General features: G+C 39.7%; 11 protein-coding genes, 2 non-coding genes and 1 pseudogene across 41 annotated transcripts in view; 7 read left to right on the top strand and 7 right to left on the bottom strand.

Moving 5' to 3' along the window:
• MID2 (midline 2) overlaps window positions 1-53575 on the top strand; it is a 121818-nt gene extending 68243 nt beyond the window's left edge. For 6 of the 7 annotated variants that reach the window (XM_019949467.3, XM_019949464.2, XM_019949466.3 and 3 more), the window contains 7 exons: window positions 27203-27310; window positions 28691-28839; window positions 37830-37957; window positions 39059-39292; window positions 46012-46173; window positions 47828-48035; window positions 48633-53575. In XM_019949467.3, the coding sequence (XP_019805026.1) occupies window positions 27203-27310; window positions 28691-28839; window positions 37830-37957; window positions 39059-39292; window positions 46012-46173; window positions 47828-48035; window positions 48633-49035 (1392 nt within the window). In that variant the 3' untranslated portion in view covers window positions 49036-53575. The remainder of the gene's footprint in view (window positions 1-27202; window positions 27311-28690; window positions 28840-37829; window positions 37958-39058; window positions 39293-46011; window positions 46174-47827; window positions 48036-48632) is intronic. The other variant, XM_019949459.3, reaches the window with a different exon arrangement.
• Window positions 53576-58124: 4549 nt separating this feature from the next.
• Window positions 58125-106180, top strand: LOC109552476 (NACHT, LRR and PYD domains-containing protein 12). 13 transcript variants are annotated; one of them, XM_073799232.1, is made up of 15 exons: window positions 58229-58388; window positions 59782-59848; window positions 65367-65432; window positions 82189-82276; window positions 83327-83371; window positions 86060-87719; window positions 89691-89780; window positions 95201-95371; window positions 95485-95655; window positions 97276-97455; window positions 98148-98318; window positions 98427-98597; window positions 99497-99667; window positions 99786-99956; window positions 104088-106180. In XM_073799232.1, exons 4-15 carry the CDS (start codon window positions 82207-82209, stop codon window positions 104167-104169), a joined length of 3153 nt encoding a protein of 1050 aa, XP_073655333.1. In that variant the 5' UTR covers window positions 58229-58388; window positions 59782-59848; window positions 65367-65432; window positions 82189-82206; the 3' UTR covers window positions 104170-106180. The 13 variants fall into 13 exon arrangements, with proteins under 13 accessions (XP_033704911.1, XP_073655333.1, XP_073655334.1 ...); XM_033849017.2 differs by lacking the exons at window positions 58229-58388; window positions 65367-65432 and adding exons at window positions 59367-59473; window positions 75399-75450; XM_073799233.1 differs by lacking the exon at window positions 65367-65432 and having other exon boundaries at window positions 82206-82276.
• Window positions 91821-93037, bottom strand: TEX13B (testis expressed 13B). Its single transcript, XM_073799535.1, has 3 exons — window positions 92476-93037; window positions 92102-92310; window positions 91821-91902 (listed from the first exon to the last, which is right to left on the bottom strand). Exons 1-3 carry the CDS (start codon window positions 92932-92934, stop codon window positions 91821-91823), a joined length of 750 nt encoding a protein of 249 aa, XP_073655636.1. The 5' UTR covers window positions 92935-93037.
• Window positions 106181-158171: 51991 nt separating the features above from the next.
• Window positions 158172-158244, bottom strand: TRNAR-UCU (transfer RNA arginine (anticodon UCU)). The gene has a single exon. It is a non-coding gene; the product is annotated as a tRNA-Arg (tRNA).
• Window positions 158245-161526: 3282 nt separating this feature from the next.
• On the top strand, window positions 161527-185024 carry VSIG1 (V-set and immunoglobulin domain containing 1). Its single transcript, XM_033849274.2, has 7 exons — window positions 161527-161544; window positions 162586-162789; window positions 172932-173130; window positions 178908-179063; window positions 179456-179575; window positions 183109-183256; window positions 184062-185024. The coding sequence occupies exons 1-7, from the start codon at window positions 161527-161529 to the stop codon at window positions 184363-184365; spliced, it is 1149 nt and encodes a 382-aa protein (XP_033705165.1). The 3' UTR covers window positions 184366-185024.
• A 14854-nt stretch (window positions 185025-199878) lies between these two features.
• PSMD10 (proteasome 26S subunit, non-ATPase 10) lies at window positions 199879-207350 on the bottom strand. 2 transcript variants are annotated; one of them, XM_004325853.4, is made up of 5 exons: window positions 207197-207350; window positions 204710-204808; window positions 203528-203674; window positions 203267-203433; window positions 199879-201037 (listed from the first exon to the last, which is right to left on the bottom strand). In XM_004325853.4, exons 1-5 carry the CDS (start codon window positions 207308-207310, stop codon window positions 200884-200886), a joined length of 681 nt encoding a protein of 226 aa, XP_004325901.1. In that variant the 5' UTR covers window positions 207311-207350; the 3' UTR covers window positions 199879-200883. The 2 variants fall into 2 exon arrangements, with proteins under 2 accessions (XP_004325901.1, XP_004325902.1); XM_004325854.3 differs by having other exon boundaries at window positions 200895-201037; window positions 203346-203433.
• Window positions 204795-273324, top strand: ATG4A (autophagy related 4A cysteine peptidase). Of its 5 annotated transcripts, XM_019949507.3 has the most exons (15): window positions 204795-204953; window positions 207448-207621; window positions 208167-208250; window positions 242677-242787; window positions 248082-248153; window positions 250244-250342; window positions 252726-252827; window positions 253049-253121; window positions 255462-255541; window positions 256255-256442; window positions 256564-256642; window positions 261086-261231; window positions 262646-262702; window positions 264127-264235; window positions 272298-273324. In XM_019949507.3, exons 1-15 carry the CDS (start codon window positions 204932-204934, stop codon window positions 272366-272368), a joined length of 1467 nt encoding a protein of 488 aa, XP_019805066.1. In that variant the 5' UTR covers window positions 204795-204931; the 3' UTR covers window positions 272369-273324. The 5 variants fall into 5 exon arrangements, with proteins under 5 accessions (XP_019805066.1, XP_019805067.1, XP_019805068.1 ...); XM_019949508.3 differs by lacking the exon at window positions 208167-208250; XM_019949509.3 differs by lacking the exons at window positions 207448-207621; window positions 208167-208250.
• Window positions 273325-274437: 1113 nt separating this feature from the next.
• COL4A6 (collagen type IV alpha 6 chain) lies at window positions 274438-557363 on the bottom strand. 5 transcript variants are annotated; one of them, XM_073798855.1, is made up of 47 exons: window positions 557255-557363; window positions 556950-557109; window positions 556704-556755; window positions 432125-432208; window positions 341447-341581; window positions 340215-340259; window positions 333878-333994; window positions 331187-331255; window positions 329466-329501; window positions 326594-326656; window positions 325744-325779; window positions 325523-325564; window positions 324515-324607; window positions 323221-323274; window positions 316686-316745; window positions 315382-315426; window positions 314841-314894; window positions 313434-313503; window positions 312254-312361; window positions 311216-311356; window positions 310293-310397; window positions 308367-308527; window positions 307716-307895; window positions 307004-307187; window positions 304332-304385; window positions 301568-301639; window positions 301049-301156; window positions 299789-300010; window positions 299248-299409; window positions 297441-297611; window positions 296576-296719; window positions 296003-296128; window positions 295384-295565; window positions 293375-293438; window positions 292777-292851; window positions 292151-292258; window positions 291950-292057; window positions 291297-291368; window positions 290851-290976; window positions 281419-281535; window positions 280927-281088; window positions 280640-280738; window positions 279241-279387; window positions 278381-278497; window positions 277604-277795; window positions 276606-276892; window positions 274438-276053 (listed from the first exon to the last, which is right to left on the bottom strand). In XM_073798855.1, the coding sequence occupies exons 2-47, from the start codon at window positions 556958-556960 to the stop codon at window positions 275793-275795; spliced, it is 5121 nt and encodes a 1706-aa protein (XP_073654956.1). In that variant the 5' UTR covers window positions 556961-557109; window positions 557255-557363; the 3' UTR covers window positions 274438-275792. The 5 variants fall into 5 exon arrangements, with proteins under 5 accessions (XP_073654956.1, XP_033705023.1, XP_033705024.1 ...); XM_033849132.2 differs by lacking the exon at window positions 557255-557363 and having other exon boundaries at window positions 556950-557181; XM_033849133.2 differs by lacking the exons at window positions 304332-304385; window positions 557255-557363 and having other exon boundaries at window positions 556950-557181.
• A 1278-nt stretch (window positions 557364-558641) lies between these two features.
• On the top strand, window positions 558642-777115 carry COL4A5 (collagen type IV alpha 5 chain). 2 transcript variants are annotated; one of them, XM_019949549.3, is made up of 51 exons: window positions 558642-559010; window positions 654726-654785; window positions 660954-661043; window positions 667843-667887; window positions 670403-670447; window positions 670533-670595; window positions 672909-672962; window positions 673596-673622; window positions 676773-676853; window positions 678593-678655; window positions 680284-680319; window positions 680411-680452; window positions 680612-680704; window positions 682331-682384; window positions 682481-682537; window positions 682828-682872; window positions 684431-684484; window positions 686055-686096; window positions 688113-688245; window positions 695069-695242; window positions 695585-695668; window positions 698656-698748; window positions 700937-701007; window positions 701288-701479; window positions 702259-702427; window positions 704391-704483; window positions 704571-704675; window positions 709373-709470; window positions 710746-710896; window positions 716216-716329; window positions 721521-721688; window positions 722534-722623; window positions 723097-723246; window positions 724622-724720; window positions 726114-726203; window positions 726669-726808; window positions 746243-746369; window positions 749165-749245; window positions 749894-749992; window positions 750556-750606; window positions 751910-752095; window positions 760781-760914; window positions 763617-763689; window positions 763826-763897; window positions 764721-764849; window positions 765656-765754; window positions 767228-767440; window positions 772305-772482; window positions 774368-774482; window positions 774831-775003; window positions 775837-777115. In XM_019949549.3, exons 1-51 carry the CDS (start codon window positions 558930-558932, stop codon window positions 775916-775918), a joined length of 5058 nt encoding a protein of 1685 aa, XP_019805108.1. In that variant the 5' UTR covers window positions 558642-558929; the 3' UTR covers window positions 775919-777115. The 2 variants fall into 2 exon arrangements, with proteins under 2 accessions (XP_019805108.1, XP_033705268.1); XM_033849377.2 differs by lacking the exons at window positions 750556-750606; window positions 751910-752095.
• On the bottom strand, window positions 661598-661935 carry LOC109552481 (large ribosomal subunit protein eL39-like). Its single transcript, XM_033849378.2, has one exon. The coding sequence runs from the start codon at window positions 661891-661893 to the stop codon at window positions 661738-661740; it is 156 nt and encodes a 51-aa protein (XP_033705269.1). The 5' UTR covers window positions 661894-661935; the 3' UTR covers window positions 661598-661737.
• LOC117310448 (small nucleolar RNA U3) lies at window positions 742552-742762 on the top strand. Its single transcript, XR_004524599.1, has one exon. It is a non-coding gene; the product is annotated as a small nucleolar RNA U3 (small nucleolar RNA).
• A 25550-nt stretch (window positions 777116-802665) lies between the features above and the next one.
• IRS4 (insulin receptor substrate 4) lies at window positions 802666-806469 on the bottom strand. The gene has a single exon (XM_073798958.1). The coding sequence runs from the start codon at window positions 806467-806469 to the stop codon at window positions 802666-802668; it is 3804 nt and encodes a 1267-aa protein (XP_073655059.1).
• A 249743-nt stretch (window positions 806470-1056212) lies between these two features.
• On the top strand, window positions 1056213-1080098 carry LOC109552463 (glyceraldehyde-3-phosphate dehydrogenase pseudogene; annotated as a pseudogene).
• A 34322-nt stretch (window positions 1080099-1114420) lies between these two features.
• The window catches only part of GUCY2F (guanylate cyclase 2F, retinal), an 81564-nt gene continuing 42551 nt past the window's right edge, over window positions 1114421-1153433 (bottom strand). The window contains exons 9-19 of the mRNA XM_073798878.1: window positions 1145778-1145954; window positions 1143307-1143463; window positions 1137811-1137960; window positions 1133830-1133978; window positions 1131183-1131346; window positions 1130194-1130386; window positions 1126810-1126984; window positions 1123431-1123529; window positions 1120171-1120265; window positions 1114598-1114686; window positions 1114421-1114508 (exon numbers count right to left, since the gene is read on the bottom strand). Coding sequence (XP_073654979.1) covers window positions 1114421-1114508; window positions 1114598-1114686; window positions 1120171-1120265; window positions 1123431-1123529; window positions 1126810-1126984; window positions 1130194-1130386; window positions 1131183-1131346; window positions 1133830-1133978; window positions 1137811-1137960; window positions 1143307-1143463; window positions 1145778-1145954 — 1536 coding nt within the window. The remainder of the gene's footprint in view (window positions 1114509-1114597; window positions 1114687-1120170; window positions 1120266-1123430; window positions 1123530-1126809; window positions 1126985-1130193; window positions 1130387-1131182; window positions 1131347-1133829; window positions 1133979-1137810; window positions 1137961-1143306; window positions 1143464-1145777; window positions 1145955-1153433) is intronic.

Raw genomic sequence — 1153433 nt, 5'->3', positions numbered from 1 at the left:
GCTAGCCAGTTGCGCACGTTTCTGGGTTAAGTGAGTACACATTGGTAACTTAAAATCCACCATGGTGGGAGTTTTTACACCATGAAAATCAGCAAGCACTACAAATAGAGGGTTTTTTGAGAGCCGATTGTTAAATGTTTACCAGCATACTATTGTCTGTATCAATGAGTATATCTCCTTTTCCACTGTTTTCTTTTCTTTTTTTTTTTTTTGCGGTATGCGGGCCTCTCACTGTTGTGGCCTCTCCCATTGCGGAGCATCGGCTCCGGACGCACAGGCTCAGCGGCCATGGCGCACGGGCCCAGCCGCTCCGCGGCATGTGGGATCTTCCCGGACCGGGGCACGAACCCGTGTCCCCTGCATTGGCAGGCGGACTCTCAACCACTGCGCCACCAGGGAAGCCCTGTGTTTTCTTTTTTGTTTGGCTTTGCTTTCTCTCTTTTTCCTTAATCAGGATTTTCAAAGAACCCACTTTTTTTTTCTTTTAAGTTTTATTTTATTTATTTAAATTTTTTTTTTTTTTTTTTGCGGTACGTGGGCCTCTCACTGTTGTGGCCTCTTCCGTTGTGGAGCACAGGCTCTGGACGCGCAGGCTCAGCGGCCATGGCTCACGGACCCAGTCGCTCCGCGGCATGTGGGATCTTCCTGGACCGGGGCACGAACCCGTGTCCCCTGCATCGGCAGGCAGACTCTCAACCACTGCGCCACCAGGGAAGCCCTATTTTATTTATTTTTTTATACATCAAGTTCTTATTAGTTATCTATTTTATACATATTAGTGTATATATGTCAATCCCAAACTCCCGATTCATCCCACCACTGCCACCCCCTCCCCCTGCTTTCCCCCCTTGGTGACCATATGTTTGTTCTCTACATCTGAGTCTCTATTTCTGCTTTGCAAACAGGTTCATTGGTACCATTTTTCTAGATTCCACATATATGCATTAATATACGATATTTGTTTTTCTCTTTCTGACTTACTTCACTCTGTAAGACAGACTCTAGGTCCATCCATGTCTCTACAAATGACCCAATTTCATTCCTTTTTATGGCTGAGTAGTATTCCATTGTATATATATACCACATCTTCTTTATCCATTCGTCTGTCGATGGGCATTTAGGTTGCTTCCATGACCTGGCTATTGTAAATAGTGCTGCAGTGAACATTGGGGTGCATGTGTCTTTCTTTTTTTTTTGTAATTTATTTTTTTCTCAGTTTCCCCATTTTTTTCACACACACACACTGTACTTTATTTTTACAAGACATATATAAACTGACACCAAGCATTGTAAATGGATGACCAGAACAAAAGCAACAATGATTGCAATTACCAAACACGAAACACACTCATACTATGTCATAATATTGACATTCAGTCCAGTAATCCTCCACTGTAACAGCTCCTTTACTCTGCAGTGAAAATTGATTTGTGTATTTTTTGCCTCTGAGTCCTTGTGGGACTTTTTTTTATTCAAACAGAAAGTCACAAAAATTATAATCATCCTCATCAGTTCACTCAGTCCCATGTAATTATTTTTTTTTCATCTTGATCTTTGTTAGCACGTTTATGAATTCATCAGTTTTCCATTAGAGTTCTGAAAATGCTTATTCATTCAGTTCAGCAGTATAGTCAGTTACCAGAAACCTGTGCTTGTCAGAGTCTTTTCCATGAATTCCTTGAAGATGAAACCCTTTTATAGGAACATTTTTGCAAAAGCATCAGAGTACACCCAGAACTGTCTGTAAATGACAAAAGACTTAAAAATGACCATGGTTAACAATTTGATGAAAGTTCATAATAATGCAATTGACAAGGAAATTTAGTTATTTCTGAGATATACATTTTAAAGTAATAACTAGAATTATGACTTATAACATTATACCAGAACATATAAGATTTTTAGAAATTTCATGTAATGTCGGAAACATTTATATTAACATATTTCCATACAAATAACCCAAAGAAAGTTTAGTATTAGTTGGTTTTATGTTTGTTTTTTTATACTGCAGGCTCTTATTAGTCATCAATGTTATACACATTAGTATATACATGTCAATCCCAATCGCCCAATTCACCACACCACCATCCCCACCCCACTGCGATTTTCCCCCCGTGGTGTCCATACATTTGTTCTCTACATCTGTGTCTCAAGTTCTGCCCTGCAAACTGATTCATCTGTACAATTTTTATAGGTTCCACATACATGTGTTAATATATGATATTTGTTTTTCTCTTTCTGACTTACTTCACTCTGTATGACAGGCTCTAGATCCATCCACATCTCAACAAATGACTCAATTTCGTTCCTTTTTATGGCTGAGTAATATTCCATTGTATATAGGTGCCACATCTTCTTTATCCATGATAGTTTCATTCTGATTTCATTAATTTAACTTTTCAAAAATGAAATCCTTCCTTCTGTGTCCTTTTAGTTTATTTTATTGTCCTTGACCAGTTTGTTAACTTGAAAAATTAATTCATTTATTTTTCATCTTTATGCATTTTCCTGAGTAGAGCTTTAAGCGTACCCTGTAGATTTTGTGACTGTGTGCCTTTTCATTCTTTTCTATAAAATCAAGAATTTCAGTTTTAATTTCCTCTTTGATTCCAAAATTGTTTAGGTATATGTTTCTTAATTTCCAAGTATTTAAAGATTCAGGAATTCATATTCTTGTTATTTTCTTCTTATTTTACAGGATTATAATCAGAGAAAGTAGACTATAAAATCTTTTTAAAATGTATCTGTATTATGTTGTTCTTTGTGGTGAAGAACATGATGAATTGTAAATGTTCCATGAATAGAAGAGAAGAATGTATATTTTCTGTAGGGTGCAAAGAGCTACATGTAACTATTTTTTAAAATTAATTAATTAATTTTATTTATTTTTGGCTGTGTTGGGTCTTCGTTGCTGCACACAGACTTCCTCTAGTTGCAGCTAGCAGGGGCTACTCTTCATTGTGGAGCGCGGGCTTCTCATTGCTGTGGCTTCTCTTGTTGCGGAGCATGGGCCCTAGGCATGCGGACTTCAGCAGTTGCAGCATGTGGGCTCAGTAGTTGTGGCTCGTGGGCTCTAGAGTGCAAGCTCAGTAGCTGTGGAACACAGGCTTAGTTGCTCCGTGGCATGTGGGATCTTCCCGGACCACAGCTCAAATCCGTGTCCCCTGCATTGGTGGGCGGACTCTTAACCACTGTGTAAACAGGGTAGCCCACATTGTTTTACTGATATTTTTTTCCCATATTCTCTATGTCATTGATTATTTTTTAGTCTGAAACCTACTTATTTCATCTGTCTGCTTCACACTGTAACTGTATATTTTCCCCTTGTCATTTCTCCTATTTTTAAGAATATTTGTTTCCTAGAAGTGCAACTGACAGGGTTTTTTTTCTGACAGTTTAAAGGAAAGGTGCATCTTTAAAGTTATTAATACATATTGTCAACATTCTCTGTTCACCAAGGCAATTTACACTCCCACCAGAAATGTACAAGGAAGCATATGGGGCTTTCCCGTGTTTTCCTCTACCATACTGTTACAGAATGCTACTGAATTCAGTCAACTCCACCTAGCCTTTTCGGTCTTCTTTATAAGAGAAGAATCATTGGATGCCAAGCAGTAGTTAAGAGCAGGAGCTCCCACAGGATTAGGGTTAGGGCTGACAAAACTGACATGTCATCCAATAGGCCTACTAACTCCTGTTGCAAGGAAGACTGTTGAGTCTCTGGGGTTTGGGTTGTTTCCATACAGAACGAGGTCAGAGAAATCAAAAGCAGTTGTGAGTAAGCAATTAAATATCCCCATGTTGGTCCTTAAGTAGTTTTCTTCACAATTCCTGCCACCCCCGCATCCCCCAGCTTTCTCACTCTCTTTGTTCTGCCCAGTGATGACTTTTTCTTCTCTCCAATATCTTTCAAAACTTGTTTTCTGGGACACTGAAATTCACAATGCTTTCTTTTATTTATTTATTTATTTTTACATCTTTACTGGAGTATAATTGCTTTACAATGGTGTGTTAGTTTCTGCTTTATAACAAAGTGAATCAGCTATACATATACATATGTTCCGATATCTCTTCCCTCTTGCGTCTCCCTCCCCCCCCACCCTCCCTATCCCACCCCTCCAGGCGGTCACAAAGCACTGAGCCGATATCCCTGTGCTATGCAGCTGCTTCCCACTAGCTATCTACCTTACGTTTGGTAGTGTATATATGTCCATGCCTCTCTCTCGCTTTGTCACAGCTCACCCTTCCCCCTCCCCATATCTTCAAGTCCGTGCTCTAGTAGGTCTGTGTCTTTATTCCTGTCTTACCCCTAGGTTCTTCATGACATTTTTTTTCTTAGATTCCATATATATGTGTTAGCATATGGTATTTGTCTTTCTCTTTCTGACTTACTTCACCCTGTATGATAGACTCTAGGTTCATCCACCTCACTACAAATAACTCAATTTCGTTTCTTTTTATGGCTGAGTAATATTCCATTGTATATATGTGCCACATCTTCTTTATCCATTCATCTGATGATGGACACTTAGGTTGCTTCCATCTCCGGGCTATTGTAAATAGAGCTGCAATGAACATTTTGGTACATGATTGTTTTTGAATTATGGTTGTCTCAGGGTATATACCCAGTAGTGGGATTGTTGGGTTATATGGTAGTTCTATTTGTAGTTTTTTAAGGAAACTCCATACTGTTCTCCATAGTGGCTGTCCAATTCACATTCCCACCAGCAGTGCAAGAGTGTTCCCTTTTCTCCACATCCTCTCCAGCATTTATTGTTTCTAGATTTTTTGATGATGGCCATTCTGACCGGTGTGAGATGATTTGCATTTCTTTAATGATTAATGATGTTGAACATTCTTTCACGTGTTTGTTGGCAGTCTGTATATCTTCTTTGGAGAAATGTCTGTTTAGGTCTTCTGCCCATTTTTGGATTGGGTTGTGTGTTTTTTTGTTATTGAGCTGCATGAGCTGCTTGTAAATTTTGGAGATTAATCCTTTGTCAGTTGCTTCATTTGCAAATATTTTCTCCCATTCTGAGGGTTGTCTTTTGGTCTTGTTTATGGTTTCCTTTGCTGTGCAAAAGCTTTGAAGTTTCATTAGGTCCCATTTGTTTATTTTTGTTTTTATTTCCATTTCTCTAGGAGGTGGGTCAGAAAGGATCTTGCTGTGATTTATGTCATAGAGTGTTCTGCCTATGTTTTCCTCTAAGAGTTTGATAGTTTCTGGCCTTACATTTAGCTCTTTAATCCATTTTGAGCTTATTTTTGTGTATGGTGTTAGGGAGTGATCTAATCTCATGCTTTTACATGTACCTGTCCAGTTTTCCCAGCACGACTTATTGAAGAGGCTGTCCTTTCTCCACTGTACATTGCTGCCTCCTTTATCAAAGATAAGGTGACCATATATGCGTGGGTTTATCTCTGGGCTTTCTATCCTGTTCCGTTGATCTATCTTTCTGTTTTTGTGCCAGTACCATACTGTCTTGATTACTGTAGCTTTTGTAGTATAGTCTGAAGTCAGGGAGCCTGATTCCTCCAGCTCCGTTTTTCGTTCTCAAGATTGCTTTGGCCATTCGGGGTCTTTTGTGTTTCCATACAAATTGTGAAATTTTTTGTTCTAGTTCTGTGAAAAATGCCAGTGGTAGTTTGATAGGGATTGCATTGAATCTGTAGATTGCTTTGGGTAATAGAGTCATTTTCACCATGTTGATTCTTCCAATCTAAGAACATGGTATATCTCTCCATCTATTTGTATCATTTTTAATTTCTTTCATCAGTGTCTTATAATTTTCTGCATACAGGTCTTTTACCTCCTTAGGTAGGTTTATTCCTAGATATTTTATTCTTTGTGTTGCAATGGTTAATGGGAGTGTTTTCTTGATTTCACTTTCAGATTTTTCATCATTAGTGTATAGGAATGCCAGAGATTTCTGTGCATTAATTTTGTATCCTGCTACTTTACCGAATTCATTGATTAGCTCTAGTAGTTTTCTGGTAGCATCTTCAGAATTCTCTATGTATAGTATCATGTCATCTGCAAACAGTGACAGCTTTACTTCTTCTTTTCCGATTTGCCTTCCTTTTATTTCCTTTTCTTCTCTGATTGCTGTGGCTAAAACTTCCAAATCTATGTTGAATAAGAGTGGTGAGAGTGGGCAACCTTGTCTTGTTCCTGATCTTAGTGGAAATGCTCTCAGTTTTTCACCATTGAGGACGATGTTGGCTGTGGGTTTGTCATATATGGCCTTTATTATGTTGAGGAAAGTTCCCTCTATGCCTACTTTCTGCAGGTTTTTTTATCATAAATGGGTGTTGAATTTTGTCGAAAGCTTTCTCTGCATCTATTGAGATGACCATATGGTATTTCTCCTTCAATTTGTTAACATGGTGTATCACATCGATTGATTTGTGTATATTGAAGAATCCTTGCATTCCTGGAATAAACCCCACTTTATCCTGGTGTATGGTCCTCTTAATGTGCTGTTGGATTCTGTTTGCTACTATTTTGTTGAGGATTTTTGCATCTATGTTCATCACTGATATTGGCCTGTAGTTTTCTTTCTTTGTGACATCCTTGTCTGGTTTTGGTATCAGGGTGATGGTGGCCTCGTAGAATGAGTTTGGGAGTGTTCCTCCCTCTGCTATGTTTTGGAAGAGTTTGAGAAGGATAGGTGTTAGCTCTTCTCTAAATGTTTGATAGAATTCGCCTGTGAAGCCATCTGGTCCTGGGCTTTTGTTTGTTGGAAGATTTTTAATCACAGTTTCAATTTCAGTGCTTGTGATTGGTCTGTTCATATTTTCTATTCCTTCCTGATTCAGTCTTGGTAGGTTGTGCCTTTCTAAGAATTTGTCCATTTCTTCCAGGTTGTCCATTTTATTGGCATAGAGTTGCTTGTAGTAATCTCTCATGATCTTTTGTATTTCTGCAGGGTCAGTTGTTACTTCTTTTTCATTTCTAATTCTATTGATTTGAGTCTTCTCCCTTTTTTTCTTGATGAGTCTGGCTAATGGTTTGTCAATTTTGTTTATCTTCTCAAAAACCAGCTTTTACTTTTATTGATATTTGCTGTTGTTTCCTTCATTTCTTTTTCATTTATTTCTGATCTGGTCTTTATGCTTTCTTTCCTTCTGCTAACTTTGGGGTTTTTTTGTTCTTCTTTCTCTAATTGCTTTAGGTGCAAGGTTAGGTTGTTTATTCGAGATGTTTCCTGTTTCTTAAGGTAGGATTGTATTGCTCTAAACTTCCCTCTTAGAACTGCTTTTGCTGCATCCGATAGGTTTTGGGTCGTCGTGTCTCTATTGTCATTTGTTTCTAGGTATGTTTTGATTTCCTCTTTGATTTCTTCAGTGATCACTTCGTTATTGAATAATGTATTGTTTAGCCTCCATGTGTTTGTATTTTTTACAGATCTTTTACTGTAATTGATATCTCGTCTCATAGTGTTGTGGTCAGAAAAGTTACTTGATACAAGTTCAATTTTCTTATATTTACCCAGGCTTGATTTGTGACCCAAGATATGATCTATCCTGGAGAATGTTCCAAGAGCACTTGAGAAAAATGTGTATTCGTTGTTTTTGGATGCAATGTCCTATAAATATCAATTAAGTCCATCTTGTTTAATGTATCATTTAAAGCTTGTGTTTCCTTATTTATTTTCATTTTGGATGATCTGTCCATTGGTGAAAGTGGGGTGTTAAAGTCCCTTTCTATGAATGTGTTACTGTCGATTTCCCCTTTTATGGCTGTTAGTATTTGCCTTATGTATTGAGGTGCTCCTATGTTGGGTGCATAAATATTTACAATTGTTATATCTTCTTCTTGGATCGATCCCTTGATCATTATGTAGTGTCTTTCTTTGTCTCTTCTTATAGTCTTTATTTTAAAGTCTGTTTTGTCTGATATGAGAATTGCTACTCCAGCTTTCTTTTGGTTTCCATGTGCATGGAATATCTTTTTCCATTCCATCCCCTTACTTTCAGTCTGTATGTGTTTCTAGGTCTGAAGTGGGTCTCTTGTAGACAGCATATATATGGGTCTTGTTTTTGTATCCGTTCAGCCAGTCTGTGTCTTTTGGTGGGAGCATTTAGTCCATTTACATTTAAGGTAATTATCGATATGTATGTTCCTATTCCCATTTTCTTCATTGTTTTGGGTTTGTTATTATAGGTCTTTTCCTTCTCTTGTGTTTCTTGCCTAGATAAGATCCTTTAGCATTTGTTGTAAAGTTGGTTTGGTGGTGCTGAACTCTCTCCGCTTTTGCTTGTCTGTAAAGGTTTTAATTTCTCCATCAAATCTGAATGAGATCCTTGCTGGGTAGAGTCATCTTGGTTGTAGGGTTTTCTCCTTCATCACTTTAAATATGTCCTGCCAGTCCCTTCTGGCTTGCAGAGTTTCTGCTTAAAGATCAGCTGTTAACCTTATGGGGATTCCCTCGTGTGTTATTTGTTGTTTTTCCCTTGCTGCTTTTAATATGTTTTCTTTGTATTTAATTTTTGACAGTTTGATTAATATGTGTCTTGGCGTGTTTCTCCTTGGATTTATCCTGTATGGGACTCTCTGTGCTTCCTGCACTTGATTAACTATTTCCTTTCCCATATTAGGGAAGTTTTCAACTATAATCTCTTCAATTATTTTCTCAGTCCCTTTCTTTTTCTCTTCTTCTTCTGGGACCCCTATAATTCAAATGTTGGTGTGTTTAATGTTGTCCCAGAGGTCTCTGAGACTGTTCTCAGTTCTTTTCATTCTTTTTTCTTTATTCTGCTCTGCAGTAGTTATTTCCACTATTTTATGTTCCAGGTCACTTATCTGTTCTTCTGCCTCAGTTATTCTGCTATTGATCCCTTCTAGAGTATTTTTAATTTCATTTATTACGTTGTTCATCGTTGCTTGTTTCATCCTTAGGTCTTCTAGGTCCTTGTTAAATGTTTCTTGCATTTTGTCTATTCTATTTCCATGATTTTGGATCATCTTTACTATTACTATTCTGAATTCTTTTTCAGGTAGACTGCCTATTTCCTCTTCATTTGTTAGGTCTGATGGGTTTTTATCTTGCTCCTTCATCTGCTGTGTGTTTTTCTGTCTTCTCATTTTTCTTATCTTACTGCTTTTTGCAGGCTGCAGGTTCATAGTTCCCGTTGTTTTTGGTGTCTGTCCCCAGTGGCTGAAGTTGGTTCAGTGGGTTGTGTAGGCTTCCTGGTGGAGGCGACTAGTGCCTATGTTCTAGTGGATGAGGCTGGATCTTGTCTTTCTGGTGGGCAGGTCCACATCTGGTGGTGTGTTTTGGGGTGTTTGTCGACTTATTATGATTTTAGACAGCCTCTCTGCTAATGGGTGGGGTTGTGTTCCTGTCTTGCTAGTTGTTTGGCATAGGGTGTCCAGCACTGTAGCTCGCTGGTCGTTGAGTGAAGCTTGGTGTTGAGATGGATATCTCTGGGAGATTTTTGCCGTTTGATATTACGTGGAGCTGGAAGGTCTCTTGTGGACCAGTGTCCTGAAGTTGGCTCTCCCACCTCAGAGGCACAGCACTGACTCCTGGCTGCAGCACCAAGAGCCTTTCATACACACGGCTCAGAATAAAAGGGAGAAAAAGTAGAAAGAAAGAAAGGAAGGAAGGGAGGGAGGGAGGGAGGGAGGGAAAGAAAGGAGGAAAGAAAGAAAGAGGATAAAAGAAAATAAAATAAAGATAAAATAAAATTATTAAAATAAAAAATAATTATTAAGAAAAATTTTTTGAAAAAGTAAAAAAAAAAAAAAAAAAAGGATGGATAGAACCCTAGGACAAATGGTGAAAGCAAAGCTATACAGACAAAATCTCACACAGAAGCATACACATACACACTCAAAAAAACAGAAAAAGGGGAAAAAATAATAAATCTTGCTCTCAAAGTCCACCTCCTCAATTTGGGATGATTGGTTGTCTATTCATGTATTCCACAGATGCAGGGTACATCAAGTTGATTGTGGAGCTTTAATCCGCTGCTCCTGAGGCTGCTGGGAGAGATTTCCCTTTCTCTTCTTTGTTCGCACAGCTCCCGGGGTTCAGCTTTGGATTTGGCCCCGCCTCTGCATGTAGGTCGCCGGAGGGCGTCTGTTCTTTGCTCAGACAGGACGGGGTTAAAGGAGCCGCTGATTCGGGGGCTCTGGCTCACTCAGGCCGGGGGGAGGGAGGGGCACAGAATGCGGGGTGAGCCTGCGGTGGCAGATGCCAGCGGGACGTTGCACCAGCCTGAGGCACGCCGTGCGTTCTCCCTGGAAAGTTGTCCCTGGATCCGGGGACCCTGGCAGTGGTGGGCTGTACAGGCTCGCTGAGGGGAGGTGTGGACAGTGACCTGTGCTCGCACACAGGCTTCTTGGTGGTGGCAGCATCGGCCTTAGCATCTCATGCCCGTCTCTGGGGTCCGCGCTGTTAGCCGCGGCTCGCGCCCGTCTCTGGAGCTCCTTTAAGCAGCGCTCTTAATCCCCGCTCCTCGCGCACCAGGAAACAAAGAGGGAAGAAAAAGTCCCTTGCCTCTTCGGCAGGTCCAGACTTTTCCCCGTACTCCCTCCCGGCCAGCCGTGGCACACTAACTCCCTGCAGTCTGTGTTCAAGCCACGAACCCCAGTCCTCTCCCTGTGCTCCAACCGAAGCCCGAGCCTCAGCTCCCAGCCCCGCCCGCCCTGGCGGGCGAGCAGACAAGCCTCTCGGGCTGGTGAGGGCCGGTCAGCACCGATCCTCTGTGCGGGAATCTCTCCGCTTTGCCCTCTGCACCCCTGTTGCTGTGCTCTCCTCCGTGGCTCTGAAGCTTACCTCCTCCATCACCCGCAGTCTCCGCCCGCGAAGGGGCTTCTAGTGTGTAGAAACCTTTCCTCCTTCATGGCTCCCTCCCACTGGTGCAGGTCCCGTCCCTATTCTTTTGTCTCTGTTTATTCTTTTTTCTTTAACCCTACTCAGGTACATGGGGAGTTTCTTGCCTTTTGGGAGGTCAGAGGTCTTCTGCCAGCATTCAGTAGGTGTTTTGTAGGAGTTGTTCCACGTGTAGATGTATTTCTGATGTATCACTGTTGGGCCCCCAGGAATTACTTCTCATCTCTTGCCATGTCTGAGTTCTTCCACAATGCTTTCTTAATGCATGAAAACTGCTGTACAGAGATTTGCATTTTCAAAAAATACATACATTTCTGAAAACAGAATTTTAAGGGTCAATAATTTAAGTGGAAAGAGTGCATGGTACTGATGGGGTCTTCCATTTTTTTACACCATGAAACAGCAGTATTTAATTATTCATTAGAAATATACATGTCCTTTGAAAAATCGGTATTAAATTCCTCTTCGTAAAGTATCTGATTCAAAGAAATCAACTGTAAAAGCATGTTTTTTACATAATTGGGAAAATTTAAATATGGAACAAGCACTAGATGAATGATATTAAGGAATTATTTTAGTCATTGTGATTGTGCAATAAAATATCCTTTTATTTTTGAGATGCAAACTGAAGTATTTAAAGGGTAGAATAATATAATGTCGTAGATTTGCTTTAAAATACTCCAGCAAAAAAGGGAAATAAATCAAACAAGTATAACAAAATGTTGATGGCTTTTGCAGCTGGGGGGTGGGTACATGAGGTTTTTATCTAGAGGATGTCTAGCTTTAAATATGCTTAGAAAATTTCATAATAAAATGTTTACAATGGTAATAGTGATGTATGTTCACTGCAACCAGTAAAACAATGCTAAAATGAATAAGGAAAACATTTTAATTTTCCCTACCCTCTCTCCAGTCACAGTCACAGCCTAGCTTATTTTCTGTCTGCTGAATCCATTTCTATCAAAGTCCTATATCCCCCCTCTCGGGACTAGCCCAGTTTTCTCCCATGCCCACTTTATCTTCCTTTTTTTTGGTCACATTGTTTGAAGCTCCTCAGTGAGGTGAATGTGACAACAGGGAAAGATCCAGGTGCGAGAACTAAACCACATTACTATCTAAAGACAGACCACAAGAATTGGCTGCTTGTGGATGCATCCTTCCTGAGAAAATGCAGTTGGAATCTGGTGCTGGAGATGTGAGATTTGAACTCTAAGGGATCTTAGAAGTAACTGAATAAGTTAGTTCATTGTTCAAATAAGGCCAACCCAGCCCTTTAGGTTCTAGATGAGATTAAGAAGAATGAGAGAATGGAAATAACTTCCGAGTAATAATTGAAGCCTTTAAATGACTTGGGAACACATTCATATGTGCACCATACACACCTACATGTTTTAAATTCCAAAACTATCTCAAGTAACCAACAAAAGATTACAGAAATATCAGCTGTAAATGATAAGCCGTCAAGAGTTGAAATGCCAGTCATCCTATTTTTACAGTAATATAAATAAGTATAGACATAAACCTAAGACTGAATTTCAGCTTTCTGGGAAAGAAGTACTGCATATTTCCAGTCTAGAGTAGCAAGTAGGGGTGTGGGAGGAGTGGGAAAGGGAATCAATATTTATTTAACTCCTGCTATGTTCCAGGTTCTGTGCTAAGGCTGTTATCTCTATTTTCTCATTTGGTTTTTAGAACAATCTGTGGGATAGGTGACAGTGCTTCTGTTTTACTTGCTGGAAAGATGGGCTCAGAGATGTTAAGTAACTTGTCTGAGGTCACTCAGCTTATAAGTGTTAAAGCTAGAATTCAGACTCAAACCTGCTTGACTAAATCCAGAGCTTTTTCCAGTCTACTTTTTGCCTCCCGGGAGAAAAAGGTGCTGAGAAGAAATGGCACCTTAGCACATGAAAACCCTCAAAAAGAAAAAGAGGAAGGGTGCTTTTTCTCTCTAGTTATAGCTACAAAGAGAGTGATCAAAGAGCAGGATTTCTTTGATGGTTAGAATGAAACACGGGGAATCTGAAGGAGCCCTGGCTTTGAAATTAGAAAACCTAATTTGGGTTGTAATTCCATTGCTTCGTAGTTTATATGACTTTGATAACTCACTTTACCTCTCTGGATCTCAGTGTCCTCATCTATAAAATGCAGACAGTAATGCCTGCCCTAGCAATCTTGTAAGGTTGTTATGAAGATCAAATGTAGAGATCAAATATACCTGAAAGCAGTCTCTAGTCTAAACCAAAACAACTACACAGCTATATTAACTACACAACTGTAACTAATGATTTCCTTGGTTATAGTAACATTGTATTAAGATGATCAGCTCTTTGGAATTTCCCAGCAAGTCCTTCTTGCTTCTCCTTTTCTTTGTATTTTCTCTAGGAGCTACTGGATTTCCCAAAGTGAGAAACTGAGCCCTGAGCCCTAGGCGGAAAGTAAAGACCCAAAGTAAATCACATTCTGTGCCCCCTTATACCGTCACTATTTATGTATGGGTGAATCAGGTTAAGGGCAACATCAAGGGCAGACTTATAAGGGAAAAGAAGCTCCCAAAAGGTAGCCTTTTGTCTGAGCAAGTGTGAGGTTGGGGGACACAGACCTACCTGCTTTGTCCTAGTGAAGGTGGAGAGAGATCATGAATAACAGGAATTATACACACACAAACACATATGCAAACACTCACACATATGTGAGCCTCAGGGGCTTTTCACCATAAGGCAATGCCCAACAGGATAGAGTCCCTAGATGTAACCTAGGGCCATCGCTGATTCCAGTAATACTTGCATAATACCATACTTTCTGTTCATATTTTTGACAACTGCCTCTCATCTTTCCTCATCAATACCACAGGCAGGCTAACTGGTGAATCCCTGCTCTGTAGAGCAGGGACTGTGTGTGGGAAGGTGCATATTCATCAATGCATTAACAAGTATTTTAATGAGCCTCCAAGGTATAGTGCTCTACTATGCTTGGAGCTCAGAGTACAGGACAGATGGGGTCCTCTCCCTTAGGGAGCACCACAGAGGAAACTGAAACAGAATGTAATTACGGTATTATATTTTTGTAAGTGAGGGAATGTGTTAACTTTCTTGCTTACACCCCTATTTCTTCGAGACCCACCCTAATATCTCTTGGGCTCTGAGCCTGGGGAATTGTGTTAATTATGAGGGAGCCCAGAGCAGAAAAACAGAGAATAACAAGCTTGAGCCAGCCAAATTCCTTCCCAGCCAAAGATGTGAAATGTAATCAGTGTTTTGTCAGAAATCAGCACTTGATCTCCTTTCTGGCATCAGCCTTCTGCTCTGAATGGAGGGGGAAGGTGATGGTCTGGCTCCTGGTAGGAAGAGAGACCACTTTATCTTCAGATGCAGGGTGAACTCTGTCCACCAGTGTGGAGGTAACTACATTTGGGCATGAGATCTAGATGCTTAGGTGTGGGAAGAAGAATAAGAAAAGGGACATGGTAATCTCAGAGAAAAGCAAATCGTGACCCAGTATGTTCCAGAAAGCAAAAAATATGCAGAAACTGAATAAAAATAAACCAGATGATAAAACAGTGCTTGCTTGTTTGTTCGGCAGAAAACCCTAGAAGATATAGTGGTTTTAGCAATAGTAGTCACAGTCATCACCATCATCAGAGCAGTAGTAGTAAAACAACAACAACAACAACAACTATTTGACTACCTATTATATATCAGAAAATGTATTAGGTGCTTTATTTCTGTTGCTTAATCTAATAAGCATGTACAAAACCCTATGAGGCTAGATACTAGTATCATCCTAATTTACAGAATAGGAAACTTAGGCTGCTTGCCCAAGACCAGACAGAGCTAGGAGGCTAACCTGAGGCTAACTTCAGGTCTGACTTCAAAGCCCATTCTTTTAACAAATTTCAGTTTGGCTTTTGGTTCAGTAAAGATAAACCCCTACCCCAGGACACCCAGGGATCCTTCCCAGCGAGTGCCCGCATGTGTGTGTGTGTGTGTGTGTGTGTGTGTGTGCGCGCGCGCACGCTCTCTCTCAGTCTCTCTCCATCCCCAACCCCATCCCCACCAAGATAGCCTGACCAAGAGCTCTCCTCAGGACCCCTTTATCTCCTTGCGCTTTCCTACATAGAAACTCCTTAGCTCTGGTCTCTGTCCTGGCTCATGAGGCAGTCAGGACCCCTGGAAATACGTTCTCAAGGCATCTTTGTTACCTACTCACAGAACTGGACTTTTTTCTGGGGTCTCCTTTTTCACAGAAACCTCTCGTACAGAATTTTTCAGGTCCGTGTCCTGAGGCTCTTTCCTGGTGCTTCTCTGTCTTCTTTCCCTACCCCCCAACTCCTCCACCCTCCGCAGCTTAGAAAGCAATATAGGCTCTTCTTCAGCTCTTTTCACTCTTCCACTTGGGCCCTTGCTCTTTCTAGTGACCATCTTCCTTTTCTGAACATGGGTCCAGTGTTTTTTTTCCTTTTGTCATCTGAAGTCCCCTGTCTCATAAAGAATGACTTATTTCTCAGAATTATGGCTTCCCTGACCTTAGCTGTCAGAGTGTGAATTTCCTTGGCTCTCGCAGTAGATTCCTTGTTCTGTATGTATATAGGAAGTATCAGGATACCAAAGCCAACTCCCAGAAACAAAGGTCTTGGGGAGGGATGCTTATGTCAGACTTGAGTACAAAGTAGGGCTAAGTGCTCCCCACGGTCTAGTCTGAGGCTAAAGAAGGCATAATCTTTCATTGGCTCGCCCTGCTCTCTTTCTCTTACATAGTTCTGTGGTTGTGAAAGGTAGTTAAAAGGAGGACTTGGGGAAAAGCCCTAGACTCGGAATCAGGAAACCTGGTTTCTGATACTGGCTCCGCCGCCGCCCACTAGCTGCATGACCTTGGCCAGAGTGGCCAGTGCATCACGTTACACTGCCTGCTTCGCTGTATTAGAATTACCTGATTCTGTTTTGTGTCCTTCATTGGACTATAAGCTTCTTAAAGGCAGTGGCCATGACCACGCCATATTCATTTTGGAAACCGCAATTCCTAACTGGTCTCTCTGACTCATGCTGTCCCCCCTCTAATCCATCTTCCACATTGTTGTGGGAATGATCTTTTTAAAATGCAAAGCCCACATGTCACTCCCCTACCACAAACCCTTCAATGGTTCTCCATCACCATTAAGATAAAGATTTATAAGACCTATCATGATCTGGACCCTACCTACCTCTAGCATGTGCTTTTTACTACCTGCACTTTATAATTTGTTCATTCATTCCACAGATATTTAAGCATATTTCTGCCTTGGGCCGGGCATTGGGAGCACAGTGTGAACATGGCCCCTGCCCTCACAGAACTTCCACTCCTCGCCTTTTCTCCTGGCTGACTACTACTTGTCTTTTAAGACTCAGCTCAGGCATCACCTCCTCCAGGGAGCCATCACACATGCTCTGTACTTCTCTCTCTCTCCTTACCCCGTGTACCTGGAACACCCTATGCATGCTTCTGTCATAGCACTTCTAGGTACTGATCTGTCTCCCCACCAGACTGCAAACTCTGAGAGCGGGTACTGTGTCCTATCAACTTTTTTATACCCAGCACATGGCTTGGTACACAATAGGTATTGAGAAAGGATAACTGAATAAACAGTACCCTCTGGTGGCTGACTGTTGTAAGTATAATCTTTTATGCATCATAAGGTGAGTAAAGCACAGCCGATTTTCCAGAGGAGGTAACTTTTTCTTTCTTTTAACATTGGGTGAAGAACCATTTCAGAGTATGTGATCTCCTAGCACCCAGGTCGTTATTCCGATATCTTTCCAAATCTTCCATAATGCAGCAAACAATATGTAAATGATAGAACAAAATTACCATTTCGAGTAATTATGTAAAAAGAAAACGTTAAGGGAAACTTGTCTCATGTAATGAAGAAATGTAATCTAGTATACAGTTTTGCATTTGTCCTTTATTTCAGGGCCAAAATACTCACATTCATTCATTAATTCAACAGATATTTGTTGAGTACCCACAGTGTGCCAGGCATTATTCTAGGTGTAGTGAACAAAACAAAGTCCTTAACTTTAAGAAGCTTACATTCTAGTTGGCGGAGACACACAATAAACAAATATATTTTTATTAGAGGTTATAAGTGTTATGGATAAATATAAACCAGGGTGCGAAGTGGAGTATGAGATGAGATGCCATTTGAGCAAAGGCCTGAAGATGTATTAGTTATAACTTCAGAAAAATACATAAATGTTGGTTCACCAGACCTGCCTAAATCATTGTGGGACATCTAGAGTTTTCTTTCTTTCTTTTTCTTTTAAATTTTGAAATAAGTTTAAGCTCATATAGAAGTTGCTAAAATAAACCTAAGTGTCCATCGACAGATGAATGGATAAAGAAGATGTGGCACATATATACAATGGAATATTACTCAGCCATAAAAAGAAACGAAATTGAGTTATTTGTAGTGAGGTGGATGGACCTAGAGTCTGTCATACAGAGTGAAGTCAGAAAGAGAAAAACAAATACCGTATGCTAACACATATATATATGGAATCTAAAAAAAAAATGGTTCTGATGAACCTAGGGGCAGGACAGGAATAAAGACGCAGACATAGAGAATGGGCTTGAGAACACGGGGTGGGAGAGGGTAAGCTGGGACAAAGTGAGAGAGTAGCATTGACATATATACACTACCAGATGTAAAATAGATAGCTAGTGGGAAGCAGCCACATAACACAGGGAGATCACCTCAGTGCTTTGTGACCGCCTAGAGGGGTGGGATAGGGCGGGTGGGAGGGAGGGAGATGCAGGAAGGAAGAGATATGGGAACATATGTGTATGTATAACTGATTCACTTTGTTATACAGCAGAAAGTAACACACCATTGTAAAGCAATTGTACTCCGATAAGATATGTTAAAATAAGTAAGTTCCTGTATCAAAAAGGGAACTGTAAAAGATCATTAAAATCTAGCAATTTAAAAATAAAAAAAAATAATTTAAAAAATTAAAGAAAAGAATTTGTTAAAATAATAGAGTTCCAACATACCATTCATCTCCTCTTCCCCAGTGTTAACATCTTTCATAACCGTGTAACTATCGCAATTAGGAAATTGTCATTGGTACAATATTCTACTAAGCAAACTACAGACCTCATTCAAATTTCACCAGTTTTTACATGTACTCAAACTTTGGGGGACGGGGGAGTATGTGTATTTCCATGAATTTTATCCCATGTATAGATTCGTGTAATCACCACTATCATCAGAACAATACAGTTTCATCACCCCCAAAAACCTCTGGGGTGCAAACTCTTTGTCGTCACATCTGCCCCCTGGCAACCACTGATCTGTTCTTCATCACTATGTAACTTGTAGAATATTATATAAATGGAATCATACTTTATGTGACATATTATGATTTGCTTATGCCACTCATCATAATGCCTCTGAGATACATTTAAGTTGTGTGTATCAATAGTTTTAAAAAATTTTATTGTTGATGTTCCACAATTTGTTTATTCATGCCTCCACTGAAGAGCATTTCGGTTGTTTTTGGCTAATACAAATAAAGCTGTTATAAACATTCATGCAAGTTTTTTGTGTGTTTAGACATACATGTTCATATTTCTAGGGTAAATACACAAGGGTGAGATCTAGAGAGTTTTATATCTTCAGAGAGGGTTATAAGCAAGTGCTGTGCTTCACAAAACAAGCAGTAGAGTAGGAAGAACACTGGATGGGGAGTTAAAGGATCTTGCTCCAGCCTTGCCCTGTCATTGATCAGTAATATGATGTTTTTTTTTTTTTTTTTTTTTTTTGCGGTACACGGGCCTCTCACTGTTGTGGCCTCTCCTGTTGCGGAGCACAGGCTCCGGACGTGCAGGCTCAGCGGCCATGGCTCACGGACCCAGCCGCTCCACCGCATGTGGGATCCTCCCGGGCCGGGGTACGAACCCGCGTCCCCTGCATCGGCAGGCGGACTCTCAACCACTGCGCCACCAGGGAAGCCCTAGGCCTCATATTTCTATCTGTAAAGTGAGGAGCTAGGAATTGATGATTTCTTCAGTCTTTTTAAGATCTGACAGTTCGGTGGTTCTGAAGAGACAGAAAGGAGGTTTCTGCCTCACATAGGATTTATAGCTATATATATAGAATCCCAGGTGCAAACCTAGATTATGCCTCTCCTACTTCTTGCATGTTCTAAACAGCAACCTTGTGTGGAAAGAGAATATGGGGGAGAAAGTAACTAACCCTAAGGCTACCAAGGTTTGGGGGTCTGATCCCTGAGGAGAAGGGACTCCAAAGCCAACAAAGAATTGCCGCATGGCACAGGGCCATTCCTAAGGCATGTATGTGGAGCAAATTGTCCTCTCTGTTGCCAAAACTTTTGTTAGTTAAACTCAGGGTGAAATAAATATGGAATACGTGTATGTGTTGATACACATGTGTGTGCATTATATATTCTAAATGTTACATTATATGCATTTTTATACTATATATTATTTTCAAAATCAGGAGGGAATTACACAAAATGTTTGTAATAGTTAACTCAAAGGAATGTGATTATCTTGAGAGGCAACTCTGAGAGGAAAAGAAGTATGTTTATGAACACATTTTCTCTGCCTCTGTTTCTCTCTCTCTCTCTCTCTCACACGCGTGCGCGCGCACGCACACACACACACACGCACGCACGCACGTATGCACGCTGGTTAAATCACAGACAAGAGCCAGGCTGCCGGAGAGCAAATGCTGGCTCTGCCATTTACTAGTTATATGTATGCCTTTGGGCAAATTACATAACCTCTGCGTTTCTCAGTTTCTTTCGTAAAATGGCAATGATAACAACAGTGCCAACTTCATAGGGTCAGTGGGAGAAGTAAATGAGTTAAAATATATGAAGCAATTAGAACAGCACCTAGCACATCATAAGCACCCACAAGCTGACAGGAAACGTGTCTGTCAGTCGATGTCCATGTCTGTCTCGAGGCCTCCCACAGCATGGATCCCTGGGCCCAATACGCTAGGGTTCTTACACTTCAAGAGATGGCCTGGCTGCTACCTCCTCAGCCACACTACTTTTCTAGTGTGTGTGATCCACATCCTACATGGGAATGATCCACGCCCATCCCCCACCTACCTCTACCCTGCAACCCCTCATCTACTCCTCTGCCAAAAAATTAAACTTAAGCACTGAGGCAGTAGGTTGCTTAACTACGCCTCAGGAAGTTTTCATTTTTTTGTCTCCTAAGCTGCAGTTACTCCAGTACAGGGGACTCAAAATCCTATTAATAGTTTTACATGTCCCCCAGTCTGTTAAGTGACCCCCTCCCTCCCAATCCAATGAAACAGATAAAATTCATAAAAACAGCCCTACTTCATTTAGTTATTTTTATGTAAAGCTGGCAGAATCATCTTTGAAATGTTGCAGTGTTTTGCTCTGGAAGATGAAAAAGAAGGTAGTCTCGTCTTCCTCTTCCTGTTATACATTTGAACCTTCCTTATACGAAGGGCTGCGGAGGTGGTGGTGTGTGTGATGGTGTCCTTTAAAGTGTGATCTGGATCAACACCTTAGCTTAGATGCTGCCACAGTAAGTGCAACATCTGTATCATAAACATCATGGTTTCTTCCCCCCCCAGCTTTATTGACATATAACATTGTGTTTTAATTGACATATCTCACATATAATTGACATATAATATATAACATTGACATATAACTGACAGAAAACATTGTGTAAGTTTAAGGCGAACAATGCGATGATTTGATATGCTAATATATCACAAGATTACCACAATAAGGTTAATTAATACATTCCTCACCTTACATAGTTACCTGTGTGTGTGTGTGGTGAGAATATTTAAGATCCACTCTCATAGCAACTTTCAAGTATACAATATAGTCTTGTTAAGTATAATCAAGGAATCTAAAAAAAAACCTGAACTCATAGAAACAGAGAGAACATTGTGTTTTCTTGACTGCATCGTTACGAGAGTAATGAATTCTTTGCAGCTCAGCAAGGTGACAGAGTTGTTCGTAACAATTCCTTGATAATCCGTCAGATGTTCAATTTACCTCTCACTTTTCCTTCTCATCTCCTTTGCACAGAAAGTGGCTGCGTGTAGAATGAAGCCCTCAGCCTCTTTTCTCTGACATTTTGGAGTCTGAGAAGGTGGGGCAGTGGTCACCTGGGTGCTCCTGGGCAAGAATGGGAAGTGAGAAATGTGTTGTGCCCTTCCACTTCTTGGAATACTATGCCTGCTTTTTCTCTCCACCTTGTTCTCAGCTAAGATGGTTAAGGTGTTACTATGGCATTAAGATCCAGACATTTAATCCAGGTACGTTCAAAGACTCCAAATGACAGTGCAGCTTTCCATAATATATCTGCAGTCTCCGTTTCTAGCCTTATTTCCCTCCCTTGCATCTGTCAGGCTGATCTGCTTTACCCAAACACGTTCTTTGCTTTCCTGCCTGTGTTTTCGCTCATGCTATTTATAGTATTCTCTCTGCCTGGAATTCTCTCCCCATAAACCTCATCCTTCAAGACCAGCTCAGCTACATGAAACCTTCCCTAATCCCCTGATTGTCCTTTTCGACAGGCCAAATTATTTTCCCTTCTCTATGCTCTCCTAGAGCTGTGTTTGTATTCTATTGCTTGTTCTGCTATTCGTTAAATTGTAATTAGCTGAATTCACACTCATCTTTTGCACTAGACTATAAGTGCCTTGAAGGCAGAAACTGAGTCTTTTTCATCATTTTGGTCCCACTCAGGAACCCTTGTATGTGGTGTGGACACTCAGTAAGTGTTTGTTGAAATAAAAACATTTCCAAATGATCTTTAATGCTGCCATTTCAAAATCTCCTAGGGGGAAGGGGAAGATCTATTTGGGCAGAAGGTTTCAGGAAATAATCATTTATTTATTTATTTTACTTTTGGTTGCACTGGGTCTTCGTTGCTTCGTGCGGGCTTTCTCTAGTTGTGGCGAGCCGGGGCTACTCTTTTTTTTTTTTTTTTTTTTTTGCTGGGGGCTACTCTTCGTTGCGGTGCACGGGCTTCTCATTGCGGTGGCTTCTCTCGTTGTGGAGCACGGGCTCTAGGCGCGTGGGCTTCAGTAGCTGTGGCACATGGGCTTCAGTAGTTGTGGCTCATCAGCTCTAGAGCGCAGGCTCAGTAGTTGTGGCGCACCGGCTTAGTTGCTCCGCGGCATGTGGGATCTTCCCGGACCAGGCATTGAACCCGTGTCCCCTGCATAGGCAGGCAGATTCTTAACCACTGCGTCACCAGGGAAGTCCAGGAAATAAACTAAGCTGGCATTGATCTTTTAGAGTGGAGTACACTAAGATGGAGATGCCGAGGAGGAGTTCTATTACCATGTAAATAAATTGCACTTGAGTCTGGGTAGAGGGCTCATCCACTATTTCATACATATTGTTCCACCTGAACATGAAATCTCAGTTCCTCCTGAACTCCAGTGTGGTGCTCTGCAGGACTGATGGACGTGACTGAGCTGAGAGGAAGGTATGAGTGGTGAAGTTTCTCCTGGGGGTGGGCTGGAGGGAAGGCTGATGAACTTAAAAGCCAGAGATAAAAGACCTATAGAATGAGTGTGTGGGAGATCTCCCAAGAAACTATGAAATAAGCTCTCTAAAAGAAGGGAAGGGTAAAAGGTTAGTCCATTTACATTTCAATAGGGAACAGGAACAATGACCAACATAACTTTGCAGTCTCTTAAACCTTGGCAACTTGTGGCTTTTGTGAGCCCCTATGTATTGATTTCCTTGTAGTGACCAGCAAGAAAATCCTTCAAATAGGGAATGTGTGTCTTTGTGTCAGAGAAGGATGGAAATTGGGGAAGACTAGGTCTGACTGGGTTTAATCTTTGGGCTGGGAGGTAGGAAAGAACTACAGGAAATAGAGTAGGGTGGGCAGTTGGAAAGAAACAGGAGAGTCAAATTCTTGCTGCCTTTGGGAGGAAAGAAGAGAGCACAGAGCAGAAAAGATCTGGAGCTTAACAGGAAGGCCCATGTTCCCTAGTGCTTAGGCCTTGGAAGACTGGTGCTCAGACTCAGTCTTAAACATCAGAAACTGCCCTTCCTTTACACAAATAGGTTGCCAAGATTACTGTAATGGTATTTTCAGGGAGGATAGATGTTTCCACAGACATAAAGCCATTTAGGCAAACCCACTAATCTAAACCAAAGAACAAACTTCAAATAAAAAGCTTGAGTCTTCCACAAACCACCAACCAACTAACCAATGAACCAACCAACAGATCAACCGACCAAGAATGCCTATCAATATAACCCCAGTTGTTTTCAGCTGACGGTTAATAAGCAAGTGAAATACCTCACTGCATTTTCAAAGAAAACTGCAAACATGGAAAATACCAGGGCTTTCAAGTGCCTTCCAAGCAATTTGAGATGTTTTATTCACATCATGAAGACAGATTTTCCCTGGAGTATTTCCTGTTCAGAAAACACTTAAGGACCCTGCTCTTTTGGGCTGCTTCTTGACATGGAAAGATTTTAATGTCACTGCTTTAACTTTAGTTTGGGATTTTGCCTCTTCAGCCAACTTTCTGCTCTACTAGTTGCATCTGGCTGTTTTATCTTGCCTGATGCAACTGTCCAAACCCCACCCAAGCTCCCTCACTCAACCTACATTTTCTCTACAAAATGCATTTACTATAGTATATTTTCTAATGTTTGCCATTCCTATTTTGATTTTTCACTTTGCTAAATCCATCAGTAAATGTTTCTTATGTGTTTGTTATGTTTAAGGCATTGTGTCTCTTACAATGGGAGAAACAAAGTGTCATAAAACCTTTCCTCAAGGAGCTTGCTGTCTAATTGAAGATTTTCAAGCAAGGGGGTGCGTCTCGTATTTGACCGTTCCTTTCAGTTCCTGTTACCCTCCTTGGCTAGGCCCTGTTCACATCACAATAGCCTCCTAAATTGTCCCCATGCTTACTATTACCCCCAGTCACATTAAGCCCAGTTCATCTTCTTAAAAAATTTAATTATAGTCGTTCTCCCACCATCTTACCCTCTCCCCCCCTTCCCAAATTTTCAAAGATACCATATTGTCTAAAGAGTAGGGTTCAATCTCATTCGCTTGGCTCAAAATTTCCCTCCTTCTCACCTTTTAAATCTGAGTCCTATCCATCTCCAAGGCTCAATTCAAGTCCCACTTCATTCAAGCGTCTTTCCTCCACTTCCCCACTGAGAGTGATCTTTCCCTTCAATTTCTGTAGATTGTAGCCTTCACCACTCATTGATATTTCACTTATGCTAACTTGACTTGTTTGCTTTATATGTATGAGGCTTCCCCCCATAAAATTGGCCAAGGAACCAATAAGCTGAAGCCCTTATCACCCTTTGTACTGCACATTTATTGAGGGCAGGGCCTGAGCATAATGCATTGCACACAAGAGATGATTAATACATGGTTGATGATGAAGACGGTGATGATTTTCCCTGGTTTCAGGGTGTAGGGTGGATTATGGGGGGCGGTTACAAAGGAAAGATTCTAGAGGCAGGGGGATGAATTAATGAGGCTTTTACAATAATAGTCCAAAAAGATGATAAGGGCTTCAATTTATTGTTTCCTTGGCCCAGAGCCTCATTGTATTACGAGAAGAACTTTAGTGAGATTGAAAAGAAAAGGAGGGTAGGACTCTGTCAGGACTGCTGTGAATTTATGTGGGGGATGAGGGAGAAGTAGGTAACTGAACCTGAGCAAGTGCAATAATGATAGTAGAAATAACCAAAAAGAGGAAATCAGAGGTGGAAGCTGGATTTAGAGGGAAAGTGATGAGTTTGTTTTTAGAGATACTGAGTTTAGGGTAACTTGAGTAACCAAGTGGACATGTCTGGCAAGCAGTGAGATACTGCCCCCCGTTCAATTCAATGCAACAGATATTTACTGAACGCAGACCACATGTCAGTCACTGTGCTGGAGGTATCATCAAATACGACACAGCCCCTGGCCTCCGGAACTCACGTTTGATCAGGGAAGACAAACTAATAAATTCCTGTAACGTAGTAAATGGTATAATAGAATTATATATAAAGTACTATGGGAATATAAATAGGGAACGAACTGTCTCCAAGCAGATGAGAAAAAGTTTCAGAAGTGACGATCTTTGAGCTGGGCTTGGAAAGATAAGTAGAACTTTGTTCAACAAACAAATAATGAAGTGACTTTCCAAGTGAAAGGAGAGTCTTGAGCAAAGGCACAAGACATGGTTGTGCATGGCCTTCTAGGGGAACAACAGGTAGTCTGAGAAGACTAAACAGAATGGGATGACAAAATAAAGATGGATGGTGCAGAAGAAGTAATGATAGTCAGGAACTGAAGACAGGATTCTGTTACACTACACTGGAGAGGCAGTTTAGTGTGATGGTTAAAGGTGTGGACTCTTAAAGTCAGACTCCGTGGGTTCACATCCCATCTCTGCCACTTACTAGGCATGTGGCCTTGAGCAAGTCACTTAGTCTCTCTGTGCTCAGGTTTCCTCATCTGTAAAATGGGGCTAATGGTACGTCCTTCATACGGTTGTTTTGATGATTGAGAGAGCTAGTATATAAACTGATTAGGGCAATGCCTGGCATGTAGTGAGTGTTATGTCAAGGTTAGTCCAAGGGCTGAATTATAAGAAACAAGGCACCATACCACTGTGTACTATACCATCAGCAGCCTCAAGAGGAAACTATAAATGGGAACTAAGTCTCCAAATAGTCTAAGCACAGATCCAGGGAGCACTAGATGAATCTCTTATTCTCACATGAGTGGGAGTTCTTTGAGAGGGTGATATTATCTGCTTTGGAAAGGTAGATCCAATTTAGGGAGAGAGTGAGGAGTCTGAGAAGACAAACTAGAATGGCCTGAGTGGGACTGTTCACTCAGGACAAATGGAAGCTCTCATTGTGGCATTTGCCCCTTGGAAAGTGGAAATAAAACAACAAGGTTGAAATTCGGCAAGCATATTTTATTTCAGTTAGGTAAGAAACAGAAAATTGGCCAGCAGGGACCTTAGAGGGTGAGAGAGGAGGCAGCAGGGTCCAGCGACAGGTATTTTGCTGGGCTTGGGCGTATGTAAAGGAGCCCTTTGAAGAGGGCTAGCAATTGGAAATGCAGCCCTACCTTGCTAATGAAGCACATCTGGCCACTTGAGTTTTGGTGCTCTCAAGTAACCCATTGTCTATTCCTCGGCTTTTTAGAGCTCTACTCGAGTGATCCTTGAATAGACTCTTGGAATGATTGTGCTTCCCTGTGTGACTGCTGCTGAAATGGAACTGAACCTTGTCCGCCCACCTCGCCAGCCAAGGGGTTTCCCTTGACACGTCTTGGTTTGAATACTGGTCTCACCACGTCCCAGCTGTGCAATCTTGAGCAAGTTGCTGAAATTCTCTTAGCCTCAGTTTTCACATCTGTGAAATGGAAATAAGAATAGCTCCTATATTATAAAGTGGTTCTAATAATTATATGAAATAATTTATCTATCAATATAAAGTAATTGACACATTAAATGCTTAAAAGATGTAAGTTCCTTTCCCCCTTCCTTTCCTTTTACACTTAGGCAGCCCAAAGTTCCTCTGCCCTCATTTTAGCCCAGCTGGGGACTTCACATCATCTAATGTCAACAGTAATAGAGATGGGCAGAAGGACAAGTCAGTACATGGGAAGACAATGAAGAATGGTGGCTTTTTTTTCACCCCCTACCCTGACTTGGCAGTAAAGATATTTTGATATAGCCAGCATCCCCAAGTAGGAAAGGTATTCAGATACTGGACAGCCAAAGTGAGAAATATCTACTAAGACATGATGACTACTATGTGAAAATATATCTACACAATCATATATTTAATGTGAAGATATAGCTATGCATTCATATATTTTAAAATGGAAACATTTTCTATATTTTAGAAAGGAACAAGGAAAACTGAAAACACTTTTGTTAGGATGATACAAATATGTTGTTGTAATGTTATCTTAATATTCTTGTGCGTGTGGAGAGGGAGCCTCTTTCCCTGATGTACTTAAATCTCCTTACCCTCTTTCCAAAAGAACAGTAGGAGGACAGGGTGCTGGAGTAAAGGGAATTTCACAGTGGGAATAATATGCCCCCATCTCATCTGTCCTTCTGCCCAGCCTCCATTAACCATCATGATCTACCAGAGGCCGGAGAGCTTCCTATCTGTGGTGCTTCAATGCCCTTGCATCATTAATATCATCATCTCTACCCTTCTTCTAGGAGTGGATCTTATGAGGGAGGTATGGAAGAAGTTATACATGTTTAGCTATCAGTCCGAACCTTTGAGAGCCCGCAGTGGACAAAGGCAGAAATCACTGTGTAACACTCTGGACTTTCTTGGCAGGTGAATACTGCTATGCATGAGGCAAAACTTATGGAAGAATGTGACGAATTGGTAGAGATCATCCAGCAGAGGAAGCAAATGATTGCTGTCAAAATCAAAGAGACAAAGGTAAAGCACAGCAGTTCAGTGAGGCCAAGGCCGAGTTGACTTTACAAATGTCCAAGCTTCAAACCGATGGTTCCAGTTTGAACTTGGATCATGAAAGCAAGAAGAAATGAGGTTTTAGGGAGATGGGCAAAGAAGCAGCAATATTTTGGCCTAGTGCTATGAATTCAGTCAAAATGATGGCAGTTCTGGGGTGTTGGAAACGTTCTATATCATGACCTGGTTGGTAGTTACATGGGTGTGTGTATATGCAAAACATCATGGAGTTGTACACTTCAGATTTGGGTGCTTTACTGTGTGTATGGTATAAGTCAATACAAAAAGAAAACAAAGTAATGGTAGAAATGTGGACCAGAATTACAGAAGGATCATGACTGCCATTGTAAGGACTTTGGGCTTAATCTGAAAGGCATTAGGAAATCATCCTAGTTTCTTAGGAAGGGAGAAGACTGATAGATACGGCAGAAATGTGCAGTGTAGATCAGAATGGGATGATACTGAAGTCAGGCAAGCATGTTATGAGGCTTATGGAATGATTCTTGGCATGAGTTGATGAAGGCCTAACCAGGGAAGTGGTAGCACAAATGGAAGGGAAGAGCGTTGCAGGCATTGCTAGCAAGGAAATGATGGGAATCATCGACTGATTAGATATAAAAGATGAAGGAGAGAGAGAGAAGACTTCCAGGCTTTTAGCATGGGAACTGAAGAATCGTGGTCAAGAAGCTCAGGTGTGAGCCTCTATGCAGCTCTATGGTTTTACGCTTGCTGGTCTGCTGGTCAGTATAGTGATTGTGAGCTCATGCTGTGTGTACAGTGTGAGAAGTTATGAGAGCCTGGAGTGATAGCCATTACTTTGTGCCGTGCTGGGTGGTTCCAACTAACACAGGAACTGAAGTGTCCGAGAACACAGATCTGTGAACACATAGGTATGCTTAAAGATGCTTAGAGAAATATATACATAGAAATGTAGATACTCATAAAGAAAAAGGAGGTGCTTTTTATTAAACATGTATGTGGCAATAAAGTGTCAACAATGGTGATCTCCGGGTGGTAGGGTTTCTTTTTATTCTCTAAATTTTCTGTAATGACCACACATTGCTTTTATAATAAAAATAATTAATGTGATCAATAAAAAGAGGAGGTAGGTAACTTGGAGTATATGACTGTGTTGCAGGGTAAGTAAGCGGGCCGTAGGTGGTAGGAGGGGTTGACAAAACACACATGGTGGGTAGGGTGACAAGGTGAGTGCTTAGTACAGGGACCATGGGATGTTAATAGGTCTTATTTTTAGAATCACTGCAGCAGATCTCCTTCATGTTGTTTTATCATTTTTAATTAACCACTGGATGTGTTATCTTATTTTTCTTTTGCTAATTCTTTAAGGTTATGAAACTGAGAAAGTTGGCACAGCAGGTTGCTAATTGCCGCCAGTGTCTCGAACGCTCAACGGTCCTCATCAACCAAGCTGAGCATATCCTGAAAGAAAATGACCAGGCGCGGTTTCTCCAGTCTGCAAAAAATATTGCTGAGAGGTGAGTTCCTTATGTTCTTGCAGCAGTGCTTCCTCTTATGAAAAGGGGCCAGCTTAAAGTCACTTAATTCTGTTCAGGCGTGTATCAATACGTAGCCGCTACCACCTGAAGATTTTACCAGCTGGCTAGTTACTAAGCCTCAGTGTGGTACATTGCCCTGTGGATTTCTGGCACCCGTCTCTCTATCTCTGTAGCCTACTGGTTCTTCTAATGCACAGCCAACCATGTGCCCTAGTGATGCCATGGCTCTCTGCTGCCCACTCAGGGCTGGAGCTTTCTATGTTGGTGTTGGTGTAGGAGCAGAGAAACTTCTGGCCACATAGATAGGTGGATGCCCTTCTAGTCTAGACTATAGCACTAGACTCCCTAGATTTGAATCCTGCCTCTGACCCTAAACTAGTTGGTCGCTCTTAGGGAAGTCATATAACCTCTCTGAGCTTCATTCTCATTCTCTCATTTGCAAAATGGGAATGATAATAGTGTCTATCTCATAAAGTTTTTGTGAGGGTTAAATGAGTTAGTACTTATAAAGGCTCAGAATAATGCCCAACACAAAGTAAATGCTCAATACTATTATTATTGGAGAGCAGAAATTGGGGATGAGAGGAGATTGTTACTTCTTGCAGTATAACTATTAGCAACATTTGACTATTTAATTAGGTACAAGTATTATGTTAATATAAATAACTTTCAAATGTTTAAGAAGAGTAAATTAGAGGCGAAGAAATGAAAATTCTTTCAAGAAGTTTGCTATGAAAAGAAGGAGAGAGATGTGGCAGTAGCTAGAATGACTATGCGGTAGAGGAAAGTTGTGGGTATTATTTTTTTAGATAGGAGAGATGTGAGTGAGTTTAAAAGTGGATGTAGGTCAGACTTCCCTGATGGTGCAGTGATTAAGAATCTGCCTGCCAATGCAGGGGACAAGGGTTCGATCCCTAGTCCCGGGAAGATCCCACATGCTGCGGAGCAACTAAGCCCACGCGCCACAACTACTGAGCTTGTGCGCCACAGCTACTGAAGACCTCACGCCTAGAGCCAGTGCTCCACAACAAGAGAAGCCACTGCAATGAGAAGCCTGCGCACTGCAACGAAGAGTAGTCCCTGCACACCACAACTAGAGAAAGCCTGCGCAGCAACGGAGACCCAGCACAGACAAAAATAAATTAATTAAATTAATTTAAAAAAAGTGGATACAGGTCAGCTAGAGATGGGGCAAAACTGAAGCTATGGAGAAAAGAAGGTATGTGGCCAAAGCACAAATGAAGGGACATCTCTTCCATTTAACCAGAAGGAAGACGGAAGTAATGGATGTGGATGTCAGTATGCCCAGCAGTTCGGTATGAGAAATTGAGGAATTTATCGTTTCATACCTACCCCTCTCTTTGTAAAATAGGAGGCAAAGTCATTTGCTGAGCATGAGCAGGAAGGTAGCAGGGTTCTCTAGCTTTTTGAACATATGGAATACAGTTATAATAATTGCTTTAATGTCTAATTCTAATATCTGGGTCAGTTTCAACTCGTTGCTTTTTTCTCCTTATTATGGGCTTTATTTTCTTGCTTCTTTGCATGTCTGGTTATATTCTTATTGGATGTCAGACAATGTGAATTTTATCTTATTGGGCACTATATATTTTTGTATTCCTATAAATATTCCTAAACTTTGTTCTGGGACACGGTTAAGTTACTTGAAAATAGCTTGTTCCTTTCAGGTCTTGCTTTTAAGATTTGTTAGATGTGATCAAAGCAGTGTTTAGTCCAGGGGAAATTTTTCCCCACTACTGAGGCAAGACCCTTCTGAGTACGCTACCAGGTCCCCCATGAATCATGAGATTTTCTGGTCTGGCTGGTGGGAACATACACTATTCCTGGCCCTGTGTGAGCATTAGGGTTTGTTCCCTCTAATCTTTTTGGGTGACTCTTTCTCTAGCATTGGGCAGTTTCCTTATATGCGTGTGTTAATCAGTATTTTATTGCATACTAGAGGCAAACCCTCTGAAGGTCCCAGAATTCTCTCTGTGCAGCTTTCTCCTCTCTAGTACTCTGCCCTGTGAACTCCAACCAACTTAGTCTCCTTGGATTCATAGCTCTGTGTTCTTAATTAGGGACTCCATCGGGCTCCACCTGATTCCCCCTTCATGTACCATTTTATTCCCTTAATTTTTGCTGGAACAAATTTTCCCACAGCTTCCTAAGAAAGAGTACAAGGTAAATAAAATTTTGAGAATTTTTTGTTTAAATAATATTTTAAATTTATTTTCTAATTTGATAGGTTGGAAATAAATTTTCCTTATAATTTTGAAGGCATGGCTCTATTGTCTCCTAACTTCCACTGCTATTTTGATTCCTGATCTTTTGAATGTGACCTATATTTTAAAATCTGAAGCTTTGAAGGTCTTATCTTTAATCTACTTTTTTCTGAAATTTCACCAAGATATGCCTTGGTGTGGGTCTTTTATTATTCATTTTTGTTGGGCACTAAGTCAGTCTTTCCAATCTAAAGACTACTGACTTTTAGTTCTGGGAAACTGTCTTTTATTTGCTAAGGACTTCCTGCCCTTCTCTCTTCTCTCTTTCTGGGACTCTAATTAGCCAGATTTTGGACACCCTTGATTTTCCCTCTAATTTTAAAAAATCTTTTATCTCCCACTTTCCATGACTTTATCTTCTTGATCTAAGATGTTTCCTTAATTTTTCATCCAATCCTTCTATTAAAATTTTAATTTAAGTATTTATATTTTTATTTATAAGAGCTCTTTCTTGATCTTTGCTTCTTTTTTAGCACTCCGTCCTTGCTTTATGAATACAAACTATTTATCTTCCTGATGATATTAAGGATCACTAAAAAAGTTTTCTTCTAAACTGCATTGTGTTGGTTTCCTCCACGTTCCTTTTCTCTGTTAGTTTCTGTCTTTCCCTAAATGTTTGGGGAGCTTTTCACTGCCTGTTTGAATTTAAGACTAAAAGGTGACTGGAAGATCTGAGGGGGTGGGAACAGTTTGTTGCTTGGTGAACTTTGCTATAGGATTATAAGGCGGAATGCTAGATTTTTAAAAAATTTATTTATTTTTATTTTTGACTGCGTTGGGTCTTCGTTGCTGCGCGCGGACTTTCTCTAGTTGAGGCGAGCGGGGGGCTACTCTTCGTTGCGGTGCCCGTGTTTCTCATTGCGGTGGCTTCTCTTGTTGCAGAGCACGGGCTCTAGGCGCGCGGGCTTCAGTAACTGTGGCACGCAGGCTCAGTAGTTGTGGCTCACGGGCTCTGGAGCGCAGGCTCAGTAGTTGTGGCCACGGGCTTAGTTGCTCTGCGGCATGTGGGATCTTCCTGGACCAGAGATGGAACCCGTGTCCCCTGCATTGGCTGGAGGATTCTCAACCACTGCACCACCAGGGAAGTCCGGAATGCCAGATTTTTATTGAGTGGACCCATCTGTAGGTGTTTTCTCTTGGGTCAGTTACCCGTGGAAGGAATCCACCGATCTCCTGCTTCTGGAGGGGGATGGAGGGTACAAGTCTGGCTGCCATTATTCTAGGAGCCAAGCAGGGAAAGGGTTTTAAGACTGCTTTTAGTATGGCGTCAAGATGAGAGAGGGGTGGTCTGTGGTTGAGTGGATCTGGTGGTCTTGCTGTTCCTCATGCAAACTTTCAACTGTCTGTGGCAATAAATCAGCTTCATGTTTTTGGCTTCCCAATTCAGCTTTCTCTGCTCTGTTGTTGGTTACCACTCATCCATCCCTTTCTAATTTCCAGACATTTGTTGACAATATCTTACTTGCATCTCTTTTTCCATTCTCTTTGTCTTTGTGGGTTTATGATTTTTTTTTCTTTGTCATTTCAGTGGGATTTCATGAGAGCAGAGATAAAACATATATTTAAACCACTGTATGTAATCATGTCCACTCACTCTTCAACTCTCTGAAATGTCTTGTGCCACTACCACACTATTGAAAGTATTCTTTCCAAGATCACCAAATGAATACCTTGGTGCTAAATTGTAATCGACATTCCTTTGTTTTATCTTACTGTTTCATCTTACTTGGTCTCTCAGTAGCATTTGTCCCTACTGACCATTGTTACTTGAAATTTCTCTGCCCTTAACGTGAGAAAGCTCCTGGTTTTCTTCCTGCCTGTCTGGTTTCATTTGCCTTTGTGAGCAACTATTCCTTGACCTATTCCTTTATGCTGTTGTTCTTTGTGATTCTGTCTTAAGCTATTCTCTTTTCACAGTACACATTCTCCCTCTTGCAGACTTGTATCACCTAGGGCTTCGGTTACCATCTAGCTGTCGATGATTCCCAACTCTGTATATCTAAATCTTCTTTTCATGGGCTCATGTATAGCCTATGTGGTAGGAAGAATAGATGGCTAACTATGTGGTATGGCTTGAGAATCATCTATGCAACCTAAATATCTTTCTCCCTGGTCTCTCATAGGGTCTGAAATTCTTTCCCACAATTATTCATTGTAATGTATTAAGAACCAAGACTTCAGTTAAAATGAAATTTTAACTGGGAGAGTTATTCCTTCCCCCTTACAAATGGCACTTATTATATATTATCCCTAATAGAGATCAGAGCCTTGAGAGATAGCTAATGTTGTGTTTTGCTTAAATACAGAAACACAGACACACACACAGACACAAACACTTACGTATATGTCAATGTCATCTTTATCTCATCCTTAACCTTCCAGCCACTGTTAACATTTGGGAGTGTGTGTGTGTGTGTGTGTGTGTGTGTGTGTATATATACCTCACAAACATAAGGTCATGTCGTATATACTGCATTTTACCCTATGTTTGAAACGTAACATATCACGAACTTTCCCCTGGCATTGGATATTTTTTTATAACCTGATTTCCAGTGACCTTATAGTGTTTCATCTTTTGATGTATGACACATTACTTAGCTCAGTCCCCATTGTTAGACAACTAGGTTACATACAGTGTGTTGAGTGCTCTTATAGTTGTTATCTTTGCGTATGTCTTAGTTACTTCTTTAGTAAAAAATTTATGAAGTACTTAGTGAACGGGACGTCTTGTTTGCAAGTGGGAACCTCTGTGTAGCGTGTGATGAAAAAACATATTTTAAAATGGCTGATGTTGAGAAGGGCAAGAATATTTTTTAAAAGGTCAACCCAAGGGCTTCCCTGGTGGCGCAGTGGTTGAGAGTCCGCCTGCCGATGCAGGGGACACGGGTTCATGCCCCGGTCTGGGAAGATCCCACATGTCGCGGAGCGGCTAGGCCCGTGAGCCATGGCCGCTGAGCCTGCGTGTCCGGGGCCTGTGCTCTGCAACGGGAGAGGCCACACGGTGAGAGGCCTGAGTACCAAAAAAAAAAAAAAAAAGCTACTAGTGAGTAATATTTGGCCACTGCCTTATTTACTACAAAACAGAAATAGCTCATGACTTTTTTATGTGTACCATATTTAAATTGATCTCATACACCAGAATTCAGATCATGAATGGCTGATAGGATATTTCTGTTGGATAGTCATGACTTAAATAAGATTGGCTTGTGGATAAATGAGTATGACCAGCTTTATGAATTTTGATAGTAATTCCAGTTCAGCAAGTACCATCACTATTTTCCCCTTCTATAGATATGATTGGGGGACTTCCCTGGTGGCACAGTGGTTAAGAATCCACCTGCCAATGCAGGGGACAAGGGTTCGATCCCTGGTCCGGGAAGATCCCACATGCCGCGGAGCAACTAAGCCCATGCGCCACAACTACTGAGCCTGCACTGTAGAGCCCGTGAGCCACAACTACTGAAGCCCACATGCCTAGAGCCCGTGCTCCGCAACAAGGGAAGCCACCACAATGAGAAGCCTGCGCAGTGAAATGAAGAGTAGACCCCGCTCACCACAACTAGAGAGAAAGCCCTCGTACAGCAACGAAGACCCAACGCAAAAATAAATAAATTTATTTTAAAAAAGATATGATTGGACTTGATTAATAATGTTCAACTTTGCACAGAGGTGGTGAATGCCATCTCAAAACCTATAGGAGACTGTGTTTATATTTAGGTTTATATAACTGGTGGTATTAATATATTTAAATACTGAGAAGATCCCTTCACTGTCTCATTGAACAGAGTAAGGCTCACCTGTGCTTCAGGGTGTGTTCATTAGCCTGTTAAGGCCAGGACTAACAATAAGCTGGCAATGTCCACTTTCTCTTTTTGGTCTTAACTGTGCCAATTTAATCAAAATTCTCTGTATCTAAAATGTTGCCTTTTACTTAATGAAAGGCATTTTAGTCTGGTTTAGGTATAATGCCAAATAAAGAGTATTTAATACTTCTCACATTTTTTAAAAATAAATTTATTTATTTATTTTTGGCTGTGTTGTGTCTTCGTTTCTGTGCGAGGGCTTTCTCCAATTGCGGCGAGCGGGGGCCACTCTTCATGACGGTGCGCGGGCCTCTCACTGTCGCGGCCTCTCTTGTTGAAGAGCACAGGCTCCAGATGCGCAGGCTCAGTAGTTGTGGCTCACGGGCCTAGTTGCTCCGCGGCATGTGGGATCTTCCCAGACCAGGGCTCGAACCCGTGTCCCCTGCATCGGCAGGCAGATTCTCAACCACTGCACCACCAGGGAAGCCCACTTCTCACATTTTTATAGATAATCTATAAGGTCGGATGTTTTTAAAATTCAGCATGACAAGATACAGTAGCAAATTTTGCTGGGGAATTCTTCACTAAGTCAGACCAAGTTATAATTCAGGATTGTCTTTTAAACAGCTATCCAAAAACACATACAACTGTAGAACTACTGTATATGTGTGATTGGTAATGGTGCTTTTGCCAACTCATTAGAAGGATTAGAATAGAGGAGATATACCATCAGCACAAATTTTGTACATTATGTGATCATAAGCCTTAAGAATTAAAACCAAAATCACAGATCAAAAACATTTTATGAAGTAGAACTGTGATGTCAGAGAATATTTACATTTTGAGCTATTTTGATATGTAATGCTAAATTTGGCCTCCAAAATTTGAATCATTTTCAGTCCTAATAAAAACATGTAGGCATTATTTAATATAGACATAAAAAGCTCCTATGATGTCGTTATAATCATAAACGCTATCTCATTTTAATTTACATTTCTTTGATTTTTCCTGTAATTGGGCTTTTTAATATATTTGTTGGCTATTTTCATGGTTGTGAATTAACTTTCTGTTTTATTTGTCTGCACTTCTCCTGTCACCACTTTACTTTCTGCTCATTCCCAGACACCTTAAAATCTGATCCGCCTCTAGTTTTGACCCCTTCCAGTCCATCCACTGCAGCTGGAGTATTGTTCTTATTTTTTAAATTTATTTTTAAAAATATTTTTTATTTTTTGGCTGCCTTGGGTCTTCGTTGCTGTGCGCAGGCTTTCTCTAGTTGCGGCGAGCGGGGGCTACTCTTCGTTGTGGTGCACGGGCTTCTCATTGCGGTGGCTTCTTTTGTTGTGGAGCATGGGCTCTTGGCGCGTGGGCTTCCGTAGTCGTGGCACACGGGCCCAGTAGTTGTGGCGCACGGGCTTAGTTGCTCTGAGGCTTGTGGGATCTTCCTGGACCAGGGCTCGAACCTGTGTCCCCTGCGTTGGCAGGCGGATTCTTAACCACTGCGCTACCAGGGAAGCCCTGGAGTGTTGTCCTTGAAACATAAATTTGAGCACATCACTCCTTTGCCTCAAAAGCTTCAGTGGCTCTCATTGTATTAGTCTTTCATTTGTTTATCCTGACCTGAATTTTACTCCTGCAGAAACAGCCAAAAGCTATTGTAGGTAGATGTGTAACAGGGTATCCATGCATAAGGATATGTATTTGTTTAACTCCTCATCCCCTTACAACTAGTTCACCATACAAGTTTCCTCTCTGCTCTTCCTGCATTCAATGCCTCTTCTCTCCACTCTAACATGCATATTGTTGCCAAGTTAATGTTTCTTTCCATCCTGTTATTTGCATGCTCAAGGATCTTCATTGGCTCCAATTCAGGTCTGGCACAGGACCTAAACATGCATAGTTTGATCAAAGCTCAGAGATAAATCTGATGTGGAACAATGGTTTAGAATTGCTGAAGTATGTAAAAATATACCTTATTTTTTTAAAAAACAGGAACTGTCTACATGGTTAAGGGTATAAAGTTTAGAATCCAATGAACATGGGTTCAGTTATATATTTTTTTCTGATCCTTGTGTGACCTTGAGCAAGTTCCTTAACCTTTCTATGTCTCATTTACAAAATGGAAATAAACTTTGCTACGCAGGGCGATAGTAAGGAGTAACTTACTGTATGTAGAGTGCATGCATGGTGTCTTACATGTACTAAATGCTCAATAAGGTTAGCATTTGTGTTGTTGTTAGTCATTCAGTTATTCATTCAACAATTATTTATTCATTATGTGTCCAACACTGTGTTAGGGACCATGGAAGATTATAAGAGGTACGAAATATGGATCCTCCTCTTGAGACTCTTAGAATTAGTTGGGGAGATAAAACTAGCATAGCATTATACAATTAGAGAATAATAAAATTAAATGTAAATGTTGTCAAAGGTCAAACAAAGTACAGGATTTAAGGGAAGGTTTTAACCAAGCCCCAGCATGCTGTCTTGTTGATTAGCATTAAAAAAATAGAGGGGGAGAAAAAATTCTCTCAAACTGCTCTTACCAAGCCTTCAGAGGTCTAGTTTTGATGCTGCCTGCCAGATGGAAAATGATGCAGAGGGGAAAGAATCCTGTATTTACTTCTCCTAATTAAGACAGGATGGGGGAGTGTGTTTGAGGGGTGAACATATGTGAATAAATATGGTATAACCCTTAATTGGTTCCTGATGATTAAAATTTAAATGGTTTCCATTGGAAAAGCACAGATATGATATTTTTCACTAAATGAATCAAGCTCTAGCAGTCATTTATTTTCACCTTGTTTAACCAGAAATCAAACATTGGATAAAGGTTGCAAACCTATTTTGATGTATATTGATGTACTTTTCTCTCTTCCAGGGTCGCTATGGCAACTGCATCTTCTCAAGTTCTGATTCCAGACATCAATTTTAATGATGCCTTTGAAAACTTTGCTTTAGATTTTTCCAGAGAAAAGAAACTGCTGGAGGGGCTAGATTATTTAACAGGTGTGAAAATACTGTGCTTTCCTTTCCATTTTAGTCCTTTTCTTTTGGTGTGCTTTGACTTTAAAATAATCTGTAAAGGGCAATATTGATCATGAAAATGCTTTTATAATCTTTAAAATGATACATGTATCTTTTGACATAGAATATATTTTAGTTCATGTAACAGAAAAGAGAAATGAGTTGTCAGTGTCTCCGGGGACAGAATGGGTATACATACCATCCTTACTTAAAGGTAAAAAACAAGAAGTTGCTGATGGTTTTCTCCTTATGAGCCTGTCAGTAATATAATGTCACTTGTTATAAGGGGTAGAACTCGGGTGGTAATTAAAGAATATTAGAGAATGTCTCACATGGATATAGGTACCACCCAAATGATTTTAAGGAAATTTAGGGATTAGCAGATTAGGAAGAAAAATATCTGAGTTGCAGAGAATTTTAGAAGATGAGGGAGACAACCAGTCTGTTAAAAATACTGACTACCTTCAGGATTGTTGAATGATCATTCCATGAGAAAAATATACACACACAATAACTTTGTGTTTGTAGTTATCTTTGTTACTATGTTAAAATAGTTGTCATTTATTGAACATCTACTTTATACCAGACACTATATATTAATTTTATATCATGATCCTTACAACGAATCTGTGAGGTAATTATCATCCCCATTTTACAGATGAGGGAACTCATATTAATTTGCACGATTAACCCCTATTAATACTGCCAAAAATATATAATACAACTTACTTTGAAAAAAAAGAAATAGGTCAAAGGTCATGTAATAAGGAAACATGTGACCACTTTGCTCTAATATCTACATATGTGTTAGTGCAGGCAGAGTAGATGATGGGCAATCAATCATCTCAATAACTTAGGCTTAGATCTTTGCCTAAAATACCTTTACCATTGAAGCAAAAGTGGTTTGGGGGAACTTGAGTTTTCAGCACTTGGATTCAGGTTGTATGATACATGCAATCTAAAGCTTCTTATTAGAAAACCACCTTTCCATGAGATGTTGGGTTGGGCAGCAAGAATAACGATTGTAAAATTCCAGAACAGAGAGTATGCTTTCCTTACCTTCTTTTCCACCTTTCCTTACAGCCCCAAACCCACCATCTATCCGAGAGGAACTCTGTACTGCTTCCCATGACACCATTACAGTCCACTGGATCTCGGATGATGAGTTCAGCATCAGCTCCTATGAGCTTCAGTACACCATATTCACTGGCCAGGCTAACTTCATCAGTAAGTCATGGTGTAGTTGGGGCCTGTGGCCAGAGATAAGGAAATGTAAGGAAGCAGTAAGCTGCTCAAGATTGGCCGGGGCGCCACGAGGCAAGTGTTTGTAAGACATGTTAGGTTGTTTAGTATAGTGTTTTGTAGACAGTGCAAGCTCCCCCAGGGCATTGCAAAGACCTTACTGATGGGTGACAAGCAAGTTGTGTATTTCCTTGCTGGGCAGTCACTGGGGCCACTCCCATTTGTTTATGTAATCCTTAGCTTTTCCTCAGTTAATCCATGTCACTCCACTCTCCCAAATCAGAACACAGCTCAGAATTCATTCCTGAGTAGCTAAGCCACCATCATTGCTGATTCTATGTGTGTGAACATCTCTCTCCTTGACTCTTCTTCCACTTCATTATCATGGTAAAATACATTACATTCAAAGACTACCACTTCCTTTACCACACCTATTTGTATCAGTGAATAAGTGAAGTGACAAGCCTCCTGCCTCTGTCACTCTTCCCTCTACCCCTTCTCCCTTTCCTCCAAGAATTACACCAAATATAAAATGGCCCATCAGTGGGCCATCAAATGAAAGACGTTCGCAAAGCAGTCATTTAGCCTACATGTTATGGTTTCACCTTCTGATGAATTGGAGCAAGACAAGGCAGTAGGATCTTAACTAGAGCTGCAAGTTCCCCTCAATGTGCTGGGGAAAATGGAAATGAAAGCAGAATTAAAAGTGGACTCAAGATTGGAACTGATTTGCACCCTAAGGTTGCATCTGCATAGCTGCAGATTAGTATTTTCTTTTTACTTTGTGTTTGTGCTTCTGTGTCTGACTTCACAGACCCGCATGAGAGGAGTTTTTCCAACGAAACCGTCCCAATAGGCTTCCTTTTCCCATCTTGTGACAATTTAGGGCCACATGATGGGATGGGGAGGTGAGAGGACATTTGGGCTCAAACTCTAAAAAACACTTGCCTCGTGCAGCTCCATCCTAAGCCACTTGGCCCTGGTAGCTGCTTTCCTGGGTGTTTCTTCAGGTTGTGAAGTCGCAAAACGCTAAGGCCTCCCCAACATACTTGTTTGCAGTTGTCTTTCCTGCTTGGGAAAGTCTTAAAGCCAGTAACTGTGCTTCTCTTTCCTGATATGGGGAGAGCAGTGGTCTCCTGGGAGTTGAGAATAAGTCTAAGAAGTGACAAAGATCAAAAGGCTGTCACCTCTGTTTTCAAGGGTACATAGTCCTTTGTAAAGAAAAGCTTAGAGGATAATTCTTAATAGCGATAGGACCATAGCATCTTAGAATTGGAAGGGACCTCAGACGTCATCTTGTCAAATCTTCTTGCCTTCTGCCAGAAACCCTGTAGGTGATTGTCCTGTCTCTGCTCAAACATTTCCAGTGATGGGCAGCTGAATTCTAGCAAAACAGCCCATTCGATTGTTGTGCAGCTATAAATAATTGTTAGTGCTTCCTTATAAAAGGCCTAAGACTTCCTCCTAGTGAATAATAACAATTTGGATACGTATTATGCTTTTCCATTTACAAACACTCCCATATATGTTATGTCATTTGGTCCTCATAACTTCTCCCTTAGCCTTATGAAGTAGATGATAGTAATTCTATTTTATAGACGTAGAAACTGAGGCTCAAGTTAAATGAGTTGTCCAAGGTCACAGAGCTACAAACTGATGGAGTCATTATCTGAACCCAAGCCTGTCAGACTTCAAGGTTAATGCTCCTTGAATTAAACCAGCTACCAATTCTTCCTAGTCCACTGAGGATAGCTGTATTATTGCTCTTGTGTGTTAGCTGATGCCCCCTTGTCCTGTACCTTTTTTCCAGCAGCCATGTTGACTGTTGTGTTGACTGAGCATATAGTCAGCTGAAATCCCCCGGCATTCCAAATCCTATTCCTATACAATTGAATTTCTAAACTGAAATACAACATCTTGAATTTATTCCTATGACATTTTATCTGGTTAGTTCTGACTCCTTATTCCAGCCTACCAAAATTCCTTTGTATGTAGTTTCTGCCTTTCAATATATTTACTTTCCCTTCCAGCGTGCCTTCTATGTCTTCCTCCTTCGACCATTGATAGAAAAGTAGAATAGGACAGGAACAAAGGCAGAGCCCTGAAGCAAAATTTTGGATGGCAATGGGCAGATAAGTTGAAACTATTTTACTAGTAAAAAATATTCATGAAGATTCCAGTCCTACATGCTGGTCTGGCCTGCCACTGTTGACTGAACCCTGGTTGTGAGAGCTACTTTCCCTTGAGGTTTTCCTATATTTTCTCTTTTTTAAAACCACTTTATTGAGGTATAATTGACATACAAAAAGTTGTCCATCAACAGATGACATGGATAAAGAAATGGATAAAGAAAATGTGGTATATACATAAAATGGAATATTATTAAGCCTTTAAAAAGAAGGAAATCCTGCCACATGCAATAACATGGATGAACCTGGAGGGCATTATGCTAAGTGAAATAAACCAGACACAGAAGGACAAATACTACATGATACCACTTACATGAAGAATCTTAAAATAGTCAAACTCCACATTTTCTTTAACCAGAAATTTCTTCCTTGCTGGTTAGAATTTTGTCTGGAGAAGTACTTCTCCTTATTTTTTCAACTTTCCTCCTTTATTTTAAACTTTCTCCCCACTTTATGTAAGATTTGAAATTGTCACAAGCCAATAATGTTTCAGATGATGCTGTTAGCCGAATGAGAATTCCAACAGATGTTTAGATAATGGTCTTCCCCATTACTGTATATCTTTCCTCTGTTTCAGCTTTGCGTTTTGTATTATGAAAGCACTGGCTATAACCTCTCCCTGGCCAGGCAGTCTGTAACATACTGCCACAAAGATGTAACTTCTATTTCCCCTCATTTTCATTCTCATGCAAATGCTCTCCACACACATTTACACTCAGGTTCATGAATTTCCATATTGTGGTCTTTCCATTTTGAACACGGTTTATACTTCCATTACCATAATTCAATGATAAATCCCATCTCATTAAGTCTCAGTGATACCCAGAGGATCATATATTTACCTTTTTAAAATTTAGAAATGATTTCAAAATTACAGAAAACTTGCAAGACCAGCACAAAGAATGCCCATATACTCTTTACCCAGATTCACCTATTGTTAATGTTTTATCCCATTTCCTTTATCATTTGCTAACATTCTCTGTTTCTGTCCATTTTTTCTGAACCATTTGAGAGTAACTGGCATACATCATGGCCTTTCACCCCTAAATCCTTCAGTGTGTGTTTCCTAAGAATAAAGAAATTCTCTTATGTATCCACGGTACAGTTATCAACTTTAAGAGGTATGACGTTGATGCAGTACTTTTAACTAATCCACCATTCATATTCCAATCTTGACGGTTGACCCAATAATATACTTTATGACATATTAAGGACCCAATGTTGTCCTATATAGTCTAGGATCAGGCATTGGACTTAATTGTCATATTTCTAGCATCCTTTAATCTGGAACATTTTCTCAGCCTTTCTTTGTCTTTAATGACATTGATATATATATATATTGTGTGTGTGTGTGTGTGTGTGTGTGGTGTGCGGGCCTCTCACTGCCGCGGCCTCTCCTGTTGCGCAGTACAGGCTCCGGACGCGCAGGCTCAGCGACCATGGCTCACGGGCCCAGCCGCTCCGTGGCATGTGGGATCCTCCCGGACCGGGGCACGAACCCGTGTCCCCTGCATCGGCAGGCAGACTCTCAACTACTGCGCCACCAGGGAAGCCCATACATTGATATTTTTTAAACTGCCCTTTTAATTTGTTTATTATGCTGTTCCTTATTTTGAGTTTGTCTGATGTTTCCTCACGATTATATTCAGATTACACATTTATGGCTGGAAGGCTACATAAGAGACGTGTTCTCCTTGGGACATCACAACTGGAGACACACGATGTGTACTTGCCCTTTATTGGTGATGCTCATTTTGATCACTTGATCAAAGGTGTTGCCTGATTTCTTCTTTGCATAGTTACTGTTTTTCCTTTTGCAACTAATAAGCAATCTGTGCCATGATACTTTAAGACCATGAAAATATCCTGCTTCCTCATCAAACCCATCCCACCCCATCCCTGTTTTAGCATCAATCAATAATTCTCACCTGATCCAATCTTTACTCTGATGATGGCAAAATAATGATTTTCCAACTGAGCATCCACTTCCACATTTACAGGTTGCCACTCTGCATTCTACTGTAAGCAAGAGACTCATCCTTCATTTGTTTATTTATTTTTTTTACTTCTCAGTATGGACTTATGAATTCTCTTTTTTCGATGGTTTATAATTCTTTACTGCCCTTATTTATTTTGGTGCTCAGATTGCCCAAATTTAGCCAGTGGGAGCCTTTTAAGCTGACTCCTGGGTCCTTATAGTCTTCCATCATTTTCTCCAGTGCTTCCTTACTTTTCAGCATAACAAAAGGTTGTACGCTCATTTTGACCATATCCTGCCCCAGCCCTGAAGTCAGCCATTTTTCCAAGGAACGCTGGTCCCTTTTAGTAGGAGAATGTTATTATAGACCAAAACCTGGGTACTAGAAGTACGCACATACACCCATGTACATATACATATTCACACATAATATATGTACACACATACTTAACATATGGAATCTCCAATTCCAGTCCACCCCCACAGGTTCTTTCTTACCTTCCCCCATTTCATATTTGTGTGTTCCTACTTCCACAATGAGAAGCCTGGTCCCAGCAACATCGACACGGATACTCATTTGCTCAATAACACATCTGAAATAGTTTCAGAATGGCGTTGCCCATCCCGCTGCAAACACAAACAATAGTGAGGATTTGCTTACAGTTCTCCTCTTGCCCTTTGCTGTGATTGTTTACATTTGAAATGCAGGTGGCTTCATTTTTTTCAGTTTGCCTTCAGTTTTAGACCCCACTCTTCCCATTCATATTGACAGCATTTAAATTTTTTGAACTTGTAAAACAACCATGTTTCCAAAAGGGAAAACTATACAAAAAAGGTGTACTCAGAGAAGTGTCATTCTCTCCTGTATCCTTTTCATTTTCTTCCCCCACCTCCATCCCCTGTAGGCAACCAGCTTCATTATTTTCTGGTTTTTCCTTCTTGTTGCTATTATTGTTTTGTAAATCTAAGCAAATATATGTATGTTTTCTTATTTGCCTTTCTTTCTCGCAAAAAAAAAAGGTAGCATACTACATAAACTCTTTTGCAATTTTCTTTTTTAAATTAACAGTATATCTTGGAAATCACTCCGTTATCAGTTCATAGAGATCTTCCACCTTCTTTTTTATAGCTGCATAGTACTTCATTATGAAGTTAGTTTTGGTTTTGTATTGTTAGCAGTATATCTGGAAGATCATATATTTCCCTCTTAGTAGTAAAATTTAATGTGCAGTTTATGATTCATACTGTGCATTGATACATAGGCAGCCAAGCCCTCAAACATTTTTCCTTGCCCTTATCCTTGTGTCTTTTCATGCGAATCACTGAACATCGCCACCGATTATTCTTCTTTCTATAGCATATCTGTTTGCACCCCATTATGCTTCTTTTTTCTAGTTTTAATTTAGACTTCTTCTACTGCTCCCCAAATTAATTATAAAACCCTTCTGATCATATCTCTTTCAAATCACTTACTATTATTTCCAGTTTTTAACCTCACTAAGTCCTTTGCTAGAGCTGCATAGAAATGACTAAATTCACCACTCATTTTCCCTGCCCTTTCTTTTCTATCCTCTGGTAGAATTATGGTTAAAAAGTGGTAACCTGACTGAAAAGCAGATAACAGAAGAGATAAGCCTAAATTCACAGGCTAGAATGTTGATCCCTCTTTTACTAAAAGTTAGCCAAATACATGTTTTTAATTATGTACATTTTCTCTGTTTAAGTCAATGTTTATGGTCTAAAGAGTTTCAAAAGCAGAAACCTAGATCTCTGATCCCTTTCCCTACTTGGGAGGGAAGGAGATTCCAGACAACAATGTGTTCCTGGACCACCCAACCTCAAATGAGTATTGGAATCAGAACCAGGAAGGGGTAAAACTGGGTAGTGTCAAGTGAGGAGATGATATTCTGCTTTGACTGTTATGTCATCTCCTTGGCTTCCCTATGACACCTTGGAGTCCACCAAGATTGGAAGTAAGGGTGAGGATGGTGTGGGAGAGTTGAATCATAAGCCCTGAAAGCTTCGCTACCTTGCAGAGACTAAGGAACATTACTGTTTGCTCCATGAATTGCGATGTAGTGGAGAGAACCCTGGACTAGGATTAAAGAGACCAGAGTTCTACTCTCAGCACCATCCCCAGCTATCTGTGGCCTTGGGCAAGTCACTTTTCTTCTCTCTGTCTTAGTTTCCTATTTGTAAAATGAGGGAAATATAGTGCCTAGTTGTCATTTTGGCTCTGAGATTCCATGTTACTGTGCTCTGCTCCACCCATTCGAGGTCAGACTCAGATCTCAGAGGATTGGACCTTTGGGGCAAAGACCTAGAGACTCCATAAAAGAGATGATTCTGTGATTTTGTATAGACGTTTTCCTGTATTATTTGGCAGCAAATTGGAGTAACCTAACTTTCACTAGTGGTTACATTCAGTTACCAGAAGCAAGGAGCCTGGCGTAAGCTTAGCTCCGTGCGAGAAAAGAAGCAGAGGAGGTTCATCTCACTATGTCTTCCACGATTCAAAAGAAAACAAAATGAAATTCACTTTTGGGGGGGCTTATGATGAATTTTCAGTGTGCTTCTCATCATCCTACCTCTATGACCTTAACATCCTTCCTTTCCCCACGTTACAGGCCTGTATAATTCCGTGGATAGCTGGATGATTGTGCCCAACATCAAACAGAACCATTACACAGTTCACGGACTTCAGAGTGGGACACGCTACATCTTCATTGTTAAAGCCATAAACCAAGCAGGCAGCCGGAACAGTGAGCCTACCCGACTCAAAACAAACAGTACGTTGTGGTGATTCCAAAAGGAGAGAGCAGTTTTGCCCTCAGTGCCAGCAAGTACACTTAGCCTGACACTGGCACCCACAGCAGTGTAAGAGGGCAGTAGAGGAGCTGTACTTTTGGAGTCTGTGCTTTGGGCAGGGGGGTTGTTTGTGTCCTTGGGAGGTATGTGGACACAGAGATACACATAAAACAGCTGGTGGCTTGGGAGGATGTTAGTGAAGAGTTTTTCTCTGCACTCTGCCTCCATGCTTTGGGGACAATTGAGTAAAAGAGTACTGTTTGTGATAATCTGGTAAAATCCTCCTGCTGAGAAGCCATACCTGCTAGGAATGCTTTTGACTAAAAGTGACAGAAAAATCCAACTAATTTAGCTTAACAAATAGTATTTTTTAGCAGCTTAAACAAAGTGTTTTTCTCTCTCTTTCGCATAGCAAGAAGCTCGAAGTTTAGGCGGTTCAGGGATGGTGCAGCAGTTCTGTGATGTCGTAAGAGACCCAGGCACCTTCTCCTTTTGTGTGTTGGCTTCTTGCCACATGGTCACAACATGACCACTGCAACCTCTAGACGTCATATTTCCTTTCAAGATAGAAAGAAGGGGGAAAGTGTTGGTACACGTGATGGCTGTCCCTTTCATCAAGAAAGCAGACACTTTCCTAGAAGTTTCCTCCATCCTCTCTGACTTCTGCTTCCATCTTCTTAGTCAACCCTAGCAGCGAGGGAGGCTAGGAGCTTGAGTGTTTAGCTTTTCTGACCTCTATAGTAAAAGTGGGTAAGAGAGAAAAAGTAGGGGGTGGGTGTTACGTTCGCCAACAGTGTCTGCCAGACGCGTTGGTATTGCCATACCCAGCTGTTGGCTTCTAGTAACTAACTGGTTCTGTCTAGGACTGTAAGGAATAATTTGTTGTGAATGATCCTGCACAACAAATATTTTTTCTAATTATTGCTGATGCAAAAGTCACTCTAACAAAGTTACCTAATTATATGTTATTTACATCCCAGTAGTTAGAGGGCAAACAATTTGTCCCATAGTTGAGTTATTCTCAGGTTTATTTGTTCTGCCACCAAGCAGCAGTTATCTCGTCTATTCCCTCACTTTGTCTCACCTCAAATACTCCTTCCCCTAAAATCTGCTCAAAGCCCAAACCACCCACTGAAATAAAGCAAAGTGCAAAACTTATTTGAGGACATGAGACCCTGAGAGCACCCCCCCCTTTTTTTTTTTTTTTTTTTTGCGGTACGCGGGCCTCTCACTGTTGTGGCCTCTCCCGTTGCGGAGCACAGGCTCCGGACACGTAGGCTCAGCGGCCATGGCTCACGGGCCCAGCCGCTCCGCGGCATGTGGGATCTTCCCGGACCGGGGCACGAACCCGTGTCCCCTGCATCGGCAGGCAGACTCTCAACCACTGCGCCACCAGGGAAGCCCAAGAGCCCCCTTTTAACTTGATAGTCTGTGAAGGGGGCACAGCTTATTTTTATCTTATTGAAAACAGTGGCTTCTGGCCTGTTTCCTTAATATAATCCAAACACCAGTCAACTTTCACTGACTCAAGAATGATTATCTTGTCGAGGCTCCTCTGATAGTGATGGTCCTGGAGGACAAAGATAGAATTCTTAAATACTTCCTCATGCATTTTCTTTTTTCTACTTTTTTCAGGCCAACCCTTTAAACTGGATCCCAAAATGACTCACAAGAAGTTGAAGATCTCCAATGATGGACTGCAGATGGAGAAGGATGAAAGCTCTCTGAAGAAGAGCCATACCCCAGAGAGGTTTAGTGGCACAGGATGCTATGGGGCAGCGGGAAATATATTCATTGACAGTGGCTGCCACTACTGGGAGGTGGTCATGGGTTCCTCAACATGGTAAGTGGATCCCACTTTTCTTTTCTCCTCTCTCCCCTGTTGTTAGGTCGCTGGGAGATTCAGTTCTATAGCACAAACGTAATACCAGTAAGTCAAGGTTAAAAGGCATGTGATGGAAACCACTGCTAGAAAAATTTGCCAGTTTTTAAAAAATAAAATTAGGGAAAATATACTGAGCTAGGAGTTGAAAATTACAGCACTCTAATTGCTAACTATTTTTAAGGCTCTAGTGATGGGCTTCCCTGGTGGCGCAGTGGTTGAGAGTCTGCCTGCCGATGCAGGGGACACGGGTTCATGCCCCGGTCCGGGAAGATCCCACATGCTGCGGAGCGGCTGGGCCCGTGAGCCATGGCCGCTGAGCCTGCGCGTCCGGAGCCTGTGCTCCGCGACGGGAGAGGCCACAACAGTGAGAGGCCCGCGTACCGCAAAAAAACAAACAAACAAAAAAAACTCTAGTGCTGTCAGTATTATGGATCTAAATGTAAACTATTTAAAGAAGAAACATGTATTCTATTTCTTAGATATTCTGTACGGTGTCTAGCATAACTCAGATCATTAATAAATGTTTATTTCTCTCTCCTTTCTACTGTCTCACAGGTATGCAATTGGCATTGCCTACAAATCAGCTCCCAAGAATGAATGGATTGGCAAGAACGCCTCGTCATGGGTCTTCTCTCGATGCAATAGTAACTTTGTAGTCAGACATAACAACAAGGAAATGCTGGTGGATGTGCCACCACAGTTGAAGCGTCTGGGTGTCCTTCTGGATTATGACAACAACATGCTGTCTTTCTATGACCCAGCTAACTCTCTCCATCTTCATACTTTTGATGTGACCTTCATTCTTCCAGTTTGTCCAACATTCACAATCTGGAACAAATCCCTGATGATCCTGTCTGGCTTGCCTGCCCCAGATTTTATTGATTACCCCGAGCGGCAGGAATGCAACTGTAGGCCTCAAGAATCCCCTTATGTTTCTGGGATGAAAGCTTGCCATTAAGTTTCAAGAGAGCGTATAATTCACTGGCTCTCCAGTTCAGCAGTTCTTCCCCTCCTAAACCTCAGTTAGTGTCCAATATACAAGATACAAAAATAAAGTTCATTTGAAGCATCCAAAATAACTAGATATTATAGATTTAATTTTTGTGCATTAAAGCTTGTATTTGAATTAATGTATTGAGTTTCTCAGAACAAATTATCTGAGTAGTCTGGGTTCAAGCCATTGGAGAAGAAATTTGAAGAATGCTTCTCTTGTCATTGGAGAATTAAAAATTCCCAGTGATTTAGGAGTATAAATGATATTGGAAGGAATTAGGGTCATTCTAGGTAAATAATGTAGAAAGATGCTCTGCACAAGGGGCTAGCCAGCTGGAGAGCAGCGGTGTGTCAGCCTTGCTAGTACTGGCCAATTAGGCCAAGTAGAATTTTGAAGTGTCAAATGATCCCATATTATATGTAGCTTTTTATGAGAGAACCTACAATCAATGATTTATTATGAAGAAAACATGTCTGTGTATATATAATATATATATAAAATGAATAAATAATATATATTATATATTCATTTTATAATTATATATACATAATAAACTTTTTAATTCAGTCATTTGCGTGAGAAATATACTGGAAGGGAAAATAAATTATACCATCCATTTTTGTCCCCTAAAGGGAACATCAAAATCAGTCAACATTTCTCCCCCCCTTCATTCATCCCTCCCTTCCTCCCTCCTGTCACACACACACATGCACATGCAATAATGACATAGATGGTGGGAAGAGCTCTAGGTTGGATCAGGAGAGATAGGGAGACAAGACTGCACAAGAGATGCTATTGCTGGATAGGAAATTGATCCAGGTAGATCTGTTATATGTAGCACAGTTTCATCGATGCTACGTAATGGAGGAGGTTTGTCCGAATTCTTGAAAATTCTGTCACAGAATATTTCAAAGAAGTACAGTTTTCTTACTCTCAAGTACATACAGTTACTAGAATTAGGCTTAAAAAAAGACTTGCATAATGGAGGTTCTTTAGGAACCTTCTTTATTTACTTACTCAGTAAGAATGGAGTGTTGTAGATGCAACAACTATTTGCATATAAATGTACTTATATTTTCAGATAAAACACTTCTGAAGTGCTTAAGAATGCCTGAGAATAGTTTGTTTTCTTAAACAGGTTAAATAATCATTCTTCCCGCAATCTTATTTACACTATTCATTTGCTTAGCCAACCCTTCATGGCAAATGCAGATGTAAGCTTCAACCCAGTCCTTAATCACTATCGTGGAAGGGAATCAAGCTTTATGGTCTGTGCTTCTGTCAGTTCCGCTGCTGGGATTGGGAGTGTCAGCACCAGAGCTTTCTCCTTTCAGGAGCTGAGCCGGCTTTAAGGAGTCTACTAATTGGGAGTTGTGAAAATATTGTTGAACAACGTGTTAGTTGTAACAAGTCCCCAGATCGGAGCCTTGAAACAATGCCAAAACTTCTCCCCCTCTTCCTTTCCACAGCCTTTGGTGGACGTTCATTCATTAATTCATTCAACCAACTATTAGATGCCAGGTACCACGCTGAAGCTGACCTATTGGTAATCCACAGCCCCTGCTGTCAAATGGCTTATTATTCTGTAGGAGAGACAAAGTATCTATACAGATCCCCTAAGGAACAGTTTCGTATTGTTTGTACACCTAACATGGAAAGCAAGACTGATGCAGCTACAGATGGCAGGCTCAAACTTACCTATCTAGTGGCAAAGTAAGGTTTTTTGGTTTTAAAAACCCTACGTACTTACTGCTAATCAGGAAATGAGCAACCTCGGTAAGATTCAGCAGCGCTGGGAAATAGCTTGCAGTGATGGAAAGCTCATCATAGCCTTCAGACTAAAATAATCTATTTCCTCTGCCATTTACTAGCTGTGTGACCCAGGGCAAGTACTTCACTTCTCTGAGCCGCTGTTTCCTCTTCTGTACAATAATACCTACCTCACAAGGCTGTTGCAAAGATGAAAAAAAGATAGCACATTGAAACTGCTTAGCACACACCCGGCATTTAGTTAAGTATGGCATTAGTATGGCATACTTAACTATTAAGCATGGCATTTAGTTAAGTATGCAACAAATATTAATCTCCTCCGCTCAGCGCCAGGCCCAGTACAGTGTAGCAGTGCTTTAAAATGGATGTCTTTCATTTCTAAGTTACTCTAAGTCTCTCCTCTAGAGCCTATCTCCAAATTCTTAAACAAAACAGATGATTTTAACCCCTTCATAAAATCTTTCACTGGCTCCCATAGCATTCAGTAGAAAGTCCCAGTTACTCACCCACTTTGGCTTTTCAAGTCCCTATTTGCTTTCCCAGCTTCATCTTTTGCCACCTTCCCCCTCACACTGATTACTCTAGCCAAACTTAACGATTTTCACAAGTTGTTCTCTGGGCCTGGAATAGAGACATTAGTAACAATTTTGATGCCCTGAGTAAACAGTAGGAATTCTTCTTAAATTAAGGGAATAGTGTGAAAATGCTGTAAGTGCAGAACACTCCACCTTCACCCCAGTCCGATTTTCTTTACCTTGGCCTTGGGACTCCCATGCCATTCATTTTTGTGCCTTTTAGATTTTACTGACCTGAGACAAAGCTTCAGTTTCTCCACCCTACTTTTGACTCTAGCCTGGACTTGCTTTCCCCACCTCTACCCCACTAGACTAGATTAACTCCTGAACCCCTAGGCTGGATTATGTTCTCCAGCTCCCATGGCACCCTGAGCACTACCCCCTCTCAGCAATAATCACATTGTATAGCAGTGTTTTTCAAAGTGTGGTCCTCAGACCACCTGTTAGAATCATTTTTGGTGTTTGTTAAAACAATTGATTCCTAGACCTCACCCTCGATCTTAATTAAAACGTCTGGGCACATAAGTGGAATTTTACATTTTTAACAAGCTCCCCCAGGTAATTCTGATGCACACAAAGGTTTAACATATAAGAATCGTCTTCCCCACTAGACTGTGAATACCTTGAGGGCAAAGACTGTGTCTTTTGGTTTTGTTGTTGTATTTTCAACACCTGACACAGGGTGTGGAACAGAGAGTAGTTGCCTGGCTAATGTTAATTGCATGAATGTATGAGTGAACAAATGAATAATCAAAGTTTCCCTGTTGTACTCTGATATCCATATTGGTGTTTGTTGTTTTCTGGGCAGAAATGCTTGGCCTCTTCTCCATTTGGGCTGTATTGATATTATTTTGCAAATGTCCTAGGACTCATACATATAAATGAGTATTGTCTTCCTCAAAAGCTCTTTTGGAAGTTGACTTGGGGAATTGTCTGGAGCATGTGGCACCATTCTTTTCCATAACCTTTCAGTCTTTTCAAACTTTGAATGTGGATTTCAGTTTTGGTCATAGCCCAAAATCACTCAGAGCTAAGTCTACTGAATAAAGTAGGAAAATAAACTGGGTTTGGGGTAAGCAATGAAGTTTCTGAGCCGAATAATTAAAAGTGCTTTCCAAGAAAAAACATGGTGGCAAAGTATTCAGTGGGGGTGTGGTGAGTCCCAGATACTTCAGTAAACTTAAGACTTTCATAGAATACTGTCAATGCCAGGTACCTTAAGAGAAGTCATTGACTACCTCTAGCTAAACCCAGTTGGACAAAGGGAATAGGACCTGTATTTAACATCTTCAAGGAAGGAGACTCCATAAGTTTTCACTGTTGCTCTCCTCAGTCTGTTCTCGTACAATCCTTTCTGCCAGCACATTATTCTTTCTGTCTGCAATTTATGCTTATTTTCACTTTTTATATCGTCTTATTGAAGAAAGCACAAAAATAATCAACAATAAAGTTAAACATGTTTTGAGAATATGAAAGAAATTTTAATGCCACATTGGAGTTCTGGCTACTTGTAAGTAAGAGTGACTGCATCTGTATGTATTTTTATCATACAATTCCATTGTGTAAACTTTGGATGCAGTGAATTTCAAATTGCAGCAAAATCACTTCTATGTTCTTTTCGGCTAAAATACGCTAGGTGAATTTTCTAAGCTTCCATGGTTTACATATTTATATATGACTACCTGGTTGGAGCAATCCACAGATGGACTTTTTGATAAGTGCAAATATTTGATACCCTTTCTTCTACAGAATGGAGAATGTGAGGCTGACAGATGAGAACTACTTCCACACTTATTTTAATTCCTGAAGCCAACTGCAGCCTCAGAGCCATTGGGCTGTACTTTGTGTATTACAGGTTGGCCAGGTTGACCGCCATTAGGTCAGGTGAAACTGCCTTTTACAGTCTGGTCTGCCAGCTTCAGACATATGCTATGTTGTTGTTCTCAGCTAGAATATTTATTAGACTATTATTGGACTATTTTTTATCAAATATTTTATCCCAGGCTTGTTTGTACTGGGAGCTCTGGACCAATAGTGTCTCTCCTAGTGACAGAAATCTGAGCATCTGTGGATTACACAGCCTCATCCCTCTAAAAAAAATATCCCAGCCCATTCAAAATGCTATATTATGAATTAAATAAATATATATGTATTCATGAGTTCTTGATTGTCTCTCACTGGAGTTTGAATTGGGGGAAGATTAAAAGGAAAAAGGTCATGGGTTACTGGAATTGTCTAAATGACTTAGGGGAAATTAATTATGTAGTGGGTAGAGATTTGGGCAGGGAGGATCCGGAGCATCTGGAAATCGAGATCCAATCATGAAGACTTTGGTTTCAGGAGGAAGATACAGTCAGGAAGACTAAAGAATGAAAGTATAAGGCCCAAGGAAACACGGCACATTCAGTTTCAGTGATTGGGCCAGAAGGTGGGAATTAAGGAAGAACAAAGAAAATCCCAGTGCTGGAACCTAGTGGTTAAAGTCAGGATAGGGCCAGATGTAAGCTGACTTGCTGTTAAACATCTGGCCTGTAGGAGGAGCCTGGGAGGGTTAGGAGATCCACCCCCACCCCCCCCCCCACCCCCCGAGCTGGGCTTGGACATACTTTAATCAGAGTTACTAAAGGGGGCATGCAATGTGAAGCGAAGCAGGCCAGTCAAGGGTGGCAGCTAGCAAAGCGACTAGGAACTATAGCCCAAAGGCAAGAGGGTTAAAATATAAAAGACAAAAATTTGGAATTTCAGGGCTTAGTGGGCCATCTGGAGAACAGCAGCCCATGCAGAAGCTGAATATGGGGCTATTACCCACAGCTAAGAGTTTATACATTTTGGGGGATGTGATGTTTGGAAAGGCTGGCTCCATCTTAATGTGCCAGGCCAGAGCAGACATGGAGCTCTTTATATTCCCCTTCCTAGAAATAGCGTTGGTCCTAGAGTCTCAGTGAAGCTGAGCCTGTAGGTAGGGGTGAGGTGGTGTGTTACAAAGATGAGGAGTAATGGAGGCCAGATAGGTTGTTACATGGATACTGGAAATGTATATAGCATGATAGCTAATGAGAATGACTCTCCCTCACTGTGAATTTCTAGGGGTCAGGGTTAGGACCAAGGTGATCTTCCTATAACTGTCGGGCATAACATGCAAGTTACAGTTGTGATAGGTCTGGCCTGGTCATTCACGTGGCGTTTATTTATGTTCCAAGGACTCTACTCATATCTGCGGGGGCATATTAAAAAGTATTCCTGACTTTATAATCTGGTGGGGTATGCAACTCAATAATTCTACCCCAATAATTTTCAATCTCTGAATTAGAGTTACTAGTAGTAGCTGAAAAACAAAGCTGTTATTGGAGACGCAGGGGTGAGAGTGGAAGCTCTTACCAGCCTTGTACATAGGAGATATTTGGTAAGTGCTGGTTGAATAGAATAAGAACCTGATAAGCAGAATGACAAATGGGCCACCTCATATATTGTGAGGTTTGTCTTAGGTGAACTCCACACCACCACTCATATAATTCCTCTCAGGCATGTATCTCTGGTCCAGCATTCCCACAACTCCCTCTTGGTTAACAGGCTATTGTTCTTTATGGCCAGTCTCTTTCAAAGGGAACAATTAGAAGAATTAATATATTAGCCATCAGTAATGTGTAAATGGAAGGGCATGGGCAAAATTCACATCTCGGGCTTCCATGGTGGTGCAGTGGTTAAGAATCCACCTGCCAATGCAGGGGACACGGGTTCGATCACTGGTCTGGGAAGATCCCACGTGCCGTGGAGCAACTAAGCCCGTGTGCCACAACTACCAAGCCTGCCCTCTAGAGCCCGTGCTCCACAACAAGAGAAGCCACCGCAATGAGAAGCCCACGCGCAGCAACGAAGACCCAACACAGCCAAAAAAAAAAAAATTCACATCTCTATCAACTCCTCACTCTACCTCTTCCTTCCTTCTCAGAAAACAAGAAAATGTTAACAAGGACCTTCCAGAGGCAATGCTTTTGTTGTCTAACCTAGGGGTGACTGGGGTGGGGCAAGCTTCAGATTTTCAGGTTTGGAAAGGGTCAGCCAACAATGTTCTGGTAAGCCTGTTGGGAACATATTCTGGGCCAAGAGGGGTCTTTCAAATAACAGAATGTAAATGCCCACTCTACTTGTGCATAGATGGCAAAGAGGATCTGCTACTCCTCCCACCAGATTGGAAGTCCCAGAAACATGGAATTTGAGCTGATTCTCCCGATGTACAGTGGCAGGAAAAGGCCATTATGATGTACATATCTTTTTGTTCAGCTCAACTCCCTCAATGATAAGGGAGGGTGCTGTGATATACCAGAAATGTGAAATTCACAGCAAGCAGCAAGTACACAAGGCAAGGCAAGTCCAAGGCCTAACTCATTTAGCAGGTAAAGATACAATGAATGACGTTCAGAGTCAAACAGTTTTTTATTTTATTAGTGAAAGGAAAAGTAGTCAAAGTTTCCTGCTCCTAGTGGTTCGTATCCCAAGCACCAAAAAGAATTACACTGGGGCTTCCCTGGTGGCACAGTGGTTGAGAGTCTGCCTGCCGATGCAGGGGACACGGGTTCGTGCCCCGGTCCGGGAGGATCCCACAAGCTGCGGAGCAGCTGGGCCCGTGAGCCATGGCCGCTGGGCCCGTAAGCCATGGATGCTGGGCCTGCGCGTCCAGACCCGGTGCTCTGCGACAGAAGAGGCTGCAGCAGTGAGAGGCCTGCGTACCGGAAAAAAAAAAAAAGAATTACACTGAAACAAAAGGGGCCAGAGGACTGCAATGGTAGTTATGGGATATCCAGTTGCTCCGAAGCCAATTCTAGACTGCAACTAAATGACTTTATAGTCTGTAGCTCTCTTCTGAGTGGGATGAGTCAGGAAGACTCTTATCTCATCAGATCTCAGCAGGTGGGAGGCGATGCAAAACTGTCTCTTGACAGTTTCCCAGGGGAGAGGAGAGATACAGAGGTGAGTGGAAGATGGCCGTGAAGCAACTTCTTGCAAGCCTCCTATCTTCCTGTTCTCTGGGAGGGTCACAGGCATTTTGCCAAGACTCAGATTAGCTGTGGTTCAAGCCTTTGCCTGTGGGGTTTATGTGGATAACGCAACTTCCAGGGTACCGTGGTGGAGCTGTTGTTCTATAGCAGTTAGCTGAAGGCCCAGGTACCTTCCCTGGAGGGGGAAAAAAGGAAGTAAAGTAAGGGTCTGGTGAGGAACTTCCTTTCTCCCTCCTTTCTGCTGACCTTCTATTTATGTCCTTTTATTCAGTCTCTTTGGGGCTTGGGATAGGGTGGGGCAGGAATTAAAGGAATAATGGGACACACAACAAATTCAGGCCCTGAAAGATTCAGTACCAAGGCCAGAGAATCCCAAAGCCCAAGTCCTTTGCTATCCATTTCTGGCTCTTAGTTTTTCAACTCTGAATTGAAATGTATGAGTAATCTCTAAGGTCCCTTCTCGCTCTAACAGTATTAATTTCCATAAATGCAAGTTTAGTGAATGTAGTGATAGGAGCCTAATCTGCATACCTACCCCAAGAATGCTGGGACATGAGGGCAGATCATCAGGAACCCTATGACTAGAACAGAAAGGTGGATAACATTACTGTCACTTTAGGACCGCTATCAGATTTCCTTTTGGGGTCACTATACTCCTCCATACACATTTCGATTCATTCAGAGCTCCCCTCACCAATCTCCCCCACTTAACATTTGCCACCATTATTTTTGAGTTTTCCGCTTCAGCCCTCTCCCCCTTCCTTCTTTACTTACTAACTGTACAAGATGCAAATACTGATGTAGCTAGCCACAGCTCAGTTTCAAATTTCGGGTCAGCTGTCTGACAGTCGTCCATGTAGGAAACTGCCAGACATTCCATTTTCCAAGGGCAGAGCAGGTCACTTGATATAGCAATCCACAGGAGTCCTATGTGCCACCTTTCCCAATCATAGCCCTTCTTCCTCAAACTTTCACAAACGCACCCCTTACGTGGCAGAGAAGGTCTTGGCATAGCCACTAGTCCAAGTTATCATTCAATCACCCATTTATTCATTAACTCAACAAATAATTTATTGATAGCTGCTTTGTGTCAGGTGCTGTAGTTCGGTGATAAAGAAAATACGTAGTCTCTGCCCTCATGAGACTCACAATCTAGAGGTGACACAGACCACCAACAAATGAACACCTTCGTAATAATAGGAGCTATCACTGATTGACTGCTTACAGTGTCCCTGACACTATTCTAATTACTTGAGATGTAGTAACTAATTTAATTCTCCCAGCAACACTATGAGGTAAAGACTACTAGTATTGACTCCAAAGGACGCGAAGAGTTAATTCCTGTGCCCTTGCCCAGCCCAGAAGATTCCGTGCTGCCCGGTAGTTGCTAGCAAGGGTCTTGGCTCTGGCTGCCTTTGGCACGGGGTAAAGAAGTCAGGGTCCAAAACCTAGGAAAAGATCCAGCCTAGTGGCTCCTGGATTCGGGGTTGACCAGGCAGGATTCCCAGGACTGCGCTAGACACCCTCGAAACCTCTCCCACCGCGGTTTTCCCATCCTCTTTTTTCCTCCCCTTTCCCTCCCGCTCCCCAATGCCCCCCCCTTTCCAGGCCGGCCCCTCCCTCTGAGACGCCTCCTCTCTGAGTCATTTCCCCTTCTCCGCCCCAAGACCTTGGCTCTCCCTTCCCTCTGGCAGGAAGGAGAGGAAGGGCAAACTGGCTTTGGGAACCAGGTGAGCGCTTTTCTCAGCGAGAACGAGAAACGCCTCCCGCCGCACCACCCTGCCCCCCAGCGCCCACTCCGTTGGGAGGGACAGGAAGTCGAGGGAGTTCCCTCCGGCTGAGTGGCTGGCTTCCCAGTAGTCCGAAGGCCCCGGTGGCCGAGCGTGGGAGGTGCCACACCCCGCCCGGTGTCTCCTGGGATGCGAGGAGGGAAGCGGCGGCCCAGTTGGACTGGCCTGCCGCAGGCTCGTTCGGGGTGAGCTCAGCGCGCCGGGGAGGGACCTCGCTGCCCGCGAAGCTGGGGGGCGGGGAGGGCCGGGCCGCCAGCCCCTGAGGAAAGCCCGCCCTGGAAAGGGGAGATGGGAGAGGCTCTAGAGGATGCGCGTGTGGAGTGGGGGTCGAGGCGCGGGACTTGGGGAACACGCGTCTGCGCGGAGAGGCGCGGGAGAACGCGCCTGGTTGCAGCAATTTATGGGTGTGTGTATGGAGAACCTTGGCGCGTGCGTGCGGCGCGTCTGTTGGGAGGTGCGTGCGTGTGGGGGGCCGTGCGTGTGGGGTGCGTGCGTGTAGGCGTGCGTGGGGGTGGGGGAGGAGAGAACGGAAAGGAATGCTGAGGGACGCCGGGGGTGGGGACTGACACCGCGAGCTTGCGGGATTGAGGTAAAGATATCAGAGCGTCTCTGGCTGACAGCTCCGAGTCAGCATTCTTAACTTTTTAATTTTTTGAAGGGCGGGTGGAGGGTGGACGTGACCCGTTTGAAATTCTAAGGAAAAGTATCGGTCATCTCCTCAAAAAGAAAAAACAAAACCAAAAAACCAAACAAAAGCACATGGTGGTTCCTGGGCCCAAGGACGGCCATTCGTAGACCCCAGACTGTGGCTGAAGTCGGGCAGAAAACCCAAATAGGTGACTTAGGTATTCGCCACTGGGTCTTGTGATTCTGCGACGGGGGAACGGAACAGGTGACCGAGCTGTTGCCTCCTTTCTCTGCGGGCCCGTCCTGGGCTTGGTGGCTTCCAGGCCGTGTCACCGTGCCTTTGGGAGGTGGGGCCCTCAGAGTGGGTGTAAGAAACGGGGTCGCTCCCCAGGGTACGGCCGCTCCGGGGCCCATGGCCTTCCCCATCCAGCCGGGGCGCCAGGCCTCGCAACCGGGTCCCGTGAGCCGGCCGGCTGCTCAGCCCAGGTCTGGGCACCGGCCTCAGACGTGCTGGTCAGTTCCCTGCTCTTGCTCAGGTCCTCAGGTCGGAGCGCAGCGCGTCCTCGGATCCCCGCACCCGCAAGCGTCTCCATGGCCCGGGTGTAGTGTGGGGAGTGCGGCTTTAAGGTTGGCCGTTGGCTGGGTAAGTGACTAGGAAAGAAGCGGATTGGGGTTCTGATTCCGTCTTTATCATTAACTAACTGTGGGATGTGAAGCAATTTCCCTCATCTTTCTGCGCCTCACTTTCCTCATTTGTAAAATGGGAGAGTAGCTCACAGCGTGGTTGGAAGTGTAAATAAGACTATAATAAATTCCCAGCAAACGGAAGCATTTAATGAATGTCATCATACCTTAAGTATAAACATAAATAAGTAAGTAGATAAGTTAAAGTAGAAATTGTATCCTGAAAGAATGTATTAAACTGCTGGTTTTCTTTTTGGTCTCTTCTAGGCACACCTAGTTGTGCCATCCTCAGCCAAAGCCCACCAGATCCATCCTGTAAAGTCACACGCCTGAAGTAAGTGGGCTTTTAGTTTGGATCTTTTGAGATGTTCTGAGAGATAAGGCTTAGTCTACCATCAACTCTCCCCTGGATTGCTGCCTTGGTCGCCAAGCCTTCACACTTGGCCTGCTTCCCTCCCGTTCATTTTCCGTGTTGTAGTCAGAGTTATCATTCCCTCTGAGCTACAGAGTAACCTGCTGGTTCGGAGCACAGACCTTGGTGTCAGACAGATCTCTTTCAGATCCCAGCTGCACCCTGCTCCATCACTTTCTGTGTGACCTCGCACAAGTTACTTCACCTCTTTAAGAATCCTTTTCCTTATCTGTAAAAGGGGGTAATGGTGGTCTCTACCTCATATAGGTGTTGTGAGAAGTTCCAGAAGTAATGCATATAGAGTGGTCCATAGTAACTCATAGTAGCTCAGTAAATGGCAGATTAAAATGGATTAGAGCAGTGAGGCTGCTGGCAAGAGTGTCTGAAGTGATGTACCATGGCCACTAGACTGGATAGGGAGTTAAGCAATAAAGTGGTAATGAGCTGAAGAATGGGAGAAGTCGAAGGATGGGAGATCTTGATGAGAATGAGGAGTGGGTATTCTGAGAACCAAGAAGTAATAAGGGTAAGAGGTTGTAGCCAGAGATTGGGTTAGTGGAGTTCAGAAATTCTGAAGTGGAGCAGCTCCATGTTTATCGGGTGGTCTAGGGCACTAATAGCTAGAAATGGCACGTGAAGTGGCATGTAGTCAGAGGTTGCAGAAGTAGAGGAGGTCAAGGGACAATGAAGCTAGAGTGTTGGATGAGTCATCCATAGCCTTTGAGGTTACTTATCTGATGACGTGGGTTGGAATGGAGAGGAAAATGGAGCTAGGGCCGATAAGGTCCACCCTGCTTAACAGGGAGCAGTCATTTATTTCACAGATATTTACTGCGCTCTTACTAAATGTCAGGTTATAACAAGACAGACAAGAGTCCTGCTATCATGGAGCTTACAGTCTAGTAGGAGTGATAACAGACATTAATAATCCCACCTATAAGTAGAAAACTGCAAATTGAGATAAGAGCTATGAAGGAAAAATAAGCGTTCTATAAGTACTTATAACAGGAGGACCTGACTCTGTCTGCAATGTCAGGGAAGACTCTCCTAAAGAAGTGATGAGAACTGAAGGGTCAGCTGGGGTAGAAGGAGATAGAGGAGGGATGAATGGAGGAAGTGTTCCACATAGAGGAAACAAACATCATGTGCAGAGACCTGAAGCTAGAACACGTGCAAGGGACTTGAAGTACTGAAAGGTGTCTCCTGTGGCTAGAGCACATTAAGCAAGGGGGAGAGTATTGGGAGCTGAGACTGGATGGCAGGGCCCCTTAATTATTTTGGGCTTTATCCTAGGAGCATTGGGAATACTCCTACTAAAGGGTTTTGATTAGGTGAATGACATGATTTATCTGTATTGGTTTCTTTTTTTTTTAACATCTTTATTGAGGTATAATTGCTTTTCAATGGTGTGTTAGTTTCTGCTTTATAACAAAGTGAATCAGTTATACATATACATATGTTCCCATATGTCTTCCCTCTTGCGTTTCCCTCCCTCCCACCCTCCCTATCCCACCCCTCCAGGCGGTCACAAAGCACCGAGCCGATATCCCTGTGCCATGTGGCTGCTTCCCACTAGCTATCTACCTTACGTTTGTTAGTGTATATATTTCCATGACTCTCTCTCGCCCTGTCACAGCTCACCCTTCCCCCTCCCCATATCCTCAAGTCCGTTCTCCAGTAGGTCTGTGTCTTTATTCCTGTCTTACCCCTAGGTTCTTCATGACATTTTTTTCCTTAAATTCCATATATATGTGTTAGCATATGGTATTTGTCTTTCTCTTTCTGACTTACTTCACTCTGTATGACAGACTCTAGGTCTATCCACCTCATTACAAATAGCTCAATTTCGTTTCTTTTTATGGCTGAGTAATATTCCATTGTATATATGTGCCACATCTTCTTTATCCATTCATCCGATGATGGGCACGTAGGTTGTTTCCATCTCCGGGCTATTGTAAATAGAGCTGCAATGAACATTTTGGTACATGACTCCTGAATTTTGGTTTTCTCAGGGTATATGCCCAGTAGTGGGATTGCTGGGTCATATGGTAGTTCTATTTGTAGTTTTCTAAGGAAACTCCATACTGTTCTCCATAGTGGCTGTACCAATTCACATTCCCACCAGCAGTGCAAGAGTGTTCCCTTTTCTCCACACCCTCTCCAGCATTTATTGTTTCTAGATTTTTTGATGATGGCCATTCTGACTGGTGTGAGATGATATCTCATTGTAGTTTTGATTTGCATTTCTCTAATGATTAATGATGTTGAGCATTCTTTCATGTGTTTGTTGGCAGTCTGTATATCTTCTTTGGAGAAATGTCTATTTAGGTCTTCTGCCCATTTTTGGATTGGGTTGTTTGTTTTTTTGTTATTGAGCTGCATGAGCTGCTTGTAAATTTTGGAAATTAATCCTTTGTCAATTGCTTCATTTGCAAATATTTTCTCCCATTCTGAGGGTTGTCTTTTGGTCTTGTTTATGGTTTCCTTTGCTGTGCAAAAGCTTTGAAGTTTCATTAGGTCCCATTGGTTTATTTTTGTTTTTATTTCCATTTCTCTAGGAGGTGGGTCAAAAAGGATCTTGCTGTGATTTATGTCATAGTGTTCTGCCTATGTTTTCCTCTAAGAGTTTGATAGTTTCTGGCCTTACATTTAGGCCTTTAATCCATTTTGAGCTTATTTTTGTGTATGGTGTTAGGGAGTGATCTAATCTCATACTTTTACATGTACCTGTCCAGTTTTCCCAGCACCACTTATTGAAGAGGCTGTCCTTTCTCCACTGTACATTACTGCCACCTTTATCAAAGATAAGGTGTCCATATGTGCGTGGGTTTATCTCTGGGCTTTCTATCCTATTACATTGATCTATCTTTCTGTTTCTGTGCCAGTACCATACTGTCTTGATTACTGTAGCTTTTGTAGTATAGTCTGAAGTCAGGGAGCCTGATTCCTCCAGCTCCGTTTTTCGTTCTCAAGATTGCTTTGGCTATTCGGGGTCTTTTGTGTTTCCATACAAATTGTGAAATTTTTTGTTCTAGTTCTGTGAAAAATGCCAGTGGTAGTTTGATAGGGATTGCACTGAATCTGTAGATTGCTTTGGGTAATAGAGTCATTTTCACCATGTTGATTCTTCCAATCCAAGAACATGGTATATCTCTCCATCTATTTGTATCATCTTTAATTTCTTTCATCAGTGTCTTATAATTTTCTGCATACAGGTCTTTTGTCTCCTTAGATAGGTTTATTCCTAGATATTTTATTCTTTTTGTTGCAGTGGTAAATGGGAGTGTTTTCTTGATTTCACTTTCAGATTTTTCATCATTAGTATATAGGAATGCCAGAGATTTCTGTGCATTAACTTTGTATCCTGCTACTTTACCAAATTCATTGATTAGCTCTAGTAGTTTTCTGCTAGCATCTTTAGGATTCTCTATGTATAGTATTATGTCATCTGCAAACAGTGACAGCTTTACTTCTTCTTTTCCGACTTGGATTCCTTTTATTTCCTTTTCTTCTCTGATTGCTGTGGCTAAAACTTCCAAAACTATGTTGAATAAGAGTGGTGAGAGTGGGCAACCTTGTCTTGTTCCTGATCTTAGTGGAAATGCTTTCAGTTTTTCACCATTGAGGATGATGTTGGCTGTGGGCTTGTCATATATGGCCTTTATTATGTTGAGGAAAGTTCCCTCTATGCCTACTTTCTGCAGTTTTTTATCATAAATGGGTGTTGAATTTTGTCAAAAGTTTTCTCTGCATCTATTGAGATGATCATATGGTTTTTCTCCTTCAATTTGTCAATATGGTTTATCACATCGATAGATTTGCATATATTGAAGAATCCTTGCACTCCTGGAATAAACCCTGCTTGATCATGGTGTATGATCCTTTTAATATGCTGTTGGATTCGGTTTGCTAGTATTTTGGTGAGGATTTTTGCATCTATGTTCATCAGTGATATTGGCCTGTAGTTTTCTTTCTTTGTGACATCCTTGTCTGGTTTTGGTATCAAGGTGATGGTGGCCTCGTAGAAGGAGTTTGGGAGTGTTCCTCCCTCTGCTATATTTTGGAAGAGTTTGAGAAGGATAGGTGTTAGCTCTTCTCTAAATGTTTGATAGAATTCGCCTGTGAAGCCATCTGGTCCTGGGCTTTTGTTTGTTGGAAGATTTTTAATCACAGTTTCAATTTCAGTGCTTGTGATTGGTCTGTTCATATTTTCTATTTCTTCCTGATTCAGTCTTGGCAGGTTGTGCCTTTCTAAGAATTTGTCCATTTCTTCCAGGTTGTCCATTTTATTGGCATAGAGTTGCTTGTAGTAATCTCTCATGATCCTTTGTATTTCTGCAGGGTCACTTGTTACTTCTCCTTTTTCATTTCTAGTTCTATTGATTTGAGTCTTCTCCCTTTTTTTCTTGATGAGTCTGGCTAATGGTTTATCTATTTTGTTTATCTTCTCAGAGAACCAGCTTTTAGTTTTATTGATCTTTGCTATTGTTTCCTTCATTTCTTTTTCATTTATTTCTGATCTGATTTTTATGATTTCTTTCCTTCTGCTAACTTTGGGGTTTTTTTGTTCTTCTTTCTCTAATTGCTTGAGGTGCAAGGTATTTTGTTTCTTTTTTTAAAAATAAATTTATTTATTTATTTTTGACTGTGTTGGGTTTTATTTGCTGTACACAGGCTTTCTCTAGTTGCGGCGAGCGGGGGCTACTCTGTTGCAGTGCGCGGGCTTCTCATTGCGGTGGCTTCTCGTTGCAGAGCACGGGATCTAGGCATGTTGGCTTCAGTAGTTGTGGCACGCAGGCTCAGTAGTTGTGGTGAACAGGCTTAGTTGCTCCACGGCATGTGGGATCTTCCCGGACCAGGGCTTGAACCCATGTCCCATGCATTGGCAGGCAGATTCTTAACCACTGCACCAGCAGGGATGTCCTAGATTTATCTGTATTTCTATGTTTCTTCCTCCCACCTCAGATTTATTAAGATATAATTGATATATAACATTGTACAGTTTAAGATGTACATAACAACATAATGATTTGATATGTTTATATATTGCAAACATAATGGTTTGTTATGTTTATATATTGCAATATGATTATCATAGTATTTCTTAAGTAATGCACAACTATATGCTCATTAGAACAAAATAATCAACACAAGTATATAAATTGTGAAAGTCCAATTTGTATTTTTCTTTCTATGCATTAGAATACATATGTACCCACATATAATACAATAGATGTATACATTATTCTATATATAGAATTATATATAGAATATAGCAACTAGCTTTTTCCACTTAACAGTGTGCCTTTGACTTTTTCCATGTCTTTATTTTTTAATTACTCAATAATATATAAGTATATTTTCATGGTAAAAGATTGAAACAGTACACAGGTGTAGAGATAGTAAATCTTGAAACTTGCCTTTTCTGCTCCCTCTATAGTTGTTACTTCCACCCTCACCCCCCAAAAAAAGCAAAACAAAGAATAAACTAATTGTCAACAGTTTGGTGAGTATCCTTACAATCGCCTTTCCATGCATTTATATGAATAAATAAGTCCTTATACCATATATAATTTATTCATATCATTATGCAGCTTTTAAATTTCTTATTTATTGACTTAATTACACAATTGACACACGAATACATTTTTCTTTCAGAGGATTAGAATGTTACAGGGAAGGCTTAAGCCTTCTTTAGTCGTCATTGATTTCCTCCCTGATTCTCTCCCTCCCTACTCACTGTTGGACTTAGCTTCTTCCAGATCTTTTCTCTCTCTCTCTTTCCCTCTCTCGCTCTCTCTCACACACACACACACACACACACACACACACACACACACACACACACACAATTTATATATATAGTATTATTTAGTGTTATTTAAAATGTCAATTATTTATACTCCAGTAAAGATGTTAAATATATATATATATATTTTATCATGCTCATATGTATTGTTCTGCTACTTGGTACTTTTCACCCAGCATAATGTCTGAGAACTTTTCATGTTAGTACATGTAAATCTAACTTGTTCTTTTTCACTGTTTCGGAGTATTCTACAGAACAGATATGCTATAATTCATTTAGCCATTTCCCCATTGTCATGATTATTTCCAAGTTTTTTGCTAATATAAAATGTGCTGCAATGTACATCCTTCTACATGCCTCCTTCTTTCCTTTCTCTACTCACTTCTAAATGCTACCTTTAATCAATACTAGATTCTTATGCATATTTAGGTTTGTTTCAGAATTCTTTATTTGGTTCTACTGATCCATTTATTTATACTTGCATTCATACCACACTTTAAATTTCTATAGTTTTATAACGTTTGATATCTGACATGGAAAGTCATCTTTTTTCTTCAATTTTGTGTTATTCTTGCATATTTACTTTATAATATGGATTTTAGAATCAAATTATCATACCCAAATAGAATCTTATTGGCATTTTTGTTGGCCCCGCATTGAGTTTCCGGATTTAACTGGGGAGAATTGGCACCTTTACATTAATGACTCTTCCTTTATATGAATATATGTGGTATGACTCCCCATTTATTCAGATTTTTAAGTCCTTTAATAACATGTCATTTTCTCCATACATGTGTTGAACATATCTTGTTTGGGCTATTTCTAGATACTTTATAGCTTTTGTTGCTACTATTAATAGGATTTTTTCTTTCATTTTGTAATCAAGGGTATATAAGATAACTTGTTTTTTGTTTGAAATTGTGCCCAACAACTTTACTGAATTCTCCTTCTTTCTAATAGTTTGTTCATTGAGTCTGTTGGATTTTCTAGGTTGGCAAACAGATTATGTGCAAATATTGATAGTTTTCTCTCTGGCTTCAATCTGTATACCACGTGTATTTTTCTTATCTGAATGCATTGTCTAGGACTTCCAGTATAAGGCTGAATAGTAACAATGATATCAGACATCCTTAACTTATCCCTCCCTTTAATGGGAATGCTTCGAAAATTTCATCAAGTATGCTTCTTAGTGTGGGTTCTGGCAGTTGCCCTTTATTAAGTTAAGTAAGTTTTCTTTAATTCCTACTCTTTTGAGGCTTTTTAAAAGCAAGAATGGCTATGACATTTTATCAATTGCTTTTTCACCTATAAGTTGGACATATAGGTTTTTCCCCTTTAACTTGTTAATGCATTGAATTGCATTGATACCTTTTTTTTTTTTTTTTTTGCGGTATGCGGGCCACTCACTGTTGTGGCCTCTCCCGTTGCGGAGCACAAGCTCCGGACGTGCAGGCTCAGTGGCCATGGCTCATGGGCCTAGCCGCTCCGCGGCATGTGGGATCTTCCTGGACCGGGGCACGAACCTGTGTCCCCTGCATCGGCAGGCGGACTCTCAACCACTGCGCCACCAGGGAAGCCCATGCATTGATAGCTTTTTAAAAACTTTCTATTATGATAATTTCCAAACATAAATGACAGTAGAGAGTACAGTAAACCCCCATAACTGAGCTTTAATAGCCATCAACATTTTGCCATACTTGTTTCAGCTATTCCCCTCCCCTCTTTTGTGCTGGGATGTTTTAGGCTAATCATGAGCATCATATGATTTCACTCCTAAATATTTCAGTATGCCTCACCAAAAATTGTAGCAAAAATGACGTCTTCTCATATAATCATAATGCCATTATAATACTAATACCCGGCGTATCTTCCAATTTTTCCAATTGTCTAAAAAATGGTTTTATTTTTTAGACTTTAAAAAAAATAAATTTATTTATTTTATTGCTTGCTGTGTTGGGTGTTCGTTGCCGCATGGGCTTTCTGTAGTTGGGAAGAGCCGAGGCTACTCTTTGTTGCACTGTGGGGGCTTCTCTTGTTGCAATGGCTTTTCTTGTTGTGGAGCATGGGCTCTAGGCGCGTGGGCTTCAGTAATTGTGGCACGTGGGCTCAGTAGTTGTGGCGCACGGGCTTAGTTGCTCCGCAGCATGTGGGATCTTCCGGGACCAGGGCTCGAACCCGTGCCCCCTGCATTGGCAGGCAGATTCCTAACCACTGCACCACCAAGGAAGTCCTAAAAAATATTTTTACCATTGAGGTTTCTTTCAATCAGGGCCCAACCAACAACTCATTATATTAGGTTATATCTCTTAGATTTCTTTTAAGTTTTTAAAAAGCTAATACAGAACAACACCACCTCCCTTTTATTTTCATGGCATTGGTTTGTTGAAGAAACCTGCTATTTGTTCTGTAGACTCTCCCACTTTCTGGATTTGGCTGATTACTTCCTTGAGGTGCTGTTTTATCTGTTTCTGTATTGCTTGTATTTCCTGTAGACTGGAAGGTGGACCTAAGTGCTTGATTAGATTCAGGTTCTTATTATTTGTTAAGACTGTTTAGTGGTTGATACTATGTACTTTCTTTTACATAATGTTTGCTTGTCTCACTATTAATGATACTAAAACTGGATTGAAGTGGTGTTAGTCTGATCCTGTCATTGTAAAGTTCTCCATCATCCTTTCACCTAGTGGCTTTACCATCCATTTGATAACTATTATGTGAGTCAATTAGTTCATTAAGGATTTCAAAATAATAAGTTTCTAATTCTATTATTCTTTCTGAATTTATTAGCTAGCATACCTCTGTAAGAAGAACTATCTCTCCTCTACTAGGGCTACTTGGTAAGTCTAAAATACAGTTCCTATACGAAAGACAGGATAAACGCTTAACTCTTTCCCTGTAATTGCCAATTTTCCAAGTAAGGAGTTGGTGTCCTGTTCCACGCTGACAGATCTGTAAGTGTTAAACTTCCCTGCATTCCTAATATTAACCTATCAGGTCAGGGAATGATGTGTTTTTTTTTTCTTTTTTAATGTACTCTGGGATTTGAGGGACTAATCTTTTATTTAGCAGTTTTGTATCTCTGTGTTCATAAGTGAGATTGCCTATAGTACTGATCCTCAGCCTGGGGCTAACCATCCCTCTAGGGGACATTTGGAAATGCCTGGAGGTGCTTTTGGTTGTCACAGTTTATTGGTGTGTGTGTGGTGGGAAGTCCTGCTGGCATTTAGTAGATAGGGATCAGGGATACTAAATGAAGAATTGTTCCGCCAAAAATGCCATCAGCATCCCCTTGAAAAATAATGGCCTGTAGTTTTCCTGTGCTTGATTATGGTATTAAGGTTATGCATTTTTATATCTACGTTCATAAGTGAGATGGGCCTATAATTTCTTTCCCTTTACTTGTCAGTTTTGGTATCAAGATTATACTAGCCTATAGTTGTATGGTGTCATTTCCCTTCTTTTACTTTGCTTTGGAAATTTTTGTGTAAAGCTTGATTAATCTGTTCCTAGATGGTGTGGTCAAACTCTCCCACAAAACTTTCTGGGGCTGGTGACTTTTGAGGTAGAGTATTATCATTTCACATTCTTCTATGATTAATTGGTCTATTTAAGTTTTCTATTTCTTAGGCCAATTTTGGTTGTTTATTTTCTTGGGAATTATCCATTTCACTTAGGTTTTTTAAATTATTGCTATAAAAATTATACATAGTACTTTTTGGATAATTTTTTAATCTCTTGTTTCTGTAGTTTGGTTCCCTTTCATTTTTTATGTTAATTTATGATGGCTTTATTTTTGAAATCATACTTGCTAAAAATTTGTTCATTCTATTGTTCTTTTCAGATAACTATCATTTCCTTTTATTGATTTACTCTGTTGTTTAATTGTTTGCTTTCTATTTTGATAATTATTGATTTTTTTAATTGAGGTATAATTGACATACAATGTTATATTAGTTTCAGGTGTACAAATATTGGATATTTGTATATATTGTTAAATGATCACCACAATAAGTTTAGTTAACATCCATCACCATACAAAGTTACAGAATTCTTTTTCTTGTGATGAGAACTTTAAATATTTAGTCTCTTAGTAACTTTTAAATATGTGATACAGTATTGCTAACTATAGTCACCATGCTGTACATTACATTCTCGTGATTCCCATGACTTAACTATTTTATAACTAGAAGTTTGTACTTTTTGACTCCCCTCACCCACTTTGCCCACTCCCCACCCCCTCCCTCTCTGCCTCTGGCAACCACCAATCTGTTCTCTGTGTCTTTGAGGGTTTTTTTTTTAACATTCTGTATATAAACAAGATCACGTAGTATTTGTCTTTCTTTGTCTGACTTATTTCAATTAGCATAATGCCCTCAAGGTCCATGCATGTTGTCATAAATGGCAAGATTTCATGGTTTTTTATGGCTGAACATAGGGGGTATGTTTTGTTTTATGTGAAACTGCCATATCTTTGTACCATTTTGCTCTCCTACCAACATCCTTAGTAGCATTTGGTAGTGTCAGTTTTTTTAATATTAACCATTCTGGTGAGTGTGAACTGATACCTCATTGCAGTTTTTATTTACATTTCCCTAGTGACTAATGATGTTGAGCCATCTTTTCATGTGCTATTGGCCATTTGTATATCTTCCTTTGTGAAGGGTCTGTTCAAATATTTTGCCCATTTTCTTTTTTTATTGTAGTAAAATATATATAACATAAAATTTATCACTTTAGTCACTTTTTTTAATTTTTAAATTTTATTTTATTTATATTTTTATACAACAGGTTTTTATTAGTCATCAATTGTATACACATCGGTGTATACATGTCAGTCCCAATCACCCAATTCATCACACCACCACCACCACCACCCCGCCACTTTCCCACCTTGGTGTCCATACGTTTGTTCTCCACATCTGTGCCTCAATTTCTGCCCTGCAAACTGGTTCATCTGTACCATTTTTCTAGGTTCCACATATATGTGTTAATATATGATATTTGTTTTTCTTTTCCTGACTTACTTCACTCTGTATGACAGTCTCTAGATCCATCCACGTCTCAACAAATGACTCAGTTTCATTCCTTTTGATGGCTGAGTAATATTCCATTGTATATATGTACCACATCTTCTTTATCCGTCTGTCGATGGGCATTTAGGTTGCTTCCATGACCTGGCTATTGTAAACAGTGCTGCAATGAACATTGGGGTGCATGTGTCTTTTTGAATTATGGTTTTCTCTGGGTATATGCCCAGTAGTGGGATTGCTGGGACATATGGTAATTCTATTTTTAGTTTTTAAAGGAGCCTCCATACTGTTCTCCATAGTGTCTGTACCACTTTACATTCCCACCGACAGTGCGAGAGGGTTCCCTTTTCTCCACACCCTCTCCAGCATTTGTTGTTTTTAGATTTTCTGATGATGCCCATTCTAACGGGTGTGAGGTGGTACCTCATTATAGTTTTGCTTTGCATTTCTCTAATAATTAGTGATGTTGAGCAGCTTTTCATGTGCTTCTTGGCCATCTGTACATCTTCTTTGGAGAAATGTCTATTTAGGTCTTCTGCCCATTTTTGGATTGGGTTGTTTGTTTCTTTAATATTGAGCTGCATAAGCTCTTTATATATATATTTTATTTATTTATTTTACATCTTTATTGGAGTATAATTGCTTTACAATGGTGTGTTAGTTTCTGCTTTATAACAAAGTGAATCAGTTATACATATACATATGTTCCCATATCTCTTCCCTCTTGTGTCTCTCTCCCTCCCACCCTCCCTATCCCACCCCTCTAGGTGGTCACAAAGCACCGAGCTGATCTCCCTTTGCTATGCGGCTGCTTCCCACTAGTTATCTACCTTACGTTTGGTAGTGTATATATGTCCATGCCTCTCTCTCGCTTTGTCACAGCTTGCCCTTCCCCCTCCCGATATCCTCAAGTCCATTCTCTTGTAGGTCTGTGTCGTTATTCCTGTCTTAGCACTAGGTTCTTCATAACATTTTTTTCTTAAATTCCATATATATGTGTTAGCATACGGTATTTGTCTTTCTCTTTCTGACTTACTTCACTCTGTATGACAGACTCTAGGCCTATCCACCTCATTACAAATAGCTCAATTTCATTTCTTTTTATGGCTGAGTAATATTCCATTGTATATATGTGCCACATCTTCTTTATCCATTCATCCGATGATGGACACTTGGGTTGTTTCCATCTCCGGGCTATTGTAAATAGAGCTGCAATGAACATTTTGGTACATGACACTTTTTTTTTTTTTTTTTTTTTGCGGTACGCAGGCCTCTCACTGCTGTAGCCTCTCCCATGGTGGAGCACAGGCTCCAGAGGCGCGGGCCCAGCGGCCATGGCTCACGGGCCTAGCTGCTCCACGGCATGTGGGATCTTCCCGGACCGGGGCACGAACCCGTGTCCCCTGCATCGGCAGGCAGACTCTCAACCACTGCACCACCAGGGAAGCCCTGTGCATTAATTTTGTATCTTGCTACTTTACAAAATTCATTGATTAGCTCTAGTAGTTTTCTGCTAGCATCTTTAGGATTCTCTATGTATAGTATTATGTCATCTGCAAACAGTGACAGCTTTACTTCTTCTTTTCCGATTTGGATTCCTTTTATTTCCTTTTCTTCTCTTATTGCTGTGGCTAAAACTTCCAAAACTATGTTGAATAAGAGTGGTGAGAGTGGGCAACCTTGTCTTGTTCCTGATCTTAGTGGAAATGCTTTCAGTTTTTCACCATTGAGGACGATGTTGGCTGTGGGTTTGTCATATATGGCCTTTATTATGTTGAGGAAAGTTCCCTCTATGCCTACTTTCTGCAGTTTTTTATCATAAATGGGTGTTGAATTTTGTCGAAAGCTTTCTCTGCATCTATTGAGATGACCATATGGTACTTCTCCTTCAATTTGTTAATATGGTGTATCACGTTGATTGATTTGCGTATATTGAAGAATCCTTGCATTCCTGGAATAAACCCCACTTGATCATGGTGTATGATCCACTTAATGTGCTGTTGGATTCTGTTTGCTAGTATTTTGTTGAGAACTTTTGCATCTATGTTCATCAGTGATATTGGCCTGTAGTTTTCTTTCTTTGTGACATCCTTGTCTGGTTTTGGTATCAAGGTGATGGTGGCCTCGTAGAAGGAGTTTGGGAGTGTTCCTCCCTCTGCTATATTTTGGAAGAGTTTGAGAAGGATAGGTGTTAGCTCTTCTCTAAATGTTTGATAGAATTCGCCTGTGAAGCCATCTGGTTCTGGGCTTTTGTTTGTTGGAAGAGTTTTAATCACAATTTCAATTTCAGTGCTTGTGATTGGTCTGTTCATATTTTCTATTTCTTCCTGATTCAGTCTTGGCAGGTTGAGCATTTCTAAGAATTTGTCCATTTCTTCCAGGTTGTCCATTTTATTGGCTTAGAGTTGCTTGTAGTAATCTCTCATGATCTTTTGTATTTCTGCAGTGTCAGTTCTTACTTTTCCTTTTTCATTTCTAATTCTATTGATTTGAGTCTTCTCCCTTCTTTTCTTGATGAGTCTGGCTAATGGTTTATCTATTTTATCTTCTCAAAGAACCAGCTTTTAGTTTTATTGATCTTTGATATAGTTTCCTTCATTTCTTTTTCATTTATTTCTGATCTGATCTTTATGATTTCTTTCCTTCTGCTAACTTTGGGGTTTATTTGTTCTTCTTTCTCTAATTGCTTTAGGTGCAAGGTTAGGTGGTTTATTTGAGATGTTTCCTCTTTCTTAAGGTAGGATTGTATTGCTATAAACTTCCCTCTTAGAAATGCTTTTGCTGCATGCTATAGATTTTGGGTCATCGTGTCTCCATTGTCATTTGTTTCTAGGTATTCTTTGATTTCTTCAGTGATCACTTCGTTATTAAGTAGCGTATTGTTTAGCCTCCATGTGTTTGTAGTTTTTACAGATCTTTTCCTGTAATTGATATCTAGTCTCATAGTGTTGTGGTCGGAAAAGATACTTGATACAATTTCAATTTTCTTAAATTTACCAAGGCTTGATTTGTGACCCAAGATATGATCTATCCTGGAGAATGTTCCATGAGCACTTGAGAAAAATGTGTATTCTGTTGTTTTTGGATGGAATGTCCTATAAATATCAATTAAGTCCATCTTGTTTAATGTATCATTTAAAGCTTGTGTTTCCTTATTTATTTTCTTTCGGGATGATCTGTCCATTGGTGAAAGTGGGGTGTTAAAGTCCCCTACTATGAATGTGTTACTGTCGATTTCCCCTTTTATGGCTGTTAGTATTTGCCTTATGTATTGAGGTGCTCCTATGTTGGGTGCATAAATATTTACAATTGTTATATCTTCTTCTTGGATTGATCCCTTGATCATTATGTAGTGTCCTTCCTTGTCTCTTGTAACATTCTTTATTTTAAAGTCTATTTTATCTGATATGAGTATTGCTACTCCAGCTTTCTTTTGATTTCCATTTGCATGGAATATCTTTTTCCATCCCCTCACTTTCAGTCTGTATGTGTCCTTAGGTCTGAAGTGCGTCTCTTGTAGACAGCATATATATGGGTCTTGTTTTTGTATCCATTCAGCCAGTCTGTGTCTTTTGGTGCGAGCATTTAGTCCATTTACATTTAAGGTAATTATCGATATGTATGTTCCTATTCCCATTTTCTTAATTGTTTTGGGTTCGTTATTGTAGGTCTTTTCCTTCTCTTGTGTTTCTTTCCTAGAGAAGTTCCTTTAGCAGTTGTTGTAAAGCTGGTTTGGTGGTGCTGAACTCTCTCAGCTTTTGCTTGTCTGTAAAGGTTTTAATTTCGCCATCAAACCTGAATGAGATCCTTGCTGGGTAGAGTAATCTTGGTTGCAGGTTTTTCTCCTTCATCACTTTAAATATGTCCTGCCAGTCCCTTCTGGCTTGCAGAGTTTCTGCTGAAAGATCAGCATTTAACCTTATGGGGATTCCCTTGTGTGTTATTTGTTGTTTTTCCCTTGCTGCTTTTAATATGTTTTCTTTGTATTTAATTTTTGACAGTTTGATTAATATGTGTCTTGGCGTATTTCTCCTTGGATTTATCCTGTATGGGACTCTCTGTGCTTCCTGGACTTGATTAACTATTTCCTTTCCCATATTAGGGAAGTTTTCAACTATAGTCTCTTCAAATATTTTCTCAGTCCCTTTCTTTTTCTCTTCTTCTTCTGGAACCCCTATAATTCGAATGTTGGTGTGTTTAATGTCGTCCCGGAGGTCTCTGAGACTGTTCTCAGTTCTTTTCATTCTGTTTTCTTTATTCTGCTCTGCAGTAGTTATTTCCACTATTTTATCTTCCAGGTCACTTATCCGTTCTTCTGCCTCAGTTATTTTGCTATTGATTCCATCCAGGGTATTTTTAATTTCATTTATTGTGTTGTTCATCCTTGTTTGTTTCATCTTTAGTTCTTCTAGGTCCTTGTTAAATGTTTCTTGCATTTTGTCTATTCTATTTCCAAGATTTTGGATCATCTTTACTATCATTATTCTGAATTCTTTTTCAGGTAAACTGCCTATTTCCTCCTCATTTGTTAGGTCTGGTGCGTTTTTGTCTTGCTCCTTCATCTGCTGTGTTTTTTTTTTTTTTGTCTTCTTATTCTGCTTATCTAACTGTGTTTGGGGTCTCCTTTTTGCAGGCTGCAGCTTCGTAGTTCCCGTTGTTTTTGATGTCTGTCCCCGGTGGCTAAGGTTGGTTCAGTGGGTTGTGTAGGCTTCCTGGTGGAGGGGACTAGTGCCTGTGTTGTGTTGGATGAGGCTGGATCTTGTCTCTCTAAGGGCAAGATGGGAATAAAGACACAGACATACTAGAGAATGGACTTGAGGATATGGGGGGGGGGGAAGGGGGAGTTGTGACAAAGCGAGAGAGGCATGGACATATGGACATATATGCACTACGAAACGTAAAACAGGTAGCTAGTGGGAAGCAGCTGCATAGCACAGCGAGATCAGCTCAGTGCTTTGTGACCACCTAGGGGGGTGGGATAGGGAGGGTGGGAGGGAGGGAGACGCAAGAGTTATGGGGACATATGTATGTGTATAACTGATTCACTTTGTTATAAAGCAGAAACTAACACACCATTGTAAAGCAATAAGATGTTAAAAATAAATAAATAAAATAATCCATTCACGTTTTCTTAATTGTTTTGGGTTTGTTTTTGTAGATCCTTTTCTCTTGTGTGTCTCACTTAGAGAAGTTCCTTTAGCATTTGTTGTAGAGCTGGTTTGGTGGTGCTGAATTCTGTTAGCTTTTGCTTGTCTGTAAAGCTTTTGATTTCTCCATTGAATCTGAATGAGATCCTTGCTGGATAGAGTAATCTTGGTTGTGGGTTCTTCCCTTTCAGCATTTTAGGTATATCATGCTACTCCCTTCTGGCTTGTAGAGTTTCTGCTGAGAAATCAGCTGTTAACCTTCTGGGAGTTCCCTTGTATGTTATTTGTCATTATTCCCTTGCTGCTTACAATAATTTTTCTTTGTCTTTAATTTTTGCCAATTTGATTACTTTGTGTCTCAGCGTGTTTCTCCTGGGGTTTATTCTGTATGGGACTCTCTGCGCTTCCTGGGCTTAGGTGGCTATTTCCTTTCCCATGTTAGGGAAGTTTTCTACTCTAACCTCTTCAAATATTTTCTCAGGTTCTTTCTCTCTCTCTTCTCCTTCTGGGACCTCTATAATGCGAATGTTGTTGCGTTTAATGTTGTCCCAGAGGTCTCTTACGCTGTCTTCATTTCTTTTTATTGTTTTTTCTTTATTCTGTTCTGCAGCAGTGAATTCCTCCATTCTGTCTTCCAGGTTACTTATCCGTTCTTCTGCATCAGTTATTCTGCTATTGATTCCTTCTAGTGTAGTTTTCATTTCAATTATTGTATTGTTCATCTCTGTTTGTTCTTTAATTCTTCTAAGTCTTTGTTAAACATTTCTTGCATTTTCTCGATCTTTGCCTCCATTCTTTTTCCAAGGTCCTGGATCATCTTCACTATCGTTATTCTGAATTCTTTTTCTGGAGGTTGCCTATCTCCACTTCATTTAGTTGTTTTCCTGGGGTTTTATCTTGTTCCTTCATCTGGTACATAGCCCTCTGCCTTTTTATCTTGTCTATCTTTCTGTGAATGTGGTTTTTGTTCCACAGGCTGCAGGATTGTAGTTCTTCTTGCTTCTGCTGTCTGCCCTCTGGTGGATGTGGCTATTTAAGAGGCTTGTGCAAGTTTCCTGATGGGAGGGACAGGCTGTGGGTAGAGCTCACTTTAGTCACTTTTATGTGTACAATTCAGTGGCATTAAGTACTTTACATTGTTATCCAAGCATCACCACTAGCCACCTCCAACATTTTTTCATCTTCCCAAAGTGAAATTCTGTACCCATTAAACAATAACTCCCCATTACCCTCTGCCCCCAGACCCTGGTAACCACTGTTATAGTTTCTGACTCTATGAATTTGGCTATTCTATGTACTTCATATAATTAGAATCATATAATATTTTTTATTTTGTGCCTGGCTTATTTCACTTTGCGTAATGTTTTCAAATTTAATCCATGTAGCATGTTTCAGAATTTTCTTTCCTTTAAAGGCTGAATAATGTTTTGTATGTCTAGACCACATTTTGTTTATCCATTCATCCACTGATGGACATTTGGGTTGTTTCCACTTTCTCATTTTCTTCTATAATTGCATTTTTCATTGATTTTTTCCTACTTTTACAGTTGATTTTTTCTATTTTTTAATTGAGTTATAATTAACATATAACACTGTTTTGGTTTTAGGTGTACAACATAATGACTTGATACATGTATATATTGCAAAATGATTACCACAAGTTTAGTTTATAGCTTTTATTAAATTGATCTGATTGATTTTATTCACATACCATAATACCCATCCTTTTAAAGTATACAATTTAGTTATTTTCAGTATATTCACAATGCTGTGTAACCATCACCACTATTTAATTCCAGAATGTTTCTAACACCTCAAACAGAATCCCATAACCATTAGCAGTCACTACCACTTCCCCTTTTCCCCGAACCCCTGGCAACCACTAATCTACTTTCTTTCTCTATGGATTTGTCTGTTACGTACATTTCATATAAATGGAATTTCGTGTCTGGCTTCCTTCATGTAGCATAATGTTTTCAAGGCTCATCCATGTTATAGCATGCTTCAGTACCTTGTTCCTTTATGGCTGGATAGTACTCCACTGTAAGTATACCACATTTTGTTTATTCAGTTCATCAGTTGGTGGACATTGGGGTTGTTCCCACCTTTTTTTGCTATTTAGTATAGTGATGCTGTGACTATTTTTGTACAAATTTTTGTTTAAATACCTGTTTTCAATTGTTTTGGGTATATACCTAGGAGTAAAATTGCTGGGTCACATGGTAATCCTGTGTTTAACTTATTGAGGAGCTGCTGAACTTTTCCATAGTGACTGCACCATTTTATATTCCCACTGGCAATGTATGAGTGTTCTGATTTTTCCACATTCTTGCCATTTTTCATATTTTAAATTACAGCCATTCCAGTGGATGTGAAATAGATTCTTATTCAGTTATAAAAGGGAATGAAGAACTGATACATGCTACAACATGGATGAATCTTGAAAACATTATGGTAAGAAAAGAAGCCAGACACAAAAGGACATGTATTGTATGATTCCATTTATATGAAATGTCCAGAATAGGCAAATCCTTAGAGACATAAAGTAGAATTGTGGTTGCCAGGGGCTGGGGTGGGGGGAGAATGTGGAGTGTCTGCTTAATGAGTACAGCATTTCGTTTTGGGGTGATGAAAATGTTCTGGAATTGGATAGTGGTGATGGTTGCAAAACTTTGTGAGTATACTACAAAGCAATGAGTTGTACACTGTAAAAGGGTGAATTTTATGATATGTGAATCATATCTCAATAAAAAAATCCAGAGTCTCATTTTAGGCCTGGAGGTGAGATTTGTAGCATTTCTTTCTCCTGTTTTTGGCAGCATGCATACCATGTCGAGTCACCATGAAAAGTTGTACAGTTTGTTGACTGAAAAGGCACACAGACAAGGGTGTGAAGGGGGAGTGAAATTAGCCCATACCCTGCTCTCTAACCTGTGTTCCCTAGCTTGGTGCTCCCCTAGCCCAGAGGAAGAAGCACCATTTTACCATTTTGTAATTCAGCTGCTTGGAGGAGACTCAATTACTTACTTTGATTTCTCTTCTTGAAGAGGGCACCTTTTGGTACTTTGCTTAATGATTCCATATATTCTAGTGGAACTCCTAGTACAATGGATACTACTTTCCCATCGTGGAATTTGGGCCATCTCACAGCCTTTTACTCTAACTGGGTCTAATAACCAGTTATAAAATACCCCCATAGTTCCCTAAAGGTCTGTTGACTGTAACTAACTCTCTGGTATAATTTCTTTTTCTTTTCAATTTCTTTTTTTTTCTAGTTTTTTCGAGATATAATTGACATACAGCACTGTGTAAGTTTAAGATGTACAGCATAGTGATATGACTTACATACATCATGAAATCATTATGTCGTCTCATATAGGTACAACATTAAAGAAATAGAAAAAATATTTTTTCCTGGTGATGAGAACTCTTAGGATTTACTCTCTTAACAGCTTTTATACAGCAGTGTTAATTATCTTCATCATGCTGTATATTAAATCCATAGTACTTAATTTATCTTATAACTGGAAGTTTGTACCTTTTGACTACCTTCACCTAATTCCCCCCCCCCCCCCACCTCTGGTGGTCACAAATCTGATTTCTTTTTCTAGGAGTTTGTTTCTTTGTTTGTTTTGGAAGTATAATTAACCTACAACACTATGTTAGTTTCTGGTACACAACATAGTGATTCAATATTTCTATACATTTCAAAATGTCATCGTAAGTCTAGTTGTCATCTGTTACCATACAAAGATATTACATAATTATTGAGTATATTCCCCACACTGTGACTCATTTACTTTGTAACTGAAAGTTTGTACCTCTTGATCTCCCTCACTTATTTCTCTCCTCCCCCAGTCTCCTCCAATCTTGCTACCACCTGTTTCTTCTCTATATCTATGACTCTGTTTCTGTTTAATTATGCTTGTTAATTCATTTTGTTTTTTAGATTACACATATAAGTGAGATTATGTGGTATTTGTCTTTATCTGTCTGACTTATTTTGCTTAGTATAATACACTCTAGGTCCATCCATGTTGTTGCAAATGGCAAGATTTCATGGCTGAGTAATGTTCCGTTTTATATATATATATATATATATATATATATATATATATATATATATATATATCAATGGAAACTTAGGTTCCTTCCATATCTTGGCTATTAGAAATAATGCTGCAATGCAATATCAAAAAAACAACCCAGTCAAAAAATGGGTGGACGATCTACATAGACATTATTTATATTGCACTTGGTCCTCTGCTAAGAGTTTTATGTGTGTCATCTTATTTAATCCTCACAACAAAATAATGAAATAGTTATTATTATCACCATATTTTACAGATGGGTTACTGTAGTCTCAGGAGTTTAAGTAACTTTACTCGAAGTCATCTGGCTAGAAAGCAGTGGAAATGGAATTTAAGTAAGGTCTATCTGAGTTCAGACATTTTTACTCTCTATCAAATGATACAGCAATGCCAACATTAGCTATAGTTTAGGATTATTGAGCCCTTACTATGTACCATGTAGTGTACTGAATACTTCATATGCATACTTCATTTAATCCTCATAATAACCTTTTAAGAAAGGTTGTGATCAACTGTTGTTATAAACTGTTGTTATCCCTATTTAATAGTTGAGGAATCTGAGGTTTAGAGATGTTAATTCCGTGGTTGTCACATAGTTAGTAAGTGGTAGAGTCAGGGCCTGAACACATCTGTTTGATTCCAAAGCCTGTGTGTTTCACCAATACACTCTATCAAAAAAACTAATTCTTAGAACAGTGGCTCTTTTCCCTGGCTGTGTATTTGAATCACCTTGGGAACTTAAGAAAAAGTCGATGCCAAACCTCATCATCAAAGATTCTGATTTAATTAATCAGGAATGCAGACTAGGCACTGTATTATTTTTAAGATTTTATTCATTTATTCAGTTTATTCAATGAACATTTAATGAATGTCTTCTCTATGTCAAACACTTTCTAGGCATTTACTCTCTAGCAAGATGTATTAGTTAGCTATTGCCACAACAATACATAACAACAAGCACGAAATCTCAGTGGCATGAAAAGTTAAGAATTTATTAAGCACTTATTCTCACCGATCTGGAGGCCAGCTGGGACTCAGCTGATTAGGCAGGGTTCTGTTGGGCAACTCTGATTCGGGCTGGGGTGACTCTGTTTTTCTTGCTGAAGGACTGTGAGTAAACTGGGGTGGCTCTACTGCATGTATTTCTCATCCTTGGATGAGTGGACTACCTGGGGCTTGTTTCTCTCATGGCTCATCTCATGCCAGTGGCAGAATCACAAGAGGGAGCATGTACAACTGTGCAAGCACATATCAGGGCCCTACTTGAGTCACATCTGTGTACACTCCATTACCCAGAGCAAGTTTCAAAGCTGAGCTCAAAGATAAGAGGTGGGAAAAAAAAAGATAAGAGGTGGGAAAATAAGTTCTACTTCTTTGGTGTGGACCTGCCAAGTTCATGGCAAGGGCTGAGAATTGGGGCCAATAATTCAATTTAAGGGGAAATACTGAAAGTGAATAATAAACCTAACTCATAAGAAAATAATCAAGTGTGTTAGAAATTGATAAGTAATATTGCAACAAAGAAAACAAATTCTGGAAGGTGGTGTGAAGGTAATTCTAATGTGCAACTGGGACTTAGGACCACTGATCTTACAATGTTCAACCTGGAAAGAAACCTGGGCTAACATTCTCTCCACCATTTTGAAAATAATAAAACAGATTCAGAAAGTAGAAGAATCTTACTCAAGGTCCATAGGTAGATAGTTATAGAAATGGAACTAGGGCTTGGATCTCCTGACTCTCTAAACTGTTTCTCTTATACCACAGTATTCTAATCTGTGGTCTTAGAATTCTCCCTTTACCAGTGGTACCAAATTGACTGTGTTGTAGAAGGACACAGTCATTCTTTCTTATCTTGGCCACAAACATTAGAGGTATACTGCCTAAATCCTATCCTTCCCTTAATAACGCATTTTAGAGCTCAATTTGACATTTCCCGTATTTGTACTCTTCAAAAGTCTGTGGATATTCTATACTCTTTAGTTTTTTTTTCTCTTCAAGCTGAAGACTGTTGATTTTGGTCTATCTTCCTGTGATCTCCTAGTCCCACGCTAGCTCTCTACTTGGTTACTAGGCCTTCTCTCTTCCCCAGCTCTGTGATGCTTTGAGTAGTCTTTCTTGAGTTAATTTTTTACTCTGGGCTTCCACCAGGCATTAAAGTCATCATTTCTGTTTTGGGTTACAGTCTTCTTGATTTGCCAGGATGAACAGTCAAAAGAAACGAAAAGATATGGAACCTGCTTGCACCTGGAGCTTATTGTCTGAACAGAAAGGTGAGTAACTGAATGAGGTAAAAAAGGGTGTAATCTAGGTAATCTTGTTCATTCTCTTTCCCCTACTTCTCCTCATGGACTGTGGGATTTTTCTGAATCTTTAAAATTGTGTTGTATGTGTATAGGTATATGTATACTAAGGTATTACATGGATACAGAATTTACCCATTAATAATCTCTCCACAATTTTTGTGAAGAGGCATCTGGTGTTTATAATGTTTTCCATAGTCCCCAAAGCATCTATAATCCTAAAAGACTCTTAAGTCTCTTCCTTTACTGTAACCACAGATTTTCACAGGAAACAGCACAAAAGAGTAAAGAGTGAAGATTTCTGGAGTCCTTCCCCATGTGGCTGATTCCTGAACTCCAAGGAATGTTTAGTTATGGGGAATAGAAACTGGTTATCTTCAACAGACCACTCACTTGCTGCCCATTTCTGTGGCATTCTAATATCTGTCTCTCCATACTCTGCTTCCTCCCATCCACCTAGTCACAGCTCCCAACTATGTCTCACTCTTGCCTATAAAGGTGTGCAAGTACTAAAAACCTATAGGAATGTGAAGGGATGTGTGTGTGTGTGTGTGTGTGTGTGTGTGCATTTGAATGTAGGTCATTGTATATTTCTGTCGAACTAACATCAGCAATGTCTTATTCTTTCTCATTAACAAATTAGGCTCAACAGAAGCTCCAACAGAAGCAATAAGCTAACGTTCAAAGGAAAAAAAAATACCAGAAACAGTCACTTAAAATAATGAATTCCCCTTTAAATTCATGCCTAAAATTTTCCTTATTTATCATATAAATATAAATGTTTACACCCTAAATATATTTGTGCGGGAATTTCTTAGGTTTACTTTATGTTGGACATTAGCTATGAAATACCTTTTTGGTAAGTTAGAATAGATGTGAGGTGGCTTGCTTGCTTTGTTTTATTTCTGTTTGGGGAACAGCATGAATGGCTGTAATAGTGTGACTAAATTTCTGTGTATTTCATGTTTTGGTACAAAGGTGTATTTGCGATACTCTTAACCCCAGCTCTTCCTCCCACAGCTGCTTCAAGTTCTCTGGCTTCATTTTCATGGAAGGAGCTTACAGGTAGATGTCTTTTCTGATTTACTCTTTTTCTGTTTTGGGAATAGTGTCTCCCATGAACCCCACTCATCCCCACTCCTCTCCCATTTTTCCCCCCATATTCACTGAGCAACAATCAATGGTTTTTTTGGTAATATTCATGAAGTCCCAAACTGTCATAACAAATAGGACTTTTATATCATTTAGAATAGATATTCAAATACTAGGAGGACCTCTGATGATGGTAGTCAAGCACCAGATATACAGGACTTTATGGAGACAATAGACCAGTCTGCTTCTGGAATGATCTAGGTTGAGGTCAACAAATTACAGCTAGTGAGCCAAATCCAGCCAGCTGCCTGTTTTTGTAAATAAACTTTTACTGGAACCACCCATGCCCATTCATTTACATATTGTCTAGGGCTGCTTTCACGCTAATATGGCAGAGTTGAGTAAAGGTATACCTTGTTTTATTGCGCTTCATTTTATTGTACTTCACAGATATTATGGTTCTTTACAAATTGAAGATTTGTGGCAACCCTGTGTTGCCAGATGATGATTAGCATTTTTTTGCACTAAAGAACTTTTTAATTAAGGTGTGTACATTGTTTTTTAGATAAAATGCTATTGCACACCTAATAGACTACAGTACAGTTAGTGTAAGTGTAACTTTTATATGCACTAGGAAACCAAAAAGTTTGTGTGACTTGCTTTATTGCAATATTCGCTTTATTGCAGTGGTCTGGAACTAAACCCACAATATCTCCAAGGCATGCCTGTAATTGCAGCAGAGACCTAAAAGCCTAATCTATTTATGGAACTTTACAGAAAAAGTTTGCAAACACTTATCTAGATCAGCATTCCCCAACCTGAATTCTACAGAATACTATTCTCCAGGAATTAATAATTTTGCTTTTAATAAAGGGTTCTGTAGTCATTTAAGTCCAGAAAATACTGGATTAAACAAAGTTAAACAGTCTGTTTTTTTTTTAACTGTTGATTTGCTCAGAGCCTTTCATATGCTAATATGTATTGAGAAACTCTAAAATGGGATAGAAGGTGCATTCCCCTTACCTTATTTGACCACTGGACACCTTTTTCACAGCTCTCCTATTAATATCTTGCAAAAATGTTACACAAGAAACTTATTTGGAAAATACTAGCTTAGATATTCACTTAACAGAAGTTTGAATTTGATAACTGACTCCTTGGATTATTTTTTCTAGTTGCAGAAAGTGAAAAACTATGTAATATAGTATTTAAGCATATAGGCCATGGCTTCAGACAAACCTGAGTCTTCATTGAAGTCTCTGCCATTTACTAGCTGTTGAACCTTGGACAAGTTACCCAATGCTATAAGCAGGACTGGCTACATATTTATGGGGTATGGTGCAAAATGAAAAGACAGGATTCCTTGTTCAAAAATTATTAAGAATTTCAAGATAGGAACAGCAGAGCATTACACCAAGTATGGATGCTCTGAGCACGAGGCCTAAGCACAGATTGCACACCCATGAACGTATAACCCTGGTTATAAGTTTTCAGTTTCCTCAACTATAAAATCTGGATAATACCTACTTCATGGGATTATTATGATGATTAAATTTTTTAAAATGTATGTAAAGGGCCTAGTACAGTATCTGACACAGAATAGGCATAATAAATGGCTTTTTTTCATTCAAAAGCAAGCATTTATAGCCATTTTCAATAAATATTGAGTGTCTACCATGTTCCAGGCACCAGCTAGGTACTTAGAGTACTACGATGAAAAAGACGGACAAGGTCCCTGTTTTCATGTAGATTAGTGAGAAAGACAGATAATGAAAAAAATAAACAAGACAATTGTAAATTGTGCTAAGTGCTGTAAAGGGAAAACAGGGTCCTGGGAGAGGGTATAGTAGAGAGGATCTGCTTTAAACTGGATGGTCAGGGAAGTCTTCTTCTAGGAAGTAATGTTTAAGGTCTGAAGGATGAGAAGGGGATCTCCATGGGAAGAGCAGGAAGAAGTGTGTTCCAGGCAGAGATAATAGCTGGTGGAAAGGCCTGGAAGTGGGAAAGAACATGGCATTTGTGAGGAACTAAAGGTAAGCCAGTGTGGCTTTAGTATAGGGACTGAGAAGGAGAGTGATATAGAAGGCTGGGGAGTGAAGGTAGATAGGGCCCAGATCGTAGCAGACCTTGTAGGATGAGGTAAGGATTTTGGATTTGATATCAAGTGCAATGAAAAGCTCTTGAAAAGTTTTGGGCCATGGCAGTGACGTGATGTAATTGATATTTTTAGAAGATCACGTTGGCTGCCTGTGTGGAGAGGAGCCATAGATGGCAAGAGTATAAATGAGTAGGAGGCTGTTGCAGCAGTCCAGGAAAGAGTTGATAGTGCCTTGTATTGGGTGGTATTTGAGGTTGTAGTGGCAAATAAATGGATTGGAGGCTTATTTTGGAGATATAAATGATAGGCCTTGCTAAATGGATGTGGAGGATTCAAGGGGAAAAAAAGAAATAATGAATCCCAACATTTTTCTGAGCCCTGAGGAGGGGTTTTTTGGGGGGGTTGGGCAGTGGAATAGAAATCAAGAGCTCAGATGCATGAAGTTTGAGGAGGCTTTGAAACATCTGAGTAGAGATGGTGGTGATGGTAGTATTAGTTATAGTTGTTGTTTGTATTGTTGTCTAGTATTCTGTGATTACTGACTCTTGGTGTCACCCCATTAGATTACAGGAAAGTATTTAGAAAACATCTGAAAGAAAAATACCTAAAAAAAGGAGTTGACAAGTGTTATCACCATGGCAAGCATATAGAGTCACGACTGCTTGTTGTAAAAGAACACTGTATATCAGAAAAGCCACCATGCGGAATTCCTCAACAAAATAATTTTATTGAGATGGAACATATATTTGATCCTGATGAAGAGGGCTCCAGCTTATCCCAAACTGTGGTGCTTCAGGGATGTGCTGGGATTGGGAAAACAGCTGTGGTGCATAAGTTCATGTTTGACTGGGCAGCAGGAATGGTTACTCCAGGCAGATTTGACTATCTCATCTATGTAAACTGCAGAGAAATAAGCCGTTTTGCTAACCTTAGCGCTGCTGACCTGATCACTAACACTTTTCAAGATATTGACGGACCAATCCTGGATGTTATTCTTGTATATCCAGAGAAGCTTCTGTTCATTCTTGATGGATTTCCTGAGCTTCAGTACCCTGTAGGTGACCAGGAAGAGGATCTTAGTGCCAATCCCCTGGAGAGGAAGCCAGTAGAGACCCTCTTATGTAGTTTTGTGAGGAAAAAACTGTTTCCTGAATCCTCCCTCCTGATAACTGCCCGGCCTACAACCATGAAGAAGCTTCACTCTCTGTTAAAACAAGCTACCCAGGCAGAGATCCTGTGGTTTACAGATGCTGAAAAGAGAGCATATTTCTTGAGTCAGTTTTCAGGTGCTAACGCTGCAATGAGAGTTTTTTATGGTCTGCGAGAAAATGAAGGCCTTGACATTATGTCTTCTCTTCCCATCATCTCCTGGATGATCTGCAGTGTCCTGCAGTCACAGGGAGATGGTGACAGGACTCTTATGAGATCACTTCAAACCATGACTGATGTGTATCTGTTCTACTTTTCCAAGTGCCTCAAAACCCTTACAGGCATCTCGGTGTGGAAGGGACAGAGTTGCCTGTGGGGCCTTTGCTCTTTGGCTGCAGAGGGACTGCAGAACCAGCAGGTCCTGTTTGAAATCAGTGACCTCAGAAGACATGGGATAGGAGTGTATGATACCAACTGCACTTTTCTCAATCACTTTTTGAAAAAAGTTGAAGGAGGTGTCAGTGTCTATACTTTCCTTCACTTCAGTTTCCAAGAGTTCCTGACTGCTGTGTTCTATGCCCTGAAGAATGACAGCAGCTGGATGTTTTTTGATCAAGTGGGGAAAACGTGGCAAGAAATATTCCAGCAATATGGGAAAGGATTTTCATCATTAACAATACAGTTCTTATTTGGCCTCTTACATAAAGGAAAGGGAAAGTCTGTGGAAACTACTTTTGGGAGAAAAGTCTCTCCAGGACTTCGAGAGGAGTTATTGAAGTGGACTGAGAAAGAAATAAAGGATAAATCTTCTAGGTTACAGATTGAGCCAGTGGACTTGTTTCACTGTTTGTATGAGATTCAGGAAGAAGAATATGCAAAAAGGATAATTGATGATTTAGGGTCAATTATACTGCTTCAACCTACCTATACAAAAATGGACATTCTGGCTATGTCATTCTGTGTAAAAAGCAGTCATAGTCACCTGTCAGTGTCTCTGAAGTGTCAGCATCTACTTGGATTTGAGGAGGAAGATCAAGCTTCAGCATTCATGCCACCAACCTTGACACTTAATCAGTGAGTATACTAATGTCTTTTCACCAGTGTTTTGGCCTACAGAAATGATAGGCCTTCTTGTTTATTTCAAGTATTCAGGCACATAATCATTTCTAGCACTTTCAATAAATAAATTGAATTATCTCTGCTTTCCATATTGTATGTCAATCAACACAATGAGGATTTATTGAGTATCTATTACATATTAAGCACTGGCCAAGGTAGACACTGAGGGAAAGCTAACATTTGTGAGAACTTAACTATGTGCTAGGCACTGTGTTAGCCACTGTAAGTGTGTGTATGTGAATGTGTGTGTCCATTAGTCTTCACTGTCTCTCTGTGAAGGTGCTTTATAATTATAAAAAGTTATGAGCATATAAATCATTAAGATTATCATTGAAGACTCTGCTATTTTGGTGCTGATGACTATTCTGGAAAAAGTTGTAAATTTAATGTTCAATTTGTCCTCACTCTTCTCTACATATACTTCATCACTGAGGCCTCAAAGAGCTCCAGGTTGGTAAGGGACATAGCTGCACTCCTGTGTATATTGCTATAAAGCCTGGGTTCTTTCTTCTAGACTCACACCTACATGGAGAGTTGAGAGCTGGAGTTCAAAGAGGTTTAGGTAAACCACTTACACAGTATGTACTCTGTATACTACAAAATACAGCTCTACTGACTTACTAAAGCAGCCAAGGAGACTTATACCTGCATTGTCTGGAAAATGCCACTGGTCATAAGTCTGTTCTCTGTACTCAGGTTAATATCGACAGTGCCTCTCATTTAGTTGTGGGGCCAGGTGAGGGGTAGGGGACCTTGAGAAGGAGACAGGAGTGGGCAGAAGGCTCAACTTGGGAAGTGAGTTAACCCAAGTCTTTTCTCTGGTAATTGTTAGTTCCTCAGTGGGCAGTAGCATAGAGGTGGAATTGAACATGGCATAGGTATGTTTGTGGAAAGTGAGGAGGGGAAGGGAGGTGCAGCAAGACTTTGGGACCAGAGAGGAAGGGGTATGAGAAGTTACATGGACTTGGAATTACGAAGCACTTTGGCTACATGTCTTCATGAATTCATGACAGCTTCAATCCAACTGTATATTATAAAGTAAAATAATGGACAGTATACATTTGAGAGATTTTAAGCACTGATGGAAACACAAAGGGGCTTCTAGCTCATTTTGGGTTTCCAGAAAATCAGCCTTAGATGGAGTCCCCATCCTTCAACCCCATTGCTTTCATCAGAAGGCTTAAATTCTTTTCAAAGTTTAACCCCCACAAAAACACCCACTTTTCCCAAGTGTGTTGACTAAGTGAGAGTTTACTGCAGTTGATCCTTGAACAACAAAGATTTGAACTGCGCAAGTCCACTTACATGGGGATTTTTTTCAATAAACGTGTACTACAGTACTATAGGATTGAGGTTGGTTGAATCCTCAGATGCAGAACCTCCGATATGGAGGGATAGGGAGGGCTCACTGTGAAGTTTTATGTGGATTTTCAGCTGTGGGGGTGTTGGTACCCCTAACCCCCATATTGTTCAAAGGTCAACCGTTTTGAACTTTCCTAGTTCTCAATTATTGTAGTTAATTCTTCTATTAGTACTGACAACCAAGAATCAGTTACAGTGTACAGATAGCTTGGGCAAGTCACTTGACCTCTCTAAGCATCTGCAAAATGGTGATTACAATACCTGTCATTGGATTAAGCACCAGATAAGATAAATTCTGTGTGTAAAGTGTTTACCTTGGTGCCTGGCATACAGTACCATGGCTTTGGCTTTGGAGTCAGACAGACCTGAGTACTGACCTTCATTCTGTTCCTCTGTGACCTTGGGCAAATTACCTTTTTGTGCCTTAATTTCCTTATCTGAAAAATGGGGTAATACCTCCTAAGGTTTTTGTAAATTAGCACTAAGATGGCAACAGAAGCCAAAATAAGCCTTTTACTTAAAATTTTGTTAATCATTTTATTTTTGCTTTCTCATCTCTTTTAGGCCCTTCCAGCTGCGTAATTTGCCAGTCTCTCCACTACACTTGCTCTGCCAAGCACTGCGTAACCCATACTGTAAAGTCAAAGACCTGAAGTAAGTTGAACTTTGCTTTAAACTCTTAGGTATTTGCAGGTAAAGACTAGGTTGCTAGAAATTACACTCCCAGCTGATGAAAAGATATGCTACAAGCCTAGAAGGGGTAGGGAGTCAGGCAGCGATCCCTGCCAACCCCTCCTGCCTCTTCTCCTTTTGTATGTGCTGTTTTTGCTGTAGCAAGTGGGTGTCAGACTGTAAAATCCAAGAGTTTGTGTCTGATGCCCGTCCTGGCCCTACCCCACTCCCCTGCCTTTTCCTTCCAGACTCCCATTGTCTTTCCCCTTGGTTTCCTTTTCTCTCCCTCCATTCCCCACCCCTATCCTCCTCTGCAATTATTCCCCCAAGCGCCAATGCTCTGAAGCCCCCACCCCCCACCTGGACCTTAGGTCCTCGCTCACTCTCAGGTGACTTGTCTGCTTGTCTGTCCACATCATACACACACAGACAGGAGCCTGCTTGGTTTCCCTCCCACCTCCTCACCACACACAGCGGTGTCTGCTTTCCTTCCCTTCTGCCCCAGAGGAAGAGGTAGCCTTTCCAAACTCACCCGAATTCCAGACTCACCAAATTCACTTACTTTTATTTTTTGTATTTTTGTGAGCATTTATTTTACTTTACACAACACCAAAGTATATAAAGACATAAAAACCCTCCATCCCACTGCCTCGTACCCCTCCCCACCCCATACCCCCACCACTCCTGCTTCCCCACTGGAGACTGGGGAGGCTTCTCCTGTCATGGGGCTGAACGATAGTAGTCTTCGTCTGCAGCTGGTGCTGGCGTCCTCTGTGTGCAGCCCTGAAGGATTCCTTTAGAGGTGGCCCTGTTGTAAGCCCGGGGTTAACCCCAGGCCTGTTTCTCATGATATAACTCACTCAGAACATGAATGAGCTTCCTGTCCAGTTCATTCCTGGAGACTTGGGATGCAGAAATCCCCACTACCCATCACTCCCTGATGCACCTCCCCTGCCAGTTCCAACATTTTCTTTGACGGTTTGTGATTTGCAACTGCTCTTCTGGTGTAAATTTCTGGCTTGGCAATAATCTGGTTGCCCAGACCAAGAACCCTGTGAAGTTAGCTTAAAGAAAAAAGGATCTGTGTAAAGTGGATTTTCACTCAGCACAACTGCAGGAAGTGAAAAGTGGTCGGGCTGCCACTCTGCACATCTGGGGTCACGGGATCAACTCCTCTCTGCTTCTCTGCCTCTCTGCTCCCTGGGGCCTCAGACTGTGATTCTCTAAAGGGCACTGGGCCTTTGTAGAGCACACGGTTCTGTTCCCCCACAGCCAAGGCCAGGCCTCAGCTGTGGCCTCGGTGTCCATGACCCCGACCTTGCCCCCAACTCCCAGTGACCCACTGCTTCATTGCCCGACACCACCCTGGCTATGAAATCTGCCTCTCTGTTCAGATTCTCTAGTGTGAGGATCTGTTTGGCTCAGGATGGGTCAAATGTCCACTCGTGCTCCAGTCATCTACAGTCTAGTTTCAGGGGTGGGGGGGGGAAGCAGAGACAAGGGTGTTATATACTGTCTGCCCAGGTCCACCAGATGCTAGAGTTGGGGAGAGACACACACAGAAGCGGCAATAGTTCTGGGGTGTCGAGTACTAGTGCTCTGGAACACAAAGACGGTCATCAGAACACGTCTGTCTTTCTAGGTCTCTCTCTCCGTAAGCCCCCAATCTACAACTTCCTCGGCCACCACCCCATACCCTACCTTCCACCCCATTTCCCCATCTCTCTCGCAGCTCCCTTGCCCCATTCACCCACCCTTTCCTTCCACTCTTCCCAAGCCCTCCCCCACCCCTCCCCCTCTGAAAATTGATTTCCCATCAGGGTACGTTTCTATTCTGTTTCACATTTCTGAATTCAAGGGTTTTATAGCCAGATTCCCCTCCCACAGTGGAAGCAAGTTTTCTCCCCTGGCCTTTGAAGTACTGGAGGTCTCCCCTGCTGGTGGCGATCAGAGTCCCTCCCGTCTCTTTGTGGTTCTTGAGGGCCCATTCCCTGGCCCCCCACATCAGACTACAAGCTAGAATCAGAGGGCCCCCAGTAGGGAGACGTCTGAGATGGAGCTCCTGCTGTGAACGGTGCTGCTGGTGGGGAGGACGTGGGTGCGTCTGGGAAGGGGAATAAGGGGCATGAGTGTGAGGATGGGAATGAGGCAGGGAGCTGGACAGGAGACTGTCCTGTGAGACAGTCCTGTGAGACTGTGTGCCTGGTCTTCGCTATCCCAGGTAAATAAAGCGTGGCTGTGTCCATGGACCTGAGCTCTCCCTCCCTCTGCCCACCAGAGGTGTAAATTTTCTGGTTCCCAACTCCGAGAAGCTGCATAAGGTCTCCACGCAGCTCCTCTGCTCCCTCGGCAGCTTCTGACCCTTCCACGTCCTTCTGTTTTCCTCCTCCTCCTGTGGCTCCAGAAGTGGCTGCAGTAGGAGCAGTGGCCTCTGCCTCTTCTTCCTCCTCACGTGCTCTTTCTGCCCCGTCCCACTGGCAGTGGCCAGGCCTGGTCCCTTTGCAACCGACTCCTGGAGAGAAGTGAGCAGATCTGAGACCTGTTCTGGGGGCGGGGGTGGGGGTGGGGTGGCGGAGCAGCGAACGGGACTGGGGGGGTGGGGGGACGCGTGGGAGCGGCAAACGGGACTGGGGGCGGGTCCCAGGACGGGCCAGGGACCAAGTCAGAGTAATCTTACTGCCTGCAACAGCTTCCACCTCAGGAGGTCCCGCTCTTCCTGCACCTCCGCCAGCCTGGCATGGGCTTGCTGCAGCAGGGAGGCCGTCTCCTTGCGCTCCACGTCCTGCTGTGCCTTGAGCAACTTCATGTCTGAGACCAAGGCCCGCGCCACCGACTTGTGCAGTTTGGCGAGGTAGTACAGCCACTCCACCCTGTACCAGTGTAAGTGGCTCTGCCTGTGGAAGAAGCGCATGCCCAGGGCCAGGCTGCCCCAGACACAGGCCTCTTTGGCCTCGCTGGACACCTGATGATCTTCCAGTATGGCCTGGAGCTTGTCCTCCACCGCCGCCCAGGACAAGGATATATTCTCGAGATAGAACGCAGAGCCTTTTTCGTGCCTGGCCATGCTCTCATTGATGAAGGCCACCACCTTGCCATGCCGGAACCCGTTACCAGGGTCCTCGAGTTTCAAGGCCATGATAGCTGAGGGCCTTTGGGGCTTGGCTGGCCCTGCGGGGATGAATCAACCAGTTGTCCCCTCCCCTCCCCCTCGGTCTCCTCATCTCCGCTTGCCTCCCCTCCCCCCCCCCCCCCCCCCCCCCCCCCCCCGTAAAGAGCTCTGCCCCAGGACACCTCCTGCCAAGCCTCACCTCCTGGCTAGTGCAGGTGCACGCTGAACACACGGGCCTACCACGTTTAAAGAGAGGGCACTGCTCGCTCTCTTTTACTCCCCGAGGGCTCTGACTTAACAAAGAAAGCCTCTTGTTACCACTCCACACGTTCACCTTGGGACTGTTCCAACTTCCAGAAACAGTGGGGGTGGGTGGGGTGCGTGAGGAAGATTCCCGCCCCCCTCCACCGACGTAAGGGAACCCCCTACGCTGTTGAAAGTCTTTGCAGGCCGGAAGAAACAGGAGTGGTCAGAAAAGATTCAGAACCAAGAATGTGAAGCGCTTGTAATCAAGTACAAAAAGTCTCAAACACCCCCCCCCCACCACCATAATGGTTTGTCCCACTCGGTGGGCCTGCCCTTCCTACAGGTGGAATATTCTAGAACCAGAAACAGCCCCCATTCCTCAGTGGCCTCCACTACCCTGTGGAGGAAGAAGGTGGAGCCAGAGTACAGCCTCATCCCCATCACCCTAAGTGGTAATAAATCCTGGCCATATCCCTCCCAAAAACGTGTCTTGAATTTCTCTGCCTCCAGCCCTTCCCCCCACCCCGGGCAATTTATTCCCTGGACCACTGCAGCCCTCTGACCCCAGGTTTGTTTCCTGCCCTACCCTGGCATCAGAGGGATCTGACCATGTCTCTTTAAACTTCTAATGGTTTTTCCAGGCCTAGGGGATAAACCAGACAGCCCTCAGGTTGAGTACTACTTTGCCACTTACTGTATGACCTTGTGCTATAATTAAATTTCAGTTTTTACCTATGGGCCTAAGATGAGGACTGAATGGCAAAGCGCATGTAAAGTAGTAATGTTTTCTGTGGTCCTAGTTTTGTAAAATGTACAAATCCTGTGTGTGTGTTTGCATATGTTTCTATGATCTTGGAGAAAGGAGTGGGAGCATACACATCAGACTCTCAACGCTGGGGACCTCTGGGGCGTGGAGTTGGAGGGGAAGTTGGGAAAAAGTTTTCGTCTTTTAAAATCTTTCTGTGATTTCACTTGTTACAGAGAACATATGATGCTATATGTATGCATGCATTAAAAATCCTCAGTGGTTATCTTTGGGTGGTAGAAATACAGAACTTTCTCAAAAAAACTTTATTCTTTTTTTTTTTTTTTGCGGTATGCGGGCCTCTCACTGTTGTGGCCTCTCCCGTTGCGGAGCACAGGCTCCAGACGCGCAGGCTCAGCGGCCATGGCTCATGGGCCCAGCCACTCCGCGGCATGTGGGATCCTCCCGGACCGGGGCACAAACCCGTGTCCCCTGCATCGGCAGGCGGACTCCCAACCACTGCACCACCAGAGAAGCCCTAAAAAACTTTATTCTTTATATTTTTCTCTATTGTAAAAATTATTTATAGTAAACATGTATTATGTTTTTCAGATTTTTAAGATTTTTTTTTCCTGATAACTTCTGATCACTGTAAGCAATTTCTAAATATCTAGGAAGTAAATGTCTCCCTGTAATCCAACCCTTCCCTTCAACCTGGAAGATAACCATTGTTAGCAGTCTGATATATATCTTCCAGTGTTTTAAAGTAGGCCATAGCAAATAATTGGCAGTTTCTCAGATGAAGCATCCCATCTCTTGCCTCCTGGCTTTCACTCAGGCTGCTGCATGAGTGGATTGTCCCTCAGCGCCTCCTGCTCTCCCCACTCCCATTCTCCTCATCCATCTAAGTCCTGTTCAATTTTTATCACCCTTTCAGAACAACACTCAAGTAGTGGTTCTTCTTACAAATATTTCTTGATCCTCCAAACCCCACCTCAAGCCAGGCTGAATTGTGCCACCTTTCTGTGTCCCCATGATATCTTGTGCATACCACTTGCACTGCTTTTCACACTGTATTATAATCTATGATTTTCTAATTTTTTCCCCATTAACTGGGCATTCCTTGAGGGCAGGGTCTGGATCTTAATTATTTCTGTGGTTTCAGCATCTAGCACAGTGGTAAGCATCTGATAAATTAATTATTGAATGAATTTAAATAATTCATTACATCAGTAAGGGACAAATGGGTACCTTTAAAGAGAGTTCTATTTTCTTCTCTGAAATGCCTTTTTCTCCACACAGACTGATTTTCTGCCACCTCACAGCTTCTTATGGCAGAGACCTCGCCTTAGTATTTGAAACCAACCAATATCTGACAGATTTGGAATTTGTGAAGAATACCCTGGAAGATTCCGGAATGAAGCTTCTGTGTGAAGGATTAAAACAGCCAAACTGTATCTTACAGACATTGAGGTAACTGAGCAGGAGAATTTGTTGTCTGTGTTCATGTAATTTTTTTGTCAATTTCTTTTGTTTTGGGGGAGAGCATGAATAAGGTAATGAGGTCATTCTTCTGTTCTCTGAAGGTTGTACCGATGCCTTATCTCTCCTGCTTCTTGTGGTGCGCTAGCAGCTGTTCTCAGCACCAATCAGTGGCTCACTGAGCTGGAATTTAGTGAAACAAAACTGGAAGCTTCAGCTTTGAAATTGCTCTGTGAAGGCTTAAAAGATCCAAATTGCAAAGTACAGAAGCTCAAGTAAGTTGTCACTATTAGTTTCCATACTGCAAGAAAAAAGTTAAAAATAGTGCAGCTCAAGATGGATGTTGTATGATCAAAACACATTTCAAGGAGTCATGGAGAGGAAGAATAAAAGTGGCAATAACGTTAATGACAGTAATGAAAACCCACACTTACTGAGCAATTACTTTGTGCTAAGCATTCTGCTGAGTGCTTTGTATACATGATTTCCTCTAATGCGCACAACAGCTCTGAGAGATTCAGGTTACTATCCCCATTTTAGCAGATGAGGAAACAGAAACCCAAGTTCAGAAGGCTAAATAACATGGCAAAGGCACAAGTAGAAACCCAGATGTGTCTGACTTCAAAGTCCATGTAGTGACCATAATAAAAAATTTACCATATATGTATTAGTCAGGTTTCTCCAGAGAAACAGAACCAAAAAGATGTGTATAAATATATAGAGAGATTTATTTTAAGGAATTGGCTCACGTGGATTATGGCAGCTGTCAAGTACAGTATCTGCAGGGTAGGCCAGCAGACTGGAGACACAGGGAAGAGCCAGTGTTGCAGTTCAAGTCAAAAGGCAGTCCGCTGGCAGAACTCCATCTTCTTCCTGGGAGGTCGGTCTTTCTCTGATAAACTTTCAACTGATTGGATGAGGCTCACCCACATTATGGAGGGTAGTTTACTTTACTCAAAGTGTACTGATTTAAATGTTAATTTCATCTAAAAAGTACCTTCACAGAAACATCTAGAAAAATGTTTGACCAAATATCTGGTACCATGACCTAGCCAACTACTTGACACATAAAATTAACAATCACAACATATATGTGGGGTTTTCTAAAGTAAAATCTCTTTAGCATTAAAGCTTTCTAAATCCACTTTGAATCTCATTTTTTTGGCAAAATACCTCTATTTAAAATTTCCAAGTTGGGGAAATATAGATACATGATGTCCTTATGAGTCCCCTTCAAGACTGAGTTTGGAGCCTGATAACTCAAGAGAAAATTGAAGACTCAGAGGTTGTAATGTATATCGTAGAAATTCTTGAAAGTGATGGAAGAGAAAGTTGATGGGAAATAGTTCAGGGAATTGGACTACCTAATATGGAGAAACAAAGATTGAGAAGACGGGAAGGTCAGTAAAAACCACTCTTTGTGCCAAAGAAGAAATGTTATATGGATGATGGTGATGAGCTGGGTCTCTCTAAGGATGGCAAATTAATTAGTAATGAACTTATAGATAAATGGAAAGGAAAGGAAAGATCTTTTGACTGTAAACTGTATTAAGGATGATTATAGCATTTTCCCCTGTGATTCAAAAGAAGATATGAGATAGAGTGCTAAAATCCATGCAGGGAATTAAAATAAGATTAGGTCGTGTTGATATTTCCTCCCAATTCTTTTCTTTTGGGGAGCAGTCAACATGTTTTGAGTTCTCATTGGGGGACACAGTGTTGTGGGAGCAACGTACAAGTCCCTCTCATGGGTAAAAGGGGGTTGTGACATATTCAGGGTTGGGGGGGTCTCATATGGGTGAGCCTGTATTTTCTTTGCTCATGATATTTTGCAGGTAGGGAATAGGATGATAAAGTGGCCAATTCTGTGTCTGTTCATCTTTCTTTCTCTCCAGGTTGTGTGCTAGCTTTCTCCCTGGAAGCTCAGAGACTATTTGCAGATATCTTGCCTCTGTTCTCATTTGCAATCCAAACCTCACTGAGCTGGACCTGAGTGAAAATCCCCTGGGGGACACAGGAGTGAAGTATCTTTGTGAGGGTCTCAGACATTCCAACTGTAAAGTAGAGAAGCTAGAGTAAGTTTTTTACAACTATCTGGCATCATCTTATAACTGTTAAACTTGTTAAATGCGTGCTGTGTGCCAGCATCTATGCTTGGTGCTTGCCAGAAGTTATTTCACGTAATTCACTCCTTGAAATAACTATATAGGGTGGGTTTTCTTACCCCATTGTACAGATGAGGAAACTTTGTGGATTGGGGGGAAAAGTGACTTGTCCAAGGTCACACCATTAAAAAGTGGTATAGTCAGGATGTGACTCCAAAATCTATCTCCATACCCCATGCTCTTTCCAGTATACTACCATCCTGTGTGTTTACAGGAGTGATGCTAATTAAATATTAACTCTGTAAAGAATACTACTATGTACCCAACACTGGGCTAGATGTGGATGGAGTTATCAGAAGGACTACAAGTGACAGGGCTGCCCTTAAGGACACACAGATGTGAAACAGTTAGAGAGCAACACAGTTCAATGTGTAATCAAGTGCCGAACACTGTAAAATCATTTAGAAATGCCAGATGAGCCCAGGGAAAGGGAGGAGGTCACTGTGGGCTGGAGACCTCAGGAGGAGGCTCTGTGTAAGTGGTGGGCCAGGAGCTGGAACTTGAAGGATGGCTAGGACTTGGCTAAATGGGGAGACTGGGAGAACATTCCCGGGAAGCTAAATGACAGCAGTGGTTGATTTTTCTTCTTTGTCTCTGGGTAGCTTGAGCACATGTTACCTAACAGATGCTAGCTGTGTGGAGCTCTCTTCTTTCTTGCAAGTGAGTCAGACTTTAAAAGAGCTGTTTGTGTTTGCCAATGCCCTGGGGGACACAGGAGTACAGCATCTCTGTGAAGGTCTGCGGCATGCAAATGGTATAATCGAGAATCTTGTGTAAGTGTCTGCCTGTCCTTGTCCTTCTCGTGGGCACTGGCATTTGAGGTTTGGTGGGACTCCCCGCTGCCATGGTTAACCGCCACCTTGGTGTCCCCATCCCTCCAGGCTTTCCGAATGTTCCCTCTCTGCAGCTTGTTGTGAGTCCCTCGCCCAAGTCCTGAGCTCTACCCGGAGCCTGACAAGGCTGCTTCTCATTAATAACAAAATTGAAGATTTGGGACTGAAATTGCTGTGTAAAGGATTAAAACAGCCTGACTGTCAGTTAAAGGATCTGGCGTAAGTATAGTGGACAATAGCCACAGGCAGAGTTCCTTGATGTTTCAGCAACTCCCAAAATTAAGTGATTTTTTTCTGGCCTCGTGATATAATCTCTGCGGAAACAATAAACGAAGACCCAGATAATTTAGGGGGAATAAATCTTCCCCTCTCCATAATCTCTGTTTGGCCCTGGCCCAAGGGATATTTTTTACATGACACTCTGATTTTCTTTTTTCTTTTTTTTTTTTTTTTGTGGTACGTGGGCCTCTCACTGTTGTGGCCCCTCCCGTTGCGGAGCACAGGCTTAGACACGCAGGCTCGGCGGCCATGGCTCACGGGCCCAGCCACCCCGTGGCACGTGGGATCCTCCCAGACCGGGGCATGAACCCGTGTCCTCTGCATCGGCAGGCGGACTCTCAACCACTGCGCCACCAGGGAAGCCCTCTTTTCTTTTAAAAATAAATTTATTTACTTATTTATTTATTTATTTTTGGCTGCTTTGGGACTTCGTTGCTGCGCGGGCTTTCTCCAGTGGTGGCAAGTGGGGGCTACTCTTGGTTGTGGTGCACAGGCTTCTCATGGCAGTGGCTTCTCTTGTTGTGGAGCACGGGCTCTAGGCGTGCGGGCTTCAGTAGTTGTGGCATGCAGGCCCAGTAGTTGTAGCTCACGTTATCTAGATCACAGGCTCAGTAGTTGTGGCGCACGGGCCTAGTTGCTCTGCAGCATGTGGGATCCTCCTGGACCAGGGCTCGAACCCTTGTCCCCTGCATTGGCTGACGTATTCTTAACCACTGCACCACCAGGGAAGCCCGCCACTCTGATTTTCTAATGTGTTTTTCTAGTGGGTAATCCTAATACCTAAAGTGACCCAATGCAGATGAAATGATGCCAACCTTATCTACCTTACTTCCTGGCAGACTGTGGACCTGTCACCTGACTGGAGAGTGTTGTCAGGATTTGTGCAATGCACTGTACACCAATGAACACCTACGAGTTCTTGACCTCAGTGACAATGCCTTAGGGGACGAGGGCATGCAGGTGCTGTGTGAAGGGCTGAAACACCCCTCCTGCAAGCTACAGACCTTGTGGTAAGTGCACAGAGACTCTTTGTACCCTGGGCTCTTGTTCCAGGCTGTATATGAAATGGAGGGTCACTGTGGAACTTGGTAAAACCGGTTTCTTTCTTGAATCCCCAATCCCCCGTAGGCTAGCAGAATGTCATCTCACAGACGCGTGCTGTGGAGCCCTCGCCTCTGTCCTCAACAGAAATGAGAACCTAACGTTGCTAGACTTAAGTGGAAATGACCTTAAGGATTTCGGAGTTCAAGTGCTGTGTGATGCACTGATTCATCCAATATGTAAACTACAAACGTTCTAGTAAGTTACTGTGGTGGGGGAAGTGGGAGAGAGGGGGTCAGGACAGGCACGTTGGGTTTGATCATAGTCATTGCAGTGAGAAAAGAGAAGAAAAACTGAGGGATGTCCATGCCTAGGCAAAATATCAAAGTAAGTGAAATTACCAGTAGGCCTCTTCCTTGGACACAGGGACAAGGAGAGAGGTAGGGAACAGGTAGGTGCTGGATACTACTGCTAAGAAAAACAACAGGGTGTAGGAAAAAGAGCATCAGATCCACATTCTGCTAGGTCTGGCTTAAATACTAGGTCTAGCATCTACTAGCTATATGACCATGCTTACTTACTTAACCTCCCTGAACTTGAGTATCCTTGTCTATAAAATGGGGCTAACATGAGTAGCACCTGACTACCTGATGTTAGCATGGGGATTGCATGAAGTGAGACGTTAATTATGAATGTGCAGCCCCTGGCACGTAGGAGGTACTCCACAAATGTTAGACCCTTTCCCTTTCTTCTTCTAATACCTGCCAGAGGGCTTGATGTTTACATGTTGAGAGTCTTCAAGACTCAGGGGGATGAAGCTGTTGCAGAATTACAGTTACAGAAAGTGGAGGTCTTCACCCTTTCGGGTCAATGTTCACCTGCCAGCTCGGCAGGCTGGCATAACACACAAAGTAATTCTTAATTAGGATGTAGCTCTGCTCTGTTGGCGGCTAACCAGTGGCCAAATGGCCATTTATGTCTGGCATTCAGAACTGGAACACATAATGGAAAATAACGGCTGAGTGCAAAAATTCCACATTCCAAAGCCAATTTGATGGATTGAAGCGTAAATGAAAACAGCATAAAGGCCTGATTACAAGTCTGGCTGAAACAGAAGCTGGTTCTCTACTAGCAAAGTGAAGTCTGTTAGACTCGAGACTGTGGCAATTACTGCCCAGGAAGAGGGAATTATTCACAACATAATAAGCCTCCGGGGTTTAGGACCTCCCTGGTGTCTTTCTCAGAAAAGGGTGACTGGAGTCTGTATTTTCAGTAGGTTGAAATAAACTCAGCAATCAATCCTAATGTTTCTTTAAATATAGAGTAATTTAATGTGGTAGCACCCTATGGTGTGTAAGCTTCAGCAAAGGTCCTAAACGACATCACAGAGAAATTATTTTGTGATGCCATTATTTATTTTTTATTGTAAATTGTTGCACCGTTTCCTGTTTCTCTCACCCTTTGTCTTTTAACCAATGTGCTTCCATTGTGTTTTCAGGCCAACCTTCAAACCCTTGTAATTTGTCAATCTACAAGTTGATAGCAGTGTGCAATAGTGGCTCAAAATACAAAATAAAGGACACACGCACACACAGAGTAGATACCATTCACTGACCTCAAATAAATTTTGAACATTAGAGTGTATATAAGACAGATAACACTGAAATCAGTAGAAATATATACTTGCCCAAGTAAAGTGAGAGGAAACTGTTGATCATTTAATGTGGTGGTGGGCTAGAGAGGGGATAAATCCAGGAGAGCCTCCTAAAAGGGGAGTCTTGTCTGAGAATCGGAAAGGCTGAAGGAAGAAGGTTGTTTTCTAAGAGTTGCTTCAGTATGAGGTCTGAATCTTATTCCTCATTGTATTTTCCCCATAAACTTTCTAGTTCAGTGGTTTGCGTTTAGTAAATGCATATAGGAAACCAGTTATTAATTTAGAGCATCTGGGGGCAAGGCAAGGAGACAATTCAATAAAGACTAGGTATCTAGACCTTCAGAAGATTGAGGGGAAAAAAAGAGGTTGTGGCCTCAGAGTGACAAGTGCTCACCTTCACTCATTCTACAAGCACTTGCTGAATATCTGCTATGTGCTAAGCAAATGTGCCAGGTGCTGGGAGACAAGAATGAGTAAGATGAGAGACGTGACTCGTACTCTTTAGGGACCAGTGAACCTAGTGGTAGACACAGGCACATAAACTTATGAATGCAGTAGGGTAATCATGAAATCTTAAGGGAACCACGGCAGGAGACAACTCACCCAGCCCAGGAGGCTCGGGGAAAGATTCCTGGAGGAAGGGCCACCTGAGTTGAGTCTCGGGACTATAGCCAGGGAAATGGGGGTAAGGACGGAGAAGGGTAGTCCATGCTCAGGAGATAGCATGAGCAAAGGTAGACAGACAATAAGCAGCATGTTTTGTGGTACTTGAGGGGGATAGAGGTGGGAAACCTCTAGGAAGTTCGCTATTGTTAGAGCATAAAGTGCAAAGCAGAATGTGTCAAGAAATGAGACTGAGGGGGTAGGCAAGGCCTTGTATGCCGTGTGTGATTAGTAAGATCTGTTTGCAGAATTCCGGGTTCGAATTCAGTTGTCACTCTTTTCTTTCACATATCTGAGTAGTAGTACATTTGGGCGCCTTTCCTCACCTTTCCAAAACTGGTTCCAAAGATGGAGCCAGTTTTGCTTCCAAAGCTGGTTGGAGAATCAGTCCACTGCTACTGCTGTTTCTTACTGCCACGTGGGGCTCACCTTGAGAACCGATGATCCTACCCAGTCCCACGGAAGCTTGGTGACTGGATGGTGATACCCTGGCTGGCGTGGATCCCTCCCAGCCCTGCAGTGCCGTTATACTTGGACTCCGAGGTTACATATATTTTAGTCCACACCCAAATGTGCAGTCATTGTTCTCTAAAGTACCATATGTGTCAGAGTGTCTGGGTCTAGAAGAGCTCTTTGAATCAGCCACAGGTATGTATGCGTGAAGCCAGTCCTTGCCCACAAAGATGTACGCCCCTGAGTTGAGTCAGGAGCCCCACTTAAGCCTTCTTCTTTCTTCAAGATATTTTATTTTTGGTGCCTTGGTGCCTTTCCCAGGCACTGGGCCTTGGATAAAGCCCCCTAGATCACCCTGACACATGTTCCTAATTCTAAATTTGGAAAGAAGGGGTTGAGAGTAGGTGGTCTCTTAACTCCCGGAAGACCCCCAGGCTTCCTAAGCGTATTGACCTGCCTCTTCTCCAGCAGTGAGTTACACATGTCAGGAGGTAAGACAGCTTTTGCTAAGTCACTCAAAAAATTCTAAAGTTCTTGTTACACTTCCATGGCATTAAATGTCTACTTACCCTACAATTGCATAACTAGCAGGGCTACTCATTTCACTTTGCTAGATAAAGATTAGCTTCTACCTATTAAAAACTAAAAACTGTACCTCACTACACACTTGAAAGAGTTTATACCTTCTTTTGTAGTCAATACGTTTTAATCAGGGCTACACATGTGGAGTTTGAAGCGCCTGCAGGACATTGTGGGAAGTTTTCTAGTAGGTAACAGTTGGATATAGGAGTGTTCCCTGGAGGTGATAGCTGAAGCCATGGCAATGGATGAGATCCTCTAGGGAGAATGAGAAGAGAAGAACCTCTGAGGAACATCTCTTGGGAATTAGACCTGGGCAGTACCAACTTTTAAGAGGTGGGTATGGAAAGGAAAACCCATGGAGAAAACCAAGAGAGAAAGGTGTCCTGGAAGCTATGGAAGAAGTGAGTTTCAAGGAGGAATTGCTCAACAGTGTCAAATGCAGCAGAGATATCCAAAATGATGAGTACTGCAAAGTGTCCTTTGGATTTACCAATTAGGAGGCCATAGGTGACCTTGTCAGGGGCTGTTTAGTGGTGTGATGGGGCTGGAAACCAGATTGCAGTGACTTGAGAAGATGGAAGATAAAGAAGTGGAGAAGGAGTGGAGACTACTTTTTCAAGATTTTTGTGAAAATGAGAAGAAATGTGGGGTTGTAGGCTGGGGAGGGATTGTTCGTTTTCTTTTTTGTCTTGTTTTTTTAGGATAGGCAAATTTGTAAGCTGAGAGAAAGGAGCCCATAGAGAGGGAGAGGTTATAGATACAGGATCAGGGACAGATGGACTCATGGAGCAGGGCCTTGGACAATTGCAGGGAGGGATAGGAGTGAGAGTTCAAGAGGAAGTTAAGCATTTTCTCTTTTGAGATCCGAGGAAGGGAGTTAAGGCTGAGGGAGAAGGTAGATACTGGAGTGGATGAAGTAACTGAGTGGTGGTGTGGTGCAAGTGTGAACAGGAATCTTATCCTTAAGAACAGGAAAGAAAGGTACTGAAGGCGTCTGTTGGCTTGACTTGACACAAGATTCTTTTCATTTTTCATAGCATTGACACGGATCATTTACATGAAGAAACATTCAGAAAAATAGAAGCTTTAAAAATGAGCAAGCCTGGAATCACCTGGTAGTTTCCAAGGAGAGCCCCTGAATCAGCTGCATATAGACCTCCTCTGTCTGGCACCATCTCTAACAGTTGTGCAGTATTCTTGTTCTAAACCTGTTAACCTTTGCTGAGGATGCTAGTGTGAAACAAGCAGCAGTGATTGCTATTTCTTACATAGACCCACCCACTAAATAGGATGTAAAAGGTGGAAGCACCTTAGTTGAAATGTCTTCAGCAATAATACCTTACATTCTTATATTGTGTTACAATGTTTACTGTGTTTTTACAAAAACCTTCCAAGGTTGGAAGATGAGGCTCAGAGAAGTTGTGACGAGCTCCAAGTCACACAGCTCAGTGGGAGAGTTGGGACTAGCATCCAGCCAGGTTTCTCAATACTCAGACAGGGCAGGGAAACAATAGAAAAAAAGACATGTGAAGGAGTCCACTTAAAGAGACAAGATACCTGAAATAATTAAAGAACAAGAGGGTGGACAAACACATGTTATATATTATGGTGCTGATTTTAAGTAAAACTGTAATTCACAAAAGAAAGTGAGAGGAATGAGTTGGGTTAATAGGTAAAGGCTTCATCGAGGTGAGACTTAATGTGGGCATTGAGAATGAATAGGATTAAGATGCGGGGAGATACACTGGCCAGTGGCTATAAGACTGCAGGCAAAAGGGCTATGTTTGTGAGCAGCTCACCAGAAGCACCTAGGGAGAGAGAAATACTTGCATTAGAGTTTCTTGAGCTGCCACAATATTCATATCCTAGGCTCCTGAGGGTGCTCTCCAGTTCCCAGGCTCCACTCCCTTTCTGAACTTTTAATACCTCCCCCATGTGTTTGTTCTTGTTCATAGACTCTTATGACTGACTCACTACTCATCCCTCACAGCGTATTCCATAGCCTAGCATGGATCCTGCACAAGCCCATGTTTCTATCTCTGCCTGGCTTCCACAAAACACTAGATGAGACAAGTGGAGAAAGGGAGTGCCAGGCAAGGAAAATAGCACAGAGCCTGTGGGACCGACAGAAAAGCAGGCTGACCTGATTAAGGTGTAGAGCTGTCTCTGGAAGCTACTTACTAGCTGTGTGACCCTGAATAAGTCACTTGGATTCTTGGAGCCTCAGTTTTCTAACCTATAAAATGGGGGTAAATTGACATTAACCTTGCAGGGCTGCTGTTCCCAGCATGGTGCCTATCCCACAGTAGGTACTGATTAATGGTAGCTGTATGTATGAGTGTGTTTATAGTTGAGCTGTGTAGTCTTTGAGCCCCCAGACCGTGTAGTCAGTGTGAACTGTGCATTTGAACTAAATGTGTGTGCTGGAGGTGGTGAATCTAGTGGGGGAAGAGACACACGGTGGAAAGTTATTGCAGGCGAGAGGTCCAGCTCTCCATGTCCTCATCTATTATCAGGTATTGTTCCCTGCTGCCCTGGGAGGTGGTAACTCTCAGAGACCCGGTTTGGCCTGAGAAGAATGGTCAAGGTAGCAATTTGTTTCCAGTTTTCTCAAGTTCTTCTTTCCCTTTAGTTATTTAACACTTATTTATTGAGGATTTATTATGTGCCAGGTTTTGTGCTAAGTGTTGGCTTTACAGAGGTGAATATACCTTTTTCTGTGCACTTTCCTTACTGTGTTCTCTGACTGCCCTGGTCCCTCTGTCAGTCTGGTGAACATCTGATAAAATTCAGTCACATTAAGGACTCAAAGATATAACGTTAAATGAAAAATTGCAGAACCCTGTGTGTGTGTGTGTGTGTGTGTGTGTGTGTCCTGTTTGTGTACAAAAGGATAAATATGCATGTGTATGTATGTGTCCAGGGTATGTAAGGAAGGATATATACAAGAAATTGCTAACAGAAGTTACCTCTGGCAAGAGGAAGTTGGCAAGCAGGGGCACTGGGAGAACACGAAAGGAACTTTTCATTTTCATCTATAGCCTTCTGTTTTACTTGTTTTTTACCATGTGCATGTATTACGTTTATAATTAATAAACTTGATGTTAAAAATAAAACTTATTCATACTGAGGGGTTATTTTTCTTCTTTTAAGACATGACAATTTAGAAGAAAATACAGGGCAGTCATACATGACATAAAAACCCAAAGGAAGAGAAAGATCTGACAACATCAAAATTAAAAATTTCTTTATGAAAAAAAAATCACCATAAATAAAATTAAAAGAATATTGATAAACTGGAGGAACATATTTGTCACATGTATAAAGATAAGACTAATGTCCATATATATAAAATAACAAATGTCCAAATATAAATAACAAGTCAGTATGAAAAACAAAACATAGAGGACTTCTACTTCCAGCAATAATGAAGTAACAGTGAGTGGATTTACCCTCTCACATGAACGACTCAAAGAATGGTCAAAATATGGGAAACAGCAGTTTCCAGACGTTGGATAACAGGCAGAGTTGGGACAAAAAATAGCAAGATGGTAGTTTTGAACAGAACTGTATCAGTAGTCATATTAAAGTCAATGGTCTCACAGCAACCCAATTAAAAGGCTGAGATTGGTAGAATGGAAAAAAATATATTTTAAAGACTCAACCATATGCTGCTTATAGATAATCCATTTTAAATATAAAAACAAAAATAGGTGAAACATAAAAGATGGGGAAAGGTATACTATGTTAACATTATTTTTTAAAAAGCTAGAGTGACTATTATTATCAGAGAACGTACACTGCAAAGGAAAGAATATTAACAGAGGTAAAGAGGGCCATTTCATAACTGGCTAATTAATCATGAGGACATAACAATCCTAAAGATATGTGCATTTTAGTAACATTCAAAATACATGAAGAAAAAAATGACTTGAGAAATAGACAAATCCATAATTTTAGTCAGAGACTTAAATATCTTTCTCAATAATGAATAGACCAAAAAGACAGAAAATAAGAATATGGAAAATTTGAATAACACAAATAATATATTTGACCTAATTGACATCTATACAACACTCGATCCAATAACAACAGAAAACATTCTTTACAAGCGCACATTGAATATCATGATAGACCATATCTGGATCATGTAACAAATCTCAATATTAAGTTAAAGGATGCAAGTCATACAAAGTGTGTTCTCTGACCACAATGGAGTTAAATTAAAAATCAGTAAAAAAAAAAATACATGGAAAGTCCTCCAAATATTTGGAAAGAATTACACACTTCTAAATAATCCATGGCTTAAGAGTAAGTCTCAAGGGAAATTCGAAAGTATTTTCAACAGAATGAAAATGAAAACATGAGACATATTTTAGAAAAGAAAGGTCTTAAATCAATGACTTAAGGTTACATAATAAAAAACTAGAAAAAGGAGATCAAATTTAATCCAAAGTAAGCAGAAAAAAGGAAATAAAGATAAGAGCATAATATATATTGTATGATTACATTTTTATGAAATTCTAGAAAATTCAAAGTATTCTTTAGTGACAGCAGATTAGTGGTTGCCTAGTGACAGCTGAGGAAAGGAAGGGATACATTATAAAGGTGCACAAGAAAACATTTGGGTGTGATGGATATGCTCATTATCTTGTTTGTGGTGATTATTTCAGTCAAAGCTCATCAAATTGTACTCTGACAATATATCTAGCTTATTGTATGTGAATTGTACCTCAACAGAGCTGTAAACACATACACAAACACACACAAACATGTCTGAAAGAGTCATTTAAGAACACGTGTTGGCTAAGCCCCTTATTCTGCACATAAGGATCCTGGGATCCAAAGAAGTCAAGGTCACACAGCCAATTCATGATAAGACTGAGATTAGAACTTGTGTCCTTATTCCTGGTCTTGCTCATCTTAGCATACTAAAGGCAGAGCTCAGATCAAAGGAATAAATTGCAAATGGTTGGTCTTCAGTCTTTTGTGGCATACCAGTGGGAAGGAGACATGTGAGTGATGAAAAGGGGTGATTTCCCAGGGTTCTTACAGTGATGTGCCGGAACTGGCTCATATTGACTGGTGAAAGTTGATGGTTACATTTTCAGGAATTTTGCAATCAGTTGTTAAAGCCATCATTAAAAAATCACATGATATAAACTTGCAATTACATAAATTTTATTAAAGGTAATAAATACTCTAGACTCATGACTTCCTACTAATTTTTATCAGATTTTACTATCATCTGTGCTCTTGAGGTAACTCACATCTGTTGTATTTGTGTAGTAGAAATGTTAAATAATGGTGTTTTACTCTGCATCTCTTCGGTAGCTTGAAAATGGCCATAATGGGAGTGTTTACAACACAGAAATGGGCAAATGCTACAAATTAGGGATCCCCCTCCTCCCCCTCCCCAGGAGAGCTGGTTGTTAAAACTTTACCAGCACATTTTTGCCTTAGAGCATCACTTTCCCTGCCATTCATTTAAGGCTGGCCTGGAAGGCAACCCATCAGTACCTAAAGTCATGCTAGATAAACAGTGGGCAGTCCATAAATGTTTGAGGGTAACTAACCATCCCAGTTTATTCAGGACTCTTGATTCCTGAACATCCCAGGAAACTCCCCAGTCCTGGGAAAGCCAGAATAGTTGATCACCCTAGTGTTGGTACACTTTTTTTTTTTAAAAAAATGGAACCAGGTGGGTAAATCAATTGAAAGCTCTCTCCATTCTTGGGAAGGTAGCTTCAATATATCTCTTTCTGTGAGCTAACTAGTGGCACATTTGTGCATAAAGCTCCACACTTTACACAGTCTCAGTAGTAGCCAGGGGGAAAGATAGGACCTTACATGTGATAGGTGTTCAGAGATGTCCACTGGTGGTAGATGATTGCAGAGAGGCAGGCCTGTAATGGGAATGGAGGCCCAAGGATGGTAGAAAGCTGGAGTCGTCTGCCAGCTGCTGGCAATGCAGGTGGCAACAGACTCTGGATCTGAGGCAAGCAGGGGTTGGGGAAGCCTCAAAAGAAAAAGGATCACAAAAGGTAGTGTCAATGAGAGTGATAATGAGTGTGAATACAAAAGGGGGTGGCTGCAACTTTGAGGTGTTTATTGTGGTTGTTAGCACTTTGAGGGCATCAAAGGAGTTTATTGGGAAGCACCTGCCTATTCCACTTTGTTTTCCTTTTCTTCTGTTCAAGACTCACTCCGCCCAAGGGCTAAGTAGACAGTTGCCTGTGCAGCATGGAAAAGTTTTCTTTGTCCAAAGACTTTCCCCCTCTGCCCCTTCCCCAACACCCAGACCTGTATTTTTTTCTTTTTTTCGGTACGCGGGCCTCTCACTGTTGTGGCCTCTCCCGTTGCGGAGCACAGGCTCCGGACGCGCAGGCTCAGCGGCCATGACTCACGGGCCCAGCTGCTCCGCGGCATGTGGGATCTTCCCGGACCGGGGCACGAACCCGTGTCCCCTGCATCGGCAGGCGGACTCTCAACCACTGCGCCACCAGGGAAGCCCCAGACCTGTAATTTTTATAAGCCAGTCTCTCTCATGAGTTAAGGTGCTCAAAAGTGCTGTTAACATCTCACCTCAGGTTAGTAAGTTAGTTCCCGATTGGTTTCCAAGTCTAGAACATACAGAACATGTGAGCTAGGTGGTAAGAACAGGAGCAGGGAAGGTTCTACAGCACTGACAGACAACACGGAAGACTGGGCATATCAGTAAAAGCCTAAATTGGAAAGAGAGGTAATGACCTTGGTGTGGAAGGGAGTCACCACAGACAAATGTCACCCACTTCTCAGTTTTGTTTATGGTTGATTGCTTCTCTTATCTCTTTCTTGCTTTTCCAGTCCAGGAAATCTTCCTTGAAGAAGTTCCATTCTGTGACTTCCCTGGTGGTCCAGTGGTTAGGACTCAGTGCTTTCACTGCGGTGGCCCTGGGTTCAATCCCTGGCCAGGGAACTAAGATCCCGCAAGCCACATGGCACGGCCAAAAAAAGAAAGTTCCATTCCCTAGTGTGATTGTATCACACACTCTCTCTCACCAAGCCTCTCTCTCACTTAATCCCCATCAGAACGGCGGGAGCAGGGGAGGCATGCCCCCTTTTCTGAAAGAAACAGATAATAGGAGGAGGAGGAGGAGGAGGAGGAATTATTACTGTTCAGGCATTCAGCTGTGACAGGCATTGTGCTTTACTATATATTCTCATTTAATTCTATGAAGTAGATATTTATTTTCTTCATGTTCCATATGAGATGCAGAGTGGTTAAGTAATTTGCCAAAGGTCACACAGGTAAGTAGCAGAGCCAAAATTCAAACCTATCTCACCCCAAAACCTGTGCTCTTAACAACCACACCTCTTCATGTGGACTCTGGCTAGGGTTGGAGGAAGAAGGAGGTAGACATAAAGGGAGAATATTTTCATTCAACACATGTGTATACACTACTTACTATGTGCTGGGTTTATGGGGTATAAAAAGATGAGTAGGCACAGTCCTTTCCCTTAACAAGATCTCAGTTGAACAGAGGAGATATGTCCATTGTTCTAAGAGCTCTGCTAGAAGGCAGAGCTTGATCAGGACCATAATATAATAATGATAATAGGAACCAGTTATTGAGAGCATACCATGTGTCAGGCACTATGCTAATGTAGTCTGCATATATTTAATCCTTGTGACAACTCTGGGACGATTACTGCATTTTACAGGTCAGGAGACAAGGCTAGTAGAGGTTTCATTAACTTTTGTGGCTCAGAATAATGTGTTACTGGGCCCTTCAGAGGCAGGAGAGAACTGGGCTGAACATTCACTTATGCCTTCCTTTTGAGTGAACTAAATGTATATGCACCCACCTCAGAGCCTACAGACCAGAGCTACCAGCTGCTTCAAGATCATGTATACCTCATCCAGCACTTGGTCTGAAGTACCTTGTCACTATACTTCCGTTGCATTTGGAACCTTGAGAACAGTGAAGGCCACCAGAGTTCATCATTGGCCACCACCACAAATGCGCCTCACCAGCGTTTTTTTTGTTTAAAACCACTCATTCGTTATAATTGTACTTTGTGCCACTGGTCTGTACACTTTCAAATAGATAAAATGATACATTTTATGTTATGTGTAATTTACCACAATAAAAAACATTTATTACACAAAATGTTAACTTTTTTTTTTTTTTTTTTTTTTTTTTTGCGGTACGCGGGCCTCTCACTGTTGTGGCCTCTCCCGTTGCGGAGCACAGGCTCCGGACGCGCAGGCTCAGCGGCCATGTCTCACGGGCCCAGCCGCTCCACGGCATGTGGGATCCTCCCGGACCGGGGCACGAACCCGTGTCCCCTGCATCGGCAGGCGGACTCTCAACCACTGCGCCACCAGGGAAGCCCCCTCCTGCTTTTTTGAGGCAGCTTCCTGGCCATTGTTTCTCTGCCCTGCTGGAAACACAACACTAAGTCACATGCTAGTCTAATCATCTACCACAACCTCATTTTTGTTGTCTAGACACTGTTCATGCCCTCAAAGTAAATCAGGCCTTTTAGCTTTTAATACACAGCCTTCCTTGCCAATATCATGTCATTGTCCTGAGGGACTTCACTGTTCACCTGTTTTATTCATCCAAAATTTTGGCCTAGCAGTTCTTGACTTCTTAAAACCTAATGACTTTGACCTACCTCCATTTTATTTATTTTTTAATTTTTATTTTACATTAGAGTATAGTTGATTTAAAGTGTTGTGTTAGTTTCAGGTGTATGTTGATCTCTTTTATTATGGACTGAATGGAGTGACTTTGAGGAAGACAATTTTGTTTTTTTAATTTAATTTAATTTTATGTTGGAGTATAGTTGATTTACAATGTTGTGTTAGTTTCAGGTGTACAGCAAAGTGTTTCAGTTATACATATATCCATTCTTTTTCAGATTCTTTTCCCATGTAAGTTATTACAGAGTATTGAGTAGAGTTCCCTGTGCTATACGTAGGTTCTTATTGATTATCTATTTTATACATAGTAGTGTGTATATGTCAATCTCAAACTCCTGATTTACTCCTCTCCCCCCACCTTTCCCCTTTGGTAACCCTAAGTTTGTTTTCTAAATCTGTGAGTCTGTTTCTCTTTTGTAAAGAAGTTCATTTGTATCATTTTTCTAGGTTCCACATATAAGTGATATCATATGATATTTGTCTTTGTCTGACTTACTTCACTCAGTAAGATTATCTCTAGGTCCATCCACATTGCTGCAAATGGCATTATTTCATTCTTTTTTATGGCTGAGTAATATTCCATTGTATATATATGTACCACATCTTCTTTATCCATTTGTCTGTCGATGGACACTTAGTTTGCTTCCATGTCCTGGCTATTGTAAATAGAGCTGCAATGAACATTGTGGTCCATGACTCTTTTTGAATGATGGTTTTCTCAGGGTATATGCCCAGTAGTGGGATGGCTGGGTCGTATGGTAGTTCTATTTTTAGTTTTTTAAGGAACCTCCATACTGTTCTCCATAGTGACCTGCCTCCACTTTAGTCACGCTCTTTCATGGCTGCTCTCTTGACTTGTACAGCCCAATACATTGGCCACTAGCCACAGGTGGCTATTTATTTATTTATTTTAGACAGGTCTTTTAAAAATTTTATTTATTTAATTTATTTATTTTTGGTTGCATTGGGTCTTCGTTGCTGTGCACAGGCTTTCTCTAGTTGCAGCCAGTGGGGGCTACACTTCATTGCAGTGCACAGGCTTCCCATTACGGTGGCTTCTCTTGTTGCGGAGCACAGGCTCTAGGTGCATAGGCTTCAGTAGTTGTAGCATGCGGGCTTCAGTAGTTGTGGCTCGTGGGCTCTAGAGTGCAGGCTCAGTAGTTGTGGTGCACAGCTTAGTTGCTCCACAGCATGTGGGATCTTCCCAGACCAGGGCTCAAACCTGTGTCCCCTGAATTGGCAGGCAGATTCTTAACCACTGCGCCACCAGGGAAGTCCCACAGGTGGCTATTTAAATTAATTAAAATTAAATAAAAATTAAAAATGAACTCCTCAGTTGCACTAGCCACGTTTCACGTGCTCAATAGCCACATGTGCCGACCATATAGAGAAAATTTTCATCAGTGAAGAAAACTCCATTAGACAGCGTAGCTTGTGACATCATCCTCACCCAGAATTGCTCCACCTCAGAATGTGTATCTACAATTTTCTAGACACTGTTCAAGGAGCTGAGGATACAGTGGTGAACAAAATAGGTATCATTTATTAAGGCTTACTACATTTATTAAGCTTACTACTAATCAAGATAATATGGCATTGGAAGAGGGATAGACACATAGATCACTGAAACAGAATAGAGAACCTAAAAATAGACCCACACAAACATGCCAAGGTTTTTTTTTTTTTTCAAAGCAGTTCAATGGAGGAAGGATAGCCTTTTCAACAAATGGTGTTGGAAAAATTGGACATTCATAGTTAAAAAAAAGACAGAAAAAGGAAAAGAAAAAAAATGAACCTCAGCCTAAACTTCACACCTTATACAAAAATGAAAATGAATTGCAAACTTAGAAGCAAAATATAAAACTATAGAACTTTAGAAAAAGCATAGGAGAAAATCTTCAGAATCTTCAGGGCTAGATAAAATTTAAAACTTAATTAAAAACTTTTGCTCTGCAAAAGACTCTGTTAGGAGGATTAAAAGACAAGCTACAGGGCTTCCCTGGTGGTGCAGTGGTTAAGAATTAGCCTGCCAATGCAGGGGTCACGGGTTCGATCCCTGGTCCAGGAAGATCCCACATGCCACAGAGCAACTAAGCCCGTGTGCCGCAACTACTGAAGCCCGTGCGCCTAGAGCCCATGCTCTGCAACAGGAAAAGCCACCGCAATGAGAAGCCCGTGCACCGCAGCAAAGAGTAGCCCCTGTTCGCCGCAACTAGAGAAAGCCCGCGTGCAGCAACGAAGACCCAACACAGCCAAAAAGAAATTAATTAATTAATTAGTTTTAAAAAAAGACAAGCTACAAACCAGCAGGAGTATTACAAACCACATATCCAACAAAGAACTCAAATCTAAAATACATAAAGAAGTCTCAAAACAGTAAAAAACCAAACAGTCCAATTAGAAAATGGGAAAAAGACATGAACAAATATTTCACTGAAGAGGATATGCAGATGTCAAAGAAGCACATGAAATGATGTCAAACATCATCAGCCATTAAAGAAATGCAAATAGAACTACCAGAAACCCCACCCCGTGCAAAAAACACTACATTCCTACCAGAATGGCAAAAATAAAAAACAGTGATAATACCAAATGCTGATAACGATGGAGATAAAAAATCACTCATACATTGCTGGCAAAAAGTGGCACAACCATCCTGGAAAACATTTTGTCAGTTTCTTATAAAACTAAACATAAACCTACTATATGGCCCAGTAACTGTACCCCTGGGCATTTTTCCTAGAGAAATGGAAATTTATGTTCACACAAAAACCTATACATGAATGTTCATTGGAGTTTTATTCATAATAGCTCCAAACTGGAAACAACCCAAAATGTCTTTCAACAGGTGAATACAAAGCAACTTAAACCATGGTACATCCATACCCTGGAATACTACTCAATATTAAAAAGGAATGAACTGCGCAATACACGTGATGAGCTGGATGAATCTTCAGAGAATTATGCTGAGTGCCAAAAGCCAGTCTCAAAAGGTTACGTACTTTATGGCTCCATATATATAACATTCTTGAAATGACAAAATTTAGAAGTGAAGGACTGATTAGAGGTTAAGGGCAGGGATGGGGGAGAGCACGTATCTGGGAGAGAAGAGGGTGTGGTTATTAAAAGACACTGTGAGAGATCCTTGTGGTGATGGGACTGTTCTGTATTTTGACTGTATCAATGTCAATATTCTGGTTAGGATATTATATTATGGTTTTGCAGGATGTTACTGTTGGGAAAAACTAGGTGAAGGATATGAGATCTGTCTGTATTATTTCTTATAGCTGCATGTGAATCTACAATTATCTTAAAAGAGTAATTTCAACTTTTTAAAAAGTCAAGGAGGTGAACATTTTAAGAAGGAGGAAGTGATTAACGGGTCAAAGGCTGCAAAGAAGTCTAGCAAGGTGAGAAATGAAAAATGCCCATTACTTTTGACAGTATGGAGGTTATTGTGACAAGAGCTGTTTTTGCTGTAGTGAAGGGCTGGAAATTAGATGGAAGTGGACTGAGGTGTAGACAGGAAGCAAGGAAACAATGACAGTAAGAAAGACCACTCTCTCAAGAAGTTTGGCTGTGAAGGGGAAGGAGGTTGCTTGAGTGAAGTGTGGGGTTAAGCAAGTTTTTGTTTGTTTGTTTTCTTTTGTTTTGTTTTTAATAGAAACACTTCAACATGTTTAAACCTGTTGGGAAGGATCCAGTGGAGAGAAAAAATTTGAACAAATAGGAAAGATGAGGGATCGTCAATAGCGTAAGACTTCTGAAAGACAGACAATGGGCTCAAAAGTATACACAGAGCTATTGCCAGTGGAGAGAACAAGCAACACCTTTTTTCTAATGTAACAAAAAAGAAGATGAAGATGGAAGGAGATAAGTTTCTTTGTGATGCTGAGAACTGCTGAGAATAGGGGTGGATATGAAGGGAAGAGGGAGGTATATGAGGGAGAACTGGGATTTAAGGAGACTGAGAAGGTTTGAAATACCTGTGTGAATTTCTCTAGCAGTGCTCAGGTGCATGTACAGAGAAGACAGAGTTGGGCTTAGCAAGGTAGGTGGCTTACAAAACAAGTTCAAGGCAAGGGAACTTAGAACTGGCAAGAATGGTACTGAAATGATAAACCATGGCATCTAAGCTAAGTAATGAGAGAAATAAAAAAGAAGAGTCCTAATAGATTGGGAAGAAGTAGAGGGATCCGTGGACTTTAGGAGCTGAGACATTTTCATAGTGCTAGTTGAAAAACTCAAAATAGGAGGTTGTGGCTGGAGGAGTAATGACAACCAGGGTGAGGGCCTGGTGGGTTTCATCTCAGCAGATCTTGGAGGAGAGTGGAAACCAGGTCCGATGGCCAGAGTTCGTTCAGCCTAGCATGTATAGTCTCTGCCTATTTGGATTAACATGATGGCAAACCCAGAGGTTATAATTTCTATACTGCCATAGCCTGGAGTGGCATCGATCCCAGAAGAGGTAGCTTCAATCTCTCGGTCCTTGTGGCCTAGCATTGTGGCATCCCTGGTGGCTACAGTTCCACTTCTCTGACCAAAACCCTCTATTTCTCTAGTCTTTATTGTCACTACAGTTATTCTTCTAAGTCATTTAACCCTCTACTCCTTTGACCCCTCCATTATTTCCCAAGAAATCTATCAGCCCTCTCTTCTTCATTTCCACCCCAGACAACTTACCAATATTTTCAAACTGCTTGCTGTTTGCCCATCTTTTGTACTTGCATACTAGCAGAACCCCAAACATACATCAAACGAAAATGTCTATCTCTTATGCATGGGGATTGGCTTCAGTCTCAGCTGGGTTTTCCACACTGCCATGATGGATACTTTGTGTGTCCTTCATCCCTTCATCAGCATTCTCTCCCATTCACCCAAGAAGCCAGTTCAGCTCCTCACCAGTTTTCATAAGCCCCCTTCCCCCTGCCTCTCAGCAGTTAACCTGGACTCCTACGTTTCCATAATTACAGAGGCCAGAAATTACCTCAACTTCCTGCCACCCAACGTGATACACCCCTCACAGACTTAAAGACATCTATTTAATGTTAATTGTGGCATCTATGCCCTGTATCCTCCTTCCTTCTTCGGAACTTTGATCCATTGTTTGACAACCCTCCCTTCCTGCCTCCCAGCTGTATCTTCAATCTCTCTCTACTATTTTCTCCTTATCTCTCTCTCTCTCTCTCTCTCTCTCTCTCTCTCTCTCATACACACACACACACACACACACACACACACACACACACTGTTAGGTATAAATATGCTCAAGTATCATTCAGCTTAAAAAACCCAAATTCTCTTTTCAAACAAGTATTTCTCTGATATTTTATTCAGTTTCTTCATATTTTCTTCAAAATTAAGTCGATTTGAATTAATTACACTTCCAATCCATGATAGCTTGTGTTTGGGGGTGGGGGTGGGGAGTGGGATGGAAAATAATGGAAGAAGCTAGAAGGAAAGGAAAGGGAATGGAAGGGAAGGGAAGGATGCTGACAGTGAGAGAAATGATGTTTCAATATGGCCCATAGGAATAGCAAGAAAATATTAGAATGATGCTCACATAGCACATTTATTGCTATTATCATTGCAAAGTGTTTACTATGTATTTTAATTAAAAAACAAGTTACAAAACAATATGAATGGTTTGATAACATTTTTCTAAAAATGTGTGCGTGTATGTATAGGACAACAATGGACCAGAAAGATAAATGCCAAAATATTACCTGTGATTTTTTCTGGTTTGTGGGATAGCATTGATTGACCAATGTCTTCTAAATCTTCTACATTAAACATGTAAGTTTTGTTGTAAGAAAAAAAAAAACCCTCCCTAGACACTAGGTTATTCCCTTCCTGTAGCTACCACCTTATCTCTCTTCTTTCCTTCAAATCTGAACGCTTTGAAGCCTCCATTTGCTTTTCCACGTCTTTCCTCTCCAGTCTCTCCTCAACTGTCTGCGATCCAGCCTGACTTCCCACCACCTACTGAAACCATCCTCACCAAGGTCACGTATGGCATCCTTGCTGCTCATCTGCTACACTTTTCCTGTACTTTTCTGACCTGCCTATGTTGTTGGACTGGATTAGATGCTATAGATTGCTCTGTTCTTCTTTATATTCCTTAATTCCTTGGATCCCAGGACCACCCTCTTTCCTAGGTTTGCTGGTAGCAAATGTATGAACTGAAAAGGCAGACAAATCTGGGTTTGAATCCTGGCTCTGGCACTGACTAACAGCATACATTTTTGCAGGCTTCCTTAATGTCTCTGGGCTTGTTTCTTTCTCAGGAAAAATGGAGATGATAATGCCTACTTCACAAAGTTCTGTTCAGGATTAAATGAGATGAAGCTTGTGAAGAACTTGGCATAGTCATTGGCACATGGCAAGTGGTAGTAAATGATAGTAGTAGCTTTGGTAGAATTGTTATTCCTCCTTCTCGGAATTCTCATCTCAGGTTCCCCTTTAAATGTCAGTGCTTTCTAGGACTCTGTCCTGGGTCTTGTTCTCTTCTGATGCTATGCCCTGTCCCTGGGTGATCTCATCCATGCTCATGGCTTCAACTCCCACCACATGCTGATAAACTATCAAATATGTACCCTCATCTAGACTCATTTCTCCTGAGTTCCAGACCCTTCTAATCATCTGCCTGGGGTTCATCACTTGGATGTCCCCTACCAGAAATTCAGAGATGGGAGGATTGTGTAGCCCAGTGGTTATCAACTGGGGACCATTCTGTCCCTTCGGGGGACATTTTTCAATGTCTAGAGTCATTTTTGGTTGTCATGACCGGCGGTTGGGGGGTGGAGAGTGTGTCTTACTGGTATCTAGGGGATAGAGGCAAAAGATGCAGCTAAACCTCCTACAATGCACAGGACAGCCATCCACAAAAAAGAATTATCTGGCCCCAAATGTCAATAGTGTCAAGATTGAGATACCCTTGCATAAATAACCCCTAAAGGCCCAACTCTGACATTCTTGCAGGGGACATTCAAGTGATGTTGAACGTGGACTGTGAGGTCTAGGGAAGGAGGTGACAGAAGGAGGTTTCAGTGGCAGAGCGATCATTGATGCCATCCTCCTCACTCCTCGTTTGCCTCCCAGCCCTCTTGTGCTTCCCTCTGCTTCCTTTGTAAAATCTTCTTGTAACTATTCCTTAAACAGCTGTCCCTTCAGTCTTCTGTCCTCATCTGCGCCCCTCTGAATAACTGTCCCTGAGTGAGCGCATCTAGTTCCGTGGCTTCAACTTCAACCTTTATGCTGACGACTTCCAGATCTGTTTCCAAGCCAGATTTTGATCTCTCAAGTTCCAGACTCATGTAGCCCCCTACTTCCTATTATTCAGAGTATCTTCTGAACATAATTTCTATTCTCATATTTAAGGCTTGAGGATTTTGAAGGACTATATACATGCTACTTTCTGCCTGTACCCTCTGTTTTATTCACTTAACTGCCTAGTGTCTCATGACCAATTTCCCACTTTTTTTCCACCTATCAAAATTTACCCATTAAGCATCACACTCCCCGGAATCCTGGCAGGCGGCAAGTGCTAATCTTATAAATTCTACTCATACAAGTATTTGCCAGATGAGTTAGTATGTCTGAGATGCAGCGTCGTCTTTGGGGAATTCAATATAAGGTTACTGTAAGAGATATAATCGATTAACGTTTATCCTGGTTCTGTCACTAACTGGCTGTGTGACTTTGGGTAAATTAGTTTCACTTACTGGGTCTCAGTTTCCTAACCGGTAAATTGAGAGGGTTAGAGGAGAACAGTTTTGGGAATGTTCCTGATTATAACAATCAGTAGAACTACTTGCTAAAAGTAAAAGTCTCCAGGCACTTCTCTAGAGTAGGATTCAGGATGGGTTATTATGTCATGGATTTAACCAGCTAAAATCTCCTATGGCAGCCTTAATTCCAATAGACAAACTCAACAGCCAAAAATCTCTATCTGCAAAACTCAGGATTTTCCCCCCGTCAGCTGTCTCATCCCAAAGGACCCAACGCCCCCCTGCACTCCAGCGCTAATGCCTCTCCCTGTCTCCCCCTACTCACTCCATAGCCACGGGAGAGACTGCAACTGCTGGGTTGAGAGGGGACACAGAATTACCCAGGGCTACATGGAGGAGGCTGTGTTTGGGCTGGGCCTTGAGGGATAGGGCAGGATTTCCCCAGAGATGGAGGGAACAACTTCTTCAGAAAGAGACCGTGGTGTGAATTCATTTATTCAAATGGTGTTTACTGGTATCTACTACGTGCCACGGTCTAAGAGCAAGGTAAAGAAGGGCACGGACTTTGGAGTCAGTGGGACCTGGGCTCTGTCGACTGAAAGAAATGCACAACCTAAAAATTGAGAATTATGTTTTATTCAGGGGACTTTCTGAGGACTTAAGACTGGGAGGCAACCTCTCAGATAGCTCTGAGGGACTGCTCTGAAGTGGTAAGGGTAAGGCCAGGATATATAGGAGTTTTGCAACAAAGACCAGGTAGTCGGGGACATCAAAAGATTACTGTCAGTAAAGCAATTATACTCTAATAAAGATGTTTAAAAAAAAAAAGAAAACCTAGACATCTCAAGTTAATGAATTTAGCACTTTAAAAAATTTTTTTGTATTTTTTATTGGGGTATAGTTGCTTTACCCCAATGTGCTACCTCGTGCTGCACGTGGAAGTGAACCAGCCATTTGTATATGCATATCCGCTCCCTTTTGGATTTCCCTCCTATCCAGGTCACCACAGAGCACCGAGTAGAGTTTGCCATGATATACCGCAGGCCCTCACTAGTTATCTATTTCATACCCAGCGGCATATATATGTCGATCCCAATCTCCCAATTCATCCCCCCTCCCCGCTTTCCCCCCTGGTGTCCACACATTTGTTCTCTACACCTATGTCTCTTTTTCTGCTTTGCAGATATGTTCATCTTACCATTTTCATGTGTGGGAAGATGCAAGAGTCTGGGCTCATTGAAATCATTCCTCTAGTAGGCACCTTAGCTCTCTAGGGCCAGTATCCTGTTCTTTCCCATCCTGAGTCCACCCAGGGCTCACCGCTGGGGCGGGCTATAGTGGTTGAGGGCGTCCTTTATTTCCTAATATGGCAGGCACCATTTTTCATTTGCAGCTCCAAATACCTGTTTGTACCCTCAACCACAACACCCGCCTGACTGCCTACAGCAGCTTGCTGTTCTCCTTGGGCCCCGGAAGCAGCTCCCAGCCCACCCTCGCTGCTCAAATGCAACTGTCTGACCCACAGCCATTTTCCATCCAATTGCTGCTCCCCAAATACGCTTCCTAGGCAGCTGGAATTATGTCCCCATGCATCAGATGCCCATTTTGGTGACTTTGGAATTTGTCTGTAGCAACTCCAACTAAAGTACAGGCAAACTCAGGTGCAAAACTCTTGAATCCCTCACTCCCTGGTATCAGGTCAGGAAAAGCCCTGCAGGCCCTGTTTGCATACTTTGCTCCTGGTCCCTCCCCTGCCCCCCCTGCCCCCCCCCCCCCACCCGTGCCTCTGTGCGCATGTGCAGTTGGCTCTGGCAGCCATATTGTCTCCCTTTTGCTGGTGGTGTGTCGGCAGTTATGTTGTCCCCAGGGGCTGCATGGGTGTGTTTGTGAGGGTTTCTCCTCGAACCCATCAGTATTAGTGCAAGAAGGTTTGGTGACCTTATAGTTTATTGTCCCAGCCAGGTTATAAAAGCAGTGCTACTAGTCTTTACACTGTGACAAAACTTCCCCCGCGGGGAGGTAAGTCCCTGAACTGCCTGGGGTCAGCTGTGATCTATGGTCACACTATTTATACCCTTATAAATACGAGGGTACAAAATCGGGGGTAAAAATATCCATATGCAAGCAGGGGTTCTGGCCCAGAAAGACAGTTTGAACCTCTTGGTATTAAGTCTGAGTCGATTGCATTAGTCTTTTGCAGTACCGAGTCGTATCTGCTTGCAGCAAAGTGGAGTGGAAAATCAGGGTGTAATGCCCAGTCTCCACTAATCTGTCTGTGATATAGTCATAAAGGGACAATGTCTGCCAAAAGGAAAGGGCGCCTTAGGGCCAACGAGACTACCTTAGGCCAAGGTAGGTATAAGTATTCAGAAAGTTTAGGAAGTTTTAATTTTGAAACCCCATTAGCTCAAGTAGTCAGTTCCAGCAGAAAGCAAGGTGAGATTGGAGCTCCAGCCCTGGAGACCTCCTGGCCAGGGCTGGTCTGTGAGCTTGAAGGGGGCTGGTGGGCAGTGGCTTCGGTACTTCAGTGACCTGGAATCCTTGACACTGCAACCAGTCCGGTCCTGGCCCTGAGGCAGTGGTGACCCCACCCACTGTGACCTGAAGGTTGTATTGGCTTCCCTGGGTCCTGACCACACCTGCAGCTGATGGTCTCCCAGCCCACCCTGGCCAGGCCGCCAAGGATGTGGCACCTTTGGGCAGTGAGCTTGGTGGGGCAAGAAGAATGGTGGCAGCCCAGATGCTAGATGGGCTATGAGGAGCCCTGAGGACCGGAGAAGGGAGATCAGCATGGGTGTCAGCTAGGCCACTTCAACTTCAGACCATGGACCCACACGCTTCTGAGGATCTGGTGTGACCACTGTTTCCCAGTTGGAGGAGATGCTACTTGGCCCTGGCAACAATGAGCAAAGGCTTTGCCAGACCAGAAGCCTGCTGGAATCCTGAAAGAAGACAAGTGGAGGGGTCAGTAGCCAATAGGTGGTCTCCATTCTACCAGACCTTGATAATGGAAAAAAGAAGGGGTAAGACAACATACCACATTTGGTCAATAGGAACACTAAGGGAAGATTTTCTGTCTCTTGTTTGAAGTCCTGTGTATATAATTGAAAAGGTTTCTCTTAACTTCCCCCAAACCATTAAAAAGAAAATTTATTTTGCTATATCCACACAGACCGTCTAGCACTAAGGATTCTTGTAAATGTTCCTTTTTTCCCCCTCTTTTTAAAATTTAAGTTTTGGGGCTTCCCTGGTGGCGCAGTGGTTAAGAATCCACCTGCCAGTGCAGGGGACACGGGTTCGAGCCCTGGTCCGGGAAGATCCCACATGCTGTGGAGCAACTAAGCCCGTGTGCCACAACTACTGAGCCTGCACTCTAGAGCCCGTGTGCCACAACTACTGAGCCTGAGTGCCACAACTACTGAAGCCCGCATGCCTAGAGCCCGTGCTCAACAAGAGAAGCCACCACTCGCCGCAACTAGAGAAAAGCCCTCACGCTGCAACAAAGACCCAACGCAGCCAAAAGTAAAATAAATAAAATAAAATAAATAAATTTTAAAAATGTTAAGAAAAGTAAAAATTAAGTTTTTTGAGATAAATTTCGCTATTTTAACCACTTTTAAGTGTACAGTTTAGTGATTTTTTGTATATTCACAATGTTATGCAACTATCACCGCTATTTAGTTCTAGAGCATTTTTGTTACCCCAAAGATAAATCCTGTACCCTTTAAACAATTGTTCCCCATTCTCCCCCTGGCAGTCACTAATTCGTTTCCTGTCTCTATGGACTTGCCTACTCTGAACATTTCATATAAATGAAATCGGACAATATATGGCCTTTAGTGTCTGGCTTGTTTCACTTAGCATGATGTTTTCAGGGGTCATCTATGTTGTAGTATGTATCAGCACTTCATTCCTTTTACTTTTTCTTCAGCTAGGACAACAAAAGAGATGATTTATTGTACACCTGTTACATTCAGCCACAACTGAGAACAGAACTAGCCCATAACGTTACAGGTCCAGGGCAAAGGACCAAAAAGGACCATTTTGACATGAGCAAGGTGGGTCTCTCAAAGGTAGTTGAGGCAGTCAGAACGGCCATGGATGTTCTAGATCCATTGAGATAAGTTCTAGACAGTAGGCATGCAGTCCAACAATTTGTACCAGCGTCCCCGGCTATGGCTTCTCTTGTTTCTGCTCCTGTGGCTTCCATGGGTGTACAAGTTTACTTGGACCTCTGCCTCATCTTTCTTCTTTTGTGCTTTAGCCTGTGCATTCTCTTCTTCCTCCACTCCACTCTCATGGCACAGAGGTTTCTCAGAAGATGGTGCTAAGGCTGAGAAACTCCACTCCTTTTTGACGGCCGGATAATATTCCATTGTATGAATACACCATGTTTGTGTGTCCATTCATCAGTTGATGGACAATAGGATTGTATCCAGTTTTTGAATAATGCTGCTGTGAACGTTTGTGCACAGGTTTTTGTTTGAATGTAGGTTTTCACTTCTCTTAAGTATATACCTGAGTATGGAATTGCTGGGTCATATGGTAACTCTATGTCTAACTTTTTGAAGAACTGCCAAACTTTTTTCCACAGAGGCAGCACCATTTTATATTCACAGCAGCAATGTATGACGGTTCCAATTTCTCCATATCCTCCCTGACACATTGTTATTTTTCATTTCTTTAATTATAGCCACCCCAGTGAGTGTATGTCATTGTGGTTTTGATTTGCATTTTCCAAATAACTAATGATCTTTTCATATGTTTGTGCCATTTGTATATTTTCTTTGGAGAAATGTCTATTCAAATCCTTTGCCCATTTTTAAACTGGGTTCTTTGTCTTTTTATAGAGTTTATAAAGTTGTAAGCATTCTAATGTATTCTATATACTACACCATTATCAGCTATGTCATTTGCAAATATCTTCTCTAATTCCATGGGTTGTCTTTTCATTTTCTTGGTAGTCTCCTTTGACATACAAAAGTTTTAATTTTGATGAAATCCAATTTATTTTTTCATCGGTTGCTTGTCCTTTCAGTATTATATTTAAGAAACAACTGCTTAGGCTTCCCTGGTGGCGCAGTGGATAAGAATCTGCCTGCGAATGCAGGGAGCACAGGTTCGATCCCTGCTCCGGGAAGATCCCACATGCCGCGGAGCAACTAAGCCCGTGCGCCACAACTACTGAGCCTGCGCTCTAGAGCCCATGAGCCACAACTACTGAAGCCCACGTGCCTAGAGCCCGTGCTCCACAACAAAGAGTAGCCCCTGTTTGCCACAGCTAAAGAAAGCTCACGTGCAGCAACGAAGACCCAACACAGCCAAAAATAAATAAGTAAAATAAAAATTTTTAAAAAAAGGAAACAACTGCCTAGTCCAAGGTACAAATATTTATTACCTATCTTCTAAGAGTTTTATAGTATTAGTTATTACATTTGGTTCTTTGATTCACTTTGAGTAAATTTTTACATATTATGTGAGGTAGGGTTCTAAATTATTATTATTATTAATTTTGCATGTGGATATCCATTTGTTCTGGCACCATTTTTTGAAAAAACTATTCTTTCTCCATTGAATGGCCTTGGCACCCTTGCCAAAAAGTGATTGACTGTAAATTTATTTCTGGACTGTCAGTTCTATTCCATTGATCGACATGTCTGTTCTTATGATACCCCCACTATTTTGATTACTGTAAGTTTGTAGTACGTTTTGAAATTGGGAAGTGTTAGATCCCAGCTTTACTTTCCTTTTTGAAAATTGTTTTTGCTATTCTGGATCCCTTGCATTTCCGTATAAATTTTAAGACCAGCTTGTCAGTTTCTCCAAAGAAGGCAGTTGGAATGTTGATAGGGACTGCTTTGAGTCTGTGGATTAATTTTGACAAGTACTGCCATCTTAATAGTATTAAGTCTTCCAATTCATGAACACAAGATGCCTTTTCCATTTATTTAGGTCTTTTAAATTTTTTTCTACAAATTTTGTAATTTAGAGCGTACAGGTCTTACACTTCCTTGGTTAAGATTCTTCTTAAGTATTTCATTCTTTTTGATGCTATTATAAATTGAATTAACTTTTTTTGACTTTTCACTGCTAGTGTATAGAAATAACACTGATTTATTTGTATATTGATCTTGTATCCTGCAACTTTGCTGAACTCATTTGTTAGCTATAATAGTTTATTTGTGGGTACTTTAGGGTTTTCTATATATAAGATCAAGTCATCAGTAATCATTGGTACTTTTAATTCTTCCTTTACTATATGGATGCCATGTATTTCTTTTTCTTGCCTAATTTCCCTGACTAGACCCTCCCATACAATGTTAAGTAGAAGTGTCAAAGCAGACATCCTTGCCCTGTTCCTGATCTTAGGAGAAAACATTCCTTTTTTCACCATTATGTATGAGGTTACCTGTGTGTGTTTCATAGATACCCTTTAGCATCTTTAGGAAGTTCCTTTCTATTCCTAGTATTTTGAGTTCTTTTTAATAATGAAAGGGTGTTGGATTTTTGTTAAATGCTTTTTCTGTGTTTATTGAGATAATTGTGCTTCTCCCCCTTTAGTCTATTAATGTGGTATATTATATTAATTGACTTTCATATGTTGAACCAATCTTGCATTCTAGGGATAAACCCCACTTAGTCATGTCATATAATCCTTTAATATGCTGATGTATTTGTTTTTCTAGTATTTTGTATCTAGATTCATAAGGGATATTGGTCCATAGTTTTCTTTTCTTCTGATGTCTTTGACTGGCTTTGGCAATGTTGGCTTTATAGAATTAGTTGGGATGTGTTCCCTCCTTTTCTGCTTTTTGGAAGAATTTGAGAAGTACTGGTTTTAATTCTTTTATTGTTTCATAGAATTCACCAGTGAGATCATCTGGTCTTAGACTTTTTTGTATTGTAAGTTTTTTGTTTGTTTGTTTCTTTTATTTATTTATTTATTTTACTGCTAACTGTATCAATGATTATACCTGTGGTATTTTAATTTGTAGAGGTGACTGAATGTCAACATGGAGAAGTTAATGCTACTGAAAGAAGATTTTTATTACTTATATTTTCCAGGAGGAGGGAGTATGCCGTACCATGCAAGGCCACATGGGGAAGCACCAGTATCAGTCAGTAGGCAGAAAGGAGTGAGTGGAAAGCCTAGGCCAGAGCCTTTACTGGGGTTTCCAGGAAAGGCAAGGCAAGGCAGAGCAGGGTAAGTAGCTTAGGACTGCTAGTTTGAATAATTCTAGTGGGGCTTGGGGCATAGAGGGGCTGTCCCTAGTTGTCTGTTATCTGGCCTGGGTTGACTTAGTTCAGGGGAAATATTGGCTTGGTATGTGAGAGTTAGATAAGGAGGTGGCTCAAAGTATGGGCTCTGTTTATATCACAGAGGAGATATAAACAAATTTGGCCATTAGTTTGGCCCTGTAATTAGTGGATGCCAAAGAGACGATACAGCTTCTAAGAAAACTCAGTTCAAACACTGACTCACTTTACCTGTTATTCAGATTTTCTAGTTTCTTCTTGAGTCACTTTTGATAGTTTGTGTGTTTCTAGGAATTTGTCTGTTCCTAGAAACAGATTATCTGATTTGTTGGCATACATTTGTTTGTAGTATTCTTTATAATCCTTTTTCTCTAAGGTCAGTAGTAATGCCCTCAGTTTGATTCCTGATCTTAGTAATATGAGACTTCTTTTTTTCTTCGTCAGTCTAGATGAAGGTTTGTCAATTTTGCTGTTTTTTTCAAAGAATGATTAATTGATTTTCTGTATTATTTTCTGATTTGCAGTTCGTTTATTTATGCCCTAATCTTTGTTGTTCCTTTTCTTCTGCTTGTTTTGGGGTTAGTTTCCTCGTTTTTCTAGTTACTTAAGGTGGACATTAAGATATTGTTTGACATCTTTCTTCTTCTTCTTCTTTTTTTTTTTTTTTTTTGCGGTACACGGGCCTCTCACTGTTGTGGCCTCTCCCGTTGCGGAGCACAGGCTCTGGACGCGCAGGCCCAGTGGCCATGGCTCACGGGCCCAGCAGCTCCACTGCACGGCATGTGGGATTTTCCCGGACCGGGGCACGAACCCGTCCCCTGCGTCGGCAGGCGGACACTCAACCACTGCGCCACCAGGGAAGCCCTCTTCTTTTTTAATGTAGGTATTTTACTGCTATAGTCTTCCCTCTGAGCACTACTTTTGCTGCATCCCACATGTTTTGGTATGTTGTGTTTTCATTTTCATTCATCTCAATATATTTTCTAATTTACTATGTGATTTCTTCTTTGACTCATTGGCTAGTTAGGAATGTGCTGTTTAGTTTCCACTTATTTGTGAATTTACCAAATTTCATTCTACTGACTACTAATTTCATTCCATTGTGGCAAGACAGCATACTTTGTATGATTTCAGTCTTTTAAAATTTACTGAAACTTGTTTTGTGGCCTAATATATTGTCTCTTCTGTAGAATGTTCCATGTGCATTTGAGAAGAATGTTTATTCTGCTGTTGTTGGGTGGAGTATTCTCTAGATGTCTGTTAGGTCTAGTGGGTTTATAGTATTACTCAGGTCTTCTATTTCCTTGATAATCTTCTCTATTTATTCTATCCATTATTGATAGTGGAACATTGAAATCTCCTACTATTATTGTAGAACTGTATTTCTCACTTCAATTCTGTCAATTTTTGCTTCATATATTTTGGGGCTCAATTTTTGGGGGAACTTATATTTATAATTGTTACATATTCTTGAGTGTTTGACCCTTTTATAATTACGTATTGTCTTTCTTTGTCTCTTGTAACAATTTTTGCCTTAAAGTCTGTTTTGCTTGATATTAGTATAGCCACTCCAGCTCCCTTTTGGTTATTGTTTGCATGGAATACATTTTTCCATCCTTTTATTTTCAACCTATTTGTGGTTTGGGTTATAAACGGGTCTCTTATAGACAGCATATGCCTGAATCATGTTTGTTTTTTTCTTTCCATTCTGTCATTCTCTGACTTTTAATTGAGTTTAATCCATTTACATTAATGTAATTACTGATAAGGAAGAACTTCCTTCTGCCGTTTTGCTATTTGTTTTCTATATGCCTCATTTTTTTGTTCCTCAGTTCCTTCATTACTGAATTCTTTTGTGTTCAATTGATATTTTGTAGCATACCATTTTAATTCCCTAGTCATTTCTTTTAATATACATCTTCAAGTTATTTTCTTAGTGGTTGCCCTGGGGGTCACAATTAACATTCTAATCTGTAGTAATCAAAGACCAGGAAAAACTTTTGGCTATCCAGAGTGAAAGCAGACAATAGTAAATACATATTCAAATTCTTGTGATGTAGGAGGCTGTCCAAAGTTCATCTGTAAATGTTCAAAGCATCCTTAAGGCTATGGTTTCTCTCTATGTCCCACCTTAAGAGTTTTTCCAGGGACTTCCCTGACAGTCCAGTGGTTAAGACTCTGCACTTCCACTGATCACTGGTTGACCCCTGGTTGGTGAATTAAGGGATTTGATCCCTGGTTGGTGAACTAAGATCCCCTGTGCTGCGTGGCCAAAAAAAAAAAAGTTGTCCCAGAGCAGTTTTCAAGTTTGTTTACTATAATAGGTCATAGCCTGCAAATTTTTCATCAAGCTTCATTCCAGAGAGACTGGAGAGACCAAGGGACAGTCTTGGTGTCTCCATAGCCCATTTGATGAAGGGAACATCCAGATTTCTCCCAATATCCTTTTTTTTTTTTCAGAGTCTGATGCTTTAACTGAAGTTTGCTCAAGGTTTCATAGAAGTAATCTGGAGTAACCAGATCATCTTTGATTTGCTAAGCCAAGTGAACTTGGGTGAGAGCACTCTGTTTAGCATACTGATCGGCCAAGGCATTTTCTTTCGCCTCATGGGTTTGTTCCTTAGTTTGAGCGTGGGCTTTAATTACAGTCACTTTCTTGGAGAGGAGTACAGCATCTAGTAAAGTTTGAATGTGCTCACAGCTGCTTAAGTACCAGCAGCTATCAGGAAGCTCTGTTGTTTCATTAGTATGCCAAAATAATAAACCACACCAAAGGCATATCTTCTTTCTGTGTATATGCTAGCCCTTTCATTCCTTGCTGGTTGGTAGGCTAGAGTCAATCCTATAAGTCAACTAGTTACGTTAAGTGGACTTCAGGAAAATAATTGAATTCAGTAAGCTCTTGGAAAGTGGTGACAGTATACCTAACTTGAAAATATACTTGTTCAGTCTCAAAATATGAATTGTCTACAAAGAATTCTAAGTCTGGGTTTTGTGGAGATGTTTCATGGGGATAAGAAAGAGACAGATGGAGTTCCTAGGTTAAAGTTAAACAATCATGAGATTCTCACTTCTTTGGAAGAGGGAATAAGATAGCTGGATTAAGATTATGACAATAAGACATATGAATGGCTGGCTAATAAACACATGAAAAGATGCTCAACAGTACTAGTCATTAGGGAAATGCAAATCAAAACCACATTGAGATACTACTTCATACCCTCAAGGATGGCTCTAAGAAAAAAAGATGGACAATAAGTGTTGTAAGGATATAGAAAATGGAAACCCTATACATTGCTGGTGGGAATGTAAAATGGTGCAGTCGCTGTTGAATAGTTTGATAGTTCCTCAGAAGGTTAAACATAGTTACCATATGATCCAGCAATTCTACTCCTAGGTATATAGCCAGGAGAATTAAAAACATATGTCCACACAAAAACTTATGCATGAATGGTCATAGTAACATTATTCATAATAGTCAAAAAGTGGAAACAACCTGAATATCCATCAACTGATGAATGGGTAAACAAAATATGGTATATGCCTGCAATGGAATATTATTTAGCAAGAAAAAGTGATGAAGTACTGATGCCTGCTACAACATGGGTGACGCTTAACACATGCTAAGTGAAAGAAGCCAGCCACAAAAGGCCACATATTGTATGATTCTGCTGACATGAAAAGTCCAGAATATGCAAGTCCATACAGACACAAAGTAGATTAATGGTTGACTATGGCTGGTGTGGAAGGAGACGGGGAAGTGACCGCTAATGGATATGGCTTTGCTTTTGGGGATCATGAAAATCTTTGGGAATTATATAGTGGTGATGGTTGAACAACTTTGTGAATATACAAAAAATGGCTGAACTGTTCACTGTAAAACATAAATGTTATGGTATATGAATTATATCTCAATTTTGAAAAAGAGTATGACTCCTAGAGAAGGCAATATGAGCTGAAGACAGAAGCAGCAGTTCATGGGAAGTGAGTCTGAAAGCAGAAAAATGTTGAGTGTTTTTGGTGAGAAGAATTTGAACTGCGTGAGGCACCAGTAGGTGGAAAGGTGACCCCAAGATCAAATGCAGCTGCAGCTGTTGCTCTTAGACAAGTGGGATATGTTTAACTACCGAATAGGGAGAAAGATTGTAATACCAAATGAGTCTCTGATTTCCATTATGTTTCTGAGATAAAACACAAAGAACTTGACCATCCCTTTTATGTTTAAAGAGAAAAAAAGACTTTGTAAAATTTGGGGGTGACCCAGAATGGTAGGGTTGTGGATAGTAGCCTTGAGTTGGTCAAAAGCTAACTCTGTAGTACCCTCTGAAGGCAGAGGTTCAGGGATGTCATTTTTAGTCATGTCATAGATGGTGGCAGGTGATTCAGAAAAGTTGGGAATCCACTAACTGCAATATCCCTAAAGGCTCTAAATCTGCTAAGTTGCCTTTTAGTAATAAGGTGAGGGCGATTTTGAATGGCTGTACTTCTGTCTGCTCAGAGAGATTTGCCTCCCTAGGATATACCATGGCTTAGGTAGTGAATCTGAGTGTAACAAAATTGTAAGTTATCCTTACAAACTGTATGTCCTTTTATAGCCGAAGTTTCTAAGAGATAAAGAGGCCTCTTGCGAAGAGGTTATATCAGGTGAATATAAGAGCAGCTCACCTGTATATTGGATCAAGCTAGAGGAACAGAGAAATGGTAATTCTTGGAGATTATGATTGAGAACCCGAGGTAAGTATGAAGGGGCTTCAGTGAGGCCTTGTGGCATCACAGTCAAGGTGTAATAATTTTTGTATGTTCAAGTGAAAAGGTATTGGAAATCAGGATGTAAGGGAACACCAAAGAAGGCTGAAGAGACATCTAATGCTATGAAGTATGTTGAATTTGGTGGTATAGAAACCAGGACAGTGTTGGGCTGAGAACCATAGGGAAATGTGGGACACTGTACAGTTTGTAGCCTTACATCTTATACAAAGAGGTACCTATGTCCATTAGGATGTTTTTACTGGATGGATAGGAGTGTTGCAGACACTAGTACAAGGAATGATTAAGCCTTTAACTATGAAATCTGTCACAATGGGTCATACTCCTTCTAGTGCTTTGGGTTTTAGGAGATATTGGCCAATTTAGGCAGAGGGATTGTGAGATCAATATTGACTTGTAAGGGTTCTATATCCTTTATTTTTCCCATATCTGTAGATGAGGGGGCCCTGAGGATATTGGGTAATGAAGAAATTAAATCAGAAAACTGAGGTAATTTTAGGGGGAAAGTGAATGGAGGACTCAGGAGTAGTGCTCAGGTACTACTGAGGTAGTTGAGGACAGCCAACATAAGATGGCATGCTGGGTTATCAGAGTCTAAGAGATCAAGAAAAAGTCCTTTGGGTGTACACCTAATAGTAGTTCCCCATCGAACCAAAAAGTCCCATCTGAATTGGTTAGAGAGGGTGGAAGGACAGAAGAGAAAGGTACGTTGAGCAGTTAAGGGTCCCAAAGATATAGGCAAAGGGCTAAGCAAGAGGGAGAGAGTGTATTCAATTGGTAAATCCCATCACAGAGATTTTTTATTATCCCAAGGGAGGGTGGTGGGAAACTAGAAGGAATTAATGGTAGAGAGTGTGGCTCCAGTGCCTACTAAAAATGAGATTGAATGACCATTTGTGAATAAACAGTTATTTCTCCTTGTTGATCCAAAGGCAATTGGGGATACTCTAGGATGACTTTCTTGGAGGGGAGGAATCACTTTGTTTCTGACTGAGCAACCTGTATAGGGTTGCCAGGTAAAATACAGGAAGTCTAATTAAATGTGAATGTCAGATAAGAAACAAATCACTTTTTAGTGTACGTGTGTCCCAGATATTTCATGAGATATACTCACACTAAGATATTACTCGTTGTTTATCTGAAATTCAAAATTTCCTGTATTTTATTTTGCTAAATCTGGCAACCCTAGTTCAGTGTCTTGTTTCCTGGCCAAAGTGGGACATTCGCAGGCCCAGTGTCATTTTCTCTGCAATATCTACAGGTATGCATGTCTATCTGTGTTGTATTTGTGGAGGGCCGTTTATTTCCTTCAAGCTGTTTAAGTCATAATGACATAAATTTGCAGTGTGCGGTTTTCTCTGTGTTTATTATGCTCTCCTCAAAATGCTGAACAAAAAAGTGCTGGACACAAAGTGTAACTCATGAATGGGTGTAGTCTGCCAGGCTATTTTGTGCTTCTAAATATCTGATATTTCAGGCTTAAGGCCATTAACAAAGAATGTGAGAGAGTGGCATGGACATATATACACTACCAAATGTAAAATAGATAGCTAGTGGGAAGCAGCCCAATAGCACAGGGAGATCAGCTTGGTGCTTTGTGACCACCTAGAGGGGTGGGATAGGGAGGGTGGGAGGGAGACGCAAGAGGGAGGAGATATGGGGATATATGTATGTGTATAGCTGATTCACTTTGTTATAAAGCAGAAACTAACACACCATTGTAAAGCAGTTAGCATTAATGCCCAACCCTGAGTATTCTTTAAAAGTGGTTTCTAATTGGTCCCTAAAGTTAGAGACAAATTCATTGCGCCCTTGTTGACAGGTTTGAATTATTCCTCAGTCAGTGGAAGAGGGAAAACCTTCAGGGATTGCCTTGAAAAGAGTTTCTCCTATCTCTATGCCTTGCGCGTATCTGGAGAGTTCTGAAGGTAGGGGTCTAAAGGTGAGAGGAAGCTAAGAAAGGGAAAGAGGAGGAGAAAGAGGGCAGAGCAGAGGACAGAGAGCAAGAGGGGAGGAAGGCCAGGAGGGAATTGGTTTATAAGGGGCAGGCACAGAGTTAGAAAGGAGAAGGTCTTTGGGAGGAGAGAAGGCTGAGGTTAAGAGAGGACTCAGTAGATTGGAATCTTTCTATACTGTTTCTTTTCTCAGCTTCTCCTTACCAGTTAAAGAAAGCTGCCATCTTGTTTCCTTTTATTCTAAGGCTCAAGTCTTGACGGGTCCCAAGAGTCCCAAATGGACCACTGTGGTTCAAAATTGTCTTCCTCTACATACAGATGGCCGAAAAGCACGTGAAAAGATGTTCAACATCACTAATCATTAGAGAAATGCAAATCAAAACTACAATGAGGTATCACCTCACACTAGTCAGAATGGCCATCATCAAAAAATCTACAAACAACAAATGCTGGAGAGGGTGTGCAGAAAAGGGAACCCTCTTACACTGTTGGTGGGCATGTAAACTGGTACAGCCACTATGGAGAACAGTACGGAGGTTCCTTAAAAAACTAAAAACAGAGCTACAATATGATCCAGCAATCCCACTCCTGGGCATATATCCAGAGAAAACCATAAATTGAAAATATACATGCACCCCCAATGTTCATTACTGCACTGTTTACGATAGCTAGGACATGGAAGCAACCTAAATGTCCATCAACAGAGGAGTGGATAAAGAAGATGTGGTACATATAGACAATGGAATATTACTCAGCCATGAAAAAGGACAAAATAATGCCATTTGCAGCAACATGGATGGACCTAGAGATCGTCAGACTGAGTGAAGTAAGTCAGACAAAGACAAATGTCATATGATATTGCTTATATGTGGAATCTTAAAAAAGGATACAAAAGTACTTATCTACAAAACAGAAATAGGGTTACAGGTGTAGAAAATAAACTTATGGTTACCAGTGGGTAAAGGGGGGAGGGATAAATTGGAAGATTGGGATTGACACATACACACTACTATATATAAAATAGGTAACTAATAAGGACCTACTGTATAGCACAGGGAACTCTATTCAACGCTCTGTAATGGCCTACATGGGAAAAGAATCTAAAAAAGAGTGGGTATATGTATATGCATAACTGAACCACTGTGGTGTACACCTGAAACTAACACAACATTGTAAATCAACTATACCCCAATAATAAAAAAAAAAAACCTAAAAATAGAACTACCATGTGATCCAACAATCCCACTCTTGGGCATATACCCAGAGAAAACCATACTTTGAAAAGATACATGCAACCCGATGTTTATTGTAGCACTATTTACAATAGCCAAGACATGGAATCAACCTAAATGTCCATCGACAGAGGAATGGGTAAAGAAGATGTGGTACATATATGCAATGGAATATTACTCAGCCATAAAAAAGAATGAAATAATGTCATTTGCAGCAACATGGATGGACCTAGAGATTATCATACTAAGTGAAGTAAGTCAGACAGAGAAAGACAAATATCATATGATATCACTTATATGTGGAATCTAACAACTAATACAAATGAACTTATTTACAAAACAGAAACTCATAGACTTAGAAAACTTATGGTTACCAAAGGGGAAAGGTGGTGGGGGGAGGGATAAATTGGGAGATTGGGATTGACATATACACACTACTATATATAAAATAACTAACCAACAAGGACCTACTGTAGAGCACAGGGAATTCTACTCAATATTCTGTAATAACCTATATGGGAAAGGAATCTGAAAAAAATGGATATATGTATATGTATAACTGAACCACTTTGGTGTACACCTGAAACTAACACAACATTGTAAATCAACTATACTGCAATATAAAATAAAAATTAAAAACAAAACAAGATTGTCTTCCTCAAAGTCACTCCATTCATCCCATAATAAAAGAGATCAACAAAGAAGAAGAAAGAAAGGCCTTGCTCAACCTTAGGATCATCATCCCATTCTCTGCTCCCAGAGAACCTGAAAGGCCAGAAAACCTCAAAAGACGAAAAGGAAATAGAGGCAGTGACTTCAGTCATACAATGGGTTAACCCTTTCAGAGAATCAAAGCCTGCAACTTGCGTGCAACCAAAAAGAACATGAGTGGGAACAGGACTTACCATTCGACCCACCAGGGGCTTCCAAGAAGGGAGGAAGAGGTTCCCCAGCTTGCTCTGTCCGTAGCTGAATCTCAGTAGGCCCAAGGGTTATCCAGACCCAATCCGAGTCATAGCACCAGACTGTCAAAAATAGTTACAGTGACTCAAATAGAGGTTACAGACTTATTCAGTTGATATGCATCCAGGAGCACCTCAGCATCAGGTAACTCCCTGAGCCGAAGTAGGATTGGGGTTTTTACAGGACGAGCAGAAGAGAGGGTTATAGGACTGTGGTCTTGTTTCAGGTTGCAATTTTCTTTAACTGTTAGTGCTGCACAACTTGAAGTTGGAATGGTTGGAGATGTTCTGGTTTACGGCTGCTCTCTGGGCATTGTTGGTGCAATCTCATTTTGGCTGCTCTCAGAACAGTTCTTTGGAAAGCTGTCTTTTGTAAGCCTGTGGGTCCTCTGTTAACTCTCTAATGCCAGTTAAAGTACAGGGGACAGAGGGCTAGAAAAGAAAGAAAACAAGAAGAGAAATAAAAAGAGACAACATTCCAAGCAAGGAAAAAACTGGGATCTGTTTTACTTCTTTCACAGTTGTCTCTCAGCTTCCACCATTTATGCACTCTCCACTCAGGTACACAGATTCTTAAGTTCAAACCTCAGATTTTTCCTTCCCCCTACGGCACAGCTCGAACCATCCCAGTGCTCCCTACAATACGCCCTTGTACCCCAGGTTTGTTGCCTTCATATCCTCCACCCCATAGCCACCCCATAGCCACAGCCATAGTCACATCTCTTGGGTGAGGAACATGAAATCAGGGAAGGCTTCATGGAGGAGGCCGTATCTGAGCTGGGCTGAGAGATGGGGCAGGATTTGCCTAGGCAGAGACTGTGGGAAAGACTTTCTAGTAGGAGACAGTGGTATGAATTTGTTCATTCTTCAAATAAAGTATTATGGAGGGCCATTTTTATGCCAGGCATTAATCGGTTAACTGGGTTAGAGTGGGGACTCAAACCCCAAGCCTTGCCACTTTCTGGCCATACTAGGGGTTGGGGGATCAGCCATAACATAATCAGTGAAGCAGGCTGAGTGGAGACTGACAAATTGGAGAGCAAAAGCCCTGTTTAATGAGGACAACTGCTCAGATGCTGACAGTCATAGCCATGTGGGCTAGTTGGGTGTGATATTCTGATAGTTCAAGAAAAGCTGAAATTCTGGATTTTTATGTGAAATACTTTAATTTTTAAAATATTGGCCACTACATTTAAAATAATAAGTTTGTAGCTCAAACTATATACATCTGTAGGCTGGCTCTCTCCATAGTTGACAAGTTTTGTCCCCTCTGACTTAAAGGCTTAACTCTGTACTTAGTACAGCAGGCAAGACCCTATAGCTAGCACCTCTGCTTCATCCCCTGCCTTGATTCTCCCTACGTCTCTCCTTCCCTGCCACTCTGTGGCCCAACACAGTAAAGTTTTTCTCCACATGGTTCTCTATGTTCACGCACATGTTGAAATGCCCTTCTCCACATCCTCACCTCAATTTTCTTCTCTTAACATCTCCTACTCTTCAAGAGCCATCTCCCTTTAAGAAGTAAGCCTTCACCAGCTCCTTCTCTGTGCTTCCAAAAATACTGGGTAGTACTTACTGCACTGTATTGTCATTCCCTGTCTACACATCTTTCTTTTCCACTAGTCTGAATATACAGTGCCTGGGACATAAGGGCATGCAATGAATATTTGTTTGGTAAATGAATAAATGGAATGAATATGTGTTTACTATGTCACTCGCTATATGTAACCACACACCAAGAAAAATATGAAGTCCCCTTTCTAGCCACTCATCCATTTATCCAGCAGATACTTATTGAGCACCCGTTATGTGCCGGGGACTGTTCTCAGTGATGGAGATTCAGGAATGGCCATGCCAGACAAAGTCCCTATCTTCACATATCTGATATTTTAGTGTGGGACGACACTAAATAAGATGTGTAATATAATGTAAGATGGTGATAAATGCCACGAGGAGAAAATAAAAGCCGGTAAGGCCTTAGAGGGTGTCAGGTGCACTTTTAGAGTAGTTGGGGAAGGGATCTCTGGGAAGGTGACATTTGAGCAAAGATTTGTGGGAAGGGTGGGAGCAAACCATACAGATAGCTGGAGGAGAACAGTAAGTACAAAGGCCCTGGAGTGGGAGTATGGTTGGCATGTTCGAGGAATAGCAAGGAGGCCAGAGTGGCTACAGAGGAGTGAGCAAGGGGGAGAGTGGTGGGAGGTCAGAGAGGCAACGGAGGGCTAGACCATGTTATCATCACCCTCCTCGACCACCCATTGAGCACAAAGCCTTAGCTGAGAAATGGGGTAAGGAATTTCAGACTTGCTGGGTTGTGTGGTGGTAGCACCTGGGAGATATGCATGGGTCAAAACAGCTTTCCCCAGAGACACATGCTTCTCTTAGTGCCCTCTCTACCCAGAGTCTTTCCCGCAAGGCTCTCAGATGCTGGTCCCACCTGAGACCAGGCACTGTTTGCCTTGGGAGGGTCATGAAGTAGTGGAGATTGGCCAGAGTTATTTCCTGATGGTTTGGGGCTGGGACCAGGCTGCGTGCCTCCGCCCAGCTGGAAAGGGCTCCCGAGCTGTTATTCATCAGATACGTGGGTGTTTAGAACAAGTCTCGAGTTTCCCACTTCTACACCTTTTCCTCTCCCAGGAAGTCATACCAAAAGCCAGGAGACCTGTGTTCTACTACCTGCTCAGCCTCTACAAGGAGCTGGGAGACCCAGGGCGAGGTTGGTGCTCCATGAAATGAAGCATTTGGACTCGATGGTCCAGAGGTGTCACATCATGTCTTTGTATTAACTCTTCCTGCGTGATGGGCAACAGGACTTCTAACCCTGGAAGTGGGCCTCCTGTGGCCCTCTTCGCGAAGCCGCATGCAGGTGTAATAGCCGTGGCGCTTATTCAAAGGCAGTGGCAGCGGCGGGGTTTGACTGAAGCCCCAAGGTCTCTTTCCCCAATTATATCCTCCCACAGCTTTTCCTCTCCTGCATGCCCTGACATTCCCACCATTAATCATTCCTCACAAGCAAAGGTGGTGACACCTGGGAGCCTCCAGGCCTGCACACCCACCCCGCCCAAGCAGGACTCAATCACTCAATTGTGCTCCTGGAGGGCGGAAAGTACATCTCCTCTGAGCAAGAGACACACCGGCTTCGAGACTGTCGGAAAACCACTGCGGGTGGCTCAGGCCAAGGTCTCTACTGAGTGGTCCTGAGCAGCTCCAGCACACGAAGAGCCAGGGACCACTAGGAAGCCGACTGCCTGGGAATGCTACAATGGATGGTGGCTCTGAAGGAAAACTTGGTTGACCTCGCAGCGTGGTTTGGGGCTAGCTGCTGTGTAAATTCTTCCTGAGTCATGGACCTTTCGGACCTTGAGGCACAGTTTAATACTCTAAACGAGCATAGGAGGAGGACATAACTTGTCAAGGCCTGGTCCCTCAGGGGAAGCGTACCCATTCCTGCTTTGCTGGTCTCAGCTTTGTGCTTCCCACACAGTTGCTGCTGCAAAGGATTATGGGAGCCCTAAGTCCTTCTTCCCATGAGAAGCACTGAACTGGGCAGGAAGATCTGAGTCAGTGGAGGAGGCTTTGGGGATGCGGGTGCTGGTGCCTCCCAGTGGCCCAACACCTGAGGCAAAGGAGGGACCCCAGCTGGGGAGGAGGACAGATACTTCCCTTAGACTCTAAGGGTGAGAGCATCCTGTGAGCTCAGCCAGGCCTGGGATCCTGGCCCAAATTGCTTCCTTTATGAGCTCTCTTTGTAAATATAGGGGCTTATTAGGAATCAGGATGTCCCTTTCACTTTAAACCGGGAGTCACAAGAGCACGTGAGGTGGGCCAGGTGTAAGCAGTTGGGGGTGACGGGAACTGTGAGCCCCATGTGAAGGCATCAGCCACTCCTCAGCTGTCCTCAGTTGATGCCATGCTGCAATCTGCCTGGATGGCCTCATCTACCAGTTGTTTTAGGAGAAAGATCTTTACACAGTGATTTTAGAAATTTCCCACATATTTCAATGTTGATAAGAAATTACATTTGTATTTATACAAAAATCACATCTATAGTGCTTACTATATGTAGGCACTGTTCCAAGCACTTTGCAAATAATAACCTGTATGATTCTTATAGCAATACCAATCTCATGAGATAGGTCTTCTTTTATCTCATTTTATGGGTGAGGAAAATGAGGCACAAAGAATTGAAATAACTTACCCACAGTCCCTCAGCTGGTAAGTGGCAGAGCCCGGGCTTAAAGCCAAGCTGCCTGACTCTGGAGACTGTGCTCTTTGTTGCTTTGCTATGCTGCCTCATTAAAACTAGCAAACGAGCACACTATAAACAGCAAAAACAAAACACCGCGCAGGTCAAAAAACAAGCAGACAAGCAAACACAAAAAGAGGCCTTTCATTTGCTTCCCTACTTTAAACCAAATCTGACAGAATTTGACACCTTTGCCATTTTTCCTGCTTTTGCCATCTATCTTCTTTGTAAGCTCCTTCATGCCCGACCTCCACTTAACAACCTTTTTTAGATATTCCCAATGATCTTTTTTCCAGCCCTTCCATAAAGCAACCTGACCTCCTTGCCTTATTGTCTTTCTTGCCCTCTGAAACACTACCTCTCTCTTTTCATTGTTCATTATAGACCTTTACCTTCAAAAATCCTACTCAACTCCTCCCAGAATCCCTCTCTCCTGCCATGGAGCTCATTCTGCAAGGAAGATTTGTGGGCTTACCACCATCCCTTGCAGTGGCCCACATTCTGCTTTCTGAACTTGTATTTATTTGTTTTCTGTGTTGCATAATGTGGGCTTTCATAATCTCATACTTCTTAGCATCAATCCCTGTTTGGTGTGTATTTGTCTTGTCTTCCCAGCAAGAGTGTGAGCCATGCAAGCAGGAGCTGTGTTACCTATGTGTTTTACTGTCCCTTGTTCAGAGCTGGGAGGTCACATCACATAATTGGCAAGGGCATGGGCTATGGAGCTGTCACACTTGGGCTCAAGGCCTCACTCTGCCACTTACAAAGTGTGTGACCAATGAAAGCTCATTTTACCTCTCTGAACTTCCTTTCCCTCATTTGTAAAACGAGGAGCATAACTAATACTTCCTTCATAGGATTAGTGTGAGACACAATGCGTATTAAATGCTTAACGCAGGGCCTATCAGCTAGTAAGCCTTCAGCATTTGGCGACTCATTACTATGTCACAGTACCATTAATCGCCTCCCGCAGCTGTGAAACTCTTCAATCTCTTGGCTCCAAAAGGACCTCTGATTTTTAGGGTTCATTTCACTCAGGTATGGCAAATTTAGGAAGTGTTGAATAAGACTGGCTAAAAAAAAAAAAAACCAACCAACCAAACCAGGCCCTGCAATTGTACAGTTAGAATGTGATTTTTCTGGATTCAAGTCAAACTTGACCTCTCCCAACTGGAAGGAATGGGATGGTCTGAGGCCTCTTTGGGTTGGATAGGTGTGTGCCTGTGTGTGCGCTCATGTGTGTGCTCTTGCGCCTGCACATACATGCATTTTCTTTCCGAAGCAGAGCCTAGGACATGTGTTTATACAGTGCGTCAACACAAACTGCCTAGGAGTAGGCTTCCCCAAACACATTAATGTACACAGCAGGTTGAGTCACACTATCGGTTAACATAGGGTTCCTGGTACTAACTCTTTCCAGCCTCCCTACTATCGCTAGGTAAGCAATCCCAGGCTACTCAACGCAATCTGACTCATACTTCTTGTTAAAACATGACTTACCAAAGGAGAACTTTCTACATGATTCTTCCCTCCAGGACAGGAAACAAAGATTTCCCAAATTCGACATGACAGGAACCTCCATAGTCCTACTTAAATATATTCCTGACGTGCCCTTGCTTCACAGCTTTACTGAAAGCTGCTGCTGGCCATTCTCTGGAGGCCTCTGGGAGGATTCTCAGCAAGGTGCTCAGAGAGCATATTTAGGGGTTGCGAGTTCACACGGGGTTGAGTGCCGAGGGAGATTCCTGTCCTTAAACACAGGGATGGGAGGCAGAAGGAGGACTCTTTCACTGAATAACACCATCACGGAATTTCCTTGAGACTCTCCCTTTCTGGAATCCCTAGTCTGGGACTCCCAGCCTCCTGGTGTGGAGAATTGTAGAATTACGTGCCACTTCTTTTTATTGTTTTTAAGGCAATTCAGTGTTAACTTGGAATAAGGAAGTTTGCTGTTGTTGATGATGTTATTCTAGATTTGTTTATCAACAAGTATACGAGATCGTGTACATCCAAATGAATGCTACCTTTCAAATAGTCACTTTGATATACCATGAACTTGAAAAAGTGAATTCATCAAACATTGCTAGGCCAGTTCCTTTAACTCACAGTCTACCATGAGTTAAGAGCACGTGTCCCAGAGCCAGCTGACTCGGGCTGAAGTCCTGTCTCTGGCATTTATGTGATCTTTGGAAAAATTCTCTCTGAGCCTCATTTTCAGCCATAGGTGGTTACCAGGGACTGAGGTTTTGACCAACAACAGCTTTACTTGTGAGGAGGATGACTGGCAGCCGTTTCACAGCAGGGAACTAGTTAAGCAAGATAAACATGGCTGCTCAGTAGATGTGTGCAGTAAAGGACGGGGAGGGGGGACAGGAGCCAATAGGTACTGCCCACTGAAGAGGGCAGAAGACCATCTAACTGTGCATGTGAAATAGGATGCAGGCTATATAACAGGAAGATTTGAAGCCAGTTGAGAGGGACGAGAAAATGAGTCCTGAGTCTATTTGTTGCTATATGTGAGATTTGTGCGAATTGCTGGATTTCCCCATGCTTCTGTTTCTTCCGCTATAAAATGGGCATAATAATACTACCTATATATCATAAAGCTTTGAAGAAGATTGTGATATAATACATATAAAGAACTTATCATAATGCCTGGCCCATAACAATCTCAGTGTGTGTGTGTGTGTGTGTGTGTGTGAGAGAGAGAGAGAGAGAGAGAGAGAGAGAGAGAGAGAGAGAAATCACCTAAACACAGTCCTTATCCTCCTTCAGAGCTTGCATTCTTAGAAGCATGAAGAGGACCAGTACACGAGTAGCTGCATTAACCTCTAAGTGCTGGGAAAATGGTATTCACTAGTGCTGTAAAGACGAGATCACATCATATGGGAATCAGGAGACAATCTATGGAGGAGTTAGCATTTGTGATGAGGCTTATAGGATGAGTAGATATTTGACAATGAGACTTGGTGGGGTGAGTGATCTAGAAGGAGGGAATAGCTTTGTAAGGGCACAGGGGTGAAAAAGTGAGGCATATGTTCAGGGAACAGAGAGTATTTTGTTTTGTTTGGAGACTACTCGTAAGACTTCGGCCAGCTCTGACATTCTTTGGTGTTACAAATAGCAGAAAATAGACAGGAAAGGTAGGTTGGGTACCTACTGGATGCCAGATAAAAATGTTTATGTCTTGGCAAAAAGATGATGTGGAGTCATGAAAGATTTTTGATTATAAGAATAACATGATTACATTGGACTTTAGGAAAACTTATCTGGCAGGGTTTTAAAAAATGGATTTGAGAGGAAGATTTGAGGCCAGGAGATGGGCTAGGAGGCTACTGCAACCATCTAAATGAGAGATAACAGTGACTGAACTGGAGTAAGGCAAGAGATGGAAAGAAGAAGATAGACTATTAAAGACGTTCTCAATAGGATTTGGTACTGGTGGATTGGCAGGGTGAATAAAAGTAGAAGCCAACGAATACCCCAACGAAGATTTATAATGGGAGCACCAGCAACAGTGGCTGGGAAGTGGCACAGATTTGGAAACAGAGGATGATATGTGTGAGGTAAAGTTTGATGCGCAAGGTGGGGTATCTAAGCAGAGATGCCTGGCAGGCAGTTGGAAAAAGCAATGAAGCTTCAATGGTGCTGTGATTGCACAAGGAATTTTTGAAACAACTTCTTCAGAACCGTTCCAACAGGAATGAATTAAAATCTTAAGACTCAAAGCACTGACTATATGGTGCCCTTCTAAATATAATTCAAAATTTTAAAAATCATACAAAAGTGTAAAGAGTGTATAAGGAAGTCCAATAAATTCTGATTTTCCCATGTTGACTACTTCAACTATCAAAAAATATATATGTCCCAGGGAGGCAAGGATTCTTCAATACATGCAAATCAATCAATGTGATATACCATATTAACAAATTGAAGAATAAAAATCATATGATCATCTCAATAGATGCAGAAAAAGCTTTTGACAAAATTCAACACCCATTTATGATAAAAACTCTCCAGAAAGCGGGTATAGAGGGAACCTCCCTCAACATAATAAAGCCCATATACAACAAACCCAGAGCAAACATCATTCTCAATGGTGAAAAACTGAAACCATTTCCTCTAAAATCAGGAACAAGACAAGGATGTCCACTCTCACCACTATTATTCAACATAGTTTTGCAAGTCCTAGCCACGGCAATCAGAGAAGAAAAAGAAATAAAATGAATACAAATTGGAAAAGAAGTAAAACTGCCACTGTTTGCAGATGACATGATACTATACATAGATAATCCTAAAGATGCCACCAGTAAACTACTAGAGCTAATCAATGAATCTGGTAAAGTTGCAGGATACAAAATTAATGCACAGAAATCTGTTGCATTCCTATACACTAACAAGAAAGATCAGAAAGAGAAATTAAGGAAACAATCCCATTCATCATTGCCACAAAAAGAACAAAATACCTAGGAATAAACCTACCTAAGGAGGTAAAAGACCTGTATGCAGAAAACTATAAGACACTGATGAACGAAATCAAAGATGACACAAACAGATGGAGAGATATACCATGTTCTTCCATTGGAAGAATCAACATTGTGAAAATGACTATACTACCCAAAGCAATCTACAGATTCAATGCAATCCCTATCAAATTACCAGTGACATTTTTTACAGAACTAGAACAAAATATCTTAAAATTTGTATGGAGACACAAAAGACCCCTTATAGCCAAAGTAGTCTTGAGGGAAAAAAACGGAGTTGGAGGAATCAGGCTCCTTGACTTCAGACTACACTACAAAGCTACAGTAATCAACACAATATGGTACTGGCACAAAAACAGAAATATAGATCAATAGAACAGAATAGAGAGGAGGTGTGGAGAAAAGGGAACCTGCTTACACTGTTGGTAGGAATGTAAATTGATACAGTATCTATGGAGAACAGTATGGAGGTTCCTTTAAAAACTACAAATAGAATTACCATATGACCCAGCAATCCCACTACTGGGCATATACCCAGAGAAAACCATAATTCAAAAAGACACATGCACCCCAATGTTCATTGCAGCACTATTTACAATAACCAGGTCATGGAAGCAACCTAAATGCCCATCGACAGATGAATGGATATAGAAGGTGTAGTACATATATACAACAGAATATTACGCAGCCATGAAAAGGAACGAAATTGGGTCATTTGTAGAGACATAGATGGACCTAGGGACTGTCATACAGAGTGAAGTAAGTCAGAAAGAGAAAAACAAATATCGTATATTAACGCATGTATGTGGAACCTAGAAAAATGGTACAGATGAACCGGTTTGCAAGGCAGAAACAGAGACACAGATGTAGAGAACAGACATATGGGCACCAAGGGGGGAAAGCAGAGTGGGGGGATGGTGGTGGTGTGATGAATTGGGAGATTGGGATTGACATGTATACACTAATATGTATAAAATAGATAACTAATAAGAACCTGCTGTATAAAAAATAAAATTAAATTAAAAAATATATATATATGAAAAGCTTTACTCCCAGATCTCTCTGTCTCTGTCTGTTTGTCTCTCTCATAATGGTGCCATAAGAATGGCCTTGGTCTGTCTTTTGGAAACCTGAGATTGACTTCTGAACCAGCTCCCAAGCCACATGAAGACAGCAGGCTCATTACCTTATAATTATGCCTCATTTCTTGACCACAAAACAGCATTACTGACCTTGATCACCTACCTTCACTATTAGAATTAGCCTCAAATGAACTAGCTATTTTCAAAGAGAAAATTCCCTTAAAGGGTAAGGATTTGCTCTAATTTAGGACATTAGGGCGTTAAAAAAATATTTCGCCGTATGTCACACAATACACAAAAATAAATTCCAAATGGATTAAGTCCAAATTCACAAATTTGTTCATTTAACAAAAAATTATTGAGTACCTGGTACGTGTAAGGCACCATTCTAGGCCCTTGGTAAAACAGACAGAAATTCCTGCCCTCTTGAAACTTACTTTCTAGTTGGGTGAAAAAGTAAACAATAAGTAAGCTGTATAGTATGTTGGACGTTAATGAGTGCTATGAAAAAAGGAAAAGCTAGTGGGGACTGGGAGGGCTGGAGTGGGGACAGCTGCAGTTTTAAATTGTGTGAATAAGGGAGACGTTGAAAACTGACATTTGAGCAAAGACTTGAAGATGAGGGAGTTTGCCCTGTTGATATCTGGGGTTAGAGTGCCACAGACAGAGGCAACTGCCAGTGAAAATGCCCTAAAAAGTGGGAGCATGCCTGGCTGGTGTGGAAGGTCAACAAGAAGAGCAGGTGGATGGAGCAGAGTGAGAGAGGGAAGAATGGTAGGAGATAAGGTTGGAGAGGTGTGGAATGGGTGATGCAGATCACCTTAGGGTCTTCTAAGTCATTTTAAAGACTTTGGCTTTTACTGTGAGAGAAATTGGGAACTATTGGAGGATCTTGAGCAAAAGTGAGACGTAATCTGACTTACATAGAAAAGAATCACTCCAGTTGCTGTGAGAATAGACAAGGGGGACAAAGGCGAAGCAAGGAGACCAGTTAGGGGCCTATTGCAGTGAGCCAGGCAATTGATTGAGACTCAGATGGTAACAGTGAAAGGTGGGAAAAGTGGTCAGAGCCTGGGTATATTTTGAACACGAACCCAGAAGAATTTTCTGATGAATTAGTTGTGGTCCATGAGGGAAGCAGAGGAGTCAAGGATAACACAAAGGCTTTTGGCCTGAGAAAGTGGAAGGGGAGAATTGCCATAACTGAAAGATGGGACAAAATGATAGAAACACTAGAAGAAAGTATAATATTATATATTAATATTAACATTATATAATAATATTTCTATAGTCTTGGATTAGAGAAGGATTTCTTAAAGAAGACATGAAACTCAGAAGCTGCAAAGAAAAAAATTGCTAGATTTAACTACGACAAAATGCAAACTTCTTTATACTAAAAGACAAATTTTTTTAAAAAGTGATGGGCTGGAAGAAAATATTTGTAATGTATGTACCAAACTCAGATTAAGATTCATAACTGTAAAGAGTACTTCTACAATATGCAAAGATAACTCAGTGAGAAAATGGTATAAGGTCATAAAACAGGCAGTTTACAGGAAAAGGAACAGAAATTAGGCCAGTAAATCTATGAAAAGAGGCTTAACCTCATTAGAGAAATACAGATTAAAACAACAATGCAATACCAGTTTTCATCCATGATACTAATAAAATTAAAAGACTGATAAATTTCATTGTGGACAAGGCTGTGGAGAAACGGGCACTCTCATACGCTCTTAATGGAGGTGTAGACTTGTAAAGAATTTCTGGTGAGCGATGTTTCATAATCTGCCCCAAATTAAAATGTTCATACCCCTTGATCATCCAGCAATTCCATTTCTAGGTACCTAATCTACAGAAATAATCACATAAGTGGGCAGAAATATAAGCAAAAGGATGTTCATTTCACCATTGTTTATAATAGTGAAATACTGGAAATGACCTAAGAATTCACCAAGAGGAGAATGGTAAAGTAAGTTGTGGTATTGTACATTCATACTATGAAATACCATATAGCCTTAAAACGGATAAGGTAGATCTATAGATGTACTTGTACATGGTGACATAAAGAGATAACAAAAGCGCTTTCTGGGGGGAAAAAAACCCAACTTAATAGAACAATACATCTGTTATGATTACCTTAAAAAAAAAAGAATAAACCCACCTCATGTGCATGTGTGTAAATTCATAGAAAGGCTGAGAAAAATGAAAAACTCCCATTGCTTGTGAACATGGCATGAGATTACACATGTGGGTGAGAGAATGGAGAATTTTTTTTATCCTCTGTATGCTTCTTTGTTCTTTGAAATCCCTTTACAGTCAAAATGTATTACTTTTGTAATTTTTAAGTATAAAAAAAATGAGGGATAAGTCAGATAGTGCACGTTTCTGAAAGTTCCCAGAGAAGAACCCTGAAGGCAGTGGCATGTTTGTTACGATACAGTTACACTGTGCAGTGTGACAGGAAGGACAGCATCTAACCCGTGCTCTGTGGCCTTGGGAAAGACACAACGTTTCTGAGCCTCTGTTTTCTTATACAGAGAGTGTAGATAATACCTGCCCTACTTTATTATCAGTTGTGAAGATAAAATGGAAAAGCAGTTTGAAAATTGTAAAGCTCTGTAAAACTCTGCAAGATATTTGATAATATTTCACATGCCAGTTAATGACTCGCTTCTTCTGAGCAATAGTCAATGACATCAAAATTCAGTCCGAAGTGGAAACTTTAGATGATCTCTTATTTTAACAGAGCTCTACCTGTCCAAGTTAGTTCCCACATAGCAACAGTGTAAGCATTTTACTTAAATTTTCTAGAGTGTTTTATGTTTGTATGAGAGATTCTGGTGCAGATGGATTTTGGCAATAGCCTTGAGCTATACCCTCCACTCCCCATCTCAGGGCCAATCACCCTGGACATACTGAATTAATCAGCAGGCTCTTATTTAGCACCTGCTGTGTGCTTAGCACTCTCCTGGGGGCAGGAGGCCAGACGTTTAGGTTTGCCTGGGACTGTCACGGTTTACACTATCTGTCTCATGTAATTGTTAATAGCACCACTTTCACTCTCAAAACTGTCCTAGTTTTATGATTAATTATATGATCACCCTACTATATCACCTATGGCACACGGAAGGAAACACAGGAAGTCCTTAGCTGATAAACACCGGACTCAGAGATTTCTTTCCCCATTCCAGCTCCCCACCACTGGAAAAGCCAGTATTACTTCCAGAGGAGCCATTATGAAAACTATGGGTCTCTCGGAGGCTTGGTGGCTCAGAGGCAGAACCAAGGCTGAGAAGAGCTGGTGTGGACCTCCAGAAGGCTGCCCTACAAGTTGTCCTCCTCTGCAAAACCTCCCTCAGACCATTTGTCTTTATTCATTGCCTGATACTCCCGTTCAGAGATTTACCTGGGGGAAGACAAGCATTCTATTTTCAATAGTGTAAACAGGTTGGGGAATGTTCATGGCAATTGATTTTGTTCCCTCCTAGTATGGAGCTGATACCCGCTTATACAGAGGAGGGAGTGTGTTTCTTGGAGGAATAGGATTGGAAAGAAAACAGTAATTTTTCCGCACAGGATTTTGGGGGAGTAAGACCCTCCCTTAGGGAAGCCTAGGTACACGAGGGGCCAGTGGACCACGAGGGTGGGGGGCAGAAGGGAAGGTGGGTGACAAAGACATGTAATAGTTATTTGGGAAAAAACGTTGCCTTGTGCTCAACCTGTGTCTTGGGAAAGGAAAGGAATGTTCTTTCTCTGCCACCTGCTGCCCCTTCTTCTCCTCCCCTACCCTACATTGCCCAGCACCCAGAATTCAAGCCACTGCTACACTATGCTCTGCGTAGGTTTGGGAATGAGACTTCATTTATAGCATTGCTTTAGCAGGAATGTGTACTCTTGGGTTCAAACAATGGGCTTACCAATACATTTTGGGGCATACCCTTTCTTAAGTTGGGAACTCCTTGTATAAGACCTGGTCCCTGCCCTGGAGGGGCTCACAGCCAGTGGATTTAGGGGAGACCCCATTAATAAACAGGAGACTACTGAAGAGTAATCAGGAGCCAACTGTAGGGTATTGGATCTAAGTACAATACAGATTTATCCAAGAGGGAGCCCAGAGAGGGGCAGTTTGTGGGCTCTTCAAAATTTTCACATAGGACAGCATGACTGATCTGCGCTAAGAATATGCTTAGAGAGCAAAAGGAGGGAGGAGAAAGTTCTAAGTAGTGATGGAATTCACCTGAAGCCAAAGTTTGGCATCAGACATGAACATGGACAGAGAAGGCTTCGAGAAGGTATCATACCTGATGAGAGCAAAATGGCTTTCTGAGGAGCAGTGGGAAACTGGCTTGGCTGAGATGAGATGGTGTCAAATATTTCCTGTGAATTAAAATTCATAAAACATCTCACTGCAACTTGCACATATTTCATGGGACTGAACACTTTGAGGCAATAACCTTTGACAGCATTTTTCAGGTGGATGACTTAACATGACTTAAGTTCAGATGAGGTGAGGACCAGAGGCTGGAAGGCTGGGAATCCAGAATAAGGACTTTGGACTTGATGAAAGAGTCCATAATGGTGTCATTGAAGATGCGTGATCAAGATTGGAACATTGGCATGTGGCTGGTACACGGAGTGAAGGGGGAAGGAGTCAGGGAGACCATTTAGGAAGCTGCTACAGTAGGCTAGAGGCGAGGAGCTGCGTGCCTGGACCGGGATGGAAGCAGCAGACTGGAGAAGGGACAAATCTGAGAACTACTGTAGAGACAGAAACACCAGCATTTAGAGCTTGCAGGTGAAGAGCCAGGCGAGGCCCTTATGTATCTCAGGGTAACGTAAGCATGAGAGCAACTTTGTTAGAAGTTCATGTTCAATTGAAGGCCTCTCATCTCTGCAGCCTGCCATTCCTTTCTAGTGAACCCCCTTTCCAAGTTAACTCTGTGGTACCTATTCAGTATCCTAATTCTGCAAAAATTCAGGCTCATCCAGTGGAAGTCTTAAAGCATTTATTCATTCACCTGATTTTGCAAAATTAGGTGGATGAATAAATGCTATAGGGTTTCTAACTTGGAAGACAAAAGCATGCAATTCATCCTACTGCTAGGGCTTCACAAAAGTGTGACATGTCCAGAGTTTGTTCTCATAGAAATGAATGCTTTCTTACTTCATGTCCGCTGTGCCCTTCCTGTGAACCCTGTCCCCTGAGAAAATCTTAGAGCACCAATTTGCTAACTTAATTTGTAAAAGGTTAGTGAATCAATGCCCTGAGACTTTTATAGAAGTATTTGAAATTAATTAGCCTTGTCAACTTTTATTTATATAGGCTCTCTTCCAATTATATCTTTCCCCCCCAAGTATAACTTTTCAATAAGCTTGATTTTAAACAATAAAACTTAGAGAATCTGTGTAAGATTGAAGAATTTAAATATGTGGGTTTATTATTAACACAGTAGCAAATATGTCAAGGAAACACGCCCCATGAAAAGCGTTTCAAAGAAACACACATCTGCTCTGAGAAAGGTCTATACCCAATAAGTAAGCCCGAAGAGGCTTGTTTGCTTGGTGATGCCAGCAGATAAGACTGGCAAACCTCGGTGTGACTGAAGAAGCCAGTTTGAGACTCAGCCTAGCCCAGGAGAGCTACTGGACCCTGGCTGCGCTCAGCGAACCTTGGCACGATGGTGTTCACATTTTGGAAGGTCTTTCTGATCCTAAGCTGCCTTGCAGGTAAGGAAAGGATTTCCAACCGACCACAGATCATTGGGAATAGAGTTTCTTTTTAAACTGAAATCGCAAATTTTTACATAGACTATTCCCCTCCTGTGCTTAAAAGGAACTATGATTCGTATGCTGAGTAAAATAATTTTCGGAAATCTTGCTTAGCAAATATGTGTCATGCTGATATTTTGGGGGCCCAGCCTGTAAATAGAATTGTTTTATGTAGTTTCTGAATAAGGATTTCTTTCACAGGAAAATCACAGTATCTCCCTTTTTTTTCGTTTGAAAGTTGAACAGATGAATTTACTCAGAAGCTGAAGTTTGTGCCAAGGATACATTTTTCTCTGTTTTACTTCAGCATTTCCTTCAAACTAATTTTGATTGACTTGCTAAGCCTGGCCGGGAGTGCCTGCCGTGCTTTACTATCTAACATTTCTTAAGAGTTGTCCTTTTCCAAACATAAGACTGTGTTTAGGAAAATATGTGAGTGTTTTATCATTGTGCACACTATGGGTGTTCTTAGGGGTTTGAGTGGAACAAAATTATTTTTAGAGTCAAAATCCTAATGTTGGTAGGCCCAGGAGAGATCACTAATTCAGAAAAACCCCTTGGCCAGTTTTTTCAAATACCGGATACATTTTGAATCTGTTCTTATGATAAATTAGGTCCATGGTAGATACAAGAAGGTTGTTTACCCAAGAAATGATATTTTTAAGCCATCAGTAATATTAGGCAGTTATTAGAATGAGGTTTACTAAACATATTTAATGACATAAGAAAATGCTCAGGATAAAATATTGAGTGAAAAAGCAGGATATACCCACATTCCTAGAATAAATTACTAGAAGGTTATATACCAAACTGCTCATGGTGATTGCCTCCGGCTGCTGGGATTATAGATGTTTTTTTATCTTATTCTCTGCCTTTTTCATATTTTCCACGGTTTCTACAAAGAATATTACATAATTTTTATAATCAGAAAAAAGTGTTACTTTTCAAAACTATATGATATTTAGTAATAGTTCTCTAAATGTTCGTTACTGTTTAAACAAACATGTTCCGTGGAGTCACCAGAAGGCAATACTGCATTTATCCAGTGATCTAACCAGGACTTAGAGCTGGAAAAAGCCGCCTTTCTCAATTTCCATCCTGGTGGGAACATATGTTACTATTTTCCCTTTCCCCCAGGGATATTCATTTTAAAACCTTAACTTTAGACAGTGAAAGTCTTTGTTCCTTTTAAAGAGCTTCCAGTCATTAGCTAATTGGGTCGCCCCTGGGCCTTCTGCACTAGCCCTCTAAAAATCACACCTGTAGTCAACACCTACTTCCCTATGTGACGCCTTTCTCTGGCCTATACTAGATGCCAGTTTCAGAATAGTTGCAAGAGTGGTTGTTCACTCTAACAAACATATATATATATATATATATATATATAATTTTTACCGATTATAAGTGTAATGTATGGTCTTTGTAGAGAGGTTGGAAATACGGAAATGTATAAATAAGAAAATAAAAGTCACCAGAAATCTTACCAGAGATTTGGGTGAATTTCTTATTTTTTTCCTTTGCAAGTGTATGTATTACATTACAAAATTGGGTTTATACCTTGTATACATTTTTTTTTATTGTTTAAAACTTACTTAGATGGTGTCAGGATCTTACTTGATTATGACTTTTGGAACAAAGCCCAATCAGAGTGACCAATAAATACTTCAGAGACTTTGTTTTTAAATTACTGTATAACTGGTTTTGTTGGTGTATAGTGTACATATACAATTTAGCTGGCCCAAAGCAAAATGTGGTAGTGTCAGTCTAGTAGATAGAATGGAAATATGGTACAATATATGGTACAATATATTGTTGTTTGCTTACATAAGTATGGAAGTCAGAGAAAGAAAGACTTCAGTAATGTATGCCTGGCGTTAGTAGTGTCCATCAGTTGATCCAGAAATGGCTGTGAGGTAATGTTTCCATCCATGTGTAATTTGATGTCCTACCTGGACTTGTTTCCTGGTCAGGAAGAATGTCACATTTTTGGTGTCAAGCATGGTGCTTGGCACATGGTGGGCACATAGGAAAGGTTTACTGAAAGAATTAACTACCTTCCGAAATCTTGCCATTCGTGACATGGATGGACCTTAAGGGCATTATGCAAAGTGAAATAAGTCAGAGAAAGACAAACACTGTATGATCTCACTCATATGTAGAATTGTATCTAAAAACAAAAAACTGAATTCATAGAAACAGAGAGTATAGCAGTGGTTACCAGGGGTGGTGGGTGTGCGGTAATGTGGAGATGTTGTTCGAAGGGTATAAACTTCCGGTTAGAAGATGAATAAGTTCTGGGGATCTAATGTACAGCATGGTGACTATAGTTGACAATACTGTATTATATGGTTGAAAGTTTTTAAGAGGGTAGATCTTAAATATTGTCACCACAAAAAAGAAAACATAATTATGTGATGTGATGGAAGTGTTAGTTAATGCTATGGTGGTAATCATTTTGAAATATATATCAAATCAACACTTTGTACAGCTTAAATTTACACGATGTTATATGTAAATCATATTTGAATAAAGGTGGAAAAATAAAAGAGTGGATTACCTCCTCAAACCCCAAGCATCCAGAAATGATTTTCACTTACATATATAAAATGAATTTTTTGTACAGGTAAGCATGACTGATTTTATTTTAATGAAAACCTTTCTGCTGACTTCTAAGGAAGCTGGGTTAAATTCTACTTCAGGAAAATAATGTTAATCAACAATGTCTTCTGCAAAAAAAAAAATGTCTTTTGCAAAAGTTCAAGCATATCATTTTAGATGCTTGTAATATATATTAGTCACCTGTTGGAAAGATATGTTAATGTTGTTTCCATTCTCGGAAGGTACGTGCTATGCATTTTAATGTAGTAATATATTTGAACTTTGGTTTTGCAGTCAGATCCATAAAGTTAGTGATCATTTGGTTATATTATTCCCTAACTCAAAAATGAAGCAATTTTACATGAAGTTGCTGGAAATTAAATCACTTCAAATGCATCAGGTCAAATATGGCTATTTGGTATAATAGGAGAATAATAATCCCCCTACAAGCAAAGTGCCTTCCACACTGTAGGCATTAAATAGATGAATGAACAATCATTACCAAAACATGAGGCATTTAAAATCTTTCTAGAGTGTTGATTAACTCAAGTGTATACAACTTGGATTATTTTCCTTTAATAGTATTCACTGATTTTTAAAAGCAGTCACACATATTTCAACCATGTATGTGTTTTTTTTGGGAGGGTGTTGTTTTTAATTCAGCCAGGTCAGTGAGTGAAATTGCAATTCTGAGTTTTGTTTAAATCAGGTACTAATCTTTATTTTGCTGTTTATTCACAGTCTTGTCAATGTGGAGATTTTTTCTGACTTTTTCAATTTTTAAATAATTTCTCAATTTAGACTAAATGAATCCAAAGGAAGGGAACATTTTTTTTTCCTGACACACACAGAATCACTTTCAGTTTAAGACTAAATTTGTACTGTTCACTATCCACATGTGGCTATTTAAATATAAATGAATTCAAATTAAATAAAATAAGAAATTCTGTTCTTCAGTCACACTAGCCACATTTCAGGTGTTCCATAGCTACACGCGGGACAGCACAGCTGTAGAACATTTCCATCATCACAGAAAGTTCTATTGGACAGTGCTGGGATAGACAGTGGTCTCAGAGGTTTAAGTAGTGAGTGTGCACTAATTGAATAATGTGACATTTTTTTTAAAGTTCATCTGGAAATATATAACTCAGCTCTGAAATGTATTGTCATTATGTTAGAGATGGACAGTTTCTGAGAACTGTCTTTTCTTCAGAATTTAAGGATTGATTATGGTGCTGAGTATTGGGAATCAGGGCAATAAAAATGGCCTGGAAATATTGCCTTGCCAATTGTTACCTATTTACAGAACAATGTGTCGTATTCTTAAAAATACGTTGTCTCCCAGTAGATTTGGAGGTTACCATACTTATTCCGAGGTGATATTGTTGAGCTTTTACAGATCTCAATTTACATATTTATATGTCTTCTATTAAAAATACGTTGAAAATCCCAAATCCTTGATTTTCATTTGCCTCCATTCTGGTCTGTACTATAAATGGTTCTTCATGCGTTGACATGGCAGGCAGAGATTGTGTCTGTCTTGTTCATTAGTATTTCCCCAGTGTTAGCACTGTTTGTGGCAGAAAATAGGTGTTCAACAGATACTAACTGATAGGCATCAAGACTTCTTCCATGGCTTACCTTGTGTGAGAATTGTGTTTACTCTGCCTTCAGGCACTTTTGTCGAGGGTAGCCCTTAAAGGCTTTTTTGGTTTGTTTTTTGTTTTTGTTCTTTTTTTGCCTTACCTATCATAAATTATTACCTTTAGCCAATCCCATAATAGATACTGGGACATAAAATAGAGGACAAAAATGATGGCCAAATAATACCTTCAAAATCCCTTTTTTAGGGGAAAGTTTATGGGAACTTTAATGGCCACTGAATCCCCATTCTATCCCTTTAATTTTGGATGCTTTAAAGACATTTGGAAGTCACTATTTGGGCATAGCCAGAGATGGATGTGGCTAACTTCCAGGAGAAATGAGATGGGCTTCTGAGGGCAGGAGAGAGTCACTTAGCTTTCTCCAGTGAACTTTCCATCAGAAAATGTAGCTGATTTCTGCAGGCCAATTTTGTTTTGGGGATACGCATGATGGGAACCAGAAACACATAGGGAGGAGAACATTGGGAAAGGGAAAACTGCATGGAGTTAGAAGGTGCTGCCTTGGTGTCTACCCTAAAACACTTCTCTCAATTCATCAAGACATTGGTTGCCATGTAAACAGCCAACTCTAACAGAGAAGCAGCTGGACCAGATGGCCTGGCTGTGACAAAGGACATGGCTATTGAATCCAGGAAACCAAGGGTAATCAGTACCATGGTTTGCTTTTTCTTTAAAATTTTCAAAATGTTTAATTCTCTGAGTTCCTTTTGCCTGACCACTGTCATTAAGAAAAAATAAAATTAAAGTCGTCTTTGGGAAGGGGGCCTGGAATTTGTCTTTCTGTACTATTTCCTCTGATCTTCCCACCATCTTTGTATCCTCATCCTGTCCCAACCTGGAAGGCAGCTAGCGTTCTCACTCTAGCCCCCCTGCAGCATAGAGAGCACCTCTTAAACTTGACCTTTTCTAATACTTGCCTGACAGTCTTATGTTCCATCGGGAAAGCTTCTATACTCTGACTTCGCAATGGATAATAACCAGTTATTACGATGAGCCAATGCCTCTATAGTGTTACCCAAAATATTGTCCCCTATAACATCCCTTGGGAAAATGTTTACATAGTACTAAGGATTTCAAGTACAGTGGTAGGCTGGATTTTGGGGTAGGGAGCTCTTTGGTATTCCTCTAAATCGTATGGGAAGCAGATCCTTTTCTAAGGCCAATAGTTCTCTTAGGCCCCTTTTACAGTCTTAAATCTTGAGGGAGATTTCTGGTTTGGGCAAAATGACATAGATCTGTGTCTCCTTGCTTCTCCCTACTAAGCACAAGTATAAAGCCTCCCTGGAAATAATGCAAGAGACAACCAAGGGAAAACTCTGAAAGATAGTAAGAAGAAAGCAAACTGGCTTGGACCCTGGGAACTACAGAGAGGCAGGGTATCTTATGCCTCTTTATCCAAAGGAGGAAGGGGCCCCAGTCCTGGCATTTCTTGATCCTAACATAGCAGCCCACAGGGAGACTGATTCTTCCCCCAAACTGAGTGGGAGTCCCTCTAACATCAGATGAGCTCAACACCACTGGCAAGGGGCAATCATCAGGAGACCCACCAACGATAGTAGACAAAAGAAGCGATCTCCTTCCTCACTGGGCCTGAGACTCCCTACTTTCACCTAGCGATACTGAGGAGGGAGGGTGGAACAGATAAGAGGGATGAAACCACAGAAAGTATCTGGTTCTAGAAGGCTCTTTGTCTCTCCTCCCCCACAAAGAGACACCAGGGCAGCTGGGGGTTCCAATAGGAGTGTCCTGCCATACCTGTCTCCCACTGAGAGATACGCAGAAACCTGACCTAGGGAAATGCTTCCACGTGCTCAGGCGACGGGGTCAGGGATAAATAGAAGCCCTGGTGACCCCAGATAACCAAACAGACCAAAACAACACCACAAAAATTAAACTGGCATTAGAAATATGCAAAAGTAGGCCAAGACCTGTGTGCAAAACATAAAACAAAAGTGACTGTCTGCTAAAATAAAAGATTTAAGTAGGAGTTTTCTAACACAATGCCTGTAGGTTTTGACAAATGTATAATCACATGTATCTACCATTATATTATCGTACAGAGTATTTTCACTCCCCTAAAAATCCTCTGTGCTCCACTTATTGATGTCTTCCTCTACACCAACCCCTGTCAACGGCTCATCTTTTTACTGTCTGCATAGTTTTGCCTTTTCCACAATGTCATATAGTTGGAATCATACAGTGTGTAGCCTTTTCAGATTGGCTTCTTTCACTTAGGAATATGCATTTAAGGTTCCTCCATGTCTTTTCATGGCTTGATGGCTCATTTCTTTTTAGCACTGAATAATATTGTCAGTGTCTGGATGTACCACAGTTTATCAATCCATTCACTTACTGAAGGACATCTTGGTTGCTTCCAAGTTTTGGCAGTTATAAATAAAGCTGCTATAAACCTGTGTGCAGATTTTTGTGTAGACATAAGTCTTCAACTTCTTTGGTTAAATATCAAGGAACACAATTGCTGGATAGTATGGTAAGAGTATGTTTAGTTTTGTAAGAAACCACCAAACTATCTCAAAATGCCTGTACCATTTTACATTCCCACCAGCAACAAATGTTGCTGGTGCTCCACATCCTCATCAGCATTCAGTGTGTCACTGTTGTGAATTTTTTAAAAAAATTTTAAAAAAATTTTGGTTGCGCCGTGCGGCATGTGGAATCTTAGTTCCCCGACCAGGGATCGAACCTGTGCCCCCTCCATTAGAAGCGCAGAGTCTTAACCACTGGACCACCAGGGAAGTCCCCCAGTAGTGTTGTTTTAATTTGCATTTCCCTGATGACATAAAATGTGGAGCATCTTTTCATATGCTCATTTGCCATCCATATAGCACCTTTGGTGAGATGTCTCTTTAAGGTCTTTGCCATTTTATAATCTGGTTGTTTGCTTTCTTATTGAGTTTTAAAAGTTCTTTGTATATTTTGGATAATGGTCCTTTATCATCTTTGTCTTCTGTAAATAGTTTCTCCTAGTCTGTGGCTTGTCTTTTCATTCTCTTCACAGTGTCTTTCACAGAGCAGTTTTAATTTTAATGAAATTCAGCTTATCAATTTTTTCTTTCATGGATCATGCTTTTGGTGTCATCATCAAACCCAAGGTCATCTAGATTTTCTCTTATGTTATGTTGTAGGAGTTTTATACCTTTGCTTTTTACATTTAGATCTGTGATCCATTTTGAGATAATTTTTGTGAAATGTGTAAGTTCTATGTCTAGATTCTTTTTTTTTTGGCACATGGAAATCCAGTTGTTCAGCACCATTTGTTGGGAAGATTTTCTTTCCTCCATTGTATTGCCTTTGCTCCTTTGTCAAAGATCAGTTGACTATATTTATGTGGGTCTACTTCTGGCCTCTCTATTCTGTTCCATTGATCTATTTGTCTATTCTTTCATCAGTATTACACAGTCTTGATTACTATAGCTTTATAGGAAGTCTTTAAGTTGGTTAGTGTCAGTCCTCCAACTTTGTTTTTCTCCTTCAGTATTTGTCTTGGTTATTCTGGGTCTTTTGCCTCGCCATATAAACTTTGGAATAACTTTGTTGCTATCCACATAATAACTTGCTGGGATTTTGACTGGGATTACATTGAGTCCATAGATTAAGTTGGGAAGAACTGATATCTCGGAAATATTGAGTCTTCCTTAAACATGGAATATCTCTCCATTTATTAATTCTTGTCTGATTTCTTTCATCAGAATTTTTTAGTTTTCCTCATACAGATCTTGTACGTATTTTGTTAGACTTACACTGAAGTATTTCATTTCTGGGAGTGCTAATGTAAATTGTATTGTGTTTTTTTAATTTTAATTTTATTATAGTATAGTTGATTTACAAAGTTGTGTTAGTTTCAGGTGTACAGCAAAGTGATTCAGTTATACATATACATATATTCATTCTTTTTAAGATTCTTTCCCCATATAGGTTATCCCAGAATATTGAGTAGAGTCCCGTTTATAGATAGGAAAGCGATAAAGTTTTGTACATTAACCTTGTATCCCGAAAACTTGCAATAATCATTTATTAGTTCCAGGAGATTTTTGCTGATTCTTTTGGATTTTCTACATAGGCAGTCATGTCATCTCTTATTTCCTTCACAATCTGTATACCTTTTATTCCCTTTTTGTGTCTTATTGCATTAGCTAGGCTTCCAGTATGAGGTTGAAAAGGAGTGATGAAAGGGGATACCCTTGCCTTGTTCCTGACCTTAGTAGGAAAGCTTCTAGTTTTTCACCATTAAGTATGCTGTTAGCTGTATGGTTTTTGTAAATGTTCTTCATCAAGTTGAAGAAGTCCTCTGTTCCTAGTTTATTGAGAACTTTTATCATGAATGCATGTTGGATTTTGTCAAACGCTTTCTCTGAATAAATTGATATGATCATGTGATATTTTTCTTTAGCCTATTGCTGTGATGAGTTACATTAATCAATTTTCAAGTGTTGAACCGGCCTTGCGTACTTGGGGTAAACCATTCAGTGTAATCTCTCATATAAACAGGCTAACTTAAAAAAAAAGAGCATATCAATTGATACAGAAAAAGTACCTGACAAAATCCAACACCCATTCATGAAAGAGAGAAACCAAAAAACCAAAACAAAAAACCCAAAACCTCTTAGCATGTTAGGAATAGACGATGTGTTAGTTTCCAAAAGCTGCTGCAACAAATCGCCATAAACTGGGTGGCTTAAAACAGACAAATTTATTCTCTCACAGTTCTGGAGGCCAAAATTCCAAAGTCAAAGGCTGGCAGAATTGATTCTGGAGAATCCATGCCATGCCTTTCTCCTAGCTGGCTGCTAGCAATTCTTGGCGTTCCTGGCTTGTATATGCATCACTCCAATTTCTGACTCCATCTTCACGTGGCCTTTCCTTCTATGCATCTGTGTGACAAATCTCACTGTCCTTGTTCTTATAATGACAGCAGTCATTGGGTTTAGGCCCCACCTTAAATCCAGGGTGATCTATGTCATCATTAATTACATTGCAAAGACCCTGTTTCCAAATAAGATCACATTCACAGGCACCAGGGATTAGCACTTGTTCGTATCCTTTTGGGGGCCCCAATTCAACCCATGGGAGAATTCCCTTAACTTGATAAAGAACATCTACAAATATCCTATAGCTAACATTGTATTTAATGGTGAAATACTGAATGCTTTTCCCCTAAGACTGGGAACAAGGCAAGGATGTCTACTTTCTCAACTCTCTTATTCAATAAAATACTGGAAGTTATAGCTGCTGTAATAAGGCAATAAAAATTAATTAAAGACATACAGATAGGAAAGGAAGAAATAAAGTTCGCTCTACCCAACAAAAGACTAGCATCTAGGTTGTATAGAGAACTCTCAAAATTCAACAGTAAAAAATTAAGCAATCAGAAAATGGGCAAAAGACATTTTGCTAAGGAAGATATACAAATGGCAAATAATCACAGGAAAAGTTATTTAGCATCATTAATTTGCATTAGGGAAATGCAAATTAAAATCACAATAATATATTACTACGCACCTATTAGAATGGCTAAATTAGAAAATAGTGACAGCACCAAATGCTGATGAGGATGTGGAGAGGCTGAACCACTCATATACTTTGGAAAACAGTGTGGCTGTTTTTTGCTTTTACTTTTAGTAAAACTAAACATGTAACTACCATCTAACCCAGCAACTGCACTCTTGGGAATTTATCCCAGAGACATGGGAATTTATCCTCATACAAAAATCTGTACATGAATGTTTGTTGGAGTTTTATTCAACTGCTAAAAACTAGAAACAACCCAGATGTCCCTAAATGGGTAAATGGTTAAACAAATCATGGTACATACATAACATTGAATGTTACTAAGCAATAAAAGGCAATGAACTACTGATACACAGAACAATTTGGATGAATTCCTAGGTAATTATGCTGAGTGAAAAAAAGCTAATCAGCAAAAAGGTTACCATGCTTCCATTTACGTAACATTTATGAAATGACAACATTTTAGAAATGGAAGACGGATTAGTGGTTACCAATGCTTAGGATCAGGGATGGGGTACAGGAGGGAGGTGAGTGCGATTATCGAAGGGAAATATGAGGGATCTTTGTGGTGGTGGACTGTTCAGTATCTTGACTGTGGTTGTGGATACACAAACCTACACATGTGATAAAATTGTGTAGAATTAAATGCATACACACACAGGAGTACAAGTAAAACTGGAGAAACCTGAAATGAATAAAATCAGGGGACTGTATCAATGTCAGTGTCCTGGTTGTGATATTATACAGTAGTTTTACAAAATAAGTTACCATGGGGGTGCTGAGTAAAGTGTACATGGGATCTCCATCTTATTTCTTAGAATTGTGTGTGAATCTACTATTATCCCAATAAAATTTTCAATTAAATATTGTTGAGGGCCCAAAAGACTTTTTGCTATGTAGGTTATTTCTATCTATATTTATTGTATTAGAAAGTAAAACTAAAAGAAATTTAAACACAAAAATACACAAACATGCATTCCATTAGCCACTAGAGGAATATCATTACTTGTCATGTAACTGCTGGAACACTCCGTTGTGCACTCATGAGAAGATGAGAGTGAAAAAAATAACAACTTAGTATTATTATGAACATCATTTTGATCTTGTAGCCTCCCCAAAATGGTCTCAGGGCTAGGATGACCAACTCATCTAGTTTTACTGGGACTTTCCTGGTTTAAGCAGTGCAAGTCCTGGCAAAACCAGTATAGCTTGCCTGAGACTCACCTGGTTTTAAAACTGAAAGTGCCATATCTACAGAACCTCATCAGCCCTGGGCAAACTGAATTGGTTGTTCTCCATACTCATGGACTTTTTGGGTCCTTGGACAACGCTTTAAGAACCTCTTTGTCAGGCCATCCTTACACAGAAGAAATTCCCAGTTCAGTGTTATTACCTCACCATCACGTAGGAGTTGAACATCTTCACATTGTAATTTGTTAGAAACTCCCCTACCCCATGCCAGTTGCTTGCTCGACTTTCCTATATGGTTCATTCTACATTCTCCTTACCTTGGATTCCCCAAATAAGATGTCATTGAATGTGCTTTGTAATGAAAAAAATGTCATCAGAATGTGAGTGTGTACCATCGTTTTTTGATGATTATCTTTTCAGGTCCAGTTCGTGGAGTGCAAGTGACCATCCCAGACGATTTTGTGAATGTGACTGTTGGATCTAATGTCACTCTCATCTGCACCTACACCACCACTGTGGCCTCACTGGACAAGCTTTCCATCCAGTGGACATTCTTCCATAAGGAGTCACAGCCAGTTTCTGTAAGGACTTCTTCCCCCTAAACTCCTCTCCTTTGGTAGTTCTGACATAAACTGTTGGGGTCAGTGTGAGAAGAAGGAATGGTAAGCCAGTGGCAACAGGAGCAGAACCTCAGATGCAAGGTGTTTGAAGATAGCTGTTTAGGGAAGATCATCATCTAAGTGACTTGGCTTTTGTCCTCTCCTCATATTCAGTTACAGCCTGTTATCTCAATTCTGTGTAGGTCAACATCAAGTATATCATGCATTCTAGAGTAGACAGGAAGGGTCTTTCTCACAGGTGAAATGAGCAGTAGTTCTGAAAGGGCTTCTCCCATCCCTCAGATCTCTCCCTATTATTTCCAGAAAACCCCAGTTCAAATATATGTCCTAGTTGATCTGCAAATCTCTGTCAAACTTAATATCTGGGCTCTGCCTGTCAAGTGAGCTAGCTCATTGCGACAGACTGAGTCCTGATGGGATGAGACTCTCCAGGTGGGTGGATAAAGGCAAAGTAGTAATGAACCTTGGGAAATAAAAGGCATCTGGAGGCTAGAGGATAAGAGACAGGAGGGGAGGCTAGGGTCTGGGGAAGAGGTTGCTGGAGGAGGGTGGGTGAAAGTCAAAGGAGGAGGATGATTCTACTTGCAAGCTGCCTATTCCCAGATTTTTTTCATCTGGCCCTAAGGGTAATGCCTTCTTTAAATTAGTCCAGGGACTAACACGGTATACTCAAAAGTATGTGTGTGTGTGTGCATGTATATACACGTGTACGCATGTGCATGCACTCACGCATGTGAGTGTGCAAGCATGTATGCCAACACATATCCCTTGAGGGAAAAAGTCTGTAGCTTTCGTCAGGTTTTCAGAAGGATGTATGATCCAAACAAGGAGTTCAGAGAAGAGACAAATCAGTGTGGTTTGGATATAGTGGAGTTGGGCCTTAAAGGAAAGCAAGGGTTCTGATTATAGAAAGAGAGAGGGAGAGGCGAGTTGAGCGGGCTAGAGGAGGCCCAAGGGCAGACGTGGAGAAGAAGGAGGGCCAGTGTCTCTTCAGCCATCACTGGTCTTTTGGTCTTTTGTCTTTACCAAAGGTCCTGAATATTTGTTTAGCAGGAAACATCGTTCAAGGGGAGACTATCAATGCCACCCTCTAATCAAAGTTCAACAATTTTGCTCAGTACTGGTTACCTTAGACAAGTATCTGAATCACTCTGTGCCTCTCTTCAAAACATGGTAGAATAGTAATATTCTTCTACATGGGCAGTACACCATGTAGCATTCAGTTCTCAGATCCACCCACTTTTTTTTTTTTACATCTTAATTGGAGTATAATTGCTTTACAATGGTGTGCTAGTTTCTGCTTTATAACAAAGTGAATCAGTTATACACATACATATGTCCCCATATTTCTTCCCTCTTGCGTCTCCCTCCCTCCCACCCTCCCTATCCCACCCCTCTAGGTGGTCACAAAGCACTGAGCTGATCTCCCTGTGCTGTGCAGCTGCTTCCTACTAGCTATCTATTTTACATTTGGTAGTGTATATATGCCCATGCCACTCTCTCACTTCGTCCCAGCTTACGCTTCCCCCTCCCCACATCCTCAGGTCCATTCTCTAGTAGGTCTGTGTCTTTATTCCTGTCTTACCCCTAGGTTCTTCAAGACATATTTTTTCTTAAATTCCATATATATGTGTTAGCATACGGTATTTGACTTTCTCCTTCTGACTTACTTCACTCTGTATGACAGACTCTAGGTCCATCTACCTCATTACAAATAGCTCAATTTCATTTCTTTTTATGGCTGAGTAATATTCCATTGTATATATGTGCCACATCTTCGTTATCCATTCATCCGATGATGGACACTTAGGTTGTTTCCATCTCCGGGCTATCGTAAATAGAGCTGCAATGAACATTTTGGTACATGATTCTTTTTGAATTATGGTTTTCTCAGGGTATATGCCCAGTAGTGGGATTGCTGGGTTATATGGTAGTTCTATTTGTAGTTTTTTAAGGAACCTCCATACTGTTCTCCATAGTGGCTGTACCAATTCACATTCCCACCAGTAGTGCAAGAGTGTTCCCTTTTCTCCACACCCTCTCCAGCATTTATTGTTTGTAGATTTTTTGATGATGGCCATTCTGACTGGTGTGAGATGATATCTCATTGTACTTTTGATTTGCATTTCTCTAATGATTAATGATGTTGAGCATTCTTTCATGTGTTTGTTGGCAGTCTGTATATCTTCTTTGGGGAAATGTCTATTTAGGTCTTCTGCCCATTTTTGGATTGGGTTGTGTGTTTTTTTGTTATTGAGCTGCATGAGCTGCTTATAAATTTTGGAGATTAATCCTTTGTCAGTTGCTTCATTTGCAAATATTTTCTCCCATTCTGAGGGTTGTTTTTTGGTCTTGTTTATGGTTTCCTTTGCTGTGCAAAAGCTTTGAAGTTTTATTAGGTCCCATTGGTTTATTTTTGTTTTTATTTCCATTTCTCTAGGAGGTGGGTCAAAAAGGATCTTGCTGTGATTTATGCCATAGAGTGTTCTGCCTATGTTTTCCTCTAAGAGTTTGATAGTTGCTGGCCTTACATTTAGGTCTTTAATCCATTTTGAGCTTATTTTTGTGTATGGTGTTAGGGAGTGATCTAATCTCATACTTTTACATGTACCTGTCCAGTTTTCCCAGCACCACTTATTGAAGAGGCTGTCCTTTCTCCACTGTACATTTCTGCCTCCTTTATCAAAGATAAGGTGACCATATGTACGTGGGTTTATCTTTGGGCTTTCTATCCTGTCCCATTGATCTCCATTGATCTATCTTTCTGTTTTTGTGCCAGTACCATACTGTCTTGATTACTGTAGCTTTGTAGTATAGTCTGAAGTCAGGGAGCCTGATTCCTCCAGCTCCGTTTTTCTTTCTCAAGATTGCTTTGGCTATTCGGCATCTTTTGTGTTTCCATACAAATTGTGAAATTTTTTGTTCTAGTTCTGTGAAAAATGCCAGTGGCAGTTTGATAGGGATTGCATTGAATCTGTAGATTGCTTTGGGTAGTATAGTCATTTTCACAATGTTGATTCTTCCAATCCAAGAACATGGTATATCTCTCCATCTATTTGTATCATCTTTAATTTCTTTCATCAGTGTCTTATAATTTTCTGCATACAGGTCTTTTGTCTCCTTAGGTAGGTTTATCCCTAGATATTTTATTCTTTTTGTTGCAGTGGTAAATGGGAGTGTTTTCTTGATTTCACTTTCAGATTTTTCATCATTAGTGTATAGGAATGCCAGAGATTTCTGTGCATTAATTTTGTATCCTGAACTTTACCAAATTCATTGATTAGCTCTAGTAGTTTTCTGGTAGCATCTTTAGGATTCTCTATGAATAGTATCATGTCATCTGCAAACAGTGACAGCTTTACTTCTTCTTTTCCAATTTGGATTCCTTTTATTTCCTTTTCTTCTCTGATTGCTGTGGCTAAAACTTCCAAAACTATGTTGAATAAGAGTGGTGAGAGTGGGCAACCTTGTCTTGTTCCTGATCTTAGTGGAAATGCTTTCAGTTTTTCACCATTGAGGATGATGTTGGCTGTGGGTTTGTCATATGTGGCCTTTATTATGTTGAGGAAAGTTCCCTCTATGCCTACTTTCTGCAGGGTTTTTATCATGAATGGGTGTTGAATTTTGTCGAAAGCTTTCACCCACTTCTGATCAAACACAGCACAGCCCATGCTTCGATAGTGAGGGTATGAAGGAAAAGGCAGTCAGTCAGTGTCTAAAAATGGTGCATGCAAGAGAAGCTTGGGAAAGATGTAGTTGGACCTGTCAGGCAAGAACACCTGTACTGGACCCCTTCATTGTTTGGGGTCTCTAGGACAATGGCACCAGCTTTTAGGAGTAAGATGGGAGGGTCTGAGTTTGGTAACAATTCAGATCAGCACAAGCCCCTGGCAAAGCTGGGACAGTCTTGAGTTTGCCTTCTCATGCCCATGTCTGGAATTCCTTTCAGCTTCCTCCAAAAGGCTTTGGGACCTGTGGCTGCCTTGAGCAGGGCAGTGGTCAACCCTTGTCATAAGTTCATCTTCTTTTCCTCCCCCAAGATCATTGTGTTAAAGGAGCAGTTGACTCCAAGACCTAGTATTTCTCAGTACCCAGGAGAGAATATCATCTCTTACTGACTATCCCCCGCATGGGGTTCCTTTGTGAATGGGGGCTATGGAAGTATTCCATAAGTCTTCTGACCAGGAGCCAGGGTATTCATTAGCATGCTATTTCTCTTAGAGAAGCCCTCCTCTCGGAAGACATGGACAGATTCAGATAGTCAGTCCCTCAGCAGGGAGTCACAGATGAAGCCTCTAGGCCCCAGAACAGGCAGGCTAGCATAGAAGTTTTGGTTCCCCTCTGATCACATGAATGGCCTCCTCTACCACCCAGCTAGTCACTGGTAAAAGTACAGAGACTTCACCTGCCCATGAACAGAACAGGCATTGACCCTACTTAGCATGAGTCTCTCAAACAACACTTACTCTTCCAGAATAGCCACAGTGGAAGAAACCCTGTGCCATCTCCACCTTTCTAACACACATATAATGTGGACAACCTCTTTCTAGAACCTAGTATCTTTATATTCCATGGCCGCTCAGATTCTTCCAACTTGGCCTCTGCAGATAGCATTATATCAAATGCTTTTCAGATGTTGGTGGAGTGAGGGTGCTTCATCTCCTCAGGGGCATTTGAAAATGAGAGGAATATTGGTTTAAGTGTTATAAATGGGAGTCACTACCAGCATTTAGTGGGTGGTGGCCAGAGAGGCTTATTGTCTTGCAATATGTAGGAGAGACCCACACAAGAAAGAATTGTCTGCCCCAAATGCCAGTGTGGCTCCCACCGAGAAACACTCCAAGTTCTTCTCTTCCCACCACCCCTTCCCATCAAAGTTTATCTATTCTGTGTCCCATTCCCTCAGGTGTCTATCCTTGTTAAATCTGATAAATTAGTGTAATGCTAAGGTGTTAAGGACTGGTGATCGTTCACTTTGTTGTCTCCCGAAGAAAATAATTTAAGCCGAAACCCTCCATGCTTCAAAGAAGCAGTTCGGTTGGTGGGTGTCTCAGGCAAATGGCAGGCTGGGAAGGGAGTGGTTTGGAGGCAGGGAAGCCTTCCTTTTGGTGTTATATTCCTTCCACGTGCAATCCCAGCCCCCCTATGCAGTCTAGAGAAAATTCTGGGCTTGAGACCATTGCCACTGTATACTCCTCACCTCCCATGGCTAGCACCTTTATGAACAGTGCAGGAAAGCAAGAAGCTGGAAGGGAAAGAATGGGTGGTTTGCTGTGGACTTCCATGCCCTCCTCATTTCCAAAATGTACCCACAAAGCAGCTCTGGAGGCTAAAGGCATTTATTAACTCCAACTCAGACTCAAACAGAAAGCAGACTGAATTCTTTCAACCCTTCTTGTTTATACTCCAGCTTCTAGTTAGAGAGCAGTGTCACAAAGCTGAGGGGAAAGAAATCTTTTTGGACAAATCTGGCTCCCAGCTGCATGGCCTCCTGTGAATAGGAACTTGGCACAGTAGGGAGAGAAAGGCTGTCATTGCAGCTGGCAGCCGTCGAAGGCCTCATGTGGTGAACCCACTCGGCATGGGAAGCATCATGCCAATGAATAGCAGCAACTGGCAGGAGAAGGGTTGGGTTGGAGTAGCGGATGGGATGGCCCCAAGAGGGGAAGGTTGCCTGGGAATCATCTTCCTCGTCTAAGGCAGGGCTATGAGTGCCGTGTTAAGGTATTCAGCGGGAATTGGGAGGTCTGGATTCTAGGTCTGACTACAAATTGTGTGACCTTGGGAAGATCACTTCCTCTACTGGGGCCTCAGTGTCCTTTTCTGTAATAGAAGAGGATGAATCAGAGGTTGCAAACTGGCAGCCTCTGGGCCTGATTTGGCCAGTGGATGCATGTTGGTTGGCCAGCCCAGTATTTTGTTCATTTCCACAGTTTGAAAGCCTTGTTTGTCTTGGCTCTCCAGTTCACCACAGTTCCCACTATCCTCCATGATCTTACCACTATCCACCAGCCCCTCCCAGCCATTTCCCATATGTCCAATATCCAGCTGGTTCCTGAAGGCTCTTCAGCCTTAGCAACCATGAGCTAAGTTATCTCTAAGGGGCTCTTATAACTAATGTGCTATTATGTCTCCACATGTCAGCCTCTAATATCACCAAGGGGCAGGCAGAGAGGACCTTGAGGGGAAAGTGGGGCAGTCTGTCATGAACACAGCCACAAAGGGCAAGTGGGCAAAAGAATGAACAAGCACCACTTAAGGGAACACTTGGATGGGTTTTCTTAAAGCTGACTTGTCAGCCCCCAAATCACCACCCCCGAAGGATGTGGCCTGTTGAACAACCATGACTTTTCCTGGACCTCAATTGCTTTGATTTCTAAATTGACAATATACGTTCTTTGAAAAGTGTACAAGGCTCACAGGATCGTGGGCCGGGGTTTGGCCATCGTTCAGCTTTGATTTCTAAAAGGGTTATTCTTTTGTGGAAAATCGAACCAAGTTTCAGTCCTTCCTGTGTGATTAGATAAGTGGTTTCAGGAAAGCGTTTCATTTTGTTTCTCTTTACAAGGACAGTGTGACAGTGTGGACTTCCCCTAACAGAAAGTCCCTCCATCTGTGTGTCTGGCCACTGACCTGCCCTGGGGACTTTCCTTCTCACACAGCACCCTGAGGCCAAGGCCTTTCCCTTTTAGGTCTCCATGTTACACCTCCTTACCTCCATTTCTCTCCCAGACACCTCCAGTATTATTTGTGCGACGGCAGGATATATCAGGCTACAGTGCGAGGAGCAAGGATAGAAGGGCTGGTGAAGGTCCTTTTTGTCGGGAAGTTACAAGTCCAGGGCCTCCTGACTTATTTGCTCATTGATTCCTGGCCAACCGTGAGACTTTTACAATGTGACTTCTTTTCATGTCCTAGTGCTGACCTAAAACACATTCTCTTGGCCCCGTTTTCTGCAGTAATAAAGTCCTTTCAACTAGATCCTCTGGGACTTACTGTGGGCCGTAGGCAGGACTGATGTATCTCCCTGTGATGTCATCAGGCTTCAACATAAAACAGGCCGACCTACCCTCAGTCCTCCTAGGAGCAGGGGAAGCGGCCAGATGTCTAAGTTGTAAAGGGCTTCCTTGATAGACCACAGGCTGCGTACCAGGTAAGAGTCCACAGGACCGCAAATTGTTAATTAGAAAGTAAATAAGGCTAGCGCTGACTAGTGAAATGGAAAGCCGGATATCTTGGACGTCAACTCACATGAAGGTAATAGACCTTTGACAAGTTGAACTTCCTCCTGGCCTACCTGAATACCTTAGGTTACACTGGCTTTCCAGTTTGTAAGTCAAACAAGACCCCTCTGGGGCAAAAGTTTGTGATTTCAGTAGGTGTGAATTGAATTATAAATGGTTCATTTAGGGCAGAAAAGAAAGCTAGTTGATGTTAGAGAACTGGAGGAGAGAGACAAGTTGTTTTCTCCTTAAATATATTCTTTTCTTTGAATTTTCCATCAGAACCTCCGTTTCTGCTTTAGTTTAAAAGTATATTGGCTTTCTACCTGAAGGAGAATACACTTGAATTTATCTAGACAATATCTTTTGGTTTACTGATTGCCTTCCCTCTCGTTAGCCTGTTAATGTAAAAAGCACTGGACAAGGAATTAGAAGAACGACGTTCTTGACCCGGCCCCACTGTTAACTTTGTGTGTCTTTTTTTTAACCTCTTTGAGCTTCAGTCTCTTCTGTAAAGTGAGGAGAGTGAATTAAATGAAACATAAGTCTCTTCTAGTAGATTTTATGCAATATTAATTGCCATTGGACTAGGCAATCCCAGTTTATTGAATAATAAAAAACAATCACTGGAATTATACACATTTATATGAAACTAGCAAAGAGTGTAAATAGGCTTTGTGTATTATGAAGGGACCTCAGGGACCACCTAGTCCAGTGATTCCCAAAGTTTAGTCATTCATGTCTCATCTTCATGATTGTGTCATATTTGTGTATTACCAACACTAGTAATTATTTAATGCTGTTTTCTCTATTGACTTAGTTTTTGTTGTTGTTGTTGTTTTGTTTTTTTTTTTTTTTTTTTTTGGCCGCACCACGCAGCTCGTGGGATCTTAGTTCCCTGACCAGAGATTGAACCCGGGTCCGGTAGTGAAAGTGTTGAGTCCTAACCACTGGACCACCAGGGCACTCCCTGACTTGGTTTTTAAAAGTCTTAAAAATGTCTGCCTTAGTTTCACTGTAAGCAATAATACCCATGAAGTCACAGATCTGATGTGATAGCTATGTCTCTAATACACATTACATTTTTAAAGTTTTCAATTTCTTGCCACCTAAAATCAACTTGTCAGCTTATGCTTAGGGAGTACATACCATACTTTAGAGAACACTACTCTGGTTCCTCATTCAGATGTGGAAACTAGAGTTTGGAGAGATTAAATAACTTTGTTTCTTATTGCAAAGTAGGTTGCCATGTAGACATGAGGTGAGGCTACTTCCCCCATGTCACAGTCAGAGGTCCAGCATGGCTAAAACCCAGGTCTTATGGAAGCAACCTAAGTGTCCATCAACAGAAGAATGGATAAAGAAGATGTGGCACATATATACAATGGAATGTTACTCAGCCATAAGAAGAAACGAAATTGAGTTATTTGTAGTGAGGTGGATGGACCTAGAGTCTGTCATACAGAGTGAAGTAAGTCAGAAAGAGGAAAACAAATACCGTATGCTAACACATATATATGGAATCTAAAAAAGAAAAAATCATTCTAAAGGACCTAGGGGCAGCACAGGGGTAAAGACATAAAGACGCAGATGTAGAGAATGGACTTGAGGACACGGGGAGGGGGAAGGGTAAGCTGGGACGAAGTGAGAGAGTGGCATGGACATATATACTACCAAATGTAAAATAGATAGCTGGTGGGAAGCAGCCGCATGGCACAGGGAGATCAGCTCGGTGCTTTGTGTCCACCTAGAGGGGTGGGATAGGGAGGGTGGGAGGGAGATGCAAGAGGGAGGAGATATGGGGATGTATGTATACATATAGCTGATTCACTTTGTTATAAAGCAGAAACTAACACACCATTGTAAAGCAATTATACTCCAATAAAGATGTTTAAAATAACTAACTAAATAAATAAACCCCAGGTTTTCTTACTCCTAGACCAGGTCTCTTTCCATCACTCCATGCTGCTTCCACAGTTGCCATTATGATCTGAATATCCATATTCTTTAACAGAGATGGGACTATAATCAAGATCTTTCTTAAATCTAGTAAATTATAATAATAATAAATAAATCTTTATGGATTTGGGCGAGTCGTTTAATCTCTGTGTTTGAGTGTCCTTATTTGTCTAAAAGCAGTAATAATTCCAGTTCTGCCTCCTGCTATGTGGGGAGAAAGGTAGCAGCTACCATTGACCAAGCACTTCCTAGGCCCTTGGCTGAGTTACTTTGCTTCATTCTCGCACCACCACTATGAAGCGATGGGGCCAGATGGTTTCTCAGGAGCCTCTCTGTTCTGAAATGTTATTCTTCTAACAAACAGGATGAACTCAGTTTTGCTTACCCAAAGGAATATGCATGTAAGGAGCGTGAATATTCTTTTAGGGAAATCAGATATTCTAGATAATCCCACTGGGTAAAGTAAACCGAAATCAAAAATGTTTATCAAGTAGGAAAGACGATGCTTTTGGTTTTCCCATCAGATGTTTGTGTCCTATATAATGAGTTTCCTGATGAGTAGACTCATCAGGTGAGCATCTTGATCTGTTAGCCTAAGCTTAGGAGTTGAATTCTGTCAGCTCCAGCTGCCTACTGTCTATAAGATATGCATATCTCCCTGCCCTGATGACATCACAGAGCTGCTTTGAGCACAAATGAGGTCGTGGCTGTGCAATGCTGTGAGAAAGCTAAAGTGTCCCACTGACCTGAGAAACTTTTGCCACAGGGACCTGTTCCTTACCGGGGGTGGGGGGTGGGGGATACTGCTTCCTTTTTTCATTCAATGTCAAAGTAGGTAACGTTGGATAGGGGGAACTTCCACGTAGCTTACCCTAGCCCCGGACACTGTCCAGTTCTCATTTCTGTCATTTTCTGTCCTAGATTTACTACTCTGAAGGTGGACAAGCTACAGCCATCGGGCAATTTAAAGATCGCATTGTAGGGTCCAATGCTCCAGGTAACGCATCCATCACTATTGCACATATGCAACCAGCAGATAGTGGCATCTACGTCTGCGATGTTAACAACCCCCCTGACTTTTTCGGCAAAAATCAAGGCACCCTCAACGTCAGTGTGTTAGGTATGGACAATTTTTTCTGCTTTTTCTCTTCTTGCAGCAACTTAGGAATTGAATGAGCTAGGGCAGTGAGTTATTGGTACCAATTAAGCCCCAGGGTAAATATCCTCCCTGCTCCTTTTATTATCGGGAAAATAAAGACACACCACAAACCCAACCCACAGAGTAACACTGAGAAATCACTCATAAAACATGTTGAAACAATTGTCAAACCAAAAGGGCTGCCAACATGACAGATAGCAATAGATGACCACTTCCTGGATCCCTATCTCTGAAGGATGCGATGAGAACAGATGGGAAAATGCACAGTCCCACTATATGATCACTAGCAACTCTTCCCGAGGGAACCTCCAATTAGGGCCAGTCCTACCTGGGGGAAACAACTGTCAACTTGTTACCTCTCCAAAGCCAGCCACAATTCCCACCATTAAATCATTCTGTGGCATAAAGGCAGATGGATCCCTTTCTAAAATATTAATGCTATTTGGAAAAAAAGAAAGAGTTGAGAATTAATTTATTTATACACAAATATTCAGTATGTGACATGGGGCAAGTCATATCTGCTCTTAAATGAATTTGGAGTGGTTCATTTATGCAGCATTTATTGAGTGCCTGCTTTGTGCCAGGAGCCAGGATGGAGGCGTGGTTTCTGCTCCTGGGGAAGTTCACAATTTTGGTGATTCTTAGGGATCCTTCCAGTCTCTGTCTGAGAGGACAATGGGAGTTTTGCCCCTGTCTGTATGCCGAGCTGGTCCTGTCTGCAGGCCTTCAGATGTACTGAAGGGAGGGATGAAAGGGCTGTCAACCTTCGCCAACTAACCAGTGAGCTAAGGGCTCTCCCACTTCTAAGTAACCCAAATGGAGCTTATCTAGCCGTTGCTGCTCTTGAGCTGTGTATATCCATCGCGGGAAAGGAGGAACTAGATCAAACCAGTGACTTGATAATTGAGTAGCTTTGAAAAGCCGCAATTGGTAACAAGGTGCACACCCCAGGAGGACTGCCCAGAACTGTCTGAGCTTGCTGCCCAGGTGATGCCTAAAAAGAACCAGCTATTTACTGTGAGGTTTGCCACTGCATCTACCCACCTGGAAAAGAAGAAAAGGTAATCAAGAGCTGATTTCTAGCAACGGGATGACTCTATCATGTTTTTATTTTGCTGTACCCTGTGCTAGGCTTTGGGGTAAAGGGGATGACAAGAGAAGTATACACAAGCCCTTTCCTGGGAGAGTTGATGTTCCAGTGTGGAATAGATGCTGGCACATCAGGCTAGGAGTCAGAAGACCTAGGTTCTAGCTCTTACTCTGCTACTCAGTGGCCTCAGACAAGTCAGTCCACCTTTCTCTGGCCATTTTGAAATGGGGTTGAAATTCCTGCCCTGTCATATTATCGTTATGAGAATCAAATGATATGCTGGAGATTCAGTGTTCATAGAATTTGAGGGATTAGTCCTCTAATGTTTTTCTCTTACTCCCTGGCTCTGGGTTGTCCTGACCAGAAACAACCTAAAGAAGCCAAGCCTCTTTTTCTCTGAACTTGGAAATAGCCCTGAGGTAAAGTTAGGGTGGTTAATATTCTTCAAGTTCAGAGAGTCCCCAATCAACTTCCATAAGAAGTTGAGGGTCATTTCCTCTCTAAGTTGTTTTTTCCCATGCGTCTTTGGGTCAGTTGTTCTTGCAATGACTGTGCCATGACTTTTCCTTAAGCATCCAGTATCCAGGCAAGATAAGAGACAGAAGGCTCTGTGGATTTCTTTGTTTGGGAACCCTCAAAATCCTATTTTTATTAATTAGGCTAAGAACAAAGGCATTCCACAAATTTATGCTTTCTGGAAATTTTGAGACTGATATTTCCTCTAAAAATTGCAGAGGCTGCTTGCAGTTCTCAAGTTCTATTGCACATGAGTGCCTGTTCTGCTTGCCCTGACTGAGGGGTGGGGCATGGTAGCGGCAAGTGTGTAAGGGAGACCAACTGAGGAGAAAGGTATTGATATTTCCTTAAATATTGCTCTTCCTAGCAATGCATCTTTCGGAGACTTTTCATAACCCAGTGGTAGACATAGATCCCATGCATTCACTCATTCATGCATAAATTCATTCGGCAAACCCTGAACACATGTTCAGTTACCATGGTAGGCAATGGAGATGGAAAGATGTCAAAGTTCAGCTCCCAGCCCTCCTAAACTTCAAAGTCTAGTGGGGGAGGCAGATATATAACATAAGCTTACAGTGGAGGGAGGAGAGGAGAGCTGGGAGATCACAGGGGAAAGGGCATAAAGCCGTGCAGGGGGAACTGGAGAAGGCTTCCTGGAGAAAGTGACTTCTGCATTGAATGTTGAAGGATATGCAAGAGCGTGTCAGGCAGAAGAGGGGCTGAGGTGGCAGGGCACGATTTAGGTGAAGGAAAGAGCAATGCACAAAGGCCCAGGTGGTTTGGACGACCATTCAATTGAGAGACTTCCATTAGGTATGATAGCCTTAGAAAATGAATCTCTGAAAAATACCCAGCAGAAGTTTGAATAATTATTTTGTATGCACTTGGAAGGAGCATCATCTTCCTTCTGCAATTTGGCACATAAAAAGAAAATGATGAATTTAGAGAAGGTTTGAGAACACAGTGAAGCATTTTCATTAATTTTCTGAGGCGAGCCTCTTCTTCCCATCCCAATTCTGTAGAAAGCAATAAAGCTAAATGGTAGATCAGTGGCTTTGCCAGTAAAACATCCAAGTTCTGTCGGGGACTTTAACTGGATGAAATGTCAATTCAATACTGAATCAGTAGCCTTAGAAAATATATGGGTTTGGGATGTGGTTCAAAGTGATTTACTAAGTGTTTGGTTAATAAAAAATAAAGAAAAATGTGTTCAGCAAAATAAAAAAATGCCTATCTGGGTTTGATTCTGGGCTCAAGAAATGAATGCAAGTAATTCCAGGGCTGTGTCCATAATTAGTTCAAGTCCTGGGGTCTGGCTTCGTGATGAAGCACCCCCATTTAATTTTCGGTTCAGATTATTCTATTCCACTTATAGTGGAATAAAATCACCATGTTTTTTAAAAAGGCAATATCTAAATCTAGTGATAGGTGCACTGGATTTCTGGTTAAATAGCCTAGTTTATTTAGGGTAGGCAAATCCAAGGAGTTATCTCCATCTGAGGAAATCAACAGTAAGAAAGAATAAAGAGGGACTTCCCTGGTGGCACAGTGGTTAAGAATTTGCCTGCCAATGCAGGGGACATGGGTTCGATCCCTGGTCCAGGAAGATCCCACATGCTGCGGAGCAACTAAGCCCATGTGCCACAACTACTGGGCCTGCGCTCTAGAGCCCGTGAGCCACAACTACTGAAGCCCATGTGCCTAGAGCCCGTGCTCCGCAACAAGAGAAGCCACCACAGTGAAAAGCCCATGCATCGCGATGCAGAGTAGCCCCTGCTTGCTGCAACTAGAGAAAGCCTGCACGCAGCAATGAAAACCCCATGCAGCCAAAAATAAATAAATAAATTTATTTTAAAAAAGAAAGAATAAAGAGCTAAACAGAAAAATACTTCTTTTAATTAAAAGACACCTGTTTAAAAGAAGGGATGGCACAACAGACAATTGGCTTAAGAAGGTATGGTACATATACACAATGGAATATTACTAAGCCATAAAAAAGAATGGAATACTGCTGGTTGCAGCAGAATGGAAAGACCTAGAGAATATTATGCTTAGTGAAATAAGTCCAACAGAGAAAGACAAACACTGGATATCATTTATACGTGGAATCTAAAAAATAATACAAATGAATGTATATGCAGAACAGACTCACAGACATAGAAAACAAACTAGTGGCTATCAGAGGGAAGAGGGAAGGGGGAGGGACAGATTAGGGGTGTGGGATTAACAGATACAAACTATTATATATATAATAGATAAGCAACAAGGACATATTGTATAGCACAGGGAATTATACCCATTATCATAACCTATGATGGAGCATAATCTGCAAAAATACTGAATTGCTATGCTGTACATCTGAAACTATAACAGAATATCACAAATCAGTACACTTCTGTTAAAAGACAAGAAGGGATTGTGAAATTTTCAAAGAACTATAGCTATACCCATCTGTTTTCCTGCTCACATGTACAGTGGGTTAGAGTCTGAGATTGGAAGATTATCAGTGGCAAGGTCGGAAATGTGGCAGCAGGAGTTCATTCCTGCCTGTGGCCAACAGCAATTCCACGTGTATGATACTATATACATTATTTTATTTATATAAATACAATATATTTGGATTAGCTGGAGGCCAGGTAATCTCTTGTTCACATTTTACAGATGAATCAACTGAGGTTTGGCTATGTTAGGTTACTTGCCTAAATACGTCTAGGGTAAAGTTGTGGAGCAGTGTTCGGTGTGGATCCAGAGCTGTGCTCTTAACTGCTGCCTCCCAAGTAAGAGCCAGAGAGCTGGGCATCCTGGAGCATTTAGGGTCTAACTAGCCGAAGGCAGAGAATCTATGCCTTTGGAGTGTTTTATATCCAAATTAAGGAAGGTGAATTGGAAAGTATCGATTCAGATCCTTGTCTATAAGTCAGACTGAGGATAGAATAAGCTGTGAGCAGTAAGATAAGTGAGGAGAATCAGATTCTCAGCTTCCCACAGGAGTTCCCCATACGCAGATGAAACTCAGTATATCCCAAACTGACCTCATCATCGCCCCTTCCTCCTCCTCACTACTTCCCCGAAAACCTGCTACTCACCCTAACCCTCACCCTCACCCTCACCCTAACCCTAACCCTGTATTTATCTCAGGGGATGGCAAGATCATGTACCCAGCTGTCAAATCAGGAACCTGGGATTAATCACTGAGCCCACCCTCTTCCTCATGCCACAGATCCAGCTGGTCCTCAAGCCCTCTCGACTTCTTAATACGGCTTGAATCTGTCTCCTCCTGTCCCTTGGCTCAGGAAGCCCTGGAGTCAGAGCAATTCATCTAAAACGTTAGAATGATCATCATCCCTCCCCTGCTTAAATTCCTTCTGTGGTCCTGCTGCTCTCGGTATAAAATACATGAAACACGAAGCCCCCTAATCTATGGCCTCACTGCTCTCTAGCCTAATCTCTTACCACTCCCCCACCCTACTTCAGAACTGTGTCAAGAGTCACTTTTGAATCTCTGGTGCCTAGTCCAGTGCTGGGCACACAGAAGGCACTCAAGTAAGTGCTTGTGGCGTGAAGGATGAATCAAGATTTCAGTGCCCTGTAGCACACCCCTCCCCCGCAATGGGTCTCCCCTCCCGATGAGGGACACGGGCAAATACAAACCCTCTATTTTGTGTCACCCCCAGAAGAATAAATGCCAAAAAATGACTCACAAAGGAAAAATATGGCATCAATAAAACAATGTTTTAAAAAGAATAAGTAACCAGTTATCTCAAAGTATTTAAGGGTTCTGTTTTCCTTTAAGACTGTGCTTCCAAAGTATAAACTATGTTCCTAGTTGTTTTGTAATAAAGGCATATTTTAAGGCACAATGCAGAAATTCATGGTTATGAATCTGGGGAGCAGGCAGATAGAATGGATGCTATTAGAATATTAATGGCCCAGTGACAGAAGGTCTTTGTACCTGAAGTGCTCTACTCCCACCTGGTGGTACAGCTAGAAAACTGTCAAAATAAGTTTTTAAAGATTAAAAACAAATAAGTATACATACTCTACAAAAGGAAAGTGAGGAAGTGACTAAAATTGGTACAGACTGCCATTCGTCATGCAGGATTTTTTACTCTTTGTCATTGCCTTACAGTCAAACCTTCTAAGCCCTTTTGCAGCATCCAAGGAATACCAGAAACTGGCCATCCTGTATCTCTTACTTGCCTCTCTGTGCTTGGAACACCTTCCCCGGTGTACTACTGGTATAAACTTGAAGGAAGAGACATCGTCCCAGTGAAAGAAACCTTCAGTGAGTATAGCCCTCTGCTGCCCCTGGCAAGGCCTGGTGTGTGGGCTTGGTCGACAGCATGTGTGTGTGACTGGATGTTGTCCTTAGAGCACAATCTTCGAGTTTTCTGGGAGGAGAATGTACAAAGAATGTCAATCTCTCATCAAGATGGCTGTCCTCCGGTCTTCTCCCCAACTTCTAGAAACCAAGACCATTTCTGGCTCGCAGGTGGTGGGTATGGAGAAAATAGGCATCGTCCCAGATGGGAGTCTCCAGGGGTCTAGTTGGACCCTGGACATCTCAAGAAAGAGAGGCCAATGTGAGGAAGTGGGTGGGCATTGAATGATCTGCTACATTCATATGATCTCTACCCACATAAGAGATTTCAAAATGCTATTTCCTGGTTTTGACAGACCCAGCCACCGGGATTTTGTTTATTGGAAATCTGACCAATTTTGTACAAGGTTATTACCAGTGCACCGCTATCAACAACCTTGGCAATAGTTCCTGTGAAATTGACCTAACTTCTTCACGTGAGTTGATCATATATATAACTTTAACAGTTTCTCCTTAAGTCAAGTATGCTGGGCCTGCCAGTCAAGTAAATTAATTAGAATTCCTGGTTAGTCCTTCCTGACTGGAGACTTTGGTGCTTTATTTATAGGTTGACATGGTGGATGACCATCCTAATATCTAATGCTTACATAATACTTAATATAAGCCACATGCTGCTTCAAATTGTTTACAAAAATTAATTTGCTTAACCCTCACAAAATCTCCAGAAAGTAAAACAACAGCCTCATTCATAGTATGAGGCTGAATTTTCTTTGTGATGCTGTTGGTAGATCCAGGTGAAGCTACAGCAATCTGCGTCAAACATGGAGCTCACAAACTTTCCAGTTATTAACTAATTTGCTGAAATCTGCCTCTAATAATAATAGTAATAACGACACTTGCACCTACATTCAGAGTAGCTAATATTGCGGAGCACAAAATATGTGCCGGACGCTTGGCCGCGTGCTGTGAGCGTTATCCCGCTCAGTCCTACAATCACCCCGTCTAGGAGGCAGAATATACTGTTAAGCTTCACTTTACTGAAAAGGAAACTAAAGCTCAGGGAGGTAAGTGACTTGCTCAGGGTCATTCAGTTTGTAACTGGCAGAGTCACAATGCCTCTAAACCTCAACCTTGCAGTTCAAACGTGCCTAGTTACGAAGCATAGACTTGAGGGCCTGAGATTGTCAAATTGGGCCAGTTAGGGGGCAAGTTCTCACAAGGGATATCTTGCTACACCTCTCAAGGATCACTTCATTACATTTCAGATCCTGTCATTTATTCATTTTTTCAAACTTCCTTTGAATCTGTGATTTTAATATATTCCATAACCAGGGGGCCCAGTTCCATTGGATTATTATTCTCCTATGAAGCTGGGCTTTCTTCCTTTTATTTGTCTGGAATCAGACATTTTCCAACTCCAGTTTGCTCCTTCATTTTCGTATCACTTTCAGCCATTTTTTAAACATCTTTATTGGAGTATAACTGCTTTACAATGTTGTGTTAGTTTCTGCTGTATAACAAAGTGAATCAGCTATACATATACATATGCCCCCATATCTCTTGCGTCTCCCTCCCTCCCACCCTCCCTATCCCACCCTCCCTATCCCACCCCTCTAGGTGGTCACAAAGCACCGAGCTGATCTCCCTGTGCTATGCGGCTGCTTCCCACTAGCTATCTATTTTACGTTTGGTAGTGTATATATGTCCATGCCACTCTCTCAGTTTGTCCCAGCTTACCCTTCCCCCTCCCCATATCCTCAGGTCCATTCTCTACGTCTGCGTCTTTATTCCTGTCCTGCCCCTAGGTTCTTCAGAACCTGTTTTTTTTTTTTTTTTTTAGATTCCATATATACGTGTTAGCATACGGTATTTGTTGTTCTCTTTCTGACTTACTTCACTCTGTATGACAGACTCTAGGTCCATCCACCTCACTACAAATGATTCAATTTCGTTTCTTTTTATGGCTGGAAACGTCATCTTTTTGTGTGTCCTTTTTTGTGGTCCCATTCTGTCCCTGCTCCCTTGATCATTTCTGCTGTTTTTCTCCATATCTTCCCCAATCTCTTTTTGCCTTCCTAGAGGTACAGTCATATTGCAGATATAGAGACTCCTCAGATTTGTACTTGAGCCTTGCTTCCTTTTGAATCCTCTTTTCAATGATGTCTAGCATTTGGCTTCCTTCCTGCCTTCCTGCCTTCTTGACTTCCTGCCTCCCTCCTTCCCTCCATCCCTCCCTTCCTCAAACCTTCATTGACTATCTACTGTATGTCAGGGAATGTCCTAGGCGATGGAGATTCAGACATTAATAAGATATATGTCTTACACTCAAGGAGCTCACAGATTAGCTAGAGGCACAAACACTAAAATTTGTTAAATGTTATAACAGAGGTCTGCACAGGGTCTATAGGATGCCAAAGAAGAAACAACTAATTATGATTATAGAACCAGGGCCAGCTTTACCAATGAAGTGCTATTTGAGATGGAGCTTGCAAAGCCTGTTTCTTTAAAATTAGGATGAGGGTAAAAGGAGGTTGAAGGATGACAGCAGAGCAGCAGGCTTAGGAGGGCAACCAGTCGATGCTCAGGGAGGAAGGTGGAGGACTCCAGAAGGGATGTCTCCAAGGGAGGAAACAACAACAACATAAGAAACTGATAGATTAGCTGATGTGTTTGAACTACCGAAAAGACTTTTGCTAGAAATTTTGGGGATTAGTAATAATACATTAAAAAACCCATAAATCCCCAAATGAGGCAATTATTAACCTTGGGGAAATTTTTAAAATGTTGTACAAGAAAGAGTCATACTATGTTCTGCAGCTGTGAACAATATTTACATGGTCATAATACTGCAAACATTGATTTAACGATACCTTATGTTATATTAGGAGAATATGGCGGGATGTGAGGGGAGTGGTGTAAGAGTTAAATCTTCAACCTCCAGAGTAGGAAGCCAATAGAAAATGACAAAATTTGGAAAAGGCAGAACATATTAGAACAAGTGTAATAGAAACATGGGGGCAAATTCCTCTTGTGAATGGGACTTAGAGATGGGAAGGAGTGGAGAAAGGAACTGCTGATTTTTTTTGTTGTTGTTAGAAGCCTAGTAGAACTGCTTGACTTTCTAAATGACGCACATGTATTCCTTTAATCATAGAAAGTTAAAAGAATGATCAGGCAACTCAACTAGCCTTTCATCTCAGAGTATAAGATATTCATCCTTGCTTGAAGGGAGGCCGATGGGGATGGGCCCACCTGGAATCCAGACATGGTCTCTTGGGGACAATACCTCAGTGCTTGAAGGTCTGGCGCTCAGCTGGATCATTTCACACTCATTAAGTTTTTCCATAGACTGATCTAATAAACCAGATGCTTGTTTATGGAAATGGGCATATCCCTTCCCAGTGGCCAGAATGCATGAGGCTCTTTGGTGAGCATGGAATCTATGGAAGAGAAGGTTTTTAGGGAACTACTTCACGCATGCTTTGGGAAAGCCTGGTGAAATGTCCCTGCCTGTAACAGACGTCATTTCTCTGGTGACCGGATTGCAGCTCCATCGTGTCTCTCTCACTGCCCAAGCAAATGCACGGTGAAGACTTACTTCTCCAAACCGCATTTTTTAGTTCGGGGGGGCCGTGCCACAGGATCTTAGTTCCCCGACCAGGGATCGAACCCACACCCCCGGCGGTGGAAGCGCAGAGTCCTAACCACTGGACCGCCAGGGAAGTCTGAAACCGCATTTCTAAAGCGACCCCACCTCCCCCAAGTTGGCATATTCTTTTCTCTTTATGTGTGTAAATGTGAATGGGAAGGCTACATAGTCAAGCCAGTCACCTTTCTTCTCCCACTATGAGTCCAGCTGAAAGAGTTCTAAGGGTTTCCATGCTCTCAGCCTATACAAGGCACCTTCCCACTATATGAATGCCCTGGATATTCCCCACCGGTCACGAATGCACGTGGATGAGGCAGACACTATGCTCCACTTTACTAACCAGCTGCTTGTGTCCTCCAGATCCAGAAGTTGGAATCATTGTCGGGGCCGTGGTGGGTACCCTAATAGGTGCTGCCATTATCTTCTCTGTGGTGTGCTTCGCGAGGAACAAGGCAAAAGAGAAGGGGAAGAAAAGGAAGAGAAATTCTAAACCCACCACAGAACTCCAGTAAGACCTTACTTTGTTGCCTTTACTTGAATAGACATTTCTCAGGCCTGTCTCTTTCAGTCAGCTCTTCCTAAGCACTCCTTTTAGCATAAGATATAGAGGTATCTTTCTGCTCACCCTCACTGCTTTTATAAAAGAATGGTGATGGCTATCATGTACTGAGCGCTGCGTGCCAGACTCTGTGCTAAGCATTTTATGTGTATCAACTCATTTAACTGCCACGACAATCCTTTTAGGGTTAAGAAAATGTTTTAATATATTAATATACTTGTCCTTCTACCAAGAGTGATAAAATGTAACTTTTAATGTTTATTTTATGGAACAAGGGGCCCATGGAAGCAAAAGTGCTGAGGGCCCAGGCTCTTGACCACTTTGTTATTTCTTATCAAATGTTATTTCTTATCCATTTCTGTGCTTCCACAACCAAGTGCCAAGCATTGCGCTAGATGGAGTGGGTGCTAGATATGCACCAGATGGAGTGGGTGCTAGATATGCACTCCATGCGCTAGATGGAGTGGGTGCTAGATATGCACCAGACCTTATTAGAACTTTAGACCCTTTCAACCTCATAAGTTTTCTCACCTCTTAAACACTGGTTTGTCTTTCTTGAACTCTCATTATATTGTTGAGACCTAACCTTTCTGCACTCCAAATGGAGACCCGTGGTCTGACAGTGAGTCAGACTATCAGAAATCACAGAGGTCCTGAACAGATTGGGACCTATGGTCACGGAGGCTACAGAGCCTATGGCTCCATGTGAGATGTCAAACCCTAACTTGTTCTTCCCTGGGCCTTCTTCCTGCAGACCAATGACAAATGTAAACCAAAGTGCAGAGTGTGAGACAATACCAGATGAAGATATCATCCAAATAGAAGCAACTCTGCCATCTTCCATCCATGAGGCTGAGCCTAATACCACCCTGGGGCCAGATGACAAGCCTCTCCCCAAGCCTGAGCCTGCCTTGCAGCCTGCCCTGGAGCTGGTCTCAGGGCCTGAGCTTGCCCCAGCGCCTGAGCTTGAGATCAAGCTGGAGCCACAGCAGGAACCGGAGCCCTCGATTGTAGTTGAGCCCTTCTGTGATAAGGGAGAGGGGGTGATTAAGACATAGGCCCGTGGCCTGAGTAGTGTTCATCACTAAGGAACCCATTACTGGCGTTTGGAATTCAGTTGACCTAACTAACCCACAACCTCCCTCCATTCTGACCAACCCTCTTCTAACAAGGTGCTCCTACCATCAATCCAAAGCAGACAGGTCAAGATAACTACTAAATAAATGCAAGGGTTCCTGCATTACCAGTATAGAGTACTTACAATTTGACTAACATGTAAACGCAACTAATTAAATGACAAATGATTTTGAACTCAGTTGAAGGTGTTTTACAACATGTGTGTCTTATTTCAGACAATCTGACTTCTCTATTTTTAGCTACTCTTTGAGATTCCACATGCACACATGACAAGGTGGCATTAACTGGATTCAATATTATTTCTAGGATTTGTTGTTGACAGAGCTTCCCTATTCATTTTCACATTGACCACTAAGAAAAGAATTCACCAGCATTATCTCATAGATTGGAAAAAAATTCCTTAAAATTCCAGAGGGAAATAAAGGGTACATATTAATTGGTACATAGCATTTAACACTAGGTCTTAAAATTAATGCTTCATTTATCATATTAGATTTCCCAAAGAACCACCAGCTATCCAATATCTGAGCACAGCAAAATTTTAAAATAACCCAATTTTTAAATGCAAAATAACGTACAGGCAAACAATTCCAAATACACTTTTCCTTCAATGAATACAAAATATTGATACTACAGGTGATGTACAATTTAGCTTTGCATGAGCTATTATGTTGTCACACTGTCTGATGCTATCTACTTTGGAAGGGCCAGAGTAGGAAACTGTTCTAAATGAACACTTAAGATCTATTTTGGATAATCGGAACTAATTAATCTATTTTACTGTTGGGATATTTCACATTAATAAAGAGATATCAATCTTGTATACATGCTTAATATTAACTAAAATGCATTGACATCACCTCTTCACCTGTTAAAAAGCTTTTCTATTGATCATTTTTTACCCACATCTGACTTTGAAGAAATTTACCGGTAGACTTTTTCATCTGTGTAATCAATCAGATTTTAAATCTTATTTTAAGGTTCAATAAGTAATACTCAATAAAAATCTTATTTTAATGATCCTAAGGTAAATCTTTTATAAATAATTTTATTGATATATACATTATGTACAATAAACTGCACCTATTTCAAGTGTAAAATTTGATGAGTTTTGACAGATGTATACACCCATGAAACCACCGTGGTAATCTACATGGAGCATTTCCATCATCCCAAAGTGTTTCCTGTGTCCCTTTGTGCAATCCCACCATCACCCTGGACCCAGGCAACCACTGATTTGTTTTCCATCCTTAGAGATTAGCTTTGCATTTTCTTGACCTTCATATAAATAGGACCATACAGTATGCACTTTATTGTGTCTGACTTCCTTCTAAGTGAAGTCTTCTTTTAAAAAAATTTTTATTTATTTTATTTTATATTTCATTTTTGGCTGTGTTGGGTCTCTTGCTGTGCGCGGGCTTTCTCTAGTTGCGGTGAGCCGGGGCTACTCTTCGTTGCGGTGTGCGGGCTTCTCATTGTTGTGGCTTCTCTTGTTGTGGAGCACGGGCTCTAGGCGCACAGGTTTCAGTAGTTGTGGCACGTGGGCTCAGTAGTTGTGGCTTGCGGGCTCTAGAGCTCAGGCTCAGTAGTTGTGGCGCATGGGCTTAGTTGCTCCGCGGCATGTGAGACCTTCCCAGGCCAGGGCTCGAACCCGTGTCCCTTGCATTGGCAGGCGGATTCTTAACCACTGTGCCACCAGGGAAGCCCCTAAGTGAAGTCTTTTAAAATAATGAATCTCTAACTTATCACATTCAGATTTTCATGTAGAGGAAACTGTGAAACCATTTGTATATAGATCATACCTATACACTAATTGAGGTAGAGTCTTAGAAGGTTTTAGGGTAGATTGAAATTAAAATTAATATTACGCTTGTCCAGAGTCATGGAGAGAAGAGATAGCAAGTTTTTACTTATGCATTTTCCTTGATGTGTTAATTTTCAGCCAATCGCAGGGATTTTTGAAGCATCTGTAATTCCATTCAGACCAAATACAATATTATGACATACGGTATCTGATGGGTTCAGGAAGCAAAATGATGAAGGTCTTAAGAATGATCTAACATTTACAGCTTAAAAATTTCAATTACCAGAATGCCAAAGTAGCTGGAATTCACCTTCCCTTCTACTCTTATGACAGAGGTAAATCGCAAGAGACTAAAAATATATAATAGTCAACACCGCCCCCAAATTTCTGCTGAATTGGTGCTGAACAGGAAGGCAGGCACTCTTGGTGGTCTTATAGAGCTCTGCTCTTATTAGCACTGTTCTGATCAAAATGCCGATAAATAGTTGGATTAGTGGTTTTTAACCTTTTTTGAGGCCATGGATCACTTTGAGAATACACTGAAAACTCTGGACTCCTCTCCTTAGAAAAATGCTTATACACACAAAACGTCAAGTACAGTTTTAGATAAATTACAGACTCCCTGAATCCAAGAATAAGAACTAGTGAATTAGATAAAAACACAGAAGGTACACTTAATAAATCATGCATCCTGGGGTGCGTGGATACTCAAAATGATCTTGATAGTCTGGAAGGTGAGTTGAAATCAACATAATGAATTTGCCAGGAATGGAGGGTATGGTCCAGATTTAAGGATATAGAGTACATGTTGCCAATGCAGAAACCCTAGCTGGGCAAGGTTGGGAAGTAGGTGAGGTTAATCTGAAGTGGTATCTTTGGGTCTCTCTTTTCAGTTCCCTTCTTGGCCTTCTGGCATTATTTTCCAGACACCCAGGGTTGTCATGCACCTACTGGCTCAGTGACCCATTTGGATCTGAGTCCCTCAGGCAGGATTCATTGCTCAACCTATCTTTACCCTTGCCACCCTTTCAAAAGGTAGCTGTTCTGTGACCTGTTCTTGTCCAGTGAACATGATCTTTCATCATCCGGTGATGTCATTCAGGTTGATAATAAACTAGCTCTCTTAGGAAAATTTATCTTTTAAGAGGGGACTCTTTAAAAAATTTTTTTTTTATTTTTGGCTGCATTGGGTCTTCGTTGCTGTGCGCGGGCTTTCTCTAAGTTGCAGTGTGCAGGGGCTACTCTTCGTTATGGTGTGCGGGCTTCTCACAGCAGTGGCTTCTCTTGTTGCAGAGCACGGGCTCTAGGCACATGGGCTTCAGCAGTTGTGGCATGTGGGCTCAGTAGTTGTGGCTCGCGGGCTCTAGAGTGCAGGCTCAGTAGTTGTGGTGCACATGCTTAGTTGCTCCACGGCATGTGGGATCTTCCCGGACCAGGGATCGAACCCGTGTGCCCTGCATCGGCAGGCGGATTCTTAACCACTGCACCACCAGGGAAGTCCCTAAGAGGGGACTCTTGAAGACAGATAATTCTTTAATCCAACGATACTAAAAATGGTGGAATTTCAAGCACTGGAACAATCCAGAGGGGAGATATTCCTGAAGGAAGAAGCTTTCTCAGCCCCTCTCAAATCAAACCATGTGGGTTACCATCTAACTACTCCACCTACTTATAAGGCCACTCTGGGTCAGTGCAACTTTTATCCCAGTCTCCTTAATTTTCTATTAGTACATCCATAATATACCATATATTTATGTTTGTGATGAATCCTGAGACTGTATAAAATACAGAATCATAACAAAATTGTGTTCACTAAATTTTACTTGGGCAGGAAAATGGACTCCTATGTTCAAGAGATTTCCAATAAGGGAACAAAAGAAAGTTTTTTTTTCCTGCTTATTCATCAGTGGATCAGAAGATAAGTAATGGAATAGGTCATTACCCAAATATTCTGATAGCTTAAGCTTCAACCAAATTGTTTCAGCTTAATTCTCATTCAGATAAGGTACCACCTGATTTATTTTGCTACAGGTAGTTAAAAGTTAAGTGGGTAGTGTAAGGCCAACTGGCCCGAGGCAGGGGAACACAATCAGATTCACAGGTTGCATCAGAACGAAATTCTCCGGACCACCCAGTTCCAGAAACTGCCCTGGAGACATTCCGGACCACCCAGTTCCAGGAACTGACCTGGGGACTTTGAAACCAGCCCAGCCTTCCCACCTTTCGAGGGGCAGGACTAACGGTCCCCCAGGATACCCGAAAAGACCACCAAACAAGGAATACCCTGCGCCCTCCCAGATTCACCACACCCCTTTCCCTTCTTCCCCTATAAAATCTTGCCCAACCCTCACCCGGGCGCGACTTCTCCGGCCCCCTTTCTCTCGGACCAGTGAACCTCGCCCGGGAGTGCTCCCTAATAAAGCTCACTTGAAGCATTCCTCTGTTTCGTGGTGCCGTTTGTTTTTTTTCTTTCTTTTATTTTTTTTTCATTTTAACATCTTTATTGGAGTATAATTGCTTTACAATGGTATGTTAGTTTCAGCTTCACAACAAAATGAATCAGTTATATATATACATATGTTCCCATATCTCTTCCCGCTTGCATCTCCCTCCCTCCCACCCTCCCTATCCCACCCCTCCAGGCGGTCACAAAGCACCGAGCTGATCTCCCTGTGCTATGCGGTTGCTTCCCACTAGCTGTCTACCTTACATTTGGTAGTGTATATATGTCCATGCCTCTCTCTCGCTTTGTCACCGTTTACCCTTCGCCCTCCCCATAGCCTCAAGTCCATTCTCTAGTAAGTCTGTGTCTTTATTCCTGCTTCACCCCTAGGTTTTTCATGACATTTTTTTTTCTTAAATTCCATATATATGTGTTAGCATACGGTATTTGGCTCTCTCTTTCTGACTTACTTCACTCTGTACGATGGACTCTAGGTCTATCCAGCTCATTACAAATAGCTCAATTTCGTTTCTTTTTATGGCTGAGTAATATTCCAGATGTGCCACATCTTCTTTATCCATTCATCCGATGATGGACACTTAGGTTGTTTCCATCTCTGGGCTATTGTAAATAGAGCTGCAATGAACATTGTGGTACATGACTCTCTTTGAATTATGGTTTTCTCAGGGTATATGCCCAGTAGTGGGATTGCTGGGTCATATGGTAGTTCTATTTGTAGTTTTTTAAGGAACCTCCACAGTGGCTGTATCAATTTACATTCCCACCAACAGTGTAAGAGGGTTCCCTTTTCTCCACACCCTCTCCAGCATTTATTGTTTCTAGATTTTTTGATGAAGGCCCTTCTGACTGGTGTGAGATGATATCTCATTGTAGTTTTGATTTGCATTTCTCTAATGGTTAGTGATGTTGAGCATTCTTTCATGTGTTTGTTGGCACTCTGTATATCTTCTTTGGAGAAAGGTGCCGTTTGTTAAGATCCGACCTTACATTTGGTGCCGAAACCCGGGAGGGGTACCAAGCCCCGCGGGTTACCGCGCGGGCCGCTCCTCCCCTCCCCCAGGAGACAACCAGGGAACCTCTACTCATCCACACGATCCGGCAGAAAACGGGGTAAGCCCCCCTCCCTTGTTCCCTCCGACCCTCAGAGTCCCTGCCCACCGGACTCCCTGTCCTTAATCGCGGCCGCGTCAGGGATCCCTCCGTCCTCTCTCCGGGCCTCGGGCAACTGTGGAGACGTCCCAATCGCCTGACCGCTCTCCGACCCGCCGGGCCTCGGGTGATTGTGGAGACGTCCCAATCGCCTGACCGCCCTCCGACCTGCCGTGAATTGGAGACTGAGACCAGGGACGCCTCTCTCCCTCTCCATTCACTCAGGGACAGACTGGGGGTCATGGGAAGCTCACAATCGAAACCAGATCCTAAGACGCCCCTGGGGTGTCTCCTAGCCAATTTTACAGCCCTCGGTTTCTCCCAAGATCTCCGTCGCCGACGGCTTATTTTCTATTCCACTGTGGCCTGGCCACAATATCCTCTAGACAATCAATCCAAATGGCCTCCTGAAGGGACTTTCGATTTTAACATCCTCCGTGATCTAGATAATTACTGCCGCAGGACGGGCAAATGGTCCGAGGTCCCCTATGTTCAGGCCTTCTGGTATTTGCGCTCCCGCCCTTCCCTCTGCGTCGATTGTTCCACTTCCCAGATCCTTCTTGCCAAACAGACATCTCCTACATTCAAGCCCTTAATTTCCTTTGACGATGACCCCTCTCCACTAGCCGACCCATCCGAATCTCTCGCCTCTCCCCCCTCCAGAGCTCCTCTCCAACCTCCACCCTACCCTGAGGCGGTCCCTCCTCCTCCCGAACCCTCTCCGTCCCCTCCAACCGGTCCCCCGCCTCCCTCGACGGTTTCTCCTCCCACGCCCCTTGCTTCGCCAATTCGTGCACATACACGCTCTCACAACTCCCAAGATTCAAACCTCCTCTGCCCTCTGAGGGAGGTAGCAGGAGCGCAAGGATTAGTTAGAGTTCATGTTCCCTTTTCTCTCCAAGATCTCTCTCAAATAGAAAAGCGATTAGGCTCCTTTTCTGCCGACTCTTCCCTCTACATCAAAGAATTTCGCTCTCTCTCTCAAGCTTACGATCTAACCTGGCACGATATCTTTGTGATCCTATCTTCTACTCTGACCCCTGACGAGAGGGAAAGAATTCAAACTGCTGCCCGAAACCATGCAGATCAGGTTCACCTTACCGACAACTCCATGCCTGTCGGAGCGACTGCCGTGCCTGGCACCGATCCAGGCTGGACTTATCAGGATGGCCAAGATGGCCACCGTAACGCGACCTCATGATCCAATGCCTCCTGGCTGGCATGCAGGCCGCCGCTCATAAGGTAGTCAATTTTGAAAAACTAAAAGAGAGAACCCAAGAACCTAACGAAAATCCAGCTATCTTTCTCAATCGCCTTACGGAGGCCTTAACTCTCTACGCCCGGCTGGACCCCGACACCCCGGCAGGGGCAGCGGTCCTAGCCACCCATTTTATCACCCAATCAGCCCCGGACATCCGAAAGAAATTAAAACGGGCAGAAGACGGCCCTCAAACCCCTATTCGAGATCTGGTAAAGATGGCCTTTAAAGTCTACAATGGCCCTGAGGATTTGGCAGAATCCAGCCGACAGGCTCGGATGCACCAGAAGGTGGCCCTCCAAACCCAAGCTCTTGTAGCCGCCCTAAGGCCGGCCATCTCCCATGGATCACAGCATCCACGGGGTCCGCAAAAGGCAACCCCGCCGGGGGCCTGCTTCAAATGCGGAAAAGAAGGCCACTGGGCTCGCCACTGTCCCAATCCCCGACCTCCTCCTAAGCCCTGTCCCAGCTGCGGGCTCACGGGCCACTGGAAGAGTGACTGCCCTACGACTGGCCCTCCCTCAGCGGCTCCACGCGGGGGGCAGGCCGACCGTGCGGCATTGCCACTCGAAGTGCTGGGATCGGCTGACGACTGACGGCGCCCGGACTCGAAGACCCCCATCACCCTCGCCGAGCCCAGGGTAACGCTACAGGGAGCGGGTAAGTCCATCTCATTTCTGGTGGACACGGGGGCTACCTATTCGGTCCTGCCTACTTATTCCGGGCCAGTTTCTCCTTCCCAGATCTCGGTCATGGGTATTGATGGCAAACCATCCTTCCCACTCCAGACCGGTCCACTCCCATGTCATATCGAAGGACTCCCTTTTACTCATTCCTTCTTAGTCATACCATCCTGCCCAGTTCCCTTGCTAGGCCGAGATGTCCTTTTCCATTTAGGGGCCTCCCTTCAGCTGGTTTGACTTGACCCTAAGGTCCCCTCCTCCCAACTCCTGCTTCCTCTTCTCGGCCTGTCTCTAGAACCCTCCCCCTCTTATCCCCCTCTTCCAATCACACCGAACCCAATCAATCCCCAAATCTGGGATACTTCTAAGCCCATAATAGTAACACACCATTCCCCCGTTCTCATCCGCCTAAAGGACCCCTCCAAATTTCCATCAAGGCCCCAATTTCCCATCTCTGAGACTCACCTTAGGGGCCTACAACCTATTATCACCAGACTCCTAAACCAGGGACTCCTTATCCCCACTGACTCTCCCTGCAACACCCCCATCCTGCCTGTCCGCAAGGCCTCTGGGGATTATCGCCTGGTCCAGGACCTCCGAATAATCAATGAGGCCATAGTTCCTCTCCACCCAGTAGTACCAAACCCATACACCTTGCTCTCCCATATCCCCCCATCCACAACCCACTTTACGGTTCTGGATCTCAAAGATGCCTTTTTCACTATCCCCCTACATCCCGACTCCTATTTCCTCTTCGCCTTTACCTGGACGGAGCCGGATACTCATACTTCCAGTCAGCTCACCTGGACAGTTCTTCCCCAGGGCTTCCGCGACAGTCCTCACCTCTTCGGTCAGGCGCTGGCACGGGACCTCACTTCCTGCTCCCTTACCCCCAGCACACTCCTTCAATATGTAGATGACCTCCTCCTTTGTAGCCCGTCTCTCAGCCTCTCAAGACAACACACTGCAGATCTCCTCAATTACCTTGGCTCTCGCGGTTATCGGGTCTCCCCAGCCAAGGCTCAGTTATCTGTATCTTCCGTAACCTACCTGGGGCTCCACCTTACCCCTACCACAAAAGGTCTAACAGCCGACCACACCCGGATTATCCGTGAACTCCAGCCTCCGGAAACAGCGGAACAAATTCTCTCCTTTTTGGGCCTTATAGGATTTTTCCGACACTGGATCCCTAACTTTGCTCTCCTCGCTAAACCCTTATATCTAGCCGCTAAAGAACCCCCTCAAGGACCCCTCACCTCTCCTTCCGCCGCGGTTCGACAGGCCTTTCTCACCCTCCATAACGCTCTGATATCTTCTCCTCCCCATTCTCTGCCCAACCCAAACCGACCTTTTCACCTTTTTGTGGATGAACGGGCCGGAATAGCCACTGGACTCCTTGCCCATCCTGTAGGGCCTTCCTACCGCCCCGTGGCTTACCTCTCCGAACAGCTAGACCCAACCATTTGGGGATGGCAACCATGCCTTCGGGCCCTAGCAGCGGCAGCCGAACTGACCAAACAAACACTCACACTGACTCTGGCCCACCCACTAACCGTGTTTTCCTCCCACCGGCTGGTCGACCTCCTAGGCCACAAGTCTCTCTCCCTCCTGGGCCCCTCCCGCATCCAGGAGTTCCACCTACTATTCATTGAAAACCCAGCTGTTTCTCTTGATCTCTCCCCTCGCCTGAACCCGGCTTCCCTCCTGCCTATCTCTGGCACTGGGGGTTTTCCATCCCATTCCTGCCCTCATGTCATAGAAGCCTTCAAACCACCAAGAGAGGGACTCTTCGACACCCCTCTTTCAAATCCGGACCGCAATCTCTTTGTCGACGGTAGTTCGATACTCGGTCCTGACGGGCGCTGACGGGCAGCCTACGCAGTGGTAACTATCTCAACTATTATCGAGGCTAACAGCCTCCCAGAAGGAACGACCTCCCAAAAGGCTGAACTAATCGCACTTACACGAGCCCTTAATCTTTCCAAAGACCAAAGGGTTAACGTCTACACAGACTCTAAATATGCCTTTCTCATTGCACACAGCCACTCAGCACTATGGAGGGAACGTGGATTTCTGACCACTAAGGGATCCCCAGTGGTCAACGCTTCCCTCATTGCAAAACTCCTGGAGGCCCTCCAGCTTCCTAAAGAAGTAGCAATTATCCATTGCAGGGGTCATCAACTCCCATCCAACCCAATAGCACAAGGTAACTCGAAGGCCGATTCCGTGGCCCGAGAGCTTACAAAAGGGGATCCTCCAGCTCCACTCCTATTTTTCACCAGTCCTACCCAACCCACATATACCCCGCACGAGGAAGCTCCCTTACTATCAAAAGGGGGACACAAAGACAACAAAGGATGGATTTTTATAGACAACAAAATTGCCCTACCTCTGGCCCAAGCAGCCAGCCTCCTATCAGACATCCATAAATCCTTACACATTGGTCCAAAAGCAATGTTCCGTGTTTTGGACCCCCTCTTTCATCTGCCAGGACTTAGAGAGGCCATCTCAAAGACTCACATGGCCTGCCAAACCTGCGCATCCGTCTCCCCACAAGGAGGCCTACGGCCCCGAATTCCTGCACACCAGGTGCGTGGACATCAGCCTGGTGAAGACTGGCAGATCGACTTTACCCATATGCCCCACTGCAAACGCTTCCGATATCTGCTCACTCTCATTGACACCCTTTCAGGTTGGATCGAGGCCTATCCAACAATTCGAGAAACGGCAGACACAGTCGCCACCATCCTGCTTCAACACATCATCCCCCAATTTGGTCTGCCGGTCTCCATTCAGTCGGATAACGGACCCGCCTTTGTCTCTCAGGTGGTTCAACAGGTATCACAGGCTCTCCAGATCACCTGGAAACTCCACATCCCCTACCACCCCCAATCATCCGGTAAGGTTGAACGCGCCAAGGGGATCTTAAAAGACCACCTCAGCAAACTGTCCCTTGAGGTCCGTGTCTCATGGCCCGACCTGCTTCCTCTAGCCCTTACCCGAATCCGAGCCTCACCTCGGACTCCTACTGGCCTCAGTCCATTTGAACTACTTTACGGCCGCCCTTTCCTCCTTCACAACCTACCAACCCAGAGTCCACCCCTAGCCTCCTACCTTCCCTACCTCTCCCTGCTTCGCCATCTTCTCCGCGAACACGCTGACCGTCATCTACCGACAGTGACTGTCTCTGAAACTTCCTCTCTCCCTCTACGACCCGGCGATAGCGTCCTCCTCAAAGAATTACACCCTCAATCTCTCAAGCCACGGTGGACAGGCCCCCGTACGGTGATCCTCACCACTCCCACGGCAGCTAAACTCTTGGGACACCCTTCCTGGTACCATGTTTCCCGCCTTAAAATGGCCCCAACTCCAGAGACTTGGACGGCCCTACCGCTGGGTCCCACGAGACTACGGCTTGTCCGTCACCCTGTCTCTCCTCCTGCTGCTCCTCCTGCCACCCAGGACTCACCAGATGTCCCTATGGCGCTTCCATGTCCACGGGACATGGCAAGCTAAAGGTCGGACCCACACCCGAGTCCTGGGCACGGGAGACTGCCAACCAGATGGGTGCCAGGCCTTGGTAACAGTCCAGATCCCCATCTCTTAACATAGAAGGTGTTCCCTTGGGATGGTCCACCCCCGCTGTCTGCTTCACTTACGATCAGACCCGAGACTACTGTCAATGGTGGAATGAGACCTATGGGGGGTGCCCCTATCACTCATGTAACATCCATGTGGCAAAACTAGATACCAGGAGCTCGCTCCGACAATCCCACCTGCTCACCAAAAATGGCAAGGGTCAATTATTCATCAACATCAAAGATCCCTGGGACACAAGATGGGTAAAAGGGGTACAAGGAAAAACCTACCGATGGGCAACTGATGCCTACCCCGTGGGCTCTATCAGGGTCTTTCGCTCATATATCAGTTTGATTCCCAAAGTTATCCAACAGTTGAGCGAACAAGCCACTGCCATCCAGGGAACAGAACAAGCCCTAAGACACCAACTACCTCACCCCAAACACAAAGAGGATCCTTTTTCTTGGTTGACCCTCGTCCGTCAAGCAGTACAGATACTCAACCACACAGGAACAGGTAACATCTCTGACTGCTTTCTATGTGCCTCGCCTGGCCGGCCGCCCTCGGCTGCTGTCCCGCTCGACCAGCCCTTCAATTCTACTTCCCACACCTCCCTAACACATAGTGTTTCAACATCCCGCGACTTAGAACATAAACTCCAGCTAGCCATTGAAGCCTCCGCCGGCTCCATCTCCTCTCTCCAGCGCCAAATCACCTCCATAGCCCAAGTCGCTCTCCAGAATCGACGAGCCCTGGATCTCCTGACGGCCGACAAAGGAGGTACCTGCCTCTTCCTACAGGAGGAATGCTGCTATTACATCAATGAAACAGGACTCGTCGAAGACAACGTAAAAGCCCTCCATCGCTTAAGAGAAGAACTCCAACGCAAACACCAACAGTCCGCCTCGCCTCCCCAATTCCCGATTGGTGGCGATCCACCCTCTATACCTGGCTAACACCAATCTTAGGCCCCTTAATTCTCATCTGTATCTTGCTCATGTTTGCTCCCTGTTTTCTTAGGTTCCTTCGCAGGCGCATGGAGGAAGTCTCTCGGGTGGCCACAAACCAAATGCTCCTCGGTCCTTAACACCTTGCTTCCTACAGAACCCCCCCACTGGTCTCCCCTAAGCCTTGGACCTCTGGTCGCCCGACTCCCCTTTCGACGCCCCCATTCAGCATGAAGTAGCCAGAGATCAGAACGCCGCCCCATTACACCAAAGATGTCGGGATGTAAGGCCAACTGGCCCGAGGCAGGGGAACACAATCAGATTCACAGGTTGCATCAGAACGAAATTCTCCGGACCACCCAGTTCCAGGAACTGACCTGGGGACTTTGAAACCAGCCCAGCCTTCCCGCCTTTCGAGGGGCGGGACTAACGGTCCCCCAGGATACCCGAAAAGACCACCAAATAAGGAATACCCTGTGCCCTCCCAGATTCACCACACCCCTTTCCCTTCTTCCCCTATAAAATCTTGCCCAACCCTCGCCCGGGCGCGACTTCTCTGGCCCCCTTTCTCTCGGACCAGTGAACCTCGCCCGGGAGCGCTCCCTAATAAGAGCTCACTTGAAGCTTTCCTCTGTTTCGTGGTGCCGTTTGTTAAGATCTGACCTTACAGGTAGTCCCAACGAAATTCGAAACCAGCCTTGGCTTCTTAACCATTCACTTCTCACCACCCAAAAAGACTTCCAGGAACTTCTGTCACCTCTTTGTTTCAGCATTTAGCAACTAGGATATGCTAAAGTCAATGGAACAGCTTTTGGGCTGTCTGTCGGTCCTTATTCTCCCCAAATTCATCTGTGTATTCAGTCACCCACTGGACACTTACTGAATGGGTACTATGGACCAGATACTGTGGCTGATGATACAATGGTGAGCAGAATCAGGGCTAGCTCTTGTCTTCATGTAATATACAGCTTTTCTAACTATGACAAGTTCTTGCACGTCATTATCAACAGTAGTGTGCTGAGAGAAGGGAAGGCTGGAATTTGTACGGCACTGTGGAGGGCCTCCAAATAATAGTGATCTATGATAAAAAAAAAGGAGTAAAACATAGTAATTCTTGACCAACAACCAAGAAATTATGCATTTGAGATCTCCCATGTCCTTTAGAGTACCAAGTGAACTTTCCCCGCAATATTGTATGCTGAGAAGTTAATATTTGCAGCTTTTACACTGGCCTGTAACTCAGGTTTGATGAACTTTCAGTAAGAAGAACTAGAAAGGAGCTTTGAGATCAATAGTACTTGAACTTTTTCAATCTCAGTGCACCTGAGGGTAGTAACGCACACAATGGCCCACTCCTGACAATGATGGGGTGGAAGTGGGAGATGATGCAGAATTATATTCTTGGTGGGGGAGACAGGAAGGGGTAAGTGTAGTTTAAAAAGCTGGGTCATTCCTATAGAACCCCACCCAATCTCCAGAGGAGAATCCCTGAGTGAAGTGAGGTAAAATGATCTGCCTAAGATTTTACAAAGTCAATACTAGATCCCAAGTTCTCTGATTCCCAGTGTAATGCTCCTTCAACTGCACCGAACTACTAATTTCAATGAAACAAACCCAAGTTTTAGTAATAAAAGGTGGTTTTACAACCTTTAACCTGTAAAACAGGTTAGAGGGTCTCATAAAATGTTCAAACCAATCAATGAAGACTCAATCCCACTTGTCTTTGAAGCTTTGGTCTAAAAACAAAAAACTCGGAGATGATAATGAAGGTTCTGGGAAACCAGAAAACAAACAAACAAAAAAATCCCCCAAACCCACGAATTTAAAAAAAAGCACAGGGTTTGGTCGGTGGGGTGTTACAACTAATGGGTTATTATCAAAATACCACAGTACCTTCCATTTGGCCCACTGTTTTTGAGTAGAGGCAGAAAGAAAATGGATCAGGATCCAGGAAAGCTAGATTTTAGTGTTGGCTGTAGTGCTAGTTCTCAGTGTCTGCTCATCTGTAAAATGGAGATGATTTCTATCGTCTTAATGCCTGCAATGGAGAATGGATATAAACATTTATAAAGTGTGGTACTCTACTTTTGTAGAACCCAGGTCTACTGATAATTGATTCAGCATTCTTTTTTCTCTCAACCAGGGATCCTTAACCTTTTGGGAAGTCACAGATCCCTTTGAGAATCTGATGAAAGTTACTGAACCCTCTTCCCAGAAAAATGAACATAAAAATTTCTGCATTCAATTTTAGGCAGTCAATAGAACTGTGAAGCTAGAGTCATACACCCAAAGGAAAGCTCCCACACTATATCAAACTTGCTAACAGAAGGTTTTGGGGGTTTGATAGTGTAAAAGGATATGGCAACAGAAAGTAGAAGACGCTGCCATGTAATGAACTCAGTATAGTTGGTATAGTTAAATTGGGAAATCAAAACACTGGGGTCATACAGTTAAGCTGTTAAGTCAAAGATTACAAAGTAAAATGCAGAATTATCTTGAATCTCACTCATAGAACCTCACTGAAACTGTGGATTCCCTCCAATAGATAGTTGAGAATGTAATTTTTTCCACTCTTCTATTTACCTGTTTCTTCCATCTTATATTCTCAGTTAAGCTCTACAATTAAAATTGTCATCTTTCCTGAGTTCATCTTGAAAGTAACTGTAAAACCTGCTGAACTTGAATCAGCTTCATCTCTATTGGGTTTCCTACAGGGAACAGGTAACAATCTGATCAATATCCGAGGCCATCAATATCCTTAGTTTACACAAATCAATGATTGAAATGTTAAGCCACTTCATTTAAAATGCCAACAGCCTACAAATTACCTGAGGCCTGGTTCCATCTGTATTATAAAGAACTAAGATGAATTTTCTTTTGCATTCACAAAGCCTATTACCTCAGACAATAAAACTCAGTACTTATGAATACCTTCAGCCCTAACAGGCCCTATTAGATATAACTTTACTCTTTGATCATGCTAAAAAGCATTAGAAACAAATTATTTCCCGTCATTAGTTCTATCCCTGGCATTCAATAAACAAAGTTTAGTTCCATAAGAATATGCTTCCCTGATTAATAATTGTAAAGCTCAGCACTCAAAATACTTATGTAAAAGGGTCTGAATATCAACAACACGGTTTGCGTTTACAAAACTCATTTTAGATACTGGTCATTAAGTCTCCGACCCCAAATTAATTGAAGTTTGTGGACTCACTTGGATTACTTATTTCAAGCAATATTTGCAGCATAAAGTTCAAATTAAAAAATAATTTGAAGAGTCACCTGCAGTTCATTAGATTTTATGACTAGTAATCATTTAAAATGTTTCCCTAAATTGAGATCAAGTTTACACTTATTAATTTTCTTTTGCTCCACATTTAATTAGCAATTCAGAAGATTACTATTTTTAAAGATTTTAGCTGCAGGTCAAACTTCACTGATTTTATTGACTTCAGAGCTACCCAGAAATTGTCTTTATAAAGAAATTGTCTTTATAAAGGATTTAAAGGCTTAAGTGGGTGTCTGATTTGCAAAAAGAATTGGGAGATTCTCTCAACATTTTATTTTTTTAGTTTCTGAAATACAAATAAAAACACATTTTTGTTACACATCATAACAAGCTTGACATTCTTTTCAATACAGGATGACTTAATATAGGTACTTTAAAACTTCCTTTATAAAAACAATAAACTTGGGCTTCCCTGGTGGCGCAGTGGTTGAGTCTGCCTGCCGATGCAGGGGACACGGGTTCGTGCCCCAGTCCGGGAAGATTCCACATGCTGCGAAGCAGCTGGGCCCGTGTGCCACGGCCGCTGAGCCTGCGCGTCCGGAGCCTGTGCTCCGCAATGGGAGAGGCCACAACAGTGAGAGGCCTGTGTAAAACAATACACTTTATTTTGGAGGGAAATAGCTCATCATTAAAAACATACATTGGTACACAGGCTATTATTTTTCATTATTTTAGTGTTTATGAATGCCAAACTTGGATAGCGTGCCTGCCCTCTGAACTGAAAATTTCATCCTCACAATATGTAAGTATTCCTCCTATAACAAAAACAAATTAAACCATACTGTTGGAAAAAACAGAAATATCTGGCATAGGCCTCTGAGTGGGCTTGAAAAACGAGTTACGATGTGTTTCAACTGTATGGAAGAACATTCTAGAATCCACCTAGAAACATCTGGCAAAACAATTGGCCTGGTGCTATTGGGGTTGTTCTGCCTCAGAGGGGGATAAAGGGTGCATGGCAGGGTGCTGAAGACTCACAACAGCCACAGAATCACTGACTCAAAGTTAGCCAAGATTCAATACAGAATAATATACAACAATAGAACAATCTCAATTATTATTATTGTTATTCAATGCCTGGAAAGCAAGTTGTAAGCTAAGAAAAAAATACCTCAGCAGGAACAATAGTCAACATGTTTATAATACTTGGAAGATGAAACAACTTCATAATTCATAGATGACATCTTGTGCACAAGTACATTAGTTTCTAGGACAGTAGGGGACAACCACAAAACATACAAAGTAAGAGTAAATCCAAGCTGCTTAACTTTCCACCATTCTCTTGAGTATTAAACCCAGACCACCTTTGGCCACTTGCAGGGGTGTCTTTTCTTCTTTATTCTCAATGTAAATACTTGCTCCGTGGGACACCAGCAGTTTTGCTACTTCCACTCTCTCCTCATCACAGGCTAAGTGTCTGAAATCAAGGACCACAAAGATGGATTAATCATTTGCAATTCTATGTAAAGGTTAGGATTTCCTGACAGGTAGTCTAAACTGCATATTATTAGGTAGTGTAATATCGGAAAGTTACTTAATCTGGAAAGGAAAATCGATTTTCATGGGGAAGACTGTTTATAAGTTAAAATTCATTGGAATAGTCTTATAATACCAGATCACAAATCACAATTCTGGTCCTACTACAACAGAAGTGATGTAAATGCCGGCCTAAGGAATAACGTCCTTATTTTATGAAGATTAGTGGTTTACACCAAACACATGCAATAATTCCAGGCTAGAACTTAGAAAAACCTCCATACACAACCTGCTAACAGCAATTTGTGTGGTTTAAATTTTGGAAAAGCAGTTTAAAAAATTTTATATTATCTGATTGTTACAGACACCTTGTAAGTTAGCAAGGTACTATTATCACCATTTTACAGTTGAAATTGTGACAGAGGTTAGTCTTTGCCTATGATGACATGGCTGAGCAGTAAGTGAGGGGGAAACCTTGTCAGGCACTTAACGGTTTACCAGGTAGGGTATTAGACCCTAACATGTTATTTTATTTAACCTTCACAACAATCTAGTGAGGAAGGAATTATTATCCTCACATTACAGATAAGGAAATTAGACTCAGGAAAGTTAAGTAACTTCTCTGAGTTACTTAATACAAGTATTTAATATAGTTGTTTAAGTGGCTGAGTTTGGATTGGGTAAACAGCATGTAGCTATTCCTTAATCGTAGGCTCTGCTCAGGACCCGATACTGCCTGACTCCTAAATTTCCTCCAGGCCACCCTGCCTTTCTTATTTGGAGAAAAGGGATAGAATATGCATGTTTTTCTAGACAGAGTCGCTCAGAACTACAGAAAAAAAATTGTAAAACTAAGAGTTAAGAAAACAATACTTAAAAAAAATTGAATCCTACTTTGGACTAAAAAGAAGACTCACAGAATTTCTGGTTCAAAAAAGTCACCATTCGATAAGGAAGAATAGTGGCCAAGTACTGTAGAAAAAATATCAAGGTAGAGGACAGCTTCAGGTCAAGCATAAATCAATTCCAGATGGATTTGAGTTAAATGAAAAACAATAACCAAACCAAACCAATGCAATGTTTTAAAAAAATACATAATAAAATACAGGTGAATAGTTAACTAATTTCAGGGTGAGGAAGCACTTTCTAGTTATGAGGGAAGATTAATAGGTTTGACTGTATAGAGTTGAAATCTTCGGTTATTTCAAAAAATCATAAACAAAATGAAAAGACAAACTGGGAAAAATATTTTCAACATGGCAGAAGGTTAATATTTGTACTATGTCAAGTCAAGGGTACATAAAAAAGTCAGTAAAAATAAATTAATTCTCCAAAAGGAAACAGAGAAAGGGACACAAAATGTTATAATTTAGAGAAAGAATATAATTAGTCATAGCCATTAAAAAATGTTTAACTTCATTGATAATAAAAAATGTAAATTACAACTCTGAAATACCATTTTTCCTATAAGACAAGGATATTTTTGGTGTTGGTGAGGGGGTAATAGGCACTCTCACACTGCTATTGGGAGGGTACAATGATACAACTCCTCTGGAAGCAATCTCGGAATATACAGCAATTGTCTTAAACTATGTGTATCTGTTGACCCAGCAATTCTACTTCTAACTTCTATACTAAGATAATAATCAGCAGTATGGCCAATGATTTTTGTATAAAGTTGGTCAATGTAGCATTATTTATAATAATGGAAAACTCAAAAAAGCTTAAATATACAGTAATAGAGGAATCATTAAATTATGCCTTATCCATAAAATGGCGTTGTGGATAGCCATTCAAAAACGGTTTAGAAATATTTATTCACATTGGAAAATGCTCACAATATACTATGAGGTGAAAAGAACAAGATATAGAACTATATACACAGTATCGTCCCAATTTTACAATAAAAAAAGCATATGTAAAGTATGTACATTTGCATATAAAAGACAAGGAGGAAATACATTAAAATGTTATCAGTGGTTATTTCTGGGTGGCAAAATGATAGGCATTTTGAATTTTTATCTTTATACTTTTGTGTACTTTCAAATTTTTTTTTGCCATAAACATGTATTACATTTATAAGCAGACTAAAAAAAGAAATGATGTGTAAGAATTAGTGCAAGAGGGCTGATGTCAGGTAGAATACAAATGACTGCTGCTTGTCACTTACAGAGGAGTGTTACCCTCAGTGTCTTGGATGTTTGTGGAAGCTTTGTAGTACAGAAGAATATGAATCATCTTCAAGTTACCCTTGGCTGCTGCCCGGTGCATTGCTGTAGCCTCATAATGGTCCTTAGCATCTGGATTAGCCCCGCCTTCCAGTAACATGACAGCAATCTGGGAAGATGGAGAAGAAAACAATGCAGGGATCTATTTGTGTTTGCGTACAGGTTTAGAACTCAAAAGAAGTAGCCTAGGAATGGAACCCTACCTCATGCCTGTTTTTGGAAGCTGCATAATGTAGGGGAGTACAGCCATTTTGATTGACAGCATTCACTTGAGCACCTTTTCCCAGAAGAGCTTTTACAATCTCATCCCGGCCAGCGGAAGCAGCAATATGAAGAGGAGACCAACCTGCCTGTAAAAGAGGTGGGCAGAACAAAAACCAGGGAGAAAAGGCACAGGGATTAATGCTAACATTTAGGCAGGGTTTACAGAGCTGTGTGTAAATGGTTTAAAAACATAATATTCTTTCTCTTTCCCTCATTAAGCACTGCAGGATATTTAGAAACCAGATATATAGAAGAAAAGAAAAGCACCCATAATCCCACAACATGGAAATAATACATAAGTCTAATTCTAATGTGTTTTAAGATTGGGATCAAGGATACCCCAATAGGATATCAAGTTCTGTGAGGTGCATTTTCCACAATGTCCACTTATCATTACGTTGTGAAAATTTTTCTATGTCATTCTTTGGAATCATCACTTTATTGGTTGCATATTATTATCATTATCATTATTTTTTTTTTTTGGCCACGCCGGGCGGCTTGCGGGATCTTAGTTCCCTGACCAGGGATTGAACGTGTGCCCTCAGCAGCAAAAGCGCGGAGTCCCAACCAGTGGACCCCCAGGGAATCCCCTGGTTGCGTATTATTTTATTAGGTGTATATATATGCTGTATTCAACTGTTCCTCCATTAAACTGTTTTTACTTTTTTGCCATTATCAATATTATTTCATTGAGCATCCTCGAAAAGGAATCTGCCTACAAAAACATTTCCATCCTTATTCTTCACAAGTCTTATCCTAATATAACCAATACCATTACACCAAATCTTTATATAACAAAAAAAGATATCTAGGCCCTCATTATTCAGGCAATATTCACCAAAAACAATTTCCAACATAATAAAAAGGATTTGTAGTCTCTTAGGGATCATCATAATAAGACTTGATCTGCATGTTTACCTTAAATTACAGGCTATGGGTGGCAAAATGAACATTCTGAAATAATGCAACCACCAGTCCTGTATTTGGTCACTGGGGCCATGCTGTAACTTCCTAGTCATAAAGGTTAAAATTTGTTTGTGAGCTTAATACTCGGGCTTTAGTAAACACCAGTCTGGAGTCTAAAGATAACTGGGAATTTATCAACTCTGCCTAGTACTCACATCATCTTTATCATTCACTGGCACTCCAAGTTGCAGCAAGAATTCAACAATTTCTGTATGTCCGGCTGAGCATGCCCAATGCAAGGCAGTTCTGCTGTCCTACACGGGAAGCAGAGAAGCAATAAGACCAACATTCTTGAAGAAAAATAGAAGCACTAAGGCAAGAAAGCAGAAACAAAAATTAATATTGGAGCCAGCAAACCTACGGTTTGGGAACAAGAAATGGAGAGCACTGGATCCTCAGGTAGGTAACCTTAAACCATATTACTTACATAAGAGAGACCAAGGTTTTAGTAACATGAGGAGAATACATTGATGAAAGTAGGTAATTCTGGGCAGACTAGAGCCATGAAAGCAATAGAGCAAAAAACTGATTTCAGTGCTTTGGCAGAAATACAGCTTTGGCTATTTCCATTATGTACGTACTTTTATGTCAGGCGCTGTGCTAAGAGTTTTACGTGCATCATCTCCTGTAATCCCCATGATCCTATACAGTGGATATTATCCCCATTTTACAGACTCCTCAGGGTGAGCAACTTGTTAAGGTCGCACAGCTAGTAAATCGTGAAGTTGGGACACAAACCCGTCAGCTCTGAATTTTCTAGATGCTCTGGGAAGAACAAATGTATCTTGTGGGAAAGAAATATTCATGAAACTAGTTGAGATTATAACCATTTAAAAAACATACCAGGGCTTCCCTGGTGGTGCAGTAGTTGAGAGTCCGCCTGCTGATGCAGGGGACACGGGTTCGTGCCCCGGTCCGGGAAGATCCCACATGCCGCGGAGCGGCTGGGCCCGTGAGACATGGCCGCTGAGCCTGCACGTCCGGAGCCTGTGCTCCACAACGGGAGAGGCCACAACAGTGAGAGGCCCGTGTACCGCAAAAACAAACAAAAAAAAAACATACCACACACAGAATTAGAGAGCAACGTTACTTTAAGAAAATAATAAGCTAGGAGTTAGTCATGTTTCTCAAAGGGAATCTCTCTCTCTCTCTATTTTTTTTGCAGTGACTGCTATATTTCTTAGCCCTATGTAAAAGAAAATGGTATTTTAAACTTTATTACAAAAATTTCAAACTCATATAAAAATACAGGGAACGTAATATAATCCATATGCCTATCACCTACATCTTATAACTATTTTTCCATACTTGCCTCATCTGTTTTTCTCCTTGATGAGATTTTTAAAAACAAATCTTAAATATTATGACCTTTCATACCTAAATATCTGAGTATCTAAAAAATACTTTACTACATAGCTATTACACTGATTAAAATTAACACTAACTCCTTTATAACATCAAATACCCAGATTTCTCCAACTGTCCCCCAAATGCCTTTTTGCACTTGGCTTGTTTCAATCAGGATCCATACAAGCTCCATAAGTTGCAAATGTTTGTTATGTTTCTTAAGTCTTTTGATCTTGAATAGTTTCTCCCTTTTTCATGCCATTGACTTGATGAAGAATGGTTAGAAGTATTATTAAATCTTAATATTGTTAAATTAAATCTAAAGTATTAAATATCACCAGAGCAAAATGAAGGTAAACTAGACAAAGGCATTTTCAGGTTGAGCAATAAAGAAAAGTTCCAGAAAAAAAAGTCTCTGAACTTCTAATTCTCTTCCCAAACACACAAAATGGAGATTTGTAATTATGTGACACTGTCTTGCTAGTGCTGAGCACGGTGCCTGTCAAATAGGAGGCAATCTATAAATGTATGATGGCTTACTGAGGGCAACGTGAATCTTTCTAGAAACTCAGGGTGAAAGCATGAGGGTCTTTTGAGCAGGAGGGCAGAAAGAAACACTTCCCAAGGTCCACTCACTTTTGTTCTGCCTTTGCCTAGAATGCCCCTTCATCCCCCAGGGAAATCCCACTCATCCTTCAAGATACAGCCAATCTTCCCTCCTTTGCAAAGCCTCTTCAGTTACGACAACATTCGGCTTTTCTAAGCGAGATTAAATCAGGTTCTTCCATATGTTCTGAAAGCCCCACGTCAACTTCTCTCCCGAGTATTTACCACAATTTATAATCGGACATATGATTTGGGATTATTTTATTAACGTCTGATCCTTCTATTCGACAGTATCCTCAGCTCCCAGCTGAGGCGTTCAGTTACACGTGTTCCGTTGAATAGTCACTAATAAAAGCAAACAAACCCACTTCCAAAAACCAAAAACTTCCCTTCTCACGGATGTCTCAAAGATTGGGCATTTCTGAGAAACGCGCAAACGTTCTAGAAATATCCAAAATACAGCGACTAAGTACTGGGCCAAAAAACAACACTGGTGGTTTGTGGGGCTAGCTCCGGCCGCCCGGTCCCGAGTCCTGAGGTGACCCTGGGGTAAGGATGGGGCGGCGGGGGCGGGGATCTGGCCCTCTCGGAACCGGCCTCCCCATGGGTTGGGCTGGGCCGGGCAGCCACGTTGGCCTCCGCCGCTGCCGCCGCCGCCGCCAGCGGAGAGGCCCCAAGCGTTGCTTTACCTGGTCAGTCCTAGTGGCCAGGGATTTATCGGCCAGGATCCTCTCCTTCAACTCCTCCAGCTTCCCGCTGTAGGCCAGGTTGCAGACCATTAGGTTAGACACACACCCCTCCATTTCGCTTTCCCAGGATCTCGGTGAAGCCTGACCAAAGACCGCCTCACGTCGCCAGCTCCGACTGCCAATCAAAACAGGCATTAGAGCTCCCCCAGTGACCAATCGCGCTCGTTCCTTTGCTTCTTTTCCCATCGCAGGGCGCCTCTGGGAGTTGCAGTTTGAGCGCAGTTCCGGGCGGGGAGGAGCCTTTGCCGCTGTCTCCGTCTCTGCCATTAGCAGCGCGGAACTACGAGTCCCGGGGTCCCTTGCGGCCGCCGTAGTCAAGTGGCCGGTGGAATTGGCCCAGGATGACAGCTGGAGAATGGAGTCAGGTACGGGGAGCGGCTTCGTGTAGAACCGGGGTGGGTGGTCGCTGTTGGGGCATTGAGTCGGTGACGCGAAGTGGGTGCGGGGTCATGGCAAGAGAGTTATGGGAGCCAGAAAGTCCTGTCCCACGGGGGCCCTGACCTGCAGTGGTAAGCGGAAGGGAAAACGGTAGCAGCTGAGTACTATCTCCTGAGCTCGAACCAGTGCCTGTGGCCATCCTCCCCCGCCGCCAAAGGAATGGAAAGAACTAGGGGTTAATTATTCTTACATTCCGACGGAGTGGCATTAGGGCAGAATTCTGCCACAACAGTGATAGCATATGACACCGTAGTAAGGTGATGTGCCAGGGTGATGCCAAAGGCAGGGTGTGATGCCATAGGACCCACTTGATATCTAAGAGATCTCGGGGAGTCCATGGCGTGGTGACATCACAACTTGATGAGGGTCATCTTGACACTGTGGCATGGTGTTGGCTCTTTAATATCACGATAATAACGGTGACATCGAAGTTTTGCTACAACTATTAAGCTAATAGTGTTTCTATTTATAGGATTCCTAAATAGTGCCATAGCAGAAGAGATGCAAGGCTTATCCTTTATAGGGCATATCCAGGCTGGCATCATACCAAAACCAGGTAACGATAAGAATACACTCAAGAAAGAAACTGACTATGCTTATATTTACCCTGTTATGGTGTAGAACAGAGCTTGGCAACCTTTCCGTAAAGAGCCACATAGTAAATATTTTAGGCTTTGGGGGCCAAAAGGCAAAATCGAGGATAATTTGTAGGTACTTATATGACAAGGGAGAAAACAAATTTCAACAAATATTTATTGATGAAATTCAAGGTATAGTAATAATAATTGATCATTTTTTTGTAATATGAGACTACTAATGAGAATAATGGAATTCTTTTGGGGGGATAACATTTTGTTTATTTGGGGCTAATAGTGTTCCCTATCATCAAAATCATTTCAAATGTTCATCTGTTAATACTGATCTGTAATGAGATTTTACCCATTTCATCTTTGTAAATGTCTTTTCACACAGATAGGTATGAATCCACAAACATATTCTTGTTATTTTTTATTTAAATACATTTTAAATTTCAGAATAGCTTTAGATTTATGGAAAAGTTGCAAAGATAATGCAGAATTCCTGTGTACCCCTCACCCAGTTTCCCCTACTCTTCCTTTCCTATTTTTAACAGCTTTATTGGGATATAGTTTTCATATAATAAAATTCACCCATTTTAAGTATAGTTAAATATTTTTAGTAACTTTACTGAATGGTGCAACCATAATCATAATCAGTTTCAGAACACTTTCATTTCCCCCCAAAGATCCCTCATGCTCATTTATTTACAGTTAATCCTCGTTCCCACTCCCAGCCCCAGGTAACCACTGATCTACTTTGTCTCTATAAATTTGCCTATTCTGGGCATTTCATCTAAATTAAATCAAATAAGAAGTGGTCTTTTGTGCCTGGCTTCTTTCACTTAGCATAATATTTTTTGAGGTTCATCCATATTGTAGCATGTACCAGTACTTCATTAATATTTATTGCCAAATAGTATTCCATTATGTGGCTATAAAACATTTTGTCTGTCTACTCGCTACATGTGTAGGTTGTTTCCAGTTTTTGGCTATTATGAATAATGCTGCTAAGGACATTAGCGTGCGAGTCTTTGTGTGGACAGGTGTTTTGGTTTCTCTTTGGTAGGAACCTAAGGGTGGAATGACTGCATGATATGGCAAATTTATCTTTAACTTTATAAGAAACTATAAAACTATTTTCCAAAGCGGCAGCACTGTTTTGCATTGCCACTAGTAATGTATGAGGGTTTCTGTTTCTCCACGTCCTTGCCAACATTTGTTATTGTCTTTTTGATATAGCCATTCTGAATGGATGTGAAATTATATCTTATTGTAGTTATAATTTGTACGTCCTTAGTGACTAATGATGATGAGCGCCTTTTCATTTATTTACTAACCATTCATACATCTTTTCCATTTTTAAATTGAGTTATTATTTTTATTGTCTTTTTATTATTGAGTTGTAAGAATTATTTATATATTCTGGATACAAGTCCCTGTAGATATGATATGTGGATATTTTCTCCCACTCTGTTGCTCGTCTTTTCATTTTCTTAATGATGTCTTTTGAAGTGCAAAAGTTTTAAGTTTTGACAAGATCTAATTTATTGGGTTTTTTTTCTTTTATGGGTCATGCTTTTGGTGTTGTACACTTTTAAAAATTGTACAATTTAATGTTATTAGTATTTTAGAATTGTGTTACCATCACCACACTCTTATTTGAAACATTTCCATTACCCCAGAAAGAAACCTCATGCCTGTTTTCACTCTCTCCCCATTTCCACTCCCAGGCCTAGGCAACCACTAATTTATTTTTTGTCTCTATGGATTTTCATTTTGGGGGATTTTATATAAATAGAATCATACAGTATGTAATCTTTTGTGTCTGGCTTCTTTCACTTAGTATAAGGTTTTTGAAATTTATCCAAATTTTAGTTTATATCAATACTTCATTCATTTTAATGGCTGAGTAATATTCCATTGTTTGGCTATACCATATTTCACTTATCTGTTCATGAGTTCGTTGGTTTCTGCCTTTTGGTTATTATGAATAATGCCGTCATAAACATTCATGTACACGTTTCTGTGCAGACATGTGTTTTCATTTCTCTTAGCACATATCTAGGAGGGGAATTGCTGGGCCATATGGTAGCTCTATGTTTAACTTTGTGAGGAACTGCCAGACTTTACCAAAGTGGCTGCACCATTTCCCTTCCCACCAGCAATGTAGGAGGGTTAGAATTTCTCCACATCTTTACCAACACTTGTTAATGTCTTTTTTATTATAGCCATTCTAGTGAGTGCAAAGTGGTATCTCACTGTGATTTTGTTGTTTTGACCTGTGACAGCATGGGATGCATATAAAGCATGTTGACATTACTTATGATTCAAACAATGTTAGCTGTTGAAATGGCTTTCCTGCAGTGTAAATTTCACATATAAGTGCTGTTTTGCCTTGTAATTTTAAGTTGAATTAATTAAGAAACATTATCAAGTCTGGAGCAAAAGCTAATTTCCAGGGCCATTCGGTGTTTGGTAGTACTGGTTGAAGGCAGTTCTTCCAACAGTTAAAAAATGTAAAAATCATTCCTACCTTCCTTACCATAAGAAAAACACATAGTGGATCTAATTTGGCCTGCCAGATGTAGTTTGCTGATGGCTGGTGTGTAAAAGTGTCCTGTATTTAGCAGGTGTTCAATAAATATTTATCCAGTTGATTACAGAGGTACAGTAGGCCTGTTGTGTGGTATTCACACAGGATTGGGTATAGTAACATTTCACCATAATAATACATCAAGAAATTGGATTTGATTGTCAGAAACAGCTGGGAAAACAACTCCAAGTGCCTCTCCTACTGAGTGACTTGTTTGGGTAATCTTCCTTTATAGACTGTGTGTTGTGCTTTTATTTTATTTGATATGACAGGATGGTTAACTTTCAATTCTGAGTCCCTTAAGGCCAAGGGTAAGGTATTCTTTGACTCTTTGGAAGCTTTCAAAGGTGTCTTCCCTTTTGTCACTGTCCTCAAGTATGGAGGAACAATGTGGTTACTGTTTATCAAGAAGAGTCAAAGGGGGGCCCTGTTAGGGACTGACTCAGTTGCTGTGCATACAATTGCATATTCCCTTTACTACTGGTCTTATACAGTCTAGGTCCTAGAACAAGCCAAGTTCACCTTCTGGCCTTTAGAATAACTAACGTTTACTGATCACATGTGTCAGGTATTGGGCTTATCTCATTTAATCCTTCACAACAACCCTATGAGGGAGGTACCATTATCCTCCAGTCTCCACCTTTTAAAAAATGAGAATACAGGCACAGAGAAGCGAAGTAGCATGCCTGAGGTCACACAATTTGGCAAAAGTTGGAGCTAAAATTAAAATCCACTGCTATTCTACCCCAAAGCCCTAGCACTTAACCACTGCAACATACTGCTCAATATTGCTGAAGATGAAATTATGTGTAACTGCAAACCTCAGGGGCTTCCCTGGTGGCGCAGTGGTTGGGAGTCCGCCTGCCGATGCAGGGGACACGGGTTCGTGCCCCAGTCTGGGAGGATCCCACATCCCGCGGAGCGGCTGGGCCCATGAGCCATGGCCGCTGAGCCTTTGCGTCCGGAGCCTGTGCTCCACAATGGGAGAGGCCACAACAGTGAGAGGCCCGCGCACAGCAAAAAAAAAAAAAAAAAAAAAAATGCAAACCTCAGGTAACGGAATACTAATTCCTGTCAGAGCTCTTTGGGCTGTAACACTACCTATGATTCTTGGGAAATGTCATGATTTTCATGCTCTAGAGCAACACTGTCCAGTAGAACTTTTTGTGATGATGGGAAAGTTCTGTATCTATGCTGTTCCGGTAGGGTAGCCACTAGTCACACTGAGCACTTGAAATGTGTCCAGGGACTAAATTTTAAATTTAATTTTAATTATTTTTAATTTAAATAGCTTCATGTGGCAAGTGGTTATCATTGTGGACAGTGCAGAGAGAGGCAGTTTCCCCCTACTTGCTCCTTTCTAATTATCACTAAACATTTTATTTAATGTAAATATTCTTTCCATAGCACAGCTGGAAACCAATATATTCTATAGTGAAACAAACTTGAGGAAACCCTACAGAGGTATATGACAGTTAACTGTATGACAGTCACAGGAATAGGTTCTGTCTTATCCAGAATGAAACTTCTCCATTCCCACCACTTACCAGGTAAAGTTTGAACAACTGGCCTGAAGACCCTTTGCGACTGATTTTTTTCACTGTTTGCAGATGTAAGTTGTTTATGTGGTTAATTGCAAACAATTCACAATAGCCAGTTGCCTGGTTTAAGATGAGACATTTTAATCTGTGGCTCTAATATTTTTTTAAGCACATGTTTTAATCCTACAGATAAAAATGTCCTTGGTATTGTGTGTCACTGACCTATGCAAATCTTCCCCGTTTAAATCTCTCTCTTCGTAAAGCTGGCATATTGTTATAGGCTATTATAATAAAACATTTTATTTACTTGCTCCCTGGGTTTTAGCTTCCACACACTCTTGTTTTCTGAGTTATTTGCTTTATAAATGGTTTACTTTTAAACTTTTTACTATAAAGAATAAGGGACTCACAAGAAGTTGCAAAAACTGTACCATACACTCTTCCTCCAGTTTACCCCAATCATTACATTTTATGTAATTATAATACAAGGTAAGAAACAGGACATTGACATTGGTAGGATGTGTGTGTACAGTTCTATGTTATTTTCTCACTTGCGTAGATTTGTGCAACCATAACTGCAATCAAGATACAGAAATATTCCTTCACTAGAAAGCTACCCCTTCATAGTCACAGCTGTCCACAACCCCTGCCAAATACTAATTTGTTTTCCTACTCTATAATTTTGTCATTTTGAGAATCTTATATAAATGAAGTAATGGAGAATGTGATACTTTCCAATTTTTTCCACTTTGTTTAATGACCTTGAGACCCATCCAGGTTGATACATGTATCAGTAGTCTGTTCTTTTTTTATTGCTGAGGAGTGTTTCATGCTATGGGTATACCACAGTTTGTTTAACCATTTACCTAATGAGAGACATTTTGGTTATTTGCAGTTTGGGTCTGTTGCACATAAAACTGTTATAAACATTTGAGTATAGGATTTAGTGTAGACATAACTCTCATTTGTCTGAGATACATGCCCAGGAGAGTAATTGCTGGGTCATATGGTAAGTGTATGTTTAGTTTTTAAAGAAACTTCTCCAGTGTGGCTATATAGCATTTTACACTCCCACTGGCAATGTATGAGAGATCCAGTTTCTCTGCATCCTTACCAGCATTGTCGTTGTAATTGTTTCTTATTTTAGCCATTCTGATAGGTGCATAGTGATATCTTATTGTGGTTTTATTTGCATTTCTCTAGTGGCTAACGATGGTCAGTATTTTTTCATGTGTTTATTTTCCATCCCTATATCTTCAGTGAAATGTCTCTTCATGTCCTTTGCCTATTTTCTTTAAAATAAAAAAAATTATGAGGTAGCAGTGGTTAATAACCTATGTTTCATGTGTACAATATTTTATTTCTGTGTACACGACAGTGGGCTCACCACCAAAAATCTAGTTTCTATCTATCACCATGCATTTCACCCCCGTTGCCCATTTTGCCATCCCTCCGCCCCTTCCCTTCTTGTAACCACTACTCTGTTCTCTGTATCTATGTGTTTGTTTATATTTGGTTTCATTTGTTTATTTATTTTGTTTGTTTATACATTTCACATATAAGTGAAATCATACAGTATTTGTCTTTTTCCATCTGACTTATTTCACTTAGCATAATACCTCAAAATCCATCTACATTATTGCAAATCCTTTGCCCATTTTATAATTGCATTGTTTGGGTTTTTTTGTTTTTTACCTGTTGAATTTTGAGAGTTCTTTATATATTCTAGATATAAGTTCTTTGTCACATATGTAGTTTGCAAATATTTTTCTACCAGTCTATGGCTTGTCCTTTCATCTTATTAATAGGATGTTTTCATAGAGCAAAAGCTTTTAATTTTGATGATGTCCAGTTCATCAATTTTTTTCTTTTATGGATTGTGCTTTTGTTGCTATGTCTAAGGGCTCTTCACTAAGCCCTCGGTCTCAAAGATTTTCTCCTAGATTTTCTTCTAAAGTTTTTTTAGTTATATTTTACCTTCAAGTCCATGATTCATTTTGAGTTAATTTTTGTATTTAGTGTGAGGTTTAGGTTGAGGTTAATTTTTTTAAACTATGGATGTCCAGTTGCTTCAGCTCTATTGAATTGCTTTTGTACTATAGTAGAAAATGAGTATGCTGTACTTGTATAGGCCTATTTTGGGGTTCTCTTTTCTGATTCATTGATCTGTGTGTCTGTCCCTTTGCCATCTCACACAGTCTTGATTACTATAGCTTTATAATAAATTTTAAAATCGGGTAGAGTGATACTTCTTCCTTTATTATTTTTCAGTATTGTTTGTTTGTCTTTCCCTATACTTTTCAGAATAAGCTTGCCTATATCTAAAAAAAGTTTGCTAGGATGTTGATAGGAATTGTATAAGAACTGTATATCACTTTGGGGAGAACTGAAATCTTTACTATGGTGAGTCTTTCAATTCATGAACAGGGCATATCTCTCCATTTATTCACATCTTCTTTTATTTCTTTTGCTAGCATCGTGTCGTTTTCAGCATTGTGTAGTTTTCAGCATACAAGTCCTGTATATGTTTTGCTAGAATTATAATTATTTCATTTTTTGTGTGACTGTTAATGGTATTATATTTTAAATTTTGGTTTCCATGTGTTCATTGCTAGTACATAGTAATGCAATTGATTTTTATATAATTTGTACCCGGCAATGTTGCTGAATTTACTGATTAAGTTCTAGGAGGTTTTTTCTGTTGTTGGTTTCTTTGGATTTTCTTTGTAGACCATCTTGTCATCTGCAAATAGGGACAGTGGTATTTCTTTCTTTCCACTTTTTATGCCTCTTATTTCTCTGTCTTCCCTTATTGTTCTGGCTCAGAATTCCAGTACTATGTGTAATAGCTGTGGTGAGAGCTGAACCTTTGCTTTGTTTCCAATCCTAGGGGGAAAGCAGTCAATCTTTCAGCATTAAGTGTGATGTTAACTGTAGTTTATTTTGGGTAGATATTCTTTTTAAAATTGAGGCAATTCCCCCCTAATTCCTAGTTTTCTGAGGATTTTTATCATCAATAAATGTTGAATTTTGTCAAATAGCTTTTTCAGTATCCACTAATATGACCATGTGATTTTTTTTATTACACTGATTGATTTTCAAATATTGAACCCAGCTTGCATCCCTGAAATAAATCCACTTGGTCATAGTGTATAAATTTGTTTACATATTGCTGAATTCTATTTGCTAATATTTTGTTAAGGATTTTTGTGTCTCTATTCATGAATGATATTGGCGTGTTATTTAATTTTTCAGTACTATCTTTGTCTGATTTTCATATCAATGAGATATTAGCCTTATAATAAGAATTGGGAAGTATTTCCTCCTCTTGTATTTTCTGGAAGAGATTGTGTAATAGTATCTACACAAAATTAATTGTGTATTAATTTTCCTTTAAGTGGTTGGTAGAATTCTCTAGTATAACCAACTGGGCCTGGAGATTTTTTTGGAGTTTTTTTTTTTTTTTAAAGGGAATTTTACTTTTATTTATTTATTTATTTATTTTTGCCTGTGTTGGGTCTTCCTTGCTGTGCAGGCTTTCTTTAGTTGCGGTGAGCGGGAGCTACTCCTCCTTGAGGTGCACGGGCTTCTCATTGTGGTGGCCTCTCTCGTTGGGGAGCACGGGCTCCAGGCGCACCGGCTTCAGTAGTTGTGGCTCGCAGGCTCTAGAGCGCAGGCCCAGTAGTTGTGGTGCATGGGCCCAGTTGCTCCATGGCATGTGGGATTTTCCTGGACCAGGGCTCAAACCTGTGTCCCCTTCATTAGCAGGCAGATTCTTAACCACTGTGCCACCAGGGAAGCCCTGGAGTTTTAAAAGTACAGATTCAATTTCCTTAATAGCTATAGGATTACTAAAATTATCTATTTCATATTGGGTGTTTGTTTGTGTTTTTCATGGAATTGATCCAGTTTTCAAAATTGTAAAATTTGTTTGTAATATTTCCTTTATCCTTTTGGTGTTTGCAGAGTCTCTAGTGATATCCCCTGTCTTGTTCTGATATTAATAATTTGTGTTTTCTCTATTTTTTTATTTGTCATTCTCGCTAGAGATTTGTCTATTTTATTGCTCTTTTCAAAGAATCAGCTCTTTATGTCATTGATTTTTCTCTATTAATTTTCAGTTTTCAATCTCATTGATTTTTGCTCTTAAATTGATTATTTCCTTCCTTGTCCTTGCTTTGGGTTTATTTTACTCTTATTTTTCTAGTTTTTTTTTTTAAGGTGGGAAATTATATTTTTAAATTTGAGACTTTTCCTCTTTTCTGAGGTAAGCATTTAGTGCTATAAATTTCCCACTCAGCAGCGGTTTAGCTGCATATCACATATTTTTTTATTGTGGTAAAAAACACATAATATGAAATCTACCCTCTTAAAATTTTAAGTGTACATTACACAATATTGTTAACTATAGGCACAATTTTTTAAAAGTGTTATTTTATTTTAAAATTATTTTTAAAAATTTTATTTATATTTATTTATTTATTTTTGGCTGCGTTGGGTCTTCATTGCTGCATGTGGGCTTTCTCTAGTTGCGATGAGCAGGGGCTACTCTTCATTGTGGTGCGTGCGCTTCTCATTGCGGTGGCTTCTCTTTGTTGCAGAGCACAGGCTCTAGGCATGCGGCTTCTGTAGTTGTGGCACGTGGGCTCAGTAGTTGTGGCTTGCAGGCTCTAGAGCACAGGCTCAGCCGTTGTGGCGCATAGGCTTAGTTTCTCCATGGCATGTGGGATCTTCCCAGACCAGGGCTTGAACCCATGTCCCCTGCATTGGCAGGCAGATTCTTAACCACTGCGCCACCAGGGAGGTCCTCCCACAATGTTGTTTTCATCTTGCATGACTGAAACTCTATACCCATTGAATAGCAACTCCCCATTTCTCCCTCCCCCTAGTCCCTGGCAACCACCATTCTTTCAGTTTCTATGAGTTTGACTACTTTAGATACCTCATTTAAGTGGAACTATGCAGTATTTGATCTTCTGTGACTGGCTTATTTCACTTAGCACAATGTCCTCAAGTTCCATCTGTGTTGTAGCATATTGCAGGATTTCCTTTTTATATGGCAGACTAATATTCTATTGTATTTATATACCATATATATACCACATTTTCTTTATTCATTCATTGATGGACATTTAGGTTATTTCTTCCTCTTGGCCATTGTGAATAATGCTGCAATGAACATGGGAGTGCAAATATCTCTTCCAAAGCCTATTTTCAATTCTTTTGGTTAAATACCCAGAAATGGTATTGCTGGATTATATAGTAGTTCTATTTTTAATTTTTTAGGAGCATCTATACTATTTTTCCATAACAGTGGCATCATTTTACATTCCTACCAACAGTGTAGAAAGGTTCCATTTCTCTACATCTTTGCCAACACTTGTTATTTTTTTTTAAATAGCCATCCTAGCAGGAGTGAGATGATGTCTAATTGTAGTTTTAATTTGCATTTCCCCGATGATTAGTGATGGTGAGCACTTTTTTCATATATCTGTTGGCCATTTGGATGTCTTCTTTGGAGAGATGTCTATTCAAGTCCTTTGCCCATTTTAAAATAAAGTTGCTATTATTATTTGCTATTGAGTTGTAGGAGTTCCTTATATATTTTGGATATAAACCCCTTATCAGAGATATGGTTTACATATATATGTATATATATATATATATATAAAATCTCCTATACTGTAGGTTGCCTTTTCATTCTGTTGATTGTTTCCCTTGCTATGCAGAAGATTTTTAGTTTGATGTAGTACCATCTGTCTGTTTTTGTTTTGGTTGCCTGTGCTTTTAGTGTCATATCCAAGAAATCATTGCCAAGACCAATATCTTGAAGTTTTTTCCCTAGGTTTTCTTCTAAGTGTTTTATAGTTTTAGGTCTTCTGCTGAAGGCTTTAATTTTGAGTTGATTTTTGTGTGTGGTGTAAGATAAGGGTCTAGTTTCATTCTTTTACATGTGAATATTCAGTTTGCCCCACACCATTTGTTGAAGTGACTATCCTTTTCCCATTGTGTACTCTTGGCACCCTTGTTAAAGATCATTTGACCATATATGTGTGGGTTTATTTCTGGGTACTGTGCTGTGTTCCATTGGTCCATATGTCTGTCTTTATGCCAGCACCATTTTGTTTTGGTTACTGTAACTTTGTAATATGTTTTGAAATTAGGAAGTGTGAGGTACCTAGCTTTGTTCTTCTTTTTCAAGATTGTTTTGGCTATTTGGGGTTCTTTGTGGTTCTACATGAATTTTAGGATTTTTTTCTATTTCTATAAAAAATGCCATTGGGATTTTGATAGGGATCATATTGAACATGTAGATTGATTTGGATAGTGTGGACATTTGAACAATATTGTCTTACAGTCAATTAACATGAGATATCTTTCTGTGTATTTGTACCTTTAAATTCCTTCCAGCAATGTTTTGTAATTTTCAGTGTACAAGAGTTTCACCTCTTTGGTTAAATTTATTCCTAAGTATTTTATTCTTTTTGATGCTGTTTTAAATGAAATTGGTTTCTAAATTTCCATTTCAGATGGTTCATTGTTAGCATATAGAAATATAACTGATTTTTGTATATTGATTTTGTAGCCTGTAAAGACTTAATAGTTAGAGCATATGCTATTAATTTATTAGTTCTAACAATTTTTGTGGTGTCTTTAGAGTTTTCTACATATAAGGTCATGTCATATATAAACAGAACTAATTTTACTTCCTCCTTTCTAATTTGAGTGCCTTTTGTTTCTTTTTATTGTCTAATGGCTCTGGCTAGAACTTCCAGTACTATGTTGAATAGAAGTGGTGAGAGTGGGCATCTTTGTCTTGTTCCTGAATGAGGAAATCTTTCAGTTTTTCATGACGGAGTATGATGTTAACTGTGGACTTTTTATATATGGCTTTTATCATGTAGAGGTAATTTCCTTTTATTCCTAGTTTGTTGAGTTAAGAATACTCAACTTTTTAACCTGAAAAAGTGTTGAATTTTGTCAAATGCTTTTTCTGCATCTATTTAGATGATCATGTGATATTTTTCTCCCTTCATTATGTTAATGTGGTGTATCACATTGATTGATTTACATATGTTGAGTTATCCTTGCATCCTGGAGATAAATTCTACTTGGTTATGGTGTATAATTTTTTTAATGTGCTGTTGAATTTGGTTTGCTAGCATTTTGTTGAAAATTTTTGTGTCTATATTCATCAGGGATATTGGCCTATTGTTTTCTTTTCTTGTAGTGTCTTTCTTCTGGTTTCTGCATCAGGATAGTGCTGGCCTCACAAAGTGAACTGGGAAGGGCTCCCTCTTTTTCAGCTTTTTGGAAGAGTTTGAGAAAGATTGGCTTCTGAAACTCTTTTTAAAAAGGAATGAAGTTAATTCTTTAAATTAAGAATTAACTTAGACATGAATTGAAAGTTAATTCTTTAAAATAAGTTAATTTTTCTTTAAATGTTTTATAGAATTCACCAATGAATCCATCTGGTCCTGGGCTTTTTATTTGTTGGAATGTTTTTGATTACTGAGTCAATCTCCTTGCTACTTATAGTTCTGTTCAGATTTTCTGCTTCTTCATGATTGTCTTGATTAGTTATATATTTCTAGGAATTTATCCATTTCTTCTAGGTTATCCAATTTGTTGATGTATAATTGTTCATGGTAGTCAATATAATCCTTTTAATTTCTATGGCATTCATTATATCTCCTCTTTCATTTAAAATTTTTTTCCTCTTTCATTTTTGATTTTATTTATGAGTATTTTTTTAAACTACTGTAGTTAAAGGTCTGTAAATTTTGATGATCTTTAAAAAAACCCAGCACTTAGTATCATCGATTTCTTTCTATTCTCTATTTTGTTTATTTCTGCTCTTAATTACTTCCTTCCCCTAACTTTGGGCTTAATATGTTCTTTTTTTCTAGTTTATTGAGGTGTAATATTAGATTGTTCATTTGAAAAATTTCTTCTCTTTTAATGTAGGCAATTTTCACTATAAACTTCCCTCTTAGTACTGCTATTGCTGCATTCCATAAATTTTAGTATGATGTGCTTTCATTTTCATTTGTCTCAAGGTATTTTCCAATTTCCCTTTTGATTTCTTCTGTGATTCACTGGTTGTTCAAGAGTGTGTTTTTAAATTTCCACATATTTGTGAATTTTCCAGTTTTCCTCCTGCTATTATTTTCCAGTTCCATTCCATTGTGGTTGGAAAATATAGTTGGTATGATCCCAACCTTTTAAAATTTGTTAAGAATTATTTTGTTACCTAACATGTGATCTGTCTTAGGAAATGTTCTGTGTGCACTTGAGAAGAATGTGTATTTTGCTGCTATTGGGTGGAATGTTCTATATATGGCTGTCAGGCTCATGTAGTGTTGCTCAAGTCTTTTGTTTTCTTACTGATCTCATGTCTGAGTATTCTGTCCATTATTGAGAGTGACATGTTGAAATCCCCTACTAATATTTTGTTGCTGTCTATATCTCCCTTCAGTTTTGTCAGTGTTTGCTTCATATGTTTGTGTCCTCTGACGTTGCATGCTTTATATTTGTGTTGTTATAACTTACTGGTGAATTGACTTTTTATCATTATATAATGTCTTTCTTTGTATTTCTTGGCAATTTTTTTAAACTTAAAATCGATTTTGTGTGATATAAGTATACCACGCCTACGCTCTTTTGATTACATTTTGCATGGAATGTCTTTTTCCATCCTTTCAAATTCAGCTTATGTGTGTCCTTAAATCTAAAGTGAGTCTCCTGTGGTTTTCTGAGTACAGGTCTCTTGCCTCCTTAGGCAGGTTTATTCCTAGGTATTTTATTCTTTTTGTTGCAATGGTAAATGAGATTGTTTCCTTAATTTCTCTTTCTGATCTTTCATTGTTAGTGTATAGGAATGCAAGAGATTTCTGTGTATTAATTTTGTATTCTTCAACTTTACCAATTTCATTGATTAGCTCTAGTAGTTTTCTGGTGGCATCTTTAGGATTTTCTATGTATAGTATCATGTCATCTGCAAATAGTGACAGATTTGCTTCTTCTTTTCCAATTTGGATTCCTTTTATTTCTTTTTCTTCTCTGATTGCCATGGCTAGGACTTCCAAAACTATGTTGAATAATAGTGGTGAGAGTGGACATCCTTGTATTTTTCCAGATCCTCAAGGAAATGCTTTCAGTTTTTCACCATCGAGAATGATGTTTGCTGTGGGTTTGTTGTATATGGCCTTTATTATGTTGAGGTAGGTTCCCTCTATACCCACTTTCTGGAGAGTTTTTTTTATCATAAATGGGTGCTGAATTTTGTCAAAAGCTTTTTCTCCATCTATTGAGATAATCATATGTTTTTTATTCTTCAATTTGTTACTATGGTGTATCACATTGATTAGTTTTCATATATTGAAGAATCCTTGCATCCCTGAGTTAAACCCCACTTGATCATGGTGTATGATCCTTTTAATGTGTTGTTGGATTCTGTTTGCTAGTATTTTCTTGAGGATTTTTGTATGTATGTTCATCAGTGATACTGATGAAAGAAATCAAAGATGACACAGATGGAGAGATATACCATGTTCTTGGATTGGAAGAATCAATATTGTGAAAATGACTATACTACCCAAAGCAATCTACAGATTCAGTGCAATCCTTATCAAATTACCAATGGCACTTTTCACAGAATTAGAACAAAAATTTTACAATTTGCACAGAGACACAAAAGACCCTGAATAGCCAAAGCAACCTCGAGAAAGAAAAACAGAGCTGGAGGAATCACGTTCCCTGACTTCAGACTATGCTACAAAGCTACAGTAATCAAGACAGTATTGTACTGGCACAAAAACAGAAATATAGATCACTGGAACAGGATAGAAAGCCCAGAGATAAACCCACGCATCTATGATCACCTAATCTATGACAAAGGAGGCAAGAATATACAATAGAGAAAAGACAGTCTCTTCAGTAAGTGGTGCTGGGAAAACTGGACAGCTACATGCAAAAGAATGAAATTAGAACACTCCCTAACACCATACACAAAAATAAACTCAAAATGGATTAAAGACCTAAATGTAAGGCTGGACACTATAAAATTCTTAGAGGAAAACACGGCAAAACACTCTGTGACATAAATCACAGCAATATCTTTTTTGACCCACCTCCTAGAATAATGAAAATAAAAACAAAAATCAACAAATGGGGCCTAATTAAACTTAAAAGTTTTTGCATAGCAAAGGAAACCATAAGCAAGATGAAAAGACAGGCCTCAGAATGGGAGAAAATATTTGCAAACGAAGCAACTGACAAGGGATTAATCTCCAAAATATACAAGCAGCTCATGCAGCTCAATATGAAAAAAATAAAAAACCCAATCAAAAAGTGGGCAGAAGGCCTAAACAGACATTTCTCCAAAAAAGACGTACTAATGGTCAATAGCATGAAAAGATGCTCAACGTCACTAATTATTAGAGAAATGCAAATCAAAACTACAACGAGGTATCACCTCACACCAGTCAGAATGGCCATCATCAAACAAATCTACAAACAATAAATGCTGGAGAGGGTGTGGAGAAAAGGGAACCTTCTCACACTGTTGTTGGGAATGTAAATTGATACAGCCACTATGGAGAATAGTATAGCAATTCCTTAAAAAAACTAAAAGTAGAACCATTGTATGATCCAGTAGTCCCACTCTTGGGCATATACCTGAGCCATAATTCAAAAAGACACATGCACCCCAATGTTCATTGCAGCACTGTTTACAATATCCAGGACATGGAAGCAACCTAAATGTTCATCAACAGAGGAGTGCATAAAGGAGATGTGGTATATATATACAGTGCAATATTACTCAGCCATAAAAAGGAATGGAATTGTGCCATTTGCAGAGATGTGGATAGACCTATAGTCTGTCATACAGTGAAGTAAGCCAGAAAGAGAAAAAAAATATTGTATAATACCTCTTATATGTGGAATCTAGAAAAATGATACAGATGGACTTATTTGCAAAGCAGAAATAGAGACACAGACTTAGAGAACAAATGTATGGATACCAAGGGGGAAAGGCAGGGGTGGGATGAATTGGGAGATTGCGATTGACATATATACACTACTATGTATAAAATAGGTAGCTAATGAGCACCTACTGTATATAGCACAGGGAACTCTCCTCATTGCTCTGAGGTGACCTAAATGGGAAGGAAATCCAAAAAAGAAGGGATATATGTATACGTATAGCTGATTCACTTTGCTGTATAGCAGAAACTAACACAACATTGTAAAGCAGCTATACTCGAATAAAAATTAATTTTAAAAGTTTTTAAAAAAAGAATACCAGGGCTTCCTTGGTGGCGCAGTGGTTGAGAGTCCGCCTGCCGATGCAGGGGACACGGGTTCGTGTCCTGGCCCGGGAGGATCCCACATGCCGTGGAGAGGCTGGGTCCGTGAGCCATGGCCGCTGAGCCTGCACGTCCGGAGCCTGTGCTCCGCAACGGGAGAGGCCACAGCAGTGAGAGGCCCGCGTACCACAGAAAGAAAACAAAAACAAAAACAAACAAACAAAAAAAGTTCTAGAAGTGTGAACTGAATATAATGCATATTACATCACTAGAGCTGCATCTAGAAGTCATAATTAGGAAAAACAAGGAAGGCAGTTACTAACTTCCCTGAACATATCTATTTTTAGTATTTATTATAATGGAATTATTTCAACTTTTCAGGTATCTTAGAATTTGAGTGTATGTGCTAATCCTGACTCTGGTGAAGTGTAAGATATGTGAAACTGAAATACAAGCTTTGAAATTTAAGTACATTTTCTATTGGCCACACCCAGGCACAAATTCTAATTAAACACAGCTTTGAGGATATTAACACTTCTTTAAATTTTACAAAGCACTTTCACAACCATTTTCTTATTTGATCCTCACTATAGCTTTGTAGGGAGGAAAGTATTATCTCCATTTTATGGATAAGGAAAGGGAATCTTTGCTTGAAGACTGGCCCAAGGTAACTTGGCTAGTAAAAGAGCAGAAATAAAACCCAGCTCTTCTAATTCATAGGCCAGTGTTCTCTTTAGTATACTATGTTTTCTTTCATTAAGATTTGGGGAACAAATTCAATATATTTCTCTGATGAAGTGACTTTCAAATCAAAATGATCCTGTATAAATAGATAACATTTTAGAATGCTATAAATGGAAAAATACAATAAATTAGCCTTATATCTAAATAATATCTGAAGCCCCAAGCTACTTGCACTTATATTTGATGTGTGTGTGTGTGTGTGTACAGGGATAAATTCATAACTATATCTCTGCTCCTGATAACAAAATAATATTTTGTTGTTAGCATAATTTTTATTCGTATTGCCAATCTGTACCAGAAGTAAATCCACTATAGGGACTTATCTTTTTCTTTTTTCTTGAACTGAGGTATTTCTTACAGACAATAAAGTACACAAATCTTAAGTGTACAGCTCAATGAAATTGTATGTATGTGTATCCTCCACCCATATCAAGACAGAACATTTCTGATCCCCCAGAAGTTTCTCTCTTGCCTCCTCTTAGTCAGTACCTTCTCCCAAGGGTAACAACTGCTTTGACTGCTATCGTCATAGGTTAGCTTTTCCTGATTTCAAACTTTATATAAATAGAATTGTATTGTATGTAATGTTTTGTGTCTGGTTTCTTTTGTTTAACATAAGGTATGTGAGATCCATCCATGTTTTGCGTATAGTATTAGTTAGTTCTTTTTTGTAGCTGTGTACCATTCCCATGTGTTATTCACCGCAATTTATTTATCCATTCCCCTTGTCTTAGTCAATTCAGGCTGCTGTAACAAAATTCCATAGACCGGGGGATTAAACAGCAAACATTTATTTCTCACAGTTCTGGAGGCTGGGAAGCCCAAGAACATGGAACCAGCAGATTAGGTGTCTGGTGAGGTCCCTCTTTCTGGATTGCAGATGGCCACCTTCTTGCTGTGTCCTTACATGCTGGAGAGAGACATCTCTTTGGTATCTCTTTTTATAAGGCCACTAATCCCATTCATAACAGCTCCACCCACATGACCTAATTACCTCCTGAAGATCCCAAATACCATCACATGGGATTAGGGCTTCAACATATGAATTTTGGGAGGACACAAATATTTAGTCCATAACATCCGTGTTGATAGACATTTGTGTTTTTAGGTTTTGATTATTATGAATAAAACTGCTATGAACATTTTTTACCATATCTTTTGGTGGACATGAGTGCTCATTTTTCTTGGATATAAAACTAAGAGTGGAATTGCTAGGGTAGGTGCAGTAAAAAGACATTTTAACTGAATTAATTTAACTTAGAATAATTTAACTTAGTATTAATGAAAGAACTGATGGCAGAGAATAAGAAAACCCACTTTATGAAGAGTCACTTTTAGGGATTCAAAATGGATCTGTGTTTTGTTTAGCAGGTCAAAATTTTCTGCCTGTCAGATATTAGAGAGTATTTTTGTTGTGGTTGGAGGGTTGGGTCTTTCATGCTTGTGGGTAGATAGATATTTATTTTCCTCGTGTCTGATACATAGAGTGCACATCAGGGCTGAGGAACCATTTTAATACAAGCTGTATCTTTTCTGGATGGGGTCAAATTGTCTTTTCTTGGGTAATATGGCTCAAATGATCATAAAATAACATTGAAAAATCAAGTTCACTTTACAGAAATCTGCCTTAGGATTAACTTGGGAGTACATCTTTTGTTTTGGAAGTGAAGATACACATATAATTTTATGTAATCCAACAATTTAACTCTGGCAGTATAATTTTACATTACATTGGAGGTAAAGAATTTTTAAACATCATATGTCTGCTAGCAACATTTACTAATGAAGTGTGATGTTGAAAGAGTGTGTGGAAAATTCCTGTGGTCTGGGAAGTGGGTGAGGTGGTTGTAAACAGAGGAGAAAACTGGAAAAGTGCTCCAAATGAAGAGTACTGTTTCTGGAAAGGATTCAAGGTTTCTCCAGTTGTGCTGTACCACTGAGTGTCCTGTAAGACAGAGACTCACCTTAAACCCTTCCTTGACAAAGATGGTTGCTTCAGGTTTTTGAGGATTTCTGTTTTGTTTTGTTTTGTTTCTTAACAGAATTTAATTTGATAATGAATGTAAAAAAAAACCAACTACATTACAGGCAATTACTTGTTGCACAGCTTGGTTTCTGCAAATAGTGGAATACCTAGACTTCCTCTTGGATGTATTTGAAACCCTTCAGGGGCTCCATGAAGCCTGGGTTAAGTCCAGAATTTTTACCAAGGCTTCCAAGACCAGCATCTCTCAGCCCTGCCTGCCTCATCAACTTCAATCTTTGACAGTCTCCATGTGGCATCACTATTCCACAGTCTCTCAGCCCTCAGTGTTTTGGTACATGTTTCTCCTCGGCCTGGAACGTCCTTCCCTTGCCCAAATTGCCTAACATTTATCCGTTAAGGCTAAGTCCTGCCATCATCTTTCTTCCCAAAGCCTTCTCTGTACCCTAGGCTGGCTTAGACAACCCTCTGCTGTTCTGCCCTAGCCCCCTGTGCAGACACTGACCATACTATATCAAAATGAACTCTCCTTCTCATTATCTTCCCATTAGACTTGAAATTGCTTAAAATATATTGCTACCCCCAGGGCCTAGCACAGTGCGGGTCATATGCTAGGCACTCAGCAAAGGATTGTTAAATTAATGTGTGGATGGACATATAAACCAGCTTTTGGACTTTAGTCAGTGTGCCCATTCATTCAATAAACAGTTGTTGGCCCTTAGGGGACAACTTACTGCAGGGCACTATGATCAGAACTGTAGGAGATACAGAGATGAACACTACGTGGGCTGAGATGGGAATTCATTCCAATAGCAGAGAGATGACATGCCTGCAAATAACAATAATCTAAAGTAAAAAGTGCCCAGTGCCATAAAGGAGATATAAATAAAGGACTGTAGAGGCTTAGAAGAAGGAGCAAGTATTTCTTGGTGGGAAAATTGAAGAGGAAGGGTTCGTCGAGAAGGTAGTATTTGTGGTAGGACTTATGTGCAAGTAGGACATGAATGAGCAAAGAACCTCCAGTGTATCATGTGGTTTATATTGGCTGAAAAGAGTAGATCTCATGAAGGAGTAATGAGCAGTGGGGAACAATTAGAAATGTAGAATGTGGCCATATTGGAGAGGGCCTTAAATGCCAGGCTGATGAATTTGTATTTGATTCCTATCAGTTGGAGCGATCTGGGAAGCTGGTGGAAATTTCTTAGCAGCTTAGTGACATGGGCAGAGAAATCCTTTAAGATTAATCTGGCAATGGTGTATTTTAGTGTTTTCTTAGTAAATCATTATTAGGTAATTAATTGCTAAGCTAATAATTAGTTTTACTAAATAGGGTGGAAAAACTCCAAGGCCTGTAGCTCCTTGACCTTTTTGCACTAGTTCTTTCTCACTGGAAATGTAGATGAGGTAAGAAATCATATGACCAATTAGTTTTCAGAAATGAAAATTGAAATCGACAGAGGAAAGAAACACTATCAAGTCAGAAATGGCTCATTAAAATGCATAGACATATAAAGTGATATTTGCTTAGGAACCATGTCCAAAACATTGCCTACAGCTGTCTGGAAAAGTCCGGACACAGTATATGAATTATATTGTTAATATTTATTCCTTTGGGGGTAGTTTAGATCACTTCCAGTTAAAAATAACTCTAGTGTTCTAACCTCAGACTGTCTACTCTTACTCTCCCCTATAAACAGTGGGTACTGAATTGTCAGTCTGCTTTATGGGATATTATATAACCAGAGCATCTGGTTTCTTGCCACCTTAGGTCAGGCCTTCAACACTTCATGCCTGGATTATTACAACTTTCTCATTGGTCTCCCTCTCTCCAGTGCTTCAAATCTAGCTTTTATCCTAACAGCAAGGTATAGTGGGAAGAATACTGAATGGAGAGTAAGATTAACTCAGTTTGAATCCTGGTTATACTGTTCATTAACCATATAACCCTGGGCAAGTCATATCACCTGAGACTCAGTTCCTCAACTCTAAAATGAAAGTAATGATCCTTGCCCTGGCTATCCCAAGGGGCTGTCACAGGGTCATGTGAAAGTGCTCTGAAAACTGTTAATGGCTTTACCGAGACTTTGAACTACACTGCCTGGCTTTCCAGCCTCCACAATCCAGTCCTAAGCCACCTATCTAATCTCTTTGCTCAGTATTCTCTGGAACCTGTCCCTGTCTCTGACACACATGAGGTGTTCCTCTCATCTGGAATATTCTCCCCTCTTATCTCTGCTCATCCATATCCAAGCAATAATTTAGGGACCAGTCCAAATCCTATATCGTCCTTGAAATCTTCCCTGATGACTCCGATGCTGACTGACTTCCCCCTTTTCTGAATTTTGACAGCACTTAGTTATTATCAACACTTGCCTATATACATTACCTTGTATTTTTAGCTATTTCATTTACCTAAGGCTCATATGCTTAACTAGATTATGATTTTATGATGCCTTAGCTTGTTTATTTAACATTTAGTGAATGTTTATAAGGATGTTTCCTCTGTGTTCCTCACAGAACCACGTACGGAACTTAATAAATAATTGCCGCCTCAATTACTTAGAAATTCACATACAGGCTCTCTTAAGAAAGAGACAAGTGAACCCATCTTCTCTTCCAAGCACTTGGAGTACCCCTCCTAACAACCCACGCCACCTCCACCTCCTACAGAATCATAGAAATGCCATTAGAATAGGACTGTCCAATAGAACTGTGATGATGGAACTATTCTACAGCTGTGCTGTCCAATACGGTAGCCAGTAGCTGCACGTGGCTATTGAGTGCTTGAAATGTGGTTAAGGCAACTAACTGAATTTTTGGTTGTATTTAATTTGAATTAATTTAATTGTAGATAGCTGCACGTGGCTAGTGGCTACTGTACTGGATAGCATAGGTCTAGACCAGTGCTAAGAATTGTTATCCAGCTCTTTATTTTCAAAATTCTTGGTTGTCAGAAAAGCAGGGCACTGGAAGGAAGAGAAATGAAGATGGGGGCAGGGCCTATGCACAGATGAGCAGAGGCTGGAAAGACCAGGACACTAAGTGGACCCAGGAGGAAGGGGATGAAGGTACATTTTAGGCTGAGTTTTGTTTTTCTGGATTCCTCCTGTTTTCCTAGGCTCTGCTAATCAACCTGCCATCTACCATGCCCATCTACATGATCCCTATGCAGGTTGATTTTCCTCTTCGCTCTTTTTTTTTTAACCTCTCATTCCTTTGTCAACCAAATCCATGACTCCAACAGGTTCTGGCTGGATCAAGATTATTATCCCCCTATCCCCAACCATGTTTTTCTGCTACCATTTCATCACCCACACTTGAAAACTGCAACTTATTTTTGACTCTCTCTCTTTCTCACTCTTCCCAGACCCATCCCACATGCAGTTGCTTGCCAGATCCTTTTGGTGTTCCCCCATACAGGAGTTTCCTCCCTTCCCCCATCCCACTTATATCTTATTTCCATTAAGGTTCAGCTCTGATGCCACCTTTTCAAGGTTGTTGAAGATCCATTCATTCCCAGATTAATCATTTGTTGCCTTCCACATCACCTTCCTTTCTTTTTTTTTAATTGAAGTATAGTCGATTTACAATATTAGTTTCAGGTGTACAGCATTGTGATTCAGTACTTTTACATATTATACTCTGTTAAAAGTTATTACAAGACAATAGCTATAATTCCCTGTGTTATACAGTATATCCTTGTTGCTTATCTATCTTATACATAGTAGCTTTTATCTCTTAATCCCATACCCCTAATTTGCTCTTCCCCCCTTCCCTTTCCCCTTTGGTAACCATTAATCTGTTTTCTATATCTGTAAGTCTGTTTCTGTTTTACATATATATTTGCTTGTATTTTTTTTATATTCCACATATAAGTGATATCATACAGTATTTGTATTTGTCTAATTTATTTCACTAAGGGTAATATTCTCTAGGTCCATCCATGTTGCTGGAAATGGCAGTATTTCATTCTTTTTTATGACTGAGTAATATTCCATTGTATATATATACCACATCTTCTTTATCCATTCATCTGTTGATGGGCACTTGGGTTGCTTCCATATCTTGGCTATTGTAAACAGTGTTGCTATGAACATTGGGGTGTATGTATCTTTTTGAATTAGTGTTTTCGTTTTTTCCAGGTGTATACCCAGGAGTAGAATTGCTGGATCATATGGTAGTTTTATTTTTAATTTATTGAGGAACCTCCATACTGTTCTTCATAGAGGCTGCATCAATTTACATTCCCACCAACAGTATACAAGGGTTCCCTTTTCTTCACATCCTCTCCAACATTTATTATTTGTAGGCTTTTTGATGATAGCCATTCAGGTATGAGGTCATATCTCCTTGTTGCTTTGATTTGCATTTCTCTGATAACTAGTGATGTTGAGCATCTTTTCATGTGCCTGTTAGTCATCTGTATGTCTTCTTTGGAAAAATGTCTATTCAGGTCTTCTGCTCATTTTTTAGTTGGGTTGTTTGTTTTTTTGATATTGAGTTATATGAGCTCTTTGTATATTTTGGATATCAACCCCTTGTTGGTCATATCATTGGCAAATACTTTCTCCCATTCATAGTTTATCTTTTCATTTTGTGGATGATTTACTTTGCTGTACAAAAGCATTTAAGTTTAATTAGGTTCCATTTGTCTAGTTTTACTTTTATTTCTTTTGCCTTAGGAGACAGACCCATAAAAATATTGCTAAAATTTATGTCAAAGAGTGTTCTACCTATGAGCTCTTCTAGGAGTTTTATGGTTTCAGGTCTTACATTTAGATCTTTAATCCATTTTGAGTTTATTTTTGTATGTGATGTGAGGAAATGTTCTAATCTCATTGTTTTACATATAGCCATCCAATTTTCCCAGCACCACTTATTGAAGAGACTGTCTTTTCTCCATTGTATATTCTTGCCTTCTTTGTTGTAGATTAATTGACCATAGGTACGTGGGTTTATTTCTGAACTCTCTATTCTATTCTGTTTATCTATATGTTGGTTTTTGTGCCAGTACCATACTGTTTTGATTGCCATAGCTTTGTAGTATAATTATGAAGTCAGGGAGTATGATACCTCCAGATTTGTTCATTTTTCTCAAGATTGCTTTGGCAAGTCATGGTCTTTTGTGGTTCCATATGAATTTTATTTGTTCCAGTTCTGTGAAAAAAAATGTCATGGGTATTTTGATAGGAATTGCATTAAACCTATAGATTGCTTTGGGTAGGATGGCCATTTTAACAAATATTAATTCTTCCAATCCAAGAGCACAGTGTATCTTTCCATTTCTTTGTATCATCTTCAGTTTCATTCAGAATGCTTTATAGCTTTCAGAGTATAGGTCTTTCACCTCCTTGGTTAAGTTTATTTGTAGATAATTTATTCTTTTTAATGCAATTTTAAAGGGAGGTTTTTTTTTTCTTACTTTCTCTTTTTGATAGTTCATTATTAGTGTACAGAAAAGCAACAGATTTCTATGTATTAATCTTGTATCCTGCAACTTTGCCAAATTCATTTATTAGTTCTAATAGTTTTGGGGTGGAGACTTTAGGGTTTTCTGTATAAAGTAGCATGTCATCTGCAAATAGTGACAGTTTTACTTCTTTCCATCCAATTTGGATACTTTTATTTCTTTTCCTTGTCTGATTGCTGTGGCTAGGACTTCCAATACTATGTTAAATAGTGGAGAGAATGGGCATTCTTGTCTTGTTCCTGAATTTAGAGAAAAGGCTGTTAGCTTTTTACTGTTGAATATGATGTTAGCTGTGGGTTTGTCATAAATGGCCTTTATTGCATTGAGATATGTTCCTGCTATACCTAATTTGATGAGAGTTTTTATCATGAATGGATATTGAACTCTGTCAAATGCTTTTTCTGCATCTATTGAGATAATCGTGATTTTTGTCCTTCCTGTTGTTAATATGGTGTATCTCATTGATTGATTTGCAAATTTGAACCACCTTTGTGTCCCTGGAATAAATCCAACTTGAATAAATCCAACTTGATTATGGTATATGATCCTTTTTATATATTGTTGGATTCAGTTTGCTAATAGTTTGTTGAGGATTTTTGCATGTACATTCATCAAAGATATGGGCCTGTAATTTTCTTTTCTTGTAGCATCTTTTTGTGGTTTTGGTATTGGAGTAATCGTGGCATTGTAGAAAGAATTTGGGAGTGTTCCATCCTCTTAATTTTTCAGAATAGCTTGAGAAGGAGAGGTGTCAGTTCTTCTTTATATGCTTGGTTCCCCGTGAAGCCATCCAGTCTTGCAGTTTTGTTTGCTGGGAGTGTTTTTTTTTTTTTTTAATTACAAATTCAATTTCGCTACTAGTGATCAGTGGATTCAAATTGTCTGTTTCTTCTTGATTCAGTCTTAGCAGGTTGTATGTTTTTTGAAATTGGTCCATTTATTCTAGGTTGTCAATTTGTTGGCATATAACTATTCATAGTATTCTCTTATGATTTTTTGTATCTCTGTGGTATGGATGTCATTTCTCCTCTTTTCATTTCATATTTATTTGGGTCCTCTCTCTTCTTGGTGAGCCTGGCTAAAGGTTGATCAATTTTGTTTATATTTTCAAAAAAATAGTTCTTGGTTTCATAGATCTTTTCTATTGTTTTTTAATCTCTATTTTATTTATTTCCTCTCTGATCTTTATTATTTCCTTCATTCTGCTGACTTTGGGCTTTGTTCTTTTTTTAACATCTTTATTGGAGTATAATTGCTTTACAATGGTGTGTTAGTTTCTGCTGTACTGTTTGTTCTTTTTCTAATTCCTTAGGTGGCATGATCGGTTGTTTATTTGAGATTTTTCTTGTTTCTTGAGGAAGGCCTGTATTGCTATAAACTTCCTTCTTTGAACTGCTTCTGCTACATCCCATAGATTTTGGAATGTTGTTTTTCCATTTTCCTTTGCCTCAAGGTATTTTCTGATTTCCTCTTTGATTTCTTCATTGACCTGTTGGGTTTTTAGTAGCGTGTCATTTAGTTTCCATGTGTTTGTGATTTCCCCATTTTTCTTCCTGTCATTGATTTCTAGTTTCATACTGTTGTGGTCAGAAAAAATGCTTGATATAATTTCTATCCTCTTAAGTTTGTTGAGACTTGTTTTGAGGCCTAGCATGTGATCTATCCTGGAGAATATTCTGTGTGCACTTGAAAAGAATGTATATTGTTGTTTTTTCATTGTAATGTCCTGTAGATATATATTAAGTCCAACTGGACTATTTTGTCATTTAAGACCACTGTTGCCTTATTGATTTTCTGCCTGGATGATCTGTCCATTGATGTGAGGTGGTAAAGTCCCCTACTATTATTTATTATTGTCAATATCTCCTTTTATGTCTGTTAGTCTTTGCTTTATATATTTAGGTGCTCCTGTATTGGGTACATATATGTTAACAAATGTAATATCCTCTTCTTGTATTGATCCCTTTATTATTATTATATAATATGCTTCTTTGTCTTTTGTTATAGCTTTTGTTTTAAAGTCTATTTTGTCTGATATGAGTATTGCTACCCCCGCTTTCTTTGCATGTTTCTGTTTGCATGAAACATCTTTTTCCATCCCCTCACTTTTATTCTATGTGTCTTTATCCCTGAAGTGAGTCTTCTGTAGGCAGCATATTGAAGGGTCTTGCTTTTTATCTAATCAGCCACCCTATGTCTTTTGATCAGAGCATGTAGTCCATTGACATTTAAAGTAATTATTGATAAGTATGTACTTATTGCTATTTTATTACTTGTTTTCCACTTGTTTTTGTAGTTATTCTCTTTTCATTTCTTCTTCTTTTTGCTTCTTCCCTTGTGGTTTGAGGATTTTCTTTAGCAGTGTGCGTGTGTTCCTTTCTTTTTAGTTTTTGTGTATTTATTGTAGGTTTTTGATTTGTAGTTACCATGAGGTTCATATATGCTGACCTATAATTATATCTACTTGTTTTAAAGTAGTAGTCATTTAAGTTCAAACACATTCCAAAAGATCTACATTTTTTACTTCCCTGCCCTACATTTTTTTTTTTTTTTTTTTTTTTTTTTTTGCGGTACGCAGGCCTCTCACTGCTGTGGCCTCTCCCACTGCGGAGCACAGGCTCCGGACATGCAGGCCCAGCGGGCATGGCTCATGGGCCCAGCCGCTCCGCAGCATGTGGGATCCTCCCAGACCAGGGCACGAACCTGTGTCCCCTGCATCGGCAGGCGGACCCTCAACCACTGCGCCACCAGGGAAGCCCCATTTTGTGTTTTTTGATGTCATATTTTACATCTTCAATCTTATCCCTTTACTGTTTACTGAAGTTATAGTTGCTTTTACAATTTTTTGTTTTTTAATCTACATACTGGCTTATTTAAGTGTTTGATCCTCAATCCTTACTATATATTTGCCTTTCCTAGTGGGATTTTCCCTTTCCTATAGATTCTTACTTCTTTTTCATTTAGAGAAGACCCTTCAGATTTCTTTTATGGTAGGTTTAGTATTGATGAACTCTTTTAGTTTTTGCATATCTGAGAAGTTATTTATCTCTCCTTGTAAATGATAATCTTGATGGGTAGAGTATCCTAGGTTGCAGGTTTTTCCCTTTCAGCACTTTGAATATATTATGTCACTCCCTTCTGGCCTGCAAGGTTTCTGCAAAGAAATAGCTGATAGCCTTATGGGGGTTCCCTTGCATATGACTCTTTGTTTTCCTCTTGCTGCCTTTAGAATTCTCTTTTTATCTATAACTTTTGCCATTTTAATTATGATACGTCTTGGTGTGGGTCTGTTTGGGTTCATCTTGTTTGGGGCCCTCTGTGATTCCTGTACCTGGATATCTGTTTCCTTCTTCAGGTTTGGGGAGTTTGCAGGCATAATTTCTTCAAGTACATTTTTGGTCTGCTTTTCTCTCTCTTCTCCTTCTGGAACCCATATAATGCAAATGTTTGGATGCTTAGTGTCCCAGAGATCTCTTCAATTGCTTTAATTTTTAAAAATTTGTTTTTCTTTCTGCTGTTCTGATTGTGTGGTTTCCATTATTCTGTCTTCTAGATCACTTATGTGTTCCTCTGTATTACTTTGTCTGCTATTCATTCCTTCTAGTGTGTTTTTTATTTCAGCTGTTGAATTATTCATTTCTGATTGGGTTTTTTTTATATTTTCTAGTTCCTTGTTGAAATGGTCACTGTTTAGATCAATTCTTTTCCCTAATTCAGTTAACATTTTTATTACCAATGTTTTGAATTATGTGGTAAATCATTTATTTCCGTTTCATTATTTATTTTTCAGGGGCTTTCTCTTGCTCTTTCAATTAAGAGTAGTTATTCTGCCTTTTCATTTTGCTTAACTTTCTTGCCTCTGTGATTTAGGTGAAACAGTTATCTATTGCAGTCTTGAAGGTGTATTTTTCTGTGGGACCATCTCTATACAGACTGTGTATGCTGGATGCCTTTGGTGGGAGAGCTGGATTTGATGTGAATGCAAGTCACATCATTCCTCAGGGTGTGCTGGCAGCTATCACCTTTGTAGCTGGTGTGGCTGGAGCTATAAGGGCTAGAGCTGGAGGTGGGTGTGAGGTGGGACTTCCTCTCTGCTCAGTGGCTGTCACCACCCTCTTGGGGGTGGGGCCTGAGCCAACTCTGTTCCCTTTAAGTGTGTATTTTTCCCTCTCCCCACACCAGGACCTTTGCCCCAGAGGAGGAGAGTGCTGAAGCAAGCGGGGCCATGCGCTGACAAAGGTCTAATGCACTGCCTGTATAGGTGTCTGTGGCTCCACATAGCCTCAGGTGCAGATCCCCTTTGTTCCTCACAGCCTCTGCCACCCCTGCCCTGTTGTGGAAAGACGGTGCCTGTGTGAACTCTCCATGTATATTGGGAGGTTAGCTGTGGTGCAGCAGCCACTGTCAGAGATCTGGGGGGCTTCTGAGGCACTGCTTGAGTAAGAGCTAAGAGTAGCTCCACTCTGGGACTGGGTCACCTCTGTGTCCCATAGTTGAGTCTTTTCCTCGTCATGGGCACCCCAGATCCAGTCAGTGCTGTGGCATGGGTTGAGCAGGGCTAGAGTATTCACTGAGCTTGGGCTGGCGGGCACGGCAAGGCAGTCACGGGAAACCCAGCAGCTGCTAGGGCAGACCTCTCTCTGCCCTGCCTTAGGGGCAGTTCCCCATTGTCTCTCACAGCTGGTCACTGTCCCCAGCCTCAGCTGCTCCCACCCTGTTGTAGAACTGCTCCTCAGGGCAGGCAGGGCCCTTGTGGTCACTCTGTGTGTATTGGGGTGGGGGAGTGAGCTGTGGTGGGGTGGCTGCCATCAGAGATCTGGGTGGCTTCTGGGACGCTGCTTGAGGAAGTGTCAACAATGGCCACTGCCGCCCCACCCAGGCTCCACCCCACGACTCAGTCACCTCTGCATCCCATGGTCAAGTCTTTTCTCTGGTCGTGGCTACCCCAGATCCAGTTGGAGTGCTGTGGCATGGAATGAGTGGGACGGAAGCATTGCTCGGTTCTTCAGGCTGAGGTGCATGGCTAGCTGGTCGTGGGAAAACCAGCCGCCTCAGAGCAGATCGATCTCTGCCCTGCCTCGGGGACAGCCAACGTGCATGCACTCTTCACAAGTGGAGTCCAGTCTTGTTTGTCTAGCTGTCCTCCAACCAGCCGAGGGGCCTTGTCTCCTCCACAAAGAACCCCAGCTCTGGGACACCCAGTCTGTGGCTCAACCTGATCACTCCCCAGGGTGGGTGTCCACCCATGCGACCTCCCTTTTCCTCTGATTCCCCTCCCAGGGGCACGGGTCTCAACCTGATCACTTTTCTTCCCTTCCTACTGGATTATGTGTGGATCGTTCTTACAATCTTGGTTGTACAGGAGTGCTTCTGCCAGTTTCCAGGGTTTTTTTTTTAATTAATTAATTTATTTATTTATTTTTGGCTGCGTTGGGTCTTTGTTTCTGCGTGGGGGCTTTCTCTAGTTGCGGCGAGAGGGGGCTACTTTTCGTTGTGGTGCGTGGGCTTCTCGTTGTGGTGGCTTCTCTTGTGGAGCACGGGCTCTAGGGGCGTGGGCTTCAGTAGTTGTGGCTCTCGGGCTCTAGAGCGCAGGCTTATTAGTCGTGGCACAGGGGCTTAGTTGCTTCTCAGCATGTGGGATCTTCCCGGACCAGGGCTCGAACCCGTGTCCTCTGCATTGGCAGATAGATTCTTTTCTTTTTTATTTTAATTAATTAATTGATTTTTAATTTTTGTCTACGTTGGGTCTTCGTTGCTGCATGCGGGCTTTCTCTGGTTGCCGTGAGCGGGGGCTACTCTTCCTTGTGGTTCATGGGCTTCTCATTGCGTTGGCTTCTCTTGTTGCAGAGCATGGGCTCTTGGTGCACAGGCTTCAGTAGTTGTGGCACGTGGGCTTCAGTAGTTGTGGCTCACGGGCTCTAGAGTGCAGGCTCAGTAGTTGTGGCACATGGGCTTAGTTGCTCCATGGCATGTGGGATCTTCCCAGACCAGGGCTCGAACCCACGTCCCCTGCCTTGGCAAGTGGATTCTTAACCACTGCACCACCAGGGAAGTCCCTCCAGTTAGTTCTAGTGAGAATTATTCCACATGTAGATGTATTTTTGATGCTTTTGTGGGGGGAGGTGGGCTCCATGTCATCTTACTCCACCATCTTGATCTCTTCTCTCTCACTTTCCTTTCTTATAGGACTTATTGTTGTTAGTTGTTTCCAGACCTATCCTCTCTACTAGATTAAAAGCTTTTGGAGGATGGAGGCTACATCTCAGTGATGTCTTATTCTCTGTGCTTAGCACATAGTAGGTACTCTGTAAAAATTTATGGAATGAGTATATTAATGTATATTCAGCCCTTACCATACCTGTCTGATGTGAACATTTTCTTATGTTTTTGAAGCTGTGACCTGACAGTACGTTAAATGTGTATGTATTAACCTAGTGAATATAACAAAAAGGAGACGGACTGACAGATATAGAGAACAAGCTAGTGGTTACTAGTAGGGAAGGGCAAGATAAGGGTCGGGGATTAAGAGGCGCAAACTACTATGTATAAAATATAAGCTACAGGTACATATAATACAAAACAGGGAACATAGCCAACATTTTATAATAACTATAAATGGAATATAACCTTTAAAAATTGTGAATCACTGTGTTGTACACCTGAAACTTAAATAATATTGTACATCAACTATACCTCAGTTTTTAAAAAAATTCAAAAAATGTATCGCTGAGAAGGCAGTTTTGGAAGCAGCAGTATCCTGGAGTGCTTTTAGAATAGGGTGATCTGCAAGGAAGATATGCTGTGGTGCCTCAGGCTTTTTCTGGCCCTGAGATTCTGTGACCTTTTGATTTCATTTTAGAGTGATTGTGTTGTTTGTGGGGCACAAACCCCACAGAATCTGGGAGCCTTGATGTACAAGTTTTGTTAAGCCCTATCAGAAAATCTTGTTTAAAATGATTTTTTCTTCATTTACTTGCAGTTTTACAAAATAATCCTTAGAAATATAGTCAATCACTGGAAAGCAAATTACTTATTTATTTATTTGCGGTACGTGGGCCTCTCACTGTTGTGGCCTCTCCCATCGCGGAGCGCAGGCTCAGCGGCCATGGCTCACGGGCCTAGCCGCTCTGCGGCATGTGGTATCTTCCTGGACCGGGGCACGAACCCGTGTCCCCTGCATCGGCAGGTGGACTCTCAACCACTGCGCCACCAGGGAAGCTCCCTGGAAAGCAAATTATTAAAGTAAGTTATCAGCAAAAATGGCAGAATGAGGACTTCTGAAAATTCTACCCATAATAGAAATGACAAGAATTGGCAAAAATGATCAGAATCAACTTTTGCAGCACTCTGGAAATTAACCAAAGGCTTGCACCAATCTGGGGAGTATTTATTCATGAAAAACGGCTGCATTTTGGTAAGAATAGTAAGCTTTGTGGCGTTTTCACTTGCGCTATGCCCATCCTTTGCTCTCCAGCTCTGCAGTAGCCTTGAGAATCCACAGCCTGCAGCCATAGGGAAAGCCAGCAACCTGGTAGCCCCTGGAGGACGCAGAACACGGTTGGAGCTCCTGTCAAGCCTCATTTCTAGAGAATTGTCATTATTTGATCTGTCTGACAATTCCCGGAAGACCCCACTTACAAGACTTGTATTTATTTGTCCTGACTTGGAGGTACAGAAAGCCTTCCCTGCCGGGGCTTTTTTGGAAAATTATTAGAGGCAATTGATTAACTTCACAGCTGTTTGAGGAGTAGATAACCAAAAAGTTTAAAAGGTAAAGCTAAGGAATAATATATCCACTGGGGCTTTGAAAAGTTCAGGCATATTCCTGGGAATATGGGAGGACCACATGCATGTTCAGGGCTATGTTCATTCCCAAGGCTGTGCGCATGCTCAGGAAAGACCTGAGAAGGCCCTCAGCTCTCACTCTGGCTATCCTCGAGCTCTGTACAAGCAGAAAGGGAAAACTAAGGCAGAGTTAATCAACTGCCTGGCTGACTGTTGAAGGCATGCCCCAACATGTACACAGAGCCACTTGGCCAAGACTGGGAGACTTTTTGGTTCCAGGAGTTTATGGAAACCTTTTTATGAATTATTAGTTGACTACGAAGCTAACCCAGCAGAGACTTCGGTGCAATAATTATTAAAGTAGAATGGAACAGAGTGAAGCCTATTGTCTATCGGACCTTGTAGAAGCTAATTCTTGGTCCACCAAGCTGCAGTATTTGCAGCTCTGCCTGTACAGTTCTATGTCTTTATAAACAGGCTGAAAGGGCAAGGAACTCATATGGGGCTGATGTCTTGTTTGTTAATTTTAAGACAAGACAAAAGTAGTTTTCGAAAATTTTTTCCCAAAGGATTGCCGTTAGTGAGAAGTGATTTGTTTGGAAATGCCATTTCACTTCTGCGCCCCAGCCACATCCCAGCTGGCTTCTTCGTCTCTTGGAGGTCTTCTTGTGGAAGACCAATTCCTCTCTCCTCCCCGGACTCCCATTTATATACTCTCCCTGTGTTACTGCCCTTTGCTTCTGTTAATCTCATCTTCTGTTCTGGCTTTTCATTTGTTTCATCCATGTAGCTTTCAATTCAGGCTGGCTATGGCCTGACACACTGCATTCTGGGAGTCTGTTTTCTAAGAGGAGAATCAGGCAGAATAGAGACTGTAATGCCCTTTCTGCTGGCCTTGGGGGGTGGTGTGGAAGAGCAAGAGGAAAATTCTTTGGCTACCATTTTGGTCAGAGCCATCTCAGATGAAGCAGTGCAGTTCTCACAGCCTTTAAGGGGCTGTACTAATTTGACCAGATAGCTGGGCAATGACTCACTGAGACAGGGTTGGCGATAGAAAAATGTTTCTTTTTTCAGCCAGTACTAAAAAAAGACCCAAGGCTTATATGCATACATGCTGTACATTCATCCAGTGCCATCCTTCCTCATCCCTACCAGGGGAATGCCAGAGAGGTTGCCCCTTTCCCACACTCCTCGCAAGCTACTTATTTCCTGACTTCTTTTTTCTCTTTTCTATGCTACACTGGATGTTCATCTTAAGCTGATTTCTCTTGCCTGTGAGGGGTGTAGAGTAGGGTGGGGAGGTACACAGTGTGATTTATGCCACCTCAGTCCACCACCTCCTGGGGATGGCCTGACCTGGATGATCATTTTTAGCCTGCTGTTTCCTGGGCATGGGCCAGGGGCTGAGGCCAGTGGCAGAAAGGCTAAGACGGCACAAGCTCCCTGGCAGATTCGGCAGTGATGAGTTTTCACTGGGGAATGAAATGGCTGTCTCATTTCTAACTTCTTTAGGTTTGAAATACTGCCAAGGCTGTAACCCTAATGATTAAAACATCTTGAGGAGAAAGGCTACCTAAATCCCTGAAAGATTGGACTTCTGGAATGTGTTTCAAGAAAGGCAGTATCCCTGGGTAGCTGTGTTTCTAAAATTTTAACTTCAAACAAATTATAACTTCAATTTATACAAATTATACAAAGTATAACATCAGCCTCCAACCACGTAACCTGTTTTCATGATCAGATAAGACTCATTTATACTTAAGAACATTTATTTCTATGAAAACAGCATGCCTTAGAAAACAAAGCCAAAAGAAAAGCAATTTGTCCTTTCAAGTGAGCTTAAACACATCCCACGATGCCATTTTTTATAGGAAACTATTCCCCTGCTGCTCTTAGGGACTGGTCTGGGAGAGTCCCTGCAGCTACTTGTATCTGCACAAAATGACCCCTACTCTGTCTGAGCTCCCCTCCCCATAGGGGCTGGGAGCCTCCAAGAGCTGAGAAGAGAAGGTGTGTGTTGAGTTGTCTCAGCTTTGAACTGGAAATATGATTTGTCATTGAAATAACACCATAAACTACGATATATACTAGCAATTTGATTTTTCTGGTTACAGGTTAAGATAGATTTTTCTGGGCTGGCTTGGAAACTTATTTACCTACAATATTCTTTCTCTCAGAAAATTACTTAAAGGGAACTTTTGCAATAAGACCCCTTCATAAATCAGTCTCAACTCTTTTAGCAGACCCTTTCTCCGCAGGTGGTACAAAAGTGAATATTAACATATCTCGCATTACATGGCCATAAGTTCTGAGACTGTGGCCTGTGAACTTATGAGATTTAATTGTATTTTGTTCAGTTGCTTTCTCTTGAGAGAGAGTCACTTGTGAATCCCAAGAACAAGTTATATTTATCGGCAGCTTCAAGATTCTTCTTTGCAGAAGTTATAAGTGAATAAAATGGTAAATGAAAGTACTGTTAAAACATCTGGTCTTCCAGCTAAAATATTACGTTTTCACTGTTGTATAGTCTTTCAGGCTTATCATAACCCCCTTCTAAGCCACTGGCCGCTAGAAACCTCACAATATTCCCTGTGATGTGGACAGGGGTTAGGTATGCAGGTATTATTGTGCCACCTGCTACAGTCACACTAGGAGAAGCTGGAAAGTGACTATTTACAAAGAAAGCCCCATTGGAAAAAAAAAGTTTGACATAGCTGTGATCAAAAAATTATTCAGAGATGGTGCCACATGGGACCATGAGAAAGGGAAGGTCAAAATAGGTGGTCAAGAGGAAATCCCTCTACTAAAAAATTTTCAGGCCTTGTGAGTGTCTTTGTTCCTCAAGGAAAAGGATTTGCTTCCATTAAATTCTAGCCAGCCACCTTTTACCTTCAGGACAAAGGTAATAATCAGTAAACCAAAGAAGCAAGCCCTCTGTATTAAATTTTGCCTAAGTTTCTTTCTTTTTCTTTCAGTTTTATCCAAGTATGAAAACCAGATTACTATTTTCGCTGACTACCTAGAAGAATTTCCAGATACAGATGAGCTGGTATGGATCTTGGGGAAACAGCATCTTCTTAAAACCGGTAAGGTTTGGTAGCATTGGACTGTGAGAACCCAAATGAGGTGGGTGCCCAGGGTTAAGGTCCTATCCTGTTTTCCTCCTTGGGTTGATAAGGGTTAATGCTACTCCTAGGCGGATTTACCTGACAACCAGAGGAGTTTTAAGCCTCAGGCCCCTTGCTTGCATGCAAGGTCCCTTCTAAGGCCCTGAGAGGCCCTAGCAGCGTGTTCACATGGTCATTGGTATTTGTACGATTTGAAAAAGTCATGTATTTTTGTTCTTTTCCTTAAAGGAGAACCCCCAGATTCTATAAGCCTCGGGTTTCAAAAAACATGGACCTGCTCCTGGTATCACTAACCAGTATCTAGTCTTTGATGACTGGGCTACATACTTCTCATTCCTCTCACGTCCTTTTCTATCTAGATGAAAAACACTGCCACCCAAGGGACTTCTAAACAGCCCATGGCTGTTTAGAAGTCAGCAACAATATCAGACACTGAGAAGTCTTATAGTTTTAGAGCTTTTGCTGACTGCAGCACTGTCTCCGTTTATTCTGATATTGTATAGAACTTTTTACCCACTGCAACTAGAGGGAAAGGAGGCTTGGATTTTTCTTCTTTACCCTTACTCTCTTATAGATTGGGAAAGACCTTTTCACCTGAAACTGCTAACAACCCAGCACATAGATAAAGCCTGAACTTGGAGAGAGGCAGCTCTGATTTTTGTATCTGAGGAGAGATCCTCTTTGGAGGCCCTAGCATGGCGGGAGGGACAGAAGAAGCTGATCAAAAGGCAGGAGGGGGGACTTCCCTGGCAGCTCAGTGGTTAAGACTCTGCGCTTCCAATGCAGGGGGCGTGGGTTCAATCCCCGGCTGGGGGACTAGGATCCCACATGCCACACGGCATGGCCAAAAAATTTAAAAAAAAAAGGCAGGAGAGGAAGTTATCATCTCTTAACTCCATCTGAGTCTGGCTTCATCCTTTTGATTGGAGAATCCTGAATAGTAGAGAGCACCTAGTGCTAGCAATTAGGAGACCTTTTGTATTCAGGCTCTTCTACCTTGGATAATTCACTTTCTCTTTCCACATCTTAACTCCTTTCACCAGTAATTAACTGGAGGTGGGACTGGAGGTGATCTCTTCTAGTTCAGCATTCCATGACAACAGGGATCCCCAAGTTGCCATATATGCCCATTTTCTTTTTTTTAACATCTTTATTGGAGTATAATTGCTTTACGATGGTGTGTTAGTTTCTGCTTTATAACAAAGTGAATCAGCTATACATATACATACATCCCCATATCTCCTCCCTCTTGTGTCTCCCTCCCACCCTCCCTATCCCACCCCTCTAGGTGGACACAAAGCACCGAGCTGATCTCCCTGTGCTATGCGGCTGCTTCCCACTAGCTATCTATTTTACATTTGGTAGTGTATATATGTCCATGCCACTCTCTCACTTCGTCCCAGCTTACCCTTCCCCCTCCCCGTGCCCTCAAGTACATTCTCTATGTCTGTGCCTTTATTCCTGTCCTGCCCCTAGGTTCTTCAGAACCATTTTTTTTTTAGATTCCATAATTATGTGTTAGCATATGGTATTTGTTTTTCTCTTTCTGACTTACTTCACTCTGTATGACAGTCTCTAGGTCCATCCACCTTGCTACAAATAACTCAATTTCGTTTCTTTTTATGGCTGAGTAATATTCCATTGTATATATGTGCCACATCTTCTTTATCCATTTCATCCGTCGATGGACACTTAGGTTGCTTCCATGTCCTCAAATATGCCCATTTTCAAATGTTAGGCTGGAAAAGGCCTTTCAAGGTGAAATTATTATTAAAATGTCTATACAAATTTTCCCCAGACTTTCTAGCATATAGGCAAGCTGGAAGACATAGAGAATATCAGAGGAAGGAGTGAGTGGCATGAGCATTTGAGAGGAGGGAATATAATAACAGCTAACATTTACCTCAGGCTTACTGCATACTGTACCATGTAAGCTACTACTTTCCATGTAGTGTTATCTTGTTGAATACTCATAAGTCTATGAAGTAGGTACGATCATTCTCCCCATTTTACAGATGAGGAAACTGAAGCTTAGAGAGGTTAAGTGACAAGCCCACACAGTTGGTAAGTAGTAGAGTCAGGGTTCAAACCCAGGCAGAATATGGCTCCAGAAGTCTTGCTCTTAACCATTTTACGTCTGCTTCCCATAATGTGCTAGGCACCGGCAACATGAAGGGGAAGGAAAATCCAGACAGCTCAACTTTCTGATTTGTTCAAAGGAAAGGCAGGAGAAAAAATAGAGACTATTGGATAAAATTGAACTTCCTTTTCTTCTTTTAAAGTGCAATGGCTATAAGTTCTCTATAGAATACAAATATAGATGTGTTGTTGAGAAGGGGGAGAGAGAAGACTAAGAAAGACAGAACCACATCTAAGTACAGATGACATGTGGATGCCAGATTTGTGGCCATCGAAGTAAATTTATGCCATGAAATACAAGAAAGCATGCTTTGGAAAAAAATATACAAAAGCATTTGTGGTGTTATACATCCATTTAGATTAAAAACGCCAGTTGCAGTAGGTAGTATTGATAAATTTCTTATACACTTAATTTGCTTAGCAGGGACATCTCCTTCATAGTTAAACATTTGTGTGTACCCCCCCCCACATACACACACACACACACACACACACACACACACACACACACACACACGACCCATCCCTAGTTTTAGATAACAGACAGTGGATGCTGATAAGAGATCCAACCAACCGTCATCATTCAGGCAGGGGCTGATTGCCTTGTGAGCAGGTTATCCAGGATCCTTGCTTTTCCTAGTCCTTGTCTTTTGGTCATGTGACCCCAGTGTTAAGTACCTGTTGGGGCTTTGGCTCTCAGTGAGAAGGAGGCAGGAACCACTCAGCATCATTGTACTAGCCAGTAGCTCTGATCAAAACATAGGTGGTCACAAAGCACCGAGCTGATCTCCCTGTGCTATGCGGCTGCTTCCCACTAGCTATCTACCTTACGTTTGGTAGTGTATATATGTCTATGCCTCTTTATCGCTTTGTCACCGTTTACACTTCCCCCTCCCCATAGCCTCAAGTCCATTCTCTAGCAAGTCTGTGTCTTTATTCCTGTTTCACCCCTAGGTTTTTCATGACATTTTTTTTTTAAATTCCATATATATGTGTTAGCATACGGTATTTGTCTCTCTCTTTCTGACTTACTTCACTCTGTATGACAGACTCTAGGTCTATCCACCTCATTACAAATAGCTCAATTTCATCTCTTTTTATGGCTGAGTAATATTCCATTGTATATATGTGCCACATCTTCTTTATCCATTCATCCGATGATGGACACTTAGGTTGTTTCCATCTCCGGGCTATTATAAATAGAGCTGCAATGAACATTTTGGTACATGACTCTTTTTGAATTATGGTTTTCTCAGGGTATATGCCCAGTAGTGGGATTGCTGGGTCGTATGGTAGTTCTATTTGTAGCTTTTTAAGGAACCTCCATACTGTTCTCCACAGTGGCTGTATCAATTTACATTCCCACCAACAGTGTAAGAGGGTTCCCTTTTCTCCACACCCTCTCCAGCATTTATTGTTTCTAGATTTTTTGATGATAGCCATTCTGACTGGTGTGAGATGATATCTCATTGTAGTTTTGATTTGCATTTCTCTCATGATTAGTGATGTTGAGCATTCTTTCATGTGTTTGTTGGCACTCTGTATATCTTCTTTGGAGAAATAGTGGGAAGCAGCCGCATAGCACAGGGAGATCAGCTCGGTGCTTTGTGACCGCCTGGAGGGGTGGGATAGGAAGGGTGGGAGGGAGGGAGACGCAAGCGGGAAGAGATATAGGAATATATGTATATATATAACTGATTCATTTTGTTGTGAAGCTGAAACTAACATACCATTGTAAAGCAATTATACTCCAATAAAGATGTTAAAAAAAAAAAAAAAAAAAAAAGAAACAACAGACAAGGGAGAAGCTATGAAAACCAAGTAGAAATTACCCTTTTGTAAGAGATATTTACGTTTATAAGGGTGTCTCCTTCTCTGTACCTGGAAGAGAAGAATGAGTGTATCTCCAGAAACTCTTCTCTATGGAGAAGGCACAGACTTAGATCTGCACGACAGCCTAACCCTTGTCGATTGTGCTTTTCATGGTGACCTCCCATAACTGGCCTGTCTGTCCCCATCCATATATCTTTCTTTAGCCTTTAGTTGGAGAAGGTACTTAAGGTGATGGCTTGGGCCATTTCTGGGAGTTGCTCAGTTTTTCTGGGTCTCTCCCATGCAACCAGGAAGCATATATGGTATTAAACTTCTGTTGTTTTTCTCCTGTTAATCTGTCTTTTATTGGTGGTCGGGGGGTGGGGGGTGTCTCAGACAAAAGCCTAGAAGTGTAGAGGGAAAATGATTTTTCCTCCCCTATGTGATCAATTTCTTTAAGGTATCTTGATCTCATATTAAAATTAGAAATAAAAGGTCTGTGTGAGCCTGAATTTTGTATGGCTTTTCCTGCTCACTCAGAGGCTAGTCCAGGATCAGGTTACTCTGGCCAGTTGCCATTGATTAGCTTTCTACTCCTTTTTACAAAACAAGCGATACATCAACAACAGATTTTAGGCTGACAACAGAAGCCCACGTGGTAGGAGTCCTGGGTCCGATTCTGAGAAATCGTATAGATGTTTGTGTTATACATCGTAGACTGGACCCTTGAGAGTAAATGAATAACCCGAGGCCCAAAGCCACTTGGAGCCAGAGCAAGATTTGGGGTGTCTGCCAGCATAGCCGTAAGTTGAAGTGACTATCTATAAAATGTGGTAAATAAATGAATGTTACATGAAAAAAAAAAAAAAAAAAAAAAAAAAAACATAGGTGGGGGCTTCCCTGGTGGCACAGTGGTTGAGAGTCCGCCTGCCGATGCGGGGGACACGGGTTCGTGCCCCGGTCCGGGAGGATCCCATGTGCTGCGGAGCGGCTGGTCCCGTGAGCCGTGGCCGCTGAGCCTGTGCGTCCAGAGCCTGTGCTCCGCAACGGGAGAGGCCACAGCAGTGAGAGGCCCGCATACCGCAAACAAACAAACAAACAAACAAAAATACATAGGTGGGAGGAAATGCTGAAATTATTTGGCTAAAATGAGTTTGGGTTGCCTATGAATTTCCCTTAGCCTCATGACAATGGAATTGTCTGGTTATTTGAAATTGAGTTTGCTGCTGGCTCAGAAATCAAAGGCAGATATCTTCAGATGGGATACGGTGATTTAATTTTAATTTCACATTTAATTACAGAAAAATCTAAGCTGTTGTCTGATATAAGTGCTCGTCTGTGGTTTACATACAGAAGGAAATTTTCACCGATTGGTAGGTATATCATTTATTATACTGTGCTTTCTTCTTTGTAGATAGCTTTCCTGAGGTTATCAGTGACATCATGGAAACCTCAGAACTAACAGCTCACTATGGCGAAGAATTTAATGTGGCGGAGTAGTTAAGTCTTATGCTTCATCCAGAAATCTCATTGCCGACGTGCCTCATCGTGTATGGTTCCATGGTGTTAATGTGTAATGCCAGTATACTTTTGAGCCCAACCACCTCCAAGTGTTCAGGCACTTAGAAGTGTTACTTGTTTTAATTCTAAGAGCAAGGCAAAAGTCAAGCTTTTAATTTGGACAGTATCTATTAAATTATAATCCACTGCTTTGTGGAGATATTTGATTACTAAAGATGGCTGTACCTTGAAGGAAAGAAAATAATTCCTTTGCTTTTTTTTTCCCTGTGAGATGAAAACATCTTGCCACTGGGAGATGAATTATAATGGACTTGCTTGGAACTAATTCTAGTCAGTTAAGAGTACCAGCTGCTGTCTAGAAAAAAGGACAGTTCAATGAGCTAAGTGAATAGGATCCCTCCAGAGAAAATTTGTGAAATGTTTGCAAGTAGGGTGACCTCTTCCTAGTCTCGTGGTACTGTAGGAAAGGATCACCAAACTCAAATGGTGGAAGCTATTCTAAGAGGAAACCTGTCTGACTAATTTTGGTCCAGGACTGGACCTAGTAACTGGAGTGAAATAAACCTTTCTGATAAGTACAAACAGTGAAGTTCACACAGACATTTTTTTTTTTTTTTTGCTCTCCACAGGAAGTACCTGAGCAAAATACGCAAAAGAACAATCTTTAGTACCCAGTGATTCTAAACTGTTAAACTTTTTTCTGGGTGAAGAGATCTTTGCAAGATTTGAAAACATTTGCAGTTCAACTCTGACAATGTTTTGGAAGAGATGATCTTTTTTTTATGTGGGCTTCCTTGCATCTTTTCCATACTAATCTGGCCCATAATCCCACCATTAGCAAGAGCCAAAGGACTCCCCTTCCAGCTCACAAATTGGCTCAACCTTCCCCATCTTGCTGTAGCAACTCTCCTTCAGTCCCCACAACAAAAGGAAAGGAGCGGCCACCTTGGCCCACTTATCTTACGTGGTTGATGACCCCCTTTACAGTTAGTCTTGTGAGACCATGCTTACAGCATACTTTTCCACTTCCATGTTGGGAAATGAAGCAATGAAAGCAGAATGTCTCTTCCACCATCCAAGTTATCTCATTTCACTGGTACCTTGAAAAAGGATACTGAGCTCACCCTGGCCACGTTTATGGGATTTTTGTTACATCAAGTGTTCTTAAAATGGAACCCGTTGCCTTATTAACTGGCTTTGTGCCTTTTAAAAAGGTAGTACATTTCTAATTTATTAGTGGTATTTTTAATTATGACCATACTCATAACACCAGATATTTACATCATCCTGAGTGGGTTGTAGAACACTTTTATACTCTCTCTTTTAATTCTTACAATATCCACTAATAGTAGGCAAGGCATGTGCTATTATCCCCAGGCTACAGATGAGACTGGTCTTCTGATGCCTAATCTAGGACTCTTTCCTCTATTTCACATTCTCCCTCTTACTGTTCAGACCTTCATAATGTATATTTAGAACAGTCAAGAGCCTTCCAGATTTCCTTGACCATTTTGATAATCAAGTTTGGTAGCATTTATTCCTTAACTAAGGTAAGATTGCCCTCCCCGAGAAGTGAGTTGTGAAAAGTCAGGTTCGGTCAAGCAGATGATGACATGGCATGGACTAAGTGTTGGTAGTCATACATGTTAGTCATATACCAAAACTGTACACATACCTGGATGTCTCTAGGCAGAAAACATAAGGGGCAGGTTTTGTTCATTTGTTTGTTTTCCTTTGGCCATAGAACCTGTTTTGGTTAACTCAGCATTATCTTTGCAAGTCCCACCCTGTAACAAACCCTGTTTGATGTCTGACTTTATCTCTTGCCTCTCTATTCCGAGTATGTGTGCCTGTCTGTCTTGTATGATTCCCAAATATGCTGATGTTTCGGGAAAGGGCAGTTCAAGGAACTCATATTCATTCCCATCCATTTTGCCAACAGGGGGAACGGGCCCTTCGTCAGACGCCGGCTGGGGATGTATGCTACGCTGTGGACAGATGATGCTGGCTCAAGCCCTTATCTGCAGACACTTGGGCAGGGGTGAGTTCAATTTGTTCTGGAAACTGCCTCGGAGACCTCTGCAGTCGCACTTGCTGCTGGTAGTTTAGCACTGGTGCCGAGGGAACAGAGCTGCAGGTCCTGAAGTGCTCTCTGCAAGTCCAAGTAGTGGGGCTGACAAGTTGACAAAACCTCTCGTGAGAAGAAAACAGCCGGCATTTCCTTGTGACTCACCAAGCTGGAGACATATTTTCCTGGGGCAGATGAATGCTGAGGCAGGTGTATCATTTAGAGTTTCCATCTTCACTATTGTTCGCATGAGTCCTTAAACAGGTCAGATAACAAAGGGAGCAGGAAGAAGGGTGTGGTGGTAAGTCTGTTTTTTGACCTCATTTAAAATATCTGCCTAGTGAAGGATGTCAGTGACCTAAAGGAAGTGCCTAATGAGGGAGATATTTTGGTTTGGGTTCACTGATGATGTCCATTCGATGATGAAGAAATCCTTAAATCAGCTTCCTCAGGAGGCTGCTTCATTAAGAACCTTCCAGTAGTCACTGCTGGAACTCTCGAGTCTTGCTTTCTTAAGACATGCGTGTGCTTCCCTGTCGGCATCTGTAGGCTGACCTTGGGTAGATGCCAGTTCAGGCACTTGGGTGAAAGTCTGGTTTGCCTTGGGGATGAGGGAGTGAAAGAACACCTTGGATGAGATTGGGCTGCTGAACTCATTGGCTTTTGCTCCTTGAGATTCAGAGGTACAAAAACGTCGCTCCCTGTCCGGGACTACGCAACCTCACACATCTTCCTGCGGTTCCCAGAGAAGATTGGGGAAGAGGCTGGGGAGAGTTTAGGGCTTCGTGCCTTCTTTTCAGGGTCTAGGATGTCCTGTGCCTGTGTTTCCTGGGTAGTATCATAATTTCTGTTTTACAGATGAGGAAACTGAGGCTCAGGAAGTAAGGTGACTTGCCCTGGGTCAAACAGCAAGAAGGCATCGATTTGGGAATAGAATGCAGGTCTTCTGTCTCCTTGTCCAGTGATTTCTCTACTGTACACATACTTCTTGGAGCAGATTGTTCTTACTGTTTAACTTTCTCATTTATGAAACACTTCAAGATGATTCTTCTGGAAGTGAATTTTGTGGAAAGCAAACTGGGGGAAAAAACCCACAGTCAGCAATCTCAATTGTCTTAATATAAAAGCAAGTAGCAGGAAGAATGTGTAAATAGATCTTGTAGCTAAGATGAATGAGAAGATGTAATTTTATAAAGAAGTATTTTGGAGTGTTTCCTATTCGGTTATTTTACAGTTGAGGTGGGGTGTTCACTTATCACTGTCATCAGTAAATATTTAGTGGTACTTAGAAGCCAGCTAATCAGGGTTTCCCCCAGACTTGGACAGTTTGGTAGCTGATGAAAAACAGTTGGGTGTTCTGCACCCTTTGAAGACTGCTGGATGCGAAGTTTAAAACTTTGGTTTCAGAAATACTAGAAGCGAAGAGAACTAAAGACTGGAGATAGTGGCCTTTGGCTTCAAGTAGATTTCAGTTGTGAATTCAAATGCTCTCTAAAACCTCAGGAGAGAAACTTCTGTCTTGGAAGGAAACTAAGTCTCAGAAATCTGTCCCATTAGACAGAGTTCCTAGAGCTGAGGGAATGGGAATAGTGCGTCCTGTCCACAGCAGTGACGACGAGAGTTTTTGCAGTTGTCCTCAGTAAGCGATAAGCAGCCCCTATCGGATTTGGGGGGCTGTGCCTGAGGCACAGATGGGATCCCCACAGATGTACTTATTTTAGTTTTGGTCATAAGGAAACCTGGAACACCTGATAACAAAGGTATTTGTTTTTCCAAAACTCATCGTGGCCTTTTTAAAAGGTTGTGTAAAAATGGCAGCATGCATTTAAAAAAAAAAGCTTCCTTAGTTGCAAATTGTGTGTATTCCCCTGGGAATAGGTGTGTGTCAGAAGAGCACTTCCCCCCATGAGACTCTGTGGGCAATGCTGCCAAAATATACGAACCAAAGCCATTGCTGTCTGTGTGGACATGAGACATAACAGCGTCTGGGTGAGACACGGATATACTGCCAGGTTTTGTGGTGACCTCCTGTTCACTGAGTAGCTGACCAGAAAGGCCTTGTGACACTGTCTTCATGTAATATTTATCCAACTCAAGCTCGTGGGCTAAGTCAATTCCTTGGTCAACTTCTTGTTTTGCTTTTACTTTATACCCAGTGAGTCTTTGAAAGAAATCAGTTTCCAGATGTCTTGGTCATCAACATTAAAGATGCTTAGGAATGTTCTGACCTGATCGCTCCCACCTTCTACATGTAACTCCTTTGTTTTCCTTCTAACCTCGTAGTCCCAGTAAGAGTGCAGAGATAACAAGCAGTTATAAAAATGATTTTAACTCATTTTTTCTTTTTCCTAAAAAGACTGGAACTGGGAGAGACAGAAAGAACAACCCAAAGAATACCAACGAATCCTACAGTGCTTCCTAGATAGAAAAGACTGTTGCTACTCTATCCATCAAATGGGTAAGGTCACATGAGTAGTTTAAAGGCTGTCTCTCTGTTCTGTAGTTCAATTAAGAGGAAAGGAACACTGTATGTGAAATTCAGCTTACATTGCTGTACTTGCTTTTCTTGTTCCCTGCTTTATATGTGGCTCTACTAAGTCATCCCATCTACTTATTTATGCAAAAAATTAGGAGTTGGTGGTTTGCTAACCTGTTTATTATTTTTCCACATAAAAACAGCACAGATGGGTGTAGGAGAAGGGAAATCAATTGGCGAATGGTTTGGACCAAATACAGTTGCACAGGTGTTAAAGTAAGTAAAAGAGTCTGTCATGCGCCTTATGCTACCATCTCCTATGCCTCCCTCCACCAACTCAACATCCCATCAACCCAGCTGTTCCTGCCATCCCACTAAGCCACCAAGCATCTGTACCATTTTGCTCAGATAGTTCTTTGAAATGTATAATGTGTGTGGGCAACTGTCTTGGTAAATCACGGTTATAGTCATTGGTATCAGTCTATGGGGAGGCCCCTCAGGACTCATTCTGTATCCCACTTGTAGATTGGTGCTCACGTGCTCAGCCGTCAGCCTGAGGGTCACTTTGAAGCCAAAGGGTTTGCACTAAGTGGGGAAGCCTGAGCCAGCCTAGGCAAGACACAGACTCCCACCCTGTATGGTATATAAAAAAAAAATTCTTCACTGATTCATTCAACATTTACTGGGTGCCTCTGTTGCCCTAAGTACTGAGTGCACAGAAATAAACTAGGTGTAGTTCTTGCTTCAAGGACCTCACCACCTATTAGAGGAGACAAACCTCAAGGGAGTCTTAGAATCAGTTTGTCATCTCTTAGGAGACTCAAGGTACCCCAGCATGGTACTTTCGCAATTGTCCTGTTAAGTCTCAGAATTCACCTCCCACAGCAAGAGGCGACATGGAGAGGCCAGGACCAATGCTTTGGAAATGAATGGGGTGAGTGGCATCAGCACCTACACCTGCAGGCCACCTCACCTATTGTCACTCTCCTTTCTGACAACCTATCACCAAATGGGAACTCCATGAGGGCAGAGATTGTATTTGCCTCGTTCATTCCTGTAATATTAGCACAGGAAACTGCCTGGCACATGTAAGTGCTCAATAAATACTTGATGAATGAATGAATGAAAATGGCAGATAGAATCTGGGGCTGGATTTAGGCATCAGAAAATTGAAACCGTCTAGCCTCCTTTGGTAGCTACTTCAATTCCTGGCTCTCTGGCGTGTGATGATGGGACCTGCTCCATGCAAAATACAGATGGGGCACTGTTTCAATTATTAGCCAACCTTCAATGAACTGGAATGCTTTGTAAATGTGCTTTTGAGGGGAGTAGTCTGGATTTCCTGGGGACCCAAGTGAAACCTGTATCTTTGCATTACTCTGCTAACAGTGCAGCCTCTCTGAGACCACTTTCTTACCTTGGTCCGTAGTGGTTTTTGGGGTGTTGTTGATCTGCTGAGTGAGGATCTGGTGGTATTTCGGGAACCACTGTAGGAACCCAGGACAGAAAGTGTAGAAGATTAGAATGGCTGTGCCGAGCCCCAAACCTAGCTTGATATGGTTGGTTTATAAATGATATCCCTCAGAATTTGCTTCTTTCTTCTAAATTTTGAGCTTCCCACAACAAGCAAATGGAAACATACATTTTTAAAGAACTTAAGTGGGTTCTGAGTCATCGTGATTGTTATTAACAACAGTAGATGATGATGATGTCGTCATTATTATTTTGGGGGAAAGATACTACATTAAATGAAATTAAAATATAATGGTAATTAACCTCTTCTTGGGAGTTCCTTTGGTTTGGGAGAGAATGTGTCTTTTGTTTTGTTTTGTTTTGTCGGCCATTGAGACTGGGCTTTACTGCAGAATTCCAGAGTAGCCAGGGTAAACATGTCTTCTCCATACTGGCAAGAGGAGAAAGAAATAAGGGAGAGATAGACAAGGAACTTTACTCAGACATCAGATAATCTCTCTTTTAAAGGGGTTTTCTTTCTAGTCTCCTCTGAAGTCATGCACTTCAGCATGCTCTGTCTTCAGCTGTTGACCAGCAAGGCCCGGCACTGAAGCCATCTGCGGCCCAAGTCTCCTGGGACAGCATCCTTACCGCATGTGGGAAGGGACAGAAGAGATCACCTCTCTCTCTCTCTCTCCCCCCCTCCCTGGATTTCCCTAGAACTTATTGTTTGTATTATGTATGCTCCTAAACAAATATATATATATGTGTATATTAATAACAGTTTTCTTTTTTTGAAAGAAGGAGTAAGTCAGAATGTCTCTTATTTAAGAAAAGAAAACAAAATCTCTTGGGAGAAGATGCACTGGTAACCTCTCTCTCTCGCCCAGTAGGAGTAACATTATTTAGCAAGGCAGCCTTTTGCATTTTGTAAAGCAGGCCTTATGTTTGAGGTGCGGAAACAGTGCCTCTGGCATTCTCAAGGTCCCTGGACATAGAATGTTCCAGAGCTCAGTCAAGGGAGCCAGACCTGACCTGAATCCCAACTTCTCTGTGGCTCAGTGTTCAGTAACTTCAGGAACGCTGGGCATACATAGGTTGTACTGCTTCCTGCCGAGATGTCCATCTTCCCCAATTGTGACTTCATTGTATGTTGCTTTGCAGAAAACTTGCTTTATTTGATGAATGGAATTCCTTGGCTGTTTATGTTTCAATGGATAACACCGTGGTTATTGAAGATATCAGTGAGTCCCGGGCCAGTTTACATTCTCGGGTGGCTGGCTGATGCGGTTCTTCCTCACCATTCAGAATGTGTGTGGGGTGTGGTGGAGAGAAAGACAGAAAGCGAGGGAGAGGGAGAAAAAGAGAAAGAAGATACATACATACCCCCATTCCCCCGCCCCACGACTCTCTGGCCTGCCCATCTAGCAGGACAGGGGAGCACCGGGCTCCGGTTAATCATTCCCTGTGCCCCTTCTTCTCTTCCCTTTCAGCTTTCTGAAAGGGAGAAAACAATTAGAGGATCTCTGCTGCCCCTCAGTGAAGCACCAGACCCTTTCCCTGCAGGACTCCCCAAGTGCGGGTAATCAGTTAAACCACTGACAGGTCTTCTGTGGCAGCCCCCCTGTGCTCCCTGCCACGGGGTTAGAGGGACCAACAGATACAGTCCCTGTTTCCAAGGCCCTTGCAGTCTGGTTGAGAAATGAGATTCTCCCAGTGAGCCCATAATATCTGACAAGAGGTAAGTGAGTGTTCAGTTGCCAGAAGGAGGAGAAGTAAGGGCTGGAGGAGTGGCCTGGGCTTCCTGTAGGAGGTCGGGCAGCAGGGCCCCGGTGGCCGGGGGAAGGGCCTTCCAGGCAGCGGCTGTCATGTGAGGTCTCCTTTGGTTTTGCCCTTGGCACATCTCCTAGGGCTGGATGCCCCTTATTTACCCAGCTCTCTTGTCTTCTGTTTCTAGAAAAAATGTGCCACACCCTCCCCTTGAGTGCTGAAACAGCTGCCGAGAGCCCCCCTGAGTCTCTGAATGCTTCGACCCAGAGTAAGGGCCCCTCTGCCTGCTCTCCAGCCTGGAAACCCTTGCTGCTCATTGTGCCCCTCCGCCTGGGCATAAACCAAATCAATCCTGTCTATGTCGACGCCTTCAAAGTAAGTCGCACCTTTCCCCAAGCCGCTTGCTGCCCGCCCATCCCACCGCCATGTGAGCACGGAGACCCGTGAGCAGCAGTCCACACATGAGCTGAGAATCTTGCGTTCTCTTTCCCTCCAGGAGTGTTTTAAGATGCCACAGTCTTTAGGGGCATTAGGAGGAAAACCAAATAACGCCTATTATTTCATAGGATTCTTAGGTAAGAAAAGAGGAATCACAAGTAAGTCATCATGGGCTAGGGGAGGGTGGGCAGAAGGTCTGCACGGGAGACCAGGCAATTCCAGTTTTAGGGGGCCCTCACCTAGCCTGGAGATGCTGTGGCCTCTGGGCAGCTCATCTTGTCTCTGGCCTGGAGAGTAACGTTTACCTGTGCCTGACAGAGAGCAGATCCCCCTTCAGTGCCTCTGCTTCATTGCCTCTTGACAAGATGGTTCCATGGCTGCTTTCCCACTGGACGGCCTCAAGGTCATAGCATTGCTTCAGCACCTGTCTCTCTTTCCTGTGGCGCCCAGGGTGGCAGGGCTTCACTCCCCTGGCCTTGCCGATACCCCTCTTACTGGGGCTCGGGCGTTCAGGCTAGGAGCCGTCCTCTGGCTTCCTAGGCTCATGCAGCTTGGGTTGCTAGCTTATTGTTCAGAGCCCTGACTCTGGTGAGAATAAGAGGAGGTGAAGACAGAGGTATCCCTTTCCTGATACTGGAGGCTAAGCCTTAAAACGACTAACCTCCTAATGTAGATCCTGATGAGCAGCCCGGCATTACCTGCCTCAGTAGATGCCTCTGGAAACCCAGCCACTCACTAACTGTGACCAGAGACATTTAAGGCCCTTGGCACACGACGGGAGCTAGCCCGGTGCTTCTCAAACTTTAATGTGCACATGGATCACCTTGAGAGCCTATTATAATGTGGGTTCAGCAGTTCTGGGGTGGAGCCTGAGAGCCTGCATTTCTAACTAGGTAGTGCTGGTGCTGCTGGTGCCACACTTTGAGTACCAAGGGCCTAGACACCTGCTTAGTGCCGCAGAGTAAGGGAGTGATGCGGTGAGGGAAGTGGGATACGGGACACCTCTCGCAGGAGTGGGCTTCGAGGAAGCTATGAGCTTAGAGTGCAAGGGAGAGCCAGAGCAGGCGTGGGGAATGGCCTGAGGCACGTGCAGAGGACTGAGTGAGATGGGCTTGGTCACCTCCCCACTCATCTCCTCCTCGGGGTTTCATGGAGGTGGGGCGGGTGGAAACAGACGAGCCCTGTATGTGGTCAGTCTCCCACTGGCTAGCTAGCTGTGTGCCAGCAGGAAAAGAGCGTCAGCTCTTTCAGTCTCAAGCTCCCTTTATGGAAGATAGGGCTGACCCCCAGCTCACCATGTTGTCCCCTCACAGGAAAGCACTCAGCAAAAAGAGCCAGCCTGACCCCAGCGCCTCTTTCCTCTGCTCGCTCTTTCTCTCTTTAAGGTAGGGTTTCTCCACAGTTGCTGGGGCTCTCTCGAATGCTGCCATCTACTGGTCTATCCTAAGAACTACAGCTTGATGGAACATTTGGAAAGTGGAGGCTTTTCTTTTTCTAAGTACAAACCCCAGTATTTAGAGTGTTATAAATTTAGATGTTCTCTGTTTCTAAACTTTTGGGTTCCTGTCAAAGAAAATGTAGCAAAAATATATTTCCTATTGTCCGTGCTTGAGGAAAAGGTGGAAACACTGGAAAATAATTTTGGAGGGATCTCAGTGAATCCTGGGCACCCTGGCCTCCTTTATCCCAAGTTACCCAGAGAGAACTTGCCAAGCTGGCATAGCCCTCCTGTTTCCTGAGGCCACTGGGTCGGGGAGACATTGGTGGAGTTGGACTACTTTTGAAAGAGGTGTGGGCAATCCTCAGTTCCCAAGACAGAGGTTTACATAGTGCCCATTTGCCGCTAATGTCCATAAATCCTTTGTTTAACCTTCACTTGAGGCTCCAAACTCCCCTCAACTCCCATTTTCTGACTTACCCCCTTACTGTATTAGGCTCAGGTGGGGAGAGTCTGGATTGGCAGAATGTCTGAAGGGAGGGGACAGATGAGAACTGCCATTTTCTGAACAAGGGACTCTGCAGAGGGTTCTCTCTCAATCTCTCTCCCCCTCTTTCTCTCTCTCTCTCCATTATAAAAATATATATATTTATATTACTTGTCATTATAATATATTGTTTCCTATGTTATATATAAATATATAATTTATATTATATAATATACATTATATATTAAAATATATATACATGTATAGAGAGATATAGATTAATATCGAGAGTTATGTAGAGATGTATAGCTTTAGATGATTGATTGATAGAGTTAGCACAACACCCCTGTGAGGTAGAGATCATTATTTCCGTTTATGCCTAGCGGAAGACTTAGAGGGGTTGTTTACTCAAGGTTACTGAGCTCAAAAGTAGCAAAGCCAGGATTCGATCCCAATTTGGCCGTCCCTGCCCACCACACCACATTGCTTCCCGAGTGCCCTCTTGCCCGGTGGGAAGCTGGGAGAAGCTCCTGGTGCACAAGACTATGGCCAGGGTGAGAGACTGGCTGGGAGATTTTTCTCTGCTTAGAATGCTCGTCCCCTGTGCTTTGGTGGAGGATGCCACCTGGAGATCCGTCGCGTGAGCCCAGTGTCTGCAGATGGTGGACCTGCCTGCCACTTCTTCTTGGGCCTCATTAGAGACCTTGATTTAGTCCCCATATCATTTCTAGGACTTTTTTTTTTTTTTTTTTTTTGTGGTACGCGGGCCTCTCACTGCTGTGGCCTCTCCCGTTGCGGAGCACAGGCTCCGGACGCGCAGGCTCAGCGGCCATGGCTCATGGGCCCAGCTGCTCCGCGGCACGCGGGATCCTCCCGGACCGGGGCACGAACCCGTGTCCCCTGCATCGGCAGGCGGACTCTCAACCACTGCACCACCAGGCAAGCCCTCTCTAGGACTTTTTTGATCTACTGTATCTCTTTTAAGCACTCTCAGAAATAGGGCAGCCCACAGAGCTCCACTACACACACACACACACACACACACACACACACACACACACACACACACACACACACACACACACACACACACACACACACACACACACACACCCATGGGAAAGGGCCAGACTCAGAGAGGACACTGCTATTATTCCCAGTACCTTAACTCAAAACTGGCAGAACGCTCGGTCCTAATCCTGCTTTGGAGTCGCATTTTCTCGTGCACAGCTTCCTTCTCCCCTTCCCTTTCTATGGTCTTAGGTAAGCTTTCCTCTAAACATCCTGGATGTTGCTCTTCATTGAGCCTTGAGGCTTTTTTGATATAACTGGTCTCACCCACCTGTGGTCTGGGGGAATATGTACCTTGAGTTTCCTAAAGCAAGCCATATGGGGGCATTGATTTCCATATGCTCTTAAACATATATTTGTAGGAAAATCCTTTTGAGTCTCAGCAAGGTACATCTATGACTACCTTGCGTTTGTATTGTGTTTTAAGCAGTTCACAGAGGTGAGATCTTCTCATTCTGATAATACCCTGTGAGGTAACTGGAACAGACCCAGTGACCCCAGTTTAAAAGCAAGAAAATTAAGACAGAGTGAAGTGGTTTGTCCTAGGTCTGCGACAGAGATAAGTTAAACTTGGCATCAGACATCAGAAACACTCTTTGCCAACAGAAGCACTTAGATGTACGCAGAAGAATCCTGGGTGCCATTCCAGAGAGTGTCTTCGGGGTGTCCCTTCCCACCCCATCCTCCTGCCTCAGGCAGATCTCTCTCTTTGCTTGCTTAACCCAGTCTAGAACACAGAGGCCCAGATGGTTCTCAGGCCTGGACAGCGAGGTTGGGGTGACCCCTTAGGTACGTCAGCCTACTCGGTGTGCTGCTGATGAGCGTTAGAGGGACTCTCAACCCTTTGAACATTAGATAAAAGTAGAGATTTTATTATCCCATACTCCCCCCAGATCATTATTGGGCTAGACTTTTTCAATTTAATGAAGCAGCATTTTTCTCCAATTTGTAACGGTCGACCAATCTCAAAGTGAGTTTTCCCAGCAAGGCGTATGTGTACTGATATTACTGTGACCAAGGCAGTGCTTTCTGACAGGAATTACTGACTTGCTAACAATGACTAACTTGCTAGCGAATCACGACCAGAAGTCAGCTCCCTGGTGTCTCACCCATGGCAGAGTCAGCATTCCCATTTCCTTTGGAGGCCAAGGCCTTTTTCCTTCCCAGATGTGCTCTTTGACCATAGGTCTAAGAACCAATGGTCTAGAGCAAGAGGCTTTCCAGTGTTGAAAGGGTCAGGAAGCTCCCTGATGGCACCTGGACTCATGGCTACTGCTGCTCACCGAGCCCGCCATGTCATCTGTGGTCGCTCATTCCCCCCTTTCCCCAAACCTGTGCCTTTCCACTTTTGGACTTGGGCTTTGAGGAGATATAAATGCTAGGGCAAGTCTTCGCATTGAATGATTGGCTTTGGGCGTGGGTGGCTTCCTTCAAGCATGGTCACCCTCCTTCAGGCTTTCTGTCATCTCATTCTCATTGTCACCAAGGGAGGGGTTAGGACAACCAGAGCGCCTCATCCCAAGGACAGCAGTGTGGCCAGGGCCGGTGGTTCTTCGAAGGTTAAGCATGTCTCATTCAAAACAGGTGATGAGCTCATTTTCCTGGACCCTCACACAACCCAGACCTTTGTTGACACTGAGGAGAACGGGACGGTTGACGACCAGACTTTCCATTGTCTGCAACCTCCACAGCGAATGAACATCCTGAATTTGGATCCTTCCGTAGCATTGGTGGGTATCTGAAGGTTGGGTGGCCCAAGAGACACAACGCTGCCCTATCACAGTTTGGCTCCCTGGAAGTTATCCAGGTTGTTAGGTAGGGCGGCAAAAGAATGTTCGCTCCCCACCCCCACGAGAGGTAGTGTCGTGTGGTGTAGTGGCGAAGGAATGGGCCCTGAAGCCGAGTTAGGATCGAAGCCGCTTACCAGCCATGGACTTAGGGGGAGTCCCTTAACTTTTCTGAGCTTCGGCCTTCTCATCTCTCCAGTGGGCAAAACGGTAGTTCCTTCCTTGCATGGCTGTATGAGTACACTATGTGTAAGGCACATAGCACAGTGCCTGGCGTGTTGTAAGCATTCTAGAAATGTTAGTCACGACCAGTGTTACCATCTTTCCCCCTTTTCCTTCTTGCCCTCTAAATATTGCTATCCGGGCACCGGGAATAAGGTGAGACATAGGGAAGGAGGGATAAGGAGGCAAGACCTGGGTGGACAATGTCCATTCCTCTGGGCACACAATCCAGGAAGCTGCAGGCTTTCCCCTGCTGGAAATATGACTGCCGTCCACACATGGAAGGGACAGCTGCCTGGGAAGTAGCCAGTTGTTCTGAGGCCTGTCTGCATCCTCTCTACCAGTTTAACCCAATTGTCGGAGGGCCAGTGATGGAGAGCTGACAGAGTCCTCCTCTTGTTTTGGACCATTCTTTTAGTGCTGTAGGATGGTTCTGAGGATGGGGAAGGAGGCTGATGGTTCTCTTTATTCCTTTTTTTTTTTTTTTAACCACCAGGGACGTCCCTGACTTTTTTTTTTGAATTTTATTTGATTTGATTTTTTATACAGTGGGTTCTCATTAGTTATCCATTTTATACACATTAGTGTATATATATCAATGCCAATCTCCCAATTCATCACACCACCACCTCTTTATTCTAAAAGATAATTTCCTTAAGGTCAAAGCCACCTTGTTAAGTAATGCCTCTAGCTAAAAGTACTATTTGGCTTTTGTTTGCTGGTTTTAATGGATCGTTTTTTATACGTAGGTATATTTGTGCACTGAATGTAATGGAAGTAACCCTGTGCTTTGGAGATTGGTTTTCAAGTTACTGTATCTCACCGTGTGAAGGGAGAGGATCAGGGAGGGAAAGGGACAGGGTAAAAGGGAAAGGGACAGAATAAGAGAAAGAGGCAGACAGAGAGAGAAAATATGAAGATGAATGAGCAGATGTGTGTGTCCAAGTGAGGCACTGATCTAGGAGACAGATAAGCTCAGACACTCTTCCTCCTTGTTGCTGGGAGGACACATCCAAAGGAAGTGGCCCACATCCTACTTCACAACTCCGGGCCAACGGCTCCATCTTGCAATACAAAGGGCCTGCCTGGGTGCCCCTGACCAGTTCTAAGTTGTCTTCTTTTGCTTTCCCCCAAGGGATTTTTCTGCAAAGAAGAAAAAGACTTTGATAGCTGGTGTAGCCTTGTTCAGAAGGTAAAGATGTATGTTTTTCTTAGTCTTAAAAAACAAGTGTTATTCAATATAATTCCTTTTCAAGACGGTTTTTCATAGTAACATAAATCCAGCCTGATATGACTTTATTGCAAAAGAAAGAAACTAGGATGTGGGGAATTGTACATAACTTTGGGGAAACTAAAGGAAAACTTTGGTTTGCAATATGCTTAGTGTGTCAGGTGAGCGATATTTTTAACTACTGAATGTTCCATCTCATTGAGTCTGTGAGTCAATGAAATATTCAACTAATATTCTACCATTTTAACTTAAAAATGCCAATTTCATATAGTTCAGCCTAAATTCTTCCTTACTCTGTTTGTAACACTGAGATGGTTGAAGAAGCCAAACTACTTTTCTATTTGTTTCGTGTCCATTTACAGTTTAATGTGTTCCATTATGGTTTAAGGGGCTTGCCTTTCTATTAACTGTCTTATTTATATAAAATATAGGCACACTGCCACTTAAAGCAAACACAGTTTGCAGAAATCTGTGTAAATACGAAAGCAAGTTATTCTTTCTTTTTGGCATTTTATGTCAGAGGGTATTTATCATTTTGCTGGCTCACAACTTTTGTATCTGCCTCCCTCATCCTTTGCTTCTAACACATGCCAATTATGTGGAAGATATTGATCAACTCTTATTGAAAGAATGAGGGGAAATCATAGGGAGTAGTTTAAAGAGCCCTGGATGGGGTGGCAGGAGACATCATGTTCTCTTATCTGCAAAACAGAGGGGTTGGAGAGATGGGATCTCAGAGCCTCTTGTAAGTGTAAGGAGGGAAGATTTTTCTTTGCAGGTGAACAAATAATTAACACTAAAGTCCCCAGCTGAATCTGAAACCGCAGTTAATAATTGGCTGAGACATAATGGAGAATTATTTTCTAAAGGCATTACTTACATTTCAGAATGCCACAAAACTGTATATCACATTTAACGTTAGAAAGAAAATTTTCTGATAAGACTATGCTATTTAAATTAGGACATATATCATACATCTTGGATTGAAACTGAAACCATGCCAATATGTACCAATATTCTTTGGGGGCAGATTTAACTTGACTAACCAACATTTCTTTGGAGCCAACACTTCAGGAACATCTCACCCCTAAATTGAGTTGGTCCCATGCAACTGGCGTAAGACCTCATGATGGAGCATGGGCAGTGAGTACTGGCCTTCCATCAGATCCTCCCTCCAGCGTCCTTCCTTCCTGGCCAACAGTATCTAGAATTGAAGAGAGCTGGGTCTTCAGACGGGTCAAGTAGAGGATGGGTGTATTTGCTAAGCCTTTGCTTTCACCTTTCAACAGCCAGGCCACTCTCTTAGGGTTTGGAGTCATATACTGCCAACTGGGCAGATATGTAGTGACTCTGCAGTGTTTACAACTGTTTCTATGTCTCCTCAGGAAATTCTAAAGGAAAATTTAAGGATGTTTGAATTAGTTCAGAAACATCCATCACACTGGCCTCCCTTTGTTCCTCCAGCCAAGCCAGAAGTGACAACCACGGGGGCAGGTAAGCTGTTGTTCAGAAGCTCTCTGGCCAGCAGACCCATGGATAGCAGTTGCTTTTTGTTTTTTGTTTTTTTTTTGCTGTACTCGGGTCTCTCACTGTTGTGGCCTCTCCCGTTGCGGAGCACAGGCTCCGGACGCGCAGGCTCAGCGGCCACAGCTCATGGGCCTAGCCGCTCCACAGCATGTGGGATCTTCCCGGACCGGGGCACGAACCCGTGTCCCCTGCATCGGCAGGCGGACTCTCAACCACTGTGCCACCAGGGAAGGCCTAGCAGTTGTTTTATGAGACAGAACCAATTGTGCGTCATGTTTTCTGTGGAAATGAAAAATTTCTACTCAGCTGCACTGATCAAGGAATGGTGCTTCTTCTGATGAACTAATATTTACCAATTTCAAAGAATGATAGTAAAAAAAAATGAGCTCCGTGTAAAAGTTCCATACAAAATCAAAATGACTAGAATTTCTTTTTTTCATGGTCTGGTTCAGAAGACAAATCAGAGGCCATGGGTAATTCAAAAGGTACCTTGAAGGTCTCACAGAGCCTCAACTTCATCACTTTGATTAGGACTGTGTAACAAGTCCAGTTAGTTTGATTCTTTTTTTTTTAATTGAAGTATAGTTGATTTACAATGTTGTGTTAGTTTCAGGTGTACAGTAAGAGATTCAGTTATATATGTACTTTTTCAGTTTCTTTTCCATTATAGGTTATTATAAGATATTAAATATAGTTCCCTGTGCTATATAGTAGGTCCTTGTTTATCTATTTTATATATAGTAGTATGTATCTGTTAACCCCAAACTCCTAATTTATCCCTCCCCGCCCCTTTCCTTTTGGTAACCATAAATTTGTTTTCTATGTCTGTGAGTCTGTTTCTGTTTTGTAAATAAGTTCATTTGTATAATTTTTTTAGATTCCACATATAAGTGATATCATATGGCATTTACCTTTCTCTGACTTACCTCACTTAGTGTGATAATCTCTAGGTCCATCCATGTTGCTGCAAATGGCATTATTTCATTATTTTTTATGGCTGAGTAATATTCCATTGTGTGTGTGTGTGTGTGTGTGTGTGTGTGTGTGTATCTCACATCTTCTTTACCCATTCACCTGTAGATGGGCATTTAGGCTGCTTCCATGTCTTGGCTATTGTAAATAGTGCTGCCATGAACATTGGGGTACATGTATCTTTTCAAATTAGAGTTTTTGTCTTTTCGGGATATATGCCCAGGAGTGGAATTGCTGGGTCATGTGGTAGTTCTATTTTAGTTTTTTAAGGAGCCTCCATTACTGTTCTCCATAGTGGCCACACCAATTTCCATTCCCAGCAACAGTGTAAGAGGGTTCCCTTTTCTCCACACCCTCTCCAGCATTTATTATTCGTAGACTTTTTGATGATGCCCATTCTAACTGGTGTGAGGTGATACATCATTGTAGTTTTGATTTGCATTTCTCTAATAATTAGTGATGTTGAGCATCTTTTCATGGGCCTGTTGGCCATTTGTATGTCTTCTTTGGAGAAATGTCTATATAGGTCTTCTGCCTATTTTTTGATTGGGTTGTTTGTTTTTTTGTTATTGAGCTGTATGAGCTGTTTGTGTATTTGAAAATTAATCCCTTGTCCGTCACATCATTTGCAAATATTTTCTCCCAGTCCATAGGCTGTCTTTTCATTTTTTAAAATGATTTCCTTTGCTGTGCAAATGTTTTCAAGTTTAATTAGGGCCCATTTGTTTATTTTTGCTTTTGTTTCCATTACTCTAGGAGACGGATCCAAAAAAATATTGCTGCAATTTATGTCAAGGAGTGATCTGCCAATGTTTTCTGCTGGGAGTTTTATAGTATCTGGTCTTACATTTAGGTCTTTAATCCATTTTGAGTTTATTTTTGGATATGGTGTTAGAGAATATTCTGATTTCATTCTTTTACATGTAGCTGTCCAATTTTCCCAGCGCCATTTATTGAAGAGACTGTCTTTTCTCCACTGTATATTCTTGCCTGCTTTGTCGTAGATTAATTGATGATAATTGCATGGGTTTATTTCTGGGCTTTCTATCCTGTTCCATTGATCTATGCATCTGTTTTTGTGCCAGTACCATGCTGTTTTGATGACTGTAGCTTTGTAGTATAGTCTGAAGTCAGGAAGCTTGATTCCTCCAGATTTGTTTTTCTTTCTCAAGATGGCTTTGGCTATTTGTAGTCTTTTGTGTTTCCATACAAATTGTAAAAATGTTTGTTCTAGTTTTGTGAAAAATGCCATTGGTAATTTGATAGGGATTGCATTGAATCTGTAGATTGCCTTGGGTAGTATGGTCTCTTTAGCAATATTAATTCTTCCAATCCAAGAACATGGCATATCTTTCCATCTGTTTGTGTCATCTTCAGTTTCTTTCATCAGTGTCTTATAGTTTTTGGAGTACAGGTCTTTTGCCTCCTTAGGTAGGTTGATTCCTAGGTATTTTATTCTTTTTGATGTGATAGTAAGTGGGATTGTTTCCTTAATTTCTCTTTCTGATAGTTCATTGTTAGTGTATAGAAATGCAACAGATTTCTGTATATTAATCTTGTACCCTGCAACTATACCATATTCATTGATGAGCTTTGGTAGTTTTCTGGTGGCATCTTTAGGATTTTCTGTGTATAGTATCGTGTCATCTGCAAGCAGTGACCGTTTTACTTCTTTCTTTCCAATTTGGATTCCTTTTATTTCTTTTTCTTCTCTGATTGCTGTGGCTTGGATTGCCAAAACTATGTTGAGTAAAAGTGGTGAGAGTGGACATCCTTGTCTTGTTCCTGATATTAGAGGGAATGCTTTCAGCTTCTTACTGTTGAGTAAGATGTTTAGCTGTGAGTTTGTCATATATAGGCTTTATTATGTTAAGGTATGTTTCTTCTATGCCCACTTTCTGGAGAGTTTTTATCATAAATTGATGTTGACTTTAATCAAAAGCTTTTTCTGTATCTATTGAGATGATCGTATGGTTTTTATTCTTCAATTTGTTAATGTGGTGTATCACATTGATTTGAAGATATTGAAAAATCCTTGCATCCCTGGGATAAATCCCACTTGATCATGGTGTGTGATCCTTATGATATATTGTTGGAGTGAGTTTTTTGTTGGAGTCAGTTTTTAGTATTTTGTTGAGGATTTTTGCATCTATGTTCATCAGTGATATTGGCCTGTAATTTTCTTATTTTTTGAGATATCTTTGTTCTGTTTTGGTATCTGGGTGATAGTGGCCTCATGGAATGAGTTTGGAAGTGTTCCTTCCTCTGCACTTTTTTGGAATAGTTTGAGAAGGATAGCTGTTAACTCTTGTCTAAATGTTTGGTAGAATTCATCTGTGATGCCATCTGGTCCTGGTCTTTTGTTTGTGGGGAGTTTTTAAATTACTGATTCAATTTCAGTACTGGTAATTGGTCTGTTCATAGTTTCTATTTCTTCCTGGTTCAGTCTTGGGAGATAGTACCTTTCTAAGAATTTTTCCATTTCTTCTAGGCTGTTCATTTTATTGCCGTATAGTTGCTCATAGTAGTTTCTTATGATCCTTCGTATTTCTGTGGTGTTGGTTTTAGCTTCTCTTTTTTCACTTCTGATTTTATTGATTTGGGCCCTCTCCCTTTTTTTCTTGATGAGTTTGGCTAAAGGTTTATCAATTTTGTTTTTCAAAGAACCAGCTCGTCGTTTCATTTACTTCTATTGTTTCTTTAGTCTCTATTTTATTTCTGCTCTGACCTTAATGATTTCTTTCCTTCTACTAACTTGGGGTTTTGCTTGTTCTTCTTTCTCTAACCTGTTTTAGGTGTCAGGTTATGTTGTTTGAGATTTTTCTTGTTTCCTGAGGTAAGCTTCTATCGCTATAAACTTCCTTCTTAGAACTGCTTTTGCTGCATCCCATAGGTTTTGGATCATCATGTTTTCATTTTCATTTGTCTCTAGGTATATTTTAATTTCATCTTTGATTTCTTCAGTGATCCATTGGTTGTTTAGTAGCATATTGTTTAGCCTCCACATGTTTGTGTTTTTTGCAGTTTTTTTTTTTGTAGTTGATTCCTAATCTCATAGTGTTGTGGTTAGAAAAGATGCTTGATATGACTTCAGTTTTCTTAAATTTACCAAGGCTTGTTTTATGGCCTGGCATGTAATCTATCCTGGAGAATGTTCCATGTGCACTTGAAAATAATGTGTATTCTGCCGCTTTCGGATGGAATGCTCTACAAGTATCAAGTTCATTTAGTCTAATGTGTTATTTAAGACCTGTGTTTACTTATTGATATTCTGTCTGGATGATCCATCCATTGATGTGAGTGGGCTGTTAAAGTCCCCTACTATTATTGTGCTACTGTCAATTTCTCCTTTTATATCTGTTAATATTTACCTTGTATATTGAGGTGCTCCTATGTTGGGTGCATATATATTTACAATTGTTATATCCTCTTCTTGGATTGGTCCCTTGATCATTATGTGGTGTCCTTCTTTGTCTCCTGTAACAGTCTTTATTTTAAAGTCTATTTTGTCTGATATGAGTATTGCTACTTTGGCTTTCTTTTGATTTCCATTTGCGTGGAATACCTTTTTCTATCCCCTTACCTTCAGTCTGTATGTGTCTCTAGATCTGAAGTGAGTCTCTTGTAGGCAGCATATATACAGGTCTTGTTTTTGTATCCATTCAGCCAGTCTATGTCTTTTGGTTGGAGCATTTAATCCATTTACGTTTAAGGTAATTATAGATATGTATGTTCTTATTGCCATTTTGTTAATTGTTTTGGATTTGTTTTTATAGGTCTTTTATTCCCTTTTCTTCTTTTGTTCTCTTCTCTTGTGATTTGATAACTACCTTTAGTGTTATGTTTGGATTCCTTTTTCTTTTTTGTGTGTATATCTATTATAGGTTTTTGGTTTGCAGTTACTATGAGGTTTTTGTTTAACAGTCTCTATATAAATGTGATTGTTTAAGTTGCTGATCTCTTAATTTCAAGTGCATTTTAAATACCCTGTATTTGTACTCTCCTCCGCTCACGATTACAGTTTTTGATATCATATTTTACATCTGATTGTTTTCTGTATCCTTTAACTGCTTATTGTGGATACAGCTGACTTTACAAGTTTTGTCTTTTAACCTCCCTACTAGTTTTGTCTGTGTATTATATACTACCTTTATTTGTCTTTACTAGTGAGCTTTTTCATTTTATAATTTTCTTGTTTCTGGTTGTGGCCTTTTCTTTTTCACCCAGAGAAGTTCCTTTAATATTTATTGTAAAGCTGGTTTGGTGGTGCTGAATTCGTTGAGCTTTTGCTTGTCTGTAAAGCTTTTGGTTTCTCTTAAGGAGAGCCTTGCTGGGTAGAGTATTCTTGGTTGTAGGTTTTTCCTTTTCATCACTTTAAATATACTGTGTCACTCCCTTCTGGCCTGCAGAGTTTCTGCTGAAAAATCAGCTGATAGTCTTATGGGAGTTCCCTTGTATATTATTTGTTGCTTTTCTCTTGATGCTTTTAGTATTCTCTCTTTATCTTTAATTTTTGTAAGTTTGATTACGGTGTGTCTTGGTGTGTTTCTCTTTGCGTTCATCCTATATGGGACTCTGTGCTTCTTGGACTTGGGTGCCTGTTTCCTTTCCCAGGTTAGGGAAGTTTTTAGCTATTATCTCTTCAAATATTTTCTCAGGCCCTTTGTCTCTCTCTTCTTCTGGGACCCCTATAATGCAAATATTAGTGCACTTGGTGTTGTCCCAGAGATCTCTTAAACTGTCCTCATTTCTTTTCATTCTTTTTCTCTTTTTTCTGTTCAGCTGCAGTGGTTTCCATTACTGTCTTCCTGCACACTGGTGCATTCTTCTGTATCATTTGGTCTACTATTGATGCCTTCTAGTGTATTTTTCATTTCGGTTATTGTACTCTCCATCTCTGTTTGGTTGTTCTTTGTATTTTCTCTTTGTTAAAAACTAGCTTCTCATTCTGTGCATCCATTCTCCTCCCGAGTTCTTTGATCATCTTTACGACCATTACTCTGAACTCTTTCTTGGGTAGATTGCCTATCTCCACTTCACTTCGTTCTTTTTCTGGGGTTTTATCTTGTTCCTTTGTCTGGAACCTATTCCTCTGCCACCTCATTTTGTCTAAGTTGCTGTCTGTATTTTTATGTCTGTGGTAGGTTAGTTACGTTTCTCAACCTTGGAGAAGTGGCCCTCTGTAGGAGGCATCCTGTGTGTTCCAGCAGTGCACTCCTCTCTTGTCACCCAAGCTATATGCTCTAGGTGTTCCCCCTAAGAGGGCTGTTTGGTTCCTTCTGTTGTGGCGGGCTGACTATGTGGGTGGTCTGCTAGGCTTAGTTGGCTTCTAGTCTGGTTGGTTGCCAGGCCCTGCCTTGTGCAGATGCTGCTGGTTGCTATTTAGTGGGGCCTGGTCACGAGGTGGCTGGTTGTGGAATCCAAGGGGGCCCTGGAGCTAGTGCTGGCTCGCTGGTGGCCGGAGTCAGGGTCCTGAAGCCTCTGGGGCTGTTGCCCAACTACTGGCAGGGGTCAGTGCTGGATTACTGGCAGGCAGAGCTGCTTCCTGGAGTGTGGCTCCTGGGCCCAGGGATCCCAGAGCTCATTTCAGATCACTGGTAAGGGGGGGCTGGTTTCTGATACAGTTGGGCATGGGGTCTGGGGTGTCCCTGAGGTTGCAGTGGCCTGCTAGTTGGCAGGGTCAGGGGCCAGCTGGTCCCAGGATAGGGTCTCTGGCCTGTGTTGTGGGATTGTAGTTTTCTTGCTTCTGGTGTCTGCCCCCTGGTGGGTGAGCCTGCTTTAGAGTCTTGTTCAGGATTCCTTGTGGGAGGGGCCAGGGCCTGCCCACTGGTGCGTGGAGCTGGGTCTTGGCCCTCAGATGGGCAGGGCCATGTCTAGGGGCTTGTCTGGAGGCCGTGGGTCAGGACTTCTTTAGGCAGCCTGTCTGCTGATGGGTGGGGCTGTGTCTCTGCCCAATTGGTTGTTTGGCCTGAGGTGTCCCAGCACTGGAGCCTATAGGCTGTCGGGTGGGGCCAGGTCTTGGCACTAATGATCCAACATGTCAGCCACCAGGAGTGTTCATGTAGTTGAATGTTCCCCAGTATGTCTGCCACCAGGGTGTATGTGCCCCGGGTGAGCTTCAGCCACCCCCCCGCCTCTCCAGGAGAGTCTCCAGGCCCAGCAGATAGGTCTGGCCTAGGCTCCTATCAAATCACTGCTTTTGTCCTGGGTCCCAGTGCACATGAGATTTTTGTGTGTGCCCTTTAAGAGTGTAGTCTGTATTTCCCCCAGTCCTGTGGGGTTCCTGCAGTAAAGCCCCACTGGCCTTCAAAGCCAACTGCTCTGGGGGCTCCTCCCCCCAGTGCCAGACCCCCAGGCTGGGGAGCCTGATGTGGGGCTCAGAACTCTCACTCCTGTGGGAGAACTTCTGTGATATAATTATTCTCCAGGTTGTGGGTCGCCCACCCTGGGGGTATGGGATTTGATTATATCGCGAGTCTGCCCCTCCTACCCGTCATGTTGTGGATCCTTCTTTATGACTTTAGTTGTAGAAGATCATTTCTGGTAGGTTCCAGTCTTTTTCATCAATGGTTATTCTGCAGATAGTTGTTATTTTGGTGTGCTCATGAGAGCAGATGAGCTCAGGGTCTTTCTACTCCCACATCTTGGCCCTTAAACCTATTTTGATTCTTTATAGAGAATTGCTAATACTCAGCAGTGGTCCCACCTATAAGTCTCCTCTACACAAACTTTTCTGTAGCAAAGCAATTAAAAATGCATGGTCTTGGGGCTTCCCTGGTGGCGCAGTGGTTGAGAGTCCGCCTGCCGATGCAGGGGACACGGGTTCGTGTCCCGGTCTGGGAAGATCCCACATGCCGTGGAGCGGCTGGGCCCATGAGCCATGGCCGCTGAGCCTGCGCGTCGGAGCCTGTGCTCCGCAACGAGAGAGGCCACAACAGTGAGAGGCCCGCATAACGCAAAAGAAAAAAAAATGCATGGTCTTAACTACTGAGTAACTTATTGACCGCTTGAGACAAAGTGTCAAGCTTTTTTCTTCCTCTTTTCTGTATTGTGATAGAATTCATCGACTCTACTGAACAACTAGAGGAGTTTGACCTGGAGGAAGATTTCGAGATTCTGAGCATATAGAATAGTGGGAACTCACCTTGGAGATCTGTCTTCCATCTGGCACCAGAAGAACATGAATTCATCACAAAAAACTTTTCTAGTCAGCAAGTGCCTGATATGCCAACAGCATACAAACTTGATAGCAATCATGACTGAGCCAATCACCTTTTCTCAGAAAAAAACACACAAGTGAACAATATACCCCTTCCCCAGAAAGAACTAAAACAATCATGGAATCTAGGAGCAGAAAGATTAGGAGTCGTCTCTTGCACTTCCCAGCTTCTTACATGGCCACAGCGAATCTTCAGCTACTGAAATGAGGAGGTGGATGTCTGGAAGATAGACAGCAACTCCCACCTTGCTTCCAGCACCAGCAGATGAGAGATGGTTACCCTGTGCTTCTTCACCCTTTCAGGTTAGACCTCTCTGGGCTAAATACTAAGAAGCAACCTGTTCTCTTGCTCTAATAATAAAGTGATAATCGTATCAGGGAAAAAAAGTTCTTGTTAAATTATTTGAACATGTGTTTAAATAATTATAATTGATCTCAAAAAGCGTGTCAAAGACATTACATCAAATGTATACTTATTGATCTCCTTCCCATTTGCGAGAACCTTAACTATTTGATGCGTCACTGTCCCCATCTTTACTGATACTTTTGTCAGATGGTCACCCTGTCCTTAAATCATTATCATTTAAATCAGGGGTCTGCAGACTTTTTCTGTCAAGGGTCAGATAGGAAATGTTTTAGGCTCTGAAGACCACATAGTGTCTGTCACAGCTCCTCATCTCTGCTGGTGAAACCCCAAGACAGCCATAGACAATGTGCATGCACATGAGCCTGGCCGTAATCCAATAAAACTTTATTTACAAAAACAGGCAGAGGGCTGGATTTAGCCCACAGGCTGTAGTTTGCTAATCACTGACTTAAATTGTTGATTTTTGTTTGGGAAATTAAAAATTGTGTTTGAATTTGACTCCATTTCGCTTGACAGTCATAACTGGAAAGAATTATTCATGTGGTGACATTAATCTGTGCATCAAATACAATTCCAAACCATTTCAGGACTAGCAAGCAACATACTAAATTTGAAAGCTCATATTCGTCAAATTGGCTTTGCTACCCACTCTCTTGTGTGGCTGCACCTCGTGTCCCAGTGCTATCTTCCCCTTTTCCTCTCCTTGTCTTCTTAACCTATGCATTTCACCTCCATGCTCAACCAAGCCCCCAGGAAGGCCAGCAACTGCGGTTTGAAAGCTAGCACCAAACCAAGGTGGGTTTTTTTGTGTGGTATATTTAGGAATATTTGAACACTTGTTTCCTTAGATTCCATTTTTTTCTTTTCCAGTAGATAATATATTCCAGCGGTTCAGAATTCGAAAGGTGCAAAATGGTATTCAGTGAAATGTCTCTCCCTCCCACAGGTCAGTTCTCTTTCCTGAACGCTCCCAATGTTATTAATTTCTTCTTTATCCTTCCAGAGGATATATTTTATGCATATACAAATATATGCACATATATCTTAGATTTGATTTTAATGACTAAAATTTCTCTACATTTTTTTTTTTTTTTTTTTGGCGGTATGCGGACCTCTCACTGTTATGGCCTCTCCCGTTGCGGAGCACAGGCTCCGGACGCACAGGCTCAGCAGCCATGGCTCACGGGCCCAGCCGCTCCGCGGCACGTGGGATCTTCCCGGACCGGGGCACGAACCCGTGTCCCCTGCATCGGCAGGCGGACTCTCAACCACTGCGCCACCAGGGAGGCCCTAAAATTTCTCTACTTTTGATTTATCTATAAATGATCCTGAGGCCCCAGAAACATGGAAATTCCTTTCTTGAACTCTAGCGTGTGATGGGGCTAAAGACAGTTGTAGGCTTATCTTGAAGCATGGTGTGGATTTGTTGCCTGTTGGAAGACATTATCGACCCTTGACTTTAATTGTATTTTTCCGTGTCTCAGTGTTTTGTTATAAAGCTCGACTTGCAGTGACAGGAACCCCCTTGGCTCTGAGGGGGGCTTATGAATTTCAGTGAGATGGACTTTAGAAAAGTTTTCATCAAAGAAAGAACGTCAAAGGAGTCAAATGTTCATATTGGATTCCTTTTATTTGCAATGTACAAAGCTGACACCATGCTTATTACTGAGGAGGTGAAGTTAACAATAGTTCAGATTATACTGATTATGCTTTGTCTGTGTTGGCACAGTTTACATAATATTTAAGGAAACAGAATCACCTGGAAGGAATTGCCTCATGTCAACATAGCTAAGTGTTCTGGGAAACTGATAATTAAAGGAAATGCTTAAAACAAATCCCCCTAAACAGAATATACTTTACAGTCTACTCAGGCTTGCTTTGGGTCTGCTAACTGCTAAAGAGAGGACTGTGCTAGATTTTTATGAGGCTTTAAAAACATATCAGAATGGTTTAACAGGCTACCTGTGAAAGAACAACTGGATGGACATTTTAATGGGAAGTCTCTCACAGCCTCAAAATGCAAAGGAACCAACACTGCAGTGTCGAGTTGCCACACTGCACACATCTGAATGGCATTTGGAATAAACAGGGGCTTCTGAGAAATTGGGACAAGGGATTTTCCTTTTTGTTCCTGGAGTCAAAAGCAAAATTCACACCTCCTTACCCATCCTCCCCTCTCCCCCCCGCCCGGGAGGAAGGGCTGCGGTTCTCATTTCCCTTTATGGGTCTGACCACATCTGGTGCATCCTCTGCTCTACTCTGAACCAGGCCAAGTCTGCTGCCTGTGGCTGGGGAGGGAGCTGGCAAGGAGGAAGTGACTTGTCTACGACCATGTGAAGTTCCTGGGCACCTCTCGGCTGCTGGTCTTCCAGTGTCCCTAAGTAGTCTGGGGCCCAGTCGTGCTCACTCTCGAAGGGGTCAGAGCTCACCCCGGGACACTGGCTGGCATCTCATTCCAGCTCTGCTGCCTGCCTAGACACAGTGGGTCTCTGGGAAGAGGTGAGAGCTTGCCCTGTGCAGGCTTGAGCCATCCATAATGTTGAGCCAGAGAAATTTTTTTCACGTGGAGACACTGGGTTCTAGTTTAAGCCAAATGATGTGCGGTGACCTCTGGACATAATGAAATGACTCCTTTAGCTCTCACGAAGAGCTTTCTGATCAAGAGAGTGAGGAAAGCTAGCATTCTAAGAAAGGGGTGGCCCAGCAGGTCTTTCTGAGGTAGCCAAGAAGAGTCACACAAACTGTAGCACCGAAATGGGACAGCAGATCTCAGCAGGGTGGGCTCACCCATGGGGCCTGAGGGTGGAGGTGACCAGTGTCCAGTAGTCCAGCCCAAACGAGACTCCAATGTACAACTTGACAGATGGGCAAAAGGGCTTGGCCTTCCTTCTTCAGACCGTTCAGGTTTGTGAGGTGACCGTTGTGCGGGGCAGGGGAGGGCAAGGGGCAGAGTGGCAGGTGCCACCCTACACGCTTTTCATACACACCTGGCAGCGGCTGACCCGGGTGTGGAGCTGCCCGGCTTTCAGCGTCTCAGATACCGGCTCCTCCCCAAACTGCTCCCTCTCTTCCACCGTCGTCAGCCAGAAACTGTACTTGTTGGCAAAGTAGTGGCAGGTGCCGCGGGCACCACTGCACTCGATGAAAGGAGTGGCTCGGAAATCCTCTAGGCAGGAGCCAGGGGAGACCAGGGACTGGCCCCCGCCCTCAGCGCCGGCGGCCGTGTGCTGAAACAGATGGGCGGTGGCTGTGAACTGGTCACCTTGGGAGGTGATGGACTCCGCTGCTCCGTCTCTCAGCTCTGGTCTCTCGGCTCAGCCCCCCCCTGTCTGGCCAGCGGACCAATAGCTATGTTTTAGGACCGGGGGCGCTCGTCCTCCCTTGTCTCAGCCTCAGAGCCAGGAGCGCCCCCTCCAAGCTCTCTAGGGCCCTCCTAACCCACGGCTCCTGGGCTGCGGCTGCATCCCAGCCAGTATTTCCCAAACTGCTGCCGTCCCGCCGAGTCCAAGGTGTGTTAGGTGCCCCCCGAACATTTCCACTGACAAATCTGAGAAAGGCTGAATTAAGGAAACCGCCAACAGGGCTCAGCATGCAGTTCTTCTCAGAGCCCTCCGTCTGCCCCAAGCCCTTGGCGGTGTGCTCCAGAGAAGGGAGAGAGCACGGAATAGTCCACAGGCCGTTAGACCATGGCTCCCTCAGCACTCGATTTCAGAATTTCCCTCCCAGCGCTCCCCGCCCTCGGCCTTCCTCCTGGTGGAGAGGGCGGTGCGGGACCTTACCATGAGGAAGGAGTACCCAATCCAGAGGCTGCGCCAGCCCACGGGGCACTGCGGGATGGTGATGTCCTGGCTGTGCACAGCAATGGCTTGTGAGGGCGCCTCACACACAGAGCAGCGGCTGATGTACGGGGGAATCTGCGTCTGGCCGACGGGCATCATGGGGATGGGCGCGGTGGTGGAGAGCCAGTAGGATTTATCGTTGCGCCGGGCATAGTGGCACACTTCGTTGATGTTGCAGTAGATGAAGGGCATGGTGCTGAAGCGGGGCAGGCAGGAGCCAGCAAACCCTGCAAGGAGAGAAGGTGGGCAGGGGCAGGTAAGTTCTGGCTGAGGGGCAGGGCTGCGATCGTCCCTGGAGCCACTACAGCTGGACTAGATGGTGGTTTGGGTTCATATCCAACTGCTTGTAGCAGAGCAGGGACGCCTTTCCTTCCTATCCCGGACCACTGTACACACACTGAAGTCTATTTTCTATGCACCAGGGAAGTTTGATAATGAAAAGAATCTTTTTAGAAACTGAATGATGACTCCCTAATTAGTCTGCTTTGTCAAATCAGCATTTAATAGAGTGAGACTGTGGTTCGCTGAAACACACACCTGAAGACAATTCAATTAATTCTTGGGTAATCATTGTTGCCGGCAGGTCATATTATTATTACTACTACTGATCGCTAACATTTAATGGATGCTTAATACGTGTCAAACGTTGTTCTAAGCATTTTACATGGGTGATTCCCGTAATCCTTAGCCTACCCTATGGGACAAGTACTAGCATTAGGCTTGTTCCACTGAGAAGGAGGCGGAAGCTTAGGCTGAATAACGTGTCCAGAGTGAGCGGCAGAGCTGGGGTTTGAACCCAGATCTGCCTGACTCCAGAGCTGGTGCTTGTAACCCACTACCCAACATGGGCCCACCAAGGGTTGGGAGGAGCGAGGAGTGTGGCTCCTGGTCCTTGTGGGGACAGAGGGCCAGGGCTGGATGTGCGAGCCGGTACCTACCCAGGTCCTGGTTGTGGGCTTTCTCCTGCCCCTCCACGAACAGCAGGCTATAACCGACCCACAGCTGGCTCATCCCGACAGGGCACAGGGGCACCTGTTCTGACTGGCTGTGCTTCACCAAGGTGTAGCCCACTCTCACGCTCTGCCCAGGCATTCCAGCCCTCCCGAAGGGCCCCGGCTTCCCTGGAGCTCCTGAGATGGAGAGGGCAGAGATAACCAAGGACCCGCTGAATCAGAGGCAGTGAAAAAGCAGAGCCGGGGTTAGCGAGGCAAAAATCACTCCCTCCTCTCCTGCCCGACAGACGTGGCTAACAATCGCGGCACTTTCCCAGCAAGCTTCAGGACTGTTCTCTACTCAGGACAACTGATTTGCCGTCTCTGATATAAAATGGAAGGTAAGTAGCAGAGCCGCCATGTCTTATCTCAGATTCTCTTCTCCCTTGAACCACCCCCCTTCCATCCATGTCAGAATCCCTGGGTAGAAGACGAGGTGTGCAGGGCAGGGGGCCACGCTATAGTATAGAGTTATAGCTCTTAAGAGCTGGAAGAGAACCCAGAGAACTCTGTGGAACAGTCCTTTGCCTTCTGGAATGTAGGGCTCTAATCCTTCACAGGCTCAGAATGGAGTGAACAGATTCGAGCCCAGTTTTCCAGCCTGCTAGTAGTATCAAGCTTTACTGCCCAGTTTCCTAATTCCACGATTCGAGATTTTGACTCACCCTCAAGCCTCAAACCCTTACAGAAGCCCTCTGCCCCCTAGTGCCGACATTGCCAGACCTTCAAATCCTGGAGGGCCTTGCAGTCCAGGGAGACCAGGATCACCAAGAGCCCCAGGTGGGCCAGGGAGTCCATTGGGGCCGTCTTTGCCGGGGATGCCAGGTAAACCTTTGAAGCCTGCCAGGAGAGAAGGCCCACAGCGGGGTACTCAATGTGCAGTGTCTGGAGGAGCCTTCCTCGGAGAAAGGGGACTCGTGTGTCATGCCCAGGACTCACCAGGAGAGGGCGAACTGGCCATCACCCTGGAGTGCACGCTGAGCTCAGGACTGAGCCTCCTGGGCTAGTCCTTAGTTCACGTCCAGGCAGCTCAGCCCTGGGACCTCACTCTGAACTTAGCCCTTCTGAGCTCCTTCACACCCATGTCCCCCTCCCTTCCTCTCATCTTCCCAGCAATGCTAGGGAGGATGCAGGGCAACTGCTGGGGTCCCATGTCAGAAATGAGGACACCGAGGTCCAGAGAGACTGCTAGCTTACTCCAGCCGGGGCAAAACTGGGATTGGAAGCCGGGTTTTCCGTCCCCCAGCCCTGGGCTTTCTCCGTTGCTCTCTGTCCCCCCACCACGCTCCCTCCTTCCCGCAGCAGTGCGTTAGCGAGGGACGAGCTGTCTGGATTAGCTGCTGTGCTCTGCCCACACAGAGCACTTCGTTCCGTGTGCTTCATTCTCTGAAGCCAAGTACAACTGCTGGCCCTGCTGGTCCCCTCCTTCCTGGTGAGAAGCTTGGAAGCTTTGTGAAGGAGCCGAGGAAACGCTCCATGAAGGTGCCCCCTTGGAGCCGGGGTTCCCAGCCAGTTGCTTCAGCCTCCCAGCCAAAGCCATCTCAGCTCCCCGCGAAGTCCCCTTTCTCTGGCGCCCTCCTCACCTTGTAGGCCTCCAGGGCCTTGGGCCCCAGGGTCCCCCATGAGGCCAGGGATGCCATCGATGCCTGTTAGACCCATGGGTCCAGGAGGAGCCTCGATGGCTTCTGCAATTGGTGTTTGTCCAGGAGCGCCTCGGGGGCCGGATAAGCCTGTGGGCACGTGGGAGAAACAGAAATGTCAAGCGGAGGCAGAGGAAGTGGCCAGGGTGGGCTCCCGGAGGTTCAGCTGGCATCACAGCCGAGACCCCAGACCCAGCCAGCTGGCCTACTAATAGAAGCCAAACAAGCCAATTTGCTTATGAATTCATTGAAAAAGTATTTGAGGGCCTACTATGTGCCAGAGCCTGGTAGATCAGGGGATAGAGCAGTGAGTAAGACCTTTATGAGACGATGGTCTGGTGATAAAGATGAAAAATGCATAACCTGACAAAAACCATTAATCTTACTGCAAATTGTAAGAAGTGCTATAAAGGAAATGGACAGTGCACGGACAGTGGGAGGGAGCGGAGAGGGCTATGGGGTGGAGAACCTGCTTTAGAGAGAGTTATAAGTGGCCTCTCACAAGCAGTGACACTTAAGCTGAGACCATTAAAGCATTAGAACAAGCTGGGGGGTGGGGGAGAGTGTTCCAGAAGTAGGACTAGCATGTGCAAAGGCCCTGCGGCCAGCCAGGATAACTGGATAACTGAAAGAGGCTAGTGTGACAAAAGCACAGTGAACAGCAAAGGGGAAGGGCTGGTAATGAGGATGGAGAGGGAGGCATCACAGAGGGCTTCATGGCCATAGTTAATTCTTATGCCATGGGACGCCCATGAATGATTTCTGTTTTTATAAGACCTCTCTGACCACTGTATAGAGAAATGATTGTTGGGGGAGGTGAATAATGGAAGCAGGGAGACCAGTTAGCAGTCACCGCAGTGGTCCACGTGAGAAATGTTGGTGCCTTGGACCTCAGTGGTAGAGGTGGAGGTGATGAGAGGGGGGCAGATGCAAGGCACGTTTATAGGAGACACAGCCCTCAGGGCTTGCTAATGGATTGGATGTGTGTGTGAGGGGAGTGGTGATAAAGGACAGAAAGGATGGTTCTTCATTTCTAGATTCAGCAAATGGGTGAGTGGTGATCTGAGTGCAAACGCAGTGACCGCAAATGCAGAAACAATGCAGAGAGGGGAGGTCAGTGGCGAGATCCGTGGTGGCAAAGCGGCAATGGCCTTCAGTCCTGGGAGCTGATGGAGGCAGAGGTATCTCCGAGGTGGAGAAACTCCCTCCCTGGAGGAGCTTGATCCAGCTGCTTCAGCCATTCAGGCTTTCTTGGCATGCTTAGCAGTGACTCCTGAAGGAATGATACGCCCCAACCCCTCCCCTGAGCTCAGGATCAGCCTGGCACATGCTCTCAACTCACCTCTTGGCCCTGCCTTCCCCTTCATCCCCGGAAGTCCTGGGTCTCCAGGTGGCCCAACTTTGCCTGGAGTCCCCATGAAGCCAGGCTCACCTCTCATGCCTGGCAAAGTCCAAAGGAAAGCAAGTCAGGGCCTGGCACGGTGGTGCTGGTGGTGGTGGGGTTGAGACTAAGCAGAGGTGAGGGCAGGAAAAGCATCATCAGCTGGTCTCTCTTCACAGGGCTGCAGGAAGGGGCCATATCTGACAGTGGAGTGGGAAAGGACCCAGTAGGCAGCCGCGCAGTCATACCTTTCAGTCCTAGCTCTCCAGGGAGGCCAGAGAAACCTGGAATTCCTTGGTCTCCCTTGGGCCCTTGAGGGCCAGGAATTCCAGGGAAGCCAGGGTCTCCCGGGTCGCCTTGATCCGAAGATGGCCCAGGGGGTCCTGGGGGCCCCGGGGGGCCTGGTCGGCCTAGGGATAAGATCGGAAGAGGGATGAGGGCAGAGGGAAGAGGAAGCGGCCATTGCTGAAAGCCTTGGGACTGATAGGAAGCCAAAGGCTATTCCCAGGGCAGATAATGTTCCCTTGCCTTCTGTGGGGCCCCAGTGCCCAGACCTTCCCAAACCCTTTTAGCAAAATGCAGCCCATTCCAACCCCCTGTGCCCCTGCGGGAGGAGGGACGTGGGGCCTCACAGGCCCGTGCACGTCCAGCAGTGGGGATGGGGCTGGACTGTAGACAGGCCCTCCCCAAACTCCAGACAAAAGGTGATGGCCAGCCCTCTTTGGGCTTCCTGACTTTACCTTGTTCTCCATCTAGGCCTGGTCGCCCGGGGTCGCCAGGTTGTCCTGCTATGACTGAGGGCAAGGAGAGACCTGGGGCACCAGGGAGACCAGCAGGGCCCTGGAGACCTGGGAAACCTGCAAAGAATAAATAAAAGGGGCTGCAGGGGCTTTGTGTGGCTAAGAGAGGGCCAGGCTCTCTCAGAGAAAATGGAAGTTCACACAAGAAAATGGAAGCCCTTAGGGTAGGAGCCAGACCAGCTGAGGCCAGCAGAGGGCTCTTCTCCCTTTCTCCTCCGTTGGCAGCCATCGGCCCAGTGCAGCTGGCAGGGGCTCAGAGACTCCTGGCTCGCAGCAGGCGCTGCATTGAATTGGGACGGACAGAGCTTCGGAAAGTTCCAGCTCCCCAACCTCGCTGGTAATGGAAATACTTTAGACAGATTTTCCCTCAATCAGGAAGCAAAGAAGGTATGACTGCAACACCTGGAATCGAAGTTTCCTACAGCGTTTTTAAACCTACTGTCCCTGTTGCACAACATTTCATCAAGTTAGCCAGTCCTGTCTGCGGCTACTCCGAGGAGGTCACAGATCGAGGTGGGGCACAGGCCCCAGCCAGTCAGAACAGACACCCACTCGCCCGCTCAAGCAGAATGGAGGTGGCAAGGGCGCTATGACCCCCGATGTCTTCTACAGCTAACTACTGGGTCTTCCAGGCAACCTGGAAAACAGTTTTATAGGTAATTCATGATATTAGCTGAATGCTTGCTGAATTGCCTGAATCGCTTCTCCCTGTTTGGCCAAAGAGAATAGCCATTTACTGGAGTACATACATAATACTCGTTTGCTCAAAGTTTAATACTGCTTTACATGTTTTCTGTTTGTGGAATGATTTCTATTATAATATGTTCAAAACCAAAAATTTCAACCGATTATAGTAGATTTATACAATATGCATACATTGAAAACATAGATGGTAATCTTGCTGGGAAAACACATCAAAGCCACGTATACAAATGTAGAAATCTATTTTATTCTTGTAACATGGAAGAAATGTATTTATTACTTTGGTATATTCTAAAAGACAGTCAAATGAAGGGGAATAGATTTGAATTGGTTGACAAACTGTTTTGGTGGTTGAGATTCTTGTTTGTGACAAGAAAATCCCAAAATATGATGTTGAATTTTATTTTTCTGACAAGAGAAGCTGAAAATATTAATGTTGAATTTCTCATATTTCGCTAAGAAATAGTATATCCATGATAATTTGTAAAGAAAGATGGCAGATTGGTTAACTTGGGTGTCTTTAGCAGCTCATTGATTAATTGAATACTGAGGAAATATAAAGGAGGAAAAAATAAATTTAAAGAAAAGTTTCCACTTATTAGAAGTCTAGAAAAGAAACAAAGGAAAAACAAAAAGCAAAACTAGTTGCAAAACCACTTGGTGCTACTTTTAGCATTGTCAGTTAGGTCTTGATGAATCGTTGAAGTATTTTTCTTTTTCACAAAGGTAGAAATCTGAAATGAAAGACATTGTATTTTTGTCCTGAAAATATAACTTCATATATCTATACATATATATGTGCTGACATTATGCAAAACCAATAAACAAGACACCAAATATAGTAGAGTAGGTGTGGACAGCACATGGATTGTAAAAATGTCTGTTTCCATGGCAATATTTGGAGCCTCCTTCTCTTTTCACCTGTTTCTTGATTTTATAATTACACCAATATATCATTAAACCTACAATAAAGGTACTACTGACCTCAAGTAGTTAAAAAACAAAAAAGCTCAAGTATTTCTTTAAGAATGAGACACTTTTTTAAATTTTGGAATTTTATTTTTTTTTTATGCAGCAGATTCTTATTAGTCATCAAGTCTATACACATCAGTGTATACATGTCAATCCCAACCTCCCAATTCATCATACACCCCCCACCCCCCTGCCGCTTACCCCCTTGGTGTCCATACGTTTCTTCTCTGCATTTCTGTCTCAATTTCTGCCCTGCAAACCGGTTCATCTGTACCATTTATCTAGATTCCACATGTATGCATTAATATACGATATTTATTTTTCTCTTTCTGACTTACTTCACTCTGTATGACAGTCTCTAAATCCATCCACGTCTCAACAAATGACCCAATATCGTTTCTTTTTATGGCTGAGTAATATTCCATTGTATATATGTACCACATCTTCTTGATCCATTTGTCTGTCGATGGGCATTTAGGTTGCTTCCATGACCTGGCTAATGCAAACAGTGCTGCAATGAACATTGGGGTACATGTGTCTTTCTGAATTATGGTTTCCTCTGGGTATATGCCCAGTAGTGGGATTGCTGGATCATATGGTAATTCTATTTTTAGTTTTTAAAGGAACCTCCATACTGTTCTCCATAGTGGTTGTATCAATTTACATTCCCACAAACAGTGCAAGAGGTTTCCCTTTTCTCCACACCTTCTTCAGCATTTGTTAATGGTAGATTTTCTGATGATAACCATTCTAACTGGTGTGAGGTGGTACCTCATTGTAGTTTTGATTTGCATTTCTCTAATAATTAGTGATGTTGAGCAGCTTTTCGTGTGCTTCTTGGCCATCTGTATCTCTTCTTTGGAGAAATGTCTATTTAGGTCTTCTGCCCATTTTTGGATTGGGTTGCTTGCTTTTTTAATATTGAGCTGCATGAGCTGTTTATAATTTTGCTGCATGAGCTGTTATAATTTTGGAGATTAATCCTTTGTCCATTGATTCGTTTGCAAATATTTTCTCCCATTCTGAGGATTGTCTTTTCGTCTTGTTTATGGTTTCCTTCGCAGTGCAAAAGCTTTGAAGTTTCATTAGGTCCCATTTGTTTATTTTTGTTTTTATTTCCATTACTCTAGGAGTTGGATCAAAAAAGATCTTGCTGTGATTTATGTCAAAGAGTGTTCTTCCTATGTTTTCCTCTAAGAGTTTTATAGTGTCTGGTCTTACATTCAGGTCTCAAATCCATTTTGAGTTTATTTTTGTGTGTGGTGTTAGGGAGTGTTCCAATTTCAGTCTTTTATATGTAGCTGTCCAGTTTTCCCAGCACCACTTATTGAAGAGACTGTCTTTTCTCCATTGTATATCCTTGCCTCCTTTGTCATAGATTAGTTGACCATAGGTGCGTGGGTTTATCTCTGGGCTTTCTATCTTGTTCCACTGATCTATGTTTCTGTTTTTGTGCCAGTACCATATTGTCTTGATTACTGTAGCTTTGTAGTATAGACTGAAGTCAGGGAGTCTGATTCCTCCAGCTCTGTTTTTTTCCCTCAAGACTGCTTTGGCTATTCGGGGTCTTTTGTGTCTCCATACAAATTTTAAGTTTTGTTCTAGTTCCGTAAAAAATGCCATTGATAATTTGATAGGGATTGCATTGAATCTGTAGATTGCTTTGGGTAGTATAGTCATTTTCACAATCTTGATTCTTCCAATCCAAGAACATGGTATATCTCTCCATCTGTTGGTATCATCTTTAATTTCTTTCATCAGTGTCTTATAATTCTCTGAATACAGGTCTTTTGTCTCCCTAGGTAGGTTTATTCCTAGGTATTTTATTCTTTTTGTTGCAATGGTAAATGGGAGTGTTTCCTCAATTTCTCCTTCAGAATTTTCATCCTTAGTTTATAGGAATGCAAGAGATTTGTGTGCATTAATTTTGTATCCTGAAACTTTACCAAATTCATTGATTAGCTCTAGTAGTTTTCTGGTGGCATCTTTAGGATTCTCTATGTATAGTATCATGTCATCTGCAAACAGTGACAGTTTTACTTCTTCTTTTCCAATTTGTATTCCTTTTTCTTCTCTGATTGCAGTTGCTAGGACTTCCAAAACTATGTTGAATAATAGTGGTGAGAGTGGACATCCTTGTCTTGTTGCTGAACTTAAAGGAAATGCTTTCAGTTTTTCACCATTGAGAATGATGTTTGCTCTGGGTTTGTCATATATGGCCTTTATTATGCTGAGGTAGGTTCCCTCTATGCACACTTTCTGGAGAGTTTTTATCATAAGTGGGTGTTGAATTTTTTTCTTTTTCTGTACGTGGGCCTCTCACTGCTGTGGCCTCTCCCGTTGCGGAGCACAGGCTCCGGATGCGCAGGCTCAGTGGCCATGGCTCACAAGCCTAGCCACTCCATGGCATGTGGGATCTTCCCGGACCGGGGCATGAACCCATGTCCCCTGCATCAGCAAGCGGACTCCCAACCACTGCGCCACCAGGGAAGCCTGGGTGTTGAATTTTGTCAAAAGCTTTTTCTGCATCTATTGAGATGATCATACGGTTTTTATTCTTCAATTTGTTAATATGGTGTATCACATGGATTGATTTGCATATATTGAAGAATCCTTGCATCCCTGGGATAAATCCCACTTGATCATGGTGTATGATCCTTTTAATGTGTTGTTGGATTCTGTTTGCTTGTATTTTATTGAGGATTTTTGCATTTATATTCATCAATGATATTGGTCTGTAATTTTTTTTGTGTAGTATCTTTGTCTGATTTTGGTATCAGGGTGATGGTAGCCTCATAGAATGAGTTTGGGAGTGTTCCTTCCTCTGCAATTTTTTGAAAGAGTTTGAGAAGGATGGGTGTTAGCTCTTCTCTAAATGTTTGATAGAATTCACCTGTGAAGCCATCTGGTCCTGGACTTTGGTTTGTTGGAAGATTTTTAATCACAGTTTCAATTTCATTACTTGTGATTGGTCTGCTCATGGATTCTATTTGTTCCTGGTTCAGTCTCGGAAGGTTATACATTTCTAAGAATTTGTCCATTTCTTCCAGGTTGTCCATTTTATTGGCATACAGTTGCTGGTAGTAGTCTCTCAGGATGCTTTGCATTTCTGCGGTGTCTGTTGTAACTTCTCCTTTTTCCTTTCTAATTTTATTGATTTGAGTCCTCTCCCTCTTTTTCTTGATGAGTCTGGCTAATGGTTTATCAATTTTGTTTATCTTCTCAAAGAACCAGCTTTTAGTTTTATTGATCTTTGCTACTGTTTTCTTTGTTTCTATTTCATTTATTTCTGCTCTGATCTTTATGATTTCTTTCCTTCTGCTAACTTTGGGTTTTGTTTATTCTTCTTTCTCTAGCTCTTTCAGGTGTAAGGTTAGATTGTTTACTTGAGATTTTTCTTGTTTCTTGAGGTAGACTTGTATAGCTATAAACTTCCCTCTTAGAACTGCTTTTGCTGCATCCCATAGGTTTTGGATCATCATGTTTTCATTGTCATTTGTCTCTAGGTATTTTCTGATTTCCTCTTTGATTTCTTCAGTGATCTCTTGGTTATTTAGTAACGTATTGTTTAGCCTCCATGTGTTTGTGTCTTTTACGTTTTCTTCCCTGTAATTGATTTCTCATCTCATAGCATTGTGGTCAGAAAAGATGCTTGATATGATTTCAATTTTCTTAAATTTACTGAGGCTTGCTTTGTGACCCAAGATGTGATCTATCCTGGAGAATGTTCCATGCGCACTTGAGAAGAAAGTGTAATGTGCTGTTTTTGGATGGAATGTTCTATAAATATCAATTAAATCTATCTGGTCTATTGTGTCATTTAAAGCTTTTGTTTCCTTATTTATTTTCATTTTGGACGATCTGTCCATTGGTGTAAATGAGGTGTTAAAGTCCCCCACTATTATTGTGTTACAGTCGATTTCCTGTTTTATAGCTGTTAGCAGTTGCCTTATGTATTGAGGTGCTCCTATGTTGGGTGCATATATATTTATAATTGTTATATCTTCTTCTTGGATTGATCCCTTGATCATTATGTAGTGTCCTTCCTTGTCTCTTGTAACATTCTTTATTTTAAAGTCTATTTTATCTGATATGAGTGTTGTTACTCCAGCTTTCTTTTGATTTCCATTTGCATGGAATATCTTTTTCCATCCCCTCACTTTCAGTGTGTATGTGTCCCTAGGTCTGAAGTGGGTCTCTTGTAGACAGCATATATATGGGTCTTGTTTTTGTATCCATTCAGCAAGGCTGTGTCTTTTGGTTGGTGCATTTAATCCATTCACGTTTAAGGTTATTATCGATATGTAAGTTCCTATGACCATTTTCTTAATTGTTTTGGGTTTGTTTTTGTAGGTCCTTTTCTTCTCTTGTGTTTCCCACTTAGAGAAGTTCCTTTAGCATTTGTTGTAGAGCTGGTTTGGTGGTGCTGAATTCTCTTAGCTTTTGCTTGTCTGTAAAGCTTTTGATTTCTCCATCAAATCTGAATGAGATTCTTGCTGGGTAGAGTTATTTTAGTTGTAGTTTCTTCCCTTCCATCACTTTAAGTATATCATGCCACTCCCTTCTGGCTTGTAGAGTTTCTGCTGAGAAATCAGCTGTTAACCTCATGGGAGTTCCCTTGTATGTTATTTGTAGCTTTTCCCTTGCTGCTTTCAATAATTTTTCTTTGTCTTTAATTTTTCCCAATGTGATTACTATGTGTCTCGGCATGTTTCTCCTTGGGTTTATCCTGTGTGGGACTCTCTGCGCTTCCTGGACTTGGGTGGCTATTTCCTTTCCCATGTTAGGGAAGTTTTCGATTATAATCTCTTCAAGTATTTTCTCTGGTCCTTTCTCTCTCTCTTCTCCTTCGGGACCCCTATAATGTGAATGTTGTTGTGTTTAATGTTGTCCCAGAGATCTCTTAGGCTGTCTTCATTTCTTTTCATTCTTTTTTCTTTATTCTGTTCAGCAGCAGTGAATTCCACCATTCTGTCTTCCAGATCACTTATCCGTTCTTCTGCCTCAGTTAGTCTGCTCTTGATTCCTTCTAGTGTAGTTTTCATTTCAGTTATTGTATTGTTCATCTCTGTTTGTTTGTTCTTTAATTCTTCTAAGTCTTTGTTAAATATTTCTTGCATCTTCTCGTTCTTTGCCTCCATTCTTTTTCCGAGATCCTGGATCATCTTCACTATCATTATTCTGAATTCTTTTTCTGGAAGGTTGCCTATCTCCACTTCGTTTAGTTGTTTTTCTGGGATTTTATCTTGTTCCTTCAGCTGGTGCATAGCCCTCTGCATTTTCATCTTGTCTATCTTTCTGTGAATGTGGTTTTTGCTCCACAGGCTGCAGGATTGTAGTTCTTCTTGCTTCTGCTGTCTGCCCTCTGGTGGATGAGGCTATCTAAGAGGTTTGTGCAAGTTTCCTGATGGGAGGGACTGGTGGTGGGTAGAAGGAATGAGACATTGTAAATGATCACATGAAAATGCAAGATGGCATGTTTTCCCAACTCATTCTATTGTCAGAGACCTAAAGAAAAAAAATCTCCAATATATGAATGCAGCCTCTCAATATTTAGTGCAAATACGAAAATGTTTGGCCTAATTTAATGTTATTTAGATGAAGGTATTGTAGGGATGGGGATTGTTCCTAGGAAATTTTCTTGGGGATAAATCTTCATTGTACACTGATTTCTTTAATCAAATCAGAGATTCGGTTCCTGTTGGGGATTTCCTATATTCTTTTTTTTTTTTTTTTTTTTTTTTTGCGGTACGCGGGCCTCTCACTGTTGTGGCCTCTCCCATTGCGGAGCACAGGCTCCGGACGCGCAGGCCCAGCGGCCATGGCTCATGGGCCCAGCCGCTCTGCGGCATGTGGGATCTTCCCGGACCGGGCACGAACCTGCGTCCCCTGCATCGGCAGGCGGACTCTCAACCACTGTGCCACCAGGGAAGCCCCCTATATTCTTTTAAAACAAATTTTTTTAATTAGACATTGAGAAGAACAGAAGAATATTTATAAATCGTATGTTAAAAAATCATCCAGATACAATGAACATCTGTGTTCCAACCGCCCAATTTAAGGAAAAGAAGATAGCGATACCTTTGAATTTCTTTGCATGCCCTTCACAGATTCCACCACCTTCCCTCCCTCCCAGAGGCAACCACTCCTGAAGTTTGTGTTCATCATTCCCTTTTCATCACAGTTTGACCATGCATATTTGTATCCCTAAACAACATATTGGTTGGAGTCATACCAAATATATTCCTGTGCAACTTCCTTTTCTTCCCCCTCTCCATTATGTGCCTGAAATGTATCCACCTTGACATGTGCTGTTTACTGCATTTGTAATTGTGATTTTATTTCCTCAGATAGCCAAAGGCAATGAATAATTTAATGACCAGGAATTCATAGTCAAGGTTTAAAAACAGAACAGGCATCGTGCCTGTGCTTCTACCCAGGACCCTTCTTCTCTATCTCCTGCCAAAGAAGCCACACAACCTCCCTACAGGCTCAGACCCTGTTGGAGGCCTCACTCTGAAGAAGCTGCTGGCTTTCAGAAAAGTACAGGTTGGTCCAGATAAAGGAAAGAGTAAACACAGAGATAGCAGATGCCCCAATATAAAATGCAGCTGGAAATGAATTAATGCATGACTATAGTTCCTGGAAAACCTACACACACATGCACATAAACACATAAAATAATGTGGTGGGACATCAGGCCCCAGAACTATAAGGAACAGAACATTTTGAAAACATGATTTCCCCAGGTAACATGTGATGGTAGAATGGCCAGTGTTTCTTGACCAACTACTATGTGCCATGCACTGTGCTAAGTGATTCCATATACATTACCTCACCCCTCATTGATTCCTCACCAAACCTATGGGGTAGATTCTCTTATTCACCTTTTATGGAAAAGGAAACCCACGTTCCTTTGGGATGGAGGGGCACGTAACTTCCTTGTTCAAGGTCATGTAGCTAGGGAGAGGGAGAGCTGGAATTTGAATCCAGCAGTCTGACTTCAGAGCCCATACTCTTAGCTGTGATACTACACTAAATTCATTTCTTGTTCTACGTTGAGTGGGAGGTATATGCGTCTCCAGAACATTTCTAAGGAGAGTTAATGAATCAGAATTCATTCACACTATTTGAGAAGTGGGGAAATGGGGGCTCAGAAGGGGACTTCAGACTATGTGATGAGTCAGGGGCCGAGATTAAGACGAAACCAGATTTCTAGTAAACCTAGTAAATCCTAATCAAGTGCTTGCTGTGTGCCTGTCCTAGGGAGACATTTATCCTCTTAGATCTGGGCTCCTTCCAGCAGCCACGCTGTCGTTCCAGGGCCCTGGGACTACCAACCGCACTGGACACCAAGGAACTTCTGGTAAACCACTCGCTAAGTGGACAAGCACAGTCCCTCAGGACCATTAAACCCAGGCTGTGGCCAAGTGAGAAAGAGAGGCCCTGAGGTTAATAAGGGAGAGTGGGAGGGAACCTGGAGGCTGGGGGGGGTGGGACTCACTGAACTGCTCTCTGACACTCCTTCCCAGGAAAGCCCTAAGTGTAGCCTACCCTCTTTTTGTCGGTGGTCAGTTCCACTGGTTTCTGAGATTCCCAGAGATGCAAAGACATGCACTGCTCATCCCTGTAAGCCACATGGCCCTAAAGAAACCCCAACCCTGGCTGCCCAGCCAAGCCTGACTTGGGCTCACTTACCCCTGCTACCTTTTGGTCCTCTCACGCCTGGATTTCCTGGGGCTCCAATGCCAATTCCTGGAGAACCTTTTTCTCCTTTGGGACCAGGCAGGCCAGCTGGCCCAGGCACACCGGTTATACTAGGTCCTAGGAGGAGATGCAGAGAGATGTGGGGACAGAAGTCAGTGGGGTGAGACCTTTGTGCCTATAGCTCACTTGCAGGGGGCCTGCTTGACAGACACCAGAGGCTGAGGATTGAAATGACAGGAAGGAGAGCTCGTTCGGGTAGAAGGACGAACCCCATCCTCCTTCTTCCCCACATCAAGGCATCCCAAATTGGGGGCTGGCAAGGAGACCTAGGAGTCTGAGGATATGGGATACACCACAGTCAAGAACTCAAGGCCAGCCTCTGTCAGGCTTCCGGAAGAGCAAGTGCTCTCCTCTATGCCTTTGAGGGTCTTGCTTACCTGGAGTTCCATGGGTTCCCTTGGTTCCTGGCAGCCCATTCAGTCCATGTAAACCAGGAAGTCCAGGGAAACCTGAGGGGAGAGAATATCAGAAATGGCTCCAGCAGCTCTGAATCATGAAGGGTCAGCAAAAGGTCCTGCCCCCAGGGACACTGCAAAGTCCTCATTTCAAAGGTCATGGTCTCTCTTGAGGCATTATTTAATGCCCTAAGGGAGACTGGACCACACCTAGTCTCCACCCTCCACCCTAAGTCTTCCTGCCTTTTATTAGAGACCATATAGCTTAAGAGCAGGGTGCTAGATAATGAGGTATCTTCAAGAAGAAATCAGAGTGGCAATGCCAAGACCTTGAGTTGCCAGCTCCCGGAGACTTGCTGCCCAATCTCTAAGTCAGGAAAAGGCTACATATACCAGGGCAACAACCTTCCTTCCCAACTCTGCTCTCCATGGATCCCATGTTCTCCTCTTCCCATTCACGTTTGCACTCCTTTCTTCTTCTTCTTCCTCCTTTCCTGTTATCCCTCATGAAACCCAGTCAATGACTCCCCTGGATACGGCTTAATCCCAGCTAGGGTCTCCTAAGAAAAAGTAGTTGCCATCCTTTTTTTGAGGAAAGGACCCTTTTCCCCACTGCCTACTCCCAACTCTCATACCTTTGGTTCCTATTAGGCCAGGGGGGCCCAGGGGCCCAGCTGCCCCTGGGTGGCCTGAAGAACCTGGAAGTCCTGGATTTCCTCTCATGCCTGCAACCCCGGGGAGTCCTAAAAGTGAAAACAAGGCAGAAGTTCAGAAGGGGTTGTGACCTGAAGCTGACCTGAACTTTTTCAGAGTAAAGTTGTCATGTGGCATGGTACCTGGGGAGGCAGGAAGGCCAACATCTCCAGAAATACCAACTTTCCCATCTTCACCTTTGTTTCCTGGGAAACCCACATCACCAACTGGTCCATCTTTTCCTTTCACACCTACAAAATCAAGAAAAATGCTGAGGAGTGATCAGGCCACAGTTCAGGCAGTATGTTCCTCCACGGGAGAGGGGGAGCAGGAAGGTGAAGCCATTTTGAGTTGCCATGGGAGCTGGATCCAACAAAGATACTCTGAAAGGGATTGTGACAGCTGTCTTCATATTTGAAAGATGCTTCCCAATTGAAAAGTAAGTAAACTTGTTCTGAGTGTTCCCAGCAGTAGGAGCAATGGGTGGAAATGTTCACGAAGTATTTAGTTTAACTAAAAACTAAGGGGGTGGACACCATTATCTTAAAGGTCTTAGAGACTTATCCCGTAAGTCTGTGAGTCTTGAAGGAAAAGTAGGTTGGTTTGCTTGGGAAAACTGTTGACTGCCTCTAAGTGGATACATGTCAGGTAGGAATTTTTCTGCACTGCATAGAAGTTGCAGAAGTTGGTGTTGGCCTCCAAAATTCCTTCCGATCCTCAGTTTTGAGGAGTTTGTGAGACATGGGAGACAAAAGTGCAGCAGCCTTACCTTTGAAACCAGGCTCCCCAGGTTGTCCCTTGGGTCCTGGGCTACCAGAAATTCCAAGTGTCTGGCCTTGATCTCCTGGGGATATCAAGACATTGTTCAAGTGGTCAGGAGAAGCTACAGCTCAATTTGCAGCACATAGATCTTTTGAGGGAAAAAAAATCATAACCAGAGAGGCTCCTTGACACAGTTACCCACCGGGTAAAAGGTTATGCTTTTATGCCCCAATGAAGGGCTGGGATACTTCCAGACAATTGGCATGAAATGCTGCTACATGCAGCATATCTCCATTGGGAAACACATCACTAGGCTCAGTATGGGCAGAGAAGATGAGAGGAGGGGCCCTAAAACATCACCAGAAGAGGAGACTGTCTAGAGCTGAGGTTCTCCTCTGCTGCTGAGTCTGGAAGGCAGCTGGGTCAAACCACTGTTTGTCGCATATCTTTGAGGAACAAAGACTGCAAAGGGGGTTCAGCCGAAGGGGCAATGTAAATCGATTCCTTTTCCTCGAAACACAATGTCTCCCCCAGGGAGAGCCCTGGGCCTGTTAGAAATCCACCTTGCTCTGGAAAAATGCATTAAAGGGGAAAATGCTCCTTACCTTTTAAACCTGGGAGACCAGATGCTCCTGGGAGCCCAGGAGCTCCACTGAGACCCTGTGAACCCTTCAAAGCAAGACGGGAGTCAGTATTTCTGCCCAGCGCTCAGGGCCTCCCACCCTCTCTTCCCCCTCCCTTCCCTGAGCCACTGCTGGAGAGATGTCCATCGAGTGGTCTGTGGCAGGGGCAAACAGGTGGGGGGCATCCTGCAGAGGGGAAGGTGATGAACAAGGGGGCGGAAATGCGTATTTACGGGTTATAGGGGAAGGATTCGATCTGCAGAGTAATCCTGGTCTTGTCATTCATAACTTCCCAATGCCTATCAAAACTGGTACCTTGGGAAATCAAGGTGTGAATGTTCTAGCAAGTCTCTTAGAAAATACGAAACTTAACAGTCAGGCCAGGCATTTGATCTGCTCTACATACAGTTGGCTATCACTGCCCATGCCAAAGCTCTGGAGCCATTATGCACGAGAACAAGTGTGACCTCACTAACGTGGGGCTAGCTCTCTGCCGCAGGTTTCACAAGGAACAGAGTCTTTCTGCCACCAGGTAGTGGGCCGTATGCATACAGGTACTGGAGTCTGAATTTGGTCTAATATTTCCGTGATTTTCACAAGAAAAACTGCCTTCACTGGCTAATGTCCAACACACTATCTGAGTCTGGGAAATGGGCGTGTCAGCTGCCATTGGTACAATTCTTTCCCTGGCATCTGGTATGGTTTTGATTCATTTGAGATGTACCCAGTAAGGACATACGCTACCTACTGCCTTGGGTAGGAGTCCAACTTGGGTCACTCTGGTCACTGGACCACGACCCAGGACACCCCCTGCATTCACCTGGCCTCTTCTGTGTATTGCCATATCTACTCATTCTGAGCCTCTGCTCATGCTGGACCCCTCCCAGAACGCTGTCCCACTTTGATTCTATCCTTCCTAGTGTGTAAGTAGCAGGTTGAGAATTGTTTATTTTGCAATTGCTTCAGGGGTGTGTGTGTGTGTGTGTGTGTGTGTGTGTGTGTGTGTGTGTGTGTGTGTGTGTGTGTCTGTGGTGTTTTCTCTCCACAAGCTGGATTGACGCTTCTAAAGGACAGGGACTTTGTCTGCAGGGAACACAGGTGTCCTGTGATACAGTTTATTTAGTCCCTTCAATACTACTACTATTATTGCTACTATTTACTCAGAGCCTACCATGTGCCAAATACAACGTAACTGCTTTACACACATCAGCTCACTTAACCCTCACTATGGTCTGAAGAAGGTTTGGAAATTATTCCCATTTTTAACAGATGAGAAAAGCGAGGCTCCGGCAAGTTAAGCGATACGCACAAAATCACAGAGCTAATGAGTGATGGAGCTGAGATTCAAGCCTACGTCTTCTCATTGCTAAGCCTACTCTACCACCCAAACTTTTAAGAACACAGAGAAACTGGTTTTGAGTCTTTGTTGTCTCCACAAGAGGCAACAACTGGCAAAGACCTTTCCGAAACCAAAACATCAAATAGTCTGTACCGAATTCTTCTGCTGTCCCAAACTCAACGTGGGATGCTGGCGGTGGGATGCAGACCAAAAAGCATGCAAGGCGGTTCTTGTTCTCAAGTCCTAACAGTCTCATCGAGGAAATCAGACCCACACAGAACCAACTAGGATAAGTGTAAGCAGTGAGAAGTGTAGGGTGCCAGCAGGGTGGGAGCTCAGGGACTCCTGGAGGGGCGGGTGCCTGGGCTGGGGCCTGAAGGATAGGCGGGTAGTCAGCAATTTTGAGGAGGACGCTCTGCCACGTGGGGGAAGATAGGTGAACAAGGGCCCCGGAAGGAAGAGGGGATGTTTGGGGAAGGGTGAGAAGACCTGGCAGACTCAAGGAGGGGCCTTGTCTGGGGTGAGCTGGGGGAGGGAGCTGGGCAAGAGGGCTGGGAAGTGGGCTGGGATCAGAAAGGTGGGCAATAGGAACACATCCCCCTGCTATGGAGGCGATTCCCTGGTGGGGAGATAAAGAGGTGGGCAGACTCACACTTTCTCCTGGTATTCCTGGGAAACCTGTGATTCCAGGGGACCCCTTCAGGCCGGGTAAGCCCCGTAGTCCTGCGGAGCCAGGGGAGCCTGGTCTCCCACTAAGTCCCTTGATGAGGCTGGGGAAGCCAGGAGCTCCAGGCAAGCCTGGTGGCCCAGGGCTGCCAGCCTCTCCTTTGTCACCTGGGAAAGAGGCAAAAGTCTTGGGGAAAGACTCTAGGCAAGAGAAAGTCTTCTCCCCAAGGTGCACGTGCCCTGGGTCACAGGCGGCCAAAGCGCAAGCTTGGGGACAGTTAGCTTAGGGGGAGGAGTGGGGATAGAGGGAGGTGCCTCACTGGGAAAGCCACTCAGTGCCCATCCCCACTGTCTGCCAGGCCCTTCCAGGGATACAGCCGCCCGTGGTTCAAAAACGGAGTTCCACGGTGGCAATGAAAATTGGCAGGCTCACAGTACAGGCCCCCCTCAGGCCCAGGGAAGGCAGCCTCCGTGGATCCCCAGCTGCCACCCATACTGCTGCTCTGGGGGTTCTTGTTCTGTGGGGCCTTTTCTCAGGAAAGAAGTTGAATTTGGTCATAAAAACTGTCTCGGGCATTTCTCCTGTCCATTCCCTGCCCCAGCACCTCTGGGCCCAGGAAATCCGATGGATCCAGGTGAGCCCTGAGAGCCTTTGTCTCCTGTGAAGTGCAGGTTCAGCACTGGAAGTCTGGGGCTGGGTACTCCGACTGGCCCCGGGTCGCCTCTGTCTCCTGCAGGGATGGAGATCATGAGAGCCGTGTGAGCGGGAGCTTAGACACGAGGTCAGGCACGGGCTGACCGCTCATATCAGCTCTTCCCGCCCCACCCCAGGCCCCCTTTCTGGGCTCTTCCACCTTCTTCCCCGCCCCTGTTTCCCAAACTTTGCATTAATGTGCACGCCCTCTCCCTCCTTTGACAAGCTCAAGGCCCACCTGCAACTTTAGACCCTACTCAAAACCCTTCTCCGTTGAGCATCGGGAATGTGTGTCCAGGCTTCTAACGCGCAGTAGTAACTCAGAGTGATTAGGTCTTTTGGTTTAAAAGGACTTCATTCAGAAACCTCAAATATTATTATCTAACACAGGGTTGGTATAAGCCACAGGAATGACAAAGTTGATAAACAAGATGTGCCTTGGGAAGCATGGGTGGCAATTCCAGAATTCGATTCCCCAGCTCACCTTTTTCACCAGGGCTACCAGCCTGTCCAGATGGTCCAACTCTTCCCATCGACCCAGGAATTCCCTTTAATCCACTTGCACCAGGAATACCAGGGAGACCTGGAATCCCTGGAAAACCTATCAGTCCAACAGACCCCTTCTCACCTGTTGAGAAACAAGAACTTCTATTATTATCCCTGTTTGACATATAAGAAAATGGAAGCTCAGAGACGTTAATTAACTCACCCAAAGTCACACAGCTAGGAAGCTGCAGAGAAGGGATTCAAACCCAAGCTTCTCTAACCCCAAAGCTCAAGCTCTTAGTCAATACATGTTATGCTACTTCCCTGAAGAGGGACAATGTACTAAGCACCAGAAAGGAAAGAAGAGGTGGGAACCTCTCTTATGATTTGCCAAGTTAGAGCTCATGTTTGGCACAGGAGGAATAAAAAAAGCCTATGGCCAGGAGGCAGGGAGATGAGCTCTAGCCTGGTGCTGTTGCTAACCAGTTGTGTGACCTTGGACCAGTCACTTTCCCCCCCTGCCCAACCTCTGATGTCTAGCAGGACAGTCACAGGAATTGAGAGCTATCAGGCTCTATGGTAGAAGTTGTGCAAATGAGTAACCTTGGTGTGGCTGTTCTTGTCTTGGGCTCCCTGCCCATGCTATTCAGCCCAGTGATCCACCCAGCAGGCAGGGAAGGCGAATCACCTTGGGTGGGGTTCCTCCTTTAGCACTAGCCTTGTCCAACTATCTTGCCAAAAAAGCCCTGCCCACCTCCCTCCCCATTCCCCTCTCCCAGGCAGGGAGGAGGGAGGGTGCGAGCTGGGCAGCATGGCAGCTCCTTTTTGGCCCCCATTGGTGCCTTCCTGATACCTTCACTTACCCTTCGGACCTGGCAGGCCTGGCAGTCCAGTGGCCCCTGGCAAGCCGGAGTTCCCCAGGAAGCCAATTAGCCCTGGAGATCCCGGAAGGCCTTTCAGCCCAGGCAGGCCTCTCTTTCCAGCTGATGCAGGGGGACCTATATCGCCTCTTGGACCTTTCTTTCCAGGATGTCCTGAATCAGTACAGGAGAGAACACAGGACAGCTGTCAAGTGAGACTGTCCAGACCTGGGCCGCTGCCCATTCCCATGGCTTCTGGTTGGTTGGCTTGTTGGCGTTTATAAACTGCCCTTTAACAATGGCTTAGGCAGGCTGCTAACAGGCAGAGTTCTTAGCTGGCTGAAGCATTAGCGCCTACCACCCAGGGCGCCCTGCCAATGGCGACTTCTTTCAACATGGCACTGTAGACGGCGGCGGGGGGGGGGGGGAGCAAACCCCTTCTGATGATAACTCTCCCCCCTTCATGAATGTGGTTCACACTTTAGCCTCTGAATGGAGCTCTGGGAAGCCAGGGTGGCAACTGGACTCTAGTTTCCTGGTACTTCCAGTTTGAATCACTCCACAATGGCTGTTTCCTGAGCCAATTGGTGAAGTAGAGGTTAAAGCCAAGCCATTGTTTCAGCCTCCCAGGGAGCCATGGATACAGGGCTGCCCTTTTAATCCCTCATGCAAGCAGTTAAGTCAGCCAGTTCCTTGGCATTAGGGTTGAAAGACCCCCTAGTGCCAAGTACTGTAGAAATCCCCAAGGCCCATCTGGTATCCTAGGTATTCTGAAACTTCTTTCACCAGGCTTTAAGTTGCTCAATGGGATTAAGCTCCTGAGCTGCTGCCAAAGTGGAATGTTCAGGTACAAAGCAAGGAAATTAAAAAACCAAAGGATTAAATGAGTGACGACAGAGGTATTTGGGCCCCCAAGGACCTAAATGAATGGCTGACTTGGCCTTCCATGGATTGAAAAGCATCAAGTAGCTGCGAGCCCCAGGATTCTAATGGGAGGCTGTGAAGGGGATTCCACAACAAGGGAAGGAAATTCAATGGGGGCCAACCCCACAGCATGAGTTCAGGGACCCCTGGCCTTGCCAGGTTATAGTGTATAGTAAGATAATTCCCCAAGAGGCCAAGCTAGTGGGAGTGTTAGTCTGTGAGCTTGTGTGCTGTTTTCTCACCTGGACAGCCTATGTGAAGACCCCAGAAACACAGAAGGACAAAGGGGATAAAAAAGATATTAGTGGCTCTGTAAAAACTCAACTTCAGTCACGTGGCTGGGAGTCGGGGCGGACAGCAGGGTGAAGAGGGGGGTGTGAGAAAAAGGCAAGCTGCAGACGGTAGGCTGGAACCAGGGGGCGTCAGGCCCCGCTGTGGAGTGAAAGACACTCTGGCCCTGGGTCCTCAGAGGCCTGCTGGCCCGAGAGGCAGGCTGCCAGCACGGTGGTCACCCTCTCCGCCTGAGCTCCTCGCCCGGCCCCAGTGAGGGCGGTGGAGAGGGGCGAGGCCCACCTGCACAAGGAGGGCAGGAAGGCAGGAGGGAGGCTGAGGCCTGAAAAGGGGGACGGAGGCCATAGGGGAGGGGCGGGGAATGAGCATACTGTGGGGTCACATTTTGGAGGCTAAACTGCAGCGATCGGTTTGGCTTGGCACTGCGAGGGCGACTTGAGAGGTTAGGAAAGTCAGTCTCCTTGTCAACTCTGACCCTGTCACACTGCTGCTACTGCCCCTCAGGGCACCGGGTTGCGGTGGGGGTGGGGGTGGGGCGGAGGGGAGGGCTTAGCTTAAGTCTGTCAAGATGGGGCTCCTCCTCCGAAGGACCTACCTGAAGTGCCTGGAAAGCCTGGTGCTCCTGGGAGCCCGGGTTTGCCCTTGATGCCGAATAGACCATCAGATCCCCGGGGGCCTGGCTGTCCTGCGCGGCCTGGTATTCCAGGGCTGCCCCGATCACCTTTGGGGCCCAGCAAGCCCGACTTCCCAAGCAAACCTAAGGAAAGGAAGGGCCAGACAATTACAGCCTGGACTGACAGCAGGGACCGATTACCAAACCAACTTCCAGCGGAAGAGCCTGCCCAGGATGTACCCCACGGGCCACTGTCTTGTCAGCTCAAGCCTTGTGGCTCATCACAGGCTCTGCAAGAAATCTGACTATGGATTATAGATACTTCTGGAATTACTAAGACAGGAGAATGGACGCAGGTGATTTAAGAAAAAGTTCCACAAAGGGAAGGACAGAACAGAATGACTTTTCATTTCAAGCCCCTAATTAATCCATCACCCCAGAGTCACGCAGGTATTCATGCAAGTATAGCAGTTACTGAAAGGTTTTCTGTAGACTGTCAGATAAGTGGGGCAAAGAGAGTCACCCTTGGGTCCTGTAAGGCCAGAGTCTCCAGGAAATCCTCTGTCTCCTGGCAGTCCCTGTAGGCCTTGCTTCCCAGGAGCACCATTTTCAGCACCAATGATGTCACCAGGGGCTCCCTTGGGACCTGGGAAGCCGGGACTGCCAACTTTCCCAGGCAAGCCATCTTTTCCAGGGAGCCCAGGAAACCCAGGCAAGCCCTTCTCTCCACGAGGTCCAGGAAATCCTAAGTGTAAAGAGGCAAAAATAAAAGGCCATGGAGGTTTAGAAGTGATAGGTTTGGGGAGAGGACTCTGACACAGGTTTTTTCCCTACTACAAAAGCTAACATATTAGTAATGTGTGTCGCTTCCCTTAAAGGTCAGGAGTCTCTGGTCCTGGGAAGACTTGCCCAGTGGCAGGGACTGCCCCGTGTGCCCTGGAGGAGGTTCTAGCTCAGCGGGCAGAGCTCAGCAACCCGCTCCTGGGGAGCCTACAGTGGCCAAAGAGCACAGGTTACACCCGGGACCTCCTGTCAAAGGCCTGGTCTCTTCTGGAGTCGTCTAACTCCTGCCAAGTCACGCCTCCCTCTTTCTGGGTGGCAGACGGATCTGTAGCACTGATAAGCCCGAGGGAACGTGGCCTCAGATGAGCCCCAGGCTGCAGAGCAGGTGTGGTTCTCAAACTGAGCGTGCATCAGAGTCTCCTGGGGCAGGGGTGCTTGGGAAAAGCCAGATTGCGGGGCCCACCCGCAGAGCTTCTGATCAGTAACTCTGCCAAGGGGCCAAGGCACTGCGTTACTACCAAGTTTCCAGGTGATGCTGACGCTCCTGGCCGAGGGAACAGTTTGAGAACCACTGGTGCAGTGCAGAACAATGAAGCTCAGGTTGGAACGACGGGGTGTGAGCGAAGTCTTTGAAATACGACAGCTTCCCTCTCACTCATCTGAATCTCCTTCTCTGACCTTTAAGGAGTTGATCCAGGAAACTGCCATAGAACTTGCAGTCAGACCATGTGGCAGAGTCCTGGCTCTATCACTAGTGACCTTGTGATCTCAGGTGAGTCACCTTCCATAGGAGCCTCAGTTTCCTCCTCAAATGGCCGTTACTGCTCTGAGATGCTGGCATTCTATAGCTCTCAGCTCTCTTGCCTGAGTATGAAATCAAAACCGTCCCACTTACACCAGAGCACAAACCTAACTTCCTATAGTGGGTGGATGGCTACCACAATCCGAACACACAGTCACACAAAAGGAGAAGCAGGTGAGGAGAAGCTCCTTTTCTTACCTGGCATTTCAGGGAGGTGAACCAATCCTGGACTTCCGGGCTCCCCTTTATTTCCATGCAATCCAGGCTGGCCTGGAGTCCCAGGGAGGCCACGGGCCCCGTTAGGGCCTGAAAACCCAAATATGAGTGGTAAGGGGAAAGGAAAGTCGGTGTGGCTAGCTATGATTTGTGATGTCCAGTCAAGAACCCTCGTCTTGGGAATTCCCTGGTGGTCCAGTGGTTAGGACTCCGTGCTTTCACTGCCGAGGGCATGGGTTCGATCCCTGGTTGGGGAACTAAGATCCCACAAGCTGCACGGTGCAGCCGAAAAACAAAAAAAATTCTAAGCTCTTGGAGAACCTCTCTTATTCTCACCTCCCCACACGGCCCTCTCTAGCAGCCATTCTATTTCCTCAATCCTCAAGGCCGCCCTCTCAGAAGGAATGTGGATCCCCAAATGCTACCAGGCTATCCTCAGCTTCCTTTGGTGCATGGCCCTTACAAGTGTGCTCAGTGGCTTTTTCTGGCCTCATTCCATACCTGGGAATCCGGGAGCTCCTGGAAATCCTGATGGACCGTATGGCCCAGGAATAATACAAGGCAAGGTGATACCTGTAAATGGTAACATGTGAGCAGGTGGTGAACCCCCTGAGTTCCCCCTAGCATGCGCCTTTACTCCCATTCCATCGAATGGAACAGCTAAGTTATTCTTCCCACCCAGAAGCTGGGAGCCCATGCAGAAAAATCGTAGCATCAGAAGCTCTTGGGAGTTACTCCTAGTGCAATTTCTCACAGATAAGAATGCCCCTAGTGTCCAAGTCAGGACATCTCATTCTAACAAAGTTTCCTGTTGTGTAGGAAGAGCAGCAAACGGCAGTTGCCTATTCACCCTGCATTCAGATGGAGCCCCTCCCTGGGATGCGTGCTTGGTGTTAGTTATTATTATGTCCACATCACTAGACTGGAGTGTTTGAAGCCAACACCTCTCAAGTTCAGATGACTGCTCTTTTCTTGGAATGAGGCTTTTCCCAAACCACTGGGTTCTTTTGACACGTGTTATTTGAGATCTACTGAAACCTATTGATTGTCCTTGGTCAGATGGACCCATATGTCTGTACCAGGTAAACACTGAAGGCCACTCTCTCCGCCATGGCAGACAGTGACCCTTCCCTCAGCTCCTCATTTGAAACTGTCAACTCTGCTACTCAGGGAGAAGGGGTAGTCAATTTCACTATTCAAGACATTGAAATTGACCTGCGGAGCCCTTCCCCTGGCAAATTCTTCCTTGCTCGCTCAGAGTACAAATAAAGAGTCTGTAAGATCACAGGGGGGAGGTTTAATAAGATACCAGTGACCAAATTGTTAGTTGGCTCCTTCAAATGCCATTTATAAACAACTGCTAATTAAAATCAGTCTTGCCTATTCATTAAAACAACCCCCTGAGATCTGCTTTAAGCCAGAGTCCACAGTTCTAATAAACTGCTATAGCTTTTGCCTGTACGTAAAAGAAATCACAAATTGCATCTCTTAAAGATGTGTATACAACCTATGATTCAGACTGCTTACTGAACTGGCTAGCATTCCTCCTCCAGTCCCGCTTCCATTTTCCAACTTCAAGGCCTGATGGCATTTTAGCCCGCCTGTTCTAGTCCTAAATCAAAATTGGGAATTGAACAGTATAATGTATTGGTTAAGAGGTTGGGCTCTGAAGCCAGACAGAGCTGAGCTCGTATCGTAGTTCTGCTACTAACTAGTTGTATGAGCAAGATACTCAACCTCTCTGAGCCTCATGTGTAAAATTGGAGCTACTTACGTCATATGGTGCTTGTGAGGATTATATGGAATAGTGTTAACAGCACTTAGCACAGCGCCTGGCACCCTGGGATGTGCTCAGTGAATACTAGTGTTTTAGTATCTTACTTAAGGAGGAGTATTCAGAAGAGCTCCCGCAAGGCCAACCCCTGGATTCTACCCCAGTCAGGTTAGTGACACTACTTTGTAGCCTGGGCAGCAACTCTCTGCCTTCTAGACCTCAGGCTCCTATAGTTATATTTTCACAGGTGGAAAGATGGCCACAAGCCTGATCTTCCTCCATAGGTAGTCATACCCATCTCCATCCTGCCAGATGTTGAAATGACGGAGCTATTTTGGAGGGCTATTTCCCTACTGCGGAAACATGCTTTATGATGGATGAGATGCTAAATGGGGAGAGGGCTGCCAGTCCTGTGCTCGGCTTTGGACTAGGTTGAAGAACTGCCTCGCTAGATGGTATCATGAGAGGGACCCTGCAGAAAACCCTCCTGCCCCAACTATTTCAGTAGCTGATTGACTCTAATGTGTCAAACATTGTAGTTCCATTGCTTTATGTCTTAAAAAATAAACTGGATAAAATACAAATATCTCTGGGCCAGGTCCAAATATGAAGCCATCCATCTTCAATTTATCATGTGTTTCATAGATTCTTTTCACCTGTGATAGCCAGAGCAAAACAAAATCTTTAGAAGATGGGGCCAAGGACAGGCATCTGGAGATGTTCCAGGGCAGGAAAAATACTTAGAAAAGGGAAGATGAGTAGAACCCAGAGGAAATCAAGGACATACTTCCCTTTGCCTCGGACCAGTCCTGTACAACACACCGCATTTGTGTATTGCAAGCAGAGGGTCAAAATGGTGAGAAGGTAAGGACTTCAAGTCATACTGCTACCTGACTCTTTTACTTTACATTCCTGTCTTTTATTTTACATCCCTGAATTCCGAGCCTTCTCCCCAACAAAGCAGAAACCAGCTCCACCCTTGTTCTGTTTTATAAGCGCAACAAATGACCTAGTTATTCAGAATTTTCCCCATTAATGACAAAATTCATCTTCAGGATAAAAAAGCACCTCTGGTTATCAAGTTTCTAATATCTCAGTTGATTCTGGTTCCAATGAATAAATGTCAGACATGTGTGGCTCCTTCCAGGTACCTCCCAAGGCAAGTCATGGCCTCAGTTAAGTTCATAAGTGAAGATGCTCAAGGAAGAGATCAGCCAAGCCATCAACATGCACAGTGAAGGAGCCAGCCCCTCACAGAGACTGCATGCCCACTTCCTCTGTCCTCCCCCCCAGGAGAGGTGTGCTAGGGAGACTTTGCAGCGGTGTCAGCGTGAGTCTTTGCACCCCAGCCTTAGGATCACCCCTCCCCAGCCCGGGCCTCCAGCGTGGTACTCAGACCATTGTGAGTGTCTGAGATTAAGTGAACAAAAAGGAAGGGGTGGGGTTGCCATCATTGGTGTTTGAGAACCTCTAGACCTAACTACCTCTCACCTCCCTGTGTGTCTAAGTCTCCTTGCCCAACCTTCTCCCTGCAGCAGCAGTCACCTAGACCAAACAAGTAAAGAAGAAAATTAAACCGGGACAGAAGTTCCTTGAGGCCCAAGGGAAGTCTCGTCTGTAGCCCACCGATCAAATTCCCTGTCTGGACTGAGTCGAGAAAGCTGGCATCCACACAGGATCAAGGACACAGTAGCCGCTGCAGTGATAACCAGGGTGATTGATTACTATGAGCATCTGGATCAGAGCCTCTTTGGAAACAGCCAGTTGTCTCCTTGCCCAGGATTTGTAATAATTCACACTATTAGGTTGAAAGGCTTCTGATTACTTCATTCCCTTTCCTGGCAACGTAGCTGTCCTAGCCTGAGCCACGACCAGTTGGAGTGAGTACATTTAGGAACAACATCTTCATCTTTCATGGCAAAAGTAATGGCCATAATGCAAATGTTTAGGGCCCACAAGTTAAGTGTTTTTACAATTGTGTGGAAACAAAGCTAGGTTTGAGGAGTTATATTTGGTGGCTGTAGAGAGAAAAAGAAAGCTAACGCTCTTAATTGAAGTAAGTTTTTGGAAAGTCTTGGTATTGCAACAAGAACATTTTCTGCATAAGGCATCTCCCAGGCTATAGCTTTCTAGATCACTAGTTTCCTGAGAACTTTCTGGGTCCAGGGATAGTGAAGTTTGGGACAGAAATGTTCCTGTGGGCTTCCTTCTGTTTCCAAGCAGTTGGAATGTTGATAATATCCAGATTTGAGCATATCTAAGTTTATAGGCACCATGTTAATATAACTCAGTTTAAAACCTAGTTGCCTGCAAAATGGGTTGAACTAGAATGAAGACCCAATTGGCGGAGGGGCGGTGGAATGACCATGAATAATGTCTCTGGGAACAGAGCTGGAAGCAAAGCTATAGCTGACACCAGGACTTCCAAAAGGCCGAATGGTTTTGCTTGACACAATTCCTCACAGCCTTAATGGGGATACTGACTTGGACTGAAATACTGACTTGGGTTTAAGAATCCTGAATCACCCATTTTTAACTTGTACTGTAATCCTTATTAGACCAATTCACAAAAGTACATTTTAAAAGAAATAAATTTTTACAAGACCTGGTATCTGTTTTCTTTTTTTGTAATTCTTCAAGGTGACGAGGTGGAAAGAGGAGAAATAGGTCTAAGAAAAAGCTCCTTGGTTATGGAAAAGGCCCTTTCCTCTGTAAATGTATATTAGTCTCCTGTGGAACACTGCACTATACTAGGCAGGTTGAGAAACACTGAAAAGGATTACTCACCTTCCTTAGTATCCAGAGGCTTACAATGCATTTGGAAAAAGTAAAAGCATTAATGGAAGGAAATATGTAATCTAACTGGCAAAGACATACTATAGGGGTCATGAGAAACCTTAGTGGAAGAATTAGGGCCTATATCGAAGCCTGAAAGTTGGATGGGATGTGAGTACATAGAGAAAAGGAGGAGTATTCAAGAAAAAGGCAACATGGGCGAAATCTTGGAGTTAGAAATGAATATATTGTTTATGGGGACAGTGAAAGATACAGTTGTCTTAGTGTTTTGTTTTGTTTTAATCATGAAGAGTACGAGATAAAGTCAGGTTAGAAAGGTTGGTTGTGTCCATGTTTGGAGACTTCTGAATTCTAGGCTGAGGAGTTTGAACATTATCCTCTATTTAGTAGAGAACATTTGTGGCTTTGGACTAGGGGAGTAACATGATGGAATCAGCTCTTTACAGATTATTAAATTGGCAGCAGTGTTCATAGTGGAATTGAGTGGGGAAAGTCTAGAGGTAGGAAATGAAAAACTACTTAGGAAGTTGTCATTCTTCCATCCATCCATCTATCTATTCATCCATCCATCCATCTATTCCAACGAGCATATAGGTGTTAGCTAGGCATAAGATAATGAGCTTAATACCAAGAAGAAGAAGGGACAAAGATAAGAGGCATTGCAAATGAAGAATATGAGATGAATTTCAAGTTTTCAAACTTCAGACGACTACAGGAAGTGTGGTACCACTAATGGGAACATAGAAGTTGTGGAAACGTAGAAGTTAGGATGAAGAACTGTTCTAGCTGTATGCAAGAAGGCAAGTTAATAGCATAGTACCTTGATCTATAAGCAGGGCTGTCACTCATTGTAATTACTAAAATTCAAGTAGAAAGAGAAGTTATACAAATGGGAGGGATTTAAGGTATGAAATGGAGATCAGACTAGATAGAACTAGGGTCTCTTCTCAATCTGAGATCTCATGAATTAAGGAACGGTTCTTCCCTACTGATGATATTAGAATACAACTTAGAGGATACCTTTCTTGTCCAATTTCCACTCATTCCTTCCATGGCACTTGTAATAAATGGTCATCCAGCTTCTGCTTGAAATCTTCCAGGGATTATGAGCTCATAACCTCCCAAGGCCATTCTGTTATACTTTCAGACTGCTCTGTTGGGAAGTTTTTCACTTAGTAGGGAGGAAATCTATATTGTTCTGTGTAACTGTACCACAGTATGATCCTTTTTCCACATGAAAATCCTCAAGAGGATTGAAAGTAGTGATTCCAGTTGGCCTTCTTATGACACATTCCACGCATCTGGGTCATATCTACCCTCAAGGAGTCAGTTTTCCAAGCCCAAAGCCATCTGATTCCCTGACTCACCTGGAATCCCAGGGGGGCCTGGTTGCCCTGGGAATCCATCTACTCCTTTATCTCCAGGAAGCCCACGAGGTCCAGAAGATCCTGGTAGCCCAATTCCTGGGGGGCCAACTGGACCAGTGCGGCCTTTTTCACCAGGAAGTCCTGGTAACCCCTTTTCACCTGGGAAGCCCTGTCCACCATCACCCTAGACAACACATAGGAAAGGATGAATCATTACTTAAGAGACTTATCTGGAAAGCCCTCTGACCATAGGAAAGAAACACCTAACCAGTATGAGCAGGGCTTTATTTTTTGGTTAAAATTCTCTGTCACTCTAGTTTTTCAATCAATTCTTCTGAGTCGAGTTAATGGGAATGAAGCTTGTCAACCCTGAGTGATCTGATAATGCAAAAGGTTCTAGATTGGTGTGGGTGAGGGGAAAGGACAACTCTGGTGGGGGCAGGTCATAGAAAGCAGCTGGATTACTTGCAATGGAAAGCTCCTCAGAAGCTGAAACATTTTAAGTGATGTGGTCAGTTGTCACTAGCGTTTATCAAGTGAGCCAATGACCCATTCTGAGAAAAAGATTCCTATTTTACAGAAAGGAAAAGCACAGAGACAAAAGTGTCAGTGGCAGAGGCAGGAAGTAGCCATCAGATACTCCCCACCCACCCACCTGCCAAGTCAGGTGTGAGGATTTACAGCACTATTTACCCAGGAACAATCGACTTACCTGAAAGCCTGGCAGGCCTGGTAAACCTGGTACTCCGTCCTTGCCTGGGGCTCCTGTCTCACCAGGGAGCCCCTGGAGACCAGGATCACCCTGATCTCCTGGCATCCCTGATCCTGTACTGAGAGTCGCTTCCCCTTTCTTTCCTTTGGGACCTTCCAGACCTCGAGGCCCAAATACACCCTGACAAAAAGACAGAAGGGAATGATGAGGAGACGCAGACTTCATAGGATTCTGGCGCCTCGCATAGGTCTGACCTAAAACAGGTCCGTGGGTACATTATGGCACAGTTCTGGACACTGGATTATGTCGTCATCTTGGATTATAATTGCCCATTTATTTCCTTACCCTTTCTAAATTTTGAAATCTTTGAGGATGGGAACCTTGTGTTCAGGGCCTGGCACAGTTCTAGGCAAATGTAAATAATTTTGTGGAAGGAAGGGAGGGAGGAAGGGAGGGAACATAGGTAGGTTAAAGCAGAAAGGGACTTTCAAGATACCTAGATAGACTTCTTCATATTATGGATCAAAACCTTGAAGGTCTGCTTCATCCCCATCTTTCTTTTATGTGTTTTAGGAAAGTGATTGGTGAGGAGTGAGGGGCATTTAAAAGCTCCCATTTGCTCCCTCAGGGCCAAAGTTTGGTAAGACTTACTGGATCCCCTGATGGGCCCTGTGCACCCCCAAAGCCTGGATCTCCTCTTGCTCCTTTCAGGCCCGGAAGGCCCAGGAGACCTGGTGGTCCAGGTAGGCCTGGCCCCCCAGGTGGTCCAATGTTTGGGACACCACCATCACAAGCACAAAAACCAGAGTCCCCTGGAGGAAAAAAAAAGACAACATTAATCTAAGTGGGCCATCTTTCCAAGAAGAAGGAAGACCTGCCAGCGGTAATTCGTGACCTGAACAACTCCATGGAGGAAATCAGAAGGCCTGCAGAGAACAGACTCGAATGAACTAGGTTCACTTTCCATCAAAGTACATCTGTGCTAGTGATTTGGATTTCAGTCTTCTGGGGTGGAGCCCAGCCATCAGTGAGTCTAATGTGCAGCCAGAGTTGAGAACCACTGACCTACACTAACCAACTGAGAGTCCGGAATCCAAGCCACTTGAACATACTATTCACCAGAATGTCTTTCCCCCGTCTTTTGTACACAGAGACAAATGCCAAATAAATTGATGACAGAGATTTCAGCAAAGCATCTTTGAAGAGATAGCAAGGAGTCACTAGCACTATAGCCCAGCCACTTATACCTTCCATGCTTCTGGTCTAGGAAATGAGACTTTGGATCAACAGAGATGACTCTGAGTTTCCCTAAGATCCTGAAGGGCCTCTTCCTACCTTTAGAAAAGCGATAATCCCTGAAACTCTGAAAGAACAGCCTGTTCTCCAAATAATCATTTCTCGAGTGTGATCCATGACCTCCTGCCTGAGTCACCTGGGATGCTTGCTTATAAGGCAGCTTGCTGGGCCTCACCCCAGGTCCAATCAGTCAGACTCTCAGGCGGCCAGGTCCAAGAATCTAATTGGTAGTAATTTCCCCTAGGTGATTCTCATGTCCAGTGAATCACCTGAGAATCACTATCACTATTCCAGACTTAGAGAGAGAGAGAGAGAGAGAGAGAGAGAGAGAGAAAAAAACCTTCTGGTCCCATGGGAATATAGGAGGGGAGGCATCAGAGTTGGCCCTGTTTTTAAGTATGAGAATGGTATCAAGAAGCACACTAGCTCTGCAGTGAGTCAGGGAAGGGCCAAAGTTGACATCCTAGGTCGAGACTTGAAATTTAATATCCTTTGCCCTCAACCATCTTCCCTGGATCTAAAAATTAGAGATGGGGCTTTCAAAAATTTCTGAACTAGCTCCTATACTTACGTAGTGCCATTTTATGATAGGGCAATGAGAAAGGAGAGGAGTGAGTTAAAACCTTTCTGTTTGAGGTCGAGGAGAGCTGTAAATTCCTTGAGAGAACAGGAGAGATCTCAGGTACCTGAAACCCCCAGGTATACCCAAACCTCTCTTCGGCCAGTACTTTCACCTCTTCCTCCACCCTGCCCTGGGCTGGAACTATAATGAAGTGATTTATTTGCACTTTAGCATCTGCCCCTCAGAGTATGAAATGGAGGAATGACCCAACAGAAAGATGGAAAGTGCAAGGCAGACGAAGGCTGGGGCAATCAATCAATCCTTCAGTCAATCTGTGGGGATCGGAGTTGTTTTCCTGGAGCCAGTTGGCTTTTTCAGAGTTCCAGGTCTTGACCTCTCCTTCGGGCTGAAGGTAATCATAAGTGACTTCCTGCCTTGCCCTTGCAAACTGAGAGGGGCTGCAGAATGTGCAGAGTAGCTTCTGCAGGTGGAGGGGGCAGGTAGAGTAGCCTGGGGGCCACTTTGTCCTGTGTGACCTCAACCGCCAGCCTCAGTCTTAGAGCTCCAAATAGAGCACTTCCAACAGTCGTATAATCACATTCCCACGCAAGATCCAGGATTCGTCCTGTTCAGGTTCCCAAGGCTGTTAGTTTGCTTCTTCCCAGAGGGCCTTCTCCAGGGAGTTTGGGGAACAAAGAAACCTAAGGGGACAAAATCACCTTTGATTCCTTTGAGGCCTGGGTTTCCTTTTGGACCTCGTTCTCCTCGGAGACCAGGCAACCCTGGCTCTGTGCTCTGTAGAGTTCCCGTCTCAAATGCTGGACCTTTAGGGAAAAAAAACATAAAAGATTGGCAACTTACAGGAGCCTGGGCTCATGTGACTCAGCATAGCAGCTCAGTCACCAAGGGTCCTTGAGCCCCAACCACCAGAGCAGAGACACCCTTCCCCCCAAAAATCCAAGACAAGGACCCAAAGTCTGTAGCAAGTCCAAACTCTGTTGGCTCAATTCTCTCTACTACTACTACTTATAGGATGTCTACTATGTTCCAGGCACTGGACTAGACACTGGGGATATGGGAATAACCAAGGCAGCTTCAGCAACTCAGCAGTCCCCATGTCTATCCCAGGAAGTCCTCTTAGGACAAAAGAGGAGATGGGTACAAGCTGCAGTGGTCAGGGGTTGCAGGTTACAAAGAAACATGCGGGGCATATTTCTAGCCTTTTTCTTAGAATCTAGAATCTCATACTCAGGTAGATGACCTAAGGAGAATAAGCCCTGTGGAGGATTTTAGCAGCCACTTTGAGGATCCAGGCTTGGTTTCCTGGACTCTCAGCCCGTGCCGCTGGAGCCCTGAGGACCAGGGAAAGCTTGAAAGAGCCAATGCTGCTCCTTCAGGAGCTGCAAGACCACAGGCCTAGGGGCTGAGAACAGTGAAGGGGGAAAGGGAATGACTACGAAGTCAGAAGGCATTAGGTAGTGTCTGATCATCGAGATGGCCCTCACTTGCCTATTCCTTGGTGAACACTCTGATCGCTGTGGTCCCTAACCTGTGAGATGCTCCCTCCCTCAAAAATCAGGACTGTTCTGCAATCTGGATCACACCTGGATCTCAAGACCAAAGAGAGAAACAAACGACTTACCGGGTAGGCCTGGTAGGCCTGGTAGGCCTGGCAAACCATCTCTGCCAGGGAGGCCAGCTGCCCCAGTTGTGGTGTGGCCGGGGTTTCCTTGGTCCCCCTTCAGGCCTGGAACTCCCTGGAGCCCTAGAGTACCGGGGCCACCTGGAAGGATAAGCCCACACAAAAATGCTCATCACATCACCCGCCTCTTCAGGGGATTCCAATCAGTGCCGATGTTAGACACTAGCTCCGAGGGAGAATTTGGGAAAGCATTTGCCCTTCTCCTGCAGCTGAGTTAGAAGGGTCCCTAGGAATCAGCTAGCCTAACCTCTTGGGAAATGGAGGCCCAAAGACGTACAGAAACATGGTCAGGGGTGCAGAACTTCTAAGTGGCACCTGAGAGGGAAACCTGGGTCTCCAGCCTCCCATTTCTAGATTTTTTCCACCTTGGTGCTGAGATCAGCTGTACCTCCTCCAAGGGGCCGTTTTAAAAGCACAGGTATCCTTACAGAGGCCCATCTCCAGAGAATTTAGAAACTGCTGTCTTTAAAAGTAATGTCTGAGGCTTTCTATTTGGAACATCACTGCCTCCCAGACGCTGGCATGCCCTTTCTCTGTTTACTACTATAGAGTGACATATGGGCGTGTTCCTCCAATGACTGTGTCAAGGATGTCGTCCACAGGATCCTGGGTTAAGCACAGAGTGAAGGGCTGGGTACAAACTTTCGTCTGGGCTTTTGTTAGCTCCTTCTGGCAAGCATCAACTGGGATGGCACATAAACAGAAGGGTGACAGGGCTCTGGCAGGCCAACCCAGGTCCCCTCATTGATGGTCTGGGATTGCCTATGTAGCTATGGTACATTCCTGAGGTCAAAGGAAAGCTGCTTACCCAGGCCCTATTCTCATATACATTGGCCTTGGGCTTGCAGCAGGGAGCCTACTGACTATAGTCTACCTTTCTTTTGACTGTGGCTGGGTATGTACCCAGACCAGAGTATAGAAGGGGGTGCTGAGCACCAGAGTGGAGATCTGTGCATGGGGTGGGTTAGTTTGTTTTACCTGGTAAAGCTGGTAATCCAGGGGCACCAGGAGGGCCAGGCAGGCCCTGGATGCCTTCATCTCCTTTAAGGCCTGGGAGGCCTGGCGTACCAGGGTCTCCAGGATAACCTGGCGTTGCAACAACAACAAAAAAAAGCAGTAAGCAAACCGAAGGGAGGCCCACAAATGCCACAAAATGCCTCAAAAGAGTTGCAAGGAGATGTCCTCAGGTTAGAAGCGCCTTTCTTGCCCTTCACAGGTCTCCCAGATGCTAATGCTCTCATGTGATAATGGGCCTATTTGAGCTAACGCTCTCCTACTGTTCAGTACTGGTCTGGCCAGGGCTTACCTTCCATGGTAAGATCTGATAAGTACTAGGAAGGTTCTTCTACTACTAGTAATCTTTTGTCACGCCTCAAATCTCTGCCATTTGGGTTAAGGTGTCGAAGCCTACTCTTCATGTTATACACAGGTTTCTTGAGCGTGGAACACAGGAAGCCACTGTCAACCATTAACACCTCAGCTTTAATGAGTTTACCAGACAGGGCACAGGCCTGAGAGGATGTGAGGAGAAGGAAGTTAGGAGACCCAGATGGAAGAGGCACTATAGGAGAAGCCTTTGGTCAAGCGAGAAGTAGCTGGAGACACTGACATCTAGATCTCTAGAGAAGGCGAAGGGAAGAGTTGGGCACACACAGTAACTAGAACAAGGAGAGGTGAAGGCAAACTTCCAAAGTGTCACACTATTGAGGGCTGTCCTAACCGAAAGATACTTGCTCCCCTAACCAAAGATACTTTTCCACTTCCTGTGAAATTGTCAAGCTCGAGCATGCATGGGATCACGTACATGAGACCCTGTGTGTCCCAGAGTATCAGGCTGAAGTTAGCCTAGCTGGGAGGGTATGAATCCTTCCCTAAGCATCACTAGGAGAACCATTTTTAGCAAATCCAGACCCAGGCCAACGCAAATCCTAGTCTTGGTGGACCCAACACAAACATGGAGTATGGGGCTTGGCTTCTTTGCCTAAGACATTGGAGTTAGATTCATTTCCCAAGTTTAGGATCCACGAGTGGCCCTTGTGGGGATCGGGTTTAGCAGCAATCCAGTGGCTGACAAAGTATCCTCTTAACAATTACAGGGGATATAGAAGTCAACTTCCTATCTTTTTTTTTTTCCACTCCAATCAATGAAAAGTTGCACCTGAGATCACAGCACCATCTGTATCGATGAAAACATCTGGGCCTGGCAGGCCAATGTCACCCTTTTCACCCTGCAAAGATTAAATACATTAAACACAAATATTTCTGTGACCTCATCACATAAGATTTATGTTCCCTCAAAACCATTCCCTGGGACAATGGAAGGTTCCTCCTTCTGTAACCCCTGATTTCCAGGGCCAAACAATCCATAGGTTAATTTCAAAGTCCAATAAATTTAAGATGAAGGTGACACAAGGCAGCCCAGAGGCCTGACACTCAACTGAGAACCTGTCAAGGACAAGGGATCCCAATTTTATCTTGCAACCTGACTCCAAGACAATCTGCTTCTGGGCCTGGGAAACATATGGCAGGAATAGAAAATATGGCTACACCCAAGAGGTGCTAAGGAGGGAACAGAGTTTTAACTTTTTTCGTTGCGGAGCACAGGCTCCGGACGCGCAGGCTCAGCGGCCACGGCTCATGGGCCCAGCCACTCCGCGGCATGTGGGATCTTCCCAGACCGCGGCACGAACCCGTGTTCCCTGCATCGGCAGGCGGACTCTCAACCACTGCGCCACCAGGGAAGCCCGAGTTTTAACTTTTATTTCCCACTTTCAGCAGGCTTGGGACTCTGCTACTGTCACGGCCCTTGTTAGTGGGTGATGTCAGGCAGAGGAAGTCAAAAGAGTCCTAATTCTCTCAAAAGGGAGACTCAGGTACCAGAATCAGACAGACTGGCATATCCAGGCTTGGGAGGTAGGAGCTGTCTGCCCCAGGTGCAGGCAATAAGGGGATGCATTGCTTGAGAGAATTTAAAAACGATAACAAAACCCAAAAGTTGGCAATTCTAAACAATGTCAATAATAAAATATTTCTCCCTGTAGGGATGGATTTGCTTGTACGCATTTCGTGTGAAAAGGGTGACATCTAAAATGTCAAAATACTAAAAAATACTCCATTTCATCATATAGGCATTTGCTATGATCTGAATGTTTGTGTCTCCCAAAAATTCACGTTGAAAACCTAGTGCCCAAGGTGATGACGATATTAGGAGGTGAGGTCTTTGGGAGGTGATTAGGTCATGAGGGCAGAGCTCCCACCATTGTTAGTGCCCTTATAAAAGAGGCCCAAGAGAGCTAGCCTGCCCCTTCCACCATGTGAGGGCACAGCAAGAAGTAGGCAGTCTGCAAGCCGGAGGAGGATCTTCACCAGAACCTAACCATACTGGCCCCCTGATCTCAGACTTCCAGCCTCCAGAACTATAAGAAATAAATTTCTCTTTTTTTTTATAAGCCACCCAGTCTGTGATATTTTGTGATAGCAGCCCAAATGGACTAAATAGCATTTATACTAATTCTTCACCCTTCCATCTCCTCAATCCTGGATTTTCACTTCCTAAAAACATTACCTTAATTCCTGGGAATCCATTAAGCCCGGGGAAACCTGAAGACCCCTTCTTGCCCTGTGACAGAAACATAGTTACAACTGAATTGAATGTCTAAGAGCACAAGAGGGGCTGGTTTTTGGATTAGGCCAGGGCAAATGGCACAGGGATTTTGGCCGGCATTCCAGGATATATATGGATCATACCTGACTCTGGAAGCCGTAAAATGTTCCAGAAGGCAATATGGCGCTTAGGTAGCCAACTTGCATGTTAGGAGGTACAAGGGCCACGAGGCTAGAGACGAATACAAGCAGGCTGGCTTTGCTAGGCCCTGATAACATGTTAAAGGAGTACTACTTCATCATAGGACTGAACACTGGACACTCATCTTCTTGGGTAAAAACAAAAGAAGTGAGTGGCTGAGATTCTATCAAACAAAGAGAGGCGGACAATTTGAATTGTAAGCAGTGTTTCCCTTTGCATTGATGGTCATGTTAAGTAAAGCAAGAGGGCCTTCTGATTTGGATTTTATACACTGAGGCTTTAATGATATTAACCAAAATACCTGACTCCCTGGAGGGCCTTGGACTCCTTCTAAACCCGTGGGACCCTGTAAAGAGAATAGAGGTACCTTAGAAGGATTAATAGCCCATACTAGACAAAGCAACTAGACTTACATAACAAAGCTCTCCAACTGAGATCAGGATTTAGCAGCTCCTAAAACCAGGTAAGAGAATGTTCCTAGACGTGCCTTAATGACTTCTTTCTAAGCACTAATCCATCAGGCTGAATAGGCACACAGGGAAATTTTAAAGAGCTAAATAAATGGAAACATTTTAAGTACTATGTGGAATTGGGTAGAAGGGCTGGGTGGTATTATACTTAGTCTGCATTAGTTCCAAGTCATGAGATTTTTAAATAGATTGTGGGAGGGCCTCTTGTCTCTCTCCCCCAGTGCATTTTTTGTTGGTGATTTTGTGTTTTCAAGACAGGGGAGTAGAGGAAAGTGGAGAAGGAAATGGCAGGGTAATGGATGAACATTGCAGAATACTCAAAAGACTCTTGACAAACTTCATGACCAAGCTAAAAAGACAATTAATTCTCTGAAGTGTTGCTTCTTTAAGGCTAAGGTTGGCCAATTACTAACAACGTAAGACCTAAGTGCCTGAAGCTAGGAATCAGAGAGGCTAACAGTTATTTCTCCACTTGAAGTGAGATTATTATTGGAAACTGTTGACTCCAAACATTACTCACTATGTTCTAGAACTTCCCAGGTTTGTTTCTGTCCTATAAAAATTGCACTTGGTCCTCTTTCTTCCATTCCTGCAAACTGCCCCTACCCCACCTTCCCTCAGGATAGAATGGAATGAAAGTAAGACATGTCATTCTTTAGCCCAGAAGATAATTATAGTTGAGGACAAGGAGAGTAAACGGGCTGAGGAACCACCTGCTGTAGGGAGTACAGTAAGTCCCCTACATGCGAACGAGTTCCATTCCAAGAGGGCATTTGTAAGTCCGGTTTGTTCGTAAGTCCAACAAAGTTAGCCTAGATACCCAACTAACACAATTGGCTATATAGTACTGTACTGTAGTAGGTTTATAATACGTTTGCATCTTTGAAAGGTTCACAACTTGAAGGTTCGTATGTAGGGGACTTACTGTACCTCATTCCTTATTCAAAGGAGCCACTAAGTCAAGGGAATGTGGCAGAAGGGAGAGGAAGAGGTCTTAGGGACCTGCCCGAGGGTTGAGAAAGAGAAACAAGAGAAGCTTAGGAGGCCATCAAGTTACATAACAGAGATGCAAACGGAAAACAAAAGGGACCGGGTGACTTGACAGATCCAGGCAAGCAAAATTCCAGGTTCGTACCCTAGGTCCCGGCAAACCAGGGATTCCCTTTTCTCCTTTTTCTCCAGCAATTCCAAAACCCTAAAGGAAAAAGAGACCACAGATTATAACATTCATTTCGTCACAGGTCTCCTGGCTCCATCCAAAGCAAGGTGGTTATTTCCAATCAGCTCCACTGTCCCACTGGGGAAGCTCAACCATGCTGAGCATCTCGTCACCGCCTGAGAAACACATAGGCCTTGAAGATAATTTGAACCATTCATTATAGGCTTCTTTTTGGTTCTAGAACTAATGTCTTCTCCCCAAAAAACTATTACAAGTATTTATGGAAACACGAACTAACAGCATAGAAATAATGACAGATCTAACCTCATTGATTTTACAGATGCGGAAACTGACACTCAGAAGGGTCAAGCATCTTGCATGGGTTAGAGAGTCAATGAGACAGTCAGGGCATTAGCTTCCATTCCAGGGCCCTTTCCAAGAGAACAGGCTGCTTCCCACCATCTAGGAGCTTGGGTCAAAGATGACCCACAAATGGAGAATTGTGTTAATCCTTGGGGATCGATGCTAGAGAGAAGAGCTTTTGCCCTTTGGAGACATGATGACTGCAACATCCTCTTCAGTGGGAAGGAGTGTTTCTATCTAGGCGTGATCTAGAACTGTGCGGGCTTTAGGAACACTCTCAAAGGGACTGCAAGATGGTCACCAACCCCTCTTGTCCTGCTCACAGAAGGTGAGGGCTTGCAGCCATGGACATGACTTGGGGATTCTCTAGGAATAAGCAGAAATCCAAAAAGCAGAGTGAATGAGAGAGCTTCCTCCCCTCTGGGTCCAGGGCAAGCACATTCTGGGCCCCCGAGATACAGAAGAATTCATTACCAGAGTGGATAAAGTCTTTCATGGCAAATGTAATCGAGGTCACTTTGTCGTTACTGTTTAAAATGGGACTTCCTGGAGCACGGATGTTGGCAGATAGCATTTAGGCCTATTATGAGAGTAAAGGAGGCAGTGAAGTTCTCTCAAATGTGAGCTTGTGAAAGACACTAGATGTTATGGCACACCTCCTGTTGTCCTCTTGATGTGACCTGGCTCAGCTAATTGTCAAAGCACTGCTCCAATCCCATTTGTAGTTTTTTTTTCTTCCTCTTTCATACTCAGAGCATTCCCGTGGGTACAGTTGGCTGAATAGCCCTTAGTTTTCTAGGCCCAAGTTTTTACTTTCTTTTGTTTTTAAAACGTGAGTTGTTTTTACTGTTGTTGTTGTTGAGGAGGGCAGTGTACGTCTGTGAAGGGTCCAACTCAAAGTAGCCTTTGGCTCCTACTTGCCTTCCCTCTTTTCTACATCCACAGTTAGGAGTCAAATTGCTCAGACCTCATGCTGAATAGGGTTTCTATTTGAAAGGCCTGTGTGTCAAACTGAATGCAAACTTAGTTCTGCAGCTCAAATTGGAAACCAAGGCATGCTGCCCCCTGGTGGCATGTATCTATTGGCGGCTGAAGTCAAACACTTCACGGAGCCTTCCCTGGCCTGTGCACAGAAGCTACGGCAGCCCACGCTGCCCCAAACTCTTCAAGCCCTAAGCCAGGTTCCGGATGAAAGTCTGTGAGAGAAGGTCTGTATCACATTCACTTCTGTCTCCTCCAAGGCATGTTACTGTAGCCTGACACATACAAGGTGGTCCAATACATACTTGTTGAATTAAATGGAACAGTGACCAAGGGAAAAAACTGTTCAAAAGTGTGAGGAAAAGAATGTCCAGGTACCATCTCACAGCCTCCACCTATCTTTACCACAGTTGTAAAGACAAGGGGCCCTTGTCCTTCTTCTCCGGAAAGCAGAAAGAGCCTCTGGACGCTTGCTTTCTCAGAGAGAGGGTGTGAGAGACTGAGCTACAAGGTGAGCAAAAAAACATATACGAAGTTTAAAAAGGAAAAAAAATGTTAAAAAGCAATTTGTGTGTCGGGGTTAGAGCCAATAAAACATAAATGACTTGGCAAGATATTGGGCTGTAGGCTCAGCTTGTCTCCCAGCACAGGGAGGCCCTGTACGAGGCCCTGCTGAACAAGCTGTTCCAGCAAGATGTCTTGGGCCCCGGCCCCGGCCCAGTCAGTCGCCATCATGAGCTGACCAGCACCCACTGCTCCCTTACCCCTTGTCACCCACGGTCAGGAACGCCTCCTCAGAGCCTAGCTTAGCTGTTTACAGGCTGCTCTCTAGGGCCCTGGTCTCCTGGTATTTTGGGTTCATGGATGTTAGCGGCTCTGCAAAAACTCAACTTCAGTCACGTGGCTGGGAGTCGGGGCGGACAGCAGGGTGAAGAGGGGGGTGTGAGAAAAAGGCAAGCTGCAGACAGTAGGCTGGAACCAGGGGGCATCAGGCCCCGCTGTGGAGTGAAAGACACTCTGGCCCTGGGTCCTCAGAGGCCTGCTGGCCCGAGAGGCAGGCTGCCAGCACGGTGGTCACCCTCTCCGCCTGAGCTCCTCGCCCGGCCCCAGTGAGGGCGGTGGAGAGGGGCGAGGCCCACCTGCACAAGGAGGGCAGGAAGGCAGGAGGGAGGCTGAGGCCTGAAAAGGGGGACGGAGGCCATGGGGGAGGGGCGGGGAATGAGCATACTGTGGGGTCACATTTTGGAGGCTAAACTGCAGCGATCGGTTTGGCTTGGCACTGCGAGGGCGACTTGAGAGGTTAGGAAAGTCAGTCTCCTTGTCAACTCTGACCCTGTCACACTGCTGCTACTGCCCCTCAGGGCACCGGGTTGCGGTGGGGGTGGGGGTGGGGCGGAGGGGAGGGCTTAGCTTAAGTCTGTCAAGATGGGGCTCCTCCTCCGAAGGACCTACCTGAAGTGCCTGGAAAGCCTGGTGCTCAGCAGAAAGAGAACTCCCGCCTGTCCAGTAGTTGCCTCAGATCCACTCAATAGGTACCTCAGGATTCACCGCTTTCTTCCCTTCTCTCTCCCATCATCTGCCCTGTTGCCTTACCCTGCGTTTGCTGGTGCCTTGGAGGGCACAGAGGTATGTGACTCTCTCTGACAATCTCCACGGGAGCATCTGTGGCCTACACATGAGTGTGCTGCTGGGACAATGTCATGAAATGTGTGAAGCTGGGGCTGAGCCAGAAAAGCAAGGATGCTGGGTCACTGCAGAAGGGGCAAGGGAAAGAAAGTGAGGTCTAAATCTCTCAGGTTGGCCACTTGTCAGCAGCCCCTGCAAAGATCTGGGCTAGGATGGAAAGAAAACAAATGGTTGAAGGGAACATTTCAGATTCCCCAGAGATTTGCACCCTCAGCGCTGCCTTGTTTCTCAGTGAGTGTGGATAATTGAAAGCCAACGTGAGGGCTTTGGATTTGAGAAGTGTGTTTCCTCTGAAAAGCCCAGAGCATCTCAAACACGTCACCACCTTTCTTCTTACAACTATTCTGGCAGAAGTCACAGAAGTTACCTATAAATGTTCCCATTAAGCAGACAGAGATATTAGCAGCAAAGGAGTTATAGGATTTGGCCAGGGTTGCATGTGGAATCCACACCAAAGTGGCCTGAGAACTCTGGTTTCTTGATTCCCACTCTCTGAAAAGATGCTGTACCATATAAAGGAAGCTTTTTTTTCCACCTTGGATGTCTTTACAATCAACTGGGGTTTCTATTTGTCAGGGCACACTGTGAAACACTGGAAACGCTGAGCTTGAAACGGTATTGCAGTTTACCACTGTGCATTGCTGTCAGTCAGTGTGTCTTTCTTTCACAGGGCAGAAGGGAACGGGTGAAATTGCAGAAGGGGAAATCCTCTGACGTAGAACAGGGAAGGGAATGGTAAGGAGGGAGGGAGCGTGAGCCAGTGAACTGCAAAGCACCAGAGATCACGCAATCCACAACCACCATGACAAGAATGAAGTGAACAGTAGGGGGCAGTATGGTATGAGGAAAAAGCCTGGAGTTGGCTAGTATTCAAGAAAACTGAATTTCAGCCTCAGCTCTGCTAATAACTTGCTGAGTGGCTCTGGACAAGCCTCTTTACCCGTTCAGGCCATGGTTTCCTCATCAGTCAGGGATATAAACCCAGCCCACCTTGCTTACATCATAGGGATGATAAGAGGTGACTAGAATTTATGTGAAATGCTCACAAAGAAAGGTGCAGGCTTTCTTCCCCAGCCCACTTGCAAAGTACTCTATGTCTGTGCTGTCCAATCGAAAGATAATGTGAACTACTATGTTATTTTAAATTTTCTAGTAGCTTCATTAAAAAAGTAAAACAAATAGGTGAGGTTAATTTAACAACATTTTATTTAACCAAACACATCATAAATATTGTCATTTCAACACCGACGTAAAAATTGTTAATGAGATAATGTAGATTATTTTCCTCACACCTAGGTTTGGAAATCTGGTGTGTATTTTACACTTACAGCACATCTCATTTCAGACTAGCCACATTTCAAAGGATTGGTAGCTGTTATGTGGTTAGTGGTTATCATATTGGACAGCACAGATTTATACTTTGTAAAGAAACCTGATGAACATTGTGAGTTGGGCCTCAAAACAGTAGATATGACCATTGCCACATGACATATATACAGAGAGGTTCAGATACTTGAAGGCCCAGAGCTGGGGCTGAGGCTGAAATCCAGGTGTCCCGTCTCCAACACGAATATTCTTTCCCTTTATGATTCATTAGATACTGAGCTGATTAAAATCAAGGCCATTGAATAGATGGTTCTCTGTTGGCCCTGTGTCTCTATGGAGTGGTAGGGATCACTGTGGAAGTAATCTGTGCCAGTGGCTCTACTGGCTGTGTTTTCCGGCCACCTGGAGAGACCCAAAGTGTTTCAAAGAACTGCAGGGAAGCACCGGAGTCATCTCTTCCCACTTTGCCAGCAAGCCGGGGGCAGGCCTAGTCATCTTTGATTCATCCATTTCCCTCCTGACCCCTACACCCAATCCATGGAAATCTCATCAGCTCCTTCAAAACATATCTTGTAGTTTCAGAGATATATCAACCAAATGTAATCTGTGAGCGTCATTTGGATTCTGATTCAAAACCAGGTAATTATAAAAAAATATATTTATGAGACAATCATAAACCTGAATTCTGACTTAACAGATATTGTCATTTCTGATAATTAATTAGTGGTGATGAAATCATTATGTTTTTAAAAAGTCCTTATCTCTTAGAAATACTGAGGTATTTGTAATGAAATGCTACATCTGTTGTTGGCTTCAGATTGGCCGTGAGTTGCTAATTATTGACGCTAGGTGATGGGTACACAGGGGGACCATTATGCCACTCTCCCTACTTGGTATGTGTTTGAAATGTTCTGTAACAAAAATTTAAAACTTTTTACATTTTGAATCCATGTACTTCTCTCCATTTCCACTGCCATCATCCTAGTCCAAGCCACCACCATTCCTCACCAGGATTGTTGCAGTAGCCTCTGTTTGCTGCCTTCCCCTCCCCCCATCCTCCATAACCCAGCCCCCCAACTCCCACTACCACCAGAGAGATCTTAAAAATACAAGTCAGGGCCTTCCAATGGCTTCCCATTACATTTAACATAAAAGCCACATTTGACCTACAAAGGTCTCCATGATATGGCTCCTGCCTCTCTGCCTGGTTCTTGGCCTTGCTCACTCTCTTCTCCACCCGCTCACCTTCTTGCTGTTCCTCTAAAGCACTGAGCTTGTTCCAACCTCAGGGTGTTGACACTTATGGTTCCCTTGGCCAGAAACACTCTTCCCGACCTTCCACATGACTCGCTCCCTCATAATAAGCGATCCCTCAGAGAGGCCCTTCTTGACCACTCTGTCCAAAGGTGCCCATCCCATTACCCATCCACACTCCAACACTTTTACCCTTTTTTTGTCTTCTGTGTATCACTTACCAATATATGAACCTGTTCTCCTTCATTTGTTTACTTGTTGATTCTCTCCCCTCCCTCATCCCCCCCCAATTAGAATGCACTTTCCTCAAGGACAGGGACTTTTACTTATCTGACTGTTAGTTGCTGTTGCAGCCTTAGAGTCCAGCAGAAGGCCTGGCAAATAGGGGCCCTCAAAAAGTATTTGTTGGGTGAAAGAATCTAAGATACAAGGGCACACAGGAAAGTGAAAATAGGATCACTAACAGTAACTACCATTTACTCAACAATTGATACGTGCCAGGCATTTATTAAGCCCTTTTCATGCATATTATCTCATTTAATTCTCATAAGCACCCCATTATTATCCCTTTTTTGGTAGGTTAGGAAACTGAGGCTCAGAAAAGTTAAGAAACCTGTCCAAGGTTACATAGCTAGAAACTGCTGAAATCAGAAGTCAAGCCTAGGTCTGTTTTAACTCTAGAGCTTGAGATTATAACCTCTAAGCTGTATAGTCTCATAAAGAACCTAATGTCCCCATGGGTTTGAGAAACAAGACATTTCCTTAAATGCCTTCTAACAATGAAGATGGTGAAATTCTCTACAATAACCATAGGAAGGAGGTCCTCCTGTTAGCTTTCTATTGGTATAGCTTTTGTCCAATCAGATCCTTGAATACATGTTGACCAAATAGGGAGACTTACCGGGAGACCTGGAGGACCACTTATTCCTGGGAAGCCCTGAAGCCCTGGTTCACCCTGGAAAATCAACCAAAGCTTAGTGAGTAGCAGCAGGAAGTAGTGAACATAAAGGAGATAGTTCCCTTGAGTTACTTGGGCTGGGCAGTGGGAAACCATAGGGTATCCCAATTGGGACACCAGAGGCTGGTGCAGATTGCCTAGTCTCCACAACTAGTAACTACACCAGGATGTCTTAGTTTACGGAGCCCTTAGTAGTGTGGAAAGGACCAAAGTCCATGACAGGCAAAGAAAACTATCCAAAACAGAGTCTCAAATGCTCAGGCTAATTGGGAGATAGAAAAGATGATCATCTGCTTTCTTTCTAGCGGAAGAAGCTGTTCAGTGCGATTTCCTCTAGCAAATTACTGGCTGCAAAGACACCAATGGTTTTGGGAAAAGAGTAACAATTACAGTTTGCAAAGGGAAACATAATACTCTAATCTCTTTCCTTGATATGCTAATTTACCTATAAGTGCCATGAAAGGGCTCCCTAAGGTTTGGGAAAGATTAGGGAGGCAGGCAATTTTTCATATGCTCCCAAACTGTTCCCAACTCAATAATTACTTCCTGTAAACCTGGAGAAGGCCCGGAGCTGTTGCTTCCGCAAAGACAGAATTAAAGAAATGGGACTAAACACCTTCCCCTGCCTGGGTCCCTTGACCACAGGTGCAGGATCACAAAACTTAAGGAATCCCCAGGAAGGAAGGGAAGTCAGGTTATTGAAAGATATCTGCACACCTTAACAGCAAACAGTCATTCAAATACAACCACGTGTACATTCATATCAAAATACAGATTTTAAAATATCTCGGTTAAACAGGTCTACAGCTTCAGCCTTGGTAGTTCAGATCAGGCAAATTAGGGCATCTACTGCCACTTGGTGACAGCGTACACTATTTGCAGGGTCATCTTCTGAGGGCAAATAGTTTCTTTAAACAGATAACTTGAAAGCAACCATTATACCCTATTGCTCTGTCACAGTGCTTTGGGGACAACATAAGTATTGACAGGGTTGGTAGTTAGGAGGAAAAAAACCCAACTATTCAATGTTTGTTTTAAGTTATTCAGCATTTTGATAACTGAATCTGCAAAACAAACACAGAAAATAGCACTTGAACGAATATTCAGAAACCCAGTTAAGCTCATATCCGTATTACACAGAACCCTCTATCCTTCCAGTATACTCCGGTTATTAGAGTTGAACTCTGGTATTAATAGGAAAAGGCTTATTAACTTCTTGTTCTCAAATGTTCACTACCTTGGATCCTTTCTTCCCTTTGGGAAATCCCATGAATTCCAGTTCCCCAGTAGATGGTGGGGGTCCTGCAGGGCCAGGCAGGCCAACATCCCCCTGTAAGATCAATGGAAACATTAAGCAAAGCAGACACCACACAGATATTTCTCCGGAGGGTAGGTTTGTCCTCAGGATGTAATTCACAAATCAACTGTCCATGACTTTAGTCTCTTCACCCTCACCCTTGCATCAATGAGGAAACAAAGCTACCAGTCTCAAGGGGTGAAAAGAATTATAAGCCTGACCAGATGCATTTTGTACCAGCACTGCAGAGGGAGGAAACAAGATGGATGAAAGTAAATGGCAGGTTCACGGTTGCCATGGTCATGCATGAAAGGGTGTTTAGAAGAAAGCAAAAAAGGATTTGAGCAAGGTAAATGGCTACCTCTTGGCAATAGTGATCAGACTCTAATTGGTCCAATCATTGCCAAGAGCACAAGCAGAGGCAGTGAAGTCCGTGTTGGAACACTGAAGACTGGATTTGCTCCTTGAAGACAGTGCAATCTACAAGAGGCAGCCGCCAAGGATGGGGAGGGCAAGCTCCCAGTCTCCCTTGAGGCTCCTAAATCACTATACAGTTTGTATAGAGGGAAATAGGAGAATGAGGGAAGGGAAATAAAAGGGAATGATGAGAGAGGGTTAAGAAGGAGAGATAGAGGAGATAGAGGAGGAGGAGGAAGGATGGAGAGAAGCGAAGCAGAGAAAAGGAAAGAGAAGGTGACACAATATAATACAAATCAGCAGGGAAATACCCAGGTGGAAGGAAGAGAAAATATATCTCGAGAGCGTATGTTTGTAAGACATGTACATTTCACAAGCAGGAAGCAGGAAGACTACAATATTTTGAAGGAAAAAGACTACAGTAGCCTAGGCGTGCACATGCAGCCCTATCACAAGCAGGCATATGTGTGCAGCTAGACACATTTCTAGGAGCACATGGACTGCAGAGCGTATGTTCCAAAATTTATTTACCTTGACTCCTTTCTCTCCTTGGAAACCTAACCCCATATTCCCCTGAGGCACAGGGGTATAGGGAGGAAAAACAAAATCAATTACTAAACAACCTCCAGGAACTTAAATTGGAATGCAGTCTTTTTTACCAGAAAGTATGTTTAACCAGACCAGAATATCTCTGGGGAAACTAGAGTACTTAGCGGTAGGAGGTCAAATGCCCCAAGACAAAGTATACTTACATCAGGACCAGGGAAACCAGGGGGGCCTGGAGGACCCTAGATTTAAAATGAAAGGAAAGAGCGCTTTTTAGTTTCAGCCCCGAAGAATCTAGGCATGTTGAGAGTCACTGAAGATAAGTCCCCCACCCCCTTGGTGTGGTCTGGCTTTGGTGTAGCAGATTCTAGCTCCTTCTCCCTGGGTTCCTTTTATTAAAATCTCCTTTGAAATTTCCCCAGTTGACCTGATAACCACATTCATGCTAAGGTAGTGAAGACTTCATGTGTCATTTTCCCCATTAGGCCAGCACTTTTTAAATGATGACTTTTGGTGAAAGTAAAGCAAAGTAATCAGTGGTGGTGGGATTTCACACATTGGAGAGAGAACAATCTGGGGATGTGGATTTCCCAGAACCACACAGATGACTGGCTATGCTCTTCCTATAGCCAGTGATGGGAAATAGGTAGGTGGGAAGAGCTCTCCAAGGTGAAGTATTGAGAAAGATTTTGAAGCCGCCTCTGTGCTCAGGGTGGGTGATAATGGTGTGATTAATTAGCAATGTCTGTCGTGGGTAAGGAGAGTGGAAGGTCACAATAAACGTGCCGGGTATTAGCCATCCTTGGGCTATACTTTAGGTTGAGCTAGACTAGGAGGCTTTGGAGGCACAGAGTGGATGGTCAGAGAGACTCTGGTAAAAGAAGATAACAAATAGCTCCTTACAAGAGCATGCTTCACTTTAACCTCCTAGAATGGAAGTTGCCTTTCTCTGCTAGGAGGGCCTACATTTTATGGGCTTACATTTACTTCACGACCTGGTAGGGAAAGCATTCACGTGAATGCTGTGAACACGTGGTAGATTTAGCTGGTTCTTACTTGCAATCCTGGTGGTCCTATGGGTCCCACAGCTCCTGGAGATCCGGGTGCTCCTTGTGGGCCCTAGAGAGGCATGTTTTTATCAAGGTCAAAAAAGAATGGCAGTTTCTCAAAAAAAAAATATCCACAAGAATTGCACAAGAATGTTCATAGCAACTCTATTCATGAGAGTTAAAAACTGAGAAAACACGATGGCCCAAAACCTATGGGATGCAGCAAAAGCAGTTCTAAGAGGGAAGTTTATAGCAATACAATCCTACCTCAAGAAACAAGAAAAATCTCAAATAAACAATCTAACCTTACACCTAAAGGAACTAGAGAAAGAAGAACACACAAAACCCAAAGTTAGCAGAAGGAAAGAAATCATAAAGATCAGAGCAGAAATAACTGAAATAGAAACAAAGAAAACAATAGCAAAGATCAATAAAACTAAAAGCTGGTTCTTTGAGAAGATAAACAAAGTTGATAAACCATTAGCCAGACTCATCAAGTAAAAAAGGGAGAAGACTCAAATCAATAGAAATAGAAATGAAAAAGGAGAAGTAAAAACTGACACTGCAGAAATACAAAGGATCACGAGAGATTACTACAAGCAACTATACGCCAATAAAATGGACAACCTGGAAGAAATGCACAACCTGCCAAGACTGAATCAGGAAGGAATAGAAAATGTATATATCTATATCTATCTTAGATGTGTATGCACCTATTAGCAGAGCTTCAAAATACATGAAGCAAAGACTGATGGAACTGTAGGGAGAAATAGATTAAAAAATCAGTGAGGACAAAGAAGATCCATTAGGTCTGTTTATATTTTGTTTAGTTGTTCTATTAATTACTGAGGGAGGGATGAAATAGATAAATTCATGATTCTAGATGGAGATTTTTTTTTTTTTTTTTTTTGCTGCCTGCAGGGTCTGTACTGATATCTCCTGTTTTATTCTTTTTTTTTTTAATATCTTTATTGGGGTACAATTGCTTTACAATGGTGTGTTAGTTTCTGCTTTATAACAAAGTGAATCAGTTATACATATACATATGTTCCCATATCTCTTCCCTCTTGCGTCTCCCTCCCTCCCACCCTCCCTATCCCACCCCTCCAGGCTGTCACAAAGCACCGTGCCAATATCCCTGTGCCATGCGGCTGCTTCCCACTAGCTATCTACCTTACTACGTTTGTTAGTGTGTATATGTCCATGACTCTCTCTCACCCTGTCACAGTTCCTAGATGGAGATTTTAACATCAGTACTCGCCCCAACCAGCTGAATACATAGTCTCTTCAAGTACATATGGAACATTCACCAAGATAGTTCCATAGGTTGGGCCATAAAATAAAACTGAACAAATATAAAAGCATTGAAATCATCCAGAATATGCTCTCTAACTGCAATAAAATCAAACTAGAAATCAATAATATAAAGATATCTGGAAAGTCACAAATTTGGGGAAATTAAACGCCACAAGTCTCCATGGGTCAAAGAAAAAATCCGAAGGGAAACTAGAAAATATTTTGAAATGAATGATGACAATATTGAAAGCAAGAGAACGAAATCTGAAGAGAAAGATGGTATGGGAAAATGCATGGCCCTGTTAAAGCTGGGGAGCAGGAATAAGGTGATATGTGCTTAGGTAAGGGATGGAGAGGCTAAGTGAAGTTGAGACTTAGGAGGGAGAGAAAGTAGGGGTTCAAAGGTTCCCCAGGAATATATGAGAGTAGAACATTGCTCTGACAGTAACTAATAACCTGTGGTCTCCTTACTGATCACAAAACTCTTATCCGGCCAGGAACCCTCCCCCCTCCCCAAATCTAAGTGGTTTATTTATCATGTCTGTATATGCATACAAACGCTGTACTTCTGGGGGCAGGGAAAGGCATCTCTAAGAGAAGTTATGCAGCAAATACACTGGATGTTATTCTACAGAATTAGGTAACACACCATCTAAGCCAATGCTGTTTCACTCTAGGAGACCTCTATGCCCTTGGTCCTCACTCATCCCTGTTTACATGTGCGCTTGCTCACACTACTCTCTCTGTTTAGAAAGCTTCCTCCCATTGCCAGTCAGCCTAAATGTCACCCACACTTTTCAGAGGCTACCTTCTCTTAGATATAAAGTTTCTCATGATGTAGCCTTAGGTGGACAGTATCTCTTTCTTGATGATGTCAGTGGAATCCTTACGCCACATTCCTACTAGTTTTTCACATCCTGGGGTGGGAGGTGGCTGTGTGTGTGTGCAGAGACCGTGTCTGAATTGTCTCAGGGATCACTCCTAGCCCTTTGCTCAGTATCTGTTCTTCTCAGTATCTGTTCTGGAATGGAAGAAGAAAGGAAGGAACCACGATACAGGAAAAGAGGAGAGAAGGGGCCTTTATGAAGCCACTTCAAAGGAAAATGATGACAATGTGGAAAGTCAAGGAAAAACAAAGCTCTTATTAATACAACTCATGGCCTTTCATGGACTCACTCTTATTGAGTCCCTAAAAAGAATTTCTACGTGGAATACCTTTTAAAGAAGAGTGTTTTGCTTCTTTTATTTTACCCACAGTACTCTGAACACACAGAAGACACTTAATAAATGCTTGCCAAATGCCAGGCAAAATTCTTTCCTAATACATCCCAGGGAGGATGCAGGTCCCTGGCCGAGAGGTCTGAAAGCCAGCCTGCCATGTCACTGGAGGCAGACAGTCCATCCTCTCAGTACTTTCTCATTTGGCAAATGTCGATAGAGTGATCTATTCTACTTTACCTCTCTGGATTGTCCTTGAGAAGCTCTACAAAGACCTTCGAACACCGTAGAGAGGAATGAAAAGGGGTCGTTGGTACTGTTGACTAGAAAAACATTGGGAGCTCAACACATAGGTAACAACTTACAGTGATTCCATCCAGTCCGGGCAGCCCAGGCTCCCCCTGAGAAACAGACAAAGGCAGGACATTGAAGAGATGAATACATTAAGCTTGTGGTATTTCACAGATAACTGACCTAAGATGCAATAGGCATAAAAACGCATCACTGAAGCTTGGGCCTCCTCTGTCAAGGTCTTGTGTTTAAATAATGCATGAATTGGAGAGATTCAACCATCTACTTTTTTTTTTCCTAAGAAAAATCTAGACTCTAGAAGAAAAATATTATAGCCTTGGTTGAACAGGAATTCATATTTTACTTGGATTAATTAATTTTCACCTTTGCTAGGAACTTATCAATTAGAAACTGCTTCTGCGGGCTGGTGATTTTCCTGCTCTTTCTGGAGGAAAGCAAAGCTACCTTCCAGCGTACCTTCATCCCCAGAGAATCTGTGCCCATATGTATACAACGCAAATCAGACATTTCAAGGGAGAATCAATAGAGCATGTAGTCTCTGATTACGTTTTAATTACTTTGCAGCATCTTAAGTCACCGTAGGAATCTGTACTATAACCATCTTGTGGAAATTGCTGTGTTCCGCTGGGTCCAGAGTCTCTTTGGTTTTTGGCAAAACCATTTAATCAATGTTTGCTACAACAATGGTCACATTCTGACACCTGCTAGTCTTACCCCGCTTGGCTTATAGTGAAAAATCAGCTCTCTGCAACCTGGGAAGAGCACTGCCTGGGTTTTAGCTCTTCGGGAACCTGGCTTGTGCCTGTGAGCGAGTCACATAGCCTCAGGCTACCTCAGTTTTTCTATCTGTAACATGAGCAACATGAATCTGACAATCATGAGGTCCTTTCCAAGTCTAACATTCCATCTTCAGCTATGGCTTCTATAGCCAAGAACCCAAACCCTGTACCTTCTTCAGTTCTCAGCTACCCACACCCATCACTGCCTTCCAAAGTGATTTCCAATATTTCTGGCTCTGTGCATGGGTGGAAGACAGAAAGATGCCATCTTCAGCTGAGTGAGCTCGGGCGCATCTTCCCCTCAGATGTTGCACACATAGATTCCCGTCTGCTCCCAGGGAAATGATGGGCTCCCTTCCCACTCTGCAAGGGATTAGGGTCAGTCATTTGGCACCAGAGTTTACTGAAGGCCCACAGGATACCAGGCAGCATACGTCAAGAATACAGCCACAAGAATACAAAAGGTTCTTGTCAATTCCAGGAAGAGATGAACGTTTCCAGCCAGCTGTAGGGTTGATGGGCAACTTTCGTAGATAGCCAGGAGCCCAGCGAGGGTGATGGCTGGTATGCAGGTACAGAAAAGGGCGGAGCCATGATCCTGGGCTGGTGGCCATGTTAAGATGGGCAGAGACATACATGGCTTCAAACCAAGGTATGCAGACATCAAAGATTCTGTAGTAGACAGAAGGTATCTGCCTCCAGGAAATGTCTCGGCTTGTCAAGGAAAACGACACCCATGCAAACAGTTTGTTTGCTGATCTGTCCCCTATTTTTGGCCTAGATCTTACAAAGCAAATCTTTTTGACAGTATGGTTGCAAACATTTGTCAATGTTTCCACCACAAAAAGCTCTGGATTCTTTTAAAATCCAGCTTGGTCTGCTCCTTAAATAGAGACACAGATGCTAGTTCTGGAAATGTTTTCATTGGATGTGGGGCTCCATCCCGGGGAACTCAGCTTATAGCCTACTCAGCTGTCTGCCTTAGAGGCTCTTACCTTCATTCCTTTGAAACTATCTTGGGCAAGGATAGGTTCACCTTTAGAGCCTTTCTGACCAGGAAGCCCCTGAGCAAAATAAGAAAATTTTGTGAAAAAATGCACGCACGCACGTGCGCGCGCGCGCACACACACACACACACACACACACAGTATTGTTAATAGTGTGATCTGATCAGACAGAGGATGGAAAAGCAAGAGCCTGAAACCATGTGGCTTAGTCTATGGCAGAGTTGGCCATGCTAAAGGGGCAAAGTACATCCCCTGAACTGTGCTGTGTCTCAGAGCTGCATGCCTGCTCCCCCAGCCTCCAAGTCAGAAGTCTGTAAAGGGATTAGAAAGTAGACTTTGAATCTATTCAGAGTACCAATCTGAACATCCACATATAATACACATGCCGTTTATAAGCCTATAGCTCACCTGCTCCATATCTCACAGGTACAAGTCACTGACAGGGACTAGGTCTAGGACAGAGGTTAGTGGACTTTTTCTGTAGAGAGCCAGATAGTAAATAATATAGGCTGTGTGGGCCATATCTGTGCTCTGTTTCATGTTCTTCTGTTTTTCTTCACAGTCTTTTAAAAATGGAAAAACAAGCCATGGGACAAGGGTCCCATGGGCCAGTTTGCAGACGCCTGGTCTAAGATATAGCTACAAAACCATCTCCATCCTGTGCTTCTACCATACAACTTCAGTTTCTACACCTGTCTAAGAGGCTGGTGTGTCTCACTGTTAACATGGAAAACAGTTCAAAGTATGCCCAACCCATCCAGTCAGCCAGACTTTCAGTGGCAGATGCCACCTAATGTCTGCTAGATGTTGGCCTCCTGGGGAAAATCAATATCCCTATACCTAAGCGGAAGTTGGGATTAGTGTTGGGGGTAGGGCTAAGCTCTGGGGACTGAAGCGTTGATTGAACGATGGATTCCTGAGTTCAAGGTCCACAGGTATAATAAAAGTACAATGTGGTTCCAGAAGCGCAAACCAGCTTCTTGCCTAACACTTCCAATTTCCCCTTATTCTCACGGCCGCTACTTTCATCAAAGAAGATTCAAAGGGTATCCATTCAGTATTCGGCAGGGTTAGTAAGGTTCAGCTTAGTAAAATACACACCCAAGTTCCTATTCAGGCTTAAGGAGAGGTTTAGGGACAGGACTAGGTTTTACCCTGGTCCTTTGGCTGTCAGGGGCTGTTTATTACCTCAAAATTCCTTTTCTCCCTCTTGGGGGCAGTGATTCCTTACTTTGCTGGATTTCCATTGTCTTAACACAGATGTGATCTGTTTTCCTCCCCTGTTGCCATGGCAGTGTTTGGAGGCCTCTGTGACTCAACCAGCTCATACTATGTTGGTAATACATCTTTCTCCCCCACTCCCTGCTGCATATTGGTTTGGTCCTTAGTTGTGAAGGTCCTTATGCCAATCTGGCGCTTGTGCCTTTCTCCGTCTCACCTTCTCACGTATGCACTCACACCCACAACTTGGTCACTGAAGGCAATTCTCTTCCAGTAAAACGCCAATTAATTCACGTAGCTATGGAGTCCAACAGATCGTGTAATTTCTAGCTAAATGTATCACATCAGCACCCTTACTCTCTTAGATTATTTCAAATGAGGTTGAGAATGGGCTTGAAATGTGTTATTTTTCTCTTTCCAGCCACTCATAAAAGTAGCCTTGCAAGGGCATGGTATCTTTTAGAGATCTTTTTTTATTTTTATTTATTTATTTATTTATTTTTTGCCGTATGCGGGCCTCTCACTGTTGTGGCCTCTCCCGTTGCAGAGCACAGGCTCCGGATGCGCAGGCCCAGTGGCCATGGCTCACGGGCCCAGCCGTTCCGCGGCATGTGGGATCTTCCCGGACCGGGGCATGAACCCGCGTCCCCTGCATCGGCAGGTGGACTCTCAACCACTGCGCCACCCGGAAAGCCCTAGAGATCTTTTAGATCCCAATATTTGAGCTCTATCTGGATGAATGGAATGAAATAAAAGTGATGACACCAAGATCCAATAAACGTCTTAACAATCCCAGAACTGAGGGTTGTGATGTGGGGAGCGGGTGGGAAGAGGGAAAACTACGTCAGTGTAGAGCAGGATTTCTCAACCATTTCTCACTATTGATACTTTGGGACAGATGATTCCTTGATGTTGTGATGGGGGGCTATCCTGTGCCAGTCGCACACCCCCAGTTATGAAGACCAAAAGTGTCAATAATAACTGTCAAATGTCCCCGGGGGTGGGGCCAGGGCAAAATCGCCACTGGTTAAGAATCGCTGGTAGAGACCAAGCTTGCCAAGCCCTTTGGGTCACTGTTAGTGCTCCCATGATCCCATGTAAGCCTTCCAAGTACGGCACCTCCCCATATCGTCTAATGTGGGAAAATGTCAAATAGCCCAAGTGTGTACTTTGCTCTAAAATTTACTACAGTCTTTTCATAACCTTGCCAACTCTAAAAGCATCATTAAAAAAAACCAAACCCTAAGTAGTGCAGCATGTGTACACTTCCCTGAAACTGGTATTCTTCTTTAGACTTTTAATGTCGTGATGCTACCAGCACAGACTCCTGCATTGGACAAGGGTCTGCAGTGGTTGCCCCTCGGCTACTTAACGAGCTCTCCAGAGAAGCAGAAGATAGGGCACACTTGGAGGCAAGCAAAGACATTTGAAATAATGTACAAAGATCTGACAGCATACGGGTGGTCCGAGAAGCCCGGGATAGCCATCAGGGCCTGGAAATCCAACAGCTCCTTGAGTTCCATTACAGCCATCCAGGCCAGGTGGGCCTCTGGGTCCTGGCTGTCCAGGGTGGCCCTGTTCAAAGAGAAAGAAGGGATCAAGTCAGCCACAGGACTCTCAGCTACTCCAAGCTCCACAGCGAGAGAAGTCAAGGATGCTGTCAAACTCTGGCTCCTTGCCCACTCCCTTTGCCCCATCGCCTCTGCTGCCATCGCTGTTCATTATACTCAGGTGTAGGTGGCTGATGACAGCTCAGTGTTACCCCTCCCCAAAAGATCGATGTTTTTATAGGATCCAAGCTGAAACCAAAGGGATCAAACGTGAAGAGATGGGCTACACAGGGTGCTGCAACTTCACCTTCCTTCAGTACAAAGATGTACTAAGATGTACTAAGATGGGGCTTAGCTGCCAGGCAGCTGGACTGCTACCAACAGGGAATCATGCCAGGCCTTGGGAATTCCTCAGAACAGACTGGAACCTGGGCAGCCTGGCACGGCTTTCTGTATTGGAAGCTCTGCATGGGAAATGAGGCTGGATTTTGGTCAAGAGCAGAAGGAGTTTCCATAGCACCACCTCTCCTGAATGCTGCTTGGTCAAAAATAAACAAGTCAAGGAAGAACCACACTTTGAACCTTATTTTGTCATTATCTCACGTCATGCTATTGCTTCAGTCAAGGAACTGTATCTTCTCTTCTTCATACTCATTACTGAGGCAGTTGTTTTGCTGGGGAATCAGTAATCATTCACATACAGTTGGTGTCTGAATTCAATAATTCTGTGCTTTCTTGGTGCACAGAATCTACCTCTTTTTAGGAAATATATCTTTTTCAATCTATCAAAAGCAGGTTGTGTGTTGGGTATGGAACAAAGAGATGACCTGAAAGACCAAAAATCTAGATGGGTCAATAAAAGGTAGACTCCCACCCTCCCATACACACTTTTAAAAGCCATATATATATACACACACACACACACACACACACACACACGCACACACACATACATACACATATATATATACATGTATATACATATATATTTTTTGGCTTTAAAATATATATAAAATATATATTTGGCTTTAAAAAGTATATACATATATGTATACTATATATGTGTATATATTTAATGATTTGAGGGAAACATGCCATGTGTTCAAAAATCAACTTTTCAAATTATTAGAGGAAACAACCTTTTGTCAAATGCTTATTGTGAGAATGCGCCACAGAATTCTGTTTCATTGTCATTGCTATTATAGTTGTAGGAGATAGATGATATGTTAATGCAAGAGTATGAGTCTAGACTGCTGGACTTATGGAATGCAGAGTCCAGAGGAGTGGTCAATAAACATATCTTTGCAATAAATCTGTTATAAGCTGTGCCTCTCCGGACTCAGGTGAGGAGTTTTATTTGCACTGGGGAAACTGAGACAGCTTACTAGAGTCATCAACATCTTATTACCAAATGAGATGGCTATTCCTGTTTGCCCTGAAGATCTACACTCTACCTTCCCTAGATCTGTGCCTTGGGAGGCTGACCTTCACGGATGGTACTGTCTAGGCTCCCTTTCCCTCTGTCTTCCAATTATATTTGGTCACTGGGAGGCACAAGCAGGAGATGGGAGAGCACGAGAAGGACGAGCACAGATTGTTTATTTCTCCCATGCCCTCCCTCCTTGGCTATATTTCTGGCAGTGGCCACATTTCTCTATAATCTTAGCTCCCACTGGGCAACTGTTATTCCATGGCTCCAGGTCTTACAGGGTTCCAGTATTACCATTCCTCCTTTCCCCTTTGGGACTAGGGGTGGTAACAGCTTTGTGCTGGTTGCTTCACCCTGCACTGTTGTTTCCCTTAACCCCGCTTGCATCCTTTAAATAAGCCCTTCACTTAACTCTATTTAGTCGACCCCTTCAGGTGGAGTGTCTATTTCTTCCTGGGATCCTAATCACCATTTTTAAATGTCCCGGCCAAGTTTGCTAGGGGTTATCTCTCAACTGGGTAACAGAGATGAGTTAAGACAAGACAACAGGCTGGCTCAGTACTAGGGATCTTCCTTAGCCCTGGGACCTTGGTTTTGCCCTTTCTGGGTAGAGATAATGACTTTACATATGTGTGTGCCAGCTCTCCAAGGGAATGCAGCTCTTTGAGGGAGAAAACCACGGTTCTATATAATCACAGGGGATTGAACACACAGAATAGGTGGATCTGCTGTATTCCAGAAAAGCACTGTTCCTCAGAACCCAGAGTGCAAAGGAAAAGTTTCCATTTGGTGAGTGGTACGTGGTCACTTTGAAGATACAAACCTCGTGTGTTCATTTATGAGTCTCTAGGCGGGGAAATGTTTGAGATTGACTCCACGGGAAAAGCTAAACATAAATTGCAAAGGACAACTTGAAGACTTCTGCTTCCAACTTATTTGAACTGAAAACATTGGCTCAACCTACATTTCTCGTGGGTGCCAACAGCCCAACTCACAGCTGTGATATCATTAAAAGCCACAGCCCTACCGCCCCTCGTCCACGTTGTTTTAATGTTGAATATCTTTATGACTGCTTGCTTGTTCACTCTCAACTGGTGGCCGTGCCCCTTAGTGCACAGACTTGGATGCTCTTGCTCATTCATGTGGAAAGTGTCTACATGACAGCAAAGATGGAGTTCTGGGACCAAAACCAGTGACACAGATGTGAGCAGTCCGCCAATATCAAGAGGGGAAACCAGATTTGTGCAGTGATCCAGTTTAGTAAGATGTGTTTTGGGGAAGCTGTTGGTTTTAGCCAAATGGCTTAATAAAGTGCTGCTGAGAGTTGGGCAAAATCATAAGTCTGACTGGGCTGAGGGTATCTGTGTTTTCCTCTGTCTGAGGGAGTCTTGCCAGTCTGAGAACTGCTGCTTCTATAGGCATTAGAGGTTGGACTCAGTCCCCCCAATATTTCTGGAGTTCCTGCTCTATGCTGAATTTAGCCCTGGGGTCTCTGAGGCCTCTGAGAGGAGCAGAAGACAGACTCCGTGCTTTCAAGGAGCTAGATACGGCTATTGTACAAGACAGTCAATAAATACCACGCACCATATGTAATAAGGAGCTAGAGCGTGTGGGACAGACACCAAAGACTCCTGGAAGAATAGAGATGGAAAGGAGAGGTAAGCTGTCAACAGGAGGTGCTCATTAATACATCATGAATAGCTGGAAGAGAGGGAGGGAACAGGGGATGATAATTTCTTAGAGTAAGTGAGGCTTGGAGCCTGAAGCTAAAGCGATTGAAAGTCAAAAGAAAAAATGTGCAACCTTAGGCCAAGGGAAGGGCCAAGCTATGGGCCAAGGGAGTGGGGACTTCTACTGGGAGCAGCGCACTCATTTGGAGGAATCTGGACAGCTGCGACTCATTCTCCCAAGCAACGAAGCCCTCAAAGAGAAGTGGTCAATTTCTAGAAGCCCTCTGGCTCTGTTGGCCACAAGTTGGAGGCAGAAGTGTCCAGCTGGACTCTGGGGTGGGCTCCAGCTCAGAACTGGAATCAGCCTCTGCTTCACAGGATTCATTTCCTTCCAGCCCCCATTAAAAAGAGACTACGGGAGGAAGGGTATAGTACTGTTGCGAGCTTCAAATCCTCCACTCATCTCTGGTGAAGCCAGCTCTGCAGGATGAATGGAAGAGGTGGCCTCCAGTTTGCTAGTTTCCCTCACCCATTGGTTCCCACAAGATACACATTCTGAGTGGAGACTCTGGACGACGTGGTCATAGAACACAGACATGAGAAAATGCCAGGGGATGGCGTAAAAGGGTGGCCAACCCCATCCACTTATTTCCCCACTGGCCCCTTCCTGGGCATTTTTCAGACTCTGCAGTTGAATAACAGGCAGAAATATGATGGCCGATTTGTTGATACGTATAACAAATACAAGGCAAGTGAGCCTTCTATTCTCTAAATCCACAAATGTATATGAGATCTGGGGAAAAAGTGTATCAGATGATAATACCTTTGAGGGCAGAGCCATATGCCTTTTTTGTATTCCCATAGTAGAGTGCCAGCACATAGCGGGTACTCAAGAAATTCCTATAGATTGGCACAAAGAAATTCGAACCCCCTTAGCTGATACTAGATGATTATGTAGCGTAACACAAGAAGCTGTTAAGTCAAGAGTTTACCAAACTGCTTTGATATGGTTCAAAAGAACTCCTTAGAGGTTGTTTGAAAGATAAAGGCAGGAGGTAGGACTTCCCTCAAATGGAGGAGCTCCATTTTTTCCTGTTCTATGTATGCTGAGCTTCTACACAAGATTTGGTTCTTCTCTTAAGGTTGAAAACCACTGCTAGAGGCAAACACAGTCCAGGCTAAAGATTAAATATATAGAGAAGTGCTGAAGGATATAACTAAAAAGTGATAGCAGTAAGTTCCAAATACTGTATCTTAGAGGCTGGAGAAATGTTACCATGCAACCTCCAGTGGCAGGATAAGTAGGGATATTGGGTGAAAATGGAGAAACTAAGGGATTGAGCTGGATGGAATGGGAAAAGGAGATGTCTGCAAGCTCCGGACTCCCCACTTATCTCTAGCAAAGCCAGTTCCTCAGGATGAATGGAAGAGGCTGTCTCCAAGTGACCTTAGGAGTAGCCACTTTGTAAAAACCATCAACAAAGCAAACAAACAAGCTAACGAATGGGAGAAGATATTTGAAAATGATATGACTGATAAGGGGGTAATATCCAACATATATAAACAGCTCATACAACTCAATATCAAAAGAACAAACAACCCAATTAAAAAATGGGCAGAAGAACTGAATAGACATTTTTCCAAAGAAGAAATGCAGATGGCCAACAGGCACATGAAAAAATGCTCAACATCACTAATCATCAGGAAATGCAAATCAAAACCACAATGAGGTATGACCTCACATCTATCAGAATGGCTATCCTCAAAAAGAACACAAATAACAAATGTTGACAAGGATGTAGAGAAAAGGGAACCCTCCTACACTGTTGGTGGGAATGTAAACTCGTGCAGCCACTGTGGAAAACGGTACGGAGGTTTCTCAAAAAAATAAAAATAGAACTATCATATGACCCAGCAATTCCACTCCTGGGTATATATCCGAAAAAAACAAAAACACTAATTCAAAAAGATACATGCACCCCAATGTTCATAGCAGCATTATTTACAATTGCCAAGATATGGAAGCAACCTAAGTGTCCATCAACAGATGAATGGATAAAGAAGACGTGATATATATATATACCACAATGGAATACCACTCAGCCATAAAAAAGACCGAAACTTTGCCATTTAAAGCAACATGGATGGACTTGCAGGGTGTTATGCTAAGTGAAATAAGGCAGACAGAGAAAGACAAATACTTTACGATGTCAATTATATGTGGAATCTAAAAAATACAACAAACTAGTGAATATAACAAAAAGGAAGCAGACTCACAGATACAGAGAACAAACTAGTGGTTACTGGTGGGGGAAGGGAGGGGCACTATAGGGGATGGGGGAGCGGGAGGTACAAACTATTGGGTGTAAGACAGGCTCAAGGATGTATTGTACAACACAGGCAATATAGCCAATGTGCTATAATAACTGTAAATAAAAAGCAACCTTTAAAAATTGTATTTAAGAGTCAAAAAGAAAAAAAACAATTAAAGGGAAATTCACTCTGAAATAAGGCTGAAGAAAGAAATTATTAAAATTAAATGTATTAAGGTATCACTAAGTATTTTTCTATCTAATTTCATGAACCCCCTTAATTTTCTTATAATGAGGATGTATGTGCTCTAATGTGGCACTATCTTCACACCAGTCCCTCATCCCCAATGAAAGCGCCCCTCAAGCCATAAGACCTAAGTCACTTTGTCTAAGATACTGATGGTCTTTTATGCCTGCACATGTCTCTGCATCCCCCAACCATATGGTTTAGCTCTGCCCGTAACTGAATCCCAAGGAAACTGTGGATGAGCACTGCCCTTTAAGCCTTACCACGCACATCTCAACACTTGACCCTGAGCACGTGTGCCTGAGACAGGATGTTGTTAAGGCCAAAGTGCTTGAGCTATGAGGCAGAACCTAGAGGTTGTATTAAAAATGCCTCTGTGCAATGGATAAACAACAAGGTCCTACTGTATAGCACAGGGAACTATATTCAGTATCCTGTGATAAACCATCATGGAAAAGAATATGGAAAAAATGTATATATATGTATAACTGAATCATTTTGCTGTACACCAGAAGCTAACACAACATTGTAAATCAACTATACTTCAATAAAATAAATTTCAAAAATGCTTCTATGAACACACTCACCGGAATCCCATTGATGCCAAGAAAGCCAGGAACTCCCATGGGACCCTAAGAAAAGGAGGAGGGAGAGGAATGTAAGAGATGATATAACTGATCTCCATTAGATGAAGTGGGTTTGTTCATGTGATTCATGACCTAAGTCGTTAAGAAGTATTTTGTACCTCCCTCCCCACATTGCATCACCTTGCTCCCTATTCCACTTCCAAGCAATCACTAGCCTCTACCTAAGGTCTCGGACAGTTCTTGTCTTAGACAACGTGGTGTAAGACCTAAAAATAAGGCTCAATATTACATGCTGCCTTGACATCTGGGAAAACTGGGAGGGCCTCAAATGGCCTAAGCAAAAGTTCATTTCTCCACTCTGCTTCTGAAGATAAGGTCTCTTGGGCAAACGACCCTTCTTATTAAATAGACCAGGTGCAGTTCTCGCTTATTCCTGAGTAGTGGGTTTCCGTCCCCTGCTGGCCCACTGAATTTTGCAAACAAGCCAGTCATACTCTCCCTCGAGAATCAAGGGGCACTCACCCTGTTGACATGACAAAAGTCTGCTTCTCACAGCCCCTTGTGGCCCATTCTGTTCCAGAGCGCAAGCCCTGTGTGGCCCTGCATGGGGTGTGATGTCCTCCTCCCCTGTGCTGTGAGTGTATGTGACTAATAAACCTGTTGTTGATCTCTTCTGTCCAATGTCAGGTGTCATATCTTCGGCCATCCCCAGGACCCTAGAGCAGGAATCCCTCCCTCACCAATGGGGTGAATAGGAGGTGATTAAAATCGGCAGATAACATAAACTGAACTGCTAACCTCAGTCAGCCAGCCACCATGACATGACCAATCTTTCTTGCCTCTCTTTCCCTATATTTGTGGCCCAGCTGGCTTCCAAGCATCTGACCCCTTGCATCCCGTTCCCCTTGCTTGGATTCCTTTGCTGCCCTGTTGATTGGCCTCCTGACCCGTGCCCAGTTCAAACCCACATGACTTCCCACCACGGTCAGCCCACTTGTCTAGCAAATAGCTTATACATGCACTTTCTGACTTGCTGGCTATGGGAATCTCTCCAAAAATGGGCTGTAGCAGCACAACACCCAGCCTGTCTCTTATTAAAGTATGTAGCCTGGCACCAAGGTATCTGGGATTAGTATCCTTTCCATAAATAAACAGAACTGAGATTTAGAACCTTTTACCTTCACACTCACAGCCCATGAGTCAAAGGAAAAATCAAGCTTTGGTGTTCTTACCTTATCTCCTTTTGGTCCATACGGTCCCAGAGGTCCTGGGGAGCCCCTTTCTCCTTTCAACCCTGATAAACCACTAGGGCCAGGAAATCCTTGAGGACCCACTGGACCTTGAATTCCAATTGGTCCTGGTCGCCCCTAAGATGGACAGAAGGAGTACGATTAGTCAACAGAGGACTTACCATCCCCGCTTCCCATTTTCCCATGCACAAAGAACACTGTCATCACTTCACTAAATAATTTTGGCTTAGAGACCTATGAAGCATGTCAAAGTTCCAGACACGGATCAGAACAGGCTATTTTAGGGGCCGCTAAGCTTATTTGGATAGAACATATTTTATAAGCACATTTAATAAGATTCATGTGCGCCAAGATCCTTCAACTTTGTACTTCTTAGGAGATTAGTTATTCAGGCTGGATAATATTGTCCTCTTCCTAGTTAATGCTAGGCCATCAGAAGAGTGAAAGAACAGAACTCTGGAGAGCATCAGGACGTTTTCGAACCCATGTCCAAATGGCCAACCGCATGCTTGCAGTGAAGCCCGGAAATGGCTGTGCCTGGAGAACACTGCCTCGGTGGGCCAGAGGGAGGAGAACCCAGAAACCCACGGTTGACCAACCTGTCAGCTTATCTTTGACGGCAGTTCCCAGAACCCCAGCACTGCAACTAGAAACAGACACTCACAGCGAACACACACACATTGTTTATCTGCTCCCTCTCTATGCCCCTGCGCCCCCGCCACCTGTACAGTGTTGAATGTGTAAAATCCAAGAAGCCTGAGAATATCCATTAAGTATCAATGATGATAGCAAGAGGGAGAAGCCTGAGGATTTTGAATGCCCTGGTGATAAAGTGTCTGTAACAATTAAATCTGAGAGTTCAGGCTGACATTTTCTAGCTGACCGAGATAGAGAATTAACCCCAGTGGGTGCAACAGAGGCCGGCTAGTCTGTTTAGAACAAATCCCAGAAGGGACTGAATTTTCTTGGCAGAAAAATGAAAACCATTAGTAATGTGCATTAACTCTCAGAGAACACAACACCGTATCAGGTAGAAAGCCTGTTTTCATAAACACTTCCATCTCTGCCCCTTAGCCCCTTTTACCGACTGTCCGCAATTTCCTACAAACCTGTGCAAAATTCTGAGAAAAGTCCATTAAACATGCCCTTTAATATTCACCTTCAAGATTTACTTTTGAAAGGGCTGAGAAGAGGACAGATGCTTTATGCAGTGGTTAGACTCACGTACTGGAGACGCAAATGTCAATCAGGCCCACGAAGACCCGGGACTCTTGCAAAGAAGTAAAAGATGCTCTTCCCAAGGAGATGCAATTCTCTGCGGCTGCCACCCACCAATCAAACTTTCCCGACCCGTAACACGCAACCTACAGAGGGTGCTAGGCTGCAGAATGCTTAACAGGCTTATTTCTGAGAATGATGGGGTGGGAGGTTAACTTTTGCTTTTTATGCTCTTACCTCCTGTTGGTTGGACTTCTGTTTACAATGATTCTCTTATTTATTACTCTTATAAATTTTTGCTGTATATACACACACACACACACACACACAACTAAAAAGTAAAAGAACAACACTTAAAAAAATAGTGCTGGGTTGTGGTTGAGGATTAACAAAGAAGTCTAAAATGTGGGCCTAGCTTTCAAGACTAATGTACACAAAACCATTGCAAACAGTTCAAGTCCGGAATGGAGCAGAAGTGCTGCGGGAACACAAAGGCAGGGCTGGCCATGGAGGGTTTGTGGAATGCTTACATTCTGTCCACGGCTCAGGGGAGTCATGGGCCACACTGGAAAGGCTGAGTGGGCCCCAGCTGAAGTAGGCCTGGAAAGCAAGGCAGGGAAGTTGAAGACTTGATGTGGCAGGAAATAGGGAACCCTTAGAGGTTTGGGGACACAGGAGGGATGGGAGGAAGGCAGTGTTTCAGGGCTGAAACTCATCAACAAGTGTTCAGGAGAACCCACGCATGTGCGCGTGCGCGCTTGTGTGTGTGTGTGTGTGTGTGTGTGTGTGTGAGAGAGAGAGAGAGAGAGAGAGAGAGAGAGAGAGAGAGAGAGAGAGAGAGAGAGGATGAGGCCAGGGCAGCCTGCCTGAGGCTGGAACAAGGGAGACAGATAAGAACCAGCTGTTGGGGGAGGAAAGGACTGGTTGGTGGGAGGATGAGAGGCACGATAGGTTTGGCGAGACCATGTTATTACTAGCAAAGGAGATGCAGTCAGGGCACTGAATGCTTGACCCAAATCTGAGCCCTGCCCAAAGCTTTCGCGCATCAAGGGAGGGGAGGTGAGAGCATGATAAACCGTTGAACAGCTACTGAGAGGGCAGACTGTGGCGTGGCCCAATTCCCATCTCGCTCACATCACTAGAGCCCGAGCAGTGCCTGGTGTGGGCATAGGGGCTGGCACACTCCAGACCTGGTCTCTTGCCTTTGTGAGTGCACACTCAGCAAGAATAAGCAAAGAGACATAGGAGTGAGGCAATTCTCTGGCTGGATTTAACAGGAAATCTGATTCCATCCAGAAAAGGCAGGCTTCCATGGCCCGCTCCCTCTCTCTTGGCTGGGAGGGCAGGCTGAATTTACCATAGCCACACAGATGACTCCTCCGTTCCAGTCAGAGAGCTTAAAGTGAGTCTCTGAAAGAGCTCATGGATTCTTTGAATTCGAATTCTTTTTCCAAAGGGGCATTTGAAACGGTACCCCTTGGAGGAAGGTGTACTTCTGGGCTGGTCCCGGCTAGAAACCTCTCAGACAGAAGCAGGGCCTGCGGGATGTCTTAAGGCCTCTGAGGCGCTGTTGGCCCAGAACTTCCTCTTTAGTGTGGTACCAGGCCCTTCTGGAGCCTGCAGTCCTAGGATACGAGACAAGGAGGCTTCCTATCCACTGAGGTCCTTTCTTTCATACAGTGGCACAGAGCACCGTGAACAGACGAAGATGGCCAAAAAAAAAAAATTGAGAGAGACATTTCTTTCTTGGGCTGTTCTGTCAGCCATCTCTAGCTATGCTTACTCTGTGCCTATAGCTGTATGATCTTTTCCCTCGTCTCCAATGCACAGGCTTTCTGTCACCCTGCCCAGTGGACTGCTGACGCTTAATACTAAATCAGTGATGAAGTGCTTTTTTTGGTGTGTTCGCTTGTTTTCCTCCAAACAAGCTATCGGTGGCACTTTTCATAACGGCCAGCAGAGGGCAGTGTGAGAACACAGAGGCTACAGATAAGCAGGTGGGTGGGTGGGCCTCTCCCTCTCCCACTACAGAGAAAAAGAAATCAAACCGGTGTCAGAGAAGTCACGGAATGTTGGAGCAAGAAGGGTCCTTAGAGACCGTTCCATCCAGGCTCTATTTTATACACACGGGGAAAAAAGGAGGCCGAGAGAACGGGAAGGACTTGTTTAGGTCACGTAGCTAGTGAGGAACAGCATGGGACTCAAACTAGACCACCCGTTGCCAGCGTGTGGCTCTCTCCCTGTTTGCCAGTGGCAGATGTCCTGGGGGGGTCCTTGAGGCTGCCCACCCCTCACCCCAGGCCCGCCCCTGGGACTGTCCCCATCAGTAGGCTGCAGTAGCCAGATGCTCACACATCATTTCTCTCTTCCTAACTGATCATTTCACAGAACCAATCTGAAACATCATCACTGTTTGGACTGCTAGCAGAATTTCAATGGGCTTGGACCAATGCCCTGCCCTGATACATGTCATTTATTTTGGCAAATAGACCCAGACAGGGCAGAAGGGACTCCTCCAAGTCTTTCCAACAAGCTCTCCTGCCTCCATCTGCTCGGTATTTTAAATATGCACATCAGGGTCTAATTCTCAAGAGAGTGAGCTGGGACTTGAGCCTAAGGCCCAGGCTGGCTGCCTCCTGCTGACCACAGTGGGTTGGGATCAGCGTGTAGTGGTTCTTTTTTAGATAGTGCTTGGGACAACGCTGGCTTTTTAAAACTATATATAAATTTATTTATTTCGGCTGTGTTGGGTCTTCGTTGCTGCACGCGGGCTTTCTCTAGTTGCGGCAAGCGGGGGCTACTCTTCGTTGTGGTGCGTGGCCTTCTCATTGTGGTGGCTTCTCTTGTTGTGGAGCACGGGCTCTAGGTGCGCGGGTTTCAGTAGTTGCGGCTCGCGGGCTCAGTAGTTGCGGCTCGCGGGCTCTAGAGCACAGGCTCAGTAGTTGTGGTGCACGGGCTTAGTTGCTCTGCAGCATGCGGGATCTTCCTGGACCACGGCTCGAACCTGTGTCCCCTGCATTGGCAGGTGGCTTCTTAACCACTGCACCACCAGGGAAATCCCCAGTGTGTAGTTTAATTTCACCTTCGATCAGACCACACCCGAACCCCAGCCCCAGATTACTGGGTTAGCTGACCCAGAAATGGGCCTGCATATGAAGCAGTACACATATGCAGAAATAACATCTAAGAACCTTAACAGCACATGCCTCCAACCATGTAGAACTATGAAACTAAGAGGGGAACGACTTTTCATTACGAAGCCCATTTCTGCCTTTTTATCCCTCCCTCAAGGTTCCAGTGTCCTTCTCCCATAAAATTAAAATTTGTTCTTAAGGAAGAATCTGAAATTCATTCCCACTGAGGCATAAATGACTGACAACAACTTAGAGCTTTACTTCTCCCCAGGGGATTTGTATTTTAATGGAGAGCAAAGTGTTAAGCTAGGGGATGCAAATGATATTTATGAAGCACAGAAGGGAAAAGCGGTGTGCACAGGCTTTCTTAAGGACCTGGCTATACTGCAGGATGTGGTGGAGTGCTGTTACGTGGTATCATGGTGCAGGCTCTAGAGTAGGACAGACCTGGAGTCAGATCTTAGTGCCATTTAATAGCTATGTGACCTTGGGCAAGTGACTTAACCACTCTGAGTTTCTAAGGGCTCCAAGAAATAATAGCTCTAGTGTAGGGTTATTGGGAGCATTTGAGTCAGTGAATGTAACACACCTGGGAGATAGTATGAACGTATCTGTTTCCTCTCTTCTTTAAGGCATGTTTATGGTACAATGGAGACGTTATAATTGGGTACTTAATGCTCCTTAAGTATAAGTGGGCAATGCACAGACAACACTGTGAAACTCTCTTTGGGGCAGAGATGTGTGCCCAGGAATGAATGGGCACTCCACATCTGGGAGAGTATTTCCCCTCTTAGCACTGATGTCCTGGATCTCTTGGGCACTCAGCTCTTCAGGGTCTGCTCATTCTCCTCAAAGGGACCTCATCTACAAGCTAATGACTCCCCAGTCTGAACCTCCAGACCAGATTCCTCTTCTCAATGTGTCAGATCCTTATAGCCAATGGCTTACCAGACCTCTTCACCTGGATATTCCAACTCAAACTCAACAAGACTAAAGCTGAACCAATCATCTTTTCCCCAGCCTCATTCCCCAAACCAGATGCTTCCTCCTGAGTTAATGGAACTAACTCTGTAAATAGCAGTCCATCTACAAAGCTGATAAAGCCAAAAACCCAAGGGTCCTCCATGACCTCTCTCTTTCCCTCATCTTCTACATCCAATTCACCAGCAAGGACTGTCAATTCCACCTTGAAAATATAACTGAAACCTGTCCGTTTTTCTCTGCCTCCATGGTCTTAGTTTAGGACTTCCTTGTCTCTCCCCTAGAGTGTTGCCACAGCCTCCCACTTGGTCTGCCATTCTCCAGTCTAGCTTTAGTCTCTCCCAGCATCCTGCCTCAGGGCCTTTGTACATGCCTTTGTTCTCCTGGCTAGCTCCTATTTATCATTCAGGCTCCAACCAAGATATCAGCTCTTCCAGGGAAACTTTCATGATTACCCCCCTCCACAGAATGGGCTAGATTGCCTCTTTGTGTCCATACCCCCCACAAGAGATTGAACTCCTTTAAGACAGGGCCTGTGTCTTACTTCCCACTGAATCACTTGTGCTAACTACAGTGCCTCATACACAGTGGGTGCTCAGTAAATGTCTGCTGAATGGAGAAATGAATGAATGAATACACACACCAAGAAGCCAGAGGGCCAGGTGTATCAATATCTTCTTTGGAAGTCTGGATGGCTGCACTAGAGTACGAGCAAGAAACATCTGATCACGGAACAACAGAAAAGAGAGCTGCACCAGACTTAGGCAGTCATCCAGTTCAGGATGGAGAAGTTGAAGCCCAGAAAGGGAAAGGGACTAACTCAAGTTCATACAGTATCACCTCTGGACACATCACAAGTGGAAGGGAGTGGATGGGGCAGCAAGACCAGAGACAGGGAACCCAGTGAGGAGGTTGTGATCTCTGGGAGAGAAATAATGGTGACCTGAACTAGGTTCATGGCAGTGAAGACAGGGACAAGATGGATTTAAGAGATATTTCAGAGGCTAAAAATGATAGGACTTGATGCTAGATTGGAATTGGTGGGTAAGACAGGGAGGTGTGAAGGAGGACTCCCGAGTCTCTTGATTGGGCGACCGAGTGGATCTCTTCACTGACATGAGGAAGCTTAGGGGAGGAAGTTTTGGGTGGAAGATGAGAGTTCACCTCTGGAGAGGTGGGGATTAAGATACCTTCGGACCATCTTGGGAGATGTTCAGCACCTGTTTCTGTCACTAGACTGGAAAGTCTGAGAGGGTAGGGAGCTCAACTGACTTTGTTTGCCCTGGTATCTCTGAGAGATGCAGTGTCTGGTGTGCAGTAGACCCTCAAAACATAGTTGTGTGGAAAAAGCACAATTGTGGAATGAATGAAAATACAGAATTAAATATGCACATGGGAATCCTTGAGAAGGCCACTTCCAAGTCTCATTAGGGGCAAAATGGGATTAAAAGACTTTGCTGCCATCCCGAAACATCCCTTGTGGCCTTTGGGAAAAGGGGAGCAGAAATTCCTGACCTCCAGCCTAGGGACCAGGTGGCTTGAATTCTACAATTTGTCCCTACTTTTCAGCTGGAGTTCCCATCTCGGCTATGAGGCCAGGGCGGAGTGGGTGTAAGAACTTAACAGATTCTGGCCTAAGTAGCTGGGATCTCTCCCTAGCCATGAAATATGTGGTAAGCAGGAAACTAACGAAGATACCCCCCAAGGGCAGATTACTTAAGAAACTTCAGAACACTATTCCTTTCACCATTCTTTCGGAGCATCACGATACACCTGTGAAGTAGGTGGCGGGCACCAAGCTACAAAGCGGCTAGTCAATGAGGCTTGCTAATTTCACACAGCTGGTCAGTGGCAGCGTGAGTATCAGGGCCTCCCCATCAGTTCTGTGCTCCTTCTATTGCGACAAACGGAAACAGCCATCCGTACAGCCCTACAGTCCACTCTCCTAGTAACAGCACTAATGGTCTAGCGCTGTCTGCAGAAGTAAATAACAGAGAAAGGACACCGGCAGGTGGAGAGTAGGTCTAAAGTCGGCAGATAAAGACTCATATTATACAGATATACAGATCCATTTGGTGGCCCAGGAAGCCCTGGTTCAGCTTGATAATGTTAGCATCATCTACAATTCGCCAGCACAGCCAGTGACCCTTCCCATCTTCCAAAAAAAAAATAATAATAATAATAATAGGTGATTGGTGTCTACCAAAGAAAGAACCCCCAAAATTCTCAGTGTCTGCCATAGCTGAGAAGCAGTATCAGAGTCTCGCCCTCAACACCCAAATGAAAACACATTTATTTTCTAGTTCTTAAGCTATAATCAGTGTTTGAAGCAGCCAGCCCAGGCATGAAGACATGCATCTACATGTTTTGTTTGCAAAGACACACACACCCATCCCATTGGCTGTTGTCAGCATGTTTAAATTTTTGGAAAGACACCTCCCAGAGTGCTAACGTTTAACTCTTGCTAGGCAAGGCTCTGCAGCCCTCCATTCTACCTGTTTATTCACATTTCTCTTCTGAAACATAATAATAACCTTCTTTTCACCAAACACATACTAAGTGCCGTCTCATTTAACCTGTCTCCTTTAATCCTCTAAGCAGCCCTAACAGGTGGGTATTAGCTGCATCTTACAGATGAGGAAACTGAAATATAGACAGGGTAAGGAATTTGCTTGAATTCACACAGTAAGCAACTGGTGAAGCCAATTTTGGTGATACCAAATCCTCTGCTTCTTCTACCAAGCTTATATTGCCTCTCTGCATTGAATAATGCCCTGAAAGTATCAACAGAAGCACAAACCCACTTGAAGAGGGGCAGTGAGAGCTACTCTGGGCAGAAAATATTTTCATTTTCATTGATACTGGAACAATTCATCTCAATTTTCCCAATCTTTTCACTGGAACAGGTACTATTTAATAGAAACTCGCTTAACAGAATTAATAAATTAAGTCACAAAAGGCATTTCAAGGGGTAGCACATCCTAGACCTTAAAAAGATGGAAGATTCCTTCTTGTTCCACAATTAAAGTGGCCTTATTGATTGGTCTGTGGGCAATGGACAGTTTACTAGGTTCTCGTAGACAACTTCTAATGTGCTACGAGTCCCTAATGCTAGCATATTCAATTAGGGGTGGGAGGGGGAATACAGGCACAGTGTACTAATTTGATGATCATCGTGGTGAGAGAAATTGGTAATTTTGTCTTTAAACATGTCGTATTTTCCCTTGCCCTTGGGGAATGCTAATAAGTATTAAAATAGGATGAAGCAGAGACGTCTGCTAGATAGAGGCAAATAAGTTGATGAAGAATTTTCAGATCTCCCTTTTCTCTATAACATGTTCCTAAAACTACATCAGAAACCAGAAAAATCTTTTCTTTTGTGATAATAGTATTATAATTGGGATGGTCAAGAAGCCCACATCAAATGAAACTGGAAATATGACCAATAGTTGGCCACGAAAATAAAAACAGAACAACCAAACACCTCTGTAACCATTACAAATGGTTGAATGAGTCCCCATAACCCTTCAAATATACACGCAGACTATACAAAGAGCTCCACTGTACTATAAAGTGTGTGCTGAGTTTCCAGACTGCATGAGAAAATAAATACAGCTCTATCTACTTAGGATGAATTTAACCTAAAACTAATACACACGTTGGAAAAATTTGAAATACTTAACTTACCATAATTTTGTTTTCCTTAGAATTTGAAGGGCAACTTGTGTATGGTTTGATAGCACAAGTCTCTTAGAAAGCCTTCTAGTAAACAGAAAATTCGCCTGTTTAAAGCAGAATTATAGGATTAAGTTTCTATTTCCTGCCCTCACTTTCTAACTGTGTGATCTTGAGAAAGCCAATTCATCTCTCGGCCTTAGTTTTCTCATCAGCAAAATGGGGATATTACTTGCCCTACCTATTTCCTGAATTGCTTTGAGCATCAGTTGAGGCAATGTATGTGAAAAGGGGCTGAGGGTTCATTCCACGGACTAAGCTTTGCTTCGGGGGAAAAAAAAAAAAACCCTAGTAACCAAACTCCCAGTTTTCAAAAACCCCTGTTTGCTGGGCTCATAGGGCAGTAAGCTCTTAAATAAATACAGGTTCACGAGGAGGAGATTTCAGTAGATAAAAAATTGAATGAAACAAAGAGCAGAATGTAAAGCTGTGAAAGGTAGGAGCAAATTGACGGTCCAGCACAGGGTTGTCATTATAGTTTAGAAAGGATGTGGACCTACCCTCTTATCCTATTATTGTAGTTTAAAAATATGTGGTTTACAATGTTCATCGCAGCTCTATTTACAATAGCCAGGACATGGAAGCAACCTAAGTGTCCATCAACAGATGAACGGATAAAGAAGATGTGGCACATATATACAATGGAATATTACTCAGCCATAAAAAGAAATGAAATTGAGTTATTTGTAGTGAGGTGGATGGACCTAGAGTCTGTCATACAGAGTGAAGTAAGTCAGAAAGAGAAAAACAAATACCGTATGCTAACAAATATATGTGGAATCTAAAAAAAAAAATGGTCATGAAGAATCTAGGGGCAGGACGGGAATAAAGACTCTGACCTACTAGGGAATGGACTTGAGGATATGGGGAGGGGTAAGGGTAAGCTGGGACAAAGTGAGAGAGTGGCATGGACATATATACACTCCCAAATGTAAAACTGATAGCTAGTGGGAAGCAGCTGCGTAGCACGGGGAGATCAGCTTGGTGCTTTGTGACCACCTAGAGGGGTGGGATAGGGAGGGTGGGAGGGAGGGAGATGCAAGAGGGAAGAGATATGTGGATATATGTATAGCTGATTCACTTTGTTATAAAGCAGAAACTAACACACCATTGTAAAGCAATTATACTCCAACAAAAATAAATCAATAAAAAAAAAATATGTGGTTTATTTTAAAACACATGGTTTAATTACAACCTGGAGCCAATCTTTTTTTCTTTTCTTTTTTCTAGCAAAACATAGCCATGGTTTTATAAGTAAAAACTCAAAGTGAAACAGGTCTTGCCAGAAATTCACTTTACAGCAATTTTTGCTGTAGTGTACCTACTCCATTAGAAAAGGGATACTTGTGGCATTTTTCTCTGACATAATAAATTACCCATCATTGATATACCACACAACCTTTGGTCCAATACTGAGCTTGTGTGAGCTGATTGCTTCTGGATCAGTGTTGGCTTCCCCAAATCTCTGGTGAGAAGCCCTCAAGTTTTGGGGGTGGAAGGTAACAGGGAGTAACCAATTACTGCTCCTTAAACAGAAGGAGAAAAAGGAGGATAGGATCAAAGAAATCTGCTAGGACCCCATTGCCAAAGAACTCAGGGAGCTCTGAAAGGGGAGGGCAGGGCAGGGGAGGGAGAGGAACAACTTGGTCTCCCTGCTGTTCTCCTGCAGGCCCACACCCCTGCATTCATTTAGAACCAGAGGAGCATTCATTTCCACACCCATGCAGATAAAGAGATAGGCATTCCAACCCCAATACACATGCCCGCAGGCACAGGAGTCTGCTAAAATGGTAGGGCTTGCTGGTACTCTGGCTTAGCCTACCCTACACCTCCCAGCCAGCCATGGATTTGAATTCAAGAAGATGGGATGGCTTACAGCGCCCCCTGCTGGCTGTATGCAGTAGTCCCTATGGACAAGTCCAGTCATCCGCACAGACGTGCACAGGCCAAAAAGGAGAGGGGAAGGGCGTCTAGAGGGCGAGAAGCTCCACATTTCTGATATATTTTCCTTTTACGTGGTGGACAATGGGAAGCTGAGATGAAATCAAGCTCTGTGTGCAACAGGAAAGACGGGCTGTGCTGCCGGAGGCTGCTGCAGTATAGGTGACGAGCAGAAGCTCCAGAGCTATTAGTGGCATCAGAAACAAGCTGCAAGCTTGCTTTGGAGAGGCGCTTCAGATTTCAATTGTGTTTGTACATCCACGACTCCACTGAATGTTCAGAATAACCCCATCTCAAAGTACTAGAGAAGTAATTGAGCCCAGAAGTGAATTAACTTGTCCGTTGCCACACAGCTTCTGAGCAGCTGAGCCAGACCTTCTTAGTCCCAGTCTGGTGCTCTTTCTGCTACTCCCTTTATAAAGAGACAGGTCAATTCTGGGTCCAAAATTCCCACAAAAATGTCATGTAACTCCACCCAAAGCCCTGGATCTGGAGCTTATTGAATCCTTTTGACTCTTCCCTTCATCCGTCTTGCTGCCCAGTGGCACACTTATTAACCAATTAAGTAGATGCACAAAGGACAGAGAACTCAAGTCAATCTACATCGTCCCTTCATAACTCATCAATTGAGAAAACAGTTGTGGAGCGCCGACCGTGCGCCCGCCATGGTGCCACATGTTGGGAGCACATAGATGAAAGGAACAGTCCCTGCCCTTGAGGTGCACTCAGTCCAGGTCAGAGAGACTAGTTATGTACACACATGAATATACCATAAGGCAGAGGAAGGCAGAAGGGATAGGATTCTGAACCCGAGGGCTGTCGATAGGTCTGTCTTGAAGATAGAGGAGCACATTTTATCCCTCCAAACTAGAGAGTGGAGAAGGATGCATAAAGAAAAGGAGCCAGGATGAGTTTTGGTAAGAAAGAGGGAAGTGGAGAAAGTCCATTTCAACTCGACCTCAGTTTTCTCAATAAATGTAGGAAGCGAGGTTGCAGGTAGAGAGTGAGGGTATTTGAGGTTGAGGATGACTGGCAAAGGGCGGGAAGGAGATGCTGTGGAGGCCATGGCAGGAAGTCAATTGTTAGAAAAGCGTGAAGGGCTGTCAAGCAGCTCTGAGGGCTCTGCCGACACTAGAGAACGTACTTTTGTTGGGGAAGCTTCCTCAAACAGTACTTGGCAGCCCTGGCAAAGCAGGTAGTGGGGTTTTCCAGGGCTGGGTGCTGGCACATACATCAGAAGTACTGGGGGTGAGGGAGAAGGGTGCGTCCAACAGGAGGATATGAAAGCACTGTTGACACAACTGATCTTGGGGGCCAGGCTGGAGAGTGAGCCGGAGGGGAGCTAGCCATTTCTGATAAACAGATGACTTCCCAGATCATTTGGGCCTGGCTCAAAGGGAGAAGGCTGGACTAACTATAGCTAGGAACTATGCACAGCATTTAGTACTTGAGTCAAGGCTGTCAAGACAAATCTGGAGCCAGAGAGAGCAACCTGGTGATCCAAATGTGGAGAAATCCACCAGACCATTAGCGATGTCACGCCACATCTACACGACCTTGGTGTAGTATCCAATTCAAAGGGAGATGGTTTGGGCTGATGCAAAGATAATGGTGCCAACGCCCAGGACAGAGTCAGTGGCATGTGTGGGTAGGGAAGCAGGTAGCTCCCATGTTCAAAGTTCACTGAAGACATGTTTTGTCCGAGTTCTTGGTCCTCTGTACCTTCCCCACTGCCACAGTGTCATTTACAATTTTGTTATACTTCACTCTGCCCAACTATTCCCTTAGAGATAGGAGAAATGAAAGCACTTTAAACAGCTTAAAACAATAATCTGGTTCCCAGAGAAAGCAGAGTTAGGGATAAATCAGGAGAGGATTCTGAGAGGAATCCAGGTGGAAAATTGGGGAGGAAGGAAGCAGTAGCTGGAAAAGAAAGCAAAAGGAGCCAAACCCTAGGACCTGGGGGACAAAAGATATGAAAATGGAGCTGGCCTGTCCAGGGGCCTGGCCCGGGGAGGTTATCTGGGCGAGAGGCCCCATGGCCCTCCCCTTACCTCTCCATCCATCACCACTTTTTTCATTCTCTGGTTTTATGAGGATTTTAAAAGCTTTTAGATCTGATGCTGGCAATCTTTCAGAAAAAGTTAACAGAGAATTCTGCAGAGATAAAATCCCCAGTGAAGCCTGTAGCCAAGAGTAGCAACAATTGTCCCCTAAAGTTGAGTGGTAAACAGACCTTCAAGTGCTTTCCCCTTCAAGGCTTTGAGTGCTGCAGGTCCTTTGGCCTAAGAACCTAGCAGCTAACCACTTCTCTCAACTTGCTGACTGACAAAGAGAGGTTTCTTTGTTAGTCTAGTTTCAACCAGTCTCTGGAACCCAGCAGAAGGAAAAATAAGTGAGGAGGTGTAAAAGGGGGGCAGGGGAAAGCTCTAGTAAGTCATCTGGGAGAGGGATGCTCTCCCAAAGGCAAAACAAAGGAGCATGATTAGGGGAAAGGTGGAAATCAAGGTACAGCAAGGCTAGCTTTCAATGAGCATGGCCAGGTAGGCTGCTCCAGCGCTCAGAGGAACCCTCCTATCCCTTGAGATCCTACTCCTGTAACTACCCTCTCTTCCCCTTCTATCTTCTGGACTGGCTGTTTTCTGTTGGTCTTCAAGATGTACTCTCATCTGCTTGATGCTAAAAAAATAAAGAAAAATCTTTCCTCCGCTGCTCTGACCACTCCATCTCTCCATCACCCTTCCAGAACAAACCTCTTGATAGACATCACTCATTGCCGCCACTCTTCCTCTCCTACCACTCTCCCCACCCCCAGGCCATCTGGGCCGGCCAACTCCTCTGTCTTGAAAGTCCTCTCTGGAAAGTAACCAGTGATCCCTGCTAAATTCGAATCCCATAGGCCTTCTCTGCAGCTTTTGTCATTGCTAAGCACTCGTTTCCCTTCTGAAACCCTCTCCTTGGCTTTCATTGCTCTATACTCTGGACTCTCTAGTCTTTTATCACGTCGCCATCTTCTTTACTGGTCCCTTCCATTCTGCCCAGAGGCTCTTGCCTGTCTCTTGGTGATTTCATCCACCACCTACAGCTTCTACCACCTCCTCTATAAAGATGAGGCATCGCTCTAATTTATTTCTCAGGTCCTGTCAATTTCCCAAGTCCATGTCCACAGCACTATTATTGGTCCCCTTAGGGACCAATACCAAAGCTTATCTCAGTCCCTCATTAGCTCTCCCCTGGATAATGACAACAGCCTCTGGAGTCCTCTCTGTGTCCAAACATTGCCACAATCTAACACTCTGGACAGTAATCTTCCTAAGTCTGATCCTATTGTTTCTCCGCTCAAAACTGTAAATCACTCCCCATTACTTTCGCAACTAACCCCCCTGTACTCCTTAACTGGGCACTGATGGCCCTTCATTCAGTTCCCACCTGTTTTTGCAGGCTTATTTTTCCCCTAAACACCCTTACCTGCCCTAGACTCCAAGTATAACAGTCTCCTCGCTGATTCTTAAATCCACACTGTACTCTCTCACCCCTGGGCTTCCAACCAAGTGGTTTCCTTGCCAAAAATACCCTTCTCTTCCAGAACTCTCTACCAAGGTTCTAGCCATCCTTCAAAGCTCAACGCAAATCTGACCTCTTCCAAAAACACTTCTCTTATTTCCCTGCTTGGAGTTAACGTCTCCTTTTTCCTAACACTTGAAACAACTTTTTTTGGTTTGGAATTCAGCTACAGAGAGCTGGATTAGTCACACCCCTCAGTTCATGGCAAAACAGAATCATTAGTCCATATAAGGCCCACCATTTATTTTTAAATTTTCCTTCACCCAAATCTCCACTCTTATTCTTGTCCCCTCACAGGAAATTTCTCGAATGTATTTGATGTCAGTTCAAGATATCCATCTAGATCTAGATCTACACCTACACCTACACCTACGTGTACATCACCTACATCCACATCTTTATCTGTCTCCTACCTTTGGTGTGTATGTGTGTTGGGTTTTTTTTTGTTTTTTTTTTTTTTTTTTGCGGTATGCGGGCCTCTCACTGCTGTGGCCTCTCCCGTTGCGGGGCACAGGCTCCGGACGTGCAGGCTCAGCGGCCATGGCTCACGGGCCCAGCCGCTCTGCGGCATATGGGATCTTCCCAGACCGGGGCACGAACCGGTGTCCCCTGCATCGGCAGGCGGACTCTCAACCACTGTGCCACCAGGGAAGCCCTGTATGTGTGTATTTAAATTCAAGCAAATGTCACTGGGCTATATAGAGACCATTCTATTTCTCCTTTCATGAGAATGTTTTTAAGATCTATGTTGGTATTTGCTCCTAATCCTTGTTAGTATGCATAGTATGCATTCAGCTTGCTTTCTATGTATATTCCCTCACTGAGGGACAACCTAGTTTGCCGCCAATCCCTTAACACAAATGATTCTGTGATAAGCAAATGATTCTATGATAAATATCTTCATAAAGGTTCCATTTTAGAACTATGGAGAAGTTGGCCAGGATATATACTCAGGAGTGAGGTTGCTGGGTTGTAGGAATATATACATAGTTACCATCAAAAAGTGCCACCATATTGCTCTCCAAAAAGCTATTCCAGGGCTTCCCTGGTGGCGCAGTGGTTGAGAGTCCGCCTGCCGATGCAGGGGACGCGGGTTCGTGCCCCGGTCTGGGAGGACCCCACGTGCTGCGGAGCAGCTGGGCCCGGGAGCCATGGCTGCTGAGCCTGCGCGTCCGGAGCCTGTGCTCCGCAACGGGAGAGACCACAACAGTGAGAGGCCTGCGTACCGCAAAAAAAAAAAAAAAGCTATTCCAGTTTACACTCCCACCAGCAATACACGAGAATTCCTTTTCCCCCACACATGCTCACAAACGCTTGGTGTTATCTGACTTTTTAATTTTTGTCAATTGGATGAGTACAACTTGTTCTCTGTTATTTTAATTTGCATTTCTCTGAATACTAGAGAGATCGATCATCTCTTCATATGCCTGTTAGCCAATACAGTTTTCCCTTCTGTGAGCTGTCCATACTGTAAATATGCTTTGCCCATTTGTCTATTGTGTTTTCTGCCTTTTTCTTGATAAGTTACCAGAGTCCCCCGGACATTCTAGATATCAATGCCTTGTCAGTTTTAGACATTGCAAATACCTTCAAGTCTATCATCTGTCTGTTAACTTTGCCTATGGTGTCCTTTCATTGAATTGAAAGTCTTAGGTTTGTTGTAGTAAAATTCATGACTTTTTTGACCTTATGTTTTGGAGTTTGAGGTCTTACTTATGAAGTCCTACACCATTTCAAACTATAAAGAAATTGTACATTTATAGTTTTACCTTTCACATTTAGGCTTCTAATCCACTTGGAAGTCACCTTCGTAGGTGATGTGAAGTAGCGATGCAACTTCATTTTTCTCCATATAGCAGTGCTTCTCAATCTTTTCGATGTCATGGCATAGAGAGTATATGGTAGTATGCGCCAAGCATAATGTGGTAAACGAATGGGGCTGCTCATAGCCAGAGATGGAGGCCACCGGAGCTCTGGCCACTTTAGGTCCTGCCTGGCCATCCTAAGGGTCAAGGGGATCAATAGCTCTACACCTCTATAACCCATTTGTGGCTTTCAGTATGACACACTGATTGGGAAGTTTTGCCACATGGTGACCCACTCTTTCCAATACCAAACAATCCATCCTTCCCTTGCTGTGAAATTGCACTGTACTTATTATCATCTGTTTCTGTGCTCTATGTTCTATTCCTATGGTTTATTTGCCTTTTACTGTGACAGTCCTACAGTTTATGATGATGATGATGATGTCTCAAACTGTAGAAGAGCAAGTCTCTCATCTGTTCTTTTTCAAAATTGACTTAGATATTCATAGACATTTATTCTTCTATATACATTTTAGAATAAGTTTTTCAAGTTACTTAAAACATCCTGCTGGTATTTTTATGGGAATGACATTGAATTGATAGATTTGGGGAAAATTGACATCTTTACAATGATAAGTCGTCCCATCTGCCAACATGGTATATCCCACCATTTATTCAGGTCATTTATGTTTCATTAATGGAATTCAAAAATTTTATCTGGAAAATGTCTGATATACTCTTTGTTAGGTGAACTACTAACAAAAAAATATGTTACAGGTTCTCCTTTTTGTTGTTATTGTGAATACATTTGTTCTCTACATCTGTGTCTCTATTTCTGCTTTGCAAATAAGATCGTCTATACCATTTTTCTAGATTCCACACATATGCGTTAATATACGATATTTGTTTTTCTTAATGCGGAGTTCTGACTTTTGAACCATGTTATTGTTTTGCCTATCCCCAAATTATATTAAATTATGAACTATGGAGGGGGAAGGATCTCTGAAATTGAATAGAAACAAAAACAAATGAGTAATTATGGTGGGTAATAAATGGGAGGGGACATATGGGGACTTCTGGGGTGAGGATGGTGTTTTATATTTTGATCTGATTGTTAACATGGGTGTTAACTTTGTAAAAATTCTTTGTGCTGTACACTTATGATTTGACTACACTGTATATTAAATGTAATTTAAAACTTGTTGTAGTATATATAATATATAATTTAAAAGCTGTGAAAAATAAAAGTGAGACATGATAGGAGGTTCACATGTAATATAAATGCATATAAAACACAATATAGTATCTGCACATAAATAATAACACCCAGCATTCACTGTATGTCAGGCCCGTGCTAAGTACCTCATAAGGATGCTCTCATTTAATGCTCAGAAAGTCTTATGAAGGAGGTACCATTATCATCCACACTTTGTATATAAGGAAAATGAGACAAAGAGAGGTTAAATAACTAGCCACAGTCATACAGTTGGAAAGTGGGAGAAGCCCTATTCAAATTCAGGCTTCCACACTCTTAACTATTATGCTGAACTGACATTCAGCAAATAGTACTATGAAGAGCCTCTGTGAGATACACAGAAGTAATGAATTACCTTTTTACAGCTTGGAGCCCTGAAGGAAAAGTGCCCTCTGACCAAGTTATTTGTAGAGGACCATATCATGGTGAGGGGTGCTCTGTTGATCCTCTGCTGCCATCATTTCTAAGGGGCTTGACCTGAAAGCTCTGGAGAAGAAAAGGATTCTAGCTCTTGTTGTCTTCTGTCAGATTGCTCTACTGGTCTTTCCTACATCCTTTCCAAAATGATGCGTCAGACTAGAAACAATTTTTAATATTTTAGTAACCTGTTTTGGGGAATAATCTTAGATTTATAGAGAAGTTGCCAGGGTAGCAAAGAGTTCTCATATACTCCACACCTCCATCACCTGATTTCCCCTAATGTTCACATCTTACATAACTATTGTACATTTATCACAACCAAGAAATTAACATTGGTATGAGACTAACAACAAAACTCCATTCTTCATTCAGATTTCATCAGTTTTCATCCTAATGCCCTTTTTCTGTTCCAGGATCCAAACCAAGACACAACACTGCATTTAGTAAAATGCATTATTTTTAAAAATTGTGGTAAAATGCATGCCATAAAAGATTTACCATTTCAACCAATTTTGTGTACAGTTCTGCGGCATTAAGCACATTCACGCTGCTGTGCAAACATCACGACCATCCATCTCTAGAACTTCTTCATCTTCCCCAACTGAAACTAGTAAAATGCATTTTTACAACAACAAAGAAAACCTTATTGCCCAGAGTAGCTGGCACCAAAGAAAAACAATCACCACGCAATTAATGATTGGTTGTAACAAGACCAGACAAAGAGGGTGATTTATGTGGAAACCATGGAAACTGCTAAGTATGAGCAGTACATATAGGAAACATCGAGATTGGGTTAGTGGTATGCCCTCTTAATAATCAAAACCTTTGGTGATAATAAGCTGAGCAAGCCAACGGGGTGAAATTCATAGCCTGAAAAAGAGGCTGCAAATGGTTTTGAGAGAAGATAATTCTGTGAAAGCGATCCAATAGCAAAAACATCACCAGGAAGAAAGAGGGGACTGCACTCCCGTTTTCAGAAGAGAACCTCAAACTGGTCACTTCACTCACATTGTTGGCAGTTACCCAGCAACGCGCATGGCACCTGAGTGAGTGATCAGACCCCAGCAGACCACCTCGTACTCTGTACCATCCAGCAATTGTCTGAAGACTGCCCAGCCAAGCATCTGGTATCGGAGATAATCCTATAGTTTGTGAAGGGCTCACATAGCTATTGTTGCAAATATTTGACTGCATAAGGAAGGAGGAAGATGCTCTAGAGTACAAACGTGTTAGATGTTCTCAATCAGCGCTTCTCAAAATGTACCGTGCGTATGGATTACCTGGGCATCCTGTTAAAATTCAGGTTCTGGTTCCGGAGGTCAGGAGTAAGACCCAAGATGCTGCTTTTCTAACAAGCTCCCAGGTGATGTTGATGCTGCTGGTTGTGGGCTGCTATAAATTAGTAGTTCTCAGCTTGGCTGCATATTGGAATCACCTGGAGGGCTTTAAGAACTACTGATGTCTGGGTCTCATTCTCAGAGAGTCTGATCTAATTAATTGGTTTAGGGTATCCAGTGGGCTGAATTGCATTCTCCTAAAATTCATAATGAAGCCTACACACCCACCCCCCATAATTATACTGGAGAAACAGGCTTAAGGAGGTGATTAAAGTTAAACGAGGTCATAAGGGTGGAGCCCTGATAAGAAAGACCTGGCGCCCTTATAAGAAGAGGAGACACCAGAGTTCTCTCTCCACCATGTGAGGACACAGTGAGAAGGTGGCCATCTGCAAGCCAGGATGAGAGCTCTCACCACAACCCAACCATGCTGGCTCCCCGATCTTGGACTTCCAGCCTCCAGAACTGTAATCAAATTTCTGTTGTTGAAGCCACAGCAATGATATTTTGTTATGATAGCCCAAGCTAAGACAGGGTATGGCATGGCCACTGGGAGTTGAAAAAGCTCCCCACGTGATTCTAATGTGCAACCAAAGCTGGGAGCCTCTGCTTTACATAGTAGTTGAAGTGAATGCAGCGTCGAAGTTGCATCACCCTTGCACCTGCGTGAACACAAAAGCTACCGCATGTGTTTGGAGAAACATCACCCTATATCACCGCTTCATCGCAGGATAGACACGAGCCCCCTTCCTGCTCAAACAACTTAGTCCTATCCATCAAACACATGAATGTCCTCCCCCAAAGTTGGGGCAGCTTATGTGACATTTAATGAAATGACAGCTGTCATATTTTCTCTTTTAGTTCTCTTCAGAAGAACGGCAATGTTATGATCTGTTTTTTCTGTTTGTGGACTTAACTAAGACATATGATCCCCTTGTCTGAGTGGGCATACGGGAAGCCCTGTGAAAACTGGGCTCTTCAGACGTGTTCATCAACGTTTTTTGCTTCCTTCATGGGAGAATGAGAAGTGAGCTATCAAACGCTCTTCTCTGATTACACCAAACAGGGCTCCATTGCCACAATGTGTTACTCAGTGTTCACTTTTAAGCAACATTCTCAGAGTTATAGTGCTTAGAATCAACATTGAGTTTGATCATAGAAGATTTAATTTGAAAGAATTTTACAGCAAAATCGAAGGGTTGAGAGAATCTTAGTCTCTTGTTGGTCATCGTTGTATCGTTGGTCACCGATCATAAAAACATGCAACTGTGAGTTCAGTTTGCTTAGGCTCTGCTTCTCTTTGAGCTGCCCAGTGATGCCACAATTCCCCAAGTCCCAGGCCCAGGGCACCTGGAAACACACACCTGAGCACCTGACCTGCCGAATGGCATAGCTGTCGACCTACTGATCTACAGGGTAGCCCCTAATCATGGAACTTGCACCGGATTGTTGCGAGGGTTTAACGAGAATCTTCAATGGGAAAGTGCTTTGAAAAAGGATTCAGTACTAGGTGAATATGATCAGAGCTTGGTGATTAGACCTTGCGAACGAGTGTGCTGAAGGCTGGTTTGACAACTGTCCTGACCAACACTCCTTTTCCACATACAGATCATCAAGAAATAATAATGAAAGTTCCTAACGGCTTCCCTGGGTTCACTCTTTTGCTAGTTAGCTCCAGGCACTCATCCAAAAAAGAGCCAGCTCGGACAGCCATGGAGCTGGGTTTTGACCCACAGCAAAAAGACGTCTGTCTTTAGACACCATTTCGGGTGTCCCCTTGGCCCATTAGCAGACGGTTAAAAAAAAAAAGGCGTTCCTGGGGGCCCATCACGTGCTACAAAATACAGGACACTCACAAATTTTCTCCCAACCTACTTGGCAGAAGTAGGGTTTTCTTCTTTAAATTATCAGAGAGAGAAGTTTGCTGAGGGTCAAATCACTCCATCAGTACATGTGACAATAATGAAACTCACAAATTCTCCCAACGAGCTTAAAAGAAGATTCTTTTAACAGAAAGGTGTGTGTGTGTGTGTGTGTGTGTGTGTGTGTGTCCGTCAGTCCCCACGTGCATACACAAACAGGTCAGTCCGATAACACTCCAAAAGCCTTGGTCCAAGAAGCCTCCTTCACCAGTCTGCATTTTGCTCCTTGCTACCTTCGGACTCTTCCAACAGAAGGCTCGCTGCTGTGAGATGTTTACTTGTCATTAATTAGCTTAATGAAATGGTATACTGAGCAGAGGGAACACCGTGTTATTGTAAGGATTCACAAGAGTCCCATGGAAGGAACTCCAGGCCCAGTGGGTAAGACTGAAAAGCTGTATGTGCCTGAACCTTCTCCCACCCACCCCTGAAAAGCTGTGGCTTATTGGCCATTGTCGTCTGCATTGAGCAAAGCAAAAGCTCCAGACCGCTGAGCTCAGGGTGAAAGTGACCATCTGCCCTAGTCACACAGAGAGGACAGAGGGTTGCCTGTGAAATTAGCTTTTGTGGTCATCTCCACATGAGCCACTTCAAAAGACGGCACCGACTACATATTTCAATATGTAGGTGGTATTAACGAGCAAGCCTTGCACCCTATACAGTCAGGCCACTCAAGATGGCTGTTCTCTTGCTCTTTGTACATCCCCTGCTCGACCAGTTCCTGCCTCACCTACACCCTACTCACAGGAACCTGCTTGCCCCATGCCCTAGCTACTGATTGTTCGAATCCTTAGGCTCGAATGGCTCCACCTGCTATTTTATTAAAGAGAAACATCAGCCCTCGTGATGGTCATCAACCTGAGGCTGTGCCCAAGCTGCTGGTTTCCCTGGTAACTGATGAGCCAACCTGACATAGTTCCCCCTATTAATGGTAGCTGCCTTCTCCTCCAGGAGTGAGGATGACTGCCATGTCTTGCCTGCCGTCCACAGTGGGGGGTGTCACTCCAGGCCCTTTTATTGAGGACGTGTAATGTCCCCTACCCAATAAACCATTGACGTCCCTGTTGCTGTCTCTGGGCTCCTTCTTTGGCCTCGAGGCTGGGCAACTACAAGGCTTACAGGCCTGTGGGGTGCAGCCCAACACACTCTGTCCTCAAAAGGCACAGATTTTAGCAGAGGAAACAATATGGTACTTCAGCTCCTGTCACCTGGATCCAGCATAGGTCCAAGTGACCTGAAGAGAGAATTCAAACTCCACAGTCTAGTATACCTCTGGGCTGCAACTCAAATGTATTCTAGATGTCTCAGCAAGTAAAAGGCTGGCAGAGAACGTAAGAATTGAGAGGTCGGTGTAACCTTTTGACAGAGGCTCAAACCAACACTTTAATAGACTGCATAGAAGCAGCCAGAGGGAGATAAACATGTCAAACCCAAGCTGCTACTATCTCTGTTCCTTTCTCCTCTCTGTTTCCATGGTGCTGATCACTTTGGTGCTTCCACACAACATGGGGAAATAATTTTCCTTCATTTGCTATCTCAAAACAGGTCTGGGACTGCTAACTGCTCCATCTCCATTTTCTTCATTTCTTTCATGTATGACAGAGTCAGATAGAACTGGGCTGGAATTTCAGCTGTGTCACTTCCTTGCACTTATTATCTGTGTGATCCCGAGCAGATAAGCTCCTTGTGTCTTAGTTTTCTTCTCTTCAAATTGAGGTTAATGATAGCACCTACTTGTCTGGGTTGTTGTGAGGATTAGTTGAGATAATACATTTGTAGCAGTTAAAGTTCTTGGCTGTAAGCAACAGAAATCAAGTCTGCATATATTAAGCAAAAAAGGGATGTACTGGAAGGATGTAGAGCAGGAGAGGGCAAACTTTCTGCAAAGGGCCAGGTAGTAAATATTTTAGGCTTGTGGGCTGTATGTATGGTGTTGCAACTATTCAACTGTACGTATGTTGCAAATATTCAACTCTGCCACCGCAGGCCCCAAACAGCCAAAGACAATACGTATTGTATAAATGCATGGGCGTGGCTGTGTGCTAATAAAACTTTATTTGGAATAAAAGGTAATGGGCCAGATTTGTAGTTTGACAATCTGTGATATGGAGACTTCCAGAATAGATGGAAGGGTGGAGAAGACTTTGGAACCTCAGTAGCAGGAACAGTCTGGTTGAGGTACCATAACCACAGCCATGGACTACCATTGTAGTTGAATTCTGTCTTGTCATCTTAGCTTCAGTTGCTCCAGATTGAAAGTTGCAGGGAAAGTGCCCTATTGGCCTGGCATAGGTCCTGTGCCCACCCCCTAGCTACCCAGGAACGGGGAAAGAAAGCATCTGGTCTCCTTCAGCTTCCACAGTAAGGGGTGAAGCCCTGCCCTACAACAAGACTCATGCAATGGGGAATTCTTTCCAACTAGAAATGGCATTTGGGTGCTGACTGATTTTAAAATGACGTATATTCACTATGCCCCAGAGAGCGCTTGGTGGTTTTAACTACGCCCCTGCTACTGCCTTTATTATTATTAGAGCACTGGCACAATGCCTGATCCGGTGGGGTGCTCCACAGGTGCTAGTCCTTTCCTCTTCTCCTCTCCCCTGTGAACTTTCCCATCACTCACTCTCCACCCCTCACTCTTGAGACGCCACACGGAATAGAGCTCCGGGGTAGAGATTCTGGAGACCGCTTGGGTTGGAAACCTTACTGATACTTCCTAGCTCTGTGACTTTGAGGCAAGCTGCTTTATTTCAGTTTCCCACTTATAAAATGGAATGATGATTGTAATAGCACTTGCCTCACAGAGGCTGTCATAAGGATTAACTGAATCGATGTATGTAAAGTGCTTAGAACAGTGCCTGGTACATAAATGTTGACCATTGTTATTCTGTCTGTTCTCATAGCTGCTCTACTCCCATTCTTTCAACTCCCCAATCTGTGACTCCTGTCTGACTGTTTTCCCAAGCTTCATCCCCCATTTCTCACTGTCCTCAGATGATTTCTATTGGGATGCTGGGCTGTCATCTGAACCAGTTTACAGTTTCCAAGAATCATTGCCCTTCCTCCACTACCCCAAACTTGAGGCCTCAGAGTTGCCATTGATTCCCCTCCCTCCCCTTCATCTGCTACTGATCACTGAGACCCGCTCACGCTTCCTTTGAAATGTTATTTGCATCTGTTCTCTTTTCCATCGTCATTACATTTGTACTTCAGGCCTGAGGTTTTGAAATAGCCTATTAATTTGTCTCCCTGCTTCTACCACCTGCCCTTCCCCACACCACCCTGGCCACAGCCAATTCATCTTATGCACGATGACCAAATTCAATGAAAAGATTAAAGTCTATAGGCTGTTACACTACTCAGAAGTCTTCAGTGCCTTTCTCCACCCAGGGAAGGGGTTCTTAAACTGGGGTCTAAGAATGGGCTTCAGAGGGTTCATCCCCTGTTCCACCCTTTTTGAAATTGTACAAAAAACTTAAGCATCTGTGCATGGATTTCTGGGGAGAGAAGAGGACATGTAGCTTTCATCAGATTTTTAAAGGGCTCTGTGGTCCCAAAATGTTTAACTGATGCTCTAAGGCAGTGGTATCCAGAGCGGGGGCACAGGCACCCCAGGGGGAACACAAGATGATTTTGGGGGGTATGAGAAGGAAATACTAGAACTTTTAAAATTTTATTACATCATCCTTTATAATTTTTGCTTATGCTTTATAATGTACTAGTGCATTAGTATAAGTATACACTTTACAAATAAATATACGTACGTTGGGGGTATGCTAATGTATTTTTCTGACAGGAGTGTATGATCAAAAAGGTTTTGAAGATACTGCTGTAAAGGATCAAATCAAGATTCTTCTGCTCTTTACTCTGGTCTGAAGCTTTTTTTTCCTACCCTTATCTCTTTTACATAACCCCTCCACATACATTTATAGGCTCATTCCCACCTCTGGACCTTGGTTCGTGTAATTCTCTTTGCACAAGTGGCCCTCTTCCTTCTTCTCTTCATATTAAAATTATATGCATTTTTCAAGGCCGCAGGAAAAGTCTCATCTCCATCAAGAACCCTATCATGACTAATCCATCTGCTACATCACTGCAAAACTCTATCTGGAGCACTAATTATGTCACTTAGCACGTGGTCCTTAAAGGTATACATTGCAGATTTTGTCGACTTATCTCCAGTAACCAGAAAACAAGCTCATTAAAGGAAGACTATGGGAATATTTTCCATATCCTCTACAGGACCTAGCACAGTGCTAGAATTAGCGCTTAACAAAGATTTGCTGAAAAAAGCAACAAACTGCTTGGGATGCACTGGGATAATAGAGTCCTCTGATGGTTTTACCGGTGATAAGGCTGTTGGCTGGCAGATAAGTGAACTCATATGAAGCAGGGAATCTTTAGGGCTTGCTGATTATCTAGGAACTATCTGATTATCTATGCAACTATCTATGCACCTATTATTAGGTGTCAAAGGGTAAAAAGACTAAGCGAACAAAATCCTCTCCAGTCACCATAGAGAGCTTTATACTTTCAGCCCGTTTCCCCAGGGGTCCCAATTTTCTCTTGAGACTAATTTGATAAATGCATCTGAGGGGAAAAGTATTAATGACTGATAATGTATTTGATGCCTGATCGCATTCCAGATAATGATTGCACTCAGGGACCCTTCAATGGAGTGAGGAATGACTGTCAGTGTAGATACGAACAGGATTGGTTAGGGAGATCTGGGCCTGGCATTTCATCATGTCCTTCACATCATATCCCAAAAATGAATAGGGAGAAAAGTAAAAAATGACACATCCAGATATTTCACCATACAAAGAGGTGAAGTATACAAGGTCAGAGTAGGCACTAGAGCTCTGTGCTTTGCCTTCCTCTGCAGTGCTTTCTGCCTTCCATGACACTCCGCCTCCTCCCTTTCTAGAGCCTGCAGTGTATATATAACATACAATTCATGATTAAAATGCCCTCCATTGCACAGTTCAATGTAGGCTGCAGTGACATGAAAGATATGGAGCTGGAAACGCCTGAAAATCCAAATAACTCTAAATTTGAGGCTACATTTATTGCAGCGGGTCAACTTCCCTCAGGCTGTGGAACCATGCAAATGAAACTCCAGGAACACAGAATGGCATCCCCTTCCCATCTCTCTTCAGCAGGAAGTCCAGAGGATCAGAGAGAGAGCGCCAGCTGGCCAAGCCAGGAAACTGTAAATTTCCAAACAATTTCCAATTAGCTTTAAAGTATCTGCTCTCTATACAGCACTGCCTTCTAGTAAAGGAGCTCTGACAGCTGGAGGCGAAAATTAAGACCATTAAGACCCCCAACAACTCCCTGAGAAGGGGACAAGTGAAAAAAGTAGCCCTTGGTGTTTAAAACTTCTCTCCACTGCAAAGTGGCGGATGTGCAGTGGGCAAACATCCTGAGACGAACTCTTTACCTATCTCAATTCCTCTCGGCTAAAGTCTATGAAATAATTAATTCCAGCCCCCTTGTCATCACTTACATGATCTAGAGAAGTTCATGGGCATTGATGACAAGGCTGTCAACCTCTCCCTACAGCGCCATTTGTTTGTGCGCATAGGCTCCCCTTCCAGTCTGCTCAACCTCTGGAGGACAGAGGCCTTTGTCTCCGAAATCCCTCCCTCCACAATACAATCAGGGCTTAAGTGACTCCCTGGGCCTGTAGAACCAGTCACAATGCCCCACGCTTCCTGCCCTGAGAGCCCAGAATTCATGACCGTGCAGATAAATGAATTATACACTTGGCCAGAGATTAAGCCTGGTCCTTTGTACAGCAACCTCTGAGGTCTGGGGGAAGATCTGACCTGTCAGGATCTGTGTTCATTCTGCCTTGATGAGAGGCAGAGCAAAGCGGTCCTGGCTGTACAATCCCACACCCTGGGGTGTGATAATCAGCAAATTGCAGACAAGGAATTGGCTATTGCCCGATGCTCATTGTCCAGGGCCCAGGCTGAACTGTTCAGTGGTTGGCAGGCTGTTTTTCTGACTCCAGATGGCAGACCTGTCTCTTGCCAACGAAGAAGAGCATCCTGAGTGGTGGTACCAGCTCCAGAGAGGTCACAGAGGAGTTTCAAGAGACTGAATGCACGGAGCTAAGTCTATGCAGAATCCCACATGGGGACTGAAGCAGGAGGGAAACATGGGTCTGAACTCCGTTGCCTTGGCTTTAAACCCAATGATTTAGGTAGAACTGGGAGACTGAGATAATCAACAAGAACCCCCGCTTACAAATTGCCACTTCGAACCCATTTCTTAACATGTCAACTGAGTATCCTGCAAATGGGAGTCACTTAAAAACCAGACACCTGCAGATTTCCAGGAGTTTTTGTACGCCAAATGGGAGCTGTTTGTTGTCTAAAGGGTAACGCCCATGTCTCTGCTCAAATGTCTCTGGCTCAGAGAGACCCATCGAGATGCCCTGATCTACAGCAGATCCCCTTGTTATAATCTCTAATCACACATGTTAATATTCTTTCAAGGCACTTCTCATAATTTTTAATCATCTATATTTAATTATTCATCTGTTCAACAAATATTTATTACACATTCACTGGCTCAGTTCTAGGCGCTGCAGCTACAACAGTGAACGAAACAGGCAAAAATCCCTGCCCTCGTGTAGCGGATATTATAGAAGGGAGCTAGATATACAAAAGTTATGTTATATAGTAAATAAAGGCCCAAATGTGAATTCTCACGTGAAAATATTTTTGCAAGAAGTTATATGCTGGTCAACATATATCCCTATAACGTACAGTAATGAACTAATTATGTTTTTTCTTTTTTTTTCCTAGTTCAGATAAATCTGATCTTAACCCATAAAAACAAAGTGGTCACATCAGCAAAGGAAATAATCATCCTTATAGCTATTTCTACTATCTGTCAAATAACAAAAAATGCTCACTTTGCATTGTGTTTATACCTCGATAATAACATTTACCTCTGTAAATTGTGATTGTTAATCTCTTGGTCTCCTTCTGTCACCAGGTAGTGAGGTGCTTGAGGGTGGGGTCTCTGTCTTGTTCATCTTTCTCTAGAACCTAGCCACATGGCCATGAAATATTTGTTGAAATGAGAATCCTGGATCCTGTCATAGGTACTGAGACCACTGAATGATTTGCACATACAAGCCGAGAAACCAAGTAAAAATAGAGAATGCATATATTCCCGTGGAGCCCAGGCCAGGCTGGGGCAGAACTAGAACCCCCACTTCTTTCCCAAGCTGGAGAAGCTCCTGTCTGATTCACAAGCAACTTCCTCAGCCCTTGGGAATTATATCCTAGGATTGTGGGTTCCTGTGGGCCCTATCTTTTAGAAAACTCATTAATTTATTAAGGTATTTATTAGAGTTTACAGCAAATCTTTTATGTAATGGGGACTCTTGGAGTATGGAGTATGGACTGTGCAAATTTACAGAATTGTATGGTTCATTGAGGCCTAATGGGAAAACCCTTATTGATGCAAATCTCTCTAAATTGTCAGAGGCAAACTTCCTGTCTCATAAGGTAGAGATGATAGAAAATCTTTCTTTGCTATTTGAGAGCTCAGTGGCTTCTGAGTTATTCTCCAGTAGATCATTTCCCATTGTCTGAGTCTGTATTTGTTAGAGCTTCAGGACATGGACTAAATGGGAAGGGGTCCCAGGATGCTACATGAAGGCTCTTTTTTTTTTTTTTTTTTCTGGGCTATATCCCTGACCTCTCGGGTCATTTCCCTCTCATATGTGATTCTTCCTAAAAGAGGAGTACCACAGATATCCCAGATAGCAAAGGTTCTGGCCTATCAAGGTTTTACTGAACATTTCAGTGGGATATGTGTAATCCTATGGGTACACCTAATTCAAAGGGAATGATTTTTACTCTATAATATTCTTCCCTAAGATGCCTGGAATAGGGTTGCAACGAAAGTACTCCTAGACAGTTATAGTTGACATCAGGGGACTTCTGTAATTTGGTTTGAATTAACACACTCCGAGTCCCAAAGAACATGACATGTTGGTTTGCTAACATGCAAGGGGAATAATTAATTCCTGTCTGGGAAGAAAAAAAGGTGAAATCAATCAACTGTACATGTTAAACGCACAATGATTTGAGGCCAGAATGTCCATTTTATACAGCTCACACACTTCTCTAAATCTTGTATCAATAGATGTGGTAACACTCATGGGCACTCTGCATATAGCTACCTCTGTTAGTTTTGCTTATCTTGGGGAACTGTGCAGAATAGAAGAGGGGCCAGAGGTGTGTATAGGCCAGGATCAAGGAACTAGGATGGAAGGAGTACGTGGGGAGAGGGGAAGTTAAGCTTGGAGAAACCACCAGTGGGGTAAAACATTTTGTTTACTTTACCTTATCTGCGCAAATCCTGAACTTCTTTTTTTCCAGTGAGATAAGGTTTTTTTTTCCCATTTATATTGGAGTATAATTGTTATATATAGTTTCTGCTGTACAACAAAGTAAATCAGCTATATGTATACATATATCCCCATATCCCCTCCTTCTTGGTAGTGTATATATGTCAATGCTACTCTCTCACCTTGTCCCAGCCTCCCCTCCCCTCCCACCATGTCCTCAAGTCCGTTCTCTACGTCTGTGTCATTATTCCTGCCCTGCCACTAGGTTCATCTGTACCATTTTTTCAGATTCCATATATATGTTAGCATACAGTATTTGTTTTTCTCTTTCTGACTTACTTCACTCTGTATGACAGACGCTAGGTCCATTCACCTCACTACAAATAACTCAATTTCACTCCTTTTTATGGCTGAGTAATATTCCATTTTATACATGTGCCACATCTTCTTTATCCATTCATCTGTCGATGGACACTTAGGTTGCTTCCATGTCCTGGCTATTGTAAATAGAGCTGCAATGAACATTGGGGTACCTGTCTCTTTTTGAATTATGGTTTTCTCCGGGTATAGGCCCAGTAGTGGGATTGCTGGGTCATATGGTTGTTCTATTTTTAGTTTTTTAAGGAACCTCCATACTGTTCTCCATAGTGGCTGTATCATTTACATTATCACCAACAGTACAGGAGAGTTCCCTTTTCTCCACACCCTCTCCAGCACTCACTGTTTCTAGATTTTTTGATGATGGCCATTCTGACCAGTGTGAGGTGATACCTCATTGTAGTTTTGATTTGCATTTCTCTAATGATTAGTGATGTTGAGCATCCTTTCATGTGTTTGCTGGCAATCTGTATATCTTCTTTGGAGAAATGTCTGTTTAGGTCTTCTGCCCATTTTTGGACTGGGTTGTTTGTTTTTTTGATATTGAGCTGCATGAACTGCTTGTATATTTTGGAGATTAATCCTTTGTCAGTTGCTTCATTTGCAAATATTTTCTCCCATTCTGAGGGTTGTCTTTTCATCATGTTTATGGTTTCCTTTTTTTTTTTTTTGCGGTACGCGGGCCTCTCACTGTGGTGGCCTCTCTCGTTGAGGAGCACAGGCTCCGGACGCGCAGGCTCAGCGGCCATGGCTCATGGGCCCAGCCGCTCTGTGGCATGTGGGATCTTCCCGGACCGGGGCATGAACCCGTGTCCCCTGCATCGGCAGGCGGACTCTCAACCACTGCGCCACCAGGGAAGCCCTATGGTTTCCTTTGTTGTGCAAAAGCTTTGAAGTTTCATTAGGTCCCATTTGTTTATTTTTGTTTTTATTTCCATTACTCTAGGAGGTGGGTCAAAAAGGATCTTGCTATGATTTATGTCATAGAATGTTCTCCTCTAAGAGTTTTATAGTGTTTGGCCTTACATTTAGATCTTTAATCCATTTGGAGTTTATTTTTGTGTATGGTGTTAGGGAGTGTTCTAATTTCATTCTTTTACATGTAGCTCTCCAGTTTTCCCAGCACCACTTATTGAAGAGGCTGTCTTTTCTCCATTGTATATTCTTGCCTCCTTTATCAAAAATAAGGTGACCATATGTGCGTGGGCTTTCTATCCTGTTCCATTGATCTATATTTCTGTTTTTGTGCCAGTACCATACTTTCTTGATGACTGTAGCTTTGTAGTACAGTCTGAAGTCAGGGAGCCTGATTCCTCCAGCTCCAATTTTCTTTTTCAAGATTGCTTTGGCTATTCAGCATCTTTTGTATAATCCTGAACTTCTTAACTCCAGTTATAAAAAAAGCAACAATGGAAAATGGTGCCTCAGGGAAAAAGCAAACCCTGGCCACGTTTTGTATAAACCCTTCCCTAGATCTGCCAGGGAAGCTTTCCAAAAGTTGGATGGCTGAAGAAGGCTCTATCCCTCTTGAGAGCACACTTACAAAGAACCCCCATTGTTGGTTCTGCTAATTGCTCAGGCCACTCTGAGTCTCACAGGGAAGAAGAAAAATGGAAGGGCACCTCAGAATAGAGGGGACTTACTTCCTGAAGGGAGCTGTATGCAAAGCTCTGCTCTGATGGACTGCTATTTGAATTGGACTAAGGTGAGGGTCTATGCTATCTAGAAGAGTCTGTGTTAGTGCTCCACACTAAAATGTAAAGCAGCATTTCTCAAAGTGAGGGCCAGGATGCCCTTGGGTGTTGAAAGAACTTGAGAAAGGACTGATGGTTCTATAAAGAGACTCATCAGCTAAATAGACTTCTCCCATGCTTGCATATGGCCTACCAAACAACACAGCATTCGGAGCCTCTTTCCTCTTCCCTGCTCTTGTTTCCTCTTTCCTCTAACTTTGTTGAGATCCAAGTTGTGTATGTACCCTGAATCTGCTTTTCAGTTCACTCCTGTCACTGGTCTGCCAACCTCACCCTGTTAAAAACCTCTGACTGTTTTTCTTGCCCATGTTCATTTTTCACACTTCCTCCTAATTATCTGGCAGCCAGCATGTTCGGCTTCTCTTCCAACTCTAAGCTCTTAGGACTATAATCAACCATGGCCAAAACCCCTATGATATAAAAAACAGATGTTGTTACAGACCTATAAAATCAGGTTAAATGACAAAACCTTGCTAGAAATTAGGTGTCTTCAGTATTAGAGAGACAGCTGCTATAATGTCATCCTAAGGCAGGAGGAAGGGGTAGTGGGGCATTTCTTCCAAGAGGTAGTAAAGACAGTGTCCTTGTCAGGGATTTAGGAGACTTGGTCTCAGCTCTACCATTAACTTTCTGTGATCATAAGTGAGTACCTCCTTTCCTTTGGATTTCAGTTTCCTTATTTGAAAAGAAGGCTTATGAGTGACATCAATCCTCTTTCAAAGAGGGATACCCAAACAATAAGTGGTTTGAGGTGGTACACAGATAAATTTATTTTATTTTGATAGTTTTGTATATATTCTATCTTAAATTTGGAAAACACTGGTCTTCCATTTCTATTTTTATTTTAAAATAAATTTAGCCAGGTAAAACCATGAGCCAACCTAAAGAAAAGCATTCAGTAAAATAATGAGTACTACATACGGCAAGAATAAAGGTATTATGCAAATTTGGACTTGATTTGGTGAGGGATGGCCTAGATTATTCTTACTGGCTCTAGCATTTTGGGTCAATTGAACAATAATACCTAACAAGTTACAGCATTTATTATGTGCCAGGCATGTGCCAGTGTACTAAGAACTATATACATTAAATCATGTAATCTCCACAACAACTGTATGAGGTAGGCATTATTACCTCTATTTTACAAATGAGGAAACTGAGGGACTAAGAACTTGCCTAATGTTACACAACTTAAGAGTCAGAGCCAGGATTTGAACTCAGGCAGACTGGATCCAGAAGCCACACTCTTAACTGCTATACCAGTGCTTCTCAAAGTGTGGCTCCTGGACCAGCAGCATCCACATCACTTGGGAGCTCGTTAGAAGCACAAATGATCAGATCCTCACCCCAAACAGACTGAATCAGAACCTCTGGGAGGGGAGGTCCAATAATTTGTGTTTCAACAAGCCCTGCAGGTGACCTCTGACACACACTCACATTGGAACATGTATTACACTGTAACGCACTGTCCTGAACCAATGGCAGCAAGTGTGGAAAGATGGGAAAGTAATTTGGATTTCAAATTGAGGTAGAGTGAAGGTTTATGCAAGAGTGGAGAAACCAGGACATGTCTGATAGCAGAAGGGAAGGAGCCAGATTATGGAAAGATTATGGAAACAAAGGAGAAGTAGAAGAAAGCAGAGTAGCTTGGGGTCACAAAGGACAACGAGGATGGCTATCTCTTGAGCACTGGAAAAGACAGAGATGGACCCAGGGAAGAAGAAGCTGATGCTTTCGATTTTTGCTCATGTGACCAGAAAAATTGATTAATAGATTTTAGTGATGGTGCAGGGGATCTGACCAGATTTTTAGGAAAGAGATGGCTGATTCAAACAACCTGCTGTGAGCCACTGACACGGGTGAAATAATGTTTACTCACAGTGCTTAGGTCAGAGTAGCAGCTGGAGATGAAGATTTTCCAATGAACCAAGCCCAGTGATTCTTAGGTTTTGTGGAAGCCCTGAAAATGTGCCACACAGTTCTCTTGCTTTGGGGAGCATAACTGACAGATGGCCCTAGCTGCTGACCCTCTGAATCCATCGCTGCATTTGAGCCGAGGTCATGCTTCCAGCAGGCAGTTCCTAGCCAATGGCTGAGCATGGCAAGAATACTAATGTGGGCCCCTTCCGTGAGACAGGGGACTCCTCTCTCATGGGCGACTTTGGCTTGAGGACTCTTTATTGGCTTGGCTGAAACATTCTCAAAACTGTCCTGCAATCTGAGATTCTACTTGTCCAATCCTCTTTCCTTCCCTCTCTCTTTCACAGGGGTTGGCCCCGCACTATGATCTAACAGCCCCTACTTCCTTTGGCTCCCTTCCCATTTTTCCTCATGGGAACTCAGCTCAATAAACCTCATGCATATCTAATGCCATATTAGAGTCTGCTTCATAGAGGTCCCAAACTAATAAAGGATTCTTCCCCAACCATGATTTGCTATATGGGCAAAGATATGGACTCTGCAAGTATCCCAGGGTTGGATGGTTTGAGGATAATGGTAACGCACATTCTAAGGAGGTAAAGGGGAGTAGAAGTAGAGATTCCTTAACCCTAGACCTTTACAACAGAGGACCTGCAAATTCAAATTCATTCAAATTCCCTCACAGAGAAAAATGTCAGACATTTATAAATTAGCAATTGGAAAGCTCACCATTATACTGGTTTTGGTCTCTATGTGAATTCCACAGGAAAAGCTCTGATACAAGGCCTTGAGCTTAACAGTGTGGAAGGAGTCAATGATCTGAGTAGAATGGGTGGATCCTAGTGTAGGATGAGATACCTTCCTTCAGTATTGATAGGAAGGTATCTGATTTCATGTGAAAATGAGGCTGGTGGTGACAGCAATATGAGAAAGAAGAATGATCTGGCAGAAGTTGAAGGAGCTGATGTTGGCAGTCAGACTTTCCTTTATTAAGAGTGTACACGTAAACTACATATACTCTGTGGGAGGGGTCTCTTTGAGGCTAAATAGCGCCAGGAGAAGTAACATTTTCAAAGCCAACATTTCAGAGGGCATAGTCTGCGATACAGTTGGAATAGAGCTCATTAGAGATGAGTTATGGGGTCTCACTGAAAGAGGAGCTGAGATAATATGAAAAAAACACAAATTTTTACAACTTTCCCTTTTCTACTTTTACCTTGTAAGGGAAGACACTCACATCCTCTTCTCTGTCAAGAAACTTGAGTGTCCCATTTACCATTGCAACAAAAACCCACAGGCAACATCGTTTGCATGGTGAAAACTGAAACCATTTCCACTAAGATCAGGAACAAGAAAAGGTTGCCCACTCTCACCACTATTATTCAAGAGTTTTGGAAGTTTTAGACACAGCAGTCAGAGACAAAAAAGAAATAAAAGGAATCCAAATCGGAAAAAGTAAAACTGTCACTGTTTGCAGATGACATGATATTATACATAGAGAATCCTAAAGATGCTATCAGAAAACTACTAGAGCTAATCAATGAATTTGGTAAAGTACCAGGATAAAAATTAATGCACAGAAATCTCTTGCTTTCCTATACACAAATGATGAAAAATCTGAAAGAGAAATTAAGGAAACACTCCGATTTACCATTGCAACCAAAAGAATAAAACACCTAGGAATAAACCTACCTAAGGAGACAAAAGACCTGTATGCAGAAAACTATAAGACACTGATGAAAGAAATTAAAGATGATACAGACAGATGGAGAGATATACCATGTTCTTGGATTGGAAGAATCAACATTGTGAAAATGACTCTACTACCCAAAGCAATCTACAGATTCAATGCAATCCCTATCAAACTACCACTGGCATTTTTCACAGAAGTAGAACAAAAAATTTCACAATTTGCATGGAAACACAAAAGACTCCGAATGGCCAAAGCAATCTTGAGAAAGAAAAACAGAGCTGGAGGAATCAGGCTCCGTGACTTCAGACTATACTACAAAGCTACAGTAATCAAGACAGTATAGTACTGGCACAAAAACAGAAATATAGATCAATGGAACAGGATAGAAAGCCCAGGGATAAACCCACACACATATGGTCACCTTATTTTTGATAAAGGAGGTAAGAATATACAATGGAGAAAAGACAGCCTCTTCAATAAGTGGTGCTGGGAAAACTGGACAGCTACATGGAAAAGAATGAAATTAGAACACATTCCTAACACCATACACAAAAATAAACTCAAAATGGATTAAAGACCTAAATGTAAGGCCAGACACTATAAAACTCATAGAGGAAAACAAAGGCAGAACACTTTATGACATAAATCACAGCAAGATCCTTTTTGAACCACCTCCTAGAGAAATGGAAATAAAAATAAACAAATGGGACCTGACGAAACTTAAAAGCTTTTGCACAGCAAAGGAAACCATAAACAAGACCAAAAGACAACCCTCAGAATGGGAGAAAATATTTGCAAATGAAGCAAGTGACAAAAGATTAACCTCCAAAATTTACAAGCAGCTCATGCAACTCAATATCAAAAAACAAACAACCCAATCCAAAAATGGGCAGAAGACCTAAATAGACATTTCACCAAGGAAGACATAGAGATGGCCAAGAGGCACATGAAAGGATGCTCAACATCACTAATCATTAGAGAAATCCGAATCAAAACTACAATGAGGTATCACCTCACACGGGTCAGAATGGCCACCATCAAAAAATCTACAAACAATAAATGGTGGAAAGGGTGTGGTGAAAAGGGAACCCTCTTGCAGTCTTGGTGGGAATGTAAATTGATACAACCACTATGGAAAACAGTATGGAGGTTCCTTAAAAAACTAAAAATAGAACTACCATATGACCCAGCAATCCCACTACTGGGCATATACCCTGAGAAAACCATAATTCAAAAAGAGTCATGTACCACAATGTTCATTGCAGCTCTATTTACAATAACGAGGACATGGAAGCAACCTAAGTGTCCATTGACAGATGAATGGATAAAGAAGATGTGGCACATATACACAATGGAGTATTAGCCATAAAAAGAAATGAGATTGAGTTATCTGTAGTGAGGTGGATGGACCTAGAGTCTGTCATACAGAGTGAAGTAAGTCAGAAAGAGAAAAACAAATACCGTATGCTAACACATATATATGGCATGTAAAAAAATGGTTCTGAGGAACTTAGGGGCAGGGCAGGAATAAAGACGCAGATGTAGAGAATGGACTTGAGGACATGGGGAGGGGGAAGGGTAAGCTGGGATGAAGTGAGAGAGTGGCATGGACATATATACACTACCAAATGCAAACTAGATAGCTAGTGGGAAGCAGCCTTATGGCACAGGGAGATCAGCTCGGTGCTTTGTGCCCACCTAGAGGGGCGGGATAGGGAGGGTGGGAGGGAGATGCAAGAGGGAGGAGATATGGGGATATAGGTATATGTATAGTGGATTCACTTTGTTATAAAGCAGAAACTAACACACCATTGTAAAGCAATTATACTCCAATAAAGATGTTAAAAGCAAAAAAAAAAAGAAACCCTGAGTGTCTGGTCTGCTTCTTCGTAGACCCAAGGTATGGCAGGAACCAAGCCAATCTTGTAAAGGAAATTACAAGTCACTAGCTGAAGGGTGTGTCTTCCTATGGAAACTGGGGGATCAGGCCTCTCCTGCTCATGCCTTCGGAAGAGCTGAGAAGCTTCAGATACACTGAAATTTAGTTTACTGAAAGGATTATAAGGATCTAATTGGAAAAACAAGAAGGGGATCTTTGAGACACAACCAAAGTGTTAAAAGGAAAAAAAGGAAGGAGAGTAAACTACTCTAATAAAACTTGCTGCTTAATGGGAATGTTCAACAGCAGCGGAAACTAGGATATAAACATACCTCTAAACAGAGGCACTGAATGTTTGTTCAGAAACAGATGCACCTGGCAGTTAATGATAATGCCATTAACCACAATTATACCCTTCTCCTGATTGTTCATTTATAGTCATTATACTACTTAATAAATAATAAATGTGATTCTCACTTTGCAAATCATTTAACATTGCCAACCTAAAGAACCATTTAGATTGTAAACACAATCTAAAGAACGGGTAACTCCAAAGGCGGAAGGGAGGAGGCATAAGTTAGGAGTATGGGATTAACAGATACACAACACTATATATAAAATAGCTAAACAAGAAGGATTTACTGTATAGCACAGGGAACTATATTCAATATCTTGTAATAACCTGTAATGGAAAAGAATCTGGAAAAGAATATATATATATATGTATACACATATATGAGTATATATATGAATATATATATGTGAACCACTTTGCTGTACATCTGAAACTAACACAATATTGTATATCAACTATAAATCAAAAAAATAATAATAAAGATGGAATAACCCAGACTCCCAGGTTCCTGCTACTGCATGATTACAATAGCAGGTTTCACTCCTCTCTATTTAAAATGTGAGGGCTCAACCCTTAGAAACTGCCTGACAATGATATCAATGTTATTAAACTTAATAAACAGTTTATTAAGGCATAGGAGCAACCCCTCTTGAGGACACAGGCTGTATTAAGAGGAGCAAATTATTAGGTGAAGAGCAACACATTAACAAAGGCAAACATCCAGGAATTTGCTAATGATAAAAATAAAGATTGTATTTGTTAATCAGAACTAAACATTCCAGTGGGTCCTGCTAAGCTAGGGTTGGTCGTTTCAATTAATGGGCTGCTATTTCTTTCTTCCAATCAGTTGGCACTGGACACAGATGTCTGGAAAACATGTAAATCCGACTCATGGGAAAATATACCAGATAATCTGTTTGGATGTGGCCACACCACAAACCAATAGATGGGCCCAGTTTAATAGGCCTATCCAGCTCATTTGTCCAGGAAAGTAGACATCGTTTCCAGTAAACTCAAGAGCAATGATACTCCTGCACCAAACATGCAAAATACAATTACCACGTGGTAGGCTGGAGACGGTGTCTGTCTTGCTGAGTATGTCTGAGTCAGGAGGCTGGGATCTAGTCCTATTTTTGCCACCAACTGACTTTCTAACCTTATTTAACTCGCCTCACTTCTTTCAGCCTCAGTCTTCTCATGTATAAAATAAAGGGATTGGATTGCATGCTCTTTAGGGATCCTTTCAGCTCTAGAGCTGAAATATAATAGTATTTTACTGTGTTTTTGTTTCTTACAAATCGATCATGTCCACACGGCAAAAACCAGAGAGGGAAAATCAGCTTCATCTTAAATGTTGTCAGTTAATTGTCTCACTTGTTTGATACTGGCTGCCTAGAACACTGTGTTGAGAAGAATTCTGAGGCTAGGTCCAAGCTCAGTGGGAAAGAAAGCCAAAGACAAAGGAATGGGTGGGAAATGACAGCTTTCATGCCATGGATTTACCAACCCTGACATATACAATACCACTTGGGCAAGTGGATCATATTCTTTAGAACTCTCCATTCTCACCAGTTCATGGACTGGCGTTTAATATTTTTTCAAATATTCCCAAGATTTATCATGAATGCTATTTGTACTATAAGAGCTATGATAGAAAGTCTTGACTAATAAATGCTTATTATTACTTAGTTATTACTGGTACTAGTTTTAGTAGTAAAACTAGTAGTAATAGTTTAGTAATAACTAAATATCATTTAGTTATTTAGTAATAACTAATAATCATATATTATTTACTATATCAAGAAAAATATTGTAAATTTGGAAGTAAGAAAGGCAAGTCCAGGAACAGCCATAGCTGATTTTCAACTCAACGAGTTGTATAATGAAGAGCTGCCACTATTTTTAATTCAGACAGATGAATAACTCTCTGCAGTCAATGCTATGAAATATAGATCAGTCAACTATTAAATGGCAAAGAAACACTTTGCAAATTAAGTAAACAAGCTCTTTTTTTGGTATAAAAAATGTTTAATGTGAAATGATGAAGGTTGATTCTGTGCAATTTGTGTGATGTCTTAGAATGCCCTACACTGATACTGTTTTCCCAGCTTACCATATTGCAGCTAAAAGCATATTAACATTTCAGACAGAAAAAAAGAGGAAATCAGTTCAATGGCTTGACACTTTTTACTGGCATTAATAAGAACTCAGGAGTTGTACATTTTGAAAACCTCAACCCATCTGAGGATATCTGATTGTATCCCACCTTCTACATCAAAGAAAGAGCATTCCAACTGAGCAGTGTTTACCAACAACTTCTTTAATCTTCTCCAAATTAGAAACCATCGTTAGCGCAGATAATGGCCTTCTGTAAGGAGCGAGGCAATACCATTGTTAATCGTCTAGCATTATGCTGCCCTATATGGTAGCTCCTAATCACAGATGGCTATGACATTTAAATTAATAAAATAAGATTTAAAATTCAGTCCCTCAGCCACATTAGCTACATTTGAAATGCTCCGTAGCTAAATGTGGCTAGAGGCTACCTTATGGGACACCACATTTCCATCATTGCAGAAGGTTCGATTGGAGGGCACTGCTCCAGAGAGCCTGAGTATTACACCTGGAGTGGGTAGGGATTTCAAATGGCTTAGAGAACGTTTCCATGAGGATTCAGAGCTGGAAGAAATTTTAAAAATTCAAATTCATCTCTTTTATTTTATAGATGAGGAAACTGAGGCCCAGCGAAGGTCACACACCTAATTGGTAGCAGATTGCGGGCTAGAATCCAGGTTTCCTGATTCTGAGGCCCCTCCTCATTCCATGATCCTGGTAATATACCTAGAGTATTTTCCTGGTTACTCTACTAGCTCGGGGTCAGCTCCCACCAACATCAGAAGCTCTGTTCCAGTAGCCAGATGTGCCCATCATCTCCCTGCTACTCCTTATAGAGAGAAAACATCAGGAGAACACTGAATAGGGTTGGAGGTGGGGGAAGAGTATGCAATTATGCAAGTAAATACCTAGTTCCAGAATGAAGAGTAAACATTCCAAATGATCTATAAATATTTAACCAAAGTCATACATCTGGGCGCCAAAGAAAGGGTTTTTTTCTTGGCATTTGCGATTAAAATGGATTAATCCCCTGACACAATGTTAATACTAACCTTTCTTGAGTATAAACATGTCCTAGGATACTCCACACTGAGTGTAAATGTATAGGAACACATTATTCACTGGATAGCCAGCTCTTGGCGAAAACACAATGGTCTATTCTCTGAGCACATGGATGGGGATATTGCATCAGCAAGGGGTTTGTTGGGTCCTGTTTTCCATGGGCAGGGAGGAAAGGAAATGGTCTTGTTTACAAGGATGATTAGGCTGTCCTCCAGACGTTTGGCTACTGGGACTCATTTGGCTGGGTCCAAGGCTGGATCCAAAACCTCCCATGGCAGTTCTGCAATGATACATTTTCACTGGCTGCCATTCATTAACTATCCCGAACCAGGTGCAGGGGCTACAGAGATGGCAGCGCCCCAGCACACTATTTCTCAGAGGACTCATATTGGTTTATTTAGTTTAGGTTTTTTTTTTTAAAAAAAAATCTCTATTGGAGTATAATTACTTTACAGTGTTGTGTTAGCTTCCACTGTATAACAAAGTGAATCAACTATATGCATACGTATATCCCCATACCCCCTCCCTCTTGCGCCTCCCTCCCACCCTCCCTAGCCCACCCCTCTAGGTGGTCGCAAAGCACCAAGTTGATCTCCCCGTGCTATGCCGCTGCTTCCCACTAGCTATCTACTTTACATTTGGTAGTGTATATATGTCCATGCCACTCTCTCACTTAGTCCCAGTTTACCCTTCCCCCTCCCCATGTCCTCAAGTCCATTCTCTACGTCTGTGTCTTTATTCCTATCCTGCCCCTAGGTTCATCGGAAACATTTTTTAAATAGATTCCGTGTGTGTGTGTGTGTGTGTGTGTGTGTGTGTGTGTGTTAGCACACGGTATTTGTTTTTCTCTTTCTGACTTACTTCACTCTGTATGACAGACTCTAGGTCCACCCACCTCACTACAAATAACAACTCAATTTCCTTTCTTTTTTTTTTTAAGTATAACTGCTTTACAATGGTGTGTTGGTTTCTGCTTTATAACAAAGTGAATCGGCTATACATATACATATATCCCCATATCTCCTCCCTCGTGCATCTCCCTCCCACCCTCCCTATCCCATCCCTCTAGGTGGTCACAAAGCACCGAGCTGATCTCCCTGTGCTATGTGGCTGCTTCCCACTAGCTATCTATTTTACATTTGGTAGTATATATATGTCCATGCCACTCTCTCACTTCCTCTCAGTTTACCCTTCCCCCTCCCCGTGTCCTCAAGTCCATTCTCTACGTCTGCATCTTTATTCCTGTCCTGCACCTGGGTTCTTCAGAAGCTTTTTTTACTTTTAGATTCCATATATATGTGTTAGCATACGGTATTTGTTTTTCTCTTTCTGACTTACTTCACTCGGTATGACAGACTCTCATTCCATCCACCTCACTACAAATAATTCAAGTTCATTTTTTCTTATGGCTGAGTAATATTCCATTGTATATATGTGCCACATCTTCTTTATCCATTCATCCAATGATGGACACTTAGGTTGCTTCCATGTCCTGGCTATTGTACATAGAGCTGCCGTGAACATTGTGGTACATGACTCTTTTTGAATTATGGTTTTCTCAGGGTATATGCCCGGGTAGTGGGATTGCTGGGTCATCATATGGTAGTTCTATTTTTAGTGTTTTAAGGAACCTCCATATTGTTCTCCATAGTGGCTGTATCAATTTTCATTCCCACCAAGGGTGCAAGAGGGTTCCCTTTTCTCCACACCCTTTCCAGCATTTATTGTTTGTAGATTTTTTGATGGTGGCCATTCTGACCAGTGTGAGGTGATACCTCATTGTAGTTTTGATTTGGTTTATCTAATGATTAGTGATGTTGAGCATCTTTTCATGTGCCTCTTGACCATCTCTATGTCTTCCTTGGTGAAATGTCTATTTAGGTCTTCGGCCCTTTTTGGATTGGGTTGTTTGTTCTTTTGATAATTGAGCTGCATGAGCTGCTTGTATATTTTGGAGATTAATCCTTTGTCAGTTGCTTCATTTGCAAATATTTTCTCCCATTCTGAGGGTTGTCTTTTGGTCTTGTTTATGGTTTCCTTTGCTGTGCAAAAGCTTTGAAGTTTCATTAGGTCCCATTTGTTTATTTTGTTTTCATTTCCATTTCTCTAGGACGTGGGTCAAAAAGGATCTTGCTGTGATTTATGTTATAGAGTGTTCTGCCTATGTTTTCCTCTAAGAGTTTTATAGTGTCTTGCCTTACATTTAGGTCTTTAATCCATTTTGAGTTTCTTTTTGTGTATGGTGTGAGGAAGTGTTCTAATTTCATTCTTTTCCATGTAGCTGTCCAGTTTTCCCAGCACCACTTATTGAAGAGTCTGTTTTCTCCACTGTATACTCTTGCCTCCTTTATCGAAGATAAGATTACCATATGTGTGTGGGTTTATCTCTGGGCTTTCTCTCCTGTTCCATTGATTTATATTTCTGTTTTTGTGCCAGTACCATACTGTCCTGATGAGTGTAGCTTTCTAGTATAGTCTGAACTCAGGGAGCCTGATTCTTCCAGCTCCATTTTTCGTTCTCAGGACTGCTTTGGCTCTTCGGCATCTTTTGTGTTTCCATATAAATTGTGAAATTTTTTTGTTCTAGTTCTGTGAAAAAATGCCATTGATAGTTTGATAGGGATTGCATTGAATCTGTAGATTGCTTTGGGTAGTAGAGTCATTTTCACAATGTTGATTTTTCCAATCCAGGAACATGGTATATCTCTTCATCTGTTTGTATCATCTTTATTTCTTTCATCAGTGTCTTATAGTTTTCTTCATACAGGTCTTTTGTCTCCTTAGGTAGGTTTATTCCTAGGTATTTTATTCTTTTTGTTGCAATGGTAAGTGGGAGTGTTTCCTTAATTTCTCTTTCAGATGTTTCATCATTAGTGTATAGGAATGTAAGAGATTTCTGTGCATTAATTTTGTATCCTGCTCCTCTACCAAATTCATTGATTAGCTCTAGTACTTTCTTGGTAGCACCTTTAGGATTCTCTATGTATAATATCATGTCATCTGCAAACAGTGACGGTTTTACTTCTTCTTTTCCGATTTGGATTCCTTTATTTCTTTTTCTTCTCTGATTGTTGTGGGTAAAACTTCCAAAACAATGTTGAGTAGTAGTGGTGAGAGTATGCAACCTTGTCCTGTTACTGATCTTAGAGGAAATGGTTTCAGTTTTTCACCACTGAGAACAATGTTGTCTGTGGGTTTGTCATATATGGCCTTTATTATGTTGACGTAGGTTCCCTCTATGCCTACTATCTGGAGGGTTTTTATCCCAAATGGATGTTGAATTTTGTCAAAAGCTTTTTCTGCATCTCTGTAGATTATCATATGGTTTTTATCCTTCAATTTGTTAATATGGTATATCACATTGATTGATTTGCATTTATTGACAAATCCTTGCATTCCTAGGTTAAACCTCTCTTGATCAGGTGTATGATCCTTTTAATGTGCTGGTGGATTCTGTTTGCTAGTATTTTGTTGAGGAGTTTTGCATCTATGTTCATCAGAGATATTGGCCTGTAGTTTTCTTTTTGTGTGACATCTTTGTGTGGTTCTGGTATCAGGTTAATGGTGGCCTCGTAGAATGAGTTTGGGAGTGTTACTCCCTCTGCTATATTTTGGAAGAGTTCGAGAAAGAAAGTGTTAGCTCTTCTCTAAATGTTTGATAGAATTCGCCTGTGAAGCCATCTGGTCCTGGGCTTTTGCTTGTCAGAAGATTTTTAATCACAGTTTCAATTTCAGTGCTTGTGATTGGTCTGTTTATATTTTCTATTTCTTCCTGGTTCAGTCTCAGAAGGTTGTGCTTTTCTAAGAATGTGTCCATTTTCTCCAGGTTGTCCATTATATTGGCATATAGTTGCGTATAGTAATCTCTCATGATCCTTTGTGTTTCTGCAGTGTCTGTTGTTATTTGTCCTTTTCATTTCTAATTCTGTTGATTTGAGTCTTCTCCCTTTTGTACTTGATGAGTCTGGCTAATGGTTTATCAATTTTGTTTATCTTCTTAAAGAACCAGCTTTTATTTTATTGATCTTTGCTATCATTTCCTTCATCTCTTTTTCATTTATTTCTGATCTGATCTTTATGATTTCTTTCCTTCTGCTAACTTTGGGGTTCTTTGGTTCTTTGTTCTCTAATTGCTATACGTATAAAGTTAGGTTGCTTATTTGAGATATTTCTTGTTTCTTGAGGTAGGATTGTATTGCTATAAACTTCCCTCTCAGAACTGCTTTTGCTGCAACCCATAGGTTTTGGGTCGTCATGCTTTCATTGTCATTTGTTTCTAGGTATTTTTTGATTTCCTCTTTGATTTCTTCCGTGATCTCTTGGTTATTAAATAGTGTACTGTTTCGCCTTCATGAATTTGTATTTTTTACAGATTTTTCCCTGTAATTGATATTTAGTCTCATAGCATTGTGGTTGGAAAAGATACTTGATACGATTTCAATTTTCTTAAATTTACCAAGGTTTGATTTGTGACCCAAGATATGATCTATCCTGGAGAATGTTCCATGAGCACTTGAGAAAAATGTGTATTCTGTTGTTTTTGGATGGAATGTCCTATAAATATCAATTAAGTCCATCTTGTTTAATGTATCATTTAAAGCTTGTGTTTCCTTATTTATTTTCATCTTGGATGATCTCTCCATTGGTGAAAGTGGGGTTTCAAAGTCCCCTACTATTATTGTGTTACTGTCAATTTCCCCTTTTATGGCTGTTAGCGTTTGCCTTATGTATTGAGGTGCTCCTATGTTGGGTGCATAAATATTTACAATTATTATATCTTCTTCTTAGATTGATCCCTTGATCATTACGTAGTGTCCTTCCTTGTCTCTTGTAATAGTCTTTATTTTAAAGTCTATTTTGTCTGATATGAGAATTGCTACTCCAGCTTTCTTTTGGTTTCCATTTGCATGGAATATCTTTTTCCATTCCCTCACTTTCAGTCTGTATGTGTCCCTTGGTCTGAAGTGGATCTCCTGTAGACAGCATATATATGGGTCTTGTTTTTGTATCCATTCAGCCAGCCTATGTCTTTTGGTGGGAGCATTTAATCCATTTACACTTAAGGTAATTATCGATATGTATGTTCCGATTATCAGTTTCTTAATTGTTTTGGATTTGTTTTTGTAGGTCTTTTCCTTCTCTTGTGTTTCCTGCCTAGAGAAGTTCCTTTATCATTTGTTGTAAAGCTGGTTTGTTGGTGCTGAATTCTCTTAACTTTTGCTTAACTGTAAAGATTTTAATTTCTCCATCGAATCTGAATGAGATCCTTGCTGGGTAGAGTAATCTTGGTTGTTGGTTTTTCCCTTTCATCACTTTAAATATGTCCTGCCACTCTCCTGTGCCTTGCAGAGTTTCTGCTGAAAAATCTGCTGTTAACCTTATGGGGATTCCCTTGTATGTGATTTGTTGCTTTTCCCTTGCTGCTTTTAATATTTTTTCTTTGTACTTACTTTTCGATAGTTTGATTAATATGTGTCTCGGCACGTTTCTCTTTGGGTTTACCCTGTATGCTACTCTCTGTGTTTCCTGGACTTGATTGACTATTTCCTTTTCCATGTTAGGGTAGTTTTCAACTGTAATCTCTTCAAATATTTTCTCAGACCTTTTCTTTTTCTCTTCTTCTTCTGGGACCCCTATAATTTGAATGTTGGTGCATTTAATGTTGTCCCAGAGGTCTCTGAGACTGTCCTCAATTCTTTTCATTCTTTTTTCTTTATTCTGCTTCCTGGCAGTTATTTCCACTATTTTATCTTCCAGCTCACTTATCTGTTCTTCTGCCTCAGTTATTCTGTTATTGATTCCTTCTAGAGTATTTTTCATTTCAGTAATTGTGTTGTTCATCACTGTTTGCTCTTTAGTTCTTCTAGATCCTTGTTAAATGTTTCTTGTATTTTCTCCACTCAATTTCCTAGATTTTGGATCACGTTTACTATCATTATTCTGAATTCTTTTTTAGGTAGGTTGCCTATTTTGTCTTCATTTATTTGGTCTTGTAGGTTTTTACCTTGCTCCTTCGTCTGTAATGTATTTTCTTGTCATTTCATTTATTTTTTGATGGGTGGTGTTATATTCCTGTCTTACCGGTTGTTTGGCCTGAGACGTCCAGCACTGGAGTTTACAGGCAGTTAGATAGAGCTGGGTCTTGGTGCTGAGATGAGGACCTCCTGGAGGCCTCACTCCGATTGATATTCCCTGGAGTCTGAGGTTCTCTGTTAGTCCGGCGGTTTGGACTCAGAGCTCCCACCACAGGAGCTCAGGTCTGACCTCCAGCCTGGGAACCAAGATCCCACAAGCCAGTCTCTGGGGGTTCCTCCTGTCCCCTTAGGTGTCCATGGTCCCCCACCGGTGCCTGGTAGGTGCCCTAGTTGTGAGGAGATGCGAATTCCACGTCCTCCTAGTACTGCTTTGCATAGTTTTAAGGATAACTCTCAGAAGGTAAGGGTTGAGTATGGAGCTGAAAACAGGAATGGTAGCAAGTCTGTGTATCAGTCTCCCATGTGTCCTCCTTCGCCCTAAGCAGCCTGGAAACGATTGTTCCTTTATCTGCTGGTCTTGGAGAGTCTCCTGGAGAGGCAGAGGGTGGCTGCAGCACATACTGGGGAGCTCCTTCTACTGCATGAAGCCCATGCTGGCAGGTGCCATTGTGGAGGCTCCTCCCTCTTGCCTCAAATTGGTTTTTCAAACAGCTTACCTCTGCAAGTAAATCCTGAAATGGGAAGTGCAAGGAAAAACCAACTTGCAGTAAGAAGAGAAGTTAGTCTTCGAAGCCTTGGGCTCTCTTTGTGAGGTTCTTTTAACTTCTCTTCTATGGTGTCATTTCTCCACCAAGATTGTCATGGTTCTTCCTTCCTGAGAGTATTGGAGGTATTGGGGACTTAATGTGTTAGTTCTGTTTATATTTAAAAACACGGATCTGACGAGGGAATGTTTAAATGAAATACATTCATCATTAGTGATGGAAATTCAAGCCTAAATGAGGAAATAGAGGGAATTTTTTAAAAAATGCATTTTGAGGAATAAGGGGGTGTTCCTACTGTATTCGGCAAATCTCACCATGTTTGGTGTGGTCATCCCTGCAAGGCTGACTCTGTCTGTGGTTGTCTAGCTGTCTTACACAACTAATGTGAGGCAGACAAACATAAAGATAAAGCTTCAAAAAATGGAGTGATATTTCTTCCATTTGCTTCAAAAAGGACCAGCCAGGTGATGGGGTTCAGGGCATGCTACCCCCAAACATGGCACCTCGATATATTGAATATTTTAAGCTGAAGGAGTTTGAGAAAACTGCAGAAGTAGGAAGGTCACTCTGACCTTCCCCCCACCCTTCTCCCCTGAAACAGGTCATAAAACCCTTATGTGAGATGCCTTCCCCATACCCAGAGGAAAGGAGCATCCTTGTCTCCGAAGACAAAGAGACGCGAAGAAGAATCTGAACAAACAGGCCTTGCTAAGTGTTCCTCAGTTTACTACACTTACCTCATACTCCTTAACCTACCATATTTCTACACAACTGCCCACTCTTCATCAAACCTAGCATAAAAATATACAAGTATAACTCCTTCCGGTCTCCAGTTCCTTATGAAGGTTCTCGTATCATGTAAAACTTAAAAGTTAATTTGTATGCTTTTTCCCTGCTACTCTGTCTCTGTCAGTTTAATTTCTAGACCCAGCAAAGGACCCTAAGAGGGTCAAGGAAAAGTTTTTTCTCCCTTACAATAGCTAATCATGGATTGGCAGTTAAGCTGTCTTTTTGCTCCTACTAATTCACAGTGAGGGGCCTTGAAGGCCTCTCACTTTAAATACAACCTTGTCTTTACAAAGACTGCCTCTTAAAAGCATCAATTGCCCTTGTTTTCATTTGATTATCTAAATAAAATTTAAAAAAACATCTTCAAAAACCTTTCTTTATAGAGGTAAAAGATATTGGAATCTACATTTTATAAACACTCAGGTACACTCAGTAGCTCTTCGTTTAAAAAAATGAGTAAGCAACTGCAGCCAATGTTTACTTAGTCCAGGAAGACCCATAAGACAACCATAACCATAATAAATGATAGATTCTAGTGGGTAAACAAGGTTAGGGAAACAGAAGGGGTTCTACCACCTAACATCAAGCCAAAGCACTAGACTAAGTCAGGGACGGAATCCATAGCAAAAGAGAAATGACATCTACCTGACGAAGTTCTCAAATGAGGTTCCTGCATCCTACTTCTTAGAGCATTGATTCTTAGAGTTTTAGCTGCACATTAGAATCATCCAGGTTCTACCCTAGAGAGTGTGATTTAGTTGATCTGGAGTTAGACCCAGGCACTGGTGTTCTTAAGAAGTTTCCCAGGAAATGCTGATGTGCAGTCTGGGTTGAAAATCACTGTCCTAGAGTACAAGGTTCTGCTTAGAGTTGTCATTCATCTGAGGCATTATGAAGAGCTCAGGGCAGTGGTTTCCAAACCTGGGTGCACATCAGCTTCCTCCTGTGAGGTTTTTAAAAATACAAATTCTTGGGACCTATCCCCATACTTCCAAATTCAAAATTTTAGGAGTTGGTCCCAGGAATCCCCAATTTTACAAGCTACTTAGACAATTCTTATGCAGCCAGCCTGGCAGGTCCTTGTTGGAGGAAGTGCATTTGAGAAGTACTGAGTTAAGTCTTCTGTATATCTGTGATGGTACAGAGCAGTGGCTCTCAACCGTGGATGCTCGGATGCCTGAATCTCACCTCCAGAGAATCTAATTTAATTGGTCTGGGGTGGACTCCAGGTACCAGTATTTTTAAAAAAGCTTCCTGTGATTTGTGTGCAATCATGTTAAGGAACTACTAGCTCTGAGCAAGAGTGGAAAAAAAAAAGTAGATCATTTGTTGGCAAATTTTCATGTCCATGGCAGACATCACTAATCAATTCTGGCACTCTTTCCTGTAGAGCTCATATGTGGCCTCATAATTCTTCTCACTATATTGTTCTAGGCAGCCACTCATGCATGGAGTGGGCATGAAACTACTGTTTGCCATCTTTACCTTAAATCCTGCCTGGCAGAGATCTAATAACCTCTGGAGAAGCCTTCCTGGCTTTTGCTTCTAGTATCATACTTAAGTATCCAGATTGTTGTCCACCAGGACACTCTTTTGAAGCAGGAGAAGGTGGAAGCCAGAAGTGGATGCAATAGAGAGATCCCTCACCTAGCTACCTCTACTACCCAGTGAAGCACTTTCAACCCCAGCTTCTGCTACAAGTTGAAAGCCTTATGCAGAGGAATTTATCATATTGTGTTCATGGAGGGTCTCTGTATGACCTCCTAGTATCAAGTGTACAGGAAAGGCCAAGCATAAAGGGAGTTTCACTCAATATTTACCCTAAATTCAAACTAGAGTTCTTGTTTGTACGTCCCAATCTATTTTCCATAAACATTCCACCTATTGATGGTTGTCTTATCACAGGACTCATACCCAGCACTCTGAACATGTGTCCCAGGCTATGGTATGTGGGAGAGCACTTGAGCTTCAGAATGAAGCTCTTCTCTTGCTGTGCTGCTTCCTGGTTTGGAGGAGAAGAAAGGTCAAGTGGGCCAGAAGTTTCAGCAGTTTCTTCTGTAGCTGATAATTAATGTGGTATGTGAGGAGGGCAGAAAGAACATTTTTTTTCTTTTAAGAAAGGGCCTCTTCCCCTGGGGTCTGTTGTTTCTACAAATGCAGAACAAAGAACTGTAGGAAGACAGACCTTTTTCCCTCGGTAACATGCAATAAAGCACCTTTAAAGGCAACAGATCATAATTCTGATTAGGACTGTAGAGGTAAGTGCACATTGAGCTTGCCAAGGATCCAGAAGTCTGCAAATGAGGAGAGCTTTGTGGGAGGCAAGTAGCCTGGAATTAAAGGAAAAAGGCGGGCTTTGGAGTCAGAATATGTTGAGTGGCACTATGACTTATTATCTGCGTGACTCTGGGCAAATTACTTAACCTCTCTTAGCCTCAGCTCTCTCACTTACAGAATGAGGGATTAAATTAATACCTTCCTCATAGACTAGTGGAAAAGATTAAATTAGGTAATGATAGCTTTCTATAAGGCCTCCTGGAACAGACCAGTATCTGGCAAACAGTAACTATCAATGGATGGTATCTAATATTATTATCCGAAAAGGTCATTACACTGCCCAAACACTCAATTCAAAATCCATATTAGGCATTCTCAAGGTATGATTCCCGGACAATCAGCTTCAGAATGACCTGGGGGGAGCTTCAAAAACACAGATTCCTGGGCTACATGCTAGATCTAAAGAATCAGAATTGAGCTTGGCTTTAGGAATAAGCAATTTTAAGAAACACTCTGGGTGATTCTGCTTCAAATTTAAGTTTAAGAGTCACTGATCTATCTAATAGGGCCAATTATATCTGGCTTGTTCATCTTACAAAAAATATAATTAATTCATAGGGGGAAAATTATGTAGAAGTACTTGAGGAAAACAACATTGTAAACTTTCTAAGTAGTATTAACTAACATCATTTAGATGACAGGAAAGAAATGGAGTTAATTTCAGGATTCCAGGTTCAGGGGGAATCCCAAAACACTGGGAACTTTCTCATTGCTTTCTTCTTTATGTATAAGTGGCCTAAGATTTAAGAAAGGTATGTTTTGACTGGACTCCACAAAGATGCCAACATTGTTTTTAACTAATATTTTTTAAATATATACTATAAGCTGGGCACTGGTGGTGACACAGCAGCAGTCGATAAGATAGACGAGGTTCCTGCCTCACTAAGCTTACATTTTAATTGGAGGAGACAGATAGTAAACAGCTGTAAAAGTTGAGACTAAAAGATCATTCATTCATTAGTTCTTTCACCCACACTCTTTCTTTCAACAAACATGGAGCTTACATCTAGAGGAAGAAAAAAAATCCAAGTAATTACAAGTTAATAAGTGCTACAAAGAAATGCATGGTGCTAAAGGATTATGTGTCTAAGGGAGGATACTATCAAGGGAGGTCTAATACGGGGTGATTTTTAGTGAGGAGGGTGGGGGCAGGAGTGGGAAAAGAAATAGCTGATGATAAGCATTTCAGGAAGATGCAGCATGTTGAAGGCCCAGAGGTTGAAGAGAAGATGGAAAATATCACAAATGTTTGATATTTGAAAATATCAGAATGGCTGCTGAGGATAGTGCTATAGGCTGAATATTTGTGTCGCTGCCAAATTAATATGTTGAAACCTACTCCCTCAATGTGATGGTATTTGGAGGTAGGGCCTTTGGGAGGTGATTAGGTCATGAGGGTGGAGCCCTCATGAATGAGATTAGTGCCCTTATAAAAGACACCCCAGAGAGCAACCTCACCCCTTCCACCATGTGAGGACACAGTGAAAACATGGCCATCAATGGATTTCGAAGTGAGCTCTTGCCAGACACCAAATTTTCCAGTGCCTTGACCTTAGACTTCCCAGCTTCCAGAACTGTGAGTAAAACAATTTTGTTGCTTATAAGCCATCCAGCCTATGGTATTTTTGTTATAGCAGCTTGAAAAGACTAAGACAGATGAGGAAGGTGGAGAATGGCACTAGAATATGAAGAGGAAGACAGGGCTGCTAGATCGTGATGACTCAGTGCTATGATGAAGAGTTTGGACTTTATTCTGAAGGCAGTGGGAAACCATCGAAGGGGTTTCCAATCAGGAAAGTAATAAAACTCAGATGCCACATGTAATAGAGGACAAAATGACAAATAATAAAGGACACAAAGGCGTGACTCAGAACTGTGCATACTACAGAGGCAAAGGTGAGCTGCTATGGCTGGGGAGGGGATTGTTGAAGGCAGACATAAGCTGGACCTGATAAATGGGAGAGACTTGGAGTTCATGAGGTCCTTCATTTTGGATGGAGGAAAACACCTGAGTGGAGTGGAAAGCTTACAACAAACATGGCCATGTGGGAAGATGGAGCATGAGGGAACCATCCTTCTCTTTCCTTGGTGGAAATATCTGTTTTGTTGTTGGTATTTTTATGTTGGAAGACTGTAATGATAGAATTCTGCAAAGTCACTTTGTGGGATGGGTGAATGGGTGAAAGAGGAGGTACCGGAGTCACAAATCAAAAGCAATCTGAGGAAAAGGATTAGGGGAAGAATGGAGTTCGTAATGGCCTAAACTCTCTGTTTTACAAATGAGCAAAAAAACAAGGTATTCCTCAGTCAAGACACATCAAGATGTTGAGAACCATCTTCCTGTAAAATATAGGTCTTGAAATGGGAAGAGATAATGAAAATAGCCTGAGAGCTCCATGAAGACAGATCCTTTATCTATGCTGTTCATCAGTGAGGCCTTAGCATTTAGTGTACTGCCTGGCAAATGGTAGGAACTTAGTAAATATAGTGCTTCTAAGGCCAGACACAGATATTAAGTGTAAATTCTGTGTCTAGGGTACCTGAAAGTATGAAGGGCCTAGGCTTCCTATAAGCACAGTTGCGGGACCAGGAGGTGGTAGTGGTGGTGATGGTTAGGGGATAGAATTTGTTGTTTGTCATCAACTTGGCTCAATGTCTGCAAGAGTTTCTTATTACTGCTATAACAAATTACCATAATCCTGGTAGCTTAACAACACAAGTTTATTGTTTTACTCTTCTGTAGGTCACAAGTCTGAAATGCATTTCACTGGGTTAAAATCAGTGTTGGCAGAATGGCATTCCTATCTGGAGGCTCTAGGGGTTAATCAATTCCTTTGCCTTTCTAGCTTCTAAATGCTGCCCACATTCCTTTGTTCATGGCCCCTTCCTTCTATCTTTAAAGCCAGCAACATTGGTCAAGTCCTTCTTACCTCACATCACTCTGACACTCTCTCTTCAGCCTCCCTCTTTCCACGCATAAGGACCTTTTTGATTACATTGGGCCATGCCAGGTGATCCAGGATAATCTTCCTGTCTCAAGATCAACTGATTAGCAACATTACTACTATCTGCAACCTTCATTCCCCCCTGCCATATAACATAGCATGTTCACAGTGTTCCGGGGATTAGGATGTGGACATCTTTGGGAGGGGAGGCATTATTCTGCCTATTACAAGCTCTCACCCATAAAGCTGGTAAATGTACTCTACTGGGCCTTCTTTCAAGCCCAGAGCATATAAACTACTTAACACAATACACTGACCATATAGTAGAAGCTCTCTTGTATATATAATACTCTCTTGTATAATAAGTAATTGATTGGTTAAAGTGAAGAATCATATAAAATGATACATATGGTCCTTAAGCATTTTATTTCAACCTAAAACACACAAATGTATATTCATTCAGCAATCTGGTGATGTGATGTAAGACCAAGCCCCTCTTTCTGAGTGTGGGTCCTTTGGCTGACATTTCTGACTCTTCCGTAAGTTACATCCCAAATGCATCCCATTTGATATCCAGTTTCATGTTTCCCCCTGCCTCAACAATAGAGCAGTTTTTAAGACTTTTCTTTATCAAGTCTTTCCAAAGAATCGAACTTAGTTTACATGGAAACAGTAGCCTTCCTTTTACTCTCATATTTCATAAATTTACAATGTTACCTAATTACATTAGCAAGTACAACTGGCAAAAATGGGTTTGGTGATGAAACAACTAATTCTTTTTTTTTCAGATCAAGCTAAATATATTTATGACCTTATAGGAGAGAAATGACATTTAATTCAGTGGCTATAGGGCAGTATGCTCCATAAACGGTGCCAGCTGATAATGAAAACAACTAATTCTTGATAAGCATCAACTTGACACATGGGAGCGGAAGTATAAGGGTCAACTGAACGGTAACTTACTGCCCGTGACCTTTCTTTGTGCCCTGAGCATTAGTCAGTATATATTTCAGTAGGAAGGGAAAGCATCAACTCAATCCACCACATCTGTTAAGTAGATGTCAGCGATGGGAGCTTTTACTATATTTAAGAGTTTACTAAAAAAGGAATGCCCAATAGATACCACGTAGTCTCAATGTACTCTGGTACTGATTTCCTTCTTGAAAGTCCCCCCACCCAAAATGTGCATCAGCTAATGTTAACAATGGTTAATATTTATTTAGTGCTTCTTATGTGCCCATATTTGTGCTAAGAACTTTATATTTTATTTAATCCTCATGACAACCATATGAGGTAGGATGCATCATGCCCATTTTTATAGATGTGATAACTAAAACTTAGAGTTAAGAAACTTGCTAAATGTCACACATCAAAAGACATTCAAGCCCAAGCAGTCTAGCTCTAGAGCCCACACTGACTACTACTGTACCATGTTGTCAACTATTAGACACACAAGTCAGGAATCACAGCATGTGGTGCTACCCTGTCAGCTGCCTCCTTGCTTCCTCTTCATATCCTAATGGTGGACCATACCAAAGTGAGAGACAAAATATCTATGGCGATGCTCCTAACCAGACTTCTTTGCTTTCTTATCTCCCTAGCAATGAGCCAGCAAGATAATCAGGGACCACAACTGGACACTGTTTGAATTTACTGATAATCAGGGACCACAACTGGACACTTTGCATTTACTGAGGTTCTTTATCAGTAGCAGAAATTTGTTTCTTCCAGCAGCTGCACCTATTTTTTTTTTTTTTTTTACCAAGCTGGTCCTTATTCACTTTTCCTCTGGATTTAGCTATATTCTCCAAAGGCTCAAGGACAACCAGCATTCCCTCTTAGTTCTACCACTATAGAGGCTACTCATTTACCTTCTGCCTCCAGAAATCACTGCAAGTAATCTGTCTTCCAGGATTCCATGGAAGTATGGAGAAAGAGATCAGAACTCAGCCTCCTTGCTATGGCTAAGGCACATTAGCCCTTAGACTCAAAAGAGATTAGACGGAGCCTCACTGAATGATATAGCCAGACAGCCATAGCAACCAGCTGCTGGAAGTTAGACTACAGGAAAAAAAAAAAATAAGGAGAGAACCGTGCTAAGGAAAAGGGAGGGGCTTTCAGAGACTGGGGTCATGGAGACCTCTGTCTAGAAGGTTCATATAAGGCAAACACACTGTCAGTGCATGCTGGCCAGAAACCCTGAGGAGGAGAATTTAAGGGCAGATGGTATCTTCTACCTTTAGGATTCCAAAAGCCAGACTTAGCAGCACAAGTCTACCAAAAGCCAGAGACACAGGTTGCCATGGAGACTCACACCTGAAAAAATCTTGCAGGCTATATCAAAGATACCAGCTCAAATCTCTTCAGGCTAGGTTTGAGCAGCTTGGACTAAAATTCTACCCAGACCAGACTGGGCAGGATGGGGCAGAGGCATGACTTGAGGGCAACTAAAAACTCTACAAAGGCAGTCAGGTAAGGGCTAAGACAACACTAGCCTGGACCTATTAACATCTAAGTAAAGCTCAGAGTCAGCAATAAGCAAGTTGACAGATTTCAGATGATTATAATATTCCCATTCTTCAAAGAACCATAGTATATTGGGGTTTGAGGCCACTCTAGTTCAACTAATATGTGATGTTTAGATTTTCTTAAAGATCTATTTTTATTAAAAATGGAGAGATAGGTATGTCTATTTCAGGGATGGGTGAATTTGTGTCTGCATGTTTCAGTAGGAGGAACTTCCATCCTCCCCCCCCAAACAGGTCCAAATGGAAGAGTAGATTGTGACAACTGTGAAGGAGGCAAACCCTAGGGGCATAAGAGAGAACAGAAAAGGACCAGGCCATGAGGGTTCATCCCTGAAGAGAAAAGAGCCGTGGACCTTTACCTAGCTGTGTATGTTATGGGATCGTGGAATTTAGTGTGGCAAAAAGCAGAGAGGACTAGAAGTCATAAGAGTTGGGTTTGCATTCCAGACCTGCCCAGATTTTCCATGTGACCTTGAGCAAAGCATTTAAGTTCTCTGGGTCTCGGGTTTCTCATCTGTAAAACAGGAACAGTCATATCTGCCCTAGCTACCTGTGGAAAATTGCATTACTGACCCCAATTCTTTGCCCCTGCCATCTCCCATCCATTGACTCTGGGTTTGATCATGGAGCTTGCTTTGGCAAATTGGATGATGTGGAAATAACAGTGAGCCAATTATGAGCCCAGGCCTTAAGAGGCATTACTGGCTCTACTCACCCCTGCATCTCTCTCTGCCTTACCATGAAAATAACACGCTCAGGTTAGCCCATGGTTCTAGGAGGAGGATGAGGAGCACATGAAACACAGCCATTCCCAGCCTAGACCAGGTAACCCCTAGGCTTGCCACAGACTCATGACCAAGCCCAACTTAGACTGGCCTACGCCCAAGAAACCTATAGCCTGGTGAGACATAAGAAATCTTTTAAGCCACTGAGTTTCGGAATGGTTTGTTACATAGTGACAGTTATTTGATATAACTTGTAGAGGTGATATGAGTCTCAAATATGATAATATATGAGAGTACTTTTACAAAACATCCAAGGTTTATACAAATGCAATGGACTGTTTTAAGAGTGTAGCAGCTTGAAGGGCTAGAATGCTAGGGTAAAGTGGAATTTGGTCATGTTCTGTTACTGCAGGTTTTAATTGAAAGGGTCCCCTTTGCCACAAGTAAACTAGCGGGGGGGGGGGCTAAGTCTCAAGGTTCCACTCCAGTGACCTCATCCTGAAGTCATCGTTGCCCATGAGTCCCTGTTCAGGCACTTGAGGAAGAACAACAAAGTCTAGAGTAGAAGGAGATAGAAAAAGGATGGCTTAACGAGAAGCCTTGCAGACTTCTTCAGACAGCAGAACAGGATGCCAACAGCTCTTCACTGTGTCTCTTCAAATACTTGCTGTGTTCACTGAACCAGCCATAAAATTCATCGATGTTGGTGGAGTCATGTGGGCTGTGGCCGGCAGGCTTGCTGAGCAATAATTCTGTCAGCTCTCTACTCCAAGCAACTGTCTCTGAGAGTTCCAAAAGCTAAACACAGGAACACCACACCAGCCACAGGCCTCATTAACCAATAAACCCTTGATGGAAAGCAGGATCTCACACGGTTGTTTCTGGTACAAAACTTCCCTAAGGGAGGGGGACAGTTGTACTTAAAAATCCCACTGGGCTGACTAAAGATGCTCCCATCCTTCACAATTTACTTCACAGAGTTTGGGTCAGGCCAGTATTTCTACCCAGAAAATAAATATTAGAAGGGATATTTAGAAGACCTTGGCAAGAAAAGTATAAGTAAATATAAGAGCACAGGCAGGAGTATTTTGAGAAGTAATATTAACTGGACTCAGTGGACTAGAGAGTAAATTATTTACACTCCTAAGGAATCGGGCCAGACTCAGCCATTTAAGGGAAGGAGGAACGACCATCTGCTGCTTCAGCTACAAGTGACCAGCTTACAGGTCGCACGCCAAGGCTTGAACCACAGCCAAAAATATGAATCACAACCAGATACAGCCTCAGAAAATTCCACCTTGGGGGTCTATAAAGGAAAAAAAATTGTGTGCTCTCTTTACTGGCAGCTGGGATTGCTGTTTCTCACTGTATGCAGCTGTCCAAAGGGAGTTCTCTCCTTTATAGAGAATGCGAGAAAGCAAACTACTTTAAACCACTTTATTTCTACTACGTTTCCCTTGTGAAATCGATCAGTCACCCATTCACTGTGAGCAAGGGAAAGCCTACGGTGGACGAATTCCCTTAGTATCAGCTGCCTTCAGGGATACCCAAGAACATCTGAAATCTAATCAATCAGTTTACCCTTCCTTTAACCACAATGCCAAAATAGATACATTTTGATCAGATCCCTTATTACCATCTTACCATCATACCCAAAGCTTGGCAACCCACATCCAATAGGTCCTTCAAATTTGCCTTTTCTTCGGATGCATCTCTGGATTTGTCCTGCTCCTCTCCCCTCCCACTGCTCTGCCCTATAATAAGCTCCATTCCCCATGCTTTGCTTACTGTAACAGCCGGTGGGACTCCTGGCTTTTAGGTTTTCTCTACTTTCCTTCATGTTGCACTCAGGTCGTCTTTCTCAGCTACCGTTTTGAAAAATCTATTCATTCCCTTTCTTTTCAAGGAATGAGAACGACCCATTTTCTTATAGCACTGAAGCCTCTGTGTGACAGCTCTGTCCCTCTAACTTCACTCATTGTGTCAACCACTAACTTCAGGCTCATACCTGGAAAACGAATTCCCTCCTTCGAAACTGCTCATAACATTTCCTTTGGCTGGAATGCTCCTTGAGACCTCCTCAACATTCCTGCCACTCCATGTACGCATAAGCAGCCTCACGTTTCTATCTTCTCATGAAAATTCTAATAATAATACTAATGAGATGAGTGGAAATCTAATTGGAAACAAACTAAACAACAATAAAAGCAAGATGAGCTTTCTTCTTACCTCTCAGTCTTCTTACTATTGGGTTATTGGTGGTTTCCTCAGCAATGCCTTATTCACCCCATCCCTCCTTTTCTATTTCCACAGGACCATTTTATTTCAAGATTGCACACTTTACCCTCTACCTGCCAGTGGTTCTCAACCTTGACTGTATATTAGAATCACCTGGGGAGGTTTTAAAACACTGAATACCCAGGTTGTATCCTAGACCATTAAATCAAAATCTCTGGGGGTAGTGAGTCCCAGGTATCAGTACTTTAAAAATTGTTCTAGGAGATTCCGAGGTTGAGAACCACCAATCCAGATAACCAGTATAATCTCCTGCCAGGTTTCCTCCACTTCTGGGTTTTCTTAACTGTACCACGTTTTACTGCTGTTTAAATTCTCAGCTCTAAGTGGTTCATTCCCTTACTCAAGATCTTTTAATGGTGTGTCCATATCTATATATCTATTTCTATTTATCTCTATATACATGAACATAAATATGCTACATTAAATGAAAAAACATAGGTTAGAGAAGAATATAGTCTGTTTAAATATCAATTTTATGTGTATGTTAGTTTTCTATCATTGCATAACAGATTTCCACAAACTTAGCAGTTTAAAACAACACAAATTTATTAAGTCACAGTCTCCATGAGCCAGGAGTCTGAGCATAGTTTGACTGCTGCTAAGGGTCTCTCATTGTTTTAAAATATCGGTTTTATTATCAGTCAAGTATGGTGAGGCCAACAGATCAGGGGATGACTGCCGTTGAAAAGATAATTTGTTACTACAGGTTCCAAGAAGAGGGGCACAGCACACCACACAGAGCCACATGGGAAGTGCCAGGGTTGGCCAGGAGGCAGAAGGAGTGAGGGAAAAGCATGGGCAAGGGCCTTTATTGTAGTTTCTATGGGAAAGGCAAGGCAAGGCAGAGTAATCAGGCTCAAGACTGGTTAGTTTGAATAATTTCAGTGGGCTCTGGGCTATAGAAGCTGTCACTAGTTGTCTGGTACCTGGCCCTGGGATGATTAGGGCAGAGGAATATTGCCTTCTGGAGTGTAAGAGCCAAACAGAGGGGGTGGTTCAGATACTGGGTCTGGATTGGTTGGTTTGCATATGAAAGGCACCCCTCTGGGCCAGTCATTTGCTATCTTTAAGAACTGGCTACATAAAAGAAGATGTAGTCAATATTTAGTAGGTTGAAATTACAGCATCAGCCAGGGCTGTGACCCAAGCTCACTACTTATTGTCAGAATTCAGTGCCTTGTGGTTTTAAGACTAAGGTCCCCGATTTCCCCAGTCAGTTGCTGGCTGACTGCTGGGGGTCAGTCTCAGCCCCTAGAGGCTGCTCTCAGGTCCTAGCCACATGGCTCTCTCACAACGTGAAGATTAGTCTTCAAAGCCAGCTGGAAATTCTTATATAATGTAATGTAATTACAGGCGTGACTAGCTCACCACCTTTGGCATATAACATGACTTATCAAGGGAGCCATAGCACATCATATTCACAGGTGTGCCCACACTCAAGAGGAGGGGATTATATAGGGCATATAGCCAGGGAGCAGGCATCTTAGAATTTTTCCTTCTACAAATATGGAATATCCAATAATATGGAATTATTTATATGTATAAATTTGCATGGGATAAAGTCTGGAAATATATATCTCTATATATGGAGAGAGAGAGAGAGAAAGAGAGGGAGAGAGAGAAAGAGAGAGATGTTAACATGAATAATCTCTGTTGAGGGGCTTTCAGGTGGAATTCTTTTTTTTTTTTTTAGATATTAATTGTTAGCACATATATTACTTGGGAGGCAAGGAAAGAAGGAAGGAAAAGGGGAAGAAGGAAAGAACCTTCAGTTGCTTACTGAACTAAGCATAAATTCATCCTCTCAAAACAGGCTCCCCACAATATAATCCCAACTCTGTTTAAGGAATCATCTTCCAATACAGCCTTCAAATGACCCCATATTCTAGCCAAATGATCTACGCTGGCCCACATTTTACCCTGTGCTTTGCTACCTGTATGGCATACTCACATTATTTCAATGCTTTGTTCTGTCAAAATCTATCCCTCAAGGCCCATGGTTATTTTCTCTGCAAACTCACCCTTGACTCCACCAGCCTTGAGGTGCTTCCTCTTGATTTTTGAATCCCTGAGCAACAGAGCATAGGGGTTAAGCTCCTAAACTCTAAGGTCGTATTGCCTAGGTTCCACTCCTGGCTCTTGCTACTTTCTAGCCAAGAAATCTGGGGTAAATTGCTTAACCTTTAATAAATCAGGACCACAGCTCAGAAGAGATAAAGCAAGTAGGAGAAGAAGGGCTTTTATCCACAATCCAAGGAGAAACAGCAGAGTGGGAACACTGGAATTGAAATATCTAAGTCAGCAACCCAAAGGAAACCACATATGTCTTCAGAAAGAAATCAACTATGTGGGACTGATAGTAGAATGGTGGTTCAAATGAGTGGAGCTTTGATGTTCAAGACCAAAATGTAACCTTTGCCTTGGAAAATTCCCCAGCCAAAGTCACAGAAACTAAACAGAAAGCAAATGCTCCGTGAAACCAGGCAATGCCATCAATGACACTTCCCAGGCCATCTCTCCAAAACAGAGGGTTCTTCCTATTTAGGTCTCTATGCAGTGACGTATGAGTGTGTTCATTGCAAGTGAGGAAATTTCATTTGTTTTTTGAGAATTGAATTCATCCAAGAAAAACGAACATCCTTTTTGACAATTTTCTTCTCCATGTATGCCAGCTCAATTATGAGAGGCAAAGCATAGTATTTTCCAGACCTGTGCTTTAAAGAAACCTAGTACCACACCCTCTATTTAGCTCTCTGTCCTGGCACGGTTGGATACACTAGGATTGCCAAACCCTACCAGGCTCCCTGGGAAATGAAGGATGTGCCTTGACTCCACCAAATAACATATGAAATTGGCATCCATCTGGTAAACCAGTTTAGCTCACCCTGGACTTGGATTCTGATTCACGAATCCTCATTTTCTTTGCCTATATAATAATTGGGAGCCACATCACTGAAAGATACCACTTTATATTCCAAAGAAATAGCTATATGATTAAGATTTACCATTTATTTAGCACCTATTATATGCCAGACTCTTTGGATGCATGATCTCAATTAATCCTCACAATTCTACCAGCTAGGTAGTCTTATTGCTTTGTGAAGGATGAGGACCCACTTGGGGGAAGCAAAATGGGAGGCTGAACAATACCTCTCACTGATCTCTCCTTTCTCTGATACTGTGGAATAACTCAGGCTAAGCACTTGGCTCAAGATACCCCAAAGCAACTTCCTCCTGCTCCTGAGACAAGTGACTCTTCTTAAGATGGCAGGCCACGCTGATATTTTAGAAATGTCTGCTGCTAGGCTGCTAGGTGACATGGGGAAGTAGATCACAGGAATCAGAAAACTGAGGGTTGCAGCTTCTAACTGGCCACGGAGCCACAAGCAAATTCCCTTCACTTTCTGGGGCTCTGTTTCCTCACCTGTAACACGAGAGGGTTGGACTAGACTTATGGCTTGTAAATTTTCAAAATCTGTGGAGCTTTAGTTACACAAACAACACCTTATAGAAGTTCAAAGCAGTGTCACTGGTTGAAAGGGACAGAGGCAAGAAGGGCAGAGAGGAAGCATTTGAGGCACTTTGCTGAATCTTAAGGCTTGAGGATCCACAGTTTGAAAACATGGTTGTACTAGGTGATGACTAAAGGTTCTCTCCAGCCCTAACATTTGATGGTTCATAAGCTGGACACTCTATTCTTAGGTTTTATTATATATTTCCCTTCCCCAAGCTGAAAACAGAACATCATCCAAGATGGGGACCATGCTATGCCCATCTTATTTCTACTCTGGTACGTAGCTCAATGCTGTACACAGAATAGGTGTTCAGTAAACACTTGCTATGTACCTGTTGGTTCAAAGAGAATGTTTGCTTTGGGGTGTCTGTACCTTAAGGTGAACAACATCTTTTGTCCATAGAGTGGCTCTCTGAAGTTTCGAGGGGGAAGTGAGCCTCAAAGTCTCTCATTCTTATTCTCTTCAGTAGCTAAAACTGACAATTGTGGGATCTGACATCCTTGATTACAGGTAAGGGCAGGACACAGTGCTTTATAACAGGAACCCTTTAAAAAGCCTTTAAAATCTACATGACAAGGGCATAAAAAGTGACAAGAATGTATTAGACATGGGTTCCCAAGAAAAAAGAGGTCTTGGGAGGAAGGTAGAGCCTCTTTAATAGAGGGTGCTGGGGGAGGAAGATTGTTGGATGCTAATTTGCTGTTTGAAAATATGTTCTGGTTATGTAAGACGACATCTGAAGAAGGGCCACACTTGAGAAATGTAAGCAAGATGAGGAAGCCCAAAATACGGAGGCAGAGAGAATTGTAACACGTTCAATAGGTTTAGTGTTATATTTATTGATTTGTTAATACTACTTTATTGCCCTGCCTGACTGGTGGAGGACAGATAGCTCTCGTGCTTTAGGTTTAATCCACTGAAAAGAAAGACACAAAGACCTAAAGCTGAATTGTCCTTTTGCATATTATTGGGTGAAACTCTCAACACGTTTTTTTTCTCAAAGACAGCAAAAAAATCCTCTTTGATTTGCCTCGTTTGTGGCAATTCACTGGTTGGATCCAAAACACTTCACAGATCTGGAGCCAACCAGTTCAAAGAATGTTATGTTTTCCAAATCAATAAAAAAAGAGGGGTCAGAAAGACAGGCGCTCAGATGGCAAACGTTTGCAATTTTTAGTGTTAATAGTCATTGACAGTTCAAGCATTCACCCCAATCTTTTGATAGCATGGTCAGTGAGGGGTTTGTTAGAATAAATGGAACAAAGTTCCAGTTTTTGAGCTCATATAGCATCAAGCTTCAAATACACCTCCATGCCTAACAGAGGTTTCCTTCTCACCTTCACCTGGAAAACAACTTAAGTTGTTAATGTCCATTTCTTATTGGGTGAAAATAGACACCCGGTCTCATGAGTTATCTTCCCTTTACATTAACTCTCCATCCCTACCTTCATTTTATCCAAACTTCAAGGTCTTACTGAAAACAAAATTACACCTGACAAAACAGCATTTTGTTAAGTCAAAAAGCATCTCTTTCCATTTGGCCTAGATGGTATGCTCTGGGTCTACTGGATGTCCAATGGGAAACCACATTAAATAGGGCACAGCAGGTCAGCGAGTGTGTTTACTGAATCTACTCCATCATGACTTCTGTGGACAGGTTCACAGTGGGAGAGCCCAAGAGTAGCCAGAGTGGTGGTTGTCCCGTTCTCTCAAAGATTTGGGGAAGGTTGAAATAGGAGTAGGGATTGAAACCGAGTTTCCCTAAAGCCGAGTTCCTCTGCTGAGTTTATGATTAACCTCTCTGTCCAAAACTGTATTCTCTTTCTTGTTCTGAACTTGTTCCCTTCAAGATTGAGGAGTATCAAACAAAAAGAGGAATTGAAACCGCATACAAGCCCCTGTGTCCCTGTCCTTTGAAGTAAAAGGGCTTTGCTTTAGTCTCCCAGGCCTCCCCTGAGTCTCGAAAGGCTGGCTCAAGAGTTAATGATTAGGAAATGTGAAGATGTATAAACAAAGAATACTTGTTGGGCCAGGAAACTGGTAACAATTTAGACTATAAATCCACCACATTGCAGAATCACTGAACTCCTAGTTCCCTGAAAGATGGAGATACAGGCCTGACACACATTCCTACACTGTTTATACAGGAAGCAGACCCCCACCAGATGAAAACTGCTGACCACAAGCATGTATACTCCAGACTGGTTGAAACCAGAAGGTTGGTGATGCTCAAAACTTAACCTTGATGCCAACCAATCTGAGAATTATGCATGAGCTGATCATGCACCCTGCAGCTCCCTCCCTCACACTGCCTTTAAAAACCCCTCCCTGAAAGGCATCAGGGAATTCGGGTCTTTTGAGCATGAGCTGCCCATTCTTCTTGCTTGGCACCCTACAATAAACGCTGTACTTTCTGTCACCACAACGTGGTGTCAGTAGATTGGCTTTACTGCATGCAGGAGAGTGGACCCAAATTTGGTTCCATAACAAGGAAAGAGTCTTCCCCTGAGGTCACAGTCTGGAGTCCAAATCAGCACTGTAGGTTCTATCTCAACTCCTTCCACCAAAGCATTTCTTTAGGTTGTTAGTTTGCTATATGAAACTCCTATGTATGTTATACTTCAAAAATCACTATTATTTGGTGTAAAGAATAATGATGGTGGTGATGCTAATAATAGAGAAGCAGTGTGATTACAGGAGGAGAGAGCTTTTTGGGGAGAAAGTGGAAATATTCTACTGCAATGTCTGTGCAGAAGGTTATTAAAACATTACTAACTGGAGAGCACCCAGGCCTGACTTCTTGTAGATTTTTTGGTCTGAGTTGCTCAAGACAGCACACAGAGCTAGTGCAAAAGGCTCTATGGGAAGACTCAGTGAGCCAGTCATATACTTGGTTTGTACGGCACCTTGAAAGAACTGCCATTTTTCAGCAATAGTTTCTTGCCTAACAAAAACAGATCAATTGCATGTCCACCTACCATCTCTTGCAAATAACAGGTTGTATCTATCATGGTCTAAAATTTCCTCCATCAGGAAGAAGGCCCTGATGTTCCAGGGCATGCAATATGGATGCCCCTGTGAAAGTTAGTTTCAGCTGCAGGTGTTAGTGACTTTATTAGGAAAGAAAGAAAGTGAGCTGTTTCAGGACTAGGGCATAAACACATTGAATGACCCCACTGTCTTGGCCAGGATAAACATAGGCATAAGTCAAACAAAATGTTAAACTCCACCTTTAGCTTGGTGTCACTGATTGGGGAAATGGAGCAACTCTGGCAGTTTGATATAAACTCAAAATTATATGGAGGTATGGAGGTTGGAAGTCAAACAACCTCAAACCAAATTAGCCAGATTTTAATTTTTTTTTTTTTTTTTTTTTTTTTTTTTTTTTTTTTTTTTTGCGGTACGCGGGCCTCTCACTGTTGTGGCCTCTCCCGTTGCAGAGCACAGGCTGCAGATGCGCAGGCTCAGCGGCCATGGCTCATGGGCCCAGCTGCTCTGCGGCACGTGGGATCTTCCCGGACCGGGGCACGAACCCGTGTCCCCTGCATCGGCAGGCGGACTCTCAACCACTGCGCCACCAGGGAAGCCCTAGATTTTAAATTTTTGAGTATGAAAAACACTGAGGTGTGTCTTATTCAGATTGTTTTTAAGCCAGGAATCATAATATTATTCAAACTGGATCAGGACCTCTCCTGCACTGATAGGAGCCTGAACTTGAAAAGTGGTGGCTAGTTGCCCCCCTATTTTGGTTCTCCCATTCTTCACTAAGTAGTAAAACTCTGACATTTTAACTGGGCACATAGCCACCCAGAATAAAGACTACGATTCTTGATCTCACTTTCAGATGAGTATGACCCTGAAACTATATTCTGACCAACTGGATGCAAGGGAAAGTGATGTCATGTGATTTCTAAGTGTCTTTAAATGGAGGGGCATACTATTTTCCCTTAGTCTCCAAACCTGCTGGTTGGAATGCAGATATGATGGCTGGAGCTAGAGAAGCCATTTTGGATCATAAATTGGAAACCATACGTTGAGAATGGGAGAGCATCAAGACAGAAGGAGCCTGGGTCCCTAGGGATCATGGAGATGCCATACAAGCCCTCAACTACCTATATGGACTTTTACATCATCTCAGACATTGAATTTTTCATCTCTAGAAGTTCTATTTTGGTCTTTTTAATGTCTTCCATATCTTTATTTCACATGCTTAATCCTTCCTCTAGCTTCTAGAACATATGGAAAATAGTTATAATAACTGTTTAAAAGTCTTTGTATACCAGCCCCATTATCTGTGTTATTTCTGTGTCAGTTTTAATTTATTTCTCTCCTTATTATGGGTTATATTTTCCTTGTTTTGGATGCCTGGAAGTTTTTGATTGGATGTCAGATGTGAATTTTGCCTTGTTGGATAGTCTTAGGCTTTGTTCTGGAACACAGTTAAGTTACTTGGAAACAGTTTGAGCCTTTCAAGGCTCTTTTTTAAACTTCATTAGGCAGGTCTAGAGCAGCCTTCAGTCTAGGGCTAATTTGGCACCACTACTGAGGCAAGACCCTTTTGAGAACTCTGATACTGTGAATTATGAGATTTTCCACTCTGGCTGGAAGGAACAGGCACTATTTCTAGTCCTGTGTGATGATATCTGTTCCTCTTGGGTGGTCCTTTTCCTAGTCTCATGTACATGTGTTGATCAGTATTCAGTTGAAGAGTCAAGGGGGATTCTGCAAATCTCCAGAGTTCTTTTTCTGTACAGCTTTCTCTTCTCCGGTACCTTGTCCTGCAAATTCTAGCTGCCCTGGTTTTCCCAACTCCCGGTTCCATAGCCTCATCCACCTGGCCCTGCCTGGATTCCCTCTCCCTGTATCACTGACTGGAAACTCTTTCCAGGCAGTAAGCTGGGGCAATCATAGGGCTCACCTTGTTTGTGTCCTGTCTCTCAGAGATCACTGTTGTTTCTTGCCTGGTGTCCGATGTCTGAAGACTATTGTTTTCATTTTGTCTGGTTTTTCACTTGTTTCAGGCAGGAGGGTAAATCCAGTCCCTGTTACTCCATCTTGGCCAGAACTAGGGACTTTTACATCAGAGAGAAATAAATGACTGTATTGTTTAACCCACTGTTATTTTGGGTTTTCTGTGATTTGCGGCCAAGTCTAATCCTAACAAATACAGGGCTGATCCTTGATTTATTTAGAGCAGTTTCTGACTTTAATATAGAGAAGCTAAGATTTTTAGAATAACCAGAGACTTGAATAGCGCCTGAGTAAGGTCAAATACCTGGATGAAAACTGAAATTTCTGTCATTTCCCATGAGAAGAGTGGTGCTTAAGCAGCCAAATCAATTCCAGCTGGTGCCAGTTGACAAAATAAAGTACATATTTTTACTCAGTACGATTAATTTCTCATTCATGGAGACAGTACAATTAGAGAGACATTTATTCCATAAACTTTCCCTGAACATCTATGGTAGCCTAGGCACTAGGCTATATTCTAGGGATACATATATATGTATAGACTGGGACATACGCTTCCACCAGCAGGTCACAATTTAGATAAGGAACCCCTTATTTAGATAAGATCTCTTGTCATGTGAATAGCTCATGAATTTGTCTAAGAGGCTTACTGCCAGCTTTTTTTTTTTAATAAATCTCATCTTCTATTTTTTTTTTAATTAGGGAAAATGCCTTTTCAACCCATGGTTCTGCAGTGAACCATGTAATTTATATTTTCAGTAATAAGGTAATTTATACTTGTGGCATAAAGAAGCTTCTCCTGGAACAGGATATTCATGTAAACTCAAAACTTTACCAGTATCAGTGCAATGGAGAAATATGTTGGATACCACCCTAACCAAACGATCGAGTTTACCATTATCAATAATGGTAAAAATGACATGTTCTTCCTGTTGTGAGGCACTGAGAAGGATATAACATTATGGAAAACAAAAAAGTTTAAGCTCAATGTATTCATGAGAAATAATCAGAGGAATCAAATTGAGAGACATTCTGCAAAACATCTGGCCTGGACTCTTAAAAAAATGTTGATGACATAAAAGACAAAAGAAAAAAAAGTGGGGTGTGCAGTTCTAGATTAAAGGAGACCAAAGATACTGACAATTAAATGCAATTCATAATATTTTATTGCATCAAAAAAAAAAGCTGTAAGGACATTACTGAGACAATTGGGGAAGTGCAAATATAGACTTTATACCTGTCTGTGGTATCAGAGTTGTACTTCCTGAGTGTGATGACTATATTGTAGCTATATAGGATAGTGCCCTTGTTCTTAGGAGACTCTTACTCAAGTATTTAGGGGTGAAGAGTCAAGATATCTGCAAATACCTCTCAAATAGTTCATAAAAATAGAGTTATAAAGTAGATGTGGGAAAATATTAAGAATTGGTAAATCTAGGTGAAGGCTATATGGGCGCTCATTGTTCTACTCTTGTAACGTTTCTGAAGGTTTGAAAATGTTCAAAATAGAAAGTTGGTGGGAAAATGAAAAGCTTGACAAGCAGGGAAAAAAAAAGTTTCTCTCATTCCTATGACAGGTGTTAGCTTTGGCTTTACTGAGAGGTTTCATGAATGGCCAGACCTGGACTTGCAGGCAGTAACCAGAAGCTCCTCTGTTCCCCTGGGCCTTGCCTTAAATTATCTCACCGGCTGGATCCTAACCCATTAACTTATACTCCCTTCCCCCTCCCTTTTTGACATACTAAAACCAAGCTCCTTGAATAATGCCCATACTTGAATTCTCACTGAGTTTATATACGCTCAGGAAAGCAACTGATTCAAAGTTGGTATTCTGCTTTTAGTGGTGCATTGGAACTGGTCTGCCTTGGCTTGTACTGGCTAGCATTGGTTCACAGAAGCCAATCACAATGGTAGTTTGAAATCAGGCCTGGTGGAAATATTTACGACATGACGTCTGCACATGCTACAAATCAGGGTCCCTCTACTCCCTCTCCCAGAGCCAGTGGCTAAACATTCACCAGAACACTACTGACTTTCAGCCTTACTGTATGAGAAGTGTCTTGCAGACCTTGTAATTGGTTTACAGCCTTACTAAAGAATCTTGAAGTTCTCTGAGGCTTGCTAACAAATATCCCATAGATTGTTCCCTGGTGTCCTCTATTTGGCCTAAGAGTAGGCTTTGACTAAACTGAAGATGTACGTAAGAAGAAGGTTGTCTACAGTAAAAAGAAAAAAAACTGTTGCCAATGTTCTCAAAAAAAGCCAAAAGGCTTTTGACTGGGTGGCAATTTAATAAAGTGGAAAAAGAGTGCTGGACCAGGGGACAAATGGCGCTATCACTTACTGACTGTATACACTTAGGCAAGGCGGTTAACCTCTCTGAGCCACAATTTTCCCATCTGTAAAATGGGAGTATTAATTGAAGTACTATCTCATGGATAGTACTTTTAGGGGATTCCCGTATCTGTCTTTTCAAGTTGAGACATATAATCAGTCACATATAATCACCAGAGCTAATGTTTAATGAGTGTTTACTAGAAGACAAGCATTGTATTAATTTATTTAGAAATATAATCTCACTAAGACTTCAAAATTCTACAAATTTGGAATTATTAATACTCCCCTAATCTTAGAATTGTGCCCCAAAGCGATGTAGTGTGTGCCTAATACATGTTTATTATTACTGATAATCCCTTGTATTTGCGAATAATTGAATATAGTCTGCAGAACAAGCTGGTGAGCAAACAAGGTAAGTGTGTATAGCCATAACTAAGACTGAAATTAAGTATCTTGCTAAGAGGCAGCAAAATAGGGAGTAGGGCTTCCCTGGTGGTGCAGTGGTTGGGAGTCTGCCTGCCGATGCAGGGGACGCGGGTTTGTGCCCCGGTCCGGGAGGATCCCACATGCCGCGGAGCGGCTGGGCCCGTGAGCCATGGCCGCTGAGCCTGCGCGTCCGGAGCCTGTACTCCACAACGGGAGGCCACAACGGTGGGAGGCCCGCAAAAATAAATAAATAAATAAATAGGGAGTAGAATTAAGCCCTTTGAATTCCCAGCCCAGTGCTCTGCTTCCTGTGTGACTTTGGTCATGACACTACCCATCTACCGGCCTCAGTTTGCTGAGTCTGGGTGACTAATGCATCCCAGTGTGCACAGAAATTTCCCAGTTTTAACGCTTCAACTCCCACATCTTGGGAAACCCCTTAGTCCTGGATAAACCAGGATGATTGGTCACCCTACTTGAGTCCACCCTCTCGTTCACAGAATAGATCCAGGCCTCTTCCCAAGAAAACCCACCTAGCTCTGCTACCTAGCTATCTCCTCATTCCTTCAGATCTCATTAGCATCCTATTTAGGAATACTTTCTCAGTCTTTTTTGTGGGCTCTTCTTCCTCTGCCTGTCCAAAATTTCCCCCACAATTCTACCTCTTGGTGATAACCACTGCTAATTTTGTGGTGTATGTTCTTCCAGTATTTTTTTTTACAGTTAGATATATATTATAATTATCATCATTACAAACTTGAGATCATACTGTACAAATACTTGTTGCCCATAATTCCCACTTAACATTATATCATAAGCGTTTTTCCAAGTCATTAAAGATTCTTCAAAGAAATATCTTATCATCGACTACATTATTCCACTGCAAGGGATATACCATATTTCTTTACTTAACCATTCCCCTACTGTATGACATTTAGGCTTTTTCCACTTTTTAGCGTTATACATAGGGCTCTGACAAATATCTTCATTCATAAATCTTTCTGTACTGCTTTATTTCCTTCAATTACATTTGTAAGAGTGGAATTACTGTGTCAAAGGCTGTGAACATTTTTAAGGCTATTGATACACATTGCCAAAATGCAGAGAGGATTAATTGGGAAGGGAAATTGGCAGCATTAATTTGGAAGACACATTTGGAAATTGTTTGAACAGTATCTGGGTGATTGTGGAACTTCATTTTATAAATGGCTCTGTGGAAAGAACTTAGATTACTTTGGAAAGCACTTTAAAGTTAACATCTAAGAAGGTGAAAAAATTGTGAATAAAAAGTTTAGTCAATGTATATTGTATTGTTTATTTTAGGTGGCATTTTATAATTAGATGAAAAAAGAATGATACAGCAGGGATCCCTTTTATAATCATTATGTAGACTGTACCTGTGTCCATTATAAGGCACAAGCCTTAATTTTATTATTTGGAATTATTATAGTCCTACTGTAAGTATCTTTGCTAATATGAGAAATTGTTGGTCATATTTTAAATTCATTTGATATAGTATCCTTGGTTTGAAACATAGCTCCAATTATAACATTATTCTTTAAGGAAGTAATCTTCTTCGGATGTTATTTCCAGGATTGCATTTACAGTAAAAAGTGGGCACCGCTTATACCACCGTTCTTTCCTCCTTCCACTGACCACTAGAGGGAAGAAAGCATTCAGAGGTAGTTCACAGTATTATCTCCACCCTCCAAAAAGAGCAAGGTGGTTTCCAACAGAGGCCACCCATCTACCACAGTCTTCAGCGCTTTCCTTCTGAGCCTATTTCTGTAGCACCCAGACTCCATCCTTGCAAAATGGGGCCACCTTTTAGAAGAATTGTTGTCATTTAATTTACCAGAAGGCTACATAGCTCTTTAGGGGACAAAGAGCCACCTCCTCCTGCTTGTCATATTTTTTTTTATAGATCAAGGGAAGCAGATAAGAAATTTAAAGGTAGAGTGATAGGAGCTATTATTCTATTTGTGACCACTGAAAATTAGAATATATGAGGCAGTTAAGACAACGTCTCTGATACTGATACTCTCAGCCCCACCTCAGACCCTCAGCATATTCTTCCTACCACAAAGTAGAAAAAACAATGACCCCAAGTTCAATAATTCTCTGGCTAAGCAGCGAGTCAGCTTTATCGCTAGGATCATTTTATCCTTGTGCCTAAGTCTCCAAGTGTGTGGCCTCTGGTTACCAGCAGTACTATAGTGTTTGGGGAGGCATTCATATGATGCAGTGGTTGAGGGCATGTATGTTGGACAGATCTGGGATTTAATCCCAGCTTCACCACTTTCCAGCACTATGATCCTTTGTTTCCTTAACTTTTAAAATGGGGAAGATTATGCTACTTACCCTTATAAGATAGTGGTAAGAATTAAATGAGATAATGAATACACAGTAAAGCCCTTAGCAAAGTGTCTGTTTATATGGTAAATAAATAATGGCAACTATGCTCATGGGTCAAGTTTGGGTCTCTGGTGTTTGCTCCTGGATTGTGTTGGGGCACCCTGCTCTTTGGACCTTTGCTGACTGCTCCTGTTTGCATTGGATGTTGAAATTGACTTAAAGCCTAACCTGATAACCCTGCTTGAAATCTCTATTCCAGGTTCTCATCTTAACCTGCTAACTCTAAAATAGCCCATGGGTTATACTCTCAGCTATATTTGGGCCTTTGACCTCTATCCAACCACATGGGTCTGCCAGGACTACTTGATCTCCTCAGGCAGGTCAGACCCAACTGGACACTGTGCCACTCCTGGCTGTGCTCAATATCTTCCAAGTCAAGTTTTGCTTTTTGATGACAACAGGGAAATGCTGTGACTGCTGTGAGGAAGGCAACCAGAGATTTAATGCCAGAAGGGATCTTTATGCTTTTAGTTGATTAACCTGGCAAGAGTTTGCAGGAACTATTTAACTTGATTGGTATACTACCTGGCAAACTATCATTCATTTCCTTGCATAATAAATGCTTTTTTTAATCAACATTTGCCCTGTGGGCCTGCAGTCTAGAGAGATTCTAGGCCATATATCTTAATGTGTGCTCTATAATTCTGCATTCTACCCACCCACTGAAGCCACCGAAATAACTACTGCCATTTACTGAGCATGTACTCTGTTTCAAGGCATTGCATTATACATTTAGCGTGTATATGCCATTTAGCCCTCATAGCAGACCTGTGATGCGTGTGTACCATTATTATTTTTTGGCCACTCCACGTGGCGTGTGGGATCTTAGTTCCCCAACCAGGGATTGAACCCACGCCCGCTGCATTGGAAGTGTGGAGTCTTAATCACTTGACTGACAGGGAAGTCCCGCATGTATTATTATTATTATTATTTGCATTTTACAGCTGAGGAAACTGACACTCACAGGGGCGAATTGCCCAGAGTAACACATTTAGCATGGGGAAACCAGACTGGAACTTAAAATCTAAGCTTGACGTCAAAAGTTTTCTTCAGGGCTTCCCTGGTGGCGCAGTGGTTAAGAATCCACCTGCCAATGAGGGGAACACGGGTTTGAGCCCTGGTCCGGGAAGATGCCACATACCGCAGAGCAACTAAGCCTGTGTGCCACGACTACTGAGCCTGAACTCTAGAGGCCGTGGGCCACAATTACTGAGCCCCCATGCCACGACTACTGCAGCCCGCACGCCTAGAGTCCGTGCTCTGCAACGAGAAGCCACCGCAATGAGAAGCTCCCGCACAGTGGAGAGTAGTCCCCGCTCGCCACAACTAGAGAAAGCCTGCGCGCAGCAATGAAGACCCAATGCAGCCAGAAGATAAAAAATAAGTCTTGTTCTTATCACTATGCTAAATGATGGCTTACTGTTAAACAAAAGTAGGCCTAAGAGAGTATAACAAATTAAAGTTTTATAAGTCTTTTAGACCTTCAATGCAAAGTCAAGTCACTAGCTGAGAAGAGATTTTGACAGGGGAACTGTGTGCTGTATATTAGTATGTATATGAAGGCGGTGTGAGCAGGAGGAGGGTGGTTGCTAGGGATACCAAAGCCATTAATCCCACGAGGGATAAAGGAGAGGAGGGCAAGAAGTGGAAGAGAGAAATAAGAAAGTTACGACTTTTCCCTTTAGTGTCCCTGTTGGTGGAACCGATAATGGACCATGGTACAAATAAAGGACCATCAAGGGGATAGAAAGAGATATATGGGTTTGGGGCCCAGAGAGATCTGCCTTTGACTCTCAGTTCCACATGAAAGAACTCTCAGTTCTTACATGCTGTGGGAACTTGGTAAATCACTTAACCTCACTAAATCTTTGTTTTCTCATTTGTAACATGGTGTTTAAAATAAATACTTACTCCCCATGGCTACTGTGAAAATTAAATGAGACAGGGTGATGAAATGTAATGGAAGTAGATAGTTGTGATGGTTTTGGGCAGCCTTGTGAATGTACTAAAAACCACTGAATTGTACTCTTTCAAAGGGTTAGCTTTCTGGTATGATATTTATATCTCATTAAAGTATTGAGACAACATACGTAAAATACCTAGTACAATGCCTGGCACATCGTAAATACTTCATAAGTGGTGACAACTATTATTATCTCGTTGTTATGTGTTATCACTTTTATGACGGCGACCATGAAAAAGATGACAATCATTTCCTCGGACAGCTCTGAAAGCAATGTCTATATCTTAGTAGGAAAAATATGTCTCTGTGAGCACATTAGTCGACATGAGGAGATGAGTGGGTGGTTTCTGGACACATTTAGATCACAGATGGGACTACTAGGCTAGGAGCTCATTTGGCATCTATAGAGGGCTCAGGGGACTCGGGCAGCTGGGTCACCTTTCCAGAATGAATTACAACTTCCCCCCTTGGGCTCTATCAACACTTCTTTCAGGAGCCTTGGCTATCTGTGGGCCCAGATGGGTATTGGAGGGTCTTTGACAAATAATAGTAGAGCTGCCAGAAGTCACCAACAGCACAGCCAGTTGGAAAATCATGGTGGCCTTTATGTCACTTGTATGTCACTTGTGTATTTATTCAGCACCTACTGGAAGGCTTAAAAAAACAAGCCTGTTGAAAAGGTTTAGAAAATTTAGAAACTAAGTTAATTTTTAGAAGATCTCTGAGTTGATGGCAAGTTCACACCCAAAGAAAATTAATGCTGATTTGAAAATAAAGTTGTATTACCATAATTCCTTTTGAAGTCAATGGTTAGAGTTTTGTGGATTAAAAAAAAAAGTCTTCGGTTGTTAATGTAAACCAGGTTGCAATTTTTCTCTGCACTTGGCCAGGTCCCATCTGGCAAGTTACAGATAGGCTGAGCCATCTGTAAAGCAGGTTGGTTACTGCACATGGGCTATAATGCAATGCAAGTGAGCAGGGGTGTAGGTTTTAGATGGTCAGGGACTGAAAACATATGGGTTTTATTTAATAGAATTTCTTAGGGTCCAAGCTACGGACATTTCGTTTGGAGTAGGTGGTGAAGGAAAGAAAGGAAAGGCTAGTCATTACTTAATGCCACAGTTGGCAGTAGTTAATGGCATGAATATTATAAAAACCAGTCATTCCATTTTTAATGGAAAAGAGAATCTTGGTTCAAATAGCCTATTTGGTTATTACCTCATTTTCACTAAAATGCTGACAAATTATGTTATTACAATGATCAGCAACACTTAATAGATGTTTTGAGTGTTCACAAGTTTTCTAATAAAATTTGGGTTATGTACTTTTTCTAATGGCTATCCCTAAGGAGCCAAATCCTCAGGCTAACATAAACGCCACTTGCAAATTTGTACAGATGCTAATAGGAGCTGATTAGTGTACAAAGTTGCTCAAAGTTCAAGATGACTGAAAATGAAGTGCAACCAGTACTGTGAGTCAAGTGAATTTATGTTGCTTTTTACTCTGTCAAGTCCAACAGATAAGCTCTGTTCATGCTAACATTTGGTCACAGTCCCACTTCTCCCCCATACTTGGGAGAGGAGGAATTGAGATGATTAATGGGTGAGAACTGCTACTCCCTACCTTTTATGGTCTCATCATTTATGAAGAGGGGAGTGGAAATGGCTAAGATGTGACTCCCTTCTGGATGCCTGTTCCCATGAGACTCTAGCCACCCACCCCCACCCCCGATCAAGCTCTTCCAAACCTATTTCTCCTCTAAGGTCCTGCTCTAGGCTCGTGCCCTCGTCAAGTACTCTCATCCAGAGCAAACTGTTTTCTGGATATATACCCAGATTTGGATATATACCCTGCTATTGAATAAAGCTAAACGTTAATCCGTGCTCGAGGCTCATAGCCCAGTAGGGGAGAAGGATAATAATAGCAATAACATCAGTGGTAATAGTTGTAGTAGTACTGGTAACAGTGACCGGTTGTTAAGTGCTTGATGTGTGCTAATCACTTTACATACATGATCTCATTTAATCCTTAAAATAAATATTATTCATTACTTTATTCATTCAACAAAACAAAACAAACCAGACCAAGTCCTCCTCCTCTTGGAGCAAAGCTTTCTACATTGAGGTAGGAGGAGAATCAAAGGAGTGGTGTCCTGGAAGCCAAGCAAAGAAAGTTTTTCAAGAAAGAGGGAGTGAAAAGCCATTTCAAATGCTGATGGCAGGTCAAGTAAGATGAAGACTGAGACACGGTCGTTGCAATTAACAAAGTGGATGTCACGGGTGACATTTATAAGAAAGGAGTGGTGGCAAAGAAAGCCTGATTAGAGTAGGTTCGAGAGAGAATGTGAAAAGTGGAGATTTTGAGTATAAACAACTATTTCAATGAGTTATGCTGTAAGAGGAACAGAGATACAGGGCAGTAGCTATAAGAGAAGGTGGAGTTAATGGAGGATTTGGGGAACTAATAGCTAATAATTAGTAGAGCACTTACTTTGTGCCAGACACTATGCTAATGGCTTTATATGTTTTAGTCTATATATTATAACAACACTGTGAGATAGGTACTATTACTCCAGGTCACCGATGAAGAAACTAAAGCTTAGAATGGTTAAGTCATTTGCCTAACACAGGATTTCTCAACCTTGACACTCTTGACATGTTGGACCAGGTAATCCCATGTTGTGAGGGACTGTCCTGTGCATTGTAGGATGTTTACCAGCATCCCCGTCCTCTACTGATTAGATGCCAGTAGCACCCCACCAATAATGGCGACCAAAAATGTTTCCGTACCTGGCCAAATGTTCCCTGGGGGGCAAGACTGCCCCTGGTTGTGAACCACTGGGTAAAGACCACACATCTAGTAATTGATAAAGCCAGGTCTTAAAAGATGGGCTTATCTGCCTCCAAAACCTGTGCTCTCAACCACTGTACTTTCTTGTACTACCAAAATGGGAAATTTCCCCTACCCTGTTCTGCGTACCTGTGAATCCCTGGGAAGTGGGAAGAATATCTGGTCACTGGGTTAAGGGCATTCCTGCTCACAAGTTCCATGGTTCAGTACACACACCCCTGGCCTTCATAATCAAGGAAAACTCCTTGGAGCTTAAGTCTCTTCCACACTATGGACCCCATACATAAGATGAAACGGTTGGACGACATGATCCCCCGAGGTGCTCTGGCTCTGCCATCCTGCAGTCTAAGTGCCTAGGTTTTCTCATGAGGCAAATGCTTTTTTTGCGAGGGGGAGGCCAAGGTATATTTGAGGACTTTCAGTTTGGAAGCTGGTCCACAGTTCCCAGGTTGTGTTTGTTTCCGTGTTTGCTTCTTCCCCACTGGCTTCTCCCATGGCTAAGGGCCGGCGGGCCCTCGGTTTGGGCCGTGAACGCGGTGGGGCGCCGGGTCGGTGGTTCAGGGCCGCCCCGGGCCTCCCCCTCTGGCTGCGGAGGAAGTTGTGTGTCTCCTCCCGGCCGGTCCTCCTCCCCTGGGAGGCAGCCTTGCGAAGCGAGCTGAGCGGCCCCCTGGGAGACCCGGCCTCCGGGCGCGGGGGGCGGACTGGGTGTGGGAGTGGGTGCTGGCTCGGGGCCCTCGGGGAGTGGGGGCTTCTGGGGACCCCGCGAGGAGCCCGTGCCACTCCCGGGCAGGCGGGCGGGCGATGAGCTTCCCCTCAGGGATCTGGGACACTGGGGCCTGGGGGCAGCTTGTCATTAGGCTGTCGAGGAGCCTGGGGGAGACGAGGGGCCAGGGGCTCTGCTACAGCGCCTGCTCTGCTTCCTCCAAGGGACCTGGGAGGCCTTCAAGCCCGGCCCCTCATTTCACACGGGCGGGAGGAGACTGGCTTCCATCCTGCTCTTAGCTATAGCCAGGCTTGGGCCTGATTTGGAAGGTAAACTCAAAGAGAGATTCGTGTGTCTTACCCCGGTGCCAGTCATTGGAACCTTGGCCCCAGGTGCCGGGACTGGATTCATCAGGCATTAAGCTCTGTCACATGCCTCAAAAACCAGCCCTCTGTTAGGCATGGTGGGACTCCCGGTATTTCTGCGCTGCTGAGCCTCTCTGAGTCTGTTTCTGAGGGGTGGTACCCTTGGGGTTTCTGGGGATCAATACTAATATCTCTGTGGATGTACAGCTTGAGGTACGTTTTTAAATTCATGGAGTGTCTGCGCTGGTTTTAAGAATAACAAATGTTGCTCTATATGGACACGTGTGGCTTTTCTGTGTGTGCTCAGTTAATCATTCTTCAACTGAATTGCAAAGGCTGTGTTTAACCCCTGGCTCCCCTCCCTTCCTGAGCTTTGTGAAGTTTAAGGCTCTGTTCTTACAGCACAGGGGCCCTGTCTGGGGAGCCTGTTTAGACCTGTCTCTTCCTTTTGTTTGCTTTCTTTTTGTCTCTCTCTGGGGAAACCTGGCTCCTGAACCCTGGTTACCCCTCATTCCATTCAGGGCCTCACAGCCTGTTTCTCCACAGCTCCCTGCTTTGCTCAGAGCTTTACTGGCATTCCCGCAGCAACATGTGAAGGGGGCAGCAACCACTGACTGGTGTCAACCCCAAGAAGGAACCCAACCAAAGCAGTGGAATGCCAAGTTGCTCCAATTACTTGAACTAGAAAAGACATGTACAGGGCCAGAGACCATGGTTTCTTTGATATGGCTGATAACCAAACATATACATTAATCTTCCTGGGGTCTAAAGGAACGAACCTTGTTTCCTCTGGGTTTTCAAAAATTAAGGAGTAAAACTAACCTTGTAAAAACTGTAAAAGCTGTCATAGCAAAGCCGAGTGCTTAGTTAAGTCCACAGAGCCTGCTAAGGTCCTAGCTGGTAGGACCAGGATAAGGGAACCATTCTAAGGTATTCTGTAGATTTCTCCGCTGATCAAGCTTTAAGATCTGTCTTATGTGAACCAGTGCCTTCCTTCTTTCATGATTCCTCAAACCCCACCTTTCACTCATAACTCCCACAACAAAATGCATCAAGTAGGAAACAGATGCTCTTTCAGAACCCACTGAGGTGGCCTTTCTCCCTGGGCATTGTAGTAACTGTAGGAGCTTTTAGCATGTGATGGAGAGAAGCACCTTACTGTCCTCTCTGTAATCAAAATAAGGTCACTTCAGTGCTGCTGATTCCACTTGGTTTGGGGATGAGTTTTCCTCAGTTGGGATCAGTAGAGACTAACCAATGGGGATACTGGTTTCCAAGGAGTTAGAGGAATGTGGTGGAAAGGAACTAGTACCATCGTTCAGTTCATAAAAAACAAAAAGGTGATACCTTCAATGAAGACGAGCCTTCATCGTCAAATCACTGTTTGAATGTGTATGCATCTCTGCGTGTGTTCAAGGTTGGAGAGAATCATTTAAGAAAGATAGAATCTGAGCAGCAGAAAATGCAAAGTTTCCATTCTGCTGTGCTAGGGGATTTTGGACATGCCACTTAACCTCTAAAAATAGAGAGCATTCTATCCACCTATCATGTCTCTCACTCTAATCCACTCTGTACAGCCCCCATCAAATTAATCTTCCTAAAGAAACATTTTTGTCATAATATTTTAAAAAATAGTTTGTTTAATCACTCCAGTCTATACCAATACCTCCTTTTGAGGACTTGTGCTCTCTGGCACTCAGACTTCCAATCAGATGATGTAGCGCTGTGTACTTAAGGGCTGCTGCTGGCTGTGGTGTGTGTGTGTGTGTGTATGTGTGTATGTGTGTAGTCTCCCTAACTCTGGTGCTTGTGATATGTCTGCATTCTCCGGAGTGCCTGCACCCCCCCCCCCCCAGAGTGTTTCCTTAAATGTTTGTGTAGTGGGTTTGAACCTGATGCAACACAATGAGAAAAACAAAATGCAGAGCATAGTCTAGGACCTCTACCTCTATAAGCAAAGGTGGTCACTAAATAACTGGCCATTTGCCTTATGTGTTAAAATAAAAGCTCTTTTGAAAAGACGACAGTGAGGTAAATTTCTGCAAAGCAATGCACATTTTTTCCCATCGACTTCTATAGCTTAAGAGAGATGCCATGCAATTAATTTTGTTAAACATTCTTGGAAGACTTCCATTAATGCAAGTCTTCTCAGAACAGACACCATATTATTTCCTTGACATATACTTGGTAGTTCCATCTCTACACATTTCTAACTCCATTGCAGAGAACTTCCATACAGCGAGTGGCCTACATAAAGGGACAGACCTGTATCAGAGCTGTAAAAACTGATGTGACACCTCACAAAACTTTCATCTGTGTAATCACAGATGAAAACCAGGCTTTCCTTATGCACGGATTTCAGTTTCTGTGACTTTTAAAAGACAGGGATATTAGGAAAACATTTTAAAACCCAGACAAGGATATAAACAGATGCTATACACATGGTCAGGGCTTACTTCTCACTGGGGCAGGGAAAGGACGATTGATTTGCTGAGATCTGGTCTACATCTTCTTGGCATCTTTTTCTTCTCCACTACAAGTATTCCTCCATTCACGACAATCTAATCAAGATGAGCTCAGCTGATTATGGCCATGAAATTAAGAGGCCATTTGACATGGTGGAAAGAACGCTGAGCAGGGGGATAGAATACTTGGTTCAAATCTCAGCTATGCCACTCGCAAGGGACCTTGGGAAAGTCTCTTAACCTCTCTGAAATGGCTTCTTCTAAAAGTCTTCACGTTTAAAGAGAGGGAAAGAGCATTCACACGCATGGTTTAGAAACCACGATATGCCACTTGAGGCTTGGATCCAACCTCCCAGGCTTGAGATTTTATGATTTTTAAATTTCTTTGCTGTCTCACCTCTCCCAGCTCCTGAGATATCCATTGCTTTATTTTATATAAAGTTGTCAAGGTGAGGCTCTAAAGTTGGTGGCATGGCTGTTCGATAGGGAAAGAACAAGAGATTTGGGGACAGTTATTCTTTTTCTTATCTCATTTATTATCTCATCTCAAGTTCTTTTGCCTCTGCTCGTGGGTCCCATCTATTTTAAGTATGGTCTAGGCCGGTGGTTTCCAAGTCTTTCTGATTGCACACCCTTTTCAGTTAAAAGAAAATTAGAGCAGGGCTTCCCTGGTGGCGCAGTGGTTGAGAGTCCGCCTGCCGATGCAGGGGACACGGGTTCGTGCCCCGGTCCGGGAAGATCCCACATGCCGCGGAGTGGCTGGGCCCGTGAGCCATGGCCGCTGAGCCTGCGCGTCCGGAGCCTGTGCTCCGCAATGGGAGAGGCCACAACAGTGAGAGGCCCGCGTACCACACACACACACACACACAAATGAGAGCATACTTTATATATATACACACTATATTATTAATGATTATATAAATTATATACATGTCCTACTCTGCATATATATGTACCTACACATATATTATGAAATGCACACAAGAAATAGAAAATGTAAAAGGATGAGCTAAAGATGAAATAAATAGCATGTCAAATGTCTTGTTCATTGTATTATTAGCTAATATTTCAAGGCACCATACACACTTAGGGAAAGATCTTTCATTACTGAGAATGGGTATAAATCCATATTTCATTTAGTCTTCTTGATTATTCTTGCATCATTACTTTTTTGCTGACTTCTTGTCAGGTATGATTAGGTTGCTGTGCTTTTTACCTCACAATGAGGCTGATGGAAAAACTCATTCAAGTAGTAAGAGAAGTGTGAGCGCTGCCATTTTCATGTGCTTACATTATTGGTACTATCTTTTTTTTTTTTTTTTTTTTTTTTTTTTGCGGTACGCAGGCCTCTCACTGTTGTGGCCTCTCCCGTTGCGGAGCATAGGCTCCGGACACGCAGGCTCAGCGGCCATGGCTCACGGGCCCAGCCGCTCTGCAGCATGTGGGATCCTCCCAGACCGGGGCACGAACCCGTGTCCCCTGCATCGGCAGGCGGACTCTCAACCACTGCGCCACCAGGGAAGCGCAATTGGTATTATCTTCAATACATGGTTTATTTGCAGGAATCTTCTTAAGACACTTGTCCATTTTGTGAGGGTTAATGTAGTTAGATAATATAATCCGTAAATCCGCTTAACTGGGCCCAAGGAGGTAGCAATACCTCTGGTATACATAGAGGAAAAAAAAAAAAGTAAGGGCTCCAGGGTCAACCCTTCCACCTGTGGGCTCCCATTCTTCCCTCAGAATACCTTACAAAGCATATGCAACAGAGGGTGCCAGTGACAATACGTGTATTGCATATTTGAAAGGCTTAATAGTAGTGCTAATAATAGCTAATATTTAGATAGCACTTGGTGTACTATACACTGTTTTAAGCACTTTACATAAATGACATTGCTTTAATCCAAATCTTAATTTCTTTCTAGATGTTTTCAATTTAAATGGAAATAGAAGTCGTAATATTTCCTTTCACACTGATTTTTACAATGGACTGATTTGCATGTGCCAACCTCCCCCTCCACCCAAACCCACCAATTTTGGAGACCACTGATCCAGGCCTTGAGATTTAGAATCTCTGGAGAAGTGCAATGCTTCTGTAAGTACATCTCAGCCACTCTTTCCGATCTCCTGCTGCTATCATTTCACACCTGCTCATAGAGGACAGAAAACAGGGACTGGTGACACAGGAAGCACTCCGAGGCAACTGAAAGCAGAGAGCAGTAACTGGGTGAGGAAAATGAGAATGAGGGATGGAGAGCTAGAAACGCTAGAGCCGGAGGGAGGGAAGCCGGGAAGGAGAAAGAAGGAAGTTAGAGACCAGAGAAAAACAAGGAGAGGAGAGGAGAGGAGAGGAGGGTACATCTGTGGAGGGAAGATGAAGGCAGATTCTGGGAGAGGAGAGACTACGTCACACATTAGCAGGCAAGATCCTCACCCATGTCTTGATATCCAATGTCTCTGACATATGGATGAGCAGGGCAGGACAAGGAAACTGAGCAGTCTCTAAAGATTTGTACACACGACTTGTCCCCAGAGGAGAGGCCTATGCAATTTATTCAAGCAATGCAAAGATGGGGCCATGCTTAACCTGAAGAGTATGTCTCTAAAGCTAGAACTGCAGGCAGGCCAGGCAGGGAAGCTATTTGGGGGGTGTGTGTGGTGAGTCGACATCCCTGTGACTCTCTTCAGATCACACCAGCCAGATGGCCAAGGAGGAGAGCACGGCACATTCCTGCAGGGGTGCAACTTCAGCTGTTAGGCGCTTCTAGCATCGGCAGTAAAAAGCCATGGCGAGTGATTTACGTCTGATGCAGCTGCCAAGACACCACTCCAGAGGGTAGAACACTGTCAAAAATGGCCCCCCGTATCTCACTGCCACACTAGAAAGCACGATAAGACACTTGAGGGGCAAGGAACTGTCATGGTACAGTAGCACGGGGTCTGACTTCGATCATCAGAGCTGGTGGGTTCTTTGAGATCACCCTGCCCAAACCCCTCACTCTTTTGACTGGTAAACTGGGATGCTGAGAGGGGAAAGCAGCAGCCCAATGTCATCCAGTTGGCAAAGCTCAGGCATGGCACTGAGGTCTCTGGCTACCTAAAGCGGTGCTCTTGACTCCACAGCTGCATATTAATCTCCTCCTCCAGCTCCTTTGCTCCTCTTTAACAGAAGCCTCCCTCACTAGTACGGATAATATGTTCCATAAATCCCACACTGTCCCAATATAATCAAAGAGAGGATTAAGATAACCACAAACATCTGCTGGGCTACGAGTGCATCTTGACTCTGGGCAGAGACACTAACTTTTAACATTACCATCAATTATCCTTGACCCAAACAACTATATTTAAAATACACAGGGCTCTTTGATATTTTTTACTTCCCTCCCCTACTGTCACCCAGTGGCTACTTCCCTGTGCAAACACTTTTCCTCTCCCCCCACAAGGAAGAGGAACAAGGGAAACTCAAGACCATCAACTTTGCATAAGGTTAAGCAAAAGGTTTGGTGGAGAGGAGGGTGAAATCAATGTCAAAAAGAAAGGTTGTGATTATCTTTCACTCACGATTATTCATGAATGTCCTCACCTTGGAAAGAGAACGAATTGCTGGTAGTAAAACAGAGTAAGAAGCAATCAGGGTTTTCAAGGTCAAACAGAGGAGTTAGGTAGAGCAAAATCCCAAAGCAAGCTATGGGAACCAGAGTGTGGGCAAGAGCTGGGATCCTTACAGCTAACAAGACCTAAAAAAAAATATGGCAATGACTGCCCTGGCTCTTTGCCTTCTTTTAGCAGAATGGATTCCTCTCTAGACAAGAGACTCTCATCTGCTTCACAGCAACCTAAGAGCTAATCCAGGAGAGCAGGGCTGGAACCATACCCAACCAAACTGGTTGGTTGGTTGGTCAGTCCTTCATGAAACAATCTGTACTGCCTACTGCCCCTGCAGAGTCTAAGGAGACCAAATCTCTGCCCCTTAGGAATTCATAAGATAGTGGAGATCAGACAAGTCATTAGATTGCTGTAGTTCGGCATGAGAAGAAGGATGAGAAGAGTAGATAACCTTCGATCATGGAAAGCTTCTGAGGAGGTGAAGTCTGTGTTCAGTTTTAAAGGATGGGTAAAGAGAGGCAAGTCAGCAGAAAAAGGGTAGAGCCAGTGGAAGTACATATAAAGTGGAAGTACATGTAAAGGGAGTAGCAGGTATAAAACCTGGAATGTAGTAAATAACATAGCAGGTTCTGTGAACTATAAATAGTTCGGTTTATGTGTAGGGTTTTGTTTTGTTTCTTTTTCCGAAGAGGGAGGCTCCTAGCGATGAGAGGTAATGTTGGAGAGGTAGTCAAGGGCCCTGTCATGGAGGACTTTGTAAGCCTGCTAGAGTTAAGATTTTATTGTGAGATCTATGGGGAGCCATTGAGAGACTTTAAGCAAGAGTTTTGTGATCATATTTATGTTTTGGAAAGATGATGACAGCAGAGCGGCAAGTGGACAGTAAATAGTGGGACTGGGGGTTGAGAGACCAGTCTGGAGGCTATTACGGCAGTTCAGGTAAGAGATTATACAGGCCTGGATTGGAGAAAAATAGGTATGGAGAAAAGTGGATGGATTTGAGCTCAATTTAAGAAGATAAATAGATGGGATTTGATGACGAATTGGAGGTAGAGAAAAGCAAGAGAAGACAAGAATGACTCCTGGGTTTCTGGCTTGAGCAATGGAGTGCTTGGTGGGGCTGAGATGGGGAAGACATAGGTAGGATTTAGGAAGGAACATGTCTGGTGGGAGTTGCTGGTTGAATTCTGTGTGATACATATTTGTGGTGCCAGTGAAACTCCAAGCAGAGATATCCAGCAAGAAACTGATAATGCTGATCCGAAGCTACAGAGAAAGGTCTGAACTAGAGATAGACACTGAATATCTATCATCGCATGAGTGGTAGCTGAGATCTCTGGAATATATGAAACCACCCTGGGAGAGGCCTACAGTGAGAAGAGAAGTAGGATGAGGATAGAACGCTGGGGAGTCCCAATCAGAATAGGAAAGAACCAGGAGAGAAGAGCACGATGAAATCCAAGGGAACCGAGAGTTGCAGGAAACAAGGGGGCGTCTCGTGCAGCAAAGTCAAAGAAGATAAGAATGAAAAATGTCCATTGTTTTTGGCAACAGGAAGGTTAGTGGTGACCAGCATTAGCAGTGAGGCCAGCCTTCAGAGGGGCAAGACGCCTGATCCGCAGGCAGCTGGAGCAAGGCCCGGCCACCCAAGGAGGTCATGCGCATTATGAGCTTTCGCTTTGGAACTGGAGAGGCTAAGGACACTGGCTGGCCAGGGCACCCAGAGAGAACAGAAAGATATTTTACCGGAATTGCCTAATTCAGGAGAAAATGGAACCACCTCTGGGTACTCTCAGTAGCCATGGCGCCAGTCAGCTGACACAGGGAATGCCAGCTGTTTGCAGGAGGAGAGTAAATCGAAGGGCTGGTGGTGAATGCATCTGGGCTCTGGAATTCATGGGAAACACACTTTGTGACAGAGAAGCAGCAGGATGCAGGCAGGAGATAAGGAATTAAGAACCCTGGGCTGTTTCTCGTGAAACTCAGGCTAGTCTCATAAACTCTCTAGCTAGGACATAGCTTCCACAGCCATAAAACAGGGGCCAACAGCCCTTACCTAGGTGGGGAATCCAAACATTCCCTGTGGTTTGGGATTCTCTGTGATAATGCACCCTTAGATGGCATGGCTAATCAGGAGCTCTCCATGCTTTATGTAAACACCAGAACACTTAAAACAGGGAAAACTCTGAAACGCTATTAAGGAATAGTAGACTCAGAACAAAACAAACAGTCCCGCCTGCTCCCAACTCAGACAGACACCCGCCGGTAATGCAGAGACAGCTTTCAAATCCAGTAGGGAAAAGAGAGCAAGGGATGGAAATGTCAAGCTACAACGATTTGATCAATCCAATGGCAGAAGAAAAAAAAATAACCAGGGAAGAGAACAACTCAAAAGAATGGTTTTTCCAGATAACAACACTTACCCGCAAGAAAGAAAGCTTGAAGTCAAACATTAAATCCAAATTTAAATGTCCAGGGGCGGGGGAGAAACACCTTTATTTAACATTACTAGGCATGTCATTTTTTAAAGTTGCCATTCTCCTAAAGTAGGCTAAATAAGGTTTAGCCGCTGACAGGCTAGTGACCTTGGGCAAATCACTTATCAGTTTATTTGTTGCATACAGATAATGATACAGACCCTGGGAAAAGATGCTTTGGAAAGCACAGAGCAGTGCAGCAACGCTAGGCAAGGGCTTTTTACCAGGCATGGCATGCCTTCGAGAAATCAGTTTGAGATGGCTTAAAGCCCAAAAGGGTTGGATCACAGTTGCGCAGGAGTGCTAGGTGTTGTGTAAATGTCTTAATCAGTTCAAGAGGCCTTTGGCAAAGGAAAAATACACACTGCCCAGCAAGCTACGTGCTTGATGTCTCCCCAAGGCAGGAGGCAGGCCCTGCAAAGGGCTGCAGCATATCTCAGGGGTGAACCAACGTTCCGTTCCCCTCCCAGCTCGCAGAGCTGGAGAGAACAGCTTGAAATCCAAAAGGGGCCCTCTTCTCAGCTAAGGAAAACAGTCTCAAATCTTTCTGACATCTGCACAAAAGGGGTACTGAGGGGCTGCCCTGCAGGGTCAACAGTGCTGGGTCCAGTTTAAACAATCCTGCTTGGCCCTGGGAACGCGAGAGGGTAGGGAAGATGAGTAAAAAGGACCTGGCTGCGTGGGCAGCTTCAAGCATCCGTGTGCACAGGATCGGCCCCATGTGCACTGGCCTCCTGATCTACTTGGGAAATAGGACATTCCTGCTCTTGACTCATGAAATACAGCTTGGTCTGGTTCACTAACCTTGACAAGCGTTCCCAGAAACTTCAGGCTTCACAAATAAAGTTTTAGGAGCATATCTGACTGTGTGGACACCGAGTCTTTTAAATAATGACGAAAAAAATCTGTGCGGTGATATTCTATTTTTCTCCATCCCACGACCCTTCAACCACTCATGTTTTCAAAGGAGAAGCCAGATTAGGGCTCCAGATGTTTGGAATCCAAATGAGAGCTCCTCACAGAGGAAATCTACCGCCTTCTATCTTCAAAGATCAAAATCTCAGCCAGGGGTGAAACAATGAGGTCATCGTAGGCATGTTTGCCTGGTGTAGGACTGACCTCTGTTCAGAATATACAAGAATTTCTAGTTTTAAAGGCTCCCCAGCCCCACAAACAGTTCAGAGTTGTTTCTCAGTTCCCTGGCTGCTGGGTCTCTCATGCTCCATCAGGAAATGCCCTTTTGTGTCAAACTTCAAATCTCATCTGCTTCCACTTGGGCCATTTTTACTTGCTGTATCTTTGCAGGGGTAAAGTAAATCAATAAGAATCACCCTTTAGGAAAGTGGGGAGAGGATATGTCCAGGAAATTCACGGAGGAAATACAAACCTGCAATGAATATGTGAAAAGATGCTTAAACTTACATGTAGTCTGGGAATTGAGATGATTTTCACCCATATTAACAAAAATATCAAGTGATGGCAAGGGTATAGAAACATGGGCCCTCTTGTACAACAATGCTGATGTAAATAAATTTGAATAGATACTCTGTGGGGTAATTGGTCATTGGCTTTTAAAATTAAAAATGCCCATTACCCTTACATCTGGTAATTCGTATCCTTAGCGTCAACACTAGAAATGAGTACAAGGACGACTGTTCAAGGATTTCTACTGTAGCACTTCCATTTTTCAAAATAGCAAAAATTTGGAAACAAACTATGTGTTCATCAAAAGGCAAATGGCTAGATTAAACTTTGGGGTGGAGGAAAAGATCTTAAGGACATATTATGTGACCAAAGAAACCAACCCAAAACGGCATAGTATACTTATGACTATAGTTTGGGAAAAAAACCCCAGAAAATGAAACTATTGTCATACATATTCATACCTATCTTTGATCATGCACAGAAAAAGACCAGAAAGACAATAGTGGGACCGAGAGAACATCAAGGGAGACTTTTGCATTGTCTGTGTTGCTTGCTGTTGTTTAAGAACATATTCATATATTTGTTGTAGAATTATTTTTTTTCTAAAGTGTTGCCTAGATATAGATCAGAGGAAGAACGTGGGCCTCGCTGGCTGTAGTGAACACGACTTCCCTGGGAGACAGCAGTGGGTAAAGTAAATAGGCGAGAAATCAAAAGACCCAGGTAATAGCCTGAATCTGTCATCAATCTGCTGTGTGACCTGGGAAGTCATTTTCCTTCTCAGAGACTGTTTCCTCTACCATCTGTGGATAAGACGAGAAGCTCACAAAGATACCTTCGCTTTCTAATATTTTATGATTCCCTAAGTCTCTGCCTTTAATGTATAATATGTCTGGTCCCTTTTGATGAAGAGATGGCTTTTTATACTTTTCCTTCAAATTCTGGCATAGTTTGACATTTCACTGTACTGCAAATGGAAAATAATGAAAGAGGAGGTAGAGTGGTCACTCTGTTCCCTGTTCGGCTATGTTTTTAAGGGTTTGGTTGACCTATTTATGCTACCTTCCTTTGACAATGTAAGCTCTTAGGCTGGTTTGAATGTGATGAGAGTGTAAATACAATGCTGCAAGTCGGAAGATCTCAATTCTACAGGGTGGCCATAAATTTTGAAAACGCAGATAGGATTTTATTTTTTTTATGGATTGATCCCCCCCCTTGAATACTTTTGCTGAGTTATACTAAAGATGCAGGTTTCTTCAGTGCAAATCAAAAATACAAATCATCTGGGGCAACACATCACATATGCATATACGAGGATTGATAGAAATGCTGTATCAAGGCACTGTGTTCATTGCAATTTGCACAACAATTTGAACTGGTCATGGCTATTAAAGGACAATACATTGAATAAATCACTTAATGTTTTGAAACGTGTCCTATGCCTTAATATAATATCTATAAATCATTCTTTATGTATAGTCACCTATATTTCTGGACTTTATGGCTACCCTTGATTTTGGATGAAGCACATCCCTAGTCTGTAGATAACGATTGGACCGCTTGTCCCCCAGAGTGGTAGGGAAGAGCCTATCTGTAAATGAGCTATGAAAATTGATGTGCATCTACAAACATATCATAATCTGGTTCTGCACAACTTAATTGCCTTTTGGAAATACCCCAGATGAAACTTTGAGGAAACTTCGCTATTGAGTCAATGAAAGAAACCTCTTCCCGGTCCGTCAGAGACTTTGACTAATCTAGTTCTGCCTATCATTAGTCAGCAAAGCTCCTTCCAGCTGGTCTTCATCACTTTGCTTGTTCCATGAGGTCATAAGAGAAAATTCTAAGCAGTTTAATTCTAAAGAAAACACACACACTTCAGATATCAGCTCCTGTGACTATCTGTCTTTCAACAATGAAGGAAGCAACTTACTCGGGCTCCTTTCTCAGGAGAGCATTTACAGCCCCCAATGCAGTCTTGGCCTCCACATGGCTTTCCATAGGGCTTCTTCTCTCCCTATTAAAAACAAGAAAAAAAGAAAAAAGTGAACCATGTGAAGCAAGAAGCAATGCTGCCCAGGAAGCATACCCCTTAGCCACACTCGTCCTAACGAAATAAATCAGAGCAGCTTGGCGGTGTCATGAGTCCCATGAACTAAAAAGCCATCTTAAGCTAGCACCCTTTTAGGTCAGGTCTATACCTCACTATATAGCCAGCTTGGTAGCTGGTTGGGGAACTGCGACATCTCCCCACATAGGTAGAAATTCCAGCCACAAAATACAACAGCATTTCTTTACATGGGGCTGGAAATAGACTCTAGCTGTATCCCTAAGCCCCGCTGGACTTATATATTTGCACTCATTGAGAAAGCAGCAACTGTAGCAGAGAACCTGAGAGAAATTCAAGTGCCAGAAATGTAATGATAGATGAAAATAGCCACCCTGTACTCTGCCCTCAGAATTGTTCTCCTCAGGGTCCCACTTTCAGCACAGCATTCAAACCCCTGTGCCCAGTTAGTCAGATCCAAGTTTCTCAGGTGATACTGAACACTATTCCCTAAACTCTCCAATCCAACTTCCTTTTCCCTTCTCTGCTTTTTTTTGGGGGGGGGGGGGGACCGCGCTGCGTGGCCTGCAGGATCCTAGTTCCCCAGCCAGGGAACGAACCAGGACCCCGGCAATGAAAGCGCCGAATCTTAATCCCTGGACTGCCAGGGAACTCCCACCTTCTCTGTTTTATGATGATGATTATAACAAGGTGAACTTCTCCAAAGTCCCCCGCATGACCTGACATGTGCTGACCCTCTCCAACCTGTTCTCCTCACTCTCTCCCTGGCTCACTCTGCTTCAATCACACTGGTATTCATGCTATTCTTTAAACACTTAAGCCTGTTCCTGCCTCAGGGCCTTTGCCCCAGCTGTTACTTCTGCCTGGAATGCTCTTCCCCTAGATGTTTTTGATCACTGGCCTCTTTTTATCAACCTAGTCTCAGTTCAATTGTCTATTCTCAGAGAGGCCTTTCCTGACCACTCAACCTAAAGTAGCCCCCAGTTACTTCCAATCATAGCACTGTTACCTTTTCAACATTAAACATTCTGTCTCCCCCCCCCCCCCGTTAGAACGTAAGCTCCATGTAAGTAGGGACCTTATCTGTGCTGTCCAACACTGCATCCCCAATGTCTAAAACAGTGGATGGCATGTGAAAAATGCTTGATGACCTCACGGAGCTGGGATTTGAACACAGGTCTAACTCCCAAGCCTTGACCTTAACCCTTGTGCCTTAGTGTTTTCTAAGTCTTCTGTCTCAATGCAGACTCAAAAACGAGGAAACTGCCATTCTGACCCTACCCACCTTGGGAAAAAAGCAACACATAAATTCTAACTATTATCTGTAATAAGAACTTTATCTCTGGGATGGATTTAGTATCATCCAACTTTTTTGTTTAATGTTGGCTGTTTTGTTCAAAAGAGAAAGGCATATTTATGAGCCAGCCTCACACTTAATCATTCTTGCCTCTTTGTACTGTGAACCTTTTCCTAATTCCCAGGGAGCACTGTGAATTTCTCAGATGGTCTCTTATCTCTTTAGACATTCCCACAACCCTTTATCACCACAACACCTCGGTAATAAGGTAGTGATGGCAGAGCTATGACAAAATATTGCTATTTTAGATTCCAAACACCTTCTTGATATGAAAGATATTTTATCTCTCTTATATGCCTTTGACATGGTAAGTGCTTTTGTACAGTTTCCAGTTTGCCCTCCACTTTATGGTATACAGGACAGGCAAGTTTTCATAAGGGTGAGATCAAGAGGTGCTGTGGAAGGTGAAAGCTGGGGGCTGGAATGGAATAGAGAACAGGGAGGCAGAGCAGCTTTGAATTTAATCCTCACCAGTGCTGTGCCCCCTTTGTCTAATGTTGAGTGCTATATTTCTCAGCATAATGGATAATTTCTATTGCTTTTCCATATAGTTCTGTATTCTCCAAGCAGTCTTCAATGAACACGTATAATTAGTAAGGAGAAAAAACACCAGTCTGTTTCCGGATGATAAATTCATCACCTTCAAGGGAGAGGACTCAACAGGCATTGCCAAACTGGTATCTGTTTGGAGCTATGGCCTAATTCGAAACAATGCCCTTTAGGTGTCCCATAAAATTTGTCCATCATGGACCAAAAGTTTCCAGATCTCTAGCGTGGAGCAAGGAGGCTGGAGGCAGGGAGCTGGATAAGACAGGGGGAAAAAATCCCAATAACAGGAGCTGAACAAAAATATAAGGAGCACAAGCTGAGGTTTCTTGGGAACTTGGCATAACAAGGAGGCAAAGACACCCAGCTAACAGACAGGAAGCCATCACTGTCTTCTGTCACTGAGGAAAGTAACCAGAGAAGCCCCACTGGCCACAAGGCAATTTCCTGTAATGCTGGTCCTGGCAGTTCCCCCAGGAGTCTTCAATTACACTGGGCGGGGGAGGGGGCCGGGGGGAGGGCAGGGATAAAAGGAGTGGCTTCCAGGGAACATGGCAAGACCAAGAACAGAGGAAGTCTCTGACCTATCCTGGCTTGTCTGGGGACACGCTAACCGTTGCTAAACCAGGCCACATCACTGGTGTCATTCCCACCCTGGAATGCTTTCTCCCTTCCATGTGTATGTATGCAGTGCATCTCCAGTGGTTAGGACTCTGTGCTTCCACTGCAGGGGGCCTGGTTTCGATCCGGGGAACTACGATCCCGCAAGCCCCGTAGTGTGGCCAAAAAAAAAAAAAGCACTTATTACGCCATAATTGTATTGCAAAGAAAAAACAAAAGTAGTTCATAATGAAACAATATGTATTTTAATATGTAAATGCTCATACGTGGCTCTATTAGATGTAGGGACTTCGCTGGTGGCGCAGCGGTTAAGAATCCACCTGCCAATGCAGGGGACACGGGTTGGAGCCCTGGTCCGGGAAGATCCCATATGCCGTGGAGCATGCATGCATGGCACGTGCATGTGCCACGACTACTGAGCCTGGGCTCTAAAGTCCATGAGCCACAACTACTGAGCCCGCATGCAACAACTACTGAAGCCTGCGCACCTAGAGACCGTGCTCTGCAACAAGAGAAGCCACCGCAAAGAGAAGCCTGACTACCACAACGAAGAGTAGCCCCTGCTCACAACGACTAGAGAATGCCCGCGTGCAGCAACGAAGACCCAACACAGCCAAAAATAAATAAAATAAATAAGTTAATTAATCAAAAAAAAGAAGATGTAATGAAGTCATCAGAGGCTAGCAGCTTGATGCAGAATCACCAGGAATGCTACAGTCTGCTGAAGCAGAATGATTCTGGAATGTGGTATTGCTGACTCAAGTACCACAGATGGAGCTGCTATTAGTGCAGCGATTCTCTGAAATGGTGAATAACTCATGGTAAAGCTCTATTTTAACACTGTCAGATTTCTTCAAAACACCTTTCACACCAAATCTCATTTGATTCTCTACCACAAATCTGACATAGGTGTTTTAGAGGTACAGGTATATGCAGTGACATACACACATACACAATATTACAATGCTTTCTTTATATCTTCACCTATCCCCCTAGACAGTAAGTTCCTCTGAGGTGATGTTGGTTTGTTCACTATAAAGCAAATCAGTTTAAACCCTCTAAGCCTCAATTTCCTCAACTATAAAATAGGGATAATAATATTTTAGCTCATTGGGTTTTGGGAGGTTAAAGGTAATGCCCCTAGCAAAGTGCTTGCCACATATAGTATGCTCAATATATGTCAGCTGGAATTATCTAGTACTGTGCCTGCCTACTAGGTGATCCCTGGATGACTGATTTGCATTTTAAAGATGAGGAAATGAAGGCTCAGCTGTTAGTGACTTCCTCACCATAGGAAGTTAAGTATCAGAGTTGGGATAAGAAACCAGCTATCCTCACTCTCTGCCTTTTTTTTTTTCCCCACTAAACCCACTGCCACCAATTCCAGGAATCAGCTTGAAATTGGGAAGTCAGGAAAAGAAAGATGAGTGTTGGGAGGTGTCTTTTTATTTATTTATTTATTTATTTATTTTTGCAGTACGCGGGCCTCTCACTGCTGTGGCCTCTCCCGCTGCGGAGCACAGGCTCCGGAAGCTCAGGCCCAGCGGCCTTGGCTCACGGGCCCAGCTGCTCCGCGGCATGTGGGATCCTTCCAGACCGGGGCACGAACCCGCGTCCCCTGCATCGGCAGGCGGACTCTCAACCACTGCGCCACCAGGGAAGCCCTGGGAGGTGTCTTTTCATTTTTTTGCTTTTTTTATCAAGATGGGTTTACTGACTTTACCATAACTTGCATTGTTTGTACACTTTCTAAACAACCATCCTACAGATATAATTCTCACAACTACTTTTGAAACAAGGAAAATTTATATATAAATTTTCCAGATTAAAAAAAAAATTAAACCTGAGTCTCAGAGTTGGTATTACTTGGCAGTAGTGAAGACTCAAAGACAGGGCCTTTCTTTTCAGTGCACAGGTAAACTTCTAAAATGAAAAATAATACAAGATGCTGAGGTGCCCTTTTAAAATCTTCATTCCCTGCTGGTTGCCTCAGGGTCCAAAAACCGAGAGAGGCCTCTTTGGCTGTATCAGAACTAGTCCTGGGGCCACATTCATAATAATGGGTACCACTGGAGCATCTGCTATGTGCCTGGCTAAGTACTTCACTTTTGCTATATCACAGAACTGTCCCAACTGCACTGTGTGGTAGGCACTATTACCGCCATCATTTCACAGATGAGAAAACTGAAGCTTGAAGGGATTTACTAGTTTGCCTACTCAAGGTCATATAGGCTAGGGAGTGGCATAAATTCAGACCCAAGTTTGACTCAAAATCTTAGTGCCCTTCCATTAAGCCTGGCCCCCTGTAGCACCATCCTAGGTTTCTGTACTTTGTGATAATAATACAGAGAGTCTGGCTTTACTTTGAGCAATTCCAAAGCAAAACCTATTCATTGAAATTTAAACACACACACACACACACACACACACACACACACACACACACACACACGCTAAACCAACCTTAGTCTTCTCCCATGTTTAATGTGCATTTGCCTTTTAAGAACAGTTCCCTATGAGTTTATGAATGAAAGGCTCTGGGAAGAGAAGGAATGGATCTGTACGAGCTGGCTCCCTACAAGGTGAGACTTGTCACCCACACTTTATTTTAAGGATGAAGCTCACACCAGACATTGATGAGTAGTTCAGAAAGGCATTTCCCTCCGTCTGTCCAACTGTGTTCACACACGTACACAAACGCAACAGATGGGCTCAGGGGGTGGTCAGAGGAACAAGCATTTTGGATTTCACTTGGAAAAGCCCTAGCCAGCCAGAATGAACCAGGGCCTGAGGGGATGTACTGTCCAGCTAGACCTTAAAGTGAATTCACCAAGCAAATGCTTAAGACACACAAACAGAAAAACTAAATCTTGTCCATCATGTTCGTAGAACAGCATTTCTGAAGGATATATGAGAAAAATATGTGAGAAAGAGACTGGGAGAAAGTGAGGAATCTTTGAGCTTTAAAGCTGGAAGGGGCCTGAGGACCAGAGGTCACACAGTTCACATGTAGTTAGGGTAGCCAGTTTTAACAAATAAAAATCCAGGATGCTGAGTTAAATTTGAATTTCAGAAAAACAATAAGTATATCCCAATTAGCATATTGTCTTATAAGTATGTCCCAAATCAGCATAAATATGTTCCATGCAATATTTGGGACATACTTACACTAAAAATCTATTTGTTGTTTACCTGTAATTCAAATTTAACTGGGCATCTTATATTTTATCCGGAAATCCTACAAGTAGCATCATGACACACTTGTGTGACAAGTTCAGATGTGAGGAGTGTCAAAAGTAATTGTTAGTAATAACATTTTAAAGTACAAACTCTGCAACTTACTTTTAAACATATTAAGAGGGTATTCACATTTCTTTCTGTAATTGAGTCACTCTAACTTATTTGCCTCCTAATATGGTTTCTAAAGCAGGAAGGAAAGGTACAGTTATCACTAACATTGGAAGGATTAGATTCATTCATTTACTCAACACATGTGTATTGTGTGCCTGCTGTGTATGAGGCACTGTGCTAGGTGCTAGGGGTAGGATGATAAAAAAAAATTGAATATGACTTTTTCATGAAAGTTCATAGCAGTTTTATTCGTAATAATTCCAAAGTGAGAAGAGCCCAGACTTCCATCAATAGGTGAGTAGATAAACAAACTGTGGTATATTTGTACAATGGAATACTATTCATGAATTTAAAAAGTGAACAAAGTATTGATACATGTAACTGCATGGATGAATATCACAGATACTATGTTAAGTGAAAGAAGCCATGCACGTAAGTGCATATTCAGTATGAATCCACTTATACGAAGCTCTAGAATAGGCAAAGCGAATATATGATGACAGAAATCAGTGGCTACCTCTGCAGGGTTGTGAGAGTGAGGTTGACTGGGGGCATGAGTACTTCCTGGGATAATGGATATGTCCTATATTTTGTTTGGAGAGATGTTTATGAGTGTACACATTTGTCAAAACTCATGAAACTACACATGTATAATCAGCACATTTTATTGTCTGTAAAATATAATTTGATTGGGCTTCCCTGGTGGCGCAGTGGTTGAGAGTCCGCCTGCCGATGCAGGGGACACGGGTTCGTGCCCCAGTCAGGGAAGATCCCACATGCCGCGGAGCGGCTGGGCCCGTGAGCCATGGCCACTGAGCCTGCACGTCCGGAGCCTGTGCTCCGCAACGGGAGAGGCCACAACAGTGAGAGGCCCGCATACCACAAAAAAAAAAAAAATATATATATATATATATATATATATATATATAAATTGATTAAAAACTAAGCATAGTACTTGCCATCATGGAGCTGATATTCTCATATGGGATACAGATAAATACTTACACAAATATTTGAAGAATAATCATTGTGCAAAGTGTGATGGAGAAAAACAGGATACTCTGAAAGTTTACAATGTTCAAGTCATTAAGATATAAGCACTACTTCTTCATTCAACAAAGATTTACTGAGTGCCTACTCTGTGCCAGGCACTGGATTATGCCCTGGGAGTACCCTGTTAGACAAAATAGACTTGCTCCTTTGCTCTATGTTCTTGTAGAGGAGACAGATGTTGGAAGAGTAAATAATAATCTTTTAATTATAATTGTGCTATACGATACAAAGGAGACCAATGGAAGGATATGAGAATGTACAACAGGGACACTTGGCCTCCTTGATGGGATCAGAGAAGGTTTATTTAAGAAAGTGCAGTTAGGGGGACTTCCCTGGTGGTCCAGTGGTTAAGACTCCATGCTCTCAATGCAGGGGGTATGGGTTCAATCCCTGGTCGGGGAAGATTCTCCACGCCGAACGGCGTGGCCAAAAAAACCCCAAAAAGTGCAGTTAAACTGACGTCTGAAGAACAGGAAGCATCAGCTAGGTCAAGGGATGGGAGTGAGGCAGAGAATCTTCCAGACAGAGGGAAAAATCAATGCACATGCCCTATGGTGAGAAAGAACGTGGCAGCTAGAAGAAGCTAAAGAAAGCCAGAGTGACTTTAACAGGAAAGTAAAGGGGAGAGTGACAGAAGATTTTGCTGTCTAGGCAGGCAAAGACTTGCTCATGCAGAGTCTTGTGGGTCATGTTAAGGAGGTTTGGTTTAATTGTCAGAGCAACAGGAAGTCACTGAATTATTTTAAGCAGAGACTAACATGGTCAGATTGATATTTTAGAAAAATTTTTCTAGTGGCAGTATCGCTAGTGGACAGGAGCGGGTAATAGTGAGGTGGGAGACCAATTAAGAGACTGTTGGAGAGGGATTTCCCTGGTGGCACAGTGGTTGAGAATCCGCCTGCCAATGCAGGGGACACGGGTTTGAGACCCTTCCCACGGGTCTGGGAAGATCCCACATACCGCGGAGCAACTAAGTCCGTGCGCCACAACGACTGAGCCTGTGCTCTAGAGCCCGCGAGCCACAACTACTGAGCTCGTGTGCCACAACTACTGAAGCCCGCATGCCTAGAGCCTGAGCTCTGCCACAAGAGAAGCCACTGCAATGAGAACCCCGTGCACTGCAACGAAGAGTAGCCCCTGCTTGCCGCAACTAGAGAAAGAGCGCGTGCAGCAGTGAAGACCCAAGAACGAAGACCCAAAGCAGCCAAAAATAAATTTATATATATATATATACATATATACACACACATATATATATATATATATATAAAGAGAGACTATTGGAGAGAAGATGGTGGCCTGAACAAGGGTTATGGCAGTTGGATGAGGAGAAGTGAATGAACCTGAGACATATTTAAATAGAGGGGACACGACCAGAAAGGGACAAGTCTAGAACAAGGCTTTCTCACACCAAGTCTACTTCACTGATTTGAGGACAAACTTCAATGCACACCTGCTATGTATTATCACTGTCTTGGGCACAATGAAAGAAAGACAAATATTTAGGAAACTTTTATTACACTCAAGGAGCTTAAAGCCTAATGACAACTATGATCAAAAGAAGAAAGTGAGAAGTATTATTGGAAAAGGTAAAGAGATACTTTTCTAAAACTTAGATGTGATTATGTCCTGTCTTCTCTCAAAAACCTTTCATGACCCTCTCTTATCTGCAAACTTCTAAATCCAGGCATAACATTTAAGAGCCCCTTTAAATCAGGCTAAACCACCATTGTAGGCCAAACTATCACCTCCAATATTCTACTCATTGAGTTCTATTTATCAGCTGTTCCATTTTCATGGAATGCTTTTCATATCTTATCCATTTCTCTGGAAATCCTAGTCACATCTTTTCTTTCTCTTTTTTGTAACAATTTTATTGAGATATAATTCATATACAATACATTCATTCACACATCCTTTCTTAAATCTTACCCTCCCTCTTTTCCAATAGCACTATTTATGTTTCATTATGGTATTCATTGCTCACTCTAACAGCTTCTCCTTTTGACTGTTTCAGAGAAATTGTGGTGAGAGTTTCTAATAAAAATATACAAGATTATTTTGAGTGGCCAGGTGGATCCTCAGGTTCCTCAGCTGTGTAAAGCATGGTGGGGCTTCATGTCCTACTTTCTGTGAGCCTATTCTTGCTACTAGACTTTAGGCATACAGTGTCATGGGCTTTAGTGGCCTGTCCCAGAGCCTTATGGCTTATTTATAATATGATGTTTTTAGGGAAATCATTCCAAGTTGAAAAAAAATCCCTTAGGGTTTCTAGTTGGTAGCCTAAGTTAGGATGGAAGAGTCAATAAGTTCTCTAAGAGTTGAACCTACAGGAATAGGAAGGACTGGGATTCCAGGACAGAGTATTCAACTTGCTGGAAATACCCTGACGGACTGTCTCATCTATCATTGAGTCCAAAGGATCAAGGACACTGCCATTTCTGTCTTTTGTACTTGGAAGAGAGAATTTAACCAATGCTCAGTTGAGACAGACAGTGAGTCCATGTGGAATTCACCAGCAGTAGCAACTATCAGAAGGATATAGAATGGGAAACAAATGCAGGTTGTTTCTATAATTTTTTAGCTAGATATTTAGCTCATGATATAGATAGTCTCTAAGGCATACTGATATAGATGAGAGTATAGATGTTCTGCTTGCTCAGAAATGAGCAAAGAGGACATGGGGAGGAGGATCTAAACCAGGGAAATAGAACGGTTCATAGCAAGTCCATCCCTCATGACTAGAAGGAAAATGAGAGGGAACCCCTCCCCAATTACAAAACCCAGTACATAGAAGACTAGGATCTCTGTCTTCATTTGCCAAGAACTGCATGTTACTTTTACCTAATTTTATGGCTGTAATTTTAAGCTGTAAATCCTTTCAGAAGTTGTTTTTAATTTTGCTTGCATGGTAAGAAAGACAAACTAACTTGTCACATATGCCTGCATTTCTAAAATTAGGAGAAACAGCCCTAATCCCTTCTCATATGCAGAAAATAGAAACTAGTCGAGTAGTCTACTTGGTTGTGGGAACAGACTTTCAAAAAGAAACATGCCAAAAAATAAAAATAAAAATAAAAGCATGATATGTCATAAGCAAAGTTAAACTCCAATTCAAACTTTTTGGCCTTAGCCAAAGCCCACAAGCAAAGGAGTGGGCCAGTATTTCTGTCTCTGATTCTGTTTCATGGCTTTGAAACTCATCTGCTTTTTGTTTCCAGGCAAAGTGACATGCAAAACTCATTTCAGAAAGCCCCTCTATAGCAAGGCCTCAACTACACCTCTGGTAAGTCCTTTGCAATATACAACCTACCAAAGCTCACTGAGAAGAAATAGATAATCTGAATAGTCCTATATTGATGTTAAAAATTGAATTTGTAGTTAAACCCTCCCCACAAAGAAAATTCCTAGGCCAGATAGCCTCCCTTGTGATTTCTACCAAAGCTTTAAGGAATAAATACCATTCCTATGCAAACTCTGCCAGAAAATTGAAGATGAGGGACTACCTCCTAACTCATCCTATGAAGCAAGTATTACCATTACAGACTAATATCTTTTGGGAATATAGACACAAAAATTCTTAACAAAAATTTAGGACATTGAATCCAATAGTATGTAAAAATAATGGTACATTATGACCAAGTACAGTTTATCCTAGGAATGGTAGGTTGGTTTAACATTCAAAAGTCAATCAATATAATTCATCATATTAGTAGACCAAAAGGGGAAAATATGATTATCTCAATAGATGCAGAAATATAATTTGACAAAACTCAACATCTATTCCTGATAAAAACCCAAAGCAAATTAGAAATGGAAGGGAATTTCTTCAGTCTGCTAAAGAGCATCTATGAACAAGCCTATAGGTAACATTATACCTAATGGTGAAAGCCTGAATGCTTTCTCCACTAAGATTGGGAGCAATGCAAATATGTCCACATTTACACTTCTGTTCAATATTGTGCTGGAGGTTCTAGCCAGTTTGATAAAGCATGGGTGAAAAAGGCACCCAGATTTGAAAGGAAGAATTAAAACTGTCTGTATTCACAGATGACAATGTAAAAACACTACGACATCTACGAAAGAAGCAACTAGAACTAAGTGAGTTTAGTAATGTTTAATGACACAAGTTCAATATACAAAAATCAACTGTATATATGTTAACAGCAAACAACTGAAAATTGAAATTAAAATATAATTATAATAGCATCTAATATATGAGACATTTAGGAATAAACCTGACAAAATATTGGCTAAACCTGTACACTGAAAAGTTAATTGAAGAGAAAATTAAAGAAGATCTAAGTAAATGGAAAGCCATTGTTAAGAAATCGATTTCTACCCAATTGGTCATCATAGATTCAATGTCATTTTAAAATGCATACAGAAATACAGAGGACCTAGAATATCCAAAACAACTTTGAAACAGAAAAACAAAACTTTAAGACTTCCAGGACTTGACTTTTGAAAGTATTATTATGAAGCTACAGCAATCAATACAGTGTGTTATTGGGACCAATGAAACAAAATAGAGAGTCCAGAAATAGACCCACACGTATATGGCCGATTAATTTTCAACAAAATGGCAAAGGCAATTCAGTAAATAAAGGATAGATTTTAACAAATGGTACTGCACAACTGGATATCCTATGCAAAAGAAAAGAAAGAAAGGAAGAAAGAAAGAAAGAAAGAGAGAGAGAGAGAAAGAAAGGAAGGAAGGAAGGAAGGAAGGGAGAGAGAGAGAGAGAAAGAAAGAAAGGAAGGAAGGAAGGAAGGAAGGAAGGAAGGAAGAAGAAAGGAAAGGACCTTGATCCGTACCTCACACCATATACAAACATTAACTTAAAATGGATTGCAGATCTAAATTTAAGCCCAAACTTTAAAATTTTCAGTAGAAACATAGGAGAAAATCTTTATGACAAAGATTTTAGGTTAGGCAAAGATTTCTTAGATACAACACCAAAAGCTTGATGTAAAGAAGAAAAAATTGAGAAATTGGACTTCATACAAATTAAAAACTTCTACTGTTTGAAAGATATTCTTAAGAGAATGTAAAGACAAGCTCCAGACTGAGAGGAAATATTTGCAAATCACGTATCTCCTAAGGGACTATAATAGAGTCAATACCATAAATGAATATAAAAAATAAATATGCTAAGTAAAAGAAGCCAGTAAGAAAGCATTTATATTCTTTATTTCCATTTACATAGAATTCTGGAAAATGAAAATTAATTTATAGTGACAGAAAGCAGATTCGTTATTGTCCAGGGACAGGGGGTGATGCAAAAGTGTGAGGGGAGGGATTACAAAGGGGCATGAGGAAACGTTTGGGGCTGATGAATGTGTTCGTTATCTTGACTGTGGGGTATGTTTTTACGGTTGTATACATATGTCTAAACTTAAAATGTACACTTTAGATATATGCAGTTTACTGTATGTCAATTATACCTCAGTAAAGCTGTTACAAATACTATTAGGGTACTCAAAAGGACTCAAAAGCCAATCTGAATACACTTCCACTGGCCAAGTAAGTGATGATTTGTATATCAATAATGATAACTGCAGTGAATGAAATGCTTAAAATATTTAAAACTCCATGAGTTCATAATGGTACTCTCCTCCAGACCTCCAAACAAAAACCCCTCACTAGTCACCTTTGGAGGATGCTAGAGAATTAAGTATTTTTTAAATTGGTAGAAAAATAAATGGGGGGGAGTGGTGGTGGAACCAAGCATTTACCCTGCCTTTACTAAATGAACTATAACTCAGGGTAACCGTAAGAATTAGTGAAGGAATGTTTCCCCTAAAATAAAAGATGGAATTACAGAATCAACATTTGCAAGCCCCTATGAGGTAAAGGATTGAGGCAATGCATATCAACAACTGCTGACATCCCAGAGAAACAAGCATATATTGCAGACATTTTACACCTCCTGATGGGAAGGATAAAATACGACCTGATGAAATATGATGAAACAGTCTTGGAGAGAGAGGAAGGGAGGGGGAGAAAGAGACAAAGAGGGAAGACACAGATAGAGATAGAGGTAGAGATGAGAGAGGGAGGGAGGGAGAGAGAGAAAGAATCTGATCAAGTGTCTAGATCTAACTACCAATGCTTTACAATAATGCAAGAGCAAATGCAGGAAACGGCAACCAACAAATCAAAACCGTGGGCAACTGTTACAGGAAAAGGTGACTTAAGAGACTTACTACCTAATCATAATGTAGGGGCTTTATTTGGACACTCAAGTGTAAGGAAACAAAACAATGAGAAAATATGAACACTGACTGGCTATTTGATTCTATTATGGAATTATTGTTCATTTTGTTTTTGGCGTGATAATGAGATTTTGGATGTTTTCCTGACTTATTTTTAAGAAATACATAATGAAATACAGATGAAGTCAAATGATCTCTGGAATTTGTTTCAATATAATTGAGAGTGAGAAGTGGGGATAGATGAAACAAGAGTGTCTGAATTGGTCAGTTTGAAGCTGAGCACTTGGTACATGGGAGGAGTTTCACTGTACTATTCTATTTTGTATATGTTTGAAGTTTTCGATAAGAAAGGATTTTAGGAAAGGAATTTAGGTTTCCGAACTGGTGAATGGACGGATGAAGGTGAATGATGAGATGTGGGAGATGGAAGAGTCAAAGGTGACTCCTTCAGCTTGAGCAACAGGGAGGATGGTGGTGCTATTTGCTGAGATGGGGAAGCATGGAATAGGACCAATATGTGTGTGTGTGTAGAGAATGAGTTCTGTTTTGGACACACTGAATTTAAGGAAACTGTGAAAGCCAGGGTGACATATCTAAGTAGTCAGCTATATATGTACTTAGAGCTTGGAAAGATTTGGGCTGAAAGATATAATTGTGCAGGAATGACATTGTGCGTGGTGAGAAGAGGTCCTTGGGAAAAGGCCTGAGGGACACTCACATTAAAGATCTGAGCAGAGAAAGTCGGGTCTAAAATTGTATGGATACAAAGCGGAATGGGACAAAGCCTGCCTTTGGGGAGCTCACACTTTAGCCAGTGAGACACATTCACTTAAGTTCTATAAGACTGGTACTGGCTCAGATACTGGGGAGAAGACAAACTTTTGAAAATATTCACATGCTACCTTGCATGGTTCTCCAAGTATTTTATGGACATTCATTAGTCTTCTCTCCCCCAAGGCTGTAAATGACTCCAGTGCAGGGAGTGAGAGAAGAGCTTGCGTTTTGGGGCATAAGTGGAATTCAGCACATTTTAAGGACATAGGTCTTCCCTAAAATACCAGGCCAGCCTTTCTGATGGGTGTTACGTGCAAGTTAGGCACTGATAGAGCCTGAAAACTGAAGAGGCAGTCCTGAAAACCAGGAGGTGGGAGCCGGGGGACAGCTTACTGTCCCAGCCCATAGATGCACTGTCTAGTTTGGCTCAAATCAAGTTGTCAGAGAGACAAATGCGCTGACCAGGAGCATCCATGTGCCTGGTTTTCACGCACAGTGACATCAAGCAACTTCTCCATACCTAACCTGGGCTCCAGAGATTAGGACAATATTAGGGAAAAGCTCTGGCAACACTGAGGCTTCTTAGATCGTCACCACTTTGTCATTATACACCATGTAGAAAAGCCAAGATTCAATACATGTTTACTGAATTAATAAATTCAATCAATAGATTTAAACAATAGCCTGAAGAGAGAAGCAGAATCTATTTTTGCCTGGTGGCAAGCTTTCTCCTTCAGAATTAAGTATATTGTCCATTTACAGACAAAGTCTGAGTGCCATGAGCATTATTAGCAGGTGTAAAGGGCAGCAGGAAATACACCTGTGTACTCTTCTTGTGGCTTTATTTTCCTACCTTGTCCTACCTTTGTCAATGTGCTTTGCCATATTTTGCCACATTGTACAAATCTCTTTGTACAGAGATCTCTTCTCTATCTTCCCAGAGCCTAGTACTGGGCCTGGTATGTTAGTAGGTGGCTGTATTAGTTAAGGTTCTCCAGAGAAACAGAACTATGAGGATGTGTGTGTGTTTACTGTATGTATGCATGCATGTATGTACATCTCTACATATGTCTGTACTTTTTTTTTTTTTTTTGCGGTATGTGGGCCTCTCACTGCTGTGGCCTCTCCCGTTGCGGAGCACAGGCTCCGGACGCGCAGGCTCAGCGGCCATGGCTCACGGGCCCAGCTGCTCCGCGGCATGTGGGATCTTCCCAGACCGGGGCACGAACCCGTGTCCCCTGCATCGGCAGGCGGACTCTCAACCACTGTGCCACCAGGGAAGCCCTGTCTGTACATATTTAAAGGAACTGGCTCATACAATGGGGACTGGCAAGTCTGAAATATGCAGGGCAGGCTGTCAGGGTGAAAACTCAGGGAAGAGTTGATGTTACAGTCTCAAGTCCAAAGGCAGTCTGGAGGCAGAATTTCTTCTTCCTTAGGAGATCTCAGTCTTTTCCTCTTAAGCCCTTCAACTGATTGGATGAGGCCCACCCACATTATGGAGGGTAGTATGCTTTACTCAAAGTTTATTGATTTAAATGTAATCATGTCTAAAAAATACCTTCATAGCAATATCTAGACTGGTGTTTGAGCAAATATGTGGGCACCATAGCCTAGCCAAGTTGACACATAAAATTAACCACCACAGTGGTTAATACATGTTTATAAAATAGAACTGAAATCAGTGGACGGCCCACATTTGTATACTACTTTTGAATATCAAGTAGCAAATGCAGTGGGCACACAGGCATCTGGGAACACAGGTCACTGGTTTATTTCTAACTGGACAAAACAGTTTTTCAATAAAGCCTGTGAAACATGAAATGGGAGTAATTAAGGTACAGATGAAACTTATTTTCAGATTCCCTCCAATCTTGTAATCATTTTTTAACTGATGAGCCACTACATTATTCATTCATTTAGAGTCAAAAAAGTAACGTGAGCTGGCATTCTTGGAACTGGTTTCTAGTCCCTTCTTTACTATTAACTGGCTTAAGTGAATTTGGGTAACTCACTTTACCTCTCTTGGTTTCTGCTTCACCAACAGCAAAACAAGATCCCAGACATTCTTTAAAGCAAGTGTGGTATAGTAAATTGAAGCCTTCAGAGAGATCTGGGTTCAAATCTTGGTTTATAACACTTACTAGTTCTGGGCAAGTTGCTTCTGAGCTCGTTTCCGCAGCTGCAACGTGGGAATATGGACACTTACCTCACAACAGCGTTGTTACACAGATCGAATAAGACAAACTGAGTGCACAGTGTACAATGGATGTTAATTACTTTCACTGCCCCTTCCCCTTTCAGCACAAATACTATATGATTCTGTTTTGTGTAGGTGGAACATTAATCCCTCTTAGAAAAATACAGCTTCCAGCCAAGAGACTAATCATAAGCAGGAAATTCAAAAGATACATTTGAGATTATAGAGTCTTGAGCTGCTTTTGTTATGGTGTAATTTCATTTCATTTGGAAAGAATCTTTATGATCATTTGATATTCTTTCAAATCTGGCTAAAGTCCCTTGACTCTTTAACTCCCATGGGCCACATCGATGGCTTGGAGGGTGTGGGAAAGCAGGGAAGGGCAATGTCATGGGTATTTCTGCAGCAACAGACAGAGGGTTGAGAACTTGCTGTGTGGCAAGCACTATGCTTGCGTGATCTCATTTAACATTCATAACAAACCAATAAATGTAGGTACTATTAATATCCCCATGTTTACAGATGAGGAAACTGAGGCTCAGAGGGGTGAGGTAACTTGCCCAAGATTGCACAGCTAGGAAACACGGAATTGGAATTTAGTCCCACATCTGTTTGATTCAGAACACATGCTCTTAACTAGTACACTGTCTCTTCTTGGACAGTGTCTTATATAAAAAACACACAGGCTTTTGACATTTTAAAGAAACTTTTTGAGTAGAAAAATTAATATGTATATGTAAGTGTGTATGTATGTGTGTGTGCATATCTGTACATGTGTACACACAATTTACATAGTTAAAAATTGAGGTGTTAAGAAACCAGCATACCTCATTTCTCTGGAGATTAAGATCACTTCCAGAGTTCTACAAGGGGGTGCAGGGGTAAGTGGCAAAGTCAATAAAAGGGCTGTGCCTCTACTTATCTGTGCTATTGACTATACATCACATTTAGCGTGAGACTTATAGAGGGTATTCCTAGTAGCTGCCATGTATTTAGTGCTTACTATGTGCCAGGCACTGTGCTAAGTGCTTTGCACGTATATGCCACGTAACCCCCCAAGCAACCATATTCAGCAGATGCGAAGACTGAGGCTCAGAGGTTATATCACTCGCTCGAGACCATACAACTAGTAGATAGCACAGCTAGGATTCAACTCAAACTTCAAAACCTTTGTTTTAAACCACTATGCTAGATTTCCATGAAAAGCATGCCATTTCCTCAATAAATTAAACATAGGTTTATCGTATGACCCAGTAATTCCACTATTTGTTATATACACAAAAGAACTGAAAGCTAGCGCTCAAACAAAAATTTATATACCTGCCTTCATGAAAGCTATATTCATAACAGCAAAAAGGTGTAAACAATCCGAATGTCTATCTACAGATGAATGAATAAACGAAATGTGGTATACACACACATATACACAATGGAATATTATGCAGCCATAAAAAGGAGAAAACTTCTGATACATACTATAACATGGATGAACCTTAAAAGTATGCTAAGTGAAAGAAGCCAGACACAAAAGGCCACATATTGTGTGGTTCCCTTTATATGAAATATTCAGAGTAGGTCAATCCATAGATACAAAGGGAGATTAGTCATTGCCAGGGGCTGAGGAGAGGGGGGAATGAGGAGGGACTGCTTAATGGGTATGGGGTTCCCACTTGGAATGGTGAAAAAATTCTGGAATAAGATAGTAGTGATGGTTGCACAACATTGTGAATGTACTCATGTCACTGAATTGTAGACTTTAAAATGGTTAAAATGGTAAATTTTATGTGATGTGTATTTTACCACAATAAAAATCAATCCATCAGCCCATTGGTCCCTGATTTTCCCTGTGTCTAATCGTGGGTTGTGCCCCGTAAAGCATTTAAGTGTCTCTTCTCTGCTGGCCCATCAACAATCCGGGCTCATTTTCCTCTCTTTGCCATAACTCTTTCTGTCCCTTCCTGATTCTTCCTGGGACCTGGAGTCTCCTCCCTCCTCCCTACCAATTCGAATGCGACCCGCCCTTCCATGAAGACTTCCTGATTATTTCTTGTCTTCTGCTTCTAATCAAGAAACCCAGAATGACCCAGGTAAGCCCACTTTATTTTAAAATTAATATGAAAAGTTAACATTGCATGACTGTTCCTAAAACAACACCTTTTGGCTCTTAGGCCTGTGTCCTTTCTATTAACACCTCACTGTCTCCCATAGCACTTAGAGATGTCACCTGAACTGGCGTATTATTATTTTTTTAATTAATTAATTAATTTTAGGCTGCATTGGGTCTTCGCTGCTGCGCGCGGGCTTTCTCTAGTTGCGGCGAGCGGGGGCTACTCTTCACTGCGGTGCGCAGGCTTCTCATTGTGGTGGCTCCTCTTGTTGCGGAGCACAGGCTCTAGGCACACAGGCTTCAGTAGTTGCAGCATGTAGGCTCAGTAGTTGTGGCTTGTGGGCTCTAGAGTGCAGGCTCAGTAGTTGTGGCGCATGGGCTTAGTTGCTCCGCGGCATGTGGGATCTTCCCGGACCAGGGCTTGAACCCGTGTCCCCTGCACTGGCAGGCGGATTCTTAACCACTGCGCCACCAGGGAAGTCCTGGAGTATTATTTTTTATACATACATGTGTATATGTTCTCGGAGGGGTTCCTGTGGGTTAGCCTTATTTCTCTGGTAAGACACTTCTTGATGGTAATACCTGTTTCTTACACGTCTTTGAATCACCCAACATGTGCTGGCTCATGATAGATGCCCAATAAATACTTTTGATGTGTGACCTACAAATTTCCACAATCTGCCTCAAACCCATTAGTGACATGTAAAATAGGACAATAAAACCCATCACTTCATCAGAAAGGAAACATCTGTTTATTCTACTGCGTTTTAGTTTCTAACAAATTAAAATCAGATGAGCTCTCGCTAGCGAAGCAAGGAGCAGACAGACGCTTTTCAAGAAGAGAAAATGTAGTGTACTAGTTAAGAGCATATGTTCTGAATCAAAACAGACATGGGAGTAAATTCCAATTCTGTGTTTACTAGCTGTGTAATCTTGGGTAAGTTACCTTACCCACCCTGAGCCTCAGTTTGCTCATCTGTAAATGTGGGATATTAATAATAGTACCTCCGCTTGTTGTGTGTTGTGAATATATCACTTATATGTGAAATCTAAAAAAATGATAGAAATGAAGTTATTAGCAAACAGAAATAGACTCACAGACAAAGAAAACACACTTATGGTTACCGAAGGGGAAAGGGGAGGAGGAAGGATAAATTAGGAGTTTGGGATTAAAATATACACACTACTGTAGATAACAATCAACAAGGACCTACTGAAGAGCACAGGGAACTTTACTCAATATTCTGTAATAACCTATAATGGAAGAGAATGTAAAAAAAAAGAATATATATATATATATATATGTATATCAGTCACTTTGCTATACACCTGAAACAGCATTTTAAATAAACTATACTTCAATAAAATTTTTTAGAAAACAAAGTAAAAAAATATAAATGAGATAATGCAAGCATAGTGCCAGGCACATAGCAAGTACTCAATATACATTAGTATTTATGATTATCAATTGCTTTCCCAAAACTCCTTCCTAAGGACACAGTTTATTCATAGACTTAGGGCTCAGGGAAGCATTCAGCCTAGTTGTCTATATGCTAGTTTTCTATCAGTTCAACCATTGGATCCTAAATGGTGGCATCAGGACCCAAAGATATACATTAGGAAGCGCCAATAATCACATCCAGAAAAATGCAGGCTGATGCTCCGATACTGTAATTATGACCTAATAAGTCCAATTAACTGTGCCAGCCAGATTCCTTTTGGAATAACTGCAGCATTCCTAAGCCTGAGAACAAAAGTGGGACTTGAAAGAAGGGCTAGTTTGCATCCTGGCAGATGAACAAGGGATCTGCTTGTGGCTTACCAGCTGATAATAGAGAAATCAGTGCACGGGAATGAGATGGCATTCCCAGTGTTTAACCACAAGAATAAGCCTTTTAATTCCCTAAGCCCCATGGATCTCTTGGACACATGGGTATTCATCAATTTTCTTCAAACATCTGATTGCCCATGCATGCCAAGACAGTTGCCCATATTTCAGTAGACTGGCTCATGCCTGGGCACAGGGATTTGAGGCTGAAGAGTGAAGTTACATGAGGTGGAAAGAAATAGGGGAGTCAGAACAAGAAATAGCCTTGGGAATCAAAGAGCTGTAATCTTTGTAAAGAATTAGCAATGCACACACACAGCTCTTTCAGACTGGTCTTGTTCAGGAATCCAAACCTCTGACAATATTGCTAGAGGGTATAGAAAGCCATTGAGAAAGATTTCTGTGATTGCAAACCCACTGTTGGTAGACAGTTGGCTGCTCTCGTAATGCATAATCTCCACTTGAATGATTACTTTCCTAAGGTCAGATGAGTTTGTTTCCCCTTTGGGTGCACTGTGTCTAGCTCTTCTGTCATTGGCTTTGGTCCTCAAAAGCCATGGTTAGAAATGAGTTTGCAATATTGTAAGCAAGCTTATAAAAGAGCTTTGTTTCGTCTGGTCCTAGAATTGGTTATATCTTTATTTGTTTTGAAGGTAGGTACTACTCTGATTGAGTTTTGAAAATAACAACAGAAATCTGAACTGAGTTTGGACTATCTATAGCATGTGAAAGGATGAGGGGTGGGCAGGAGAGATAGGATTTTTATGGTCAAGCTAAGCTTCACAAGATTACAGACAGCGACATGGGATACCCTGCTTGACTCATGCACTTTCAAATGGCTGTCTCTGATTTTCCACTCAGAGCCAACTTCCCCTGTGGCCACACACCTGTCCCCTCCATGCCAAAAATGTTGGGGACCAGAATTTTTTCATCACTACCTCTGACTTGGGGAAGTTAGTGGATTCCGGGGAGAAGCTTTCCGGAAAACTAGGAGTGGACTTCAGAGCAACTCAGAGAGCCTGGGGCTAGAACTGTACTTTCTAACTGAATCAGACCCATGGCTTCTGAATCTCACACAGCATTCCTGTGTTTTGTTTTGTTTTGTTTTTAATTTCCAGAAAGAACCCTACAATTAATTGAAAGCCAATATTAAGACATGTAAAATGCCCCCACTCGTATTCTGCTTCATCTTACCCTTGCCCTTTCCATCCCCCTTTCCTTTTCGATCTGCTCTTCTTTTGCCACACCTGCTCCCTCACTGTCTCTTACTCTTTCCAGAGTAATTACTCTCTCAGAATGCTGTTCTCAGCAGCCTAGTCCAGGCCCCATCCTCCAACCTCCAAATGTTCACAGCTACTTGTAATGGGACCCAAATTCTAATCTTCTTCCACATTCTTCCAGATAACCCTCTCCTAACCATAGCTTCCACTAAAAGTGGAGAGGCCTCCCGTCTTGTGGGTGATGGCAATCTGCTCAGGAAACAACAAGATTTTCATCTCAAAGCCAGGAGTACACAGGCTTCAGAGATCTTCACATTTTTTTCACAGCCTCTGTCCTGAACTGCTCTCTCTGACCTGCCTTGCACTCTACCTCTTGGCCTCCTTTTAATCTTTTTGGCTTCTGACCTCATGACTCATTTTCCCCACTCACAGTCTTGCCTTGGATCTTATTCTTGCTACAGCTTCTCTGTTTTTGAGCTATCTGATTTCCTCCACAATAATGATTCCAACTCCTTTTCTTGCTATGTTGCACTTGACTGCCTTGGATAAACACCTTGCTCAATTCTCCTCCAAACTCATGCACAGGACCCTGAAACTCTGCTCAAATCCCACCCCTTCTAAACTTGTTTAGCTATTTTTCCTGGAACTCATTTAACACTTACCATATACAGCCTTGTAATGCAATATTTTCACATTCATTCATTCCGTAGATATCAGATGCTTTTTATGTTCATGGTATACTGGGCATGTGCAGATAAAGTCATTCTCCAAGGCAACACTGGGGAATTCAATAGAACTTTCTGCAATGATGGAAATGCTCTATATCTGCGCTGTTAAATTTAGTAGCCACTAGCCACATGTGGCTATTAAGCACCTGAAAGGTGGCTAGTTCAACTGAAGAACTGATACTTAAATTAATTAAAATTTAAATAGCCACATATGGTTTGTGGCCACCATATTGGATAGTGTAGATCTAGTGTATGTATCTAGGGATGGACTTGCTTGTGTTGAAGAGCATGTGCATTTTGTTGGTTTGTTTTCTTTTTCGTTTCTTGAGAGTCAATACATGGGATGATTTGGAAAAGTATACAAATTTTTTTAACTTTTTATTTTATATTGGAGTATAGCTGATTAACAATGTTGTGCTAGTTTCAGTGTACAGCAAAGTGATTCAATTATATACATACATGTATCTATTCTTTTTCAAATTATTTTCCCATTTAGATTGTTACATAATATTGATCAGAGTTCCCTGTGCTATACAGTGGGTCCTTTTTGGTTATACATTTTAAATATAGCAGTGTGTATACATCAATCCCAAACTCCCAATCTATCCATCCCCCCTACGCTTCCCCCCAGTAATCATAAATTCATTCTCTAAGTCTGTGAGTCTGTTTTGTAAATAAGTTCATTTGTATCATTTTTTTTAGATTCCGCCCATAAACGATATCATATGATTTGTCTTTCTCTGTCTGATTTATTTCACTCAGTATGACAACCTCTAGGTCCATCCATTTTACTTTTACTAAATATCACCAAATTTTCCTAAAATGGTTGTCTGTGTTATCCCAAAATAGAAAAATAACTTAAATACCCAACAAGAGGGAATTCCCTGGTGGTCCAGTGGTTAGGACTCCGTGCTTCCATTGCAGTGGGCAACAGGTCCGATTCCTGGTCAGGGAACTAAGATCCTGCATACCACACAGCATGGCCAAAAAAAAAAAAATAGCCAAAAAGAGACAAAAAGATACACAAATTATGATTATATGCATACAATGGAATACTAGATAATAGTTAAAATGAAAGAAATGGAATTATAACATATTTGAATCTTAAGACATAATGTTGGATGAAAACAGCTGTAAAATTATATATCAGTTACATAAAGTTTATAAATATGTAAAACAATATTCTGTGTTTTTGAGGAATGTAGTAAAAGTATAAAGACATGCATAGTGGACTTCCCTGATGGTCCAGTGGTAAAGAATCCATCCTGCAATGCAGGGGACGCAGGTTTGATCCCTGGTTGGGGAACTAAGATCCCACATGCTGCGGGGCAACTAAGCCCACATGCACCACAACTACTGAGCCTGCATGCCTCAACCAGAGAGTCTGTGTGCCACAACTACAGAGCCCACGCACCCTGAGCCCAAGCACCACAACTAGAGAAAGAGAGAACCCGCACGCCACAACTAGAGAAGAGAAAACCCACACACCACAACTAGAGAGAAGCCCGTGCACCACAATGAACAGCCCATGCACCACAACGAAAGATCCCGCATGCTGCAATGAAGATCCTGCGTGCCGCAACTAAGACCGGACACAGCCAAAAAAAAAAAAAAAAAAAAAAAAAGACACGCATAGGAATGATAAATATCTGAAATAGTTCATTAAAAAATAGAGTCCTTTCTTTTCCAGTAACTTAAAATCTACTAATAGAGGGGAGTAGACAGGAGGGCAGATCAAACTTGTATATTTACACAAATAGCTATGCTTTATGAAGGCCATGAGAGGAGAAAAATGGCCAGAAGCTTACAGGGGAACGATTCTCATATTTAGCTTTGTATAGTTAAACAATTTTTTTTTCTATTTTTTTGGCCACACTGCACAGCATGTGGGATTTTAGTTCCCCGACCAGGGATCAAACCCGTACCCCGTGCAGCGGAAGTCTTAACCACTGGACCTCCAGGGAAGTCCCTAGAACAGATTATTTTTTTATTGAAGAAGTATAGTTGATTTACAATGTTAGTTTCTGGCATACAGCAAAGTGTTTCATATGTATATATATATGAACACACACACACACAAGGAATCAAGGATGGTATGCAGGTTTCTCCTCTAGCAACTAGGTGGATGGTAGGACCATTCACTAACATAAAGAACAATGGAGCAGGACCGGGTTGGGGTTTTGTGGGGAGAGTAGAGGGGGATGTCTTTTGTTGAGTTTGAGGTTCCTTTGAGACATCCAAGAAGAGCTATCAAGTAGACAATTCAATTGCAATAATCTCCTAACTGGTCTTCCTCCATCTGTTCTTGCCTTCCTACAATAGCCAGTCATCCTTTGAAAACGTAAGTCTATAATGTCTGTGCCCTGCCCCCAATTCTCCAAAGGCTCCCCATTTTACCCAGAATAAAAGCTAAAATCCTTACAATGGCTTACAAGACTCTGTATGACCTACCTCCTCCCTTTTTAAACTCTCTAAGCTGACCTAAAACTCTACCTTCCATTTATTTCATTCTAGCCACACTGGCCTCCTTGCCACGCTCCTACTGCAGGGCCTTTGCACTGGCTGTTCCTTCTGCTTGGGACAGTTTTCCTCCAGATATCCACAAGGCTAATTTTCTCAGTTTTTCAAGTGTTGGCTCAAATCTCACCTTTTCAGTGAAGCCTCTCCTGTCCACCCTATTTAAATACTGCTTCTTCATTCCCAGAACTTTCAATCCTCCTTACCCTGCTCTACCTTTCCTTTTTACCATAGCACCTCTGACCTTCTGGCATACTATATAACTTAATTATTATATGTATTGTCTGTTTCCTCTCCTAATGTAAGTGAAGTAAAAGCTGTTGTCTGTTTTGTTTCATGGTGAAACCAAAGTGGCTAGAAGAGTGCCTGGCACACAGCAAGCACTTGATTAATACTTGTTGAATGAATGAATGCCAAAGTGGGTCCGGAGCTCAGAGCTAAGGTCTGGACTAGAGCTATCACTTGGGAAATCATCAGCATATATGAGATCACTAAAGCCATGAAAATGCTTAAGACTGATTAGGGTACAAAGAAATGAAAAGAGGGCCTAGGGCCAAGCCTTAGAGCACTACATAATTAGAGGTCAGAGGAAGCTGAGCCTCTGGAATAGGAAAGCACTTCCACACAGGAAGGAAGAGAATACACAACTTTGTTGAGAGCTGATGAGAGGTTCAATAATAAGAGGGATAGAAGTTACCACTGGACTTGGGAACAATTTATTCAGTGATAGCGCAGGCTCCTTATCTCTTGCCTAGATATTTGCAGCGGTTTTGCAATATCACCTTGCCCTCTGCCTCTCCCTTTTCTTTTATATCCAATATACCAAAACCAGATTAATATTCCTACAGACAGATCATTCAGTATTTACTGGGCAAGTATGTCCCTGAACATACATGCCATACATGCCAATGAACCTCATTGCTACCCAGCTTATCCATCTAGAAAATGGGGATCAGAATGACTGCTCTGCTTCATAGGATTAGCAGGAAGAACAAATGAAATGATGAATGTGTAACGTCTGGGTCTTGCATCCGTGCAATTTGACGTTACTTATGTGGAATACAGTCAGATTGGTCTAGGCCTGCCTTCCTTTCCTGGCATTCCTGGGGATGTCTGAAATAAAAACAGTTATTTATTCCACAAGGTTGCATTAAGAGGCATAAGTAACAAGATTACACAGTACACACACATGTTAGGTGAATCTGTGTCAGGACCATGAGAATTTCCATGCCGTATTATCCTTTCTATCACGCCCCTCCCACCATTCCCTTACCATCTACCAGCTTCCATGTTCCTCCCCAATGCTGGAGGTGGTAACTTCTCTGCTCCCAGCTTCTGAGCTTACTGAGTTGGAACTGACCTGAAGGAACTGACTTTGCCTCCCCTAAGGCCCCCAAATGGGGTTGAAGTTTGTTTCTTCCCCGGCTCCCCCTGAAGTACCCACCAAATCTTGGAAGCAGGCAGGAAATGTTGATCTCCTTTCACAGCCACAGGCCAAGTTGCTGGGGGATGAGAGTGAGGGTCTGGATGGGTGACATTAGGGGAACTCAGGCCGAGATGAGACCCACTCTGCTTCCAGAGACCACACAGTGATTTGCAGCGTCCCCCTAGCCTCCTAAGCAGGCCTTCTAGCTTGTTCTCAAGCTAAGACTTACAGGTTGCTAACCCTCACTGGTTTCTTCAGAGGGAGGGAAGCTCATTGTCTTTCCCTGGCAGTTTTCCCTTTTCTTCTTTCCCTCATTCAAAGTGTCACAGCCTCTTCTGGGGACCACCTCTCTCTACTCCCTGACACCTCCTATAAATCTTGGTCTTGTTTTTTCAATTTATATTAACACTAGAGTTAGCATACATGATAATAATTTGGTAAGATTCACTTATGCTCAAGAAGTGTATATCTCAAGGGAGCAAAATCATACATATCCACTCAACAATTATTTATTTAATACCAACTGTGTATCAGGCATTGTTCTGTTGGGCTGGCCAAAGAGTTCTTTTGGAAAAACCCGAAAGAACTTTTTGGCCAACCCAATAGATCTCGGTGATAGATCAGTGAACCAAAAAGACTGCAGGGGCCGCGGGTTCCATCCTGGTTGGGGAACTAAGATCCCGCATGCTGCGCAGCGCGGCCAAAAAATAAAAACAAAACAAAAAGACAGATCCCTGGCCTCATGGAGTTTACATTCAGTTGAAAAGACAATGGACTGTGATACATATATCAGAATACAGAGTAACACACGTTAATTGCCATAAGTAAGGTGCAAAGACAACTCTGTGTGTTCAGATTTAGCAGTAACCAGAGAAATAGCAGCACAGGGCAAGGGGACAAGCACAAGTTTCAGGGTTGACCTGGATCCAAGTTCCCTTTATGCTGCCTGATTACCTGTGTGCCTTGGGTAGGTAACTTAACTTTGCTGAGCCTAATCTTTAAATTGAGGATGAATGCTACATATGTTATAGGGTTTTGGGGAGATGTTTTAAATCATGCAGAGCAGACATAGAACATTTAGTTCCTTTCTCATTCTAGACAACTAACTACACCCATATCTCATGCCTTTAGGATTTTCAGATTTTTGAACTAAAGGTCTGAAAGATAGGCAAAATATTTAATATCTGTGAATTTCATTTTTTTATCTGTAAACTGGGGATTAGAATAATTACTTCCTAGGGTTATTTGAGAATTAAAAAGCCTCTAGTATAGTGCCTGGTTCATAGCAAGTAATCAATAAATGGTCATTGGCTTCCTTTATTATTCTTTCTGCCTTGTCCAGGTCACCTACATAGACTCATATCCAATGTTCGAAAGGGACTTAAAAAACTCAACTATCAGGTATTTGTTGATGAAATCTACTTTGGCAGGGTTATTGTCAAGATTAAAGGAGATAAGTCATGTGCCTGGCCTAGTATCCACACATAATAAATCTCATATTCCCCAACCCCGAGAAGTCTAACTGAAAAAATATCCAAGCCCAAGACACCACAATGGGTGATTCAGAAGGACTGGTCATACTCCATCAAAAACCACATGAGGCTCTCTTTTCTGAGTAAGCAAAAGAGCAGAGTAGAAGAAGCAAAATAAAGGTGGACTAGGAGAGCAGCAAGAAGTACTCAGTAGGTAGAAGTTGGGAACTTTGGGTGATAGTTAAGAACATCTAACTTTTAAAATGTATGGCTGGTAATTTTTGCAGTTGTGATAACAGTACTATAGTTGTGTTAAAAAAAAAAGCCTCCTTATCTTCTAGAGATACACACTGAAATATTTATGGATACATTTTTTAAAGGTATTGAAAATTTTGATTTAAATTGCGCTAAACTTTAAAATTTTAGGAATATGAATACTTTAGCAGTAATCTGGTTTTCTAAGCAAAGCACGTACGGGCCCAGTTGATACATCATAAACACGCACGCTTATTTACAAATTATATTCTAAGCAAGGACATTCTCCATTTCCTATCCTTTTTCAATTCAAAAACACACTATTAACATAATTACCCCCGATTTATTGAGCACCTACTATATATGTACAACGGTTGGGGGTTGGCAGTGTTCCCATAAACTACAAGGTACACTCAGTTCAGTTTAACAAACATCTGCTATGTGTAAGCCACTAAAATATGGCTCCTGCCTTCATACCATATAAACCAGCGGGACAGCAGTGTAGCATTATCTGGGAGGCATAGATAACAATCTAGGGCAGTGAAAAATTGAGGTTGAGGTTCTTAAGGTTCATTTTTGGTTGGACAGGATGTCTAACTACAGAATGAAAACTACTGCATATAGAACAGTCCCTCTCTTTCAAGAAGAAAAACCTAACAAAAACACTATCTAACAATAAATATTCCTAGCCATAGCAGTATAGCAGTATATAGGTTTGAGATAAACAGGATTTGGGGATTGGAAGGGAACCTGGCTTTGAGATTTGATTTCACTGATGAATTAACTCTTAGCTGAAATAGAAACCAGAGCATTACTAAAAGTTTAGAGTGACTGAATGCCAGAAGTGATTGAGGCACCAAAAAGATTGCAGTAAAACTTTGGTTTTATCCTTCCATTCCAAATTAGGATGAGAATGAACATAATTTACCAGTTATTTTTGGCTGCAGAGGCAAAAAGCCAAAAATGGCAGGGGGGGCGGGAGGGCAAGGACTGGGGAGAGTTAAGTTGCTGCCATTTAAACGTATCTAGCCGTTAACAAAAGGTGGTCCAATCAAACAATAGTGAAATTGATTAGAAACCTTAACTGTCTATTACCAAATGGTAGGGATAAAATACAATAGCTTGACTTACTGATTAGGGAGGGTGGGAGGGAGACGCAAGAGGGAGGAGATATGGGGATATATGTATATGTGTAGCTGATTCACTTTGTTATAAAGCAGAAACTAACACACCATTGTAAAGCAATTATACTCCAATAAAGATGTTTGAAAACATACAATAGCTTGATTTTTGTTGTTTTCTTTTTCATGAATGTTATATCTGTAAAGATCCACTTTGCCGACAGTAGCTGGTATGTACTGCATCCATTTAATCAAACTCCAAGGATAAAATCAACTCCATTCCAAAAAGTAATATTTCTGGAAGCCTCAGATCTGCATTAAAAGTTCCACGATAAAGCTCTGTGTCTAAAGTCAGCCCCTTGAAACACCCAAAACATTAGTTTCCATTTAGAGTGTACTTAGAGGCAAAAGTTGCCTCTGCTTTTCACTTCAAGGGAGCAGACTAAGGATTTCGAAACCCTTCATTTGGTAAAGTAGTGATCCCAGATAAAGAACAAAGCAGCCCAGGACCTCTCTCCTGGCCACCACAAATAAACAAGAAAGAGGGACAGCTTTACAAACAAAACAAACCGAACTATCCTCCCCTTCTGCTTTCTTCATCCTACTTGGCAGAATATCAGAGTTTTGGGGAAGATCTTGGAATATATAAGATTTGTGCTTAAGATAAAACTTAAATTTTGCTGAGGTTTAGCAGTAAGTCCCTTCCAGAAGGCATTATTTTTAACATTTCTGAAAGATACTTTAAACTTTTCTTCAGCAACTTAAGTCACACATTAAAAGCCATATTATCAATAATTCATTTCCAGTGAATGTTCTTTCTCCTAAGAATGCTTTAAATTAATAACATATTATATGATCAACCATCATTTGTTTCTGATTCGAGATCATCTGATTTCAAATTGGTAAATTTATATGCAACTGGGCTTTTTGGGGTTCAGAGAGTTGCTTCATAGATCATGTCCCTGTGTAAAAACCATATCCTTTTTCCTCCATCAAGAGCAATGAGACTTTTACAGGAAAGAATCCAGGCAGAAATGCCAGTATTTGAGTGATGATTTATATTTCCATTTTACATAGAAATTAACTGCACACTGAGCCTGTTACCCAGATGAACACTAACCATGGCGGGTAGGTGGCGGGATGATTGTGCCTATATTACTAATATGTCCCACCCTGGATTAAGTGTCTACACCAAGCTAGAATACATCAAAATCATAAAGGGTGGAGACACGTTCCTAACTGCTGCCCTCTCAAGGTAAGTTTTTGTTGCCTGGCTTTGAGCCCTCCAAGCAAACAACAGTTGTCCTACTTGTTTGTAATCCATACTTAACGAAAACCTCAAGTACTATGTTCCCTTCCTCATCTCTCCCATCCCATGAGACTTCATTAACCAAACAAATCTGTTTTCAGATGATTTTTAGTGTGTAATAATGAAGAGTGCATTTTACCACTTATCATCCACAAATGGGCCAAAATTACCAAAAGAGTTGAAAGTCGGCATAATTACATTTTATCTCAATAAAACACATGTAGTCATCTTCTGGAACTGACAGAAGGGCATGAGTTATAGCACCATCTGGAATTGTGGACAAGGCAGATACATGTTGAAGCCTAAATTAATAAAAGCTGAGCAACAGCTAACAGCCCAAGCATAGGAGATCAGCATTAATGAGATTAACTCTTAGGCTACTGTCATATGTTTACTCAACTTAATCACAAGGCCAGGTGTGAGCTTTTTTATCCTCCCTTATGCACACTGGACACATTAAACGGAGAGGGGTACAGTATGGCTAGGGGTGACATCTGGTAAATACAGGTGGGCCAATGCGGATTCCGTGGATTGGTGATTATTGCCCTGGGTCAAGAGATTTGGGAGGAATCTGTGATCGAGGCTGCAGTGGCAGCAGTGGCTGTAGTGGCATTCTGCTGCCTTCAGTGGTATGATGCTGATTTTCATCATCTTTACCACAGATGTGCAGCATCTGCCTAAAATCAAGTGGTTCTCGACTCTCGATGCACATTACAACCACTTGGGGAGCTCTGAAAAATCCCATTGCTCAGGCGCCACCACAGATGAATGAAATCAGAATTTCTGGGGGTGCGGCCCAGACATTTGTAGTTTTTAAAGCTCTGCAGGCAATTCCAATGTGCAGCCAAGGGTGAGAACGACAGGTTTAAATGTTGTGATTCACAAGGATTCGAAGCAACACAATAGAGGGAAACAGGAGCCACTCTCCCCCTTCCATGGCACCGACACTTCACTGGAGGGTCAGCTGACTCCCTGTCTTGGGATTGCTACCTTACAACTAGGGCTATGAGGACATTGGCTTCCCCTTGGAGAAAACAGTCAGCATTGGATGGGCATTTACTCTGTGGCAGGCACTGTGTGTAAAGCACTGCACGTGCACTGTCTCATTTAATCCTTGTGACATCCCTACGAGGCATATATTAGTTATTGCCTTTTACTGAGGAGGAAACTGTGGCACAGACAGGTGAAGTGATTTTCCTAAGGTCACACAGCTAGTACTCTGCACTCCTCCGAAACTAAAAAATACTTTGTCTTTCACAAACTGTCCAGAGGCCTGGGTTCTCTTTGGTCACATTGTTTTCCCAGCTAAAAAGGTTTCGTCTCCCTGGAAGGAGCCCGACGGTCTACCTCACCAATAATGATGCATTAGAACAAAAATGTCAGCAAAAATGCATCAAACATCACCCATTTCTATATAGGCAATTTACCACAACTTTAAGCAACTCCTAATTATGAGTTACGTTTCCCCAAACATTTTGTGGTTATCCATCTTTCAACTGTGGCCTTCAGGTAGGGAATCAAACTCAGAGAACATGGGAGAAGAGGATCTGTCAAGAAAATCCACAACTGAGATTAAGAGCCAAAAGCCAAGATTCCAGAAAGGTCAGCTACTTTACCTTACGTTTCGGCAACTCTGATTGGCTCCTATTCCCCAACTTAATAACGAGCATCTATTTCAGAAAGAAACATTAATTTCCCAGAGTCAATGATCTCGCATTGTTATTATGACTGGTAAATTTTTCTAGGGTATTGTTTCACTAAAATCAAGACTGAGTAGAGGGAATGAACAAATTCCATTTCTAACAGCACCCCACTGGGCTGGACATGTGTGAAGGATGGATGGCCCCAGGATACCAGATCAGACTGTTGTATGGTGAGCTGCAGTGAGGCAACCCCAAGCAGGGAGGGCAGAAGAAAACCCATTAAAGCGGCTCTGAAGCCCCACTTCAAACAATGGGGCCGAGCTGCAGGCAGCAGGAAACAAGCAGCAGGCAGGCCAGCCTGGCTACAGCAATAAGGGAGTGCAGGAGGGGGTTGTTTTCTGAGTTCCAGGATGACCTGAGGTCTCGGAGGCAGAGTCCCAATCAACCACCCCTATCAGCACAGCTGCAATTGTAACTCAAAAACAGTCTTTGTGTGTCCAGTGGTCTACAGACTGGAAAGGGCTGAGACTGTCACCCTGGTCTTTTGAGCCCCATCTGTACTCACAGATAACAATCCCCATTAGTAATATTATCTTCAAATGCGTGTAGAACATCAACATAAATATAGCTAACATACCATTTCCGTGAATACAAATAGAGTGGCAGGACCTGTACCGGGAGGATAATAATCTGTGGTATCTTTTCATTCTGTAAATGGATTTCTTTTACAGTAGAGCCATTTCTGAAAAAAAAAATCTATCTGCATATAAGAGAAAAAAATTAGAAATATGCACACTAAAACGTTAGCCATTGTTTAGCTCTGGCTCTTGGAATAACAGATGAGTCTCTAACCTATTTTCTTTTGTTTGTTTGTATTTTCTAAATCTCCGAAAATAAACATATATCCCTTAGGTTATTTTCTAAATTTTAAAAGGGTTTTTGGCTGTTGTAGATTTTTTATTTCAAAAATAAAAACAAACAAACAACGTATAAGTGCCTTAATTTGTCCTCAATCTCAAAGATATCATTTGAGAAAAGGGATTTGCATTTCTAAAGATAGAGCATGACACAATATATTCCTGTACCCTTTGGGGGGAAAAAAGATTCTATAAATAAGTCACAAGAGGCCCTTGACAGGGGTTCAATATCAGTAATAGAGCCAGGCCTAAACTCTCAAAGAAGAGTTGGCCAGAATACCAATGCTACTGAATTTTAGAATCCTGGCATATAAGAAACATTCATTTCTTTTGCTCTTGACTCTTGGAATCTTACCTTGAAACAATACCCAAGGTTTGGTTTGTCATTCTCTACAAGGATGGAGGTGGTGGTATGCTAGAGTCCGCTCACGTCAGCTCAAGACTCTGGATTGTACACATCTCTTCCCAACGATGCATTTAGTGACATCACTGCGATAGCTTGAAATCAGATTTGGTGGGAGTATTTATACCGTGGAAATTGGCAAATGCTACAAAACAGGGCTTTCCCCTCCTCCCATAGAGAACTGGTTGTTAAACATGGGAATATCTAACTTCCCCTCCTAATTCAGCAGAGCCATTGTTTGTCCAATGCTTTCGCTGGGGAGTGAAAACTTTTATTTGTAGGAAAGCAAAACTACACTGCCGTAAAAACTGCAGAGGTTGGGTTCAACCCACGTTTGAACTCTGCCATTAGTGAGCTGGAGTATCTTGATCCCCTTCCTGTGCCTCAGCTCTTTCCTCTCTACAGTGGGAGGACCAGACTATGATGTCTAAGGTCCCTTTTAGACAGGGACAGCTTATGATTCTAAGCTGAAGAGGTAGTGGTTAGAGGTTCAGCCTTTGGACAGATGACAGCCCTTAGTTTATTTTTCTCTATTTCTTTTTTATTGAATGACAGTCCTTGGTTTAAATCTTCGCTCTGCATTCACTAGTATCTGTGTGACGTCAGGCGAGTTACCTAACCTCTCTGAGCCTCCATTTCCTCATCTGAAAAATAATGATGATAATAATAATGCCTTCATTATAGGGCTGTTATTAGGATTAGATGAGATCATTCTCAGCAGTCATAGTAGAGGGCATCAATAGATTCTAACTATTATTATTAAACTTGTTCCCGCTTGTCCCTGACACAAAAATGCCTTAGAACTATAAGGAAAACTTGATTTGCTAAGATATCTATGAGATGTTGCCTAGGCTCCCTCAGATATTTATAATCTATAACAGAGTAATCAGCACTGGAAATAGTGGTAGAGCGTCACTTGCAGTATAAATGTAGATAATAAAAGAGGGATAGAGGCCTGATATTTATTCTCCCCTATGCTAGGCCTTTCATACACGCTTTATCTTGTCTAATGCTCACACTCCCTGGGCAAGCCAGGTGTTTTTCTGTTTGGGGTTTTTCCTTTCTACAGATGTGGATACTGCAGTTCAGAGATATTAGGGACCTTGCTCAAGGATCTACAGCTAATAATTGGCAGAGCCAGAAATCCTCTCTCCCAAAGAGACAGGCCCAGATATCATCTGAAGGTATTGGAAGACGACTGTATTTTTTCAGAAACACGAATATCAGAGCAATTCTGTTGATTAGAAGGCACAGGGGTAGATAAAAAGGAACTCTGGAACAAAAATGCTGTTAAGAGATCTGAAAAGTAAAATCTGCAATATGTATGGAGTGGTGGAGTGTGGTGGTAGCTAAGTCCAATAATTTTCTGGAAAAACTCACCTAAAGCAAGAAGAGTATTTTGGATAATTTACAGTTTCATCTTCTCCCTAAATATTTTGGGATAGGATCCTTCCTATACATTCTAGTAGGGCAGTGGTTCTCAAAATCTGGGCCTCAAAGCAGCAGCAACAGCACCACCCAGAAACTTGTGAAAATGCAAATTCTCAGGCCCCCATCCCAAACCTACTAAATCGCAAACTTGGGAGCAAACACCCTTTTCTTAAATCCTCCCGTGTCCCAGGTGTTTCTGAGGCACACTACAGTCTGAGAACCAGAGCTGTAGGTGTTAAGTGGAAAGAGTGAAAAACAGAATTCAAGTGTCTCAAGAAATCTGTATATATAAATATATTGCCCTAACGTGCTGATGGGTGGCGACAATGTAGTAAAAGTGCTACAGCTTCAAGAAAGATTTAAATGATTCATCGTTGTTTTATACATAACAACTAAATCCTGCCGAACACTGAGCTTCACGTCCTTTTGCCACACATCCTACTCTCCCAAAAAGCACCTATAATTGATTTTTTTTGAAAGAGTGGTTTCTGAAAAATAGATGATGTTCAAAGGACCTTGGTACTTAGTACTAACTTTGTTTCTAGTTTGGGGGCAGTGAGGGCCTGGAGAGCACGGAGAGTTGACTGTCAAAACTAACCCTTACGTTTTCGAAAGCTAGAACTCAAGGTTTTAGCCAGCAATGAGCAGGGAAAGTTTTGCTTACATTACAGAGCCTGGGCAGGGACAGTCAATCCCTTGAAACGGCTTCTGTTCTGGTACTTAATTCTACATTTCCTTCACAAGGAATTCTGCTGCAGCCACGGTTAGCCTCAGGGCGCCCAATAAGCTCTCAGGTGCACATCCTAGCACCCTGACTTTGCTTCATTTCAAGTCACATTACTGTTTTCCCCCAAAGAACTGTGCCCTATTGACAGTTTACTATTCATTACTAAGTTGAAATTAAATGAATCTGTGTTCTGGAAAGATACAATACCCACTGTTAGAAATGTTAACAGTGGCTATTTTGGGGGAGAGGTGGTGGGATGGTCTTTTCTTCTTTATATTTATCTGCATTTTTAAATTTAAAAATAAAGTAGGGCTTCCCTGGTGGCGCAGTGGTTGAGAGTCCACCTGCTGATGCAGGGGACACGGGTTCGTGCCCCGGTCTGGGAAGATCCCACATGCCGCGGAGAGGCTGGGCCCGTGAGCCACGGCCACTGAGCCTGCGCGTCCGGAGCCTGTGCTCCACAATGGGAGACGCCACAACAGTGAGAGGCCCGCATACTGCAAAAAAAATAAAAATAATAAATAAATAAATAAAAATAAAGTATTTTTTTTTAAATTATTAACTTTCTTTTTTTTAAAACATCTTTACTGGAGTATGATTGCTTTACAATGGTATGTTAGTTTCTGTTTTATAACAAAGTGAATCAGTTATACATATACATATGTTCCCATATCTCTTCCCTCTTGTGTTTCCCTTTAACCAGTATAATTTAATTTTTAAATTTAGGGTTTAAACATAAAAATAAGCAGTATCCGGGAATTCCCTGGTGGTCCAGTGGTTAAGACTCGGCGCTTTCACTGCCGAGGGACCGGGTTCTATCCCTGGTCCGGGAACTAAGATCCCGCAAGCCACGCGGTGTGGTGGGAAAAAAAAGACAAAAAATAAGCAGTATTTTTAAAAGGAGATGACTCTGTGTGTGTGTGTGTGTGTGTGTGTGTGTGTGTGTGTGTGTGTGTGTGTGTGTGTGTGTGTGTGTGTGTTGGAAGGGTAGCTGGGAAGAGTCTCACAGCCACACCCTGAGCAAATAAAAATAAAACCTGTCGTCTATTGCTGAAGTTCATGACTGCATTGCCCTGTGACAGATCCCAAATGGTGATACACTCACAGGACTGTACGCTGATCTTAAACTCAGATGCTTCAAGATGGAAAAGGAGATTTTGCTTGTAGAAGGGCAGGAAGAAGGGGAAAAATCAAGAACAAAATAAAGTTATTTCCAACTGGGATAAATAGTGATGCTATGTGCAAAGAAAAACCATTGAGGCTGTATTTCTTCAAGTAGCAAGAAATAGAAATTAAACACACATACACAGAAGCAAGAGAGTAAAACAAGCTACCCATATATTCACTGCCCCAGGCTTGTAATCAGAGATCATTTCTGCCAGAGAGCACTCCGTCCTTTGAAAATTGCCTGGATAATTGACATCATATTACAAAACCTCGTCTTCCTTGATCAACATGGCAAGGTTTTGGGTACACAGGAATCTTGATCAGAACCCTCTGGCCTGCAGTCCTTGCTTTGGACTTAGGTGAACGCAGGCATTAGGAGGAGTATTCATGAGCCTGTCATGAAGAGTGTGTGTGTGTGTGTGTGTGCGCGCACGCGCGCCCACGCGCGCGACACACGTGCCCTCATGCATGCATGTGTACTTCTAGATAGAAAGGGAGGGACACACTTGACCTATAGAAACAAATTCTAAAAATGTGTTAATGTGAATGCAACCCAACATTGTACCCTGGAAGGTGTGAATTGCAAAGTGCTTCCCTCAAAAGTGGACTTTTACTTTGCCAGGAAGCAAGGAGCCAATGTGCTTTGTACCCATGCTTCACAGAATCCTCGTGACAAACCTTTGAGGAAGATAGTAATTTCTTAATGGCCAAAAAACCGTATTCTGAGAGAAATTAACCACAAACACGTCCCATGTAGAGAGCATTTACTATCTATCTGGCGCTGGGCTACATGCTTTCTATGTATTATCTCACTAATCCTCACTAATCCAATCCAGGTTGAGAATATTCTGGAATGTTCAGTGGTGTGCCAGGTAGTCCCTGAAAGCCACAGCAGCATAAACCTGGTACACGTATTTGGAGCACCAACTTTAACTTCAAACATTATTTTATTTATTTATTCATTTTTTGGCCATGCCACAAGGCACGTGGGATCTTAGTGCCCTGACCAGGGATCAAACTCGCACCCCCTTCAGTGGAAACGTGGTCTTAACCACTGGACCGCCAGGAAATTCCCTCAAACATTAGTTTAAATATTCAAACACAGTTACATTATGGATGAGACTACAAAGCAGGTCTGGATTTTAAGACAAAGCATGAGCATCAAACTTATGGAAGGTGCTTTGGGCCACCATGCTAAGGTCCCTAAAGGGTATGTGCTTACTGCCCTCTGTCATTGGCATTACACTCTGTTATACTGCTTCTAAACAAGGTAGCAGGCAATTTTTTCTATCATTTCATGCGATTTGCTAGAACTTGGGTTCCTTATGAGAATGTCTTAATGAAAGGAATATATATGGTTTTCTTTTCCTCTTATCTATTCCCTCCCTGTGGAATCCCATTATATAGTTTCCTTGGCATCAGGGTGATAGGCCACTGGTTGAAGAGGTGATGAGTTCTCTGACAGGCAGGCTGAGCTACACAGGGTAGTGGTGGCAAGAAATAAGAAAGACCAGACAAGGCCACAGTCCTCAGTGTTTGGTCCCAGTGCCCTTCCCTCTAAGGCTTGTGCTGTACTGCTCAGGGCAGTGAAAAGCCAGGTCTTCTGAGAAATTCCTTCTCAGTGGTAGTCAAGTAAGCCTCCTTCTCTTTGCCTGACTATCACTTCCCAAACAATCCCCCAAGTCATCTTCTCTTTGTATCATGGAAGACAATGAGAAAACAGGCTTCAGTATACAGAATACCTCCTGGCCAGCCTTGCTAGATGGCGGTCAATTCTGCCTCTACGGCCCTGGGATATATGTGAATCAACCTACAGTTCATTTATGAGTCTACAAATATTTGAATACCTGTATGGAGGCTTTGTGTTGAGCCTTGGGAGGATGAAAAGAAGATTAGGAGAAAAGGCTAAAGGAATTCGCAACACCAAAAGATCACTTCCCACTGAGGTGGCATTTAAATGGGCTTTAAAGGATGGGAAGAATTTCATTAGCTAGAGATTATAGGGTGAGGGAGAGGCATTCCAGAGGGAAGGAACAGCATAAGCAAACATTCGGTAGGGGAAGGGGTGGTGGGAAAGATTGATCCAACAAAGCACGGGGAATAACCAGGAAATGCAAGATAAGTACTCCAGGATGTCTGAGATTAGGGTATATTTTGGAAGGGGTGGGAAAGCAAGCTAGAAAGATAGATCTTGAAAGGGTTTTAGTATCAGACTCAAGGGTTTGATTTTATTTAATTGGCAGGGAAGCACCATTAAATGTTTGGATAGAAAGCAAAGCTATCAGAGAAGTGATTCAGAAAGATTAATACAAGGGAGTGGGAAAACAAGAGAAACCTTGCAGATGAGACAGGGTAAGGTGCTATACAGGACGCAAAAGGAATGTTAAGATATGGTCTCTTCCCTCAAGAAGCATATACTCAGATAAACTGAAAGCAACAAACATCATGAAATAATTCCGGGCTGCTTAGTTCACTTCTACCGTATAAGTGCTTTATTGTAGGACACTGACTATAACAACTTCTGAACACACATTTCCCCCTACAAATGTTATTTTCTGTGACAACAACTATTACAGGCATATTGCAGCCCTGACCTTTGAACCTTGTGACCTGGAACCCTTCCCTCTTTCCTCATATTAACACATCCTCATTCATCAGAGGGGAAAGGAAAGGCTTTCCAACAATAGCCTTTTTTTAGGATGGTCTTTAGATTCTCTTTCCTCACTTCATTTAAAAAAACTAGACCTTTATAGGGTAGCAAGACCTCCAAGCTACCATAGCCACCCCCTCCCCACTCTTAAATCACCTGTGCTAATTTGCTGACCAGACTTCTGAGATTACAAGCAAATATCATTTAGGAAGAAAAACATGCCATCTCCATGGCAACCTGAAAGTTTGAGAGGGAGCCCACCTTGAAACCACCAAACAATGGTCTCTTTGAGAAGTCTCCAGGGCCTGGGTTAGACAGTCTCTGTTAAGAGCTTAGCTGTTGTTAGTGTATCCACTTCTCAAATCCCCAAGTATAAGCCCTAACTCTTGAAATTCCTATGCAAGTGGTCTCTTTTCTTTCCACACCTCATTGACATATAAAGTTGTGACGCTAAAAAAAAAACGCAAATTCATTCATACAGTGGATAATTATTGAGTACCCACTGTGTGCAAATCATGTGCTCAATGCTCTAGTGATGATATAATAAAAATGGCAAGGTCATACCCATTGAGGTATCAGGATCTATCCAGAGAGACCCATGGGAGGCTGTGACCAACATTATCAGGTACCCATTTTGCAATGACCTCCGTAGGAAATGCCAGCATTGCAGAGATCATATGCTTGGATTTTCCAATCCAGTGCTACTGACATTCTCTCTTCTATCCCACCTAAACCATTGAAAATGTACAAGAAATTTCAGTATTTTAGGATCCAAAGTATATCTTCCAATTGTTTCTTATACCTTGAAACATATAAAGGTTCTTTGACAGAAGAGGTTGCCTGGATTTTGGTTCAGAAAATAGAATAACTGTATTTGTTTCTTCGTTCAACACATATGAATTGAACTCTGCCACGTGTTATGCACTACTATACAGATGAAGTGGTGAACAGGGCAGACAAGGACACTGGCCTTGTGGAGCTTACGTTCTAGGGAGAGCACTCAGATAATATGTAAATACAGAAAGCAGATGGTTTCAGAGAGTGGATACAGACAATGAAGTAATCACAGTGCAATGTGATAGAGCACGGCAGGGAGGGACCTACTTTAGATTAGGTGGACAGGGGAGGCGTCTGTGAGGGAATGACATTTGAGTGGACATCTGCATGATGTAAAGAGTCAGTCATGAATATCGCTTAGGGAAGAAAGTTATGGAGAGAGGAAATAGTGAATACAGAGTTTCAGAGGCAAATAATATTAACTCTGTGACAGGCACTGTTCAAATGCTTTACCTGTTGAAGTCATTTACTAATAATTCTCACCAGAACCCCCTGAGGTGGATACTATTAATAACCCCAGTTTTCATAGGTGGAGACTGCATGATATACAGAGACAAAGAGAGGTTTCAAAACTAGCTTAAAGTCAATAGCTATTATGGGGGAGGAATGGAGCGGGGGTTTGGGGTTAGCAGATGCAAACTATTATATATAGGATGCATAGACAACAAGGTCCTACTGTATAGCACAGGGAACTATATTCAATATCCTGTGACAAACCATCATGGAAAAGGATATGAAAAAGAATGTATCTATATATACAACTGAGTCACTTTGCTGTTCAGCAGAAATTAACACAACACTGTAAATCAACTATACTTCCATAAAATAAATTTTTTAAAAAGTCAATACCTATTAAATGACATGACTAGGATTGAAATCTAGGCAATCTTGCTCCATAGTCTGTACCTAAACCATACAAGGGGGAGGTGTCCAAGCAATATAAGAATCTATCCTTAAGAGTTGAAATTTGCATAACACACACTGAAAAGTCTTACATAGCAACCTAGGAAGTTATGAGGCTAACCCAAGTAGCTGGGACCCTAGGAAGCAGGTGGGTTTGAATAGTGAAATAACTCACTTTATATTGAATCGGATTTAAAACATGGGATTTTGATCTATGGAGTTGTGCCTCAGCACCCAGACTTAAACTTTTCTATTGATAAAACATTCAGAAGAATCATAAAAAGGGCAGGAAATACCAGAGTGTAGGAATTTTAACCCTCTTCATAAACAACAACCATAAATCCAAGTCTCCATCACCTATCTAAAGACCTCTCCAAAAAAAGTCTGATTAAATAAGTGTGAAGAAGCTGGCAACATGTCATCAATGTAGACAAGTCAGTTCAGGGGTATAACTATCATTCTTCATTTCCCTGGATTTTTTTTTCTTTATTAGGTCCCATTTGTTTATTTTTGTTTTTATTTCCATTACTCTAGGAGTTGGATCAAAAAAGATCTTGCTGTGACTTATGTCAAAGAGTGTTCTGCCTATGTTCTCCTCTAAGAGTTTTATAGTGTCCGGTCTTATATTTAGGTCTCGAATCCATTTTGAGTTTATTTTTCTGTATGGTGTTAGGGAGTGTTCTAATTTCATTCTTTTACATGTAGCTGCCCAGTTTCCCCAGCACCACTTATTGAAGAGACTGTCTTTTCTCCATTGTATATCCTTGCTTCCTTTGTCATAGATTAGTTGACCATAGGTGCGTGGGTTTATCTCTGGGCTTTCGATCTTGTTACATTGATCTATGTTTCTGTTTTTGTGCCAGTACCATATTGGCTTGATTACTGTAGCTTTGCAGTATTGTCTGAAGTCAGGGAGTCTGATTCCTCAGGCTCCGTTTTTTTCCCTCAAGACTACTTTGGCTATACGGGGTCTTTTGTGTCTCCATACAAATATTATTTGTTCTAGTTCTGTAAAAGAAATGCCATTGGTAATTTGATAGGGATTGCATTGAATCTGTAGATTGCTTTGGGTAGTATAGTCATTTTCACAATCTTGATTCTTCCAATCCAAGAACATGGTATATCTCTCCATCTGTTGGTATCATCTTTAATTTCTTTCATCAGTGTCTTATAGTTTTCTGCATACAGGTCTTTTGTCTCCCTAGGTAGGTTTATTCCTAGGTATTTTATTCTTTTTGTTGCTACGGTAAATGGGAGTGTTTCCTTAATTTCGCTTTGAGATTTTTCTTCATTAGTGTATAGGAATGCAAGAGATTTCTGTGCATTAATTTTGTATCTCGCAACTTTACCAAATTCACTGATTAGCTCTAGTAGTTTTCTGGTGGCATCTTTAGGATTCTCTATGTATACTATCATGTCATCTGCAAACAGTGACAGTTTGACTTCTTCTTTTCCAATTTCGATCGCTTTTATTTCTTTTTCTTCTCTGATTGCCATGGCTAGGACTTCCAAAACTATGTTGAATAATAGTGGTGAGACTGGACATCCTTGTCTTGTTCCTGATCTTAGAGGAATGCTTTCAGTTTTTCACCATTGAGAATGATACTGGCTGTGGGTTTGCTGTATATGGCCTTTATTATGTTGAAGTAGGTTCCCTCTATGCCCACTTTCTGGAGAGTTTTTATCGTAAGTGGGTGTTGAATTTTGTCACAAGCTTTTTCTGCATCTATTGAGATGATCATATGGTTTTGATTCTTCAATTTGTTAATATGGTGTATCACATTGATTGATTTGCGTATATTGAAGAATCCTTGCATCCCTGGGATAAATCCCACTTGATCATGGTGTATGATCCTTTTAATGTGTTGTTGGATTCTGTTTGCTAGTATTTTGTTGAGGATTTTTACATCTATATTCATCAGTGATACTGGTCTGTAATTTTCTTTTTGTGTAGTATCCTTGTCTGGTTTTGGTATCAGGGTGATGGTGGCCTCATAGAATGAGTTTGGGAGTGTTCCTTCCTCCACAATTTTTTGGAAGAGTTTGAGATGGATGGGTGTTAGCTCTTCTCTAAATGTTTGATAGAATTCACCTGTGAAGCCGTCTGGTCCTGGACTTTTGTTTGTTGGAAGATTTTTAATCACAGTTTCAATTTCATTACTGTGATTAGTCTGTTCATATTTTCTCTTTCTTCCTGGTTCAGTCTTCGAAGGTTATACATTTCTAAGAATTTGTCCATTTCTTCCAGGTTGTCCATTTTATTGGCATACAGTTACTGGTAGAAGTCTCTCAGGATGCTTTGCATTTCTGTGGTGTCTGTTGTAACTTCTCCTTTTTCCTTTCTAATTTTATTGATTTGAGTCCTCTCCCTCTTTTTCTTGATGAATCTGTGTAATGGTTTATCAATTTTGTTTATCTTCTCAAAGAACCAGCTTTTAGTTCTATTGATCTTTGCTACTGTTTTCTTTGTTTCTATTTCATTTATTTCTGCTCTGATCTTTATGATTTCTTTCCTTCTGCTAACTTTGGGTTTTGTTTGTTCTTCTTTCTCTAGGTCTTTCAGGTGTAAGGTTAGATTGTTTATTTGAGATTTTTCTTGTTTCTTGAGGTAGGCTTGTATAGCTATAAACTTCCCTCTTAGAACTGCTTTTGCTGCATCCCATAGGTTTTGGATCGTCATGTTTTCATTGTCATTTGTCTCTAGGTATTTTCTGATTTCCTCTTTGATTTCTTCAGTGATCTCTTGGTTATTTAGTAACGTATTCTTTTGCCTCCATGTGTTTGTGTTTTTTAAATTTTCTTCCTATAACTCATTTCTCATCTCATAGCGTTGTGGTCAGAAAAGATGCTTGATATGATTTCAATTTTCTTAAATTTATTGAGGCTTGATTTGTGACCCAAGATGTTATCTATACTGGAGAATGTTCTGTGTGCACTTGAGAAGAAAGTGTAATCTGCTGTTTTTGGATGGAATGTCCTGTGAATATCAATTAAATCTATCTGGTCTATTGTGTCATTTAAAGCTTCTGTTTCCTTATTTATTTTCATTTTGGATGATATGTCCGTTGGTGTAAATGAGGTGTTAAAGTCCCCCACTATTATTGTGTTACTGTCGATATCCTCTTTTATAGCTGTTAGCAGTTGCCTTATGTATTGAGGTGCTCCTATGTTGGGTGCATATATATTTATAATTGTTATATCTTCTTCTTAGATTGGTCCCTTGATCATTATGTAGTGTCCTTCCTTGTCTCTTGTAACATTCTTTATTTTAAAATCTATTTTATCTGATATGAGTATTGCTACTCCAGCTTTCTTTTGATTTCCATTTGCATGGAATATCTTTTTCCATCCCCTCACTTTCAGTCTGTATGTGTCCCTAGGTCTGAAGTGGGTCTCTTGTAGACAGCATATATATGGGTCTTGTTTTTGTATTCATTCAGCAAGCCTGTGTCTTTTGGTTGGGGCATTTAATCCATTCAAGTTTAAGGTAATTATTGACATGTATGGTCCTATGACCATTTTCTTAATTGTTTTTGGTTTGTTTTTGTAGGTCTTTCTTCTCTTGTGTTTCCCACTTAGAGAAGTTCCTTTAGCATTTGTTGTAGAGGTGGTTTGGTGGTGCTGAATTCTCTTAGCTTTTGCTTGTCTGTAAAGCTTTTGATTTCTCCATCGAATCTGAATGAGATCCTTGCTGGGTAGAGTAATCTTGGTTGTAGGTTCTTCCCTTTCATCACTTTAAGTATATTATCCCACTCCCTTCTGGCTTGTAGAGTTTCTGCTGAGAAATCAGCTGTTAACCTCATGGGAGTTCCCTTGTATGTTATTTGTCGTTTTTCCCTTGCTGCTTTCAATAATTTTTCTCTGTCTTTAATTTTTGTCAGTTTGATTACTATGTGTCTTGGCGTGTTTCTCCTTGGGTTTATCCTGTATGGGACTTGCTGCGCTTCCTGGACTTGGGTGGCTATTACCTTTCCCATGTTAGGGAAGTTTTCGACTATAATCTCTTCAAATATTTTCTCGGGTCCTTTCTCTCTCTCTTCTCCTTCTGGGACCCCTATAATGTGAATGTTGTGCATTTAATGTTGTCCCAGAGGTCTCTTAGGCTGTCTTCATTTCTTTTTATTGTTTTTTCTTTATTCTGTTCTGCAGCTGTGAATTCCACCATTCTGTCTTCCAGGTTACTTATCTGTTCTTCTGCCTCAGTTATTCTGCTACTGATTCCTTCTAGTGTAGTTTTCATTTCAGTTATTGTATTGTTCATCTCTGTTTGTTTGTTCTTTAATTCTTCTAGGTCTTTGTTAAACATTTCTTGCATCTTCTCGATCTTTGCCTCCATTCTTTTTCTGAGGTCCTCGATCATCTTCACTATCATTAATCTGAATTCTTTTTCTGGAAGGTTGCCTATCTCCACTTCATTTAGTTGTTTTTCTGGGGTTTTATCTTGTTCCTTCGTCTGGTAGATAGCCCTCTGCCTTTTCATCTTGTCTATCTTTCTGTGAATGTGGTTTTTGTTCCACAGGCTGCAGGACTGTAGTTCTTCTTGCTTCTGCTGTGTGCCCTCTGGTGGATGAGGCTATCTCCCCCTGGAATTTTTCATCTGCAGTACTTATCTACTGAAATAATAAAAGCAGAAGTAGCACCTTTTGTCTGAAAAAACTAAAAATGCCTGCAAACATTAACTCATTGTCCTCATGATATTAAGAGCAAAGTGTAGAAACGTCTTTTCAATTCCTTTTAGGGAGGGAAAAAAAGAAGGGTTTTGAAGTTGAAATACTTTTATCCACACCACCTCATACTAGACTGTCCTTTGTTCCTTTTCAGTTGTATCATGCTTTTAATATTATATTCTGAACATACATACCTCTATACAAACAGAGAAGTCTAGACAATTCATTCAGTGAATGTTTACAATGATGGGAAGAGAGCTTGAAAATACACAGGACTGGGACAAGAGAAAAACGAATGTTAGAGCTGGAAGACATCTGGTAGAGTTTTATCATTACACACCCTGGGAACTAGACTATACAAGATCCAAAAACCTGCAACAGATAGGCTAGGCCTCCTCTACTGGCAATTTCACAGTCCCTAGCCCAGAGGTTGGTGAGTTCTCAATAAAGACATGATAAAATGATTTCACTCCATGCCGGTTTTGGCCCTAAAATGTCATTCCAACCTGGAATTTGGTAAAATTCCACTTGCACCCCTTGCCTCAGTTTCTCTCCCTGACAACCACTGAGATAGATCAATGACAACACATGGAGTGACCCTCACTCTTAAATACAGCTGCTTCTGTGGTTTCTCATTACCTTACAGGATGAAGTCCAACTCCCTTACTATGGCATACAAGGCCCTCTGTGTCTGCTTCTCCCACCTTCTCTTGTTACTTTCACCAACCTCCTTTTTCACTAAAAATTCCCCTCTTTCATCCCCTTCCTTTTCCATACACTGTTATTTCCTTCCTGCAATGCCACCCCTTCCTCTCTTTGCTTCTCCCTCTCCCCCTTCTTCTGGATAATTCCAACTCGCCAACTCATCTTGGGAACTTTTAGAAGAGTAACTCTGGCCATTAGTATATGATGGCCCAGAATAGGGTTAGCTAGGAACTGGGAGGGTCCCTAGTTAAGAAGGTATTTTATAGTCTTCTGTCATAACACATAGACCTGTTAAAAACAGTAGTAGGCTATATATAAACAATTTGTCACAAATAGTTGTTAAAGTACCAACGTTTGCAAATGACTGAAGCAGATTCAAGGATATTCTTATATAGTATCACTAGCACTCAGGTTCCCCAAGAAGTCTTGCCTGATACCTCCCACACTATTTCATGTGTCCCAGATTTCTACCATACCCCTATGCATAGCACTTAGAACTCTTCTTTGGAACTATCAGTTTTCTTGTCTGTCTTCCTTACTAGACTATGAGTTCCTCAAGAGCCAGGAGAATATATTTTCATTTCTGTATTTCCAGTGCTGGGCACAGCATGTGGTACAGCATAGGCATATGCTGAATGGGAGCATGAACATTGATAAGTAAAGGAGCTAAGAAAACACTAAGAATTCATTCTGCCTCACCTATAACATCTGAGCAGACCTAAGCTCAATGGATAATTACTTTTAAAAATTTGTCTCATCTTCTCATTCTATTGGTTATCAGGGAACTCAATCGATATTCCTTTTGACTTGGGAGGCTGCAGACATAACAGAGCAGAAGTCTTTCTACAGCAATCCTTTCCTTTTGAATTCTATGAGCTGACAATACAGCATAAATTGAAGTATGAGTAGAATAAAGTAGCTGAAATGGAAAGTTAGGAGTCCAGATCCTTTCCAGAGGGTGGCGTTTCTAGACCAGGCACGGGGAGAGGGTATCATTTGAAGAGAACTTCAGAATGCTAGGGCTTGGATCTATACTAAAGATATAGTTTGAACATGGTTCAAGACAGAACAGAATCCCAAACCATTCTGGAAGCAGCTGTATCCACTGCATTCTAGCCACAGTATTCAAAAGATACTATCTCTAAGTCCCTGCTAATCAGTGATTCCCTCCCTTTTTTGTATCAACCTGTTATTCTCTATTGGCTCCCTCCCTACCTCCCCGCAAATGCCCAAGTGTCCTGCATCATTTCATTTGATTCTCAAACCAACTGCATGCAGTATGCAATATCATTATCCTCATTTGAGAAATGAAAAAACTGAGGGCCAGAGAATGAATTACCCAGGGCTACACAGCTAGCAAGTGACCAGATCCAGAATTCTAATCCAGATCTGTCTGACACCAAAGTCCTTGTTTTAAACCACTCTGCTAATTTTGTCTTCTTATCTAACTCAAGCAAGTTGCAATTGCAGGTTTTTTCCTATTATCCTGTCTTCCCAGGTAATGGAGGACAACTGTCTACACTATCCATGTAATACTCTACCTTGTACCAGGAGATCCATGATCATGTCTCTCCTTAATCATTTCTTCTTAAAATTAAACACAGATGGTTTAGCCTATAGACTCTATTTAGCAGATCTCTAATTAAATCAGCCAAACCTGGAAATATTTATTAAGTGCCTACTAGGTACCTGTTCTGTGTTTCAGAACTCAATACAAGTTCTTGGCTTGAAGTGGGAGTGGTGTATCAATATGGAATGCAACATGGTGGGAAGTAGGTACGAGTGAGAAAATGTACATTATTTATTTCACATGTTCAGCAAAATTAAATGACAGAGGCTGTCATCATTTGCCTTTGGGATGTACAAGTTTCAGGGAAATACTACCTGCATAACATATTTGGAGTTAAGGAAATAAAAGAATCCCCATGTATATATCTTCCTTGTGTAGAGTCAACAGATGTGATCCAGAAGTGCTATATTCAGAGCAGCTGCTGGAAGACTGGACACAGCTGGACAAAAGTCATTAACTTCAAGAGCAAAGTATTTCTAAGCACCCCAACAGCTGTGCCAATGATATTTGGAGGCAACCAGATGTTTTGGTCTGTGTGGTGGCTACCATCAAATACCTTTACCTAACTGTTAAATAATCCCAAACTCCAGAGATCTATTCATTTTTCTTTTAGTTCAACTGCTTGGGTCCCCACATCCTTTCATTCATGCTAACTATTAGTCTCACTTTTCCATTCTGTTCAACTACAACTCTCCTCAACATGAAGTTCTCAACCGATTCATTTAGTGTCTCATCTGCACGTGGTGCTGTTAGGAACACAGTGATACGTCATTTAAGGCAGCAGTACTAGGCTCTGTCTCTCAGAAGCTTACAAACTGCTAATATTTGGGAGACAAGAATGACTCACATGAGAAGATTATTAGAATTTACTGCCTTAAAGTATGACGTGCCAAATGAGAATGCAGACAGGTGTATAGGATTTCAGAAGAGGGAACAGAAAGATCGATGTTTGAGGGTAAATACAGTCAGGGCAGTTTCAAAATGGAGTTGTCACCTAAACTCCTGAAGGAGCAGTGTGTTGTGATTTAGGAAGGAAGGGGACTTTATAAGCAAGGAGGGATGAGAATGATTCATGGGAGAGAGAAGAAATGGATGAGTCTGGAAAACTAGTCTGGGGTCAGATCAGGAAGGTCTTGTATTCCTGGTAAACGATCTGGCTGTCATCCTATAGGAACCTGGAAAGCCTGGGCTATCAGGATGATGGTCTACAGGATATTGCAAACATTGATTTACCATTTTTAATTTTGTGGAAACCAGTCCCCACGACCTCTCCATGTAATATTTAATTATTTTTCTGCTATCACTTTTAATCCTGTTTTTGAGGATCTTTCCCCCTCTGGTTGATTAAAATAATATATTTATGGTATGAACCCCCAGGTTCAATGCCTTTATCCCTTAGAAGTCACAACCTGGAAAGTTGATAACGTCTATCACACTGCGTTCAGTTAAATTAACTGCACAAATAGATTGATTCTCTAACACAAAAAATTAGCTGGAGAGAGAAATAAAAGGATAGGGAAGGAAGCTATGAGAAGCAGAAGCCAGAAGACAAATTTATCTCACTCAGGAAGCCATACTGGTTATCATAACAATAACAAATATTTATAGAGGGCTTTCATCCTGAAGAATCCCAGAGCCCCAGAGCAATGAACACTTGCAGTAAATAGAGTAAAGGAGCTACTCAGCCATCCAAGAGAGGAAGCCATCTCTCCCAGGCCCAGTGCACTAAGTCATCCCAGGGACAGCATTTGATTTTAGCCAAGGGATTTTTTTTTTTCTGCGGTACGCGGGCCTCTCACTGCTGTGGCCTCTCCCGTTGCGGAGCACAGGCTCCGGATGCGCAGGCTCAGGGGCCATGGCTCACGGGCCCAGCCGCTCCGCGGCATGTGGGATCCTCCCGGACCGGGGCACGAACCCGTGTCCCCTGCATCGGCAGGCGGACTCTCAACCACTGCGCCACCAGGGAAGCCCTTAACCAACGGATTTTAAAGGAAGGTGGATGGAACTTTCAAGTCACAAAACCTGGACAGCATGCATAAAGAACATCCCAGCATCTTTTCACAGGCGAGAGCCTGTGAGCAACAGGCATGCCCACAGTCATCTTAAGTTTCATGCATTAAGAGCACAGCAGCTTCAGGGGCCAGTGAAACTTCACTGATTTGAGATAAAAGAAGTCACAAATACCAAGAGATATTGTTTTATATCTTGAAACCATAGATTTGCCTTACTAACACACAATTATAAATAAATTAATATAATACATATTTGGTGGGAGGATATTAGAGAAGGGCTTACTATCTCTTTAGAAATTAAAACCACACCATTAATAATGAAGTGTATGTTGTTCTAGTCACATTTCTGGATCTAAAATAAGTAGCATATGATCTTAGACAAAGTCATTTGGCATCTCTGGATCTCAATTTCACCAAACTACTTGTGTGTGTGTGTGTGTGTGTGTGTGTGTGTGTCTGTCTGTCTGTCTGTCTGTAAGAAAAAGGGAGGGGGAAGGAAGGAGGGAGGGGGAGAGAGAGAGAGAAAGAGAGGGAGGGAGGGAGGGAGGGAGAGAGGGAGGGAGGGAGAGAGGGAGAGAGGGAGAGAGGGAGAGAGGGAGAGAGGGAGAGAGGGAGAGAGGGAGAGAGAGAGGGGGAGAGAGAGAGAGAGAGAGAGAGAGAGAGAGAGAGAGAGAGAGAGAATATGTATTACATAATTCTAATAACTTTTCTCTGCCTGCATGGAGTAGTCAAAGGTCATTTGGCTCAAGGACCCCTTTGGAGACCTGAGAAATACAGTCTACTAGAAAGCATAGAGCTCCCCACTTAGAAGTTTAAGAAAAAAATTAAAAAGAGAAGCAGATTACAAGACTGTAGAACTTGAACAAATGGGTAAAATCTATAGATATACTGATGTTTGAACATGGGAATAAACTAGACTGTAAAGGTCACTTAGGTCCAGTGGTTTTCCAATGATTCCTTGGAGTATCAGGCTTCCTTGAGAGCATCTCAGGGTCCACCAATGGGGCCAAAATGGCTGGCCTCCCAATCCAATGCTGAAATGTCCTCCACAACAGCGGTCCCCAACCTTTAGGGCACCAGGGACCAGTTTCGTGGAAGACAATTTTTCCACGGATGGGGTGGGGGGAGTGCTTCAGGCAGTAACGCGAGCGATGGGGAGCGACGGGGAGCAGCAGATGAAGCTTCGCTCGCTCACCCACCGCTCACCTCCTGCTGTGTGGCCCGGTTCCTAACAGGCCGTGGACCAGTAGTGGTCCACAGCCCAGGGGTTGGGGACCTCTGCTCTGCAACGTCCTTTCTGCTTTTGAAAAACATTCAGCCTATGTTGGAATAACTTCAGTTACTGGGAATTCCTTCCCTCTTAAGGTGGCCTACTGTACCTTTGGAGAGCTCAGACTACTAGACAGCTTTCCTTCACGTTGAGCTGAAATTTATTTCCTGTAGCTTCAACATACTGATCTCAGCTCTAGTCCTTGTGGCAATATGACCCACGGTTACTCTCTTTCCCCCATGACGGCATGACCCTTCAAATATTTAAAGACCACTAATCTGCCCCAGAAGTCCCCTCTACTCCAGTCTCAACAGCCCCAGTTCGTTCACCTTTGCCTTCACTTCTCAAGCCACTCTCTTCTGAACACAAGTCAATTGCCTTACGTATGTGTTAAACCTCATGGCCCAGAACTATCCTTAAATTTTGAGGTATGATCTAACTAGTACAGAAGAATACAGGGCAATCAAGTCTCTTGGTTTAGAGACTCTGCCATGTTTACTTCTATTTATGCGTGTCATATTACGGTAGCTCAAAACAAGGAGAAACCTCCTCAAACCCAGAGTGGCTGAAGATAATTATATTCAATACTAGCACAGGGGGGCATGAACTGTAGCTGGACGTGACACGGGCCTATTGGAGGAGCATAAACATAAAGTGGGATTATTATTTGGTAGGTATATTGTAGTGGGATTTTGGTGGGGTAAGCAATGTTTCCCCATTCCCTTTGAGCCCTTGAGTCTATGATTCCATGAATCAACTGACATCCTACAGTCTCTCATACATGTCTACATCTGGGATGATTGGAACCTCTTCAGAGGTTTCCCACAGTAGAGTCAATAAAGCAAGGAATCTAGTGGGCACTTACTTAGGAGTGTTAACACCCCAGCTGAGCTCGTGGTTTCATACAGGAAGATCTTTCCCAAGTACGGAAGCAGGTGATAAAAATAAAAAATAGCTGGGGCCTATTTTCAGCCTCCAAACATAGGCATAACTTTCCTCATACCCCATAACTAGTAAGTAGAAGAGCAAGGCTCAGATACTGGGTGTCCAGACCCCAAACTACAAGACTTCATCTTCACAGCTGTGAACTTATCCCAACTCCAAACTCATGTACTTCCACGTTCACTTTCGAGACACCTGCAAGTCTGTTACCTGTAAAGGGGGCCTGCAACAACCTAAGTGTCCATCAACGGATGAATGGATAAAGAAGATGTGGTATGTGTATATATATATATATATATATATATATATATAGAATAGTACTCAGCTGTAAAAACGAATGAAATATTGCCATTTGCAGCAACATGGATGGACTTAGAGATTATCATACTAAGTGAAGTAAATCAGAGGAAGAAAAATAGCATATGATATCACTTATACGTGGAATCGAAAAAAATGATACAAATAAACTTATTTACCAAACAGAAATAGACTCAGAGACATAGAAAACAAACTTATGGTTACCAAAAGGGAAAGGAAAGAGGGGAGGGATAAATTAGGAGTTTGGGATTAGCAGATACAAACTACTATATATAAAATAGATAACCAACAAGGACCTACTGTATAGCACAGGGAACTATATTCAATATCTTGTAATAACCTATAATGGAAAAGAATATGAAAAAAGGGGGCCTTCAAGGGCTCTTCACCTGCATCAGACATTCTGTATGGGTTTCAATGACATAATAACCCACATTTTATTCAGATCAATTTGTTCTGAGCCTTTAAGTTGTGCTTTGACTTGACAATTCGGATAGCGAGCTCTCTTCAGTCAGGCACATTTTCCTCCCCCATCATGGCAGGCCCCTGACAATCCTAATCAAGACTGCAGAATCCAGAGCAAATTAAAGGACAGTTTGTCTATCCCCTTGAAGAGACTCTTCTCTCTCCTTCCACAATCAATTCAAGGAAGTTTTATTGAGCACTTGTTATGAGATGATAATATCTGAAAATCACTAAGAACTACCCATTGTATAACGAAAGGAAAAAAACCCCATAAGTTTCTTAGTGTTATACATGTTGTATAGGATATTTTTTCTTTTTAACATCTTTTTTGGAGTATAATTGCTTTACAATGGTGTGTTAGTTTCTGCTGTATAACAAAGTGAATCAGCTATACATATACATATATCCCCATATCCCCTCCCTCTGCATCTCCCTCCCACCCTCCCTATCCCACCCCTCTAGGTGGTCACAAAGCACCAAGCTGATCTCCCTGTGCTATGCGGCTGCTTCCCACTAGCTATCTCTTTTACATTTGGTAGTGTATATTGTCCATGCCACTCTCTCACTCTGTCCCAGCTTACCCTTCCCCCTCCCCGTGTCCTCAAGTCCATTCTCTACGTCTGTGTCTTTATTCCTGTCCTGCCCCTAGGTTCTTCACAACCATTTTTTTTCTTAGATTCCATATATATGTTAGCATACAGTATTTGTTTTCCTCTTTCTGACTTATTTCACTCTGTATGACAGACTCTAGGTCCATGCACCTCACTACAAATAACTCAATTTCATTTCTTTTTATGGCTGAGTAATATTCCATTGTATATATGTGCCACATCTTCTTTATGCATTCATCTGTCAGTGGACACTTAGGTTGCTTCCATGTCCTGGCTATTGTGACTTCAAGCCTAACTTTGAGCCTTATCTGCAGCCATCCAGCCGCCTCTGCCTTCCTCCTCCCCAGCATGCACACATAGCCCACATGACGTACGCACACCTGACTACTTGCCATTCCCTAAACATACCATGTAGTGTGTGTGTGTGTATGTGTGTGTGTATGTGAGCGCTATTCACTCTGTGTGGGAAACCTCTTCTACCTGGGGGTTCAAAGTCAACTTCCAAATTTAACCCTAACTTCTTTCTGGAGCCCTTCCTACCTCCTCATTTCTGAAATCACTTAATCACTCGACTGCACTCACGAGGCAACACTGTTACAGCATTAAGAAACATTTATTAAAGATACTTGCTTCTGTAGAGAACAGACTTGTGGGTGCCAAAAGGGAGGGGGGTGAGGGAGCGATGGATAATTTGGGGTTAGCAGATGCCAACTATTATATATAGAATGGATAAACAACAAGGTCCTACTGTATAACACAGAGAACTATATTCAATATCCTATGATAAACTATAATGGAAAAGAATATATAAAAAAAGAATGCATATATATGTATAACGGAATCACTTTGCTGTACAGCAGTAATTAACACAATATTGGAAATCAACTATACTGCAATTAAAAAAACCCAGAAAACCAACCAACCAAATAAATAAATAAACAGCTACTTGTGGCTAGTCACCACTGTACTGGACAGTGCAGGTATAGGAAATACAGAATGGCAAGAATACAAAAGTAATCTTGAAAAAGTAAGACATAGGTTACCACTCTTCCAACTTATTATGAAATTCTAGGAATTAAGGCATGGGGTACTGGTCAAGGAGAGGCTAATAAACCAATGGAATATTACAGAGAATACAGAATCTATCTATCTATCATCTGTCTATCTATCTATCTATCTATCCACATACTGGTTCATCACACAGGGCATGGGAGGTTGGGGTTAGCAGATGCCAACTATTATATATAGAATGGATAAACAACAAGGTCCTACTGTATAACACAAAGAACTATATTCAATATCCTGTGATAAACCATCATGGAAAAAAGCATGAAAAAGAATGTATGTATATGTACAACTGAATCACTTTGCTGTACATCTGAAACTAACACAACATTGTAAATCAATGATATTTCAATAAAATATTTTTTTAAAAAAGATACTTGCTTATGGTCATATGTATTTCCACCAGACTCAAAAGCAGAGGCTTTGTCTTGCCTATCCTTATATTCCCACAACTAGTGTCGTGTATGTAACAGAGTAATGTTTGGAAAACGTTGAGGAATGGAAGGAAGGAAGGAAGGAAGGAAGGAAGGAAGGAAGGAAGGAAGGAAGGAAGGAATCCCTCCCTTTACTAGACCTCGAGCTCCTCAGGGTAGGTACTACATCTTACTCATTTCTGTACCCGCAATGGCTTATACAAAGGAAACCTCTGCGGAATTGAAAGCAGGTAAAAAAATGATTCCTAAATACAAAATCATTAAATAAATAGCTGCCTCCCAAGTGCTTACAGTCTAAAAGTTGAAAAGAATAGTTTAACTGGGAAGCAATTCAGTAACAAGACAGACAACCCCAAGTGCTCCAGAAGTTCAGAGAAGGGAGAAGTAAAGGAGGGCTGGAGCTGTGTAGGACAGCACTTCTCAAACTGTAATGCACAGTGGGGAGTTTGTTAAAATGCAGAAGCTGATTGTTGGACTGCACCCTGCAGGCCTACAAGGCCTGTACTTGCCCAGCTTCAAGACCGAAAAAAGAGCCTGGAGTCAGCGACAGAGACGTCAATGGTTTAATGGATGGGGGAGCTTACGTGTCTGAAGCAAGGTCCTGGAGCGACACCCCACTGTGTGCGGCCAACAGTGGGCAGGACATGGTGGCAGTCTTCACTACTCGGGGGCAGGGGGAAGGTTACTAGCTATAGGGGCAATTGACGTTAGGTTGGCTCATTGGTTACCAGGGAAACTAGCAGAGGGGCACTACCCCCTTTGATAAGGTATCATGGTGGAGATGCTCTGATCTAAAGATTAGAACAATCGTTAGCTGGAGCCAGGGGAAAGCACGTAGGCATTTACTGATTAGGCTCTATGATTAAGAGGGAAGGTCAGTCATGTGAGTAGGGCATAGGTAAAGCAGGGGATGTACAGAGAGCAAGGGAAGAGCCATCCTGGATGGCCTGATCATAAACTGGTTCAGTAGGTCTGGGAGGTGCCTGGAAATCTGCATTTCTAATGGGCTTCTAAGCGATGCTGATCCTGCTAGTGTGGGGACCATGCTTTGAATATCAGTGAGGATGTAGAAAGCGTTCTTGGAGGAAGCACTTCTTAAGCTAGGTGCATTTCCTGGCTGTTCTAGTCAGGTTAAATAAAAGGGGACGGGCAAAAGGCAGGAAGAACAATATAAGTCAAGTAACAGAGGCACGAAGATAACGTTTTATTCACAGGAGAGCAAATGGAACCATGTAAATAGAGCAGAGAAGTCTCATAAGGGCATGAATGGGAAGGGTAGAGAGAAGAGGTCGGGCCACATTATTAGCTGCATCAAAGCCTCTTCTGAGGATTCTGGACTTTCCATTGTAAATTCTTAAGAACCTGATGTATCATCTTCACACCTTATACTGTTATAGAAGTGTTCAGTTTATAAGACACATTTCTTACTCATTATTGTCACCTGATCCTCACAACGACACCGGGAGTTACGTCAGGTGTTTTGTTTTCATTGCTGTTTTACAGGATGAGGAAACTGAGGCTCAGAGAAGTGAACTTACTTTCCGAAGTTTATCCAAACTTGGATTAGAGACAATAGCCAGACCAAGTTTTTATGACACCCACTCCAAAGTAATTTTTCATCACATCACACTGCAGATTGCCACTTTAAAACAGAGGGTCCTGAAAAGGGGCACTTGTGAAATTATCTTCACATTATTCCAATCTTCTCTTTAACTGCAGCTCATTATCTGGCTAAGGAAAATCTGCCTTTAGAATTATAATTCTCTGACCTAAAAGGCTATTAATTTCCTTCTATTTAGTCATTGAAGGATTTCTCCCTGCCCCCTCCATTCTCACTGTATGTTAAAGAATGAAATTATTGGAGTAAGAATATGAGGAGGCACCTGCTAATCTATTTTGCTTGAGAAAATTAAATGGAACCAGTTGGAGTCTTTTAATGATAGCATCAGAGTCTCCTCCCAGAGGCCTTCTTTTGTAGTTTCATTTGCCATGCATCTTTTGTTTGTATCTCCCAGCCTGGAGAATTGATCACTCTGTTATTGCCTATTGTGACCTTACAGGAGTCTATTATTCACAAATATCCCTTCTTTACTGACTTTTTTTTGGAGATTTGCAGGGCTAGGGGACTGATGGTGTGGCATCAGTGTCATACTTTCTGATGCTTTCTTTTCAGTTGCAAAGAATGAGTTTTGCCATGTTGGAATTAAGTGGGTCCAAATTCCATCTAAGCAGCTCAGGAATTAAGAAACACTTTATCTAGAAAGGAGAAGAGACAGAGAGATGGACTCAATTGAAAGGTCTACAGAACTTGTATCATCAAACAGGTGATACCTTAGGAGGTTCTCAACCAGCATTTCAAATTTGACTAATTTCTAACTTATCGGTTGAATGTTCAGACAGTACCAAATTGAGTTTATTTGTGTTCATCTTGTTACTAACTACTTAGGCAAGAAAAATTTACTGGCTGTGTGACCATGGGCTAGTCTCTTAACCTCTCTGAGCCTCAAGCATCATTAACTGAAAAGGGGATAATGAATTGTGTCAATCCTGCAGGACAGCTGTGAGGATTAAATGGTATAATTTACACAAAGCACTGTCCGGCACCAAAGTAGGAACTCAGTAAATGATGGCTTATGCTCTCTCATTGTCATGCTTTGTCTGAAAGGAACGTGAAAGGAAACAGACCTGAAGAACACATCCCTCTGCCTTTAAAGGCAGGCACCTAAAGAACAGAGCTGTTATCTGATAAACTGTAACTTTATAGAGTCAAGGCAGATCCTTTGGATCAGTGGCTCCCACTTTCTAGACTGACTCACAGTAAGAAATGCATTTTACATAGCTTCACAAAACAATTATTTCCAGTAATGCAATACGAAAGTTTCATTCATTTCTACTCCTGTCTTGTCCATTCCACTCTATTGTATTAGGAAACAAATGCTGGTCAGGATCCATACAATTGATAAAAAAAAAAAAAAGAATGGGTTTCATTCAACCTGCAGTTTGAAAAATACTGATTTAGATGCCCCAAACTCCATTTCCATCAACCAAGAAAAGAAACAGATCTCACTAGTAGTATCTAGATTATCAATCCTACTCATCCTTCAAATTTTAGCCGAAACGCTTCCTCAGAAATCATTCTCTGACCTCTCCAGTCCACAGCATATTCCTTTGTTATATGCTGTCTTAGGACCACGTTCCTTTCCTTTAGAGCATTTACTACAGTTGAAAATTATATATTTATTTGATTTTTTGATTAACATATATCATCCCCAATAGAATGTAAGGTCAACTAGGACAGGAAATTTGTCCATGTTTTTCATTAGCGTATTTCAGTATCTAGCCCAGCCCAGCACCTGACACATAGTAAGAACCCTATAAATATGTGCTGAATGAATGAGTGAATGAACAAACTAATAAATGAATGAATGAAGATGTTCAGAAACCCATAGGTAAACCTGGTCAGTCATCAACCAGCTATGAAATAATTAGTTGGCTTTGCTTTCCAAAGTGAAAGATGTGCTGAGGTTCTGTTAAAAACTGTCTCTTCTAGTAGACTGTAAGCTCCACGAGTGCCAGGATCATGTCTGGTTTTGCTCCCCATTGCACCTCAGAACCAGTAGAGTCCGTAGTAAACAGCAAATGCTTCACAAAGAGTTGCTGCATTAGTCACAAATTTATAGATGGGGCCTCTGGAAAATTTCCAAGTTTTATGAAAGGTTTTTAAGATGAACCTAATGATTGCAAATAGTCTCGTGCATTAAGCCTTTAGCAGCATCACAAGAATGTCAGAGGTGGAAGAGACCTTACACGTCAATAAGCAGTCAGCTGACATTTTTCGTAAAGGGTCAAATAGTAAACGTGTTCAGCTTTGTATGCCATACAGTCTCTGTCACAGCTACTCAACTGTGCCATTGTAACTGCAAAACCGACCACAGATAATACCACATGAATAGGCATAGCTGTGTTCCAACAAAACTTTACTGGTGGTGGACTACATTTGGCTGCAGTTTGCTGACCCTAACTAACTCTAATCCAACCCATATTTTATAGGTGAGAGCAGAGAGGGACCATTTCTCCATAGGGAAGTGGCTTGTTCAAGGTCACACCACTAATAAACGACAAAGTGGGGACTTCCAACTTCTAGCTTCAATTCTCATGACATAGCAGCCATGTTTTAGGGTCTGCCTGCTTCAGTCCTGGTGTTGGTCCTACACTGCCTTGTTTATTGAAGCTAACAGACTTTGCCTTAAATTTGATTTGCATTGGTGGTTTTCCATTTTTACTTTTTATTCTATCATCCATGTAGTCTAAAATCCTTGGGAGAGATCAGCTTCACAGGGAAATTATACAACTCCTATTTTATTAGATGTAGGAGTTCTGTCTCCTCACATATCCAGAGAGGGTATGTACTAGGTTCTCTCAGGCAAAATATTCTGACCTGTATAGTATTAAGGGCTGGAGGAGACGAGGAGGTGAGGGCTCTGTCATATCATGTCCTACCATACACCTACCTGACTCTCTCATAAATCATTCAGTAGCAGGGATTCACTGAGTTCCTACTGCATATGCAGCACTACATTAGGTTTGGGAAGGAAGGAACGATAAGAATGAGAATATTAATAGCAGCTAACTTGTATAGGTTCTGATTATATGTCAAGCACATTATATACAGCTTCCCTAAAACCTCATCACAACTCTTTAAGGAAGGATCAGATAGACTAAATTGCTTGCATTGGAAGCCAGTTTGGTTCACGTTGAAACCCTGGGCTCTCTTTACCACCATCGATGTTCTCAAGGCCATACATTCCTGAATACCCTTCTAAGGATTGGAGGTGAAAAACACAAAGCACCTAGCCCCGTGTCCAGCACACAGTATGCACTCATCTGTTCTCATTACTCACCACACTCGCTCGCCCACAGACACAGTCTCCGACCACACGGAACCTCCCAACACTCCTAGAACTAGCACTGTGCCTTTACAGGTGCTGTCTATTCTTCTTGGAATGCTTCCCACCACATGTCCTCTGCTCTACCAAGCCTCAGCTCAAATGTCACCTCTTCTGTGACACTTTCCTGACACCTCTGGGGACACCAAATCAGTTTCCCCTCCATGCTTTCCCCGTCCAGCACTTTGTTCAAATCTCTATTATTGGACCTAGTAAAGCATTTGTTCTCTGGTTCATCACACTAAGAACTCTACTGAGACAGGGGCTGTCTTACTGATTTCCTTTTTTAAATAACATCTATTGTGTGTTTTTAATACAGAGAAGTATAAAAAAGGGAAAAAAGAACCATAATTCATCTCTCAGAAACCTTTTTTGGTTTTTAAGAAAACACAGCAATACAGGAACATATTAGGAAAATTCAAACTGTATAGTAAAGGTACAAAATGAAAAGTAAAACCCTTCCACTAGCCAACCCTCACCCCAAAAGAAATCTTTGATAACAGTTGTTTACACAGCCTACCAAAAATATATTTGTACATATGTCAGAATACATATATAGCATCTTATTAAAACAGGTTTCTTTTTCCACAAAGGTTTTTCTAAACATGATATTATGTACCTTAACTTTTCCCCTTAATTATATACCTCAGAAAATTTTTTTGAATCATCACATATAGATCAACCTAATTTTTAAAGTAACCGCATAGGATATTATTTGGGATGAATGTGAGTTAGTTAACCAGTATTCTGTCTATGGACATTTATGCTTTTCTTGATCTTACTGTTACAAGTGACACTGCAATAAAAATCTATATGGTAACGTCTTGTGAATGTGGGGAAGTACCGTATTTCATTGAATCAAAGGTGCATCCCAATTGCACAAATATTAAGATATGGATAAAATGCACATCTATAATATAAGTGTGCATCTTAGAATTAATGAAATATGGTATATTTGTGGGATATCTCCAATAAGTGGAAATGATGGGTCAAAGAGTACGTGAATTTAAATTTTTGACATATGTTGCCAAATTACCCAATAAAAGGCTACATCAATTTCCACTCCCACTAGCAAGGTCTGAGATCTACCATCTTCCCACATTCTTGCCAACCCTTGGCAACAGCCAGTGTTTTAATTGCCAAAGAAAGAGACTGTACCTAAGTTACATTCATGAAGCACAGTCTGAGAATCATTGCACTAAATGCCTCTCAAACTTTCAACCTTGAGATGCTCTGACTTCCTGTGAAATTTCAACAACTAATTGGCTCTAGCAAATTAGAAGTTTTCAAGTAAAGCCATTCAAAGGGCAAGTTTTCCATTTGGAGCAGCATCTCTGAGCCAAAGCACAGCAAGACAGACAATAAGGCCAGATGCAGGGCTGGAGATTTTATGCAAGAAAAACACTCCCTCCCTCGACAAGAGCAGCTGAAATCACTCAGATCTGAAACAAGAATTCAGTCCTCTCTGCCTTCTCTCCTAACCTTGTTTAGTTGATTGCCTTCTTAGATTTCTGCACCATTGTTTCAGCCAGCCTCCCAAACTGCCCCCAATCATGCATCTTCTGGGAAAAGATCTATCTTCTCTAGGTAAATGCTGTCTCATTTTATCCATTGCTCTGGACATCTAGATAACAAAAACCTGCACTTGAGAGCAAGGCACTTTTAGCTGACTTAAGAGCTTTGAGCTATCATTGTGGTTGTTGTCTCCTTGGTGTTGAGGTGGGTGATTTCTCAGCTTCCCATAGGTACGGTTCATACCAAGAGTGAGATGGCGAGTGCAGTTCCTCACTTGGGAGAAGTGAGCTCATTGGGATCTTCGGCAGAGTGTCCACATAATCCAACGACCCAGAGAAGAGCAGACAAAAGCTACTTATTTTATTCAACAAATATGCACTGAGCAACTACCAAGTGCCAGGCTAGTGGTGCAGCACTGAACCCCCAAGCTCCTGCCTCTGTGGAGCCTACATTGTGTATGTGGAGGGAGGGGGTATGGGGGGTGTAGAAAGGACACAACCAAGAAACTAACTAAAATATATAGTATGGCAGATGGTGACTAGTGTTATGATGAAAAGTAAAGCAGGGAAAGGGGAAAAGAAATACCAGGGGTTGGTTAAACTATCATTTATTTTGCCAGGCCCAGTGCCAAGTATGTTCCATACATGATGAGATGAAAGACAGGGAGAAGACGAACAGGATGGGGGAGGGAGGGAGCCACTCCACTTAGCTTAAGCTTGTCTTTAGAATCAGTTTGAGGGCTGACACTGTCCACCTTCACTACAGAGTAGTGGACACACAAAGCAGAGAGAAGGGAAAGTGAACCACTTCTCAGGCTTTCACACTTTTAGGCCTTCCTCATAGTACATCTTCCGAATTTATTTTGCCGGCTGTTGCAAGATCAGAAACAGTCCTCTTTCTTTTTTTAATTAAAAAAAATTTGGGGGGGCCATGCCGCACAACATGTGGGATCTTAGTTCCCCATCCGGGGGATCAAACCTGCACCCCCCGCATTGGAAGCGTGGGGTCTTAACCACTGGACCACCAGGGAAGTCCCAGAAACACTCCTATTCTGATATTAAGCACAGTACAGCTCCCAAAGGCAAACCTATACTCTTTAGGATTATATAATTTCTTTTCTTCCAGTCACACAAATAACTAAGCATATAGAGAAGAGCTTGAATGCAAGGCGTATGTATGGTGAGGGGTTGCATGTGTCAAAAATAAATAACTAAAATGGGTGAGTGCCATGGAGAGGTATGGGTTAGATCAATGTAGACCATGACAGAGGCGCTATTTGGAAAAAAGACCGGCATGGGAGGTGGGGAAGAAGAGCGTGTGACTAAGTGTAAAAGATGGAAAAAAGAGAAACAACAAAAGCCGGGGTAGGGGTGGCCGGAGAGTCAGTTGAGCTGCTGCTGAGATCATGGGAAACAAGTAAAAAATGAAATCTCTGCTTTGCTTCCTCTGCACAGACTTAAATCCCCCACCCTCAAACAAGCATTGTACAAGACAAGCTAAGGGGTTGGTTGGTTAAAGCGCTTTTCAAGTGCTTTGCAAAATCAAGGAAACTAAGTCATTTTCTCTCATTGAGCAAGGCTGGGCCTCTCAACATCAAAGAATGGCCTCTCTTTTCAATGAGGCAGCTTCCCACAGCAGTACCTGGCTCCCTTAATCTCAGTAACTACAATAAATGCACAAGCCCCCTTTTGTGTGCAACTCCTATCTAATCAAACTAATCGCCAAACAGATCTTTGCCTAACATCTGAGTAACAGAGCCAAAGTCTTTACCCCAGCAGAGGCCCCCAGTAAGCCCCTGTGAATGAGAGGAAGGGTGGTCGGGACTGCCTGGTACGGGAAGTGGCTTCCTCAGTATCCAGTGAAAACTCTTGATACTGACAGGAATTAAATCAGATCTACGCACAGGCATCTGAAGGACAAGGATATGGTCCAACTCTCTACATCTAGATTGACTGGGACCAGGCAAATCCAGATACTGGCAAATTGAGAATAGCAGAGATGCCTCAAAACCTGTTTCCTGGGAGGGGAGTGGAGGAAGTCTAAGCGTTGGGGGAAGGGGCTGTTGTGTAAGCTGACACGGAGGCCCTCAATTTAAAGATGATAAAAGCTCAGTCTCTAAGGAGGGGCTAAAGAGGCCCCTTTGTGTAATCTAACTTGTCTAGCAAAACAGTCAAGCCAAACCAGGGCTCCAGTAATTGGGAGCTATAAATGGCTACCATTTATTGAGTGTTTATGGCAAGCCAGGTGGGTAAAACATGCTTTGCTCAGATTAACTCATTTAGTTTTCAAAACAAGCCTATTAAGTATATAGTATTATTATTCCAATTTAAGAGTTAGAAAGTTTTGGCTCAGAGAGGTTATGGAACTTGCCTGAAATCATAACCAAGTGGATAAACGGATTCAAACCTTGGCCAGGTCTAGTCAAATCCAAAGCTTATGTTCTTTCTACTACATGATACCACCTCTCCCCAGATTTAACGGATTTGCATAATTTTTAAAAATTTATTTATTTTTTATTTATTTATTTTTGGCTGTATTGGGTCTTCATTGCTGCGTGCGGGCTTTCTCTAGCTGCGGCAAGCGGGGGCTACTCTTCGTTGCGGTGTGCGGGCTTCTTATTGCAGTGTCTTCTCTTGTTGTGGACCACAGGGTCTAGGCACGGGGGCTTCAGTAGTTGTGGCACGTGGGCTCAGTCGTTGTGGCTCATGGGTTCTAGAGCGCAGACTCAGCAGTTGTGGCGCATGGGCTTAGTTGCTCCGCGGCATGTGGGATCTTCCCGGACCAGGGCTCGAACCTGTGTCCCCTGCATTGGCAGGTGGCTTCTTAACCACTGCACCATCAGGGAAGTCCCTAAGAGGGGACTCTTGAAGACAGATAATTCTTAACCACTGTGCCACTAGGGAAGCCCCAATTTAATGGAGTTGATACAGAATTTTCTCTCATGTATATTTTTCTCCATGACTGGTGTTTCCTTATTCTGGTCCTGAGCTTTAATGGAGGGGCCTTCAGAAGGTTCATTCCTCACCCCTGTAATCTTTCACTCTTCAGCCTTGAGACCTATTGAGAACTTGAGAACCTGACTGGATTTAAAATTTAAAACTCACTTCTCTGAGAAAGCTCTCAAATTCTAGAATGCCCTGGTTGGAAGTCCCTTATGTGGTCCCAACCCCTGCAATGTGGAGGGGTGACCTAAAGTTTTGAGAGGGGAAGTGACCAACCCAAGGGCAAGAAGCTGCAGAACGAAGTTTGCATCAGGACTAAACCCAGCTCTTCTGAATCCCAGCCCAGCACTCTTTTCCCTATAGCCTCCTTCTCCCTGTTTCCCCACCCTCTTCCTTGATTAAGCTCTCCTTTCCTGATTAAGCCCTTTATATACCCCTCCGAAGTCCATCCTACACACATCATCTTGTTCATTACTATCCAAAGCAAGGCCTCTACATTAGTCCAGGCTGTTACCTTATGCCCACTTCACTGCTCATTTACTGGAGAGTTCCTTCAGACATATGCATAACGTTTGTGGTTTACCATTTTTTATAACTAGCTTAACCTTCTCAGATCCATCAGCTCCTTTTAAAATTTTTCTTTTGTCTTCTTCCGTATCCCGCATAGGCCTTAAAGGTGCTTAGTAAACATGGGTTAAATCAACAAATATTGACTCCTTGGAAAAAAACAAATGTTTGCTAAAATAATATATCCTCCCCTGAGAGAAAATAAAACCTGGTAAAAAGACTCCTTATCAGTTCTCGTTAGAATTTGACAAAGTATACACTAGTTAATTAGTCCTTCGAAAAGGCTTAGATAGGAGCTTGTGGATGCTAATTAACCCCAAGTCCCACACAGACCAAAGGCAGAGAAGTGGGAAAATATTTTAAGCAAATTTTGTTTCCAAGAGAGTACGGTTTTGTGAAAACCAAACATGGCATATTTACATTACATGTTTAACTGCTGTAGCAACCGAGCCAGACTGGAAGCAAAAAGATCCTGAAAACAAGGCAGTTCATCTTCGAAGCAGCTCACTAACTGCTGAATTCTCAAAACACCTTTTTGAGGTAGGAAAGTATCATTATCCCACTTGAACAACCGGGAAACTGAGACAACCAGGCTAAGCGACTTGTGGGGTGGTGGGGAGGGAGCTAAAGTTATCTGAGGTATGTATACCTGGAATGGATATTCCACACATTTGTTTACTGTTCATAAATCACTAATAGGATGGTCCCTAAAATACAGGTGTGCTTGACAGTTTAGTCTTCGAAGGTAATTGTCAAAAGGGTATAAATCAAACCCTATTTTCAACACAGAGAGAAGGCTCCTGGTGGTGAGTGAATTCTTTAGTAAACTGCCCCCTCATTTATCTATTTGGTAAATAACCTCCTGCCTTGTTCATCACAAAGTGCCTGGACGAGCAGTCTGACCAAAGAAAAAGAGCTAGAATCTACCACTATAATTCACGAAAGAGCAGCAATTTCAGGTGTTTTTTCGAAATGTTAATAACTACTTCATTCATTATACTGATTAGAACTTCACGCTTGCTCAAAGGGTGGAAGTAAGGGTTGGCCATCCACGACACAGAAGGATTGTTATTATCAGGCCTTGGCAGAATTTCATTCAGCTATTTGAAATCAGGAGAGAGCTCTCTGATCCACTGTTAAAAAGCTTGCAGCCTCTTTAATAAACTTTACAGAAGTATTTTCAAAGCGTTAAGTAAGTAAACTGTGCAGAAAGTGTAATGAAGTTGTCTTTTCTGAGTTGTCTGTCCCCTGGATACCATTACCACCTATCTAAGTTAGCTCAAGGACTTAGTATCATTTTAAGTAATCAAGGGGAAGGCTCCAGACTTTTTAATCTAATTGCCATCTCCAGGGAGGTGCCTTCTTCACTCAGCTAGGCTGAAGGGGAAGAGCATCTCTAGGTATTAAGACATGAATGATTTGGACGGTAGATTTTTCAATCATGTTGATGGTACTTGTCTCAGGAATTAGGGAGGTTCCCCGCCCCCCCAATTTGGTTTGTAGTGAAAACGCTGGTCTGGGTGGGCAGGTGTAACAATCTACCTCTTTGGGGAACACCACTAATCTGTGATGCCTGGTATGCTTCTTAACATTTCAAGGGCTACAAATTGCTGATCGCAAGAATCTGGACTACTTTGAATGGAAGATGTAAGAAAATAGTATTATCCTCAAAGATTTGTTTTTCTGAGCTGCCTGGGGAAGAGAATTTTTATCATCAGAATCAGTGGGAGTTTAGAAACTTAACATGGTATCTGAGATTCTTAGAAAATTCTTGCTTTTAACATTCTTATTTGTATTCTGGTATAGAGTAGGTACCCTTACCTATTCCAACACTATCTTTTCTTCAGGTATCTTAATATACCAGTCAGGCCTCTACCTGGTTTCCAGTTTTTGTGGCTTTCCCTTTGGGGGCCATTTGCTTACCACCTGCAGCTTCAGCCAGGCTCCAAACCCTAGGATTAAGATAAATAATAGCTGAGAAAAGAGGAGCATTTAAAGAACCCTAACTCAACTTTATAGTCATCACAACACCACTGTCATTGCCAGTCTGGCCCTAATTCTGTATCCTAGTCCTCATAATTTGATGGCTCTGCTATTCAGTTCACTTCAGCAAGCTTTAATGAGCATCTATTTTGTGCCAGGTACTCTAGTTAGGCCTTGGAAATAGCTCAGCTTAGTCAGGTCCAGACATGTAATCTTAAAATATCATAGCATTTTTTCAGAGCTAGAGTTATGCCTAGGGTGCTATGAGGGTCTAAAAGAAACCTGGTCACTACCGCATATGCTTGTTAATAATAGAAACTGGATTCTTCCCCCCCTTCCTGGATTGTTCATGTTGCCTGAGTTTTTTAGTTCCCTTAGCTTAGTTGTAGGGTTGGAGACATGCTCTGGGATGTACATATATATATATATATATACAGACTCCTACTTCTCCCACGGATACACTCCAGTCTCCTTCAGAACTAGCCACTGTTAAAAATTTTCTATGTGTCGTGTATGTGAATTTTCATCTCATGTCAAAGCTTACGAAGAAAAAAGGTTGAGAAGAACGCTCAAACCCTGGGTTTCTAAACCTAACGAAGCATCAGAGTGATGAGATTCTTTTCAAGTAGTAAATGTTTATTTTGTCTTACAGTTTCTGTGAGTCAGGAATGTGGGGGCAGCTTATCTTGGTGGTTCAGGCCCTGTGTCTCACATTAGATTGCCATCGAGGTGTCAGCTGGGGCTGCAGTCATTTGTAGGCTTACTTAGGGCTGGAGGCTTCCCTTTCAAGGTGGCTTACTTATAGGATTGACCAGATGATGCTGGTTGTTGACAGGAGATCTCAGTTCTTCCTCATGTGGGCCTTTCCACAGGGCTGCTTCAGTGTCCTCCTGACATGGCACCTAGCTTCCCACAGAGTGGGAAAAGAGGTCAGAGTGGAAGCTGCAATGTCTTTTAGACCTAGCCTTGAAAATCACACACGGTCACCTTTGCCATATTTTCTTGGTCATACAGATGGATTCTGAGTCAATGTGGGAGATGACCACACAAGGGTGTCAATGGCAGGAGCTGAGAATCACTTGGGGTCATCTTGGAGACTGGCTATCACAGGTATAGAGCAAAGCGAAAATGGGCAGAGAATGAATTGGTGGGAATGGGGAGGTGGTGGAAATCAGAGAAAAAACAGCACCCTTCACTGACCACCCTACTTAAAACGTTATGTGCATTCTTGACATTCTGTGCCCCACGACTCTGCTTTATATTTTTCCCCCCATAGGACTTAATGCTACCTGACATATTACATATTTGTTAACTATTTTATTTGCTGATTCCCCTACTAGAATACAAACTCCATGAAATAAAGAACTTAGTCTCTTTTGTTCCCTGTTGGTACCCAACAATCTTTAATTAAATGTTTATGTATTTGAATTAAATATTTATGTATTTATGCATTTGAAAAAACAATTGAGTTTTTCAAAGTTCCAGATTCCCCGATCCTATCCTTAGAAATTCTGATTCTGGAAACCTGGAAATCTATATTCTTCTAAACCCCTCCTGGGTGATTTTTATTATCATCTGGGTTTCTGAATCAGTGCTCTAAATAATAGGGAGGTTGTGTTTGATACCCTAAATGACCTGTCCTAACTGGAGGGTGCTTGGAACTGGAATAGACTATTGGATGGAGAGAGAGAGAGAGAGATACAGATAGAGATAGAGAGATAGATAGAATCGATAGCTGTGGATACTAAGAAGAAATCTAGTCTACCAGGCAGCACAAGATTTCATTTATGCAGCATTTATTGAGTGAGTATCCACTATGTGTCAAATGGTATTGTAGGCATTGGCAATACTACAGTGAGGGATGAAACAAATGTCTTTGGAATCAAAATTAAAGCTGAACGTGAAGGCGGCATGAGGGACAGCACGCCAGAGGCATGAGGCAGAGCACAGTAATAGGCATACAAACATAATATACAGAAATTGAAGTAAGCAAGTAATTGGTATAGGCGGTAGGGAAGGAATTTTATTTTCAACTATGTTCATGTATGGCTTTACAATTAATTTTTTAAAGTTTTCATGCATGAGGAATTCCCACGAGCACATCTGGGATTGCAAATAATACCCCCAGCATTACCTGTAACCCTGCTTCCTTCATCTCCCACTCAGAATGCAGGTTAGTATCAGTGACTTTATTATAAAGCAGCATTCACCAAAGTTTTTTTAAAAAAATGTATATACTGAAGGACTTTTCAGAGCCTTTGATATATTAATATCCATTATAAATCTCAACGCAGAGGGAGAATCTACTAAACATATTTCCCAATTCATATGGCCTCAGACCCAGTTTTCCTCTAAGAAAGTCTCCAGTGCATGTGTTACATATGTGGAACATCCTTTGGGAAACAACGGTTTACAGCAAAGTTGGAAGTAACAAGCAACACATGCAATCCTCCACATACTTTCTCTCCTCTTATTTGCCCTCAGATGCAGAGAATTCTAAGAAAGACTGTGATGATGCCTTAGGCCAGGGTTGGCAAACTATGGTCCGGGGGTCAAATCCAGCTGCCACCTATTTTTTTGTAAATATATATATTGGAATACAGCCACACTCGTTCATTTAAGTATTATCCATAGCTGCTCTTGCGCTACAACAGTTGTTGTAGTTGTGACAGAGACTGTATGGCCCACAAGCCTCAAAGTATTTACTACTTGGCCCTTTACAGAAAAGTTTGCTGACCTCTGCCTTAGGCCATCACACAAACTTGATGGAAGGAACGTGGGTCCCTGAATGACTGCATGGAACAGAGGCTCCTATTTCCTCCATGGACCCTCATTGGACCTTTATCATGTTAAGCCCTTGAAATTTGGGGTTTATTTATTACTGCAGTTGGGCTAACATATTGTTAAGGGATGTGCTCGATATTCTTCTTGCTCTTCCAGATTGACTGTCTACCTTTTTCTACTCTGTTTTGTGCCCAGGGAGGATGCCTACTCTTTTGTGAATGGTCACTTTATTAAATTCTCTTTTATTAGTATTTTGAGTGTGCCATATGCTTTTTGCTGAGATCCTGACTGATACAAGGAATAACCTTGAGTCTGCTTTATTTATATTAAGAAATCCACACATTTTATATGTTACTATTAATATATTACTTGTAGTGCACTTCATAGCCGATGGAGACACAGTAGTAGTATTATAGCACATACAGGTAAAAAAAATACTAGATTTGTCTCCATATCACATTTAAAGTAAGTTAATACTTTTAAAAAGCTCTCAAGGCTGGGTGGTACAGAAAGAATATCCCCCAAGGATTTGGCAATGAAGAGTCTTCTATTTGCTCTGCCCTGTGACTCCCTTGGTATCCTCTCACTTCATTATTTCCAATGAGCAGAGGTCTTCAGAGCTCTTTAGAAAGCTGAACCTGGTGGTCTGTCTTACACATCTCTCTGCCACCAGTATTTGATAATGACCCCAAGAATCCACCCACTAACTAACCCAACACACTAAGAATTCAGCATGGAATCTCCTGGGTTTATGCATTATTGAGATTTTCCAGCAGGGGAGTTTGTGCTCAACACTCAGTTAACGAGGTAAGGCTGTCAATCTACTATGTTAAGAACACAAGCTAACAGAGGCCTTCATATATTTAATTAACATAGATTAAATTTAAGGAGGCTAGTTTTTACTTCTGTGAATCAAGAATGTTGTTGATATTCTTTCCTATATAAATTGCTCTCTACAGCTTAAGGGGATTATCTCAGTAAACTAGTTCATAAATAGATGGCTTGCCATTTAAGAAAAAAAAAGTTTAACTGAATCACTTTTTAGAAACTGGATTTCTTCAGGGCTGGAGACATAGATCATGCACTGGCCAGAATGAAGAGTGAGGTCTCCATTGACCCACAGGTTATTTACTGAGCTTTATAATAGACAGGGGATTGGATACACTTTGGACTTAGGAGTTTTTCCACAGGCAATAACATCAATTTCAATCCAGAACAATCTGTAGTACTGATTAACTTTTGGGATCTCTTTTTACCACTACTGATCTGTCTCATCTTTTATTCAACAGCTCCCTGAAAGAAATTGAGAGGCAACTCTGGAACACCTGAGGCAAATCCTACTTGCAAATTCTCTGCAACGCTGTTAGCTCCTCAGTTTACAAACTGTCCTTAGAGAATGGGGAAACTGCCCAGATCTTCAGCTCTTTCTGAAACTGCTCTGTAAAGGACACTGAACCAGAAATCAGGAGCTCAGCGTTCTTGAGTCACTGAGTAGCTGTGTGTCCTTAAACAAATCACCAAACTGGTAGGGGCACCAGTTTCCTCATCTGTAAAGAGAGAATAATATTCATCTACTTCAAAGGGTTCTTGACAGGATTCAAAGAGATATACTCATGTAAAGCATTTATTACAATGCCTAGCACATATGAGCACTACTATTATTGGAGTATTATTTTTCATAAAGTAGATCAACTCTGCCTATGATTCTATTTTCACCCACTCTTCAATGTAAGCCATCTGTTGTAAAAATGACCAGTTCATAACTATAACTTTAAACTGCCTTCAATTGTAAGTGTATTATTAAATTATAAGTTGTATTATTTATTACTATTTTATCTATGTTTGTCTTTCTCTAAAATTCCCTGAGAACTGTAGGTATGTCCCATGTCTTAAGGATTGTGACTCATATCCCTACAAGGACGGTCAGATAACATAAATGAGTTAAGAAGGCTGGGTAGGCATTGAAGTCTATGAGAGCCTATGCTCTGTCTAAAGCAGAGACTCATTAAGTCCAGCTGAATATTGCCATGTGGGAAAACATGCCAAGTGTAGCTAGATTTTGGCATATATTTTAAAAGAAGCAGAAAAATCTGTATCTTTTAAGAAACGTAAATTGTCTTTCTTTTTGCATGTTGAAAACAAATTAATTTAAAAAACGCTGCACAGACCAAACAAAAGATAGCAACACCTTCAGACTATATTTGGCTGCATTACTGGCTACTTTGTGTGACTTTGCACCTTAACCTTGTACCCTAGCTTCCATAACTGCAAAATGCGAATAATAGTACCTAACTCGTAGGCTGTTATGGGGGTTAAATGAGGTAATGTATGTAAAGAAAATAATTACAACAGTTCTGAGCACTTAGGTAGCATTTAGTAAATGTTAACCCTTATCATATTCATTTAAAAAGTTATTGGTGAGGAGCTTCAAGATGGCAGAAGAGTAAGCCATGGAGATCACCCTCCTCCCCACAAATACATCAGAAATACATCTACATATGGAACAGCTCCTACAGAACACCTACTGAACGCTGGCAGAAGACCTCAGACCTCCCAAAAGGCAAGAAACTCCCCACGTACCTGGGTAGGGCGAAAGAAAAAAGAATAAACAGAGACAAAAGGATAGGGAAGGGACCTGCACCAGTGGGAGGGAGCTGTGAAGGAGGAAAAGTGTCCACACACTAGGAAGCCCCTTCGCGGGTGGAGACTGCGGGTGGCGGAGCGGGGAAGCTTCGGAGCCGCGGAGGAGAGTGCAGCAACAGGGGTGCAGAGGGCAAAGCGGAGAGATTTCCGCACAGAGGATCAGGGCCGAACAGTACTCACCAGCTGGAGAGGCTTGTCGGCTCACACGCCGGGGCGGGCGGCGCTGGGAGTTGAGGCTCGGGCTTTGGTCGGATCCCAGGGAGAGGGCTGGGGTTGGCAGCGTGAACGCAGCCTAAAGGGGGTTGGTGCACCACGGCTAGCCGGGAGGGAGACCGGGGAAAAGTCCAGAGCTGCCGAAGAGACAAGAGACTTTTTCTTGCCTCTTTGTTTCCTGGTGCGCGAAGGAGAGGGGATTAAGAGCGCCGCTTAAAGGAGCTCCAGAGACAGGCACGAGCCGCGGCTAACAGCGCGGACCCCAGAGACGGGCATGAGACGCTAAGGCTGCTGCTGCCGCCACCAAGAAGCCTCTCTGCGAGCACAGGTCACTATCCACACCACCCCTTCCGGGGAGCCTGTGCGGCCCGCCACCGCCAGGGTCCCGGCATCCAGGGACAACTCCTCCGGGAGAACACACGGCGCGCCTCACGCTGCTGCAACGTCACGCCGGCCTCTGCCGCCGCAGGCTCGCCCCGCCCTCTGTGCCCCTCCCTACCCCCCGGCCTGAGTGAGCCAGAGCCCTCGAATCAGCGGCTCCTTTAACCCCGTCCTGTCTGAGCGAAGAACAGACGCCCTCCGGCGACCTACATGCAGAGGCGGGGCCAAATCCAAAGCTGAGCCCCAGGAGCTGTGCGAACAAAGAAGAGAAAGGGAAACCTCTCCCAGCAGCCTTAGGAGCAGCGGATTAAAGCTCCACAATCAACTTGATGGACCCTGCACCTGTGGAATACCTGAATAAACAAGGAATCATCCCAAATTGAGGAGGTGGACTTTGGGAGCAACGATATACATTTTTTTCCCCTTTTTTTCTTTTTGTGAGTGAGTATGTGTATGCTTCTGTGTGCGATTTTGTCCGTATAGCTTTGCTTTTACCATTTGTCCTACGGTTCTGTCTGTCCATTTTTTTTTTTTAGTATAGTTTTTAGCACTTGTTATCATTGGTGGATTTGTTTTTTTTGGTTTGGTTGCTCTCTTCTTTCTTTCTTTCTTTTTTTTATTACTTAAAAATATTTTTTAATAATTATTTTTGATTTGAATAAAATTATTTTATTTTATATTCTTTTTTCTTTCTTTTCTCCCTTTTATTCTAAGCCATGTGGATGACAGCCTCTTGGTACTCCAGCCAGGTGTAAGGGCTGTGCCTCCGAGGTGGGAGAGCCAAGTTCAGGACATTGGTCGACAAGAGACCTCGCAGCTCCACATAACACCAAATGGCGAAAATCTCCCCGAGATCTCCATCTCAGCGCCAAGACCCAGCTCCACTCAATGACCAGCAAGCTCCGGTGCTGGATATCCCATGCCAAACAACTAGCAAGACAGGAACACAACCCCACCCATTAGCAGCAAGGCTGCCTAACATCATAATAAGGCCACAGACACCCCAAAACACACCACCAGACGTGGACCTGCCCACCAGAAACACAAGATCCAGGCTCATCCACCAGAACACAGGCACTAGTCCCCTCTACCAGGAAGCCTACAAAACTCATTGAACCAACCTTAGCCACTGGGGGCAGACACCAAAAACAATGGGAAGTATGAAGGTGCAGCCTGCGAAAAGGAGACCCCAAACAAAATAAGTTAAGCAAAATGAGAAGACAGAGAAACACACAGGAGATGAAGGAGCAAGGTAAAAACCCACCAGACCTAACAAATGAAGAGGAAATAGGCAGTCTACCTGAAAAAGAATTCAGAATAATGATAGTAAAGATGATCCAAAATCTTGGAAATAAAATGGAGAAAATACAAGAAAGGTTTAACAAGGACCTAGAAGAGCTAAAGAGCAAACAAACAGAGATGAACAACACAATAAATGAAATTAAGAATTCTCAGGAAGGGATCAATAGCAGAATAACTGAGACAGAGGAACAGATAAATGCCCTGGAAGATAAAATAGTGGAAATAACTACTGCAGAGCAGAATAAAGAAAAAAAAAATGAAAAGAATTGAGAACAGTCTCAGAGACCTCTGGGACAACATTAAACACACCAACATCCAAATTATAGGGGTCCCAGAAGAAGAAGAGAAAAATAAAGGGACTGAGAAAATATTTGAAGAGATTATAGTTGAAAACTTCCCTAATATGGGAAAGGAAATAGTTAATCAAGTCCAGGAAGCACAGAGAGTCCCATACAGGATAAATCCAAGGAGAAACACGCCAAAACACATACTAACCAAACTATCAAATAGTAAATACAAAGAAAAAATATTAAAAGCAGCAAGGGAAAAACAAGAAATAACACACAATGGAATCCCCATAAGGTTAACAGCTAATCTTTCAGCAGAAACTCTGCAAGCCAGAAGGGAGTGGCAGGACATATTTAAAGTGATGAAGGGGAAAAACCTATAACCAAGATTACTCTAACGAGCAAGGATCTCATTCAGATTTGATGGAGAAATTAAAACCTTTAAAAACAAGCAAAACCTAAGAGAATTCAGCACCACCAAACCAGCTTTACAACAAATGCTAAAGGAACTTCTCTAGGCAAGAAACACAAGAGAAGGAAAAGACCTACAATAACAAACCCAAAACAATTAAGAAAATGTTAATCAGAACATACGTATCGATAATTACCTTAAATGTAAATGGATTAAAAGCTCCAACCAAAAGACATAGACTGGCTGAATGGATACAAAAACATGACCTGTATATATACTGTTTACAAGAGACCCATTTCAGACCTAGGGACACATACAGACAGAAAGTGAGGGGATGGAAAAAGATATTCCATGCAAATGGAAATCAAAAGAAAGCTGGAGTAGCAATTCTCATATCAGACAAAATACAGTTTAAAACAAAGACTATTACAAGAGACAAAGAAGGACACTACATAATGATCAAGGGATCAATCCAAGAAGAAGATATAACAGTTGTAAATATTTATGCACCCAACATAGCACCTCAATACATAAGGCAAATACTAACAGCCATGAAAGGGGAAATCGACAGTAATCCAATCAAACTAGGGGACTTTAAGACCCCACTTTCACCAATGGACAGATCATCCAAAATGAAAATAAATAAGGAAACACAATCTTTAAATGATACATTAAACAAGATGGACTTAATTGATATTTATAGGACATTCCATCCAAAACCAACAGAATACAATTTCTTCTCAAGCGCTCATGGAACATTCTCCAGGATAAATCACCTCTTGGGTCACAAATCAACCCTTGGTAAATTTAAGAAAATTGAAATCATATCAAGTATCTTTTCTGGCCAAAACACTATGAGACTAGATGTCAATTACAGGAAAACATCTGTAAAAAATACAAACACATGGAGGCTAAACAGTACACACTTAATAACCAAGAGGTCACTGAAGAAATCAAAGAGGAAATCAAAAAATACCTAGACACAAATGACAATGAAAACACGACGACCCAAAACCTATGGGTTGCAGCAAAAGCAGTTCTAAGAGGGAAGTTTATACCACTACAATCCTACCTTAAGAAACAAGAAACATCTCAAAGAAACAACCTTACCTTACACCTAAAGCAATTAGAGAAAGAAGAACAAAAACCCCCAAAGTTAGCAGAAGGAAAGAAATCATAAAGATCAGATCAGAAATAAATGAAAAAGAAATGAAGGAAATGATAGCAAAGATCAATAAAACTAAAAGCTGGTTCTTTGAGAAGATAAACAAAATTGATAAACCATTAGCCAGACCCATCAAGTAAAAGAGAGAAGACTCAAATGAATAGAATTAGAAATACCAAAGGAGGAGTAACAACTGACACTACAGAAATAGAAAGGATCATGAGAGATTACTACAAGCAACTATATGCCAATAAAATGGACAACCTGGAAGAAATGGACAAATTCTTAGAAATGCAAAACCTTCCAAGACTGAACCGGGAAGAAATAGAAAATATGAACAGACCAAACACAGACACTGAAATGGATACTGTGATTAAAATTCTTCCAACAAACAAAAGCCCAGGACCTGATGGCTTCACTGGTGAACTCTATCAAACACTTCGAGAAGAGCTAACACCTATGCTTCTCAAACTCTTCCAAAATATAGCAGAGGGAGGAACACTCCCAAACTCATTCTACAAGGGCACCATCATCCTGATACCAAAAACAGGCAAAGATGTCACAAAGAAAGAATATGACAGGCCAATATCACTGATGAACATAGGTGCAAAAACCCTCAACAAAATACTAGCAAAAAGAATCCAACAGTACATTAAAAGGATCATCCACCATGATCAAGTGGGGTTTATTCCAGGAATGCAAGAATTCTTCAATATACACAAAACAATCAATGGGATACACCATATGAAAAAATTGAAGGAGAAAAACCATATGATCATCTCAATAGATGCAGAGAAAGCTTTCGACAAAATTCAACACCTATTTATAATAAAAACCCTCTAGAATGTAGGTATAGAGGGAACTTACCTCAACATAATAAAGGCTATATATGACAAACCCACAGCCAACATAATTCTCAATGGTGAAAAACTGAAACCATTTCCTCTAAGATCAGGAACAAGACAAGGTTGCCCACTCTCACCACTCTTATTCAACATAGTTTTGGAAGTTTTAGCCATAGCAATCAGAGAAGAAAAGGAAATAAATGGAATCCAAATCGGAAAAGAAGTAAAACTGTCACTGTTTGCAGATGACGTGATACTATACATAGAGAATCCTAAAGATGCCACCAGAAAACTACTAGAGCTAATCAATGAATTTGGTAAAGTAGCAGGATACAAAATGAATGCACAGAAATCTCTGGCATTCCTATATGCTAATGATGAAAAATCTGAAAGTGAAATTAAGAAAACACTCCCATTTACCATTGCAACAAAAAGAATAAAATATCTTGGAATAATCCTACTTAAGGAGACAAAAGGCCTGTATGCAGAAAATTATAAGACACTGATGAAAGAAATTAAAGATGATACAAATAGATGGAGAGATATACCATGTTCTTGGTTTGGAAGAATCAACATTGTGAAAATGAGTATACTACGCAAAGCAACCTACAGATTCAGTGCAATCCCTATCAGACTACCACTGGCATTTTTCACAGAACTAGAACAAAAATTTTCACAATATATATGGAAACAAAAAAGACCCCGAATAGCAAAAGCAATCTTGAGAAAGAAAGATGGAGCTGGAGGAATCAGGCTCCCTGTCTTCAGACTATACTACAGAGCTACAGTAATCAAGACAGTATGGTACTGGCACAAAAACAGAAAGATAGATCAATGGAACAGGATAGAAAGCCCAGAGATAAACCCACGCACATATGGTCACCTTATCTTTGATAAAGGAGGCATGAATATACAGTGGAGAAAAGACAGGCTCTTCAATAAGTGGTGCTGGGGAAACTGGACAGCTACATGTAAAAGAATGAAATTAGAACACTCCTTAACACCATACACAAAAATAAACTCAAAATGGATTAAAGACCTACATGTAAGGCCAGACACTATAGAACTCTTAGAGGAAAACATAGGCAGAACACTCCATGAGATAAATCACAGCAAGATCCGTTTTGACCCACCTCCTAGAGTAATGGAAATAAAAACAAAAATAAACAAATGGGACCTAATGAAACTTAAAAGCTTTTGCACAGCAAAGGAAACCATAAAGAAGATGAAAAGACAAACCTGAGAATGGGAGAAAATATTTGCAAATGAAGCAACTGACAAAGGATTAATCTCCAAAATTTACAAGCAGCTCATGCAGCTCAATATCAAAAAAACAAACAACCCAATCCAAAAATGGACAGAAGACGTAAATAGACGTTTCTCCAAAGAAGATGTACAGATTGCCAACAAATACATGAAAGAATGCTCAACATCATTAATCATTAGAGAAATGCAGATCAAAACTACAATGAGATATCATCTCACAACAGTCAGAATGGCCATCATCAAAACATCTACAAAGAATAAATGCTGGAGAGGGTGTGGAGAAAAGGGAACCCTCTTGTACTCTTGGTGGGAATGTAAATTGATACAGCCACTATAGAGAACAGTATGGAGGTTCCTTAAAAAAGTAAAAATAGAACTACCATACAACCCAGCAATCCCACTACTGGGCATATACCCTGAGAAAACCATAATTCAAAAATAGTCATGTACCAAATTGTTCATTGCAGCTCTATTTACAAGAGCCAGGACATGGAAGCAACCTAAGGGTCCATCGACAGATGAATGGATAAAGAAGATGTGGCACATATATACAATGGAGTATTACTCAGCCATAAAAAGAAACGAAATTGAGTTATTTGTAGTGAGGTGGATGGACCTAGAGTCTGTCATACAGAGTGAAGTAAGTCAGAAAGAGAAAAACAAATACCGTATGCTAACACATATATATGGAATTTAAAAAAAAAAAGGTCATGAAGAACCTAGTGTCAGGATGGGAATAAAGACACAGACCTAGTAGAGAATGGACTTGAGGATACAGGGAGTGGTAAGGGTAAGCTGTGACAAAGTGAGAGAGTGGCATGGACATATATACACTACCAAACGTAAAATAGATAGCTAGTGGGAAGCAGCCACATAGCACATGGAGATCAGCTCGGTGCTCTGTGACCACCTAGAGGGGTGGGATAGGGAGGGTTGGAGGGAGGGAGATGCAAGAGGGAAGAGAGATGGAGTTATATGTATATGTATAACTGATTCACTTTGTTATAAAGCAGAAACTAACACAACATTGTAATGCAATTATACTCCAGTAAAGATGTTAAAAAAAAAAAGTTATTGGTTACAGGGGTATTATTAACAACAGCAACAACAATAATGTTATTAATGACAACAGCGTAGTATACAGTCTAACATATACGTCATCATACACAATCGATGATATTGTTATTAATAATTGATATGATTACTTACTGTTTCTTCCTCAGCTTTACTCAGTAATAGGCATGCAGTAGGGTAGGGACTTTTCATTTTTGATTTTCCTCCTTTTTCTCTCTCTCCTTATGACTAATGCAATATCAGTTCATATTGATTCTAATGTATACATTTCTCTTTTTCTCTTGAATTTGAATTTCCCCTTCCACCTCCAGAATTACTAATTTTAGGACCTCATCATTTCTCACCTAGGCTGTAACAATAGTGTCTTCACTGGTTTCTCAGCCCTAGTTTTGGTACCCTCCAATCCATTTCCAATACAGCAGCCAGAGTTATTTTGCTAAAATACAAGTCTGCTCACATCTCACCTCTGCTCAGAAATCTTCAAATGTACTCCAGTAATTAGAATATATAATTTTCCTTTCATCTCCATTATGTCTGCCAGGGTTTGGTTTTTTTTTTTTTTTTTTTTTTGAATATTTTTGGATTTTATGTATTTATTTTTACAGCAGGTTCTTATTATTTATTTTATACATATTAGTATGTATGTCAATCCCAACACCACCATCACCCCCTACCCCCACTTTCCCCCCTTGGTGTCCATACGTTTGTTCTCTACATCTGTGTCTCTATTTCTGCCAGGGTTTTAATCCTGGATCTGTTCTGTACTTGCTATGTGACCTTCGGAAAGTTACTGAGTCTCAGTTTTCTCATATCTATTCCATTAGGTGGTTGTGAGGATTAAATGAGTTAGTTTAATGTGTATAAAGCAGTTACCACAGTGCCTGGCATATAGTAAATAATTGATAAATGGAAATATTATGATCACTCTAGTCAGATTAATTGGTTATGTTAACCCCTATGTTGATCTCTGAGATCCAGGTTCAAAGAACATCTTCGTTTCCAAACATTCCAGATTATTCTCCACCTACATACTCATGACCATGTATATTGTGGTTAACCATAAACCTTAGTGCAGCCACTACAAACAACCTCCCCCTTAAAAGAAAAACAATAACCAAGAGACATAACTAAAGAGCCAATATTGTTAGGAGATAAAATGGAATACGAAAGAAAACAAAATTTAAAAACGTTAATTCAAAATAAGGCAGGAAAGGAAGAACAAAGAACAGAAGGGGGCAAATAGAAAACAAATAGCAAGTAATTAGACTTAAGCCCAGCCATAACAATTACTACATTTAAAGTAAATGGGCTAAATGCTGCAATTTAAAGGTAAAGACTGTCAAAATGGACAAAAAACAAGACCCATCTGGTTCAACCATAGACTCATAATTTTAGCATAAATAGTCACATTTGAAATGAAGACAAAATCAGACAAAATGTACTTTAAAACAAAAAGTGTTACTAGAAACAAAGAGGGACATTTCATAACGATAAAAAGGTCAACCCAGCAAGAAGATATAACAATTATAAATGTATATGCACTTAACAACAGAGCACCAAAATACATGAAGCAAACCTGATGGAAATAGATAATTCAGCAATATAGTTGGAGACTTCAATTACTCACTTTCAATAATGAATATAAGTAGGCAGAAGAGCAATAAATGTTCGGCAATGCTATAAAATAAATAGATCTAACAGACATCTTTAGAACACTCCACCAAACAACAGTAAAATATACATTGCACATGAAACATTTTCCAGGACAGAACATAAAAGAAATTTGAATAAGTTAAAAATGATAGAAATAATACAAACTATTTCTTCAACCACAGTGGAATGAAATTAGACATCAATAGACAGGAAATATTTGGGGAAATCACAAGTATGTGGAAATTAAATCACACATTGCTAAATAATCAAAGGGTCAAAGATGAAATCAAAGGGAAATCAGAAAATACTATGAGATAAATAAAAATGAAGACAAAACATACCAGAACTTAGGAGATGCAGCTCAATCATTGCTTAAAGAGAAATTGATAGCTACAAATGCCAATATTAAGAAGGAAGAAATGTCTCATATGAATAATCTAAGTTTACATTTAAAAGAATTGGAAAAGAAAGAGCAAATTCAACAAAATAAATTAATGTACTACACTATATCACATGACCATCTCTATAGACATAGGAAAAACACTTGACAAAATCCATCACCCTTTTATGATAAAAAATTCAACAAACTAGTAATAAAAGGTAATTTCCTAAACCTGATAAAGGACATCTTCAAAAAATCCACAGCTAACATCATACTTAATGGTGAAAGATTGAAAATTTTCACCCTAAGAACAGGAATAAAAACGAAGTTGTCTGTTCTCACCACTTTTATTCAACATTGTACTGAAAATTCTAGCTAGAGCAATTAGGCAAGAAAAAGAAATAAAAGTCATCCAAATTGTAAAAGAAGAAACTAAAAACTATATTTGCAGCTAACATAATCTTGTATATAGAAAATCCTAAATAATACATTAGAATTAGCAGAAGAGAACTATTAGAACTAGTAAGAGTTCAGCAAAGTTGCAGGATACGAGATCTATATACAAAAATCAATTGTATTCCTATACGCTGGCAATGAACAATTTGAAAATAAAATTAAGAAAGCAATTTCATTAAAAAGAATAAAATATATAAGAATTAATTTAATAAAAGAAGTGCAAAATTTATGCTCTGAAATTTATAGAACATTTTTGAAAGAAATTAAAGAAAATCTAAATAAATGGGAAAACATCCATATTCATTCATCAGAAGATAATATTTTAAGTCGCAATACTCCCCAAATAGGTCAACAGATTCAATGCAATTCCCATCAGAATCCCAGCTGGCTTCTTTGTAAAAACTGACAAGCCAATTCTAAAATCTAAAGAAATAGCAAGAATCCCAGAATAGCCAAAACAATGTTGAAAAATAAGATCACAGTTGGAGGATTCACATTTCCTGATTTCAAAGCCTACTACAAAGCAACAGTAATTAAGACGGTGTAATACTGGTATAAGGATAGACACATAGATCAATAGAATAGAATCAAGACTTTATTGAGAAATAAGCCTACACATCTTGATCAACTGATTTTTGACAAGCGTGCCAAGGTCAGTCAAGGGGAAGGAAGTCTTTTCAACAAATGATGCTAGGACAACAGGATATCCACTTGCAAAAGAATGAAGTTGGATCCTTACCTCACTTCATATACAAAAATTAACTCAAAATGGATTAGGGTTCTAACTATAAGAGCTAAAAGTACAAAACTCTTAGAAGGAAAGGGGGATAAATCTTTAGATTGGGCAATGGATTCTTATAAATAACTCCAAAAGAATGGGCAACATAGGGAAAAGATAGAGTGGACTTTATCAAAATTAAAAACTTTTGTGCCTCAAAGGACATTATCAAGAAGTTGAAAAGATGATGACAGACATTCATACATCTGATAAAGAATTTGTATCCAGAATATTTAAAGAACTCTTACAATTCAATAATAAAAAGACAACCAATTAAAAATGGACAAATGATCTGAATGAATAGACACTTCTCCAACAAAAATATACAGATGGCCAATAAGCATATGAAAAGATACTCAACATTATTAGCTATTAAGGAAAAGGGAATCAAAACCACAATGAGATGCTATCTCACATCTGCTAGGATGCCTATAGTCAAAAAGACAATAACAAGTGCTGACAAGGATGTGAGACATTGGATCCTTCATAACACTGCTGGGTGGAATGTAAAATGGTGCAGCCACTTTGGAAAACAGTCTGTCAGTTCTTTAAAAAGTTTATATAGAGTTATAATTTGACCCATCAATTCCACACCTAGGTATATACTCAAGAGAAATAACAACATGTCTACACAAAAACTTGTACATGAATGTTCCTAGCAACGTTATCCCTAATAGTCAAAATGCGGAAAAAAATCCAAATGTCCTTAAACTGATTAATGGATAAAGAAAATGTGGTATATCCATACAATGGAATATTATTCAACCATAAAAAAGAATGAAGTACAGATATATGCTACAAATTAATGAACCCTGAAGATATTATGCTAAGTAAAAGAAGCCAGTTACAAAACACTGAATACTATATGACTGCATTTATATAAAATGTCCAAAAGTGGTTGCTTAGGATTTGGGCAGATGAAGTTATGGGGGTGGGGGGCAGGTGACTGCTTATGGGTACAAGGTTTCTTTTTGAGATGGTAAAAATATTCTAAAATTAATTGTGGTGATGATTGCACGTACCTGTGAATATACTAAATATTATTGAATTGTACACTTTAAATAAATGAATGTAATGTTACCAAATAACTATAAAGACATAGATAGGTTGAACGTAAAAGGATGAGAAAGGTAACCCTTACAAACATTAGTCACAAGAAAGTGGCTGTGGCTATATTATTATTTTTAACCTGTCCATCTTACCTTCTAAAGCTGTGAGTTCCTTGAAGGCATATAACTGGGCTCTGGATTCCTAGCGGCTAGCACAATGCCTGGTATATGAAAGGCATTTATTGTCCGCTTGTAAAATTACTGAATTGTTCACTAATAGTACATGCTGCTTGCAAAAACATGAATGAATCTCACAGACCTGATGAGACAAAAAAGCTAGACATAAAAGAATACACACTGTATGATTCCATTTTTATGAAGTTCAAGAACAGTCAAAACTAATCTATGGTGATAGAAGTTAGAAAGGAGTCTGGTGCAATTCTGGAAATGTTCTATATCTTCATCTAGGAGGTTGTTTTATATATTGAACTAAACAGTTAATGTTTGTATACTTTATCGAAAGTGTGTTATTACTCAATAAAGAGCTGGCACTAAAAATGATCCATATATGAATAGAGGTTCTGGAGTTCTATGTTGCCATTCACCACTTTCTTTAGTAAGGTATATTTATGTAGATTATCGCGTGAAGCTTGCTTTTATATTAATATTGTCACCATCCCATCCCAACCTCAGCCAATTTACCATTGCTTGCCTTTGTCTCTTGATGCATTACAGAAAAATAAAACAAAAAATAAGGACAAGAATACCCTTTCCTGCAAAGGTTATAAACAGCTCCTCATCAAAGGCTAAACGTGTGTTAATGCATGGCCTTCCACATGCTACCTCCGGAACATCAGATTATGATTCAATGTTTAAAATGGGAAGAACTTATCAGTTTGGGGGTTGAGGGAGGCTATCCTCCATGACAGCAGATCCTGTATGCACTATGAAATATGGCCCCTCAGTAAAAGGATCATTCTTTAGGTAAGGAGCAAAAGCCCCCTGGCGGTATTCATCAATCTCAAAGGATAAGTACGATCGAAAGAAAAAAATCACAGTGAGTGGACACTATAACTGTAGGTATCTCAGATTTTCCCTTAACCCAATATCTAGAGAGCATTAAATCTGATAAAACAGAAATGACTTGACTTTGGTTTATCCCGTCAGTCTGATTAAGCACGTTCCACATTTCCTTCACCGTTTTAGGTGCCCTGAATTATATTTGATATTTGCCCTTACAGTTTGCGTGGCAGTTTGAACAAATGCACTATGCTTATGCCAGTATGTATTTTATATTTTCTGAACTTAACTTCTGTCCCAAGAGTTTCTCACCAAGGCAGTCCAAAATACATTTAACTAGCTTTTCCAAAGGATTCCATAATAAGAGGGGCTGACCTCATTTTTTCTCCCAGTTAACCATCTTGCAGTTTTATGATGAATCAGAACAAACACAGTTTGTATTCCTTGTATTCCTCATTTAAACATGGCTGATCCAGGACAGCTTTAACCAGCATTAAACCATACACGCTGTCATTCTGGATATACTTATAAGTGTCTCAAAATGGTATTTGTCTCTCCTCCTTTCTCACGCTACCCCTCTCTCATTCCCCAAACTCTGGGGAAAAAAAGCAGAAAATATTAATATTAATGTTCATTCTCCAGAGCGAACTGTCAACTGTCTATGGAGCAATGGGAGTTGGATTACAAACTGCTTTCCCCAGGTATGTGAGAGCACTAGCCCGTACCTGTGCCTCACGCTCTTCACACATTCCTCTGTTGTGGAATTCAGGTCAGAAACTCCACTCCTCCTCCTCCTCTTTCCACTCTCCCTTCTCAAGGCCTCACAAGAATGAATGCACAGTCTTGGAATGAAGAAGGTGAACGGAGCTTTTTCTTTGCTCATCTGAATGTCTGTGCACTGGCTTGGGTTTTCCCAAATTGAGTGAATTCATCAAATGTGTTGGGGCAGAGGTGCTCTCTCTTGTTAAGCTCACTCCAGCACAAAGGCATTCTCTTCTCTAAAGTCTGTGGCCCAGTGCCTGAACTCCTGGCAGTGAGATACCTATAGAAGCTCCGGTAACTATTTCAGGACAGAAAGGTATGATACAGCACCACCTCGCAATGCTAAATGATCATTCAACAGGCTGGTTGGGGAAATAGGCTTACAATTTAGAAACAATTCAAGGCACTATTCACTTAAGACTTATAAAATAATATCATTCAGAAGGTAAGTCACAGGAAGCGAGTTCAATACTGACCAGGAAGTCAGGGAAGGCAAATCAATGTCATGGGCTCCTTCTTCTTCTGCCTATCCAATTTCCATGCCTCTTTTAAGGTCTAACTGAGGTTTCACCTGATCCAGGAAGCCTTCCCTGACCACCGAGGCAAATGTTGAGCACTCTCTCTTTTGATCACTTATTGCCTGAAACTGACACTTATTTTAAAATTATTTCTATTTGTAATTAAATTTGTATTTCTATTTCTATTATTTCTACACATGTAAATCATGCCTATCCATATAGGTTGCAACTTTCTTGAGAATAGGAACCTTGTCTTACACATCATGTCCTCCACAAAGGCAATTAAACACACAGTACATTCTGAATCCTCAACCAAGAAGACCCTCTCTTTTTCACTAAGCCAGACCCCATCTATTCTTTAAGACCTAACACAAATAAACATATAATCCACAGAAGAATAATGTGCTTGCTAATGTACATGTAGCTTCAAGGTAAGTCCTCCATCCTCCCTTCTAATCAGATTGCCATCCCCTAAGCCTCTCCTACACAGAAATTCTGAATCAACCATAATGGTGACAATCTGTTTTCTTTTTCTTTTTCTTTTTTGGGGCCGTGCCACGTGGCATGCAGGATCCTAGTTCCCTGACCAGGGATCGAACCCCCGCCCCCTGTAGCAGAAGCATGGAGTCCCAACAGCTGGACCCCAAGGGAAGTCCTGACAATCTGTTTTTGAGACCTTCTCCAACGTCCCAAAAGGGAGGTTGCGGTCAATAATTTTTATTGTCTTTACCATTTACTATTGTTGCTCAAATATAGTCAGTCTTGCATCTTTTTTAGCTCTCTTTCATTATTATATCTTGTTTCTCAAACTAGGTATTAAATTACAGAATGACTGGGATCAGTGTATTATATTTCTGTTTCATCTGCCACAGCCTTTGAATGCATTGCTGTGTGTATAGTAAGCTCTCAAAAATGGCATTAAATGAACAGAAGATATTCGGGACAATAAAGTGCTAGGCAAATAGAACATAACTAGGAGTAGATCAGCCTCTGCCTATACTTGGAGGGCTGTGTAGTGTTGTTCACCCTCAGTGTGAACATAGCTCCCTGTAACGGACACCAAGCAAACAAATTCCACTGAAGTTAGTTTAAAAACTGCCAAGCAGACAAGATGTACCTTTTTGAAAGAATTAATTCGCTGACATTTTGTGTCAAGATGGCCAACCAAAACACAAAATGAATAATCAGATATTTATTGAGCTTCTTGTACATGCAGGACCCTGTGCTAGATGATGTGAGAATTTAGTCCACAAAGCAGGTAACTATTCTTAAAATTATTTTGAGAAAGACAAAGCCATGAGCAATATATGATAAAATAGTTAAATAAAGCTCATTTTGCTCAGTCAAAAAGTACTCTCCCCACCCTGCCCTCGCAGCAAGAACTGACTAACGATGAATCAATCTCTGCAAACCTTCGGCACTGCCCATCTATTTTAGGCATTATCAGATTCTGAGTCACTTTACTCTTGCAATTAGTTCTGCACATTTTCCCTCATTTTATGTGAAGAATCAGACTCTTAGAAATCCTAGAGCTGGAAAGGCTGAAGGGGTTGTCCAGGGGTTCTGCACCATTGTGTGTTTGTGTATTTGGGCGGGGTGCCATGGACGTTTTGGCAGTCTGGTGAAGGCTTTGGAGACAGAATAATGGCTTTAAATGCATAAAGTAAAACACATAACAGTGATTCGTACTAGTTAAAGTTTTAGAACAGGTAAAACTAAACTAGAGTGCCAGAGTCATGACAGTGTTATCTTTGGGGGTTCTGATTGGAAGGGGGCCTGAGGGGCCCTTCTGGAGTGCATGTAATATGCTTATTTCCTATTCTGGGTGCTAATTATACAGTTATGTTCACCTTGTAAAAATTCATTGAGCTGTACACTATGATTTGTGTACTTTTCCGGATGCATGTTCTATTTCAATGAAAAATTTTAAAAATAAATAAGCTATATAGGATTACAAAGAAATCTATTACATTGAAATACAGTTCTACCCAGATTCTTAAGGGATCCATTCCTTAGGTTAATAATCTAGAAAAATAAAGAGGAAGGGTATACAAAGAGATACGAGACATTACAAGGACTTAAAAATCTACTTGAGGAAAACAGACTGACAAATCTGCAATCTGAAGAAACCAATAAGCATACTGGATAAGAGCCAAACTAGAGGAGAAGCCAAAAGAGAAACACGGGAATAAGTACTTTGGAGCTAGAGTGTCAGGGCAGAATAAGTAGAGGATGTGGAATCCATACTGTAAATGGAAGGGTGTGAAGTGTTTGGTTAAGTTGAAGTGAGAGCATTCCTCTTGTAGTGGGTAGTCAAGGGCTTAGGAGATCTTGTATCCATTTGGCCATGGTGAAGGAGGAATGACTGTACTTAGGATGAAATAAAGCTGGTGACTACTGCTGGGTGCAGAATGGGAAGAAGATTTTGAACTGGGATTTCTCACTAATAGAAAGCCATTGAATTTTTTTTTTTTTAGCTAATCAGTAAGACAGAACGTTGTTTTATGAAACGATTCAGTTCAATTTAACAAATGTTTACGAAATGCCTACTAGGTTCAACGTACTATGCTAGATTCTGCCCTGGTTGATGGTTTTAAGTATTCTCTAAGATTCTCTGTTTTGTATCTTTCATAAATACTAGACCTGTCTAATTTGTAAACTGCAACTCTTTAGATGTTACAAATCAAGCAAAACTGGGGCAAAAAGACAATAGGGTATCTTCCTATTTGGGTCAGGAACATGCCTCAAAGTTTTTAGCTGGATTCTTTCCAAGCGTACTGTTTGTCCAAGTGTTTCCCCTTCAGGCAATGTTCTTTTCAACACACGAAATGCTAGGGCTGGAAAGAAGATGAGACACCCAGGGAAGGCAGCAAATTTTAATAACCATTGAATAGCCCAATGAGTCACCCTAACATCTTTCATTATTAACCATTTTGAAAGTCTGATAATGAAAAAGAACCATGGAAAAGTCCATCCAAGTATATATACCCAGATAATGGAGAAACTTCCAAACTTCCCAGCCCATTCTGCTTTCCTAGTTGTCTAACATGGAGGTCACACTAAGTTGTAAGTTATAGAAAGTCAGTTTCACATTGAGGAAGGAAATGGAGATGGCTGATTTCAGGGAGTTTATTGTGTTCCTTTCAGTGCCTGAAAGCTATTCTATCTTTGTCATCATGACTACCAGTCAAGGCATGCTTTATGATTTCTATGACATTCTATCCAGACTACATGGCTGCCAATAAAATATTTCTTTTCTGAAGACCAACACTAAGCCTCCTTTATTGTGAGGTGAAGGTTAGTAAAGATTAGTATTTGCTAGCAAAATGTGTCTAAGACAATTCTACAAGAAATTAGTTCTCTACCACATTTACTGCTGGGTTAATATTTTGCCCTTATTACCTCTAGGAAACAGAAATCCCTAGGCTCGTAGTTTGATTCTGCTCTCTCTCCTCTCCTTCTTTCCTCTCTCCTCCAGAGGATCTTAAACTATAGGATTTCTGTACTACAATGTATAAAGACTTTAGTCATACAAATCACATACAGGTGGTAATGTCTCACTAATCATTTCACATCAGAAGAGGTTAATTTAACTATCAGCATTTTAATAGTCACTCCCAGATTTTCATAGCCCTCTTATTTTTTCCCTTAGCTAAGACTAGAGCTGCATCTCAAAGCGATGATGGAGGGAATATGACTTTTATCTGGGCTCCAAGTATAGCGAGGTGAAACTGCTGTGTCTCATGTCACCTGAACCTCAGACTAAAAAGCTTCTTATAATTTCCATATAGCCTCAGAAAATCTGTTTTCCAGCTCCCAAACTGAAGAAGGCTAAAAAAGAAAGCTTTGACTTCTCTTTCTTGAAAAAGACCCGAGTAATCATGTGTATGTGTTTATATTTTCATACACATATACATGCACACACAAACCATAGATAACCTTCAGTTCTTTAAATAGTAATGGATTAAACTTTTCTTATGCATGTGTTGTAAATGTTTTCCCAAACGTGGCAGTCTACCAATTCTTTCGCGACATATTTTTGACACAAAAAGTTTAGAATGTGCTCCAATGTATCAACATTTTTCCTTATGTTTTAAGATTTTTATAAGAGTAGTTATTCCCTACTTCACACTTATGAGAACACTTCTCTACATTTTCTTCTAGGATTTTTGCAGGTTTTATCTCGTACAGTTAACACTTTACTGGCATGTTAAAACTTTACCTGGCATATATTCTGGTACATTGTGTTCAACACAGATTTGACTTTTTCAAAATTATTAGCCAACTATCTCCAAAAACTGATTTGAGATGCTACCTTCACTATATCTTAAGTTAATACATGTACCTGGTTATGTGCCTGAAGCTGGTAATTTCTTGGGTCTTTAGAAAAGGTGTATACCCTTTAACTTAGCAGTTTCACATGTAGTTATGTACCTTAAGAAAAATCATAGATAAGTATAAAGCCTCAGCTATAAGAGTGTTAATCACAGCATTATTTATAAGAACTTATATTGAAAACAACCTAAACTGCCTAACAATAGGGGAGTAACTCAATAAATTACAGTATAGCCATTTGATATGATTCAGTACAGCCATTGCATGATAATGTATAAAGTTGTTAGGGATATGATATGAAAAATATTTATGATATTGATAAATGCAAAAAGGAGGTTACAACAGAGTAGTATGCACACACATAATCACATTCATGTAAGTTACACAAATGCACACACATACACAAAACTATTGGAAGGATATGCACAATAATGTTAGGTGTTGTGGAATTATGGGTAATCTTATTCTTCTTTTTAGTGCTTTTCTATATTTTTCTACTTTCTATAATGAAGATATATTATTTTGTAATCAGGAAATTATAAGTTTTACTGTATAAAATTCACAATATCTGCAGGTTAACAGGAAGTAACCAAACTGAAATACGAGACATAAAATGTATTGCTTATTGCTTTAAAGATGTTTCAACCTCTGTGGAGATCAAATTAATTGTCAGGGAGTTATCCATATACTATTGTGTGAAAATTTCTCTACTGAGAGGAGCATAAGTTTTTCTTCTTGAATCTATTAATATGGTAAATTACATTTATACAGGCATACCTTGGAGATATTGCCAGCTTGGTTCCAGAGCAATACAAGAAAGTGAATATCTCAACAAAGCGAGTCACACAAATTTTTTGGTTTCCCAGTGCATATAAAAGTTATGTTTGGGGACTTCCTTGGTGGTCCAGTGGTTGGGACTCTGCACTTTCACTGCAGGGGACATGGGGGTTCAATCCTGGTCAGGGAAGTAGGATACCACATGCCTCATGGCATGGCCAAAAAAAAAAAAAAAAGTTATGTTTGCACTTTACTGTAGTCTATTAAGTGTGCAATAGCATTATGTCTGAAAAAACAATGTGCATACCTTAATTTTTTTCCTTTATTTTATTTTTTATTGAGGTATAATTGATGTACAATATTATATAAGTTTCAGGTATACAACATAGTGATTCACCATTTTTAAAGGTTATATTCCATTTATTTTTAGTTATTATGAAATATTGACTATCTCCCCTGTGTTTGTACATACCTTAATTTAAAAATACTTTATTCCTAAAAAGACAATTACAATAGTAACATCAAAGACTGCTAATCACAAATTACCATAACAAATATGATAATAATGAAAAAGTTTGAAATACTGTGAGAATTACCACAATGTGACACAGTAGACATGAAGGGAGCAAATGTTGTTGGAAAAATGGTGCCAATAGACTTGCTTGCAGCAGGGTTGCCACAAACCTTCAATTTGTAAAAAAATGCAATAAAGTGAAGCATGATAAAACAAGGTATGCCTGTTGCATTCCTGGAATTAACCCAACATGTCATGATAGTTTTTCTGTTTTATATCCTGATGGATTTATTTCTCTAATATTTTGTTTAGGCTTTTAACATCTATATTCATGAAAGAAACTATCCAGTCATTTTCCTTTGTTGTCATTTTATCTTTTTTTTTTTCTAAAAGTTATCCTTATTTCAAAAACTGAGTTGTGTGTGTGGGCATACTCCCACTTTTTCTATTCTCTGGAAGAATTTGTTTAATATTGGGATAATCTGTTTTATGAAGTTTTGGTAAAACTTTAACTACAGAATTCATTTCTTTAATAATTATTCTTCTAGAAAATTGTCCACTGTCAAAATTTATTGCCATAAAGTTGTTCATAACATTCTCATTATATTATTTTTTGCTTTAAGCCATTTATTCACAAAATATTCATGCATCAATTTATAACAGACTTTGTGTTATATACTGGGAATACAATAAAGAATAAGACGATGAGGTCTCTGCCCTCAAGACAACTACCGTCTATGGTAGGGAGGCAAACATTAAACAAATAAGTATAGAAATAAATATTTAATTACAGTGCTACAAAGGAAAAAGTCAGGATGCCATCAGAGCTTAAATTGGGAACTCAATCCAGAAAGTTAAGGAATTCTTCAATGAAGAAGTAGTATTTAGGCAGTCATATTTAGGTCATATTTAAATCAGGAATAGTACTTAGCCAGTCGAAGGAGAATAGGACTATTTCAGGCTAAGGAAATAGCATATTCCAAGTCATTTCCTCGAGTGGGATGAATTCCAAGAAGTTAAGAGTGAGATCAGTGAATGTTGAAGTTGTAGAAGAAGGTAGATCATGAAACATTCTATAAACCATGTAAAGATTTTGGATTTTTTTCTTTTTCTTTTTTTAAACATCGTTATTGGAGTATAATTGCTTTACAATGGTGTGTTGGTTTCTGCTGTATAACAAAGTGAATCAGCTATACGTACACATATATCCCCATATCCCCTCCCTCTTGCGTCTCCCTCCCACCGTCCCTATCCCACCCCTCTAGGTGGTCACAAAGCATGGAGCTGGTCTCCCTGTGCTATGCAGCTGCTTCCCACTAGCTATCTAGTTTACATTTGGTAGTGTATATATGTCCATGCCACTCTCTCACTTCGTCCCAGCTTACCCTTCCCCCTCCGCATGTCCTCAAGTCCATTCTCTATGTCTGCGTCTTTATGCCTGTCCTGCCCCTAGGTTCTTCAGAACCATTTTTTTTTAGATTCCATATATATGTGTTAGCATACAGTATTTGTTTTTCTCTTTCTGACTTACCTCACTCTGTATGACAGACTCTAGGTCCATCCACCTCACTACAAATAACTCAATTTCTTTTTATGGCTGAGTAATATTCCATTGTATATATTTTTAATATCTATCACATCTGTACTTATATCCTTTTTTCTAAAATATCACTCATATCGATTATTTGATTACTGACCTTATTCTTCTTGCCAGAGGTTTTTCAGTTTTATTATTCTTTTCAAAGAACCAGCTTTTGATTTTAAGGACGCTTTCCACTGCATGTTTGTTTTCTATCTCATTAATTTCTGCTCATATTTTAATTGTCTTCAATCTTTTAGATTTATTCTATATCTTTCTAACATCTTTTAAGGTAAATGTTTATACAATTAATTTTCAGTCTTTCCTTTTTATTATAAGCATTGAACACTATATATTTTCTTCTCTATATACCTTTCACTATGTCTCACAGTTTTGATATGTAGAATTTTCATAATCATTCCGTTCCAATGTTTAGTTTACATTATGATTTCTTTTTTTAATGTGTGCTTTTAATGTCTAAATGCATGAGGATTCAAAATTTTTTCTTTTTGTTATTGACTAACTTAATTTCAATGTGGTTAGAAAACATGTTCTGTGGATATGGATTTCTTTGAATTCTGTTGTAATTTGCTTTAGGGCACAAGACATGGTCAATTTTCATGTATGTTCCATGTGTGCTTGAGAAGAATGTGTATACTCTAATTGCTGGGTACAGCGTTCTATACACATTCATTATATCAAGCTTGTCAATTAGGTTGTTCAAATATTCTACAGCTTTGTTAATTTTTATCTGCTTTAAGTATCAATAATTGAGGGAGGTGCTTTGAAATCTTCCTCTAAGATGGTAGATTTGTGAATTTCTTCTTGCATTACTGTTAAATTTTGCATTCCATTGTGAGTGGTAAGTGATCTGCTATCACTTTAACTGTAGTTCCTTCGTAAGTGATCTTTCTGCTTTTAAGATATTTTTGTTGATGGTGTACTGAAGTTTCACTACCTTTGCCTAGGCTAGAATTCTCTCTCTCTCCCTCCCCATCCCTATCTTTCTATTTCTATCCCTGTCTCTATTTCCCTCATCCTGTTTGGTATAAGTTGTGCTTCCTGAATCTGGGACTCATGTCTTTCATCAGTTCTGGAACATTCTCAGTGATCATGTCTACAAATAGTGCCTATCTTCAATTCCCTCTATTCTCTCCTTCTGGGGAGCTAATTAGATATAACTTAAGTGTTCACATTCTGTACTCCATCTCTCTCTATTTTTCAAAAATATATTTCAGCTCCTTGTGTTTCTGTCTCTATTGTAGATAATTCTTCTAGATTTTTCTTCTAGTTTACCAATTCTCTCTTCACTTGTGGCCTGAGCTATTGTTTTAAACAGTCACTGCATTTCTTATTTCAATAAATACATTGCTCATTTCTAATAATTAAGTTCCACTTAATTGACTAGAATACAGGTTTTCGACGAATGGAGGGGAACCTGGGTGCTTTCAGGATAATAATTCAATAAATAAGCACAATTATTTTATTTTTCAATAGATCAATTATACCTTATTTTAATAAAGAAAAATAAGGACTTGCAAAAACTACTTCATTTTTAACTTTTTAAATATGCAAACTTTACTAATCCATTTCTATCAGAGAAATATAACACTGATTATCTTTATATGCTTGACTTCCAGGGATTTATATCCTTTGCTGATAACTCATAAAACTGATACAAGTTTTGTTGCTTAATTACTGGAGTGGGATGGAGGAGAGACAGAAGCTATCACCCTCATAAGCAGATTATCCTTTTCCCAGGTTTTCAGAAGAAACAATGACCAACAACCTACCAGAAGTTTTCATTTGTAGAAATTTCATCACTGAGTAATCATAATTGTCAATTCACCTCATGTGTCATATATGATGAGTGAAAAGGTTGAATGGCAGAAGCCCACTGAAGAACAAACTCAAGAGCATACTATTTAAGAATCTACATTATTTGGCCTTGTCTCAGTACCCAATACCTCATCTGGCAGGCATCTCCTAACAAATATGTATTCCATTTTCCCATCTATTAGCTCATACTTAGCAATATATGATGATTTAGTGATGTTGAAGTGAATGAAATAGAACTGAATGCTGGCTATATATCATTACCAATTTTTCAACATTGATCTCATTCCTTCCTTTTCACCAAAAGTAGAGTCCGAGGCATTATATTCATCCCACATATTTTGGTTTTTGATTATATTTAAATCAGTCCTTCAGAGAAGTGGTTGCCAAATTCTCTTTTTTAACAGTAAGGTCCCCATTCACCCCCACCCAAATCATTTACCCACACACAGAGTAGAAATGAAGGTGCTCTAGTTAAGCGCTAGTGAAGCATGTTCTGGCATGAGTGAAGTGGCTGCCCAGCCTCTTCCTTGCCCCATGCAGCAGCCTCAGTGGTAGCTCCTCAGAACCCTGGCACTTTGAGGAACAGTTTGAAATTTAGTATTATCTTTTTTTAAAATAAAATTATTTATTTTTACTTATTTGGCTGTGCTGGGTCTTAGTTGCAGCATGCGAACTCTTAGTTGTGGCACGCAAACTCTTAGTTGTGGCATGTGGGATCTAGTTCCCTGAGAGGGATCGAACCCGAGCCCCCTGCATTGGGAGTGTGGAGTCTTAGCCACTGGACCACCAGGGAAGTCCCAGTATTATCTTTAAGTAGGTTGTAAAGTGCTTGAGATCAGGGCCCTCTTATATTTAGCATAGACACTCAGGAAGCATTTGTTAAATATTGATGTTGTACCAGGGTTCTATTCTCAGATCTCTGCTCTTTTTATTCTACATGTTTTCCTTGAGTTAAGCTCATCTATTCTCATAGTTTCAACTACCATCAATATATCCATCATTCATATATATCTATACATATCTGTATCTCTTATTTTATATATATATATATAGATATATATATATAGATATATATATATAGATATATATATATATATATATATATATATATATATATATCTCAAGCTCAAACCTCTACCGAGAAATAGTATTTCCAACTGTCTCATGGTTATCTCCACTTGTAAGGACCAAGGGACATTGGGCATCTCAAACTTAAAACATCCAAAACTGATGTCATGTCTAATTCCTCCTAAATCTCTCCCTCTTCACGTGTTGAATCAATCATTGCCATCACTAAGCTAGACACCTAAGGTGGGAGTTTTCCTGAGTAATTCATCTTTTTCTGACCCCATGTGCACCAAATCAAAAAGTCCTACCAATTTTATCTCCCAAATATCACTTGTGAATCTGCTTTTTCCACTCCACTTCTACAATCGTTGTCCTAGTTCCCACACTTATCACCTCTTAGTGACAACTTAGGAAAACTGTCACCCAATCATTCTACTAGACTTCTAGTATCCACCCTTATGTTAGAATCTTCTAGTAGATCACTATCATTTAGATGAAACATTTCAGGCTTCTTATGTTATTCAAGGTCCTTCTTGATCTGGCGCCTGCCTGTCCTGGCTTTGTTTTTCATTGATTTCTACCCGGCGCATGGTGCTTTTCTAACACTGAACTGCTTGGAGATTTCCAAACACACCATGCTAGTTCTATGCTCAGTGCAGCAACCTCTGCTTTAGTCTTTCTTTCCATCTTCACCTCTGTCCCTGGAAAACTCCTTTCTATCCTTTAGGATGTCCTACGGAGACTTCTTTAGGTGCTTCCCTCCTCTTTGCTTTCGTAATACTCTTTGCATATTTCAAGTAGAATGCTATGCAATAAATGCAATGGAAATCTGTTTGTGTGTCTGTCTCCCTTGCTAGACATTTAACTCTTTCAGGGCAAGGACTGATGGTGGTGGTGGTAACGATGGTTTATAGAATGTTTGTGGAAGGAAGGAAGGAAGGAAGGAAGGGGGGCAGTAGTCCTCTAACTCTTTAAGGAATGGCAATCTAAATTTGCCTGCTGGATTTTAAGTACAGATTGTGTTAATATACAACTATCAGGGTTTTATGGTATCTGTGATTTTACGACCAGAAACCTCAACTCTGGCAGTGAATTATATGTAATCAAATGGCTTGGACTATGCTATGACTGCTAATGACTTTTAGATGGCTGCTAAAAGTAAATTTTATAACCAGAAACTGTCGAGCCTAAAATCAAATGTTTCTTGCCTCTCCTATGAGAGATTAATGCTAAAATGCAAACTCTCGGGAGGGCCCCAAACTGTGGTTTGAGAAGGAGGGCCAGTGACCTCTTAGTGACTGTTGAACAGGAGTAACTTCCTTTCCTTCTTTAGTGGATATTAAGTCCTTCAAAATCTGAACGTTCTCGCTGAGAAGCTGAGGAGCTCCTTACCTACATAAAGGTTAGTACCCTCAATTCAGGAGACAAAAAAAAAAATGTATAGCAATGTTGGAGAAAATGGAGAGGAAGACCAAGAAGAAAATTTAGTTTTATGTGGCAAGGGGTTTAGGGGTGAAGGGAAGTTTCTTTCAAATCCAGCGAAGTGAACTTGAATACAATCCAAGAAATAGTTTTTGAACATCTGCTGTCCCAGGCACTATAAGGATTACATAAATAAATAAAATATAGGGCTTGCCTGGTGGCACAGTGGTTGAGGGTCCGCCTGCCGATGCAGGGGACACGGGTTCGTGCCCGGTCCAGGAAGATCCCACATGCCATGGAGCGGCTGGGCCCGTGAGCCATGGCCGCTGAGCCTGCGCGTCCGGAGCCTGTGCTCCGCAATGGGAGAGGCCACAGCAATGACAGGCCCACGTACCGCAAAAATAAATAAATAAATAAATAAAATATAGCCCCTGCTCTCAAACAGCTCATAATCTGCCAGGCAAGGACTTTGCAGAAACCTAATCAGATGTCTAGACCAGCGGTTTCCAAATTGTGTACTAGAGAACCTAGAGTTAGTATTTGACAGAGATGGACATTTAAAATGAAGCATTTAAAACGTTGTAAGATACATTTGAAAAAGTGTTCCCCACCAAACAGGTAAGATGCAAGGAGCTAAGGAATATATTGAACAATTCTATTGCTCTATGATTTAAGGAATTCAAGCAGATGCTGCTGGTGGTGGCGATCATGACCGTGCCAGTTAATATCTACTGATTGCTTACTACGTGCTAGGCACTCTGAAAAGTGTGCAAAATTCTTCAAAGACCTTTACATACAATATCTTATGTTCCCTCATAACCTTTTGAGCTAGGTACTATTGTACAAACAGGGAAACCAAGGCCCAGGGAAGTTAAGTAGCTTATACAAACCCATGCAATTTTTTTCTATTAATATTCTTTTAAGTTCTGGATTAGTTATTAAGACAAACTCTGCAACAATTTTTGATTACTACATCTATGTGAACTTTATTTTTTTTAACTGTGTGGAAAACAAAATGCAAAAACAAATGTGGATTACAATGACAAAAGACTACAACTGTCATCCTTAACACCTAGTTTCATTTTTTGCACTGAACATACATACAAGTATTATATACCTGCACCTATGAAAAATTTCAAACTAATAAAATACTACCTTTATATGTTTTCTATATTAGGGCTCTTTGTATGATTTCACGTGGGTGAAAAAGAGGTAAGCTGCCGTTCAAAAAGTTTTGAAAACCACTGTTCCAGACCATTTAAGGACTGTACTTTGGGAATTAAGAAGAGATGCAGCCTAACTGAAATGTTCAGGATCTTTGGTCTCCATAGCTGGGAACCCAGTGGTTGCAATGCCTAGCTTTTAAGCAGTCTATATTCACAGAAGGCATAATCACATTAGGTAGAAGGAACTTGGCCCGAGTTTGTAAGGAGAAGAATCTAGTAAACTCTTCTCCTTAAGCTGTGGCCCACAGAGCTTCCCAGAGACCTTCTATAATGGCAACGATGATAGGAAGTTATTATTTATTATATTAATAATTATAATGAAACTATGACATTGGGAGCAACTACCAGCAACAATCAAGTGATTACTATGCTAAGTGATTTAAATGTACCATCTCATTTATTCCTCAAAACAATCCTGATATATGGATACTATTATTATTCCTCTTTTACCAGTGCAAAAATTCAGGCTTGAGTAAACTCGAAGGAGTTAAATCACTTCAGCAAGGTCTCACTACTAGGAAGTGGAAGAGCTGGAATGGAACTGGGGTCTATCTAACACTACCTCCCGTGCTTTCACCACTATGTCAAACCCTGTTGCCCACAGTCAGCTCTGTAAAAACTCCATTATGTTGCTCTCTTTAATTGAAGCCCCTCAAAAGTAGTAGGAAAGGATGGCAAGGCATCAGGCAAAAAAAATGGGTTGGATACCAAATCTCGTGCTGAAAGCTATGACCCTTAAGGTCAATAGTGGCACTGTATGGTCAAGGGTAGAGGATGGTCTTCATTTTTCCATTGAATGGCTAATGAGATTGCTCCCAACAATGTTTTCCCTGAGCTGAGCATGACCAACCCTTCTGCATGCCTCAAGCATCTCATTCCAGGCTTGTCCCCTGAAGTCTTCTCCAGGATCCTCCTCCTATCATCCAGGAGAAAGATCCTTGGGGAAGGTGAGAAGTTGAGAATAAGGAAAGAGTTTCTCAGTGGCTGTCAAGCATCAGGTCCGAGGGTTTTTGGGAATTGATCAGTATGTTTTGTGAAGGTTCTGCATGCATACATAATTAATACGATTGATCAATAAATATCTCTTCAAAGACTGGTTATCACGATTTTAGGGTGAACAAGACTTGTTTTGCACTATCCCTAACAAAAGTCCAGCCATTCATGTTACTTTACTACCGCATATTTGTATTTTCTTGGTGAAATTTGCAGGAAGAACTCAATTTCCATCTTATATGAATGACAAACGAGTTGTGGTGTGTTTTTTAAGCTTAAACAGAGAATGTTTTCTCCTAAACAAACTCTATACTAGGGCCACCTAGGACAATAATTTCCCAAACTTTTAATAACCGTTATCTGCCTAGACATCAACTCATACTAAAAAAGAGAAAAAACTGTCAAAGGGTAAAACAATCAACATCTGCAAAACTGAAGAATTTGGGTACAGTAGACATAGATTAAAAAGTAAATAAATTGCATTTCAATATGGTGATTAATGCATAAGAAAGAGAAGCCCAGAGGTGGGCTAAGGCAGGCACTAGTAAATATCTTCTCTTAAAAATCTTGCCAGTAAATCATACCAAGATCATAAAGTCTTTTCGAGAAGGTACGTTTCACTTGGTAAGTGGACAGTGTCTTAAAAATATAACAAAACTACAGAAAAGATTAATGATTATAATAAGTTTACATTTTGATTTCTTCTAGTTGCAGTTGATAGGAAGTGGTAGGCAGTTTTGGCTCCTTTGTGATAGGGAAGGGAGGTGTCTGAAATAATATAACTTTCAAGTTCTGTGGGGTCTTGTGTACACTTTCACTATTATGTGGCAATTTGGCTACAACCTTGTGAGGTGTACAGGGCAGATACTGTTATCATCATTTTGCAAACGAAGCAACTCAGAAAGAATTGAAGTGAAATGCCTAAGACCACAGTGGTAGGGCCAGAAGTCCTCCAGTTGGTACCCAGTGAATTTCCACTACTCCCACCCCTTTGAAACAAACAGGTTAAATAAGAGTACTAGGTTATCTATGAATTTAATTTATCCAGGATATTCTAATCTACCAGCAGGACAGAGAGATGTACTTCAATTGTTTTAGAACTCTAGGTACCTGACATCTGTAAATCCAGGGCACCTGTGCATGCCAGAGTTGATCCTTCAGAACATTAAGCTTTATTTTAAAATCTGCAAGCCTTTCAAGTGCATCTCTTTAGTTTCAGTTTTTTCCCTCTACTGCTATTTGGAGGGAGGGGATGCTCAGTGTTGAGGGTAGGGGTGGGATCAGAGGGAAGATGAGAGATTTATGGAGACCATGCAAGGGAGGCCATTGGGGTGCCTGTTGTGCTGGGGGGGCTGCATTTCACATGCTAAAATAGGCATTTTCACAAAAGCACACCTAGATCTTAATGAAGAGGAGCATGAGATAAGCCTTATCAGGGAAAAAGAAAAGACTCACAGGAATAACATTAGTGTTTGCTTTAATAGAAAAGCAGGAAATGTGTTTTGGGACCCATCCAAAATGCCTGCGCAGGAAAAGGAGTGAGAGATGGTGTCAGTAGATTTGTAGGTTTATCTAGCTTTCCCCAAACAAGTATTATATGTAAATACTGGTTTATTACTACTCACTCTAATTATATTAGATGATCTGGCACAACTTAGGACAAACAAAGATTTATGTTCTCTCAGAAATATCAGACGCAGTACAGCACACCGGCTAGAGTTTCTATATCCCTCTCACAAGAAGTTTGGGAACAGAGGTAGTTTCTCGCTGCTTAACGTGTCTTAAGCTTATTACGTGAAGGAGCATTCTACTTAATCTAAGACTTCCATAAATTCAGAAAGGATGAGGAAGCAGAGGTGAGGGATAAGGGTGCATCATTATCATAATGTGCCATTTGAGGGGCCATTTTTGGTTTGTAGGAGATCTGTGGAGGGATCCCACAACACCACCCTGCCCCTGTGAATTAAAAATGCTGCCCGCCATATCAGCAAACAAAGGATGTTGCGGCCATCAAGCCATCAGTCACTACCCGCACCAACGTTGAGCCTGAGGGAACTCAGGATGGAAACAAATGGGCTGTCCACAGCCAAGCCCTCAGCCACTGCAGCAACGCCCCCAAAGGTGTACCCTGAGGGGACTCAGGATGGGAAAGAACAGGATACTGGCCCTAGAGAGCTAAGGTGCATATCAAAGGAGTGATTTCAAGGAACCCAGACTCTTGCATCTTCCCGTATGTAAAAAAGTGCTAAATTCATTAACCTGAGACATCTGGTTTTCTTTAACTAGCGGTAAATCTTCTGATGTCTTTGTTGCAAAAACCCCTATATATCCTGGCTCCTCCCTTACCTCTTTGGAGTAGTTCCTCACAGCTATCTGAGAGGCTACCTCCGCAGCTTGAGTCCTCAGAAAGTCCACCAAATAAACATAATTCTCAGCTTTTAGGTTGTGCAATTTTCTTTAGTCGACACCCTACTAATTTGATTAAAAAAAACACTAAAATGCCTTTGCCTCTCCTGTGACCCTCTGGCACCCAACCACTTTAGGCACCAACTCCACGGAATGAAAAGGGAGCCCAGTTGACATAGGAAAGTTTCCGGGATTCTGACAGCCAGTGTATAATGATTCCAGTGGGTACACACCCGTTAGCTGAACAAAGGCATTTCCCTGATCCAGGAAACAAAACATTGAATTTCATGTTCAGCTAATTCAACAAAATTCTGGCACAATCAAAAAGTTTGCACAGCTTGGAGTACCGTGAAATTGATTTGGTATATGCATGCCAAATATTCAAAGCTACGGAAGTGACTTTCTTTTGAAAGGTCTTGTTAGTCATTGCTGGGCAGTCTATATATCATTTGACCCACATGCTGTTGTTTGGGGAAACTGAAGGTTGGTAGTACCTTATTGTGGAATTTGGAAGAGTAGGTTATATAGCCTGAATGTTTAGTAGTCTTAATGGCACACAGGAGGATTGCTACATCAGTCAAAGTAATCAGAGGTAAAAAGACTTTATTTGGGGATCATGTTAGTGTGTAAAGATGTGAATCTCCAAATGAAAGTACGAATGTTAAAGTTCAGGTGTAAGAAGATGATAGATTTAATCTTCACACATTTTAAAAGAAAGGAAATAGTCTATATGATGGAATTGAGTCAATGGATTGCCTGGCTTACGAAGTTAATCACAACACTGGGGGCTGGGGTCAGTCTAGCCCATCTGAGCTGATTCATCACGCTCTGCAGGACCCCGAAGAGAAGAGATAATATAACCCTGCCATCCTTCTAGCAGCATTCAGGCAATTCCCACTGCTTTACTGCAAACAGGATGCACTGACTTTGCCTGGCTTCTAGACAGTCTATTCAGAACTAGTTTTCCCAGCCTAGGTCCACGGCACTCTGGAGGTTCACAAAGACTGAAGGCAATGTAGGAGTTAAACATCTATTACTACTGGTTTTCAGGGACCATGTAGATAATATCTAGTGATTCTCATCTATGCAAAGCTCTTCAGAACCATCATATCCTCAAGAGACACTAATTAAAGGTTTCACTCTCTCCCCATCTCATTTGCTACAAAATGCATGGGTTGAGGGTTAAGTCTATGGCCAGTGCACACAGCAAAGGGAAATTCATAGAGACATGGAAAATGCACTGTACGACGATTTTTAATGGAACTCTCTAATCAGACCTCTCAGAGTTATGCTCAGTAGTCAGTGACTAATAGGTTGAGGAGGAAAGATTATATTCAATCTGCCTGTTAAGTACAAGACTTTAATCAATTTCAGTGGACAATGGTCTGAGGCAGAAAGAAATATAATAGGGCGGTGATCTAATCTCTAAGAAAGCTTGGTGCCATTTTCTCTTTTCTCTCCAGTTGTGGAGATGCATTAGCTGAGACCTTTCCTAAGTGTATTCTACATCAGTGCTGAGGAAGAAGAGGGTCATCTTGCTCAATGAACCACACATATCCTTAGCTACGAACTGCTGAAACCTGGCTTTCCCGGTATGGTTGTATTTCATCGCACCAGAGCATCTGGAGGGCCTTGCTGGGGGATTGTGGCAAGCCTGTGGGCTCAAAGTCCTGCCCTCCTGTCCAGGAAAGCCAACGGGGTTCTACCTGTAGCATACAGCATGATGAGAACAAAGCACATCTTTGAGCCAGATTTGGACCATGGCTCACCAGTTTGCAACCTCCAGTCTAGACCGTAATTATTAGAGGATTTTAGAGAAAAGGGAGATTAATGGAGGCCAGAATGGTCACAACATGCTTTGCGGAAGTAGTGCAACTTGAATGGACCTTGGCAGGTGAGTAGGATTTCTCTTCGTCCAACGACTTTGTTTCACATAAACATACTTTTGAAAGGTCTAAGAACAACACCCTACCACCCCTACACGTGCTCACCAATCTCTATCAGCACCCCCATCAATTTAGATTCAGGGAAACATATCCTTTGCCCACCTATGGGATTTATCGAAGAAGGAGGGAAATTGATATATCATCCTGCAACTCAAACTTACAAGGAAACTTTCCTGATTATCCTCTTCCCAAATGGGCTCTCCCCTCAACCACCTCAACTGACTACTCTAGGACTTAATGTCTGTACCATTTATTTATTCACAGAAGAGGCTTGCAATAAAAGAGCAGATCTCTTTGTAAGATGGGATGTTATCAAGTCACAGGATGGACAGAAAAGCAAATAATGTGGGACTGTTGGAAGACCGCTGAATTCAGGTTGTGGCTCTGTAAATGACTTTTCTACTTATCAGCCAGGTGACCACTTAAAATCAGTTAGCTTCAGTCCCTTTCATTTATAAAATGGGTATAATAATTGCTACCTCTCTCATATTAACTGCTGAGTAGCTCAACTCAGATAACATATGAGAGGCCTAAACACAAGTGGAAAGATACCGTCATCATTATTATTCAACATTGCGGCCTGTGAGAATGGGTTGTTTAAAGTTCACTCCGGAAGAATGATCAAACTTTCTATTTACTAGTTGCAAAAAGCAACTCTCCTGACGTATTATTCATTATTCCTAGTAGCCTTGCATGACAAGAATTTATAAGGAACACATTTTGAGCTATACGTTGGAGATAAGATTTATATAAAGAACATCTGACTATATTGTTCAGGCTCCACTTGAGAAACAGCAACAATGAGGACCAAAGAGAATAAGTAAATAAGCACAAGTAAAGGCAAAGTAGCCAGTAATGCTGAATGAAAGGGAGGTGATTACCTAGGGGGAATCCAGGCCAAAATACCTGTCATAGGACTTGAGCCCACAGATTTGAAGTCTCCATTGTGACTTAAGTCAATGTTTGGCTCGGGCATCTTCCTAGCAACAATTCATACATTCCTTTTCATTCTCTTCCCCTTCTTTTCCTAACTCCCACTGATTAGGTAGTACAGGGTAATGGTTAAGAATGGGAGATTTGGGTTAAGTCAGACCTTGGTTTAAATCACTGTTTTGCTTTTCTGAGTCTCAGGTATCTCATTTGTAATAATGAGATAATAATAGTAATTAAGGCGCAGAGTCTGCCACATAGTTATTCTTTTTTTTCTTTTTTCTTTGGCTGCACAGCTTGCGGGACCTTAGTTCCCCGACCAGGAATCGAACCCAGGCCCCCAGCAGTGGAAGCATGGAGTCCTAACCACTGGACCACCAGGGAATTCCCTGGCACATAGGTATTCTTAACAAGTGTTAGTTATTGTTGTTACAGTAGATAATAAACAATTTGTTAATACACTCCTTCAAAATCTCCCTAGCAGTGATCCATGCTCCAAAATGATCTTTTACCTCTTTCAAAACTACCCTGGCCAAACACTCAGCAAAGATTAAAAAATATATATTGTACTAATCTATAAATGATCTGTACTTTCTAGAGATATATGTAATTAAGGATAATGTCTAGGAGTATCAGTGGCCAAGGGAATGGATCTATAATAGTCTAATTTTAGACAGTATGTGATAAATGGCAGGTAAAACATTTGGGGCCCTTCTGTAGCAGGGAGTTCCTGGGGAGGTTTAGAAGACTATATAGCTTAATGAATAGCCTCATACTAATGGCAAGCCTTATCTAAAATTTATTTTATTCTCATAGCTCTTCTTCTATTTAAGTATAAAATCTAACAATCCAAGTCAACAGGCATTTATCAAGTGCCTGTTGTATGCCTGACATCATGTTAGGTGAAAGATAAATGAGGATTAGTTTCTGTCTCCCTTTTAATCAAAAAAAAAAAGATGAATATACTTTCAACAGTTCAAGAGGAGTCAAGATTGAATATAACAGGAGCAGAAGGTGATGTGAAGAAGTCTTGTACCTCGAGCAAGTAAGAAGTATCTGAGCCTCCATTTTTTCATCCTAAATGAGTATATTACTGTAAAATATTTTCCTTTCCTATTTCATAGTGTTCCTGCTAGGATCACATGAGATAGTACACATAAAAGAGATTTTGTTAACTGCATGTAAATTTAGATGCGAATGAAGTATCATACCCTGCTATGAGAATGAGTGTTACAGCAGTAGCAACTGTGAATGAAAAACGTTGCCTGCCATATTAGCAAACAAAGGATGCCCTCAGTCACTGCAGCCACCTCCAAAGGTGCACCCTGAGGGGACTCAGGATAGGAAAGAACAGGATGGCCCTAGATAGGTAAGGTGCATATCAAAGGAATGATTTCAATGAGCCCAGACTCTTGCATCTTCCCATGCAGAGAAAAGCACTAAATTCATTAACTTGAGATATCTGGTTTTCTTTAATTAATAACAGTAATCTTTTGATGTTCCGACTACCTGGTCTTTGTTGCAAAACTCCTATATATCCTGGTTCCTCCCTTACCCTTTCGGAGCAGTTCCTCAGAGCTATTTGAGAGGCTGCTGCTTCCTGGGTTTGAGTCCTCAGAAATTTTGCCAAAAAACCCATAATTCTCAACTTCTGGGGTGTGCATTTTTTTCAGTCGACACAACCCACTGCAAGATGGAGAAACTGCCCATAGGAAATACAAACAGATGAGCTCTAGCGCCTTCCACCAATGTACACTACCTGATACCAACAGTACCTCAAGCAAACAAGGAAGATCCTCTCACCCTACTTACTACCCTTGGGTTGTTGTGAGGATGAAATAAAAAAGTAAATAAGATCCTTAGTATAACGACTGGCACAGGCATTATCATCTTCTTTTGCTATTGTTATTGTATTATTGGTAGTAGCAGGCATTAATTTACATACAATAGCTTAAGCTATGGTCTTGCCTTTCAGAGCTCTGGAGTGAAAAATGAAAGCATTAGTAAGTTTGCATCCCAAAGCCTGCTTAGAATTCTCCAAAGCCACTAAGTAACCTGTGTTTCAGCAGATAGGAGTCCTCCCCCAGCAGATCACTGTTACATGTAATATAGGTATAAAATTAAAATAATGTTCAGTTCTGCATGACAAAAAAGTACTAAAACCTTCATTGTTGTCAAGTTCAATGCTTACTAATGGAGATGAATATAGAGAGAATATTGTTTTATTTACAGAGTATTAAAACCCAGTATAGAATCCTACCTTGATATGGAGACAGGCTTCTCTACACTGTACCTGAGAGTAGAAAATGACTGCCAAAATATTCTCCTACTGAGCCACCCAAGTTTACAGAATCCACACTTAAAGAAGACAATATCCCCGACCTCACATAAAACAATATCATAATGACAGAAAATATAAAAGTGTAGACTCCTTAACCTTATAGTAAGGTATTATGTTTTAACTTAAATAATTCAGTTCCAATACACCTTTATAATGTTATTTTCCACTACTAACTGTTCAACCTTATATTCTTCAGAAAGCTTTTTTCTCCACCAGAATGTCCACATTCTGTTCACTGAGGGCACAACTAAACTTTGGGGCCTATCTATTTGTTTCAATGGTAACTTGTGTGATAAAACTCTCAATTTTTCCTGTATTCTTCCCTCAGAGTGGGATTTCTGCTCCTTCAGAACTCTAATGAACTATGGAATGGATTCATGGATCTATTTGAGAAACACTGACTAAGAAAGTGAAATCTTGGGGCTTCCCTGGTGGCGCAGTGGTTGAGAGTCCGCCTGCCGATGCAGGGGACGCGGGTTCATGTCCCGGTCCGGGAAGATCCCACATGCTGTGGAGTGGCTGGGCCCGTGAGGATGGCCGCTGAGCCTGCGCATCCGGAGCCTGTGCTCCGCAACAGGAGAGGCCACAGCAGTGAGAGGCCCGCATACCGCAAAAAAAAAAAAAAAAAAAAGAAAGAAAGTGAAATCTTATTTTATAAAAATGCCTTTTGATAATGCATTGCCATTTTAAAAGATAAGTACTGATAAAAGAGTTCGACATGAGTACAAGAGTGAACACTCAGAAGGATTATTACCAGTTTGATATTGGAAGAATGTTTCTTAATCTTAAGAACTTATAGATCCCCAAGAATACATTTGCTGATACCCGAAGGTTGATAGACCACAATATGAGAAGCAGTGGTCCTTTTCTAGCTTTTAAGTCCTTTGATACAATGGATAGATCCTGATAGGAGGATGTTGGCTCCCTCGACTCTAAGAATTTCTTAGGAAATTGGTTGATAACGTCTGCAGTTGAGCTATTCTAGTGATATGAATATTTTGAAAACTATTTTTCTGGTGGTGTGAATAAATCCTCTTTACGTAAAAGCCTAATATTTATACTTACAGTTGCCATAAAAAGTGAAAAGATATTTAAAAATAGTTCATAGCCATGAAATGCAAATGATTATGATAATCCTCATAAAGACCTCATAGCAGATTGGCCATGAATTGATAATTGTTGAAGCTGGGTGATAGGAACATGAGGTCATATGATACTGTTCTCTCTGCTTTGTTCATGTGTGAAATTTTCCATGAGGAAAAAAATTGACCTGGTAGCTAAATGACTATGGCAAAGGACTCCGTGAGAAAACATTATGGAAGATATTCTATCATCACCACAGATATAAGAGAAATTGGCTTTGCCTTTGCACTAATGGCCAGTGTTCTCAGATATCTAGCCTTGTGCTTCTATATATGGCAATAATGCTGGGTTTTAGTGTCCAAAGAGTAATCAAGACCACCTGATAGCAGAAGGCAAAGTATTGGAACAATTCAGAATATCGTCCTAATGGGTTGTGTGTGGCATTCTTTAAAAAGGTTCCTTGTTCCTAACCTACAGTTTATATTATTGAATGTATATAAAATGGTGTATTCTTCTGTTAAGCCTGCGCAGAGGTTCGTGTTATCTGCAGATACCCTGGACCACCCATGTCATATTTGTTCATATCTTAACAAGAATTCTATGCCTGTGTGTTAGGGCTTGTTTTTGTATTAGAGATGCCTCCTTTATTATCTATGATTTTTAGCATAGTCTCATTGGCTAGGGCCTTTTTTTTTTTTTTTTAATCTTTTGGCCGCGTGGTGCAGCATGTGGGATCTTAGTTCCCCAACCAGGGATCAAACCTGCGCCCCCTTCACTGGCAGTGTCTTAACCACTGGACTGCCAGGGAAGTCCCTGGGTAGGGCCTTTTCTTAAACAGTTATCAATAGTGAATTTGGTTAACACTAGAAATGCCACTGAAGAGCTTTATAGTAAACTATACCTGAGGAAAGCCCACAGCAGTTCACACAAAAACTAACTCCAAATTGAGACAGGCTGACACAGCTTGTGCAGTAATGCTTTCACTAAGCTATTGATACCATTTGTAATTTGAAGCCTTGAACATTGTCTCACATTCTAAATACTAGTGAGAAACAAACCTGCAAAAACACAATGCGTGCAATGCCTTATTCTAGATTGAGATAAAGTGAAAGTCCTTATTTGTTTGAGTCTTACAGATAGTCAGGATCATGTCATTGATTCATTCAGGGCCAGTTGTTTATTTGCTTCAAGAAAGAACACAAACTTATTGGCATCGGAATCCCAGGAATCTGATTTTATGACATGGAATTCATCAAAATACTCCAAAGGAGACATTTAAGTGGAAAATTCCTTCTGTTCAAGATTAAAGACTAGGTTCTGTTGTTACCAGTCATCTCTGGTAGTAAATTACAGAGCTGCCAGTTATACAACTTTCTTTATAATAGGGCCTGGTGTAATAAAAAGAAAACAGACTCTGAGTCAGAAAACCTGAGTTCTAGTTCAGGCTCCTCCGATACCAACTAACTACACACCCTTGGGCAAGTCATTTAATCCCATCTTTATGGTCAGAGGATCACAGAATTATAGCTATTCTGTTACTTACAACTGTAAACAGCAGGAGGTGAGGAAGAGTCCAAAAGACAGCATTTTATTTAAACAAAACTATTTCAAGCTAATACCTCTGTGTATCACAGCAGCATACAACTGCAGGAACACCAAAGAGGCTGAAGGAATTCAAATCGAGGGGAAAAAAAACCTTGCATTAAACAACACAGCCTACTACCGTATGCACAATAATTACCAAACTGATAAGAAGTAGCTTGGTTTTTACAGAAGCAGATAAACAAGAATGAGTGAAATTGAAGGGAAGTGACTTAGCAAGATGTCCCAGGGAAAGGGACAGGGCTAGAGACCAGGGATGTCTTTCTACAGAGAACATTAAGTAACAGTGTGACTGAATATTTCCAGCTCTCCACCTTCAGGGCACATGGTAGGATTGCCCTTCTTGGCCTCCAGTTGGTCTCTGATCAAGGCTGACCAATGGTATATGAAAAAAGTGACATATGTCACATACAGAAATAAGACTTAATTGGTAGTCCAGTGTGAGACCTGCAGAGCTCCCTTTCCCTCTGCTACAACAATCAGTAGTGTTCCGGATGGTGGCTGTTCCCTCTGGGTCCTAGATTGAGGACCACATAATGTCCCCCAGATGACCCATGATGGACATGCAGTGTGAACCAAAAATAGACCTTTGTTATTTTAAGCCACTGAGATGTTGGGAGTAGTTTGCTATAGCAACATAACCTATCCTATCCTGACCGAAGGGATGGCAGTTATGAGGTCAAGCACTCTACCTAACAGAGGGCAAAGATAACTTGGCTGACTTTCTCTTAGCTGATGGGCCTCAGTGAGGGCTTTGGTGCTTCTCAGAGGTTTGTGCCCTCAGATATTTTAAGGTTCTATTATGCATATGAACAAAAGTATGTCACTGTTACTGGCAGCTAATAGAGGACATGAAGGATAAAGAGGACAGCTCAGGACAGGGCAGACTCAGGGGACTGGTAACTTGATATAAATCCTTCCTCTCATTCTGTTCCAAGTAAATAGTGTCTGAAAGTCATATGGCTCTTCAATGGCCTGTCCAGGATAACTGGCCCTAGGCCAGCTTGAAGCCAGCAGGTGTCCTTCGTAATAGAGTTGGCACCTACATTTGTCAGTCTGTTTAGTAGCAGAGTGGGCAAAAAGCTGAACAAACAAGGAAAGGAGAACTAACTTCTTACCATCTGAGGTTTTTAAAGGTGACCAGGCTGAGAACAGCGTTACAAACTTTGGGGGATGAAATTTAAAACTATATCCTTATGTAATTCAAGGCTAACTAGACTTCACCTAAATTATTTTCTCTTAAAGACTCTTAGGATCACTGACCCTGCCCTAAGGAGAACTATGAATACGTATAGGGGTTACTATTAGGCTAATGAACAGCACTGCAGGAAGCTGAGGCACTAATTGCAGGCTGTCTTCCTGGCATGACCTCTGTCCATTCATAACACCTTAAATAGGGGGCTGGGGGATGATGAGTGGTATGAGAATTGACTGCGAATAATAGCTACAGTTTATTGAGCACATACAACAATCAGGCACTTTATGAACATTTTAACTAACCCTCACCACCATATGAGGTAGGTATTATACTTTTCAGATGAGGAGACTGAAGAATGTCAAGAGAGTGCAGAAACCAAGGCGAGGGAAAGAGTCTAGAAGAAGTGAGTGAAGAGTACGATGCTACTGGTAGTTCAGTGAGGATGGGGACTGAGAAGAAGCAATTGAATTTGGTGATTAAGAAGTGACCTAATCAATTCAATCTCAGTGAATTGGTTGGGGAGAAAGCCAGAATACAAAGAGCTAAGCAATAAATGAGTGGCGGAAAAGGATATGTGCTAACTGTAGACTATTTTTTTGTGAACTCTGCTATGTCACACACAGCTTACGTTTATGCATGTAAATGTCATCAAAGCTATGGACCTTTTCCCCAGAAAAATGTACATGCATATCTAATTTTACATACAGTTTCAGGGCACTTACAGACCTACCTGAAACCCACTTAGAAACTCCATCTTACGAATGAATGATATATACCAAATTCAAGAGGGGGGCGGGGGGGGTGGGGGGGGGGGGGGGGGGGGTGGGGGTGGGGCTGGGAGTGATACACAGGTGGTTTCCATTGCATTTTATTTCTTAAGCTGGGTGATGGTCATATATTCATCATATTTTGTTTAATTACATTATTATATATGTTCATTATATTATTTTACATAATATTATATAAATAACATTCCTGTTGCCTAAAATACTTCATAATAATTTTTAAGAGAAAAAATGACTACATAGCAGAATATCTTTGTTTGTAGGAAATATACACTAAAGTATTTGGGAGTGATGTTGGATCATATTGGCAACTTACTCTCAAATGGTTAAATAAAAAATTATTGTAGCATACTTGAAGCTTTTCTGTAATTTTGAGATTGTTTCAAAATTTTAAAAAGACAGTAAAAGACACAACACAAAAAAGAAAAAAAACCTGACAAACAAAATATGTTAAATAAATACATACTCTCACAGGTATACAGGAGGGTATAACCAAACTTACAGAGAAATGTACACATAGAAATGCATAGGGAGATCCTTCAAAATAGAGAAAGGAAGTGCTGTCAATTTGGCTCTAAAGTACAATGTTTTATGTCAGAACTCTCTTCTTCCCTGACTTATAGTCTGACAGGGAGAGTATAAACTGGGAGTCAGTGGACGAAGAAGCTGCCATCTCTCTCAGCACCTTTGGTTGTCACAGCCATTAGGGAAAGTGGGAGCCACAAGCCAGTCTCAGGGCTTCAAGACTGGAGATCGCAGGCTGAGGGCTCAAAACAGGTGCTGGACATTAAACCAAAGAAAGCTACGGATCTCTTCCAACTTGACCACTGTGCCTTAAATTCTTCAGGTGGTCCAGTAGGGAGAGATTTGGGGGTTGGGGGGAGAACTACAATGTTTTAATGGAGTAGGCATCTGGGTGATGTTACAACTTCTCGAGGAGGGGAAGAATAAAAGTGGTGATTTAGGATAATACATAGAAGGCAAGAAAGTAAAAGCAAAGACTGTGGTTAAAGCTAGAGAGTAGTCTTTACAATGAAAAGAAAAAGAAATCAATAAAAATTAAAACAGCACACTCTTGGTATGTATATGTGTATTTATGTTGGATATATAGGATACAGGGAGTTATATGTACAGGCACTTGTCTGACATATGAAGAGCGGGCAAAAGACCCACTGATCATGTCAGTATTTCCCTCAAATAGCAATCAGCACAGCGCTTTGTAGCCAACTTTTTCTCTCTGCCTGGGTTTTAAGACCTCCAGAACCTAACCCTGCCTCAGCTGTCCATAATCATTTCCTTCTACTCCGGTGCTTTACCCAGGTAGGTCTTCTCGCTGTCCTCCATTCAACCATATTCTTGCTAGGGCTGCAGTGTATGACTGCTCATGGGGTTCACTGCAAAAGGAACCTTGACTGAGGGGGCACATGGGGGCTGAAATCCACACTGCTTGCTGCTCAGCAAGGAGTGAGGCGTGGCAGGGAGCTCTGACTGCCTAGAGGAAAGTGTGCCTTTTTCTAATTTCCTCAAAGACACTGCACCCTCATACCTCCTCCATGTTTTTGCTCATGCTCTGATCAGCTTGTCTCTTTGATGTTTAATAGGACTACATTTAACTATCAAAGATAAATCATCTGTCCTGACAAATACAAGTATATTTATAGAGACCTAGAGAAGAAAAACTTGAAATCGGGGATGTCCTGGAAAAATCTAGACTATCCCATCTCCACATTTATCATTTATTTTCTAGGAGTCCTTTAAGGCCCAGCACGCATTTTACTTCTGTGAAGGTTTCTCTAACTACAATCCATACTGACCTCTTCCTTCTTTCACTTTCTAGAACACTTCATTCTGATCTATGAAGTTTGATGCTGGCTTATCATATAATCCAGTGTTTTTAAAGGGTGGCGGTATTTCAACAGTTCCACAACATCTGATTTTAATTTCAGTTAAAAATTCCATTTTAAACTATTTTAAGACTGTAATAAAACACAGCATGTACCATTCAAATGGGTTCCACACCGAACATTCACACATCAGAAACCATCACCGATTGCACTAATCTGTGCTGTCAAGTTGGCAATGTGTGTGTACGTGTGTTTATGTGTGTGTATGTGAGAAAGAGAGAGAATGAAAGTGAGAGGACAGAGAGAGTAGTGTATGTATACCTAGAAATATAGATTTTCTTCCTATGTCTGTTTAACTGAAGAATATCCAGAGATGACAAGACAAACTATTAAGCAAAAAGCCACTACTTATTTGGGTACATCAGAATTTTCTCCACACAGGAATAAACTGGAGACTAAGACTGCCATAGTTCTCAATTTCAGATTTTATGTTTTTTCCATTCTCTTCCTTCTTACTGACTTTACAAATAAATATTAAAAACTTTGACTTATTAGCAAAACACTTCGGTTTTTATGTTGGGGGCCATATAAGATTTTGTTCCGGGGAACAGGGTCTACTGCTGTAAATTTTGAAAAGTGCTCTCATCATTCTTCTTCATCCTTATCAGCATCAACACCAACTTTATTATCTATGAGCATGTTCTGGGTATCTAGATGCTGGCGAGTATTTTTGCGACTTAATCTTATCGCAAAGGCAAGGTCACATAAATCTTATAAATCTCAAGTTGATCTTCATTCTCAAGGGATCTGCTACACTCACAAACAGAATTTAGAGATTCTAGGCATTTCAGATTTTCTCTGCCAACTCTCTTTGCTCTGGATAAGGAAAAATTGTCGCTCAAAGATTTACAGAGCAAAGGAGAAATACCACTTAACTTTCCTTCTCTCCCCCAGAGAAAATGTGTCTCCCAAAGGACTAATTCTCTTGGCCAGAAGTCCCAGACATTTCTGGGAAAGCCTGGTCTCTCTGAGGTAAATACTGTTAGAACTTTAGGGCCAGGGAAATTTCCACTGAAGAACACCAACTCCCCCTCAGTAAAAGCAACCAGATTGAGAGATAATGGCAAACTACCTCTATTGTTGTTGGACTAAAGGGAACTGGGACTTCAAAGATGCCTGAAGAGGTGTCTTCAGACATCATCTTCAGTTGGTACCCTGGTCTCTACAGGAAGTCACAAAGGTAGGGCAGCAGAGGTAGAAGTGGCTTTGGAGAAACTGGAACAAATATAACAATTCTAACTCTTCTTCTCCCTTTAGGAAGCTTGAAATACAAATTCAACACATAATTAAGCAATTTACTCTAAAAATGCCCCCAAAATGGGTTCACCACTCATTTTTAGTGCAAAGGCAGTCACAGTGAGTGATGGGAGCAGAATAACAACAATAGTAATAATTTTTCAGCCAATAATACATTTAGTGATTTCTCCTAAGGCCATAATTAATGCTGAAGTCTGTATCTGAACTGAGAAACATTTAGCTCCAAATATGGAGCTCTTTACTTTTTTAACCACACTATAATCCATAAAGGGAAAAAAATCAGGAAATAGACCTCCAGACTTAAAACATGGAACCCTCCCAAAAAGCTGAAGAAAAGACACATACCTCATGACTTACCTAAATTTTATAAATCTGGAAGGGGTAGATATGTGCCACAGGAGTGAGCCCTCCAGGCATAAGGGTTTGCCAGTGCTAGACACAGAGATGGTGGCCAGCAATAACTATAACACCTATTACACTCCACCAGAGAAATACACCTTAGTGCAGGCATTAGGTAAATGCTCTAAGGAATCAGGAGCCAATAAGAGTGCAGGGTAGGGACTTCCCTGGTGGCGCAGTAGTTAAGACTCTGTGCTCCCAATGCAGGGGGCCTGGGTTTGATCCCTGCTCAGGGAACTAGATCCCACATGCATGCCACAACTAAGGAGCCCACTGGCCGCAACTAAGGAGCACACGTGCCGCAACTAAGACCCAGTGCAACCAAATAAATAAAATAAGTATAACAAAACAAAACAAAAAGAGTGCAGGATATATCTGGTCCTTTCCTGTTCCTCCAGCCTCATCTCACACAATCTTCCACCTCCCTCCCTCTACTTCCCCCTCCCTGTGTTCCAGCCACACTGGCTTGGTACTTGCCATGGTCCTTCAAACAACAGGGATGGCCACAGTGTTTGACACATAGAAGGCACTAAATAAATCTTTGTTGAAGGAAGCAAAGCAGGAAAAACAGAGGGGGAGACAGAAGGCTAGAAAGAAGGGGAGATTTCAGAAAAACATTCACTAAACTGGGCTTAAGGGAAAAATACTAAGTCCATCGGCAGAGACAGGAGGAAGAAAGAGGAGGAGAAAAGAAGGGTGTTTCAAGCAGAAGACAAAGCAGGAGGATGTTGGCATGCTGAGCCAACATCAAAAGCAAACTGTGGTCTAAACATCAGAATGAGAACAGTAACAGGAGATGGGGTTGGATGGGTGGGCAGGGCCAGATGATGATGGGTATGGGGAACTTGGAGTGGCATGATCATATTTGTATTTCAGAATAGGCCCCTTGCTCGCAGAGGATGGCTATCAGGAGAGGGGGTGGGGGGCAGGGGAAGACTGAAACCAGAGGAAGTCAGGTCTGTTTTGGAGTCCAGATAAGAGATGATAAGATGCCTGAATTAGAGAGACAGCAGAGTATAGTGGGTTTTAACCCAAATGCTGCCATTTGCTGGATTTGTGATCTTAGAGAAATCAGTTAATCCCTCTGGGCTGAGAATATTTGCCCTATATATTTCTCAGGGTAGTCTTGAGCTGCTAATAAGATATTGAGAAAGTGCTTTGTAAACTTAAAGCACTAGTAATTATATGTCATTATGAAAGTGGTAGAAGAGGGAAAAAGAGACAAGGGGGCAATTGAGAAACACGACCATTCTTCTAGACATACAATCTACAAAACGAGAGTCTTGTCCGGCATCTCTTCTTTTTTTTTTTTTTTCCGGTACGCGGGCCTCTCACAGTTGTGGCCTCTCCCATTGCAGAGCACAGGCTCCGGACGCGCAGGCTCAGCGGCCATGGCTCACGGGCCCAGCTGCTCTGTGGCATGTGGTATCTTCCCAGACCGGGGCACGAACCCGTGTCCCCTGCTTCGGCAGGCAGACTCTCAACCACTGCGCCACCAGGGAAGCCCCGGCATCTCTTTTTATCAGTTGTCAAAATTAGGAAATACTTTAAAAATTTCCCTCAGCATTAAAAGAAATAGAGAATACTTTTCCATAGGGGGATAGAGTGGGGATTTAGTAACTACCTTGTGAATGGTAACTACACATACGTTCTCCCTTCTAATCACCCGACACTCTCAGGAGGAAGGTGTTATTATCCCTTTTTTACTGATGAAAAAATTGAGTCTCAGAAAGGTAAAATGACTTGCCTTATGTCACACAGTGGGCAGAGGCAGCATTCAAACATAAGTCTGATTCCAGAGTCCTTTCTCTTAAACATTATACCATTGAACAAGGTGGTTATTTTTCCATCAAAGCAACTGTTATTAGAGTTAACATTTATAATTCTCAAGAGAGACAAGGAAAAGGCAGTTGTTACAGGCCATTAGGAGTAGATCTGTTTACTCACTTGAAAGTCATCTACTGATCACTTCCTATATGCTTGGCAGTATCCTGGACATTGTAAGTTTGAAGAGGGCAACGTTGCATACAAACATAGGAATTTCACAACTATGTGGTAGGTTCCACCAAAGGGGCCCAAAGAGTTTTGGAAGCACAGGGGAAGGAAGAATAAATTCTTTCTGAAGAGGACTGGGGCTGTTTCATAGAGGAAACAACATTTTATCTGGGTATTAAAGATTGAGGAGTTCACTAGGAAGAGAAGGTGTAAATGGTGGAGAAAGACATTCCAGATGGAGGGGATGGCATATAGAAGAGCAAAAAATGTGAAAGAACATAAAGTAGTTTGGGAATGGAGAGAAGTTCAGTCTGAATGAAGCGTAATGTACACTATGAGTTTGAGAAGGAGAGGTGGCAGGAAAAAACACTCAGACATGAGGCTGGAATGGTAGTTGGGGCCAGATAATGAAGGCCCTTAAATGTGTCAAGCCAAGGAGTATGTATTTTAATCTTGGAAGAAACAAGAAACCAACAAAACTTAAATCAGGAGATAACATAGCTGGATTTGTTGTTAATAAAATAACTCTGGTGGCAGTGTAGAGATTAGAATGGAGTCAGGGGGTAGAAAAACTAGTTAGGAGATTATTTATATATGATGATGAGACTTGGAACCATTAGAATATGAATAGAAAACTGGATTCTGCGGGGTTTTGGTAAAACTAACAGAACTTGGTGGAGATGGAGATAATGAGGTTTGGTGCCTGATTCTATAGTTTCTCGCTTGAAACTGGGTGGATGGTGATGACATTTAACAAAGATAAAAAAGATAGCAGGTTGGAGTATCATGGTAGAGTAGAAAATAATTTCATGTTCAGATACACTGTGTTTTGGGGCAATACAACGTAAGACCTGGCATTGGTTGAGGGCTTATACTAAGCTCTAGGCGCCATTTTAAGTGCTTTGTATGTAACAACTAATTGAGATATAGGTACTTAGTAGGTAATTGGAAATAAAGATTTGGAGCTAAAAAGAGACATCTGGGCTGGAAATAAAAATTTGATAGTCATTAATGTATAGGAGGCATAGTTAAAACTGTTGAGGCAAGAAGAAGGCAAAGGATAAAAATGCTGAGCAAAACCACCATTTTATGACCAGGGAGTGATGAAGATTGTAACCTCCATGATGGCAAAGGTCATGCCTGACTTGTTCACCACTGTGTCACCAGAGCCTGGCATACTATTTAGAATACAGTGGCTGCTCAATAAATAAATGTTGAATGAATGAAATAAAAATATCAGAGGGAATTCCCTGGTGGTCTAGTGGTTAGGACTCTGCACTTTCACTGCCGAGGGCTTGGGTTCAATCCCTCGTTGGGGAACTAAGATCCTGCAAGCCATATGGTGCACAGCCCCCCAGAAAGAAAAATCAGAGAAGTGTAATGAGAAACAATGAGGCATCGTGACTTGGAAGACCAAGGGGGAAAGGCGGTTTGAGAATGACTAGAGAATGCCAAGCACTACAGTAAAGAAGTCAGATAAAATGGGGACTGCAATGAAACCATTGGGCTTGGCAGTCAGGTATCCATTAGTAACTTGAAAGAGGGCAATTTTGGTAGAATAGCCTCCTTCTAGACTGTAATAGGCTTAAGGGTAGATGGTTGTTGAAGAAGAGTAGAAAATGACCAGAAATTTGGTGGTAATGTGATTGAGGGGGTTAGAGTAACAGAGGAAAATGAAGCCATGGTTTGTTAAAATTTTATTTGTTTTTATAATGGAGGAGACTTCAGTATTGTTTGTAGAAGAAAAAATATCCTAGGAGCGGGATAAATTACAGATGGTAAGAGTAGATAATTGTTCTTAGCTAATTTTCCTGTCAGTTTTCCCTTGGGCATGCTTATCAGGTGTTCTATTTATATTTAGACCTTAAAACAAGTTAGAGCTCTATGATCTGCCTCACTGGGACATTGGTCAGCTTAAAAGGACTTGGTAGTTTAATACAGCATGGTGCTTTCCTAATATCTTCTTTCTAGATGTATATGTCTTGTCATCTACGTAGGATAGGACAAGTCTATATACTCCAAGCATGGTGGTGAAATTATGGAATTAAGCACAAATTGAGGCAAGTGAACACCAATATGTATTGATAATTGAGGTCAATCTATTTGCTTCATTATTATATTAATGAAGTAATTAGGGGAATAGCCCACTTTGCTCCTGTGATTTGGCTTGACTATGATCTTATAGAATATAGAGGCATATTTACTGGAGGCGCCATAATATGCCTAGAATCTAAAAGGTTGTTGGCACTTGTCAATACAAATGCCCTCACACCTGAAGATGCCTTAGACACCAAATTGTAAAAACCAACTGCATAACTAGATGGGTTCTTTTTCAGTACCATGGATTACTCTGACAGTCTAGTGAAGCCTACAGACTCCCTTTCAGAAAAGTATTTTTAAATGTAGTCAATAAAATACATGGGGTTACAACAGAAACCAATCATCAAAATGTATAATAAAACAAATTTGTGATATGGTAATATATCTATCTGATTCTTTAGTAACACATTAAATAATGTCTATTTTCCCCTCCACTCCTATCTGAAAATGTTTCTTTTGACCTGTCAATAATATAACTACATTATCATCTATTGCTACCTATTTATGTAGTCATTTGATGGTTCACTTGATGATGCACTCATACATATGTATCAGCATTCCCAGTCACCCAAGATACATATTTGATGTCCGTGCAGACACACATATATATGTTATATATTCCAATCATTCATATCTAGCTGATATAGGATATTTGCTAGCAGGCAAAGCAGAAGACTACTTTAAGAATTCATATTAAGAAAATGAAAACATAAGCCACAGACCGGGAGAAAATATTTGCAAACTGTATACATGGTAAAAGACTCGTATCTAAAATATACAAAGAACTCTTACAACATAATAATAATAAGACAATCCAATTTTCAAATGGGCAAAATATTTGAATAAACATTTCTCCAAAGAAGATATCCAAATGGCTAATAAGTACTTGAAAAGATGCTTAATTGATTAGTCATTAGGGAAATGCAAATTAAAACCACAACGAGACACCACTTCACACCCACCAGGATGGCTATAATAAAAATGACAGACAATTACAAGTGTTGGCAAGGATGTAGCAAAACTGGAATTTTCATACAGTGCTGATGGAATGTGAGGTGGTACAGCCACTTTGGAAAACAGTTTTGCAGTTTCTTAAGAGGTTAAATATAAAGTTTTCATACAACCCAGCAATTCCATCTACTCAGGAGAAATAAAATATATGCCCACACAAAGATTTGTATGTTAATGTTCATAGCAGTATTGTTCATAAGAGCCAAAAGTGGAAAGAGCCCAAATGTCCATTCATTGGTGAATGCATAAAGAAAATGGGGTATATCCATAATGGAATACCAATACTAAATACCAATACCAATACTAAAAAAAAAAGGAGTAAAATACTGATATATGCTACAACATGAATGAATTTCAAAAATATTATGCTAAGTGAAAAATGCTAAACACAAAAGATTATATATTAATTGGTTCTATTTATATGAAATGTCCAGAAAAGACATATCTATAGAGGTAGAAAAGTAGATTCATGCTTGCCTAGGCTTGGGGAGTGGGAATAGGGATTAATTAAAGGGATATGAAGGATCTTACTGGGGTGATGAAAATGTTCTAGAACTGGATATAGTGATGGTTGTACAACTTAGTAAATTTACTAAAAACCATTGAATGATATACATAAATGTGTGAATTTATGGTATGTAAATTATATCTTAATAAACTTGTTTTAAAAGAGAAAAAAAGAAAAATCCTAGAGACAGCCCAAACAAGGCAAATATTCCTCTTGATCCTTATATTAGGAAGGGATTTTCTCCATCTCTGAAAAACCTTAACACTCCCTTCATACTTTGATGACTGTGATTATGACTGAAAATCACATTGGAAAGGACCAACCTGAGCAAGTTACAACTTTAAGAAGTTTGTATTTCAATCAGATCTTGATTTGAATGTGGCTAAAGGCACTTTACCTGTGCTCTAGGCAGAGTTGATAATAGACAGGTGTTTTCTCCCCTTTGCCTCTTCCCCACTCCATTAACTCTCCCACTGGGCTTTGACTTTTAAATATGTCTGGTTGTATTAGATCCTCTTGTGAAAGCAGATTTGGGGCAAAATGGGAAGAAAACATGAGGACCCTGACTAATTTGGGATATATTTTAACTTCTAAACATATTGGCCTTTGGTGAGATATAGGTCTTTCTAGTCTCTTCTCTAACATGATGCTGATGGTAATTTATCAATAAGTATCCTATATTTTAAAAAATATTTTTATTTATTTATTTGTCTGTGCCGGGTCTTAGTTGCGGCCTGTGGGATCTTCGTTGTGGCACGCAGGATACTTTAGTTGTGGCATGAGGGATCTAGTTCCCTGACCAGGGATCAAACCCCGGCCCCCTGCATTGGGAGCTTGAAGTCTTAACCACTGGACCACCAGGGAAGTCCCAAGTTTCCTATCCTTTAAGGAACAAAATGACAACCATTGTCTGAGAAAGTGAACTCCTACAGAGTTAGAGACTGTGTTTAAATAAATCTTTGTGTGTGGTGCCTTAGGCACTTAATAACCAAAAAACCAATATGGATGTTCTGAAATTCTAGGCTCTATCTCATTCAGATAAATTGTGAAAATATTTCAAATAAATGAAGATCAGCACTCTTTTAAAAGAAATTTAATGAAAATTCATTATTTAATCCTGGGTTTTAACATTTAGTTTTCCATCCCTTCAAAAGTACTGCTTTATAAACTCTGACAAAGAAAGAACTCAAAAGCACCTAAATGACCCTATCTTAAATGCTCACCAGTATTCCTTTATTGACAACGTTTAACTCTCACAGTGAAGAGACTTTGTCATAGTGAAGCACAACATAGTTCCTGCCAATCTATTTATAAGTTATTTTTCACTAATATAAGTCAAAAAGTTACAAAGAATTCAAATGTTTAAAATCATCTGAAAGGTGAAAAATATTACAAACCCAGATGATGAACTGGAATTGAGAGTAAAAGATGAGAACCGGCTAATATAAATGATAATCCAGTACAAAGAATACAAAGGAAAAAACTTCCCCTCAGCAAAGTCACCTTCTGAGAACTTATCCAGTTACTCTTCTCTTTCTCTTTGCCATTTTTCCAAAAATTAAAAATTAGCTTTACAATGTCAAACATATAATGCAGAAGTAAATAATAGGTGAATGAAGTAGTTATGAACTGAAGGCAAAAAATAAAGTACTGTCGGTGTATCTCAAGGTTTATTTTAGTCTTACCAAGGTCAGTCACACTGACATAGCAGGTGACATGGTAAAACAATGGGACAGAGTCTAAAATCCACACACCAAAGTAGTGGATGATTTTGGAGACATGCTTCAACACTTCTCAGAAATGAAGGCAACATCCTCTAGTAACTTTTAAAGTTATCAAGTGATAGGATGCAGTGTTTGGGAAATCTCCTAGAATGATTTGTTAATGCTTTTCCCAAAAGTACACTGAATACGATCAGCCAGAGTCTGAAATAAAGGTTTTACTGGAGGGTATTCTGCCCAAGCATGACATTTTTATAAGTAGTAAGATTCCCAGACAAATTGTTAACTAATCAAAACCTGGCATTTTCAATAAATGTAGTATTGAGCCTCAAGGTAACATATAACTAAACTTGTATACTGCAGGAATCAGAAAGGGAAGTGTGCAGAAAACTAGATCAATACCTCTGCTTACAAAATCTAGAACTTACTTACATAAAAGCTGATGTTCTGAGTTAAGGGGTCACAAAACATTAAAAGTCAAGTTTTCTGGCATCATCCTCTTTTCATAAGAGAAGTCATTTCACTTTATTCTGATATTTTCTTAAAGACATATACCAGGACAAAGTAATCCATTTTTTTTCCCATAAAAGTATTAGGTAATCTTATTGGGTTGAATTAAGTATGGCTCTATAAATAGTATTTTAAAATATCTGAAGTATTAAAAATAGAGCCAATCAGTGAAAATTGTCAAAACTCACAAAGTAAATATTTGGAATATATATTTAGCTGTCATATATATACATATATATATATACACACATATATAGAGTACATGCATGACTTTGGCAATTATTAAGAATTTTTAAAATAGAACAGTGAAACAGTACTCAATAGTTAACTTCATATTTGAACTCAATGATTAACTTTATTTCTGCAGGCGTAAGTTGCTAGTGAGTCTGGAAAACTGCAGCATCTCTGATTATTCAGGTCACGCCACTTTTGGTAGCTTATCCTAGTAATTCCATTGGAATTACTACTTTCTGGGATCTATTAAACTTTTCTTGACCAAACGTCTACAGAAAACCCTTTGCCTGCAGCCCCTAGCTGACTTGATGGATGATATCTAAACAGCCTATGAAATGTTAACTTTTAGAATTTTTTTTCCTATTCTAACCACTTTAACTTTCTGATGAGAGAGAAAACCAGTAAAAGGAAACATCAGGCAGAAACTGAACATCATCTAGTAGTATCAGTGCAGTTCAGGCAGTTAAAGAATCCAGATGTTGTCACCTGGTACTGTCAGAGGACTCACAAGAAAATACTTAAGTTTAACTTCTAACAACATTCTCGGTACTTCCAAGTCCCACTTCTTGGATACTCCTCCCACTTTCAGACTTGTGTGCCAATTCATGTTCTTGTAAGCCAGGGAAAATTACATTTCTTCTGCCTTGGAGATCGATACAGAGAAAGGCATCAGATGTCAGTCATCTTTAAGTCGTCCGGGAAGACGCTCAGAAATGCGTGCCTCTTGTGTCTTCTACTTTTATTTTCCCAACCCCTTACGAAGTTTTGGAACAGAAAGATGCCCGAGTCCCAAAGGCATTAGCCTGACACTGTGCTATTCCTTTCTAAGAATCCCATTAACTCCCAGTAGAAATGAGAATGATGTGAACTCCGTTTCACGGCGCAACCCTCTGCAACCCCCTTACACAAACACAAGAGGTGGGGTGGGGAGGAGGTCAAAGGAGGAGGAGGGAAAGGGGTCGGGAGATGAGACTCACCGCTCCTGCCAGTTCCTCGGTCAGGCACAACGTAACCAGGAGAAGCCACAACCTGAAACGGGAGGGAGGGTGAATAACATGGGTTCTCTAGGCTCCGGGGTCCTGCGTCTGCCCATAGACCCCCGACCCCTTTTTGCTGCCTGCCCCAACTTTCTCTGTAATGACAGAAGTACAAGTATAGTCCCGGTCCGGCAAAGTGGCCCAGAATAGGAAAGAGGAGAGGAGCTCGGGGCAGCAACAGCTCACCCAGGGTGCATGCTTGCGGCTCCTCCGGAGCTGGGTCCCGGGAGACTGCTAAGCGGCTCCGCGGCCGCGGCTCATCGGATGCTTGGCGGCTGTTTCCTTATTCAAGAGGATGGGGTAGGGGGGCGAAGCGGCTCACTCCTGAAGAAACTAAACTCAGCTTCTAGATAAAGAGGTTCCCCAAAGGGAAACACGGTCAGCGGTGCCCGCTACAACTTGCCGCACTCAAAAGATAGTTCCATGCACCAGGGGAGGAAGGAATGGAGGGGAAGGGGGCGGGGCTGTCTGCTGTCAATCATCCCCCCTACCTCGGGCAGCCGGTCGTCTTTCTCACTTTCAGGCACCTCTACACGTAACATTCCCACGCATCTCCACAGCTTCACGCACAGGCCCACAGACCTACACACTAAGATGTAAGCAACTGTGCATCAAACACTTTCTTAAAGCACTGTTAATTGTTACACATATACAGATTAAGGCATACTCCTCCCACATAGACACATGGGCCTTTGCACACTTTCCCAAATGCATATCACTCATTCTAATTTATTGCACACTAACCTCTTGGGGTGGTGGTAGTTTCTGGGGTTGTAAAACTACCTTTAGCTGAGCTGAACCTAAGGATAAGTGGGCCCCCGTGATATAGGTCCAAAGCCCTGAAAGACGCTGAAGTGGTAAATTCTAGGGTGTGAGATAACAACTGTTCTGAAGAATTCGTCAAGAAATCCCTAAAAGATCCCCCAAGGAGTCCACATAAAATATTTTCTGGGCCTGATGGTGCTTTAAAAAATCTGTATGTCAGAATTACCAAAGTAACGTTCAAGTCTACTTTATTTGGGAGACATCAATTCAACTGCCATTAACTCCATACAAATATTTCCAACTAAGTGTCCGTGTTAGTATTAAGGAAAATTGCACTAAAGTTATTTAATCCCCTACCCTAAATCTCTCCGAGAAACATCTGCAATGAGAGTCAGTGCCTTTTATGTTAGTCAGTATGAGGTAAATATTAATTATGGCATTCAATGTAGCTAAAGAAAAAGATATGACTGTATTACTATAACATCCAACCACATAATAATTACTCATATCTACTGAACGCTCCCAAATCTTATATGAATATAATATGCATAAAGTCTTCACACACGTGTACGTACGTTCATTTTCTTAATTCTTCAGCTGTAAGCATATATTTAATTATATAAATATATTTATATGTTTCTAATATTTTCACATTTTCTGTTGTATGTAGAAACTCCCTCCTGTGAGCAGGTGGAAGGCAAACAACCCCAGCAGCCCTGGGAGCAGGCACCAAAATTTGTTTCTAATCATTAACAATAAAAGAAACCGTTCTCTTAGATCCCTCCGCTACAAAAAATAGTCCCAGCTCAGGTCTATTTGTAATTGGCTTTGGTGCTCACACCAATGAGAGAGGGACTGGGCAGGGAAAAGGAGTATCAACGGAAGGTGCAAGTGAACGAATAGAAAAGCTTCCCGGGGGGAGTCAGGGTGCGCAGTCAACTGGGCTGGACGTTTCCCTCCTCCAAATAACTGAGCGTCACTCCCTCGCAGGTTGCTGGTGCGGTCTAAAACTGTGGCGGAGTGATCCTCAAATTCCCCAGGGCTGGTGGGGAGGGGGCGGTGCAGGGGAAGAGAGGGAGGAAAGTAGATCTGTGGGACTTGCGCGAGGAAAAAGTTTGCAAGTCTGGACAGAAGGGAAAAGTGCTCCCGAGAGACCGGCTTTGGGGAGGGGAGCGGGGAGGGAAGAATAGCTGCTGCTTTTTTTTTTTTTTTTTCTTTTCCCCTTCCACTCTTAAAAACCTACTTTCTCCTCACCCAAGACGACCGGCACAATTGGGACACCCTCGCTGTCTCTCTCCGGCTCTAGCTCTCTCCCTATAAACCCTCAAGATTATGTCAGTTGGTCAGAGCCAGCCAGGGATTTCGTGCGGGTGCTGAAGGAGCTGCGGGAGCCGGAGAAGAATGAAACTGCGTGGAGTCAGCCTGGCTGCCGGCTTGTTCTTACTGGCCCTGAGTCTTTGGGGGCAGCCCGCAGAGGCTGCGGTAAGTCCTTCCTTCTACCCCCGACCCCCATCCCATCACCTCGCTCTCACGCTGAAATCACTTTTTGTGCCTTTACCTTCCTTTCTCCTGGGCCTCGGCTAGGGAATTCAGGTGTGCCTTCACTTGTTTAGGAAGAAACATTATTTACAACGCTAGTAACTCAAGCCTTCTGAAGTCCAAGGGAGAGATTTAAGTGTTTAAAAATAGGGCTGCTTGCTTTCCCTGCAGCTAGCTGCTCTGGGGGCAAGAGCAGAGCCTGGGGAGGAGGATGCATGTTAATAGATAACTAAGCTCTGGTGGATATTTAAAACTTTTCCTCCGCACCCTCCCACCTCGAGTGTTTCCCTACATGCCCGCTAACCTTTTCACTAGTTGTGCCCAATCCACGCACTCTTTAAACTTTGTCGATAGTTTACTATTTTGGCCTTTCTAAAATCCACCTTCCACCAAAGTGTTAAGCGTGCCCGTGAAGTTCTTCCCTTTTGCCTTTTCCTTAAGGAACATGAACCTACCCTCACCTCTGGTCAGTAAAGCCTCTGTAGAGACTGCTTCCCTCTTGACATCCTTGTTGCAAATGCTCAGGTAACATACCAAGAAGAATGAGGTAAAGACGGATGGCTTCAGGCTTCGGTTTTTCTGCATCTTTTTTTTTTTTTTAAGTTCTCAGTTTTTGTTGTTTACTTTTTTTAGCTTACTAAGGCACCTGAAACAAATTGAGAATTTGCCCATCACCTATTTAAAGGAAAAGAACGGTCTCTTTTTCACAGGAGAATGAGTGTTCTGGTTTAAAGGAGAGTGGAGGAGGGAAGTACACGTGAAATGACAGAGCAAAAACTTCCACTCAGTTTTAGGAATGTAGAATTAAAATCCTAATATATCTCTTAGAAGGGTATCTAGGTCCCACCCACTATCCTTCTGGGGATGAGAGGCAGATCTAAAGGAATGAATGGCTTTGTCGGAGAAAATGTTCTCCAGACTGAAACCCATCATCCTTAATTTCACTTAACCTCCAAATAGAGAATTAAGTGTGTGACAAATTATTTAAAAGTTATATTTGAGTGAACATAATGGGTGGTTTTAAAAACACTTTAATATGAGATCATGGCTTAGGCCTTCACATGGTCGAGTGACTATCAATTCTTTATATGCAACTGCTGTGTTATATAGCTTACGTGGGTCCACTTGTAAGTTAGCTGTCTAGCTGTTCTATACACTCAGCATGCCTCAGGTTACATTGCCCTCCTCCCATCCTCCAGAAAGTGTGTACTCAAGATATGAGAAAAGTAACTTTCATATTGCTCTAAGCACAACATAATAATAATGGCAACTCTGCTGAAAAACCATGCATATCAAATATTTTTAATTACACTTGCCATAATTATTCCTCCATCAAAGTAGATAGATAATTTAAAATTGCTTTTATGATGCAGAGCTTCTTAATGGGCTAAGGTTTAGCCACTCAGTAGGGCTGCAGGCCCTTGGATAAAACTACAATTGTGTTGTTGAAAATAGTTCCTTTTAAAAACATCATCTTGGTGTTTACTGCTTGTGGCATTTGGCCCAGGGGCAAAGATTTTGTGGATGTTTGATTAAATATTTCTCGTTTTTTTACTTTTGACGTTGCTATTAATAAATGTACACCAGATACCAATCATACAGGTATGTATAGCTGTACTTTATGTCAGATTATATTAAATCATGTTATGTTAAAAATGAAATTTCTTTTTATGATTGACAAAATTTGGGAGCAAGCTTGTTTTCTTGGACTCTTTAACAATTGAGTGTTCATAAAGAAATTACAGAAGACACCAGGCAGTTTTTTTTCCTTTTTTCTCCTATGCAATTATTTATTTATTTTCCTCCTATATAATTTTTAAAGAACATTTTAGACCCCATTTCCCTACCATTAGTATAGTGTGCCTCTAATAAAACCAGGGTTTGTTTTTTCTGCTTCACACATTAATATCCTAGTTAGAGTGATGTTTTAATCATCTCAGAGATATGAATGGTATCTGCTCTCCATACTAGTGCTGGGGATATTGGTGACCTTCTCCAGAGTAAACTGGATGGTAGTGGGGCTGCTTGTTGACTGAAGTAGTCTAGTGTTGGGACTTTTATACCAGGAAGAGCATTGCTACTTAAATTGCTTTAATTTTTCATAGTTAAGTGATTTCTTTATCTCTGAAGTCATGCCAAATTGGGATATCACAAATATGTGGAAAATTTTTTAGGTGGAGAGTTTGTTAGGTGGAATAAAGTAACTCTTATTCCGAAAGGTTCGCAATAAAGGAAGAAGGCAAATTTAGTTGGAAAGGTCGGTTCTAGTGATGGAAATACGTACTTTTATGTAAAGGTACCTGTGCTGACTCTCTGTTAGTAGGATATACACTTAGATTTATGAATATGGTGTGTTAAATTCTAGTACTACTATACAATTTTTAGTAACTTCGTGTGTGTGTGTGTGTGTGTGTGTGTGTGTGTGTGTGCACGCGCGCAGTGGAGTGGATAAGTTTCTTTAAATGTACTATCTCCCTTGTGACTAAGAGCAACAACTTGTTAAGGGTAGCAGTGTGGTTTGTGGCCATGGAACAGTTTTTCATCTGAAGTATACTGCTCCACAGGGAGAATTTGTTGACATTGTTATCATAACTTAACATTTTTGCATGTTTACTGTGTGCCAGGCACTGTGCTAATATGGAAATGTACATTATCATGTTTAATCTTCACAACAGACCTATGAAGTATATACTATTGTTATTCCCACTTTACCGATCAAGGAGCTACAGATCACAGAGGTTAAGTAATGTGCCAAAAATAACATAGTTAGCAAGTTGTAGAGCTGGAAATTTGAATCCAGGCAATTTGACTCCAAATTCTTTACCCTTAATGACTGTCCTATACTGCCTCCTTTGTATGTGGTCTACAGAGATGTATTTGCTGTTCAGAGTATTTGGATCTCTGCTCCTTTTTTTTGAGTTAGGGGGAGACACAGGAGGTGAAATGGAAAATATAATGGGGATTACATCTCTTCCTGCTGATGTTAGGAGAAGCATCATGTTGTAATGGAAACAGCTCTGGGATTAGAATAAAAAGATCAGAGTTTGATCTCTATATGTATGTCTATTTATAGAGAGATAATTTAAAAGTAATCTAGAAGCAATTGCTTGTTGCAGATTGTATGATTTTATATCATTACATATATGAAAGGTTAGATTTATAGAACAAGTGTAATTTTGTGGTAGGTGATTATTTTGAAGAAAGATTTGTCTTATTATATTTGTAATTAGTGTCCATAATAATTTTAAATATACTGAACTTTTCAGGAGCGTGTCTATTGTGATAAGACAGAGTACGTGTATGTGGTAGAATACTTTGCTTAAGATGTTCAACTCACTTCTTTTGTTTTACCAATTTACCCACCCATCATATCCAATTCTATGCACTCAACTGTCTCTATAACTTAAGTCTCATGTGTGTATTTGTATATGTATGTGTCCTGTGACTGTAAAGAGTGTGTACCTTTTTTTCCTGTGTTTTTACTTGGCTTTTGATGTATGTATATTCAACATATGAGACTCTACCTTGAGTTAAAATTGATAAGTTGGTCAAGGTTGTGTCTGCCAGGTTTATCCACTGTAAAGTCACTGTTTCTCCCTTTGTAATTACAAAGCGACCAGATTTTCTAAGACTATATGGGGCAATATTGCAAGACAATGTACATTTCTTGTTTCTCATCGTAGTTTTGCCCACTGTTTTAGCATCTGTTGAGGATTCTGACCTGAATAATTACTGCTGTGATATTTTTCAAATGGTGATCTTCAGTTATCAACATTTTCTGCATTTATTTGTTGAATTCTAATGTAACAAAGAACTTTACCTTCTTTTCTGTTTGTTTCTATTTATTTATTCAGTGATTTATTTATGATAGTATGGACTTATGGATACTTGTTTTATTCTATGAACTATAATGAATTATGCTATTTTTCCTTTTTTTTGCTGAAATAACCCCAGATTTGGTCAATAGAAGCCCCTTCCAATTGGCTCCTGTGTCCTTTCAGTGTGTCCCATCATTTTTTGAGCATTCTCTTACATTCTGGTACCACAAGGTATTCCAGACTCATTTTCTACTTTCCCTGCCCCAACCCTGGAATGAGCCATTTTTCTAAGGAGCTCTGATTCTTTTTGTTGAGTAATGGTATTTAGAGATCAAGATCTGGGTGCTTGGCGTGCTCATTATTACTGGGGTGTCATTGCTTCTAGGCCTTCTCAGCAGATAAAACTAGGGAATATATGTATATATACATAGACACATACCCACTTCTGTATTTCTTACAAAACCATGAATTTGCACTGATATCTCTGATTCCAGTCCAAAATCACAGAATAAACATACCTCTTTGATACTATGGGATCTCGCTGCTTTCTGGTACCTCTCTTCAGGCATATTTTGTGGTCTTATACAGAGTCTTTAAGAAATTGGCCTCTGGAGTCAGATCTGGAGTCTGAGTGGAGGATGTGTGACCTTCGGACAGGTAGTAACCTCTGAGCTTTAATTTCCTCATTAGCAAAAGGGGGCCAGTGGTACCTATGTCACACATTGTTTTGAGGATAAAATGAGAGAAGTTATGTAAAGCGTTTAGAATAGTACTTGGTACATAGTAAGTGCTCAATAAGATTTCAATTAGATTCCATTATTGTCATTACAAACTAGTTATTGACTTGCCATTTCTTATTTCATTAACTCTCAAATTCTCTGCCTGATTTGCAAGGTCTAGCATGATCTTTCCCTTCATTCATCCTTATTTTTCATTACATCTTACAATACACTCCCTCCATTCTAGCCTAGGTGAACTTCCCTATAATCCCTTGAGCATTACATACATTTTTTAAAAATTTTATTTATTTTTTTATGCAGCAGGTTCTTATTAGCTATTTTATACATATTAGTGTATATATGTCAAACCCAATCTCCCAGTTCATCCCACATTACATACATGTTTTGCCTCTCCATCTTGTTTAGAATCCTGTGGATCCAAATCCTTCCTCAATTTCAGCATAACATTTACATTCATTCAGCAGATATTTATTCAGCAACTCATAAGTACTTAAGAATTATATTTATGTTGTTCTATTTCTCCCCTCATGGATATGTACTATCCACAAAATCATTTTGTGCTAGACACTATAGATAAAACTGAATAAGATAGACAGGGTCCCTGCCTTCATGGAGCTTCCATGCTAGTGAGCATAGATAAATAGTTCTGTGGAGCTTTCCCTTACCATTAAATCAGTTGCTGATTTTACCCTTCTTTGAACATTTGTCATATTTAGCCTCTTGTCTAGTATCTAAATGTATTTGGTCTTACAAGCATTTTGTTTCATGGGATTTTATGTCTTCTCCGTATTAGATTATAGACTTTTTGAGGGCAAGAACTGTATATTTGTTCATTCAACAAACTTACATGTTGATTTTGTCTGATGACAAAAATAATACATGCTTAATGTTGGAAACTTGAAAAATGAGAAAATTATAAAGAAGAAAATAAATATCTCTCCACAGTTCTACCAACAGCACAGAAATAACCTACATTATTGTTTTGATGATCTTCCTTCTTATGTATCTAATATTTTCTTTAAAAAGTAGATTGATTAAAATTTTTTATAAGTTGGGATTACGATATATACAATTTTATATGCTATTGTTTTTTCACTTATTATTTTCCCATGTTATTAAAATTCTTAGTTTAAAAGTATTATTTTTAAATGATTGCATACAATTTGTATTTATACACACCACAATTAATTTACGTGTTCACTTTTATAGACTATATTTTTAAATTTCAATTTTTTTTAGTCATTATAAGAAATACGGCCATAAACAATTCTTATTCCATATTTTGTATTATTTTGTTAGTACTGCCTCCTTCGTGGAGAATTATTGGGTTAAAGGTCATCAGTATTTTTAAAGTCTTTGGTACATGCAGTAGACCCTGACATTTACAAAGGCTGTATCAACAGATGATATGATAGCTAACTTTTTTTTTAGTGGTTACTATGTTATACCGTCTTAGGTAGATAATATTATTCCCATTTTATGTACAAGGAATCTGAGGCCAACAGGGTGGTTAAAAAAACTACCAGAGGTCACACAGTTAATAAGTGATTGAGCAGTTTAGCTCTAGAACATGCTCATGAAATTTTCCTCAGTTCCTATTTCATTCACGGTAGTACAGAAAAATAGAGTCATGTTGAAAAGTTGAATAATTCCCATTACCGTTTCCATGAATTGATTCTAAAGATAGGCTTACCCACCAGTTCATCCTTTAATAGCTCTTTGCTATAATTGCCTGGGCCATTCATCCTCAAGGACCTAAATTTTAATTTTGTAAACCATGCATCCCCCTACATTTCTCCCCTATACGGAAGGTGGAGCCTGTATTCCATGAATACCTCCCCCACTGACCTCTTCCTAGCTATAGCAAGGGTGTAACATACTCCAAACTCACTGACATTCTCCCTCCCCCAGGAGAGTTTTGGAATGCGTCTGAATATGGAGACCCCCTTTACCCTCTCTCCCCACCCCCTACCCCATAGCTGCCTATGAGCTTTACACTTAAATGCCGGTGTCTTTGCCTACTGTTGTCCCTTGCTTTCATCCTCCCTAAGTGATACTCCAGAAGTTTCCCCCCATTAATTTCTAATCTGTTTTTCCCACTTTGGGGTGATACTATTCCAGCCCCCATCTCCTGTTTTTAGCAACAAACTTGGAAGTACATATGGAGTGAGAGGTCCCCCATCCATTTTGCAACACTCCCGCCTTACCTTTTCCTTGTGTTTCCTCACTAGCTAAGTGACTTTACTGCCTTTATGATAGCCTTGTGGCTTGTGCATTTCAAATGTATTCCTCCACAAAATCACAAACTGTTACACATTATGGCTTTTCCAGGTGGCATTTGAATAGCTGAACTTTAAGCTTCTGAATGATAGGGATCTGCTCTTGCCAAATTACTTTCCAGAATGTTTTTACCAATTATATTCCTATCAGTAGTATAAAAGAGTACCTATGAGACAGTCTTAATAATTTTTTTTCTATCTAGTACAGTGACTATAGAATTGATGCTCAATTGATTGCCAGTTGGTTGGCAGATTTGGTTCTATCCTCTAATGATTTTCTTTTTAAAATGTAATCCTTCCATCATCTCATCCCCTTCTGACAATAGCAACCATAGAACAGAAGTGATTTTTGAAAATAAATTCTCTTCTAATTAACATTATAAATGAACCACCCAACCACTTAACTAAATCCTCATTACAAAGATTGTTTTTAATAGCGGTAATTCTTGAGGTGTTTTGGAGAGGCGTCTTTAGTGTGATCTCTGATACATTAGCTTCTTTCATTTTAACCAGATTCTCATTTTATGCATCAATGCTTGAGTTTATTTACCTTCATAATCTGTATAGGTCCAACTGCCCTTGGTTCCTTTAGAAGCTTCTGCTGGCCTTTTACCAAAAGTGTAGTCTGTAATGGTACCTGCTCCCCTGTTGAAAAGGGAACCTTAAATCCCTTGCTATTTGCTAACGAAAGACAACCAAAGGCAAATGTTACAAAAGAAACAGGTTTTTGCTAAATTTAATTTTTAACTTAAAAAAATTTACTAAATCATTTGCTTTACTTTTTAACTTGTAGAGAGACTTAAGCACCTTTTTTGAGCAAGTGCTAGTCAGGTTAATGGAATTGGTTTTATGACAGTGAGTACTAAAATAGAACTGGAAGAAATTCTGTTGGCATTTGTATCATCTTATAATTCAGTCAAATGACACTCTTCATATATGTTAACAGAACTGGCTGATTTGCTTCCAAAATTTCTTATAGTGTGTGTGACATTAATGGAATCCTGAAGGAGATATTGGAACTTTGGCGGGGGAAGATGGTATTAAGAGTGGGACACTAGTGAAAAATTGTTTCGTGTATTCTGTATTTTGAGCTCTCCAGGACTTGCTAAAGGAGGAGAAGTCCTTCTCTGTCCATAATCTCATAATCTAATTGATGTAGTAAAACACTTCTGTATGTGAAAGGCATAGTAGTGCCTGTTTATATCAGGTTGTTTTCTGTTGCAAGTGGTAGAAAACACTAATTCAACTGCCTTAACAGAGAAAAATTTTAACTCACATTACAAGAAGTTTGGAGGTAGAGTACCTCCAAAATTAATTAATTCAGCCTAATAGTGACCCAGGTTCTTTCCACTTTCTCCTCTGCCATACTCTGCCTATCAGCTTACTGTCTCAGATTCGTGCCCCTCATAATTGCAAGATTGCTGCTGCAGTTCCAGGGATCACATGCAGATGCCACAATGCCTAATAGAAGAAGAGTATGAACTGTTCATTTGTGTCCCTTTTTATCAGCAGTGAAAACTTTCTCAGGAGTCCCATACCTTCACCCTTACATCTGACTGGTTAGAATTGTATTACTTTACACCAGTACATTGGCAAGTGGAATAGGACCATAAATGTAGAGTTAGACAAGTGACTTACACTGCCACCTCCCCCTGCAACACACCAAAGCACATTGCTGCCTGGAAAAGTTAGAGGGTGGGAAAATTTGAATAAAATCAAGGTTCTTTTAGGAAGGAATACATAGTTCCTGCTTCACAACCTCATGAGTTTGTTGTCAGGATCAGTTGACTAAAAGATTTGTAAGAATTTGATGTATTTGTTAAATGTAAGATGTCTTTCTTAATAGGGAAACTAATGTCTTATAGAGTTGTACAAATGAAAGATGTTGGCTATTTACGTAACTATAGATATTTTAGCATTGGAGGGACATTAGGTCAGTGGTTCTCAAAGTGTGATCTGAAGACCCCTGAGATTCCTGACATCCTATCAGGAGGAACATGAGGACTATTTGAACAATAATTTGAAGACTATTTTGCCTTTTTCACTGTGTTGACATTTGCACTGATGATGGGTAAGACAGTGCAGTATACCAAATTGTCCTAGTAGCTGTATTCTTCATAGTCTTGGAGGACAAAAAGCCAATTTTACTTAACAATGTCCTCAATGTAGCATTGATTTTATTCAATCTTGACCCTTGAGTACAGATATTTTAAAATTTCTGAATGACAAAATGGGAATTATACAGAAAACGCTTCTGTATGCTGAAGTAACATCATTTCTAGGAAAAGCTCTTGTGCTTTGTGAGTTGTGTGAGTTGGGGGCTGAACTAGCTGATTTTTGCCTGGAACACATTTTTACTTGAAAGAACAACTGAGACAAACTGTGGTTATTCAGACTTGAGTATTTGGCAGGAATTTTCTTGAAAATGAGCAAAGTGAGTCTGTCATTTCAAGGAAGACAACTGGCAGTGTTTGTTGCCAATGAAAACATTTGAGCTTTTCAAGTATTAGAATTTTAGAAAACTTGAATCTTGAATATGGGCTTGATAGCTTTCCAAAACTTAGCCTTTTCTAATGAGATTGGTAACTATATTAATGTGTATGATTTTTTTATATTATGAGATAAAATGTGTTAACATTTGGAAGTTCTGCAAATCCCACTGAACTAATATTTTCCAAATGACTAATGCATGATGTTACAAAATCATGATGGCTAAAAGATCCATTGAAAGACAAGTTAGATCAATCAGTTTTAACGTAATTGAGTACAAAAATTAAATAGATAAGGTATCAGATTCTATGTTGCAACCTACCTTCTTTTAGGTAGACTCTTCTGTCTACCACTTGCAGAATTTTGGCATAGTATCAAAGAATATCTACAGTTATTTTAAAAAGGTATTAAAATACTCAGTTTTCCAAATATATAACTTCATGAAGCCAGATTTTCTTCATATATTTCAACCAAAACAACATATTGCAACAGAACGGATGCAGAAGCAGATATGAAGATCTAGCTGTCTTCTATCAAGGCAGACATTAAAGAGATTTGCAAAAAAGATGTAAAACAATCCCTCTTCTCCCTTTTTTTTTTTGTTTTGGAAAATATAATTATTTTCATGAAAATGCATAATATATGTTAACATGTAATGAGTTCATTATTTTTTAAACATTTGTTTGTTTATTTATTTATTTATTTTGGCTGCACCGGGTCTTAGTTGCGGCACGCGGGATCTCCACTGGGGCATGCGGACTCTTAGTTGCGGCATGCATACGGGATCTAGTTCCCCGACCAGAGAGCAAGGAACCTGGGCCCCCTGCATTGGGAGCTCAGAGTCTTACCCACTGGACCACCAGGGAAGGCCCATGAATTCATTATTGTTGCTTTTAAATGAATAAAGAAATAATTATTTTAATTATTACTCAGTTTTATTTTATATGGTACATACTGATAGATGTAACCCACATAAGCAAAAGCTTTGGGGTCCTCAGTGATTTTTAAGAGAGTAAAAGGGTCTTATAAAGTTTGAAAACCACTACAGAGACCAGCTCCCATCATTTTACAGGAAAGTGATTGATGAAAGATGCAGCTTGTTAGTTGCAGAGGCAGAGAAGTAATATTATTCCATTCCTCTCTCCAGTATACCACATTGGTTTAGGGATTGGTGATATGATTTTGTAATTTTATTCATCCTAGTAGATAGAGTTAAAATACCAAATAGAAAATGTACTAGATTGTACTTGTATCTTTCCTATAATCTTCAGTCTAATTGACAAGTCAGAAACATTCTCACTATACAAACCACAGCAGAGGAGACACTGATGAAGAAAGACTATGAGCTAAAGTTACAGTTATTTTTAGATACCAAATTGGAAAACCCATAAAATCAGAGTTCTTGGCTTACATATCTTTGTATTCGTCACAGTGTATGGACTGGTTCCTTGTATGTAGTTGATTCTCAATAGCTAATTGCGGAATGAATTTTGAATTTTGGGGAAGGGTAGATTTATTTGCCAAGAGACAAGACCTAGAATCAATTAGTTAAGTTATAGGAACTCTTGATATCAATTATTTTCTAACCATTAAGCTATTTAGTAACAGGAATGACCCATTACTAAAAGTGCTCAAAGAGAGGGTAGATGCTACGTTGTCAGCAATACCCACAAAGTCTCTTTCCACTCTAAAATTCTATTGTTCTGGTTGTTGGAAGGAACTTTCTTTTTTATTGAGCTCAAATCCTTGTCTCTGTAATTTTTAAGTAACTCGGAGGTATAATTGACATAAAATAAAGTGCACATATTTAAAGTGTACAATTTAAGGAGTTGTGACTTATGTGTACACTTGTGAAGCCACCAGTACATTAAAAATAATGAACATATAAATCACTCCTGAAGATTTTCATGCCTCTTGGTAGTCCCTCTCTCCCTTCCTACTCCTATCCCCCATCCCCAGGTAACCACTGATCTGCTTTCTGTACATTAATTTTGTTTTCTAGAGTCATATAAATGGAGTCATATGTACACTTTCTTTGTTTTGGATCTTTTTTTTTCCAGCATTTGAGATTCATCCACATTGTAATGTGTATCCGTAGTTCATTATTTTCTTGTTGAGTCATATTCCATTATATGGATATACCACACTGTGTTTTTCTGTTCGCGTGTTGATGAATATTTGGGTTATTTACGGCTTGTCTATTACATGTAAAGCTTCTGTGAACACTTTAATTTTTGCATTTTAACAGTTATTTTATTGAAGTGTAATTTACATAAAGTGATATGTACCGATCTTAGGTGAACAGCTCAAATATATATTTTTTTAATTGTATACACTTTGGTAACCACCATCCAGGTCAAGATATAGAACATTTCCATTACCCAAGCTCCGCCATGCCCCTTTCCTTTCAGTGCCTTTTGTGTCTTCTATAAAAATGTTTAAACTCCAAGGTTGCAAAGATATTATAATATGTTTTCTTCCAGGATATTTATAGTTTCAGTTGTCTTTAGGACCATTTTTTTCTATATAGATAACCAGTCGTTCCAGTACCATATATTGAAAAGAAATACCTCTTCTCATTGATTTGGTTTGATGGCTTTATTAAAAATCAGTTGAATGTATAGGTCTTGGTCAGAACTTACTAGTCTGGCCTGTTGATCTGCTTGTCTATCCTTATTCCAATATTATGCATTCTTCATTATTTTGGCATTGTAATAACGCTTTAAATTTTGTAGTGTAAGTCCTTCAAATTTGTTCTTTAAGATTGTCTTGACTATTGTCTTGAATGTTTATTCCATATAAATTTTAGATTCATCTTGTAAATTTTTACTAAAAAACTATTTGAGATTTTGGTAAGGATAGCAATAATTCTATGGATCAATTTAGGAATAAGTGAAATCTTAAAATTATTGATTTTCCCAATCTATGAACACATCTCTCCTTTAATTGAGATATTCTGTAATTACCTTCATCATAGAAGTCATGCTCAGCATTTGGTCAGTTTCTTCCTATGCATATGCTTGTATAGTAAATGGTATAATTTTCAAAATTGTATTTTTAGTTTGTTGCTAAGATATAGACATTCATTTATATATTGATCTTTTTACCCTAAGATATTACTGTTTTTTCTTTTTTAGGGTATGATTTATATATTGTAAAATTCACCCATTTTATGCACAGTTCTGTGAGTCTTGACAGATGCATACAATAGTAAGTGTAGTCAATCAAGATATAGAACAGCATTGCTAAGATTATTCATTAGGTTCTAGTAGTCTGTATTTTCCATGTACATAATCATATCATCTGAAAAATAGAGTTGTTTTTCCTTTTCAATCCATATGCCTTTTTCTGCTCTCCACCTTATTGTACTGGCTAAGACTTCCAGTACAAGTTTAATAGAAGTGGTAAGAGAAAATATCCTTTTTTTTTGCACTCTATCTTTTGGGGAATATATTTACTATTTCGCTCTTATGTTAGCTTTAAGTTTTACACAGTAACAGATTGAGGAGCTCCTATCCCATTCCTATTTGCTGACATTAAAAAAAAAAGTTAAATTTCATCAAGAAATAATTTGCACCTATTTAAATCATCATGTTGTTAGGAACTCAGCTGAACTGCTAGGTGTCTTAGTAGCCAGTTAAAACAAGCAAGCCAAAATGAAAATAACAACCCCTTAACTGCTTATTATGATTGATAAGCAAGAGACTATATCAGGGAAAGTGCCAACTCCCCTTCCCTCCCATTTACATTTTTCTCCATGCAGTGACTGCAGGTCTGGTGGATCAGCACAGACTTGGGGATCAGGTCATCTCACTGATGCAGGAGCCTCAAACAAAAAGCTCCTGCACTTTTAGGGAGCTGGAGACCTAGGAGAGGAAGAGGAGAAGTGCTATGAGTGAGAAAGGTACTGAGTACTGAGTCAGATGGAGAAAATTGTCTTCAGAGTTTCCCCCCACTTCCTCTGCTATGAGTGTTGTGAACAAGTCTTTGTGTGGACATACGCTTTCATTTTTCTTGGGTAAATAATCAAGGAATGGAATTGCTGGGTTGTATCATAAGTCTATTTTAAATTTTACAAGAAACTGCTAAATTGTTTTTTAAAGTGGTTGTACCATTGAACATTCCACCAATGTATAAAAGTCCTAGTTGCTCCTCATCCTAACCTACGTTTGCTACTGTTACTCTTTTTAGTTTTAGCCATTTTGATGTCTGAGTATTGCTACCTCCTTGTAGTTTTCTTATAGTTCTTTTTATTTATTTATATACAGTAAAATTTACTATCATTGATGTACTGCCTGTGAGTTTTGATAAAAGCATACAATCTTGTAACCACTGCCATAAACACGATTCGGAACAGTTCCATCACCTCACAATATTTCCTAATGCTGCCTCTTTGTAATTAGCTCCTCCACTTACCCACAGTTCCTGGTTATCAGTGATCTATTTTCTAATTCTATAATTTTACCTTTTTCATAATATCATATAGATTGAATCAGCCAGCATGTAACGTATTGAGTCTTTTTTCTTTTAATGTAATGCATTTTAGATTTATCCATATGGTGTCTATCAGTAGGTCATTTCTTTTTTCTTATATTTGAGTGGTAAGAGCTCTTACATATTTGGGATACAACATCTTTGTTTGATATATACAAGTTTTGTGGATGTGTTCTCCCATTTGGTGGCTTGCCTTTTTATTTTCTTAACTGGTCTTTGACTACTCCAAGGTCACCAAGATTTTCATCCGTGTTTGCTTCTAAAAGTTTTTTTAAAAAAGTAGTTTCAGCTTTTGACCCATTTAGTTGTTTGTGTATGGTGTTTGGTAAGGGTACTGGTTCAGTTTTTTCCCATGTGTTTAACTAGTTCCAGCACCATTTTTTGAAAAGATAATCCCTTCCCCATTTAATTACTTTGGTACCTTTGTTGAAAATAATTAACCATATATGTGTGGGTTTATTTTTGGACTCTAGTAAATTCCTCAATCTATATGTCTACGCTTAAGGTAATAAATAGCAGACTGCCTTCATTACTGTAGTTTTATAGTAAGGCTTGAAATCAGGCGGTGCAAATTCTCCAAATTTGTTCTTTTTCAAATTTTTCGTTCTCCTCCTCCTCTCCCTTCGCCTCTTCCTCCTTTCATCCTTCTTCTCCTCCTTTGCATTTCTATGTAAAATTTGCAGTCACCTTGTCAAGTCATACAGATAAACCTCCTGTAATTTTGAATGGGATTGTGTTTAATCTGCAGATCATTTGGGGGAAAATTGATCTCTTAACGGTATTCATTTATTCTGATAAATGAACATGGTATATCTTTCTGTTTACTAAGGTGTTCTTTAATTTCTCTCAGCAATATTTTGTAGTTTTCACTGTGTAGGTGTGTACATATCACTGTGTATGTGAGTGATATTTTTCTATTGACATATATACTATGATCTTGCTAAATTAATTTATTATTTCTGGTAGCTTTTCAATGAATTTCTTAGAATTATCTACATAATGTGATTATATCTTCTGTGAATTAAGATATAAGATAGATTTACTTCTTCCTTTGTAGTCTGCACACTCAATTTCCCCCCTTATTTTATTGTTAGGACCTTCAGGAGAATGTTTAAGTGTTGAAACCACCGTCTTTGCTAACTTTTCCCAATGTATGAAAACATTTGTTTCACATACTTTGCAGAGTTTTTTGGTTGTTTTTGGCAAGATGGCAAGTCCAGTAGCAACTGTTCCAACATAGCCTGCTGTCATTTCTGTTGATAACACTGCTGTGAACATAGCTGAACAAAATTATTTACTTTTCAGATTATTTCCTTTGAGTAGACTTCTAAAACTAGATATTGTCATCTGTATACCTATATCTGTACCTATCTGTCTACCTACTTATTATCCATCCATCTATCTATCTATCTAAATTTACAGTATAAGAGTTACCTTGGAGGGGACTCCCATGGTGGTCCAGTGGTAAAGAATCCGCCTTACAATGCAGAGGATGCAGGTTCAATCCCTGGTCAGGGAACTAAGATTCCACATGCCGCAGGGCAACTAAGCCCATGTGCCACAACTACTGAGCTCACGCAGCTCAACTAGAGAGCACATGTGCCGCAAACTACAGAGCCCATGTGCTCTGGAGCCCGTGTACCACAACTAGAGAGAGAAAACCCACACACCACAGCTAGAGAGAAGCCTGCGCACCGCAGCAAAGAGCCCGCATGCCACAGTGAAAGATCCCGCATGCCACAGTGAAAGATCCCACATGCCTCAATGAAGATCTCATGTGCTGCAACTAACACCCAGCACAGCCTAAATAAATAAATAATCATTTTTTAAACAAAGAGTTACCTTGGAATGGAATTGCTGGGTCATATAGTAGTTCTATTTTTATTTTTTTGAGAAACTTCCATACTGTTTTCCACAGTGGCTGCACCAATTTACACTCCCTCCTTTTTTCTACATCCTTGCCAACATTTGTTATTTGTGTTTTTTTTGTTTTTTGATGATAACCATTCTGACAGATGTGAGATGATATCTCATTGTGGTTTTGATTTACATTTCCCTGATGATTAGCAGTGTTGAGCATCTTTTCATGTGCCTGTTGGCTATCTGCATTTCCTCTTTGGAAAAATGTCTATTCAATTCTTCTCATTTTTTAATCGGGTTGTTTCTTTTTATTTTTAATGTTGAGTTGTATGAGCTGTTTATATATGTTGGATATTGATCCCTTATTGGTCATATCATTTGCAAATATTTTCTACCATTCCATAGGTTGTCTTTTTGCTTTGTCAATGGTTTTCTTTGCATTGTTGTGCAAAAGCTTTTAAGTTTAGTTAGGTCCCATTTGGTTAGTTTTGCTTTTATTTCCTTTATATGACTTGACAGTTCCACTCCTGAGTATATATATGGAAAAAACAATAACACTAATTCGAAAAGATACATGCACCCAATATTCATAGCAGCATTATTTACAATTGCCAAGGTATGGAAGCAACCTAAATGTCCATCCACAGATGAATGGATAAAGAAGATGTGGTGTGTGTGTGTGTGTGTGTGTGTGTGTGTGTGTGTGTGTGTGTGTATGTGTATACACACACACACAGACATATACACACACAATGGAATGTTACTCAGCCATAAAAAAGGACAAAATAATGCCATTTGCAGCAACATGGATGGACCTAGAGATTGTTATACTAAGTAAGTCAGACAGAGAAAGACAAATAACATATGATATCACTTATATGTGGAATCAAAAAAAGGCTACAAATAAACTTATCTACAAAACAGAAATAGAGTTACAAATGTAGAAAATAAACATGGTTACTGGGGGGTAAGAAGGGGGAGGGATAAATTGGAAGATTGGGATTGACACACATTACTGTATATATTCACTAAAATAGATAACTAATAAGGACCTACTGTATAGCACAGGGAACTCCACTCAATACTCTGTAATGGCCTATATGGGAAAAGAATCTAAAACTCAGTGGATATATGTATATGTATATGTATAACAGACTCACTTTGCTGTACACCTGAAACTAACACAACATTGTAAATCAACTGTACCCCAATAAAAATTAAAAAACAAAAAAGAGAGAACAGAAGACTAGGGTCATTCCTATAGTTTTTATTTCCTACTACCTTATTTTACTTCATTTAAGTGTCTTATTTCTCTTCGATAATGTATGAAACAAAGAATTAAACTATAGGACTAAGACTGGGTAACTGATAAAAATATTTTAGAAAAAAATACAGTTCAGTTTATTTTGGGATGAGGAAGACACTTTTTCTAACTTTCCTTTATTTTGACTTAACTTCGTAGGAGAAATGTTTGAACGACGACCCTGTAGGAAATGGCCCTATCCATTTTGAGTTACTATGATTTAATTTAGTTTCAGGAAGCCTTCTGAAATGTGAAGCATTTATTTAAGCTTTAGTATCCCTTCTGAGTAGTTTTCCTAGCTGACTATAAATGAGCCAATTTTCCCTAGCTTTAAGGTCATGTTAATTTTCATTGTTTTGTTTCAAAATGAAGGAGTCAATTCCTTTTATGTTGTGATTTTTGAAATAAGCTATACATTTTTTTCAGATGTGGGTATGTTGAAAGTTTCCACTATCTGGCAAGATTCATCTCTCTAGATTTCCCCCTTCCCATTTTCCTCACTCCTTAAAGGTACTAAATACATTTTGGAGGAAGAAAAATGATATCTTTTTTCTTCTAGTTCTTATGGTCAGTTGAGTTCCTGGGTTTCTAATTTAAAAAATTTTGGAGTGAATATACCTTGGAGTGAATGTACTCAATTTATAGTAATTTGGTTCATAGTGAATAAATGCATCCTTAGCTCTTCTCTCAATTCTACTTGCTGTTTATCTTTTACAGCTTATTTAGGCATTTCATTTTTCTCCACAGTTGCAGTAAAGACTTTTTTTTGTTATAGCACAAGCTTATTAGACCTTATCATAGCCTTCATGCCTTCATTTGTGTATACCGTATAATGGAAAAAAACACAGACTAATGTTGTAAAGTAACAAATGAGATTAAACTGAGAAAGGTCACCTTTTTTAGAGGCGGAAAAAGAGGTTCATCTTCAGGGGCTTAGGTTTGTTTTGCTAACTAATTTGAATGACACATTTGAATTTGCAGATTGACAACCATTATATTTAAAACATGAGCTTACAAACTTATATGTATCCTAGTAGATTTTCACACCCATATTCTCATTTTTTCTGCACTCCATTATACCCAGATAGGGAAAGAGAAATATCTTTTTTCTTCAAATGGTTAAATCGTTATAATTTGAAGTTGACAATATGCTAAAAAACACAGGTGAGTTCAAAATCAGGTCTTTCTGATTTCCATGAGACATTATAAACATTTTGTTACTCAGGCTTTGTTTTAAAATCAGGTCCTAATTTATTTTGAAAAACTGAAAATATTCATAGGCAAGAGCGATTAAATTATTTCAGGTTATAATATTTTTCTTACTTCTGCTTACATGTCTACTTTTTCATCTGTATTCTTCATGGTACTTAAAAATTCTGTAAAGATTTTTATTGGGTTTAAATGTTAATAAAATCATAAATTATTATAGGAGAAAAGTATATAGACATAGGTTTTCATAAATCACAGTTAATGGAAATGTATACTCATAGGAACATTAACTTGGTTCATTTTGGGTAGAATACTCTAGGGTGTAAAGTTTCATCTCCTTTCCATACCATTGTCTTTAAGAATGCAATATCAGTTTAAACATGAAATTTTTATATTAACAAAGAACTTCTCTATGATAAATGTTTATTCAAAATTAAATGGAGAAAAAAGATTCAGAGGATGATAGATTATGGGTCCTTATTTTTTTTTCCTTGTCTATTTTCTCAGTTATCTATAGTAAATGTTTATTATTTTTGCAATAAACATGTTTTTAAAATATTGCATACTAGTTGACGGCTGTATATTTCAACTTTTTTTGGATTTAAACAATTTAACAACACATTTTAGGGTTTAGCCATTTTTATGCCGCTATTCCTGTTAAAGGAAAAGAGGCTAGGTGAATTAATGAAAAACTAAAACAGGATTTTATTATTTTAATAAACATTTCGGGTCAGTTTTAGAGTTTTCCTTTACCTGTCTTTTTTTTAAAAGAACTTCGGTGATTTTTTTTTTTTTAAGTAAAAAATTCCAGAGGCTGCCAGAATAATCTAATGCCAGTAGTAATTCTGTCATTGAACACTATGGAGAGGAAATATCTTTAATTTGTATGTACTCTTTCATGTAAAGTGTAACATGTATTCTCATCTTTTCCCCTCACTATTTACACCTTCCCACTTTTTACTTTACCAACACTAAAAAGAGTGATATTGAATGCTGGATTCAACTTTTTCACTTATATTTGGAGCAAAATATGTAATGTATGTATGAAACCTGTGATTTTATTTTAAGGTCTTGTAAATGTATCCAAAATATTTAGATAAATTCACACAAAATTTGTGATAAAATAGAAATTCCCTCTTAAAAGGAAGACTTTTTTATTTTTTAAATAATTTTATTTTATTTATTTTTGACTGCATTGAGTCTTCGTTGCTGCACGCGGGCTTTTCTCTAGTTGTGGCGAGCGGGGGCTACTCTTTGTTGCAGTGCACGGGCTTCTCATTGAGGTGGCTTCTCTTGTTGCAGAGCAGAGGCTCTAGGTGTGCGGGCTTTAGTAGTTGTGGAACGCAGACTCAGTAGTTGTGGCTCACGGGCTCTAGAGCACAGGCTCAGTAGTTGTGGCACATGGGCTTAGTTGATCCACAGCATGTGGGATCTTACCGGGCCAGGGATCGAACCCGTGTCCCGTGCATTGGCAGGCAGATTCTTAACCACTGCGCCACCAGGGAAGCCCCAAAAGGAAGACTTTTAAACCTTACATTTTAGTTGAGTGTTTTCTGGTTGAATTAGGAATATTCAGGATTTGTAAAATATGTAGTAACTCTCTAATAAACACTTCAAGAAGGTATCTTAGTTTTTAATTACTTACAAGTTCTATAATTTATTCCAAAGCCTTAATAAATCATTTTAACTAATGATTTATTAAGGCTGTTTATGCTGTTTCCCAGTATTGGTTGAAAATAATTGGATAATATTACCTGTTGCTGTTCTAATCCCCACCCCATTTTATAATTTCCCTGAAGAAAAAATTGTGTCAGTCTCAGTGAGTGTCTGAGAGTTGACTTCATAGCCAAGATAGGGTGTTGTGGTAGTGAGATATACTTTTAGGGTTTATACTGATGAGAGGATGTACACTTTCTGAATCTGTCTAGAAGATGGTGTAAGTGAATGCAGCTGGGAAAAGTGAGAGTGGCATCCCATTAGGCATGTTGTACCCATCTTATTTTAGGATTCTGCACATTTCTTAGTCATTTCTTTAAGAGGTAGTCAGCATGTAGTGTGGGAGGTACATTCATCTTCTCCACACTGTTGCTTTACTGTTGCACTTTATCACAGCAAATTATTGGACAGAGCAGGATTTGGAAGTTAGGTTATTCAATAGAACTGGGGTAGAGAGCGACTGCTCAGAGAGTTTATCCTGAATAGCAAAGGGTCAGGAATTAGAATGGTGGATAGCTGTAGTACTTTGGTGTTTTGCAGTAGGTAGGACAGATTCCTCTCTTTTTTTGTGGCAGTGCAAAACCCCTGCAATGGCTAGTTCTAAAGTTACTGTGGTAGTATAATGTAATGGTTTAGTTTAAAGCATGGACATTGACATCACGCTTGGTTTAAGTCATGACTCTTCCACCTACTAACTTGGCTAATATTATTGACCTAAAGTGCCTTAATGCCTAGCATATAGTAAGTGTTCAACAAATGATAACAGTGATTCTCCTGCAGGATCTGTAGTCTGTCTCAATATAACTTACTGAAATCTAGTTGCCTTTCTTAGGCATAGTAATTTGTTTTCCTTCTTGATTAGCTTTCTTCATCTCTGGTCTTTACCATGAAGTGGAAAAATGACTTAGAAACACTATTTTAGTTTATTTCTAGAGGTGTTGGCTAGACATTATGTCAGTTAAGTATGCCTATACCAGTATTTGATATATTAAAAACAGATATAATTTCATAAGTAGTGTTGTCTGACTAGAGATGAAATGGTCCGAAAGAGACAGGAAAATGGGGAAGTGGGAGTAGTTGTAAAGACAAAATTAAAACTAGCGTGTAAATAAGAAAGCAGGTTTATCTGCATCCATAGAGAAAAACTATTAAAACTACTTAGCTCACTTTAATTTCCTAGGAAGCTTCCTAAGGTTCTTAATTATTAAATTATGTATTTGGTTGAAACTAAATATTTAGATAGTTGTAGTATAGATATGCATGTCTGTATGCATGTATGTTACATATATGTAAATTTGTTATTCCTAAACTAATTTCAGGGGGTTCCTTCTCACCTAAAGGAAATTTAAATAAATACTTTAAATATTTTAGGAAATACAACATACCATTTAGTAAATTTACGGGAACAAGTGAATAACTTAGCTATTCCAACAATGTTTTGCCTCCGCATTCCTTGGCGCAAACAGGGACCTCAGTGAAGCGTCCCTCATGGGAGTTGCCTGTGGAAATCTTACAAAGAGGTCCAAGTCCCAATTCAGGCTCCCTCCCTTCTATTTTTTAAAAGTCAACTTTATTGAAGTATAGTTTACATACAGTAAACTGCATTCATTTTAAGTGCACAGTTTAGTGAGTTTTGACAAATGTATACACCCTCAACAATCAAGATAGTGAATAGTTTAATCACTCCAAAAAGTTCACTTGTGTCCTTCCCAGTGAAATCTTGCCCTGTCCCTGTACCCTGGAAACCACTGATCTGCTATCTTTTGCTGTGAACACTGGTGTACAGTCATCTTGTACACAAAATTTTCATTTCTCTTAGGTAAATACAAAGGAATGGAGTATATAATGTATTTAACTTTACAAGAAACCACACAAATATTTGTCACGATGATTTTACTGTTTTACATTCCTACCAGCAATGTATAGGATCTTTTTAATTATTGCTGAGTGAACAATTCAGTGGTATTTAGTACATTCACCATGTTGTGCAGTCACCACCCCTATCTAGTTCCAAACATTTTTATTACTCCAAAATAAAACCTTGTACCCAATAAGCAGTTCCTTCCCATTTCCACCTCCCTCCAGCCCCTGGAAACCACCAATCTGTATTCTGTCTCTGGATTTACCTATTATGGATATTTCATACAAACGGAATCATACATTTTGTTTATCCACTCATCCATTGATGGACATTTGGGCAGTTTACGTTTTGGCATTTGTGAATAATGCTGCTATGAACATGTGTGTACATGTATTTGTTTGAGTACCTGTTTTCAATACTTTGGGGTATATACCTAAGAGTAGCATTACTGGCCATGTGGTAATTCTATCTTTAAGTTTTTGAGGAACTGTCAAATTGTTTTCCCACCAGCAGTGTACTGGCATTCCAATTTCTCCATACCCTTTCAACACTTGTTATTTTCTGTTTTATTATTATTATTATTACCATTCTAGTTTGTTAATGAAGTAATTCTTCATTGTGGTTTTGATTTGCATTTTCTTACTGACTAATGATGTTGAGCATCTTTTCATGTGCTTGTTTGCCATTTGTGTATCTTTGGAAAAATGTCTATTTAAGGCCTTTGCCTATTTTTTAATCGGGCTGTTTGTCTTTCTGTTGTTGGGTTGTAAGAGTTCTGTTCTGTATATATTCTGAATACTAGACAAATACATGACTTCAAATATTTTCTCCCATTCTGTGAATTGTCTTCTTACTTTCTTAATAATATTAGTTTATGCACCGTTTAAATTTTTTTTCATGAACTCCAATTTATCTTTATGTTTTGTTTTGTTACTCATAATTTTGATGTCATATGTGAGACTCCATTGCCAAATCCAAGGTCGTGAGGATTTACTCCTTTGTTTTCTTATAAGAGTTCTATGGTTTTAGATTTTATATTTAGGTCATTGATCCATTTTGAATTAGTTTTTGTAAATGACATGAGGTAGAGGGCCAACTTTATTCTTTTGTGTGTAGATATCCAGTTGTCCCAGCACTATTTGTTGAAGAGGCTATCCTTTCCCATTAAATGGTCTAGGCACCCTTCTCAAAAATCAATTCACCATATGGGTTCATTGCTGGACACTTAATTCTATTCCATGGACTATTTCTTTATCTTTATGCCAGTACCACAGTTTTGATGACTATAGTTTTGTAGTAAGTTTTGAAATCAGGCAGTGTATGTCCTCCAACTTTCTTTCTCTTTTTTTTTTTTTTCCGATTATGTAGGCTACTTTGGGCCCCTTGCAATTCCATATGAATTTGAGGATTGGCTTTTCCATTTCTGCTCAAAGGCCGTTGGAATTCTGATAGGGATTTCATTGAATCTATAGGTTGCTTTGGGTGGTATTACCATCTTAATATTGTTGTTTTCCAATCCAAGAGCAAAAGATGTCTTTCCATTTCTTTTTGTCTTCTTTAATTTCTTTCATCAATTTTTTCTGGTTTTCGATGTACATGTTTTTCACTTGGTTAAGTTTTTAAAAAGTTTTTTTTATTGGGGTATAGTTGTTTTACAGTGTTGTGTTAGTTTCTACTGTACAGCGAAGTGGAGTTCCCTGTGCTATATAGCAAGTTCTCATTAGTTATCTATTTTATACATATTAGTGTATATATGTCAATCCCAATCTCCCAGTTCTTCCCACCCCCCCCCCTTTCCCCTCATGGTGTCCATACGTTTGTTCTCTACATCTGTGTCTCTAGTTCTGCTTTGTAAATAAGTTCATCTGTACCATTTTTCTAGATTCCACATATATGCGTTAATATACGATATTTGTTTTTCTCTTTCTGACTTACTTCACTCTGTATGACAATCTCTAGGTCCATCCACGTCTCTACAAATGACCCAATTTTGTTCCTTTTAATGGCTGAGTAATATTCCATTGTATATATGTTCCACATCTTCTTTATCCACTCCTCTGTTGATGGACATTTAGGTTGCTTCCATGTCCTAGCTATTGTAAATAATGCTGCAATGAATATTGGGATGCATGTGTCTTTTTGAATTATGGTTTTCTCTGGGTATATGCCCAGTAGTGGGATTGGTTAAATTTATTTCTAGGTATTTTATTCTTTTGGATGATATTGTAAATGAAATTGTTTTCTTAATTTCCTTTTCAGATTGTTCATTGTGGTTGTATAGAAACAAAATTGATTTTCGTGTGTTGATCTTGTAACCTAACACTTTGCAGAATTTGTTTATTAGCTCTGGTATTTCATTTGTGGATACTGTAAATATTCATTTACTTGGCTGCGTCGTGTCTTAGTTGTGGCACATGGGATCTTTTACTTGCGGCACGTGGGATCTTTTACTTGCGGCATGTAGGATCTTTAGTTGTGGCATGCGAACTCTTAGTTGTGGCACATGGGATCTAATTCCCTGACCAGGGATGGAACCCAGGTACCCTGCATTGGGAGTGCGGAGTCTTAGCCACTGGATCACCAGGGAAATCCCCATTTGTGGATACTTTAAGACTTCTGTATGTATGTATGAAACAGACATAGTTTTACTTCTTCCTTTCCAATTTGGATGCCTTTTATTTTTTTTCCTTACCTAATTAACTTTGGCCAAGACTTCCAGACTATGTTGAATAGAAGTGGTGAAAGCAAGTATCCTTGTCTTGTTCCTGATCTTTGAGGAAAACCTTTCAGTCTTTCACCATTGAGTATTGAGTTAGCTGTGGGTTTTTCATAAATACTTTTTATCATATTGAGAAAGTTTCCTTCTGTTCCTAGTTTCTGAGTGCATTGATCATGAAAATGTGCTGAATTTTGTCAAATGCTTTTTCTGTATCAATTGAGGTGATCATGCGTTTTCTTCCCTTTGTTCTATTAATGTGGCATATTATATTGATTGATTTTCTTATATTTAACCATTCTTGAGTTTCTGGAATAAATTTTACCTGATCATGGTGCATAATCCTTTTTAGTCAGCTATTGGATTTGGTTTGCTAGCATTTTGTTGAGATATTTTGCAACTATTTTTATAGAGGATATTGGTCTATGATTTTCTTTAGTGTCTTTGTCTGGTTTTGGTATCAGGATAATACTGGCTTCATAGAATTAGTTAGGGTGTGTTACCTCCTCTTTTTATTTTTTGGAAGATTTTGAGAAGAATTAGTGTTAATTTTTCTTTAAATATTTGGTAAAATTCACCAATGAAGGTATCTGATTGTGGACTTTACTTTGTTGTGAGGTTTTTGATTATTGATTCGATGTCTTTACTTGTTATAAGCCTTCTCAGATTCTCTATTTCTTCTTGAGTTACTTTTGGTAATTTGTGTGTCTAATTTGTCCATTTCATCTAGGTTGTCTACTTTTTTGATATATAAGTATTCATAATCTCTTATAATCCTTTTTATTTCTGTAAGGTTGGTAGTAATGTCACAACTTTCATTATTTATTTCAGTTATTTACATCTCTATTTTTTCAGTCTAGATAAAGGTTGGTCGATTTTGTTGATCTTTTCAAAGAACCAATTTTTGGTTTCATTGATTTTTCTCTATTTTTCTATTCTCTATATCATTTATCTCCACTCTAATCATTATAATTTAATTCCTTCTGATAACTTTGCCTTTGGTTTGATTTTCTTTTTCTAGTTTTTCTAAGGTGCAAAGTTAAGTTATTGATTTGAGATCTTTCCTTCTTTTTAATGTAGGTATTTACTGCTATATATTTTCCTGTGACCACTCCCTTTACTGCATCTCATAAGTTTTGGTATGTTGCGTTTTCACTTTTATCCTTCTATGTTTTCTAATTTCCTTTGTGATTTCTTCTTTGATGTATTGGTTGTTTAGGAATGAATTGTTTAACATCCACATATTTGTGATTTTTCTAGTTTTTCTCCTTTTATTGATTTCTATCTTTATTCCATTGTGGTTGGAGAAGATCCCTTGTATGATTTCAGTCTTTTTTTATTTATTGAGATTGGTTTTTTGGTTTAACATATGTTCTCTCGTAGATAATGTTCCACATGCACTTGAGAAGAATGTGTTTTCTGCTCTTGAGTAGAGGGTTATATATTTATGTCTTTTAGATATAAGTTTATGGTGCTGTTCAAGACCCCTATTTTCTTATTAATGTTCTGTCTGGATATTCTGTCTACTACTGTAAGATGGTTATTGAAATCTCAAACTATTATTGTACAACTGTCTAATTCTCTCTTCAATTCTGTCAATATTTACTTCATATATTTGGGGCTCAGTTTGCTGAGTATGTTTATAATTGTTATAAATTATTGATGAATTTACCCTTGAAAAAAATATAGAGTCCTTGTTTGTCTCTTGTAACAGGTTTTCACTTAACGTCTAGTTTGTCTGATATTGTTATAGCCAGGCAGCTAGTTTTCTTTTGGTCATTATTTGCATGGAATATTTTTTTCCTTACTTGAACTTTCAAACTATTTGTTTCTTTGGATTTAAAGTGAGTCTCTTATAGAGATCATATAATTGGATCCATGTTTTCATATCCATCTGCCAGTCTTTGCCTTTTGATTGGAGAATTTAATCCTTTGCATTTAAAGTAAATGGATTAATACAAAGGATTTACCTCTGTCATTTTGCTGTTTGTTTTCACCCTTTTAGGGTGCTTACACCCTTTTTGCCCCTCATTTTCTACACTAATCTCTTCTTTTTTGTTCAACTTATTTTTTAATTCCTTATTTATTTATTTTTTATTTTTGTCTGCATCAGGTCTTAGTTGACACATGCAGGGTCTTCGCTGTGGCATGTGGGATCTTTTGCAGTGCCTGGGTTCTTCGTTGTGGCAAGCAGGCTGCTTTCTAGTTGTGGTGTGTGGATTTTCTCTCTCTAGTTGTGGGGCGAGGGCTCCAGAGCATGTGGGCTCTGTAGTTTGTGGCATGTGGGCTCTCTAGTTGCGGTGTGTGGGCTCGGCAGTTGTGGCACATGGGCTTATTTGACCTGCGGCAGGTGTAATCTTAGTTCCCTGACCAGGGATTGAACCCGTGTACCCTGCATTGGAAAGCAGATTATTTACCACTGGACCACCAGGGAAGTCCCTTATTTATTTATTTTATTGTACCAGTTTGATTCTTTTTTATTTCATTTTATGGTTTTTGTTATTTTGGGTTTTTTTGTTTTTGGCCACTCTGCATGGCTTGTGGGATTTTAGTTCCATGACCAGGGACTGAACTGGGATCCTTGAGAGTGAGAGAGTGGAGTCTTAACCACTGGACTGCCAGGGAATTCCCTTATGTATTTCTTTTACATATTTTCTTGGTGGTTACCATGGGGGTTAAAATTACTGTCCTAAATTTATAACAGTCTGATTTGAATTGATACCATAATTGTTGTTCTCACATGTTACATATTTATATATTGTGTGTACTTTAACATATATTTTTAGTTATCTTTTTATGCATTTGTCTGTTAAGTTATATAGGACATACTGGGTTTTATATTTACCCATGTAGTTACCTTTACTAGAGATCTTTATTTCTTCATAAGGCTCTGAGTTACTGTCCAGTGTCCTTTCCTTCCTGCCTAAATCCCTTTAGCATTTCTTATAATGCCATAGCAATGAAAACCCTCAGGTTTTGTTTATCTAAGCATGTCTTAATTGTTTTAAATTAATTTATTTTTATTTATTTTTGGCTGCGTTGGATCTTTGTTGCTGCACACGGGCTTTCTCTAGTTGCAGCGAGCGGGGGCTACTCTTCGTTGCAGTGCACAGGCTTCTCATTGTGGTGGCTTCTCTTGTTCTGGGGCACAGGCTCTAGGCACACGGGCTTCAGTAGTTGTGGCGCATGGGCTCAGTAGTTGTGGCTTGTGGGCTCTAGAGCACAGGCTCAGTAGTTGTGGTACATGGGATTAGTTGCTCTGCAGCAGGTGGGATCTTCCCGGACCAGGGATCGAACCTGTGTCCCATGCATTGACGGGTGGATTCTTAAACACTGTGCCACCAGAGAAGCCCCTAAGCATGTTTTAATTTTACCTCCATTTTTAAAAAATTTTTATTTAAAAAAATTTTTTTAACATCTTTATTGGAGTATAATTGCTTTACAATGCTGTATTAGTTTCTGCTTTATAACAAAGTGAATCAGTTATACATATACATATGTTCCCATATCTCTTCCCTTTTGCGTCTCCCTCCCTCCCACCCTCCCTATCCCACCCCTCTAGGTGGTCACAAACCAACTAGCTGATCTCCCTGTGCTATGAAGCTGCTTCCCACTAGCTATCTATTTTACGTTTGGTAGTGTATATACCTCCATTTTTGAACGTTTTTTGCTAGGTAACGAATTCTTGCTGCTTCTTTTTTTTTAATACAGCAGGTTCTTATTAGTTATCAGTTTTATACATAGTAGTGTATATATGTCAATCCCAATCTCCCAATTCATCACACCACCACCCCCTGCCCACCACTTTCCCCCACTGGTATCCATACATTTGTTCTCTGCATCTGTGTCTCAATTTCTGCCCTGCAAACCGTTCATCTTTACCATTTTTCTAGGTTCCATGTATATGCGTTAATATACGATATTTGTTTTTCTCTTTGACTTACTTCACTCTGTATGACAGTCTCTAGATCCATCCACATCTCAACAAATGGCCCAAATTCGTTCCTTTTTATGGTTGAGTAATATTCCATTGTATATATGTACCACATCTTCTTTATCCATTCATCTGTCAATGGGCTTTTAGGTTGCTTCCATGACCTGCCTGTTGTAAATAGTGCTGCAAAGAACATTGGGGTGCATGTGTCTTTCTGAATTATGGTTTTCTCTGGGTATATGCTCAGTAGTGGGATTGCTGGGTCATATGGTAATTCTATTTTTAGTTTTTTAAGGAACCTCCATAACGTTCTCCCTAGTGGCTGTATCAATTTACATTCCCACCAATAGGGCAAGAGGATACCCTTTTCTCCATGCCCCATCCAGCATTTGTTGTTTGTAGATTTTCTGATGATGCCCATTCTAACCGGTGTGAGGTGATATCTCATTGTAGTTTTGATTTCCATTTCTCTAATGATTAGTGATGTTGAGCATCCTTTCATGTATTGGTTTGCAATCTGTATATCTTCTTCAGAGAAATGTCTGTTTAGATCTTCTGCCCATTTTTTAATTGGGTTGTTTGTTTATGATATTGAGCTGCATGAGCTGCTTGTATATTTTGGAGATTAATCCTTTATCAGTTGTTTCATTTGCAAATGTTTTCTACCATTCTGAGAGTTGTCTTTTCATCTTGTTTATGGTTTCCTTTGCTGTGCAAAAGCTTTTAAGTTTTATTAGGTCCCATTTTTATTTTATTTTTGTTTTTATTTCCATTACCCTAGGAGGTGGATCAAAAAAGATCTTGCTGTGATTGATGTCAGAGAGTGTTCTTCCATGTTTTCCTCTAAGAGTTTTATAGTGCCCAGTCTTACATTTAGGTGTCTAATCCATTTTGAGTTTATTTTTGTGTATGCTTTTAGGGAGTGTTGTAATTTCATTATTTTACAGGTAGCTGTCCAGTTCTCCGAGCAGCACTTATTGAAGAGACTGTCTTTTCTCCATTGTATATCCTTGCCTCCTTTGTCATAGACTAGTTGATGATAGGTGCATGGGTTTATCTCTGGGCTTTCTATCCTGTTCCATTGATCTATATTTCTGTTTTTGTGCCAGTACCGTATTGTCTTGTTTACGGTAGCTTTGTAGTATAGTCTGAAGTCAGGGAGTCTGTTTCCTCCAGCTCCGTATTTTTCCCTCAAGACTGCTTTGGTTATATGGGGTCTTTTGTGTCTCCTACAAATATTAAGATTTTTTGTTCTAGTCTTGTAAAAAATGTCATTGGTAATTTGATAGGGATTGCACTGAATCTGTAGATTGCTTTGGGGAGTATAGTCATTTTCACAATGCTGATTCTTCCAATCCAAGAATATGGTATATCTCTTCATCTGTTTGTATCATCTTTAATTTTTTTCATCAGTGTTTATAGTTTTCTGCATACATGTCTTCTGTGTCCCTAGGTAGGTTTATTCCTAGGTATTTTATTCTTTTTGTTGCAATGGTAAATGGGAGTGTTTCCTTAATTTTTGTTTCAGATATTTCATCATTAGTGTATAGGAATGCAAGACATTTCTGTGCATTAATTTTATATCCTGCAGCTTTATCAAATTCATTGATTAGCTCTAGTAGTTTTCTGCTGGCATTTTTAGGATTCTCTCTATATAGTATCATGCTGTCTGCAAACAGTGACAGTTTTACTTCTTCTTTTCCAATTTGTATTCCTTTTATTTCTTTTTCTTCTCTGATTGCCATGGCTAGGACTTCCAAAACTATGTTGAATAATAGTGGTGAGAGTGGACATCCTTATCTGTTTCCTGATCTTAGAGGAAATGCTTTCAGTTTTTCACCATTGAGAATGATGTTTACTGTGGGTTTGTCTTATATGGCCTTTATTATATTGAGGTAGGTTCCGTCTGTGCCCACTTTCTGGAGAGTTTTTATCATAAATGGGTGTTGAATTTTGTCACAAGCTTTTTCTGCATCTATTGAGATGATCATATGGTTTTTATTCTTCAGTTTGTTAATATGGTGTATCACATTGATTGATTTGTGTATATTGAAGAATCCTTGCATCCCTGGGATAAATCCCACTTGATCATTGTGCATGATCCTTTTAATGTGTTGTTGGATTCTGTTTGCTAGTATTTTGTTGAGGATTTTTGCATCTATATTCATCAGTGGTATTGGTCTGTAATTTTCTATTTTTGTAGTAACTTTGCCTGGTTTTGGTATCAGGGTGATGGTGGCCTCATAGAATGAGTTTGACAGTGTTCCTTCCTCTGCAGTATTTTGGAAGAGTTTGAGAAGGATGGGTATTAGCTCTTCTCTGAATGTTTGATAGAATTCACCTGTGAAGCCATCTGGTCCTGGACTTTTGTTTGTTGGAAGATTTTTAATCACAGTTTCAATCTCATTACTTGTGATTGGTCTGTCCATGTTTTCTATTTCTTCCTTGCTCAGTGTTGTAAGGTTATACCTTTCTAAGAATTTGTCTGTTTCTTCCTGGTTGTCCATTTTACTGGCATACAGTTGCTTGTAGTAATCGCTTATGATCCTTTGTATTTCTGCAGTGTCACTTGTTACTGTTTCACTTTTAATTTTATTGATTTGAGTCCTCTCCCTCTTTTTCTTGATGAGTCTTGCTAATGGTTTCTCAATTTTGTTTATCTTCTCAAAGAACGAGCTTTTAGTTTTATTGATCGTTGCTGTTCTTTTCTTTGTTTCTATTTCATTTACTTCTGCTCTGATTTTTATGATTTCTTTCCCTCTACTAACTTTGGGTTTTGTTTGTTTTTCTTTCTCTGTTTCCATTAGGCGTAAGTTTAGATTGTTTATTTGAGATTTTTCTTGTTTCTTGAGGTAGCCTTGTAGAGTTATACACTTCCCTCTTAGAACTGCTTTTGCTGCATCCCACAGGTTTTGGATTGTCGTGTTTTCATTGTAATTTGTCTCTACGTATTTTTTGATTTCCTCATTGATTTCTTCAGTGATCTCATGGCTATTTAGTAACATATTGTTTAGCCTCCATGTGTTTGTGTTTTTCACGTTTTTTTCCCCGTAGTTGATTTCTAATGTCATAGTGTTGTGGTCAGAAAAGATGCTTGATATGATTTCAGTTTTCTTAATTTTACTGAGGCTTGATTTGTGACCCAAGATGTCATCTCTTTTGGAGAATGTTTCATGTGCACTTGAGAAGAAAGTGTAATCTGCTGTTTTTGGATGGAATGTCCTATAAATATCAATTAAATCTATCTGGGCTATTGTGTGATTTAAAGCTTGTCTTTTCTTATTAATTTTCTGTTTGTATGATCTGTCCATTGGTGTAAGTGAGGTGATACAGTCTCCCACTATTATTGTGTTACTGTCAATTTCCTGTTTTATTGCTGTTAGCAGTTGCCTTAGGTATTGAGGTGCTCCTATGTTGGGTGCATATATATTTATAATTGTTATATCTTCTTCTTGGATTGTTCCCTTGATCATTATGCAGTGCCCTTCCTTGTCTCTTGTAACATTCTTTATTTTAAAGTCTATTTTATTTGATATGAGTATTGCTACTCCAGCTTTCTGTGATTTCCATTTGCATGGAATATCTTTTTCCATCCCCTCACTTTCAGTCTGTATGTGTCCCTAGGTCTGAAGTGGGTCTCTTGTACACAGCATATATATGGGTCTTGTTTTTGTGTACATTCAGGAAGGCTGTGTCTTTTGGTTGGAGCATTTAATCCATTCATGTTTAAGGTAATTATTGATATGTATGTTCCTATGACCATTTTCTTAATTGTTATGGGTTTGTTTTTGTAGGTCCTTTTCTTCTCTTGTGTTTCTCTCTTAGAGAGGTTCCTTTAGCATTTGTTGTAGAGGTGGTTTTGTGGTGCTGAATTCTCTTAGCTTTTGCTTGTATATAAAGCTTTTGATTTCTCCATCGAATCTGAATGAGATCGTTGTCGGGTAGAGTAATCTTGGTTGTAGATTCTTCCCTTTCATCACTTTAAATATATCATACCACTCCCTTCTGGCTTGTAGAGTTTCTGCTGAGAAATCAGCTGTTAACCTTATGGGAGTTCCCTTGTATGTTATTTGTCATTTTTCCCTTGTTGCTTTAAATAATTTTTCTTTGTCTTTAATTTTTGTCAGTTTTATTACTGTGTGTCTTGGCGTGTTTCTCCTTGGGTTTATCCTGCCTGGGACTCTCTGCGCTTCCTGGACTTGGTAGGCTATTTTCTTTCCCATGTTATGGAAGTTTTTGACTATAATCTCTTCAAAATATTCTTGGGTCGTTTCTCTCTTCTCCTTCTGGGACCCCTACAATGCGAATGTTGTTGCATTTAATGTTGTCCCAGAGGTTTCTTAGGCTGTCTTCATTTCTTTTCATTCTTTTTTCTTTATTCTTTTCCGTGGCGGTGAATTCCACCATTCTGTCTTCCAGGTCACTTATCCATTCTTCTGCCTCAGTTATTCTGCTATTGATTCCTTGTAGTGTATTTTTCATTTCAAGTATTGTATTGTTCATCTCTGATCGTTTGTACTTTAATTCTTCTAGGTGTTTGTTCTTTAATTCTTCTAGGTGTTTGTTGAACATTTCTTGCATCTTTTTGATCGTTGCCTCCATTCTTTTCCTGAGGTCCTGGATCATCTTCACTATCATTATTCTGAATTCTTTCTCTGGAAGATTTCCTATCTACACTTCATTTAGTTGTTTTTCTGAGGTTTTATCTTGTTCCTTCATCAGGTACGTAGCCCTCTGCCTTTTCATCTTGTCTATCTTTCTGTGAATGTGTTTTTTGTTCCACAGGCTGCAGGATTGTAGATCTTCTTGCTTCTGCTGTCTGCCCTCTGGTGGATGAGGCTATCTAAGCAGCTTCTGCAAGTTTCCTCAAGTCTTTGGCTTTTCTCTAAAGGTAATGGTGAGCTCTTGTAGCGTTTTGAGCAGAAAAATGACATGACTTACATGCCAGTACCTCTCTGCCTGCTGGGTTGAGGCATGCATCTGATTGGAGCCAAAGCCTTCATTCAGATGTTCTTACGTTTCACACATCACTGTTTGCTTTGACGACCAGGTGAGATAACGCTTCAGAGAGGCAGCCAGAACCACAACCAAGAATTCTTGTTTTTCAGGGTTTTTTTTTCCTTTCAGTACTTTAAATATGTCATCCCACTCCCTTCTGGGCTGCATAGTTCCTGGTGAAAAATCAGCTGTTAATGTATTGAAAATCCGTTCTTTGTGATGAGTTGCTTCTCTCTTGCAGCTTTTCCAGATTCTCTCTTTGTCTTTGTCTTTTGACAGTTTGATTATAATATGTCTTGGATCTCTTTGAGTTTGTCCTACCTGGAGTTAATTGAAGTTCTTGAATATATTAATTCATGTATTTTGAAACTTGCGAAGTTTTCAGCTAATATTTCTTCAAATATTCTTTCTCAGCTTTTCTCTCTCTTCTGGTATTTCCAAAATGTTTATGTTGGTCTGCTTTATGGTATTCCACAGGTACCTTAGGCTCTGTTTTTTTTTCTCTATTCTTTTTCTTTCTGCCACTCAAACGGGATAATTTTAATTATCTTCAATTTCATTGATTCTTTCTTCTGCTTGCTGATATCTGATGTTGAACTCTTCTTGTGAAGTTTTCATTTCAAATATTATCCTTTTTGGCTTTAGATTTTCTGTTTGGTTCGTTTTCATTTTTTCTATATCTTTGTTGATAGTTTCCTTTTGTTCACATTTTTTTTCTGGTTTCCTTTATTTCCTCATCCATGGTTTTCTTTTGCTCATTGAGCATATTTAAGATAGTTGTTTTAAGTCTTTGTCTAATAAGGACAAAGTCGATACTTCCTTAATGATGATTTCTATCAATTTTATTTCTTGAATGGGCTATACTTTCCTGTTCTTTATATGCTTTATAATATTTGGTTGAAAGTGGAATTTGAATTTTTTCTTCCATTTTTATTGAGAAATAATTGGCATACTGTACTGTATAAGTTGAAGGTGTGTAGCATAATAAGTTGATTTACATACATCATGAAATGATTATCACAATAAACTTAGTGAACCTCCACCATCACATTTTGTATAGATACAAAATTAAAGAAATAGAAAAATATTTTTTTCCTTGTGATGAGAACGCTTAGGATTTACTCTTTTAACAACTTCCATATATGACATACAGCAGTGTTAATTATATTTATTATGTTGTACATTACATCCCTAGTACTTATTTGTCTTCTAATTGGAAGTTTGTACCTTTTGACTGCCTTCCTCCAATTTCCTCTCCTCTCACCCCTCCCACCCATGGTAAACACAAAGCTGATCTGTTTTTCTCTGAGTTTGTTTGTTTTTGAAGTATAATTGACCTACAACACTATGTTAGTTCTTTTCATTTTTTATTTTATGTTATTTAGTTTAGTTTTTTTTTTTTGGCTGCCCCATGTGGCATGCTGGATCTTAATTCCCTGACCAGGGATTGAACCTGCTCCCCCTGGAGTGGAAGAATTGAGTCTTAACCACTGGACCACCAGCAAAGTCCCAACACTGTGTTAGTTCTTTTGGTATTTCTATACATTTCAAAACGAAATGATCACCAGGATAAGTCTAGTTACAATATGTTACCATACAAAGATATTACATAGGTTTTGACTATATTCCCTACACTGTACATTTCATACCTTGACTCATTTATTTTGCCGGTGGAAGTTTGTACTTCTTAATCTCCCACACCTATTTCTTTCTTCCCCCCATCCCCTCCCCTCTGGCAACCACCTGTTTTTTCTCTCTGTTTATGACTGTTTCTTTTGTGATGTTTGCTCATTTGTTTTGTTTTTTAGATTCCACATATAAGTGAAATCATATAGTATTTGTCTTTCTTGGACTTATTTCTCCCTCTAGGTCCATCCATGTTGTTGCAAGTAGCAAGATTTCATTCTTTTTTATGGCTGAGTAATACTCTTCTTTATCTATTCATCTTCTTTTTCCATTCCTCTGTTAGTGGGCACCTAGGTTGCTTCCATATCTTGGCTATTGTAAATAATGCTGCAATAAAAATAGGGGACCATATTTTTTTTCCAAGTAATGTTCTTGTTTTCTTGGGGTAAGTACCCAGGAGTGGAATTGCTGGGTCATATGGTAGTTCTATTTTTATTTTTTTGAGGAATTTTCATACTGTTTTCCATAGTGGCTGCACCAATTTACATTCCCACCAACAGTGCACAAGGGTTCCGTTTCTCCACATCCTTGCCAACACTTGTCTTTTTGATAATAGCCATTCTGACAGTTGTGAGGTGACATCTCATTGTGGTTTTGATTTGCATTTCCCTGATGATTAGTGATGTTGAGCATCTTTTCATGTGCTTGTTGGCAATCTGTATGCCTTCTTTAGAAAAATGTCTATTCAGATCCTCTGCCCATTTTTTTTGTGGGGGGCGTTCATGGGCCTCTCACTGTTGTGGCCTCTCCCGTTGTGGAGCACAGGCTCCGGATGCGCAGGCTCAGCGGCCATGGCTCACGGGCCTAGCCGCTCCACGGCATGTGGAATCTTCCCGGACTGGGGCATGAACCCATGTCCCCTGCATCAGCAGGCAGATTCTTGACCACTGTGCCACCAGGGAAGCCCTGCCCATTTTAAAAAAATTTTTTAAAATGTAATTTAAAAAGTTATTGGAGTATAGGTGATTTACAATGTTATGTTCTCTGCCCATTTTTTAATTGGGTTGTTTATTTTTTTTTTGCTATTGAGTTGTATGAGTTCTTTATATATTTTGTATATTAACCCCTTATTGGATATATTTTTTGCAATTATCTTCTCCCATTCAGTAAGTGGCCTTTTTGGTTGGTTGATAGTTTCCTTTACTGTACAAAAGCTTTTTAGTTTGATGTTGTCCCATTTGTTTATTTTTGCTTTTGTTTTCCTTGCCTGAGGGGACATATGCAAAGAAATATTACTAAGACAAGGTGTTTGTATATTTTATTGTAGTAACTCTGGAAATCCGATTCTTGCCCTTTGCCAGAGTTTGAGGGCAGCAGTTATCTGTTTGGTGACTTTAAAACCTATTTTAGCAGAGACCATATCCCTTGTTATGTGTGGTACTGAAATTTGTGTTCCTTTATCTTGTGTTTAGATAGTGTTTTGATAGGTATTTCTTTGAATGCCAATAATCAATAAAGAAAGAGAGGGAAAAGGATTAAAGAAACAAGGGGAAGGAGAAGGAAAATCTCCTCTCTCTCTCTCTCTCACCCCCTTCCTCCCTTCCTACCTACCTCTCTCTGTGTGTGTGTGTGTGTGTGTGTGTGTGTGTGTGTGTGTGTGTTGCAGCACTCTTTCAACACTTAGCCAGGCCATGTGTAGCTCTGCTTTAGCCTTTACTTCCTGCTTACACTGTGCCTGGAGATCAGCTAGAGTGAAAATTCAAGGTTTACTCAGGTCTTTCTTGAGCATGGGTTCTCCTCTGGGCATAGGCCTGCTTTTTAAAATTTCCTAGTATATATGGGCACTTTCCAGTGCCCTAATTTTCCCAAGGAAAGTCTCTTCCCTGCTTTTCCTCCCAGGTGTTTGGCACTGTCTCCATATTCCTCACCTGTAATCTTTTGCCCCAGGAAGCTGTAGGTTGTTCATTCACTTTACAGTGTTTTCTCACAATGCATATGGTTCTTCTGTCCTGAGTCTTTTCTAAGTTAGGTGAAACAAAGATAAGTGCCCTGCATTAGCCTTTTAGGTAGCCCCCATAGAGATTAGACAGACAAACAATTCTTTGTGAAAAAAATCTGCTCTATTCCCTCTGGAACCAGGGACAAGTGTTCCACAATGTGAACGTGGCTGCCCTTTTGAAGATTGCCACTAAGCTGGGGAGGCAGTTGGGTCAGAGCAAGCAAAAACACCACAGACATTTTATACCATCTAAAGTTGTGTTTTTCTTGATTCAACGTTTGCTTGGTTGTTGTAAACCTTAGATTGTTTTCCAGAGTTCTAAAAAATTTGCTTCTGATAGTTCCTGCTTGATTTTTTGATGTTTCTATGGAGGGACAAGTGTTTAGAGCATCCTGCTTCACCATTTTCACTGGTGTCCAAACATAATTTTCAGTATGAATATCCAGTTGTTCTTTCACTGTTTTTTTTTTTCTTTTGGAAAGACAGTCCTTTCCCTGTTGAGTTATGTTTTCATTTTTTGTTGCAAGTCAATTGACCATATATGTGTGAATCTATTTCTGGACTTTATTTTGTAGATCTACTTGTCTATCCATATGCCAATACCATGCTGTCTTGATTACTGTAGCTTTATAGCAAGCCTTGAAATCAGACAGTGCAAGTTTGTTTTAAGTATTTTAACATTATTGTGTTTCCATATAAATTTTGGAACAGCTTGTCAATTTCTGAAAAGTCTCCTGGGATTTTGGTTGGGATTGCATTTAATCTGTAGTTCAGTTAACATTAATGATATTGAGTCCTCTTACACATGTCTATAATATATTTAGTTTTTAGGACTTCTTTAATTTGTCTTAGCAATGTCTTATACATTTCAGTGTACCAGTTTTATTCTAGTAGTAGCTTTTTACAGATTCTAAGAACGTTCTGTATGTACAATTATGATGTCTTTGAAAGGGGACAGTTTTACTTTTCCCTTTCCATTCTTTATGCCTATCTATTGTTTTCTTTGCCTTGCTCTCTTGGTACTGAACTCCAATGTACAATATTCAGTAGAAACAGTGAGAGAAAAGTGGTGAGATCAGTCATCCCTGCCTTGTTTCTGTTATTAGGGGGAAAGCATTCTGTCTGTTACCATTAAATGTGATGTTAGTTCAGTGATTCTCAATGGGTGGGGAAACTGCCACAGAGGACAGTTGGCAACATCTGGAGACGTTCTTGGTTGTCATGATTGGGGGCTGTTAATTGGCATCTAGTAGATAGAGGCCAGAGATGCTGCTAAACATCCTACAATACATAGGACCCCCACCTACCTACTCTGTGCAACAAGGAATCATTCAGGCCAAAATGTCAATAGTGCCACTGCTGTGAAACTCTTGTTAGCTCTAGGTTTTAAGGGATGTCCTTTATTGGATTAAGGAAGTTACCTTTATTTCTTAGTTTGGTGTGTTTTTATCACAATTGGCTACTGAATTTTTGTTAAATGTTTTCTTCTGTATCTACAGAGATGATTATACAGTATGTTTTCCCTTTTTCTATTAATATAGTGAATTACTGGCTTAGTCTGTTCAGGTTGCTCTAACAAAATACCATAGACTGGGTGAGAAATTTATTTTTCACTGTTCTGGAGGCTGGAAAGTTGAAGATCAAAGTGCTGGCAGAGTTGATGTCTGGTGAAAGCCCCTTCCTGGTTCATAGACAGCTGGGACAAAATCTGGATCTAGGAATACACTTGATTTATTTGGGATTTGTGAGACTAAACTGGCTAACAGAGCTTCACATTGGGAAGTGTGGAAAATAATTGTTACCCCTCTGTTGATTATCTCATTATAGTTGGGCTGAAATATATTAGGATGTTTTCAGAAATGAGCTAATACTATTAACATTATTTAACTATTTCGTTTTACTTGGCATTGAACATTTAATTTTCCATGTATATTTGGTTCCAAGCACTGCTCTAACAAAATACTGCAAACTGGGTGGCTTAAAATAACAGAAAATTATTGTCTCTCACAATTATGGAGATTAGAAGCCTGAAACCAAGGTGTCAGCAGGGCCATTCTTTTCTGAAGGCTCTAGAATAGGATCCATCCTTTCCTCTTCCTAGCTTTTGGTGATTACTTGCATTCCTTGGCTTATAGATGCATCATTCCAGTCTCTACCTCTGTCATCACATGGTGATATGATGTGTGTCTTTGTGTGTCTCTGTGTCCAAATTTGTCTCTTCTCATAAAGACATCAGTCATTGGATTAGGGCCTACCCTAATCCAGTATGACATAACTTTAGTTTGATTACATCTGCAAAGAACCTACTTCCAAATTAGGTTACATTCTAAGGTTCTTGATGAACATGAAGTTTGGGAGGACAATATTCAAACCAGTACACCATGTATAAGAACATTTCTTATTTGTGCTTTCAAAGGACACCTTGGAAAATATTTTCATTTCAATGTATTTTGGTCTATATGCCAAATCTAAATAGTGTTATGCGCAAATGTTCAGATAGACTAAGATTAAAATAGACTTTCCCGAAGTTTTCTAAACAATAAAAATGTGGAAGGACATGTTATCAATGTTACTTTCTTATGATTTAAATTTATCAGAATTTAGCAAATAATGATTACATGAGAGAGTGTTTGGGGGAGGAAGTTAGGCAGTTGTCAGACTTTTACATTGCAATGTGTATGCCAGGGTGAGTAGTACATAATCTCTTCACACCGCAAAGAGCTCACAGTTCTGTTGAGAAAGAAGTTACAATATAGCATGATGAGTGCAATACTAGAATTGTACATAAGGCACATAAAGAAAGAATTATCTATATTTAATTATAAAAAAAATCTCTGTGTGTGTGTATGTGACACAGAGGGAGGGAGAGAGAGAGAGAGAGAAAAGAGGGTTAACTGATCTGAAAGGTAATTAGGTAAACTGAACAACATTGTATATTTCACTTACACTAATTCAAAAGTAATGACCCTCACAGTGTTGTATTTATCAAAATGTTGACTTATTTATTCCAAAATGATGATTCTCTGATGATGTATTTTCTTTTGGATCTGGAGGATCTGCAAAGGTGAAGCTCTCATATAGCTTATCAGGAAACATCAGTGGGGAAAACTTACCAAAATACCATGAAACAAACATCAACCTGAATACTGATTTTGTAACTGAAATAAATTGGTACCTTTGGTTCTTACCCTGCCCCAAGGTGTTTTTTAGACAGGAGAAATTAGCTGTAATAATCGCTTCTTGAAGATGAGCTGTGCTACTCTGGATTGATTTTCTTTTTCTTTCTTACGTTTATTTTTGATTAGGTACTGCATTCAGGTGGTTCAAATTTTGGTAGTTATAAAAGAGTATACAAGGAAAGGGCACTCTTTGTGTCCAGCTACATAGTTCTCCTTCCCAGAGCAACCTGTGTTAACATTTCTTGTTTTTAGTTCTAGAGCTATTTGATGCATAAAAAGCATGGGCACTCACAAACATAAACATACTTTATTGTTTTTCCTTATTTTTACACATTTTTATGTACTTTGCTTTACATCATTCCATATTAGTACATAAAGAGCTATGGCTACACAGTAGTGTTTGATTGTATGAATATGCCATAATTTATTTAACCAGTCTCCTGCTGAGGAATATATAGATTGTTTCCTGACTTTTGGTATTGCACTTCTGCAATGAATAACTTTGTAATAGGTCATTTCAGATATGTACTATCTGTAGGATAAATTTCTAGAAATGGGACTGCTGGGTTGGATAGTATGTACTTTTGTCATTTTGTCATTTTGATGGATATAGCCAAATCGTCCTCCATAGACGTACCAGTTTACACTTATACCAGCAGTAGATATAAAAGTGCTTGCTTCCCCAACCCTCACCAACATATTGTGCTATCAAACATTATATCGTAATATGATACGTGAAAAATTATATCTCATTGTGGGTTTAATTTGCATTTTCTGGGTAAGGTTGAGTCATCTTTTCGTATATTTAAGACCATTTGATATTTATAAAAAATAATTTCCTTTTTATAATGGTTGGGATGCTACTGGATTCATGGGCACAATGTCTTTTCTCCTTAATATATACCTATGGGCATGTTCCTTTGCACAAGAGAACAAGGATGATTCCAAAGAGCATGTTTAGGTCAAATAAACTCTAAGCCAGGAACATTTTATGTGTTTAAAAAATTCACTAGCTTTTTATAATTCACTCATTATACAGCTAATATATCATGGTTGACAACAACTGAACTAACATCCCCTAGTAATTTGAAATGATTTAAATTACTCATAAGAAATTTAACTCAATATTTTGTTACTTCTTAACATAGATTGTACTTTTTAAAAATGTTTTTTATATTCCAAGAGAAATAAAATTATTCTTTAATTAGAAATTTAACAATGTGTTAGAATTTACACAGAATTATTTAAAATTATGATATGTTCTCATTTGAAGTATGTGTATGAAGCCACATTACAGGAAGGTTAAAATGTCAGTGTATATTTATTTATTTATTTTAAAAATTAATTAATTAATTTTTGGCTGCATTGGGTCTTCATTGCTGTGTGTGGGCTTTCTTTAGTTGCAGTGAGCAGGGGCTACTTTTCGTTGAGGTGCGTGGGCTTCCCATTGCGGTGGCTTCTCTTGTTGTGGAGCACGGGCTCTAGGTACGCAGGCTTCAGTAGTTGTGGCTCGCGGGCTCTAGAGCACAGGCTCAGTAGTTGTGGCGTACGGGCTTAGTTGCTCTTCAGCATGTGGGATCTTCCTGGACCAGGGCTCGAACCTGTGTCCCCTGCATTGACAGGTGGATTCTTATCCACTGCACCATCAGGGAAGCCCCAGAAGTTCAGTGTATATTTCAGTGTGTTTGATGATGCATAAATGGCTCTGGACTCTTTTGCATCATACAACAAAATTGTTCTCAGCTTTGTCTATGGCACACTAGATCACTTCTCTTATACGACTTATCAGTGTCTGCATGTATCATCATTAGTTACTTGTGTGTCTGCCTTTCTCACTAGATTGTGTACTTCTAGAGGATATAATTTGTATTCCACATTAGCACTAGCTTAAGAGTTTTGCATGTACCCCATACTCACAAACTGTTTCTTGAATTGAATTGGATCACATTTATATTTAGGTTTTGAGTTTCATTTTTAAAAACACTTTTCCACATATTGTTTGATTTTGTTTTTCTTGTAAAATCTTATTCTAATGCTGCCTGGATTTGCTTTCTGCTAATATTACTGACTTTGTGTCAAAAAGAATTACTCAGAATGCTCCTCTAATAATAGCATTGAAGAGGTAGATTTTTTGTACATATTTCTTTGCCATTCTTCATTTTTTCTGTCAAAGTCCTACTTTATTTCTAGCCACAGACAGTTCTATGTATTAATTGGGCAATAGTGGGTAGACTGAACATTTTGGTGAGATATATTAGTTGTTTCATTTCACTAAGATTCCCAATTTATGCAATTTGAAATGTGCAATTAAAGTTCTGATCACTGCTAATATTAAGTAATTTAGAAGGTTCTATAGCAGAGTGAACAGCTTTTCAAATTGCTGCGTTTTTTATATAAATTTTTATTGAAATAATTGTAGATTCACATTCAATTCTAAGAAGTAGTACTGAGAGATCTCTTGTACTCTTTGCCTATTTCCCCCAATGGTAACATCTGTGTTATGTAATATCACAACCAGATATTAATATTAATGCAATCCACCAGTCTATTCATATTTCACCACATTTACTTGTGTTCATTTGTGTTTTAATACTATACAGTTTCATCAGGTATATAAATTCATGTATCCCCCACCACAGTTAAAATACTGAATAGCTCCGGGACTTCCCTGGTGGTCTGGTGGGTAAAACTCTGCACTCTCAGTGCAGGGGGCCCAGGTTCAATGAACTAAGTACTGCGTGCTGCAACTAAAGATCCCACATGCCACAACGAAAGATCCTGCCTGTGGCAACTAAGACCCGGTGCAGCCAAATAAATATTAAAAAAAATACTGAGCAGCTCCAATATCGCAAAGATACCTGTATTGCCCTTTTATAATTACATACACTTTACACTCCCACCTTCACTATCATAACCCATGGCAACCAGTAATCTGTTTTTCCATTTCTAAAATTTTGTCCCTTAAAAAATGTTATACAAATGGAAGAGTATAGTATGTATCTTTTTGTGATTAGCTTTTCTGACCAGCATAATTTGCTGGAGCTACATCCAAGTTCTGATTATCAGTAGTTATTTCCTTTTTATTTCTGAGTAATATTCCATCTTACGTATGTACTGTGTAATGATTTTTTAAATCATTCATATACTGAAGGAAGCCTGGGCTAATTGCAGTTTTGGGCTATTATAAATAAAGCTACTTTGAATATCACTGTACAGGTTTTTGTGTAAATATAAATTTTCATTTCTTTGGGATAAATGACCAGGGGTATAATTGTTGGGGTGTATGGTAGTTGCATGTTTACTTTTATAAGATAGTGCCTAACTGTTTACAGGGTAGCATTCTCATCCCAAGTAAATGAGAGATCCAGTTTCTCCTCACCCTCACAAACATATATTGTTATCACTATTTTTAAATTTTTGCTACTCTTTACAGGTGTGTAGTGATATCTCAAGGTGGTTTCAATTGGTAGTTCCCTAATGGCTAATGATATTGATCATCTTTTGATGGGCTTGTTCGCCATTTTTGTATCCTCTTCAGTGAAATGGCTTTTGCTCTTTTTCTAATTGGACTTCGTTCTTTTTACTATTGAGTTTTGTGAATTCTTTATATATTCTAGTTCTAGTCCTTTGGTAGGGGTGTGGTTTGCAAACATTTTCTCCCAGTTTGTAGCTTGTCTTTTTGTCCTCTAAACAGGGTCTTTTTCAGAGCAGAAGATTGAAAATTTGATGAAGTCCAATTTATCAATATTTCCTTTTATGGATTGTGCTTTTGGTGTCAAGTCTAAGAACTCTTCACCTAGCCCTAGATACTAAAACTTTTCTTAAAAGTTTTATAGGAGAGGACCTTCAAGATGGCGGAGGAGTAAGATGTGGAGATCACCTTCCTCCCCAGAAATATATCAAAAATATATCTACATATGGAACAACTCCTGCAGAACACCTACTGAACTCTGGCAGAAGACCTTAGACTTCCCAAAAGGCAAGAAAGTCCTCACGTACCTGGATAGGGCAAAAGAAAAAAGAAAAAACAGACAAAAGAATAGGGACAGGACCTGCACCTCTGGGAGGGAGCTGTGAAGGAGGCAAACTTTCCACACACTAGGAAGCCCCTTCACTGGAGGAGACAGGGCGTGGGCAGGGGGTGGGGAAGCTTCGGAGCCACAGAGGAGAGCGCAGCAACAGGGGTGCAGAGGGCAAAGCAGAGAGATTCCCACACAGAGGATCTGTGTTGACCAGCACTCACCAGCCTGAGATGCTTGTCTGCTCACCCACCAGGGCGGGTGGGGGCTGGGAGCTGAGGCTTGGGCTTCGGAGGTCAGATCCCAGGGAGAGGACAGGGGTTGGCTGCGTGAACACAGACTGAAGGGGGCTAGTGCGCCACAGCTGACCGGGAGGGAGTCTGGGAAAAAGTTTGGAACTGTCTAAGAGTCAAGAGATCATTGTTTCAGGGTGTGTGAGGAGAGGAGATGCAGAACACCGCCTAAATGAGCTTCAGAGATGGGCGTGAGCCGTGGCTATCAGCGCGGGCACCAGAGATGGGCATGAAACGCTAAGGCTGCTGCTGCAGTCACCAAGAATCCTGTGTGCAAGCACAGGTCACTATCCACACCTTCCCTCCCGGGAGCCTGTGCAGCTGGCCAGTGCCACGGTCCCGTGATTCAGGGACAACTTCCCCTAGAGAACACAAGGCATGCCTCAGGCTGTTGCAACATTATGTTGGCCTCTGCTGCCGCAGGCTCGCCCTGCATTCCATACCCCTCCCTCACCCACCCTGAGTGAGCCAGAGCCCCCTAATCAGGCGCTCATTTAACCCCCTCCTGTCTGGGTGAAGAACAATTGCCGGAGGGCGACCTTCATGCAGAGGTAGGGCCAAAACCAAAGCTGAACCCCAGGAGCTGTTTGAACAAAAAAGATAAAGGGAAATTTCTCTGTGCAGCCTCAGGAGCAGCGGATTAAATCTCTGCAAATCAACTTGATGTACCCTACACCTGTGGAATACCTGAATAGATAATGCATCAACCCAAAATTGAGGCAGTGGACTTTGCGAGCAACTGTAGACTTGGGGTTTGCTGTCTGTGACTGACTAGTTTCTGATTTTTATGTTTATCTTAGTATCGTTTATAGCACTTGTTATCACTGGTGCATTTGTTTATTGGTTTGGTTGCTCTCTTCCTTTTTTTCTCACTTTTTAAATCATTTTTAATCATTTTTAAAAATTTATTATTTTAATAACTTTATTTTATTTTATTTTGTTTTGTCTTTCTCTCTTTTTCCTCCCTTTTCTTCTGAGCTATGTGGATGACAGGGTCTTGGTGCTCTGGCCGGGTGTCAGGCCAGAGCCTCCGAGGTGGAAGAGCCGAGTTCAGGACACTGGACCACCAGAGACCTCCAAGCCCCACATAATATCAATTGGTGAGAGCTCTCTCAGAGATCTCCATCTCAACACTAAGACCCAGCTCCACTGAATTACCAGCAAGCTCCCCGATGCCAAACAACTAGCAAGATAGGAATACAACTCCACCCATTAGCAGAGAGGCTGCCTAAAATCATAAAAAGTTCATAGACACCACAAAGCACACCACCAGATGCAGTCCTGCCCACCAGACAGGCAAGATCCAGCCTTATCCACCAGAACACAGGCACCAGTCCCCTCCACCAGGAAGCCTACACAGCCCACTGAACCAACCTCACCCACTGGGGGCAGACACCAAAAACAATGGGAAGTACAAACCTGCAGCCTGCAAAAAGAAGACCTCAAACACAGTAAGTTAAGCAAAATGAGAAGACAGAGAAATACTCAGCAGATGAAGGAACAAGGTAAAAACCCACCAGACCGAACAAATGAAGAGGAAATAGGCAGTCTACCTGAAAAAGAATTCAGAGTAATGATAGCAAAGATGATCCCAAATCTTGGAAATAGAATGGAGAAAATACAAGAAACGTTTAACAAGGACCTAGAAGAACTAAAGAGCAAACAAACAGTGATGAACAACAAAATAAATGAAATTAAAAATTCTCTAGAAGGGATCAATAGCAGAATAACTGAGCAAGAAGAACGGATAAGTGACCTGGAAGATAAAATAGTGGAAATAACTACCTCAGAGCAGAATGAAGAAAAAAGAATGAAAAGAATGGAGGACAGTTTCAGAGACCTCTGGGACAGCATTAAATGCACTAACATTTGAAATATAGGGGTCCCAGAAGAAGAAGAGAAAAATAAACGGTCTGAGAAAATATTGGAAGAGATTATAGTTGCAAACTTCCCTAATATGGGAAAGGAAATAGTTAATCAAGTCCAGGAAGCACAGACAGCCCCATGCAGGATAAATCCAAGGAGAAACATGCCAAGACACATATTAATCAAACTATCTAAAATTAAATACAAAGAACAAATATTAGAAGCAGCAAGGGAAAAGCAACAAATAATGTACAAGGGAATCCCTATAAGGTTAACAGCTGATCTTTCAGCAGAAACTCTGCAAGCCAGAAGGGAGTGGCAGGATATATTTAAAGTGATGAAAGGGATAGACCTATAACCAAGATTACTCTACCCAGGAAGGATCTCATTCACACTCAACGGAGAAATTAAAACCTTTACAGACAAGCAAAAGCTAAGAGAATTCTGCACCACCAAGCCAGCTTTACAACAAATGCTAAAGGAATTTCTCTAGGCAGGAAACACAAGAGAAAGAAAAAACCTTCAAAAACAAACCCAAGACAATTAAGAAAATGCTAATAGGAACATACATATTGATAATTACCTTAAATGTAAACGGATTAAATGCTCCAACCAAAGACATGGACTAGCTGAATGGATACAAAAATAAGACCCATATATATGCTGTCTGGAAGAGACCCACTTCAGACCTAGGGACACATACAGACTGAAAGTGAGGCATGGAAAAAGATATTCCATGCAAATGGAAATCAAAAGAAAGCTGGAGTAGCAATTCTCATATGAGACAGAATAGACTTTAAAATAAAAACTATTAGAAGAGACAAAGAAGGACACTACATAATGATCAAGGGATCAATCCAAGAAGAAGTTATAACAGATGTAAATATTTATGTATCCAACATAGGCACACCTCAATACATAAGGCAAATGCTAACAGCAATAAAAGGGGAAATCAACAGTAACACAATCATAGTAGGAGACTTTAACACCCCACTTTCACCAATGGACAGATCATCCAAAATGAAAATAAGTAAGGAAACACAAGCTTTTAAATGATACATTAAAGAAGATGGACTTAATGGATCTTTATAGGACATTCCATCCAAAAACAACAGAATACATTTTCTTTTCAAGTGCTTATGGAACATTCTTCAGGATAGATCATATCATGGGACACAAATCAAGCCTTGGTAGATTTAAGAACATTGAAATCATATCACGTATCTTTTCCAGCCACATTGCTATGAGACTAGATGTCAGTTACAGGAAAAAAAAACTGTAAAAAATACAAACACAGGAGACCAAACAATACACTACTAAATAACCAAGAGATCACTGAAGAAATCAAAGAGAAATCAAAAAATACCTAGAAACAAATGACAATGAAAACATGATGGCCCCAAATCTACAGGATGCAGCAAAAGCAGCTCTAAGAGGGAGGTTTATAGCAATACAATCCTACCTCAAGAAACATCTCAAATAAACAACCTAACCTCACACCTAAAGCAGTTAGAGAAAGAAGAACAAAAGAACCCCAAAGTTAGCAGAAGGAAAGAAATCATAAAGACCAGATCAGAAATAAGTGATAAAGAAATGAAGGGCACAGTAGCAAAGATCAGTAAAACTAAAAGCTGGTTCTCTGAGGAGATTAAAAAAAAAAAGATAAACCATTAGCCAGACTCATCAAGAAAAAGAGGGAGAAGACACAAATCAGTAAAATTAGAGCTGAAAAAGGAGAAGTTACAACAGACACTGCAGAGATACAAAGGATCATGAGAGATTACTATAAGCAACTATATGCCAATAAAATAGACATCCTGGAACATATGGACAAATTCTTAGAACTGCACAAACTTCCAAAACTGAACCAGGAAGGAATAGAAAATACAAGCAGACCAATCACAAGCACTGAAATCGAAACGTTGATTAAAAGTCTTCCAACAAACAAAAAGCCCAGGACCAGATGACTTCACAGGCAACTTCTATCAAACATTTAGAGAAGAGCTAACACCTATCCTTCTCAAACTCTTCCAAAATATAACAGACGGTGGAACACTCCCAAACTCATCCTACGAGGCCACCATCACCCTGATGCCAAAACCAGACAAAGATATCACAATAAAAGAAAACTACAGGCCAATATCACTGATGAACATAGATGAAAAAATACTCAACAAAATACTGGCAAACAGAATAGAGCAGCATATTAAAAGGATCATACAACATGACCAAGTGGGGTTTATCCCAGGAAAGGAAGGATTCTTCAATATACGCAAATCAATCATTGTGATACACCATATTAACAAATTGAGCAATAAAAACCATATGATAATCTCAATACATTCAGAAAAAGCTTTTGACAAAATTCAACACCATTTATGATAAAAACTCTCCAGAAAGTTGGCATCGAGGGGACTTACCTCAATGTAGTAAAGGCCATATATGACAAACTGACAGCCAACATCATTCGCAATGGTGAAAAACTGAAACCATTTCCACTAAGATCAGGAACAAGGCAAGGTTGCCCACTCTCACCACTCTTATTCAACATAGTTTTGGAAGTTTTAGCCACAGCAATCTGAGAAGAAGAAGAAATAAAAGGAATCCAAATTGGAAAAGAAGGAGTAAAACTGTCACTGTTTGCAGATGACATGATACTATACATAGAGAATCCCAAAGATGCTACCAGAAAACTACTAGAGCTAATCAATGAATTTGGTAAAGTAGCAGGATAGAAAATTAATGCACAGAAATCTCCTGCATTCCTGTACACGAATGATGAAAAGTCTGAAAGAGAAATTAAGGAAACACTCCGATTTACCATTGCAACTAAAAGAATAAAATACCTAGGAATAAACATATCTAAGGAGAGAAAAATACATGTATGGAGAAAACTGTAAGACACTGATGAAAGAAATTAAAGATGGTACAAACAGATGGAGAGATATATACCATGTTCTTGGATTGGAAGAATCAACATTGTGAAAATGACTCTACTACCCAAAGCAATCTACAGATTCAGTGCAATCCCTATCAAACTACTAATGGCATTTTTCACAGAATTAGAAAAAGAAATTTCACAATTTGTCTGGAAACACAAAAGACCCCGAATAGCCAAAGCAATCTTGAGAAAGAAAAATGGAACTCGAGGAATCATGTTCCCTGACTTCAGACTATACTACAAAGCTACAGTAATGAAGCCACTATGGTACTGGCACAAAAACAGAAATATTGATCAATGGAACAGGATAACAATCCCAGAGATAAACCCACACACATATGGTCACCTTATTTTTGATAAAGGAGGCAAGAATATACAATGGAGAAAAGACAGCCTCTTCAATAAGTGGTGCTGGGAGAACTGGACAGCTACATGTAAAAGAATAAAATTAGAACACTCCCTAACACCATACACAAAAATAAACTCAAAATGGATTAAAGACCTAAATGTAGGCCAGACAGTATAAAAGTCTTAGAGTAAAACATAGGCAGAACACTCTATGACATAAATCACAGCAAGATCATTTTTGACCCACCTCCTAGAGAAATGGAAATAAAAACATATATAAATAAATGGGACCTGATGAATCATAAAAGGTTTTCACAGCAAAGGAAACCATAAACAAGATGAAAAGACAACCCTCAGAATGGGAGAAAATATTTGCAAATGAAGCAACTGACAATGGATTAATCTCCAGAATTTACAAGCAGCTCATGCAGCTCAATATCAAAAAAACAAGCAACCCAATCCAAAAATGGGCAGAAGACCTAAATAGACATTTCTCCAAAGAAGATGCATAGATTGCCAACAAACACATGGAAGGATGCTCAAAATCACTAATCATTAGAGAAATGCAAATCAAAACCACAGTGACGTATCACCTCACACTGGTAAGAATGGCCATCATCCAAAAATCCAGAAACAGTAAATGCTGGAGATGGTGTGGAGAAAAGGGAACCCTCTTGTACTGTTGGTGGGAATGTAAATTGATACAGCCCCTATTGAGAACAGTGTGGAGGTTCTTTAAAATACTAAAAATAGAACTACCATACGACCCAGCAATCCCACTACTGGGCATATACCCTGAGAAAACCATAATTCAAAAAGAGTCATGTACCACAGTGTTCATTGCAGCTCTGTTTACAATAGTTAGGACATGGAAGCAACCTAAGTGTCCATTGACAGATGAATGGATAAAGAAGATGTGGCCCATATATACAATGGAATTTTACTCAGGCATAAAAAGAAAGAAAATTGAGTTATTTTTAGTCAATTGGATGGACATTGAGACTCTCATATAGGGTGAAGTAAGTCAGAAAGAGAGAAATTTATACCATATGCCAACACATATATATGGAATCTAAAAAAAAAAGAAAGTTTCTGAAGAACCTAGGGGAAGGACAGGAATAAAGATGCAGACGTAGAGAATGGACTTGAGGACATGGGGACGGGGAAGGGTACACTGGGATGAAGTGAGAGAGTGGCATGGACTTACATATACTACCAAATGTAAAATAGATAGCTAGTGGGAAGCAGCCGCATAGCACAGGGAGATCACCTCGGTGCTTTGTCACCACCTAGAGGAGTGGGTTAGGGAGGGTGGGAGGGAGACACAAGATTTTTGGGATATATGTATATGTATAGCTGATTCATTTTGTTATACAGCTGAATGTAACACAACATTGTTAAGCAATTATATGCCAATAAAGATGTTTAAAAAGTTTATAGTTGTACTTTTTAAATTTATGTCCGTGATCCATTTTTAATTAATCGCCCCAGCACCATTTGTTGGAAAGGCTATAGTTTTCCATTGAAGTGCTTTTTTACTTTTGTAAAAAATATCACTTGGGTTATTTGTGTGGTTGTACTTCTGCGTTCTTTATTCTGTTCTGTTTATCTGTGTGGCCTTCCACCAGTAACATACTATTTGGTTACCATAGCTATATAGTAAGCCTTACTGGGATGACTGATTCCTCTCACTTATTCTTTTTTCCCAAGATTGTTTTAGGTATTCTAGGGCCTGTGCCTTTTCATATGGATTTTTAAATTAGTTTGTCTGTGTCTATAAACCCTTGCTCAAATTTTGATAGCAACTGAATTAAACCTACAGAAAAATATGGGAGAATTGACATCTTTACTATGCTGAGTCTTCCAATTCATGAGCATGGTATGTCACTCCATTATTTAGATTTTTCTACCCAGAATAGTCTTTATGGTGTTTTCCTTGTTTTGTTGTCAGATGGGAGTGCATACATTAATCTGGATTTCAACTTCTGTAGGCTTGCTGAGAATGATGAAGCTCATTTATTAATATTCATTCACTATTTATTCATTCATTCATAGTGCAGGTATATTTGTCTTACTCCATTGCGATTGATAGATATTTTATGTTTGTAATATTAATTTTGATTTTAAAGATTACAACACTGTAAATAGGTGAGGAATTGTACTAAAGAAAGAACAATAGTGTTATAGACTAAGGAATCTTTGTAATAATATTTACTGTAATTATTTTTATCTCTATCATATTAAATAAATGTGATAGGCTGATGGAGGGATTACTGACTAAAGGAATAAGGATTTATTGGAGGGAGGGTATAATCTTTGACAAATGTCTTATTTGACAATTTTTGAGCCCAATATCAAAAAAATTGCAGGTATGGAGAGGGTCAACTCAGGAGGTGGAAGTAAGTGATTATTATTTAGATGACCCCAGATAAATAAGCTTGGCCTGTACTAGAGAGATCACATCATGGAGTAATAAGAACATTTTGCTTAAGGTTGTAACTCCTTCTTGAAATAGGAAAATCTAAGGAGTTGTATTTATGGAACCCCTATTATTTTCCCCACTTTTTGCTGGGAACTGTTAATATATAGCTGTTAAATATATCGCTGAATTCATGGGATTTACACGGTAATATGATTTATGACATACCAGTTAGAGCATGTATAGGTTTTTCAGCAGGTAAATGGCATGATAAACTCATTATTTGAGTAGGCCTATTTGCAGTTATTAGTGGCCAGTACAGTAAGGAATACCAACCTTGTACATCAATTTTTAAGTTAGGATGATTTTTTCTGGTTTTAATGGTTTTCAAGGTTTTGGAATCTATACATTTGAGATTATTGATCCTATTGTCAAGTTAATTATGACTTAAAATGTTTTTTGAGCCATTTGTGAACAGCATTTTATATATTTTTGGTGAATTGGTAATATATGTCAAAAGGGAAGGCGTATACAACCTTTGCTATAAGAAATCTAGCATAAATGGCTGATTATGTTAAAAATATGAGTCACATTGTACTTCTCTCTTCATTCATAAAAGATCAAGGAGTCTGTAGAAGCCTGTGTAAAGTTTATATTAAAATAGATACCCTGGAAAGCAGAAAAGTATACTTCCTGTCATGTTAAACAGTCGAAACCCACTTTAAAATGTGGTTTAGATTGAATGGCATGTTAATAGGGATATTGGGAATGATTATATCTTTCAAACCATTGATTCTTTTGTGTATTTCATTTGTTAGATCACAACCATCTATTTTACAGTTTTAAAAATTCCTTTTGAATATTTTGCATTTTTAAACCTCCCATTCTTATTGGATTTCTATTCTGTGGAGTTGTTTTTGAGACATTAGTGATTTTTCACTGTTCACTTTCTTTGCTATTCTCAGTAAGCACATTTCTGGAAAATTTCTCTTAAGTCCCTAGGGACATTTAAAGGAAAATCTAATTTATAGGGAATAATATTTCCACATTTTTCTCTGAAAATCTGAATTTTCATGAAATAGAATTGCATAAAACATGGTATCTTATGCAGCTGCCTTTTATAAAAACCCAAATGTGTTAAAATATTTATAATTTCTTTAAAATAAATGAATATTTTTTTAACATCTTTATTGGGGTATAATTGCTTTACAATGGTGTGTTAGTTTCTGCTTTATAACAAAGTGAATCAGTTATACATATACATATGTTCCCATATCTCTTCCCTCTTGCATCTCCCTCCCTCCCACCCTCCCTATCCCACCCCTCCAGGCTGTCACAAAGCACCGAGCCAATATCCCTGTGCCATGCGGCTGCTTCCCACTAGCTGTCTACCTTGCTACGTTTGTTAGTGTGTATATGTCCATGACTCTCTCTCGCCCTGTCACAGCTCACCCTTCCCCCTCCCCATAACCTCAAGTCCGTTCTCCAGTAGGTCTGCGTCTTTATTCCTGTCTTACTCCTAGGTTCTTCATGACATTTTTTTTCTTAAATTCCATATATATGTGTTAGCATACGAATAAATGCAATATGATTTGTTTGAATCTTTATTGGAGAAGCAGTCTGTCTATTTTAGTAAAGAGTAGGGATGGTTTGGGTTCTTAGAAATAGATATCCACTCTACCCCTTGATATGGGTGGGGTGGTTATTGTAGAATGGAACTGTAGTGTATTCCAGTGGTGAGGTAGTCAGAAGAGGATAGCTTGTTCATGAGCTCCAAGTTTCCATATTATCTATAACATATTTATTTTGTTCTCTTTTTTCTCTTCCTTATACTTTTTTGTTTCCTCTTTTTTAACTTTATTTTTGTTTTTAAAATTTTTATTGGATTATAGCTGATTTACAGTGTTGTGTTAGTTTCAGGTGTACAGCAAAGTGAATCAGTTATACATATACATATGTCCACTCTTTTTTAGATTCTTTTCCCATGTGAGTCATTACAGAATATTGAGTAGAGTTCCCTGTGCTATACAGTAGGTCCTTATTAGTTATCTTTTATATATAGTCGTGTGTATATGTCAATCCCAATCTCCCAATTTATCCCTCCCCCACCCCCACTACTTTCCCCCCTGGTAATCATACATTTTGTTTTCTACGTCTGTGACTCTACTTCTGTTTTGTAAATAAGTTCATTTGTACCTTTTTTTTTTTAGATTCCACATATAAGCCATATCATATGATATTTGTCTTTCTCTGTCTGACTTACTTCACTTAGTATGACAATCTCTAGGTGTATCCCTGTTGCTGCAAATAGCATTATTTCATTCTATTTTGTGGCTGAGTAATATTCCACTGCATATATGTACCACATCTTCTTTACCCATTCCTCTGTCAATGAACATTTAGGTTGCTTCCATGTCCTGGCTGTTGTAAATAGTGCTGCAGTGAACATTGGGGTGCATGCATATTGGCTTGCACATGGCCAACATACCTTTGTAGCCATTCTGTATCATGGCCTCTTGGCTTTGTTCTCATTGCTACCTAAGTTAATCTCTTGCTATTTCCTGGTTCAAATTCATGAGAGTAAATCTGCTCAGTCTGATTGGTATAATTTATCTTTTCCATGCTTGCCACATCATAGTCCACTGGCCAGCCTATGGGTTGATTGTCTTTGAGTTACCTTGCTTCCTCCTTGTCTATAATTACCTATAGTCATGTGCATGGGAAGCCTGGGTCATGTGGTCTAAAATATGATTGTCTGTGACTGGCCTTGTGGTAGGAACTGTTGGCAGGACCATTTCACTTAGAAAGGACTTTAGTTGTCACTGTGATCAATAATAGTAAAAAATAACTTCTGCAAATGTACTACCTTCAAGTAGGCTTATTTAGGTCTAGAAACTAGTTTTTAGGAAGGATCTCTCCACCGTGTTACAGTTAACTGGGATGTAATATTGATTCAGAGTTGTCTTCGTTCTTCGTTTTAGAAAGTTGCTGGTACCCTAAAGTTTGCATTGCACACATTACTTTTGGGAAAATGGACGAATTTCAGGTCTTCATCTAACAATATTTATGTATACTGTATAAATATAATGAAGTGTAACTTACTTGGGCAGTGTCTACCTATTGTTCTTTACCCAGTTTGAACCTCATCAATGTTATAGAGATAACTAAATTGGTTTGTTTTATCTATACAGACCTGTGTCAACATTTGTATAGACTGAGCCAAGAGTACAAATACAAATCTACATGCCATATGTATAAAATTTTAAAAATTTAAGCTGTTAAATAAAATGAAGTCCTATTCTCACATTTTGACAAATATGCCTTTATAATGAACTGGAAGGTCAGGTTCAAGTTTAGAATTCTCAAACTCCTCCGACTTCAACACTGGCACATGATTGCACTGGGAAAGTTGGCTCCTAGACCTTGGCTGGCCTCCTTCTCTTTAGATACCTGTCTCTGTCTTGCACCAGAAAGGGCCTCTCACTCTAATGTATGCTTCACTCCAGCCTATGTATACAAGCTCTGTCCATGGTCCCTGTCACTGGCCTACTTTGACCACCCCTTGGGCTTAATAGTGGGCACATAGATAGCAAGATCCACCCTCTAGAACAACACTTCAAAATGAGTTCCAGGAGAGAATTAAACCATTAAATTATTTAAATAATTAAACCATTAAATGCTTTAAATTAAACCCCAAGGCATCTATTAGATGAAAACATTAAAATGCTATCAGCCTTGTGCTGTATTTGGGAGAGTGGAGAAAATGGTTACATGAATAATTTTCTTTAGGGCTTGAGAAAGGTTAGTGGGCTGAGAAAGGCTGGTGAAGAGTAGACCTGAAGAAGAGGCCCATGTGGGCTCATGAAAGTGGCTTGGGGCTATTTGGGCAGGGAATTTGGGGATCTTGGGTACACAAATTATGATCTAGAAGGGGGAAGCACAGGCTTCTGATGTTTTTTTCCCTGTGGCCCCACAGATTCTTTCCTCTAGGAACTGGGAGCAGCTGAGGAATTGGTAGAGTGAGTTCTGCTAAGTTATGGGGCGTCTCTTACCCACATCAAAGTGTGGCACTTCATCCATTAATTGTTTTTCGTGTCTTAACTATTAAACGCTATGTTAAAGTTTTTGTCTTGAAAATGTGTTTAGATGTAATCAGGCTTAATTCCAATGAACACGGCAGAGCAGGGAATCCCCAAAATCCATATTTCCATAAAATCACAAATAAACTAGCAGATACTCTCAGAATCAACCTTATTGGTATTCTGGAAACCAATCAAAAGTTTATAGCAACCAGGTAAATGCTTAATCAAGGAAAAAAACAGTTGAATCTCAGTAAGAGAACTTTGTGGCATTTTAACTTACCTTGTCCCCATCCCCTTCACTCCAGATTGGAAGAAGCTTTGAAGACAACAGTCCATATTCGAAGTACAAGTTCTTAGTGCTGGAGGTAGTAGAAGTGACCTCATTCTTAAAGAATTGTGGTTGTTCATTTTGACCAGCCTAGTGGCTCCCTGAAGACTAGCTCTAAAAGGCCTGCCCTTATTTTGCCTAACTCAGAACTCTCTGAAGGTTGAGGCAGCTACTTTGGGGGGCATTTAATAGATTTAAGGGCAAATGTATTAGCCACTGCCTCTCAGAGCAAGGAATAGCAGTTGGACAAACAATAGACCAACCGAAAATAATAGTATTTGGGTGTAAAGTATCTCTTTGAGACCCTGCTTTTAATTCTTTTGAGTACTTGCAAGTGAAATTGCTGGATCACATGGTAATTCTATTTTTAATGTCTTGAGGAACTGCTACACTTTTCCATAGCAACTGTACCATTTTACATTGCCACCAACAGTGCATAAGGACTTCAATTTCTCCACATTCATAGTAGTCACCCTAGTTGGTGTGATGTGTATCTGTTTTTTTAAAAAAATATTTATTTATTATTTATTTGGCTGCACTGGGTCTTCATTGCCACCTGTGGGATCTTCGTTGCTTTGTGCGAGATCTTCGTTGCAGCATGCAGGCTCTTAGTTGTGACATGTGGGATCTACTTCTCTGACCAGGGATGGAACCCGGCCCCCTGCATTGGGAGCGCAGAGTCTTAACCACTGGACCACCAGGGAAGTCCCGCATTGTGGTTTTGATTTGCATTTGCGTGTTGATTAGTGATGTTGAGCGTATTTTCATGTGCTTCTTGGCCATTTCTGTCTTCCTTGGAGAAATGTCTCTTCAGGTCCTTTGTCCATTTTTAATCTGGTTGTTGTTTTTTTGTTGTTGAGTTGTAGAAGTTCTTTGTATATTCTGGATATCAACCCCTTATCAGATATGATTTGCACATATTTTCTCCCATCCCATAGGTTGCCGTTTCACTTTATTGATTGTATCCTTTGATGCACAGTTTTTACTTTTGATGCAGTCTAGTTTATCTATTTTTAGTTTTGTGACCTGTGCTTTTGGTGTCTTATACAAGAAATTGCTACTAAATTCATTGTAATTCATGAAGCTTTTCTCTTTATGTTTTCTTCTAAGAGTTTTATAATTTTAGCTACTATATTTAGGTCTTTGGTCCACTTTGAGGATGTTTTCACTTTTTAAAATATAATGTGACATTCATCATTAAAGGTGAAAAAGAAGGATGGAAGTTGTTGAGTGGGAGAGATTTAACTTGCTGTATTGCTCACTGAATAAGTGAAATGGATGAATAAAGTATTTAACACAACTGAGGGGACTCTCATTTACTAGTAAAATATGCTTTTATAGAAATAGGTAGCTATTAAAAATGTCTGGCCTTTTTATTGCATTATAACTTATAATTAAATTTTGGTTATTGTTCTGTCTTATTTTGATATGTAGAAGCTAACCCATTTCTCGTGAGCATATGGATTGATGAGTTTTGCTCAAATGTTAAAAAATCACTGAGTATTTTGCAGGATTTGGTTCTTTGACTCTAGATAAAATCGTATGTATAAACCCTTTCCCGAATAGTACCTGGTTTTGCTATATTTCTCTTTCTTCCAACTATATAGCCCAATTTTTACCGTCTCATTTGTACCTTCTACTGGGCATTTAAATTTGCTTAATATTTTCATTTTATAAAGAAAGCATTATATAACTATTTAAAAAATAGATTGTTTAGTGTAATACCATCTTAAACTATAGACCTCTAATACCTATCAAGACTTATCAAAAGGAAGAGGAATTTTTAAAAAGATACATTTATAAGCAAGGGTAGAGGGGGGGTTCAGTAAGTGAGTCTGGAATTGTGCATCCATTTCAGGGCTCTTATTAACAGAAAATAGAGAACATCAGGGAAAAGACTATCAGTTTTATCAGCTGAGTATACTTCATGTATATAAAGCAATTTGAGTAGAGTTCAAAGGGAAAATTAATGATTTCAAAAATAAAAGTATCAATTTTACTTCACAAGCTGCTAACTCAAGTAGTGAGCATCTAGGAAATGTACTGGGACAGCCTATAGGTGACTTAAATATTTTTCTTAATTAAGCCTTTGTTGGAAGAGTTGAATTTAGTGATTAAGATGCTTCTTTGTGGTGTTTTTCTGTGTTGGCTTTTATTTACATACTTTATGTTGGTGACATGTCATCAGTAGAAATCGTAAGGCAATAGATATGCTGTTGTTTAACTCCAATTCTGTTTTTCTTAAAAAAGAGCAAATGTGTGTACAGAACAGTTTGTCTATTATCCAGGGATTATAGGGACTTAAGCCTTGGGTCTACATAGCCATCAAATAAAGTATCATATTTCACTTGAGGGTGCTCCCCAATTGCATGGGGCATTAACCAGCATTTATAGGGCTTACCTTGTATCTCCAACATAGAACTGATGCAAAGAATAGTATCGTTTAAATGTTCTTTGACATTTTAGTTGATTCTCACCTTTGTTTTGTAAATTAGTATTTTGGCGGGAATAGGCTAAAGCTAGAGTGAAGCACATTAAAATACGTTAAAATGTGACTGCTTTGTTTACTTTGTGATTTATTTTGATATTGGCCGATGCTCAGAAAAGCATAAAAACTCTTCATAAGAAACCAAATTGCAACTATTTAAGTACATAGTACTTCTTTCTTGTTTTTATAAATTAAATTTCAAGCACAGGCTATATTGAGGCTACATTTAAGGCTGGTTTTGAACTAAACAATTATAATACTGAACTCTGTGTATAGTTTTGTAGAATTCCTCTGTAAGTCCAAACAGATCTAGCATTATGGAGACAGCAGAAAAGATGCTGCCTCAGGGTGTAACAGGACCCATAATTGAATTACTTGAAATTATTATTCTAGAAAAATATTTCACTCCAACATGTAGATTTTCTTATAGGTCAGCATTTTATATAAATGAGCCTTATGGCAAATGGGTGATAGGAAGGGCAAGAGAGGAGAAAAGATCCATAAGTAAAGATATAATCAGCTGTAGTTAGTGTAAGGGGCAGGAGGTAAGAGGACATCTGGTTCTTCTATCTTTTCATTTTGAGATGCTTAAATCTTTTATAGATAAGAAAATATTTCACGTTTTAATACATTTATGCTATTTTCTTAATTTGTATTTCAGCATTCTATAAGCATTTACTTCCAGAAGGACTTTTTCTGTTATAAATTAAAGCACTGATGTTTTTTCAGATGTGTTTATTCAGTGCATTCATAGGTTAGATAATGTAAAGAGAGGTTTATGTGGAAATGATTGTTTCTATAAATAAACAATCATCCAGTGAGTCACTCACATGGTCTCAAAATGCCTTAAATGTATTAATATATATGAGTGGCAGATTCTATACTGCGGAAATAATGCCAACTTTGTAACAATTAAAATAAAATTAAGCTTTTTCATCCTCTCATTCTCTCTACCCCCATGATTGAAATTAGTATCACTGGGGATGAGAACTTACTTAGATAGATGTACACTTGATGTGTTCGGGCTCTGGGTTAGAGTAAAATGCTTAAAACTCAGTTATGAATATTGAAAAAGAAGAGTAAAGGTGGGAGGAATCACTCTACTTGATATTAAGGCCTACTGTATAGCTAAGTTAGTCACCGTAGCTGTGATAATGTAAGAGGGATAGACACATAGATCAATGAAACAGAAGAGAGAATCAAGAAATAGACCTACATAAATATGCCCAGCTAATTTGTGAGAAAGCAGCAAAAGAAATTTGATGGAGGAAGGATAACTTTTTCAAAAAATGATGTTGGAGCAGTCGGACATTCATAGACAAAAAGGTGAACCTTGACCCAAACCTCACATCTTTAAAAATATTTACTCAAAATGGATTGTGGACTTAAATGTAAAAATGAAACTTTAGACTTTTAGGAAAAAAAATATGGGGAAATCCTCCATACCTAGGGCTGGGTGAAGAGTTCTTACATTTGATACCAAATGCCTAATTTAAGAGAGAAAATACTGAAGAATTGGACTTCACCCAAATTAAAAACTTTTGTTCTGTGAAAGTCTTTACTAAAAGGATAAAAAATACAAGCTATAGACTGGGCAAAAATATTTGTAAAACACATATCCAACAAAAGATTAGTACTTGAAATAAGAACTCTCAAAATTCATTATTAAAAAACAAAGAATCCTATTAGAAAATGGGTAAAGGACATGAACATACATCTTACAGGAAAGGATATACAGATGACAGTTAAGCACATGAAATTATGTTCAAAATTGTGAGCCATTAGGGACATGCAAATTAAAGCCACAATCAGATATCACTATACCTATTAGAATGGTTAAAATAAAAATAGTGACAACACCAAAAGCTGAACAAGGATGTAGAGAAACTGACTCATTTGTACATTAGTTCTCCTTTGTAGTGATATTTCATCATGGTTTTAGTTTTCATTTCCCTAATGGCTCATGATGTTGGACATCTCTTCATATGCTTATTTGTATAACTTCTTTTGTGAACTATCTGTTCAAGTCCTTTGTGCATGTTTAAATTTGGCTCTTATTTACTTACTGTTCAGTTTTTCAGATTTCTTTATATTCTTGGGATACAAGTCTTTTGATTACTACGTGATTTACAAAATTTCTTCCAGTCTGAGCTTTTCTTTTCATTCACTTAACAGTGTCTTTCACAGTTCAAAAATTTTTAATTTTGATGAAGTACAATTAATCCTTTTTCTCTTCTATGGAATGTGTTTTCTTCATCATATCTCTAAGAATTTGTGTGTGTGTGTGTGTGTGTGTGTGTGTGTGTGTGTGTTAGACAGATTTTATTGTTGAATAATTTTGCCTAAGGAAGATTTTGTCCTATATTTTCTTATAAAATATTTATAGTCTTAAAGCTTACATTTAGATATCTCCTCCATTTTGTGTTAATTTTTGTGTAAGATGTGAAATTTCATTTAAGGTTTATGCTTTTGTTTATGGATTACCAATTGTTTGAATACAATTTGTTTAAAAGACTACCCTTTTTCCATTGAATTGCTTTTGTTCCTTTGTTAAAAATCACTTGACCATATTTGTGTGGTTCTATTTCCTGACTATTCTTTTACACTATGTGTATATCCTTCCATCTATACCACTCTGTGTTGATTACTGTCTCTTTGTCATTAAAAGTCTTAAAATCTTCAGTGGGTTTCTTCCTAATTTATTGTACTTAAAAATGTTTTGGCTATTCAACTTACTTTGTTTTTCTATGTAAATTTTTAAATTAATTTTTATTGGAGTATAGTTGCTTTGCAATTCCATGTAAATTTTAATACTAGCTTTTCTGTATTTACAAAAATTTCTGCTATGATTTTTATTGGAATTACACCAAATGTATCTATCATTTTGGGTAGAATTGACATCTTTACTATGTTGCATCTTCAAATCAACAAAATAGTATGTGTCTCCGTTTAATTACATTTTCTTTAATTTCTCTTATGAGCATTTTGTGGTAAAAATGCTTAAAAATATATAAATCTGCTCATAATTTGTAGATTTATACCAAAGGATTTTATTTGTTGGAGTTGTTGTTAATGATATTTCTTTCTTAGTTTCAGTTTTCAATTGCACATTGCTAGTATATAAAATACAATTGATATTTTCTATCTCTTTTTCCATTTACTGATTTGCATTAGTTAATTAATTAATTTAAGCTGATCATTGCAGTGATCCTCTTTTTGTAATAAATTTATTTTATTTTGTTTCTGGCTGTGTTGGGTCTTCTTTGCTGCATGCGGGCTTTCTCTAGTCATGGCGAGCGGGGGCTACTCTTCATGGTGGTGCACGGGCTTCTCATTGTGGTGGCTTCTCTTGTTGTGGAGCATGGGCTCTAGGCACGCGGGCTTCAGTAGTTGTGGCACACAGTCTCAGTAGTTGTGGTGCATGGGCTTAGTTGCTCCACAGCATGTGGAATCTTCCCGGACCAGGGCTTGAACCCGTGTCCCCTGCATTGGCAGGCAGATTCTTAACCACTGCGCCACCAAGGAAGCCCCAGTTATCCTCTTAGAGTACAGCCTTGGTAGTCTCAATTATTAGTTATACATGATGTTTTGTTGATTCCCTGGGTTTTTTTACATAGAAATTTCTTTTATATTTCTAGCTTATTAGGTTTTTATTATGAATAAGTATTTTATTTTCTTAAATGCTTTTACTGAATGAAGTTTTTATTCTCTAGATTGCTAATATGTAGGATTACATTGATTTTCAAATATTGAAGTACTTCATGCATCCCGGAAACATATCCCATTTGGTCACAATATATTATTCTTTATGTATATTGCTGGCTTCAATCTGCTAATGTTTTATGAAGAATTTTTGCGTTTATGTTGATGAGGGATACTGGGTTGTAATGTTCTTCTTTTTGTATTGTCTAAATAGGGTTTTGGTGTTAGCATAATGCTGGCCTTATAAAATAAATTGAAAAGTGTTCCATCTTCTTCTACTTTCCAGTAGCGATTATATAGAATTGGTATTATTGCTTCTTCAAATGTTTGTAGAATTTGCCAATGAAATTATCTGGGCTGAAATATTTTTTTCAGAAGGTTTTTAACAGTGAATTCAATTTCTTAATAGTTATGGGACAATTCAAGTTATCTGTTTGATTTGAGGTGAGTTTTCTAATTTGTAGATCTTTAGGAATTGGTTCATTTCATCGAAGTTGTCAAATTTATGAGCATAGAGTTGTTTGTAGTATTCCTTTACTATCATTTTAAGGGCTCTTGGATTACTAATGATGTCTTCTCTTTCATTTCTGCTATTGATAATTTAGGTGTATTGTTTCTTTAGTCAGCCTGGCTAGAAGTTTATCAATTATATTGATGTTTTCAAAGAGCCAGCTTTTGTTTTCAGTGATTTTCTCTATTTTTCTGCTTTCAGTTTCATTGATTTCTGCTCTACTCTTTCTACTTCCTTTGGTTTTGTTTTGTATTTCCCTTTCTAATTTCTTAAGGTATAAACTTAGATTATTGATTTGAGACCTTTTTTCCTAATATGTGCATTTAATGCTATAAATTTCCCTCTAAGAACTGTTTTAGCTATATGCCACCCATTTTTTAAATTGAAGTACAGTTGATTTACAATATTATATTAGTTTCAGGTATACAGTGTAGTGATTTAGTATTTTTGCAGATTGTATTCCATTATAGGTTATTACAAGATAATGGCTATAATTCCAAGTGCTCTACAATATATCATTGTTGCTTATCTATTTTATACATAGTAGTTTGTATCTGTTAATTTCATGCCTCTTAATTATTTTCCCCCACTACCCTTTGGTAACCACAAGTTTGTTTTCTATATCTGTGAGTCTGTGTCTGTTTTACATATACATTATTTGTATTTTTTTTAGATTTCATATGTAAGTGATATCATACAGTATTTATCTTTCTCTGTCTGACTTATTTCACTATGCATATTATTCTCTAGGTCCATCCACATTGCTGCAAATTATATGCCACTCATTTTTTTTAATAAATTTATTTTATTTATTTAGTTTTGGCTGTGTTGCATCTTCGTTGCTGCGCGTGGGCTTTCTTTAGTTGCAATGAGCTAGGGCTACTCTTTGTTGCAGTGCACAGGCTTCTTTTGTTGTGGAGCACGGGCTCTAGGGGCACAGGCTTCAGTAGTTGTGGCTCATGGGCTCTAGAGCGCAGGCTCAGTAGTTGTGGTGCATGGGCTTAGTTGCTCCGCGGCATGTGGGATCTTCCTGGACCAGGGCTCGAACCCGTGTCCCCTGCATTGGCAGGCAGATTCTTAACTACTGCGCCACCAGGGAAGCCCTGCCACCCATTTTTGACATGTTGTTTTCATTTTCACTTATTCAAAATACATTTCTTTAAAGAATTCTGCTTTGACCCATAAGTTATTTAGACTTGTTTTGTTTCATTCCAAACATTAGGGGATTTTTCCTAGTATCTTTCTGCTTCTATTTAATTCTATTATGGTCAGATAATATACTTTGTATGATTGTATGATAATATACTCTGTATGATTGTTATTCTAAACTTATAATTTTTTATGGCCCAGAATATGTTTTATCTTGGTGAATGAACTATGTACACTTGAGAAGAACATGCATCCTGCTGTTGTTAGATGAAATGTTCTATAATTATCAAGTTGCTTAATAGTGTTCAGGTCATCATGAAGAAATCCTTACTGATTTCATCATGTTTGTTCTATCAGTTACTGAGAGGACTGATGAAGTCTCAAAATTCAATCAGGGGATGATTGGTTCAAGATGGCAGAGTAGAAGGACATGCTCTAACTCCCTCTTGCAAGAGCACTGGAATCACAACTAACTGCTGAACAGTAATCGACAAGAAGACACTGGAACTCACCAAAAAAGATAACCCACATCCAAAGACAAAGGAGAAGCCACAGTGAGATGGTAGGAGTGGCGCAATCATGATAAGATCAAATCCCATAACCGCTGCGTGGGTGACTCATAAACTGGAGAACATTTATAGCACAGAAGTCCACCCACTGGAGTGAAGGTTCTGAGCCCCACGTCAGGCTTCCCAACCTGGGGGTCCGGCAACAGGAGGAGGAATTCCTAGAGAATCAGATTTTGAAGGCTAGCGGGATTTGATTGCAGGACTTCGACAGGACTGGGGGAAACAGAGGCTCCACTCTTGGAGGGCACACAGAAAGTAGTCTGTGCATCGGGACCCAGGGGAAGGAGCAGTGACCACATAGGAGATTGAACGAGACCTACCTGCTAGTGTTGGAGGGTCTCCTGCAGAGGTGGGGGTTGGCTGTGTCTCACCTTGAGGACAAGGACACTGGCAGCAGAAGTTCTGGGAAGCACTCCTTGGCATGAGCCCTCCCAGAGTCCTCCATTAGCCCCACTAAAGAGCCTGGGTAGGCTCCAGTATTGGGTCGCCTCAGGCCAAACAACCAACAGAGAGGGAACACAGCCCCACACATCAGCAGACAGGTGAATTAAAGTTTTACTGAGCTCTGCCCACCAGAGCAACAGCCAGCTCTACCCACCACCAATCCCTCCCATCAGGAAACTTGCAGAAGCCTCTTAGATAGCCTCATCCACCAGAGGGCAGACAGCAAAAGCAAGAAGAACAACAATCCTGCAATCTGTGGAACAAAAACCACATTCACAGAAAGATAGACAAGATGAAAAGGCAGAGGACTATGTACCAGCTGAAGGAAAAAGATAAACCCCAGAAAAACAACTAAATGCAGTGTAGATAGGAAACCTTCCAGAAAAAGAATTCAGAATAATGATAGTGAAGATGATCCAGGACCTCAGAAAAAGAATGGAGGCAAAGATCGAGAAGATGCAAGAAATGTTTAACAAAGCCCTAGTGGAAGTAAAAAACAAACAGAGATGAACAATACAATACTTGAAATGAAAAATACACTACAAGGAATCAATAGCAGAATAACTGAGGCAGAAGAACGGATAAGTAACCTGGAAGACAGAATGGTGGAATTCACTGCCGTGGAACAGAATAAAGAAAAAAGAATGAACAGAAATGAAGACAGCCTAAGAGACCTCTGGGACAATATTAAATGCACCAACATTCGCATTATAGTGATCCCAGAAGGAGAAGAGAGAGAGAAAGGACCCGAGAAAATATTTGAAGAGATTATAGTCGAAAACTTCCCTAACATGGGAAAGGAAATAGCCATCCAGGTCCAGGAAGTGCAGAGAGTCCCATAAAGGGTAAACCCAAGGAGAAACACACTGAGACAAATAGTAATCAAATTGGCAAAAATTAAAGACAGAGAAAAATTATTGAAAGCAGCAAGGGAAAAACTACAAATAACATACAAGGGAACTCCCATAAGGTTAACAGCTGATTTCTCAGCAGAAACTCTACAAGCCATAAGGGAGTGGCATGACATATTTAAAGCCATGAAAGGGAAGAACCTACAACCAAGATTACTCTACCCAGCAAGGATCTCATTCAGGTTCGATGGAGAAAGCAAAAGCTTTAGATACAAGCAAAAGCTAAGAGAACTCAGCACCACCAAACCAGCTCTACAACAAATGCTAAAGTAACTTCTCTAAGTGGGAAACACAAGAGAAATAAAGGACCTACAAAAGCAAACCCAAAGCAATTAAGAAAATGGTAACAGGAACATACATATTGATAATTACCTTAAATGTGAATGGATTAAATGCTCCAACCAAAAGGCACAGGCTCACTGAATGGATACAAAAACAAGACCCATATATATGCTGTCTACAAGAGACCCACTTCAGACCTAGGGACACATACAGACTGAAAGTGAGGGGATGGAAAAAGATATTCCATGCAAATGGAAATCAAAAGAAAGCTGGAGTAGCAATACTCATATCAGATAAAATAGACTTTAAAATGAAGAATGTTAGAAGAGACAAGGAAGGACACTACATAATGATCAAGGGATCAATCCAGGAAGAAGATATAGCAATTATAAATATATATGCACCCAGCCTAGGAGCACCTCAGCACATAAGGCAACTTCTAACAGCTATAAAAGAGGAAATCGACAGTAACACAATAATAGTGGGGGACTTTAACACCACTTACACCAATGGACAGATCATCCAAACAAAATTAATAAGGAAACACAAGCTTTAAATGACACAATAGACCAGATAGATTTAACTGATATTTATAGGGCATTCCATCCAAAAACAGCAGATTACACTTTCTTCTCAAGTGTGCATGGAACATTCTCCAGGATAGATCACATCTTGGGTCACAAATCAAGCCGCAGTAAATTTAAGAAAATTGAAACCATATCAAGCATCTTTTCTGACCACAACACTATGAGATTAGAAATCAGTTACAGGGAAACAAGCATAAAAAACACAGACACATGGAAGCTAAGCAATACATTACTAAATAGCCAAGAGATCACTGAAGCAATCAAAGAGGAAATCAAAAAATATGTAGAGATAAATTACAATGAAAACACGACAATGCAAAACCTGTGGGATGCAGCATAAGCAGTTCTAAGAGGGAAGTTTATAGCAGTATAATCCTACCTTAAGAAACAACAAACATCTCAAACAAACAAACTAACCTTACACCTAAAAGAACTGGAAAAAGAAGAACAAACAAAACCCAAAGTTAGTAGAAGGAAAGAAATCATAAAGATCAGAGCAGTAATAAATGAAATAGAAACAAAGAAAACAGCAAAGATCAATAAAACTAAAAGCTGGTTCTTTGAGAAGATAATCAAAATTGTTAAACCATTACACAGACTCATCAAGAAAAAGAGGGAGAGGACTCAAATCAATAGAATTAGAAATGAATAAGGAGAAGATACAACAGACACCACAGAAATACAAAGCATCCTAAGAGACTACTGCAAGCAACTCTGTGCCAGTAAAGTGGACAACCTGGAAGAAATGGACAAATTCTTAGAAATGTATAACCTTCCAAGACTGAACCAGGAGGAAATACAAAATATGAACAGACCAATCAAAAGAAATGAAATTGAAACTGTGATTAAAAGTCTTCCAACAAAGGTCCAGGACCAGATGGCTTCACAGGTGAATTCTATCAAACATTTAGAGAAGAGCTAACACCCATCCTTCTCAAACTCTTCCAAAAAATTGCAGAGGAAGGAATATTCCCAAACTCATTCTATGAGGCCACCATCACCTTGATACCAAAACCAGACAAAGATTCTAAAAAAAAAAAAGAAAACTACAGACCGATGTCACTGGTGAATATAGATGTAAAAATCCTCCACAGAATACTAGCAAACAGAATCCAACAACACATTAAAAGGATCATATACCATGATTAAGTGGGATTTATCCCTGGGATGCAAGGATTCTTCAATATACGCAAATCAATCAGTGTGATACACCATATTAATAAATTGAAGAATAAAAACCATGTGGTCATCTCAATAGATGCAGAAAAAGCTTTTGATAAAATTCAACACCGGTTTATGATAAAAACTCTCCAGGAAGTGTGCATAGGGGGAACCTACCTCAACATAATAAAGGCCATATACAACAAACCCACAGCAAACATCATTCTCAATGGTGAAAAACTGAAAGCATTTCCTCTAAGGTCAGGAACAAGACAAGGATATCCACTCTCAGCATTATTATTCAACATAGTTTTGGAAGTCCTAGCCACGGCAATAGAGAAGGAAAAGAAATAAAAGGAATCCAAATTGGAAAAGAAGAAGTAAAACTGTCACTGTTTGCAGATGACATGATAGTATACATAGAGAATCCTAAAGATGCCACTGGGAAACTACTAGAGCTAATCAATGAATTTGGTAAAGTTGTGGGATACAAAATTAATGCACAGAAATGTCTTGCATTCCTATACACTAATGATGAAAAATCTGAAAGAGAAATTAAGGAAACACTCCCATTTACTATTGCAACAAAAAGAATAAAATACCTAGGAAAAACCTACCTAGGGAGACAAAAGGCCTGTATGCAGAAAAGTATAAGACACTGATGAAAGAAATTAAAGATGATACAAAGAGATGGAGAGATATACCATGTTCTTGGTTTGGAAGAATCAATGTTGTCAAAATGACTATACTACCCAAAGCAATCTACAGATTCAGTGCAATCCCTATCAAATTAGCAATGGCATTTTTTACAGGACTAGAATAAAAAATCTTAAAATTTGTATGGCGACACAAAAGACCCCAAATAGCCAAAGCAGTCTTGAGGGAAAAATACGGAGCTGGAGGAAACAGACTCCCTGGATTCAGACTATACTACAAAGCTACAGTAATCAAGATAATATGGTACTGGCACAAAAACACAAATATAGATCAATGGAACAGGATAGAAAGCCCAGAGATAAACCCATGCACCTATGATCAACTAATCTATTGCAAAGAAGGCAAGGATATACATTGGAGAAAAGACAGTCTCTTCAGTAAGTGGTGCTGGGAGACTGGACAGATACATGTAAAATAATGAAATTAGAACACTCCCTATCACCATACACAAAAATAAACTCAAAATGGATTAGAGACCTAAATGTAAGACTGGACACTATAAAACTCTTAGAGGAAAACATAGGCAGAACACTCTTTGACATAAATCACAGCAAGATCTTTTTTGATCCACCTCGTAAAGTAATGGAAATAAAAACAAAAATAGACAAATTGGGCCTAATGAAACTTAAAAGTTTTTGCACAGCATAGGAAACTACAAACAAGACGGAAAGACAGCCCTCAGAATGGGAGAAAATATTTGCAAATGAATCAACGGAAAAAGGATTAATCTCTAAAATATATAAATAGCTCATGCAGCTCAATATTAAAAAAACAAACAACCCAATCCAAAAGTGGGCAGAAGACCTAAATAGACATTTTCCAAAGAAGACATACAGATGGCCAAGAAGCACAGGAAAAGCTGCTCAACATCACTAATTATTAGAGAAAGGGAAATCAAAACTACAATGAGGTATCACCTCACACCATTTAGAATGGACATCATCAGAATATCTACAAGCAGTAAATGCCTGAGAGGGTGTGGAGAAAAGGGTACCCTGTTGCACTGTTGGTGGGAATGTAAATTGATACAGCCACTATGGAGAACAGTATGGAGGTTCCTTAAAAAACTAAAAATAGAATGACCATATGACCCAGCAATCCCACTACTGGGCATATACCCATAGAAAACCATAATTAAAAAAGACACATGCACCCCAATGTTCATTGCGGCACTATTTACAATAGCCAGGACATGGAAGCAACCTAAATGCCCATCGACAGATGAATGTATAAAGAAGACGCGGTACATATATACAATGGAATATTACTCAGCCATAAAAAGGAATGAAATTGGGTCATTTCTAGAGATGTGGATGGATCTAGAGACTGTCATACAGAGTGAAGTAAGTCAGAAAGAGAAAAACAAATATCGTATATTAACGCATCTATGTGGAACCTAGAAAAATGGTACAGATGAACAGGTTTGCAGGGCAGAAATTGAGACACAGATGCAGAGAACAAATGTATGGACACCAAGGGGGGGAAAGTGTCAGGGGGTGGTGGTGGTGGTGTGATGAATTGGGAGATTGGGATTGACATATATACACTACTATATATAAGATGGATAACTAATAAGAACCTGCTGTATAAAAAAAAAATAAAATTCAAAAAAATAATTCAATCATGGATTTGCTACTTCGTTTTTTTTTTTAGTTTTATCAAGTTTTGCCACATGTTTTTTGAAGCTCTGTTGTTCATTGCATACACACATAAATATTGTCATATTTTCTTGAATAATTTATCCCTTTATTATTATGTAATGTTCCTCTGTCTCTGTCAATATCACTTATTCTGGATAATATGATGTCAAAAATTAATATTGCTGCTACAGCTTTAATTTTTTAATACTGTTACTCTTTTTTTAAGGAAAAAGGTTTATTGAGCTGTAATCCACTCATTCAAGATGTACAAATCAATTTTTTTATTGTATTCATAAATTGTTGTACAGTTATATGCACAATCTAATTTTGAAACATTTTCACTGCTCCATAAAGGAACCTCATACTACTAGCAGTAAGTTCCTATTTTCCCCTAATCTCTCAGATCTAGGCAACCACTAATCTACTTCTGTCTCCACAGATTTGACTGTTCTGGATATTTCATATAAATGAAATCATACAACATGTGCTCTTTTGTGACTGTATTCTTTTACTTAGCTGAACTTTTACAAGGTTCAGCCATGTTGTAAGATAAATTAGTACTTCATTCCTGTTCATTACTGAATCAAATTCCATTATATGGATACACCACATATTGTTCATTAATTCATGAGTTGATGGACTTTTGGTTGTTTCCTCATTTTGGCTCTTATAAATAATGATATAAATATTTGTGCAAAAGGTTTTGTATAAATGTATGTTTTCATTTATCTTTGACATATACCGAGAAGTAGAATATTTGAGTGATCTGGTAACCCTATATGTTTACTTAGTTGGAAAACTAACATTCTGTTTTCTAAAGTGACTACTTCATTTTACTTTCCCACCAGAGAGCCTGGTGAGGTTCCTGGAAAGGGCTATTAGAGAATGTCTTCCGTGTAGCTCCCAGAAGTTTCACACTCATGTCTGTCCATGCTTGACCTTTGGCAATTAGTTAAAATTTCTAATTTCATCCTCCTGCCTGCTTCTATGCATTCAATATTATCATCCCCAGATAATCAAATGTTCTAAACTGGTTTCTCTCTGTAAGTTTGGGCACGTTGTTTGCCCTGTGATCTCTTTTATCTGTGATTGGTCCAAGGAATGTTGTTAATCTGCACGTTGCTTAGCTTTCTCTTGTTTCAAGTTTAGGAGTAACGTCTTTCTAGTTATCTACATCTCCAAGCTAAAAATGCCATTTAATGTTCAGTTTTAACTGTTCCTTATATATTATGCATACTAATCCTTTATTATATATGTTTTGCACAGGTCTTTTTCCAGTCTGTTCCTTGTTTATTCATTTTCTTGACAGCGTTTTTTGATAAGTAGAAGTTTTTAATTTTGATGAAATCTATTTTTTCTTTAGTATTTATTTCTTCTGTTTCTTGTCTAACAAATCTTTTCCTATACCAAGGTCAAAAAGGTATTTCCTTTTTTCCCCTAGAAGCTTTAAAATATTATCTATTATATTTAAGGTAATTATTGATCTCAAAGTAATTTTTTGAATGATGTAAGATAGAGATTGACATTTCTTTCTAAAAAATATGGATATCTTGTTGCTTCATCAAAATTTATTGGAGAGTTTTCTTTTCCTAGTGAAGTTTTCTGGTACCATTTTTGGAAATCACTTGACTTTATTTTTGTGTATCTAATTTTGGGATCTCCATTTTGTTTCACTGATCTATCCATTCACTAACATTATACCATTTTGGTTGTGTAGCATTCTAGTGAGTGAGTCTTAAAATCGTGTAGAGTATGTTTTACAACTTTCTTCCCCTTTTCAATATTATTTTGAACTGTTTACATTCTTTTCATTTCCATATAAATTTTATAATCAGTTTGTCCATTTCTTAATGTCTCCTAGGATTTTGATGGGGGCAAAATTGAATGTATGGATCAATTTTTGGGAAATTGATAATATTTAGACTCTAGTACATGAACTTTGCATATATTTCCATTTGTTTAAGAACCTTTTAATTTTCTCAGCAATATTTTATTATTTTCATTGCATAGGTCTTGCACATCTTTCCTTAACTTTATCTCTTAGTAATTGATGACTTTTAACAACAGTGTAAATCGTATTATTTAACAGTTTTTAATTTTATAATAATTTAATATTAGTTTCATTTTTGTATAATTACTTTTTATACTGTGATATCACAAAATTCGCTTACTTAGATTTTACAGTTGTTTACACATGACTTGGAATTTTCAACATTTAATAATTATGTCATCTTCAAGTGATGAGAGAGGATATTTATCTCTGTTCCCAATCATAGAGAGAAAAGTCTTCAATATTTTATTATTAAGTATAATGTTAGATGTATTTTTTTTACATGCACATCATCCGGTTGAGGAAGTTCCCTTCTATTTTTAGTTTGGAGGCAATTTTTATTATGAATGGTGTTGAATTTTATCCAATGACCATATAATTTTACTCCTTTAATCTGTTAATGAATAAGATTGTATTTATTGATCTTTAATTGTTAAGCCAATCTTGCATTTTGGGAGCTAAAACCTATTTGAGCAAGATATAATATTCTTTTTATGTATCACTCTATTCAGTTTGGTAATATTTTATTAAATTTTTTGCTCCTGTGTTCTTGAGGAATAGTTGTCTATAGTTATATTTTCTTGTAATTCCTTTGTCTAGTTTTTGTATCAAGGTAATCGACACCTTCTAAATAAGTGTTTTCTCTTCCTGTATTTTCTGAAAGTGTTTGTAGCATTGATATTAATTTTTTTCCTTTAATATTTGATCAGATTCACTAATGAAGCTATCTGGACCTAGATATTTCTTTGTGTTATAATACAATTTTTATTGTATTTATTTAATTAACATTATATCATGAGAATTTTCCTATTTCATTAACTATTTTTCAAAAACAAGATTTTTCAAAGTTGCATAATATTTGTTTGAATAAATATACCATAATGTATGTAAGTAGTCCCCTACAGTTGGCTATTTTGGTTGTTAAATATTTTCCTCTCATTGATTTCTTATTACTAAGCAAGACAATTGAACTGTGATGTTCTTTTTATAAAACATCCATCAGTGTGTATGAATATTTATGTATAATATATATTATATAAAGCTATATAACGCAATATATTATATACATTATGTACATAGATAATAAATGTATATGTTTATGTATAAAAAATACACACATATACACACATACACACTGAAAGAGATAGACAGATTGACAGACTATGGTATTAGATACATCAGTACATTAACATAGTCCAACTTTGGATGTTAGGAGTTTGGGAAACTTTTTCTTTCTTTTCATAGTTTTTGGTATTTCTATGTTTTTATTTCCAGACTGAAAATGTCACTTTATAGCTAGAAAGGAAAGAAAAAAAACTGAACTGTTTTTTTTCTTGGGAATTAAAAAATAAAGGATTTATTAAGCTATCACAGGCAGTTTGAGAAATTACTAAAATACTATATGGTAGTTAAAATTCTAGCAATGTTTTACATTTGAGAATTTTTTCCCCCAACAGCAGAACATTAAATGATGTCTGAGTAGGTGCAGTATTTCAGGCTCCCATGGGAATTGCCAAATGATCAAAGGGGCACTTACGCTCTTTGGGAATAGGTCCAGGTTTTATTTTTGTCCTCCTTTTTCAAAGTCTTAAAGAAATAAAAATCTTCACAGCCAAATACATTTTTTGGTTCCCTTTGGTTTAGAGCATGGAAGGCTACCCAATGTCAGGAGACACTGGGAGAATTTGGCTTGAATTTTTAAAGCTATTTGATCGGGGGAAGGGAGATGAAAAGAATTACTTTGAAGAATTACCCAGCTAAATCTGGTTAATGTAGCCAATGATAGGATAAAGTAAGTTTTAGCACATGTAATCCATTGTGATTGCTCCAATTTTCCAAGCCAAGTAAGAAATAAACTTTATTGCTCATAGTCTTTAGAAGTAATGGAAAAATACATGGATACTTCATCAGGTGCTTGTAAAATTAAGTGGGTGACAGTTTAGAACTGTTACTTAAACTCTTTAACTTCTTTGTCTTGTACAAATGTATGTGACAGCTTATAAGTTTTTAAAAGAAACATTGAAAGAACAAAAATAGAGGGCTTTTTAAAAGGTGCGTGTATATAGGTAGAGATCTAGTATTAACCCTCCCTTGCAATAAAATTGTGGAAAGAAAGATGTAATCATTAGAAGTCAGAGTTTACTTAGGCTGTTTTATATCAACCGTGAGGGATGAGTGTAGCAAGAGGAATAGGACCAGAGGACCAAGGAAGGATGAGAGGTTGTTGGGAGGTGGAGAGAAAAACTGGAAACAAAATAATTAGAGAAAAATCCAAAAGGTTATTGGGCATAGGGTGAGGAAGTTTTTTTTTTTTTCTAATTCCCTAAATTGGATGATTTCAGAATGCTCATATCTGTATCCGTAAGTATGTTATTCTTAGATCAGTCTAGGATTAAATGATGCTAAGTACAAATAATGAGGCCATAAGAAAATGAAAAGAAATAAAATCTTATTTGCCCGATTTCTCTAGGTCAGTATCTCATGTGTAGTCAGAAGACTACCCAGTTTTGTCACCTGGGATGCTTGCTAAATAGGATATAGAGTCCTGAACCCGCTTCAGACAATGAATTTCTGAGGGTTTGAACCTGGGATCAGCATTTTTAACAAGCTTCACAGATGATTCAGAACATAGGAAAGTTTAAGAACCATTGCTATCTAGTGTATGTCAGACTTACTCCCATTATTTCCTAATCCATAACTCCTCCTTTTCCACCCCATCGCCCCTGCCCCCTTAAACACAAGTGTGGATCATTTATTTGATCTGGAATAGATGTCACTTATTTCAAAATTGTTTTGCTCTATCATTCCTTTTTTCGGTACTGAACTAAAGGTACATTTCTTATAGTTGTTTGTAGTTTTACTGCAGTACCAAATTGAATAATGCATCCTTAGGCCAGAAAGCAGTACAGGGCCATCACTTAGTTTGTGAGTGAGCCTAGGCAGCTGTCTGCTGGACAGCTATATCTCCTTGTGGCCGTATTTCCTCTGCTCATTATTAGGTACACTCTAATTGTTGTGGAGTTATAAATAATATTTATTTATTTTTTTGTTTGTTTCTTTTTAGTCATAATGATCCTAACCAGAAAGCTATCTGCTGAAGATTGTGATGGAAGTGAAATAATGTGAGAAAATTAACCTTTAGTCATGACATAGCTGTGTCAGTGACCTTTCAGTTACCTATTACTACAGTTTGTTTGGGACATTATATATCCTAGTGCTTTTTGTAATTGTGGGTTTTGTAGTTTGAAAATTTATGGAGAGCATTCTACCGATACTCTCTTTTTTCCCCATTAGGCAATCATCAAAGTCTTGTTGGGTTATTTGTGTTTCTTTATTTCCCTTTGATTATTTGAGAGGTAGCAAACCAAAGAAGAAGGACCTGGGGCTCCTAAAATGGGGCAACTTGAAGTATCACCTTTGTTTTTTTGTAGCCAGATGTTTGGTGAACATGGATGAAACCCAGAGAGTATAGAACAAAACCAGGATATAGGGTAGGTTTCAACAGTAGGCATTTTGTAAGTCCAGATATCTGTGTAGTCAGTATGGTTGAGAGTGTGGTAGGTATTGTTCGCAAGTGAGTTGAGTACGAAACCCAGGGTAGCTAGCGGTAGGCAGTATGCTGAGATCCAAGTCAACATTATATCTCTGGTTGTGGGATTGGAGCAAAGTTGAAAGTTTTACAGTGATCACTCATGTAGCCACTGCCAGATTTATCATTTAATTTTGCTGTAGTTGTTTTATCGGTGTGTCAGTTTATCCATTCCATTATCTATTCATTAATTCATATTATTTTTTAGAAGTAAATTGTGGAAAGACATCCCATGATCATACATCAGAAGAATTAATATTGTTAGATGGCAGTACTCCCCAAATTGATCTAAGGATTCAATGCAATCTCCGTAAAAATTACTTCTGGCTTCTTTGCAGAAATTGAGAAGCTGACCTAAAATTCCTATGGAAATACAAGAGAGCCAGAATAGCCAAGACAGTCTTCAAAAAGAAGAACAAATTTGGAGGACTCACACTTCTAATTTCAAAACTTACTACTAAGTTACAGTAATCAAGACTGTGTGATACTAATATAAAGAGAGACATATAGATCAATGGAATAGAATTGAGAGTCCAGAAATACATCCTCATTTTTACGGGCAATTGATTTTTTACAAGGGTGCCAGGGCAATTAGATGGAGGGAAGAATAGGCTTTTCAACAGATGTTGTTGGGTCAGCATGCAAAAGAATAAAGTTGGTCTCCTACCTCCACCATATACAACATTTAATTCAAAAACGGATCCTTTGTATGAAATGTACAGAATAGGCAAATCTCTAGAGAGAGAAAACAGATTAGTGGTTAACTAGGGCTGGGAGAGGATTGGAAGGAAATATGGAGTGGCTAACAGGTATAGGCTTTCTTTTTGGGATGATGAAAATGTTCTAAAATTAATTGTGATGATGGTTGCAAAACTCTATGAATATAATAAAAACCATTGTACTGCACAGAAATCATGGCTTAATAAACTGTTAGATAAAAACAAGTAAATTGTAGAAATCAGTACATTTTCCCCAAGTACTTCAATATATATTATTAATATACAATATTTGTTTACAGATTTTCCTTTTGATGTTAAAATTATATATAATGAAATGCATAAATCTCAAGCATGCATTCACTGAGTTTTGACAAATGCATACACCTGTGTGACCCATTCCTCTATCGTGTTATAGAACATTAACGCCATCCCCAGAAAGTTATGACCCATTCCTCTATCGTGTTATAGAACATTAACGTCATCCCCAGAAAGTTATGTCACCTTCCCAGTCAATTTTTCCCTTACCCCCATTAAAGGCATCCTTTGTTCTTTGTTCTGATTTTTTCCACCACACAATCATTTTGCCTGTTTTAGTATTTTATATAAATGGCATCATATAACACGTACTGTTTTGTGTGAGACTTTCACTCGGTATACTGTTTCTGAAATTAATCCATGTTGCATTTCTTTAATGGCTGAGTCATATTTCATTGTATGAATTTATCAAAGATTGTTTATTCATTATCTTAATGACACACACTTAATCTCTTTCCAGTTTCTGGATATTATGAATAAAGCTGCAATGGACATTTTATTACAAGCCTTTTTGTGATTCTGTGTTTTCATTTCTCTTAAATAAACACCTAGGAATGGAATTGTTGGGTCATAGGGAAGGTATATGCTTCCCTATGACACATGAAAGCTGCCACAGTTTTCCAAAAATGGTTATGCCATTTTACATTACCATCAACTATGTATGAGAGTTCCAGTTATTCCACACCTCTTCAATATTTGATGCCGTGTCTTTTTTAATCTTTAGCCTTTCTGCTGATTGTATAGTGGTATTTCATTGTGTTTTTAATTTGCATTTCACTGATAATTAGTGATGTTGATCACTTTTTCATGTCCTTATCGGCAATTTGTGTATCTTCTTTTGTGAAGTGTCTGTCCAAATCTTGTGGCTGTACTTCCATTAGGTTGTTTGTATTTTTATTGTTGAGTTGTAGGAGTTCTTTTTATATCCTAGATATCATTTCTTTGTCAGATATATGTATTGTGAATATCTTCTTCCATTCTCTGCCTTTCTTATATTAATTATGATGTCTTTTGATGAATAGACATTTTGAATTTTGATGAAATCTTATTTATCAGTTTTTTTCTCTTACGGTTTTTCCTTTCTTTGTCTTGTCTAAAAAAATCTGTGCCTAAGCTCAAATCACAAAGGTATTCTCTTATATGCTCCTCTAGCAGGTTTGTGGTTTTTAGCTTTTATGGTTTTTTTCTATGATCCATTTCAAATAATTTTTGTGTTTGGTATGAGGTAGGAATTGAGGCTAATTTTTTCCCCATAGGGATATCCAGTTATCCCAGCACCATGTTTTGAATATATTTTCCCTATTGGATTGCTTTGGCACCTTTATTGAAAATCTAATATGTTATATTCTGTTTAATTGATTTATTTCCTAATCCTTAAGAAACCACACTGTCTTAATTACTGTACCTTTACAGTAAGTCTTGAAGTCAAGTTTGTGACCACCCCCCAAGATTAAGCAAAAGATCTAATAAAGAAAAACAAGCTTTTAACTAAGTTATAATAAATACCCTCATTTTCCTAATATGAATAATGATTCACTTTGAGTATTTTCAGCTGGATTAAATGAACCATTATAATTTTCGGAAGGCCATTTCAATTTATTAGGGAAACTACTCTAATAATATGTATAATTTGGGGCATAATCCTTAGGAATATGTGAACCTAGCATTAGGTAACCTTTCCTGAAACTTAGCAGGACTCACCATCCAAGACCACTGCACTAGTTTTGTACTGTTTAACTCCAGGGGGCGCCATTTACACAGGCATAGTTAGAAAAGTAAATAAAAGCACGAAAGAGATAAGAATAGAGAGGAAAGATGAGGAAAAGATAAGAGAAATATATGTTGTGTAAATGGTAGGTCATCACATGTCTGGTATCCTATAGATAGACTAGGAAATTTAGTTTCAAATATTTATTTTAAATGTATCAAAAAAGTAAAGCACATATAAAAGTGGAGCTTCTCTGTCTAAAGGATGTGTAATATCACCAGAGCTCCTTCCATTCACACCTTCACGTCTCCTATAGTCCCTAAAGTTGAAATCCAGTATATAAGGCTATTTATTATGTTGCATATTGCAGTTTGGACTTTTACACGTTATGGTGGTAAAAAAAAAAAAAAAGTATTGTGCTACGTGCCAAAGTGAAAGCTATATAATTCTTTGAATCTTTTTGCCATTAAAGCAGTTAACAATTATTTAATTAATTATGCAGTTGTCTCTGATTATTGCATCTCTGATTGATTTTGACCATTGGGGAAATTGTGTACAAGATAGATTTATTTAAAAACTATTTATTTGAGGTTGCTAACATCTATCTAGTTAAACTCAATGTAATGAATAAAGTACAATTCTGCACATACACTTACAAATATTTTCTTTATTCTCCATCTCTTTCACTTTCTTTCCATGTTCGATAACTAAGAGATGCTCAAAAAGTTGATATAAGCATGAACACCTCAATCAGAACTATGACTTTTTCCTAACAGGTTAGAAATTCAGAACTGTCGTTTGTTCTTATTATGTAAGTGGGAGAAGGTAGAGAAATCTGCTGATTTTTATTAGTTGCTACGCAATTTTCTATTCATGGGTGTTTTATTTTCTGATCTGTAGTTTATTTACCATTGTTACAGGATAGGAGTATTTTGGTTTAGTGATTTTTCATTCTGGTTCTGGAATCAAAGATATTGGTGGGATTCTTGGCTCTACCATTTACTGTGTGAATTTGGACAAGTTACAAACATTTTTGCTACCAGTTTCGTCATCTCTAAAATGAAAGTAACTATTACTGCCACCCACAATTGCTGTGAAGATTGAGATATAATGCATGTAAAGCACTTAACACAATAGTTCTGATGAAGTAAGTGCTCAATAAAAGGTAGCTTCTAATGTTCATACCATCTTCTTCTGAAAAGGGTTTGATGTACGTCAGAACTGAGTACTCTTCCCTGAAATGGGACTATAACCCACCCACTTTTGTGTGGGTGGGTTATCAGTTTCTTAAGTTGTCATTTCTGTTGCCTGGTCTCTGTTACAGTGATGGAATTCTTCATTGTATGACTTAATTTACCCCCGTTTGAAAGGGTAAGGAAGAAGGCTTACTTTTGATAAAAAATACATTCATGGCTGTTTTGACCAGTCAGCTGTACCCATGGAGATGATACTGTAAATGTTATATTTAGTGATAGCTTTGTAGATGATAACATCATGTTTGTTTTAGGTATAACAGTAATAGTTTGCTGCTTAAATTGAATTCCAATGAAAATGAAGACTTCACACTCTTTAATAGTAATTAGCTCAATGATATAAATAACAGATGTGGTATTGAAGTAGATATAAACAATTGAAAGGAACTAACCATCTCATTTAGTGTGTGTTCAAGAAACTAGACTGAATTAAATGGATCAATAGCACTTTACTATTTACTCACATGTACTTAAGCTTATTTACTTCCTCTTAATCATGAAAGTCTTTTTGACGTGGTGATTAACAATTTTTATGGATTTCATTACAGATTTTATCTGACAGTCTTTTATCAATTTTTTAATAGAATTGTCATCATTTTTTCTGAGCATGTTAGAGCCTTCGGTAGGCAACTCAGTTTTAATAACTTGGCTTGTTCAAAGAGGTATCATAAACTGCAGAGAAGCAGTAATAGGCAGGGTGTACCTTCAGATTGTATTGCAGGTCTGACAGCTGTGAAAGGACAAGTGGAAGGAAGTGTGCCAGACTGCAGTGCAGCTCTAACAAAGTTTTGACCAGGCCAATGGAGAGTCCTTGAGCCAAAGTCACCTGTTGGTGGAGTCCCTTGTCCTACAAGAATGGATCTGTAATAGCATTCCTGCTATGATCAGTCATTGTCTTGGAGCAGCCTGAATGAAGCATGGCCTTGTTTTGAGCATGATGGTGGTCTAGAGGGATGGCAACTTGGACTGTAAATCCGCCATGATCCCTGCAGTATATTTGAGTGGCACATTTCCATAACCCCCACATTCCCTGTGCTGCATACATCCACTTGCCCATGCAGATTTGGGGAGCAGTTTGTCCATGCATGGTGCCCATGATCCTGTCTTCTTGAGGGGAAACTTAGAAGAGAGAGGTTAGTTGGATGAACCATGGTCTCCCATTCTTGCAGTTAGTCTTGGGGCTTCCATCTTGCCAGAGATTATTGCTTCTAATAAGGAGGAGGTTGGGCTGCTTTTACACATGTGGGATCAGGGAAGAATACAGGTGAAACCCAGGGGATCTACTTGATGTCTTCTTGCCCCGTTTAAACTGTGAATGGACACCTGGAACAACTCTGACATGACAGATGGATCATTACCAATGGATTAATTCCTTCAGGAATGAATATTTAAGTCACACCAAGACCCATAGAGGGAAAGCTAATGATGAGAGGGATTTATAAGGGCTAGTAGAAGAGGGAGAAGATGAATAGCACTGTTTCAGATATTGGGATCTACTAGCGAACAGAATAAACTCATTGTCTTCATGGTTACATTCTAGTGTGGAGACAGAGTATACACACACACACACACACACACACACACACACACACACACACACCCAACCACATAATGAGTCATAAGTACTATGAAGAGAAATAAGAAATAGAGAATGATGGTTTTGCTTTTTTAGAATGAATGATCATGGCAGAACTCTTTGTAGGGATAATATTTGAGCTGAAACCTGAATGAAATGAATGAATGAGCCAGGTATGTGGATATCTGGGATTGGGTCATTCCAGTCAAAGGCAACAGCAAAAGCAAAAGCCCTAAAGCATGAACACTCTTCGACATGTTTGAGGCAGGGCAAAAAGGTTAGGCAATAGGATAGTGTGAGAAATAAGGTCTGAAAGATAGGAGAGGAGTCAGATATTGTGGGACCACCTTGTGGTCTATGGAAAGGACTTTAGGGAACTCATGTGACTGAATCATAATTTCATCCAGCCACATTTTGCCATTTTATCTATAAGTATATTGTATTAAATGCCTTGCTGAAATTAAAGTCACTATGGTATTCCATTTCCCTTATCTAAAAAACTATTCTCTTATTTCACCTGTTAACTAGTTCAACCTGTTAACTAATTTCACCTGTTAACTTTTCTGTAGTTCCTCTAATTCTTCTCTTTTTAACAATACTGAAAATTTTCCAATTTGAGTCATCCAAACATCTTTACTGCTTTCCATACATTTAAAGATTTTCCTAAAAGTGGTTATGAGAAAGCTTGCATTAGCTTAGTGCCTAATTTATTTGAACCTGGAAATGTGAATACATTTAACAGTTAATGACATTGCCTGCCCTTTAGTTAGGGTCTCAACTTCTCTTCTGTCCAGTTTGAAGACCACCTTTCTTGTTGGAGATGAAGGAAACCAAGTGTTCCCCAAATAGCACACTAACCACGTCCCTGTTTGCTACTTTTGTTTTTCTAAGCATTTTTTCCCCCATGAGCTTTGGTCCCTTTTATGTTTTTACCTTTCCTGTGATTGTTCTTACAGGTTTATATTACTCATTTGTGCCTTTCTTCATTTCTTTTTCTCCTTTTTCTATCTTTTCACATTTTAAAAATCTAATTTAGTCAGAGTGTTCCCTGTGTTGTACCTCGGGTTTATTCATATGGCTCTATTTTCTTTGTCATTGAATTCTCGTACTTGTATGATAGAATTTTACTTTTTAGGATTGCCCATAATCACTATGCTATTAGAGTCTTTGGTCATGAAATCACAGTTATAATTTTGAACTTTCAGAAATCTGCTTTTTAGCTTACAGGGTCTGCGGTTGACTGAGCTCAGCCTCTCTTCCCTTACTATTAACAACCCCAATCTGACATTACAGTTTTTCTTCCTTAGGTTCCTTTTACTGCCAAATGTCAATCACCTCAACTGTGCTCTTCAGCCTTAAAGAGCAGAATGCTTTGGTTGGAAATAATCTGATTTCAACCACCTTTTGAAGACTGAGTCTTCCCAATTTTTTAAACTTAGTGGTTCTCAGCCTTGGGTGCACATTAGATTTAATTGGTCTGGATTGGGGACAAGGCAATCAGATTTAGGACTACCATTGTAACAGAAAAGGAAGCTGCACAGAAATTTTTGTATTACCCAGGTGATGAGAAGGTGTTTTTGTTTATTCATTATCATGTTTTTAATATTTCCTCTTATTATAAGATAGTTTTTCCCACCCACTCTTCATTATTCTTTTTTCTTGGTTCTGTCTTATAGCCCAAATATATCTCGCCAGTAACGATCACAATTGTCATTTTTGTTTTCTAGATCAGCTTTATTGAATTGAAGTATAAGGCATGTGACCCATAATTTAAATTTTTCTACAAATGACCTTAAAAAAGCATAAAAAACTGGTGAAATGAACCTTCATAACATGTTTAACTCACTATATCTAAAAATGTTATCATTTCATCATGTAATATATAATTTATTAGTGAGATATTTATACTCTTTGAAAGCTGGTGTATATTTTACATTTATAGCACATTTCACTTTGGACTAGCCATATTTCAAGTGTTCATTAGGCATAGGTGGCTAGTGGCTACTGGTTTTTTTTTTTTTTTGCGGTACGCGGGCCTCTCACTGTTGTGGCTTCTCCCGTTGCGGAGCACAGGCTCTGGACGCGCAGGCTCAGCGGCCATGGCTCACGGGCCCAGCCGCTCCGCGGCATGTGGGATCCTCCCGGACCGGGGCACGAACCCGTGTCCCCTGCATCGGCAGGCGGACTCTCAACCACTGCGCCACCAGGGAAGCCCGTGGCTACTGTTTTGCACAGAGAAGTTCTGTGAATAGTTGTCCGCATTATTTTCCCTTAAAATCTGCTATAGAAAATGCCTGTTGATTTGTTCTTTTGTCATGACTTTTTCCTAATTAGAATTAATCCTTTATCTTTTCTCACATAGCACTTTGTTTTATACTTCCATCATTGTTTTTATTATATTATAATATTGTTTTTATTGTTTTTATTGTTTTTATTATATTATTTTTTTTGTATTTTATTGTTTTTATTATATTATAAAATTGTTTTTATTATATTATATTGTTATTATATTATAATAAATTGTTTTTGTTGTTTTATTTTATTGTTGTTTTATTATATTATAATAATTGATTGGCCTGTGTGTCTCTCCAACTAAATTGCCAGGTGTTCGAAGGCAGATTTTGTGTACTGTATTCACCTTTGTGCCATCTTTCCCCATCCTCAGCCGTTATCATTGCTTTCTGAGATAGTAACTCATGCAATAAATGTTTATAGAATTGAATACAACCCATCTCGTGGTGTGTCTACATATTACAGAGGGTTAGTAACTAACTAGGAATGTGGTCGGTATTCCCTCAAGAATAAGGAGAAATTCCGTTTTCAAACATCTAGCCACAAGTCAAGATAGTGTACGTTCTGTTCTGATTTTGTCTACTCACATATGTGTAGCTCTTCTTCTACCAGATGTACCATTTGAATTTCTTTTTATGATTTTCTGTTATGTAGTATTTATTCTTTTTGTTTCAAATTCAGCTTTGCCTTCAATTATACTTATAGATGACTAGCCAGGTAGACTTTGATTTCTAAAATTGTTTTGCTAGTTTATGTATGGTTCTTAAAGCTTTTCACCCAACAGTAGTATTTGTTCCTAAGAAATGGACTGATGATGGAAATCAGGTACGATATCATGTTAACAAACTTGATTAAATAGCAAATTGCAAGGTTGTTGCAATTTTTATTAAAATAAAAGCTCATAGATTGGCTCTGTGTATGTAGGGTATGTGTGGACTCTTTCTGCCTGTAAAGGATTTTCTGTCTTCATCTTCCAGATCTGTTTGTCCAATCATCTCTCTCACCTACACTTCCACCGATCTCTCTAAGACAGGGCTAAGTAAAGACAGATTTTTGTCATGACAAGAGCACAAAGTGACAATAGATTTTGAGTAGTATATAAATTGAAGCTACTTTGTAAATACTCTGAGTGACAAATATTGAAAAAGTACTGCCAGCTTTAATGTTAGAGGAAGTTGTAAGTTTTCTAAATATTGACTTGACAATTACCAGCCTATTAGATGGAGCTAGAGCTTTTGTGATTTGGGAGGGGTGGCAGCGGTGACGGTGGTATACTGCTTCTCACCTTTGATATGTGACTTTATGTAATCAGTGTCCCAAAATCAAGAACACTATTAAGAAGGCATTGCTTTTTTTCCTTGCTGATTATAAATGAAACAGCCAGAACTGAAGCATGCCTGCTTTTTGTGATTGTACTAAACTAGGGTTTTCTGATTTCTGTTTGTGTTGGAAAATACCATGGAGGTTTTCATGCAGAACACTTGCTTTACTGAAAGTGGTAGCAGGGTTTCCTGCTTTGCTGCCTGTGAAATAAAGATCATATTAGCTCCTCCTACCATGAATACCAGCTGCTGCGGTGATCAGCCAGTAATTCTGTTAGAAATGCACAGGAAATGTTGGTCTACTCAGTGTAAGGGCAAAAAACAATTTCTGCTTCTTACCTTCCTGCCAGCAGCCAACAGGGAGGCCTAGGGTATATTAGTGCATTTTTACACTGGCATAGGGCCCTAGAATTGGATGCACTGAGTCTTTTTTGGTTTTTAACATCTTTATTGGAGTATAATTACTTTACAATGGTGTGTTCGTTTCTGCTTCATAACAAAGTGAATCAGTTATACATATACATATGTTCGCATATCTCTTCCCTCTTGCGTCTCCCTCCCTCCCACCCTCCCTATCCCACCCCTCTAGGTGGACACAAAGCACCCAGCTGATCTCCCTGTGCTATGCGGCTGCTTCCCACTAGCTAGCTATTTTACGTTTGGTAGTGTATATGTGTCCATGCCACTCTCTCACTTTGTCCCAGCTTACCCTTCCCCCTCCCCATATCATCAAGTCCATTCTCTAGTAGGTCTGTGTCTTTATCTTAAATGCACTTAGAATACAGGTTTTGACTGCTTCATAGGAGACATTCCAGACATATTTATGCTCAGCAGAACTCTGAAGTTTTTATTCTTATTATCATGGTACTGTGGTCTTTCTGCTTGTTTCTTTTATCTGTAATGTTAGAACTCTTCCAAGGCCACAAATAACTCAGATAAGTTCAACTTGTGCTATAACCTCTTTACATTAATGGAACCGCTTTACTGAAATCCTAAGAAAGATGTTGAAACTCAGGATGTCTGTACAGGCCTGGTAGAATGGAAAGCCACAGTGCTTTCAATAGCCAGTCTATAAAAATCTTCTTGCTACAAAATCAAGGTTTATTTTACTTCTCAATTTTCTTTTCTCAGTGAACCCATAGTTGTGGTTAACTCATTTATCTGAAAGTAAGTCATTTTAAATGCTGTTGGAAGTTTTCATAATGTCCAGAAGTAAATTATAACATAAAATCCAATGATTTTATTATATTACTCATGTTTGTAATTCCATCATTCTGGACCACTGATTTTTAATTGGAAATTTTGGATACTTTCTTCCAGAGTTAGTAGTGGAAGGAACATAGCATTTGGAGGCAAAAGACAAAAACCTGAGTGTAAGTATTAGCTTACTGTGTGGTCCTATATCAAGTCATTTAAGCTCTCTAAATCCCCATTTCTACATGTGATACCATAGGTAAGTATAGCTGCATACATCCCAGCAATATTACTGAGACGACCAAATGTGATATATATCATATCATTTGTAAATTGTAAAGGGCTATTAAAATGTTGGTTATCATTTTTATTATTCTACAACCCTTTCACCCTAAAATCTTCAATACATTTATCTCAGGCTTATAATCCCTTAGTGGCAGGTTGGATATGATAGTATCACTTAAGAATGTACGTTTTGGGGCTTCCCTGGTGGCGCAGTGGTTGAGAGTCCGCCTGCCGATGCAGGGGACGCGGGTTCGTGCCCCGGGTCCGGGAGGATCCCACATGCCGCGGAGCGCCTGGGCCCGTGAGCCATGGCCGCTGAGCCTGCGCGTCCGGAGATGTAAAAAGAATGTATGTTTCGTTTTACTGCTGAAAATGTATATATCACCAGATTTTCATACGAAGTTTTCATATTAAAAATGAATAATAATTCCAGCAGGAACAATTTATGTGTAAGCACTGTCCATCTCCTTCTACCCACAAGGTAAAATAACCGCTTTTAGTTTGAGTAGGGAAATTAAATGTTTCTTCTTCTGCTTATATTACAGCTTTATTAAGTGATTCATTGGGTTGATCTCATTTTAAAGTGATTTTAATCTGTTACTTGCTTGAGTTCCCATTGTTGAATTTTCTTTGTAAGAGACTTAAGCAGATTAAATCTCTTACTGCACAAGTGTCTTAAACCTTAGTACTATGGGCTGCATTATGAGTTCATCACTAGAGGTGTTAACTAGGTGAGGCTGGATGGCTAGAAATGTTTTAGGTGGATATCATAGATCATACAAAGCTAAGAATTGGAAAGCTGCTAATTCTGTGATGTGATCCTTACTTGTGTTTATTTTCAAAGTTAGATCATGAATATGCTTATAGATACTTATTTCCTTCAAATATTGCTTGTACCACTTAAAAACTTTGGAAATTCTTGCTAGGGAAAAATCTACGTATGAATTTAACGTATGAAAAAAAATATTTTGTGTGTGTTACCAGTTTTCTAAGCATTTTTTTCTTTTTTCAGTGTTCATAATACTTTATGTTCATCTTGTGTCATTTATCTTACTCTGTCTAATAAATACTAATTTGCTTATTTCTCTAATTCCTCTTTTTAGGTTATAAAATTTTCTAGAGAGATAAGATATTTAATAATCTCCCTACACTCCATATTAATTTGTACAGAGCCAGACTCAATAAAAACTTCTCAAATTCAATTTATGGTTACTGGTACCTAAAACTGGGGAGAAAGTTGCTCTTGATTAAGGTAGCTTACACTTGGTTTTTCTTCCTATCTGCCAATCATAGAATCTTCTCTCAACAAATGCCATTCTGATTTAGGGTAATTTTCTAATGTAAAAATCCCATTTATACAAACACCATTAAAAGTATCTAGTAACCTAATTTTTTTAAAAGTTCCTCCATTTCACGTATTTCCAAATGGTATTCAATAATACTTGGAAATAATAAAATTTGCCCAAAATAGGTATAGCTTCTCCACCCTAAATGTAAAATCACTAAAGCTAATGTGAGTAACTTGTTTGTGGATTTTTAAGGTTAAAGTACTTCTGGTAATAAAGCATTTGGTAATTTGTCCAGACTAGATGCCAGAAGAGCTCCACTGTCTGATACTTGATATCTTTAAATATTTGGGTTCACTTTGACCAACCTTAGTTTATGAGCATAAACACATAAACTAAGGTTTAGGCCACCGCCTCCTTTCCCCAACATTCTTCCATCCCTGTTGGAAAAAGAAAATAGAATCTTGAAAACCAAATGAGTGTGTCTTTTTCTTTAGTTATCTTAAAAATTGTAATGTTTTTAATCAAGGAAACTCATTACCTATGTTAGTATTGGTGAATCACATGTTGTAGTCATCAAATTTTTAATGAGTCTCCATGTATTTTTTAGTTCTAGATTTGTAGGAAGTGGCAGGTGCTGCTTTGGTTAAAAGGCTTTCAAACTGATTAATAGGTTCATCTATAATTTGATTTTTAAAGAAATACATTTATGATAGTGAGAAAATGTTTCCTCTTCATAAAAAATCTGGCAAGACATACTGGCTTTTGCTCAGAATTTGAAAGTATATGGGAATCAGTTTGGAATATTGAAAAAGTCAAGAAACTAATTCTAGCTCTGGCGCTGTCTTTCGCCGTCCATTTCTTTATATTTAAAATGAGGGAGATATATTAGGTAATTTCTAAGACCTCCTTCAACTCTACTGACATTCTTTCATTGATAGCATTTATTCAGAAGAAATAGATCTGTTTATGGATTGTGTCAGGATATCAAATGAAGGGATGTAACAAAAGATACATAAATTTTTACCCTTGGACTGTTAAAGAATGGCGACTCTGTGCCCACTCCATCCCCCAAAATGGAGGTTTTGTGTTAAGAGTAGGCAAGTCAAAGATGACTTACGTATTGAAATCTTAAATTACTATCTTCTAAGAGTTTATGAGACTTGTGAGAGTAGCCCTTGTGTGATGATACGGCATAGTATTATATTGTATGCATATGGTATTTTTTTAACATCTTTATTGGAGTATAACTGCTTTACAATGTTGTGTTAGTTGCTATTGTATAACAAAGTGAATCAGCTACATGTATACATATATCCCTATATCTCCTCCCTCATGTGTCTCCCTCCCAACCTCCCTATCCCACCCCTTTAGGTGGACACAAAGCAACGAGATGGTCTCCCTGTGCTATGCGGCTGCTTCCTACTAGATATCTATTTTGGTAGTACATATATGTCCATGCCACTTCCTCACTTCGTCCCAGTTTACCCTTCCCCCTCCCTGTGTCCTCAAGCCCATTCTCTGTGTCTGTGTCTTTATTCCTGTCCTGCCCCTAGGTTCTTCAGAACCTTTTTTTTTTTTTTTAGATTCCATATATATGTGTTAGCATACGGTATTTGTTTTTCACTTTCTGACTTCATTCTGTATGACGGACTCTAGGTCCATCCACCTCACTACAAATAACTCAATTTCATTTCTTTTTATGGCTGAGTAATATTCCATTGTATATATGTGACACAACTTTATCCATTCATCTGTCGATGGACACTTAGGTTGCTTCCAAGTCCTGGCTATTGTAAATAGAGCTGCAATGAACATTGTGGTACATGACTCTTTTTGAATTATGGTTTTCTCAGGGTATATGCCCAGTTGTGGGATTGCTGGGTTGTATGGAAGTTCTATTTTTAGTTTTTTAGGAACCTCCGTACTGTTCTCCATAGTGGCTGTATCAATTTACATTCCCACCAACAGTGCAAGAGGGTTCCCTTTTCTCCACACCCTCTCCAACATTTATTTTTTGTAGATTTTTTGATGATGGCCATTCTGACTGGTGTGAGGTGATATCTCATTGTAGTTTTGATTTGCATTTCTCTACTGATTAGTGATGTTGAGCATCCTTTCATGTGTTTATTGGTAATCTATGTATCTTCTTTGAAGAAATGTGTATTTAGGTCTTCGGCCCATTTTTGGATTGGGTTTTTTGATTTTGAGCTGTATGAGCTGCTTGTAAATTTTGGAGATTAATCCTTTGCCAGTTGATTCATTGGCAAATATTTTCTCCCAAAATAAGGGTTGTCCTTTCGTCTTGTTTATGGTTTCCTTTACTGGGCAAAAGCTTTTAAGTTTCACTAGGTCCCATTTGTTTATTTATTTATTTTTCATCCATTTCCCTAAGAGGTGGATCAAAAAGGATCTTACTGTGATTTATGTCATAGAGTGTTCTGCCTTTGTTTTCCTCTAAGAGTTTGATAGTGTCTGGCCTTACATTTAGGTCTTTAATTCATTTTGAGTTTATTTTTGTGTATGGTGTTAGGGAGTGTTCTAATTTCATTCTTTTACATGTAGCTATCCAGTTTTCCCAGCACCATTTATTGAAGAGGCTGTCTTTCCTCCATTGTATATTCTTGCCTCCTTTATCAAAGATAAGGTGACCCTATGTGCGTAGGTTTATCTCTGGGTTTTTTATCCTGTTCCATTGATCTATATTTCTGTTTTTGTGCCAGTACCATGCTGTCTTGATTACTGTAGCTTTGTAGTATAGTCTGAAGTTGGCTATCAGAATCTGAAATTTTAATAAACATCTCTAGGTGATTCTGATTCATGTGTTCTAAGATATATACTACAAAATAACGGCATAGGGAAACGATACCCCAATAATGGAGTTAGGTATCCAGACTGATATGTCTACTTAAAAAAAAAGATAAACAAATGGATAAATCGTTAGCCAGGCTCATCAAGGAAAAAAGAGAGAAGACTCAAATCAATAGAATTAGAAATGAAAAAGGATAATTAACAACTGACACTGCAGAAATACAAAGGATCATGAGAGATTACTACAAGCAATATATGCCAATAAAATGGACATCCTGAAAGAAATGGACAAATTCTTAGAAAAGCACAACCTTCTGGGACCGAACCAGGAAGAAATAGAAAATATAAACTGACCAATCACAAGCACTGAAATTGAGACTGTGATTAAACATCTTCCAACTAACAAAATTCCAAGACCAGATGGCTTCAGAGGTGAATTCTGTCAAACATTTAGAGAAGAGCTAACACCTATCCTTCTCAAACTCTTTCAAAATATAGCAGAGGGAGGAACACTGCCAAACTCACTCTACGAGGCCACCATCACCCTGATACCAAAACCAGACAGAGTTGTCACAGAAAAAGAAAACTACAGGCCAATAACACTGATGAACATAGATGTAAAAATCCTCAACAAAATACTAGCAAACAGAATCCAGAAGCACATTAAAAGTGTCATCCATCACGATAAAGTGGGGTTTATCCCAGGAATGCAAGGATTCTTCAATATACAGCAATCAATCAATGTGATACATCATATTAACAAACTGAAGAAGGAAAACCATATGATCATCTCAATAGATGCAGAAAATCTTTTGACAAAATTAAATACCCATTTATGATAAAAACTCTCCGGAAAGTAGGCATAGAGAGAACTTACCTCAACGTAATAAAGGCCATATATGACAAACCCACAGCTAACATCATTCTCAATGGTGAAAAACTGAAACCATTTCCACTAAGATCAGGAACAAGACATGGTTGCCCACTCTCACCGCTATTATTCAACATAGTTTTGAAAGTTTTAACCACAGCAATCTGAGCAGAAAAAGAAATAAAAGGGATCCAAACAGGAAAGAAGAAGTAAAACTCTCACTGTTTGCAGATGACATGATACTATACATAGAGAATCCTGAAGATGCTACCAGAAAATTACTAGAGCTGATCAATGAATTTGGCAAAGTGGCAGAATACAAAATTAATGCACAGAAATCTCTTGCATTCCTGTACACTAATGATGAAAAATCTTAAAGAGAAACTAAGGAAACACTCCCATTTACCATTGCAAAAAAAGGAATAAAATACCTAGGAATAATCCTATCTAAATAGACAAAAGACTTTTATGCAGAAAACTATAAGACACTGATAAAAGAAATTAAAGGTGATACAAACAGATGGAGAGATATACCATGTTCTTGGATTGGAAGATTCAACATTGTGAAAATGACTCTACTACCCAAAGCAATCTACAGATTCAGTGCACTCCCTATCAAACTACCAATGGCATTTTTCATAGAACTCTAACAAAAAATTTCACAATTTATATGGAAATACAAAACACCCTGAATAGCCAAAGCAATCTTGAGAAAGAAAAACAGGACTGGAGGAATCAGACTCCCTGACTTCAGACTATATACTACAAAGCTACAGTAATCAAGACAGTATGGTACTGGCACAAAAACAGAAATATAGATCAATGGAACAGGATAGAAAGCCCAGAGATAAATCTACGCACATATGGTCACCTTAGTTTTGATAAAGGAGGCAAGATAATAAAACGGAGAAAAGATAGCCTCTTCAATAAGTGGTGCTAGGAAAACTGGACAGCTACATGTAAACGAATGAGATTAGAACACTCCCTAACACCATACACAAAAATAAACTCAAAATGGATTAAAGACCTAAATGTAAGGCCAGAAACTACCAATCTCTTAGAGGAAAACATAGGCAGAACACTCTATGACATAAATCACAGCAAGATCCTTTTTGACCCACCTCCTAGAGTAATGGAAATAAAAACAAAAATGAACAAATGGGACCTAATGAAACTTAAAAGCTTTTGCACAGCGAAGGAAACCATAAACAAGACGAAAAGACAACCCTCAGAATTGGAGAAAATGTTTGCAAACGAAACAACTGTCAAAGGATTAATCTCCAAATATACAAGCAGCTCATGGAGCTTATTATCAAAAAAACAACCCAATTAAAAATGAGCAGAAAACCTAAATAGACATTTTTGCAAAGAAGTTATATAGATTGCCAACAAACAAAGGAAAGGATGCCCAACATCACTAATCATTACAGAAATGCAAATCAAAACTACAATGAGGTATCACCTCACACTGGTCCTAATGGCCATCATCAAAAAATCTACAAACAATAAATGCTGGAGAGGGTGTGGAGAAAAGGGAATCCTCTTGCACTGTTGGTGGGAATGTAAATTGATACAGCCACTATGGAGAACAGTAAGGAGGTTCCTTAAAAATAGAACTTCCATACAACCCAGCAATCCCACTACTAGGCGTATACCCTGAGAAAACCATAATTCAAAAAGTGTCATGTACCACAATGTGCATTCCAGCTCTTTTTACAATAGCCAGGACATGGAAGAAACCTAAGTGCCCATCGACAGATGAATGGATAAAGAAGATGTGGCACATATATACCATGGAATATTTCTCAGCCATAAAAAGAAACAAAATTGAGTTATTTGTAGTGAGGTGGATGGACCTAGAGACTGTCATACAGAGTGAAGTAAGTCAGAAAGAGAAAAAAAAATACCGTATGCTAACACATATATATGGAATCTAAAAAAAAAAAAAAAGGTTCTGAAGAACCTAGGGGTAGGACAGGAATAAAGACGCAGACATAGAGAATGAACTTGAGGACACGGGGAGGGTGAAGTGTAAGCTAGGACAAAGTATGAGAGTGGCATGGACATATATACACTACCAAATGTAAAATAGCTGGTGGGAAACAGCCGCATGGCACAGGGAGATCAGCTCAGTGCTTTGTGTCCACCTAGAGGGGTGGGATAGGGAGGGTGGGAGGGAGATGCAAGAGGGAGGAGATATGGGGATACAGGTATATGTATAGCTAATTCACTTTGTTATAAAGCAGAAACTAACACACCTTTGTAAATCAATTATACTCCAATAAAGATGTTAAAAAAATGAAAATAAATCTATTTAACTCTTAATGTAGCTGGCATATAGTACTAAAAGCAGAGTATATAACCTAATCACCTATGTATAATAAATAGTGGCTATATAACTGTTTCAATTAGAAATGTCAAGTTCACATCTGTTATTGGAACAGTCTTTTGCAATGTGCATGAGAAATTTCCCCCAACATCAAGCCCCTGTAGTTTGCTGTTATAATCAGGAAAAGGAGTTTCAGTATGAGGGTGACTTCGAGTTGCAACTGAGTGGGTTAGGATTTCTAACCGGAAGGACAAGGTTAGTAGTTCGTTAAGGATTGGGGAAGGTACACTGGTAGTGATTGGAGTAAAGGAAAGCGCGGAATGATGGGACGGAGGCTATCGTACATTTTAATTCATAGTCTCCCATGGCTGAACATTGATAAACATTATTTGGTATTTACATCACATAAAAATTTCTCTTATTTGATGAGAAGCGTAACCCCTTATTGTACATAAATGCTGAGCTATCTACATATGTTAAACTAATTACTATTTGTTTTTCTAAGCAGTTCAGCTTCATGCCAGAGTAAAGGATAGTTCTGGATGGCAGACATCATCTATTGTCTTCTTGTCCTACAGGTTCTTATTTTGGAGGAGTATATTTTTCTGGCTCTAGTACCTCAATTCCTCATATGAGTGAATGAAGTTGTTACGAGTGGCTATTTAGGATACCTAGGCTGTGGGAACAACTTTTGTGGTAAAGCTTGGAGCTATTAGAGACTGAGCTACTAGTGATGAAATAGCGGAAGCAAAGAAAAGAAAGGTGGTAAAAGACAGTATGTAGTTCATGCTCATGAATGCAGAAGAGCAAGGGACTTTAAGTAGCAGGCATCTTTGGCTAGTTGCCGAGGTCTTTGCTAATATAGATTGAGAGGTAATCTCTTATAAGTGATGTTAGGAGAGAAAATGAGTTCCTTAGAGCTGAAAATCATATTACAGGGAAGTTGTATGGATTTCTTTTTCATTTATAAAAAGACATTTTTTGGGCTTCCCTGGTGGCGCAGTGGTTGAGAGTCCGCCTGCCGATGCAGGGGACACGGGTTTGTGCCCCGGTCCGGGAGGATCCCACATGCCGCGGAGCGGCTGGGCCTGTGAGCCATGGCCGCTGGGCCTGCGTGTTTGGAGCCTGTGCTCTGCAATGGGAGATTAAAATTATAAGTATTTGCTCATTTTGAAAAGTTCAAACAGAAATGTATACAATAAAAGATGAAAGATTCCCCAGAGGTAACCATTGTTTGCAATTTTGTATATATCCTTTCAGATGTTTTTCTGGTAGTTGTTTTACAAGTTTGGATTATTGAATTCATTTGAGCTATAAGTCAGAGTCTGGTTTTCAGGTTCATATTTAATGATTTTCCTCCCCTTTTCTCTTCCTTATAGGCTTGCTATGGGTGTTCTCCAGGATCAAAGTGTGACTGTAGTGGTATAAAAGGAGAAAAGGTAAGATATGAGATGAGCCTTAAAAAACTTGGAAAACCAATAAAATCGTGATTTTAATATTTTTTTAAAAAAAACAGGGCTTGTACCTCAGCATCTAATTAAATAAAATGAATTTTACTCTACTGCTTATTTTAGATTGCTTTAAGGATTAGACTATATCTCAGAGATCAGCAAACACTTTCTGTAAAAATACATATGGTAAATAATTTAGCCTTTGTGAGGCACATAAGGTCTCTGTCACATAATTTTCTCCCTTTTTAAAAGTAGCCCTTTAATAGTGTAAAAACATTATTGGCTCTTGTACTATACAAAACAGGGATCTGACTGAATTTGGCATGAGAGCTGTAGTCTGCCAACCTCTGATGAATCTTGTTGCAGTCAATGACTTAATAGGCAAAAGAATGCAAAATTCTTAAGGAACCAAACATTTATCAGGCTACTAATCTGTGCTAGTTACCATACAATTTCATGTGTTTCATGTATTTTTATCTAATCCATTTAAGTTAAGGATGGTCTATCTCTGTTTTCATCTCACTTTAACCACAACAGCATCCCTATTATATAGATATGATGATTACAAAGTAAGTATTGGTGATGATTAAATAACATAAACCTAGCCACTATGAATCAGTGACTGACATTGAAAACAGAAGATTAAAAAGGGATAGTGAATTGTGGCCAAAAAGGAATTGTACTAGGAGGAAGGTGATCATACCCTAGTCTTCACTCTTTGGGGCTCAGTGAATATTTTTGAATGAATTATTGAATATTACTAATGATATATGAAAAAGTTTGGGATAATATCTCAAGAGCATATTCCATTTAGGCATATAGAAAGGTACACTAGCATACTAAAGGTGTTTAAAAGTCCTGGAGTAAAGAAACCTATTTGTTTGTTTTGCAGTGCTGTATTTCCAAGCTCTATTTAACCATTTAACCCACTTTGCTTCCTTCTAACGGAACACCTATTAATGATAATTGAAGAGTGTTATACAGAACGCTTATTTGAATAACATTAGCTTGAGGGGAATAGTTTTATAGTAAAGCTACTTTCTGTAGCAGTAAAAACACCAAGAGGGATTCATTTCTGATATTAGCGGAATGACTTTTATCAGATTAACTCTCCTTAAGATAAGAAGTAAACACTCTGGACAAAATATAACAACTATTTAATAGTACAGGAGAGTGGCCAAAGTAGGAAAAAAGTAGAGAGGAGTCTTTTAAAGAAGGGAAGTACAGTGGGCAAGTTTGCACTTATGTGCCTTTTCTCCTGGGTGGGCGCTTCAGTCTGCAGGGCAAAGGATGGCAAGAACCCAGACAGAAAAACAAAGTCTCAGTGGCTTGAGAATTCCAGGACAGCATTGAGGATGCCAGAATGGCTGGAAAATGATGGGAGATATGCTGGAATGGAGGGAGTCACAGAATGGAGAGACCAAAAATCTGCTTGTAAATGCAGCCCAAATACTTGGTTGGACCCTGGACTTTATATGTATAGGGGAGGATTCATGCAACCCAGCAAGAAGGAACAGCTGGAAGCCTGCAATAAGTGAACACAGACTTAACTGCTGTCCATTGAAAGGAAAACAGAGTTTTAAGTGTTAGTTCAGCTGAGTTAGCTATTTCCTAAAACAAAAGTTCAATACTTTTTAGACAATATAAAACAATCCAGTATGTGTACATATTAATAACTACAATGTCCACTATGCAATTAAAACTTACTAGACGTGAAGTAACAAGTAAAAGCGACCCATGGTCAAGAAAAAGACCAATCAATGAAAACTAACTCTGAAATAACACAGATGTTAGAATTCTTAGACAAAGATTTAAAGCAGATAGGATAAATATATTTGTTTATTTAAACGGAACTCTGTGAATAATGAGTGAACAGATAGAGAATCGCAACAGAGCATTGGAAATTGTGAAATAAAAAGGAGGGAAATCTAGATTTGAAAAGCAAAATATAAGAAAGAACAGTTTACCAGGTGGGCTTTTAACAGCAGAATGAAGAACACTGAAGAAAGATGGACAAATAACTTGAGAAATACACGTTACCTAAAACTAAGTAACTAAATGAAGCAAAATATGACTAGCCCTATATCTACTAAGGAAATTGAATTATCATACTCTTCCCACACACACATAAAAATTCCAGTCCAGAAGTTTTCACTGATGAATTATGTGAAACATTTATGTAAGAGACAATATCAATCTTGCATAAACTTAGAAAATGGAAGTGTAAGGCCAACTGGCCCGAGGCAAGGGAACGCAATCAGACTCACAGGTTGCATCAGACCGAAACTTTCTGGACCACCCAGTTCCAGAAACTGACCTGGAGACTTTCCGGACCACCCAGTTCCAGGAACTGACCTGGGGACTTTCCACCCGGCCCAGCCTTCCCGCCTTTCGAGGGGCGGGACTAACGGTCCCAAGACTGATGCGACCGGCACCAGATATTGCCAGGATACCCGGAAAGACCACCAAATAAGGAATAACCTGCGCCCTCCCGGATTCACCACACCCCTTTCCCTTCTTCCTCTATAAATGCTGCCCAAACCCTCGCCCGGGCGCGACTTCTCTGGCCCCTTTCTCTCGGACCAGTGAACCTCGCCCGGGAGCGTTCCCAAATAAAGCTTGTTTAAGCTCTCCTCCGTTTCTTGGTGCCGTTCCTTACAGGAAGCATTCGGGCTGATGTCCAACTAATTTTATGAAACAAATATGCCCTAATACCCAAGCCGGACAAGGATAAAATTTTAAAAATCATTAAACTATAGCTCATTAACATAGATGCAGAAATGAAGAACAGAATTTTAGCAAATCAGATCCAATGGCATATAAAGTGGATAATGTGTTCTTACCAAGTGGGGTTTATGCAAGGAATGCATGGTTGGTTTAACATTTGAAAACCAAAATTATAATTCACCATATTAAAAGACTAAATACAATTTTTTTTTTTTTTTTTGCGGTACGCGGGCCTCTCACTGTCGTGGCCTCTCCCGTTGTGGAGCACAGGCTCCGGACGCGCAGGCTCAGCGGCCATGGCTCGCGGGCCTAGCCGCTCCGCGGCACGTGGGATCTTCCCGTACTGGGGCACGAACCCGCGTCCCCTGCATCGGCAGGCGGACTCTCAACCACTGCACCACCAGGGAAGCCCCCTAAATACAAATTTTAAACATAAATAAGCCTACCATGTAACTATCTCAGCAGATGCAAAGAAAGCATTTACGAAAATACATCATGGATTTTTTTTTTTCTTAAGGCAAGGCTTTACTGAGGCCCCTGCTGCAGCAGGAGTAGGGGTGCATCCAGGGATCGGGCCAGAGGGGTGGCTTAGGTGTTTTGCCCACCCCTCTGGTGGTGGTGTGTGCAGGGGGCATGCTCAGTACCCTGCTTTTGCTCCTGACACCCTGTTTTTGCTCCAGGCTCTTCAAAAGTGGCAGTTGGGTTTTTTGATCTTTTGTATCTTTTTGGGTCCAGAATTTGCCCCAACTGCACATGCGTGCAGTTATTTTTAGTCCCATATAGTTTCTTTGCGTGTTGTTCTTCCAGGAGAGCTGTGTCCAGGTGCAAGCATTGCAACACTGTAGCAAAGGGTCCCAGGTCCCAGCCTGTTTCTTTTTCTTTTTTAACATCTGTGTGATATTCAAGTGGAGATGTTTAAGATAGTTGGCCCTGTGAGCCCAGTTTTTAGGGAAAAATGTGTTGATGTTTGAGATTTCCCAGGGAAAGGGGGAGAAAGGGTCAAAAAGGGCCTCCAGAGAAATACCAATATTTAAAGGACAGGCAGGGGGAGAAGAATATTATTCCATAAAGAAAAATAAGACTGATTTTTTATTCAAATATGGGCAGGCAGCATAAACCAGGTTTTTTTAAAGTTTGACCTTCAGAAATAGATGTTCTACACCATTTTCTGTGTTAGTGAGTGTTAGAAAATTACAGTAAAATCTAGGTAGCTGTAAGGATTAAATAATTGCCTGACAACCAGTAGCAAAGGGTAGGCACATAACAAATGTCAGCCTTCCCTGCCATCTGTATTAGGAATTAGGTAGAGGACCCTCCTGGCACCCTCTCCTCATGGAAGCCTTCTATAGCTTCTACTGCAGGAAACTTTCTACCTTTCAAAGGCTGGGGATTGCTATTGCAATTCTTTTTGCTACTTTCCAGTAATTGCCCTTCTATCTTCTGTGGTATAATATTGCTCTGTCAGCTAGATAGGACTACAGCATCGTTTGACTGTAGTGTGAGATTTCGGGACAAGTATCTGGTATAGGTATATGGTTTTTAATAATCCCAGCACAGTTAAGCTTTTTAGCACTCTCTACTTTCAGTTTCTAGTGTATTCCTCTCATATCTATAGCCTGGGTAGCAGTTTTGCTTCTGAGAAAATATAGCTCTCTTCAAGCATTATTCTCGAGTTTTGGCAGAGATATGCTTTAAATACTAGCAGAGATCCCAAAACGTAGCTGTGTTTTCCACTTATGGAAATATACTCGAACTGGATTGTCTTTTTCCTTCTAGCTTACTTGTGGTCTGGCACTTGTGGTCAGATTTCTACTACCTGCTCTGCCAATATGGGCTATGTAATGATTTGAGCCAATCCAGCTCTAAAATTTTTGAATCTTTTATTTTTCTTCTCTTGTTCTATTTCCTTCAAAATAATGACATTGAGATTGATGGATACTAAATTATCATAATTCTATGAGCAATTAAAACAATAAAGAGATATATTTATAGAAAATAGAGAGAAAATGCTGTAATATGTCAATAATAATTATTGTCAAAGCTACAGGAATGTTTAGGTCTACCTTTAACTGGCTAACATTTGCTTCATTTGCTTTGAAGTAATAAGTGAAAACTGATCAGAAGTAGCCTTTTCAAAGGGCTTATATTTATTGTAGGATGCTTCAACAGAAGAAGTTATTCAATACAAGATCATCTAAGCTATCTAGGCTAAACTTAGTATTTACCCCCTGTTGCCACACACACACAGACACACACAGATACACACACATACTGGGGTTATGAATGAAAGTCTATTGTACCTTAACCTCCAAGGGTAAGTGCTTCTAATGGCCCATTAGTCAGTTGCCTTGTAGATATGGATGCTTTCTCTTTCTCAGGTGCTGCCTAGGCTGTCACTCTGGATAGGATCTGGGGAGAAGAGGGTTCCCAGAACAAGGTCCAGAGCCTCTGGCCGGAGACTCCACCTTCAAGCCTTAGGAAAGTAGAGGAACTGCTTGCAGCACTGCAGTTGGAAGCACATGCCACGGAGCTGTGAGCCCTTAGGGTTCTTAAACTTAACAGTGATGAATTTGCTTTCTGTGACTGGATCCCCTAGAGATGTTAGGGTTCACACTCTTAATATAAATTGACTGTATGCAAGTTAACTAACCCTAATGTGTCTATCTAATGGTATATTAGTATACATGGTCGCCCTGCAACACCCACCTATCTGGTTGTATAGATATGCACATCAGGCAGCCTTTCCTGATAGATGGTGATAAGATGTAGACCTAGTAGACCCTCACTAGTAGGTAGACAGCCCTCCTGTGCTGGTGTTGATAAGTGCTGTGGTCAGAACTGGGACTTGAGTCACAATTGCTGGTGGTTTTTTCTTTTCCTCTACAACAAACATTGATTCCTTTTTGTGTTGATTTTACAGTCAGAGAAAAATATAAAAATTTTGATGTTATAGAGCCTTTTTCTAGCTAACTCATCGCTAATCAGCAAATGAATTTCCATTCTGAATAATCCTGCAACTCTGTACTCCACAGCAAACCTGAAATCTTCTCTGATGTTTTCCTTTTGCACTTCTTCATCCCTGCACCATACTTATTTCATGTAACCCCTTCATTCCTGTTTTCCTGGATTTATTGCCATCTTCCCTGTTAAATTCTTGATGTCAGTATATATAAACTTCATTTCTGATAAGCTTTTTACTTTTACGAGAAAGCAAGAGATTACATTACCAAATACGATATAAATTCAGAGTGATTTGTATCTTTCCACTCCTATCTTACAGGTTTCTCCATGTTAGTGGACACTCTGAACTTAGCATAATTAAATTAATTTAGTCTTCTCTAGATAGTCATTTGATGTTTTTGAATCTCAACGATGTTTGTGCTTGAAAATTCACAAATGACTTTATCTTTCATTCTTGTTCAATTGCAGGGGGAGAGAGGATTTCCAGGTTTGGAAGGCCATCCAGGTTTGCCTGGATTTCCAGGTCCAGAAGGGCCGCCAGGGCCTCGGGGACAAAAGGTACGTGCCAAATTACCAACCAGTAATACTAAAGGAATTAAGCCATCTTAATGTGGGACAGGTGTCAAATCAATTAAAAAGTTACTGAATTATAGCCAGAAACTAATATTTAAATAAAACAATAGAATGGCCAAGAATCTATACTTCATTGTTGTTGTTTTTTTTTAAAAAGCGGAATATTACTGCTGTATTCAAATGCTTTTGGAAGCTGTTAATTGTGTGTGGTCATTGGGATCCTTAACAAAAATTAAGTCCTGTCAGGAGCTCAGCTGAGCTGGAGAGAGCTTAACTGCCAGGTGTCAGAGTACTGATTAAGACAACAAGCCAACATGAAAGTAACAGTCAAGGCTTTAGTCACTTAACCGTGACAGTGTGTATAAGCAAAACATAAACCAGAGAAAGCGTGGACTCCCCCACTCTTCCATTATTCCTCATGGAACAGTGCCAGTGAGGGTGAAATGGATAAGCACAGACACAGGGAATTGTTTCACTGCTCAGGGAGCTTGGAGCAAAAAACTGCTGTTTTGGTTTTTTTGTTGTTGTTGTTTCCAACAAAAGGTTCACATGTTTATTACAGAGCTACACAGTGAGCAGTGATGAGGAAAGCTCAAGAGGAGAGAGCATCAAACACAGGCAGCTGTTCCAGACACTAGTGATGTTCTGATAATGTGTGTGAATTCATATGTGAGGCTCATTATAGACCCAGCTTGGTTCTTCTCCAATGTCTTCTCTTAGAGTTGTACCTGATTTTATTACCAGTTTTCATTCGAATCCATTGGGGAATGGGATGATTCTGCTTTTGTTTCTTGGCCAGAAATCGCTTGATCCTGAAAGTCTTGTGAGAAGACATGGCGATGATCAAATCCAGCCGCAGATAGAATGGAGGACAAGAGAAAAGAGCAAAACTGCTGTTTTTTAGTATACCTGACAGCGGGATGAAAGAAGGGAGGGGGGAAGGGCTAGGAGTGGAGAACTACTGAGTCAGAGTACAGAAAAAATGTCCTCAAGGTTCCCCCTCTTTGACTGAAGACGTCTTCACCAAGGTTCCACGTAAAGAGGCCTTTCAGTGCAGATATGCATAAGAGCATGACCAGCCAGGGGGATTGACTCCTTTACTACAATTCCCTTCAGAGACTGACATGCATTGGCTGTGCACTAATTCTGGTGTGGGATGGGCAGCTTTTCTCTATGAGGCTTACCATATGGTTGGGCCTGAAAAATCACACATAGGTCTTTAGCCAGGAGCCAGATTCCTCGATTCCATTTCCTGATTTTTCAGGACCCAAATGAGAAACATAGGTTACTCCAACATGGACCTGAATGGGTCAGGCCTTGAGGAGTTATGTCAAAAAATAGGTAGTTAATCTGAGGCTCCAGTGGATCATGGTCATGATCAAAATTATTCCAAGCAGGACAATCAGGCCTGCCTGGAGGAGTGAGTGTAACCATAAGCTCCAAACATTACCAAGCCAGGAATAGATGGGGTTGGGTGGTGAGAGACATGTCTAGCAGTTTGTCAAATTTACAGTGGCGGCAGCTATCTGAGACAGGTGTATCAATGAATTTGGTGAGGTGGAAGTCACACAGGCTATTCTGTGGGAGAGAAAGAAGGAGACAATATATCCTTACACTCTCCCTCTCCTGTACCCAGGCTCATAGATCCAAAGGTGCTGTTATCCTGTCAGTTGGGAATACTTTTCCCCATTGACTGCTGTGTGGGCAGTTTCTCCTATACCACGAGCAAGGATAGCATCTTATATGCATGTTAAGATATAGGATGTGAAGAGATAATAGTGAATTTTAAGATTGGGAAAAGCTTCTGTTTTTTTTTTTTTTTTAATGGCTCTTTGACTGATGAACTGATATATGAAAGGGCCAGTTCTGTTCATTTTCCTGGAAAATAATAGTGGTTTAGAAACCCTTTTTTCCTAATTTTATTTCATGGAATAGTGGTACATCGTGTCATTAGAGCATTAAGGAAATCAAATGGATACTCATCAAGTAGTCCTCTGAGTAAAGGGGGAAAATTAATTTAAACGCACAAATACTTTTTAACACTTAACTATACCATAGCATAGATTGTGGGAGTAGGCTTGAGCATGATCTCTGAGGAGGTGGCAGTACACCAAGGAAGTTTTATTAGATTCAAGAGCAGAAGGGACATGTGCTAAATTTCCTGAGTAGAACTTTACACTGAGGAAAAGGCAAGACTCTAAATGACTGCATAAAATTTAAGTAGATGGGCCATACAACAGAATTTCCTATGTCCAATGAGGTGCAAAATAGCAGAATGTTTCTTGTGCACCCAGAAATAGCAGAAGGATCTGAAAGAGTCAAGTGGGTAGAATTGAACACTAACTCAGCAGCAGTCCATGTAGACTGCTGGCATGGGACATCTCAATGGATTCCAGCTTGGACTAGACTGTCCCACCCCTCAACGTCTCAGAACTGCTTAAGCCCTTCATAGCTTAGGCACAGGCTTGTGAAAATGAGGTGGGAAGTCCAATTAACTGAGGTTAAGTTTCAGCCATCTTAGTGAAATGGGTGCTTTGAAATAGAAATTAAGTTGAACCATAGAAAAATAAAGTTACATTTCTTGTATCTGAGTTTACCTGGGATTTGGGGCTGAGTTTCTTGCACACTATGCTCAGTGAGAGGTGGCAAGTCTAATAAAGATTTAGGTCAGATTAAAAAGAGCTTCCCTGGTGGCGCAGTGGTTGAGAGTCCGCCTGCCGATGCAGGGGACACGGGTTCGTGCCCCGATCCAGGAAGATCCCACATGCCGCGGAGCGGCTGGGCCCGTGAGCCATGGCCGCTGAGCCTGCGCGTCTGGAGCCTGTGCTCTTCAACGGGAGAGACCACAGCAGTGAGAGGCCCGTTTACCGCAAAAAAAAAAAAAAAATAAAAAAAATAAATAAATAAAAGCTAACTACATCAGATTTTTTGAAATAGTTTAGCATTAACTGGGACTATTGTACAATAGTATGATAATTTTTAAATGTGTGGTTGTATGCAGTTTAAATTTAGAAAGCAATCCAGTCTTTTGCTGTGATTCCATTTCTATATCCATAAAAGGAGGAGGTTTGACTGCTTTCTAAACTTTGGGGATTTTGAATTAGAAGCACTTTCTGCTTCTATCTTCAGTATGACTTCATGCTCCCCAACATAGCTGAATTTATACTTTTTATGTGATTGGGTATTCGGGCATATGTGTATGTGTTAACATACATACCAAGTCAAAAATTTTGTAGGATTATTCTTTAATCTGTATACTCATATATGAAAGTAAATATATATAAAACAAATATATATAGGAGTGTATATATAAAGATTGCCAAAGGATTTCTTTATTCTTAAAAATAAAATTTAATTGATTTTCAATAGATAATATATTCATTTTGTTCAAAATAAATTAACATAAAAAGGGTATACAATGAAAAAAATCTCCTTTCCACTGTGTCCATTAGCCACTGAGTTCTACATATTCCCAATGGGCATCCACTTACGTTATTTTCTTGTGAATATGCCCAAGAATTTTTTATGAATATGTGTGCAGATACAAATATATACATGCACATACATGCATATACACACATACACACTTTTACCTCCCTTTGTTTATAAAATGGTATCCAACACATTGTTTGACCTTTGTTTTTCACTTGACATACATTGTAGATATCCCATATCAGTATACACGGAACCTCCTCGTTTTTTATAACTGCATTGTATTATATTGTGTGTATAAACCATAACTCATTAAGCCAGTTCCCTATTGATGATCATTTAGGTGGTTTTCAATTTTTTGCTACCACAAACAGTGCTGCTATGATGTACAATTTAAATAGATTTTCTTTCCCCAATAAGGGATTATCTCTAAGATTACTAGAAGTGATTTTGCTGGATCAGAGCATACATGTATTTATATATTTTTGTGGATATCGCCAAATTGCCACCCAAGAAGTTGTATGATTTATCCTTGGTTCAGCAATGTACAAGAAGATCAATTTCCCTGTAGCTTCACCCAATCCTATTATGAAACTTGGATTCTTGCCAATCTGTTAGATGAAAAATGGCCTCTCAATGTACTTTTAGTTTGCACTTCTCTTATTAAAAATAAGATTGAGCATCTTTTCATTTCTGTGAACTGTCTATTTATACCATTTGCCCATTTTTCTACTGGATTGTTGGTGTTTTCATATTTCACCGAGCTATTTATATTTTAGGGAGATTGCCCTTTATCTGTGTCGTGAGTTACAATTATATCCCACCAGTTTGTCATTTGTCTTCGATGGGTGTGTGCATGTGTATGTGTATATTTATGTGTGTGTGTGTGTGTGTGTGTGTTTTGTTTATCAGAGGTCTTTTGTGGCATTTGGGTTTTGAATATTAAATGCCTTCCCCACTGTAAGAGTATAAAATAATTCTCCCATGTTTTCTTCCAGTATATTAATAGTTTCACTTTTTTCATGTGAATGTTTTATTGATTTCAATTCATCCTGGTATGGTTTGTGATGTAAGTTCCACTTTTTTTTCCAGATGTCCTCACAAGTGTGTCCCAATATAATTTTCCCCACTGATTTGCAATGCCACTTTCATTATATACCAAATTCACATGAATATATGGACCTGTTTCTCAACTTTTCATACTCTTCCAGTGGTCTGGTTATTTAAATATCAGAACCAAACTATTTTAATTATTGACATCTTATGCTATATTTTTATATCTGCCAGTACTAGTGTCCCCTCATTGATCTTTTTTTTCTTCAGAATTTTTCTCAATGTAACTAAATTGTTGATAATTGACTTTTTTAATGTTGAATCCTATTATCCAGGAACATGGAATGCCTTTCCATTTGTTCCAGTCTTCCTTTTTGAACTTCAGAAGTGTTTTAAAATTTTCTTCTTATGAATCTTAAACATTTCTTGCTCAGTTCATTGCTAAATATTTTATCTTTTTCTGCTATTGTAAATTGCACATTTTCTTCCATTATGTTTTCTAACTGGTAGTTGTTGGTATATAAGAAAGCTATTAATTCTTCATATTAATTTTATATACAGTTACCTTACTGAATTATCTTATTGATTATAGTTTTTCATTTAACTATCTTGGGTTTTCCATGCATACAATCGTATTATTTGCAAATAATATGTTTTACCTCATTCTTTCCAATTTTTATACCTCTAATTTCTCTCTCTTATTTAGCCACGTTGGTTAGTATGACCAGTATAGTTTTGAGGCATCCTTGTCTTATTTTCACCTTTAGTGGGAAGACACAAAAAGATTCATTGAACAAACAATTTTCTAGTTTTAAAATAGAATTAGATTTACTTTAATTTCCTTAGAGATGCATCTTTTGTGAAAAGAGTAGATTATTAACCTTGTTTTAAAGCAAGGTGTGGTAGGCAGAATAATGCCCACCCCCTAAAGATGTCCATAACCTAATCCCCAGAACCTGTGAATATGTTAGGTTACACAGGTAAGCAAAATTAAGATTGCAGGTGGAATTAAAGCTGCTAGCTAGTCAGCTGGTTTTAAACTAGGGTAATTATTCTGGATGATCTGGGTGGGCCCAGTATAATCATAAGGGTCCTTTCAATGTTGAAGAGGGAGGCAGAAGAGTCAGTGTCAGAGTGGTGCAATGTTAGAAAGATTCATTCAGCCATCACTGACTTTGAACATAGAAGAGGGCCATGAGCAGAGGGATGCTGGTAGCTCTGGAAGCTGGAAAAAGAAAGTAAATGAATTCTCTCCATAGAATCTCCAGAAAGTACATAGCTCTGCCACTGAGACCCTTCATACCTCTGACTTCCAGAACTGTAAGATTGTATTATTTTAGGCCACTAAGTTTGTGGTAATTTGTAAGAGGAGCATAAGGAACTAATACATCAGGTAACCTTTTCTCCAAATAAAACTTTTCATGGAAGCCCCAAATAAAACAGATAAAAACAGAGCTTCAGTGATTGAAGGAGGGTGGCATAGGCATAAAGGAACCTCCAGGGGAAATTCTAGGGTTGTAAGTAGAGTAGTTTGAAAGCCACTTGTATAAAGCAAGATGTCCCAGTTTAATAAAAACTATCTAAAGGCTCAGATGGTGGCCTACTAGCTGTATGTTCCACTGAAATTCCTGCCTATTGGAGCAGAATTAGGTTTTCTTTACTCCATTTTTAAAAGAAACTACATAGTAAAACTTAGTGAGGTAAGACTAAATTCTCAGCAATGCGGTTGTAACTAGAAATGGGTAAATAGATTAACGAACATGTGGGCAGCCTCTTTTGCATGGAGTCTATAGCAGAAGCTTGAAAGGAAAGTCTATGGTTTTCTTTTTCTTTCTTAGCTCTGCCAGTAGAAAGTGTCTTATAAAACATAGCAAAGGTTTAAAACAGCAAACTCAAGAACAGCTCATGTTTAGGCCCAGAGATGATGCAAGCAGATTGACACAATATAGAAACTGCCCAGATTTTCAGCTCTTATTTTGTTTATGCATAAATGATTTGGGGAATATCTATACTACTATTTCATCTTTCTTTTCTTGCATGCTTCATAATTAACTTTACAGGTATAAAGTTTCTTCTACATGTTAACAGTTTTCTTCTCAGTAAATAAAGGCGTTTCTTTTAGCATCTGACTTACCTCAGTGCTTTCAGTCTCAATAATACATGCTTCTTCCTTGGGCATGTAAGTGTCTCACTAACTTTCACAAAGGTTCACAAAAATGTGTCTCAGTTTACAGTCTAAAATTAGTTATTTGAGGGCTATTTTTGAAGGAAAAATAACTAAATATGTTGTATTTTTCAGGGTAGTGATGGAATTCCAGGGCCACCAGGACCAAAAGGGATCAGAGTAAGTGATATTTGCTGTATCAAATGCTTTGTTGGTCAAAATAGAGAAGAAGCAAATGAAGTGTTATGAGGCAACTAGAAAAGACTCATATTGAAATGCAGAAAGAAAACTGAAGTCTTTAAAAAGTTAAATTTAAGAGTTTGTATATGTCTACAATTAGCCTTTCTCTAGTATTTTGATAGTTACCTTTATATATCCAGATGTCTGTTTAAACTAATGAAAGAAGACTTTTGGTTAAGAAATAGAAAGTGTTGAATTACAACAAATTTTCAATTTATTAAAAATATATATCATACAGGTGATTTAAAGCAGAACTTCCCAACCAGTGCGATCATCTCAGTCCTCTGGGTTCAGAGGGCTGATCGATCACATCAGGCTGTGTACCCTCCCCGGTCCTACATACAAATATTATAATTTTATTTGTGTATCTTGAAGAGAACAAGTTTGTGAAGCACTAGTTTAAACCGTTAGGTTAAAGAATAACTATTTTTGGAAGAATACAATATTGCCTCAGTTCTAAGATGTATGATTTTTCAAGTTTTAATGTTCTGGAAATCAGGATGTGTCTCAAAATTGAAGTAGACATTTAGTGTAATTTTTCTGAAAAGCTTTTAGGTTGATATATACTTTTCAGTGTGTTTTCGATTTGGGAGGAAACTGTGACGTTTAAAAATAGTACTGACTTTTGGAAAATCATATTTAACTTTTTGAGCCTCAGTTTCTTCATTTGTTAAATTGAAGAGAGTCAAACAACACAATCTCCAAGGTCCCTTTTAGCTCTGAAATTCTGTTGTCATGGATTGGCAAGGTCCCTGAATTTGAATACAAAATATATGGGTGGTGGCTATGTGTTACAAAGACAAACATTCTGATCTTCTGGATCTCCAGAAATTTAGTAGATGTACACATTTTATATAAATATTTAAAACAGTCTGTTTGCTATCTACGTCTTAACAACATGTAGCTTGCCTTACGTGCTGCTTATGACTGGTGTGGGTAGGGCACTGGAAAAGCAAGGAGGAAACTCAAAACTCTTCGTTTATTTTAGCAGACATGTATCTATGTTTTTTTGTAGTAACTGAATATCAGTATACTATTAAAGCTCTTCATAATAATCATATCTCTTAATAGCTATAGCTACCATTAACTATGTTCTAAGCACTGTTGAAACTAAATAGCTTCAAAATAACAATATGCAAATAAAACAACCATTTCAATTTTAATACTAATAATAGAATTCTTAAATGCCACTAATTATTTCTTTGCTGTTCTTCTTTTCCCCTTTGAATTGACTAATTTCAGTCAAAATATCATGTTTTAAAGACACTTGAAGTAATTCTCTTCTCTGTATGGTTACTGTCCACAACTTGCTGTACATTAGGTTCATTGGTCCCAGTTTGCTTTCAAGTTTTAACGATTTCCTTTTTACCGCTTTCTAATTTTTCATTATTTAAAACATTTACATTGTTCTATAAGGCAAGGTATAGTCAGAGATGCTACCTATCCTTCCTTCCATCTCCCTATTCTCTTTCCGCCTTCCCCCAGAGGTAATCATTTTTATTATTTTCTGTTTATCTTTTCATTGTTTAGTATCACTACTAAAAGTTAGTATATACACTACTTACACTTTGTTTCTTTTGCTTACCATTATATCCTGGAGATCACTACATATTTCAATGTACAGAGATTTTGCTCATTCTTTTTAACAGCTGCATAGTTTTATATTATGCGGATGTACCATAATTTATTTAGTCATATCCCTATTTATTTAGTCATGTCCCTATTTAGGTTAGAAACCTAAAGGTTTCTAACCTTTAGCTATAAATATGGTTATACGGCCATTTCTAGACTTTAGCTATAATAATGCTTCAGTCAGTAACCTTGAATTTCATATTTTGTTTCATAATTTCTTGTGTGCCTTTGGGATAGATTCTTAGAAATGAATTTCTTCGAAGAGTACATAAATACATGTGTAATTTTGTTAGGTATTTCCAAATTTCTCTCCATGGTGTTTAAATCCCATTAGCAGTTGTATGAGAGTACCTTTTCCCCATAGCCTCACCTACAGAGAGTTTTGTCAAACTTGTATTTTTGCCAATCCTGACAGGGGAATTTGATTAAAGAATTTTGTGGGTGATCACATTGATGTTCTCAGGGGCAGATATATTTGCCACATACCCATACCCTGCTGAATTCAATATTCATCACAAACCTGGGAGAATCACTTTGTCTTTTAGAAAAGACCTTTCATCCACTAATTTGCCTGCTCCTGCTAAGTGCAATAAAGGCAGTGCTCCCTCAAATAGGAGTTTTTTTCTATAGTTTTCTATAAAAGAGATTTTTAAACACATATAGGAGTTTTTTCTATAGTGTTTAAAAGAACGAGTGGTAATAATCAATGAAACACATTTTGTCCATTGCTATTCTAAATGTAATTCTCATAATTCCCTTAGGTAGGATATTATTTTATTGTTACTGATTATTATTTGATTCAAGGAATTTATTTCTTTTATAGGGTCCTCCTGGACTTCCTGGATTTCCAGGGACACCGGGTCTTCCTGTAAGTAGGATTTGGCTTCTTATTTTAAAATTCCTTAAAAAGTAATCTAAGAAATATTATACATGTGTTATATCCCCTTTCAAAGGGAATGCCAGGCCATGATGGGGCCCCAGGACCTCAAGGTATCCCTGGATGCAATGGAACCAAGGTGAGATTTCTTTGACTTAATCTTAAGCAATATGCTTGATAATAATAGACTTAAAAATTTCAAGGAATCCATATGAAGAATGTCAAAGAAGAGATATAGTAGCTTCATGTCTAGGACAGACATAGGATATGTTCTCAGTTAACATTTTCAATATATTGAAACATCAGTAATTCTTGAAGCTTGTGTAATTAGCTGGGATATTGCATTGGGTTGAAGATTATTTACCAAATCCTTTTTTTTGACTTTAGTGTAAAGTAAGATGAGAGTTAAAAAGGAATTAGGATATATATGTTTCAAATATTGTATCGGTTGTTAAGAGTAATACTTGTGAATGTCATTCATTAGCTTTGTCTTTTTTAAACAACTAGGTACAGTTTAAGTTTTCAAATCTTTCATATTCTTAAAACTTCTTTACCTTGCCTAATAACTTCCTTAAGAAAAATCTTAAAAATCTATATGTAATATATCACATCAGTTTTTACCATAAACTATTAGTATGAAACCTGAAACTTCTCCATCAGTGAAAATAATGAATTTAACAAGTGAAAAAATAAAACTTCACATACTACAAACATCGTTTCCTGACCCACTTTTCTTATCTTTAGTCAATCCTAATTCCAACTATTTGGATTTAATATAAAATGAGAGAAAGAAAAAAAAAAGAGGAAAATCTGCTCTTTTTGAATGCTTACATATTATTGTTTCTGCTTCTTCTTCCCTCACTTTTCTCATTTTCCTATAGGTTAATGAAATTTATTATTATTTTCTGTATATCCTTTTGGCATTTCCATTTTGTACATAATATTCAGTGAAACTATTTATGAAATACCCTAGATTTTTCTAACTAATGACATGTGTCATATTTTATATTAGGGCATATATTTAAAATAACTTGAAAAAACTATTTTGCATTATGGGAGGCCACGTTTTGTGATAATCGTTGTAGTATATACTTGAAGGCAATAAAATATTTTTACCTCCAATATTTCTCCAAGTCGTTGTGACCCTTGTCAATAATAATAATAATAATGCCATTATTTATTATTATTATTATCATTTTGATTTTGATTGTGGGTTTGTTTTGTGAGGCTTAGTTCTTCATTTCTGCTTGGGGTGACCTTACAGTGATAGAACCAATGTGGAATTAGTTTGCGTGGCACATTGCATGTTAAAGTAGGCTACATTTGTATGCCTATTCTGGTAATTTGTTTGGTTTTTGCCAGCACGCCTTGAGCAACAGACCACTAGCCAGTTTTAATTTTGAAGACCAGATGTATCTACAATGAGTATAGCATGCTATGTGATTAAAGGGATCTTTTTCTTTCTTTTTGTTAAAGCAGCACCTTAGCAGATCTCATGATTAGCTTGTGTTTGAGGCAACAAAGTTTTTGAAAATGGATTTATTATGTATACTTTCAGATTAAATGGTTTCTTATATTTCTAGCTACGTAACTAATAGAACGAACCCTAGAGATGGAGCCAGAATACATGGGTTGTTTTGTTTTCTGTCTTCTAAACTCAGTGTACAGGCCACTCCCTTTCTCTCTGGGCCTACTTTGTCCATGTGTAAAAAGTGGTAGAGAGAGGGATATTGGACAGTAACTCAAAGGCACATAGCTGTAATCATTTTACTCTTTTAAGCCTCTGACGAGGATGTTTCTAAGATTACTATGGCATATAGATATTTGAAAGGAGGTTGCATTGGGGTTCTTCTACAGCAATTTTAGCTTTTGTTTTCTAAACCAAATGTCCATATTAGTACTTTACAAAAGGGAGTGAGAAAAATTGGGTGCCTAGAGAACATAATGACCTGCAATTGCTAGAACTATTGCTATTATTGTCCTTTTGGTGATATTAATGGCGTTCTTTCTTATCATCTTTTCCTCTTTACAAAAATAATTTGAAATAGTTTATGATGAAAGAAAAATGCAATAGGGCAGTTAAAATAAAAATCTATATAATACATGGGCAGGAAATTGGGGCAGATCATTAACTATTAAATGTGATGATGGCCAGGAATCTGTGGTATGATTGTCTCAAAATGGATTTGTCAGAAGAAAATGACTAAGGTAGAAGATTTTTTTCTTTATTTCTGATTGGGATTGATGAGTAGAGATAAAAGTATCTTAGAAGGCTGAATTGATATGGATAGTAGATATTGAAGTAATTGGAAAGTGAAGGCTAATGAATTTTTGGCAATCTGGTATGTTTCAAAATGGCTTTTACAGAAATCTTTTCAATAAGTCATTGTTTGTTGGTATAGCTACGCTTTGTTTTTTGTTCCTCACGCTCTTTATTTTTAACTCCTTCTAGGGAGAACGTGGATTTCCAGGCAGTCCCGGTTTTCCTGGTTTACAGGGTCCTCCAGTAAGTTATAAAATTTGGGATTATAATGAACACAGGAATTAACAGAAGAAGCAGAATTGTAGAAAGTGAGCTCAGTGCATTCATGTGGAACAAAGGAGTACATTTTGAAATACTAAACTAGAAGAGGATTTTTTAATATAAATTTATTTATTTATTTATTTGTTTATTTATTTATGGCTATGTTGGGTCTTCGTTGCTGCACACAGGCTTTCTCTAGTTGTGGCGAGTGGGGGCTACTCTTTGTTGCGGGGCGTGGGCTCAGTAGTTGCGGCTCGCGGGCTCTAGAGCGCAGGCTCAGTAGTTGTGGCGCACGGGCTTAGTTGCTCTGTGGCACGTGGAATCTTTTGGGACCAGGGCTCGAACCCATGTCCCCTGCATTGGCAGGTGGATTCTTAACCACTGTGACACCAGGGAAGCCCAAGAAGAGGATTTTTTATAAAAGAAGTTAGTAATACACAGAGCTCTCTGCTCTGTAAAACTAAAGATTCTGTGGTATTTAATATAAATGTCATCTCTAAGTATCTTAAGATACCTTGTACTCAGAATGATCTTACAGTAGTCTATTCAATTTGTGTTCTTTTGCTTGCTCCCCTCTCATGTATATAAAATAATCCCTTTTCTTTTTAATAATAGGGACCTCCTGGGATCCCAGGTATGAAGGTAAGCATCTCATGTTGGGAAGGTAAACATTTTGAATAAAATATTTAGAAAGCCTGCATCTTCAATCAGATAATGTCTCTGACTTCTGTCTTAAAATGGATGCTTCTAGAAGTTGTGCAGGTGCACATTTACGAGCTCTCCTTAAGTAGTCTCCTTTGTTCTCGTGGCTTTAAGTACCTTTTATGGGCTGATACACTTGCAAATGTGTATATCAGACTCACATTTCTTTTTTGATACCTTCCTCATTACATTTTTAAAATATTTATTTATTTATTTATTTGGCTGCACAGGGTCTTAGTTGTGGCACGCGGGATCTTTGATTTTTAGTTGTGGCATGCGAACTCTTAATTGCGGCATGTGGGATCAAGTTCCCTGACCAGGGATAGAACCCGGGCCCCCTGCATTGGGAGCGCAGAGTCTCAGCCACTGGACCACCACAGTTGACCACCTGCTCCCTCTAGAAATATTCTTTCTCTCTGGCTTCTGAGACGCTACCTTTTCCTGATTTTTCTTATGCATCTCTGGTCATTCTGCAGTCTTCTGTGCAAGCTCATGTTATTCTGTCCAGCAGGTATCAGGACACAGTCCTGACCCCGTCTTCTCTTCTATGCCTAGCAATATTATTAATGCTCATGTTATTGATTGCTGTCTAGTTATGGAACACCTACATTTCTTTGTCTAAAACAGAATTTTCTTCTGTGTTAGATGCATGTATTAAACAGCCTCCCTGACATCTCCACTCAGATATCTCCCAGACATTCAAATTAACATGCTCAAAGTTAACCCAGACCCCCAAATGAACCTGTTCCTCCTGTTTTCCCCATCTCTAAAATTTGTATCACTATCATGTACACTTTTGCATGTATCAAAACCTGAGAGTTAGTATTTGCATTTTCTACTTCTTCACACAGCTCCTCATTCCATGCTATCTCTAAATGCTGTTAATTTTGCTTGTAAAATATATCATAGATTCATCCACTTTTATTCATTTCCACTGCCACCACACTAATCATAATGCCTCATCTGGACTAGGTAGTAGCCTCTTAACTAGTTTCTTTTTTTACACACCCTCACCTCCCAGCCTGATTTATTCTGTACAGAGCAGCCAAGAATGATCTTTTAAAAATGTAAATCAATAATTTAATCTCCCTCCTTGTTATGAAGCACAGAACTTTTGGAGAAGCCTTGAATCCCAGAAGAGAGGTTTTTGCTGCCTCCATGGCTCCTAATGCCAGACCTCGCTCTGTTTCTGGTGTGGGACAGCAAGACAGAATATTTGATTTGAATGACGTGTTTGCCAGCAAATAGATTGCCTTTCTATTGCATAATGTCATTTCATACCAAAAGATACAACAGTCCAAAAGCCATAATCCTAAATAATGTTGAGTCAGTATCAGTCAGGATACACTAAGAATATAAGAAGTTTCCGCATAATAAAGGACTCTCACAAAATGAAAAATATTTAATCTCCCTCCTTATAAACCTTCAAGGGCTTTCCACTGCATCTAGGATACAGTTCACATTCTTTTCCATTGCCTGTAAGACCTGCATATTCTGGTCTTTGCCCCATATTCCAGCCGTATCTTAAACCACTTTTCCTTTGGCTCACTGATCACACCTGTCTGCATTAAGTTATTTGAATGTGCCCAAGCTCTCCTCTTTCTGGGTCCTTTGTTCATGCTGCTTACACTGCCTAATGCTCTTCCCCCATCTTCACCTGGCTGACTCCTTATTATGCTTTAGATCTCAGCATGAATGTTAACTTCATAGATTGCCCTTCTTTACTACCCAAACTAATTTCCTCCACTATTTCTTTTTTTAGTTGAAATATATTTGATATATAACATTGTGTAAATTTAAGGTGTACAACATGTTAATTTGATACATTTATATTTTGTAATGTGATCGCCATTGTAACGATAGTTAGCCCCTCCATCACGTCACATAATTATCATTTCTTTTTAGTCCTCCACTGTTTCTTTTTTTTTTAAATTTATTTATTTTTGGCTGTGTTGGGTCTTTGTTGCTGCACGTGGGCTTTCTCTAGTTGCGGTGAGCGGGGGCTACTCTTCACTGGGGTGCATGGGCTTCTTATTGCGGTGGCTTCTCTTGTTGCAGAGCACGGGCTCTAGGCGCACAGGCTTCAGTAGTTGTGGCTCACGGGCTCTAGAGCGCAGGCTCAGTCGTTGTGGTGCACGGACTTAGTTGCTCTGCGGCATGCAGGATCTTCCCGGACCAGAGCTTGAACCCGTGTCCCCTGCATTGGCAGGCAGATTCTTAACTGCTGCGTCACCAGGGAAGCCCTCCACTGTTTCTTTATCATGTACCATGTAGTTTTCCTTTATAGTCCTAAACAGAAAATTTTGTCATCTTATTTGTTTATGCATTATGGTCTGAATTTCCCCAGTATATTATTAGTACAATAAGAACAGAAGTCTTGTTTATCTTCTTCACTATAAAGCATCCAAAGCCTAACATAATTCTTGGCAAATATTTATATTTAATAAATGTTTTTAATGAATGAGTAACTAAAGGTATGACAGGTTCTTAATAAATCGACTGTACTTCAGCGTACTCTGGCCACTTCCTCATTTTCCTTTAAAAGGTAAATTTAAAAAATGTCATGAAGAACCTAGGGGTAAGGCAGGAATAAAGACGCAGACCTCCTAGAGAACGGACTTGAGGTTATGGGGAGGGGGAAGGGTGAGCTGTGACAGGGCGAGAGAGAGTCATGGGCATATACACACTAACAAACACAGTAAGGTAGATAGCTAGTGGGAAGCAGCCGCATGGCACAGGGATATTGGCTCGGTGCTTTGTGACAGCCTGGAGGGGTGGGATAGGGAGGGTGGGGGGAGGGAGACGCAAGAGGGAAGACATATGGGAACATATGTTTATGTATGACTGATTCACTTTGTTATAAAGCAGAAACTAACACACCATTGTAAAGCAATTATACCCCAATAAAGATGTTAAAAAAAAATAAGAAAAAAAAAATAAGGTAAATTTATTCACGTTAATTACTGAAATCGCCTAATCTTTGGGGACACTTCTGTGACAGATTGAATTCTCAGATCACTTTTTTGTGTTCTTGCCAGTTTTCATGTATCATAACTATTACTTACAATTTCCATTGATGATTTCTTTCAGGGAGAACCAGGTAGTATAATTATGTCATCACTGCCAGGGCCAAAGGGTAATCCAGGATTTCCCGGTCCTCCTGGAATACAAGTAAGCATCTGGTGATTTTCTTCTTTGCTATACTGATTAAATCAGACCACAGCATCACTTTTTTATTCTCAGCCTTTAATACTCTCTATTTTAGTTATAGAAATTATCACTTGAGGTTTGATAGATATTGCAGGTACCTTGTACGTGAAAATAAAAGTATTCTGGACCAGGGAGAATTTTAAGAAGCGCTGCTTTGTTCTTTTAACTCTCAGTCCAGTTTCCATGGAAATTTTTGTTTTGGGGTTTCGCAGCAGAAATAGGCTTCTATATTCTTATTCCTATGCTGTGGGGATCAGTAGGGTGGTAGGAGTAAATGGTCTGATTAAAAATAAAAATTGTGGGTTTCCCATTTAAGATATTAGAAGACATAATTTGTAACATTATCAGTTATAGATAACATGAACATATTTTGAAAGCTAAAAGGATAAAATTTATACATAGTGACCATCAAGTATAATTTTCAGAAAAATAGTCATGTCAGCCTACACATAACATACATGGAGACAACAATAACTTTTGCGAATTTATAGATTAGGAAATTAATTTCTTGAGGTTTATTTTTCATGAAGATTGATCCCTTTGCCAAAAATAAAAATCAGTACTTTCTAGTATTTGATCACTAAGATACAATTTCAGGAACTTTTTTCATTAGCCACCTTCTCATTCCATACTTGATATAACCCATCCATATGTTCTTAAGTACTCCCAATCTTTTATCTCTTATAAATTTGTATTATGTTATATTTGAAAATATCAGAATACATGCAAAATATATGTAGGTTATGAAGCATAACAACCAAATGAACACTTATGAACCCAACACAGTGTTTAAGAACTAGAACATTACAAATAATTTTGAATCAACCTGTGGTTTCCTTGGCAGCCACATCCTTCTGCATTCTCCCAAGATGTGACTACCATCCTGGGTGTTCCATTGCTTCTTAAAAATAGTTTTATTATATATACATATATCTTTAAACAAGAGTGTTTAGCTTTTGAAATAATACAAAATTTATGTGTAGTTTTCTCCAACTTTTTCTATTTGATATGTTAAGATTCATCCATATTATTGTATGTGGCTGTAGTTCATTCAGTTTCACTTCCGTATAACAGTCCTCGTTTGAATATACTAGAATTTGTTTCTCTGATCTCCTATTGTTGGATATTTGGGTTGTTTTGAGATTTTTTTAAATTACAGAATAATCCAGGATTTATACCTAGATATAAAATTACTAGATTTCAGGGCAGTCAAAATTTCAACTCCTTAAGATGCCAAATTGTGTTCCAAAACAGTTATATCATTCCCTTACCTTTTGTCCCAGTTATTCTCACTTCCTTCTTTGTCTTTAATCTCATTTATTTTTATTTTAAAATTAGAGAAGCCACCTTGAATCTAGTAGCCTTTCCCTTCCCATTTCTAGCATAAAAGCCCCACTAAATGCCCATCGTTGTTGCTTTATATTTTAAAACTTCCTTACTATGTGTTTGTCCCACATTTGTTATGTACCACTGTAAAACATAAGTTTTCTAATGCACCCATTTTGTTTAGTTGAATTTCTTTATAGTTATTTAATGCTTTTGTTCTTCTACATTTTAAAATTCTGCTTATAACACTTCAGAATTATAGAAATGTACAACAGAATTCTGGCAACTGAAGTTAGAATTTCATCCATTTAGTTCTTTATACAATACAGTGAGACTTTTTTTTCTCATCCTTTTCTTTACTTCCTTTGTAACAGGGCCCAGCTGGTCCCACTGGTATACCAGGGCCAATTGGTCCCCTAGGACCACCAGGTTTGATGGTAAGGTTGCTTCTGTAATTTCATTTCTCCTTTTCTTTTGATTTCTTTCACAAATATTAATATTATTTGTATTACTTGAAAGTATAATGTATTTATAGTGTTCATGATCTATAGTTTTCTTAAATTTTCTTATTTATGGGAGATTTTACAATGTTATGGTGAACAATATGTATGCTAAGTAATAGCTCCATTTTATAGATGGAAAAAATGAAGTACACAAAAGGAAAGATTTAAAATATTTTGTCAGTTCTGGCCATCTTATGAAGTCTTCTAAGGCAGTTCTTTAGTCACTTGATGAAATATGTTTCTTCAAGCTGTGGTTTGCTGTTAAAGAGGTATTCACAAAACAGGTATTCACAAAAAAAATTGGCTCTCATTTCTTAAGGACCTGTAACAAAACAGTAGGATTGGTGAGGGTAGTGAATCACTGTGCAATGGGATAAGGATTGGTATTCCCCAGGAAAGAAGCAAAAACTTATAAAGACCCTGAATGTGCAACCAGTTCTCTTACTTTACTACCTGTATGGTCACTTACATTTTCTACTCTAATAAATTGTAAGTACTTTTACCCCTGAAATACTTAGATTTCATTCAAGTCATGTTTTAGACTTAGAGCTCTGCTGTTGCCCTCTTAAAAGGGCAAGAAAATTGTACTTCAGTCAAAGTAATTTCTCATATGCCACTCTATCGCTCATCTACCATATATTTAAGTGACAGTTTTCATTATACCTTTATAGAGTGTACATTTTTGCTTGTGACAATTGGTCCTCTATTCATGAATGAAGGAAATAATGTTCGATAAATACTAGAAGATCTATCAGAAAAAGATTGTGATTTTGTCTTTTTTATAAATCTTTGGGAGAGGATTAGAAAACCTCTGAGTTTAGTTTGTTTTAGTTGTAGGTGTCTTGCAAAACATGAGATTCTGGACCATGGCACTTTTTCCTAACTCTGTTATTTACAACCTTGGCCTACCCTAGGTGTATTGTTACACCTTGAATTTCGTTAACTCTTGTGACCACATAACAGATTCACTCTGTGCTTCTTAATGTCCCTGCAATTAACCCTGATTCAACAGATGAAGCAAAGTCTTAGAAATGCCACCAAGGTACAATATGTAAATAAATAGGTCAGCTGACATCAAGAAGTGATATACTTGGGCAGACAAATGCCAATTTAACTTTTCAAACCTTGAAACATTCTCAAATATACAAAGATTATATAAAATAAAACTGGACTAAAAAGTAAACACATGCTTTTTAGAACTAGACAGTTAATTGTCTTATGGTACCTAAATTTAACCTATAATTCTGATACGATAAATTTGATGTTTGTTGAGATTAATTTTTGTATTGATTTTTGGCACGAGTGTTACTCCTCTGCCTCTACCCATCCTTGCGTTTCTTCCCCCGCCCATGTGTAGCCTGTCATGAGAAGTCTCCACAATTATCTAGTTTCTTTAGATCGATTTAAATGTGTGTCTCTGACTAGAAAGCAATGAGAAAAAACCCCAGGAAATATTATTTTGAAGGGCTTTTTCAGTCCTCACTTTTTATGAAACCAAATAATTTTTTAATATACTCATTAATATAACACTTTTTTCCCTTTTCTGTGTCTTTTATTCTTAGGGCCCTCCTGGCCCACCAGGACTTCCAGGACCAAAGGTAGTTTTCTTTTTTTTTTTACATCTTTTATTTGGTGTGGATTATTTTTGTTATTGTCAATGAGGTTTTAAATTGAAATCTTTCTCTTCAGGGGAATATGGGCTTAAATTTCCAGGGACCCAAGGGTGAGAAGGTGAGTAAAGAAGAAAGTTGCTTATTTAGCCCTCAGTTTTTTCCTGTCATAGTCATTTGAACTTGTGGTTTTGCTTCCTGCAACTGTCTTAGCTTACATGTTATATTATTGTCTGTTTAAACTATGAAATGTCACTTTCTTATTTTATCTTGAAAACAGGGTGAGCAAGGTCTTCAGGGCCCCCCTGGGCCACCTGGGCAGATCAGTGAACAGAAAAGACCAATTGATGTAGAGTTTCAGAAAGGAGATCAGGTGAGTATGGAGGGAGGAAATCAATGAATATCTTGCTATGAAAGTAGTATTGCATTAAAATGCATTACAAGCTGGAATAAGGTTATATGTGAAAGGCCTTTTAAAATAACAAGGATTTGAGATAATTAAAATTTTAAAGTAGCTTGATTGAGATATACTTTATATACCATACAATTCACCCATTTAAAGGGCACAATTACATATTTTTTTAGTATATTCACAGGGTGGTGAAACCACCACTACAATTTAAGTTTAGAACATTCTCATGAGCCCCCTCCAGCAAAACCCCATACCAGTTAGTTATGACTCCCCATTTCTCCCCAAACTCTCGAGCCCTGGGCAACCACCAATCTAATTTTTGGCTCTGTAGATTTGCTTATTGTGGACATTTTGTATAAATGGAATCATACAATATACGGTCTTCTCTGTCTGGTTTCTTTTACTTATTATAATGTTTTCAAGTTCATCCATGTTGTAGCATGTATTGGTACTTTGTTCATTTTTATGGCTGAATAATATTCCTATGTGTGTATATTCCACATTTTATTTATTAATTCAACGGTTGATGGGCACTTGGATTTTTCTCCATTTTTGGCTATTATGAATAATACCTTTATATACAAAATCAAGTCGTGGTAAGATAGATTGTCATTGTTTTAGATGACTCTACATTTCACTGATATGCGGGGAGAAAGATGGTATTACTCTATAAAATCTTGTCGTTTTTAGAAATAATTTTCTGATACATTGCTTCTACTAGAATAGATGAGGGGATCAAACACATCTTTTATAGAATAGTGGCTCACCCTTCAACAGAGTGTGTGCATTGTTGTTTCACTTAAATGCTAATAAGAAAGTTAAGAATAAAGGACAAATTATACTGAAACTCTACCATCAATATGTATTGGGCCATTTAAATCTCTGCCAAAATGGATGTGTGTTATATAGCTCCCAAATCTCCAAGTTTTAGGTACCCTTGCTTTTTATAAAATATTTTATAAGAATAAAAAATCATTAATACTTTTGGGACTTCCCTGGTGGTGCAGTGGTTAAGAATCCACCTGCCAATGCAGGGGACAGGGGTTCAAGCCCTGGTACGGGAAGGTCCCACATGCCATGGAGCGACTAAGCCCGGGTGGCACAACTACTGAGCCTGCGCTCTAGAGCCCGCGAGCCACAACTGAGTCTGCGTGCCACAATTACTGAAGCCTGCGCATCTAGAACCTGTGCTTCACAACAAGAGAAGCCACCGCAATGAGAAGCCCTAGCACCGCAACGAAGAGTAGCCCCCGCTCGCCGCAACTGGAGAAAGCCTGAGTGCAGCAACAAAGACCCAACACAACCCAAAATAAAATAAATAAATAAACTAAAAAAAATCATTAATACTTTAATTTGAAGTGTTTTCTTGCTATTTACCTCAAAACTTGGCTTGTCCTAAAAATTAGCTGAAATGAGCAAAGATGGCTCTAGATTTTTTGCCTAGTAGATTTCAACTTTGAATTTGAAACATCTTATTATCTTTGGTTATATTACATGAGTTTATAGTTCAGCTTGTTAAAAGTGTTCCTAGCTAGCTCTAGTGCTAACTGCATTTATATTGCTTTCCTTCTCCCTACTACTGCATAGGGACTTCCTGGTGACCAAGGGCCTCCTGGACCTCCAGGGATACGTGGTCCTCCAGTAAGTAACCTAAAATTCTTTAGCATCATTTAATGTAAATTGATATTGACACATAGTACTCCATGAACCAATGTAAAATTACTTTTGTGTGTACAGGGTCCTCCAGGTGGTGTGAAAGGTGAGAAGGGTGAGCAAGGAGAGCCTGGCAAAAGAGTAAGTGTTACGGCTACTAATACTCTTTGCAAAAAATTTTAAATGTGTCTATGTGTGTGTGCGCGCCTGCCGGTGCACATGCACATGTGTGTCATTTTCTTTTTTTCCTCTTAAATCCTGCTTTCATTGCCTCAAAATGTCATGACTGACATATTCATTTATTTATTATAACACTGAAGTCCGAAAAGTCTACTTAAGAGAGTCCCACGCAGGAAAAAGCTTGTTATATTCTTTAACCTTATATTTCCAAATAACAAATATATATTCTTACATTTCCTTGAATCCTATAGGGTAAACCGGGCAAAGATGGAGAGAATGGCCAACCAGGAATTCCAGTGAGTATTTAAAGTCTATCCCTTCCCTCAAAAAAAAAATGGCAACATTTGTACATGTTGGTAAAGAAGCAGGATAGCAAAGAAGCTTGGCTTTGGAAGTAGTATAAATGAATGGAAATTTTGCTTTCTTTCTTTTCTGAATGTGAATTTGAAATTTCTCTGTTTTTCAAGACAGATTTTTGTCAGGTTTACTGAGATATAATTTGTATACAGTAAAATGAACCATTTTTAGTGTACAGTTCTGTGTATTTTGCTAAACACGTACAGTTGTGTAACGATCTCCATAATAAAAAATAGTTCCGTCCCCTCAAAAGTTCCCTCACGATCCTTTGTAGCTATTCCCTACCCTTCCCCAAAGCCCCTGGAAACAACTGATCTGTTCTCCATCCCTATAATGCTGCGTATTCCAGAGTGGCATATAAATGGAGTCATATTGTGTATAGCTTTTTGAATCAGAATTCTTTCATATAGCATAACGCACTGTACTGTATATCAGTAATTCATTAACTTTTAATTGCTGACCATTATGTGGTTATATGGATGTACCAAGGTTTGTTTATGCATTTACCCATTGAAGGATATTTTGGTTGTTTCCGGTTTGGGCCATCAGGAATAAACTGCTAAAAACATTCCCATACTATTTTTTGTGTGAATGCAAGTTTTTTCAGTAAAAGTTTTGACATATAATTCTAATTGCTACCAAAAAAAGAGGAAAATAAAATATGCAAGTCCAGGAACACTATTTCAGGCAGCCTCAGTTTCAAGAGTATCCACCATAGATGTTAAAAGAGGTTTTCCAGGACAGATAGAAAATTTGATGAAATTTGGAGACTATTCTGAAGGAAAGGGAGCATTCTTAACAAGACTGGAAGTTATAAAGTCAGATAAATTGATTTCCAGATGATTTTCCTAAACAGGCAGTCCTCAGCTTATAAACTCTAGATTCACCAATGGCTTAAACATATAAAATGGCATAAGGTGGGGTTAAATTCAGGGCCCCAGTTACTGGCTTCCTTTGGAAAAGTGATTTAGGCAGCCATGATGTTCAGCAATTCCCTCTGATTGTTTTTGACTGATATCCCCAGGGAAAATGCTTTTCTCTGTTTGCACTGGGAGAACTAAAATTAGGTCAAATAAACATAGCCATGCAAGTGGGATCTTTTTGGGAACCACCAGACAGGTCAAAAATGACAATTCCCTGGGAATGGGGCTTTGAAGAAGCTTCAACCTGGTTCTTTCCCTTCCAGTTGCTGCTGTGCTGCTGGTTTTTACCTTGATTGTGAGCTGTTGGTTTTCAAGGCTACTGCGGAGCTGAGGAAGTGTGATGGGAATAGAGCCACAAACCTCTGTGTTCTCACCAAGATTCAATCTTTTATTTTTTTTCAAGAAACACTTCCTGGATTGCTGCAAGCCTTTGGTTAATTTCTAGAGTTCTAAAAAGGTTGACTCTGACCATTTTTGCAAGTGTCCTTGTTGCTTTCATGGAGGAGAGGATTTTTGGAGGTCCTAATTACTCCACCATTTTTGCTGATGTCACTCTGTCTTCCATGTTTTAAAGGGTTTGCCTGGTGATCCTGGTTACCCTGGTGAACCAGGAAGGGATGGAGAAAAGGTAAGAATTTTAACACTTTGAAGTGACTGGTTTTATTCCAGTTAGTACACTCCTTTTCTTGCCCAAGTTTGAGTTATAAATGAAAAAATTCTAAATAACTAGCTTTTGTATTCAAAACATACCTTCTTTATCCATCTTTTGGTGTTGCTCCCTTTTCTGTTATACCAGTTCCTCTAAATTTTCACTCACTATCCTAAATCACAGTCCATGTGATAGAAATACATGGAGAAATGTTTAACTTTAGCATTTCCATTGTTAAAAGTTGATGCCTTTGCTTTGAGCATGTATCGGCAAAACTTTTGTTCTCCAGAAAGAGGATTCAGCACTATTTTAGTCAGGTCCTCATACTAAAAAGGCTTATATAGTTGTGAATTTAGAATGTTGCCACTAAACATTTCCATTCTCTATGCAGTTATTGTCTGGAAGTCTGTGGCTAATTCTTTGTTGTTTTTTTCATTTGGCTATGCAGCCTGACTGAAGTCATTTATTTAGCAGCCTATTTTAAAAGTGACTTTGAAAGAATGTATGAAGCACACAGTTCTCCTATTTATAGCAAATCACAAAATATCCAGTTTTCCAATCTCTCTGGTCTTTAATTGCTTTCTATGAAAACCAAAACTGAAAAGCTTTGTTCTGCAGGCAAGGAGGGAAAGGTGTTACAAACTTGAACGTACCCAGAGGGCACACGTTTTAATGGTGGTTTATCTCTAAACTAGATCCAAGTTCTAGCTTGGCTTTAGAGGCACAGCTAGAATAAAGGAAGATAATAAATACTCAGAGAATAGAAGTTTGTTTTTCTAGTGTAAGTAAAGTTATAGGATAGAGTATCTTCTTAAACTAAAAGGAGTTTATAGATAGATGAAAGGTTCCTATGAGCAAGTCTAGAATGAGAACAGAGGTGTGAGAGAGATACCTATTCTTGGGTCTTGGCCAGTAGAGTAACAGTTGAATACTGTGTTCTTCAGCTGTTGTAGCTACTGGTTAAGGGTAAACAGTTTTGTCTGAATTTGTCTTTCATTAGATTCTAAGAGCAAAGTCACAAAAGTAATTATGATTTATTAACTGTTCCTGATGATAGTTAAGTCCATCATCTCTAAAATATCTGTCACTGATGGAAATGACACTAAATTTATGCCGTTGACAAGTTTTTTGAAAAGGAACATGGCTAAATGTAAAAAACAAAAATGTAATGATTATAGCTGATTCTAGTGCTACAAGTTTGTAAATCAGCATCTTCTTAATAGAGTATTTATAGTTTGCTGGAAAATAGGAACTTTAAAATCAAAGGATGTTACAGCTAGACATACCTTAGAAGTTTGGTCTATATATAAGGCAGAAAAGTTAATTGATTTAGTCAGCATCATAGAGCTTGTAAATCTGAGACAATCACATCACAGGTCTTCCTAGGCTTAGCTAAGTACTGTTTCATTACCTCATTTTGTATTTCTCTTTGAGATATTTTATTATGGATTTCTGGGTCTTTATGAAACATAGTTATCTGTTATATCTTTGAGAAAATTGATGTTTTCATGTGATTTTTACTAACCTGTTTTACAATTGTATTGAACAGGGCCAAAAAGGTGACATTGGCCCAACTGGGCCTCCTGGACTTGTAAGTTTTTTGTTTCAGTTTTTATTTATTAAATTTATTAGTGCATTTTAATTTTCATGTTTTAATTATATACTCCGTAACTTTTCCTCATAGAACACAAAATTCCAAGATCAACTTTTCCTGGCTTAAAAGTCTTTACATCCGAAACTTCAGTGATGTTGACCTCCAAGTCTTTGTATTGTTCTGCCTGTATATTACTTCTCCATAATAAAGGTCCAAAATTACGGCATTAGGTTGTTTTGCATCATGATTGCCAAATCATTTCTCAAGTAACCAGCAGGTGGTGCAAGTGTTGCTTACAAAGTTTCAAAAAAAGAAAGTGTTGAGGAACTAGGGGATTGGTCCTTTCCCCTGCAGAGCTCAGGGGAAAGATGGATTTGGTCTTAATAGGTTTTCTCAATTTGTAATTGTCTGATTCACACCTCTTTCTTCCCTGAGTGTGTGCTTTCTAGGAGCTCTTAAGCAGAAATGTAGGAAACTGCTCTGTAAAAGAATACTTGAGGGGTTTACAAATCTTCTGTCATGTTTGCATTCACCATGAAATTCTAGTCAAATATATTTTCATTCTTATTAAGAATAAAATGTCACTGTTGCAGTTGACATATTGGTTTTACTATCATTGAAATTTGCTAAGACTCTTGACTTTAGGCTGCACTGAAGCTGCAAAGGGTCAAGTGCCTATAAAACCTATATGTTCAGACATTTGAATAACATTAATTATTTTTGTCCATAGTGAGTATCAGATATTGATACTTGGTACTTTACCAAATCTAATGAGGAGGTACTTAAAGAAGATCTTAGACAATTTTTATTCACTTGCATTTTAAAATCAGAATTTTACTTCTCTAAGAAGCAATTTCTCTGAAAAATGAAATAAAATTTTGATGATCATCAGAAGAAATGGAAATTTTGAGAGTGCAATCCAATCCAACAGCTCACTTCCCCTTTTGAACTACTATCCCAATTCTAGGTCCCACAAATTTCAGTGTCCATTTGTCTGAATATTTCTTATATCTAAAAGAGCCAGGATAAATATCTCACTTTGCCAGTAGGTGATGATTTCTGTCTCAAACTGATAGTTTCTTAAATGTAAAGCTTACTTTACCTTTATAGCTCTATGAAGTTAATTTATTTATATTTAGATTATTTAATGTCAAATTATTTAGGCATAAGGGTCTAAGAAGATAGAAAGGGAATGATCAGCTAGTTGATTTTAATTAATAAAGCCTTCCTGGTAGAGATGTGTTTTCTTTTTTTTTCTTTTTAAGAAGAAGAAATAAATATGGGTTGACAAAGAGAAAGATTGGGGGAAGGCATTATAGATGTTTAGAATGGCATATTCAAAGGCAAAAGCAGGAATCTGCAAGATGCATGAAGTGATTATAATCAGATCTCACTCTCCTAAAAGGTCATTCAGGACGTGAAACAGGTGAGAGAGGTATTGGGAGTGAGAAGTAACTTGACAGAGTCCAGAGTTAAAAGTGACATCAGATATAGTAAGAAGTAGTGAACAATTTGAATCCTTTAACAGGATAAGTAACACAGAAAAATTGGTTCTTGAGGAAGTGTGTCCAAGTAGTAGATTTGGATTAAATGGGACAAGCTCAGAGTTGCTTCTGTTAGTCCAAGTGTAAGGTAAGGATAGAAGCTGTTGCAACAGGAAAGAAGGGGACACGTTGGAGAGACCTTTTTAGTAAAGAATTATCAGGCTTAGGTGATTGGAATGAATCGAATGTGAATTATAAGATAAGAGACATCAAACATAATTCTAGCTCTGTAAGTCTGGGGCTCAGGAGAGTGGTAATATTAGTACTGGCACTGAACATTTTCTAATCTGTTGAAGCATAGAAGTAATATAGAATATGACTCACAATCTTCGTAAGTAGTCTTGATGATTTTGCATCTGAACACCTTGTGACAATGATACACTGTAATCATATATAGCTGCTAGGTTATTTTCAGAAGAACAAGTCTCTTCCTCTTTGAATTCCTTTATTTTTTTCTTTCATAATAAAGGTGATTCCTAGGCCTGGAACTGGTGTAACTGTAGGAGAAAAAGGAAACATTGGGTTACCTGGCTTGCCTGGAGAAAAAGGAGAGCGAGGAATTCCTGGAATACAGGGTCCACCTGGCCTTCCTGGACCTCCAGGTAAAAGAGACTGTGCTGTACTTAATAGCCCTGAATTTATAGTATATTTACTAATCCAAGTATACAGTATTATCATACTAGTTCCAGGGTGAGCATGGCAAGGAAGACAGAGGTATTTTTTAATTGACAGAAACTTCTCAACTCTTACTATAGCTTTTCTTACCTGTTTTCTTACCAAGTTTCTTACCTGTACTTTAAAAAAAAAAAAGAAAAAAGCAAAGTTACTTGAATAGTGTCCTTTTACCCTAAAAAAATACCATTTCTGCCTTTTGTTATTAATAAATTACACCAAACAGTACTATGATCCAAAAATTAATCATTATACCTTTCATGCTGTTATGAAAGGGAACATTGTGCTAATAATGCCTAGTTATATAAGATTTACTGTATTTTTATATAGGAAATAGCACTATCCACTTAGAATTCCGGAAACATCTACCTAGAAATCCCCATGGTGATTTTGCTGTGCAGTCAAATCTTGGAGCTCAATACTGAGTTTTATATCATTCCTTTGTTGAAGATAACACAGTATAGTAGAGCATTTCTAATTTGGCCACAAACTGAGCAGTACCCTTGTTTAGCATGTTTATTTGGATGTTCTGTGAAATGAGGTGATAGTAAGGATTTATGTAATATTTGAAAAAAAAATCTACAGTATCTGTCACACATACATGTATAATACATTATGGTTACTTTTCCTTCAAAAATATTTGGCTAATGAAATATTAACATGATGAGATGAGTGACACTCAGTGTTCCTCCCAAGGAGAAAGAGAATAAATTGTGGCTCCCATTTCGCTCTAAGTATGCACTTTGGATTTCGAACTTCAAGGTAATGGACTAAACACATACTGTGTCTGGAAAATTGAGATAAGGAATTCTCCAAGGGTGTAGCAGAAAAGTTAAAGTGTTAGATAGTATGAAATAAAATTTAAGACGCACAAAGGATAAACCTAGAAGTCCCAAAATCCAGCATGAAGGAGTTCAAGGAGAGAATAGGACAAGAAGCAATATTTGAAAAATTAATGGCTGAGAACTTCTTTCTATTAAAAAATGATTCCCTGTGAAAAGGCTTATGAATTACGAAGCAAAAGTAAAATAATAGTACAAAAATACGTAACTAGACAAATTTTAGGGACATTTTAGAATTTAAGGGTAAAAAGAAATTCTTAAAAACTGAGAGCAAAGGCAGATCACCTACAAAACAGTGAGAATAAGAGGAGGATAATGGAGCACATTTTCAAAGTAATAAGGAAAAATAACTATGAATTTGAGATTCTATATTACATCAAACTATCATCCTAGTGTGAAGATGGGATGCTTAGAAAGTTTACTACCTCCAGATCTTCTCTGAAATAGTTACTGGAGGTTTTACTTCAAGAAGAAGATAATGAATTCAGGATGAAGTTGGCGGTGGGGGTGGGTAAGATATAAGAACCAGTGGTTAGGAAAGATATTGATAAAGTATTTTAAGTCTAAATAAGTATGGATCATAAAAAATAACAGAAGTATTTTAAGTAACAATATGGAAGTATAATTGTACACATGACTAACACAGGATATGGACGTACAGCGAGAATGGGGAAGTGAATGATAAGGTTTTTTGTCTTGTTAGAGGGAGAGAATATAAATATTATTAACTCTCTAAGTTTTTTGAAAAATATAAGTTTTAGTACATAGGTTAAACATTTTAATAGTAACCACTAGGAAAGAATAGAAATAATATACATTACTTACTTGTTGAGGAAAGAAGATGACCAAAAAGCTGGATCTATGTCACACAAATTAGGATTGGGACAAAACAGACACAGATAAACCTGAATAAATAGAAAAAAATAAATAAAATGACAAGAAGAAGTTAAAAATAAATCAGCAACTCCAATAAATGTGAAAGGACTAAACACTGATTAGTAGACAAAAACTAAAATAAAATTAGAATAAAAATATCTGTATGCTGTGCACAGTAGACATATCTAAAGTAAAACAACATAGAAATTTTGAAAATAAAGCAATGGGAAGATATTAAGCAAATGCTACCAAAGGAAAGCTGGTTTAGCAATTCTAATACGGTGTGAAATAGAATTCAATGAAAAAATGCATTAAAAAACAGATATTTCACGTGGATAAATAGACAACTTATACCACAGTGATATAAAGGTCACTAAACTTATGCATCTAAAAATATAGCTTTGAATATGTAAAATGAAAACTGATAAACTACAAGGGATAATTTGGCAACTCCCCAATATATCAAGTAAGTGAAAAATAAAAAGGATATAAATGATTTGAGCAACACAATTAAGCTGTATTTATGGGGGAGAGAGAAAAACTGTGTGCAGCAGAGAATGTACATTCTTTTCAAACACACATGAAGCATTTATAGAAATTGACTCTATTAGACCAGAAAAAATCTTGTAAAATTATATGCGGGCCATGCTCTGTGACCACAGTGAAATGAAGTCAGAAATTAACAACAAAAAGCACCAAATATTTGTATATTAAAGTGCATATTTCTAAATAACTCTAGAGGTAAAGAGAATACAGAAATGGAGATGATGAACTACTAAATGCTAAATAAACAACCCGTATCAAAACTCATGGTACCCTCAATTTATCACAAAATTAGAGATACTGAAAATAAATGACCTAAGTTGGAAAAATAATAAGAAATAAAACAAGCACATGCCATTTGCAGCAACATGCGTGGACCTAGAGATTGTCATACTGAGTGAAATAAGTCAGACAGAGGAAGACAAATATCATATGATAGCGCTTATATGTGGAATCTAAAAACAGGCTACCAATGAACTTATCTACAAAACAGAAACAGAGTTACAGATGTAGAAAACAAACTTATGGTTATCAGGGGGCAAAGGCGGGGAGGGATAAATTGGGAGATTGGGATTGACATATACAGACTACTATATACAAAATAGATGACTAACAAGTACCTACAGTATAGCACAGGGAACACTACTCAGTACTCTGTAATGGCCTATATGGGAAAAGAATCTAAAAAAGAGTGGATATATGTATATGTATAACTGATTCACTTTGCTGTACATCTGAAACTAGCACAACATTGTAACGTAACTATACTCCAATACAAATTTTAAAAAAAAGCACAAGCGAAATAGATGGAAAAACTTGAGAAAGGTAAAAATAAAATATGGTCAAGATAAAGGGAAGAGAAGGCACAAATAAAATCAGTAAAGAAAAAAGATTATTACCATAACTACAATTAAAATTTTTAGATTACAAGATAACTCTAAGACTATGTCAATATATTTTAAATTCTAGGTGAAATATACATTCCTCATGAAACAGAAAACATAAAGTAATAAAATTTTCCCGAGAAAGTAGGACACCTAAGTAGATCAATTACCATAGAAGATTTTGAAACGTTAATGGTCTCCATGAAAAAGCATTGGTTTTGTGGGTGGTTTTATAGAGTTTTATGGATGAAATCTACCAGGTTCTTGAGCAGGTGATTCTCATAGTTTATAAACTGTTTCAGAACATTTTTTTAAAAAGGAAATTCAGTTTAGCAGTATCAATACCAAACCACCAAGGAGATACACTGGAAATAACTATAGTTCAATATCACTTATGAATGTGTAAGTAACAATCTTAAATAAAATATTATCAAATCAATCCAGAAGTATATTAAACAATATGATATATGACCAAATAGATTTTACCCTAAGATTGCAAGGATGGTTCAACATCACTGTCATTGACCACACTGACGTATTAAAAGAGAATAGGCCAATAGATGCAAAGAAAACAGTAAAATTCAATACATATTCATTTTTAAAAGGAAAAAAAAATCCTTAAACTAAGATTAGGGACTTCCCTGGTGATGCAGTGGTTAAGAATCCGCCTGCCAATGCAGGGGACGTGGGTTGGAACCCTGGTCCAGGAAGATCCCACATGCCATGGAGCAGCTAAGCCCATGCGCCACAAGTCCCGAGCCCATGCACCTAGAGCCTGTGCTGCACAGCAAGAGAAGCCACTACAATGAGAAGCCCACGCACCACAATGAAGAGCAGCCCCTGCTCGCCGCAACTAGAGAAAGCCCACACTCAGCAACGAAGACCCAACATAGCCATACATAAACAAATAAATAAATATATTTAAAAAAACAACTAAGATTAAAAGGGAACTGTTTTGAAGACCTAAATAGACATTTCTCCAAAGAAGACATACAGATGGCCAAGAGGCACATGAAAAGCTGCTCAACATCGCTAATTATTAGAGAAACGCAAATCAAAACTACAATGAGGTATCACCTCACACCAGTTAGAATGGGCATCATCAGAAAATCTACAAACAACAAATGCTGGAGAGGGTGTGGAGAAATGGGAACCCTTTTGCACTGTTGGTGGGAATGTAAATTGATACAGCCACTATGGAGAACAGTATAGAGGTTCCTTAAAAAACTAAAAATAGAATTACCATATGACCCAGCAATCCCACTACTGGGCATATACCCAGAGAAAACCACAATTCAAAACGACACATGCACCCCAGTGTTCATTGCAGCACTATTTGCAATAGCCAGGTCATGGAAGCAACCTAAATGCCCATTGACAGATGAATGCATAAAGAAGATGTGGTACATATATACAATGGACTATTAGACATAAAAAGGAACAAAACTGGGTCATTTGTAGAGACGTGGATGGATCTAGAGACTGTCATACAGAGTGAAGTAAGAGAAAAACATATTGTATATTAACACATATATGTGGAATCTAGATATTGTATATTAACACATATATGTGGAATCTAGATGAACTGGTTTGCAAGGCTGAAATAGAGGCACAGATGTAGAGAACAAACGTATGGACACGAAGCGGGGAAAGTGGTGGGGGGTGGGGTGTTGTGATGAATTGGGAGATTGGGATTGACATATATACACTAATATGTATAAAATGGATAACTAATAAGAACCTGCTGTATAAAAATATAAAATAAAATTCAGAAAAATAAAAAAGGAACTGTCTTGGGCTTCCCTGGTGGCACAGTAGTTAAGAATCCCCCTGCCAATGCAGGGGACACGGGTTCGAGCCCTGGTCCGGGAAGATCCCACATGCCATGGAGCAACTAAGCCTGTGCACCACAACTACTGAGCCTGCGCTCTAGCACCCGTGAGCCACAACTACTGAAGCCCGTGCGCCTAGAGCCCGTGCTCCACAACAAGAGAAGCCACCGCAATGAGAAGCCCACGCACCTTCATGAAGAGTAGCCCCCGCTCGCCGCAACTAGAGAAAGCCACACACAACAACAAAGAACCAAAGTAGCCAAAAGTAAATAAATAAAATAAATAAATTTATATAAATAAAAGGGAACTGTCTTAACTTGATGACAGAATATAAGACTTGATGCCTTATATTCTCTTGAAGCTATCTACTTCATATGGGAAGTACAGGACTGTTCGGGAAATGTCATACTTTTTGGTGAAACATCAGGAGCATTCTCATTAAAGTCAAAAATCAGAAAAAGATATGGTCACCAGGGCTTCCCTGGTGGCGCAGTGGTTGAGAGTCCACCTGCCGATGCAGGGGACATGGGTTAGTGCCCCGGTCCGGGAAGATCCCACATGCCGCGGAGCGGCTGGGCCCGTGAGCCATGGCTGCTGAGGCTGTGCGTCCGGAGCCTGTTCTCCACAACGGAAGAGACCACAACAGTGAGAGGCCTGCGTACCATAAAAAAAAAAAAAAAAAAAAAGATATGGTCACCAATACTGTTTGATCTTATACTGAAGATCCCAGCCAGCATACTAAGTCTGGAAAAAAAAGAGGTGTATGGATAAAAAACAAAAAGCAAACCAAATTTTGGTTATTTACAGGCCATGTGATAATCTACCCATAGAGCCTAAAAGAATCAAATGACAAATTACCAGAACTTAGAATGTTTGCAAGGTAGCCAAATATGAGTTGCAAACTTAAATAACTTACCTTCCTCTAAACCAGCAATAAAATAATTGAACGTACAAGAGGACAAAATCCAGTTAACAAAAATAACAGTCATAAAACTGACATTAGCAATCAAATTTACCCATGAATAAACCAAACAAAAGATGTGTAAGATCTCTTTTATAACTTTGTAAAATACTATTAAATAATATAAAATTAATAAATGGAAAGATATAATAATTATTACTTGATGCGAGAACTCAATATTATATACAGGCGATTCTACCAAAATTTAATCTTTAAATTCAAATTAATCTCATTCAAAATTACAATGGCTTTTTAAAATGAAACTGACAAGCTGACTCTGAAATTCACTTGGAAGAGTAAATTTGTAAGTGTAGTGAAGATGGTTTTAAAAAGAACAAAGATGGGTATATTTTCCTTACCAGTTTTGAAAACATTATAAAGCTGTAGTAATGAAAAAGTGTGTTAATGGTGCAGGAACAGATAGTGGAACAGAAGAAAGTTCAGAAACAGAGCCACGTTTACATGAGAACTTTGAGATGCCTCTTTTTTTTCCTGTAAATGGCTTCCTGGTATTTCTGAGATTAAAAAATCATAGTCAAAGGAGAGTGAGTAGAGAGTTAGTTATTAGTACATTTCCAAAAGTAATAAAGCTACTTTAAATTAGTCTTTCTTATACTCAAAGTAGTACTTACATTATTGGAACTTTCCATCTTTTCTCTAGATGTTGATTCTCATAGAAAAAACTAAGATCATAACTGGTGTTATACATTAAAGGAAGATCTTATCATTACTTAATGTCTCATTGAGACCCAAAGTAATATGTCTAAAATAAGATCATTTTGATCACTTTTAATGGGTATTTGTTTTTATCTTAGGACTTGCAGTTACAGGTCCTCCTGGGCCCCCTGGCTTTCCTGGGGAAAGGGGCCAGAAAGGGGATGAAGGTCCACCTGGAATTTCCATTCCTGGATCTCCTGGACTTGATGGACAGCCTGGGGCTCCTGGCCTTCCAGGGCCTCCTGGCCCTCCTGGCCCTCACATCCCTCCTAGTAAGCTATAGTTTTTTCCTGTTAAGTTCTATTGTTGTTTTTGTTTTGTCTTTATTTATAAGTGAATCTAGCTGAATGTTGACATCATTCTTTGTATTTCTGATAGCTAAATATTCTTCCACTGCTTCTACTTTTGATTTTTGGTGATTCTTTGATATTTAGATTTGTTCTTCAAATTATCACTAATATTATATCTTCCTTTTGTTTATAGGTAGTTGTATTAATGCAGAGAAATAACTGAAAATAGATCTCTTTTTTTCCTAGCCTATCAGACTTTCTCTTTGTTGTCTTCTGGATATTTTACAAAAATTGGCTTGCTGTTCTTGTTTTATCTTATCTCAGGTGATGAGGTATGTGAAGCAGGCCCTCCTGGCCCTCCAGGATCTCCAGGTGATAGAGGACTCCAAGGAGAACAAGGAGTGAAAGGTTTGATTCCCATATTCCTTCATCCTTTGAAATCATCAGCAAAATCCCCTATATCCTCCATCCTACCTCAGCCACTCACTCCCATGGTCATACCCCAAGACCACACGTTACCAGTAGTGCACACTTCCGTATTTTGATTTCCCGAATCTCATTTTGTGACCACTACATCCTATCTTTCTAGCTTACTACCTCTAATAACCTGACTCCAACATTACTTCACACTCACTGAAACCTACCAACTTTGACTGTCCCTCAACCTTTTCATGTCCTTTCTGCTCTCTTAACCCAGCTTAAATTCCATAATCAATCTCATACATAAACTCTTGACACCTTTGCCCTCCTCTCCTGCCATTGTACTCACTTCAAACAAAAACACAGCCCTGGTAATTCCAAATTACCACCTCTTCTGAGCCTGTGCCTTCTCTCTTCAAACTTCTAACACCTCCTCTTCCATTCTTATTTTAGGATTGTGACTTTGCTTTCTCTTCCACTGACCAATTGAAGCAATAACAAGAGAACTTTCACAGATTGCCGCCACCACCATATTTACCCACCTATTTGCATCTTGCCCCTATATTCTGCCTTCCTGCCTATTATTGTTACTGCTCCTATCTAAAGCAGTTCTTCTGTTTGTACAATAGATTCAGTTTCCTCTTGTTCTCCCCCAAAAATTCATTCCAGAAATTCTTGTCACTCCCATATCATCAATTTTCCCCTTTTACTGGATCTTTCCCAGCAGTATACAAATATGCTTTTTTCACCCATCTAAAAATATTTTATCATAATCCCACTTCCCCTGCCTGATACTACGCCATTCCTCTGCTTCCATTTGGAGCAAAACTCTTCAAGAATTTTCTACTCACTGTCTCTAGGTAACTCTACTCTCATTTTCTCTTAAACATACTCCTCAGGACTTCACTCCCCTCCCCCAACCACTCCATAGATGCTGCTTTTGTCAGTCATCAGCAGCCTGTTCACTGCCAATTCAAATATCAAGTCTCAGTCCATTATTTCCTTGATTTTTCCATTCTTTAACACTTTCTTCACTTGGTTTTCAGTATATTACATGCTCTGTTTTTCTTCCTACCTTCCTGGCATATCGTATATATTAGATATAGATATAGGTATAGATATGTCTCTCTCTATATATAGATATGTCTCCTCCCATATATACTTTGTCTCTATATGTATATCTCTCCGTATGTATGTCTATCTATTACCTCCCATGTAACTACTGTCTAAATCAAAATATAGAACTTTTCCAAGACTCTAGAAGACTCTCTTGTGTATCCTATACAGCACTCCCAAAGGTAACCACTGTTGTATCCTCAATCAAACAGTTTGCCTAACTTTGAACTTTGTATAAATGGAATCATACAGTATGGGCTCTTTTATGTCTTAATATTTTATCTGGTTTCTTTTGCTTAATATTATATCTGTGAGGTATATCCATGTTTTTGTTTGTAGCAGTATTTTTTCACTGCTCTTTGGTATTTCATTGAATGAATATTCCTATCCATATTCATCCATTCTAATGTTAATGGACATTTGGTCTGGGGCTATTATGAATAAAGCTGCTATGAACATTCATATATATATATATATATATATATATATATATATATATATATATATACACAGTAGGACATAAGCATTCATTTCTGTTGTGTAAACCTGGTAATGGAATTGCTGGATCATAAGGTAGATGTATCTTTGATTCCATAGATACCACCAAACCATTTTACAAAGAGGATTTAGTTTCCATTTTCCTCACAACTTATTGATGCTGAGCCTCTTTTCTTATAGTCTGTACATTCTGTTTGTAAAATACCTATCTTCTTCTATTTTGATTGGGTTGTTGGATATATGTATCACAAATATATTCTCCCATTCTGTGACTTGCTTTTTTACTCGCGTCTTTTCTTGAACAGAAGTTGTTAATTAAAAGAAGTCAAATTATTAATGTCCTCTTTTATGGTTAGTGCTGTTTATGTCCTGTTTTAGAAATCTTTGCTTATCCCAAGGACCTGATGATATTCCTCTATGTTTTCTTCTAAAAGCTTTATCGTTTTTGCCTTTTACATTTCGACCTTTGATCTGTCATGGAGTCATCCTTGATTCCCTTCTTCTCTTGAATTCTGTATGATCCATGAGAAAACCCTATTGGCTCTACTTTCAGATATGTCCAGAATCTAACCAATTCTCATCATGTTCATTGCTGTCACTCTGGAATGAGCTACTATCTCTCCTAGATCACTTCAGCAGTAGCCACTTATGTGTTTACCCTGTTTCCATCCTTGTACTTAGATTATATTATTAACATAGCAACCAGAGTCATCCTTTTAAAACTTAAGTCATATCATGTTGCTTTTCTGTTTAATTTCTTCTCCTAAATTCTCATTTCACTCACAGTAAAAGCCACAGTCTTTGTGGTGGCCTATGTGATATTTTATGATATGCCACTTGTTATAACCTGTTAACTGTCTGACCTGGTTCCCCTTCCTCACTGTACTCCCACAATCTGTTCTCCTTGATGTTCCTTCTATATACCAAACATGGCTACTCTTTCTACCTGGACTGCACTATAGTCGTTATGCACGTGCCATGTCCTTTAAGTTTTTTTAATCACGTGTCATCTTCTCAATGAGGTCTTATCCTGACCACCCTATTTAAAATTGCAACCTGCCACCCACCCCTAAGCATATCCAATTTCACTTACCCAGCCACTGGTAGAATGTAAACACTGTGAAGGTATGGATTTTGTCTGTTTTGTTTATCAATGTATTACAAACTCCTCGAACAGTGCTTGACACATAGTAGGTGCTCAGTAAATATTTATCAAGTAAATTGATTCTAGATATAGGCTTCTCCAGCTACACTGTTAGGTAGGAATATTGTCCCTTAGTGCTAACTTCTTTAGAACCTATCTAAAGAAGGTATATGTACCCCTTCAAGTAAAATTTGTTTTTTATTATGGTTTTCTCTAGGTGACAAAGGTGACACCTGCTTCAACTGTATTGGAACTGGTGTTTCAGGGCCTCCAGGTGAACCTGGTTTGCCAGGTCTTCCAGGTCCCCCAGGTAACACATTCTTCCTCAGGGCAACCTTAAAAATATTTCTTGGCTAGATATTAGTGAGCTTATAGTTTTAAATGATGCCCGTGTCTCATTTTATGACTAGTCACTCACATCCATAAATAATTAAATATGAAATGTCATATCTGCTGTGAAATAAATTATGCTCTTGTTTCCAGTAGCTGAAGCTACCAACATTTTCTATTAAAGAATTTCGACAGTATTACTCCAGGAAAAGTATCTTCCTTATTTTCCATATGGTGAGGAAAATAACTTATACAGAGTCAGACTTCTTTATTCCAGAAAACTGGGGAAAATGTTCATAATACCTGACCCCTGAATATGGTTTTCAGTGGCCAAGATTCTAGTCATTGGGATGTATCACATGTTGTCATTACGAAACGGTCTTCTACCAGAGTTTGGCAATCAACTGCCAATATTCCTCTTTATTTTTTTTAATTTTTAAAAATTAAAAAATTTAAAATGTTCTTTCTTTTTTAAAAAAATTTTTATTGGAGTATAGTTGATTTAAATGTTGTGTTAGTTTCATGTGTACAGCAAAGTGAATCAGTTATACATATACATATATCCAGTCTTCTTTAGATTCTTTTCCCATTATAGGCCATTACAGAGTATTGAGTAGAGTTCCCTGTGCTATACAGTAGGTCCTTATTAGTTATCTCTTTTATGTATAGTAGTGTGTATATGTCAATTCCAGCCTCCTAATTTATCCCCCTCCTCCCTTACCCCCCTTGTAGCCATAAGTTTATTTTCTTCATCTGTAACTCTGTTTCTGTTTTGTAGATAAGTTCATTTGTACTCTGTTTGTAAATTCCACATATAAGTGATATCATATGATATTTGTCTTCCTCTTTCTATATATAACTCCCCCTTCCCCATTTCCAACTCTTTTACTCAACTGCCTCTTGGGGTTTCCCAGGATTATATTCTCTTGAAATCACACTTCATGTCTGAGTCAGTCAGGGCTGAGAGTAGATACCAGATCTCTTACCTTTCTGTCTAGTGTGTCTGCCAAACACACATTTGGTGTTTGGAAATAGATTTTCAGCCAGTCTTATAGCTGCCCCTAGAAGTTAAGCATCTAGCCTTGTACTTCCAGTCTAGTGGTTTTCAAACTTGGGAGTGCATCAGAATTACTTGGAAGGCTTGTTAAAACCCAGATTCCTGGGTCCCACCCCCCAAAATTTCTGATTCAGTAGACCTGGGGTGGAGGGCCCAAGAATTAGCATTTCTAACCAGTGCCCAGGTGATGCTGATGCAGCTGGTCCAGGGACCCATTTTGAGAGCACTGCTTTAGTAATATTTTCTCTAGTCTTTGAGCACCAATCCTTTCTCATAAACCAAATTTTAGGGAGTGACAAACCAAAGAAAGAACTGGTAGGAATCTAGGAAAATTGTTTAAGTAAGAACAAAGAAAGATACACAGACTTTGTCCTTATCTCCTTCTCACCTTGGCAATGGGGTGGTTATAAGAGCAGAGCATTTCTGTGCATAGTACTTGGTAGCTGCGAACTCTGAGAGGATTTGGAATTGGAAATACCTAAGGATACAATGCTGTATGTACCAGGAAATGTTAGCTTTACCTAAAAGAAAGGATGATCTCCTCGCCTTCAGAGCATAGAATAGAAAGATCAAAATGTGACTTGTTAAATGGGATTGAATGGCATTCTTATTTTTAATTAATTAATTAATTAATTAATTTATTGGCTGTGTTGGGTCTTCATTGCTGCAGTGGGCTTTCTCTAGTTGTGGCGAACGCGGGCTACTCTTCGTCGCGGTGCATGGGCTTCTCATTGCGGTGGCTTCTCTTGTTGCGGAACATGGTCTCTAGGCGTTCGGGCTTCAGTAGTTGTGGCACGCGGGCTCAGTAGTTGTGGCTCGCAGGCTCTAGAGCTCAGGCTCAGCAGTTGTGCCGCATGGGCTTAGTTGCTCCACGGCATGTGGGATCTTCCCAGACCAGGGATCAAACCCGTGTCCCCCACATTGGTGCATTGGCAGGCAGATTCTTAACCACTGCACCACTGGGGAAGTCTGGCATTCTTATTTTAAAACTTGACTTCCTGACTTGCTGATTTTTATATGAGCTTTGTCAGGATTTCAAGCTCAAAGCTCACATTATTCTGTGTGTGTGTGTGTGTGTGTGTGTGTGTGTGTGTGTGTGTGTGTGTATTAGGATCTCTTGGTTTCCCTGGACAGAAGGGTGAAAAAGGACACGCTGGTGCAACCGGTCCCAAAGGATTAACAGTAAGTTTTGAGTATATCATATAACAGAAGAAGTAGAAGAAACCTATTTACACTTTGATTTTCACTTGTGGATATATATAAAAGAAATTTAGTTTTCTTATTATGATATATTTGATTCTTTCGCTCGCGCTGACTCATATGTCTCACTTGACTCATAGCTTGGTACACTAAGTGTTATTGGGCAGGTTGATGGGATAAACTGGAGAAAGTATTAGAAAAAAAGAAACTGAGTTTCTTTTTCTCTCTCTTCTTTTTCCCCTCTTTATTGCCCCCCCCTCAGGGCATACCAGGAGCTCCAGGTGCTCCAGGCTTTCCCGGACCTAAAGGTGAACCTGGTGACGTCCTCACTTTTCCAGGAATGAAGGGTGACAAAGGAGATTTGGGTTCTCCTGGAGCTCCAGGGCTTCCTGGTTTACCTGGCACCCCTGGACAGGATGGATTGCCAGGGCTTCCTGGCCCCAAAGGAGAACCTGTGAGTTGGTTTGATATTCTTGGTTTTGTCATGTCAAATTGTTAGTGATGTTTCCTAGGATAGGCCTGGTGCTGAGATGAACATGTAATCAATGCTTAAAAGAATGTGATTATATATAGTAATGGTACATTGTTATTGACTACATAGGGTTTCTTTACAGTTCTTTTCTCAGTGGTTTTATTAATTATTTCTGCTTAACCCACTGCTATATTGAGTAATATTTGCTATGACTAGGTAGGCAGGAGGTTAAGATGCTTATGGGTCACTGTGAGGTTCCCCTTTTCTTATCCCACATAGCCTTGTCTGGTTTTTTTTAGACCGGACAACAAAAGACTAATTTGGTTTTTATATAAAGTAAGCTTAGAGATTAGTGTGAGTAGATGGCCGTGTGAAATGTGCCGTGGAGCCTACAGATTGAAGATAAATGAGTAGATTCTTATTTTGTGCACAACACACAGCCCAGGATATTTAGGTAGAAAGTGCTGTTTTATTAAATGTTAGCTAGGCTGTAAACTTCTTGACTTCATGAACACAGAGATTTTTGCCAATTTTTATTCTTTGCTTTATCACCAGCACCTGGCACATAGTAGGAACTCAAAAATATTTGTTAAAAGAATGAATAAGTAGAGTGAGCACACATACCACCCGATAATAACACACACTTATGTAGTTTTTAAGAACTATTTGTGGCTGTATCATTTCTCTAGTTGTACTTAGTAATACCAACCTACAGATAGCTGTTATATCTATGTTTCTGTATTAAATTTTTCCCTTTTCAGGGTGGAATTGCTTTTAAGGGTGAAAGAGGTCCCCCTGGGAACCCAGGTTTGCCAGGTCTCCCAGGAAATAGGGGGCCTATGGGCCCTCTTGGTTTTGGCCCTCCAGGCCCACCAGGTGAAAAAGGCATACAAGGTGTAGCAGGAAATCCAGGCCAGCCAGGAATACCAGGTGACTTTATTATGGTTGTTTTGTTTTTAGTTTGGTGCTTAAAAGCAGAAATGTATTTATTATCTTTTGGCCATTCTTGGCTTCTTTTTATGAGAGTTGTGTTTCCGTCGCCATTTATATTTGGGCCTTTTCGGAGTTTCTTAGCAGGGAAACATAAATGTGTGTGTGTGTGTGTGTGTGTGTGTGTGTGTGTGTGTGTGTTTTAAGAGGGGCTTCTCTTTAAATTTTTTGACTATATTTATTGTTACTGTTGTTGTTTTTAAGTGCATGATATATATAATGTACATGATATATAAAATGCAAAGTTTAACAAATATAATGGAAACACACACATAACGACCACACACGTCAAGAAACAACATTGCCAGCATCCTCGAAACCCCTATCCTCCTCTCTCTGTTCTTTCCTGATCATAATCCCCTTCCATTTCTCCAAAGGTAAACACTGTCCTGACTTTTGCATAATTTCCCTCCATATACAGTTTTATCACCTAGATATGTATTCCTATCAAAGTACTTTAATTATGCTTCTTTTTGAGTGTTATATTAATGGAAGCATAGGGTAAGTATTCTTTATGTTAACTTTGTGTATGGATATAGCATATTCATTTTCACTGCTGTACAGTATCCCACTGTGTGTGTGTGTGTATCACCGTTGCTTTATGCATTCTATTGTTAATGGACAGTTGGGTTATTTATAGTTCAGGCCTATTATGAATAATGCTTCTATGTGCATTCTTTTATATATATTTCTGGTGTACATGTGCATACACTGCTCTGTGACAGAGATCAGCAAACTACAACTCTGGCCCTCCACATGTTGTCATAAATGAAAAGTTTATTTGAACACATCCACAGCCATTCACTATTGTTTATGCTTGCTTTTGCACTACTACTGCAGAGTTGTTGTTGCTACAGAGACCAGATGGCCCACAAAGCCTAAAGTATATGCTGTCTGGTCCTTTACAGAAAAAATTTGCCAATCCCTAGATTAGCATTCTTGAGACATAGAATAAATGCATCTTCAGCTTTACTAGATAATTCCAAACTACGTCCAAAGCAATTGTACCAATTTATACTCCCACCAGCAGTACTAGAGGTTTCTTGTTGCTCTGTATCCTCATAAGTATTTTGTATTGTTAGACTTTTTCATTTTTGCCAGTCTGTTGAGTGTAACATATCTCATGGCAGTTTTATTTTATATTTCTCTGATTATATTAATGTTTACCACCTTTTCATATGTTTGTTGACCATTTGAATTTCTCTTTGTGAAATGTCTATTCAAGTGTTTTGACCATTTTTTCTTTTGGATTGTTTCTTTTTCTTATTGATTTGGAGGAATATATATGTGTGTGTGTGTGTGTGTGTGTATATATATATATATATATATAATTTGTATTAGTTCTTTATTAGCTATTTATTTTGTAAAATCTTAATTCACTATGGCTTGCCATTTTCACTCTCTGTATGGTGTCTTCAATGAACAGAAATCACTTTGAATGTAGTCAAATATATCAACCTTTTCTCTCTCATGGTTAGTGCTTTTTATGTCATGTTTAAGAAATCCATCTTTGTCCTGAGCCTATTTCAAATTCTTATTTCAATTAATGAGAAGTAGTTGTACTTGGACTTTGCACACATAAAACCTTAACCAAAACTAGTTAACCAAAAATAAGTATTTTTCTTTTGACCTACATTTAGAAAATATTTTTATAGATGCCTAATATTTTTATAGATGCCATCTTCATGGAAACCCTTAATACTGTCATCTACTTTTATCTTTGAAATTTCATCCTTCTGTTTAGTATCTTCCTTGAAAATATATACAGGATTGTTTTTCTCATGGATTTTTGTTAGTTTGAATTTTTAGAAGATTGTAAATACTTTCTTTTTTGTTTTAATTAGCGGAGATCTTTAGTCAAGTGAATACTTCCCATTCACTATTAATTCCCACTTGTTCTTAGGTCCTAAAGGTGATCCAGGTCAGACCATAACACAGCCAGGGAAGCCTGGCTTGCCTGGTAACCCAGGCAGAGATGGTGAAGTAGGTCTTCCAGGTATGTGAGGAATTTATTTGACCATGTCTTCAACACTTCTTGGTTTCTGTCTTTGGCTACTTCCAAAAAACTGCTGTTTCTCCGTAGGTGAACCTGGACTCCCAGGCCAGCCAGGCTTGCCAGGTATACCTGGTAGCAAAGGAGAACCAGGTATCCCTGGAATTGGGCTTCCTGGACCACCTGGTCCCAAAGGTATGTAGGACTGGGTAGCAGGCAAGGTAGGTTAGCTGGTTAGTATGATATTATTCTTTGATATAGCTCACAAAACAGATAAAGTATATTCGTGCAACTTTTTTCTATGTGCAATAAAGAATGTAAAGGAAAAGTCACAGCATGTATGTACTATAGTTTCATTGTCTTTATGTAAAACATTCCAGACAAGAAAATATCTAAATCCTAGATATGCAAAAATGATATACAAGCTTTAAATATCACAGTAATTATTGTCTTTTGTGTTCATCACTGTATTTTCAGGGCTCAGAAAAGTCCTGGCACGTATTAAGCGCTCAATAGATATTTGTTAAATGAATGAATTGTATTAAACAGAAAACAGATTTATTGCACACTTATATCCAAGTAATGTTTTATCCTAAATCATATTCTCTTGATTTACTGAAATTTTTATGGCTGTTGCTTCAGTTATGCTTTATTCTTCACAGAATTTCTTTTCTCATGAATGGCAAGAGTGTGCATTGGTCTGAGATCAGTGCTTAAACATGTCCTTACTCATTTATGCTACATGACTTCAAAAGAGTCAGATTTGATTTTATGTGTATATATGTGTATAATATCTGCGATTTTTTTTACATCTTTATTGGAGCATAATTGCTTTACAATGGTGTGTTAGTTTCTGCTTTATAAAAAAGTGAATCAGCTATACGTATACGTATATCCCCATATCTCCTCCCTCTTGCGTCTCCCTCCCACCCTCCCTATCCTACCCCTCAAGGTGGTCACAAAGCACTGAGCTGATCTCCCTGTGCTATGTGGCTGCTTCCCACTAGCTCTCTATTTTACATTTGGTAGTGTATGTATGTCCATGCCACTCTCTCACTCCGTCCCAGCTTACCCTTCCCCATCCCTGTGTCCTCAAGTCCAATCTCTATGTCTGCATCTTTATTCCTGTCCTGCCCCTAGAGTCTTCACATCCATTTTTTCTTTAGATTCCATATATATGTGTTAGCATACGGTATTTGTTTTTCTCTTTCTGACTTGCTTCACTCTGTATGACAGTCTCTAGGTCCATCCACCTCACTACAAATATCTCAATTTTCTTTCCTTTTATGGCTGAGTAATTTGCATTGTATATATGTGCCACATCTTCTTTATCCATTCATCTGTCGATGGACATTTAGGTTGCTTCCATGTCCTGGCTATTGTAAATAGTGCTGAAATGAACATTGTGGTACATGACTCTTTTTGAATTATGGTTTTATCAGGGTATATGCCCAGTAGTGGGATTGCTGGGTTGTATGGAAGTTCTATTTTTAGTTTTTTGAGGAACCTCCATACTGTTCTCCATAGTTGCTGTATCAATTTACATTCCCACCAACAGTGCAAGAAGGTTCCCCTTTCTCCACACCCTCTCCAGCATTTATTTTTTGAAGATGGCCATTCTGACTGGTGTGAGGTGATACCTCATTGTGGTTTTGATTTGCATTTCTCTAATGATTAGTGATATTGAGCATCCTTTCATGTGTTTGTTGGGGATCTGTATATCTTCTTTGGAGAAATGTCTATTTAGGTCTTCTGCCCATTTTTGGATTGGGTTGTTTGTTTTTTTGATATTGAGCTACATGAGCTGCTTATAAATTTTGGAGATTAATCCTTTGTCAGTTGCTTCATTTGCATATATTTTCTCCCATTCTGAGGGTTGTCTTTTCGTCTTCTTTATGTTTTCCTTTGCTGTGCAAAAGCTTTGCAGTTTCATTAGGTCCCATTTGTTTATTTTTGTTTTTATTTCCATTTCTCTAGGAGGTGGGTCAAAAAGGATCTTGCTGTGATTTATGTCATAGAGTGTTCTGCCTATGTTTTCCTCTAAGAGTTTGATAGTGTCTGGCCTTACATTTAGGTCTTGAATCCATTTTGAGTTTATTTTTGTGTATGGTGTTAGGGAGTGTTCTAATTTCATTCTTTTACATGTAGCTGTCCAGTTTTCCCAGCACCACTTATTGAAGAGGCTGTCTTTTCTCCATTGTATATTCTTGCCTCCTGTATCAAAAACAAAGTGACCATATGTGTGTGGGTTTATCTCTGGGCTTTCAGTCCTGTTCCATTGGTCTATATTTCTGTTTTTTGTGCCAGTACCATACTGTCTTGATTACTGTAGCTTTGTAGTATAGTCTGAAGTCCGGGAGGCTGATTCCTCCAGCTCCATTTTTCTTTCTCAAGATCGCTTTGGCCATTCTGGGTCTTTTGTGTTTCTATACAAATTGTGAAATTTTTTGTTTTAGTTCTGTGAAAAATGCCATTGGTAGTTTGATAGGGATTGCATTGAATCTGTAGATTGCTTTGGGTAGTATAGTCATTTTCACAGTGTTGATTCTTCCAGTCCAAGGGCATGGTATATCTCTCCATCTGTTTGTATCATCTTTAATTTCTTTCATCAGTGTCTTATAGTTTTCTGCATATAGGTCTTTTGTCTCCTTAGGTAGGTTTATTCGTAGGTATTTTATCCTTTTGGTTGCAATGGTAAATGGGAGTGTTTCCTTAATTTCTCTTTCAGATTTTTCATCATTAGTGTATAGGAATGCAAGAGATTTATGTGCATTAATTTTGTATCCTGCTACTTTGCTAAAATTCATTGATTAGCTCTAGTAGTTTTCTGGTAACATCTTTAGGATTCTCTATGTATAGTATCATGTCATCTGCAAACAGTGACAGTTTTCCTTCTTCTTTTCCAATTTGGATTCCTTTTATTTCTTTTTCTTCTCTGATTGCTGTGGCTAAAACTTCCAAAACTATGTTGAATAATAGTGGTGAGAGTGGACAATCTTTTTACTGATCTTAAAGGAAATGGTTTCAGTTTTTCACCATTGAGAACGATGTTGGCTGTGGGTTTGTCATATTTGGGCTTTATTATGTTGAAGTAAGTTCCCTCTGTGTCTACTTTCTGGAGGGTTTTTATCGTAAATGGGTGTTGAATTTTGTCAAAAGCTTTTTCTGCATCTATTGAGAGGATCATACGGTTTTTCTCCTTCAATTTGTTAATATGGTTTATCACATTGATTGATTTGCGTATATTGAATCCTTGCACTTCTGAGATAAACCCCACTTCATCATGTTGTATGATCCTTTTAATGTGCTGTTGGATTCTGTTTGCTAGTATTTTTTGAGAATTTTTGCATCTATGTTCATCAGTGATATTGGCCTGTATTTTTCTTTCTTTGTGACATCTTGGTCTGGTTTTGGTATCAGGGTGATGGTGGCCTCATAGAATGAGTTTGGGAGGGTTCCTCCCTTTGTTATATTTTGGAAGAGTTTGAGAAGGATAGGTATTAGCTCTTCTCTAAATGTTTGAAAGAATTTGCCTGTGAAGCCATCTGGTCCTGGGCTTCTGTTTGTGGGAAGATTTTTAATCACAGTCTCAATTTCAGTGCTTGTGATCGGTCTGTTTATATTTTCTATTTCTTCCTGGTTCAGTCTCAGAAGGTTGTGCCTTTCTACGAATTTGTCCATTTCTTCCAGTTTGTCCATTTCATTGGCATATAGTTGCTTGTAGTAATCTCTCATGATCCTTTGTATTTCTGCAGTGTCAGTTGTTACTTCTCCTTTTTCATTTCTAATTCTATTGATTTGAGTCTTTCCCTTTTTTTCTTGATGAGTCTGACTAATGGTTTATCAATTTTGTTTATCTTCTCAAAGAACCAGCTTTTAGTTTTATTGATCATTTCTATTGTGTCCTTCATTTCTTTTTCATTTATTTCTGATCTGATCTTTATGATTTCTTATCTTCTGCTAACTTTGGGTTTTTTGTTCTTCTTTCTCTAATTCCTTTAGATGTAATGTTAGGTTGTTTATTTGAGATTTTTCTTGTTTCTTGAGGTAGGATTGTATTGCTATATACTTCTCTCTTATAGGTACTTTTGCTGCATCCCATAGGTTTTGGGTCATCGTGTTTTCATTGTCATTTGTTTCTAGGTATTTTTTGATTTCCTCTTTGATTTCTTTAGTGATCTCTTGGTTACTTAGTAGTGTATTGTTTAGCCTCCATGTGTTTGTATTTTTTACAGATTTTTTCCTGTAATTGATATCTAGTCTCATAGTATTGTGGTTGGAAAAGATACTTGGTACGATTTCAGTTTTCTTAAATTTACCGATGCTTGACTAGTGACCCAAGATATGATCTATCCTGGAGAATGTTCCACGAGCACTTGAGAGGAAAGTGTATTCTGTTGTTTTTGGATGGAATGCCCTTAATTATCAATTAAGTCCATCTTGTTTAATATGTCATTTAAAGCTTGTGGTTCCTTATTTATTTTCTGCAATTGTTTTTAGATCACTTCCAGAATTATGTAGTAGGTCTTTTATCATACTGTATCCAGATGTAAGCAGAAGAAAAGTTTCTCTGCATTTTTGTGTTGGATTCATTCCTTATTTTTAGTTCTGTCTCGTTGGTAATAGCTTTGATTTTCCTTAGAAGAGCATATCTTCCACACACATTAGCCCTATATGACAATAATAGGGGACCATATGGTGATTGAGAGAGAATATCAGTTATCTGTAAGGCTTAGTCTGAAGTAGTCATCTAGAATGTCATTGTGGTTTTACCATCTTACTGTAGTCACTAAGCATGATTGAATAGGGTGAAAATGTGGGTTTGGGAGTTTGGGTATCTTTCTTACAGTGTCTTCTCTTTGGAGATTAAAAAATGGCTTCTAATTTTACAGGTTTCCCTGGAATTCCAGGACCTCCAGGAGCACCTGGGACACCTGGAAGAATTGGTCTAGAAGGTCCTTCTGGGCCACCAGGCTTTCCAGGACTAAAGGTCTGAGACATTTTAATTTATTTTTTATTCTTTTTCTATTCCCCCTACCTTCCTTAGCCTTCTCTATTTTGATTTAGACATCATCCCAAGGCTTCACTGTATAAATAAAACTTAACTTATTGTATTTTTATTTAAAAATATTTAATTCCAAATACTTTTTAACAGGCCAAGGGGTCAAATTTGAAGCAAAAAAAAGAAGTTTCTGAACCTGTTTAGAGTGACTGGTTATATGATGAGATGAGATGAGAGAATACAATCATCAGCTTCCCCTGTGCTTTTCTGTAATACCATCATTCCATTTAATCTCTGTCCATGTCTGTGTGATGTTTGGTTGAAATGGTGTTGAATATCATGCCAAGTACTTCTCATACGTTTCCCCTCTGTCCCAATTCCATCCCAGATACTTAATGCAAATCATTGCTATCGACTTAGTACTAATAATGGTACTGTGTTTGAGTTGGTTTCTGTCCCTCTTACTACATTTTAGCTAATGTAAAATTTTCCTTAGTCAGTCTTCAGCAAACTGCCATGGTACGTAATTATCCTAACTGTTCCTATATTTTCTCTGTGTTTAATTAATTTAAACTTCCTGTGTTTTTATGATTACTATCAATAACTTTTTTCCATGGGAAGAAAAATTGACCATGGCCACAGTTGTCATGAGAAATCACTTCTCTGTTGATTGTTTTTATTTTATTATTAACCTTTTCAAATGAACGCAAAAGTAAAAGGAATAATACAGTGAACTTTCATATATCCATCACTCAGATTCCAAATTATCAAGATTTTATCATATTTGCTTCATCTACGCTTTTTTTCTTTGCTTAAGTATTTTAACCCAAATCTCAATATTGTGTCATTTCACCTATAAATATCTATACTTCAGTATTCATCTCTAAGTAAACAGACATTATATAGAAAACCCACAATTCTTTTATCATACTTAGTCAAATTTAAAATAATCATCTAATACAGTACCCAGTCTGTAATCATATTTCATCACTTCGGTTCTTGAATCTCATGCTGTCTCAGTTATTTCTTTTTTGTCCTGAAACCAGACCAAATAATTCAATTTGTTTTACTAAGCCCAGTTTCCTATCCTTCCAGATGTTCTGTCCTGCTTGCCAATTACTTTTCATTTAATTATTCTACTCCCTTTACCATGGCAGGGGGGATATTACCTTGTATTTTCTGCTTTAAATTCTCTGTAGTAAACAGTAAACACCAAGAAAGTCATGGGAGTCTTTGTTGTGTTTTATCTTGTGTACGCTCAAGGGAGAACCAGGATTTGGGCTACCTGGGCCACCTGGGCCTCCAGGACTCCCAGGTTTCAAAGGAATACTTGGTCCAAAAGGGGATCGTGGTTTCCCAGGACCGCAAGGTCCTCCAGGACAAGCTGGCTTGGATGGGCTACCTGGACCAAAAGGTATGGAGGCTGTTGCTACTTCTCAATTTGCTTTTAAATTTATAGAAATTGAAACTGTTGTGACAGTTTATGGGTGATAATCCCAATTAACTAGAAAGCCTATGCTGCCACTCTATCATGGCTTTTTTTTTTAATCCTCCATTGGTATATGTTGTGTTTTATTTCATTGTATAGATGATACAATCATATATGTATTGAAGTAACACTTTTGTAAAGGTCTTCCCTTTACCCCATATCCATCCATTATGTTCCTCCCCATCCTATATGTAGCCATTTTTTAGTTACTTATTTGTCCTTCTGGTGTTCCTTCATACAAATACAAGCCAATAAGAATATGAATATATATATATATATATATATATATATATATATATATATACAGTTTAACATCTTTATTGGAGTATAACTGCTTTACAATGGTGTGTTAGTTTCTGCTTTATAACAAAGTGAATCAGCTATACATATACATACATCCCCATATCTCCTCCCTCTTGCGTCTCCCTCCCACCCTCCCTATCCCACCCCTCTAGGTAGTCGCAAAGCACTGAGCTGATCTCCCTGTGCTAAAGAAGAATAAAGAATATATGTATTTTTATTTACTACCTTTCTCAAAAGATAGAGTACTACCTTTTGAACTTTTTTCATTTAACTTTATATTCTAGAGAATCCTCCATGTTAGTACATAGAGATTGTGATTTTTTAAAAATAGTTGCCTAGTATTGGATTGCTTGGGTATGCCATGTTTTATTCTACCAGTTGCTAGTTGCTAGACTGTGTTTTTGGCAATATTTTCTTATTAGAAATAATGCCACACTGAATAATCTTGCATACATGTTATTTCATGTGTGTACAGGTGTAATGTTAGAATAGAGTAATAAAAATGGGTTTTCTGAATGGAAGGGCAAATGCATTTCTAGATATTGACAGATTCCTCTCCATTTGTACCTTTTTACACTCCTCCCCAAAATGTATGGGTGTGCTTGTTTCCCCACAGCCTTGCTAAATGAGTATGTTGATAAACTCTTGGATTTTTGCCAAATTGTTGGAAACAAGTAGGTATCTCAGTATAGTTTTTTAAACATTTTATTGTGAAAAATCTCAAACACACAGAAAAATTAACAAGAATTGTACAGTGAAAACCCATCTATCTACCACCTAGATTCTACAATTCACATTTTATCTCTCTGCCAACATTTAATTTTTTTTTCTTTGCGGTACGCGGGCCTCTCACCGCTGTGGCCTCTCCCGTTGTGGAGCACAGGCTCCGGGTGCGCAGGCCCAGCGGCCATGGCTCATGGGCCCAGCCGCTCTGCGGTATGTGGGATCCTCCCGCTCCGGGGCACGAACCCATGTCCCCCGCGTCAGCAGGCGGACTCCCAACCATTTAGCCACCAGGGAAGCCCCGGTGGGGCTTTTAAAAAATTTTTAAAAATTTTTTATATAAAGCAAAGTAGAAAGAATTTTACAGTGACTACTGTATACACACCATTGATGTTCTACTATCAACATTTTACTATGCATGATTTGTCACGTATTTGTTCATCCCTTTCTACTTTCATTGACTTATTTTTAATGTGTTTCAAAGTAAATTACAGTAGCAATGCACTTCTCCCTAAATACTGCAGCATGCATGTCTATGGTTGTTCTTTTTCTTTTGATACACTACCAAATGTAAAATAGATAGCTAGTGGGAAGCAGCCACATAGCACAGGGAGATCAGTTTGGTGCTTTGTGACCACCTGGAGGGGTGGGATAGGGAGGGTGGGAGGGAGGGAGGTGCAAGAGGGAAGAGATATGGGAACATATGTATATGTATAACTGATTCACTTTGTTATAAAGCAAAAACCAACACACCATTGTAAAGCAATTATACTCCAATAAAGATGTTAAAAAAAAAAGATGTGGCACATATATACAATGGAATATTACTCAGCCATAAAAAGGAATGAAATTGTGCCATTTGCAACAACATGAATGGACTTGGAGGGTATTATGCTTAGTGAAATAAGTCAGACAGAGAAAGACAAATAATGTATGATAGGACTTATATGTAGAATCTAAAAAATAAAACAAAATAGTGAATATAACAAAAAGGGAACAGTCTCACAGAAATAGAGAACAAACTAGTGGTTACTGGGGGGGAGAGGGAAGGGGGAGGAGTAAGATAGGGTAGGGGATTAAGAAGTACAAACTACTATGTACTATAAAATAAATACAAGGCTATTATTATTATACAAGGATATATTGTACAGCACAGGGAGAATATAGCCAATATTTTATAATAACTATAAATGGAGTATAACCTTTAAAATTGTGAATCACTGTGTTGTACACCTGAAACTTATATAATATTGTAAATCAACTATAACTCAATAATAGAAGAAGGAAATTACTAGACCTTTTCCCAAAATGGTTGTATCATTTTCTAACCAATACGGTATGAAAGTTTTAGTTGTTCCACATTCTCTCCAACATTTGGTTTTATTAGTCTTTTCATTTTTGAATTTTAGTAGGTATGTAGGTAACGTATTTTGGTTTTAGATTGCATTTCCCTGATGGCTAATGATGTTGAGCTCTTTTACATGTACTGGTGAATTATTTACATATTCAGGTATTTTTCCCACTTTAAAATATGGGTTGTTGGACTTCCCTGGTGACGCAGTGGTTGAGAGTCCGCCTGCCGATGCAGGGGACATGGGTTCTTGCTCCGGTCCGGGAAGATCCCACATGCCGCAGAGTGGCTGGGCCCGTGAGCCATGGCCGCTGAGCCTGCGCATCCGGAGCCTGTGCTCTGCAACGGGAGAGGCCACAACAGTGAGAGGCCCTCGTACCGCAAAAAAAAAAAAAAAAAAAAAAAAAATATATATATATATATATATATATGGGTTGTTTCTCTTTTTATTGTTAAGTTGGAAGTGACCTTTACGTATCCTGCATACTGGTTCTTTGTCAAATACATGTTTATGAGTATTTTATCCCTATCTGGCTTGCCTAGTGTATTTTGATGAGCAAAAGTTTTAATTTTATTGACTTTTCATTTATCAATTGTTTTCTTATTCGATGATTATTTTCTGTGTTTTATCTAAGAAAACTTTCCCTGTTCCAAAGTTGCAAATATATTCCTTTTTATTTTGTAAATTTTATAGTTTTAGCTTTTATGTTGGAGACTATCATCCATTTCAAGTAATTTTTGCTTAGTATCATTTATTTAAAATAGCTCCCTCCTCATTGGATTATTTTGGTGTCTGTGTCAAAAATCAAACGACTGTTTATGTGTGGGTGTATTTCTGTGCTGTCAGTTCTGCTTATCTATCTTACTATCCTTAAGTTCCTACCAACTGTTTATATTACAGTAGCTTTACAGTAAGACTTGATGTCAGGTAATATAAGTTCTCCAACTTTTTTCTTTTTTAAAAATTTATTTGGATATACTAGGTCCTTTTCCTTTACTCTCAGGGTAGTTTAAAATTTGTATTTCCATTATTATGAGGGAAATTGACCATCTTTTCATATATTTAAAGGACATACATATTTTTTCCTGTAAACTGCTCATGTCCTTTGCTCATTTCTTTATTGGTTTCTTCTATCCCCTTGATTTTGATTTCCCTAATTATGTATATGAATAGAATTAGTCTAACTGGTTTGGCAATTGTTTTTTTTTTCTTTCTGGTTTGCAAGGAAGTAGACTCTCCTGGTCAACGTTTTGGCCTCCAGAAAATAATCTGAAGAACCCCATGCTTCTGAAACATGTTGGATTGATTCCTATTAAAGCAATAAAACAGCATTGCCAAATTTAACCAGCCTATATTCTGCCAGCAAGAGCCCCAAACTAACCCAATACAAATTGTTCTCAGATAAGCGCTTTTAAAAATACCTTCCTGTCTTTGAGTACACAATTCTGGCCGGCTATAAACTGTAACACTCAAAAGTTACAGATAGTGTTTCCCATCAGTTACCTCCCCCAGCTTAAACCTGTGACCCCCCCAAACTTGCAGATAGAAACATTTCAAATGATAAGCTATGTGGCAAACAGTCTCCATATGGAAATTACTCACTCATTATACTTTGTTTATGAAAATATCCTTGAGACAGAGGTTGGGAAGAAAGGGGTTGAAGCCCATTTTAAACTTCAGCTCTTTATCAAGCATTTGCCTAACCTTTGAAAGGAAGTATAGGATCCCCATATCCTAATAGGAATCATTCCCAAATATTAAAACCTCAGTACAGTTCCTAAGATGCTAGGAAAAAAAGAATTTGGGGCTTCCTGCCACGTAATTCCTTTATTCCTCAAACATTCATTATGTTCTTATTCTGTGTCTATTACTACTTGAATCGTTAGAAACACAAAGGCATAGACTCTGCTCTTGAAGATCTCAGAGATTGTTCTCTACTATAAGAAAATCTAGGTGGTATCACCATGACAGTGTTTATCTCAACCGGAACTCTATGAATATGTAGCACTAATGTTTTGGACCAATAGACCATAGTCAAAACACAGCAAGCAGATCACAATAAAAGTTCACCCACCAGATATACTTACACCAGTGGCTGGGTATCAGAACTTAGTGACTAAACTATAGGAGAAATTGGTACAGCATCTTCAAGGCAACATAGTGACCAATAATAAATTAATAAGGCTAATATCCATCAGGAAAGAACTATAAGAGGAAGAAAATGTGCTTAATACTGAACATTGGAATCATTAAACAAAAAAGAAAAAAATGATGACTTTGGAAGCATTTAGTTTACCTCATATGTTACTTTTGTTCAGGGCCGCATCTAAGGTGCCTTGGGAAGCTTCATATACAAGGTGACATTTGAACTGAATCTTTAGGGAAGGATGTTCCAGGTAGCAGAATTACGTGCAAAATATCATTGTGACAAATAGAATAGTGTGTTTGTAAATATTGAAACAAATAAGAAATAAAATATAATTTGCAAAAAATCTATATCATATCTAGAAATTAATAAAACAAAATGTGCCTAATGTATTTGTGGGAAAAATTAAAACTATTATTAGCAGCTTGAAACTTGTGTTTTGAAAAAGGGTAGAATTAATTGGTTAATAAATCGTACGTGTAGATGGAAAGAGACAGTCAATTCTCCCCAGATTTGTCTGCAAATAAACTGCATTTTCAGTGAGAATTCAAGTAGAAATTTTCTGGATATGACATAACTGATTCTGAAACTTGATATTTAGCAAACATATGATAAAACATACTACAAACTCATTGTAATTATAACTTGTGAACCAATGCTAAAGACTAGTGACTCAGCTATTGTTGTTTTTAATATCTAAATTATATTTATTCCTTAAAGGTGACATTGGACCAAATGGACAACCTGGGACAATGGGACCTCCTGGGCTGCCAGGAACAGGTGTTCAGGGACCACCAGGGCCACCAGGAATTCCTGGACCAATAGGTCAACCTGGTAAGATTGGAGTAAATGTGCATTTTGTAGTACTAATTATGTAGAGGTTGATTAGCCCCTCAATAAAGTGTAACCTATGTAACAGTCTTCCAGAAAACAGTTTTGCGAGTTAACATGTCCACTTATATAATTATGTAAAAGTGAAAGAGCACAGATCACAAGAGCTACTTTAATCCCTGAAATTTCCCCTCCCTGTTAATTTAAAATTGATCTATTAACAACAGTGCAATTTAACCATTGCAGTGTGTTGCCATGGCTTATAATCATTGAGCTAGTCATAGCCTTGGAATCCCAGACCTTCTAGTGCTAATCATTTCAGACCTGAGTAGCTATATGGCATTAATAGACCTTTGTGGAACCTCGTAACATTTCTTAGCACATGAGAACTAGGGTTAAAAAAGTTCTTTGAAAAATATTTCTTAGGCATTCTCAATTTTTTTAATAAGATAAGTGAGTTTACTTGAATTTTCTCTTCTTTTGCCCGTAAATCAGCATTTACTTTGCAACTCATAAGCACGCTAAGGTTTTTCTTAATATGAATACTCAGAATAGTTTTGTCAGCTTGTAACCTAATAGAGAATCATATGATTCCTCTATGTTTGTGTGAGAGCTTACTCGAGTTTGTGGATTCTGAGACATCTGGTGATGTGAATTATTTTTATCTTAATCTAGGCAGGCATAGTAAGGGCCACACTTGGGCCAAGATTATGTTATTGCAAAGCACTATAATAATATATGAAATTAAAACAAATATGGAACATTTCATCATTCCTTACTTCACATGAATACATCGGATGACTTAAACGCACCGTTCAGATATACATACATTGACTTTGAAACAATGGAATATATTTTCTGACCTTAAATGCCAATAGGTATTTTGTTAGTTATTATGCTAAACATCTAGAAACACTGATTAACAATATAAAAGCCTGGAAAGTAAAGGTTATTTTTGCTTATGTCCTATTTTAAACACTTATTTTATGGCGCGTTATACCGTTTTTTTTAGTGGCCCCTAACATGTCACTACTGATTTAGAAATAAGAAAACTTACAGTGTTGCTTAACCAGCTTGTTAAAAAGTAAGTGCTTCAACATTCATGAGAAAATCATCTGTCCAACTAGCAGAGGGATCTTGAGAGAAAACAATTAATTTTTAGGTTTGGCCATTATAGTCTTGGCCCGCTGTTTCACAAAATGGCTAAAATGAATTTATCATTTCTGTTGTGTTTTGTCATTTATTTTATTTCCCAAAATTGCATGAGGTTTTGGAAGCATTTTGAATTATTAAATCACAGCTTAGCAAGAATAAAAAGAGACCACTGTTAATGCCAATATGAACAAAATAAAAATACATTCATTTGTGCTTTATGCCTTTTCAAATTTAGCTAATGCTCTACGATGTTTCATTCATCTAATGTTGTTTCTTTTTAACTGATGGATATATAGGTATATTTATAAAGTCCATATAGAATGGGCAGGGGGAAAAGTAAAGATGCTGAATTTAATCTCATCTCTTCCTTCTGTAAATATATATTTTGCTACAGAATTGAAGATCTTAACTAATATGGTTCAACAAACAAATGAAGTTAACAGCACCGCCATGAAAATGTATTGAATGCATTCTTATTAATATAGAAATGTTCTCAAATCACAATTTTTTTTACCAAAGGATGACCACATTTTGTATTTGATAATAGCAACATGTACTCACTTTTAAAGTAAATTTTATTTGTATCACCAAAGCAGAATATTATCTTAGTCCATTTCAAAACTACCATAATTTCTGTTTGTACCTCTCAATAACAGGATGATCAGCAAGGCTACTACTAACATCTTGATACACCTGACTTATACTGCATGGCTGAAATTCTAACTACCAATTTTTTTCTAATAAGAAGCTTATTAAATATACTTGCTGTGTTTCATTTTGTAGTAGAAAACTTAATGCAAAGTATTCTATGTTGTCATTTCTCCAGAAATATATGCTTTTCAGGCTTTTCTTTTGACTCCAGTTTTCTATTATTTAATTAAGCTTTACTATTTGTCATTCTCTTTTCCATAGCAGGCTGTACAGTTTAATGCATATTTATAAGTTAAAGACCTGTTGAATATCAATTCCTCATTTGGCAGTAGGGAAATAAGTTTTTTTAAAAATGCTAAGGGACAAGAAGCAAAATGCTTTTCACCCCATGCCCTAGTAACCCAGGCAGAAATGGAAGTTTTTGGTTCTTATTATTTGGTCTGGCCAATAACTAGAAGATAATTGCTTTAGTCAATCGTTTTAGAGGTCAGTTAAATATACTCAATTCCATGTCTACAGATAATACCCTAACCTGAGTTAAATGTGGTGTAACACTTGCCCAGCCTCAGGAACACGTGCATGGCTGAATCAGCTCAGGCTCATCACCACTAATGTGAATCAAAGGAACAAGGAATTAGTCGTGTCATTTTTATAGATGAAGGAGAGTACATTGTAGTTTTCTAACTTTTTTTGGCTATAAAACCCTTGGGCTGTGTGTGTGTGTGTTTGTGTGTGTGTGTGTATGTAAAGTTTTCACAGATAATGCATGCTTTTGGAATTTTCTCTTTTTTCCCATAAACTCATTCCATTTGGCTGCAAATAAATTTAGAGCATTATACACCTCTAACGTACTTAGCCTCTATAGATATATCCATATAATTCCTTTTATTGTATAAGGAGATTCAGCAGAGCCTTTGAATTTATATTGACTTTCTTCATTCTGGATCTTACCAGGATGCCAATTCCTGACATAGTCGTGGAAAAGATCTATGCTGTGAAAAACGCAGCATAATATCTGTTACTACTACTAATGACAATGCAGAGATCTTTGCCTAGCACCTGTAGTTTGCTTAATCATAGACTGCACTAATAATTATTGAGTTATCTGTACCTAACCTGTTACAGTATAAAATCAAGTTTATTTTTAAATTCTAACTAACCTTTACGAGCTTAAATTCCAAAGTGATCATTCACAGCAATATAAAGATCAGAGATAAACAAGAGTGTAAAGCTGATCTTCATCAAAAAGTATTACTTTTTGTGAATGTAAATATTTTATTGTGTCCCTGTTGGCAAACACATTTATAGTATATGTTATATGAGCATCTGAGCAAATGCCTAAAATACATTTCTTTACTGATTACTAATATATGTTAGTAATGAATCAATATCTAATAAATTCTATTCGTAGACTTTTTGTTCTAATCTTTACATGGTTAGTTTTGTTTCCTAACCTAATGAATCTTTTTGCAACTTGCTTCTGCTTGGGTGGTTCATCTTACTGCTGAACTGTAACTTCCTGCCTCTTGAACTTCAGGTCTACCAGGTACTGTAGTTCTCTCTCAAAAGCCTTATCTTTTTCTTTTTTAATATTGAGAATTTATTATACTAGTGCAAATGGAAAATATCATTCAAATATAATAGGATCATCGTAAAAGATGCAAGAGATATTACATGAAAATGGTTCTGAGAAACTGTAAATAGGATATTTCCTTTGATTTATTATCTTTTGAGCTCTATTGAGGTATAATAGACAAATAGAATTGTAATATATTTCAAATGTACAATGTGATTATTTGATATATGTATACGTGGTAAAAGAATTTTCACAATCAAGTTAACACATCCATCACCTCACATATTTTCTGCGTTTTGTGTGAGAACCCTTAAGTTCTACTCTATTAGCAAGTTGCAGTTATACAATACAGTATTATCAATGATAGTCACCATGTTATACATTAAATCCTCAGACCTTATTCATCTTTTTTTTTTTTCCCAAAAGCCATACCGTAAAGCTTTAAACTTGGAAAATAAACAAGATTTCTCCAGATTGAAGTCTTTGGTTTCTTTTAATTATTTTGTAGAACCACTCTCTTGGAGCATATTTCAAAGGACTAATTAGTTATCTTGAAAACTCAGCTATTAAAAACTACTTGGGCTGTAATATAACAATAGACAGTGATTCATATAGGGCTATAATTGTGCACATGATTAGGTATCTCATCATATTTAATAAATATAATAATATAAAATATCTCTCCCCTTTAATAATCTTTTTACTATGAAATGGCAGCATTGGAATCATCACTACTGTACCAACTAAATGGAATTCTCTAATCTTCAAAGTGAATTTAATCAGTTTAAAGGCATGCTGGTATATGACATCAAACAGGTCTTAAAATGCCAGTGTCTTGGTCTCTTATAAAAATAATTGTCTGTGAAACTTCAACAGTAATAAAATTAGGTCTTATTGTTGAAGGGATGCTTGGAATGGTCCCCTGTTTCATCCCGCAGCTTTCAGTCAGTTATGGCACATCGCCATTTAACAGATGAGGACCAACAACATTAAGTGACTTAATAAGTCACGTAGCTGATAGGTATTGGAGTGTGAACTTGCACCATGTTTGTAGTGTAATTCTTTTCACTAAACATATTCTTTTTTAACCACCTTGTTTCCTGGAGTATATTTTTGCAATGACATATTTTTTCTATAAAATCCTGGCTGGATTACTATGAAACAAAAGTTAACAACAAAGACTAATAATAATGTATTATTAAAACAACATGTAAAACAAAGCCAAAATAAAGTCAAAAGGGCCCATGTAACTTACTTATTCAGTAATTAATTTTTTATGGATTACAAAAATACATCTTTATAGTTCATAATACCTTAGAGCAATGCAAATCCAAGTGTGGTCAATGGACCAATGTCGAATTACCAACTGTTTGTTACCAGTCTGCACTGGAATTAGAAGAAATAGAGAGTAAGCATTTAGAAACTTTTATAGCAGTTTGACAATGTAATTATATTTATTGAATATAATAACCAAAAGGTAGGATTGTATTTTATATGTCTTTAATTTTTTATTTTAGTATTTTAGTAATTTTTATTGTATTTTATTAAAAAAATAGTCCATGATGGACCAGGAATTAAGAAAAGATTGATCGTTCATGAGAAATAATTTCAGAAGCACTTTCTTAGAGAAATATACTTGAGAATCCTAAACTTTTATTGTTGGTTATTTTCTGTGCATGATGCCAAAAGTGTCTCTAACTCACTGTTAGGTTTGTTATATACAGGATTCTATCACTTGTTTGCTAGAAAAATAACCAGATACATCTCTTAAAACTGCTTCAATACTTCTTAATATTGGTTTGTATTAAATAGGCTTGCATGGAATACCAGGAGAGAAGGGGGATCCAGGGCCTCCTGGATTTGATGTTCCAGGACCCCCTGGTGAGAGAGGCAGTCCAGGGATCCCTGGAGCACCAGGTCCTATGGGACCCCCAGGATCACCAGGGCTCCCAGGAAAAGCAGGTGCCTCTGGCTTTCCAGGTAATTTTTAAGTCTTCCCTGATTTTGGATTCAGGAAATTAAAACTAATATGACTCTGATATATTATCCTCTTGTACTTTTCTGGATTGACACTGTCCTTTAAGAAAAAGTGTTAAATGTCTTTGATTGTAGGAAACTCACTTTGCTATTTGCATTACACTTTTTCTGTCTGAGGGCTCCAGTTATATATTGCTGTATAACAAATGACCCCAAAATTTAATGATTTAAATCAACCTTTTAATTTTGCTCAAGGTTTGCGGGTCAGGAATTAAGGGATGGCTTGCCAGGGTTGTTTATCTCTGATCCACACGGCATCAGCTGGAGTGGTTGGTGTTGAAGGATCTACTTCTCTGACACCTGAGTGTTCATTGGCCTCTTCACATGGTATCTCATTATCCATAGAGGTACTTCGTGTTTTGGTAGTATCAGGGTAGCTGCTCTCCTTCCAGGGCAGCTGGCTTCCAAAAGAGAGAATCCCCAAAACTGAAAGTGAGTGTACTAAGAGCCACAGATGGAAACTGCAAGACTTCTTATGATCTAGTATTGGGAGTCATACAGTGTCACTTAGTCAAGGGTAAGGCACAGAGTCATCCTAAATTCAAGGGGAGAAGGCTACTCTAGGCTGTGTATACTGGGAAGTGTGGTTCATTTGGGGACCATCTTTAGAGACTAACTACCACAATGATATAGGCAGTAGTGGTCACTAAGGTCACAATAGTTGGAAAGGGGTGAAACAGTGCCTTCCCTCCAAGTTTCAATAGTTTTCCAGTTGACATCTTTAAACTTATCTTTTATCTTTCCAAGGTCAAGGAAAGGTAAAAGATACTTATCGATATTCTTAAAAGGTGCCAAAGGTGAAATGGGTATGATGGGACCTCCAGGCCCAACAGGACCTTTGGGAATTCCTGGCAGGAGTGGTGTTCCTGGTCTCAAAGGTAATATTCAGGGTTTGCTGGCAGATGCATGAAAGAAAGAAAATTAAATGTTTTACTTTATGTCAATATAGAATATTTTTATTTGACTGCTTTAAAATGAGCAATGCTTACTTGTATTTTGTTTCTTGTATTTTCATGGCATTTAAATAGGTACTGTTTTAAGTTTGGTGGTATGCTTAGCTTGAATACTATGAAACATGGTAAGTGCTTAGCTCAAAATAACAGAATATAGGGATTAAATTTTTACTTTTTACAGTCTTTGTAATTGTCCAAGAATCCCAGAAGAGAGATTATTTGAGTGTAAAAGTGTGTGTGAGCTCGAGTTATTTATAGACAGTAAATAAGGTGCCTAAGTGTTTTGGGTGGTCAGTGGCCTACCCAACTATGTAACATATGAATAATCTTTATATATGCATTAATCCTGGAGGGATAAATCTGATCTGCTGTGTCTTCCCCACACATGTTGTGTTTAGGTGATGATGGTTTGCAGGGTCAGCCAGGACTTCCTGGCCCTGCAGGAGAGAAAGGTAGTAAAGGAGAGCCTGGCCTTCCAGGCCTTCCTGGACCAATGGATCCAGATCTGCTGGGCTCAAAAGGAGAGAAAGGGGACCCTGGCCTACCAGGTGAGTGAATGCATTTATTTATTAATGTGTTTCCTGCTATATATGAATTTTAATTTTTAATAGCATGGAAAGTGACTTGTAATCCAGGGCTCACCAACAAAAGGCAGTTAGGTACATCAAATTTTGGTAATGAAAATTAATTTTCACTGATTTCACTGATCAACTTTTGTTTGAGTATTTTCTTTGTAGTTTATCTGTCACAAACTATGAGGTTTTAAAATAGACAGTCACTTTCAGGCCTTCCAGAAAATAGTATATAGGATATGGTCAAGAGAAAAAAGATCTATAGCCAGAATTACTTGGAAAACAGATTTCAGTGTTTGGAAAATTTGCTGGTCCTTTAAACTTTTTCACCTTGAAACCAGATGAGGATGAGTGGTACTTTGTTGCCCTGCAGTGTTTTGATATCCACATCATGCTTGACTTTTACGTACAGTTCATTGGTATTCTACCCTGGAAGAATAAACAAGTATTGGACTTTGAACAGCCAAGCTCAGCTCTGGGGGAGGTCGCTGAAAGTAGGTCTAGGGAATGACTGTGTTGTTACAGTTATTTTATTAGAAGCAAATAAGGTATGAAGTGTAACAGGTTTTTAACATTTAAAAGTCCTTTTTTCTTTTTATAAAAGTGTAATATATTCATAACAAAGCACCAGAAAATATGAATAAGCACAGATCAATAAATAATACACAATCCAATCTATATAGAATAGTCTTTCAAACAACATGGAACTTTAAAAACTATCTATGTTTATTTGCAGATCATAGTAAAGTTTGTGACTCTTTCTGTGTTGTAACCATTACTACTGTCAGTCCGCGTGTGAGTGTGTGCAGGTGTGTGTGTACACAGATGTTATAAGCTTCCCTATGAGCAGGACCTGGTGGGATTTCTCCTCAAAAAAGAGTGTTAAGACATTACTGTATACAGTCATGAAAGAAGCAAAGCCACCTAATTTTTATTCTTGTTAAAATGAGATACTTTCTTGACTGACTTCTTTCAAGGCTTCTCTTCTCTTTCCATTATGCCTTCTGCAAAACAGAGGCAGTAAACTGTATTTGCCTGTGATATAGGGTTATTAAAGATAGTTATAGAATCTAAGAGATAGCTTAGAGATAATCCTCCCCAATTCCTTCATTTTACAGTGTAAGAAACTGAGGACCAAAGAGGAAAGTGACTTAATTATTGAGTGCTCTGCAATTCTTAATGGTAGCTAAATAAAAAAGTGGGGGATTTTAGTGAGTCCAGTGCTGTTGGTTCATACTGTATCAGAATATCACTGTATTTCATTCATATTTCAGAGTTTGGTTAGCTTGCTTCACCAAATTTATTTAATGATATCAGCCTAACTTGTCTTTCTTATACTCATCCTTGGAAGGTATTCCTGGAGTTGCAGGGCCAAAAGGTTATCAGGGTTTGCCTGGAGACCCAGGGCAACCTGGACTGAGTGGACAGCCTGGATTACCAGGACCGTCGGGTAAGTATGATAAACCACCTGTAGCAATTGGGTGGTTGATCCTGAACCCTGGAACAAAGTAATTATGTATTTATCATGTGTGATGATATTTTGAATCTGGTCATGGCAATATGCTTGGGTAGCTGCTGAGATACGGACCTCTCCTTAACAAAGATGTTGCCATTTGGCCCAAGTGTCAACAGACAAGATTTGTAGAATATTTTGCTTTGCTCAGTTTCTTCTTTTTGTGGCATCAGTGTGTATGCAAAATCAGAAGTACATCCAAGTAAGGTGCTGTGTTTTATTTATATACATTGCAGCATATGTAAATAAGACAGGTTATCTGGTAGGAGCCTGAAGAATTCACCCTTTTCAGTTCTCTGTCTTCAGATAAGTCAATCATTAAACCATGTAAAACAGATGGCTGCCAATTCTATTTTTAAAAGTTTCTAGGGATAAAAATTTCACAATCTACCTTGGTAATGTGTTACAGCATTAATCATTCTTACAGTCAACATGGATTTGTTTTTCTTATTTCTAATAAAACTCTTTCTTGCTGCTTCTTAAGCCATTTTCTTTTAGTTGGGCCCCTAAGGAATAAAGAGTAGCTCATCTCCATCTTTGTAGGAGCCCTTTAGGTCAGTTATTCTGTTCTGGACTCTGTACTGCATTACCTTGATGTAGTAGGAAGGAGAAATTATCTCCTTTTCTATCCTTCACATATTTTGCATTTTCTTCCCCAAGCTGGAAGACAGTGTGAAAGAAAAAATAAAAGAAAATAATATTTAAGGCAACATTGTGGTCCTTGGAAAATACCTGGGTGACACCACAGAGCTCAAGTATCTAAGCTCTGGGAAGAATGTGTAAGCACAACAGCCATGACTGTTGCGGGGAGATAGTCCAGTACTTCTCCATCAACTCTTATCTATCCCTGGCCTAGTGTGCTGAGGGTGTATCATGATAGGTTACCACTTTCCTCTTCTGGTCTCACATGATCAGGCTCTACATGGGAATGCCACTTCTGAATCTTGTAAAAAGAGTCCCTTTATATTGGATTTGCCTGTGATAAATATAGTAAGGTACTTACTTATACACAAACAACAAATAAGATTTCAGGTGATTGGAATAGTTTTAGGGCAAGAAACAAGGTGTCTTGGTGAAAGTTTTGCATTTTTAAAATAAATTTGTATTAGGAAACCTCTGTTACCATGATTATATTGTAATGTGTTCCTAAAGAGATTTCTTAGGTAACTCTTAACTGTTTTATGCTGAGTTAGATCTGTGGAACTTAATCATATGTTAAGATTTAATCCATTCAATCTCACGCTTGCATTTTAATTACAACCCATACCAGGAAACCAGGAAACCTTAATATTGCTGAGTTGTCTTAATTTTACCAATTTGACTTTTGTAGGTCCCAAGGGTAACCCTGGTCTCCCTGGGAAGCCAGGACTTACAGGACCTCCTGGACTTAAAGGAAACATAGGCGATATGGGCTTTCCAGGTGAGTGATGAAAATTTCCCAAATATTTAGTTCCATTAATGGAAGATGGTTCACTATCTTTGTTATTAGAAATGAGACTGGTGTTGATAGAGTCAAACAGAGACAATATCTAAGGCAGTCAGTGGGTAGAGCTCTCTCATTACCCAAATATTTGAAGTGCGATTTAAGAGACAGAGCTTTAGAAAGAATTCACAAACTTACATTGTTTTCTCCAGCATACCCTTTCACTTAAACTTCCTTGAAAAATAAGCTTTTATATAATCCTGGTTGTAAAGCTCATTATTATATATATCAGAATTTGAAGAATTCTTTTTAAAAGTCTTTTTGCTTGGTCATGTGCATCATATATATCCCACAAACAATATTTTGTAAAAGATTGCATATTACAATATTTTGTAAAAGATTGCATATTACAAAAAGATTGCATAATACAATTACAATTGCATATTACAATATTTCTAACAGGCCCCCAGGGTGCAAAAGGGTCTCCTGGAGCTCCTGGAGTTCCTGGACAATCTGGATCCCCGGGATTACCTGGACAGAAAGGAGAAAAAGGTGATCCTGGTATTTCAGGCATTGGTCTTCCAGGTCTTCCTGGCCCAAAGGTAATCCTCCTCAGGTCTATGCCTGAGCAGATATGATTTTTCTTTAACATTGTACTCGTTCCTAATTCTTACTTAAACAAACTATAGAATGACGTGGTATAGTCTGGGCAAGAAGTTCATTCCTTCTCTTTTCTCCTATATTGTAAGGAGATATATTTTAGGTTTGCAGACAGTCCAAAATAAGGGGGGGAAATCTTTCTGATTTCTTTATTTTCCCTCTATCTTACTCTTTGAGCATGTTTCAGTAACCCAAAAGCATATTTCTGCCTAGCTTGGGGTTTTTTTTTTTTTTCCTTTTTAGTGATGGAGTTGTTGGTCTTTGTCCTAATATTATTATTAACTAATTTGAAGAGGCTTATAGGCAAAGTAACTTATAAAATTAATGAAGGTGCAGTAGTATTCTTAACTGCATATCTGAGGTGTTTCTCCGAAAACAGTTTTACATATCTCTCTCTGTCCCTAGTCAGTGTGAAAACTTTGGTGGTATTTCTCAAGCAATCAAATCTAGAACTTGTTTAAGAATCACTGGACTCACAAATGTTTGATAACTGCTTAATTCCATGTAAAAAGGTAGTAATTGCTATTGATTTGCAGAAGTATTTTATAACTAGCAGAGAGGTATCCATTGTCTAATATATACGTTGCAAGTATTTTCTCCCAGTGAATTGTTTGTCTTATAACGATGTTTAATCATTCGGTTACAACACAAAAGCTGAGAGTATTAGAAAAGGAATTGTGTTGCTCAACTTCCATGAAAGTAGTGAAACTTCCCACTGAGATAAGAAGTTATTGAATAACATTTTAAAGATAATTTCTTTTTAATAGTATACAAAAAGACTATATTTATTTTCTTTCTTTTTTTGGCTGCATCGGGTCTTAGTTGTGGCATGCGGGATCTTTTATTTGTTGCAGCGCGCGGGCTCTTCGTTGGGGTATGCAGGCTTCTCTCTAGTTGTGGTGCACGGGCTCCAGGGCACGTGGGCTCTGTAGTTTGTGGCACACAGCCTCTCTCATTGAGGCACGCAAGCTCTGTAGTTGTGGCACATGGGCTTAGTTGCCCTGCGGCATGTGGGACCTTAGTTCCCCAACCAGGGATCGAACCCGTGTCCCCTGCATTGTAAGGCGGATTCTTTACCACTGGACCACCAGGGAAGTCCCCAAAAAGAATATCTTTTGATTGCCCAGTCCGTCAACTTATTTTAAGAAGTAATCAAGAGAAATTTCTGCATATTAATTGTGGATTAACAGTATAAAGTTTATTGAAATGAATCTTAATTTTTTCTATTTAAATTTTATCAGTAATACATGAACACATATTTTACTAAAAATAATAATACAGACATATCAAGGGCAAAAGTGAAAATCTCCTTTATAACACATCTTCTTTATTCCATTCCCTTCCCCATAGAATCCACTGTTAATAGTTGGTGTGTAAATTTGAATCCCTTGCAACATATTCTCTTTCTCTTTCTCTCTCTCTTTCTCTCAGTACACACACACACACACACACGCACACACACGCACACACATATATACACACAGAATTTTGTTTTTTCTATAGTTTGTGTATATGTAGAATCATAGAATACACACTCTTCTGTATGCTACCTTATCACTTATGCCTTTTAATATTTCTTCTTTCAGTATATCTTAATCAGTTTTCTTCCTCAGTGTACATCATTGTTAATGGCTGCATGATATCCTACTTCTGTTGCAATTCATATCATAATGAACATTCTTACACATATCTGTGGACACATGTACAATTATTTATACTGTAGAGATTCATAAAAGTGAAATTGCTGGGTCAAAAGATATGTGCATTTCAATTTTTGTCTTTTTAAGTTTTTATATTAATAGTAACAAATTAGACTGATTTTAAAAATCAACCAGCACACCGTAGTGTATACAGAAGTAGAAATATAATGTTGTACACATGAAACTTTTATGTATAATGTTATAAATCAATAAAAATAAAATCAACCAGTATGAAGTGATGTAAAATGAGAACTCGTCTTTCCACACATTTACATACTCCAAATCCACAGTTCTTCCCCAAGGTAACCACGTTTAGTAGTTCCTCATGTATTTGTACAGAAAAGGCTTTTTACGCATATATATATTTGTATATATGATAGGTATTTCATCAATTTTAAGACTCAGTTTTGTACAATTCAAAATCTCTGATATTGAGGTGCATCTTACAATGGGAAACATCTTACGATGATAATTAGAAGCATTTTTCCCTCAGTTATTGATGCATGGAATGATGTGGCATCTTCGAATGGAAGTTATATTTTTATTTATATGCATGAAATCATATTCAGTACTATATATCTGCTCTGGACCTAGTGGTCATAGTTTGTAGATCTTAGCATACTTTCTTTATCAGCCTATAAATATACACCTCATTCTTTTTCATAATTATAAAGTATTTTCTGTTTAGGTTAACCATAAATAATTTAACCTATTATTAGTACTGAAGTTGTTTCTATATTTTCATGATTACAAACATATGTTGCACTGAAATTCTTATCCATATCTACATAAATATCTTAAGATTATTTGGTAAATATTGCCATAGAATAAATTCTGAATAGATTTGCTGGAATCCAGCATACATATGTCTTTTTGTTTTTTACATCTTTATTGGAGTATAATTGCTTTACAATGGTGTGTTAGTTTCTGTTTTATAACAAAGTGAATCAGTTATACATATACATATATCCCCATATCCCCTCCCTCTTGCATCTCCCTCCCACCCTCCCTATCCCACCCCTCTAGGTGGTCACAAAGCACCGAGCTGATCTCCCTGTGCTATGCGGCTGCTTCCCACTAGCTATCTATTTTATCTTCGGTAGTATATGTAAGTCCATGCCACTCTCTCACTTCGTCCCAGCTTACCCTTCCCCCTCCCCGTGTCCTCAAGTCCATTCTCTACATCTGCGTCTTTATTCCTGTCCTACCCCTAGGTTCTTCACATCCATTTTTTTTTTTTAGATTCCATATATATGTGTTAGCATACGGTATTTGTTTTCTCTTTCTGACTTACTTCACTCCGTATGACAGACTCTAGGTCCATCCACCTCACTACAAATAACTCAATTTCGTTTCTTTTTATGGCTGAGTAATATTGCACTGTATATATGTGCCACATCTTCTTTATCCATTCATCTGTTGATGGACACTTAGGTTGCTTCCATGTCCTGGCTACTGTAAATAGAGCTGCAATGAACATTGTGGTACATGACTCTTTTTGAATTATGGTTTTCTCAGGGTATATGCCCAGTAGTGGAATTGCTGGGTCGTATGGTAATTCTATTTTTAGATTTTTGAGGAACCTCCATACTTTTCTTCCTAGTGGCTGTATCAATTTACATTCCCACCAACAGTGCAAGAGGGTTCCCTTTTCTGCACACCCTCTCCAGCATTTATTGTTTGTAGATTTTTTGATGATGGCCATTCTAACTGGTGTGAGTTGATGCCTCATTGTCGTTTTGATTTGCATTTCTCTAATGATTAGTGATGTTGAGCATTCTTTCATGTGTTTGTTGGCAGTCTGTATATCTTCTTTGGAGAAATGTCTGTTTAGGTCTTCTGCCCATTCTTGGACTGGGTTGTTTGTTTTTTTGATATTGAGCTACATGAGCTGCTTATAAATTTTGGAGATTAATCCTTTGTCAGTTGCTTCATTTGCAAGTATTTTCACCCATTCTGAGGGTTGTCTTTTCGTCTTCTTTATGTTTTCCTTTGCTGTGCAAAAGCTTTGCAGTTTCATTAGGTCCCATTTGTTTATTTTTGTTTTTATTTCCATTACTCTAGGAGGTGGGTCAAAAAGGATATTGCTGTGATTTATATCATAGAGTATTCTGCCTATGTTTTCCTCTAAGAGTTTTATAGTGTCTGGCCTTACATATAGGTCTTTAATCCATTTTGAGTTTATTTTTGTGTATGGTGTTAGGGAGTGTTCTAATTTCATTCTTTTACATGTAGCTGTCCAGTTTTCCCAGCACCACTTATTGAAGAGACTGTATTTTCTCCATTGTATATTCTTGCCTTCCTGGTATAAACCCCACTTGATCATGGTGTATGATCCTTTTAATGTACTGTTGGATTCTCTTTGCTAGTATTTTGTTGATGATTTTTGCATCTATGTCGATCAGTGATATTGGCCTGTAGTTTTCTTTCTTTGTGACATCTTGGTCTGGTTTTGGTATCAGGGTGATGGTGGCCTCGTAGAATGAGTTTGGGAGTGTTCCTCCCTCTGCTATCTTTTGGAAGAGTGTGAGAAGGATAGGTGTTAGCTCTTCTCTAAATGTTTGATAGAATTCGCCTGTGAAGCCATCTGGTCCTGGGCTTTTTGTTGGTTGGGAGATTTTTAATCACAGTCTCAATTTCAGTGCCTGTGACTGGTCTGTTTATATTTTCTATTTCTTCCTGGTTCAGTCTCGGAAAGTTGTGCTTTTCTAAGAATTTGTCCATTTCTTCCAGGTTGTCCATCTTATTGGCATATAGTTGCTTGTAGTAATCTCTCATGATCCTTTATATTTCTGCAGTGTCAGTTGTGACTTCTCCTTTTTCATTTCTAATACTATTTTAAAGGATCTTTTTTTTTTTAGATGTTGGGGGTAGGAATTAATTAATTAATTTTTGCTGTGTTGGGTCTTCATTTCTGTGCAAGGGCTTTCTCTAGTTGTGGCAAGCAGGGGCCACTCTTTATCGCGGTGCGCGGGCCCCTCGCTATCACGGCCTCTCTTGTTGCGGAACACAGGCTCCAGACGCGCAGGCTCAGTAGTTGTGGCTTATGAGCCTAGTTGCTCTGCAGCATGTGGGATCTCCCCAGACCAGGGCTCGAACCCATGTCCCCTGCATTAGCAGGCAGATTCTCAACCACTGCGCCACCAGGGAAGCCCTCTAATACTATTAATTTGAGTCTTCTCCCTTTTTGTCTTCGTGAGACTGGCTAATGGTTTATCAATTTTGCTTATCTTCTCAAAGAGCCAGCATTTAGTTTTACTGATCTTTGCTATTGTTCCCTTCATTTCTTTTTCATTTATTTCTGATCTGATCTTTATGATTTCTTTCCTGCTGCTAACTTTGGGGGTTTTTTGTTCTTCTTTCTCTAATTGCTTTAGGTGTAAGATTAGGTTGTTTATTTGAGGTTTTTCTTGTTTCTTGAGGTGGGATTGTATTGCTATAAACTTCCCTCTTAGAACTGCTTTGGCTGTATCCCTTAGGTTTTGGGTCATCGTGTTTTCATTGTCATTTGTTTCTAGGTGTTTTTTTATTTCCTGTTTGATTTCTTCAGTGATCTCTTGGTTATTTAGTAGTGTAAGGTTTAGCCTCCATGTGTTTGTATTTTTAACAGATTTTCTTCTGTAATTGATATCTAGTCTGAACGCGTTGTGGTTGGAAAACATACTTGATATGATTTCAGTTTTCTTAAATTTACCAAGACTTGATTTGTGACCCAAGATATGACCTATTCTGGAGAATGTTCCATGGGCACTTGAGAAGAAAGTGAATTCTGTTGTTTTTGGATGGAATGTCCTATAAATATCAATGAAGTCCATCTTCTTTAATGTATCATTTAAAGCTTGTGTTTCCTTATTTATTTTCATGTTGGATGGTCTGTCCATTGGTGAAAGTGGGGTGTTAAAGTCCCCTACTATTATTGTGTTACTGTCGATTTCCCCTTTTATGGCTGTTAGCATTTGCCTTACATATTGAGGTGCTCCTATGTTGGGTGCATAAATATTTACAATTGTTATATCTTCTTCATGGATTGATCCCTTGATCATTATGTAGTGTCCTTCTTTGTCTCTTGTAATAGTCTTTATCTTCAAGTCTATTTTGTCTGATACGAGAATTGCTACTCCAGCTTTCTTTTGATTTCCATTTGCATGGAATATCTTTTTCCATCCCCTCACTCTCAGTCTGTATGTGTCCCTAGGTCTGAAGTGGGTCTCCTGTAGACAGCATATATACAGGTCTTGTTTTTGTATCCATTCAGCCAGTCTATGCATTTTGTTTGGAGCATTTAATCCATTTACATTTAAGGTAATTATCAATATGTATGTTCCTATTACTGTTTTCTTAGCTGTTTTGCTTTTGTTATTGTAGGTCTTTTCCTCCTTTTGTGTTTCCTGGCTAAAGAAGTTCCTTTAGCATTTGTTGTAAAGCTGGTTTGGTGGTGCTGAATTCTCTCAGCTTTTGCTTGTCTGTAAAGGTTTTAATTTCTCTGTCGAATCTGAATGAGATCCTGGCTGGGTAGAGTCATCTTGATTGTAGGTTTTTCCTTTTCGTCACTTTAAATATGTCCAGCCACTCCCTTCTGGCTTGCAGAGTTTCTGCTGAAAGATCAGCTGTTAACCTTATGGAGATTCCCTTGTGTGTTATTTGTTGTTTTTCCCTTGCTGCTTTTAATATGTTTTCTTTGTATTTAATTTTTGATAGTTCGATTAATATGTGTCTTGGCATGTTTTCCTTGGATTTATCCTGTATGGGACTCTCTGTGCTTCCTGGACTTGACTGATTATTTCCTTTCCCAAATTAGGGAAGTTTTCAACTATAATCTCTTCAAATATTTTCTCAGTCACCTTTTTTTTCTCTTCTTCTTCTGGGACCCCTATAATTCGAATATTGGTGCATTTAACGTTGTCCCAGAGTTCTCTGAGACCGTCCGTAATTCTTTTCATTCTTTTTTCTTTATTCTGTTCTGTGGTAGTTATTTCCACTATTTTATCTTCCAGGTCACTTATCCGTTCTTCTGCCTCAGTTATTCTGCTATTGATTCCTTGTAGAGAATTTTTAATTTCATTTATTGTGTTGTTCATCATTGTTTGTTTGCTCTTTAGTTCTTCTAGGTCCTTGTTAAACGTTTCTTGTATTTTCTCCATTTTATTTCCACGATTTTAGATCATGTTTACTATCATTACTCTGAATTCTTTTTCAGGTAGACTGCCTATTTCCTCTTCATTTGTTTGGTTTGGTGGGTTTTTACCTTACTTCTTCATCTGCTGTGTGTTTCTCTGTCTTCTCATTTTGCTTAACTTACTGTGTTTGGGGTCTCCTTTTTGCAGGCTGAAGGTTAGTAGTTCCCATTATTTTTGGTGTCTGCCCCCAGTGGCTAAGGTTGGTTCATTGGGTTGTGTAGGCTTCCTGGTGGAGGGGACTTGTGCCTGTGTTCTGGTGGGTGAACCTGGATCTTGTCTTTCTGATGGGCAGGACCGTGTCTGGTGGTGTGTTTTGCGGTGTCTGTGACCTTATTATGATTTTAGGCAGCCTCTCCGCTAATGGGCGGGGTTGTGTTCCTGTCTTGCTAGTTGTTTGGCACAGGGTGTCCAGCACTGTAGCTTGCTGGTCATTGAGTGTACCTGGGTCTTAGTGTTCAGATGGAGATCTCTGGGAGAGCTTTCACCGTTTGATATCACGTGGAGCTGGAGGCGTCTGGTGGACCAATGTCCTGAACTCGCCTCTCCCACCTCAGAGCCACAGGACTGACACCCAGCCGGAGCACCAAGACCCTGTCGGCCACACGGCTCAGAAGAAAAGGGAGAAAAAAAGAAAGAAAGAAAGAAAAAATAAAATAAAGTTATTAAAATAAGAAATAATTATTAAAAATAAAAACAATTAAAAAGTAATAAAACAAAACAAACAAAAAAAACCAGACAGACAGAACCCTAGGAAAAATGGTAAAAGCAAAACTCTACAGACAACATCACCCAAAGAAGCATGAACATACACACTCACAAAAAGAGAAAAAGGAAAATAATATATATATCATTGTTCCCAAAGTCCACCGCCTCAATTTTGGGATGATTTGTTGTCTATTCAGGTATTCCACAGATGCAGAGTGCATCATGTTGATTGTGGAGATTTGATCCGCTGCTCCTGAGGCTGCTGGGAGAAATTTCCCTGTCTCTTCTTTGTTCACACAGCTCCTGGGGTTCAGCTTTGAATTTGGCCCCACCTCTGCATGTAGGTCACCTGAGGGCATCTGTTCTTCGCTCAGACAGGATGGGGTTAAAGGAGCAGCTGATTAGGGGGCTCTGGCTCACTCAGCCCGAGGTGGGCATGGAGGGGTACGGAATGCAGGGCGAGCCTGCGGTGGCAGAGGCACACATGTCTTTGCACCAGCCTGAGGCGCGCCATTTGTTCTCCCTGGGAAGTTGTCCCTGGATCACGGGACCCTGGTAGTGGCGGGCTACACAGGCTCCAGGGAGGGGTGGTATGGATAGTGACCTGTGCTTGCACACAGGCTTCTTGGTGGCTGCAGCAGCAGCCTTAGCATTTCATACCCGTCTCTGGTGTCCGCGCTGATAGCCGCGTCTCGCGCCTGTCTCTGGAGCTTGTTTAGGCGGTGCTGTGAATCCCCTCTCCTCGCACACCCCGAAACAATGGTCTCTTCCCTCTTAGGCAGGTCCAGACTTTTTCCCTGACTCCCTCCCGGCCAGTTCTGGCTCACTAGCCCCCTTCAGGCTGTCTTCACGTGGCCAACCCCAGTCCTGTCCCTAGGATCTGACCTCCGAAGCCCGAGCCTCAGCTCCCAGCCCCCACCCGCCCTGGTGGGTGAGCAGACAAGCCTCCCGGGCTGGTGAGTGGTGGTCAGCACCGATCCTCTGTGCGGGAATCTCTCCACTTTGCCCTCTGTATCCCTGTTGCTACGCTCTCCTCCGTGGCTCCGAAGCTTCCCACTGCCATCCCCCATCTCCACCAGCGAAGGGGCTTCCTAGTGTGTGGAAACTTTTCCTCCTTCACAGCTTCCTCCCCAAGGGACAGGTCTCATCCCTATTCTTTTTTCTCTGTTTTTCCTTTTTTCTTTTGCCCTACCCAGGTACGTGGGGAGTTTCTTCTGCCAGCGTTCAGTAGGTGTTCTGTAGGAGCTGTTCCACATGTAGATGTATTTCTGATGTATTTGTAGGGAGGAAGGTGATCTCCACGTCTTTCTCTTCTGCCATCTTGAAGGTCTTCCTCTAATTGCTGCTTTTCCTCATTTTCTCGTGGAGTGTCTAACTTTTTTTCCCTTGTTGCTTAGTCTGGTTTCCCTTGCTCATAGGGGGCCGCATGCAGAGTTCTCGCACCTGGCCCTTCAGACCAGAGTTCCTCCTGGGAAATAACTGTGCCAACACCTCAGCTCTGGGATGGTGTGCAGAAGCCTGTATATTCCTTTTTAATATTGATAGTTACTGGCAAATTTTTCTAATTAAATAGCTCTACTGCTTGATACTCCCTTGATCAGTGTAAGAAATTTTCTATTTTCTCCTCATTTTACAAGTATTAGGTATTATCAGTCTTTCTAATTTTGCCAATCTAATGGGTAAAAAGTAGCATATCATTGTTTAAATTTGAATTTTCCTGATTCCAAGTGAGATTTCTTCTATGTATATCTGCTCAGCAAATTTTCTATTCATACTCTTTGCCTCATTTTTTAGAAGGGGATTTGCTTATGTATTTCCTATTGATTTGTAAAAGTACTTTATAAACACCAAAGATGCATCCATTGTCTATTATATATGTTGCAAATAGTTTCTCCCAGTCAGTTGCTTGTCTTACTACAGTGTTTACTGTATATTTCATCAAGTAGAAGTTTAACATTTTAACATAAACGAATGTTATACTCATTCATTCATTCAAAAAATACCTATTGAGTATGTATGATGTGCCAGGAACTATTTTAGGTGCTGGAGATAGAGTATGAGTGAAACAAATTCACTGCCTGCATGGAGTTTACATCTAGTCAGTGAACAAAATAAACAAAATAAATAAGTTTGTTAGAAGGTATTGCAAAATTAGAGTGAGGCTTGGGGATAAGAATTGCTGAGAAATGTTACATTTTTTAAAATAGGGTAGTAAGGAAAAGCTTCTCTGATAACAATTGTTTAAGTGGCTTCATGCAATGAGGGGGTTAGTCATTCAAAGACCCTGGCATTTCGAGAAATATAAATGAGGCTAGTGTGAATTAAGCCAAGTATTGAGGTGAAAGTCAGTAGGAGATGAGATCAGGTTGGTAATGGAGGGTAGATTATCTAGGGCTTTTTAGATCATAGTAAGGCTTATACTCCTAAGTGAAATAAGGGACAAGTGGAAGGAATAACATGATTGTACTTTAATTAAAAAAAAAAATCACAGCTCTCATTTTGGATATAAATCACAGAGGAGTAAGGATGAAAAGAGTGAGACCAATTATGACACTTTTTATTATTATTATTTTATTTTTATTTTTATTTATAATACAAACTAGAGATGTTGATAGCTTGGATCAGGGTGGTGGCAGTGGAAGTGATAAGAAACTGTCATAATCTTAAGATATTTTCCAAGTCAAGTCAGCAAGATTTGTGTATGGAATATGAGAGAAAGAGAGATGTCAAGAATGACTCTAAAGTTTTTATCTGAGCAACTGCAAGAATGGAGTTGCTACATACTTAGATAGGAAAGATTTGGGGAGAAACAGATTTGGCAGAAAAGATCAGGAGCATAGTTTTCTGAATGTTATGAAGACTTCTATATCTAAGATTATAAAAAGAATCCTATATATTTTATTCCAGTATTTGCATGATTTTGTTCTTTATGTTTACATCTTTAACCCATCTGACTTTTTCTGTGTGTTTTGCAAGGTGAGGAACTATATATTTTTTTCCAAATAAATTATCGAAATAACCCAAACCCATTTGTTATGAGCTCCATTCTTTACTCATTGATTTGAAATTACATTTTAAAATTTTTCTAAATTTGTTTATACATATTTTTTTCTAGACTGAGTGAACTTTAACATCCATATAGTGCAACCAAAATTACCATAATAATTCATCTCTGAAACTATAATGGATGGCCGCAGAAAACCATGTTTCAACTGGCCAGTGTCCACAGTATATTCAACTCTTCAAGCAAGAGGCTAACTCTTAGTTTTTCTATGCATCCTACAAGTATATTTCAATAAGGAAATCTACACTAAATTTGGACATTTGCAGAGCTGACAAAACCAGGAAATCATGTATTTGAAGTATCCTACTCTTTCTTTCAGGTGGTATTATTTTATCTTAAAATGATGACATATTTGAAAAATAAGATTTTACCTCTCAGTTCTAATAGGCACAGGCAGTCCTTGCTTTGTACAGTTCTGATATGCACAAATTTGTTACCACAGTTTAGTTAAATAGCATCAGTCCACAACAATATGGTTCAAATTTAATTTACCATGATATATTAGCTCTTCAATCCCTAAACCACTATGTAAATATCTACTGTGCATCATGATCAGTGAGCAGTCATTTCACTTCTTTCAAAATCTGTCAGTGATTCATCACTGTGAATCTATTGTTCCCATAATGCATTGACAGCAAAGTATGTAGGTGTGTTGCCTCTGTCTCTCATTGATAAACCAAACTGAAATTTAACAAAAATGGATAATCAAAAGAGAAAATTGACCAACAATGATGAAAGTGCAGTAAAAAAAAAAAGGAAAGGTGATAATACTGGAAATGAAATTTAAATCTAATGTAGATAGAGTTAGAGATGAAATAGCCAGCCAAAGGAATGTTGACACTGCCACCATTTGAGAGACTTTAGATGTGCAGCCAAGAAAGCTAGCGAAGTTGAAATGATCAACATATGAACTTGACTCTCTATACATGTATAACTGACAGGAAGAGGGATTTTAGTGTTTTGAGAGAAACTTTTACAGGTCATAGAATGATCATATTTTTCCCATTGATTTTTAAAATCTCTTTACATGGTTTCATCTTGCATTTTCATTTTTATAGTCCAATACTGTTATGCAAAATGAAGAGTACCTGCCTATATTGTAAAGGAAGAGTAGAATAAAAGTTTCAGAAGACATGATAGTATGATTGGGGGATGTCAAGCATAAGAAAAAATTCTATAATTAGTGAGCTGTTAAGAAGTAAGGATAGTGGTAGAAGGTCAGATGGTAGTTTGTTTTACAAATGACACAATTTATGAGAAAGTGTCCTTGTTAGTCAAAAAGCATAATTAATATAGTACACTGAAAACCCTGGACAGGGAATCAATAGGCAGAACTTTGAGTCCCGAGTCTGTCTACATGACCTTGTAAGTCACTTAATTCTTTTGTATTTTCACTACTTTGTCAGTAAAATAGAAAGAAGAATTATACCTATTGCACAGAGTTATTGTGAGACTTCAGTTAGATTTAAAAATACACTTTGTAAATTATAAAGCACTCTATACAAAATGTTTGTCTGTGAGATGAGACAGCTGGGCTAGGTAGTACCTAAGATTTCTTCAACTCTTAAACTTAATGACTGTATTCTTTAAATGTGGCATAATATTTCTAACCTCCATTAATCCTTCTTAAAATCTAATCATACTACAGACTCAGAGCAATCCCCATCATAATCCCAGATAGCTTTTTTGCTGAAATTGACAAGCAGAAAGTCTTAGAAGAAAACATGATATATCTTCAGGACCTTGGGTTAGGGTAATTATTTCTTAGATATGACACCAAAAGCACAAGCAAACAAAGAAAAAATAAATGAATTGAACCACATTAAAATTTTGTGCTACAAATGATGGCATCAGGAAAGTGAAAAGACTACCCACAGAAAGGGAGAAAATATTTGCAAATTATATATCAGATAAGAGATTTGTATCCAGAGTATATTTTAAAAACTCTTATAATTCAATAAGAAAGCAAATAGACCAATTTTTAAATGGGCAAAGTCAATTGGGCCTAACAGACCTATACAGAACATTCCAACCCACAACAGCAGAGTATCTATTTTTTCAAGTGCACAAGAAACATTCTTCAGAATAGGGCATATGTTAGGCCACAAAATAAGTCTTGATAAATTTTAAAAGATTGGAACCATACAAAGTATCTTTTCCAGTTACAATAAAATGTAAACAGCAAAAGGAAAGCTGGAAAATTCACAAATATGTAGAAATTAAAGGACATACTCTTAACAACCAGTGGGACAAAGATGAGGACACAAGGGAAATTAGAAGATATCTTGAGACAAGTGGAAAAGAAAACACAACATACCAAAACTTATAGGATCCAGCAAAAGCAATGCTAAGAGGGAAATTTATAGTGTAAATGCTTGCATTAAAGAAGAAAGATCCTAAGTCAACAATTTACCTTCATACCTTCAGGAACTAGAAAAAGAAGAACAAACTCAACCCAAAGCTGGCAGAAGGAAGGAAATAATAAAGATTAAAACAGCAATAAATACAGTAGAGATTTAAAATAATAGAGAAAATCAGTAAAACCAAGAGTTGGTTCTTTTGAAAAGATGAACAAAATTGAAAAACCTTTAGCTAGGTTGGCTAAGAGAAAAAGAGAGAAGACTCAAATTTCTAAAATTAGAAATGAAAGAGGGTACATCACCACCAATTTTACAGAAATAAAAAGGATTATGAGGATACTATGAACAAGTGTACAACAACAAATTGGATAACTTTGAAATGGACAAATTCCTAAAAACACAAAATTTACCAAGACTGAATTATAAAGAATAGATTTTCTGAATAGACTTATAGCAACTAAGGTAGTATCTTCCTTGGGTGGTAAAGGATACCATAGGGTTCATTATTTTATAAACTTAGTTCATATTATTTTTCTCTAAGTTCATCGCCTTTTCTCTAAGTTCATCACCTTACACATACTCATTGAATCCCATGTACCGTGTTTTGGCCTGCTCAGGCAGCTTTGAGCCTTTATTTATCAATTTGTCCCTGTTAGCTTAAAATTTCACTACCTGGGAGAGGAAAGTAGCATGCAAACTTGAAGATCTTATTTTATACTCCCTTTCCTATATCATTTAGTAAAATGTTAAATAAGAGTATCTCTGCATCCACTCCTTAAATCCCTATTGTTAATATTTCCTAACTAAAGAAGAACCTATATATGGCTTGGTTCATGGTGTCTTTAATCTCCAAATATAAATTGAACTGTAAAAAAATTTAATAATTATGTGAGAACCACAACTTCCAACTGATTGGACTACTATTGCAATACTCTTCTTGCCATAAAACAGGGTATGGTTTTTACCCTTTCTCACCAGATATTTTCAACTCATTGTCCTGTGTTTTTTTTTTTTCTACTGGCAGTGCTTCTTCAGTTTTACAGTGGAACACAATAGCAGTGTTAGCTTTTTCACCAACTTTGATGTCTTCTATTCTGTATATTGAGGTCAGCCTGATATTTTATTCCAGGTCTTAGGTTATAGCATGGAATGGAAACGAGATTCTGTTATTAAGAGATAGTAGAGAATGACTATGATCCAAATACTCTTAGATAACCAATTTGGATTTTAACAGCAAAATAGGTATCAACTTGACTCCTTTTTCTACGTGGAGTGCCTGTTATACAGCACAGTGACCTTGAAAGCAGTTCTAGTTTCAGGCTTGTTAAAAAGCATTTTAGTCTTACAGTGTTACTGTATTTGTTAGGTAGTTTCACAATGTTAAATTTGACTCATTAGGGATGATATATTCCATTTTCAGTTATATCAAATCTCCCAAAAAATAAAAGTCTAGAACCAGACAGCTTCATTGGTAAGTTCTATCAAACATTTAAAGAAGAATTAATACCAATCCTTCTCAAATTCTCCCAAAAAAATAGAAGAGAAAGGAATACTTCAAAATTCATTTTATGAGGTGAGCATTACCCTGATACCAAAACCAGACGAGGATGCCACAAGAAGAGAAAATTACAGCCAATATCACTGATAAACACAGATGAAAAAATCCTCAATAAAATATTAGCAAACCAAACTCAAATACTTTAAAAGGATCATACACCATGATCAAGGGGAATTTTCCAGAGGTGCAAGGATGGCTTAACATCTGCAAATCAAACAATATTATACACCACATTAGCAAAATGAAGGGTAAAAATCATATGATCGTCACAATAGATGCAGAAACGCATTTGACAAAATTCAATACCCACATATGATAAAACTCTCAACAAAGTGGGCATAGAGGGAACATACCTCAACGTAATAAAGGCGATACATGATAATCCCACAGCTAGCGTCATACTCAATGGTGAAAAGCTGAAAGCTTTTCTTTTAAGATTAAGAACAAGCAAGGATGCCCACCCTTGTCACTTTTATTCAACATAGCATTAGAAGTCCTAGCCAAAGCAATTAAGCAAGGAAAAGAAAGAAAAAAACAATCAAATCGGAAGGGAAGAAGTAAAACTTGTTTGCAAATGACATGATATTATATATTTTTAAAACCCTAAAGACAACACCAAAAAACTGTTAGGACTAATAAACAAATTCAGTCAATCTGCAGGATACCAAATCAATATTAAAAAATGTGTTGTGTTTCTATACACTAATAATGAACTAGCAGAAAGAAAAATTAAGAAAACCATTCCATTCACAATTGCATCAAAAAGAAGAAAATATCTAGGAATAAATTTAACCAAGGGACTTGCACACTGAAAGCTGTAAGATGTTGATGAAAGAAATTGTAGAAGACACAGATAAAAGGAAGGATATTCCATGCTCATGGATTGGAAGAATTAATATTGTTAAAATGTCCATTCTACCAAAGCAATCTGTAGATTCAGTGCAATCCCTATAAAATTCCAGTGTCATTTTTTCAGAAAATAGAACAAACAATCCTAAAATTTGTATGGAACCATAAAAGACCTCAAATAGCTGATGCAATAGAAAAAAGGACAAAGCTGGAGGCATCACACTCCTTGATTTGAAACTATATTTCAAAGCTATAGTAATCAAAAAAGTATGAAGACTATATTTTCAGGGATCATTTGTATAGTTTGTTACTAGAGAAGTTTTTATGAACGCGTAGAGCACCCGAAACCACGAGAAGGAGGTGCAGCGTTCTCTCCTGAGTGTGAAGTCAGCTCTTGGTGTTACTTCTGCAACTGCCACTAGCCACTGATGATTGTTCTTCTCTTCCTTTGGGAGAGTAAGAGGGAGAGAACGCTGTCAGAGTTAAAAAACAAAAACAAAAACAAAAAAAAACCAAGATGGTATTCACACAAAAACAGACACATAGATCAATGGAGCAAAATAGAGATCCTAGAAATAAACTTAAGCATGTATGGTCAGTTAATTTATAACACAGAAGCCAAAACTATACAGTGGGGAAGGGACAGTCTCTTTAATAAATGGTGTTGGGAAAATTGGACAGCCACATGCAAAAAAATTGAAACTGGACCACTATCTTAACACCATACACAATAATCAACGCAAAGTGGATCAAAAATTTGAACATAAGACCTGAGACCATAAAACTCCTAAAAGAAAACACAAGTGGTAAACTCCTTGACATTGGTCTTGGCAATGAGTTTTTGAATTGGACTCCAAAGCAAAGGCAACAAAAACAAAAAAATAAACTAGTGGGACTACATCAAACTAAAATACTTCTGCACAGGAAAGGAAACCAACAAAATGAAAAGGTAGCCTACTAAATGGGAGAAAATATTTGCAAATCATATATCTGATTAGGAGTTAATATCTAAAATATATAAAGAACTCATTCAACTCAATAACAAAAAAATCAATCTGATTAAAAAATGAGCAGAGGGGCTTCCCTGGTGGCGCAGTGGTTGAGAGTCCGCCTGCCGATGCAGGGGACGTGGGTTCATGCCCCGGTCCGGGAAGATCCCACATGCCACGCATGGCTGCTGAGCCTCCGTGTCTGGAGCCTGTGCTCTGCAACGGGAGAGGCCACAACAGTGAGAGGCCCACGTACCGCACACACACACACAAAAATGAGCAGAGAATCTGAATAGACATTTTTCCAAAAAAGACATACCTATGGCCAATAGGTAGATGAAAAGGTTCTCAATATCACTAATCATCAGGAAAATGCAAATCAAAATAATGAGATATCACCTCACACCTTTTTGAATGGCTATTATCAAAAAAACAAAAAATAACAAGTGTTGGCAAAGATGTGGACAGAAGGAACTCTTGCACACTGTTTCTGGGACTGTAAACAGTATCCAGGTTCCTCAAAAAATTAAAAATAGAACTACCATATGATCCAGCAGTTCCCCTTCTGGGTATTTATCCAAAGAAAATGAAAGCACTAACTGGAAAAGATATATGCACCCCCATGTTTCTTGCAGCATTATTTACAGTGGCTAAGCAACCTAAATGTCCACTGATGGATGAATGGATAAAGAAGTGGTGTGTAAAAAAGAATGAAACCTTACCATTTGTCATAACATAGATGGACCTTGAGGGTATTACGCTAAGTGAAATAAGTCAAACAGATACCATGTGATGTCATTTATATGTGGAATCTAAAAACAAATAAAATCAAAACAATAAAACAAACAAAAACCAAGCTCATGGATATAGAGAATATATTGGTAGTTGCCAGAGGCAGGGGAGGGTGGGGGTGAGTGAAATAGGTGAAGGGGGTTAAAAAGTACAAACTTCTAGCAATAAATTAAATAAGTCATGGGGATGTAATATACTGCATGGTGACTATAGTTAATAAATTATATTGTATATTGAAAATTGCTTAAAACTTTTCCTCACAAGAACAAAAATTTTATAACTGTATGGTGATGGATACTAACTAGACTTACTATGGTGATCGTTTCACAGTATATGCACATATTGAATCATTATGTTGTACACCTGAAACTAATATGTCAATTATAGCTCAATTTAAAAAAGAATTATATCAAAGCTTGACATTAGAATAAATATAGATATTTGTGCTTTAAGTGTATGGATAAGTGTGGTTTAAGTCTTGCCTAGCTTTTGCTGAGAGTATTAGTAGACTAGAATTTTCCCTTCTCAGAGTGATTTATAGGATTCTTGGCCAGGTTGTTGATTTTCTGAGTACTCTTTTTCATTATCTTCTTGCTTATCTTTTTAGAAGCTCATTATTTTTTCTGCAAGTGTATGAATAATAAAAGTTTAGGTGAAACTTAAACTAGCAAATTGTAGTACTTTTCAGAAGTCCTAGTGAAAATTTACTTTCTTTTTTACAGTTCACTTGGTTTGAAGGAGTAGGGCCATACAGTGGTAAGAAGAACTGTATCAGGGAACAAGAACTGGTCAAAATTACAATTTGGGGTTATTTGTAGAATTTAAAATACTTCATTATAAATAATCAGAAGTTTATCTACTGCATTTCATGTTTACCATTAGCAGAATAATAGAATTTTCTTCTTGTTTTTTTAAATTTTGATATATGTCATTGGTTCATCAATAACAAGAAGAATTATGATAGTTTATTCAAAGCTTTTCTTTGTAAGTACGTAAGCTGGAACCAGTTCAATCCAAAATTCAATTGTATACCTATTATGTGTGTAAAAATATGCTAGATATTTGATTTATAATGGTTCAGACAGAAATACATATATTCCAAGCACAAGATTGTTAATTGTTTTTTAAGAAAGGGAAGTAAGGAGAAAAGTCATTAGTTTAAAAAGCTTTTACCATAGTGTGGAGACACTTGAGTCACAAATATATGATCTTACTCACCTAGACAAGCATAAGCACTAAATGAAAAAGAAAGTATTCAGCAGGTGATGTTGAACACTTTGTTGGACAGGTCATGGTCCTCATGAGCAGAGCAGTGAACACTGTGGTAGATTTAGTGTTATGACATATATTCTCATTGTTGTTGGGAAAAACTTGTTTTAATCGTGAAAGTGGGTATGAATTCTTCTAAGGCTTTATTAGAAGAAAACAATGCAAATGTTCGTTGAGCAAAAGTGCTTATATATGAATTATCTCTGACCCCAAAGAAGTTTTCAGTGTAATTGAAGAGTCAAGACATGCATATGTGAAAGCATTATAAACATAATGGAATAAGAACCTACCCTAAATTTTTAGGGTAGGCTTTCTGTCCTGGAAGTCTTCATGGAGGAAATGGGATTTGAGATGTCCACTGAAGAACTGATAGACTTCTTCATGTTAAGATGAAATTTCCCTTTTACAGTAGAACCTACTGTAATTATTATTTGACATGCTTATTGTAAGCCATGAATTTCATTGTAGTATACTAGGGATGATGATCACAGGTTCTGAAATCAAACTGCCTGGACCCAAACTCAGATTCTACCACTTATTAGCTGCATTACCATCAAATGGGGATAATAATAGTATCTTTCTTACAGAGTTAGGATTAATGAGAATAATGCATCTGCATATCATGGGAATAGCATGAGCTCTGGAGTCTGACAGATCTTGGTTCAAATCCCAGTTCTGCTACTTACCAGAGACCTTAGGCACTTGAGTTCTCCAAGATTCAGTTTTCTCATTTATAAATGGAGATGATAAAGCCTAAACCCAAGGGCTGTTGTGATGATTAAATGAAGAAATTTATGTAAAGCACTTAGTAGAGTGCCTGACATACAGTAGAAGCTCTACGAATAATTTTATGTTGTTATAAAATCTAAGTCATGTAGAGACTTCAGTTTTATCTTTCTATTCATGTTTTTAGGGTGAACCTGGTCTGCCAGGATACCCAGGGAACCCTGGTATCAAAGGTGCTATGGGAGATACTGGTTTGCCTGGATTACCGGGGAGCCCTGGAGCAAAAGGACAACCAGGCCTTCCTGGATTCCCTGGTAATATTACTTTTCTTAAATGCTTCCTTCTCTCCTTTCTTATCTACTCTAACCCGTGTCACAAAGCAACTTCTTAATTGACAGACTTCTGTTCTATTTCTCAATTAGCTATGGACCAGCAAAGCAATCTCGAACTAGCTCTTTAACATTTTTGCCGAAATTTCTTTCTGTAGAAAATGAAAATGGGCATTACCAACTCAGCAGGACAATATCCTGTGGGCAGAGAGCACTTTTGAGTCTTTGACTGCTAGCCACAAGTCAACTAAGAGGCCTTACTAGTTTGCTAGGTGATAATGTACACTGCTAAGCCCTAGCCTGCTGCTGATTCCCTTAGAATGTTGTACTCAGGCACAGGTGGGTAGCTGTTGGTAGAACAATCATGCAGTTCATTCAAATGATAAGGACTGAGTCATGCAAGCAAAGGGACTTAAGCGCTGTAGTCAAGTAGGTGGTCTGAACTCAATTGTTATAGTACCTGCTCTGTTTACGCTTGTATTTTTGTTTGTTTGTTTGTTTTTTGGATTGCACAGTGGCATGGATGCATTGGGCCTTTGGTTATCTTTTCCTTCACCTTTTTATTAAAGTATAGCATACAGTAAAATGTACAAGACAATAAATGAGTTTTTACATTTTATATATATATATATATATATATATATATATATATATATATATATATATATATCCATGTATGCACCACACACATCAAGGTATAAAACAGTTCCCTTACCCCATGAAGTTTACCTATGCCCCTTCACAGTGACACCCCCCTTCCCCAGGTAACCACTACTATGACTTCTATCACCACCAGTTAATTTTACCTGTTTTTGAAATTCACATAAATGGAATGATACAGTATATATCTTTGTGTCTAGCTTCTTTCACTCATCACTATGAATGTAAGATTCATTTATCTTGTTGCCAGTCAGCAGGTTTTGTGCTTTTTTTTTTATCATTGCTCCATAATATTCCATTGAAGAAATAAACCATAATCAATTACCCATTCTCTTCTTGATGGACTTTTGGGTTGTTTCCAGTTTGGGACTATTAAGGAAAAAGATGCTATTAACATTCTTTGACACGTCTTTTGCGGGGCACGTGTACTCATTTCTCTCACACAAAAACTTAGTGGTAGAATTACTGAATCAGAGGGTAGGTGTACATTTAACTTTAGTAGATGGTGCCAGTTTTCCAAAGTGATTTTATACATTACAGTCCCACCTGCAATGTATGAATGTCCATGGGTGGCTCCTGGTGGCTTGCCATAATCATATAGTAGTTAGTACTTTGTGTTGTGAAATGTCCAGTTGCCTGTATCCTCACCTCACTTGATATTGTCAGTCTTTTTAATTTTAGCAATTCTTGTGGTTATATAGAGGTATTTCAATGAAGTTTTAATGTACCTTTTCCTAATGAATGACAATGTTAAACACCTTTTCATATACTTATTGGCCATTTGGCATCTTTATGAAGTACCTGCTCCAAGTTTTTTTGCTCTTATTTAATGAGTTGTTTGCCTTTTTTCTTATTATTCAGAGCAGTTCTTTATATATTCTGGATATGTATTACAAATAGATTCTTTCTGTCTCAAATTTGCCTTTCACTCTCTTAATGCTGTCATGTGATGTTAATAAAGTCCTTTCTTACTCTTCTTTCATGGTTAGTGCTTTTGTGTCCTATTAAAGAAATATTTGCCTACTCAGGTTTATGGAAATATTCTAATTTTTTCTGTAACTTTCAATGTTTAAGGTTTAAGGTTTTATATTTAGGTTTATGGTCTGTCTCGAAGAAGAATAGTTTTATGGTGTGATTGGGGTCAAGGTTCATTTTTTTTCACACAGATGTCCAATTGCTCCACACTCTTTTTTTATTTTAAAGAAACTGAGTTCTTTTCTTCTGCTCATCGAAAGACACCATTAAGAAAATGAATAAGGAAGCTACAGACTAGGAGAAGACACTTGCAAAACATGTATCTCATAAATGACTGATATCTGGGATATATAAAGAACTTCTACAACTTAATAATAACCAGACATGCAATCCACTTTTCTAAATGCCGAAGACTTGGAACGTACATTTCACAAAAGAAGGTTCACGGATGTTCAATAAACACGTGCAAAAGCGATCAATATCGTTAGCTATCAAAGAAATGCAAATTAAAACCACAATGAGGTAGCACTACATTTCTACTAGAATGGCTATTATTAAAACAACCGGTATCACGATATGTTGTACAAGGATCTGAAGCAACTGGAATTCCCAAATATTGTTGTTTGTTTGTTTATAAATCACAGCATATACCTATTCTGTGACTCAGCAGTTTCACTCCTATCCAAGTATTTACCCAAGATAAATTAAGACTTATGTCTACAAAAATACCAGCACAGAGTTATTCATAGCAGCATTACTCATAATAGCTAAGTAGACCAGGTTTCCATAAATAGAATAGATATTCATGATAGCTAAAACCTGACAACAACCCAAATGTCCAACAAGAAATGAATGGATTCTTAAAAATTTGGTATATCCATACAATGGAATCCTACCAATTAATTCTACCAGTATAATATGTGATAATTGTTTTTATTATGAATATAAAATAATGTCAACCTCTGGATAAATCAATTTAAAACTTAAAATTATTCTTAAATCATCAAGCAAACACCAGCATCTTTTTGGGTTTTCTTTCTATTCTTCACTGTTTCTATGCTAACACTCTAAATTGTAAATTTGAATTGTAGCTCTCAAAGCAGTGTGGTTTTTCTTTTATCATTAAATTGAGCTCTTTACTCTAGGAACCCCAGGCCTTCCTGGACCAAAAGGTATTAATGGTCCTCCTGGGAACCCTGGCCTTCCAGGAGAACCTGGTCCTGTAGGTAAGAATGAAAAATAAGGGTTTGCTGTTCTGGTAAACTAAGGCTTTATTCATTTTTGGAAAGTCAGATCATTTCTGGGAGCTGTGAACATTTTCAAGACAAAGAAACATGGTGATCATTCACTTAATACTACCTGTTAGGTACGAAGTGAGCAATTCTTAATAAAAGTTGCTTAAAATTATTATTATGGGACCTTATTTGGGGGGCTCACTTTTTCCAAGGAGAGTTATTTCAAGTATCCTATAATAGTAGGTAGACACTCTGATTATTTTAGAATGGCAAGGTGTAGTTTTCTTTGTTTACTGAATTCTAAAGCAAATCACTTCCTTTGGCCCCATACAAGGCCTATAATTCACCCCACTTCCATCCCCGGACACATGCACATCTTGCTTTCTTATATATTCTAAAGGTAGATTAAAATGAGAAAGTGAAATGTTTTGAATACTGAATGAATGATAAAGCAGTTCCTTATTCTCAAATTATCCTGTATTTCTTTTCCACAAGATTTCATGATTTAAAAGGAGTGTCCCAGAGACACTTTGTGTCTTTTGGGTAGAACTATTTGAAGCCAAAATGGAAAGAATTGGGGATATGTAAGGAAAAGGGAATTAGGAAGATAGGTGTAACCTGCTGTACTCTGTTCTTTAGGTGGTGGAGGTCGTCCTGGGCCACCAGGGCCTCCAGGTGAAAAAGGCAAACCAGGTCAAGATGGTATTCCTGGACCAGCTGGACAGAAGGGTGAACCAGGTGCTATATTTTTTTATTGTCCTTAATTTTCTAATTTCTTCCTTGTCTACTTTAACTTTTGCCCTTTTTTACCCATAGTGAAATTGTATCTTCTTTCTTACCCTCTAAGCTACCACATACTTTTCCCTTCCTAATTACCTTCTTCCACTCCGTCCTGCGAATATTACCTCACATTTATCGATAAAGTTGCCTCCCTCTTATGAAAAACTCCATATCCTTTCTTGTTCAATTTTTCATGTCAAGAAGCTACCTGGACAACTTCTTGTCATCAAGAAGTCAACTACTCTGGATGACCTCCTTTCACTATGCAATCTCTATTCCATTTATATATATACACATATATTCATATGACATGAGTTTTTAAAGATAACACTCATCACAAATAGAATATAAGTTTATATGGTTTTCTCATGTTAGAATTGTAGTTCCATGTTGGAAATGTCTTCATGTTTCACATAATATACATTGCAGCACTTACGAAAAACCTAAATGATCCAAAAATAGTTTGTCCTTGTTTCAGTTATTATTATCTATTTGAGAATTTTTGGTTTATGCTCTAACAGGTCAACCAGGCTTTGGAATCCCAGGACCCCCTGGACTTCCAGGACTTTCTGGTAAACTTTAATGAAGCATGCTATATCAGTCCATAAAATATAATATTCTCCAGTACACTTACTTATTAATCTCCACATACAACCCCAGACAACTCAAAGCTAGAGTTACATCTTAAAGCATTTCTTAATTAGCAACTTAGTATAAAGAGTTGTACTATAAAAAATGCACCATTAAGAACATTTACATATAGATATCTCTTCATTAACCTCATAAATAAGTGTTAGGAGTGGGATAGGGAGGGTGGGAGGGAGACGCAAAAGGGAGGGGATATGGGGATATATGTATACATATAGCTGATTCACTTTGTTATACAGCAGAAACTAACACAACATTGTAAGGCAATTATACTCCAATAAAGATGTTAAAATTTTTAAAAAAAGAAAGCAAAATTGTACGAAGAGGTAGATTTCACTAAGTTTTTAAAAACCCTTTTAGCCAGAAGAAAAACACTTTTTTCTCCCCATGGAAACCAAAACCAAGGTTATATAAGAAAACTGTAGAAATATGTACCAATAATAAAAATGTCTATTGAAAACTCCATCTTAATTTACATCTTGCATTTTGGATGGGTAGGTGTGCACACACATCTACCTTGCCTCATTTGTTCTTACTATTATTGTAAGCACCAAGTAGTCAATTAAATGACTGAATGTGTGTACAGATATGTATGTTTATGTTCTGAAATGACCATTGGCTATTCTATGGAGGCTTTTTTCAAACCACACATAGATCTCTTAGAAATTCCTGTATTTTTTTCATGAATCCAACATAAAAATTATTAGTCTAATCTGCGACTGTTTTATTGCTCTCAAGCATGTCGGTGGTGTAGAAAAGGTGTTGAAAAGAGTTCATCTAGATTGTGTTTCTAAATCTTGGATAGAATGGTCTTTGGGGACACACAGCAACCGTTGAAGATCCATATCTTCCAATGGTCTCAAAAATTAGTCTCAAAACATTTGTGTTAGGAATTTCCTCCAGCTATCTCTAACCTATTGTTGCAGATATTTTATACTTTTCTATTTTTTCTCCTTTTTTCTCATAACTACTGGTCATGTGATCATTGCTGTGTGTCCTAATACAAAGGATATCTTTTAGGATGCAAGTTATTATTGTTTCTATATTTCTATACATAGAAATAACAGTATGGGTTTTCTGGATGGGCTGGGGATTTGGTAGGAGGTAGAAATGACCTTAGTAAATTCCATTACTTGTTCTAGTAAGTGGGAGCAGCTTTAGTCTTACAGACAAGCCTGATATTCAGTATCATTTAATGTGTTCTCTAACATGACTTCACTTTCATAGGTCAAAAGGGTGATGGAGGATTACCTGGCATTCCAGGAAACCCTGGCCTTCCAGGTCCAAAGGGTGAACCAGGCTTTCATGGTTTCCCTGGTCTGCAGGGTCCCCCAGGCCCTCCTGGTTCTCCAGGTCCAGCTCTGGAAGGCCCTAAAGGCAACCCTGGGCCCCAAGGTCCTCCAGGGAGACCAGGTATGTACATGAGTGGTAGGGGAATGGTCTATTTATTAGTCCATTTATTTCATTTTGCTGGTAGGTTATTCAGTCTTTAGGACTTTTGAATCTATAATCCAAAGAACTTCTTAAAAAGAAAGAGCTTATTTTATTCATAGCTCCATCCATTTCCATGGCATCTAATAATTCTTTTCAGTAATGCGTTTCATCATTTAAAGTTGAACTAAAACATACCAACTTGGAGGAAAAAAGGAAATAGTGGATTTATTAGTCTCTTTATTAAACATAAAGCTATACTGATAACCTGGCAGCAAAATGTCATCTGCATTTTTAATGTGAGCTTCTCAGCATGTCATCACAGAAATCATTTTAGTGATCACCCAATAGATGCTTGTGGTCCATACCAAAAGTGTTGCTATGGTTCTGTCATATGATCAGCAAATGTCACCAAGCACAATAAAGAAATTTTATCTTCTCTAGGAGCTAGGCAATCAAATTTATCTTCAACATCACAGCATGATTAAATTGAATAGTGATCTCTTCATACCAGCTTCATGTCTATACCTCATTTGTCTTGTGTTAACTGCTCTAGTAGTCTCAGTTTTGCATCCAATGTTCACTTTTCATTTTGTGTTTGTGCTGTGTCATTTCATTTTAGTAAGTTTGGAAACGCTCATTTTCATCCTGAATTAATGTCGCTGAGCTCAATCACTGGAGACAGATTATTAATACATTCTTGAGACTTGATATTCAATTTTTATATTTCTAATTATTGAAAACTTGGCCCTCATCGATTTTTTAAAAATAAGAGGAATGTAAGATTAAAAAAACAAAGCAATTGCCTTTTTATCCTTTGAAGGTCTCTGACCCATTTTTAAAATGTATTTAAAAGTGAAAATTTCCATAAACTCTGAAGAGATTGCAGTCAGTTTTAATACAGTGTGCTCTAAAAACATGAATTAAATGGGATCACATACTTTGTTCAGAAGATCATTTTCAAAACTAGATTTTATCTGATCTGATTTGACTGTTTATAGAGAGTGTTATTTACAGTTTTACTTTGGTTTACTACTGAAGAAAAGCAGTGAAAAGCTCCTCAGCCATGTTAATTCTCTTGCATGTAATGTAAAGAATTGACACAAATATCTTGCTTGGTTATGCATGCAATAATTCAAATAAACCAAACTATTATCATTTTTTGTATTTTAATCAGCACTGTGGCTGCTTATTCTTACTAGTAATAGAGCTCAATGCTGAACATTACTCTGAAATATGTCAACATAAAGACATCAGTCACAAAGGTTCTTTAAAAATTACTGTTTCGGACTTCCCTGGTGGCGCAGTGGTTGAGAGTTCGCCTGCCGATGCAGGGGACACAGGTTCGTGCCCCGGTCTGGGAAGATCCCACATGCCGCGGAGCGGCTGGGCCCATGAGCCATGGCCGCTGAGCCTGTGCGTCCGGAGCCTGTGCCCCGCAACGGGAGAGGCCACAACAGTGAGAGGCCCACGTACCGCAAAAATAATAATAATAATAATAACTGTTCCTAAAAGAAATAATAACAAAAGTAGTCAGAAAAGAACACACATCTGACGAGTATTTGTGACTCCTTGATTTGTTCATAAACTACATATTAAAATGGAATTTTAAACCCAATTGCTCTTAGAATTGATTGTTGTCGTCTACACTCATAGTAATAATTATTATCAAAATGATTTTGGTCTTTCAAAATTTGTTACATGTGCTGTTTTTATTTTAGTGTTGATGTGAAGTGGTGATAGTTTGGTTTATATACAGATGCATGAATATGAGCTGCAGAGTATTCTTTTATTGAATTAAAGTTTAACTTGAAAGAAGTTAGTGTAATGCTTTAGTTTCTTGATATTTCTAACAATTTTGATATTTTTCCTTTTTGTTAATGATGACATTGGGCCTTGGTGAACTTTGATCCCTATCCAGGTCCTACAGGTTAGCTCCTTAACTCCAAAGTAGTATCTGCATGAAGTATGAAACTTTTCTTATATTTATATATATATATATATATGTATGTGTATATTATTTATATACACATATATAGTGTATGTATGTGTGTGTATATAGGTGTATATACACCTGTACCTAATATTTTCAAGTGTTTGAATATATTTTAAGAGCATATATGCCAATTCAATTCTTACATGTTGATCTATCTCTGAAAGTTGTCAGGAACTTGCAGAGTCCAGTTTTTCTGTCTATTGGAATAACTCAAAATTACCTAATTAGGAAAACTGATTTATCATTTTAAAATTCATATATTTGTGTCATTTTTAGTTGAAAATTTTTAGTACTCAAAAGTATATTGTATACTATTTTACGTTTACCTTTAGAGTGTATTTCCTATTTTTGCCTCGTATCTGTTAATGTAAATGAAATATTCTTCAAAAAGACATTCTTTTTAAACAATAATATGTATTATCAGATCCTGCAAATATGCAATTCTTGACGAGCCATACCTCTTGTAATTTTTCAAACCATCCCATCTTCACATTTTGGTTTGTCACAAAGTTCTAAATTCTGCTGCTATGTAAATGGACTAATAGGCACAGAGTAAATAAAAAAGTCAGTGCAACCAGCACAGACTAGAAACCTCTTAATCTTACTTTCATCCTATACATATAAAAAGTACACACCCAAGAAAAGTTACCAAGAGCTGCCCATTAGAAAACTGCTAATTCATATTAAAAGATGTTCACCTAATCAGGAGTAAAAAGAACCACAAATATCTGAGTGTGTTTATTATTTTTCAAGATAAATAGCCCTTTTCAAATTTCTAAGGAGGAACTAAAAGGGGAAAAAGTATAATCCTGAGTTCTGGCTATTGGAAATGGCAGGAAATTTTCTCTTCTTATGATTTTAAAATTCATAATTTTTCAAGATTCTTTTTAGGAAGCCATCTATCTCTGTGTGAATCAATTCCCTGGTTTATTACTCCCCCACAAACCCATCATTTCATATAACCATAGATTATCGATCTAGAAGGACCTCATTTTTACATTTGTCAAAGAGGTATTCACAAGGCATTTGTTGATGATAGCAAGACAGGTTTTATTCAAGACTATTGAATTAGGGAAGAGACTATCGTAATAGGAGAGACTGAGCTCAGCTCTGAGTACAACAAAGTCAAATGGAGATTTATAGTCCACTAGCAGAGTGAAGGAGTCAGTGGATGAAAAATTACTAAAAGGAGACATCCAGGGTAAGCAGATTCTTGCTAAACTGGGCTGTTAGAGTTCTCGCTAAAGGCAGTCCAAGGACTTACACATCAGGATAAGCAATGAGGAACTTGATCAGATATCAAGGGTAGGGAGGCTCTCCCTAAACTGACTTAGCAGGATTCTTGCTAAAACTGGACTCAACAGACCAAGGCCAGGGCCCAAGGGGTGAGGCCTAGTTGAGAAGAGGGCTCAGAGAAACCTGTCTAAAGTTTAGTCACAGATGAGGAAACTAAGGCCCAAAGAGGTTAATAAGCTTGCTCCAGGTCATATTGTTAGTTACTGGCATAGCTGGGAATCTGACTTGGGGCTCTCCAGTACTCCGTTAAGTGTCTGTTCTACTAGTAACATGTATCATCTTTCCACAAAGGCAGTTACATAGCTTGATGCTTATGATCTGGCCTCTTATTCTAGTTATAAATATGATAAATGATGGAGCAAAGCTGCTTCTGCCATTTTAGGAGACTCCTATAGATAGCAGACTGGGCCTTGACTTCGCTTTCTTGTTTTCTGTTAACTCAAAAGCTCCATCAACCCCTACTAACTGCTTCTTGTGTTTTTCCTAAATGGATGTCATCAAAAAGTTTAAGACAAACACATGATATTTAACTATTGCCAAGATAAAGAGAAGACTAGGGTATTCTTTGAAGTAATTTTGAGTCCTGTCCTATCTGACTTACATAGAAGTCTGCTGCCTTGATCACTTCCAGACTTTACTGTCAGCTAGAATATTGTTTTCTTCTGAGGCACTAGAATATATTCAAAGAAGAAAAAGGAAAGTAGCCACATTACTTTAAAACTGATTTGACAACTTATTTACCAGATGTACTCTAAATTACATAGTTATTGGAATCTGGTATCTGCAGCGTTCTCTTCTTTGCAACGGTTGAAGACTACAACCTTAAGTGGAAACTGGATTTAAAATTTACCAGTCAATTCATCAGCTTATCTTTAGTTATTACCACGTATATACAAGACTTGAGATTTTTGTTTTATTTTGTTTTTCAGCTAAACTTTGTTAGATCATTTGAGAAATAATGGATTGAGAGCCTCATGTACAAAATTGACTTGGCATATAACTCATTAAAATGTTACCTTTTAGAAATTAAAGTCTTAGAAGTTTTGCTATGATATGATCTGAAGTTTTCCTTGTTACTTACTCAGACTGAAGTATCATATAGTTCAATGACATATTTTTCTAAGAGTTCTTGTTTTGGTCCTTCTATATCAAACACATATATAAAATGTCTTTACTCAAACTCTGAATTATCTTTGGTAGGAATTCTAATTTATCTAGCTAATTGTGTTGCCAGACTGCTCAAAGTGTTGTCTTGAGTCAGTTTGCTGTGTGTGATTTAGAAACCATTTAAACAAACAGAAACTGAGTTTTGGCCTCCTGAATTTCAAATCGTCAAATGCTTTAAAAGTTTTATCACTAGGTAGTAATAGCAATGTTTTATATTTATATGACATACCACCATTTATATCATGTAACATACTTTCATTATAAGCTCCTTGAAGGCAGAATTTGGGTCTAGCTAATCTTTGTGTTCCCTGTAGCATCTTTCACATGGCAGATATCAGGTCAACATTTTTTTAAATGAATTTGATCTTTAAAACAACTCTGAAGGAGGTTAGGGCAGACAACACTATTCCCATTATGTGGGTGAGAAAACAAGCTCAGAGAGATTGAATTACCCAGAATCCCATAGATATAAGTAGTAGAGCCAAGAATAGATCCTAGGTCTTCTGATTCCTAGGATTCAGTGCTCTAGCACAATTCATTCTCTCTGCTAACCTCAGTGCTTATAAATCATAACAAGACTTGTAAGAAAAGGAAATTGTGTTTATAGTCAATTAACATTAACCAAGGGTTGTCCTGTTTGTAGGCTTTTTATCTTTTTATTTAATGATCCTTCTTTTAATAGTTAATAGCCTATTTTAATATGTGCATTGAATAATATAAAGTAAATGTGATATTTTCTGTGGTTTGGGGTGGGATATTGCATGCCAAAATATTTTGAAGTGCCCCTTCACTGATGGTCTTCATATCTTTGGAAAATTCGAACTCAATAGTGAGCAAACATATATTGTCTTTTTGTCTTTGAGTAACTTATTACAAGTAATAATGCACAGAAGAACGCCTCTTGACGGATTATTTTTAAAAATCACTATCTGGCTTCATGGAATGATTTTCAAAGACAAACAGAAGTACAGTTGGTAATGGCCATTGTATACTCGTGTTTTAATTTCTCTATTTGATCACCTATGATCTTTGTATATTTGTCTAATAAGGCCTTTAAATTTAACTGTAGCTCCTTGGAGCAGCCTGCACACACCGATAAATTTGCACCTCATGTTTTTACTAAAGAATGGCAGAGGCCAAGATAAACTTTTACCCAAAAGTTTTACCCAGAGGAATAGAAGGCTATCAGTGAAGTGGTACTACCTTTCCAACTTTAATGTTTTGAAGGTGCTAACTTTTGGAAAGCCACTGTAGCAGTGTTAACATGTCTTCAGTAGAGTTTTGCATTTTTTGCATTAATGAAAATTAGCAGCTTATTTTCTAGAATAAGCTCTATTTTAAAATATTTGGCTCTCTATACTCCTGTAGGGTCCTGTTTGCATACTGATTACGCTGTAGGTATAAGAAATGCTGGCAAAGAGGATTATTGTTTAACTTGTGCTATAATGTGAACCACTTCTAACTCATAATCTTATTTTGTACTGTGTGATGTCTGATACTGCTAACATCGATCTTTGGGCTTTGGTGAACTCTGATCTTCCCAGGTTTTCAAGGTTAGACTCTTCACTGGTCAATTCTTTTTTTTTTTTTTTTTAATGCTTTGTATGTGTGACAAGAGAAATGCACTTTTTTTGCTATAATTCAGAAGTCATTGAAGAGTGCTGTTATCCTCAAATACTACCTGCTCTGGTATTTAACATTTTGGTGAAGGTAATGTGACTTGTTTATAATCAAGTTTGAAATGACATTAGGTCTTTGTGGTTTCAATTATTTATAATAGGTAATTCATACATAGAAACATGTTGAATTTTAAGTGGAAATACACTTATTTTTAAGACTGCATTAAGATATTCAGGCAGGCATCTGGCCCATTTGTAACCTCTGTATATTGATTTTATTTTCTTGAATTTTTGTTCCTTGAGATTGATCAGATCTGTGTTTTCATGGCTATTTTCAGTAATGGAAGAGGGTAACTACTGAGTATTGTTAAAAATAAATCTTGCATCATTAGCAAATCAGTAATTTAAATTTGAGAGACTCTAGAACAACAGGTCTGAATTAATAACATGTAAATTTCCCCAAATTTCCTTTTAATTGCAAACAGAGCAATGCCCAAAATATGCCTACTTTTTTTCCAAATGATAACAATGTTCTGTTTACTTTTCAAACTGGGGAAGCAGGGTGTAAAATGTTCCTTTTCTTCTTCCTCTTACTCTTACCCTAGTCATTGTTAGGCTGATTCACAGATAGTTTACTTTTCTCTTAATGACCTGATTTGCTACCTGATTTCTAGTCCAAATTATACATATGGATGAGACTAACAATTTTTCTTAGAAAACCCTATCAAGGGGTTTGAACTCAGAAGTTGTTTTTAATTTGTTTGTTTAAGTTCAAAGTACCCCAACCCTTTCTTTACGATTGGGAAGGGAATTTCTGAGTGTGTCTGTCTGGTTGCTGGGCTAGGGTGACTATATGATTAAAACTGTTTAAAGATAAAATGATTGTTGTACTGTTGTGAACCTGCTTCCTCTTTCTCATGTGACAGATAGAACACTGTTATATTATGAAATCACATAGATATAGCTGAAAGATTAAAAACAGGTTTATATTTTAAAGATATGTTCTTACCTTCAGTTTTACCAATAATGAAGATAATACTAGTAATAATAATAATTGTTTAAAACTTCTTAAATAATTCTTACTGTGTGCCAGGCACTGTGTTTATATATATTATCTTATTTAATTCTTGGAACAACCTGATAAGGTAGGTACTATTCTTATTTCCATTTTAAAGAAGAGGAAATTGAGGCTAAGATGGTGAATAAACTTATTGAGGTCAAACAGCTAAAGATTAATGGAGCTGGGATTCCAACCCAGCATTCTAGCTCCAGAGTCCGGCATTCATAATCCCTATAGCATGCTGCCTTGTTAGCCTGTAGCCATTGATTCTGGGTCATAAGGGTATTGGAAAGGATAGGATAAAAAATGAGACCTTTTGTGCATATTGTAAGCATGAACTCAGTATTCTAAATTCATATGCCTATGTTATTTCCTTCAAAAATAATCCCTACATATTTTCCTTTTTTGTTGAAACCAATGAAAAACTAAGATTACTGGAGGAGAGACGGTATAAGTGCTCACTAGTTGCTGTTCATTATTTGGGGCTTCGTAATTATTTTCTTAAGGCAGGACTACTTAGTCTCCACCTCAGCTATTGCTTAGCACACTGCAGGCAAGGAACAGCTATTTCGCACCTGGTGAGAAAAATGTGGCCATTTATCAGATCTTCTTGGTTGCCTAATGGACCTGATATCTTTATTTAGGAAGAAAAGTTTAAAACACAGAATAAGGAAAGAGCTTACCAAATCCCCTTTTAAATTATTTATTCAGAAGTTATATGCCAAATCCTTTATTTCTCTTCAGAAATATTTAAACTGTAAATAATACAAAAACATATTTAAAATAAATTCAAAAGTACTATATTGAATCAAGAACTTTCTGACACTAAAATATTCCCATGTATTAAGCATGTCACTAAAATGAAATTAAACAATTAGTTTGCTTAAATAGCTATCTTAATTACATAGTAATACAAGCTGAATAAAAGTAACTACTTACAAGTAAAGAAATTTTATTTTAATCACAATGAGACAAATGGTTTGAATCCCTGATTGCCCTACGAAGTGTGGTCATGAACCAGCAACTTCAGCTACAGGACACTAGTTTATCTACAGGGCATTTGTTAGAATGCAAATTCTTGGGCCCCTCTCCAGCCTAACAAGATTCAGAACTCTGGGGTTAGACCCAGGAATCTATTTTAACAAGCCCTCCTGGGTATTCTGATGCATTTCCAATTTGAGAACAGTGTCCCATGGTGTCTCTTTTGGTTCACTTAAACACTTAGGGATTACAGAAGCAATCTTTATTATAATGTCCAAAGTCCTTCCTTTAGATATGAGCTTATTGGATTAAATATATAATAAAATACAAACTAAAAGAGTCTGCAAACCAGTGTTAATAACAAAAAGAACCCAGCCCACTTTACATTAGAGAGTCAGCATGGATCTATATATTTAATGTAGTCTGGATTTTATTCTGCAAACTAATAGTATTTAGATGACTAATAGTATTTGGATAATGTAAAAGCCTGACTTTGATGCTATTCTTATGTTATACTGAAATGTGATTATTTGTTTTGCATTATCAAGGTCTACCAGGTCCAGAAGGTCCCCGGGGTCTCCCTGGAATTGGGGGCATTAAAGGAGAGAGAGGAAACCCGGGCCAACCTGGGCAACCTGGTTTGTCTGGTTTGAAAGGAGATCAAGGACCACCAGGACTCCAGGTAGGAAATGGGAGTATTTGGTGAGGAAGGGGTGTGGGTGCTTGCATTCCAAATGAGAATTCCAAATTGCATTATTTTAATTAGCATTTACTGGTCAAAGCTCTTGACTAAGCTATATATATATATATATATATATATATATATATATATATATATATATATATATATATATATGAGCATTGCATGTGGAGGAGTAGTCCTTCCATAGAGAAATAATCATGGTGAGTGTGGGGATATTTTAGACTTTGAAATTAGATAGAGTTAGGGTCAGATTTCAGCTCCTCTGTACACTTCTACTTTGTGTCTGTGAGGAAGGCAGACAGACACTTTGTGTTTCTGTCTTTACCTGTAAAAAGAGAATAATAGCATATCCCCACGTCTGTGTTCATGTGTTTTCCACCTTCGTTTGAGTGACCCAGAAAGTCACATACTTCTTTATGGATCCTCAAAGCTTCCTTCCTTCATTCAGGAGGATTGTTGGTAGATTTTGCAGCCAACAGAGTCTGGGCTCAGTCTTTTAACTCTGATGGCTGCTTTATAGCAGAAAAAAATATCTAAAGAAATTGTCCTTAAAGCTTTCTATCAACTAACCATTTTTTCCTGTTATCACTATTCTTCTAGACATCTAGACTTAAAATTTTAATCTTCTCTTTATTCATTCTCTACTCACTTCCTACCTCATTCATTTCCCATGTCCTTCCAGTTCACATGTCACTATGCCTGATTCAAGACTACTGTCTGATACCAACATTTTATAAATCTGGTATTGTCGAGTTCTGTTCATTTTCTTTCATGCAAGTTCTTACATTTGCACCTTTCTAATTTTTGTTTGGAAATAATGTTAAACTTATAGGAAAATTGCAAGAATGGTGAAAAACCACATTTACCCAGATGAACCAATTGTTAATGTCTTGCCCCATTTGCTCTCTGTATGTATGTTGTGTGTGTATGCGTGTGTGTGTATAATTATGTATTTTTTTTTCTGAAATATTTGGGAATAAGTTGTATCTATCATGTCCCTTTATCACTAAATACTTCAGTGTGTAATATTTCCTAAAATTAAATATATTCTTTTATATAACCATAGTACAGTTCTCAACTTCAGGAAATTGAGCATCGATGTAACATTTTTATTTCTGCCCACATGTTCTAATTGTATCAATTGACTTAGTAATATCCTTTATAGCATTTTTCCTCATCCAAAATAAGATCCAGACCAAACTATGCGTTGCATTTAACTGTTATATCTCTTTATTCTCCCTCAGTCTGAAACAGTTTCTAAACCTATTTTTTTTCATAACCTTGACATTTTTGAAGAAATGTAGCCCGTTCACATTTAAAAAAAAAAAAGAATGTTTCTTCTTTTGTCTGCTGTTTCTTCATAATTAGATTCAGGTTATGCATCCCCAGTTGGAATACTCCATGAGTTGTGTGTTCTCAGATATGGAGGCCCATGGTGTTCATCTGCCCTTCATTAGTTATCTCAATTTTGATCTTCCCATCAAGTTGTTACCTCGTTTCTCCACTGCATGGTTACTATTCTTCCCCTTGTAACCAATAAGCAAAACTACAGGAAGACACATTAAGATAATGCAAATATATATACTATTCCACATCAAAATTTCTCCCTAGATATAATATCTATTTATGATTTTTGCCTCAACTGTTCAATACTGTGATAGTGGCAACTACCTCCACATATACCACTCAGCCCTACTGTAAGCAAGAGCCTCCCTTCTCTTCTATTTACTGTCTATTTGTTATCATTATGGACTCATAAATTCTCATTCTCTTCAATGATTCATAATTTTTATTCTATTATTACTTATTTTGATGCTCGACCTGTCCTAGATTTGGGAGCTCCTTCAAGCTGGATCCTGTGACTTTCTGACGTGCCCCCCGTTTTAAAGTTCTTTCTTACGTTTGGGCATAAGATGTTCCAGCCTTGCCTCTTTTTTCATTACTACTAATAAGAGCTTCATCGTTCCACACTTATTTTCCCTTTAGATCCATTCTAGAGTTATTTTCAACTCTTCTTCTTCCCATTGTTTTCCTGGGTCCTCAAACCCACTATATTTTTTTGCTTAGTCTTTCAGACTTTATCATTTCTTAGATTCTAATTCACACACTTACCACATCAGGGCTACACTAAAAAAGAAGTGCCGGGCTTCCCTGGTGGTGCAGTGGTTGAGAGTCCGCCTGCCGATGCAGGGGACACGGGTTCGTGCCCCGGTCCGGGAAGATCCCACATGCCGCGGAGCGGCTGGGCCCGTGAGCCGTGGCTGCTGAGCCTGTGCATCCAGAGCCTGTGCTCTGCAACGGGGGAGGCCACAACAGTGAGAGGCCGCAAAAAAAAAAAAAAAAAAAGTGCCTTTGTTAATGATAGTAAAATAATAACTAAATTTATTAAGTATACATCATATGCCAATCAGTTTTCTAAGTACTTAATATGAATTATCTCATGTAGTCCTCACAACAACTTCATGGAGTAGATAACTATTATTTTCTGTATGTTAGAGGTGAGAAAATGATGCATCAAAGAAGTTAGACAACTCAAGGTCACATAAGCTAATAAGAGGTGAATTGGGTTTTGAATCCTGGAAGTCTGACTCTAGAGCCAGTGCTACAAATCACCACCTATGCCCTCACTTCCTTCCCTCCCCCCCAACTTTTTTCTAAAATGAATGATTTTATTTATTCAGGGTAATCCTGGCCGGCCAGGTCTCAATGGAATGAAAGGAGATCCTGGTCTCCCTGGTGTTCCAGGATTTCCAGGTATTTGAAGGGGTGTTTGGAAGTTTCCCTCTTTACATTAAACTACTTTGGGAGAAGACACCCATTTTCTGATTTGGCTGGGTAAAGGCTGTGGCCCTGTTGCTTTGCTGTGCAATTGTGTGTACCTTCTTTGCAGGCATGAAAGGACCCAGTGGAGAACCTGGTTCAACTGGCCCTGAGGGGGATCCAGGACTTATTGGCCCCCCAGGTAAGAGTTATTTCTGGAGCTAGTTATACCTGATACTTAAACTCATTGAAGAATTTGAAAGTTTGCATTCTGCCTTTCAACCAAAACTTTCAGAGTCTCAGTCCCCAACAACTGAGGGGAAATAGGCAGGACTCTCTCTCTATTAACTAATCTTCTCAAGCTCTCTATTTCAATAATGTAATATCAGGAGCAGACCTTTTAAGTTTAAGGTAGATGCAGGACCAACAAGAATGCTTCAATGAGATTTTTATTGACCTAATTTATACTAACTTTCCCGTATTCACTTGAATAGATCACAAGAGCAAGTCACATAAGTATGTTTGTATATTTTTAATATGAAAAGAATTCTTTTTGCTGAGAGACTTAAAGAGGTTTCCTGTAAACTGTGAAACAGAGCATCTACTAAATTCCTCTACTAGTTAGTTCAGTGGGTCCCTTGACAAGCACAACAAACAAGAACTGCAAATGATGTTAGAAGCAGAATGGACTCTACAGCAAATAGAATTGTCTAACCTTGACACCAGTGTTCACAGATTTGCAGTGGATTAGACTTTCTTGTAACCGAGTCATGATTCAAGGCTTGAAAATTGAGACAGTATGCCTAATTTGTCCATGGACCCTAAGAAAATTATTTATTTTTTCAGCCTTTTGGGTGAGATAATGATAATTTTCCCAAACAGATTTCTGTTGGACATAGCAAATTCTAATACATGTAACTTGTTTCTCTCAAACCAATTCTTATTCTGACCTGAGGTTACTTTGGCGTCCGTTCTTTCCGACCTTTCTCTTCCCTACCTTCAACTGCATGTGCTTTGCCTCTTAGGCCCCCCTGGATTACCTGGTCCTTCAGGACAGAGTATTGTAATCAAAGGAGATGCTGGTCCACCAGGGGTTCCAGGCCAGCCTGGATTAAAAGGTCTACCAGGACTACCAGGACCTCAAGGTTTACCAGGTACCTTTGTAGATCATCTTTTTAAGCCTTATGTATTTGAAAACATTTCCCTCATTCTTCTTTCACTTGTTAGAGTTTGTCTCTGACGATAGGAGTCTCAGCAACTAGTAGAATACCAGACCACTAGGTTCCATTTCCTTTTCTCCTTGAAAGTGTTCATTTCTCATGCCCGAATTTCTTTTAGGCCCAGTCCAATTTCTTTTAACTCCTCTGGCTATCCTAACTTGAATGATTAGGTTAATGTTGTTAAAATCTCTGTAATGAAATTAATATGCATTTAAGATATGGTGCTTTCTCTATCCCAACCACAAGAAGGATAGAAGGCTGATTTGGTGGGCTATCAGTTCCCCACTGTGAGGCCGCCTGATTTTCAAACTAAATCCTATCTAGTTGGCCATTTGACTCTATGCTTGCAGCCAACTTTGATTAAAAAGAAAGCTAGAAACTAACTTGTCTTTCTGTTTTATCAGGTGGCTTAATAGCAGTTTTTTCATAAATAAAGTGTACCAGGCAGTAACAGCCTTGCCTATGGTGAGATATATTATAAAAGTTGGCCTTGCGCTCTATCTTGTTCTGAAGGCGAGGAGAACACAACTGCCATATTATGGAAATCTCCACAGAGGCAAATGAATCGTTTAAAATTAAAGCTAAATCCTTGTCTGCTTCTTTTGTCCTGGGCTTGAGCTGAATTAAAGACAAAACCAGATTATGACTTCAGTGACACTCGAGGACCTAAGTGTCCCAAATCTATCTGGATGTGGATTTATTCTACCCACATTTGAAAACCCTACTTCATTTTCCTATAGGTCCAATTGGCCCTCCAGGAGATCCTGGACGCAATGGACTCCCTGGCTTTGATGGTGCAGGAGGGCACAAAGGAGACCCAGGTTTACCAGGCCAGCCAGGTGAGACATGCTGCTGATACTAGTTTTTAAGTCTGGGGGACCTCTGGACATATGGCCTCCGATTGAAGCTGTGAGAGCCTCCTCTTGAGAGAGCATAGCTAGGTAGGGAGTCTGTTGCTTGGGAAAAACGGGATGACACAGATGTGCCAATATAAGAGAAGCATAGAAAGGTGTTTTTATTTATGTGTTTAGAGCACTGGAAAACCCAGCTTTTCCTCAAAATGAGGATTTTCCAGGTACTCACTGTACTTAACTTCTGATGATTTTCAATGTTTTTTGAATAAATTTATTTATTTTATTTATTTATTTTTGGCTGCGTTGGGTCTTCATTGCTGCGCGTGGGCTTTCTCTACTTGCAGCGAGCGGGGGCTACTCTTCTTTGAGGTGTGCGGGCTTCTCATTGTGGTGGCTTCTCTTGTTGCAGAGCCCGGGCTCTAGGCACGTGGGCTTCAGTAGTTGTGGCACATGGACTCACTAGTTGTGGCACGCAGGCTCAGTCGTTGTGGCTCATGGTGCATGGGCTTAGTTGCTCTGCAGCATGTGGGATCTTCCCGGACCAGGACTCGAACCTGTGTCCCCTTCATTGGCAGGCAGATTCTTAACCACTGCGCCACCAGGGAAGTCCCTCAATATGTTTTAACAACTTTAGATAATATAAATATAACTCTAAACAATATAAACATAAAGGTTTGTATTGGTAAAAACTAGCAGCGGCAACAAGGCAGGTTGGTGATAACTGTGTTGCTCCTAGAACCAACACCCTCCTGTTTCATTAACTGTATTTCTAGGGAAGAAACAAGTTAGTGCCATCTTCATCACATATATGGGCATTGCTGTGAAATTCCCCCAAATGAAAACCTATACACACAGTGGCCAAAGGCCTGTAAATAGAGAAAATTTTTAAATAAGCTCAAGTCGAGTGGCCAAATGGAGAATGGGAACCAGTGGTAGATTGAAATTAGACATTTTGAAAAGTTTCCTTAGAGTACCCAGCCTATTCTCTAAACAAAAAGGTATGCGTGAGAATAATTCCCCAGACAGATTCACAGGAAAATGTTTATCAGCACTGAAGCTGGCAGGTTGATGGCAGCCACATCCCTCCTTTCTCGTTGAGGAACAAAACAGCAGGCTGAAATTTCGTCATGGGGTTTGCACTCCTTTAGTACAGCAAGAGACTAGATAACACAAACCCCCCAAATAAGCATCACATTTTCCCATCTAATGTTCCATTCACTCAGTATTTATTTAGTGCCTAATGTCATCAACCAATTTCAGAAGAAAAAGACTACATTTAAATCTCTTTGAGGGCAGGGACTGTATTTTATTTATCTCCAAATCCATGATATCTGACAATGCCTTTGTAGACATTCTATAAATATTAACTAATCAAACAAGGTCATAATGTTGTGTCGATAGCCATAATAGGGAATCAGAGCTTACTTAATTTGTATACTGATGATTCTTTGGAAATAGGTATCCGTGGTTTGGATGGTCCCCCCGGGCCAGATGGATTGCAAGGTCCCCCAGGTCCCCCTGGAACCTCCTCTGTTGCCCATGGATTTCTCATCACACGTCACAGCCAGACAACAGATGCACCACAATGCCCACAGGGAACTATCCAGGTTTATGAAGGCTTTTCTCTCCTGTATGTACAAGGAAATAAAAGAGCTCACGGTCAAGACTTGGGTGAGATAATCAGCATCTTATTTCTTACTATGCATTTTGTTTTTGTTTTGAAAATCTTGTTGGGTTCTAGAGTAGCCTTGGCCAGAGTGTCTCTCTCTATTCTTTTGGGGCTTCTAAACTGAAGATCATGTCAAGGGCAGCTGAATATATTCACTATACGTTTAAAATAAATAATATTTAACTTTAAACTAAAAACATTGATTAGCTAGTGTGAGGTACAATTCTTGGCCTAAAGCAAGGCATTTGGAAAGGGCCATATGTACTTTTGTTCGCTTAGTTATTGAGGAAACATTCTCTGGGCTCTCTATAGTATAGCAGCTGCTTAAGTGGGCAGTGTTCGTAACTCATGGGAGATAGTTTCCTCTTTCCTGACACTGGTCTTTATCAAGTTAAAGATAAGTGCTGAAGAGAATCTTGGATTCTAGATCAAAGAAAGTAAGGTCATTGCTTAATTTTGCTAGTTCATGAATAAGCACCTTAGCTTTATAAAGTGTTATCAGAGTAGTTTAAAGCTGTACAAAGCACCATATTTCCATATAGGATCCACTTCGTTTAATGTGTTCTCATGTATCTTCTCTATGCTATAGGGTGGGCAGTTTTGTTGATGGGATGAGGCTGGACTGAATGACTTTCAAGACCTCTTCCAAATCCCTAACATTTCTTTTTCTGGAATTCTGACTTTTCATTTTGAGGCCCCATTGTTTGACCTGGGGCTGCCTATTTTAGAAATCACTATCCCTTCTGCCTCCATAAAGACATTTAAGAAGATAGTCTAGGTCTCCAGTTTCTGGGGTCTCCATAGAAAGAGGCCTTCTGAAGTCTCTTTACCTGGGCCATTCTGTGAAAACAGTTCTGCAGCAACAGAGACCTCCAGAGGTCTGCTGTGCTCACTCTGTTCCAGGACACATGGCCACACCTGCCAGGCACATCTACCTACATGGAAGCCAGTAGTCACAGGTCATTTTAAAGAGCCTAATAAAGTAGGAGTTTGCCAAACAACTTTCTTCTTTCTCTTCTACTTCTCTTTTTTTCTTTTCATCTTCCCTCTGCTACTTTTCCTTCTCTCTTTTGCTTTCTTTATGTAGCATCTTTTTCTAATTTTAGAATCAACAAATCTTTATTATGAAAATACTCTTATCTTTTAGATAATTTTCTCTAGTTTTTCTCCCATAAACTTTTTTTTTTTTTTTTTTTTTTTTTTTTTTTTTGCGGTACACGGGCCTCTCACTATTGTGGCCTCTCCCGTTGTGGAGCACAGGCTCCGGACGCGCAGGCTCAGCGGCCATGGCTCATGGGCCCAGCCGCTCTGCAGCATGTGGGATCTTCCCGGACTGGGGCACGAACCCGTGTCCCTGCATCGGCAGGCGGACTCTCAACCACTGTGCCACCAGGGAAGCCCTCCCATAAACTTTTTCTCCTTTTATTCCGTTCTCTCTTTACTGTCAGAGGCTAGCTTATACCCGTAATCAAGCTTATAAACTTCAAATCTCTAACCTATCTAGTGAATAGAAAGCATTAGAAGTTTTTGAACATCATGAAATTCACAAATGTAATGCAAAGAAAAAATGGGATCTCTTACCCTGTATATCACTATAACTTTTCAAAATGTGTGTATCTGGTCAAACGAGACCCATCATAGTATGTATTCAGACGTAGAGGCTATAAACTGGCCCTGACTCAGGTACAGCTTATGCCTCAGACATAGGAAGGCCATGATAGGGCCCAAGATCCCAAGTGTGATACTGGATTGCAAGGTCTATGCTTAGAGCTCACTCAAGGATCAAACTGGAGATATCTTGATGGCTAAGCAAAGAATAGTTATAGGTTTGATGTTAAGGAAACAATCACCTGATTAAGTAAATACATAGTCTCTGCTGGATTAGTGAAAGGATTATGGTGTATAAAAAAGAGGGTGGAGGAAACACACTGAATACTAAAACTGTTCTGTCTGGGAGAAAAAAAGCATACTAGGAACCATTAGTCTATAGTTTTAATAGAGGCATTGAGAGTTCATGAGATCACAGTCTCTTTGAATGTTTAGAAACTATAACCAGAATTCTGCATCATTATAGGTAGCCTACAGCATAAATACAACCAAACACCCATGTTCTCATCATTATGGGCATTCCTTTTATGCACATCTTCCTTTTCTTTCTGAGACCAGGGATATTTCCATCTCTGTCCCTGATTAGTAATGTTAGTTTTATTTTTAAATTACTTTATAATTTAAAAGTACTTTCATATTCATTATCCAATTTGATTTTCACAACTATGATCAAGAATGATATAGGACAAGTATTGTATTTTTCCACTACACACACCCACATGCACGCGCGTGTGTGCACACACACACACACACACACACACACACACACACACACAAACTGGCTAAGCGGTTAAGTGACTTATTCAAAACCACACACTCAGAAAGTGATGGAGATAAGAATTGACTCCAACACCTACCAATTCTTTTTTATTTATTGAAGTATAGCTGATTTACAATGTTGTGTTAATTTCTGCTGTACAGCAAAGTGATTCAGTTATACATATATATGCATTCTTTTTTTTTTTTTGTGGTACGCGGGCCTCTCACTGTTGTGGCCTCTCCTGTTGCAGAGCACAGGCTCCAGACGCACAGGCTCAGCGGCCATGGCTCACTGGCCCAGCCTCTCCGCGGCATGTGGGATCTTCCCGGACTGGGGCACGAACCCGTATCCCCTGCATTGGCAGGCAGACTCTCAACCACTGCGCCACCTGGGAAGCCCTGCATTCTTTTTTATATTCTTTTCCATTATGGTTTATCTCAGGATACTGAATATAGTTCCCTGTGCTATATACAGTAGGACCTTGTTGCTTATCCATTCTATACATAATAGTTTGCATCTACTAACTTCAGACTCCCAGTTCAACCCTCCCCAAACCCCCTACCCCTTGGCAACCACAAGTCTGTCCTCTATGTCTGTGAGTCTGTTTCTATTTTGAAGATAGTTTCATTTGTAACACCTACCAATTCTAAACCCATTCGTTTTTCAGTTATGTCAGTTTTGTTATTTGCTCTCACTTGACTTTGAAATCATTCACCCCTCTGAGCCATTTGTTTCTGAAAAAAGTATAAATTACAATAAATCAATGCTTTTCAACCTGGGGAACTTTTGAAAAGGTTCCTAGGCCCATCCCAAACCTATTATATAAAAATTCCCAGTGATTCTGACAGTCTACCAGTTTTAAGAATTATTGGTCTTTTGTCAGTCACCTTCAGCCTGAGATAAGCATACCCCTTTGGATACATGAGGAATTTCCAATGTATAATTTTAAAGGACTTAGTTTACAAATCCTCAACTTTCATATGTACTTTCTCCTAAAGTCGAACTGCCTGTGTATGTGCTTTGGATAATCTTGTTTCCCACGTCCCCTTTCACTACCACGCATCTCCCACTTTATAAAAGACTCATACTATGGCATATTGCCTTGAAACATGAAAACCTCTAGGGGACAAATTCAGAGGAACAATTCAAAATAATGGCTTTGTTAAAGTCTCCATCAACTCAGGCTCTATAATTCACTTCTAATCCATCTCATTAGGAAATGCATTTCCAATAAAAGTTTTCTTTTAACGTTTAGTAATTATCAAAATTTATAATAAACTATCTTTTTGATCAATGTGAATTAGTAATTATTATGATGATGACCATTCAAAATAAAATATTTAACATGTAAAGCCTTAGGGTCACAGAAAGTTTTTAAAAGTTACTTTAAATTTTTGTTTCAGAAAACTATGATTGGATAATCAGTAAAAGACTTTCAAAAATAAAAAAAAATACATTAGGATAAAACTGTGTGAGAGAAGTGGAATGGAAATATAATTTCCAAATGCAAAAGGAGCACTGTATAATTTCCAGTTATTAAAGATGAGTTTATGCACTTTTCAAAAGGTTTATTGTTAGGTTTCAAATACTTACATTGGATACATTTAAAAGAGTGATGTCAAAGTTTGTTTTTAAATATAAATATTCACAAAACACTACAAATGACAGCTGGCAATGTTGAAATGTGGTTTGCAAAATTCCAGGCTCCGGTATTACAAAGTATAGAAGGGTGGGTTTGAAGCCAAGAGACAATAACCAATAACTTAATAACTGGCACAGTATCAATTTAAACTTCTGATGAAAAATTTGAGATGTCAACTTAAAAATGTGTGAGGGGGTTACATCATTTTTCATCATTCTTTTGTGAGTAAATGAGAAAAGAATGGCCTAATCGCTGGTAGAGATAACCTCTATTGCCCCTACCAGCTCAGAAATTTAAAGACTCTAGTTCCTTTCCTTTTTTTTCCCCTTACGTTCTTCCTTTCTCCCTTATTTACTTTTTTCCCTTGTATTATTTACCTGCAAACCTGTCCATGGTTGCTGTGCATATTAGTCAGCACTACAGTTTTCCCTAGGCTTAAAGAGATTGTGAACCCACATAAGACATATACTGGGGATGTCTTGGAAGAAGCGAGGACAGCCTGGAGAGGAAATACTGATATGATATTATAAGGAATCAGTGTGTGCCTTTCACTCGTCTACAATAAATTACCCAATATTCTCCGTAAGACACCATTGTTTATAAGATGCCTCACCAGTTTAAAAACAGTGCTGGGGAGTATATAATAAGCTACCACAATAAATGTCTACATAAGTTGTAAGATCTGTCCTGATTTTAGAGATGTAAAAATATGAGTAAATGTGCATCTTATAACTGAAGAATTAAAGTATCTTTATTATCTAAGAGATGGGGGAAAGTTCCTCTTTAAAAGGTTGTTAGTATGTTAGAAGAAACTAATCATCATGACATTTTTTCTTTTTCTCCCCATTCTTCCCAGGAACGGCCGGCAGCTGCCTTCGTCGCTTCAGTACCATGCCTTTCATGTTCTGCAACATCAATAATGTTTGCAACTTTGCTTCAAGAAATGACTATTCTTACTGGCTCTCCACCCCAGAGCCCATGCCAATGAGCATGGAGCCCCTGAAGGGCCAGAGCATCCAGCCATTCATTAGTCGGTGAGACACTGGTATACCTTTGATTTTTATCAATCTCCAGTTAGTTTAGCTAGTTACTTTAGCTAGTTAGAAATGAGTCCAAAGCTAATAATCTGATCATATTCATCTCAGGTTAGGTAGAATAGAGGTGCCTTTATAATACTCAGTGCAGTATGTAGTTTGATCCATATTTATCAGGGATCTACTTTTGACCAGGACCCATGATAGACTAGTGTAATGTACAAAAAAAGCTCACAGTCTAGTCACTAGGCAAATATATGTAAATTAATATGTATCAGGCTTGGGCTAAGTGCTGCAATAGATCCAGTAAAGTGTTATGAAAGCATTGGGAAAGGGATATTTAATTCCAGCTAGAGAAATCTGAGATGACTATATGGAAGAAATACGTTTTGAACTGCTTAGCCCTTGAAGGATGTAAAGGACTTGAGACAGGCATTTATAAGGGAGAAAGGCATACTAGGTAGAGAACATTGGAATGGGTTGTAGACTGATAGGTCTAGAATGTAGTTTCTAAAAGTTGCAGAGGGAGAAGAGATCAGAAAGTTAGCTTGGACCTAGACTGTAGAAGGCTTTCAATGTTAGGTTTTAGTTCTGAATTTATTTGGTATGTAATGGGGACATCTGACATTTTTGAGCTTTCAGGGAAGATTACAGAAACATCAATGTATAACATGGATTTCAAAGGGGATAGTCCAGAGGTGGAGAGAGCAGTTAGATTGAGAATATCGCCGTAGTCCTGGTAGGAGTGGATTGGAACTCTCAGTAGGGTACATGTATCACATTAATAGAATAAATAAGATTTGGCATGATTAGTTATGGGAAGGAGAAAGTGGTAGCTGAGACTTGGCGCATGCGTAACTAAGAGGAGGGTGGTACCATTAATAGAGATTTCCTACAGTGTTGCTACATTAGAACCCTAGTTTAACTCGACCTCCTAGGCATGTTAGATATTGCCATTTTCATTCTGATCATGACCCAATTGACCTGGGAGTCTAGTAACCATAAAGGGTGAATCATTGGAAACTCTAGTTTCTTTGACATTGAATATAAAGGTTAAACCTCGTTCAGCCTCTCTTAATAGCAAATTCATGGTGCCCTTTTCAATATATTTGCCCTAATCCTTTGGGAATTCATTTTTGTGTGTGTGATTTTTTTTTTGTCAGTCCCAACCTTGGGAATAAAAGATCCCCTAAAGGCATTCCCTATTTTGTAGATAAACTTTACCAAATTGGTTTAGTCATATTTCAAAAGGTACCCTCATGCTCTTTACTAAAGATTTGGTAGACTCAGCTGTATTTTACTTGATTTTATAGATTTAAGCCACATCTCCAAGTGCCTGGGTACTTGCCCAGCATTCTGGGTATGTTGTACTTCTACAGATATGGCCAAATGGTTAATAAATATCCTTTGGGCCAAAAATAATGGGTGGGGATTAAGAAAGTGTCTGTTTCTTGTCTTTTTAAGTTTACTAGACATTGTTCTTACCACAGTTTTAGCATTACTAAATGTCTCCCCTCCAGTTGGGCACTTTGACAGCAAGTAGTATGTGCAGTACACTGAGCCAAACTCTTACAGCAATTATGACATTGACTATAGCAAGTATGGATACAAATTTAGGGCAGAATAGAAAATGAAAATGCTATAGCAGTGGTTCTGTAGTTCCTTTTTAAAAAAGCTTACACTTTTCATTTATAAATTTATTATGTATATTGGGAGACTGGGCTTATGCAAAAGCAATTCTCAAAGTGCATTTTTCTCCTCTTTTTCTGAGCACTGAAGACACCTTAATGGGCTTTTATACCAGGAAGCCTTCCAAAGAAGAGGGACTGCTATTTCCCATATGCTTACCCTGTAGATTGTGTTCCTTCTGCCTTTCCCTTACCAGATGTGCAGTATGTGAAGCTCCGGCCGTGGTGATTGCAGTTCACAGTCAGACCATCCAGATTCCCCGTTGTCCTCAGGGATGGGATTCTCTCTGGATTGGTTATTCCTTCATGATGGTATGCAACACTCTTCCTTGTCTGTGTCATCAAAGCTGACTGTCCCGTCATATCTACATTTCTATCTAATATGAGGAATCCCTATCATCTACGTAGTAAGAAGCTTGAACCTCATATAGCTTCTATCCAAGCACTGTGTTCCCTCTCATACATTTGCTGGAACATATTTTCATAATCTGCCTGTTTCTTCTGTTGGATACCTTTGGTGTGGATACTGTTCTGTTACCTCTGGCTCTAGTTCCTTCACTGGCTTTGAATTTTCGGTCCAGCTCAGCATATATCTTTGGATGTTCACTAGGGTATCATGGCACATGGGTATTGTGGCACATTTTCCCTTGTCTTTTCTAGCACACAAGTGCAGGGGCAGAGGGCTCAGGTCAAGCCCTGGCCTCCCCTGGTTCCTGCTTGGAAGAGTTTCGTTCAGCTCCCTTCATTGAGTGTCACGGGCGGGGGACCTGCAACTATTATGCCAACTCCTACAGCTTTTGGCTGGCAACTGTAGATGTGTCAGACATGTTCAGGTAAGGTGCTTATGGCTTTAGTTTAGGTCCTAAGCTTCCTTCAGAGGTGCTAGCGAACAGAGAGGCAGTTCATGGATGGTTTATACCCAACAGATATTAGGAATTTAAAGGACCATGTCATTTATTCTTGCTTGTTCTCCTCATATACCAGACTCTGGTCAGCAAAGCAGACTTGGCTAATAATAGGTATATGTAGTTTGAGATGGCTTGGTAATAATTCTTCAAAAGCAAAACAGAGCAAGGAAAGGTTATGTGACCTGCTCAATAACAAGTGAGCGACTGAAGCCACCCCAGAAATTGAAGCAATAATCTGTGTTGCCTTCCCCAGTCCAGTAGTCTCCTTTCCCAGAATGTTTTCAAGGCTCTCATCCAAGTGTTTGAATGAGTAAGACCACATATGATACATGTACCTCAGGATACTTTATCCTATTGGAATTTTTTTTCAATTTCAATTTATTTTTATATGTTGCTTTTTTTGTTATCATTAATATTTTTCCTATGTATTATCTTTATGTAATTGTTATGTATCATCATTTATTCATCATCAATTGCCCAGATCCCTCTCGTTCTAGGACCATTAAAAAAATGTATAAGAGAAAGAGAGGGAGAGACAAATAGACAAGGGTAATGGCGGCAGGGAGGAGAATCACAAAAATACCTATGACCACTAATGACTCTTAGGCTATAGCAGTCATTGCGTTAGATTGCATTGCTCAAAAGTTAACCAGTAAGTCATCAGAAGAGCTACTGAAACACAAAGAGAATGTTTACATATGAATTTGAGCCAAATACCAGAAAAGGCTAATCTGATAATCTTGTTTCTTATTTCCCAGCAAACCTCAGTCAGAAACGCTGAAAGCAGGAGACTTGAGGACACGTATTAGTCGATGTCAAGTGTGCATGAAGAGGACATAACATTTTGAAGAATTCCTTGTGTGTTTTTAAATGTGATATATATATATATATATATATATATATATATATATATATATATATATTTCCCAGGATGCAATGTCTCACTCTCCCCAACTTTACCACTGCTGCCACCAATGGTGCTACTATATATGACCAGGAGAACATGCTGACTAGTAATCATGAAGATTCAAATGTACCTCAGCAATGTGCCAGAGCAAGGTCTCTATTATTTTTCTACGAACAAAATAAGGAAATGAATTTACTTTTTGGGTCCAGAATGACTTTCCCCAAGGATTATAAGATGAAGATTATATATTTTGCCCAGTAACTAAAATGGCACGTTAAAAATTCAATTAAGAGAAGAATCACACTGAGTAAAATAAAAGACTGCAGTTTGGGGGAAGAATTATTTTTCATGGTGCTACTAATCCTACTGTATCCCAGTTTTTTAATATAAAAGTGTTAAGCTTATTTTGCTCTGTAAGTACAGAATGTGTATATTGTGTAAACAGCCTTTTAGCTCAAAATGTTGAGTCATTTAGATGTGACCTGACATGAATCACTCTTTACAGAAAACTTAGGAAAACCTAGAATACAAACAGCAAGATTTTATATCCATGTTTATCAAAGTGAGAGAATTTATATTCTCGCATCAAGTTATTACCGAGAGTGAATATAACTTGAGTTTTATCCCCTAAGTTCTTATTTGACTTTTTTTAAAAAAATAGGTCATTTTTAGTCACTTTAATCAGAATTTTAAATGTACATGTTACATACCAAATTATAATATTTAATGAAGTAATTTCTCTTTTGCTGTATTCTCCAAGACACTCTTAACACTAGATGCCCCCAGCTTTGATGTTTCTTACATCTTGTTTTTGCTCATCCCCGACTGGGCAAAGTTCTCCCAAATAATTTTGAGAAACAAAAATGTATTTAAAAAATTGACAATTCTTTTCCCTGTGCTTTTTATGTAAGAATTATTCTCCTGTGGGCTGTGCTTGTACAAGAGCTGGGAAGACAATACTTAGTCTTCTCTCTTCAATTACAAAGCCAATTGATGTTTCTTACTTTTTTATTTTAAACGTTTTATTATAAATAGTCATAAGAATACCTTATTTCCCTAGCTGTCATCTTCTCACTTAATGTTTTTTAACTCACCAATATCAATTTAATTAAAGATATCATATGTTGTAAGGATGGTTTGTTGTGTATCTCTTCAGGCTATGTGTAAAAATCTGCTCATTTACACATAGACTACACAGCTGCACATCAACAGGTAGTCTGCCTTCTCAGAGAATCATTTAGAGCAGTTCTAAAGCAAAAGGAGTTTCTGCAGACTTTGATCACTCTGATACCTGATAGGAGACATAGTAATGTACTTTTTCCAATGAAGAAAACAACTCCTTGGAAAGTATTTTTGAGGTAATAAATTTATTAACAACATTGTGTTGATGGCTGAGAAAGGAAGCAGAACTACTTTCTATTTTGGGAAGAATTCATTAATAATCTTTAAAGCAGATTAGTGAGTTAATATTCCTAATGATTAAGAATGAACACATGTAGCTCTCTGAAATCGTTGAGGACTTGCCTCTATAATAAAATGTGTATTATAGCTAAGATATGAAACAACCAAATGATTTTGAGAATTTTAGACCCTAATATGAACCCATGTAAAAACTAAAGCTTAGCGTGTATAGTGGTAAAATTTAGGTTCTAAATAATGGTAGATCATAGTGCTGATTGCTCGTAATACTGTTGATTTCAAAGCTAGCCAATTGCAAATTCTAGCTTTATTTTTCCATGAGCTACACGCATGAAAACACTAACGGGTAATTGTAAGTGAAAATGCCATATTACATCCCATACATTTTTCTATATGCTGTACACCTGAAGGTTGCTCCTTGAGTTACAGCTGCAAACACTGATTCCAGAGGTTTTGCTGTTTGTAGCTTTCCCTCTCATGTTTCGCTGGTTGAAAATCTTGGCTCAGAAAGAACCTCCTAATATTTTATATTGTAATAGTTGCGTGTGCAGCTGGTTTTGTGTTTCTTAAATCCCCTAACTAGCCCCAGCCCTGCTTTGTTGTTTAAAGTACATGAACCCAGTCCATTCCAGGATCTTAATGTTGTTGACTCACCCTTGCCACTGAATATTCAAAGATTATTCTGATGTAACTGCTCTAGTGCTCTAGTTACCTATAGTGAGTTTTGCAGTCAAATACAGTTAATGGTTTTCCCACATAGGCAGGCAATGAATGAACTGTTCTGCTTAATCAGATACAAATAGTTATTACATGTACCAACCAAATGAGATGTGTGTGTGTGTGTGTGTGTGTGTGTGTGTGTGTGTGTGTGTGTGTGTGTGTGTGTATGCCACATTGCTATCACACTCATCATCTCCAACACTTCCAAAAGTGTTTTCGCTGGACACCTTGTGATTATACAATGCCTTTTCTCACCTGGGCAAATTTGAAAAACACTTTCTATTTCTTATGGTGCCAGTGAGGTTCTTTGCCTCAATTGGCATGTTTAGTTGAAATCTCACTGGTCATGCCAAGCCATCAGAAGTTTATTCATATGTTAATCACAAGAGGGCACTATCGCCTTTAAAAATAAATCAACATGGGAAAAAAATAAATGTCAGCATGTATTTGTTGAGCTCATTGTTGATGAGATTCCTCGTTTTAGCTTCACGTATTCTTTCATCCTCATAAAGATCAGTAGCAAGTATTTTAAGAGGTGGCCCAGTTACCCAATATCTGCATGCGAGATAAGGGACAACTTTGCTGTCAAAGATTTTCTTAAGAGCCTGATTAAGAGTTGGCTCTGGTAGTAATTCCTGTGCCTCTCAACACAGAAGCAAATGTCCCTGCTCCCCTATGCAGCCACTTTTGTTTGGCCAGGATTTCAATTGGCTTCTTCAGCAGAGAAGCGCTGTTCTCAGACTGGACTGTAAAAACACCTTCATCTATAGGCAGCTCCAAAATAAATTGAATAATATTTTGAAATCATATGTCATTTCCATTTTACAGCAGTGGTTTCTAGAGTATATTCAGGATGTTTGGAAGGTTTTTACGGTAGAAGCACTCGTAGGTTGGGACATGGAAGGAAAAAGTTGAGCTAGGCCTGTCTCCCAAGTTCCATAGCAACGAACGTTCATTAGGTACTTATTAGCTGTAGGGCACCATAATAGATAGGAATCTAAAATCAACTCAACCAGAAAAATAGGTAGTCACTCTAATATATACTCCTAAGAATAGGTATGCTGTTACTACCAAATCTAATTCTAGGCCGGACTAGGACAGATCATGAGGCTTTTTGCCAGCAGTAGCTGTCTGGAGAAAGCTGGCTCACCCACCCATTCTCTAACACATGGGCAGGCTAAAATCACATTTATGTAACCGTAATTCTCTTCTTTTATGAGTAGACAGCATGCCCAACACCTGACCCCACAGGACGACGAATTGCTGATATCATACCAATTTATGCCACATATCTTCTGTTTTCCTCTTCCGGATTCACATTGCATTCTTCACCCTGCTTTCTGCCCCCGAGGGTTACTGTGCCCTCTGGCTTCTGCTTGGGTTCAACCAATGCGATTCCCCAACAGGATAGCAGAGTGATGTGCAAGACTGAGATTAGGGTATTTATTTTTATGGGGTCTCTAGGGTCACCTCAGGTTGGCTTGTCCTCCTCAATTGAATGTCTCTGCTCCTCTCAAGATGACCTGTTCTTCTTAATTATCTCCCCCTCTGATTGTAGTAACCTCTTCTCATCCCTTCAGGTCTATGTTTATGATGACAAGTCTGCTGTTGCTGTGCTGCTCGTCCTGGATTCCTGCATTACCTTCTGTGGTTTCCCTACAGACTCCCTATATCTTTCTAATTAAACTCTCCTCAGACTATCCTAATATAAGTGTATTGTATGTTGTTGATAACCTGACGAATGAGCAACTGCTTCTTGTTTCCAAAATCTGTTGGAGGTGCTTTATTCTGCAGGTGACACAATGAGGCTGAATTGATAAAACCGACATGCATGACTAGCACCTGCCACTTTGTACTGAGGGATAAGCCAACAGAAATGACTTAACATCACTTAGTCTAAGACCTAGTTTACCAAGCTTTATTGGAAGCTGTGTTCCAAGGTTCTTAGGGTGAAACGAGGCAAAATATATTTGTTAATCTTAAATTATTTAACTCTTTTCAAATATTGTTTCACTGGATCTCTAAAGAATGCATCTTGACTTCCCCCAAGGTGGTCATTTGGCTTGCTTCATCCTACTCTGAATGAAGATTCTCAGTTGGCAAACTAGATGCTAAGCACTGGTAACTGATCCCTGAAAGCTCCAGAAAGAAAACTCCTAGTAGTACTACTTCCCCCAGAGAAATCTGCCAAGTCAGGTGTACACGCCTGTAGTTAGTTAAAAACCCCAAAGTATTACTAGGCCGAGAAATAGACAATTTAAATCACCTAAAACAAGTGGTGTTCTAACTTCAAGAGTCCCTGTGAAAGGTGAGCCAGCAGAAATACTTCAGATCTGCTTCCCTGTGTTCATCAAGGGTACCAGAATGAATACTTAGACTGGGGATTATGCAAGATGTAACAGCCTCTAAAGCCAAAGGCAGGCTGAGACTACTTGTAAATTTCAACCAGGGCCACATGGAGCCTGCCAAGAAGTGAAGATATTTTCATTTAAAGTGAAATCGTTTTCTGGTTGATTTCCTTGGGGCCAGTAAAGTGTTTGCTATTGCCAGTCTATCGCAAGCCAGAATGGTAAACCAGATGTCAGGTTTTTGTGTCTTTTTCTGATGCAGTAATTTGACTCTTGCTTGGGCTGTAAGAAACACTATCACTGATGCCTCAGTAGCAAACAAGAGTAACACCTTACATTTATATAGTTCTCATTAAAATGTCATTCTTCAAACATTATTTCATCTGAACCTCAACAGTGCTGATCTATTCAAACTGCATTTTACAGATGCAGGAGCTGAGCCTTAGAATGGTTAAGTGACTTTCTCAAGGTCATAGAACAAACCGCTAAGTTCTTTTTCACTCAGAATCTAATCATCACCATCTAGTCATGAAGATGCCTGTATCAAAAAATTCAGAATCCTATGTATTGGAGATTCCTGGCACTACAGGTCTCTCTGCCTCATGAGGAGTGATAAGTTGCATGTTTTGAAAATCTTGGTTCCTAGTTAATGATGAGTGATTTTTCCCAGCACCATTGCAGCACCTGAGACCCTTTAGAATTAGCCCTTGGACATAGGGGACTTACAGTAAACCCACGGTACCTCAGGATACTTTTGTCTGTCTGGTCCAAGTCTCTGTAGTGAAAGTAAACCTTGTGAGTCTGGCCTGGTGTCCGCCTCACATGACCTTCCTCGGGGATCTTGAATCCAGATGAGCGCCTGGAATTTGAATGCTCTGATCTGCAAACACTCCAGTGCTACTAGTGTCCAAGTAAGGACCAGTGTGTATTGATTGCTATGTAAACCTGAGACCATGCAGATACTCTCTATTGTCTATTTTAAACAATGTAAAAAGTACTCTGGGGAGGGGAACTTTTCTTTAGTTCCAACAGGAAAGTTCATTATATTTCATTAACACCAGCATACATAAACACACAGAAGCAACTAGAGTTTGCTAACTATAACCTTCACTGGTCATACTTTACATGCAATAACTTTCCTTATTTGGCTCCCTTCAGCAGAAATTTAGGCTGGGAATCAAATGAACCAACATCAAACCAACTGGGCCAAGCAGTATGTGGTTACTTATCAGAATAAAAATGAAGGGAAGGTTGAAGACAAGTTGGAAAACATGTGGGCTAAAATAGGGCCCTGCTTAGCTTATAATAATCAGTACAGTAAGAAGCCAGGCTTTGAGATTACTAGACTTAAATATGTTCTTAAATTAACTGTGTACTTTCAGGTGGCAGCTGTTGCCCACCTCAAGTCCAGCAGCAGCACAGAAAACTGCCCACATGGAGTGGAAAGAGATAACAGTCTAAAGCCATTTTCACAAATGCATCCTTCTCCTGCTCTGAGAAAGCGGTATTTTCTTTTTTTTTCCTGTATTCAGGTTTTTTTAAATTGAAGTATACTTGATTTACAATATTATATGTTTCAGGCGTACAACATAGTAATTCACAATTTTAAAGGTTATATTCCACTTCTGGTTATTATAAAATGTTGGCTATATTCCCTGCGTGTACTATATATCCTTGTGGCTTATTTATTTTATACATAGTAGTTTGTACCTCTTAATCCTCTACTGCTATCTTGCCTCTCCCCACTGATAACCACTACTTTGTTCTATATATCTGTCTGTTTCTGTTTTGTTACATTCATTCGTTTTATTTTTTAGATTCTACATATAAATGAAAACATATAGTATTTGTCTTTCTCTGATTTATTTCACTTAGCATAATGCCCTCCAAGTCCATTCATGTTGTTGCAAATGGCATTCTTTTTTATGGCTGAGTAATATTCCATTGTGTATATCTGTCTAGATAAATAGATAGATAGGTAGATAGATGGATAGATGGATATACACAACATCTTCTTTGTCCATCCATCTGTTGATGGACACTTAGGTTGCTTCCATATCTTGGCAATTGTAAATAGTCCTGCTATGAACATTGAGGTGCATATTATCTTTACAGATTAGTATTTTCATTTTCTTCTGATTTATACCCAGGAGTGGAATTGCTGGATCATATGGTAATTCTATTTTTAGTTTTTTGAGGAACCTCCATAATGTTTTCCATAGTGGCTGCACCAATTTACATTCCCACCAACAGTGTACAAGGGTTCCCTTTTCTCCACATCCTCACCAACATTTGTTATTTGTAGACTTTTTGGTGATAGCCATTCTGACAGGTGTGAGGTGGTATCTTATTGTGGAGAAACTAGTATTTTCTTTTGTCCTCTCTGAGCAAGCAGAAGCAGCCATGGGCACATGACAATGTGCTAAGGCTTTTCTCCTTGCAGGTCTGTCAGGTTTTGCTTCATCTATTTTGAAGATCTCTTATTAGGTGCATGAATATTTACACCAGTGGGTGTAAAGTGGTATCTCATTGTTTTGGTTTGCATTTTCCTAATGCCTAATGATGTTGAACATCTTTTGTATGCTTGTTGGCCATTTGCGTGTCTTCTTTAGAGAAATGTCTCTTCAGATGTTTTGCCCATTTTTAAGTTGGGTTATTTTTCTTTTTACTGTTGAGCTGTAAGAGTACTTCGTACACTCTGAATACTAGTCCCTTATCAATATTTCCAAATATTTTCTTCCATTCTGAGAGTCGTCTTGTTACTTTCTTGATGGTGTCCTTTAAAGTATAAAAGATTTTAATTTTGATGAAATCCTATTTATCTATTTTTCCTTTTGTTGCTTTTGCTGTTGGAAACATATCTAATCCAAGGTCATGAAGATTTGCCCCTATGTTTTCTTCTAAGAGTTTTATAGTTTTAGCTCTTACATTTAAGTCTTTGATTCATTCTGAGTTAGTTTTTATACATGGCGTGAGGTAAAGGTCCAACTTCATTTTTTTGCATGTGGCTATTCAGTTGTTCCAAAACAATTTGTTGAAAAGACTATTTTCCCCCCATTGAATTGTCTTGGCATCCTTTGAAAAAATCAATTGATCACAAATGTGTGGGTTTATTTCTGGACTCTCAGTTCCATTCCATTGATCTATATGTCTGTCTTTATGCCAGTACCACACAGTTAATTACTGTAACATTTTAGGAAGTTTTGAAATTGTCAAGTGTGAGTCTTCCAACTTTGTTCTTATTTTTAAGGATTGTTTTGGCTTATTCAGTCTCCCTTGTGATTCCATATAAGTTTTAGGATCAGCTTGTCGCTTAATTCAAGGGAAAATATAGCCAACTGGGATTTTGATAAATTGCACTGAATCTGTGCCTCACTCTGGGGAATTTTGTATTTTAATAATCACTATTCCAACCAATGAACACAGGATGTCTTATCATTTATATAGGTCTTCTTTAACTTCTTTCAATGATGTTTTGTAGTTTTCAGTGAACAAATGTTGTAGTTCTTTAATTTATTCCTAAGTAGTTTATTCTTTTTTACATTACTGTAAATGGAAATTTCCCCTTAATTCTCTTTTTCAACTGTTAACTGCTTGTGTATAGAAACACATTTTTTTTGTATATTGATCTTAGTATCCTATAACTTTACTAAATGCATTTGTTAGCTTGAATAGTTTTTAGTGGATTTCTTAGGATTTTCTATATATAAGGTCATGTCATTAGCAAATAGAAGTAGTTTTACTTCTTCCTTTCCAAACTTTATGCTTTTTATTCATTTTCTGTTATTAATTGATCAGGCTAGAAACTCCAGTATAATATTAAATAGAGATGATTAGAATGGACATCTTTTTCTTGTTTCTAATCTAAGGGGAAAAGTTTTAGTCTTTCACCATTAAGTATGATGTTAGCTGTGGTTTTTCATAGATGCCCTTTGTCAGGCTGAGGAACTTCCCTTCTATTCCGAGTTGGTGAATGTTTTTAATCATGAAGCGTTGTTGAATATTGTCAAATGATTTTTATGCATCAATGAGATAATCATGTGAGTTTTTCCTTCATTCTATTAATTAGGTATATCACATTGATGGATTTTAATATGTTGAACCAACCTTGCATTCTGGTATAAATCCCACTTGATCGTGATGTATAATCCTCTTAAGATGCTTTTGAATTTGTTTTGCTAGCATTTTGTTGAGGATTTTTCACATCAATATTCATAAGGGATGTGAATCTGTAGTTTTCTTGTAGTGCCTTATCAGCATACTACTGACCTCATAGAATGACTTAGGAAGTGTTCCCTCCTCTTCAATTTTTTGGAAGAGTTTAACCAGGGTTTTATTAATTCTTCTTTAAATGTTTGGTAGATGTCACTAGTGAAGCTGTCTGGTCCTGTGCTTTTTATATGTTGCTTAGCTGGATTTGCTAGTGGCTTTTATTGTTTGTTTGTCTGTTTAAAGATTTTGTGTCTATATTCATAAGGAATATTGGTCTGTAGTTTTTTGTGGTGTCTCTCTCATGTTTTGGTATCAAGATTTTGGTATCTATGAGGTTTTGGCCTCATGGAATGAGTTGAGATGTTTTGCCTCCTCTTCAATTTTTCTGGGAAATTCTGTGAATGATTGGTATTAATTCTTCTTTAAACATTTGGTAGAATTCACCAGTTATCTTGTTCTAGGCTTTTATATGTGGGAAGTTTTAAAATTGATTATTCAATCTTTTTACTTGTTATATCTATTCAGTTTTTCCATTATTTATTGTCAGTTTCGGCAGTTTGTGTCCTTCTAGAAATATGTCTATTCCATTTAATGTGTCTAATTTGTTCACATACAATTGTTCATAGTATTCTTTTATAGTCATTTTTATCTGTGTAATGTCAGTAGTAATGCCCCCTTTTATATCTGATTTTAATCATTTGAATCTTCTCTGTCTTTTGTCTTACCTATGCCATGAATTCTAGCCACATTGACCTCCTCGGACTTAGAGGTCCATCTCTTTAACTCAAGGAATTGGCTTAGATTCCACAACCCTGCTCCATGACCTGAAGTTGTTCTCAAGGCAGTAAGACAGGGCAGATGTAGGTCTTACCAAGTTTGTTTCTCATCTCTTAGGGATCAGTATTCTTTATTACTTGATATCTAGTGTCTTGAACCCCCTTGTTTCATATTCTGAGGTTCTTTTCTCAGTTGTTCAGGTGGGAGATTAAATATGGTCTACCTTGGCCAGAAGTGGAAGTCTCATATCTCATTGCTTACAATTACTTGGTGCCAGCACAGGGCAAATATTCATTACAACAGTAGGTCAAAATCTTTGTAGAGGATTTTGTTTACTATATGGCACATAGGGCTTTAACTGTAGGGTCATCCGTTACCTCTTGTAATATGAATATTTGTATTAGGATAGCCTAGTCTTTTGTCTCAGCTGTGATTTAACAGTTGGAGTGAGTTTCAGATAAGATATTTTTCTCATTAACTTTAGTAATACAGTGTTTTACTTTATTGTAAGTGGGGAAAGTAGAAAAAACAGTTTTAGGCTCTGAATCCACAAAGTGAAATATTGTGAGCACCATTGGTGTAATGAACACATTTCTTAGTGGGGGTGGGAAGTATGAAAACAGGGAAGGAGAAGTGAAAATCCTCCTTTCAAATCCTATATGGCAAACTCTCATTTTTTTTCATGTATCATGGGTCATAGAACTCTAGATTAAGAAGAAATCTTTCCAATCGTTACATCCTATTCTCCTACTAGACCTCTTATTAGGACTTTAATAGCTAGGAAAGATGGTTAAAATAGACTTCTCCAAGGGAGAGAAGTGGATGAAAAGAGAAGTAGTTGGAAGGATGGTAGGGCCTGGTCTATACAATGCCTAAGATGCCTTGTAGTTCTAAACCCAATTCCAGACTATCAACTCTATACAAACTAAGAGTCAAATTTAGTTTTCTAAGGTGTTAAGGAACCAAACTGGAATCCTTGACAACTAAAAGGTTGACCTATTGTCATTGTTGTGCTCCCACCAAAAGACCTGGTAGTCTTGCAAAAAAAGTTTTTTGCAGTTTCTGTACCTTATATGCGTTATATCTACTGTGTAATTAATGTGAGATATTTAGCTCTAATTCTAAGTACTGTCTAAGCACCACCACCAATACTGCCTGTCTTCCTAGAATGAGCATATTCTTAATATAAAGAGGAAAAGAAAACATAATAAAAACGCAGGGTCAGAAAGATGGTTCCTAAACTGCTTCTGAGAAAGTTAAAATAAAACAGTAACAAAAATCTGAGCATGGACATATTTTCAATGGCCAATATGCATTCAATTCCCTGAAAATGATGCAGAAAGTACAAAAATGTTGAAAAACTTCTTGGGAGTTACAAGTGTGGAAATACAGAATGAACTGTGGGCATCACATTTTTCTGTAGCTGTTTAAGAATCTGCTTCCCATTTCAATATTTCCTTGCTCCTTTTGTTATTGAAATGATATTTCAGGTTACTGCCAGTGCAATAGAATACCCTATAACGCATATTCTGAGATTGAAAAGTCAAATCATTAGCAAAATGAAAAGGCAACCTACTGAATGGGAGAAAATATCTGTAAAGCATATAACTGATATGGGATTTGTATCCAAAATATATAAAGAACTACATAACTCAATAACAAAAATACAAAACAAAACAAACAAACAAAAACAACCCCAAACAATCTGATTTAAAAAATGAGCAGAGGATATGAATAGACATTTTCCCCAAAAAAGACACACAGATAGTCAATAGGTACATGAAAATATGCTCAACATTACTAATCATCAGGGAAATGCAGATCAAAACCAAAATGAGATATCACCTCACACCTGTGAGAATGGCCATCATCAAAAAGACAAGAAATAACAAGTGCTGGTAAGGGTGGAGAAAAGAGAACCTTAGTTCACTGTTGGTGGAAACGTAAATTGGTGCAGCCACTATGGAAAAAAGTATAGAGGTTCCTCAAAAAATTAAAGGTAAAACTACCACATGACCGAGCAATTCCACTTCCGAGTATTTGTTTTAAAAAAAACACACTAATTTGAAAAGACACATGCACCCCTATGTTCATTGCAGCATTATTTACAATAGTCAAGGTATGAAAACAACCTAAGCGTCCATCAGTGGGTGAATGGATAAAGAAGATGTGGTACATATGTACAATGGAATACTACTCAGCCATAAAAAGAATAAAATCTTGCCATTTGCAGCAACATGGATGGGCCTTGAGGGCATTATGCCAAGTGAAGTCAGACAGAGAGAGACAAATGCCATATGATCTCACTTACATGTGGAATCTGCAAAAACAAATGAACAAACAAAACAAAGTCCATAGCTACAGAAAACAAAAAGGTGGTTGTCAGGGGGAGGGGGGATGGGTGAAATAAGTGAAGGGGGTCAAGAGGTACAAATTTCCAGTTATAAAATATATAAATCATGGGGATTTAATGTACAGCATGGTGACTATAATCAATAATATCGTAGTGTATATTTGAAAGTTGCTAAGAGAATAAATCTTAAAAGTTCTCATGGCAAGAAAAAAATTTTTTGTAACCTTGTATGGTGACAGATGGTGACAGACTTATTGTGGTGATCATTTTGCAGTGTATACAAACATTGAATCATTACATCGTACACCTGAAACTACCAGTTTTGTATGTCAATTATACCTCAATTAAAAAAAGAAAAAAAAACAAACAAGAAAGGTCAAGGAGGGGATTGTTTCTATTTCAGTTCTATGGACCCAAATGTTTAAGTTAAATCAGTGGTCTTCTCTGAAATTCTCAGGACTTTAAAAAGTTTCCCCCATTTATATAGCGCAGCACTGATGTTACTGACAAATTCCAATGTAGTATGCAACAGTGGTTCCTAATTGCTTTAGCATTTATCATGCACAAGAGACAGGAGGGAAGTTGTCTCATTTTGTACAGCTCAGTTGCATTTCTTATCTCCAAAGTACGCGTAAGCAGCGAACTGGGACTTAAGGTAGCTGCCTGAAAACCAGCATCCGTTAAAATGCCTGTCTTGGAGGGAAAATGTATTGGTTTTTCTAAAACAGAATACAGTTGAGCCTCATTCTGTGCCTTAATTTTGCATGATTTCTCTTTTGCACATTTTATAAATTAGGGGCCCTGATCTGGTTTCCCGTATTTTCATACTCACATTTTCCAGGTTCTGCCTTTGAGCATTTTTGTTTTCAAAACATTTTAAAAAGCATTTTGGTGCATTTCCAAGATGCCCTTTGGGGTCAGTTACCACCTAGTAATATTTTTCTAAGCAGTCACCGAAGGTGCTTAACTTGTGTATACTTAGGCATGTTTTACCTGACAAGTCTTCTGAATAGGTTTTATGCTTTAAAGAAACAGTACCCCTTCACATTGTACAGTGAGCACGTGGCTGCTATGTATGTGATTAGAGGAGTGGAGAAGCTGAAGTTCTGTTCACATACTCTTCAACACAGAGCTTTCCAGCTGGCAAGTTCTGCTGATAGTCAAAGCAGCCACACTGACTATGCCTACTATTGCAGGAATTCAAGTTCCATTAAGATGTGAATCAGCAAGTGAGTATACAATGATTATATAGACTGAAAAGCACAGATGTGCCTATCTGTCTTTGAGGGGCTGTTTGGGATGAAAAAAATATATTTGGGCTATGCCTTGGCAAATATAGATTGCCTACCTTGAAGAGAGGAGAGATAGATCTATCCATATATATAGATATAGATAGATAAATAGATATATTAAATCTGTAAAGTGTGTGTATATGTATATATATATATGTGTGTGTACACATACATGTACACATATACACATTTTAATTACAGATTTTAAGATGATCTCTGTTGTGGACACTTTCTAATGATAAAGGCAGTCTAACTAATACATTCCCACTGTGATATTCTTTTACACACAACTTCTTAGGTGCATCAAGTAAACTCAAGCTGTATAATGAACTCAATTGTCCACAAACATACAATCCATGAAGCTCGTGGCTTATGCACGTGACGTGGGAACTGCTTCCTACTCTGTGGCCCATCTGACTCCACTGATCCGTCCCCCATTTCCCCGTTGATCCTTGAGCAAGCATGGGTCCCAAAGTCTTATTACACTGCCCTTCTCTGTGGCAAGGGCGATTTGGTAAAGGAAGGAATCGGGGATGCAATCATTTGTCTAGTGTTCCTTTAAACCTTTGGCTTCTGATTAGGCTGACAATACAATTTACTAATATATTCTTGACATTCAATCCATTCATCAATGCAGAAATGTTTGCTGTCTGTTCATTGGTGAATTTTCCATGTACTCATATTTATCTTCCCAGGGGTTAAAAATAAGTAAATAAAAAGGGAGTCATTTAAAGGGCAAGAGTAAGTGGCAAGAGAAGGAGACAAAAGAAAACTGTAACTGATTACCTGAAACCTTACTGAGTAGTCCCTTCTACTTGGGATTCACACGTTATCAGGATTGACATGAAAACTCAGGTTAAGTTCTACACCAGGGACTTCCCTGGTGGCCCAGTGATTAAGACCCTGTGCTTCCACTGCAGGGGGCACGGGTTCGAACCCTGGTCACGGAACTAAGGTCCCACATGCCACGCAGTATAAGCTCCACTTTTGGAGAATCAAGACTTGGGAGATATTAACTCTATTAAAAAGCCTCAAGTTTCTAGGCATAGTAACTTTAACCCAAACCCTCAGTTATCCCAACTGCTTTATTCTGAAAAATGCAGTCAATCCTACCATGGAGCAGAAAAATATATTTATAATGAAGTAGTAGAGATAACACTATTAAGAAAAAATGAGTCTCCACACAAATAACTTTCATGAACACATTTATTGCGAGTAGCTCTATGGAAAGGCAAGTCGGATATATATATAAACACTATACAGAGTTGCACGTTTGTCTCCCAAAACTGCAAATGAGATGTTTACAAAGAAAAAAGAATATAAGAGTATTTACAAAGGAAGACAAAGCCAGAGCAACTCAAAGCAGATCTGTGAAGCAGAAATAGCAAATGTAATGAACTGTTGGAACTGTAAAGTTTTAGATTTTACTGACCAAGTGACTATGTCTGATACCAAATGAAATGTAGACGTCACAAAAAATCGTTCCATCATTGGTTTTTCTTAACAGCAGCATAAACTGGTAGCTGGACGGTAAGTGATATATTGGTACACATATTCTAAAAAGATTCTTCCATCACAATACTGAATAAATTAGTTGTGTCTGTAAACTAAGAAGTAGCGTCAAAAGATTGCATATTTGTTATGCTGTACCTGTGACTATTTGTACCTGTTACTATTTGTACTGTTGTGTATGAGGTTTCCCATTCATTTATTCAGCAGTGTCACATCTGTGCTGTACCCTGTCTGCTGGCAGCCTCTGAACCTAATATGCAAATAAAGCAATACAGCATTTTCCCCCAAATAATCTTTTCATTCCACAATTCTGAACGATTATGACTTAACTTACTTGAAAATAAAATGGTGACAGAAGGCTTGAGAAAAGGCTGCCTAAAGACGCATTGTTACCATGATGAACAAAAGCCACACTGAATTCTTTGATTAGGTTGGAAAAAGAGAAGAGTCTGAAGGAACTGATGAAACTGATACCCTAGCAGTGACCAGTAACTGGAGTAGTGATTGGTACTGCAGCCTTATCCTCTCCTCAGCACCACTCACAAGGGAACAAGCAGTAAAGAGCCCCCCCCCCCCATCCCTTTGGTTGGTAGGCAAGGAAAAATCATAGAAGTCAACTCGGTTCTTCGGAAAAGTTAGTGTAGCAACACATGTACTATAAGCCTGCTTGAAGATAGAAGTACACGTTCAAAGACATCAAAACCAAGTGGCGAAAAACTTCTGGTAAATGTTATACTATTTCAAAGTTGCACATTAAATGCAAAGCAATTTTTTTAAACAGAGTTACGCACAACAGGTACATCTACAATCACATGTACACAAAAGGTGTGCACACACGTTAGCACTCACACAGTTATACAGACACTCACACCCATCTTTGATATGATGAGGTTTGCCAGTGATGGTACAAGTCGTGATTTGTGTGCCACCACGTAACAAAGCTCTAAGCAAGCTTCAAGACCTTTGTACCTATCCTCTGTGATCACCACCTGTTAGTGTCATGTTCTCAAAGGTCCAGGTTCCTAAAATCTTAATTCAGTTTCCATCAGAGGCAAGCAAAAACGGGAGGGGCGAGCTTGCTCTGATTCTTTTTTCTTTTTTTTTAATTTGGTACATCTTACATAGTCTCATTGTCCAAAGGGAAACAAGACCTTATAAGAGGTTCCTTTTGGCTTAAGTTTTAGTCAGAATATTGATTGATATGTATACGCTAATGTCTTGAATATGGGAAACTGATCTCTTTATAGGAGCCCTGGGCATAGGAGGGAAAGTATGTGTCAAGGAAAGAGCCAGAAAGAGGGGAAGAATGGAGGGTGAAAGGGGGAGGCCCAGAGTGGCAGAGAGGGTCTTTGTGAGGAAACGTTTTGAAGAACTTGGTTCTTTTAGGGGGAAAATGTAGGTTTTAAAATTTTTTTAAATTAATGAGTTTGGAAATCCTCAATTGATTTGCAAGCAGAACATCACAGTATTGTATAAGAAGAAACAGATCACCTGTTTCTCAGTTCTGCCTTTATAACATTGGAAATGTTCGATCACAGTATCAGTTTAGTTAACATTTAATGTGGACAGAATGTTGCAGTTTTGTTAATGAGCAAAACTGAGATAATCTGCCCTTTGGTGCTGCCTTTAAAATATTAGAAATGTCCCATCAAGGTATCAGTTCAGTTCATGTTTAATTCCTTGATCAAGAAAAGTTTTGTGTATATACTACTCAGAAAAAAAAGATTCCAGATCATACCTACCTTCTCAGGAACATACCTTTCTTCTTTATCTCCTCTTATTTCAAAGGTTTTCAACTTCAAAACTTAATCTAAGTATTATACATTAGTAAAATGGGTACTGGCCAAATTTACACATATGTAAATAACATTTTTTTTAAAAGAGGAAATGAGTTATGAGATGCTCACTTTTATAGTATTTGTTTCCTTTCAAAAAGACAGATTGGGGAGGGAAGCCAGAAAACAAAAAGAAAATACAGTGGGAATTTCTTAATTCAAAATCACTGGATCTATAAGGCAGCAGTACGAATGATCTGTTGTAGGATCATTCAACTGACAGCATCCACTTGTAGGCTTTTAGAAATTCAGGTTGCTTTCTATTCAGAAGCCTGTTATTTCTCTTTCTTTTAGGCAGATCTGGAGTAGACAAAGATGAAATTCCATAAGCATCACTTTTCTTCTAAAATGTGTTTTTGTGGCAATGTAATCACTCTAGGAAAAAAAATGACAGAATAAAAGTTACTTTCAGAATTAAAGTGTGAAGCGCTTTTACCCGCACCCTATTCTAAAACAAAACAAAACGAAATCGAACTAGTAGTTTTGGGGAGCCATATTGAGGAGACTGCCTTTGCACAGACATGCATAACGAAGCTGGCTGCCTGTGACGTTTGAAACGCCAGCACAAGCCCAGCAAAGGCGCAAGGGCAGTTACTCCTTTTGACCCCAGGCTCCACTCTGACTTTTCTGGTGGACAGCAGCTTTGTCAATCAATGTGCGTGCACTGCTCTACTTTCTCCCAGTGGGGCCAGCAAGCGAGCCTGGCATTGGGCAAAGAGAAATTTTCTCTTCTCCTACATGCTTGATTATGCCTTCATCAAATTATGTGGCACGAGTCAAAGGCTTTAAGCATAGACTTGGTGCTAGTCTCCAGATTCAATCACTAAATTTTGTCTAAAAGAGCAAAATCACACCTGTAAAGGAGATATGACTGAAATCTCCATCTGTCTAACAGAAAGAAGTCTGGTATTACTCTCTTGGCCTTCTGCTTATTGAGAGGGTACATAATCGGGAGTGGGGCAGAGGAAGGGTGTCTGGTACATTGAAGAAGGTGCTGAACTGGAGAAGGGATGGGGATAAAATGGTCAGCAAATCGATTATGGGATCTGAGTGTTAATTTAAGATCAGGTCACATCAAAGAACCAAATATTCTATTTCATTATAGCCATGTAAAAAAATCCATGGAACACACACACCCCGCCCCCGCCCTCCCCCAGAGTAGGCTTCAAGTACAAGATCTTGCATTAAACCAGCAGTATACGTTTTAACCATTCATTCTTTCATCAGAGGTTTTAAAAATGTAACAACTTGCCTCTGGATGAAGCATCAAAGCTCTCCATTCCCCTCCCACCTACTTATGGCTATTCATCGTGATTCATTGTATAGGGCCGTTCCTCCACATTAAAAGTTTTCTTTTTTTAAATTACACCTTAGATTAGTAAAGACATTAAGTTTTCTTGTCAGTAGTGGGCTTAGGAAACTTTAGATTCTATGTATCTATCAATTTTACACAGGATGAAAGGTGTGATAGCTAGAGGTTAACCACGACAGTACATACTAGCAACTCAGTTATCCACTGCAAAATTAGGCTAGACATTGTGGAATTTTGAAGCTCCTGTCAGCTAGAGGATTTTAACAGAAATTTAAGGTTAGAAAGATATTGCAGGGGCAATATCAAAACTAAATTAGGTATTTAGTTTTCTACTTTGTTTTAATATAAAAATATGTTCATATATAGTATACTGAATGGGCTTTAAAAGAGATTTCTTACTACCCTCTATAATCTACTATATTTCACAGGTATTTTTTCTAGAAACATACAAACTAAGCTCCATCTAACTGCCCCATCAACATTACACTAAGCCTGAACTTAGGGGCATTTGTTGCTATTAGCGGTTTCTTTCGTCTTACTTTTTAAAAAAATGACAGGGGCTCTACTAAAAATTTGATTCATATTTCAACTGCTTTCCTATAACACCTACACACCGGCATTGAGTGAATGGTTGACAACATACTAAAACCTAGCAAATAATGGTGTGATTTCACGTTTACTTTACAAAATATATTTGTCAACTCTTGATTAGCCATGCTGGTAGAAAGGAATAATGCTATCCAAAACAAGATAATCCAAAAATAATTTAATTTGCTTTTGAAATGCATTATGGGAACTTGACCCACAGGTTTACCTTTATAATCCTGTTTTACTTAGGCCAATATTAAAATGAGCTTACATTCCCGGAGCACATTCCAAAGAACAGCGTAGGAAATAACCCAGAAGCTTGCTGGGTGGCAAAGGAAAGCAATTTGGGATTAAAACTCCAGCAAAAACAGTCTGCAAAATGAATCAAAGGGCTGACAGTCATATCTTAGTTCTGTTTCCTGTTCATTTTGATATCATTCCACCACCAGAAAGGTAAATGTCGATGCTTTTAAGAATGTGATCTGATTTTGATGGATTACTTCCACTTGAGATTGACAGGTTGTAAACAATTACTGTACCAGGTATTCTTACTTTCTGATTAACCAAAGATCTCTTTAATGACAAGTTAATTCCACCCCTTTTAATGGGAGGTATGCTCTTCAAGCAGTTTTTCTCCGTAAGGGAGAAAACTCAATGGACTCTGGATGGGTCAGAATATTTTCCTACTCTTGGCCCCCCAAATCTGGCAGGTATCATTTTCTTCTCAAAAACAAACGCAGTAAATGTTTCTGGTTCAATTTGTCTAACGATATAAACCTAAACATTAATCTTTAGTATACTAATAAAACACACATGACTTCAATATCCCTGGAAATGTGCAGGGTGAGCCAGGAAGGCAGTTCCTCCAGGGCATTCCAGGCCTCTTCACATGAATTGCAAACATGCCTCTATTACAGCCTGAAGTCCAACACAGCAGTGGTTCCCCTGCCCAGAGAAGCCCAAATGATAACGATATATCCAGTTAGCCTCTCATTCTCTTTCTACTCTCCCCAATCTCGTGGCCTCAGTTATATTTCTAACTCCAATCTTCCTAGAACTGAAAAAAAAATTCAAGTTCTTTTGAAAATTTCTCACTGTTTATTAGTCAACATGCTAGCCATCCCCATGATCAACTGGTGATCACAAACAAGCAGGGGCAAACAAAGCATTGAAGACAAGCAAATGAAAGTAAATGAGGAGAAATGGAAGCATTTACCCCAAAGACGAGTGTATAGTAATACAGTTACATTATTTAGCTTAGCACTGCTTCTGGCTTATGTACAGTTTTTTTCCCCCAATAAGAACAGATCATCACACCTTTCTGTGCCCTGTAAATATATGGGAGGATGACCCTCAAGAGCCTGATCAAAATCGAAGTGCTGTCCCTCAAGGGTGAAAACTAGCAATAATTGCTGCTAGTCTTTACAACACCAATCACAGCGGACTGTTGTCTCCTTTACAGATTAGAAGATCAAATATGCTTCTCCTCATGGCGGCAACGGTTTTGTGATGGAATACTCAAAAGAATCTGTTAAGGGAAATGGATGACGCTGGTAAACCTCCATCTCCCCAAAGGTCAGCTCAATTGTTTCACACCTGCCCTTCGCAGGCAGGCCCTGGACCACTTATGCATGTTCATTCCAGTCTTGATTATCTGGATACAAACTATCTGGGGATCAGCTACAGGATTTTCCTCGCAGGTCAGCTTCGCCACTACCTCCCAACACACACTTGGGCCACTTCACTCTGCTGCCTAGTTACTGCAGACTTAAAGAATGCAAGTTACTAGAACTCTAATATAGGCAGTCTCCGATTTACAAAAGAGACATATTCCAAGCCTCATTGTTTAGTTGAAGCTCAGAATAAATTATCCTACGGAAACAATGTTATAAATAAATGGCGGATAGGTTCCTAGGTTCACCCACACATGCCTGTATTAAACCTATGCAGGTCCTGAACTGGGAGAGGAACGATTTTGACTGCACCCAATGGTCACTTATCATTTCTGTGGGGAGATCTGTTTGAAGTTTCAATATGAGGCTCCAGGAAAAGATCTCTTCTAGCCATGGCAATAAGAATAGGGTCCCCTAAATTCAAGCAGCTAAAATAGCTGGGGGCAGGGTGGCAGGAGAAACTATGGTCAGAGCTGCAGCCACAACAAGGAGTCCTTCATAGGAGGTGGCAGGTTTGCGTGTGAGGACAGTGTTGATATGCCTTCCAGACCAGAGGCACAACTTATGAAGAGGCAGGAGTTAAACACCACACTTATTGGTCAGACCTTCAAGGGCACCGTGGGTGCACACGTGAATCATTTTCAAGGTGAATTTAGAGGTAGTCTTCGTGGATATTCTCTCTGAGTTTCAAGTCTACAAGTAGCAAATTAGTAATCATAGAGAGGCCAATTATATAAATTGTGAAAACTAGCTCAAGTGACTACAGTTTATGGGGAATTGGATATTCAGTAAATCCAGAAGGTCTGGCTAGCATCAGACATATTGTGGTCAACCCAACCAGAAAACGGCTTTAAACACCAGCCCAGCTGCCTCTGTGCCAACAAGTGAGAGCAGGGCAGGCAGCACAGCCCAGGACCTGCAGAACAAGAAGGCCACAAGGAAGGCTGTTCCTGCGAGCTAAGCGCAAGCAGCCTGTGAACTAGGAGTGGCAACATCTGGGGAAAGAAATCCTCCCTCTGGGGGCCTCGAGGGACTCCCAGAGCAGCCTCACCTTTACAGCTAGAGAGAGACCAGGAAAGGCATGTTTTCCTGAAATTAGGGACACAAGTTTGGCAAAGGGCACAGGAGGGTAAGACTCACATAATGCAATCAATGCAACCCTAACCAATAAGAAAGGGCACGTCAGGAAGCCAGGGAAAAAATAGCAATAATTTTCTCATTTCAATAAATAAATATTTAACTACATATTTTCCATTAATTCTAAAAGGAATTAAGTCCTCAGTCAGAAATTGTAAGGTACCCTGTACAAGAATGCAAATTTAAACTAGGATAGAGGTCTACATTAAAGAAAATCTTTAAAAATTCGTAGTTCTCAAGTGTGCAGCCCAACATTTTCAAAAGAAGATGGAAATCTAAGACCTGTTGCTGCACAACCAATAACCAATGCAGAATTGCTAGAGAACGTGTTTTCATTTCATGTGGTGAGTGCATTATCTTGGCAATTTTATCAATAGCTTTAAAATTAGCAATCTAATAGTTGTGGTAAAAACTGAGTGTGCTGTAATGTATTCATTTCATGATTATAAAAGGTAGCCTTTTTCATCTCTCATTTCTCACTCAGGACCAAGCAGTACTTTCCAGTAAATGATCCTCACCATCTTTGAGCCTGGCAGCACCTCTGAGACAAAACATACTGCAGGCTTTAATTAAGCATTTGACAAAAGCTATTTTCCAATACTGCCAATAAAATGTCTGAGCTATTTGAGCTATTTTTACATAGTCTTAAAGCATTTTCAAAAAGGTGCTAAACAAAATGAATTTAAAAACGGATTTTTTGGTCCCAAGGAGAGGATTTGATTTTCAAGGCTTCTGAAGTCTACTTTCCTGACTGCCAAAAGCAAATTTGCTTTTTAAACAAATGAAGAGCATCTCTTTCTTACAGTGCTTTTGCTTCCACCTGTCTCATTTTATTCTGTTTTTTCCCACCATGATGGTGCAGATTAAAATATCAGATTTTATACATATGGAAAAAATGGAATTGAAAGACTTTTGGCCATAACTGGCAAATGTCAACGGATTATTCGGAAAACCACACATAGGTGACTTCAGTTAAGGAAAGGACCATTACTGGAAGTTTACTGAATGTACCCCTTTCATTCCTTTCAGTGTTTCCGTGGGATCCAAGTAGATACACACACTATTTGTGTTTGAGAGGTAAAGATGAGCAAACTCCTCCCCCAGACTGAAAACCTTCGATTCCAGTACAGGTCAAATTCTTTTCCTCTAAAGCTATGGCAAACAGTTCAATGTAATGAAAATGACCCAAGCTCTGGTGGATGGCTCACAGTTATAACACTCCGAATGAATTACTTACAACGAGATTGGATACTATCAAATTCAAGAAGACTTTAAATTTTCCCAATCCTTGCCTGTATAATAATCTTTCATCAACAGGAAAATAACATATTGAACATCTGATGAAAGGGCAGTGTGGTGTTCTGGGTGGAGCACTGGACTTGAAATCAGATGTATGGGTTTGATTTTCTGCTCTGCCACTTACCTCTTTGACCAGGGGGAAATTCTTAACACCAGCTTCAGTTCCAGTACCTACTGTCCCCCAGTAAAATAATGAATGTAAATATGCTTTGCAAATTATAAGGCAGTAGGCAACTGTAAGGCATTTCCTCCATCAACAAGCTGACAATTTAACAACGATTCCTTTTAAATCACATACAATATTCCTGATTTCTCCCTACACCGGTTATCCTCATCTATTCCAACATGAAGACTTGGGGGGATCACTCGAAGAAGTCCAAGTTTGTTCCCCAAACAATTCCCTGCCAATGACTGAAGTGTTTTGGTTCATATTTGGTAATTAGGGGGAGGAAAAGAAAGCAAGAGGTCTTATTCGAGTTTTGATGCATGTGTGATATTCAAGTCCCAGTCCCTGTTTAAAGAAGGTCTTTTGCTAGTGAATGGCCAAAATTTTTACCTGGGAAGCATCACTCTTAAAAATGGAATGAATGCACATGGATAATGATTGCCAATAACTTTAGTTAACTTTAACTGAATGAAATCTTTAATTGTTATAAGTCAAATATATCTGCTCCAAATGACTGTCCAGTTGTGTTTTTTTTTGGTGGGGATGAATGTTGCCTAAAATAAGTGACCCATCCATGGTGACTGACATATCTCTGCTATATGGAGATTTTATTCTAGTAACGTATAATAAATAAGTCCAATACAACAAAAAATTTGCTCTCAAGCACCTATAATTTATAGCAAGAGGAGTTGGCCGTAGTACACTGAAAAGAAGCTTATATCTCCTTCATGTTAATAACACTGTCTACAATTTCAAAAGGTAATTACTACAGATTTTTTTTTTTTGCTTTTTCATACCAGGTGCTGTTATAACTTTACTAATTTGGCTGGCCAATTCTCTCACCTCTCTTAGAGCTGCTCTTATCTTCCCATCTCTGGAATGGAAAAATCAGTGAATTTTTTTAACCTTAAGTCATTTCAAACTATGAATTCTATATCAGATACAGCAGTAAAAGAGGCAAAAATGCATTCGTGGGTCAGGAGTCACACTAAACCATATAAGAAACTGCATTCTCCTCCTAAATGCTAATACTTATAACCCGTGTGTTTAAAATCTGAAGACTTCACACTTCTTAAATTATTTCATTTATAAAAAAGTCAAGTCCAGGTTATACTTCTGTGTGCTTCTTTCTAACTGACTTGAACAAATGGCTTTGAAGTCCTTACTTATATGCAATGTGACTTGTAGGTAAATGAGATTATATATTAATTTTGTGTTATATGAAAAAAGTTGTCTCACTGCCTTACGGGCTCCCTTCATTTCGCTCAAGTTATAAACAGATCCCAACTATGAAGATCCCAACTCTGAACAAGCATGTAAGCCATTTTAAGTGAAAGTAATGACTAACTGAAAAGTGGGATTTGGGGACACAGAACTTTAATTTAGCTTTGTGTTTCTAAAGGTGATAATAATAAGAACAGTAACAACAATGGTAATAGTAGTATAACAATTCATGTATAACACCTACTATGTGCCAGGAACTGTTCTAAGCATTTGCCATAGATTAAAATTACTCTGGGAGATATCTAACTCCTAATGAAGAGACTGTGCCTTTGCTCCTTTGTCAAAGCATAATTGTTATTTTCTAAGATGATCTTTTTTTTAATGTTAGATAGGAAGGTGAAGAGAGATCAGAAATGGGTGAAAATTATTCTATAGCTTTATAGAATCAGAATTAGCCAGCTTGTTCTTAACCCTTCACAGACAACATTCTACCATATCAATTTACATAAAGATGGTAGCGAAAGTAATTTCCTGCAATGAGTTCTTTCTACATATCCTCCCTTTTATATATCTCAGCAAATCACGTGCTTTAATCAGTCTCAGGACCAATCATTTTGGCAAGAAGCTAAGTCATCTGTTGAAATTGTCAAAACTTCAATGTTTGTTAATCCAATGACAAAATTAAAATATCTTACACTTGTAAAGTGCTTTAAAGGTCCAAAGTGCTTCCACATTCACTCTCTTGTTTTAACCTAACCACCTACCTCCCTGTGAGATACAGCCTCCTTGCTGTAGTTACTCAATAAAGTTAGGAATTTCCTCAATGAACAACACATTTAGAGAACATTAAGCCTCCAGAATAGCTACAAAGTCATTTGAAGTTATTCATAAATCAGTAACTTATGCTAAGATAATGTTAATTATTTTAGAATCTAGATAATATTTGGGAAGACAGGGTTTATTTAAGGAAGAAGAAATTTTCACTAATTTTCATCTTTGCTTAAACAAAGAGTAGTGGAAAGTATAGACAAACCTCTATGAAAACCTGTCCTTTCCAAAGTACCACAGGGACATAGACGGCTATGGAACACCCACATCAATATCATAAATGGTGTCTTCAGCAGTTAGGTTCAAACAGTAGCTTAAGACCAATTTCCAGGTGTACTTTACAGAATAAAATAGATCTGTTCTTGAAAAGCTGGTTATGAATTAAATTCTTGGAAATAGATCTGTATATTTTAAGTGCATGGTTCTAGTAGTAGTGGTGATTGTGTGTGTGTGCCTGCACGTGTACGTGTGTGTGTGTTGGGGGAAGCTCACAATTTAAAGGAGATCTGAATTGAATCCTTTGGCAAGCCAAAGCATCCTTTGGTCGTTTTAATGATCACTCTTTAATGTGTCCGTGCTGCAAACGTGAGTTTTTGTATGGCAAGTTTTCTAAAGCAGGGGGAGAAAGGGGAGGGGGCCTACACCTGCACTAAATAGGGAGCTTGTTAGGTGACTGCTGTGATCAGTCCCCAACTTGTTCTGCCTGATCAAGCACAGTGGGCAGAGATCCAATCACAAAAGCATTCCACAAAGCAAGCAAAGCAAAAATCTTCACTAAACTGACTACTGGAATGAAAACTGCTGGGGTCCATCCCTTCTCTTCCCTGGAAAAGCAGCACATTCTGGTAAAGAGGGAAGGCAGTTGAGACTATGGAGACATCATCTTCCAAAATCATTTCTTGAGAATGTCTCCAGACACCCTGATAACAACATTGCACGATGTACACGGCAGATTTACTCGAAGTCTTATTTCCAAGATCCTATTCTCTCTTACTTCTTCCTTTGGAAAAGTAACCCTTTAAAAAAAACTTCCACTCTTCCAGGGTAGGCTGCCCCTGGGGTCAGGTCTTCCTCCAGCCCTTATTATCTTGCTTACTGAATTGCCCAGAAGACGCACCAATTAGATGTTTTAAATGCTTTCTAAACCTTTCAAACAATATTCATACCCATTATAGTGTTGTCACCATACCCTCTTTGGGGGGAGTTACATGAAGAAAATGAGGCACAGCAGAGGTGACTTGCCTGTCACTGTTAGTGACAAAGAAAAGGAATGCTCAAGGTTTCTGGCAACTTATCCTGTGTAGAAACTAAGCAAATCAACACAAAAACACATTCCAGAGCCAAATACCCTCTTCTTTCAATCACCTGTTGTTCTGGATTATTTACCTTTTGTTCCCTCCAGACGTTCATGCTAACAGTTGAGATTTAACTTTCTTGGTAAATCACAGCAAACCAGCATAACAATGACTGCTTTTTAAGAAAGTAACTTTCGGAAGGAGAATGTCATCAACCCCCAAAGGTTAACGGTTGATTATTACTGCTCAATATTCGGGGCTCTTATTAAATTTCCTGCAATTAAATATGGTCATTTGTAGAAAAGCAGCTTTCACTTGTTGATCTGAAAATGAGTTGATGGGATTCAATTTACGATGTCCTGTTTGTATAACTCACTAAGCGTTAGGGAAGGATATCTGAAAGCATCCTCATGCTACATATCCTTAAGTTTGAACTACTCCTAAAATGTAGAACCAATGTTTAAATGATAATCGGTTCTTTCCGGGTAAAGAAACTTATCATTAGATTAAAACAAGTTTTTGCAACGATCACAAGGTATTGCATGATTAAAACTGAATTCTACTTTCCATGCTAAATAAGCACCAGTGAATGAAATGTTAGCTCACATTTTCCTAACAATGCAGACAGAGTAGTGCATCGATCGATTCATTAAGCAATAACCATTAACTTCAGGGAAATGAATTCTAAACTCACCAACCTCTTTGGGGAGAGTCGAACTTCTCGTTGTCAGGTCTGGCAAAGTCCATTCTCACGTACGTGTCGTCGTCGTCAGAATCTTCTTGCTCTGGGGGTCTCGGCGCCCGGCCGCGGCCAGGTGATGGAGGGGGAGCGGCGGCTGCAGCGGCAGCCCCGCCGGCTCTGTTACCTCCCGCAAGGTCTGCCGATGGGTTTTGGGCTCTGGGGTTCGAGCCACCCGCAACGTCTTGGGCCGCTCTTACCACTTCGGCACCAGCAGCATTAGCAGCAGGTTGGAACCGGCGGACGGAGGCGGAGTCAGATCCCGCGGCGGCCTCGAGGCCCGCGGCGGCAGCGCCGCTGCCCGGGGCAGCGACCAGGGTGGAGGCGGCGGCTAAAGCCCGGCTCACGGCTACGGTTGGCGCGGTTGCCGCGGCCGCGGCTAAAGAGGCGGAGAGGTCTCTCTCGAGGCTGTCGGTCGGGAAAGCAGAGACGGCGGCTCTGGCAGCTGCAAAGAAACTTTGCGAACGGCTTTGTGGGCGTCTTCTCTCGAGCTCTTCTTCCAGCAGCAGCCTCGCTACAGGTGGTGGTTCAGAGCAGCGGCTCGGGGAGAGAGAAATGTCCATACAGCACTCAGAAAATGGGTCGACCACGTAGATGCGACCTGTTTCAGCATCGTAGCGAATGGCACTGTCAGCAAAAGGCACGGCTGGTGTCATTGCTGGGTTGAAAATCACTTCAATGTAGTCACCTTCTTCCTCATTAGCACTGTTACCTGTAGCACTGGGAGGAAGAGGCGGAAGTGGCCACCTAGCACCGTCCAGAGAGAAGGGGTTGGCACCTGGAATAGCTCTTAAAAGATCTGAGAGGTCGTTTGCTGGATTTGGAAATGGCACTCCGAACTCAACATTCACGTAATTCGAAAAGGCGAACTGTCTGGGGTCGGCAATTATGCCCCACAAACCCGGCAGTCTTTGAATACAGGGAGCTGGCATATTGCTACCTCTTTTAGCGAAGTCAATCTTGATGTAGCCACTAGTGCTGTCGGCTTCTTTCTGCTCATGTGTGGGCTTTTGTGGTTTTGGCTTGATTTTATTCCCTTTTGTAATAAAAGGAAGTCGATTAGGTCTCTTAGTCTTGTTCTTGGGGGGCCCATCACCTGAACGCTTGTTAGGTGATCCCTCATCTCTAGGCTTTGAGAATGACCCCTCAACTGAAGGCTTTGAAGTTACATCTTTGGGGCCTCTGTTAGATGAGGCTTCTTTGTCTAGGCCCTTCCCCAGGAATTTTCCAGGTAACATTGGTACATACTCACTGTGGTCACTCTGCCCCAATGGGGAGCTCCGAAAAGCGTTTGGCAGAGAGAAGTAGGAGCTCCAACTTTTGGAGGAAGAGCCTCCCTGAGGATTTCTGGGGTTTTTTGGAATTGCACCAGCTCCAGGAGCCATAAACATGTAGTCACTGTCACTGTCATTGTCCTTTGAGTCATCCTCTTTGTCAGGATCAGGTGCTTTTGCAGGACTTGGTGCAGGTGGTGGGCTCACCCTGGGAAACATCATCATGTACCCTCTTGAATCTTCGAAAGGTGATCGAGAGTGGCGCTTCTTTGACACAGAGACATTTTGAGGAGCCATTGGCATATAATCGCTGGAGCTTGAGAGAGGGGCAGCCACCCCTGGCCTCATTGGCACGTATGGGTCATCCTCATCTTCATCAAAAGCTCTGGCCCTGTGGGGACCCCGAGCTGCACCTTCTGGGGTCTCTGCGTCTTTAACTTCTTTGGCTTCTTTGCGTTCTTTTGTGGCTCCTCTGTCAGCACAAAAATAAAGTCGGAACCTTCCCCCAGACTTTCCTTTTCCACCAGTTGCTGCAGCTGGCGGGGGTGGAGGCGGTGAAGGTGGTGGCATTTGCTGTTGCTTGCTTTGAGTTAATTTGCCAAAGTAGGATCTTTTCTTCAGAGATTTCCCATGGTCACCATTGCCTTCGGAGCCTTTCCCACTTCCTGAGCCTTTGCTCCCTCCAGAGTTCCTGCCCCTGCCTGAGCCATGGCCATCTCCGGGTCCTTGGCCACGGCCTGAGCCGTGCCCACCTCCAGCTCCCTGGCCACTGCCTGAGCCATGCCCACCTGAGGTGCCCTGGCCATCTCCTGAGCACTGGTTTCCTCCTGCACCCTGGCCCCCAGAGCCCTGGCCACTTGAGCCCTGGCTGCCACTTGAGCCCTGGCCACCTCCGGAGCCGTGCCCCCTGCCCGAGCACTGGCTTCCTCCAGAGCTCTGGCTACTGGAACCTTGGCCACTTGAACCCTGTCCACCTCCTGAGCCCCGGCCATTTCCAGAGCCCCAATTGTTCATGGGCATATAGTCGCCTCCGTTTCCTTCCTGGTCCTCTTTTCCCTGAGGATTGCCTTCTTCCCCAGAGTTGCCAGAGCCGGAACCAGGTGCTTCAGAAGACAGGCAAGCTCCCTCGCTGGGGGCTTCTGCAGGGTGCGGGCCACGCACGGGGCTGGGTGCTACACGGCGAAAAAAGCTGGCTGGCACTGAAATCGCTCTCCTGGATCTCCGCGCTCTGGGCAGGTGCAGTCTTCCTCGCCTGGAGGGGGGCACAGGCTCACTGGGTGTTATGTAGCGCCTGGCGAGGAGCATCTCGTCTTCCCCATCACCGATGGCCCTGAGGTGGCAAAACTGCTCAAAGCGGGACCTTCTGAGCCAGCCGCCGGGCTCGAGCGGCAGCATGTCCAGGTGCCTCCTAGTGGACAGCAGGGTTAACAGGTGGGCGCCGATACTGATGCTGTAGCTGCGGCAGCGGGCTCTGTATTCGTCTGCACACAAGGCTCTCATCTTCTCCAAAAACAGCTCGTGCATGTTTTGGGCCACCACACAGTCATCGACCTGCATCCAGAGCTCCCCCGGACCGATGACGGTGGACCTGCCGACTTCCAAGAAGAAATACTGCTCCGAGTGCCCGCAGCGACGGATGCTCAGGAGCTGGACGACCACGCTGGCCACTTCGGTATTTAGCCTCACAAACACAACCTCCTCGTCGGTAAGACAGAGCCGGAACACGCCGCTCAGCTCTTTTCTGTGCCCCAGCCCCCTGGGTTTGACTATTACCTGCCACACATCTTTGTAGAAGGGTGGCTCCGCCGCCGCTGCAGCCGCCAGTGCGGCCGGCTCTCCATCCGGCTGCGCGCCGGGCGTGCCGCAGCGGCGGCGCTTGCTCTCGAGGATGAGGCGGCTGAGCAGCAAGTACCAGCTCTCTTGCTCCGACTCGTTCTCGGCCACCATCGCGAAGTACTCGTCCTGGGTGAAAAGAGCGATGAGGTGTCGGTACCTTGCGTCGGCTCGCTGGCTCACCGAGAAGCACTGGTACAGGGTGATCACGCGCCGCGGTGGGATGAGCGCGGGGACCGCGGCGCCAGAGGCAGCCGCCGCTGCTGCAGCCGCCGCGGCGCGGACACTGTGCCGGAACTTCCTGGCATTTTCGTAGTATTCCAGTCGAGCTGGGGCGTCGGCGGTCTCCAGTTTGAGCACGAAGTAGCGCCTGTGGCCATGCTTCTGCTTCCGCAGGTAGCCGCGTTTGCAGACTTCGTCCCCGACGGGGAGGTCCTCCTCATCGGACTCGGAGTCTGACCGGGAGCCTGTGGCCGTGGAGAGCCACATGGCTCCCGGACAAGACGACCCGGTCCCAATGAGTGCGGTCGGGGTTCCCGAGGAAAGAAGTGGGGTGGGCGCCACCGCAGCTAGAGCTGCCGCTGTTGCCGCTGCTGCAGCTCGCAGTCTCCTTGTCGCTTGGTCGCGAGCGAAGGAGCAACTCGCCATGGTGATGCACGATGGTTTTAAGGTGAGCGGGCGGAGGGGGGGGGCTCGGGGAAGCGAGGGTTGGGGGAAGAGGCCGTTTACCCCTGTCCGCCCGCCCGCCCGCCCGCCTCGGCCCGCGCCCCCGCCCACTCCACTCGAAGCGCGCGGCGGCGGGCAAAACAACACGTGACCGCTGCCTCACGCGGCGGCCGCTGTGGCTCCGGCTACCAACACAGTGGAGGGGCGCGAGCGGCCGCCAGCAGAGGTGTGCGAGGGAGGGGGCAGTGGGCCCGAGAGGCGGGGCCACTTCCTATCCCGCCTAGACCCTCTTGGAGAATCTTCCGGCCTCTGGGCCTCGGGAGGACCGACGGGAGGAGGAGGGGCTCTCTCGCCACGCAGGTCCTCACGAGGAGTCCACGGAGGCACGGGCGTGGTAGGCGGGGTTTGGAGGGAGAAGTTCGAGAGACGCGGGAGAGCGGGCCGCGACGGGGGCAAGAGCACGGTTGGCTGGAGGGGGCGCTAGGTGGCGGGAGGAGGCGGAGCCTCCGCAGCTGTCTTGGGCGGTGCAGGGGAGAAGAGCTGGCAAGGTTCCGGGACGGTTTGTTTGTTTATTTGGGAAGCCTAAGCCAGGTGAAACTGTTACAAGGTTTTCATTGGATGGGATGGGAGCCAATGGGAGTGTCTGGCAGGGAGGCGGCCTCGAATTAATTAGTTTGGGGGGCAGGAAGGGAGCTGAGGGGCGTGGAGGAGTGGCTTGCGTCCCGTAGTGGGCTCCGCTGTCTGGTTGTCGCGCGTTCGGCGGTAAACAACCCTCTGCGAGTAGCTATTAATGGTAGTGATAAACTCATGCAAATCCCCAAGCCACGGTGACCCGGGACCGAGCCGGGCGCCCTCTCTTTTTCTTCCCGTCCCTCACATAAATTCTCTCTTTCTGTCACAGTCTGGTCCACTAGTTGCTGCCGCGCACAGCGAGCCGACAGTCTCGGGAGAAAGCGTGGGCACCCCCTGGAAACGTGTTAACCACCAGGGCACTCAGACCTGCCGCCCACTGCGCTGCAGGCACTCGCGAGCTCGCTTCATCCCTGACAAAAGCCCGCGAGTCTGAGGCACACAGATAACATCGATGCGCTCAAAATGAACCTAATCTTTCATCAGGGCGCGTCTGTAGCCCACGAGACGCAGGTTGGCAAAAGATGGTGTTTCTGGCTATTAGATTAATGCTGACTATGAAAGCACAAATTTGGGGGCCTGCAAAACAGCCATGACGAAAAAAAAATCGGACTCGATTCTTACTCAAATACACCAGTGTTGAGCTGTCGTGATATTTTCCCGTGGGAGATGCTTTGAAAGGCGTCTTTAAGAGAATTTCAAAATAATATTAAGTTTCCCTTTCCTTGATCGAGACCGAAAAACTTTAGAAAAAGAATAGCTCATACCTAGAACAAAGGATCATACTGAACACATATCCTAGAATATATTTCACATCCCTTGCGTCGAGAAAAGAAGATTTTTGCTGAATCTCAGTCTACAACTTGACACCTCAAAAATAAGAACTACTGCCTCCTCTGTTTCTGGAAAAACTGCTGGAGTGTAAGTGCAACCTGAAGTGTTTCTCAATTCCTCTCTCTCTCTCTCTCTCTCTCTCCTACTAGGATTTCAGCTTCCTAACTGTGGAGATGGGTCCATGTTACATTAAAATGTTAAAGGGGTGACCACAATTGCAAAGAGGGATTTTGGAGGGGGAGGGTGGGACGTGGTATTTCTAAAAGAATGGAATGTCAGTTCACCTTTGCCCTTGGGTAGATGCTGCAAAGCGTATTATTCATAAAATCTAACAGTAAACCAAGCAATGTATACATCATAAAAATAACCCCCAACCCTGCCCTCTTAAGAATTTGTTCTCTGTTAGTAACAGAATAAACACATTTGGATGAATGACTCCTTTTTGATGTTCCCATTTTGGGAGAAAAGAAATTGGTTTTGGCTGTCTCCAAAATATTAGAAATAACCATTAACATTCCCTCTGCTGCCACCGGTTTATAAGCACAGTATATCCACAGGTGCTAGGAGCAGCCGTGATTTCTGAAAGGGGCTAGAGGTAGAAGGAGTGTGGATGCTGACAGAGCTCTGACTGCAGCTGCTACCCACGTTTCAGCTGCTTGGTCACATATATAGAAGATTCCCTACTCCTATAACCAAAATGAAAATGATTAAAATCATTTGAGATTTTTATGATAGATGTTATAATGTTTCATAAGCCTTTCCAAGCACTGGGTTTTGCTTTAGATAGAAATGTTTTGAAAACAAGGCAATGCATTTGAAAGTGCTCTGAGTAAAAACTTGACATTTAAAAATGTATGGGAAAACATTAAACTGCATGTTGAATAAAATTTTGAAAATACTGAGAATAATAGATTTTTAAATCCTCATGTCTTTATAGAATTTTATCATAGAGTGGTAGGCTTACAATGTATAGAATATTGTATCTTGTTCTTTTCACTTAACATTACATGATAACATTTGCCCATATTATTATAGATCAACCTAAACATTATTTAAAATGCAGCAAACTATTCTAGGCAGCTGTATATTAATGTACTTAATCATCCCTCTGTTCGAGGTATTTAGGTTGTTTTCTTTTTTTTAATATTATAAATAATGCCGCAATGAACATCTTGGACCTATAGATTTTTTTTTTAATGTTGAGAATTATTCTCCTGGGGTAGAAACTGAGGAGTGGAATTACTGGGTTAAAATATATGAACTTCTATCTGATGCATTATTTTTCAAAAATATTTTATCAGTTTACCCTGTCACCACACTGATTGCCAGAATTGTATATTGTTATTTTTTTAAAATCACTGATAAGATGGGTTAAATGGTATTCCACTGTTTTTTTAATTTGCATTTTTTTTTACTAGTGAGATTAGAAAAAAAAAAACCTTTTACATATATTTGCGGACAATAGTGTTATCTTCTTTAAAGTGTCTTTTTGTGTCCTTTGCCTTACCTGTTGGGTTCTCAGTGTTTTGGGGGTGGGTTTTTTTGTCTTATTATGTGTGACTTGTTTACATAATAAAGATATTAAAACCTTGTCATATTTGTTGCAAGTTTTTTCCTAGTCTGTTGATGAAAAATATCACTTTTAAGCTAGATTCTCTTCTGTTTTGAAAGATGTGTAAATTTGGCACAAGGAGGTTTGTAGTGTAGTTTAGAAGGGAGATACTGACACACACAAATGTTACCATGATCACTTCTAACCTTCTTTTAAACAAACTCACATATCTAAACTTACCTGCTGTTTTAAAGAGAGAACTAAGTTTGTTCTCATATCAACAAATTATAAGAGAGCTTCTATACTTCTTAAATGTTATGGAGCACTCTTAAACAATAGTTTGTAAGACATTATTTTCTACTCTAGCGGGGGAACCCCTAGGACTAATCAATGTGTTAAACAAAACAAAAACAAGCATGAAAATAATTTTAAATAACTGCAGTGAAAGATTATCAATGTTGATTATTTGTATGCAAAGTATATTATTTGGCTGCAACAGAATGGAATTAGAGAGAGAGTGAAATGTTTCATAGAGGGATCTTACTTTCTGTGTTTTCTACGATGGGAGAGGATATGGTCAATATTAGTATTTGTGAACAGGGAGAATGTGTGGCTAGAAGAACGTTATTTTCTTTACATAGGTTAACCAAATCTCCTCAGTTCTAAAAGTTGTTCCAACACTGAAGCTCTCTGGAGGAGACGATCATTACTGAATTGCACCAGATGCTGTAGCTTGTCTGACATATATTTAAACTTTCATCTTCCTGGACAACTTAATGATATAGAATAGTTGTTTAGTTTAGGTCAGGTTTCCATAGGCAAAATAAAGCAGAGGGGTGGTACAGACCTCTAGATGGTTCAGGCAAAAAGGAGAGACTTTGTATTTGGCCTGAACTCACCAGATGGTTGCTTTTACTGTTCTACTCTCCTTTGGTTGTAGATTCTTGTCTCTTAATTTTTTGTTTTTATATTTAGGACAAGTTACCCCAGAAAGCTCAAGTTGTCATAATTTCTGTAAAGTTTGGACTCTGAACCAAGAATCTCAAGCACAGATTTTTAAAACAGCAGATAAGAAGTAATGAAATCTACAATATTTTTTATTTGTTTACCACTTTAGCTGAAGGGGGGAAACTCAAGCATTTCAGCTGGTATTTTACACCTAGAAACTAAGATCAATGGATAAATACAGCCACAGTACCTTTAAAACAGTTTCTATCTAATGAAGAAATACGCCTTTAGTGCAGTTTGCCTTTAAAAGGAATCTCCTGTGAATCCTGTTTTAAGAAAGCAGTTGTTTGACTGAATTGATAGTCAGTAGTAATAAAAACTCATCTGCTTTTTTCCTCATACAGATGATCATCAGTCTTCTAAATTCCACTTGTTCTAAAATCAAAATGAACAATAGAAATGTGGATTTACTTAGCTTGAAAATTAAACCGTTACTTTAAATAGGGACATTGTTCAAGAGAATAAAGCCTGAGAGGAAAAAGTAGCCAGTATTAAAAACACTATTATTCTCGCCCAATATATAAGTTGTCCTTTAAGTATTAACTCTAGAGTTTTTGTGAGCTAACATCCAATTATGTTGATAAAAATGTGGTGCTACCTTGATATCAAAAAATGATGCTAGTGATGATGATTGCTTTCTCTGTTAGGACGTAAGTAAAATCATGCACGATAAATGATGTTTTCTACACTGTGCAGGAAAAGGGGCTGCCCTGTGATTTGTGGCTGCCGCCACTGCTTGCAGATGATGGCTTTTCGCCTCAGCTTTACTTCTGTGCTACTCAAAATCTGCTGGAGAAAACAACCGTCAAATGCCTGGCTGCTGCGCACAGAACAGGTCTGTTTGCTGCTTTTGTTTCCTTGCAGTCTGCGGCTAAAGTAATTAGAGCAAATACATGGTTTAATTAGGCTCCTAAAGCTTCCCTGTTATCTCAGGAGTCAATTGAAAATTAACTCAGTTAAAAATCAAGCATTTCTTTCCACCTTCAAAAGATAAAACTTTCATTTGGAAGTGACTTAGTAAGTAAACTGAACATCAGAACAATTAAATCTAGCAGATTTCACATAAATGTCAACAACTTCATACTATATGCATTTTCTGTGTTAATATAAATGAACAGTAAAAAAAATTAGCTAATGCTGTTCCTTGTGGTATCATACAGTAGCCTCGTTCTTAGTATCAAAAGATTATCAGTTCATACCGCCTCATCGTGAAGAGTTAGGATCTTTATTTTGTAAATTAGATAGGATCGTTATATGGCTAAATTTGCTATTTTTAAGGAATTAGTATTAGAGACTTACATTTTTCTTCGGGTGTTTAGAAAGCCAGCTATCATATTTAAGATGTAGTATTTTATGCTTATCATCGATTCCTTTCTCCGCTCCTCACGTGGTCTTGCAATATCTGTGAGATTGAACCCTTCCTTTCATTTCCATAGTCACCATACTGGTTCATGCCCTAATGAACTCTTCCCCAGGGTTGCTGAAGTAGCCACCTAAACTGGCCTTACCCTTCTTCAGTCTCTATATAGTCAGCAGAATGGTTTTCCTCATACGTCATTTTCATCATACTGCTCGAGGACAGAGTAGCCATCCCCCTTTTTTCCTGCTATGTCAGAACTAAACTTGTAACCCTAGCATATGTTTCCCTCTTCCCAATTGACACTACAACCAACCCCCTCTCTCCCTTGCTACACACAACCCATTCTTCCAAATGCACTCTTCATCCTATTACAATACATTCTCACTGCCCACACTTCCAGTTAAGTTGGTCTCTTTAATGGCATTCTATATATATGATTTATCCATTTCCACTGTTACTTGGGCTATTTCTCACGTCTAAATGTCCTCCCCTTCCTAGTCACCAATTAATGCCAATCTTCTTTCTCAAGACTAAGCTCAGGACTCACTCAGGAAAGCTTCCCTCACTCACATAATCTCACTATAACCACTGCCTTCTTTTCCTAACTGTTGGCTGTAGTTAGAGCTAAGGATTTAATTGGTACCCACTGATACAGTCATATCATCATTAAATGACAGTCATTGTTAACCATTTGGTAAATAGTTACTGCCACAAACCAACCCCCCTCCAAGTGCTGTTACCTACCCAATTATCCTGGCTACTCCAACCCCTCCCTCAGGACCTCCTTCCTCGCCACTGTGCAGCCACTACAAGGTTAACTACTAGCACAGCAGTGGATTTCCAGAACCCTACTCTGGAACCTTGACTGGCATATATTCTCATCGGTAGGCTTGTGCTACATGGGTTGCTAAGTAGTTAAAAGTACTACCCCTGGATATAACGAATCCCTGAGTTGGTAACGCTGTTTTAGGCTATAAACTGCTTGAGGACCAGGGCCAGGACTGTGTCATATTCCTTTTTGTATCCCTCATGCTTAGGATTGTGCCTGGCAATCACCAATATATGTTTGCTTCAAGGAAGGAAGGAGAGAAGGAAGGAAGGGAGGGAGGAAGGGAGGGAGGGTGGAGGGAGGGAAGAAGGAATGGAAACAAGGAAGGAGGAAGGGAGAAAAAGAGGAGAAAAGAAATGGCCAAGACAGGTTTAAATGGCCAATGCAAACTACCTCCTTTTAACAGTGCCCAAGCTCTCTGTGACTGATGGCAAGGCTTTGGTGATTTCTGCCTGATGTAACACCCTTCCTCCTCAAAGGAATCGTGCCCATTTTCTTTCTCTCATTGGTCATAGCTGAGGTCATCTTTTCTAACATACGTCCCTTTCCCATCCTGGGGTTGTTGCCAGAAACCTCGGGAAATGTCTGTGCCCTATATTTGCCCCACCCTCCTTTAGTTCCATTTAGAACAAAGAGACATTCCAACCCCAATCATGGAGGGTGGTAAATATAAAATTAATATTGGTCATAAACAGAGTAATGGTCAACACGAAGCAAGGAAAAGCACTTATCCGTTCTTGACATCATTGTTTTTCCCTCCCAGCCCCCACTAGAAGGTAAGATCCCTGTGTTCTGGTGTGTTCCCCATGCGCTCTCCCCATGTACTCCCAGTGCCTGACATGTAGTGGAGATCCTCAATAAATACTTGTTGAATGAGTGAATGAAAGTGAAAAATATATATTTTGAAGTTGAAAGAGAGATATGTCGCGGACTGCAGGTGTTCTTGATAGGGATTCCTTTCTGAATCTCCACAGAAGTCTTCATCTACCTGCTTTAATTAAACATGCTCTTTCTCAAGCCTCAGCATTCAGAATATATCGAGATGTATTTTGTAAACCTATTTCATAATCGTTTTTGTTTTCCAATTTTTGTCTAATAGTATTACGACACTTTTGCTTTCTACTGTATTTTCCTGGCAAATATACAGAGAAAATTTCCCTATATTCCGAATTAAATGAGCTTCTTTTGGCAAACCTATAAACCCAATCAACATTTATTTATCACATTTCTGTTGGTAAAATGTGTTCTAAGTTGAAAACAACACCCTTACAAAGTGCTTTAGTTTCGTGAGTTTTTACGTTCAGTCTGTGCTTTACTCTCAGACAATTGTTTATGGATTGTAAGTACTTTTTTCAGTTGCCTCATTAGTGGATGCTTTATCTTCCCCAGTGTATTTAAGCTCCCCTGAAGGCAGGGATTATGTTTTTCTACTTTTGTTCACCTCTTCATGGTGCTTAGTACTGCATTGAACTCAGTAACTACTTGTTGAATGAAGGATTTTACCTAAGTGCAAAATACTACATAAGGTGATAAGCCCAGAAGACAATGGATTTTTTTTTTCTGCAAAAGAGGAAACATCAGTCATTCAATGCACTCTTCAGTATTTAGGGCCACTGCCCTTGAGAGTCACGTTAGATACCACGTTTTATTTAGGCTTGTTAATCATTCTTCCCTGTCAAATTTTTCACATGAGGTTTTTTAAAAAAAATAGCAACAATACAGGACAGTAAGTCATAATTATAAAAACGTCAGCAGCATAGGTTTAAAATATTTCGTTCTTCATTAACTATACGTTCCCTCTTCCCCTTGAATACCTCACCAGGGAGCATCATGAACTATTACGTAAAGAATTTAATTTGAGTTCAGGAGTTAGGAAGTAAGGTGTTTGTACTTGTTTACTTCAGGACCTTTTCCAAATTTGGGACTAACATGTCAAAAGAGAAATGAGGAGGGAAATTTTTCATTTTTGATTAAGGAACAACAAGGAAATTTAGACTCTGTCTCATCGTAAACTGCTCCCTTCCTTCTGTGACAGTGCATTAAAAAACACCTGGGATTTTATTTCTTAACCTGAGTGATAGTTACATGGGCATTCAGTGGGTATTTATTATTTAAACTGCACATATGTACTTTGTACAGCCTTCTGTGTATATGATGTATTTTACAATCAACGAAAAGATACCTTAAAGAAAAATCTGGTCCAAAGAGGGAAACATCAATATTTCACATCGATTCAAAATCAAGAACCAAGTATGAACCATTCCTTCTTTTTGTTAATTAGCATTCAGAAAGGAATAATGTTAACATTTGAATAGAGTGTTTAGGAAATAGTCACATTTGCATCTGAAAAGAGGTGTCCCTTGGAAAATAAAATTGGTGCTTTCAGAATTAAAAAACAGAAACCAAACGAAATAAAGTTTTGCCTACCTAAAAAGATTTCTTTAAAGATTGTTTCAAGGTCCACCTGAAGACTTTTGTCACATGGTTCAGCACTCCTCTGGAATCTCTGAGGTGTTACAGAATCAAAGCTGAGAGCACTCCAAAAAGTGAGACATGTAAGCTGAGAAACCCTATTCACAGTGCCTAATAGTACAAGCTGATATTTATCAGGGAAGAGATACCTTTAAAGTTTATTTACTTTCTATGATTTTCACCCTCTGTGCATATGTGTGTACAATACAATTGTGGGTTTTGATGTAAATTTTTTTCTCATCAACATGATTGTAAATTTCTTGAGGACAGGGATAATCTGCTGTCTTTCATGCTCCCTGAGTGTCCTAGCTCTGTGATAGTCACCTAATACCTCCGCTTGATTTGCAAATGCATTCATGTCATATTCTGATACCTTGTGACTCCTTTGTCTCCGCCATTTTATACTCAAAAGAATTTTTGCTGGAGAATATAAGGATCACCGTCTCCTGTCCTGTAATGCATATGATCTGGAGGCATTATAACCATTAATTGTAAGTTTTAGGGTTTTTGTACAGTGAAAATAATTGAAATATAAATGTGAAAGCATGCTGTGATCTGGAAATCTTTTAAAATAGTATTAACTCCATAAATCAATTTTGAAGATTTTCAGATATCCAGGTTAAGTTTTTGCCACTCTGACCATAAGTTTTAAAAAAAACTCACTCAACTTACTAGAACTATTGGCTTGTGCCTTTTTTAAACTTCTATTACTTAAAGTGGAAATTGATTTACTATATACAATCTTTCTGTGAATTGAAAATCTAATATGTTAAAATTTAATCCTCTGTGACATTTTGCAATGTTACAAATTACTTCTAGCACCTGTATTGCAACACATCTCTAACTTTTAGATGTCATCATTCAACGTTAGCCAAGTGTTAGTTTTTCATGAGGATTGAACACGTGTGATTTATTTTTGTTTTACAATTTTAAGTTCTCGCCCATAGCAGACCATACACTCATAAGTAAAACTTTCTTGAATTCATTAGTTCTCTTCATGAAAGACCTATCTTTTAAGCTTTGCTATGCCATAATAGAACAAGTATTTGATAATGACCAAAATATTTATTTTTAGTAATAAGAAAGGTGTGGAAAGAACACCACACCGGAACTCAGGCGAGGTGGGTTCCAGTCCCAGTTCTGCAACGTACTAGCTGTGTGATCATTTAATCCTATATATATATCAGCAGTCTCCAACCTTTTTGGCACCAGGGACCAGTTTTGTGGAAGACAATTTTTCCACGAATGGGGTAGGAGGGGTGCTTCAGGCGGTAACGCAAGCGATGGGGAGCGACGGGGAGCGGCAGATGAAGCTTCGCTTGCTCGCCCGCCACTCACCTCCTGCTGTGTGGCCTGGTTCCTAACAGGCCGCAGACCGGTACCAGTCTGCAGCCTGGGTGTTGGGGACCCCTGTTATATATCATTGTTTACTCTTCTGAAAAATGAGAGGTTGGGGACAAGTGATTTCTAATGTTTCTGAGACAGGGAGGAAGAGGACAGACATATACATCCCAATTGCTATACATTTAGATTGTTCCTTATTTTGGACCATCCACAGAGAGTAAGCTTTACCGTGTGCCCTTGGAGCAACAAATCTTAACCACTGAACATCTCGTTAAATTATTAAACAAAATTTGTTTTCATCCTCTTTTTTCATTCATTTATTTAGAAATATTTATCACAAATCAGATATGTTCCAGATAGTGTTTTAGGAGCTGCAAATATGGCAGTGAATAAGATAATGTCTTTAATCTCATGGAGTTTACATTCTAGTAGGGAGTAGCCAAATAAATAAATGCATAAGAAAATACCAGGTGGTAAAAAGTGCTGTTTAAAAAATGGAATTGGGTGATATGATAGAGAATATAACTGTGTTGGTTGATCAGAAAATGTCTCTCTCAAAGGAGAGGACATTTGTTCTGATATGCAAATGCCAAGAAGAACCGAGCCATGCAAAGATCAAAGGAAGCATTCCAGGCAGAGAAATAGAAAGTACAAGGCATAAAAGCAGGCATGAGCTTGGACTGTTAGAGGAACAGAAAGAATGCAGGGTGCTGGAGCATAGTGGGGTCAGAGCCAGGGGCCACATCAGGGAGGGGATTGTAGGTTAGGGTGAGGAGTCTGGAAGTCTTTCTAGATAAACTGGGCAGCCATTGGAGAGGTTTTAGCTGAAGAGTGACATTACCTGATTTATGTTTTAAAATGGACACCACACCACTGTCACTTGGATTGATGGTGGTCAAAAGTGGCAGCTGACAGACTAGCTAGGAGAATTTTGTAGTGCTCCAGATAAAGCTGGGTTAAAAAGTGTTGATAGTAGTGGAGGTAGAGATAAATGGACAAAGTTGGGATATATTGATATTTCGGAGGTAAAGTCTACAGAAGTTGCAGAGGGATTGGATTTAGAGTATGAGGGACAGGGATGAATCAAAGATAACTCCTAGGTGTTTGGCGTGAACAAGTTTAGTGGAGTTATTATAAACTTAAACAGTTTTACAGAAAATAGAACCCATTGAACATTAAACTCTATAGGATTTCATTTCTTTTTCCATCTCTTAGTATAGTCTCATATGATTTTACTTAACTGTAATAAGCGAAGCAGGAAGTTTGAACGGTTTGATGTTATTTTCAACTTAACATTATTTTCAGCATGACTATATCATTCTCATACATTCCCCTGTTTTATAGATACACCTTGTTTTACTGCACTTCATTTTATTGAGCTTCACAGATTCTGCGTTTTTTTTTTACAAATTGAAGGTTTGTGGCAACCCTGCATCAAGCAGTCTATCAGTGCTGATTTTCCAGCAGCATTTGCCCACTTCTTGTCTCTGTGTCACATTTTGGTAATTCTCACAATGTTTCAAACTTCATTATTATTATATTTGTTATGATGATCTGAGATAAGTGATCTTTGATGTTACTATTGTAATTGTTTTGGGGTCCACGAACCGTGCCCATGTGAGATGACAAACCTAATTTATAAATGTTCTGTGTGTTCCGCTTGCTCTACTGACTGGCTGTTCCCCCATCCCTCTCCTTCCTCTCGGGCCTTTCTATTCCCTGAGACAGAACAATATTGAAATTGGACCAATTAATAATCCTACATGGCCTCTAAGTGTTCAAATTAAAGGAAAAGTTGCACATTTCTCACATTAAATCAAAAGCTAGAAATGATTAAGCTTAGTGAGGAAGGCAGGTCGAAAGCTGAGATAGACCATAAGGTAGGCCTCTTCACGAAGCAGTTAGCTAAGTTCTGAATGCAAAGGAAAGTTCTTGAAGGGAATTAAAAGTACTAACTTTGGTGAACACACAAAACAGGCTTTTTGCTGATGTGGAGAAAGTTGTAGTGGTCTGGGTAGAAGATCAAGCCAGCCACAACATTCCCTTAAGCCAAAGCTCAATCCAGAGCAAGGCCCTAACTCTCTACAATTCCACAAAGGCTGAGAGAGGTGAGGAAGCTGCAGAAGAAAAGTTTGAAGCTAGCAGAGATTGGTTCATGAGGTTTAAGGAAAGGAGCCATCTCCATAACATAAAAGTGCAAGGGGAAGCAGTGAGTGCTGATATAGAAGCTGCAAGTTATCCAGATCTAGCTAACATCATTAGTGAAGGTGGCTGCACTAAACAACAGATTTTCAATGTAGGCAAAACAGTCTAATATTGGAAGAAGATGCCATCTAGGACTTTCATAGCTACAGAGGAGAAGTCAATGCCTGGCTTGAAAGCTTCAAAGGACAGGTTGATTCTTAGGGGCTAGTGCAGCTGGTGACTTTAAGTTGAAGCCAGTGCTCACTTACCATTCTGAAAATCCTGGGGCCCTTAAGAATTCTACTAAATCAACCCAGTCTGTGCTCTATAAATGGAAGAACAAAGCCCAGATGACAGCACATATGTTTACAACATGGTTTACTAAATATTTTAGGCCCACTGCTGAGACCTACTGCTCAGAAAAAAAGATTGCTTTCAAAATATTACTGCTCATTGACAATGTATCCTGTCACCCAAGAGCTCTGATAGAGATGTGCAATGAGATTCATGCTGTTTTCATGCCTACTAACACAACACCCATTCTGCAGCTCATGGATCAAGGAGTCATTTCAACTTTCAAGTCTTATTATTTAATAAATACACGTCCTAAGGCTGTAACTGCCGTAGATAGTGATTCTTTTCATGGATCCAGGCAAAGTAAATTGAAAGCCTTCTGGGAAGGATTCACCATTCTAGATACAATTAAGAACATTTGTGATTTGTGGGAAGAGGTCAAAACATCAACATTCACATGAGTTTGGAGGAAGTTGATTCTAATCGTCATGGATGACTTTGAGGGGTTCAAAACTTCAGGGGAGGAAGTAACTGCAGATGTGGTGGAAATAGCAAGAGAACTAGAATTAGAAGTGGTGCTTTAAGATGTGAGTGAATTGCTGCGGTGTCATTATAAAACTTAAATGGATGAGGAGATGCTTCTTATGGTTGAGCAAAGAAAGTGTTTTCTTAGGACTGAATCTACTCATGGTGAAGATGCTGTGAAGATTGCTGAAATGAAAGCAAAGGATTTAGAATATTACATAAACTTAGTTGACAAAGCAGCAGCAGGTCTTGAGAGGATTTGACTTCCAATTTTGAAAGAAGTTCTGTGAGTAAAATGCTATTAAACAGCATTGCATGCTAAAGAGACACCTTTCATGAAAGGAAGAGTCAATTGATGTGGCAAAATTCATTATTGTCTTATTTTAAGAAACTGCCACAGCCACCTCAAACTTCAGCAAACACCACCCTGATCAGTCAGCATCAACATCAAGACAAGACCCTCTACCAGCAAAAAGATTATGACTGGCTAAAGGCTCAGATGATTGTTAGCATTTTTTAACAATAAAGTATTTTTTCATTAAGGTATTTACATTGTTTTTTAAGACAATAATGGACTACAGTATAGTGTAAAAATAACTTTTATATGCACTGGAAAACCAAAAAAATTGTGTGACTCGCATTATTGCAATATTTGCTTTATTGTGGTAGTCTGGAACTGAACTCACAATATCTCTAAGGTATGCCTGTATTCCTGTTATCACCCTAACCTTAAAATATATATTTTTAAAAACACTGCCACTTTAAATCAGGGGCCCATTCCACACTACTTTTCCAGGTCTGCTTTTCATCTTTATCAAACATTTATTAAACACCTTTACTTACTAGGCAACTAACCACATTATTTTATTTTAAAACTTAAAAAAAAAATACTGTGCAACTCTGGAGGAGGTTAGGTATGTAAGCACCTGAAAGCAATTGAGGAAATTTTGTCCTACTTAGTTGCAAATACAGTATTAAGCCACTTTATGACTAATGCTGTCATACACGATATGAATGATGGCTGTAGTTATCTTCATGTTTGGCTAGAACTATAGGGCTCTGTTGCACAAAACGAGTACACATACAGAGATGGTTCACACCCTTATGATAATCCTTTTTTCAGATTATGGTGGTGTTATGCTGGAACCTGTGTTTGGAAACAGTCGTTCAATATCTGATAGCTACAGAAAACAAACTGGTGTGCCTTCTGTTGCTATTATTTCTCAGCTGAAAATAGAATGCTACGTTGTTTGAAGTTTGTTTTCTTTTTATTCAGAATGCCCGTGAAATGCTTCTTCTGTTCTTCTTGTTTATTATTTCCTTTCTGAAGATCACTATTCCTGCTTTCATCCATTCTTCTCATTTACTTTGCAAAGATTCTATCTCATAGAAGACACTAATGAAAAACTCCAAAAGGCTATCAGGCTCTTTATAGTAGTCTGATTTGGGGAGAGGCCACAAAAGTGAGAGGCCCACGTACTGCAAAAAAAAAAAAAAAAAAAAAAAAATACAAAAAACAAAAAATAAATATCTCTACAAAGCTTGTTATAAAAACAGCTATGCTCTGTTATAAAAGCAGCTGTGCTCTTCCCCCATTTGATCATGGTGTATGATCCTTTTAATGTGCTGTTAGATTCTGTTTGCTAGTATTTTGTTCAGGGTTTTTGCATCTATGTTCACGAGTGATATTGGTCTATAATTTTCTTTTTTTGTGATATCTTTCTGATTTTGATATCAGGGTGATGGCGGCTTCATAGAATGAATTTGGGAGTGTTTCTCCCTCTGCAAGTTTTTGGAAGAGTTTGAGAAGGATAGGTGTTGGCCCTTCTCTAAATGTTTGATAGAATTCGCCTGTGAAGCCACCTGGTTGTGGTCTTTTGTTTGTTGGAGGATTTTTAATTCCAGTTTCAATTTCATTACTTGTGATAGATCTGTTTATATTTTCTAATTCTTCCTGGTTCAGTCTTGGAAATTTGTACGTTTCCAAGAATTTGTCCATTTCTTCATGGTTGTCCATTTTATTGGCATATAGTTGTTTGTAGTAGTCTCTTATAATCCTTTGTATTTCTGCAGTGTCATTTGTGATTTCTCCTTTTTCATTTCTAATTTTATTGATTTGTGTCCTCTCCCTTTTTTTCTTGATGAGTCTGGCTAAGGGTTTATCAATTTTGTTTATCTTCTCAAAGAACCAGCTTTTAGTTTTACTGATCTTTGCTATTTTCTTCATTTCTCTTTCATTTATTTCTGCTCTGATCTTTATGATTTCCTTCCTTCTACTGACTTTGGGTTTTCTTTGTTCTTCTTTCTCTAGTTGTTTTAAGTGTAGGGTTAGATTGTTTATTTGAGATTTTTCTTGTTTCTTGAGGTGAGGTTGTATTGCTATAAACTTCCCACTTAGAACTGCTTTTGCTGTGTCCCATAGGTTTTCGTTGTCATTTGTTTCTATGTACTTTTTAAATTCTTCTTTGATTTCTTCAGTGATCTCTTGGTTATTTAGTAGCACACTGTTTAGCCTCCATGTATCTGTGTTTTTACAGTTTTTTTTCCTGTAATTGATTTCTATTCTCATAGCGTTGTGGTCAGAAAAGATGCTTGATATGATTTCAACTTTCTTAAATTTTCCAAAGCTTGATTTGTGACCCAAGATGTAATCTATCCTGAAGAATGTTCCATGTGCACCTGAGAAGAAAGTGTATTCTGCCACTTTTGTGTGGAAAGTTCTATAAATACCAATTAGATCTATCTGGTCTGTTGTGTCGTTTAAAGCTTGTGTTTCCTTATTTATTTTCTGTTTGGATGATCTGTCCATTGGTAAAGTGAGGTGTAAAAGTCCCCTACTATTATTGTGTTACTGTCAATTTCTCCTTTCATGGTTGTTAGCATTTGCCTTATGTATTGAGGTGCTCCTATGTTGGATTCATAAACCTTTATAATTGTTATATCTTTTGCTTGGATTGATCCTTTGATCATTATGTAGTGTCGCTCCTTATCTCTTATAACAGCCTTTATTTTAAAGTCTATTTTATCTGTTATGAGTATTGCTACTCCAGCTTTCTTTTCATTTCCATTTGCATGGAATATCTTTTTCCATCCCTTCACTTTCAGTCTGTATGTGTCCCTAGGTCTGAAGTGGGTCTCTTGTAGACAGCATATATATGGCTCTTGTTTTTATATCCATTCAGCCAGTCTGTGTCTTTTGGTTGGGGCATTTAATCCATTTACGTTCAAGGTTATTATTGTATGTATGTTCCTATTACCATTTTCTTAATTGTTTTGGGTTTGTTTTTGTGGGTCTTTTTCTTCTCTTGCATTTCCCTCTTAGAGAAGTTTCTTTAGCTCTTGTTGTAAAGGTGGTTTGGTGGTGCTGAATTCTCTTAGCTTTTGCTTGTCTGAAAAGCTTTTGACTTCTCCATCAAATCTGAATGAGATCCTTGCTGGGTAGAGTCATCTTGGTTGTAGGTTTTTCTCTTTCATCACTTTAAGTATATCCTGCCAGTCCCTTCTGGCCTACAGAGTTTCTGCTGAAAAATCAGCTGATAACCTTATGAGGATTCTTTTGTATGTTATTTTTTTTCCCTTGCTGCTTTTAATATTTTTCCTTTGAATTTAATTTTTGTTAGTTTGATTAATATGTTTTGGTGTGTTTTTCCTAAGGTTTATCCTGTATGGGACTGTCTGTGCTTCCTGGACTTGGGTGACTATTTCCTTGTGAAGTTGGGAAGTTTTCAACTATAACCTCTTCAAATATTTTCTCAGACCCTTTCTTTTTCTCTTCTTCTGGGACCCCTGTAATTCAAACGTTGGTGCATTTAGTGTTGTCCCAGAGGTCTCTGAGATTGTCTTCAATTCTTTTCATTCTTTTTTCTTTACTCTGCTCCTTGGCAGTTATTTCCACCATTTTGTCTTCCAGCTCACTTATTCGTTCTTCTGCCTCAGTTATTCTGTTATTGATTCCTTCTAGTGTATTTTTCATTTCAGTTATTGTGTTGTTCATCTCTGTTTATTTGTTCTTTAGTTCTTCTAGATCTTTGTTAAACATTTCTTGTATTTTCTCAATCAATGCCTCCACTCTATTTCTGAGATTCTGGATCATCTTTACTATCATTACTCTGAATTCTTTTTCAGGTAGATTGCCTATTTCCTCTTCATTCATTTGGTCTTTATTTGGTCTTCATTTATTTGGTCTTCATTTATTTGGTCTTTTTCAGGTCGATTGCCTATTTCCTCTTCATTTATTTGGTCTTGGACCTTGTAGCAAGGATTTTACCTTGCTCCTTCATCTGTGACATATTTTTTTGCCATCCCCGCCCCCCATTTTTTAATGAGTGGGATTGTGCTTCTGTTTTACTGGTGGTTTGGCCTGAGGCTTCTAACCCTGGGGTTTGCAGGCTATTGGGTGGATCTGGGTCTTGGTGCTGAGATGAGGAACTCCATGAGACCTCACTCTGATGAATGTTCATTCCCTGGAGTCTGAAGTTCTCTGTTAGTCCAGTGGTTCGGAATCAGAGCTCCCACTGCAGGAGTTTTGGCCAACCCCAGGCTCATAAACCAAGATCCCACAAGCTGCCTTGGGCAGCAAAAACAAAATAACCCAACAATAACAAAGTAAAAAGTAAAATTAGACTAGAAAACTAAGAGGTATGTTAGGAAGAATATAAAAATAAAAATATAGATGAATTAACAACCAGAAGGTACATCAGTACCACAATAGTAAAAAGGAGGAGGAGAGAAAAGAAAATAAAAGAAAAGAAAAAGGAGGGGAAAAAGCCTTGTCTGTGGAGGGTAGGGCCTAAGCAAGGGCAAGGTTTGGGTGGTGGGCAGGGTGAATGCTCAGGACGCACAGGGATGGAAAAGGCTCTGTGGGCTGTGGGGGGGTGGGGCTTAGGCTCAAGGTACAGAAAAAGTAGGAATGGCTAGGCACCAGATGGCAAGGGCAGATTTTTCAGATAAGAAAGATGGTGGACTTTTTTTTTTTTACATCTTTATTGGAGTATAATCACTTTACAATGGTGTGTTAGTTTCTGCTTTATAACAAAGTGAATCAGTTATACATATGTTCCCATATCTCTTCCCTCTTGCATCTCCCTCCCTCCCTCCAACCCTCCCAATCCCACCCCTCTAGGTGGTCACAAAGCACTGAGCTGATCTCTCTGTGCTATGTGGCCACTTCCCTCTAGCTATCTATTTTACGTTTGGTAGTGTATATATGTCCATGGCTCTCTCTCACTTTGTCACAGCTTACCCTTCCCCCTCCCCATATCCTCAAGTCCATTCTCTAATAGGTCTGTGTCTTTATTCCTGTCTTACCCCTAGGTTCTTCATGACATTTTTTTCCTTAAATTCCATATATATGTGGTAGCATATGGTATTTGTCTTTCTCTTTCTGACTTACTTCACTCGGTATGACAGACTCTAGGTCTATCCACCTCATTACTAATAGCTCAATTTCTTTTCTTTTTATGGCTGAGTAATATTCCATTGTATATATGTGCCATATCTTCTTTATCCATTCATCTGATGATGGACACTTAGGTTGTTTCCATCTCCAGGCTATTGTAAATAGAGCTGCAATGAACATTGTGGTACATGACTCTTTTTGAATTATGGTTTTCTCAGGGTATATGCCCAGTAGTGGGATTGCTGGGTTATATGGTAGTTCTATTTGTAGTTTTTAAAGGAACCTCCATACTGTTCTCCATAGTGGCTGTACCAATTCACATTCCCACCAGCAGTGCAAGAGTGTTCCCTTTTCTCCACACCCTCTCCAGCATTTATTGTTTCTAGATTTTTTGATGATGGCCATTCTGACTGGTGTGAGATGATATCTCATTGTAGTTTTGATTTGTATTTCTCTAATAATTAATGATGTTGAGCATTCTTTCATGTGTTTGTTGGCAATCTGTATACCTTCTTTGGAAAAATGTCTATTTAGGTCTTCTGCCCACTTTTGGATTGGGTTGTTTGTTTTTTTGTTATTGAGCTGCATGTGCTACTTATAAGTTTTTGAGATTAATCCTTTGTCAGTTGCTTCATTGGCAAATACTTTCTCCTATTCTGAGGGTTGTCTTTTGGTCTTGTTTATGGTTTCCTTTGCTGTGCAAAAGCTTTGAAGTTTCATTAGGTCCCATTTGTTTATTTTGGTTTTTATTTCCATTTCCCTACGAGGTGGGTCAAAAAGGATCTTGCTGTGATTTATGTCATAGAGTGTTCTGCCTATGTTTTCCTCTAAGAGTTTGATAGTTTCTGGCCTTACATTTAGGTCTTTAATCCATTTTGAGCTTATTTTTGTGTATGGTGTTAGGGAGTGATCTAATCACATACTTTTCCATGTACCTGTCCAGTTTTCCCAGCACCACTTATTGAAGAGGCTGTCCTTTCTCCACTGTATATTTCTGCCTCCTTTATCAAAGATAAGGTGACCATATGTGTGTGGGTTTATCTCTGGGCTTTCTATCCTGTTCCATTGATCTATCTTTCTGTTTTTGTGCCAGTACCATAATGTCTAGATTACTGTAGCTTTGTAATATAGTCTGAAGTCCGGGAGGCTGATTCCTCCAGCTCCGTTTTTCGTTCTCAAGATTGCTTTGGCTATTCGGGGTCTTTTGTGTTTCCATACAAATTGTGAAATTTTTTGTTCTAGTTCTGTGAAAAATGCCAGTTGTAGTTTGATAGGGATTGCATTGAATCTGTAGATTGCTTTGTGTAGTAGAGTCATTTTCAAAATGTTGATTCTTCCAATCCAAGAGCATGGTATGTATCTCCATCTATTTGTATCATCTTTAATTTCTTTCATCAGTGTCTTATAATTTTCTGCATACAGGTCTTTTGTCTCCTTAGGTAGGTTTATTCCTAGATATTTTATTCTTTTTATTGCAGGTGTAAATGGGAGTGTTTCCTTGATTTCCCTTTCAGATTTTTCATCATTAGTGTATAGGAATGCCAGAGATTTCTGTGCATTAATTTTGTATCCTGCTACTTTACCAAATTCATTGATTAGCTCTAGTAGTTTTCTGGTAGCATCTTTAGGATTCTCTATGTATAGTATCATGTCACCTGCAAACAGTGACAGCTTTACTTCTTCTTTTCCGATTTGGATTCCTTTTATTTCCTTTTCTTCTCTGATTGCTCTGGCTAAAACTTCCAAAACTATGTTGAATAAGAGTGGTGAGAGTGAGCAACCTTGTCTTGTTCCTGATCTTAGGGGAAATGCTTTCAGTTTTTCACCATTGAGGACGATGTTGTCTGTGGGTTTGTCATATATGACCTTTATTATGTTGAGGAAAGTTCCCTCTATGCCTACTTTCTCCAGGGTTTTTATCATAAATTGGTGTTGAATTTTGTCAAAAGCTTTCTCTGCATCTATTGAGATGATCATATGGTTTTTCTCCTTCAATTTGTTAATATGGTATATCATGTTGATTGATTTGCATATATTGAAGAATCCTTGCATTCCTGGAATAAACCCCACTTGATTATGGTGTATGATCCTTTTAATGTACTGTTGGATTCTGTTTGCTAGTATTTTGTTGAGGATTTTTGCATCTATGATCATCAGTGATATTGGCCTGTAGTTTTCTTTCTTTGTGACATCCTTGTCTGGTTTTGGTATCAAGGTGATGGTGGCCTCGTAGAATGAGTTTGGGAGTGTTCCTCCCTCTGCTATATTTTGGAAGAGTTTGAGAAGGATAGGTGTTAGCTCTTCTCTAAATGTTTGATAGAATTCGCCTGTGAAGCCATCTGGTCCTGGGCTTTTACTTGTTGGAAGATTTTTAATCACAGTTTCAATTTCAGTGCTTGTGATTGGTCTGTTCATATTTTCTATTTCTTCCTGATTCAATCTTGGCAGGTTGTGCATTTCTAAGAATTTGTCCATTTCTCCCATGTTGTCCATTTTATTGGCATAGAGTTGCTTGTAGTAATCTCTCATGATCTTTTGTATTTCTGAAGTGTCAGTTGTTACCTCTCCTTTTTCATTTCTAATTCTATTGATTTGAGTCTTCTCCCTTTTTTTCCTGATGAGTCTGGCTAATGGTTTATCAATTTTGTTTATCTTCTCAAAGAACCAGCTTTTAGTTTTATTGATCTTTGCTATCATTTCCTTCATTTCTTTTTCATTTATTTCTGATCTGATCTTTATCTTTTCTTTCCTTCTACTATCTTTGGGGTTTTTTTGTTCTTCTTTCTCTAATTGCTTTAGGTGCAAGATTAGGTTGTTTATTCGAGATGTTTCCTGTTTCTTAAGGTAGGATTTTAGTGCTATAAACTTTCCTCTTATAACTGCTTTTGCTGCATACCATAGATTTTAGGTCATCGTGTCTCCATTGTCATTTGTTTCTAGGTATTTTTTTATTTCCTCTTTGATTTCTTCAGTGATCACTTCGTTATTAAGTAGTGTATTGTTTAGCCTCCATGCGTTTGTATTTTTTACAGATCTTTTCCTGTAATTGATATCTAGTCTCATAGCACTGTGGTCGGAAAAGATACCTGATACAATTTCAATTTTCTTAAATTTACCAAGGCTTGATTTGTGACCCAAAATATGATCTCTCCTGGAGAATGTTCCATGAGCACTTGAGAAAAATGTGTATTCTGTTGTTTTTGGATGGAATGTCCTATAAATATCAATTAAGTCCATCTTGTTTAATGTATAATTTAAAGCTTGTGTTTCCTTATCAATTTTCATTTTTGATGATCTGTCCATTGGTGAAAGTGGGGTCTTAAAGTCCCCTACTATGAATGTGTTACTGTCAATTTCCCCTTTTATGGCTGTTAGTATTTGCCTTATGTATTGATGTGCTCCTATGTTGGGTGCATAAATATTTACAATTGTTATATCTTCTTCTTGGATTGATCCCTTGATCATTATGTAGTGTCCTTCTTTGTCTCTTCTAATATACTTTATTTTAAAGTCCATTTTGTCTGATATGAGAATTGCTACTCCAGCTTTCTTTTGGTTTCCATTTGCATGGAATATCTTTTTCCATCCCCTTACTTTCAGTCTGTATGTGTCTCTAGGTCTGAAGTGGGTCTCTTGTAGACAGGATATATACAGCTCTTGTTTTTGTATCCATTCAGCCAGTCTGTGTCTTTTGGTGGGAGCATTTAGTCCATTTACACTTAAGGTAATTATCGATATGTATGTTCCTATTCCCATTTTCTTAATTGTTTTGGGTTCGTTATTGTAGGTCTTTTCCTTCTCTTGTGTTTCTTGCCTAGAGAAGTTCCTTTAGCATTTGTTGTAAAGCTGGTTTGGTGGTGCTGAACTCTCTCAGCTTTTGCTTGTTTGTAAAGGTTTTAATTTCTCCATCAACCCTGAATGAGATCCTTGCTGGGTAGAGTAATCTCAGTTACAGGTTTTTCTCCTTCATCCCTTTAAATATGTCCTGCCAGTCCCTTCTGGCTTGCAGAGTTTCTGCTGAAAGATCAGCTGTTAACCTTATGGGGATTCCCTTGTGTGTTATTTATTGTTTTTCCCTTGCTGCTTTTAATATGTTTTCTTTGTATTTAATTTTTGACAGTTTGATTAATATGTGTCTTGCTGTATTTCTCCTTGGATTTATCCTGTATGGGACTCTCTGTGCTTCCTGGACTTGATTGACTATTTCCTTTCCCATATTAGGGAAGTTTTCAACTATAATCTTTTCAAATATTTTCTCAGTCCCTTTCTTTTTCTCTTCTTCTTCTGGAAGCCGTATAATTCAAATGTTGGTGCGTTTAATGTTGTCCCAGATGCTTCTGAGACTGTCCTCAGTTCTTTTCATTCTTTTTTCTTTATTCTTCTCTGCAGTAGTTATTTCCACTATTTTATCTTCCAGGTCACTTATCCGTTCTTCTGCCTCAGTTATTCTGCTATTGATCCCATCTAGAGTATTTTTAATTTCATTTATTGTGTTGTTCATCGTTGCTTGTTTCATCTTTAGTTCTTCTAGGTCCTTGTTAAATGTTTCTTGCATTTTGTCTATTCTATTTCCAAGATTTTGGATCATCTTTACTATCACTATTCTGAATTCTTTTTCAGGTAGACTGCCTATTTCCTTTTCATTTGTTAGGTCTGGTGGGTTTTTATCTTGCTCCTTCATCTGCTGTGTGTTTTTCTGTCTTCTCATTTTGCTTATCTTACTGTGTTTGGGGTCTCCTTTTTGCAGGCTGTAGATTCGTAGTTCCCATTGTTTTTGGTGTCTGTCCCCAGTGGCTAAGGTTGGTTCAGTGGGTTGTGTAGGCTTCCTGGTGGAGGGGACTAGTGCCTGTGTTCTGGTGGATGAGGCTGGATCTTGTCTTTCTGGTGGGCAGGTCCACGTCTGGTGGTGTGTTTTGGGGTGTCTGTGGACTTATTATTATTTTAGGCAGTGAGTCTACTAATGGGTGTGGTTGTGTTCCTGTCTTGCTAGTTGTTTGGCATAGGATGTCCAGCACTGTAGCTTGCTGGTCGTTGAGTGAAGCTGGGTGCTCGTGTTGAGACGGAGATCTCTGGGAGATTTTCGCCATTTGATATTATGTGGAGTAAGAATTAGTAAAAGAAGAAAGAAAGAAAGAAAGAGAGAGAGAGAGAGAAAGGGAGGGAGGCAGGGAGGGAGGAAGGAAGGAAGGAAGGAAGAAAGGAGGCAGGGAGGGAGGGAGGGAGGGAGGGAGGAAGGAAGGAAGGAAGCAAGGAGGCAGGGAGGGAGGGAGGGAGGGAGGAAGGAAGGAAGGAAGGAGCGAAGGTAGGAAAGAAAGAAAGAAAGAAGATCAAGTAAAATAAAATAAAGATAAAATAAAATAAAGTTATTAAAATAAAAAATAATTATTAAGAAAAAAAATTTTAAAAAAACGGACGGATAGAACCCTAGGACAAATGGTGGAAGCAAATCTATACAGACAAAATCTCACACAGAAGCATACACATACACACTCACAAAAAGAGGAAAAGGGGATAAAATCATAAATCTTGCTCTCAAAGGCCACTGCCTCAATATTTATTGTTTTTTATGCCTGAGTAATATTCCATTGTGTGTGTGTGTGTGTGTGTGTGTGTGTGTGTGTGTATATATATATACATACACACACACACACACACACACACACATATATATATATACACACACACACACAACTTCTTCTTTATCCATTTGTCTGTTGATGAACACTTAGGTTGCTTCCATATGATGACTATTATAATTAGTTCTGCCATGAACACTGGGGTGTGTGTTATCTTTTCAGGTTAGTATTTTCATTTACTTCAGATATGTACCAAGGAGTGGAATTGCTGGATCATATGGTAGTTTTTTGAAGAACCTCCATAATGTTCTCCAAGGTGACTGTACCAATTTACATTCCCACCAACAATGTATTAGGGTTCCAGTTTCTCCACATCCTCATCAACATTTACTATTCATTGTCTTTTTGAGGATAGCCATTCTGACATCTGTGAAGTGATATCTCATTAGGGATTTGAATTTCTCTAAGGATTAGTGATGTTGAGCATCTTTTCATGTGCCTGTTGGCCATCTGTATGTTTTCTTTGGAAAAATGTCTATTCAGGTCTTCTGCCCATTTTTTTACTTGGGCTGTTTCCTTTTTTGATATTGAGGAAGAGCTCTTTATATATTTTGGATATTAGTCCCTTATCAGACATATCATTTGCAAATGTATTCTCCCATTCAGTAGGTTGTCTTTTCATTTTGTCAGTAGTTTCCTTTGCTGTGCAAAAGCTTTTAGGTTTAATTTGGTACCATTTGTTTATTTTTGCTTTTGTTTCCCTACCCTGAGACAGGTCCAAAAAAAATATTGCTAAGACTTAGTCAGAGTGTACTGCCTGTTTTATTCTAGGAATTTTATGGTTTCCAGTCATAAATTTAGATCTTTAATCCGTTTTGAGTTTATTTTTATATATGGTGTGAGAAAATGTTCTAATTTCTTTCTTTTACATGTAGCTGTCCAGTTTTCCCAACACCACTTATTGAAGAGATTGCCTTTTCCCCATTGTATATTTCGGCCTCCTTTGTCATAGATTAGTTGACCATATGTGTATAGATTTATTTCTGGGCTCTCTATTCTGTTCCATTGATCTATGTGTCTGTTTTTGTACCAGTACCATACTGTCTTGGTTACTGTAGCTATGTAGTATAGTCTGAAGTGCAGGAGCCTGATTCCTCCAGCTCCGTTTTTCTTTCTCAAGATTGCTTTGGCTATTCAGGGTCTTTTGTGTTTCCATACAAATTGTAAAAGAATCCACAAACCAAGGCATCAAAAGCATGTGAAACAATGGCACCAAAAATACCATAAAATACTAGTTATAACTCTAATAAATTATATGGAGGATCAGTATGTTGAAAACTACAAAAGACTGATGAAATGCAGTCCTAAAGAAGTGGATAAATATGCTATGTTCATGGATTGGAAGACTCAATATTTTTCATATGCTATACTCCCTAATCCTGTGATTCAATGCAATCCCGATCAAAATCCTAGCAGGATGTTTTATAGATACCAGCTTGTCAGTTTCTTATAAAATTATGTATACACTTACCATAAAACCCAGCAATCCCACTCCTAGGTATTTAGCCACAAGAATGAAGACTTAAGAAAGCACACTTAGAGAAATGCAAATCAAAACTACAATGAGATATCATCTCACACTGGTCAGAATGGCCATCATCAAAAAAACTAGAAACAATAAATGCTGGAGAGGGTGTGGAGAAAAGGGAACACTCTTGCACTGTTGGTGGGAATGTAAATTGATAAAGCCACTATGGAGAACAGTATGGAGTTTCCTTAAAAAAACTAAAAAAAGAACTACCATACGACCCAGCAATCCCACTGGGCATATACCCTGAGAAAACCATAATTCAAAAAGAGTCATGTACCATAATGTTCACTGCTGCTCTATTTACAATAGCCGGGACATGGAAGCAACCTAAGTGTCCATCATCAGATAAATGGATAAAGAAGATATGGCACATATATACAATGGAATATTACTCAGCCATAAGAAGAAACGAAATTGAGATATTTGTAGTAAGGTGGATGGACCTAGAGTCTGTCATACCGAGTGAAGTAAGTCAGAAAGAGAAAAACAAATACCGTATGCTAACACATATATATGGAATCTAAGAAAAAAAAAGGTCATGAAGAACCTAGGTGTAAGACGGGAATAAAGACACAGACCTACTAGAGAATGGACTTGAGGATATGGGGGAAGGGTAATCTGTGACAAAGTGAGAGAATGGCATAGACATATATACACTACCAAACGTAAAATAGATAGCTAGTGGGAAGCAGCCGCATAGCACAGGGAGATCAGGTAGGTGCTTTGTGACCACCTAAAGGGGTGGGATAGGGAGGATGGGAGGGAGGGAGATGCAAGAGGGAAGAGATATGGGAACATATGTATATGTATAACTGATTCACCTTGTTATAAAGCAGAAACTAACACACCATTGTAAAGCAAGTATACTCCAATAAAGATGTTTAAAAAAAAAGAAAGCACACAAAAATTTGTATGTGAATGTTCATAGCAGTTTATTTTTCATGATCACCCCCAACTGGAAACAACCCAAATATCCTTCAGTTGCTAAGTAAAGAAACAAAAAGCTTTGTTTCATCTATACAATGGAATACACTTCAGCAATAAAAGCTAATTAACTACTGATACACGCAGCAGCATGCATACATTATGCTAAGCTGAAGAACCCAGACTGAAAGTCTACATATTGTGTAATTCCACTTATATGAATCCTGGAAAAGGAAAACAATAGATACAGAGAACAAATCAGTGGTTGCCAGGGGCTGGGGTTGGGAAGAAGAGTTGACTACAAATGGGTAACATAAGGCTAGATTGTGGTGATGGTTACATAGCTACATGTGTATTTAGAACCATACATAAATGTTCAATAAAAAGAATGAATTTTACTGTATGTAAACTCTACCTCAATAAAGAAGTATGAAAGAAATGGAACTAAAAATAACCTATGATTATTTGACATTTTAGCCTCCCTCCTCTGCTCCCAGGAAGTGAACTGTAAAAGCCTTCCAGCCCCCAAAGAAGGGCATACTATTCTCCTAAGATTCACTTCCTATATACTTCAAAGGGTAGACCTGCGGAATATGAAGGAAATAGATAAGAGAATTGTCACCATAGGACTTCCAGAGGAACTTACCTCACTGCTAAGGGAGGGAAAGAATCATCACAATCATGTTTAGAAGGATTCAATGATTGCTACAGGGCAGTGATAACCACATGTTCTCATTCTTACTTTCTTTGAATGGAAGTTTTTATTGAATTTTATTTTGTCCTTACCCCACCATTTTGTATTGGCTGTTTTGAGTGTAGGGTAGGGAGAGGAAGGTAACATGTCATTTACACGAAGCTGAATCTACAGCCTATCTAAAACACTGCATGGTCTGTTTACTACAAGTTAATCTCTTCTATTTGTTTTGGTTGCTGTCTTTCATAAGAAAAAGTTATCAGGTTATCATTTGTTGTCTGCTCATTTTAAAGATTGTGGAACTAAAATGTTGCTTGGGGACTTCTGCTTCTGGTAATTGCAGATTTGGTAAATTGGACTAACCTTCCCACTGAGGATAACCGCAAAAAAAGAACTAATCTTTCCTGAAATCTTCAGTGTATCAGAGAATAAACAAGGTAGTGAAGAAACATTGGACTTGGATCAAAGAAGATGGGAATCCAGAAATGTGAGCTATCCTTTTGGAACTGCTCTTCCCCTTGGATGTTGTCAATTCTATAAAACATGGCAAAGATACAAAGCAGAAATGTTGAAAGACTCTTGAGTCTAGAGGGGCAAAAGAGTCCATGATCTGCTAAGAGGCAGGAGGCCTGGGTAATCCCATATGTTTTGGATTGGAGCCCTGAAGGATCTGCCATAGAAGTAAGGGTAACTTTGAAGTAGGTTAACTTTTGCAGGGATTGCAGCTTCAATCCAGCTTCAAATCATATTCATCTCTGAATTTGTAGTATAGTGATTCTATATTGCTATTTCCCACAGGTGCTTGGCAAAAAGCTAATGTAAATTTTCTCTGGAGGATGGTAACATTATCTTAAATTTCAAATTATTTCTATAAACAAATTTTAATTAGAATGTTTAATATACAATTAAATCACACCAAGAGACAAAACAATATGAACAAGAACCAGCAGAGAAAATAATCAATAGCAACATATGCATGGGGGATCCCGAAATATGAAGTATCACATACAAATTTTAAAATAACTATGTTTACCATGCTCAAGGGGCTATAAGACTAGATTGAAGTTTTTGGCAGGATACTAAAAAGAATTTTTAAAAAGACATGAGGGATTTGAAAAACAACAAAATGGATATTTTAGAATTGGAAAATTATGGTAACTGAAATTAAAAATTTGGTGGACGTGTGGGGTTTTTTTTAACGTCTTTATTGGAGTATAATTGCTTTACAATGGTGTGTTAGTTTCTGCTTTATAACAAAGTGAATCAGTTATACATATACATATGTTCCCATATCCCATATATGTTCCCAGTTATACATATACATATGTTCCCTCTTTCGTCTCCCTCCCTCCCACCCTCCCTATCCCACCCCTCTAGGTGGTCACAAAGCACCGAGGTGATCTCCCTGTACTATGCGGCTGCTTCCCACTAGCTGTCTATTTTACGTTTGGTAGTGTATATATGTCCCTGCCACTCTCTCACTTTGTCCCAGCTTACCCTTCCCCCTCCCCATATCCTCAAGTTGGTGGATGTGTTTTAACATCAGATGAAACCTAGCCGAAGAGTAATTTGATGAACTGAAAGATAGGTCAGAAGAAAACTGCCCTAATAAAGCATATACAAAAGGTGAAAAATAAAGAAATGAAGCTGGAACTATAGAGAATGCATGGAGAAGTTCTAACATATGCATAGCTGCAATTTCAGAATGAGAGGGAAGAGAGAATGGGGCAAAAGTGGTATTTGTAGAGATAAAGTAAAGGCTTTCTTTCAACAAATAATGCAGAAACAACTGGATAGCAATTTTGAAATAAAAAATTAAATTTTATTCTTACTTTTCACATTCATAAAAATTATTTTCACAAAGAGTGTAAATGTACATATGAAAGGCAAGATAATAAAAACTTCCAGAAGATAATATAAGAGAATATTTTTATGATGCTACAGTAGAGAAATATTTCTTATACATGATAATGTAGTAAAAGGAAAAAAATTGATAACATAAAATTCAGAGCATCTATTTAGCAAACCATTCAGAAAGGGAAGAATGAAGCCATGGAACATATTTGCAAAATATCTATTTGACAAAGGACTCATATCCAGAATGCCTAGGAATCTATAAAATAACAGGCATGAACATGCTGTTCCAAAAAGAGAACATCCAACAAATGTATGAAAAATTGTTCAACCTCCTTAGTTATGAGGGAATAAATCAAAACCACAATGTGATAACATGAATGATCCAATAAAATGGTTAATACCAAGTGTTAGCAAGGATGTGGGTTAACCAAAACTCTGAGACAGTGCTAAGGGGAATATATATTGGTACACTATCTGCAAAACTACTTGACTCTATCCACTAATTTAAAAATATCTGTATCCTATGATCCAGCAAAGGTATATTTCTAGTAGATATGTGTGCATATGTGCATGAAGAAACATGTACAGGACTATTTATAGCAGCATTATCTAACTAGGCAAATTGGAAACAATTCATATGTCCATTAATCGTAGACTAAACAAATAGTAGTAGTTAATAGTAGAATAAACAAATCATGGCATATTCATACAACAGAATATTATATAGTAGTGATTCTCAAAGTATGATTCCTGGATGGGCATAGCAGCAGCATCCAGAAAGTGAGTAGAAAAGTAAATTCTTGAGCCCCATCCTAGACCTTCTGGATCAGAAACACTGGAGGTGTGGGCCCATACATTTGTGTTCTAAGAAGGCTTCTGAATGATTCTGATACTCTCGAGTTTGAGAACCACAGCTCTACAATAATGAAAATGAATGAACTACAGCTACATGCAACAACATAGATGAACCTCACAAACATAATGTTGAGTGTAAGAAGCCATATATAAAGTAAGCTATGTGATTTTATTTATATAGATTCTAACCAATTAGGCAAAACTAAACTATATTGTTTAGGGATGCATGCTGAGGTAGTAAAACTAGAAAGAAAAATCAAGGAAATATTTGCTATAGAAATCAACATAGTGGTTATTTCTAGGTGAGGAAAGAGCAGGTAGAGATTTGGAAGGGGCTCTGAGGAGTCTTCTGGGGCTGATAGCGAGCTTCCTTCATCTGCATGGTGGTTACTCAAGTGTTGTTTGTGATCATTCATTTGTTTGCTTATCTATTATATATATCTAATAACTCTATACATAAAATATTTCACAATACTTTTTTTAAAAGGTGATTGTAAATTCCAGGTCATTTTGAGGAGAAACCCCAACGTTTCTTTCTCTAAAACGTTTCTTTTAGAGATTCAGATTTCCAAGAAGAATCTTTAAATCTCTTGCCTGGGAGGCCTGAGGCCTGGCTTCCAATGTTCTGAGAACGGAGAAAGAGGGCTTTCCTGACAGTTAACAGTTACCACTTGTCCATCTGCTTACCTGAAATGTTGTAGCTTTTACCTCTTCTTCCATAATTTTTTTTTGTCTCTGTGGGTTTAAGCCTTTACACAGTTCTTACTGTTGCTTTAGTGGGGTTTCAGGAGGAAGAAAAATAAATGTATGCATTCAATTTCCCATCTTTGCTTGGAAGCCCTCTATCATTGGGACTTTATTTCACACGTTGGAAGACTTCATAAGGAAATGTTCCTTGTCTATGTTCATAACTTAAACACTAAATATATTCCCATTGGGTAATACATTCCCATTGAGAAAAACATAAATATAAATAAGAAATTAAAATTAGTCTTCTTTGATCTTTTTAATATTTTTCTTAAGTGCATACTATATCTATAATTCTTTCTATTTTTTCATTTAACTTTGTATTTTCTCATGTTATTTAAACTATAGAGAGTGACATCAGCAAAATGGCAGCATAGGTGGTTCCCTGTTCTTATGTCCCCTCAGCAACAATAATTTGGCAGCCATCCACAGACAAAAGTTTCTTTGTGGGAGCTTTGGAATCCAGGTAGTAGACTGTGACATCCCAGTGGAGACCAAGTCTGAGGAGGTCCACTTTCACAAGGCTGGCCTATGCCAGGGTGGCAGACTCACCCACTGTGGTCATGGCTATAGACTGGGCAACAACACTTTCCCCCTGTGGATTCAGATACAGCTCCATTTAGCCTTGGTCCTGCCACTAAGTGGTACTATCTGCCAAGGCACCTGGCAGGAGTTACATCTCCCCATGCTTAAGGTAACAAGCCCACCGACCTTTGTCCTGGTTGTGGACCCTGAAGTGGCTAGTGACCTGACTCCAGCCCCTCTTAGCCATGGTCAGGGAGCAGTCCCGCCCACCCAGGGATCCACCAGAGTCACACCCGTCTGTGCTTTCAGAGGTAGGCACACAAGCCTCAGCCCAGCTGCAGATCTTGAAGTGGTACTGTAAGCTAGCTCCAGCCCCTCCCAGCCATGATCCAGGAGCAGTTCTGCCCGCCCAGGGACCCCCCAGGAGTCACACATCTCAGTGTTCCCAGAGACAGGCCCATCAACCTCAAGTCTAAATGCACACCCTTAAGGAGCCTGGTGAACCAGCTCCAGGCCCACTCAGCCCAAGTCCAGGAGAATTCCTGCCTGTCCAGGGACCCACTGGGTCCTCTTCGGCAAGAAGTCAGTTGTCTGCAACTCGGAAGAGGGCTTTCATGAGAACCTCACCATGTTGGCATCTTGATCTCAGACTTCCAGCTTCCAGAACTTGAGAAATAAATTTCTGCACTCCCGTGTTCATTGCAGCATTATTTCACAGTAGCGAAGATATGGAAATGACCAAAGTATCTGTCTATGGATGAATGGATAAAGAACATGTATACAAGTTCAATAGAATATTATCTAACCATGAGAAAGACGGAAATCCTGCCATTTACCACAACATCTATGAACCTGGAGGAAATTATGCGAAGTGAAATAAGCCAGACGCAGAAAGACAAATACTGTATGATCTCACTTCTATATGGAATCTAAAAAAGTTGAGTACATAGAACCAGAGGGTAGAACAGTAGTTGGCAGGGGCAGGGAGGTGGTGAAATGGAAAGATGTTGATCAAAGGATATAAACTTTCAGTTATGAGATGAGTAAATTAGGGGGATCAGATGTACAGCATGGTTACTACAATTAATAATACTGTATTGTATGCTCAAAATTTGCTTAGAGAGTAGATCCTAAGTGGTTGCACCATACACACAAAAAAGTAACTATGTGAGGTGTTGGGGTGTTCATTAACTTGATTGTGGTAATCATTTCACAATGTATATGTATATTAAATCATTACACTGTACATCTTAAATAAGCACAATTTTGACTTGCCAATTATACCTTAATAAAGCTGAAAAAATAAAAGGATCAAATCATTTTATTTTTAACAGCTACATAATATTTCATCATAGAGGCAAGCCAGAAATTTACTTATGTATTACTATGATTTGATTTATAGAGTTACCCCCACCCCAACTTCCCTTTATTATGAGGAATGTTGCAATGAATAGCTTTGTGATTCTGATCTTTCCCTTAGGAAATATTTCAAGAAATATATCAAAGAACACAAAAAATTTGTCTATTTTTCTTCCAGAAAATGGAATAATTGATTGATATTTTTCTGGTTATAGAGCTAACACATGCTTATAGGAACTTTCAGAAAGTAAAGTAGGACAAAGCAGGGAAAAATTACCCACAATTCCACAAGCTAGTCCTAGAAATAAGCACTGTTAACATTTTGGAGTATCCTTCCACAAATATTCACAAATACAAATACAGATTTAAACATGAATCTATTCTTATAACTTATACTTAAAAAAATTGAGATATAATTGACATGTATCATTGTGTGAGTTTAAGGTGTACAACATGTTGATTGAATTCATTTATATATTTGCAATACGAGTACCACCATAGTGTCAGCTAGCATCTTCATCATGTCACATAATTATCATTTTTTTGTGGTGAGAACATTTAAGATCTAGTCTCTTAGTAACTCGGAGATATATAATACAGTATTGTTAGCTATAATCACAATGCTGTGCATTAGCTTTCTAGACCTTAGTCACCTTCTAATTGCATAATGTACACTTCTTGTTTAACAACCTGCTGCAGACATCTATACGCCACTGTCCAGTAGAACTGTTTGGAATGATGGAAATGTTCTGTTCTACACTGTCCAATATGGTAGCCACGAACCACATGTGGCTAGTTCAACTGAGGAGCTGGATTTTAAATTGTATTTAATTTTAATTAAGTTAAATTAGATAGCCACATAAAGTTAGTGGCTCTTTTATTGGACAGCACAGGTATATAATATCTACATATTCACTTTCATAGTTTTCAGAGTACTTCATTGTATGGATGCACTATAACTTGTTTAGTTACTATCTAATTGGTAGGTGTAAGTTTCTTGCAATTTTTGCTATTATAAACAATGGTTCAGTGAATTCTGCAAAGAAAGAATATGTTGAAAGAATACTGGGCTAGTTCACCTTTCTGGTGTATTATCAGTTCATAATGTTTTGCCAATGCTATACATAATTCATTTGATTACTCTTTTAATTCAGTTATGGAAATATTTTGCTGTACCTGGATAAATGTTTCATAACTTTAACATTCTGAGTATTTCCTTTTGGAAGATTTTCCTAGTGTTCAGGTAAATTTTCTCACACTAGTTCCCTAGTATGACTGAATATAATATTTTTATTCCATACCAATTATAAAACACTCTTGTGATGGCAAGGAATGGATAATTTAGTAAATTAACCAGCCTTAGAATATTAGTGAAATTCTCAGAGAACTAACTCTATGTGATATACTTTAATATATTTTTTCCTTTATAGGGTAGTAGTTTTATATTTTTCTTAACTTTGAAAATTAGCATACACACAAAAAATATATTGAAAAGTGTTTCTAAAGTTGATGGAAAAAGTAAAAATCAACATACATGCATGTACCACTCAGTCTAAAAAATAGAATATTACTGTACCCCAAAAGCTCTATACATGACTCTCTGTCATTATATATATATATATATATATATATATATATATATATCCTCCCATTTCCCAAGAGATTAAACACTTGACTTTTGTGTTAATCATTCCTTGTTTTCTTTAAAGTTTTTAATGCTTAAGTATGTATCCTTAAAAAATACATTGTCTAGTTTTGCCTGTTTTTGAACTTTATACACATGAAATCATAAGTATGTTTTCTGTATGGCTTCTTTTGCTTGAATTATGTTTTGTTATTGATGATGTTATTGTTTTATATTGAAGGATAACATACACACAGTAAAGTGCATTAATCTTTATTGTACATCTTATTAATTTTTTAAAATTTATATTGACACCCATATAGCCATCACTCTTATAAAAATAAAAATTTTTCAGCACCCTGTAATATTCCCATGTGAGCCTGCCCTGTCCATCACTCCCTTAGAGGAAACTACTATTCTGATTTCTATCATTAATGGTTAGTTTTGAATGTTTTTGAAGTTTATATGAATGCAGTCATACAGTATGCGATATTTTGGAGTCTGGCTTCTTTTGCTTAAAGTTATATATTTGAGAGTCATTCATGTTGTGATACCATTTATGTATCATTATTATTATTATTTTTCAATAGGATTGCATTGTATAAATATACCACAATTTTTTGGCAACTTTTTTGACGATGAATATTTGGGTTGGTTTTAGTTTTTTGCTATTATAGAAAAGGTATTATGATCAACCTTGTACATGTCTTTTTGTGGGTATAAGCATTCATTACTTTGGGATATATTCTGAGGAGTGAAATTGCTAGGCCACAGAGCAAGCATATGATGAGTGTTGGTAAATACTTGCAAAGAGGTTTCCAAAGTGGCTATACAGTTTTACATTTCCAGGAGGAGTGTATGAGAGTTCCAGTTCTTCCACATCTTTTCCAGCAATTCATATTGTCAATATTTTTAATTAGAACCAGTTGGGGTTGTATCTCATTGTGGCATTAATTTGTATTTCACTGATGAGTAATGATGATGAGCACCATTTCATATGCTAATTGGTCACTTTAATCCTCTTTTGTAAAGTGTCTCTTCAAGTTTTTTGCCATGTTTTTATTGTTTTCTTTTTCCTATTAATTTGTAGAAATTACTTACTAATTTGTAGAAATAAAATTTCTTTTTATACATTTAATATGAGTAATTTGTCAGATATGTGCATTGCAAATATCTTTTGGAACCCTTTAGCTTGCTTTTTCATTTTATAAACGATGTACTTTTAAATAGCCTTACTGAGACATAATTCACAGATCACACATTTAAAGTGTGCAGTTCAATGGCTTTTAGAGTTGTGCAACCATCAACAAAATAAATTTTAGAACATTTTTATCACTCCATAAAGAAATCTATTACCTATTAGCAGTCACTCGCCACTGTCCCTAAATACCCCCAGCCTCTTGCAACCACTAATCTGCTTTCTGTCTCTGTAGATTTGCTGTTCTGGATTTTTCATATAAATGGAATTATACCATATGTGGTCTTTTGTGACTGGCCTCTTTCATTTAGAATAATGTTTTCAAGGCTCATCTATGTCGTAGCCTATATCAATACTTCTTTCCTTATTGTGGCTGAAATAATAATCCCTTGTATGGATATACCATGTTTTTTTGTTATTCATTCATCTGTTAATGGACATTTGGAGTGTTTCCACTCTTTGTCTATTATGAATGATGCTGTTATGTACACGATTTTGCATGGACATATGTTTTAATTTCTCTTGGGAATATATCTAGGAGTGAAATCACTGGATCATATTTTAACTCTTTGCTTAGCTGTTTGAGGAGCTATCAGATCATTTTCTAAAGTGGCTCACCTTTTTTTTCCATCCTCAATAACATCTACGTGGGTTCCAATTTCTCTGTATCCTCACTAACACTTTGTTATTATGTGGTATTTTTTGACTATAGCCATCCTAGAGGTGTGAAATGGCATCTCACTGTGGTTTTGATACGTATATCTCTGATGGCTAATGATATTGAGCATCTGCTCATGTGCTTCTTCACCATTTGTGTGTCTTCTTTAGAGAAATGTGTATTCAAAACCTTTGCCCAGGGCTTCCCTGGTGGCGCAGTGGTTGAGAGTAAGCCTGCCGATGCAGGGGACATGGGTTCGCGCCCCGGTCTGGGAAGATCCCACATGCCGCGGAGCGGCTGGGCCCGTAAGCCATGCTCGCTGAGCCTGTGCGTCCGGAGCCTGTGCTCCACAACGGGAGAGGCCACAACAGTGAGAGGCCCGCGTACCGCAAAAAAAAGTTTGCCCATATTTAGTTGGCTTTTCGTTTTATGATTGTGTTGTAAGATTGTTTATATGTTCTGAATATAAGTCCCTTGTCAGATATATGATATGACACTAATTTCTCCAATTCTGTGAATTATCTTTTCACTTTCTTCATGGTGTCCTTTCATGCACAAAGATTTTATTTTGATGAGTTTAATGATGGTATTTTGATGAACAGCACAGGGCTTTTAATTTCAGTAAAGTCCAGTATGTAATTTTTAATTATAAATGCATTTTGTATCCTATTTAAGAAATCTTTGCCTATCCAAATGTCATGAACTTATTCCTTTGTGTGTTCTTATAGAGCTTTTTGGATTCATTTTACATTTAGAAATATGATCCATTTTGAATTCATTTTCTCTATAGTGTGAGATAGTCATCAAGATAATCTATTTCTGAATTTTCTTCACTTTCATTGATCCATTTGTCTATCTGCTAATACCACACTGTCTTAATACTGTTGCTTTATGGGAAGTCTTCAAAACAAGTAGTATGAATCCTCCAACTTCATTCTTCTTCAAGATTGTCTTGGTTATACTAGATCCTTTGCATTTTAGATTTTTAAATTAGCTTATCAATTTCCACAAAAATTCTTCCTGGAGTTTGATTGGGATTAAAATAAATCTTTAGAGAATTCCCTGGCGGTCAAGTAGTTAGGATTCCACACTTCCACTGCTGGGGGCCCGGGTTCAATCCCAAGTCAGGGAACTAAGATCCCACCAGCCTCGTGGCATGGCCAAAATATATATATATATATATATATATATATATATATATATATATATATATATCTGTAGTTCAATTCGAAGAGAATTGATATCTTTGATTCATAATTGATATGTTAACAATGTTGAGAATTCCAATTCATGAACATGATACAATTCTCAACTCATTTATGACTATGCTCAGCAATGTTTGTAGTTTACATTGTAAAATGCTTGTACATCTTTTATTGAATTTAGCCCCAGCTATTTGAAATTTTTGTTGTATACATTAGAAAAAAGCATTAAAAAACACATTTTCCAATTGTTTGTTTCCAGTTTATATAAATGCAGTTTATGATCCTTGTCCCTATGGTGAGCCACAGCCACCCCCCACCTCTGCAGGAGACCCTCCATCACTAGCAGCCATGTCTCCGGCCAGGTATCAGGCCAGAGCCTCTGAGGTGGGAGAGCCGAGTTCCAGACATTGGTCCACCAGAGACCTCCCAACCCCTTGTAATATCAATTGGTGAGAGCTCTCCCAGAGATCTCCATCTCAAGGCTAAGACCCAGCTCCACTCAACAGCGAGCAAGCTGCAGTGCTGGACACCCCATGCCAAACAACTAGCAAAACAGGAACACAACCCCACCCATTAACAGAGAGGCTGCCTAAAATCATAATAAGGTCACAGACACTCCAAAACACACCAAAGGACGTGGTCCTGCCCACCAGAAAGACAAGATCCACCCTCATCCATCAGAACACAGGCACCAGTACCCTCAACTAGGAAGCCTACACAACCCACTGAACTAACCTTGCCCACTGGGGGCACACACCAAACACAACGGGAACTACAAACCTGCAGCCTGTAAAAAGGAGACCCCAAACACAGTAAGTTAAGCAAAATGAGAAGACAGAGAAATACACAGGAGATGAAGGAGCAAGGTAAAAACCCATCAGACCAAACAAATGAAGAGGAAATAGCCAGTCTATTATTCTGAAAAAGAATTCAGAGTAATGATAGTAAACATGATCCAAAATCTTGGAAATAGAATGGAAAAAATACAAGAAATGTTTAACAAGGACATAGAAGAACTAAAGAGCAAACAATGATGAATAACACAGTAAATGAAATTAAAAATTCTCTACAAGGAATCAATAGCAGAATAACTGAGGCAGAAGAAAGGATAAGTGACCTGGAAGTAAAAATAGTGGAAATAACTACCACAGAACAGAAAAAAGAAAAAAAAATGCCAAGAATTGAGGACGGTCTCAGAGACCTCTGGGACAACATTAAATGCACCAACATTCGAATTATAGGAATCCCAGAAGAAGAAGAGAAAAAGAAAAGGATTGAGAAAATATTTCAAGAGATTATAATTGTAAACTTCCCTAATATGGGAAAGGAAATAGTCAATCAAGTCCAGGAAGCACAGAGAGTCCCATACAGGATAAATCCAAGGAGAAACAAACCAAGATACATATTAATCAAACTATCAAAATTTAAATACAAAGAAAAACTATAAAAAGCAACAAGGGAAAAGCAACAAATAACATACAAGGGAATCCCCGTAAGGTTAACAGCTGATCTTTCAGCAGAAATTCTGCAAGCCAGAGGCGAGTGGCAGGAAATATTTAAAGTAATGAAAGGGAAAAACCTACAACCAATATTACTCTACCCAGAAAGGATCTCATTCAGATTCAACAGAGAAATTAAAACCTTTACAGACGAGCAAAAGCTGAGAGAATTCAGCACTACAAAAACAGCTTTACAACAAATGTTAAAGGAACTTCTCTAGGCAGGAAACACAAGAGAAAGAAAAGACCTACAATAACAAACCCAAAACAAGAAAATGGTAATAGGAATATATATATCGATAATTACCTTAAATGTGAATGGATTAAATGCTCCAAGCAAAAGACATAGACTGGCTGAATGGATTCAAAAATAAGACCCGTATATATGCTGCCTACAAGAGACCCACTTCAGACCTAAGGACACAAACGGGCTGAAAGTGAGGGAATGGAAAAAGATATTCCATGCAAATGGAAATCAAAAGAAAGCTGGAGTAGCAATTCTCATATCAGAAAGAATAGACTTTAAAATAAAGACTACTACAAGAAACAAAGAAGGACACTACATAATGATCAAGGGATCAATCCAAGAAGAAGATAGAAAAATTGTAAATATTTGGGCTTCCCTGGTGGCGTAGTGGTTGAGAGTCCGCCTGCTGATGCAGGGGACACGGGTTCGTGCTCTGGTCCAGGAAGATGCCACATGCCGCAGAGCAGCTGGGCCTGTGAGCCATGGCTGCTGAGCCTGCGCGTCCGGAGCCTGTTCTCCACAACGGGAGAGGCCACAACAGTGAGAGGCCCGCGTACCGCAAAAAAAAAAAAAAAAAAAGATTCATGTACCACAATGTTCATTGCAGCACTATTTACAATAGCCAGGACATGGAAGCAACCTAAGCGTCCATCGACAGATGAATGGATAAAGAAGATGTGGCACATATATACAATGGAATATTACTCGGCCATAAAAAGAAATGAAATTGAGTTATTTGTAGTGAGGTGGATCGACCTAGAATCTTTCATACAGAGTGCGGTAAGTCAGAAAGAGAAAAACAAATACCATATCCTAACACATATATATGGAATCTAAAAAAAAATGGTTCTGAAGAACATAGGGGCAGGACAGGAATAAAGACGCAGATGTAGAGAATGGACTTGAGGACACGGGGAGGGGGAAGGGTAAGCTGGGACGAAGTGAGAGAGTGGCATGGACATATATACACTACCAAATGTAAAATAGCTAGCTAGTGGGAGGCAACCATATAGCACAGGGAGACCAGCTCAGTGCTTTGTGACCACCTAGAGGGGTGGGATAGGGAGGGTGGGAGGGAGATGCAAGGGGGGTGGATATGGGGATATATGTATGCATATGGCTGATTCACTTTTTGATACAGCAGAAACTAACACACTATTGTTAAGTAATTATACCGCAATAAATATGTTAAAAAAAAAAAGAAAAGGAGCAGGTTTGGGAATTATGAAGTCAGTTTGGGATGTGTAAAATTGAGATCAGGGTAGTTGATTTGCTCTGGGTGTGATCAGCTGCACAAGTACAGATTAGTTGTATGGATTAAACAAGATTTATCAAAAGAGTGACTCATGAGACAACAGAAGACAAGACATATGATTACGAGGGTATATGTAATTATTTTAAGGACAAAGCATGGATTAAAGACAGAAGCTGGTTCAGGAACTCATTAAAAAAATGCAGTTTAGTTTTGTAGATTGATTTTATGTCCAGCTACCTTGCTAAACTATCTTATTTATTCTAATGATTTATCTATAGTTGCTTTTACATATCCTTGGTATACTATATTATCTGTGAATAATGACAGCTTTGTCTCTTCCTTTCCAATCCTTATGTATTTTGTTTAAAAATTTTGTCTATGTATTCTACCTAGGTTCTTCAGTACAATGGTGAATAGAAATGGTAATAATGGGCAATTTTTGTCTTGCTAATGATCTTAAAGGAAATATCTTCACTTTTTAAGTAGATTAGTATGATCTTTTCTGAAGAAATTTTGCAGATACCCTTTATCAGGTTAGAAAAGTTCCTTCTACTTTTAGTTTTCTAAGAATTTTTCTTATGAATGCATGTTGGATTTTATCAAGTCTTTTCTACATCTATTGAAATGATCACTTGTTTTTTCTTTTTAAACTACTAATGTCATGGATTACATTATTTGATATCAAAATAAGCAAATTTATATTCCTCAAATACATTTTTATGTTGATACGCTATTTTTTATAATTTTTAGATTTAATTAGCTAATTTTTAAAAATTATTTTTATATCTTGGTTCATGAATGAGACTATCTTGGGATAGTTTATGTGAGATTTGAATTCCTTGTTCTTTGAATGTGAGATATTGCTCACTAGTAAACCTTGTGGAGCTGGAATTTTCTTTCTAGACACATTTTTGAATAATGATTCATTTACCTAAGGGTTATAAAACTATTCAGGTTTTCTATTTCTTTCCAGTTCATTCTTAGTAAGTTACATAATTTTGGGGGTAATTTGTTTGGTTTATACAGATTGCTAAAATTTATGGGCATAATTTTGTTTATAATATATTATTTTTTCATTGTCTGCAGTATCTATAATTAGGTACCCCACTTCATTCTTAATATTGTTTATTTCTGTTTCCTATCATATTTTTCCTTGATCAATCTTAACAGTAATTTTGTTAGTTTTATTAGTTTTTTCAAAGAATCATCTTTTGTCTTCATTCATTTCCTCTATTGCTTGCTTTTATCTATTTCATTAATTTATGCTTTTATTCATTATCATTTCCTTCTTTCTATCTTATCTGAATTTATTTTACTGTTCTTTTACTAAGTTCTTAAGATATGTATAGTATATATAATTTTCAGAGCCACTTGGGAGTACATTGTAGACAGGATGACTGTTTAGCCCTAAATATTTCAGTATGTATTTTCTTAAAAACTTTTTTCTTACATAACCACACTGCAATTATCAAAATTAGGAGCCTAACACTGGTTCATTTCTATTATCTAATCTACAAACCTCATTCAAATGTTGCCAATTATGCTAATAATGTCATTTATATAAAAAGATTTTTATTTTCTGGTCTAGGTTCCAGTCCAGGATCACACATTGCATTTATTTGTGATGTCTCTTTAGTCTCCTTTAGTTTAGAACAGTTCCTCATTCTTTCTTAGTCTTTAATGACTTTGTTACTTTTGAAGAGTTTAGGCTAGTTATTTTTGTAAATTGCTCTCAAATTTTGTTTATTTGTTGTTTTTTCATGACTAGATGCAGGCCACACAATTTGGCAGGATTACCACAGAAATAATATTGTGTTCTTCTCAGAACATTATATGAAGACTCAACTATGTTGATCTGTTCCCTTCTGTTGACACTAATTTTGATTAGCCACAGCCACTTGTGTTAATATCCATTGAAAATTCTTGCCCAAGTCAATTATTATTATGGTGATTTGGTTGCCAAATTCTTATTCTGTAATCCCATCATTACTTTTACATTTGTTAGTTGGCATTCTAATGTAAGAATGAGATATTTTGCTCTTTATTTGTTTGTTTGTTTACTTGTAGTATGGATTCATGCATTCTTATTTTATTTAATAGGTTACAATTCATAACCATCATTATTTATTTTGATGCCCAAATAGTCCTACATTTGGCCAGTAAAAGCCCTTTCATAGAGACATCTGTATCCCTTTGGCATGTACTCATCATTCTTTGAGCGCTTCCTTACTTTCTGACTCTACAGGATCCTCAGACTCATCTTTTAATTTCTCAGCTCCAACTCTGGAATGAGTCATTTCATCAAGGAGTCCTGGGTACTATGTGTGCTGGTTGTTACTAGAGTGTCATTGCTTCTAGGCCCTCTATATCTATATAGGCCAAGCTATATACATTTCTGTTTATTTATATACATAAAATGCTAATTTGTTATATTAGTTATAAAGTTATAATTTTACATATATTTTATGATATGTATGCATGAAAATCAAGAGTTCACATTGATACGTCTAATTCTAGTCCAATATCACAGGGTTGATTCTAGCTTACCCCCTTTCCACAGTTGTAGCTCCCTTTTCCAACAGTGAGAAATCTGGCTCCCATTATCCATAATACATTTACTCATTTGCTCAATCCTAGAATGCACAGAAAGCAGTTTTATGATTGCTAACCAATTCTACTGTGAGAAACAAACCTATAACTCAAGCTCAATATTTGTTTATAGGGGTTTTTGTTTTGTTTTGTTTTTAGACTGAGGATATATAGTCAAAATACTGCATTCAAACATTACTTGGGTTTATTCTGCCCCCTCCTTCAGTTTGGTTATAAGTTAGGTTCATTTGTTTCTGTTTCCATTTTATGTTTTCCCCATCCCTTTTTTGAGTATGTGAAATATTAACATGGTTCCAAAAGTCAGAACTATAGACAAAAGTATTCTCAGAGAAATGTAACTACCTCCAACCTTTATATCCCATTTACACTCCCATCCTTTCTACCCTGCCCCCACCCCAACATATGTATAAATCCCATTATTTCTGCATTTTTTTCTTCCTATGTTTCCTTTTGCATAAATGCATAGACATTTTTTCTTATTTTCCGTTTTTGCTTACACAAAGATGACTTACAGTAGACACTCTTTAACACTTTGCTTTTTCCATCCACTTAGTGTATCCTGGAACTGATGTTCAGAGATTTTTTTCATTCTTTTTAAAAAATTATAATTAATAGACTTTTCTGGAACAGTTTTAGGTTTACAGAATAAATTTAGCCAGAAGTACAGAGTTACCATATGCCCATTACTTCCCAACAATTTCCTCAATTTTTAACAGCCTGCATTAGTGTGGTACATTTACAAATGATGAGCCAATATTGATACACTATAATTGAAGTCCATAGTTTACATTAAGTTTCACTTTTTGTGTTGTACATCCTATGGGTTTTTGATAAATGTATAATGATGTTTTATCCATTATTACAGCATCATGCAGAAAAAACTTCATTGTCTTAAAAATCTCCTGTGTTCCATTACCATATAATTAATCCCCATCACCCATTTTGCCCAACCCCCAACCCCATTCCCCCCTGGTAACCACTAATGTGTCCTCTGCATCTATGAGTTTGTTTCTGTTTTATTTTGTTCATTCATTTGTTTTGTTTTGTTTTTTAGATTCCACATGAGTAGAATCATACAGTAGTTGTCTTTCTCTGTCAGACTTATTTCACTTAGCATAATACGTTCAAGGTTCATCCATGTTTTCAAAAATAGCAGGATTTCATTATTTTTTATGGCTGAATAGTATTCCGTTGTATATATAACCACATCTTCTTTACCCATTCATCCATTATTGGACACTTAGGTTGTTTCCATATCATGGCTATTGTAAATAATGCTGCAATGAACATAGGAGTGCATATATATTTTCAAATTAGTGTTTTTGTGTTCTTCAGTTAAATACCCAGATGTGGAATGGTTAGATCATATGGTAATTCTATTCTTAATTTTTTGAGGAATTTCCATACTGTTTTCCATAGGCTTTTGTTTGTTGGGAGAGTTTCAAATTATTATTTCAATCTCCCTATTATTAATCAGTCTATTCAGAATTTCTCTTCATTCATGATTCTATTTTGTGAGATTATATGTTTTCATGAATTTATCCATTTCTTCTAGGTCTTCAATTTGTTGGCATATAATTGTTCTTAGTAGTCAATTATAATCCTAGTCATATTATAATACTACTAGTAGTCTCTTATAATCCTTTGTATTTCTGTGCTATCAGGTGTAACTTCTCCTGTTTAATCTACGATTTTGAGTTCTCTCTTTTTTTTCTTTGTTAGCCTAGCTAAATATTTGCCGATTTTGTTTATCTTTTCAAAGACCAATTCTCAGTTTCATGGATCTTTTCTATTGTTTTTTGTTTTTGTCTCTATTTCATTGATTTCCCTTCTGATCTTTATAACTTCCTTCCTTCTTCTAATTCTGGGCCTCCTTTATTCTTATTTTTCTAGTTTTTTATGTGCAAAATTAGATTATTCGAATTTTTTCTTATTTCTTGAGATAGGTCTGTATTGCTATGAACTTTCTTCTTAGAACCACTTTTGCAGCATCCTATAGATTTTGATATGCCATATTGCTATTTTCATTTGTCTGTAGGTATTTTTAAATTTCTCCTTTGATTTCTTTGATGACCCGTTGGTTGTTCAGTAGCATGTTTTTAATCTCCATGCTTCTGTGTTTTTTCCTGTTTTTTTCTTTGTGATTGATTTCTAGTTTCATACCATTTTGTTGGAAAAGATGCCTAAAGTGATTCAACCCTACTGAATTTATTAAAACTTGTTTTGTGACCCAAAATGTGTTCTATCCTGGAGAATGTTCCATGTGCACTTGAGAAAAAAGTGTATTCTACTGCTTTTAGATGGAATATTCTATATATATATCTATCTATTAAGTTAATCTGGTAAATGTGTCATTTACATTCGTTGTTTCCTCATTGATTTTCTGTGTGGATGATCTATCCATTGATGTAAGTGGCATGTTACAGTCCCCTATTATTAGTGTATTGCTTTCAATTTCTCACTTTAAGTCTATTATATTTGCTTTATATATCTTGGTGCTCCTCTGTTGGGTGCATATACATTTATAAATGTTATATCTTCTTGCTGGACTGACCCCTTTATCAATATATAATGATATTCTTTGTCTTTTGTTGAAGTCTTTGACTTCAAATCTATTTTATCTGATATGAGTATAGCTACTCCAGCTTTCTTTTCATTTTCATTTACATGGAATATCTTTTCCCACCCATTCACTTTCAAACTGTGTGTGTCCTTTCTTCTGAAATGAGTCTTTTGTAGGCAGCATATAGAAGGATCTTGCTTTTATATCAATTCAGCTACTCTATATATTTTGATTGGCAAATTTAGTCCATTTGCATTTAAAGTGATTATTGGTAGGTATGTACTTATTGCCATTTAGTTAATTATTTGCTGGCTGTTTTTGTAGTCCTCTATGTTCCTTTCTCCTTCTTCTCACTCTCTCCCTTTGTATTTTGTTGGGGTGTTTTAGTGTTATTCTCATCTTCTTTTGTGTATTTATTGTAAGGTTTTTGTGGTTACTGAGGTTCACATATGACATCGTAGGTATTATTGGGGTGGCCACAAGGTTTTTTTGGTTTTTTCCATAAATGGCTCTAGTAGTGCTTAGTTGTCTTTAACTTCATTCAAAACAATTTTGTTAGATTGTATTGTGACAGCTGTCATATCAGTGTGCATTAAAAAAAAAGACATCAAAATTGGTGAATTTTTGTGTAGCCATTTTAATATTGAAGATGGAAGAAAAGAACAACATTTTTGGCATATTATGCATTAGTATTTCAAGAAGGGTGAAAACACAACTGAAATGCAAAAAAAAAGAGACTTATGCAGTGTATGGAGAAAGTGCTGTGACTGATTGAACGTGTCAAAACTGGTTTGTGAAGATTTGTGCTGGAGATTTCTTGCTGGATGAGGCTCCACGGTTTGGGTAGACCAGTTGAAGTTGATAGCGATCAAATTGAGACATTCACTGAGAACAATCAACGTTATACCACGTGGGAGATAGCCAACATACTCAAAGTATCCAAATCAATTGTTGAAAATCATTTGCACCAGCTTGGTTATATTAATCACTTTGATGTTTGGGTTCCACATAAGTTAAGTGAAAAAAACCTTCTTGACCATATTTCCCCATGTGATTCACTACTTAAATGTAATGAAAACATTTTGTTTTTAAAACAAATTGTGACAGGGAATGAAAAGTGGATACTGTACAATAATGTGGAACGGAAGAGATCATGGGGCAAGTGAAATGAACCACCACCAACCATACCAAAGGCCACTCTTCATCCAAAGAAGGTGATGTGTATATGGTGGGATTGGAAGGGAGTCGTCTATTATGAGCTCCTTCCGGAAAACTGAACAATTAATTCCAACAAGTACTGCTCCCAATTAGACCAACTGAAAGCAGCACTCAATGAAAAGCATCCAGAAATAGTCAACAGAAAATGCATAATCTTCCATCAGGATAATGCAAGACCACATGTTTCTTTGATGACCTGGCAAAATTTGTTACAGCTTGGCTGGGAAGTGCTGATTGATCCCCCGTTTTCACAAGACATTGCACCTTCGGATTTCCATTTATTTCAGTCTTTACAAAATTCTCTTAATGTAAAAATTACAATTCCCTGGAAGACAGTAAAAGGCACCTGGAACAGATGTAGAGAACAAACGTATGGACACCAAAGTAGGAAAGCCGCGGTGGCGGGGGGTGTTGTTGTGATGAATTGGGCGATTGGGATTGACATGTATACACTGATGTGTATAAAATTGATGACCAATAAGAACCTGCTGTATAATAAATAAATAAATAAATAAAGTTCTTGGTGAAAATGAAAAATGTGTCTTTTATTTTTACTTAAAATCTGAAGGGACTTTTTGGTCAACCCAATAGTAACCTGTTTTAAGTTGGTAGAAACTAAAATGTGAACACATTCCAAAGCTTTATCGTTTTACCCCTTCCCCTGTCATTTCATACTTTTGATGACACATTTTATACTTTTGAGGACACATTTTATATTTTTATACTGTATGCATCCCTTAGCTAACTTTCTGTACTTTTACTGCCTTTGTCTGCTAACCTTCATGCTTGCTTTATAAGTGATTGATTCATTACCTTTATTATATATTTACCTTTTCCATTATGATTTTTTGCTTTCATATGTTTTCTTGTTATTAATTAGTGCCATTTCTTTTCTGCCTAAATAAGTTATTTTAATGTTTGTTGTAGGGCTGGTTTAGTGTTGGTAAACTCCTTATCTTTTGCTTATCTGGGAAACTCTTGGTCTCTCTTTCAATTTTGTATGATAACCTTGCTGGGCAGAGAATTTTTGGTTGAAAAATTGTTTTCCTTTCAGCACTTTGAATATGTCATGCCACTCCCTTCTGGCCTGTAAAGTTTCTGCTGAAAAATCTGCTGACAGCCTTATGGGATTTCCCTTGTACATGACAAGTTTTTTTTTTTTTTCTCTTCCTGCTTTTAGGATTCTTTCTTTATCCTCAACTCTTACCATGTTAATTATATGTCTTGATGTGTGTCTCTTTGGGTTCATCTTATTTGGAAATTTCTGGGTTTCCTGGACCTGGATGTCTGTTTCCTTCTCAAAATTAGGTAAGTTTTCAGCCATTATTTCTTCAAATAATTTTTCTGGTCCTTTCTCTCTCTTCTCCTCTGCGACCCATATAATGTAAATGTTATTCCACTTAATGTTGTCCCAGAGGTCCCTTAAAATGTCTTCACTTTTAAAAATTATTTTCTCATTTTGCTACTCTGTCTTGGTGAGCTCCTTTGTTTTGTCTTCCAGCTCACTGATTAATTCTACCTCATCCATTCTTCTATTGAACCCCTCTAGTATATTTTTCATGGGTACCTTATTATATTTTCTATCTCTTTTTTTGAAGTCCTTACTGTGTTCATCCATTCTTCTCCTGAGTTTGGTGAGGATCTTTATGACCTTTACTTTGAACACTTTATCAGGTAAGCTACTTATCTCCATTTAGTTTAGTTTTTTTTATTTTTTGAGATTTTTTCTTGTTCTTTCAATTGAAACATATTTCTCTGTCTCCTCATTTTACCTAATTCTCTGTGTTTGTTTCTATATATTAGGTGTATCAGCTATTTCCCCCAATCTTGAAAGAGTGGTCTTATTTAGGAGATGTCCTTTGGGGCTCCTAAAAGCAATCCTGCCTGGCCACCAGAGCCAAGTGCTCAATGGGTGTCTCTTGTGGTGGGGCCAAAGCTGCCATGGGACACTGCTGGGTGGAGCTGTACCCCTGGACTAGCTCCAGGACCTGGTGGTAGCTGTGACAGGACACTGGTAGGTGGAGCTATCACTTGGCTGACTTTGAGGCCTGGTTAAGGTGCAGAGATGGGCAGGGCTCTCAGTGGGGCATGTACACTGGTGCTAACAGGTTAGATGGAAAGTTCCAAAATGGCAGCCATCAGCACCAGTGTTAGCAAGGTAGCCTGAAATTGCATAAATGGTTCTCACCAATGACTCAGTCCCTGGGGAGCATCTGAACTGGTTCCTGCCTCTTTGACAAATGCTTCAAAATTAGTAAGTGGGTCCCTTTCACCTATGATGTTTTTGTACTGGTTTTCAGGTTGAGTGTGTCTGCATGTGAGCCCATTAAGAGTGGATTTTCCATTTTCTAGTTTTCCTGGGCATATTCCCATTGGTTTTCAAAGCCAGGTGTTTAGGGGTATTGTTCCTTCTGTGCAGGATCTAAGGGTTGTGGTGCCTGATGTGGGGCTTGAATCTCTCGCTCCTCAGGGAAAAGATTTTTACTTGTGTGATCCCTCCCAATTGTGGATTGCTGCAACTGGGTTTTGGGGTTTTTTCTTGGCAAGCTTGTATCTCTGCCTGTCCTACCCATCTCAGTGCTGTCATTTTACCCTTTTTTGTGAAGCCTCTGTTCATCCAATAAGGTTCCTTTCCAAGGAATTATTCCATATGTAGTTGTAGATTTGTTGTTTCTGTAGGAGGAGGTGAGTTCAGGATCTTCCTATGCCACCATATTGAACCCTCTTGGCAATTTTCCTCTTGGTCTTTTGGGAAAGCAGATTTATTTATAGATTATTCTTAAACTGACCTCAAATTTTTGAGGTTCAAGATTTCCATAAGGACCTTTTGGTTGATTCCACACCTTGAGGAAGCCCTGGGCTTTCTCTTCTGTTTTCTAAACCCTTTAAATATGCAAAAATTAATGCTTAATTCCACATAGTTTGGTGAGTGTTATCATGATGAAAACTTTAGTGTTCCACTTAATTTACTGTGAGGTAATTTTTTTTATTTTTAGGTAATTTTTTAAATACGTAGCCAAACGATTCCTTACTTTTTGTCAGACCTTAAAAGGCCCTAAAAATACTTTAAAGTGTTTTACCCATTATTTTTATTGCTTTCTTATGGAGGATCATTCTGGTCATGTAATCTGCTTTGTTGCTAAAAAATGGAACCATTTTGAAAGGACAGAAAAGATAGTGATTTTATGTTTTCCTATATTTTATGTGCAACAAAAATATATTCTGTTTTGATTTGGGGGTGGTCTTGACTGGTAATACGGTAGATTCAGAAGGACTAGAGACAGCATGTCAATAATGAAAAACAGATAAATTTTATGATAATCATTCTTATCAACTTTATTTTCTTTCTACTTGAAGAACACGTTACAAGAGATAACTCTGAAATCTTTTGGCATTATTCACTGTTTAATTTTTTAAGAGATAGCCTTTAAAGGTATCTTCTCTTGACAGTGTACTTAAAGATATGCTGTCAAAGCCTTTAGCATTATGTTTCTTCACAGCTGTGAAGGTAGTGTGTTGCAGTGAGTGAATGATCGCTGTCACTTCTTTAGTAATCCCCCTGTCTTTGTGATTAGAACCATCTTATTTCGGCAATGACACTGAAAATAGGAAATAGCTTTCATTTTGCAGTTATCTTAATGGTATAATATTCTTTAGCGATATAATAATTTGAAAAGCCCTGAATTTCTGCAGCAAAGAATTAATTTGGCATGAGCTTGTCAAACAAGGCCATAATTTGAAGTGGAAAAATTATCTTCAGTTAATCTTCACAATTTCTGACATTCTCTGCTGTTTTGAGTTTCGTAAGTCTTGATAAAAATTTTTATTATGCCCTTACACTATAGAAAAGTATCTACCTACTATTACAATCTAAAATTTCTGCCAATTTATGCTGCAAATAAAGTTGCCATCTATAAACAGATAACACAATAATTTCTTTGACATTTGTGGCTAGCTATGATAATGATATTTAACAGAAATGAAACCTATGACACTCATTTAAATGCTATTTTAACTTTTCCTTCCAGTTTTATTGAGATATAATTGATATACAGCACTATATAAGTTCAAGCTGTACAACATAATGGTCTGACTTACATACATCCTGAAATGATTATCACAGTAAGTTTAGTGAACATCCATCATTTCATATAGATACAAAATTAAATAGAAAAAAATGTTTTCTTGTGATGAGAATTCTTAGGATTTACTCTCAACAATTTTCAAATATAACATATAGCAGCGTTAATTATATTTATCATGTTGTACATTATATCCCTAAGGTAGCCATATTTTTAATCTGAGTCCAGCCACGAATCCAGATACCAAATGCACAAAGCTGGAAACCATGGAGGTATGGTCAGAATTGAAATTGTTTTGAAAGCTTCCTGCAATTGCTTTGTTTATTTCTGTTCAGTTCAGTAGTGTGTATAATTGTAACAAATTTCTTATCTCAGAACTTGAAGTCAGAGTAGTTACAAAGAGATTTATCTTTGATGCAACCAAGATATAATCTATCACCATTGGTGCCTCCAGTTACATTTCTCAACCACTAACCTGATTGTTTTACTTCCCAGCTCAAAAAAAACCTTTGCTGTCTCCTCAGTACTCAAAGGATAAAGTTAAACTCTCTCTCTCTATATATATGAATATATACTAACTTAAAAGTCCTAATATCCTCTCCAGTTTCCTTTCCTATCACTTTCTCTCAATGTCTCTTATTTTTCCATGCTTTAGCTGTACACATCTTGCCATTCCCATATCACACTGTGCCTATATACACGTGGACATCCTGTTCATTCTGCCTGCAATGTCCATTCCTTTCATTGACACAAGAACAACTGATTCATTTTTCAAGGCCCACCTCATATATTACTTCCTCTGTGAAGCCTTACTTTACATTTCCAGGTACAGTTAAGTTATTCTTTCTTTATTAGATATGGTACACCAGGCTTCAGTAATAAATGGATCCCCAAATTTTATCACGTTAGCACTATATAAATATTTTCTGTCTTTTAACATTTGTGAGAGATTTTTCAGGTTGGTGGACTAGCTCTCCTCTATGTAGTCATTCAAGACCTAAGCTGAGAAAACACTCCAATCCTCAACACATGACTTTCATTTTGCCTTGAATGTCAACATCCTAGGCAGCCAGAAAGAGGAAAGAGCATGGAGGAGCAGCAAGCATGGGTAGTTTTAGGATCTAGATCTGGAAATGGGGTATGTCACTTGTGTTCAAATTTTATTTGAGACAACATATTCCCTTGGCCATACCTAACTACATTAGGTGCTAGATTGTGGCCTAGTTGTGGGCCCAAAAATGGAAGAAAAAGTTTAGTGGAGAGCTGTAATTTCTGCCATATCCTCCTAGAGGGTTCCCATAACACTACATAAGCATATTTCCATTTGTAATGCAATTATCTTTTTGTATGTTTATCTCTCTCAATAATCTGGTCTTAAACTGTGAGTTTTTTGAGAACTGGGACTTTTGTCAGTATTCATAATTCATTCCCTCAATAAATGCTTATTAAGTGTCCTATGTGTGGCAGTGTCTCAGTACCTATTACATATTTCCAAATTAATTAGTTAAATAACAGAGCTTATAGTATTATGGAGTAGGGATTGGCAAATATTTTCTGAAAAGGGCCATATAGTAAATATTTTAGACTTTGTGAGACACATACAGTCTCTGTCACAGCTACTGAACTCTGACTTTGTAATGTATAGGTTTCCCGTCTTGGCCTGTGGCAGGCCATAAATTGCCAACCTCTGGCATAGGGGAATATATGCTAAGATATAAAATCACTGGCTATTTCTATAGCCAAAACAGGTATAAAATATATCAAATAGTTTTAATAATTACTTGGAAGGCCAATATAAAAGAATTTTGTTGGCTGAAGCAAGATGGCAAAGACTCAATTTTCCCTGTTTCTTGGCTCTAAATAAAATTAGATACTATAACAAAGGGGCTCAAAAATGTAGAAAGCAAAAGGTAGACTGGCTGGAGAGCCCAGAACTTGGAGCAGGACACTACAGTGAGCTCCCTAGGTTTTCTTTTTATCTTCCATGTATCCTGGACTGGGTGCTGGAGAGTTCAGCAACCCAGAAACACCAATAGGTATAGAAAAAATAACCCTCAAAAAAGTTTGCTGCCTCTGGCCAAAGGATTGAAAATGGGGGAGCCCAGCAGGGACTTAATGTAAGACCTAAACCTGCTGGCATCAGTAGAAATGATCCTCTAGAATTAGTGGCAAAAGTGGATTGATTCAGGGAGTGATAGCTCACCATGTTCCCCACACCTGCTGGAGGAAGTGGATACAATCTGCCCACAGTGGTAACAGCAGAACATGGACAGGACAATTCCCTCCATACTCAATACTAAGAGGTAGCAAGTATGCCCCTCTGCCCATATTAGAGGCACCACTGTGCCTGGTGTCTCCTGGCCCTCCACCCAGAAGAATATGACTCAGGGCTGGCATCTCTTGACCTTCCTCCAATGGCAGAGAGTGACTTAGGCTTGGTGGCCCCAGCCCCTCCACCTCGTAGGAGAAGGAGGTCCAGGTAAGCACTTCCCTTCCCTGAAGGCAAAAGCAGAAATATAGTGGGAAGTCCATCAGCAGGCATCCAGTGGGAGAATAGGTCAGGGGAAATGCTCTCCATCCTCTGGGTCTAGTATACCCACTCCATACCTAACAACACTGGGTAGCATCACCAGGGATCCAGCAGGAGCTCAAGCAGAGCTAGAAGTTGGAAACACCAAAATAGCATCATAAGAGCTCAGAAATCTCAATTTTCACTGGAACTACAGATCACAAAAGTAAGCCATAATCTACATGATAAACCTAAACAAGGTGACTGCTTGCTAAATTCAAAGATTTAGATAGGATCAAGAGTCTCCTGACATCTAAAATATATACACTATGACAGAAAATCACCCATCATACCAAGAGCCAGGAAAATCACAACTGGAATGGAAAAAAAAATGATTCCAACACTAAAATGAATCAGAAGTTGGAACTACCTGATAGATATTTTAAAGCTGCCACCATAAAATTGCTTCATTGAGCAGTTACAAGTTATCTCAAAACAAATTTAAAAAAGAAAAATCTCAGCAAAGGAAGAGAAGTTATAGAAAAGAATCAAATGGAGATGATAGAACTAAAAATATGATAACTGAAATAAAAACTCACTTGATGAGATGAATAATGAGTGGATATGACAGAAAATATAATCTGAACTAGAGGGCTGAAAAATAGAACTTAATCTGAACAAAGCAGAGAAAATAGACTGAGAAAAAATAAACAGAAACACAGGGATCTGTGGGAAAATAACAAAAAAATTAACGTTTACAGATGCCAAAGGGTCTATGAGTCCCAGGAGTAAAGAAAGAATAAAGGGCTGAAAAAGTTTTGAAGAAATAGTGGTGTAAAACTTCCCAAATTTGGCAAAAGGTATAAACCTACAAATTTAAGAATGGAGTGAATCTCAAATAGGATAAACCCAAAGGAATCCATGCTAAGATACAACATAATTAAATATATGAAAAGTAAAGTCAGGAAAACATCTTCAAAGCAACCAGAGATAAATGGCCCATTACTCATAGGGGAACACCTATGTGAGTGGCAGAGGAATTTTCGTCTGAAATCATGGAAGCCAGAAGAAGGAGGCACAACATTTTTCAAGTCATGAAAGAAAAAAACTATATACCCCCAAACCTATATCTATTCTTCATCAATGAAGTGGAAATAAAGACATCCTCAGGCAAAGGGAAATTAAGACAATTTATTATTAGCAGACCTTTCCTAAATAAATGATTAGGAAAACTCTTCAAACAGAAGGAAATTATAGCAGACGAAGGCTTGGAAACTCAGAAAGGAAATAAGAATAAATAAATTGATAAAATATGGGTATATAATAGACTATCCTTCCCCTCATAAGTTTTCTAAGTCATATGTGATGATTGAAGCAAAAATTCTACCAACATCTATTGTAATACTCAATGTATGTAGAGGAAATACTTGAGACAATTATATTTTAAATGTGTGAGAGTGAAAGGAAGTAAGCATCAATACTTCTTTCAAAGTAGTAAAACATGGATACTAGCAGGCTGTGATAAACTGTGTATAGATATTGTAATACCTGTAGAAATCCTTAAAAATCTATGCAAAATGACATACCCAGAAGCAGTATAAATAAAACAAGAGGAATCCTGGAAAAATGTTCAAGTAACCTACAGGAAGGCAAGAAAGGGAAAACAAAGGAAAGAAACAGAAAATTAATAATAAAACACAGACAAACCCTAATAGAGCAATAATTACATTAAATATAAATGGTTTAACTACACTAATTAAAAGAGATTCACAGAATGGATTAAAAAATATGAGCTAATAATATTCTGTCTACAGGAAATTCATTTAAAATACATCAACAGAGGTATGTTGAAAGTTAAAGGATGGAAAATGATATATCATGCTAACATTAAGTTAAGAAAAATAGGAGTGGCTATATTAATATTGATAAAGTAACTTCAGAGCAAAGATAAATAACTGCCAAAGAGATATTACATAATGATAAAAGAGTCGATCACCGAGAAGTTATAGTGAGCTTAAATGTGTATGCCTCAAATAACTGAGCTTCAAAAATACATTAAAAACCCAATAAAACTAAAAGAATAAATAGAGAAATCCAAAATTATAGTTGGGGACTACAACACCCCACTCTCAGCTATTGATAGAACTTACAGATGGAAAATTTGCAAAGATATAGAATAACTCAACAAAATCATCAGCCAATAAGATCTAATTGGCATTTATAGACTACCCCATTCAACGACAGCAGAATGCACATGTTTTCAAGCACCCATGGAACATTCATCGAGATAGACCATGCATTAGTCTTCGTGCTGTCATAACAAAATACTACAGACTGGGTAGCTTAAAAAATAGAAAATTTATTTTCTAATAGTCCTGGAGGCTAGAAATCCAAGATCAAAGTTCTGGCAATTTCAATTTATGGTGATATCTCTCTTCTTACTTGCAGACAACCACCTTCTCCCTGTCTTTACATGGCCTTTCCTCTGTCTATGCATGGAAAAAGAAAGGGAGAGTGAGCTCTCTGGTATCTCTTCTTATAAGGACACAAATTCTATCATATCAGGACCCCACCTTTATGATCTCATTTAAACTTAATTACTTCCTTAGAGGCCTTATCTCCAAATACAGACACATCAGGGGTTAGGGCATGAACATATGAAGTTTGGGGGGACACAGTCAATTCCTAACAGACCATATCCTCAATCATAAAACAAATCTCAACAAATTGAAAAGAATTGAAATTATACAGAGTATGTTCTTCAAACATAACATAATCAAACTGGAAATCAGTAACACAAAACCAATAAGAAAATATTCAAACATTAAAAATTAAACAACACCCTTCTATCTAATCCATGGGTCAAGGAAGAAGCCTTAAAAGAAAATTTAAAATACATAGAACTTAATGAAATAAAAACTTAACATATCAAAATACGTGGTATGCAGGTAAAGCAATGCCAAGAGGGAAATTTATAAAACCAAATACTATCAAATAAAAATGAAAGGTCTCAAATCTATAATCCAAGTTTCAAGACACTAGGGAAAAAAGAGCAAGATAAATCCAAAGCAAGCAGAAGGAAGGAATAAAGGTATGAGCAGAAATCAATCAAATTGAAAGTAGTAAAACAAGAATATAAATGAATCCAAAGCTGGTTCCTCAAGAATATCAATACAATTGACAAATCTTATGCAAAAATGACAAAAATAGAAAGAGAGAAGTCATAAACCACCAATATCAGGGCTGAAAGAAATCATATAGCTACTAAAAGACACTAAAGGAATATTATGAGGAACTTTATGCACATAAATTTAACAACTTAGAATAAATGGATCAATTCCTTGAAGACCACAAACTACCAAAACTGAACCAAGATGTAACAGTTAACCAAAGTAGTCCTATAAAAATTAAAGAAATTGAATTTGTCATTAACAAGCTCCTGAAAAAGAATTTTCCAGGCCCAGATGGTGTCACTAGACAATTCTACTATGCACTTAAAGAATTAACAGCAATTGTATACAATAAATTTTTCAGAAAACAGAAGTTTTAAACTTATTTTATGAGGCAAGTGTTAACCTTGATATCAAAATGAGACAAAGAAAGTGCAGAGAAATATACAGACTAATATTTTTCACGAACATAGACATCACTCCTGGTGAATATACTGTGAAGATTGTTGAAACGACCACAAAGTATTTAGAATACTACATGAATTTAGTTGATAAGGGAATGCCAAGGTTTGAGAGGATTAACTCCAATTTTGAAAAATTTTCTACTGTGGGTAAAATGCTACAGAGGAATTGTACATGAAAGGAAGAGTCAATTGATGCAGCAAACTTCATTGTTGTCTTATTTTAAGAAACTGCCACAGCCATCCCAACCTTCAGCAACCACCACCCTGATCAGCCAGCAGCCATCAAAATTGAGGCAAGATTCTCCACCAGCAAAAAATCATAAAACCACTATGGAAAACAGGATGGAGGTTCCTTAAAAAAATAAAAATAGATGTACCATACCGCCCAGCAATCCCACTACTGGGCATATACCCTGAGAAAACCATAATTCAAAAAGAGTCACGTTATCACAGTGTTCATTGTAACACTATTTACAACAGCCAGGACATGGAAGCAACCTAAGTGTCCATCAACAGATGAATGGATAAAGAAGATGTGGCACATATATACAATGGAATATTACTCAGCCATAAAAAGAAACGAAATTGAGTTATTTGTAGCAAGGTGGATGGACCTAGAGTCTGTCATACAGAGTGAAGTAAGTCAGAAAGAGAAAAACAAATACTGTATGCTAACACATATATATGGGATCTAAAAAAAAAATGGTACTGATGAACCTACTTGCAGGGCAGGAATAAAAAGATAGACACAGAAAATGGACTTGAGGACATGGGGTGGGAGGGCGAAGCTGGGGCGAAATGAGAGCATCGACATACATACACTACCGAATGTAAAATAGTTGTCTGGTGGGAAGCAGCAGCACAGCACAGGGAGATGGGCTCAGTGCTTTGCGATGACCTAGAAGGGTGGGATAGGGAGGATGGGAGTGAGGCTCAAGAGGGAGGGGATATGGGGACATGTGTATGCCTATGGCTGCTTCGCTTTGTTGTGCAACAGCAACTAACACAGTACTGTGAAGCAATTATACTCCAGTAAAGATCTATTAAAAAAAATAGATTATGACTGGCTGAAGGCTCAGATGCTTAGCATTTTTAAGCAATAAAGTGTTTTTAGTTAAGTATTTACATTGTTTTTTAAGACATAATGCTATTGCACACTTAATGGACTACAGTATAGTGTAAGCGTAACTTTTATATGCCCTGGAAAACCAAAAAAATAATTGTGTGACTCGCTTAATTGCAATATTCACTTTATTGCTGTGATGTGGAACTAAATCCACGATATATCTGAGGTACACCTGTAATATGCTTAAAATTATAAAAGGTGGAGAACAGATTAGTGGTTGCCAGGGGTTAAGGACACACAAGAGAAGTGGCTGTGGTTATAAAAAGACAACATGTGTGATCTTTTTGGTGATGGAACTCTAAAAATAAAACTGATGAAGTCTGAACAAGATTGGTGGACTGTAAGGGTGTCAAAATCCTGGTTGTGATATGGTACTATATTTGGGGGAAACTGATTAAATTTATGTGAGATATTTCTGTATTATTTCTTACAACTGCACGTGAACCTACAACGATCCCGATGTAAAAGTTCAATTTAAAAAAGTATGGTTTGGCATGAAAGAATCAGAAGTTGGTTAAGTCTATGAGAAATGATTTTTTAAAAAATTCATAAGAAGGACACCATCTAACGATGCATTTTTCATAGCTAAAACAGGAAGCAGAATTATGAGAAGTATTTTTATGGAAAATTACTCTAATGGTCAATTGTGAATTAAAGAAAAAAAGTAGAAATGTGAATATAAATGGAAATGGCATGCTCTTTTCTTTGGAAATAGTATTAAATTTACTTCTTGAAATTATAACAAGTAATTTTACTGATATTTTGCTGCTCTATTTTTCTGATGAAATAATACTGGAATAAACTACCAGAAAGATGTGGATTTCCAAATCCATGAGGGATTTCAGACTCTGTGTTTGCACTCTTTGCTTTGGCAAGATCACTCTTATTTGGGGACCATGATTCCTGCTTAATTCAAAACCCTTCTGTATGGGGAGGGAATCTTTCCCCTTCATGGAAATCTTGCCAGAAAAACAAAATTTTTTTGTGAAGACCAAAAAGCTGACAGGGTTTTTCATCTTGGTAGAAATTATTTTAATTTTTTCAGAATATTTGTCTTCTGAAGTTTATCAGAAGTTTATTTTAATTCTATTAAATTAATACATTCTGAAAGAGGCATCACTGGGTTTAGGGCAGAGGTGGAGAAAGAGAAGGGGGACAGGTTTGACCTCCATAGCATCCAAAACATAGATGCCAGTTTTCTTCTCTCTCCCCAACATATTATGTGCTTTTTAAAAAATATTTTATTTATTTATTTATTTGGCTGTGCCGGGTCTTAGTTGTGGCACATGGGATCTTCGTTGCAGCATGTGGGATTTTTAGTTGCAGCATGTGAACTCTTAGTTGCGGCATGTGGGATCTAGTTCCCTGACAAGGGATCGAACCCGGGCCCCCTGCATTGGGAGTGCAGTGTCTTAGCCACTGGACTGCCAGGGAAGTCCCTCCCCAACATATTATGTTTATTTCAGGACTCAACCTTGTGCTGTTTATTCTATCAGGTGGCTAATTGTGGAAGTAAATCCCCAAAGGAAATTTTCTGGGGTTTTTTTCTGGTGGATATAGGTCAACTTGAAGATCTGATTCTCCCTTGGCAACATATTACCACTTGAAGCTACTCTTCTACCATTTCACCCTTGAGTTTCTTTAAACATTAGAGTAAATGGCACCTTTATATGTGTATCATTTCACATCATATCTATAACTCTGCCTGCCTGTTTATGATCTAATATCTGACTTCATTACTTCACATTTCATTTAGATTCAGGATTCTCCTTCATGGATTCCACAGTAAAGAAAAAAAAAACCTCACTGGGTCTCTCTGCTACCACTCTTTCATGCTTGATTATACTTTTGGCCTGATCATAAGGCAGCCCCACTGATTCTCTAGCTCATTCCCTGGTTTTATATCTTAAAAATATTTTAATATTCATTTAGGAATGTCTTGTAGGGTGATCCTTGAAATTATTTTTTTTTTTTACTCCACCAGGCACACATTTAAAGATTTCCTGTTCTCTTCATGTAGGGAATTTTTTTTTCATCTTTGAAAAGTGTATTCCCCTCTACCCCCTACCACCTCTCTTAGCCTCTTTTACTTTGTCATATAGCTGTGGAGATCTTAAAGTGTTTTTATTGCTAAATTGTTTTTAATACACTGCACACATTTTTGGTCTTTTTAAAATAGAGATGTAATTGACAAATAACACTGTGTAAGTTTAAGATGTTTAACATATTGATTTGATACATTTATATTGCAATATGTTTGCCAATGTACCGTTAAATAACACCTTTATCAAGTCACATGATTATAATTTCTTTTTAAGTACTGGGAACAGGGGACTTCCCTGGTGGTCTAGTGGTTAAGACTTTGCCTTCCAATGCAGGGGGTGCAGGTTAGATCCCTGGTCGGGGAGCTAAGATCCCACATGCCTCGTGGCCAAAAACCAAAACATAAACAACAGAAGCAATATTATAACAAATTCAGTAAAGGCTTTAAAAATGGTCCACATCAAAAAAATCTTTAAATAAAAGTACTGGGAACAATTAAGATCTAGTCTCTTAGCCAGTTTAATGTTTATAATACAGTTTTGGTGTCTATAATCACTGTACTGTGTATTACATCTCCAGGACTTATTTATCTACTAGTTGCAAGTTTGTACCCTTAAACTCTCCCATTCTCCTACTTCCCAGCTCCATAGTAATCACCATTCCACTCTCTGCTTTTTCAAATTCATTTTAAAAAAATTTCACATATAAGAGGTATCACACAATATTTGTCTTTCTCTGTCTGACTTATCTCACTTAGTGTAATGTCCTCAAAATCTATCCATGTTGTCCCAAATGGCAGGATTGCCTTTGTTCTCGTGGCTGGATAGTTGTGTGTGTGTGTGTGTGTATGTGTATATCACATTATCTTTATCCATTCATCCAAGTTGTTTCCATTTCCATATCTTGGTTATTGTGAATAATGCTGCAATAGATATGGGAGTGCAGATATCTCTTAGATAATATGCTTTCATTTCCTTTGGATATATACCCAGAAGTGGGATTGCTGCATCATATGGTGATTCTTTTTTTAATTTTTTTGAGGAACCTCCATACTAGCTGCAACAGTTTATAATCCCACAAACAGTCAGTAACAATGCCTTGTTCTCCATATCCTTGCCAACACTTGTCTTTGTATTTTTGATGATAGTCATTCTTACAGGTGTGAGGTGATAGCTTATTATGGTTTTTCTTTGTTTCCTTGATGATTAGTGACGTTCAGCACTTTTTCATGTACTTATTGGCCATTTGTATTTTTTTTTGGAAAATGTCTATTTAGTTCCTCTGCCCATTTTAAAGTCTGATTTTGTTGTTATCGAGTTGTATGAGTTCTTTAAAAATTTTAGATATTAACCCCTTATCTGATACAAGGTTTGCAAATATTATTTTCCCATTCCATAGGTTGCCTTTTCATTTTGTTCATTGTTTTGTTTGCAGGGAAGAAACTTTTAAGTTTGATGTAGTCCCACTTGTTAATTTTTGCTTTTGTTGTTTGTGCTTTTAGTGTCATATCCAAAAAATCATCGCCAAGACCAATGTTGAAGAATTTCTTCCCTATGTTTTCTACTAGGAGTTTTACAGTATGAAGCCTTATGTTTAAGTCTTTGGTCCATTTCGAGTTAACTTTTGTGAGTAGTGTAAGATAAGAGTCAAATCACATTTTTCTGCATGTATTTATCCAGTTTTCCCAGCACCATCTGTTGAAGAGACTGTCCTTTTCCCATTGGATATTCTTGGCTCCTTATCGAATATTAGTTGACCATATATGCAGGTCATTATATGCAACTAATTCTGGGCTCTTTATTCTGTTCCATTGGTCTATGTGTCTATTTTTATGCCAGTACCATACTGTTTTAATTACTGTAGTTTTATAATATAGCTTGAAATCAGGAGGTGTGATACCTCTGGTTTTGTTCTTCTTTCTCATGATTGCTTTGGCTGTTCAGGGTCTTTTGTGATTGCATACAAATTTTAGGATTGTTTATATGTCCATGCCAGTCTCTCACTTCATCCCAGCTTCCCCTTCCCCCTCCCCTACCAAATGTAAAATAGATAGCTGGTGGGAAGCAGCCTCATAGCACAGGGAGATCAGCTTTGTGCTTTGTGGCCACCTAGAGGGGTGGGATAGGGAGGGTGGGAGGGAGACGCAAGAGGGAGGAGATATGGGGATATATGTATATGTATAGCTGATTCACTTTGTTATAAAGCAGAAAGTAACACACCATTGTAAAGCAATTATACTCCAATAAAGATGTTAAAAAATAAAAATAAATAAATAAATTGAGTTTCTTGCAGCCAAAAAAATTTTTTTAAGATTGTTTTTTCTATTTATGTGAAAAAAATCCATTGGAATTTTGATAGGGATTGCATTGAATCTATAGATGGCTTTGTATAGTGTGAAAATTTTAATAATATTAATTCTTCTGATCCATGAACAAAGGATGTCCTTCCATTTGTTTTTGTCTTCTTTGATTTCCTTCAACAAAGTTTTGTAGTTTTCATTGATTTTTGGTCTTTTAAAGTGATTTTTAAAAGATTTTAGTTTGTAAAAGTATGTTTTAAAAAGTAGCAACACCTGCATTTTATCATCAGTCTCTTTGCTGAAACTGAATAACCAAGTGATTGATAAGTCTGTTTTTTTGTTTACACTAGTATGCGAAACTTAACCACTCTTATGCAGTAGTTCCTATGGATATTTTTGGTCTCTCAAAGTCATATTTTTTTTATTTAGAGTCATACAAATCTCATTATAAGAAGTGGTCATTTGTTTTATGCAAATCTCAATTATCTATTTCATCTCAATGACATGTTTGATAAATTTGCTTGTGAATAATTAAAAACCTCCAGAAGTATAACATTGACTTATTTCCATTTTGGGTGGCTAAATTGTATTATTCTGGTCAAGTCTTCTGTGAAGTAGACATAGGCTACTAACTTTGTTAATGAACTTTACATTTTAAAGATGGTATCTTTGCACTCATATAGTTTGTATTGCCCTTTCCTTGTCTAAATATTCTATGCTTATACTATGTATGTTGACCCTTATACACACAACAGCATACTTCTCTATCAGCCCAGGCTGGGCCTTCCTGTAGTTATATATAACTTGGCATTGTAAATGGTTGGTTTTTCTCCTTCTATCAAATTGCTTAAAGGCTAGTTATATATCCTTACATGCTGGTCTACATTCCAATTCAGCTATTTTCCTTTTAAGGCTTCTAGAAAAAGTATAAAAAATATGTACTTATATTGTATTCTTACTTATTTTAAACCACTTCCTATATATGTCAATTGTGTATTTAAGAAGTTGGCATTGTAAGTTGTCTTCCATTTTATTTATGCCACTGTCATAGCCCTTACCCATTTTCCATTCCTTTCTTTAGTTTCCTTTACTCTAGTGGGATCTACATTGGTTTGAATATTATGCTTTTCTACTAGCTTGCCTCATGTCCTTTCCTTTTTAGTACAAGATTCCTGATGACATTTTGTTCAAGAGGAACATAGCCTTCCTATATAGTCTACAACTATTAAAAGAGTTCTGCTGGGTTAGGAAGAATTTGGAGTATCCATTCTTATTTCTCTGCATGGAACTGATGCTTTTTAGAAAACATTAACATAGAGATTTTGGCACTGAGTTTCTTGTCTAGGGCTCTAAATTTGGCCTCCAAGACTAAATTTTCTTAAGTCTTAATATTTAAATGTGCAATGACTACTGGCTTTTCCTCCTGCCATCACTTGAGGCTTGCCTGGCACATGGTAGCCATGTAGCTAATATGGCTTAATGCTCTTACATAACCTTCATTATTATCATAGGCATGGCTATCTGTGCAGTCTATGATCTGATCTATCAATACTAACACCACATGTTGCTAACCTATCTTGGAGACATACTCTCCATATATAGGGCATTGTAGCAACATATTGATGATTGGATCTCATTTAAGGATCTTTTTCTATTCAAGTCCACCTTCTTTAAGGATATTTTTTTTCTCCTGAGCACCACAGTAACTGCCCTCATGGAAATGGGATTATTCTACAATAATCTAGAAACCCTTTGATGCTGTTTGTATCTGCTACTTTTCCTGCATTTACTGACAGAAAATGAGCCTATTCTATGAGGGCCAAGAGTTCTTTGAACTTAACGTGGACACACCACACTTTTCAGGGATGCTATAGCTCCCATGCTAGTCCTGACATTTAAAATTGAACGTAGCAAGCCATACTAAATATTGTGGTGTTCAGAGTCCAAAGCTCTGACTTTGGGTCCTAACTGCAACTATTTATATCCTTGAAGAAGTCATTTAAACATTCTGTGCCTCAGTTTTCTTATCTGTAAAATGGTCCACCCCACACAGTTGTTGAAAGGATTGAATTAATTAATGCATTCAAAGTGTTACATAAAATTTTGCTATATAACTATATAAAATATGTATTAATATAACATACTAATGCTATATATAATGATATATAATATTAACATACTATATATCATATATCATATATAATACTATATGTATATGTGTTTTTACAACTTAGATTACATAGACACATAAAATATTAGACCTGAAGCCACCCTAGAGATCATCTAATCCAAATACATATTTTTACAGATGACTAATCAGAGTCCCCCCCAAAATTAAGTTGCTCAAGTTTACTACAGCTAGTGTGGCATACCTAGAGCTAGAATACAAGTGTCCTAATCTCTTTGCTTTCTTTCTGTTTGTTTCCTTCAGTCAGTCACCAAGTCCTATAGATTCTGCCTTGGAAAAGTGTTTGAATAATAGTTAACATTTATTGAATATTATTACTGTGTGCTACACACTCTTCTAAGTATTTTGCATGTATTTCCAAATTTAGTCATAATGACAACCTCAAGATGTAGATACTATTTTTATTCCCATTTTGCAAATGAGAAAATTGGGGGGGGCAGAAATACTAAGTACAGTAAGTCCCCTACATATGAACGAGTTCCATTCCAAGAGCACGTTTGTAAGTCCAATTTGTTCATAAGTCCAACAAAGTTAGCTCAGGTACACAATCGGCTATACAGTACTGTACTGTAATAGGTTTATAATACTTTTCATACAAATAATACATAAAAAACAAACACAAAAATAAACATTTTTAATCTTACAGGACAGTACCTTGAAAAGTGCAGTAGTGCAGTACAACAGCTCACATACAGGGGTTGGCATCGAGCGAACAGGCAAGAAGAGTTACTGACTGGAGGAGGGAGAGGAGGTGGGAGATGGTAGAGCTGAAGGATCATCAGCAACAGGAGACGGAGGGCAAGCTGCAGTTTCACTCACGCCTGACGTGGATGGCACAGGTTCTGGTTCCTTGCTGGATTCAATTCTATCTACCCTCTTGAAAAAACGGTCCAGTGATGTCTGGGTAGTAGCTCTTCTTTTCTCGTCATAGATGACATGGTAGCACTGGATTGCATTCTGAACGGCTGCTGCAACCTTCGTGTACCGTCCTGTGCCTCAAAAACTAACAGTGCCTCCTCAAATAAAGAAAATCCCCTTGCCATTTCCTGTGTTGTGAATCTCTTCTGTTCTTCAGTTACTTCTTCTTCCTCTTGTCTCTCTTCGTTCTTTCTCTGGGCCTCCAATTCCATCAGGTCTTCATTAGTAAATTCCTTGTGTTGCACAGCAAGGAGTTCAATGTTATAAGAACGAGCGACGTCTACCATCTTTTCGCCTCGCTACACTTTCTCAATTATTTTCACTTTTGTTTCCATCGTTATTGCTTGGCGCTTCTTAGCAGTACCAGTTACATCACCACTGCTTTTACGCTTGCTTCTGGACATCCTGGGCTTGAAATAAAGATACTGTACTACTGTACTCTATACAGTACTGTACAGTAAAGTACACAAAAGCACAACTACTTGTAGGGGATGCACGCACGTGACAATGTACTCCAGACACGTGAACTAACTTACGTGATTGGACATGAGAACACATGTTCATATCTTTGAAAGTTTGCAACTTGAAGGTTCGTGTGTAGGGAACTTACTCTAATTTACTGAAAGATATGTAATCTTCCTAGGATTAAAGTTTCAAATGCTAATGAAATAATGTGACTAGTTGGATAGAAGTGATATGATTGGTATCCAAAGTAGGGTAATGTAGGGTATAAATAGCAATGGTAGATTCCAGATTCTAACTCAGGCAGTCTCCAGAACTCATGTTATTAACCAAAGTACTCCTCTATCCTTTTCTCTATATTTCCCTCACCACCACCATAGGCCAAGCCCTCAGTTCCTCCTAAAGGATTTCCCTGCTGTATTCTTGCTCTTTTCCCTGCAGTCCATTATCTTCGCCTTGGTCTGATCAATATTCCTAGGCCACAACTTCATTCACATCATTATCTTTTTCAGGAACAAGTCATGTTTCTTAATTGCCTATCATATCACGTCCCAAATTCTGTCTCACTCACTCAAGTTTCTCTACAATATAGGCTCTCTTCATTGTCCAATATGATTGCTCACTATTCACCAGCATGAATCCTTTGCTCTATTCACATGAATGGCTGGACAAAACCTGATTTCATTCAAATAAAGAGAACTTACTAGCTCATATAACTTAATAAAACCAGAGATAATTCTGGCTTCAGGCAAGGATAGATCTAGCAGTTTAGTGATGTTACCAAGGATCCAGGTTTACTCTGAATATCTTCCACTCTGCTTTCGGTGATGTCCATACCAACCCACAAGGTCCACATAGTAGATCTTTGGCAACTGCAGGGTCTCCCTACAACAATGGTTTTAAATGGCTAGAAGCTTCGAATCTTCATAATATACTAACCAGTAGAAGAGAGATCTGTGTCCCATTCTCAGAAAATATGCAGAAGTTTACTATGATAGAAGCCTTTAAGAATCTACTTTTATATTAATTACTGGGGCCAGAGGAATAAGATTCAGTAATTCGTTTAGACTTGGGTTACATACCCATCCCGAAGGCAGTCACTGGTGCCAGGAGGATAGACTATCCTGATTGACTTAATGCAGTTATCATGCACACCTGGAGCTAGAGTCAACTCTGCCTAAAGCACTTGGCTGAGAATTGTCTATGCAATGGTTTCCCAAGCGAGAATTCAGCAATACTGCAAGAAGAAGGGAGAAATAGATTTCTGAGGGGAGGCACTCAGCAAATGAGTGATCCAGTTTTTCTCTCTCTTCAGCAATTCAAATCTTATCTTTTCTTTGATGTCCAACTTAATTTTACTCACTCTGGTTCACACTGATCTCTGAAGCCACATAGTAGGTACCATATTGTGTACTCTATACTTGGGTTTATACTGCTTTAATAGTTTATATCAAAGCAGTATAAACCCCATTAGAAGATGATGTCTTCTAACTCTATAGCCCCCACAGAATCTAGAACGTTTCTGGTCATATAGCCAGTGCTATGCAAGCACTTGTTCACTTGACATTGACTGGTTGGTTTAGGTACAGCCAATTTGTTCATTTTGGTCATCCTCAAGATTGATGCTGATTGCTCTGGTTCACTCAGTCATTTGGCTCTCCACATCAATCATGAAGATAACCAAAATAAATGGGTTGGCTAAGGCTTCAGTTCATTCATTGTGCAGTTATGGATAGATATAGCCTTGCTGGTAAGTAGTACTTATCTGTATGTACCCAAATCATACTCCATAGTTTTGTGTAGGTTTTTGAAAATGTATCTTTTTGTTTAGCTATAGTTACTGTTAATACCATTTCTATTGAAAACATTCTCTAATAATTGGTTACATCTGAGTTACTGGTAAGTGCTTTCTATTTTGCAGTGTTTACTTGCATTAACTATTGTACCCTATTTGGTGTGCATCTACCTTAATCTTTTTCTATTTTGTGTTATTATATTTTTCATGTCCCATAATCAGACTTCTGGAAAACAGCATTAGCCATGTTGAGTGCAGTTCATCTTGTACACATAATCCACTATTAGCATGATTTCACCTAAGTGGAACACTCAACTTTTTCTCCAGATCCATGGGACTTTTATTTTCTTAACAAAAAAAAAATTAAGTGGATCCCAAAGAGTTGTCTTGTCCTGCCTTTAAGATTAGTTTCAAAGCTAATGAAAAGATAATGTGGATAGTTGAATACCAGTGATATGATTGGTATCCAAAGTAGGGCAATAGAGAGTATAGGATTTGGTGTCAGAAGACCTCAACTAGAGTCCTAATTTTGCTTCTTACCTACATGATCTTAGTGAGTTCACTTTACATTTTGTGAACTTAGGTTTCTTCCTAAGTAAAATGAAGAAAATGATATCTACCCACCAGGATGTGGAAAGATAACGTGTATGGATAAGACTTTAAAACTTTCAAGTACCCCCAGAAAAATTAGTGGCTATAATTATAGCAAAGGAATTTTGGAAAATGACCTTTTTAAAAGGTACGATTGATTACGTCATCCCCTGCAATGTCTTCTAATTGAGCTTAAGAGTATTATTATGCCTATAAGGCCTTCCATGATCTGGCTGCAGTTTCTCCGTCTTCATTTTCCTTCATTTTTCTCCTCACTCCCTTCCTATACTCTAGCTGTGTTCCTCCTCACTCACTACTAGGTCTTTTTTTTTAAAAAAAAAAATTTATTTGTTTATTTATCGGCTGCATCCGGTCTTAGTTGGGGCATGTGGGATCTTTTCTTGCGTTGTGCGGGCTTTTCTCTAGTTGTGGTGCACCGGCTCCAAAGCGGTGGGCTCTGTAGTTGCAGCACTCAGGCTCTCTAGTTGTGGCACATGAGCTTAGTTGCCCTGCGGCATGTGGGATCTTACTTCCCTGACCAGAGATCGAACCCGCATCCCCTGCATTGCAAGATGGTTTCTTTAACCACTGGACCACCAGGGAAGTCCCTAGGTTTTGAGTTATTTCAAGCTTTTTCTTTCTTCTGGAAATTTGCAGACACTAGTCATTCTTCCTGGAGTCACTCTTCCTGATTGTTCACCTAACTGTAATTACTCCTGCTCATTCTTCCAGTCTCAGCTAGGTTTCATTTTTTCATGAAAGCAGACATTGTCTATGTTTTGTTCACTGCTGTATTAGGTATTCAGTAAATACTGACTGAATGAATGAATGACACATTATTTACTCCCATCTCTACTAAACTTTAATTTGCAGTGGGTTGATATAAGTGTCATTTTCAAGTCAATGCAACATCTACTTTAAAAACCAAAAGGGTCATAAATATTTATCTATTAAACACTTAAAAAATTTTGGAGATATCTATTTTAAAACAAAACAGAAATCTTCAAGTTAAATGGAGGTAAGCTCAAGTAACAATAAAGATCTACACTTAAAACTTCCTGTCTTGAACATTTTAGAGTAAAGGAAATAAAACCTTAAGACTTAACTTTGAAAGATTTATATAAGTTAATAAAGAATCTGTAAACACATAGTGGAGAACCTATTTCCAAAGGCTAGTACAGAGTAATCTTTGTTGTTTGGGACATGTAAGTTAACTAAGAGTTATATTTGGTTTTTATTTCTCCCAAACTTCTAAAGATTTCTGCTTTCTGACTCTGTGCTTTCACCCATCAGATATTTCTAATAACTTTTGAGCTTTAAAAAAATATTGTTACACAAGTATTGCACTCATGAAAGAAAAAATATAGGTAAATATAGACAGGAAAAATAAAATAAAATCACCCATAAAATCGCCACCTGACGTAAAATACCGTTTACATTGTGGTGCTTAATCAACTGGACATTTTAGTGAACATATACACATATGGTGGGCACAAAATAGGATCATGTTATACATGGTTATTTGCAATTGGCTTTTAAAAATTGTGGTAAAATATATGTAACAAAATTTTACCATATTAACCATTTTTAAGTGTAAAATTTCGTGGCATTAAGTACATTCACAATGTTGTGCAACCATCATCTCTATCCATTTCCAGTACTTTTCATCATCCCCAGAAGAAACTGTACCCACTAAATTGTGACTCGCCATTCCCTTCTCTCCCCAACTTCGGGTAACCTCTATTCTACTTTTTGTCTCTATGAACTTGCCTGTTTTAGATACCTCCTATAAGGGGAATCATACAATATATTTCCTTTTGCCTCTGGTTTATTTCACTTAGCATAGTGTTTTCAAGGTTCATCCATGTTGTAACATATATTTAATTGATTTTTTTGCTATTTAAAACATATTGTGATTCTCTCTCTCTCTCTCTGTCAGTAACATAAAAATAACAATTTTAATGGTTGCATAGAATTCCATTATAATATGGGTTTACATAATTTAACCAACTATCATTGAGATTATTTCCAATATATTGCTATTATAAACAACACTTTGCCGAATATTCTTAAGCATACATCTTTTCACCCTTGTCTGATTATTTTCTAAAAGTAGAATTCTTAGATCAACAGATATGCACATTTTTCAAGTTTTTGATCCTTACTGACCAAAAGCCCTTCAAAATTCTGGTACCATTGGAAACAGCCACCTTTGGTAGAGGAGTGCTATTTCATACATCCACTTGATTATTTTTGCTGATCTGATGGGTGACAAAGGTGTATTGTTTTTGTTTGCACTAATTTAGTTACTAGTGTTTAGTACTTTTTAACCTATTGTTGGCTATTACACTGTTTACTGGATAAATTGCCTGTTTATGACTTTTGCCCATTTTCCCCTGGTATTGTTGCCTTTTCATATTGAATTGTAAAACTGCTTTGTGTATTGATATGGTATAAATTTCATTACGCACACTGTATATTATCATTCTACAAAAATTATGAAATATCGATGAGTGAAGGGCAAAGAAAAGCAAATAAAATTCCACCATCCAGAGTCAACTACTGTTGACATTTTGATGTATATCTTCTCAAAATGTTTCCATACAAATGTGATCATAATATGCATAACTTTTTTTCACTTTATTTACTGTGAATCTTTTCATATCAATAAACATACACATATATAATTGTCTTAATGGCTTCATAAATATTTAACCAGTTTTTTATTGATAATTTAAGTTGTTTCCAATTTTTTGAATGAAAAATAATGGTATGTTGGACTTCCTTATCCACCAGCCTTTTTACATTTGTCCAATTACGTCCTTAGAAAAATTCCTAGCAAAAGGATTGCAAAGTAAAATGGTACGAACTTTTGAGGACTCTCAGTACATGTTTCACCCAAATTGCCCTCCAGAAAAGTTGTGACAATTTATCTGCCCACCATCAGCATTTGAGATAGTGTCCATCTTCCTCCATTTGCTCAACATTGAGTATTTTCATTTTATTCTAAGCTTTGCCACCCTGATAGACAGAAAATGGTATGTCATTATTCAATTTGCATTTTTTGATTACAGGCAAAGTTGAATTTTTTGAATTTTCTTTTACAATTTATTGGTCATTTGTATTTCTTATTTTGTAAATTGCCTGATCTTGTTCTTTGTCCATTACTTTCACCTATATCTTTTCCTTATTAATTCATAAGAATACATTCTATATTAAGAATATTATTCTTTTGGCAGTCATATATATTTTAAATATTGCTTTTTATTTTGCTAGCTGTCATTTTTATTTCATCAAGATTTTCCAGTTTATTGCATATAACTTTATACTTGTTTTTTAAGAATCTCAGGACTTCCCTGGTGGTGAAGTGGTTAAGAATCCTCCTGCCAATGCAGGGGACACAGGTTCGAGCCCTGGTCTGGTAAGATCCCACATGCTGCAGAGCAACTAAGCCCATGCGCCACACTGCTGAGCCTTCGCTCTAGAGCCTGTGAGCCACAACTACTGAACTCACGTGCTGCAACTACTGAAGCCCGTGTTCTTGGAGCCCGTGCTCCACAACAAGAGAAGCCACAGCAATGAGAAGCCCATGAACTGCAACGAAGAGTAGCCCCTACTCGCTGCAACTAGAGAAAGCCCACGTGCAGCAACAAAGACCCAACACAGACATAAATAAATAAATAAATAATTTAAATAAATAAACGTTCCTTAAAAAAAAAAGAATCTCTATGCTGTAATAATTGTTTAATTTTTTTAATTCTAAAGTTTGGTTGTTTGGATTTCTCTATTTTGCTTGTTTAATATTACTGTTTCTCAACATTTTATTTTGAAAAATTTAAACCTATCAAAAAATTGCAAGTGTAGTATAATGATCACTTTCTATATTTACCACTCTCACTATGTTTGCTTTCTCTCTCTCTCTCTCTCTTTTTCCTCTCTCTAATATATGGACATATATAGCTGTCATTTCCTTATTGAGTTTGTTTGTAATTTCGCTCCACATAAAACTTGAAATTTTTATAGAGTCCAATGCATTACCTTTTTCCTTTATGAATTCTGCCTTTAAGTTCATATTGGAAAGTCTCTCCTCATCACGGGATTATGTGTATATTCACCAGTATCCTATTCTTTCTTGTTTTTTATTCACATTTTAAATCCATATAGAATTGATTTGGGCTTATTGCTTTGGGTAGGAATTTTTTTCCAAATGGTGCGCTAACTTTTCTTGCTATATAAATAATTCCTATAAATCAGTAAGGGAACAGACCAACAATATGCTAGAAAAAATAGGCAAAAAATAATAACTAGATAATTTGTATAAAAGGAAATAAAAATGATGGCTTATAAATATATGAAAACATGAAACTTATTATAAAAGAAATGCAAATGAAACAAGTTCGAGATAACATTTTTCACCTGTTAGATTGGCAAAGATCAAAAAGCTTCTGGTACTCTGTTTTGGGAACAGTCAAAGGAATCAGGCACTTTTATGCATTGCTGATGTGAGTTTAAATTGGTAACTCCTCAGTGAAATAAGTCAGACAGAGAAGGACAAATACTGTATAATCTCACTTATATGTGGAATATAAAAAACTGAACTAATTGAAACAGAGGACAGATTGGTGGTTACCAGAGGCAGGGAGTGGGCAGGTGGGGAAAATGGGTGAAGGTAGTCAAAAGATACAAACTTTCACTTTTAAGTACTGGGGATGTAATGCACAGCATGGTGACTATAGTTAACAATACTGTATTGTATATTTGAAAGTTGCTAAAAGAGTAGATCTTAAAAGTTCTCATCACAAGAATATGAGGTGATGGATGTTAACTAAACTTATTATGATAATCATTTCACAATATATAAATACATTAAATCATTATTTTGTACAACTTGAACTTACACAAAATGTCAATAATATCACAATAAAACTGGAAAAAATACATTGACATTTCCTCTATGGAGGACAGTTTGAAAATAATATCTATCAAAAATAAAAGGAGACAAACCGTTTGACTTAGAAATTCCACTCCTAAGTACTTATCCTACAAATACAGTCATATTTGAGTGAAATAATTATTGCAGCCTTGTTTGTACCTTCAAGAGATTGGAAATAACCATCACTGAGAGCTACTTAAATTATGATACATCTATATAATGGAATATTATGCAGTTATTAAAAAGAATTTGGCAGCTCAACATGTAGTTATATGGAAAGATATCCAAGATATTTTTAAGTGAAAAGAACAAGATACAGAGCAATGTGGTGGTATGCTACCATTTGTGAGGGGAGAAAAGAATGTATAAATAGGAAATCCTTGAAAGTGCACAGATTATCTCTGTCAGGATATACAAGAAACTTGTAACACTCCAGGGAGGTTGTAGTACACGGGAGAAAGGGAGACTTAGCCAGTTATCTCCACTTTACTTATTGAATAATCTACCATTCACTACTGGCAGTGGTTCATGCAAGATGCTCCCTTTGTCATATATTAAATGTTTACATATATTTGGCTCTGGTCTGGACTTTCTATTCTACTGATCTACCACTTCAATTCCTCAATGGTACTACACTATTTTAATTATTCATTATTCAATTTTTAACATTTAAAAATACCTACTATAGAAAATTCCCCTTCTTTACTCATTTTTTCTCAAAGATTTCTTTACTATACCATTATGCTCATTTTTTCCCAAACAACTGAATAATCTCTTTGTCAAGAACCCTTTTCCCCAAATACTACTGGGATTTGATTGAAATTATTTAAAATTTATACATTATTTTTCCTTCATTCATTCTATAAGTATTCATTGAGCATCTATTATGTGCCAGGCACTATTATACATACTGGGAAAAAATGAACAAGTCAAACGAGATCATTGCTCTTGAGGAGCTTACATTTTAGTCAGTGGTGGTAGTGTGGAGGTGGGTAGTAAACAAGTAAATATATACTGAAATAAGTTCAGATAGTAGTGAATGCCATAAAGACATTTAAAACAATGTACTGTGATATGAATATCTGTTTCAGCAAATGGAGAGGAGTATTTTAGATCAGGTGGCCTGGGGAGTTGACATTTGAACTGAGACTTAATTGATGAGAAGAAGCCTTACGAAGATCTAGAGGATAAGTGTCCCAAGCTGAAGTTAGAAATCAAGAGTTCTGTTCTGTGTGTTTGAAGTTTGATATGCCTAAGATGCATCAGTGTGACAGTGTCAAGTAGGTAGTTGAATATATGACTCTAGCAGTCAGAGGAGAGGTCAGTGCTGAAGTCATCAACATATGGGGAGTATTTGAAATCACAGGAGAAGATGAGTTGACTTAGGGAGAATGCAAATAGAGAAGAGAAGATGCTTAAGGACTAAATACTTCAGAGGTTCCTGGAAGAAGGAAAACCCAGGAAAGAAGACTAAAAATGAGCAAGGAAAACAGGAGAAGATTATAGAATAAATGCCAAGAGAAGAATGCGTTTCAAGGAAAAGAGAGTGGTCACACCTTTACACCATTAAGTCTTCCCATTGAGAAACATGACATGTCTCTCCATTCATTTAATTCTTCTTTTATGTCTTTTCTGTTTCTCAGTGAAATTTTGTGGTTTTCTTCACAGAGGACCTTAACACACTCACAAAATATTTAGTTTTGCTCTGAGTAGAGAAATGACTGAGTAGAGAAATGACTCACTTTAGAGTTGGTCTTGGTTTATTTTGCTAAAAGATCCAGCTGCAACTTGATATTTACATTTTTATCACTGATTACTTGAATATTTATGTTATGCTTGTCTATATTGTGTGTGTGTTTTTAAACAGATTTTAGCTCCTTATATCTACTTCTAGTCATACTTCATTTTGAATGATTTGTTCTTTCTCTTGGAATTCAGATGTCTACCTATGTGAATTCTTTTAAATGGAAAATATTTTTAATATTCATGAAAGTAATTCAAGTTAATTGTAAAAATACAAGCAGTACAAAAAGTGAAAAATGAAGTCTCCACCATTTCCATCTTTCAAAGAGAAACTTTGTTAATTGTTTTGTGTCTATCCTTCCATATATTTATCTATGCATACATGAACCTACATATACATGTTTTTTCTTTACAAAATTGAATACTAGTTATATACCACAACCTGCTTTTCTTCCCTTAAAATATATGGGGAACATCTTTTCATGATAATACATAGAGTTTTAATTCATTCTTATTCTTTAACCAAGTAGAGATGCACTTATTTTTAACAATTTATTCTACTTAGTCTATCATTCATGTCCACTCTTTCTGTATTTTTTATTTCAGCACTATTTTAGAAAAGTTGCACTACAGCCCTTTACTCCTAAATATTATTCAGCATGTGTTTCTTAAGAATGGGTATATTGTCTTACATGATAGTACACTCTCCAACTTCAGGAAATATAACATTGAAAAAATAATTTTTTCTAATCTCCTATCAATATTATATTTATGTTAGTTGACCCCAAAATGTCCTACTAGAGGATTCAGTCTAGTGTCAGGGATTGCAGTTAACTGTCATGCCATTTTTGTCTTTGGTTACATTGACAGTTTTGAAGAATACAGTCTCATCCTCTCTTTTTTCATAAAAGGTTTCTCATTTTTTCTGATATGTTCTCATAATTAGATTTAGTTTATGCATTCCTGGCCAGAATAGTACATAAGTAATGCTGTGTTCTTCTCGGGGTACCATTCAGTAGGCACACAATGCCCATCTGTTTCTCCTTGGGGATGTTACTTGTGATCATCAGTCAAGGTGTTATCTGATTTCTCCACTGTATAATTAGTATTTTCCCTTGAAAATAATAAGCAATCTTTAGGGAGACACTTTCATAATATGAAAATACCCTTCTCCTCATCAAAAATTTTCCCTAGATTAAGCATCCATTGATGATTCCTGCCTGGACCGATCTTTATCATAATGATTGCGAAATGAATCATCTTCTAACTCATCACTCCCTTCACATTTATCAGTTGGCACTCAGCATTCTAGGTAAGCAAGCGACCTCCTTCCTCTCCAATTTGCTTACTTTTTATCTATCTAGTTGTTACCAGTATGAATTACTGGGTTCTTATTTTTTCAATGTTTTATAATTAATCATTGTCTTTGTTTTTCTTGGGTTTTTTGATCCTAATTTTGTTCCAGATTTGGCCAATGGTGGCTCATTCAAGGTGGCCTCTGTGTACTTTTGACACATTCCCATCACTTTTCTAAAGCACTTCCTTACTTTCTGGCATAACAGTGTTTACCAGGCTCCTCTTGTGCCTACCCTGCTTCATCTCTGAAGAAGTACAATTTTCTTTTCAAAGACTGCATATTATTCGACTATATAATATAGCATATCTATTTAAACTTTCCCTTATGGTTGGACAATTTAGGTTGTTTCCAGTTTTCTCATTATTTTAAATGCAGCTGGGTGCTCTATTTGTACCTAATTTGGATGACAGTCTGTAGAACCAATGAGTGCTACAAAACCAGGGTTTGTAGAACAAAATACCTTTGAGGGGATCTATTTGCATGAGTTGATATGCATGGGGGCTTAAAGAAGTTTCGTTTTGTTGCCTGATGAAGGTCTTTTTGTTAACTAGGGTAGAGGAAGGGAGAAGATAAAGATAATGTGGGTAGGTAGGTGCACTTGGAAAATGCTGTACATCATCATACAGAGCCAAAATAAAATTTTGTGGCCCCATATTTTAGCAACATCAAAGAGGAAACAAAGAAGAAATTATAAATCAAGCGTAGATTTTATATTTGATCAGGGGAGGCCACTTCATATAGAGGGAGCAGAAGAGTAGAAGGATCATAAGGATAATTTTTTTTGTAGTTTCCAGCACAGGAATATTATCATCAGGTTTAAATTATGTGATAATGACTCATATTCTGGAAACCATGGAACCTTTTTATTTGTGAAGTTGTGTGCCTAGTCTTGAAATCGCCTGATGCTTTGAGGTTTGGAACCTATATTGAGTCCAGTGACCTATTTTTGTCCTTGATCCCTTCTTTAGTAAACACTAGCACTATGAGCAGGAGATGGAAGAGTTGATAGCCTTAAAACCAGTTAATAAGGGGGAACCTCCCCATAAGCACATGGATGAAAGTGGGTGTGAGCTCGATCACATGATTTATAGAATTGTTGGCCATTTATGCTTATATAAAGTGAATTGCACTTTTGTGAATAGGGCTGAGATCAAGTGAATTACTTCCTTGGTATGTACCTTATGTAAGGAATTGTGAAAAGGCATAAGAATAGATAGCCAGACTATTCTGTAGAATATCTGATAATCCTTCATGATGGCTTTTAGTGAATACCAGTAAATATTCCTAGAAATAAGAAGTGGCCTTCATCAATACCCAGCAGCCCTCAAGTAAAATGCCCTCCTGGCTCAGAAAGTAAGGAAAAGTAATAAAATGTTCTTTTCCCAAATTTTTAGGCGGCAAGTGTGCTTGTTCATTCAGAATTAATTATTCAGCTACTGAGGTCTTAGTTTTAAAATGGTCCAGTCTTTATTCTTTTTCAAACAGAGTGCACTTTGGAAGAGAAGAAAAGGTTCAATTAAATCAAAGTCAATATTTCTCAACTCCATGCCTTCAAATTCTTCTCTTCATGAACCATACCATTGGAAGGAACTGAAACCACCTCCTAGATCATACTGTGGATAAGCAGTTATATACAGGGCTCACTAGCTCCATGTACAATCAAAGAGATATTTTAGTCTCAATGCCTTGGTTATTTGATGAATTTCCCCAAATCCAAAGGTGATAAAATGAACTTGGGAAAACCGCTGCCTCGATTTGAGTCCCACCTCAGCCATTCACTAACTTACAACCTTTGACAAATATCTTAACATTTCTGATACAGTCTGCTCCTCTATAAAATAAGAATGAGGATCAGGGTATGGATAACATAGCATATACTTGTCTCTTCCTGCTTCCCTCTATTAAATACAACTTTAAATCCAGGAAATAATGCAAGGTAAGTCTGAGTAGTGGTAAGAGGAAGGTGAATTGGTTTGGGACTTAAGGAATAGAGGAACAACATAGTGGCAGTGTGTAGAACCACCCAGCAGAAGAAGGTGACCCAGGCCCAGAATTTCCTGACCCCCCAACCCTAGAAACAGAAGAGAGCCTAGGTAGGCTCGTTCTTCCTCCAGTTGCACAAGTTCCACAGATAAGACCAAGCAAGCCCAGAAGGTAGTGAGGATTGACTGACTGGAAGTCTTGCTGACAATAAGCAGTCTGGTGAAGTGCTCTTCTTCTTGAGATTGGGCCCAAGATTCTGCTCCTCCACTGAGAAATACTGGGGTGACAAGCACCAGGAAGAAGGGCCCCACCTTATGAAATGACCTGGCTTGGGAAACCTTTATGTCCCTGCAGGTCAGAGACTTCCTTCTCCTTCCCAGAGGCAGCTGGAGAGATGGATGGCACCAGCAAGAGGGGCCATACTACAAAAAGTGACCAGGTCGGTACCCCTTTGGTCTCCTGGGCCTGAGACTCTCCTCTCCCTCAGGGGGAATAAACTCACTGGATGAACTCGTTAGTAGAGTGAAGATGACAGAGGATAGAATCAGCTAACTTGAAGATAGATTAATAGAAATTACCTGATCAGAACAACAGAGAGAGAAAATAGTCTGAAAAAAAAAAAAAGGAACACAGCCTCTGTCTGGGACTGCAGCAAATAACAAAAGATCCAACATTTGTACCATTGGAGTCCCAGAAGGAGAGGAGAGAATGGGACTGAAAGGGTATTTGAAAACATAAGGCCAAAACCTTCCCAAATTTGGCAAAAGACACAGACTTACAGGTTCAAGAAGCTGAATAAACCCCAACTAGGATAAACGTAAGAAAACCCATGTCAAGATATATGATAATTAAATTTCTGAAAACTAAAATGGGGATAACAAATTTTGGGTCATTATGAGGATTAACTGATGCAGTTCATAGAAATTGCTTGGGGCATAGAAAATACTCAAAATATATGAACTATCATTATAAGCTTCTTTCTTCATTATCTCTATAGATAGTAAGAGATGATCCTTGAATCATCAGAAGAGTGTACATATCACTATGTCCAGAAGCAGACGCTTCTTTCCATATCTTATAGGTTTCATAACCTTTCAGAATTGGGATATCTAATTTCTGTTTGTGAGAAGAAGGGCAGGGCAGGAGAAAAAGAGGGTAAATTACCTGGGAATCCAGTCAGTGTAGTGGTAGGAAAGAGATGACATGCTTAAATGGTATAATTGAGGAAAGCTTATTAAAGGGGCTATTAGCAAATGTGTGGTGAGGGTTAGGGGAATGCAACAAAGGATGGTGCAAGGTCCTAGGACTAGAAACATCGGGGAGCCTATAGGCCCAAGGGAGCAAGAGGACTTCACAGTTGCCAGAATCCATTAAAAGCTGTACAAGGACAGCCTGACAGAAGGTATGGCTCTTATTCGATTGACTTAGACAGCCCATGGTGATGCAGCAGAGAAGGAACTAAGGAAATAAGTATCCTGATCTCACTATGATGCCCTTAAGTCATCTGCCAGTATTTCCCATTGGCCACACCTAATGTGAAGCCAAAGGACAGGATGACCTGTTGATGCAGCCTGTAAAGTCCAGTTTCCCAGGCCACAGATCAGGATGAAAAAGGGTAGAAATGGATCTGAAGGGCAGGAGGGGACAATGGAATATAGCTAGCACAGGAAGTTTGAGTCTATCAATTGTTCATACTCTAATTAATATGAATTACTTTATTCAGTAACCAGAATTATTTCCTTTTTGCTAGTCAGCTGAGGGAACAAGATCGTAGGGAGAGGGAAGAGTCAGAAAGAAGATTATTTTTAGTATAAATCACTTTTTTATTGAGGTATATAATTGATGTACAATGTTACATGTTTTAGGTGTAGAACATAGAGATTCACAATTTTTAAAGGTTATATTCCATTTATAATTATTGTAAAATGTTGGCTATATTCCCTGTGTTGTGCTATATATCCTTGTAGTTTATTTATTTTATACATAGTAGTTTGTACCTCTTAATCCCCTACCCCTATCTTGTCCCTCCCCTCTTCCATCTCCCCACTGGTAATCACTGGTTTCTATATATTTGTGAGTCTGTTTCTTTTTGTTATATTCACCAGTTAGTTTTATTTTTTTAGATTCTACATATAAGTGATAGCATACAGTATTTGTCTTTGTCTGTCAGTATAAATCAATTTTGAGGAGGGCATCTTGGGTTACTTTGAACTTACCGAGGCCACGGGATAATACAATGGCCCTAGATAGTGGTGAGGAGCTGCTAACTGCAAGTGAGAATGGCAATCAGAAAAGACGGTGAGAAGGGTCAAAACCAACTGCGCATACTCTGCAATTTGGCTTTAGCCCTACTGGTCATCAAACCTCCCTGCCTCATTTCCACTGGCAACTTAACTGATACACCATACAAAATGAGTGAGAATAGCCGTCTGAATCTTGGCTCAAAGCTTGGCTCAAAGCTTTCAAAGCTTAGCAGTACCTTAGGAATGACTAATGTCAGAGCTTTTCAAATTTTGAAAAGATAGGTTTACGTCTGCCAGGGCAACTAAAGAGTATAGATTTATAATCAACAGTTTTAAAACTGTTTTAAGGCAGGAATTTCCTGTATACACATATTATCAGAGCTCAGATTTCATTTAATATACCTAAATGCACTCACTTGAACACTGATTGTTATCTTAAAACCAAGTGATTAGAACCTTAGCATGGCTATTCAAAAGACAATTTCTCTTATGGATTAAGTGATTCTGAAGCCACATTTGTAAACATCATTTACCAAAAGAGCCAAAGGACTGAATGCTCTATGTCCCGTAGTACCTCTTGCAACCTAATATTTTAACACAGAAACCAGAGGTCCAGAAGCGTATGAAACGGTACCTACAGCTCAAGGCAGCTTATGAACTTTTGAGTGTCTCTCCAATAGCATGGAAGAAGGCACAGATTTTAGCTACTGATAAAAATACTGAATTCTAAAAATTTTGGCTTTCCTCAGGTCTCCTATCCTGGAAATAATCTCCTATCCTGGAAATAATCTCCTTTGGCTCTGTGTGGTTTTAAGAGCAAAGAAAACTACAGCTCCACTCTCTAAGCATTGATTCTAACTGGCTCATTAATGTTTTACTGAAAATCATGGATAAGGCCACATTGTTAGGCTCACGATTTTGAATAAGAAATAACTCTCCTGTGTTCACCCTCCCCCCAACCCTTTCAGAGGTGAGAGGGAATGTTCTCTCCCAGGTTTTGTTTTATATTTTATGGTGGATGCCAGACAAAAAAAAAAGAGACATCAAATGTTTTATGAATTTTGTTATGACAGCACTATTCAAAATGCGTAAGCTTATATTTTCTAATGGATAATCAAATGTAAACAAAATGTCTGTATTGAACAAAAGCTGACAAACAGAGCAATATATGGGAATTTTAACTTAATTTCTCAGAATTAATTTTAACATGAGAAGCAGAATGCATTTATATTCCCCAAAGTCTGTTCTTTGCTGTTTACAAACATAGCTCTCCAATAGGAGATAAGCTCCTTTATTACTGAAATCTTAGAATTTTTATCAATGACATGCTTGATGGAAAAGTCATTTTTACAGCCATTTTAGAAAACGGTTTGGATGTTTCTTAATAGGTATTTACCTAACGGAAAGAGAAACATATGCCCATACAAAAACCTGTATGCAACTGTTTATAGCTGCTGTATTCATAATCGCCCAAACTGGAAATAGCCCAAATATCCATCAGCTAGAGAATGGAGAAACAAACTGAATCTTCCATCCATACAATACAATACAATTCATTAATAATAGGAACAAACTGTTGATACATGCAACGACATGGATAAATCTCATATTTGCGTTGCTATGTGAAGGAAACTAGACTCAAAAGGCTACATGCTATATGATTGCATTTATATAACATTATGGAAAAGGAAAAAAGAACATAAATCAGACGAGTGATTGCTGGGGAAGGGGTCAGGGTTAACTACAAAGGGAACTTTTTGATTGTGGTTGTGATTACATGGCTGTATACAGTTGTTAAAATCCATAGAATAGTACACCAAAAGGGTGAATTTCACTGTATCTCAAGAAGTCTCCCCTTAAGAAGCAGCCGCATAGCACAGGGAGATCAGCTCGGTGCTTTGTGTCCACCTAGAGGGATGGGATAGGGAGGGTGGAAGGGAGATGCAAGAGGGAGGGGATATGGGGGTATATGTATATGTATAGCTGATTCACTTTGTTATAAAGCAGAAACTAACACACCATTGTAAAGCAATTATACTTTAATAAAGATGTTTTTTTAAAATGTCCCTTTAATAAAACACACTGTAAGCTATTAAATTAATCATTACAGCTAATAATTAGTCAGAGATGATTAATCATTTGGTGAAATTTCTAGGCCCTTTCTTTCTCTTCTTGCACACATCTTCATTGGTTCCTGACATATTCACACTTCTACCAAAGAGTGATGGAGGCCAAAATAAGAATGGAGTAAACCTTAAATCTGTTGGTATATATTAATTATGGAAAGTATAGAGATAAATGTAGGAAAACCAAGGTCTAAAATTAGATTTGGGGGCATGCTATGAATTTCAATGATCTAGCCCCAGTAGTTCTAAAACATGAGTGCACAAAGAGCTTTGTTTTTGTGAATTACATCCATCAATATTTACCATATTATAAATTAAAACTGAGAAAGGTTAAAATATTTATTTCTTAATTCATTTAAAACGAACAATAATAAACCCACTATATGTTAATATAACAATATAACATATAGCTGTAAAAAAACACTACATTAAAAACTATAATAGTGAAAAGTGAGAAGGGTGACATTATTTTGCATTTTTGCAAATCTCTTTAATATCTGGCTTAATAGAAGACAGCTGGATTGTCCTAGCTGCTTCTCCATTCAATCCGTTGTGGCACCCCACTCCACTGTAAACTTCTAAGAGGATGAGAGTGAAAAAGGCAAGTAATATTTTAGTGTTATTATGAAAATAGCTTTGCTCTCACAAACCCCCTGAAAAGGTATTGAAGACCTGCAAATTTCCCCAGACTACATGGAGAGAACAGCAGTTCTGTACGATTAGTGTGGCGGAAAGGACACAATATTTATGAATTACCTACTATGAGCCAGGCACTGTGCTTAAGGCTTTGCATACATTGTTTATTGTTATTCCCATTCTATAGATGAAGAAACAGATGTTCAGGGCCATTAAGTTCCGATCACACCAGTAGTAAATGACAGCTTTAGGATTGAAACCTAGGTCTTTCTGCCTCTAAAATAGGGCTTTCTTCACTGTACCCCAACTCCATTTTTACTAATAAGTAAAGTGTACTCATAGAACCTGTTTCCATCCTGTAGTTGAAAGAAATAGTATTTTATATTATTGGAGCAAGTAGAGATTTTACATAATTACTGTTTTATTTCATGTGTTTAGAATTTATTCCTGATGAAATTGCAAGGGATTAATGACTCAGAAGAAAGGAATGCATTAATGCTAGTAGAAGTGCATTCCAAACTCCCTTTGAAATCCTCCTTTTCCCTTTTTATACCTCAGTATCTCTTGCAGGAAGGGATCGATAAAACTAATTCTCACTTAGGTGTTAGGGATTTAATGATACTCCTCTGAGGAGTATTTTTAGTACCTGAGGGTGGAGAATGGCTCTTATTTATCTTTGTAACCTCAGCAACCTGTACACTGTCTGGAACAGTCGGTGTACAATAAATATTGGTTGCCTTTATAGACTAATGGGAAGTAAAAAGCCAAAGAGGGAGTTCTTAAAACCAAAGAGTGGAATTTCAGTCATCAGCAGAGGAAATATATTTATTGGATTCAACAAATCACAGCACCAAGAAAACTACATATCTAACTGCATGGAAAGACAGAAACAGCTGCTTTCATGTAAATGCCCTTTATTCAGTTTTGATTTGATTGTTCTAGAAACTCTAGAAGGTAATTAATCTTTTAAAATGTTCAAATTAGCTGTTAATTACCAACATTAAACTAACATTTTTTGGCCACAGTATTTGTTTTTATGCTGTTGGTTTTCCTCATGGGTGTTAGAGAAATGGAGAGAGTATAACTCCATTTCAACTAATAGCAATGTTGTTCATTACTTTTCTCATCAATGGTTTGTCTTTATTGTAGCTTCTGTAGTAATTCAAAGAAAACTCCTAGTCATATTTTTCATTCGTTCCATTTGGATGTTTGACCTAATCTAAAAGGCAAGAGGCTTAGTCACTGCGGAGAGGATCAAAAGCAGGGCACAGCACGTAATATGTGTGTTCTACTGTAAACTAATCTCTACCTGATATCAGTATCAGTTTTGTCTGTAGCCAAATTATGTTTACATTGCATGCAGTTTTTTAAACCTGCAGAGAAATAATGCAAATGATAATTGTGTGTGATGATTAAGGAAATATGTTTTTCATTTAAAATTGGAAAATAACCATGTTCAAAGTAATAGCTTCCAGCCAGAACTCATCCTAAAAATTCTGATGGAGATGGGCTCATAATTCATGCAATATTATTAAATCTTTGGTGTGTTGTTTGCAATCCTTTTAAACTTCCTCTTCCATAATCCTAAACCCAATACTGAATTTGTCCATCTATAGATAACGATTGATAGACAAGGTTATTAAGTTTTGTCTTCTTGGTGTCGCTGCTCTCTAGAATAATGAAAAATATTAATTTCCTTTCAACCTCTAGGATAGATGACTGTTATAAAATCCAGTGGACAACTTGTCCTACCCATGTGCTTGTCAGTAAAAGATCAGTCTTAGAGGAATTCAGCTATTAATTATACAAGTTTCTTAGATATTTGCAACCCATTATCACTGGCAGCCACTTTCTATGCATATCGACATGTTATTTCCACTCTGGGCCTTGGATTATTAAGATGGTCAAAATAAGTCATCATGTGTATGCTAAAATTACCCTGGGCTGATGTGGTTTTTATAACATAGAGAATATTTAAATGTGACCAGGACTTTCTTTTTTCATCACTGTAGCATATAGCTCTGAATTACTGAGCTAATTGGATTCAGATAAGTAATGGGCTGGCCAAAAAGTTCTTTCAATGTTTTCCGTAAGATGCTCTAGTAGCTCTTAGTTGTCTTTAACTTCACTCAAAACATTTTTGTTAGATTGTATTGTGATAGCTGCCATATCAGCATGCATTTTTTAAAAAAACTTAACAAAATTGGTGAATTTTTGTGTAGCCATTTTTCTATTGAAGATGGGAGAAAAAAGCAACAAATTTGGCATATTATGATTTATTATTTCAAGACAGGTAAAAACGCAAGTGAAACACAAGATTTGTGCAGTGTATGGAAAAGGTGCTGTGACTGATCGAACGTGTCAAAAGCGGTTTGTGAAGTATTGTACTGGAGCTTTCTCGCTGGACGATGCTCCACGGTCAGGTAGACCAGCTGAAGTTGATAGCGATCAAACCGAGACATTAATTGAGAACAATCAACGTTATACCACGCAGGGCATAGTCGACATACTCAAAATATCCAAATCAAATGTTGAAAATCATTTGCACCAGCCTGGTTATGTTAATCGCTTTGATGTTTGGATTCCACATAAGTTAAGCGAAGAAAACCTTCTTGACCATATTTCTGTGCATTTCTCTACTTAAACGTAACGAAAATGTTCTGTTTTTAAAACTGTGATGGACGATGAAAAGTGGATACTGTAGAATAATGTGGAACGGAAGTGATTGTGGAGCAAGTGAAAGGAACCACCACACCAAAGGCCGGTCTTCATCCAAAGAAGGTGATATTGGGTATATGGTGGGATTGGAAGGGAGTCCTCTATTATGAGCTCCTTCCGGAAAGCCAGATGATTGATTCCAGCAAGTACTGCTCCCAGTTAGACCAACTGAAAGCAGCACTCGACGAAAAGCATCCAGAATTAGTCAACAGGAAATGCAAAATCCTCCATCAGGATAATGAAAGACCGCATGTTTCTTTGATGACAGGCAAAAACTGTTATGGCTTGGCTGGGAAGTTCTGATTCATCCCCCATTTTCACCAGACATTGCACCTTCGGATTTCCATTGATTTCTGTCTTTACAAAATTCTCTTAATGGAAAAAATTTCAATTCCCTGGAAGACTATAAAAGGCACCTGGAACAGTCCTTTTTTCAAAAAGATAAAACGTTTTGGGAAGATGGAATTATGAAGTTGCCTGAAAAATGACAGAAAGTAGTGGAACAAAACGGTGAATGTGTTGTTCAATAAAGTTCTTGGTGAAAATGAAAAATGTGTCTTTTATGTTTTCCTTGAAAACCGAAGTCACTTTTTGGCCAACCCAATAATTGTAAGTTGAAGTAATAGCACGCTGTCAATCTTGCTAAGAGTATATCTCATGTAGAAAATAAAAATGGTTAATATTTTTGGGCCACTTTTCTAACCACTAATTTTCACTCTAAAAACCTGCTTTGTAGTGAAGGGGGTTACGAAATGCTTCTTCTCCAGGGTGATGTGTCATATCATGTGGAGGTTTGGCCACCATTGTAATGCACTTGACCTCTCTCCACCCTTTACTGTGCCTCCCCATGAGAGGTGGAATGACATGGCTAGTGAGTTTGGGAACAAAAACTGGATTTGAATAGTCCCCTCTCTTCTTCTTGGGAATGAGCTATACCCTCTTTTGTTCTTCTTTTGCTCTTATAAGGAAAGGACTCTCAACATACCCTGTGGGGAGAGGCCTGATCTCATAGAGCACTGCCTGTGCCTGGGTTATTATCTCTGTTAATTCTGGAATTCGGTATCAGGAAACTCTTGACTAATGTTATGAGCTACATCTTCCAACCCATCCCTTATCAGTGATAAAGGCTCACTGTTTTGTCTTATTTCACAATAGATCCAGAATTCAGGCAGGGAAGGATGACCTTTCTAAGATGCCAACACCAATTTCCATCATCTACTTACTGAGCCATTCTTTCCAGTGCCACCTATTCTCCATTCATCTGTTCCATTCTCTTTCTATCTACATGCCCACCAAGCCATACACCATCTGAAAGAACTGCTGTTATCGCTACGTTTTCTGGTAAATGGTATAACCTCGGATCATACCTAGGAAGAACTCAACATCCTAGCAACTAATTTTAAAAAATCAATAATAAATTTGAGGCACGGTTTTCCCTAGGACACTGTGAATTCAAAATTGTCCAGGTCTCTTTGCCTAAGGGAATAGGTAGTGAAGGGGAAGAAGTGATTCCCTTCATGAACACTAAAATTATTTGAGACTTTTATAAAAGCAATTTCATAGAGCTTCCCTGGTGGAGCGGTTGTTGAGAGTCCACCTGCCGATGCAGGGGACGCAGGTTCGTGCCCCGGTCTGGGAAGATCCCACATGCCGCAGAGCGGCTAGGCCCGTGAGCCATGGCCGCTGGGCCTGCGCATCCGGAGCCTGTGCTCCGCGACGGGAGAGGCCACAACAGTGAGAGGCCCGCTTACCGCAAAACAAAAAACAAACAAACAAACAAAAAAACAATTTCATAAAATCTCCAGTTATCTCCAATGTAAAGTAATTGGGCTACTCCTCCTCACTTCCAACGTATTTCCTTTTAATTTAATTTTCCTTATTGAATGCTACCTCCAACGTACGTTGGAAACTTATTTACCTGTAAGTAGGTTTACGAATATGAAGAGAGGTTGGGTAGAAACACATGGTGTGATTTCCTCCATGACTTCCTCCTCTGGATGACTCTGGGTTCATGCCACCCTAGAGGGGTAGGTACATTCAAGTAAATTGCCCAGACCAGTGGATACAACCTGGCCACATGTTATCACCAGGCTGCCATGAATCTCAGGGATGACAGAAAGCAGGTATTCTGTGACAGCTTTGGATCTGAAAGTTCAAATGCAACAAGCATTCATTCTGTTCTTAATATGTGCATGACTGTACTAAATATAGTGAGGAATATGAAGATATCCACAGTGTATTCCATCACACAATCCTGACATTATCTTAAAGCTATCCAAGAATGCAGAGCGTGCAACAGGGATGACAAAAATGCCAGACATTCACAACACACGCAGAGGGCCCTCAGGGCCTCGGACTTAGCTCTGGGTCATATAACACGGAGTATACCCTATGAGGGTTTGTTTTTGAACATGAAACCTTAGAGTCAGAAGAACCTTAGAAATTATCTAGACTAGCCTCCAACTCAGTGTAGGAATCTCCACTACAGTACCCCTTAAAGGTGGTCATACAGTCTCAAATTCAATGTCCCCGGTGATGGTGAGCTAACTACCTCAAAAAGGCAGCATGTTATGTGTCTATAAGCTTCGGATAAAATTGCATGTTACTTGGGTATTTACGTATGTAATTTAAATGCTTATTTCGCAAAATTTTTTTTTCTACAAAGTACTCAGCAAAAGCTCATATTACCAGGGCAACAGAAAATGTGGCATATTATGGTTGTTGAACAAGTGGGTTACCAATAGTGCCCGTAAAAGATGAGGCGCCACATAAAATCTCAACCCAAAATAAAGGAGAAAATCCTAGGGACCTTCTCTAGTAACTTGAAGGAAGTGTACTTCTTGCTGCAGTTCAGCACTGGCTATGTGGCTATCAAAACCATCTAGCTGCCACGTTTGGGGAGTAGGCAGAAGTTGTACAAAGCATCTCTCTGGACTCCATATTATCAGGAAAGATGGAAAGCATCCACAACAATTGGGGCAATATTATTAAAAGAAAACAAAGACGTTTTAGATTCTAATAACATAGAAAGAACTCAAAGCTAAGGCAAGATTGCCAGTCTTTCTATTTTAGCAACTATAGATTTGTATCCACTGTCCCTAAAACAAGGCTCTGCTCATAGTTGAATTTTCATTGAATGTGTCGTGGATGAGCAAAAGGAGAAATAAAAACGCCTGACCCGGTGAGGTATACAACATGTCCAATAGGTGTAAGGCCTTTTACCCAGAGAATGAAGCTTGATTTTTTTAAAGAAGCAGCAGCATCCCAGGATCCGTGGGCCAAAGGTGTCATGGCTAAAGGTATCAAAGACAGAGTCATGGAGGGAAATAGGAGAAAGGGTCACAGAAAAGGAAGAGAAGGTGAGGAATCACTGTACAACTGCAAATAAATATAAACATAAATATGTATAAAACATAATAATAGATGTGTGACTCTAATCACAATGGAGTGAACTAGACCATCTTTAAAAGCGCAAATTACATGAAGGATTCCTGAGCACTATTAGAAGCAAGAGAATGTGCTACAGACCTTCAGGGGAGCCATATCTTGGCCGTTAGGATTTCCCATGGAAGGTATAGAGGAAGTCGGGAGTGACTCAAATACGGCCAACCTGAAAGTGTACCATCTTCCAGGAGCACTTATCTAGGATGGGCCATAGGACCTGCAGAGACTTACCAAAGCTACTGATCACTACCCGTTCCTGTCGATGCTTAGGACACCATCAGAAGATCAGACAGATATCTCTAAAGACTGTGAAATCTGTGGCAGTAAACTGAGCGACCTGGGAAGCTAGGAACACAGGTCTTTTTTGTTTGTTTTTCTATTTCTCCTTTTCGAAAGTTGGGCCTTTGGAAGAAGAGTTAACAGGATTGGAAGGTGGCTGCCTGATTATGCAGATTGTGTCAAATAATAAAGAAAAATGCATAGATACTAAATCTAGTTCCAGTAGAGGAAAGCAGGTATGACAGGAAAAGGGGAAAAAAGATCAAAGTTTAGAATTTACCTGGTGATTAACATGAGAAAGCAATTAGGGAAAGGGCTAGTCACAGTATTGTGTCCACAAATGTTTGTGTACTAATGCCCAGAGACAGTATGTGTAATAAAGTGAAATTTGTATTAGAACTCAGGACATTAAATGTGAGCTCGTCAGTATCACTGAGACCTGATTGAATGGAACATCTGGCTGGAAATTGGAGTTGGTGGGTAACAGGAAAACCTACGGTGAGAGGACTTGGAGTACGATTGCAACAACACTATGTACACCAGTCTGAAAATTCATGAATGGTGGTGTCGGAGGAGCATGGTGGCATTCTCTGGTCAGTTACACCAGTCAATCTTCAAATAGATATAGACCTGCGTTTGAGGAGAGCCATCAGGATGAAGGGACTCGAATGCCTTATGAAGTTCAGATGAGGGAACTAGGAATGTGGGAATAACGAAAGGATAACAGGCTTTGGACTTCGAAGTCGAATCCCAGCTCCACCACTTACTGGCTGTGTGACTTGGGCGCTGAGCCCTACTCATTCAAATCAGTTACTGTTTACTTTAACACCTGCCATGTGTCAGGCGCTGTGCTAAGCACTGGGTCTATAATGCTGACATAAACAGGCACAGTCCTCGCCTTTAGAGAGTTTTAGTTTCTTCACTAGTAAAATGGGGTTAATAATATTAAGCACGTCCCTTATACAAGATTATTGTGAGGATTAAATGAGATGATGCATGTTCGTGATGCATGGAGAGTTCGGCTCAGTACACAGTGTTGGGGCTTTGTCAATGTGTAATAAATTGTAACTTTATGTACATGTAGGGATGCATGGATGTTTTACTTATATTCAACTATCAGAAGAAATGTCCTGTAGAAGATAGGGTAGGCTTTTCTGTATGTTAGAACCAGGAGGTACAGGTAGGAGCCTTGGGGAGAGGCAAATTACTGCTCAGTAACGGAAGATGTTTCTAATAGAGCTGACCAAAGATGGAACGAGTTGCTTGAGAAGCTTAAAAGTTCCCCACTGTGAGAAGAAATTAAGCAGAGGGTAAATAGCATCCTTACAAATATGTGCCCTGTCTTAATTCTTGGTTGTGTGGTCCCAGTGTTTTGTTAAAGCTCCTTTGCTTGTATGAACTGCATAGTACCAGATGCAGATGAGGCACTGGATTTTCTTCTGGTTTTCCCAGTCCAGATGTGGCCTGCTGGAGTTTGCTTTTTAGAGTGAGGTACAGGGCCAGGAGTAGGATAAGGCAAGACAAATGCCTAAGGTGCAAAATTTAAGGAGACACTCATTCTCATGGCCATGCAAGTATATGGTTAGCAACTGCATGACCCTGAGAGTGAGTGCCTTATTCAATTTTGCACCTTAGGCATTTTTCTTGCTTCACCCTAGTCCTGGACCTGTTGACATATTAGGACAGTAAGGAGTGGGTTTGGTTGGGAGTTCTTTCAAACAATAATGACATCGACTTTCTCGGGTTTAGGTGTCTACGTTGCCACTTACGGTACCCCCTACATCTGCTTTTGACCCAGGCAGTTGGTGAGCTCGAGGCATCTCTTATTCCTGAGTGACTCCACCTTGTTCATGTGCTGCTCAGGTGCTAATACTGCGAAGACGTGGAGTGCACTGCATTCTGCACCTGGTGAAAACTCTGAGCACCGAGGAAGTCTCCAGGGGAACACTCCCTGAAATAAATAACTTTGTAAAAAAGACATGTTTATGGCTTTTCTCTTACCCTGTAGGTACGTGCACATTTGTCTCTGTCACCAGAGGTGCTTCTGATCTAGGGTTTCACAGTTTTCATCTCCTCATCCATCTCTAGGAATCCTTTCTTCCCCACCCGTTTTGCTTAACCTGCAGCTGAAGATGCAGTACTGAATTCTTTGACTCCCTTGTCTAGCTGCCTGGAATCTGGGATATGGGCACCCAGGCTCTTAAAGAGCCCTGTTAAGAACACCTTTACTGGCACACAGAGAACTTAGGGAGATGGTTGAGGAATCTCCCCAGGCAGAAGAGTTCCGAGAATAGAGGTATTGGGGCAAGGCAGCTGGAAACCTCTATTACACGTAGCTTGGTTTACCGCTACATCTCTGGTGTGTCAGGCAGGGAAGGATGCCACCTACAGAGTCTAGCGTGCTTGGCATGTGGAAATTTGCTCCATCCCAGGAACCAAGTCTTGGGGTTATTGGGTTGCCCTATTTAGAGTACTATTCACTTCCTTATTTTTCCCTATGGCTGTCTGGAGGATTACAGGGATTCCAAGGAGGAATATAGTGAGGGTCTGGGTTGGCATCCAGAGAGGGAGGTACTCCTCACATACCCCCATCCCTACTTCCTTCATGACCAGCTGTTGTCAGTGAGCACAGTTGTATCAGGACTACCAGACCTTTTTCCGGTAAATAGTGAAGAGGATTTGGGGACTGGTGGCCAGGTTATAAGACTATAAGTTTAATACTACTGATCAAAGAGAGGACAAAGAGATGGCCCCTACTCCTTCACCCCTTCTGGGGAAGGGGGTCATGGTGTCAAGAGTAAGACAGGATTTTAACCAGAGGTAGATGAGGATTGAGAGCTCTGGACTGTATCCTGACTCGCTGTTTCATCTTCGGGAAGAGCGCTCTGACAACCTGCCCCAAGGTCTTCTGCAGGGGAGACTGTGAACTCAAAGGGCCAGATTACCCTTTGGGAGCCTCAGAAAAAGTTGCAAACATTAGTGAGGTGAGTCGCTGCCCCACCTTAGCCCCGGAGCAGAGAGAGCAGTTCCAGCCTGCTGCCTTGCTCGGTGCCTCTACAGCGACCCCAAGGATCTGCCACATTTGCGAGCAGCTCCACAGCTGGGCACTGACACACCCACAAGCTGCCTATGCCGCAGCCGTCTTTTTTGCTTTTTTTTTTTTTTTTTTTTTTTTTTTGCTGTGAGGCCGGGCTTTGGGGGTGGAGTGTCATCTGGCTGCTTCAGAGGACTGAGTGGTTGGAAAGAATTTGGAGGTTTCGGGGCGCGGGGGCTTGTGGGAGAGAAATGAAGAGAAAACAAATCGGTCGGCGAGGTAGTGCCTAAGTAACGCGCGTGATGTTGGGAAATGAAAGTGGAGTGTATATGGTCCCAGGCAACAACTATACGCTGCATGGTCTTAAGTCCGCTCAAAGTAGCTGAGGGATTTCAGACCCTTTCTAAACGAGGTGGAGCAGTGTTTGTGTGCTGTATTCATGTGCGCAATTGCTCGTGGACAGACTGGCGAGGGAGGCACAGTTAATCTTTGGTCTTATCCATATTTTAAGTGAACGGAACAAATCTGAGTAAAGTGTGTGCGGTGTGTGTGAGGGTGTGTAAAATTCCTAGAGGCTCATAGAATTCAGCACAGAGACTGGCTTTGAATGCCCTCCTTTGCTTCCTTCCCAGGCCTCTTCTCCTGCAGCCCCTGCTCATTACCTCTCATATTGGGTTTCTCGTTCCCCCTCCCCACCTCTGCCCCCTCTTCAGTTCTCTGCTTCCCTCCACCTCGGGTCCCTAGCCCTTCTCCCTCTCAGCTTCCTTCTCCCTGCTGCTCTCCCCTCTGGTGTCTCGTTCTCTGCACTCCCCTTCTCTGTACCCCTCTCTCCCACTCTCCTCCCTTCCCTCCTAATCCCCCTCCTGTTTTTCTTCCTTCTGATCCAACTGCTCAGACCTCCCAGATTTCTCCCCTCCGGGGGCCTCAATGTTGACATTCTGCTCTCTCCCTTACTTTCTTCTAATACGAGGCAGAAAAGGATAAAACCCTTAAGTCTTTACATACACTGAAACTGGTCTAATTCATCCTAATTGCGGACTGGAGGTGGAGGGTGGGAGAAAGGGAGGAGGTAAGGTCAGTCTGAATTAATGAAAAATCGAAGTAATAGAACGTTTTGCAAGAAAGGTAATTGTACTACTTTCAGGTACATCCAGTAATACTGCTAACTGGAACAGAAGCCAAGAGACTCTTATAAATGCTTTAACAAAGAGATAAGAATCATGGATAATTAGCATTATTATGCAGCTGTAAGGCCCTCACTCTTAAATAGGCTGATATTTCCCTTATTTATACTCTAAATCTGTTAGTAGACCTCTTTTCTTAGCTAGAGGTAAAATCCTATTATAAGGGTTCTTTATAACCCTGATTTCCATGTCACTGCAGATGGTCCATTATAACAGTGCTTTGCTGATCTGGTTACCAAAATTACCGACAGCAATGATGTACAACAAATGATTTTTCTGGTCCCTATCTATTTAATAGTTATTCTCCATAAAGAGAGCTCTTTTCCACTGTAGATGGTAAACAGGAGAGGGGAGTGGAGATGAGTTATTCTGGAGCTAAGCCATGTAGATGTGTGTATTTGTGTGCACAGATCCATGGCTGTTGATTTGTGGGGAAGCATTTAATGGGATTGTGTGCACGGTAGCATATATAAGGGGGTCGGCTGTGTGTCTGTATGTATAAAGGCCTGGTAGGTACCTGGATGTGCGTTGAGGTCACTAAGTATGTAAGCATCAGGATGTGTGTGTCTGAGATCTGAGTCTTTTTATGGGTATGGGCGTGTGTGAGACAATTTGTTTAAACAACTGTGTGAAGGGTAGAGTTTGGGGAAATTGTAGTTTAACCCTGTGAGCATAGCTATGTAATTTGTTATGTGTGTGTAAGAAAAAGAAAGACTATGTGGTCTGTACACTAGTAATTCTCAAAACAGGGCTATGAGATACTCCTTAAACCTACTCCTCTCCTAATATAGATCCTTTGAGTTCTCTACCACCATTTTTTCCTTTGTTGCCTCTCTCCCTTCCCTTCTTCCTCCAGCTCCTTCTCCCCCCTTTTTTTTCCTCTCTGATTTCAAAGGAAAAAACCTCCTCAAGCCTCCGTCAGTTATTCCTATCTTAATCCTGTCTTTTCTTCTCCATCCATAGACTTGTCAGTTTTTCTCTCCAGGAACATTCAACCATGATTAATTCAAAACACCATTCAGAAATGTGCCCAGGGCTTCCCTGGTGGCGCAGTGGTTGAGAGTCCGCCTGCCGTTGCAGGGGACGCGGGTTCGTGCCCTGGTCCGGGAGGATCCCACGTGCCGCGGAGCGGCTGGGCCCGTGAGCCATGGCCGCTGGGCCTGCGCGTCCGGAGCCTGTGCTCCGCAACGGGAGAGGCCACAGCAGTGAGAGGCCCGCGTACCGTAAAAAAAAAAAAAAAAAAAAAAAAAAAAAAAAAAAAAAAAAAAAAGAAATGTGCCCAGCACTCTACTAGGTGCTGAGGAAGAGCAGGTGGGGAAAGCTGCCGAAAAAGCCTTGTAAAGGTGACAGTAGGGAAGACAGTACAGTAGTCCCCTGTTTTCCACGGGGAATATGTTCCAAGACCCCCAGTGGATGCCTGAAACCGAGGATAGTACCGAACCCTATATATACTATGTTTTTTCCTATACAAACACACCTGCAACAAAGTTTAATTTGTAAATTAGGCACAGTAAGAGATTAACAAGAATAACTAACTAATAATAAAATACAACAATCATAACAGTATACTGAAATAAAAGTTATGTGAATGTAATCTCTCTTGAAATATCTTATTGTACAAATTAATTGCCTTTTCCATCTTAACTAAGCACTTACCATGCACTGTGGCCATGACTTTTGCTGTTTGAGGGTTATGGGTGTCCCTGGTGGGACCCGGGAGGAGGGGGATGGCATGAGATTTCATCATGCTTGTTACTCAGAACGGCACACAGTTTTAAACTTATGAATTGCCCATTTCTGGAATTTTTCATTTGATATTTTCTGACCACAAATGACCACGGGTAACTGAAACCATGGAAAGTGAAACCTCAGATAAGGGTGGACTACTGTAGTCTCCTTTGGTGAGTTCAGCAATTTTAGGATACAAGATTCCTCAGGTAACGCTCACAGTGTCTCCCTAGTGCCTCTGAAAACACCCTAGCACCACAGTGATGGTGCCGGCTTTCTTACTCCCAGTGATACTGCGCACCACTTCTTCAACCCCCTGAGGGGAGGCTAAGCCTTTACCACTCACAGTTCTTCTTCCATAATTTCCCCAAACTCTGAATTTTGGTCCCACTTACTATAACCTCCTATTTATTCACTTATTCATTCATTCACTCAACAAATATTTAGTGATGGATATTCATGTATCAGTTACTGTTTGTTTCAGCCATGTGAGGTATATTACTGAACAAAAGGGACAAAAATCCCTGCCCATGAGCTCATATTCTAACGTGGGGGGACAGATAAACAGCAATGAACATTAAAAAACATGTAAACGGTATACTCTATTAGTCGGTGATAAAGTAGACCAAAGTGAGACAGCTTGGGAGTGTATAGGTCCACTGTGGGAGTGGGTGTCACATATTTCAATTTTAAGCAGCGTAGTCTAAATTGCCTTCACAAAGAAGGTGACATTTGAGCCCAAACTTAAAAGATCTGAGAGAGTGAATACACTAGTCCTCCCCACCCCATTTGAGGTTTTGTTTTCCATGGTTTCAGTTGCCTGCAGTCAACCATGGTCCGAAAATATTAAACGGAAAATTCCAGAAATAGACAATTCACAACTTTTAAATTCTGCACTATCCTCAGTAGTGTGATGCAATCTCAAGCCATCCCACTCTGTCCTGCTTGGGATGTGAATCATCCCTTTGTCCGGCATATCCCACCCATTAGTTACTTGGTAGCCGTCGAGGTTTATCAGATCTACTGTTCTTGTATCGCAGTGCTTGTGTGTTCAAGTCACCCTCACTTTACTTACTAATGGCCCCAAAGCACAAGAGAAGTGACGCTAGTAATTCGGAAAGGCCAAAGAGAAGCCATAAAGTGCTTCCTTTAAGTGAAAAAGTGATTTCTTTCTTCCTTTAAGAAAAAATCAAATGCTGAGGTTGCTAAGATCTACAGCGGGAAGGAATCCTCTATGCGTGAACTTGTGAAGAAGGAAAAGGAAATCTGTGTAACTTTGGCTGTCATACCTCAAACTGCAAAAGTTATAGCCACAGTGCATGGTAAGTGCTTAGTAAAGATGGAAACGGCATTCAGTTTGTACAGTAAGGTATTGAGAGAGGGAGAGAGAGAGTGAGAAAGAGAGAGAGAGACCACATTCACATAACGTTTATTTCAGTATATTGTTATAATTGTTCTATTTTACTATTAGTTATTGTTGCTAATCTCTTACTGTGCCTAATTTATAAATTAAACTTTATCATAGATGTGTATGTATAGGAAAAAACATAGTGTATATAGGGTTCGGTACTATCCTTGGTTTCAGGTATCCACTAGGGCTCTTGGAATATATCCCCTGCAGATAAGGGAGATTACTGTAATGTGGATTCCAGGGAGAAAGATCTTTGCAGCACAGAGAATAGCTAGTGCAAAGGCCCTGTGGTGGGAGCATGGCTCATATTTTTTAAGGCACGGGGAAGATGCACAGTGGCTCTAACAGACTGAACTGTTAGCAGGAAATGTGTTCCAGAAAGGAAATGGTGAAGGGTTGGGGGGTGTGTGGGGAATTTGTCTATATACTTCTTGTCCTCTACTCCTTGTTGTTCACCTCATCGTGATTACCTCTTACATAAAATGCTTAAGAAAGAGGGTTGTGGGCTTCCCTGGTGGTGCAGTGGTTGAGAGTCCGCCTGCCGATGCAGGGGACACGGGTTCGTGCCCCGGTCCGGGAAGATCCCACATGCCACGGAGCGGCTCGGCCCGTGAGCCATGGCCGCTGAGCCTGCGCGTCCGGAGCCTGTGCTCCGCAACAGGAGAGGCCACAACAGTGAGAGGCCCGCGTACCGCAAAAAAAAAAAAAAAAAAAAAAAAAAAAAAGAGGGTTGTGAGGATTTAAAGAGAAAACATGTATACGGAGCGTGGAACATTATAGGTCCTTTTGGAATGTTTTCCTCAGCTCCTTCCCCCTCTCCTTAAGTATCCCATGACTGGCCCTTCACCAATAGTATACGGAAATTTAGTGAGAAGTCCCATAGTTTCTATTTCAAAATGTTTAACTTCCTCCTCTCTCTCTTGCTATATTCTGCCTTTAAGAAAAAATTATTCCTTTCTTCTTGCCAAGGCTGACTCCTCTGTACCTGTGCTTGGTCTTCCCATCGCTCCCTCCTCTTTATCCCCTTTCTTGCATGCATTTTCAAACCCTCTCTTTCAGCTGGCATCTTCTCTTCTGGGGACAAGTATGCACAGGCCTCCATTACCATAAAATACCTTCCTTTAACCCTACTACATACTCAAGCAACAGCTTCATCTGTCTCCCTTAACAAATTTCTTGAGTCTTGTTGCTTTTTCTGTTTCAACCTACATGCAATTTGACTTCCACTTTCATTTCTATATAGAAACTGAACTCAGGATGGTTACTAATATCCTCTTTCTCACCAAATCCAAAAGTATATTTTTAGTCCTCCTCATTCTTGTTTCCTTTGCAATGGGCTTTGATGAAAAGAGCACAGACTGGATCAAAAGCAACGTGGTTTTGGATTCAAATCCTGGCCCTGCAACTATGTAACTTTTTTGAGCTACAGGTTTTCTTCATCTTTAAAAAGGTGTTGATAATATTTGCTTTGCCAGGTGTTGGTGAGGTTTAGAAACAATGGATGTAAAGTACCTAGTATATACTAGACACATCGAGTAATTTACCTCTACCTTCTGTGATTGATTTTTTTTAATTGACATCCCTATAATTCAGTAGATACATACTTTGTTCTTCTAATTTCTTTTTTTTTTACATCTTTATTGGAGTATAATTGCTTTACAATGGTGTGTTAGTTTCTGCTTTATAACAAAGTGAATCAGTTATACATATGTTCCCATATCTCCTCCCTCTTGCATCTCCCTCCCTCGCACCCTCCCTATCCCACCCATCCAGGTGGTCACAAAGCACTGAGCTGATCTCCCTGTGCTATGTGGCTGCTTCCCACTAGCTATCTATTTTACATTTGGTATATACCGTATGCTAACACATATATATTGAATCTAAGAAAAAAAATGTCATGAAGAACCTAGGAGTAAGATGGGAATAAAGACACAGACCTACTAGAGAATGGACTTGAGGATATGGGGAGGGGGAAGGGTAAGCTGTGACAAAGTGAGAGAGTGGCAGGGACATATATACACTGTGGTTGATTTTTAAATCACTTTTGCTGAGTCTTCCTCCTCCTGAATCCATAAAAAGATTTGCATGACCCAAGATTTTGCCCTTGAATCTCATCACACTGAAACTTCCCAGTCTGTTACCTACTGCCACCTCTAATACAGATATTTGGATGACTTTTACACCTAATTCTAGGTCTCTAGAAACTTCTTCTAAATGCCTGGCATGGATTTCTGACTTAAAGGTACCTTCTAGTATGTACTTTCTGTGATTCTATATTGGAAATAAATGAAAACAGAGCTTTAAAGGGGCATGGATAAAGAGACAGCTGAGGTAGGGTACTACCTACTCTAGGCTGATGAGTTTAAATTGATAAAGTCAGCAGACTAAAGGAGTTCTGAGAAGTGGAGTAACATGATTTGAATTTAGCATCTATGTGGGTTGCACTAGAGCAAAGCAAAGGTGGGGCAAGGAAACCATTTGAACATATATTATGAAAGTCTTGAATTACTTGATGTGATTTTACAAAGGAAAATTAAGCTGCAACCCAAGGAACTTTGCAGAGGAAGAATTAGAAAGACTCAGCAATATATTGGATGTTGTATAAAGATTTGCAGGAAATCAAAAATATTCCACAGTTTCAGGGAAAAGACACTGGAAAACTAAGGTGGTGGTGGTGGTAGTGGTGAGATTAGGAGGAATTTTTGTTTTAAAAAGGATCCAGAGAGTGAAAAAGGAGAATAATTAAAAATTTGACATATTAAATTTCAGGAGACAGTAGGCGACCTAAGGGAAAAATATCTTTTGGGCAACTGGAACTAGAATACAGAAAAGAAAATAAGAAACTAGTATCAGTCAGTGCTGGTGCTAGACATATTAGATTCATTTGTATACAAGGAGTAGCCAAAATTGGAAGAATAGATTAGCTCCCCTAAAAGAGTGAGTACAAAGGGGAATGGTTGGGGGACAAGAATTGAATTTTGGGAGACAGCCAGAGGGAATAAGTAGGAGGAAGAAGGAGAGCTGGAGGAGCCAGAAACAGAGAATTCAAAAACATAAAAGGAGAAGCAGTGTGAGAGAAACCTACTGAGTTTCACACTAATTCATTGGTCCCTGACTGACTTTTCCATTTTGTACCCACTCTCGTTTACTCCCCAACCCGGTCCCAAGCTTTTCTTTCCATCTATCGTTTATCTGGGCCTCCTGGGCCTCAGAGTCTAATTATTATTCCTACTTTCGAAATCACTCTCAATTAATGCTTCCCTGCAACATCAGTTATTAACTCTTCTGTCCTAGGTAGTTAATACAGTCAAGAATACTCATTCACAAAAAACACACAGAAGGTGCTATATTTGCTAATTTGGTAAGTGATGTTTATGAACTGGAACACAATAGTAGAGGGTCTTCCTTCCCAATAGGGTGGTCTGTAGGAACAAATACAGATGATCCAGTACACATTTATTTGTTTAGAAACAATGAGTGAAATATCACATTCTTATTAAGGCCCTTTGTGTGTCCAGCTGCCCCAAATCAATGAGAATATTGTGAGCAAATTAATATATAATATGAATCAGAGTAACATATCTAGACTTTTGTGCACTCTTTTTCTATTTTTTAAAGCTTTCCTTCCTCAACATACTTCTTGCCTCCCCCATTCCCCCTTTTCTTCTTTTACACTCAATCATATTTCTTTTTTTTCACATGCTCACAGTCTGCACACATCCATAAATATTTTCAAAGACTCAGGACTCTTCTACATTGCACTAACTTGCACACAAAAACTTCCATTCATGTTTTTATACTTTTCTCCAGCTTGAATATTCAGCCAACTCAATAAAGAAATGTCCTCAAAAACCCAGCATAAGAATTAGATCATTTATACTTGTCCATCTTTGTATTTCTAATAACATTTTGCTATTGGAGGGTGTAACATAGAGAGCTAATATTGTCTTTGATTCGGAAAGTGATATTTTCTCCTGGATTAATATTTTATTTTATTATGGTTCTAAAAATTTAAAATATGTCTTTATTATTTCATCTGATTACTGAAGCAATATATATATATATACATACATTAAAATATTAAAAATTTAGAAAAATATAAATAATAACCAAATATCCTCTGCAACCATGACAGAGTAGCTGGCAATGAACTTGATCTCCTGCCATAAACAATAATGAAACTAGAGAAAATATTTAAGGACACTATTTTCAGGAACTAGACAATAGACAGTACAGGAATATGAACCCTAAGAGAAGGGAGACAAATGAGGTGAGCCTCACATTCTCCCACCTCTCTGCCTGGGGACAATTTTCCAACAATGGCACAGAGACCAGAGTTTGTGAGAGGGTTTCCTTTAGGTGTTTGGCTTAGGCCTGAACTGCACAAGTGCAGAGCAAGATGCCATGAGACCTAGCAGACTGTGGCTGTTAGAAGTGAGCAGAATGGAGATTTTAGAGGTCACACAATGCAGGGAGATATTAGGATTCAATTCCAGCCAGAATGGAGAGACTTTGTTAAAACCTAGGCACCAGAAGGGCCATGCCTTAAGAATAAAGACCATGCCCTAAAGATAGGGCCACTCTAGACACATCTTAACAAAGCTTAAAACCAAGCCTCCACAGGGTAAAGGAAAACTACTAGTAAATAAACTGAATATCAGAACAAAAGTTATCATTCTTTAATGGAAGTAAAATCCAGACTCCTTAAAGTGTATCTTTGACAATAACTGGCATGCAATAAAAAATCACTAGACATGTGAAAAATCAGGAAACTATGACTAAAATCAAGAAAAAAATATGCTGTCAATGGAATACAACTCTGTGATGATCCAGATATTGGAATGACCAATCAAGGATTTAAATCAATAATTTTTAAAATGTTCAAGGTCATAAAGGAAAATACTATTTTAATGGACAAAAAGATGGGGAACCATAGCAGAATGTAAGTTCTAGAAACAAAAAGCACAAAAATATAACATGAAAAATAAGCTAGATGAACATATCAGATTGATGATGACAGAAGAAAGGGACAGTGAACTTGAAATGCCATAGAAATGACCCAATCTAAATAATGGAGAGAAAAATGATTGGGAAGAAAATGAACAGAGTTGCTGAGACCTGTTGAAATCCCAGATGGGAGGAGAGAGGGAGAGAATGGAGCAGAAAAAAATATTTTAAGAAGTAATGATTGAGGGACTTCCCTAGTGGTCCAGTGGGTAAGAATTTGTGCTCCCAATGCAGGGGGCTCGGGTTCGATACCTGGTCAAGGAATTAGATCCTGCATGCCACAACTAAAAACGATCCCGCACATGGCAACAAAGATCCTGCATGCTGCAATGAAGATCTTGCATGCAGCAATGAAGATCCCTCATGTCACAACTAAGACCCGGTACAGCCAAATTAAAAAAAAAAAAAAAGAAAGAAAGAATGATTGAAAATTCCTCAAATTTGGTGATATTCAGCAACCTACAGATCCATGAAGCTAAGTGAACACAAAGAAGAAAAAAATACAAAGATGTCCACACCTAGTTTCATTATAGTTGACCTGCCAAAAAATAAATAAATAAAGTGAAAATTTGAAAGCAGAGAAAGAAAAATGACACATTACATACAGAGGGAAAGCAATATAAATAAGAGCTGATGTCACATCAGAAAAAATGGAGGCCAAAAGTCTGTGGAATGATATGAATGAAAACAAAAAACCTGTCACTCCAGAATTTGACACCCATCAAAACATAATCTTCAAACATGAGGGTAAAGAGAGGACATTTTTGGATAAATGAAAGCAAAGAAAATATGTCTGCAGTGAATCTTCACTATAAGAAGTATTAAAAGGAATTTTTTAGGCAGAAAGGAAATGATACTAAGTAGAAATATATAATATATAAATAGGAAGAAATAAGGAACCAGAACTGATAATGAATGAAATATGTGGAGAAATATGAGACAAGTTTTTTATATTTTATTAAACTTTTTAAAAGGCAAATTACTATTTAAACAAAAATAATGTCATTGTAAGTGTTATTGCATATATTAAAGTAAAATATGTGACAACAAAACAACAAAGGATGAAGATAAATGGAATTATACTGTTGTAAGTTTCTTACATTTGTGGAGTATGAACTATGAAATAATACAACATTAATTTTAAGCAAATTATGGTAAGTTAAGAATGCATATTCTAATATCTAGAACAACCACTAAAAATTACCTAAAGCGGTAAAGCTTAAAACTTAATGGTGGAAATTAAATTGCATATTAAAAATATTCATTAAATGCAAGAGAATACAAAGAGAAACAAAGGGAAAGAAACAAATGAGGCAAATAGAAAACAAATAGCAAAATATTTAAATCCAAACACATCAATAATTACATTAAATATTAATGGAAAAAAACTCCAAAATCTCAGATTGCATTAAAAAGCAAGATTTCTCAAATATATGTTGCATATCAGAGACAAATTTTAAAGATGCAACAAAGTAAAGGATAGGTAAAGATATGTGAATGTAAGAATATGAAAACTGGGGTAACTATATTAAGATTAGTCAAAACATTATCAGATGGAGGAAAACTTTTAAAAATTTGTTACCATCATACCTATCATAAAAGAATAGCAAGTAGAAATTCTCTAAATAGAAAGGAAATGACAAAAGAAAGAACCTTCAAACCTCAGGAAGCAAGAAAGAACCAATGAAAGAAAGAATATGGGTAAATACAATAGGTTTTCTTCCTCCTCTTGAGTTTTTCTAAATTATGTTTGATGGCTGAAGGAAAGATTAAAATCCTGATATAGTTCTCAATGTACACAGAAAAATATTTGACAGTTGTATTATAAATAAGGGAGGGTAAAGAGATGTAAGGGAGTTTAGGTTTCTATGCTCCTCTTGAACTGGTAAAATGTTAACACCAGTAAACTGTGATAAATTAAATATATATAATATAATGCCTAATGCAAATGCTTAAACAGCAGAACAAAGAGATGCACTCAAAAACACTATAGATAAATTCTATAAAATGTTCAAGTAACTCACAGTAAGGCAGGGAGAAGAAAATGGAGACATCAAAAATAGAGTCCAAATAGAAAACAAAAAATAAAATGGGATGCTTGAGACTAATGTCAATAATCACATTAAATGTAAAAGGTGTAAAGACACCAACCAAAAGTCAGAGATGTCAGGATGGATAACAAAAAGTGACACAACTCACTCACTTCAAATGTAAAAATATAGGTTGACTGAGAGAGTAACAGGATGGGAAAAGATGTAACAGTGTGGAAAATATAATCACTAGAAAGCAGGAGTGGGTATACTAATATCAGATAATGTAGGCTTTGGAGCAAAGAAAATTACCAGAAACAGATAAGACTATTACATAATGATGAAAGGGTCAATCCATTGAGAAGACATAGCAGTCCTAAGTGAGTATGCACCAAACAACAGAGCTTCAGAATATGTAAAGCTAAAACTGATAGAATTGAAAGGAAAAATAGACAAATCCACAATTATAGTTGAAGAGTATAGTACATCTTATGACGAATTGATAGAATAGAAAAAAATCAGCAAGTATATTGAAGAGCTCAACAACACCATCAATAACAGGATCTAGTTAACATTTGTAGAACACTGAACCCAACAACAGCAGTATACATATTCTTTGCAAGTGCCCTTGGAAAAATATATGAAAGTAGACCCTATCCAGGGCCATAACACAAACCTCAACAAATTTAAAAGAATTGAAATTATTCAGTATGTTTTTTGGCCATAATATAATCAAACAAAAAAATCAGTACTGAAAAGATAACAAGAAAACCTCAAAACACTTGGAAATTCAACAGAACAGCTCTCAATAATCTGCAGGTTAAAAAGTAAGTCTCAAGAGAATTTAAAAATGCATGGAACTGAATGCAAATTAAAATACAATATATCAAAATTTGTGGGATGCACTGAAAGCAGTGCTTAGAGGAATATTTATAGCACTAAGTGCTTCCATTACAAAAGAGATAAAGTTTCAAATTAATAATATAAACTCCTGCCTCAAAAAACTAGGAAAGAAGAACAAAATGAACCCAAGGCAAGAAGAAGGGAAAAAATACTAAAAATAAGAACATAAATCAAAATGAAATTGAAAACAGAAAATCAGTGAAACAAAGATCTGGTTCTTTATAAAGATTAATAAAATGGACTAACCTCTAGTAAGAAAAAAAGGAGAGAAAATACAAAAATTACAAATATTAGGAATAAAACAGTGGACATCACTACAAACTTTGCAGATATCAAAAAGATGAGTAGGTCCAACTTCAGAGTACTTAAATAAATTAAGTAAATATTAACAGATCTGAAGGGAAAAATAGACAACAATGCAATATAGGGAACTTCGATACCCCACTTTCAACAGTGGATTGATCATCCAGACAGAAAATCAATAGGGAAATAATGGACTCAAACTATACTTTAGATCAAATACACCTAACAGACATACACAGAACACTCCATCCAACAGCAGCAAAATACACATTCTTCTCAAGTGTACATGGAACATACTCCAGGATAGATCATATGTTAGGTCACAAAATAAGTCTTAGAGAACTTAAAACATTGAAATCATACCAAATATCTTTTCCTACCATAATGATAGGAAACTAGAAATCAATAACAGGAGGAAAACTAATAAAAAGCACAAATATGTGGAAATTAAACAGTACACTCCTGAACAACCAATGGGTCAAATATGAAATCAAAAGGGAAATTTAAAATTCTTGAAACAAAAATGGAAGCACAACATACCAAAAAAAAAAAAAAAAGGTAGTGTTAAGAGGGAAGTTTAAGTGATAGATGCCTACATTAAAAAGAAAGAACTCAAATAAACCACCCAAATTTACACCTCAAGGAACATAAAATAGAGAACAAACTAAGCCCAAAATTAGCAGAAGAAAGGAGAGAAAAAGATCAGAGCAGAGAGAAATGAAATAGATAATAGAAAAGACCAACAAAATTAAGGGTTGGCTTTTTTTTTAAGGTAAACTAAATTGACAAACCTTTAGCTAGACTTACTGCGAAAAAAAGAGAGAGGATTCAAATAAATAATTTTAAATGAAATAGGAGACATTACAACTTATCCTACAGAAATACAAAGATAATAAGACACTGCAATGAAAAATTATATGTCAACAAATTGAACAACCTAGAATAAATGAATAAACTCCTAGAAACATATAACTTATGAAGACTAAATCATGAAGAAATAAAAAAACAGAACAGGCCAATAATGAATAAAGAGTTTGAGTCAGTAATCAAAAATGTCTCAATGAAGAAGTGCCGAGGACCAGAGGACTTCACGGGTGAATTTTACAAAACATTTAAAGAAAAATTAACACTAATCCTTTTCAAATTCTTCCCAGAAAGTTGAAGAGGAGAGATCACTCCCAAACTCATTTTACAAGGCCATTATTACCCTGACACCAAAGCCAGATAAGGATACTACAGGAAAAGAAAACCACAGGCTAGAATCCCTGATGAATATAGATGCAAAATGTCTTAACAAAATACTTACAGATCTAATTCAACAGCTCATTAGAAGGATCATATGCCATGATCAAAAGGGATTTATACCTGGAATAAAAGATGGCTCAACCTATGCAAACCAATAAATGTGATACATCACATTAATAGAATTAAAGATAAAAATCATATGATCATCTTAATAGATGCAGAAAAAGCGTTGACAAAATTCAACATCCTTTTATGATTAAAAACTCTCAACAGATTAGGAATAGAAGAAAATTACACCAATATAACAAAGACCATATATGACAAACCCACAGCTAACATCTTACTCAACAGTGAAATGTTGAAAGCTTTTTCTCTAAGATCAGGAAGAAGACAAGGGTACTCTCTCACCACTCCTGTTCAACATAGCACTGGAAGTCCTAGCCAGAGCAATTAGGTAAGAAAAGGAAATGAAAGACATCCAAATCAGGAAGAAAGAACTAAAATTATCTCTTTCTGCTGGTGACATGATCTTGTATATAGAAAATCTATATACAAAAACAGTTCACCAAACCCTGTTAGAACTAGTAAAAAAAATTCCATAAAGTTGCAGGATACAAAATCAATGTACAAAAATTAGTTGTGTTTCTATACACTAAAAATGAACTATCTGAAAAAGAAGTAAAGAAAACAATTCCATTTATAGTAGCATCAAAATACTTAGGAATAAATTTAACCTAAAACTGTAAGACATTGATGAAAGAAATTGAAGAAGAAACAAATAAATTGATAGATATTCCATGATCATGGATCAGAAGAGTTATTAATGTGAAAAAGTCTATACCACCAAAAGCCACCTATTGATTCAATGCAGTTTCTATCAAAATTCCAATGGCAGTTTTCACAGAAATAGAAAAGAATCCTAAAATTCATATGGAACCACAAAAGACTCTGAATAGCCAAAGAAATCTTGAGAAAAAACAAAGCTAAAGACATCACACTTTCTAATTTTAAGCTATATTACAAAGCTATAGTAACCAAAACAGTGTGGTACTGGCATAAAAAGAGACACACAGACCAATGGAACAGAATTGAGAACTCAGAAATAGACCTATGCATATATAGTCAACTCATATATGACAAGGGAGCCAAGAACACTCAATAAGGAAAGGATACTCTCTCCAATAAATGGTGTTGGAAAAAATGGAAATTCACATGCAAAAGAATGCAATTAGACTCCTATTTTACATCACTCACAAAATTAACTTGATATAAATTAAAACAACTGTAAGAACTGAAACCATAAGACTCCTAGAAAAAAACATAGCAGAAAAGCATCTTGACTTTGGTCTTGGCTATGACACCAAAAGCACAGTCAACAAAAGCAAAAATCAACAAGTGGCACTATATTAAACTAAAAATGATTCTGCACAGCAAAGGAAATAATTAACAAAATGAAAAGGCAACCTATAGAATGGGAGAAAATATTTGCAAACCATATGTCTGGTAAGAGATTAATATCCAAAATATATAAGGAACTCATACAACTCAATAGCAAAACAAAATAAACAAAACAAAACAAGAACCCACAATCTGATTTAAAAATGGGCAAAGGGCCTGTACTCTCTGTTTCTTTGAGTTTGTCCTTTTTAGATTCCACATAAAAGTGATATCATACAGTATTTGCCTTTCTCTGTGTGATTTAGTTCTCTTAGAATAATACCCTCAAGATCCATGCGAGTTGTCGCAAATGGCAGGATTTCCTTCTTTATCATGGCTGAATAATATTCCTATCTTCACATCTTCATTCATCCACTGACAGACGTTTACATAGTTTCCATATCTTGGCTATTGTGAATAACACTGCAATAAACATGGGAGTGCAGATATCTTTTTGGTATCTTGTTTTCAATTCCTTTGGATATATACCCAGAAGTGGGATTGCTGGATTATAGGATAGTTCTATATTTAAAAATTTTAGGAACCTCTATACCATTTTCCATAGTGGCTGCATCAATTTGAATTCCCAGTATCGATGCACTAAGCTTCCCTTTTCTCCACACCCTCACCAACACGTGTTATCTCTTGTCTTTTGATGGTAGCCATTCTAACTAATGTGAGGTGATATCTCATTGTGGTTTTGATTTGTATTTCCCCGATGAGTAGTGATGTTAAGCACCTTTTCATGTACCTGTTGGCCATTTGTACATCTTCTTTGGAAAACTGTTCAGTTCCTCAAAATGGGCAAAGTATTTAAACAGATAATTCACCAAGCAAGATATATGGATGTTAAATAAGCCAATAAAAAGATGCCCAATATCATTAGTCATTAGAGAAACAGAAATGAAAACAAAAAAATGAGATATCACTACACACATACCCTATAATGGCTAAAATAAAAACACTGAGTATATCAAGTGTTGTGAAGATGGGAGCAACTGGAAATCTCAGACATTGCTAGTGGGAATGTAAAATGGCACAACTACTTGAAAAACAGTTTGGAAGCTTCTTTAAAAGGTAAGCATTTCACCTACCATATGGATCTAGCTATTCCTCTCCTAGATATTCACGCAAGAGAAAGGAAATGATATGTCCCTATAAAGATTTATACATAAAAGTTTACAGCAGCATTATTTGTAATAGGTAAAACCTGTGAAAGTCCAAATGTTCATCAACAGAGAAATGGATGGATAAACAAATTGTAGTTTGTCTATACAAGGAAATACTAGTCAGGAAAAAAAGAAAAGAATGAACTACTGATAACCCAAGAGCATAGATGAATGGCAAATAATTATTCTTAGTGAAAGAAGGCAGACAAAAAAAGAGCACATTTCATTTATATAAAATTCTAGAAAATCTAACCCATAATGACATACAGCCAGCCGGTAGTTGCTTAGATGGAGGTGGGATGGTAGAAGAGGTAGGATGGGTTGATTGTAAAGAAGCATGAGAAAGCTTTTGGGGGTAATAGATGTGTTCACTATCATGATAGTGTTGATAGTTTCATGGGTGTATGTGTATGTCAAAACATCAAATTGAACACTTTAAAAATGTGCAGTTTATTGTATGTTCATTATACCTCAATAAAGCTGGCTAAAAAAGAAATTTAAAAAACTCCTTGAAATGTTTGCTTAAAATCTCTGTACTTTATAGTAAAAAAATTATGCTTCAATCAAGGTGATTTAATTTTAAAAATGGAAAAAATAATTATAATCACTGTTGGCATTTAGGTATATACCTTTTTGGTCTGTTTTCTACGTACAAGTATAGAGAGGGATGCATATTTTACAGGCATATTATACATACTATTTTAAATTTGTTTTCTCACCTCATTCATCAAGAATATACATCTATTCCAATAGATATAAATTGACACAATCTTTTTAATGGCTATATAAAATTCTATTGTATGTATGTACTATATTGTATTCAATGGCTCTCCTATTTTAACTTTGGTTTGTATTTTATTATTACATACAAAACTGGCATGAACATCCTTATACATATATTTTTGCAAATTTTTATATTATTTTCTTATAATAAATTGTTCTAATTGATTTCTATGTCAAAGGACATTCTTTTTTTCTTTTTAGGGCTTTTGGTGCATACTGCCAAATAGTCATCCATAAAGGGTTATAGCAACTTATACCCTTGTCAGAAATATATGAGAGTGCCTATTTCCAGTCATCACTGAGTATTTCCATGTTTTCTTTGCATATCTGATGTGTGAGAAGTGGTTATCTCATAGCTATTTTAAATTACATTTCTTTGAATAATATTGAGGATGTATATTAAAAAAATTTTTGGCATTTGTATTTCTTTTGTGAATTGTCTGTGCACATCCTTCTCCATTTCTCTATTAAGGTGTTATTTTCTTATTTATTTAATGGAGCTATTTTAATAGTAAGGATATTAACCGCTTGTCTGCCATGCATATTTCAAATATTTTCCCTCATTAGTTGTTCATCTTGTCTTTTTTTTTTTTTTTTTTTTTTTGCGGTACGCAGGCCTCTCACTGCTGTGGCCTCTCCCGCTGCAGAGCACAGGCTCCGGACGCGCAGGCCCAGCGGCCATGGCTCACGGGCCCAGCCACTCCGTGGCATGTGGGATCCTCCCGGACCGGGGCACGAACCCGCATCCCCTGCATCGGCAGGCAGACTCCCAACCACTGCGCCACCAGGGAAGCCCCATCTTGTCTTTTAACTTGTGTTTTGCTGTTTAGAATCTTTTCATTTTATATTCTTTTTACAATTTATATTCGTAGACTCTAAATTTTGTGTTGAAAAACAGGAGTTATCATTTTGTGTCTTTCACCATACATTGTGTTGTACTTATTTGATATTCACAAAATGTAAGAATGCATAGAACTATACATGTAGAGCACTAGGAACAGTGCCTGGCATATAGTAAGTATTCAATAAATTTTAGCTACTACTATTACTGTTATCCTTATTAAGTTAAAAAGTGAGTCTGATGATCTGGGAAATGAGATAGTTATATCAAATACAAAAATAAGGCTCCATTTTGTGGCCTCCACCCAGAATGAAATATAAAGTTGACTTCATCCAAATATCAACCGTCAACTTCTTCCTTTTGCTCCCTTTACATGAAGATTGAATGGCTTGATCTTTGGAGCTGATATAAATCACCCATCAAGTCTAGTTGTCCATCCTCTATGCTTACAAATCTACCCTGAAGCTCCTTTTGGCTCTGACAATTTCAATGGAATATTTTGGTAAAAGAAAGATTCTCTAATAATTGAACCTGAGTGTGCAGAAAAAACTTTCAAACGTCTCACCTTTCCAACTCCTGTAGCTGCAGGCATCGTACAGAATGAAAGTAAAAGGAGACAGTAATGATGCCATAAACAAGAATCTGAAGCAGTCGCCAAGCAGCTGAAGGACTTTGAGAGCAGAGTGATGCCTGTTGGAAAGAAGTTGTCTGATATCGGGAAGGGTAGCATGTGATTGACATAGGTGAGAGTTATAATTGACCATCTCTCTCCAGCAGGGCAAATAGTGGGTAAAGATGTGTTCTTATCATAGTCACGTTTGTACTTTAGAGATGTTCAAAGCATCTAGAGTACATGAATTTGGAGGGTGATATAATGAACATATTAACAGTCAATTCACTCATTTTATGAATGAGATTTGGGTAAAAGTAATAATGAAATGGATGCCTGGACCTAATATAGCATTGTAGCATTTAATCATAATCAGAAACTGTGCCTTATCTGGATCAATGAGAAAAATAAAATAAAGTTAACCATGGAACACTAATGAAGTTTGCATGAAAATTAAGACATGTACTTTACTACACACAATATTTATGTTTTTAAGTGGGTTGTACAAATGTAAGGTTTTAATTACAACAGAGAACAATCACATAGGCATCTCTTCTAAAAATATTGTCTATTGGTCAGGTAGCCCCTATAGTTTATCACAAAATCCAACTCGACTAATGCTGGGTTACAATGCTCCCATACCCTTAACTCACTGCCCGAAATGCTAGTGTCATGCTTCCCCCGTCCCTTTTATTTTTGCCTCTCCTGGTAGATTCTGGGGAACTCTCAGAGGTTTCTGCATCTTCTGATGTCAGCAGCAGCTGTCCTTGCTGGTTTGGTTGAGAAGCATAATAGTGCCTCGCCATAAAAACCTTGGAGAAGATTGCACTTAGACTGTAAATAAAAATAACCTGCAAATGATCTTTAATTCATTTTCTATTTTCCTTGGATTTGTTTTTCTTCAATAAGGATAAGGATGATGAGATCGTATGAAGAGAACACACGATGCTTCAGGAACCTCTTGGACTCCATTATCCTTGACCTGTAGTTGCCTGTCACGCTTTAATGGTGATCATCCTCTCCCTTTTGAAATTTTATTCTATTGGTTTCCATGACACTGTATACTGCATTTCTCTTGCTTACCTCTCTCTCTGCTACTTCCTATTTTTCTATCTTCTCTGCTGATCTCCTTCAAAATCTTGCTTCCCAAATGTGTGTGCTTCGGGTCAGTCTTTGGCACTCTCCTTTTCTCTGAATACATACTGTCTCCATGCTGTTTCAAATGCCACCAAAATGTGCATGACTCCCGAAATTTTCTCCCAGGCCCTAATATTTCTCCAAGCTCATTTCACCTTCAAATCCTGGCTGGGTATTTCCACTTGCTTGTTTCACCTAAACTCAATACATCTTGAAATAAGTTCACTACCTTTGCTATTCTTCATGTGAAGTGACTTTTCTTCTGACTGAATTATTTCTGTTAACAAGCTCTTTTCCCAGTTACATAGTTGTGAAGCCTCTGGATCACCTTTAACTTCCTTCTATGTCAGCCTTCTACACCCAGTCAGTTACCAAGTTCTGTCTGTTCTTCCTTCCCAATTAGTCTCATATTCTCTATACATTTTATTTCCCACTGCCACCACCATACCTTACTATTTCACACCTTGTTTATTGTGCTGGTCCTTCTGCCTCCTGTATTTCTTTCTTCTAAACTATTTAAACAAAAGTCCAAGCTCATCTTTTTAATATACCATTCTCATTGTGTCATTAAATGCCTGAACCTATTGTCTCTTCATTGAAATCCTAACTCATTATTTTGGCGTTTAATCTTTCTAATATTATGGTCTCAATTGTCTTGTCCAAACTTATCTTCCATTATTTCTTAGAAGAATTTAACTCTGTTTTTCCACATCCAGATTTCTATGCTATTGTTGCTGCATTTTAATTCTATATTGTTAAAATCCTCCAAAGGATTATTATTGTTTCGAATAGTCAATATTCATTTAAATTTACTCAAATGTTTACCACTTTGCTCTTCACTCCTTCTTTCTTTTTCCTGGAGTATATCCTTTAGAATACCTTTGATTCTATTTCACTCTTCTAAAAGACACCTTAGTTTTTGTTTGTTTGAAAAAGTCTTTAAAGTAATAAAATACTGGTTTCTAGGTTAGTAGTTATCTTTAAGCTAATTGAAGTCATCATTTCCTTGTCTTCTCGTTTCCTTTGTTGCCTTTGAGACATCAGCTGTTGTCTAACTTGCTCCTTTGAAGGTAATCTGCCATTTTTAAATTCAGGTTGCTTTCAAGATTCCCTCTGTGTCTTTGTTTTACTGCAATTTTACTCTGATGTTTCCAGGTGCAGCTTTCTTTTTATTTATTTTAGTTCATATTTCTAGGACATTTTAAATTCATGAATTAGGTTTTTTCATTAGTTTAATGAAACTGGCAAGTATTATTTCCTCAAACATTACCTCTGCTCCATTTTTTTTTCTCTCCTCTCCTGGGTTCTGATTAAACAAATGTCACATCTTCTCACTCTGTCCTCTGTCTCTTACCTGCTTTTCTTTCTGTATATTCTATAATTTTTCTCTTTGTGCTGGATTCTGGATATTTTGTTTTGACTTATTTTAGGTTCATCAATTTCTCTTTGGCTATGTCTAACCTGCTGTTATACCCACCAAAGAGCTTCTAATCTTGACATTGAACTGTTCAGTTCTAGAAGTGTATTTGGTGCTTTTTCATATCTGCTGTATCACTTTTTATGGTTTCGTGTTCCACGCAGACCATATTCATGCTTGTCTCTTATTTCTTTAAGCATAGTAACCATATATATTTCTTAGTCTGTATCTGATAGCCCCAAATCTGAAGTTCTGTGGGCCTGTTTCTGCTGTTTCTTGCTGGTTCATCCACATGATGTATTGTTTCTGTATGGGCCTGGTTGTCTTTGTAGGCTGACAATTAGATCTTAATAACTACTAGTAAGAAAAATTCAAGGTCGAGAATGATGGTATCCTCACCAGAGAAGATATTTTTTTAACATCTTTATTGGAGTATAACTGCTTTACAATGTTGTGTTAGTTTCTGCTGTATAACAAAGTTAATCAGCTATACGTATACATATATCCCCATATCCCCTCCCTCTTGTGTCTCCCTCCCACCCTCCCTATCCCACCCCTCTAGGTGGTCACAAAGCACGGAGCTGATCAGAGAATATTTTTGATCTTTCTGCCAGGCCCCAGGGAGCATTACCAATTTGGGACCATGTTAACCAAAATTTATGGCCTGAGAGTCTCTGGGCTACTCATGAACTGGGTTGCAAGTCTATGGAAGGGCAGGTCCGGTTCCCCTTTACCCTGAGGGTGTAGCCCGTTGGGGTCTGAGCTTATTGACAAAGGGAGTTTATCAGAATCTCCACTTTGAAAAGGCATTGGGCTTTGACTTCTGTTCCCCTCACCAGTGCCGCTACAAAAACCACTACTCAATTTCACAGCTATTTATCTCAGACTGTCAAAAGACCTCAGGACAAAAGCAGCTTTTAGTACTAGGCTTACCTCTCTGGAATATTGCTTTCTCCTAGGTTTTGAAAAAGCAATTCCTATCCAGTTAGTATTTTGATACTTTTAAGATGATTTTAAAATATTTCATTCTTCCTAACTGGGAGCCATCAGTAGGAATTACCTAGCCCACAATTATCAGAAGCAGAATTTCCTCTATGCTTCTTTTCAAAGAATACTGTACTCAGGCCAAACTGCCCTGTGCCCTCTTGCCTGAAATGTGATTTGCATATTCCCAATTACTAGTCCTTTCTTATGTTATACCTTATGTTTAATTCCATTCTCTTTGGGTTTCCATTTAAACCACTCACCTGTCTGTCATTTGTCTCTTGTAATCTGACCTATGCATTAGGCTCTGTTTATTCTCACCTCCTTTATGTAGTCTTCCCTTACTAGAGATTAAAATGAATTATCCTCTGAACTATTATGAGAACTCTTTGCCTAACCTACTCCTTTGTCACATATATATTGCCTTTTATTTACTGCATTTCATTTACCCCAGGATGCCATTCTGATTTCAGAAAAGTTAACATGAGAAAAAAGTACACATTTGAATTTATGAAATTTGATTTTGTATTAATTGCACCATTTCTTGTGTACATCTAGAGAGTAAGCTGCTCAAAAATAGAGACTGTGTCTTAAGACTTTTCTGTAACCCCTTGAAGTATATGTCACATGCTAAGTTCTAAATATATGTATTACTTGGTTTATTGGTTCTTTCTGTGATTTAATTGGAAAGTTGAAGATTGTGGCACTAGAATAATCTTTCATATTTCTTGTTTAGTGTTTTCTCAGTCAGAAGGACTCTGGAGGAGAAAAAGAGCTCTACTTAAAACTTGTAAAATATCAAAAACTATGTTGTTATAATTTTCAGCATTTTATGTAGCCTATCTTTAAAGAAATCAAACTTTTAATTTTGAAATAATTGTAGATTCACATGCAGTTATAAAAATTACAGAGGTTATATACCCAGGAGTGGAATTGCTGGGTCATATGGTAGTTCTATTTTTAGTTTTTTGAGAAGACTCCATACTGTTTTACACAGTGGATGCACCAATTTACATTCCCAAAAACAGTGTTTGAGGGTCCCCTTTTCCCACATTCTTGCCAACATTTGTTATCTGTGGTCTTTTTGATGATAGCCATTCTGACAGATGTGAGGTGATATCTCATTGTGGTTTTGATTTGCATTTCCCTGATGATTAGTGATGTCTTTTCATGTGCCTGTTGGCCATCTGCATTTCCTCTTTGGAAAAATGTCTGTTCAGTTCTTCTGCCCATTTCCTAATTGGGTTGTTTTTTTTGACGTTGAGCTGTATGAACTGTTTATATATGTTGGATATTAACCCCTTATCAATCATATCACTTGTAAACATTTTCCCCCATTCAGTAGTTTATCTTTTCATTTTGTCGATGGTTTCCTTTGCTGTGGAAAAGCTTTTATGTTTAATTAGGTTCCATTGTTTATTTTTGATTTTATTTCTTTTGTTTTAGAAGTTGAATCCAAAAACATATTGCTATGATTTATATCAAACAGTGTTCTGCCTATGTTTTCCTCTAGGAGTTTTATGGTATCTGGTCTTCCATTTAGGTCTTTAATCCATTTGAAAAGCTACATGCACCCCAATGTTTATAGCAGCATTGTTTACAATTGCCAAGATATGGAAGCAACCTAAGTGTCCATCAACAAATGAATGCATAGAGATGTCACACACACACACACACACACACACACACACACACACACAGGAATACTACTCAATCATAAAAAATAATGAAATTTGCAGCAACATGGATGGACTTGGAGGGCAACATGCATCATGCTAAGTGAAATAAGTCAGGCAGAGAAAGACAAATACTGTATGGTATTGCTTATATGTGGAATCTAAAAAATACAGCAAACTAGTGAATATAACAAAAAAGAAGCAGACTCACAGATTTAGAGAAAAAACTAGTGGTTACCAGTGGGGAGAGAGAAGGAGAAAGGGGCAATTACAGGGAAAGGGGATTAAGAGGTACAAACTTTTAGGTATAAAATAAACTATGAGAATATATTATACAACATAGGGAACATAGCAAATATTTTATAATAACTATAAATGGAGTATAACCTTTAAAAATTGTGAGTCACTATATTGTACACCTGTAACTTATATAACAGTATACATCAACTACACTTCAATAAAAAAATACAGATGGATCCCAAATACTTTTTTCTCCATTTCCCTCAATAGTAATATTTTGCATAACTATAGCACAATATCACAACTAGGATACTGACATTGATACAGTTAGTTATATCACCACAAAGATATATTATGTTGTGCTTTTATAATCACACCCACATTTTTGCTTCCTGACCCCACTTAAGCCCTGGACACCACTAATCTGTAATCCGTTTGAGTTAATACTTGAATAATTTATGAGACTTAAGTCAATGTTCTTTTTTTTTTTTTTGCCTATGAATGTGCAATTTCTCCAACACCATTTGTTGAAGACAAGTTTTCCTCTACTGAATTGCTTTTGTTCCTTTGTCAAAAGTAAGTTTGGTATATATGTGTTACATCTTAGTTCTTTACATATGGGTTGATGTATGTGTCTATCCCTAAACTAATACCATACAGTTTTGTTTTGTTGGAGTAATACATTCTTTTATTTATTTTTATTTTTTTGTTAGTTTCTACTTTATAACAAAGTGAATCAATGATACATATACATATGTTCCCATATCTCTTCCCTCTTGTGTCTCCCCCCCTCCCACCCTCCCTATCCCACCTCTGTAAGTGGTCACAAAGCACCGAGCTTATCTCCCTGTTCTACGCGACTGTTTCCCACTAGCTATCTATTTTACGTTTGGTAGTGTATATATGTCCATGCCACTCTCTCGCTTTGTCACAGCTTACCCTTCCCCCTCCCCATATCCTCAAGTCCATTCTCTAGTAGATCTGTGTCTTTATTGCTGTCTTACCCCTAGGTTCTTCATGACATTTTTTTTCTTAAATTCCATATATATTTGTTAGCATATGGTATTTGTCTTTCTCTTTCTGACTTACTTCACTCTGTATGACAGACTCTAGGTCTATCCACCTCATTACAAATAGCTCAATTTCGTTTCTTTTTATGGCTGAGTAATATTCCATTGTATATATGTGCCACATCTTCTTTATCCATTCATCCGATGATGGACACTTAGGTTGTTTCCATCTCTGGGCTATTGTAAATAGAGCTGCAATGAACATTTTGGTACATGACCCTTTTTGAATTATACCATACAGTTTTGATTACATTACCTATACAAGTCTTAAAATCAGAGTTATTCCTCTAGTTTATTCTACTTTTTCAAAACTGTTTTAGCTTTCTAGTCCTCTTGCTTTTCCATATAAACTTTAGAATAATCTTTCTTATATCTACAGAAAAAAACTTACTGAGATTTTGTTGGTAATCCTGTTTATTAATTTGGGAAAAATTGACATCTTTACTATGTTCTTTCAGTCCATTAACATAGTATTAATCTCCATTTATTTGGACCTTTTCTATTTCCTTCATCAGCATTTTATAGTTTTCAGTGTGCAAATCCTGTACATGTTTTTTACATTTATACACTATTTTTGAGCGGTTATAAACGTTATTACAGTGGCCATGTATGTGTCCACTGCTAATATATAGAAATGTAATTGATTTTAGTGTTTATCTTGTGTACTTTGACCTTCCTGAACTCACTGAACTCATCTAGGAGGTTTTTTTTTTTTTGTAGGTTCGTTGCTTATTTTCTACAAATATCACCATGTGATCTGCAAATAAGGATAGCTTTATTTCTTTTCCAATCTGTATTCCTTTCATTTCCTTTTCTGGCCTTATTGTACTGGCTAGAATGTATAGTACTATGTTGAATAAGAGTGATAAGAGCAGGCATCCTTGCTTTGTTTCTTAACTTAGGGGGAAAGCATGTAGTCTTTTACCATTAAATAAAATTTTACCTCCAGTTTTTATATGGACGTACTTTATTAAGTGGAGCAAATTCTCTTCTATTTCTGTTTTTCTGAGAGTTATTTAAATCATGAATAGATGTTGAATTGGTCAAATGTTTTTTTGGCATCGATTGGTATGATCATATGATTTTTTAGCCTGGCTAATATGGTAGATTACACTGATTTGATTTTCAAATATTGAAGCAGACTTTTATCACTGGAATAAACTCTATTTGGTCATGGTGGATAACCCTTCTATGTATTGCTGAATTCTATTGCTAATATTTTGTTAATTTTTTGTATCTATATTTATAAGGTTTGTTTGTAATTTGCTTCTTTTGTACTGGCATCTCATTGTTATATCAAAGTAATACTAGTTTTTAAAAAATTAATTCCCTCCTTATTCTATTTTCTGGAATATTGTGTAGAATTGGCAAAAAAATCTTTAAAAGCTTGGTAGAATTTTCTAGTGGAACCATGTGGGCTTGGAAATTTTGAGGGGGAGGATTTTAAAATAAGAATTTAATTTCCTTAATAGATATAAGGCTGTTTAAGTTATCTACTGAATTTTGGATGAATTGTGGTAATTTGTATTTTTTGATGAATTGGTCCAATTTATCTAAATAGTCAAATTGATATGTGTGGAGTTGTTTCTACTATTCTCTTATTATCCTTTTGATGTTTTCTTTCTTTTTATTTTATCTTCCTTGCTAGAGGTTTGTCAATTTTATTCATCTTTTCTAAGAATCACACCTTTGAATTTCATTGAATTTTGTTTTGAATTTCATTGAATTTTGTTTTGAATTTCATTGAATTTTTATTGATTTCTTCTCTTACTTTTATTATAATTTTGCTTCTGCATTCTTTGGGCTTATTTTGCTCTTCTTTTTCTAGTCTCTTGAGGTGGGAGTTTAGATTATTGACTTAAGACTTTGCCTCTTTCTTAACGTAAGCATTTAGTGCTATAAATATCCCTCTCATCATTGCTTAAGCTGAAACTCACAAAATTTGGTATATTATTTTATTTTTCTATTTCACTTGAGACTTATTATTTGACCCATGAATTATTTAGAAGTGTGTTGTTTAACTTCCAGGTGTTTAGAGATTTTCTTGTTTATTTTTCTGTTATTGATTTGTAATGTGATTCCATTGTGTCAGAGAAAACACTGCATATTTCAGTTCTTTCACGTTTGTTTTATGGCCCAGGATATGGTCAACTTTGATATATGTTCTGCAGGCAGTTGAAAAGAGTATGTATTCTACTGTTGTCAGGTGGAGTGTTCTATAAACATCTCTAAGATCCTTTCAGTTGATGACATTGTTGAGATCTTCTATAAACTAGCTGATTTTCTGTCTAGTTGTTCTGTCAATTGTTGAGAAAACTGTGTTTAAGTTTCCAACTATAAATGTGAATTTGACTATTTCTCCTTTCATTTTTAATCAGTATTTGCTTTGCATATTTTGCAGTTGTGTTGTTTGGTTCATAGGCATTAAGAATTGCTATGTGTTCTTGGTGGATTTACCCTTTAAATATTATATGATGTTGTTCTTTGCCTCAAGTAATCTTCTTTCCCCTGAAGTCTATCTGATATATCCACTCCTGCTTTACTTTTATTAATTTTTGTATGATATATCTTCTCTCATTTTACGTTCTACTAGCCTGTGTCTTTATATTTGACATGAATTTCTTTTAAATAGTGTATAGTTTGGTCATGTTTTAAAATCCAATTTGCCAATTCTTGTCTTTCAATTGTTGTCATTAGACCATTTACATGCAATATAATTATTGATATCTACCATAACTTGAATTATTTGTCCCCTATAAGCAAGATGTCATTTTTCTCTGGCTGTTTGCCAGTTTAATTTTCTCATTAATTTTCAGAAGTCTGACCATGATATTTTGGTGCGGATTCTGTTCGGGGTTGAAAATTTTCTGGAACCTGTAGTTTTATGTCTTATGCAAAATGTGGCAAGTTTTCAACAATTTTTTTTTCAGCACTGCTCTCTTTTTCTTGCCTTCCAGGACTCCAGGTACATGACTGGTAGATCTTTTGTTACTGTCTCACAGATCCCTAAGGCTCTGTTTAATTTTAAAATCTATTTTCTCTCCATTGTTCAAATTGCATAATTTTTATTGTCTTAACTTTAGTTTTGCTACTTTTTTCATTTGTCCCCTCCATTCTGTTCTTGAGTCTATTCATTGTGGTTTTTATTTTATTTTGTTTACTGTAATTTCTTAGTTCTAAAACATCCATTTGTGTCTTTTCCTTTAATTGTGATAAAATACCTATGACAGAAAATTTAGCATTAGTGATATTTAGTACATTCACAATGTTGTACAACTATCAGCATTATCTAGTTCCAGAACATTTTCACTACCCCAAGGAGTAACCTCATACCCATATGTAGTCACTTCCCATTCCACTCTCCACCGAGTCCCAGCCAATCACTAATATGCTTTCTGTCTCTATTGATTTGCCTATTCTGGATATATCATATAAATGAAATAACACAATATGTAGACTTTTATGTCTGGTTTCTTTCACCTAGCATGTTTTTGAGGTTCATCCATGTTGTAGCATATATAAGTACTTCATTTCTTTTAATAGCTGAATAATATTCCATTGTAGGGATATGTCACATTTTGTTTATCCATTAATCACTTTATGGACGTGTGTATTGTTTCTACTTTTTGGCTATTGTGAATAATGCTGCCATGAACACTTGTGTATAAGATTTTTTTTTGAACATCTGTTTTAAGTTCTTTGAGGTATATATCCAGGAGTGATGGGTCAAATAGTAATTCTATGTTACATTTTTGAGGATTGCCAAACATTTTTTCACAGTGGCCTCACTTTTTTACATTCCCACCAGAAATGTATGAGGATTATATCTCCACATTGTCACAAACACTTGTAATCCTCTGTTTTATTATTATTATTATTATATACATCCTAGTGGGGGTGCAGTGGTATCTCATTGTGGTTTTTATTTGCATTTCCCTAATGACTAATGATGCTGAGCATCTTTTTATATGCTTATTGGCCATTTCTATGTCTTCTTCGGAGACATGTCTATCCAAGTCTTTTGCCCATTTTCAATCGGGTTGTTTGTTTTTTGTTGTTGAATTGTAAGAGTTCTTTATATATTCTGGATACTAGATCTTTATCAGATATATGATTTGTAAGTATTTTCTCCCATTCTATGAGTTGTTTTTTCACTTTCTTGACTGTGACCATGATCCACAAGTGTTTTTTTTTCCACAAGTGGTTTTAATTTTGATAAAGTCTAATTTAACTAGTTTTCTTTGTTTTCTTTATTTGTTGCTTGTGCTCTTGGTGTTACATTTAAGAAACAATTGCCAAATCCAAGATCATGAAGACTTACCCCTATGGTTCCTTCTAAGAGTTTTAAGGTTTTAGCTCTTATCTTTAGGTCCTTGATCCATGTTAATTTTTGTACAAAGTGTGAAATGTATGCAACTTCATTATTTTGCAAATGGCCATCCAGTTGTTCCAGCCTCATTAATTGAAGAAAATATTCTTTTCCTGTTGAATGGTCTTGGCACTCTTGTTGAAAGTCAACTGACCATAAATTTGATGGTTTCTTTTTGGTTTCTCTATTCTGTTCTATTGATCTATATGTCTATCCTTATGCCAGTGCCACACTATTTTGATTAGGGCAGCTTTGTAATAAGTTTTGAAATTGGGAAGTGTGAGTCCTCCAACTTTGTTCTTTCTCAAGGTTGTTTGGCTATTTGGGTACCTTGCAATTCCATATGGATTTTAGCATAAACTTTTCCATTTCTATGGAGAAAATGGCTGTTGGGATATTGATAGCTATTTCATTTGATCTGTGGATTGCTCTGAGAAGTATTGTCCTCTTAACATTGTTGAATCTTCTAATTCATGAACTTAGAATCTTTTTCCATGTATTTAGGTCTACTTTATTTCAGCAGTGTTTTATAATTTTCAGTTCTACAAATCTTGTACCTATTTGCTTAAATTTATTCCTGTGTGTTTTATTCTTTTTGATGCTATTTTTTTAAACATCTTTATTGGGGTATAATTGCTTTACAATGGTGTGTTAGTTTCTGCTTTATAACAAAGTGAATCAGTTATACATATACATATGTTCCCATATCTCTTCCCTCTTGTGTCTCTCTCCCTCCCACCCTCCCTATCCCACCCCTCCAGGAGGTCACAAAGCACCGAGCTGATATCCCTGTGCTATGCAGCTGCTTCCCACTAGCTATCTACCTTACGTTTGGTAGTGTATATATGTCCATGCCTCTGTCTCGCTTTGTCACAGCTCACCCTTCCCCCTCCCCATATCCTCAAGTTTGATGCTATTTTAAACGGAATTTTTTCTGAGTTTCCTTTTCAGATTGTTCATTGCTAGTATATAGTTGTACAAATAATGCTTATGTGTTGATCTTGTACCCTACAACTTTGCTGAATTACGTTTGGTTCTGTGTTATATGTTCTATTTATTTGCTGAAAGCTTCTTTTTCTTTCTTGAGGCTTTCTATCTTGTCATTTGCTTCAAATGTGTTCATAATTGCTGTTGAAACATTTTTATAAAGGCTATTTTAAAATCCTTGTCAGATTATTCAGATATCTCTGTTATCTCGGTGTTGATATTTATTTATTGTATTTTTATCATTCAGTTAGACATCTTCCTGATTCTTATTACAAAAGATTTTTTTATTGAAACCTGGCTTTCAGATATTATGAGACTCTCATTCCTATTTAAACTTTCTGCTTCAGCTGGTCTCCCCTAAGACCATGCCATCAGAGGAAATGAGAGTGCCACTTAATTACTTCCAGGTGGAAGTAGAAGTCCAGTTTCCCTGCTTGGCCTGTGTAATAAAGAGGGTGCTCTTTATTACTGTCAAAAGAGTGTGGTAGTTCTGGCTCTCCGCTTGGCCTACAGTGATACCTCCCTGAATGGGAGGATCAGGTATTCCTCATTAATGCTCCCCAAGTAGCCTTCACTGACACCACCAGATGATGGCCTCCTTATCACTGGGGTTAGTGAAAGTTTTACTCTTCTTTAGACCTTTTCTGACATTACCCTAGTGAGGAGGGGGAGTGGTGCTTCGTCACTGCCAGATGGGAGTGGGAGTCCAGGCTCCCCACATGGTCTCCACTAACACTGCAGTAGTGGGAGTCAGCAGGCAGGGGGAGGAGCAGAACCTCATTACTTCCCAGCAGGAATGAATTCCCAGCTCCCTACTTGTCCTTCTGTGACACCACCCTAGCAGAGTGTTTGGGGCACTTCATTACAGCCTGGCTAGCCTGGAAGACTTGGCTTCCTACTTGGCCTTTGCTGGTATGTAAATGACCACAGATTTTTTCCTGTGGTGTTTAGCTGGAGTAGAGTCTGTATTGTCTAAAAGATTTCTGTCTTGCTAGGCTGCCTCTTTCCTTGTCCTTTGGCTAGAGAAAGCAAGATTTTGTTGAAGGCTTTATTTTGTCCAAGTCCATTAGCATTTCTGGGTTGCTGGCTCCTCCAGTACCTAGTCTGGGATATATAAGGCAAAAAGAAAACCTAGGGAACTCATTACTGTGTTATTCTTCAGATCCTGAGGTTTCTAGCCACTCTGCCTTTTCCTCTCCTATTTCTTGTGTTTGATATATAAGTACCAAACATATAACAAAATAATATATATATGTATATTCATTCCATATATAAAGTTGTTCTTAGTGAAAGAATAAAAAAAAGTATGTCTACTACATCTTCTCAGAAAAATAAGTCTCTACAGAGGTCTTAGAACAAGTCTGTGTAGACTGTTTCTAAAGAACTTTTCATTTTATTCTTACCACATATTCATAATGGAAAGGCAAATAATATTCATGTGTCAGAGATAAAGAAACTGAGGCCCAGAAGTATTAGATACTTCTCCATGTGAAGTCATGATTTCTAGGTGAGTACACGGGGAGAACCAAACCCCATTGTTCTGATCAATAACCTAGGGTATTTCCATTAGGTCGTGCTTTATAACCCAGGTAAACTTCCAGTCTTCTATGTGCAAAGAAATAATTTTGTTGTAATAACAGGATACATGCATGCTAGTGCATGCTGTGGAAACACTGAGAATTCTTGAAATTCTGGAAGAAATAAAGCCACAGGGAACCTCAACCTGTAGGTTATGATCAGATGGGACATAGCTTAGGTGTAGCATCAGCTATCGCAGGATCCCTGTTGCAGACATCAGGTAAATGATTTAAGGTACATTTTTCTGGTAGAAATTCCTAGTCAGTACACATTTTCCAAATATGGTTCCTGGTACTTTTTTTTTTTTTTTTTTTTTTTTTTTTTTTTGCTGTACGCGGGCCTCTCACTGTTGTGGCCTCTTCCGTTGCGGAGCACAGGCTCTGGACACGCAGGCTCTGCGGCCATGGCTCACGGGCCCAGCCGCTCCGTGGCATGTGGGATCCTCCCGGACCGGGGCACGAACCCGTGTCCCCTGCATCGGCAGGCGGACTCCCAACCACTGAGCCACCAGGAAAGCCCAGAGCTAGCAATCTTAGAGTTACCAATCTGTGCTGGGTGGCTCTAGAGAACAAAATAAAGGACAATGGCAATTAGAGGAAGACAGGTTACATATTGATATAAAACTTTTCAAACTATCAAAGCTATCCATTATGATATGGGCTGCATCATTGAATAGTAAGTCCTTTATCACTGGATAGCTTCAAGCCAAGGGATACTGTAGAATTGATTCTTGCACTCAGTGGGCACTTGGTCGAGATGAACTCAGAAATCCCAACTTACTCTAAGGTTTTACCATGACTTCTTGTGCAAAATCAACTCAGCAATGCCCTCTTAGTGTTCTCAGGCTGCCATAGCAAAATACTATTGATTGGGTGACTGAAATGTATTTTCTCATAGTTCTGGAGCCTGGAAATCTGAGATCAGGGTGCCAGCATGGTCAGATTCTGGTGAGGCTTCTCTTCCTGGCTTGCAGATGGCCACCTTCCCACTGTGTCCTCACATGGCCTTTCCTCAGTGCATGTGCCTGGAGAGAGAGTGTGAGTTCTCTTTGCCTCTTCTTATAAGCGCACCAATCCTATTGGATTAAGACTTTACCCTTATGACTTCCTAAAAGCAGTATCTCCAAAAACAGTCACATTAGAGGTTAAGGCTTCAACAAATGAATTTTGAGGGACAATTCAGTCCATATCACTCTCTCCTGTTCCTGCTCAAGATTTTGTTTGTTTGGTTGGTTTGGGTTTTTTTTTTTTTTTTTTTTGCTTCCAATCCTATCACCTAGAACCCAGTCACACCAAATTCATTGCTCTTTCCTGAGCACATTAAGCTCTTTCATACCTCCAAACATCTGCCTGGGTAAAAGTCCCTTTGCCTGAAATGGCCTTTTTTATCTTTTCACCAGGCAACACCTTCAAGATCCAATTCAAATGTCACAATCTTTATGAAGACCTTACTAATTTCTCAAGAAAAAAATAACAGTTTATTCCTTTAGATTCCCCAGCATTTTCTTCATGCCTCTATAATAGCCCTTCTCACATAGCCTTACAGTTATTTATTAACATCTGTTTCCCCCACTAAACTGTGAACTACTTAAGGGCAGGAACCCTTGTCTCTTTGTACTCCTAGCACCTACTGAATAGTAAATAGTGGGTGTTCAGTAAATGTTTATTGGAAACATATGTGCTTTTGAGCTGCACAATCTGATAGTTATTGAAGTATATTTAACTTACAATGTTGTGTTAGTTTCAAGTGTACAGCAAAGTTATTCAGTTATACACACAGACACACACACATGCGCACACACACACACATATATATACACATATATATTCTTTCTCAGATTCTTTTCCATCATAGGTTATTACAAGATATCGAGTATAGTTCCCCGTGCTATACAGTAGGTCCTTGTTGTTTACCTATTTTATATAGTAGTGTGTATATTTTAATCTCAAACTCCTAATTTATCTCCTCCCACCATAGTACTTTGGCTAGTCTTTTTTTTTTTTTTTTTTTTTAATATCCTAAACACTAAATACAATTTTATTTATTTTTTCAACAAAAACCTTGAGTTACTATTATTATATGCCAAGCAGTCTTTTTATTTAGAAGTGAAGTTTAGTTTTATTTGAGATATCAATCATGTAAAAATAAGATAAATAACAGAATGAGAAATGTAATCATATTTATTTTACATATATATTTTTTACAAGAAATTTTGTGATATGTGGAGGTGACATGTTCCTGAAGGACTAGTAAATTTCACGTCTCAAAAGTTAAATAACCCTGAGGAATACTATGTGTATGCATAAAGAAGCACTCATACTTGTAGTTCTCTTTTTCTGATTCAGCATTATTTTGATTTTAGCATGTAGTGTTTTAAATTAACAGAATTAAAACACATTCCATCTAGAGAAAGGTAGTTAATTCAACTTTCCAGTACACATATTAAATCTGTGCCATTTTGTCTAAATAGGCTTTATGTAGGCATATGTGAAAAGGATCTGTACCTCCATTTTAGATGTTGCCACCTGATAATTCAGTTACTAAAGACGTTTTTCACTAAATTTTAAATTCTAATATCAGTCCTGTAGTGGAGATTGAGAGATATGGAACATTAAGGGAGCAGAGATTAAAGGGAAATTGTCATGGTTTCATAAACACTTAGGAAAAAACCCATCCAAACAAAAGTTGAAAGAAATAGTTATCACTAGATCTCTATCTACATGAAGTTGTCCATGTGGACTAAGTGAAAATTAGAACAAAATTTTGGCCAATATTGGTTAAAATATGAGAATTATCTTTCTCGTCTTCTCTAGATAAGTGTTTTGCAATATGACCTGCACTAGCAGCATCAGCTGCTGACAACTTGCTAGAAACTCAAATTCTCAGGTCCTACCAAAGACCTGATGAATCAGAAACTCTTCAGGTAGGGCCTAACAACCTGGTTTTTAACAAACCCTGCAGGTGATTCTGATATGAATGCAAGTTTGAAAACCACTGCTCTAGATTTCTGGCATTTATGAATTCCCTGGGTAATTAAATATCTTCCTTCCTCATTTTTTCCTTTATGGGGCTGATGACACATTGTTTTCAGGTGTTAATCATCATTATTATTATTATAAAGATTGTTCCAACTCCCTTTGTCCGTGGGCTTTGCAATACTTGGACTCCTAGCCCAGAAGCCCCAGATTGGCTTTCCATCCTTTGATACCTAATTTGGCCTCCTCTGTCATAGAATATAAGTTTTATCTTGCCAGCTGATGAAACCTGGAAAACACACTTTCAAATAACAGAAATAGCACACACTGCTTTCTGGGTGTGTAGACTGTGTGTGGGAGTGAACTCTGCCTAAAAGTCCCCTTATCTCATTTCTGGAACTCTGTCCTAAGAATATATAAAACAAATGTGGAGATAAATATCCAAAGTTTTTCACTGTAACCTTGTTTGCCAATATGAAAAACTGGACAACTCAAATATTTGAGTTTGGGGACGACTATATAAATTATGTTAAATTCATATTATTGAATATTATGTATCTGTTAAAAGAACTTAGTAGCTCAGCATGTACTGGAATGGAAAGATATCCAAGATATGTTGTAATGGGATACAAGTAAAACCATGGTGCAGAACAGTATTGTTTATATGATCTCACCACTAGAGAGGAAAGGATATTTGAATTTTCAGCATGGACATATTTCACATTTACAATGAAAAAAGAGAAATAAGAGCTATATTAGAAACAAAACATGATCACAATATGCTTTTAACTGCAAAAAGAGTGCACTACAAAACAGTATGCAATAAAAACTTTTGGAAGCAATGTGTTTATCTCAATGGGTCTTGGGTTGTATGCGTGTATGCATTTTAAAAAACTCATTAAATGGTACCCCTAACATTTGTGTGTTTCACTGTATGTGAATTTTATCTAATTAAAGGGTCATACAAAAGAATGAAACTGGACCCCTAACTCACACCATATACAAAAAGCAACTCAAAATGTATTAAAGACTTGAAGATGGGCTTCCCTGGTGGCGCAGTGGTTGGGAGTCCGCCTGCCGATGCAGGGGACACGGGTTCGTGCCCCGGTCCGGGAAGATTCCACATGCCGCGGAGCGGCTGGGCCCATGAGCCATGGCCGCTGAGCCTGGCGCGTTCGGAGCCTGTGCTCTGCAACGGGAGAGGCCACAACAGTGAGAGGCCTGTGTACCGCAAAAAAAAAAAAAAAAAAAAAAAAACTTGAATGTAATACCTGAAACTATAAAAATCCTAGAAAAAAACATAGGGAGTAAGCTCCTCGACATTGGTCTTGGGAATGATATTTTGGATTTGATACCAAAACAAAGGCAACAAAAGCAAAGATAAAAAAAGTTGGGCTACATCAAAATAAAAGCTTATGCTCAGCTAAGGAAACCGTCAACAAAATGAAAAGGCAACCTTACAGAATGGGAGAAAATATTTGCAAACCATATATCTGATAAGGGTTTAATATCCAAAAAATTTTAAAAAGTAGCCAAATTTAAAAATGGGCAAAAAGACATGGAAACAACTTGAATGTCCATCAGTGAGTGAATGGATAAAGAAGTCGTGGTATGTATGTATGTATGTATGTATGTATATATATATATATATATATATATAACAGAATATTATTCATCCATAAAAATGAGGAAATCCTACCATTTGCGATAATATGGACGGATCTTGAAGGCACTGTGCTAAGTGAAATAAGTTAGAGAAAGACAAATATTGTCTGATTTCATTTACATGTGGAATTTAAAAACAAACAAAACGCCTTACTAAACTCATAGAAAAAGAGATCAGATTTGTGGTACCAGAGGCATGGGGTAGGGGGAGGGGAAATTGGAGGAAGGTGGTTAAAAGGTACAAACTTCCAGTTATAAGATAAATTATGTACTAGGGATGTAATGTACAGCATGATGAGTATAGTTAACACTGCTATATAATATATAGCAGTGTTAACTATAGTTAAGAGAGTGGATCCTAAGAGTTCTCATCACAAGGAGATAGTTTTTCTCTTTTCTTTTTATTGTATCTGTATGAGATGATTGATGGTAACAAAGACTATTGTGGTAATCTTTCCACAATATATGTAAATCAAATCATCATGCTGTTCACCTTAAACTTCTACAGTGATGTATGTCAATTTTTCTCAATAAAACAGGAAAAAAATTTTAAATGGGCAGAGGGCCTGAATAGACATTTTCTCCACAGAAGACAAACAGATGGTCCACAGACACATGAAAAGATGCACATCATTAATCATTAAGGAAATGCAAACCAAAACCACAATGAGATACCACCTCCCACCTGTCACAATGGCTATCCTCAAAAAAGACAACAACTAACAAATGTTGGCGAGGATGTAGAGATAAGGGAACCCTTGTGCACAGTTGGTGGGAATGTAAACTGGTACAGCCACTATGGAAAACAGTATGGAGTTTCCTTAAGAAATTAAAAATAGAATTGCTATACAATCCAGTAGTTCCATTTCTGGGTATATATCCAAAGGAAATAAAAAATTATTTTGAAGAGACATCTGTTCTCTTATGTTAATAGCATTATTCACAATAGCCAAAGAGATGTGTGTGTTTGAGTGTGTGTGTGTGTATATATATATATATATATATTATTCAGACTTAAAAAAGAAGGAAATGCTGTCATTTGTGACAAGATGGATGAACCTGGAGGGCATTGTACTAACTGAAATTAGCCAGGCAAAGACAAATAGTGCATGGTATCACTTACATGTGGCATGGACTTATATATACTACCAAATGTAAAATAGATAGCTAGTGGGAAGCAGCCTCATAGCACAGGGAGATCAGCTCGGTGCTTTGTGACCACCTAGAGGGGTGGGATAGGGAGGGTGGGAAGGAGGGAGATGCAAGAGGGAAGAGATATGGGAACATATGTATATGTATAGCTGATTCACTTTGTTATAAAGCAGACACTAACACACATTGTAAAGCAATTATATTCCAATAAAGATGTTAAAAACTTCCAAATATAAAAAAATTAAATTAAATTTAAAAAATAAGTTGAATTTGTAGAAACAGAAGAGAAAAGTTATTGTCAGGGACTGGGGGAGGAAATAGGGAGAGGTTGGTAAAAGTGTATAACTGTCAGTTATAAGATAAATAAGGTCTGAGGATCTAATATATAACATGGTGATTATAGTTGATGACACTGAAATTGTTAAGGAGTAGAACTTAAATGTTCTCATAAAAAATAACAAGAGAGAAAGAAAGAAAAAGAAAGAAAGAGGTAAATATGTGAAGTGATGGATGTATTAATTAACTCAATGGGAGGAATCTTTTCACAATGTACATGTAATATAAAATCATCACATTGTACACTTTAAATATCTTACAATTTTTATTTGTCAATTATACCTCAATAAAGCTGGAAATGGTTTTTAAAAAGCCATAAACAAATATTGGACTCTAGTTATTCATACAAAGGTATTTAGGGGTAATTTGTACTGGTATCTGCAATTTCATGTGAAATATATCAAAAATTAAGAGGGATTAATGGACTGACAGATATGTGTAAAGCAAACAGGATGTTAACAAGTGCAGAATCAAGATGATGAGAACATAGGAATTCGCTGCATATTTCTTTCAACTTTTCTAAATGTTTGAAAATAATCGTATTAAGTGAAGTAAGCCAGGCAGAAAAAGACAAATATCATATGATACTGCTTATGTGTGGAATCTAAAAAAATTATACAAATGAACTTATTTACAAAGCAGAAATAGACCCACAGACATAGAAAACAAACTTATGGTTACCAAAGGGGAAAGGGGAGAGGGATAAATTAGGAGTTTGAGATTAACATATACACACTACTACATATGAAATAAATAACCAACAAGGACCTACTGTATAGCACAGGGAACTATACTCAATATTTTGTAATAATCTATAAGGGAAAAGAATCTGAAAAAGAATATATATATGCATGTATGTATGTATATATATATATATATATACACACACACACACACATATGTGTGTGTGTGTGTATAACTGAATCACTTTGCTATACACCTGAAACTAACACAGCATTGTAAATCAACTATACTTTAATTTATAAAATGTTGAAAAAACAGCATGTATAGGATAATCTCATTGTAAATCATTTTTTGATTCTCCATGATTTTGAGTTTGGCACATAGTCTATAAATTAACAGAATTTATATAATGTTACAGTACAAGCATATTTATTCTTGACATGGAACGATATCTAACCTTTTAAGTGGACAAAACATTTTGCAAAATATCATATATAATATGATCTCATTTGTGTAAAAACCAAGGTGTTTATATAGACAAATTAAATGTCTAGAAGAATGAACATGAAACTGTTAACACTGGGGATCCCTGGGGGTTGAAATAATGAGGGCTTTCATTTTCTCTGTACTATTTTAATGCTTTACTACATTCAACTATATTCAGCAAAAAAAAAATAGATATCTCCATTTTAAAATTTAATTGGTTTTAATGATGACAGATGGTATAATTTAGGGGAGAAATGGGAATTTTCCAACCTGTGCTTGAATACCTCTGGGCTTCAGGAGTTACCTACGTCAAGAAACAGTCTGTTCCATTGTTGGAAAGGCCTTAATTGTAAAAGAGGTTTTGCTTATAGCAAGTTAAAATCTCCTTGCCTCGGTGTTTTTCTTATTGGAACAACACTGAACAAGATGACATTTTACTATACGACATAGTGGTCTAACAATATAAAGGGAACTAGAGCAACTAACGGTGGCACAATGTATGGGTGATGGACATAGACAAGGAGCAATAGTGAGGGCTATAACAAGAGTTTTTGAAAAGAAGGCACAGTAACTTCTAAGAGATTTGACCCAGGTCCTACCTGGAGTGAGAGATGACAAAGCCACAGAAATTCATCTGAGAGCTTTCTAGGGGTTCCCAGTTGTTCTCTGCAGGTCTGGGGGCGTTGTCTTGTAAGGGGCATTGTATTTCCAGTGATTCTGTTTAGCAGGAACACTACTTGACAGTACAGACTAAGACTAGAATAAATATCTGTGCTAATAGACATGCTCAGCAATCAGAAAATGATGAAGCTCTAATCAGACTATCAAGATGGCGATTGTCTTTAAGTACGTAATTTTATTATGCCTGAGATATGTGTTTGAGGAAAAACTCATCAAGTTTGCAAATGATACAAAATGACACAGGGGCTGCTAAATATTCTCAAAGGCAATTCAATTCAAAATGACTTTGACCAATTGGGGGAAATGTCCCTACAACAACAGGATAAAACTTAAAAGGGAAAAGTACAAGTTGTTACTTTTAGGATGGACTGATGGTTAGGTGCATGTGTAAAAGGAAAAGACTGAGTAGGATGGAGAGGATCAGAATTTACCAGAATCTATAGCATAAAGTTGTTGTGGGAAAAGTACCAACCAAATACTGGGGTAAAATTAGGATTAAGTAGTTCTGGGAGATGGGCCTTTATATTACAAATTTCTCAGAACTCTCTTATTCTCTCTTTCTCTGTCCCCTTACCCATTTATTTATACCTTGCCTTTTCCCAGAAATATAATTATACATCTTATAATGACACATGAAATAAAATATAATGAAATAAAAATAGATGGCAAAGAAGAAAGATAAACAAGTGTGAGGATGTAAGACTAGGAATGGGGCTCAAACATGCAAGTTATAAAGACATATATCTTTTCTGTTGGTGGAAAGCAAATTTAGCTTTAAGCTTATTCACTGCTAATTAAAAAGAGAAGAAGAAAGAAACAAAGCAGGCCAGTTATATAGTTTAGGAGTGTATGGTGTTTATAGTAGGCTACTAGAGTAATAAAGTGTACACAAAGTGGAAATGTGGTTAAAGAAACTGAAATATCAACCCTATGATGAAAGGTTAAGAGAATTGTGGCTATTTAGCCCAAAGAAGAGAAATTTAGGGAGTGACCTATTTTCAAATATTTCAGAGGACTTTATGTGAGAGATTCAAAGTAATTGTTTTCTGTGCCTATGGAGAATAATAAAAAACAAATGGACAATTTAATCTAGTGACAATAGTGATGTACCTAGCAGGTAAAGATTCATATCCGCAATATATAAAGAACTTCTACAAATTTGTAAGCGTGCTTAAAACAACTTAACAGAAAAATGGTCAAATACATGAACGTGTAAGTTATAGAAGAGGAAATACAAATGACCAATACAAATGAAAAGATGCTTAACTCCACTAGCAATCAGAAAAAAATACAAGTTATATTGGCACCATTTTCTTCCTGGACTGGAAAACAAACAAACAAAAATACCATGATAATAACAAGTGTTGAGAAGAACATGGGGAGATATATATGCTCACAGTCTGACAGTGGGAATGCAAATTGGTGTAGCCACTTTGGAATTTAATTTGGGTGTGTATATTAAAGTGGGAAATGCGTATGCCCTATGACGTCAATATTGCTGATTATTAGAGTAATTAGTGATCTTCACTGTTATTCAGTTCTCCTTTCCTTCTGGGCACACAGTAGGACTGCACTCAGTGGTTCTCTTATGGTTGATTAGGACTGTGTCTAGTTCTGGTCAACGAGTTATTATTTCTGTGGCAAGTGGGAAACTCTGAAAAGCTTTTTCTTCTGCCATGTGGACTGTCAGTGTTCAAAATGGTGACTGCTCCAGCAGTCTGGGTCCCTGAGTCCAATGAGCAGAGCCCTCTAACCCTCAATGGACATGTAACATGAGCAAGAAATAATACCTTTTTAAAATATTAATCATCGATCAATGTAGCGAGAACTCAAAAATGTATGGTTAAGTTTTAAAAAGATGAAAAATGATATGCCTAATACGATACCATTTATGAACAAAAAATCAAACCATCAAACTTCAAAGTATATTATATCTCTTCTATAGCTCCACTTATGTATTGTCAGTTCTCAGAAAAGAGTCAAGAGGAATACATCCCATAACACGCAACCTCAAAATGGTGGTTACTTTGAGGGCAGGACTAGTTAGACCAGATTTGACAATGGTGGCCAAAGGCCATTTAGCTTACTCTAAAATGTTTTAAAGGAAGAATATATTAATTTTAAATAAAAAATATTTAAAATGTTGAAATGGCATAAAGTCAGGAAGATTTTTATTGTTCATAAGGGAAGAAATTTTTACTGTTAGTTTTAAAACATCGATGGAGTGTAAACTCGGTAGATAATAAATTGGTCATATATATCCATATAAAAATGCACATATCCTGTGATTCACCATTCTAGGGGCACATGTGCATGTAATGTGTGTACTAGAATGTTTATTGCAGCACTGATTGTGAAAGCAAAAACTTGAAAAAAGCTTGCAGCCTTCATTAGGGGATTGGTTAAATTAGTTGTTGTACATTCGTAAAATGGAATACCTGGCAGCAGTTTAAAAGAAAGAGGAGGATCCATATTACTGATATGGAAAGATGTCCAAGATAGATTACTAAGTGAAATGCGATGTATAAAATATTTTGTATAGTATATTAACATTTATAGAAAGAAATGTAAACAACACAAAAAAAGAACGTATCTATAGTTCTTCTCTCCAAACCAACAAACACAGACAAATCTTGTACAAGATAAGAAGGTGACAAAGGGCCTCAGCGTGTCTACGAGTTAGAAAAATAGCTTACCCCAGCCAAGAAACATCAAAAAGGTTTTTACTTTATCCTGGAATATTTGCAAGTATAGTAATAGAAAAGGATTACTTTTGCAAGGAGGCCTATACAGGACTAAACAAATGATGTCTGAGAAAGCAGTGATTACAGAGGAAACAAGATAAAATGTAAGCAATGGAAAACAATTGGTTAATGGTAGGAGAGGACATGCATACTCCTGCGAGGTGCTGAAGGAGCCACTGAGGCTGAGCAGGAAGAAGATTCCAAGAGTATAGGTCCTATACTAGAGGAGACAATACAGGAAGACCTGGACCAGTGTTTCTAAAAGTGTAGTCCTGTTATAGTGTAGTGGATCCTCTGGTATGTAGGCAGTGTAACCTCCCGAGATGGAACTTTAGACTACTTCATATTCTGTATCACTGATGCTCACGAACATCTAGGTCTACTCTGGCATTAGATCCTATTCTCCTCTGGCCATGGATGCCCGCGCCATCACAGATGAGGAAGTGAATATGCAGTTAGACTGTGTGCAATATTAAAGTGAGATTGTGGGCTCTCTCTAAGTTTGCATACTAAGATGGGCATTCATAGACACCCAAAGTTACTATTAGTTGAACATAAGCAGTTTATTAATAATATAAAAAGTCTCAAATAAGATTGAAATTAAAAATGAAAACAAGCTGTAGTCAGGCATTCATGGGTCCATTTTGTAAGTTTTGTGCTATTACCATTATTATGCTGTGATTCTTGATAGGCAGCTTCAGCCCTCAAGGGGCTATGTTTTTTAAAAAAATTTACTAACATCAACTCCATCACCAATATCAGAAACCTGGTTGTACTCAATTTCCTCCTTTTTCTTCAATTGAAAATAATTATTGCAACAGATTCCCAATTAACGTCCCTAACTACATATTCTTTTCATATGTTCTTCAAATTATGACCTGAGAGTTACTTTCTAAAATCTAAGTGTGCTAATGTTGCTCCTCTTTACAACTCATCAATTGCTTCCCATCGATCTACTGAGTAAAATGCAAATTCCTTAGCACCATAGGCAAGATTGTTTAGTCCTCGACTCTTCAACCCTATCTCAAGGGGCTATTTTTTTCTTCATCAGGTACTTTGCCCACAATTAGAGTACAGTGCTTTTATAATGAGCCCAGTAGGTGTCTGGATTCATACCGTATCATGATTAAATATACAAGGCACATGTTTTATCTTCAAGTTGAATCACAGACATTAACTTTCCCCTCAATATCATTTTATGGTCAAAAATACAAGCCTTTGCTAAAAGAGTTGAATTGAAACATTAATAACAAAGTAGATAGTTCACACAGAACAGTGTTACAGGAGTGTGGTCCTTTGACCACCTGCACCAGAAACAACTGGAAGCTTGTTAAAGCTGCAAACCTCTGGGCCCTATGCCAGCTCTATCAAATCAAGCCCTGTGGAGGTGGAGCCCAGGAATTGGTCATTTTAATAGGTTTCTCCAGTTGTTCCTGGTGCACACATCAGTTGATGAACCACCTGCCTGTATGATGACGGTGACAGCAGAATTAAGGAGAATAAAGTAGAAAGAAAAAGCTTTTTTTTCTCAAAGAAGTGATAATTTAAAAACTAATTAAATGTGTGCAGGGGTTAGACGAGTTGAACATTACCCTAAGTTACCTCATTCAGGATGTTAAGAAAAAATGATCAAATTTCCCCTTTACGATAGGAAAGTTTAGCCTGAAGGAAGCCACAAAGAATAAATGTATGCTCACACTGACGGTGACACTGATAGACATCTGCTAGAAATCTTTTCAGTAAAGTAAATTCATTAAAAGTACAACTAAATGTGGTTGAATTTTTGAATCTTTGCAAGTCTTCATATGAATAATTCACAGATCAGAAAAAAAATCCTTTGTCAGGTCATGCATATGTCTCCTGATTTTTGGTGCAGAAAATATGGTTGCCTTAGTTATACAGGACTGAACCCATGGATTAAGCTCAGCGCAGACAAGTAGAATTGTGTGTCATTCACAGAGACGATAATTGAATCCAGGAGACAGATGGTATTGACCCTGGTACAGTAAACCCACCACATTCAGAACTGTGCAACTTGATGGTTTCATAATTTCAGCAGAAGCCAATGCTATGGGCAATCAGCACGGAACTGCTAATCTCTCTTGATAGAACTTTTAGCTTGGCTGATTTATTAATTCAGTCAAGGAAGATGTACCTCCATCTCTCTTGTTGACATCTTTTAGAATAACTAACTTTTCTCCTCTTCCCGTAGTACAAAGATCTGTAAGTCTCTTTGATTTGGGGATCTCTAACAGTTCGTCTAAGAACAGACAGGGCCTCATTTGTAGAGCAATAAAAAATCCCAAAAGGGAGTCTTAAGGCCAGTGGGAAATGCTTTGATGTGAAAGTATGGAAACAGATACTAGAGAAGAAGCCAAAGATAGGAGATGCAAACCAGATGAAGACTAATATTACTGAGGCCCAGATTGGAGAATGTGTTTAGGAGTATGTAGTGATTCATGGTATCAACAGCAGCAGAGAAGTAGATATGATAAAGAAAAACTATCCTTTGATGTGGCACTGAGGTTTTTATTGACCTTAAAAAGCCACGTTGAGGGTAGAAAAATCCAAAGATTTTTAATACACAGTGTTAAGAATTCACTCCAGAAATTTGGTGATGAAAAAAATAGAAAGAGGATTAAAGTTTATTGATGCTTACTGTGTACCTGCCACTTCATATTTGTTATTACATTTCTCCCTCACAACAAGGGTGTGGAAACTAAGCCTCAGAGAAGTAATTAACCAAGGTTAAAACAGCTTCTAAGTGACAGAAATTGGTTTTGAACCTAGTTCTGTCTTATTCCATATGTAGTGCACATTCCATTGTAAGAGGCTGATCACATGACATTTAACAGGATTTTGTGACCCACCAGCCTTTTATCCTTTAGGTCCCTACTTTGGACACTGGAGTAACATCAAGGTTGAGGCAGCAGTTGTGAGGAGTTGATTGGCTGTGGTTGGAGGAGTGGAAAGAAGCCTTAAAGGTACTTAAAGATTACTAACTTATTTAAGCCTCACAGCAATCCTATGATGTAGGTACTATTACCATTTTGCAACTGAGAAAAATGAGGTACAGAGCATTGAAGTAACTTATTCAAAGTCACCCAGCCAGTACAAAGCGGTATTCAAACCAAGTTTGTTTGCACTATGCCGTATTGCTTGGAGAAATGAAGAAGTCAGGTGTTCGTTCTTGCAGATTGAAGAGGAGCCAGAAGAGAAGGCTGAGAGTGAAAGATCGCTTGTCTGGTTTCAGACTAACATCCCTCCTGTGACCCTGAATTAATTCTCTCTCTCTGTCTGCCTGACTCTTGCTCTTTACTGTGTTACTCAATAAGATCCCTCCTCCATCCCTCTTCACATGTTATTGTTCTTATTTTAAACCTCTCATTACTATGGTCCTCTCTTTAAACCTAGTAATCCCATAGCATTCTTTCACGACATCCCTAAAACAATCTCTTGTTCTTTATCATCTCTCTCTTTATTCTAATCCATTATGTAGGACAACCTCAAATCCCTACCAAATGTTAGAACCCATTTCCTCTTACCTCTCCAGTTCATCTTACCAAGTGGAACTCTTGTTCTCTCCTGCGAACACAGATTTCTCTGTGGACTCACCAAAGAGGTCTTTTTCAAGTCAATGGAGGTTCTTTCAACTCAGTGGAGTTGAGGAGGTGTGCCGGTGGCACACTCAGAGCTTCACCTTAGAACATGTACCATGAAGTATCGAAGCTGAATGGGGACCCTACTGATCATTAGTCCAACCCTCCCACACCACCTTCTTCAGTGGAAAAATCTGAGTCCCAGAGACTTTTCCTTAAACTGCATATATCTCAAAGTTCATTCATATACTAATCATAACTACGGTAGGCTAGACCCACTTCTCTCCTAGCCACCCCTTTATCACCTTCTCTTTTGTGGGTAACTAGCACTTAGATGACTTTTTCCTCTCTACTTCTTCCTTTGCTATTTTCTCAGCAACATTTATGTTAAGCCATCTATCAATCAATATTTATTTTTAGTGACCGACCAGGTGCCAGAGATAGAGGAGTCATTGCTCTTCTAAACTTTGTTTAATGCTTGCCTTCACGCTACATTTACCACTCACCAACAATAATAGGACTTCATTCAGCCCAGCTCTATTTCAAACCACAATCTTCTTACAAGCTCCCTGATTTCACCAGGACACTCAATTGCTCTGACTCCAATAACTTCACTGAGATCATTGATTCTCTCCATGCTTTGCTGGACTCCCTCCGCAGCCTGACCACCATTACTCACTCCTGTATCTTTTATAGTTCTTGAGTTCTCGTAACCCCCATTTGTTGTCCAACTAACTCTTATCTCAAGCATCTTCTGTAACAACCTCTAGCTAACTATTATGTCCTTACCTATTCAATTATCCTTCCTGTTCATGACCTCTCTCTACCTTGCCTGCCATGCTAATGTGTCTCTGCTTATGCGTCTGCTTTTGCCTGTTGACCAAATGTCTTCTTATGTTTTTATCCCCAAATTACTTGCTTGATACTTGCCTGTCTACCATTGGCCTATTATTCCCAATTAGTCAGGTATGGCAATGATCTGCCCCATAGTGTGCCTTGCTAGGGATATAGATCACACCCTATAGTAAATCTGCAACATCTCTGGTCTTTTTTGGGGTATTCTCTCCCTCTACACATCTGCCCCACTCAAGTGAACAAAATAGAAGTGGTTAAAGTGTTCTGCCTTAATATTGGCAATTTAAGGCAAGAAAATGATATCTGATAACAAAGGTACTAATTGCTATTCTTGTCTTTGGTTTATGTTCCGTGTAGTTGATAGAGAAGTGAAGAAAATACTCTAGTTGTAGGATTTGTATTTATGTGAATTTGGTAGATGAACCTAGACTAAGTTATATATGATATGTAAACAACCAGAATGTAGAAATGGAAAGCAGTTTATGTGCTCCATAAGGAGGAGCAATTAGTAAATTTATGGTTTGGAGTTGACGTTATTCTTGTAATGTGAAAATAACTATTTGTTAGCTAAAGTTAGTTTTTAAAAAATAAGTTAATTAATTTATTTTTAGCTGCATTGGGTCTTCGTTGCTGCGCGTGGGCTTTCTCTAGTTGCGGTGGCTTCTCTTGTTATGGAGCATGGGCTCTAGGAGCGTGGGCTTCAGTAGTTGTGGCTTGCGGGCTCTAGAACGCAGGTTCAGTAGTTGTGGCACACGGGCTTAGTTGCTCTGCGGCATGTGGGATCTTCCCGGACCAGGACTCGATGCCGTGTCTCCTGCATTGGCAGGAGGATTCTCTTTTTTTTTTTAACATCTTTTTTGGAGTATAATTGCTTTACAATGTTGTGTTAGTTTCTGCTGTATAGCAAAGTGAATCAGCTATACGAATACATATATTCCCATATCCCCTCCCTCTTGCATCTCCCTCCCACCCTCCCTATCCCACCCCTCTAGGTGGTCACAAAGGACCGAGCTGATCTCCCTGTGCTATGCGGCTGCTTCCCACTAGCTATCTATTTTACATTTGGCAGCGCATATATGTGAATGCTACACTCTCACTTCGTCCCAGCTTACCCTTCCCCCTCCCCGTGTCCTCAAGTCCATTCTCTACGTCTGCGTCTTTATTCCTGTCCTGCCCCTAGGTTCTTCAGAACCAATTTTTTTTTTAGATTCCATATATATGTGTTAGCATACGGTATTTGTTTTTCTCTTTCTGACCTACTTCACTCTGTATGACAGACTCTAGGTCCATCCACCGCACTACAAATAACTCAATTTTGTTTCTTTTCTTTTCTTTTTTTTTTTTTTTTTTTGGAGTATGCGGGCCTCTCACTGTTGTGGCCTCTCCCGTTGCGGAGCATAGGCTCTGGACGCGCAGGCTCAGCAGCCATGGCTCACGGGCCCAGCCGCTCCGCGGCATGTGGGATCTTCCCGGACCGGGGCACGAACCCATGTCCCCTGCATTGGCAGGCGGACTCTCAACCACTGCGCCACCAGGGAAGCCCAATTTTGTTTCTTTTTATGGCTGAGTAATATTCCATTGTATATATGTGGGCAGGCGGATTCTTAACCACTGTGCCACCAGGGAAGCCCAGTTGTTATGCCTTGATTACAATGATCAATATATAAGATTGTTGATGGAAGCTCTTACCCCACTATAAAATACAAGACATGTTGACTTCAGATATTGATATAAATTCTAAACATGCTGTTGCCTAATCATAGGAATTAATGACTTTAATGAAGTCAGATACTCTTTCTAAAATCACACAAATGAATGGTCTTAGTCATAAAAAGAGAGTCTGTTCCTTATTTATGAATGTATTAATTGTCCTTCAGTGTTGGTTTGCTGCATTGGAATCCTCATCTCCTGTCATTTCTACTAAGGAAGTGATGGTTACCTTTCTTACACCTCCCTATCACACCCCCCAACACCTAAATGCTTCTGCCAAACCAAACCAATCCTTTGTTAGTTCCTAAACATATACTTTAATGTAGGTGGAGCTTCAGAGAGCTTTAGAGCTCTCATAACCTTATCACCCTTCCAAAGCCATCCAAATAAATACCCAAGCTATGGAAACATGATGATGTGTCTTCTATGAAAAAATGGCCTTATCACTTTAAGAGAAGTTTCCTAGACCTTCCTCCTATTCAGTTTATCCTCCCCAATTCCCCCTATATAAAATTTCTTGACCTGTCATGGCCTTTAACAATGTTAATCTCTATGCATGCACAATGATTTCCCACTCCCACCAAAGTTCAACCAATTTCTAATTTTCCTTCAAGAACTGCCTCAAATGTTGCCTTCCATGAGAAGTCTTTTCTGATCCTGGACTCAAAATAGTGGATTTTTCTTTTGTGATCTTATACTGTTTTGCTAAAACTATAGCATTTCTCAATTAATATTCCAAAGCTTTACTTACATGAATGTCCCCCGCGATAAACTGTCAGCTTCCATATTCAAGAATGATGTAGTTTATATTCTCAGTTCCTGCAACAGTGGCTGACATAGGTGTTTAATTCATTATTTAATACGTGAATACATTATATTGTAAATCAATTATTGCAAAATCTATTAATAAGCATGTCCTCCACAATATAAATTATTTCTATTAAGTGCCCACTGCACTGGATGTTGCACAGAATGCATTATGAACTAATCAGACATGAGGTACTCATATAATCTAGACATTTAAAACCTCATAAATTCTGATTATACTAATTTAGAAATTGAGACAATCCAGATGGACCAGCCTCAAGATTACCTTGGTTACAAATTCCTCTCTTCGTTTTTGCGAAATAATAGTAACCATATTCAAGTACCCTAGAACAATTTTAAAGTGTTTTATATAAAATAACTGATATCCTAATTAGCAATAATTCTTGTCCATTTTCATTAAAGCAAATTTCCCTAAGGACCTCTATTAGGATACAGTTTTTGTTAGCTCACATTTAATTATAATATGTACTTGAGGGTAATGGTATTTACTGAGGAAAGAACTGAAAGTGGGAAAAGAGTGTGGAATCGAACTTGGACTATAGCTCACCCCAAAGGGGCATAGACTCAGAGCAAATTACATTTATACCAAAAGGTCTACTGCAGTTCCTTTCTTCACCTTAAGCCCCAGTATCTTAAAGGCCTCCAATAAATATGTTATTTTCTCTCTCACCTTTTCCCTTATACAAATCTATTCTCAGGAAAGTATCTGAAAGAATTTTAAAGAATGTTCCTAACACCATGGTCCCACATAGCCACATTTAATTCGTTTGTTTGTTTACTTGTTTTTTAGTGTGGTAAAATATACATAAAATTTACCACTTTAATCTTTTTAGGTTTACAGTTCAGTGGCATGAAGTAGATTCATGTTGTTGTGCAAACGTCACAACCATACATACCCAAATTTAATTTTAATAGAGATTGAAACCTTGAAGTAGAAATAAAGTCTGGACCGTATTTTCAGCCAGTTGATGAGAAAATACCTGGGTGAGGTGGAGTGGGCCTTCCTTAGATCTGTGACGTCACTTCATTGTGATTCTATTGCCTGCTACTCAACGGTGACTTTTATTAGGCTTGCGCTAGGTGAAGGGCACAGATGTCGGGATATTGGTTTCACCTCCTCGTGACGGTATACATTTTTTCTCACGATGAACAAAAGTTCTGTCACAGTTTAAAGAATTATCCTTTATTATGAAGTGGGTAAATGTGTCCCACTGAACCCCTACAGGCTTCCAGGGCCTTTCCAGAGACAAAGCAAACCTTTCCTCTTTTCTAACATTTAATGAATATTGAGAGAGCATCTGAAATCACATTTTTTCCCAGAAGTAAGTCTTCTGAGTATATTCATCTCTTGCCTCAGCTAACCTTAAAATTCCAGTGGGAATCTTTTGTTATGAAATAAGAGTTACTGCACTTTTAACATGTGAGGCACATTTCTGCTAGTATTCCAGTTTCACGTTGTTATAAATTCGTTTAATTGGTGACTGGTTTAACGATTGTGTAATGTCTCTGGAAATATAGAATGGAGTGAAGAGCCAGAAACAGATTTTTGGTTATAGTTGACATCAAGATCGATCTTCCTCCAAGAGGAAACTAAATGTTAATTTGCAGTCAAATTGTATGTAGACATGTGGTTGTTGGAGGGGGTGGCGGAGAAGCTGAAGAGAGAAGAATCTAAAATAGAATCTGGTATGAATGGAACACCAAGAGAATCAGGGTAATGAGATTCCAGTTTCAAGTTTATTGTCTTAACTTTTCCCATTGCTGTCCCTATCTGTAAAATGGACAGAATTTCCTTCCCTTGCCTACTTAAAGGGGCTGGTTGAGGACAGGGATATTTCGAGTGCCCTTTTTAAAAGGCCCTACTCATGTTTAACAATTAATTGTCATTGTAAAGGCAAGCCACAGAATAAGAGAGTTATTTGAAGTTCATATATTCAACAGAGGACACATCAGAATATATAAAGAACACCCAGAAAGCAATTTAAAACCACAGTATACTCATAGAAAAAGTGGTTAACAGATTTGAATAGGCACTTCTCCAAAGAGGATATCTAAACAGTCAATAAGTATACAAAGGATGTTCAATGTCAGTAATCATCAGGGAAATGCAAATTAAAACCACACTGACATGTAACCACAAAATCCAGAATGGCTAAAACGAGAAAGACAACAAATATCAAGAGCATTGGTATGAATACATTCTGGTGGGAACATAAACTGAGACAACAATTCTGGAAAACTCTCATAGTATCTTCTAAAGCTCAGTATATGTGCACACTATAACCCAGCAAGTTCACTTCTAGGTAATAAACCAACATAAATACTCTTATATCATCAACATAAGATATGTACAAGAATCCTAATAGCAGCACTATTCATAAAAGGTAAATACTGGATTCAAATGTTCATCAACAGTATGGATAAATGCATTACAGTATACCAAAAGAGTACACAAAAGAGTGCATAAAGTATGATTCCATTATGTGAAGTACAAACACAAGCAAAACTAATACATGTTATGAATCAGGATAGTAGCCACCCTTATCTAGGGAATGACTAGAAGGAGCCTTGAGGAGGGCTTCTGGGACGTTAGTTTTGTTGTTTTATTTTTATCTGGATGCTGGTTACATGGGGGCGTTCAATTTGTGAAAATTCATTGAGCTGAAAACTTAGGTTTTCTTCACTTTTCTGCATGTGTGTTATACTTCAATAAAACTTTAAAAAGAATCACTAACGTTTTTTATCAGGACTCTGAGACCCTGGTTGGTTCCGATATTCTTTGCACATGTGCTAGTAGGCAAATATTGATAATTTAATCTCTTTTTTTTCTAGCTTATCATCTGAAAATGGGTTGATACTTACTCTACCTGGTAGGAATCTCTTTATATTATGTCATTTCCCTTTTGTGAGGAGAGAAAAAGTTTTCCCAGTACCCACCCAGTACATTTCTACTGTGTGTATTTAACTTTTATGGTCTTTATGGTGGAGGCAAGCAACACATTCAGGTTTTTACCATTGAGTATGATGTTAACTATGGGTTTGTCATATATGACCTTTATTATGTTGAGGTAATTTCCTTCTATTCCTAGTTTGTTGAGAGTTTTTATCATGAACGGCTGTTGAATTTTGTCAAATGCTTTTTCTGCTTCTATTCATATGATCACATGATTTTTACCTTTTATTCTGTTAATGTAATGTATCACATTAATTGATTATCGTATGGTGAACCATTCTTACATACCAGGGATAAATCCCATTTGGTCATGGTGTATAACCCTTTTAATATGCTATTGAGGCCTTCCCTGGTGGCGCAGTGGTTGAGAGTTCGCCTGCCGATGCAGGGGACACGGGTTCGTGCCCCGGTCTCGGAGGATCCCACGTGCCGCGGAGCGGCTGGGCCCGTGAGCCATGGCCGCTGGGCCTGCGCGTCCGGAGCCTGTGCTCCGCAACGGGAGAGGCCACAACAGTGAGAGGCCCGCGTACCGCAAAACAAAAACAAAAACAAAATATGCTATTGAATTCAGTTTACAAGTATTTTGAGGATTTTTGCATCTATGTTCACCTGGGATGTTGGCTTGTAGTTTTCTTTTCTTGTGGTGTCTTTGGCTTCAGTATGAGGCCTCACAAAATGAGTTTAGAAGTGTTCTCTCCTCTTCAATTTCTTGGAAGATTTTGAGGAATATTGGCATTAATTCTTGTTTAACTGCTTTGTAGAATTCACTCATGAAGCCATCTGGTCCTGGGCTTTTTCTTTTTTCAGAGGTTTTTGATTACTGATTCAGTTTCCAAACCAGTTATAGGTTTGTTCAGACTTTCTATTTCTTCATGATTCAGTCTGGTAGGATGTATGTTTCTAGGTATTTATCCATTTCTTCTAAGTTATCCAGTTTATTGTTGTATAATTGTTCATGGTGGTTTCACAACCCTTTTTATTTCTGTGGCATCAATTGTAATGGCCCTCTGTTTTTAGAAGAGTAAAAATAATGTTTTATTTTTCCCCTTTAAAGAAACATGCTGAATAAAAGTGATGACTTGGAATAACATTATGTAAAAGGATATTTTTACACATAAAATTTTAGTAGAGAAACTCTGAAGCTAGTCTGCCCATAAATACTTACTGAAAGGCTTACCATATATTTGGCAATATAGCAGTAGCAGAACAGTGACAAATAAAAAGATCTAGATCATGTTAGTCTAAAACAAAATTTTACATAAACTTCTGCTACCAGTCTTATCCAGCCCCCCATTACTTTTGATCTAAATCCTTTTTTTAATTATAGTTGATATATAATATTATATTAGTTTCAGGTGGACAACATAGTGATTTGATATTTTTATAGATTATACTCCATTTAAAGTTATTATAGAATATTGCTATATTTCCTGTGCTGTACAATATATCTGTGTATCTCATTCTTTTTATCCATAGTAGTTTGTACCTCTTAATCCCCTACCCCTATCTTGCCCCTGCCCCCATCTATCTTGCCAATGGTAACCACTAGTTTGTTCTCTATATCTGTGAGGTAATGATGCTTTTTTCATTTCTGATTTTACTTATTTGGGTTTTCTTTCTTTTTTTCTTAGTCTAGCTAAGAGTTTTTCAATTTTGTTTAACTTTTCAAAACACCCAACTCTTAGTTTTGTTGACCTTTTCTATTTTTTTCTATTTCCTATTTTATTTATTTCTGCTCTAATCTTTGTTATTTCCTTTCTTCTTCTAACTTTGGGTTTAGTTTGTTCTTATTTTCTAGTTCCTTCAGGTGTAAAATTAAGTTGTTTATTAAGATGTTTCTTCCTTTAATGTAGGCATTTATCACTATGAATTTCCCTCTAGTACTGCTTTTGCTATATCCCATGAGTTTGGGTATGTTGTGTTTTCATTTTTGTTTTTCTCAAGGTATATTTTAATTTCCTCTTTTATTTCTTCTTTGGTCAAATGATTGTTCAAAAGTGTGTTGTTTAATTTCCAAATATTTGTAATTCTTCCAGTTCTTCTTCTGCTATTGATTTTTAGTTTTATCCCATTACGGTGATAAAAATACTTAATATGATTTCAGTCTTCTTAAATTTACTAAGACTTGTTTTGTGACCTAACGTGGAATCTATTCTGGAGAAAGATCCATGTCTTCATGGACTGAGCTCATGCAGGAGATGACACTCACCATGTAGCCTAACCAGAGATTCTGGAGGCCTCTACCAACTCTCAGTTCCCAGGAAAAAGCAAGCAGCTGTAGTATTGGTTGGCTTGCTCTGTGTTGAGAGAGCAGGAAGGAGGAGGCATGACATCTACCAGTCCAAGCTGCCACCTCCATTTTTCCATGGGAGGCTAGACTGTGCTGGACCCATCACAGCTCCAAGACTGGCAAGACAGAAGCCAGTCCTCTGGAAATCTCCCTTAGAAAATCTGGGGCACAGGACATGTGAACCAACCCCTTCCTTCCCCTGGGTGAAGTTGGGAACTAGGGGATCTCTTCCTGATTCTATCGTGCTGCAGCAGGGGCAGGGGTTCTTGTGAGAGAGTGTCGTGAATCTTCGTGCCAGCTTTGGTGAATGTGGTTTTGTGTTCTCCCAAGGTGCAGGAGCCTTTCAATTTGTTTCTGATTTCTCACAAAGCTAAGTTGTCCATGAATTGTTACTGAATCAGTGTGTTTGTAGGGGGAAGGATTGTCCAGGGCTTCCTCCTCTGCCATCTTGCTGACCTCACTCTCTAGAGAAAATTGGTCCTTATCCCTAATCAAATCACAGTTTTGAATCTCTCAACTTTGTTTTCTGTCAATAGAGAATGCCATCAAGTAGTTCCTTGCACCATGGTCTAACTAGCCCAGCCCACTCTCTTATTTACCCTTATCTTCTCTTTTATCCACCATTCAGCCCTCATCCTTCTTTCACCTTCTTGTCCATTTACCATCTGCCTTCATCCCTCCCTTTCTCCCTCTTCATTCTCTGCTCCTTCCTTCCTTTTGTATTCTTTATACTTTTCTAACTGTGATGGTTGACATCTTGTTGTCGATCTTTGCCCATCCTATGTATGTTTTTCCTAGAAGTGTGCGCATGTGGGAGTTGTTGGGGATTGTGACCAACTATGGTTGCATGAATTTGAAGGACCTATATGGGAGGGTGCAAACATCCAATGATGGTGCTTGTATATATGAGAATAAGGACAGTCACATATGCTCCAACAGCATCTGTGAAAAAGATAATCTTAATCCTTTCTCTTTTTTTTCTTTTTCTTACCAAAGTGACTTTGAGGTTCTCTTTCATGGTTTTCATTGTAGATGGCCAGATCAGGATAGTCTGCTACCTCCTCACTCTGATGTCACCACCTATATCCTTTGTAAACACACATAGTTTTTCTGTTTCTGTGTTTCTCTTTGGGGGAACAATGTAGGATTTGAGATGGAGAGAATAAGGTCCAGGGTCAGCTTCATGGGCATATGATCTGTGGAGTCACACAAGGCTTCACACTCAAAAGGACTCCACGCTTGATTTAATGCTCTGCTGTCACTGTCTTGAGAGCCTTAATAATTTTATCTTTGAATTTGTGTTTTGTAAGTGTAGTAGAATGGGACGAGTCATGTGTGTGAGCAGTGGAGATACATGCAATATGTGTGTCCATCACCATTTCTTGCCACTGTATTTGCATATAGCATTCATGATGCCCCAGAGCACAGAATTCCAGTGGACCCACTCTGTGGGAGTTCAACATGTCTAATAGTGAGTAAGGGAGACGCTGTCAGCCAGAGAGGCCACACTTTCCATTCCAACAAGAACTTGCTTCTAACACAGAAAAAAAGCAATAGCATCCTAAGAAGCATGAACTATCAAGGAACCCTTCTTATCTCCTTTCTTACTTGTGCTACCTCCCCAAATCATCCAACCACTTAAGCTGAAAGCAATGCATATAAAAAAAGGGAAAGATACAGCAAACCATTCTTCCTTTTCCTTTTAGTCCTTCCATATTCAGCAGCAAACTGAAGGTAGAGAGTATCAGTAGAATATGAGTGTAAAAATAAATTAAATAAAAACGGTTGAGTTAGTTTTGTGCAGCGTTTCCACAATTCTGGTAAGAACAAAATATATAGGCAAGTATCGGCTATGAAATATGAATTGTGTCTTTTCAGTGATTTCACATAGGAGTTCAGTGCTCTTATATTTGCATTTGAAAGACGCATTTCACAATATAAAGATGAATGGTAAAATTCATGCTAATACTTTAATGTTTTTTACTATTTAGAATGGCTTTCAATAGCCAATAGAAAGCACTATCACAAGATGAGAGAGAGAGAGACAGAAAGAGAGACAGAGAAGGGTGGTATTTTAGTACCTTTAATGACACTTTTTTGAACAAGGAGACCCACATTTTCATTTTGCCCTGGCCCCTGAAAATTATGTAACTCATCCTGTTTAGGTCTGATATTGTTTCTGCTGTTCTTTTTTGGGGAGAGTGGGTATTCATTTTCATCCAACAGAAATGGGCTGCTGAAAGTTTCACTGCTCAAACAGAAGAACAGAAATAACTGTTTCTTCTCCTTCCTATAAATCTATAACGTTCTAAGTTCGTTGTTGTGCAGTTTCTCTATTGGATTCAAAGATCCTACCCATTAGAGCAATATGGCTATAAGATGGCATTAGAAATGAGATCAGAGTAAAATTTTCTGTTTGCTCATAAGTACTTATTCATTAAACATATATTATTAATTGCCTACTATGTGGTAGTCACAGTTCTATGTGTGTGATATGGCAGTGAACAATGCAGGCAAAGTCCCTGCCTTCAGAAAGCTTAAATACTCTATCACAATAACATTTAATGCATTACTAATTGGTGAAGAATGAGGAATCTTGGGTTCTCCTATCAGCAAATAATATATTTGTCATGAGTTCACACAGCTCTGTCTACATCATTATGATGAAAAGAAGAGTGTCAAGTGATTTAGATGATGAAATTCTTCAATTTAGGTATGAAAACTTTCCTTTTCCCCCAATGGCGTGTTTTTCCATTCAAATTATCTAAGTAACTGTTTCAACTTTTTGTCTCTGTCTATGTAACACTCACTAAATATTTTTTCTCTTTGGAGTTATCTGGTCAGTCTAATAAGTGAATAGCACCCTTCTCATTCATCCAGGCTAAACAACTCACTGTCGCCTTTGGCCTCTTTTCCCTTGCAGCCCACGTATAATCAGCTCCACTCCATAGTAGTACTGAGATCTATTTCCTCCTCTCCTCTATCCATTATTATCTCTCTGCAATAGTTTGTTATCTGATCTCCCTGCCTCTGGATCCTGAAGGCACTCTCCTCACAGTTGTCATATTGATCATTCTAAAGCATGACTCCAATTGCCACTTCAGGCCTCAAATTTTTCAGTGGCTCCCCATTGCCTACTGGATGCAATCCAGACCCCTCAACCTGGCAGTCACAGTTCTTTACAATATGGCCCCAGTCTACCTCTTTAGCTTCATTCCTTTACACCTTGAACTCTTGCCAAAACTAATCTCTCGTTCTTTCTTAAAATATCCCATGTTGCTCATGTTATTCCCTTCCTTTTAAGCCACATCTTTACACATATAAATCCTACCTATCCTGCAAATTCAAATCTCATTTCATGAAGCCTTTCTTTAAACCCCCAAAGTCCCAAAAGAAAATAATTTCTCCATCCTCTGAAACCTCAAATATCAAATTTGACCATTTCCTACAGTATTTACCTCTTTGTATTTTTGCTATAAAATTTTGTACTATTTTATGTCATTTATAATATTTTATATTTACAAAATAATTATGCTTTTACAATAATTATCAAGCATGATAATTATTATAATCTGCCTTCAGAGATTTGAAACTCATACCTGGTCCATAGAATATACTAAAAAATGTTGAAAGAATGAGTGTATGGATGGATGACAATAATAATTTGTTTCCCAGAATATGAGCTGAACACCAAGAGGGCTAATGAAGATTGAAAAGCTCTCTGAAATTTGCAGCTGAAAAATCCCTTTAGGTACAAAGTGTAAATATTTGACAAATTAAAAAATCAACCCATGAGGAACAATCTTATTTGTAGAAAAAAACCCCTTGTATTCTAGTAGAACAAAACAAAACAAAACAAAAAACAAGCAAAATACAGGATAGCTAATCTTGTGGAGTTATCTTAGATGAGAACCAGACCTCATGAGTCCCTTATTCCTTCATGCCTTCGCATTCTGTCCCTGAAATGTCTTGTATTACGCCCCTTCCTATGTACTCCCACTGCCTGGGTCCAGAATTTTATATACTTTTTTTATCTGTACCATTGCAAATTGCTTACTGTTTTTGCTACCTCCAGTTGTACCAAATTTTACAAATGCTTTAAGAGCAGCTGAAACATCAATCATCCCCTTACTTCAAACTCTTGCCTACTTTCCTTTATCCCCTACCTAGATAAAGTCTAACTTTTTTTTTTTTTTTTGCTGTACGCAGGCCTCTCACTGTTGTGGCCTCTCCCGTTGCAGAGCACAGGCTCCGGACGCGCAGGCTCAGTGGCCATGGCTCATGGGCCCAGCTGCTCCGCGGCATGTGGGATCTTCCCAGACCGGGGCACGAACCCGTGTCCCCTGCATCGGCAAGCGGACTCTCAACCACTGCCCCACCAGGAAGCCCAAGTCTAACTTCTTAATAAAGACATTCAAGGCTTTTCAGAGTCTGACTCCAACCTATTTGCAATGGTCATCATTTATATTTCTAGCTGCCTATCCAACATCTTATGAATAGGTTTTCTATGTTTAGAAAAATGTCAGTGTATTTAAGCTCACTCTTTAGCTATAGATGTCAGAACTCAAATTTCTAGCCTCCCTTGCAGCTAGGAAGCAGACATTTAATCTAGGATCAAACAGGCACACTCATGTGAGACATTGATTTGCGAGTGTGTAACATGAGGAAACTGGCTCTGTGTGGAGCTCTCACTTTGCTGGCACAAGTGGTGGTAGAGGCATCCAACTTTCAGGAGCAGCAGCAACACAGACGTGGCGTTGGTACTGGCAGCAGTACCCGTTGCAGTCAAGTTGAGTTCCTGGCACTTAGTTTTTGGCAGTGGTAGAGATTGCAATTTCCTTCTCATCAGGCCAGTTCTGTGGTGTGGTTTTGGGCATTATTCCTGGAAGATTAGCCTTAAGCCTGTTTCTTCAGCCCTCCCAATAATACTCTGAGCCACCTAATAACTGTTAATAAATGTCTTTATGCTTTAAATAGCTGGAGTGCATTTTGTTGTTTGCAACTAAGAACTCTAACTTCAGCCTTGGGTTTTTTTGTTTGTTTGTTTTTACCAATTTCTCTCATGTGTGCTGCCACACCAGATTACTTACTCATGACTCCATGCCTTTCCTCCTGTGCTTCTCTTTTCTTAACATACACTGCATTCTCCCCACTCTCTCAAGCCTAGTTAATTCCTACTACTCTTCAAAATCTGGCATTGAAAAACTTTGGGCGTATGTTCCAGGTCCATCTTTCACCTTCATTATTTTCTTCAGCATAGAGTTCACATTCTTCCTAAGCATCCCAAACTCAGCTGTCTTTCAATGAAGTTTATATTCTGAGGCTGTCCTTGAAGACATAGCACCTGCCACATAGAATTCCCCAAAATGTTCATCCCTTTATGACAGCTTGACTTCATTGTTTTACCGGGAGTCTTTTTCCTTAACTAAATTTGTGTTTTTATTACAAGAGTAATACATAAATACATTCTCATTGTAAAAAATCAAACACAAGAAAAGCAAAAAATTTATCTCTTTATAAACAACTCTAAATTCCAGAGCAAAAAATGTATCTGTGTTATTCCTGCTCTGTCTCTAAGAACATAGTTCATACTCAATAAATATTTGTTGAATGAAAAAATGATTCTTCCTCTTCCCATGAAAGAATTGAAAATATGACTTAGATTCAATAAGACAGAAGGTCTCTCTTACAGCTTTGATTCTTGAGTGAGTGAAAGAACGCTCTGCTGCAGTACTCCATGGAGCTTCTGTTTTGTGGCTTGGCTTTGGGTCCCGCCTCCTTGGTTCCACACAACTTTCTAAGCCTGATCCTCCAGCTAGCCACCGATTCTCTGAATCCCTGATGATCTTCCAACAAATTCCCTTTTTGTCTAAGATCATCACAGCCAGTTTCTCTTTCAGGAAATCAAGTACCTTGACTGACACACCTTTCTTAGATGATTTATGCTAATCTCTCCTATTTTCTTCTCTCCAGAGCTTCATCCTCATGAAGATACTGGCATATAATTCACATCTAGTGATATTCTGCTTTTATGGATCATTACTATTGCACGGGCAAAATTGTAGATTTTTATAACTAGAAAAGATCTTAAATATCTTGTTTGATTTTCTTATTTTAAAGAAGGGAAACTGAAACTCAGAGATATGTTGAATCCATTATCCAGGTCTCTAGAACCTTGGTCTTTTATTTCCACTGTAAATCTTTATGCCTCTCTCTAGACTCCTTGAGGAAGTCCTAATTACATAGCTCCAAAATGCCCTTAAAGTTTAAGAGTAAGATTACTTCACTTACCTCACATTTTGTCTTGGAAGGCAAGAGAAGGTAATTCTTCCCCAAAGGATGCATTTTCCCTTTTAAATTTGCAATACCTTTTGTACTTTTGGAAAAAAATTAATAAAAAGAATACAGAGAAGTGAACAATTAGTTATATTCCCACCACTATGGGTTAATAACTATTATCCTTTTGTGGTATTTACCTCTAGTCCTTTTTCTTTTTTAAATATATAGAAAATTACATAGAAGTTAAAATCTCCTTTAGGGACCACCCTCATTTCTATTGCACTCTTTTACCTGCCAAGGGGAAACTACTACCAGAATTCGGTATATATCTTTCTAGTCCATTTTCTATATAAACATATCTATAACTAACACATAATATTGTGTGTTATTACATGTGTGTTTTTCAATTTATAAATGATATGAAGCATATAGTTTTATATATTCCTAATATAACTCAGTATTATATATTTGAGATATAATACTCTATTGTGAGAATGTACCATATTTTATCGAATCTGTTTCCTTTATATGGGCATCTAGTTGTTCCCAATATTTTACATTTATAAATAATGCACCAACTGAATAAACTGTGGGCTTCTTTGCATTTTTTTGGATGAATATCTTCAGAGTAAATTTCTAGAAGTTGAATTGCTGGGTAAAAACATATGTAGTTGTGTTAAACAATGCCAAATCCCTCACCCTGCCATAAATGTTGCACCATTTTGTATTCAGTCCAGCAATGTATGAGAGTGACTTTTATTCACAGCCTCTTCAACAGTGTTTTATTGAGGCTTTGAACTTTTGCCAATCTGTTAGATTGTAAATGATATCTTGGATTAGTTTTAATTGCATTTCTTTTATGTTGTGTCAAATTGTACATCTTTTCATATCTTCAAAGGTCATTCATATCACTTTAAAAATTATCTGTTCATGTCTTTTGCCTGTTTTTTTTAATTGAGTTTGCGTATTTTTTTGTTCTTACTTTATGAGTTCTGTACATAGTAAAGATACTATGATATATGCTGAAATCCTTTCTCCCAGTTTACAATTTGTCTTTAATTTTTCTTATGTTGCTTTGGGCTCATGTTAAAAAAGCTTATAGTTGGGTTTCCCTGGTGGCGCAGTGGTTGAGAGTCCGCCTGCCGATGCAGGGGACACGGGTTCATGCCCCGGTCTGGGAAGATCCCACATGCCGCGGAGCAACTGCGCCCGTGAGCCATGGCCACTGAGCCTGCGCATCCGGAGCCTGTGCTCCGCAACGGGAGAGGCCACAACAGTGAGAGGCAAAAAAACTTATGGTTGAATTCATCAATATTTTTCTTTATTAAATCTGGATTTTGCATCTTAGGTAGAAAGCCTTTCCCACACTCAACTTGTATAATTTCACTTTTTACATTGAATCTGTCTCCTTTACTAGAGTTTATTCTTCTCGATGGTATGAGGTATGGATCCAATATTTTCTTTTGCAAATAGTTATCCAATTGTTCCAACACTACTTAATAAAAAGCCCATCTTTGTCCCTAAGATTTAAAATGCTCCCTTTATCATATACAAAGTTTCCATATGACTCTACCTATTTCTGAACTTTTATTCTATTCCATTAGTCTAACTCTCCATTACTTTCTAATATGTTATTGATGGCATATATTAAAGATTGATTTCTATATGTCAATATTATAGCTACCTTCTTTCTGTACTCCGTTTAGCTGTATTAGTTTATTAATTGGGGATAACTATGTAGATAATATTTCTGCAAATAATGACATTTTCCCTCTTTTTTAGCATTTCATAATCATTTTCTTCTATAAAGTTGCCAAACTTTATACCATTCATTTTTTTTAACTCTCATTCATTAGCTAAGACTCTAGTAATATGTTGAATAATAATACTACTGACCAGTATCCTTGTTTATTTTTTTATTTTAATGGGGAGAGTTTTAATGACACAGCTAAATATGATGCTTGATGTAAGTTTCTGGTAGATACTTTTTGTGAAGTTAAAAAAGATCTAATTAATTTTCTATGATTTAAAAAAAATTATGCATGTATGCCAAATTTTACTAAGTGCTTTTTACCCCCAAAATCTATTGATGTTTTTATGCTATTTTTTTTCTTCTGCAATCTGCTAATGTGTAAATTTCATTGTTAGATTTTCTAAAATTTATCTACCCTTTATCATTGACACACTATCCTTCTTTCCCCCAACTTTATCAAGATATATTTGACATTTAATATTATGTAAGCTTAAGGTGTTACAATAATGATTTGATATATGTATATATTGTGAAATGATTACCATGGTAAAGTTAGTTAACACAACTATCACGTCATTTAGTTATAGTTTTTTGAGATACTGTTCTTTTTAATTAGGGGTTCTGTTTATCAATATTTTATTTGGGATTTTCCCATCTGAATTCATAAGTGATATTAGCCTACAATTCTCTTTCCTTGTGCTATCTTTTTTTCCAGGTACATAAACTGAGGAAAATAAATTGTATAGGGTCCATTTTTTTGAATGCTCTTGAAGAGTTTGTGTAGGATAAAAATTATTTCTTCTTTGAAAGTTTTCCCACAGTACCACCTGGGCCTCATGTATTTTTTAGGGAATATATGTTTGACTACTGTTTAAATTTCTTCTGTAAGTGTTGGTATATTCGCATTTACTATGTCTGCTGGGCCAATTAGGGCAATCTTATTTATATTTCCTTTTCATCTAGGCTTTCAAAATAACTTATATAAAGTAATATATAGTATTATTTTGTACTATATCTTATACTATTTATAATTTCATCTGTATTTGTAGTTTTTCTCTTTTGGTTTATATTATTTGTGTCTTCACTTTTATTTTATTTTCTTGATTATACTTGTTAAAACTTAATTCATTTCATTTAGGATTTTTGCATCTATGTTCTCAAGTGTGTAAAAGACTTGCTAACAGCATCTAAAGATTCTGAAAGAAGCAACTCACAGGACTCTTTGAGAGGCACAATAGAATGGATAAGCAAAAACAGTTAGGAATGTCCCCCAGAGATAGAGAAGATCATTTGAGATTTGTCAGGGGGTGCAAAAGAAAAATAAGGTAAAGAGTCGAGAGTTTGAGAACAAGGTAAATTCTCAAAAGCTGTGGAAGATCATGAGTCATATAACTCAGACGAGACAAAGGGCCACACCAAGGGCAAGTTCTGTTTCTCAGGGAGCAGAGGGGAACAGTGAAGAACATGAACTGCATAGAAGGCATTGCCAGGAGAATCAAGGATCAGATGGTGGGAAGGTAGAAAGCCTGGGGATTTGGGAGTTAATAGAGAAATTGAGGGGTGGGGGGAGGGAACTTAGAAGGTGCATGCAGAAGGAGGTAGGCAATGAAGATTCTGCCAGTTTTTCCCAGAACATAAAAAGTGGAAGTTAGTGCTATCATAAGCTTGTATTTTTGCCATAGCTGGAGTGAAGTCAACGATTTGAGGTGTGGAGGAATAATAAAAACAATGATCTTTTAGTGAAGAATTAATACTGTTCTAAATGTTTTCCATATATGACTAATTTTGTCCTCATAGCAACTCTGTAGTGTAGGTATTATTATTGTCCATGTATTACAAATTAGTTAGAGGAGTCATAGTGAGATTAAGCAATTCACCCAAGGTCATCCAGCTAGTAAAGTGACAGAACTGGGATTTGAGCCTTTTAGACTCTAACTGTAGGTCTGTCTTACCCTACAGTCCATCTGCTATACATAGGGCTGCTTCTGCTCCTTCTTTGCCTTTTCCTACAAACCCTCTTATGTGCTCAATTTTTTTCCTGTAATTCAACAGAAACTTCTTAGTCATTTTGTTAAATCCAAAGAATATGAAGGGAGCAATGCACTCTTGACACGGTAACTTATTGTGGTATATGTTTCTGGGATAGTGTCTCTGTGATCTATCGAGGGGATTCCCAATTTGCCATATTCTTTGTTCTGTCCAGACCCCATAAAACTCCAATAAATGGGCAGTAAGACTGTGTGCCATTGGGTGGCAAGTGTTGGTGATAAAAAAGAAAAAGGGCTATATAGGTCTGCTGTGATTATGGCTAATTCTTGATTTCTGATTCTTTACTATAGAGTTATAAAGGTTGTTGGCAGTGAGCTTAATTTAGAAGTCTTGAGTAATGGAGAAGTGGGATAAAAATCCTTTTGGAATTAATCTCCTTCGAATATCTTTCAGCAAGTTAGGATTCTTGCACAGGAACTTTCCCATTGCATTTTCATTCATCAAAATAGAGAATTTCCATTTCAAGTAGTCACTACTGCATGCACAGAAAGGAAGTGTGCAGCTGGAGAGTTAGGCCTTTAGTGTTTAACTGTGAGGAAAAACCCAGTATTATATTCAGGACATGGTATCCATGGCAACCTGCCCAGCAGCTTTTTAACTTTTCAACCTATCAAAAGATGATTTCTTTAGTTTTCGTTCAATTTTCTTCCTCTGATTTTTTTGGTCCGTAGTCATAATCATTCCTGGTTCACATGGTGTTATTTCTCACCACACAATAAAAACACTGAATGATCATATTAGGTCGCCACTAGTATGTTTATCAGAGGTAAATATGAAAATCTTCATAATCCTGAGTCCACTAATTAAAGATCTTTGAGGGTTGTGGTAAGGCAAGGCTGGACTAAACCTCATCTATGCACTAGCTAAAGACAGAAAGCTTGCTAAGAAGATACAATTGGAGGTGCAATTTTTTAACTGTATTCATATATATGTAAACAATTGTTAGGCTCATTGCAGCAGTCTTGATGACTTTTACTGTTCAAGGAGGGGAGGTTGTAATGATTTACTTTCCTGGTTAACCAAAGGTTAAGCAGAAAACCTTTATATTTCAACCCTCGTTACAAATTCCTCTGAAACATGCTAGTTTACTTTCCTGCTTTAGCAATGCAGTCTACTGAAGATAACTGGCTCTTTCTTCGATGCCAGAGGATCCTGCAGTCCCCAAGGCTCATGACTCTGGAAGTCACTGATCTTTGTTTGGAACCACATATGTAGCTGCAGAGACCGCAGGATGTAGAAGAGAGCATTCAGTGTGTGCTGGTGCCAAAACATACTCTGAAAGTTTTTTTTGTTTTGAAAATAAATCCTTGATATCAGATTTTTTACCTGAGGCCAAAGGTTGTTTATCCGAGGCAGCACAGTACTCTAGTTAATAGCACAGGCCCCGGAGTCAGCCTGTTTGGGTTCAAATCTGGGTTCTAACTCTTAAGTGACTGTATGATTTTGAGTAAGGTACTTAATCTTCCTAAGTTTCCTCATCAGGAAAATGAGGCTAATCATCAAATCTACTTTATACAGTAATAATGAGGAATGAATATGACAACCCAAGTAAACTGCTTAGAACAGTGCTTGCCTGGTATATAGGAAGTACAAAATAAACATTAGCTATTGTTATTTCTCTGAAAGATGGAGTGCCAAGGTAGAATCTACTTCATTGAAAAACTCTCATAGCTGGGTTCAAGGTAATTGCAATTGCTCTAAAAAATCCATTCTGAACTCTTTGTGGAAAGCCGGTCCTTCACCAGGCAAAATTGTCTTAAGATAGTTTGAGTAACTGTTTGCACTTGAAAGTAATAAAAATGCATGTCTTTAAAAATATTGTGTATTTCAGATTTTCCACTACTTCAGCTTAGCCCTGCCTCCAGTGACTTACAATAACGAGATTATATTGGGCATTGGCTTAGCCATCTGTATGTGTGCCTTCAAATGTTTGCCAACACAGAGAACAATTCGAAAAGAAAAAAGGTAGTTTTTTTTTAAATTCCTTTTGTCTGTCTAATTTCTGCTTTCCAATGGTTAGAAGATGCTCTCAATTTTACAGGATTTTTTTTGCTTCTCAGATAGCAGTAGTCGTTTTTGCATTTGTTTTTTTTTTTTTTGCCTTTCTATCATGAGATGTGCATGCTTATTTTCTTAGAAATACATTTCCTAAAAGTTTGAATTATTTAAATATATATTTTTATATATACTAATATGATCATTTTGCACTTGCATAATTGTTCTGGGAAGTGAATCTACTGGAGAATGTAGAAAAGGTGATTAGAATTTACTTTAGTGTGTGGAATGCAAAGGCTTGATAGAAAATTCTAGCTTTGAAACACTAGTATTTGGGGAGATTTGTGTCTCATTCTGTTCTAATCCACCCTTAGGTAGAGTTTCTATGGAACCAGACTAACTCATTTACCCTCTCTCTTTCACACTTCACTGCTAATCCAGTCTCTCACCTCCACCTCTGCCTCTCTGACCACCTATGGCTTTCCCTCGCTTTCTCCCACAATTCTCCTCTCTGCCTAACTAATTTTTTGAGGGCTTGAAAAATGTGTGCTTTTCTGGATGTCTCCCTTTGTCCCTTTGTTTCTGCTCAAAAGCATACACGTGTCCTGGTAGCCACTGAGGTCTCTGTTGACCATTGTGTATGCATGGGTGGCTGACTGTGTGTGTCTCCCATTGAAGAATAGGGGTTTGGGTATTACAGGTGGCCTATACTCCATAAATCATCCTTAAACAGGAGTGTAAGAACATCCTCAAGCCCCGTTGCCTTCCTTTTCAGCGCTACCTTAACATTTCTGGCAGGATTCCCACATAAGGAGACCCTGACTCTGAGAGAGGGGTTACAGAGGCTTGGGTTTTCCCACTCTTGTGTTTCTTCCTTTTTGTCTGTCTTGAGAGCAGTGGTCCCCGGTAACTCGCCCTTTAACTCCTCCTTTTCCTACCCATTTCCCTCCTCCCTTTTCTAGGCTATGCCAAAATCTCCCCAGCAACATCTAAAGGGAAAGAGGGTGGTGCAGGGAGTTGGGGGGACACAACCAATCATAGGTTCGGAAAAAATATACAAGTTAATGAAATGTTGGCTCAGATATTGTTCCTGGATCTGTGGATGAATGTGAGTCTTCTATGTACTAAATGGACAGATTAGCAGTATCAAGCAATATCATATTGATGAAACCTTTTTTTAAAAAAACATATTTATTGGAGTATAATTGCTTTACAATGGTGTGTTAGTTTCTGCTGTATAACAAAGTGAATCAGCTATACGTATACATATATCCCCATATCTCCTCCCTCTTGCGTCTCCCTCCCACCCTCCCTATCCCACCCCTCTAGGTGGTCACAAAGCACTGAGCTGATCTCCCTGTGCTATGCGGCTGCTTCCCACTAGCTTTCGGTTTTACATTTGGTAGTGTATATATGTCCATGCCACTCTCTCACTTCATCCCAGCTTACCCTTCCCCACCCCCTGTGTCCTCAAGTCCATTCTCTACAGATAAGAGACCTTTTGATTAAGAAACAAAAATGTTACCCAACTTAAAACATGCTTTAAACATTTCAGAGTACCAAGTTTGTTTGATTATACTCTCCCAAGGGTGTGTTAAAATTGAACAGAACACCGATTCCTCCAACAGGAAGGCCTACCTTTCTGTAACCTGCCATGAATTTTGATCACCTTGTGGAATCACGCAGAAGACTCTTTCTCCCAACAGAGAGCTTTCCCTTAATCATTTGAATGAGAAGATGGAGATCTGGAGTCTAGTCCCATTTCTGCCATTGACTTACTGAGCGACCTGAGACACATTGCTTACTATCTCTGCCTCAGCTTCTCCAAGTATAAAGGAAAACTCTCTGCTTTCTGCTTCCATATATATTCACATAATAAATGGGGAATATAGGGAAAAGTATGATTTACTTTGGAGGAAATGTTTTAGACATTTATGAACAATACCATTTAACAAATCTGAAAGAGTTCTCTCCTCAAATAATTGGCCTCCAGTGGCTTGACATAATGAAGGGGTCTCAAAAACACAAACTAAGAAAAAAATAACCCTTAAAAGATTTTGTTTGCATTCCATATATCTCCTTTGCTGAAGTGTCTGTTTAAATCTTTTGCCAATAGGATCAGTCTTACTCTTAAAAAATAAATTTTATTTTGGAATACAATTGACATACTGCACTTGTTTAAAGTGTAACGTTTGGTAAGTTTTGATATATGTATACACCCCTGAAATGATCACCATGATCAAGATAATGAAGATGTCCATCACTCCCAAAAGTTTCCTCATGCCCCTCTATAATTCTTCCCTCATGCCCTTCTCCACAGCTCTTCATCCCAAGGCAACCACTGATCTGATATAAACCTTGACAGATTAGTTTGCACTTTCTAGAATTTTCCATAAGTGAAATCATATAGTATGTACTCTTTTATTAATGGCTTCTTGCACTTGAAATAATTTTTAAAAGATTCATCCAAGTTGTTATGTGTACCAATAGCTTATTCCTTGTTATTACTGAATAGTGTTCAATTGTGTGTTGATACCACAATTTGTTTATTTGTTCATCTGCTGATGGACATTTGGGTTGTTTCTAGTTTGGAACTATTGCAAATAATGCTGCTATGAACATCCATGTACAAGTTTTTGTGTGGACATATGATTTTATTTCTCTTGTGAAGATACTTAGACTGGCTGAGTCATGCAGTAAGTGTTAAGTAAGAAGCTGCCAAACTGTTTTCCAAACTGGTTGTACCATTCCCACCATCAATGTATGAGAATTCTAGTTGTTCACTGTGTTTACCAACACTTGATATAGTCAATATTTTAAATTTTAGCCAGTCTAGTATGTGCATAATGGTATTTCATTGTGGTTTCGATTTCTATCTATCTCCCTAATGACTAATGATACTGAGTATTTTTCATGGGCTTACTGGCCATCCATATGTACCCTTTGCTGAAGTGTCTGTTTAAATCTTTTGTTCATTTTATTTGTTTGGTTGTTTTCTTATTATTGAGTTTTGAGATTCATTTACATATTTTAAATATGGCCTTTATCAGATATATGATTTGCAAATATTGTCTCCAGATCCGTGGCTCAATTTTTCATTCTCCTAAAAGTATCTTTGAAGAGCAGAAGTTCTTAATTTTGATGAATAGAAGTATTTTCTCTTTTCTTTTGTGGATTATAATTTTGGTCTTGTATTTTTTAAAAATCTTTGTTATGACTTCCCTAGAATTCTTGATTTGAAAGAGTGTCCTAGAGTCTTCAGGTGTGTTACTTATCCTACCAGATGTTCTTAACCTGGAGCCAATGGACAAAGTGGTATACTATTAAGTATTTAGCAGTTGTCTCAGCAGGGTAAAAAGCCCTGGTTTGTAGCACTTCCTGGTTTTCATGGCTGATTTCAAGTTACCAACCTGATGTCACCGAAAGTGGAGTTGGGAAGATGTGGCATGGTAGCATGCTATTATATAGTATTTTTACCACACAGATACAATAGATATAAATAAATAACCTCAAGAGCATAGACAAAAATAGAATGCAATGAAATAATTAGGAAGTGATGAGTTTTTAGTGTTTATTGACTTTGTTTTTAATATAATTTATTGAATTCTAAATTTATATAATTTACTTATTAACAAAGGTTTCATTTAGCAACCAGTTTGCAAACTGCCTGAAAATTCAACAGTCATTTCTTGTAAGCCACTTCATGTCAACTCCAACACACCGCTATGTAGACCCGTTGTGGAGCATAGATGGGGTCCATGGTTTTAATTCAAGGATTTAAAAACAATTTTTATTAAGAAAAATTACACCTTACATAAATCACAGAAAGATCTTTTTTGATCCACCTCCTAGAGTAATGAAAATAAAACCAAAAATAAACAAGTGGGACCTAATTAAACTTAAAAGCTTTTGTGCAGCAAAGGAAACCATAAACAAAACAAAAAGACAACCCTCAGAATCGGAGAAAATATTTGCAAACGAAGCAACTGACAAAGGATTAATCTCCAAAATATACAAGCAGCTCATGCAGCTCAATATCAAAAAAACAAACAACCCAAACAAAAAGTGGGCAGAAGACCTAAACAAACATTTATCCAAAGAAGACATACAGATGGCCAAGAGGCACATGAAAAGATTCTCAACATCACTAATCATTAGAGAAATGCAAATGAAACCACAATGAGGTATCACCTTACACCAGTCAGAATGGCCATCATCAAAAAATCTACAAACAATAAATGCTGGAGAGGGTGTGGACAAAAGGGAACCCTCTTGCACTGTTAGTGGGAATGTAAATTGGCATGGCCACTATGGATAACAATATGGAGGTTCCTTTAAAAAACTAAAAATAGAACTACCATATGACCCAGCAGTCCCACTCCTAGGCATACACCTGGAGAAAACCATAATTCGAAAAGATACATGCACAATGTTCACTGCAGCATTATTTACAATAGCTAGGACAAGGAAGCAACATAAATGTCCATCAACAGAGGAATGGGTAAAGAAGATGTGGTACATATATACAATGGAGTATTACTCGGCCATAAAAAAGAACAAAATAATGCCATTTGCAGCAGCATGGATGGACCTAGAGACTCTCATACTGAGTTAAGTAAGTCAGAGAAAGACAGATATCATATGATATCACTTATATGAGGAATCTAAAAAAAGCTACAAATGAACTTATTTACAAAATGGAGTAGAGTCACAGAGGTAGAAAACAAACTTATGGTTACCAGGTGGTAAGGGGGGAAGGGATAAACTGGGAGATTGGGATTGACATATATACACTACTATATATAAAATAGATAACTAATAAGGACCTATACTGTATAGCACAGGGAACTCTACTCAATACTCTGTAATGGCCTATATGGAAAAAGAATCTAAAAAAAGAGTGGCTATATGTATATGTATAACTGATTTACTTTGCTGTACACCTGAAACTAACACAACATTGTAAATCAACTATACGCCAATAAAAATTTTTAAAAAAAGAAGTCAATGAATGACATTGCACTCTAACGTCAAACATGCCACTCCTTTGCTGAGACTATGAACCAATCACTTCAATTTTTTGAATTTTAATTTTTTTTAAAAATAAGGAAAATTTTAATTCCCTTATTTGTGAAATGAAAGTAATAGTACGCATATCCAAGTAATTCACAATATTCTCACAAGTTTCAAATTCCAATAAATTTACATGAAATTCCTTTGTTTTTTTTAAAAGAAAAGTTACATCTTTATTTTTATTAAACTCTAAGTGAAACTTATCATCTCCTTCGATCATGCATGTACTTTGAAATTATAGGTAGAACCACTGCTAGATCTTCTATTTAAAACCTTAATAAAAAGCACATTTATTGTCATATAATTTTTAAAAATTTTTGATAAGAAAATTTTAATAGGTCTTCTTTGTAATCCTAAGTATTTTTATGCATTTTAAAAGGGCTTTAATAGGCTTTCCATACATTAAGGTGGTCCATAGCACACACACAAAAAAATGTTAGGAAATCTTGCAAGGGATTCCAGGTGAATGGGTAGCATCTGTGTTCATAAATGGGATGGACAAGATATAGTCTCTTTGCTTAGATCACTATCAGAAATGTCTACCTCCTTCTTGTTACTTAATGCCTTGTAGTCTGAGGCATTTTGGAACATGTAGATATAAGTTCAAGCCCCAGTTATGTTATTTATTGGTTACATGACTTTGAGAAACTTCATTTGGCTCTTTGTGTCTCATTTTTTCAACTGTAAAGTAGGTGTAATAATGCTTGCCTCAAAGGTTTTTATGATGAGGATAAAATGAGTGCTTGGCATGCATTAGGTGCTCAATAAATATTTGATTCCTTCTATTTCAGTACTCAATAAAAGAGGAGAATCACTGACCCATTCCTGGTTGTCTATTGCCTAAATTCATCATATTATAATTATTAGGGTTTTTTCTCTGTGGTGGGAATGTCTCTAATTCTGAAGAGAAAATTATATTCTTTCCTGCTTTCAATACCAATCACTGAAGTCTAGAGGTGTCAGCTGTCCTGTGTTCATCTCAACTCAAAGTTAGGGACCAAGTTTTTCTCTGTGTTGGGAGTGTCTAATTCTGAAGAGAAAATTATATTCTTTCCTGCTTTCAATACCAATCACTGAAGTCTAGAGGTCTCATCTGTCCTGTGTTCATCTCAACTCAAAGTTAGGGACCAAGAAGATTTCTGGGGAAAGGATGTTGGATTCTGGTTCTCCAGCTTTGATTATTATGCTGATCCCATCTGCTCCTGATTCTATCCCTTTACTGGTCAAGATTCAGAGTGTCAGGTATTACCTCACTCAAATACACAGTCACTTCTTTAACCCAGCCCTGAGGGCAGGCCACAGCTCCCAGGACATTGATATAGTGGCTCTCCATCTTTTTCAGTCTGTGGACTTCTTCCAGTGGTAAAAGCTCTGTGGACCACCTGCACCTCCAACTCTCCCTTGCCACAGGCACAAAAACAAAACCCAAACTTAAAACTAATGGAAAGGCTGGCACTACTTTAAATGAGACACCAATGAGATGATGTCTGGTTTAAATGTCATAAGCAAATTATTTACTCATGCCAGAAACCAAAGTATAGGCCTTGCCATACTGCACATGTTAGCACATACAAGACATCAGTCTATGGACCTGCTCAGGATAACCTTTGGAGACAGCGATAGTCTCATTTGGAGTCTCCATTTTGGGAAGTATTGCTTTCCAAGAGTACTGCATGCTCATTTGATCATTTAGTAAATTCACTTATAAATTTTATTTTCATAAATTTTCTTTTCTTTTCTTCTTTTTTGGTAGAGAGACAGCAGGGAATAGTGGAAAGAACACTGAATTTTCAGACAGAACTGAATTTGAACTCTTTCTGTGTTCATTACTTGTCATTAGCTTCAGCAAGTTCTCTCAACCTCTCTGAGCTTCCGTTGTGTCCTCTGTATAATGGATATATTTATTCCATAAGATAGCGGTGAAGGCTAACTAAAATAATGTACTTTATGTAGCTAGGTCATAATATATTCATGGCCCTCTAATTCATTTCTTTCCTTCCTCTTCCTAGGCCACAAAACTAAAGTAAAATAAACCAAGAAGAAGCCAATACTTTACCAGTATCACTGGTAAAGTATTGAGGAAGAATTCGTCCAACACCGGGATCTCCAGGCTCTTTTATCTTATCAATCCCTTCCATCTTGAGCCTGGACGACATAGTGCTTCACTGAATTCTCTCTCTTGATGAACAATGTCCATGTCCTCCACTTCTTGTTTTTCTGACCTAACTACTTGGCTAAAAACTCCAGCCTTGGATCATTCTAACTGCCTGCTTCTCAACTTCTACAACCAATAATACCATCTGCTGAGGACACCACACGGTTGTGCTCATTGGTGTTGCAGCAAATTTGTGTTCTCTAATCTCAGCTTTGTGGCCCTGATCACTGCCTTAGTCCAAGCCCCAGAGTGAAAATTACAAAACTTCCTACCCTGCCATCTTTCCACTCTCTTTTAGAAGCTTATTTTAACTCTTATTTCTTAGAGAAAATTGAGACTATTACAGATGGACTCTTTCTATTTCCCACACTTAAGTTTATCTTTACCTGTATCCACTCTCATTTTCCTCCCTCTGGTGTCAGAACTTTTCCTTCTCCTGTCCAAGTTTAATATCTCCATCTGGCTCTGGTGCCTATCTCTTAATATACCTTCAAGAACTTCATTAGCTATTCTCTCTGTCTCCTTTGTATCTTTAATACATCTTCCCCCTTTCCATTGACATATAAACAAGTCCAAGTTGCTCTGATGCTGAAAATTCAGTAACCCTCTCTGGACTCTGCATTCCTCTCAAGCTACTACCCTCTCTCTTCTCTTTTCTTCTTTCACAAGCTTCTTGAAAAGTGATCCGCTCCACTGTCTCTAGTTCCTTCCTAATTTCCCATCCTTTCACCAGACCATTATAAACTGCTATCCACCCCTAGATCTCCATTGAGACTGCTCTTGCAAAGGACACTAATGATCTCCTAACAGTCAGAGCCAATGGACTCTTTTGATTCTCATATTACTTAATCACTCTGGGTGAATTTGGCACTGTTTAAGATTCCCTTCTTGAAACTCTGTCCTACTTTGACTCCTTAGGCACTACTTTTAATCCCACCACTTTGAGTGTTCTCCCTCAGGCTCCTTTGCTGACTTCTCTTCCTCTGTCTGTTCTTATTTTTATTTTTTGCCGTACGCGGGCCTCTCACTGTTGTGGCTTCTCCCATTGCGGAGCACAGGCTCCGGACGCACAGGCCCAGCGGCCATGGCTCACGGGCCCAGCCGCTCCGCGGCATGTGGGATCCTCCCGGACCAGGGCACGAACCCGTGTCCCCTGCGTGGGCAGGCGGACTCTCAACCACTGCGCCACCAGGGAAGCCCTGTCTGTTCTTTTAATGGTAGTTTTTCCTAAAGAATCATCCGTGGCCTTTTATCTTCTCAATCTATACCATATACCTGAGCAATTTATTTTCATGCTTTTGACTACCACCCATAGAATTATTCAATCTCTATCACCATTCAGCTCTCTCTACTGTGTTTCAACTCCCTATTGGTCTTCTCCATCCAGCTGAATGTTCTACAGATACCTCAAATGTAACTCAAAGGTTAAGAAATGAAATCTTAAACCTATTCTACTCTAATATTTCTTAGAGTACAGTAACCAACCAGTTATTCAAGGCATAAAACTAGATTTTCTCTTATATGTTTCTTTCTTCCCTACTTTCTACCCACAGTGTGCCAGTCATAGGCTTGTTTGCCCTTGGATCCATTCCTTACCTTTCTTTGCTCTGCTCTTTTTTGCAGAGGGGTTGATCACTGCAAGCTGTGTTTCCCATGTTTCCATGTTAGGAGGCTCTGATTGGAGTCAACCAATAGGAAACACCAATAGGAAATTGGAGGATGGGATAAAAGGAGAATCCAGTGGTTTTTGGCAGCAGCTGTGTCTCCTGCATGTCTTCAGCTAACACTAGAAAAGCTTGCAATGATTCCAGCTTCCATGGTGTGACCTCTGCTCTTGGTCTCTGGTAACAACATCTCTTCTTGTTGTCCTTTCAGCCTTGGGAGTGTCAGGGGATTCCTGCTGTTGCTAATCTCTGTGTAGCTTCAACTTCCTCTGTGTGTCATCTCAGTTTTTCCATCATCAATGTTACCAGTTGTATTTAATTTCCTTTGTGTTAAATGCTTAGAGTGGTTTTCATTTTCTTGTTTGAACCATGGATTAATGCACCCATTCACCAAACATTATAAATGCTGTCTACTTAATAGCCTTCATATCTATCTGTTCTCCCCAGTCTCACTGCTACTGCTTTAGTTCAGATTTTACTGCAATACTCTAGTTAGCCCCCCTTTTTATTTATCCTCCATGTTATAGGCAGATTGATCTTTCTAAACAATAAATCTTATAATTTTACCCCCCATCTAAAACCCTCCAATATCTCCCTTGTAGAACTCTTTCCCAAATATCAGTCTTTTGTACATTACCCTCATAATTTTTTGCCATATCTGTGTACCATCTGTACTATTATTTAGGTAATATTTTTCTTTAAATTTGTTCATTTTCAAAAATTTTAGCTTTGCCCTGAGCAATTACATCTGTGAAATCAAGTTTGAAGGTCTAATATTTTTCTAATACACATTAAAATAAATACTATTAAAAATAACAACATAACCCATATACCACCTTAAACATCCCTCATATGTATAATCATACTTTGGGACACACTGGCCTATAGGATCAAGCAAAAAGTTTTTATTGAAATTTATAAGGTCTCTTATGATCTGGCTCTTGAGCCTTACTTTCCCATCTTCTCCATGGGTCCCCACTCACACTCTCTGTTCTGGCCACCCTCTCCTGCCTGTAGTTCAAACTGATCACTTACTCCTTCATAATCCCCTCTATGCCATATAGAGACATATTTTTTTGCACGTACCTATTTACATGTCTTTTTATCCCTACTAACCTGGTTTAAGAAACTCATTGCTGACTGTTGTCCATAGTCTATATGCCTATGTCATTCTGGAATACTAGATGATAGTGAGACATTTTTTCCAAATATGTAAGGTCTTCTTAAACAAGAGTAACATCAATGTTTTTTTTTTTTTGCTGAAAAAGATGCTGTTTTTTTATCAAGACAACAATGAATCATCACTGTAAAGTAGTATTTTACTCTTTCTACTTTCATCTAACATATGGACTTACCTTGGTAAAATTTGTTAGACTACTAGGCATAGAAGTTGGACAGGAGAATAGAAATTATAGTTGGCACCCACATTAATTCCAATACTTCTTTTTGTTTTCAAAGTATAATAAAAGTACCCAAAGGATAAAAAGCTATGTTGCTTTTTTCTTATGCAGCAGTATGGCTTGAACTGACTTTCGACTTTTTGATTTTCTGCTGAGGGCAAGGCTTGAAGTAAAGAAGAAAAAGGGTCAAGTTGCAAGTTTTTACAAACAGCATCACAAACTCATAGAGCTAGATGGTACCTCAGAGATAATCTAGTCCAACCTCCTCGCTTTACAGATAGGAAGTGAATAAGGCCAAGAGAAAGGGAAATTCCAGTCTAAGTGAGGATTCTTCGGCAGAACTGGGAAAAATACTACCATTTGGAGCTATCTTATTTATAAGCACACAATTCACATATACAATTGCTTTGACTATTTGTGCCAGGAAGGAGAGACCAACGCGTAGTCCTGGCATCACTCACAATCCCCACAGAAGACAGCAGAGTGACCTGTGCCCACATTGATGATGCATTTCTTTTTTTAATCAAATATGCTCTTCAGTCATTATCAGTTTTTCTTCAAACTAACCCTAGAGTAGTCTGGAGGTATTCCTGTTTCACAGATTGGAAATTAGAGCCTGAAGCAAAAAATTGCTCTGGAAGACAAAAGCAGTCCTAGCACTGAAACTGCATACATAGGTAGTTTTGGACTCCAGAACTACATATCTAGAGGATATATTTCACACATCTGATATGATTCTGGATTTTTAAAACTTCTGACCCCTCCTTTGCTCTTTTGATTCCTGATTTGTGGTTCAATCTTAGTGATGAAACTCCGGAAACATCAGGAAGAAACTAAGGCTATCTAATGAGCCAACACAGACTACTCTTTTAGATCCAGTGACTGATTATTATATTAGTAGATAATACCTCTTCCCCTTGTTTCCCACTCTCCATTCTCCTGCTCATTAGACAGGGATAAGAAAGGAAGTGAAACAAATCTCTACATTTACTTAATTGTCAAGAGCTCTGATAAAACTCGTGATTAGGAAAGAGGTTGAAATTAATGGATAAAAATGAACTGTAGGACTTACCTGTGGAATTACACTTAATCCATACTTTGCCTGCTCCCCATAACCCCAGTTAATTAAGAATTGACTGCACTGCATAATGTTCTTTTCTGACAGAGGTGTCTGTCATGAGAGGGTATTGTGTTACCTCTATATTTGTCAGCCGAGAAAATATTTCTTTAGGAAAACATTCAGTATAATAGAAGATAAGTACTAATACAGCAGTAGGAGGACCGATCTTAATTTTAAATTATCTCCAGTGACTGAGTTTTGGAAAATAAAATAAATGGCAATATTTACTTAGAATGACATCCATATGGGCAATTTTTCTGCCAGATATAAAATGAAAGTAGGCTTGGGGAATTTTACATACAGAAAACTGGTTTATTTGGGCTGTCTACAAGTTATCTTTTTGGAGAAGTGGCTGAAAAATGTCCAGGATCCTTTCAGAAGTGTACTAAGTAGATACCAGAATGGGAGTTCTCAAGATATCCCTCTGACCTGCCTCTACAAACAGAAACTAGAAACTAGTGTTGATTTCCATTAGCAGACTCCTTCAGGTCGCAAACCCATTTCCTCACCTCAATGGCAACTCCCTTTTGAAGGACTGGGCGTTTTTAATAAACATCTCATTTGGAGTTTGTTTGCCAAGGCATGGCTAGACTTTCAAGTTTATTTTCTTAAGCCACTGCATTATTTCTCACTTCTCATGCCTAAAAACTAAGTTCGTAAGAAGATAAGTATTTCGAAGGACAGCCGAAGACAGTTGTGACTCCGACTCAAAGGGAAAGGTTAAGTGAACTGAAGTTTTTTAACCATGTTAAAGAAATTTTGAATGAAGGCAGGTGGTAATGATGTACTGGAAAACGTGGTAATAAAAGAGACAACAGAGCAGCGATGTCTAAAAACAAAGTCATGTGTTATAGAAGAGGAATAATTAAATCTTAAAATTAAGGAGGTATTTTGATGATTCAACTAAAATAGCAAAAGATCTTTTCTTAGCAAAGAAATGATGATAGTTGTCAGCAATCACTTAAAATAGTTGAGTGCAATCAGCAATGCCTTGGGGTGCCACTGGGTGCCAGTGCTAGGCCTAAGGCTTGGGTAGGATAAAAGGAGAAATAGAAACAAAAAAAGAAAAAAGAAAAAGAAAACTAGTAAGACAGTTGAAAATAAGGGAAGATGAAAAAGAAAGAAAGAGAAATACATAAGGAGGGAATATCCAGCAACAATTCTTCTGATATAATCTTATAGTAGCAGGACCATATATTATGACTTAAATTTTTAAATATAGGCAGTAAAGTAAAAACGTTGTTGATAAAACTATTGTTTATTAAAAAAAAACTTAAGACTTCATATATTCTGGAAGTAAAACCCTTACCCATGAAATGCTTATATGCTTTGTCATTGCTTTCATTCCTTTAAGTAACTGTGGTATACTAAAATTAGTTTCAGAATAGTTTGGTAGCTATAAACTTTTTTTTTTTTTTTTTTGCGGTACGCGTGCCTCTCACTGTTGTGGCCTCTCCCGTTGTGGAGCACAGGCTCCGGACGCGCAGGCTCAGGGGCCATGGCTCATGGGCCCAGCGCTCCGTGGCATGTGGAATCTTCCCGGACCGGGCCACGAACCCGTGTCCCCCGCATCGGCAGGCGGACTCTCAACCACTGCGCCACCAGGGAAACCCGCTATAAACATTATTTAACTGTTTGTCCATTCTCTAGCTCAGTGGTACTCAATACTAACATCTTCATGGTTATCAGGATGGCATTCTGTTTTAAAAAATCTGGGTGTTGGTACATTGTACAAACCCATGCTTTAATAAGACTATTAACTACTTTAACAGATTGCCTATATTACAAGGAAAAAGAAACAAATCCTTTACATAAAATAGGTCATAGGAGTTATCTTAAAGAGTCCAAAGTTAATTAGCCTGCTCCCTAAGATTCATATGCTAAGATACATTCATTTTCCCAAGGCCTGAGAAAAGCAATGGTATCCTTCTAAACACTGATGTTGGCACAGCATAGGCCACTATCATTGCTACCCCTGCTTATCAAAGATCCCTGTATCTATGACATGGAATGAAGCCATGGCTTGAATTTGTGGAGTTTTGGAGAGCTCACTGCTCTTCAGCATCATGCATTGTTGAGTGAATGAAATAAATGGAATGAATAGTCTAGTGAGGGCATTGTTACATTAGTTGCAGAGCTGTGCTATCTCCCTTAAGACAGTTCTGAAGAACTCTTAGATAACATATAGAGTATATAGAGTATGCTCTCTCTATGTATAGAGTTTATTGTCAAATCCTTCAAAGTTGCTCCTTTCTAAAACTTTAGAAAATTTTAGCAAAGTAATATGGTTAAATGCTTGGCTAAAAAATCAAACAGCACAGAAGGACTTATATGGAAAAAAAGGCAATTCTCTCCTGCCCACCTTCAATGTGGCTCCCCAGTGAGAATCACTTTTAATTCTTTCAAACATTTAAATTTTTTCTGGTATTATCTCCATATCTCTTAAGTAATATGTTTATTATTTCTTAATCGATTTTAGACATTGTCTATTGACATCCTGCTCTGCTAGATAAGCATGTGGTGAGTTTATGTAAGTCTCCACTCAACTGTCTTTCTTGCTATATAATTTAGAGCCCCATTCTCATTTCTACCCTAGTTACCTCTGAAATGTTAACTATATTTAACATTTAAATGGACTAATGTTCCATCTCTGGTTCCATGTTTCTTGATTCCCCACTTTGTAAGATGAAGACATTAACACTCCCACTCTCTTTTCACTGTTCCTCATCATCCCCTACCTTTTAACCGTTTTCAGTTAAACCTTTATTTTTACATTGTTAAGACTGATGACATTTACATTCTGTTATGTAACTATATTTAAGTGTAATTAGTCAGATTGATTTATTGATACTAAAACTTGAATACCAGCAGACAGTCTTTATATGATTATAACTATAGTTCTCACTGTATAGCCAAATTGTGTGCTGGAATAGTAATTGCTTCTCTACAGGAATGATGTTATGTTCCTGTACCATTCAGTGGAGAATATTTTGATGATCAAGTTCAAATAGATTATCCTATTTTTATACTCTACCAATTGCCTTGATCATATCCTCAAGTTGTTTTAAACATTCAATCATGCTATCAATGCCCCTCACTTTTTTTGCTGGGTACTATTGGTATACCAAGGGCAGGGCAGTGGGATCAGTCACCATGACTCAACAATCACTGCAACAGTTGTTTAGAACTTAGACTAACAAAAGATATTTTTAGAGAGGAGTATTTATCACTGATATTTTTTACAATTTCTGGTACATGGTGGTAACAGAAAGTTGACCAACTTTATTCAGTTTCATTATAGTTTTTAATCCTCTATTAAAATGCATTTTCTTATTGCCTACACCCAGAGATAATGACTCTTACTGCCCTGGCCCTTGGTACACCAATGCTAGTGACAGCTCTCCCAGAATTCTTTTCTATCTTGTCTTCAAATATGAGCTGCTGCACAGTGACTGTCCTAGGACTTCACTTTCTTACTATTCTGATTTAGATCTACTTTTTCTTAAATCCCATGACTTCTTTTTTCTTTGCTCTTTCATTTTGCTGTAACAGTCTTTAAGTAATGTCTAAGAGAGGATGCCTGGGAGGTCAACTTTCCCATTCTTTCCATATCTGAAAATGTCTTTATTCTATCATCTTACTTAGTTGATATATTTGTTTGCTTTAAAAGTCTAGGCTCAAAATAAGTATCCCTCAGAACTTTGTAGGTATTGTTCTAGCATCTTCTAGCATCTAGTATTGATAAACTCTATGTCAATCTGATCCTTGTTAATTTGAGGGTAAACTTTTTTTTTCCACTAGAAATTTTTAGGATCTTCTTTTTATCCTTAGTGTTTTGGAATTTCATGATTCTGGTTGTTGTTTTGGAGTTATCTTCAGTTCCATATATTCTATTTCCTCAAAGAATATTTTTTATTAATTTGTTTTTTTTCTTTCAGGTTAGAGATTTTCCTCAGTTGTCCTGTGGCTGGTGATTGATTATCCATCATAGTTATGAGTAGGAAAATAGGAAAGCTGACTAGGAGCTCCTACGAGAACAGGGCTTATGGTCTGGCAGGATTTGCTTTGGGTGAGCAGGCAGTGAATTAGCTGGTATGCCAGGGAACTCTAAATGCCAGGATGAGGAAGGTTTTTATTCTGAGACACCAACTCCCACACTAGCTCATTAGGTTATTTCCAGGCAGTCTTAGCCTAGGGGAAAATACTTTGTTTCATGGCATTCTATGTGGGGGAATGGAAATGTGTGGGTAGGAGGTCAACATTTCCCTATAGAGACCTGCTTCATTACCCATTTTCAGCTCACTTCTCACTCCTACCCTAAAGTTTTCGTGAAAAGATTGCCCAACTCCATCTACTCTAGCTCCCCTCCTAATGTTTTTTAGGCTGTGGCTTTCTTTTTTCTACTTTACCAGTTACCATCCTTTCATCTGCTTTTTCAGCTTCCAGAAATTTGTTTGAAGTCTTTTATCTACTGCAACCCATTCCAATTCTCTTTGCATTCTCTCCTCCCCCAACAAGTAGTTTTGGGGCACTTAGAGACCTCCACACCAGGTACTATTCTATGCACTAAAGACAAGATGAAAAGAAAAAGTGAAAGATACAGGTATTGAGGACACAATAGAGAAAAGACAAGCAGTCTAGTAAGAATAAACAAGGCAACAAATAAACAAGGTAATCTCAGAGAATATTAAGTTCTATGAAGCAAATAAACAGAGTAATATGATATAGAGATCTGGTGAGAGGCAGAGAAGCTGCTCAGAGAAGGTATCTCGTTTGACCCTAAAATCATGGAATCCTAAATTGGGGAAGATAGTTCTAATTTGAGCACATAGAATGATGAGAAGCATTAGGTCTGGGGAAGGACATTCCAGAAAAATGAAACAGCCTTAAGGCAGGAAAACAACTAGCAAATCCAAGGGACCAAAACAAATGACCAAATAAAGGGACCAAACAGGGGCAGATCAATGAAGAAATAGGAGGACAGTAGGAGGTGAGATTGGAGAGGGAAGCAGAGGGTCTTGAAACCATGGTAAGAAGTGTGTATTTTATTGTAAATGTAAAGGAAGACCACTGGGGGATTTTTCCCAGGAAAGGACACAACTGGCTTTCTGTTTTATATTTTCTTTTTGTCCTTCATGATTATTTTAGTGGAATTTTAATGTGAGAGGTAGGAGAGTGTAGTTGTCAAGAACGTGGAATTTGGATCCACATTACTGGCTCTGCCACTGACCATCCTTTATACCTTGGGCAAGATAGTTTGTCTCTCTATGTCTCAATTTTCTCATCTGTAAAATGGAAATAATAATGACACCTACCTGATGGAGAATTACTATAATTAAGGTATGTAAAGTACTTAGAACAGTGCCTGATACATAGTAAACACTGTATAAGTGTTAGCTATTACTAATATTATTGTTATTATTATTGTATGGGGAGAATATAAATATGTGTAGTCAATCTACTTTCTTGAACAAGAAGCCAAAAGGTGTTGATTTGCTTAAATGGAATAGAGTTTTACAAAGAGCTAAAGAAAGACTCCAATTGTCTATTAGATGCCATTACATGTCACAGAAATTAAATAAAAAGATTTTTTAAATCATTTTCTCTTTTTCTATATCTTTATTTCATATATTCTTCAAAGTATAAATGGAGATTATTTTCTTTATTTGTTGGAAATCTTCCTTTTCTGTAGTTAAAGAAAGGTATAATGTTTGTTTAGCAATGTATAATATGCACTGTTTTTCAAACTAATACATATGCTTTTTAAAAATAAAATACTGTAGTCTTACAATGAAAAACAACCATTCTCTGTCCAAGTTATCCCTATTCCCCCTTCCTCAGGTTCAATGGCTTTTGACTTTTTAGCTGTTTACCACATAGCTTTAAATAATAGAATATTATTTTTAATATTTTGTTTTTAGATAGTACCTATTTATTTCCAGATATGGCACATGAGGATTTAATTATCAATCTCTACTGCTACTTCAGGTCCGCAATCCTCCTACTATAGTTATAGTATTCTTTTTAAATTGATAAACAGTGCTTGCATTATTTTTGATACTCAAATGTTTTTCACTTCAGAGTCAAATTAGGCAATGGGGTGGACCTTGCAGGACATTTGGTCCTGTCCAAAACATCCATAAGACATTGGTCCATGCCAAAAGGTCCTTGATATTAGTTAGGTCTTTTTCAAAACCATTTGGCATGGATGAAATATGCTCATGGATGTTTTTTATAGGACCTTTAAACGTGAACCAAATGTCTTATAGACATCTTGGACTGGACCAAATAACTGCCAGCCCATTTTCTATTTCTGGGATTCAGAAATTTTGCAATTACAAGACTTAGTGAGTGTGTGTGTGTGTGTGTGTGTGTGTGTGTGTGTGTGTGTTTCTCTTTCATTTGCTATGCTGGGAACTTGATGGGCCCTTTCAATTCGGTGATTAGTGTCTTGCAGTTCTAGGAAGTTTCCTTGCAAGGTTTCTTAAATAATTTTATCTCCTCCATTTCTCTGTTCTTTCTGGAACTTCTGTTATCTATTGTCAGATTATCTGGATTTATCCTCTGATTTATTTATTATTTTTTAAAAAATTAATATTCATTAAAATTGACTTTTTTCTGATTTATTTTAGTGTTTCAATCTTTTGAAATCTATTGATAATTGTTTTAAGACCTAGCATATGATCTATTTTAGTCAGTCCCAAATTAGAAATTAAGTCTTTTTTTTTTTTACAAAAAAGCGTAGTGGCTCATGCTTTGTTTAGGGGGATATACAATACTATATGTTGCACGTAGCATCCCTGGCCTCTGCCCCCTAGACACCCCTAGCACTGCATCCGTGGTAACCAAAAAAGTCTCCAGAGTTGTCAAGTGTCCCCTGGGAGCAAAATCCCTGCCAGGTGAGAACTTCTGACTTCAGGTATGAATTTGGATTACAGACTGTCCCGACTTACGATGGTTCCACTTAACGATTTTTCACTCCGATGGTGCAAAAGTGATACTTGATTCAGTAGAAACTTAGAATTCTGAATTTTGATCTTTTTTCCAGGCTAGCAATATTCTCTTGTGACGCTGGGCAGAGGTGGGGGCCGCAGCTCCTGGTCACTAGGGTAAACAAATGATATAATCAATCTGTACACACTTGTAAAAGTGTGTATTTTACAGTCACTGAGTATAATATTCTCTCAATGTCAATTTGATCAAGTTATCCAAATCTTCCATAATCTTGATAATATTGTTTCTTCTTGTTCTGTCAATTACTGTGAGAAGAGTTTTTAAAATCTTCATCTATGATTGTGGATTTGTTGAATTTTTCTTTCAGTTATGTAAATTTTTGTTGGCTCATTTTGAACCTATGTTATTGGGTGTACAAACCTTTAGTATTTTCACATCTTTCTGGTGAATTAAACCTTTTGTCATATGACACAACTCTTTTTCTAGTAATACTCCTTTCCTTGAAGACTACTTTATCTGACATTAATATAGCCACACAGTTTTCTTACAATTAGTGTTTGCATTGTATATCTTTTTTTATCTTTATATTTTCAATATGTTAATATCCTTATATTTAAAGTGTGTCTCTTTTATTTTTTTTTATTTTTTTGCTGTATGCGGGCCTCTCACTGTTGTGGCCTCTCCCTCTGCGGAGCACAGGCTCCAGACACACAGGCTCAGCGGCCATGGCTCACGGGCCCAGCCGCTCCACGGCATGTGGAATCTTCCCGGACCAGGGCATGAACCCGTGTCCCTTGAATCGGCAGGCAGACTCTCAACCACTGCGCCACCAGGGAAGCCCTAAAGTGTGTCTCTTTTAAATAGCATATATCTTGGTCTTTAAAAAACCAATCTGACAAATTCTGTCTTTTAATTGAACATTTTAAGTTATTTATATTGAATATAGTTACTGATATGGTTAGCTTTATCATATTGCTATTTGCTTTATAATTAAACCATTTGTACTTATTACTTTATCCCTTCTTTCCAGTCTTCTTTTTAATTAATCATGGATGTTAGTAACTTGATTTGTGTCCTCTGTTGGCTTTTTAGTTATACACATTTGAACCAGTATTTTCTAGGTTGCCCTAGAGATTGCAATATAAAACCCTAATTTACCACAGTCCATATTGAATTTCTATTCTATCATTTAACAAACAATGTAAAAAAACTTTTAACACTATAATTCCATTTTTAACCCATCTAGCCCTTGGTGCTATTATTCTCACATATGTTTCTTCTACATATATTATAAAGCCCACCACATATTATTTTTGCTTTAAACAGTTGATAATCTTCTAGAAGCATTAAAAATAATCTTTTATATTAACTGATATATTAACTATTTCTGGCACTATTCATTCCTTCCTGTAGATTTAGGCTTCCACCTTTTTCCTTTTCCTTTCACCCTGAAAAATTTCCTTTTGTATTTCTTGTAGTAAAATTTGTTGGTAACAAATCTCTCAGCTGTTGTTTGCCTGAAAGTGTTTTTATTCCTCCTTCATTTTTTATTTGGTTATGTGGTCTGCAGCATTTTTAAATGCCCCTCTCCCACGATTCCTGGCCCCTGGTTATTCAATCAAACACTAATTTAAGTGCTGCTATGAAAGGATTTTGCAAATGTAACTAAAGTCTCAAATTGGCTGGTTTTAATATATCTGGGAGGGTCTGACCTAATAACATCAGCTCTTTTAAAGCAGATTTTTCTCTGGCTGGTAGCAGAAGAGGAAATCAGAGATATTTGAAATGTGAGAGGAATTCAATGTGAGGGAGATTCTCTGTTGCTGAGATGTAAAGGGCCATGGGGTAAGGAACTGAAAGTGGCCTCTAGATGCTAAGAACAGTCTCTGGCAGATAATCAGAAAAAAAAAGAAGGGGTGTTTCAACTCTACAACATCAATGAACCGAATTCATCTAACAATAAGTTTGGAAGCATATTTTCCCCCAGAACCTTGAGCTGAGGACTCAACCTGGCTGACACCTTGATTTCAGCCTTGTGATCTCTTTAGTTGAGAACCCATTCATGCTATACTGGACTTCTGACCTACAGAAAGGTCAGAAGTAATAAATGGGTATTGTTTAAAGTCAGTAAGTTTGTGATAATTTGCGCTGCAACAATAGAAAATTGATACAAGTTATAATTTGCATTCAGTAAAATGCTTAGATCTTAAGTGTGCCGTATTGGTTTGGTCAAATGCATATGCTCATGTTACCCACATCCCTATCAAGATACAGAGTACTTCCATTACCCCGGAAAATTCCCTCAAGCCCTCCTAGTCAGCCCTACCACCACCAAGTAAACACTGATCTGATTTCTATCATCTATAGGGTAGTATTTTCTGTTGCAGAATATCATATTAATGGAATCATTCAGTATGTGCTTTCTGTGAACATATATTTTCATTTCTCTTGGATTACTGCCTAGGGATGGAATTGCTTTGTTATACAGCAGATTTACATTTAACTTTATAAGAAACTGCTGAATAGTTTTCCAAAGATGTACCATTTTGCTCTCCCACTAACAATGTACAAGAGTTTTTGTTATTCCATATCCTCTCCAGCATTTGATGTTGTCATTTTTTGTCTTGTTTTGTTTTTAGCAGTTTTAGTGGGTATTGCTATATCTCATTATGGTTTTAATTTTCATTTTCTTGATGACCATTGATACTGAGCATCCTTTCATGTTCTTATTGTCTATTCATGTATATCTTGTTTTGTGAAGTGTCTTTTCAAGTGTTTTGCCCAGTTTTACTCGGTAGGTTTTCATTCACTATTGAGTTGTAGGAATTCTTTCCTTCTATTCTGGATACAAGTTATTTGTCTGTTCTATGCTGTAAATATTTTCACCCAATCTGTAGCTTGCTTTTTCCTTTCCTTAATGTTGTCTTTTGATGAGCAGAAATTTTTAATTTTGATGAAGTAAAGTATATTAATTTTTCTTTCATGGTTCATGATTTCTATGTTCTCTCAAAGAAACATTTGCCTACCACAAGTTTGAAAAGATATTATCCTATGTATACTTTTAGTAGGCTTATAGTTTTAATTGTTGTGGTTAGGTTTATGATCCATCTTGAATACTTTTTTGGGTGTGGTATGAGATAGTTATCTAGGATTTTCCTCCATAAGGATACCCAATTATTAAAGCATCATTTGTTGAGGTTTCCCTTTATCCTAGTGAATTGCTTTGCACCCTTTTTGAAAATCATATGTGCAGGTCTATTTCTGGACTCTCTGCTTTTCCACTTATCCTTTTTTAACTCCTGTCCCCGGTACCACATTGTCTTGATTACTGTTCCTTTATACAAAACCTTGAAGTCAGGTGGCATGAGTCCTTCAACTTTGTTCTTTTTCAAGATTGTTTTGGCTCTTCTAGGTACTTTGCCTTCCAAATAAATTTTTAAATCAACATGCAAATTTCTTTTAAAAAAGAGATTTTTCAGGATTGCATTGAATCAATACTTTCCAATAGAATTTTCTGTAATGATGACAATGCTTTGTATCTGTGCTGTCTAATATGGTAGCCACATACATGTTGTTGTTGAGCAATTAAAATGTGGATAGTATAAATGAAAAAAGGATTTAAAATTTTTATTTAATTATAATTAATTTTAAATAAACAACCACAAATCTACAAAATAAAACAAACTAGTGAATATAACAAAAAAGAAACAGATTCACAGATATAGAGAACTGGTGGTTACCAATGGTGAGAGAGAAGTGGGGAGGGGCAAGATAGGAGTAGGGTGTTAAGAGTTACAAACTACTACGTATAAAATAAATAAGGTACAAGGATATATTGTACAGCACAAGCAATGTAGCCAATATTTTATAATAACTATAAATGGAGTATAATCTATAAAAATTTTGAATCACTATGCTGTACACCTAAAACTAATATAATATTGTAAATCAACTATACCTCAATAAAAACAAAACAAATTAAAAAAATAAGCAACCACATGTGGCTAATGGCTACCATATTGGACAGTGCAGCTCTAGGTCAGCTTGTGGACAATTGACATCTTAATATTTACTCTTCCTATCAAAGAACATCTTATTCTGCATTTATTTAAGTATATTTTAATTTCTCTCAACAATGTTTTAGAGTTTTTAGTATATTTATCTTACACACTTTTTGCCAAATTTATTGCTAAGTATTTTGTATTTTGTCAGATGCTTTTTCTGCATCTACTGAAATGATTATAGGATGTTCTTCTTTAATCTGATAAAAATTAATCAATTTTTATATGTGAAACCAACCTTGCATGTCTGTGTAAAGCCCACTGATCAGGGCATATTATCCTTTTCATATATTGCTGTATCTGACTTTCTAATATTTTGTTGGGACTTTTGTATCTATGTTCAGGAGGGATATTTGTTTATAATTTCTCTTTCCTGTATGCCATGTTTTGGTATCAAAGTTATACTGGTTTCATAATTTAGTAAGAAATGTTCTTGAATGATTTTGCATAGGATTGGTATTATTCCTTCCTTAAATGTTTGATAGAATTCATCAGTGAAGTCATCTGGGCCTGGAGCTGTTTTGTTATGAATTCCACTATGTTAACAAGTATAGATTACCTACTTCTTCTTGTATTGGTTTTGGCAATTTGCTTCTTTCAACAAATTTATTCATTTCTTCTCTGTTGTTGAATTTATTGGCATAAAGTTGTTCATATTATCCCTTTATTATCATTGTAAAACCTGTGTAATCCATAGGGATATCTCCTCTTTCATTCCTAACATTGATTATTTATGTTTTCATTTTTTTTCTTGATAAATCTTGCTCTGTGTGTCTTCATGCTCTTAATCTTTTCAAAAAAAACACAACTTTTGGCTTTGTTGATAATCTCTACTATTTGTTTCTATTTTATTGATTTCACATTTATTTTTATTATTTTTCTTGTACTTACTTGGGTTTAATTGGCTCTTATTTATCTGACTTCTTGAGATGGAAACACGAATTATTGATTTTATATCTTCTTTTCTAATACAGGCATTCAAAGTTATAAAATTTCCTCTAAGGGGTGCTTCAGCTGTATCAGGCAACATTTGATATATTGTTTTATTATGATTCATTTAAAAATATTTTCTAATCTCCCTTGTGATTTCATTTTGACCCATGAGTTTTTTAGTAGTATGTTACATAGTTTCAAAATATTTGGGGACTCTGTATATATCTTGTTGTTATTGATTTCTATTTTAATACCTGGGTAATTGGAGAATATACTCTGAATGATGTCAAGCCTTAGATATGTACTGGGACTTGTTTTATGGCCCAACATGTGATCTGTATTGGTGAGTGTTGTTTGCGAAATGTGTATTTTACTATTAATGGGTCTGATGTTACATAAATGTCAATTAGGTCAAATGATTGATGATGTTGTTTAAGATTTTTCTCTACATGTTCTATCAATTACTGAGAAAATGTTGTTAAAGTCTTCTTGCTTGTAGAATTGTCTATCCCTTATTTTCTAATAATTTTTGCTTCATATATTTAGGGACTTTTCATCAGATGCGACACATTTAGGATTGTTATATCTTCTTGATTAATTAAACCTTTTATCATTATGAAATGTCTCACTTTATTTCTAGTATATCTCCTCATCATGAGCTACTTTGCCTGATAGTAATATAGCCATAACAACTTTTGTATGCTTAGGGTTTGCATGGCATATCTTTTTCCATCCTTTCAATTTCAGCTTCCTTGTGTCTCCATGTTTAATATATGTATAAACTAAGAAACATATGGTGGGGTCTTACTTTATCATCAAATTTGACAGTCTTGTATTTTAATTGGGGTGTTTAGTCTATTTACAAAATGAAATTGATATTTTAAATTGAAGTCTACCATCTTGGTGTTTGATTTTTATTTATGTCATCTTTTTGTTTTTCAGTTCCTACTTTCCTGACCTTTTGGGGGTTAATCAAATCTATTAAGTATTGACCTTGCCTGCACTTGCCCAGAGCCAGTGGTTCTCCATACACCTGGCATCCAGTGAGATAATGGAGCAGACATGGGCAGAACGAGGGTGGCCAGGCTCAGACTGGGGCTGCTGCTTTTGGTGTTACTCCTACCCATGCAGATTTATTCAAGTCAAACAACTGTTGTAACCCTTTCAAGTAACTCCTCCCAGAATACCTTGGCTGCCTCAAAATCAGTTAACCCCACCACCAAGGCAAGTAGCAGTTCTCTGCAGTCAACAGCCAGCCTCTTTGTGATCTTGTTCTCCCTTTTACATCTCTACTGTTAAGAGACTCAGGCCAAGAAATCTATACTTCCTCATCTTCTAAACCCAATCCAAATGGCATCTAGACATCTAGTGTGACAAGGGAAAGACAGGTCTTCATTGAATCTGCTAATTCTACACTTTATTTTACTGATACATAAAATGTTGAGAATCTCAAATTTGATTGGTTTGAAGGGGATTTGAAGGGTTTGACTAGATCATGAATTTCAATACTAAATCTGTTCTTGTTGCATCTACGAAATGAAGAGAGACAGCATCTGAAATTAGTTGAGATGATTTCCTTAAATGTGGCTTAAGTAGCATGGACACATAAATCTCTACCTTGAAAGTGAGAATAGATTTTATTTTATCTAGAGATAAAGGATTGGATGTGGAATAGAGATTAAGTTTTCATTTGGTATATTAAATCTATAAGGTCATAAAACAGGTAATACAAAATGCTTCCATGATTGTACTTATGTATACATTAGCCGAACTTCCAGGTGTTACTGTAAATCCTCAATGCATGTTTCAGGAGTACTAATTTAATTCTGATATACTCTAGATAAAGTTTTATATTGTTAAGCTAGTGTTACTGTAAATCCTCAATGCATTACTTCAGCAGTACTAATTTAATGCTGATATATTCTAGATAAAGTTTTATATTGTTAAGCTATCACTGTTCTCTTGGGAACTGAATTTTTCTTCTGAGGCTTTGAATTTGACATTGCATTTTACTTTTTATATAGTAATTGACATATACCTGGGCAATTATGGATTGGAATCTACCCCAAATCCAAGCAAAATGAGTCAATTTTTCTTATATACTTATCAACTATTCTTATTTAACAAGAGCGCTAGATTCATTTAGCTAAACTGATAACAAAGAGTAGAAGTACATTGACCTCAATTAATTTCAAACTGCTTTTTACCTCTGCATATGTTGAATACTTTTTATGATTTTAAAAATGATGTGTTTTGAAGGTAAAATTGACAAATCATGAAATTAGAAAGGAAAATACGTGGAAGAGCCAAAATGTATATCAATCATCTGGAATGTGAAGGCTGGAAGCTTATTTACATTAAATTCAGAAAAACTTTTATACTCTTTCTGTAAATACTTTAAAAAAATCTCTGTGAATCAGAATAGCAACATTTTGAACACTTTCTGTTATCAGTCAAGATTGTTAGATAGCTAGAATCTGGTCCTAAGCATAAAGTAGGCTTCATTTTCGAAAGTAATTCTTTTCACAACTGCCTTGATGCACAGAAATCTTTTAAAAAATAGACAGTCCCTAAAGTCTTTTGTTCACATGATCACACGCTGACGCTTAGATGTTCCAATATCTAATATGGCCACAGTAGTCTTGATAGTCAAAGTCATTTTTTCCATTTTTAGACACCTACACCAAAACAACCATATCCGGCAGATCTGAAACTACTGTGCATATGAATGAACATTCCCTTTTGCTTAATGCCCCAATGCCATACATCTATTTTGGATTGTATATTGTGTTTGTGTATTTATGTTTTGATTCATAGTAACTTCTCATGTTATGGAATTGATTTGCATTAACACAAACTACAAATAAAGAAATGGCTGAAAGAGCAAAAAAAATTATTTAGTATTTTATTTGTTTAGTTACTTACTTATTTAGTCAAATATTTTAGTGTATTTCCCCATTGATATTTTAGTTATTCCTCTATCATTTTTATGATATTTTACTTTTATGTTATTTCATCTTTAATCATTATTCTAGAGATTATAATATATCTATACATCTACTAAACATTCAAAATGTACTATATTACTTCGTGAACTATTTAATAATTTTATAACAGTATATTTCCAATGACTACTCTCCTACCCTTTGGGTTCTTGTAGTGTATTTCATTTTCACATATGCTATATTCTGCACATTCCTTTATTGTTAGGTTTACATTAAATAGCCAACTATCATTAAAGAGATTTAATATGATAATAAATAAAAAGTAAATAATGAATAAATATAATAATGATAATAAGATTAATGTTTAAAAGGCAATTTATTCACAAATTTACTCTTTCTGCTGGTTTTTAATTTGTTCCTGCAGAACTGTTTCTATCTGATTACATTTCCCTTCAGCCCACTTAATTTCTTTCAGTATTTCTTATAGTACAGGTCTGTGGGGGATGAAATCTTTTAGCTTTGTCTGCCAAAAATATCTCTATTGCACTTCCATTTTCAAAGGATACTTTAAAATTCTGATTTTATTATTTCTGATAAGAAAGCAGATATCATTCTTATTATTGTTTTCTTGTATAAAATGCTGCTTGTTTCTCTGGCTGCTTTCAAGATTTTCTATTTACCTTGGTCTTCAGACTTTGACTATGATTTCCCTACGTGTGCTCTGTGTATTTCTCTTGTTTGAGGTTTGCTGAGCTTCTTGGATTTATGGGCTAGTATCTTTGATCAATTTTCAAAAAAATTTGGTCATTATCTCTTCAAATACTTTTTAATGCTTCATTCCCTCTATCCTTTCTCCCAAGACTCCAATTACATATGTACTAGACCATTTGATATTGCCTTACAAGTCTCAGATGTTCTGTTCTGGTTTATTTCTTCATTCTTTTTTTTTGTTGTCTCTTTACTTTGATTTGTATAATTTCTGTTGACCTGTCTTTGATTCCACCAATCCCTTTTGTTATGTTCAGTCTTCTTTCATTCCAATGAATTCTCTATTTTAGATATTGCATTTTTTAGTTCTAGAATTTCCATCTTATTCTTTTTAGAGTTTCTTTTTATATGCTGAATTTTCACATCTGTTTACAGTTTTCCCCTATTTTCTCTAATTTTTAACCATACTTACAATAACTATTTCAAACTATTTTTTTCACCTATTAATTCCAGCAGCTGGATGATTTCTGTCTCCTTCTAATGAATTTTGTTTTTAGTATTATAATTCACATTTTCTTGCCTCTTTACATGTAAGTTAAGTTTTTTTATTGTCTACTGGACATTGTGAATATGTTGTAGAGACTCTGGATTATGTTGTCTTCTTCCAAAAATTATTAAGTTTTGGGCTGGAAGGCAGTTACATTACTGGAGACTCATCTTGATCCCGTCAAGGCCTGATTTTAGGTTTTGCTGGGTAAGGGTGGGGGGACAATTTCTATTTTGCCTCTAGTCCTAAGGTGCAGCCCCTACTCCTGGTTTGTGGTTCCTACTCCTAAAGTGTGGTCTTTCTCAGGTTTCAGGTGAGCACTTGATATGTTCACCAAGGACTCTTCACTCTGGATGGGTCAGAACTCTAATATATTCTCAGCACTATATGAGTTCTGAAATCTCTGTTGAGCTGAGGATTTGGCCAAGAACCTAATGGGTACTCCTACACAGATTTCTGTATCCCCTTTTCCAGTAACTGTCCCACAAATTTCAGTGAACTTAGCAACTCATAACTCTGATCTCTCTTCCCTTTGCTCCATGAGACTGCTACATTCTGCTTGAGCTCCACTTCCCTGCACTACCGTTTGGAAATTGCCCACAGACAGAAAGCCAGGGAGTATATGGACTTCAACTTGAGTGCTTTTCCTCTCTTGAGTGTAGGAGACCTGCATGTACACTATCAAATGCTTAAAAACTGCTGTTTTATATATTTTGTAAGGGAAGCATCTGAGTGGCGTAAAGCCCTCTTGATAAGAAATTGGTCCATACCCACGTGAATCAGTGTCAAAGACATTTATAAAATTAGAACATTTTAACTGAAATAAGCTGTGAAACAGGTTTCTCAAGATATTCTGTGAGAATCTGGGATCTTTTAGGAAGTATCCAGTGTTACTCAATGTAGTTCTAGCTAGTGCACCAATTCACTATGCCTTTTACTCTAAGCGTTAGAAAAGCAAGAAATTGAGCATTTCGTTGAGTCCTTGCAACAGTTACAAATGCATGACTTGTGAGACTACAGACACTCTGAGTGCACTGTGAACAAAGCACTTACTCCCACCCTCACCATTGCAGCTAACTCTAGGAGTCAAGCAATTCCCTGATACTCTCGCTAGCAGGAAAGTCTCAGTAAAATGACCTTTCCCAAGTGAATCCAACATCAAGAGGTGATACAACTGCAGATACCCGTAAAAGTATTCTCATGAAGGGGTCTTCTGAATTAAGTACCTGTCGTGAATTAAATTGTCATCTTCTTTGGAATTTTTCAGTGTTTTGTAAAGACTCTGCATCTGATGATTCCAGGTGTGCTAACCTATTCCAATAATATCTGAGGGCATTATTTCAAGACTTGGTTAATTAAATCAAACAAAAGAAACAGGAAAGTAAAACTTCTGTTGTTTCAGTGTCACTTTCTTAGCCATGTGGCATTAGCCCTACCCCTTTCCACCTACCTACAGCAAGAGGAGATACAGGAGAGTCCTCTTCCTTAAAATATCAAGATCTGTAAGCCTCCCTGGGGGCAACACAATCTTTACTGTGTTTTTCTTCCACAAGTCAATAATTTCTGAGTCACTTCATTGTCTACTGAGAAAAAATTATGTTTTGGTTTATCAGCATATGGAATCTTTCCAAATCAAGTTAAGAAAGTATTGGCTTCTCAGTATGTGCTAGAATGGTGGGATAAACATCAGCTACCTCTTCGTATTTGGGCTTAGTCCCCACAAGTTAAATAGCACTGACATTGTCACTTGCTTGCAACTCAAGAGCAGTATTACCTGTATATAAGAATTCTGCATAAATTGTCAAGGCAACCCTATTGTAATAGAAATCAGGAAGAACCACAACTAGCTCCATGACTATTTCTTTGCTATTTGTATTATTCTCAGCTCTGTGATGATTGCTTTTCAAATCAAGAGGAGATGCACTCCCTATCATCCCTAAGTAGACAACATTGAAATTCCTAGCTGAGTTTCTAGGACCATACCCATTGAATGCTGATAATATCAGCTGTCTGCCCCTGCAGATTCTAGGTTATGTTGAGTCACCTCCATCGGAAAATTTGATGCTGAAAGATCTCCCAGATTCAGCTCTTTCGGCTGATCAAATTGCATAATTAAGTGCAAGAGATCTCAGATTAGCCTGGGTGTTGAACTGGATCAGGAGGGGGTATTCATAAGGGAATACCCAAAGAATTTAAGACCTTCAAAGCTGTCAAGATGAGTTACCTGTCCATAAGGAATGCCTTGTATGGGGGAATTGTAGCGTTTTTTCTAGAAGGAAGCTTTCTTGTTATCTTGGCCATGCTAAATGTAGCATATCCGGGGTCTGTTTGCATGAAAGCCTCAGACAGAAGCTATTTCTGATGTCCCGGAATTGGTTCTGATATTTAAAAGACTGTAAAAGAGTATAGCCTGTGACAAGCTACTTGAAATAACCAATTAAAGGTATTTACTTTTCTACTGGGCAGAGGGGTGGGTGGTGAGAGGGAATGGAGACGCCGAGGGATCAGAAGACATATTAATTTTGGAGAATCCATATTAATTTTGGAGAGCCACTCTAAAGTAATGATTTCTTCATTGAGCTACGATCCCTTTCAAAATGTCCCAAAGGGGTCACAGTACCACCTCCAATCTCTGTTGTGCCAGCTGTTTTCAATATATGGAGTAACAGGAACTACTATTTCTGACAACGTGGCATACACATTGAGATTTTAAACGTGTTGAACTACTTAGAAGATTAAAGTAACTCCAGAAAATTTAGAAAACACAGAGAATTGAAAAAAGGAAAAAAAATGACCATAAATCCCTACCCTCATCCACCCTTAGAAAACAATTACCATTAATATGTTGGTATTTCTTTCCTATTTTTCTAATTCATTAAAAAGCATTAAACTAGTTTTTAAAAATTAAATAACTTTGTACATGGCAAAACACTTACAAGCAATTCAGAAGTGTCTAAAATGAAAAGTAAAATAAATACCCTCATCTCTATCCCCCAGTTGCCCTTGAGTTCCACAGATAAAGACCCCACTTAGGTTTTTATTCTTCAGGTGGTTTCCAATTTAGACAATATGTTTATGCTTCTATTTCTTGGTGTTTTAAACAGCATCTATTGGTTCATTTCAATTCAGCGGTTAATAGCCTAGATCCTGAAGCCAGACTGCCTGGGTTTGAATCCTGGCTCTGCCACTTCCTGGCTTTGTGACCTTGAGCAAGTTCCTTAATCTCTCTGGGCCTCCATTTTCTCATCAGTAAAGATAGAGATAATGGTAGTACTTACTTCACAGTGTTTTTGTGAAGATTACATGAGTTGATACATGTAAGACGTTTAGATAGTGCTTAGGACATAGTCAGTGTTCAGTAAATGTAATTATTTTTATTATCTTGAAAGATGAAAATTCTATCTCATTTTCATGGCTTCCTATTTCCATTGTACTCCCCCATATTTGTTATATTATTTTTAGGATTTAAAAAATAGATTTCAATAATGAATTAAGTCTATATTTCTTATTTTAACTTTAGACTGTGTCTGTTGATCCTAAAAGGTGAGATGTGAAAGATAATGAAATTAGCACCTTTTTATTTATCTCCGCCTTCCTACCATTTCCCACTTCCTAACTTATACCTTTACTTTCATTTGACCAAGTTGGCTAATATTTCCATTCTGTTTTGAAATGATAAGTCTTTTGTGATTCTTTTAGGTTCTGCTACTCAAAGTGTGGTGCTTCTACCAATAGCCTTGGAATTTGGGACCCTGGGGGCTTGGCAGAAATGCATAATCTCAGGCCCTACCTCAGACTTGCAGGATCAAAATGTGCATTTTAACAAGATCCCCAGGTGGTTCACATGTGCATTAGAGTTTAGGATGACTGCTTTAGAGCAGTTGTTTTCTACTTGACTCCTTCCTATGTGATTCTAATATGCAAGCAGAGTTGAGAATCATTAGTTCATGGCTATCTGTTGTGGGGATCTAAAGTTACCTCAAACTCTCTTCAAAACCCAACACCTTCGGAGCCTCTCCACTCCAGGCAGGTATTTTACTCTCTTTATAATGCAGATGCAGTTCTCTGGTTTAATCCTGGGGGCAGGTCTAAACTGGCATCCACTGTTTGCCTTGAATGGCAGGGAGGGCCGTGGGTAGGACGAGCAATTCTACTGGCCTAGCAGTTTTGAATGCAGTTCCTTAATTACACTGAAAATTACCCCGTGGCTCACTTATGCTCCTGTATTTCCTGAGTCTGAGCATGGCACTTCTTGGAGCTCTCTTGCTCCAAGAAGAAAATACTCTTACTACTCTAGTTTTACGTTGCAGTTTTCCCTCTATTTCCTCCATTAATCAGATCCCATTTGCTTTACATCCTTAAGGATTTTCTTAAACTTTTGGGCTATTGCTGGATGCCTTTCTTATTTTTTAGCCCTGTTATGGTTTAATTATTTTGAAAATGTGTTTTCTAGCATTTCAGTGAAACTATGGAACAGAAAAGAAGTAAATACATGTGCCCAGTCCACCATTTTTTGCTAGAACACCTTCCCCAGCTGCGTCTATGAAATCTGTTGTCTGAAGCATTCTCCAAACTGTCACTATCACACCTCAACACCCTCAAGCAGATAGGCATGATCAAGGAATCATGCAGACAACTAAGAATGCACTGAAGTGGATTATTCAGGGAGACTGGCTGATACTTGCTAGGTCTTTAATTGGTTCTTTTGTCATTTCGTATTCAGTGTAGTGAGGCAAGCTTGTTGATTTACTAACTGTATGACATCTCCAGCCTTGCCCTGATTGTGTCCACTCAGACGTCGATGAGGACTTAAAAGTTTAAATTCCAGATGCCACTCTCTTTACACCTAAAACAACATACTAACAGATGGTATGCATTTAATGAATAATTGTTAGATGATGAATGAATGCGTGACTTTGCCTACATAGCACTCATTTGTACCATGAGACTTTGTTTCTGCTAGTAGGTTAGAAGCTAACCCAAGGTGGGTTTCTGCTCTCTAATTTAGGCAACAGACCCTGGGTCATATGAGTCCAGAGACAGATGGGCAGGTGTGGCATTAACATAATGATCAATAGTAAAGATCTTCCTAGGGAGATTTGTCAACAGCCAAACCCTTGGACTCATCTCTGCCAGAGCCATCTGTTGATGATTTTTTAGCTACACTTCTGGAAGACACATCATAACAACAAAATGAAGAAAGCAGTAATTCTTCTCTAGCTCCTGAGATGACCAAAATGGAGTCACCTGGAATTTCTACTCTTTTACTAGAAGAACACAGCAGCTGATATCCACAAGGGAGCTCCTTTGTCAGTTTAGAGGCGATATTTTAGATAAGGGAGGATGTGGGTTATATATGCCAGGAGGCACTGTGCCAGGCAGTGCTTTTGTTCCCCAGACTAAGTTATGATTGCAGACTTGTAGGGATTGGTTGGTGTGGCAGTGGAATTAAAATACAGTCTTGTTACAGACCAGACAGGATTTTAGTCAGGCTTTGCTTGGTGTAATACAACCTGACACAGTAGAAACAATTGCCTGGAGGAAAACCTGTCCTCTAGCCCTCTGAGCCTATGTAGCAAACGGCAATATTCTAAAGGAATTCTGCTGTCTGTTGGATGATGTTGCCTTTGCTCAAAACACATGCTGACCACCTGTGTCCTACATTTATCCCTTGTTGCTACTTCAGCACCCATATTAAGAATGTTTTCTTAAAGTCTTTCCCCTTCAACTTTCCCCTAGTTTAGTTATGTGGCTTACTTTCTGCCTTTTTTTCCACTGAGAGCCCTTGCTTCACACTCTTCCCCACCAAAAAGAGGAAACAAGAGTCTGTTGACAAAGGAAAGATAAGAGTTTTAAGGGGCTAAAGTTGGAAAACAAAAACCAATACGTGGAGGAGTTGGGCTCCCTAAGCAGAAGGGACATTGTTAGAACAGAAAACACTCTGTCATTTTGCTGGAGCTATAGCATATGGTACTTGGCGGTATGACTGTCCATATCCTGGAATTTCTTATAGGAAATAGCTACACTTCAAGTGGAAATTTTGCAAGGGACAGGGCCCTAGAGGAAAAACAATCAAAAGGATTTGTGAAAACAGAGGGAGAAAAAGAAATAGAGAGAGAAGAGGGAGAAGCACAAAGATAGCAATTGTGATTGAGTTGATGGAAAGCTGTTTACGCATAGAAATAGGAAACCGTCTTGAAAGCTGTATTCCTTAATGTCCTACAATCCTAGCTCTGAAGAAGGTAATCAAAGACAGACTCATAAGGGCAAAGCAAGTAACTTCCTCAGTAACCCTATAGGAATCCTCAGTGAAAAGCCACTTGAATAGAATTCTGGTTCATTAGAAAAGCTTCAGATTCACTGTAAGATTTTGGGGGGGGACCTCTGAATATCTACATATTCAATTATCACAGTATAATGGAAAATACATCAAATTTGTAATCAGATAATTTGGGTTAAATATTAGATCTGTCACTCACTAAATGTATGAGCTTGGGCATGTTAGCAAAACTTCCCTGAGCCTTGGTTTTCAGATATATAACATTTATCTCAGAAATATTTTCAACATGTATCAAAGGAGATCATATATGAAAAGCACCTGCTTAAAAATCATTTATCATTATTGTCATTATTTCAGGACATACGTTTTCAGTTTATTAAAACAAAAAACTACATTCCTCCAGGGTACTGTCAAGTACAGGTCAAGGTTACCAGGCCATCTATATGGCCTTTATTGTGTTAGTTTGCAAATTCAACCCTGTAATATTTACTGCTTCATGGTATTTTCGTTACTGCAAGAGGTTCTTTTTGGATTTTGGAGATACACACTTCTTCTCTGCAGAGAGAAAAAATTGGTCAAGGGTGGACTTTCCCAAAATAACTTGTGAGAATCCTTTACCCTTAGTATTGCTAAGAATTCACATTCAAGAACAACCATTTTGCAAAATACCTATCGATGGTGGCCATGCACTCTTAATAAATCCTAGTTGTTCAACATTCTGAATAAAAAACTTGAGGAAGAAAAATATGGCTAGTTACTAATGAAATTTGACCATAATTTATTAAAGTGAGAAGAACATGGTGTCCAGTTTGATATTTTCTTGTTTACACCTGTGTGCTGAGATCAGACCACAGATGCAGCAGGTTAGGTGGTTCTGAGAAGGGTAATGAATTTTAATATTGAATAACAGTACCTAGAATTTACAGAACACCTGATATTCGAGTACTTCTCAGACATCATCTCATTAATTTTCAAGCCCATCCTGTGAAGCAGATGTTGTTTTTGGTATACTAATGGGAAAAACAAGTATCCAAAAGGTCAAAAGACAGGGTAAAACAAGTTAAAGATACAGCTAAGGATTAGAATCCAGGCTGATTGACTTCCACTCTGTTCCTTTTATTACTTTTCAAAATGTCAGAGGTGATAACTTAAGTCAAAAAGATGTTGTTTCAACCACATCAAGTTAACAAGAGGATTGTCATTGGGATGTCTCAAATTTGGGCTTGTGTTTGTTTGTTCACAGATAGTCTGGTGCCTTCCATAGCATAAGATTAGAACCAAATCAAAGAGGTTTCACAACTGGAATGACCAGAAAGTCCTTATTATAACTCTTTCCTAGGTGTGCTTCCCCAATTTTTTTCATTATTACATCTCTTCTAAATAAATACATCCATGCTCATATGTTTATGAAAGAAGAAAATATTAATTAGAAGGCTGAATGCCTAGCTTTTTATCTCTAGATCATCGATTTGGCCACAGTTCAATCAGCAGTATCTAAAATATTTATTTTTCCTATTTACTGTATCGTAGGTCTTTTCATTTCCCATGTGAAATAAGTTACTGGCCATGTCCCAATACAATTTTAATCAAGTTATATCCATCAAGTAAGCCACAATCACTAGCTGGTTCTTGTTAAAGCTCTCAAAAACTAGTAGGCTCTGGTTCTAAGGAACCTGACATTGAAAGGGTTCTTGGAGTCTTAGATGCTCTTTCCTCCCTTCAAAATTGTGCACTTATAAGCTGGCAGGAAACCTACCGGGGTTGTGTCAAAAGGCTAGGAAAATGATGGAGTAACTGATTGCTTCCTAACTCCAAGATTAGAATATAATAACTCAGTTTTAGATACATTTATCTATTAGTAGATATTATGAGTGGACAGTATGCTATTTTCTATATCCCATCTATTACAGAATAGTAATCAGGGATATTTTTAAGATCTTCTGTTCTTGATAATAAAGATTAGAGTAAGGTGGTTCCATGTTTCAGCAGTCTTGATTTTTTTCCCCAAAGTTAGTTAACAGTGATAATGATTATCTCCCCCTTCTTACTCATTAGCTTAAATCAGAAGGGAAAGTAGAGCAAGTGATGGGGGGGGGGGAGACGCAATGTCTTCAGTCATCATGCCATAAGTACCAGATTTCATTAAGGAAATTATAGAAATTTATTCATATCAATAAAGTACATTGTAAGAATGGGATATGGAGTCTGTCATCTTTGGCTAGTAGAGTTTTCTCTTCTCTACCCAAGGATTTCTGGCATTTCTCAAAGTGCTTATTTTGGTGGTGGGGAATCATGTGGCTTCCCTTTGCATTATGTTCACCATTCTAGTATTCATATTCACCTAGGAATTTTTCCATTTTCATTATATCCAGGCTTATTCACAAACATAGACATTCCTCTAGTACTCTGGAGCCATTGAAAAGACAGGTAGCGAATCTCTGTTTTCACTAATATGAAGGGCAAGACATAGCATATTACATCATAAAGTTACCAAGGTTTTAAGGGTTTTAAATTTAAAAACACAAAATCAGCCTTGTTATTTTCAGTTAAATAGCCCTTTATTGAACCATTACATTGGGTCAAACACTATGCTAGATGTTGGGATACAAAGATGAAAAGACATGGTTGCTGTCCTAAAGGTGCTCCCAAGCTGATGGGAGAAACAGACATGGAAACATATAACTTCTCAACCAATTTGGTAAGTGCAGAGATATGCAAAGGATGTTAGAAGAGCAGTCTCTTATTCCAGACAAGCGTCTGTTATGAAATCCAATGTATTCTTCCAACATCCACCAAAAAGTAGCTTCTGATGTCCTGGGAGATTGTTTGTGCAAAACCTCTACTATCGTCCCTCAAAACACCACCCCCACCGCCTCATGCCTCTGCTATTAGATGTTGCTATGTTTTGTCTGATAACTACAGTTTCCCTTCCTTTCATACTAGCTTGAAAGACCAAATTTAAGGCTCAAGCCCTAATCTGGATATACCTATCTGTTTCAGGGAGGAATGTTATGTCTTTCTTAGTTTTCATCCCTGTGAAGTAAGTGCATTTCATGGATGAGAAAACTGAGACTCAATGAGTAAGACTTTCCCAAAGTCACACAGCTCATAAGTGGCAGAGCAGGGCATTAAAACATGGGAGAATTCTTAAACCTAACACAAATGTTTCCCAAATTTTAGTCTTTTGAGTACCACTTTCATGATTTTGCCACATCTATGTTAACATCTATACTATCATTTACTTAATTTAAAAAGTTACTCCCTCCTTTTTAGAAACCTTAGTCTTATCCTAGGCAATAGAATCTGAGTAATCACAGTTTTCTAATGCTAGCCGTGTGTGTGTGTGTGTGTGTGTGTACCCATAAGATAAAATAAATATGTAACTATTATCATAAAAATATTAGTTTATGTACCACCTAAAATCATCTCACATATCACAAATAGTATGCATGCCATTCTTTGGAAACACTGCCCTACTCTATACTATTTGTATATGTAGCTAATTTATCATAGCTACAAATTTGGTAGTGGATATATTGATTAAAACTTGAGTCATTAGGTTCTGTCTCTTTTTACTTCTCCAGAAGAATAAATTAATTTACAGAACAAGGAGGAGCATCTGAAGAAGTGGCTATGGCCCAGATACAAGCGAAAGTGAGAGGTGACTGATGGAGCTATAACCAGGGGGAAAAATATTTTAGTAAGAAGAAAATTTGGGCTAAGGAGAACAGACTTCACTAGTAATCAGTTAAGAGGAGGAAGCTTGGACCAAAACACCGAGAAAATTGACAGTATTGAGGGACTTGGAGTTAGTTATGTACCAGTGATTGTAATGTGTAGATAGGTAAAGCAATACAAGCTTCTTTCACTCCAGTGTTGTCATAATTCACTTTGAGGAAATGTGTGTGAAATCAGGGTCATCAGTGTTTCTGACACTATTGCCACTCCACTTGAGAGACTCCCAGGCCCTCAGGTGCTGACAGCATGAGTGAAGAATAAGCAGTGAGCTAGCTACCTGCCTGTTATAAGGGCCAAGAAAACAGTTTGTATGTGTGAGCAGGCCTGAGTTGTTATTATCTTTACCTCTCTGGGATAAGGCAATGATTATAGATATGAATGAGAAGTGTTTGTTTGAGCCCTGGTGGACTGTACTCAGCTTAAACATGAGTTGTTGCTGCTGTTGTTTTCAATTTGTACCATTAACAGAAAACATTTAAGAAGAAACCATAAGATTAAGGATAAAACCAGAAGGCTTGTGGTGAAACCCAATAACATAGTATCCCCATTTTGTTCTAATTGGTTTTAACTAGCAATCAAAGAGGCCAGATGGCCTCCCCTGGGAAGGAGAGCACTATATTTTAGGGAAATATATGCTTGTCCTTCTTCATGAATATTCGTACTCTTGTTCTTGCCAACATCATCGTTTTTCATTTTATCTCTTCAATAGCAACTCAGATTTCATTTGCAGTCTTTAAAAAATATGACATGGGTATTAAAATATCAATCTGTGAAATTTTTTTTCATTAAGGTGCTAGTTTTGTTAACCTGCATTTTGGTGTACTTTTATAAATTGGGGAAAACATCCCTCTTTGGGATATATTCAGGACAATTTAGAAACAAACTACAGAAATTGACAATAAGATAGCAAATTTGTTTTTGAAATCTGGAGTCATTTCCAGCAAAGAAATGAAGTAAGAGCTGATGAATTAAATGTTATATGTGGAGCTAGTCAACGAGATAGGATTTGGGGGATCTCGGAAACCCTGAGAAGTGAGAGAGAAAGGCAGAGGAGTTTGTAGAATGAGAGTTACACCCAGACTGTCAAACTGAGTTTTAAGTTTCAATATGTAGTTCTGTTCTTATGCTCAAAAAATGAGATTGATCTTTCCATCTTCTAGGATCTTCTCTATTTTCTTCCATTTGGTTTACGTTAAAAGCTAACATTGCCACTATGCCATCATCCAGTCTACGTGTTCCTTCTAGTTTTTGCAAGTTTTTTCTTTTACACATACTATGTTCTGTTCAAAACAGCTCAGATGAGATTTACTACTATTTACATGCCTAGGTCATAAGTACCAGACTCAAGAGAACATGCGTCATATTGACTATCAATGTAAAACATCCTTTAAACATCAGCTCTTTCCAAGGCACCAAATAGGGCTACCGATAGGACTACAAAGAAACTGTAGTCCCTGGCTCTTAGCGCTTGCAATCAAGCTGGACAGAAAAGAAATCAATCCCTGAAGAGACAACTAGTAAACACTCTAAAATATAGTCTATGCTTTTTTTTTTTTTTTTGCGGTACGCGGGCCTCTCACCGGTGTGGCCTCTCCCGTTGCGGAGCACAGGCCCCGGACGCGCAGGCTCAGCGGCCATGGCTCACGGGCCCAGCCGCTCCGCGGCATGTGGGATCCTCCTGGACCGGGGCACGAACCTGTGTCCCCTGCAGCGGCAGGCGGACTCTCAACCACTGCGCCACCAGGGAAGCCCCGATCATCTTATTTTTAATATTAAGCCAGCTTTGCTTTCAATTTCCATTCCCGACTAACATTTTGCACAATGTTGGTTGAAAAAATATCTAATATGGTTCCAGAAAGTAACCAACACAGAAGTGAAGCTAGGATCACTAAAATATTTGGTCTTGGCTGTGTACTTCTTCATCAAAGCCTATAGAGTAATCTGTATCCAATTAATATCATTTAGATTTGGGTGTAAATATCCCTAAGTGCTTCTATGTACCATGCTTTCTGAGTTCTCCACAAAAGGTATTCTTTGCAAACATCAAAGGGAGCAGTGATGAATGACATGCACCTAATGCATAAAATCCCACTCCCACATCTATTTGAAGGCAGCATGCTTTTCTTTCATGAACCCACACTATATCAATCGGGACAATTCAGGCTGAAAACAACCACATGATGATCCAAAGTAATGCATATAAAAGCAGAAGCTTTTTGCCTAAATTACCTTGGTAATGGTACATGTGTAAAGAGGGTGCTAGGGACATTTTGTTTAGGTGAAAGACAATTAGATCATCCAATTCTATTGACTTTATTAATGTCATTAGAAATACGATGCGCTTAATTCTCAAAAATGATTAATCATCATTTTCTTTATCTGTAAGAGGCCAGTCTTCACATTTCAACTTCCTGGAAAGGTAGCTGAAATGTAGAGCTCAGAGGAAATGTTTAGATGAAGAAAATAACAGAGATAATAATTGTTGCTTCTGGAAAACAGAGTGCAAAATAGGGTGCTTCTCATGATGCCATAACAATATGGATGTGAGTCAATATTTTGTTATGTAAAACAGTGTAAGGACCACAAGTATGCTATCTAGAGACAAATGCTTCCCAAACTTATGTGTTTCAAGGGCCAAAGACTGAACCAAGGGCAATGTCCAAAGCAAGAAAATAATAGTAAATTCATTAATTCATTTTTTCACATATTGTATCTATTACCCCAGGGCAGTTGGTTAAGTGAAGCTTTCTACTCTAATCAACACTGTAAATATCTAAGAGTGTGAGTCTGATGTTTTGGTATAAAATGCAAAATTGTGAAATACAAATATACTTGAATTTCTAACATCTTGCTGAACATCTCCACAATATTTTTCCAGACTCTAATACTCAATATATCCAAAAAGAAATTGGCAACCTGCCACTCTGCCCCCTCCTTCTTCCTACCCACTGGTTTTACCTTGTTATACTAAGTTCAGAGGAGCTCCGATTAGTTTATTAGAGCAGAATTCTTCTTTTTTGAAGATTTTACTAAGATTCCTGTTCCTGCAGGTACCAGAAGAGAAATGTGGGAAGTATTATACACACAACATTCACCTCGGGATTTGTTTTGTTTGATTTAAGTGATTTGGAAGGCTAGGTTTGGGGTGTGTGTGTGTGTGTGTGTGTGTGGTATTTTGGTGGGGAGATGATGGGGAAATATTTTAAGAATGCCACAAGAAGAGTAATTGAGCGGAAATTTCTACTTGATGCCTGGACAAATGAGGATTAAAGTGACTATCTACAGTTCAGTTTAATTTTCTTCTCCTAAACATAGTGCAGATAGTACAGGATCAGGTATTTTTATTATAGAAAGAGGCTATTACATGTACAGGTAGGGGGAGAAGTGTCTTTTTGTACAGAGTCATCATTGCAGAGAATTTGTATAACCAGTTGATAAACAAAGCAATATTACAATGGGTCATCTACCCAGGCACAGGAATGGTCTGTTACACTGAATGTTTCCCCATAGCCACATTCTGCCTGTAGAAGTTTTTACTAAAAGAAATAAGGAATGACCTTACGTATTGAGAGCAACAGAATTGCTCATTATTCTTTTTTCCCATCACTTACCTATGCATATATCATCTTTTCTGTTTAAAGACAGCCCTCCAGTAGTATTGCTATAGAGCCTGGAGGAAAGTGTGTGGTTAAGAGATTGTTTAAATGGCCTTAGCAAGCAGTACCTATATGCAGACTTCCATTTAGTTTGCAATTTTATGAAATGAACCAGGGTAGGCTTCTACAAGTTGAAATTGCCTTTTGCACAGGGATGGACTAGAAAAAGGTTCTGGGAACAAGGGTTAATAGCTGGATTTATGAATTAATCACTGATTTTCTCCATAAGTGAAAGAAAGCAGAAGAAATACTTTCAAAATCAGAGCCATTTTAAGGCAGGATTGGAAATGGGGAGGGAAGAAGCTAGTTAGATAGATGAACAAAGGTTTAGCAGAGGATCAGGATAATAGTCTTCTAAATAACAGTGACATCCCAAAATAACAAATGAGAATGGCAGTGTGAATTTGTCCAGAGTGGCATCTCTGTGAGTCTATGACAGTACCAACTTCTCCTTGGATCCTAGTGCTAGGACTTGCCATTGAAAAAATCAGAGGACGGTGAGTGACTTCAGCTCACAGCCCTGGACTGCATATGTCACATACTGAGCCAACCCTTGTAGGAGAAGAAGAAATAAGAGGTAGAAGCAAAGTGTTGTGACAGTGAGCTTGTCAGATAGAAACAATAAAGTGCCATTCTTGATAGCAAGCTATTTGGGAGTCAGAGGTCTGAAGAGGGAGTGAGTAAGGTGGCCATGGTTACAAGAATGGAAGAAAATTTTAACAGAAACATTTTGAGCCATTTCAGAGAGAGAGAAGATGGGTTGGATATGAAGGAGAAAAAACACAATGGAGAAAAAAATGATAAAAATATGGATCATGGTTTCAGCTGTCTAGATGAAGAAGGAATGGAGGTTAAGGAAACTGTGAAAAAAGACATTTAGATTTTGCAAAAGCTTAAATATTAATTTTGCCTTAATAGTGCTTTATTGGTCATAGAACAGGATGAGATTCCTTAAGATTCCTCACTCTCTCTCCTCATCCCAGGGACCATTTAGAGCACTGGTTCTGAACCTGGGGTCTATGGCTGCCCCCAAAGAGTCCATAAAGGTAATTCAGAGGCCCTGAATTTGTAAGGGAAAAATTTATATCTTTATTTTCACTAATCTCTGATTGAAATGTAGCATTTTCTTTAATTATGAATGTAGGCAACACACTACCATCCCTGTAATTTTTTAACCATCCCTGTAATTTTTCTGCAGTAATAATCACAGATATTTTCATATTATACTAAAATTTTACAAGATATTTTAAAATAGTTTATATTTACTACTATTTTGAATTTATGGCATTCATTGGACTTATCACTATATCTTATCATTTAATGCATTAATTTAAAAGTACATATGTTAATATATCATAAGTGCATGTTAATATTTTGAAAACTATATTTCAACATACTTAGTTTCCTTTGGAATTCTGTATATTTAATTTTATCTATTTGAAGAGATTTTTAGAGGAGATCAGCTTCTGGTATGACAGTGAGGAGCTCCACTGACCTTCTCCCCAATAAAAATGGAGATTATATATTATATAAAATTATATATATATTTATATATAATATATTATATATAATTTTTATATATTTATATATATTTAAATTATATCTATATGATATAAAGATATAGATATCCCCATTTAAAGTCTGTGGAAATGGTCATAAGGGCAAACAAGAAATGAAGAATCAGCTATTCTAGAAAATCTATGGAAATTTTTGAAGAAAGTCTGGTATTTGAACCCAAACCACTCTCTCCCTCTGCCCTCTCAGTTCAACGAGATTCCACTCCAGATTGCTACAGCCAAGAACACAGGGCTCCCTCTTCCCCCAGCTTCCAGCTGGTGGGCTTTCTTCCTAGGAGGAGCAAGATGTCAGTGTTTCTCATCTTGCTTACAGCTGCCTGTTGCTGAGGCTAAGCCCTCAGCAGTGCAGTCAAGAAGAGGTGGGGATTCCCTTCTTCTGTCTAACCCCCACTTGTGAAACAGTGGCTCTACCTTGGCTATGGTATACTGAAAATACTTGGGTCTCAAGAGCCCTTTCCCCAGTTCATGAGGTGGTATTTTCATACCAGGAGAAACAAGCTAAGAGGACCTCAGATACTGCCACCCCACTTCACTGAGCACTGAGCTCCTAGAATGGGAGTGTCACTCAAAGAGAAACTTACAATTGTCCCCACCACTAGATCTAGAGCCCAGTCCCAGAGAGTTCCCTGCAATGGGGGAGAGAAAGGTTGAAGTAGACCATTAAGCAGATAGCTCCTGTTTTAGGAACAGACTTTCTTTGCAACAGAGCATGGAGAAGTGTAAACCTGAAAAGAAGAGTGGAGATTGTGGTGAAGGGAATTGGGAAGAGAATTTAAAATCTAATAATACAGGCTACACTATAGGTCAGCTAGTTTGCAGGAGAAATCAGAGTAATTAAGTGAGCTGGAGGAACCCTCATGAAGTCAGAATGGATACCAAGTAGTGACCTCAGAAGTTATTCTGATTAGATTAGTTTGTAGAGGAATTCATGCCTCAGGGCATTGTAGTAGCTAATAGAGCAATCAGCAGGCAAAAAGTGGAGCTTAACAGCTGGGTGTGTTCAGGGAAAGAGTAAAAGAGAGCCCTACTCTAACACTATGATCACAGGGTGACTGTGGGCATACCCAAAGCTGTGATTCCTTGAAGAACAATATCAAAGACTGAACACTGTGTAATGGGGGGAATAGACTTCATTAAAATATCCAGTCAGTAACTAACCAAATAAACATGCAAATAACAACAACAAGCTCCAAAGGAGAGGTACCACTACCCACAGTTGCTATAATATTTTATCTAAAATGTCCAGTTTCCAACAAAAGATTATGAGGCGTGCAAATAAATAGGAAAATATGACCCTTGTACCAGAAAAAAGCAAGCAACAGAAATTGCCCGAGAGAGGGACCAGATGTCAATTTAACTGGAAAAGATTTCAAAGTAGCCATTGTATTGATAAATACATTTACAGAACTAAAGGAAAGCCTTCCTAAAGGAGTGACAGAAGATATGGTGCCAATGTTGCACCAGATAGAGAATATCAATAAAGAAATCGAAATTTTAAAGAAGAACTAAATGGAAAGTCTGGAGTTGAAATGTAGAATAACTAACATAAAAACACATTCTTTAGAGGGGCTTAACAGTATATTTGAACTAGAAGAAGAAAGAATTTGTGAACTTGAATATACATCAATTGTGATTATGCAAACCAAAAAACAGAGTGAAGAGTAAAGAAAAATGAACAAAGTCTCAGAGAAACATGGGACACCATGAAGCACACTAACATATATGTAATGTGAATACCAGAAGGAGAGGAGAGAGAGAGAAAGAAGAAAAATAATTGAAGATATTATGGCAGAAAACTTCCCAAATTGATTGAACAAACAATAACCTATATATCCAGGAAGCTCAGTGAACTCCAAGCAGAATAGATTCAAAGAGACCCACAAGCAGACACATCATAGTAAAAATGATGAAAGTCAAAAACAAGGAGAAAATCTTGAAAGCAGCAAAAGAAAGAAGACACCTTACTTTCAAGACAACCTCAATAAAATTAATCTGACTTCTTAGCAAAAACAATGGAGGCCAGAAGACGGTGGGATAACATTCAAATGCTTAAAGAAAAAATGGTCAATTAGGATTCTCATACCCAAAATAATTCCCATATCATTCAATAATGAGGGTGAAATACTTTCCCAGATAAACAAAAACTGAGAGAATTTGTTGCTAGCAAAGCCATCTTACAAGAATCTTATAGAAAGTTCTTCAGGCTGAAAGAAAGTGACCTCAGATTGTAATCCAAATCCAAATGGACAAAGAGCACCAGTAAATGTAATTACATAATTATAAAAGACAAAATTAATGCATCTTTCTCCTTTCTTCTCATAACTGATTTAAAAAGCAATTGTTTAAACTAATATGTATACAATATATTGTTGGACCTATAACTTATAAAAATGTAATGTTGTGTACTATATTTACCAATAACAGCACAATAGTGTTAGGTTGAAGAAAAGCTGTAATGTTCTAAAGAAATGACAATAGATGGTAAAGTAACAATTATAACAATGTATGGGTGAGTTTGCACCATTGATAGCCATTGATAGATGTAATATGTATAACAATAATGTCATAAGAAGGGAGAAAATGGAATAGAACCATATAGGAGCAAAATTTCTCTATATTACTAGAATTAAGATAGTATAAATGGGAAGCTGATTCTGAAAATTTGAGATGCAACAACTAAAAAAAAAACACAAAAAATAAGTGAAACTATCATTTATGAAATTAAAATGCCACAGTAGAAAACATTCACTTAATGCAAAAGAAAGCAGTAAAGTAGGAATAGACGGGGGGGAAAGACATGAGATATATGGAAAACTAAACATTTGATGATGGACCTAAATCTAATGATATCAATAATAACATTAAGTGTGAACAGATTAAACAGTTCAATCAAAAGGCAGAGATTGTCAGAATGGATTTTTAAAAAATGATCCAAATATATATTATCCACGTTGGACATACTTTAGATTCAAAGACAAAATAGATTGAAAGTAAAAGGATGGAAAAAGATATATCATGCAAATAGTAACCACAGGAAAACTAGGGTGACTATACTAATATCAAATGAAATAGATTTTAAACATAAAATGTTACTAGAGATAAAGAGGGACATTTTATAATGACAAAAGTGTCAATCCATTTGGCAGATATAACAATTATAAACATATGTACACCAAATAATGGAGCATCAAAATACATGAAGCAGAAACTAACAGAAATGAAGGGAAAAAAGGACTATTCAACAATAATGGTTAGACACTTCTATACCCTGCTTTCAATGATGGATAGAACAAGACAGGAGATCAATGAGGAAATAGAAGACTTGAACAACACTATAAAACACTTAGACCTAATAGATATCTATAGAACAATCCACTAAACAATAGCCTAAAATACATTTTTCTCACATGCACATGGAACAATCTCTAGGAAAGACCATTGCTAGGACATTAAAAAAATAACTAAAGAAATTTTAAAGGGTAGAAGTATTATAAAGTATGTTCTCTGATCACAATGGAATGGAATTAGAAGTCAGTAAAAGGACTTTGGGGAAATTCATACATATGTGGAAATCAGCAGCACACTCCTAAATAACCAGTCAGTCAAAGAAGAAATCAAAAGGGAAATCAGAAAACACTTCAACATGAATGAAAATAAAGACACAAGCTACTAAAATTTATGGAATCAGATAAAGCAGTTCTTAGAGGGAAATTTATAGCTGTAAATGATACATTAAGAAAGAAAAAAGATCTCATAACAGTAACCTAACCCACCACCTTAAGGCGTTGAGAAAAGTTAAGGAAACTAAACCAAAAGCAAGCAGGAGGAAAGAAATAGAAAGATTAGAGCAGAAATTAGTGAAAGAGAAAAAATAGTAGAGAAAATGAATAAAACCAAAAGCTGGAAATATCAGCAAAACTGACAAAACTTTAGCTAGTTTGACCAAGAGAAAAAAAAGAAGACTCTACTAAATCAGAAGTGAAAGAGGGGATATTATTACTGACCTTATGGAAATAAAATAGATTATAAAGGAATACTATGAACAATTTTATGCCAACAAATTGAGTAATTTAGCTGAAATAGACAAAGTCCTAGAGAGACACAAACTACTGAAACTGACTCAAGAAAAAATAAACAACCTGAATAGACTTGTAAGTAACACAAGTGAAGGAGATTGGTCAGTAATCAAAAAGTACACATAAAGGAAAGCCTAGGCCCAGATGGCTTCACCACTGAATTCTAGCAAACAAGACTGTTTTAACATTCAACAATCAATTAATGTAATACAACACATAGAGTTTCAAAATTGCACTATCATCTCAGTAGACACAGAAAAAGCATCTGATAAAATGCAACACCCTTTCATGATAAAAACAATAAACTGAGAATAGAAAGAAACCCTCAACCTGAGAAAGGGGATCTATGAAACCCCCACAGCTAACATCATACTTAATGGTGAAAGACTGCATGCTTTCCTCCTAAGAACAGAAATAAGAATATCAACTCTACGTCTATTGACAGATGATATGGTCTTGTATGTAGAAAATACTAGGAAATCCACTAAAAAAAATTATTAAAACTAATAAATGAGTTGAGCAAGGTTGTAGGGTACCAGATTAATATACAAAAATCAGTTATATTTCTATACACTTACAATGAACAATCCAAAAATAAGAAGTCAATTCCATTCACAATAGCATCAAATAGGAAAAATTACTTAGGAATAAATTTAACAATAAAAGTGAAAAACTTGAACACTACCAAGTGTTGTTGAAAGAAATTACAGAAGTTCTAAGTAAATGGAAAAATACCCCATGTTTATGGATTGGAAGATTTAACATTTTAAATTCACCAACACTCCCCAAAATGATACACAGATTCAAAGCAATCTCTAGCAGAATCCCAGCAGAATTATTTGCAGAAATTGATAACCTGATTCTAAAATCTGGTGAGAGATCCAGAATAACCAAAACTATCACATTAAAGAATAAAGTAGGGGGCTTCCCTGGTGGTGCAGTGGCTGAGAGTCCGCCTGCTGATGCAGGGGACATGGGTTCATGCCCCGGTCCGGGAAGATCCCACATGCCGCTGAGCGGCTGGGCCCCACGAGCCATGGCCGCTGAGCCTGCGCGTCCGGAGACCGTGCTCCGCAACGGGAGAGGCCACACCAGTGAGAGGCCCGCGTACCGCAAAAAAAAAAGAAGAAGAAAGTAGGAGGACTCACAATTCCCAATTTCAAATTTTACTCCAAAGCATCAGTAATCAGGATAGAAATATAGGTCAATGGAAAAAAATTGAAAGTCCAAAAAGAAACCCATACATTTACGGTCAACTGATTTTCAGCAAAGGTACCAAACCATTCAATGGGGAACAAAAGTCTTTTCAGGAGTGGAGGGATAGGGTGATGATAGATAAATGATATGGGGTTTCTTCTTGAGGCAGTAAAAATGTTCTGACGTCGACTATAGTAATGGTTGCAGATATCTGTGAATATACTATAAACCACTGATTTACAAATATAAAAGGGTGAATTGTACAGTATGTAAGTTATATTTTAATAAAGCTGTGTTCTAAAAGAAAGGGGAAAAAAAAGATTTAAAGAAATTGTCCAGTAGGTTTCACCAAACCTCTCAAGGGGTCCATGGCACTTCAAAAATGGATAAGAACACCTAATTCAAAGCTACTTTAGTAAGTAAAATTCAGTCCCCTAAGGCTGTGCTGTGGCTGTATGATAGCCACCTATGTGGCTATTTATATTTGTATTTAAATTAAATTAAAAATTCAGTTCCTCATTCACACTAGGCACATTTCAAGTGCTCAATAGCCACATGTGGCTAGTGGCTACTGAGTTGGATAGTGCAGATACAGGACATTTCCATCACTGCAGAAAGTTTTATTAAACAGGGATGCTATTGCTCCACTCTGCCCAGAACCAACTACCACCAAATTAGGTGAAAGGACCAAATGGATTTCTTACAAAGCTGACATCAGTATCAATCATAATGCACCACTGTGGGACTTCCCTGGTGGCGCAATGTTAAGAATCTGCCTGCCAGTGCAGGGGACACAGGTTAGATCCCTGGCCCAGGAAGATCCCACATGCCACGGAGTAACTAAGCCCATGTGCCACAACTACTGAGTCTGTGCTCTAGAGCCCTCGAGCCACAACTACTGAGCCCACGCACCGCAGCTACTGAAGCCTGTGCGCCTAGAGCCCATGCTCCGCAACAAGAGAAGCCACCGCAGTGAGAAGCTGGCACACCTCAACGAAGAGCAGCCCCCTCTCGCCGCAACCAGAGAAAGCCCGCGCGCAGCAACGAAGACCCAACGCAGCCAAAAAAAATAATGTAAATAAATAAGTCTTCTAAAAAAAATAAAGCACCACTGTGTTCTTGGAACTTTACATATTTCATCCAATCCTCCAGCAACCGCATGGTGGGATATTTCCCATGTACAAATGAATTTCTGGAGCCAAGTAGACTTTAAATTGGAGCTAAAATCTCCCAACACTTCAAGAGGTGGGATCAGTCATTCGGGTTCATAAGAAAGGACTTGGAGAGAGACTGGTGAAGTCCTTCCACTCCAAATTTAAAGCTGCCAGGTATTTCAGATCAGGTGAAATAAGCTTGGTTGGAATATCTGAGGTTGGATGCAAATTAGAAGATGAATATAAAATGTCTTTAATAGGAGCATAAAGAACACAAGCTGATTAACAAAATTGCCCTGTTTGTCTTTCCACTGTATTTGGATCACTCTCATATTGTTTGGTTTGCAACTATAGCTATAACAATAGCAGCAACTACAACAACAGCACAACTCTACAATTTAGCCAAGATTTAATGAAAAGGCTGTCAGTGGCTTGTCTGGCTGCCAGACTGTGATTTTAAACTTGTATCCTGGCTTTTAGAAACAAATGCATTTCGCACCCTGAAGCCATCTTGTAGACATATTTTCTAGCTCTCTTTTTCTTTTTTACACTGAAATGTGCTCCTTGACATACATTCCAATTTATAAATATTGGAAACAGCCAAAATATGAAACTAAAGTTAGGAGCAAATTTGACAGTGTAAAGAAATTGCATCATTACAAGCTTCCAACAAGAAATGTTTATAGTGCATTTATCATTGTCATTTGGCTCACACTGGACTCTTCATAGTCACAGATATTTTCCTGTGAAAAAGTAGCATGGGGACTTTTTTTAGCAGTTCTTTAGTTAATAACACAAATGCCTGTTCAGACAAGTCATGATGACCTTTAACAATGATTTACTACATGACTCAGAGATGGACCACCAATGAGAGTCAGGTGTTCTGTGATTGCCAAAACAATTTTCCATTTTACTGTTTTGTTCCTTTTAAATAGGAAATGACATATTATGCTTTTTCCTACCTGCAAAATGTCATTTTGAATTTATGATTTGAAAGAGCTTTGCTGATGAGTTAATTTATATCAAAGGTGCTTCTAATATTGCTTCACATAATACCTTGGTCATAAAGAAGGTGTATAAAGGAGTGATTCTCATCTATAAGAATGAAAATAAAGGGACTGAATTCAGCATTTCTTTTCTGAACCTAATGTAAACCAAGCGTTTGAGCAAGTGTTCTTATTAATCTCCATTTCTCTAGATCTTGAAAAAGTTATTTGCAATAAAGTGTCTAAAGTCCACTAATCTTGAAAGCACAGTTCAAGTTTTTCCATATGTCTACACCCGTGTAACCAAGACCTAGATCAGGAGTCAGCAAACATTTTTGTAAAGGCCAGAGAGTAAATATTTTAGGCTTTGCAAGCCATATGGTCTCTGTCACAATTACTCAACTTTGCCTTTGTAGCACAAAAGCAGCCTTAGACAATATGTAAACAAATGGGTATGGCTGTGTGCCAATAAGTATTTATTTAGGGACACTGAAATGTGAATTTCATATAATTTTCACGTGCCATGAAATATTCTTTTTAATTTTCCCCCCAACCATTTAAAATATAAAATCCTCCAGCACCAAAGAAATCTTCCTCAAGCCCCTTCCTCAATACCTTCCCTGCAGAGGTAACTGTCATTCTGACTTTTATTACCATTCATGAGATTTACCTGTTCCAGAACTTTATATAAATGGAATCATATAATACGTACTCTTTTGTGTGTGACTTCTTTCACTTACAATTCCTGTCTGTGGGACTCAGCTTTGTGAAATATATCAGTAATTCATTTATTATTGCTGTGTAGTATTCTGCTGTAGGAATACATAATTAATTATGCATTTTTTATTTATTTGTTCTACTCTGTGCACTTGAGTTGTTTCCAGTTTGAAGCTATTATGAATAAAGCTGCTATGAACATACTTGTACACATTTTTTGATAGACATAAGCATTGATTTCTCTCTCTGTGTCTCTCTCTGTGTCTCTTTCTCTCTCTCTTTGTCTGTGTGTGTGTGAGAAAAATGGCTCCAAACTATTAGATGTGATTGGTGGTCAGAACCACTTACAGCGTCTGATTTGTGAGACCATGTGAGCCTCTCCTTTTTTTTCATTCTTACATGAGAACTATTATAGCATCCAGTGTTAGATGGCAGTGGGAAGATTCCTGGTGGAATAGGTAAGATGGTGAATTCCCTGCTGAAGTGAGCACCACTCCCACCAAGAGCATAGAGAAAATCCTAAGACTGCCATGAGTGCCAGGCACACAGACATTGAAAACGGGCTACATCCTGCCTTACGTGGGGCATACACCCAGAAAGCACATAGCAGGGCAGGGCTGCAGAGTGATGTGAATGTCTGGCACTGGGGATCTGGAAAAATGCTGGTCAATTCATCATGTTGATCCCCTGTCAGCCCTGGCTTCAGCTTTGGCTCCCATATTCCCATAATTGTGATTCCCGAACAATTACATTTGCTAACTAAAATGGGAAAAAAACATATTTTCTATAGTCAGATGAAAATATTTGCCTCTGAGCAGCGGATACTGCTGCGAGCAGTTTGCCTCTGAATAGGAGATGATAATAAAATTTAATTTCCAAGTTATATGGAACACAAAAGAAACAAACATCGAAGGTTTCCAATGAGGAAGAAAAAATAGGAGTGATTTCTCTCTTCCCCGATCACCATGCTTTTCCTCGTTCTCTGTCTGTTTTTCTCCATCAGTCTCTCTCTCACACCCTCTCAAGCGTTTTTCTTTAGTCTCCCTTTCTGTGTATCTTTGTAGATATGTCTCTCACTCTGCTTCTTTGTGTGTGCCTCTCCCAATTTCTCAGTCTCAATCTTACCCTCTGTCAGTTTCACTTTGTGTATGTGTGTCGCTGTTTTTGTCTTGCCATCTTTCTCTGTCACTGTCACTCACTGTGTCTCCTTCTTGTTTCTTTGTGTAAATGTGTGTATCTCTCTGTATATGTGTGTGTGCCACTCTGTGTTTCTCTTTCTTTGTACCTCTGTGTGTGTGTGTCTTTGTGTCAGTATTGTGTCTTTGTGTGTGTCTCTTTCCGTGGGTGTCTCTGTCTCTCTCTCACACCACACATACTCACTCACTCACACACACACATGCCCATAGGCCTGTCTCCTAGCCATAGAGAAAACAAAGCAAAGTATTCTGGAACATTGCACCTATTCAGAAAGAAGTTCAGCAAAATGGAAACCCCTAAATAAGAGTGGGAGCACCTTTCACCCTCATTCTGCTTGTTCACATCTCAAGACCAAAATGGTCTAAATGCAAATTCCTGTTGAGCTTTTGTCTGAGGCCACTCTTTTTAAAAGAACCAGCAGGGTTAGCCTTAAATATTGGGTAAATATGAGGTTGCCTATAGAGTGTGATTTGAGGAAGCCCACACACAGCAAAATTTGCCACAGTGCTGTCATGCTATCTTTAGTGATCCATTTCATTTGTTTCACCATTGCCGTCTTCCCACTTTTCTCTTTGGAAATGCAAATATTCCTGGAAGATAGGATGCAATAAAGACATTCACAGTGAGATGCTAGCAGCTTGTGAGAGGCAAGAGAAGCTTCTACTGACCACCTGGGATAGTGTGTGAGTGCGTGCATATGTGCATGTGTGTTTCTTTTACTAGAGGTGCAAGGGGGTAGAAAATGGAGGTGAGGAAGATGAAAGAAAGTTAGGAGTGGAATTAACACTCTTACTAGTTGAGGGAACTTGGCCAAGTCACGTAGTTTCTGTAGACCTCAGCTTCCCCAGTCAGCATATATGGGAGAAGATGTGGCAAGGGAGTAGACTAGGTTTCAGACTGCTCGATCCCTACTTTAATTAGAGACTCTCCCTTTTACGAGGTTCCTATGTTGGGCTTTCAAGCAAGATTTTGACTGAAGAAACTTGAAGAAAAGAAATTCGAAAAAAACAAAATACTAGGTAAACTCTAAAGTCCCTGTCTACTCAGAACGTCTCTGATTCCAGCCCTAAAGCACAAAGGTGTGGAACTACCTCCAGAAATTCGACATGCCTCATTTAAGAACATGTGTACTAAAAGGGATGCCAAATAGTTTCATTAGTCAGTAAATCTTCAATTTGTATATTTGGCTACTTTTGATGTACTCTTTTTTTAAAGTCTTTTAAATCACCCTTGGTCATTTTACAGACTTATTCATGCAGACTCGTAAGCAGAAACTTGTAAACAAAATTCCATTTTCTCTTTGATTTACACTTTAGTGTCCAAACTGGATATATCCATAGAAAATATTAGAACATCAATATGAACAAAAACACACTTCGAATGCAGCCCAGCTTCCTTTTAGACCACGGAACACAGAAGCAAGTATTTTTCTGAAAAATATTGGTCTGTGTCTATATTATATTAAACTTGATTGTGCTACCATTAAAATATTGTGTTAATTGGGCATTTGGGGAGATAAAGGGAGGCTCTTGGACCTTTTTATCATCCTAAAGTCCCAAATAGAAGTCATCATATTCTCACCTCCAACGGTTCCTAGAAATTTGCAGGCAAAGGCTTTCCTTTTAACTCTGCCTTGGAAGTTGCCGGGTATGGATCACTATTTGAATCCAGTAGCCTCACCCCATTCAGTACACTCTGTTCATAACGAATTCCTGTTGCTCCTTTCCAAGCAGCACTATTCACAATAGTCAAGACTTGGAAACACCCTAAATGCCCATCAACAGATGAATGGATAAAGATGTGGCACATATATACAGTGGAATACTACTCAGCCATAAAAAAGAATGAAATTCTGCCATTTGCAGCAACATGAATGGGCCTGGAGGGTATTATGCTCAGTGAAGTAAGTCAGACAGAAAAAAAAACAAATATTCTGTTTGCATGAACTCCAAAGCACAAAACCTCAGGCTAGTTTGAAGTAGACCCGTGACCTTGTTCAGAAAATTTAGTGGTTTTCAAACAAACTTAATCCCTTCAAATGTACTTCTAATGGTTTGTAAACAAAAGCTCCTCCCTTATCTCACTAGTTTTGGCCTACTGAACAATTTCAAGGACCCCTTCCATGAATCCTTTGGGTTAAAGCTGAAGAATTTCACAACTGTAAGAAGTAGTCCTTGATTTATGTTTTTTAGAAAAAGTTGTAGTTTTCTATCAATTGACTCCCCTAGCAGTGGAAGAAATGCTCCTATTATGTTTCCATAGCGAGACATGGAATATCTACAGTGTGAATGCCAAAGAAGTCCTCTGAGACTGCAAGGTAAAGTATGGTGGAATGTCCGTTTTTACCAGTTACCCACTTATCTCCTCACTGTCAGGGACAGAAGGTCAGGATGCATGGGAATTCAAGGACCCTGGCCTCCTAATGATTCAGAGAGAACTTTGTAGAATTCAGCCCACGTTTCTTCCCATTCTTGCTTAATTGTACAGGAAGAAATTACTGTTGAGCTATGAAAATGTAAGATGGCGGGAGGCTAGATGAATTGATGGGAAGCCTTGATTATAAGCTATTCCAAAAGAAAATAAGTATGGTTGTTTGCTTCCATACACAGTAAAGTAAAATAAGCCAAAGAGGGCTTCCTGGTAGGACTTCCTCAAGGGAGCTGCTTCCAGAAATTGGTAAGAAATTTACCAATTTAACAACTAACTTAACGATTATACATAAATGAAGGGAGTGCTATTCAAGTATTGAACACTGCATGGAAAATTGGTGTTTTAAGGAATTTTACAAATCTTTGCAGGAAAATCGTGTTTACTATTGGAATTAGCTTAGCAAGTTGGCTTCTTGGAGCATAAAAATAAAGTAGGCTGGTTCCTCAATTTTCACCAGTTTTAAATTAGTAGATTTCAAACTAAGGCCATTTCAGGTTTGGCTCTGCTTGTGTCCATTCAGTTCTTTCCCCTACATGTCCGTATCCTCACCCCCAACTAATAAGAACAGAACAGGAATTTTTTTTCATTGACAGTAACTCTTGCATAGATGAGAAGCAGAAAAATGAGTATCTTTGTCATTGTTCACCATTATTCCTTTTGGAGAATTGGCTGAACTAAGCACTCTTCCTACAGGCCATGTGACATAAGAAAGTGGGTCTGAAATGCCGGACCCTTCTAATGAGATTGTACCTGTGTCTATGATGAAAGAGCTCTTTTCACAAACTAATTGTGTAAACAAGGGAAATATTAGCCTACTTCAGTGCATAGACCTCAGCAGCAGCATTTGTGTCTCCAAACTGAATGTCCTAATTATAAACGAGCCACGCTTATTTGTCAAACCACTTACAGATCTCTGAGACATATAGCTTTGCCTTTTATCCTCTTGTCTTAGTCATTGGGATGACTTTATGTACTTGAAAGTAATGAGATTGCATTTTCTCCCCCAAAATGTCCTATCACTCATACTTCTCATTTAAGGCAGACTGACCTTTCCCCCCAATTAGAACAAATTAGTGATGTTTTACTTCATCTCAAAACCACTGAGCCATTGTAAGAGCAGAGTCAATGGTGGGGCCCTAATGGGGCCTTGAAAGCTGAGCAGAAGAGAAAGAAACAGAGAGAGAAGGAGAAGTAAAGGAAGTGGGGATGGTGACAGAGGGTGAGGTGGTGGTGGTGCCAGTGGTTAGGAATCAAAGGAAAGGAAGGGGAAATGAGGGTGAGGTGGCCCAGGGACAAGGGAGAAAAGCCTAGGGAGGGCAGAGGGGGCAGGGCGCCGAGACTGAAAAAGGAGCAAGAAAGAATGAGCAGGAGACAGGTGTCAGGTGCATTGAACCTCCAAATGAGGGAAGTGGGGAGAGTGATGAGGCGGCTGCCCCATCTGCTTTTTTTAATTTAATTTAATTTATTTATTTTTAACATCTTTATTGGAGTATAATTGCTTTACAGTGGTGTGTTAGTTTCTGCTGTATAACAAAGTGAATCAGTTGTACATATACATATATTTCCATATCTCCTCCCTCTTGCATCTCCCTCCCATCCTCCCTATCCCACCCCTCTAGGTGGTCACAAAGCACCAAGCTGATCTCCCTGGGCTATGTGGCTGCTTCCCACTAGCTATCTATTTTACATGTGTTAGTATATATAAGTCCATGTTAGTATATATAAGAGAGTGCTCTCACTTCGTCCCAGCTTACCCTTCCCCCTCCCCGTGTCCTCTACGTCTGCATCTTGATTCCTGTCCTGCTCCTAGGTTCTTCAGAACCATTTTTTTTTTAGATTCCATATATATGTGTTAGCATATGGTATTTGTTTTTCTCTTTCTGACTTACTTCACTCTGTATGACAGACTCTAGGTCCATCCACCTCACTACAAATAACTCAATTTCGTTCCTTTTGATGGCTGAGTAATATTCCACTGTATATATGTGCCACATCTTCTTTATCTATTCATCTGTTGATGGACACTTAGGTTGCTTCCATGTACTGGCTATTGTAAATAGAGCTGCAATGAACATTGTGGTCCATGACTCTTTTTGAATTATGCTTTTCTCAGGGTATATGCCCGGTAGTGGGATTGCTGGGTTGTATGGTAGTTCTATTTGTAGTTTTTTAAGGAACCTCCATAGTGGCTGTATCAATTTACATTCCCACCAACAGTGCAGGAGAGGGTGTGGAGAACCCATCTGCTTTTAACTGACTCCCTTGCTCCTTCTGTATACAGGAAAGAGCTCTCGCTTGCTCGCTGGCATTCAATCTTTTCCTCTGTCCCAGGGCCCTTTCTCTTTCATAATGATAGGAATACATTAGGATAAAAAGGTAGATAAGTGACTGCCTAGGGCACAATGCTGTTGTAAAAAGAGGTTGGCATCTGAGTCAGACAGTGTTATATTCAATTCACTGTGAGTCCTGGCAAGCCATCTAATCCCTCTGAACCTCACTCTCCTGAAGCAAAAAATATTATTCTTTGATATGTGGTTGGTACCAAATGAAATTTTGTGCAGGCAAGTGCCCAGCACAGGGTCTGGCACATAGTAAGGGCTCAATAGGTTAGTGCTGCATACTGGCACCAACTTTTACAAATATACAGAACCATTTGTGGCCCTTTGTACAGAGTAGGCAAACCAATTCGTGGTATCAATTGAGACACTGAGGGAAGGTTTGCCTTGCAGGATTTTTTCTTGCCCAGCTTGTTACAGTTTCTGAATACTAGAGACCAGAGAGTCTAATGACTGGACAGTCATTCTTGTTATCTAAAGTACTCTTTGCAGACAGTGCTCTTTCAAATCTAACCATCTTACATGTGGCAACAAGAAAAGCCTTTATTTAATTTCTGCTTTGTGCCATATACTTTCTATTCCAATGCCATGCTTCTTAAACAGTGGACGCTTAACCCTTGGAGGAAGGGAATGCAACAAGACAGACATGACACATCTTCTTCGAGCTTTCAGTTTTACTTCCAGATTTAGGGGAAAGCAGTGAAGTAATTCAATTAATGCGTAATTGAAAACATTATTATTACATTCAAACAAACACAAATACACCGTGAAATAGAAAGAAATCTGAGTGCATTTTCAAGATGAAGCATGAACGTGAAATTTGCAAGTTACTTTCCACCGAAAACACTTGGGCTGTGCTCTCAGACCCTCTAAATCAATCTTGTAATCGTTAAGCTAACCTGCCATAAATAGACCCCAAATTAAAACGTCTCAGCCACAAGAGAACTCTATTCTTTGTTTAGTATAAGGTGAGTATTCCTGGTCAGCAGGTAGTTTAATTCCATGTGGTGATTCAGGACCCAGGCTGACCCCAGCTCAAGATTCCATTATCTCCCAAGCCAATTTTCTCAAATTTTAGTGTGCGTTTGCATTACCTGTGGAGCTTGTTAAAACACAGATTGTGATTCTGCAGCTCTGGGGTGGGGGCTGAGATTCTGCATTTCTCATGAGCTCCTAGGGAATCAGATGCTAGTGATCTAAGGAATGCACTTTGAGAATAAGGCCATAGAGCAATGGTTATCAAATCTGACTGCACATTTCAATGGCCCGATGAACTTTTTAAATATCAATTTTATTGACATCATTTATAAAACAATAAACTGCACCTATTTAAAATATACATTTCCACGAGTTTTTAAAAGTGTGTTTACCCATATGGTTACCATTATCAAGATATAGAGCATTTCCATCACCGCAAAAGTATTCTCATGCCCCTTTACAGTCAATGCTCTCTACCCCCATTCCAGGCAACAACTGATGTGCCTTATATCATTATAGATTACTTTGAATTTTCTAGAATTGCACATTAATGGAATCATACATTCCTGGATTCATTCACTTAGAATAACATTTTTGAGATTTATCCGTGTCATTGCATGTATCAGTAATTTGTTCTTTTTTATTGCTGAGTAGTATTTCATTGTATGAATATACAATTTATTTATTTATTCACCTAATTGTGTGCCACTTAAAATCATCTCCCTTAATAGTATTTAAGTGGTACACAATTACAAAAGTCAAATTGTGTGTGTGTATCATATCATGTGTATAATGCATATGTATATAGTTTATATTTATACATGTATATATCTTATATGTGTGTATATATATATGAAATAAATATATATAGTAGCTTAAGATGAGGTGATTTTAAAAAGTGAGGTGATAATAAGAGATATATTAGGTAAATATTAAGTACTACTGTTATGTTGCTGTGACAAAAATAAGAACATGACGTGAATGGCTGAAGTTTGGAAAACTTTAATAATGGGAGGGTAGCACTTGGGGCCTCTAACAGTCATTAACACCTTAGGAGTAATAAGCTAAGCAGTGAGCAGAAATGGAGGCCATAACCCAGGGAAGTGGGGGGTTTGTGGGAGAACCTACACAGTGCCTAGTAAATAAAATGAATAAATAAAAATTGTGTTGATTGACAGTAGAATGTCAGCTTTGCCTATCAAACCACAACAGTGGTGCCTAGGTGCCCAGCAATTATTCCAACAAAGTCTTCCTCTAGATTCAACCACAAGACATGATTTCTTATTGCCAAGGCTCAGACGTCATAAAGCCTATCACTCATTGAAGGGAAATTAGAGCTAACTGTTTCTGGAAAAGGAGTTTTCCCCCTGACTCAAATAAGCAAAGAGAATTTTTTTTTTGTGCATTTTACTATCTTAATTTTTTGGGGGGGTGTTAGTTTGTTTAATTCGTTTTGACTTTGAATTGCTCGTTTCATGTGTTTGTATATTTTTTGGTCTGCTTTCTATGTGTGTGAAGCAACATGTTCTGGAACTTAGTAAGAAGCCAGTAGCAGCAGATGGGGTATTAAGTGGGAGACAGGATCGTCTCCATTGTTTTTAGCCTTTACTGCACCTGTCAAATCAAGATAGATGATGAGTTTGGGTTCTGCTCGCCCCCCAAGCTAAAGCATCTATGATTCTGTTTCCTGGCCCTGTCATCCATCAACTTGATCGAAGTTGAGTAAGTCCAAAAGCTAAACGTGCCACAACTCTCATCTGACTGCCTTTAAATGGGCTGAGGGTAGGGTAAGGAGAGGACAAGTTGAGAGAGAAAGAAAAAAGGTTGGGAAGAAGAGGTAGAGAGTGTAGGTAGTTTTCATCCAATTTTCTTAGATCACATCTGCATTTTAAACAGAAAAGTTCTCTTGCATACTAACTTAAAATCTTCATCTAATGTCAATACTGACATTTTCAATCTCTTTTTACATTTGTCATATTATTGGGAAGTGACTTGGTGTGTCTGTGGACTCTCTGGAATCCTATAAGAATAAGATCACGCAGGACAATGGCAACCCATCAAGTACAACTTGTATTAAAGCTCCTTGACTTTGAGAAGTCTCATTATCAACCAAAGCACAATGTTAGTCTAGCAGGAGGCAAGTTAGACTGTTGATTAGCAACACTATGCACCAGCCACTGCATACTTTTTCTGTGATCTTTGTTGTAACCCATCTGGGCTGTGACTTGTTATGTGTTCTGCATCATGCCATTTATTCTTTTTACCTGGACTTGTGCCATGGATTTTTAAATGATTTTGTACAGTGAAACAACACAAGTCCAGTCATAGGCCATCTGTACCAAAAACTATCATTATCTTTGCCTCATATTCTGCCAATCCCAGAAAAGAATACCAACATGGGTTATAGCAGCTACACCAATTGGATAGTAGAAACTAAATACTGAATATTCATTCGTGAATCTTACTCATTATAAAGACTAGTGGGACAAATAGCTCTCTCTTGCTCTCTCTCTCTCTCTCACTGTATCTCTCCCTCTCTCTCCCTTTGGATTCTTTAAATGAATACATTCAACACAGTCTACTGCAAACATTTATTAGAAGGCAGTAGTATGAGAATAGCCAAGATATGAATTCCTTCCCATTTGGATAATTTTTATCTAGGAAAAAACTTTTGAAAATGCACACAACTGATGCTTCAACACTGCTTTTTGGATGCAAAGGAATGGAAATTGAATGGCATGACCGTATGACCTAGTTACTCTATGACTTCGTTACTAAGGCAGTCAGGTGACTGAACTACTGAAGAGACTTTTTTCTCAAGACCTGAAAAGTAGAAATGAGGAGGAGGAAGAAACATTTGTTTACAGACACTGAACAACAGAAAGTACAGTATTATTGTTCCTGAGAGAAAAGAAACAAATGAAGTTAACGTTGGCTTTCTACCTAGAGGTAATTCTAGACCATGGTGCAGGGCAGGGGAACCCAAGTAGAGCATAGTGGTTTCACCGAGTCGAGGGCAGAGAGATCAATATTCAGGAAGACTGAGGTAGCCAGGGAGGAGGAAGCTACACAGAGAAAGAACTCTAGAAATCTGCCTAGAGGTCCCCTGGAATTTGTTACTAAGTAAAAAGCCCTGAATGCATTAGGCAGAACTCTATGAAGCTGGGCAATGAATGATCAGAGAACTGTGAGTAGAGTGAAAAAATTCTCAGAGTTCACACAGAGCTGGGAGATATTTAAGTTCCTACCAGCCAGAGTAAAGTGGCCTCATGTAGCAACCAGGGCTTCCAATTGGATAGTAGGGAGCTAGGAAGGGTCATGCCTTTCTAGTAAGACTAAATTAGCCAAGAGTAAAGATTATCCTACATCCATCTCACAAATGTAAAATAGGCCTTGAAAGGATCAAACTGATATGCAAGTAAGTCCACTGTCTCCCAGAACAATGTCCAACAGTCCTTAAAGGAAGACAAGAAAACCCAGCACTCAAAAGTGTAGCAATCAAATTCCATCCTCCAATAAAAATAATCATTAGACATGCAAATGGGAAATGGGACCCATAACTGGGGAAAAATCAGTCCATAGAAATAGACCCAGAAATGACAGAGGTGATAGAATTATCAGAGAAGGCATGCAAAACAGCTATTATAAATATGCTCAGGGTTTAAAGGTATACATGAACACAGAGAAAGGAAATGGACTTATTAAAAAATAAACACATGGAAATTCTAGAGCTGAAAAATACAATATCTGAAAAATTCACTGGATGGAAGTGAAGTCAGATTAGTTACTACAGAAAAAAATAGTCAACCTGAATAGATAATGACAGAAACTTTTCAAAATGAAGCACAGAAAGAATAAAGACTAAAATTAGTAAAGATGAGTTCATAGACAGTCAAGCTGAAGGAAAAGTCCAAGCAAATGGCACAGCGGCTTTGAATTTGAGGATGAGGTGTTTGGGGAATAGTCATATTTCAATGTGGTTAGAACATAGAGAGTATGAAGGAAAATGCTGGAAAATGATGTTATAAAATTGGGTTCAGTCCTACCCAGGACCTCATATACTATGCTAAAAATTTTGAACCTTATCCTATGGGTGATGGAAAACAATCTGAGCTTTTGAAGTGAGTACTTGACATGCTAGGATTTGTGGTTTCAAAGGTAAATTTTGATGAATGATGATTTGCAAGCAGGAGATATCAAAGTCAGGGAGATAAATTGTGCAGGTTTGTAGAAGTCAAAATGAAATAGGACAAGCACCTGAGCTTGGGCAGTAGATAAAAAGAAGAAGGGCAATTCACAAAATTTTTAAGCAGAACTGACATTATTTGGTGCTAGGGTTTTGAGGAATATAGGAAGAGGGAGAATGAGGATGCTAATCAATATTTTCTTTTATTGAAGTATAGTTGATTTACATGCTGTGTTAATTTCTGCTGTACAGCAAAGTGATTCAATTTTGTGTGTGTGTGTATATATATATATGTATATATATATATATATATATACATATATATATATATATATTCTTTTAAAAATATTCTTTTCCATGATGGTTTATCATAGGATACTGAATATAGTTCTCTGTGCTGTACAGCAGGACCTTGTTGTTTATCCATTCTATATATGAAAGCTTATATCTGCTAACCCCAACCTCCTACTCCATCCTTCCCCCAACTCCCTCCCCCTTGTCAGCCATGAGTCTGTTCTCTATGTCCATGATTCTGTTTCTGTTTTATAGATAGGTTCATTTGTGTCATATTTTAGATTCCACATATAAGTGATATCATATTGTATTTGTCTTGCTCTTTATGACATACTTCACTTAGTATGATAATCTCTAGTTGCATCCATGTTGCTGCAAATGACATTATTTCATTCTTTTTTACAGTTGAGTAGTATTCCACTGTATATATGTACCACATCTTCTATATCCATTCATCTTTTGATGGTCATTTAGGTTGTTTCCAAGTCTTGGCTATTGTGAATAGTGCTGCTATGGAACACAGGGGTGCATGTATCCTTTTGAATTATAGTTCTGTCCAGATATATGCCCAGGAGTGGGATTGCTGGATCATATGGTAATTCTATTTTTAGTTTTCTGAGGAACCTCCATACTCTTTTCCACAGTGGCAAGAATGAGGATGTTAAAGAAGAGGAGAATCATTTCTAGGTTTCTGGCTTGAACAAATGGGGAAATGTTTATATCATTCATTGAGACAGAGAATGAAGTCGGAACATCAACATGGGGGATACAGTTTTGGACATACTGAGTTGAAGTTGCCAAGTCAGAATTTATTCACTCCTAATTTCAGGTGTTGCATGTCAATAATAAATTCCTCCACTTAGAAAATCTCTTTCTGTAAAACTAAACTGTTGTTGCATATGACGCTATTTTTAAAAGTTTTAAGACTAAGAAGCTGCATTTAAAATGAAATTATAAAGCAGATTTAATGAGGTTCTCTTTTTTTGCCATAAGTTCCCCCAAGTTCCTGTACAAATTAGTATACTCAAAGCTATGTTCAAGTCAATCTCAAACTCTTTGTGTTCCAGCCCCAACCATACTAGCTCCAGAATTGTTATTATCATAAGCCGCTGCTTATAGCTTGAGGCCTGAGTTAATGCCACAAGGGACCAGAGATAATCCTCTGCTGGGTCTGAAGCTGCTTGAGGTCAGGCGGATAAATGGTAGAAGAAGTGCAGGGTACTGGGAGAGCACAAAGCAAGGAGACCTCATCTAGGCTGTGACTCAGGAAAGAGCCTCCCTGAAATCTGAAGAGTGAGTAGGATATAGTGTGGAGGCCTAGAGCTGAAAGAGCATGTGGTATATTTAAGAAACTAAACAAAATTCAGGGCAACTGGAGTATAGAGAACTAAGAGATAATGGTGTGAGAGGAGAGTGGAGAGGTGGACAAGGTACAAAGCTTGGAAGGTAAGTCAAGAAGAAGACATCCCTCTTAGTGGTATAGAATGCAAGCACAACACTTGCATTGTTACCACTTAGTGGTAACAATGCATTCTATACCACTTGCACAACCAGGGAATTACCACTTAGTGGTATAGAATGCAAGCACAACCAGGGAATTCCCTGGTGGTCCAGTGTTTAGGACTCCACACTTTCACTGCCGAAGGCCCAGGTTCGATCCCTGGTCAGGGACTAAGATCCTGCAACCTGCAAACTGCGTGACGTGGCCAAAATAATAATAATAATAAATTATATATTATTTTGGGCAATAATAAACCAAATACTGTTCTAAATGTTTTACAGATATTAGCTTATTCACACTATCTCTTATTCCCCATATAAGAGATGAGGAAACTGAGGAATAGAATAGTTAAGTAACTTGTCCAAGATCACACAGTGACAAAACTGAGACTCAAACCCAATATGTCTGGCTCCAGAGTTTGTGTTCCTAAACACGCTACAATACTGTCTTATGCCAATGTAATGCGCCTTCTTGGGACAAGTAAATAAGCTTTTCTTTAGAATAGTTAGAGGTACTAATTCTGAAGCAAGAAAATTTTTCGGTATAGAAGCATTGGACTCCAGGACACTCCATAGATAGCAGAAGCCCAGGAAAATCCACCAAAAGGAAAAAAAGGCATGTGTTCATGTGCATGCACACGCACACACACACACACACACACACACACACAAATTAAGTTTTGTTAAAAGATATGTTTGATTACTTCTGATTGTGGGAAGATGCAGTTGAGTTACTTTCTCCTATTCCTTCCAATTAAGTATAAGTAAAACCCTGGACATTATGTATGAAACAAACAAGAGAAGACTTAAAATTAGAAGGAAGAAAGCACACTGGCTAGGAAATTTGGGACCCAAGGAATGACATGGTGGTGAGTTCCCTGGGTTTTCTTATTGCCTCATATATCACAGACATGGAACTGAAAGAAACCTTCAACTAGAAAATGCCTACAGGTGGAAACAAAAAGGTCCCCACAAAAGCCTCCTCTCTCTAGCTAAATGACCAAGAAAGGGACAGCCTAACAAGATAGAAAACGTTTTAGGTAATACCTGTTCTACTCCAGCTAAACACTACAGATAAAATGGTGGCCCCATGCCCATCCATGCTAGTAAAGGACATCCAAGCCTACTACTCCCTGGAGTCTGTAACCAGACAGCACAACACCCTCACAGAAAGGCTGAAGTCAGAGAAGGCAAAATAAGGAGTTGGGACTTTCATCACTGCCAGCTTGTAACAAGGTCACACCTTCACCCGCCACAGTGTCAATGCAGACTGCATGGGGAACCTGAACTTCCACCCGCTTTAGCAGTAATGAGGCACTTTTCCCCCTCCCTGCTTGTGGTGGTATCAGAGGAGGCCTAGTGGAGAGTAAGAGCTTTCACTACTAGCCAGCAGTCATAAGGCCACTCCACCTCATGGTGTCATTAGATGTCACTTGGAGAACAGTAGTGAGGTACTCTTACCCCTCCCAATCAGGGATATATCAGTAGTAGGGAGCTAAAAATGCCACCACTACCCAAAAATAATGACACCCCACTTGAGTGTCAAAAAAGGCTGAGTAGGGTTGTGTATACATGGGGAATATAGCCAATATTTTATAATAACTTAAAAAATGGTTAAGATTGTAAATTTTAAGTTATGTATATTTTAATACAGTAAAAATTTAGAAAAAAAGAACTTGAGTAGGGAATCTGGAATCTACCTCCTGCTGGCAGTAACAAGATGCATTCCTCTTCTCTGCTAGGACAGAGTCAGAAGAAGCCAGCTAAAGCAAAATTAAATAAGATCCAGAATCTCGTATAATAATACCCAAAATATCCAAGTTTCAATAAAAAATTACTCATCATACCAAGAGCCAAGAAAATCTCAATCTGAATGAAATGCTTTCACAGGTGTTTGCATATGCCCAAGCTCATAAAGTGTCCACATTAAATATGTACAGTCCTTTGTATGTTAGTTATACCTCAATAAAGCTGTTTTTAAAAAGACAGTCAATAGGTTCCAACACCAAGATGACAGAAATATTAAAATTCTCTGACAAATATTCAAATCAGCCCCATAAAAATACTTCAGCACACAATTACTTACGTGCTGGAAAGAAATGAAAAACTCTTAGCAAGGAAATAGAAAGCCTCAGCAAGAAACAGAAGATATAAAGAAGAACCAAATCAAAATTTGAGAACTGAAAATTTCAATTACCAAAAACAAGAAAAAAAACCCACCATGGATAATTCCCAACAGAAAGAATCAGTGAACTTGAAGAGAGAAAAATAGAAATTGCCCAATCTGACAACAGAGAGAAAATAGCCAGGGAAAAAAGTGAACAGTCTCAGATCTAGTAGTCATGCCATTGGTGTCTCAGAGGAGAGAATAAAGATGGCAAGATGGAAAAAGTAATCAAAAACATAACTTTTGAAACTTGCCAAATTTGGCAAAAGATACAAAACGACACATTCAAGAAGTGAAACTTCCCTCCCAAAAAAGAAATCCACAGCAAGACACATTATAGACAAACTTCTAAAAACTTAAAGACAAAAAATAGCATTTTCCAGAAGGTAGTAGCATAGATTTTTTCAAGTGCTGAAAGAAAAGAACTGTCAATCCAGATTCCTGTACCTGGTAGAAACAACCTTCAGGAATGAAAGGGAAATTAAAACATTCTCAGATGAAGGAACACTAAGAGAAATTTGTTGCCAGCAGCCCTACCTTAAAAGAATGGCGAAAAGAAGTTCTGTAAACAAAGACATAACAAGAAAAGAAGGAATTTTTCAACTTCAAAGATCAAACAAACGAAAGAGCAAAATTATGAGTAAATAAAGTTGGCTTTCCTTTTCATCTTGAGTTTTCTAATTATGTTTGCTGTTTGAAGCAAATATTATAACACTGTCTAATGTGGATATAAATTTGTACTCCAGTAACCCAAAGTAAGGCAGGAAAAAGAAAACACACAAAGGAACAACAGAGAGAACAAACAGAAAACACAAAGGAACTAGGCAGACATAAGCTCTAACAAATCAATAATTACATTAATCATAAATAATCTAAGTACACCAATTAAAATAAAGTGGAAGAGTGAATTTAAAAACATGACCCAACCATATGTTGTCTACAGAAGACTCACATAAGTTAAAGCAATTTACGGAGGCTGAAAGTTGAAGGATGGAAAAAGATATATCATGCTAACATTAGTCAAAGAGACAAGAATGGCTATATTAATATCAGATAAAGTAGACTTCAGATCAAATAAAATTAATGACAGAGACATTGCAAATGATAAAAAGGGTCAATCCATCAGAAAGACATAGAAATCTTAAATGTATATGCACCAAGAAACAGAACTGCAAATTGTGTGAAACAAAAACTTACAGAACTAAAAGAAGAGATAGACAAATACAGAATTGTAGTTTGAGATTTTAGCACCCCTCTCTCAACAATTGATAGAATAACTAGACCAAAAAATAACAAAGACGTAGAAGAATTCAATGACAGGGTCTAATTGGCATTTATAGAACATTGCATACAATAATAGCAGAATACACATTCTAAATACATATTCTTTTCAAGATCCCACAGACCATTTTCCAAACTAGACCATATCCTGGGCCATAAATCAAACCTTAACAAATCCGAAAGAATTGAAATCATTTAGAGAATGCTCACTGACCACAATGAAATCAAACTAGAAAATTAACAGGAAAATTTTCAAACACATGGAAACTGAAGAGTACACTTCTAAATAACCCATGAGTCAAAGAAGCTTCAAGGGAAATTTAAAAATACATTAAACTGAATGAAATGGAAACATATATATCCAGATTCATGGGACATAGCTAAAGCAATTCTGAGAGGAGAATTTATAGCACTAAATGCTTATATTTGCCAAGAGGCAAAGTCTCAAATCAATAATATAAATCCTACTTCAAGAACCTAGTAAAACAATAGCAAAATAAACACAAAGGAAGCAGAAGGAAGGAAATAATAAACATAAAAGCAGAAATCAATACAATTTAAAAAAAGATAGAGAAAAATCAATGAAACAAAGACCTGGTTCTTAGAAAAGATCAATAAAATTGACAAACCTCTAGCAAGACTGACAAAGAAAAAAGAGATAAAACACAACTTACCGATATAAGGAATGAAACAGGGAATATTGCTGTAGATGCTGCAGGCATCAAAGGGATAATAAGAGAATGCTACATATAACCCTACAGGCTTAGATGAAACAGATTATTCCTTAAAACATATAAATTACCACAACTAGCTAAATATTAAATAGATACTTTAAATAGCCCTATAAACTATTAAATAAATGTAATTCCTAGTTTTAAGCTCTCAAAAAGGAATCTCCAGACCCAAATTGTTTCACTGGAGAATTCTACCAAACACTAAGAATTAATTCCAATTCTACACAATCTCTTGCAGAAAATAGAGGCTAGTATTATGAAGCTATTGTTACCTCAATACCAAAACCAGACAAAGACAGTACAAAAAGGAAAACTAAAAATACTCCTCGTGAATATAGATGCAACAATCCTTAACAAAATGTTAAGAATAGAATTCAGCAATATATAATGAGAATTATACCCCATAACCAACTGGGATTTATTACAGGGATGCAAGGCTGGTTCATATTAGAAAATCAATCAGTGTAGTCTACTATATTAATAGGCTAAAGAAGAAAAACCACAGGATCATATCAATCTATGTAGAAAAAGAATTTGACTAAGTTCAACATTCGTTCATGATAATATCTCTCTGAAAAATAGGAACAAAAGGGAACTTCCTCAAAATAAAGAGCATGTAAAGAAAAGAAAAACAAAACCTAGAGCTAATATTAAACTGAATGGTGAAAGAATGACTGCTTTCCCCTTAAGATCAAGGCAAGGATGTGCATTCTCACTGCTTTTATTAAACATAATGCTAGAAGTTCTAACAAGTGCAATAAAGCCAGAAAATGATATAAATGGCATATAAATAAATAAAACTTTTCCTTTTTGAAGATGACATGATGGTCTACATAAAAATTCCCAAGGAGTCTACAAAAAATATCCTAGAACTAATAAGCAAGTTCAGCAAAATCACTGGATACAAGACAAACATATTAAAATCAATTATTAGAGTTTCTATATATTAGCAATGAACCTGAGGTCACCAAAATTAAAAATACAATACCTTTTACAATTGCTCAAAAATGAAATATTTAGGTGTAAATCTAACAAATATATAGAGAACTTGTATACTGAAAGCTACAAAAAGCTGATGAAAGAATTCAAAGAAGATCTAAATAAATGGAGAGGCATGGTTTGTTCATGGACTGAAAGAGTCAACATAGTAAAGATGTCAATTCTCCCCAAGTTAATATGCAGGTCTAATATAATTCCTCTTAAAATTCTAGCAAGATTTCTTGTAGATATAGACAAGATTATTCCAAATTTTATTTGGAAAAATAATAGAACTAGAACAGCTAAAGCAATTTTGGAAAATAAGAATAAAGTGGGAGGAATCACTTTACCCAATTTCAAGACTTACTATTAGCTACAGTAATCAAGATTGTGATATTGAAAGAGTGATAGAATGATGAAACATAGAATGATGGAACAGAATTGAGAACCCAGAAATAGACCCACAGAGATATGCCCAACTGATTATTGACAAAGATGCAAAATCAATTCAATGGAAGAAGGATCCTTTTCAACAAATGGTATTGGAGCAAGTAGACATCCATAGAAAAAAAGTCATAATAAAGAACCTTGACCTAAGTCTTATGTCTCATACAAAAATTAACTCCAAATGGTTCATGGACTTAAGTGTACCCTGCAAAACTACAAAACTATTTAGGAAAACACATAGAAGAACATCTCCAGGATCTAGGGCTTGGCAAAGAGTTTGTAGACATGACACTAAAAGCACAACTCAGAAAAGGAAAATTAATAAATTGGGCCTCCTCACCAAATTAAAAATATTTTACTCTGAGAAAGACTCTGTGAATAGGATGAAAGGACAAGTCACTGACTGGGAGAAAATGTTTGCAAACCAAATATCGAACAAAGGACCCATATGCAGAACATATATCAAATTCTCTAAACTCAACAGTAAACAAATAAATAAATAATCCAATTAGAAAATTGGCAAAAAAAATAACACATGAAGAAACATTTAACTGAAGAGGATATGCTGATAGGCTATAAGCACATGAAAAGATGTTCAACATCATTAGTCATGAGGAACGTGCAAATTGAAACCGCAATAAGATATCAACTACAAACCCACAATAATGGCTAAAACAGAAAATAATGACAACACCAAACGTTGGTAAGGATGCAGAGAAACTGGACCACTCATACATTGCTGCTGTAAAGTGGTACAACCACTTGGAAAACAGTTTGGCTATTTCTTAAAAACTAAACATGCAACTATTATGCAATCCAGCAATCATGTCCTTGGGCTTCTACTCCAGAGAAATGAAAACTTATATTCATACAAATTCTGTACACAAATGTTCATTGCAGATTTATTTGTAACAGCCCGAAACTGGAAATAACCCAGATGCCCTTCATTGAGGTGAATGGATAAACAAACTGTGGTACATCCCTGCCATGGAATACTATTCATCAATAAAAAAAAAGAACAAACTAGTGATACATGCAACAACCTGGATGAGCCTCCAGAGAACTATGCTGAGTGAAAAAAAGCAAATCCCAAAAGGTTACATACTGTAAGGTGCCATTTACATAGTCTTGAAATGGCAAAATTATATGAATGGAGATTAATGGTTGCCAGGAGTTACGGAAGGGGGGACAGGAGGGAACTGGGTGAGGCAATAAACGGGCAATATAAGAAATCCTAGTAGTGATAGATATACCTTGCATCTTGCCTGTATCAACGTCAATATCCTGCAATCCTGTACTATAGTGTTGCAAGATATTACCATTAAAGAAAACTGGATAAAATGTACTTTGGATCACTCTGTATTATTTCTTATTGCTGCATGATAATCTACAATTATCTCAAAATAAAAATTTTAATTAAAAGAGATATTTGAAGTATTAGGAATATCAAAATGTATTCCATAAATACAACAAGTATTTTAAAATATGTTATTGCCATTGCTGCTCTGCCCTTGGGCACTCTGTAATCTTCAAGGTGATACCTCTTATTACTTTCTTTTGAAATTCTGAGTAGCTGATTAATCACTATTATAGGTCTCTTAATCTTCCTTATCTTTAGATTTTCAATTTCCTGAGAAATGGACACATGAGAGCAAAATTTTCTCTAGGGTGCAGCAACAGGGATCAGAACAACACTGCCTTGAAAGCTAAGTATAATGAAAAAAAGGCTGAACCTGGAGCTTAAGAAACTGCATCTAGTCCCAGTTGTCATAATTAGCAGGGTAATCTAGGAAAATCTGCCTATTATCTCTGAGTCGCAGCCCCCTCATCTGTAGGAGAATGATCTCGAAGGAACCCTTTAGCTCTGACATCCTAGGAAATCAAAGGGAGGCTGCCATTGGGAAGAGAATTTTCCCACCTTGATCTAATTAGACTAGCCATGTGAATGCCACTCCAGTTCTTAGATACCTGTCATGACTACCTTTTCTCCAGAAGTCACTGTAGATTTAGGGCCTGTTCTGTCTCCTGAAGATAGTGAGTCTGAAGTTGCAGATGTGATATTTTGTGTAAATGTAAGGGAAAAAAATCTCGGAAAAAATCCCAGGAAAGACAGTGGGGTAAGATAATTTCATGCCAAGCAGACGTGCGGTTGACTGTGAGCTCTGAGCCAATCACAATGGGAAGTTCAACTTAGTGACACTGGGAAGAGACTAGGTGCCTTGAAGCAGCACCAGAAGAAAAGTTTTCTGTGTGCCAAGATCAAGACATGCCTACTGAGTGGTGACTTCAACCTGAAACTGCTGAAATTGGACTTAGGACCCCAACAGATAAGAATCCTGCTTCATCGGTGACCCAGAGAACAGAGAACTGGTGGTGTGTGTGCATGTGCCGGTGTGTGGGGAGGAAAACCAACAGGGCAGAATGATCATACAAAATATACTACAACAGTTTTCTAATTGACCTCCCCAGTCTCTCCTTACTTCAATTCATCTTCCACATTGCCATCAAATTCATTTCCTAAATCCCATATCATATTGTCTCTTCTTGTTTAAAACTTTTCAACAGCTTCTCACTACATTCAGAATAAAGTCTTAACTATCTAGCATGGCTTCTGGCAACTTCCCAGATTTGACTCCAACCTATCTGATCCAACCTTATCTGCAGTTATGGGTTGACCACGTATTCCATACTACTCTCCAACCCAACCACATGCTATTCCACAAACAAATCTCTTGGCACTCCCAACCTATACTTTGTTGGCTTCACATATTTCTTCCCCTATTGCAAATTGCCAACCCCTTCCTGTATGAAGTCTTAGTTGACCACTCCAGTTAATGTGCATTTCCTTCCTCTCCTGAACTCCTACAGTACTTTGCATCTACTTTGGAAGGAGAGGAATTAATCATCACAACCGGCTTCAAACACTTTCTCATCTTACAAATTATTTCTCCCAGCCTCATTACTCCACAGTGAAATCTTTGTTTTGCTTGACTTTCCAAAGGAGTATTTAACTATCTCCTCAAGCTATGAAGGAGAAGGCAGCCTCTCATACTACTTTGCATGCTGCATAGTGGTACCAATGCTATGCACTTAAGAGGCCCTCAAGTTTTACTGATTTTACATTGATGACTAGCTGTTCAATGGGTCCCTTCCTCTCCATCCTCCTTAACTCATGCCCTCCTCACCTGTCAGGAACCACTGCAACAGGCTCTTCAGTGCTTTCTACTGGGATGATCTGGCTTTCTAAATGTGAGCAAGACCCATTGCTCCTCTCAAATAAACCCACCAATGGCTCCTCAACTCCTAAAGAAAATGTTCAAGGCCTTTAAGGTGGTATGAAAAGAAATCCCACCAGAGATTTTTAAGAGCTGGGGCCATGTCTTTCTGCCCTGCAAACTGGTTCATCTGTACCATTTTTCTAGGTTCCACATGTATGCGTTAATATACGATATTTGTTTTTCTCTTTCTGACTCACTTCACTCTGTATGACAGTCTCTAGATCCATCCACGTCTCTACAAATGACCCAATTTCGTTTCCTTTTATGGCTGAGTAATATTCCATTGTATATATGTGCCACATCTTCTTTATCTATTCATCTGTTGATGGACACTTAGGTTGCTTCCATGTCCTGGCTACTGTAAATAGAGCTGCAATGAACACTGTGGTACGTGACTCTTTTTGAATTATGGTTTTCTTAGGAACTTTAGAGAGTATAGTTTTAGAGATGTAGTTCAACCCTCTTGATTTACAAATGAGGAAAACTAGTCTCAGTGAGTTTAACACTAAGCCAGTGTTCATCTCAACCCTCTGTACTGCACTGAACTTTGGTAAATAATAGAATGGGTCTCCTAAAGTGGAATGTGATGCTTATTCTCTGAACAATTTTAAATATAGAAAGCATGAAGACTACAGGGCTGGAACTCACTGGTCTTGGTTAACTCCAGAAAATTTTACAACTTGGCCCAGCACAGTGTGAAAAAACAGTGGTATTTCCCTCCTTCTTAGTAAAGCTTTTTAAAGGCCCAGAATCATTTTTCCCAAATAAACTTACAGAATGTAATGGAGGGGAAAAAAGACCGTGTTTTTAAAAAGTAGCAAAAAATGGCTTGAAATGTTAGATGCAGACTAGCTTCTACTCAAAGGACACTTTACCCTGACACCTACAGTTATGATGCACACAACAGGCCAAGTCAGGAGTTGGCTCTGTACTGGAACCCATGATACAGAGGCCTCTTACCTGCTCGTGTTTTCCAGAATGCCTAGCTTTGTAAGAATCCCACTCCAAACATAATAGTAACTTTGCCCTCCTCCTTTCAGTCAAGAGATACCTCTCTAAATGTCAGGGAGTCTTCAGATACCTCCCTCCAGAAGAATCAGGAATATTTGAAAAGCAGCATACATTCTCTAAGGTGCTCAAGAGACAGGAGTAGCTTTAGCAGGAAAGGGATATTATTTTGCCTAGATACACTTATGCCTTAGTGGCCACCCTTCTTCCTAGGAATATCGTGACTGCAGAGACTCCTCAAGGTGAAAGTAACCAGTGATTTAACAATTTAGGAAGGTGTACGTATGTTGGGAAGAGGTGAAGACCGTGATGATAGGAAGGTGAGGACCCTTCAAGTGTCAAAATCTCATTGAAGAGATACACTTTCCTGTGTCCTCAAACTCATTTTATATGGTATCAAAAGACAGTTGTTTGATAAAGTCCAGGAAAAGACTTTCTGGATTTACCATACCTTTTCAACTTATTAACCTTCAAAAATGACAAGGATTTCTTTCTTGCTTCAAACATTATCTGAGTGTGACACGACTTCCTCGTGACCTAAAAAATATGTGTCTTAAAGTGGTTGTGTAGAAGCAACCACTTTGGAGCTTGAGTATTTATGAACAGGGCTTGGTGTTGTGATAAAATACAGCTTATAACTAATAAGTTATTCTGATATATATTGAATCATCTGCATAGAAGTAACTGTGCTTTATGGTCATGTGGAATCATACTTTAGGAAGTCAATGTAAATGACTAATTCCTCAAACTTGGACATATAGCCTGATGAAATGCCTAGTTTTTCTTTTTGTCCCTAGACTTTGGGCTGCGGTACCAGGCATTTCCAACCCCTTCGTATTCTCTCAGAACCCTTGGCCTCCCTCCCTGATTACTCTCTGATGTTCCTGTTCTGAAGGATCAGCCCTGGGTATCTAAGGGACTCCTAGCAGCACAAATTCTAGGCCATCTGGTTCAGCCTGACTGGTGTGGGGACCACAGAAGGGGCAAGGAAGGCATGGCAGGGGAAGGGGGTGGCTCCGCTGTGTATGTATGCGGCTAGGAAAACCCAGATAGGTGAGGAGGTAAAAACCCAGGTGGAGTGTTCAATGGACTCTGGATCCACAGAACCTTCATGCTTTGAGGCATATTGAGAACAAGCATTCTGATCAGGCTGTCAGTTCAGGCAAGAGCCAGAAAAGCAGGAAAGGCTCCAGTTTCCCAGGCTCCTTGGCTCCCAGAAGTCTCAGGGAATAAGTAGACAGGCACTGTGTTAATCCCCAGAGGCTTATTGACTCTAAAGGATGGCAAACCCACAGCTGATCAATCTTTTCTCTGATAAGGAGAATTGAGGAAAAGAGCAGAGGGAACTGGAGCATAGAAAACAAACATTGCTCATTTCACACTTAGACGTTGGATGTTGTTTTGACCTATTTACCACTAGAGCCTTCTAAGGGCTGGGACCATGTCTTATTCCCACTTGTATCTGAAATCCCTACCCCACCCTCCTGTCCAGTGCAGTGTCTCACACATTGTAGATCCTTAATAAATATTTTCAAACAAAATCTAAAGATGTATGGAACTGGACAGGGGAGTGGAGATAGAGGAAGTATTTGAGGTTCTATCTAGCACTGGAAAACTTGGCTGGGTCATGAACTTTACTTGTTATATTTTCCCAGAGGGAAAGACTTACAGTGATTTGAGACCTTAAAAACACTGCCTACTAATGCTTGAGCTGTATGGGTGTTTGAATTGAACTATGAAGGCTGTACAATTCTAGGTATAAATATCAACAACTTAACTACTTTATTTTTTTGCTGTTTTTTCCTTTATCTTTCCAACAGATTTATTGAGATATAATTAACATACAATAAACTGCACACGTTTAAATACATACATACATACATATATATATATATATATAATATATATATATATATATATATATAAAACCTTCATGAGAGCATCACAACGATGAAGATAGTGAACATACCCATCATCCGAAAAAGTTTTATCTTCATCCTTTGTAATTCCTCCTTCCTGCTCCTCCTGCCACAGGCAACCATTGATTTGCTTTCTGTCACTACAGATTAGTTTACATTTTCTAGAGTTTTACATTAAGGGAATCACACAGTACGTACGCTTTTTGGTCTGTCTTCTTTCCACTAAGCATAATTATTTTCAGATTCAAGTATGTTTGAATCTGAAATATGTGGCATGTATCAATAGTTCATTCATTTTTATTGCTATGTTGTATTCCATTGTATAGATACACTAGAATTTGTTTTTCCATGTACCTGTTGATGGACACTTAGGTTGTTACCAGGTTTTTGGTTATTATCAATAATGCTACTATAAGCATTCATATATGCGTCTTTGCATGAACATAGGCTTTCATTTCTCATGGGTAAATAGTCAGGAGAGAAATGACTAGGTCATTAAGTGTACACTTAACTTTTTAAGAAACTGCCAGATTGTTTTCCAAACAGGTCGAAGCATTTTACATTCCCACCTGGAGTATATGAGAATTTCAGTTCCACACACCCTTTCTAGCACTTGCTACAGTCATTAAAAAAATTTTTAACTATCTTAATATTGTGTAGTGGTATCTCACTGTGGTTTTTTTTTTTTTTGCTTTTATTTATTTTTTTCTTAACATCTTTATTTAAATCGAAAGCACCTCTTCTTTTATTCCCCTTCTCTCCCGTTTCCCAAAGGTAACAATTGTACTGAAATTGGCCTGTAATAAACACGTATCCATACGCATACACAAACACACCTACAGATATAACAAAATTAAGTATTTCTGTGTGCCTTTTAACGTTTATATAATGTCATCATTCAGTGTGTATCTTTTTTTTTTAACATATTTATTGGAGTATAAGTGCTTTACAATGGTGTGTTAGTTTCTGCTTTATAACAAAGTGAATCAGTTATAGATATACATATGTTCGCATATCTCTTCCCTATTGTGTCTCCCTCCCTCCCACCCTCCCTATCCCACCCCTCTAGGTGGTCACAAAGCACCGAGCTGATCTCCCTGTGCTATGTGGCTGCTTCCTACTAACTATCTATTTTACGTTTGGTAGTGTATATATGTCCATGCCACTCTCTCACTTTGTCCCAGTTTACCCTTCCCCCTCCCCATATCCTCAAGTCCATTCTCTAGTAGGTCTGCATCTTTATTCCCATCTTGCCCCTAGGTTCCTCATGACTATTTTTTTCTTTTTAGATTCCATACATATGTGTTAGCATACGGTATTTGTTTTTCTCTTTCTGTCCTTTTTTTTTTTTTTTTTTTTTTTTTGCGGTACGCGGGCCTCTCACTGTTCTGGCCCCTCCCGTTGCAGAGCACAGGTTCCGGATGCGCAGGCTCAGCGGCCATGGCTCACGGGCCCAGCTGCTCCGCGGCATGTGGGATCTTCCCGGACCGGGGCACGAACCTGTGTCCCCTGCATCGGCAGGCAGACTCTCAACCACTGCGCCACCAGGGAAGCCCTGTCCATTTTTAAAATCAGATTGTTTTTTTGTTATTGAGTTGTATGAGTTCTTTATACATTTTGGATATTAGCCCCTTGTCATATACATGATATGCAATTATTTTCTCCCATTCAGTAGGTTGCCTTTTCATTTTGTTTATGGTTTCCTTTGCTGTACAGAAGCTTTTTATTTTGATATAGTCCCACTTGTTTATTTTTGCTTTTGTTGCTTTTGCTTTTGGTGTCAGATTCAAAAAATCATTGCCAAGGGCTTCCCTGGTGCCGCAGTGGTTGAGAGTCCGCCTGATGATGCAGAGGACATGGGTTCGTGCCCCGGTCTGGGAAGATCCCACATGCCACGGAGCGGCTGGGCCCATGAGCCATGGCCACTGGGCCTGCGCGTCCAGAGCCTGTGCTCCGCAACGGGAGAGGCCACAACAGTGAGAGGCCCACGTACCGCAAAAAAGAAAACAAAAAAAAAACATTGCCAAGATCTATGTCAAGGAATACACTGTCTATGTTTGCTTGTAGGTGTTTTACAGTTTCAGGCCTTACATTCAAGTTTTTAACCTATTTTGAGTTAATTTTTGTACATGGTGTAAGGTAGCAGTCCCATTTCATTCTTTTGCATGTGGCTGTCCAATTTTCCCAACACCATTAATTGAAGAGACTGTCCCTTTCCCCATTGTATATTCTTGGCTTCTTCATCATAAAGTAATTGACCATATATTCATGGGTTTATTTCTGGGCTCTCTATTCTATCTCATTGATTTATGTGTCTGTTTTTATGCCAATACTATGCTGTTCTAATTGCTATAGCTTTGCAATGTTGTTTGAATCTGGGAGCATGATGCTTTCAGCATTGTTCTTCTTTCTCAAGATTTCTATGGCTACTCAAGGTATTTTGTGGTTCCATACAAATTTTAGGATTGTTCATTCTATTTCTGTGAAAAATACCATTGGAATTTTGATAAGAATTGCATTGAATCTGTATATTGCTTTGGGTAGTATGGACAGTTTAATATTAATTCTTCCAATCCATTAGCATGAAATATCTTTCCATTTATTTGTGTCTTCTTCAATTTTTTAAATTAATGTCTTGTAGTTTTAACCTCTTGGTTAAATTTATTCCTAGGTATTTTATTCCTTTTGATGCAATTAAAGATGGGATTGTTTTCTTATTTTCTCATTCTGATAGTTCATTATTAGTGTAAAGAAACACAATAGATTTTTTGTATTGATTTTGTATCCTGCAACTTTACTGAATTTGTTTATTAGTTCTAATAGTTTTCTCATGAAGTCTTCAGGTTCTTCTGTACATAATATCATGTTATCTGCAAAGACTGAGTTTTACTACTTCCTTTCCAATTTGCATGTCTTTTATTTCTTTTTCTTACCTTGTTGCTTTGGCTAGAACTTCCAATACTATGTTGAATAAAAGTGCTGAGCGTCTTGTCCCTGATCTTAGAAGTAAAGCTTTCAACTTTTCATTGTCGAGTATGATGTTTGCTGTCAGCTTATCATATTTGGCCTTTATTATGTTGAGGTATGTTCCCTCTATACCTGCTTTGTTAGGAACTTTTATCATAAATGGATGTTGGACTTTGTCAAATACTTTTTCTGCGTCTATTGAGAAGATCATTTGATATTTATCCTTCTTTTCATTAATGTAAGGTATCACATTGGCTGATTTGTGATGTTGAACCATCCTTGCATCCCTGGAATAAATTTCCACTTGATCATGGCCTATGATCTTTTAATGTATTGTTGAATTCAGTTTGCTAATATTTTGTTGAGGATTTTTGCATCTATATTTATCAGGGTTATTGGCTTATAATTTTCTTTTTGTGTGGCATCCTTATTTGGTTTTGCTATCAGGGTAATGCTGGCCTTGTAAAATGTGTTTGGAAGAGTTCCCCTTGTTCTATTTTTTGACCGAACATATTTTTTATTATATCACATCCTTTATTCTATGACACCAGAAGAGTTCATTTTCTCTGGCAGTCACTAAGGCAGCTTCACACAAGACATGCCATCAGTTTCTAAGCTCAGTATTGCCAGAATCAGGTGGAATGTCTGAAGTTTTTTCTTGATTTCCTTGGACTGTAGTAAGTATCCAAAAATATTTGGTAAAAGAAGGAAGAAAGGAAGGGAGGGAGGGAGGGAGAGAGGAAAGAAAGAAAAGAAGGAAGGAAGGAGGAAAGAAAGAAAGAAAGAAAGGAAGGAAGGAAGGAAGGAGGAAGGAAAAATGGAGAGGGAGGAAAGGAGGGAGGAAGGATAGATATAGATATTGTCCTCAAGGAGCTCAAAATCTAGTAGAGAAAATAAATAAATGAACAAATCATTTTTAATATAATCTGGATGATGGATTAAGTCTAGAAAGATGAGTGTGAGTCAAATAAAAAAGGTAGGAAGTGGATTCTAGGCAGGGAACTTATCTTCAGTAAAGATGTGATCAAATATAATAGAAGCCTTGATGTTAACCAGTTATTTTCTTATCCCTTCTTGCCAGCTCTCTTCCTTTGGCTTTTACCCCCTTTCCATCCAGTTCTGCATCTAGTTCCCTTCAGGCTGAGCCATTACACAGCCTCCCCCGTCTTCAAGTCTCCTCCTGGAACTTCTGTCTCACCTCCCTCCAATGTAGGGTGCATAGGTCACTAAGAATATTTCTGGAGTGTTTTGATTTTCTTCTCTTGCTCAGATATTCACTACTCATAGAAAGTCCAAACTTCGCTGTCAAAGCCCTCTATAAAAATCTCCTCCTTGGGGTTCCTTGGTGGCACAGTGGTTGGGAGTCTGCCTGCTGATGCAGGGGGCGCGGGTTCGTGCCCCGGTCCGGGAGGATCCCGCGTGCCGCGGAGCGGCGGGGCCCGTGAGCCATGGCCGCTGGGCCTGCGCGCCCGGAGCCTGTGCTCCGCAGCGGGAGAGGCCACAACAGTGAGAGGCCCACGTACCGCAAAAAAAAAAAAAAAAAAAAAAAAGGTAAAAATCTCCTCCTTGTTAAACTTCCTTCAGTTCTTGCTACTGTCTGACTTGAAATCATTGTTCCAGGCCAAGTAATCTTATTTCCTGAGTAAATATGACTTGCTCACACCTGTCTCTGAACTGTCCTACATGCCTGGAATCCCCTCTCTTCCCCTCCCTCCTCCATGAACACAGCTCTGGCAGGAGATCAGACTGATGACTGAAATAGAGCCCACTGCAGTACGCAAAATGCAAGTTAGCTCCCTGCATATCTGAAACAGGCAGAACAGCTTTGTTCGGGTACTTGGGTCTCCATTTACCAGTTCTGGGCCAGTTCTGATCCTGAGGTCCCCTGAGGACTCCTGGGAGAGAGAACTCAGGCATTTCTGATCTCACGAAGTTAGGTTCAAGGTTCTGAGGCTGCCCTTAATAAAGTTGTGAGATTATCAAGTTTGTCTGTAGAGGTCCCACTAGCTTCACTGTCTCCTTCTATATTTTTCCTCTTTTAAATCCTCTAATCCAGAACTCACCATCATTCCCCTTCATCCTGGCAAAAAGAAAAGGGGATCCAATAATTTTATTCATATTACAGTGTTGAGATTGAATCTGCTACGTCTCACAGGAGGATGTCAGGGGTTAGAAGGAACCTCTGCCGCTTACTAGCTATGTGATCTTGGGCAAAGAGCTTGATCACTCTGTGCCTCAGTTTCCTTATCTGTAAAAGGGGGATAATAAGAGTGCTTACATCATTGTTAGATATAATTATTATCTGTCAATTCCCAATAAGGCAGCCCTGCTCAGTAGTTAGGCAGCCTATGCTTCAGTGCCTGCAATGATGGGAGCACTCTGCCTCCCAGGACAGCCCATTTCTCTTGCAATTAAAAAGCTGTATCAGAGAGAAGGGATAGTATTTGCAGGAGAGGAGTGGGTCCCTCTCAGATTTCTAGCATAAAGATAGTCCCCACCATGGATTTTGTGAGGCTGCTTCATTCCTTCTGAGGTCAATACTTGCATAATCCTAATTGTTGTAGAATGTTTATAGTAATAATAATTCATCTATTGAGCACGTACTATGTGCAGGCATTGTGCTAAGTATTTTATATGCATTATCTAAATCCTCAAAATAAGCCTATTATTATTATTATTATATTAAAACTAAATTTTAGATGGTGCTTATTATGAGCCAGGCACTTTTCTAAGTGTTTTAATTATATTAATGAATTGAATTATATAACAACCCTAAAAAATAGATATTATTATTTGCTCACATTACATGTGAGAAAACTGTGGCACTAAGAAGTTAAGTAATTTTCTCCTATTAATACAGCTGCTTAGTGACAGAGATAGATTTTGAACCCAAGCAGTCTGGCTCCAGAAATACTCCTTAACCACTAAGTCATACTGCACACCTTATGATGTGGCAATTCTAATCAACACGGTCTCAGAGAGTATAACAACTGCCAACATTCTCTTTTTGCTCCTGCCCTCACCCCAGCCCGCCATGGGGAAACTTTGCTTTGCTTTTCATGTTACCTCAACTGTCCTCTTAGGGATCATTCCCACCTTCCCATCTTTGCTAGTGATGAACAGTGTGGCATAAGACAAATTGCGTGACCTCTTTCATTCTCAGTTTTCTCCCCTACAAAATAGAAATTATACCCACCTAGCAGGATTGTTATTACTGTCTGCCCCAGCCCCTACCAACCAACTCCAGTCAACCCACCCACACGCTATTCAGCTAGCAGCCAATAAAGCCAAATACCAACCCTCAGGGCCCTTTTCATGGCCATCACCTTGAACCCACTACTTTGCTCCTACTCTGGCTCTTCATTCACTCTGAACTGGTTCTTATGGGTACTTGCTTCCTGATCTTGGCTCTGCACCCTGTGTCTGTCTTCACACGGATCTCCCAGATTTGACCATTTCAGTGCTTCCTAGGCAAAGATTAGCACTCACCCTATGGTTCTGCCTGTTCCTGGCTATTCCAGTTACGTCCAGCCAAGCCCCACACCTAACTCCCAATGAGGCAGCCCTGGGCCACTGCCAAGGGCCATCAGACTAAACCTCTGCTAGTACTTCTTGTGCAGCAACATGACATATTTTCCCAGTTTACTACCATTGAGTTCCCATTCAGGATTTTTTTTACATGTTGAATGCACCCTTAACCTAGTCACTGCATTGACAGTTTTCATCCTTGCCACTTTCCTGCATTACTAAGCACCATCCCAACCATGTAAATTCCAAGCACTTGGGGAGAAAATTCAGATAGCAGATCCCATCCAGTTTTCTTCCCGATAAAAATAAACATTACCATTTATTAGACATCTACTATACGCCAGGCACAATGCTAAGTATTTTACATGCATACACTCACATAAGCTGTTCAACAACCTTATGTGACAAATATTATTACCCTCATTTTCCAGCTGTAGAAACTGAGGCACAGAAAGTTTGAGTGACTCACCTAGGATTACACAGCCATCACATGGCAGAGCTGGGATTTGAGTTCAGGTCTACATCCCACACTTTTAACCGCTGAACACTATTGCCTCCCAATTTACATCACCTCCACCCTTCTAAGTGCTTGAAGACCTTGCTGGAACTATTTACAATTCAAGAAACTGTGAACGATTTGACTTCTCTTTTCTACTCACCCTGCCCATGTAATGGGTAGGTGGCTTCCAGCACTCTTGAATAAGCCCAACCTACCCATATCTCTCCCTATAGCCCCATGTCCTTCCATGACAACCGGGGACTGGGGAAAGAGGAGGTGATGAAACTCTCAGCTCCACAGTGCTAGTTGCGGGAGCTGGTGCAAGAAGAAGGCTGTGGATTAGCAGAGTGCTGGTGGGAACCAGCCTCCTACCTCAAGAATGCTCTGGAGCAAGTCACAACTTCTCACTGGGCAAACCAGGAGAAGTCCCGGATCCATGTCATTATACTGGGCCAACTCACCCACATACTACACAGCAGGTGGCCAAAGAAAATGAGTCACAAACCTCAGGCTCTCCTTCGAGGCAACTACCTCGAACCCTCTCACGTCTCTGCTGCCCTTTCTCTTCATTTCCTGCTCTGTTCCATTGCATACTTGGCTTCAAACCTTTTTGGAACTATCTCCTATTTGTAGCCCTGCATTCACCCCTTAGGCTTGCCATGCTCAGCTTCTGACCCTCTCAATGCTCTCTAAGAATAGCCTTGCCCTCATCCTCCAGCTCTTGCTGATCTTTAGTCCTAGGTCACTACCCTGGCCAATTCGAACTCCTGTCCCTGGAAACTCTACCCTGGCACTGGCTCACCTGACCAGTACCCCAGCCCTCAAGGTGGTGAGGGGTTGGGAGAACAGAAAGGGGGATCAGAAAGTGATGAGAGATCAATGAGAAAGATGCCTAGCCAGTGTCCCTATCCTACTGTAAACACCTCATTCATGGTATACTAAACCCTAATCCTCTTTCACTATTTGGAAACTTCCTGTGGCCAAATCATTTTCCCGCAAAATAGACATGATCCAGGAAACTGAGAATGTACACAGCTGCCATATTCTTCAGACTATAAATTAGAATACATGAACTGATGCTACGAATGTACTTATGACAACAACACACGGAATGTTTGAATTCATTACTGCCCTGGAAACTCTTTGATGTGCCATAACCATGCTTATATAGTATGATGGAAGGGTACCACGTGTGCTTGTGTGCTCAAACACAATGCCTCTTCCCTAAGCATTGACATGTTGACATATACCCTACCGCACACGGCTCATTCCTTGTACTCTGGCCACACTCATCTGCCTTCAGTTCATCATATTTGCACCACTCCCTCCTGCAACAAGGTGCAAGCTATTTCCTTTTCTGGAAAGTTCTTTCTCTCTTCTTGAAATTAACTCTCCATCATTTTCCAGATCTTACCTCCATCACCACTTCTCTGCAGGTGTTTTCCCTGTCTTCCTCATTAATAGTATCATGACCTTACCCATTGGATCCATTGTAGCACTTATGACAGTTGCAATTTTGCATTTATTTGTATAATGTGATTAATGTCTGCCTCCACCATTAGAATAAAAGTTCCATGAGAACAGTGACCATGTCTTCTTGTTCACCACTATAACCTTGGCACTTGGAATGGCCAACACCAAGCAGATGTGGTTTTTTGTTCGTTTGTTTAATTATGCAACAAATGAGTAGATTGAACTGCTCACCAACCAAGTCTTCCAAAGATCTTTGGCTATGTGCATGAATCCCATGGGAGGAGAAGGAGGGTCCTGGAGTACATTTGGGCTGGTTTTCTCCAGTCAACAAATTGGTACCTACAAGTTTAACAGATGAGTAAAATGCAGGCTCTTAGCAAATGGGATATAGGCTATGTACCTTTCTAGAATAGAGAAATTGTGATAGGCAGGACACAGAGAGGTAAGCAACATGCCCAAGTTCACTTAGCTAGTAGATAGAAGAGCCAGGATTTAAACCACAGCTATCTGGTTCCACTTGACTAATCTTGCTGAAACTCTGTTTTCTCATCTGTAAAATGGGAGCAATCAATGGTGCTAGCTTGCAGAGTTATAAGAATTAAATGTGATAATGTATGGAAAGAACTTGTACATAATAAGTATTCATTGTATGGTACCTATTACTATTAGTTTCTTTGAAAGTGAAGGGAAGGCAGAGAATCTATATGCTAAGATGTGGAGAAATAGTCGTCCTTCCATAAAGACCTCACCCACCCTTGTCTTGTTCCCCCCTCTCCCTTTTCCCTTCTCTGTCCTTCCTTTCTCTCTCTCTCTCTCTCTCTCTCTCTCTCTCTCTCTTTCCAGCTATAATCTCCAGAAGAGATGCTTTTAGGGGTTAATAAAGGAAGAGAGGGGAGCAGATGGAGAGAGATCAGACTTATGAAGAAAGAGGCTGAAAAGAACACTAGAAGGAGGAAGAAACAGAAGAAAGGTAGGAGAGAAGGGACAACACATGTAAGATGGTTACATTTTTCCTCTACTAAATAAAAGTATGGCTGCACACAGCTTTACTACAGGACTTTCTTTTCCTTTTTAAAAAGGGATGGAGAAAGTGGGAGCATATAGACATGGGCTTGGAAGGGTACTGGCTAAAAGCCCAATTTAATTTATGGTCAGCTCTGCCCTAAATTTTTTGGAAAGGACGAAAGGCCTAGAAAAATTACCTCAATTTATGTAGCTTTGAAACACACACACACACACACACACATACACACACACACACCGTTGTTCAGTGCTGTCCCTTTAGCATTTCCCAGTCATGTCGTTCATATTTGTGTGTTTGTTGGTTAAGCGTGTCTCTGGCCCTCATAGAACAGGAGCCCCAGGAGTCAAGGGAATGTATCTTTTCCTCTGCAACCAAGTGCTTAATGTTTGCTGGGAATTGTGATGAAAGATGGATGAGGGGAATGGCTCTTCTGATGGTGGTAACACAGGCAGCTCCCCTTTCCCTACTGGGTTTGTTTAGCTACGCCTCAGATACCAGCATACCTGGGCCTCTTAGAAGACAAGGATCCAATTGAATAGATCCCCTGGAAGTCCAAGGGGCAGAGTGCAGCAGGAGAAGTGATTTTGGGGAGATTGCTAGGCCAACTTGGCAGACTGGAGACTTGGGAAACCTCTGGGGTACATATCCAAACCAAACTTGTGAAATACTGGCTCATCCCCAGGTCCTCTGTTAGGGCCTTTGGGGAAAGTCCTAAATGAAAGCCAGTCAAGTTGAACATTACACTATTTATAATTATAAGGCAGGAAAAAAAAGACAGGAAAAAGGGGAGGGGAGACAGAAAGCAGGAACATAATTAAGGCTTGGCTAGCAACAACTTGGATACAGTATCATTGAAAGTAAAGCATGCTTCTATAAATCAATGAATGAAAGCTTTTTTAAAAAAAATTTGTTAGCAAGAAAGAAAATGAATGTGCAAAAGGAACCATTGTAGTTCTTAGCATTTCATAAAATGAAAAAGATACTTGTATTCAAAGGGAAATGTGCCATGGAAACACATAAGAGATGAAATGCCGCAGGATCTTAATCATGAACATATGCAAAGCATTATTATACTTAGCATTTTTACAATTCTATATGAAATATAATTTAGTTGGGGAGGGTGGAGTGGGGGCAAGCATTTTACATCTGATGAGTCACCATAATGCTACTTCCCTATTCCTGCTTATGGTGAACTGACCATCTTTATATCAATAGTATGCAGAGTTGTCTAAGATTAGGAACAAGACAATGGTGCCCACTCTCACCATTCCTATTCAACATATTACTAGAAATCTTAGCTAGAGTAATCAGGCAAGAAAAAATAAAAAGGTAGTAGAATTGAAATGGAAGAAGTAAAATTATCTCTATTTGCAAGTGACATGATTTTATATATAGAAAATCCTAAAAGCTCAACCAAAACACTGTTAGATCTGATCAATGAATTCAGTAAATTTGCAGGATACAAAATTAACATACAAAAATCATCAGTATCATTTGTATATACTAATGACTTTCCTGAAAAAGAAATAAAGAAATTGATCCCATTTACAAAAACATCAAAAAAAACCTTAGGAATAAATTTAGGAGGTGAAAAATCTCTACTCTGAAAACTGCAAGACCTTGATGAAAGAAATCGAAGAAGATATGAACAAATGGGAATGTGTCCTATGTTCATGGATTGGAAGAATTAATATTGTTAAAATGTCAATACTACCAAAATCTATCTATAGATCCAATGCAATCCATTGTTTACAGGAGTAGAAAAAAACACTCCTAAAATTTATATGGAGCCACAAAAGACCCATAGCCAAAGAAATCCTGATAAAGAAGAACAAAGCAGAAGACGTCACACTTCCTGATTTCAAGCTATACTATGAAGCTATAGTCACCAAAACAGTATGGTACTGGCCAACAGACCAATGGAACAGAATTGAGAGCCCAGAAATAAACCCAAACATATACAGTCAACTAGTATTTCACAAGGGAGCCAAGAACATGCAAAGGAGAAAGACAGTCTCTTTAATAAATGGTGCTGGAATAACTAGTATTCAGAATGAAGCTGGTAATTATTAGAGAAATGCAAACCAAAACTACAGTGAGGTACCACCTCACACCAGTCAGAATGACCATCATTAAAAAGTCTACAAATAACAAATGCTGGAGAGGGTGTGGAGAAAAGGGAACTCTCCTACACTGTTGGTGGGAATGTAAATTGGTTCAACGACTATGGAAAACAGTATGGAGTTTCCTCAAAAAACTAAAAATACAGTTGCCATATCATCCAGCAATCCCACTCCTGGGCATATATCCAGACAAAACTATAATTCCAAAAGATCCATGCACCTCTATGTTCATAGCAGCACTGTTTACAATAGCTAAGACATGGAAACAACCTAAATGTCCATCAACAGATGAATGGATAAAGAAGATGTGGTATATATATACAATGGAATATTACTCAGCCATAAAAAAGAATGAAATAATGCCATTGGCAGCTACATGGATGGAGCTAGAGATCATCATACTAAGTGAAGTAAGTCAGAAAGAGAAAGACAAATACCATATGATATCACTTATATGTGGAATCTAAAATATGACACAAATGAACTTATCTACAAAACAGAAACAGACCCACAGACGTAGAGAATAGACTTGTGGTTTCCAAGGGGGAGGGGGACAGGAGAGGGTTGGATTGGGAGTTTGGGACTAGCAGATGCAAACTATTATATATAGAATGGATAAAAATCAAGGTCCTATTATATAGCACAGGGAACTATATTCAGTATCCTGTAATAAACCATAATGGAAAAGAATATGAAAAAGAATATATATACATGTATGACTCAATCTCTTTTCTATACACCAGAAACTAACACAACATTGTAAATCGACTATACTTCAATAAAGAAAAGAAAGAAAAAGAATGAAGCTGGACCCATATCTTATACCTCTCGTAAATACTAACTCAAAATGGATTAAAGACTTGTATGTAAGACCTGAAATCACAGAACACCTAGAAGAAAACATTGGAATAAATCTCCTGTACATGAGTCTTGGTAATGATTTTGTGGATAGGATACCAAAAGCACTTACAACAAAATAAAAAGATAAGCAAGTGGGACTACCTCAAACTAAAAAGCCCCTGCACAGCAAAAGAAACCATCAATAAAATGAAAAGAAAACTCATGGAAAGGTAAAAATATTTGCAAACACTCTATCTGATAAGGGGTTAATATCCAAAATATATAAAGAACTCACACAACTCAATAGCAGACAAACAAATAACCCATTTAAAAAAATGGGCAAAGGGCAGTAATAGACATTTCTCCAAAAAAGATATACAAAAGGCCAACAGGTATGTGGAAAGATGCTCAGCATCTCTAGACATTAGGGAAATGCAAATTAAAACCAAATTAAAAACTCACACTTGTTACAATGGTCATCATCAAAAAAAGATGCTGGTGTGAATGTGGAAAAAAGGGAATTCTTGAGCACAGTTAGTGGGATTGTAAATTGGTACAGCCGCTATGAAAAATAGTATGGAGGATCCTCAAAAAATTAAAAATAGAACTACCATGTGATCCAGCAATTCCACTTCTGGAATATATCCAAAGGAAATGAAAACACAAAATCAAAAATATATCTGCACCCCCATATTTATGGCAGCATTATTTATAATAGCCAAGATACGGAAGCAACCTAAATACACATGAATAGATGAATGAATAAAGAAGTTGTGTGATTTTTAAAAATATACAATGGAATATTACTTAGCCATAAAAAAGAATGAAATCTTACCATTTGCAACATGGGCAGACCTTGAAGGCATTATACTAAATGAAGTAAGTCAGACAGAAAAAGACAAATACTGTATGATCTCACTTACATGTGGAATCTTTTAAAAAAAGCTCATAGAAAAAGAGATCAGGTTTGTGGTTACCAGAGACATAGGGGGAATTGGAGGAAGTGGTCAAAAAGTACAAACTTCTAGTTAAAAAATAAATAAGTACTAGGGCTTCCCTGGTGGTGCAGTGGTTGAGAGTCCACCTGCCGTTGCAGGGGACACGGGTTCGTGCCCCGGTCCAGGAGGATCCCACATGTCGCAGAGCAGCTGGGCCTGTGAGCCATGGCTGCTGAGCCTGCATGTCCGGAGCCTGTGCTCCGTAACGGGAGAGGCCACAACAGTGAGAGGCCCGCATACCACAAAAAAAATAAAAATTAAAAAATAAATAAGTACTAGGGATGTAATATACAATGTGATGACTATAGCTAACACTGCTGTATGATATATAGGAAAGTTAAGAGGGTAAGTCCTGAGTTCTCATGATAAGGAAAAATTATTTTTTTTCTTTCTTTGCTTTTTATTATATCTATATGAGAAGATAGATGTTAGCTGAACCTATTGTGGTAATCATTTCACAATATATGTAAATCAAACCAACATGCTGTATGCCTTAAACTTATACAGTAATGTATGTCAATTATTTCTAAATGAAACTGGAAAAAAACAGAGAAATAAAACAGTGATTTTTAAACATTGGACAACAAGGCCTCACAGGATCCCTGAGAGAAGGGAAACAAATAAGGTGAGCCCTACAATTGCCCTAGCTTCCTTCTGGGAAAGAATTTCCAGGACATAATGCAGGAAGTGAGAAACCGGAAAGAGTCTGGTATTCTCACTAAGTTGAGGAGACAGGATGGAGGATTTGAGGAGGCCAAGGTGTTAGAATATGCAGGGCAGAGTAATAGAGAGGAGGAGTCTATACAGAGTAAGAGCTCTGGAGACACCCAGAAGTTTCCCTTTCCAGTTTTCCAGTGAGTTCTGATCATGTATTGTGAGGAAACTACCCTCAGACCATCAGAAAGGAGCAGGCAGACCAATTCTTGGAGCTCAAACAGAGCTGTTGAGAGTTCACATTCCCAAAAGCCAAAGTCAAGAAATGTCCTAATAAATGGGACATCAGATAAAGTACACAGAAGGATATTATCTCAGTAGAGAGGACAAATTAGCCCCAGACCAAAATATTTTGGTAGCTTCTGGTATCACCTAAAAACTCTTAAAAGCAAACCTCAAACTGATCGAGCTGTTTCCAAGTATCTTAATTGTGTCTGAGATCAAGGCTTTCAAAAAAAAGGAATTAAAAAAAGTCCAGCACCCAACAATGTAAAATTCACAATGTCTGGCATCCAGTCAGAAAGTACCAGGCATGCAAAGGAGCAGGAGAATACAACTCATAATGAGGAGGAAAATCAATCAATATAAACAGTCTTAAAAATGCACAGATAAGAGAATTAGTAGACAAGGGTATTAAAACAGCTGTTGGTAAATGTACTCTACATGTTCACTGCCTACCCACAAGATCATAAATACACTCTTCTATTAACCCACATGGGGTGAACTTTTGTGTATCTGCAAAATAGAAGGCAAGATTCACTTTTTTTTTTTACACTATGTGGATATCCAGTTGACCAAGCATCATTAATTGACAAAGAACATTCTTCCCTTGCAATGCAGATGTAACCTCTGTCACAAATAAAGTGTTCATATATGAAACAAAAATTGTTTTCAGAAAGAAAATGAATATGCAGAAGGAAACATTGTAGTACTTAGCATTTCATAAAATGAAAAAGATACTTGTATTCAAAGGGAAATGTGCCATGGAAATATACAAGAGATGAGATGTTGCAGGATCTTAATCATAAACATATGCAAAGTTAGCATCACACTCTATATGAAGTTCTTGGAAATACCATTTAGTCAGGGGTGGGGGGTGGGCATTTTGCATCTGATGAGTCACCATAATGCTACTTCCCTATTCCTGCTTATGGTGAATTGACCGTCTTTATATTAGTAGTATGCAGAACTATTGAACAAATGGAATTTCCTTTCTCACTATTGTAACCAGGGGAATGAAAATTAATCTCTTAGTATAACGAGAGTTAGAATATTTGAGTTATGTTCTTACCTTCCTCCTCATCCTACTATAGAAGCTCAATAAGTCACTTCACCTCTCTGAATCTCAAACTCTCCATCAGTCATTTAAATTTAATGCATGGGGCTTCCTGGTGGCGCAGTGGTTGAGAGTCTGCCTGCCGATGCAGGGGACACGCGTTCGTGCCCCAGTCCAGGAAGATTCCACATGCCACGGAGCAGCTGGGCCCGTGAGCCATGGACGCTGAGCCTGCGCGTCCGGAGCCTGTGCTCCGCAATGGGAGAGGCCACAACAGTGAGAGGCCCGTGTACCGCAAAAAAAAAGAAAAAAGAAAAATTTAATGCATGTTACAGATGGTGCTGGCTTTTGCCAAAAGGGTATTTTCTCCCAACATGTGTCATAGTTGTAGGTCCAATACAATGATTTGGGAAGTCCTGAAGATCAATACAGATCTATGTTTCTAGCCCCTCTCCAAGAAATCTGTATGAGCTTAATGAAAGCTAGCCAATGGCTTCAAAAAATGTGACTTCCTTTCCCTTTGAAGTCAGTAAGCATTTCTTGAGCATCTACCGTATGCACAGGAAGCTGAAGTAGTACATGTAGAATTTGGAGACCACTAAACTTTCTGGGGAACTCTCAGAATGGCCTCTTTACCCTCATGCACTGACCCCACTACCTCTTTCTGACTTCTTTAACCACTAGGACTCTGCTTAGTTCAGGGGGGCCAACAGACTCCCCGGCCCTTTCCTTCTATTCATGCCGGGTAAATTTCAGCAGCAGCAGAACTCTGGATGAAAGAGGCCAACTGAGCCTAGAAGACTCAGAGTCCCTTTGAGCCTGTGGGAAATACCTGACTTTTGAAGCATCTATGACAAAGTGTTTTCTACCTATTACTCCAATCTCCAGGAAGGGAGAGAAAAGGTTAGAGACAGGGAGTCCTGTTCCCTACCTCCCCTTCACAGCAGCCCTTTGGGTGCAAAGAAAGGCATGGTTCTCCTAAACTTCCATAATCTGTAAGGAGGTAACTCCTGATACAAAAACACTACCTCACTCCTATCCCACACCAGCCTAGTATGATGGGGAGTGGGAAAAGGAGGTCACTATTGAGAAAGGAGGAAGGGCTGCTGAGTAAGGTGAGATTCCTTCCGTGCTGTCATCTTCTTTGTTTGTATTGCTATCAAAGCTCCACCCTGGGTCTTCCCTGGGCCACAACTGTGAGAGGCCCACGTACTGCAAAAAAAAAAAAAAAAAAAAAAAAAAAAAGCTCCACCCTGTGCTGGAGAAGTTCTTATAGCCTATCAGACAGGGTAATAGGGAATAGTCTGGATACCAAGGAGAAGCAGAGAAATTCTATTGTAACAGGTCACCCACAGCCAAAACAAATTATTCCCTCCAACTCCACTGGAAACCAGAGCCCAAACCAGTGAGCAGCTACCAGGGCTCCCTGTGCAGCTCTGGAAAAACACACAAAGCATACAGCTGCTCACCATTAACTGATGAGCTGATAATGAACACCGTGTATGTAGACTTTGGGCACAATATGTGACTTGATTTGTGAAAACAATGTCTGCCAGCAGCCTCTTTGGTTCTGAGGGACCCCAGCTGGGACTGGGATGGGGCCAGAGGCAAAGGAAGACTAAAGAAGACCACTGGCTTCCTTGAAACCCAGTCAGGGGAGAAGTCAGGGAGAGGAAGGAATGGGAGCAAGAGAGGAGACAAATAATGGAGAGGAAAGAAGGGAAGGACAAAGGAGAAAAAAAAATAAGCAACACATTTCTCAGAGGGCCCCAGACAAGGTCTTTGATGTCACGGAGCTTGCCATCCCTCCAACACTCCCACTCCCCACTCACATTCACTGCACCTTTATTCTTGTTCCTCCTACCCTACTCTCTCTCCATACTCATTTTTGGGGGTAACCAAACCCACATATCTACAAACAGAAAGACATGTCGAATCCTTTTTTGCTTAAAAGCTAGCTGTCACCTACCTTTTAGTGGCTGACAAAGAGGCCACATTACAAGTAGCTCTCTTTTGCTGCCAAATCTCTTGCCGCCATGCTACTCTCTGTAATTGTGTCACTCAGTTCTCTTGGGTGAGCCAGGAAAGCTGAAGGGTTCCTTTTCTAAGAGTCTCCTCTGTGCTCATCTCCTAGTACAGCAGGGCTGACTGTCTTTGGTATCCTTCCACCTGTCCTTTCAGCACCATTGTCCTCCTTGACCCTGATTCCCTCTATCCGGCCTCCTGGCTCAAGGTCCCTCTACTAGATTCCTTATCCTAATTCCTCAGGGACCTGCTTTCCCTTCTGCCAAAGAGCAAATGAACTCCACTGAAGGTGTTAAATGTAGTTGGTGGCTTAATGTGTCACTCTTCCCTTGTATGATTGTTGCATTTTCATAAGGGTTAAACCAAAGGAATAGCCCTCATATGGCAGAATCATAAGCATGATGGTAGATAAGGAAATTTGGGGACAGGAGACCTCCTTATTCTTCTTCTGCGAAAGGCTGATCTTGGACATGAGGATAGCACTATCAGGTCACCAGGGATATTTCCCCAAACTGAAACATTGCCCTGTAGTTTTCTTATATTGGTTAGAGGGAAGAGAGGGCAGAGCCAATGGAGGTGAGTTTTACTTCTTGACCTGTTGCTCAAATTCTCAAGAGTGCTTACATTCAGGAGTTCCACATAATGGCTGTCTCCCGCCATGGGATTTACTCAGCTGAATAAATTTTCCAAAGCTGTATTAACGACAAGGCCAACCACAGAAAAGCTAGATTATCTTGGACCCAGGGTTACTCCCCAGAATCATGCATAAACCATGGTTATTTCCAAGCTATGCTCTTGATTCAACCCACAGACTAGCTGGGCAAAGCAAGGTGATTTGCAGGCTGATCAACATTCACAGAGATAAAGAGAGAGAATTCAAGTCAAGTCCACTCTGGTTTACCCCTGGGCTAGTCATATGGGCCTGCCTCTGCACTTTTTGGCCACACATCTCCTGTGCCGCTTGTTCCACTGAGTTCTGAGCCAGGGCAGAAAGGCAAGTATATCACTTCTTCCACGTGAGATGGCAGAGTTCCAAGTGCAGGAAGGAAGCAATCTTATCAGACTTGTGGCCCATTGATAAAACCACAGAAGGAAATCACTGAATTTCAAATTCAGAAAGAAAAGTCTTGGATAAAACTAGGAATTAATTGCCTAGGGAGTTTCCACTTTAAAGTCATTTTTTCCACATCAATAAAAAAAGCTTTTTATCAAAGCTAGGGTAATGGTCTTAGAGCCAAAGTGCTGTCTGCCTGTTTAGAGCTGTTTATAAGGTCTTCAGTATAAACTAGTCCCTTCCACCAAAATAGCCATTCTTTTCTCCACCCCACTTCCTTTTTTAGATCCATCAGGCCTTTTCCTAGAGGCGCTGGGTTCTTCTCTCAGATACTCTCTGAGGATTCCCAGTACTTAATTTAGGTTTCACAATAGAGCAAACTACCAGATGAGGCAAGGAGACTGGCTGTACCACATATCAAAAGAAATTATGGAATTGTTTTCATGTAAATACGTTCATGCAAAGGATTATCTATTACCCATCTGAGTCTGTCTAGACTATATTACTCCATTTCAAGGTCCTTTTTAACACTAGACTTTGGGAATTCTCTGTAGTGTTTTGGTTTTGTTAGTTAGCTAGCTTGTTTGTTTTTGTATTCAATGATATTTGTCTTTAACAACACTCAGGAAGAGACCAGATACACTGAGGAGAGTGGCCTGGTGTAAAGGATGAGGTGGGTGTACACTGAGGCCAGAGAGACTTTTCAGATAGACACACAATTGAAAGGAACTTTTGTGCTAAGCAATGATCTTTAGCCTTCCTTGCTAACTTAAGCTGAATTCCTAAGGGACAGCGGCCTAAAAGCCTTTTCAAGAATGAAGGATACAATAAAGAACTAAGTTTTTCCCAAGTTTGGGAAACAATGCAGTATAGCGAGTCACGTCTGTTTTATAAATTCATTTTTAAGTAGTTTTATCGAGATAATTTACATACCATGCAAGTGAATCATTTAAGGTATACAGTTCAGTGGCTTTTAGTATATATCCACAGAGTTGTACAACCATCAACACTATCTAATTCTAGAATATTTTCATCACCCCAAAAAGAAACTTTCTATCCATTAGCAGTCATTCCCCATTCCCTCCAAATCCTTCTCACTATCTTTGGGCAACCAACCACTAATCTATGTTCTCTCAGATTACCTATTCTGGACACTTCATATAAATGGATTCATACAATACTTTTAACAGCTTTATTGAGGTATAATTGACATACAAAGAACAACACATATTTAGTATGTACAGTTTAATGAGTTTAGACGTAAGCAAACATCCATGATGACATCCCCACAATCAAGGTAATAGACATACCCAACAACTCCCAGAGTTTCCTTGTGTTCCTTTGGGTTTGTTTGTTTGTTTGTTTGCTTTAGTGTGTGTGTGGTAAGAACACTTAACATGAGATCAGCCCTCTTAACAAATTTTGTAGTGCACGATACCATATGGTTACTACAGCAGATGTCTAGAACTTATTCATTTAGCACACATAGCTGAAACTTTATAGCCAGTGAACAACTCCCCATTTCTCCACCATCCACCCCCTGGCAACCACTACTGTATTTGCTGCTTCTACAAGTTTGACTTTTTATATACCTCATATAAGTGGAATCATGCAGTATTTGTCCTTCTATGACTGGTTTATTTCATTTAGCCTAATATCCTCCAGGTTCATTCACATTGTCACAAGTGGCAGGATTTCCTTCTTTTTTAAGGCTGAATCATATTCATATATATATATATATATATATATATATATATATATAAGTCCCTTAGTAAATTCACTTAAAAAATAAACTAGGGTTTTCCTGGATCACTGTTTTATTTCCCACATTTCTTCCCAACACCTAACATAGTTAGACAATCTGCCTCCTGCTATTTATTGCTTTTAAGCTGCTGCCTCCTTTTCAGGGACACACTAACACCTCTGGCCACCAATGATTTTTTGCAATGGATGACAGGCCCTACTTTTGGTATCTTGAGGTCAAGCTTACCCAAGACACTGGACGTCTTCACTGTCCTCTCTGCTCGCCAACTAAAAACTGTCTACAATTCAACCTTGAACTGTAAACAAACAAAAAGAAAAAAAATATAGCACCCCCATTCCTCTACCCAAATGACTGAACAACTAAAGAAGTACATACCAACCTCCAGCTAAGCTGATGGCTGACACCACAATGGTTCTAGCTCCTCTCAGACATTAATCAAATCAGACATTTCAGCACCTTGAATCACCTCATGAAAATATCTTGCCCTACTTTCATTGATATCTCTTCCACAAGATGGTATCTTCTTCAAAGAAAACAGACAGGGCTTCCCTGGTGGCGCAGTGGTTGGGAGTCCGCCTGCCGAGGCAGGGGACACGGGTTCGTGCCCCAGTCCGGGAAGATCCCACATGCCGCGGAGCGGCTGGCCCCGTGAGCCATGGCCGCTGAGCCTGCGCGTCCGGAGCCTGTGCTCCGCAACGGGAGAGGCCACAACAGTGAGAGGCCCGCGTACCGCAAAAAAAAAAAAAAAAAAGAAAGAAAAGAAAAGAAAAGAAAACAGGGAACCATCCACGGTGACCATCTAAACTACCAGTGTTAAATGAAAAGGTTTACAGGGGCTCAGCAGGTAATCTGATGAGTAAAGCCACCCAAGTGTAGGATGTGCTGAAAGCTTTGGGAAACTGGAAAGCAAGTACCAGTATAATGTGTAACCTGGCCCCAGCTGACTTTGCCATGCAGGATTGAAGTTCCCATGTTGCCAGATATTTTTTTTAAAAGAAGCTGGAAAGTGGAAATTTTATGTGAAAAATTTCTTTTTAAATACTGGCAATAAATTTGATATTTTAGAAAACACTGTGCAGGTCAAACAAAACATGTGTGCTGGCTGGATCTAGCCCATGGGCCACCAGTTTACAATCTCTGCTCAAAACACTACTTAATTCTTTCTCCTACATTCCCTGTCATTGGCAGCACCAAGCTAGGATCCCATTGCTGCCCACATTCTTAAGTCTTTGTCCTTCAGACTGTTAGCCTTTTATTAAAAAACACTTTTCTTCTAGCTCTTTCTTCTCTGTGTGCACACTCAGCTGTATCCATCCTTAAAGAGTAACTTAATACACTAATGAAGAGCATGAACTTTCACTGGAGTCAGTGAAATCTGTGTTCAATCCTAGCTCTGCCAACAACTAGCTATGTATCTTTGGGCAAGTTACTTTACCTCTCTGAGCCTCAGTTTCCTCATCACTAAAATGGGTATCATAATCTCTAGTTCACAGGCTTGTTCTGAAGCAATATATTTAAAGAACCTGGAACAAAATAGATGCTTAATACGCATTATGGGTCATCCTTCATCCTTACTTTTTCAGTAACAGAATCTAACATTTGACACACTTAACCACATCTCTTTTCCCCCTTTTAACATCAACTTCTTGTAGCAGCACTGTTTATACTCACGTTGTGAAATTCACAAGCCCCAACATTTATCTGGACCCTGTCCACTGTCATTTGAGACCCCTGATCCCAACCCTAAGCTCCATCCCAAACGATGTGTAATTTTTTTCATTGTTAAATCTAAATGACAGTTTGTTTTCATGCTTGTCAATCTCTCTGAAGCCTCTGATAGAACAAACCTCATATACCCTCCCAAGCTCTTTGTTTGTTTTTTTTAAAATTTTTATTAGTGTATAGTTGATTTATAATGTTGTGTTAGTTTCTGCTATACAGCAAAGTGTATCCGTTATACATGTACATATAGCCAATTTTTTTAGATTCTTTTCCCATATAGGTCATTACAGAGTACTGAGAAGAGTTCCCTGTGCTATACAGTAGGTCCTTATTAGTTATCTATTTTATATATAGTAATGTGGATTTCTCAATCCCAGTCTCCCAATTTATCCCCCCCCTCACTTTCCCCCCTGCCTATCAAGCTCTTTGAATGGGCTTCCAGGATAACAGTCATCAGACATCTTGGACTACCCAATGATCTCTATCTATTCAATTTTGTATCATACAGCTCTCTTGCTTTTGTCTTTATCCCTTAAGACCTAGATGGAATTCATTTGGTCACATGGAGTCTATTTCACAAAGGGTAGAAAGTGTAGAAGAGTTTCATCTAACTCCATTTGCAAGCAAGCAAACTCTGGCAGGATGATATACCATCAACTCAAGATAAACATCAAAATGAAAAGAGGGTGTTATACCTGGGAGAAGATCCCAGAGGCCATATGGATCTCTCCACCTTTAATTAAGATGGCTCCATTTACTATATTGGTGTCGGTGGTCACCTCTCCAGCTTACCAAGTGATCATTAAAGGTGGTGGCTAGGAAGCCATGAGTCATATTCCAGTCTTCAGATCCCTTTTACATTGCAGCTAGTTATTTCCACTTTCTCTCTTAAAGGAATGGGTGCAGTCTGCACGTTTGGCTCTGAAGGCTAGACCAGAAGAGAATATTCAAAGGTATGTTGGGCTTCATTAAGAATCTAGACTCTCAAGATGTCTGCTTTGAAGAGGACAACACTGTGGGGATGTAAAGTACTGGTATGTTTGTATCAAAAGAAGTCACATTCATCACTTTATGGTTACACCTCATTGTGAAGGCACACCTGTTTCAGGTTCCCTGCAGGCACATCTCACTCCCACCTCTGAACTTTTTCCAAAGCAATATATTCTCCCTGGAATACTTTTCCTTCAGGCAGTCAAATGGTCTTTCCCATCATTTAAACAGCTTCTGAAATCCCATCAATCCTCCAGTCTTCTAAGATAGATTGGCCAACGGACAGGTTTTTTGGTTCAGCCTGGACATGAAATACACACAACTATTTTCCCTTCCCTGATCATGTACTTAGCCCTCATTGCCTCACCTATACTAAAGTACATTTACCTTTTCTTTACATTGGTAGGATTTGTTCTGGCCAAAGATTGAACAGAGAGTAATGTCTGCTGTACAAACGAATAGCTCATAAATCTGAAACTCAGAATTCTACCCATAATGTTATTGTACAATGCATTAATTTAGTAGCTTAAGTAAAATCCTCGGTTTTGGTTACAGATACTAGGGTATAAAAGTGTTGACAGAGGCTAGGTCCCTGTTGTGAAATACAAATGCAAAATGTAAATGCATATATGTAAATTAGAATGCAGTAATATTTACTAATGATCTTGATGAAGGTAGAAAAACACAGTAAAAATTAATAATATATTACATCTAACAATATAGGTGAAGCTAGGGCTCACATATTGATCATTGGTGTTTTTCTCTGTCATATACATTAAATAGAGAGTAGCAAAGTAGTTCAATGAGAAGTCTATTCTGTAGACCACTAAGTAAAATTAGGTCGTTAAACTGCTTTCTGAGAAAGTAGAAGTTAGAGGAGAAGAAGACAGGGAGGAGAGGTAGCGGTGATTTCTTGCGACCCCTACTCCACCACACCTCCAGGGTGATTCGTGCCCTTCCATGGAGCCTAGCAGCCCTTATGTCAAGGGAATGCCTATGGCATCTTGCATCATCACAGCATGGTTGTGAGACTTGTTGAAAACAAAAGTGAGCGCCAGAAGAACTGGGTGAATATCAGCATATTATGAGAATTGGGAAGAAAACATTAATTGCTTATATGCTATATCTTGAGAGGCCCAGAAAGCCTGAAGGGTCCCATATTGCTGTTTAATGCCTACCATTTGAGAGTTACTTATTTTTAACAAGTTCCCCTTCGAAATGTATATTTATTTTGGGAAATAAACACATTAAGCCAGATATCATTCACATCTTAAGTCAAGTTAATTTAATCAGAATGCTTCCTCACTACCACATAGATGGTCTCCACCGTGGACAAAATGGGCGATTGGCTCCAGCCATTGTCAGAGAGAAGATTAATTTCAGAATGTAGGGGCACTGCTTAAGTGTGGGGAGGAATTCATGAATCTGTCCCCAGGCCCTCTTTTAAAATGCCAAAACTCGTGGGAAAGGATAACCAACACAGTTTGTCATTGGTTTATCTGATCTGCTTTGCTCCTAGCAGCAATGAGGAGGGCTTAGCGTAAAAACTGCAAGATGGAGAGGAGAGAGAGGAAAGAGATGATCTTTTTGTATCTGGTCCCCACATCCAACCTAAGGACTTCATGTGGTCAATGCTTGATAATGGGCTGTTGACTTGAAAGTAGGGAAAGGCAGAAGGAGGAAGGCAACAATTGTTTGTCCTTAATGCCTCCCTCCCATCAGTGACAATTTAAGTTCCAGCAGAATAGTCCTGGAGGTTCCCAAGACTCTTTGGAACTTGAGAATATAGGTTCAGCAGGTGGGACGGAGCCTTGGCACACTTTAATATTACAGGGGTGCCACAAAGCTGGCTGCAGAGCTGTGTCTGCAGCACAGGGAAAAGCCCGGCCAGACACAGGACCTAATGGTGGACTTTCAGGTTCTATGACAGGCCAGTGTGAGAACAATTTCTAGGTGGAGAGGACTTCATGGTTATTCTAAGATCAAACCACAAAGGTAAGCACCTGCCTCTCAGTTTGTCTCTGGTGATTCTCCAACCTTTACATTCTTCCTTTTATATGCGAATCTGCGTCTCCAACACACAGGGGCCCAAATTTGAGTTCCCATTGAATGAGTTCACAGTTTGTTTCAGAGTCAAAGACTGCCGTCCCACCTGCTTAAGGTGTTCCTCCCCCTGATGTTACTGGGTGAAAAGTCAGTAAGGTTGCAGACAATGAAGGAAAGGGAAGGAAGGAGCAGGAAAAGAAAAAAGGAAGCAGGAGAAAGGAAGCAGCTAATTGTGCCTAAGGAGCTATTGGTTCTAACACGCACACATACTCGCAAATCCATAAAAGAAGGAATCAACCAAACCACCTCCACTACCTGGACCACCTAAACAAGGATGAAATCAAGGCCAAAGAATTTAAGGTATTGCTGGAAATGGAAGAGTCATACTTAAGGTGGTCTTCACAGCCTAGTCTGAGATCGTGAACTACAGAAAGCACAGCGATATACATTCATTCATGCAGATATGGCATATCTCCTTCATACACACACAGACTCTCACTCAGTATATGCATAGATACAGCTGCATACCAAGACTACTGCACTCATACAGATACAGAGAGAGATACATTTCACCAAATACCAAAATATACATCTATACACCCAGGTAAGTACATGGATACAAAGTCAGATACGGACACCTGGAAAATCTAAACATGGAGATATACACAAGAATACACAACTGCAAATAAGATATCTATGTAAAATGGAATCGATTTTACATAGATATGTAAGCCTCCTACTACCATTTATCAGGAGTCTACTATGTCCCCGGCACTTTATATATGTTGGCTCCTTAATCCTCACAAACACTCCTCCAAGAGGGGTATCATTAATCTCATTTTACAATTGAGGAACTAAAACTTTGAGGAGATTGTAACTTGCCAAGAGTCAGGCAGTTAGTGTGGCTTATAGTAGAGCAGGAACTCAAACAAGGTCATGCTACCTGAAAGGCTGCAAGTCTCCAACACCCTTATGCTGCAGCCTCTCCTGACAGCTCAGAGGCAACCACAAACAGACACACATCCATTTACAGGTACTCACGCTCCCTGGCAAAGAATGTGATTAGCATACTTCAGGGTCTGTTATCATCATAATCATTTGTTTGAACTAAACAATGTGGAATTCCTTTGGGTCATTAGTACCCGTCAGTAAATTATCACGTGTTTAAATTACCTCTGGAGTACTTAAATTTAAACACTCTAGCATCTTGGTCCAGGGCCAGCCAATATTTTAAAATAATAACACTATAATTAAAGCTTAGGGTAAGCTTAGGATCTCATTCAAGTTAACAAAAGATTACTCTTCACAGTAGAATTAAAAACAAGATTCTAATTAATGAATGTGCTAATTGTTCTTCCTTTTTGCAATCAGCATGGCAATTTCATCTGAGAAGACACTGCAAAACACGAACACAAAACCCCCAGCTGATGCCCTGGTTGGATGCATGGCCCAGGGAGCTGTCTCATCTCCTTGTGCTGTCCTGGGCAACTGTGGGCACTCTGTGATGTCCAACATGGGCCTAGAGTAGGGTCCTCAACTGTGAATCCACACCATCAAGTTTTAGAGAGCTTTATCTCCAGGATAGGGAAACTAGTTTTTCTAGTTTGCCCAAGACAGTCCAGTTTACTCCTATGGACTTGATTCAGCAAAGAGCACTCTAAAGAATGTCTCCATTTGGCTGATAACTTATGTAGGGACCCTACTTCAGATCATTCATGGAGCCATGAATCTTTCTAGCAGGGGAGGAGAATAGGAAGTGCTGTAGACTATTGACTTTCTCCTTGAGCCTCCTACTAGCATTGGTATTTGTGCCACAGTGTGGATTTCCTGTCACCACTCCCTACTTTGTGCAATAATAACCACATACAGCCCCAGTTACTAGGGGCTTCCTTCTCCGCCAGCACAGCCCAAATTATAGTGTTTCCTGAGAACTAGAGCCTTTTCTTTCTTCATGGTACATATAAATTTTAGCACCCTGAAACTGTGGTGATAGTGCTAAGGAATGGGCACTATCTATTTTCAGCTTTGAAAAAATAGTTCCTCAGTGCTTCACAGTTCTGTCTGGCCTGAAATTGGAAGATGATAAGCCTATATAACATATAGACTCTTCAGAGGAAAGAAAAGATTTGGAGAAAATTCCTAGCAAAGTATTCAGGGGAAGAAGATTGGAACCGCTAAACCAAAACACACGGGATGTGTCAACGGAGAGCAATCCTGCCTGAACAAGCAAGGAGTTGACTGCTCTCCTGGACTTTTTTCAAGTCTAACTTCTAAGGACTTTTCTCCTGAAGAGACTGAAAGGAGAACAATGGGGGTCAAACTGCAAAACATATAGCCAGCAAAAGCAAATCTTTTTCATGAGATCCTTGAAAGACACTGAGAAACAGTAACAACTTAGATCCCTACAACTTCCTTTTGAAAAGCTTGCTCATGGCTCCAGAATTTTCTATCGAATTCTCTCGACATTCGTATAGCATAGGCATGCAGAAATAGAGGAAATTTCCCTAGGTCTCACAAGCCAGTGCCAGAGCCAGAGTCAGAACTCATCTTTCCTGACTTCAAGCTTAGGAGAGTTTTAATGTTTTAATTAAACTCTGTGCCTATGGTAAGATTACATTAGTATAGTGGCTCAATAAAAGGACTCTTGAGCTTGCCAAGGTTTGAATCCTAGCTCTACCACTTATCGGCTGTGTGACCTTGGGCAAGATCCTTCACCTGTCTGTGTCTCAGTTTCTTCATCTATAAAATGTGATAATAGTAGCACCTCCTTCAGAAGTTGTTGGGAGGATTATATGTTACATACGAAACCCGTAGAGCAAAGCTTGACACATAGCAAGCACTCAATAAATGTTAGCTGTTATATATAAGATAGGTTTGAGAAACCATTTGGGGTCCTTTCCTAAGCAAGTGGTTGGATAGTCACACATAAATAAATCTGATAATATCCATCGAATGATCAACCCAGGTTTGGGGTAACCAAAGTGGATCAGATTAACTGTGAGACAATCAATTTGATGATCGGTCTCTTGATACAATCAGAGTTCAGGCATTCTGCCGAACCACATGTTTCTGAGCTCTTTAGTCACCAAGAAAGGAGTCTCCATTATCTGGATATGTCGCAGGTTCCTTTCTAGAGACTTAAACAGGAAGGGAGTCTTCTTTAAAAGGTTTTTGGGGACCCAGGAATGAAACTTACCCTGAGCTAAATTGTAGGAAAAAAAAAAAAACATGTTGGGAAGGACATGATGTGACTGAGTTTTCCTCCTGGAGATTTTAAAGTATATGATGTTTTACACTCAGTTCTAATGCTTATTTCCCAAGGAGCAGGTTGGAGAGACAGGACAGTGTATAAGGACCACTCTCTCTTTCCTCCCCAATCCTTGCCAGAGAACCCAGGTCTGGCAGCTTTGGGCTGTGTGGGCCTATCGTAGATGCAGTTGGGTGGTGGGTGGTATGCTGGAGTGTACTTGCACCACCCTCAAGGGCCATTTGTGTTCATTGCTTTCCAATTCCACATTTAGTGACGTCATGCTGTTAGCTTACAATCAGTCATGGTGGGAGTATTTTCACCATGGAAATTGGCAAACACTACAAATCGGGGTTCCCCCCCCCCCCCCGCCACAGAGCCAGTTGTTAAGCATTTACCAGCACATCTCTGGGCAGGACTAACTGTCATTGCATCAGATACAGCTCCCTTCTGTGCTCAGGTAAGGTGGGACCCTTTCAGCTCTTGGCAAGTGTCAAGAGCCTTTTACCAACTGAAGAGCTTCACTGGGCTAGGACTAGACTGCTTTGGTTCAATTTCTCATTTTAGGTTTGTTTGCTGTGGCTGTCCTAACAACATATTCCCAAGGGGCACTGGATTACCCAGCCTCCTCAAACATAAGAGGTCTCAGCCCATCAGAGAGGAATTTGAGGCCCAAGATGCTGGACACTGCTGTAAAGAGAAAATCCAAAGGAAGGTAAATGGTAGGAAACTGAATACAACGAAGGAACAGTAACTAGCCTGCTTTCAAGTTTCCAACCATCATTCTGGGGAGTGAGATCGATTCTATTATTAAAGGAAGAAGGGGATTGTACACAAAGCCAGGAACCAATTTGAAATTTAATGACCAAAACAGAGAGAATTGGGTTAAAGCCAATTTATAGAACCAGTGAAACGGAGGGAAGTTGAAACAATACAGGCACAGAACAAACAGGCTTTAGGCCACGTGTAAATCTAGGCAAATACAAAACACATGGTGTAGTCTCAGCACACAGGCCTTGCTCTCTGCCTCTCCCTCCCCCATACTCCTTCCCTTAAACTTGGTCAGTGACATATTGATAGGACCGGAAGAACAGAAAGTTAGCTATTGATACTGTAAGGTCAACATCCAATTCTATCTCTGGCACTCCCACAGAATCCTCAAGTATGAGTGCTAGAAGAATATTGTCTACTGTAGTCCCCTCCTGTAAGAACTTTGGAAACTGAGGCCCAGAAAAGTGAATTTCCCAAAGTCTCCAAGCTAGTTAGTGGCAGATCTGAGCCAAAAGCTCGGGACAAGTGTGTTCTTATAAGCCACAAGTCAAATGTTTCTTAAGGGTTTCCTCCTGTAACTGTCCCTGTAAAGATGGAGTATATTCTTATCAAGTTGGGAAGACCCTGATCTTCTGGTTATTGCTCCTAGCTTTCCTATTATAGCCCAAAGTCTATAGTTCTTTCTCCAGATCACAGAAGTATATACAAATTGAACTCACATGCAGACCAGAAATCTTGGCTTTAAAAAATTATTGATAGCAAATGCTTGACACAGGAGCATCTGTGAACAAGGTGAAATTCTATCCATGTGTAGGGGGAAAGCATGGGTGGGGTGGCTTTTCTGTATTCATATAAGAAAAAGCTTCTACCTCCTGGTGGTACTTTTTCTGTCTGAAAAAACAATATTGGTTCAAAATGACTGAGTACTTGAGATATAATTTACCTCTGGATGTAGAATTCTATTACTGAGGCCTTCCTCTTTGCTCTTCCATTTCCCAGTTGCCAAGGTAGTCCCAGTGACTACCTTGAGGCAGCAAATCCTTTTGTACAGAAAACCAACATGTCTGCAGAAAGTTCCTCCAAGGACACATTTAAGGTCACTCCAACCATTTTGACTTATACAATTACTTTTTCTACCAACTCACCATGATGCCACGTTTCAGCAGTTAGCTGACCATTGTTATCCTTGGGATTCTTTGACTTGAGGATTTTTCTGGGTTTCAACATCACAGGGTCAACTTGCAGATATCAGTTTGCAATTCTACTGCTGTAAGGAAGGAGGAAAGGGAATAAAGAGCAATGAACAACTATGTGCGGACAAGCTACAGATTGCCTGCAGCCTGGAGAATCATACTCTTTCCACAAGACTCAGAACAAGGGAGAGTCCTGGATCTGCTGGAGGAGAGAGAGCTAATGTTTGTTGAAAGCCTCCCACGTGACAGGGAAGTTAACTTGGAATCTTCCCCAAAAGTCCATGCACTACAAGAAAACTGAGGCTAATAGAGGTCAAGTTACTCAGGTAGAAAGTAGCAGAAACAGAGTGAGACTCCAGGTCCTTTGGATTTCAAAGTTCATGATCTTTCCATAAGATCTGCCTCCATAAAGGGAGGGAGGAACATCTGAGCTGAGTCCTAACCAAACTCTTGTCACAGCGCTTCTTGAAGAAAGAGATCTTCCTCGCTGTGTTTATAGGCTCATTTGCTCAAGTCTGGGTTTGGCAGCTGCCAGCCTAGAAACGGCATCAAAGGCAGCGGGAGATGGAGGCATCAGCCCTCCAGGTGGAGAACCCAGGCTGAACCCCTTGGCCTTGCTTTGGAGCGTTCCCACCTGCTAACATTTTACCTAGGACAGATGAATAGCTCCTTGCAGATCTGACTGTCTTCACTGTACCTCCCTGACATAAAGACCATTTGCCTCAGAAAAAAATTCTAATTATTCAGGCAACAGAGTGGGCAGTTAAGTCTTGTGCAAACTCTTGCTCACACCTGTGGAAAGGGAAATAAGCAAAAAATCATTTCACCTGCCTGTGGGTTTCTTTGCTGAGAGCACCAAATCTTGGCATTCACTCATGCAACCTACAAATAATGAGCTCCTAATATGTGCCAATTATTGTGTTAATTTCAGGGGATATGAAGACAAAAGGCATGCTCCCTTCCTTCAAGGAACTCCTAGCTCTTAGTAAAACTGCAAGCTCTGAGAGGCAGTCTGGTTTGATGGCCAATAGCCTGGACCCTAGAATCCAACTGTCAGGCTTAAGTCCTGACTCTACCACTTACTATTTGTGTAGCCTTGGGCAGGTGACTTAACTTTTCTGTTCCTCAGTTTCCTCATCTCTGAAGTAAGGGTCGGTGAGATTAGTTAGCCCAGGTAAAGCCCTTATAACAACACCCAACAATTGTAAATCCCCCATAAATATCTATTATCATTACCACTACAAGCCAAAGCAAATTCTTCCAAAGCCTGCCATATCAGAATGAGTGTATTCAGTGAATGAGGTAACTTTAGCTATCTAGAAAAATCAGTCTCAATGTGTGGATAGAAATAGAAGCCAGAGGTGGGGTGGGGAGGTGGTGGTCTTCAAATGAGAGGAAAATGTATCTCCTTATCCAGTTTATTTTGAGAATGTGTGCCAATTAAAAGCAGGTAGTACTACTGACATTTTATAAACAATTAATTACCCTAACAGCCTCAGATATGTGGAGAATTTCCTTAAAACAACACAGCTTGGGCCGGACACTTCCCTTCTGTGGGCCTTTATTTCTCCATCTGTGGGTTAAGAGGGTTTGAGTGAACTGATTACTAAAGGCCTTTCAGGTTCTGACACTCAACATTTCTCCTATTCTCAACGCTCAGTTGTTATTCCTGGAGAAATAAAAACATAAAAGCTTTGTTGGAAAGTTCCAGAAAAGTTTATTAGAAAATTTCCTGTTGTGATAAGCTACATGGCTAGGGAAGAAAATTCTGATATAGCAACCATTGATCACTGATCAAAATATATGCCGTTATTATAATTATATACCAGAATCATATGCAGTATGTAAACATTTGAAGAAACTTTAAATTAGATCATCTAGACCAGGGTTCTCAACCTTGACACTATTGGTGTTTTAGGCCGATATTCTTTGCTTGGAGGGTGAGGCTGTCCTGTGCATTGTAGGATACTGAGCAACATCCTTGGCCTCTGCCCATTAGATCCCAGTAGCCACCCCCATCCCCAGTTGTGACAACCAAAAATGTCTTCGGACATTGCCACGTGTCCCCTAGGGATAGGATTGCCAGATTTAGAAAATGTACTTTACCTGGCAACACTACTTGGTGAGGGGGGCAAAGTCCCCAGATGAGAACCATCAAAGTTCTAGCCTCTTGCTACTCAAAGTTCAGCATGGGCATCACTTTGGAACTTGTCAGAAAAGCAGAATCTCAGGCCTCAACCCAGATGTACTGAATCATAAAGGGCAGGTATTTTAATAATTTCTCCAAGTGATTTTGTATGTATATTAAAGTTTGAGAAACCCTGATTTAGTCTTAACCATGTATACATATATCTGATTTACTGGTGATGTTTTAAAAAACTACAGATACTCACCATGATATACTCTAATTCAGTAGGTCAGGGGTGGATACAGCCCTAGAATTAGTATTTTTGATTCCCACTGGTGCTTCTGCCCAGTGAGTCTAAGAGGCAGCAAGATTTAGGAAACGTTAATCTAGTTAGTCCAACCCCCTCATTTCACAAATGAAGCTGAGGCCCAAATGAGGCAAGTGATTTTCTCAGGTCACAACTCAGTTGAAGAACCATTGTTAAGCCGCAGAATTAGACCCCGAGCCCACTGACTCCTCAACTAGTATTCCTCTTCTTTTCCACTACTTCTTCCACTGTCATTAATGTTGTCCGCCAAAAGTTGACTCTTCCCAAGAGAAGACAAACGAAGCAGAAGTGTTGCAAAATCAGCGTTCATCAATAGATGAATGGATAGAGAAATTGTGATGTGCGCACCTGCGTGCGCGCGCGCACACACACCCACACCCACACACACACACACAGTGGAATATTACTTGGCCGTAAAAATGAATGAAATTTTGCCCTTTGTAGCATGGACCTGGAGTGTACTGTGCTAGTAAAATAAGTCAGACAGAGAAAAACAAATACCATATGATTTCACTTATATGTGAAATCTACAAACCAAACCAAACAGAAACAGACTCATAGATACAGAGAACGAACCAGTGGTTGCCAGCGGGGAGTGGGGTAGAGGGGCAGATGAAGTAGGTGAAGGGGATTAAAAGGTAAAAACTTCCATTCATACAATTAATAAGCCATGAGGATGTAAGTTACAGCACAGGGAATATGGTCAATAATATTGCAACAACTTTGTATGGTGATGGATGGTAACTAGACTTATTGTTGTGATCATGGACATATATACACTACTAAACGTAAGGTAGATAGCTAGTGGGAAGCAGCCGCATAGCACAGGGAGATCAGCTCGGTGCTTTGTGACCGCCTGGAGGGGTGGGATAGGGAGGGTGGGAGGGAGGGAGACGCAAGAGGGAAGAGATGTGGGAACATAGGTATATGTACAGCTGATTCACTTTGTTATAAGGCGGAAGCTAACACACCATTGTAAAGCAATTATACCCCAATAAAGATGTTAAAAAAATATATTGAATCACTATGTTGTGCACCTAAAACTAATATAATATTGTATGTTAGTTTTAACCGACAAAAATTTTTTAAATAATTTTAAAGAAAAATTTTTTTTAATTTTTAAAAAGCAAAATCAAATAGACTGTCGCTGCTCCAAAAATGTTAGGAGTTACTGGCCTTGAAGACAGAGGGCACCCTGGTAGGAATGCTGATTCTGGTCCCTATCATCAGCTGTAAGAAACGTTGCAATAAAAAGCAGGCTGACCTAAGGGAAATCCATATCTCAGCTCAGTTCAGCAGAGAATATTGCAGAGGATAATAGATTCAGGTGCATTTTGAAATGAAATGAGCAAGCAGAGAACATCTTAAACAGTATGACAATGAGCCTGGATTCTACTTTAGGTCAGTTACAGCACTGAAAATCCACATAACTGGCCAGTGCTACTAGCAGGCTACCATCCCTGAGAAGGAGACTCTCTACATCCCAAGATGTATAAGTATACCTTCTGAGTAGGAATATGTAGGCTTGGCACAAGGTACCATGGGAGCCGACAGTCATCAGAAGAATTTAAGAAACACCTCACTTCCCAGTTTGTGTTAGAATACTCTAGGATGAATTAGAATGAAGCAGTCTCTTGCTGGGTTTGGGGACTCCCAAAAGTCACTGAAATTGGTGAAAAAAAAACCCCAGCGCACACCAGTATGTTCTTGACCGAAGGCCAGGGCTGGAGAATATACTGCCTCCAGAAATCAGCTTGAATTCTAATGTCTTCATATTCCAGAAAGAATGCAACATTCGCTGATTAGAAGGAGAAATCTGGGAAGGGCAAGGCATGAAGCAATCTTTGCAGGCTGCCCAGCCCACTGTAATCCACATAGCCCAGGGCAGAAGCAGATGGATCAAATTTACCTTTATAGTCAAAATGATTTGTTAGGATTTATGAGTAATGTCTTTAACACCAGTTGATTATTGGGTTGTCTTAGAAAAACAGAAAAAAAAGCTCGTTTGTAACAGCTTATGCTTGCCAATTTCCCCATCTGGAATCAATCAACAAGTCATGTAATGTTTTGAGTGCCTACTATGTTCCCCGTGCTGTGCTGGGCATGATAGAAAATATAGGGTAAAAAAGATAGGATATCATCCTCATTCTTAAAGAACTTACAGATAAATTCTATACACAAAGGACAGTTACACATTAAGCAACGTGCATTCAGAGGTCAGAAAAAGAAATGGAGTTACCTGAGAAGACTTCATGGAAAAGGTGGAGTGAGACTGTATAGGAAGTTGTGCCTTTATCCCTTCCCACATCATAAACCATTTCTAAAGCAAGTAGTAATCTATATGAGATCATTGGTTTAAAATATAATGTCCAATCACCTATTTGGGATTTATTGATATATAGCTTTTTTCAAATGTTATGACATCCATTCAACAAATATTTATTGGCCCCATTGTTCTGGGAGCTGAACATATACCAGTAAACAAGGCAAGAAAGTCCCTGCTTTCCTGAAGAGTCCATTCTAATGGGGAAAGAGACAATAAGCGTATATTCAAATAATTATGAAACAGGATGAGAAGATAGACAGTGACAGAGGGTCTGACTTTATATAGGGAGAGCCAGGGAAGATCCCTCTGAGGAGGTGACATCATTAAAAAATCAGCACGAAAACTATTGTAGATACTATTAATAATACAGGCTATTATTAATAGTGTCTAAAAGAGACATTATTACATAGACACTATTATAGAGGAAGAGGTCAGGTGGATACCTGGGGGGAAAGTATAGACTTGTTTCCCTGGTCACTCTTGCCTTGTGTGGGCATCAGTAAGCCTTTGTAATATCCTGCTCCCAAACTATACCTGTTGCCATTCGAGATGGCTGATTCCATCTGCTCCACTAATCCAGTGCACCTGCTTCTGTGCTAAAAAAAAAAAAAATGTTCCATCACTCCTTTGAGCTGATGGATTCTTGTTACCAGCGAACACACTGGAAATTTTGGTGAGAGTTGGGTGATCATTTTAACTAATGTCAACTTTAGAGTAATGCTAGAAGATGTAAGTGGCTTAGTTTTGACCCAGGCAGTTTCATAACCACTGGATTCTTTATTTCTGCCAATCATTTAATAATCAGAACTAAAACTATTTTAGACACTACTATTAATCCAACTGTATTATTAGACTGACAATCCCTTTTATGAAAACAACTGGAAAATGTTTCTTAAACTGAAACTCAAAAAAGCCTTCTAACTTCTGTTTTGATCTTGATAGTTTATTTTTAAGAGCACATTATATGTACTTTATACTGTGAGTCTTATGAAGGCTTCAGACCAAAAACAGTAAAATTCTGGACGGACCTAAATGCCTTCCTTCCCCTCCGTCTCTCCAATTCTTTTCCATGCCAAATCCTCATAACTCCATGAAGGCTGCTCAACCAGCCTCATATAAGGTTTTCCTCCTCAATAGACTATCCCAAGGTAGGGGCTACATCTTACACTTCGTGCCACTCTACTGTACCTAACAGAATGCTTTGCCCTCAGGTACTTTATAAATACTTGTTTTTTGATCAACTAAATGTAAGGACTAATTGAGGTAAGCTTGGACAGAAGTCATAGTATTATAGAAACTCTTTCCAAGTTCTTTGTTGGTAAGTTCAGTGATATACTCTCTGACAACTCAAGTCCTAGGGATAAAGGGAATGACTGACCCCATCAAAAAGGGTAGCTTATTGGTCAGACACTGAGTCACTGTATGGCAATCTATCTGCCCAGGAAACCAAGTCATCTCTTACATACACAGGTCACTGCAGAAACGTTTGACTTTCTCTCCTTCTGGGAAATGCAGAGGCACTCGTCTGGGAAATGGAATAATCACTCCAATATCCCATCTCTAACACAGGATTCAGTGTATTCCTAACTCTTTGGATCAGTGTCTAGCATGACTTGGGCATTTCATATAGAGCTATTATTAATCATGAATGGAGAAAAACTTTCACTTAGGCTGATGGAAGAGGGTATAGAGGTTGATGGACAGTGGCAGGAGACGTTTTGAAAGAACAGATTAGGTAATTGATAGGCTATGTGGATAAGGCATATGTTAAGTGATATGCTTCTAATATGGGGCCTGGGAGAACGCTGACGTCTTCCTTTACCTTAAGCACTGCCATCAGTTGTCAACCCTAACGCTAAAGGGCCAGCAGAGCATGCATCTCTTCTCAAGTTACTACCATCACCTCCAATGTTGGTCTCCAAGAAGGCTGCATTTAATGACACCTCTTCCATCCTTCTGTTTATTGGTTTGAAAGTTAAGCTTGTTTAGTTCCCATTGATTTGTTGTGGGGTTGTCAGGTGTGATTTATCAGTAGCTTGTTCATGGTGACCTTAAAAATACCACCATGTTATAGCAGCCAGGCCATTTTCTCAGTATCAGAGAAATGATTCCATTGACCTAGTCATGCTCTTTTACAACTTACTAAATGCATGGCGTGCTGAACACTTTCTGTTTGCTTCTGTTTCATCAGAACTTGGTAACATATTAGCTATATATGAATTAATCAACATTTAGCCTTGAAAGTTAATTTGAACATTTTAGTTAGTCAAAATATCCATAACCACATTTCTCCAACAGGTTGGTGTTTGCTGTGGAGTCCACTAGCCTCTTCCTGCTCTTGGAGAAGGCTGGAGCTCACTTGAGGGTTGGAGGTTTATAATTTCTTTCCCTTCTGCAGCTGTCCTCATGTTTGTAAGGGAAGGGAACCATGAGAAGTATGATCACTGACTAAATATTACCAGCATTGCCTCCTGTACCACGAACTTCTAGGTACCCTGGTCAAGGGTAGTTACCCCTGATAATGTATGGATCGTGGAGAGACTCATGATCACACCATTAATTCTACACTGAAAACTGTGGATGGCCCTTCTGGAAAACCACAGCCTGTTGATCATGGTGCTGCTCCAATCATCATCCCTACAAGCGTTGATACCACCAAGGTTGTAGGCAAGGTCATTCCTCAGCTAAATGGGAATCTCATTGGCCTCTGTGTCTCCACCCCTAACATGTCTCTCATAGACATAGACAAATATGATGACATCAGCACCGGACAGCCCCTTGAAGGACATCCTGGCCTACACAGAGGATCAGGCTGTTTCCTGTGAGTTTAACAGTGATACCTACTCCTCTATCTTTGTTGCTTGGGCCAGCATGGCCCTCAGTGACCATGTTGTCAAGCTCACTTACTGGTATGACAATAAATTTTGCCATAAGAGCCACATTGTGGACTTCACGTTTCACGTGGGCTCTACGGAGTAAGAGCCCTGAACCGGTACTCCCAACAATAGCACAAGAGGAAGAGAGAGGCCTTAGTTCTTGGGAGTCCTGTCTCAAATCTACCCCTCAGTACGCTGAGAATCTTCATCCTCAACATGATTCCAATCCCATGTTCATTAGAAGGAGAATACCGTCAATATAATACCCTATACCTGGCAAAGGAAAGTATAGGATGGTTTGCTATGAGTAAAACTTTGAAGCCAACTGTCAGTCAAAAAGTATGAGGCATTGCAGATAACAGCTTTAGTGCAGACACCATTTGGACATGGAGTAGAAGTGGGCCTTAACTCACGGCCCCTAGGCATGGCTGTTCAGATCCTGTGGAATATATTGAGATACCGTCCTCTTTCCTTCTTTACGTCATTCTATGCCATATTTTTTTCCTCTACTGACCTATTCATAGGGGTTAAAGCTGGCTGTACGTGTCTCTTTTGCCACTAGCACCCTGCAGCTGTGACATCGTGAGTGTCACCTTTTAACCGAGGAGACCATGATATATGTCACAACGTGCAAAACCTAGTTACTCTAACACACTTAACAGAGGCAATTGGCCCCTTGAGGTGGAGGGAGGATGTTTCCCATGTGGACTCTCTATGCTATAGGGAGGCTTTTTGCATGTGTGTGTATAGAGAGGCAGGGGACTTCCTGTGGGTTCCAAGGGTGGTCTTGAGGTCTGGGAACCCTCAGGTCATATTTCTGTCCGTGGTTTTATTTGTGCGTCCATTAAGAAGAGATCTGAGTATGACCTAAGAATAGCTGTTCCTCAGCCCCTCACCAGGCATCGGCTCTGCGGGAGGTCTATAGCCAAGCACAAAATCTCTTTGCCAAGTTGGAGTTTAGGAGATCTTGCGAGTATAAAATGGGAGCCCAAAGAAATGTGGGTCTCATATTAGAGGTTTTGGAGTTAGTCACCCAGGCTATGAGCTCTGTGGGTCATGAAGAAGATCCTTAAGTCCTCGAATAACTCCCCGTTGAATTATGTCACCAGGCTCTATTTTGGGCGGTTAAGCATGTGCCTGTCTCTCTGTGTCTCTGTCTCCGTCTCTGTCTGTCTCTGTCTCTCTCTCTTTCTCTCGTGTTGGGGGAAATGCTCTTTTAAAAATATATAGCTAGAACAAGAAGGGAGTAAGTGGGAGTGCTGGAAGCTTGGGAGAGAGCCAGAAAATGTAAGTTTGGGCTGATGAGGTCAAAACTACCAACTCTGGGAAGGGCTGGCTCAGAGCTTGTTTGCTTGCTCTCTGTACTCAGTGTGAGGGCTTAGGACAGGGAGCATCTATCAAACCCAAGGAGGCATAGAACCACAAATGCCCTTATATTTGTCTCTTCAGGATGAAGTTGAAAATTTGTTGAGCGGGAAACAGCTTGGTGCGTAGAAAGAAGTAATTTGGGACTCCTCTTACAGAAGAAGAAAAGACCTGGGTAAGCTATGGGCTCCTGCTGGCCTGAACTGCAAGTATCTTTGGGCTTTTAGCACTGTGAAAGGGGGGAGCTCCTGGCAGGGGAGCGGGAGAAAGGAGTGGAGATCATATGTTGTTAATTAGAAAAGAAGGAATGAGAAGAATGCCACGCTTTAGCTTAAACTCTCCTTGTAGGTTGACGACAAGCCACATATAAAGTTTAAGATGGGTATTTTTGAACTCATCCTTCTGCCCCACTGGAGCAGCTCCAGCTGTATGGTAAAGAAACAGATGTGGCGAAAGAACAGGATGTTTCAGGCTTTGGGTTTCGAAGGGCCAAATAGAAGTGGAGATCTGGTCCTTTGGTCTTCTGAACACTGAAGACTGAAAGGTTTGTGGCTCTCTGGGGCTGTATTTCTCAGCCTGAGTAAGGGCCCTGTTTTTTCAGGTGTGACTATAGGACAGGAAAAAAAAAAAAAGAGAGAACTCAGGTTGATTAGGCCCTGTGAGGGGAGAATATGGGCTTTCTCAGGTATGAAGGCAGAGATAAGTGGCCATTCCTGGGTCTGCCAAGAATCCTTGGGTAGCTCACTGAAATTGCCACTCAAGATTCCCAAATGGGACAATCTGCAAGTCTCGAAACAGAGAGAAGGTATTTCCCTGTATTGAAGGCTGCTAGATTCCTAGATCTCCTCTGGATAGAAGGAAGAGGGAAGACGCTTGACTGGGTACGCCTTTAACTGGGGAGAATATAAGGAATTTTAATGACTTCCTGTGTAAAGTCTTCAGGGGCCTTGTGTAGCCAGTATAAACAGGAGGCATTTCAGTTGATTGGATTTATGTTTCTGAAATCAGGAAACAGGCCAACATGGGCCTCTGTTTAACTCCGTTCCATGGGATTTTAAGTTGGAATGCAAGGAGATGCCGCCTCAGATTTCATCCTACAATCAGTGGCTACTCGGTCTACTTGGTTTTTATCTCAGCTACTTAAAAATATGTATGTGGGGCTTCCCTGGTGGCGCAGTGGTTGGGAGTCCGCCTGCCGATGCAGGGGACACGGGTTCGTGCCCCGGTCCGGGAAGATCCCACATGCCGCGGAGCGGCTGGGCCCGTGAGCCATGGCCGCTGAGCCTGCGCGTCCGGAGCCTGTGCTCCGCAACGGGAGAGGCCACAACAGTGAGAGGCCCGCGTACCGCAAAAAAAAATGTATGTGTGTGGGTGTGTGGGTACGTATGTGTATATGTATTTACAAACTATCTATCAATCTATATAGTTGCCTCCATTCTCAGGGAGGTTGGGAACTGTAAGAGGGTCTAGCTTCCATGGTTGGAATGACTGAGTCACAAAAGGATCTCCTTCAAGCCTGAGATAATATTTCTGTAAGGTGCAAATGGTCTTGAACATCCATTTCAGAAGATCCCTTGTGTAAGAAGCACAAAGGGCATTCAGGAGATTCTGTACTCCATTTGCTGGCCAGATCTCTAGAGTTCAGGCCACTTTATCTCACACTCATTTCTACCTTGTCTTGTGCAAAGAATTTGACACTTAAAGTTAGCTCTGGATTCCATGTCGGGCTTTGCCACCAGCTAGCTGTATATACTAAACAATTCACTAAGTAATGAATTGATTGATTGAATGCTTACTTACTACGTCAGCCCTATGCTAAGTGCCTTACACAGATGATCACATTTCACCCTCCCAATAACCCTAGGAGGTAGAAACTATTATTATCCTCAGTTGAGGAGGATATTGTTCCTCTGTTGAGAAAACTGAAGTTCAGCGATTAACTCAAGGTCAATAGCTAATCAGCGGAAAGTCCAAATTGGAATCCAGAACTATCTCCAAAGCCCATGTTCCTGAATACTATGGTAGACTTCTTCCACCCCCATACACACTGTACTCTTTGTGTCCTGGGTCCTTGTAAAATAGGAGTAATACCTTGATTAATACCTTGTCTGCCTTTTTACAAGGATGTTTCAAGGATAAAATGAGAGGTTAGCTATTCCATTCCATGACCATTTATTGAGTGTTATGGGTGAGGCGTTGTTCTAGGGTTTGGGTATTCAAAAGTAAATAAGATGTGGTTCCTTCACTCCAGGAGATTATTATCTGATACGAAACTGCCTTGAAAAGCATAAAGCATTATACAAGTGCCAGTTTCCTATGGTACAGTTTTATTGCATGTACAGCGAAGGGAAACTAATAGCCGTAGGTACAGAACAAGCTAGGGTAAAAATCCCACATGGCTTTCAGCTGCTCCCTGCAAAACTTGGCAACTAGCTGTTGCCAATCCCCATTGAGAACGAAAGGAGAGGAAACAGGCAATAATTTGAAATATGACCATAATGTAATTTGACTGCTGCTTTTTCACAAGCATATTAGGACGTGCACATCCAAAAGAGTGGTGTTCCCTTCAGACTAGCACCTTGGGAGGCTAAATCCCTATACATTTAGTGCAGTGATGTTGCCGTTGCTCAAAACGTTTTTTGGAACTCCTCTTTAGTAATTGAGTTCAGAGCCTGCGGTACATTCTTTTCAATATCCTCAGTGGTGATAAATCTTTGTCCTTTGAGGGTGGGTTTGATTTTAGCGAACAGCCGAAAGTCACACAGAGCCAAGGCTAGAGAATAAGGTGGGTGATCAAGCTCAGTGATAGAGTTTTTAATTAAAAAACAACCCACTCCCTCTCTTCGCCATTCCTTTCCGCAACTTACTTCATTCTACCTGCCCCTCTCTCCCCCTCGCCTGCCCTTCCTTCCAAGTATAACTGTGAACCATTGAGACCATTTTTCTTGCGTGGTTCATAACCTAGCGCAAACAGAGATTAAATGACCTCTGCCAAGGTCACAAGTTTAGGTAAGAAGTGAGCTAGGACTAAACCCTATGTCTCCTGCAAATCATAGCATGAAAAACTTCAGCTAACAGAGAAACTTGATGATGACAAAGGGGTCTAATTAATGGAAATGCATGAGCACAGGGCCATAGGCTCTCCATTGCTAAAGGTCTTTCCAAATCCCTCACAGAGAACGTAAATATAATGCTGCTTGATGGCAGCAGGAATGCCCTGTGATTTGATGCCTCTCTTCATGCAAATCCAACTGGGGATAAGCCAACATCTCTGAAAACTGACTTTCCAAATAAGGTATAATTAGAAGGAGGTACGAACTCTCTACTTCCTTATCCACTCTGGAAACAAAACAACAACAAGAAGACTAGAAACTCCAGGGCTGTCCCCGAGTAAGATTGTAAGGGAGGAAAATATGCATCCTGGGCAACCGCTTTTCCAAATCTCTACCCTTCCCCCATCACTTTCTCCCTATTTCTCTATCCTCCAGTTAGGGAGAAGTACGTCTGATTAGTGCATTCACGCAAAGAGGTTACACAGATCATCTGTGTTTTAGAAAATGACATGGGAGCTGGGACTATCCCAAAGGAAGGGAGACCAGACTAAGCAGAGGCTCTTGATCCATCAATGAGGGGATACTTTTAGGCAAGGCAAGGGTATGCCAAATCACGCCAGTGAGACAATCTCCACTACTCCTGTGCATGAAGTTATCCCTGGAGCGAGCTTTCTCATAGGCTGCTTTCCCTCAAGTGTTGTCCACTGCCTAAAGAGCTGGACTTTGAAGCACAGAATTTCAGAGCTGCCAAAGCCCTTAGAGAGGACGCTGTTCCCTCATTTTGAAAGTTGGGGCCCAGGGTAGATGGGAAAAAAGAAGCAGGGCGAAGAGTAGCCTGCTCCCAGATCACACAAGGAATTCATGGCTCCGCTGGGGCTAGAGCCCAGATCCCTAGCTTCCCACCACACCAGAGGTCCCTTCAGTAAACACCTGGCCTTTCCCGGGCCTCCTCTGGCCAGCAGTTGTTGGCAGAAATGCCCAGCTTCTCATTCAGTGTACCCTGAAGGCTTTTTGAAGTAGATCACGGTTCCCATGCTAGCTTCCCCTTGCTATTGATACAAGAAGCTCTTGTGTTTCTCAGGGGAGGAGGGAGTGAGAGAAACGTCAGAATCCTGTGTCCTTTCCAGAGGCGCAACAGCATCTCTCTTTTGAGGACAAGCAATCCCCTTGGGAACCCAGGTGACTTGCTTTTGAGCCCAGGCAGCCAGCATCCCTTCCTCAGCACCTTGAGTTTGTATTTCCTGTTGAATCCGCAAGCTGAACTATTGGAGAAAGTATTCCACCAATTATGTTTCCATGGGGCCCAGAGCACATGGTCTTGATTAGAATGAGCAAGAGCACAGCAGATTTCCCCCTGTGATGGTCTGAAAGCAACCTGAAATCCAGCCAATGCTGTCTGAGCAGCCAATGCCTGGCTTCCAGCTGCTGCTTGGTGAATTTTCCAAGCTCAAGGAGATGATACCTGGAGGGGTAGCTGGAGGTGCAGAAGGCAAAGCGAAGGAGGAAGAGAACCACAGGAGGACTGCAGTTAGAAGAGTTCTAGGTTATGGCTCCCCGCCACACCCCTCTGTCCCAACTCCAAACCCCAATACACCCAGGCAGAGCTGATCGCCAACCCGTCACAGTATGGGGCTCGATGGTGAGTCTCACTGGATACTAGGTCAATGCCCACGTCCTACACAAAGTCTTCCCAAGCTCTTCTAGCTCACCCGGAAGCTTCCATGCCCTCTCGGCTCTTTCAGCAAGAAGGTTGCTGGCAATTCTCTCTCCACCACTATATCCAGTTTTTCAGTCTCCAGTGAGTAGGTTAGCCTCTTCCTCCTCAGCTCTGTTGTGAGATTCCTGAGCCCAGAACCTGTCTCCTCCTTCTTTCCACAACCCATAGTGCCTCCCTCAGTGAAGGCGCCACAGGTGATTGACCGCAGAGGAGAGTCTGGACAGAGCACAGAAGCACGAACAGCCCTCTCAGCTTTTGCTGACCTTTTCCATCCAGGTTGCCACTCTGACCTGCACAGCTATGCGGGCCAGGAAGAACTGGAGGAGAGGCCAGCCTCTGCAGGAGCCACCAGACAGAAGGCAGGTGGAGGACAGGTGAGTGCTTTAGTGGGATGTGGCAGTGAGGCCAAGCAAGTTGGGCACAGGGCATGGAGAACACTAAGAAGAGGAACCTCATAGCCCTATTTTTATCTAGGGATGACCTTGCCTGGAGGAACATCTGTGGGAGAGGAGAAGATTCTAACTTCCTTAATCCTGATGTTTGCTCTTCCAGATATGAGCCCTATAGCTCTTATTTGGGTACATCTGGGAGGCCAAGCTTTGCTTCCATGGCTGTTTATGTGTGTGTGTATGGGAGGGGTGCAAGGGAGGGGAGGTTAGAAAAGCCCAGAACCTTGTGGATGTGTGGATGTGTGTGCATGCGTCTATGTATTTGCACTTTCTTTTATTTTTCACACTGTGTCCCAGCTTGGATGCTGCTAGACAAACTAATGCTTCTGTCACCCCTCCTCTGAAATGTCACTAACAGGTCCCAATCCACACAGCTTCCACCACCAGTAAGGTGGCATGAGAACAATAGTTGACTGCCACATGCTAAGTGGAAACACGTGGCTTATCATTCAAACAAGAATCCCTATTTCCTCTGAGATGCAGAGCATTAATAGAAAGGGAGCCCCAAGCTACGTGCGGAGAACTGAAAATAACCCCTCTACAGACAAGCTGGAGAAAGGAGCTGCTTTCTCCATTGGTTTTCTTTAGCTGCGCCAGGAATCTCTGAAGTACCCAGGAAACAAAGAAGTGCTCTGACTCTCGAGGACTCCTGTAGGACTACTCAGAAATAGCGAGAGCGAAGACGGTTCTGAACATTTCTTGGGCAAGTGTCGCACATCTCAGTGGGATCCCCTTGCTACTTCTTGTTAGCCTGGCCTGTCATTCCCTCAGACTGAGGCTCTGAGCTGTCCAAACTGCACCCAGATTCTCTAGTAAGCAGAGAGGGTGACCACATCTTGGAGGATTTCCTCCTTTGTATACCGCATAGTGCCTCACCCAGGACAGCCGACTCATTACTACCTACATCATCACCCTCAAACCGAGAAGTAACTAGCACAAGGAATAGAAGTCAACCAAAAGGGAGCACTTACAAACAATAATTAAGGGAATTTGCCAAGAAATTTAAAAAATAGGGGTGCTGTGGCATCTGCCTGGGGTGGTTTAAGTGTGACTCTATTTCTCAAAGTCCCTTCTTACGCTATGACCTTGTCACCTCAATGCCCTTCTTCTTAAAGACCCAGAGGAAAAACAACTTTAATCCAAGAGGCGCGATGCCCTACATCCCATTGCCCGCTTTCCTTCAGGTCATTTTGCTTACTTGCTTATTTCAGACACCTTTCAGCCCTGATGGCTTTGTTGACAGCACTTGTAAAAGGTGGAAGGCAACATAAAGAGCAATTTCAAGTGTGTGCTGGGGGGTACACTGGCTTCAGGAATCCCTAGAGTTCGAGCCTATCTAAGCGGGTGGGTTGAGGGTGATTGGGATGGGGGGCACCTTTAGGTGGGTCTCTATAACTCTTCAGGAGTCTTTTGTCTTTGGAAAGAAATAGACACACACTTATAGAGACATGAGCACGTGCACATGCACACACGCGCGCGTGCACACACACACGCACACAGCATTCTCAAACAGGCTGACTACTACGGGGAAGCTGAACAGAACTATGCCCTTATCATGGAGGGCAAGAGTTCAAGTTTAAATTTTTCTAAATAAAAGTTTTTAAACGATAGTACTAATTACAGGATTTTGGAACTGAAAGAGATCTAGAAGAAAAAACAATCACATCTGTTCCAGCACCCCTGCCCTCAGGTCTTCAGAGAATGTGCTTATTTCATCTCTATCCATTGAAGATGTACCTGCTACTTCCTTTCAGTGACACCAGAAACAACACAGTTCCTCATAATGTAGGCCTTAAAGTCTCCCCTGCTGTACTGAGTGTAATGGATACTGGGTTGCTGGTGTCTGGTGTTTCTCCAGCAACCTTAATGAGGTATCAGAGCTCCACAAAGCTGCTGCAAGAGGAAGACTATGGCTGGCCCCAAGGTGGAGCCAGGTAGCAGTTTGGGCCAATAGGAAAAACAGTGGGACTTGAGAAATCCAGTGGTCCATGCCCGGGTTGGGGTGCTAAGTTGCATGAGGGAAATTATCTAAGCGCTTCTGTACATCCACCTGGACTCTATTACTTCACATCTGCTATGCTTTCTTGGAATTGTCCTAAAGTCCTTTTGCATATGTTTAGATAGCAGGAGAAGGCACACTAGGGCAGGGAGGGCCTCCTGGTTCTTAAGTTCCTGCCATAATTCCAGAGCTCTGAATTTACCAGGCACACACATTCTGGTTGTCTAGCTATGTGCAGATATAATCTCAACACGGCTCATTGTCACGTCCCAGAAACACTCAGAGGCAAGGTTTGCTTCCTTTTATTTCATTTCATTTCCCCTTCCCCCCTTCCTACCTCCCTCTCTCATTCTTTCATCCTTTCTTTATATTTCATTTCAGTACCTCTTTTAGGATCAGAAACTAAAGGCAGTTCTTGGAAGTCTGCACCGCATTCAGCACGGCTGCGTGGAAGCCAGTGTGCTCGCTTGGCTGCAGTGACTCCTGCATGGCACAGAGCTGACTGGCCTGAGGACTGGCCTCCTGACTTGTCAGGTCAGGGAAGCCCTGCCGTTCTTGCACTCTGCCCTCCATTGCTCGGGCTCAGCTCGAGGCAGAGCGCAGTGGCTGGCTTTGTGTACTTTGGCAAGACAGCACTGTTGTAATAGGCCAGGATGAGGTTTTCCTCAAGCCAGTCTACAGTCCCTTGGGAGACTGTGGATGGCCCAACCTAGCTGAGAATTCACTTCCTCTTCAGACTTCATCGAGAGGTTGTAAAATCGTCAATGACTTCCATAGACATTGGAAGGAATACAGCTGCTGTCAGGCTCGGAATACTCACTAAGGGAGGCTTTCCAAAAAGGGAAGTTTTCCTAGGTTAATGAAAGGCAGTTAACTCAGCATCCTAGGGGAGAAGCTAAGCTGGGTGGAGGCAATTAGCCAGAATGGGTAATAGGCATTCCCCATGTCTACTGACAACAGCACGAAAGGAAATGCTCTTAAACTGTAGCATGTGGGCTTTAGGGGAACTTTAAAGCAACAGCCTGGATTGCTGGCAGGCAATGGCCCAGGCTTAGAGGAAGACATGGACAGCTGCTCCAGCGTAGATCTTTGGCAGTTCAGGGGCTAGATGTGCATACCTGGCATGACATGTAGAGACCACTCTCCAGTGTAACATGTGGGGCCTCTGATCAAGAGGACAACCTGAATGGGTTGGCCCATGGTACCCAGCCAGATGAGACTTCTTTTTGTCTATTCTTAGGACATAAAACAGGAAAATTCCTTTTTTCTAAGGAAGATTTAAGGGAAAATACACTAAATGATCTGCAAAATGGCTTTTAGCTCAAGGGGTTGCTGAATATCGGCATCTGCTCAACCAGGATGCGATTAACACGTGAGCCTAATCTAAGTTATTGTGAATGTCCTCTCCCAGCGTTGCTCTGTCTTTCTGGATGGGGGAGCAGCTTCAGCAAGAGCTGAAGATAAGGTTTCTTCTTACCTGAAACAAGAAGCTTAGAGGGCTAGGCATCCTCAGGTTGTTTTGATCTTCACAAACCCCCTGCACTGCCTCCCCAACCTGTTACTCCCATCCGTGTTGTCATTCGTCTATCCCCCCATGCGTGACAGGCCAAACCATTTCCCCTGACATCTCTTTCTTTACCTACTCTTTTGAGTATGCATATATTTCTAACTATATATGACTGATATATACATTAGTCAGGATAAGATCAGCTATGCGACAATAACAAATAGACTCTTACATCTCGGTGACTTGGCACAACTAAAGTTTATTTCACATGGACATAAAATCTGATGGGAGTCATCAGGGGCTCTCCTCCAACTTGGGCAACGTGGGGCTCCAAGCTCTTTGCGGCAGGGGAAGAGAGGGCTGAAGGTTCCCGTGAAATATTTTAACGGCCAGCCTAGGGAGTAGTTTACATCCCTTCTTCCACATACCACTGACCAAAACACAGTCACATGGGTCCCATCTAACTGCAAGGAAGTGTGGGAGATATAACCTTCCTGTGAGCCCAGAAAGAGGAAAATTAAACAGGACTTGGTGAACACATAAGATTGTCTCTGCCCGTGTTTATGTCTGTGGTTTTGTCCCTCCTTTTTCATCTTGGTTTTTTGCTCCTAGGGAAGTACCTTACCTCCTAACCCACACACATAGAAGGATGGATGTAACTAGCTAGCTGTGGACGTGAACCTTACCTCAAAGCTAATGTAATACGTAGAGCATGGCATCACCAAGGCCACAGTAACACATGAAACTAATCTGTGCCCCTTTCTCTAATGGTAAAGTGCGGATGTAATGCTTATCTTACAGTGCTGTCAGGATTAAAAATACCATATGCCGTATTTGAAAGTTGCCAAGAGGATAGATCTTAAAAGTTCTCATCACAAGAAAAAGAAAATTCTGTAACTGTGTGTGGTGATGGATGGTAACTAGACTTACTGTGGTGATCATTTCATAATACGTACAAATACTGAATCATTATGATTATGTTGTATACCTGAAACTGATATAATGTATGTCAATTAAACCTCAATGTAAAATTAATTAAATTTTAAAACACCATATGCCAGACATAGGTAGGAAATAGATACCCTTTCAATCTTCACTTTGCCCTAGTGAAGATCCGTGATCCCCGAAGTGGTTCCAGAAGCATTCAGTCTGGCTTCCCCAGGATGTAGTGAGGCCTAGAGCATCTTACAGTGAGCTCTTCTCTGATGCGTAGGCTGAAGATGGTTCCCTGCCTGTCACTGTCAGCCTGGGTGTATATATTTCATCTCTCTGAAGAGACTGGCCTGTTTCCTGATAGGCATGCCTAGCTAGGGAGACTAGCCAGCTCTGCCCAGCAGGGCAGTAAGGGTTTCATTAAATAGCAATACGGAGCTCCACAGAGCTGCTTTAAGGAATTGCAAGAACTACCATTTATTGAGTGCTGCTTTATATGTATATTCTCGTCTAATCTGTACAAACATCCTCCCAACTTTACAATTGGGGGAAACTGAAGCTCAGAGGGAGGGGTTAAGAAAATTGCCCAGAGATCATGCAACTAATAAGTGACAGAGCTGGGGTGAAAATTCAGGTATGTCAGTGCCCTTTGGTGGGAGTATAGAGTGAGGGGGAAAATAATGCTTGGAAGAGTGGACCCTTCTGTTTCAACCACATTTATTCCTTCCTCTTTCCTCTGTTTGAACTCCCCCTTTCTCTCCTCCTTTTGGTCTTGATAGCACAGCTGCAGCAATATCTAATGGAGGACAGCAATTAGGTGTAGAAGCAGCCTCCGGATCATAGAGTCATCCACTCTAAAAGGGTTTCTGGACCAAAGGCAATCTTGTCTATCACAAATGGACAAATTGGCCTATTAGAGGAAAAGCATATAGCCAGAGAGCCATGGACAATTAGTGAAGTGACCTCGGGTTCTCAGCTAATAGACCCCAGCATGAAGCACTCTTTGGTGATATAATGCACAGCAGTAGGGGAAACGCAGTCCTGAGCCGACCTTGCTGAACTGGTAATGGGGCAGGAGAAGAGTAAGAACGGGGTGAGGAAGCCTCCACCACCAATCCAGCAGGGACCAGATAATAAACTTGCTGGTAAAAGAGGGATGAGCTACCAGGAAAGACTCCATCAACCCCAAACTGAGCAGCGGCCATGGAATAAACAGAGACCAGCTTGGGTAAGGGGTGGGGTAGCGTGGGGAGGATGACAGAGTTACATGGGCCTATAGACATGTCTAGTCCAACTCCCTCATTATCCCCGTGAGGAAATCAAGGCTCAAAGAGAGGAGGGAACGTGCCAGAAATCACACAGCTGACTAGTATTAGAATCAGGACTGGAATTTGAGTGTTTGGACGCTAAGTAGAAGGCTCTTTCACCCTATCAATACATAATGCAGGCAGCCGGGATTTGGAAAAGAGGGGGCCCCCTAAGTGTGTGTACATTTGGAGGGGTGGGTAAAAGACCATGCTGTGGGAAGTCTGCTTGTGCTACCTTGCTGTATCCAGGAACTATACCAGTTTGTTACTGGAAAACCCTCGATGTGTCTACCCATAGGACATTCCTGCTTTTAGCATACCCTCATGCCCCAGAAGGATAGTGAAAAGAACCTTCCATCTTCCTGCCTTTTTGGGCCCAGAACTTTCCTACCCTTCTTCATACCGGTCTGTTCTTCTGGAAAACTTACCAGTGTCACTCCAGACCAGCAAGTAGGTGCCTAGTTCTAGTCTATAACCGTGTTTCTACTGGTCTGTGTTGAAATTAGATGAATCAGGACAATGCAGGGGTTGTTTTATGAATTACATTTACTTTAAATTTATTCTGTCCTTGCTACCTTTTTGGAGTTAAGTGTCACTGATGAATGAAGTGGTGGAAATTTTTGCTTATAGAGGTTTTCCTTTTTTAACAAAATAAAAGCTGACCACCCTAGGCCACTCCCAAATTAAATGATTTGTACTCTTCTATGAAATTCTAAATTCTGGGGATCGCTGGTGTAAGCTACCCATCCTGTTTCCAGTAATATATCTAGCCCCTCACTCGCCTTATTTTCTCTGCTTACTGCTTATTTTCTCGACTTTGCTTCCTGCCCTGAAAGGGCAGACGCCAGGAACACAGCCAGTGTCAGGTATTAGTGACGCTAATGCTAATCACTGCTCTATCAAATGCTTAACGAGATGCCTCAGGGAAGGCACACACACCAGGCCTGTTTGTTAATGGAACTGAAGGTAGCCACAGTATTATTAATAAATTAATTGCCTCGTGATGTGAACCTCACACACCCTTAGGCTCATCTTCCTAGCAACTGGCAAGATTAAAAGAAATAATATGTTCCACCGGGGACACCCCAAAGGGGAATTTGATGATAGCAAAGGGTGCGGTTAGAAAGTTGCTCAGGGTTTTTACGACCATTATCATCCTCCCACCTCAATGTTCTAGTCTGAATAAAAGTAATTTCTTCTCATGATAGAGCTGGGAAGGAAGACAAATACAAAGCTCTTAGAGGAATGGAAACCTGAAAGCTGCAAGGCAGGAGAAGGACCCTTTCTAATGACTCAAAGCCCTCTGGTCTCTGATAGGCCAGTGGTAGCCACAGGAGGGGATGGATGACATGCCTGTGGTCTGATGAGACCACGTGTCTTGGTGTGCCTCGGTGTTCCCAGGTCTATGGTAAAAGTAGGGAGATTATATTATGTTTGGCCCCTTCCAGCTCTGCCGTTCTGTGGATCTATACATTATCAGCTGCAAACTCCAGTGATCTTTAGATCTTCTGATTAGACTAGGATCTACCTGAACAAGGCAACATATTTCTTAAAACAGTGAGTTTTCTAACCTGAGCTTTACAGACCCTAAGCCCAACCCTACCGGGCTGCTTGGCGGCTATCCACATTGGAGAAAGAGGCGTCACTTCCCGTTGTGCAGCACTTTTAATGTAAGATAGAACAGCTGAGACTCCTAACTTCCTCAGGTCCTTGGTAAAATGAAGTGGGGAGTGAACGAGTGAACACTTACAAGCAGGCTAAAAATCTGACTCTACTGAACACAGTTCTGAGAAGCAGACATCAGGGTGTGCGACACTTGGCTTCCACTAGTTCTTTCTCCCCTTGCTGGGTTTTCTGTAGTCCTTATCACAGGTTAAGTACCTGACCTCCACCGTTTCCCTGCTTCTTCACTGGTGACCCAAAGAGGACAACAGCTTATGACACCTGTGAGGCTGTGAGGAGGTGGCAGGGAAAAGTGCTTAACGGTGAAAGACTGGAGGGTGCTCTGAATGAAGGACTAAATGTAAAGATCTTAGCCATTCCAGAAATCTCTGACGCACGCGTCTTCATCCCTTCCACAGTAAACCGGCTTGGTTAACCCCTAACCATGAACCCATCATGTATGTATGTCACTTTTCTTCGTTGCATCTGAGGCTCTTCTACTAAGAGCTTTCCATTGACTAAGTTGACTAAGGCTTTTTGTTTCTGGGAGAGGGGCCAGAGCAGAGCAAGCAGCAGTGTAAGAGGCGCCCATTTAAAAAAATCAATATTTCATCAATATTTCACCTTCACCAGGAAGACATCGTATCTCTCAGGCTGGCAGGGATGTTTGGCTTCAACCACAACCCAGAGTTTGCCGGGTAAGCTAAGAATGCTCAACCTAGGTTCTAGGCTGCTTCAGTACAGCTTCCTGAGGTATAGGTGTCCCACGTATGTCTCAGCAAGCACCTCATTAATGGACAGCCGACTAGTCATCCAACACGTGCATTGCCACCCACCAGCAGGGGTCTCAAAGAGCCATGGCATGCTACCCAGGACTTTTTCACCTTCCCTAATTATCCTGTGGTCGGTAGCGTCTGGCATTACCAGAATTCAAAATTGAATTTCCCTGGAAATTTTAATGATCTGCTTGAATTGCCTGAACACAGAGTACATAGAAAATTGTCTGGAACTAAACGTACCAAGCCACTTATGGCATTTACCTCTGGGGTGGAAATTGGGGGATTAAAGGGGACCTTTCCCATTCTAGTTTATACACATTGGTATTGGTTGAAAATTTGTCAACAAGTATGTTTGTCTCTTGTAATTTAAAATATTTAAAGTAACTTAATCTGTGAATGTCATTTTGGTGCCAATTTAAACTGGTTGAAGAAGGAGGGCAGGCTTAGGCCATGAGACACCTGCAAGGGAGAGGTGCCAAGAGTACTTAGATCCCTGAGCCAGGGATGGGTGTGGTCAGCTGGAAGCAAAGCAATGAGGGCCCCTCCCAGGCTGGGCAGGGGTTACGAGTTGCAGTTGAGGGGCGCTCATGGACTTGTTTCATCATCACCACCCTACTCCCACCACCCCCAGGAACAAAAGACCAAAGGGACGAGTGGCTGAGGCAGAGCTGGAATGCGGTGGGTTGTGGGCAGGGAAAATAAAGAAGTCTATTTCCTGTCCCCTTTCCCCTATCTCAGAACCTACCCTTAAGTTATCTTAGACTCAGAGGCCTTAGAGATCAGAAAACTCTTCAGATATGCCTTTTTCTCTTCTATTCACAAGGCAACCTCAGCTTTCACCCACTCTGTCCACTCTACCGCCTTCAAAATCTCTTGCAGCATGAAGTAGTAAGTCTCATTTGGGGTATGAGCTAATGGCTGTGCAGTCGATTCATTTGAAACTTTGGGGGAAAGCAGATTTGTTTTCGTACTTCATCAAAGTAACCATGCCAGCCTGCGATCCCTAAAGGCATGCCCAGGTGATGGATGGAAAATGAATAAGAATCTTTGTATGTACAGACTATAGCACCTTTCACATAAATTTAATTCAGAGACTTCATCAACAGCTTGTTGTTTAGCTGTATTGGATTTGGGCTTGGAGCCGGTGAATACCTGCCAGGACACCAAGGTATCTGGTGACTTCTGATGACTTGTTCAGTGTATGTCCATGGCAAGCCAGAGGAGGGCAGAACAGGATGCCAGGAAAGAAGGCAACTGCTGACTTCCTTGCGCCTGGTTGTCCTAGGCCATTTGAAAGACTGATGATTGACCAAATCCTGAAGGATTAAGGGGCCTCCAGCCTGGCACACGAGGTGGCTCAACCAAATAGGTCACTGCTCTGAGTCCCTGTTTCAAATGTGCAGCTCATTCCCAGGACCAGCGCAAGTTTTGGCAAAGAGAATCGGTTTGGATTCTGGCTTCAGTTAGACCGGCCTTTTGGCCTTTAGGCACATTCTGCCAAGGAGTAAGGCTGGCCAGGCCCACTGACTAGTAGCTTATTTGCTTCTTGTCCCCTGGAACTTACCTTAGTTTAGGAATATAAGGCGACAACATGACAATCGCCAGAGGTTAAACAAGTGAAAATGGCTTCTTGCAGAAGACCTGACCTCAACGGTCTGAAGGGAAACATACACAAGTCTAGTACCCTCTGCTTTTCCAAGGACTTCATCTATATCATTTCTTTTGAATCTCACAACATCCCCATGAACTAGGTAAGGAGAATCAAATAGTCCCACTCCACCAGAGAGGAAACATGATTTGTCCCAGACCACAAGTTAATGACAGAGCTTGGACTATATCTGAGGGCTTCTGACTCCCAGAGTTACGTTCATTGGACTACGCCGTATTATTTTATGTCATATTTTTCTTTTTTCCCCAAATGTTTATTGAACACCTTCTAGGCACTATTGAAAGAACTGGGATAGGGCAGCGAACAAAACAGTCTTTGTTCTCATGGAGCTTACCTTCTAGTGGTGGGAGAGAATAAACAACTAAAAATAAAAGTATAATTTTTCAAGTGGTGTTGGATGCTATAAAAAAATATGAAGAAGAAAAGTATGATGGGTGCTATTTTTGATGAGGTAATCATAGAAAGCATTCTCCATTAAGGTCACATTTGAGTAGAGACCTGAAAAAAAGGAGAGAGCGAAGTATGTGGAGGTAAAGTTTTCCAGGCATCTGCAAAGAACGAGGCAAGAGTATACACGGTGTGTTTTAGAAACAGCCCTGTGTGTTTCATATCTTATAGTGACATTCACATGCATCCTATTGTATTTGAAAGCAGACAATTCCACCTTATTCTATTTCTCATGCTCTCTCAGAACGTGGGTGAGTTTAGGGGTGATGTGACACAGGGGTCTTGACCGAGTTGCTCAGTCAAAGCAGAGCTGAGCTCTCTAAACACAGAGTAGGGCTCTAACTCTAGGATCTCAGTGGCATCATCAATCAAGGACTGAAACTGACTGGACTAACATGTATATCAATTAAATTCAGGTTTAATATTGAGATTATGTACTTTGAAGTTCGGCGTTAGTTTGGGTTCAGTCACTTCAGAAAATATACAGCATTGGTTCCAGTTTGAATAAATTCACTGTTTGTTAAGAAAAGAAAAACAATAACAACAAACTTTGGTTCAGGTCACAGTTCAGTGAGAATATTTGGCTTCAGTTGGTGAAGTACGGCTTAGCAAATGAGTGTGGCTAGTCCTGGCATTTGGTTCCTGGTCTGGTTTCATCCAAATTCCAGTATTCAGTATCCATCAGAGGCCCCTTCTGTAAGAAAAGGTAGACCGTCTTGAAGCATTGATGGTTTTAGTGATATAAAACTTTAAAAGATGTTTGATTCAGTAGATTGTTTTTCTTCTGACTAATGCTTTAAAACAAAACCTCTCTAACAGGCTGAAATTTCAGTTAAGAGCAATGTGATTTAATGGTTTGTGTTTGCTTATTTTGTTTCACATTCTGAAGGAACTCATTTCTACCTACCCAGCCAGGCAAAACACAGGGAGCACACACTCTACCTCTGGTTGCTGAATACGCTCGCCCCCCACCCTTATGTGTTCTCCGGTAGCTGCTTCATCCATCAAGTATCTGTCGAACCACGCCTCAAAGCTAGGAGACTGTTCCCTCAAGTGGGAAATAAATTCCTAGAATTCAGAATTCCAAATAGTCCACTGCCTTACAAAGTCTGCAGTGAAAATGTTATTTTGGTCTCCTTGGATAAGTTTGCCTCATTTGAGTATAGGAGAATGTGAATCTGGTTTTGATTCCACTTGCCACTTAACCACCTTTGTGGCCCTGGGCATTTGTTTACCCCTTCTGAGCCTGTTTCTTCATTTGAAAATTGGAGTTAATAGTAGCACCTGCCTCCCAGAACTGTTGTGAGGATCAGGAGAGATCACGTATGTACAGTTTCTGCCACATAGTAGGTACACAGTGATAGTGCTTTTGATTATGATGAGATTTTCTGCTAAAAGGAATAGATTAGCAATTTCCTGATCTGAAAGTGACAGGTTATCTGGCTCTTCAGAAAGCTAATGATGCCTGGAGTTAATAGCCACAGTTGATGTTTACTCCAAGGATGATGAGCTAAAGTGGAAATATGCTTTGGAAATTCCACAGTTACCTGATTGCTCATAAACTCACAATCCAGATCACTTCAGCACCCCTACCACAAACAAAACTCCACTCTGGAAACCATTTATCTGGTCTGGCTGCTTCTGCAGACCTGATGAACGGAGTATTTTCCCAGATCTCTTTGCCATATGTGTCATCCTTGCATTGATTCCTTGGCTCAGAGATGGGATTGGAAAAGAAGCAGAAAAGAAACTCCAACTATTGCCCATTTGCCAGTACCTCTTTGACACTATGATAAAAGAAAAAAATGACTGGAGAAACTTCCAAGCACATTCTCAGGGTCACCAGGCTGTATGAATATCCAGCTGATCTCACAGGATGCAGATTAACCAATGAGTCACTTTAACGAGTAACGCCTTGGACGGAATCTAGACAACTGCCTATTCCAAATTGTTCTATTGCAGTCAGGTAAGCGAATGGTATATTAGACCTCTGGGTAATAGTCTGTTTACTGGTTAATATTCAATATATTAAATCAGGCTTCTGGAAGTTAAGTTTATATTTATAAGGGACAAGAAGGACAGGTCAGAACTGCAGTTCCATTGAAGTTACTGTTGCCATTGCCTACAACTGACTTTGAATACATTCAATTCTCTCTTTCCCAGGATAGATAATACCACACTGGTGAGTGTCATAATTAAGTGAATTAGAACTCACTGGCACAAATACAAGGTGGAATTTTAAAATCAGGTAACCTAATATCATGAAGGCGTTATTTTAACAAGTTAGTCTGAAAAACTGTTATGTGGGAGATCTGGCAGCTCTTAGCAGATTCTTGTTCTAGTTGTAACCTTTCACAGTCAGAAGATTTGGGTTAGTGGATTTGGAAACTAATTGGTTGATATGTGATCCTAAACTGATCCATAGATTGGCAAATTCAAGCCTCTCTCCCATGGGGGAGGAGAACGCTGAATAAATACATTATTCACATAAGTATGATTTACTTCCTTGTAAGGTCTAAAGACTAAGTCCATTTAGAAAGTATAAGTCAGGAAATTCTTAAGAGTGTAGACTAAATAATCAAAAGTTGAGGCCTTTCCTTTCTACTGATGTGATATAACTAACCAACTGAGCTCGTCCAAAAAATAGTTTGTGTAGCTTTTTCAATCGGCGCCAAAGACGAAGGGAGAAAATGCAAGATCATGGAGCAGGCTAGAAATGATAGTGCCGTATGAAGACCTAATTAATCACTAATGATTCGTCTGCTTCATAATGGAAAGGGGTCAGAATATATTGAAGTGAAGTGCAGAAGTTACTGAGGACACTTGGTGCTTTTTCAATAGTGGATATTTTGCCGACAGCTAGTGTTTGAATTTAACAGTAACTATGCACCTGAAACAAAGAGAAAGGAAGCACTAGTCCCAGCTCTGCCACTAACCAGCTGTGCAAACTAAGAGAGGGTACTTTCTTCTCTGGAAATAGTTTACCAGTCTGTGAAATAAGAAGTTGAACTAAATGATCTTTGAGGTCCCTTCCACCTTTGAAGTTATATGAATCTATTTATTGGCACCATAAAAAAAAAACAAGGTATGAAAACTGAATATTGGGGGGTCTGTAGGCGAGATATTTGGGTAGATGATTAAGGATAGATATCATTTTCATCACCGTTAAGCTTGACCTGCTTTTTCATTAATACATGCCAGAGCCTTTGCTAAGTGCTTTAGACATTGTGCCAATACTGGTATGAAACCAGAATGCATATCCCATCTGGTATCAGCATCCCATGACTTACATGAAATAGCAAGGTTAGAGTGACTACTAAAGTGATTTACATTGTTAATCTGGGAAGAATCTTGAAGAAATCTATACATAGTGTATACTTCTTTACCTTTCTAAAATGTACAGAAGCTGGCATTTCTTTAACTCTATAGCCAGTGTTTTAGAGCCATAAATGAGAGGATGAAGATGTTTTCTCCACATCTTTAAGGTGCTTTCAACTCAATTTTCTTTCTCTTAGCCAGAATCTTTACCAATAGGGAAGAATGACTGGTGCAATCAGTTACCAAAATATTTACATTTGGCGTTAGAATTTGGGGTTGGATTTTTGTTTGAAGAGGTGTTCCTAATGCTTGGGGATTTCATACCACAAGTGAAATATTGAAGCTGCACTACAAAGGGAAGACACAGGAAACACTGGGAAGTTTAGCCAACTCCTCCTTGCTCCTTCTACATGCTGAAGATGACATCTCTTAGAATGATGTATACAACCGGTCCAAGAGGAACCCCAGCCTTTCCACCAGGCTTACTACCTTTTCTCACCTCATCCACAAGAAGGTTTTGTGATAACCAACTATTGTTTCCAAAGGTCTTTGTTTCCAACTCTTGTGGGAAAATCTATTCTATAAGTTGGAGCGAAAAACAAGAGAAATTGGGTTAATAACAAAAGAGAGTTAAAGTGAGTTATTCTGATGATCCATCTCTCCATAATGAAGAACAGACTAAATTTCCATGTCATGGTGTGATGGAGTGAAAAATTATGCATGTGTAGATGTTAACAATCTTCTGCCTCTCCCAGTGCATCAAGGAGAAGTTGAGTTGTATTTTCTCGGATTCTCGCCATTCCAACTTCTCCCTCCTATGTTTAGCAAAATTGATATTTGGCCTTTTGCTATACACAATCAAGAAGAGAAAGCAAGAATACATGAGAGGCAGGGGGAAAGGATTTAGGCTGCATTCTAAACCAATATATATAATAAAGTGCTTGGACAGAGGAAAATATTGAGAAAAGAGAATTGCTCTGCCTGGAGGTCCAGGGAAAATTGGGAGTGGGGTGGATAAATTGAAGAGAAAGACACTGGAGACCTGTGGAATATGATGCAAAAAACAAACAAAAAAAAAACACAAAAAAACCCACACGAGATAAAGGGGAATTTAACGAGCTGCTCTGAATCTCCTTCATGGTTTTTGATTAGCACAAGAATTTGAATTGTTTTGAAATTACTTTTGGTTGCTAGACTGTCTTTGAATAAGACCTACTCTGATACTGGACAACGAGGGTCCTTACTCTATCAAAGCTTCATTAATTTCACAAAATCATCTTTCTGTGAGGTTGAATGTCTTGCCCCTGTCAATATGCAATGACACTTCATAGCAGATCTCACAAATTGGCTTTTCCCAGTAGCTAACTACCAAAGCCCTGCCAGAGGCCTAGGCCCTAGTGAGATGCAGTCTGGTGGCAATAGCACTATCCCTCATCCCTGACATTTGGTTAGATATTGTAACTTTCCCCAGTGCTTTGACATCAATTTTCTCTTCTTCCATCCTCACGGCATCCCTACTGGGTAGGTAGGACCAGGATGCATATCTCTATTGTCCTTTGCCAGCAAGTAACTGGCAAAGACCACAAATCTTTAGGTTCCTAATCTCAATCCTCCTTGAGAGACCCCTCAGAGAATTCAACAATGAATTGTCTGTGATCGAAAGGATCACTTGATACAGGAGACACTTGAGAATAGATAAGGATCGTGTCAACTGTCCATTCTTCTAGGTTCTCTGTTCTGGGTCTCCATATTGAGGCAGATCAACAGAAAGCAACTTACCTTAACCATAATACCTTAGTGTTCTGACAGAAAACGGCTTAAGATTTGACAGTTTACACACATCCCCTTTTCTCGAAGGGGAAGAAAAGACATTTCTATTTGAAGATTATATCTGTATCTTTTGTAAAACCACATTGTCCATTATAATAAACACTACCTATTGTACAAGGAATTACATAATAAATTCCTCTTAGAATTCAGTGGCAGGAAAAAAAATCTGGGCAGATGAACTCACAGGCTTTTTTTTTTTTTTTCTCGACAGAGAACCATATGACTCAATTTTGTTGTTTTCTTCCATTTTTACCTTAACTGCCAAGAAACTCAGAGTAAAACTTAGTGGTCAAAGACAGTGATTTATCATTGGGCTGTCTGAACTTTCTAGTTCTACTTCCTGTAATGTTTTCTTCTGTTTTTAATTTGAGTTGATCTGTTTTTATATGTTCTTAAAATTTGAAAACCACCTTAGTCTCTTTTAAGTAGGCATGTTAGGGAATCATAGACCAAGAGACTCTCAAAGTAGGAAGAGATCTTCAAAGATCATTTATTGCAACCCCCCTACAATCCTAGAAATATCATCTACTCTATCCCCACCACATGGCCATTCAGCCTCTATCTGAATACCCCTAATAACAGAGAACTCACTGTCTTTGAGACCCAAACATTCATTTTTGGACTGCTCTGATTTCTAGGAAATTCTTCCTTATATTGACCTTATGTTTCTAGCTTCCATCATTTGATTCAGATTCTGTCTCCTGAGACCACCTAAAACAAAGTGAAATCCTGCTCTTCATTGTAGCCTTTCACATATATCAAGACAGCTATCATGCCCCCCACTTAGTTCTTTAGTCGCCACTTTTCTTGGCTAGGTATTATAATTCCTAAAATTGGTTCCTCTCAATGCCTTAAGAGAAAACCATAGTAAACAATAATTGGATTCTTTTCAATGCATGAATGGAGACCATTTTTGCTATCCAAAGACAGTGGCACCATCACCTTGATACCAAAACCAGACAAGGATGTCACAAAGAAAGAAAACTACAGGCCAATATCACTGATGAACATAGATGCAAAAATCCTCAACAAAATACTAGCAAACAGAATCCAACAGCACATTAAGAGGATCATACACCATGATCAAGTGGGGTTTATTCCAGGAATGCAAAGATTTTTCAATATACACAAATCAATCAATGTGATACACCATATCAACAAATTGACGGAGAAAAAACATATGATCATCTCAATAGATGCAGAGAAAGCTTTTGACAAAATTCAACACCCATTTATGATAAAAACCCTGCAGAAAGTAGGCATAGAGGGAACTTTCCTCAACATAATAAAGGTCACATATGACAAACTCACAGCCAACATCGTCCTCAATGGTGAAAAACTGAAAGCATTTCCACTAAGATCAGGAACAAGACAAGGTTGCCCACTCTCACCACTCTTATTCAACATAGTTTTGGAAGTTTTAGCCACAGCAATCAGAGAAGAAAAGGAAATAAAAGGAGTCCAAATTGGAAAAGAAGAAATAAAGCTGTCACTGTTTGCAGATGACATGATACTATACATAGAGAATCCTAAAGATGCTACCAGAAAACTACTAGAGCTAATCAATGAACTTGGTAAAGTAGGATACAAAATTAATGCACAGAAATCTCTGGCATTCCTATACACTAATGATGAAAAATCTGAAAGGGAAATCAAGAAAACACTCCCATTTACCATTGCAACAAAAAGAATAAAATATCTAGGAATAAACCTACCTAAGGAGACAAAAGACCTGTATGCAGAAAATTATAAGACACTAATGAAAGAAATTAAAGATGATACAAATAGATGGAGAAATATACCATTTTCTTGGATTGGAAGAATCAACATTGTGAAAATGACTCTACTACCCAAAGCAATCTACAGACTCAATGCAATCCCTATCAAACTACCACTGGCATTTTTCACAGAACTAGAACAAAAAATTTCACAATTTGTATGGAAACACAAAAGACCCCAAATAGCCAAAGCAATCTTGAGAACGAAAAACAGAGCTGGAGGAATCAGGCTCCCTGACTTCAGACTATACTACAAAGCTACAGTAATCAAGACACTATGGTACTGGCACAAAAAAAGAAAGATAGATCAATGGAACAGGATAGAAAGCCTAGAGATAAACCCATACACATATGGTCACCTTATCTTTGATAAAGGAGGCAGGAATGTACAGTGGAGAAAGGACAGACTCTTCAATAAGTGGTGCTGGGAAAACTGGACAGGTACATGTAAAAGTATGAGATTAGAACACTCCCTAACACCATACACAAAAATAAGCTCAAAATGGTTTAAAGACCTAAATGTAAGGCCAGAAACTATCAAATTCTTAGAGGAAAACATAGGCAGAACACTCTATGACATAAATCACAGCAAGATCCTTTTTGACCCACCTCCTAGACAAATGGAAATAAAAACAAAAATAAACAAATGGGACCTAATGAAACTTCAAAGCAAAGGAAACCATAAGAAGACCAAAAGACAACCCTCAGAATGGGAGAAAATATTTGCAAATGAAGCAACTGACAAAGGATTAATCTCAAAAATTTATAAGCAGCTCATGCAGCTCAATAACAACAAAAAAAACCCCAACCCAATCCAAAAATGGGCAGAAGACCTAAAGAGACATTTCTCCAAAGAAGAGATACAGACTGCCAACAAATACATGAAAGAATGCTCAACATCAGTAATCATTAGAGAAATGCAAATCAAAACTACAATGAGATATCATCTCACTCCAGTCAGAACGGCCATCATCAAAAATTCTATAAACAATAAATGCTGGAGAGGGTGTGAAGAAAAGGGAACACTCTTGCACTGCTGGTGGGAACGTAAATTGGTACAGCCACTATGGAGAACAGTATGGAGGTTCCTTAAAAAACTACAAATAGAACTACCATATGACCTAGCAATCCCACTACTGGGCATATACCCTGAGAAAACCATAATTCAAAAAGAGTCATGTACCAAAATGTTCATTGCGGCTCTATTTACAATAGTCCGGAGATGGAAACAACCTAAGTGTCCATCATCGGATGAATGGATAAAGAAGATGTGGCACATATATACAATGGAATATTACTCAGCCATAAAAAGAAACGAAATTGAGCTATTTGTAATGAGGTGGATAGACCTAGAGTCTGTCATACAGAGTGAAGTAAGTCAGAAAGAGAAAGACAAATACCGTATGCTAACACATATATATGGAATTTAAGAAAAAAAACTGTCATGAAGAACCTAAGGGTAAGACAGGAATAAAGACGCAGACCTACTAGAGAATGGACTTGAGGATATGGGGAGGGGGAAGGGTAAGCTGTGACAAAGCGAGAGAGAGGCATGGACATATATACACTACCAAACGTAAAATGGATAGCTAGTGGGAAGCAGCCGCATAGCACAGGGAGATCAGCTCGGTGCTTTGTGGACCACCTAGAGGGGTGGGATAGGGAGAGTGGGAGGGAGGGAGACGCAAGAGGGAAGAGATATGGGAACGTATGTATATGTATAACTGATTCACTTTGTTATAAAGCAAAAACTAACACACCATTGTAAAGCAATTATACTCCAATAAAGATGTTAAAAAAAAAAAAGACAGTGGCTCTCAAAGTAAAAAAAGGTTAAGCAACAATGGCATAATAGAAATGTGACTTAATTTACCTCTTGGAAATTTTATGAGGGGGATATAAAAACACTACTGCTTTTCAAATGAAAAGCAAGATATTTAACCTCAACTTAATAAACACAAAAAATACAAAATACATTTTTATAATGGTTAACTAAATTATATATATATATATTTATATAGAGATACAGATAGAGAAGGGTGGTGAGAGATAGATAGATGGATGGAAACCCCGGAAAAACATTAAATAAAAAAGGAAAAGAGATGAAAATGCACAGAGGAAAGATATACAGAGAGGCATAGAAACATTCATTTATTCATTCACCAAATATTTATTGAGTGCCTTTTATATATGTCAGGCACTATGCAGAGTACAAAGATGAATTGAACATGGTTCCTGCCATCAAGAAGCTTGTAACATTTTTTTTCTCTCTAGAATGAAGCATAGTAGAGACAACAAGACAAATATACAAATAGCTAGAAAACAAGTTAATATTATATAACTTTTAAAGAAGTATAGGTACAATTATTACAGGACTTCAGAAATAGGAACATATCACTAGTGGGAAAAAGGAAGGCTTTTTGGAGAAAGTGATATTTGACTAGACTTTGAAGGATTGCCCTCCTATGGTAGTATTCAGAGGGAATTTCAGGTAGAGGGAAAAGCATGAATAAAGGCATGGAATCAGAAAAGGTCAGGGGAAAGAGCAAGCACTAGGTTTGGGCTAGAGCATAAACTGTAGAAAGAGGATAGAGAAGATTATAAGATCTGAGCTTTAATCCCAGAAAGGTACACAGAAATATAGATAGAGATATACACAGAGAGGGAAAAAATATACTTCTCTGGAGTAACATAACCATCTTTTGACACCCTTTTGGAACACTGTCACTACAAACCATTAAAGTAGTGTTGCACTTCATAGGCATAAATAAGGATATTTCATGTTAATATTTGTCCTTTGGGGACAGGAGACCAAGTCAACCCAAGTCTGACCTATGAGACAGGTTCTGCAGACTCACAACCATCCAAGTGAATTTAATCTGACCCTAGATTGCTCCTGGACCGAGGGATACCCAAAAGAACAAGCAGGTCTTGCTTCTTAGTCACATCAAATATGTCCCAATTAAGTTAATATACTGCCACTTATAAAGAACCTACCTCCATCAGCTAGTCCCCTAGAGGGTTCTAAGCATTTGCTTGGAGCAATTGCTTTTCCTTTGATCTCTCGTTCCAGAAAAGCATGGTCATGAGAAATTCACCTGGGACTACTTCCCATGCTGGGCTCAATCATCCTGAGGTAGCTGGAGCCAGTGAGTGCAGGGGCAAAGTCCCTTCCTGGCCAGACTATTCCCACTGGGTACAGAACTGTACCCACAACTCAGATTTCATGGCTCTGGAGGAGAAAGGTGTTGTCAACCATAGTAATCAGAATTGGTTCTTATCTCGTTTTGAAGTTTGCAGGCTTGGTTCTCCTCTGACTTCCCTCCTCATATACTGGAGCTCTTATTTGGATGATGGGCACAGTGAAAATGTTCCTAAGATGTCCTCTGAAGTCAGGCCTCTTCTCAGGTATTTCTGAGACTTTAATTCTATAAATAGGACTAAGACCATGTGCTTTCAACTGACAAATGAATCCATAAGGCTGGGCAGAATTGGAGGTTTGTTTCTCATCCACTCGGGCCAAATCAACTTAGGAACATGTATGGCTCTGGATGAGATCCTGTCTGCATGATAAAGGTGATACAGTGACCAAGGAATCTGCAATTTTTTCTCTCTCTCTCTCTGGACTGTGATGTCAATACAGTCACCTAGCTCAAAACACCCCAAACCAAAGTATTCCTGCCAAGCTCATGCCCATACGTACACTTAGGGGTCTTTCCCCAGGATCTCTAAGGAGTGTTCCTAAGGGTCAAGGGTTGTCCTTGATAACTCAGATCTCTTTTTGACTTGGTAAGAGCAGTTCTTCTTTTACTAACTAGATGGTGACTTTAGGAAGATAGCTTCTGCTCTCTGGACCCTAATATACTTTTCCACATTTCAACACGGTTGATGGTCTCCAGGGCCCTGCCAGGTCTATAACTCTATGTGCGCACGTTCGTTTGCTTGGAACTAGGTCACCTTTGAAAAATCTTTAGTGGCATCTGGAGCCACTCTAATTTGCAGTGAGCCAAAGTTAGAATACAGATTAATAGTCACCTCTGCTCTCAGTGCCTCTTTGAAAGAGATCCACTATTGCTTGTCCTGCAGCAAATCCAAACTGGAAAGGAGGTAAGATAGCACAGTTTTTACAAACCACTCCAGAGAAACCCAAACAACATACAAATAACAGATGTATTGTAGGTTTTTAAAAGGTACCTTGTGGCTATGTCTGTGGTCTACCTATCAGTCCTCTTGAGCTGAGAAGACGGCATGGACCAGAGAAGGGGTAAGAGAGAATCGTATTGCACAGATTCCATTATTTTAATGGGCTAGGAGTAACCAGCCAGGTGGGAAATGCGCTTGATTAAGTCGACTAGCTTTGGCTGAAGAGGAGGCTAAAATAAAAGGGCCAATCCATTGTGGCCTTTTGTCTAATTAATGCTTACTTGATTCAACTGAGTTTTCAAGTTACATCCAATTGTCTGATGTCACATAGATGTGACCACCCAGTGTACGAAGTATTACCATTTGGCTGTTTGCCACCTCCCACTCCTTGCAAGTTGATTCCACCTGGCTTAAGGACAAGAATGTGATGAGATGAGTAGCTTGGTAATAAAGTTGTTTATACTAAGTCTAAGACGAGGTAGGCAGAATGGGAGTCCTTGGAACAACACTTTTTGGTAGAGTAGTTTTGTGTAGTAAACCAAGTTACAGACGAGGTAGATAGCCATCTGCTATCTCCTCCTGCTTAGCTACATGGAGTGAAATAAGGAATAAGTGGATCACTGAAAGCTGCCCACAATCTAAACAGATTCAGCCTCCGCCACCAGACACATGAGTAACACTGCCAGCAATAAAATAAAATAAAAGTCAAGTGGACTAATTTGAGAATCAGGCTGACTTCAGGTATTCTTTGGCTGGCTGGATGTTATAATAACATGCAATAATCTATGAAGTGAGCCCAAACAGGAAGGATAAAATAGAATAAATGATCTAAAGGGATTTCGAGCAATTTTAATTTCCTTTGTGCCTTTCTGTGTTTTCTAAATTTTCTACAATGAACATGTATTGCTGTTGAGATCAGTAAGAAAAAAAATCTAAAGAGATTTAAATAATCCCCCATGGGATGACCATTCTGTTACGTTACGTTTGTAGAGTACAGTCCAACCTCAAGTAAGCAGAACCCAACTTGAAGTTCATCAGCATTTGGCTTTCTTTTTCCAATAATCCACTTTGAGTAGAGGCGAATCACAAGAAAACAAGCAGATATGAGGGATGTGGTGAAACTGATTTAAATAGCTATTTGAAAACCTTGTTTAAGTTGTTTCCTAAATATTTTGTTTTGCGCAAAGAATATAGTTTACTTAGGAAAACATCATTTTGAAAAAATCATTTTGGTCCCTCTTAACCACCAACTCAAGCTCCTGTGTTATTAGTGACAGATGAATAGAGAAATATAAGAATCAGGCTGTACTCCACTAAATAAATCAAATGGTACATGAAAGTAGAGAGTGTTTTTCTTCTCCATAAATAATTAAAACACTAAGGCAAATTGAAGAAAGCTTAGTTTTGGTCAAGGCAGAAGGCCTTAATGGAAAAGAATCCAAGAAAGGATGGATGGTTTTAGATAGAGGTTCATGATAGAATCAAGCAAAGGCAGATGTGATCATGACCAAGACAGAACTAGCAGGCTGGACAAGGTAGGCTTGGTTGGCATGCTGGACTAGAGAAATACCAAAGGGGGAACTAGAGGGTAGGATTCGATACAGAGCTAGCGATCACACTCAATGGATCTTATGGCCACTAAAAGACTTTGGCTAGTCAGTGCTCACTTTACAGGGCCAGCCCAGGGGCTAGACAGTCCCCGGGGCTAAAGCACTACACGATGTCCGGGAGATTCCTGATCCATGGCACCTACAGCTGCAGCCTCATTCCCCCTACCTTGCCCCCCAAAATCCTTCCATATTCATATAAGAGGGCAGTACCACCTCCTCTGGGAGAAGTAAAGTCATGTTTTAAGTTGGTACCTTTCTTTGAAACTTCCCTCAGGCTTTGCCTCTTTCTAGAAGTCTTAAAAGTTCAGCTTTTGACTGAACCTTGCCACCAGTAGAAGATGATATTTCATGTCTCCTCCTCCACTGCCACGTCTAGAAAAAGGGATTAGAAACTCAGTTCGAGGAGACTGAAAGGCAACTTGAGCCTTTTCTGCATCCTCTTGAACAGCGTTAGTATAGTAAATAGACCACCCTGAGGCTGAGAGAAGTGAGCTTCTGTGAAGAGAGTAGTAGTCTAAGGGCGCTCTGACTGAAGATTGAGGGGAAAATGCTGGGAAGAGCTTGTGACTCAGATTCGGGGTGAGCTGATAATGGAAAAATTAAATATTAGTGAGAAAGGTATCAAATTATACCTTAGGCATTTCTTTCTTTAAAAAGGCTTGTTCTAAAAGAATTAACTGCTTTACTGGCTGATATGTTTGGGTTCAGCTGTTTTAATAAAGAGATTATTTTTTATAATAAAAGAGAGGAAAAGCTTGCTTAACTATTTTAAACATGCCTGTGACTTAAGCCTTATTGCTTCGGTCCATGTGACTGTGGCAATCCACTGCCAATAACCCCTTGAAAGTAGGAAAACTAAAAGAATAAAGTAAAAGCAAATGTTCAAAGGGATTTAGTTTAAGAGCAGGGGTAGGGGCTTGAAAGGCAGGGTGGACAGGGGAAGGGAGGGAAAGTACCAAACTCTAAGGGAATTGCTCAAGTCAATCTACGACCGCTATATCTTTTACCCTAACAATATCTCTTACATCTCTTCCGTCATGTTCAGAATGTGACCCTGAGGCCCAGTGAGATACTCACCTAGCAAGGACAATTCAATTGTGTTGCCTAGATTCTCCTTACTTAGACAAGAAAAGGGATCATGACAGTTTGGGAAAGATTTTGAGTAATAAGCAATCAGAAAACAAAGGAACTTCTTCTTAGCCCTCAGTTATCCAAACAACACAGTTAACCAGACTCTTCTCCCTCCTCCTCTTCCCTATGCATTCCAGCCAACTGAGGTCACAGTGCACTGGGATTCAGATGTATGTTTGCTAGAAGATGTTTTTTCCTGGCACTAATCTCACAGTATCTGAGTTGTAAATTGTGCTCATTAAATACTTTCTAGAGATTCAAACGAAATGAAAAAGAAAACAAAGTGCCTCCTACTTTTTTTCTGTGAAAACAGAGAGCTTCTTATCTTAGTCCAAGTAGGGTCTGCTCTTTTAGAATGACTAAACTTGGAGGTGGTTCTCTGCCCTTCCTTAGGGTTCACATCCATTGTAGTATACATTCAAATGGCCTTTGGGTGATAGCTGTGTCGTGAGCGAAGCTTATTAAAGTTACTTCCCAGGGGCCCTTACAGTGGAATTAGGCTTGAATAACCCTAGACATTGGTCATCATCCTCAGAGGTACAGTCATTCACTAATTTCTTGCCCAGGCAGAACAATTTGTTGAACTGGAGTGAACTTTTCCATTGCCTCACCAAGAGAAGATGCCAATCTTGGAGCCATTTGCTCCTGGGTGGGAGAAAGAGAAAACAGTAAGTATACCTTCTCCATCCTAGGCCTTTCACAGGATTTCAATATGAATGATTCCAAGCTCTGCAACATCATGCTACTCCACCAGCAGTTTGCAAATTGCTAAACTTTCCTGGGTTGTCGAACAAATAAACATTATTACATTTGTCAGGATTCCATAATTACAATTGCATAATGTTGCTATTTACAAGGTTTTTACAGATGTAACAACAACAAAAAAAGAGGAGGCACATTAATACATAGGTGATTCTCAACTTCCTAATGAGATGTGTCCTAAACATTTATAAGTCAGTGACTTGGAGTTTGGAATGCCTTGCTGCATAGAAACTGCGTTACATATGTGGTGGTCAGGTTTCTAGGCCAGTACACAAAGGCTGATTTAACCCACATGAAGCAGAGTTATATTAGCCCTCTGGCTGAGGTCCTAGGTCCTGAGAGCAGAAGGAAAAGCATTCTTTCTTCCCATTCTTTGGGTCCAAGGAAAACCCAAAGCAAAAGTTTTAAAGTAGAGGAATCTAAACTGACTTTTCCACCCTCATACTTGTTTCACCCTTCCCACATCTCCTAGGGATCCATTGCTCATGTCTTGTCCCAAGCCTTCCACTATAATCCTTCATTCTTCAAAACTGCCAACTTCGGGCTTCCCTGGTGGCGCAGTGGTTGAGAGTCCGCCTGCCGATGCAGGGGACACGGGTTCGTGCCCCGGTCCGGGAAGATCCCGCATGCCGCGGAGCGGCTGCGCCCGTGAGCCATGGCCACTGAACCTGTGTGTCCGGAGCCTGTGCTCCGCAGCGGGAGAGGCCACGGCAGGGAGAGGCCTGCATACCGCAAAAAAAAAAAACAAACAACAAACAAACCTGCCAACTTCTTCATTTCTCCTAGTCCTGATGAAAATGAAACTTCCCAGTCCTCCTGAGCATCTAGCTCAGTTCACCTTCATTATGATATTAGTGATGAATCGCCCCTTACCCTCCAAAATGTATATCTATGGTTGGAAGAGGAGGCTTATGAACCCCAGTTGGTGAAATTTAAGGGAAAGTAACAACCTCTAGGAAGTTTTAGGAAGTGGTAGATATTGGAGGACAGGAGGAAGAAGCTACTAGGTAGGCAGCAGGGTGCAGCCTGAAAGGCAAGCCCTGCAGTCACTTCGCCAAAGCTATACCCCCTTTCACAGTATCTTTCCTTCCTCCCTGTCTGACACCACAATGCTCTCTCAAGGTTTCAAGTGTCTCCTCAATGGCTTCCATGGTAGTGGCAGTGCGTGTGAGCATTCCTAGATCTTGTGGGTATTTTATAAGTTGAGTCTATCTCACTAAGAGTCAGCCTGAAACTTCATAGAAAGTTGGAAACATTCTGGAATAGGTGGTGTTAGTCGGTGGCATCAACATAGGACATTTAATGAAAGGTAAGTGAGATGTCTGGGAGCTCTTGGATTTAGGTCAAGCCTTCTGAAATTTGTTAAGGGGGCTCTTTTTTGAGGACTTTTGTGATTTGTACAGCCTGCCAACGCCATTGTGGTCAATTAACACGCTGGTTAGAGCACAAGTGCTGATGAGGCCAGGATCAGAGGTCAAATCCACTTTGGGGCCAATTGGCTTCAATCCGTTCCACAGATGCACAGCCCACGGAATCTTGCCCTCTATCAAGGGGATCCAGATGAGTGAGTGTAAATGGCCTCAGCTACATCCATCTCCAGTGCTGGGAAAGCGCTACCAAGCACACAACCAATGACGGCGAGTCAGCCGCAGTGTTTTCTGCTGCAAACTCCAACACATTCTTAGGAATGGATAGGTTCTTGTGTGGTACCTCCAATGCCTGTGCCACCCTGCCAGAGGGAAAACCCTTCAAGAGCTTCCAAACCCTTTTCTGCTGTGAGAGAGAGACAGAGACAGAGGCAGAGACCGAGACTGACTGTGTGCTGTGTGTCTTGGGTGTTTCCTTCCCCACAGGAAAGAATGTCTTGGAGATTGGATGAATGTGTGTCCCAGTTGATCATCTGCTTGTATTGGTTAGAAGGAAAGAACAGAGCCGGGTCCCAGGTGGCAGGGGGCCGCAGGGCAGCCACATGTTCAGTACAGAAGCTTTCTGAAGCATAAATGTTACAACACATAGAGGGTACCTGTGATCGTCACAGAAATGAGGATGCATTGGGTTTTCTTAGGAGAAAAGCAGTCATCGAGAGCTGACAAAGTCAACAAAGGCTAGTGGAAATATAGGAAGAATGTGGATGCCTTTGGTAGCTGCTGTTGGAATTGTGATTATTCTGGAACATGTTAAAAAGACAAGGGAGCAGGAGTGTGTGGAGATGCCCTAACGTTTACTTTAGAATCGTGTGATTTCCACGGATATGTGGAGAGAGCAATGGGTCTGAGGGTCAGTGTCTCCATGAAAGAGAGAATAAGAAAGCAAGATAAAGAAGAGAAAAGATACTGACAGGAGCCCAATAAAGCAATGGATTCCTCAGAAATAAATACATGGGGAGAATTCTTGATAATTAGGCTGTTGTTGCTGCTTCTAGTAGGGGAGGAGGGATGAGGGAAATTGTCCTGAATTCAAGCCAGGCAGTCAGGGAGTTGCCAGGCAGAAGCAATGGGGCAGGGCCTGCAGAGGAAATGACATAAGCATCCCCTCGAAGATGATCTTGCCAATAAATCCTGGGAAAAGGGGGTCGTGGCAGTATTGCTGTGTGGCTTAAATAGAGGTGAGTCTCTGAAGACCAGAGGTGGCCCACCGTGAGGCCCAAGTGCTCACAATGAGACAGATGGGCGCACCTGCCTGATAACTGGATAACAAGGCCAGCCTCATTAACATTCAAATACGTTATCAGTGAGGAGGTGAAGATCTCTCTAAGGCCGGGGCAGCTGACCTCCCTCAGATGCAGCTTGCTCTGCAACAGGCCTCCCCACAAGGGTTTTGCACAACTCAGTGGAGCTTGGAAATTCACCAACTCCATCACACTCTGCCAACAGAATGTAGGCTGAGACTGGCATCCATGCCAAAGGGAGCCCCAGCTTTGAATATCTGGCCAGTTCCTGGGCTCTGTTCTCCTGCTGGCCATTACCTTACGGCTTGTTTCTCACCAGCTGCTTTTCTGCTTTTCTTCTTTGGAAGGCTGCGATCTCCACTGGTTGCAGGCCATGGCCCACTTGCCTGCGGGGCAGGAGAGACACAAAAATAGTTAACGAAGAGAGTGTGGCAGAGAGGGGCATGGGACGACGCTAACTGTGATCTCCACTTACCCATCTTTGCCCACTGGTGGAGGCACGGGAAGGGGCTTCGTGAAGCCTTTTTTTCCAACCAGCCAGAAGGTCTCTTCTGTGCCTTTGCCCTTATTATAGAAAATACGGAAACTCTTAAACGTGCTATAACCAATTTTCCTAAGAAGTCCTTCTGTTCAATAGGGTGCAAACATTCTGTTTGGCTCAGAAACTGCCTCTGCTTTCCCCTTATCACCACTCGCTGGAGTCTTCCTTCCTACACGGCTTCTTTGCCATATATACCTAAGGCTCAGACAAGCTCCATAAGCTGCCACAGGGGCCAGATGAAAAGCGAACAGCATTTCAAGCTGTCATCCAGATGTTTTGTCTACCCGCTGACACACAGCTCCATCTTTGGGAATACGTGGACGTTCCGCTTCATAGCAACCAAACATCTGTACATTCAATCAAAGATTCCGTTTGTCATTTTTGCCACGGTCTTTTGGAATTAGGCAACCCATTGTCTTTTGTATCTAGAGTACATACATTCGGAGTCCACCTCCATCCCCAACACTCCACCATCCAATGGCTCTCACAAAACCCAAAAAGGGAACAGAAATGGAAAGCACGCCATGCAACTTTGATCTTAAGCCCAGGGCCTCCTGGCTGCTTTGAGAAGTCTGCATTTCTGCAATGTTCTTTTCTTCTTGCCAAGGGAGTCTTACAGAGAGAGACCCCAGGGAGGCCTCCACGTACAGTCCCATTAGTTGACTGTCAAGAACCACAGGTCTGAGAAGAGGAAGGGAATGTAAACTCAAGTTCATTGCCCCAGAGCCTGAGTGATGACCTCAGAAGAGCCAAATTTTCTGCCTCTGCGCTGTCCTCCCCTCTTTCCAATCAACCCTCCTCAACAACATGGTTCTCTCTCCTCCTTTCAATTCTCTTTTCTCTGTCCTGTCATTTCCCCCAATCCGTAAGGAAAAAATGTGTTTACTAAGACTGAGAAAAGTAATGGGATGTGTTTCCAACTCAATCTGAAATATGGTCTCACTCTCGGCAGATCTCATTTGGAACAGTTCTAAATAGTTTAACTTAGAAATTCCAATTAGGTTTGCCCCCCTTTAAATATCAAATCCATTATTCTCTATGTTACATCACATATATCCATCCCTTAACAATCACGACAACAACCATAATAAAAATCAGCACATTTAACTGGAGAATCTCAAAGCGTTCGCAAATATTTGGTTCAAGGCTCTGAACGAGCCCTCCATGAGGCAAGTAGGAAGAGAATACCACAACAGCCCAACCTCCATGAACAGGCAGCCAACCCACCCTAAACCTAAACCTCAAATAATTGGACTGTTTGGGGCCACTCTGTTTTCAGAAGAAGTGAGCAACTTGAAAATATGCTCCCATCACTCATTCTTACATTTATTCCACCCTCGTTGTGTCAGGGCTGGGAATACAGAGATGGCTCTGTCCTTAAGGAGCTCACAGTGTAATTAAATAAAAACAATTATCACGGGCTTCCCTGGTGGCGCAGTGGTTGAGAGTCCGCCTGCTGATGCAGGGGACGCGGGTTCGTGCCCCGGTCTGGGAGGATCCCACATGCCGCGGAGCGGCTGGGCCCGTGAGCCATGGCTGCTGAGCCTGCGCGTCCGGAGCCTGTGCTCCGCAACGGGAGAGGCCACAACAGTGAGAGGCCCGCGTACCACAAAAAACAAACAAAAAAAAAAAAACCCCCCCAATTATCAGGCCATGTCTTGGGCCCTAAACAGAAGCACAACTCTTCTGCTTCCTCAGCTCTTTATTTTCCTCACAGAACCTAGTACAGTGTCTCGTACAGAACAGGTGCTCAGTAAATAGACTGTTCCATTAACTGGCACTCTCATTCCTTGAGTGCCTGGAATACTCAAGGTGTCGTTGGACCTCATTTTGGTAAAACATACTCTCAAAACTTGACCCCAACCCCCAACCATAGTTGACTGTTTTTCTTGAGCTCTAGGGGCTACCAGGACAGTATGCCAATCCCCAAGGGAGATTTGCAGATGCCAGGATTGTCTAGATATTTGGGTGAGTCCTGGGACATACTGGCATGCCAAAACCAATGGTTGCAAAATAGGATGGAAGTGTTATGGACTCAGGCAAGCTTCCAAATCAAAGAGTATGCTGGGGAGCTCCAGGGGCTCTCTGAGGTTTTGGAGCCCATCCAGGAGAATTCTTAGAATCCCAGCTCTCTGTTTACCCACCCTACTTTCAAAAATCTGCTGAAGGGAGGTGGCGGGGGGGAACAAGTATGTAACAACCGAAGCCTAAGGCGAACTCTCTGACTCAGTATCCATCCCTAGGCAGTCCCAGAGACCTCCCAAATAATAGCACCTTACTTTGGCCTGACACTTTTAAGATACTTTGGCACTCCTGTCTTATTTAATCCTCACAAAAACTGTGGAAACTAGGTTTATTATTAACCTCATTCTGCAAATGGGGTCCCTGAGGTTTATGGTGATAAAATGACTTGTCAATAAGCAGGCATAGCTGGGACTTGAACCTAACCCTACTAGACTACAAATTTTCTTTATTTATTTTTTACTATGACTTTGCTATATTTTATTGAGGTATAATTGACATACAACATTATATTAGTTTCATGTGTACAACATAATGATTCGATATTTGTATATATTGTGAAATGATCACAACAAGAAGTCTAGTTAACATCTTAGACTCCAAATTTTAAGTGTTCTTCCCTCTACACCATATAGCTTTTCCAACACACTGGAGTCAAGGGGCAGGTCTAGAGGCCAAAAAGCAACTGCAGGGAATTTTAAAGCTTGTGATTAATGATCTGCCTGATAATCACAGGTCAGAAGAGGCCTCCATGTTGAGAAATGGAAGCACAGAGAAGATGAAGTTACTTGTCCAATGTCACATATTGAGTCACTGATGGGACAAGAATTATGGACCAGACCTTCTGACCTTCATGACTCTGTCAATACAACCTCATTACTTCTTAGCTCAGTTGCTGGTGTGTAAATGCCCACCTCTGGCAAGGACAACAGAAACCAGCTAAGAACAACCATTTGGGGAAATCTTTTCAGAATGTAAAGCTACCTAAGAGGCCCTGGCAAATATATGTGATAAGCCTAGATATATACAAAGTCTCAGCAAGGAGCTTCAAACTTGTTAGGAAAACAGTAACTGAAACAGGACTCATTCGTGTAAGAGAAGAGGTAATAAGATGACTTACCGCCAGGCCATTAGGAGAAAAATATTGAAAAAAGCAGAAATGGCCCGTTAAGCACTGATGATTCTGTGCCAGTACAGTACAAGGGGAGGTCGGAGTGGGCAGGGGAACAGATTCCCAGAGAGTATGAGCTTCTTGTCTCTAAATGTGTCCTCCTCTAAGCTTCCTCATTTTGGTCTCTTTCTTTGTACCCCGCTCCCACCCAATGACTCAACTTCTCTGTGTTCTCCTCTCTCAGCCAATCCAATCCACATCTTTGATCCCACTAAAAGAAACAACTTAAAGCGTCATCACTCCAGTGAAGGAAATGGGATGGGGGGTAGAGGGGGGAAGAGTGGTGTTGTTACTGGATCCAAGCCTTGAGCTGAAGAGAAGAGGCTCTGATGGAGGAATTTTAAGCATCAGCCAGCTGGAAGGAGAGGATGTTTTTGGCCATCAGCTTTGAAATCACACCTGGCTGGCCATCAAATGTAGTCCTTCTGACCCAGGCACTAGAGCGATTCTTGCTTTCCAGCAACACGGTGTGGATGGGGGAGGGGGGGCGGGTGGTGGTGGAAATGTTAAATCAGAATTTCTAAAGTGTGCTGGTGATGTCGTCTTATTGGGGATATATTGCATGCCCTCAAGGGACAAGGAATCTTCTGTCCCCAAGTCCCTACTAGGTAATAGCCAATACCTGCCTCTGGTGGGGAGGCAGAGGTACAGAGACAGAAAAGATCTCCCCTCCTCTCCCTTCCTTTCTGTGGGTCTTACTTCCTGTCCTTATCCTTCTTTTCATTGGCCCTTCCTTTCCCCTGGGCACCCTCTCTTCTTCTCTCTCAGTATCTCCCTCTCGATCTCTCTTCCTCAGGAGGTCCCTGCCACCCCAATAACCAAGGCCTGACATGGCCTTAGGGGAAGCCTCTCCCAGCCTCTTCCCCCAAATTCCCCGGGGCAGGGGAAACTGTGAAGTTGCAAAGGGCCCTTCTGAAGCAGTCCTGCTTTTGTATGTGAACCACCCAAAGATGTGATTGCTCCTGACTGGTATTTGGGGGGCAATAAAAACCATGGGGATGGGGGTCTATTTTTCCTTTTCAGTTTCAAAAGTGGCACCTCCTCAGCTCTTAAATTCTCTCTTAAATGAGGGAATCTGTGTCTAGTAACACAGGCAGGCAAGTGCTTCAGGAAGCCAAGCCACCTTCGTCCTCTTCTGCTGAGAAATGTCCAAATATACAGAGGGATCACAAACGCCTTGGGTGATTTGATTCATTGCCTAAGTAATATCGTCCCCCACATCCTATCTTTGCATTCTCTGCAGAGGTGGGAAAGAAACCTCTGTCCCCTGATAAGTGACCCATCCCCCCTGCTAGAAGATATTAAGGATCTATTGGAAGGGACAATCTAGGACTAGCCATTAAGGGAATTAATTGATCAACTAGAACCAGGCCTTCCAATCTTTGACTTCTGAAATCCTTTTATATGTAAATTGCCACTATTTGGGGTAGGCATGCAAATGACAGAAACAAATTGTGCATCACTCAGTGCCCGGATTTTGCTTTGCCTAAGAATAATCACTGAGGAAATAATTTTCATGGACAGTGGTATCATAGAAAGACTACTGAATGGGAAGTCAGGCTTCCTGGGTTATGGCTCGACTCTGCTATCAACTGACTATATGACCCTGATCAAATTACTTCACCTTTTTGGGCCTTGGCTCTTCATCTGAAAATGGAGTTAAATTATCAAATCTCTAGAGTCTGTTCCAGTCGGGACGACCAGGGGCCCTGGGGTACCCAGAGGAAGATGAGAAGAATCCAGTGGAAATGGTGAAACAAGAAAAAGGAATATTACTATAATCCTGAATCCCAGATCAAGTGATAGTCCTAACAGAGAAAAGGCACTATAAAATGTTTGTCTTTCATCAGAACTGACTGGTCCTTGGGGAAAGACATAAAGCCTCTCTGTAAACAGAGGGTCAATGTTGTGGATGAAAAATCAGAAAGGAGAGCCACCAAGCAGATGGACAGAAAACCCAAACTCCCCAATACTGTAGCACTGCCACATACTAAATGAAATGGAAGTTAGAAAATGTAAATAATAGTGCCGCTCACTGAAATGCCAAATTCTGGGCAATTTTTTAAGAGAGAAAAATGCAACTCCTAGTCAGAAAAATGCAGAGAGATTTTAACGATCCTTCTCACTGTAGCCATATTTTAAAGGAATGAAAGGTGAGGCAAAAAGGAACAATCTTTTGGGAACCAGAAATGGAGCTGGAAATTCTGCCCAAATTATAGTCAGACACCCAGGTAAACTCTTTCAGCAGACCATGACCTCTCCAGGAGCAGGTGTGTCCAAGTGGTTTGACTCAAAAAACAAAAGGACATTATACCTTGAGCTCTGTCCTTCCTCGAAGCTCCACTTCATAGCCTTCACTCAGGGTTCGAAGAATTGTCACCGTGCTGTGACTGACGTGAATGCGATAAGCTGTAAAAGCAAGAGAGGCATGACTTTGGATCTTTTCAGGTAAAATCAGTGAGAAAAATATTAATGTAATAAATGCCCCCACTTCTAAATGAACTAGACCCTAAGCAAAGTCCCTGAGAGAGAGAGAGAGCGAGCTTTAGTTAGAGTTTCACAGGAGGAGGGGACGGAGATGGATGGCCTTTCTCACCAGGCAAAACACCAAATAAAACGTTAGCTGTAGCACCTATCAGCCTCCTAGACTCTATCTCAGATGAAAGACCATGCAATAGAAAGGTGTTCATTCAACTTGAGGTTTGAGATGAAGAAAAAAGCAACCACTACTTTGCTCTTAGCTGAAGCGTGACCTCCTCTGAGGGAGGTTAAGCTTCAGCAGCTACTCTCACAGGCTGCTGCTGGATCTGAACCCCCAAGGTCTGCCCATCCTACTTAAGAGGCAAAAGGGTGTCTCTTCCATATACATCCATCCAACTGTCTTTCAGTATTGCTGAACTTAAAACATCAGTGAGAAATGTACCAAGACCTCTGCCAACATTCTGTGGTGACTACATCTATAGCTGTCCTTTGGGTGGGTGGCTCTAGCCGTGTACACACATGAATGGATTATTTTCCAACTAATAATCCCAACTTAGGATGAGAGCTTTATATGAGGAACTATGACTAAAACTTCTTTTTAGAAATTAAGTGTAATTCTTTGGTGAAGAACAATCTTTTAACTGAGGTAGGATCCTTAACTGTCCTGAAAACTGTCATCCTATGAAGTAAGACCTTGTTCAAGTTTTGTTCAATAAAAGTCCAAGGCAGTCTCACACACATTTGAGAAAGTAATTCTTTTAGAATCTGAGTACAATCTGAGTAGCTGAAAAGAACTGCAAGAAATTTATGCTGTGTTCTACAATGACTTTCCTTCTCTTGACAGCTCAGTATCGTTTGTATCTTCCGCACTACCTCATGGTCACCCAAAACCTCTGCTCCGAAAAGGTTGTCCCATCCTTAAAATTCAGCTAGTGTGTCCCGAGCCAGCCCTATGTGTGACATTCCACTAGCATCTTGTTGTGAGGGAACATTTCAGTAGAATAATCCTACTGATGGGGAACACACAGCTCAATACAGAGAGATGGCTCATGCCAACCACCATCCAGTTGTGTGGCAAGGAAGGTCACTCCAGGGCTGGGTTACTAGTCGCTTCCACTCCAGAATCAGTAGATTCAACTGAGCATAAAGGAGGTATTGATGAGATTGATTTTTTAAAAAAATAGACCTATGACACGTCCTAGTCTCATATCCAACATGAAGTTAGTCTACCTCTTTACAGATCTTCACTCAGGAGTGGCGCTTAATGTCCTATTTCAGTCAGTCATTAGCATCCAGAAAAGCACTCTAACCAGTTCCTGTAGTGCAGAGACCACACACGTATGCTTCTTTGTATCCCTCACAATGCCTTCCTTGCATAGTCAGTGCTTAATACACACTGCTGTGCATGGTTCACTCCATTTGCTCCTTGCTAGCTGATCCCTGGACGAGGTGCTGCCGGAATCTGAAAATTCACTTTCTGCTCTCAACTCTATTTCCAACGTGAAATGTGTGGAGTGAGTTTCCCTGGTGCAGACCAGAACATGACTTCAGCGTTCTCCAAGCTTACATCAGTCCAGAGTACTGTGCCAAATCTGCATTGCGTTTCCATGATCAATTTCACTTCATCTCGGGTTGCACTTCCAGAGCAAAGTTATATGCGTGCGGCAGTTCCTGGATGACTCCTTCCATGGCCTCTGCCATATCTGTGGAGTTCGAAGACTTTCCCAGATGTCAGAAAATGTATTCTGACAACAGCTTCTAAGTTCCATGCTGCCTCCTTAATCATGGCTGCACAGGCTAGATTGACTAAGACTGGACCTGTTGTGCAAGGCTGTTTCCACACATGAGTGATGAGGAGGGGGGGGGTCACACAGGGCACCACCCACTGTGATATAGGCCACCATCATCAGGGACTTGTTTACGTATATTGCTGAAGTTTGAGAAGAGCTTGTCTTGCTTAGTAGCTGCCACAGCCAGGGCTGCTAAGGGCTTAAGTGGTTTTTTTTTAATGTAAAATCCATGAAAACTATATATAGAATCTATTGTGGTTCTTGATGCTTTTTTTATACTAGCTTGAACAAATCGCTTTGCTCAACCATAACATAGGTAAAGCACATTTTGATTCTGACATTGCCTTAATAGTAGCAGGAAATAACCAAGGAAGAGTTGCCAGCGGCGCACAAGTGACTTAATGGTTTGTACAGTTTTCTTCTCAGAGAAGTAGGGAGAAATGGTATCTTTGATACCATGCCTGTTTTGATAGAAAGAAGCTAAGAGTTTTATATACAAGCAAGTTGAAATTAATTATTTCAGAATTCCAAGCTCCTTAGATTGAGGGATTATTGCTAGCTAAATTTGAGGGCACTATTGGATGAAGCCAGAACTCCTGGGATCGTAACGAGTTCAAAAAGAGGACTAGAGCAGCAAACAGAAGCTGGCTGAGAGACAGCTGGCTCTGGGTGTGTCTCCACAAACTAGCTGAAAAACTGAAAAATGTCAGTCCCTTACCTATTTCCTTTTTCAATATGACGCTCCCAAACCTACCGGGTTGGCCAATTTGTTCCTTTACCCAAAGGATTTTTTTTGAGTTGTTTTGATCAAATTGTCTGGCTGTTTCAGCGTCACCTAGCTACAGCTTCACGTCTAGAACAACATCATGTTCAATCCAACATCACCCCCTGCTGGTTTGTCATTAGAGACCAAAATAATGTGTGTTAAATCTTCAACTTCTCAAGTTATCTTTGATTTTTCTTTGAAACAGTAAAACATCTCTCTGCTCTCTTTCCCCTCTCTTTTTTAAGAAAATATTTTTTCTTTTTTTTTTTAACTTGGCTGTGCCGGGTCTTAGTTGTGGCTTGGGCAGTTTTTAGTGGCGGCACGTGGGATCTTCAGTTGCGGCACGTGGGATCTTTAGTTGCGGCACGTGGGATCTAGTTCCCTGACCAGGGATCGAACCCGGGCCCCCTGCATTGGGAGCGCGGAGTCTTAATCACTGGACCACCAGGGAAGTCCCTCTTTCTCCTCTCTTGGCGAAGAATCACTTTGTCAGTAGCAGGAGGTTACCATCCCATCCATCCCTCTAGAAGTACTCACGTAACCCTGTCGATTCCATCCGAGAAGCTGTGTTCACAGTGTCTCCAAATAAGCAGTATCTGGGCATGGTGAGGCCCACCACTCCAGCAGCAACCGGCCCTATAGAGTAGCAGGCAATTGGGAGTATAGTCAACAGGTATGCATCCAATGCTAATAGAGGAACACTGCCAAGGGAAGGAATGCAGCTGCATAAAAGAATAAAGTTGCCACTAAATAGCTCTGGGCATCTGAAGGAAGTCTTACAGTGAGTAATGAACTCTTTGCCCTACCAGAAAGCAAATTTATAATGATGAAGAAATGATTACCCTTCTGATTTATACCTTTGTTCCAAGTAACAGTTACACCCAAGATGCTTATATCTGTCAACAGGGACAAATAAGCATTAAACCCAATCAGAAAAGCCTGGGCAGGGATTCAGGATCCAAACATGTTTGTTGCGAGGGAAAAAATGTGACTCTTTCTCGTGCCTTAGGGTTGGAAGGAGGGATCTCATAGGGCTGTCTCACAAATTGTGTCTATAAAGAGAATTATTGCTAAGACAGTTGGAAAATCTGAAAAGAAGTAGAGTTGACATTCAATCGTTTGTGTTAGAGGCATGGAAGAGTGGTATATAAAGATAATCTGAGAATATTTTCTATTTGCCCTTAGAATGGGTTTTGTTCTTGCATTTTAGTACGATCATGTTAAGTGTCCAGAGGGTGAACATTACTTGAAAAAATCTCAGCAACCCTACTGAAAACCTAGTTCAAGATGATCTAGAAATTTCTCCACCTTCCCCTTTCTGGTCTCTGTTCTGTTTCTATGTGAAAAGTGTTCAGGATTATCTTTTTGCTGTTTCCTGAATTAGAGAAAATAATTAAGTGTTTTTGCTTCAAAAAGTTCTTTCTGAACATTAATTTTGAAGAATAAAAGTTATGTTTCTCATTTTAATTCATTTCTCACCCATTAAGAAGCATTCATTAAGCCCTGAGCTAGGCACCAAGGGGAATAAAAAATGTAGCACGTGGTCTCAGTTCTCCAGGCGTTTATAATCTAATTGAAGAAAAGAGACTACCAAACTGGAAGCAATTAAGCAACAACCCAAGACAATGTATGGCTGAGGCAAGATAAATGGCACAGGCAGAAGTGCTCTAATAGTTTAGAAAATGGGGGAGGGGTTGCTTATTAAGACCTGGTTCAGTCAAAAATGGCCCAGTGAAGAAGGTAAGGTAAGGTAAGGTTTGTGGTTGGGACTGAGCATGGAATTTTGGGAAGCTCTTAGAGAAAGCAGTCTGCTTAGTTCATGTGCCTAAGGAGAAACTAGAGACAAGGTTGGCTATTGGGTTGTACAAGATGGCAGACCTTGAATCGTTAGAGAAGTTTGAGCAGGGAATTACATGATGAAAATCCTTTTTCTTTTTCTTTCTCAGGTCAGTGTATAGAATGCATCGAAAGGGGAGAAAGTAAAACCAGGGAAAACCGTTAAGTGTAATAGCAGTAATTCAAGCACAAGGTTGTAAGTACTGGAAAGGAGGTGACGATGGACGGAGGGCAAAAAGGAGTGATAAAAGAGAGACATTATCAAAGGAGAAGTGTTGACTGTCTGATTGACAACCGTGAGGAAACTGGCATGGGCTTATGAGCTTACACTGGTTTGTGGGAAAAGATGACTTGAAGCTTTAGATATGCAGAATTTGAAGTAATGGTGAATCGTCCAAGAAGAGATGTGCTGAGGGGGGTTGCTGATGTGAAACTGAAGCACAAATGGGAGATGAAGCCTTTTCTTTAAAAGAAAAATACTGAACACCTGCTGTGTGCTAAGCATTCAGGATACAAAAATGAGTAAGATCTGGTTCCTGCCATCAAGGAGCTTACAGTCTAATGGAAGGACAGGCAAGCAAACACAGATGTGGTGATGACCATGAGAAGGATGGATAGAAAGAAGCAAGAGTGGAAGCAAGAAGATGCTATTGCAGTGATCCAGGCAAGAGATGCTGGTGGCCTAGACTTAAGCAGTGAGAGTCAAGAAGAGAAAGACAGAATCAAGACATACTGAAAAGGTAAAACGTTTAAGACTTAGTAATTGGTTGAATGGTGAAGGTCAGGGTGAGGGAGGAGTCGAGGAGGATGACTCTCAAGACTAACTGGAATAACTAGGTGAATGGTGGTGACAACAACTGAAACAGAAAATAAGTACAGGAAGAGGAGGCTGTTTATGTGGGAAGAAAATCATTCTGTTTTGGATCTGTTGAGTCTGAAGTCTGTGTGGAACATTCAAGTGGAAATGTCAGTAGTAAGTCTGCTATATAGGGCTGACGCTTAAGGGAGAAGACGGGTGCTGAAGTTGTAGAGTTGGAAGTCATCAGCACACGAGTGGTAGTTAAATTATAGACATGGATGAGATGACCCAGAAGAGCGTATAAGGGGAGAGAAACAGTGGATGAAAGACAGAACCCTGAGGCATATCAATATTGATGGGACAGAAAAAGACAGAAGAGATTATCAGACAATGGTAGAAATGAAAGCCAGATTGGAGTGGGTTGAGAAATGAATTCGAGGTCAGGACATACAGAGAGCAAGGAGATCACAGCTCAGAGCTTTGCAGAAAATGTGGGAGCAGTTAGAGAGCAGGGATTGCTAAGAGAGCCAGTAAATGAAATGGAGAAGAAGAATTCAGAGACTGAGGAGGAGGTCATAAAAGCCAATTGAGGGAGAATCGTCAAGAATATCAAATGCTGCAGAGATAAGGGCAGACTAGGACCGGGAAAAGTGGTAGGGCTAAAGCCAGATTGCAAAGGGGTTAAAGAGGCAACGGATAGTGAAGAAATGGCAGGATAAATGTCAATCATTCTTCTACAAAATTTGGTAGGAAAGGGATGAAAATGATGGGAGAAGAAAAGGAACCTAGAAGAACAAAGCGAAGATAAAGAGGAGGGGAGCAAGAGGCTAGTAGGTGAGAGACCTGTGAAGATACCTATGAATGTGAAGATAGGTGGAAAGGGTACGATGAAGGGGAGTCCTGAAGATGTTCAAGCAAGTGAAGAGGCGTGTGGGAGAAAAATACTCCAGGAGTTGAGATTTTAACGAATTAAAGCAATTATCCTAAATATCACATGTGCAGGTTGGTCTTGTATCATAGTCAAACATGGAACTGTTGGCTCTAACAGGAAAGGTAGACTGGAAGGGTATGGTACCTAGAACAAGGGTTGCTGCCCACTGGGGTAGGGCAGGTGCTGGGAAGAGAGTAAACTTGGGGAGACATAAAGGAATGATGTAGCACTAGACACCTGGATAATCCAGCTGCCAATAATCAGGGGAGAGCTACCCTCTTCCTCCCGTTTCTAGCCTTCCCTTGAGGTACATGGGAATGTCTTCTCTTGCTTTAGCTGCTGGTTGTTACCTGAGTGCAGGCCTATTCGAATCCGGACTGGCACCTCTGGCATGTGCCGCATCTTGAAGGTACCCACGGAGCTGAGGATATCTAGGGACATGTTTGCAATCTCGGCTGCATGCCTCATGCCATTCCTCTTTGGGAGGCCTGAGGCCACCATGTAAGCATCTCCAATGGTCTCTACCTGGAGATCAGGGGAGATAGAATTAGCAAGTAAATAACGTGTGTGTGTGTGTGTGTGTGTGTGTGTGTGTGTGTGTGTGTTTTCACAGAGCTTAAAGGGTATGATGGAGGCCAAGTGTTCTTCTTGTAAAGTGAGGAAGCCAGAGAGAGGCTGTCACTGCTTCACAGTCCTGCCTGTACATTAGAATCACTTAAGGAGCTTCACTTAAAAAAATACTGATGTCTAGGTCCCATACCTATAGATTCTGCAGTTACTTCTCAGGTTCCTGTCTGACCCTAGAGAATTATCAGACTCCAAATTCATCATCCTAGGAGAAGGTGCTTTCCCAGCAAGCATTTCTCTAGATGATTTCGGGTCAGTAAGCTAGAACAGCCTTAAGGAAAGTATAGGGAAAAGGAAAGGAAGGAGGTGAACGATTCTGTTCCTTCTGCTTTGCCTCGCTAATATGATGGAGTTAGTTTTGCAGTCTCCTTGGGTATGAGAACTCAGTCTTTTCCCACCAGCTCCCTCCTCCTGTCCTACTGCCACCTCTCAAAGGAGCAGCAATAGTAGCCCTCAGTTGCTTTGCAGGGGCAATTAGAGCTGGACACCTGTAAATAAAGGCAAATGAATCTGTGCTCATCTTCCCCACAGAAGTGTACTCACTCTTTTAGGTGATTGTAAGGTGAAACTTTTCAGGTAAATCCGAAAGATAAGTAAGCTGAAGGGACTTCTATGAAATGTGCCTGTCAGACTCTGCTAGTACAAGTTTGGATCCAGTTAAAATCTATGTTCTCCTAAAGAACTGAACTCACAGATTGCCATAGTTAAGAGCATGAAATTCTGAAGTTATACAGCCTCGTTCAGAATTCCAGATGCACCATTTACAAACTGTGTGGCTTTAGTCACGTAATTTAACCTCTCTGTGCTTCAGTATCCTTACCTGTAAAACAGGGAAAATGACAGCACCTACCTCCTAGAATTTTCTAAGTACTAAATGATATCAAAGCACTTAAAACCTGTCTGGTGGATAATAAGCGCAAGCCATTAGCACCACCGCCATCATTATCACCACATCATCATCGTCAAACTGACGTGTCTTGAAACAAGTCATAGGATTGTGCCTATGACTCAGCTCCAGAGAAAATTTTGTAATTGGCAATAGGCCCCTCATCATGACTTCCCATGTAGCCAATAACAGCGATCCTTTGCACCTATGGTACTTTGTACCTCAGGATGCTTCCATTCAGGGCCTCCTATACCTGGTGCAATTTGAGAAAAGGATCCCTGCTCTCAGATAAGCGTGCCTGCCTGCACGGAGGAAGGCAACAGTACAATGCAAATACTATATGGGAGGGAGAAACTCACTGGCTGGCCATTATCACTGACTGGTGGTTGACACTTCAGCTTTAATGAGTCAGTCATCCAGGAGCCCCCAGGAATATGGATGAGACAGTTAGAAAGGCAGGGAGCACGGGCACTGTTTGGCCTTGGTGTGAGACTGCTGTGGTGAACTGTGGGTTGTATAAACCACCATAAGGACACAGAAAGGGAAGAGGAGGTATAGAAAGGGGTCTGGTTGAGACGGAGTGGTAGTAGGAGAACTGAAACTGAAAACAAATCACTAACTTCATAATTCTGCAGCAGCCTTCTTCCTTCCATTTCAGATTATCAAGTGCCAGGGGAGGTGACTCCAATTTTACAGGTAAGGAAAATGAAAACACAAACGGTTTTGGTAACTCGCTGCTGGTTCAATGTTTATTTCCTTTGCACTGTGTTGTTTTGATTAAAAATGACTGAAAACTTAGATTCCATTTTTGGATTTATATAGCCCGACTCTGTCCTGAAAACAGCCCACTAGCTTCTTACTGCAGCCGTGAAGTATCAAAATACCTAACAATCTCATTCCCAAGACCCCCGACAATTGTCTGAACAGTATCAGCTGGATTGATTAAACCAGTGGCTGTGTTACTGCCCACACTGAGTCATCTTTGATTTTAGTTTCAACTGAATTAGCTTCCAGTGATTTGTTTTTCTCTTCAGGCTGCTTGAGTTCAACAAGTTAAGACAGGTAGTCTGATTCCATGGATTTTTCCTCCACCGTGGTTTCCATGTGTGCTTCTTGATTAGTTTGCAGCTCCTGCTGATTGACAGGTATGATGTCTATTTCTGAGCCCTATTTAGGCAGCTTGGCCTAGCCCCGAGGCTCTCTACTTGACCTGAAAGGGCCCTGTCTAATCTGAGATAAACACACTGCCCTGTGTGTGATTTGAGAGTTGGAACATTTCAGACTACTGTGAAGGATCCAATGAATGGAGCTACTCATTCTCCAGCTCTACCTGGGTTCCTGGGACAGAGGAGCTGTCTAAAGTGTGGGATGCCTGGGGCATCTTTCTCCATCAATAAAACAAGTAACCATGTTGCAGACGTGGAAATGTTCCTATGTAGCTATGAGATTTTTAGTCATTTTCTGCCTAGAGACAGGACAGCACATACAATCAAGGGTAAAGAAGCATGGCACCGCAATGAGTGAATGCAGTCATCTGTTCTGTACTCATCTTCTGCAACCTTTGAAAGGAAGAGTGGAAATTGACAGGCTGGAGGGGTGGGGGGAAGTGGAAGCAGTAGGTTGCAACCTCACAATTAATCACTTCCCAAGACCTCAGACCACTAGGTGGGCTTTAGGTTACCCTACAGCAATCCCAGAGAGCCTCAGGTCCAATAGCTCTTTGACATGTATAATGCCAGAGTTCCCTCCTGTATAAAAACGGTACCTAAAGGAGGAAACCAAGTTTTAACAGCACGTATTAGATGTACACAAACTTTACCAGGATGAACTCTGTCATAGTCATCAACTATGGGCCAGACACCAGTACTTTCTGTAGCCCCTTCCGTGTCTGCACTGTGGGTACTTAGAAACTGAAGTGCAATAATGCTTTTTGGCCCCAACCTCTCCTTAGTCCCAGTTCTAGAAAATAGCTCAAAAGAAATCTGACTGGCAATCTCTTGCCGGGTTGAGATTGTTGTTTTGGAAAGTGTGAAATTCTATGCATTCTATTTGGCCTTCATTTCCAATGGGAGACCAATGGAAGTAGTGTACTATTTACATTTTAATTCCTAAATAACAGCATTCAATACAATTGCATCCTTCCTTCCATTTTGGAGTACACATAGGTGAGCCTCATATCAAAATTTCTCTCTGGAATATACTGCTCTGCTAAGTAACGTACCTTGTATACATCATGACTGCCAATGATGGCATCAAAGAGCGTGTACAGGTCATTGAGAAGATCCACCACCTCGATGGGCTCACTCATGGCTGAGATGGTAGTGAAGCCCACAATGTCACTGAAGTACAAGGTGACCAAGTCAAAGCCCTCAGGTTCAACCGTGCAGCCCTTTTTGAGGGATTCAGCAACTGATCTGAAAACAGACACAGCTATTCCTCAGAGGACACAGGTCTCCCTCCAGGCCACACAAAACATCTGCTAGAACACAACTTCTCCAAAAATCACTACCAAGTAAGTGATAAGGAAGAAAATGTCACCTGGATGCAAACACTCATTCTTTCATCTCTTTTACAAATAGATATTGAGTGCTTACAATGTGCCAGGCACTGTGACAGGTGCTGGGATGCAGCATTGAGCAGAGAGCCCTGATCTGTACCTTTGTGGAGTTTTTTTCAACTCTCTATCCTTCCTCAGTTCCCCCCAACAACTCCACCCCACCTGAGGGGGAAATGTTCCCAGGCAGCTGCCTTTGCATGAGACTAGCTTCCCCAATTATCTCCTCGAAGATCATGTTACAACATGATAAGGTGCCTTGGAAATTTTGGAAATTGTAGCAACACATAAGGCTTTCACCTAAGGAAGGAAAAACATAGAAAAACAACCCTGCTACTTTCCTCTAGGAGCTAAAAAATCTGCCTCCTTTTAATTGGTCAACTTCCAGGCAAAGTCATGAAGTGACACATAGAAAAACCGAGGCATCAAAAACTTAAATGACTAGCATTATCCACAAGCAGTGGAAAATTAGGAAGTGCGCTCTGCCCCCTTGGCCTTCCAATTCTTCTTTGATTTGAAGGTGTGACTCAAACCTACCGGGAGTAGAGAGTGTACAGGACAGGGGGAGGGAGCAGTTAGTTGATGGGAAATTTTTTTCTATTTTTAATAGAACACATTGTTACAAGCATTCACACTCCTCAGGTGTTCACACATACGGTGGTAGCATCTGTGTTAGAAGCTTTTCCGTCTTCTGTTTTTCAATTTCCAGCTCTTCAGTCCGCTCCCGGATCAAATCTTCCAGGTTGTTAGAATATTGCTCCAGCATCCGAAGCATAGAGTCAATAATATTAGTCTTCTTCCCTTTATTGAAAGTTTTAAACTGGAAGTAAACAGAAAGAGGAGCCAGGGAATTCTTACTTCTTAAACTTAGAGATGATGGAACAGGACCCCCTTATCATAAACCCCTTCCTCTAAGATGAAAAGGCAGGAGAGGTGACCCCAGGTATAAAGAGGAAAAGTCACTACCCACCCTTATTGTCACCCTGGCCCACTCACAGGGCTCTTCTTCCGTGAGTAGTTCTTCCCCTACCCTTCTGGTTCTTTCAAGTCTAAGCAAAGGTGCTCTCCAGGCAGGATCCTTCGGTTCTGAGATGCTAGCACCTGAATAGTTAGCCACTTCAAAGGCACCAGGATTTGGTCTTGAGCTCAGGCCAGTTGTGAGTGGGGTCAGGGGAAGAGGGCAGGGAGTGGTTTTTTTTTTGTTTGTTTTTGTTTTTTGCGGTACGCAGGCCTCTCACTGCCGTGGCCTCTCCCATTGCGGAGCACAGGCTCCGGACGCGCAGGCTCAGCAGCCATGGCTCACGGGCCCAGCCGCTCCGCGGCACGCAGGATCCTCCCGGACCGGGGCACGAACCCGTGTCCCCTGCATCGGCAGGCGGACTCTCAACCACTGCGCCACCAGGGAGGCCCAGGGAGTGTTCTTTTACTCTTCTAGATCATCAACCTACAAAATCATCCTTATCTTCTAATGCTACCATGTTGCCAGTTCTCGGACAGTGGGAGGTTCTTTGACCTCTTAAATACGACCCAAGCTCGACGTGGTAAGATCTACCCCTATTTCTTACCATGGGGTCCAAGAATAATGGTGTCTCCTGGCCTTCATGTCAGTCAGGGTCATGTAGAAATTCAACTGGTCTTGCCCCTGGTCCTTTAGAGGTGGCTGCATGCCACAGATTTTTAATAAGCCCTCCCGGGACCCTGTTCATTTACAGAGACAAGGAGCTTGGCATAGCATTGGAATCACGAGGGGTAACCCCTCCTTACTGCTGTATTCAGCATGCAAAATGCTGGGCTGACAACAAGGGAAGACTGGTGGTAATTTTGCTTAGCACATGCCTAGGAATCTGTCCCAATGAACCCTTTTATACAGCTGAGCCACACGTGCTCTATATAGCACTCAATGTCCCCAGGCTAACACTAGGAGCTTCCTTCTTCGCCTGGTCCAGATCTACGTGTCCACCAAGGTCCTACAGTAGCCAGCTCAGATGCTTTGGGCGCCCCCTATTGCCTAACCCAGGGAGCCTCCCTCTCTTCCTCTTCCCATTTCAGTTTTATTAGCTGCGGGGAGTTGGGAGGCTACCCTTGTCTTTCAGACAGTCCAAACTTCCACTGAAGCATTTCAGTGAGGGCAGCTCCAAGCAATCTTGTTTGAAGGTCGTATGATGTGCACTCCTTCTATCTATCACCGGCTTCTCTGCTGCCTTCTGAAATAACATCTCTAGCATCAACACCAGGGCAAATGCTTTTTCTCCTGCCTCATGGTAAGTTTTCAGAAATTTGACCTTCATGGTCCTTTGCCTTTTCCATACTATTGCATACCTGTTTGAGTGTCCTCAAAAAACTCAGCCGGGCTAATGGAGGCATTGTTACCTGGGGACACGGATGACTTCATATTCAGGGCCCCTCAGGCTTTCAATCCAAGTCTTTCTTTTTTCCGCCTCAGATACCTGCCACTCACAAAGCATCTCGGTGCTGTACCCTAGCCAGGCTCCAAAGCCTCTCCGCCAGAGCTGACACAGCACTCCCAGAGAGCACCCTCAGCTTCGGTATCCTGTAGCTTGAACAAATCCCTCAACAGCATGCTCCAACAGAGGAACCACACCCTAGCAGGGCTCCCTTAGCAGGGCTCTCTCTGTCTGCTCCCCATTTCCCCCTTTTAATCCCCAACTCTAGGGAAAGCGTCAACCTCTTTAGAAACTCAGTATCTTAAGGAGAGAGCTTATCACTTTTCGTGCACTCCATTGCCTCAAGTCATTCCCCAGAAACCTGAGGAATCCCCTGCTCTTGTACTCCACATTTGCACTTCCTTCCATCTGGAACACTGTTTCAAACACCCCATATTTTCCCTGACCCTCCAAAAGCAATCTGGCTTCACTTAAATGGGATACTCATCAGAGTTCTCTGGAATTTCCAAAGCAAAGGGGGCTCTACGAGGATTCCCATCTAGTCCAGGATACATCTATTCCATCTTCTAATGGTCTCAATGCCATTGTCCTGCAAGTGCCTAGTGGCTCAACTCCATCTTTGAAAGGTCAGTTAGATCGGATTGTGGATGGTCTGGAACAGAGGTTCATCAGATAAAGAGCGCAAAAACCTATCCTTGTGCTCTTGGAGGATGTGCTGGGGATGCTCCAACACCAAAGGCCTTCAGATAGCCAATTCCATGCTTCTTCCCCAAGACGAATGCCTTTTTCTCTTGCAAGAGGTTCCACAGTGTGATGACACCCCACGGAGTTCATTTTAGGTGGGCTGGTTTCAGTACGGCTTCTGGGCTGTGAGTGTTAAGATTCACGGAGTCCTTACCTGGTTAAATATTTCATCGAAAGTTGGCCGCTGTTCTGCAGCCTCAGCCCAGCACTGCTTCATCAGCTGGAGACATTCTGGAGGGGCGTGCTCGGGAGGAACCACTGGTCTGTAGACAGGAGGAGGCTTCTTAAGTCTTTCTATGATTTCTGTCCAGAAGCAAGAAGAAAAAGGTCTACAGATTGTGGGGAAAGCACCAAGATTCGGCAAAGATAATTGAGTTTTAGCCAAGAATAGGGTTGGTCAGGAGAAATTACAAAAAGGCAATGTCTTTTGCTTTCTCCTTAGGTGGCCTGAATATAAATTGTATCTGAACAAAGGCTACATCAATCAATGGAGGAAGGACTGAGAAACTAATCAATTGAGCTATTGGTATCATTTAAGCACAGCTTTATTCTGCTTCTGCTAGATATTATTTATGTTTTCATTGAAGTATAGTTGATTTACAATGTGTTAATTTCTGGTGTATGGCAAAATGATTCAGTTTATATATGTGTGTGTGTGTGTGTGTGTGTGTGTGTGTGTGTGTGTATATACACATATATATATTCGTTTTCATATTCTTTTTAATTATGGTTTATTACAGGATATTTAATATAGTTCCCAGTGCTATACATTAGGACCTCGTTGTTTATCCATTGTTTCAATGATCTGGCTCCTTTCACCCACCCCCAAATCATCTAAGCCTCTCAGTCTCTACAGTAGACCCAATTAGCCCCCGCTGAAGGCCCAGGCCCAGCCCAGTTCCGGGCTATGGGTCCTGCCTGGCCCCTAAGGTAAGGGAATTAAGAACTCCAGTAAAGGGACTTCCCTGGTGGTGCAGTGGTTAAGAATCCACCTGCCAACACAGGGCACATGGGTTCGATCCCTGGTCCGGGAAGATCTCACATTCCGCGGAGCAACTAAGCCCACGTGCCACAACTACTGAAGCCTGTGTGCCTAGACTCCGTGCTCCACAACAAGAGAAGCCACCGCAATGAGAAGCCCGCACACCGCAACGAAGAGTAGTCCCCGCTCGCCGCAACTAGAGAAAGCCCGCGCACAGCAATGAAGACCCAACACAGCCAAAAATAAATAAATAAATAATAAATTAAAAAAAAAAACCTCCAGTAAATAGTTCAGGGCCCCATTGGGATCCTTCTGGCTGCTGGTACTTGAACCCCACTTTCAGTGGAACATTAACTGTGTATCAGACTATGGGCCGAGCACTTTGCATGGTCTCTCTGCTTCCAGCCTCGCCTTCAACAAACCATTCTGAAAACATGGATTTGGCCGTGTCACTTTTTTGCTTAACATCCCTTCATGGATTTTTATTACCCACAGGATAAAATCCAAGCCCCGACTATCTCTTCGGCTTATTTCTTTTTTTTTTTTTTTTGGTTGAAGAAAGATTTTACTGCACATGGAAGTTGGAGCTTCCATTTTCAAATTTAATGTCCCACATTTCTCGGAATAGCTTTATTATTTATTAATTTTTACTGGTGTATAGTTGCTTCAGCTCACTTCTTACCCCTAGTCCCCTCTCCACACCCTTGACTTTAACATCCTCATCGTGAACCAAACCTTGCTTCCACCACCAGTGTGCCTTTCCCACCCCTGCCTTGGCTGTAACACTCCAACAGCACTGCTTTATACCATTATAAGCGTCCCCTTGCCTCCATGAAAGAATTTCAGTTGTTGCCTCTGACTTCTCAGCTCCTTGTGACACCACACCTTCTGCTCTGTTAACCCAGGTTGGCCCACACCAGTAATGGTTTCTCCATCACATCTCTCACCCTGCCCCCAGTGCAATAGATTCCATGGACGTCGACCCCTTGGAGTGCAACCGCCCCATCCAACTCTCTGGTAGAGGGAGTCCCTTTCTGAGAACACCAACGAGTGAAATAGGTCACCTCTCTGCTTAGGCCCAGCATGATTTATGTCCTCAAGGAGCTCACAGTTTAAAGGGAGGATAAACAATGACCAGCAATATAAGTGCTCTAGCAGATATATGCACAGGAAAACACAGAGGGGACACCTGACCCACACTGAAAAGGTCAGAGAAGGTTTCCCAGTGGAGGTGACATGAGCTGGATGAGGCAAGGTGGGGAGAAGGTAGGGGCAACACGTGTGGAGGCACAGAGGTGGGAGGTAGTGATTTCAGGGCACTGCCAGTCACGTGCCTTAGCTGGAGTATGGGGAGTGACAGAAGATAAGCCTAGAGAGGTGGCTAGGGACCAGATTGTGAAGGGCCTTGTACCTCATGTGAGGAGACTGGGCTTCATTTAACTTGTGATGAGGAACTGTTGGGGGGTTCTAAGTAGAGGAGTGAACTAAAACTCCGAGTGGGGCAAGAGACAACTAAGTATTTTAGGTTTGGTTTGGTTTGATTTTGCAGTTTTTAAATCTTTTATTTTGAAATAAATTTAGACTTCCAGAAAAGTTGTAAAAATAGTACAATAATTGCCTATATATCCTTCACTCGGTTTCCCCCTAATGTTAGCAAATTATTATTTTTTTCTTTTTTGGCCATGCCATGTGGCATGTGGGATCTTAATTCCCCGACCAGGGACTGAACCCATGCCCCCTGCAGTGGAAGCGTGGAGTCTTAACCACTGGACCACCAGGGATGTCCCCGAATGTTAGCAACTTATAAAACTGCAGTACAAAGGAAGTTAATATTGGTACAATACTATTACTAATCTAGAGTCTTTATTTGAATTTCATCAATTTCCCCCTAACGTCCTTTTTCTTTTTTTTTTTTAACATCTTTATTGGGGTATAATTGCTTTACAATGGTGTGTTAGTTTCTGCTTTATAACAAAGTGAATCAGTCATACATATACATATGTTCCCATATCTCTTCCCTCTTGCGTCTCCCTCCCTCCCACCCTCCCTATCCCACCCCTCCAGGCTGTCACAAAGCACCAAGCCAATATCCCTGTGCCATGAGGCTGCTTCCCACTAGCTATCTACCTTACTACGTTTGTTAGTGTGTATATGTCCATGACTCTCTCTCGCCCTGTCACAGCTCACCCTTCCCCCTCCCCATAACCTCAAGTCCGTTCTCTAGGAGGTCTGCGTCTTTATTCCTGCCTTACCCCTAGGTTCTTCATGACATTTTTTTTCTTAAATTCCATATATATAACGTCCTTTTCCTGTTTCACAATCCAATTCAAGATCCCATATCGTACTTAATTGTTATGTCTCAGTCTCCTCCAATCTGTGATGGTTCCTCATTCCTTCCCTGTCTTTCAGGACTTTGACACTTTTGATGAGTACTGGCCAGTTATTTTGCAGAATGCCTCTCAGCTGGGGTGTGTCTGATGTTTTCTCATGGTTAGATTGAGGTTATGCATTTTGGGGCAAGAATACCACGAGGGTGGTATTGAGCCCTTCTCAGTGCATCATGGCAGGGGTACATGATGTTGATGTACCTTGATCACTTGGTTAAGGTGGTGTCTGCAGGATCCTCCACTAATAAACTTACTCTTTTTCCATTTGTAATTAGTAAATATCTAGTGATTTCATACTTTTAGAATACGTAAACATCCTGCTTCCCCTCAAATTTTGCCTGGTAGCCAAAGATTCTGATGGGAGATAAGGATGAAAGACTATGGCGTGTCACAGGGAAAGAATGGGAGGACTTTTGACATCCAGGAGCATCACTGAGGGGGCACTGAAATGTCTGGCAGGGGGTGTCTCAAAGGAGTAGTAGGGGGCTGCTAAAAAAAGGACTAACGTAAGTCCTGTAGGCCCTTGGCTTATGTCACAGTTTGGAAAACGACCAGCTTCTTGGGTGAGGGTTATTTCTTCCAAATGCCTAAAGCTGTCTGGCTCCAAGTCCCACCTGCACACAACAAGGGCTGCTTGCAGACCAGTGGGCAGTTAGCACAAACACGGAATCGTGTTCACTCTTCTGGCATATCGCAGCAGCCTGGGTTGGCCTGATGATCTGGGTCATGGTGGGCTCCTGGTACCCTTTTCTCACCTCCCGCTTACCTTTGGCAGGCAGATCCATCATGCAGAATGGGGTGCCCCGGACCATCACTTCTTGCATGATGATGGCAAAGCTATAGACGTCTCCTGCAAAAGAACGTAACCTGCTGCCCCTCGGGGCTCTCAACAGTTCAGGGGCCATCCACAGCAACTCTGAAAAGAAAGCATTGTGTAATGAATACAGGGCGGATTAACTGACAGCATCTGCAATGCCCTCGAGGGCTCCAAGGGTGCTGTTTCATTGACTGCTTTATATTGGTATTAAGACAGACTGGCATGCTAGTGCCTCCGCGCCCCCCCTCCCCCTGGAGTCTGCATTTATGAATCTAAGGAATTACTCTCAGAGAAAGCATACTACTTTCCCCACACCAGGACCACGCAGGCAGACACAGCGGAGGTGTGGGGAAGGGCAAAGAAGCTCGAAATAAAAAAACTATCTGGTGCTGACTTTCTTGCTCTCTTGAGCCTGCAAGTAGCAGTTGGCAGGCTTCCAGGGAAAGGCGAGTGCCCTGCCCGACTGGTTGCCATGGATTTGCTGTGTGCTGAGATCTATATGTGTCTGATAATTTGACTGTGCTGGGGCTCGAGGAGTCATAAGTTGCTTTCTCCAGGTCTTATCTAAGAGGATTAGAGGATCCCCAAGTCTCCTCTGTTCCTTGCAGAGCAAAAGGGTGCAGCAATTCCTTCAACTCAGTTCTGCAAATATTTATTGAGGATTTACTATGTACCAGGCACTGTGCTAACGACAGGGGCAGTGCCAGAGATGAATTAGACCTTGCCTTTGCCCTTGCAGAGTTCACAGACCAGTGGGCAAGACACACACGTGTACCCGTAACTGCAATACAACAGAGATAGTGATGAGGGCCACTATATAGTGTAAGGAAATGAATCTATTAAAAGCCACTCTTGAGAACCCACTGTGTGCTCTGCTGCATTTCAGACCCGAACAGGGAAAAAAAGATATTATCTCTGCTTTCAGAGAGTTATGGCAGAGACTCAGAAATTTGGGGCGAGGGCCCCTTAAGCAATATATAAAGAAATACCAGTTAATAATATAAATTGAGTAGTCAAAAATTGGAGGGAATGCTTCATATTGAAACATATGAAATTCCATTTCTGTAGATCAAAAATGGTTCAATATTGGCAATTCCATGAGGTTCAAGCTAATAAAAAAACTGAGCTGATCAAATTAATCCAGGAAGGCTTCCCGGAAAAGTTAAAGGAGCTTGTTAAGAAGGTCAAGGATGCAGTTTCCTAGAGCCGACGACAGGGTAAGGGCTTTGCAGGGAGAAAGAACAGTATGTGCAAAAGAACAAGAGGTAGAAAGGAGCAAATTGCGGATGGGGGTGCTGGTAAGCAGATTAGCTTGGCTGAAGAGAAGGGCTCTGTTAAGGAATAATGAGAAATGAGAAATGGGGTTGATGAAGTGGGGGAGGGAGGGTGGCTGGAAGAATGAGGGCAGAAGGTGAGAGGCCCTGAGAGCCAAATGAAGGCATTTGGAGCGAATACAAAAGGCAGTAGGGGTGCTGGAGCTGGAGAGGGATTTGATGAAAGCCGTGTTCGGGAAGATTAATCTGGCAACCTGCACAAACTGGATTGAAGAAGGAGAGAGGCTGGAATCAGGGAGACCGGCTAGGAAGCTATTACAGTAAGAGCCAGAGGCGAGGTGAAAGGGGCCTGAATGGGGGCAGGGGCGACGGCAGCAGGATGGGGAACGAGATATATAGGTAGGCTACAATGGACAGGGAAGGGACAGGGCTGGGGACAGGCTCAGTATGCTCTTCCGAGGGGAGAGAGGTAGAGTAAACAGCAGGTTGATGTCCAGATAGGGAGGCTGGAAAAGAGTGCCTCCTGAGGGTGAAGGTGGCATGCGGAAAGCGCTGGCTAACTTTTCATCTTCTCAAATTTGGGGTATTGGGAAGGGAGCCCAAAGGACAGGTCCTATGAAGCAAGAAGGAGGATAAAAGGTCAGAGATGATTTTGGTTTGTTCGCGAAACCCAGGAAAGAGAAACTCACCCTGGAAATTCTTACTCTGAGGCAACTCTGATCAAAATGGTGGAACAGGGAATTCTAGCCTCACCCCGAATCACATACTCATCTCTCTTTGCCCTCCAGGTGTCCCCAGCCTTTGTCCCCCAACTCGCCTGCCCCACCACCCCTGTGAGTCTCTGATACGCTCACTATAGTGGTTTTGCCCTTCTATCTCCTCACCTAGGAGAACTGATATTTGCAAATAAAGCCAAAAAGACTGAATAACACTTTAGTCAAAGGAATACATTTCTGACCATGGGATTTCAGGCATACGGTTTTGGGGGGAGGGAAAATGGTATGCAGCTGCTTCTTCCTGGCATCCTCTCTCCCTGCACATTTAAAAGCACAAGAAGGAAAAAAAAAAAGCACAAGAAGGGAAAAGAGGACATGACTCTGGTAAAAAGCTGGGTTATTAAATACAATCACTACCAAACAGTATTTTCAGAGAGCACTTACATGTATGTTGTTAATGGCTAAAATGAGGCTTTATCTGGACTATACTTATGTAATTGAGAGTGGGCAGTAATGAATACACTTACAACCTGCCCCCATTTCCCATTCCCACTCCAGAGCCAAGTAAGAGCCACTACCTACCATTAGACTTGAACTCTCAGGAAAAAAAAAAAACTAGAAAAATCACTTTGGCTTGTTTTGTGTTTGCTGGAGCTACTACTAACTCTTGAGCCCTGCTATGGTGATAAAATCAACCTTGGAGAGCCAGTGTGGTGTGGTACAAGAGAACACATGGTGGAAGTCAAGAGACCTGGGTTCACAATCTCAACTTGGTCACTAATCAGCTCACCTTTCTGAACCTCAGTTTCCCCATCCATAAAATGGAAATTGAGCCAGATGACCTCCAAGGGCCTTCCAATGATAAGATTCTATTAGCCCTGTCGTCTAAGGCAGGGAGCCTCAAATTTCTTTATTTTATTTTATTTCATCCATTCATTGATTCAACAAACATTTACTCCACCAAGTATTGTGAAAGGCACCGAGGGAGGCAAACCTGTTTCTCCCCTTCACAAAACTTACAGTTTGGGGAGGGAGAGAAGACAGCTAATTAAACATGTAATACCAACAAAATGTGGTATTACAACAAAGTTCAAAGCCTTAAAGGATCATAAAGAGGAGAATTTAGCCAAGCCTAAGGGGTCATGGAAAGTCTCTTGAAGCAGTGGTATTTAAGTTGAGCCCTGTGGGAGGAGGAGAATCTAGCCAGACTCAGATGAGTGGGTAACAGAGTAGGAAGGGAAGAGTGTCCCAAGCAATGGGCACAGCATGTGTGAAGTTCTGGAAGTAAGAGAGAGCCTGGTGCAAATAAACAACTGGAAGGCAGTCAGCATTGCTGGAGCACAGAGACAGAGGAGGGAGTGGTTAAGCACAAGAGGTCCTCACGGCCCAGACCATGAAGGGCTTGTAAGCCACGTAAGAGAGTTTGAACTTTATCCTAAGAGCAATGGGAAGCCATTCAATGAATTTTGGCACCGTTGTAACATGATCAGATTTGCAGTTTAGGAAACTCCCTCTGGCTGCAGTGTGCAAAGAATGGACTGAGCATCCAGATTGCCCTTGCAATTTGGAGAATGGAATGAAACGTTAAGAGGGAGAAACAGGGAAAGAGACAGACACAGTCCACCAAAAATAAAATAAAATTAAAATAAAAATAGGGCTTCCCTGGTGGCGCAGTGGTTGAGAGTCCGCCTGCCGATGCAGGGGACACGGGTTCGTGCCCCGGTCCGGGAGGATTCCACGTGCCGCGGAGCGGCTGGGCCCGTGAGCCATGGCCGCTGTGCCTGCGCGTTCGGAGCCTGTGCTCCGCAACGGGAGAGGCCACAACAGTGAGAGGCCCACATACCGCAAAAAAATAATAATAATAAAAAATTTTAAAAATAAATAAATAAAAATAAAAAACACCCACTGCAGCTAGCTTTCCTCACTCTGAAACCAGAGTTTCTTAAGTTTGAAAGTAGCCAACCTGTGAATTCAATGGAATTCTGGGAAGCTGGACATTGTGTTTTATCTTTTATAGATGAGTAATTTTGACAGGAAGCTAAGTACTTCCCACTCTACAGCGGTTGTCCCAACATCCTAGCACTAACACCAGGCAACTACTCCAAGCTCTCAAATTGGGATTAGCCAAATAATACCCATACGACTAAGTGGTCAACAAGAACAGGCCCACAGAGAGAAACAGACGAAGAGAGAGACAGAGACAGAGAGAGACAGTGAAACAGAGACCCAGAGGAAGACAATAGCACCTGTTGCTATTGTGATTACCATGAGCTGCAAGTCCTTCAAAGCATGGATGGGCAGAGAAAGAGGAAATTGTTACTAAATGTTTTAATTTAGCTGCTAAGTGGCTGCACGATTCGGGCAAATCTTGAGACTCAGGTGTCTCATCTGTTAAATGAGCAAGTTGGACCGGATGACTCCCTAAAATTTCGTATTCCACTAGCTTTGTAAAGCTCAAAGATGATGCCACTGATGACTGGACTGTGTCTCTATCCGTGCATGTGTCTCTCTGTGTCCTGCACTCTTCATTTCTCCTATAAAGTCAGCAATTTTAAAGCTTATAACACCAAAGATCATTTTAAGAATATGAGTATATGTTGTCATTTTGCATCTCTCCCTCTCTGTGTCTCTTCTGGGTTGTCTGTTTCTCTGTGTTTTTGTGTCATTATTTCTCTTCTTCCCCCTTGCAATACCGGTTAAAACTTTTAATGTGCAAACTTCCTATATGTATTTAACCCTATTCATTTTCTCTCCTTACTCTTTCTCTTTCTTCCTCCCTCCCTTCCATCAGTTCATTCCCTCATAGTTCTCAATCACCCACTCCCAAGCCCCATCTCAGGTTTCTATTTCTTTGATCTGTTATGACCTCTACAGGCATTGTTTGGTGTTGCCACACGTGCACTAAATAGAAGACAAAAACACAAAGTGGACATTACAGGCATGCCTACTGACTTACTAGAAGGCCATAGTTCGGTCTGAAGCCATCCCACACAACCCACAGAGCATTTACTTGCTGCCGACCCCCCCCCCCTTGCTTCTTTCTCTCTGACAGAGACAGTGAGGGTAGGCTCTAGTGACATCCCATTCCAGAATGGGCTTTGTGGGAGTCCAGCTACCAAATTACCTTCCATTCAATCTGACAAGTATTTATTGAGCACCTACTGTGTGCCTAGTGCTCAGCAAGTTCCTCCAGGGACACCTGGGGTCTCCACACAATATAACCTAATCCTGCCACAGCAGGAACTCAACATTATTGCACTGGCTTTGTTCAGAAGGCTTGGCTGCGCTGAGATTACAGCCTGCAGACTTCATTCAACTCCTTTGGCTTGGAAATGAGGCTGCTTTTCAACAAAAGTGGGGAGTTGAATCAGCCTGAGGCTTTAATTCAGGGCATGTTCTCATTTGAACTTTGGAGTTACCTTGTGTGCATCAGAAGGGTACAATACATCGCTTACCTTCCGCAGAAGGTTCCTCTTGGGAGAGTCTTAGCGTTTCCAAGATGTCATTAAAGCCATAATCTGTCACTTTGAGTACAAAACGCCCATCTACCACACAGTTCCGAGACTTCAGCCTCCCATGAGCAAACTCTCTGTGATGTAAGTACTTCATGCCCTGCAGATGATACAAACAGGATTTATTTAGCAACTTATTTAACTATTTGGGGCTTTTAGAACCACTTTCTGAGATTGTTAATGGCAGGAGCTATTATGATCTAGAATTCAGCCTTTTTCTCTTACACGCAGGCAAAGCAAAACTCTGACAACAAGAATCGTTTCCAGGTCCCTTCTAGCGCTAAAATTTTACGTTTTGATGAAGAATCATATCTTGTGGGCATAAAGAACTGTGTGTTATTGGAAGATTTATTGACATTTCAAACACAGAGAGATCTACACATATATAATTGTCAAGAATTTGAAGATTCTGATTTTCCCCCAAAAGGTCTAGCCAAACTCTCATCTACTACTGGCAGGAATGGAAATTGGTACAGCCTTTTGGGTGGGTAATTTGGAAATAGCTATCAAAATGGAAAGTATGCGTACCCTGTGACCTAGGGATTCTACTTCTCCAAGGAAATGCTTGCACATGTGCACATACACAAGAATGCTCCTTGCAGCTCTGCTTTATATTATATAATTGGATGTATAATAAATATCGAGAAGGGACGTCCAAATTGTGGTACATCCAACCTATGGAATAGTCTGCAACAATTAAAAATAATAAGATCAATTTGTATGTACCGATAGGGGACCATATCTAAGCCATAAAGTAAGTGAAAAGGAGTAAGTTGCAGAACTATGTGACAGTATGTATTTTAAACAACAAACAAAATCTATAATGTATGTAAATACACGAAAAATGAATTGCAAGGCTAATCACCAAATTGTCAACAGTGATTAATTTGGGGGGAAGATATGAAGGAGGATTGAGTAATTGTCAGTATTTTCCCAATATATTTATATCACTTGATTTCTAAATTTAATTGAATGCATTATTTTTATAATTAGAAATGTCTTATTTTTATAATTTATATAAAATATATTAAAATTATATAAAATATATACAATTTATTTTTTATATATTTTTAATTAAAAATAGACAATAAAAAAGAAAGCTGAAAGCAAGAAAGCTGATACTGACTGCTACAGTTTGCTTGGCAACCTTATGACATTCAAATGTGATCTACCAGGACTTTACCAGATGGGTTTAATCATTCACATATAAATACATCCATTTTCTAGTGCAGTCATCTCGGGACTGTTTATGCTGAGTCCTTTTAAGTATCTGGCTCTACTTTGCCACCTGACACCCCTTTGTATTTGTATGCTTTACATCTTGCACCCTAGGAAATTCTGTAGAGTCCCCAGTACTTCCAAGCAGAGTCTATAGTGGGGGAGATTTCTCCCTAGGTGTCTAATGCTTAGGTTTCATTCATCACGGGTCTGAGAGGACTCATTTAGAGGACTCTCCCTTAACTCACGGGACTTTGCTTACAGAGTGAGTGGAAAGAGTATTAGAATAGGAATTAAGAGATTTAGATTCTATTATTAGCTCTGCCACTTAATAGACAGCTGGTAAATGTTTATTGAGTATCTACTATGTGTGGTAGACACTATATAACAAAAACCTCATTTAGTTTCTCTGAGCCTCTGTAAAAGGAGGATAATCACACTTCTTTTATAGAAAATTGGAATGAGATTATGTCTATAAAGCTACCTTGAAAAGAGTTAGGCCACAATACAAGGGTCAAGACTGTGATTAATATGCAGGAAGCTCAATGACTATTGGCTATCCAAATCAGCCCACTACAAGTGCACACAGACACAATTTTCATATCACTCTAGGGAGTTCATAGACTCCACTGAAGCCCATCCATGGACCCATCTGTGAACCCCGTTGGCTGTTAATAGTCCTTGCCTCTGAGAATGGAGGTGCTGCCTGGTAGAACCGATGGTCTTTTGGCTTTCTGGTCATGCTGAGTTCCACATCTATACCTATGGTATAGACCTATGCAAAGACCCATCACCTAGTTCTAGACTGAACCACCTTTTAGAACGTGAAAGCCAGGAGATGGGGCTAAGCAGAACCAAAGAGCCTGGGAATGAGCACTTTCCCACATCCAGAAGGCAGAGAAATGGGATGGAAGAAAGGATTGCTTAAGGCAGAAGAGTGCTCAATAGCTATAGGAAGTAAAGACAAAAATCTGGCCCTCAAACAGGGGAGCAGGTGAGGAGCAAGCAAACTCTTTCTGTATCAGGACCTTATAACAGATATGGACAAAAGGGCTATGAGAAGAAGTGAGGGCAGACACAGGGAAGGAAGGTGGAGGAGTAAGAGCATCATAATGATCCAAGGCAAGTGAAACATCCCAAAATATTGAAGTTCTAATCTACAGGGAAAATCCTGGATTTTCAGTCTTTCCATTAACCTTGATGAGATCCAGCAGGAGTGATGATTTAAACATCCAATCTAGTTTCACATCCTGATTTGTCAGTATGTCTTCCAGGCTCCTTCGGGAACAGAATTCTGTCACAATGGCAAACATCCCCGAATCATAGAAGAAGCCCACTAAAGGGTTAATATTCTCATGACGTAGGTCCTTCATCTGGAAACAGAGGGAGAGAAGAGAGTCACAGCTGTTCTGTCTCAATTGGAGCTGGGGCCTTCTTCCTGATTCTTTAGGGACACTGTGGAGTGGAGCTCAGTGACCCAGGAATACTAAAGAGGTTAGTACAGTAAGAGGTAGAATAGATTGTCTTTCCGTGAATATTCATCTATGCAGCATCTATTAAAATAAATAGCTTACATAAACATCAGGCCAAAGCTTACAAAATTTGTTTCAGAAGAAACACTTCGAATTTTGACTACATTTTACCTTTGTATCCATTCATTTTTTTCCACTAATGTGAGAAGCATTTAGTGTGTCTCAACAATGTCCAAGGCATTGGACTGCATGCTAGTGATATAGAGATAAACAAAATGAAATCAATATCCTGAAAGAGCTCACATTTAAAGAAGGGTGATAGACAAACAAACTGACAGCTGTATTTCCCTGTGAAGTGGTTTCTTATGGGAGAATGGGATGCTGGTAGAGTTCAGATGGTGTAAGTATCTAATTCAGTCTGGGAGATCTGGCTTCCCTGAGGAGGTAATGTCTAGACCATCATGAAGCGCAAGTAAGAGCGGACCATGTGAAGGTGACATGGTGGGAGGGGTTGAGAGTGAGAGCATGTTATGCTGAGGAAATTGCAACAGGTTTAGGGTGGCCAGAACACAGTGCAGAGGAAAGAATATGAGACACAAGGCTGAAGAGATAGGCTTCCCTGGTGGCGCAGTGGTTAAGAATCCGCCTGCCAATGCAGGAGACAAGGGTTCAAGACCTGGTCCGGGAAGATTCCACATGCCACGGAGCAACTAAGCCCGTGAGCCACAACTACTAAGCCTGCACTCTGGAGCCCATGTGCCACAACTATTGAGCCCACGTGCCACAACTACTGAAACCCGTGCACCTAGAGGCTGTGCTCTGCAACAAGAGAAGCCACCGCAATGAGAAGTCTGCACACCACAACAAAGAGTAGCCCCCACTCAAGACAACTAAAGAAAGCCCGTGTGCAGCAATGAAGACCCAACACAGCCAAAAATAAATAAATAAATTTATAAAAGGCTGGAGAGTTAGACAGGCGCCACATCCTGTGCAGCTTTGAGAACCGTGCTATAGAATTCGAAATTAATATTACGGTCACTCAATAATTGTTATCTATTATTATTACTTTTTAATGGGGGATGAGAGAGAAAAGGGCTCCATTTTTGCTTCTAGATTTCTACTTGGATTCCTGGATAGATGGCAGTGATATACATCAATATAAGAAATTCAGGGATGTTTTAGTAGTGGATATGTTGGTGCCCCACCTATATCCCCTTTACAGTGCATCCTGCAGCTGCTGTAAATGTTGGCTGGTAACTCACAGTCGCTCCATTCTCTGGAAAATTGTCCTAGAGGCTAAGCCAAAGGGGAGCTATCTTACTTGAAAGGTTAGGGCCTACCCACAGACCTCAGCTAATGATTGACTGACTGGGAAAGGTACAAAAGTTCAACTCCCTCACCTCAAAGTGGAACTCATGGTGTAACTTGTGCTCCAGTATTTCTCCCATAAAATCATACTGAAGCTAGTCTCAAGCTGAGATCACATACTTGCCGAGCTTTTGCTTCTGCCTTATCCTGCATCCTCACTCCTTTTCTCTTGAGAGCATTCTCTCAATGAGTAATTTGAACAAGAATCTCCATCTCAGGCTCCGCTTTTAGAGAATCTGACCTAAGACAGTGGGAAAGCAAATTCTGGGTGATGGGGACAGCTGATTAATTCAGTTTGAGACACATTAAGAATGAGGTGCCTGTGGAACATCAAGGTGGAACTATTCCAAGGAGATAGTGTGTTCTAGCTAAATAGACTTGGGAATTGTAAACATGTAAATGGTAGATGAAATTAATGGGAGTGAATGAGATAACCCAAGGGAAGCATATAAAATAAAAAGAAAAGCGGGGGGGTGCATATCAACATTTAAAAGATGGGAAAAGGAAGAACATCCTGCATAAAGACTTAGAAATGAGGCTAGAGAAGTGGAGAAAGGCTTATTTAGAACAACATTATGAACACCACAGGAAGCGTTTCAGGGAAGTGAGGTAAATGCCAGAAGGAATTTCAGGAAAATGTGATAAATACTAGAGAGGTCAGGTAAGATGAAGACAGCTACACCTAGACACATCATAATTAAACTCCTAAAATCTAAACTTATGCAGGCAGTCAGAGAATATACAAAAACCTCTTCATGATTAAAAAAAAATTCACAGCAAATCAGAAGTCAAAGGGACATGTGTGAAAAAACCTTCAGGTAACATCAAACCCAAGAGTAAAACATTAAATTCTTTTCCTCTAGAGTCAAGAGCAAGACAAGGATGTCTTCCTTCACCATTTCTACTCAATATTGTATAATAGCATCAAAACATTGATGAGAAAAGTTAAAGAAAACTTAAATAAATGAAGATCTATACCACATTAATGGACTGGAAGGTTCAGTATTGTTAAGATGTCCATTTTCCCTAAATTGATTTATAAATTCATATAACCCCCTATGAAAAATTCCAGAAGGCTTTATTGAAGTAATGAACAAGTTTATTCAAGAACTTATTGAAAATTAAAATAAACTACCCTATCCAAAACAATCTTGAAAAAGAACAATTTGCAGGAGCTTATACCACTTAACTATAGGAGTTACTCTGGAGCTGTGATAATCAAGATAGTGTGATATTGGCAGTAGGGTACACTAATGAGTTAGTGAAACAGAGTACAGAGTCTAAAAATATACCCACACATATATAGTCAGTCAACTTTTCACCAAGTTGAAAAGTTAATTAAGTGGAGAAAGGAAAGGCTTTTTAAAATAATTGTTACTGGAACACTGGATATCGCTATGAAAAAAAAATTAACCATGACCACTATCTCAGTCCATACATAAAAACTAATTCAAAATGGATCATAATCCTAAATCTAAAATCTTGGAATTGGCAAAGATTTTCAAGCCGCAAAATAAAATCATAAATTGGATTTCCTCAAAATTAAAAATTTTGCTCATCAAAACCATTAAACAAACAATCCACAGACTGAGAAAAAATATTGTAAAACATATATCTGACCAAAGGAAGGTTATATAAAGAACGTCTACATTTCAACAATTAAAAGGCAAAACCCTCAATTTTTTTAAATGGGAAAAAATGTGAACAGACAATTCACAAAAGAAGATATACAAATGAATTATAAACACATGAAAAGATGCTCAATAACATTAGTCATCAAGAAAACGCAAATTAAAACCACAATAAGATAACATTTTATACACCGTAGAAAGGCAAATATCAAAAAGACAAATGTTGCTGAGAATTTAAAGCAACTGGAACTTTTGTACATTTCTGACAGGAGTGTAAAATATTGTAACCAATTTGGAGACCTGTTTGGATGTTTCATATAAAGTTATACGTACATCTACTCTATGACTCAGTTTGTCTATTCTTAAGCATTTACCGAAGAGAAGTGAAAATACATGTTCACAAAAATATCAATACTTGGACAAAAATGTTTATAGTTGCCTATGAAGAAATACTCAACATACTAATCATCAGAGAAGTGCAAATCAAAATGGCAATATGATATCATCTCCCACCCATTAGGGTGGTTACTATAAATTAAAAAAAATAACCAGATAATAACAAGTGTTGACAAGGATGTGGAGAAATTAGAACTCTTGTGTACTGTTGGTAGGATTGTAAAGTGATGCAACTGCTATGGAAAACAGTATGGAGGTTCCTCAAAAAATTAAAAATAGAACTACAATATGATCCAGAAATTCCACTCCTGGGTATATATGCAAAGAATTGAAAGCAGGATCTCAGAGAGATACTTGCACACCCATTTTCATAGCAACCCAAATGTCCATCAAGAAATGAATGAATAACATAAAATGGAATATTGTTCAGCCTTTAAAAGGAAAGAAATCTATTCACACTTTACCACATGGATGAACCTTGAAGACATTATGCTAGGTGAAATATGCCAGTCACAAAAAGACAAATACTATATTATTCCATTTATATAAGGTGTCTAGAGTAGTCATATTCATGGAAACAGAAAGTAGAATGGTGGTTAACCCAGAAGAGGGGGAGGGGAAAAAAGTGAGCTGCTATTTAATGGGTACAGAGTTTTATATTTGCAAATTGAAAAAGTTCTGGCGATGTGTTTAACAACAATGCAAGTATATTTAACACTGCTGAATTGTACATTTAAAAATAAAGATGGTAAAATTTATGTTATGTGTTTTTTCTTAATTAAACAAATATTTATAGTTGTCTTATTCATAACTCCAAAAAACTGGAAACCCAGCCAAATGTTCATCAACAGGAAAATTATAAACAAATTGTGATATATTCATAAAATGAAATACTACTCAGAAATTTTAAAAAGTGAACTGCTACTGATACCTGCAAAAACGTGGATTTAATCTTAAAAATACTATGTTGAGAGAAGAAAGTCAGGCACAAAAGAGTATATAGTCTATCATTCCACTTATACGAAATCCAAGAACAGAAAAAATATTAATTCATGATGATAGATATCAGAACAATGATTGCCTCTGGGATAAAAGAAATGACTGAGAAGGGAAACAAGAGACCTTTCTGGGGTGATAGACATATTTTGTATCTTGTTTTGGGGAGTGGTTACACAGATATATGCAATATATGCAATTATCAAAACTCACTGAACAGATAATTCATTCATCAAATTATACGTAAATAAAAAAGTCTTTTCGAAACACAATGAGACATTATACTATGTGAAATAAGCCAGTGACAAAAAGAGGTATCTAAAGTAGTCAAATTCATAGAAGCAGAAAATAGAATGGTGGTTATCAAGCGTTGAGGGTGACTGGGGAAAAGGAGAGTTTTGTTTAATAGGTACAGAGTTTCAGCTTTGCAAGAGAAAAGCTGTGACAATCTGTTGCCAAAAAATGTGAATATACTCAACACTTAGAGATGGTAATTTCTGTCATTTTATCATAATTTAAAATTAAAAAAACACAATGAGATACCCATAGAAACCTACTAGAATACTAAAACCAAAAAGACTGACAAGACTACATCATTGGTGATGATGTAAATGGAGCTCTCATAACTTGCGTGTAGGAAATTAAACTAGGAAAGGTTTGATAGTGTCTTATAAAGTTAAACATATACTATATTTTAACATAGAAATTCCACTCTTAGGTATTTACCCAAGAGAAATTAAAATATGTGTCCATAAAAAGACATAAAAAGCACATTCGTATCAGTTTTATTCACAATAGCCAAAATTGGTACCAGCCTAAATGCCCATCAGCAGGAAAACAGATAATTACATTGTGTTATATTCATGCAATTGACTACTACTCAGCAATGAAAAGAGCAAGCTATTTATACACATGATAACACGAATGAATCAGTCAGTATGCTGTATGATTCCACTTATATGAGGTTATAGGATAAGCAAAATTAATGCAAGATAGACCAAAAACCCAGAACAGTGGTTTTCTTTGGTTTGGGGGGGAACGCAATAATTTACTAATGAACACAAGGGAACTTTCTTGAGAGAAAGAAATGTTTTATATCAGGGGTCAGCAATCCTCTTCTGTACCTATAGTAAATATTTTAGGCTTTGCTGATCATGTATAGTTCCTGTTGCATAATCTTTGTTTTCTTTTTTTACAACCCTTAAAAAATGTAAAAAACATTCTTAGCTTCCAGGATGTAAAAAACAGGCCAGGATGTAAAAACTCTGCCAACCCCTATTCTATATCATAATAGAAGTCTAGATTATATGGGCATATCTCTTCATCAAAATTATATATCTATGATATGAGCATTTCAATGCGTGTAATTGTACCTCAGAAATACAGAACTGCAAAATAACAACAATAATAACCAAGTTAGAGATGTGAGAAGTGGGTGGAGGTAGAGATGAAATAATAATGGTAGAATGTTGATAATTGTTGCAGTTGGGTGACGGGCATATGGAGTTTGTTTATATCATTCTGTTTATTTTGTGTGTTTGTTATTTTCTATAATAAAAGTTTTTTTTTAACATCTTTATTGGGGTATAATTGCTTTACAATGGTGTGTTAGTTTCTGCTTTATAACAAAGTGAATCAGTCATACATATACATATGTTCCCATATCTCTTCCCTCTTGTGTCTCCCTCCCTCCCACCCTCCCTATCCCACCCCTTCAGGCTGTCACAAAGCACCAAGCCAATATCCCTGTGCCATGCGGCTGCTTCCAACTAGCTATCTACCTTACTACGTTTGTTAGTGTGTATATGTCCATGACTCTCTCTCGCCCTGTCACAGCTCACCCTTCCCCCTCCCCATAACCTCAAGTCCGTTCTCTAGGAGGTCTGCGTCTTTAATAAAAATTTTTTAAAAGAAAAGAAAAACTTCCAGGATGTAGCTGAAGCAGTACTTAAAGGAAGTTTTCTAGCTTTAAGTGACTGTATTGGAAACTAAGAACGGTTAAAATCAACTATAAAAACTTCCAGCTCAAAAAACTAGAAAAAGAACAAATTAAAAGCAAAGAAACTAGAAGGAAAGAAATAACCAGAATACAAATCAATGAAATAGAAAGCAGACATACAACAGAGAAAAATCAACAAAGCCAAAAGTTGATTTCTGGAAAGGATTAATAAAATTGATAATCTTCCAGCAAAACTGATCAAGAAAGAGAAAACACATATTGTCATTATCAGAAATGAAAATGGGAGCATCACTACAGATCCTAAGGCTACTTAAAAGATTGCATGAGCATATTATGTACAACTTTATGCCCGTAAGTTCGACAACATATATGGAATGGACAACTTCCTTTTAAGACATAACTTACTGAAACAGGTATAAGAAGAAATAGAAAGTTTGAATAGTCCAATATCTATTCAAGAAATTGAATCTGTAATTTAAAATCTCCACACAAAGAGAAGAACGATAGGACTCTAATTAAAGAGATTCAAGCAGAGAACTGACAAGATCAGGTTTGATTTTGATTCAGATTGCAATGTGGAGAAAAGATTTGACAATGATAAAAGTGGATATGTGTAAAGACAATTGCCAGTGGTTGCCAGGGTTTATGGGGAAGAAGGTGTGAATAGGCAGAGCATAGAGGATTTTTAGGGCATTGAAACTATTCTGTATGTTACTATAATGGTAGATACATCATTATGCATTTGTCAAAATGCATAGGATGTACTACCCTCTGAACCCTAATGTAAGCTATGGACTTTGAGTGATAATGATGCGTCAATGTGTGCTCATGGATTATAACAAATGTACCACTCTGGTTCAGGATGTTGATAGTGGGGGAGGCTCAATTTTTCTGTGAACCTAAAACTGCTCTAAAAACTAAACTGTCTCTTTAAAAAAAAAAAACAACAGACAATTGCCGTAGCTCTAGTGGGTGATGACGGTGGCTTGGACCAGGATGGTAACAGTAAAAATAGAGGAAGAGAACATT

This window comes from Tursiops truncatus, chromosome X (genome assembly GCF_011762595.2).
Source record: "Tursiops truncatus isolate mTurTru1 chromosome X, mTurTru1.mat.Y, whole genome shotgun sequence".
Classification (NCBI taxonomy): domain Eukaryota; kingdom Metazoa; phylum Chordata; class Mammalia; order Artiodactyla; family Delphinidae; genus Tursiops; species Tursiops truncatus.
This window is presented reverse-complemented; position numbering and strand designations above follow the sequence as displayed.

Excerpts from the sequence above, each read along its gene's own strand:
- LOC109552476 (XM_019949492.3), top strand. The coding sequence starts at position 58,511 with ATGCGCGTGTGGAGTGGGGGTCGAGGCGCGGGACTTGGGGAACACGCG. Across the intron at positions 59,849-82,205 it reads TGTAAAGTCACACGCCTGAA|GATGAACAGTCAAAAGAAAC; the intron begins GTAAGTGGGCTT and ends TTGATTTGCCAG. Across the intron at positions 82,277-83,326 it reads CTTATTGTCTGAACAGAAAG|CTGCTTCAAGTTCTCTGGCT; the intron begins GTGAGTAACTGA and ends TTCCTCCCACAG.
- TEX13B (XM_073799535.1), bottom strand. The coding sequence starts at position 92,934 with ATGGCCTTGAAACTCGAGGACCCTGGTAACGGGTTCCGGCATGGCAAG. Across the intron at positions 92,311-92,475 it reads GGTGGAAGCTGTTGCAGGCA|GAGTCGGTTGCAAAGGGACC; the intron begins GTAAGATTACTC and ends ACTTCTCTCCAG. Across the intron at positions 91,903-92,101 it reads ACCTTATGCAGCTTCTCGGA|ACGCACCCACGTCCTCCCCA; the intron begins GTTGGGAACCAG and ends TCCCCTTCCCAG.
- VSIG1 (XM_033849274.2), top strand. Across the intron at positions 173,131-178,907 it reads CCTCAACGTCAGTGTGTTAG|TCAAACCTTCTAAGCCCTTT; the intron begins GTATGGACAATT and ends ATTGCCTTACAG. Across the intron at positions 179,064-179,455 it reads CCCAGTGAAAGAAACCTTCA|ACCCAGCCACCGGGATTTTG; the intron begins GTGAGTATAGCC and ends TGGTTTTGACAG.
- ATG4A (XM_019949507.3), top strand. The coding sequence starts at position 204,932 with ATGGAGAGCACTGGATCCTCAG. Across the intron at positions 256,443-256,563 it reads TCTATGTCGACGCCTTCAAA|GAGTGTTTTAAGATGCCACA; the intron begins GTAAGTCGCACC and ends CTTTCCCTCCAG. Across the intron at positions 256,643-261,085 it reads TTATTTCATAGGATTCTTAG|GTGATGAGCTCATTTTCCTG; the intron begins GTAAGAAAAGAG and ends CATTCAAAACAG.
- PSMD10 (XM_004325853.4), bottom strand. The coding sequence starts at position 207,310 with ATGGAGGGGTGTGTGTCTAACCTAATGGTCTGCAACCTGGCCTACAGC. Across the intron at positions 204,809-207,196 it reads TGGCCACTAGGACTGACCAG|GACAGCAGAACTGCCTTGCA; the intron begins GTAAAGCAACGC and ends CTTCCCGTGTAG. Across the intron at positions 201,038-203,266 it reads ACTGAGGGTAACACTCCTCT|ACACTTAGCCTGTGATGAGG; the intron begins GTAAGTGACAAG and ends CCTTGATTTCAG.
- COL4A6 (XM_073798855.1), bottom strand. Across the intron at positions 292,058-292,150 it reads TGGCCTTCCTGCCTCCCCAG|GACTCCCCGGGGTTGCAGGC; the intron begins GTACCATGCCAC and ends TTTCACTTTTAG. Across the intron at positions 281,089-281,418 it reads AGGCCTAGATGGAGAACAAG|GCCGACCAGGCCCCCCGGGG; the intron begins GTAAAGTCAGGA and ends TCTTATCCCTAG.
- COL4A5 (XM_019949549.3), top strand. The coding sequence starts at position 558,930 with ATGAAACTGCGTGGAGTCAGCCTGGCTGCCGGCTTGTTCTTACTGGCC. Across the intron at positions 682,538-682,827 it reads AAGGAGAGCCTGGCAAAAGA|GGTAAACCGGGCAAAGATGG; the intron begins GTAAGTGTTACG and ends TGAATCCTATAG. Across the intron at positions 750,607-751,909 it reads TGGACTTCCAGGACTTTCTG|GTCAAAAGGGTGATGGAGGA; the intron begins GTAAACTTTAAT and ends TCACTTTCATAG.
- LOC109552481 (XM_033849378.2), bottom strand. The coding sequence starts at position 661,893 with ATGTCTTCTCACAAGACTTTCAGGATCAAGCGATTTCTGGCCAAGAAA.
- IRS4 (XM_073798958.1), bottom strand. The coding sequence starts at position 806,469 with ATGGCGAGTTGCTCCTTCGCTCGCGACCAAGCGACAAGGAGACTGCGA.